This window comes from Homo sapiens, chromosome 4, assembly GCF_000001405.40.
Source record: "Homo sapiens chromosome 4, GRCh38.p14 Primary Assembly".
Classification (NCBI taxonomy): Eukaryota; Metazoa; Chordata; class Mammalia; order Primates; family Hominidae; genus Homo; species Homo sapiens.
In genome coordinates, this window is record NC_000004.12 from 112492784 (window position 1) to 113450021 (window position 957238).

A 957238-nucleotide genomic window follows, 5' to 3' on the forward strand; every position below is an offset into this window, starting at 1 on the left:
TGGAAGATAATTGAATCATGGGGGCAGTTTCCCCCATACTGTTCTCATGGTAGTGAATAAGTCTCAGGAGATCTGATGGTTTTATAAGGGGAAACCCCGTCCACTTGGCTCTCACCCTTCTCTTGTCTGCTGCCACGTAAGATGTGCCTGTTGTCTTCTGACATGATTGTGAGGCCTTCCTAGCCACACAGAACTGTGAGTCCATTAAACCTCTTTCTTTTGTAAATTGCCCAGTCTTGGGTATGTCTTTATAGCAGCATGAAAATGGACTAATACACAAGGAAAATAAATCATTCTACTAAAAAGATACAAGTACCTTTATATTCATCGCAGTGCTATTCAGCATAGCAAAGACATGGAATCAACCCAGTGCCAGTCAGTGATGGACTGGAAAAAGAAAATGTAGGACATATACACCATGGAATACTACCCAGCCATAAAAAAGAATGAAATCCTGTCCTTCACAGCAACATGGATGCAGCTGGAAGTTAAAATTATCCTAAATGAATGAATGCAGGAACAGAAAACTGAATACCCCATGTTCTCACTTGTAAGTGGGAGGTAAATATTGGGTACTCATGGACATAAAAGTGGGAACAGTGGGCACTGGGGAATACAAGAGGTTGGGGAGAGAGAGGGTTTTAAGGGTTGGAAAAACTACCTACTATGTACTGTGCTCACTACCTGGGTGACAGATTCATTTGTACTTCAAACCTCAGCATTATATAACGTAACTTTGTAACAAACTTGCACATGTAAGACCTGATTCTAAAATAAAAGTTGACATATATACATATACATATACATATGGCTGGCCATGGTGGTGCATGCCTGTAATTCCAGCTATTTGGGAGGCTGAGGCGGGAGGATCACTTGACCCCAGGAGTGCAAGACCAGCCTGGCCAACATAGGAAGACTGTCTAAAAAAAAAAGCAATACCATGAAAAATATTTATAAATAATGTTAACTATTAAAAGCCAAATACAGGCCGGGCGCGGTGGCTCACGCCTGTAATCCCAGCACTTTGGGAGGCCGAGGCGGGCGGATCACGAGGTCAGGAGATCGAGACCATCCCGGCTAAAAACGGTGAAACCCCGTCTCTACTAAAAATACAAAAAAATTAGCCGGGCGTAGTGGCGGGCGCCTGTAGTCCCAGCTACTTGGGAGGCTGAGGCAGGAGAATGGCGTGAACCCGGGAGGCGGAGCTTGCAGTGAGCCGAGATCCCGCCACTGCACTCCAGCCTGGGCAACAGAGCGAGACTCCATCTCAAAAAAAAAAAAAAAAAAAAGCCAAATACAAAATTGTGTACAGAGCATAATTCGAACTATATAAAACATACACACACAGCAAGCCTAGTCTTTATGTAGGTGAAAACTAGAAAAAAAATGAATATACAAAATTGCTAAGATAATCTTTTGGAGTGGTGATACTGTGGATAATTATCATTTTCTCTATGTTCCATTTTTATTTAATGAGTGTAAACATGTGATAAACAAAAACATTTTCTTTAAAATTCTGCCACAAATTTTCAGGGACATTTTGAAATATAGACAAAATTTAAAATTTACTAAAATGTAAGGTGATTGAAAAAAATTACAAAACAGTAGGTACAGTAGCATTTCATTTTGGTAAGAAAAATATGTATAACTTTTTCCTTCTCTAGCTTCAACTCCTTCCTCTCTACCATTGTCTTCCATTTTTCTGTCAATTTACTCGAGCTACTACTATCTTAGAAACAAATGAAAAAGAGAAAAAGTTAGCTTTTCACTCAATTTCCATCACTATGCTCTTCTTTGCTTCATTTAATACTCTTTGTAAGAATTCTTTATCCTCCTTGTCTTCACTCTCCCCTTCCACTCAATCCTCCACTCACTGCAATATGCCCTCACCTCCAGCACCCCAGAAACTCCCTTTGCTTGGCTCTTCAGTGAGCCCCAGGTTGAAAAACAAAATTAACATTTTCAATGCTTATTTGACTTGACTTTTGTAGCATTTGATGTTGTTGACCATGCTCGGCTTACCTTCTCTTTCTGACAACTCTCTTCTGGTTTTTCTTTTACTCTTCTGGCTTCTTCCTTTGAAGCTTCTCTTACTCTCCTTTTTTCTTAACTATTGGCATTTTATAGGTTGTTACACTTTCCATACCTGTACCTTAAATGCCACCTCTTCAGTGATAAATCCAAACTTTATATAATTATCTTGGACCCTCAGCTCACATCCTTCCTAACATTCAGAATAAACTCAAGCATCTGCTCATTTGACAATATTCTCTAACCAAACATATCCTGCTCTCAGTCAAGAAGGTGCTAAGTGCTTTTCCTCTCTATCCCTGCATGTTGTTTTTCTAAAATAATACTTCACATTTCTGCAATCATTGGTTTGCTTGATCAATCTCTTCCATACGAGGATAAGAATCATGTTTGACTATTCTTATAGCTCCCTTGTCTTGCAAAATACCTGACACAAAATAGTATCCGCGCCCCGCCCCCCCAAAAAAGCAAGTAATCTGATGAGACAGAAAATGAAAAAAAAAAAAGCAAGTAATCTGATGAGACAGAAAATGAGTCACTTTCTGGAGCTTGAAATAAGACTGGGGCTAGAATGGCTGCCCAAATCTATAATTAAATTTGGTATCAAATTTCTATCTGTGGACTCCAAATTCAATATGATCCTCTCCTTGCCTCAACACCTCAACAGCATGCCTCATTGCAGCAGCATACAAGCCACGAGGTTACCTGAGCCATCCATCTATGGACAAATTGTAAAGCAGAAGAAATGTAATGTCTGTCTTCAGCGTCTTTCCCCAATTAGCACCCTCCCCCTGCCTTCCCTGCAGCCATCTCGGACACTCTAGTGCCCTAAGCTCACTGGCTTTAGTCCAGTGTCATTGCCAGGCTTCTCTCTGCCATATCCTCATTGTTCCAACCAAATATTGTTGCAACTCACCTATCTTACATCTTATGACCTCATGATCATCTGCTTAATCTAGTCAAAATCCAGGTCAGCTGTCGGGGGTCTCCCTAACCCACAGGCCCGGCCAATTGTTTCAACTGCTTCTCAATTCAAATTCCATCCTTCATGATTTCTAAAACTCCTAGGGGTCTAATAGCTCTACAGCATTCTAATAGCATTGCTATTGATATAGTGTTTGCTACTGATTTATCAATTTTGAGAAAAGTCAGTGGTTACTAAGTCTTAAGAAACAAATTACAGGAAACATTTCTTTCTACAAAAGAAAATCATTTTTAAATGTTTATTTACTTTTTTTTTTTTTTTTTTTTTTTTGAGACAGAGTCTCGCTGTATCACCCAGGCTGGAGTGCAGTGGAATGATCTCAGCTCACTGCAACCTCCTCCTCTCAGGCTCAAGCAATTCTCCTCCATCAGCCTCCTAAGTGGCTGGGACTACAGGCACACGCCACCACGCCCGGCTAACTTTTGTATTTTTATTTTCAGTAGAGACAGGGTTTCGCCATGTTGGCCAGGCTGGTCTCAAACTCCTGACCTCAAGTGATCTGCCCACCTCAGCCTCTCAGAGTGCTGGGATTACAGGCATGAGCCACTGCACCCAGCCTATTTATTTATTTTGTTTGGAGACAGGGTCTTGCTCTTTTGCCCAGGCTGGAGTGCAGTGGCATAATCACACCTCACTGCAGCCTCGAACTTTTGGGCTAAACCTATCCTCCCACCTCAGCCTCCTAAGTAGCTGGGAGTACAGACACATGCCATCACATCTGACTAAATTTTTTTATTTTTTTGTAGAGACAGGGACTCAGTTTGCTGCTGAGGTTGGTGTCGAACTCCTGGCTCCAAGCAATCCTTTCACCTCGGTACCTCAAAAGAAAATCAATTTGTAATATTAGCATAGAATAACATAGGCCAGTGCCCCAACCAGCTCTTCTTCTTTTTTTTTTTTAATTATTATTATACTTTGAGTTCTGGGATACATGCGCAGAACTTGCAGGTTTGTTACATAGGTACACACGTGCCATGGTGGTTTGCTGCACCTATCAACCTGTCATCTAAATTAGGTATTTCTCCTAATGCTATCCCTCCCCTTGCTCCCCACCCCACAACAGGCCCCAATGTGTTATGTTCACCTCCCTGTGCCCATATGTTCTCATTGTTCAACTCCCACTTATGAGTGAGAACATGCAGTGTTTGGTTTTCCGTTCCTGTGTTAGTTTGCTGAGAATGATGGTTTCCAGCTTCATCCATGTCCCTGCAAAGGACATGAACTCATTCTTTTTTATGGCTGCACAGTATTACGTGGTGTATATGTGCCACATTTTCTTTATTCAGTCTATCATTGATGGGCATTTGGGTTGGTTCCAAGTCTTTGCTATTGTGAACAGTGCTGCAATAAACATACATGTGCATGTGTCTTTGTAGTAGAATGATTTATAATACTTTGGGTATATATCCAGTAATGGGTTGCTGGGTCAAATGATATTTCTGGTTCTAGATCCTTGAGGAATCGCCACACTGTCTTCCACAATGGTTGAAGTAATTTACACTCCCACCAACCATGTAAAAGCGTGCCTATTTCTCCACATCCTCTCCAGCATCTGTTCTTTCCTGACTTTTTTTTTTTGAGACAGAGTTTCTCTCTTGTTGCCCAGGCTGGAGTGCAATGGCCTGGTCTCGGCTCACTGCAACCTCCACTTCCCAGGTTCAAGTGATTCTCCTGCCTCAGCCTCCCAAGTAGCTGGGATTACAGGTGCCCACCACCATGCCCAGCTAATTTTTGTACCATGTTGGTCAGGCTTGTCTCAAACTCTTGACCTCAGGCAATCTGCCTGCCTGGGCCTCCCAAAGTGCTGGGATAACAGGTGTGAGCCACTGCGCCCAGCCTGTTTCCTGACTTTTTAATGATCTCCATTCTAACTGGCATGAGATAGTATCTTATTGTGGTTTTGATTTGCATTTCTCTAATGACCAGTGATGATGAGCTTTTTTTCATAAGTTTGTTGGCTTCATAAATGTCTTGTTTTGAGAAGTGTCTGTTCATATCCTTCACCCACTTTTTGATGGGGTTGTTTTTTTCTTGTAAATTTGTTTAAGTTGCTTATAGATTCTGGATATTACCCCTTTGTGAGACAGATAGATTACAAAAATTTTCTCTCATTCTGTAGGTTGCCTGTTCACTCTGATGATAGTTTCTTTTGCTGTGCAGAAGCTCTTTAGTTAGATCCCATTTGTCAATTTTGGCTTTTGCTGTCATTGCTTTTGGTGTTTTAGTCATGCAGTCTTTGCCCATGCCTATGCCCTGAATGGTATTGCCTAGGTTACCCCTAGGGTTTTTATGGTTTTAGGCCTTATGTTTAAGTCTTTAATCCATCTTGAGTTAATTTTTGTACAAGGTTTAAGGAAGGCATCCAGTTTCAGTTTTCTGCATATAGCTAGCCCGTTTTCCCAACATCATTTATTAAATAGGGAATCCTTTCCCCATTGCTTGTTTTTCTCAGGTTTGTCAAAGATCAGATGGTTATAGATTTGTGGTGTTATTTCTGAGGCCTCTGTTCTGTTCCATTGGTCTATATCTCTGTTTTGGTACCAGTACCATGCTGTTTTGGTTACTGTAGCCTGATAGTATAGTTTGAAGTCAGGTAGCGTGATGCCTCCAGCTTTGTTCTTTTGGCTTAGGAATGACTTGGCAATGCGGCCTCTTTTTGGTTCCATATGAACTTTAAAGTAGTTTTTTCTAATTCTGTGAAGAAAGTCAGTGGTAGCTTAATGGGAATAGCATTGAATCTATAAATTACTTTGGGCAGTATGGCCACTTTCACGATATTGATTCTTCCTAACCATGAGCATGGAATGTTTCCCATTTGTTTGTGTCTTCTCATTTCCTTCCCCAGTGTTTGTAGTCCTCCTTGAAGAGGTCCCTCACATCCCTTGTAAGTTGTATTCCTAGGTACTTTATTCTCTTAGTAGCAATTGTGAATGGGAGTTCACTTATGATTTGGCTGTTTGTCTATTATTGGTGTATAATAATGCTTGTGATTTTTGCACATTGATTTTGTATCCTGAGACTTTGCTGAAGTTGCTTATCAGCTTAAGGAGTTTTGGGGCTGAGACAATGAGGTTTTCTAAATATACAATCATGTCATCTGCAAACAGAGACAATTTGACTTCCTCTCTTCCTATCTGAATATCCTTTATTTCTTTCTCTTGCCTGATTGCCCTGGCCAGAACTTCCAATACTATGTTGAATAGGAGTGGTGAGAGAGGGCATCCTTGTCTTGTGCCGGTTTTCAAAGGGAATGCTTCCAGCTTTTGCCCATTCAATATGATATTGGTGTGGGTTTGTCATAAATAGCTCATATTATTTTGAGATATGTTCCATCAATACCTAGTTTATTGAGTGTTTTTTTTTTTTTGGAGTTGCGCTCTTGATGCCCAAGCTGGAGTGCAATGGTGTGATCTCAGCTCACTGCAACCTCCACCTCCTGGGTTCAAGCGATTCTCCTGCTTCAGCATTTTGAGTAGCTGGGATTACAGGCATGCACCACCACGCCCAGCTAATTTTGTATTTTTAGTAGAGACGGGGTTTCTCCATGTTGGTCAGGCTGGTCTCGAACTCTTGGCCTCAGGTGATCTGCCCCCTTTGACCTCCCAAAGTGCTGGGATTAGAGGCATGAGCCTTCGCGCCTGGCCTTGAGTGTTTTTAGCATGAAGGTGTGTTGAATTTTTATCAGAGGCCTTTTCTGCATCTATTGAGATAATCATGTGGTTTTTGTCTTTGGTTCTGTTTATGTGATGGATTACGTTTATTGATTTGCATATGTTGAACCAGCCTTGCACCCCAGGGATGAAGTCGACTTGATCGTGGTGGATAAGCTTTTTAATGTGCTACTGGATTTGGTTTGCCTCTCCAACCAGCTCTTCTATGAGAGGACAGTTCAAAAACTATTGTTGAGAAAACCTGAACCATTTATGCAAATGAAGGGCCTAGAAACAAAGAGGCAAGTAGCCATTATGTGATGTGGTCCATCTGCCACAAAGTAACTCCACCAACCTTCAAAGAACTAGAAAATGGGTCTTTTTGGTGTTTCCTTAAAGACTTGAAAGAGTGAGCAGTTTAAGAGAAACCATTATTGAAAATAATTACTACTATTCAAAAAGCATTTTATACTTTTCCAAGGATACATACATTGTATCATTTAAACCTTATAGCAGTCTTACCTGGGGGCAATAAATTTTATTAAATTTAATTAAAAATATTGTTTTCCTGGCCGGGCGCAGTGGCTCATGCCTGTAATCCCAGCACTTTGGGACGCCGATGTGGGCAGATCACGAGGTCAGGAGATCGAGACCGTCCTGGCTAACGTGGTGAAACCCTGTCTCTACTAAAAGTACAAAAAATTAGCGGGGCATGGTGGCACGTGCCTGTAGTCCCTGCTACTCGGGAGGCTGAGGCAGGAGAATCACTTGAACCTGGAAGGTGGAGGTTGCAGTGAGCCGAGATCACGTTACTGCACTCCAGCCTGGGCAACAGAGCAAGACTCCATCTCAAAAAAAATAAAAATAAAAATATTGTTTTCCTGTAAGAAAAGCAATATGTATACATTCACATCAACAGGTGAATGGATGAGCAAAATGTGGCATAGACTTTCAATAGAATATTATTCAGCCTTTAAAAGGAATGAAATTCTGACACATGCTACAAGTTGAATGAATCTTTAAAATATGCTAAGTGAAATAGACCAGACACAAAAGGAAAATATTGCATGATTCCACTTACATAAGCCACCTAGAAAAGGCAAATTCATAGAGACAGAAAATAGGATAGAAGTTTCTAAGAGCTGGGGACTGGGGATAATGGGGAATTCTTTAGTGGGAACAAACTTTCTGTTTAGGATGGTGAGCAAGTTCTTTAAGTAGCCAAGCTGATAACTGCATAATATTGTGAATTTACTTAATGCCACTGAATTGTACTTAAAGGTGGTTAAAATGGTAAATGTTACATGTATTTCACCACACTATAACAAGTGATATCTGTTCAAAGCTGAAAAGTAGAAAGTATCAAATAAACAATAATTATAAATTTTAAAATAGTCATGATTCAACCACCAGGATGACTACTATTAATATTTAAAGTTTGAATGTCTTCTTATGTAAAATAGAAATAATAATAGTAGCTACATCAGAGGGTTGTTATGAAGTTTTATAAAATAATCTATGTAAATGACTTAGCAATGGTCCTAACATGTAAGCACAATGAATGTTAGCTGTTATTACAGCTATTATTTGATAATTATTTGATAATTTTACACACATTACTCTAATCTGCTTTTTTTTTTTTTTTTTTTTGAGATAGAGTCTCACTCTATTAGCCAGGCTGGAGTACAGTAGTATGATCATAGCTCACTGCAGCCTCAAACTCCTGGGCTCAAGTGATCCTCCTGCCTCAGCTTCTGAAGTAGCTGGTAATACAGGTACATGTCACCACACCTGGCTAATTAAAAAAAAAAAAAATTCTTGCAAAGCCAAGGTCTCACTATGTTGTCCAGGCTGGTTTTGAACTCCTGAGCTCAAGAGATCCTCCTGCCTTGGCCTCCCAGAGTGTTGGGATTACAGGCATGAGCCATCATGCCTGACCTAATCTGCTGTTTTCAACCTAACGATATATTGGGAACATATTTTTATGTCCATAAAAAGACACATGATTTGTTATTTCTGAGCACTCTTTCATTGTAAGAAAATAAATGTAAATGCAAAGTTTAGCTACAATGCTGTTTATGTTAGAGAAAAACTGGAAACTGTCTACATATTCTGTGATCGAAGACAGAGCTTACAGCTGTAGAACTAAGAGCGCAGACAGACTAAGGAACTTATTCAGAATTACACAGAGGGAGCCACAACTCAAACCTGACCCTTTCATTGTTAATGTTATGCTCTTTCTCTTAAGGTAGGCTTTTTGATTATCAAGCCATTAACCATCAGTATCATTTAGATAAGAGGTTAGACAATGACTTTTTTGGGAGACAGAACTTTGTTCACCTGGAAGGAATTCTTGCTCTCCCCCTATCAGTTGTCCCAGCAAAAGTACCTTTGTTCCAACAGATGTACCTCTTTTACTCTCAAACCATCATCTAGTCAGGAGCCCTATGCACACCAGATGTTTTGAATAAGTGGTGACCTTATCCTGGGAGACTCTTAGTCTTATCTTATTATTATGTTAGTTATTATCTTAATATTATCTTACACTTATTATTTATTTTATACTTATTAAATATACTTATTATTATCTTAGTCTTATTATCTTAGTCAAATTACTCTTCATAGGCTTAAAGTCCCCTTAATACTCAAAATATATTAATAACTTTTTCCCTCTATTCATAAAAAGATTAAATGATACATTGTAGAAATTCTCAAGTAAATCTCACCATGACCGCTGTTGATCTTCCTTAGAGAGAGAAAAAAAAAATCACAACATAGCAACAAATGGAACATAATGCTTGCAAAATTCCTTTGGCTAATCTTTGTTCAGAACTTATGTGGGTTTTTCCTGAAAAAGGGATTCAAGAAAGAAAACTTACATGAGGTTATTGTTTAATGTTGCTACCAAAGAAGAGAGAGTTACCTGCCCTTTCAATCTGGCTCAGAGGCATGTTACAGATGCTGGAGATAGCAACATTGAACAAAGGGTGAGCAGGTACACACACGACACACACACCTGTCCTCCTGGAGTTTACATTCTAATGAGGGAAGATAATGTAAATAAAATAAATTAGTAAGATAGTATGCTTCTTGGTGGTAAGTGTGAGAAAAATAAAGATAGCTGAGCATCAAATTAATGTATATCATAAATGGAACAAGGATTTAAAAATTATATATATATTCACAACATGGTCTCTAACTGAATTAATATCTAAAAATAAACTATAAGCTTATAAAAGAAAAAAGATCATTTATTGACTTGGATCTCTCAGAGTCTTTGCATCGTATGGGGAAAATTAAACCTCGTTGCTAAAGATCGATACTTTTGGAACTTTTCATGAAGTTCAGTGACAGAGTAGTACATATCCAGTCCTTGGGGGGGGGAAAATGTTATTCTAAGTTGGCGCTAAGGGAACACTAGTTCATAGGAGAGAAGTACAAATCCAAACCACCATGCTTGGTGCTGGTTCCTTCAGATCTCACTACCTCTTCTCTGCTCTACAGCTCTCTGCTCTGAGGCCACCATCTCCCTCTTCAGCGCACCAGACCATCATGTTAATAAGAGCTGATTTGTAAATAGCGTCTCCCTCACTCCATCACAACCCCCCTTTGGCCAGGCTCCTACTTTCCTGCTCAATGGCACAGATGCGGCTTTGAGCTGAGGGGGAGCCAGGCAGCTATTAGCAGCAAATCCAGTGAGGGAAATTAATGAAGGGGACAACTAATAAAAGACAGCTCAGGACAGCCGGACTAACTTGCTCTTGCTCCGAGCAGTAATTAACTTTCTTTTTTTTTTTTTTTTTTTAGCTCATGAAGGTAAATATGTCATCGACACTGGTCCAGTCTAACTCTTCTTTATTAAAAAAGAGAGCAGAGCTATTCATGGGGAGCTGAGACTTAATCTGTTTTCCCCCCAAGAAGAACAATTTTAAATTATTGTGTGATGTGTTTATAGGTCCATGATGTCCAAATCAAGAGACACCTTTAAAGATCAGGGAGAAATGAGGCAGTTGAAGGAATACAACTCTCTGAACAAAAGAAATTGTCATCCCCTGCTTGGAAGCAGCTTAAAAGAAAGAAACCATTTTCAAAAATTTACTTCTCCTCCCCACCTAAAATGATTGACCTGTGTTCAGTACAAGTGCTGAATGAAAAACAAAATTGAATCCAAGGCACATGGCAGGTCTTAGATGTCAGTGCTAAATATTAGCCTAGCTTGAGGGTCTTTTCAGTTGCCTCCTTCAAGCTTCCAGTTTTCATTTTTAAAGGCATAGTTATAAAAAGCAAGTTAAAATGTGGTTTCTCCAAGTATTTTTGAAAATTAATATGGACTCTCTGAAAAGCAAAATCTTTCTAAAAATATATCAAGATAAATCTGTTAGATTTTAACTAAAAGTGTTTCTAAAAGCAAACCTAGTGTACTTTATTTTTAAAAAGACATTGAAAAGTGAAGCTAGAATAGCGTTTGGAAATACTTGGTATAACCATAAACAGTTGTTCTAACCTTAGGCCTACTATACCAGGCTAAGAGACCTACTCATAGTTATATAGCCACTCAGTAACAGAAAGGACTCTAATCACTTAGTCCAATGCTCTGGCTTCTTCAAAATGAAAAAACCCCATCACATACTCTAAGTTTGTAAGCTAATTATAGTACTTCAATTTAATGTGTAGTTTAATCACATTGTCCTTTTAAGCCTGGGTACAACAGGATCAAATTGTACATCACAGTGAATTTTATCCATGGGCTCAGGAATCAATCTACTCTTCAAACTGGCCTCCAGACCCGTTGAACTACCTCTGGCCCATTCTGGAAAAAGATGGGGCAAAAAACATATTTACCTTCAGGACTCTGTCAAACCATCTACTCTGTCAAGATGGCTTCATTCAGGAGGAGTAGGTACCCAGATAATGGGTGCTCTCTTACAAAATTGATCGCAATTTTGCATCAGTCAATAACACTATGCAAAGGAGAGTACAGCTCCATTTTGTTAATTATTTCCCGAAAGGTAGCAGAAGAACTAGTTGTTGTGAGTGATAGAACTTTATACATGCTTACTTCTATAATAATAGTGTGGACAATTCAAATTAAAGTTAATTAAACTGAGATAGAGAAAAATGAGGGCAGGGGTCCTATATGCTTTAAAAATAAATATGAACAGTATTTGCGAGGAGCTGGAGGGAAGAAGAAATGAGAGTTGTTGTTTAATGAGTATAGAATTTCAGTTTTGCAGGATGAAAAAGTTCTGAAGATTTGTTGCACAGCAATATGAATATACTTTACGCTACTAAGCTGTACACTTAAAATGGTTAAGATGGTTTTTTAAAATCACTTTTGGAACAGCTGAAGATTTTAAGGCATTAAAACATTCTTACATGGCCCAAAATAAAAATAAAAATGACTTTTAAAATAACAGAATCTTCAAATTCTTCAAAGTTGGGCTATCAAGTTTTAGTCAATGTATAAGACTTTTTTTTAATTTTGTTGCTACAAATAAGTTATATACTCCCTGAATAAATACACAACCATATTAATCAGGGTAGGCGAAATTATGATGCAATAACAACCAACCACCAAATCTAAGTGGCTCAGCTCACAAGTTTTTCTCTCTCATACAACATCCACTGTGAGTTTAGGCGACTCATAAGGACCACTGTTCTTTATGTGGTCACTCAGGAGCCCAACTAGCGTTGATATTTTGGCCTTACTATCTTAAGGCAAGAGGAAGATAGAGACAAGAGATGGAGGCTCGCTCCGTTATAAATGGTCTGAGCATGCCCAGAAGGATTAGAGAATCAGATATGGCAAAGACTAGGAACATCCTCCACAATATCCAGCAGTAGTGTTTTGTCAGGTGAAACACAATTAACTGAATATCATGGAATGAAAGGAAATAGCAAGCTTTCTTTCATTTTGTTTATTTATTTATTTATTTTTATTTTGAGAAATGTTCTCACTCTGTCACCCAGGCTGGAGTGCAGTGGTGAGATTACAGTTCACTGCAGCCTTGACTTCCTGAGCTCAAGCAATCCTGCCACCTCAACCACCTGAAGAGTTGGGACTACAGGCATACACCACCATGCTGGCTAATTTTTAATTTTTTTAGAGAGACGAGGTCTCCCTAAATTGCCCAGGCTGGTCTCAAACTCCTCAAGCAATCCTCCCACCTCAGCCTCCCAAAGTACTGGGATTACAGGTATGAGCCACCACACCAGACCTCTTCAAGCTTTAAATAAGAGTCTAAAAATAGTGCAAAAGAAATTGTGTTTCCTGGAACTTGTGAAAATATTGCCTCTTGTGTAGGGGAGAGCACTGTAGGAAAAGAAATAATTCTACTTAAACAGTAATATAGTGCAAAAGGACAACGAAGTGAATAATCCGATGGCTATGAATGTTACTAGATTCTGTGAGATGCCAGTGAGACACTGCATGGTGTAATCATTGTTGCCTTGTTTAATGTTGCCTTGAGACTTGTAATCCTTTCCAATTTGCTAACAAAATTTCTAGAATTTGAAAGTGTGTCATGAGTACAAAAGGGTGGAGAAGCTCAATATTTATGAATACTCTCTTTCTAGTCCCTTACCAAAAATATGGTAACATTAGAATCAAAATGCCCTTGGGGAGAGTTTCACTCACTTTGCTGGGGTAGGGGGAAAAAAGGTATTGAAGAAAATTGAACCTTTGACTTTTTTCCTTAGAAAGTTCAAGAAGGAGGCCGGGCACCACAGCTCATGCCTGTAATCCCAGCACTTTGGGAGGCTGAGGCGGGCGAATCACTTGAGGCCAGGAGTTTGAGACCAGCCTTGGCTAACATGGTGAAACCCCATCTACCAGAAATACAAAAATTAGCCAGGTGTGGTGGCATGTGCCTGTAATCCCACATACATGGAAAGGTGAGGCATAAGAATCCCTTGAACCTGGGAAGCGGAGACTGCAGTGAACCAAGATCGTGTCACTGCACTCCAGCCTTGGCGACTCCATCTCAAAGAAAAAAAGAAGTGGGCTGGAGCAGTAGCCATGCCTATAATCCCAGCACTTTGGGAAGCTGAAGTGGGAGGGTTGCTTGAGCCCACTGGGAAACATAGGGGAGGCCTCATCTCTATGAAAAATTTTTAAAAGATTAGCTAGGCGTGGCGGTGTATGCCTGAAGTCCCAGCTACTCAGGAGGCTAACATGGAAGAATCGCTTGAGCCCAGGAGACGGAGGCTACAGTGACCCAGGATTGTGCCACTACCCTCTAACCTGGGTGACAGAGTGACATCCTGTCTCAAAAAAAAGATAAAAAAGAAAAAAAGAAATAAGCAGAGGCAGCAATTACCTGGTTACCGGGAGAACTATATCCAGTCATTGGCACCACAAATATTTTCTCCAATCTGCTTTGTAAGGTATTATGGTAATTACCACACCATGCATGTGTTATGAAAGTGTAGGCAAGATACAGAGTAATGTGGAGGTGAGGAGGGTACAACTGGCCAGTGCCTTCATCAGTTCAGCTTCACCTCCTATAGTTCAAAACAAAATGGTTCTGAAAACTCTCAGACATTTAGAAAACTCTCCCCAGTGTAGAACAGAAAAACCTGAGATGCCGGCTACTCAAGGAGAACTGAACCCCCTTAAAAATTGTTTGCTGACAGAATAATAATTGAAAATGTCAGATGGAGTCTCCTACATCTACTGAAAATTACAGCAAGGAGTTTCTATTGCAGATACCATGAAAAACTCTACTGGACGTGTTTGCCCGTGCACATGCCCAATGTCACACAGAGATATAGTCCAAAATCATCTCCTAATTCAAGAGAAACACTGGATGTGAACTCAGGACTTCTGAGTTCTTTACTGTTTTTCCAGCAAAATTATGTTTTTTTCTCGTCTGCTTCCAAGCTGTTGCCATGGTAATTTTGAGGGTTAGGGGAAATATTAACTTAGATAGGATTTTTTTTAACTTTTTTTTTTTTTTTTTTTTTTTTTGAGATGGAGTTTTCACTCTTGTTGCCCAGGCTGGAGTGCAGTGGTGCGATTTCAGCTCACTGCAACCTCAGCTTCCCGGATTCAAGTGATTCTTCTGCCTCAGCCTCCTGAGTAGCTGGGATTACAGGTGCGGGCCACCACGCCTGGCTAATTTTTGTATTTTTTTGTTAGAGACCGGGTTTCACCATGTTGGCCAGGCTGGTCTTGAACTCCTGACCTCAGATGATCCGCTTGCCTCGGCCTCCCAAAGTGCTGGGATTACAGGCGTGAGCCTCTGCGCCCGGCCCTTATTTATTTATTTTGAGATAGGGTCTCACTCTGTCGCCCAGGCTGGAGTCCAGTGGTGCGATCTCGTCTCACTGCAACCTCTGCCTCCAGGGTTTAAGCAATTCTCCTGCCTCAGCCTCCTGAGTAGCTGGGATTACAGGTGTCGCCACCAGCCTGGCTAATTTTTGTATTTTTAGTAGAGAGGGGTTTCAACATGTTGGCCAAGCTGGTCTCGAACTCCCAGCCTCAAGTGATCCTCCCGCTTCAGCCTCCCAAAGTTCTGGGATTACAGACGTTAGCCACCACATCTGGTCTAGATAGGTTTGATTTTTAAAAACACCTTTTTGATCACAGTCTATGCACTGTGATATGAAAAAAAGTATTAATACAATGATTATCTGAAATTTACAGCTAGTCTTTCCTTTAGTTTCACAGGTATGTTCAACGTTTTATCTCACTTGAGTTCTTTCCCAAGATTATCTGGAAAGTAAGGCAAAAATAAATAAATCATATTGAATCAACCTTCCTCATATTGAATCCACCTTCTTGTATTGGTTTATATATGATGTTTCAGTAGATGTAAAAGTTTGAAAAAAAAAACAAGATTAAACTAAACTTATCTCAGAATCCTTCGTGTTTGATTACTTCAATGCATAGCAAGATTTATGTACTGCAAAAAAAAAAAAGAAATGGAAAGAAAGCAATGGCAAGCCTGTGGGGTTACTCTTTTGTCACACTGGCACTAGTTTGGCTTCTTTTGGCTATTCTTATGCCAAGGAGGCAATAAACCCCCTTGAGAGTCATAGAGCTGCCCGCGGAGCCCTGACCCTGCGGAGAAGCTTTTATGCCAACATACAATACACAAAGGGATCATAAACACGTTTGAAAACGAAGATGACCTCTTTGTCACTTGGCATTAGGCTTTATTGCAAGCTGCTGCCATGGAAACCAGCCCCCAGCTCTCTCCATATTTTAAGGCTTCCTGTTTCCATTTTACGTGGACTTCAGCACCTTTATTTAATCCTTTCTACATCAAATAAGATAGGTGAAAGGTTTTGGTTCTTTGCTCCATTGTTTAACGTCTCCACGTATGCCTTTAGTTATGGAGCAAAAAGGACTGTAAGTGGAATCGACGATTTGAGTGCAGATGGAAACAAAGAGAAGGTGATAATGGAATCAATAGAAAGAAATGGAGATAAACATTGGTGACACAACCTGCTGTACAATTCGACAAGATCTATCAGAGAAGATATACACTCCGTATTGAATATTTAAAAAGCCAGCTGCAGTCCAAACAGGCTACTCTAGGAGATGTGTCCTTTGGAAATAACTTTAACATGTTGCCTCTTGATTTCTTGCACGGCTGGACTTCCATGTGCAGTAAGTAGAGTCTGCCAGGTAACACGAATCTAAACAGCTGCCCCCAAAGTCGAGCCTTAAAAATATGTTTCCATTGGGAGGAACTGTGGATCCTGGGTTCTTTTATTTCCTAAGAAATATGTAACTTTTGTTTTGTAAGAAAGTGAATATGCAGAAAACCGAATGCTTATATAGTTACAGCCTTGAAAAGTAAAAGCAAAGATAACCAAGTAAAAAGAGAATTCACGATGAGCTAACTACCGCTGAAGCTCTGCGATCCAAAAGCTGCTGGGACATCTGAAGAATGGCCTGGGGTCAGTTCGGTGAGATGCGGGGCCGAGGAGGAGAAGGAGTGGGACCGTGGGCGTGCAGGTGTTTCAAGGATCCTCCTCCTTTCCCCCTTCCATCTCTGATTCCATCTCCAATTTGGATCCCGGGAGGCCGAGCATCTCTCACGCGGTTGACACCTCTCCAGGCTGGAGCGCGAAGCCGGCGCCTGCCCGGGTAATCAGGGAGGCCTGGCCTTTCACGCGGTGTTCTCAGTCAGTAATCCAAGTTGGCATTTCCCCCTTCGCGCTCTGAGCAGCTGGAGAAGCAGAGAATGCTAGCGAAAGCAGACAGAACCACCCCTGTCTCCCCTCCCCCGACCCTGGCACCGAGAGGGGGAAAAAAGTCGTTTGTTGTAACGCACACACCATCAGGATTCTTCCCCATTCCATCCTCCCGACTCACGCCACCTTGCAGGGAAATAATAGGTCCGGCCACACTGGCTTTCGCGTTCTGCTTTCCGGATGACTGAATTTCTTTGCTCGCCTCTCCTGTCGGGGACCATCTGAAACTGCCTCCAAGCTGCGTTCCCAGGGAACCCCCCAACCCCCACTCATTCCACTCGGGGACTAAAGAGCGACTCACTTCAACGTCCTCCATAAGATGAACCCCATCCCGGCTGGAAAAATCAAACTGGGGAAGGAAAAACGCGTTGGGGGCAAGGAGAACCGCTCCTGCAGACCTGGCCCCTCCTTGGCCCTAGGGGACCCCTGCCGATGCCCACTCGGTGCCACGTGGGGCGGCCCCAAGGGAGATGCACCATCCCCCAAACCAAGCGCTTTGGAAAAGAAACTGCAGAGAATAATAAGAAGCATGGGGGGGGGGGCGGGGGGCGGGGTGTGTCCGTGGAGTGATGAGAAAGCTGGTCTTTCATCCCTCCTTTTTTGGACATTCCTTAAGTTTAATCATTAAAGTGGTCCTTAAAAAAGAAGGCAGCAGCTTAACGCTGCTATTTCTGACAATCTGCCCCACACACTGTCAGCGAAGTGAAAGATCTGGATCTAGCTTTGTTGCTTCGCTACCAATAGCAGACTTGGGGAGACCAAACCTCCGATTTCTGGCCACATCAAAGCACTGATTATGCAAATACCCATTTTTTTTAAGAATAAAAGAAAATGGAGGGGGAATTATTTATCACACAATGAACCCCCTGCCAGGGCAGGAAACAATAGATCAGACCAGATAGCCCTTCTAGCCCCAGGCTGGGGGAGCGAGAAAGGGGGGTATTGGAGCCCTCACGTTTTATTGGTCTAACCTAATTTCACTAATTCTCTTTTCACACATTTCTTTTGCAGATTCGGAGGCCGGGACTTTCACGCTCCCGGGAGCGCACTGCATTGGCGCGATTCAAGAGCTGCCCGCTTTATTTAATTAATACATTCAAAGCTCGCTTGGGAGCCCGAGGGGGCTCGGGGAAGACCGAGGCTGGCGGTGAGGAGGAGGCGCTTTTAACCGGTTCCAGGTGTCGGTGCCCAGAAGTCACAACCAGCTCAAGGGTGTGCAATGCAGGGGGGTGTACCCAGCGGGTGGGGGCGCCGCAGCTCCCAGCCTCGCCCTCAAGCCCGGCCCTTTAGCAGCCTGTGACCCAGACTGGCGGGTGGGCAGCTGAAGCCGGCCTTGGGTCTAAACGCCCTTCCTGGGCCATCGGACTAGGCTTTGGGAAGTGCCGAATGGGTCCTTCCTCCCTCCTGGCCAAAGCCGCCCAGGGCCTTCGCCTCAGCTGGGACACCAGGAGCGCCCATCCGGCTCTGGTCCAGGTGCTGCGGGCCCGGGAAGCCTCAGCCCCTCCTCCTGCCTCCGGCTGAGCCTAGGTCCGGCTCCCGTGGCGGGCCCAGCGGTTGGCAGTCCGCCTCTCTACTTTTTTTTTCCTCCTTCTTGGCACTCAGATGGATGTATTTAAAATCTAGTGAAGGAAAAATGAGCCGTAACAAGGCCTGAGCACTTTAGAACAAATAAATACAGCCAGTCCCGGAACGCCGGCCGCGCTAAAGCGACGCTCCAATGAGAACAGGACCCACCTTCGCGCCTCTCCGCACTTAGGAAAACGCGCCGCAGCGCGCTAGCTGGCGTTGGAAAGATCTAGCAACACTGAGAGTCTGTGTCTGTCACCGGAAGAAAATCTCCACAGCGTTGTTTGAAGTGTCTCTCACCAGAGCCACCAGAAATAAAATGGCGTGGCTCCGAGGCCTGCAAACCTACTTGGTGCACACAGATGCAGCTCATCACAGCGCGGTCACAATGTCGGGAGGGAAATGAATAAAATGGAAATACTACCTTGTTGCCTACTGCAGAAGCAGCGGCTTTGACCCTCTAATTGTACTCATTCCTACTAGGAAGGGAAGAGAACGACTGGGCCTCAGGCCACCGGCTGTGAAGGTTGCAACGGATTAGGGGAGAGAATCTCGGCGCTGAGGCAGTCAGAACACCATTCTTACCCGCTTAAGATGATTAGATGCCATAAAAAATAATTGCGCCAATTTAGTGTAAAATAAGGTGTGTTCTAGATGGGGAAGGGAAAGCCTGAGTGTGAATTGCAAATGGCAGATGAAAGCCCGGGCACTTAGGATATATCTGCTTGTGTGTAATGGGGACCTGCAAGCTCCAGCTTTGAGAACTTGAACAAGACTCTGGACCTGGAAGAAGTGTGTAGAGTCCGCTAGGTCAAGAGTGAAGTCTGTATTAGCTGTATTAGTCTTGCTCAGAGCTAGGATTATTGAATCATCTATCCATCCCTGCCTCTCCACCTTAGCCATTAGGGTCATCTTTTTATGGGATGGCTTCACCAATTGAGAAGGTTTCCCATAGTTGGAGGAGTAGCTGCATCTGAGATTTTGTCATGAACTATTTCTTTGGCAAGTTTCCAAAAGAAGCACCATGTATCATCAAATGTATCACCAGAAGAAGCATTGTTCAGCACCAAAACTGATGTTTTCAAACTATCATATTACAATTCCTTTGCTTGCTGGCTTGGCTTTTTAAACATTAGAAACATAAATGTGAATATAAGAGAAATATCACTTTCTCCCCATGTCAGATAATCAAAGAGCAGCTAAGAGTAACACAATCTTTAAATTAAAAGGGATTTACCAAAAGGTATCTCATGCTTGGCTATAAAAAATGAAACAAAAACCCTGAGTTAGTTCTTCCTTTGATTAAAATGGAGTTATTAGAGAGGAGTGGTTTCAGATAGACACCTCAGGAGAAATTATTATTGCATTGTGCAGAAGAGTGGAGTATTTAGCCCAAACCAGATGCAGGTAAGACATTCGTGGGGAGGTGGGTGCTGTGAACGACCAAGTTTTAATGTGATATTTTTTAGCTTGTGTTGTCATAGACACTCTTCCCCAAGGGGATTAAGCATAGAATGTGGTCAACCTTCATTTGGTCATTTTTGACCCAAAGCCAATCAAAGGTCATTCATTTCTGCTTTGGAGATTGAGGTGCAAGTTAAACCATTTTTGCTTTCTCTTTGAAGAAGTTTTGACTATGTAATTGCTTTAACAAATATTGGGAAAGCGGAGCTATTTCTGTATATATTTTCAATTCCAGTTCACTCTAAATATCTGCTTTATTCTGGGAGTCTGCTTTTAAAAGCAACTAGCTTGTTAAAATGCCTAATAGGAAATCTGCTTCTAATAATGAATTTATACGTACTGTTACATCACAGATGTTAGAGCTGGAAAGGGAGCACCCTTGGAGGTCATGTCCAATCCCTTCAGTTTACAGATGAGAATTGAAGCCAAACGAGTTGCACAAAAAACAAATTTCTACACACTCCACCAAGAAATTTCAACTTCACTTTTTTTCAAATCAAGGTTTTCTGAACTTTGGAGCTTATCATGACTTAATTATCATTTAAATTCTTCTCCCCTTTTTTGCTTATCTTGTTTGCTCAGAAATTTATTTCTTAGAAATAAATTGTGTGTTTATCTTAAAAATAGAAAGTTACACTCTTATTTTCAATATTAGTGTCTCAAATATGATTCAGCTTTTTGTGATTTCTTAGTGATATTCTACACAAAGCATTGCCCAAAAATACAAGTACTATATTCAATTTGACATGGGAAGAATTTCAAAAAAACACAACTCATTTGGCATCTAAAAATCACATAAGCAAGAAAAAGGTAGAATACAACACACAAACTTATGAAAATTAGATAGTTTATTTATAGTTTAATCACAAGAACAACTTTCTTGTTCTTCAAGATGTAAATACATACTAGAATAAACTCTGTAGAATATACAAAAAATACATATTTTCCCATGAAAAATTTCTTTATAATAAATAGAAGGGAACACGTGTGTGGCTGATCCGGATAATGCTCCGTGTCTGCTTAGGTTTTCAGACTGTTGATTTATTTTTAATCTCTTGAAAGAATGGGGGAGTTCCTTCTCCCCTAAAAGGTCGAAATAAATAATACATGAGGCAATCCTCCCTCCTGATTTTTCCCTTTTCCTCCACATTTTTCCTTTTGATAGAGAGTTCAGCCTAAATTTCCACGCTTGCATTCAATCATTACAAAGCCTACAAATTATACAATGACTTCTAACCTGCCCCTCTAACAAAACAAGTTTTTTTCCCCTTATAAATCATAAGAGACAGATGGCAAAATGGGGAAGAAAAAGGAAAGAGAAGGACAGGACAATAGGCATTGTGACGAATCTGGGAAACAGAACAAAGTGCACATCAGAGAGGGAAGTTTGGTTTGACAGGTGAAATTCCCACAGCCTGCAGACAGCAATGGGAATAAAGCAGATGCCAGCCATTGCAAATCTGTGGATAATATTATTACCAGCAAAATCATTCAGATGCTAAGATACATTTCTTTCTACTCGACATTAACATCTCTATGTAGAAGCAAAGGTGAAGAGATCACAGGAACCAGTTGCATTCCCCCTGTGAGATTCACACGAACTGCACCAAGTCCTTCGGCGTTAAAGAGAAAGGGGAGGAGCGTCAGTCCGCTCTGCAAACTCTTTAGATATGCCACCATCATCTCTTCCCAGGGTCTTTTTCGTCTCAAGAAGCGCCCCCAAAACGCCACCCTTGGCTTTGACAATAAGCTCCATCACACCTTCAGTAAATCAGAGCCCGTCTGAATGAAGGATACCCAAAGCCAAGAAATGCAAGAAACAACCGAGGAATCAGAAAGGCTACACCTGCCCTGTGAAGTGAGATGGTTTCCAGGGCGTGGAAAGGAGGGGCAGGGGAAGGGAGGAGGGCTCGACTGGGGACAGGAAAGGGAACCCACTAAGGCCTGGCGTGGGTAGCAGAAATGGCAGCTCTAGATACAATCCCTGGCTATGGGGAGGTGAGGTGCATAGCGGTGCTTGTCGGGAGGTGGGGGCTGCCAATAGTCCATGTCTGACCCGGCCGGGCTGGCGGGCGATAAAGTGCAGCTGTAGGGGGAGGTGGAATTGGAGGACACGGAGGAGGACGGCGCGGGGCTGTTGGTGCAACTCCACGTGGAGGCGGGCGAGGGGCTGTCTCCGCTGCTGCTCAGGGCGGCGCTGGCTCCTCCCGGGCTCAGCAACACTGCCTCGGAGAAGAGCGCCCCCGGCAGGCCCCCGCCGCCGCCCCCGCAGTGATCCGCCAGGCGCAGGGTCTCGGTGAGTGCCCAGATGTAGTTGTGGGCGAAGCGCAGGGTCTCGATCTTGGTGAGCTTGGCGTCCTCGGGGAACGTGGGGAGCACCTCGCGCAGCGCGTCCAGTGCCGCGTTGAGGTTGTGCATGCGGTTTCGCTCGCGGTTGTTGGCCTTCAGTCTACGGGTCTTCTTGATGCGCTGCACCGTCTCGGCCGTCTTGGCGCCTCGGGAGACGGCCCGCGCCCGGGAAGGGCGCCGTTTGCAATCGTGTACCAGACCCAGCAGCCGTGCGGGCCGGCAGCCCTCCGCACCCGCAGCCACGCCGCCCCGCGCCCCCTGCCCGGCCTCAGCCCCGCGCTGCCGACGCGCCCCGCCTGACGCGCCCGGCTCCTCCTCCTCTTCTTCGTCGGCGCTGGATGACAGCGGGGTCAGGGCCGCCAAGGCGGGGGAGGCCGATCCGAGCAGCACTAACACGTCCTCTTCCTCCTTCAACTCCAAGGTCTCGGATTTGACGAACATCCTACCGAAGAGAGAAAGGGGAAAAAGGCAGTGAGGTGTAAGGAAAGAAACAGAGGCGCGATCTTCGTGTCACAGGGGCGTGCTCCGGCGCGCACCCGAGAAGACCAGCTCCGAATGGCGCGGAGCAGGAAGGCGAAGGAAGAAACCCAGGCAGTGCTAACCAAGGTCAGGAGCGCCGCTAGCGCTCGCTGTGACCCTGCTGCCAGTCAGCCGGGTCCTGCCCTCCGCGGGCGGTCCTGCGTTCCCTCCCCGAGAAGGGACTGCGGCCTCCGCGACAAAGATTCTGCGCGGAGCAGAGGGCGTGCGGGTGTGGTTGGACTGAGTGCGGGGAAACCACCTGCGTAGTTGGAAGCGGTGGCTCGAATACTTACTTAGTTGGCTCTAACTGTGCCTCAGCGTTGCTGTGACTTTGGCCTGTGCCGGGAATCTCCGCGCAGCTGCGAGCGCAGCGCCGGGTCCTTCGCCCGGCGTGAAAGCTGCAAGCCCGGCGCTACTGTGGCGCAGCTCCGCGGGGGACCTCTGCGACCGGCGAGTTTGCCAAGAGCCCCGGCGGCGGCGGCGGCGGCCCGCCCGGGTCTCGTGTGTTGTGGTGGTGGTGCGTGTCTGTCTGTCAGTCAGTCCCTGGCCGTGCGGCTCCTGGCACGCGACTCCCAGGCACTCCAGTTAACGCGAAGCTGCTTGTGGTTCAGTGGCTGCGTGTCTGGCACACGACTCTCCTTAAAACCCCTTATATACCACCAAGAAAACAATCAGATCTGCCCCGGGCCCCCTCCTCCCCCGCCACCGCCTCCTCCTCCTGTCAGTCCTGCCCCCCTTCTCCCCCGCTTTTCCCTCCTCTGGCTTATTCTTTTCATTGCATTATCATCATTCATTTCTTCCTCTTTCTTCACCGCCTTTCCCCCTCCCTTGGCCCTGCCATCCATCCTCCTCCTCCCACCACCCCCGCCTCTCTTTTCCCCCTTTATCTAATCAACATAAAATGGTTCTAAAGCTCCTGTTGGAGCTCCGGGCTGCGGCCGGAGCTGGCGAAGCCGCAGCGGCCGCAGAGGCTCAAGCTGCGGCTGTTGTCGCCGCCGCTGTCCATTGTGATTGGTGGCTCGCGCTCGGCTGGAGCGTGCCGCTAATTTATTAATGAATGGAGGTCGCGAGGCGCAGCTGGCCAATCAGGGCGCCCTGGACTCCGGGAGGCCTGCGAGCCACGCGCACCGGAGCCCGCTCCCTTTCAGCAGCTCATTAGGGGCCCGAGCGCTGGGGGCGGATGGGGGGACCCGTGCTACCGCCCCCGCCTTCGTCCTCGCTGCCGCCGAGGCTCCCCCCGCCCGGCGCGCGCGCAGGCACCGCACCCGGCGCTGCCGGCCCTCCTAACTCCCGGGTGATGGGAACTAGGAATTAGTTAATGGGGGTCAGAATCCCGGGGAAAGCAGTTAGCCCTGTGGTGCTGCCGGGCGTCTCTTGGCAAAGCCTCTTAGGGGTTGTATCAAATAGTAAACGATTTTAAAATGGATTCATTTGGTTAGGGGAGGAGAATGGCGTGGATGGAGAGATGTGGACACCTCGTGAACAAGTGTGTTTGGGGTCCGTCGAAACTGGCGTGGGAGAGTGAAGGGAGAGGACACTGGGGATTCAAACAGGCGTCTCTTGGGAGGGGAGGTCGGATAGGGGAGCAGTTGATGAGCTTTTAGAGGATGTGAGAATGAAATCACTCACATGTTAGAGCTGAAAGGATCCCCCTCATTTTACATACAGGAAACTGAGGCTCCGGGCACTGATGCAGGTTTTGCTGGGGTTAACCCAGTTTATAGCCTGGAGGGACAGCAAGGAGGCTTCCTGCGTGGGTGGCAGCGAACCGAGCGGGAGGAGCGGCAGAGCTGCTGCTCCTGCAAGCAAATGCGCTGCGCTGACATTTCTGTGACCTCTGCTCCGCGCTGGGGGGCGTTGTAGGGACAAGGGGCCCATCTTCCCAATTCTGCTTTTCAATGAGAAAAAAGAGCTGAAGGGCTACTGGACCTCGGGGGAAACTTGTTCTCAATTGCTCGTTAGCCCTCCCCACTTTCCCCACGTTCATGCCCACCCTCTTGTCGACATGGGGATGGATCCGGACTTCAGTAGACCGGAGTGGCGTCCCTTGAGATCCCCTTTGCAAATTAACTTTAGGCAAGGCACAGTTGGAGTGTTAGGAGTGGAAGAGTAGAAGGGAAAGAGAATGCTGTCTTCTGGTTTCTGTCTCCCTCAGTTTGTAGGACTTAGAAACAAGCTGTATTCCAAAGACGGGGTGGTTAAATTAGCTGTTAGTATTTTGGCATGGCTTTAATTTGTTTAATGTTTTCTTCAGGGAGGTAACAAGGAGGATTGGAAGGCACAAAGTAAAGAAAATGAAAATTAGAAACTTGTGAAAAGGAGCATTACCCATTGCAGTTCTTCAAACTTCAGACTTCCTTCTGTCTTGGAATTACTTGAAAACTATCATGATTTCCACTTTGCTCTTTGATGTTTGTGTTTTCATATTCTCCCTTTTTAAAGCAAATTCCCAAAATATAAAAGCATCATTTGCCAGTTTCCTCCTCGACTATTTTAGAACAGCTAAATTTCATGTGTTAGAAGTGCAGAAATGAAAATGAAAGAAGAAAAGAGAGACACTTTCAATGTTTCTAGCACACAACACCTGCCTCTCACATATCTTTGGGTTTCTGTCTATCATGAACCTGCAGAATCAGAACCTCATAAAAAGTCTGACCAAGCAAAAATTATGCTAGAAGTGCTTACCTTTGTTGCTGTACACATGAGCGTTAATTTATGGGCAATTATCACTGATACGAAACAAGAAAATACTCTTCTCATAGTCCCCCTAAAAGAAAACACTCTTCTCATAGTCCTCCTAAAAGAAAACCTGCCAAGGATGTGGATGTGTCCAGTCCAGTAGGGACTGAAGGAACATGTGGGAGCAGACACAGAATTTGTTTGTAAATTTGAATAAAATATAAGGACAAGAAAGCTAGGTTCTGAGGAAATGATCAAGACTTTTAAAAACAAATACCTGAATGATAGGAGGAACCTTGGTTTTTCAGTCTTTAGATATCTATATCGCTTCACAGGAGTTGCCTGCAAAGAAATACAAGCCAAAATAGATTAATGTAATGAAAACAAAGGAAAATTTATTTTAGTGTCAGTGGAGATACCTGTCTTTGGACACGTTGCTTTAAACTTTTGGTTTAGCTAGGAAGTGCTGGGTTGATTTAATGATAAAATATATTTGGGGGAAGAACAGAATTGGAATCCAGTTAAGTAGAAGTAGAGACTTAAAGGGAAACTTGGTGAGCCTCATATAACCCCAAATAACAATGAGATCAAGCTGGGTTTGATGCTTAGTGCCAGTGAAACACACAATGGATTTCTTTAGTTGATTGTTAACAGTATTTGGACATCTGACTCTCCAGTTTTTTTATTCTCCCAGGATTTTATGTTTTTATGACTCACTGAAAGGGCACATGTTTTCCTGTGACAAAATCCAAACCTTCTATACTGTCTGTGAGTGATAAGTTAATAATGCATATTTAAGTATATCCTACACAGATGCTTAGTAATGGTAAAATTGTATTAAGGTAAACTACACACTTCCTATTCTGGAAGTTTCCTGCAAAAGGAAAAACTATTCCAACAATGTCAAGAAACTTAGGATTATGTACATATTCAAACATTGCTATAAATCAATTTCTAATCACTAAACGTAAAGCCATCATCGGGTTTATAGAATTTTATTTTTTTTAATGAGGGCTTCTTTGGGCATATGCAGTGATGTATGTCCGATTACTATAAAAAGTACATCTGTAAATGAGAACACGTGGACACAGGGAGGGGAACATCACATACTGGGGCCTGCGGGGGTGGGGGGAAGAGGGCTGGGGGACAAGGGGAGGGAGAGCATTAGGACCAATACCTAATGCATGCAGGGACTTAAAATCTAGATTATGGGTTGATAGGTGCAGCAAACCGCCACAGCACATGTTGAAACAAACCTGCACATTCTGCACACGTATATCCCAGAACTTAAAATGTAAAAAAAAGTATAAAACAATTTTTAAAAGTACATCTGTTAAAAAAAAAAAAAGACGCTCTCTATATACCCTGGAACTCTTAAAAATTTTGGTTGTGTGTTTGTACTGTAGCCTTCAAGAGCTGACTTACACTTGATCACAGAGCATTTCTGAAAATATTTCTCACTGTGAAAAATATCATTTTTAAAAAGAAAAGAAACACCCAAGGACAACCTCATACAATCCAAAGACCAACTGTTCATACTCACAGTTGCCTAGATAACAGAATTGTATTTGTTCAGCATTTTGCTTAGTTTTGCAGGAAAAAGAAAGCAATTTCGATTTGTACTCAGCTTTGCGAAGGCATAACTAATGCCAAATATCCTTAGCTGTACTCTTCTAGCACTCTTTTAACTTAAATAAATTCAAGAGGCACTTGTGTGGTCTAAAAGATTGTCCAGATGAAACGAGGCTGAAATGTTCTGTGAAGGGGGAGGGGAGTGAGTGAATAGCATCAGCCAGGATGGTGACCGAGGGCCGCTCCTGTCCATTGCATGAACTGTCCTAAGGGGTCAAACTGTTCATCTTCAGCCCTTCTTTCAGTGCGGAATCCTACTTTAAGAGAACAAAAGCTCAAAGCAGACAGTTTTCAAGAAATGGGAGCACAATGATTTAAACTCATCCCCAAGCCTCAGAAAGAAAGGGAGCTGAGTGCGTGTAGTGAGAGACAAGTGGAGTAAGGGGAGGGGTGAGAGGGTGGGGATCTTTAGAAAGTCTTTGTTGCTTCTAAGAAGCTTGAACTTTGAGACGACCCAAAAGCCCTAAAGTTTAGGGTAGGTGTTGCTGTGGAGCCATAGGCTACATTCCCTCCACACTTCGACCTCACAAGTTGCGAAAGAGGACAAATGGTCGCCGCGCTAGTCCCTTGCTGTTGCAGGTGACTGTCGGGGGCGCGAAAGAGGGCGCCCTTCCCTGAGAGGACAAAAGCCAAGGTTTGGCTATCCAGCGAGCCTGTCCCCCAATTCACAGTAAACCACCGTCGGCCAAAGGAGATGGCGTGTCTACTCTCTGCTAAAATAACAAGATGAAGTACCTGACAAGGGGGCTTTGTAACCCAAATCCTAATCCTCCGAGTGAGTTCTCAGAAAGATGGAAAGATGGCGGGAAAAAGTTGGTAAATCCTAAACATCTTTTACATCAACGGTCTCTAGTTCTTCGCTGCAGGCTAGAAACGCAGCTTCCAGAGCAGGAGAGCCTGGTATGGAAACAATTAGCTTTCTCCGCAGAGCACCCCTTGCAACGCTAGGATTCGTTATTGATAGTGGTGAGCGCTGGGAATGAGTGTGAATTCGGAGTTTCTGACGGTCCCCTATCCGGGAGCCAAGGAAGCCAAGGAGAAAACAATGTAAATTCGCCCCGATCCCCAGTTACTGCATCCCACATGGTATTCTCGGTCTCCCCCACGTTTTCCCCTTGAATCCTGTCCGGGGAGGATTCGGCTTGAACCTAGCCCTGGAGAGGTCCCGGCCAGGTCACTGAACTGCGCTTCACTGCGCCAGCCCCTCCCCTTCAGTATTTTCATCGCGTCCGAGGAATCGGCATCCACCACAGCAGACAGAAGGCAGGGAAGATCATCCCCCAGGCCCCAAGCCCCACTCTAGAGACCCTGGCCCCAAGCCCGCACGACGTGCTCTGGTGCCTCCAAGCCAAACATTCCGGGATTCGGCTTGACACACAAGGTCAGTCAGCTTGCTAGCGCGGAATCGGCCCCGCAGGTGCTAGGAGGCTCACTTCCTTCTTCGCAGACGCTATACCCTATCCCCACCTGCTCTGGGGAAGGCAAAGCTCCGCAGACTTCTTATCCCTGAGGCAACCCGCTACCCAAATGTCCCTCTTCTTTCCCACGAAGGAAAGAAATTACCGTAGGAGATTTTGCCAATCCATGCCAGCTTTCTGATTGTTTTCTTCAGGTAAGGGGAAAAGAACAGCCAGCGCGTGAATGGAGAGCTGAGGGCCCACTAGGGAGAGAACCTCTTCCCCACCCTTCGGTGCCTGCAAAAAGGGACATTGGCTATCCAGGGGAAAGTGCAAGAAAGAGAGCACTAATCGCTGAACCAGGAGACAAACACGATTACCAGCTCCGAGCCTTGAGTCAGAAAGTCTCATAGACTTTAAGATGTTAATCCCCAGCATAATCCTTCCTTTGGCGTGTAGGAATAGTGCAGCCACAAGAGTTGTTTTGTTATTTATATTGGCGTTTAATAAAACTCAGCCAGTGGTGAATGGGCTGCCCACTCTCCAATGGTAATTAATTCCCTATTTCAGTGACCCAATTGTCCTGGGACAGAGCGGTGGGCCCGTCCCAGTGCCCCGATCCCCCTTTGTGCGGATACACTGCCCTCGTGCTTCAACAGCTATGGAAACTCATTCTTTTGATGTCATTCAAGGAGTTTTCCTTGGGCATCTTCTAAACTTCAAGGACCCTTTTCTTTCTGCGTTTCATGAAAAGCAGTGCGAGCTTGACCACCTCTGTAGAATTTAATGATTTGGTGAAAGGGCCCTTTGGGATTTGTGTAAGGAGTTAGACAGAGAGAAAGGAAATTTGGCAGCCTGCTCCCTCGCAGGGACCGTCCCTAACCTGGAAAACACAGAACTTTGAGAAATGGATAAAGATCTTGAAAGCTGATTTTCCCTCTCCTTTCCCCACTAAGGAAAAAAAAATACCCAAAACAAACAAAACAAAACTTAATTCTCTTCTGGAAATAAATGTATCGTTTATTGTTGCTGATACAAATTAAAAGGGTGATGTTGAGGTAAATAAGTTCGAATCTTTAGCAGAGACTCTTCCTTAATCTGTACCTTTTGGGAAAAGGATATCAGTTTATTACTTTAATTGATTCATTGAATCATTTCTCCTTCCTACATTCAAACTACACTTAATGAACACCCAGTGTATGTCAAACACTGTACTAGGCCCAGGAAACACCGACGCACAAGACGCACATTCCTACCCCCACAGAGCTTACATTCAAAAGGTATTAAAAATCGTTTTAGTGGTCGGGCACGCGGTGGCTCATGCCTGTAATCCCAGCGCGTTGGGAGGCCGAGATCGCTTGAGCTCAGGAGTTTGAGACCAGCCTAGGCAACAGGGCAAATCTGTGTCTCAAAAAAAAAAAAAAAAAAAAAAAATTAGCCAGGCTTGGTGGTACGTGCCTGTAATCCCAGCTACTCGGGAGGCTGAGGTGGGAGAATCACTTGAGCCCGGAAACGGGAGGTTGCAATGAGACGAGATCGCACCACTGCACTCCAGCCTGGGCAATAGAGTGAGACCGTGTCTACAGAAAAAAATTGTTTTATATATCAGAAAAGGATACGTGTATGTAACAATAAAACTGTGTAATGCAATAGTGTTGGGAGACGGGGGTATGGTTTATTTTCAGGGATCTAAAGATATACTTTAGAATCTAAAACATTGGGGGTTGACACTTATTGCTGATTTATCCATTCTTTCTTTCCCCCCGAAGTATTTCTCGAGCGCCTACCGAGTGCCAGGCGCCTAGCGAGGCGCAGCGTTAGCACCAGGCGCGAACCAGACAGCTGTGGCCTGCCTGGTAGAAACGACCCTGCGATAACGCAGTTGCTAGTACAGCTCTCGGCGGAGGAGCCAGGGCCGGGTCTCCAGGCCGGGAGGGGGCGGCCGCGGTGCGCCCGGGCAGCGCTCCCTGCGCAAGTAGTTCTTCTATGTCTTTACACGCACTTCCAAAAAAACTTCGCAAGTCACAGAAACAATTCAGAATTCAACTAAGAAAATACAGAGTGAACCATATGGCCTGGGTGGCTCGAGTCGGCTGCATTTTCCTCCAGACAAAGAAGGGATTGAGGGTTGAAGGAAAGGAGAAAAAAAACCAACTTTCCGGCTGATGAAGCTGTTGTCTGGAGGCAATGATCCCAAATCTGAAGGCTTTATTCCGGCTCCGACGGAGACGTGATATGTCATATGATTAGCATCTTTCATATTTACAAGAGTGGTATGGGCTGCCAATCTTGAGAGAAAGGCGAGAGAAAGAAGGGGGCATATGCTGAAATGGATTTAGCATTTGAAAGAGAGAAAGGAGATCGGATAAATACACTTAAACGAGGATTTAGTTTTACTCCTGTTGAGTTCTAATAGATTGTTGATTGAGATTTTAGGGGCCTGGAACCGAGGTGTCAGCAGTAATTTAAAGAAGGTATTCAGTCCGCCAGCGTCTCTTTTCTCCGTTTCCCCCTTCCACCCCTCCCACCCCTCCCTCATTTACGCCTTCAAGCAGTATGGGGGCGGAGAAGACTTTTAAAACAAAACACAAAACAAGATCTTTTGCGAGAGCGGTGTCCGAGGGAGCCGGAGCGCTGACAGGTGTGCAGGAGGCGCCCCCTACAGCCTGCTGCCCCTCTCGGGGTTACACTCCCTTCCTGCCGCACCTGAGCGTTTTCAGGACGCGCTCTGGTCCTGGAGGGCCGGGCCCGCCCGAGGGCAGCCGATTCACGGCGGGCGCGCTGCGAAGTCGGGGCGCCCCCTGGTGGGGCACGGAGGTCGAGGGGGTATCCTGAGAGCACCGCGGGGCTTCGGGGCCGCGGGGGAGCTCCCAAGACAGCCGGCCACCGGGGGACAGTGGATTTGGGGTCTCCTCGAGGTCGGTCCGGGGACGCCCTCTGGGAAGCTTCACCTGCGGCTCAGGTTACAAACGCACAGTGCCCAGCCACGTCCTCACCTGCAGTTTCAAAAGCCGAAAGAAACAAACACAAAACACCTCCCCTAGGGTTCTGATAGTTGCCAAGTTTAAGAACAACCGGATTTAAGCCCCACGGGTTTCGTTTTCTTTTGTTTTGAGGATTTAGCAAATCAGCTAGAAGTGACGCCAAGACCCAATAGGCTGGGGAAAAGGACTTGGTCTCCAGGCTCAAAAGGACTCAGATGCACTGAGTGGGTACAGACTTTGTGTATTATATCATGTCTGTACAGATGTTTTCTTTACGCACCCAGAGCCACGTTCAGATTCATTCTCCAGACTGCTTGTCGTTCCCCCAGTACATTTTAATTATCATCCGAATTGGTATTTGATGTTCATTTTTAGCTAGATGTCCCGAGTGTAAAACGTTGGGCGGGGACAGAGAGGCGTTCAGCATCATTTGCCTTAGGCCTTAGTTCATGGGTCCAGACACCCAAACTTCTATTTCCGCTCGCCATTTTCATCTGTTTCCCACTTGACTTTACTTGTCCTTAACTTCGTCAACAAATTACTGTGCTTTCCCAAGGATCTAAGGTAACTTAAGGACTTACCATTTTACCACTTTACCTGTTAATTGGAACGAATTTAAGTTGCCCACATTTATCAACAGTAGAGACTAATAATACATTATACAATAGTTTACTACAAAATTTTGGTAGTAAATGTATTTACATATAATTGCTACAATAACAAAATGTCATGCAGACATTAAAATTATATTTCTGATGGATATTTAATTTTTTAATCTCATAATGTTTAGTATGACCCCAGTTTATAGATATTTGTATCTAAATGATTGGACAGACATATAAGCTCATACATCCTAGAGTGAAAAATATATTCATAGTGGTTTTTTTTCCATTGAGTAGTGGTAAGTTAAGTTTTTATCTCTGTGTTTTCTAGGTAAATACTGGAACATTCATAATCAGAAGTTGTTATTTTTTAAAATGCCAGCCTTCTGGAGAATGCCTTTTCTTTTGTAGTCTCTGTCAAACATTGGAAGGAAATTTCAGTTCAGAGATGTCTGAAGTGGGGTAAGTTATATCGTAGAACTCATCCACAGTTAAAATTAAGGCCCCAGGAGTTGAGCCATTTGCACTGACATGGGATACTGTAATTTTAAGACAAACGTTTAAAACTCATTCTTGAACTATCAATGGAAACACTGTTGTAGAGAAGAGGAACATACATTGCAATTTCAGTATTCTTGTTAAATCAAAATTCCTGGGGCTGGACAGAGAAAGGAAAGCTCCTCAATGCTGGATCACATAACTTTTCAGAGAGATGAGACCTCATCATAGGGTTCTGGTGGATTTCTAAAGAAATACTTGATTTTTTTTGTTTGTTTGTTTTTGTTTTTTGAGACAGGGTCTTGCTCTGTCACCCAGGCTGGAGTGCAGTGGCATCATCCCACTCAATGCAACTTCCTCCTTCCAGGTTCAAGCGATTCTCCCACCTCAGCCTCCAGAGTAGCTGTAACTACAGACAGCACCACCACACCCTGCTAATTTTTGTATTTTTAGTAGAGACGGGGTTTCACCATGTTGTCCAGGCTGGACTCGAACTCTTGGGCTCAAGTGATCTGTCTGCTTCAGCTTCCCAAAGTGCTGGGATTACAGGCATGATCCTCTGTGCCCAGCCAGATTAAAAAAAAAAAAAAAAAGTCTCAAAGTAATACATTCCTTTATTTAATAACACTTGCCAGCGGGAAATTCTTTGTGTCTAATCTTTCTTAAATGTGTTTCTTCTTGACCTGCCCTCAGCCATAATTAAAAACTTTCCTTTTTCATTTTGTGCTTGGAAATATAGCATCTATGGCTACTGTTTTAAAAATAATCAGGATTCAGAAAATACTTGATTCTGAGTTTTGCTTTCCTATGTTGTTAGGCTTTTGGCTTTCTCTGTGACAGAAGCCATCTTTATCCTGAAGGACACAACTGTGGGTTTCTATTTAACTGCATTTTTATAGCACCAGTCACCACGCTGAAACTATGTTGTATTATTGTTGGGTGCATGAGACAGCAGGACTGAGAATAAGAGAAAGGAAAGGATTTGCAAGAGGATAATGGCATTCTTCTCAGCAAATTCTCTTTTTCTCCAGGGTTTTTATTTTTGAGGATTTGAGGCTTCATTTTCTCTTGAAGGAAGAAAAAGATTAATCTCACAATACAATAATGTACAGAAAAATCAAGATACCTTTCTAAGGCTATATGGTAAAAGTCTACTAAGAAATTTTGTAAAAACAAAATAGACTAGAAATAAAAAATAAAACTCTATGTCAATATTAACCGAAACCCAAACCCTATTAATATCCTAAGTAGAAGACAGCTTTCACCTTGTTTTGTTTCTTTTTCAAATTTCCCAGCTGGGGAGATTCTAATATGCCACTAAAAGGTGGAGAAAATTATAATTTTATTATCTGCATGAATTTGGTGAGTTCTTTCTTTCTTTATTTGAGACAGGGTCTCGCTTCTGTCATACAGGCTGGAGTGCAATGGCATGATCACGGCTCACTCACTGCAGCCTCGACTTCCCTGGCTCAGGTGATCCTCTCACCTTAGCCTCTTGAGTAGCTGGGACTACAGGAGTGTGCCACCATGCCCAGCTAATTTTTGTATTTTTTGCAGAGACGGGGTCTTGCCATGCTGTCCAAGCTGGTCTCAAACTCGTGAGCTCAAGAGATCTGTCCACCTCAGCCTCCCAAAGTGTTGGGATTACAGGCATGAGCCATCACACCCGGCCTAGTCTTATTCTTATACTTCAAATAATTTGAGTTACATTGGATTTGAGACCAACAATATTCTCAGAAAACAAATGATCAGAGGTTTAAGGAAATTGTATTAGGTTTCAGCGTGTTGTTTCTTAAGATAAATTTCTGGCCACCCAAAAAGTCACATGGTATTTTGATTTCTTCTCTGAGTCTTCCTTTGGCTCTCAGTGTCTTATAAAATTGGCATCAAGAATGTTGTGTTTCCAGCTGGGCATAGTGGCTCATGCCTACAATCTTAGCACTTTGGGAGGCAGAAGCAGGAAGATTAATTGAATCCAAGAGTTCCTGGATGCACTGAACCAGATGGTGCAACTGCACTATGGCCTGAGCAACACAGAGGGACTGTTTCTGAAAAAGGAGTAGTGCCTCATTGAAATAAAAGCCTTTTCCGGCCGGGTGCAGTGGCTCACACCTGTAATCCCAGCACTTTGGGAGGCTGAGGCAGGTGGATCACTTGAGGTCAGGAGTTTGAGACCTGCCTGGCCAACATGGTGAAACCCCATCTCTACTGAAAATACAAAAATTAGCTGGACGTAGTGGCTCTTGCCTGTAATCCCAGCTACTCGGGGGGCTGAGGCAGGAGGATCTCTTGAACCTGGAAGGTGGCCAGGTTGCAGTGAGCCAAGATCATGCCACTGCACTCCAGCTGGGTGGCAGAGTGAGACTCCATCTCAAAAATAAATTAAAAGCCTTTTCCTTCCCTCTCATCCCAAAAATTCAAAGTGCTTTTTTCTCCCTAATAAAATAGAGGTGAAATAAACCACATAGAATTTTTAAAGTAATAATAAGAAACATATGGATACAGCCTCCTAAGAATTCAGTAGTAATCTCTTGGTTCCAAGTATTTGGCCAAGAAAGAATATCTAGATAGTTATTTCAGTCACAACTTGCTGGCATTGGAATTTCTCTTTAATTTGATATTTAAGAAGATACGTATCTGCAGAACACAAAGTGATTTTTCTTTACTCGCCCAGGTAATTTAATCAGTGTGGAGAACCAAGTTAAAAGTTAGGTCAAGATAGCATTCATAGAGATGAAGACCATCACTTTTTCCTCCTCCTCCTTATTGGACAGTGTATAGTCTATGGCTATGGCAAGGCTGTGTCAGTGCTCTTGACAAGAGTGTTCTTGACAAAGTTATCCTCTAAAGGAATGATTTCTTTTGCAGTTTTTTCTCTACTTAGTCTTTCTCCATATTTTTAGGTTGCATTGGGTGACCAAAGGATTCAGTGTTTTTCTGGAGCACTTTTTTAGATGTTTATTTGCAGCTTATACCTTTTGAAAATTTGGAGGATATAGGGACTGCTTCTTGAAGAGGGGAAGCAAACCTACAATGAGCCAGCCACTGTACCACCTGCCAACCTTGAATATATTATTTAATTTTGTTTTCACACAAATCCCAATGAGGACATTATTGTCATTACCATTTTCACAAATGAGGAAACTTGTCTAAGATCACCCAGATCACAACTGCAGTCTAGGCCTGTCACACTGTATACCCAGACTTGACAATTTCAGGCTTGTGCCCTTTCCTTGAGGAATGTGTTGACCCTTCTGAAAGGGAAAAGATTCCCTGTGGCCTCATCAGTGCAGACAGTGCTATTGTTATTATAAGGTTATCTAAAGATGGACAAATATAAATCTTACTATAAACTCCTTGTTTTTATCTCTTATATAACCATGACAACCACAAAATTTATAAATATAAGTACAACTATAAAGCCAATTCTATCCAAATTAACATCAACTTGACAGGATAGATGTCATATATATATATATATATATATATATATATTTTTTTTTTTTTTTTTTTTTTTTTTTTTTTTTTTGAGACGGAGTCTCGCTCTGTCGCCCAGGCTGGACTGCGGACTGCAGTGGCGCAATCTCGGCTCACTGCAAGCTCCGCTTCCCGATGTCATATATTTTTTTAAATCACCTGAAGACACAACACAAATTTCATATAACCTGCCACTGTGAAGTTTCAAGTTTGGATGCCTTTAGTATGGCACCAGGTATATTGTGTGATATGCCTACCACTCCCCATCCACCTTTTTTGATACACCAAGAAATCTTTGTACAGTGTTATTTGGCTATCATTAAGTGTTGACTAATAATGTACATTGTAAGTTGCCATTTTTTTCTTATTGGCTGTTAAAGCACTCCGCGGAGCCAACATGATCAGAAACATAAATGTAAACAGGGCACTAAAATCTCACATTATTAGTGAGCACAGAGAATCTCTATGTCCCCATAGATGCCTGTTCTTAGATTCATAAACTCCACAGCAGAGTTGGGACCTACCCCATGAACTGACGATGGGAACACCACCTCCTGAGATCTTCAAGACATGCAATGAGGTAGATATATCCCAACAAGATTGAATGGGAATGTCTTTAATGTGACACTGCTACAGAAAAGACAGCCAGTGGTGTTCAACTAGCCATTTTCTCCTTTTTTTATGGTAGTTAGATCCCCATTTTTAGCTGGGCATGTGGCTGCCTAAGATAAAGACTACATTTCTCACTTTCCTTGCAGCTAGGAGAGGTCAGTGCAACCAATTTTAGCCAATGAGATGCAAACAGAAGTGGCACATGCAATTTCATGTCCTTAAGGGTAGGGGCATGCCCTCCTCCCTTGCTTTTCCTTTACCCTGCTGCTGAGAATATGGATATGATATATGGGTCTCCATCTTGGGTCGTGAGAAGAGGGGGACAGCCTGGAGACGGTGCAGCAGCGACACCATATCAGTTCTACATTGTTTACTTCCCAACTTATTTGCATGGGAGAAATAAACTTCTACTTGTTGAGGCCATTGTTATTTTGAGTTTTCTATCATTCACAACTCAATCTAACAAGCTCCAAACTCCCAAACGAATGAAAAATAACAGAGAGGGCCGGCCGCGGGGCTCACGCCTGTAATCCCAGCGCTTTGGAAGGCCGAAGGTCTTCCTGATCACGAGGTCAGGAGATCGAGACCATCCTGGCTAACACAGTGGAACCCCTTCTCTACTAAAAAAAAATACAAAAAATTAGCCAGGCGTGCTGGCGGGCGCCTGTAGTCCCAGCTAATCGGGAGGCTGAGGCAGGAGAATGGAGTGAACCTGGGAGGTGGAGCTTGCAGTGAGCCGAGATCGTGCCACTGCACTCCAGCCTGGGCGACAGAGCAAGACTCCGTCTCAAAAGAAAAAAAAAAAAAAAGAAAGAAAAATAACAGAGAGAAGGAACTCCTTTTGGTCTCTCTCTTAACATTACCTTGATTCCTAGATAGTCACAGGTGGCAATCTTGGTAATAGAAGAAAGTAAACTAGTGAACATCTTATGTGGTCTTCATGGCAGACTCAGTGGTCAGCAGAAACCTGATGACAGCAGAGTGGTCCAGCTTGTTTCTCCTGGGGGCGTTCTTCCGAGGATATTTGGGCTGCCTCCAGAATCGCAGTGTCTTGGGCCGCCGCAAGGTGGGTGACGTACGGATCTTCTGTTTTTTGTTTTTTGTGTGTGTTTTTTTTGTGGCCGTGGACACCCTTCAGCCCTGTCTTTTGGCCTTCAAAGACTTCGCCAAAAGGAGGGGCGGGAGCTTCCTTCGGCTTTAGGTGGGGCAGGAGCTTCCTTCTTCGCATTCGGTACCATCTTGTGAAAAACGTATACGAAGTTTTAACACAGGTAAAAGTAGTCTCTGGAGAGAGTGGATTAATGGTTACCTTGGGGAGGAGAGACTGAGTCACCCCAAAGGGGCCCAAGGGAACTTTGCGGGTAATGGAAATGTTCTCGATTGTGATGGTGGTTACAAAGGTGTACATACATTTGTCAAAATTCATCAAGATGTACACTTAAATTACGCATATTTTATGTACTTCAATACAAGTAGTTTTTAAAAAACAAAAACATATTTCTTAGGATAAATGGCCTTGAAGTCAGTGGTTCTGACACAGGTAGACCAATGATCACATATTGAGAAACAATATTAGAGGTGATGAGCTGCAATAAAAAAATTCTAATGTGATCATATTTGCAATGTTAGAAAAATCATTCTGGTGGGAAGAGTGACTGAAGACAATGAGTTGAAGAGCTTAGGGACATATAACTTCTGGGCATATGGGACATGTGAGATCAGTTATCATAAATGTGTTGTGGCACCCATCTGCACATTAGAATAATTTCCTCTAGAACACCCAGAAACCCAGGTGTAAGAAAATGGAAAAGGATGTTTGAATAAATCCAGAGTTTTATTAGCTGGAAAAAAAACTGCAGCAAGCCACTAATTTGCCAAGGCAGTTGAGAGTGCTTAAGCAGGATGATGTCTGGACAGAAAGGAAAAGATAAGGGAACTGATAGAATGTCAGAATAGCAATGAGTCAGGAAATGAGAGCTCATGAAGCCAGAAAGTGTGTGTAGAAGTGAGGGAGAGGTCGTGGTCAGCAGCATGTTGGAGTAATTTAGGGTGATGATAAATCTCAGATGACTTTTTTTTTTAAGTATAGACAACATGGAATGAGCTCTAAGATAGATATTGTTCAGTGAAAAAAGCAAGGTATACAACACTTTTTATATAGTAGTCTACCATGTAAAAGGGGGAGACCAGGCTGGGTACAGTGGCTCATGCCTGTAATCCCAGCACTTTGGGACACCAAGGCAGGAGGCTTGCTTAAGGCCACAAGTTCAGGCCTAGCCTGGGCAACATAGTGAGGTCTCTTCTCTACAAAAAGCCTACAGTGAGCTATGTTTGTGCCACTGCACTGCATCCTGGATGACAAAATGAAGCCCCATCTTTAAAAAAAAAAGTGAGACCTAGCATACTCACACCTATAATCCCAGCATTTATGATGCTGAGGCAAGAGAATCTCTTGAGCCCCAGCAAGGGCAACACAGTGATACCCCGTCTTAACAAAAAAATACAAAAAAAAAAAAAAAAAACACACAAAATTAGCCTGGCATGCACTTGTCATCCTAGCTACTGGGAAGGCTAAGTTGGGAGGATCACTTGAGGCTAGGAGGTTGAGGCTGTAGTGAGCTAAGATCATGCCACTGCACTCCAGCCTGAGGGACAGAGCAAGACCCTGTATCTAAAAAATAAAAAACAAAATAAATTAAAAAAATAAAAGCTGGTGGCTGGGGAGATATTTATATGCATTTACCTATATGATAGTAAGATATTTCTGCAAGGAAATACAGGGATCTTATAACATTGGTTGCTTCTGAGGAGGAAACCTGGGAGGCTGGAGGACACAGAGCAGGGGAGACTTTTTGCTGTATTCCCTTTTGTTCCTCTTGAATATCAAACCATGGGAATGTTATCATCTATTCAAAAGTATATAAGTAGAATTAAACAAAAATAAGGGGAAAGAGAATAGATGTGCCATAATGAATAAAAACGGAAAACAGAATGAGGTATTCATGCTTCAAGCATATAAATTAGGCACTGACCAGGCATGGTGACTCACGCCTTAATCCCAGCACTTTGGGAGGCCAACGTGGGCAGATCACTTGAGCCCAGGAGTTTGATTGCACCACTGCACTCCAACCAGGGTGACAGAGACACTGTCTCAAAGAAAAAATAAGGCATACATGTGAGCACATACTAGAAGGTAAGAAATAAACCCAGTTTGATTTGTTTTAAAATATTTAAAAGTATGCAAAACACAAAAGAAAACAGATCATCTGGACACAATAGGTTTTTTTTGTTTTTTTGTTTTTTTTAAACAGAGTCTCACTCTGGCTGGTGCCCAGGCTGGAGTGCAGTGGCGCAATCTCAGCTCCCAAAAGCCTCCACTTCCTGAGCTCAAGTGATCCTCCCACCTCAGCCTCCTGAATAGCTGGGACTACAGGTGCACGCCACCACGCCTGGCTAATTTTTTTTTTTTTTTTTTTTTTTAAGATGGAGTCTCACTCTGTCCACCTAGGCTGGAGTGCAGTGGTGCAGTCTTGGCTCACTGCAACCTTCACCTCCTGAGTTCAAGTGATTCTCCTGCCTCAGCCTCCTGAGTAGCTAGAACTACAAGCACACACCACCACAGCCAGCTAATTTTTGTATTTTTAGTAGAGACAGGGTTTCACCATGTTGGCCAGGCTGGTCTTGAACTCCTGAGCTCAAGTGATCTGCCCACCTTGGCCTCCCAAAGTGCTGGGATTACACACATGAGCCACCATGCCCTGCCCATTCTAGATTTTTATAACATTCAATAGTTAAGCACTTACTGAGCACCTACTGTACTGGTGCTGATCCCAAATTATAAATGCAAAACATGATTCTGAAGAGCCATTGTCGCTAAAGTTATGTATGTGGTTCCTTTACCAATATGTTGACTATTTTGTCCTTGGTCCCTTATATTCAGTCAGCTTGCCTAGGCAACATACATAGTGCATACGTCTGGTCTCATACAACAATGTCTAGACTCATCAAATTACACTGGACTGCTTGCTGTTCATTACACTTTACCTTATGCTCTAATTTTGTTCTTATGTGATGTTACCATGTTGCTCAGGAAGGTCATCATCATCCATTCACAACACTGGATAGGGCTCATAATACCTAAAAGGAGTCACAAACCTGTGGGAGATGTCAGCTGGTTACACATACATCCACAGCTGTGCTGAAAGACGTGGGATCTTTTTACACCTCAGAATTTGTTAACCATATTGTCTTCCCCACCAGTTACTCCCTTCCATTCACAACTATCCTTCTACCTCTCTGACCTACCTAGTCTTCAAAGGTCTAGCTTCTACTTCATACCCCATAGCCTGACACTGACTCTAGATATAAGGAACCTAAGGACATAGGAGACAAAGTATCGAGCTCCTGATGGCATCATGGTCATGTTAGCTCTTATTTAGAAATATATATTCCAAAAGAATGGGCAAAGGAGGCTGATTTTCTTGCTTCGAGTATGCCCCTAAGTTTTTCCATCAGGGAGAGCTCTACTTTGCCCCATGTCGGGGTGGAGTGGTACATAACTAGCTCTGCACTCCATGCCTGGCCTAACACATAAAACAAGCTGCATATGCCTGTTGTGCACAAAGGGCCAGCCACAGAGCAGATGCTCAATGGATGCACTGACTTTAATGGCACCACAGAAATAATTAGTTCTATTTCAAGAAGCCACAAATCCATCATAATTTGTCCAATGAAATGAACTATATCTGTCTTTAAAGAGGCTGGCTACCATAGGTACCCTAAAACTTTCACTTAGGAAATTTTCTCTACCAGTTCTTTAGCCTGCAAGGTGACTGCTTCCTGATTTTTCACACGTGCAAGCATGCACACATACATCTCCATTTATTATCAGGACCAGATTTGCAATAATTCAGACACTCACAGAGAATTTTTTAAAAATCAACCTAACTAGTGTTTCAGAATGAGAGAAACTTAGAGGACTGCAGAGATATTTGGATAGTATTTTTCCTTTATTTTATAATCAAGTCATGCTAATGTAAACCAAACACACAACTTGAACTAAACACACATTTCACTCATGGCTAATTACAAACCAGGGATTTCAAATCAGTGTTGATCTAATGTTTTTAGAACAATTATTTAATTTTCAAGGTCCAATATCTGTCGAGTAAATCACCAATTTCCAGTTCATTCTTATTTAATATAAACAAATCTAATTAGTATAAAGATATTTCACAGCTGTCTTTAAATTAAACCATAGTCAAGAACAAGCAGCATTTTGGGTTTGCTTTGGCATCCCAAATCAAATGTTTTTTGTTCAAATATGAAAGAGCAATACCAAAAGTTATGTTTTATTTTGAAGTTTTAAGCTAAGCTTCATAAATTCAAGTAACCTATAATTTTTCACAATTCAAATTTTGAATAAGGACAGGAGCTGGCTACAGAGGAAAGCAAAGTATATTATTTTTTCACCTACTTTTGAGAATTTTAAGAATCACCAGTTCAGCTATACATTTTTGTTAATAATATTTCTCTTGCATTAAGTAGCAAACTACATCTTATAGTAGCAAATGTAGACATTCAAGGAGAAATCAACAAACCCATTTCTCTAGTAAAAATTATATTTACCAGGAAGGTATAGACTGTTCAACAAATAGGCCAGGCACAGTGGCTCATGCCTGTAATCCCAGCACTTTGAGAGGCCAAGGCGGGCGGATCACCTGAGGTCAGGAGTTCGAGACTAGCCTGGCCAACATGGTGAAACCCCGTCTGTCTCAAAAAAAAAAAAAAAAAAAAAAAAAAATTGTTAATAAATGGTTGCATACTAAATTAACTAAGGTAAATGATCAGGACATTAGTCTAGTTGGGTCAAAGAGGACTGTAAAATTTTTGGTTTCGGTGTCTTTTACCCTTTGATAAAGTGACTTACAATGCAGGTGGTGCAATATAGCCTAGCCTGAGAGTTGGGTTAGCTTGGGTTCCAGCCCTGCCTGGTACTACTCATGGTAGATTAGGTGGATCACTTCAATTTTTCTGATCCTTGGCTTAATCATGTACAGAATGGGGAAAATACCTATCCCCCCCACTGGGGTAAATGAGATGTTTGTGAAAAAATCTTCAAAAATAAAAAAATCCAACACACATACTATATAAAGTAAGCAATTAATGATGAGTAGATTAAAGCTTAGAAATTTCATTCTATTTCAATTTGTGATACATAAACTAATAGACTTATTCTATAAATTAAAATCTTGACATTTTTATATAATCCTATCATTTACTGAACATGAGTTGGGAGACATTGTTTTAAGATTATTGTTATGTATAGATGTTTGATGGCTATAATTGTAAAACTGGCTTATTGAGTATATTGTAAAATCCTAAGAAATTTTAATATTTTGATTGTTATTGAACAGGATACTTCTTAAAGTTCAATTCATGTCTATCCAACCTTGGAATTTGAGATGACAAAGATAAAGAATGTGTTAGCCTGGGCTTTGGGGATTTTTTTTTTTAATGTCAAATATTGTTATCTTTTTCTTACTGAAAATAAATATAAAGACCATATTAATATTCAGGGTTCAGATAGTATGTTTTCACTCAAAATATATGATGGAGCCAAAGACAACTCCTCAATGGTCAACACCACCCAATCAGAAGAATGTTTTATTATTCTCTTTAAGAAAGATAAAGTAGATGAGCTCATCGATCTCCCACTCCCTTACTGGGTGTTTGAAGGAAATAAAAAAGTGAGAGCTGCTTCTCACCCCATTTCTGTTGTAAAAGTCTTGGGAAAAAGGAAAGAGTGAAGACTGTGCTCTAATGGACAGGGGCTGGGGCAAGAGCACTAAAATCTGACTCCTAGATATAAACCAGGCCTGCTGCAGCTGACATTACTCTTTGGGATGACATTCTGTGACCCAATCCAGGATGGTAAAGATTAAAACCAGAGACAAAACTATTAATACCATATCCACTGTGGAGTAAGGTCCACCCAGAGTGAAAGAAAGCCTCTCCATCTTCTTGCCCAGGTGGGAATCTCCGTCCTAAACCAAGAGAATGGGGGCAGCATGGAAACAGAGACTAAACCATTTCCATTTCTTCCCCTGCACCACCATTACTTTTTATTTTCTAAAGTGCCTGGTGTAAAAGAGTGTTTAATCTAGTCAGCTATGCAGGTGGGCTAGAAAGAATGGAAAGAATGGTTCTGCAAAAATCAACATTTTCTATTAATTGAGTTTTAGTTTTCTGTTACAATATGCTATAAATTAGAAAAAGGGAAATAATAGCTATGTATAAGATAGAGCTAATCCCTTAGCAAAAAATAGTAGCATCGTATATTATCAATAGTATATTATCAATCTCTTTGCCACTTTCTACACCATAACATTTATACTAACTTCTTATGTTCTAAACAAGAGGAATATTGTTGAATGGGAAGTTCTTTTAAAGATTTCAATGTGTTCCTGTTTAAAAAGGACCCAGGCGTGGTGGCTCATGCCTGTAATCCCAGCACTTTGGGAGGCTGAGGTGGGCAGATCACCTGACGTCAGGAGTTCGAGACCAGCCTGACCAACATGGTGAAACCCCCCCGTCTCTACTAAAAGTACAAAATTAGTTGGGCATGGTGGTGGGCACCTGTAATCCCAGCTACTCGGGAGGCCGAGGCAGAAGAATCACTTGAACTTGAGAGGCAGAGGTTGCAGTAAGCCGAGATCGTGCCACTGCATTCCAGCCCAGGCAACAGAGCAAGACTCTGTCTCAAAAAAATAAATAAATAAATAATAATAATAATAAATAATAATAATAAAAAGGCTCCAATGGGCTCTGTCACATTAAAATAACTACGAAAACACATAAGATAAATATTTGACACTCCTAGCTGACCTATTGTCACAAGTTGGGAGGAATAGTAATGAACTGCTACAATGATATAACTGGATTGAAAATATAAAATTGATACACTACATGTATAATGGCATTAGAAACAGAGTAGGCATGCTCGCTTAAAAATAAAAAAGACCCTTCTCTCCTTTATTAAATATCAAACATACAAGATTTATAACTACCAAAAAATAAGGCAGCTATACTTTTAAGTGCAGTTACTGCTTTCTGAGATTGCTGGAATGCTGAACCCACCCTCTACATCAGAATATTTGGCAATGTCTGGAGCCATTTTTAATTGTCACAACTTTGGGGTAAGGTGCCACTGGCATCTCATGGGCAGAAGCCAGTGATGCTGCTAAAGGGCACAGGACAGCGCCCCCATAAGAAAGAATTGCCTGGTCTAAAAACGTTAAAAATGCCGAAGTTGAGAAATCTTACTCTATACCATCAAGACCTCTCCCTATTATCATAGTAGAAATGGAAATTTCTGGAAAACTGACAAAATGAGAGATGAAGGGAAGGGAGCAATTAATGACAGCACAGGCACAAGTGCAGAAGATTGAGCAGTTCTAGATAAAAGCTAGTAGGATTTAGACTAGGAATTGTGCAAAATCAGTCAGCCATCCCGCTGTAGATCTGAGACAGAAGTTCAACTATCATCCAAATGAACAGTAAGTGAAGCCAAGGGCAATTTACATCGTGTTTACGTAGCTCTCATAAGTGTATGTAACAGAAATATATCCTCAGATATACAAAACCTCAAAAGATATATAATCTATATACTCTTTCTGGGGAAAATAAATTACTTGAGACCTAGCTCCAGCTGGCCAACAGACCAAAATTAAGAAATAAAAAATAGGGAGGTCTGGGCAGCAAAACTCAGGAATCCAGTTTAAATGTATGTTGTCAGTTAGATTGTACAGTTCATGGGTAAGGCGCGGTTCTGTAATACTTCCTTCAACTATTCCTCTGCTTTGTAAGGATCTGTTGGAAGTCACATCTTTCACTTCACAGTTTGGATGAACACTTAAAAAAGCAACTGTTGTTGCACGCAGTAACACATTTGGGAAAAGGCTTGGAGAATTACTAAACCACAAGTTTTGTTGTTGAATTTATTTTTTTCCCTAAGAGTTCCATAGAGACTGACTAGTCATATTCTTTTTATTGTGAAATAATTCAAGTAAGAATTTTCCTGCATCTTTGAAATGAATATTGAGTGACTTGGGTCACTAAGATTTGTTTTTAATTGGTAAAAATATTGCATTGATATTAATTATAATCAAGCACTTGTCATTTTTCCATCCAGGATGTATAAACGCTCTTTTGTTAATAATGTCTAAGAATCAGTGTGGACACAAATGGCTTAAAACTTAACTACATATATACACATAGAATATAAACATAGAAAAAAGACTAAAGGAATATGTTAGTGATTATCTCCAGGTATTGTATTTCTAGGTGATTTTTGTTTTCTGTTGTATACTTCCTTGTATTTTGCAAATTTTCTACATGAAGAATGTATTATTTTTATAATAAAAAGTTGTAATCCATATATATATATATCAATACCTACTATGCAAACAAATGCAGAGGAAAAAAACTAGAAGAAAATGAACCAAAGGTAATCTTTCATTCATCTGTTCATTCTTCCAATGGATACTTATTAAGCACCTACTATATCAGGTATGGGTGCAAGGCACTAGCCATGGTCAGATGTTGAACACTGCTATCTCCAGGTGTAAACTTTTGGTGTTTTTCTTTCTTCTTTTGCGTACTTTTCAAAAGTTTTAAACATAAAAACATATTTGTGAATATGTTTTCATTTATAAAATAGGGAGGCCTTATAATCATTTAAAAAATATTCTGATAAACTTTAGAAAGGTGTTGGTATATCTTATTCTGTACATATGTTCCAACAGATGAGTTCTGGAGACATTCACTTGTTATTGAAGTATACAGGTATTCTCTATAACCTGCCCCTTGTAAAATTCATTTCTTTGGCAAACAGAAATCATTCTTCTTAGAAAAAAGCTTATTTTTATTAGTAGGATTTTATACTACCTTTTGTACACTTTTTTGAAGAACAAAATTTTTACATGTGTTTACTATGTTATTTAAATATCATATTTTTAATAAGAGGGTTTAGAGTAATAAAAATATAAAAAATATATCATGTAAAATGAGTCTGAATTTACATAAATACAAAATATTTACACCATGTCTTTTTATGAATGAGATTTATCTTTAGATTTCTCTTTTTCACTCTTTTTCTTCTGTTTTTCTTCCACTTGTTTTTCAAAATAATCTTTAAGGAGATGGTTCAGCTGTGGTTCATACTGGTTTGCATGTTGCAATCCATCTTCCCTTCCTTAAAAAAACATACGACATGAGACAACTATTCTTTATTTTACAGAGGTCCCAATATTATCATGTCAGTTACTTCCCCCAGCAGAGCTGTTCCTGCTTGAAGCACCCCAAGCATTAACCCATAAAAGTCAGTTTGAACTTGAAATGCATGAATTAAACCCATTTTTATTTTACCTTCGCAGTGTTGGATCACTCGTCCCCAAAGTTGATTTTTCCTCAAACAGGCTAAATTTCCCACAATCAACAAATGCCTCTTTCCTCTAGTCAATGCAACATTCATTCTTTTTTCTGAATCAATGAATCCTACTTGTCTTGTCCTTACACAGGACAGAATAATGATCTCCTTTTCAGCTCCCTGAAAAGCATCTACTGTGGACACCTGCACAGTTTTAATATCAGGATGGTGAAAGTCCACAGCACTGAGTAAATGACAAAGCTGTGGAAGAAAAAACAGCAATCATGTAGTAAGAGATTGTGAAGAACTTAAGCCTCTGAACCTGCTCAAAGCAACCACTGTAATTTAACTAATAGTAAATAATTTTCATTTTTCTTTTATGACTCACATAGACTTGGCTAGTTTCTAAAATGATAGATAAATGACTAGATAAAAATATTAATTATGACACAAAATCAAAAGCAATTTATCTATTGCTGGGTAACTCATTTGGATATGCTAATTTGGAGCTGATAAACTAATAATGAAACAGATAAAAAATACTAAGAGAAAAATCTAGTTAGAAGTAATTGGCTCATGTGTACATTAATATTTGGTATCTATCCTTGATTTACTGATAAAATGTACCAATAATAAAAGAACATTTTGGATAACAGAGATTCAGTCCCATCTGTCTACAAAGCATACACCATATTTTCTTCCCTCTAATTTGCTTTTTGCATTTTTGCCGCAACAGCTGTAAACTAAATTTAATTAAACCTTGTTAGGTTTACATTTAATTATACAGAAAAAAAGCCAGACCAGAAAAAAATCAGAATGTTTCTTTTTTAATATATTAATTACAGTACCAAAAGTTTTTCAGGCACCAAACCAACTACTATAAATGTAATATCAAATATGGTAATATGTAATTGTAATATTTAATATATGGCAAATACTGTAATACATAATACCAACCTTGTACATCTGGGATTTGTATAATGTTATCACACCAATCATAGAGCCTGCTATTCCACTTGCAATCAGTGATTGAATCAGCTTGAGTGTAAACGTAGCTTCTGCCACATTATGAAAGCTGTTATCTCTTTCTATCTGGAGTAAGAAATAGATCCTAAATTATATTTCCCAGAAAGGCTATGGAAAAACCAAGTAAAATCATACAAACAACAACAAAATTAAACCAGGAACCTAAACCATGTTGACTCTCATCAACATTAATGTCATTTACCTGTTCTAGTCCTTTAACATTATAAAAACACAGGGTTGGTAGCCATTCCAATAAAGGGCTCCGCTCTATTTCTGTTACACCATTCATGAGGGCTCCTTTGTAAAACAGATCATTAGCAATAGCACTGATTGCAGGATGACAACGGTATTGAGTTCTCAATAGAATTGGCTTGTGACCCTAAGAAATTTAAATGAAGAAAAATAAAACATAATTTTTTTGTTCTTCTAGGGAAAGAAAATTATATTTTTAAAATTAAAAATATCGCTATATTATGGTCTTAGGAGATGAATTACAACCATGATAGAATAGACTATAAATAAAAATATTTTTTAAATTACTAAAAATATGTTCATATTAATTTAGAAAAATTAGAAAATATAAAAGACGTCAACCTTAGACTTATCTAGTAAGTTTGACTCCTAACATTATGGTTTTTTGTTTTGTTTTTTTTTTTTTTGAGATGGAGTCACCCTGTCGCCCAGGCTGGATTGCAATGGCATGATCTCGGCTCACTGCAACCTCCACCTCCTGGTTTCAAGTGATTCTTCTGCCTCAGCCTCCCGAGTAGCTGGGATTACAGGCACCCACCATCATGCATGGCTAATTTTTGTATTTTTGTAGAGACGGGGTTTCCCCATGTTGGCCAAGCTGGTCTTGAACTCCTGACTCAGGTGATTCACCTGCCTTGGCCTCCCAAAGTGCTGGGATTACAGGCGTGAGCCACCACGCCTGGCCAACATTATGCTTTTATAATATATCTGGAGTTGGTCTAACACTAAATTGAAAAGCATCTCTTAAAAAATTAGGAGGTGTCGTAAATATCTCGTTAACTTTCCTCACTGAGTAAAAGCCATTTTTCATTCTGAATCTTGAAAGAAGTTTCAGATTTTATTAATGCATCATAAAATCCAAGTCCTATCTACTTTAACGCTCTTCGAGCAAAAAGTTCTGTAGTAAATAATGCTCACGCCAGGCGCAGTGGTTCAACGCCTGTAATTCCAACACTTTGGGAGGCCAGGGTGGGAGGATCACCTGAGGTCAGGAGTTCAAGACCTGCCTGGCAAACATGGTAAAACCCCGTCTCTACTAAAAATTTAATAATTAGCCAAGCATGGTGGCAGGCACCTGTAATCCCAGCTATTTGGGAGGCTGAGGCAGGAAAATCGCTTGAACCCAGGAGGCAGAGGTTGCAGTGAGCCGCTCAAATGTTAAAGAAATGACTAAATTATGGTATATCTGCACAACATAATACTTAGTGATCAACATATTTATGACAACAGTAATGATTACAAAGCTAGTAGTAACAAGGGGAGATGATTTACTAGTATGCAAAGTTCAAAAAGGCAAGAGAGAAGTTATATTTACGGTATGGTTTCAACTATGTACAAATACATACATTTGATATAGGCATATAACCCTAGGATAAAAGATGGAAGGAAAAATACTAAAATATTACCAAGAGTTTTCTCTTAAGGGCAGTGAAGTTATTACAGATGTTTTTGTTTTGTTTTTACCTTTTTTCTTTCTTTTTTGAGACAGGGTCTCGCTGTTGCTTAGGCTGGCCTCAAACTCCTGGGGCTCACACGATCCTTCTGCCTCAGCTTCCTGAGTAGCTGGGACTACAGGTGCCTGACACCCCACCCAACTTTATCTATTTTTTTCTTTTCTTTCCTTTTCTTTCTTTCCTTCCTTCCTTCCTTCTTTCTTTTTTCTTTTCTTTTCTTTTTCTTTCTTTCTTTCTTGTTTCAAAGAGTCAGGATCCTGCTCTGTTGCCCAGGCTGGAATGCAGTGGTGAGATCATAACTCACTGCAGCCTCGAACTCCTGGATTCATATGACCCTCCCACCTCAGCCTCCCAAGCAGCTGAGATTATAGATTATAGGCATGAGCCATCACACCCAGCTTGCCTTTTCTCTTTTCTGTAGTTTCCACACTTTCTATAATGAGTAGTGATTACTTTTATTTCTTTTACTTTTAATAATTGTGAACTAGTTCAAATATACAGAAAGCAAAGAAACAATATTATATCCATGAACTTACCACCCAGACTTGACATTAGCCATATTAAGTCATTTTTGTTTTGGCTCTCTTTTTTGTTAGATAAAATATGACATATATAGCTAAAGATCCCCCTTCATTGCTTTCTTCTACCGCCTTTCCCAGAAATAACCCCAGTCCTGATTTTGTTTTGTGGACTCATCATACATGTTTTTATATGTTTATTGTATTAGTATGAATCTATGAATAATATATATTATGTGCTTTTGAAATTCTCGTAAATGGCATTTTACTATAATTATCCCTTTGTGCTTTGTTTCTTTCAATATCCACTATGTTTCTGAGAACTATCTATATGGATCAAGCTCATTCATAATTGTTTTTTATTCTACTCTGCGACTAAATCACTTTTTTGTCCATCCCTTATTTGCCCTTTTAGAATTCCCCCAAATAAAAACCTACTTCATATTTTAAAAGGCATTGAAAATAGGTACATGAAAAAGGGCAGAACAGTGTGCAGAGTACACTACCATTTGTTAAAACAGGGAGGGAAAATGTTATGTATTTGCTTACAGGCATAAAATATCACAAGAAAGGTACAAGAAAGGAATGACAGTTTCTTTGAAGGGGAGAGAACGAATGGTTGGGGGACAGGAGGAGAAGTCTTCACTATTTCCACGTTTTTTGGTTCCGCTTGAATTTTGAACCATATGACTATATTACCTATTCAAAAATGTTTTAAGAATTTAGATAACTTTTTATTTAAAAAATTTTTTTGGTAGAGGCAGGGTCAGAGCTCCGGTGCCAGAGCTGGTGTTGAACTCGTGACCTCAAGTGATCCTCCCACCTCAGTCTCCCAAAGTGCTGGGATTTACAGGCTGGAGCCACCATGCCCAGCCCTTTTTTAAGATAATTTTTTTTTAGTTAAGATTTTTTTTAAAAAGCCATTGAAAATGTCTAATACAAAAGAGGTTGGATACTGACTTGTCATAGAAGAAGTAGAAAGTTTTGCAATTAAATTCAATTACAATTAACAGCTCAAGACAACTGAAAGCTTCGTTCTTTGCAAAACGGAATACAATTCAACTCAAAATTCAATGCAACTTGAAACTCAATCTAAGGTGGAACTTCTTAATTAAGAAGGTAGAATAAAGCTGCCTTGTAGAATCCATTCTCCAATATATAAAGGTACAATAAATACAAAAACAACAGCAAAGAAAATTCAGCAATTATGCAACAAAGAAAGATTTACAGCCAACCCAATGCCATAAACTTAAAAAAGTACTTGTCATTGAGAAAGAAACAAGATTCTGGGGTGGAAGTAGAAAATGCAGCATAGTGAGCCAGAATTCATATGATGGCAACGGTTCCTAAGAAGAATAACGAAAAAGGGAAAGTGAACTTGACAGTTTTTAGTAGAATTGAAGGCTCAAGAACTGTGTCCCTTTCCCAGAGAAGGGATACTCTTGGGCCTCAGATGTCCTGTCACTTTGATGGGACACCACCATAATTCCAGGTACGGAGAAAACAGAGAATACAGATCTGAGAGAGTATCTGACATTCAAGCATGAACACCAGAAAATGAAACAAGAATGGCAACTATACAAACATAGTGTTTATATAGTTGTATAGTTTGTATAGAAACAGTGTTCTCTCTTTCTCTGCCATGTGAGGACACAGCAAGAAGGTAGCATCTACAAGCCAATGACCAATGGAAAAGAATAGAAAGTCCAGAAATAAACCCTTGTACATGTGCTCAACTGATTTTTGATGAGGGTTCCAAGACAATTACATGGGAGAAAAGGATAGTCTTTTCCACACATGGTATTGGGAAAACTATATATCCACATGCAAAAGAATGAAGTTGGACCCTTATCTCAAACCATGTACAAAAATTAACTCAAAATGGATCAAAGACCTCAACATAAGAGCTAAAATTATAAAATTCTTAGAAGAAAATATTGGGGAAAATTTTCATGACATTGGATTTGGCAATAATTTCATACCTATAACACCAAAAGCACAAGCAACAGAATAAAAAATAGGTAAACTGAACTTCATCGAAATTAAGAACTTTTGTGCATCAAAAAACACTATTAAAGTGAAAAGACAACCAACAAAATGGAAAAAAAAATTGTAAATCATATATTTGAAAAAGGATTAATTTCCAGAATATATTTAAAAAAAAAAACCTCCTATAACTCAACAACAAAAAACCAAACAACCCAATTAAAAAATAGGCAAAGGAGTTGAATAGGCATTTCTTCAAAAAGAATATAAATGGCTAATAAGCACATGAAAAGATGTTCAAGATCATTAGTCTTTAGGGAAACCACAATAAGATACCCCTTCACACCCATTAGGATGGCTATGATATTCAAAAACCAACAAGAAGTGTTGGTGAGAATGTGGAGAAATCAGAACACTTGTGCACTGCTGTTGGGAAAGTAAAATGACGCCGCTGCTATAGAAAAAAGTTTGGTGGTTCCTCAAAAATTTAAATGTACAATTATCATATGACTCAACAATTATACTTCTGGGTATGTATTGAACTGAAAGCAGGGATTTGAACAAGTATCTGTATATCAATGTTCACAGGAGATTTTTCACAAGAGCCAAAACGTGAAAACAACCCAACTATCTATCAACAGAAATGTAGTACACACATGCAATGGAATATTATTTAGCCTTATAAAGAAATGAAATTCTGATACATGCTACAAGGATGAACTCTAAACACATTATGCTAAGTAAATAAGACAGACATAAAATGACAAATACTGTATGACTCTACTCAAATGAGGCACCTAGAATAGGCAAATTCACAGAGCTAGAAAGTAGAACACAGGTTACTTACTAGGGGCTGAGGGAAGAGGAAATGGGAAATTATTGCTTAACAGTTCAAAATTTCTGTTTGGGATAATGAAAAAATTCTGGAAATGGACAAGTGATGGTTGTACAACATTATGAATGTACTTTAAAGTAATAATAATAATAATAATAATGTAGTACCAATACATGCTGCAACATGAATGAACCTCAAAAAGTGAAAGAAGACAGACACAAAAGGTACATATTGTATGATTCCATTTATATAAAATATCCGGAATAAATAAATCCATACAGAGAGAAAGCAGGCTGGTGTTTGCCAGAAGCTATAGGGAAGAGGAAATGGGCAGTTAACTGCTAAATGGGTAAGAATTTTATCTTGAAGTGATGAAAACATTTTGAAACCAGACAGAGGTAGTGGTTACACAAGAAACTGTGAATGTACTAAATGCTACTAAACTGTTCACTTTAAAATAGTTTCTGCTATATAAACTGCATGCTGTAAAGAAAAAAAAGTTTTTTTTAAGAAATTTAAAAAATGGTTTTATGTTAGATGAATGCAATGGTTTGAATGTGTCCCTCAAATTTCATGTGTTGGAAACTTCATCCCCAATGCAACAGTGTTGAGAGGTGGGACTTTCAAAAGGTGATTTAGGTCATGAGGATTCTGCCTAATCCTCACGGATTAATCCCATTATCACATGAGTGGGTTCCTCATAAAAGGATGGATTTGTGAATGGATTAATGCCATTCCTGGTATATGTGTGTGGGTTAATGGATGAATGCCATTATCACATGAGTGGCTTACTCATAAAAGGATGAGTTTGGCCTCTCACACTCTCTTGCTCTTCTGCCTTCCACCACAGGATGACAACGAAGCAAGAAGGCCCCTGCCAAATGCAGGTCCCCAGGTCTTAGACTTCTCAGCCTCCAGAACTATAAGAAATAAATCTCTGTTCTCTATAAATTACCCAGTCTCAGGTTTTTCTGTTATACCAGCACAAAATAGACTAAGACAGTAAATTCAACCCCAATTAAAAAATGTTAATAATTTAAAAATTATTTACAATGTGAAGTAGTGCTCTAGGTAGATAATAGAGACATTATAGGTTTTTTTGGTTTTAGAGCAAAAGTTATATACTCCTACCCACTACTCAAATAGTGAAAAAATTCTTTTTATAAAAGGGCACTTAAATTATAGGGTTCCACTTGTCTTTAAGATGAATACTTACTTTCCAGACAACTCCAATTATACATTATTTTAAGGCAGGACTAAGTCTTCTAATATTTTCATTCTCTATCAACACACACACACACAATGTAGAATCAATAAATGATAATTCCGTAAGAATTCAGCAGTATGTACCATTAAGCAAAGTCGATCAAAAAGAGTTTGTTCCAATCCATTTTCATGAGCTGCATCAGAACCCTGAATAGTAGGAGGTAGCTGTTTGGGATCCCCAACAAGAATCAGCTTTTCACACTCAAACCTAAAACAGAATTTCAAAAATTAATCTAAGCAATTAAAATGGGTGCATTAACATCATTTATTGCACTGTTTGCCAAAATTGCACTTCGAAATATTCAAATGCCATGAAGTATCCTGAGTACTAATAAAGCTTAGTAGTGCTATTAAGCGCATTAAAGGCTTTGAAAAGTTATGCAATAAAGAATCCTTTATATAATTTAGTTGCCCTCCCTGCACATAAAACCTAGTAGGTGCCCCTTGCCTCTGCATGGAATTAATATTTCACAAAGCATATTTGGGAAATGCTGGTTTTTAGAATCCATAAACTCTTAAAATTAAAGTCTTTCTTAGGAGTCATTTAGCTTAAACCCTTGTTTTAGAAGTGAAGTAAATTGGGTTCTTAGGGGCTAAATGTTTTCCTAAATAGGAGTAGGATATAGTGGGGAAAAATCAAAGTTTTATAAACAAACCTATATCAAATCTGAACTCCATTATATTTTAGAGACCCAGCAAGTTATTTAATCCTTTCATGCTTCAGTATTATTATTCTTTTTCTTTTTTTCTTTTTTTTGAGACGGGGTTTTACTCTGTGTCATCCAGGCTGGAGTGCAGTCGTTCAATCCCTGCTCACTGCAGCCTTGACCTCCTGGGCTCAAACAATCCTCCCACCTCAGCCTCCCAAGTTGCTGGGATTTTAGGCACACACTACCATGCCCAGCTAATTTTGTATTTTTTGTAGAAATGGGGATTCGCCATGTTGTCCAAGCTGGTCGCAAACTCCTAGACTCAAGCAATCCACCTGCCTCAGCCTCCTAAAGTGCTAGGATTACAGGTATTACCCCTGGGGAAAGAATCTTTTAGGTTACCTTGCAATGGGAAGGAGAGAGGCCGGTTCAGTTATCTGACTACACTCATCCAGCACAACTACAGGAAATTTAAGATCATTCATGCATGGGAATGGGCAGGCTGCACAGGTAACTCCAACTACTCGAACCTTTATTACAACAAAAATGTTATTAATTAACAATTATTAAAAGAAAATAAGAGAACGTATTTACCAAAGAACTTGTAGGCTAAAATTAGAGAGTGAGCTAGTCCTAATTTAATTCCTAGCCATCAGAAATCTTAGGTCATCGTATCTCCAAATTTTTATTATTCCTACATACAAAATGGAAATCAACAAATGTAAGTTACTTAAGCCACAAGCCCATTAACAAGAACAAATAAAAGACATATTTTGATATTCAGACGGAAAGTATCACAATATCAAGCATTTGTTAAACATCTAGGATGACGCACATATTTTATCTTCTAGATGAGGTTAGACAACATACATTATATCAACACAGGCCAAAGTTCTTCACAAAGAATATTAAATATGCTAACGAAATATTCTTTGCTTAACCTTCAAGCACATTAGTTTTATTTATTTAAAAATGTAAAGATGGCCGGGCGCGGTGGCTCACGCCTGTAATCCCAGCACTTTGGGAGGCCGAGGCGGGCGGATCACGAGGTCAGGAGATCGAGACCATCCCGGCTAAAACGGTGAAACCCCGTCTCTACTAAAAATACAAAAAATTAGCCGGGCGTAGTGGCGGGCGCCTGTAGTCCCAGCTACTTGGGAGGCTGAGGCAGGAGAATGGCGTGAACCCGGGAGGCGGAGCTTGCAGTGAGCCGAGATTGCGCCACTGCACTCCAGCCTGGGCGACAGAGCGAGACTCCGTCTCAAAAAAAAAAAAAAAAATGTAAAGATGACTAATTCTAAACAACAGTAAATAAAATGTACTCATAGCCTGTAAGTGTATTTGAATCTTGTAAGTTACACATTATAGCAGCATGCCATTACTCTCAAGGCAAAAAGCTTCATAAAAACTGATTTTTAATCTCTAGAATTAGATGTAAACAATAGGGAAATCTATGAATTTTCTAATTAGATGTAGTCACTGACCTAGTAGCCCGCTATCTATACACACATGTGTACATACACATATACACACGTACACACACATTTGTGTACATATACATACGTGTGTATAAACACAAACACATACACATACATGTACATATACATATACAGTCATGTGCCACATAACAATGTGATGTTTTGGTCAATGATGGACCAGATGTATGATGATGGTCTCATAAAATTATAATGGAGCTGAAAAATTCCCAGCCCTTAGTGACATCACAACCCTCACAGCACAATGCATTTATTCATGTATTTGTGGTGATACCGGTGTAAACAAACCTACTGTACTGCCAGTCATATAAAAGTATAGCACATACAGTTACGTACAGTTCATAATACTTGATAATAAATGACCATTTTAGCGGTTTATACATTTACTATAGTATACTTTTAATATTATTTTAGAATGTACTCCTACTTCTTAAAAAAAAAAAAGTTGGCTATAAAACAGTTTCAGGGACGCCTTTCAGGAGGTATCCATAAGAAGGTATTGTTATCATAAGCGCTGACAGCCCCATGTGTCCTAGTGCCCCTAAAAATTTTCCAGTGGGACAAGGCTGGGCGCAGTGGCTCAAGCCTGTAATCCCAGCACTTTGGGAGGCTGAGGCGGGCAGATCACGAGGTCAGGAGATCGAGACCATCCTGGCTAACATGGTGAAACCCCGTCTCTACTAAACATACAAAAAAATTAGCCGGGCGTGGTGGCGGTGCCTGTAGTCCCAGCTACTTGGGAGGCTGAGGCAGGAGAATGGCGTGAACCCGGGAGGCAGAGCTTGCAGTGAGCCAAGATCGCGCCACTGCACTCCAGCCTGGGCGACAGAGCGAGACTCCATCTCAAAAAAAAAACAACAAAAAAAACTTTCTAGTGGGACAAGATGTAGAGGTGGAAGACAGTGCTATATTGATGATCCTGACCCTGAGTAAGCTTAGAATAATGTGTTTGTATCTTAGTTTTCAACAATTAAAAAAAAAAGTTTTAAAGGTAAAAAAAGAAAAATTTTAAATAAAAAAGCTTATGAAATATTTTTGTATATACAAAATGTTTGTGTTTTAAGCTGTGTTATTACAAAAGAATCAAACAGTTTTTAAAAATTTTCAACTTTATAAAGTCAAAATGTTATAATAAGCTAAAGTTAATTTATTATTGAAGAAAGAAAAAATTTTAAAATAAATTTGGGGTAGCCTAACTGTACAGCGTTTATAAAGTCTACAGTAGGCCGGGCGCGGTGGCTCACGCCTGTAATCCCAGCACTTTGGGAGGCTGAAGCAGGCGGATCGCTTAAGGTCAGGAGTTTGAGACCAGCCTGGCCAACGTGGTGAAACCCCATCTCTAATAAAAATACAAAACTTAGCCAGGCGTAGTGGCAGGAGTCTGTAATCTCAGCTACTCGGGAGGATGAGGCAGAAGAATCGCTTGAACCCAGGAAGCAGAGGTTGCAGTGAGCTGAGATCACAAACTGCACTCCAGCCTGGACAGAGCAAGATTCTATCTCAAAAAAATTAAAAATTTTTTTAGAAGTCTACAGTAGTGTACAGTAATGTCCTAGGCTTCCACATTCACTCACCACCCACTCACTGACTCAGCCACAGTGACTTCCAGTCCTGCAAGCTCCATTCATGGTCAGTTAACTATAAAGTTAACTATTAAAAAGCTATAGTATATATAGTTTTCTGAGGACTTCTACAACCAAAACTTTGTGGTTATTATTTCCAATTTCTCCTTCCCTCCCTCCCTATACAGGTGTACCATTTTAAATATTTTATACCATATTTTCACAGTACATTTTCTGTTTAGATACAGAAATACCACCATGTTACAATTAAATGCCTACAGTATTCAGTACATGCTGTATAGATTTGTAGCTGAGGAGCAATAGGCTATACTATGTAGCCTAGTGTGTAGTAGGCTATACCATCTAGGTTTGTGTAAGTACACTATGACGTTCACACAATGACAAAATTGTAAAACAATACATTTCTCAGAATGATATATGACTGTACTTATTCTCTTCTAACAATCTGAAGATCTATAAAATTACACTTCTTGATAGCAAGGGCAGTTCATACCAACTGACCATACCTTTTTTCAACAAACTAACAAAAAATATGCTTTACAAATTAAATACTGCCTCCACAGATCCTACAAAATAAGAAAACATTACAACTGCCTTATTTTAATAATAAATAATATTCACCACACACAATAGCCCTGTATCAGTTAGGTTTTCTTCTTTTGTTAAAAACAAAAACAAAAATCTTAAAGCCACATTTATATCAGAAATTCCACAGTATTTAAATATTGAGTTCTTTAAAAATGATCAAGCTTTGGTGCCACTCTGAAATATTATTCATTTTATTTAATTTCTGGCAACTATATCTACAAAACAATCTTAGAATGAGAACTCTAAAGTTATGTGTCAAGAAGCATTTTTTAAATTTAAAGAAATATCTAATACAAAAACCTAAAGTATTAAGTTTTCTTTAAAAAATTATGTTATCTTTTTATTTATTATTATGTTGCTGAGATTCTAACAGCAGAAAAGATTTTGTTACTGACCTAGCAAGTATTAATTAACTATGAAGCATTTTTAAAAATTAGTTTTATTGTGAAGACATGCCACTTTAGAAATGAGTCAGGTCTTCCGGGCGCGGTGGCTCATGCCTGTAATCCCAGCACTTTGGGAGGCAGAGGTGGGAGGATCACTTAAGGTCAGGAGTTTGAGACCAGCCTGGCCAACACTGTGAAACCCTGTCTCTACTAAAAATACAAAAATTAGCCGGGTGCGGTGGAATGTGCCTGTAGTCCCAGCTACTCAGGATGCTGAGGCAGGAGAATTGCTTGAACCAAGAGGTGGAGGTTGCAGTGAGCTGAGACTGCGCCACTGCACTCCAGCCTGGGTGACAGAGCGAGACTCTGGCTCAAAAAAAAAAAAAAAGAAAGAAAGAAATGTGTCAGGTCCGAATGCCTGGCTGGACCTTAGAAATATGTCAGAGAAAATTTCTAAAAAATAATTCCTCTAAAATAGTTTTCATTTGTGAATAGGTGATACAAATGAGCAATAGATCATAGTAACTGGGCTTTCATTCAGAAAATCATCCAAGAAATCATTAACAATGATATATATGAATAATGATTCTTATATATCATTGTTACGTTGGGTGAGTAAAATGATAAGTAGTTTACATAAATGACTAATTTGTATTAATTGAACACAGCCAAACTAAGCCTTTCTGGATTTGGTTAAGAAGAGAGTATAGAGTTAACTCTATAATTCAAATAACAGAAAGTTAGTCTGAAGTTTTCTGAGGACTTCCAGAACCAAAACTTGTTATAGATTGGTTATTATTTTCAGTTTCTCCTTCCCGCCCTAGGAAAGTATTATTACATATCCACACCCTTTGCCATGTTACTTGGCAGTGCTTCCCACCAGAGAAGTAGGGGAGTATATTTCCCTGCCTCACTGATGTTAGGCTTGGCCGTGTGACCTGTGCAAATGGAATGTCAGCAAACATAATATGAACTGAAGCTTTAAATGTGTTTCTGTGATCTGTCCTGCCCTCTTGCACTTCTGCCATCTGTTAGAAGATCATGCCATAGCAACTGTTCTCAGAATAAGAGACTTTACCCATAGCCTCAAGCCAAGCCACACCACTTGACCTGTAGAGTCATAAGCTGTTGTCTTAAAGTACTGAGACTGAGTTTGTTAACCCTCATTATTTCAGCAATAGCTGATCAATACAGTGTCCCAAGTAGACTCATTTTCTCAACTCTCTAGCAGAAAGTTACCAATGTGCAAGTGGCCCAAGAAGCCAACAACTTTCTTTTACTCCATCCCCATTGCTTTTCCCCATGCTCTCCTTTCATAGGAGGAAGCTGCTGATTGATTTTTTCTCTTCCAACAGCTGATGCCCAGGCTTCCCTAGATCAAAACTTGATAAAGGAGATAGTGCTACCTGTTACAGCCTGGAATCTTGTGTGCTTAGTCTTGGCTTCCAATACCTGGAAGCTAGCGTCTGAGCCTCCTGGATTCTTGGATATATACAAACACTAAAAGTCTTGGCTTTCTTGGAGAGCATCAAACACAAATTTCATTTGGATATTTTACTCAGGGTCAGATCCTCTCCATCACTGTTTCTCCTAGAATACAACTAATTTCATTTAACTTGTAAGGAATCTATTCCCACCTCTATACTTTCCTCTTCAAGCCTATAAAAAGAAAGTAAACAGGGAGAAGGAGAAAGGATGACTCGGTCATGGTGAGTTGGATCTATTCACGAATTTGAAGAATGCTTTGAAGCAAACATAAAACATACACTGGGTAGACTATATCCAAGGATCCACATGCATGCACCTTAGTAGAATATAAACTATCATAGCAGTTTGTTTTATTTAAAGGAAATATTATTTCATCAACAGAAATAAGAGAATCTGAATGGTATATATAAATCAAGAAACAAATTGAAGCTACTACTTCTTACCTGCTTCAGCAGGGTTCTATTGGTCCCCAGTTTATGCTGCTCAATGCTTTTTCTCACATAGACTCTTTCCGTAGGAGTCAGGTCTTCTTTCATTAGTGCATGTAGTTCTTTTAACTGTTCACTTTCATTTTCTGAGCCAGCATGCAAGCTAAAGAATTATATTAAAACACTCCTCTTTATTCCATTTTTCATAACATCACAGTAAAGCAAAATATAGATTTTCTTTTTTTTATTATACTTTAAGTTTTAGGGTACATGTGCACAATGTGCAGGTTTGTTACATATGTATACATGTGCCATGTTGGTGTGCTGCACCCATTAACTCGTCATTTAACATTAGGTATATCTCCTAATGCTATCCCTCCCCCCTCCCCCCACCCACAACACGCCCCAGTGTGTGATGTTCCCCTTCCTGTGTCCATGTGTTCTCATTGTTCAATTCCCACCTATGAGTGAGAACATGTGGTGTTTGGTTTTTTGTCCTTTCGACAGTTTGCTGATCCCATTACTGGGTATATACCCAAAGGATTATAAATCATGCACACGTATGTTTATTGCGGCAGTATTCACAATAGCAAAGACTTGGAACCAAGCCAAATGCCCAACAATGACAGACTGGATTAAGAAAATGTGGCACATATACACCATGGAATACTATGCAGCCACAAAAAATGATGAGTTCATGTCCTTTGTAGGGACATGGATGAAGCTGGAAACCATCATTCTCAGCAAAATACAGATTTTCTAAGTTAACCAAGTAAAGATAAGCCTTTCTCCATTCTTCAAAAATCAAACTTAAGGTAAGAGTGATATAAAAGTACCATACTTCCCTCTGACCATTCTGTGACTTCTGGAATTTTGCATTCTTACCTATAAGGTAAAATTGGTTTGGCAATCTTCCTAACACTCCCAACTCTGATAAAGTTTTCAAATCCAAGACTGAGAAGCCTTTAAATAAGAAAACAATATAGATTCTGATTATTTAGGAAACAGAATATAAAGTTTCATATAATAACTGTTACTACAACTAATTTTGTGTAACAGTATATTTTAATTATAAAATTTAATGTGAAATACCTAAACTCAAACAAAGTAAATGCAAGTAGTTGGTTTTTTAAATATAATGCATTTTCTAGAGAATTTTAAAATACGCATTATTCCATCTTGAAGGCTCACTAAATGTTCATAAAATGCCAATGTTAGTATTTACCACAAATAAAATTGCCTCTAAAGACATAATATAGAAAGCAATAGCTATCATATACTTAGCACCAAGATTTGTTAGGAAGAGCCTCTTTACATATGTTATACTGTTTAACACTCACTACAGCTCCAGATGATATCTACTCTTAGAGATGAGGACACAAGCTCAGAGGTGAGGTATCATGATTCAAGCCCAAGCAACTCTGTCTACATCCAAAGGTTATGACCTTTCCTCTACATACATTATCCCCCAGTTAGGGCTTTGTGAGGAAGGACCCCTCACCTACACTTCCCTTTTATATATCTTACAGCTCTAGCACTATGCTGGGAACACAGGTGGAACTCAGTGAATACTCAACCCTCTAAAACTTCTACCACCTCAAAATGGGAATTTAAAGAGCTGGAGAACTAAACTATAGATCTCTAAAAACAATTTTCCAAAATAATTATGAAACAAACTAGTGTCAATACATGAAAAGATTTCGATTTTCACATTTTTCACAGTCTTCACCCTGAAGAATAATAGCAACTTAACAGGCTGAAATACTAGTTTACAATTTTTTTTCCAATGCAAGTTTGGTTAAATCTATAATAATAAGGGACGCAGTCTCCTCAAAGTACTATTCACCCCATGCTCTTTCATTTCTTCTCAAGAAACTGTTCTATCCATTAATCAATAGGAAAACATTGTCTGTTCAAGCACACAATGAGAAGGTTATTTCAGTGTGAAGAAATGTACGAAACCAGACTATAAGCAATTGAGGCACAGATCCTAATTAGAGATTCACATTTCTCAGGTTCTTCTCAGAGATTTAAGCATTAAAGAATCTCTTTTATAAGTTTCCTGTTAACTTTTAGTATTGAGTACTTACCCTCCCTCCTCATTCTAACTTCTCGTTTTTTTGTTTTCTTTTGTTTTTTAATATTGTTTTGTTTTCTAACAGTCTACAGTTAAATTTTCACTTTGGGCTAAGCAATCTAAAGTTCCTTCCTGTGTAGTCTCCAGGTAACTCCTCATTGTCTTTAATTTAAAAAAAAAACAAAAACAAAAAACAACGTTGTCCTCAGCCACTCTTTTAAATTGCTTATAAGAGTGTGTACTGGAAGAATCTTTCTGAAGGGAAATTTGAAAAGTATATTTAGAAGCTTAAAAGTTTTCATATTTTTTATTCTAGACTTAGGATTATTTTCCTAAGGAAAGAATCAGAAATGGATACAGAGTTTTATGTTTAAGGATCTTTGTCATAATATAATTCATACTGGCAAGAATTTGGAAATAATTTACTGATCAAAAATTGCTTAATGTATGGTATAAGAAAATCATTGAATATAATAGAGTTATAAAAAATTACATTTTCTAAGTTTTTTTTTGAGACAGAGTCTCACTTTGTCACCCAGGCTAGAGTGCAGTGGTATGATCTTGGCACAATGCAACCTCCACTCCTGGGTTCCAGTGATTCTTGTGCCTCAGCTGCCCAAGTAGCTGGAATTACAGGCATATGTCACCATTCCCAGCTAATTTTTATATTTTTGGTAGAGACGGGGATTTGCCATGTTTGTTGGCCAGGCTAGTCTTGAACTCCTGGCCTCAAGTGATCTGCCCACCTCAGCCTCCCAAAGTGCTGGGAATACAGGCATGAGCCAACCTTTTAAGTAAGAAAAGCAGGACACAAACAACACATACTACTGAATCTCAAATTTGGAAAACAAAATGTGTGCATGTATATTTAAAAATCTGTAAATAAATATAATAAAACATCTGTGTAGTCTGCATATATTCTACCATAAGTATTAACTTATATAATTATAAAAATTAATTTTTAAAAAGCTTACGCTTAGAAATAATGACTGTTTCTCCTAATCAAACTTTGCCATTTATGTTGAAATTCAGATCATTAAACATCAGAACACTGGTGAAATACTGTAATACTTCTTTGCATTTTTAATAGTCTTATGCAATCACAAAAATTATCTTAAAAACAGATTGTCTTCTTTGCATTCCTCTTATTGAAATAAAAAACATAATGTACTTAAATTTGTTCAGCCATTTTACTATTATGTATTCATATAGGCAGATGAACAAGAGACTAATCTATAACTACTGATTCTGGAATTTGATTTTAGCCTACTTCTTCTTCTTTTTTTTTTTTTTGAGACAGATTCTCCCTCTGTCACCCATGCTGGAGTGCAGTGGTGCAGTCTCAGCTCACTGCAGCCTCTGCCTCCTGAGTTCAAGCAATTCTCCTGCCTCAGCCTCCTGAGTAGCTGGGATTGCAGGCACCTGGCACCAAGCCAGGCTAAGTTTTTTTGTATTTTTAGTAAAGACGGGGTTTCACCATGTTGGCCAAGCTGGTGTTGAACTTCTGACATCAAGTGATCTGCCTGCATTGGCCTCCCAAAGCACTGGGATTACAGGCATGAGCCACCATGCCCAGCCTGATTTTAACCTACTTCTAACGTAACAGACCCAAGACTTCTAGATCAGAGACAAAGGACTTTTACTTATGGCACAGGAAGCAGTATAATCGTCAACATATCTGCATTGGTTTCCCTTGGTTCCCAAGTCACATGAGGAGACAAAGAGCATCCAGGTAGATGCCTGCACATGCCGTGGGTTGAGGAGTAGGGCAAGAACACTGAGGCTGGGGATCCATTATCTTATAACAAGTAATAAGCAAGCCTGCTCTTTGTCCTGGAGGGAGACATTACTTCATCAGTCAAAGCTGCTTATTGCAAACAAACTGTGAGAAATGTGTTGGGTAAGAATGGTCAGGGACTTGCATCCTTAGCATCCCAGCAGGGATGCTCAGGGCCGCTGGCAGACTGCCTCCCCCAACAATACCTCTCTAGCCCTACATGTTCTTGGCTGAACTTGAATTTTTGCATGAGTATCACTGTGCCAAAATTTCCAGTTCTGGTTTTGATTTTATCCTACTTACAAGCTAATTAGCCCATTACTGTTTCATAGATGCTGGCTTCTGGGTCAGAGACAAAGGTCTTGCATTCTTGGCATAACCAGCAAGAGTACATGGACACTCAGGGCCCATAGTGGGTTGCCTCTCTCAACAATATCCCAAAACATTAGCTACTTAAATGCACTTGTCATGCCTACCCAAGAAGTACTCTGTCAACAGCCACATTAGTAGAAGAAGAAATCAGAAGTTTCCACGGCCTTGCATTTCCAATGGTGGGAGCTTCACTCTTTTCAAACAGCTGTACAAAGAACAAAATCACCACTGCCAGCAAGTAACTCTTTCCTGCTCCAAACACACCTAATTATTTTAAAAGAAGAAAAAAATAAAAAGCATAAAATAAATAAATTTCTTTTTTCTTTTCTTTTTCTTGAGACAGAGTCTCACTCACTCTGTCACCCAGGCTGGAGTGCAGTGACACAATCTCAGCTCACTGTAACCTCCACCTCCCAGGTTCAAGTGATTCTCCTGTCTCAGCCTCCCAAGTAGCTGGGATTACCGGCGTGCACCACCACACCTGGCTAATTTTTGTATTTTTAGTAGAGCCACCATATTGGCAGGCTGGTCTCAAACTCCTGAACTCAAGTGATCCACCTGCCTTGGCCTCCCAAAGTGCTGGAATTACAGGCGTGAGCCACTGTGCCTGGTCAAACATAAATTTCTATAGGTATAACAAATATTTCATCCATCTCTCCCTCCTCCATTTAATTAATTAATGTCTTCAAAATACATTGAGTGTTCACTATGTGCAAAGCACAGGGGATAAATAGATAACCAAAATACTTCCACTTTTAATGAGACCAGCGCCTACTTAAAATGATAAACAAGGAATAATTAGAAATAAGATGGTAAGTAATATTATCTTGGATCAGAGAAGGAAGAAAATCTATCTCTGTTTTGATGGAGGTGGGAGTACTTCCTAAAATTAAGAAGTAGAACTAAGACTTCCAGAATAAGATGTCCAGACTGCTTAGAGATAGGGCCATTCCAGGCAAAGCCATGACAAAGCATGTCGCTGTTAAAATAACTTTTCTATATAACCTCTACCAAATAGGCAAGAGATGAGGCTGATAAGGTAGGCACAGGGGTAAATCACAAAAGCTCTGTTTGCTATAGCTAAACAAAGTTTGAATTTTATCTTAAAGGCCAGCAGATGTCATCTAAAGATTTCAAGCAATGGTTGTTTTTTTTTGTTTTGTTTTGTTTTGAGACAGGGTCTGGCTCTGTTGCCCAGGCTGGAGTGCAGTGGCGCAATCGTGACTCACTGCAACCTCTGCCTCCCAGGCTCAAGCCATCCTCCCACCACAACCTCCAAAGTAGCTGGGACTACAGGTGCATGCCTCCATGTCCAGCTAATTTTTAAATTTTTTTGTAGAGACAGCATTTTGCCATGTTGCCCAGGCTGACCTTGAACTCCTGAGCTTAAGCGAGCTACCCTCCCTGACCTCCCAAAGTGCTGGGATTACAGGTGTGAGGCCAAGCAATGGGTTTGACTTAATCAGATTGTGTTTTTAAAAAACAACTTGAATGAAAATATGAAGTAAGGCAAAACTAGTGGTAGATCAATTAGAAAGTTGTGTGAGATAATTACAACAATAAATGTTAACTTTACTAAGCACCTCCCATGTGCCAAGCACTGTTCTAAGCCCTTTATGTATGTTAACTCATTTAATCCTCCAACCCTATGAGGTGAATGCTATTATGATCTCCATTTTGCAGAGTAGGAAATTAAAGATTAAGAGATATATAACCTGCCCAAAATCATACAGCTAACAAATGATACAGTCAGAACGTAAATTCAGGATTCTAACTCTAGACCCCACACTCTTACCCACTAGGCTATATGGAGGTATGATGAAGGCTTGGATTGAGGGGATACAAGTAAACTGGAGAAGAGACACTCAATATGAAAGATGGATAGAAGCTAGAAGGAACACATCTCAGTGACTAATCTGATGGCGGGAGATGAATAGTGAGAGAATATGAGGAGGATTAAGAGAGAGTCACTTAATCTTGAGAGAAAGAAAAATCTACGATCACTCTCAGATTTGATTTGGTCAACAGGGTGGATATGACATAATTCCTCAAAATAGGACAGAAAAGTAGGATTAGCTTTGGGGTGGAGGTCTATGAGAGAAAATGTGCTACAGAGGCAACAGAGTCCAGATAGAACTATTTACTGTAAGCAGGAGGAAGTAAATCGCCTTCACTGTGACAGAACCAAGCGGTAAGAATAGCTCCAAAATTAGGTAAATTGGAGAAGGAAGGCAGGATATTGAAAGCAGTTTCTGTTATGACCTCCATTTCCTCTTTTAGAGGCAAGATCAAGAGAAAGGACAAGAATGAGGTTATGAGAAGAATTAAGGTTTGTAATCACTGATATAAAGGATAGAAGAGTGAGCTGACTAGGAATAAATAAAAGGTTTTGCTGATCAAGTTAAGTTTACTATAGGAGAGCAACATGTAAACATCTAGATCAATCTGGATACTTTGACCATAAGTTTATAATGCTACTCATTCATCAGATATGCTAATAAGTCTCCCTTTTAGGGTAGTCAGTTCTGTTCTCATCTAACAGTTTACCAAAGTGGGTACAGGTTTAAAAAGTCTACTTAGAGTTATTCTTGAACCTCATTTGACTAGGAAATTATAAAGGAGCAGACTGAGTTACAAAAGCTTACAAATAGAAAACAATTACAATTATTTTCTTTCTTGCTTCTTACCATGTATGATTGTGATAGGGAAGGTATGAGTTTGCAGTTCCTTCACTTCTTCAATGCTTTCATGTGATGCCATCATTTGAGCTATTTGAATTAGAGCTGTAGCTTGATCCTTGTTTAACTTGTGTACCTGAATCAACTCACTAGCTAACTTCAATGTTGCTCCTAGGCTGAGTAGTTCAAATTTTGTACTGACATTTGTGAAGGCTGGTGGGATAAATTTTCTCTTACTGACTCTTTTGTTACTAACTATAGTTGGCGAAGACCTAATAAAAATGAAGCAAATAAACAATTTTAAAAAAAGGGGCATTTGAAAAAGATGAGTAGAATAATTCATAACTTAGCCATCACTTTGTAAGCATTACAGAGAACAGTTTTTTATGGAAATAAACAGTAAGTGGATATATACTGTAAATGGATACATACTCCAATATCGAGGAGGGTAGAAGAGAACTGACGTTTGTTGAATACTTACTACATGCTGACACTTTGTTGAGCATTTTACATATTACTTGATGAAATCTTCACAACAACACTAGGAAATAGTTAGTTAATTATCCCAAGTACAGATACAAGAATATTGAATTTTTTCCCCCAATACCACACCACAAATAAGTGGCGGACTGACTTTAAAACCCATGCTCTATTATACAAACCTAACTTAGATAATTAATCTAGCCCTCATTTCAGGTAAAACTACATCACATGAATTGGTCTTATTTCTATTTCCATGAAAATTCATTTCAAATTGGATAAATAACATAATGAAATCAAAGGATATTTATTTTTTTACCTAGGACTTCATTGTAGTGAGAAAAATAAAACATCACAGGTAGATAATAATATTCCAAATTGAAAACTGGATTTTCCTATCAATTTTAATGCATTTAATATAATATCACTTCCAATTTTTTAAAAAGGGACATGGTGCTTGAGAAATTCAAAATGAGATATGGCTATATCGAGAATAAAATCAGTAGCAATATACACACTGGATTCCAGCTGTAAAATGATTCCTTTAAATGTTAAATAATTTGTAATATAAAAATACAGATAATAAAAAATAAAATCAATACTGAAATGATCCTTAAATTATCTCTTGATGAAGTGAAAATGTACAGTAACATTTATTAGCTCAAACCTTAATAAACAGATGAAAAATAATGCATAATTCCTTTTCTCTTTTTTTTTTTTTTTTTTTTTGAGATAGAGTTTCACTTGTTGCCCAGGCTGGGGTGCAATGGCACCCGGCTCACCGCAACCTCCGCCTCCCAGGTTCAAGCAATTCTCCTGCCTCAGCCTCCCGAATAGCTGTGATTACAGGCATGCGCCAGTATGCCCAGCTAATTTTGTATTTTTAGTAGAGACAGGGTTTCTCCATGTTGGTCAGGCTGGTCTCGAACTCCCGACCTCTGGTGATCTGCCCACCTCGGCCTCCCAAAGTGCTGGGATTACAGGCATGAGCCACTGCACCCAGCCCCTTTTCTCTTTTTAACCACTGACAGAGAATAATGTCATAGTCTGAAAAATAATTACAATTTTATTGGCAACATTTATATACTGTACTTTTATTGAATTTTCATATTTACTTCTGATTACCATTTTTTAATACCAATGACTCAAAGGTAAAAAATGACTTACGTTGTTAACAGGTACTGTGTTAGAGGTAGAGTAGCTGGATTAAAGTAGTCCTGAATGTTTTTCAAAGTAGTCAGTTCTGTGCTAGCATTACAAACCAATAACGCATGGACAACCACTGTACAGAGGATGCAGAAAATAAACATTTGATGTAAATAAAATGGACCATAAAAACTCTGTGTTAAATGCCCACATAACTCAGAGTTCAGCTACTGAATTAAGCACATGACATAAAACAAACCCTTAAACACACACAGAGATCCCAAACTTATATTCATTAAATTACTATGCTATCTGCTCATTCATTTTATAATGGGTATGCATAAACTGCATAATTTAAATCATATTTGGACTTCCATATATCAGCAAATGAACAAGAACACCTGTTTTGAGTTAGTACCTAGTAGCACAACTTCACAGCCAGCAGTTTCCTTTAATCAACATATCACTTGTGCCACAGAGTAGTATTTGTATAATTTTTAAACACTTTCTTGCATTTTTTCCTCAATTACTTCACAGAAATATATGGAAAACAGAAAATCAGAATAATCTAATTAGAAAATTAGAACAAAACAATCCCCCACACACCATTCTTCCTCACAGAAATATCTATATATTCAACTTCATACACATTTTCAGGAACTCACTGTACACAACAGTCGAAACTAGAGTTGGGTCCTTTTTGTTGGCTTTAATCAAACAGTGCATCTTATGTCTATCATTCTTTTTAAATATAAACTAAAATGAGCATAGTAATACTCACTGTTAGTGGGCCAATTAGAAGGGAAATAGCCTTTCAAAGGCAGTATTTCTATCTCATTGATAGATGATGGTCCAAAGAAAGCACTACATGCGATAAAAGTATCCAGCTCAAAGTCTAGGGTTTTTGAAACCACCCAAAGATCATCTGAAAAGACAAACATTTTTAAATATTACACAGACATATACAGTATGGTTTTATATTTTTAGAAATTATATATATTTGCATATGTGTGTACATATATCTATAGTACACATATACATACACAAGATGAGAAGTAAAGTTCTGGAAAGATAATTCATCAACTATCAACCTAAAGGTTGGGAGTGCTCTGAACAAAAGAACCAGCATCAGATTCTGCAATTAATACAGTACCACTTGAATCACACAGAAAAAGACTAAAGAGATGGCAGAATTACAGGGTGAGGAAGAAGGAGGGCAGAGACATCACATGGGAAGATGAGTTTGCTACAATGGAAATCCCTAGGTTTTGCATAAACCCACAGAAGGCCTAAGAAGGCAGGACATGGGCTAGCCCATAAGACTATTTTATTAGTCCGTTCAGGCTGCCATAACAAAATATCTTAAATGAGTAATTTATTAAGATGATTAATATCTTAAATGAGAAATGTATTTCTCATAGCAGTTCTGGAAGCTAAAAAGCCCAAGATCAAGGTGCCAGCACAGCACCAGTGAATAACCAGTGAAGGCTCATTCTCACTTTGCAGATGGTGCAAAGGGGCCAAGGCACTCCCTTTAACCTCTCTTATAAGGCCACTAATCCCATGCAGGATTAAGTTATGCAGCGCCCACATGACTTAATCATTGCCCAAAGGCCCCAGCTCTTAATACACTGGCAATCAAATTTCAAAGTATGTATTTGGCAGTGGGAACGGACGGCAGGGAACACATTTAGACCACAGTAACCACTTAACAAGCTACAAAAAAAAGTAATATTGGACTCAGTTCAGGCTGAGAAAACCAACTGCCAGGGCATCAGCAATTGGAATAGTGCCAAAGATCAGATCAGTAAGGATATTAGCAGTTCTAGCAAGCTGAGAAATAATCACAAAATAGTAATATACTATTCCATTTTCACTAACAAGCTTCTTTCAGGAAAGCTGACCTTCCTCCTCTCTTGTAACTACTTAGTAATTAGTATGTGAATCTTGTGATATTAAAAGTAGGCACAGAGAAGAACAGGGTTTTTAAAAATGAGAAACGTGTGGAAGCCCTGAAAGAGAGACTAAACTGGGCAGCGACTAAGATTTCAATACCCAAATGCATCTGAATTTTACTGGACAAAATCTATCAAATTGGATTCATCTTAAATTTTCTCTGCTGCAAATAGGAATGAGAGATTGAAGTGAAGAAAATAAACTGAAGAGAACCTTAAGACTGAATATATCTAGTAATTATTTAATCATATGCATTTCACAACGGTAACCTATAAGGAATGAAAATGAAAGGTATTAAAGTAAGACTTTCACTTTTAACTGTATATATTTCTTTATACCTTCATTTTTCATTGTATATATTTATGTATTACTTGTTTAATTTTTTTTCCCCCAAATGCTGGCTTGGAGATTTTTAATTTTTAAAAAATGATCACAAATGCTTAATTTCTAAAAATCCAACCACTTCATGAATGTCTTCTATGTGATATACATTTAAAAAATAAAAACATACATAATGTTCCTGCACAAAAGTTTCCTTCGAAGGTCACATTATAAATTCTTTTTACTGAATTGTGTTCGCAGCCGCCACCGCGCCGCCGTCGCTCTCCAACGCCAGCGCCGCCTGTCGCTGACCAAGCTCCAGCCGAAGGAGAAATGAGGTAAGTAAGGAGGTCTCTGTACCATGGCTCGTACAAGGCAGACTGCCCACAAATCAACCGGTGGTAAACCACCCAGGAAGCAACTGGCTACAAAAGCCGCTCGCAAGAGTGTGCCCTCTACTGGAGGGGTGAAGAAACCTCATCGTTACAGGCCTGGTACTGTGGCGCTCCGTGAAATTAGATGTTATCAGAAGTCCACTGAACTTCTGATTCGCTAACTTCCCTTCCAGCGTCTGGTGCGAGAAATTGCTCAGGACTTTAAAACAGATCTGCACTTCCAGAGCGCAGCTATCGGTGCTTTGCAGGAGGCAAGTGAGGCCTATCTGGTTGGCCTTTTTGAAGACACCAACCTGTGTGCTATCCATGCCAAACGTGTAACAATTATGCCAAAAGACATCCAGCTAGCATGCCACATACGTTGAGAATGTGCTTTAGAATCCACTATGATGGGAAACATTTCATTCTCAAAAAAAAAAAAAAAAAAATTCTCTTCTTCCTGTTATTGGTAGTTCTGAACGTTAGGTATTTTTTTTCCATGGGGTCAAAAAAAGAGCTTCTGCACAGCAAAAGAAACTACCATCAGAGTGAACAGGCAACCTACAAAATGGGAGAAAATTTTCACAACCTACTCATCTGACAAAGGGCTAATATCCAGAATCTACGATGAACTCCAACAAATTTATAAGAAAAAAACAAACAACCCCATCAAAAAGTGGGCGAAGGACATGAACAGATGCTTCTCAAAAGAAGACATTTATGCAGCCAAAAAACACATGAAAAAATGCTCACCATCACTGGCCATCAGAGAAATGCAAATCAAAACCACAATGAGATACCATCTCACACCAGTTAGAATGGCAGTCATTAAAAAGTCAGGAAACAACAGGTGCTGGAGAGGATGTGGAGAAATAGCAACACTTTTACACTGTTGGTGGGACTGTAAACTAGTTCAACCCTGTGGAAGTCAGTGTGGTGATTCCTCAGGGATCTAGAACTAGAAATACCATTTGACCCAGCCATCCCATTACTGGGTATACACCCAAAGGACTATAAATCATGCTGCTATAAAGACACATGCACACATATGTTTATTACGGCACTATTCACAATAGCAAAGACTTGGAACCAACCCAAATGTCCAACAATAATAGACTGGATTAAGAAAATGTGGCACACCATGGAATACTATGCAGCCATAAAAAATGATGAGTTCATGTCCTTTGTAGGGACATGGATGAAATTGGAAATCATCATTCTCAGTAAACTATCACAAGAACAAAAAACCAAACACCACGTATTCTCACTCATAGGTGGGAATTGAACAATGAGAACACATGGACACAGGAAGGGGAACATCACACTCTGGGGACTGTTGTGGGGTGGGGGGAGGGGGGAGGGATAGCTTTAGGAGATATACCTAATGCTAAATGATGAGTTAATGGGTGCAGCACACCAGCATGGCACATGTATACATATGTAACTAACCTGCACAATGTGCACATGTACCCTAAAACTTAAAGTATAATAATAATAAAATAAAATAAATAAATAAATAAAAAATAAATTTTTTACTTACTGAATTAATAACATAATTCAAAACATGCAAAACAATGCTCAAAAACACTTTTGAATTAAAAAAATAAAGATATAGGGGATTCCTGATTCTGGTGTCATCTAAGATGCTGAATTAGTATGATTGTTGGCTTCCTTTCTGTGGGGAACAGAGAGAGAAGTGGAGAAAACCATGGAAAACCTCGAGTTGGAGGGCCTGTTTTGTACTGGGGTTTGTGTCCCTGAAGTGATTTTGGCCAAGGGCAGAAGGCCTGTAGAGGAGGAGGGGATCAAAGAGGGTGGGGAGGCTCTTGGGGTTCTGTTCTTACTTCCCATCCCATCCTCTTCCCCATCCCCAATTGTACTGGGACAAATAGGGCCTACCCATCCATAAGGCAATTTATACTTCTGGTCCAGAAATCCTCTGGAGGAAAAAAAAAAAAATCAGGGTAGCAATGCAAGTTCTGTGCCATAAAGTGTGGAGAAAAACAGATGGTAACTCACTGATCACAGGCAGTCTCCACCTCACCTCCAAACTCCTAGGGCTAAAGAATTCTACAGTCTAAGAAATGATACATCTTAATGTTGCTTTTTCCTTTTAACCAGAGGTTTTAGACTTCACTTTAGGGATTGTTCTGCAGGTAGTTGTGGTTTTCTGGTGCCTGGGGCTCTCCACCCCATAGCTCATTTACACCCTCAACTCCCTGAGCTCCTTGGAGCTGACCAGATTGGGATGGGCCTTCCCCAACATATACTGCCAGAAAGAAAAGCTCATAACGCCAGGGAAAAATGAGTTCACAGGCCAAAATATTGAGACATTCAAGGAACACAAAGACTTAAAAAAAAAACAAAAACTGGACTATAGAATCATATAGAAAAGGGAAAGCCAGAATTGATGGGCAAATAATTTAAATTTGGCCTGATAAAGAGATGTAAAGAGGTAAAGGAAGATGGTAACAATGTAAAATAATGACAGCCGAGTGCAGTGGCACACAACTGTAGTCCTAGCTACTTGGGAGGCTGAGATGACAGAATTGCTTGAGCCCCAGAGTTTGAGGCCAGCCTAGGCAAAACAGTGAGGCCTCATCTCAATAAATAAATACATATGCACATACATACAAGAAAACAGGCCAGGCACAATGGCTCACACCTATAATCCCAACACTTTAGGAGGCTGAGTCAGGGGGATAACTTAAGCCCACGAGTTCGAGATGTGCCAGGGCAACATAGCAAGACCCCATGGCTACAAAAAATAAAAACATTAGCTGGGTGTAGTGGCTTGAACCTGTAGTCCCAGCTAGTCAGAACGCTGAGGTGGGAGGATCACTAGGGCCTAGGAGGTCAACGCTGCAGTGAGCCGTGATTGCTCTACTCCAGCCTGGGTGACAGAGTGAGACCCTGTCTCAAAAATTAAAAAACAAAAACAAACAAACAAAAAAAACAGGAAAAAGAAATGAACAGAAATATTAGGTTGGAAAAATATAATTGATAAATAGCAGGATGAATACATTTGAGGAATCAATAGCCAATTCAGATAATCATATTGATGATATTTCCCAGAAGGAAGAAAGGACAAAAATTCAGGAAATATAAAGGAAAAACTAAGAGATTTGGAAGACAGATTCAGAAGTGCTAATATTTAAATAATAAAAGACCTAGAAAGGAGGGAAAGAATAAAGAGATAAATAGGAAGCTTATTTGAAGAAATAATGAAGATCCATTTCCCAGAAGTAAAAAAAAGATGATGAACTTTAGATTTAAAAGGCCCATAATGTGCCCAAGAGGAGAAACAAGGAAAAACCCAGTTAGACACTGTATAGAGAAATATAAGACTATCAAAGAAATCAAGAAAATTCTAAAACTCCCAGCCAGAAAGACCACATAACACATAAAGAAATAAGACTCAGAGTGCCGGCCAGGTGTGGTGGCTCACGCTTGTAATCCTAGCACTTTGGGAGGCCGCGGTGGGTGGATCACCTGAGGTCAGGAGTTCGACACCAGCCTGACCAACATGGTGAAACCGTGTCTCTACTACAAATAAAAAAAACTAGCCAGGCATAGTGGTGGACACCTGTAATCCCAGCTACTTGGAGGCAGAGGCAGCAGAACCGCTTGAACCCGGGAGGTGGAGGTTGCAGTGAGCCCAGATTGCACCACTGCATTCCAGCCCGGGTGACGAGAGTGAAACTCTGTCTCAAAAAAAAAAAAAAAAAAAAAAAGCCAGGCGTGGTGGCTCACGCCTGTAATCCCAGCACTTTGGGAGGCCAAGGCGGGCAGATTACAAGGTCAAGAGATCGAGACCATCCTGGCCAACATGGTGAAACCCTATCTCTACTAAAAATACAAAAATTAGCTGTGCATGGTGGTGTGCGCCTGTAGTCCCAGCTAATCAGGAGGCTGAGGAAGGAGAATCACCTCATCATTCAGGAGGCGGAGGTTGCAGTGAGCTGAGATCACGCCACTGCACTCCAGCCTGGCGACAGAGCAAGACTCCATCTCAGAAAAAAAAATAAAATCACAGTGCCATCAGACTTTCAAACAGTGAATACAAGATGATAACTAAGTATATTAAATGTTGGATTAAAATATTTGAAAGTGCTGTTTTTGTAGGTTGAAAGTATTAAAGGAAAAGAACTTAGAACCTAAAATTTTATATGTAGCCAAATTATTGTCCAAAGAAAGATAGAAAATAGATCTATACTAACCAAGTGTTTCAAGATTTAGACTAGAACTACTCAAAGTAGGCTGTCCTAAACAGTTTGTTATTGGTCTGTAACAAGAAGCTTGTGCTAGAATATAATCCAATAAATCAACATAATGCTTCCTTCATTCAGAAAGCTTGCTACAAATAAAACAAAATACAGCTAAACTAAACAGCATGCTAATGATATAGATGATTTACATTCTGGAGCAGCTCCTCAGCTCTTTTTGGGAACCAGTAAGTTTGTGGACCAGAACCAGCCTACAGACTCTACCTTGAGTAGCACTAGTCTAGATTTTGTCAACTGGGGGCAGGGCGGGCAAGAGTAAGGAAAGGGATCAGGGGAAGAACCAAGGGATGTGGGTGCTTTCTAAGTATCTGTTTTATTGGGGGCAGGGATAAGATTTAAATATCAATTTATTTTTTAAAAGTAAGAAATTATTTTAAAAAGCATAGTAAAATTAGAATAAACAAAAATAATTTAAGATTAAAGAAACACATCCAGGTGTCAATTACTATAATAAATTCAACTATCGGGCTTATTCTATTTACAAGTCACGTCTTTAAAATTGAGACATATGCTGTTTATAAGGAACACCTGTAAAATATGAAGAAAGAAAGATAAAAAAATGAAAAAAGACTTATGAAACTAATACTAGTCAAAATAAACTTAGCATATCTACATTAACAGATAGATTTTTAAGAAAAAATTATTAGAGATGGAAAGGATCATCTCTACATGATGATGTAAGTTTACCCTGAAGTTAATAATTTAAAACATATATGTACCCAATAAAATAGCCCTAATATATAAGATGCAAAAAGTAATAAATAGCAGACAGAGAGTGCACCACAGAGGAAGTTTGCAACTCATCTCCCTTAATTACTTAGATAACTGCCACAAAAAGTTAGCAAGACTATATAGAAGATCTGGACAAGACAATTAATAAGCTTGATCTGATCATTAAAGAGTTTTGAATTCAACAATTAGAGAAAATGTATTTCTCTTGTACTATGCCATTAAAAAAAAACCTTAATAATATCACTTCTCAGTCTTTTGGCTACAATCAAGTGTACAAAAACCTTAGTAGGCTAGTCGTGGTGGCTCACGCCTGTAATCCTAGCACTTTGGGAGGCTGAAGAGGGCAGACCACTTGAGGCTAGGAGTTTGAGACCAGCCTGGCCAACATGGTGAAAACCTGTCTCTACTAAAAATAGAAAATTTAGTGGGTGTGGTGGTGGGTGCCTGTAATCCCAGCTACTTGGGAGGCTGAGGCAGAATGGCTTGAACCTGGGAGACACAGGTTGCAGTGAGCTGAGATCATGCCACTGCACTCCATCCTGGGCAACAGAGCAAGACTCTGTCTCAAACATACATACATACATAAATTTAATAAATTTTAAAGAATAATATTATAAAAATCATAATGTCTACCTATTACATATTTAAGTCAGAAGTTAACAAAAAGTTCAACTAGAAATTCCTTACATTTTTAATATTAAAACACATGCTAAATGACTCACAGGTTAAAAAAAATCATAATGGAAAACTTAAAACAAACTGAATTATAATGAAAAAAATACTTCAGCAAAAATAGAGTGGTAGGCCAGGCATGGAGGCTCACATCTGTAAACTCAACACTTTGGGAGCCCAGGCACGCAGATCACTTGAGGTGAGGAGTTCAAGACCAACCTGGCCACCATGGTGAAACCCTGTCTCTACTAAAAATACAAAAAGTTAGCTGGGTGTGGTGGTAGGTGCCTGTAGTCCCAGCTACTCGGGAAGCTGAGGCAGGAGAATCACTTGAACCCAGGAGGTGGAGGTTGCAGTGAGCCAAGATTGTGCCACTGCACTCAGCCTGGGCAACAGAGCCAGACTGCATTTCAAAAAAAAAAAAAAAGAGTGGTACTTTAAGGAAAACTTACAGCCCTAATAATTATATTAGAGAAGAGAAAAGCCTCAAAATTAGCTAAGTATCAAGCTTAAGATGTGTAAAAAGAACAGTATACTATCCTAAACAAAATAGAAGAAATCATAAAAATTAGAGAGGAAGCCAATAACAACAATAAAAACAAAACAAAAATACATTGCTGATCTTCTGATCAATAAAGCCAAGTCAGTTCTTCGAAAACAATAACAAAATAAGACAAACCTCAGGCAAGACTGGTCAGAAGAATAAAAACACAAACAATACAATGGTATCAGAGAATATGAATAAATTTAAGATAAAAATATTCAAAACTTCTACAGGGAAATTTGCAAAACTTTATTATAAGATGTTACAAACAATTTTTAAATAAACAGAGATACAGCAAGTACATGGTATTAAATCTTAATTTTTTTTTTTTCTGAGACAAGGTCTCACTATGTTGCCCAGGCTGGTCTCCAAACTCCTGAGCTCAAGCTATCCTCCTGTCTTGGCCTCCCAAAGTGTCGGGATTACAGGCGTGAGCCACCATGCTCAGCCCTAAATCTTGGTATTTTAAAGATGTCATCCCTTCTCAACTTTATAGGTACAATTCCAATTAAGATCCCAACAAGTTTTTCATGAAACTTGATAAGATGATTCTAAAATATATATGAAAGAGTAAAGGACCAAGAACAGCCAGGTCACATCTAAGAACAGAGAGGGGAACTTGCACTATTTGATATTTGGATTTATGAAGCCATGGTAATTAAGGCAGTGTGGAACTGGTACAACAATATACAAATTAACCTACAGTATAAAATAGGGAGTCAAGAACACACACAGCTACTTTAAACCTGATTATATGACAGAGGTAGCATTTCAGATCAGTGAGGAAAAGAGAGACTAATCAATAAAAAATGGTTACTATTCTAGCAAAATTGGTAATTAAAAAGAAAAAGATGAAACTGGATCCCTACTTCATACCATATACAAAAGAAAAAAGAATCAACTTCAAGTGGACTGAAGATTTAAATCTCATAGCCACCAAAACAGCATGGTACTGGTATAAAAACAGGCACACAAACCAATAGAACAGAATAGAGAGCCCAGAAATAAAGCCAAATACTTAGAGCCAACTGATCTTTGACAAAACAAACAAAAACATAAAGTGGAGAAAAAACACCCTATTCAACAAATGGTGCTGGGATAACTAGCAAGCCACATGTGGAGGAATGAAATTGGATCCTCATCTCTCACCTTATACAAAATTCAACTAAACATGGATCGAGGATTTAAATCTAAGACCTGAAACCATAAAAATTCTAGAACATCAGAAAAACCCTTCTGACTTTGGCTTAGGCTAAGACTTCATGACCAAAAACCCAAAAGCAAATACAATAAAAACAAAGCTAAATAAGTGGAACTTAATTAAACTATTAGTAAAAAGCTTCTGCACAGCAAAATTAACAATCATCAGGGTAAACAGACAACCCACAGAGTGGGAGAAAATATTCACAATCTATACATCTGACAAACGATTAACACTCAGAATCTACAAGGAACTCAAACAAATCAGCAAGAAAAAAACCAAATGATCCCATCAAAAAGTGGGCTAAGGACATGAATAGACAATTCTCAAAAGAAGATACACAAATGGCCAACAAACATGAAAAAATGCTCAACATCCCTAATGATCAGGGAAATGCAAATCAAAACCACAAGGCAATACTGCCTTAATCCTGCAAGAATGGCCATAATCAAAAAATCAAAATTAATAGATGTTGGCAGGGATGAAAGGGAACACTTTTACACTGCTAGTGGAAATGTAATCTAGTACAACCAGTGGAAAACAGTGTGGAGATTCCTTAAAGAACTAAAAGTAGAACTACCATTTGATCCAACAATCCCACTACTGGGTATCTATTCAGAGGAAAACACAAAAAAGATACTTACACGTTTATAGCAGCACAATTCCCAATTACAAAAATATGGAACCAGCCCAAATGCCTATCAATCAACAAGTGGATAAAGAAATTGTGATACACACACACACACACACACACACACACACACACCCATGGAATACTATTCAGCCATAAAAAGAAACGAATAATGGCATTTGCAACAACCTGGATGGAACTGGAGACCACTATTCTAAGTGAAGTAACTCAGGAATGGAAAAATCAAACATCGTATGTTCTTACTCATAAGTGGGAGCTAAGTTATGAGGGTACAAAGGCATAATAATAATACAATGGACTTTGGGGACTCAGGGGAAAGGGTAAGGGGGGCAGTGAAGGATAAAAAGACTACAAATTTGATACGGTGTATACTGATCAGGTGATAGGTGTAGCAAAATCTCAGAAATCACTACTAAAGAGCTTATTCACGTAACCAAACACCACCTGTTCCCTCAAAAAATTATGGAAATTAATAATAAAGATTTAAATGTCAAAAACCAAACCGTAAAACATTTAGTAGAAAATATAGGTGAGTAATTTTAGAACTCAGCATAGGAAAAGATTTTTAAGGTAAGATGCAAAAAGCACTGTCAAAAAGAAAAGATTACTAATAAATATGACTATTCTAAAATTAAGAATTTTTATTTATCTAAAGACACCTTAAAGTAAGTGAAAAGACATGATCTGATGAGCAGATATTTATAATATACATAATCAACAAAGAATATGAAGAATACATAAAGAACTTCTATAAATAAAAGAAGGTTATAAAGAACCCAATAGTAAAATGGCTAAGAAGAAACACATGTAACTAAAAAACACATGAAGAGTATTTTAACATCAGTGGTGAGCAGAGAAGTGTGAGCTAAAACCACAATGCAATCATCTTATACTCATTTGAATGGGTTGATCCATAAGATCTCTTATACTTAGAATGAGTACAAACTGATAGAGCCACTTTGGAAATCAGTTTGGCATCACAATCTAAAGATGTGTGAAGTATGTTCATATGCTGTAAGGCAGCATTTTCATTCCTAGAGTAATATTCAAAAGAAACCCATACATGTCTAAAAGACAGTACAAGAATAATATTCATAACACCCTGTTCACAATGGTAAAACTTAGAAACCCAAACAACAATGAAAACAATAAACTATAGCATGTTTACAAAATATTATACAACAGTCAAAACAAATAATCTAGACTCTAGATTTGAGAACAACATGGATAAATTGTAGCAACATACTAACCAAAAAAAGATAAATTCCAAAAGATTATATACAGAATGACATCATTTTAGTAAGGTCTAAAAAAACTAAAAATTTTATATAGCTCTTTAGGAATTCATTTACATAAATCTATACACAGAAGAAAGAAAAATGCTGGTGAGTGCAAGGATCAAAATGATAATTACCTTGGGTTTGGAGAGACAAGATGAGGTAATGGGGTTAACTTAAATGTAGGTTGGTATAAAGGTACTAGATTTTGATTTGGTTTGTGGGCTCACAGATGCTTATTGTATTATTTTAAGTAAGTTACTAATTAAATAACTAAATGAAGGTGAGCTATGTGAGGACCAATGACTAAGAGTAGGTCACAAAATCTCAAATAATGATTAATCCAACTTAGTGTACCTAAGGTCCTTTAAAAACACTCAATGCTGGCCGGGCATGGTGGCTCATGTCTGTAATCCCATGGGAGGCCAAGGTGGGTGGATCACCTGAGGCCAGGAGTTCAAGACCAGGCTGGCCAACATGGTGAAACCCTGTCTCTACTAAAAATACAAAAATTAGCTGGATGTGGTAGCGCGCATCTGTAATCCCACCTACTCGGGAGACTGAGGCAGAATAATCACTTGAACCCAGGAGGCAGAGACTGCAGTGAACCTAGATCACGCTACTGCACTCCAGCTTCAGCAACAGAGTGAGACTCTGTCTCAGGAAAAAAAAAAACAAGCAAACAAAAAAAAAACAATGTTTAAAGAATTTTATTTCCAAATATACAAAATTTGGGGTTCAATGTTGCCAAATTACATAGACAATAAAAGAAGCATCAACAAACTTATTATTACGTATTTTCAGTTTATTTTCGACATTAAATCAGAGCACAGTTGAATCAATATACTTACTTATATGATTCCAAGAACTAATTAAATGTTTCTCGTATCCCTTTTAATAAAGTTTTTAAAAAGGCCTAACATTTGGGGGGAAGAGCCAAGATGGCCAAATAAGAACAGCTCCAGTCTACAGCTCCCAGCGTGAGCAATGCAGAAGACGGGTGATTTCTGCATTTCCAACTGAGATACCGGGTTCATCTCACTGGGGAGTGTTGGACAGTGGGTGCAGGACAGTGGGTGCAGTGCACCGAGCATGAGCCGAAGCAGGGTGAGGCATCGCCTCACCCGGGAAGTGCAAGGGGTCAGGGAATTCTCTTTCCTAGTCAAAGAAAGGTGTGACAGACGGCACCTGGAAAATTTGGGTCACTCCCACTCTAATACTGCGCTTTTCCAACAGTCTTAGCAAACAGCACACCAGGATATTATATCCCGTGCCTGGATCAGAGGGTCCTACACCCACGGAGCCTCGCTCATTGCTAACAGAGCAGTCTCAGATCAAACTGCAAGGCAGGAGCTAGGCCAGGGGAAGGGGTGCCTGCCATTGCAGAGGCTTGAGTAGGTAAACAAAGTGGCAGGAAGCTCGAACTGGGTGGAGCCCACCGCAGCTCATGGAGGACTGCCTGCCTCTGTAGACTCCCCCTCTGGGGGGCAGGACTTAGCCAAACAAAAGGCAACAGACACCTCTGCAGACTTAAATGTCCCTGTCTGACAGCTTTGAAGAGAGTAGTGGTTCTCCCAGCACGCAGCTGGACATCTGAGAATGGACAGACTGCATCCTCAAGTGGGTCCCTGACCCCCAAGTAGCCTAACTGGGAGGCACCCCCCAGTAGGGGCAGACTGACAACTCACACGGCTGGGTACTCCTCTGAGACAAAACTTCCAGAGGAACAATCAGGCAGCAACATTTGCTGTTCACCAATATCCGCTGTTCTGCAGCCTCCGCTGCTGATACCCAGGCAAACAGGGTCTGGAGTGGACCTCCAGCAAACTCCAACAGACCTGCAGCTGAGGGTCCTGACTGTTAGAGGGAAAATTAACAAACAGAAAGGACATCCAAACCAAAACCCCATCTGTACGTCACCATCATCAAAGACCAATGGTAGATAAAACCACAAAGATGGGGAAAAAACAGAGCAGAAAAACTGGAAACTCTAAAAATCAGAGCGCCTCTCCTCCTCCAAAGGAACGCAGCTCCTCACCAGCAACAGAACAAAGCTGGACAGAGAATGACTTTGACAAGTCGAGAGAAGAAGGCTCCAGACGATCAAACTACTCCCAGCTAAAGGAGGAAGTTTGAACCCATGGCAAAGAAGTTAAAAACCTTGAAAAAAAATTAGACGAATGGCTAACAAGAATAACCAACGCACAGAAGTCCTTAAAGGACCTGATGGAGCTGAAAACCATGGCACGAGAACTGCATGATAAATGCACAAGACTCAGTAGCCGATTCGATCAACTGGAAGAAAGGGTATCAGTGATGGAAGATCAAATGAATGAAATGAAGCAAGAAGAGAAGTTTATGGAAAAAAGAATAAAAAGAAATGAACCAAGCCTCCAAGAAATATGGGACTATGTGAAAAGACCAAATCTACGTCTGATTGGTGTACCTGAAAGTGACAGGGAGAATGGAACCAAGTTGGAAAACACTCTGCAGGATATTATCCAGGAAAACTTCCCCAATCTAGCAAGGCAGGCCAACATTCAAATTCAGGAAATACAGAGAATGCCACAAACATACTCCTCAAGAACAGCAACTCCAACACACATAATCGTCAGATTCACCAAAGTTGAAATGAAGGAAAAAATGTTAAGGGCGGCCAAAGAGAAAGGTCGAGTTACCCACAAAGGGAAGCCCATTAGACTAACAGCTGATCTCTCAGCAGAAACTGTACAAGCCAGAAGAAAGTGGGGGCCAATATTCAACATTCTTAAAGAAAAGAATTTTCAACCCAGAATTTCATATCCAGTCAAACTAAGCTTCATAAGTGAAGGAGAAATAAAATCCTTTACAGACAAGCAAATGCTGAGAGATTTTGTCACCACCAGGCCTGCCCTAAAAGAGCTCCTGAAGGAAGCGCTAAACATGGAAAGGAATAACTGGTACCAGCCACTGCAAAAACATGCCAAATTGTAAAGCCCGTCGACGCTAGGAAGAAACTGCATCAACTAACGAGCAAAATAACCAGCTAACATCATAATGACAGGATCAAATTCACACATAACAATATTAACCTTAAATGTAAATGGGCTAAATGCTCCAATTAAAAGACACAGACTGGCAAATTGGATAAAGACTCAAGATCCATCAGTGTGCTGTATTCAGGAAACCCATCTCACATGCAGAGACACACATAGGCTCAAAATAAAGAGATGGAGGAAGATCTACCAAGCAAATGGAAAACAAAAAAAGGCAAGGGTTGCAATCCTAGTATCTGATAAAACAGACTTTAAACCAACAAAGATCAAAAGAGACAAAGAAGGCCATTACATAATGGTAAAGGGATCAATTCAACAAGAAGAGCTAACTATCCTAAATGTATATGCACCCAATTACAGGAGCACCCGGATTCATAGAGCAAGTCCTTAGAGACCTACAAAGAGACTTAGACTTCCACACAATAATAATGGGAGACTTTAACACCCCACTGTCAACATTAGACAGATCAATGAGACAGAAAGTTAACAAGGATATCCAGGAATTGAACTCAGCTCTGCACAAAGCGGACCTAATAGATATCTACACAACTCTCCACCCCAAATCAACAGAATATACATTCTTTTCAGCACCACACCACACCTATTCCAAAATTGACCATATAGTTGGAAGTAAAACACTCCTCAGCAAATGTGAAAGAACAGAAATTATAACAAACTATCTCTCAGATCACAGTGCAAACCAGAACTCAGCATTAAGAAACTCACTCAAAACCACTCAACTACATGGAAACTGAACAACCTGCTCCTGAATGACTACTGGGTACATAATCAAAGCAGAAATAAAGATGCTCTTTGAAACCAAAGAGAACAAAGACACAACATACCAGAATCTCTGGGACACATTCAAAGCAGTGTGTAGTGGGGAATTTATAGCACTAAATGCCCACAAGAGAAAGCAGGAAAGATCTAAAATTGACACCCTAACATCACAATTAAAAGAACTAGAGAAGCAAGAGCAAACACATTCAAAAGCTAGCAGAAGGCAAGAAATAACTAAGATCAGAGCAGAACTGAAGGAAATAGAGACACAAAAAACCCTTCAAAAAATCAATGAATCCAGGAGCTGGTTTTTTGAAAAGATCAACAAAATTGATAGACCGCTAGCAAGACTAATAAAGAAGAAAAGAGAGAAGAATCAAATAGACACAATAAAAAATGATAAAGGGGATATCACCACCGATCCACAGAAATACAAACTACCATCAAAGAATACTATAAACACCTCTACGCAAATAAACTAGAACATCTAGAAGAAATGGATAAATTCCTCGACACATACATCCTCCCAAGACTAAACCAGGAAGAAGTTGAATCTCTGAATAGACCAATAACAGGCTCTGAAATTGAGGCAATCATTAATAGCCTACCAACCAAAAAAAGTCCAGGACCAGATGGATTCACAGCCGAATTCTACCAGAGGTACAAGGAGGAACTGGTACCATTCCTTCTGAAACTATTCCAATCAATAGAAAAAGAGGGAATCCTCCCTAATTCATTTTCTGAGGCCAGAATCACCCTGATACCAAAGCCTGGCAGAGACACAACAAAAAAACAGAATTTTAGACCAATATCCCTGATGAACATCGATGCAAAAATCCTCAATAAAATACTGGCAAACTGAATCCAGCAGCACATCATAAAGCTTATCCACCATGATCAAGTGGGCTTCATCCCTGGGATGCAAGGCTGGTTCAACATATGCAAATCAATAAACATAATCCAGCATATAAACAGAACCAACGACAAAAACCACATGATTATCTCAATAGATGCAGAAAAGGCCTTTGACAAAATTCAACAACCGTTCATGCTAAAAACTCTCAATAAGTTAGGTATTGATTGGATGTATCTCAAAATAATAAGAGCTATCTATGACAAACCCACAGCCAATATCACACTGAATGGGCAAAAACTGGAAGCATTCCCTTTGAAAACTGGCACAAGACACGGATGCGCTCTCTCACCACTCCTATTCAACATAGTGTTGGAAGTTCTGGCCAGGGCAATCAGGCAACAGAAGGAAATAAAGGGTATTCAATTAGGAAAAGAGGAAGTTAAATTGTCCCTGTTTGCAGATGACATGATTGTATATCTAGAAAACCACATCGTCTCAGCCCAAAATCTCCTTAAGCTGATAAGCAACTTCAGCAAAGTCTCAGGATACAAAATCAATGTGCAAAAATCATAAGCATTCTTATACACCAATAACAGACAAACAGAGAGCCAAATCATGAGTGAACTCCCATTCACAATTGCTTCAAAGAGAATAAAATACCTAGGAATCCAACTTACAAGGGACGTGAAGGACCTCTTCAAGGAGAACTACAAACCACTGCTCAATGAAATAAAAGAGGATACAAACAAATGGAAGAACATTCCAAGCTCATGGGTAGGAAGAATCAATATTGTGAAAACGGCCATACTGCCCAAGGTAATTTACAGATTCAATGCCATCCCCATCAAGCTACCAATGACTTTCTTCACAGAATTGGAAAAAACTACTTTGAAGTTCACATGGAACCAAAAAAGAGCCCACATTGCTAAGTCGATCCTAAGCCAAAAGAACAAAGCTGGAGGCATCACGCTACCTGACTTCAAACTATACTACAAACTATACTACAGTAACCAAAACAGCATGGTACTGGTACCAAAACAGAGATATAGACCAATGGAACAGAACAGAGCCCTCAGAAATAATGCCGCATACCTACAACTATCTGATCTTTGACAAACCTGACAAAAACAAGCAAATGGGAAAGGATTCCCTATTTAACAAATGTTGCTGGGAAAACTGGCTAGCCATATGTAGAAAGCTGAAACTGGATCCCTTCCTTACACCTTATACAAAAATTAATTCAAAATGGATTAAAGACTTAAATGTTAGACCTAAAACCATAAAAACCCTAGAAGAAAACCTAGGCAATACCATTCAGGACATAGGCATGGGCAAGGACTTCATGTCTAAAACACGAAAAGCAATGGCAACAAAAGACAAAATTGACAAATGGGATCTAATTAAACTAAAGAGCTTCTGCACAGCAAAAGAAACTACCATCAGAGTGAACAGGCAACCTACAGAATGGGAGAAAATTTTTGCAATCTACTCATCTGACAAAGGGCTAATATCTAGAATCTACAATGAACTCAAACAAATTTACAAGAAAAAAACAAACAACCCCATCAAAAAGTGGGCAAAGGATATGAAAAGACACTTCTCAAAAGAAGACATTTATGCAGCCAAAAGACACATGAAAAAATGCTCATCATCACTGGCCATCAGAGAACTGCAAATCAAAACCACAATGAGATACCATCTCACACCAGTAAGAATGGCGATCACTAAAAAGTCAGGAAACAACAGGTGCTGGAGAGGATGTGGAGAAATAGGAACACTTTTACACTGTTGGTGGGACTGTAAACTAGTTCAACCATTGTGGAAGTCAGTGTGGTGATTCCTCAGGGATCTAGAACTAGAAATACCATTTGACCCAGCCATCCCATTACTGGGTATATACCCAAAGGATTATAAAACATGCTGCTATAAAGACACATGCACATGTATGTTTATTGCAGCACTATTCACAATAGCAAAAACTTGGAACCAACCCAAATGTCCATCAGTGATAGACTGGATTAAGAAAATGTGGCACATATACACCACGGAGTACTATGCAGCCATAAAAAAGGATGAGTTCATGTCCTCTGTAGGGACATGGATGAAGCTGGAAACCATCATTCTCAGCAAACTATCGCAAGGACAAAAAACCAAACACCGCATGTTCTCACTCATAGGTGGGAACTGAACAATGAGAACACATGGACACAGGAAGGGGAACATCACACACTGGGGCCTGTTGTGGGGTGGGGGGAGGGGGGAGGGATAGCATTAGGAGATATACCTAATGTTAAATGATGAGTTAATGGGTGCAGCACACCAACATGGCACATGTATACACATGTAACAAACCTACACGTTGTGCACATGTACCCTAAAACTTAAAGTATAATAAAAATAAAAATAAAAATAAATAAAAAAATAAAAATAAAAAGCCCTAATATCTTAAAAATATGTTTTTTAGAAGTGGTCTAATTTATTATACAATTAGTTTATAATACATATTACTATTAAATTATACTTTTAAAATTTAATATAAAATTCTTTAATATAAACAATTTATACAGCTGTATGTAATGGAGATAATAAGGCTAGACTGAATCGCCAGTATGATCAGATCAACTTACTTTTGCTATAAGCTGAAGATCTTTCCTTCCGACTTAGCTTAAGATAAAGTTTGGTTTTTGGTTCATTATAAAACTCAGGATTTACAGTAGTAAACTTCTTTAGTTTGCCATACTGTTTTCTCTGAAAATCAAATCCTTTTCTGAAAAGGGAATAAAAAATAAAAATGAATTGTAATATTAAGATGCAAGTTTTTTGAAAATCTTTAAAATACAGTATGAAAAGAACCAGGGTTTCATATGTTTACCTAGTTTCATACATGTATACAAAATATAAATATACTGTATCAAAGTAAGAAAATAACAACTGTCACAGAACTGTCATCAGTTTTAGAAGAGACTGAGATAGAAAAGTATCTAAAAGATAGAACACCTCGTGTGCTTTTTAAAATTTTTAAATTTAATTTTGTTTATTGGTATATAATAGTTACACATATTTTGGGAGTACATGTGATATCCTGATACCTTTACACATTGTGTAATGATCAGATCAAATCAGGGAAACTGGGATATTCATCACTTCAAACACTGATCTTTTCTTTGTGTTGGGAACATTACAATTCTTCTCTTCTAGTTATTCTGATATATACAATAAATTATTGTTAACTATAATTTCCCTACTGTATTCCTTTTTTTTTTTTTTTTAACACTTTAACCAACCTCTCTTCATTTCCCACCCCCTTTTCTTCCCAGCCTCTGGTAACCATCATTCTATTCTCTTACTTCCATGAGATCTGCTTTTTTAGCTCCACACATGAGTAAGAACATGCAATATTTGTCTTTCTATATCTGGCTTTTTCCTTTTTTTTTGAGACAGAGTCTGGCTTTGTTGCCCAGGCTGGAAGTGCAGTGGCATGACCTTGGCTCACTGCAACCTCCACCTCCTTGGGCTCAAGCCATCCTCCCGTCTCAGCCTCCCAAGTAGCTGGGACTACAGGTGCAGGCCACCACACCTGGCTAATTTTTGTAGAGACGAGGTTTCATGAGACGACGTTTCATCATGTTGCCCAGGCTGGTCTGGTACTCCTGTGTTCAAGTGATTCACCCACCTTAGCCTCCCAAAGTTCTGGGATTACAGGCGTGAGATCATGCCTGGCCTTTGGTTTATTTCACTTAACATAATGACCTCCAGTTGCTGCAAATGACAAGATTTCATTCTTTTTTATGGCTGAGTAAGATCCCATTGTGTGTGTGTGTTTACATACCACATTTTCTTTATCCATTCATCCATTGATGGACACTTAGGTTGATTCCATATCTTGGCTATTGTGAATACTGCTGAAATAAACATGAAAGTGCAGGTATCTCTTTGATATACTTATTTCCTTTCTTTTGGATACATACCCAAGAATGGGATTGCTGGATCATATGATAGTTCTATTTTTATTTTTTTGCGGAACCTCATTTTCTAAACTATAAAACGGGAATAACTTATTCCGATATCTCCATCTTACGGGCTATTATAATAATTGCATAAAATAATTCATGCGAAGTGCCTAGTTAGAAGAGGGCCTGGCATATATCAGCTCCGAATAAAAATCTTACTACTAAATCACCATGCAAATAGTCATTATATTTATTTTGAATAATCTAAACTTTTATAAGACATACTTCCAAAAAGTAGCATTCTATTACCCTATAAGCTATGTAGTTCAGACATGCAAATGATCACTTATTTATTATGCCACACTGCTAAAAATTATTCCTATAGTTTGTCGGATAGGGTTTCCCTTAGGATTGTGGAAAATAGCCCCGACTATATACAAAATAAGTTAGAAAAATAGCACCCTGCTAGTTATCCTGATATTGCTGACATTGTTTGATGTTTAGAGGGAGCCGAAATAACTTTAAAGACTTATTCCCTGGCCGAGCATGATAGCTCACACCTCTAATTCCAGCACTTTGGGAGGGTGAGATGGGAGGATCATTTGAGTCCAGGAGTTTGAAACTAGCCTGGGCAACATAGCAAGACCCCAACTCTACAAAAATTTCAAATTAGCTGGGCATGGTGGCATGTGCCTGAAGTCCTAGCTACTCAGGAGGCTGAGGTGGGTGGAGAGCTTCAGCCCAGGAGTTGAAGGTTGCAGTGAGCTAAGGATCACACCACTGCACTCCAGCCTGGGCAACAGAGCAAGAGCTTGTAACTATATAATTAAAAAAAAAAAGACTTATTCCCATTTTGCAGGTTTAGAAACTGAGGTATTCCATCTTTTAAATAGTTTTCCTATCTTAATCTCTTTTAAAACTGATGATAGTTCTGTGAAGGCTGTTGTTCTCTTATATAATCACAGGCAATTATTTGGTACTATAAAACATACCTCACCAAAAGCTGGCATTCCTCATAAAGTGGTATCTTTTGACTTCTTAAATATAAGCCAATACTCTTAATATCACTTAAAACCATGCCAGGTCGAGCTCCTTCCTGTGTTGAATATCCTGGAGTCACGTCCTCAAGCCATTTAAAGAATTTACATCGATCAGCTTTGGGTCCATCACATGTATAAAAGAGACGACCCTAAGGGGAAAGAAAAAAGATCAACATTTAGTGAAAAAAATGCTTTTATTTTTCGATTATTTTTGTGTTTGTCAAGGCTTCTATGAAGACTGCTTGGCATTACTGTACTCCAGTAAATTAGTCACTATATGACTTAACTTTATCATTAATTTAAAATTTAAAACCACCTACTTTTCCATTTACTTTCTCTTTATCAAAAGATTACATTATTCTGAGAATAAAAGCTTATTTGAAAATTTGTTTTTCTGATTTAAAATGTTCACTATAAACAACCTGAAAACTGTCCAGAAACACTGAATATCTTATCCATTTATTTCTATCCTTTTTTCTCATTCGCGTAAGTACACACACACCACAACCCAAAAAGAACAAACACATGTAAATTTTTTTTACACAAAACTCAGATGATACATTTTCTACTCTGTAACCTAGCCCTTGTACCCAACAACATAGTACGAGCATGCAACTATGTCATCAAATAATCTTAAAAAGAAAACAAAGATTTTTAGTGGCTATATTTTAGTCCACAGTTATATCACTACTCATGAATTTTTGCTTTTGACACCTAAATTTAAATCCAAATTTACACACTTAGCTAACAATGAAGTGGGATATGCAAATGGTGGAAGCAAACTGTATTATGAATGAAAGCACAGTTCTACAATGAGTATAAGTCATCAATCAACATACATTTTACTAACCTGACTTCCTCCATAATATATTATTAACAATGTAAATTAAGCCAGCATACTTTTCTATTCCTCTGGCCTTATCTGTTACTTGTACTGGGGATTACATGGTAGACTAGTTTCAACCTTCATTTCTTTCAGGCTCATTTCTGAATTCTCTAAGCTCTCAGGTTGGAACATATCCCCCTTCTCAGTGATCTCACTGTAACTTGAGCATATTCCTCCTATTTTATCAATTACAGAAGTATGTAAAATTTTCAGCTGGGCACAGTGGCTTATGCCTGTAATCCTAGCACTTTGGGAGGCCAAGGCGGGAGGATGGCTTGAGCCCGGAAGTTCAAGGCTGCAGTGAGCTATGATCATGCTACTGCACTCCATCCTGGGCAACAGTGAGACCCTGTGTCTAAAAAAATAGTAATAATAAAAATAAATAAAAATACTATACAAAAAGTTCCTAAGCAACTTGAAGGTTAATCTTAACTCATATTTTTGTATCCTAGAGCACAAATCATTCTTTCAATAAAACTTTGAGAATTTAATGTATGTTAGGTACCAACACCTCAAATAGAAAGCTCTTAATCAAGACTCACTCTTTAAGCTTATCATGAAGTAATAGGTATCTAAACCCTTTATAAGACAAGTATTTGGTATGGTAGGGGGAGGGGAAGCAAGAATACCTTATTTGGACCTTCCTTTTTAACCATGACAAGTTTTGCAGGTTGACTATGATGGCAGGATGGTACATTATTTTCTGCGTTTTTCAGTTTCTCTCCCTTCAATGATGTATAAAATGATATGTCAACTTTTGAAAGAGCTTTCTGCAGGTTTTGTGCTAACCCAAACAGCAATATATTTAGATGTTCTACAAAAAAAAAAAAAAGAGAGCAGAAAATTAAATACAAAATAATTTTGTTTGTATCACATATGTGCTGTTTGTAGCTAAATTTGAATAGCCTTTAAACAGAGTCATATAATAGGAATATCCGTTTTTAAAAGTTATTTTCTGCTAAATTTAACAGGTCATTTGTAACACTTCTAGTTAAAAAAAAAAAAAAAAGGAAGAAAAACTCTTAACTTTCAAAAGATAATACTGGCCAAGTGTGGTGGCTCATGCCTGTAATCAACGCACTTTGGGAGGCCAAGGCGAGTAGATTGCTTGAGCCCCCTAGGGGTTGAAGACCAGCCTGAGCCATATGGTGAGACCTCATTTCTGCTAAAAATACAAAAATTAGCTGGGTGTGGTGGTGTGCACCTGTGGTTCCAGCTACTTGGGAGGCTGAAGTGGGAGGATCACTTGAACCTGGAAGGCAAGGTTACAGTAAGCCAAGACTGCTCCACTGCACTCCAGCCTGGGCAACATAGTGAGATCCTGTCTCAAAAAAAAAAAAGAAGATTGTAATTTCCCACTTTTAAAACTCAGTTTTGATCTGAAATTAGAATAAAAGTTACTGTCAAAAACTAGAACATATGAAAAATAAGGTATTTAGTATGAAAATTCACAATATAATGTATTAAATTCTCACAATTTTACTACTTACATGAAGCAGCAATCATGATACAATAAAAACACAACAGCCATACCTATGAGGCAAGATGTGAAAGTCTGCTTATAATGAGCAGGAGACTGAAAAACAGCTGGTATGTGAATTTGCCTTTGGGGAAGATAAGCAGATTTTATTTTCTGCCCACTTGGAAAGCACAGCTCAGAGCCACTTATCTCCTGCAATGGAATAATTCAAGTTATCATAGCAACTCCAGAAAAATACTGTTTACTAAAGAGTAAATTATTTTTCATAGACATTTTTTAAAAATATTAATTTTTCTTTTGATTTCTAGGATCCTTGAAAATTACTTTCAAATTTTAAATGAGAAACCAAATATAGCAAGAATAGCTACGAATGGCAATTTTAACCCTATATAAGAGTAACTTTTCTTATCTGCCCCTTAGTAAGTTTTTATATATTTTTTGCTAGGAAAAAGTTAACTGATGTGAATGGATCATTACGTATCTTTATTTCTGGTTATGACTATAATAAGGATTATTCACAATTAACGTGAAATAAGATGCACCTTTACCCTAATGACTTAATCAGCAAACACAATTGACAGTCAAAAGTAAAAACAATAATTGTAATGGTAGTAGTGATGGAAACAAAAGTAGGAGCTATCACTTATTAAGTACTGATAATTTACCAGACACTGCACCAGATACTTTCAAATAAATCATTTCATTCAATGTTCACTACTATTACGAGAGATTTTAAGTAAAGGATGATGTAACTGTAGCTCAGAGTTAGGATCAAAAAAAGCCATCTGTCCAAATTGCTCCTATGCAGTATATTTTGGTAATTCTTTTGTTGAAATTCAGACAATAACTATTGGAAAAATGCACCACAAGACCGGTACATTTCCTCACCTGTAAATCCTTTACACTGTAGTTGTAGCAGGTAGACCCTCCTAATACATTTTTAATTTCCTCTGTCTTAGAAGTCTGCTTTAAATTCAGAGAAAGTACTTTCTTTCTGGAAACCGAATCTTGACTGCTAAAATCCTGCCGCTGTTGATAGAGCATGCCTTTTATCATTTGCAAATGCACAGAGTCTAAAGAGCTTTCATTGACAGCATCACTCTGTCTTTCACTTGTGTCTCTAAAATGCATCCCAGAAACAGCCTCAGCAAAGAAGCCATCAGTTATTCTCTTATCAACTCTGTTTGGAGTAGCCACGTTGCATTGGGATGTGTTTTGATATTTCAGCCACTTGCTCTGAGTAGATATATTATTAAGTGAAACATCCCCTGGATTCACTTCCCTAGATTCTTCAGAGAAAAAGGTTTCATTTTGGTCCTCAGGCTCAATGCTAAACGAAAGAACTGCTGACTTTTCACACAAATTGAGCATGGGGGAGCCAGAAGACTCGTATGTGTTAGAGTTGATCATATACGAATGAGAGTCTAAGTCAGGTGGCCCATCAGTACGTGGCAAAGTAATAAGTGGAACCTGGGTTCTACTTAATAATGAAAGCCTTTGAAGGTTCTCATTCTCCAGAGAACGGGATTTTTTCATCCCTGAAAGAAAACAGAATGCTGATTAAATAAAAATGTTCTACTAGTTATCACCTAGGCTCTAGAAAACAGTGGGTATACAAAAGCAAAATGTAGCAACTTGCTCTGAAAAAAAAAATCACATTATTTTATTTCCTTAAAAAAAAATTAATGGTTTTAACCTCAAAAAATAAAGATTTCAAAGCTTAATTCATATATACTGAAACATTCTTAGGGTTGATGAAGTCCCTCTTTTTCTTCTCCTCCTTTTTTTTTCCTAATTACTAAATTATGTTTATATAGCACTTAACATTTTCAAAGCACTTTAAAGCTAACAACAACAACAAAAATGCATCATTCTCATTTTACAAATGAGATTACAAAGGCTTAGCAGTAGCATAACTACTAAGTGGCAGAGTCAGGATAAGAACCTAGACTAGTTTTTTATATCTACTTTACATTCTTTCCCAGAGACGGAAGCTCATGGTTCATTTATATGACTATGTGATTGTAACTTCCTTTATATATTTTTACACTCATGAATTATCATGTTACCCTTCAGAGTAAAAAAAGATTTTAGCTTTATTTTGATCTAATGGTGTTTGATAAGAGTATAATTCTGGTAAACTCATGGCAAATTCTGTCTGAAAGAGTTTAATGATTCCTTCTGTGTGTCAGCAGCTTTAGTGATATATTCCTAAAAATCTAAGAAGCAGTAACTATTTGTTGAATATATAAACAAATGAATAATACTGCATCAGAATTATGCAAGCTTATAGTTTTTATCTGACAATACTATGGATTCCTATTTTATAATAATGTGCCTTCCTGACAGAGTTTCTATCTTGTTGGAAATATACTCTGGAGATCATCTGGAAAGTAGCAGAGCAGTAGGTGAGCCAATGAATATTCTTTTATAAAGTGCTATGCTGTAATTCTAACAAGTCGATCAAGTAACACTGACAGAAAAGTTAAAAGTCCATTAAAGTAAAAGATTCATGGTATAACTGTGAAAATCATCTACTGTTCACTACCATATCACTTTTTCTTGAATACCCACTCCGGTGTATTTGATTCTTCTCTACCTTGTTGCCTTCTACCAACCACACCCATAAAACCTTTTCTAACCCAACTACCAATTCACATTACAGAATTTTTTGTTATCATCCATCCAAAATCAAAAAACTATCTACAACTCACCCCTCACCCAACATAAATTCAGAATCAGGGGAAGATATATTGATGAGATTATAAGAAAAGAGAAAAAAAGAAATTTTAGTGAAAGGGATCCTAGAGAATAGTATTATATTCATCAAGAAGCAGAAGCTGACTCATAGTGAAGGGCCAAAATATATGAAAACCTAGAGTCCTAGGAATGCAAGGGTGGTAGCAGCAGTTGAAGAGTTCAGGATCCCAAAGCAAAAAGAGACACTAAAAGGTTATGCTAAGGTCAACCAATGGTGTTGATGAGACACTTGCAATGAGTCATTCCTCTGGAACAGGAAAGGGCTGTAAAGGGGTCAGATGCTGGAGTTACAGCTGTGAGAAGAACTGACAATGGTAGAAGATACTTTCAGGGGTCTGTGTTGACAAAGTTGGGAGGAGAAACAAGAAGGAACTAGATAGCTAGAAGGGAATATTGTACCTGGAATAGCTATCTATGATAGAAAAAGTTCAAAGGAAGAAAGGTTATGGAAAGGCTTCAAGGGATATGACACTGAATCTGGTTCTAAGATATATTTAGTGTAATAATCTCTCAAATAAAAAACTTCATCTTAAATGAATAGACAGATATTAGAGCAATGTGGTAACGACTACCCTCCAAGTTGAGAAAATGAAGATCATCAGGTAAAGTTCTTGCTTTCAGGGACGTCTCAGAGAATTCTACCATGAAGTCTTCATCTCTTGAGTTCAAAGAAAAGGTAGAAACAGGGCTCAATGTAGAGATGTTTTCTTCTGGTGATGTCACCTATACAGAAAGAAGAATCAAAACTACAGACCAAAATCTTCTGATTTTTTTCTTTAGTTTGAATGAATTCTAGTAATCTATATTATAAAAATAATGATTTAAAGCACATTATGTAGAGCTATGGTGGGGGCAACAACTATAAAACTTCTTCCAAAAAGGACAGAATAAACTTACTAAAATCAACAAGAATAACAGTAAAATACAGAGCATAAAATCTTTCAGATTTACTTGAAGTGGGTCAGATTTTGATTTGGACTGGTCTGGGTTATTAGGCTTTGGTCCTGAAGATCAACTGCCATTCTAAGGGGCTCAGGCCAAATTAGACCTCATGTTTACAGCTGTGAAGGTCTAAATCCCTGCAAACTCAAGGACTGAACAGTTTTCTCTTATGTCCTCAAGTCCATAGTTGATCTAAACTTCAAGACATTGCTCCCAAATGAAGTGAACTTGTTAAATACATGCCAGCTATACAGTTCATATGTTATTCTTGTTAGAACAGCATTTAATTTTGCTGCTGCTTCTTCCAGAAATTAATCATCTTAAAATCTAATATGATGATCAAATATATACACAATATATATATTTGTATAAGCACAGAATAAAAGAATAAAATTTGGAAGAATACATACCAAATTGTTAGAGTGGCTTTTGATGGGAGTGGAATTGGGGGAAAAGCTCTTTTACTTATAACTTCATACTCTTGTAAATGATTTGAACTTGTTAAAATGATTATGTTAGTGACTGTATATTTTCCTTAATAAATGACAAGAGCCAGGCGCAGTGGCTCACTCCTGTAATCCCAGCACTTTGGGAGGCTGAGGCGGGTGGATCACCTGAGGTCAGGAGTTCGAGACCAGGATGGGCAACACAGTGAAACCCCATCTCTACTAAAATACAAAAAATTAGCCGGACATGGTGGCATGTGCCTGTAATCCCAGTTACTCATGAGGCTGAGACAGGGGAACCACTTGAACCTGGGAGGCGAGGTTGCAGTGAGCCGAGATCACGCCATTACACTCCAGCCTAGGCAACAGAGCAAGACTCCTTCTCAAAAAAAAAAAAAAAAAAGACAATAAAGATTCAAAGTTTATAAGCTTATATATATATTTTACAACATTTTCTTGATTGGCTACTGGGTTCTGGGTGCTGTGCTAGGAAACAAAGATGTGAAAAAATACTCATGATCCCTGGACTCAAGGAGTTCAGTTCAGTGGAAGACAGACAAATGGGAAATTACAATCATCACTATAAAAATAGTTTTATTATATTTCTGAGTTCTTACTATATGCCAACACTATATATTTTAACTTGTTTAATCCTTGTCACAACCATATGAGGTGGGTACTCTTATTTTCCTTATTTTACAACTGGGAGAAGTGAGAAAAAGAGCAGTTAAGCACTTAAATTTGCTTAATTCATCAAGCTTATAAGGGAGTTCAAATCTAGCCAGTCTAGACTGTATTGCCTCTTTAATAAAAATAACAGTAACAGGCAGTACTTACTGAGTACAGTATTCCGCTCTGTTCCCCTACTACCCTCTCCAGAAACTTGCCAGAGTACTTTCTAAAATGTAAGTTCGATTATTTCATTCCTCTGATCAAAACCCTCCAATGGCTCCCAATCTCTCTTAAAGTATGAGGCAGCTCTTACAAAGTCCTATGCAGCCCTACCTCATCAGCCCCTTACCTCCTGTTTAACCTCACTGCCTATCACCCTCCCCCTCACTCACTCACTCCATGGCAGCCTCCTTGCTGTTTTACACACCAGCCATCATTCTTCTGCCCCAAAACCTTTGCTCTTGCTATTCCCTGTGCCTGGAATGCCTTTCCCCTAGATATCTGCATGCCTTTCTCCCTCTCTTCATTCAGATCTCGACTCCAGTGTCATCTTATCAGAGAGGCTTACCTTGCCTAAAATAGAACTCCACTCCCATGTGCACTCCCTATCCCCCTACATACCAGTGTCATTCTTCAGAGCACTTAAGACACTCTGAGGTGCTGTATATTTATTTATTTTCTGTCTCCTTTAACTAGAATGTAAGTTCTATGAGGGAAAGATCATGCCTGCTTTATTCACAAGCCTATCTCTAGACCAAGAACAGTGTAACATAACAGGCATTGCTCAAGAAATATTTGTCAAATGAGTGACTGATTAAATAAATACACTCATTTTAAGGAGTTTGCTACATACATGGTCTCCATTTTCTTACCTCTCATTCATTCTTTTTTTTTTTTTTTTTTTGAGATCAAGTCTCACTGTGTTGCCCAGGCTGGAGTGCAGTGGCGTGATCTCAGCTCACTGCAACCTCTAACTCCCAAGTACAAGCAATTCTCGTGCCTCAGGCTCCTGAGTAGCTGGGACTACAGGCGTGTGCCACCACCCCAGGCTAATTTTTGTGCTTTTAGTAGAGACGGGGTTTCACCATGTTGGCCAGGCTGGTGTCAAACTTCTGACCTCAGGTGATCCACCTGACTCGGCCTCCCAAAGTGCTAAGATTACAGGTGTCAGCCACCACGCCAGGCCTCATTCACTTTTTAAATGACTCTAAACTAATTCTTACCCTATTTCATTGAAATTGCTCTTGCCAAGGTCACCACTGACCTCCAAGTTGCTAAATGAAATGGACATATTTCTGTCCTCATTTTATTGGATGTCTCAATAATAATTCACATAACTCTCTCTATCCCAATTCTTGATACAAATATAACCCATTCTCTTCTCTATGCTCTCTTTAAATGAACCCATCCACTCTTACTGCTTTAAACTTTTCTTTGTGCAAATGACTCCACAAATATCTCCTCTAAATCAGACTCATGTACTCAACTTCTTACTTAGCATCTCTATTTGATGGTTTCACAGGTATTATTTATTTATTCTTATGTATTCACCAAACCTGCTCCTCCCTGCTATGGAGAGAATTATGTACCCACAAAAAATGTATATGTTGAAGCCTTAACCTCCAATGTGATTATATTTGAAGACACAGCCTTTAGGAGATAACTAGGGTTAAATGAGGTCATAAGAGTGGGGCCCTTACCCAACTGAATTAGTTACCTTACAAAGAGAGACAACAGAGAATTCTCTCTCTTCAAATGCACACAAGAAAAGGACATGTAAGGACATAGGGAGAAGGCAGCTATCTGTAAGCCATGAAGAGGGGCTCATCAGAAACAGAATTGGCTGGAACCTTGATCTTGGACTTCTAGCTTTCAGACTGTGAGAAAATTAATTTCTGTTGTTTAAGCCATCTAGCCTGTGGTATTTTGTTATGGCAACCCTAGCAAACTAATACACTTCCCCATCTTGCTTTACTCAATGAAAATTGCCTCAGTCTGCCCAGTTGTTTTTCTTCTCCCTTTCTTTCACCCTACTCCTTACATTTAATCCAGTAACATCCATGATTCTACCTCCAAGATTTGTCTTAAACCCACCAACTCCACTATACTTTCACTGCCACAATCCCTACTTCAATTCACTATCATCAAAGCATTCTCTTAACTGGTTTCTCCGCTTCTACCACTGTGTCCATCCAAGCCATCTTCTATATAGCAGCCAGCAAAAACTTTAAAAATATAAATTGAATCATGTCACTTCATGCTGCATCCTTCAGTGATTTCCCAGTGGCACGCACAATAAAAATCAAAGTTTTGATTTTATTCTGAACCTGGCCTGAAGACTCTATGTCTATGTCTGGCCCAGCTGACCTGTCCAGCCTCATTAATTACCATTTTCTGTTTCATTCACCACAATCCAGATACCTTGGCCTTCTTTCACTTCCTCAAACTCACTCAACTTTTCAATCTCAGGGAATTTACACATGCTGTTTCTTTGCATGGTATGTTCAGTCCCTCACTGTTGCCAATGCTGGAGAAGCCCTCCTTTATCACCCATTTTATTATTTATTTATCTATTTATTTTAAGACAGGTCTTGCTCTGTTGCTCAGGCTGGAATGCTCACAGCTCACTACAGCCTTAACCTCCCAGGATCAATTGATCGTCCCACCCCCGCCTCCTGAGTAGCTGGCACTACAGTTGTGTGACACCACACCTGGCTAATTTTTAGAGATGGGGATTCCCTGTTGCCCAGGCTGTTCTCACTTGAACTCCTGGGCTCAAGCAATCCTCCCGCTTTGGCCTCCCTTAGTGCTAAGATTACAGGTGTGAGCCACCGTCCCCAGCCTAATCACCCATTCTAAAGTAGATTCCCTTATAATTTGAGAGTACTTTCACAGATTTCCTACATAGCAATTATCTCAATTTATTTGTTTGTTTGTTTATTCTCCTGATTAACATCTCCCTCCCCCTGCTGACCTTTAAGGTCATATCTGGTTTGTCCATCAATCTATACCCAAGTCTTACAAGTCTTCTGACCCACAGAAGGTATTCAATAGGTACTTTTGAATTCTTATTTATTCACAAATTTTATATTCAACAGTAAATTTCATAGTCTGTTTTACACATGTCCTGCACATTTCTAACAAATATCATTTGTTACTACTGTTGGGACTCTTTTTCTACTATATTTTCTAATTGGTTAGGAAAGCTATTAATTTTTTAAGTTTTTTGTTTTCGGTTTGGTTTTTTTTTTTTTTCTTTGAGACAGACACTCGCTCTGTCACCCAGGCTAGAGTGCAGTGGCATGATCTTAGCTCACAGCAACCTCCACCTCCCAGGTTCAAGCGATTCTCCTGCCTCAGTCTCCCAAGTAGCTGGGATTACAGGCACATGCCACCACGCCCAGCTAATTTTTGTATTTTTGGTAGAGATGGGGTTTTACCATGTTGGCCTGGCTGGTCTCGAACTCCTGACCTCAAATGATCTGCCCACCTCAGCCCCCCAAAGTGCTGGGATTACAGGTGTGAGCCACCACGCCTGGCCTAATTTTTCAAGTTTATCTTGTCTTCAGGTCCTTTCTAAAATCCCTTCTAAACTTTCAAGTTTTAATTGGTTATTTTAATTCTATTTCTTCCTTTATAATTATGCATGTTTCGTTTCCTGTCATATTTCAAAGATCAAAACATCTTTAAATGACAAAGAAAGCAGTCATCTATGTTTTGTTAGATTTTAACAAAAATTACTCCACAGGCCAGGTGCGGTGGCTCACGCCTGTAATCCCTAGCACTTTGGGAGGCTGAGGCAGGCAGATCACCTGAGGTCAGGAGTTTGAGACCAGCCTGGCCAACATGGTGAAACCCCATCTCTACTAAAAATATAAAATTCTTATGACTCACATTTTTTTACATTTTAATGTCTTTGAAATAGGGAAACACTTTAAAAGTGATGACATTTTTACATCTCTATAGCACAGGCAACAGTTGTGACATAGTTGTCATTGCCTGTACATGTGCAAATGTATGCAAATTAGTCATGCTGTTCATCTTAATAATCACTTAAATATGAATTGGTCTGTGCATTGCTAATATCAAACACGTTCTAAGTAATTTTGCTGTTTAAATGTCTTCAAAAGATTATACTATGATTTAGCCCTGAACAAAAAATTATTATGTTCAAAGAAAGGCAAGAGAACAAAGCAGTGTAATATACAATTAAAAACTGTGCCCAACACAGCATAGTGGCTCACGTCTATAAACCCTGCACTTTGGAAGGCGAAGGCAAAAGGATCGCTTGAGGATAGGAGACCAGCCTGGGCAACATAGTGAGAGCCAGTCTCTACAAAACATAAATATATATGTTTGTGTGTATATATGTGTGTGTGTGTGTGTATTTATATATATATCAAAATATATGTATGCCCAAATAAGCTTAAAAGCATTCTTTCAATAAATATAACATTAGAAGTCTAAGTGAAGATTAAAAAATTCTGGAGATCCATTTCAAAACAACGTAAGTATACTTAACACTACTGAACTGGTTGAAATAGTAAATTTTATGATATATGGTTTTCACCACAATAAATATTTTATAATGTTTTTAAAGTCTAGGATAAAAAACATTGTGTAATGTCTAAATGACTACTCTTCTTTCTTAGTGCTGTATAACAAACTGGTGCTTTTTACAGTAGTAGTATCTCAGAATTTGATAAAAATACAGAATTTCTTGTAAGTCCAGAGATTGCTACATGCAAGCAATGTCACGCTTATTCAAAAAAGCACTTATCTGTTTGTAGATCTAATCATTTTGTTTTAGAACATTTTTGTAAACTCAGAATATAAAGCATATAATCATAACTGATGTAGATAACAATAACTAGAAATAAAAATAATGGACATAAGTTTCTTTTTCAATATGGAATACCTCTAAATTTTGTTCTCCTCTCAAAATATACAGAGGATGAGAAACAGAAACTCCATCTTTGATGAAACTAAGAAGCAATGGCAATCCTGAATTACAATACAATATTAAGAAGATGGGGAATAGTATAGACTTGGCAATATCAAGAAAATCTAACCAAAGCACCTAGTAAAGGAAAGCCCAATAAGAAGTAAACTGATTTGCCCCAATAACCATGGAAGGGCTCAGAAACTGAAGGCCACAGGTGTTGCTGAAAGTAGGATACAATGGACTAAAATATTTGATAGAAGATTCGAGAAAGAAAATCTAGAAAACACTGGGGGGAAAAGCAACAAAGAAATATATTTTTTAAAAAGTTTCATAAGACAAGTAGATTTGTATTTACAGGATGAAAAGACCCACTGAGTACAGTGTATTAATGAAACCTGAAGGAAAGCACATGACAGCGAAATTTCAGAATATCAGGATTTTTTTTTTTGTTGTTGGAAACTGGGTCTCACTCTGTTGCCCAAGCTGGAGGGCACTGGCACAATCTCAGCTCATTGCAACCTCTACCTCCCAGGCTCAAGGGATTCTCCTGCCTTAGCCTCCCAAGTAGCTGGGATTACAGGCACATGCCACCACGCCTGGCTAATTTTTAATTTTGTGTAGAGACAGGGTTTTGCCCCGTTGCCCAGGATGGTCTCGAACTCCTGAGCTCAGGTGATCTGCCCACCTCGACCTCCCCAAGTGCTGGGATTATCTAGCACTTTGGGAGGCCACTGTGCATGGCCAGGAATTTTTTTAAAGTCATTAAAAGTTTCTGTGCCGGGCACAGCAGTTCATGCCTGTAATCCTAGCACTTTGGGAGGCTGAGACAGGCGGATCACTTAAGGTCAGAAGTTTGAGGCCATTCTGGTCAACATAGTGAAACCCTGTCTCCATTAAAAATACAAAAATTAGCCAGGTGTGGTGGTGCACGCCTGTAGTCCCAGCTTCTTGGGAGGCTGAGGCAGAATAATCACTTGAACCCAAGAGGCGGAGGTTGCAGTGAGCCGAGATCACACCACTGCACTCCAGCCTGGGTGACAGAGCCAAACTCCATCTAAAAAAAAAAAAAAAAAAAATTCTAGAGGGAGGGTCAGGCACTGTGCTCACACCTATAATCCCAGCACTTTGGGAGGCTGAGGCAGCAGGAACACTTGAGGGCAGGAGTTTGAGACCCAGAAAACATAGGAAGACCCCATCTCTAGAAAAAGTTTTTAAAAATTAGCCAGGTGTGGTGGTGTGCATCTGTAATCCCAGCTACCCAGGAGGCTGAGGCAGGAGGTTGGCTTGGGCCCAGGAGTTTGAGGCTACAGTGAGTTATAATTGTGCCACTGCACTCCAGCCTAAGGAAGAGAGTGAGACCTTGTCTCTAATAATAATAATAATAGTAATAGTAATAATAATTCTAGAGAGAGAAGGCACTGCTAAATTTAAATTACAAAGAAGTGGGCACAGTGGTTCACTCCTGTAATCCCAGCACTTTTGGAGGCTGAGGTGAGTGGATCATTTGAGGTCAGGAGTTCAAGACCAGCCTGGCCAAGATGGAGAAACCCTGTCTCTACTAAAAATACCAAAAAAAAATTAGCTGGACGTGGTGGTGCGTGCCTGTGGCCCCAGCTACTCGGGAGGCTGAGGCAGGAGAATCGCTTAAGCCTGGGAGACAGAGGTTGCAGTGAGCCGAGATCGTGCCACTTCACTCCGGCCTGGGTGACAGAGCCAGACTGTCTCAAAATGTACCCACACACACACACACTGAAAAAAAAAAAAAAAAGAATAAAGCAGATCATATCCAAATTCTACACTAAGTCAAACTATCAATCAAGTATGAAAGCAAAAAAAACCATTTTCAACATGCAAAGTCTCCCAAATTTTATCTCCCCTTGCTCCCTTTCTTTGGAGGTATTCAAAGATGTACTCCAGCATAACAAGAAAGGAGACATGGTGTTCAAGATGTAAGCAACTCATGCTAGGAAGGCAGCAATGGGCATTCTTAAGTTGTCAATTATACAGTGCATACTGAAGCAGGCAGATGAAAAACCTGGAAAAGATGCCATAGGAAAATAATGGAACTGACACAGATTATATGAAAAGTATGTGTGAATTCCTGTATTAAGGAGTATTTTATACAGCTTTTTGAGGGTATGGAAAAACTTTGCCCCAGTATTCAAAAAACACTAAGCAAATTTTAAAAAGAGACAATTATAAACCGGAAAAACCCAAAGTTATAAAGGGAAGAAAATGTAATCATAGTATACCAATTGGCTCAGCAGTGAAAATATTAAAACATTTATAATAACGAAAACATTGAATATATATTTATCTTAAAGTTATAATATAACTTAATATTATAGGTGCCTGGAAGAATATAAAGGAGGGATTCAGAAACAACTAATTTTACTGTAGCCACTGTAATCATTAGCTCTTGCTAAAGACAGTGCAAAATCACAATAGTTATTAAAAGCATCAAGGTGCTTTTATTAATTAATAATAAAATAATGTTTTTATTAATTAAAAACATTAAGTGAAAAAGAGTTCTGAGCTCCAGAAATCACAAAAAACACTGACAAATCTTATTACATAAATTAAAACATTTAATTTTAGAAAAATCATAATCAGGCCAGTCACGGTGTCAGATGCCTAGAATCCCAACACTTTGGGGGGTCAAGGCAGGTGTATCGGTTGAGCCCAGGAGTTCAAGACCAGCCTGGGCAACATGGTAAAACCCTATCTCTATAAAAAATTTAAAAATTAGCGAGGTTTGGTGGTGTGTACCTGTAGTCCCAGCTACTCAGGAGGCTAAGGTGGGGGAATCACTTGAGCCTGGGAGACAGAGGTTGCAGTGAGCCAATATCATGCCACTGCACTCCAGCTTGGGCAACAGAGTGAGGCTCCTTCTCAAAAACAAAAAAATCAGAGTCAAAGCACTAATGTAGTGGAAAAAAATGACAAAGGGTTAATTTTCTTAGTATGTAAAGAGCGAAGAGCTCCTACAAATCAAATATACAAATAATATATAGAGAACCTCTATACCAAAACTGTAAAACATTACTGGAAGATATTGCAGCAGATTGAAATAGAGGGAAATATTTTTATAATATTGAAAATTTATCAATAACATATTATAAAAATGTTAATTCTGCCCAAAATTGACATGCACAATGGAATTTCATCCAAATTCCCAGCTTGTATGTGTGAAAACCATTAAGCTAGTTCTAAACATATATGCAAATGTAAAAAAATGAGAAGAATGAGGTGGGAAGATTTAAAGATACATAGGAAGTACATAGGCCAGCCACTGTGGCTCACGCCTACAGTCCCAGCACTTTGGAAGACCAAGGTGAGAGGACTGCTTGAGTCAGGAGTTTGAGACCAGCCTGGCAATATAGCAAGACCCTGTGTCTAAAAAAAAAAAAAAAAAATTAGCCAGGCATGGTGGTGTGTGCCTACAGTCTCAGCTACTTGGGAGGCTGTGGAGGGAGGATCACTTGAGCCCAGGAGTTTGAAGCTGCAATGAGCCTGTATAATGCCACTGCACTTCAGCCTGGGTGACACAGTGAGATTCTGTTTAAAAAAAAAGGAAGAAAGAAAGAAAACACATGCTTTGTGACTTCTGAAATTGCAGACCAATAAATCAGAAGAGAAACTAATAAGAGACCCTTAATATATGGACCCTTGATTCATGGCAAAGGAATGAAGAAAAGATAGCTTTTTCAATAAATGGTGCTGGGTCAACTGAATATTCATATGGAGAAAACATGTAACTTTACATAAAATGTACTCAATACATAAAAATCAATTACAGGTAAACTGTAGATCAAAATGTGAAATGTAAATTAATAAAGCTTGTACAAGATAATATGAGAGAATATCTTCATGATCTTGAGGTAATGTTTTTTTTTCTTTGATACAGGATCTCACTCTGTCACCCAGTGTGGTGGCATGATCATGGCTCAAGGCAGCCTCAATCTCCCAGGCTCAAGCAATCCTCCTACCTCAGCCTGCTGGGTAGCTGGGACTAGAGGCACGCAACATGACACCTACCTAATTTTTAAATTTTTTTTGTAGGGACCGAGTCTCACTATGTTGCCCAGGCTGGTCTTGAATTCCTTGCCTTAAGTGATCCTCCTGCTTCAGGCTCCTGAAGTGCTGGGATTACAGGTGTGAGTGACCTTGTCATCCAGAGAAAGATTTCTTAAGATACAAAAGCGCTAATCGTAAAGGAAACAGCAAATAAATTACATTAAAAATGATAAACTAGGGCCAGGTGTGGTGGATCACTCCTGTAATCCCAGTACTTTGGGAGGCCGAAGCAAGCGGATCACGAGGTCAGGAGTTCGAGTCCTGCCTGGCCAACATGGTGAAACCCCGTCTCTACTAGAAATACAAAAATTAGCTGGCGTGGTGGTGGGCACCTGTAATCCCAGCTACTTGGGAGGCTGACGCAGGAGAATCACTTGAACCCAGGAGGCGGAGTGTTGGGAACAAGCTGAGTGTTGGGAGGGAAACTGAGGTAGGGCTTGCATGACTGACATAATGTCCTCTGGAATGTGTGTAGACTTGCTGGCTCCTTGCTTCTAGCCCTCCTAGGCTCCTATTCCCATTATCTCAAGTAGCAGAACACGTTCCTTATAAATGCTAAACTGTCACAGCTGTAGATCATGTGCCTGCCCTTTTGACCTCCACATTCTCACCACCTGTTTCTCTGTTGGATTACCAATAAACAGTGTGGGCTCCCAGAGATCGGGGCCTTCGCAGCCTCCATGATCGCGATGGCCACCTGGTCCCAGTTTTACTTCTCATACTGTCTTTTTCTCAATCCTTTGACTCTGCCAGACTTCATCACCCCTACAACCTGGTGTTGGGTCTGATCACCCCAACAGCAGAGGTTGCAGTGAGGCAAAATCACGCCACTGCACTCCAGCCTGGGCAACAGAGCAAGACTCCATCTCAAAAAAAAAAAAAAAATGATAAACTAGGCCAGGCGTGGTGGTTCACACCTATAATCCCAACACTTTGGGGGGCTGAGGCAGGAAGATCGTTTGAGCCCAGGAGTTCAAAACCAGCAGCAACCTGGTGAAACAACATCTCAAAAAAATTTTAAAAATTAGCTGGGCAGCCGGGAGTAGTGGCTCATGCCTGTAATCCCAGCACTTTGGGAGGCCGAGGCAGGCAGATCACTTGAGGCTAGGAGTTTGAGAACAACCTGGCCAACATAGCAAATTGTTAAGCTAGTTCTAAATGTATATGCAACCATACTAAAAATACAAGAAATTAGCCAGGCATGGTGGCGCATGTCTGTAATCCCAGCTACTCGGGAGGCTGAGGCAGGAGAATTGCTAGAACCCAGGAGGCAGAGGTTTCAGTGAGCTGAGATCACGCCACTGCACTCCAGACTGGGTGACAGAGCAAGACCTTGTCTAAAAAAAAAAAAAAAATTAGCTGGGCATAGTGGTGGGCACATGTAGTCCCAGCTACTCGAGAGTCTGAGGCAGGAGGATTGCTTGAGTCCAAGAAGTTGAGGCTGCAGTGAGCCATGTTCATGCACTGCACTCCAGCCTGGGTGACAGAGTTAAGACTCTGTCTCAAAAAACAACAAAAAAAGAAAAATTTTTGATTCATCAAAGATACCATTAAGAGTGAAAAGGTAAGTAAGGGTCAGGAAAGATATTTGCAAAGCATACAACTGACAATGAGTAGGTATCCAAATTATATAAAGAATTCCAGAAAATTTTTTAAAAGATAAGCACGTCAATTAAAAAATGAGGAAGAGGCCAGGCATGGTGGCTCACGCCTGTAATCCCAGCACTTTGGGAGGACGAGGCCGGCAGATCACCTGAGGTCAGGAGTTCGAGACCAGCCTGACCAACATGGAGAAACCCCATCTCTACTAAAAATACAAATTAGCTGGGCTCAGTGGCACATGCCTGTAATCCCAGCTACTTGGGAGGCTGAGGCAGGAGAATCGCTTGAACCCAGGAGGCAGAGGTTGCAGTGAGCCAAGATCACGCCATTGCACTCCAGTCTGGGCAACAAGAGCAAAACTCTGTCTCAAAAAAAAAAAGGAAGAAAGCTGAACAGGCACTACATCAAAGAGGATAAAGAGATGGCCAATAGGCATACAAAAAAGGTCCCAACCTCACTATCAGGCAGGAAAATGCAAATTAAAACTACAACTGAAGTACCAATATATACCCACCAGAATAGCTAAAACTGAAAACCAAAAACAGCATCAAGTGTTGGTAAAGATGTAGAGTGATGGGCACTCTCATACACTCCTAATGGAAATGTAAATTATAAAAACCACTTTGGAAATCAGTTTTGCATTATGTACTAAAAGTAAATATATCCTATCCAGTGACTCAATGATGCTACTCCTAGGTAATATAACCAACATAAGTATGTCACGCATGTGTGTATATGTACATGTTCATGATGGTACTTGAATGTTCACAGCAGCAGTATCTGTAATAGTCCCTTAACACAAATAACACAAACATCTGAAGAATGGATAAATTGGGATATATTTATGCAACAGAATACTACACCAGCAATTAAAATGAATAAATTATAGCCACAGGCAACAACATAAATGAATTTCAGAATTGCAATATTAAACAAAAGAGGGCAGACACAAAGAATACACTGTGTATGATTCTATTTATATAAAGTTTTAAAAGCAAAACTAATAGATGGTTATAAGTCAAGACAGTGGATATCTTAGGGAAAAGTGAAAAGGGTAGTGATTGAAAAGGGGCAGAAGGAGAGCTTCTGAGATGCTGAGAATGCTCTATTTGTTAAAGGTGGAGGTTATATGAGTATGCTTTGTGATGATTTACTTATTTCATATATGTATTATGCTTTTTTTTCTTTATTTCTTCTCATATGTATTATGCTTTGACAAAAAGGGAAATTTAAAAAAAAATCTCTTTGATGAACACTGTTTCAAATACATGCTTATCATTCTAACCTCATGACCTCTATTTTCATCCCCAGAAATCTGCCTTTGGTAGCAACTAGAGGTACTCAGTGTCATATTTAAAGAGAGAAGGGAAATATCAGAAGAAAAAAAATCTATTAGATGTTAAACAGGTGAGTATTTTCTTTGTGTAATGTACCTGTTTGCTTTTGTCATGAATTTATAGTCTTCTCTGAAGTGAAAAGTAATCTGTTAAACTCCCAATGTTAAAAAAGTAATACATCTTTCAAGTAAAATACTTTTGTTATTTAGTTTTGAGATATTATGCTTCTTGTCAATTTACTGTACTCCTTTTTAACTTATAACTGTATAAACAACTATACTATTTTCACAAAATGTAGTATTAACATAAAGAAAATGATTTGGCAAAATGCAACTATAAAAATATTTTTACCTGCAAGAAGTCAATCTGCATACACGTGCTAGGTAACTCTGGTGTCTCTGTCATAAAGTTTTCATACTCAGTGCTATCTGGAAACTGACTGCATCCTAGCTGTGAGCTGTGTCCTCTGACCATTACACCACTAGTAGCTGATCCTTTTACTTGATGTCCTTGAAACTCAACAGGCTACAGGTAAATTATTAAAAATAAGAACTGCATAACTATATGTTGACATATATATTCACAAAGTAAACACACAGAATACAATACATAATTCAGCTTTTTATTACAGGAACTATTGTAAATACCAGGAACTAATGCTGAAAACCGGGAAATTCTCCTATTATCCTAAAACATACGTTATGGGTAACAAATTCAAAGTGCATCGATTTAACTACATTTAAGTTCAACATTAAAAAGTATGATTTAGGCTGGGCATGGTGGCTCACATCTGTAATTCCTGCACTTTGGGAGGCCAAGGTGGGTGGATCACTTGAGGTCAGGAGTTCAAGATCAGCCTGACCAACATGGTGAAACCCCATCTCTACTAAAAATATAAAAAATTAGCCAGGCGTGGTGGTGCACGCCTGTAATCTCAGCTACTCGGGAGGCTGAGGCCGGAGAATTGCTTGAACCAAGGAGTTGGAGGTTGCAGTGAGCTGAGATCACGCCACTGCACTCCAGCCTGGGTGACATAGAGAGATTCCATCTCAAAAAAAAAAAAGTATGATTTATAGCCAATGAGGGGGAAACAAATGAATAAGTATAATTTTATTACAAGCATAAAGATGAGTATAATAATAATAGCTAATTAAACCAGAAATATTTAGTTGCTTCTCAATGCTTCCACTATATATTATACAACTATGCATTACATACAATACTATATATTATAGACTCACAACTTCATACTTCAATGAAGTTTTTCCTTATTTCTGTACTAATTGTACTGTAAGCCCCTTGTGAGCAGAGATGTTTTGCTTCATCTAGGTACCACACAGTACTTGGTATACAGGAAGCAATAAATAAACAGCCAGTAACAGAAAGGGAACAATGAGAAAGAATGCAAACAGCATTTCTCTTTACTTAGGGGTTTTGTAAAATATCAGGCTCAACTGCAGGATGGGTGGTGGACTCTCTGCCTCTCAGTAGAAAGATGTGATATCCTACTGCTCTGAGAGCAAAAGCCTAAGAGTGTGATTCCAATGTAGACATGTTCCTTAGACAGGCTCTTTCACTCAGTCTGTTTTCAGGCTTCAAATGGCTTTCTCTGCTGCCCCCTGGAGGGTTCTAGGATTTTTTACTCCATACAAAGTAAAGCTTACCCAAAATGTGGAAAAATAAGACTGTAACAGAGTCAAAGGAATGTAGGTAAAGGATTAATTCATTTTTAACTAACAAAATGACAGTAATATATAATTTGAATATACTCTTATTCAAAAATGAAGAACTGTAAATCACACATTTGAAAGAAAAATCTAATTTAAATGCCCCTTTAATAGGACTTTGGTGGAAAATATTCTTCTGAATTTAAAAATAAACATTGCAATAAAAATGAGTCTCAACTGTTAAAGATTCTGTATATTTCTGCTTCTGCTTTGTCTGATGGGTAATGTATACTCCCCACAAGGAAACAGGTACATTACCTCCCCCACTTTTTTTTTTTTGAGACAGAGTTTCGTTCTGTCACCCAGGCTGGAGTGCAGTGGCACAATGTTGGCTCGCTGCAACCTCCACCTCCCAGGTTCAAGTGATTCTCATGCCTCAGCCTCCAGAGTAGCTGGGACTACAGGTGTGTACCACCACACCCAGCTAGTTTTTGTATTTTTAGTAGAAACGGGGTTTTGCCATGTTGACCAGGCTGGTCTCGAACTCCTGGCCTCAAGTGATCCACCCGCCTTGGCCTCCCAAAGTACTGGGATTACAGGCATGAGTCACCATGCCTGGCCAAAATAGGTACCTTGCCTTCTATGCTGCCATGTAGATCTCTTCCAGAGGTGTGTTGGGTTTTAGGAGTAGAACTGCTATTTACAAAACCCATCCATTTTTATGCTGTTGTCTTTGTTAATTTTTGATATAGAATAGGTAGCACTACTTAGATGTTGGTTACGTATACTTCTATATACTCAGAAGTATAAGTGGCAGAATAGACTATAATAAGTTAAAGGGTATAAAGATACTCATTTTGTTCCCCACAGAGTATTCATTAATTTTACTCTACATGGCTTTGTGTCCAACCCCTAGAGTATCCTATGTACGGAAGGATAATGTAAACACTGTTATTATTAGCTCATTAGTAGTATAGAGAAAGTTTAAGACCAAAAAGGGGGGCAGGAGTCATTAAATAGTTTTTCTTGTTCTTAAAACCAGACTTATTTATTATGCTACTAACCTTCTGCCTGTGAAAACTCTGATACTTGTTTTTTTGTTTTTTTGTTTTAAACAGAAAAGAAAATGTAGTTGGTTAAATAAATCGATGTTCTTCACAAATTTTACCTTAGGGTCACAGGTTTTTCTCTCTATTTGTTTAGGAATAACAGCTTGAAAAGCAGTCTCTTCTTTACTTCCCGAGGAAGAGAACTAGGATAAAATATGAATAAGTTATCTAGTTAGCTAGAATAGTTTCACAGGTGATTCATGATTTTGATGGAAAAATAATTGCAAAACTTAAGTTTGCCCTGTGAAAACACACTTGCCATCTCTATCTTGCTTCTGTCTACACACACATACAAGCTAGCTCTCCCTGGCAAAGGGGTACTTTAGCAGGTAAGTCACTATGCTAATTAATTTGAAAACTTAGCACATTAGAAAATTCTGATTCTAAATTTTTAATTAAATCTTTGAACACTAGAAAAAAATGCCAGGTATAACTGGGTGCAGTGGCTTACGCCTGTAATCCCAGCACTTTGGGAGGACGAGGCAGGCAGATCACCTCAGGTCAGGAGTTCGAGACCAGCCTGACCACCATGGAGGAACCCCATCTCTACTAAAAATACAAAATTAGCCTGGCGTGGTGGCACATGCCTGTAATCCCAGCTACTCAGGAGGCTGAGGCAGAATTGCTTGAACCCTGGAGGCAGAGATTGTGGTGAGCTGAGATCACGCCATTGCACTCCAGCCTGGCCAACAAAGCAAAACTCCGTCTCAAAAAAAAAAAAAATAGAAAAAGAAAAAAATGCCAGGTACATAATAAATCACCTGTCAAACCTAATACTATGTTAATGCAGATCATCTATTTTAAAATTAGTAAGAAATGAAAGGAAGAAAAATTGAAAAAGTGTAATTGACTATTTGAAGAATGAATCATCTCCTAGCAATCACAAAACACGATACTGACAACAGCAACAAGTCATTTTTAGTTCATCAAGTAATATACAAAATAACCATAATTTTTCATATGACTTGGATAGACACAGAAAATGAATTCAACTACAAAAGTAATTGTTTAAATGTTTAACAAATATGAAGAAAAAACACTTCCCCAACAGACCAGAGATAAAGTAGTATATTTCTTCAAATAATGGTCACTTTCCTTTAATAACACTTATATATAAGCACAACTGCCAACCAAGTAGCTCTTAAAAATATTCAACCTATATTTTAGAATTAGAATTTTTTCTTTTTTTTTTAAGAGACAGGGTCTTGCTCTGTCACCCAGGCTGGAGTGCAGTGGCGCAATCGTTGTTCACTGAAGCCTTGACCTCTGGGATCAAGTAATCCTCCTGCTTCAACCTCTTGAGTAACTGGGACTACAAGCATGTGCCACCATGCCACCTAATTATTTTTATTTAAAAAAATTTTTTTTAGAGTTGGAGTCTCACTGTATTGCCCACACTGATCTCAAACTCCTGGCCTCAAATGATACCCCTGTCTTGGCTTCCCAAAGTGTTGGGATTACCCGTGTGAGCCACTGTGCCAAGCCAGAATTACAATTTTCTAATATACAGTTTTCAAAATTAATTCGCATACTACCTTCTCGCAAGAATAGCTCTTTTGCAATATGTAGTTAATTATACTTTTAAAAATGAGGCAGAAGTGGCATTAAGGGTATCTTCAAAGAACACACTGTTTTGAAAGTTCCTTCTACCACCAACATACATAAAGAGGTTGTTTCAGAGAGTTGTAGTAAGAAGAGCCATTATAGGCCAGGCACATGCCTATCTATAATCCCAGCACTTTGGGAGGTGGAGGTGGGAGGATTGCTTGAGGCCAGGAGTTCAAGACCAGCCTGAACAATGTAGTCAGACTCCATCTCTACAAAATAAAAAAATAAAAAATAATTATCCAGCCATCGTACTGTGCACCTGTGGTCCCAGCTACTTTGGAGGCTGAAGCAGGAGGATGGCTTGAGCACTGGAGGTCAAGGCTGCAGTGAGCTGTGACTGTGCCACTGCACTCTAGTCTGGGTGACAGAGTAAGAACCCGTCTGAAAAAAGAAAAAAAAAAGAGCCATTACAAAAATACAAATGTACTCCTATCTTAAAGCTAAAAACAGATTTAAATAATTTTTATTGCAATAGATTATTAAGACCTTTTCATTACTGTGAGATGACAGCATATTTTTATTGTCTTGTTAATAAGAGGGGGATCATACTATGTCATATTATGTGGTCCAGGCTGGACTCTATCTCAACTCAAACGATCCTCCTGCCTCAGCCTCCTGAGTAACTGAGATTATAGGCACGGGCCACTGCTCCCGGCTTCAACAGACTTTTAAAAAATATATGATATCTAAGTGGCAACTCATTCTAAGCGAAAAAATAATGATAGTGTTTATCTGTAGTTTATACTCTGTGATACCTGTCCTTAAAAAATTTTAAACCTAGGCTGGAGGTGGTGGCTCATGCCTGTAATCCCAGCACTTTGGGAGGCCGAGGCAGGCGGATAGCCTGAGGTCAGGAGTTCGAGATCAGCCTGACCAACATGGAGAAACCCCATCTCTACTAAAAAAATACAAAATTAGCCAGGCGTGGTAGTGCATGCCTGTCACCCCAGCTACTCAGGAGGCTGAGGGAAGAGAATTGCTTGAACCCAGGAGGCGGAGGTTGCGGTGAGCCGAGATCACACCATTGCACTCCAGCCTGGGCGACAAGAGTGAAACTCCACCTTAAAAAACAAAAAGAAAAAATTTAAACCTTATTTTTTCAAGTGAAAAAAAGACAAAAACGTGATCATTTGTAAGCTAAATTTTGTAGTTGCCAATTGTTTATAATTTTATATGTGTAATCTTGTTACATAAGAATGAAAAATGGCAAGTAGCCATAATACAGGTGTTTTCTTTTTATTTTGTTCTGTTTTAGGCAACAGAGCTATAGGGATAATTGTCAATGACCCATGGGTTTGGTAATGTTTGCAAGTTTGCAAAACTAACTTCATGGTAAAGAATTTGTTATTTAACCAAATTATATTGATCATATAGTACATTTATACTAAATGAAAATCACTACAAATGATTTCAAAAACTGACAATATATAATACAAACTTAGATGTATTTATTAACTTAAAATTACATGCCATACCTCTATATACAAATATAATTGGCTAATTTTTTTTTTTTTTGAGACAGAGTCTCACTCTGTCACCCAGGCTGGAGTGCAGTGGCGTTATCTCGGCTCACTGCAAGCTCCGCCTCCCGGGTTCATGCCATTCTCCTGCCTCAGCCTCCCGAGTAGCCGGGACTACAGGTACCTGCCACCACGCCCAGCTAATTTTTTGTAGTTTTGGTAGAGACGGGGTTTTACCATGTTAGCCAGGATGGTCTCTATCTCCTGACCTTGTGATCCACCCGCCTCAGCCTCCCAAAGTGCTGGGATTACAGGCATGAGCCACCATGCCCAGGGGCTAATTTATATTTTAAATAACTTACCTGCACAGACTGAAGTGGTTCACTTAGTTCAACTTCATCTTCTTTTAGTATCTTAGGAATAGAATATTAATTTTAGATAAACTAATAGGCAATAATAATTTAGAAAACAAAAATATAAATTTCTATTAGACTTAAGAAATACTAGGGCTGGGCATGGTGGCTCACACCTGTAATCCCAGCACTCTGGGAGGCCAAGGTGGGCGGATCACCTGAGGTAAGGAGTTCGAGACCACCCTGGCCAACATGGTGAAACCCTGTCTCTACTAAAAAATACAAAAACTAGCCGGGTGTGGTGGCACACCCCAGCTACTCAGGAGGCTTAGGCAGGAGAATCACTTGAACCCGGGAGGAGGAGGTTGCAGTGGGCCAAGATTGCGCCACTGCACTCCAGTCTGGGCGACAAGAGCAAGACTCCATCTCAAAACGAAGAAAAAAAAAAAAGAAATACTAGAACACCATCACTAATATGAAATAAAAACTGGCCAGGCATTGTGGCTCACACCTGTAATTCCAACACTTTAGAGGCTGGGGCTGGAAGACTGCTTGAGCCCATGAGTTTGAGACCAGCTGGGGAACATAGTGAAACCCCATCTCTACAAAAAATGTAACAGTTAGTTAGGTATGGTGGCATGCACCTGTAGTCCCAGCTACTCAGGAGGCTGAGGCAGGAGAATCACTTGAGCCCAGGAGGTCAAGGCTGCAGGAGCCAATCACGCTACTGCAGTCCAGCCTGGGCAACAGAGCAATAACCTGTCTCAGAAAAAAATACATACATAAAAAGTAAAATCCTGATAAAACAGTATTGTCATTTAGCAAGAATTTAAAAAGCTTACAACGGTACTAGTAAAAATGAAGTAAAATAAATATTCTAATTGTAAAACATTAAAATTTTTATATTTGAAAATATCATGGCCAAGCACGGAGGCTCATGCCTATAATCGCAGCACTTTGGGAGGCCGAGGTGGGCAGATTACCTGAGGACAGGAGTTCGAGACCAGCCTGGCAAACATGGCGAAACCCCATCTCTACTAAAAATACAAAAATTATCCACACATGGTGGCGTGAGCCTGTGGTCCCAGCTACCCAGGAGGCTAAGGCAGGAGAATTGCTTGAACCCAGGAGGCAGAGGCTGCAGTAAGCCGAGATCATGCCACTGCTCTCCAGCCTGGGCAATAGAGCAAGACTCCGTCTCAAAAAAAAGAAAGAAAAGAAAAAAAAAAGAAAATATCAAGAACCCAAGAAAGAAAGTTGTTCCTAGCCTTCCAAATAATTACTTCTACTTCTGGAATCAAATCTAAGGAAAAAACTTAAAATGCAAACAATGATTTATGTGTAAAAACATTTATTAAAGTGTTACTTATAATAGCAAAATGCTGGAAATTATTTAAATGACCAAAACAGAGAACTATTTGTCCAAAGCACAAGATAGCCATAGGATGGATGGTAAATAACTTTTAAAAAGTATGTTTAAGAAGAATTATTAATAATGTAAGATAATACAACGATATTAAGGGGAAAGGATATAAAACTATTTATATACATCAATCTAACCATTTTTTTTAACTGGACACAAAAAAATCTGGAAACATTAATAAATATTCTGAGAGGCAGGGTAGGTTTTATTTTTTTCTTCACTGTTTTCTGTATTTAGAAAAAAGAAAAAAAAATCAACATTATTAAAAGGGGAAAAAAAGGACCAGTAACATAAAGAATAAAGTAAGATATAAAATGGAGGCAAGTGAGGCCGGGCCTGGTGGCTCATGCCTGTAATCCCAGCACTTTGGGAGCCTGAGGCGGGTGGATCACTTGAGGTCAGGAGTTGGAGACCAGCCTGGCCAACATGGTGAAACTCCATCTCTACTAAAAATACAAAAATTAGCTGGGTGTGGTGGCACGCACCTGTAATCCCAGCTACTTGGGAGGCTGGGGCAGGAGAATCACTTGAACCTGGGAGATGGAGGCTGCAGTGAGCCAAGATCGTGCCACTGCACTCCAGCCTGGGCGAAAGAGAGAGACTCCATCTCAAAATAAATAAAAACAAAAATAAAATGGAGGCAAGTGAAACATTCTACTTTCTTTTGTTCCAAACATGTCTGTAGAAAGACCAGTGCCATATAATGAAAGAACTGACCCTCCAAAAGTGCTAACAGCATCCCCATTGAGTGAGAAACACTCATCTAGATGATTTATCCTAGAATTTCAATTCATCCTAATTAGAACTATTATTTTTTATATAACTACCATGGTTCCCAAACTGTGCAACAAGGTACCCTGAGGTGGCACAATGAACTCACAGGAGCTCCATAAGGTGTTTTATATGTAGGGTAACAGTGTCACCTGACATCTGTCTGACACCTAATGAACTACTAACTCCAGGTCTGTTTCTACATCAGATCTTGCTACATTTCTTTCAATGACATTGCACCTTTGTGAAGCTGGGTTCTGAGAAACTGCTGTGATAAAAAGCAATTATCATGAGAAAATCAACGTGTAACAAGAAATAAGGTGGTGTTACCTAATCTATTCCAAGGTTTGAGAAGTTGTATAGTGCCCAACAGAGGTACACATTCCATTAGTAACTGTGGGGTTTTGTTTTTTTTTTTTGAGATGGAGTCTCACTCTTGTTGCCCAGGCTGGAGTGCAATGGCATGATCTCGGCTCACTGCAACCTCCGCCTCCTGGGTTCAAGTGATTCTCCTGCCTCAGCCTCCCAAGTAGCTGAGATTACAGGTGCATGCCACCATGCCTGGCTAATTTTTGTGTTTTTAGTAGAGATGGGGTTTCACCACATCAGCCAGGCTGGTCTCGAATTCCTGACCTCAAGTGATCTGCCTGCCTCAGCCTCCCAAAGTGCTGGGATTACAGGCGTGAGCCTCCACGTCCAGCCATGTAACTGTGTTTTTTAACAAACAAAATGCTTACAAAGTTACTAGGAAATACTTGAGTTGCTTAATACTATTAACTACATAATAAATGAAACTGTTAGGCATTTCTTTTGGCTGAGGAAGGCAATGAAAAATTACTGAGATACAGCAGGAGTCATGAACCAAGATAGCTTGGGACTGTATTACTATAATTCTATTACAAATTATAGAACATTCTTATCAAAATAAAAAAAACATACTCTTAGAAAAAAAACCTGTACCTGTTGAGAATCCTTGTGCAGATGAGGAGACTTTGGTGAAACTACTGTAATAAATGGTTTCCTCACTGTAATGGAGAAAAGAAATAATCATATCATTGTTATATATAGCAGTACTCTAAAATTTAACTTATTCCTAAAACCAAAACAAGGAATATAACTTAAATTTTAAGATCAGACAATCTTGGTAATTGTTCAATCTGGAATGTAGCACTTGAGGATTCACTGTACTGTTCTCTGTTTAGATTAAAACATTTTTATGATAAAAATTTTAAAATATTTAGAATGAAAGCCTTTTTGTTTACTTTCTAAGTCAATAGTAGGAATGTTTCCTTGTACTCCTTTTTTACACTAATTAAAAAATAAATACTAACCCAATAGTTAATAACCTATACTAAAAATGCTAAAAATGAAGTACCGGACAACTGTTAGGAAAGAAAGTCAAGACTCCCAGTATACTGTTGCTATGTACAAACAGAAAAGAAAAACAGAGTCGGGCATGGTGGCTCATGCCTGTAATCCCAGCACTTTAGGAGGCCAAGGCAGGCAGATCACTTGAGGCCAGGATTTCAAGACCAGCCTGGCCAACATGCTGAGACCTTGTCTCTACTAAAAATACAAAAATTAACCAGACATGGTGGTGCACAACTATAATCCCAGCTACTCAGGAAGCTGAGGCAGGAGAATCACTTGAACTCGGGAGGTGGAGGTTGCAGTGAGCTAAGATCGCACCACTGCACTCCAGCCTGGGTGAGAGTGAGACCATGTCTCAAACAAAAGAAAAAAAAACAGCACTTCATGCTATTTCTAGTCTATCTTAAATCCATTTTTACTATGGCTTAAGAAAAAAATTCTATATTCTAAAAAATTCACTCAACAATTATTTTCCAAGTGCAGTGTGCCAGGCACTAGGGAAATAGCAGTGAACAAGACAAAAAAAAATTCCTTGAAAAAAGAGAGACACAAAAGACAAACAAATAACTAAACCAGATAAATTCAGATTATGATACAAAAGGGTATCTCATTGAACAGTGATATGATACAGAACGATTTTTGATACAGGAATTAGGAAAAGTTTCTCATGGGAAGTAACATTTAAGTTGAGATGAAGAAAAAACTCAGCTATGACAAGGGTAAAAGTGTTCGGGTAAAAGGCTGAATACAAAACAGCAGAAAAGTTGGCAAGCCTGCAGAATGCAAAGGAGTGCAGGGTGGCTAGTTTTGCCACCTTATCAGGTATCCATTTAAAAATAGAAATTTTTTTTCTTAAAAAAAAGTACATATTCAATAATCTCCTCTTCTAAAATCACAAAAAGACTAATTTTAAAGTGATAATTACGGTAAAAAATCATAGCTATAACTAGTGTAAACTTCATTTTTAGGCAATTGCTATTTATGATTTCATTGTTTTCCTGCTAAAATTCAGAATAAAATAAAAAATAATTTTGGAACTTGACATTTCTAACAAGTTTTTTTAAAACACCAGATGAAAATTGATATTGTTTTCCTTTACTGCCTTTGCTCCAGAAAAACATTCTAAATTAACATTTCTAAGCTATATACAATTATCTCACAAAAAATTTAGAGTTTTAACACTTTCGCACATTCTAAATTGGTGGCAAAATTTCTTCTTCTCTAATTTTGCTTTAAACTTCATAAAAGTATGTTATACCCTAGTGATTCAATCTTCTCAAACTGTCTCAAGCAACCAACTTAATCCTTTTTAGAGAAATATATTTGTATCAAAAAAGCAAATTTAGTCGATCATTACTCATGGATTCTGCCTACTCCCTAAAGTTTATTTGTAACCCCAAATCAGTATTTGCTATACTTTCATGGTCATTTGCAGACATACATAGAACAGCAAAAAACGAATTGCCTGAAGCGCATGTTCTCAAGGTAACACTCTGGCTTCTTGTTTTAGCTTATGTTGTAAACAATTATCTTTTTCATGGTTGCTTAGTGCCACATTTTTCATTTTTGTGCTATTTATTGGTAATTTCACTACTTAAAATGTCCCCAAAGGGGCCAGGTACAGTGGCTCACGCCTATAATCCCAGCACTTCGGGAGGCCGAGGTGGGCAGATCACCTGAGGTCAGTTCAAACCAGCCTGACCAACATAGCGAAACCCCGTCTCTAATAAAAAAAAACAAAAATTAGTTGGGTGTGGTGGCACACGCCTGTAGTCCCAGCTATTTGGGAGGCTGAAGTAGGAGAATTGCTTAAACCCAGGAGGCGGAGGTTGCAGTGAGCCAAGATCGCGCCACTGCACTCCAGCCTGGGCAACAGAGCGAGACTCTGTGTCAAAAAAAAAAAAGTCCCCTAAGAATAGTGCTATCTAGTGTTCCCAAGGGCAAGAAGACTGTGATATTCCTTATGAGGAAAGTGCATATGTTAGGTACATTTTTTATAGGTAAGAGTTATATTGCTGTTGGCTATGAGTGAGTTTAATGTTAATGAATTAACAATATATATTAAATAAGGTTCTTTAAGCAGAAACATACATAAAACAAGGTTACGTATTCATAAATTAATGAAAATGTTCTGACCACAGGCTTGCAGGAACCTAACCCTGTATTTCCCATAGGAGCAAGGTTTACTATTACTAGTTATGTGTTTGCAGTGACTTCACAGAACTACTGCAAATAATCAGAATCAACTTTAATTTTCTTTCCAACTTGATGACAGAAACCAGCTGGTTTCCCAAAACTAATTTTTTTTTTTAAGATGGAGTCTTGCTCTGTCACCCAGGCTAAAGTGCAGTGACACAATCTCTACTCACTGCAACTTCTGCCTCACGGGTTCAAGCTATTTTCCTGCCTCAGCCTCCCCAGTAGCTTAGATTACAGGTCCCCACCACCACACCCGACTAATTTTTATATATTAGAGATGGGGTTTCACCATGTTGGCCAGGCTAATCTTGAACTCCTGACCTCTGGTGATCCGCCCACATCGGCCTCCCAAAGTGCTGGGATTACAGGCATGAGCCACCACACCTGGCCTTCAAAACTAAATTCTATAATCCCTAAATCTCCATGCTAGAACTTTGTATTCTTATATGGTATCACATAACTTTATCTACTCATATTTATTTTTCATTAAAGCTTTTTACTTTTTTTTTTTTTTTTAAGATGGGAGTTTCATTCACTCTTGTTGCCCAGGAGCACAATGGCATGATCTCGGCTCACTGCAACCTCCACCTACCAGGTTCAAATGATTCTCCTGCCTCAGCCTCCCGAGTAGCTGGGATTACAGGTGCCTGCCACAATGCTCATCTAATTTTTTATATTTTTAGTAGAGACAGGGTTTCATCATGTTGGCCAGACTGGTCTCGAACTCCCGACCTCAGGTGATCCACCCGCCTCTGCCTCCCAAAGTGCTGGGATTACAGGCATGAGCCACTGTGCCTGGCTACTTACTTTTAATATTTTAGAAAATAAACTAACAATTATCTTCAAACTTAACTACATTTCAAAGAATCATTTTAGTAGGTACAATAAGTTAATTTATATTTTTCTCAGGAATCACATGAGATACTCAAAAGTTCAATTTTACCTTTTGATTTGTGAACTTTATAAATTTGTAAAGGTTTCTTACTAGCAGTAATATTGATATAACAATTTGGAAGCTATCTTGTATTGCAGATTTGAGAAGGTATACTGATACTGGGAGCCAGGATCCTTTCATATTGTGAGAGTACAGAAACACAATTATGGGGCTGGGTGCAGTGGCTCATGCCTGTAATCCTAGCACTTTGGGAGGCCGAGGCAGGTGGATCTCCTGAGGTCAAGAGTTCAAGACCAACGTGGCCAACATGGTGAAACCCCATCTCTACTAAAAATACAAAAAAAAAATTAGCTGGGCATGGTGGCGGGTGCCTGTAATTCCAGCTACTGGGGAGGCTGAGGCAGGAGAATCACTTGAACCCATGAGGCGGAGCTTGCAGTGAGCCGAGATCGCACCACTGCACTCCAGCCTGGGTGACAGAGCAAGACTGTGTCTCAAAAAAAAAAAAAAAAGAAACACAATTATGGGCCAGGAGTGGTGGCTCACGCCTGTAATCCCAACACTTTGGGAGGCCGAGGTGGGCAGATCACGAAGTCAGGAGTTCAAGACCAGCCTGGCCAACATAGTGAAACCCTGTCTCTACTAAAAATACAAAACAATTAGCTGGGCGTGGTCGTGGGTGCCTGTAATTCCAGCTACTCAGGAGACTGAGGCAGGAGAATCACTTGAACCCAGGAGGTGGAGGTTGCAGTGAGCCGAGATCGCGCCACTGCACTGCAGCCTGGACGACAAGAGTGAAACTGTCTTAAAAAAAAAAAAAAGACATAACTGTGGAACGGAGGAAAGAGGAAAAGAACTCTGTGGTATAGGATTGGAATTAGAGGTATCAATATGAACTCACTTTTTTAAAAAAATGTATTCCCTAGTACCTGTCCAAAAATGAATAAGAATAGATTTAATTAGCTAAGCATGGTGGTGCATGCCTGTAATCCCAACTACTTGGGAGGCAGAGGTTGCAGTGTGTCACTCCAGCCTGGGTGACAGAGTGAGACTGTCTCCAAAATAAAAAAAAGATTGACATATACACACACATACATACATATATATGTACGTTTTTTGACATATATTCACATAAATGTGCCAATATATGCTTATATACGCATAGAATATTTATGGAAGGATATTCTAGAAGAAAACTGTAGCTAATTCTGAAGGGTAGAATAAGGGATGTGGTTGGATGGGGACTTTTCATTGCTACTATTCTCTATTAATATTGGTTTTACCAAGTACATGTATTACCTATTTAAACACTATGTAATTCTTTAATGTATCACCCAGAGCTAATATCTTCTTTCTTTATAGCTCAAAGACCTATAAAGAAAACATTCCAAAATAGACATGCAATTCTAACCTTCAGGAGGGCTATCTGGCTCATACGTCTGTTGAGTTCCTTGCTGAAAGACAGTATTTTTCTTTTTCAATATTTCCAAGCTGTCTAAAGCAGTACTGTGTTCACATAGCGACTTTAAAATAGAAATGGTATTTACTAATCCAGAAAGTTCTGAAGAATTTCTAGGATTCCAGTATTGTTTGCCTTCTCTGGCAGTTTCAACCTCAACATGGTCAGGGGGTGGACTTCTAATCTTTCCCAAATCTTCAGGTTCAGATATATGTGCTTCTGTGTCTTTGGAAATAAGATGCTTTTTTCCCAGTGGGTAAAACAAAGAATTGGAAATGTGGGTATTTGATTTATCAAGTGCAATACATTCATAGTGATTCTGATTGGTATTTAATAGTTGGACACTGTTGTCACTACTAGAAGTTGAGGGTAAAACATGTTCATCATTTTTGTCTAAGTCACTTCCCAAAATAAAAGGCTGAGGTTGAGCATCTTCTGAAAATAGATTACTGTTTTCAGCAATCTGGTTTTGAATATGAGGAATATGTAAATTCATGTTTATACCTTTAGATTTATTCGGGGGTAAAGCAAAATCATAGTTAATTCTGACTTCTTGAATAGGTTTATTAGCATCTTCTTTATTATCTCCGTATACAGCATCAGTCCACTTGAAAGATTCAAAATTGCTTAATGTGTCACTATACTCCTCTATTTCTTTTCCTGTGTTTTCAGTTTTACATATTCCCATGTCAAAACCCACATAAGTTTTATCACAAAACTGTGATGGCAGAGTCTCTTTAACAGGAAATGTCACTGTAGGTTTGTCACTAACAGATGTTAAGAATGGCAAATGTTCACCCTCAATCTCTTCACAGTTTGTATTCTCAGACCTCTTTTGAAAACATGAATTGCCATCATTAACCAAAATGTCCTTTACCCAACTCTCTGAATCCTGGGAAATTTTGTTGCTTTCCTGTGATTCCTCCTCAGTGTCACTGGTCTCAAAATTGTTCAGATTAAAAGTTACCTCCAAAAATGGTTGTGTTACATTACTCAGAGATTCATGAATACTATTAAGACTTTCATTATCCATTTTACTTTCAGAAATCATGTCTGTAATGTCATCAGAGATCCTAGAATTATTACTAGATTCAATTTGGAGATGTTTCAGTTCTGGCAGAGATGACTCTGATTGTTCATACTCCTTTTCCAGTGTTCCACATGTATTTACCTCCTGAGCATTTTCTTTAATGAGAACTGATCCTTTAATGCACCCCTTGTCATTTTGATTAAAAGGTATTTTATTATCTTCTTGAATGTCAGATTCTGATAATATACCATCATTTTCTGCACTGCTACAAGTAACCTGTAAGCTACTGCTTTCATTGAATGAAGGAATTTCTAATTTTACTTCCTGATTCCAGGATGGATCATTATTACCGACTGACTGGTCTACATTATACTTTTTCCTCTCTTCAGCATACGTTTCAACGAACTGTATAATTTTTTGTAATGAAAGGTCTTTCAAATTAGAATTTACATCATCTTCCTGGGCCTTGGGTTTCCTTTCTGTATCATTCCCATCTACAGTAGAAGAATGTATAGGTGAACTCTGTGAGGATAAATACATGGCCCACCGGCTTTTATTTCTCATGGTATTTTCTGATTGATGCTGGTAGTATAAATTTTCTGTGCTCTTCATCTCAGCACACTCTTCCTGTTGAATTAGGTACTTTGGTTTAGTAGCAATTTTTAAACTTCCTTGTGGTTGTTTTTGAGGAAAATGCTCTGTCATCTCAGAATTTAGTTCCTCACATGAACTAGATGATTCGGACTTCAGAAGAGCTAATATCTGTGCTTTGCTTCTGATGTTTTGTGAAACTCCTGAATAGTGAGATGCCAAACTATCTCTTTTCACAGGCTCATTGGTCAGTAAAGAGTCTGAAAGCTTATTTCCAGAATTGACAGGTGAGCAAAAATAATTTTCTTCACACAGCACTTCTGGGTTAATCTGGAAGGATGGAGAAAAAACCGAAGAAAAATCCATGGCATTTCTCTCCCTGTTCTTGTAAGTCACAATGTTCTCAGGGTCTGCCAGTATATTATTTACATCTTTCTTGCCAACAGTAGGAAACAAAGGAGGCATGCTGCAGAATGGAGAAAAAATAGTAGGGCCAGTTTTCTTAGCCTCATGTGATGCAGCTGATTCACCACTTTCCATAATAACCATTTTCTTTGGAACCTGACGTGGTCCTTGAAAACCCTGAAAATATTAAAATAACTGTTAGGTGTACCATTACCCATTAAGAAAATGTGAAATGAACTGGCTAAGAAAAAAAAAGGAGAAGGATTGTTTCTGGTTTGCCTAAGGTAAAGTAATAATTCAGATTTAAAGTTTGTCAAAGTACATTCATTTGTAATAAGATTTTTCAAAGTAGGGTTTACTTCCTTTCTACCTAAGTATACTATGAAGTGCCCTTTGAATGACAGAGTACAATAACTTCAAAATTCACTACTTTTCGAGACAATTTTATAAATATATTTTGATATATTATTTTCCATAGCAAAACTTACAGTAAACTTCCTTTTTAAGCCAGAGGGCTGACATCCAAGAGATCGGCCAGAGGATATAAATGTCCTTGAATTTAACTCTGGTGCTTCTTTATTGACATTCTGCTTAACAATACCTATGGCTCCAGCAACTTTAACCTCTTCAACTGTGATTAAGTATCGATCACTTTCTAAGTCATCTCCAGGTTTCACCTGAAAGAATAAATGTCAAAATCACATACATCTAATTATTTGATTATCTATGTATTCCAGGATGCTCACTAGCACTAAGACACAATGGGTGTTCAATAAATAGGTGTTGAACGAATAAATCAGTAACTAAAGTCTTCAATTATTTATTATTATGTACTCATTAACTATCAATAAGCACAAAAAAGGACAATAATATAATTTTAAAATTTCTCTGATTTGTTTATTCAACAACACATATTAGAGCTAGGCGTGGTAGCTCACACCCGTAATCGCAAGACTTTGGGAGACCAAGGCAAGAGGATTGCTTGAGGCCAAGATTATGAGACCAGCCTGGGCAAAATATTGAGATCCTGTCTCTACAAAAAATTTTTATTTTAAATTAGCCTGGGCTGGATGGGATGGCTTATGCCTGTAATCCCAGCACTAAGGACACCAAGGCAGGGGGATTGCTTGAAGCCAGGAGGTCAAGACCACCCTAGTCAACATAGCAAGACCCTGTCTCTACAAAAAACTTTTAAAAAAATTAGCCATGCATGGTGGCATGCACCTATAGTCCCAGCTATTTGGGGGGAATGAGGTGGGAGGATGATTTCAGACTAGGAGGTCAAGGCTGCAGTGAGCAGTTTTCACACCACTGCTCTCTAGCCTAGGTGACAGAGTGAGACCCTGTCTCAAAAAAAAAAAAAAAAAAATTAGCCAGGCATGGTGGCATGTTCCTACAGTCTCAGCTACTTGAAAGGCTGAGGTGGAAGGATCCCTTGAGCCCAGGAGTTTGAGGCTGTAGTAAGCTATGATCACACTGCCATACTCCAACCTGGATGACAGAGTGAGACAATGTCTCTAAAAACAAAATTAAATTAGTAAATAAATATTACATACTGGGGACCTATATAAGGCCCCTTGTTACATGCTAGGGATACAAAGACAAACAAGAACAAAATGCCCCCTCCCAAGCAATTCACTTAGAATCCATACAACTAAGTGTAACTTTTCAAAAATTAGAGTTATTACCAACTATATATCTTTAAATGAATAAGATACTCATAATTATCACAAATTAAACATTATTATAAATCATTAGTTGCTTAATCATATTCCAAAAATGCATTTTAATCATGTTAATGAGCAAATGTAGTACTTGCCACCACCTCTGACTGCAGCATAAAAATAAGATTATCACCAGACGCAGTGGCTCACACCTGTAATCCTAGCACTTTGGGAGGCCGAGGTGGGCGGATCACCTGAGGTTGGGAGTTTGAGACCAGCCTGACCAACATGGTGAAACCCCGTCTCTACTAAAAATACAAAACAAATTAGCCGGGTGTGGTGGTGCATGCCTGTAATCCCAGCCACTCGGGAGGCTGAGGCAGGAGAATCACTTGAACCCGGGAGGCAGAGGTTGCGGTGAGGTGAGATCGCGCTATTGCACTCTAGCCTGGGCAACAAGAGCAAAACTCCATCTCAAAAAAAAAAAAAAATTATCAGCTGAATTTGAAAATATACAAACTCTATATCAGATTAATATTTTACTAATGAAATGATTTTTTTTTCTTTGAGATGGAGTTTCGCTCTTGTTGCCCAGTCTGGAGTGCAACAGCGCAATCTCGGCTCACCGAACCTCCGCCTCCCAGGTTCAAGCGATTCTCCTACCTCAGCCTCCCAAGCAGCTGGGATTGCAGGCATGCACCACCACGTCCAGCTAATTTTTTGTATGTTTAGTAGAGAAGAGGTTTCTCCATGTTGGTCAGGCTGGTCTTGAACTCCTGACCTCAGGTGATCCGCCTGCCTCGGCCTCCCAAAGTGCTGGGATTACAGGCGTGAGCCACCGCGCCTGGCCTGAAATGATTTTTAAGATGAAATAATAGTAGTTACCACCAATCAGACCATATACTAAGATACTGATTCTCCTAGACCCTTTTAAAAATATATAAAAGTAACATAACCACTACTGATGTCATGTAAAATTTCAAAATGAATATTATGGCCAAAAATCAACATCGTCATCATCATAGTATGCATTTTAACACATTTAGAATCACTGTACTAGACTATGTGCGGTGGCTCATGCCTGTAATCCCAGCACTTTAGGAGGCCAAGGCACGTGGATCACTTGAGGTCAGGAGTTCAAGACCAGCCTGGCCAACATGGTGAAACCCCATCTCTACTAAAAATACAAAAAATTAGCTGGGCATGGTGGCGCACGCCTGTAATCTCAGCTACTTGGGAGGCTGAGGAAGGAGAATTGCTTGAACCCAGGAGGCAGAGGCTGCAGTGAGCCAAGATTATGCCACCATACTCCAGCCTGGGCAACAGAGGGAGACTCCATCTCGAAAAAAAAAAAAAAAAAAAAGACTCACTGTACTAACTAAAACTGCTAGGCACTTTACAGAAATTATTTCTAACCTTCAGACCGACCCTGTAAAATCTGTCTGTGATCTACATTTTACATCAGAGAAGTTAGACATAGAGAGTTTAGGTGGGCCAGGAAGTATTTAGAACTGGGAAATGAACCCAGAATGACCAACTTTAATATCCTAACTCTTCACTAAAATATGCCTTTAGTTCTCTTTCCATGCTTTTTCCTCTTTGAGAGGAAAAACACAAACTATGTATTTGACAGAATATTTATGTATTTATTTTTAACCTTTAAGTTCAGGAGTACATGTGCAGGTTTGTTATATAGGTAAACCCGTGTCATGGCGGTTTATTATACAGATTATTTCATCACCCAAGTATTAAGTCTAGTACCCATTATTTTTCCTGATCCTCTTCCTCCTCCTACCCTCTCTCCGTTTCTCAGTAGGCTTCAATGTCTGTTGTTCCCGTTTGTCCATGCATTCTCATCATTTAGCTCCCACTTACATGTAAGAACATGTAATATTTGGTTCCCACTTACATGTGAGAACATGTAATATTTGGTTTTCTATGTCCCTGCATTAGTTTGCTAAGGATAATGACCTCCAGCTCCATCCATATTCCTGCAAAAGAACATGATCTCATTCTTTTTTATGGCTGTATAATATTTCATGGTGTATTTCTATCTCATTTTCTTTATCCAGTCTATCACTGATAGGCATTTAGGCTGATTCCATGTCTTTGCTATTGTGAATAGTGCTACAATGAACATACACATACATGTGTCTTTATGGTAGAACAACTTATATTCCTTTGGGTATATACCCAGTTATAGTACTCCTGGGTTGAATGGTAGTTCTCTTTTTGGTGAGAGAATATTATACTTAAATGAGAATATGTCACAAAAAATTTCCCACAGTAGACCTCTGCCTATGAAAAAATCATGTAGTAGAATTAGACTCTAGAATCACCTCCTAGGATCAAATTTCAGCCTTCCTACCACTGTTACTCTATGAACATAAGCAAGTTACTTAACCTTTCTGCACTGCACTCCTAATCTATAAAAATCAGGTTTTTTTTAGATCATAAAAAATCAGTTGTAGAGATTAAAGGAAACAATATCTAAAAGGTTTTAGCACAAAGTCTAGCTATAATGTTCAACAAATACTATTAGTATTAATATTATGACTACACTAACAATATTCATAAAGGAGGTATTTAAAGAGATTTTTAAATAATAACTTAAAAATAAGATAAACACACTAAAATACCTCAAGGCATTTAAGAAACAGACTCTCCAAACATGCTCCTTTGTCATCATATAAAATTGCCTGTATGAAAACAAAATAAATGTTAAAAAGGAACAACACAATTATGCTTTTCTTAAACTTCTTCAAGAGGAAATAAGTAATTGTTATATAAGTAATCATATAATGAAAGGATTACATTTGTTGAACTTGGATTTGAAAATTCATCTATTTTGAATGTTTATTATGCATCAGTCTGTTTAAGAGAGTAAAGGCATACATAAAAGAAATTCGGGCAACCCGCTCGGGTCCCCTTCCACGCTGTGGAAGCTTTGTTCTTTCGCTCTTCGCAATAAATCTTGCTACTGCTCAAAAAAAAAAAAAAAAGGAATTCAAGAACTTAATTCCTACCAGGAGGATATTAGAATGAAACTGGGAAGAGGCTGGGCATGGTGGTTCATGCCTGTAATCCCAGCATTTTCGGAGGCCAAAGCAGGTGGATCACTTGAGGTCTAGACCAGCCTGGCCAACATGGCAAAACCCCATCTCTACTAAAAATACAGGCTGAGGCAGGAGAATTGCTTGAACCCAGGTGACAGGGTTGCAGTGAGCTGAGATCACGCCACTGCATTCCAGCCTAGGCAACAGAGTGAGACTCCATCTCAATTAAAAAAAAAAAAATTGGGAAGAAATTATAATTGAAACACATTAAAGGGGACAAACAGGAGACAAGATCATTTTAAGAGATTATTGCAATGGGATGGTATACAGGATGAAGGAGATGATTAGCACTTAAGATATTGACATTTGGGAGGATAAGATAATTATTTATGAGGTATAATGAATAAAACTTGTTAAATGTGAGGGGTAAGGGGGGAAAAAGGATGCTAAGGTGATTACCATTTTCTAGCTTTTCCCTTATGTCTGTAGCCCTTTTTCATAGCAATTTTTCCACTAGCCCTTTTAATATTGGTGTTTCCATCACTTTGGAAAACAGTTTGGCAATTCCTTGAAAGATTAAAGTTCCCACATGACCCAGCAATTCCACTCCTAGGTATATACCCAACAGAAATAAAAACATATATCTATACAAAAACTTGCACATTAATGCTCATAGCAGCATTATTCATAATAGCCAAAAAGTTGAAGTAACCCAAAGGTATATCAACTGTATTATGAATGGATAAATAAAACATGACGTATTGGGCTTGGTACACGGCTCATGGTGTTAAACCCAGATACTCCAGGTACTCTGCAGGCTGAGATGCAAGGATTATCTGAGACCAGAGGTTCAAGATCAATCCAGGGAACGAAGCAAGACTCTATCTCTAAAAAATTTTTTTTATTAGCCAGACATGGTGGTGCAAGCCTAAGTAGTCCCAACTACTTCGGAAGCTAAGGCGGAAGGATTGTTTGAGCCTAAGGGTTTGAGGCTACAGTGAACTATGATTGCACCACTGCAATCCAGCCTGGGTGACAGAGCAAGACCCTGTCTATTTAAAAAAAGAAAATCGCCAGGCGCGGTGGCTCAAGCCTGTAATCCCAGCACTTTGGGAGGCCGAGGCGGCGGATCACGAGGTCAGGAGATCGAGACCATCCTGCTAACACGGTGAAACCCCATCTCTACTAAAAATACAAAAAAATTAGCCGGGCGCGGTGGCAGGCGCCTGTAGTCCCAGCTATTCGGGAGGCTGAGGCAGGAGAATGGCGTGAAACCCGGGAGGCGGAGCTTGCAGTAAGCCGAGATCGCGCCACTGCACTCCAGCCTGGGCGACAGAGCGAGATTCCGTCTCAAAAAAAAAAAAAAAAGAAAAGAAAATCATGCCAGGCGTGGTGGCTCACGTCTGTAATCCCAGCACTTTGGGAGGCTGAGGCGGGCAGATCACCTGAGGTCAGGAGTTCGAGACCAGCCTGACCAACACGGAGAAACCCCGTCTCTACTAAAATACAAAATTAGCCAGCCTTGGTGGCACATGCCTGTAATCCCAGCTACTCAGGAGGCTGAGGCAGGAGAATCGCTTGAACTGGGGAGGTGGATGTTTTGGTGAGCTGAGAACACGCCATTGCACTCCAGCCTGGGCAACAAGAACGAAACTCCGTCTCAAAAAAAAAAAAAAGTTATATGGCAATAAAAAATAAAATATATATGAAGATACATGCTTCAACATGGAAGAACCCTGAAAATATTATGCTAAATAAGACTTATTCACAAAAGACTACTTATTATATAATTTCATTGATGCAAAAATGTCCAGAATAGGTAAATCTAGAGACAGTAAGTAGATTTGTGTTTGCATAGGGCTGGGGGCTGGGTACTGAGTAGTAATTGCCAATGAGTATGAGATTTCTTTTGGTGGTGACAAAAATATGCCAAATTTAAATTGTGCTAATGGCTGCAAAACTGTGAAAATACTAAAAATCACTGAACGGGTGAATCGAAAAGTGTGTGAAGTGTGAATTATATCTCAATAAAGCTGTTAAAAAAATGGTATTCTTGTCCCTCTTTTAATTTGATACACCCTCCCTGAGCACTATCATCCATATAAATCAGATCATGTTATGCTCCTGCTCAAATCATTCCCATGTCTCTACAGCTCCTAAGAATAACAAAAGTTCTTTCCATAGCCAGTGAGGCTTATATAATCCCCTTTATCTCCATTCTCGCCCTTGCTCACTCTGTTCCAACCACACTAATGTCCTTGTTATTGCCTTTCACTAGACATACATATGCATTTAATTTAGTGGTCTGTCTCCTCCACGTTATTTCCATGAAGTCAGGGATTTATTTGTTTTGTTCCCTGCTGTATTTCTTAGAACAGTGTGCAACTCACTCGGATGCCCAAAAAATATTTGTTGAACAAATGAATCCACTCCAATAGTTTCAAATACCATCTAAAAGCCAAGGACTTCCAATCTATACTAGTAGTCAGGAACTCCTTCCAGAGATCTGGGTCTCTACAGCTAATTACGTGAGTGCTTCTGTGATACTTCAAATTTATTTATTTATTTATTTATTTATTTTTCTTTTTTTGAGACTGAGTCTTGCTCTATTGCTCAAGCTACAGTGCAGTGGCATGATCTCAGATCACTGCAACCTCCACCTCCCAGATTCAAGCGATTCTTGGGCCTCAATCTCTTGAGTAGCTGGAATTACAAGCACCCGCCACCATGCCTGGCTCATTTTTATATTTTTAGTAGAGACGGGGTTTCACCACGTTAACCAGGCTGGCCTGGTCTCAAACTCCTGACCTCAAGTGATCTGCCCATCTTGGCCTCCCAAAGTACTAGGATTACAGGCATGAGCCACCGCGCCCAGCCTCAAATTTATTATGTTCAAAATGGAACTAAAAATCTTGATTGTTCCCATTCACTTATTTTTCTTTTTGAAATACTTCATTTTGGGAAATAAATACACAAACCTAAAAGTCATTCTGGATCCTCTTCTCACCTTCTATATCCAAGATCTAAGAGGCTATGCTTTCATAATTTCTCTATAATCATTCTTTTTCTCCATTGCCATTGCAAATGCCTGCTTGGTCAGACCTCCATTAATTTTTGTCTAGATTATTCTACAGCCTCTACTATAAGTCTCTGAAATCCAATCTGACTTTCATCCTACACAACTTTTACACTGCTGCCAAACCAATCTTTCTAAAATACAAATATAGCCGGGCACGGTGGCTCATGTCTGTAATCCCAGCACTTTAAGAGGCCGAGGCGGGTGGATCATCTGAGGTCGAGAGTTTGAGACCAACCTGGCCAACATGGTGAAACCCGTCTCTACCAAAAATACAAAAATTAGCCAAGTGTGGTGGCACATGCTTGTAATCCCAGCTACTCAGGAGGCTGAGGCCCAAGAATCACTTGTGCCCAGGAGGCAGAGGCTGTAGTGAGCCGAGATCGTGCCACTGCACTCCAGCCTGGGTGACAGTGGAAGACTTCTACTCAAAAAAATAGAATAAAATAAAATACAAATATGATATGTCACTCTTCTTCTCATAATTCTTCATTAGCTCCTGGGGCTGAGCATACAAAATTCTTCATGATATTGTTCCTGTCTACCACTTTAGCTTTATACTGCATCATTTCCCAATATGGGGCCTTCATTTCAGCTATATTTAAATGCTTATAGTTCCCCACATTTCGTATCATTTCATACATTCATGTTGTTGGGACTAGGATACAATCTTCAGCTCCCTTCCCCCTAACTTAGCAATTTTGTTTACAAAACAGAACAAAAAATATATATATATGCTTCATCTGGAAAGACTTCTCTGAACCAGAGACAGATCTAAATGTCTCTACCTTGTAATCTCATAGAATCCTAAACAAACATATTATGATCCTTATGCCCTTAGTCAAAAATTAGATAAAAGTCCCTTGAAGACAAGAATTCTAATAACAAACTACCATTCATTGCGTGCTCAGGATGTGGCAGGTACTTCGTTAAGGTCTTTACGTGTTACTTATTTTAATCCTTAAGACAACTTTATGAAGCATCATTTTCCCCATTTTACAAAGAAAGAACAGAGGCACTGAGATTACTCCCCCAAAATTATACATCTAATAAGAGAAGAGCCAGAATTGAAACTGAGGTCTACTTGACATTTGATGCTAACTGCTCTTCTACTCTGCATCCACCTATTTGACTTTTCCCACTGTCTACCAGTAATATGTTGGTTGGTTGATGACTTATTCAGTGGAAGATGAATAACTTTGACAGAATTTAGATAGAGAAAAGGCATAACTAGCAAGAGAAGAATATAAGCAATAGCCTGCATTTAAGATTGAGGGCGTTATTTAGGAAACAGTGAGATAATTAACTTGCCTGGAACATAGAAACTTTCAGGGACTAACTTGAATCTATCTTGTTTTCCTATAACCTACTTGTGTGAGATATATAATGGGCACTCAACAAATGTATGCTATAGTTGAAGATAAAGTTGGATAATAGCACTAGCATGACCATAATAATTTGGAACCAGAAGACAACACAAAGGATATGCAGAATCCAATCAGATGGCTTTTAAATATCTACAAGATTTTAAAGACACTGGATCTAAAGAAAAAGGCAGAATATAAAAGAAAAAGTTATATAGAATAGCATCAGACACTGAATGAATTAGTTTATGTATTTAAAAAAAATATGGATATGCAAAGACCTGAATATTCATCTATTTAAATTAGAAGAATTAATCACATGACTTGAACATAGCGATATTAACTATGAGACCACCACCTTTAAAGAGCATAGACTTGGAGATCCTGTTGTTACTACAATTAAACACAAGGCTCGACATGTCCCTTGGTGATGGTGTTCAAGTTATCCTGATTATCTATAGCCCTGGGTCTCAAATTTCAATCCAAAATCTTATTAGCAGCCTCAGTTCATTGATATGATAACTCCAGTTTACTTGGGTAACAAGTTTTTTACTCAACGTGAAAGTACCCTGTAACTCCTGAAACATTTAGAACTGGATATAGAGATAATGAAGTAATTCGAAACAAAAATATCAATACTTTTGAATTATGATCATGAACAGATTTTAGTTATTGGCCAATCTGACATTAGGTAATCCGATATTTAAAATATTTGAGCCAGGCGCGGTGGCTTATGCCTGTAATCCCAATACTTTGGGAGGCCAAGGCAGGCAGACGGCTTGAGCTCAGGAGTTTGAGACCAGCCTGGCCAACATGGTGAAACCCTGTCTCTACAAAAAATGTAAAAATTGCCAGGTGAGGTGGTGTGTGCCTGTGGTTCCAGCTACTTGGGATGCTGAGGTGGGAGGATCACTTGAGCCTAGGAGGTGGAGGTTGCAGAGAGCAGAGATTGCACCGCTGCACTCCAGCCTGAGTGACAGAGTTAGTTCTGTCTCAAAAGACAAACAAACAAAAAAAAACTAATAAAATATTTGTGTTATTTTTAATTTTAAAAAGCTACTTTTGCCAGGCACAGTGGCTCATACCTGTAATACCAGCACTTTAGGAGGCTGAGGTGGGTGGATCACTTGAGGTCAGGAGTTTGAGACCAGCCTGGCCAACATGGTGAAACCCCATCTCTACTAAAAACACAAAAATTAGCCAGGCATGGTGGTGGGCGCTTGTAATCCCAGCTACTCAGGAGGCTGAGGCAGGATAATCACTTGAACCTTGGATGCAGAGGTTGTAGTGAGCCAAGACTGTGCCACTGCACTCCAGCCTGGGCAACAGAGCAAGACTCTGTCTAAAAAAAGAAAAAAAAAAAGCACTTAGTTTTTTCAACTTAAGTTGCTTGAACATTAAGCTAAAACCCTACTGAAAGTAACTGTTTAACTTAACTAGGTTTACAAATTTAATAGGATTACATAAATTGAACTTGAAGGCTTAAGGCAAAATTAGTTTTTTAATTTGCTGTTTTAACAAATTAAATATTAAGAAATAGTAGGGCCAGGCGCAGTGGCTCAGGCCAGGCGCAGTGGCTCACGCCTGTAATCCCAGCACTTTGGGAGGCCTAGGGAGGTGGATTACCTGAAGTCAGGAGTTCAAGACCAGCCTGACCAACATGGTGAAACTCCGTGTCTATTAAAAATACAAAAAGTAGCTGAGCATGGTTGCAAGTGCCTGTAATCTCAGCTACTCAGGAGGCTGAGGCAGGAGAATCACCTGAACCTGGGAGGCAGAGGCTTCAGGGAGCCGAGATTGTGCCACTGCACTCCAGCCTGGGCGACAAGAGCAAAAATCCATCTCAAAAAAAAAGAACAGAATATGGTTATCTTTAATTGCTAGACTGAGGAGTAGGGACTTCATTCAGGAGGCCACAGACATTGTCAATGTGTCCTATATAAAATTAGTGACTCAACTGTAATAAAGTTCTTTTTTAAAATTAGTAATATTTGGATCACCTGAGGTCAGGAGTTCAAGACCAGCCTGAACAACATGGCGAAACCGTCTCTACTAAAAATACAAAAAATTAGCCGGGCGTGGTGGTGGCACCTGTAGTCCCAGCTACTTGGGGGGCTGAGGCAGAACTGCTTGAACGTGGGAGGCGGAGGCTGCAGTGAGCCGAGATCATGCCACTGCACTCCAACCCGGGCAACAGAGTGAGATTCTGGCTCAAAAAAAAAAAAAAAGAGACGCAGTAGAATGGAGAATGGTTAGGACATGGGCCCTGGGGACAAAAAGCCTAGGTTCATATGTGGCTCCTCCACCTTCCAGCTTTGACCCTTGGGCAAGCTACTCCATCTCTCTGTACCCCAGTTTCATCTTCAGTAAAATAAAGATTAAAAGAATACCTAACTAGTAGGAGAGTTATGCAGACTAAGTAAGTTGATACTTTTAAAGCATTATGCCTAGCATATAATAAGCAGTTTATAACTTTTTAAAAACTTTTTTATTTACTTTTAATTTTTTTGTAGAGACAGAGTCTTGCTTCGCTGCCCAGGCTGGTCTTGAACTCCAGGCTTCAAGCAATCTTCCTGCCTCAGCCTCCCAACGTGGTGGGATTACAGGTATGAGCCATGATGCCTGGCCTTATCATTTATGTTAGGAGCATTCCAATTCCACTCCTGGAGTTATTTTAAAAATATACAAAAAATTATCATTAACAATAGTCACTCAGCCGGGGGCAGTGGCTCACTCCTGTAATCCCAGCACTTTGGGAGGCTGAGGCAGGCAGCTCACCTGAGGTCAGGAGTTCGAGACAAGCCTGGGAAACATGGTGAAACCCCGTCTCTACTAAAAATACAAAAAAATTAGTCAGGCATGGTGTCGGGTGCCTGTAGTCCCAGCTACTTGGGAGGCTGAGGCAGGAGAATCGTTTGAACCCGGGAGGCAGAGTTTGCAGTGAGCCGAGATCGTGCCACTGCACCCCAGCCTGGGTGACAGAGTAAGACTCTGTCTCAAAAAAAATAAAAATAAATAACAATAGTTACTGTACTGTGCTACTGGATAACAGATCTTATTCGTTCTATCTATTAATGAACTATTTTTATAACGCACAAATTAACCACTGTGATATGGGGATCATTTGAAAATCTGTTTTCACATCATTTCAGTGTATGGATATATCTGACATTTTATCATGTACAGTTTTTTAAATATTCAATCAAAAATCGAGAACCTTGCTCTTGCACCCTATAGTCAACTGCTTTGTACTCACTTTGTTTCCTAAGTGAGTGATCTTCAGAATTCCATCTTGCCACACTTTTGACTTCTTCATCTTTTGATGAGTATATAGAACCTTATTTCCAAAAATACAAAAGAAATGGTTTCCATTTATATATATTTAATGTTATGTATTTTATATATCCTTCCTACATACAAAATATATTTAAGGCACCTTTCATCAAAAAAAGGCACATACACCCATATCAATTTTTTAAATTTTAAAAACAAAAGCACAGATAGCATGACAATAACATTAAATATTAATTAAATGAAATAAATAAGGGAAGGAAGGGAGAGAGAGAAGGAGAGGGAGGGAATAGGGGAGGAAATGGCAGGAGAAGGAAGAAAGGAGAGGAGAAATCCAAGGAAGAAACAAAAAAGATAAATGAGCATTGAAAGTAATTTGAGCTCCCTAGTCATCAATTGGAAGGGAAAAAAATTACTGGATTACACAGTACTAATAATCTGTGCAGTTCTCAAAGTTTGGTCCAGAGACTCCTGGAGGTCTCCAAGACCTTTACAGGTATCTGTGAGGTCAAAACTATTTTCATGATGCTGTCTTTTCATCCTCACTCCTTCAGGGGTGCAGAATGAAGTTTCCCAGGATTATGTATATGCAATATTGTAAGATTCAATTGCAATCTGAATGTAGAAGAAACAAATATGAGAATCCAGTTGTCTTCCATTAAGCCAAATCATAAATACTTTTTACATTTCTGCTTTAACTTCTAATATGAAAAACATCAATAGACGTAAGACCCTATATACACAAGTTATTTGGGGTCAATAATTTTCTAAGTGTTAAAGAGTCCCGAGACCAAATAGTGTGAGAACTGCTGATCTATACAGAAGACGGATGCCAGTTCTTCAAGAGAAAGAAATTGTTTCCCGGTCTCACACTTTCAAAGATTATGTTACAAAGGACTTTGTCTAATACTTGATCTTAGCCAAAAGGCTGAAAAGTGATGATTTTGTGTAACAAATATGAATAGTAGGTAACAGATAGGGTTACCAGATAAAATACTGTGCAATATTTGGGATCCTAATGCTAAAAAAGGTATGCATTGTTTATTTGAAATTCAAATTTAACTGAGTAGCCTGTTTTTTGTTTTGTTTTTGCTAAATCTGGCAACACAGCAAGATGTTTGTGAAACGCCTTTAAAAGAAAGAGACAGAGGAAGGGAATTTCACCAAACTGTGAAAAATGGTAAAACTTACAATAAATTCTTGGCTTTCCATTATTTCTTCTGAAGTTATAAACCAGCTGGGTCCAGAAAATAGGAAATATTCAACTATTTATACCACCTAAAATTAAAAATGACATAAAATTTCAACCCTGATTTTTAAAAAATATCAAATATAATTTTTCTCAATAAACTCCCAACCACAGACATGAATCAAGGAGTTCCAAGATTACCTAACTACCAAGGGAAACAGAGGTGTAATTATCTATCACTGAGGACACAGTAAAAGTGATACCATGCTGTGAAACAAGCATTTTTTCATAAGTAAAGAAAAAACTAAGTAAAATACATAAATTAACTTGTAGTCTGCATTTTTCCAGATGCATAATATGTATCAGAAAACACGAATTTGTCCTCCACATGTTTGGTTCCCTATAGCGCAAATTCAATTTTTAAAGTTTTCTGAATTGCTACGGTTACCACAAGATGGCCCCCTTGTGTTTTAAATTTTTCCTTTCACTTCTTAGCATCAATATACCACAGTATCTAGGACCAATTACATAGTACCTCTACAAGGAAAAATCTTTCCAACACTGTTGCAACAGTTACTGTAGTTGTTATGCTATTGGATAAAACTGTTTTTGTGGGCAAATTTGGAAATCTAAAATCACTGATGGTGATCCCTGAAGAAGTAAACAGAAATGCCAAAGAAACATACTTTCTTTTTTTTCCCCTAAGGTGGTTCTCAAGATGTGACCCCTGGACCAACAGTATCATCTGGGAACTAGTAAGAAATGACCTATTAAGTCAGAAAGTCTGGGGTTGGGGGCCCAGCAGTCTGTGTTTTAAGAAGCCCTCCAAGTGATGCTGATGGACACTCAAGTTTGAGAATACAGATCTAAAAGACCTAGAAGGATTCAATAAAGCTGTAATTGTGATTTCAGTTCCTCTTTTAGACATATAAAATATGCCACTTACATATTATTTATAAGTTACATATATTTATTCAGTACTTACTATTGTGCCAGATATTATGCTAAAGTATTTAAATGGAAACTCTATCCTCCATCTGAAGGAATTTCAGTATGGCGGGGTGATAAACAGTAATTTTAATAAAATAAGGCAGGAATAAGCACAGCAGGGGCACCCAGCTTGGTGTGGATCATCAAACAAGGCTTCTTCAAGGAAGTAAAGTCTAAGCTGTAAGCTGAAATAACCCTTAGTCAAGGGAAGGCCAGTGAAGGTCTTCCCAAACAAGAATTGCAGGCCTGTGATCCCAGCACTTTGGGAGGCCGAGACAGGTGGATCACCTGAGGTCAGGAGTTCGAGACCAGCCTGGCCAACATGGTGAAACCCCTGTCTCTACTAAAAATACAAAAATTAGCCAGGTGTGGTGGTGCGTGCCTATAATCCCAGCTACTTGGGAGGCTGAGGCAGGAGAATCACTTGAACCCAGGAGGCAGAGGCTGCAGTGAGCCGAGATCACGCCACTGCACTCCAGCCTGGGCGACAAGAGCAAAACTGTCTCAAAAAAAAAAAATAAAAGGGCGAGGCGGGGGCGGTGAAGTGCAAGAAAGTGACTGGCATCTTCCCTTGACTAATCAAGGTGATCTGGAGAAAGAATAGGTAAGGGGTATGCAAATGAGATATGCATACTTGCTTCGTGACACAGGTCACAGGACAGAAACCAAACCTACAGAAGGACTGCCTTTCAGAAATATAACTCCTGGCCGGGTGTGGTGACTCACGCCTGTAATCCCAGCACTCTGGGAGGCCATGGCGGGTGGATCATGAGGTCAGGCGCTCGAGACCAGCCTGACCAACATGGTGAAACCCCGTCTCTACTAAAAATACAAAAATTAGCTGGGCATGGTGGCACAGGCCTGTAGTCCCAGCTACTCAGGAGGCTGAGGCAGGAGAATTGCTTGAACCCGGGAGGCGGAGGTTGCAGTGAGCAGAGATCACGCCACTGCACTCCAGCCTGGGCGACAGAGCGAGACTCCATCTCAAAAAAAAAAAAAAAAAAGAAATACAACTTCCACATCCTATCTCCCTCCCCTCCGGCGTACATAAATTGCTGATGCCTAAGAATGCCAAGAAGATAAAAGAGAGATCGAGAAAAACACTCCTGGGCTAGATATGCTGTATACATAGATGAGAATACATGGTACAGACACAGTGCTGGGCATGTGGCAATTATTAATATCAGATCTGTTTAATAGCTACCATTTATTCAGTGCTACCATATGCTAGAAACTGTTAAATGCTTTATTTGGAGGTTTTGTTTCTGTTGGCTTTTTAACTTTTCTTTTTCTTTTACAGAGACAGGGTCTCACTCTGTCACCTAGGCTGGAGTGCAGTGTTGCAATCATAGCTCGCTGTGGCCTCAAACTCCTGGGCTCAAGCAATCCTTCCAGCCTCCCAAAGTGCTATATTATAAACATTATATACATTATATTGTTAATTATATACATTATAATTATTATGTAATTATATAATATATAACTATATTACTGTATTATGTAATATACAATTATATGATTATCGTGTGTAATTATATATATTTATTGATTACATACTATGTATCAGGCAGGAATTGGACGAGATACTTTACATACAGTATTTATCAGTCTCATAATCCTGAAGAATAAGCATTATTACAATTTACAGATTAGGAACCCAGTATTTACTAGTTTAGGATAACTTATATGCTATTTCACAATTGCAAGATAAATTCTCCATTATTTTCCTAAATTGAGATATTACTTCTGGAATGTACAGTTTAAAAAGAACTAAGAAGACTGAAACTCTTAAAGGATGGTTAAATTCGATTATAGGAGAAAACCTAAAAAAAAAAAGCTAACTGGATCTTTTAAAATTTAGAAGAGCTCTAATACTTATTCATTGAAAGTCAACACCCTTTCTTATCTTAGTATTAATCAGAAAAAATTATTTTAGACAACAGCATCATATATATTTAAGTGAGATGCAAAGAGTTTTTTCCAAGTGTTCATCTGTCCACGTCTACCAGACAATTCACCTGTTGACCGACTTCTAATAGGTGAAAGATTAATCTCCAAATAAGTTTTTAAAGACCCCAGATGCTCTGTGATAATTATATACATACATACATACACACAGATATACGTACATACACACATATACATACATATACATTGTGCTACTATATGTACGGACGCAATATATATACATAAAACTCGGTGTTCTCAGTAAAGTATGAGCCATTATTCATTTAAATACTAGATATTTTTCCTTTTTTTTTAAACAAGGAGTATTTTTTGAACCTAAACCTGAACCTCTAAATAGTTCGGATAACAAAGTTTTGGAATCATGAACTCAACATTGTTAACAAACCATCCAGTCCAAATAAACAAAGGAAACCCACATCTCATTTGCCAAGATTCTAAGAACCATAATCCTGTCACCAAATGACAATGGAGACTTGATCCTTTCTCAGTCCTAAATACAAACAGCAAAGCCCTCTTTGGTCCTCATACCTACTCGAAATTGCAAAGCAAGGCCTGGGAAAAACGGTGAAGAGGCACCACTTACTACAAGCAGTCCGAGTAGCTGTGACTGCGACCACCCCAATCCTGGTTCCAAACAGCATCCTTCCCGGTTCTCTTCTTAAGGAGCAGAGTCTTTCGTCCCTTCGCCCCAAATCGCTCAAGTCATTCCTAGGAAATCCCGAGAAACACTTCACCTCACCTGTCAAATTGCACAAAATCCACTTTCGAATTTCTCCCGCGAAACAACGTGACGTCATTAACGCGGGACCTCACCAGATGAGGACCCAAAACTTGGCCCGCCCACCTCCGCCTAAGCCAAAAACCGCCGCTTTCAAATCGCCAATCAAATTCTTCCTTGGCTTCGAGTCTCTCAGCCGGCCGCGCTCTCCGATGCCCAGCCCTCCTGGAACCACCTCGCCTGTGACGTAGGTGGAGCGCGCACTGCCTCCGGGCCCGTCTTTCTCAATTGGGACCGGAAAACGTTGTCGCTCATCCTATGACGCGAAAGTAACCGAGACTATCAGGATCCGGAGACGGAAATGTCCGAAGGCCGCAGTACTTGACCCTGTATTTTGGGAGTCGAACGGAGTAAGTTACAAGCGGCCTATAGGGTCGCACAGCTTGGGCGAAGTCTAATTAACTCTCCGTCCTTTTTCTTGCGGTCCACTCTATCATCTATCGTCCTTCTTACCCCGCCCCCCCGTCCTGCACACCCATCAGTTCCTTGGCCTAGTTATCTATGCGCACGCGCAAAAGTCTTCGGCAGCACTTGTAGTTCCCGTTTTCAGACAGTAAGGGCGCATAGGGGCCCGGCGTGGGGAGGTTTGGGGCGCGCCCGGCCTATGACGGCGTCCTTGCGGAAGTACGGGTGCCGAGAGAAGCAGTAGTCAATAAAGAGAGTGCCGTATTTCGCAGATTGGAGCTGAGCTGTGGCTGCCAGAAGATAGCGAACGTGAGGATTTATATTCTAAAATTATCATCTTCTTTTGCAGGACTCTGCCATCGTCCTCAAAGAGTAAAAAATCCAGTTACGGAAGGGAACTAACACTTGCTAGATATGGTGTGCAGAGTGCGTTTGCAAAGAAACTTAAGAGAAAACAAATGATAGGACACAGGGTGGTGGAAGATCTCAAAGAGTAAGATGCCATTTAACCTGGGCCTTGAAAATTTAATAAGGAAATTTAGACGAGAAGATTCAGACAAAGCAGAACACACAGGCCACTACGTGTTGAGGGACTTGAGTTGTAAGCAGTGACCAGAACAATGATTCTTAACCTGTTGTGGCACACTTCTTTTGAAAACTTAATTATATGGATTAGCTTCTCAGGAAAACGTGCATGTACCTATTAAAACATTTTGCGAGGCTGGGCACGGTGGCTCACGCCTGTAATCCCAGCACTTTGGGAGGCCGACGCGGGAGGATCACTTGAGGTCAGGAGTTCGAGACCAGCCTGGCCAATATGGCAAAATCTCGTCTCTACTAAAAACACAAAAATTAGCGGGGAGTGGTGGTGCACACCTGTAGTCCCAGCTACTCAAGAGGCTTGGTTGGGAGAATCGCTTGAACTCGGGAAGCAGAGATTACAGTGAGCCGGGATCGCGCCACTGCACTGCAGCCTGGGCCACTGAGAGAGGCTGCGTCTCCAAACAAACATTTTTCATATAATTTCCTCAGGAGAAATTACGAAATACTTTTAAATAGCAAACACACACAAATGACTTGGTGTCTTGTCTGACTCACTCTTCCAAGTTATCTATGTCTTTCGTGGTCTTTGAACTATTTTTCAACCCTGTAACTCGCTACAGCAACATGGAAATTAGGTTTGTCCAGTAAAGATGCAATTAATTATTGTCCTGAGCAGTATTTATTAATATTCATTTCAACGTTCCTGATTGCCTGTGTACCTGCTTTTTAAATTCTCCTTTGAACTGGTTTTTAGCACTTAACTGGTTCCCTTATTTACAGTCAAGCACCACATACCGACAGACCGCATGTATGACAGTGGTCCCATAAGATTATAGGTGAGTAATAGGCAATAGTACCTAGGTTTGTGTGAATACATCATAGAATAACTACATACTCAATGATGTACTTACTCACCTGACTGTGCATTTCTCAGAATGTGTCCTTGTCGTTAAGCAACCCATGACTGTGCTTAAATCTTTACCGTGTATTCATTTTATATTTGTACAAGAGTCTTGATTTTACCTTATCTTTAAAATGTATCATTTACAATTTAATGGAGCCCACTAGAATTCTTGTCCAGCCAAAGTTGCATGGACTTCAGATTAAGAATTCCTGAGTCAGAACATAGAGTCCGTGGTGATAAATTGCGGGAAATTCTACCAAAAGGTAGACAATGTGGGATCAAACATACCTGGGACAACTTACTTAGCTAGCTTTGGCCAAGTCACTTAAACCTTTTTGAGTTTTTGTGTTAAGATGGAAGAAACTGCTACCTAGTGGGATTGTGAGGATTTACAAAAGTGTATATAAAGTTACTGGTATTGTTACCCAATAACTTTTATTCTTCATTTAAAGCCAGTTAAATGTTACTTTTTTTTTTTTTTTTTTTGAGACGGAGTCTTGCCCTGCCGCCCAGGTTGGAGTGCAGTGGCACGATCTCGGCTCGCTGCAAGCTCCGCCTCCCGGATTCACACCTTTCTCCTGCCTCAGCCTCCCAAGTAGCTGAGACTACAGGCGCCTGCCACCATGCCCGGCTAATTTTTTTCTTTTCTTTTTTCTTTTTTTGTATTTTTAGTAGAGACGTGGTCTCACCTTGTTAGCCAGGATGGTCTCCATCTCCTGACCTCGTGATCCGCCCGCCTTGGCCTCCCAAAGTGCTGGGATTACAAGCGTGAGCCACCGCGCCTGGCCAAGTGTTACTTTTTTTTTTTAAAACAGTGTTTTCATAAACTGCATATTATGTTACGGGAAGGTGCTAAGGAATTTCTAATGTTGCAAGTTTTGACAGAAGCATCACAAAACCAGGTCTGTGTTTTAGATGGGTTATACATAGGCTCCTGTTGAGAATGGGTGACTTACAGAACAGTTTATAAACTATTGGCATATTCTAGTGACAGTTGTAGCAGTAGTTGTAGAAAACACTGGATGGAGATGAGAGCCATTTCAAAAGTCAAACTGATAGGATTTAACAAGAGATTGGATAGAATAATTGGATAGAATTATTGATAATTGGATAATTATCAATAATTTATAATTATAGATTATCAATTATAGAATTATAATTATCAATTATAGAATAATTGATAATTATAGCCTACGTTTGTGTTTGTTCGTTTTTGAGATGGAGACTGAATCTGTCTCCCAGACTGGAGTGCAGTGGTACGATCTCGAATCACTGCAACCTCTGCCTCCTGGGTTCAAGCGATTCTCCTGCCTCAGCCTCCCGAGTAGCTGGCATTACAGGCATGGGCCACCACACCCAGATAATTTTGTTATTTTTAGTAGAGACTGGGTTTCACTTTGTTGGCCAGGCTGGTCTTGAACTTCTGACCTCAAGTGATACACCTGGCTCGGCCTCCCAAAGTGCTGGGATTATAGGCGTGAACCACTGCACCTGGCCTATTTGTATTTTATTTACATCCCACAACCTTACAAAGAATTTGAAATGCTTAACACTTTACAGGTACTTTTAAATTTGTTTTTTTATTCAACAGATACTTAGGTACTGATGAAGTTAAAGTTCCTGCCTTCATAGTGTCTACATTCTGGTGGGATAGGTAGACAATAAAATTAAAATTCCAGGCCGGCCATGGTAGCTCACACCTGTAATCTCAGCACTTTGAGAGGCCCAAATGGGCAGATCACTTGAGGTCAGGAGTTTGAGACCAGCCTGGCCAAAATGATGAAACCGCATCTCTACTGAAAACAAAAATTAGCAGGGTGTGGTGACAGCTGCCTGTAATCCCAGCTACTTAGGAGGCTGAGGCAGGAGAATCACTTGAACCTGTGAGGCAGAAGTTGTAGTGAGCCAAGATTGTGCCACTGCAGTCCAGGCTGCACAACAGACTCCATCTCAATAAATAATTAAAAATAAAAAATAAAGTTATAATTCCAGGTAGTGACAACAAGATACAAGAATAAAAAATAGTGACTGAGGCAGTGGACGGAGTTAAGGTCAGCAGGGAGGGAATATTTTAGATTGAGCGGAAAGAGGTAAGTCTCTCTAAGAAGTGACATTTGCAGAGACCTAAGTGAACAAGGAAGTAATTCATACAGATACGGTAAGGAAGGTAAAGGGAGCAACAAGGGCAAAGGCCCTGAAGTGGGAATGGCTTTAGCATGTTTAAAGAACGAAAAGATGGTTGTTATGTTTGGACTGAGCCTGTTGGCAAGAATTGTGATAGATGAAATTAGAGAGATCCCCAGGCCAGATTATTTAAGATCCAGTCAACCACAGTAAGGTTTTTGGACTTTATTTTGAGTGTGATAAGAAACCTCTGAGCTGGGCGCGGTGGCTCACACCTGTAATCCTAGCACTTCGGGAGGCCAAGGCAGGCAGATCACCTGAGGTCAGGTGGCCAACATGATGAAACCCCGTCTCTACTAAAAATACAAAAAAAAATTAGCCAGGCGTGGTGGCACATGCCTATAGTCCCAGCTACTTGGGAGTTAAGGCAGGAGAATCTCTTGAACCCAGAGGGGGAGGTTGCAGTGAGCCGAGATCGCGCCACTGCACTCCAGCCTGGGTGACAGAGTGAGACTCCGTCTCAGGGAAAAAAAAAAAAAGAAACCTTTGGAGGAGTTTGTGTAAGGAATTGGCATGATCTGATTTACATATTTAAATGGTAATTCTATCTGGAGAATCGATTATAAGGGAAGAAGATTAGAAGCAGGCAGACTAGTAATAAAGTTCTTGTAGTTGTTCAGACAACGCAGTAGTAGCTTGGACCAGGTGCTTATGATGGAGGAAATGAGAATTATTCATATTTGGGATATATTTTAAAGTTAGAGCTAACAGAAATACTGATGAGTTGACCATGAGGTGTAAGGAAAAGGGAAATTAAGAATGATTTTAAGGCTTTTGCCTTTTCAGCAATTTTGTAATTGGTGTTTCTGAGATAGGGAAAATTGGTGGGAGGGGATTGTTAGCACTAGAGAGTCCTATTTTCACCATGTTAATTTTGAGATATCCTTTAGATAAACTAGTGGAGGTGTCAGGTGGACAGTTGAATATTGGAATGGGGAGCTAATGGGAGAAGATAGATTTGTAAAGCATCAGCATAAAGCCAATGAGCTTAAAGCCAGGATCCTCAGAAAGAATGAGTGTGTAAATGAGAAGGAAGCCCAGGACTGAGTCCAATTTAGGCATCATGTAAAGGTGTAGGGCACAGTGGGAGAGGTAGGGTGAAAGGAAATTGAGAAACTGAGATTGCAAAAGGGAATTGAAAAGGAAGAAGACTCGTTTGGAAGCTATATGAAGAAAATATTTTCAAGGAGGGAGTTACCAACTGCATTTGCTGCTGAGAGGTCAAGTAGACAGTGGAGCACATTGAGGAGCTTGTTTGCAGTTTCTCTAGAATGGTGATGAGGAAAACCTGACAGGATGGGTTGAAGTAAGAGCATGAGGTGAAGAACATGGTTGTGTGGTACTCAATGACACCTCATTGTTTTTCTATTATTAATTCTGACCTATAGTTGTGTTTTATGTCTTAAGCTAGCATCACCTAAATATATCATTACTTGTAAAATTTCAAAATTGGTACTTGATTGATCTACTGAAACCTAAAATGCCAAAATGTACTTCTGTTGAGTTTGATGAGAATGCATGTTTAGTTGGAGATTTGAGGTGAAATGCATTAAGGGCTTTGTACCCTCTTACTGGATATCACTTTGAAACACATTATCTATTTCTGTTACTATCAGCAGCATCACTGTAGCAGTTAGAGATTCTAACCAGCAGTCAGACTCAAGAGATGCAAATACTGCTTACCAAAGAAGAGTCAAGGCAAAAGATAGGGTAGATGCAGCTTCTTCATCCCACCAGAGGCCACCAAGCCATTTACCCATATCTAGCAATTACCCAAATTCACTACTTTTTTCTCCCATTTACCCACAACAGGCATGTATGCCTTCCCTAGATAAGGACCATGGTGTATTTAGGACACTTTGACACGTGAAAGCTTTAACCTCTTTTGCCTATCAATCTGTTGTTCTGGTCACGTAGGCATAAGGCCTCCATGCCATCTAATAGCTGCTCCAAACCAGGTGCAACATGGGAAACAGATACAACACCCCCATTAGTCTCTCCAGTTTCCAAGAAGACTGTATTATAGGAGACTGAGGTTATTCTCAAGCAGCCTGTATTATCCCAGGCCTGATATTAATCCTTTGCTCCTATACCACTAGTGATTCAATTCATTCAACAAAATCGAGGCACAATTTATTCAACACATTTTTAAGTGACTGTATGGCAGGGACTGACAATATATCAGTAAACAAACAAAAATCTCTGATTTCATTGATCTTACCATCTAGGAAGGATAAACAACAAAGAAATAAATTGCATAGTGGTGATAGTAATGTTAGAAGATGATAAATGCTATGAACAAAAATAAGGCAGGGGAGTTACTGTGTATGTATCCAGAAATTTGCATTATTAAATATGATTGTGGGAGGGGACCGCACTGAGGTGACATTTAAATAAACACTTGAAGTAGGAGAGCAAGCTGTGTTATCTCTGGGGATATGTGTTTCAAAGAGAACAGGTTTAAAAGACCCCGTTAGACATTGCTGGGTGAGCTTCAAGAAGTGCAAGGACTGTATGGCTGGAGCTGACAAAGCAAAGGGGAAGAGATACTGAAAGTAACTTGAGGAAGGAGGGGGTTAGAAATTGCTGCCCAAGAAATAAACACTGGGATGAGAAGGCCACTTGAAAAGGCTGATTTATGGCTGGGCGCGGTGGCTCACACCTATAATCCCAGCACTTTGGGAGGCTGAGGCTGGCGAATCACCTGAGGTCAGGAGTTCGAGACCAGCCTGGCCAACATGGTGAAACTCTGTCTCTACTAAAAATACAAAAATTAGCCGGGTGTGATTGGCAGTGGTGCCTGTATTCCCAGCTACTTGGGAGGCTGAGGCAGGGAGAATCGCTTGAACCCAGGAGGCAGAGCTTGCAGTAAGCTGAGATCATGCCACTGCACTCCAGCCTGGGCAACAGAGGAAGACTGCCTCAAAGAAAAGAGAAGAGAAGAAGAAAGAGAAGAGAGAAGAGGCTGATTTCTACAGCTTACCAGTTGAATTCTGCCCCTAGAAAGCAGAAATTAACATTTTAAAAATCAAAATTGCCAGGCGCGGCGGCTCATGTCTGTAATCCTAGCACTTTGGGAGGCGGAGGCGGGCAGATCACCAGGACAGCAATTCAAGACAAACCTGGCAAACATGGTGAAACCCCGTCTCCTACTACAAATACAAAAATTAGCCGGGCATGATGGCATGTGCCTGTAGTCCCAGCTACTTGGGAGACTGAGGCAGGAGAATTGCTTGAACCCGGGAGATGGAGGTTGCAGTCAGCCAAGTTCACGCCACTGCACTCCAGCCTGCACAACAAAAGGGAAACTGTCTCCAAGAAAAAAAAAAAAAGCGAATACAACTTCTCTGGGGTGGGGCGGGGGCGGGGGGGTGTTGCGATGGAGAGGAGGGGGTGTTGCGATGGAGAGTGTCCACGTCCCTTAATCTTACACTTTTCACTTACTGACTTAAAAGTGCAGCTTAGTGAGATAAAGGTGTAATTTTTTATATTATTCTAGGATAATCTGGCCCTGTGTTTTAAAAGGTACAAAGAAACTAAAGCTATGATCCCTAACATAGAAGGTAAATTATTTTTAAATTTAATTTATTAAATATAAAAATGAATGTTCTTTCTGTTTGTCTTCTGATGGCCAAATGTGAGTCCATTATTCTCTCAGACAGTTAAAGGCTAATCTAAATATTTAACTATATTAGCTATTGTGGTGATTTAAATATTTACATCTTTTTCTTGTAATTCACAGGAATGGAAACTGAAAGTGGAAATCAGGAAAAGGTAATGGAAGAAGAAAGCACTGAAAAGAAAAAAGAAGTTGAAAAAAAGAAACGGTCACGAGTTAAACAGGTGCTTGCAGATATTGCTAAGCAAGTGGACTTCTGGTTTGGGGATGCAAATCTTCACAAGGATAGATTTCTTCGAGAACAGATAGAAAAATCTAGAGATGGATGTAAGTTTGCTTCAGTAAAGGAACCAATTTTTAGATATGGTTGCCTTTAAATTTACTTATAAAATAATATATTCTTTTTTTTTTTTTTTTTTTGAGTTGGAGTCTTGCTCTGTTGCCCAGGCTGGAGTGCAGTGGCATGATCTCAGCTCATTGCAACCTCTGCCTCCTGGGTTCAAGTGATTCTCCTGCCTCAGCCTCCCGAGTAGGTGGGACTACAGGCAAGCACCACCATGCCCGGCTAATTTTTGTATTTTCAGTAGAGATGGGATTTTACTGTGTTGGCCAGGCTGGTCTCGAACTCCTGACCTTGTGATCTGCCCACCTCAGCCTCCCAAAATGCTGGGATTACAGGCGTGAGCCACTACACCCAGCCTAAAATAGTATATTCTATAATGTGTATATTCGTTTCTGTAAGTGTGTTCCGTGTAATCTGTTCTAATTTTTATTTAGTGAATGACAATCTTCTAAATAAAGACTGTTGGTAACAGTTTAGGCTATATTAAATAAGCAATTTCAAATCAAAGCTTTTAAGTATTTTGGGATTTAATTGCTTCAATAACCATTCATCATGTGTAACTCGAGAGTGCTATACTTTAGTTCATACAAGAAGGCATTTCACCTAGCTCAATGTTATTTTTTGTTTCATTTTTTTGAGGCAAGGTCTATCTTTTTTCCCTAGGCAGGAATGCACTGGCTCCATGTCTGCTCACTCCAACTTCTGCCCCCACCTCCACCCCCTCAGCCCCACCCAAGCGATCCTCCATCAGCCTCCCCAGTAGCTGAGAACACAGGCAAGCATCACCAGGCCGGCTTTTTTTTCTGGCATTTTTAAGAGATATGGGGTCCCACCATGTTGCCCAGGCTGGTCTTGAGCTCCTGAGCTCAAGAGATTTACCTTCACCCCTGAATTGCTGAGATAAGAAGCATTGAGCCACCATCCCCAGTTGCTAAATTTCAAATAGCCAACCTTGTGCTTGTTTCTAATAGGATGGGATCCAGATGTCCTCTTTGAATGTCTGGGTATTGCTAATAATTTGTGTTCAAATCTTAATCTGCAGTTACATACACTAAAATGTGTCATTTTAGGTCGCCAAATATGCAATGCCATTTAGACCCTCATACAGTTTTTTTTTGTTTGTTTTGTTTGAGTCTCTTTCTCCCAGGCTGGAGTGATCTCAGCTCACTGCAACCTCTGCCTCCTGGGTTCAAGCGATTCTCCTACCTCACTCTCGAGTAGCTGGGATTACAGGCGTGCACCACTACACCCAGCTAATTCTTTGTATTTTTAGTAGAGATGGGGTTTCACTATGTTGGCCAGGCTGGTCTTGAACTCCCCCATCCACCCGCCTTGGCCTCCCAAAGTACTAGGATTACAGGCATGAGCCACCGAGCCTGAGGGCCTGAGGGGCAGGTTAAATTGTACCAAATTGAATTAATCCTGCTGATACACTAACATATTAACTTTTTCATTTTCTTTAGATGTTGATATATCACTACTTGTGTCTTTTAACAAAATGAAAAAATTGACTACTGATGGGAAGTTAATTGCCAGAGCATTGAGAAGTTCAGCTGTTGTAGAGGTAAGAATCAAGAATAACTACTGTTTATATTTATAGTTTATAATTATAAAGAATGTTAACGTAATGATTATTATATGATTATAGCTTACAATTATAAATAATATTAGTTTTATTAATGTAATATACTATTTTAAAGCTTGATTTGGAAGGCACCAGAATCCGGAGGAAAAAACCTCTGGGGGAAAGACCAAAGGATGAGGATGAACGCACAGTGTATGTGGTAAGCTTAAGAACCCGGGTCCCCAGTCAGAAACTGGCACAGAAACAATATAATTAAGTTAAAAATTTATTGACATTCTGATTGTGAAAAACTCTAATATTGCTTTTAATTTATAATAGGAGTTACTTCCCAAAAATGTTAATCACAGCTGGATTGAAAGAGTATTTGGGAAATGTGGCAATGTTGTTTATATAAGTATACCACATTATAAGTCTACTGGAGATCCAAAGGGATTTGCGTTTGTGGAATTTGAAACAAAAGAACAAGCAGCAAAAGCAATTGAGGTAAGTCCAGATCCTAAAAAAAAAAAAAGAAAGAAAAGAAAACAAGTATTAAAATAGTAACTTTTGCAATCATTTCAGTTTCTTAACAACCCACCAGAAGAAGCACCAAGAAAACCTGGCATATTTCCTAAAACAGTGAAAAATAAGCCCATTCCAGCCTTAAGAGTTGTGGGTGAGTATTTTTCAATATTTAAATAGGTGTAGTTGAAGTAAGATGAACTAATAATGATGGCACTTTTACAGAAGAGAAGAAAAAGAAAAAGAAGAAGAAAGGCCGAATGAAAAAGGAAGACAATATCCAAGCCAAAGAAGAAAACATGGACACAAGCAACACCAGCATCAGTAAAATGAAAAGATCCAGACCCACATCTGAGGGCTCTGACATTGAGTCCACTGAACCCCAAAAGCAGTGCTCAAAGAAAAAGAAAAAACGGGACAGAGTTGAAGCATCTAGCTTACCTGAAGTCAGAACAGGGAAGAGGAAGAGAAGCAGCTCTGAAGATGCAGAATCCCTAGCTCCCCGATCAAAAGTAAAGAAAATTATTCAGAAAGACATCATTAAGGAAGCATCAGAAGCTTCCAAGGAAAATAGAGGTAAAACTACAAGGTTTTAATTAGATAAAACTAATTAATTTTAATTAATTAGTTTTTAATTAATTAGGTTTTAATTGGCTTCTGTTTCACCCATTTCACAGCCCCATGTCTTAACGGAGAGCTTTTTTATTTATTTCAAGATATAGAAATCTCTACTGAAGAGGAAAAGGATACTGGAGATCTAAAAGATAGCTCTCTCTTGAAAACAAAAAGGAAACATAAGAAAAAACATAAAGAGAGACATAAAATGGGAGAAGAAGTTATACCATTAAGAGTGCTATCAAAGTAAGTCTGTGGTTTAAATTCTGTCATTGGCTTAACAATCCATCACCATTGCTAAAGTGCAATTCCAATTTATATTCAACAGAGTTGCATATTAGCAACAGTAATGGCCTGTAGCCAAGAACTGCACACAGTGTGGGCGTTAACGCAATTGCTGATTAGGTAGGAACCACCACACTCAAACATGGAAGCACTTATTTTTGTCATGTCACAGCAAGTGCCTCCATGTTAAAGTAGAGGGGGCCCCTTAACAGATGTAAAAATACAAAATAAAGCTTAAATATATGAGCTGCGGTCAATACAATAAAGTTATTTTCTAAAAAAATAATAAAAATGTAAAAGGAAGACTTACCATCACCAAAACATGGAAGCACTTACTTCTTTAGTTTCAAAGCAAGTACATCCACGTTTAAGTGGTGGGGAGCCCAGTCTTGGAAAAAGTTAGAATCCTTTAACCTGTAACAAGCTTAGTAACCTTAAAACACAATAACAAAAAAATTTTGTAACAAAAGGTGTGCTGGCTTGGAGACACCTCCACTGAAACATGGAAGCACTTACTTTTGTTTCACACAGCAGGTACCCCCATGTTAAAGCAAAGGGGATCCCTTCAAATGAGGTTAGCGTGTTCTATTTTGGAGAAGTAAATTGGATTCACTCCTACTAAAACATGGAAGCACTTACTTTTAAAGTCACAGAAAGCACTTCCATGTTAAAGTTGAAGGGAGCCCACCCAACATACAACTTCTTTGGACTTCAGAGTATTTAGAGCTGAGGAGAAAGAAAACAAAATGGCATAACTTTAGAAGAAAAAAATTTTTTTACCTTCCTGAACTAGTTCCCAAAGATTCGTGTTCTCCTCCAGAAGGGTAAAAGGCAGGGACTTCAGCCACTTCTATTTATACTATTCTTAACTCTTGAATTCCTTTTGCCTTTTTATCTCAGAGAATCATTACAAGGGCCTTTTGTTATTTTAATGTATCAGCTCTCAGGGAATGTATGATCCTGGGTGGGTCTGGATCCTTTTTTTTTTTTTTGAAGTATACAGATGTCAATGTTAACAGCTAAAACCATTACCACAAGATATCTTCCTCTTAAAAAAAAAAAAGAAAAAGAAAAAGAAAATCTCCTATCTGCTTGTTTGATGGCATAGATTAGGGTAACAATGAGTGCTCCCACTGAGCCGAGAAAGGCATTGTGTTTCTATCTGGAGGAACTCTGTTTGAAGAAGCATCTACATGTTAAATGTATGTAAATAAATAGATTGCTTCCACGGGGTGTTTTGTTCTACTTAGAAATTCTTTTTGATTCAAGTAAATACTAAGGAATGTTATCTCTCAAATTGGAAGCAGTTTAACAAATCTTTAATCTCGCCCTTTTCCCACAGAGATGACTGATTTAGTAAATGTTACTAGTTAAGGAATTAATGCTAAAATTTTACTTTTATAAATTAAAATACTTCAGACACTCAAAAATTTAATTGGCAATCTTAAAACATTTAATCTGAATATTGGGGGAAGAGGAACTCCCTTAGCTTATTTTGCTAAATGTCTTTAGAACCTAGGAAATATTTTGAATATGTGTTTAAAGAAACAGGAAAGTTGGTGGAGGAGTTGCTCCAAGTCATTGTGAATGTATATATTTAGATATTTCCCTATTTACTTTTTATATTTAGTCATCTGTTATCACCATTTCTTTCCTTGTAGGAGCGAATGGATGGATTTGAAAAAAGAGTATTTAGCGCTACAAAAAGCTAGCATGGCTTCTTTAAAAAAAACAATATCCCAAATAAAATCAGAGTCAGAAATGGAAACAGACAGTGGAGTACCTCAAAACACTGGAATGAAAAATGAAAAAAGTAAAGATCACTGATAGTTTTGACAACATTATAATGTACTTATATATGTAAATGCTATCTCTGAGTTGTTATAAGATAAATTTTAATTTTAAAAAACTTGATTATTCTATTTCATTATTAGAACAATTCTTGATTTGTTAAGTTATCCAGATGTGTTACTTACTCTTGATATAAGAATATTTAAAAGGCTCATTTAAAACAATTTTTTAAATAACCTGAGTTTTCTCTACAGTTTTCATCAAGCACATGAGTGCAGAGTTTGCAGACTGAGCAAGTTTGTAGGAATGAAGATTGTAGTTTCTCACCTGTTAATTTCATTCTGTAGTATGCACCACAAGCAGGAACAAGTTAAAGCAGAATTCCTATGAATTCAAAATTAGGATACATTTTAAATTCTCATTTCTTGTAAAAATAAATGTTCACGTTTGAATAATAATGTATTTAAAACACAGTATCCTTTAACTTTTTTTTAACTTTATTGAGTAAAAATTTACTGTTCCTTTGTTCAGGGAGAAGGGGCAAATTTAAAGGCTTTACGAATGCTCTTCTAGCAGTAACAATTTGCATGTAGAATAATAAAACTTTCTGAGTTTTATTCATGGTATTTTGAAATAAGCAGTATGACATATAACCTTTAATTGTTTACTTTAAAATTAAATACGTTTTAAATTATTTAAATCTGCCTCAGGAATTATTCTAAGGTAGTCCTCCTAAGTATTAAATTGTTGTTAAGTGTAAGAGATTTAGTCCTGGTCTTTTTCCTTTTCTAATCAGCAGCCAACAGGGAAGAGTGTCGCACCCAGGAGAAAGTTAATGCAACAGGACCACAGTTCGTGAGTGGAGTGATTGTGAAGATCATTAGCACAGAGCCTCTACCTGGCAGGAAACAAGTCCGGGTAATGATTTTGAGCCCCTAGGGTATTTGTTCCTTTCTTCTCTTATTATTTCCCTGTGTGAAAATGTTTTGAATATGGAAGATAAAACAAATCAAGTTAGAATTTGTTTCCCTATGGTAAACTACTGTACAGTTTTAATTCCATGGTAACTCTTAGGTTTAATTTTGAAGCAAAATCTAGAGGCTGAAATTCCTCACTAAATCTATATGTAAGCACAGTTTAAACATCCTTCTCTATAGGAAAATTGTAACTTTTGCTTATTTTTATTGGCACTGATTTTTTTTGTATTACCTATGTGCTGATTATCTTTAAAATTTTAATTATAGAAAAGTAAAATATTTTTGAAAACCTCTTAAAATTTTTCACGCATGTGCCAAAAAACCCATACTTCTATATAATTTACGCTACAAATTGCTGTACATACAGGTTTATAATTTTTTCGCTTTATACAGTCTATCTTCTGTAGCCTTTTATACCACATTGGTAGCAATACTTTCTATTAGGGAAATTATATACTTTTAGGTGAGAGTACCATATCTTATTTACCCTTACCCTGCCTGTCACCCATTTAAGTGAATCCTTTTCTTTTTAAAAAGTGTGAAATGCTCTGTAACATACCACATATTTTAAGTATTTTCTTATACTGACATTCATCATCACTTAGTATGTTGTTTTGGTTTTACGTAGACTCATCAGTCACAGGTTTTAACTTGAATACCATTGAGGTGGTGGTTTGTTTATCTGTAAGCCCTCCTTATCTGAAATACTGTCCTACAATCCTATAGCTGTCACTAAGAAACAAATTTTGATCCTCTTTGCAATGTTGGTGAAGGATTTGGCCAAATCCAAATTGCTATTACCAGCTTGCATTTCAGGAGACAGCTGAAAATTGAGGGATGTAAATACTGCTCTGATTAATCAGATTGCAAAACATTTAATACAAAAATTGCTCAGAGTTATTTCTAATCAACTCATTAAATAACTTCTGTTATTTAAAGGGTAACTTTATCAATTACAAATTCATCATTTATGATCATCAAAATCATAAAATCAATCCCTGCATTAATCCAGTTAGTAGTTACTTACATTTTGCTGAAACAAAAACTGAGCTGTGTTGGTTACAACTGTCTGTGACTTGCCCATGTGATTACCAGGCTAATTTGTCATTCTATGGGTTTTAAATTCTAAGGGTTTTAAATCAAGAGATTAGCCTGACATTATAATGGATATTTAGTATATATCTTTTGAGTTGTAGTAATTGAATATGCTCAAAAGTCAGTTATAAAACTCATTACTACTACTGAATGCATTCAAATTTCAACAATACTGAGTTTTTTACTTGCTTTATATCTAAATTTGGTACTAATTAACTAGGTAAAGAAGTGGGAAGGACTAGCAAGTGTAAGTCTCTGCAGTTTTTTTTTTTTTAATTTGGCAAACAGTTACTAAATGCCTGTTTTGTGATAGTTGCTGAGTGTTGGGATGAGTTAAGATCTAGTCCCTGGCTTCTAGAAACTCACAGATTTTATTATATATTTTTTATTATTAACTGATAAACTTTTCTTATTCTATGATGAAATAATACTTCCAGGTATTGCTCAGTTCTTTCCGTAATTCAAACATCTAAAAATTCAACATCTGAAAGTAATGTAAATTAGTTATGTCTGAAATTTTAGGTCAAAACGAAAGGGAGGCAAGATAAATAAGATTTCCCCCCCCCCCCCATTTAGCAATCTCCAGTTACTTCTTTAGCTTTATGAATGGAAGTTGATGAATTAGGAATTAGTGTAACATTCCTGCATAAATGCATTGTATACTCTGTAAAACCTGCTGTGAAAAAAAAAGTTGATTAAGAATGCAGGAATCTGGTTAATTTGCCCTCACAGCAGGCAGTGTAGGTAAAACTTTTCCTTGCTGGGTGACCACAACTTGTTTAGAAGAGGTTACTTAGGTATTTTTTTCAGAAAGTAAGAGCTCTTGAACAATGTGGAAATCTAGTATTTTAGGTTTGGTTAAACTGTTTTTCATGAGTTGTTATTAAAAGTGGAATGATTTGTACACATATTTTAAAGTCATAGTGATTTTCTACAGGTGAGTAAAAACAAACCTCCCTTAATCCTTTTTTTTTTTTTTAATTTTATTCCTTATACTACTCCCAGATGTGAACGCTTCCTGATTTGGGGGTTGGGGGACACTATTTCTGCTTTCTGCTCTATAAATCTGTTGTCCTTATAGAATATTCCCATTCTAGTGCAGATTTTAAGGATGTGATTTCAAGAAAATAAATGAAAATAAATTACTAGAGTTGATATTATTCAAATCTATTTTTAAGAACATGCTTTACAGGAAATATTTGATACAGGATATTTGCTCCTCATTAGACTGCAAAATGCTTTATTTACATAATATATTCTGGCATAACCATTGGAATAGTTTTAGAATTATTGTGAAACTTTTTAAATTTTATTTGTCTTTCTACTTAACTCTAATGCAGGATACTTTGGCAGCAATCTCAGAAGTTCTTTATGTTGATTTGCTAGAAGGGGATACAGAATGCCATGCTAGATTTAAAACTCCTGAGGATGCTCAAGCAGTAATAAATGCCTATACAGAAATTAACAAGAAACACTGCTGGAAACTCGAGATCCTTTCTGGTAAAACTTCATAGACGTTTCCTTTTTTTTTTGTTATCATCCTTATTGTGAGTAATATATTTTCTGAGTTTGGCTAATGAAACTAGTTTTTTTTTTTTGGTCTTGCTCTGTCGCTCAGGCTGGAGTACAGTGGTGTGATCTCAGCTCACCGCATCCTCCACCTCCCAGTTTCAAGCAATTCTCCTGCCTCAGCCTCCAGAGTAGCTGGGATTACAGGCGTGTGTTACCACGCCCGGCTAATTTTTATATTTTTATTTTATTTTTTGAGACAGAGTTTCGCTCTTGTTGCCCAGGCTGGAGTGCTGTGGTGCGATCTCGGCTCACTGCAACCTCTGCCTCCCGGGTTGAAGTGATTCTCCTGCCTCAGCCTCCCAGGTTAGCTGGGATTACAGGCATGTGCCACCATGCCCCGCTATTTTGCATTTTTAATAGAGACGGGGTTTCTCCATGTTGGTCAGGCTGGTCTTGTCTCGAACCCCGGACCTCAGGTGATCTGCCTGCCTTGGCCCCCCAAAGTGCTGGGATTACAGACATGAGCCACTGCACCAGGCAATTTTTATATTTTTAGTAGAGAAGGGGCTTTGCCTTGTTGGCCAGGCTGACCTCTGGTGATCCTCCCTCCTCGCCCTCCCAAAGTGCTGGGATTAGAGGTTTGAGCCACCGCACCTGGCAAAACTAACTATTTTTTTTCTATTCTGTAATATGTGTAAAGTAGCATTAAATATAATCAAAAACTGTCCTAGTTACTATTATTGAGAATGTAATGCCTTGAATATGGTTTTTCAGATATGTTCTTCTTTTCATCCATCAGAGTCTTTGTTTGTTTTTAAGGTGATCACGAACAAAGGTATTGGCAGAAGATTTTGGTTGATAGACAGGCAAAACTTAATCAGCCTCGGGAAAAGAAAAGAGGCACTGAAAAGGTAATTGATTCATTTTTGTTTTTTTAGACTAAACTTTCCTTGAACGTTTAATGCCAAAGTCAGTACTAGGTAGTCATAAAATGATCGTAGTTTTGCTATTACCTAACAAAAATTTACTGAGTATATACTATGTTTTAGGTTGGGAGGGAAAAGTCATTTCTCTAGATTTCAAAATGTATGAAATTGAATTATTTTTCTCACAAGGATACATAATTTTAATTTAGATTTTTTCTTTTTAACCAGTGATATACTTTAACAGTCTTGATATCTGGCTGCTATGTCTTGTAGTTTGGTGATAAATGATTATAGAAAGATTATCTTCATGGTAAAAACACAATGTATTCAGAATGTAGTTTATAAAGATAGGAGGCTCCATAGATAAGATGGAGAGACTTTATGCATAGTGTTTCCTATAGCAACGATAAGCTTTATTCCTCTTTCTCTAAGATAGTAGGTAATACAAACAAGCTTAAATAATTTAAAGCAAGCCCCTCTTTCAGTAATTTTATTTTTCTGTCACTTAAAATGATACTGGTCTGATCAGTAGTGGAATCACACCTGGGAATAGCCACTGCTTTCCAGCTTAGGCAACATAGCAAGACCCTGTCTCTTAAAGTTTTAAAACAAATTATTATACATGTAAAGGTTAGTACATTTTAAAAGTGCCTGGAACAAAGTAGGGTACATAATACCTAATATTAACTACAGTCATCAAAATTTAGAAATGCATATTATAAAAGTGTAAGAAAAATGAAAAAGATGAACTTCCTTTTTTGTTAGGTGAGCAAGTTAAAAGTCCTATTTCCTGTAATCTAAGCTTGTTGATTTGGGGTCATATTTATACAAAAAAAAAAAAAAACTAACTTAAAAAGCAAGTGTTTTTCATCAACCTTCTTCTACCATTGCCCAGAATTTATCGTGATTTGTGGGGAGGTGTGAATTTTGTTTCCTTGAAAGGAGACTGAACTTGCTGTGGTGGGGAAGCCTCCTGTGCTTCCCAAGGATTCTTTCAGGGATATGAGGTGTTAATTTCAAAGCCAGTTTGAGATTATTCAAATGTTAAAATCACTAATCCAGAACTGGTAACTGAAGTGAAGTCACTTTGTTAAATAATACCCTTCTAATTGGTGTGAAATTTCATTTAGATTTTATATATTTTTAAAACTAGGAATAAACCTTTTATTTTTCATTTTAAAAATTTAGAGCTCATCTTTGACTAGGAAGTTCTTAAATTGAGTTGGAACACAACTCAGTTATGACGTCAGGATTGTCGTTAACGCAATTTGTTAAGTAGCTATGGAAGTAGCCAGTTGACTCTTGTCGTGAAATGAAACGGAGGTTAACACAGAAAGTAAGTGCTGTGCAAAGCTTGTTGGAAAAAAGGAGTAGACCATAATTAGTTTAGCCAACTTGTTTGCTAGTTAATTCAGCTAATGATTTTTGAGTGCCTTGTGTTAGGCACCATTCTTGGAACCTGGGGTAAAGCCATGAATCACAAAGTCCCCTACTTTCATGAAGCTAACAGATAAACAATATAGTTTAGGTGATGACCAGTGCTAGACAGAAAAATAAAGTGTATTGCAGGAGAGCATTGTAACAGCTGAGGTTGTCTGGAAAACTCTCTGCAAAGGTTATGTTACAGCCAAGACCCATAAGGAAGTGAGCGAGTAAGCCCCAGTAAAGTTTAGAAGTATAGCTTTTCAGGCAGAAGCAAAGAAAATGCAGAGACCGGAAGGGAAGACTGTCAGGGACTAGAAGACCAGTGTAGTTGGAGTACTAGGAGCATCTTAGTAAGTAATGGAAATTGCTTAGAAAAAAAACTAGTAGAACATCAGTGAATCTGCCAAAAGGTTACATAAATACCTTACTGACCTGACAGCCCAATATTTCTACAATAGTGTTGTATTTGGCCCATAATTGAGTAAAAGTAAAAAAATTCTGGCTCTTAATATTCACATTATGGGGCCAGGCACGGTGGCTCATGCCTATAATCCCAGCACTTTAGGAGGCTGAGGCTGGTGGATCACTTGAGGTCAGGAGTTGGAGACCAGCCCGGCCAACATATTGAAACCCTGTCTACTAAAAATACAAAAATTAGCCAGCTGGCACGCACATGTAATCCCAGCTACTGGGGAGGCTGAGGCAAGAGAATTGCCTGAACCTAGGAAGTGGAGGTTGCAGTGAGCCAAGATGGCGCCACTGCACCACAGCCTGGGCAACAGAGCAAGACTCTGTCTCAAAAAAACGAAACTAAAATAATATATTAAACACAAGTAAATTAAATTAGTGATGTATCACAAAAGATCAAGAAGATGAAGGAAAGGTCTGCCAAAAGGGATGTCTCCTATTCATTTTGCTAGCCTAAATCTTTGTAGTATGCCCTATGATTTTGAACACATTGGTAAAAATAGATAACAGCTACTAGAGACAGAATGAAGCTTATTTCTCTTTGGCTTTTAAAACATTTGAATTCTTTTCTGTAAAAATTACTGATACTCAGCAGGTAAAGGCAGAATTTATAAAATTTGTGAACAGCAGCATGGGTATGATAGAGTTCTAAACATCTTTGGATTTTAATTCACCTCAATGATGAATAATAGGCTTTTAGTTTAATCTAAAAGTGAATTCCTTCCAATTGCCATATGGTACCAAACACTTTAAAACTATTTAAATGAATACTCATTAGAATCTATATTTTTTAGAGAAAAAGATTTGCATTTACTCCAAAGTTTAATATTTTAACTTTTTTTTCTCAAGGAAGCTTTTGGAATATTTTAGACATTTTAAACAGTTTTCTTTTTTATTCTGTGTAATTTCATTTGCCTTCCTTAAAAATATTCAACAATTTATGTAAGGGTGTAAGAAATAGGAAATAGTAAATAGCCTTAATAACAGATTTGATTTGTAATTGATTTGACCTGAGCATAATTATCTCATTTGTCATCTTCTCGCTGTTTTTAAAAAATTTCCATTTAAGCTGATAGCTGTGAAATTTTTTCTAGTCATAGTTTTGTGTGTGTGTGTGTGTGTGTGTGTGTGTGTTTTGAGTATCCAATACATTTTAATTTTTGATTTATTTCTCTTTAGTTAATCACCAAAGCTGAAAAGATTAGACTGGCAAAGACTCAACAAGCGAGTAAACATATAAGATTTTCTGAATATGATTGAAAAAAAAAACAGTTCACCTCTTAATACTTCACAAGATACTTGAGCTGTTCTTGGGAGATTCACTTTTATTATGGTAGCACTGCATAATTAATGTGTTTTTAATTAAAAGAAATATCTTTGTTCCTCAACTTGTAAATAAGACTTTTTTCTAGAGACAAATATGATGTATACCACAATTTTTCTTAAACATTTTATTTGTTGAAATTATCTTAGATGTCAGTGTCAGGTGATTTAGTAAATAAATGTGTTTTGAACATTATTTGGAAATGTGTTGATTTTGTTTTTATACTGTAAAAACAAAACATAATTGCAAAAATACTACATGAATATATATAAAGTTTAGAGAAATGTTTAACACTAAACTCTCACTGTACTTAGTTTGTAACTTGCAATACCTTCAATACCTTTTCATGTTGATTTATACAGACATGTTTAATAGTTCATTCTATTCATTCCACTTTGCCTATCTGAGCTTCCATTGAACAATAGACCATAGGGATTGGTTCTAATTAAAATGTTAAATTTTTAAAAGAATTGAGTTTCTTCATAAATCAAGTTAAATGTTTTGTTTTGGTTAGACAAAATAAAATGTATTAGGTGCTATTAGCACAAGAAGGAAAAAATAGAGGAATCAACCTTAGGCAGAACTGAGCTCTGTTATTTTATTCAGGAAAATCATGGGAGTGAAGCATTTAAAGCCTTCCCAGAATTGAACTTAACTGGGTCCATACAGGACTGTCATCTTAATCTCTTATCAAAATCTCAAGGAAGTACTCTGGACAGCCATGGAGTTAATTTCATTGGGCTACAAACCAAATCCTGAATCTGTCAGCTTTATCCAAAATTGAGGGTCTTATTTGGCCACCCCCTTCCATGGATTGTGGAGAGGCTACAATCAGGATCTGTTCACTTCTATAAGCCAAATATTTGAGGAGATTGGCCATCTCACTGGTTGGAGTGACAGCTAATTGCTACAAAGTTAGTGCCATGGCAAGTTCCCACTCACCCGCTCCATGAAGTTTTTCTCTTTCCATGAAGGAAAGCTAGCATATGCATTTTCATGGAGGAGAAGGAAGATGTATAAATAGTTGCTAAGTCCTATTATGAGGATTATAACTAAAGATGCTCCAGTAGATCCAAAATATCAGGAGTAAATCAAGGTTTCAAGAATTCAATTGATGTCAGTGAGGAATGTCTTAAGGCAACATGGAGATGTTACCAAGTAAAATTTCAGAAATCCTCCCGTTAGCAGTTTGTAAAACTATCATTCAACAAATATTTATTGAATATCTGTGTTTGGACATTGTAACACTTGAGAAACATTGAACAAAACAAAGATCCCTCACTCATGGAGTTTATATTCCAGCAGCAGATACAGACAGTAAACAAAAATAAGTAAATTACACAGTTTGTTAGAAAGTGACAAGTCCTAGGAAGAAAAAATGCAAGGGAGGAGAACCCCTATTTATTCTTTCTTTCTTTCTTTTCTTTTCTTTTTTTTTTTTGAGACAGAGCCTCCAGGCTGGAGTGCAGTGGCATGATCTTGGCTCACTGCAACCTCCACCTCCTGGGTTCAAGCAATTCCTTGCCTCAGCCTCCCGCGTAGCTGGGACTACAGGCGCATGCCGCCACTCCTGGCTAATTTTTGTATTTTTAGTAGAGACGGGGTTTCACCATCTTGGCCAGGCTGGGTTTAAACTCCTGACCTCGTGATCCACCCTCCTCGGCCTCCCAAAGTGCTGGAATTACAGGCGTGAGCCACCACACCTGGCCCTCACTTTGTTTCATAACATTTAATTAAGTCCTACAAAAAGCTTTTGCATTGACAACTATCTTTTTAACTTCTCATTGAAGTAAATCATATGTACCAAAAAGTGTACCAAAGATCTATGAAATTTTACAAAAGGAGTGTACCTGGGTAACTGCACTCAAACAGATTACTTCAAGGCCAAAGATGCATGTCGGGGGAAAAAAAGAAACACATTATTAGCTGGGCAAGTTGGCACATTCCTGTAGTCCCAGCTACTCAGGATGCAGAGGCAGGAGAATTGCTTGAGGCCAGGAGTTTGAGACAAGCCTGGGCAACATAGGAAGACCGGGTCTCCTATTTAAAAAATTAACCAGGCTGTCCGGGTGCGGTGGCTCACGCCTGTAATCCCAGCACTTTGGGAGGCTGAGGCAGGTGGATCACGAGGTCAGGAGATCGAGACCATCCTGGCTAACACAGTGAAACCCCGTCTCTACTAAAAATACAAAAAATTAGCCAGGCGTGGTGGTACATGCCTGTGGTCCCAGCCACTAGGGAGGCTGAGGTAGGAGAATCGCTTGAACCCGGAAGGTGGAGGTTTCAGTGAGCTGAGATCGCGCCACTGCACACCAGCCTGGGTGACAGAGCAAGACGCCATCTCAAAAAAAAAAAAAAGATGTGTTGACACATGTCTGTAGTCCTAGCTACTTGGGAGGCTGAGACTGAAGGATTCGTTAGTCTAGTAGTTGGAGGCTGCAGTGAGCTATGATGGTTCCACTGTACTCCAGGCTGGATTACAGAGTGAGACTCTCTGTCTCTGAAAAACAAACCAGAATTATATCAGCCTTGGAACTGATCAGAAAAATGTGATGGCCAGGCATGGTGGCACATTCCTGTAGTATCCTCCTCAGGAGCCTGAGGCGGGAGAATTGCTGGAGCCCAGGAGTTCAAGACCACCCTGGGCAATATAGTGAGAGTCTCTCTTAAAAAAGAAAAAAACCCCAAATGGCCAGGCACAGTGGCTCACACCTGTAATCCTGGCACTTTGGGAGGCTGAGGTGGGTGGATCACCTGGGGTCAGGAGTTCGAGACCAGCCTGGCCAACATGGTGAAACCCCATCTCTACTAAAAATACAAAAAATTAGCCAGCATAGTGGTGCATGCCTGTAATCCCAGCTACTCAGGAGGCTGAGGCAAGAGAATCGCTTGAATTCAGGAGGCGGAGGTTGCAGTGAGCTGAGATCGTGCCATTGCACTTCCAGCCTGGGCAACAAGAGTGAAACTCCGTCTAGGAAAACCCCACAAAGAAACAGATTATCAGCAACCCCTCCTTCAGTCACTTCCCAAGGGAGAACTCACCAGAATAGATTAGTTGTATCCAATTTGTGCTTTATATAAAAAGAATCATACATTTAGATGATCTTTGGTGTTATTGGTTTGCTCATTACAAGATTGTTCCTAAAAGAAAAAAACAAAAAATCCGTCAAAAAAAGACTATTTACATGATGGTATATTTATACAATGAAATACAATACTCAGCAGTGGTTATGACTGAAGTGGAGGCCGGGTGCCATGGCTCATGCCCGTAATCCTAGCACTTTTGGGAGGCTGAGGCGGACGATCACCTGAGGTCAGAAGTTTGAGACCAGCCTGGTCAACATGGTGAAACCCCATCTTTACTAAAAATAGAAAAATTAGCTGGGCATGGTGGTGGGTGCCTATAATCCCAGCTACTCAGGAGGCCGAGGCAGAAGAATCACTTGAACCCGGGAGGCGAGGTTGCAGTGAGCTGAGATCTTGCCAGTGAACCTAGCCTGGGCAAAAGAATGAAACTCTGTCTTACAAAAAAAAAAAAAAAAAAAAAAAGACTGAAGTGGAAAAAAGATGTTCCAATTCAGTACATATGGTATTAGCCCATCTAGATAAACATATTAAGGAAAATATATCTCCTTTTAAGAAGCATATATCATATATGTGCTGTTATATACATTAAACACATTTTAGAATAATATAGGAAATGAACAGTGGTCCTTTTTTTTTTCTTTTACCACATAGGATGTCCAAGTTTATAACAGTGGTTGCTTTGATGAAGAACTGAAGCAAAGATGGAAACTTTTTTTAATTTAGTATTTGTGTCCTGTTTGTATATTTTAATAAAAATGCATTATTTTATTTAATGTATTTTAAGTAGACAAATGGAAAGTTGAAGAATCTTTCAAATACAATCTTCATGTTTCATATGAAAGCCTTTGTTGACAACCACACAATAGGACGTTGGCCCTTGAACTTAAGGTGCACTGTTGAAAAAGTGTATGAAAATTCTAGGAGGAACCGGCAACCCACTAAAATTGTTCGTTTTAGCTTAGAATCAGTCCATTTTTGCAGTCATCATTTTAGCCCTTAAAATAAAATTGGACTGGTAATTAGTATGCATATCTATTACTCAGGAAATCCAAACAGTTTTAAGAGAAAGGAATGAAAAAAAAAAAAACAGAAAAGAATGTTTGGGAGCTTTAGCTACCATTACTAAGGAAACCAACTCTATTTGCCCTCTCTAGTTTAAAAAAGAAAAAGCCACAAAGTTTGATAAATAGTAAGGAAACAAAGGCTGAATGAAGGAATGAAAATATACTTTTAAATTATCTCAAGTACTGACAAAAGTATAAAAATACAATGACCTGAAAATTCTAGTTAGAAATTACTTTCCCTATCATTGCAATCACTCAACAAAAATTTATTGTGGAAAAAAACTAGAGAAAACATAAGAACAAAAAAAAGGCATCAAAATTCTGTACATACTATTACAGTTTTATAACTTCCTTTGTAAAAATTTTTCTTTCAAAAAGCATTCTCTATCCCCTCGAAGTCAGGTTTTTAATCTGTAAAACAGAGATAATATTATCTACCATCTCATACACTCTTGGCAGATGGTAATCACTCAACTGCTAGTCCACTGCACCTATGTCTCTCTAAAGTAGCATTCTTTTTTGGTTTTGATTTTGTTTTTGAGACAGGGCCTCTCTCTGTCACCCATGCTGGAGTGCAGTGGCATGATCATAGCTCACTGCAGCTTCGACTTCCTGGGCTCAAGTGGTCTTCCCACTTCAGCCTCCCAAGTAGCTAGGACTTACAGGCACAAATGCACCATGCCAGGCTAATTTTTAAAATTTTTTGGCAGAGAGGCTATCCCTATGTTGCCCAGGCTGGGTGACGACGATGATGATGATGATTACTATTATTATTTGTAGAGATGGGCTCTTGCTTTGTTGCCCAGACTGGTCTTGAACTCCTGGCCTTAACCTATCCTCTCACCTTGGCATTCAAGAGTGCTGGGATTGGCCGGGTGAGGTGGCTCATGCCTGTAATCCCAGCACTTTGGGAGGCCCAGGCAGGCGGATCACCTGAGGTCGGGAGTTCGACATCAGCATGACCAACATGGTGAAACTCTGTCTCTACTAAAAATACAAAATGAGCTGGGCGTGGTGGCACATGTCTGTAATCCCAGCTACTTGGGAGGCTGAGGCAGGAGAATCACTTGAACTTAGGAGTCGGAGGTTGTGGTGAGCCGAGATTGCACCATTGCACTCCAGCCTGGGCAACATGAGCGAAACTCTGTCTCAAAAAAAAAGAGTGCTGGGATTATGGTCTTTATGATGCCCAGCCAGGCTGGGTTATTTTTAATAGCTGTTTAGTATGCCATTATAGATATCCATCATAATTTACTAATTAATCCATTATTGCTTGGCTTTTTTTTTTTTTTTTTTTTGAGACAGGTTCTCGCTCTGTCACTCAGGCTGGAGTATAGTGGTACAATCACACCTCACTGCAGCCTCAACCTCCTGGGCTCAAGTGGTCCTCCTGCCTCAGCCTCCTGAATAGCTAGGATTTCGGGTGCCACCACCACCATGACCAGCTAATTTTTTGTAGAGATGGGTTTTGCCATGTTGCCCAGGTTGGCTTGAAATTCCTGGGCTCAGGTGATATGCCTGCCTTGGCTTCCCAAAGTGCTAGGATTACAGGTGTGAGCCACCACACCCAGCCTTATTTTAATTTTTTTTTTTTTTTTGAGACGGAATCTCACTCCGTCGCCCAGGCTGGAGTGCAGTGGTGCGATCTCCACTCACTGCAAGCTCCACCTCCCGGGTTCACGCCATTCTCCTGCCTCAGCCTCCCGAGTAGCTGGTACTGCAGCCACCTGCCACCAAGCCCGACTAATTTTTTGTATTTTTAGTAGAGATGGGGTTTCACCATATTGGACAAGCTGGTCTCCTATTCCTGACCTTGTGATCCACCCGCCTTGGCCTCCCAAAGTGCTGGGATTACAGGCATGAGCCACTGTGCCCAGCTGACACCTCAGCTATTTTTTAATATAGAGATTTCGATAATGTCTAGTTTTACAGAGTGTGCAGAAAATTAACTTAGGAAATAGGTACGATGTGCTTAGTACAATATCTGGCATGTAGCAAGTGCTTTATAAATGTTCATTGCTATAACAATGAAAATTGAAGCCGAGAGTGCTGGTACGTGCCTGTAGGCCCAGCTACTGTGGAGGCTGAGTCAGGAGAATTGGATGAGACCAGAAGTTTGAGGCTGTAGTCCTCAATGATCACATCTGTGAATACCCACTGCACTCCAGCCTGGGCAACAGAGCTTGATTGATCCTGCCTCAAAAGAAATAAAAATAAAAATAAATTTTTTTAAAAGATGAGAAGCCAGCTGGGGTGGCTCACATTTGTAACCCCAGCACTTTGGGAGGCTGAGGTGGGCAGATTGCTTTAGCTTAGGAGTTCAAGACCAGCCTGGGCAATATGGTGAAAACCCATCTCTACAAAAATTTCAAAAGTTAGCCAGACATGTTGGCGTGGGCCTATAGTCCTAGCTACTTGGAAGGCTGAGGCAGGAATATTGTTTGATCCTGGGAGATTAAGGTTGCAGTGAGCTGAGATTGTGCCACTGCACTCCAGCCTGGGTGACAGAGTGAAACCCTGTCTCCAAAAAACAAAAACAAAACCAAAATAAAACAAAAAAAAACAGTTTCCATTAAGAACCAATAAAGGAAAAGGAGAAAAACAAAACTCAATAGTCTCAAATCTACATCAAAAGTCAATTTAGAAAACTTCTTTAATATCTATAATATTGAATCACAATATTAAATAATTGTCATCCTTTATGCTTACTGTTGTGACTTAAATAGGAAATAAAATCTCTCTTCTCTCTTGAAGTTGGAGAACCTGAGGATGGGCTAACTAGCTTAAACTTTTTTTTTTTTTTTTGAGAAAGGATCTCTCTCTGTTGCCCAGGCTGGAGTGCAGTGGTATGATCTTGGCTCACTGCAACTTCCGCCTCCTGGGTTCAAGGGATTCTACTGCCTCAGCCTCCCTAGAAGCTGGGATTACAGGCGCCCGCCAATACGCCCGCCTAATTTTTGTATTTTTAGTAGATACGGGGTTTTGCCATGTTGGCTAGGCTGGTCTCGAACTCCTGACCTCAGGTGATCTGCCCACCTCGGCCTCCCAAATTGCTGGGATTACAGGTGTGAACCACTGTGCCCAGCCCTAGGTTAAATAGTTCTATTGATGTTTCCAAAAGTTCAGATTCTTTCTGGAAAGGGAGGACTGCACTAGGAATAATCATAGAATCAAAACTTTCATGCACAAAAAGACACATGAGCATCATCTAATAAATATTCCTTCTTGTTACAGATGAGAAACAGGCTGGGCATGGTGACTCATGCCTGTTTACCCAGCACTTTACAAGGCCAAGATGGGAGGATCACTTGAGCCCAGGGGCTCGAGACCAGCCTGGGCAACATGGTGAGACCTCATCTCTACAAAAACACATAAAAATTAGCCAGGCATGGTGGCACACGCCTGTAGTCCCAGCTACTTGCTACTTGGGAGGCTGAGGTGGGAGGATCACCTGAGCCAAGGGAGTTTGAGGCTGCAGTGAGCCGTAGTTATACCACTGTACTGCAGCCTGGGTGACAGGGTAAGATGCTGTCTCAAACAAAATAAAAAGGAAGGAAGGAAGGAAGGAGAGACAGAGCTGTTCAGTTCTCTTGCCCAAAGTCACAGGACAAGTGTAACAAACAGACTCATCCCAGATGTCAGAGTTAGGTGCTGAAGCCAGCAACAAGGAGAAACACCAAATAGTGAAATTTATCCTGAGAAAATATGCCTCGCTGGAAAAATGTATTCTTTAAACCCAAACAGAGCCAATTTTCCCACCATTATTAGAATGGTCCGTATTCCTTTAGTTGGACAACAATATGCGTAAGGGTCATTTCAAAGGAAAAATGTGAATCTTTAAACCCTACATCACACTCAAATGTACTTTGATGTTCATTCTAGAGAAGAATGTGAAAAATCAGGAGTTGGCCAGGAGCAGTGGCTCACACCTGTAATCCCAGCACTTTGGGAGGCTGAGGCGGACAGATCACCTGAGGTCAGGAGTTTGAGACCAGCCTGACCAACATGGTGAAACCACGCCTCTACTTAAAATACAAAATTGGCCAGGTGTGGTGATGCATGCCTGTAGTCCCAGCCGCTGGAGAGGCTGAGGCAGGAGAATCACTTCAACCCGGCAGGCAGAGTTTGCAATGAGCCAAGATGGTGCCACTGCGCTCTAGCCTGGGTGACACAGCAAGATTCCATCTCAAAAAAAAAAAAAAAAAGGAAAAAAGACAACTAAGGAGTCAAGGAAGAGCGTATTCCCGTTTTCTCAATTAAGTAGACGTTCTCATACAAGCTAAACTACTATACTCTCCAGCCTACAACACCATCTCTAAAAAAAAAAAAAAAAAAAAAAAAAGGCCGGGCGCGGTGGCTCACGTCTGTAATCCCAGCACTTTGGGAGGCCGAGGCGGGCGGATCATGAGGTCAGGAGATCGAGACCACGGTGAAACCCCATCTCTACTAAAAATACAAAAAAAAAAAAAAAAGCTTGAGGCCAGGAGTTTTAGAAAGACTGAGCAACAGAGGCCGGACACAGTGGCTCACGCCTGTAATCCTAGCACTTTGGGAGGCTGAGGCGGGCGGATCACGAGGTCAGGAGATTGAGACCATCCTGGCTAATACGGTGAAACCCCTTCTCTACTAAAAATACAAAAAATTAGCCAGGTGTGGTGGCACGTGCCTGTAGTCCCAGCTACCCAGGAGGCTGAGGCAGGAGAATCCCTTGAACCCAGGAGGTGGAGGTTGCAGTGAGCCAAGACTGCACCACTGTACTCCAGCCAGGAAGACAGAGCAAGACTCTGTCTCAAAAAATAAATAAATAAATAAAATAAAGACTGAGCAACAGAGTGAAACCTCATGTCTACAAAATTAAATATTAAAAAATTAGCTGGGTATGGTGTTGTGTGCCTGTAGTCCCCCCTCCCCAGGAGGCTGAGGCAGCAGGAATCTGAGGATGCAGTGAGCTATGATCACTCCACTGTACTCTAGCCTATGTGACAGAGCAAGACCCTGTCTCTAAAAACAATTAAATAAATAAAAATTAATTAATAAATATCATACTCTCTTCTCCTCCCCTCACCTTCCTTCCTTTTCTTCACTTCTTTTCGTCCTTTTCTCCGTTTTCCTAGCTGTAAGGTTTTTTTTTTTGAGACATGGTCTTGCTCTGTTGCCCAGGCTGTAGTGCAGTGGTGCTATCATAGCTCATCAACCGCCTAGGTTCAAGTGATCCTCCCACCTCAGCCTCCTGTGTAGCTGGGACTATAGGTGCATGCAACTACACCATGTTGAAACCCCGTCTCTACTAAAAATACGAAAATTAGCCAGGCGTTGTGGTGCTTGCTTGTAATTCCCTCTGTGTGGAAGGCTGAGTCAGGAGAATCGCTTGAACCTAGGAGGCGGAGGTTGCAGTGAGCCAAGATTGTGCCACTGCACTCTAGCCTGGGCAAGAGAGTGAGACTCCGTCTCAAAAAATTTTAAATAAATAAATAAAAAAAAATACAAAAATTAGCCAGACGTGGTGGCATGCGCCTGTAGTCCCAGCTATTCAGGAGGCTGAGGCAGGAGAATCACTTGAACCCAAGAGGTGGAGGTTGCAGTGAGCCGAGATCATGCCACTGCATTCCAGCCTGGGCAACAGAGCATCTTGCTTTAAATAGCTTCTATTGCCAATAAAATAAACCCATGGATTTTACTTCTTATAGCCATATTAATTTGGGGTGTCAGCTTTTGTTTTTGTTTTTGATTTTTTCATACGATGCTGTAGTTTTTATCACATCACTTCCTCATCTGTGAATATATTATTTCCCTGTGTACTGGTTGCCATATCTCTAGGCTTAGGGTTCTGTGCTTACTGTCAACTCTCTAACCTCATTTTTTGTTATTCGCTAACATGATCTTCTTCTTAAGCCAAGTTAATTGTCAGATAGCACACAGCACATGACTAGCTAGTTCCTTTCTTTTTTTTTTTTTTTTTTTTGAGACAGAGTCTCACTCTGTCACCCAAGCTGGAGTGCAGTAGCATGATCTCTTCTCACTGCAACCTCTGCCTCCCGGGTTCAAGTGATTCTCCTGCCTCAGCCTCCTGAGTAACTGGGACTACAGGCGTCTGCCACCACGCCTAGCTAATTTTTGTATTTTTAGTAGAGACGGGGTTTCACCATATTGGCCAGGCTGGTCTCAAACTCCTGACCTTGTGATCTGCCTGCCTCGGTCTCCCAAAGTGCTGGGATTACAGGCGTGAGCCACTGCGCCTTGCGCTAGTTCCTTTCTTTAGGCCCTTAGAAACACCTGAAATGGGGCCCAGTGCAGTGGGCTTGCACATGTGATCCAGCACTTTGGGAGGCCAAGGTGGGCAGATCACCTGAGGTCAGGAGTTTGAGACAAGCCTGGCCAACATGGTGAAATTGAAACCCCGTCTCTACTAAAAATACAACAACTAGCCAGGCTTGGTGGCGCACGCCTGTAATCCCAGCTACTCAGGAGGCTGAGACAGGAGAACCGCTTGAACCTGGGAGGTAGAGGTTGCAGTGAGCCGAGATCACGCCACTGCACTCCAGCCTGGGCAACAGAGCAAGACTCTGTCTCAAAAAAAAAAAAAAAAAAAGAAAGAAAAGAAAAAGAAAGAAAAACTTGAAATGTCTTTCCTACTCTCTGCCAATCTGTATCCATCACTTCCTCCCAGTGTCGATCCAAAATTTAATTTTCTTCAGGGAGACATACCTTTCTGACCACTTATTGACTTCCTATTCTCTAATCACTTAAGCTCTGTGGTGCTTCTTAATGCGGTCCTTGTTAACTCCTTCAAGTGACTATTGTCTCTAACAGAACTGGGACTGATCCTTTGTTTCTTTGTTATCTGAGCTGAACTTAGCACGTAATGGCACTCAATGCTGTCTTCAAGAGAAGATTCAGATGTTATTACCACTGCTTGTCATAAAAATCAGAATTTAGTTGTTTAATAAGTCATTGAAAAAGAAACATGCAGAAAAATAGTAAAGCATAAAAATGACCAGCAGTGGCTCATGCATGTCATCCCAGCACTTTGGGAGGTTGAGGCAGGCCAATCACTTGAGTCTAAAAGTTTGAGACCAGACTGGGCAACATTGGTGAAACCTCGTCTCTACAAAAATACAAAAATTAGCCAGGCGTGGTGGCACATGTCTGTAGTCCCAGTTATTCCCAGAGGCTCAGGTGGGAGGACTGCTTGAGCCTGGCAGGTGGAGGCTGCAGTAAACCAAGATCTCGCCACTGAACTCCAGCATGGGTGACAGAGTGAGACCCTGTCTAAAAAAAAAAAAAAAAAAAAAGACAAGCATGTGGATAAACTGATACATGGAAATGTGTACATAAGCCAAGTGAAAAAAAGCAAAAGCCTCAAATCATTTATAAAGCATAAATAAAAAATAAACACAAAATAAAAATATCACAAAATAATACACTGATTTCAACTCAGTAAAATATCTGTTGTGTACATTTACTTTGTACAATGTAAATTGTACTAGAGATGAAGATGACTTTTATCCTGTAAATTTGTTGGAATATAATAAAAATGAAAACATAAAGCCGAGTGTGTTGGCTCACACCTGTAATCCCAGCACTTTGGGAGGCCAAGGTGGGCAGATCACCTGTGGTTGGGAGTTCGAGACCAGCCTGACCCACACGGAGAAACCCCCATCTCTACTAAAAATACAAAATTAGCTGGGCTTGGTGGCGCATGCCTATAATCCCAGCTACTTGGGAAGGCTGAGGCAGGAGAATCACTTGAACCTGGGAGGTGGAGGTTGCGGTGAGCCGAGATCGCGCCATTGCACTCCAGTCTGAGCAACAAGAGCAAATCTCCATCTCAAAAAAAAAAAAGAAAAGAAAAAGAAAACTTAAGAGATGAGTGACAAAAGTTGTGAGTTCTGGTTCTTTGGTATATATATATAGGAGTATATTTCTTCCCTCTCCCTTCCCTTCTTCCACAAGTCCACAAGAATTGATGAAGCATGTATTCTTTGTTTTTTTTAGACAAGGTCTTGCTCTGTCACCCAGGCTGGAGTGCAGTGGTGCAATCACAGCTCACTGCAGCTTCGACCTCCCAGGCTCAAGCAATTCTCTTACTTCAGCCTCCAGAATAGCTGAGAGTACACAGGCATGTGCCACCATGCCTGGCTAATTTTTTAGTATTTTGTAGAGAAGGGGTCTCACTATGTCACCCAGGCTGGTCTGGAACTCCTGGGCTCAAGTTATCCTCCCACCTCAGCCTCCCAAAGTGCTGGGATTATAGGCATGACCCACTGTGCCTGGCTCTAAAGCACCTATTCTGTACGCGGCATCAGAGGTAAATCCATTACCAGGCAATTATTCTAATACTCTTTAATGCTGGAGAACCACTGCACTAAGGCATAGAATACACTAGTTCAACGGTTTTCAAATTGTAGCATGCATCAGAATGACCTGGAGGGCTTGTTAAGCCTGCTGGCTGCATCCCAGGAGTTTCTGATTCAATAGGTCTGGGGTGGAACTGCGCATTCCCATCTCTAATAGGTTCCCAGGTGATGCTGACACACTTTGAGGATCACTGCTCTAGTGTTTCTCTGATGCTAACTATGTGGAACAAATTATTGCATATCATTTGGCTTCTTCTTGCTTAAGCCCCACATCGTATTCCCTTGTGAGCTAACCTATTGTCTGCCTCCAAAGTACCTCCCCTCTGTTTACACTTAATTTTTCTTCCTCTACAGCTTCTATGTAAAAATATCACCATCTTGTAAAATAGAATTATTTCCTGTCTAACTTATCTACACTGAGAGAGAGAGAGCTATAATTAAAAGTTTTCCAGAACTGGGCGCGGTGGCTCACGCCTGTGATTGCAGCACTTTGGGAGGCCTAGGCGGGTGGATCACCTGAGGTCAGAAGTTCGAGACCAGCCTGACTAACATGGCAAAACCCTGTCTCTACCAAAAATACAAAAATTAGCCAGGCATAGTGGTAGGCACCTGTAGTCCCAACTACTTGGGAGGCTGAGGCAGGAGAATCGCTTGAACCCGGGAGGCGGAGGTTGCCGTGAGCCGAGATAGCGCCATTGCACTCCAGTCTGGGTGACAGAGCAAGACTCTGTCTCAAAAATAAAATAGAATAAATAAAATAAAGTTTTCCAGGGCATTTTTTTTTTTGAGACGGAGTCTTGCTCTGTTACCCAGGCTGGAGTGCAGTGGCGCGATCTCGGCTCACTGCGGGGTTCACGCCATTCTCCTGCCTCAGCCTCCTGACTAGCTGGGACTACAGGCGCCTGCCACCACGCCCGGCTAATTTTTTTATGTTTTTAGTAGAGACGGGGTTTCACCTTGTTAGCCAGGATGGTCTCAATCTCCTGACCTCGTGATCCGCCCGCCTCGGCCTCCCAAAGTGCTGGGATTACAGGCGTGAGCCACCGCGCCTGGCCCCAGAACAATTTTTTAATGACTGCTTTACTTACTATCCAAAGCTAATGTTTAATCCTGGCATTGTGAGACTCTGCACACACCTAAAGTGTTTGGTTTCATCATACCTCTAGCCTCAAACTACCTATCATTGACATGTAATCTCTACTGATTTTATCCTTAACTTTACAGTGGTCTGAAAAAGTAATAGGAGACTTAAGACCTTGCTTATGTTGTTCTGTCCTCAAAGGTTCTTGAAAACTGACTTCACAAAGACACAGAAACTAAAGCAAAGGGCACGCATACTAGTTTGAGAGTGTGTGAGCTATCAGAAGTGAGAAGAATGCTGTCACCACATGACAAATGTTCTTGCGGCAGCTGGGAAGGCATACATAGCTTCCAGTATGATACAGTATATTTTTGTCTGGAGTCACGTAGTCCCAGTCCCTGCCTTTAAATATCTAGGTTGCTCTTTGAAAGGACAGTCCAAATACCAGATCGTTTAAGATTTCTAATTATTACATAAGCAATAGAGAATTACAAATCTGTTTCTTAAACTTTCCTATGTCAAGGTTGAAACTAGGAACAACATAATATGTTCCTCATTGATGGGATCTTATTTTGGCAGACTTACACAGTCTTTATTTCATACAGTATGATGTGTCTATATTTAGCTAGTTGTTCCTTTCTGGGCCCTTGAAGTAACTTTTTTTGGCTTTGCTGCCCTTAAAGGAAAAGGAGAGATCTATTAACATGAATGAGAACTGGCCACAAATGGGTTTTTAAAAAGCAATAGAATTCCTGAGATGAGGTTTAGGTTTTCTTCAATTGCCAAAACTAATGCACTATTGTTGCTGACCCAGTGAAGAGGGTTAGCTCTCTACAAAATGATCAAATAGATAAATTTGTCTTCAGACCTCTAGGACTTCTCTATTCTGACCCCTTTACCTCCTTGGGTGGTGTCACCCTGATTCTCATATCCCCCACATGGTTGTATGGTTATTAAAATACTTTCCGAAATCTTCCATTACAAGATAGCGGTATCATTCATTCATTCAGCCAATATTTAACTTGCAACTATCAGGGATCAAGCATCAGTAACAAAATAATATATCTACCCTCACTGAGCTTTTACTCTAGTGTCAGGAGATAGCAATAAATAGATGAATACATATATACATATTGATTATATCAGATGATAATACAGACTATGGAGAAAAATAAAAAGAGGAAGGGTGTGATGGTTAATACTGGGACCTAGTGATCGTGTAAGTTAATACTTAATAAACTCCTATATATATATATATCTCCTATTAGTTCTGTCCCTCTAAGAGAGCCCTGACTAGTACAAAGAGTAATAGGGGGCTGGGCACGGTGGCTCATGCCTGGGATCCCAGCACTTTGAGAGGCCGAGTCAGATGGATCACCTGAGGTCGGGAGTTTGAGACCAGCCTGGCAAACATGGTGAAAGCCGCCTTTACTAAAAACACACACACAAAAAAAATAGCGGGGTGCGGTGGTGCAAGCCTGTAATGCCAGCTACTCGGGAAGCTGAGCCAGGAGAATGGCTTGAACCCGGGAGGTGGAGGTTGCAGTGAGCCAAGATTGTGCCACTGCACTCCAGCCTGGGCCACAGGGCAAGACTCTGTCTCAAAAAACAACAACAGCAACAACAGCAGCAACAAAAAAGGTAATAGGGAGTTCAAAGGGATGGTGTGTGTGATGTTGCAAGTGTAGTTAACCTGGAGTGGTCTTGGTTAGAAGATAGCATTTGAGCAAAAACCTGAAGGAGGTGAGATAGGGAGCTATTTGTAGTAGGGTTTGAGGGAAGACTTTCAGGCCCAAGGATAGCAAGTGCAAAGGCCCTGAGGTGTGAGTGTGTCTTCTTTGTTGAGATGCAATAAGGAGTTCAACATAGATGGTGTGGCATGAACAAGGGAGTGGGTGGTAGGAGATGAGGCCAGAGTGCTGCAGTTCAGATGATATAGGGCCTTGGGGCTCACTGTAAAAAAATTTTATTTTGATTCTGAGGGAGACGAGAAACCATTGGAAGGTTTTGAGCAGAATGACATGGTCTAAAACAGCTTAAAGTATGGTCTTTTCCAGGACTGCAAAGTTGTAGAGATAAAATAATGACTATATATATATTATTATGTGTAATATAATGGTAATAGAAACAGCCATCTTATATTGAACAATTAATATGTGCAGGCTCTGTGATAAACATTTTACAAGGAGATTCTGAAACATAATTTCAGGGATAGGAAGAAACTTTTTGGTAGGGATGTCTTCCTCCTGAAATCACCTCACTTTCTCTCTTCCCCTGCCTACAGACAAGAGCAGCCATGCAGTGCTCTGAATTTTGCTGGTGATGTGGGAGTTAAGCTACTCTTTAGTGACAAGAGGTAAAATAAGAAAAAGTTTTAGATTACATTGTTCCAGAAATATTATTCTTACTGTAAACTCATCATTAAAGAGGAAACCATCATTGCTAAATCACAATTTAAAAAAATGCTGACCAACTTTAGCACCTCATATGCATTCAATGCTATGTGCATGGATTCCTTCTCCTGGATCTTAAGCTCCTTCTAGGGTGAGGGCAATTTTTCCCTTTCTAAATTCTTTGCTGGAACCAAGATTTATATTGAGAGTCTCTGACACTGATGACTAATGCAAAGTCTGATATAACTTTGCTGTCAATTCAATCATGCTGGCTCTATGGCAGCATGCTGGAAAATTCCTGGGTCTGGGTTCTACTGGTCATTCTTTGAAATTCTCAGTCCTTTTTTTTTCTTTGCCATGCCCTCAAGTAGACTCCATAACCTGGGATATGTGTAAGTGAATGACAGCACTGGGCACCATTTTTCTGTGTTGAAAGACCAGGGAGTGTTCTCTCTCCCTTGAAAAAATTCTCAGATATCTATGCTGGCAAAGAATTGAACTCATGTTTATTATGTGCTTATCTATTTAATTCACTTGCAACAAATACCCATGAGACAGCATTCTAGGTCTGATAAGAAACAAAGGCTTAAAAAACTATCTCCCTGGCACCGTATTAATCCTTTGGAATATATTATTTCATTTAACTTTTACAATTGGAGTTAGGTATTGTTAGTCCCATTTTGCCTAAGGAAATTGAAGCTTAGAGAAGTAAAATTGTTTGATGAAGTTCCTACAACTAATGAAGTTAAGTGAAGTTAGGTGTAAGATTTCAAGTTTATCTGACATTAAAGCCCATGTTTTACCAGCACAAATGGTAACATTAAAAAAAAAAATAGATCACAGCAAGAATCACTAAGGAAAAAAAATAGAATACCAATATCAAGCATACAGTCTATATACAGTTTCATTGTTCTGTGGAACATTAAACATAATTAAACCATTTAAATTGTGTATTACTATGGCAAGAGATCTCTTTGATCTTTTATTGAGGCAAAAATGTTGCCCAAACACAAGAAAGCTCCCTAAGGCAATACTGATTACTAGCAACCCTAAGAAATCAGCACTAGCTGGAATGTCTTGGGCATTTTTATTGTAGGGTTAGTATGGAAGAGTGGGAGTTGAGACTTAGCATGTCTTATTGTGGGTCTCAAGGGCAGGACGGAGGAGGGAGGTAAAGGGCAGGCACTTGGTATTGGGCAGGGGTCCAGATGCAAGATGAGAAGCAACAGCAGCTGAGGACCCAGTAAGAAGACACATGTGCTTCTGAAACCTGTCCTTCCCCTTTAACCTTGACTTTCTTTTTCCACTTCCTTTTACATCCAGCATCAACCTTCCCTCACTTTGTTTTCTGTCCCCTAAACTGAATAGGTAAGGCTTCCTAAACACCTCTGAGAAAAACATCACAAAGATATGAAACTTTAGTTCAAGGATGCTGCATTTGTTTTTTTCCAAAATGAAAAATTTGGTTTTTCTCCATTTTTTTATGACAAGCAACACGGACAAGTACAGGAGAAGTTCAAGGGACATATATTCATACATGTACATAGAAAAAAAGGATACAAAATGGCATATACTAGGAGTTAGTGTTGTTGCTTGGATTTTTTTTTGAGATGGAGTCTCGCTCTTGTTGCCCAGGCTGGAGTGCAATGGCACAATCTCAGCTCCCCACAACTTCTGCCTCCCAGGTTCAGGTGATTCTCCTGCCTCAGCCTCCCAAATAGCTGGGATTACAGGCATGCACCACCACGCCCGGCTAATTTTGTATTTTTGGCAGAGACAGGGTTTCTCCATGTTGGTCATGCTGGACTTGAACTCCCGACCTCAGGTGGTCTCCCCGCCTCAGCCTCCCAAAGTGCTGGGATTACAGGCGTGAGCCACTGAGCCCGGCCTATTTATAACATTCTTAAGTAAACAGATGTTGCATTTTTAATAATTATGAAAGATTATTTTTAATTTTAAAATATGCATAAATGATTACTTACCAATATTTAAGGTGAAAAGCCGACAAATAAGTTGGAAAGGCTGTTAGGACAGATGCAGCACCAAGATATTATTACAGATGCTCAAAACAATAGGTGAATAGTTAAGGAAAATCTATAGAGGATCTGGCATGGAGGCTTCTGTAAACCCACCTTAGCTCTTTGGGAAAGTCTGTGCAGTGAACTTCATGGAGTGCTGAGGACAGAGTAAGACATCCACTTAGCTTGACAGATCAACTTAATTAAACTCTGTGATGGATGGGCCAACAATAGTCAAAGATAGATCATATTAATATCCAAGTAAATTCCACAGAAAATGAATAAATGAACAGATGAAAGAAATTAGGTAAGAGAGTTAGTAAAACTGGCTCTCATCTATTGTACATACAATGTGCAAGATGCTGTGCTAAACACTCCATTACTGATCCTTAAATTGACTGCCAAGAAAGGTACCATTATCACCATCTGCATCCTTCTTTTACAGCTGAGGATTTCTTTCATTTCTTCATCTATTCATTTATTCCATAGAATTTTTATAGTCATCAAAAAGGTATGTTCATGAAAACTTTATGGGGAGAAAGGTTAAGTGAATAAGTCAGGATACAAAATTGTATTTATAGTAGAAATACAAGTAAGTTTTTTAAAAAAATAAAAATAATCTGAGCATTAAAAAATTACTGGAATGAGATCCACCAGGAGTTTAGCAGCGACTGTGACTGAGTGGTGGGACTGAGTAAACAGTTTTTCCAATTTTTATCTTTCTGTATTCCTATGATTTTTAAAAGATTTGTGTTACCTTAGAAGTAAAATCAGGCCGGGGTTGGTGGCTCACGTCTGTAATCCCAGCACTTTGGGAGGCCGAGGCGGGTGGATCACCTGAGGTCAGAAGTTCAAGACCACCCTAACCAACATGGTTAAACCCCGTCTCTACTAAAAATACAAAATTAGTTGGCTGGGTGTGGTGGCTCACGTCTGTAATCCTAGCACTTTGGGAGGCCGGGGTGGGTGGATCACCTGAGGTTGGGAGTTCGAGACCAGCCTGATCAACACGGAGAAACCCCATCTCTACTAAAAATACAAAAGTAGCCAGGCTTGGTGGCACATGCCTGTAATCCCAGCTACTCTGGAGGCTGAGGCAGGAGAATCGCTTGAACCCAGGAGGCGGAGATTGCAGTGAGCCAAGATTGTGCCATTGTACTCCAGCTTGGGCAACAAGAGTGAAAACTCCATCTCAAGAAAAAAAAAAGGCCGGGCGAGGTGGCTCACGCCTATAATCCCAGCACTTTGGGAGGCTGAGGCAGGCGGATAACGAGGTCAGGAGATTGAGACCATCCTGGCTAACACGGTGAAACCCCGTCTCTAAAAAAAAAAGAAAATACAAAAATTAGCCTGGGAGACAGAGCAAGACTCTGTCTCAAAAAAAGAAAAAAAAAAATTTAAATGACATGTTAAGAGAACCATATTGAGGGATAAAAATATCAGGTGCAAAACTGAATATAAAGTATGATTCCAATTATATTATGTTACATATATCTTAGATAATACATAAATTATAAATCAAAAGAAATAATATGTTAAGAATTTCAAAGTGAAATGAATACATGTTAAAATTTCAAGGTTTTGGCTGGGTGTGGTGGCTCACGTCTGTAATCCCAGCAGACTTGGCTGAGCAGGCGGATCACTTGAGCCCAGGAGTTCGAGATCAGCCTAGTCAACATGGCGAAAATCCATCTTTACAAAAAATACAAAAATTATCTGAGTGTGCTGGTGCGCACCTGTAATCCCAGCTACTCAGGAGGCTGAGGTGGGGGGATCACCTGAGCCTGGGAGGTCAAGGCTGCGGTGAGCCGTGATGGTGCCACCGCACGCCAGCCTGGGTGACAGAGTGAGACCCTGTCAGAAAAATAAATAAATAAATAAATAAATAAATAAATAAATAAATATTTCAAGATTGTAATACCTTGGTGGAGATTTTAATTTTTCTTTATATTTTATTTTTCTCTTAAAAATATCTTCAGTGAATAGTACAATCAGAAAAAAATGTTCTTGAAATATATGCTTCTAAAATCCACTAAACTGAAAGTGTTCTCTGCTCTTATCATCTCAGCATGTACCACATTTACTGGCATTCTGCTAGCATGCAGAAATACTTGATAAATAAATATCTGAAAGGATAAATGAACAAATGAACAGATGAAATAAGATAGTCATGTGCATTCAGGCCACTTGGTTATCTTTTCCCCATGCCTCACATCCAATCCATTTTCAGATTTCGTCAGCCTTCCCTTCATAAACAACACAAATCTGACCTCTTTCACCTTGAACACTGGTACCATTATAGTCTAAGCTACCATGCTTGCTCAACTGGACCATTGCAATAGCATCTTAACTGGCACTGCTACTTCTGTTCCTGACCCCTACAACCTGTTCTCAATAAAGCAGGCAGAGTATGACAGAACTTAATCACTCCTCTCTTCTAAAACCCCCAGTGACTTTCAGTGTCAAGCAAAAGGAAGTCTAAAGTCCTTCTAGTGGACCATCAGGCCTGTGTATCCACCCCCACCCCATATCCTCTGACCTCATCTTCTACTCGATCACAGCACTCCTACTACATTAGCTTTTTGTTCTTGCCTTAGGTTCTTTGCACCTGTTTGTCTTCTGCCTGGAATGCTTTTCCCCAAAATAACTGCAAGCCTTGCTCCATCACTTCATTTAGGTCCTCTGCAAATGTCACCATATCAGAGAGGACTTCTTAGATTCTCCTATTAAAAATAGCACCATTTCCCCCGTTCACTCCCCTGTTATTCTCAGTCCTCTTACTCTGCTTTGTTTTTCTTCATAGCCCTTATAACCACCTGATATTATGTATATTTATTTGTTTAACATCTATGTTCTCTCATACCCAATGGCCAGAATATAAGTTCTATTAAAACAAGGGCTTTTCCTATTTTTTTTTCCTCTGCAGCACATAAGATTAATGCCTTATAAAAGTAATTTTTTGAAAACTAAGACACAGGCCAGGCGCGGTGGCTCACGCCTGTAATCCCAGCGCTTTGGGAGGCCAAAGTGGGTGGATCACCTGAGGTTGGGAGTTCGAGACCAGCCTGACCAACATAGAGAAACCCCTTCTCTACTAAAAATACAAAATTAGCCGGGCATGGTGGCATGCACCTGTAATCCCAGCTACTCAGGAGGCTGAGGCAGGAGAAGCGCTTGAACCCAGGAGGCAGAGGTTGAGGTGAGCCGAGATGGAGCCATTGCACTTGAGCCTGGGCAACAAGAGTGAAACTCCGTCTCAAAAAAAAAAAAAAGAAAAAGAAAAAGAAAAAGAAAAAAGAAAAGAAAAGAAAAGAAAACTAGGACACAAATAATGTCAAAAGATTAATGATACGTTCTCCTCTCTAAATTATCTCAAAGATTGTAATAAGGACACCCTATCTTCATTTCCTTCTTAACCTCAACTTTGAAAGACGAAAGGTTCCAAAATGTCCAATTGTTTTAAAATAATGTGTTAAGCCTAGCTGTACTATAAGAATTACCAGACATCTGGTATAATTACCATAATGTACCTTGCATACTAAATTATGAATATGTTAATTGCATTATTAAAATATTTTAATATATGGTTAACATTAATTTATAATGCCGATATTTCAAGACCACCTGGTCCCAATTCTGCCGCTGACACTAGCAGGTTGACCTTGGGCAACTTGCTTAAACCAGCTCCGTCCCATAGAAGCATAATGTGAGACACAGAAGTAATTTAAATTTTTCTTTTTTTTTTTTTTTGAGGTGGAGTTTTGCTCTTGTTGCTCAGGCTGGAGTGCAATGGCATGATCTCGGCTCACTGCAACCTCTGCCTCCTGGGTTCAATCGATTCTCCTGCTTCAGCCTCCCAAGTAGCTGGGATTACAGGCATGTGCCACCACACCCGGCTAATTTTTGTATTTTTAGTAGAGATGGGTTTTCACCACGTTGGTCAGGCTGGTCTCGAACTCCCAACCTCAGGTGATCCACCCACCTTGGCCTCCCAAAGTGCTGGGATTACAGGCATGAGCCACCACGCCCAGCCTAACTTAAAATTTTCTTTTCTTTTTTATTTGAGATGGAGTCTTGCTCTGTCGCCCAGGCTGGAGCACAATGGCGTGATCTCGGCTCACTGCAAGCTCCACCTACCGGGTTCACACCATTCTCCTGCCTCAGCCTCCCAAGTAGCTGGGACTACAGGTGCCCAGCACCACGCCTGGCTAATTTTTGTATTTTTAGTAGAGACGGTGTTTCACCGTGTTAGCCAGGATGGTCTCAATCTCCTGACCTTGTGATCCACCCGCCTCGGCCTCCCAAAGTGCAGGGATTACAGGTGTGAGCCACTGCGCCTGGCTAATTTAAAATTTTCTAGTAACCAGATTAAAGAACGTGAAAAGAAACAGGTGAAATTAATTTTAATAATGTATTTCACTTAAGCCAATATATCCAAAAAATTTCAACATATAATTAATGTAAACTAATGTTAATGAGATAGTTTAAAGTCTTTGAAATCTAGTGTGTGCTTTACACTTAGATCACAATTCCGACAAGCCGCCTTTTTTTTTTTTTTTTTTTTTTGAGACAGAGTCTCACTTCATCACCCAGGCTGGAGTGCAGTGGTACGATCTCAGTTGTAAGATTTCGGCTCACTGCAACCTCTGCCTCCCAGGTTCAAGTGATTCTTGTTCCTCAGCCTCCCAAGTAGCTGGGATTAGAGACACCTGCCACCACACCTGTCTAATTTTTGTGCTTTTAGTAGAGACGGGGTTTCACCATGTTGGCCAGGCTGGTCTTGAACTCCTGACCTCAAGTGATCCACCCGCCTCAGCCTCCCAAAGTGCTGAGATTACAGGCGTGAGCCACCACGCCTGGCCCAGACAAGCCATGTTTCAAGAGCTCAATTGTTACATGAGCTAATGGATATGACATTGGACAGCACAGACTCAAACTTCTGCCTCAGTTTTCTTATCTGTTAAGTATGTATAATAATAGTATCTGTCAGCTGGGTGCAGTGGCGCACACCTGTAGTTCCAGCTACTGGGGAAGCTGAGGCAGGAGGATTGCTTCAACCCAGGGGTTCAAGGCTGCAGTGAGCTATGATCTATCATGTCACTGTATTCCAATCTGGATGACAGAGGGAGTCCCCATCTCTTAAAAAAAAATATGTGTATATATATAATAAATCAGTTAATTAAGAAAATGCTATCTGTCTCATATGATTGAGTTTGTTAATGGATACAACAAAGTGCTTACGACACACTCAGAATTTTAAAAGTAAAACGTTGTTGTCTGGGCATGGTGTCTCACGCTTGCAATCCCAGCACTTTGGGAGGCCAAGGTGGGTGGATCATCTGAGGTCAAAAGTTCGGGACCAGCCTGGCCCTGGCCAACATGGTGAAACCCCATCTCTACTGAAAATGCAAAACATTATCCGCAGTGGCACATGCCTGTAACCCCAGCTACTCGGGAGGCTGAGGCAGGAGAATTGCTTGAACCCTTGAGGCAGAGGTTGGAGCGAGGTGACATTGCACCACTGCACTCCAGCCTGGGCAACAGAACAAGACTCCATCTCAAAAAAATAATAAATAAAAATAAAAATAAAAAAATAAAAAGCAAAACGTTGTTAGTGGCTGGAGCAGCTCAGTGGTCAGAGGCTGGGAACCACCCCACATCATTTCCTTAGCTTGCTTCACACAGGAAGATAACCCAAGACCCTCTGTAAGAGTGACCTGATGGTCTAGGGAAGAGTTCGTTGCCACTCATAGTAGAGGAGATCTCATGACAGGAGGATGAGCAAAGCTGTAATCACAGGTGAGCAAAGATCACAGAGGGCACTGATAGCATACAATTGAAAAAGATCACAAGATTTGCCCAGTAAAACATTAATGATTTTGTTGAGATGGTTAGTGTTATCTCTTTAATGACTGATACATAACCCTATCTTATTTTAGCTCATTTCTGCAATAGAAAGTGCCAAATAAGCAACTGCTCTTAAATTACTATCTTAATCTATTTGCAAACAATTCAGTAAAAAAAGTGTTTTGGGGCCAGGCGCAGTGGCTCACACCTGTAATCCCAGCACTTTGGGAGGCCGAGTCTGGTGGATCACGAGGTCAGGAGTTGGAGACCATCCTGGCTAACATGGTGAAACCCTGTCTCTACTAAAAATACAAAAATTAGCTGGGCATGGTGGTGTGCGCCAGTAATCCCAGTTACTCGGGAGGCTGATGCAGGAGAATCACTTGAACCCGGGAGGTGGAGGTTACAGTGAGCTGAGATTGCGCCACTGTACTCCAGCCTGGGCGACACAGAGAGACTCCATCTCAAAAAAAAAGAAAGAAAAAAAGTGTTTTTATCTCAATTTTTCAGGTTAGGGATTCTATAGACGAAAATGAAGGGAAAATAGCTAAGTTACACAAAGGTCACCCAAATGGACAGAACAAAATTTTGGACCTGGGTTCATCTGATTCCCAAGCTCATGTTATTTTCATTTACTAAAAAGTACCATAGATTACGCCAGATATTTAAATCAAATAGAATTTAAAATGTGTCTTTTCACAATACCATATCTTATCACTATTTCCTATATAGGTGCATGTTCAAATATTAATTCCTCTTTTTGTGGATTTTATTTATTTATTATTATTTTTGAGACAAGGTCTTGCTTTGTCACCCAGGTTTGAATGCACTGGTATGATCATAGCTCACTGCAACCACAAACTCCCCTGTTCAAGAGATCCTCCTGCTTTAGCCTCTGGAGTAGCTAGGACTACAGGCGCACACCACCATGCCTGGCTAGTGTATTTTGTTTGTTTGTTTTTGTTTTTAATGTTTAGTAGAGATCATGTCTTGCTACATTGCCCAGGTTGGTCTTGAAATCCTGGGTTCAAGCGATTCTCGCACCTTGGTCTCCCAAAATGCTGGGATTACAGGCATGAGCCACTGTAAGGCCTAGCCTTTTGTGGACTCTAGTTTTTAAAATGGTACTACATTTTACATATTAATGCCACATTTGTCAAGAGCCCAAAGAATCAGGAAGTAAGGAATTATTCTGAGTAGGAAAAATAGTTGTCATAAAGTTCGGTGCCCTGGATTCAAGACTATTCTCTTTTAAAAAAAATTGTTTTTTCTTTAATCAACCCCCAAGTGTTTGGACAAGACCAATCTCATAAGAATCTTCAGGGCCTCATTCTGAATCTATTGGTTTGCATTTTGCATGAAGTTACAGCAGTTCTCATGATGTGGCTTCCAACCTTATAACAGATCAGAATGGTGTTAGAGGAAAATCAGCTGCTTCAGGTGGCATATCAATGACAATTAAGCAACAAGTGATTTCCTGTCAGCACGGAAGAAAACAAAAATTTTAAAGGAAAACTCAAGCCCTCCAAAGAACATTAGTAAAGTGTCATTTAGTAGGGCCAAATGGTCCTGGTGTTTTTAGAAGGCAGAGAGGTTCTAATACATCTTAGAAATGTTCCTACATACGGTCGGGTGCGCCTGAAATCCCAGCACTTTGGGAGGCCAACGCGGGCGGATCACGAAGTCAGGAGTTTGAGAACAGCCTGGCCAACATGGTGAAACCCCGTCTCTACTAAAAATACAAAAAAGTAGCCGGGCATGGTGGCGAGTGCCTGTAATCCCAGCTACTCAGGAGACTGAGGCAGGAGAATTGCTTGAACCCAGGAGGCAGAGATTGCAGTGAGCTGAGGTCCTGCTACTGCACTCCAGCCTGGCCTGGGTGGCAGAGTGAGACTCCATCTCAAAAAACAAACAAACAAAAAATCATTGTATGTAGGAACATTTCTCTCTTTCTTTCTTTCTTTTTTTGAGTCAGAGTTTCACACTGTCGCCCGGGCTGCAGTGCAATGGCATGATCTCGGCTCACTGCAACCTCCGCCTCCCGGGTTCAAGCAATTCTCCTGCCTCAGCCTCCCAAGTAGCTAGGATTATAGGCATGCACCACCACGTCCAGCTAATTTTTGTATTTGTAGTAGAGACGAGATTTTATCATGTTGGCTAAGCTGGTCTCCAACTCCTGACCTCAGGAAATCCGCCTGCCTCATCCTCCCAAAGTCCTGGGATTACAGGCATGAGCCACCACACCCCGCCTACAATAATTAATATAAAAATATCTTGGGCCAGGTGCGGTGGCTCATACCTGTAATCCCAGCACTTTGGGAGGCCAAGGCGGGTGGATCACCTGAGGTCAGGAGTTCAAGACCAGTCTGGCCAACATAGTGAAACCCTGTCTCTACTAAAAATACAAAAAAAAAAAAAATTAGCTGGGCATGGTGGTGGGTACCTGCAATCCCAGCTACTTGGGAGGCTAAGGCAGGAGAATTGCTTGAACCCGGGAGGCAGAGGTTGCAATGAGCTGAGATCACGCCATAGCATTCCAGCCTGGACAATGGAGCGAGAATCTGTCTCAAAAAATATATATATATAATATAAAAATATATATTTAAATATATAAAAATATATAGTTATATTTATATAATATATTTATATATTTAAATAGATAGTTTTATATATATTTATATATTATTTATATTATTTATATATTATATATTTATATATTATTTATATATTTATATAAATATGTATTTATAAATATTTATATAAATATATATATTTATAAGTATTTATATATATATTTATAAATATGTATATAAATATATATTTATAAAAATTTATAAATATATATTTATAAATATATATTTATATATATTTATATATATATATTTTTATATATTTTTATATATATTTATATAAAATATAAATATATATATTATATAAATATATAAATATATTTATATAATATATAAAATATGTATAAATGTATACATATAGGAGCTTGTAAGGAACCCTGTTAGCTACCATCAAAAGTCTCCATGCATCCATCCGTCCATCTATCCATCCATCCATCCATCATCCATTCACCCATTCATTACTGTATTTAAATGGAATGTGTATCTAGGGAGCTTATGTTCAAGTAGGGGGGAGACATGTAAATCATCACAGTAGAGTGACAGTATAGTACAATGCCTGACACATAGTAGGTACTCAAAAGTATTTATTGAGTAAGTGAAAGAATGCATAATATAGGTAAAATAAGAGCATAAAAGAGAGAAATTTTTAACATGGCAAAACCCTGTATCTACCAAAAAATTTAAAAATTAGCTGGCCTGGTGACATGCAACTATAGTCCCAGCTACTTGGGAAGCTGATGTGGGAGGATGTCTTTAGCCCAGGTGGTCTAGGCTGCAGTGAGCCGTTATCACATCACTGCGCCCCATTCTGGGTGACACAGCAAGACCTTGTCTTAAAAATAAACAAATAGTACGCCGGGCACGTTGGCTCATGCCTGTAATCCCAGCACTTTGGGAGGTCGAGGCAGGCGGATTACGAGGTCAGGAGATAGAGACCGTCCTGGCTAGCACAGTGAAACCCCGTCTCTACTAAAAATACAAAAAATTAGCCGGGCATGGCGGTGGGCGCCTGTAGTCCCAGCTGCTCGGGAGGCTGAGGCAGGAGAATGGCGTGAACCCGGGAGGCGGAGCTAGCAGTGAGCCGAGATCGTGCCACCGCATTCCACCCTGGGCAACTGAGTAAGACCAGTCTCAAAAAATAAAAATAAAAATAAAATAAATAAATAAATAGCTTGCTGCCACCAACATGGAGACTTTGTACCGTGTCCCATTCTTAGTGCTTAAATGTCCCAACCTGAAGCTGAAGAAGCCGCCCTGGCTGCACATACCATCGGCCATGACTGTGTATGCTCTGGTGACGGTATCTTACTTCCTCATCACTGGAGGAATAATTTATGTTGTTATTGTTGAACCTCCAAGTGTGGCTCTATGACTGATGAACATGGGTATCAGAGGCCAGTACCTTTCTTGGTCTACAGGGTAAATGGACAATATATTATGGAACGACTTGCATCCAGCTTCCTGTTTACCATGGGAGGTTTAAGTTTCATAATCCTGGACCCATTGAGTGCACCAAAGATCCCCAAACTCAATAGATTTCTTCTTCTAGTCATTGGATTTGTCTGTGTCCTATTAAATTTTTTCATGGCTGGAGTATTCATGAGAATGAAACTGCCGGGCTATCTGATGGGTTAGAGTGCCTTTGAGAAGAAATCAGTGGATACTGGATTTGCTCCTGTCAATGAAGTTTTAAAGACTGTACCAATCCTCTAATATGACATGTGGAAAAGAATGAAGAGCAGCAGTAAAAGAAATATCCAGTGATAAAAACAGGAAGCGTATTGAAGCTTGGACTAGAATTTCTTGGTATTAAAGAGACAATTTTATTACAGTATCTTTTTTTCCTGCTGTCCTATTGCTATACCAATTATGTTTAGTGGCATTTTCTTCTTAGTTTTTCATTTCTTACTCCATATCTACAACTATAATATCAAATAATTATTTTTTACAGCCCCCTTAACATTTTTTGGAGATGACATTTCTGATTTTCAGAAATTAACATAAAATTAAGAAGCAAGGTTCCATAAGCTGAGAACTCTGGACAGCTTATCAGCTTTACCTATGGTGCTTTGCCTTTAACTAGAGTGTGTGATGGTAGATTATTTCAGATATGTATGTAAGACTGTTTCCTGAACAATAGGATATATGAAAGGAGCAGAAATAAATCATCTTCCTAATTAAAAATAAATAAATAAGGCCAGGCACGGTGGCTCATGCCTGTAATCCCAGCACTTTGGGAGGCTGAGGCAGGCAGATCACGAGGTCAGGAGTTCGAGACCAGCCTGGCCAACATGATGAAACCCCGTCTCTACTAAAAATACAAAAATCAGCTGGGCATGGTGGTGGGCACCTGTAATCCCAGCTACTCAAGAGGCTGAGGCAGGAGAATCGCTTGAACCTGGGAGGCGGAGTTTGCAGTGAGCCAAGATCACGTCACTGCACTTCAGCCTGGGTGACAGAGCGAGACTGTCTCAAAAATAAATGAATGAATAAATGAATTAATTAATAATAAAATAAATAAAGTAGACTGGTGTGGGGTGGGGCTGGGGGTAGCAGAGCCCAGAAGAGGGATCTTGAGCTGTGTTTCATAAAAGTAAGGGAAGCATTTGAATAATAGGGAGCAAGATATTTGAAGGCAAAGTGGTGGTGAAGAGTAAGACATACTCAGGACCCTGTGTGTAGTGCTGGAATGGCTGGTCATGAGGCAGAAGCCACAAGCCAGGACCAGATTGTGAAGAACTTTGTGTATTAAACTGAAGAATTTGGATTTTATTGAATCCAGTGTATCCAATCCAAGCATTTACTGAATACTTGGAGTGGAAGGAGAGGTGCCACCTGGTTAGATTTTTGTTTTAGAAAGATCATTCTAGGATAGATCATAGGATCAGAGTCAGAAAGACCACTCAGGAAGTCCTAGTCCATCTTTAAAATGAGGGGGTAAGTGGGACCGGGAGGATGGTGAGAGTGTGAATAAAGATAGTGGCAAATGCAAAGACAGAGAAGGGAAGTACTACAAAAGAAGTTGGTATGAGGAGAATTCAATGACTGTTGTGGGGAAGATTGGAGGGAGAGAAGGAGATTAGGATAATCCCTAAAATTCTAGATTTCATGTGAAAACACAGAGAAGCAGCTGAAGTTGGTTTTGGACACACAGAGTTTGAAACGCTTAATGGGTCTGAATAGTTGACTTCTGGGGTATGTTTTATCCTCATCCTGGTCTTTTAGCTTTATTATTCTTCATATCTCCATTTGCATGGTTCAAAAAAAAAAAAAGAGCACAGAGAAGGAAAGAAACTTTATTTTTTATTTTTTAATTTTTTTTTGAGATGGAGTTTTGCTCTTGTTGCCCAGGCTGGAGTGCAGTGGGGTGATCTCGGCTCACCGCAACCTCCGCCTCCCGGGTTCAAGCGATTCTCCCACCTCAGCCTCCCGAGTAGCTGGGATTACAGGAATGTGCCACCACACCTGGCTAATTTTGTATTTTTAGTAGAGACGGGGTTTCTCCATGTTGGTGAGGCTGGTCTCGAACTCCCGACCTCAGGTGATCCGCTCGCCTGGGCCTCCCAAAGTGCTGGGATTACAGGTGTGAGCCACTGCGTCCAGCCGAAGGAAAGAAACTTTAAAGGACACAAACTAAAATGTTCCTTGCATGCTCAACTGAATAAAATATTGAGGTAATTATCTTAAAAGTTAACATATAAAGTACTTTTAGCAGAAACAGGAAAACAATTGTTTAGTTATGGGGTCTAGACATTGTTTTCTTTGTCACTGGAATAAATTACTCTCCATTTCTCTCCTGTTCTCTCTGATCTATTTTTGCAAAGTCACATTTATGTACCATCTGCAAACCAATGAAATTTGCTATTCAAATTTTCCTAGTTGGGTATAAATATTCTGCTCCCATTTACAGATCCTTAGATCATATTTTAATTTTAAAAATCATAAGGGGTCAAACACACATTTTCCCATCTAAAAACCTATGTCTAACATTATTTTCTCTCCTCATATTCCCTCCATGATCTCACCAAAAGCTAATACTTTGAAAGAAAGACATTCTATCATATGGCAAAATTCCTTTTTTTTTTTTTTTGAGACTGGGTCTTGCTCTGTCACCCAGGCTGAGATGCAGTGACACAGTCATAGGTCACTGCAGTCTTGAACTCTGGCATCAAGCCATGCTTCTGGCTTAGCCTCCTGAGAAGCTGGGATTACAAATGCAAGCCACTGCACTTAGGCCAGAATTTATATATATATATTTGTAGAATAATTTTATATTCTAGCTTCCTCTTTTAGAAAAGTGCTTCTTGGCCGGGTGCAGTGGTTCACACCTGTAATCCTAGCACTTTGGAGGCTGAGGCAGAAAGATCATTTGAAGGCCAGGCGCAGTGGCTCATGCCTGTAATCCCAGCACTTTGGGAGGCCAAGGCAGGTGGAGTTCAGGTCAGGAGTTCAAGACCAGCCTGATCAACATGATGAAACCCCGTCTTTACTAAAAATACAAAAATTAGCCGGGAATGGTGGCGCGCGCCTGTAATCCCAGCTACTCAGGAGGCTGAGGCAGGAGAATCTGTTGAACCCGGGAGGCAGAGGTTGCAGTGAGCCGAGATCACACCACTGCACTCCAACCTGGGTGATACAGTGAGACTCCTACTCAAAAGAAGAAAAAAAAAAGATCATTTGACCTCAGGAGTTCGAGACCAGACTTGGCAAGATGGTGAAACCCTGTCTCCACCAAAAATACAAAAAATTATCCGGGCGTGGTGGTACATGCCTGTGGTTCCATCTTCTTGGGAGGGTGAGGTGGGAGGATAGCTTGAGCCCAGGGGGTCGAGGCTATAGTGAGCCTAGATGTGCCATTGTACTCCAGCCTGGGTGACAAAGTGAGATCCTGCCTCAAAAAAATTAAAAAAAAAAAAAAAAAAAGGAAAAGTGCTTCTTGACAGAGTACTATCTCACATTTCCTGAAGCTTTTTACAAAGCTGTTTAAACAATTGTGAGGTTCGAAGTGTCCTGAATTTGCAGTTTTCCTCATCTGTCCTTTTCCTTCACAGTTTCCTAACTCCTCTGAATAGGCAATATCATCTTAATCCACTAAGATGAATTTGTCCTTCAAAAGGAAGTTGTTCTAAACACCAGAGCAAGTCCATAGAAGAGTACTTTACCCTTTTGACCTACTCAATTAGCTGGTTTTCACTTTGGCTCTTCATGTACCAAGCATGCTGCCCTGAGGAAATGGAAATTATCCCAGTGGAGAAGAAGGTCAGAAGCCTCTTCTAGAGGTTTCATTCAATCTAGGATTACTATTCTTGTTCCTTAAGGTCAACATAAATAGTGTTGACCAAATGATTAAAATACATACAAACACAGTGGTATTTCCTAACTTTATACATTTCCTATTCGAAAGACTGTCCTGGGCTTCACCCCGGGGCCATATTCACGTGAAGTTACCATTACACTCCTGAATGCAAAAGTAGGCCCATATTAATTTCAATGCAATCTTTGACTCTTACAGTCACTTGTATTTAGTTTCTTTCTTTTTTTTTTTAGATGGAGTTTCGCTGTTGTTGCCCAGGCTGGAGTGCAATGGCGCCATCCTGGCTCACCGTAACCTCCACCTCCCAGGTTCAAGCGATTCTCCTGCCTCAGCCTCCTGAGTAGCTGGGATTATAGGCATGTGCCACCACGCCCGGCTAATTTTTTGTATTTTTAGTAGAGACAGATTTTCTCCATGTTGGTCAGGCTGGTCTCGAACTCCTGACCTCAGGTAATCTGCCCGCCTCGGTCTCACAAAGTGCTAGGATTACAGGTGTGAGCCACCGTGTCCAGCCTGTATTTAGTTTCTTAAAATATATTGTTATAGAAGATGCTGTGGCCGGGAGCGGTGGCTCACGCCTGTAATCCCAGCACTTTGGGAGGCTGAGGCAGGCGGATCATGAGGTCAGGAGATCGAGACCATCCTGGCTAACATGGTGAAACCCTGTCTCTACTAAAAATACAAAAAATACGCCGGACATGGTGGCACGCGCATGTAGTCCCAGCTACTCGGGAGGCTGAGGCCAGAGAATCGCTTGAACCCAGGAGGCGGAGAATGCAGTGAGCTGAGATTGTGCCACTGCACTCCAGCCTGGGCGACAGAGCGAGACTTTGTCTAAAAAAAAAAAAAAAAAAGAAGCTGGGCGCGGTGGCTCATGCCTGTAATCCCAGCGCTTTGGGAGGCTGAGGCAGGCAGATCACCTGAGGTCGGGAGTTCGAGACCAGCCTGACCAACATGGAGAAACCCCATCTCTACTAAAAATACAAAATTAGCCAGGCATGGTGGCACATGCCTGTAATCCCAGCTACTAGGGAGGCTGAGGCAGGAGAATTGCTTGAGCCTGGGAGGCAGAGACTGCAGTGAGCTGAGGTCATGCCATTGCACTCCAGCCTGGGCAACAAGAGTGAAACTCCGTCTCAAAAAAAAAAAAAAAGAAAAGAAAAAGAAGATGCTGTGGTGTCTGAGGTTAACACAGTAGCTGGGACAATAGGCCTGTCTAAATTAGAATCTTCATACCAGACACCACAGCATCTTCTATCACAATAAGGAGAATCCTTGAGACTAGGAGGGCTGCAGTGTGCTATACCAATCACTTGTCTGCACTAAGTTCAGAATCAACATGGTGACTTCCTGAGGGCAGGGGACAACCAGGTTACCTTGGTAGGGGTGAACAGGCCCAGGTTGGAAAGAAAGTAGGTCAAAACTTTCCCGCTGATGAGTAGTGCAATTGTGCCTGTGAATAGCCATTGCACTCAGCTTGGGCAACATAGCAAGACCTGTTTATTAAAGGAAAAAAAATTCTAATTTATACTACTCTACAATAAAAAGGAATGAACCACTGATGCATGCAACAACTAGAATGAATCTCCAGGGAATTTTGCTGAACAAAAAAAGCCAATCTCAGATGGCTACATATTCTATGATTCCATTTATATAACATTTTCGAGATATTACTTTGATAATTTAAAAATTTATTTTAAGGGCCATGTGTGGTGGCTCATGCCTGTAATCCTAGCACTTTGGGAGGCCGAGGCAGGTGGATCACGAGGTCAGGAGTTCAAGACCAGCCTGGCCAAGATGGTGAAACCCCGTCTCTACTAAAAACACAAAAATTAGCCAGGCGTGGTGGCAGGCTCCTGTAATCCCAGCCACTCAGGAGGCTGAGGCAGGGAATTGCTTGAACCCGGAAGGCAGAGGTTGCAGTGAGCTGAGATCATGCCACTGCACTCCAGTCTGGGCGATACAGCAAGACTCTGTCTCAAAAAAAAAAAAGCACATATATTAATATTCATAAATGCATGGAATATTATCGGAAGAATCATAAGAAACTGGTAATAACAGAAACCTTGGGAAATTTGGTGACAAAACAGTAGAGGGTCAGGAGACTCACTTTTTACTGTATTCCTTTCTGTATCTTTTGAATTTAGTACCATGTTAATTATCTACTTAAAAATAAATACAGGCCATATGCGGTGGCTCACGCCTATAATCCCAGCACTTTGGGAGGCCGAGGCAGGCAGATCACCTGAGGTCAGGGGTTTGAGACCACCCTGGTCAACATGGTGAAACCCCGTCTCTACTACAAATACAAAAATTAGCCGGGCATGGTGGCAGGCGCCTGTAATCCCAGCTACTCGGGAGGCTGAGGCACCAGAATCACTTGAACCTGGGAGGTGGAGGTTGCAGTGAGCCGAGACTGTGCCACTACACTCCAGCCTGGGCAACGAAGTGAGCCTCCATCTCAGAAAATAAAATAAAATTACATTAAAATAAATACAATTTTCAAAAAGACACAATGATATAAAACATAAAAGACATTTAAGTTTTCCTTATTTAATCTTCCTACTTAATCTTCACAGACTATTAATGTATTTGGAATCAGTGAACAGCTGTGAATTATAAATCTTTTTCTCTAGTCTCAGTGAGATTTGTCAAAATTCTTTTGGTAACAACTGAAGGGATATGTGGTTAGGAGATAAGAGTCTTGTCAGGAATACTTCATACTGATTAGTGATGCAAAGCTGGCCCTGGGCATGCTGTACCTGGCTGCCAATTATTTGTTGTTTAACCACTAAACAACAGCTAACTAAAAATGGGCAGGGAGCGGTAGCTCACACCTGTAATCCCAGCACTTTGGGAGACTGAAGCGAGTGGATCACCTGAGGTCAGGAGTTTGAGACCATCCTGGCCAACATGGTTAAACCCCGTCTCTACTAAAGATACAAAAATTAGCTGGGCATGGTGGTGTGTGGCTGTAATCCCAGCTACTGGAGAGGCTGAGGCAGCAGAATCAATTGAACCCGGGAAGCGGAGGTTGCAGTGAGCCAAGACTGCCACTGCACACCAGCCTGGGCGACAGAGCAAGACTGTCTCAAAAATAAATAAATAAGTAAGTAAGTAAGTAAATAAATAAATAAATAAATAAATAAATAAATAAATAAATAAATGAAAGGAGTTAGGCACGTGTCCTCCAAGTGCTAAGTTTTATCTAAGGACCATAGACACTGCAGCTTCCATACGCTGCTGTAATCACCTTAGTTTGGCTTCTCATCCTTTGTGGCCAAAATGTATCCTGTGTGGTGATGAGACACGGGAAACTGGTGCCAGGTCCTCCATGGCGCTGCTGCTGTGTTCCCTGTCCTGTGTCCTTTCTGGAAACTAAACTTGGTGCTGACTAAGCCCGTGGTATCTGTGAGCTTGAATAAGTGGAACCTGAAATCCACTCTGGTGGTCTACAGCATGACAATAAACTAAAGGACTGCAGCACTTAGCCAAAATAATAATGAGCTACTTATTCAATCATGAGGGAACACAAGAATACAAATATGATCTTTTATAAACTAGTGATAGAATTTAGCTTTATTGTGCTATGGTTACTCAGTTAATGGGCAAACCCTCTGCAACACTTGTCAGTTACAGACTCCTCATAGCAAATAAGTGGCTGTAGGGAAGAAAGTCACAGAAGCACTTGCAAAAATTTTAATTAGAAAAATGTGTATAAAAAATAGGTTTAGCAGAGTTATGCTTTATGGGCCAAACAGGTTTCAGTTCAGTTTAATTTAACCAGGCTTCCTAAATTTGTTTTTTACCTCTTTCCATTCAACAGAGCATAAATATTAAATGTTATATAAAATATATTTCACTTGAATGCTTTAAATACAATGCAAAATTTGAGCACAAAACAATGCATTATGGCCTCATGAAGAAATTTACAAAACATTGTAATGAAAAATTAACAGCTTCAAGTAAGTACATAGTACTATACAAATGCTTGTCCAACAAATGCCATTTTAAACAGAGGAAGAAAACGCGACCAGTCTGGGCAACATGGTGAGACCCTGTCTTTACAAAAAATATGAAAATTATCCGGGTATGGTGGCAAGCACTTTTAGTGCCAGCTACTTGTGAGGCTGAAGTGGGAAGGTCACTTGAACCCGGGTGGCAGAGGCTACAGTGAGCCTAGATGGCCCACTGCACTCCAGCCTGGGCAACAGAGCGAGACCCTGTCAAGTAATGGATAACCCCACAAGACTGCCTTATAGCCTGATCACGGTACCTGGCAATTTGTAGAAAGCAACACTTATAACCCATTTTAGCATTCCTGATTGAGCTGTCTGTACTTTCACATGAGTTTTGAGCTTATTCATCATCTTGTTGATCTTTCTTTCCAGCCTGGCAGATCTGGCAAACTTGTCCATCATATTGACCGCGGATAACTCTTGCTTCATATCCTGGATCTCTGCTTTGGTCTGCGACTCCTGTTCTGCATCCTTGCGCTGCACCCTGGACATAAAAGAGAAGGACGGGAGTAGGATCTGAAGGACACTGCACCCAAACAGGAATCTGAGCACCAGCAGCCACGCCCAGTGGTTAGCCTTAGCCGTGCCCATGTTAGACGCTCCTGGTGGCGTAGGCACCGTTAGCTATGGTAGCTCCATGGGGATCATGTTGGCATCCACCTATATTGCAGTTCTGAAATGATAACATTTTAGAAATGATGGACAAAATGGATGCCAAGGTTTAAGAAGAAGTGTTTATAAAAGGGCAACACGAGGTCCTCCAGGTGTTGAAACTGTTTAATAACTTGCCTGTGGTAGGTGGATACACGAATCTACAAAGGTGATAAAATTGTATAGAACTTAGTACACACACACTTGCAAGCAGGGACAAATGAGTATAAGTAACACTGGAAAAATCTGAATAAAACTAGTGGATTGATAACGTAAATATCATGGTTATGGTATTACACTATAGCTTTGTAAAATGTTAACATGGGGATAACTAGGCAAAGTGTGTAAGGGATCTTGCTGTGTTATTTCTTACTACTGCATGTAAATCTACAATTACCTCAATAAAAACCTCAACTCAATAAAAAATGTCAGGAATCCATAGTTTCTTTATATCAATATTGTGTCATCATATCATATTTTTGTTGTTGTTGTTATTTTCTGTTTTTGTTTTTGTTTGAGACAGGGTCTCTTTCTGTTGCCCAGGCTGGAGTGCAATGGTGCAATCATGGCTCACTGCAGCTTCCATCTCCTGGGCTCAAGCGATTCTTTCACCTCGGCCTCCTGAATAGCTGGGACCACAGTGGTATGACACCATGCCTGGCTAATTTTTAAAACTTTTGTAGAGACAGGGTTTTGCTATGTTGCCCAGGCTCACCTCAAACTCCTGGGCTGAAGTGATCCTCCAGGCTTGGCCTCCCAAAGTGCTGAGATTACAGGTGTGAGCCACCATGTTTCATATAATATTTTAATTATTATATATTTGTTATGTAAGGTTTTTGTAGGGTATCAAATATTATAAAAATGAAGTCGATTTACTGATATGGAAACATGCTATATTGTAAAGTTAAAACAAAGGACCTTGTCAAGTAGCATGTATAATATAATCCCCAAAATACACTTGTCTTTGCAAATACATGTGCTAAGAGTTTTGAAAGGATAAAAAAGAAGCAGTTTACAGTAGTTACCTCTGGGGCATGGGACTACAGGAATAGGGAGTGAAGGACACTTATTTTTCACTTTATGTGTAATTCTTTCTTTTTTTTTTTTTTCTTTTTGAGACGGGTCTTACTCTGCTGCCCAGGCTGAAGTGCAGGGGCATGATCAGGGCTCACTGAAGACTCAATCTCCCTGGGCTCAGATGATCCTCCCGCCTCAGCCTCCCGAATAGCTAGGACTGCAGGAATGCACCACACCCAGCTAATTTTTTAATTTTTAGTAGGGATGGGATTTTGCCATGTTGCCCAGACTGGTCTTGAAATCCTGGGCTCAAGCTACCTGCCTTCCTCAGCCTCCCAAAGTACTGGGATTACAGGTGTGAGCCATGCACACAGCCCATTTTATATGTAATTCTGTAATGTTTGTATGCTATTTACCATGAGCATGTACTACCTTTATAATTAAAATTCTACAAAAAAAAATTCTAGCTTAATAGCAATGTAAAATTTTAATAAAATTTTGTAAAACATTGGGACATACTTGTAAATATGAGGGTAGAAAATGTCTGTAATAACTTCAGGCAATAAGGTAGCAACATGTTGTCACCTAAAGACCAATGTGTTCTTCCAAATTTGGCTGCTCTATAAATTCTATTAGTTTGAAAAAGCCAAAAAAGACTGAAAAAGGAGAAAAATAATTCTTTTTTAAAGTGCTTATGTTAAAAAAATGCCCAGTTCTAGTGCTCTTTCCATTTGTGATTTCCTCAAATCATAAACAATTATCATTTATTTAATGCCTATATTCATAGAACATATGCTAAGGTTATAAGTAAGCATATGATACCCCCCTGACATGAAGATGTTAATAACATAGCTACTGGGAAATAGGACATATGCATAAAAGATAAATAACTATACAATAGGCCAGGAGCGGTGGCTCATGTCTGTAATCCCAGCACTTTGGGAGGCAGAGGCAGGGGATCACCTGAGGTCAGGAGTTTGAGGCCAGCCTGATCAACATGGAGAAAACCCGTCTCTACTAAAAATACAAAAATTAGCCAGGCATGGTAGTGGGTGCCTATAATCCCAACTACTAGGGAGGCTGAGGCAGGAGAATCACTTGAACCCAGGAGGCGGATGTTGTAGTGAGCTGAGATCGTGCCACTGCACTCTAGCTTGGGTAACAAGAGCGAAACTTCGTCTTCAAAAATAATAATAATAGGTCGGGCGTGGTGGCTCACACCTGTAATCCCAGCACTTTGGGAGGCTGAGGCGGGCGGATCACAAGTTCAAGAGATCGAGACCATCCTGGCCAACATGGTGAAACCCCATCTCTACTAAAAATACAAAATTAGCTGGGCGTGGTGGTGTGTGCCTGTAGTCCCAGCTGCTTGGGAGGCTGGGGCAGGAGAATCACTTGAATCCAGGAGGTGGAGTTTGCAGTGAGCCAAAATCGTGTCACTGCACTCCAGCCTAGCAACAGAGCAAGACTCCGTCTCAAAAAATATATATAAAACAAAAATAATAATAATAATAACTATACAATACAGCATAAGTATTATGTGTATTATACAAGTACTACATATATATTATATAAGTAATATACAAGTATTATGTATATTATTTGGTTGCTATAGACAGTAAATTATCCTAGGATGAGGTAATAGCAAAAGTACAGGAAAATCCAATCATGCTTTTGGCAGAAGATAGAATAAATTTGGGATTTTATTTAAGATTGAGTAGACTGATTCAGCTGAAGAAAGGTTTATGTAGAGAAGAGACAGGAAATAAAGTTGGAAAGGAAGGATGGAGTCTTAATGTGAAAAGCATTGAACATCAGCCACCTGACAATCAGTCTATATTTAATATGAATAAAACTTGGTTCAAGATCCATTTAAGCTAGAATATCTAAATTTCAGACTATTGATTTGTTCTGTGTAGCTGAAACTCCTACCCTTTTAGTTGATTAGTATTAAGATTGTTTTGGACCTTATTTATATTGATTTGAAATGTTTATTTGGGAGTGGGCCCAATTCTCTTTAGAGATTTATTACCCAGCTGGGCGTGGTGGCTCATGCCTGTAATCCCAGCACTTTGGGAGGCCGAGGCAGGCAGATCACGAGGTCAGGAGTTTGAGACCAGCCTGGCCAACTTGGCGAAACCCCGTCTCTACTAAAAATACAAAAATCAGCCGGGCATGGTGGTGGGCTCCTGTAATCCCAGCTACTCGGGAAGCTGAGGCAGGAGAATTGCTTGATCCCAGGAGGCAGAGGTTGCAGTGAGCCAAGATTGTGCCATTGCACTCCAGCCTGGGTGACAAGAGCAAGGCTCCATCTCAAAAATAAATAAAAAACAAAACAAACAAACAAAAAACATTAGCTGTTGTTGTTGTTGTTGTTGTTTTGTAAAGAGATTTATTACCCCTTTCAATTTTGCACAGATGCTAGTCAGGTGAAGAAGAGAGGTGAAGGCGTTCTACGCAGATGGAACCCAGGATATATAAAGCCAGAGTCACAGGCAAGACTGTCTTCTGAGGAGGGAGAACGGCAGGAACACACATGAGTGAACGGCAGAAGGAAACCAGCTCAAAAGGCCAGTTATGGAAAAAATTGGAAATGTCATCAAAGTGGGGCCTGGGTGGGGGCAACTAATAGCTTGAAACAATTTTATTATAGAGACAATGGAGCCAGTAATATTTGCTTAAAATATTATTTGAATGGCTGAATAACATTCTATAAAACATCCCAATATGTGGAAGCTTCATAATGTATGTACTCAATCCTCTCTTTTAGAATATTTAGCTGATTTCCAGGTTGTTATTGTTTATTTATGTTTTATCTATTATAACCAGTGCTACAATGAAAATCTTTGCTAGGGTCCATGGTCACCATGTAGACCAGCCTGGTCAACATGGTGACGTAGAGGTTGCAATGAGCCAAGAATGCGCCATTGCACTCCAGCCTGGGCAAAAAGAGCAAAACTCTGTCTCAAAAAAAAAAGAAGAAATGCTGAAAGATTATTTTACATATAACCATAAAATTTATTCTAATTTATTTGTTTATTGAGACAGAGTCTCATCCTGTCGCAGAGGCTGGAGTGCAGTGGCAGCATCTCAGGTCATCGCAGCCTTCATCTCCTGGGTTCACGTGATTCTCCTGTCTCAGCCTTCCAAGTAGCTGGGATTATAGTCGGGTGCCACCAAGCCCGGATAATTTTGGTATTTTTAGTAGAGACGAGGTTTCGCCATGTTGGCCAGGCTGGTCTCCAACTCCTGACCTCAGGTGATTCACCTGCCTTGGTCTCCCAAAATGCTGGGATTACAGTCATGAGCCACCACACCCAGCCTTTTAAATTTTTAAATAACGATCAGTCTTAGGAATATCTTCCCTAATGCAAAAAGTATATAAATATTTAGAAGGGTTTTTATTTCAAAGCAAAGGGATGCAGATTTTATCCTGAAGCAATAGAAAGCCATCAGGGCTGTTTAAACGGGAGAGTTTTTGAAAAGAAAGTTACTCTGGCTGAATTTTGCTGGGTGTTCCAGGATAGGAAGAACTCTGGGATCATTATTAAGAAACTACAACAAAACACTGAAAGAGTGGCTGAAAGCCTCGACTAAAGCCAAGGATACAGAAAAAAAAAGAAGCAGGAGACTACCATATTAGAATTCACTGGGTGTGGTGAGTCATAGAACCTGAGAGATGTAGAGAGGTCTAGGATGACACTAAAGTTTCTAGCTTGAGTGATTTGGTCGATGGTAAAAATCTCCATCTAGGCTAGGAACGAAGAGAATGGAGCAGGTTTAGAGAATTTGTGTAGATGGACACATAGGTAGGATAGATGACAGAGAAGGGTTGCATTGTATTTTAAATCTCTCATATTTTAGGCACTGTCACTCAGGGTGAAGTGCAGGGGCACGATCTCAGCTCACTGCAGCCTTGATCTCACCAGTTCAAGTGATCCTCCCACCTCAGCCTCCCAAGTAGCTGGGACGACAGGTGTGTGCCACACGCCTGGCTAATTTTTTTTTTTTTTTTTTTTTTTTAGACGGAGTCTCACTCTGTCACCCAGGCTGCAGTGCAGTGGCGCGATCTCGGCTCACTGCAACCTCTGCTTCCTGGGTTCAAGCGATTTTCCTGCCTCAGCCTCCTGAGTAGCTGGGATTACAGGTGCTTGCCACTATGCCCGGCTAATTTTTGTTGCTGTTGTTGGCTGTTTGTTTGTTTGTTTGTTTGTTTGAGACAAAGTCTTGCACTGTCGCCTGGGCTGGAGTGCAATGGCGAGATCTCGGCTCACTGCAACCTCCACCTCCCAGGTTCAAGTTATTCTCCCGCCTCAGCCTCCTGAGTAGCTGAGATTACAGGCTCCTGCCACCACGCCCAGCTAACTTTTTGTATTTTTAGTAGAGACCTTGTGATCTGTCTGCCTCGGCCTCCCGAAGTGCTGAGATTACAGGAGTGAGCCATTGTGCCTGGCCCAATTTTTGTATTTTTAGTAGACGGGGTTTCACCATATTGGCCAGGCTGATCTCGAACTCCTGACCTTGTGATCTGTGCGCCTTGGCCTCCCAAAGTGCTGAGATTACAGGTGCGAGCCACTGTGCCCAGTCAATTTTTGTATTTTTTGGAGAGATGAGGTTTTATCGTGTTGCCCAGGCTAGTCTTGAACTCCTGGCCTCAAGCAATTCACCTGCCTCAGCCTCCAAAGTACTGGGATTACAGATGTAAGCCACTGTGTCCGTCCCATTAGAGGATTTTAGGGAGAGATATGAAATGATTGGGTTTATATTTAGAGATAATTTTGAATGACTTGCTAAGAATAGGTGTTAGAGTTATAGGTAACTATTACAATAATCCAAGAAAGAGGGGACTGGTGGCTTGGACTTTTCTAAGCAGCGGTGTATGACTGGGAAATAGGTTCTGGGCATACTTTGAAGACTTGGTCAACAGAATTTTCTAATGGACTGGATGTGTGTATGAGAGAGAGTAGTCAAGGATGACTCCAAAGTTTTGAGGTGAGCACCTGGAAGGATACAGTTGCTATTTACTGGGATGGAGAAGGCTGCTAGAGGAGTAGTACATAGCTTTATGCATGCTTAGTCTGAGATGCTTCCCAGATTCCCAGATATCTAGGTGGAGATGGAGAGCAGTCAGTTGGCAAAAGGGGAAGCTGCAGGGCCAGACATCTGATTTGGGAGTTGTCAGCTATAGATGCTATTTAAAATCATGGGAATGGCTGGGCGCGGTGGCTCACGCCTGTAATCCGAGCACTTTGGGAGGCCGAGGTGGGCGGATCACCTGAGGTTGGGAGTTCGAGACCAGCCTGACCAACATGGAGAAACCCTGTCTCTACTAAAAATACAAAATTAGCCAAGCATGGTGGCACATGCCTGCAATCCCAGCTACTAGGGAGGCTGAGGCAGGAGAATAGCTTGAACCTGGGAGGCGGAGGTTGCGGTGAGCTGAGATCGCGCCATTGCACTCCAGCCTGGGCAATAAAAACAAACTCCGTCTCAAAAAACAAAACAAAACAGACAAACAAACAAACAAAAAAATCATGGGAATATGTGGGATTAGCTGTGGAGTGAGCATAGACAGAGAAAAGGGGTCCAAGGGCTGGGATTATGGATTTTAAAAAAGCAGCCCATTAGGCAGAAGGAAAACCAAGACAGTGTGTGGACTCCTGGAAGTCAAGTGAAGAAATTTATGTCAAATAAATATGTTTTGAAGATAAGTCAGACAAGAACTGACCAAAATTGACCAAAGCAACAAAGATGGAACTGGAGGTCATTATGTTAAGTGAAACAAGCCAGACACAGAAAGACAAGTATTGCATGTTCCCACCCATAAGTGGGTGCTTAAAAATGTGTATACATAAATGTAGAGAGTAGAATGGTAGACAATGGAGATTTTGAAGGGTGAGGGGGTGGGAGGGGGCTGGAGGATGAGAAGTTATTTAATGGGTACAATGTACGTTATTCGGGTGATGGATACCCTAACAGTCCTGAATTGACCATTACGCAATGTTTGCATGTAACAAAATTGCATGTGTACCCTCATACATTTATCCAAATAAAAAAAAAATCCAAAACAAAATAGACCAAAGTATATGACAACATGGATGTGAGTGGCAACACTGACAAGAATAGTTTTGGTGAAATGGTAAGGAGGGAACCTGAAGGTAGTGGATTTAAGGCAGAAATAGCAAGTACAGACTACATTTCAGAAAAAGTTTTCTATACGTGGAGCAGAAGCATGGAATTACAGAGGGACAGGGATGTATGCTTATGGGAACGAGCCAGTAGAGAGGGAAAATAGATGATACAGGGGAAAGTGGGAGCCAGAGGGAGAGAGAGGAGGGAGAGTACTTATAAGAATGATGTTCACAAGTAAATTTGAGGAGATCTGATCAAGTGCCCAAGTGGAGGGCTTGGCCTCTCATAAGAGCATGCACAATTCATTCATGGTAAGAAGATAAAAGGCATCATTCGGCATATGGGCAGATGAATATAATAATGGTGAAGAAACTATGTGGAAGCTCTCTTTTCACTTCCTCTGTTTTCTTGGTGAAATAACAAGGTCATCAGTTGAGAATGAAGAATCCAGGCCAGGAGTGGTGGCTCACACCTATAATCCTAGCACTTTGGGAGGCTGAGGCAGGTTGACTGCTTGAGGTCAGGAGTTCAAGACCAGCCTGGCCAACATGGTGAAACCCCGTCTCTACTAAAAATACAAAAATTAGCCAGCCATGGTCACGTGCACCTGGGATCTCAGCTACTCCAGAGGCTGAGGCATGAGAATTACTTGAACCCAGGAGGTGGAGGCTGCAGTGAGTCTAGATTGCTCCACTGCACTTCAGTCTGGGCAAGAGTGAGACCCTGTCTCAAAAAAAAAAAAAAAAAAAAAATTCAGGGGCAGCACTGGAAGTTTGAGGAGAGAGTTGTTAATGTGTTAATGATTGTCTTGAAAAGTGGGAGAATCAATTTATTAAGGAAATATGAAGGATTACCACACGCCAACAAGGGCCCACTTGAAATTAGTGTCCAGCAACACTGAGACCTCTCAGCATTTTTCTCCAGGTGTATATTGCATGGGTGCAGGCTTAGAGTAGATGGAAAAATGGATATAATTGAGATTTCATTTTGCCAGGTGAGTATGGCAGAGGGAGAAAGAGGCAAGTTGAAGTACATACAAGGCAGTGGTTGTAATAATATAATAGTGGTTCATGGAATCCAAATTGAGTTAGGAGGAGGATGGGGACGTGCAATGGAGTAGGGATAGTGTGAAGATAGTAGGGCTGCAGAGTTGGAGGTTTTAGTGGGATTACAGAATTATTGGAGATAGGGTAGTATAGGAAGTCAGTTGGAAAGAAAGTAAGTGATGACCGGAGAATGGAATGCTTGATAGTGTGGTCATAGAGAGGGGACAAATATCAATAATAAAAAACCCTAGGGTATGAACATGGGAGTAGACAGTGTATATCTGGGGTGGGGTGGAGGTCAAGTCATTGCAGGTTAACAGGGGCATTGTCTAATTGTCTATGTGGATTTATTTTATTTTATTTTATTTTTAAGATGGAGTCTCATGCTCTCACCCAGGCTGGAGTGCAGCAGCATAATCTTGGCTCACTGCAACCTCCACCTCCCAGGCCCAAGCCATTCTCCAGCCTCAGCCTCTCGAGTAGCTAAGATTACAGGCATGCATCACCATGCCAGGCTAATTTTTTTATTTTTAGTTGAGACAGGGTTTTACCATGTTGGTTGGGCTGGTCTCGAACTCCTGACATCAAATCATTCACCTGCCTTGGCCTCCCAAAGTGCTGAGATTGCAGGTGTGAGCCATTGCACCCGACCTATGTCGATTTTTAAAAAATTAACAAGAATTATGACAAGGATATTGCTGAAGAAGAAGAAAGTAAGGTTTTTAAGGCCTTCAGGAAATGTAAATGTCTGTAACAAAGAGAAGTTGCGGTGGTCTATCATGATTTTCAAAGCAGTTGGATTTTTTAGGGGAAGAGGTAGGGACAAGAGTCTAGACGTAGCAGTTATAAGCAAAGATGAAGCTCATCCCAGGGTCTGAGAGAGAAGGAGGGCTATTGGAAGATAAACAGCCACCACCCAAGAGGGCTTCAGAGACCACTACAGTAGTCTCCATTTTGCATAGTTTCCTGGTAAACCCAAATGATGCCTTTCCTGGAGCACTCTTCACTGTTGTGGCAAGCGACAAGTGAGACTGAGACTTGAGTCATACCTCAACAAGCCAAGGAATGCCAAAGTTCTCCAGCAAACCACCAGAAGCTAAGGAAAAAGCATAGAACAGATTCTCCCTCAAAGTCCTCAGAAGGAACCAACCCTATTGTTACCTTGATCTTGGACTTCTGGCCTCCAGAACTGTAAAAGTAAAAATTGAAATACTGGCCAGGCACAGTGGCTCATGCCTGTAATCCTAGCACTTTGGGAGGCCAAGGTGGGCAGATGGCTTGAGCCCAAGAGTTTGAGATCAGCCTGGGCAACATGGCGAAACCCGATTTTCACAAAAAATACAAAAATTAGCTGGGCATGGTGGTGTGTGCTTGTGGTCCCAGCTTCTTGGGGGACTGAGACAAGAGCATCGCTTGAGTTCAGCAGGTCGAGGCTGCAGTGAGCCTAGATCTTGCCACTGCACTCCAGCCTGGGTGACGCAGTGAGACACTTACTTAAAAAAAAAAAAAGAAAAAAAAAAAGAAAAGAAAGACAGAAAAAAGAAAATACTTTCCTACTTATAATATTGCATTGTATCTCTGCCCATATCTATCAATCTCAACATCTGTATATCAACCTATTATCTATCTATTTAAAATGTTATTCTTTTATTGTTATGTTCATTTTTTCATTAATTTGGATTATGTACCCCAGGACAGGAGAGATTGAAGACCATAAATTTAGATTTCTGTGTGCCCACTTATGATACAGAGCACTCAGGAGCCATAGCAGTATTATCAGTACTTACTTGGCTCACTAAGTTTTTCTTGATTTTCTGATATGACATAAAGGTTTTCTTTTTTAACCATCTTTATCTTCAGTCTCCTGTTTTTAGGTAGATATCATTACATAATATCTATGTAATATATCATTACATAATATTACATAATAATGTAGTAATGACTACAGTATTGAGTATTTACATTGAGCATTTACAATGTCTATGTACTTTATCTCATTTGCTATTCACAATGATCCTACAAAGTAAGTAATATTATTGCCCTTTCACAGGTAAGGAAACTAAAGTATAGTTTTTTTTTTTTTAGACGATGTCTCACTCTATTTCCAGGCTGGAGTGCAGTGGTGTAATCTCGGCTCACTGCAACCTTCGCCTGCCCGGGTTCAAGTGATTCTCCTGCCTCAGCCCCCTGAGTAGCTGAGATTACAGGCACGTGCCACCACGCCCAGCTAATTTTTGTATTTTTAGTAGAGGTGGGGTTTCACCATGTTGGCCAGGATGGTCTCAGTCTCTTGACCTTGTGATCCACCCGCCTTGGCCTCCCAAAGTGCTGGGATTAGAGGAGTGAGCCACCGCGCTCGGGAGCTAGCTTTCTTTTTTTTTTTCTTTTCTTTCCTTTTCTTTTCTTTTCTCTTCTCTTCTTTTTCTTTTCCTTTCTTTCTTTCTTTCTTCTTTTTTTCTTTCCTTTCTTTCTTTCTTTCCTTCCTTTCTTTCTTTCTCTTTCTTTCTCTCTCTCTTTCTTTCTTTTTAACATTTGGAGGTCAAGCCAAAGGAGGACTGAGAATTGATCATTAGATTTCGCAGCATGGAGGTAATTGGGAACCTTGCCAGGAGAAAGTTTGGTGATGTAGGTGGAGGAAAGCCTGAATGGACTACGTTCAATAGAGAACGTGAAGAGAGGAACAGGAGATACTGAAACTTTGTAAAGGCTCTTGCTGAAAGGAGATGTACAGAACTGGAACACTAGCTGAGGGAAGGGAGGCTGCGGTAAAGGAAAGTTTTGCTTTGTTTTGTTTTTGAAGGTAGGTGTATGTTTCTACGGAAATCTTTAAGAAAGGAAAATTTATGATGTCTGAGAAAGGGAACAATCTCAGGAAGGTCATTTTATCTGTAAAAAGCCATAATTCCACCTCAATAGGACAGCTGAGCCAATGAAGAAAGACAGTCATCAGGTTTGGAAGGTGGTTTGCATATCCATGGAAGCTCTATACCCCTGGGAAACAGTGAGGCAAACAAGGTCGGCCCCTGTGCGGGATTTATGACTCCTGCCACAGCCCTTGCGCAAAGGTCTGCAAAACATGGTCCGTCTTTTAAGTTCTTCACAGAGCTACAAAAGAGGTGCTCTCTGCCTTGGTGAGGGATGGGGCCAAGTCCCTACCCTGGACGGTAGCTGGAAGATGCTTTCTTACAGTGAAGAAGGTGGGAAGGGAAGAGGCTGGATCTCGAGGGAGGGGGAAACGCCCAAAGCGTGAAGGACACACCGTTTGGGACACTTCATCCATCAGCCCACATCCGACAGGGGTTGAGGTCCCGGTGGCATTTCACACCACGTTCTCTCCGTAAATGAATTCCCCCTTATCAATAGGGAGTAGTTGGCAGAACAAAGAATGTGTGCGCGTGGAGGCTAGAGGTGGGTGGGTGGGTGGGTGGGTGCCTTAGCACAACTCCAGCGGAGAGTGAGTGCGGATAGGAAATGTGTGTATGGCATGAATGGAAAGAGCCGAGAGTGAGTGTGGAGATGGGCAGGGAAGAGCTGGACGCGCCCCAACAGCCAGGGGCCTCCCGAGGGAACGTCCGCCAGTGATGCGGGAGCGCCCGCGGAGGAGCCTCCTTCTCCCCACCCACCTCCCGAACTCCGGCAGTCAGTGGTGCATATAGACATATTTCTGGGAGCTGTCCATGAGCTCATGGCTCTCCTGGCGATAGCGGCAGCGGCTAGGGAAGCAGCCTCCTTTCTCCCGGCGCCGCCGCTAGAATAAGCCCGGCAGCTCGCACTTTCAGAGCACACGCGCCGGGCGCGGCGCTGGGAAGGGGCAGCTGCTTGCCCAGCCCCGCGGCCAAGGTCGCGTCCGACCCCGGCCCGCCGCGGCCCCGAGTCCGCCGGCCGGGATGTAGGTGGCGCGGGAGGGACTTCGGCTGGGCGAGCAGAGGGCACAGCCGCCCCTTCCACTCTGCGGCGCAGGAGCCGGGGCGGGTCCGCGGGGCGCGGCGGCTGCGGAGACTCCGGGCGGGCGCGGGCCGCAGGCCCGACGCGGAGGAGACCGAGGAGACGCGGGAGACCCGGGCGTGACAGGAGGAAGAAACCCGGAGCCGCAGGAAGATGGCTTCTCCCACCTCCCCGGCCCCGGAAGGCGGGGCCTCCACCCCGCCGAACCCGCCGCGGATTCGTCAGGTGGGTGCACAAAGTGCGGGAGGGGCGCCGGCACCCCATTGTCCTCGCGTCCCCCAAGGGCGGGGACCTCAACCCCAATGCGGCGGCTCCCCTAGGAGCGGGGCCGACACGAGCCAACTTGGCTACATCGCCCGGCCCAGGACCATTCTCTAAACCTCTTTTCTCAGTCTCACTTCACACACAGACACACATACAGACACACACGCAGATAGCCCTAGAAAAATACACGTCTTCCAAAACCAGACGTGTAACTTCTGAACGCACGCACACTCACACACACGCACCCCGCAAACTCATCCCTCCCACCCCGCACAGAGGCACACACCCAGCTGTCACATGACCCACTGCAGAGCTATACCGTTAGAAGAAACCAGGGTGCCCCTGGGGGAAAGGTACCCCAGACCCAAACTCCCCGAGGACCTTGAGAAGGATTGCTGGAAGCATTTACTTCCACCCATAGGAGAGCAGGAACCTCATCTAGAGGTTACTCACCATTTCTCAACTTTCGGGCAAAGCTTCACCCAACAACTGCAGCCCTGTATCCTGCATTAGCCATGTAGTACAGAAAACATGTGTTCCTGTTCTCTCCACGTCTATAGAGACACAAACAGCTTCCCCCAGCACTGCAAGGAGGAATGCACGTTTCTTTGACTGTTTGAATAAGCCCTGTTTTCTGTTTGTATGGTAATATTAAAACAAGGGAGTACTCCATCTGGTTGTGATCTGTGATTTGGTATCTAGATTTTTTCCCCCCGGCTACCATTGCCAGGAACTATAGCACCAGCACCTTAGGTTATCACAGTAGTAGCGATTGTGCACTTGCTGTGTTCATGGTAGTGTATGAGTGTGAGAATATGATCCATTGACTGCAAATAGGAAACCTCTTTACCGAAGAGAATTGGATTCCTATTTAGAAAGAGGGCTAAAATTGGTTGATGAATACTATCTGTGCAGGAAAATAATGCCCAACAGAATGGTCTTTCTCCCTGGTAGTGTGGAAATTTTGAAAAATAAAGGAGACTCCAGGATTTATGAAAACGTGACAGTAAAATTGATTGATGCCTAACAAGGTCTTTGCCACGTTTGAATTTTAATATGTGTAAGTAGTGTTATATTAGGGACAACCTTTGTTTATGGGCATTTTTTAATGCAATGACTAAAAAGTAGTGTGTACAGTTTTTGTGGCAATCTGCGTCCCAGAGAAATTGTTAGGGTTTTAAATCCTTGTAGAATCTAGGACTCTAATTTTATGACAATGCATTTTTAATTGCACTTGGAGCTATTCTTTTTTTTATTATTTTCTGGAAGAATTGTGATAGCAGATATCATTAAATCTGTATTTGTGATAGTTATGCATTCAAGAATGAAGGTGAAATTATTGTTATTTGCAATTATAAATCATATTTTAAGCAAAAAATTATTTTTATATTTGGCTAAATATATATGTATGCACACATACATAAACATTGAGGAAGTAAAATTTGTTAATTTATTAATAAACAGAATATGTGCACTCAGACATTTCTATGAAATCTTATTCTGTAAAGCACTTTTATTGATCTAGCAAAAATACGTATAAAAATAGTTATACAAAAAATGTGCGTGGAAGGTCATTGTTATTTTGCAGACTAGACACCCTATTTAGAAAAGCTCATAATTAAAAGCTGTGTAAAATGACATAGTGCTGCAACATTCAAGTTATTGACTGGTGTCCTCTGTTCAGGCTTTCATTTATATGACCTTACAGTAGCACTGTTTTAGTGATTGGTGCATTAATTTGCATAGGATGTAGAAATAGGTTGCTGGAATTATTGGTCCTTCCAGTCTACCTGATTCATCCAGTCAGGTGGAACAGAAGTACTGACAACCTCTGGCTGCAGAATCACCATTTGCCTGAAAGTGATTTTGAGCAAATTAGAAATAGAAAAACGGAAGGGAAAACCGTGTTGTTCTACTAAGTGGTGAAATGTTTTAGGCCCCATTCACATTGTATTTTAACTGTGTCACTGTTTCCTGGACATATTTTTCCATGTTCATTAGTAATTCTTTTTCAAATCAATTCTGGATTGAATTGGAATTAAATTAAAATTGGAATTGTTTTACTCTTTCTGAACCATGTAAAAATTCAGAAAAAGTGTAATTGAGAAAAGCACAGAAGTCCAAAGGAGTAAAGATTTTAATGTGGATTTTTGACAAATCTATTGGTCATACTATTAATTATATAATGGAAATTTAGAAATTAAAATATTTTAGGAAAGCTTTTGGTGAATATAAACATAGCTGGCAAATTAGTATATTTAACTACTAATTTCAATGAAACTATGCTGTGTGGGGATTCATTTATTCAACAGACATTTACTCAGCATAAAGTAATGTTTCATGTTCTAAAGATAATGAAATGAAGAGGACAAAAACCCTACCCATTAGCAGGTGTAGGTATTTGAAGCATCAAACTATTTAAAATTTGAATTACTTATAGGGTCCTTTCCATGTTATTTAGACAAAATAGTTATTTATCAACTTTTTGTTTTGATCACTCCTCTAATAATGAGCCTAAATAATACCTAATTTGTATGTACCTAAAATGTCACTGTAGGATTGAATTCGTTTGCATTTATTTGCTATATTTCTGTTCTCATTAATTATTTCATATATTATTAGAATTACATATCACAAGCTATATATGTTATTTTTTACAACTTCATATTTTGAACAAAGATTTTTTTAAAGCTTTTGGAAAATGCTGATGTAGCATGAAATATCTAAAGTGGTCCAGTACCTTCACACAGTGTACTTAAAATCTAGATTTCCAAAAATGAGAAGGACAAGGAAAAATGACCTTTAAGTTCATTCTGCTAAGGGAGAGATAACTTTATCAATGCGCCATCTTTTCAGGCTTGTTAGGCATTAGGTATTTCCCTTTTTTTCTTCTTCTTGTAAGAAAAGGGGTATCTTTTCTGTGTTTTATATACAGGATAAATAAGTTAACAGAAGTTTCACCTACTTTTTCCAACTCGTAAGTCAAATTAGTTATGAAAATAGATTTCGTGGACATCAGCCCATGTTTATTCTTCATTCATTTTCTAACTTTGTAAAAGAAAAGATGAAGAAATGGTTGTTTTGCAATAGTTTGTCTGTATATGTCATATACATTAAAGGACCCATATGACTCTTATGGCCATTTCCAGAGAATTTAAATCAAAGTTAAATGCGTACTTACTGAGATTATGACATATAAGATATATTGAAGGCCGGGCACAGTGGCTCATGCCTGTAATCCCAGCACTTTTGGAGGCCGAGGTGGGAGTATCGCCTGAGATCCGGAGTTCGAGACCAGCCTGGCCAACATGGTGAAACCTGGCCTCTACTAAAAATACAAAAATTAGCTGGGTGTGGTGGCAGGCACCTGTAATCCCAGATACTCAGGAGGTTGAGACAGAAGAATTGCTTGAACCCAGGAGGCGGAGGTTGCGGTGAGCTGAGATTGAGCCACTGCAGTCCAGCCTGGGTGACAGAGCAAAACAGTCTCAAAAAAGAAAAAAAGAAAAGATATGGTGATAGCATCTATCTGGACCTTACCATCTTTTTGACAAACTCTGATGGGTGTTATCATGGCATTGATTGCTGTGAGACTTGGAAGAGCTTTAAGACCGTCTGTCATTGGTGCCAGAAAACTTCAGTGTCATTCTCTTGTTTCTTCATCAATCCTTCCCCATGGTCTCTGGGTATTGGTGTCATATCATTTATGGCACCAAACTAGTGTTCCTTCATTCTTTGCTGTGGAAACATTGAGACCTCCCATGTGGTAATACTGAAATATTTACAGTGAGCCAAGCATGGTGCTGAGCGAGGCATAGTTTTCACAACAATCCTGTGAAGGAGATATTATTCCCATTTTCTAGACAAGAAAACGTGGGTTTAGAGAAACTGAGCTACATACTCAAGTTCATAGTTAGGAAATTGGAAGTTAGGGATTTAAAATGTGGTCTTAATGATGCCTTACTTTGCAATCACTGTTACTTACTATCTTCTTCTAATTTTCAGGGCTTGTGACTATTAAAGAACTCCTCTGTTACTCCTAGCTATCTATAATTATTCTCATGGAGTTCTGCTTTGAGTTACTCGGATTTAACTATAGTATTTACGGTAGAGTTGAAGTAATTTTCATTACTCAAATCCATCAGGAGAATAGCTTGGGCCAGGCCAGGTGGCTCACGCCTGTAATCTCAGCACTTTGAGAGACTGAAGCGAGCGGATTGCCCGAGGTCAGGAGTTCAAGACCGGCCTGGCCAACATGGTGAAACCTCATCTCTACTATGAATACAAAAAAATTAGCTGGGCTTGGTGGCGGGCGCCTGCAATCCCAGCTACCCGGGAGGCTGAGGCAGGAGAATAGCTTGGACTCAGGAGGTGGAGGTTGCAGTGAGCCGAGATTGCACCACTGCACTCCAGCCTGGATGACAGAGCAAGACTCCATCTCAAAAAAAAAAAAAATGCTTGAATTCCATTTTCACTTCTGTGTTCTCTAAAAGAACATTTTTCCAGCATCATGGTTGCTGAGAGGAGTGACTAAAGCTTTCAGTTACCTTTTGCCTCCACTGGGAGCTCCTCAATTATTTGTGCTGGTCCTGAGAAAAATATTTCTGAGAATGAATGGGTTAATGGAGAATCTTTTTGAACAGGTTTTATATATATATATATATATATGTATATATGATTACATTTATATTTATTTATTTATTTTTTATTATAAATAGAGGTGATATTTTACTATGTTGTCCAGGCTGGTCTCAAACTCCTCAGCTCAAGTGATCCTTCTGCCTCAGCCTCCCAAAGTGCTAGGATTACAGGTGTGAGCCACTGCGCCTGGCCAGGCTTACATTTTTAAAGGATTTTTCATTCTTTCTTTTTTTTTCTCTTAAGAGTTGGGGTCACCAGGCACAGTGGCTCACGCCTGTAATCCTAGCACACTGTCTCAAAAAAAAAAAAAAGTCAGGGTCTCTCTGTACTGCCCAGGCTATGGGCAGTGCAGTGGGGTGCAGTGGTTATTCACAGGTGCAGTCGTTCTGCATTATAGCCTCAAAGGCCTGGGCTCAGGAATTTGCGACCAGCCTGGGCAACATGGCAAAACCCTATCTTTACAAAAAATACAAAAATTAGCTGGGTATGGTCGTGGGTGCCTGTACTCCCAGCTACTTGGGAAGCTGAGGTGGGATGATTGCTTGAGCCGGGGAGTTCAAGATTGCAGTGAGCTGTGATCATGCCACTGCACTCCAGCCTGCATGACAGTGAGACCCTGTCCAAGAAAAACACAACAGGCCGGGCATGGAGGCTCAAGCCTGTAATCCCAGCACTTTGGGAGGCCAAGGTGTGTGGATCACCTGATGTCAGGAGTTCGAGACCAGCATGACTAACATGGTGAAACCCTGTCTCTACTAAAAATACAAAAAAAATTAGCCGGGTGTAGTGGAGGGCACCTGTAATCCCAGCTACTTGGGAGGCTGAGGCAGGAGAATTGCTTGAACCCAGGAGACGGAGGTTGCAGTGAGCCGAGATCATGCCATTGCACTCCAACCTGGGCAACAGAGTGAGACTCTGTCTCAAAAAAATAAAATAAAATAAAAATAAAAATAAAAAATAAAATTAAAAAAAGAAAAAGAAAAAAGAAAAGCACAACAAACAAATGCCTGGGTTCAAGCAATCCTCTTGCCTTAGCTACTCGGGTAGCTAGGACTACAAGCAAGCCTGTGCCACTGCACCTAGCAGTTTCTTCTATTATTAATTGCATTCTTTGTATATTTTTGTCAAGATGTTACATACATACACACACACACACACATATATATATATATATTTATTTTTATTTATTTATTTATTTATTTTGAGACAGAGTCTCACTTCGTCCTCTAGGCTGGAGTGCAGTGGTGCAGTCTCGGCTCACTGAAACCTCTGCCTCTCGGGTTCAAGCTATTCTGCCTCAGACTCCCGAGTAGCTGGGACTACAGGCATGTGCCACCATGCCTGACTAATTTTTGTATTTTTAGTAGAGATGGAGTTTCACTATGTTGGCCAGACTGGTCTCGAACTTCTAACCTCAGGTGATCCACCCACCTTGGACTCCCAAAGTGCTGGGATTACAGGTGTGAGCTACCGCACCCAGCCAAGATGTCATATATATATATATATATATTTTTTTTTTTTTTTTTTTGAGATGGAGTTTCGCTCTGTCGCCCAGGCTGGAGTGCAGTGGCGTGATCTCGGTTCACTGCAAGCTCCGCCTCCCGGGTTCACGCCATTCCCCTGCCTCAGCCTCCCAAGTGGCTAGGACTACAGGCGCCTGCCACCATGCCCAGCTAATTTTTTGTATATTTAGTAGAGATGGGGTTTCACCGTGTTAGCCAGGATGGTCTCGATCTTCTGACCTCATGATCCGCCCACCTTGGCCTCCCAAAGTGCTGGGATTACAGGCATGAGCCACTGCGCCCGGCCAAGATGTTATATTTTTAATTTTTATTTTATAAAAAGTATTTGAGTTACAGCACAGGAAAATTTATTTTAGACAGTGAAGGGATGACAGTCACAGGCAATAAATAAATATAGTTATGTATTGACATTATTAATTTAGGTTTTTAAATTTTGTTTTTTAATAGACATATAGTAAAATTCACTTTTTATATAGTTTAATGAGTACTGACAAATACTTAAGAGTCGTGTAACCATCACCACAATCTAGGTAGAGAATAGTTCTATCTCCCTGAAAATTTCCCTCATGCTAATCCTACTGTAGTCAAACAAAGGCTTCTCCTACCTTCAATTCCTGATAGCCACTGATCTGTTCTCTGTCCATATAGTTTTGCCTTTCCAAGAATGTCAGATAAATGAAATTACCTAGAATAAAACCATTTAAAATTGATTTTTTTCAATCAGCATAGTGCCTGTAAACAGGTCCCTCTAAGTGTCTTGCATGTGTAAACATTTTGTTCCTTTTTATTGCTGAGTAGTATTCCATCGTATGGGTGCACCACTGCCCGGCCATTCACCAGATGAAGAACATTTGGGTTGTTTCCAGGTTGGGGCAGTGATGAATGAAGTTGCTATATAAAACACTTTGGAAGGCCGAGGTGGGCAGATCACCGGAGGTCGGGCATTCGAGAGCAGCCTGACCAACATGGAGAAACCCTGTCTCTACTAAAAATACAAAATTAGCTGGGCGTGGTGGCGCATGCCTGTAATCCTAGCTACTCGGGAAGCAGAGGCAGGAGAATCGCTTGAACCCTGGAGGCGGAGGTTGCGGTGAGCTGAGATCGCGCCATTGCACTTTAGCCTGGGCAATAAGAGTGAAACACCGTCTCAAAAACAAAAAAAATTGGTATGGATTTTTTGTGTGAAGCATGTTTTTATTTCTCTTGGGTGTGCACCTAGGAATATAAATTTTGGATTATATAGTAAGTATATGTTTAACTTAATAAGAAACTGGCCCGAGGCGGGCGGATCACGAGGTCAGGAGATCGAGACCATCCTGGCTAACACAGTGAAACCCCGTCTCTACTAAAAATGCAAAAAAAAATTAGCCGGGCGTGGTGGCAGGCGCCTGTAGTCCCAGCTACTCGGGAGGCTGAGGCATGGGAATGGCGTGAACCCGGGAGGCGGAGCTTGCAGTGAGCCAAGATCTCGCCACTGCACTCCAGCCTGGGCGACAGAGCGAGACTCCGTCTCAAAAAAAAAAACAAAAAAAAAAACTGTCAAACTATTTTCCAATGTGACTGTGTTGCTGCTTTTACATTCCTTCCAACAATGAATTAGAGTTCTTATTGCTCTGCGTCCTTGTCAACATTTGATGTTGGCATTTTGTTGTTTTAGTCATTCTAATAAGGGTGTAGAGACACTTCTTTGTGGATTTAATTTGTATTTCCCTAATGACTAATGATGTTGAATACTTTTTATGTACTTATTTGACATCCTTTAGTTTTCTTTACTTTTTTTGAGATGGAGTCTTGCTCTGTTGCCCAGGCTGGAGGGCAGTGGTGGGATCTTGGCCCACTGCCATCTCCACCTCCTGGGCTCAAGCAATCCTTCTGCCTCAGCCTCCCAAGTAGCTGGGACCAGAGGCACACGCCACCATGCCTGGCTAATTTTTGTATTTTTAGTAGAGATGGGGTTTTGTCATGTTGGCCAGGCTGATCTTGAACTCCTGGCCTTGAGCAATCTACCCACCTTGGTCTCCCAAAGTGCTGGGATTACAGGCGTGAGCCACCGCACCCAGCCTTAAAACATTATTTATACAATTTCCCATTTAAACATCATATGAAGCTACAAGACAAGCACTCATTTCTAGAAGGAAGGCTGTTTATGAAAGTGAACTGCATACAATAAAACTATATCAAAAAATCAAATGAAAAAAGACAAAGTAATATGTCACATCTCATACCCTACTTGATGAATACAGAGAGTTCCCAGAGGCTTTAAAAAAACAATTTCTAAATCGGCTACATTGAATATGAGCAATAAAATGAGAAATAAATAGGGACTTTAAGCTTCATTCACTACAAGGTTTGGAGACGTTTAGCATTTTATGTTTTTATAAAGGGGTATTATATGGGTAGATTATGGTATATTAAGGAGCTAATTATCTGTTTCTAGTGACACGTATAGCCTTGAGTTCACTAGCCTGTAAACCTAGCTTTTATCACAAGGATATATAAATAGTTTCAATTATCAATTGCTACATAACAAACCCCATCAAACATAGTGGCTTCAAACAACAATAATCATGTGTTTTGCTCATTAATCTGCAATTGGGTAGGGGTTGGTAAGGATATGAGGAATCAGCTGGGGTGACTAGAAGGCTGGAGGTGACTCCATGACTGGAGCAATAATCATCTAAGATTTGCTCAGTCACACGTCTGGTGACCAATACTACCTGAGGGTGTCAGCTAGAACACCTATATAAGTCCTCTCTGTGTGGATCTTGGCTTCCTTGCAGCGCGGTGATTGGGTTCCAACAGTAAAAGTCCCAAGAAATTGCGGCAGAAGTAAAAGGCATCCTTAAGACCTAGCCTTAGAAATCACAGGTTTCTTTTGTCATACTCTTGGTGAGGCAGTCTCATGGGTTCACCTAGATTCAGTGGTAGGGGACGTACATCCCACTATTCCATGGGAGGGATGGATATTAACATCATATTATAAAAATAGCATGTGGGAGGGATATTGGCCACCTTTGAAAATATGATCTACCACAGAGTGAGAACTAGGTTAACACAAATAAGCTGGTATCAAACAGGACTTAGCACGTTATTTTTGTCATCGGATCAGGAGGTAACACAGATGTGATAAGAACTAGTTACAAACATTTCACAGGAAATATTTCCTCACTTAAATCTTCATAAATCACTACATGCAAATGCTGTAGTTCTGCTGTTTACCTTCCTTTTGATTGTTCAGTCGCCTTGTACTCGGGCTCTGTGCTTTGAGTTTGGAGAGTGTTACACAGTACCACCCTCAGACACAAGCTCTAAGCTCTAGAACTTCTCACTCTGGGCTCCTTCCAACCACACTTTTTCCTACTGAATGAGGAAGGCATGGGACCAGGGGACTTGCTCACATAGGGCCTGCACTTTTTCTTTGCAGCTATGGAGGTGGAGGTTTTAGTGAGCCGAGATTGCGCCACTGCACTACAGCCTGGGCAACAAAGCGAGACTCCCATCTCAAAATTAATAAATGAATAAATAAACAATAAAATGTACAAAATACATTTTGCTTGATACCTGGCAGTTGGTTTATACTAAATGATTTTAACTATTGTTGTTATATGATAAATGCACAATAAATGTCAGCCTCTTCCCTTCCCCAAGGACAGCACTACAAGGAAGGACAGCCATTTGCCTGAGGATTAGACACGGAAGTCAGAAATGAGGTTTGCACAGCCCCCCTAGTTCCTATCTGAGTAACTCTGAGTAAATTATATAATCTGGCTAAACTTTAGTTTTATAATGTATTAAATGGCAGTAACCATAATTCCATCTCACAGGTCCATTATTATTATTTTTTTCTTTTTTATATATAGAGACAGGGTCTTGCTATGTTGACCAGGCTGGTCTCGAACTTCTATTCTCAAGCAGTCCCTCCAACCTTGGCCTCCCAAAGTGCTGGGATTACAGGTGTAAACCACCACACTGGGCCTCATTGGTCCATCATTAATCTCTAATGGTATAATGTTAGTGTAAGTGCTTTCAAAATAATAAAATACTATAGGTGTATATGCTATTGTGAAAAAATATGTAATTTTGATTTCAATTGTTTATATCGTAAGCCTTCTGGTTAACTAAATGTCCCTTATTCTAATAGTCTTTTTGGTAGAGATGGGGGCCTCCTATATTGCCCAGGCCGGAGTGCAGCGATGATTCATAGGCATGATCATAGTGCACCACAGCCTTGAACTCCTGGGCTCAAGTGATCCTCCTGCCTCAGCCTTCTGAGTAAATGGTACTATAGGCTTACAGCACTGCACCTGGCCTCTAATAATCTGTAAACATGATTTTATTGTACTTTTTTTTAATTGAAGAAGTTATACAAGAATGTGGTAATAACATCACATATTTATAGATGGATATGTGGGAAAAGTAAACCTTACTCCAAAACAAAACACTGCAACCCCCCTTTCCCCGTTTTGTTTACATAAATGGGAGCCTACTATCCACATTGCTTTACATCATGCCTTTTTAATAATAATTAAAGGAAGACCTGGGTGATTGTCAAGTGCTACATCTGGAATTTATTTTTCCTTTTAATGAAATTAAGCAAACATTCTTTTGTTTTACCTGAGCAGGTCTAAAAACAGTTTCATTCTTTTCAATGCTTTATTTCACTAGACTAATATACAAGTTATTTATCGTAACAGTTTTCCTTTATAATGAATGGTATCTTGCCAGGCACTTGGTATTAAAAGCCAGACTCTTGGAAATGTGGTTCTTCAAATCCATTAACCTTTATTCTACTCTTATCATAATAAATGTAGAAGCTGCCTGTCATTTTTCTGCAGTGTATTATCTAATATATATTGGGCTTGTGTGACCTTTTTTTTCTGATTGTCCTAAAAGATGCGCTTATTAAACTATTTTCCTACAAGTTTTATGAATACTGAATTTCTCTTCTGCTATCTGTCTGCACTTTAACTTCATAAGGTTATTTTGCCTTAGTTCATTTTGGAATTGAGCAAATCAAATAAACTCTTTCTGAGACTGCCCAATGTAATGAATGATAGATAATAGTGAACATGAAGGAAAATGATAGATGCATCGTACTGTGATATTCCTTAAATTGTGTGAGCTTGTAGATTTCAGAGTAATAGACATATTTAATACAAATTATAAGGACTAATCACTTCATAATGCCAGTTTATAAGGAAAAATGTTTATTTTATGAATTTATACCACTGAGCTAAACATAATATCTAACAAGCCAATATGCTTTAGTGCTATTACCTATCCAAGATAGTTACCAAGTACTTGTATAGCTTTGCTGGAAGTGCTTAGACAGTTTCTTAGACAACAATGAATATTTACTTTAAAAAAAAAATATTTATAAATATAAAAAGCTAAAATGTACAAAAGTACCAGGGCTATTGACTAAATTAGACTTCTAATTGGATAAGAGACCTTGTATGCCAACTTAGAAAATCTTATCTCTCTTTCTGATAAAAACTTGGATGATTATATAGCTGACTTAGTTCTTTCATCTGACAGTACAAAATGTTTTATGCATGAATGCCTCTTTTATAGACACCTTCTTCAGTTATAAAAGAGAACCAGGAACACACATCCACTTCTAAACATTTGCATTCTCACATATTCTTGCCTTCTTCCTTCCTGTTTCAGCAGAAGAATTATCCTGACCTTGATCACATTCTCTCCTGCCTATTCTAGGACTTTCCTCTGTTTAGAAGGTGTTGTTGTTTTCCGCAATTCTTTTGTCTTCACTAGTTATAGAGAATGGGGCAAGGCTGAGCCTGACAGTGAGGTTAAAGAAACCCAGTTGATGGGGAGACAAGGATGCTTTAGTTAAGTATTTAGTAAGTGGATAGCCCTCATCCTATTAGACTTCTTAATTGTTTTTGTTTTTCGGACAGTCTTGCTCTGTTGCCCAAGCTGGAGTGCAGTGATGTGATCTTGGCTCACTGCAACCTCTGCCTCCCAGGTTCAAGCAAATTTCCTGCCTCAGCCTCCTGAGTAGCTGGGATTACAGGCACCCACCACCACGTTAACTAATGTTTTTATTTTTCATAGAGACATGGTTTCACCATGTTGGCCAGGCTGGTCTTGAACTCCTGACCTCAGGTAATCTGCCTGCCTCAGCCTTCCAAAGTGCTGGCATTATAGGCGTGAGCCACTGGGCCTGGCCTACTTCTTAGCAGTTTTTATTTATTTTTTATTTTTATTTTTGAGACGGAGTTTCACTCTTGTTGCCCAGGCTGGAATGCAATGGTGCAATCTCAGCTCACTGCAACCTCTGCCTCCCAGGTTCAAGTGATTCATCTGCCTCAGCTTCCCAAGTGGCTGGGATTACAGGCATGTGCCACCACACCTGGCTAGTTTTGTCTTTTTAGTAGAGACGGGGTTTCTCCATGTTGGTCAGGCTGGTCTTGAACTCCTGACCTCAGGTGATCTGCCCACCTCGGCCTCCCAAAGTACTGGGATTACAGGCATGAGCCACCGCACCCGGTCGCATGAGCCACCGCTCCCGGTCAGCAGTTTTTATTCTGTTGACCATTTCTTCCTTCCTGAAGCTCTTCTCATTAGGACTATAGATTACCATTCATATATTCAACATCTGAAATAAAGATGCTTATACTAACTGAGCTCTGTGTGTGTCAGCTCTGTGACAAATTCTTTACATGTATTATTTCATCCTCCCATCCATTTGATGAGATAGGACAATAATCACTCTAATTTAAAGAAACCAGGCTTAGTAGTTTGCTGAAGATCATGCAGTCAAGGAAATGGTAGAGAAAGGGGTTCATGTCCACATGTGTTAGTTATCAAAGCTTGTGTCCTTAAACAGTGCATGTAATACCACCTCCTCATGCCAGGTATCATGTTGGGGCCTGGAAGTAAGGAGGTGAAAACACCTCAGATACAGAGGGGAAAACACTTAGTACTCAGGGAACTATGATACAGTGGAAAAACCAACTAAGCAGATAGAATGTGATGATTTCAATAAAGAAGGTATAATTCGGCCGGGCACGGTGGCTCAATCCTGTAATCCCAGCACTTTGGGAGGCCGAGGTGGGTGGATCACGAGGTCAGGAGATCGAGACCATCCTGGCTAACACAGTGAAACCCCGCCTCTACTAAATATACAAAAAATTAGCCAGGCGTTGTGGTGGGCGCCTGTAGTCCAAGCTACTCGGGAGGCTGAGGCAGGAGAATGGCGTGAACCCAGGGGGCGGAGCTTGCTGTGAGCTGAGATCGCCGATTACACTCCAGCCTGGGCGACAGAGCGAGACTCCGACTCAAAAAAAAAAAAAAAAGAAGGTATAATTCAAAGCAGTGGAGGCCTCTGCTTGGGGACTTCAGCAAAGGCTTCAAACAGAAGCTGGTGCTTGAAGGAAGAGTAAGAGCTTGCAACCTAAGATAGAAAGGGAATATCAGAGGAAACAGGAATTGCAAAGGCTTGGAAGTAGAAAGCATACGGCATTTTAGGCATTTTAGGGAGTTATCAGAAGTTCTGAATGGCTGGAGCACAGTTTTGGGGGAGGTGGCAGGATATGAGACTGGTGAGTTAGTCAACAGCCGGATCCTAAAGAGCTGTACTTATTATCATGACTTATTCATGGTTTTCCTACCAGCGTTCTTTATCATTCTCCTCTATCACTTCCTCTTCCTTCACTTGTTCTTTAAACATTAATGTCAACCAGGGTTCTACTTTCCATCTCTGATTTTCATCTCACATATTTATATTTCTTCCCAGACCAATTATCCACTCCTGTAGCTTCTATTACTACCATACGTTGATGTCTCCTCAACAGCATCTTTAGTGTAAACCCCTCTGTTGACCTGGTACTTTCATCTGACTTCCATAAATCTCTTCCTTTATGTCTTGTGGGTCCTTCAAACATTACATGTCTATAAAAGTCTCACTATTTGGTGCCTACCCTCGAGTGCTGTTTTTGGTTTCTTTTCCTCTCTCCATCTTTTCTCCAGTCTTACTTTTTCTGTCCAAGTTCAGGACCACATTGGGTCTTATATGGACTATATTATAATAGTGTCCTAATTGGTCTCACTCTCTGCAGTCTCTCCCATTTACAAACTCTCTTGTATACAACACATCTGATCCTGTCACTTCCTAATGGAATCAGTTATAAATTTCCCTAATTGCTACACTATGAGGTATTGAGTGTAGAACAATGCCTGTCATATTGCCTGAAATATAACAGGTGCTCAATGAATAATTTAATCTTTTAAAATTGAAATTAAAGTCTTACATGTGTGGACTAGATAGAAGGAAAACATAGAGTTTGGTTTTATAATGTGCTTTTAATAATTAAGGTATTTCAAAGCACTTGACTGTGTAACGTATAACTCAAATATTTCTTGCCTAGAGATTGTGTTGGCAAATGGAAAAGTCATTATACATTAAAAAGAAACCTTACATTGGCCATGACTATTAGAGGACCATCAAGGGAATAATGGTTCCATGATTTAGAAGTTTTGCCTAGCTGTTGTTTTTTTTGAAAAGTACTATGGAATGATCTCAGTATTTAGGAAAATCCTCCACTCCATCCCCACCAGCATCTATTGGCTTCTTTTATTCTCTTGCTGCAGAGAAAATATAATCCCAGAACCCCCAAGGTTCAGAAGCCCATGTTTGCCAGCTACTCTCAGGGTTGTGTACATGAAAGGTAGGAGAGAGGAAGGATGCTGAAGAAGGGGAGGGACAGAGATGGAGGATTCCTTTGTGTTTCTTGGAAGGAGGGTTGCTATTGTGATGAAGATAATGGAGGCTCCTTTATCATCTTGGAGCTGATTAAAAGTTTGGCTGCCCTAGCCGGGCATGGTAGCTCACACCTGTAATCCCAGCACTTTGGGAGGCCAAGGCAGGTGGATCACTGGAGGTCAGGAGTTCAAGACCAGCCTAGCCAACATAGTGAAACCCTGTCTCTACTAAAAATACAAAAAAATTAGTGAGATGTGGTGGCATATGCCTGTAGTCCTAGCTACTTGGGAGGCTAAGGCAGGAAAATCGTTTGAACCCAGGAGGTGGAGGTTGCAGTGAGCTGAGATTGCACCATTGCACTCCACCCTGGGTGACAGAGCGAGACCCCATCTCAAAAAAAAAAAAAAAAAAAAAAAAAAAAGGTTGGCTACCCTGAAGACTTAGGCACTGTCTCTACACGCCTGGAAAAGGTCTGAGCTTCCAATTTGGAGTGTGGGAGAAGCAGAAAGTAAAGGAAATGATTCTAAAGTTATTGCTCTTTTCAAAGGGGAAAGTAATAATGAAATTGTGAATCCTGAAATGAAAGTGCCAGGATTTATTGTGTCTAGCCAGGAACTCATATGCAGGTGTGATGAAAATGGCATCATAAGCATTGGTAGAAAAGATATCAAAAGCAATTCATTGTTTGAGTAAGTGAGTCACCTGGGATCACACTAATCCAAACTCATGGCATCTGGAGGAATCTTTAAAAGTGAGTTTCTTCTAGAGGAGAGGTGCAGGCATCAGAGAGGTAATTTGCATATCTCACAAGCATTATTATCAGACTTCATTTGTTATCCTTCTAAAATTTAATAGGAAAATATGTAACCTCATAAAAGGTTTTATTTTGTTAACTGTATTAAACATCCACAGGCTTTTGACTCTGCAGTCACATTATTCGAGCCATTTCTAAACAGCTGTCCGCATTTGCTATGTTCTAAATTGTTTCAAGGCAGGCAGAGACAGCTCCGGCCAAGATAGTTTGCAATTTATCTTGTGTTTGTATTTTCAACTTTCTTTTAATGCATCCTTACCTCTAGCCCCCAAAGCATACGAATTTGGACCACCTAACAGTATCTCCTTGCCTCACTAACTCTCTCTGCAAATGATAAAGCTGTGCTCCAGAGTCACAGCTCTTTGATGCAAGATCCTGCCTAAAACACACACAGGCACACATACCCCCATACACGAGTGCTCACGTGCACATATACACACACACCTTTAGGGTGTTTCCACTAACTGTGGCTTAAATCATAAGTACATTCACTGTTTACCTAACAGGAGGCCAGAAGTTGTTAGTCCCAGGATTGTTGGCTCAGTGGCTCAATAGTGTCATCGATGATTGAACCTTCTCTGATCCTTCTACTTTGCCATCCTCAGGTGATAGCAGTGTCATCCCTTCTGGTCATGGGATGGCTGCCACAGTTCCAAAAATCACATCTTCATGTAATGGTGTCCAAAGCAGAAAGCAAGGTTGGAGGAAGGTGTCAGGTGGTGGCAAAAGGTCTTTCTTATGAGGGAGGTAAATCTTTCTTAGTAGCCATCTTGCAGACACTTCCTTTCTTCTAATTATTAGAACTGGGTCATGTGCTTACCCCTAGAAAAGGCCATGTGCTTACCCCTAGAAAAGGCCATGTATGATGGCTCATGCCTGTAGTCCCATCTACTTGGGAAGCTGAGGCAGGAGGATCGCTTGAGCCCAGGAGTTTGAGGCTGCAGTGAGCCATGATCACGCCACTGCACTCCAGCCTGGGTGACAGAGACCCTGTGTCAAGAAAAGAAAAAGGAAAAGAAAAAAAAAGAGAAAAAAGTTCTCTAGAAATGAAGGAAAGAATGCCATGTATTGAGTCTGGGCTCATTGCCATCCAACGAAACTAAGTTTTGGTTGGGAGACATTAGAGAAATATGTAGCCAGTCAACAACTTCTGATACACCTACACAGCTGGAACTAGATTGAATCATAGATCTCACGAACCTGGAATTAAGTTACTGGTTACTTGCTCCTGTTTACTGAATCTTATGTTTAGTTTCATTACTGCAGTGGAAGGGAGGAAAAGTAGTTTTCAAGTTCTTTTCCTTGAACTCCTTGCTTCAAGTGATCCTCCCACTTTAGCCTCCTGAGTAGCTAGGATTATGGGTGCAAGCCACCACACCTGGCTCCTCAAGATTTTTTTTTGTGGGGGAAGCAGGGTGGGCAGGACGGACTCACTCTGTCACCCAGGCTGGAGTGCAGTGGCGCGATCTCGGCGCACTGCAACCTCCGCCTCCCGGGTTCAAGCAATTCTCCTGCCTCAGCCTCCTGAGTAGCTGGGATTACAGGTGACCACCACCATGCCCGGCTAATTTTTGTATTTTTAGTAGAGATGGGGTTTCACCATATTGGCCAGGCTGGTCTCGAACTCCTGACCTCAGGTGATCCTCCCTCCTCGGCCTCCCAAAGTGCTGGGATTACAGGCACGAGCCACCGCCCCCGGCAAGATCTTTTTTTAATTAGCTGTCTCGTCAAGGACTTGATATAAATTTCCTGGTTAATGTTTTTATGGTGATCAAAAGCATTGCCACCTAAGAGCATTTCTTTAGAACCTAACAACAAAGGTCACAGTTAGATGATGATCACAGGAACAAACAAATATGGTTCTTGACAACTAATGAGAATGTGCTTTGACAGAATTTATTCTTTAGTTGATATGATATATGCATTGCATTACTAAAATTATACTGTGTTTACATTTTAAAATATCAGTAAAGACAAGGATTATAATTTTATACCCTAAAACATTAAAGGGAATCTGTTAGACATGCTCTGTATCATAATTCCTACGATAACTGTTCTCTCATGTTTTCAGTTTGAGTACTAATGCTAATACAGGAAAAATCTTTTTTTTTTTTTTTTTGGAGACAGAGTGTCGCTCTGTCACCCAGGCTGGAGTGCAGTGGTGCGATCTCAGCTTACTGCAGCCTCTGCCTCCCGGGTTCAAGTGAGTCTCGTGCCTTAGCCTTCAGAGTAGCTGGGACTACAGGCGCATGCCACCATGCCTGGTTAATTTTTGTATTTTTTGTAGAGACAGTGTCTCACCATGTTGGCTAGGCTGGTCTTGAATTCCTGACCTCAGGTGATCCGCCGCCCTCGGCCTCTCAAAGTGCTGGGATTAAAGGCGTGAGCCACCATGCCCGGCCAGAAAAATCTTGAAAATGTGAGATTATTGATTCATTTGACAAATATATTTTGGATGCCTAATATGTGTTAGGCAGGTTAAAAGTTTTAGGAATGCAGCAGTGACAAAAACAAAATCCTGGCCCTCATGGAGTTTACATTCTAGTAAAAGAAAGGAAGAAAATAAAGATACAAATATATAGACACACACACATACACACACACACACACACACACACACACACACACCACACCATCCCATACCCATTAGAATGGCTACTATCAAAACAAAACAAAACAACCCAGAAAGTTACAAGTGTTGGAAAGGACATGGAGAAACTGGAACCCTTGTGTGCTACTGATGGGAATAAATAATCGTTTAGCCACTGTGGAAAACATTATGAATGTTCTTTAGAAATTAAAAATAGAGCTGCTCTATGATCTAGCAGTCCCACTTCTAGAGGGATAAATATACTTCTGGGTATATACACAGCAGAATTGAAAACAGGGTCTCAAGGAGATATTTGTCCACTCATGTTCACAGCAGCATTATAGTCAAAAAGTAGAAGCAAGCCAAATGTCAGAAGAATGGATACACGAAATGTGGCATATACATACAGTGGAATATTCTTCAGCCTTAAAAAGGAAACACATTCAGCCGGGTGCCGTGGCTCACGCCTGTAATCCCAGCACTTTGGGAGGCTGAGGCGGGTGGATTGTCTGAGCTCAGGAGTTCAAGACCAGCCTGGGCAACAAGGTGAAACCCTGTCTCTACTAAAATACAAAAAAAATTAGTTGGCCATGGTGGCGGGCGCCTGTAGTTCCAGCTACTCGGGAGGCTGAGGCAGGAGAATTGCTTGAACCCAGGAGGTGGAGGTTGCAGTGAGCCGAGATTGCGCCACTGCACTCCAGCCTGGGCAACAGAGCAAGACTCTGTCTCCAGACAAAAAAAAAAAAAAAACAGGAAACAAATTCTAACACATGCTACAACATGGATGAGCCTTAAAGACACAGTCTTTTTTTTTTTTTTTTTTTTTGAGACAGAGCCTTGCTGTGTCGCCCAGGCTGGAGTGCAGTGGCGCCATCTCGGCTCACTGCAACCTCTGCCTCCCGGGTTCACGCGATTCTCCTGCCTCAGCCTCCCGAGTAGCTGGGACTACAGATGCGAGTCACCATGCCCGGCTGTTTTTGTATTTTTAGTAGAAACAGGGTTTCACCATGTTGGCTAGGCTGGTCTTGAACTCCTGACCTCAAGTGATCCTCCCGCCTCAGCCTCCCAAAGTGCTGGGATTACAGGCGTAAGCCACTGCACCTGGCCAAAGACATTGTCCTAAGTTAAAAAAGCCAACCACGATTCCAAATATATAAGGTACCTAGAGTAGTCAAATTTACAGAGGCAGAAAGTAGAATAGTGGTAGCCAAGGGCTGGAGGCTGGGGGAATGGGAAGTTGTTGTTTAATGGGTACAGAGTTTCAGTTTTGCAAGATGAAAAGAGTTCTCGAAGATTGGTAGCACAACAGTGTAAATGTGAAAATGGCAAATTTTATGTTACATGATTTTATCCAATTTAAAAATATAAATAAATAATAAAAATTTAAAATATCAGGTAGTAAGAAGGATTATGAAGAAGATAAAACAAGTAGGTGCACAGAGCACTTGGGGTGGGGTGGGTAGATTTATATTTGGTGGTCAGAGAACACTTCCCTGATAAGTGACAGTCAAGCAGAGATCTGAAGTCTGTGAAGGAGGAAGCACACATCTGGGGAAAGAGCATTTCAGCAGATGTTAAAGCAAATGCCAGTGGTAAAAAGTGGAACCAGTTTGGTGTGTTCTAGGAATAGGAAGAGAGCCAGTTGTAGCTCAAACATGATAGGAGAGGAGAGTGGTGGAATAAGGTCTCAGAGAGGTGGTGATGGACAGATCATGTTTCGAGTTATGCCTGAGTATGTATAAAGGCATCCTGGTATGAATAAAATGTAGGTATTATATTTCTCTGTAATTGTAGACATAGTGTCTGTTTGTTTGAAGGCAGATGATTCTGTTGACTTACCTCAGACATATTTTCACTCTCTGTACCTCTCTAAGTTAGATGAACATTCGTATTGGAGATAGAGTCTCCAAGCTGTATTCAGTATTATTCTTCTTCCCACCCCCACCTTGCCATTTTTCTAAGGGAATAGATTTCCAAAATTTTCAAGTTGCAGAATGAATGCTGTATTTATAGTTCAGAGCTAAAATTTAAGCTTATTTTAAGAATTCTCTTATTGCGGGAGGCCGAGGCGGGCAGATCACAAGGTCAGGAGATCGAGACCATCCTGGCTAACACAGTGAAACCCCATCTCTACTAAAAATACAAAAAATTAGCCGGGTGTAGTGGTGGGTGCCTGTAGTCCCAGCTACTCGGGAGGCTGAGGCAGGAGAATGGCGTGAACCTGGGAGGCGGAGCTTGCAGTGAGCCAAGATCACCGCCACTGCACTCCAGCCTGGGTGACAGAGGGAGACTCTGTCTCAAAAAAAAAAAAAAAAAAAGAATTCTCCTATTGCAAAAGTAAGTTTAAAAGGTATGGAAATCAAAGTAAAACTTTTAATTTCAGAATTATCAATAATTTATTGGAAAATACGTAATAAAATGTTCAGTGTTTATAAATATGTATCCATAGCTTACTATGAACTTTATATATAAAATTATATAATACATATATAATTCAGAGACTAGCTGTAGTATGCAGAATAGTTATGGTTAAAATACTATGTTCTGTGTTGTTTAACTCAAATTTTTATATGGAACTAGAGAAAAGTCCTCTCTTAATTATGGCATTAAATGTGTGATATTGGAGAGAACATAAGATTTAGCCAGCAGAGATCAGGTTCAAATACACTGAATATTATTGACTAGATGTATAGCCTTTGGAAAGTTATAAATCCTCTCTGAGCCTCAGTTTCATCACTTGAAAATAATATCACAGATTATGGTTGCTGTAAGGATTGAAATATTGTAAATAAAGCATATGGTATACATCCAAGTAATTTTTATAAAATTACAAATTAAACAACCTAATATTACACCTTAAAGAACTAGAAAAAGAACAAATTAAGCCCAAAGTTAGTAGAAGGAAGGAAATTTATTATTTTTAAATTTAAATTTAAAATTATTATTAGACTAGAAATAAATAAATAAATAAAACTAGAAAGATAAAAAAGATCAATGAAACCAAGGGTTGGTTTTTTGAAAAGATAAACAAAATCTACAAACCTTTAGTGAGACTAGGAAAAAATAGAGGATACCCAAATAAAATCAGAATGAAAGAGAAGACATTACAATTGATACCATAGAAATACAAAGGATCGGCTGGGCGCCTGTAATCCTGTAATCAGGCCTGTAACCCCAGCACGTTGGGAGGCTGAGGTGGGCAGATCACCTGAGGTCGGGAGTTTGAGATCAGCCTGACCAACATGGAGAAACCCTGTCTCTACTAAAAATACAAAAAATTAGCTGGGCGTAGTGGGGCATGCCTCTAATCCCAGCTACTCAGGAGGCTGAGGCAGAATTGCTTGCACGCGGGAGGCGGACGTTGCGGTGAGCCGAGATCGCGCCATTGCACTCCAGCCTGGGCAACAAGAGCGAAACTCTGTCTCAAAAGAAAACAAAAAGAAAAAAAATACAAAGAATTGGCCGGGTGCGGTGGCTCATGCCTGCAATCCCAGAACTTTGGGAGGCCAAGGAAGGCGGATCACAAGGTCAGGAGTTCAAGAGCAGCCTGTCCAATATGGTGAAACCCCGTCTCTACTAAAAATACAAAAATTAGCTGGGCGTGGTGGCAGGCGACTGTAGTCCCAGCTGCTCGGGAGGCTGAGGCAGGAGTATCGCTTGAACCCGGGAGGCAGAGATTGCAGTGAGCCGAGATCGCGCCACTGCACTCCAGCCTGGGCGACAGAGCGAGACTCTGTCTCAAAAAAAAAAAAAAAAAAAAAAAAAAAAGAAAAGAAATACAAAGGATCTTGTGAAACTACAATGGACAATTATAGATCAACAAATTTGAACCTAGAAACAAATTTGATAACCGAGAAGAAATTGATACATTCTTAGACACACACAATCTACTAAGACTGAATCATGAACAAATTTGAGGCTGGCACAGTGGCTCACCCTTGTAATCCCAGCACTTTGGGAAGCTAAGGTAGGATGATCGCTTGAGACCAGGAGTTCAAGATCAGCCTGGGCAAAATGGCAAAACCCTGTCTCTACTAAAAATACAAAAAATTAGCCAGGCGTGGTGACTTGCTCCTGTGGTCTTAGCTACTCTGAAGGTTGAGGTGAGAGGGTCACCTGAGCCCCGGGGAGTTGAGGCTGCAGTCAGCTGGACTCCAGCCTGGGTAACAGAGCAAAAGTGTCTCCAAAAAATAAATAAATAAATAACAAGTGAAAAATACATACATGTATATACACAGAAAATTTGAGCAGATTGATAATGAGTAAGGAGATTGAATCAATAAAAATTTTAAAATAACAACTGTTGGTGAGGATGTAAAGATGTAGTGAAAAAGAAACCCTTGGTTGGGTGTGGTGGCTCAAGCCTGTAATCCTGGCACTTTTTTGGCACACACCTGTGGTCCCAGCTACTCCAGAGGCTGAGATGGTAGGTCTACATCAGCCCAGGAGTTGGAGATCAACCTGGGCAATATAGTGGGACCCCATTTCTACAAAAAATTTAAAAATTAGCCAGGCATGGTGGCACATGCATGTGGTGCTTAGGGGATGAGGCGGGAGGATAGCTTGAGTTCCAATGCCAAGGCCGCAGTGAGGCATGTTTGCCCCACTACACTCCAGCCTGGGTGACAAAGGGAGATCTCTCTCAAAACAAACAAACAAACAAAGAAACAGGAACCTAGTAAACGGTTGGGATGTAAATTAGTACAGTCATTATGGAAAACAATATGAAGTTTTCTGAAAAAAAAATAAAACTACCATATGATATGTCAATTTCACTCTTGGATATATATCCAAAGAAAATGAAATCAGTATGGTGAAGTTATAGATGCATGCCTATGTTCATTGCAGCATTATTCACAATAGCCAAGGTATGGAAGCAATTTAAGTGTCCATCAGTGGATGATTAGATACAGAAAATCTGGGCCGGACACGATAGCTAAGGCCTATAATCCCAGCACTTTGGGAGGCCCAGGCAGGTGGATCACCTGAGGTCAGGAGTTCGAGACCAACATGGCAAAACCCTGTCTCTACTAAAAAATACAAAAATTATCTGGGCATGGTGGTGCATGCCTGTAGTCCCAGCTACTTGGGAGGCTGAGGCAGGAGAGTCACTTGAACCCGGGAGGCGGAGGTTGCAGGCAGCCAAGATCACACCACTGCACTCCAGCCTGGGTGACAGAGAGAGACTCTGTCTCAAAAAAAAAAAAAAGAAAAGAAAGAAAGAAAAGAAAAGAAAATCTGGTATATATGCACAACTACTCAGCCTTTAAAAAAGAAGGAAATCCTGTCATTTGCAGTAATACAAATGAACTTAGAGGGTACTATGTTAAATGAAATAAGCCAGGCACAGAAAAACAAACACTGCATGATCTCACTTATATGAAATCTAAAAAGTCAAAAACATAGAAGCAAAGAGTAGAATGTTAGTTATCAGGGGTAGGGGTTGGCAGAGAGGGCAAGGATTGGGAAGATGTTAGACAAAGGACATGAAATTTAAGAAGACTAAGCCTGGCCAATATGGTGAAACCCTGTCTCTACTAAATATGCAAAAATTAGCCAGGTGTGGTTGTGTGTACCTGTAATCCCAGCTACTTGGGTGGCTGAAGCACGAGAATTGCTTGAATCAGGGAGGCAAAGGTTGCATGAGCTGAGATTGCACCACTGCACTCCAGCCTGGGCAACAGAGTGAGACTCTGTCTCAAAAAAAAAAAAAAAAAAAAAAAAGAGAATACGTTCAGGAGACCTATTGAACATCATGGTGAATACAGTTAATAACAATATATTGTACATTTGAAAATTGCTGGCCAGGCGCAGTGGCTCACGCCTGTAATCCCAGCACTTTGGGAGATCGAGATGGCAGATTGCCTGAGGTCAGGAGTTCAAGACCAGCCTGGCCAACATGGTGAAACCCTGTCTCTACTAAAAATACAAAAAATTAGCTGGGTATGGTGGTGGGCACCAGTAATCCCAGCTACTTGAGAGGCTGAGGCAGGAGAATCGCTTGAACCTGGGAGGTGGAGATTGCAGTGAGCCGAGATCGCACCGTTGCACTCCAGCCTGGGCAACAAAGTGAGACTCCATCTCAAAAAAAAAAAAAAAAAAAAAAGAAAGAAAACAAAATTACTAGAAAAGTAGATTTTAAGTGTTCTTACCACACACACACACAACAGGATAAATAGGCTGGGCACAGTGGCTCATGCCTGTAGACCCAGCACACTGGGAGGCTGAGGTGGGAGGATTGTTTGAGATCAGGAATTCAAGACCAGCAGGGCAACATAGTGAGACACTGTCTCTAAAAAAAAAAAAGAGCAGGCGCGGTGGCTACGCCTGTAGTCCCAGCACTTTGGGAGGCCGAGGAGGGAGGATCATGAGGTCAAGAGATCGAGACCATTCCGGCCAACATGGTGAAACCCCATCTCTACTAAAAATACAAAAAAAAATTAGCTGGGCATGGTGGCCCGTGCCTGTGGACCCAGCTACTCAGGAGGCTGAGGCAGGAGAATCGCTTGAACCCAGGAGGTGGAGGTTGCAGTGGGCCGAGTTACACCACTGCACTCCAGTCTGGCGACAGAGCAAGACTCTGTCTAAAAAAAAAAGGCTGAGTGGTGCACAACTGTAGTCCCAGCTACTTGGGAGACCAAGATGGGAGGATTGCTTGAGCCTGGGAGGTTGAGGTTGCAGTGAGCCATAATTGCACCACTTCACTGTCTTCCAGCCTGGGCAAGAGCAAGATGTAGTCTCAAAAAAAAAAAAAAAAAAAAGATAAATATGTGAGGTAATGAATAAGTTAACTAACTTGATTTACGTATTTCACAGTATACACATATATCAAAACATCTTGTTTTACAGCATAAATATGTACACTTTTTTCCATTAAAATAAGGAACTAGGCCGAGCGCAGTGGCTCATGCCTGTAATCCCAGCACTTTGGGAGGCTGAGGTGGGTAGATCTAGATCACTTGAGCTCAGGAGTTTGAGACCAGACTGAGCAATAAAATAAGACCCCAATCTCTACAGAAAATACAAAAATTGTGGGGTGTGTGTGCACATGCCTGTAGTCCCCAGCTATTTCAGAGGCTGTGAGGTGGGAGGATTGCTTGAGCCTGGGAGTTTGAAGCTGCAGTGAGCCATGATCGTGCCCCTGCACTACAACCTGGGCAACAGAGTGAGACCTTGTCTCAAAAAAAAAAAAAAGTACATATAGTAACTAATATCTACATGTTTTGTATGCATGTAATACTCAAAGTGCAGAAGCAAGGTCTCACTATGTTTCCTGGGCTAGAGGAGTGCCTATGTGGCTGTTCACAGGCACAATCATTGCACACTACAGCCTTCAATTCCTGGGCTCAAGCCTTAGGTTCTCAAGTAGCCGGGACAACAGGTGTGCGGCACCATGCCTGGCTCAGGGATTTTCATAAATATTTCATATGTTGTGGTATACAAGTACCAGCTCACAAGAGCCAATGGTTAAAATATCAGGAATTCTATAAGCTAGTTGACTCATGTTGGTGGCTTGAAATCAGGTAGGAAATTGGTAAGTGCTACAAAGCTACAGAGCTTTCTTATTCCTAGGCTGGTTAAACATCTACCAGCACACCACTGGGTGTATCAGCTCATTTTACTCTCACAATGACTATAAAATGGATACCATTATTATTCCTATTTTACAGATGTGGGAATTGACAGAGTAGGGATTTTTTTTTTTTTTTTTTCAAGAAACAGGGTCTGGCCCTGTTGCCCAGGCTGGAGTGCAGTGGCATGATCGTAGCTCACTGCAACCTGAAACTACTCAAACTACTGGGCCCAACCAATCCTGTTCCCGAGTAGCTACAGGCACTACATTACCATACCCAGCTATTTACTTCTTGTTTTTTGTAGCAAGGGGAGTCTCCTTGTGTTGCCCAGGCTAGTCTCAAACTTCTGGCCTCAAGCAGTCCTTCCACCTTGGCCTCCTAAAGTGCTGAAATCACAGGCCTGTGCCCAGCCAGAGTAGGGATTTTTAATTGTAGCAGTCAGGTTCTTGAGTTCATGGTCATAAACTCTTTGCAATGTTGCTACTGATTGCTCCCAGAGAGGTGTTCTCTCCTTACAGTGTTTTCTACAAAACAGAATCTAGCCTCACAATTGAGTGTTGGGACGCACTTTTAGAAGTCATCTACTTGGGTCTTCACCAACACCAAACAATGTGGTCTACCCTGGACTAGAAAGAGCATGAATCTATGCTTCTAAATAACACTCAGTGTTTCAGGCTGGGCGTGGTGGCTCACGCCTATAATCTCAGCACTTTGGGAGGCTGAGGCGGGGGGATCACAAGGTCGGGAGTTTGAGACCAGCCTGGCCAGCATGGTGAAACCCCGTCTCTACTAAAAATACAAAAAAAAAGGGGCCAGGCACGGTGGCTCACGCCTGTAATCCCAGCACTTTGGGAGGCTGAGGCCAGTAAATCACGAGGTCAGGAGTTCAAGACCAGCCTGGCCAAGATGGTGAAACCCCGTCTACTAAAAATACAAAAAAATTAGCCAGGTGTGGTGGCGGGCACCTGTAATCCCAGCTAATCTGGAGGCTGAGGCAGAGAATTGCTTGAACCCGGCAGGTGGAGGTTGCAGTGAGCCAAGATCCTGCCACTGCACTCCAGCATGGGCGACAAAACAAGACGCTGCCTCAAAAATAATAATAATAATACATAAAAAAAATAAATAACACTGTTATTTATATCTCCCTGAGACTTGGATTCCTCCTCTAAGTATAAATAATTGGGATATGATTATATATTAAGTGCCTCTCACATGTAAAATCCTAGTTTAACCAAAGCCTATCCAATTCTGCTTCTTTGTCCTGGTATTTGGAGGTCCGGTATCTGCTCCATATGTAGCCCATAGCTCTACTAGTGACAAAGCATTAGTTCATGAGTAATTTTACTCTAGTTATTTCATACATGTACACATTTTTTAATAGAAATTATGTAAGTTTTATACTAATAACTTACCATGACTTTGCAAATTAGACTTCAAGCTTCTGCAGAAACTGGTTTTTTCACTGATACAGACCCAGCATCTAGCTCAAATTAAACATTTGTGGAATGAATTAAGGAAATTTTCTTCAATTCAATTCAACAATTCAACTTTGATTCAAATCAACAAGAATTAACACCATAGCTATAGGTTAAATATATTGCATAGAAAAGAAAAGAAAAGGAAAAACTGAAGACAGAGACCAATTTTGTTTGTTTGTTTGTTTTTTGAGACGGAGTCTCACCTTGTCGCCCAGCCTGGAGTGCAATGATGTGATCTCAACTCACTGCAACCTCCGCCTCCTGGGTTCAAGCAATTCTCCTGCATCAGCCTCCCAAGTAGCTGGGAATACAGCTGCCCGCCACCACACCCGGCTAATTTTTGTATTTTTAGTAGAGACGGGGTTTCACCATGTTGGCCAGGCTGGTCTCGAACTCCTGGCCTCAGGTGATCCACCCGCCTCGGCCTCCCAAAGTGCTGGGTTTACAGGCGTGAGCCAACACATCCAGCTAACAGAGATTACTTATATGATGTGGTGTGTGTGTGTGTAAAATACATATTTGCATATATACATATATATATGCATAGTATATCTGTGGAAGGAAACAGAAGGAATAGTAACATTGATTTCCATTAGTGATGAAAAGTGTGAATTCAATTTTAAGCCTACTCACAGTCTCTCCTTAAGAGAACAAGATGCCTACTTTCTAATCTTTTGGAGAAGGAACTGAGCTCCCTAGCTGGCTCACTGATGGGACTTGACAAGTGCTGAAAATATTATCTTTAGCTTGGTGAGTAGTGGGAGCATTTCTGCTATTCCCTCTTTCTAGTTAAATTCAGGGCCAAAATATATTCTTGGGATGGCTTAGAACCTTTCCTTTTCCTGTGTCCAGAGTCATTAATAGTCAAAAACTACTTATTGGAGAAAGTATACTGTGAGGATCCCTGTTAGGGGTGTATAAAATCAATGAAAGGCAAGTTGCCTGCTATCAAGTAGCTGGAATCCCCATGTTGGTGAGATAGAGGTGGGTTCCTCATCGTTTTTCTTTCGGGATTTCAAGAAGTGGTTCTCTTGTATTCTTATGCCACGTATAATAACAATTTATATCATTAAATGTTTTCCCATTATCAAAAGATGTTCATGCTTATTTTTAAAACAGAAATAAGAAGTAATACAGAGAAAAAGAAGAAAAGTCTTCCATTGTTTTACAACCCAAAAATAACCACCATTTTTGGGAGACATTTGTTTCCATTTTTACTTTTATAGTATTTTGTTGGTGTGTGTAGGAAGTAATCTGGGCGTTTTGCCCAGTTTGGTTTAATTTTTGTTTATTTGTGAAGTGTCTTAGATTGCATTACACTTATTAGATCATTACTGTTATTAGCTGTTCCTAATGATACATCATAATGTGATCTTATCAATCTAAAATTGAAGCAATAAAAAGTTCATTCCCTAGAGCAATTGCACATGTTGCCTCAATTATGAAGAAATGATACACACTGGAAATATAACTCTAACTTCAGTGAATTTAAAATTCTGGCCAAGTGAGGTGGCTCATGCCTATAATCCCAGCACTGTGAGAGGCTGAGGTGGGTGGATCCTTTGAGCCCAGGAGTTTGAGTCCAGCTTGGGCAACATAGTGAAACCCTGTTTCTACAAAAATTACTGAGGTGAGAGGGTCGCTTGAGCCTGGGAGGCAGAGGTTGCAGTGAGCTGAGATTGTGCCACTGCACTCCAGGCTGGGTGGCAGAGAGATACTCTGTTTCAAAAATAAATAAAATAAAATAAAATAAAATATAAAATTCCCTGGATGTGGTTCTTTAAGCATTTCTTCTCTGTGCACATTGCTTAAGTGTTAAATCAGACTGGGTTCCTTCATATCCCCCAATACATTGCAGCCTCTTCCACCTCCCCAATTTTGCTTATCTCTTCATCTTCCTGTCTCTACCTGTCAACATTCATCATCTTCAAGGACTGCCACCCATCTTCCCACAAGGGGGCTTTCCTTGTTACACTGATGTCAGTCACAAGACACCAGTGAATCTCTCATTTCCCCAAACCACTGAAGTATTACCCTCTGTACCATTCATGGGGTATGTATATTCTATTTCTTTTTTTAAATTGTGGTAAAAAAACATATAGAATTTATCAGCTTAACCATTTCTAAGTGTACAGTTCAGTAGTATTAGGTTTAATCACATTGTTCTGCAACTAATTTCTAGAAATTTTTCATCTTACAAAACTGAAACTGTGTACTCACTGAACAGCTCTCCATTTCCTCCTCATCCCAGCCCATGGTAACTACTGTTCTTTATATTTCTATGAATTTTTCTACATAGGTGACTCATATAAGTGGAATCATTCAGTATTTGTCTTTTTGTGATTGGTTTATTTTATATAGCCTGTTATATTTGTAGTCTACTTAGGTAGACTATAATTTACATAGTCTATGTTCCCAGAATCCTATTCTTTCTTTTAGGTTTCAGAATAGAAATAAAACCCATCTGTGACAAGTGCCTTTCAATTAAATCACTATATTTTTATAATCCCTTGCCTAACTTAATAACCTAATAGCTGCTAAATTTATCTTAAATTTAAATTAAAAAACAGAACCAGGGCTGGGCGCGGTGGCTCATGCCTGTAATCCCAGCAGTTTGGGAGGCCTAGACGGGCAGATTGCCTGAGCTCAGGAGTTTGAGACCAGCCTGGGCAACACGGTGAAACCCCATCTCTACTAATATACAAAAAATTAGCCAGACGTGGCAGCCTGCGCCTATATAGTCGCAGCTACTTGGGAGGCTGAGGCAGGAGAATTGCTTGAACCTGGGAGGTAGAGGTTGCTGTGAGCTGAGATTGCTCCACCGCACTCCAGCCTGGACAACAGAGCAAGACTCCGTCTCAAAAAAAAAAAAAAAAATAGAACCATAAAGTTTTAGAGAATTTAACAAATCAGTTCTCCAATATTACAGATGAGGAAATTGAGTCCAGAGAATCAGGTATACAGAAGCATGTGGCAGATCATTTTTCATTCCCCTTCACAATGGCAGATTTCAGACATCTGCCACTCAGGGAAGAGATTTTTTGTTAGAGAGGAATTTCCTTGCAATCACACTATTTCAGTAGGTGCTGCATGTGTGGTAAGGTTAATGCTCATTCTGCAAATCCTTTTTAGAGGTAACATTCGTGACTGTGTCATTTTTCTCCTAAACACTGGTTGGGGGGCTGTCATGTAGTGAGATTGCTGATGGCATCACTAGACCACTAGTCTTGGAGGAGCTCAGCTGAAGCTGGAGAGAAAAAGAATGGAAATGGAGAGAAAGAGAAATAGTGACAGTAATTCTCCCTTGAAGGAGCACAATTACATTGTTCTCATGACTGGTTTTGGTAGTGGTAAGTAGTGGTGGTGGTAGTGGTGGCTTTTTTTCAGAAAGTCCCTCTAGTGTTTTTAAGACCTTGGGCTCTGAAGTTGCATGGTTTGAGTTCAAATTTGGGCTCTGAATCTTGCTCAGTGTGTGACTTTGGCCTGGTTACTTCCTCTCTAACTATCAGTTTCATTGTCTATAAATTGGGGATAATATGTTTAGCATATTGCTATGGTGAGAATTTATGCATACAAAGTGCTGTGCACATAGTAAATAGTTCATATTCACAAACATTAGTTATTTTTCATAACTAAAAGAAAAATGCTAACACTCTATAATGCTTGATTTAATAACATATTAGACTATTGTATGTCCAGGAAATATGTAAGTTCTCTCTGTAAATCTGCTGCCTTTCATTGCAGCAAATCTTTGCATATACATGCACATAGAGCACATGGTTTGTATTTTATTTTTGTGAAATGTAAATATCCACCTATCCTCTATCTCAATTATCAGTTGCTGCATAACAACCATTCCAATGTTCAGGGCTTTAAAACAGTAGCTATCATTTATTTGCTCCCGATTCTGAGATTTGTGCAGGACTTGGCAGTTTGCTCCACATGGCATCAGCTGGAGCAGCTTGACTGGGGTTGGATGATCCACTTCCAAGGTGGCCTATTCACATGACTGGTACATTGGTGCTAGTTGGTGGAGTTTGATGGGAGAAGTGGTTCAGTTCTTGCTCAGCTGAGTTCCTCAGTTCTTGCTGCCAGCTGGGTTCTTAGTTCTCTTACATGTGGCCTCACCATATAGATGACTTGGGCTTCTTCCTGGCTTGGTAGTCGAAGGAGTTGGACTATGTATGTTAGGATTTTCTTCCATTTGTACAAAAGGAGGAAGCTCAAGGTTTCTTAAGACTTAGGCCTGGAACTGGCACAGGACAACTTTAGCTGTATTCTATTGGTTAAAATGTGTCAGATTCAAGAAGAGATGGCAGTAAAGGATGTAAATAGCAGGAGATTTGGTTCATCGGGGTACATCGATAGAACAAACTACCATACCATTCATCTAACATAAATATTTAGCAACCTTGATGTATAAGAGAATACTCATTTACTAATTCCACAATTATGTACTGAGGATCTGTCCTGTGCCCAGGTTTATAGTAGGCACTGTGGATACACAATTGAATAAGACATGAGGCCGGGTGCAGTGGCTAACACCTGTAATCCCAGCACTTTGGGAGGCCGAGGCGGGCAGATCACCTGAGGTCAGGAGTTCGAGACCAGCCTAGCCAACATGGCGAAGCCCCGTCTCTATTTAAAAAGTACAAAAATTAGCCAGGTGTGGTGGTGGGCACCTGCAATCCAAGCTACTCAGGAGACTGAGGCCAGAGAATCGCTTGAACCAGGGAGGCAGAGGTTGCAGTGAGCCAAGATTGTGCCACTGTACTCCAGCCTGGGCAACAAGAGTGAGAGTCTGTCTCAAAAAAAAAAAAAAAAAAAAAGACATGCAAGATCCTTGCCCAGGTGGAGTATACATCAGGTAATTAAGCAAGTGATTTCAGTAGTTCCTTACTTAACAGGTGCTGTGAGAGTAGTAAGGGCTGTATGCTGCAGGTAGCTAGCAGGAACCTTAACCTAGTCTGCAGGTTCAGGAGAGTTCTGAATTGTGAGTTAAAAACTACATTCTAGCTCTTCCTCTGGGCTGCCTACCGAGGTGGCAGCCATCTCCTCCTCAGCATCACGGCTGCCCTCAGACCCGTTGTGAAGCCCAAGATCATTAAAAAGAGAACCAAGAAGTTCATCCGGCACCAGTCAGACCCATATGTCAAAATGAAGCGTAACTGGTGGAAACCCAGAGGTATTGACAACAGGGTTCATAGAAGGTTCAAGGCCCAGATCTTGATGCCCAACATTGGTTATGGGAGCAACAACAACAAACAAACAAACAAACAAACAAAAAAACAAAAAACAAAGCACATGCTGCTAGTGGCTTCCGCAAGTTCCTGGTCCAGAACATCAAGGAGCTGGAAGTGCTGCTGATGTGCAACAAATCTTACTGTGCTGAGGTCGCTCACAAAAACCAAGAACCGCAAAGCCATCATGGAAAGTTCTGTCCAGCTGGCCATCAGAGTCACCAACCCCAATGCCAGGCTGTGCAGCAAAGAAAATGAATAGATAGCTCATATGCACGTTTTGTGTTTAAATAAAACCGTAAAAACTGCCAAGAACACAAAAACAAACAAAAAAACTCCTACATTCTAGAAGAGTCCATTGTAAGGAGAGAAGCAGAGTTAAAATAGGCAAAAAAGTCTGATTTGTCTGGATATTTAATGGTTTGATGCACTTAGAAGCACGCCACTGCGCCCGGCTGGAATGAATGCTTTTAAAAGATATTTCTAGGCCAGGCTCTGTGGCTCATGCCTGTAAGTAATCTCAGCACTTTGGGAGGCTGAGGCAGGTGGATCATGAGGTCAGGAGTCAAGACCAGCCTGGCCAACATGGTGAAACCTCGTCTCTACTAAAAATACAAAAATTAGCCCGGCGTGGTGGCTCGCACCTGTAATCCCAGCTACTTGGGAGACTGAGGCAGGAGTTTCACTTGAACCGGGGAGGCGGAGGTTGCAGTGAGCTGAGATTGCACTACTACACTGCAGCCTGGGTGACAGAGCAAGACTCCGTCTGGGAAACAAAAAGAGATCTCTGCCCACACATGTTATGCTGAATTACCCATTTCCTGATGTTCCCTTAGATGGGGGAGGGAGAAGCAATTTCCTCCTTGCTCCCCTCCTATCACTCTCTGATAAAACTGTGTTGTGCTCTTAGCTTTGTCAGTGTAGAGCTAACTTTTAATACTAAAAGAAATAAATATTTAAAGACCAAGACCAGGCTAGGCAACATGGCGAAAACCCATCTCTATTAAAAATACAAAAATTAGCCAGTCTGTAGTCCCAGCTACTTGGAGGCTGAGGTCATAGGATCTCTTGAGCCTGGGAGGTCAAGACTGCAGTGAACTGTGATCACACCACTGAACTCTAGCCTGGGCAACAGAGCAGAACCCCGTCTCAATAAATAAATAAATAAAATAGTAATAAAGTTAAAAATCTTTGTTGCAGGCGGGTTCTTCTAACCTATTTCCATTTCCAAATTCTCCACATCAACCTGGTCTTTCTAAATGTGGTTAGCTATCAGTATTTTAGTTAAAGTTCTGTTCTGATGAGGAAAAAAAAAAGAGGAAAAGCAGAGGAAAATGACCATTATCAAAGAGTGAAAAGTATTATTCTCTTTTTTATTAGCATTATTTATTTATTTTTATTTTTACTTTTTTAGAGACAAGGTCTTGCTCTGTCTCCCAAGCTGTAGCAGTGGTGTCATCATAGCTCATTGTAACCTCGAACTCCTGGGCTCAAGCAATCCTCCTACTTCAGCCTCCAGAGTACCTGGGACTACAGGTGCATGCCACCATGCCTGGCTAACTTAAAAAAATTTGGGGCGGCTGGGTGCGATGGCTCACACCTGTAATCTCAGCACTTTGGGAGGCCGAGGTGGGTGAATCATGAGGTCAGGAGTTCAAGACCAGCCTGGCCAACATGGTGAAACCCTGTCTCTACTAAAAATACAAAAAAGTAGCTGGGTGTGGTGGCACACGCCTGTAATCCCAGCTACTCAGGAGGCTGAGGCAGGAGAATTGCTTGAACCCAGGAGTTGGAACCCAGTGAGCCGAGATCTTGGCATTTCACGTCAGCCTGGGCAACAGAGCAAGACTCCATCTCAAAAAAGAAGAAAAAAAAAATTATTGTAGATGCCAGGCACAGTGGCTTACGTCCGTAATCCCAGCAGTTTGAGAGGCCAAAAGTTCGAGACCAGGCTGGCCAACACGGTGAAACCCCATCTCTACTAAAAAATACTAAATGAGCCGGGCGTGGTCGTGGGCACCCATAGTCCCTGCTACTCAGGAGGCTAAGGCAGAAGAATCACTTGAACCCGGGAGGCAGAGGTTGCAGTGAGCCGAGATTGCATCACTGCACTCCAGCCTGGGTGACAGGGTGAACTCTGTCTCAAAAAAATTTTTTTTTTTTTTTTAGGAACAGAGATCTCACTATGTTGGCCAGGCTGGTCTCTAACTCCTTGCCTAAAGTGATCCACCTGCTTTAGCCTCCCAAAGTGCTGGGATTACTGGTAGGAGCCACCATGCCTGGCAAAAGTATTATTCTCTTAATGGATATTATCACATATTACAACCATAGTTTTTCTAGCAAAAACTGTTTATCATGTGCTTCTATATGCAGAGATCCAGTTTTGCCTTCTTCTCCCAGGCAGAAATTCTCAGGAGAAAGAGATTAGGTCAACTCCCTTTGATTCACTGAGCTGACTATTTCCACTAGGCTTTTCTCTAACCAATAGGCTTCTTTCCAGCAAGCCCAAGCATCCCTTCAGTTGGCCCTCTTCAGAGAGCTCCCTTTTCGTTGCATAGCCATCCTGACAAAGCAAAGCCTGCTCTGTCCATGCTGCTTCTTAGGGCTGGACCTGGGCAATGTGGTCAGGATCGGTGGGCCCTCTTTAGCGATAGGGTGGCAGAGCAGTCCGTCTGTCATCATCATAGTCAGTGCTTTTATGCCTCTGTCCATACAGACGCCTAGTGTAAGCATTGCTCGTCAATTTTGTTTTGGGTATAACTAAAACTTTTTGTTTGTTTTTCTTTCCACTTGGATTTCATTATTCTTCATTTGAAATGACTGGTTTGTAAATCTTTAAAATTGGCTTTGGGTTCAGGGTAAGGTGTGGTGGCTCATGCTTGTAATAGCTACTGGGGTGGCTGAAGTGGGAAGATTGCTTGGGCTCAGGAGATAAAGACCAGCCTGGGCAACATAGTGATACGCCGTTTCTTAAAAACAAACAAACAAACAAACAAACAAGCACAATAAAATTGGCATTGGGTTCAAAACCCTTATCAAAGCATTCTTCTGATTTATTGATATAAACAATTATAATATAGTACTGTTTCAGTTACCAGATGTTGAGTACTTGGCCCCTTTATTTGAACAGGTTACTGTTTAGAGAAGAGTACTTAAATAAAACAGGGCTGGGAGTGGTGGCTTGCACATGTAATCCCAGTGCTTTGGGAGACTGAAGTGGGAGGACTGCTTGAGACCAGGAGTTCAAACCAGTCTGGGCAACGTTTGCAGCCAAATTTTAAAAAAAAATTAGCTGGGCAGGGTGGCATGTACCTTAAGTCCCAGCTACTTGGGAGGCTGAGGCAGGAGGATCTCTTGAGCTCAGGAGGTCAAGCAGTTCACTACTGCACTCCAGCCTGGGCGACAGAGCGAGACTCTGTCTCAGAACAAAATAAAATACTAAAATAAAATAAAAATAAAATATGATAACTGCTACACAGACTTGGGGAAGGCTTCACAGAGGTGAAATTCACCGTGTTGGCACAGTGTCTTCAAACTTTTCACTGAATTCTATGTGTGTGTGTGTGTGTGTGTGTGTGTATTAGGACGGCTATGGAGTTGGGTGAGTGGAGACACACCCTAGATAAGATTGGCTAGGGTAGGTTGTCAGAAGGGCCTTGTTTGCCTTGATAAGGAGGAGTTTGAGCATTATATTTTAGACAATGGTTATCCATAATAGATTTGCAAATAGAGGAATAATCAGATTTACTTTTGCTTCTTTTTAAAAGAAAGTAAAACTAAAACTGAAGAAAAGTCCCCTAAAATGAAATGCCAGATAATCCAAAATTCCATTATAATCATTTATAAACAGGTTTTAGGGGATTTCAGTCCTCATTCCACATCTTCTTTTTTTTTTTTTGAGACAGAGTCTTGCTCTGTTGCCAAGGCTGGAGTACAGTGGCATGATCTCGGCTCACTGCAACCTCTGCCTCCCGGGTTCAAGCAATTCTCCTGCCTCAGCCTCCTGAGTAGCTGGGATTACAGGCACCCGCCACCATGCCCAGCTAATTTTTGTATTTTTAGTAGAGATGGGGGTTTCACCATGTTGGTCAGGCTGGTCTCGACTGGCCTCTCATTCCACATCTTCTGAGATCCGTCAGGACTACCAAGTCAGGCCAAGGCCCAAATGTTGACTCTGATACTTGGCATGAAGAATATGGAATTTTAATCTTCTTCAGACTGTAAAAGAAAATCTTTTCCTATATTAGCTCAATACAGTGTGTAGTCAATGACAGAGTTATTAGTGAAATAGCTTCTTCTACAGGCTGACCATTTTAATGGTGTTTTATATAGCCTTTCCTTTTTGGGGACAGAAACATGAAAGTGCGGGCAGTTTACTTTGGCTGATACCTGATAATTTCATTATGGTAGAATCCTGAATAACTTGCCTTGTTCATTCTTTTAATTATTATTTACATATTTTCTTTCAGTTCTACAATATTGGTTTTTCACATTAAAAGAATGTTAAAATTCGAGACCATTATAAAAGACTATGATGTCTTTTATAGTTCTCTCCTCTAAAGATAACTTCCTTATATTATATTGCTTAAACTAACACATGTAATTAGGTTGGTGCAAAAGTAATCTCGGTCTTTCTCTCTTTCTCTCTCCTTCATTCCTTCCTTCCTTCCTTCCTTTCTTTCTTTCTGTCTCTCTCTCTCTTTTCTATCCTTTTTTTTTTTTTTTTTTTGAGACAGAGTTTCACTTTTACTGCCCTGGCACGATCTCGGCTCACTGCAACCTCTGCCTCCCAGGTTCAAGCAATTCTCCTGCCTCAGCCTCCCAAGTAGCTGGGATTACAGGTGTGCGCCACCACACCCAGCTAATTTTTTTGTATTTTTAGTAGAAACGGGGTTTCACCATATTAACCAGGCTGGTCTCGAACTCCTGACCTCAGGTGATCTGACTGCCTTGGCCTCCCAAAGTGCTGGGATTACAGGCGTGAGCCACCATGCCTGGCCTCTTTTATTTTCTTTTTTTTTCTCCACCCAGGCTGTACTGCAGTGGCGGATCCAGCTCACTACAACCTCTGCCTGCCGGGTTCATCCAATTCTCCTGCCTCAGCCTCCCGAGTAGCTGAGATTACAGGCATGTGCCACCATGCCTGGCTAATTTTTTTTGTATTTGTTTTTTTAGTAGAGATGGGGTTTCGCCATGTTGGCCAGGCTGGTCTCGAATTCTGCCCACCTCGGCCTCCCAAAGTGATGAGATTACAGGCATGAGCCACCAGGCCCGGACATTTTGGCTATTACTTTCAATGGCAAAAACTGTGATTACTTTTGCACCAACCTAATAGAGGTATATTATTCTGTAGCTTTTGTTTCTGATTGAACATCTCAGATAAAATAGCTCACATAGATAAACTTAATGGATACAGAATATTAGACTTTATGAATAATTCTACTCTGGGAGATTTCCATTGTTTCCAGTTTTTCACGTTACCTATAATATTTCCTTAGGATATGATTTTTTTTTTTTTTTGAGATGGGGTCTTGCTCTGTTGCCCAGGTTGGAGTGCAGTGGCACGACCTCGGCTCACTGTAGCCCCCGCCTCCCGGGTTCAAGCAATTCTCCCACCTCAGCCTCCCGAGTAGCTGGGATTACTGGGGCATGCCACACCACACCAGGCTAATTTTTTGCATTTTTAGTAAAGATGGGGTTTTACGATGTTGGCCAGGCTGGTCTCAAACTCCTAACCTCAGGTGATCCACCCACCTCAGCCTCTCAAAGTGCTGGGATTACAGGCATGAGCCACCACGCCTGGCCAGGATAAGATTTTAAAAGTAGAATTTCTGGATCATACTAGAGCATCTTGAATTTTAGTATATGTTGTCAAATTATCCTCTACAGTTTTGGCACAAATTTGTATTCCCACTTACAGAATATGAGAGTACCTGCTTTAGCAAATACTTGCCAACATTAAGCTTTTTCTCTCATTTTTGTCTTTCCCAATATAATCGTCAAAAAGCATTTCAGTGGATTAACATGTATGTCTTCATCTGTCATCAGGTTAAACATATTTTTGTAAGTTTATTAACCATTTATATTTCCTTATTTGTGAATGTCTGTTGACAGTCTTTGTCATTTTCTATTGGTGTTTTGCTCTATTGATTTGTAAGCCCTTTTTCTCTATATGTCATATGTGATCAAGTAGTTTTTTCTCAGTTGGACTGTAATCCTTTGAATTCATTTATCATATGTTTTCTTTATTATTTGTAAGCAGACAGTCAATTTATCAGCCTTTTTCTTCCTTCATTGGTTACTTCTTCCTTGACTAATTCTAAAAGAAAAGTATTACATACATTCACCTATTATATAGGTCACAACACAAACACATCACATAAACACATCAAACATAAATTCCGACATAAAAACTATCATTCTTTTTTAAATCTATTTTTATTTTCTTACTTTTTAATTTTTGTGGGCACATAGTAGGTGTATATATTTATGGAGTATATGAGATACTTTGATATAGGCATGCAATGCGTAATAATCACATCAAGGTAAATGGGGTATCCATCACCTCCAGCATTTATCCTTCTTTTATGTTACAAACAATCCAATTATGCTCTTTTAGTTATTTTTAAATGTACAATAATTTATTGTTGTCTGTAGTCACCCTGTTGTGCTATCAAGTACTAGATCTTTTTTTTTTTTTTTTTTTGAGACAGAGTTTCGCTCCTGTTGCCCAGGCTGGAGTGCAATGGCACGACCTCGGCTCACTGCAACCTCCACCTCCTAGGTTCAAGTGATTCTCCTGCCTCAGCCTCCCAAGTAGCTGGGACTATAGGCACCCACCACCATGCCTGGCTAATTTTTGATTTTTAGTAGAGATGGGGTTTCTCCATCTTGGTCAGGCTGGTCTCGAACTCCTGACCTCCGGTGATCCACCTGCCCTGGCCTCCCAAAGTGTTGGGATTACAGGTGTGAGCCACTGCGCCCGGCCCCAATTACTAGATCTTATTCATTCTATCTAAATATATGTTTGTATCCATTAACCATCCCCACATCTCTCCCCCTTCCCCACTGGCTGCCCTTCCTGGTCTCTGATAACCATTTTTCATTCTATTTCCATGAATTCAGTTGTTTTAAATCATTCTTGTTGTTGTTATTGTTGTTTTTTTTCAATAATCCTGTCCTCTCACTCACCTACCATCCCCTTCTATCAGCCCTTTAAAGGAATCCACTATATTTTCAATTCTATAGTGACTCTTAAAGAGATTTTGGAAGTTCTTAGACAGGATTACATATATTTAGGATGACAATTAAATTAGCAAGTATGGCCAGCTTTTATTGATCATCAAAATGTACAAGAACTAAAACAATTGAAAAATTATATTAATCTTGAGTAATTTTCTAAATATATTTAAAGAGAACACTATATATGTTTAATTTCTATTAAAACTGCTTTCTTAGTGCTTACATATGATACAAACAAAAAAAAGTTCAAATGTTGTTTGGATTGTGGTGGTAGAGTTATCTTGGGGGTTAGAAAATCCCTAACCCAGGTACTCAGGAGGCTCAGGCAGGAGAATCGCTTGAACACGGGAGGTGGAGGTTGCAGTGAGCTGAGATTGCACTACTGCACTCCAGCTTGGGCAACCGAGTGAGATGCTGTCTCAAAAAAAAAAAAAAAAGAGAAAAAGAAAATGCCTTTTTGAATACAGACCTCCTCCTAACATGCATAATTTTCTGGATAAAGGAAGCTGTCATTATTTTCTTGAAGTGATACAGATGATGTGCTCCTTAGCTTATCACATGTTTTAGTGTTAAATAAAATTTGGTTTCATCTGCAGATTTGTAAAATAGAAACAAACAGTTAACACATTAATCTAAAGGAATGTCTTCATTTTAATAACTTCAAAATAGTTTTGAATTATGTATTAACTTACATTTTAATCATGCATAATAGGAAAGCTGGATGAAGCTTATTAAAATTATTCCTTGACATATTCAATGATAAAAAAGACATGCTTTTGTGATTTTTCTGCAAATACTTCAAATATATTCAAATATCCAATTTTAAGCAGTAGAACTAAGGCTGTATAACTGTGGTCACGCATTTACGAAATCCCTAAAACAAATTTCAATTTCTATTATATTATTTCAGGAATTAAGCACAGTTAACAATGGTATCAGACTCACAGCAGATGACATTACCTTTGCAGTTTTCTAAAAAAGAAGGGAGCAACACCAACCTTATCTCTTAAGGTTGAGGAATTCCTAACAGCATAAGTCATAATGAAGAGTATCAACATCCTGAGGTGACACATTCTTTAGCCAAAACTCTGTGGGGATTTTCAAAGTGGGAAATTCTTTTGTGTCTTTGAAACCAGGCAAATCAAAGGAATTTATTTTAATCTGGCTTAAGTCCAGGCCAGTGAGTGGCACTAATAAGGAACAAACACATTAGCACCAAAAGGAAATGATCATTAGAAAAGAAATCTTAATCTGTCCATAGCCCACAGGCTGAGATCTCCAAAGCCTTGTCACGGGACTTTAAATGTAAAAATCACATTCAAATGTGTAAAATGATAATGTACAAGAATATTTACATGTGAAAATTGGTGGTTTATGTGCATAATTGGTTAGCTGAATACCTTTTTGTTGGGAGTAGGGGGTGGAGTTCTCCTAGGAACTCTTGAGCTTGTGAAAGAAAAAGGAAGAGAAAAGTTTTATGTGAAAGCACTACATTTAAGAGTGGATTCATTTTTCAAATTGAAAGTTAAATATTAAGTTCTGAGAATTAAGTAAATTGGTTCTGATCTGATTTATTTTAATGGTGGTTCTCTAATTTCTGGTTTTACTTTCTGGAACATCAAGAATATTGAGAATTAAAAGAAGGTGGGAAAGGGTGACAGGACAGGAGTAACAGAAGACATTAAATACCAGACTTTAACCCTCCAGTCTCCTAGGGTTGGAAAGGAGAAATATTGTGAGATAAAAGTGAGAAGTTGGTAAGGATTTCTGAATATGTGATAACTGCTGGGGTTATCAAAATAGTCCTAGCAAAATGGGTTTATAGTTTTCTATTCTAGAGAGTTCCTTGAAATGTCATCAGATGTATATTTACTAATTTTTTCCATTGATAAAAGGATTTGGCTATCATCCTAGATTATAATGTGTTCTACATTAGCTATTGAGATGTAGTAAAAGCTGTTTTCATACATTTTTTGTAAGGCATCCTCCAAGTGATTCAATATCTGCAGTGCATCAGGAAAATGTGGTGATTAATATTGTATGATGTAGAACACGAAGAGCTCTTCTTTCAAGGAGCTACCTTAGGCAAAAAACAAAGTTTTAAAATCTGGAACTGAACACCACCAAATGTGCCTATACAGACAAACATGCTTACCATGTAATAATGGTTATACAGCAAATTAAAGTGGTTATTGTGGGTTTTATAGAGTAAATATGGCACAAATGAAAAATCAAATTCAGGGTCCTCAAGCAGTGGTAGATGTAATTCAGTCTTGTTAGACTTGAGCCTGCTATGGAAATGTAGAGAACATCCTCATAACAAGCCTAATGGAACATATTTCTTTTAGGAATGTGAGTGACCTGGTGTCCTTAATTCCTGGAGAGGCATAGCTTAATGACATATTATTTTCACCTTTACCTGATTTTTTTCTAGCATGCTTTATGTTTATCTTATGTTAACCTATAAGGCTATGCTAATTTTATGCACAGACAGCACATTCCTGTTTGACCTTATTTCCCTTCCTCTAACTCCTGCAGCTGTTGGGCCTAAAGTTCCTCACAGTGTAATTTTGTGCTGGATGTGGTCTGAGGATGGATGAATCCAAGATACTCAAATACATATTTTATGGTCCCCTGAGGCAAGGCAATTGAAAACCACTTGATTGGAGGACATTTTGAAACACACCCATGCTTTTAAAATGCTTTGAATTATTGGAAACAAGAATTGCAGATATTCAACTTAGTAAACAGCAGCTGGAGGTAGAGATTGTCCTTTAAAATAAAGTCAGTGGACGGACCTATGATTTTATTTATTTATTTATTTATTTTGTAGATGGAGTTTCGCTCTTGTCACCCAGGCTGGAGTGCAATGGCGCAATCTCAGCTAACTGCAACCTCTGCCTTCCGGGTTCAAGCCATTCTCGGGCCTCGGCCTCCTGAGTAGCTGGGATTACAGGCGTGTGCCACCACGCCCATCTGATTTTTTTATTATTAGTAGAGACAGGGTTTGGCCATGTTAGCCAGGCTAGTCTCGAACTGCTGACCTCAGGTGATCCACCCGCCTCGGCCTCCCACAGTGCTGGGATTACAGGCGTGAGCCACCGCGCCTGGCCTGACCTATGATTTTAAGTCATCTTTGATCAAGCATGCATCCTTCTATGCTACCTGTACATTGAGCAGTTATCACCATTTGTAATGTTACCAGTGATATCATTGGTAAAGTATGGGAGGAAAAGCCTGAGTCTCAAGAGTAACGTGCATGTAGGGGTTTCAAGTCTCTGGTGGGAAAAAATGTTTTGAATGACTTTGTACTCAGGCATAAAAATAGATCCATAGATATTAATGGCAATCACTTGTTTATGGACCCAACTTTGGAATTTTGGGAGGAAAGTTATATTCAGAAAATGTATGGAAACTCATGAGCTCTTTACTCCAGACTTTTTCAGAGTCAGCAGTCACCAACCCTGGAGGGCTTATGAGAGAGATGGTCTCCTACTGAATAGTTACTGGATTGAGAACAGTCACAGCAGTGTTTCCTAGGATTGTACCATGATGTTTGTGGAAAGTGATAGATAATAATGAAGCAAATTTTAGACACTGAGATTTATCATAGAACATAACAGTTGCTAAATTTTGGGATTATCTAGCTGTAGGTAACTTTTTGTTCTGTTTTGTTTTGAGACAGAGTCTTGCTCTGTCACCAGGCTGGAGTGCAGTGGCGCGATCTTGGCTCACTGCAACCTCCGCCTCCCAGGTTCAAGCCACTCTCCTGCCTCAGGCTCCCGAGTAGCTGAGATTACAGGCGCCCACCACCACGCCCAGCTAATTTTTGTATTTTTAGTAGAGATGGGGTTTCACCGTGTTGGCCAGGCTGGTCTCGATCTCCTGACCCCGTGATCCGCCCTCCTTGGCCTCCCAAAGTGCTGGGATTACAGGCGTGAGCCACCGCTCCTGGCATCTAGCTGTAGGTAACTTCTAACACATTTTCTTTCATACTTTTTTTTCTTCTGAGACAGGGTCTCTGCTGTCAGGCTGGCATGCATTGGTGCAATCACAGCTCACTGGCTGGGTGCAGTGGCTCACAACCGTAATCCCAGCACTTTGGGAGGCTGAGATTGGCAGGTTGCCTGAGCTCAGGAATTTGAGACCAGCCTGGGCAACATGAGGAAACCCCATATTCACGAGAATCGCTTGAATCTGGGAGGTGGAGGTTGCAGTGAGCCAAGATCGCCCCGCTGCACTCCAGCCTGGGCGACAGAGTGAGAGCCTGTCTCAAAAAAAGAAAAAAAGATTGTAATATTGTATTTTTACATACCTTTTCTATGTTTAAATATGTTTAGATACACAAATACTTACCATTGTGTTACACTTGCCTACAATATTCAGTATATATATATATAGTAACATGCTGTACAGTTTGTAGCCTAGGAGCAATAGACTATACTGTTATGGGAAAGGGGTCCTGATCCAGACCCAAGAGAGGGTTCTTGTATCTTGTGCAAGAAAGAATGAGAGGCGAGTCCCTTGAGTAACGTGAAAGCAAGTTTATTAAGAAAGTAAAGGAATAAGGGAATGGCTACTCTATAGGCAGAGCAGCCCCAAGGGCTGCTGGGTTGCCTATTTTTATGGTTATTTCTTTCCTTTTTTCTTTTTTTTTTTGAGACACAGTCTTACTCTGTCATCCAGGCTGGAGTGCAGTGGTGCAGTCTTGGCTCACTGCAACCTCCACCACCTGGGTTCAAGCAGTTCTCCTGCCTCAGCTTCCCGAGTAGCTGGGATCACAGGCACGGGCCACCATGCCCAGCTAATTTTTGTATTTTTAGTAAAGATGGGTCTCACTATGTCGGTCAGGCTGGCCTCGAACTCCTGACCTCAGGTGATCCACCTGCCTCTGCCTTTCAAAGTGCTAGGATTACAGGCGTGTGCCACCATGCTCGGCCTAGAAGATTTAACAAGGTACAGAAACGGAACAAAGAAGGAAGCAGCCACCTCTCTGGTAGCTATTTAATGCATCATCATAACCCAGTTTTCCTGCTTCTCTATCCCTAAATTCTTATGCTACATGGTATTGTCTCCAGTCCCCAAAACCAACCCCAACCTCCCCCTCCAAGGAAATGTGGCAGTGTAAAAGGTGACCAGGCTTGCAATGTGAAGGAAAACTGCTAGCATTTACAATGCCATATACCAGCAGCAAGCGACCCGTGAAAGAGAAGAAACACTCGGCCCTGAATTTTTAAAATATAGTAGCACAGTTAACAGCACTGGAAATCAGAAAGCTGCAGTCCAGTCCTGGCTCAGCCATTAACTAGCTAAAGGACTAGGCAAATATGTAAATCCATGAGGTTAGACTAAAAGGCGACTTAAGGCACTGCCCGTTTGGTGATTCTAGAACTTTTCATAACAGACTTCACTAAGTTCAAAGAAAGAAGATATCATTGTGGGCAGGAAATGTCAGGGAAAACTGTGTGGAGGAGCTGTGGATTGGATTAGGCCCTAAAGGATGAGAAGGATTAAGTAGCAGGGGGGAAGGGATGGAATTGGAGGGGGAAGGGGGAAGCATAAGGAAACAGCTTTAACAAAAATGTAGGAACAGGAATGCACCCAGAGATATGCTAAGGTGTAGAGGGAGTTCCCACCAGATGGCAGAGATCTTATCTCTAAGGTAGGAAGTGAGATCCAGCTGCATAAAGAATCCCAAAGGAGGTGTTAAGGACTTAAGAAGTGGGGGAAAATTTTGGACCATTTCTTATAGGGGATGTGGAGGATGTGCTGGAGTCCCAACAAGGGATGTTGCAGCACAGCTGGGAAACCCTTTTAGTGTAGCCTGTGAAATGTTAGTGAGTTGATTTTACTGATTTTACTATCAGTACAAAGAATAGGGAGAAAATAGCTTGGAGCATGCTCTGGTGTTTTTGCTAGCATTCCCAGGACTTATTAACCAAGGGTAAATGACCACTGAAGCCAGTGGTTCTTATACACATGGCACAACCTGATCCCCACTCCTAGAAATTAGAGGTTTTTTATGAGAAATTCAAGGGAGCAGGGAGTCCATATTCTCCACTGGACACTGTGTTAGGAGGCTCACTCTGTGTTTCTTGTCCTCACTGGATTACTAACATCACTCTCTGCTCTTTACCATTTGCTTCAACTCCATAAACCCTCCTTGAGAGATGTGAGTAGATGCCTGTGCAGGGCAAGCACTCCACTCACCCAGTCGCTGGGCTGGGGCTGAGGAGGAGGCAAGAGAGCAACTCTGGGGCATTAAATGTTAAGCAGCAAGTGCCTCTGCTTTCTAGTTCAGTCCTTTTTCTCCCCCTCCTCAGCTTTTGTTTTTTGTCTTTTAGAGACAGGGTCTCTCTCTGTCTCACTGGCTGGAGTGCAACAGCAGAATCCTGGCTCACTGCAGCCTTGATTTAGTAACTGTGTCTACAGACACATGCCACCAGGCCTGGCTAATTTTTTTTTTTTTTAACTTTTTTTGAGACAGGGATCTGTTGATGTTGCCCAGGCTGGGCTCAAGCAGTCTTCCCACTTCTGTCTCCTAAAGTGCTGGGATCACAGGCCTGAACCACTGCACCTTGCTCTTCTCTCCCCACCTCTTTGTTTGTTTGAGAGTCTCTCTCAGTTGCCCCAGCTGCAGTGCAGTGGAAATCGCTGCAGCCTCCAACTTGTAGGTTCAAATGATCCTCCTGTCTCAGCCTCCTGAGTAGCTAAGACTACAGGCATGCGCCACGATACCTGGCTAATTTTTGTATTTTTTGTAGAGAAGAGATTTCATCATGCTGCCCAGGCTGGTCTTGAACTCCTGGGCTCAGGTGATCCTCCCACCTCAGGCTCCCAAAGTGCTGGGACTACAAGTGTGAACCTTTGCGCTGGCCTCCCACTCTTCTAAGCAACACCTCCTGGCTATGCTGTCTCTATGACCACTGCCCTTCATTTCACGAATATGCTGTTCAGGAACCTGACAATAAGTCTGGTCTCTCCCTCTTCCCAGGTCTCCATCCCATATTATTTTCCTCGAGCCTCAGGCCATTTCCTTCAGAGAGCACATTGGTGCCTCCCAAAGCCTCACCAAGGTGCTTCTCCCGGACTCGAAGAATGAGTCTTGCTTCATCTGCTGATATGGAATAAATGTGCAGGCAAGTGGTAGAAAGAGTTTTGGAGAAATCTCCAAACCCATAGATATTACAGTTGAGCGGACTAGATAGCTGGATACATATACAGCCATGTGTCACTTAACAATAGGAATACATTCTGAGAAATGCATCATTAGCAATTTCATAATTGTGCAGACACCATAGAGTGTACCTACACAAACCTAGATGTTAGAGCCTACTACACACCCAGGCTACATGGTATTGTCAGAGGCATTTGAACCAGAGCAACTCCATCTTGAACAGGCGCTGCATAAAATGAAGCTGAGACCTGCTGGGCTGCATTCCCAGAAGGTTAAGGCATTCCTAGTCACAGGGTGAAATAGGATATTGGCACAAGATACGGGTCATAAAGACCGTGCTGATAAAGCAGGTTGTAGTGAAGAAGCCAGCCAAAACCCACCAAAACCAAGATGGCCATGAGAGTGACCTCTGGTTACCCTCACTGCTACACTCCCACCAGGACCATGACAGTTTACAAATGCCATGGCAATGTCAGGAAGTTACCCTATGTTGTCTAAAAGGGGAGGCATGAATAACTCACCCCTTGTTTAGCATATAATCAGGAAATAACTGGCTGGGCATTGTGGCTCATCCCTGTAATCCCAGCACTTTGGGAGGCCAAGGAGGGTGGATCACTTGAGGTCAGGAGTTTGAGACCAGCCTGGCCAACATGGTGAAACCCTGTCTCTACTACAAATACAAAAATTAGCCAGGCGTGGTGGCACATGCCTGTAATCCCAGCTACTTGGGAGGCTGAGGCACGATAATCACTTGAACCCGGGAGGCAGAGGTTGCAGTGAGCCGAGATTACGCCACTGCACTCCAGCCTGGGCCACAGAGTGAGACTCTGTCTCAAAAAAAAAAAAAGTATATATATATATATATATATATATATATATATATATAAAATTGCATGGGGATATATAAAACAGCTTTCCAGTTGTTCACAGGTTCTCTCTTCCACTAGACTGTGAACAGCTTGAGGACAGGACAATTACTGTGGCATGTCCTCTGCCTGGCATAGTAATTAGTCCCTAGTTAACGTTGGTTCACCTGCACTGAAGCCAAAGCCCCTTTCTGGGCCCCGGTTTCCTTTTGCCATAAAATAAAATATTTGCACCGGATGATTTCTAACATCCTTTCCAGTTCTAACATCCTATGGTTGATCTGAAGTTTCTTATAAATCAAAAGCAGAGGTAGCAAACTGTTAGCTTGTGAGCTGAGTTGGGTCCTCGTTGTTTTTGTTGTTTGTATTGTTATGAGTTTTTTTTTTTGGGGGGGCGTGTATTATGTTAAAAACTTTTAATGAGTTCCAGGGGCTAAAAGTCTTCATATTAAAGTACAGATTTTTAGCTTATCTCCAAAAAACAGGGCCCACTGAGCCTGCTTTCCCTCAGGCAGCCATTGGCTAGAGCACTCTCATGTGGCTGCCACCTGCAAACTCAATTTAAGGTCCCTGTTCCCCCATCTCCAGGCCACAGTATATATTAAGTTTATAATCCCTGCTCTAAAGTTGCCCAAGAAAACTTACTAGAAAGTGAGGCAGTAGAAGGGAGAGTGAGGGGTTCATGTAAAGACAAGAGTAGAGATTTGAGGAGATGAAATATTGGAAGAACACATCTAACCTAGTAACGGTGGTCACCCCTAGAAATAGAGACACTGGAGGAGGGAGAAAGATGAAGATTTTTTTACTTTTTTTACCTCAAACTCTTATATCCTAATAATCTACCAGTTGGGAAAATCCCAGATGAAGACTTGAAGGCATATCATCTTAGAAGTAGCTAATATTTATCTTGCCAGGGTTTAAAGTCTGATAGTGGACCACTGTATATGCCTTGTGGCAAGAATGACTTCCTGCCCTGCTTCCGCACCTCAATCCTGCCCCCCTCCAATCCCCTGGGCCCCATCATTAATTTATTAAAGAAACTGGATTGTCCTGTGTCAAGTTTCACATTCTGGATATGTCTCATTGCTTCCTTGTGTTGTTTAACTTGTTTCACTGTCCTGCCACACACGTTTTTAAAGACTGAATTATGACCTTTCCAATGAATTAGTTAACTGGTAAGGGCTTCATGGAACTATTGTTAGTTGGCTCTGTATTGTCTCACATGTCCATGTGAAGAGACCACCAAACAGGCTTTGTGTGAGCAACAAGGCTGTTTATTTCACCTGGGTGCAGGCAGGCTGAGTCCGAAAAAGGAGTCAGCAAAGGGTGGTGGGATTATCATTAGTTCTTACAGGTTTTGGGATAGGCGGTAGAGTTTGGAGTAACGTTTTGCGGGCAGGGGTGGATCTCACAAAGTACATTCTCAAGGGTGGGGAGAATTATAAAGAAACTTCTTAAGGGTGGGGGAGATTACAAAGTACATTTATCAGGGTGGGGCAGAAACAAATTACAATGGTGGAATGTCATCAGTTAAGGCTATTTTCACTTCTTTTGTGGATCTTCAGTTGCTTCAGGCCATCTGGATGTATACGTGCAGGTCACTGGGGATATGATGGCTTAGCTTGGGCTCAGAGGCCTGACATGTATCATGCCAATAATAATATAAATGTTTTCTTTTTTTTTTTCCTTAAGCAAGTCAAGTGAAGCAGTGGGAGTGGAGAAGGAACAAAGAAATCTGTAACTGGTTATAATCAATTTGTCATAAATACCACTGCACTTGGACTACCCTTATTATTATTATTATTATTATTATTAAGACACAGTCATTGGCCGGGCGCAGTGGCTCACACCTGTAATCCCAGCACTTTGGGAGGCTGAGGTGGGCAGATCACGAGGTCAGGAGATTGAGACCGTCCTGGCTAACACGGTGAAACCCCATCTCTACTAAAAATACAAAAAATTAGCCGGGTGTGGTGGCGGGTGCCTGTAGTCCCAGCTACTGGGGAGCTGAGGCAGGAGAATGGTGTGAACCCGGGAGGCGGAGTTTGCAGTGAGCCGAGATCACACCACTGCACTTCAGCCTGGGTGACAGAGTGAGACTCTGTCTCAAAAAAAAAAAAAGACAGAGTCTCACTCTGCTGTCCAGAGCACTTGGCTCTCTCAGGTTGAGCATTATAGGATACAAAATCTAGCTGGGGTTTATGATTTCACCAGTTCAGTATTGTTGGTTCGGAAATAATTTGGTTATCAATTCACGTAGAACTAACTAATCAGGCTTTGGGAGAATAGATTCTCTATAATTTATAAGATACTGCTTTATAACCCAAAATGGCAATCAATTTATTAGTGGTGGGATTGTGTCTTTCCAATGTCTAGAATAGTAATGTTTATCTGGTATCCAAGTACTTGCTAAAGCAAATTAATAATCCACATGTTACTTGGGAGAATTGGTTATGTACATAGGGAGTTATCTGTGATGGAAGCTGAGGAACTATGAAAGCTTTATGATTATGAACACTCGAGTAAGAGATTTTTTGAGCTCGGCTGGAAAAATATTGAAAAATTAGATCTTGTGGCTCATGCGTGTGATCCCAACACTTTGGGAGGCCAAGGCGGGTGGATCCCCTGAGGTCAGGAGTTCGAGACCAGCCTGGCCAACATAGTACAACCCCATCTCTACTAAAAATACAAAAATTAGCCCTACATGGTGGTGGGCATCTGTAATCCCAGCTACTCAGGAGGCTGAGGCAAGAGAATCGCTTGAACCCGGGAGGCAGAGGTTGCAGTGAGTTGAGATTGCGGCATTGCAATCCAGCCTGGATGACAGAACGAGACTCCATCTCAAAAGAAAAAGGAAAGTTAGATCTTAGGAAATTTTCCTAGAACTCATGAGTGCCATCACTTAAAAAAAATTGTTCTTACATCACCCTGTAATTCCCAAATTATATCATTTCTCTCAATGACAGCAGTGACTTTTCTTTTCTTTTTTTTTTTTTTTTTGATACGGAGTTTTGCTCTTGTCACCCAGGCTGGAGTGCAATGGCGCAATCTCGGCTCACTGCAACCTCCGCTTCCCGGGTTTGAGTGAGTCTCCTGCCTCTGCCTCTCGAGTAGCTGGGATTACAGACGCCCGCCACCAAGCCCGGCTAATTTTCTTTTTTTGTATTTTTAGTAGAGACGGGGTTTCACCATGTTGGCCAGGCTGGTCTCGAACTCCTGAACTCAGGTGATCCACCCGCCTCCCAAAGTGTTGGGATTACAGGCGTGAGCCACTGTGTCCGGCTGACAGCAGTGACTTTTCTCATCAGTAACTGTCAAACAGTATTAACAAAAGTCTACATTGATGAATCACCACGTGCTAGGCACATTTGCAGGTATTTTACACACATTAATTTATTTGATCTCATAAGAATCCTGTGAGGTGAGAGCTAATATAATCTCCTGTTTTATAGATGAGGAATTAGAAGCATAGAGAATTAAAGTAGTTAACTTTTGGACAGTTTATCATTTATTTAATAGGTAATCCATGGTTTATGGATTATGAGTTCTTGTAAATTGAAATCATGAAGCTTTTGACTCATGAATATCTTATACTTCTCTTCACTTTGCTGGATTTTAGGGTGAATCTTTTGTGTTTGTAGTCATATCATTATAAAACAGGAATAAAGAAAGGCTGTGGATTGAGAAGCGCTATACGTAAAGGAGAAAAATGTAAAAGCCTTCTTAATTTTGGGTTGTAATCCTTCTAAAGATGGATTTTTTTTTTTTTGAGACGGAGTCTCGCTCGTTTCTCAGGCTGGCGTGCAATGGCGCCGTCCTGGCCCACTGCAACGGCGCCGTCCTGGCTCACTGCAACCTCCACTTCTCGGGTTCAAGCGATTCTCCTGCCTCAGCCTTCCCAGTAGATGGGATTACAGGCATGTGCCATCACACCCGGCTAATTTTGTATTTTTTTTTTTTAATAGAGCCAGGGTTTTTCCATGTTGGTCACTCAGGTCCCGACCTCAGGTGATCCGCCCGCCTCGGCCTCCGAGTGCTGGGATTACAAGCATGAGCCACCGCGTCCGGCCAAGATGGATTTTTTTTTTAGGTGTATTTTTCTGAGTCACATACACATTCTAACATTAAATTAGAAAAATGGAATTATTTTTCCGATTTATAGTCAATTGTAAAATTTATTCATTTAATTTTTATTAAGTACTTCATAATACGCTGCATAATCTTTCAGCAGGAGTAGATGAGCATAGCTATTCTCTTATCAATCAGGAAATGCTGTCTATTTTTATTTATTTATTTTTTGAGATAGAGTCTCACTCTGTCGCCCAGGCTGGAGTGCAGCGGCTCAATTTCGGCTCACTGCAACCTCCGCCTCCCAGGTTCAAGCGATTCTCCTGCCTCAGCCTCCTGAGTAGTTGGGATTACAGGCGAGCAGGCGCCACCAGGCCCGGCTAATTTTTGTATTTTTAGTAGAGACGGGGTTTCACTGTGTTGGCCAGCCTGGTCTTGAACTTCTGACCTCACGTGATCTGCCCACCTCAGCCTCCCAAGCTGTTGGGATTACAGGTGTGAGCCACTGCGCCTGGCACAAAATGCTTTCTAATCAATCTTCTCAAAACCCTTTGCCAAATACTGTAGTAACGACGCCACGGATTTGCCCCTTTCCATCAAACTCTGCTAATAGGAATACTGGCTAATTCTTTTTTTCCTTGCCCCAGTTAGTGAACTTGTGGATGTGTGCAGTGGCCACTTTGGGGATGAGGAACCTTGTGCCCATGATGGTGATTCTAGGGAGAATTTCGAATCACATAGCAACATAGTTATCTAGTGCAGAAACCTTTTAGGACCTTTATAGGTGACCTATCTTCCTATGGTCCTTTTTATACTTGAAATGCAAACCTAAATATATTTTACTCTCTGATTAAATGTTATTTCTCCCTAGTTTTTCTATTTTTGATTTTCATTTAAAAAATACTATGGATTAGGTCTACTATCAGAGCAGTCTTTACAAGATAGCTTTTTTTTAAGAGACAGGGTCTCGCTCTGTCACCCAGTTTAGAGTGCAGGGGCGTGATCATAGGTCACTGCAGCTTCAAACTCCTGGGCTCAAGTGATTCTTCTGCCTCAGCCTCCTGAGTAGCTGGGACTACAGGCACACACCACTGTGCCTGTAAATAAAAAAAAATTATTTTATTTTTTGTAGAGAGAAGGTGTCGCTTCATTGCTCAGGCTGGTCTCAAACTCCTGGCTTCAAGCGATCCTCCTGCCTCACCCTCTGAAAGCACTGGGATTACAAGCGTGAGCTACCACGCTGGGCCCAAATCTTTCTAATTACCACATTTGAATAGCTATTTTCTTTACCTTCCTAGGAAGTGTTTTCAGACTATAAGAATAAAGACAGAAGTTGCATGAAAATAAGCATCCTCTTTGCTCTGTTCCTTGGTGGTAAATTCCATCTCAATAGTGTTGAGAGGTAGGGGGGTGAGTAAATCAGCATGTGAAAAGCAAGCCATTTTCTCTTTTACCCTCCCATTTTCTGATTTTGATTTGCTTCAGTAGCATCATTCCAGCATTCTCCAGTCCTCTAGACTTGGACATATTTGATTAATAATGATTATTATGGCTGTATACATTGTAGAGGACTTTGTACTTTTCAAAGTGCTTCTACGTTCATATATATATATTTTTCTCTTTCCTTCATCATCTGCTATTAATTCATCACCAAGTTCCAACTGATTCCATAGCTGTAATGTCTTTTAAATTCAACCACTTAATTTCAGTAGCTGACACTGTAAAAATCACAGCATAGTAGGGCTGGAAGGATCCTTAGAAACCACTTAATATGAGCTTCTCATTTTATAGATGTAGAAACTGAGATCTAATGTGGTTGAGTAACTTTGGCAAGATTATAGTTACCCCCTACCCCAGGCTCCTTGACTACTACTTTCAAGGCCATAAATCAATGGTTGACTGTTTGGTTTCACCCCCACCCACCTGCCCACCCCAGTTACGTTCCATTCTGTATAGAGTTGGGAGAAAAATATTTTTCAAATTCCATATTCTTTTTTTTTTTTTTTTGAGACGGAGTCTCGCTCTGTTGTCCGGGCTGGAGTTCAGTGGCGCGATATCGGCTCACTGCAAGCTCCGCCTCTCGGGTTCCCGCCATTTTCCTGCCTCAGCCTCCAGAGTAGCTGGGACTACAGGCGCCTGCTACCACGCCCGGCTAATTTTTTTGTATTTTTAGTAAAGACAGGGTTTCACCGTGTTAGCGAGGATGGTCTCGATCTCCTGACCTTGTGATCCGCCCGCCTTGGCCTCCCAAAGTGTTGGAATTACAGGCGTGAGCCCCCGTGCCCAGCCTCAAATTCCATATTCTTTTTTTTTTCTTCATTGTATTCTTTTTTTTTCTATTTTTTAATTTTATTATTATTATACTTTAAGTTTTAGGGTACATGTGCACAACGTGCAGGTTTGTTACATATGTATACATGTGCCATGTTGGTGTGCTGCACCCATTAACTCGTCATTTAGCATTAGGTATATCTCCTAATGCTATCCCTCGCCCCAAATTCCATATTCTTAAAGGTGGGCTCTTTCCTGGAGACTTAATGGGATTTCTTATTTTTCGATATATTAAATCAAAAGTCCGTTAAGTGGTTTTATTATGTATTTCTTCTTCTTCTTTTTTTTTTTTTTTTGAGATGGAGTCTTGCTCTGTCACCCAGGCTGGAGTCCAGTGGTGCGATCTCGGCTCACTGCAACCTCCACCTCCCAGGTTCAAGCAATTCTCCTGCTTCAGCCTCCCGAGTAGCTGGAATTACAGGTGTACGCCACCATGCCCAGCTAATTTTTGTATTTTATTAGTAGAGACAGGGTTTCACCATGTTGACCAGGCTGGTCTTGAACTCCTGCCCACATGATCCGCCCGCCTCGGCCTCCCAAAGTGCTGAGATTACAGGCATGAACCACCGCACCCGGCCATGCGTTCCTTCTTTATAAAGTAAACACGTGCATTTTTATAGTAAATGAATTACATTTGAATGTATGTTGTTTTTATAATGTCCTGAAATTTTGGGCATACATATTTTACTTACCCAGTATGCTTGAAATATCTTGAATTAGAAACTGTGCCATTTATTTCTTTTGTAAGCCTTTCTATGGTGTCTTAAACAGTGTTCTGAGTTGGTGCTCAATAAATAAAAATAAAGTTCTCGCCTGGCACCGTGGCTCATGCCTGTAATCCCAGCACTTTGGGAGGCCGAGGCGGGTGGATCACGAGGTTAGGAGATCGAGACCATCCTGGCTAACACGGTGAAACCCCGTCTCTACTAAAAATACAAAAAATTAGCTTGATGTGGTGGCACGCGCCTGCAGTCCCAGCTGTTCAGGAAGCTGAGGCAGGAGAGTCGCTTGAACCAGGGAGGCGGAGGTTGCAGTGAGCCCAGATCACGCCACTGCACTCCAGCCTGGGCAACACAGTGAGACTCCGTCTCAAAAATAAATAAATAAATAAAAATAAAATAAAAATAAAGTTCTCTTCGAAGTTAAGTGCAAAGACAGTGCTTGGAAATATTTCTTTCAATAATAAATGCCTACAAAATGCTTGTCATCTTCCTCTACTATACTTCTTCACTTACCATACTCATACTGTTGCATGAAAAATACCATATTTTTTCATGCAATTGCCTTTTTTCCTCATGTCACTCTATTCTCCTATAAACTCCTTGAAAGAAGGAACTGAGCCTCCGGTAGGTTCTGAATAACATAGTACGTTCTTAAGAAATATTGATTTCATCTAACTGCATTGGCTACACCAAGTGTTGTAGGAATACAGAGAAGCACAGAGGAAGGAATAATTAACTTTTCTGCAGGTGATGTCGTGCTAGAGAAAGCCATACCAACATCTGAGTTGAGTCTTGAATTTGCTGGGCATGGGGAACAGACATTTCAGGTAAATTACCAAGGTGCAGAGAGTTCCAACATTTTAGATGTGACTTTGTCTAAGATGCCCCAGTCAATCGGTGGTTTGCCATATTGAAAGCTCAGAACTCAAAGGGCTATTTATTTGAATTTCAATTGATTACTCAAGTTAAAACAAATGTTTTCTTAATATTGGATTAAATAAATCATTGGAACATAAATAAATTCAAGGAAACATGTTAGATAAAGGAAAAATTAGTAAGTTCAAATGTCTACTCTTAATAAAGCAAGGTAATTTGGTGAATCAGTAACCTCTATTTTAAAATTGCAACAAAGCTTTATAATATGATCCTATTGATTTTTTTACTTTTTCAAGAGTTTGAAACATTTAGTGACAATGTTTAAAAATCAGTTTAAAATATTAATCAAAAAAAGTAAAGGCATGTGAATGCTTTTCTAATTTTGTTGTTGTTGTTGTTATTTTAGACAGAGTCTCACTGTCACGTAGGCTGGAGTGCAGTGGTGCGATTTCGGCTCACTGCAACCTCTGCCTCCCGGGTTCAAGCGATTCTCGTGCTTCAGCTTCCAGAATAGCTGGGACTACAGGCCTGCGCCACCATGCCCGGCTAATTTTTGTATTTTTGGTAGAGAGTGGGTTTCACCACGTTGGCCAGGCTGGTCTGGAACTCCTGACCTCAGGTGATCCACCCGCCTTGGCCTCCCAAAGTGCTGGGATTATGGGCGTGAGCCACTGCGCCCGGCTTCGAAATATTTTTGACACTATAACTTGCACTGTATTTTGTTTTTAATACTTAAATGTGGTTCGTGAAAACTATTTTTATGTTTATGCTTCTGAGCTTCTGGTGCCCTCTAGTGGCAATAATTTACTGTTAAAACCTTACGTTTTGAAAATGATATAGTTTAATTCTAAATTCAACGTTTCACTGGGAGAAAATTAAATTGTAAATGATGGGAAGAAAGTGCTAATTTGGATCAGTGTAAAGTAATAACTCCTAGAAGCATTGTTGGAACATGTGATGAATAATCATTTAAGAAATAAGAGTGGGGGCTGGGCGCGGTGGGCTCACCACAGCCTTGACGCCCCCAGGCTCAGGTGATTCACTCACCCCAGCCTCCTGAGTAGCTGGGACTACAGGCATTAGCCACCACACCTGGCTAATTTTTTTTTTTTTTTGTATTTGAGACGGAGTCTCGCTCTGTCGCCCAGGCTGGAGTGCAGTGGGCGATCTCCGCTCACTGCAAGCTCCGTCTCCCGGGTTTACGCCATTCTCCTGCCTCAGCCTCCAGAGTAGCTGGGACTACAGGTGCCCGCCACCACGGCCGGATAATTTTTTTGTATTTCTTTTAGTAGATACGGGGTTTCACCGTGTTAGCCAGGATGGTCTCGATCTCCTGACCTCGTGATCTGCCTGCCTCGGCCTCCCAAAGTGCTGGGATTATAAGCGTGAGCCACAGCGCCTGGCCTTTTTTTTTTCTTTTCCCCTAGTCGGAGTCTCGCTCTGTTGCCCAGGCTGGAGTGCAGTGGGGCGATCTCGGCTCACTGCAAGCTCCACCTCCCGGGTTCAGCCATTCTCCTGCCTCAACCTCTGTAGTAGCTGGGACTACAGGCGCCCGCCACGGGGCCCGACTAATTTTTTTGTATTTTTAGTAGAGACGGGGTTTCACTGTGGTCTTGATCTCCTGACCTCGTGATCCGCCCGCCTCGGCCTCCCAAAGTGCTGGGATTACAGGCGTGAGCTACCGTGCCCGACCATATGTAGCATTTTCATTGGCTTATTTGGGGAATGGTACCTCCTGGTTGTCCTATATCTCTCCTTGGATCTCTCACTCACATCTCTCTCACACTTAAAGTTTAACATAATTCCCACATATGTTCTTTCTGGCTTTTTGTTTTGAGAGGGAGTCTGGCTCTGTCGTCCAGGCTGGAGTGCAGTGGTGCCATCTTGGCTCACTGCAACCTCCGCCTCCCTGGTTCAAGCAATTCTCTGCCTCAGCCTCCTTAGTAGCTGGGATTGCAGGGGCCCGCCACCATGCCAGGCTAATTTTTTTGTATTTTTAGTAGAGACGGGGTTTCACCATCTTGGCCAGGCTGGTCTTGAACTCCTGACCTTGTGATCCGCCTGCATCGGCCTCCTAAAGTGTTGAGATTATAGGCATGAGCCACTGCGCCCGGCCCCCTCTGGCTTTCATGATTATTTTTCCTTCCACCATTTTTTCGTCCCATTGATCTCTTTTCTATTCGCTAATCTATCTTTCTGTTCTGATGCTCTCTGTATTTTTTTTTTGAGAAGAAGTTTCGTTCTTGTTGTCCAGGCTGGAACGCAATGGCCCGATCTCGGCTCATTGCAACCTCTGCCTCCTGGGTTCAAATGATTCTCCTGCCTCAGCCTCCCAAGTAGCTGGGATTATAGGTGCCCGCCACCAAGCCTGGCTAATTTTTGTATATTTAGTAGAGATGGGGTTTCACCATGTTGACCAGGCTGGTCTTGAACTTCTGACCTCAGGTGATCTACCCACCTCGGCCTCGGCCTCCCAAAGTGCTGGGATTACAGGTGTGAGCCACCGTACCTGGTCCAATTTCTTTGTATTATTTATTGCCTTTCCTTTGTATTTTGTAACTGGTCTCCTTGAAAAGTTATCTTTTTTTTTTTTTTTTTGAGACGGAGTTTCATTCTTTTTGCCCAGGCTGGAGTGCAATGGTACGATCTCAGCTCACCACAACCTCCACCTCCGGGGTTCAAGCGATTCTCCTGCCTCAGCCTCCCGAGTAGCTGGGATTACAGGCATGTGCCACCACCCTGGCTAATTTTGTATTTTTAGTAGAGACGGAGTTTCTCCATGTTGGTCAGGCTGGTCTTGAACTCCTGACCTCAGGTGATCCACCCACCTTGGCCTCCCAAAGTGCTGGGATTACAGGCGTGAGCCACCGTGCCCGGCAATGCTAGGTATTCTTTTAAGCACTTTATAAATATTAACTCAATCTTCTCAACAATGTATGAAGTAATTGTTATCTCTACTGATGAAATTGAGGTACTGAGATATTAAGCAGCTTGACATAATTGTTCATGCTGAATATACCTCTCAAAAAACATGAACATTTTTCTATGTAACTACATCAAAGAAAAGTGACAATTTCTTAATATCATCTAAGATCTAGTCTGTGTTTAAACATCCGCAATTGTCCCTAGAATGTCTTTACAGCTAAATTGTTCAAATCAGGATATAAGTAAAGTCCACACATTGCTTTTGGTTGTTTGCTTAGGCCTCTTTAATCTGAACAGTTCTCTTCCTCATCCCTTTTTTTATGACCTTTCCTTGACCTTGCCTTGTTGAGAGGGAGAACCAATTGCCTGCAGAACGTCCCCTTTTGAATTTGTAGGATCAAAGCTCTATTTCACTGTTAGCTTGTTTTAGCTCACTTCTGGCTATAGGTGGCCTCAAGCATTCTGTTTGTTTGTCCTTAATCATGTGATATTTTATAAGATTTCTTTCTACTCACTTAGCTCTTCTAAGTTCATTAAAACCCTTGCTTGCCTTTTACCTTATAATACTACATACCACTGTGTTCTGGAACAACTCCCCCCTCCCCCGCTTTTTTTTTTTTTTCCGTTCAGGACTTCTGACATGTCTTTTAGATAGTATATGTCTGAGAGCTCTAAAATTCCTAACTCTGTGTTGTCAGGGTCTGTCTTTCCCCCAACTTCACTGTTCTACATCAGCATAGTACTGCCACCTAGAGGAACTTCTGAAAATTTGTGACATTTTTCGTTTGTCACAGTGACAGTGACTGGGGGCTGTACTGGCATATATTGACCAGAGGCCACACTTGGAATCATCCTCAACAACTAAGAATTATCTTACCTAAAATGCTAATAGTGCCTAGGTTGGGAACACTATGTAGTCGATCCTAGTTAACTTACTCTCAGCATGACTGACACAATGTGATACACCAGCACGTAGTAGATGCTTAATAAATATTTGTTGCAGCTGGGCACAGTGGTTCATGCCTGTAATTCCAGCACTTTGGGAGGCTGAGGTGGGCAGATCCGAGGTCAGGAGTTCGAGACCAGCCTGGCCAATATGGTGAAACCCCATCTCTATTAAAAATACAAAAATTAGCCGGGCGTGGTGGTGCACGCCTGTAGTCCCAGCTACTTGGGAGGCTGAGGCTTGAACCTGGGAGGCGGAGGTTGCAGTGAGCCGAGATCGCACCACTGCACTCCAGCCTGGCCACAGAGCAAGACTCTGTCTCAAAAAAAAAAAAAATTTGTTGCATAAATGAATGCATTTTGAAATTTGACTTTTGTAAAGCAGACTATTTTGCCAGAAAAAAAAATTCACAAAAGTTAACTATTTTGTTAGAAATCCTTTAATTACAAGTGAGAAAAATTCAGCTTATACTGGATTATGTAATTGAAAAGTCCAGGGGTATCTGCCTTCAGAAATTGCTGGATCCTGAGGGTCAAGTGGTATTATCTATACTTAATCTCCTTTAATTTTTTGACTTTCTACTCTGGGTATTGACTTCACTTTCTGAAAGGCTTTCTCCTCAAGGTGGCGCCCAGCAGCTCAAGGCTTATATCCCTCTACCCTCAAGCCCAGCAGAAAAGATAATTCTCTTTACTCAACAGTTTAAACCCATACTTTAATCTTACCGGAGTTATTTGCAACATCTGTGCGTCTCTAAACCAATCATTGTGCCCTGATGAGATGGGGTACATTGGTGGGTCAGGCTGGATTGTGTCTTTTCCCTCACCCAAGACAGGAATTGAGTTAGCCCACCTGATCCAGATGCCTTTATCAGAAGAGGGAATGGATGCTGAGCAGGAAACAAACCACACACATTTCCACTGTACAAACCATCACTCTACAAAATATCACAAAAGTATCCATTCAGTCACTGTCACCTGTGCTAGGCACAGATTTTAAAAGTATAATTATGCAATGTAATTTTAATGTAATTTTACAGTATTGCTCATATATTTTGAATATCTTATGATGTAAAGCATCATCTCTTTCTTACCACAAAACTAGAAACTAAGGGATATTCCAAACAAAACTGAATCCTTTAATTAAATTCCACAGGTATTTCTTAAGGCCTACTTTTGTTATCAAATTCCTAGTAAAATAATTGCAGAGCAATTCAAGATAGTATGTATCAAAATGCTAAATTTAATCTGACTTCTAAAATGAGGGGCAGACAGTATGTTCTGCCAGTCGCGGTGGCTCACGCTTGTAATCCTAGAACTTTGGGAGGCTGAGGTGGGCAAATCACTTGAGGTCAGGAGTTCGAGACCAGCCTGGGCAACATGGTGAAACCCCGTCTCTACTAAAAATACAAACATTAGCCGGGTGTGGTGGCATGTGTCTGTAGTCCCAGCTACTCGGGAGGCTGAAGCAGGAGAATCGCTTGAATGCAGGAGATCAAGGTTGCAGTGAGCTGAGATTGTGTCACTGCACTCCAGCCTGGCACTGGGTGTCAGAGCGAGACCCTGTCTCAATAAATAAATAAATAAATAAATAAATAAATAATAAAACATGGTGCAGACAGTACCCTAGGCCCGCTAGGCTTTGCCTATGGGGAAAGTGAATGGGCAGCAGGAAATAATATTTATAGACAATGTTATCTCTCTGAATATATGTTATGAGTATGTAGCTGCTGTTGTTAAAAATTAAATGTCTATTAATAGTATTTTTGGCCACTGTTATTTAGCAGATACCAAGAGAAACTCATTTTTTAACTTAAAAAGGACTTAATTGCCTCAAAAAGGCTGGGATTTCTGATTCAGGCAATCAAATATTCTTGTTACAGAGATACCTTTTCCCATCTCTCTCATCCTCTCCCAAGTCTGAAATACCTCCCTCTGCCTTTTACTGGAAAAAATCAGAGGAAGAAGAGAGTATGGCTAGAAAGGCAGGTGAAGGAGAAAACAAAGGGAGAAGGAGACAGGGAGAGGGAAAAGAAGAAGAAATATAGGAAGACGAAGTTGATATGCAAGATTTGTTGAGTGGCTGTTGTTTAACAGGAAAGGTCATGTGGGCATGAGGGGGTGTTTCACTTTATATATTGTCCTTTATGTTTACATTGATATTACTCCATAATCAATAGTCAAATACATTTCAGTCCTCATCCCAACTGAACTCAGAAGCATTTGGTACTATTGTTCATGCTTTCTTTCTTGGAATTGTCTTTTTCATTTTTTTGAGATAAGGTCTCACTCTGTCACCCAGGCTGGAGTGCAGTGGCACTATCTTGGCTCACTACAACCTCTGTCTCCTGGGCTCAAGAGATCTTCCCATCTCAGCCTCCCAAGTAGCTGGGACTACAGGCTCATGCCACCATGCCCAGTTAATTTTTGTATTTTTTGTAGCGATGGAGTTTCACCATGTTGCCCAGGCTGATCTCACACTTCTGGGCTCAAGCAATCCGCCCACCGAGGCCTCCCAAAATGGTAGGACTACAGGCATGAGCCACCGCACCCGGCTTTTTCATTATATGTTGTAATTTTATTTTCTCCTGTAGCAGGAGAGAATACCTGTTTTTCTACTTACTCTTTAAATGGTGTTTCCCAAAGTTCCTTGTTTTGCTCTTGACAAAACAAACAAACAAACAAACAAAAAACTCATTCTTTGTGTTCTCAGAGATCAGTTTATGCTGATGACTCAAATTTATGTTGCCAGCCAAAAATTTTATTTGAATTCCAGACTTACATTTCCATCTGACTTATGGATATTTATACCCAGCTGTCTTGTAATTATCTCAAAAGGTTTGGACCTGAGCTAATCTTTCTTTATGTACATGACCTGCCTTTGTTCAAAAAGTATATCAAAAGAGAACCATTTGGGTTCTTATTATTTCAGTTATCTATTGCTACAATAATACTGCCTAACAAATCACCCCCAAAGTTCATTGGCTTAAAATAATAATAATCATTTATTATGACTGACAGCTGGTTTCACTTATGCATTATGAGGTTACATGGCTCCGCTGAACGTGACTGGGCTTTCACATGTTAGGGGACAGCTGGCTATAGACTGGGTTAAGTTGAACTTGGTTGGATAACTGGTTTCTTCTTCATATGTCTCGTACATGCATATGTTTGTCATGTCCCTCCAGCAGGCTAGCCTGGGCATTTTTTCAAGCAATCTTGTGGAATATGCTCATGGTGATCATAGAAAACTAAAAGAGATTGGAAAGACTCAAGAACTTTTTCAAGTTGCTGCTTTCTTCAAGTTTGCCAGTGTCACACTGGCCAAAACATACCACATTGCCCAGCACAGAGTCAGAGTCGGGGAAGACTAAATAGAATTATATAATAGGTTAAAGGGTATACATACTGGAACCCATTTAATTGAGGCCATTAATGCAATCGGTCTACTGTACTTACCGAAGTTAGACTTGGAGTCAACCTTGGTTTCTCTGTTTTTCTTACTTTTTATGAAGTTGGTCATGTCTTCTTCATTCTTCCTCAGAAATAGAATCATTCCTTTCCATCAGTGCCCATCAATGCTGCATAATTCCGAAGAATTTAACCATCACTCTTGTGATAGTTAATTCTATGCTTCAACTGGACTGGGCCAAGGAGTGCCCAGGTTAAACATCGTTTCTGAGTTTGTGAGGGAGTTTCTGGATGAGATTGGCACTTAAATTGGTGGATTAAGTACAGTAGATGGCCCTCCCCAGTGTGGGTAGGTATCATCCAATCCATCCTGAGATTGGAAAAAGGCAGAGGAAGGAGGAATTTCTTCCTTTTTGCTTCCTGCCTACTGCCTGATTGAGCCGGGACATCAGTTGTCTTCTGCCCTTAAGTTGGGATTTACCCCAGTGGCACCCCTGGTTCTCAGGCCTTTGGGCTTGGACTGGAATTTATACCACTGGCTTTCCTGGCTCTCTAGCTTGCAGATGGCAGATAGTGGGGCTTCTCAGCCTTCATAATCACACGATCTAATTATTTCTTACTCAATTTCTTCCTCTTTCTCTTTATATGTATCCTGTCCCACTGGTTCTGTTTATCTGGAGAGCCCTGACTAATACAGCTCTCCTGGATTAGTACAATAGCCTTTGCACTCGTGGGTTCTCTTCTCTCCCCTTATCAAGTTCTACATCGAATCACAATAAAACTGGTTTAGTTTCTGTATGAGCCCTGCAGATCCTCATCAGTTGGTCTCTCCCTTCTCAGGCAGCCCTGACCCACAACTCCGGAGATGTTTAAGCCCTCCCAGGGTGTGCCACAGTGAGGAGCTCCAGGGAATGTGGACAGGCGTGAGCCACTGTGCCTTCCCTTCATTGTTTTGTTTTAAATCACCATTCACTACCTTTACATTTCATTAGTGGTTATCAGATTTATGTGCATTAGGCTGAGTGTGGTGGCACCTGCCTCTAATCCCAGCACTTTGGGAGGCCGATGAGGGTGGATCACCTGATGTCAGGAGTTCAAGACCAGCCTGGCCAACATGGTGAAATCCTGTCTCTACTAAAAATACAAAAATTATCAGAGCATAGAGGCATGTGCCTGTAATCCCAGCTACTTGGGAGGCTGAAGCAAGAGAATCGCTTGAACTTGGGAGGCAGAGGTTGCAGTGAACTGAGATTGTGCTATTGTACTCCAGCCTGGGTGACAGAGCAAGACTCTCTCTCTCTCTCAAAAAAAAAAAAAAAGTGCATTATAATCATCTGGCAGGCTCATTAAAACAGATTTCTGAGGGCCATCCCTAGATTTTATGATTAGGTAGACTGAGGGTGGGGGCCAAGAACTTCATTTCTTACTTTCCCGCCCCATAGTGATACACTGATGCTGATAGTCTTGCGACTGCAGTTTGAAAACTACCTTATTTATGAATACAGTCCTAACTCCTCAGCATAGCAAAGACCTCCATAACTCGACCTTGGGTGTGAAGAACAGGGGATTCTGCCAGGAAGTAGTGACAATGCAGGGAGCACTGTGGGGCAGAAAAAAATCTCTTCCTTCTTCCATTTTGAGTTTGTGGCTGGGGCCCCTGTAACAAAAGAAAGATTAACAAAAGAAAAGCATACACGTTTATTTATTTATTATTTTTTTTTCACGATGGAGTTTCACTCTTGTTGCCCAGGCTGTAGTGCAATGGTGCGATCTTGGCTTACCACGACCTTCGCCTCCCGGGTTCAAGCGAATCTGCTGCCTCAGACTCCCTAGTAGCTGGGATTACAGGCATGCGCCACCACGCTTGGCTAATTTTTGTTTTGTATTTTTAGTAGAGATGGGGTTTCTCCATGTTAGTCAGGCTGGTCTCGAACCCCCGATCTCAGGTGATCTGCCTGCCTCAGCCTCCTAAAGTGCTGGGATTACAGGCGTGAGCCACCACACCCGGCCACATTTATTTAGTATAAGTTTTTGTGACAGGAAGCGTTCATAAGGAAATGAAGACCAAAAGAAATAATTAGAACTGAATGTTTTTATGCTGAGCTTGATGAGGTGTGGAGGTCATGGAGAAATATAATAGGAGGACAAAAGGGCATGATCTAATGGGAATAAGCTGGGGAAACTTTTTTTTTTTTTGAGACAGAGTCTCACTCTTTCGCCCAGGCCGGAGTGCAGTGGCGTGATCTCAGCTCACTGCAAGCTCCGCCTCCCGAGTTCACGCCATTCTCTTGCCTCAGCCTCCTGAGTAGCTGGGACTACAGGTGCCCGCCACCGTGCCCGGCTCATTTTTTGTATTTTTAGTAGAGACAGAGTTTCACTGCGTTAGCCAGGATGGTCTCGATCTCCTGACCTCGTGATCCACCCGCCTTGGCCTCCCAAAGTGCTGAGATTACAGGGGTGAGCCACCGCACCTGGCCTAAACTGGGGAAACTTAACAAGGCTTGTTTGTTCAGATTCCTCTTGGTGTCCTGTGTCTTCAGAGATAAGGAAGCCCCTTTCCTCTGGGTACAGAGTGGGCATCTTTCAGATGGGGCTCTTGGAGCTGCTTCAGGAGAAGGTCAGAAAATCCTTCTCGCATATGCTGCTTCTCAGAGTCCTTCAGCCTCAGGTATTCAATGTGCCAAGGTGTCTATATTAGTCCATTTTCACGCTGCTGATAAAGACATACCCGAGACTGGGTAATTTATAAAGAAAAAGAAGTTTAATGGACTCACATCACAGTTCCTCATGGCTGGGAAGGCCTCACAATCATGGTGGAAGGCAAAAAGTGTGTCTTACATGGTGGCAGACAAGAGAGAATGAGGACCAAGTGAAATAAGTTTCCCTTTATAAAACCATCAGATCTCGTGAGACTTATTTACTACTATGAGAACAGTATGGGAGAAACCGCCCTCATGATTCAATTATCTTCCACCAGGTCCCTCTCACAACACGTGGGAACTATGGGAACTACAACTCAAGATGAGATTTGAGTGGGAACACAGCCAAATCATATCAGTGCCTTATTTTGGAGTAGCATATCCTGAACCCTGTGAGCCCCAACTCAGCCATTCCTTACTGGAGACTCACCTGGGACACATGTGAAAAAAAACCCACACCTGGATTACCCTCCTGAAATCTGACTTAAATGAATATCAAGAAATAGTCTGAAGGGAAAAGAAGGTACTAAAGGCAAATAGCCTCATTAACTAGTATAGCATTACCTAGGAGAAGAAGTGTGTGTTCAAGAGGGGAGTGTTGAGGCCCTTGCTGTTGAGTCCCTTTGGTACCCTCAGCAGGATGGGTTTTGTAAGCAGGTTATGCCTTCAAGTCCATCTTATTAGCTGTTGGTGCAGTTGCTTTCTTCTTCTGCTACATTTGTAAATTAATGAGGTGCTCCATCCTTTCACCTCCACTTAAGGGTAGGAGGTGACGGTACTGGGGAGCGTGTGTTCTGAGGCTGTACAAGAATTATGTGGAAGCTTTGAAAAGACATACAGATTCCTATTGCATATGTACCAACTGAGAACCTCCAGAATGAGAGCTTAGAATCTGTATTTTAATTTAGTTTTATTAATTTTTAAAGTGTGGTTGGATGCGGTGGCTCATACCCGAAATCCCAAAACTTTGGGAGGTCGAGGTGGGCAGATCACTTGAGCCCTGGGGTTCAAGACCAGCCTGGGCAACATGGCAAAACCCCATCTCTAAAAAAATGCAAAAATTAGCCAGGTGTGGTGGTGGATGCCTATAGTCCCAGCTACTGAGGTGGCTGAGGTGGGAGGATCACCTGAGCTCGGGAAGTTGGGGCTGTGGTGAGCCGTGATCGTGCTGCTGAACTCCAGCCTGGATGACGGAGTGAGACCCTGTCTTATTATTAGTTTAAAAAACACAGAAAAATATAAACAAGAACACAAAATTGGCCCATGTTTCCTTTATCTGGATAACCCATGTTGACATAAAAAAGCCAAAAACACGCATGGGTTTGGAAAATTCACATAGCATTGAAGATACAAAACAAAGTAAAAAGTAAAAACTTCTCTCTTCCCACCTACCCTTAGACTCTTTCCTAAAAGATTATTACTACTTTTCTGTGTTTTTACCTAGGTAACATTTGGGAATCCACTTTTTTGGGGAAAATCTCCCCCATTAATTATCATGATTAGTCAGATTTGAGAGTTGCTGCTCTGAGGAAATAGAGAGACACATTCATGCATTCAACTTGTGCCAAGACAGTTAGGCTTCATTAGCCCAGCCTTTATGTGGTAACAGATACAATATGTATTTCCATTCCATCAGTATCCATCCAGTAAATCTTTATCCACCTAAGTAAATTTTATTTTATTTTATTTTATTTTAATTAATTTATTTTTTTGATACTGAGTCTTGCTGTATCGCCTAGGCTGGAGTGCAGTGGCAAGATCTCGGCTTACTGCAACCTCCGCCTCCCAGGTTCAAGTGATTCTCCTGCCTCAGACTCCCAAGTAGCTGGGACTACAGGTGCCAGCCACCATGCCCAGCTAATTTTTGTATTTTTAGTAGAGATGGGGTTTGACTATGTTGGACAGACTGGTCTTGAACTCCTGATCTCGTGATCTGCCTGCCTTGGCCTCCCAAAGTACTAGGATTACAGGCTTGAGCCCTCCCAAAGTGCTGGGATTACAGGCTTGAGCCACCGCGCCCAGCCGGAAATCTTTACTGTGGTAAGTGGTGTAAGAGACAAAAATGAATTGCAGCCCTGGTCACGCCCTTAAGGAAGGATCTTCTATCCATGTATTGTAAGATATAAATAACTAACTACCGCTGGGCACGGTGGCTCACGCCTGTAATCCTAGCACTTTGGGAGTCCAAGGTGGGTGGATCACGAGGTCAGGAGATCGAGACCATCCTGGCTAACACGGTGAAACCCTGTCTCTACTAAAAATAGAAAACATTAGGCAGGTGTAGTGGCAGGTGTCTGTAGTCCCAGCTACTCGGGAGGCTGAGGCAGGAGAATGGCGTGAACCCGCGTGGCAGAGCTTGCAGTGAGCCGAGATCGCGCCACGGCACCTCCAGTCTGGGCGACAGAGCGAGACTCCGTCTCAAAAATAAATAGCTAACTAACGAACTGACTAACTAACTCCTGTAAGCCTGGAAGAAATGAAGCTCTCATAGAGGTTTAAGACATTGCCATGGGCAGCAGAAAGAGGACCAATTCATGAGTTCTGGTGGGCAGGCAGCATTTGAATTGTCTTTAAAGGATAACAAGTGAAATGGTAAAGAAAGAGGGGTGGAAACGGGAGGCCAAGTCCAGTCCAAGGAATAGTGTGAGTCAAAGTGTGAGACCACCACATCATTTAAGCAGGAGGCAGGGGCTTAAAAACTTATTGTCCCATTAAAGATTTGGAACTGTTTATAGACAATGGGAAATTTTGAACGTTTTTGAGAAGAGATTTAACGGGACAAGACTGATGCTTTGAAAAATAATACTTGTGGGCAACAGGTTCACAGAGAATCAGGCCGCTGGAGAATAATTTTTAAAGACTCAACTGAAATTTGTACTGATATTCAACACAGTCTCTCCACCAGTTTCCCCTCTTCTCGTGGGTTTTGTACAGCAGGAGTGTGATGGATGCTTTTGTGTTTGGACCAGCTGGAGGTGGAGAGGCCAGTTACTGATAATCTGCAGTATAGACAGTGAAAGAAAAAAGAGAGTAGGGCATAAAGAGATGTGCCTAAGGTAGAATCAGAACTTGGTGACCAGAGGGGCTGGTAAGAGAGAAAGACAATTAAAATGGATAATTCCTAAGATTTCACCAAAGGCGGTGGCTTATGCCTGTAATCCCAGCACTTTTGGAGGCCGAGGCAGGTGGATTACTTGAGGTCGGAAGTTCGAGACCAGCCTGGCCAACATGGTGAAACCCTGCCTCTACTAAAAATACAAAAATTAGCTGGGTGTGGTGGCACGTGCCTGTAATCCCAGATACTTGGGAGGCTGAGACAGGAGAATAGCTTGAACCCAGGAGGTGGAGGTTGCAGTGAGCCGAGATTGGGCCGCCGCACTCCAGCCTGGGTGACAGAGCTAAGCTCCATCACACACACACACACACACACACACACACAAGAAAAAAAATTCTAAGATTTTAAGATTTCTAGGCTAATAGACCAGGTGAGTGTTGGGTATCGTTAACTGAGAAGGGAAGGTAGGAAAATGGGCAGGTTGTAGGGTAGAGGTTGCTCACGGCTTTTGTAGGAAGATGGAAGTATATCACTTTAAGTTTGAGTTACACTGGGAGTATTCATATAGGGAGACCAACCTAGCGGACATGAGAAATTAGGTCTGAAGCTCACAAAATTGGTCAGAGCCAGGTATATAGGTTTGAGTAGTTGTAGGTCTATAAGGACTGACGTCTTGGAGGCGGATGGGACTGCATGAAGGCTGTGGTTTTCCACACTTTCGCATGTGTAAGAATCTCCTGGAGGGCTTGTTAAAACATGTTGCAGCCCAGCCACCCTTGGAGTTTCTGATTCAGTCTGGTTAGGGCTCAATAATTTGCAGCTCTAACAAGTTCCCGGGTGGTGCTGATGCCATTGGTCTAACTACTACGTTCTGAGAAGCGCCAGCCTAGGGAACGTGTAGTGAGAGAAGAGAACTAAGGGTAGGATTTGGGGGAGTGTTCTGGTTAAGAAGGAAGTGAAGGAAGAGGAAGTAGTGAGGGATACTGTAAGGGAAGAAAAACATCCTTTCCCTTCTACCCTCCTAAGTTCCCAGCTGGGGCCCCTGTAACAAAAGATTAGCAAGAGAAAAACATACAAATTTATTTAATATAAGCTTTACATGACATGAGAATTCTCGTATAGAAGTGAATACTAAAAGAAGCAGAGTCAAATGCTTATTTACTGAATTGGACAAAGAGCAGTAAATTCTGAAAATGTGACAAGACAAAAAGGCTTGAGCTAGGACAATTCATGGTGGAAAAGTAACTAGGAAGGGAAGAGTGAGCTTGACAAGGTTTGTACAGATTTTTCTCAGCCTTAACTCCCCATCTCTCTGGTAAAAATGTTACTTTCCTTCTGGAGTAGGGAGCACATCTTCCATATGGGAATTTTATTTCCTGTTTTTAGGAAGAAAAAGGAAAGGTCAGAACCTTTCTTGTACTTGCTGTTTTTTAAGTGTCTTTAGCTCAAAATAACCCTTGTGCCAAATTGGCATATTTTGGGGTGGCATATTCCACTACTCTTCAATACTTACAGATTTGTCTTAGAGTTTTCATCACATTGTAATAAAAATAGTTGCACATTAAATATGTACATTATGCACATGTATTTGCATATTAAGTAGGCATCTATCAGGGACACAGGAAGTTTCATAAGAAAACTAGGGAAAGAGAGAATGCTGTGAATCCCATATATTTGGTCTTTCTAGGAATCCCTCTCACTCTGTTTCATCCCTGAATGGCTTTCGGTTGAGAGTCACCCATTTCACACAACCCTCTCTATTAACTGAGCAGCTTTTACTCATCCCTGAAACAAAAAAGTCAAACCAAATTTATATCCTGAGATCTCCTATTAGTTGTTTCTAAAAATTGAAAGGATTTTAATTTTTCAAACTCTGAGAAAAATAAAAATAATATGAGTTACACAAATAACTCAGTGAATGTTGGCATAATATATTCTTCTTAATTTAGTTAAATTGTTTCCATACACAGTTTTGTTTGGAAGGGTGAGCTACAGCTGATGGGCAATATACGTATGTAAGGCTTACATGTGCAAAATCACACAGCAGGAACTGGCTCACCAAGTAAATTTTTATTTATTTATTTATTTATTTTTTGAGACAGAGTCTTGCTCTGTCGCTCAGGCTGGAGTGCAGTGGCAGGATCTCAGCTCACTGCAAGCTCCGCCTCCTGGATTCACGCCATTCTCCTGCCTCAGCCTCCTGAATAGCTGGGACTACAGACACCTGCCACCACGTCCAGCTAATTTTTTGTATTTGTTTTAGTAGAGACAGGGTTTCACCGTGTTGGCCAGGATCGTCTTGATCTCCTGACCTCGTGATCCGCCCGCCTCGGCCTCCCAAAGTGCTGGGATTACAGGCGTGAGCCACAGCGCCTGGCATGTAAATTTTTAAAAAGCCCTGCTAATAAAGATACTGAAAAATATTCAAAGTAGTTTTAAAAAAATACATCTATAATCTTTTTTTTTTTTTTTTTGAGACAGAGTCTCGCTCTGTCACCCAGGCTGGAGTGCAGTGGCACGATCTCGGCTCACTGCAACCTCCACCTCCCAGGTTCAACCGATTCTCCTGCCTCAGCCTCCCGAGTAGCTGTAATTACAGGCATGTGTCACCACACCCGGCTAATTTTTGTATTTTTAATAGAGATGGGGTTTCACCATGTTGGCCAGGCTGGTCTTGAATTTCTGACCTCAGGTGATCCGCCCGCCTCGGCCTCCCAAAGTGCTGGGATTACAGGCTTGAGCCACCGCGCCCGGCTCATCTATAATCTTATATTTGAGAAGTAATCACCATGAAGATTTAGGTTTCTTTCTTTCTTTTTTTTTTTGAGACGGAGTTTTGCTCTTGTCATGCAGGCTGGAGTGCAATGGCGCGATCTCGGCTCACTGCAACCTCTGCCTCCTGGGTTCAAGCGATTCTTCTGCCTCGGCCTTCCGAGGAGCTGGGATTACAGGTGCACGTGACCACGTCTGGCTAATTTTTGTATTTTTAGTAGAGACGGGGTTTTGCCATGTTGACCAGGCTGGTCTTGAACTCCTGACCTCAAGTGATCCGCCTGCCTCAGCCTCCCAAAGTGCTGGGATTACAGGTGTGAGCCACCACACCTGGCCAATCCCAGTATTTTTATGCTGGGTTTGAAGTAGCTGAGATTATGGGAGCCCACCACCACGCCTGGCCAATTTTTGTATTTTTAGTAGAGATGGGGTTTCACCAAGTTGGCCAGGCTGGTCTTGAACCCCCAACCTCAAGTAATCCCCCTGCCTCGGCCTCCCAAAATGCTGGGATTACAGGCATGAACCACCGCAGCTGGCCCTGAAATATGACTTCTAATTAACTATCATTTGAACAAACATCTGTGGAGGATACAATGAAATCCATGTGTAGCTAAGGGTTGGGGAGACTGGGATAGAAGAATGCACAGTCCTTCTCCTTAAAGAGTTTGTCATTTCTCGCTGCTCTGAAGCAGGTAGGTTGATATCTGTGACTTGCTTACCCCTTGTAATAATGGTGTCAATTCGAACCAATCGCTGACAAGGGGCGCCAGCCTGCAATAGGATTGTTACCTAGATTATTCGTGTTTGTGTTTAGGGGAATGTGGAATGTGGGAGTGGCTGTTAGATAACCACCCAGTACACCATTGGCTGCAACTACTTTGTTTGTTGAATTTTTTTGTCTGGGGGAAATCGAATGTGTAATAACTTCTGACTTCTCAACATCATCATTTATAGGCAGTACTAGTGCTTTCCACTGATTTCTGACGTGCTGAGCTAGCTTAAACTACCTATTCTTCACATCACATTGGACCTCCAGGGAAATCTAATTTGTACCAAAGTTGTCAGGAATTGAAGTTTGTCCCTGTGCAAGTTTACTATTAGGTTGGTGCAAAAGCAACTTTTAAATATGTCATCATTCAGTTTGAGCGATCCTGCAACCCTTATTTGTTAGTGCTGTTTTCTGGGAGTGCCGAGCCACCTCTCTTGGTGAAGTCCTGGTATATTTTTTAATGTACATCCTATAATATATATGTGGGATAAGTAATTTTCTGGATAATTCTGCTTTTTAAAAAAAAGCCACTTTGGCCGGGTGCGGTGGCTCACGCCTGTAATCCCAGCACTTTGGGAGGCTGAGGCGGGCAGATCACAAGGTCAGGAGATCGAGACCATCGTGGCTAACACGGTGAAACCCCGTCTCTACTGAAAAATAGAAAAAATTAGCCGGGCGTGGTGATGGGCGCCTGTAGTCCCAGTTACTTGGGAGGCTGAGGCAGGATAATGGCGTGAACCCGGGAGACGGAGCTCGTGGTGAGCCAAGATTGCGCCACTGCACTCCAGCCTGGGCGACAGAGCGGGACTCGGTCTCTAAAAAAAGAAAAAAAAAGGCCATTTTATTTTTATTGACAAAGAAGTACATAGATTTCTCATTTTCTTCTTATTTACTTACACAATGATCTCAATTATACAAATGTATGAGAGGACTCCTCAGATATTATCACTGGATTTAGCACTTTCCTCAAAGTTCTGGAATGTGGAGTACTCTAAATGTTTTATGGACGCATTCACACACATTTTAATTTCAGGATTGTTCAGTTGTCTTCTTGCCTTCACCTGAACATATCCTAAAGTAGGAGGAAAATGAAACCTTTATGATAGAGCCTGACATTCTGGTTTCCAGAAACAAGGGGTTTCTTGCAGGGCATCATTATTTCCTTTTTCCAGGAACTCTGCCAGAAGATGGCATTGTGCTCAGAGCCCCTTCCACTGCACTGTCAATAGAAGCCAGTGAGCCAGGTGTGGTGGTTCACACCTGTAATCCTAGCACTTTGGGAGGCCGAGGTGGGCGGATCATCTGAAGTCAGGAGTTCAAGACCAGCTTGGGAAACATGGTGAAACCCTGTCTCTACTAAAAATACAAAAATTAGCCAGGCTGGTGGTGCACGCTTGTAGTCCCAGTTACTTGGGGGGCTGAGTTGCGGTGCTAAGATTGCGCCACTGCACTCTAGCCTGGGTGACACAGTGAGACTCTGTCTCAAAAAAAAAAAAAAAGAAGTCAGTGAAAACTCTGCAGCACTGGGAAAGCCCATTATCCTCAGCAAGGCTGACAGGAAATGAATTTGCTTGTGCATCTCCAGTCAAGGGCAATGCCATTAAGGTCTGCAAAACTACAATATTGCAGTCTAAAGATTTTTAAATTCTATTGCTGGCACACCAGTAAGACGCTTTTGTTTCAATTAGACCAAGGGCTGGAAACCTAAGTAACAAAGACACAGTGATTATGGTAGAAAACAATTATAATTATGAAAGAAACAAGTGAATTCTAATATATGTTGAGTTAGCTGTAGAATATAGGTAACTCTGTATAGTATAATATTAATTTAATGTATAATATGATTCATATGTAGAACAATAGCATATAATTATTGGATTAGGCTGTTCTTACACAGCTATGAAGATACTACCGAGACTGGGTAATTTATAAAGGAAAGAGATTTAATTGACTCAGTTCCAAATGGCTGGGGAGGCATCAGGAAACTTACAATCATGGCGGAAGGGGAGAGAGAGCAAGTGTGTGAAGGAGGAACTGTTAGACATGCATAAAACCATCTGATCTCGTGAGAACTCAGTCACTATCATGAGAACAGCATGAGGGACACTGCCCCCATGATCCAATCATCTCCCACTGTCTCTCCCTTGACATGTGGGGATTATCAGGATTACAATTCAAGATAAGATTTGGGTGAGGACACAAAGCATAACCATATAAATTATATAACTATTTGTTATACTTTAATGACCATAAGTTGAACCCATTTTTAATTTTTGATAGTATTTTCTTTCTTAAAAAAAGTTATTATTTTTTTGAGACAAGGTCTTACTCTCATCACTCAGGCTGGAGTGCAGTGGTGTGATCACAGCTCACCGCAGCCTCCACCTCCTGTGCTCAAGTGATTATTGTGCCTCAGCCTACCAAGTAGCTGGGACTGCAGGTGCACATCACCACGCCTGGATAATTTTTTGTAGGGAAGGGGTTTCACCATGTTGCCTAGGCTGGTCTCAAACTCTCAAACTCCTAGGCTCAAGGGATCTCTGCCTGCCACCACGCCTAGCTAATTTTTGTATTTTTAGTAGAGACGGGGTTTCACCATGTTGGCCAGGCTGCTCGTGAACTCCAGACCTCAGGTGATCTGCCTACCTTGGCCTCCCAAAGTCCTGGGATTACAGGCATGAGCCACCACACCCAGCTGAAAAGTAAACTTTCCTTATTGAATTTCTGACTTCCATTTCCACTGTCAATGGTAACTAATCGTGTTTTATATATTCTTTCAGAAAGAAAAAAAACAAATTGTCTAAAAAACAGAAATAAGCTCATATTCTTCATTATTTTAATATTAATTATTAATACTATGAAAGAGATTGTCAATCAATTGTAAAGCATGGCCTTATTTGCATCCTGATTTTTAAAAATCATAAAAAACACACAGACTCTATTTTTTTTACAGGTGCTTATTACATAAGTATGTTCATTTTATAAAAATTCATCAAGCTGTCTACTTATAAATATTGCAACATAAAGTTTACTTATAAGTATTTATGACACAAGCAACGAATTTTAACAGTGACTATTTTTGATAATATTAAGAAATTGTTAATTTTTAAAGTGTGATAACAGTATTTTTTTTTTTTTTTTTTTTGAGACAGAGTCTCACTCTGTTGCCCAGGCTGGAGTGCAGTGGCGTGATATTGGCTCACTGCAACCTCTACCTCCAGGGTTCAAGTGGTTCTCCTGCCTCTGCCTCCCGAGTAGCTGGGACAACAGTTGCATACCACCATGCCCGGCTAGTTTTTGTATTTTTAGTAGAGACAGGGTTTCACCATATTGGCCAGGCTAGTCTCGAACTCCTGACCTCGTGATCCGCCAGTCTCGGCCTCCCAAAGTGCTGGAATTACAGGCGTGAGCCACCGCGCCCAGCCTGGGTTAAGTTTTTAGAAGTCTTTATATTTTAAGATATATATTGAAATGCTTACTGATAAAATCTAGGATTTTTTTCAAAATAATCTCATATGTGTTTCTGGAAAGGGGATGGGAATAGAAGTGAAACGCTGGCCATGATTTGCTAATTGTGAAGGCAAAATGATTTGAGTCATTATACTATTCTCTCTACTTTTGTTTATATCTCATTATACTATTCTCTTTACTTTTGTTTCTATTTACCTTTTTCCATAAGAAATTGAAACATATTTTCATAAAATATTTTCCAACTATACAAACAGCTATACAAACAATAGTAATGGAATCAAATAGTGCTTACCTATGTGCCAGGCACTCTTTAAGTCCTTTACATATATTAACTTATTTGATCCTTAGTATACCCCTGTGAGATATATATTATTTTTATCCCCATGCTACAGGTGAAGAAACCAGATTAAAGGCTGGGCTCGGTGGCTCACGCCTGTAATTGCAGCACTTTGGGAGGCCGAGATGGGTGGATCACCTGAGGTCAGGAGTTTGAGATCAGTCTGGCCAACATGGTGAAACCCCCTGTCTCTACCAAAAATACAAAAATTAGCTGGGCATGGTGGCAGGTGCCTGTAATCCCAGCTACTCAGGAGGCTGAGGCAGGAGGATCTCTTGAATCTGGGAGGTGGAGGTTGCAGTGAGCTGAGATTGCACCACTGCACTCCAGCCTGGGTGACAAGAGTGAGACTCCATCTCAAAAAAAACAAAAAACAAAAAACCAGAATAAATAGCTTTTCTTTTCTTTTTTCTTTTTGAGACGGAGTCTCACTCTGTTGCCCAGGCTGGAGTGCAGTGTCTCGATCTCACCTCACCACAACCTCCACCTCCCAAGTTCAAGTGATTCTCTTGCTTCAGCCTCCCGAGTAGCTGGGACTACAGGCGTGCGCCACCATGCCTGGCTAATTTTTGTATTTTTAGTAGAGATGAGGTTTCACTATGTTGGCCAGGCTGGTCTCGAGCTCCTGACCTCGTGATTCCCCCCGCATTGGCCTCCCAAAGTGCCGGGATTATAGGCGTGAGCCACCTCGCCTGGCCTAAATAGCTTTTCTAGGGTCACAGGGTTAGTTTGTGGAGCCACACGCATTCATGTGAACACATGTGTATTCACCTCTTAGCTTAAGAAATAAAACCTATTTAACATAATGGAACACTACTTATATGTTGGGCTGGAACATGAGATTGGTGTTTTTCTATGTCATAAATGCATAAACATTGGCAGTGTCATGTGGTTTAACCCAATATCTCTTTCCAAGTGTATCCTCCATTAATTCTCCAGGTAACAACTCTCATCATTCCCATGCATTTCTTTGAACTTGTACTTCACATGAATGTATACCTAACAATAAATATAATTGTTCCTCATGTTTTTACATTTCTTGATAGCATACTATTGGCATTTTGGCGATTTGCTTTTTGTCTTCAACTTATGTTATGAAATCTATTTATGTTGATATATTATTTATTTATTTATTTATTTATTTATTTATTTATTTATTGAGACAGAGTCTCGCTCTGTCACCCAGGTTGGAATGCAGTGGCGCGATCGGCTCACTGCAAGCTCTGCCTCCTGGGTTCATGCCATTCTCCTGCCTCAGCCTCCCGAATAGCTGGGACTACAGACACCCGCCACCACGTCCAGCTAATTTTTTGTATTTTTAGTAGAGACGGGGTTTCACCATGTTAGCCAGGATGGTCTCGATCTCCTGACCTCGTGATCCGACCACCTCAGCCTCCCAAAGTGTTGGGATTACAGGCGTGAGCCACCGCGCCTGGCTTATGTTGATATATTTTTAAAACGTATTGTGGTATACTCATACTCTGGCATACTATACAATAGTGAAAATACATGAACTAAAGCTAAACTACCTGCTTAGTATCCATTCATGGTATGAGTAAACTCTACCTACTGATGGACATTTTGGTTGTTTCCAGTATTTTCTTGTGATAAGCAATGCTTCTACAAATACATATGGCATACTTAAATGAGTATGTTAAAAGCATAAACTCCTATAAACAATGGCAGTTAATATGCTTTTTTTTTTGAGACCAGGTCTCGCTTGCAGTACAGTGGTGCGATCATGGCTCACCACAGCCTCGATCTCCCAGCCTTAATCGATCCTCCCACCTCAGCCTTCCAAGAAATTGGGACTACAGGCACGTGCCACCACCCTGACTGATTTTTTTTTTTTTTTTTTTTTTTTTCAGACAGAGTCTAGCTCTGTCGCCCAGGCCGGAGTGCAGTGGCGCGATCTCGGCTCACTGCAAGCTCCGCCTCCCAGGTTCACGCCATTCTCCTGCCTCAGCCTCCTACCGGCGCCTGCCACCACTCCCGGCTAATTTTTTGTATTTGTAGTAGAGACGGGGTTTCACCATGTTAGCCAGGATGGTCTCGATCTCCTGACCTCATGATCCGCCCGCCTCGGCCTCCCAAAGTGCTGGGATTACAAGCGTGAGCCACCCCGTCCGGCCCGGGCTGGTCTTAAACTCTTGGGCACAAGCAATCTGCCCACCTTAGCCTCTCCAAGTGCTGGGATTAGAGGCATGAGCCACCATTTCTGGCCCTACACTTTTAATTTAATGGATAAAAATGCAGAGCAAATCATCTTATTTTGCTTTATGAACAGATTTGATTGGATTTTATTTTATCCTTTCTGAAAATTTTCCAAGTGGTGCACACTAATTCTCATGAAAGATTCTCATTTGGTCTTACAGAAAAATATATTTCCTCTTAAGAGCGATTATAAGTGTTGATAGACAAAGCCAACAGTACTTTGTGGTTGAGCTGGAAAATGTTTACTCAGTTTGATGCCGTGGCCAATAAAATAAAACAAGAGGAAAATACCAGAAGTATGGGAACAGAGGGAGTCTTTAAAATTATAATATATTATAGCAAGTCACTTTAATGCAGCTTTGGTGAAACAGCTGCTTGCTGTAGAGAAAATCCATTTAGAAGGTTCTGTGAGCTTGCAGGCTGTGAATGCAAATGATGGAAGAGTTTGTACATCTGGGTTGTTGGTGGGAATATTTAACCTTTTTCACTGCTTACTCTTGGTGCTTCTTTTGCTACCTCCCCTTGATCCTTAATATGTGTGCCTCAGTTTGGATTATTAACAACCCTTCCAATGACCCTCAATGAATGGGTGAAGCTCTTGGCAGTAGTGGCTTTTTTTTCTTTTTGTTTATTTATTTATTTATTTTCCTTTTTTTCCTTTTTTTTTGAGACGGAGTCTTGCTCTGTCACCCAGGCTGGAGTGCAGTAGCATGATCTCGGCTGACTGCAACCGCTGCCTCCTGGGTTCAAGTGATTCTCCTGCCTCAGCCTCTCGAGTAGCTGGGTGACAGAAGCCCACCACCACACCCAGCTAATTTCTGTATTTTTAATAGAGACGGGGTTTCACCATGTTGGTCAGGCTAGTCTCGAACACCTGACCTCGTGATCCACCCGCCTTGGCCTCCCAAAGTGCTGGATTACAAGTGTGAGCCACTGCGCCTGGCCTTTTTGTTTTTTTAAAGAGACAGGATCTTGCTCTGTTGCCCAGGCTGGAGTGTAGTGGGCGCGATCATAGCTCACCGTAACCTTGAACTTCTGAGCTCCAGCAATCCTCCTGTCTCAGCCCCACAAAGTGCTGGGATTAGGTGTGAACCACTATGCCAGCCTGGTGTTGCTTTTTGTTTTTATTTTTTTGAGACAGTCTCTTGCTTTGTTGCCCAGGCTGGAGTGCAGCAGTGTGATCTTGGCTCACTGCAGCCTCTGCCCGCTGGGTTCCAGTGATTCTCATGCCTCAGCCTCCAGAGTAGCTGGGATTACAGGCACGTGCCACTATGCCTGGTGAATTTTTGTATTTTTTTGTAGAGACGGGGTTTTGCCACGTTGGCCAGGCTAGTCTTGAACTCCTAGCCTCAAGTGATCCGGCCACCTCAGCCTCCTAAATTGCTGGGATTACAGGCATGAGCCACCACGCACAGCCTATTTTGAGATATCCTATAAACTTTTTATAATGTTGACCAAAACATTTCGGTTTACAAAATCCATCCTTCTACTTCCTGCTGACAGGTTTGATGAAAAAAAAAAGTAAAAAAAAAAAAAACTAAATTCATCCTTCACTGTGTGTAAAAATATATGGCAATATGAGGTGTGGGTATAGATCTCCATCATTTTGTGTGTGAAAAAAGAAAAGATTTAGAAAGCATCAGCTTGTTATATCAACTAACCACCAGAATTTTTTTTTTTTTTTTTTTTCTGAGATGGAGTCTTGCTTTGTCGCCCAGGCTGGAGTGCAGTAGCGTGATCTCGGCTCACTGCAACCTCTGCCTTCCGGTTTAAGTGATTCTCCTGCCTCAGCCTCCCAAGTAGCTGGGATTACAGGTGTGCACCACCACACCCAGCTAGTTTTTGTATTTTTAGTAGAGACGGAGTTTCACCGTGTTGGCCAGGATGGTCTGAATCTCCTGACCTCCTGCCCACCTCAGCCTCCTGAAGTGTTGGGATTATAGGTGTGAGCCACCATGCCCAGACACCACCAGAATTTTTAATGCCTTTGGTCATCTGTGACAAATAAGAGTAAAATCAAACTTTTTTTTTTTTTTTTTTTTGAGATGGAGTCTCACTTTGTCGCACAGGCTGGAGTGCAGTGGCACGATCTCAGCTCAGTGCAGCCTCCACCTCCCAGGTTCATGTGATTCTCATGTCTCAGCCTCCCGAGTAGCTGGGATTACAGACACGCACCTCCAGGCCTGGCTAATTTTTGTATATTTAGTAGAGATGGGGATTCGCCATGTTGGCCAGGTTGGTCTCCAACTCCTGGCATCAAGTGATCCGCCCACCTTGGTCTCCCAAAGTGCTGGGATTACAGGTGTGAGCCATCACACCTGGCCAAAATCAAACATTTTTATTCCCGCTATTCAAGTCACATATATATCTTGCAAATTAATTTATTTCTATTTAATCTGATAGGTACTGTTTTGGTTTAAATTTTGTTAAATATGCAATGGCAAAATTAAAGTAAGATTAGATTAAAAATCACTTGTCAGCCTTTTGGCTAAGTTCAAGCATAGATTAGATAAAAAAGACAAAAATATATAGTTGACCTTCAAAGTTCTTCACATGTAAAGACCTCAAACTGTTTCAAAATTACCTTCTGCTACTCCCCTCGATAAACCCTCTATTCAGGGTAGACTTGTGTATTACTTGTTCTTAAAATATGTTACATCAGGCTTTTTTGTTTGCAAGGAAGAGATTCACTCAGATAATTTTAAGATAAAGGGGTTTATTATAAATACCCAGGACCCAGGCTTTGTTTTCTGGTGTCTTCTTAGGGGGTTGCTCTCTTCCTTTCTCCCTCTCATCAATTCTCTCTGTATTCTCTACTATAAATTCTGGAGGGAGATAGTCTGGACTAATTTCCATTGCCCCAGTAGGAAAAGTCCTTTGAGTAAGTCCACTCCATGGGTCAAGACGCAGGCTGTGGAGAAGCTGCCCTTGGGTCAGGCCCACTCTGTTCCAATCAGTGGCCACTTCTGCGTAAAGAATGAGTAGCACCACTGTCATGGGTAGGCAGTTCAGTTGGAAGGGGGGCACTTTCTGTGTGACCCTGGGATTGTCATATCCAGACCATGTCTGGAGCATCTCACCTCCCTGCATTTGCTGGCACCTCTCCTTTTTGACCATAGAGTGTTCTCCATGAATTTACACATGTTCTGAACTTAGCTGAAATCTTAAGGGGTTAGGCAAAGCCTGTCTCAAATGCCGCAGTCTCCTGACATCCTCCATGTATGATCATTATATGATCATTAATGATTAGTGAGTCATTACAGAGGACACATATTATGTATTACCCAATGTATTTCTTTGAAGGAAAATTTGTATTATTTTAATTATTTTTATGTACAGAAAACTCAACAGTGCACATTTAACCCAGTTTAGTGGCAAGTTCTTTAGCCTTTGCCTTTTCGAGCTTGGCAATGCGAGCCACAGACTTAGGACCCAGGATGTTGCCACCCCAGTGACGGCAGATCTCATCGTATCTGTCATTGTAATTGGTCCTGATAGCTTCCACCAGCTTAGCCAAAGCGCCTTTGTCTTCCGAGTTCACCTGTGTGAAGGCGACAGTGGTGCAGGTCTTCCTGTGGACGAGACGTCCCAGTCTTGCCTTCCTCTTGATAATGCACTAAGGGACCACCATTTTACGACATAGGGCAGGCAAGAAGACAGCCAGCTCGATGGGATCCACGTCGGGTGCAATCACCACCAGCTGAGCTTTCTTGTTCTCCACCAAGGTGGTGACGGTGTTAACTCCTGCTCAAAGGACAGGTGGTCTCTTGGTGGGGACGTCCCCTTTGCCAGCAGCTTTCTTCTCGGCCTGGGCCAACAGCCTTCTTCTCTTGCTTTGTCTCTGGTCTGTACTTGTGGGCCAGCTTAAGCAGCTGAGTAGCTGTTTGGCGGTCCAGGGCCTGGGTGAACTGGTTAATCGCAGGAGGCACTTTCAGCCGCTTATAGAGGATGGCTCTCTGCTGCTGCAACCTGATATAGCGGGGCCATTTCACAAAGCGGGTGAGGTCTCTTTTGGGCTGGATGTCCTGTCCAATGCCAAAATTCTTAGGCCTTTCCTCAAACAGGGGATTCACCACTTTCTTAGCCTCCTGCTTCTTCACGACAGCAGGGGCCGGAGCCACCTTCTTTCCCTTGGCCTTCTTTCCTTTCAGCATCTTGGGCTGCGGGAGGAGAGAGTTTTTTTAATTATTAATATTATATACTTCATCATCTCAAATACAGCATAAACTCTCTGAGGGCAGGAACCATATTTTATGTATTTTTATTTCCCTCAAAGTGTTTAGGGCATGGATTCTATGTAATAGATTACGGTTCGGTGCCTTCCTCCATCTTAAAAAAATCACATTTGCTTCTAAGGAAAATGTAATGTATACTTATTTGCAAGAAAATAATACTCTCATAAAGAAGTTGTTGTGCATGGAGGGTGCCCTTATACAATTATTATACTGTGGTAAAATGGAAAGTTCAGAAAGGACTCAAAAGGGATTTGAGGGAAAAATCCCCAAGTCTTAGATGAGCTGAAGCCTGAGGTTCTCAGCTTACTAGAAAATCCTTAAGTGTTAGAAGACTGGAAATAAAGGTAGCTGGGAGAAAGGCATCCTGAATAGGAAGATCAAAATGAAGGTTTAGCTAAAGTGGTACCTGATGACTAGTTTGTTAGAAATTCTTAGACGAAGAGGGCACAGGACACCATCTAAATCAGCAGGTCACATGGCTACCAGGGCCAAAGTTATGATTTGAGACCAAGGAGGTAGAGAAAGGCCTTGGAAAAAAAGAATTTTTTAACAGGCTGTAGGAGCACAAAAATAAGCATACTTATATTTATTAACTTAGAATTGAGTTTATTATGGGGAGGAGAAGATATAAGGACAATAGTGACCATTGATGGCTTTAAATCAGTGATTTAAAGATGGCCAGTGATTTCCCTCAGGGATATGTAGTATATATCCTCAAGTTCCTGTATATTCTAGTAAATCTGTGCCAGTGATCTCTGTGTTAGGGATCACAGTAGTTGGAATGGGAGAAGGTATGCTGCTAGAGAAGAAGGAAGAATAAGGGATGGGAAAGAACATGAAACAAAAGGTGGAAGACTTGAAGGCAAAACCTCTCTCTCTTTGCATCAGAGAAATGTGAAACTAAACCAAAACGAAATATCACCTTATATCTGTTAGGATGGCTACTATTAAAATAAAAACAAAACCAAAAACATACACACCAGAAAATAACCAGTGTTGGTGAGAATGTGGAGAAATTGGAACCCTTGTTGGTGGGATTGTAAAATGGAGCAACCACTGCCTTTTTGGAAGCAGCATTAGAGAGTTATCCAAGATGGTGATAGCAAAGGATTCACTGAGGAGCTCCCCAGGTACCAAAAGGATTAGATTTCATTTCTTCTATATGGTAGAGATAGCTTGCTATAGTGGACTACATAGTTTGTCATTGTGGAAAAAAGAGAATAAATAAGAGAAGACTGATTTAGACATTTTTGGAAATAAGAAAGGTGATAAAATATTAAATTAACTTCTACTTATAAGAAGGAATTAGTGGATTCTTTGTTTATTAAAATGACCACTAGTCAATAAAAATAATCTGTGCTTGATAATGTACTAATTTGTCTTCATGAAATATCAGGGCTCCAACCAATTAATCCTGAAGTCTACCTTGTTGATTTCTGAGCCGGATGACCGGATTTCTAGCAGAGTGAGGGGACTCACAGAAGGTCTTTCTTTCTAGTCAGGGGCCCCATTAACTTTTCTTTTCTTTTTTTTTTTTTTTTTTTTTGAGATGGAGTTTTGCTCTGTCGCCCAGGCTGGGGTGCAGTGGTGTGATCATGGCTCACTGCAACCTCTGCCTCCTGGGTTCAAGCAATTTCTCCGGCCTCAGCTTCCCAAGTAGCTGGGATTACATGTGCATGCCACCACGCCGGCTAATTTTTGTATTTTCAGTACAGATAGTGTTTTACCATATTGACCAGGCTGGTCTCGAACTCCTGGACTAAGCGATCCACCCACCTCGGCCTCCCAAAGTGCTGGGATTACAGGCGTGAGCCATCACACCCTGCCCAACTGTTCCTTTCTTAAGGGGCTTCAAAGGTGGGGAGAAATAAAAAGTAGCTTTTCTTCTGGGAAATGTTACATGAGGACTAATTCAGTAAAATATAATGTCCCTGTATCATTCAATCTTACAGAGTATTTGAGCAGTCTTTCTAGCTCCCAGTTTTAAAGAGGGTTTTGATAAATTTGAGCACTTGTCTAAGAAAGACAGTGCTCAAAGGATATGGGAAGAATTGTGAAAATATCTGCATCTCTTTATTTGAAGAAAAATTCTATTGACAAGAGGAGTTAAGTTTATTTCATGTGGCTTCAGAAGGCAGAAGTTGGATTACTGGGTGGAGGCAGCAGGAAGTAGATATCTCCTTAAAATAAGAACTTTCTAACATATGAGAGTGGAATTGGACACCTTGTGAAGCAGGGAGGACCCTGTGCTTGGAGTCTTTAAGCAGAAGCTGGTGAGCCACCTGTCTGGAATATTGTAGAGGAGATTCCCACAGTAGGAGAGGATTGCCCAGATGACCTCAAAGTTTTCTTGAGTCTGAAGGAGCAAGGTAAAGCTGTAGATTTTTGAGCAGCATATATAGGGGTACATATTCGTAAAAAGGTTTCACCTTTTTCTAGGAGCATCTTAGGAACCAAGATCACAAATGTTGGAAAATCAAGGTGGAGGTAAAGAAAGCCTCTTACTTCTTCTTCTTCTTCTTTTTTTTTTTTTTTTTTTTTTTTCTTGAGACAGGGTCTGGCTCTGTTGCCCAGGCTGGAGTGCTGTGGCGCGATCTTAGCTCACTGCAAGCTCCGCCTCCCGGGTTCACACCATTCTCCTGCTTCAGCCTCCTGAGTAGCTGGGACTACAGGCACCCGCCACCACGCCCAGTTAATTTTTTTTTGTATTTTTAGTAGAGACGGGGTTTCACCGTGTTAGCCAGGGTGGTCTCCATCTCCTAGACTTGTGATCCGCCCACCTCGGCCTCCCAAAGTGCTGGGATTACAGGCGTGAGCCACCGCGCCCAGCCTAGCCTCTTACTTCTAAAGCAGCCTATACTTTGTTAGATAAAAGAAGTAAAAATATTAAAATCTACTTGGATAGAATTCCCACATCTTTATGAGTAACAGAAATAAAGGGAATATATGTATATTGGTTCTTTAAAAGACAAGTTCCTAATAACATTACAGATAGATTGTATGTTAGTAGATGCTGGTAACTACTTTTACAGAACATAAACCACATTTTATTTTGTTCTTCAACACATCCTTTCTTTTTTTTTTTTTTTTTTTTTTTTTGAGACGGAGTTTTGCTCTTGTTGCCCAGGCTGGAGTGCAATGGTGCAATCTCGGCTCACTGCAACCTCCGCCTCCTGGGTTCAAGTGATTTTCCTGCCTCAGCCTCCCGAGTAGCTGGGATTACAGGCATGCGCCACCACACCTGGGTAATTTTGTGTTTTTAATAGAGACAGGGTTACTCCATGTTGGTCAGGCTGGTCTCGAACTCCTGACCTCAGGCTATCCGCCCACCTCAGCCTCCCAAAGTGCTGGGATTACAGGTGTGAACCACCGTGCCCTGCGACAACACATCCTTATATTTAGTTCCTTTTTTAGTAGGCACTGATGTAAATTTTGCATCAGGCAGGATATCAGAATTGGACCTAGTGACAACTAAACATTTGAAGGATTTGAAAGCATTCTTACTGTACAAGTAGTATTGCCATGGAATTTGAATCCTTTTAGTATTAAAGAGGATCCACAGTCTACAATGATCAGCATTGTTGATAACTATAAAATGGTTACTAGGGAAGGATGGTTGTCATTTTAGGTGCTTGGTGTTTACTGTGGGTCTCATAAAAATAAATATTTTATATAACTATAGCAGAAAAATATTTTGTCAGATACAAGGTTTATGAGAAACTAATTTCATCTGATACAAGGTATGTAAGAAATACAGAGATGCTACACATTCTATAATTTTCCATCTTCCCTGCTTAGTTGAGTTACTTCTATTTTAGAAACATGGAGAAACATAGACCCCAAAGAAAGGAGAAGGATAGAAAAATTTTGCCCTATTATAAAGGAAGATGTGAATTTTATTTGCATGGTGTGCTATTTCTTTTATTGTTGTTTTATTATAAAGCTGAAACATGCTTATTATAGCATCTTTTGGAAATGAGTGCATTATTTTTAAACCTCCCATCTGCTACCTCAAAACTACATTTCTTTTTTCTTTTTTGGATAATATAAACTTACAATTCCTTTCGATCCAAAATTTTAAAATAAAACCAGAAGAATGTGGTTTACTTCAAGGAGAACCTCAATTTATACTATTAAAAACTTATAGGTATTAAAAATGCAAGAAAAACTTAAAATTAAATTTTTAGATCTTGTGATGCCGTTTGTTAAATCATTTTGTCAAAGAAATTAAAACAAATTGTAAATAAGTAAAGGTTTTTAAAAGCGCTGACTTGACCATTATTAGATTGCTACATGCACCTATGTATGTAACAGAATTGCACATGTACCCCATAAATTTGCACTAATAAAAAAAAGGCAAATCTAAATGTGTTTCTTTAAGAAATTAAGGTTTTAATGTGAAATTAGTTATATGAAAGACCAGAATAATATTTATATTTTTCAGAGAATTTAATGATACTAAGGCATATTAGTTATCAAATAATAATTTAGAAAAGTAGTAATAAGAGAAGTAGATTTTATCATTGTTATTTACTCTGAAAACCCCTGTTAATAATTTTGTCTCATTATGTCATTACATACTAACAATTAGATAGGAATTATTTTATATTTTGGTTTATCATATTACTGAATAACCAAATGATAGAAACTTAAAGACTGAAATGTACTAAGAGATGATTTTGTTATATACTGTCTTTTATAAATGAGAAAACTAAAGCTCAGATAGAAATAAAATAATTTTCTTTTCTTTTTTTTTTTTTTTTTGAGACAGGGTCTTACTCTGTCGCCCAGGCTGGAATGCAGTGGTGCAATCTGGACTCACTGCAACCTTTGCTTCCAAGGTTCAAATGATTCTCCCACCTCAACCTCCCGAGTAGCTGGGACAACAGGCACGTGCCACCACACTTGGCTATTTTTTTTGGTAGAGATGGGGTTTCACCATGTTGTCCAGGATCTGGAACTCCTGAACTCAAGTGATCTGCCTGCCTCGGCCTCCCAAAGTGCTGGGATTACAGGCGTGAGCCACTGTGCCCAGCCAATAATTTTCTCCATTGAGTAACAAGCAGCTCCTCAGCACCCCATAATCACATTTTATTTGGTTTATAGAGTAACTAATTGTTGACTTTACCCCAATCCAGTGTGTCAGAAGACATTTTACAATGCAAACACAGAACTCTGAAGTGCTTTTGTGACAAAATGTGAATTTCAATTTAAGATAAGCTATAAAAGATTATGAAAATCCTTTGGAAAGTTTTCATGCAGTTAATAGTTTATTTGCATGGATTTCTAACTTGGATGTCTTATAAAATTTGTTGATGTGTATTAAGATTTTATTTGTAAGGATTTGATGTCCTTAAAGTAGTATTTTGATAGACAAGTCTTCTTGCTTGGAAGAAGAATCAGATCATTTGTTGGGAGATAGTTGATTAAGTGATTGATAGAAGCAGAGTATGTAGTTATCTTATTTGTTTATTGCTTTGTCTATTCCTAGCTAATAAAGCGAAATAATCCCATGACCAATACTCCTGGAAAAGCAATTTAGGTATGATTAAGTCAAAAAGGTCTAGTTTGTTTGTAGCAAAGTACAATATATAAGCCTAAATTTATGCTTAGTGATTTTCAGGCATCAAGTTTAATTTCTTTCATCTATATGAGTTTGTTGCTCTGTTTTATTTTTTGAGCCAAGGGAGGTACTGAATGCAGAGATAAAGAAGCACTTTCTTCTGCCATTCCCCCTTCTCTCCCTTCTCCCCAAACTATTTTAACAGGGAATCAGTATTAAGTGCTTTCATCAAAGAGTAAACTTGCTGCCAGGAGTCTCATTTGCCTGCCAACATAAAAGTTTGGCTATAGATTTTTGATTTTAGGGTAACACCGCTTTTTCCAGGAGGAGGCAGTGACAGAAATGGACTCTAGGCAACTGTGAGCGTAATAGAATAGAATGAGCCTGGGCTATGGAGTCAGAAAATAACTAGATTTGTCTCCTAGTCCAAAGATGATAACATGTTTGTTATGAAAATCAAATGAGGTAATGAATGTCAAGCAACAATAGCAGTATCTGGTACATGCTGCATAATTTTTAATTTTCTCTCTCTCCCCTACAAATCTAATTTGACTTCTTTTGGATTCCTTTGGAGACTAAACTTTGCAATAATAGAAGTAGGGACAGAGAGCACTGGACAATCCCAGAAGCCATCTTATCTGTGGATGTTATTTTCCAATAAATGTAGAAGAGAGATTGAGATTACCACTCTCCACTGTGCCCCATCCCTAACACCCACTCTAACTTCAGTGTAAATCCAGTTAAACTAGATTCCTGGGATATTCATGTTTGGATATATTACTCAGAGACTTGACATGATGATAACTAGCCCTTCGTTCCAGGGAAAGGTAACCCAAGAGTGGCCCCAGTTGCTCACAGAGTCTCAGTGCTCAGGTAAAGTGTATAAATATTTCTCTCAATGAAAGATGAACAAGACCTACAGACCCTAAAGTTAGATAAATGTCAAGATCCAGGTACAGGATTAGAAAGGAGAACTAGATTAAATTTTTTTTATTTTCCGAGATGGAGTCTCGCTCTGTCCCTCAGGCTGGAGTACAGTGGTGCGATCTCGGCCCACTGCAACCTCTGCCTCCTGGGTTCAAGTGATTCTCCTGCCTCAGCCTCCTGAGCAGCTGGGATTACAGGTGCCTGCCACCACACCTGGCTAATTTTTGTTTTTTTAGTAGAGATGGGGTTTCACAATGTTGGCCAGGCTGGTCTCAAGCTCCTGACCTCGTGATCCACCTGCCTCAGCCTCCCAAAGTGCTGGGATTACAGGCGTGAGCCACTGTGCCCAGCATTTTTTTTTTTTTTTGAGACAGGTTGTCACTCTGTTGCCCAGGCTGGAGTGCAGTGGTGTGATCATGGCTCACTGCATCCTCAACCTCCCCAGCTCAGGTGATCCTTGCATCTCAGACTCTGGGAGTAGCTGGGACTATAGGTGTACACCACCATGCCCAGCTAATTTTTGTATTTTTTGTAGAGATGGAGTTTCACTATGTTGGCCAGGCTGGTCTCCAACTCCTGGACTCAAGTGGTCCACCTGCCTCAGCCTCCCAAAGTTCTGGAATTGCAAGCATGAGCCACAGCACCTGGCTGAGATGAATTTTTAAAAAAATTGTGATAAAATATACATATCGTGGTTGAGTGTGGTGGCTCACACCTGTAACCCTAGCACTTTGGGAGGCTAGGTGGGCAAATCACCTGAGGTTGGGAGTTCAAGATCAGCCTGACCAACATGGAGAAACTCCATCTCTACTAAAAATACAGAACTAGCCAGATGTGGTGGTGCATGCCTGTAATCCCAGCTACTCGGGAGGCTGAGGCAGGAGAATTGCTTGAAGTCAGGAGGTGGAGGTTACGGTGAACCGAGATTGTGTCATTGCACTCCAGCTTGGGCAACATGAGCGAAACTCCGTCTCAAAAAAAAATATCTATATATCTATATATCTATCTATATATATACACACACACACACATACATATCATAAAACTTACCTTTTTAACTATTAAATTTTTTTTAACTTAAATAGAGACGGGTTCTCACCATGTTGTTCAGGCTGGTCTCGAACTTCTGGCCTCAAGCAATCCTCTCACTTTGGCCTCCCAAAGTTCTAGGACTACAGACATGAGCCACCATGTCTGGCCACCTTCTTTTTTTTTTTTTTTTCTTTTCTTTTTTAAAATAAAAACTTTATTTCAAATAGGTACAGTGGTATGTGTGATACAACAAAGGCCTGTTGTAACAAGCAGTTTCATTTCAAAGCTCATTGAAGTACAAATCTGAAAGTGTTTAACAATGATCAATGTCTGCTAAAATGTATATTAAATTGATCAACATACCATTTTTGACATTATTATATATCCAACTCTTTAAGTAGAAGAAGTTAAATTTTCATCACAAAAAGTGAGGATCACCTGACAGTTTCTACAAAGGTAATGAGCTGTGAAATGTATTCCCTCATTTGGCTTTGAAAATATACCCTCAGGTTACTAAGAGAAATTCTGAGTTTGCCCAACTGTGTTATTTAACTGTAATTCTTCACTTGTCATCTACTGTTGGCTTCATGGCCACTCCTCTTCTATCTGATCCCAACGAATTAAATGCTAATGTTTCTCAGCTCTTTGGCTAAGGGCAATTTTTTTCTCCTACTTTTGTGCACACAGGATTAGTGAGAACTATTTTACCCAAATCATCTTTGACTGCACTCTCTTCTTCCTGTAGACAGAGATCGTATGTTTACTATAAGAACTTTGCTCATGGACAGCTTTTGTACTTTTTCTGTTTTTTTGCCTTCTTCTATACATACACCTAGAGCTGTCTAAGCAGTAAATAGGACATTTCTGGTCCTGTGACGATCTTAGGTACAGCTCCAACTGCACCAAGCACCTGCCCGGCCATTCTATGAATGTTGGGTAAATTTTTGTTCCAACTCCCGTAAGACTCCCTGGAGCAGTGTACTGAGGATCATTGTATTCTGCAAAAAGTGATACAAGTTTGGAAATGATTGTTTTACACATGAGTTTTCCTTCACTATTTTTGGGAACAATACCAAGTCTGACTCCTGTCTCCTGGACCACCTTTAATACACCTTTTTAAATACTGCCACCAGTTGTTCTCCCTGGTAATATCATCAATATCACAGCCAGGTTCGTTAACATCAAACGACCTAATAACAATAAGTTGGGGTTCTGAAGTAAAGTCTCTTGGAGGTACTGAAATTTTCCTTGCTATATACTCACGGACAACTTCAAGATTGTATTTCAGCTTAGCAGAAATGAAAATAATAGGAGGCTCTTCTGCTACTCTACTTTATATTAATACAATGAAAGGATCTGTTCATACTGTTCTTTAGCCTTACTTTCTTTTACCAAATTAATTTTATTTTACAGAATGAAAGTATGTTTCAGCTTCATAATATCTATGGCAGCCAGGTGTTCAGAGGAGTCTGAGGTTGAGGACAAGATTCTTTGCCGGCTATCAACAGAAAGGTCACATCCATCACTGCTATACCGTTCATCAAAGTAGCCATCAAAATATCATGGCAGGACAGTCAACCAAGGAAACATGTCTGACTAGTTCAAAGTTTCTTTTGGTCCCTGGAATATTTATAGGAAACTCATCAAGGTGTACTACTTCCACAGAATCTGTAATATTCTGGCCGAGGAAACTTGAGTCATCGAGTTTATAATCTTGGCATTTAATGTGTCCAAACTTGATAGTAATATTTCTTTACAGTTCATTTTTGAACCTGACATGTGAATGACAGAAATAGTTTTTACAATTATGGATTTTCTTTTTTTTTTGAGACAGAGTTTCTCTTTTGTTGCCCAGGAGTGCAATGGCATGATGTCAGCTCACTGCAACCTCCGCCTCCCGGGTTCAAGCGATTCTCCTGCCTCAGCCTCCTGAGTAGCTGGAATAACAGGCATGCACCACCACCCCGGCTAATTTTGTACTTTTAGTAGAGATGGGGTTTCTCCATGTTGGCAAGGCTGGTCTTGAACTCCCAACCTCAGGTGATCCTCCCGCCTCGGCCTCCCAAAGTGCTGGGATTACAGGCATGAGCCACCGCGCCTGGCCACAGTTATGGATTTTCTATGAGCAACATGATCAATTGTACCTGTATTAGTTGTGGCTCATCTGCTTGATAACTTTGTGTAAAAGTAGAGTCCACTCAGTAACATCCTCATGCATAGCATGGTTTCTTTAGCCCCACTGGTGTAGCACAAGGGTGTGGTAGTGCCAGGACTGGCCATCTATCTTACTCAGGTTGGTACCATTGTCTTGGCTTGTCCATGGTAGGTCTGATGGTGCCTAGAGCCCCTGGCGTGGAGCTCATTTTAACCATTTTAAAGTGTACAGTTCAGTGGCATTAAGTACATTCACAGTGTTGTGCAACCATTACCACTATCTGTCTCCAGATCTTTTTTCATCTTGCAAAACTGAAATTCCATACCCATTAAAAAATAATTCCCTATCCCCCAGTCCCTGGCAACCACCATTTGCTTTCTGTCTGTATGAGTTTGACTACTTTAGGTACCTCATGTAAATGGAGTCACACTATTTGTCCTTTTGTGACTGGCTTATTTTGCTTAGTATAACGTCTTCAAGATTCATCCACAATGTAGCAGGTGTTAGAATTTCCTTCCTTTGTAAAGCTAAATAACGTTCCATTGTATGTATGTACCATATTTTGTTTTATCTTTTTGCCCATTGAAGGACACTTGGGTTGCTTCAATGGGCAAATGGCTATTGTGAATAATGCTGCATGAACATGGGTACACAGACACCTGTTCGAGTGCCTGCTTCCGATTCTTTCTGGTATGTGCCCATAAATGGAATGGCTGGATCATATTGTAATTCCATTTTTAATTTTTGAGGAACCTCTGTACTGTTTTCTAGGGTAGTGGCACCATTTTATATTTCTACCAGCAGTTTACAAGAGTTCCAACTTTACGTCCTCTCCAACATTTTTTCCTTTCTTTTAAAATTTTTATTTATTTATTTTTATTTTTATTTTTATTTTTTTGAGATGAAGTCTCGCTGTGTCACCCCGGCTGGAGTGCAGTGGCAGGATCTTGACTCACTGCAACCTCCGCTTCCTGTATTCAAGCGATTCTCCTGCCTCAGCCTCTCTAGTAGCTGGGATTACAGGCGCACACCACCATTTCTGGCTAACTTTTGTATTTTTAGTAGAGACAGGGTTTTGCCATGTTGGCCAGGCTGGTCTTGTAACTCTTGCCTTCAGGTGATCCGCCCGCCTCAGCCTTCCAAAGTGCTGGGATTACAGGAGTGAGCCACCGCGCCCAGCCCACCTCTTTTTTTTTTTTTTTTTTTGTAAATAATGACTAAAATGTGTAAAGCAGTAGATTAATCCTTAATAACATGAATTCTGATATACAACACATAACCTGTCTCAGTTCCTAGCCTAGGATTCACTCACATAGAAGGTTCTTGTTGAAAGAATGAACAAGAATCCACACACCACATGTAAAATTAACTACCTATAGAAAATAATCTAGGAAGCAATATAACACAGCTTATTCATCCATCCATTCATTGGGTCAATGAAATGGAGTATATGCCATGCACGATGTTAATTATTAGGAGTTCAAATTTCGGCAAAATGTGGAGTCACGACAAATGTCGTTCCTTCTCTCCAAGAGTTCATATTCTGGCCTCTCTCAAGGGAAGAAGGCTGAGTCAGCAGGATATGATAGGCCAATTAAAGTATCCTTTAAAAACACCTAACCCTTCCACTCTTCAGACTACATTTTTTCAACCCACATTATGATTAGCAATGCTACTGTATTCTAGTTTTGCCTATATGCATTTTCTTTTACCAATTAGTATATATACTAGTATAGTGAGATATAGTACAAATCTAGCGTGTGTGTGTATGTGTGTGTGTATGATATATTTATACCTCACAGGAATTTACTTCATATGATTCAGGCCCTCTGGAGTTCTGGGAGTGAAATAAGTCCTAATAGCTGTAAGGTATTCATTGCATGTAATGAATTAACTTCTCTCTGCGTCTAGAATGGTACCAGTTATTTGCCAGCGTTGGGAGAATTGAGAAATAGTCACTCAATTTTTTGTGCTCTGTGTTCAAATTAAGAACCCCTTTTGAGAAAGTCAGCCTCACTGGCTTTTCTTTTCTTTTTTGAGATGGAGTTTCGCTCTTGTTCCCCAGGCTGGAGTGCAGGCGCAATCTTGGCTGACTGCAACCTCCGCATCCCAGGTTCAAGCGATTCTCCTGTCTCAGCCTCCCGAGTAGCTGGGATTACAGGTGCCCGCCAATGCAGCGAGCTAATTTTTTGTATTTTTAGTAGAGACGGGTTTCACCATGTTGGCCAGGGTGGTCTCGAACTCCTGACCTCAGGTAATCCACCCACCCCGACCTCCCAAAGTGCTGGGATCACAGACAGGAGCCACTGCACCCGGCTGGCTTTTCATTTTTAAATGAAGTAATAAAATTGAGCTTCTGAACCTGCAAAGCTGAGAGCTATTCATTGCACTATGGTAATGACAGAATTATGTAGGACACCAAGGTAGTCAGTTAACTCTATAGTGACATTACTGCTTCTGCCTTCTGTGTGAATTCAGAATGAGGAGGGCATACATTGACAACTGAATCATAGTCTGATTTCCTTCCTATAGAGGTGGGGAGAATGGGCTTATTTTTTGTGTGTGGGATTTATGTGTCTTAAATGCAAATTGTTCCTCAATAGTCAACAAAATGCTGTAAAAATCATGATATCATTTTGTTCATTATAGCAAAGCCATGCACTGAACTGCCTTCCTGAAGATAAATGTATACACAGTGCTTTGCTCCTGAGGATCTGCATTACTCTTTGTACTTACTTAACAACTATTTATTGAGATCCTACCATGTCCTTATTACTGTGCTTTGTCCTGATAATACAAAGGTGAACTGATCCTGTGGTCTAGTGGTGGTGGGAGACAAGTGAATAGGCAATTATAATTGACAGAGAAGGCACAGGATGCTGTGGTTACACAAAAAGAGACCCCTAACTTAGGCTAAGGGGATTAGGGCAAGGCTTCCTGGAGGAGCTGATAACTAAGTTAAAACCTGTGAATTGAATGGGAGTCAGCTAAGTAAAGAAAAAGAAAAGTCTTTCTTGGAAAAAACAGTACATAGAGAGTTCTAGCATGGGTAAGCATGCAAAATTAGGAAAATAAAAAAAGATGAGTGTGGTTTGAGATCAGATTGTGAGGGTAAGAGATGAAGCAGAGAGATAGCAGGTGCACTCTCAACTAGGATGTTATAAACCCTCTTCAGGACTCTATTTTGAGAGCAATGAAGATCCATTAAAGCAGTTGAAGAAAGGTGTATCATAATGAAATTTATGTTCTGGAAAGATAACTCTAGCTACGGTACAGAGTATGATTAAGGGGAGGGTGAGGTGAAGGTCTGGTAGACCATTCATGATTTTTTTTTTTTGCAGTAATTCAGTAATGAGAAAAATTTATAAATTTGTGTGATATTTTCCAGGATCTGGTGACTTTTGTTGTTATAGGATGTGGGGGAAAAGGGTCACTTCCTGGTTTCCGGTTTGGCTACTAGGTGAGATGGAGAAACAGGAGGAGTGGCAGGTTTCTTGAGGAAGATGACAAGTTCAATTTTAGGTGGTTTAGATTTGAGGTATTTGTGCAACAACTGAGGAGGCTTGCAGGGTGGAAAGTTTAGAGGGAGATTGGAGGACACTGTTGTTCATATTTGAATTGCTGCTCTTCTTGCCAATCCTCCTTTAGGATGCCACTGTGGAATTAAGAATTAATGAATTAGAGATATTTCCTGTGGAATTGGATCCAAAAAGTACAAAAGGAAGGAGCATGCAGCTTGCTGCTTCTTGGGAGCATAACCGGCTGAGGGTGCACTGTTTTATCATTTTCCACCAGCAGCATAATGCTTGCTCCTTCCCATTCATTTCAATATATGTATTTATATTTTAAATATGCAAATTTACATGTTCACAGATAAAGTCCTTGATGTATCTGTTGATGTGCTTATCTCTGGGAAGTGGGATTAGGTGGAGGAGAGGGGCATTATTCCTTTATATAACCTTATATTGCTATGCTGTTTTTGCACAAAGCAACTTACTTTTATGAAAAAATTAAAATTATTAAGTAAATAATTGAGTAGAAATTTTGAGTAAATTGGGTTGAAAAAATACTTGAAGTGACAGGCAATGTAGACTTTTTTTGAAGAGCAATATAGACAACATAGGAGTTAAAACAAAAACAAAAACAAAAACGATACGCCTCAAACTATATGGGGCAATCTTCCTGCCCATGATTCCTCCCGAGGTGATATGTTAGGAATCGTGTGCAAATGATTTTTGTCATCCAGTTGCTACTTCTTATTTATTCTTCTGTAGCAAGCATCCAACATTACATCTCTTATCAAGACTGATGCTCAACTGGTACTCACTGGTAGGCTGCAGTGGTTATTTATAGCCTGTGTCTGTTCTGATTGGTCTGATTACTGGCTGTTGTTATAACTGCTGCTTTTAGTGATTTATATTCTCTGACACCACTGATTTAGGAAGACTGTCTCGACATCTGCCTCTTCCTTGATCTCCTTTCAAGTTTCTCCAGTATTCCCTCGAGAATATCTATCATAGTAGTAGTTATATAGTAGTAGTTATCTATATAGCATCTATAGTAGCCTGAATAATGGTCCTCAAGGTATCAGGTCCTAATTCCAGGAACCCTTAAATGTTACCTTACTTGGAAAAGGGTCTTCGCAAATGTGATTAAGGATCTTGATATGGCAAGATTATATTGGATTATCCAGATGGGCCCTAAAAGCCTACTTTATAAGCGATAGGCAAGTGCCTTTATAGGAGGCAGGCAGAAGGGCAGTTTGACACAAGCACAGAAGAGAAGGCTAGGGAAAGGAGGAGTAGATCGTGATTTGAAAATGGAAGCCTTGAAGACTGGAGTAATGGATGCGGTCACAAGTCAAAGAATGTTGGCTGCCACCGGAAGCTGGAAGAGGCAGGAGCAGATTCTCCCTCTAGAGCTTCTGGAGGGAGCACAATCCTGTCGACATCTTGATCTCAACCCTGTGAAACTGATTTCAGAATTTCTACGTGCAGAATTGTGAGAGAATAAATATCTCGAATATTGCATGGAACATACATACACTAAAAAATATACTATTGTTTATCTAAATTCAAATTCAACAAGGCAGGCCTCTTGTATTTTATTTGGTAACCATATATAGAGACTATGTCTTAATCTCTGTATTGTTTAGCATGTTTGATCAGTGGATGTTTGTTGAATAAATAAATAAAATGACAATTTTGCAAAGAGTTAAAAAGTATTTTTAATATTTAAATTTCCAAATAGTATAATAGACAGAGAATAATATAATGAAGCCCTTTATAGCCAAATAGTGTAATAGAGAGAATAGTATAATGAAGCCCCTTATATACATTGCAGCTTTTATAATCATTGATGTATGACCAATCTCACGGTTTTTTTTTTTTTTCTTTTTTTGAGATGGAGTCTCGCTCTGTCACCCAGGCTGGAGGGCAGTGGCGCGATCTCGGCTCACTGCAACCTCCGCCTCCTGGGTTCACACCATTCTCCTGCCTCAGCCTCCCAAGTAGCTGGAACTACAGGCGCCTGCCACCATGCCTGGCTAATTTTTTTTGTATTTTTAGTAGAGACGGGGTTTCACCGTGTTAGCTAGGATGGTCTCGATCTCCTGACCTTGTGATCTGCGCACCTCGGCCTCCCAAAGTGCTGGGATTACAGGCGTGAGCCACCGTGCCCGGCCAATCTCACAGTTTTTAAAACAATACTTTATTCAAGAGAAGCAGCTCTGATGGTATAGTTGTTTGATTTTCTATTTATGAGCATATGAATGAGTGTATGAAGGGACAGGGCTATGGTGGCATTAGCACTGCATTTCAAGAAGCTACCTCCTTGGACAAAAATTGAGGAAATTGAGAGTGATGAGCATTTGCATATAGATAACATGAGAACAAAACACAATGTAACTCATTGAGGGAGCTTGTTATAGAATGCCAGAAGATATCGAGGACTTGGATGATATTTTCTAAATATAAATTGTAACATGTGAGGTGGGAGGATTGCTTGAAGCCAAGAATTCAAGACCCATATAGAGGACATGGATGATATTTTCCAAATATAAATGCAAATATAAACTGGAACATGTGAGGCAGGAGATTGCTTGAGGCCAGGAGTTCAAGACTCATCTCGGCAACACAGCAAGACCCTGTCTCTACAACAACAACAAACAAAAAACTAGCCAGGCATGGTGGCACACGCACCTGTAATACTAGATACTCTGGAGGCTGAGGCGGGAGGATTGCTTGAGCCCTGGAGTTCAAGGCTGTCGTGAGCCATGATTGTGCCACTGCACTCTAGCCTGGCTGATGAATTGTGACCCCTTCTCAAAAAAAGAAACAAAATTGCAACCTGGACACAAAAATTGTGCCTCACAGAGTGGTGAAGAACCAATAAGAACAGTTAATCAGAACTTTATTCTGAACACCCAGGAAGAATAGGTTGGAGATGTAGAAGTGACTAGCACTGAGGAAGGATGTGACCAGATCATCCCTGAATGCGAAGTAGCCACGGAAAGGAGGGCTGGGCTGAGTCAGACCACTGTTTGTAGGAAAATTAGGCCTCAAAAAGTCAAATGAAAGACACGTATAATTGCATCATGAGGATGTTGAAAGACAAGCAGGTGCCAGAGAAATGGGAAATTCTTTAAAAAAATGAAATTTTAAAACTTAAGCTTCATACATTTTTATGAAATGAGAGGAAACCAGAAGTATTTGCGGCAGTTGTTATTGGTTGCCTACCTTTGTACCAGGTAACATGAACCAAAATGGGCCAGGCCAACAAGTCAGTCAACAGATCATTTTTTGTGCTCGCTATGCACCAGGCACTGATCTAGGCACTGTCGTAAATAAGCTAGACAAGGGTTCATTTTTTCAAGAGCCAATGTTCCTGGGGTGGTGTAAAACAAGGGTGTAGGGACTGTGACAAAGCAGATAGGCATGCAGATTTTTTTTTTTTTTTTTTTTTAAGACCGAGTCTCACTCTGTTGCCCAGGCTGGAGTGCAATGGGGTGATCTTGGCTCACTGCAACCTCTGCCTCCCGGGTTCAAGCGATTCTCCTGCCTCAGCCTCCTGAGTAGCTGGGATTACAGGCGCATGCCACCACGCCTGGCTAATTTTTGTATTTTTAGTAGAGACAGTGTTTCACTATGTTGGTCAGGCTCGAACTCCTGACCTCGTGATCCACCTGCCTTGGCCTCCCAAAGTGCTGGTATTACAGGCATGAGCCACTGCGCCCGGCCACATGCAGACTTTTGTATCTTCATTTTAAAATTTTTAAGCCTTTAATTATTATGAGTACAAAATAGGTGTATATATTTATGGGGTAGATGTGATATTTTGATACAGGCATACAATGTGTAATAATCACATCAGAGTAACCAGGGTATTCATTATCACAAGCATTCATCATTTGTTTGTGTTAGAAACATTCCAACATTCCTCTCTTTTAGTTATTTAAAAATATACCATAAATTATTGTTGATTATAGTAACCCTATTGTGTTATCAAAACTAGATCTTATTCTCTCTAAATATATTTTTGCACCCATTAACCATCGCCACATTTCTCCCCCTCACACTACCCTTCCTAGCCTCTGGTAATGATCATTCTACTCTCCACTGAATTGTTTTAATTTTTACCTCCCACGTATGAATGAGAACATGTGAAATTTGTCTTTCTGTGCCTGGTTCATTTTACTTAACATAATGTTCTCCAGTTCCATCCATGTTGTTGCAAATGACAGCATTTCATTCTTCTTATGCTGGAATGCTACTCCACTGTGTGTATATATACTACATTTTCTTTATCCATTCATCCACTGATGAATACTTAGGTTGATTCCAAATCTTGGCTATTGTGAACAGTGCTGTAATAAACATGGGAGTGCAGATATCTCTACAATATACTGATTTCAGGCCAGGTGTGGTGCCCATGCCTGTAATCCCAGCGCTTTGGGAGGCTGAGGCAGGAGGATTGCTTGATCTCAGGAGTTTGAGACCAGCCTGGGAAACATGGCAAGACCCAGTCTCTACAAAAAATAAAAAAAATAGCCAGGTTGGTGGTGCATGCCTGTAGTCCCAGCTACTTGGGGAGGCTGAGGTGGGAGGATTACTTGGGCCCAGGGAGGCTGAGGTTGCAGTGAGCCGTGATGACGCCACTGTACTCCAGCCTAGGTGACAGAGTGAGACCTTGTTTCAAAAAAGAAAAAAATGAAAAAATATATACACTGATTTCCTTTCTTCTGGATGTATACTCAGCAGTGAGGTTGCTGGGTCTTATGGCAGTTCCATTTTTAGTCTTTTGAGGAATCCTCTTTTCTTTGTTTAAGAGTGTGCTGGGAACACAAAATGAGTCTTCAGGGGAATAATCTGGGCCTTGGGTGGCCCATTTCCAACTCTCTTCTATCGGATAAAGCTGGTGTTTATTAGCATGGCTTCCAAGGCCCTCTCTGATGGAGTGCTCTTTTAACTACCTCTGCATCCTCATGTCCTGCTGCTCCATACATCTCAATTAAGCAGTGTAGAACTGTTTCTAGTCTCTAGGCACACTGTGCTGTGCTGCAACTCTGTTCCTGTCATTCTTTTGTAGGGGCCTTCCTGTTTCCTATCACGGTTGCTATTAAAATACCTGAAACTCATTAAGTGTCAGTTGAATTGAACTGAATAAGATTTCATATTGTTTTTAAGGAACTAAAAATCTGCTTGAGGAGACAAACATGTATGCAGATACCGTCACAGAAGTGCATTTAAGTCTCATAATGAGTTCACAGTTTCAGGTTGTAAGGAAGAACATGGCAGAACACTGAAAATGGGCAGAACAGTTACTATTCTTTGAGGAGAGCTGGAGAATGGCAAAGGTTCTGGATGATGGTGAATTTTATCCATGTTTTTAGAAAGGGGGTAAAATTTGGATTTTGATGTATACTTAGGTTTCACATTAGTCCTCAGCAACATTTAGACTGAATTTTAAAATAGGTGGTTTGTGAGTACTTAGATTAGGGAGAAATAATCAGTAGGAATAAGTTTGGGTTTACGAAGAGCGAATGAGATCAAAGAAACCTTGGTCTTTTCTTTCATAGGTCTCCTAGTTAATAAAGAAATGCTGAAAATCCACTATTTCAACCTGGCCTTGGGCAATTCCCCAGAAACAGCATTTGGTTGCTTTGTTATAGGACTTGGCCCTTTGCTCTTTGTCAGACTGTGGATGAGACCAAAAAAAGACATGTTTATTAAATTTGCAGATGACTAAGTTTTAATGCTTTGAAAAATAGAATTGGGATTTATAATTGGGCTGAAATGATAAACCAATATTGAAAAGATGAAATCTCATCAGGATTTATATAACCATTTATGTACAAATAATTCAGCATTCATGTGCTTATGTTCAAGAAAATGAAGGTCTATTTTAAGAACAGTCAGTGAGAAAGTTCTAGTGATTTTAGTTGACTGCAAGCTCAATGTGAGCCAATAGTGAAGAGTACTGCCAAGACATGGGGATACAAATCTACACTGCATTAATAACAGCTGAGTGTCCAGAGTAAGGGAAATAGTCATCCCACTTCTTTGTGATTCTCAGACCACACACATTTGGAGTCTTGAGTCCTTAGATCTGGGTTCCCTATTTCAAGAGGAAATATTGACAAAGTGGAGCATATCCGGAAGTGGGTGAGCAGGATGATGAAGACAGCAAAAATCATGTCAAATAGGAAATGGCTGAATAAAGTGGGAGCATAATTACTCTCTCCCATTATGTGAAAGAAGGAGTAATCAAATATTATGTCACTCCAGAGAGCAGAACTAAAACCAGTGTGGTTGGAGAATTTAAAGAAAGCAAATTATGATACAATACAAAGAAGAAATACAAACTTCAGCTCTTAAAATTTAAGTGGGATTAAGTATTAGTTGTCAGTATTGTAGGGATGATAATTCTTCCCAATTCAATTTTAATGAAAACTCAATAGAAAACAAGAAGACAGAAACACCTGTGGTATTTTTGTGGGGCTGGGGGCAAATTCCAAAAATCACCTAGAAAAATAAATAGACAATAATGACTTTGAAAATTAGAAAGAGAAGGTTGGTTGAGCACTACATAGGCTATAATGATTAAATGAAAATGACACTGGTACAGACAAATCAATGGAATAGTTATTTCAGAGATAGACTCTGATATATCAATAACTTAATAGAAAACAAATGGGTATAACAACTGGGGACATACAGACTATTTATTTATTTATTTATTGAGACAAATTCTTTCTCTGTTGCCCAGACTGGAGTAAAGTGGTGCGATCTCGGCTCGCTGCAACCTCTGTCCCCCTGGATTCAAGTGATTCTCCTGCATCAGCCTCCGGAGTAGCTGGGATTACAGGTGTGTGCCACCACACCTGGCTAATTTTTTTATTTTTAGTAGAGACGGCATTTCACCACATTTGCCAGGCTGGTCTTGAACTCTTGAACTCAGGTAATCCACCCACCTCAGCCTCCCAAAGTGCTAGGATTACAGGCGTGAGCCACTGCACCCGGCCCAAACTATTTAATAAATTTTCTAGGACAATTCATTTGGTAACTGGGGAAAGACAAAACACTTCAAAAAAACTTCCTGGTAGTTTAAATTAAATGTTAAATGGTTAGAAATAAATAAATAAGGGCCGGGCGCGGTGGCTCACGCCTGTAATCCCAGCACTTTGGGAGGCCGAGACGGATGGATCACGAGGTCAGGAGATCGAGACCATTCTGGCTAACACGGTGAAACCCCGTCTCTACTAAATATACAAAAAATTAGCCGGGCATGGTGGCAGGTGCCTGTAGTCCCAGCTACTCCGGAGGCTGAGGCAGGAGAATGGCGTGAACCTGGGAGGCGGAGGTTGCAGTGAGCCGAGATCTCGCCACTGCACTCCAGCCTGGGCGACAGAGCAAGACTCCGTCTAAAAAAAAAATAAATCAATAAAAATAAATAAATAAAACCAGGCCAGGCACAGTGGATCACACCTGTAATCCTAGCACTTTAGGAGGCCGCGGCGGACAGATAGCATGAGCCCAGGAGTTCGAGACCAGTCTGGGCAATATGGTGAAACCCCATCTCTACTAAAAATACAACAACTGAGGTGGGAGGATCACCTGAGCCTGGGAAAGTCAAGGCTGCAGTGAGCTGTGATCGCGCAACTGCACTCCAGCCTGGGTGAGAGTGAGAGCCCATTTCAAAAAATAAACCAAAAACACAAAAATTAGAAAAATTAGAATTGAGTACTTAGAAAATCCCTGCATTTGGGGAGAAATGTTCTGTTTTATTACATTTTACTGTACAACATTTCAAATATTAAAATAAATAGAGAGTATAACAAATACCTGTATATTTCTTATCTAGGTTTGCCAATTGCTAACATGTTGTCATATTTACTTTATTTTTTTAAAGCATTTGGAGGTAAATTATAATGTTGCTTTACCATTATGTTCTTTAGTATCTCTAAAATAAAGATATTTTAATTTTTTGTGTATATATATATATATATATATATATATATATATATTTTTTTTTTTTTTTTTTTTTTTGTAGCAATGGGGTTTCACCATGTTGGCCAGGCTGATCTCGAACTCCTGACCTCAGGTGATCCACCTGCCTTGGCCTCCCAAAGTGCTAGGATTATAGGTGTGAACCACTGTGCCTGGCCAAATAAAGATTTTTTTCTTAACTGAGCACAATACTTTTATCATGAGCACAGCTACAAAATTAAATAATTCTCTGCTATCTTCTGATACCCAGTATACATCCAGATTTCCTCTGTTGGCCCCAGTGTGTTTTCCAGCCAAGTTGCTCAAATCAGGATCCAGTCAATGACCTGCATGATTCTTAATATGTGGTGAGCTATGGCTCATATTTCTCTGTTAGTTGAGAAAAGTTCTGTTTCCTTCTTGCTTATTTTATTTTATTTTATTTTTTAGATGGCGTCTCACTTTGTCACCCAGGCTGGAGTGCAATGGTGCAATCTCAGCTCACCGCAACCTCTGCCTCCCAGGTTTAAGCAATTCTCCTGCCTCAGCCTCCTGAGTAGCTGGGATTACAGGCACCCACCACCTCGCTCGGCTAATTTTTTTATTTTTAGTAGAGACGAGGTTTCACCATGTTGGCCAGGCTGGTCTTGAACTCCTGACCTCAGGTGATCCACCCCCTCGGCTTCCCAAAGTGCTGGGATTATAGGCGTGAGTCACCACGCACAGCCCCTTCCCGCTTTTTTGTTGTTGTTGTTTTGTTACATTTTCTTGCTGAAGAGACTGGATCAATTTTCTTTTTCTTTCTTTCTTTTTTTTTTTTTTTTTGAGACTGGGAATGAGTCTTGCTCTGTCGCCCAGGCTGGAGGGCAGTGGCGCGATCTCGGCCCACTGCAAGCTCCGCCTCCTGGGTTCACGCCATTCTCCTGCCTCAGCCTCCCGAGTAGCTGGAACTACAGGGGCCTGCCACCATGCCCGCTAATTTTTTTTTGTATTTTTAGTAGCGATGGGGTTTCACCGTGTTAGCCAGGATGGTCTAGATTTCCTGACCTCGTAATCCACCTGCCTCGGCCTCCCAAAGTGCTGGGATTACAGGCGTGAGCCACCGCGCCCGGCCACGAGACTGGATCAGTTTTCCGGTAGAATTCCACCTTCTGGATTTATATGATTGTTTCCTTCTGGTTTCATTTAAATTTTAGGTAACTCTCTGCTGTATTTCCTGGAGACTGGAAATTTTGATCTAAAGTTGTTACTGATGTCAGGTAAAACATTTTTGTCAAGTGTGTTTCATGGGTGATGCTGTGAACATTATATCCTATCATATCAAGAGTTGTACAATACTTAGTTGTGTTACTTTTTATGATATTAAGATCGATCTTTAGATTAATGGTAAATGGGGAAATTACTAGATCTCTCTATTATAAAGTTACGATTTCCCCCCCTTGAGACAAGTAAATATTCTGTGTGCTAAGAACTCAGCAGCAGATTAGTATCCAGTGCCTTTATCAACCTTATACTCAATGCTGTTGGCACCCATTGCTGACTGTTGTCTGAACCAGTTACTCCATTACAAGTTGCAAAATGGTGATTTTTCCAATTGTTAGTGTTTTTGCTTTCATTAACTAAGATTCTTCTAATAGAGTTCGCCTTATTAATTAGAGCTATGTGTTACTCCGGCCGGGCGCGGTGGCTCACGCCTGTAATCCCAGCACTTTGGGAGGCCGAGACGGGCGATCACGAGGTCAGGAGATTGAGACCATCCTGGCTAACACGGTGAAACCCCGTCTCTACTAAAAATACAAAAAATTAGCCAGGTGTAGTGGCGGGCGCCTGTAGTCCCAGCTACTCAGGAGGCTGAGGCAGGAGAATGGCGTGAACCCGGGAGGCGGAGGTTGCAGTGAGCCACGATCCCGCCACTGCACCCCAGCCTGGGCAACGGAGCAAGACTCCGTCTCAAAAAAAAAAAAAAAAAAAAAAAGAGCTATGTGTTACGCCAAAACAGAGTTCCATTTGGAAAAGAAAGAATTCATACTTAACTCTCGACTAATTTTCGTGTAAGGAATTGGTATAATAGTTACCTCAATGAGGGGCAAATATGTCTTTTCATTCTGGGCTGAGTATCATTAGGACTTTTATATATTCAAGTGTGTCACTCAATTATAGTATTCTTTATGATGCTGTGATAGATTGTATTTACCAAAGCAGGATACACCAATATATTCAGTCTCACATGGTCTTCCTATAATGTGATATTGACACATCTCCATTGCTTCTGCCTGGCACTCTCTTGGGACACATGCTTTTAGTGAAATCCAACCACCCTGAAGCCACCATGTTAAAAGACCATAAGGAAAAGCAACATAAGAGGCACGCAGAGATGATTAAGGAGACCTAATTATTCCATTCCTCAATGTTCCAGTTCAGGCACCAGACATGTGAGTGAATGAACCCTCAGAGGATTTCATTCTCCAGCTTTTGAGGTGCTCAAATGATGCTAAGTGGAGTAGAAACCAGCTAACCCTCTGAACCCTTCCCAGACTACAGATTTGTGAGAAAAATAAATGTTTCAAGCTAAGTTTGGCATGACTTTTTACATAGCCATAGTAACTAGAAAAGATGCTTTTGGTGAAGTTGGCTTTTGGGGGCCTCTCCACGTTGATTCCTGTCCTTTGACACGACCCTACTTCTCTTCAGTAATTTCCTTGCTTTCTGCTATAAGACAATGTGCTAAGCTCATCTTATACATTCTCTGCCTCAGATTTAAAATCAGCCTTTTCCCCAAAGAGCCCTGGTTCTTTTTAGTGAGGAATGGTATTTAGAGTTTAAAATCTGGTCATCGGCTGGGCGCGGTGGCTCATACCTGTAATCTCAGCACTTTGGGAGCCTGATGTGGGTGGATCACAAGGTCAGGAGTTCGAGACCAGCCTGGCCAACATAGTGAAACCATGTCTCTACTAAAAATAAAAAAATTAGCTGGGCATGGTGGCATGCACCTGTAGTCCCAGCTACTTGGGAGGCTAAGGCAGGAGAATCGCTTGAACCCGGGAGGTAGAGGTTGTGGTGAGCCAAGACTGCACCACTGCACTCCAGCCTGGGCAACAGAGTGAGACTCTGTCTAAAAAAAAAAAAAAAATCAAAAAAAAAATCTGGTCATTATGGAAACTTTCAATGGAACAAAAACAATGGAAAAAATTACAAATGATGACAATAAAACACTTCAACATGTTTCCCAAAAGCAGAATTTAAAGGCAAACAATGAAGCTCAACAGAATAAAGAAACATATTAAAAATTCAGTGAAAATAAAAATCAATGTGGACAAGCAATTCTTAAAAGACAGAATGCCGATGAATAGTAATCATTGAATCATTTTCAACTTTCTATACTATTTTTCCTTTACCAAATTATATTATATTTATTTATTTATTTATTTATTGAGACAGGGTCTCACTCTGCCACCAAGGCTGGAGTGCAGTGGCGTGATCATGGCTCACTGCAGCCTCGACCTCCCAGGCTCAACCCATTCTCCTGCCTCAGCATCCTGAGTAGCTGGGACCACAGGTGTGCACCACCATGCCCAGCTAATTTTTCTATTTTTCATAGAGACAGGGTCTTGCCATGTTGCCTAGGCTGGTCTCAAACTCCTGAGCTCAAGCTGTCTACCCATCTTGGCCACCCAAAGTGTTAGGATTACAGGCATGAGCCACTGCACCCAGCCAGATTTCCCTTAAAAGAAATAGGCCTCAATGCTGACAAGAATGCAGTATGAATGAGTCGTCCAGGTTAGAAGGTCAACTCTGCTTTCTGTGGTAATTTAGTGGCCCAGTTTTCTTCTGTTCATTTGCTCTGCCATTCCCCGTTAAAGCTGTGTGGTTGAAGTGAGGTCACAGGCAAATCTGTGTTTTAGCTTGCATAAAGGAAACAAAAGAAGTTTAAGGCAAGCAATGTTCTTTGAGGCAAGAAAGGAGAAATTCTGCTCAGAAGGCCACACTGAGTTGCAAGGGAGCTTGGGAGCTGTAGTCTTTGGGCAGGCAGTTATATATCTTGCCTAAACACTATTACTTTGAAATAAGATCGCATCCTTTAATTCAATAGTTCATTTTCTTATAGTCTTTCCTGAGGAAATAAATGAATTTCAGAAAACAAGTGTTAATTACCTAATGAACAATAACTCAGCCAACGAGAGAAATATTCAGTATGTTATTTACTGGAGAAGGAAGCTACTTAAGAAGCATCTATATAGTTTCATTAAAGGGTGTTAGAGGCCATGATGAGGAGTTAAATGAGATGGAAAATGACTGGAGAGCGTTTTTTTGTTTTTTTGTTTGTTTGTTTGTTTGTTTTTTTGAGACAAGGTATTACTCTGTTACCCAGTCTGGAGTGCAGTGGCATGATTGTGGCTCATTGCAGCCTCAACCTCCCTGGGCTCAGGGGATCCTCCCACCTCAGCCTCCTGAGTAGCTGGGACTACAGGTGTGTACCACCACTCCAGGCTAATTTTTAAATTTTTTTTAGGGATGGGGTTTCGCCATGTTGCTCAGGCTGAGAGAGTTTTAAGTAAGAGAGAGAACATTCTGCTTGCTCTATAGAGGACAACTGGAAGCTGTTGCTGTAGTCCAGGAGACAAGTGATGATGGTAGCCTGTGCTAGAGTTTAGGAGTAGTGACAATCTTTTGAATATTAAACCTTTGTTAACTCTATAGATTTTGGAAGGAACAATTTGTCAGTGAGGCCACATTTCGCACTTCACTTAGCTCATATTATAAGAAATAGTGGCAAAAGATCACTGTATGGGGGGTGTTGGTAGGTACCTGAACAGTGCTATTTTTAAATTGCCAGTTAATTTTAGCTAGAGAGATCAGCAAAATTCCAAGAAACTAAATACAAAAAGACACTTTTTTTTTTTTTTTATGATGGAGTCTCAAAGTCTACTATTTTTAGTAGAGATGGGGTTTCACCATGTTGGCTGGCCAGGCTGGTCTTGATCTCCTGACCTCAAATGATCCGCCCACCTCGGCCTCCCAAAGTGCTGAGATTACAGGTGCAAGCCACCACCACTGGCGAGAATTCACTTTCTTTGTCTACTTTAACTGCATTACTTTCTATGTATTTGATTTAGCAACTATATTTCAGATATTTGTGTGGAAACAGTATATCCCTAACAAGATTATAAACCCATCGAATATCATGCACTTTGGTATCATTTTCAGTGACTTGAACATAATAGGTGTTCAATTAAATAAGTGTAAAAGAATTAACTCTGTGATATTGTGATATATAAACAAACACATATATTAATATTCATCCCTAGTTTCTGACGCAGAGCTCATAAAACCTTGGTAATTTCCTAGATAATGAGGAGAGATTAGCATAATTTGCTATTCATAAGGCCCTTTCAACCAAACCTGAGTTTATGCTAATGAGGTGACTCTTGGTGGGGGCAGGGGCCTGCCCTAGATAGCTTCAGGATGGGAACTCTTTGCCAGAGAAACCAACCATGTGATTAGAGGATTTAAACTTTCAGATCCACCACACCTCCATAGAGGGGAGGGGGGCTGAAAATTGAGTCAGTCTCCAATGGCCAAAGATTTAATCAACCATACCTCTGTAATGGGACCTCCATAAAAAGAAACCATTAACAATAGGATTCAGAGAGCTTCCAAGTTGGTGAATGTATCCACATGTTGGGACCACATCAAACACCACGGGGACAGAAGCTCCTGCACTCTGGACACTTGGAGACCTCACCTTACATGCCTTTTCATCTGGCTGTTCATTTGTGTACTTTATAATATTCTTTATAACAAACTGGTAATAATAAGTAAAGTGTTTCCCTGAGTTCTGTGAGCTATTATAACAAATTATCAAACCTAAGGACGGAGTCAGTCGTGGGAACCCCCAATTTGTAGCCAAGCTGGACAAAAGTGTGGGTAACCTGGGTACCCACTACTTGTGATTTTTATTTGAAGTTGGGGGCAGTCTTGTGGAACTGAGCCCTTAACCTGTGGTGTCTGCGTTAACTCTGGGTAGTCAGTGTCAGAATTGAATTAAATTGTAGGGCACTTGGTGTCTGCAGAAAATTGGGAAATTTCTTGATGTGAAAAACCCACATATCTGGTGTCAGAGATGTTCTGTTTCAGTAGAAACAGTAGTAGACTTGAACAGTTTTACTCTTTATATAGCTTATTTCCAATAGAGAACAAATGGAAACAAGTGCTCTTGGAATCTCATATTGAATTCCACAGTCACAAGCATCCTGGTCAACTCAGGGGAAAATATCACACACTTGGTACAAAGCAAATAGATGAGTTAAATATTATATATTAAATGACAAATTTATTATGATATTAGTAATTTATAATTATTAGATTGAATTATTTCCATAAAAATATGCAAATACTATTATATTGATTACAATATCAAATAATGATATTATAGCCTTAATTAACATATAAGAAAATGGCACAATTCACTTTAAATATAAGGGACAAAGACAAAATAATGAAAACCAAGGGTTTGCATATTTTGTGATTATTTTATAGGAAACAGCTAATTATTAAACTAAGGAAAACTAAAATTAAATATTTATTTTTCTACTTAAGAAGTGTCTTGGCCGGGCACAGTGGCTCACGCCTGTAATCCCAGCACTTTGGGAAGCCGAGGCAGGTGGATCACCTGAAGTCAGCAGTTCGAGACCAGCCTGGACAACATGGTGAAACCCTATCTGTACTAAAAATACAAAAATTGGCCAGGTGTGGTGGCACATGCCTGTAATCCCAGCTACTTGGGAGGCTGAGGCAGGAGAATCACTTGAACCCGGGAGGGGGAAGTTGCAGTGAGCCAAGATTGTGCCACTGCACTTCAGCCTGGGGGACAGAGCAAGACGGTGTCCAAAAAAAACAGTGAATTCTCCTCTCTGCTAGGGGAGCATTATATTTTTTGTAATTTTAGAATTACATCATTTCTGGTCACAGCTGTCTAAGCGGGCTATGATTTTGCTTCATAAAGTCTTATTGATTTTGATTATTCTTACCTTAAAGATTACATGTGTTACCATTTATCCTAATGAAATTAAGATAAAACCTGATTTTTTTTACCAGCCTTTAGATTCAGTATTAGACACAGAACATTTTATAAGGATCCTTGATAAGGCTCTTACTTCCTTGTCTTATCACAGAAGTAGAATTAGAAGCTCTGTAACAAATATCCAACCCCTCCACCATTTTGATAATCTGTTTTTGGACTGGGTATATAGTAGGTGATCAATAAATGATTATTGAATGAATGAATGTAAGCCTGAATGGATGGTTCTGACTTCCTGTCTGCTTATCTGCCTATCCGTCCAGGTCTGTACATCTATTTCTGTTGGACTATATGTGAATCCTCTCAAAATAGAATTATTGTGTATTGCACTGAGTCTCATGGTTACCTCACTGAGATTGCCCATGAACTAAACTCAGTGGTGACTAGCTTAAAACACACACACACACCACCTACCAATATTTTATGACTTAAACATATATATATGTATATATGTATATATAGATATATATAAACTCTTATATAAAAGATGATCTACTGAAAGGCGGTGGGGTATGGTGGTGGTAGTGATTTATAGATGAAATCACTCCCACGGCATTGGCATCTTGGCAGTAGCTTATTCCTCAGCTTCTCTGAACTAGGCGTGGAACTCCAGTTACTTCCCATATATCTGATACATTTAGGCTGCAACAAATTCAAGTGCTTTTCTTGCTTATTTTTCCCTTCTTTTAGAACAGAAGAAACCAGAAAAAAAATATTTTGTGAGAAAACAACAGTTCCTTACTCTGTACCACCTGCTTAAATGCAAACCAAAGGCACTCAAATGATGCAACCCAAGAGTGTGGAAGAGGCTGGCGGATGGGCTGTCACGTCTGGCTGATCTGATGTCAGAGCAGATCATGTGGTGCTCTGTGGGCAGCTGGGACTGGCCCGCCGAAAGCACATGGATTACAGTCTGAGGCTGTAATGGGAAAGTCGGTTCCTGGGCTGCTGTCTCATAGACATCAGCTTGCAGGGAAGCTGGGGGCTCTCCGAATTGCCCTGCTCCGGGGCCCCTCCTGCTGCGTGACTCACAGGCACATTGCAGAGAGAAGCTGCCGCTCCCAGTAAGTGCTTAAAGAAGGTCTTTATTCAGAGCATTTTGGAAGCGGGGAGGAAGTGTTTGTGTTGATAGGGGGTGCTGGAAGCCTTTGTAAAACCCCCTCCTTGGGTCTGGGCTGGGCAGCGGCGCTTTCCATGCCATTCTGGAGTTCAAAGGCAGCGCTGATGTGCAAATGTTCCCCAGCCCTGGTTTTGGTTTGTTCTCCATGTGATGTGTTTTTCTGATTTGCATTTTCTCTTTCTGTAATCGTAGGGCAGATTTTTAAGATCTGGTTAAAGTGAATTGATTTATTTGAGATTCCCAGCCCCAGAGTGGACTTGGTGTTCCCTGTATGATAAGCAGGGAGAGGGGCAAGAGGGTGGTGGCTCTTTTGGTCAGAATACTGCTTGTGTTAAGACACTGGCTGTGTCTGTGCCGGAGAAAGTGGTTGCCACCCCTTCTCTGCATTGGGTGAGTAGGTGGTGTGAGAGAAAGCGGGGGTGAACCAGCAGTAAAGAGATTTAATTAGTTTTTGGTAAACAGCAGTGCTATTAGTATGTTGCCTTTTTTTATGGTCAAAATTTATATTAAATAGTGTCAGCTGGCAGAACAGGTGCTGGCAGTAGAAGAATGATGGAGTTCTTTCTCCCTTTCCCAGCTAGTGAATTGTCTTTCCTGCATCGAAAGCCCAATTAAGGAGTAGAGAGAAATGTAACAGATACAGATTTCTGAGCAGTGTTTTTTTGTTTGTTTGTTTGTTCTTTGGCTTGGTTTTTATTTTTTATTCCTAAAAAGCACCACATTCCCACACTCATGCATCAGGAATGATTCTCACCTCGACGATGTCTTAGGTGTGGCCTTTTTGGAGAGCAAAGGAATAAATTCAATAACATCTTTCTCTTCCTCCTGAGCATATAACATTAAGTTTGCTTTAGAGACTGAAAATAAATGTGTGTGGTTGGAAGGAGATATAAAGGGGAATTTAGAAGAACAGATTGTTTATTTGCCCTGGCACTTTTCTGTGAACACTTGATAGAGTTCTAGGTCAAGGTGTATGGTGTCCCCTTGAGGGATAATAGGCAAATAATTAGGCTATGTCTTTAAGCATTGGAAAATCTTTATTTTTTAAAGGAAGAGAACCTAGTCTTTTCTATGAATCTCTGCACAAACCAGAGACTTTGGGGCCAAACACTGATTCCAGAAACACTTAGGCATTGAAGAAACTTTTGGGTGAGAAAGATGATGGTATGAATGCAAAGAAAATATGCTTAGATGAGTTTTGTCCTTTTTTTTTAGCCTTTTGCAGTATATGGTTTAAGTCACAGAACAACAAACAACAGAAGAGAGCATGCCCCACCCAGTGTTGTGAACATGGATGATTCCCCTCCCATTCTATTCCACTGAACTGCATAAACACTAGCACAGAGACAGTTCTAATTCATCTTTTGAACCCTGTATGTTACAGGTACAAGCCATATAAAATGAAGACATAGAGAAATGGAAGATCCTCCCACCCCACCCTACTTTCTCCTCCTTCCATATTGTTGAGTGAAGCTATATTCATCTTGGAAAGGGTCTGCATCACTGCTTGTAATTTTGTTAGCCATTTCTTGTAGACGAGCACGGTGTGAGGAATTCAGAGGTAGTCTTCCTGATCTGGCCCTCCGTCTCTGCCTAGACCACACCCCCTTTTTTGGCCACATGCCTAAAACTCTCTGAAGGGGAGTGTGATAAAACGATGCTCATCCTTGGGCACATGGATTCCTCGGTCACAAAACTGAAGAGGCCTGATTTCTCTGCAGACACACATTTCCTGCTTCTCAGGGTGAAGATACCCATTTATGGGGGTTTTAGAATTCCTTTTCTTTAACACAGTAATGTGAAAAGAAATGGAAGAAAATTATCCATTTTTCCATCTCACTCACACAACTATGTTTAATGTCCTGTATCCTCTTCCTGTCTTTATCATCACATTAGGCTAGCTATGTTTAATGCAGAAGGGCTATCCACACTCCTTCAGATTTCTGCTTTTCAGGGAAGGCACCTGTAGTTACAGTCTTAGAACTGGACCAGACCCTATTAGGACTGATAGTTCAGCCATATTTCACAGAGGGTAAAGCTGGTCAGAGTTACACATCTGATGAGTGACAGAGTTGGGACTAGAACTCAGATTGCCTGACTGCCCAGTGCTCCTTCTGCAATCATGCAACCTAAGGAGAGAACATTTTCTTTAAAAATTAGGTGTTTTTTTCAATTTCTGGTTCTTTTTTATTTAAAATGCTGTGTAATTATTAGCATAGTAAAATGACTGTAATTTCACCGTCTTTCCCGAAGAATGTCTTGCAATAGATTGGAAAGTCAATTTTGTGTTTTTAAATTAGAGACAGGTTCTTGCTATGTTGTCCAAGCTGGACTCAATTCCTGGGCTCAAGTAATCCTCCTACCTTAGCCTCCCAAGTAGCTGGGATTACAGGCATGAGCCACTGTGCCTAGCTTTGCCTTTGTTTTTCTGTTTTTCGAGATAGGGTCTCTCTCTGTTGCCCAGGCTGGAGTGCAGGGGCATGATCATAGCTCATGTAACCTTAAACTCGGGTTCAAACAATCCTTCAGCCTTAGACTCCTGAGTGACTGGGACTACAGGTGCATGCTGCTATACCGGGATAATTTTTATTTATTTATTTATTTTTTTGAGACCGAGTTTCACTCTTGTTGCCCAGGCTGGAGTGCAATGGCGCGATCTTGGCTCACCGCAACCTCCGCTTCCCGGGTTCAAGCGATTCTCCTGCCTCAGCCTCCCGAGTAGCTGAGATTACAGGCATGCGCTACCATGCCTGGCTAATTTTTTTTGTATTTTTAGTAGAGACGGGGTTTCTCCATGTTGGTCAGGCTGGTCTTGAACTCCTGACCTCAGGTGATCCGCCCGCCTCGGTCTCCCAAAGTGCTGGGATTACAGGCATGAGCCACCCCGCCCGGCCCCTTAAATGTTTTTTGTAGAGATGGAGTCTTGCTGTGTTGTCAGGGCTGGTCTGGAACTCCTGGGCTCAAATGATCCTACTGTGTTAGCTTCCCTAGTAGCTGGGATTACAGGCATGCACCATCACACCTAGTTCAGATTGGGAAATCTTTACAGAGAAAATTAAGTTCTGTTTTCTTAGGAAAGTAGCATATTTATATTCTTTGTGGGTCATGTGATGAGATCTCAAATACCTGATTGTTATAGTTTTCTAATCTTGGCTTTCTGAGAATGTAGACTACCCTAATTTTTTTTTTTATTTTTTTTTTGAGACTGGGTCTCAGTCTGTCACCCAGGCTGGAGTGCAGTGGTGTGATCACAGCTCATGTAACCTTGAACTCTTGGGCTCAAGTGATCCTCTCACCTCAGCCTCTTGAGTAACTGGGATTATAGGCAAGCACCACTATGCTGTCTTCTACCCTAATTAATAAGGGGGATTATTGTTCAGTTATGGCAAATCACATACCACGAGAACATTTAGAAGCTTCATTCTATTTGGGTGGTTTTCTGAGTCATAGATTTTTTTTTTTTTTTGAGAAAGGGTCTGTCTGTCACCCAGGCTGGAGTACATTCGTGCAATCTTGGCTTAATGCCACCTCCGCATCCTGGGCTCAAGCCATCCTCCTATCTCAGCCCCACCAAATAGCTGGGACCACAGGTGTGTGCCACCACGCCCAGCTAACTTTTGTATTTTTTGTAGACACAGGGTTTCACCTTGTTGCCCAGGCTGGTCTTGAACTCCTGGGCTCAAGCGATCCACCCGCCTCAGCCTCCCAAAGAGCTGGGATTACAGGCATGAGCCACTGCGCCTAATGTTCTTTCTTTATACAAACCTATTCATGGTGACATATTTAAAAACCATTTAAGGGGCCGGGCACGGTGGCTTACGTCTGTAATCTCAGCACTTTGGGAAGCCAAGGCGAGAGGATCACGAGGTCAGGAGATTGAGACCATCCTGGCTAACACCGTGAAACCCTGTCTCTACTAAAAAAAAAAAAAAAAAAAAAAAACAAAAATTAGCCGGGCGTGGTGGCATGTGCCTGTAGTCCCAGTTACTCAGGAGACTGAGGCAGGAGAATCTCTTGAACCTGGGAGGCAGAGGTTGCAGTGAGCCAAGATCGTGCCACTGCACTCCAGCCTGGGCGACAGAGCGAGATTCCGTCTCAAAAAAAAAAAAAAAGAAAAACAACAACAACAAAAAACCATTTCAGGCTGGGCATAGTAGCTCATGCCTGTAAATTCCAGCACTTTGGGAGGCCGAGGTGGGCAGATCACTTGAGGTCAGGAGTTCGAGACCAGCTTGACCAACATGACAAAACCTTGTCTCTACTAAAATTACAAAAATTAGCTGGGGGTGGTGGCATGCGCCTGTGGCCCCAGCTACTAGGAGGGGTGAGGTAGGAGGATGGCTTCAAACCAGGAGGCGGAGGTTGCAGTGAGCAAAGATCGCAACCTGCACTCCAGCCTGGGTGACAGAGTGTAACCCTGTCTCAAAAAAAAAAACCTGAAATAATAAAAACAAAACAAAGAAAGAAAGATTTAAAAGATGTTTAATTCAAAATAAAATTTCAGATTAATTTTTTCCCTGTTGAGATCAATGCTAGACCCACAAGAGATTTAAAAAAAAAAACTTGTTCATTGATAGAACAAATATATAGAACATTGCAATTCTTGCTTATGAGTATAATGAGATTTAAAAGGTAATCCAACATTATGCTGTTCCATAATGTTTTTAGAATGCCCATCTGTTAATTATTCAGTCTTATTTTGGTAAGGGTAAGACTCCCGCGTTATTTGCTTAAAATAACGCACATGTGAATAAATGTCATAGATAATTCACCTGTGTTGATGCTATTTGTAAAAGCAATAAACACAAAATTAGATTGGGTGTTGTTTAATTACAATTTTTGGAAATCTCAAATTCAATACAGAGGTCCTCTGATTATATCCTGGATATGCAATAGTCAGTTTCTACTGGTTGAGTGAGGGTATCTCTTCATTGTAGACATTAAACTGTAGTGATATATTGGGAGAAATTAGTTCTGGTGGCTTTGAGTGGTTTCAAAAAGAATAATTGGGACACTGTTCTAAACAGCCAACACTGTCTAGCTCAGAAACAAATGACTGCATGTGTGACATTTCTAAATGGTGACATCTTCAAGGAACCCTCTAAATGGTTACTTATTTTAAGCTTCAGGTTATGGAGGAAAGAAAAAATTAGTCAGGGGATATTAGTTGTTAATGGTCCTAGTATGAACAGACAGAAACTCCAAATAAAGATATCATTTATTTCCAAAAGATGTAACTAAGAGGAAATGCAAAAAAAAAAAAAATGCAAAGTTCAGTAAAGTGAATAGCTGCTGTACTAATTGTAAATTTCACTCTTTGAGGTCTTGGGTGCCTTTAACCGATTCCATTTAGGCAGAAAGCACAAGCAAATATCTCTTGTTGTAAACAAAGCAACAAATTTAAGTTAATGCTAATGTGTTCACAGCCAGAGCCAAAAGTTTTTCAGGGTTATTATAACACACTGGGCTCTCAGCCCATCCATCTAAATGTCCAAAGTACACTAAAGTTATGGATTGGCCCATTGTATATACCATCCCACATGAGAGCCAGATGCTACTGTTTACTGTGCTAGTGACTTAGCCAGATTCAATGTGAAATCTGAGATTACTGTTTGGGGTCCATGGAAGTTATAGATGGATTTTTCTGATCATGGATTTAGGCTTCTATACTTCGATCTGTTTTGATTAATGCCGATTTTTTTTTAAGGACAATCTTTTAAACCTAATTATACCCTAAACTTTAGATGGAGAGTTTCCTTGTAAAAATTGTTTTCATTTATTGTCTTTGGACCTTGGATGTGTTGTAGGTCTTCAGCATCTATCTATCTATCTATCTATCTATCTATCTATCTATCTATCTATCCGTCTATCTAGAGGGAGACAGGGTCTTGTTCTGTCACCCAGGCTGGAGGGCGGTGGTGTGATCATAGCTTACTGCAGTCTCGAACTCTTGGCTTCAAGCGATCTTCCAGCCTCAGCCTCCCAGGTAACTAAGATTACAAGACTACAGGAGAGTGACAGGACTACAACCATGACCAGTTAATTTTTTAAGTTTTATTTTTCTGGAGACAGTGTGTTGTTCTGTTGCCCAGGCTGGTCTTGAACTCCTGGCTTCAAGCAATCCTCCTGCCTTAGCTTTCCAAAGTGCTGGGATTACAGATGTGAGCCATTGCACCCCACCTTTAGCATTTTTTTTTTTTTTTAGACGGAGTCTTGCTCTGTCACCCAGGCTGGAGTGCAGTGGTGCGATCTCAGCTCACTGCAACCTCCGCCTCCCTGGTTCAAGCCATTCTCCTGCCTCGCCTCCCAGGTAGCTGGGACTACAGACATGCGCCACCACACCTGGCTAATTTTTGTATTTTTAGTAGAGATGGGGTTTCACCATGCTGGCCAGGCTGGTCTCAAATTCCTGACCAGGTGATCTACCCACCTCGGCCTCTCAAAGTGCTGGGATTATAGGTGTGAGCCACTGCACCCTGCTTTTAGCATATTTTTATTCTTTGTTTTGAGCATGGAAAAGAAGCCATGGAATTCTATTGCATGGCAACCACACTAGAAAATGTAATTATAATGCAGATTTTAAGATGATTTGGTAAAAAAACCAGTTCTGTATATATTGATTTAGAAAAATACTATCCACTGTCTTAAGAAAATGTGGCACATATACACCATGGAATATTATGCAGCCATAAAAAATGATGAGTTCATGTCCTTTGTAGGTACATGGATCAAGATGGAAACCAACAGTCTGAGCAAACTATTGCAAGGACAGAAAACCAAACATCACATATTCTCACTCATAGGTGGGAATTGAACAATGAGAACACCTGGACACAGGGTGGGGAACATCACATACCAGGCCTGTCATGGGGTGGGGAGAGGGAGGAGGGATAGCATTAGGAGATATACCTAATGTAAATAATAAGTTAATGGGTGCAGCACACCAACATGGCACATGTATACATATGTAACAAACCTGCATGTTGTGCACATGTACCCTAGAACATAAAGGATAATAAAAAAAAAATTTAAAAAAAGAAAGAAAAAGACTATCCACTGTCCTCAGTTGGAAAGAAAATTTCATCATTCAAGACCCAGTATTATCAGATTTTGTTGACATAGTTAGATCCCTTATCCCTTAACCCTATCTGATTTGGTTTATGTCCTTTTCATCCAACTAAACTGGTTTTTGAGGAAGTATCACAAGTAATGATAATACTACCAATAATACTACCAATACTACAAAAGCAACTGTTGTAGGGGAGGAAAGATTTCTTTTCCTCATCCATTGCTAAGTTCATGGCTGAGGCACCTATAACAAAAGACAGATTAACCAGAGAAAATCATAAACCAAATTCACTTAATTAATATATTTACATGACATAAGAGCCTTCAGAAATGAAGACCCAAAGAAACAGGTAAATTTGTACATTTTTGTGCTTAGGTTTGATGAAGAGTAGACAGTTGTGGAAAAGTATGATTGGACAAAGGAGGTGTGATCTAATGGTAATAAACTGGGGGACTTAGCTAGACCTGTGTATTCATATTTGTCTCTGTGTCCCTGTGCCTTTGGAGATAAGAACATTCCTTTCCTCCATATATAGGGTGGGCACCTCTCCATGAGAGCCTTAATTACTTATTTCACAGGAAGGTCAAAGAATTGTGTTTTGGCTTACTTCAGGGGAGAAGGTCAACGAGTAACTTTTCTGCTTCTACTGCTTCCTCAAATGCCAAAGTGCCATATTTTGGGGTAGCAGGTCCTGAATCCCATCACTGCTAAATGCTGAGCACTTTCCATATGCAAGACCCTGTACTAATACTTCGTTTATTTAGGGACATTTCACAGATGGTAAGATGAACTTGCCCCAAATGTGTGACTTGTCATTTGAGAATCCAGTCAGTCCAGACTTTCTAAGTCTAAGGCCTATCTCATAACCTGTTGTTACTATTTTGACTATAAATTTCTATAGAGTTGTGTAGTCTGTTTTGCTTCAGACTTCGAAAACCACTTGTGACATCTGTACCAAACACAGTGACAATGGTCTCACTGCAACCTGAAAAGCCAGTTGTCCCTGGAACAGAAGTAACACTTTCCCTACCAGCAGTAACTTTTGAAGAATCTTCAGGTGCAGCTATTTGTCTTCCATCTGTGAAACCTTTTGTTACATCTACTGGGACCACATCTGACAAGCCTGTTATTGGCACTCCAATGCAAATCAAACTTGCCCAGCCGGGCCCTGTCCTTTCACAACCAGCTGGGATTCCACAGGCAGTTAAAGTCAAGCAACTAGTAGTTCAGCAGGCTTCAGGAGGCAGTGAAAAACGGGTGACCACACTTACACATTCCTCAGCATTGACCATTCAGAAATCTGGATAGAAGACAATGCCAGTGAACACCATAATACCTACCAGTCAGTTTCTTCCATCTTCTGTTCTAAAGCAAATTACTCTGCCTGGAAATAAAATTCTGTTGCTTCAAGCATCTTCTACTCAAAAAAATAAAGTAAAAGAGAATGGAACAATATGCTTCAGGGATGAAGATGACATCAATGATGTGACTTCTATGGCAGGGGTCAACCTTAATGAAGAAAATGCCTGTGTCTTAGCAACAAACTCTGAATTGGTTGGCACACTCATTCAGTCATGTAAAGATGAACCATTTCTTTTTATTGGAGTTCTACAAAAGAGAATTTTAGACATTGGTAAAAAGCATGACATTACAGAACTTAACTGTTGCTGTGAACTTGATCACCCATGCAACACAGGAAAAATTATGAAGCCTTCTAGAAAAACTGACTGCAATTGCTCAGCATTGAATGACTACTTACAAGGCAAGTGAAAATTACATCCTGTGTAGTGATACCAGGTCACACCTCAAATTTCTTGAAAAGCTGGATCAATTGGAGAAGCAGAGAAAGGATTTAGAAGAAAGAGAAATGTTACTTAAGGCAGCCAAGAGTCATTGTAATAAAGAAGATCCAGAACAGCTGAGATTAAAGCAGAAAGCCAATGAGTTACAGCAACTGGAACTTGAACAGATACAGCATAGAGATGCTAATCTCACAGCTCTTGCAGCTATTGGACCAAGGAAGAAGAGACCACTAGAACTTGGAAGTGAGGGCTTAAAAGACAACCTTCTTGCTTCTGGGACATCCAGCCTGACAGTCACCAAACAGTTGCTTCATCTAAGAATCACAAGAATCTGCCTCAGGGACTTGATATTTTGTATGGAACAGGAAGAGGAGATGAAATATTCTCGAGCTCTATACCTGGCCCTTCTGAAGGGACCACTCTACTCTCCATCCAGATCCTTGCAATTTACTGCCAAGGAAGACACAAAGAGCATTGTTGCACTGTTCTGAAATTTCGATTCCTGGAACATAATCACCAATATGAAAGAGCAAACAAATGGAAAAACATTTCATGCTCGTGGATAGGAAGAATCAATATTGTTAAAATGGCCATACTGCCCAAATCAATTTACAGATTCAACACTATTCCTATCTAAGTGACAATAATATTTTTTACAGAACTAGAAAAAGCTATTCTAAAATTCATAAGGAATAAAAAAAGAGGCCGAATAAACAAAGCAATCCTAAGCAAAAAGAACAAAGCTGGAGGCATTACACTGCTGATCTTCAAACTATACCACAGGCTGCAATAACCAAAACAGCATAGTACTGGTACAAAGACAGACACAGAGACGAATAGAACAGGTTAGAGAACACAGAAATAAAGTCGCAAACCTACAACCATCTGATCTTCAACAAAGCCTACAAAAATAAGCATTGGGGAAAGGATTCCCTATTCAATAAACACTGCTGGGATAACTGGCTAGCCATATGCAGAAGATTGAAACATGACTCCTTTCTTTCACCATATACAAAAATCAACTCAAGATGAATTACGGACTTTTTTTTTTTTTTTTTTTTGAGACAGAGTCTTGCTCTGTCGCCCAGGCTGGAGTGCAGTGGTATAATCTTGGCTCACTGCAACCTCCGCCTCCTGGGTTCAAGCAATTCTCTGCCTCAGCCTCCCTCGTAGCTGGAATTAAAAGTACCCCCCACCACGTCCAGCTAATTTTTGTATTTTTAGTAAAGAGGGGGGTTTCACCATCTTGGCCAGGCTGGTGTTGAATTCCTGACCTCGTGATCCACCCGCCTCGGACTCCCAAAGTGTTGGGATTACAGGCGTGAGCCACCGCGCCCAGCTGAATTAAGGACTTAAATATAAAATCTGAAACTGTAAAACCCCTAGCAGAACACATAGGAAGTACAATTCTAGACACAGGCTCTGGCAAAGATGTCATGACAAAGATTCCAAAAGCAATTGCAACAAAACAAAAAATTGACAAATGGGACCTAATTAAAGTAAATAACCTTTGCACAGCCAAGGAAACTATTAACAGAGTAAACAGACAACCTCCAGAATGGAGGTTTGCAAACTATGTATCCAGCAAAAGTCTATGTATCCAGCAAACGTCTAATATCCGGAATCTATAAGGCACTTAAAGCAAAAAACAAACAACCCTATTTAAAAATGGGCAAAGGAGGCTGGGTGTGGTGGTTCACACCTGTAATTCTAGCTCTTTGGGAGATGGAGTCGGGTGGATCACTTGAGGCCAGGAGTTTGAGAACAGGCTGGCCAATGTGGTGAAACCCTGTCTCTACTAAAAGCAAAACAAAAATTAGCCGGGCGTGGTGGCGCCTGTAATCCCAGCTATTTGTGGAGCTGAGGCATAAGAATCGCTTGAACCCAGGAGGCAGAGGTTTCAGTGAGCTGAGATGATGCCACTGCATTCCAGCCTGGGTGACAGAGCAGGACTCTGTCTCAAAAATATAAATGAATGAGTGAATGAATGAATGAATGAATAAAATGCAGTTTAAATCCAATGTTTGTTTGTTGGTTTTATGTCTAGATAATCTGTCTAATGCTGAGAGTAGAGTGTTTAAGTCCTCAACTATTACTGTATTAGAGTCTATTTCTCCCTTTATATCTGAGTGTTCCAGTGTTGGGTACATATATATTTACAATTATATTTATCGTATCCTCAGGCCTAGTGCAGTGGCTCATGCCTATAATCCCAGCACTTTGGGAGGCGAAGGCAGAAGGATTGCTTTGAGACCAGGAGTTAGACTAGCCTGGGCAACATAGTATGAGCCCATCTCTACAAAAAAAAAAAAAAAAAAAGGAAGGGCAAAGACATGGAGAGACACTTCTCAAAAGAAGACACACAGGCGGCCAACAGGCATATGAAAAAAATTCTCAAAACTAATCATTAGAGATATGCAAATCAAAACCACAATGAGATACCATCTCACACTAGTTAGAAGGGCTATTATTAAAAAGTCAGTGCTGGGCATGGTGACTCACACCTGTAATCCCAGCACTTTGGGAGGCTGAGGCTGGCAGATCACAAGGTCAGGAGATGGAGACCATCCTGGCTAACATGGTGAAACCCCGTCTGTACTAACAATAGAAAAGCAAAATTAGCTGGGCGTGGTGGTGGGTACCTGTAGTCCCAGCTACTTGGGAGGCTGAGGCGGGAGAATGGCGTGAACCCGGGTGGTGGAGCTTGCAGTGAGTGGAGATCGCGCCACTGCACTCTAGCCTGGATAACAGAGTAAGACTCCGTCTCAAAAAAATAAAAATAAAAAATAAAAAAAAAGTCAAAAAATAACAGATGCTGGCGAGGTTGCGGAGAAAAGTGAACACTTATCCACTGCTGGTGGGAATGTAAACTAGGTCAGCCACTATGGAAAGCAGTTTGAAGATTTCTCAAAGAACTTAAAAGAGAGCTACCCTTTGACACAGCGTCTCATCACTGAGTGTATAACAAAAGAAACATAAATTGTTCTACCATAAAGTCATATGCACACATATGTTCATTGCAGCACTACTCACAACAGCAAAGACATGGAATCAACCTAAAAGCCCATCAACAGTGGACTGGGTAAATAAAATGTGGTACATACACAACATGGAATACTACAGTCATTAAAATGAATGAGATCATGTCCTTTGTAGCAATATAGATGGAGCCGGAGGCCATTATCCTAAGCAAATTAACACAGTAACAGGAAACAAAATACCAGATGTTCTCATTTATAGGTGGAAGCTAAACATGGAGTACAAATACACATGGACATAAAGAAGGGAACATTAGACACTGGGGCCTACTTAAAGGTGGAGTGTGGGAGGAGAGTGAAGATTGGTACTTATCGGTTACTATGGTTATTACCTGGGTAACAAAATAATCTATACACCAAACCCCTGTAACATGCAATTATTATTATTATTTTTTTTTGAGACTGAGAGGTGACAACGTGCTAACAGCCCTTGCTCGCTCTCGGCACCTCCTCAGGCTACGGCATCCACTCTGGCTGCGCTTGAGGAGCCCTTCAGCCCGCAGCTGCACTGTGGGAGCCCCTCTCTGGGCTGGCCAAGGCCAAAGCCAGCTCCCTCTGCTTGCAGGGAGGTGTGGAGGGAGAGGCGTGGGCAGGAACCGGGGCTGTGCATGGCACTCGCAGGCCAGCACGGGTTCCAGGTGGGCACGGGCTTGGTGGGCCCTGCACTCAGAACGGCTGGCTGGAGCCACCAGCCCCAGGCAGTGAGGGGCTTAGCACCCGGGCCAGCAGCTGCGGAGGGTGCCCCGGGTCCCCCAGCACTGCTGGCCCACCTGTGCCTCGCTTGAATTCTCCCTGGGCCTCAGCCATCTCACCATAGGGCAGGGCTCGGGACCTGCAGCCCACCATGCCTGAGCCCCCACCCCCTCCATGGGCTCCCGCGTGGCCAGAGACTCCCCAATGGGTGCTGCCCCCTACTCTGCAGCGCCCAGTCCCATCGACTGCCCAAGGGCTGAGGAGTGCGGGCACGCGGCGTGGGACTGGCAGGCAGCTCTGCCCACGGCCCTGGTGCAGGATCCACTAGGCGAAGCAAGCTGGGCTCCTGAGTCGGGTGGGGACATGGAGAACTTTTATGCCTAGCTAAAGGATTGTAAATGCACCAATCAGCACTCTGTGTCTAGCTCAAGGTTTGTAAACGCACCAATCAGTGCTCTGTGTCTAGCTAATCTAGTGGGGACTTGGAGAACTTTTGTGTCTAGCTAAAGGATTGTAAATGCACCAATCAGCACCTTGTGTGTAGCTCAAGGTTTGTAAACACACCAATCAGCACCCTGTGTCTAGCTCAAGGTTTGTAAATACACCAATCAGCACCCTGTCAAAACGGACCAATCAACTCTCTGTAAAATGGGCCAATCAGCCCTGTAAAATGGACCAATCAGCAGGATGTGGGTGGGGTCACATGAGGGAATAAAAGCAGGCTGCTGGAGCCAGCACTCCTCGGGTCCTCTTTCATGCTGTGGAAGCTTTGTTTTTTCGCTCTTCACAATAAATCTTGCTGATGCTCAGTCTTTGGGTCCACGCCACCTTTATAAGCTGTAACAGTCACTGTGAAGGTCTGCAGCTTCACTCCTGAAGCCAGCGAGACCACGAACTCACTGGGAGGAATGAACAATTCCGGACGTGCCACCTTTATGAACTGTAACACTCATTGTGAAGGTTTGCAGCTTCACTCCTGAGGCCAGCGAGACCCCAAACCCACCAGAAGGAAGAAACTCTGGACACATCTGAACATCTGAAGGAAAAAACTCCAGACGCACCATCTTTAAGAACTGTAACACTCACTGCAAGCGTCCATGGCTTCATTCTTGAAGTCAGCGAGACCAAGAACCCACCAATTCCGGACACAAGATGGTCTCATTATGTCGCGCAGGCTGGAGCGCAGTGCTACAATCTCAGGCCACTGCAACCTCTGACTCCCATGTTCAAGCAATTGTCCTGCCTCAGCCTCTTGAGTGGTTAGGACTACAGGCGTGAGCCACCAACACCAGGCTAATTTCTGTATTTTTAGTAGAGACAGGGTTTCACCCTGTTAACCAGGCTGGGTTCTAAATCCTGGCCTCAAGTGATCCGCCTCCCTTGGCCTTCCAAAGTGCTGTCATTACAGGCATGAGCCACAGTACCGGGCCTGTAGGGTGTAATTTACTTATATACCAAACCTGTATATGTACCCCTGAACCTAAAATAAAATTTGGAAGAAAAAAATAGATTTTGCATCATTTTACAGTCACAAAATTATTTTATTTTGCCCAGGAAAGACTATTGTTTCTTCATATTGTATACTCTGTGCTTACTAAAATTTTGTTGATATGGATAAAAGCAGAGCCATTCAAATTGTAAAGTTATTTGTAGAGTAGTGCTGCAGAATTGTAAATGCCTCATCCTGATATTGTATGATATTCAATTTCAGAATAAACTAAGTCCTGTAAGAACATTTGGCCCAGATGTTACTAAAAATAATTGTTGCTCTAAAATTTCACACAGAGAATAACATTCCATGGTCTTCTACTGTTATGCACTATTGCTTCATTTTTCCATTTGGGATTGAAAAGGAGAAATTTAGAAAAATATTTTAAAAGGATATATATTCTTGCTTTATAACCTCCAATATTCTGCTTCAGTTAAATCTAAATTGTTGTAAAGAGACAACTGTATACTTGTGTTTAAGCACTCATCTGATTAAATTGTTTGAAATTTAAGTTGGAAAGAGACAAGTCCACCTAAAGACAGATAGTAGGTAGCATACTATATGTTAGGACATGGAGCTAGTACAAGTAGGTTGGAAGGACAGAAAGTGATCTGTAGCAGCTGGATGGGAAGACTAGCTTCGTTTGGACATGGGACAGTTTGAAAGGTGGTCTTACTTTCAGTTTGAACCACAAGAGAAGCAGAAAGAGGCTTGGTTGTTCTGATAGTGAAGGAAATTCCTTAGAAGTTCTACTGAAGAAAGCCTTGGAATACAGAATTATAAAAAGTTTTAAACAGAATAAGCCAAACATGAGGTAGTGGGTAAGGGGAGGAAATAATACGCTGAAATGCCAATCTTTAGACCATAGTAGCTCTAAAATCTAGACCGCTAGAATATTGGATTGAACAGACAGCTGGCTGGAGATATCTGATTTTAGAGATGTCAGGGCAATTTTTGCAAGATAAATCTGATAGGTCAAAATTAGAGTAGTTTAAGCAGTGACTACTCTCATTTACACTTAATGATTAGTTTTGATGATACGTGATGCACCTAGGTGCCTATATATTTTTTCTTTTAATTTATGAATGATTTATGTATTTTTTTTTTTTTGAGAGGGAGTCTCGCTCTGTCCCCCAGGCTGGAGTGCAGTGGCGCCATCTCTGCTCACTGCAAGCTCCGCCTCCCGGGTTCACGCCATTCTCCTTGCTCAGCCTCCCCAGTACCTGGGACCACAGGCGCCCGACACCACGCCTGGCTAATTTTTTGTATTTTTAGTAGAGACGGGGTTTCACCATGTTAGCCAGGATGGTCTCGATCTCCTGACCTCGTGATCCGCCCGCCTCGGCCTTCCAAAGTGCTGGGATTACAGGCGTGAGCCACCGCACTCGGCCGGAATGATTTATGTTTTAAAATACATAATAGACTGTCCCAAATTCAAAAGGTTCAAAAGGATAAATAAGTCTTTCTTTATCCCTGGTGCTCCAGTTCTCCTCCTCAGAGACAACTGCTGTTTTTAATTCCATGTGTGCCTTCCGAGTATATTGTATGACTATATATACATAGATATAACTTTTAAAACACAAATTGTAACATACTACATATGCTATTCTGTGCCTTTTTTCATTTAACATGTCTTGAAGATTATTCTCTGTCAGTACATACAAAGTTGCCTTATGCTTTAAAGAAATGTTTTATTATGAAAAAGTTCAGACATACACACAACTAGAACGTATAATGGACCCCCAGGTAGCCATTACCCAGTTCAATGCATATATCAATATTTTGACATTCTTACTATGTATTAGATGATATTAAAAATTATTAACTTTGTTAGGTGAGATAGTGGTTTGGTGGTTATATTTAAAAAATGTTCTTAGAGAAGCATCTTGAAATATTTATGACTGAAATGATATGTTCTCTGACGTTTGAGATTTACTTTAAAATATATCAGAAGAAAAAAGTATGCGTGGAAGGAATAGCTTGAACCAAGATTGGCAAAATGTTGAAGTTAAGTGCATGCAGATTCATTATATCATTTTCTCTGCTCTTGTATATGTTAGAAAATTTCTATAATAAGAAATATATTTGCCAATCTGGTTCTATCTATAGCTCTCCCCCTTTTTTGGAAGTATTTAAAAATGAATCCTAGATATTATGTAATTTCATCCATAAATACTTCTGTATGTTTTTCTAATATTATAAGGACTTAAAAAAACACTACAAAGCCATTATCATATCTCAGAAAATTAACAGTAATTCTTAGTATAATCCAATATCCAGTCCATTTTCCAATTGCTCTGATTTTCTCAAAAATGTCTTTTTGCAGTTGGATTGTTTAAGAGTCAAATTAGGTCCACATATGGCATGTCTTAGGTCTTTCTTGATCTTTAATAATCAGATATTTTAAAAAATCAGATCTTTAAAAAACAGACACTTGTTTCTTTGAGAAACTGGCTCATCTATTCTGTAGAAGGCCCCACCTTCTGGATTTGACTGGTCGTTTCCTCCAGGTGTGGTTCAACTTGTTCCTCTATCCCTTATATTTGAGTCTTGATTAGATTTAGGTTCAGTATATTTGCCAAGACTCCTTCATAGGGGGTGCTTGCTCTGCTCTTCCTGCTGTATCATCTCAGGAAACCCATATTTCTCATGTTTCACTTTGAGTGATACTAAGATTTAGGAGAGGATTTGGGTGGTGTCAGCCTCATCTACCATCGACATTTCACTTGATGTTTTTGGCATGCAGTGATTATTAATGACTGAGTCCATTATTCCATTAGGGATTACAAAACGATTTTTAAATTCTTACATTCTGTTTATACTTATTACTTGGAATTGTTCTACAAAGAAGTTTCCCTCATGACTTTTTGATAAACCAAAGTATACAGTTGGCTTATTCTTTTTAACAACCACATAGCATTTTATTCTACTATAATTTAATTGGTCATCTATTATTTAAAGTATTTGCTCTTTTTGGTTTGTTTATATTTTTTCCAACTGTATTTTCTCATATACTTATGCATTTATAATGAATAGTAAACTATATAATTTTATAGTTATATTTTAATGGAAAAATAATTATCAGACTTTTTCACTCTGTGTGTATGAATTTAGTATAAATATAAGAGGCCAGACCTGTATTTTAACCCTTGGTTGGTTACTTATTTATCATATGATGATGGGGAAAATTATCCTTTCTTTTTTCTTTCCTTCAATTTATTAGTTCTAAGCCTCATTTTCTTAATTCATATACTGAGAATAATAACCAATTTCTGGATGGTTTTAAGGATTAAATTAAAAAACTATCAAAATGCTTGGTAAAGTTCCTAGCATAGAGTAAGTGCTCATTAAAATGAACTTTCTGCTAAAATTTGAGGAATAGATGGAATAGCACATGCAAATTCTGTTGGATAGGGCTTAGCAAATAGATGTTCAATAAATAGTGCCACTTTTCTCCATTTCTTAATTTTTCCCCAATCTTAGTAGTAATGAATATTACTTTTTTTCCCTAGGCTGTTTTCAGGAGTAATAAATAAATAGACCTTAGGTGCCCTGAGGTTTTTGCTGTGAAGGGTCATTCTGTTGGCCTTTATGGAGACTTATCTGGAATTGCTGGGTCACAGCTTTCTATCCTGGGAGGCTGATATGGTTTGGCTTTGTGTCCCTACCCAAATCTCATCTCAAATTATAATCCCCATGTGTTGAAGGAGGGACCTGATGAGAGGTAATTGGATCATGGGGGCAGTTTCCTCCATGCTGTTCTCATGATAGTTTGTGAGTTCTCATGAGAGCTGATGGTTTTAAAGTGTGGCACTTCCTCGCTCTCTCTCCCTCCTGCCACCTTGTGAAGAAGGTGCCTTGCTTCCCCTTCTGCCATGATTGTAAGTTTCCTGAGGCTTCCCCAGCCATACAGAACCTCTTTTATTTATAAATTACCCAGTCTCAGGTAGTATCTTTATAGCAGTGTGAGAAAGGACTAATAAAGAGAATTGGTACCAAGGTAGTGGGGCACTGCTATAATGATAACCTGAAAATGTGGATGTGACTTTGGAACTGGGTAACAGGTAGAGTTTGAAAGAGTTTTGAGGGCTCAGAAGAAGACAGGGAGATGAAGGAAAGTTTGGAACTTCCTAGAGACTTGTTGAATGGTTTTGACCAAAATGCTGATAGTGATATGGACAATGAAGTCCAGGCTGAGGTGGTCTCATATGGAGATGAGGAACTTATTGGGAACTGGAGTAAAGGTCACTCTTGCCATGCTTTAGCAAAGAGACTGGTGGCATTTTGCCCCTGCACTGAAGATGTGTGAAACTTTGAACTTGAGAGAGATGATTTAGGGTATCTGGCAGAAGACATTTCTAAGCAGCAAACCATTCAAGAGGTGACCTGGTTTTTCCTGAAAGTGCACAGTGATATGTGCTCACAAAAAGATGACTTGAAATTGGAACTTATGTTTAAAAGGGAAACAGAGCATAAAAGTTTGGAAAATTTGTTGCCTGACCATATGGTAGAAAAGAAAAACCCATTTTCTGGGGAGAAATTCAAGCCAGATGCATAAATTTGCATAAGTAACAAGGAGCCAAATGTTAATCACCAAGAAAATAGGGAAAATGTCTCCAAGGCATGCCAGAGGTCTTCAAGGCAGCCCCTCCCATCACAGGTGCAGAGGTCTAGGAGGATAAAATGGTTTCATGGGCCAGGTCCAAGGCTGCTCTGCTCTGTGCAGCCTTGGGACAGGGCACCCTGCATCCCAGCAGCTCCAGTTCCAGCTGTGGCTAAAAGGGGGCCCATGTACAGCTCAGTCTGTTGCTTCAGAGGGTGTAAGCCCCAAACCTTGGCAACGTCCATGTGGTGTTGGGCCTGTGGGTACACAGAGGCAAGTGTTGAGGTATGGGAAGCTCTGCCTAGATTTCAGAGGATGTATGGAAATGCCTGGAAGTCCACATGAAAGTCTGCTGCAGCTGCAGGGATGGAGCCCTCATGGCGAACCTCTGCTGGGGCAATGCAGAAGGGAAATGTGGGTTTGGAGACCTCACACACAGTCCCCACTGGAGCTCTGCCTAGTGAAGCTGTGAGAAGAGGGCCACCATCCTCCAGACCCAAGAATGGTAGATCCACCAACAGCTTGCACTGTGTGCCTGGAAAAGTGCAGGCACTCAATATCAGCCCATGAAAGCAGCCTCAGGGGCTGTACCCTGCAGAGCCACAGGAGTGGAGCTGCCCATGGCCTTGGAAGCCCACCCCTTGCATCAGCATTCCCTGGATGTGAGACATGGAGTTAAAGGAGGTTATTTTGGAGCTTTAAGGTTTAATGACCACCTGGCTGGGTTTTGGATTTGCATGGGTCCTGTGGCCCCTTTGTTTTGGCCAATTTATCCCATTTGGAATGGGAACATTTACCCAATGCCTGTACCTCATTGTATCTTGGAAATAACTTGCTTTTGATTTTACAGGCTCATAGGCAGAAGGGACTTGCCTTGTCTCAGATTAGACTTTGCACTTAGACTTTTGAGTTAATGCTGGGATGAGTTAAGACTTTGGGGGACTATTGGGAAGGCATGATTGGTTTCAAAATGTGAAAATGACATGAGATTTGGGAGGATCCAGGGGTAGAATGATATGGTTTGGCTCTGTGTCCCCACCCAAATCTCATCTTGAATTGTAGTCCCCACATGTTGAGGGAGGGACATGGTGGGAGGTGGATCATGGGGGCAGTTTCCCCTGTGCTGTTCTTATAATAGTGAGTGAGTTCTCATGAGAGCTGATGGTTTTAAAGTGTGGCACTTCCTCATTCTCTCTCTCTTTCCTGCCACCTTGTGAAGAAAGTGCCTGCTTCCCCTTCCCCTTCTGCCATGATTGTAAGTTCCCTGAGGCCTCCCCAGCCATGCAGAACTGTGAGTCAATTAAACCTTTTTTATTTATAAATTATCCAGCCTCGGGTAGTATCTTTACAGCAGTGTGAGAATGGACTAATACAGAGGCCCTGCTGCATACTGGGAAATGCCTGCTTTTCAGGCAGTCCCAATCTGGAAAGGCTCAGATGGAATGCAAACAGCACTTCATTTAACCCTGAGTTGTGGAACTAGAGTGAATGTTCCTCTCCTTCTCTCTCTTGGACTTCCTACCTCATCCTTGGTTTCCAGTTCATTGTTAGGATTAGAAAGTTATCCTAATAGGCTGGGCGCATGGCTCATGCCTGTAATCCCAGCACTTTGGGAGGCCAAGGTGAGTGGATCACCTGAGGTCAGGAGTTCAAGACCAGCCTGGCCAACATGGTGAAACCCTGTCTCTAATAAAAATACAAAAAATTAGCCAGGCATGGTGGCGCATGCCTGTAATCCCAGCTACTCGGGAGGCTGAGGCAGGAGAATAGCTTGAACCTGGGAGGCAGAGGTTGCCGTGAGTCGAGATTGTGCCACTGCACTCCAGCCTGGGTGATATGCTAAATTATCTTTTCTAGTAACTCACAATACTACCGTTTCTCCTGTGCCTTTGGTATTTCACTTTCTCATAGGTTCTTCATCTTTGTAACATCTTAGGCCTTAGCTTTAGTCTTCAACTTTCCCCTATCAAATAATGGCCAATTTTTCCTCTTTCCTCTGTGGACTTCTGGCATCTTCTCTTCTGTTCCTTTCTCCCCTCCTTTTGTAATCTTTCCATTCTCAGAAGCACCATCTGTCCATGAAGACATTTTGCACCCCTCGTTTGGTAACACTTTGTCCATGTGATGGATAGAGCTAGCCTTTCTCAGCATTACCTCATTTCTTTTTCCTATGTTTCTAGGTAATAGCTGACACATACTGTACTTTCATTCACAGGTCCCAGTTTTAAAATATACAGAAGGCAGAAAGGTTAAGTGATTTGAAAATGTGTGCTGAAGATAATATAGTATCAGCACTGTAAACTGGAAAAGAACAATTGGCTCCCTGATGCTCAGGATCAGGCTTTTTTTTTTCAATGAAATCTGCTGATGGAGCATACACATATTTTAGTGACAGCCTGGAAAACAAGAGCCATTTTTGGTCATTCTAGTGCATTCCTTCTATTTTGATGTAAGGTTATTATGAATATGTGCTGAGTCTTTAAAGAGTAGATGATACCAAATATTTTGACAAATTCGAATGGTTTTCCTAATGTATTAAGGTGTGGTTTGGATAAAATGAATGCCATTCTGTGTATTAATTCAGATTTGGAGCATCAAAAACTATCACAAAATGGCACTGCTTCTCAAATAAAAGGTGAAGTGTAAAGTAAAGGGAAAACATCAAAGAACAAGGAAGCGGCTTATTTTTTCAATTGTTTTACAATTAATCCATGATATGTCAGTTCAGATGTCAATGACCAGCTTTAAGGCAATAATGATCCATGTCTGCTCTTTATCCTGGGTATAGAGATTTTTTGATTGAAGGATGACTTTAAAGAGAATTATATGCAACAGTTGAAATTTTGCCTTGCACATTCTTTGTACCATATTTTTCCTTCAGGGAAAAACCTCTTAAAAATGCCTATTTGTAATCTTTCTTGGCCAGGTTTGTACTCTTCTGTATGTTGAGCTATGGCCTATTGTTTCCATTCATTCGATAATAATTGTGATTCATTTGATAATAATTTATTAAGCAATTACTATATGCTAGGTCTTGTGCTATGTGCTGGAGGTACAAAGATGTATAGGACATGGTCCTGGTCCTTGTCCTTCCTCTAACAGCAGGCTTTAGATCAAACATCTCTGCTTGAATTAACAGGGTTTCCCAGTGTGGTTTGTAGATCAACTGCATATTCAGCTACTGAATCAGAATCTTGGGATGGACTTAGGAATCTGTATTTTCATCTGATGACTCTTATGCACTGGCCCAGGACATGGTAGGAGTGAGGTAGTTAATAGGGAGATACAGTGATACAGCACATTCCTCAGAGAGAGCTTCCATTCAGCTTTGATATTTCTGGGAGTTTCCTCAGAAGGGGAACAATTTGCCTGGCTTGAAGGTTCCTCTGGAGGTGGCAGGCTGAAGTGCTACTGTAAATTCTAGAATGGTGCAAATTCTGTCCTCCAGAAAATCAGTTCTGGATCAAGGGGCAGATTCTGGGTTAGGTTGGGAGTGCTGGATGCGGGGATAAGGGCCACAGGCTTATATACCCAGAGGGTCCATAATGTAGCCCCTGGGGTGTCCAAAGAGGAAGAATATAGCTGACAGCTAATACAATTAGGATTCATTTAGGGACGGAAAAATGCAAAGATAAAACAATAAGAGTTAACACATATACAATGTCTTATATGCCTAAGTGCTGTGCAAAGCACTTTGCATAAATTAATTAATCCTAATAATAATCCTATGAGGTGAGTCTAGTAGCATCATCCTCATTTTACAGATAAGGAAACAGAGAAGTTAAGTAATTTGCTCAAAGTCACACAGTATAAGCCAGGATTCCAACCCAGGGAGTGTGATGCAGAATGTAAGCTCATTCAGCTGCCTCTTAGAAGCATCATCATTTAAAATGCAGAAAGTACAGTGGGGGTTTAAACTCACATCTTTCCTGCTGTTATATACTTGAGTATCCATATCTTTCAGCTTTTCACCAAAATAATACTTTCCCTTCCCCACAAGGAACACTTCTGGAAGTCCTGACAACTGCCTTCTTAAATGCCTTCAGGGCTGGTTTCTTCTGTTTTAGAGAAGAAATTACACCCTTCCCTTTGCTGTTACCTTGTAATCTAGATGCATATGAAAAGCCCCTTTACAGCAGATCTGGTCCTTCACTGCCTGAAGACTGGATGCACTATTTTTAGAGACAAAGCCACAATATCTTAGTCTTTAAGCAAGTGTGTGATACAAGAAAACGCACAGTGCATATTTAGAAGGCTGAACAACTTTTCAGTTTCTTTTTTAAAATTTTAATTGCAGATTGGGTGTCTGAAGGCTTTCATGTTATACGTTCAGTAAATATGGGTCATTAATAAAAAGTTGAAAAAATGTTAACAAGGGAAAATACATTTGAGGCAAGTCTGAGCTTCCAACAGGGAGAGTTATTTGACCTGAGTTCTTTTTCAGGAGCTATGTAACATTATTACATATTGAGCTGATGATAGACATCTGGCATGCAAACAGATCTGAAGGTGCATTGAATCAGAAGGAAAACTGTGGACTGTGAGATGGTTCTCTCTTATTCTGTAGAATGAAGAGTGAGAGGCTGCCATTTCTTGGAAATTATGCCCAAATGGCCTGACAAATTGGGCTTTATCCTGGCTTCCTTGTTTGGAGAATTAAACCCACAAAACATTATCTTACTGACCGAATCATTCTTAGGTATAGGTTTGCTCCATAAACTCTTACTCTTCCATTCAACAAACACCCTCGCCTAGCTGTGTCCGCACTTGTAGCCCTACCACAGGGCAAAGTTACTTCTAGCTATGGACAGATACATGAAGTTCTCACAGAAATGACTGTTGACCCCACTGAAAATCCAAAAACAAATTATTTTTATTAATTTAAAGTAATTATTTTCCCATTAAAAATAATATGTGCTTCTTATTAAACAAATCCAATAGAAGAAGACGTCTTTGAAGAGGTGAATGATCTTCACCCAAAATTATTTTCTTTTTCTTTTCTTTTTTTTTTGAGATGGAGCCTCTTGCTCTGTTGTCCAGGCTGGAGTGCAGTGATATGATCTCAGCTCACTGCAACCTCTGCCTCCCAGGTTCAAGTGATTCTCCTGCCTCAGCCTCCCCAGTAGCTGGAATTACAGGCGCCCACAACCACACCTGGCTAATTTTTGTATTTTAGTAGAGATGGGGGTTTCACCATGTTGGCCAGTCTTGTCTCGAAATCCTGACCTCAGGTGATCCGCCCACCTCAGCCTCCCAAAGTGCTGGGATTACAGGCGTGAGCTACCACGCCCGGCCCAAATTATTTTCAATGTTGACAAATATCTGGTGCTTCTCTTAAAATAACATTCCCACTGAAGAAAGCAATAGTTTAAATCTCTGAAAAATAGAGTAATGATTCGTAAGAGTTATTCCTTTACCTTAATCCAGTGGTCCCCAACCTTTTTGGCACGAGGGACGGGTTTCATGGAAGACAATTTTTGCATGGACTTGGGGGCGAAGAATGGCTTCAGGATGAAATTGTTCCACCACAGATCATCAGGCATTAGTTAGAGATTTTCATAAGAAGCCCGTAACTTAGATCCCTTGCATGTGCAGTTCACAATAGGGTTCGTGCTCCTATGAGAATCTAATGCCACCACTGATCTGACAGGAGGTGGAGCTCAGGCCTAAAGCTCGCTGGCCCACTGGCCGCTCAGCTCCTGCTGTGCGGCCCGCTTCCTGTTGGGCCGCAGACTGGGGACTGGGGACCGCTGCCTTAATCTATTAAGCAATTATATTAGTTTCTTGTTGCTGCTGTAACAAAGCTCTATTTAAGACAAAAGACATTTATTATCTTACAATTAGAGATCAGAAGTCCCAAATGGGTTTCACTAGGGCTGAAAGCGAGGTGCCCGCAGGGCTGTGGGCTCTCTGAAGGCTCTAGGGAGAATCTGTTTTCTTTCCTTTTCCTCTAGTTGCCTGGGGACAACCGTCTTCAAAGCACACCACTCCAACCTCTGGTTCTGTTGTCACATCACCTTCTTCCTCTTTGACTCTCTTTCCTTTCTCATATAAGGAGCCTTGTATTACATTGGGTCCACCTGGACAATCCAGGATAACCTCCCCAACTCAAAATCCTTAATTTAATCACACATGCAAAGTCCCGTTTGCCGTATAAAATGACATTTAAGGGTTCCAGGGATTAGGTGATGGACATGTTTGAGGAGTTGGTGTTATTTAGCCTTCACGGAGATGTACAACTCAGATTTGCTAAAAGATTTTGTGTACTAGAAATTTATATTAAATTAGCACTTCTTCCTCAACTCTTTTTTTCTGTTTTCATCCCAAGTACCCAAAGCTCCATTAAGATCTCACATTTGATTTATCTGAGAACTCTCAACAGTGGTATGAAGAGGCTGCGAGAACAACATTTTCCAAACAGAAACTCTAGTGGCCCAGCAATGTTAGGAGGTGTTCTATGTTAAAAAGTGTTCTGATTTAGATAAGATTAAAAAACAAAACATTGCATGTGCCATTCCACCCACCTTCATCTTTAATACACATTAGCATATGGAAAAGGTACTGAGAATTCTATTGTCTGTGATTCCCAAGTGCGTTTTTGCACTTGGGAAAAAATGCAATTTTTCCCAAAATGAATGAATTTCCCAAAAAATGAAAATTTTTTTTCTTTTTCTCTCTTTTTTAGAATGCTTATGGATCACCTCAAGGAATACCAATGTATTATGTTTGAGAAATGTTGTCCTTAATGTATTATAGTTTTTCGTTCTAAAACTTAACTACGTTACCCTGAAAAAATAAATACAAAAGGCATATTGGAGCTGATTCTAAATATCTTCTAAATGACAGCTCTCCTGTTTAATCTTCCTTCTACCTATGCAGAACTTAGGTTTTTTTGGACTTTAAAGCAATTGACTCTCAAAACCTAATGCTACAAAAACCTTGGTTCTGTAAATAAGTATTTAGAATAATATTATATGCATACAACAATTTTGTGCTAGACAACACAAAATTGTTCTGGAAAAAGTAAGATAATCCTTTGAATGTTTTTCAAGATGTGTGGAAAAATTTACTATTGTGAATAGTATGTCAGACTCACAGGACTGAAATATATCTTAAAAAGCTGTATTCACCATTTCCCTATTTTGAGAAGGTAAAGTGGTCGAGAATGGTACTTAATAACTTACATGATTCACCTGACAGCTCCCGACAATGGTGTGAAGAGGGCCTTAGCCTTCTCACCTGGGTTCATGATTGGACTACCCTTAGCATAGGGTGGCAATGCAATCTTTGCCAGATAAGACTTTCTTTGCACCTTCCTTGTCCCTTTCTTATGACAACGATTATATTTTATCATACATTATTACTTACATGTTATCGCTTATCTGCCCAAAGTAAAGCTCTTGAAGGCAAGGGCCATAACTGTACCCCTCATGAGGCCTGGCTTTTCCTTTATCAGGAACTGTGCCAATGTTTGCAAATGAGTGACTTAGGATGGAAATTTTAGCAATGTCAGGTGTGTACTTCAATCATCCATCAGTTGATCCATCCATGTATACTTTTTTCTACTTAAAGTTTAAGAAACTCACAAAAATATATGTAGAACAAGGAGAAAGTTAAATCAAAATAGGTAAAATACCTAAGGCAAAGGAAGACAAGGTTTGGAAAGTAAAATGGATTTAGGAGTGAGCCTAGTTCTTAAAAATATTTGTCATAAAATTTTATGCATCTGTAGGGGGAGGACATTGTTTGGTGTTAAGGTTACTAGGAGCCAGTGAAGAAAGCAATTGGTTATTTGATTTTTAGTATCCATAAAATTAAGATGTCAGTTGCTCACATGAATCATAGCTATTCCTAGAACCAGAATCAATGAGAAAATCCTCTCATGGGATATCAGAAGGAGTTTGCTGTGTAATATAAGGAATAACGTAAAAACATATTCAACTTATCTTTACACCAAGCACAGCAACATATTTCAGAGAGAAATTTCTTATATCAGTCTTGGTTTATATGATAGTATCCCCACTGTGACGACGTAACTTAAATAAGAAGTACAGCTGTAGAAAGGAGTAGACATTGGTTCATAAAAATCCTACCATGCTAACAAAATTGCAAAACACTTATCAAAACTTTTTATTTTGGTAAAATCTGTACTTAAAATATGAGTATAAAAGTTCACCAGCAAGTAAAAGAATGTGGAGTAATGCAACATATATTGCCTAATTATTAGAATAAATAAATTGTAATCAACAGTATAATCAATTTTCTGAGGTTAGGGCTCAAATATTGATGAACATTATGTACTTAGGTGTTTTTTTTTTTGACTTTTCCCTGTATATATAACTTCAGGATGCAGCAAATAGGACTAGTTATTAAACAACAGGGACAAAGTTAGTTAAATATAGAATAGATTTCTTCCTTAGGTTGCAATTTAAGCTTCTTTTTAGTAGAAGGAAACTGACTCTAGTGAGATTTCATAGATACCAATTATCCCAGAAAATGATGACCTAAGAGGAAGGTGTGAGAATAGAAACCAATTAATTAAGGGCAGGTACGTGGAGCCCTCTCCTGGGGTTGGGGAAGTTGAATGGAAGTGTTCTAACTGCAGGGATGTGATAGATGGAAATCGTGTGTCTTCTGGGAAATTAACTGACATTCACTTCCCTTCCTTTGTGTCTGTGTGGGTTTAATATTGCCATCATGTAATAGAGGCACCACCAATGTTAGTTTGGAAATACCTGTCAACGTACAAGTATTTACTAAAAAAGTTTACAGAAATGTAGATTCTCAAGTTATTTTTAAATGTTGGTGATTTTCTTGGGATGTTGTCTTCACATCGGTGGTTCTGGGGTAGGATCAAAACTTACCTTGACTTCCTTCCTTATTTCTGGTGTTATGACTGATGGGCGTGCCCAACCAGATCCAGGACAGTAAATACATCCTCTTATTTGGTTTCTAATTCCTTTGAGTTACCATGGCTTTACTTTGCCCCACACTTAGGAATTTGGGCAAACCTGTATATGTTTTTCTCCATTTCTTCTTACTTCTTGAAACAGTAGTCTTTCCTAACTGAATCTGCTTCTTTCCTTCCTATTAAATTTTTTTCTTTCTTTCTTTTTTTTGAGATAGGGTCTCACTTTGTCTCCCAGGCTGGAGTGCAGTGGCACAATTACGGCTCACTGCAGCCTCTCTGGCTCAAGGGATCCTCCCACCTCAGCCTCTTAAGTAGCTGGGACTACAAGCGTCCCACCACACCTAGCTAAGTACTTTTTGTACTTTTTGTAGAGACAGGGTTTTGCTACGTTGCCCAGGCTGGCCTCCAACTCTGGGCTCAATCGATCTGCCCTGCTTAGCCTCCCAAAGTGCTAGCTAGGATTACAGACATGAGCCACCGCACCCAACCCTATTAACTTTTAATAGGCCATTCGTCCACCCTATTACTTCACTGACATTGTTCTGGCCAAAGTCACGAAATTCATTAGCTTCTTTTTAATCTCCATCTTAGTTTCCTTCTGCCCCATTTTATATTCCTAAATGGGTCTTCCTTTTTGAAACACTCCTCTCCTCTCTCTTGATCTCTTCCTGTCTCTGTGGTTTTCCTTCTTTTCAGTCTCATCAAAGGGCCTCTGCTCACCTTTTAGACATTGGCTATTTATTATTGTGCTCCTTTAAGTTTCTTTTCTTCTTTTCCTGGGTAATCTCATTCATCCTCATGTTTCAATATATGTTGATGATCCCTGCATCAGTCAGAGTGAGGCTAAGCTGCTGTAACAAAGAGGTAGATGGGTCGTTTTGCCCATGAGGTCATCAAAGAACTCAGTTTTCATCTCTCTTGTTGCTCCACCATTCCCTAATGTGTTATCCTTATCTACAAAATCCGGAGTAGTTTAGCAGCACCATGTCTGTGTTCCAATATCCAGGAAACGAAGGTCAAGACTTCCCTCCTGAGGAAGTGGTAAAGAACTTGTACACAACAGTTGTGCTGAAATTACATCGATGAGGATATAGTCACATGGCCATATGTAGCTTCAAGAGAGGCTGGGCAATCAGTAGTCACATACTCTGTGAAAACTGTGAGTATAATAACTTCAAAGAAGAAAAAGAGAAGGGATAGAAGGACAAAATTATGGTCTCTGCTCAAATACCTTCAGCCTCCACTCTCTGATACTTCAGGTCTACAGATCCGGCTGCTTTGTGATGTCTTCTGTGTGTCCTGTGGATACTGCAAACTCAGCATGTCAAAACAAAACAAAAACTCAACTAGTCGTTTTCTACTAAGTTTGCTGCTCCTACCACTTTTCTCTCTCTCAGTGGTATTGTTACTCAGTTGTTCGAACTAGAAATCTCAATCATTCTTGATTCTTCTTTATATCTTACTCTCCACAGAAAATTTGTTACCGAGTTCTATTTAATGCTTGAATCTATCCTGCTACCACTGTCTATGTCTATTGAGACCCTAAAAAAACTCTATCTTGTATTATTTCAGAAGCCTCCTAACTGGTCTTCAGCGCAAAAATTGTTTCCTTAGGTGACCTGTCCTCTGCACGGCTACCATATTTGTCTTTCTAAAGTACATATGGGATAACTTCATTTTAAAATATCTGTAATGACCTTCCATTTGCCACTGTGTATCTTCTTTAAGTATGATTTTTAGAAATTGACCTCCTTTTCCCCCTTAAAATAAAGCCTATATAAACCCCTTCAATATATAAAAAAATAAATAAATGCAGAACTTCTTGTATGGCATTGTCCTTAGAGGGTAGTTTGAAAATTGCTGGCCTACAGGATTTTAATTTAGGTTACTTGCTAGTAACTAGAAGGCCCTTCACAGTCTAGTTCTAGCTGACTTTCCCAAACTTACCTGTAGCCAGAATTCTCATCATCTTCCCTGTTCTAGTCACAGTGCATTGCTTGCTTCTCTCACACATGGCTGGCACTTATAGGTCTATGTTTGTTCCTGTTTCTTCAGTAACGAGTGGTGTCTGCCCATCATTCATTGAGCACAGAATGACTCACCTGAAAGAGCATGCGATTTGGAGCGAGGCAGACCTGGATTAAGAGCTCATCTCTGCCTTAGTTTCCTCATCAGAAAAATCAATTATTTTATTTTATTTTAATTAATGTATTTATTTGAGACAGAGTCTCACTCTGTCACCGAGGCTGGAGTGCAGTGGCACAATCTTGGGTCACTCCACCTCCACCTCCTGGGTTCAAGCGATTCACCTGTAGCTTCCACCTCCTGGGTTCAAGCGATTCTCCTGCCTCAGCTTCCCAAGTAGCTGGGATTACAGGTGCACACCACCAAGCCCAGCTAATTTTTTATATTTTTTGGTAGAGACAGGGTTTCACCACATTGGCTAGGCTGGTCTCAAACTCCTGACCTCAGGTGATCCACCTGCCTTGGCCTCCCAAAGTGCGGGGATTCTAGGCATGAGCCACCACACCCTGCCAGAAAAATGGATTTAAAAAGAGAATTACATAAAGTACCGAGGCCATAGTAGAGCTTCAAAATGTCAGTTCCTTCCTTCTCCTTCTCAAACGTCACTTCTACTCTGTAATTTTTTGTGTGAGTACAAGAAAAAATAGTTTTCTCCAATCTGTGTTTTTATAGCATTTTATAATGCTTCTGTTATATAAGTTTTATTATTATATTTATTTATGTTTTTGGTTGTCTCACCTGCTGGACTTTGAGCTCCTTGAAGGTAGGAGTCTTGACTTACTCACCTTTGATCCTTAGTGCCTAGCAAAAATAGACATGGAATAAATGCCTATTAAATTGAATTGCATTGAATTGAATAGAAATAAATTAAAGTAGAAAAATAAAGGTCAACCCATTTCCTTGGCTTTGACTTACCTTCCCCAAAAGAATGGAGAAGAGTTTGATGAATGTGTGAATGCTGTTTTGTAATAGAAAGAAGCAGTCTTCTGATTCTGAATATAAATAGCAACTGCTGGGCTGTGAAACAATCTGCAAAATTGCATTTATCCTGGAGTGTTTTGTTTTGGCATCAGTGGGATAGAATGTAGTTTCATAGTCCATGTTTATTGAACCATGTAAGGGATTTACAGGAGCATCTGTATGGAGGCCAAAGTTAAAGTGGGGCACTGTCCCAAAAAAGTGACATGTAAGACAAATTGATGTATTCAAGCATTCAGAGTTGACAACATAATCTGCTATTTTTATAGAGGACATTTTGGCAGTAGGTGTAGGGTGTTTATATATGTGACAAAACCAAGCTTAATATCCACTCCCCTCAATCCTCTTACAAATACCTCTTCTTTACATCTCTATTTCTTTTAATGACGTTAAAAGAAATACCAGTCTTTGTGTTATTCAAGTTTCCAAAGTTTGAAATCTTGAAATTCTCTTTTTCTTTTCTTGTGTCCACTTCAATTAATAGTTGCCTAAGCCCAATCAATTCTATAGCAGTTCTTACATTCTCTCTCTCCCCCAGCTCTCTTCACTGCACATACCTGGTTTATTACTCCTTTCTGGATTTCCATTTCTCCTTCTTCTTTGTTATCTCTTACCTGTCGAGGCTAGTTAATATGCTGCCTCTAGTTTATAGTTCTTAAAGAAAAGTAGCATATGTCTAGTCATAGATCTGTTCAGAATACTTAGTTTCCTCATTGCTGTCCAGAAATGTCTAAATGTCTCTAAGATCTATCTTTAATTTACCTTTCCAGCTTCATCTTTTGTTCCCTTCTTCTAATCCTTATACAGATTTGATGGTTTAATCAAACAGGGTTGTGATGGTTAACTTTACATGTCAACTTGAGTGGGCAAAGGGATGCCCAGATAGTTGGTGAACATTATTTCTGGGTGTGTCTGTGAGGGTGTTTCCAAAAGAGGTTAGCACTTGAATCAGTAGACTGAGTAAAGAAGATCTGCCCTCACCAATATCGGCGGGCATCCTCCAATCTGGTGAGGACCTGAATAGAACAAAAAGGTGAAGGAAGGGTGAATTCTCTTCTTGAGCTGGGACATCTATCTTCTCCTATCCTTGGGCATCAGAGCTCCTGGTTCTTGGGCCTTTGGATTTCAAGATTTATACCACTGGATCCCTTACCCCCACTTTCATTCTCAGGTCTTCAGCCTCAAACTGAGAGTTACACTATCAACTTCCCTGTTTCTCAGGCCTTTGAACTTGGACTGAAGGGCATCAATTTGCAGATGGCATAATGGTGGGACTTCTCGAACTCTATAATCATGTGAACCAGTTTCCATAAGAAATTTCATCTATCTATCTATCTATCTATCTATCTATCTATCTATCTATCTATCTATCTAATTTGTTCATCCATCCATCCATTCATCTGTCCATCCATCCATCCATCCATCCATCCACCCATTCATCTCTCTGTCCATTATATTTGTTCTGTTTCTCTGGAGAACCTTGACAAGTACAGGGTTTAAGAGTTGTTGTTCGTTTCTTTTTTTTTTTTTTTTTTCATAGTGCCTCCAGTTTTTTTTAACATTTCCTGTGCTAGTCTTTTTTTTTTTTTTTTTTTTTTTTTTTTTTGAGACAGAGTCTCTCTCTGTCTCCCAAGCTGGAGTGCAGTGGCACGATCTTGGCTCACTGCAAGCTCCGCCTCCCAGATTCACACCATTCTCCTGCCTCAGCCTCCCAAGTAGATGGGACTACAGGTGCCCACCACCACGCCCAGCTAATTTTTTGTATTTTTAGTAGAGACGGGATTTCACCGTGTTAGCCAGGATGATCTCGATCTCCTGACCTCGTGATCCGCCCGCCTCTGCCTCCCAAAGTGCTGGGAGTATAGGTGCAAGTCACTGCGCCTGACCTTCCTGTGCTAATCTTTTTGCTTGGGATGCACGAGAATGCTTTAGTGACTCTTCTTTGATCATTTATCTCTCCGCCATCTTTTGCCCATTTCTTTACATTCACCCTTAAAAAATTTAGTTTCAACTCTGATGTATATGTTGATACTTCTGAAATCAGCAACACCATGTATGATTTCGTTACTTGAAGGACATTACTAAGGTTTTATGGGACCAATAAATAGCACTCGTCCTCTATACCTGAGGTCGGAACCAGTAGAGGGATACACTAGAAGTAAGACAGATGAAGACCAAAATGCTGTCTTCATTAATAATAGAGCTGAAACCAGAAAACGTGGCTTATAGTTGTGGAAACTGGACTTCCTAATACTGAATCTCAAATTATATAGGCCACTTTGAGACTTAAGGAAGGTGGGGTAGAAGAGAATGCACCCCTTGTTAATAATTGCCATCCAAAGATAACGAGGAGAGGAAATCTCAGTGCTTTCCGTGTCCAGCTTTTGCTCCCAAGTTCCCCAGTCAACCTCACGTGGGGAGGGGTGAGCGAGGAGGTGGAGTGAGACCAAGGTAGTGACACTTCTGGACATCCCTCCACATGGAGGAAACTTTGGGAGTGAGAAGAGCATTTCTCCCATACCTTCTGTGGCTATCTTCCCAAATATCCCACCATCACCTCAAGTCCACTCTCATCACATTCTCCTCAAAGCTACTTTCTTCTCCACTTGCTAGGTTTCGCTAGAACTTTGTGTCAGTTTTGATTCACCTTCCCTCATGTGCCATAGAGTCGAATATTAAAGTACAATTACTTTTCTTTTTCTTTTTTTTTTTTGAGATGGAGTCTTGCTCTGTCACCCAGGCTAGAGTGCAATGGCATGGTCTCAGCTCATTGCAACTTCCACCCCCCAGGTTCAAGTGATTCTCCTGCCTCAGCCTCCCGAGTAGCTGGCACTACAGGTGCATGCCACCACACCTGGCTAATTTTTGTATTTTTAGTAGAGACGAGGTTTCACCGTGTTGGTTAGGGTGATCTCGAACTGCTGACCTCGTGATCCACCTGCCTTGGCCTCCCAAAGTGTTGGGATTACAGGCCTGAGCCACCGCACCTGGCCACAATTACTTTTCTTTAAAATACTTCTTTTACTTGTCCCTTCTTCAACAGTGCTGTCACAAACCTATGATGAAGCCTAAGCACCCTAAATAGGTTTGTCAAATCTGTCAGTGTTTTCCTTTGCTTCTAGTTTGCTTTCTGAAGAAGGTTGTTCATAAATCTGTTGTATCTTAGACTAGATAGAAACTGGAATTTAAGTCTTCCTCTATTGCTCTAATACGTATTATCCTTTTTACAACATTCTCCAACATGTAACAGAACTTTAGAAAAGATGATGGTTTTGGAACACACCATGCTCATTCCTATATGCACCTTTGCCCAGTGGACCTTTTTGCCTGAAAAGCAAACCCTTGACTCTTCATATTCTTCATCTTCTAACTCAATTTCCACCCAGATGGCTCTCTGTGTACTCTAGATCACACCTCTGAGATTGTACTTAAAAGTCAGTATTTAAAATTAGGAACTTGGTTGTTATCAAATTGCTTATGTTTCTTTTAAAAAATCTCTTTCCAACTTATTTTGAAGGAATTCTTATACATTTTATGTCTGTCCACCCTTTCCCAACATTTCTAGTATAGGCTAAACACATAGGAAATAATTAGTAAATTGTATGACTTGATCAATAGAGAATCTTAGGATAGTATGAATTATTTAATATGTTTGAAGTTAAATATCTAGGGGAAGATACGAGTCTTAAAAAACAACAAACATTTCTTCTATGTTTCCTAATTTAGAATTTTCTTAAATGAACAGATGTTTACACATATCCTATTTAAAATTCTTCTGATGCATTCCTTGTTGGATAATAATACCCTTTTCTTCGGTGAATCCCAAGTGAGAGTATTGGAATGGAATACTGACAGGAAAAAAATGTTCTCAAGATAACACATGGCCTCAATCAAGAAAGCATCAGAAGAAATGAAGCAGGAATTTGGAGAAAAGACAGATCGTCGTCTAGGCTCATTGATTTTAAAAGAAAACATTTGGGTGCATGTAATATTTAAAGTCACTTTGTGGACCTTCCTTGTTGGAAATTTGTTGTTATTGTTGTTTTGGAGACAGGGTTTCACTCTGTTGCCCAGGCTGGAGTGCAGTAGCATGATCATGGCTCGCTACAGCCTCAACTGCAAATGTGTGCCACCACATCTGGCTAATTTTTTTTTTTTTGAGACGAAGTCTCGCTCTCTCGCCAGGCTAGAGTGCTGTGGCGTGATCTCGGCTCACTGCAACCTCCAACTCCCTGGTTCAAGGGATTCTCCTGCCTCCGCCTCCCAAGTAGCTGGGATTACAGGCATGCACTACCACACCTGGCTATTTTTTGTATTTTTAGTAGAGATGGGGTTTCACTATGTTGGCCAGGATGGTCTCGATCTCCTGACCTCTTGATCCGCCCACCTCGGCCTCCCAAAGTGCTGGGATTGCAGGCGTGAGCCACCATGCCCGGCCTTTTTTTTTTTAATTTGTAGAGATGAGGTCCTGCTATGATGCCAGGCTTGTCTTGAGCTTTTGGGCTCAAAGCAATCCTCCTGCCTTGGCCTTCCAAAGTTCTGTGATTACAAGTGTGAGTCACCACGCTCAGCCTAAAATGCTCTTGATTTATAATGACTCCTATTTGTCTCTGATATGTATAAAAGGAAGTTTCCTTAAAGAAATTCTTTTAAAAAAAGATCTTGTCTTACCTATATCCACAGAATTGTTTCCTTTAAGTAGATACAGAACAACTTGAGAAAGGTTCATTTCCTAAGCTTTATTGTTCTTAAATTTCAGTTATTAAAAAATTAGCTAAGTATTATAAATTAGCTAACCAGTTGAGTCTTCCATTTTTACAAATATTTTGGACAGTTAAGAATGGGGGAAATCTAGGAGAAATTGGAAATGTTTCTTAATTCACAAGGTTTGAGAATTGTGGAGAGGATGCCGTTTCTAGGAATGGCCACAAGATGGTGTAGAAATAAATGCATTAAACATACATAAGTGTCATTCATTCAATCAATAAACAAACGTTTAATAATCTCCAACTACATGCTAGGAATAATGTTAGGCATAAGAGTTATTGAAATGATTTATTTATAGTTCCTGTCCTCAGGAAGCCTAGATTCTAGTATAGGGAGATGTACCTGTAAGAAAATAAGGACAATAGTGCGTTACAGGGACTATAATAGAACTATAGATGAGGAGGAATGGGGACCCAAGGGAAGAAGTGGGCACTTCTATAGAGAAGGGGTGAGGAGTGTGGATTTGTAAAGAAAGCACAGAGGAAATGATTCCTAAACAGAATCTTATAAACTTGGTAGGTGGTTACTAGGAAGGACATTGTGTAGATTATAGGATTGAAGGTTGTGTGGCTTGGAAATACAGGATGGATCTTTCGGAGGAAAATATGTGAGTGAAAGACCAAAAATTGACGAAACAATCTGGCATGTTTAAGGAACTTTAAGTGGTTTAATTTGATTAAGGTGCATGGTAGAGGAGGACACTGAAGATAATGCAGGCCAGATAATGAAAGCCTGACATGCTGTGGTGATATGATAGCCTTGTTTTAGGGATATCACTTTGATAGTAGTATGGATGGTGGCAGGGAGGCAGGGACATGAGCTGGGAGACTATTGTAGCCTCCAGGTGAGAGATGAGGGCTGGTACTGTGAGAATGAGAGGAGGTTAAATCCACATGACTTAGTGACTAAATGGCTGTCTGAATGAGGAAGAGGTAGTATGCTAAGAAGGCATTAAGGGTTCTAGCTTAAGGGAGTGTGATAGATGATTGACCAACATTGGAACTGCAGGAGGAAGATTGGCTTTAGGAGGAAAACATTATAATGAGTTCATAGTGGATATGTAGTTTCAGGGTTTGGCTGAGGACTGGTAGTCCAGAGGTGGGAGCTGGGGTGAAGAAAGGGAATGGGAGAAACACTGTTCCAGAGAGAGAGCTCAGTGTGGGAGGAATGGAGTAGAATGGGAGGGAGGGTGGTATGATTTAATTTGGGTTATTTAAATCTTTGTATTTTTTTCTTTTGACTGGGTGTTACAGAATTAAGTTGAGGACATATATAGTCAGACCACAAAACAGTTTAGTTTATTATTTCTAAACATTAAGCTCCAATGACACAATGCAATATTAGCATCCTAATATTCTTTCTCTCGATGTAGACCTTGGAAAGAGAAATTGCACTGTTAATAGGAGTATTTTTTGTTGTTTTTGTGACAATTAAATGCTTGGAGCTAGGGCTATGTATTTACAGAAGGACTCACCTCTGGCCTTGTGCAGTTTATGATTCCTGGTGGGTGGCACTGCCTGCTGGGATCACCTCGACAGCAGCACTGCTGGCCCAGAGCTGTGTTCTTCTGTAATCTCTCACTGTCCACCAGTCTGCTCATACTGAAGTGTTGCCAACACTTCTGCTCTATTGTCTTTGTTCGTTGTCCACATCTGCTGAAACAACTTTCAGTTATGCTAAATTGCCTGCCTGGGCAGCCTAATCTATAGCTATTGATTATGGTAGTACACTGACAACAGGTTGCATAGGTTTTTGAGAGGTAAATTTATTTCTCTTCCCTGCACCTCCTCAATTGGCCCTATATTTTTAGAGCACAATTTTGTAGAATACAGTCTTTTTCCCCCTGAATGTATATATCAAGTTATAGCAGAAATACCTGTAATGATAGTAACTAATACGTATCTAGTATTTACTATATGCCAGGTATTGTCCTAAGTTCATTACATGTATTAACAATGCTATGACTTAAGTACTATTCTAGGTGACAAAAGTAGAGGTGCAGGAAGGTTAAGTGACTTATCCAAGGTCTCACATCTGGAGAGTGACAGAGCCAGTGTTCAGAATCAGGCAGGCTCACTCCAGAGTCCATGTCTGGATATGGCTTGATGTGATGGGGCAGCGTTACCTGGAATGTCCTCCCCTTTGGATTTGGGCTGCCCACCTTTGGTCTTTATGTTCCTGCTGTCATTTTAATGGTCTTAGGAGAAACATGAGAAGAGTGTCATATAATTCCATTTCTGGGACTTAATTTATGTTTCATGAGCAGTGGTGAGTGAAGTTTAGATGTGGGTGCCCGCCCAGGAGGTGAGTGAATTCATGATCTCTGGACTTCTGTTTGGCTTGCTCATTTCTATTTGGACTCCACATAGAAATAGATTATTAAATCTTAGGACTTTACATTTTTGGACTGTCATTTAGATGTTTGATTTTCTTTTGACTATGTCTAGTATTCTAAGTGAAATTACATCCTTAGACAACTTGTTTTTGTTAAGCTAAATAGTCCTGAGGATACTTTTTAAGCGTGAAAGTACAGCAATTTATTGCAAAGCAAAAGTACACGCTTGAGGAAGGGGAATGCAGGCACATTCAGGAGAGGGAGTCGCACCTCAAGAATACTTTTAATAAAATAAATTTTATTTAAACCAATAGTTCCCAATGTCTTACAACTCTTTGCAGGTAAGCTGTACTTCTTCCTAATTTATCTGTGCCCTGAATGCTTCTTAAAAATAATTTTTTAAAAGTGTATTATTGGCCGGGTGTGGTGGCTCACGCCTGTAATCCCAGCACTTTGGGAGACTGAGGTGGGCAGAACACTTGAGGTCAGGGGTTCGAGACCAGCCTGGCCAATATGGTGAAACCCCATCTCTACTAAAAATGCAAAAATTAGCTGGGCATGGTGTGACACACCTGTAATCCCAGCTACTCAGGAGGCTGAGGCAGGAGAATCGCTTGAACCCAGGAGGCAGAGGTTGCAGTGAGCCAAGATCACGCCACTGCACTCCAGCCTGGGTAACAGAGCGAGACTCCGTCTCAAAAAACAAAAAAGTGTATTATTAAACTATTACTCAGATACTTGCTAGAATGGTAAGGAAAGACTTTATTCAGGAGTTGGACTAGCTGTCACAACTGTTGTAATAGGGGAGAGAAATTGGGGTCAACTCTTAATATAGCAAAGCCAGTTGAAGACGTATAGCCAATGAGCAGAATTAGGGGGTCAGGGTTGGAAAATTACTGAGGAGACATCAAGGGTCAGGGGGTTGTTGCCAAAACAACTTAACAGGAACTTTGCAGAAGGCAGGGCAAGGTAATCAAATATCAAGGATGGAGAGTGAAGAATTTGATCAGATATCAAGAGTGGGGGATTCTTTCTAAACTGACTTAGCAAGATTTTTGCTAAAACTGGGCTATGCAGGTCTGGCAAAGATGGAGTCAAAGATGAGGCTTAGTTGAGAAGAGAGTTCAGGAGAGCCTGATTAAAGTTTGATCAAGAAGAGAGTCTTTTTCAGTAGGAGGAGAAAAAAAAGTTTTTAAAAGAAACTTTTAAAGACAATTAACAATAGCCATGTGGATGAAATTCAGTTCTCTAAGAAGGCTGAAATGGAGAAAACTATTCTAAGACTTGTTGAGCATTCACTATTTTAAAAGTTAGGCAATATCAAGTCATCAGTTTATGTAAGGTTGTTTACCTTCAGAGTCACCATAAACATATTATGCCAAATGTATTCTCTCTTTTAATGGCCCTAGCACCAAGGACAGGTGTTCATGAAGATTTCACAGGCATATTGAAAAACTACTGGGAAATACTCATCTAGTATTTTCTTGTATATCATGTTTAAATTTACAAGAGCATACTTGCCCAGAATTCCGCATCATGGATATTCCAAGCCTTTCACACATTCTACAAGGCTCTAGTCAGGGTTTAAAAAGAAATAACATGTTACTATGCTGCAGTGATTCACCTCCTGCTGATGAGTCACCTCCTACTGATTAGAAACAGAGTAAGAGAATGTTACCAATCTGAGTTGGTTGGACTTGAAGTATCATAAAATATGCAGGGGTGGGTCTGGATACTAAGGGATCCAGTGCTCCTGAAGTTTTAATGTGCATAGTAATCAAATCATTCAGGATCTTCTTAACATGCAGGTTCTGATTCAGTGGGACTGAAGTAGGACCTCAGATTTTGTATTTCTAATGAGCTCCTGAGTGATGCTAATTTTGCTGGTCCTAGGACCATACTTTGAGTAGCAAGGACTTAACTCAATAGGAAGTAGAACTAAGTGCTCTTTTGAGCTCTTTATTTACTTTTCTCCACTAAAAGTAAGATTGAATAGTTCCTAGTTTCAAAACATATATATATGTTCTTGTCACATTGTAAAGAAAGCCAAAATTTTAAATTTATTACTTCCATACCATGGAAATGACTGTTGTTTCATGGAAATTTAGTGCATTAGTTAAAGGTGTCACTGATTCATCAGTTCTAGTATCCTTTGTAAAGAGGAAGTTTTTTTTTGAGTATAAACTCCTAGTAAGTGACAATATTACTGACAATAACATAATTGATTATAATATTACTGACAATATTTTTAGTCACAAAAATAAGGTTAGTAAAAAATAGAACTATTATATCTTGAGCACAGACTATGTGCTAGGCATTCTTCAAGGTGCTTTTTATACGTTACCTTTATAAGCCCTTATATCAACCTTGCAAGGTAGATATTATTAAATACTTTTTGATTGATGAGTGAGAAAACCATAGTTCAGAGAGTTAAGGTATCTGTAGTGAGAGAAGAGAAATTTGAACTTGGGTTTCCAAAGTTGTGTCTAATCTATTAGAACCAATTTGGTTGTTGCAATGCAAATAATATCAAAGTCCTTTATTTTCCCAGGAGGATTCTGTTCTTCGCATTCTTAGTTCATGCATTGACTGAAACAAAGGGAAAGTTAGGACTTGGCAAAATGATTCTGTCTAGGACTATTGCTGTCACATCTTTGAGGACAAAGATCAGTCAGAGACTATTTAACTATCTTATTTTCTACCTGGAAAGTTTCCCTTTTCTTGACTTTCTCTTCACATTGTAGGTAGGTAATCCTTTTTTCTTTTTTCCCCTTTTGCCCAGGCTATTTGACCATTCAACAACTGTTGGATTTGTTTGAAAAATATTCTTAGTAGCTTTTATTGGTTAATGTCCTGGGGACATGGGTCTCCTCCCGTAAAACCTTTGTGAAACAAGTCTCAATGAAACAATGAAAGCAAGGTTTCAGACCAAGTTCTTCTGTACCTACAAACATTTATTAGCAAGAAATTCAGAAGGATGATAGAACTTGTTTGTGGGGTTACCTCAATCTTTATCCTTTGGCACTCTGCACTCTTCCTAGAACTTTCCATGAAAACCTCGCTCGGAGGCAGACACAAGAAAAGGTTACATCAAAAGGAGATTAAACTGCCCTTAGGGTGTAGATTAAAACCAGTGTATATAACCAACCACAGCATCCCCCCTAATGATGCTGAGGTCTTTGGGAGTAAATGATGAATAATATGTCTAGCACAGGTTTAAACGGTCACTTGGCCCTTCCTGGGCAAAGCAAAAGAGAGAACTTAGCCTTTTCCTTAGTTGCACTTTCTCAATTAATTGTATTTTACATAAGATAATTATGATTGTTGCAATATTTACATTAGAATACTATGTCTTTTAAATTCCTGCTATTCTTACGTGGTTCCAAAACCTCCTTCTGGATTTGGGAAGAGTGAGAGGAGCTGAGCCCAGTTAGGTGTATGTTTTACTGATCTACCTGGTCTCTGCTGCTGCCTCCTGTGTCCAGGAAGGCTCCAGCCCTCAGGGAGGAGAGCTGTCCTGTATCTAAGCTTTTACCCCTCCATTATCTCTTTATTTGTTGCCAGCTTATATGGCTAGAAGCCAGATAATTTAGTTCTGCTTCCTGAATTCTCTTTAATAAAGCTTCTGTTCAGGAGCAAGTCTGTGTGCAGCAGGCATGGGGGCACCTGCCTTGTCACTTAGCTGTGACCAGCTTACCCAAGCCACAGCTTCTGTCTAGGGCCCCCTCTCATGTGGCTGATTGCAGGTTAGATTGTTAAAGAGGGTTAGCACATAGAGATTTGTTTCCTGAATTGATAACCTTTATTACCTGGAAAACGATAATAGAAAGATGATGTTTGAGTTGTTTACTAAACTTGTCTTGGTTTCCATGATGTTTGTTGGCTTTCTAACTCATGTGAACACACTAGCTGATCACTGCTCTGCCAGCAATACAGTGACCATTCTCTACTAAATAAGGGGTGTTGTTGCGTCAATTGGATGGTATGTACCAGCAAATCTGATAGCTCTAGTGAAAGGAGGATTCATACCATTGTGTCATTATTAGAGTGTTCTGTAACTGAGAATAAAACATTTATTTGATTAAGTGCCATTTACTGTGCTTCCTTTTCTAGTCAGTTTCTCATCCACACAGTCTTTGGAGCCAGATTTACCATTTAATGGGACCTAAGTTTTTATTGGAAGTTTTAAAAAAAATTCTTTTTTTTTCTTTTTTGAGACGGAGTCTTGCTCTGTCGCCCAGGCTGGAGTGCAGTGGTGTGATCTTGGCTCACTGCAACCTCCGCCTCCCGGGTTCAAGCGATTCTTCTGCCTCAGCCGCCTGAGTAGATGGGATTACAGGTGCGCGCCACCATGCCAGGCTAATTTTTGTATTTTTAGTGAAGACGGGGTTTCACCATGTTGGTCAGGCTGGTCTCGAACTCCTGACCTCATGATCCGCCGGCCTTTGAACACTAGAAAAAAACTGAGAAGATTGTTTAGTGCAACCCACCCAGCTACTAACTGGGAAAGACACTTGAACCCTCTAGGCTTTAAATTAAATATCTGGAAAAATGAAGCAGTTGGAAAAAATAATTACTAATATTTTTGGGTCTAAACTTGTATCACCGTCTTATTTTACAAAATAAAGAAATATTTGCAAAATTGGAGGCTTGCTTAGTTAGTGGGTTTAATGAGTACCAGTGGAATATATTAAAAGTTAACATTTTAAAGTGGAAAGATTTTAATATTACTTTTTTTTTTGGTTGTAAGTCTTGCTTTTCAGGGTTGGGTGACTGGGGCTATTGTAATTTGGGGCCCTTAGCCATAGGAGCTGCCAAAGGGTACAAAAGAATTGCTTCACTGTTAATTTTGCTGGACTTTTCTAAGGGTAAACAAACTTCCTTTGACATGTACAAGTTTCCAAAGCTGTGCTTTCCTCAGGGAAGGTAGTTAAAGCTAAAAGAAGCAAAGCTTTTAGATTTAATTCAGTGGGTGAACATGAAAGCCATGCATAAATCTTAGAAGAACTATGCTTTGCTGAGAGGCAAAGAATTGTCTCTACACTCTGATGCGGGGATATGCAGGAGGAGCCCAGGAGGTCCCTGTGAGGGTGCAAACCAATTAAGTAAGTCTTGAACCGAAATTGCTTTTTATCATCTGGGTGAGAAGCCACAGATTTAAAGAAAAGGGCTATTGTTTTACAAAGACCTAATTAGCTGGGCTACACTCAAGCTCTTGGGTTTTTATCTTATTAGAGAAAGGAAAGGTTGAAATTGCTTATGGGCTACTTCCTGGGTTGGAATTCCTAGGAATTTAGGATTTCTGAATCCTTTTCTAAGGAATACAGAATTCTTCCTGAAGCCATGTGTATCGGACTAACTATATTTTCCGTTGAGACTCAAACTAAAAATGCAATTGCTCTGATCTACTAGAAGTTTGTCCTAAATATCTTCCTTACTACAGGCGTGCTAGTATAAGTATGCTTTAGCCTTCTTGAGTACACAGACTTTGGAGTAAATAACATGTGGGTTTAAAACTCAGCTGTGTAAAATCTCAGCTGTACACCAAGTGGCTCTTTGCTTTGAAGCAAGTTACTTGAGCTTATATATAAAATAGGGTATCTACAGGAGTATTGAGAGTATTAAATAAAATTTAGTGACATAGTTAGTGTCTCAAGGGACCTGAAAGGGCTTCTAACTCTTACATGGTGTAATGTTTTAAAATGTGGCACTTTCAGTGTGACAATGTTTTATAATAAATATGAATTGCACTAATTCTTCTTTGTTGAAAACAAACAGGCAAGCAACAAAAATGTGGCTACATAGAGACAGAGAGAGAGAGAGAGAGAGAGAGAGAGAAACTCTCACAGTTTATGCGAGAGTCACAGTTATGTGGGAAAACTTAACTAAGAAGACTTTTCCTTATTCTTTAGGAGCATCAAAAAATGGCACCGAGTCCAAACCTTGGCTCATGGATTGAAATCTATAATGTGCCATACTGACTGAGTGCCTGGGGCAAGTTCTTCAACTTCTCTGCCTCAGTTTCCTCTTCTACAAATTGTGAAGATAGTAGTACCTCTAGGGTGGTTGTGAAAATGAAAGGGAAATAAAGGATGTTAAAGAAAGTATCCAGCATGTACTGAGAGCCCAGTAAAAGTTAGTGATCACCATTACCTCCACTACTGTATTAAATTGCTGAGCATTCAATTTTAAAAATAGGAAGGAAGAGCTTTAGTGCAGTAGTGTTTGACAGATTTAGGATACAATATCTTTCCTTAAAGTAAATTTATTTCATTATTTTTTAGCATCTAATTATTGCCCTTTGATTTGATAAAGAGATATAGATGGTTTGTCCCACGAGAACAGTTCTAAGCTACACTTTTTGACATGTTAATCTTCTGTGTGAAGGCTGGACTTCATTATTTCTAGAGTGTTCCTGAACAAGGCAGATCAGAGCTTTAATTTTTGGAATGTTAACAAGGGCAGCTGTATACCAGAGTTCTAGTTGTTTTTATGAGATTTTTAAAGAAGCACAGAAAGGAAACTAGTGAAAAAAAAGTTTATAGACTCTGGTTTGAATCCAAATCCTTTCAGAAGTGTTCTCTTCATATTAGATGGCAATAAAATTAGTCATTTAAATACTCAAATGTGTGCTTTTATAATTTATAATTGTATTCTTAGATTTTTTTTGCAATTATTTCGTATCTTTGATTTGGAAAACATTTTTAAGGCATGAGATAAATGTTTTTTGTATAAATGAAAAAAATTAAGCTGGGTGTGCATGCACCTGTATTCTCGGCTACTTGAGAGGATGAGGCGAGATGGAGTGCAGGAGTTTGAGTCCAGCCTGGGTAACATAGCAAGACTCTCTCTCTTAAAAAAAAAATGAAATGAAAGCCATTTATTCTAGAGGATTCAGGAAACTCCAGAGTTTGAATTTTCCTATAAATGCAGTCTTTATCCATAAAATATGTTGTGCACCCTTAGTGATGAAGTAAAGTATTTGAAATCTATTAAATGCTTTGCCATTTTATAATTTATTCTAAGCTATGCTTATGTTTCTGTGTAGAACAAAGGATTAGGAAACTAACTTATTTCTTTCCCCCAAGCATGCTGTATTTTTTTCTTTGAAAAAATGATTTCTAAGATATTTTAATTTAAGTTATAGTCAGTGTGACTATAGTCAGTGTGATATTTAATTTTAAGTTATAGTCGGTGTGATTATAAATATGAAAATCTGAAGAGTCAATAGAGAAAAAGACTAGGAGAAATAGTGGCTATGTATGGGTAGTAGAGATGTTGGTAATTTATTTATCTTTCAAACATTCTTATTAAAAAATTTTAATAATTATGTATTACTCCTAAATTTAGAAGTCAGTTTCTAATTCGATGTAAGATGCAATAAATTCAAAGATTAGATTTCAGCATTATTTAAAAAATTACAAAATATTGGTTTTTGGAAATTCTTACATAATTTTGTAGAAAACATCTAACTTTAGAGTATCTTTTTTTTTTTTTTTTTTTTTTTTTTGAGACGGAGTCTCGCTCTGTCACCCAGGCTGGAGTGCAGTGGCGCGATCTCGGCTCACTGCAAGCTCCGCCTCCCGGGTTCACGCCATTCTCCTGCCTCAGCCTCCCTAGTAGCCGGGACTGCAGGCGCCAGCCACCACGCCCGGCTAATTTTTTGTATTTTTAGTAGAGACGGGGTTGCACCGTGTTAGCCAGGATAGTCTCGATCTCCTGACCTCGTGATCCTCCCGCCTCGGCCTCCCAAAGTGCTGGGATTACAGGCGTGAGCCACCGCGCCCGGCCTAGAGTGTCTTTATTATTATTTTTTTGATGTAGTGATGACTAACCAGTCAATTCCATTTTGTGTATTGTGAGGACAATAATGAAATGTTTGTGAACTAAAGAAGGTAAAAAATTAGAAGATAAAATACTATTATTCAAAGAATTACTAAGAGATAAAAGATGATACAGTCAGGAATTTCTGAGAGGCTTACATTTGGGTGGGAATACATGCAACCAAAAAATTGTCTAAATGTAGAGGTCACAGAAAGAATAAAGAGATTAGGTAGGGTGTTATAGAGAAGAGCCAAAAATTTTTTGTAGAAGGAAGAAAACAGTTCAAAATAACACGGAAAGACCAAAATAAGGGTTCTGGTTAATGCATGAATAAAATTTATTCATTTAGCATTCAAAAAAGAGTTTGTTCCATTGATTCTCAGTGCCATCTCTTATCACTATGACATTATGACATTTTGGAAAAGACTAGTAACATTTTCACTAAATGGTAAGGATTTTTATTTTTATTTTTTGAGACGGAGTCTCGCTCTGTTGCCCAGGCTGGAGTGCAATGGCATGATCTCAGCTCTATGCAATCTCCGCCTCCCAAGTTCAAGCGATTCTTCTGCCTCAGCTTCCCGAGTAGCTGGGATTACAGGCGTCTGCCAACATGCCCAGCTAATTTTTGTATGTTTAGTAGAGATGGGGTTTCATCATGCTGACCAGGCTGGTCTCGAACTACCGACCTCAGGCGATATGCCCACCCCGGCCTCCCAAAGTGCTGGGATTACAGGCGTCAGCCCCGGCGCCCGGCCGGTAAGGATTTTTAAAGTATTTTAAAAAAACGTTTACTTGGTCAAAGGTGATTCATTAGCTCATACTATGTTTTGATATAATATAAAAGCAACGAAGTGCTATGATGATGGCACTTTGAGTGGCTGTTAAGAGTAGAAACCAGCCGGGCGCGGTGGCTCAAGCCTGTAATACTAGCACTTTGGGAGGCCGAGGCGGGCGGATCACGAGGTCAGGAGATTGAGACCATCCTGGCTAACACGTTGAAACCCCGTCTCTACTAAAAATACAAAAAATTAGCTGGGCGTGGTGGTGGGCGCCTGTAGCTCCAGCTACTTGGGAGGCTGAGGCAGGAGAATGGCGTGAACCCAGGAGGCGGAGCTTGCAGTGAGCCGAGATCGCGCCACTGCATTCCAGCCTGGGCGACAGAGCGAGACTCCATCTCAAAAAAAAAAAAAAAAAAAAAAAAAAAAAAAAAAAAAAAGGAGTAGAAACCAGAGATTCATTGGTCTTAGAAATAGCATTAGTGCAACATGTGGATTATGTGTACTCTCATCTACCCAATGGTATGAGCACTTCATCTGCTGTCAAAGTAATGGAGAAAACTCTGGTTTAGCATTAGAAATCACCATCTTCTCTAGTACAAGTCATGAAACTTAATGTCGGCAGTTTTAAAAACTGCAGTAAAGAAATTCACCTTCTCACCTTTTATTTTATCACATAACTTTTTGAAAGCTCTGTTATTATAATTACAGTGAATTTTGGTTTATATAATACCAACCTCACAAATGCAGAAATTCTCAATGATAATGTTTATGGTTTTAAAATGTTTATTCAGGTTTTAAAGACTTCTTCTTTTAAAAAGATTTCTGAGTATATGAAAAGTATTACTATGCCATATAAAAAAAGATTTATTTTAATAATCTCACTCTACTTACTGCCAGTTTTATCCAGAAAAATAGATGAATAAACTGCTTACAAAACAGTTAGGGAAAACAACATGTGGTGTGGAGGTATGGAGGTAGGGAACATGGTGAGTCACATGAATGAAATTTTGCTGCAGTTAGAATTTATAAAAGATGTGCTGATAGAAATTACTGTATCTAATCTAATTATATAACCATTAGAAAAATGTAAATATTCTTATATACCTGAGATTTATCTCCAGCCATATATACTTGAAAATTAAAGATGGATAAATTTCATACATTTCTGTGCAGCTTTATAAAGATCTATTTTTGGTAAGGATGGTCTACTAGGTTTTTTATGTATTTATTCCAAAAATTCATTGCTCTAAGTTTTAAAGAAATTAAGTCCTCTGTTTTTTTCTGTAGCAATGTGAGTTTCAATTTTTAAACAATGTTTTGTGTGAAATAAAGATTTGTTACACACACACACACACAGCCTTACTTCACCACTTTGGTGGCTCACTGTGCTACATGTATGCAGCATTCTGTTTTAATAAGAGTCAGCACTACTGTTTTTCTTAAACACACAGCAGCTATAGCTATCTTTTCGGCTGAGGTGCAGCATACAGTGCAGCAAAGGAAAATATCTTTTGGAGTACAGAATACTCTTAATTATCAGTTACTGGGCATCTACTTTGTGACTGTAATTTATGTCCTCCTATCTCCTGCAAATCCTAGACAAGAAAAAAATCCTTAAATCAACATGATACAATGGGTGCTGCTTATCAACTGCTAGGTAAGAACATCAAAATCTGGATCACAGTAGAGGTTATAGTGAGGCCAAGACCTTAGTCAACATATGGGAAGGAACCACTTATGTGAGAGTATATAATGACAATAAAGTGAGTGAGTGACTAAACCCACACTATGTAATAAAAATAACATGAAGTTGAGCACTCTTCAGGTACCTTAAACATAGTTATATTTTCATAACAAACTAAAAGACAGCATTGTTCCTTTTTATTCTTTCATTGTGAGACTTGGTTATTGCAGAAAAATGATAAAACATTAACAAACCACAAATAAGCAAAATGAAGATAATACAGTTTACTAATCATGTAACTACCCAGAAATGAAAAGTTAATTAATCAATGTTAACATTGGTATAAACTTTTTGTATGTTTTTTCTCGTGTTATTTTTTTTTAAAGGTAGTATTTTGCAATGCTACTGATGTGAATTTTAAATTTTTTCTTAGAAGTGATTTATGACTGAAGAAAAACTCTGTGTTGGTCCTGCTCGGATTCTTTTTTTCCTTTTCTCTCATAATTCCGCATTGTCTACTGATAATCTTTTGTGGTGATGTATTAGTCTTACTCTGTGTCCGACTAGTTATTTCCTTGTATCAAATCTTTTAATATAAATTACAGATAAATCTAAGTTTCCAAAATTACTTCACATTTACTTTTCATGTAATCAAAAATTATTTGTATTTCTATAGGTCTATTTCCTAGACTCATGCAGTGCTCTGTTTCTAGTTTCTTCTTGAATACACTTTAAAAGTTATTATGTATTGTCTGTAAGGCAATTCTTTCTGCTTTCATAATTACCTTTTTTTTTGAGGTCTTACATTTTTTTTTCCTTGAACTCTACCTGCCTATGTTTTATCTGCATTGAAAGTATTTTCTTATCTTCCCTAAACACTTGTTTTTCTACCTTGTGCTCTTATTTTATAAAGGCTATTGCTTTTTAAACTTTTAAAAGAATTATATTAAGATGTTTGATCAGATTTTTGTCTGTTCTCTGGTAGCATTTTTCTGGTGAATACTCTTCACTTGTCATTTATGCCTTATGTTTTTTCCTCCTATTCTTTTAGTATTATGATTTTTGTATAGGTTTTGTTTTTTTTAAATTGAGATATAATACACATATAATAAAATTCACCACTTTAAAGTGTATAATTCAGTGGTTTTTACTGTATTCACAGAGTTGTACAACCACCATTACTATCTATTATGATTTTCATCATGCTAAAAAGAAACTCTGTTAGCAGTAACTCCCCTTTCCCCCCTACTCCCTCATCCCTGGCAATCATTAATATACTCTTTGCTTCTATGGATTTGCTTATTCTGAGCATTTTATAGAAATCGAATCATACAATACATGGCCTTTTAAGTCTGTTTTTTTTTTTTCATTTGGCATAATGTTTTCTAGATTTATCCATGTTGTCATGTATTATTATTTCATTTCTTTTTGTGGCTGAATAATATTCCACTGAATATAGCACATTTTGTTTATTCATTTATTAGTTGACAGATATTTGGATTGTTCCCACTTTTTGACTATTATGAAGAATGTTACTATAAATATTTGTGTACAAATTTTCATGTGGACATAACATTTTCATTTCTCTTGGATGTATACCTATGAGTGTAATTGCTGGGTCATGTAGTAACTCTATGTTTTACCATTTGAAGAACTGCTAGACTGTTTTCCAAAGAGGCTATACCATTTTACATTTCCATCAGCATAATATGAGGGCTCTAATTTCTCCATATCCTCGCTAACATTTGTTATTATCTGACATTTTGATTTTATCCACCCTCTCTGTGTGAAGTGATATATCATTATGTTTTTGATTTGCATTTCTTTAATGACAAATGATGTTGAGCATTTTTTCATGTGCTTGTCAGGTCATTTTTATGTATTATTTGGATAAATGTTTGTCTTAGTCTGTATTGCAATGCTATAACAGACTACCACACACTGGGTATTTATAATGAACAGAAATTTATTTGGCACATAGTTCCAGAGACTAGGAAGTCTAAGAGCATAGTGTCAGCATCTGGTGGGGCCTTCAAACTTCATCACCTTATGGTGGAAGGTGGAAGGGCAAGAGAGTACATGAGAGAGAGCAAGAGACAGACAGAGAGCAAATGAGCCAAACTCAGTTTTATAACAACCCACTCTCACAATAATGAATTCACTCCAGTGATAAAAACATTAATCTGCTCCTGAGGGCAGAGCCCTCATGGCCTAATCACCTCTTAATGGTCTCACTTCTGAATACCATCATTATAGCAATTAAATTTCAATGTAAGCTTTGGAGGAGATATTCAAACCATAGCAATGTCTATTCAAATTTGTTCCTCATTTGTTTAAATTTATTTATTTTACTGTTATTTTAACTCTATATTTGTTTCATTTAAAAAATTAGGGTATAATTGACAAAATGAAAATGAGATATATTTACAGTGTATAATGTGATGTTTTGATATGTATATATACATTGTAAATGGTTAAATCAAGCTAATTAACATATCCAATATTGCCCATTTTTAAGTTAAACTATTTGTATTTTTATTATAGAATTATGAGTTTTTATATATTATGGATACTAAATCTTTATCAGAAATATGATTTACAAATATTTTATCCCATTCTAAGAGTTGTCTTTTCAGTTTCTTTTATTTATTCTTTTTTTTTGAGACAGGGTCTCACTCTGTCACCTAGGCTGGAGTGCAGTGGCAAGATCATAGCTCACTGCAGTCTCCAATTTCTGGGTTCAAGCAACCCTCCCGCTTAGTTCCCTGGGCAGCTGGAACTACAGGTGTGTGCCACCATGCCCAGCTAATTTAAAATTTTTTATTATTTTTGTAGAGACAAGGTCTCACTGTGTTGCCCAGAATGGTCTCAAACTCCTGGCCCTAAGTGATCTTCCTGCCTTGGCCTCCCAAATTGCTGGGATTACAGGCATGAGCCACCACACTTGGGCTCAATTTCTTTCTTTCTTTCTTTCTTTTTTGACAGGATCTCACTCTGTCACCCAAGGTGGAGTGCAGTGGCATGGTCTTGGCTCACTGCAACCTCCACCACCTGGGCTCAAGTGATCCTCCCACCTCAGCCCCGCAAGTTGCTGGGACTACAAGTGCATGCCACCACACCTGGCTAATATTTGAGGGGAATTTTTAGTAGAGATGGGTTTTTGCCATGTTGCCCAGGCTGGTCTTGAACTCCTGAGCTCAAGTGATCCACCTGCCTTGGTCTCCCAAAGTATTGGGATTACAGGCTTAAGCCACCACACCTAGCTCTCAATTTCTTAATAGTATCTTTTGACATACAAATTTTTAATATTAACAAAGCCCAATGTATTTATTTTTCTTTTGTTGCTTGTGCTTATGATTATTATGATTATTATTTTATTATTTGAGACAGATTCTCAGTCTATCACACAGGCAAGAGGGCAGTGGTGTGATCTCTGCTCACTGCAATTTCTGCCGCCTTAGTTGAAGTGATTCTCATGCCTCAGCCTCCTAAGTAGCTGGGACTACAGTCATGTGCCACCATGCCTGGCTAATTTTTGTATTTTTAGTAGAGACAGGGTTTCAACATGTTTGCGAGCTCATCTTGAACTCCTGGACTGAAGTGATCCACCCACCTTGGCCTCCCGAAGTGCTGGGATTACAGCCACTGTACCTGGCATATTATTATTTTGTTTGTTTTTGTTTGTTTGTTTGTTTTCTTGAGACAGAGTCTTGCTCTGTCACCCAGGCTGGAGTGCAGTGGCGAGTTCTGGGTTCACTGCAACCTCCACCTCCTGGGTTCAAATGATTCTCCTGCCTCAGCTTCCCTAGTAGCTGGGACTACAGGTGCCCGCCACCACACCCGGCTAATTTTTGTATTTAGAGATGGGGCTTCACTATGTTAGCCAGACTGGTCTTGAACTCCTGACCTCAAGTGATCAGCCTACTTCGGCCTCCCAAAGTGCTGGGATTACAGGCATGAGCCACCTCACCTGGCCATATTATTTTTTAATAATAAAAAATTATTCTGCAGTCATCTACAATGCTTGCACCTTTGGTGTCATATCTAAGAAACCCTTGCCTAGTTCAGGCCATGAAGTTATACCTACGTTTTTGTTTAAGAGTTTTATAGTGTTAGTCATTACATTTAGGTCTTTGATTCATTTTCCACTTTAAGTTAATTTTCCATATGGTATGAGGGAGGGATCCAAATTCACTTTTTTGCATGTGGATATTCAGTTGTCCCAACACTATTCCTTGGAAAGATTGTATTTACCCAGTGAATGCTCTTGAAATTTTTTATTGAAAATCAAGTGACCATAGACACATGAGTTTATTTCTGGACACTATTCCACTTATCTACATGTTTATCCATGCCTGTAGTATCACACTGTCCTGTAGTAAGTTTGAAATCAGGAAGTGTGGTTCTCCAACCTTGTTCTTTGTTCTTCTTTTTCAAGATTATTTTAGCTATTCTAGGTCCCTTACAATTCTATGTAAATTTTAAGGATCAGCTTGTCCATTTCAGCAAAAGAGGCACTGGAATTTTGATAGTGTACTGAATTTGTAGATCACTTTGGGTAGTATTGCCAATACAATATGAAGTCTTCCAATACATAAACATGGACTATCTTTCCATTTATTTAGGTCCTCATTGATTTCTTTCAACAGTATTGTGCAGTTTTCAGTGTACTTCTTTAAAATTTATTCCTAATTTAAATATTTAATAAAATAATCAAATAAAAATATTTGATTGCGTTTGATGCTATCACAAATGGAATAGTTTTATTAATTTCCATTTTGGGTTGTTTACTGCAAAGTGTTTAAGAATAGGACTGATATTTGTATATTGATCTTATATACTGCAAACTTGCTCAATTTATTAGCTTTTAGTTTTTTTTTTTTTGTGAGATGGAGTCTTGCTCTGTTGCTCAAGCTGGAGTGCAGTGGCACCATCTCGTCTCACTGCAATCTCCGTCTCCTGGGTTCAAGCAATTCTCCTGCCTCAGCCTCCCAAGAGGCTGGGACTATAGGCGCACGCCGCTATGCCCAGATAATTTTTTGTATTTTAGTAGAGATGGGGTTTCACCATGTTGCCCAGGCTGGTCGTGAACTTCCTTAGCTCAGGCAATCCGCCTGCCTTGGCCTCCCAAAGTGCTGAGATTACAGGCATGAGCCACCACGCCTGGCCTTAGTTTTTATTTTTTAAAGTTGGATTCTTTAGAGTTTTCTCTGTAAAAAATTGTGTTATTTGCAAATAAAGATAGATTTCTTTCTTCTTTTCCAATCTGAATGCCTTTTATTTCTTTCTCTTGCCAAATTGCCATTGCTAGAGCCTCCAGTACAAAGTTTAAAAGTAGTGGTGAGAGCAGACCTTCTTTTCTCTTTTTTGAAAACGTTCAGGCTTTCACCATTAAGTATGATGTTAGTTGTGGGTTTTCCATAGATGCTCTTTATCAAGTTCAGGAATTTCCTTGCTATTCCTAGCTTATTGAATGTTTTTACTAAGAAAGGGTGTTAGATTTTGTTAAATATCTTTCTGTATCTGTTGAGATGATTATGTAGTTTTTGTTTTTATTCTGTTGATATGGCATATTACATTAATTGATTTCTGTATATAAACTGACCTTGTATTCCTGAGATAGACTCCACTCGGTTGTGATATAGAATCCTTTATATGTACTACTGGATTTGGTTTGCTAGTATTTTATTGAGGGTTTTTGCATCTGTATTTTTTTTTTTTTTTTCGAGACAGAGGTCTCATTCTATTACCCAGCCTGGAGTGCAGAGGTGCAATTGTAGCTCACTGTAGCCTTGACCTCCCGGGCTCAAGGGATCCTCCTGCCTTAGCTTCCTTAGTAACTGGGACCACAGGTGGACACCACCATGCCCCGGCTAATTTTTAAATTTCTTTTGTAGAGACTGGGTCTTGCTACGTTGCCTAGGCTGGTCTCAATCTCCTGGGCTCAAGCGATCCTCCTGCCTTGGCTTCCTAAAGTGCTTAGAGTATAGGTGTCAGCCACCGTGTCCAGTCTTGCATCTGTATTTTTTTTTTTTTTGAGACAGAGTTTTGCTCTTGTTGCCCAGGCTGGAGTGCAATGGCATGATCTCGGCTCACCACAGCCTCTGCCTCCTGGGTTCAAGCGATTCTCCCGCCTCAGCCTCCCGAGTAGCTGTGATTACAGGCATGCGCCATCACGCCTGGCTAATTTTGTATTTTTAATAGAGACGAGGTTTCTCCATGTTGGTCAGGCTGGTCTCGAACCCCCAACCTCAGGTGATCCACCCACCTTGGCCTCCCAAAGTGCTGGGATTACAGGCATGAGCCACCACACCTGGTGCATCTGTATTCTTAAGGGATATTCTTCTTTAGTTTTATTTTCTTGTAATTCTTTGTTATGCTTTCAGTATCGGTGATACAGACATCACAGAGTGAGTTTGGGAGTGTTCCCTCCTCTTCTATTTTTTGGGAGAGTTTCTCAAGAATTGGTGTTTTATCTTATTTAAGCATTTGGCAGAATTTACCAGTGAAGCCATCTGGTCATGGGCTTTTCTTTCTGTGAAAAAAATTTTTTTTTTAATTACTGAATCAACTTCTTTAGTTGTTATGCATGTATTCAGATTTTCTATTTCTTCTTTTATTATTTTGGTTGATTGTATCTTTCTAGGAATTTTTCTATTTAATCTGAGTTATCTCATTTGTTGGAATGCAGTTGTTCATAGTGTTTACTTATAATCCATTTTTATGCCTTGTGAGATTGGTAGTAATATTTAGTCTTTCATTTCCAATTTGAGTAATTTGAATTTTCTCTCTTTTTTCTTGATTGATCTAAAATAAAATTTTGTTAATTTGTTGACTTTTTCAAATAATCAACTTTTGGTTTTGTTGATTTAAGAAAATTCTCTATTTAGTTTATTTCTGCCCTAATATTTATTATTTCCTTCCTTCTGCTTGCTTTGGGCTTAGGTCGCTCTCCTTTTTCTATTTTTATAAGTTGAAATGTTAGGTTATTGACCTAAGATCTTTTTTTGTTTATAAAATAGGCATTTACCATTATAGGTGTCCCCTGCTTTCACTGCATTTCTTAAGTTTTAGTATGTCGTATTTTCATTTTATCTCAAAATATTATGTAATGTCCCTTATGACTTATTCTTTGACCCATTGGTTATTAGAAGTATTTTGTTTAATTTCCACTTATTTTTAATTTTCCAAATTTCCTTCTGTTATGGGTTTCTTTTTCTTTCTTTTTTTTTTTTTTGAGATGGAGTCCCGCTCTGTTGCCCAGGCTGGAGTGCAGTGGCGTGATCTTGGCTCACTGCAAGCTCCGCCTCCCGGGTTCACACCATTCTCCTGCCTCAGCCTCCCGAGTAGCTGGGACTACAGGCACCCGCCACCACGCTTGGCTATTTTTTTTTTTTTTTGTATTTTTGGTAGAGACGGGGTTTCACCGTGTTAGCCAGGATGGTCTTGATCTCGACCTCGTGATCCGCCTGCCTCAGCCTCCCAAAGTGCTGGGATTACAGGCGTGAGCCACCATGCCCGGCCCCTGTTATTGGTTTCTAAAGTTATTCCACTTTGGTGAGAGAATATACTGTGTATGATTTCATTCCTTTTAAATTTATTAAAGCTTGCTTTGTGGAATAATATGTGATTGATCCTGGAGAATGTTCCATGTGTGAAAGTGATTTAATAAATAAACATTTGAGAAAGTTTCCAGCTTTAATTTTGAAGATGGTAAATATTGATAGATACAATTCACACACACAAAAGCTCTTGGGGTTCTCTTTTTTTTTTTTTTTTTTTGAGTCAGAGTCTCGCACTGTCTCCCAAGCTGGAGTTCAATGGCGCCATCTCGGCTCACTGCAACCTCCGCCTCCTGGGTTCAAGCGATTCTCCTGCCTCAGCCTCCTGAGTAGCTGGGATTACAGGCGCCTGCCACCATGCCTGGCTAATTTTTTGTATTTTTAGTAGAGACGGGGTTTCACCATGTTGGTCAGGCTGGTGTCGAACTCATGACCTCAGGTAATCCGATCGCCTCAGCCTCCCAAAGTGCTGGGATTACAGGCGTGAGCCACTGCAACTGGCCCACACTTTTAAAAATTATTAAGCCAAGGCGGGCAGATTACGTGAGGTCAGGTGTTTGAGACCAGCCTGACCAACATGGTGAAACCCCATCTCCACTGAAAATACAAAAAATTAGCTGGGTGTGCTGGCAGGCGCCTGTAATCCCAGCTACTTGGGAGGCTGAGGCAGGAGAATCGCTTGAATGTGGAAGGCGGAGGTTGCAGTGAGCCAAGATCGCACCACTGCACTCCAGCTGGGTGCGACAGAGGAAGACGCCATCTCAAAAAAAAAAAAAAAAAAAAAAAGTGTGAATAGCTCCTAACACCAAAATGTTTGATAACCACTGACCTAAAGGAATGGTGGGAAATGACTCTGGATAAAAATTCAACTCAGAAATGTTTGCTTGGTGAATGAATATGAATTTTCTTCTGTAATCAGTGGGAAATCAATGGAGGTTTTTAGAAGGAATTAGTAATTATATCGATTGCATCCCCGGGGCGTAGAGCAATTCCTTGTACTTAGTAGCTCAGCAAATATTTGTCGGATGGTAGTCAGAAGTATGGACTGAGAAACTGAGAGACTAGCTGTGGAAACACTTGTTTGTTTTTAGAATTCTAGGCAAAAATGCTTAGATGAATGAAGGCCATTCTGAGAAATTATGTACCAATTCCCTAATTACTTTTTTTTTTTTTTTTGAGACTGAGTCTGGCTCTGTTGCCCAGGCGATCTTGGCTCACTGTAACCTCCGCCTCCTGGGTTCAAGTGATTGTTGTGCCTCAGCCTCCTCAGTAGCTGGGATTACAGGTGGGCGCCACCATGCCCAAGGTTTTTGTAGTTTTAGTAGAGATGGGTTTTGCCATGTTGGCCAGGATGGTCTCAAACTCCTGACTTCAAGTGGTCCACCCATCTGGGCCTCCCAAAATGTTGGCTTATAGGCTTGCACCACTGCGCTCCGCCTAATTATGTTTTTTGGGACAGGGTCTTGCTCTGTCACCCAGGCTGGAGTGCAGTGGTGCCATCATAGCTCACTGCACCCTTGAACTCCTGGTTCAAGTGATCCTCCTGGCTTAGCCTCTTGAGTTGCTTGGACTACAGGCATGTGCCACCATGACAGGCTAATTACATTTATTTATTTATTTATTTATTTATTTATTTGTAGAGATGAGAATCTTACTATTTTGTGCAGGCAGATCTTGAACTCCTACCCTCAAGTGATCTTCCCACCTCAGCCTCCCAAAGTGTTGGGATTACAAGTGTGAGCCACCACGCACAGCCCCTTATTACCTTTAATTTCTGCCGTAATCATTACAGCAAATGTGAAATATTTCCTGGATATTTCTGTGGATATTTCTGGATATTTGTGTGTGTGTGGTTTTTTGTTTGTTTGTTTGTTTTAGGAGACAGGGTCTCACTCTTCCCTCAGGCTGGAGTGCAGTGGTGTGCTCATAGCTCACTGCAGCAGCCTCAAACTCCTGGGCTCAAGCAATCTTCCCACTTCAGCCTCCCAAGTAGCTGAGACCAGATGAGCGGATCACCCTCCCTGGCTAATTTTTCTTTTTTCTTTTTTTTTTTTTTTTAGAGACAAAGTCTCGCCATGTTTTCCAGGCTGGTCTTGAACTCCTGGCCTCAAGTGATTCTCCTACCTTGGCTTCCCAAACTGCTGGGATTATAGATGTGAGCCACCACGTGTGGTATATTTCGGATTTTTTTTTTCAATAGAACATTCAATGTCTTACCAACAATTTAATGTGGGTTTTGAATGAATATAATCAATCCGTTTTCAATGCTTTTATTCAGATAAGTTTGTAGTTTGAACAAATAGAAAGTCAAACATATATTCTGAGTACAAAACAGCTTCAAGGGATTCACTGCAGCGATAATCACAGTATCTCTTCTTTAAAATAGGAAATCCTGCTTGGGATTTCTACGTACTTTAAAATGTTAATTTAAATCAATGTAACTTTGCATATACTGTGGGAATATTTTGAGGTTACACAGTGGATTCCAGCAGAAAGCAGCTGGCACACTCAAAATAGGATAAATTAGGGTGTTTTTATTTATGTAGGAAGTATTTACAGAGGTAAATAAAGAGGGTAGGAAACTGCGGGGATGGAAAAAGCAAAAAAAAAGAAGTATGTGTGGAATGTAGGGCACAGGTATAGGCTCTAACTTTGAGATAGGATATACCCCTTCCTCTGACCCTACAGGAAAGTGTTAAAAAACAGATGTAGAGATGGATATATTGCCATCAAAAGGTGATGGTAAGGCATTTGCTGCTTGTCTGAGACTAGGCTAGAGCTCTTTCCCTGATTCTTACTGTTTGCCCAAGGCCTGTTACCTGGTAAGGGAGCGAATTTATCCTCATCTTGCAGCCAAAGAAGAAGTAATTTTTATCATTGCAAGGAAATATTACACCCAATCCATGTGTCAGGTCTACTATTCTAATATTCATTTTCCTGTGCACATCAGATACCACAAAGTCTAGGTTCCAGGATCACTGAGGTACCCCTGTCTCCATTAGTAGAGATAATTTGTTGCACTGATAGATAAAAAGTACAGTGTAGCTGTACTGAAAATGACATGGAACTGCTTTCTCAACCCATAATTTTTTTCTACCCAACAATCTCCTCTCCCTTCCTCTGAGCAGATGACTTTCTCCCCCTTAATTGAGATAAATAAGACCTTCAGAACAAAACTCTATTCCTTTCTCCCCATCTTCACCTTTCCCCCTTTAGTTTCAGGGATTAGGTGTTCACCTGGGCTCTGCAGTTCTCATTTCATTCTTTGTCGTTGCTATTTTACTTTATCATCTATTTCCTCTCCCTTCTGTATTTTCAACCTCTTTCCCCCATTGCCTCCTATTGCTAAGCCTGTAAGACGTTTTCATCCTAAAATGTCAACAACAACCAGAATGCCCACCACAATAATTAAAGGAGAATGTTCTGCTGTCTGCACATCAGTTCTATTGCCTACTGCCTTTCTCTCTCTCTCATGCTCTCTCTCTTTTTGAGATAGCATCTTACCTGTCATCCAGCCTAGAGTGCTGTGGTATGATTATAGCTCACTGCAGCCTCAAACTGCAGGGCTCAAGTGATCCTCACATCTCAGCCTCTCAAAGTGCTGGGATTACAGGCATGAGACACAGCACCTGGCCCCTTATCTCTCTTTTCTTGCTCAGTCAAGCTTCTTTAAAGTATGAGCTACAAAGGATAGGATACAGAATTTTCAGAGCCCAGGACAAATGAAAATGAATGGTTACTTGTTCAAAATTATTAAGAATTTCAAGATGGCAACCTCAGAGTATTAAACAACTCATGGGGACTGGGGCCCTATGTGACTGCATAGGTTGCCCATCACAAAGCTGACTCAGAATCTACACTTCTCTTTTTTACTTACTGAACTCCCATTCCCTCCTCACCCACTGCAATTTACCTTTTACCTCCATCTTAATGCTGGAGGTAAAACCTCCACCTTGGATTCTCCACCTAGCTAAAATCGTTAAATATTTTTCAGTTCTTATATTTATCTTTTTGCATTAACCTAATCTTCCCATATATTTCTATCTCCCATCCATAATCATGGTTGTTAAAAAATTACTTGTTGAATGAATGAATGACCAATCTTTGACTCCTGTTTGTTGGATTCTCAGGGTCCTGACTATCTTATCATTTTATGCCATACATCTACCCTAGTTAGTCCCTCCAGGTTTACATGTAAGCTTGTGAGTTTGAAACCTATATGTAAATTGATGACTTCAAACTCTCTATCTCTAGCTTTTCCCCTAACTTTAGACTCATCTATCTATCTATCTATCTATCTATCTCCTTTTGCCTCTGAGAAATCTTCATCCGGCTGTCCAATTGATACCTCAATCTCAGCATGTTCAAAACCAAACTCATTACCATCTCCTACTTGAAGCTTTCTCTTTCTGTTGTGGTTCTTTTATTTGTTTATTTATTTAATTTATTTTTTCATTTTTCTTTGAGATGGAGTTTTGCTCTTGTTGCCCAGGCCTGAGTGCAGTGGTGCAATCTCAGCTCACTGCCACCTCCGCCTCCCAGGTTCAAGCGATTCTCCTGCCTCAGCCTCCCGAGTAGCTGGGATTACAGGCATGCGCCACCACGCCCAGTTAATTTTTGTATTTTTAGTAGAAGGGAGTTTCACCATGTTGACCAGACTGGTCTCAAACTCCTGACCTCAGGTGATCCACCTGCCTTGGCCTCCCAAAGTGTTGGGATTACAGGCGTGAGCCACTGTGCCCAGCCCTGACTCTTATTAATTTTTTGTTTTTTAGACGGAGTCTCGCTCTGTCGCCTAGGCTGGAGTGCAGTGGCGCGATCTAGGCTCACTACAAGCTCCGCCTCTCGTGTTCACGCCATTTTCCTGCCTCAGCCTGTCCGAGTAGCTGGGACTACAGGCTCCCGCCACCACGCCCGGCTAATTTTTTTGTATTTTTAGTAGAGACGGGGTTTCACCGTGGTCTCGATCTCCTGACCTCGTGATCTGCCCGCCTCAGCCTCCCAAAATGCTGGGATTACAAGCGTGAGCCACTGCGCCCGGCCCCTGATTCTTATTTTTAATGGTATATCTAGGCACAAAATGCTAGGAAGGACTCATTGAGGGAGGAATTTATATTTTCTAACCAATGTAAGGAGCTCAGGAAAAATATCAAATTTGAAATTGAACTTCAAAGTTGAATAAACTTGGAAAGATAAAAATGAGATGGAAGTTGCATGTAAGATGAACAAAACAAAACAAAACAAAACAAAAAACAAAAAACTAGGGATGGGTTGGAGTAAAAGGATTCCCAGCTCTTGGTACATTATTCTCATGTGAGTCCCCCCACCAACATTGAGTGGGGATCACTTGTGAACCTACAGGATATTGCTGAAATAATGAAGTTTGACTTCTGAGGTTCAGTCATAAATGATATTGTGGCTTCTATCCTGTTCTCTTGGACCACTAGCTCTGGAGCCAGCTGCCGTGGTGTATGACCTGCACACAGCTCTATGGAGAAGTCTATGTGTTGAGGAACTGAGGCTTCTAGAAAACAGCCCATGTGAGTGGCCCATTTTAGATGCAGATCATCTATCCCAGGCAAGCCTTCAGATACTTGTAGTCTTGGCCTATGTGTTGATTCCTGACCCAATACAGAACCACCCAGCCAAGCCACTCCTGAATCCCTCATCCACAGAAACCGTGAAATAATAAATGTTTGGGTTTCTAAGCCATTATGTTTTGGGATAATTTATTATATAGTAATAGATAACTAATGCAGAGGGTTTTTCGTTAGATACATTTTTATATGTATTGAGTTTTGGAACCGTATATCTATAGTTTGAACAGTATAACTAAAAGCAACCACAAAGGGAACTCTGAAAATAAAATCCTTTCCTAAATTCTGCATTGATTTCCCATTACAGTCTTATTTAGAATTAAATAAGAATACTTTGCACTTATCTACCCAGTGTCTATGTGATCTGGCCCCTGCTTCCTTCTTCTGTGTCTCCAGCCAGGAGACATTAATGTTGGTTTCCCTTGACTTCCATCAATGGTCTGACATTTCTGAATTCCAGGAATGACAAAGATTATGTACTCGAAGCAAAACTCTAGCTGCACACCATAAAGCAGCTCTTCAGCAAAAGTGATATGGCCTTTATGTTTTTAACCCAGTAGGACACAGACACTCACACACACACACACTCTCTCTCTCTCACACACACACACACACATATACTCTCTTACAGCTTTATAGAGGTAAAAAGTAAACAGTATATATTTAACATATGTACTTTGACAAATTTAAAATGAAATTTGAAACCATCAATATGCTCAAAGGAATGAACACATCTTTTATGCTTAAAAGTTTCCTCCAAGCCCTTTTGTAATCTCTCCTTCCCCCTCACCTCATCCCAAACTAGTTATCTAGACAGATTATAGAATATTTCCATCGTTACAGAAAATTTATTGGAAAGGGCTTATGTAATTCTTGTAAAGAATACCTCATTTTGTTTGATTGTAGCTAATATACCAGTTGTTACAAAGTCAATGAGTATTGGAACTAGTAGTACCTGCGAACACTTCTATCTATTGACAGTTACTGATGACATAACTTTTGAGTTTTAGAGCTCTTTCTGCTGGATCAGCTGAGGTATGTCAAGTTCATACCATTGTGCAGAGTGTGAAATGCCAATAGTAAAGCATCCTCTTCCTCTAGGAAACTAATTAGAGAAGTTAGCTCCAGAGATTAAAAGAAAGATTCATAGTCTTTGATTGAGGTAGAGGAAAAACAAAAAAACCCAAACTTGCTCCTTCCATTTAATTAGCAGATGGAAGTGTGTCCAGAAATTCTTCTGTGTCCTCTGATCCTTTTTTCCTTTTCTTCTTTTCTCTGTTTGATTATTTAGACCAGGGGTTGGTAACTTCCTTATAAATCCCTCAGAGATGAATGGAATTAGGAAAGGTCTCGTCTGGTCTCTTTCACCTTCACTTGGAGTCCTAGAGTGAGAGGAAAATGGGATAATAGAGTCTCTTCCTAGACAATCCCTCAATTGCTTGTTTCTTGTTACAGAAGTTTATTGTTAAAATTACATGTACAGATAAGCTAAAAGAAGAAAGTAAAAATGATGACTATGCTTCTTACATAGAAATAACTGCTTAATATTGTAGTCTAAACTGAATTCTCACTCTCTTTTATAAAAATGAAAATATACTACACATTTTAGTACTTATGTTACTATAAAATAAACATATATTATCAAGTATCTTCTATAGAACAATTTAAAATAACTAGTGGGCTGGGTGTGGTGGCTCATGCCTGTAATTCCAGCACTTTGGGATGCCAAGGCGGGCAGATCACTTGAGCTCAGGAGTTGGAGACCAGCCTGGGCAACATGGTAAAACCCCGTCTCTACCAAAAATATAAAAATTAGCCAGGCATGGTGGCATGTGCCTGTGGTCCCAGCTACTTGGGAGGCAGACTGGGAGATCGCTTGAGCCCAGGAGGTGGAGGTTGCAGTGAGCTGAGATTGTGCCACTGCACTCCTGCCTGGGCAACAGAGAGAGACCCTGTCTCAAACAAACAAAAAACTAATGGAATTGTATACTGTTGTTTAGCTGTGTCAGCTGCTAGATATTCAAAGTCCTTTTTTTCTAGAAGCTTTGATCCTTGATTTTTTTTTAAAGACACATTTATTCAGCATCATGATCAGACTATTACATTTAGCAATCAACAGCATGGGTGCAATAAAAAATGTACATTAAAACTCTTTGTTGGAATGCTTTACACTTTCCACAGAACAGAAGCTAAAATACAATTAGTCACAAACACAGTTCTCGAGTTTTTTGCCCATACACACGAGCCACTGCCTCAGTCAGTGATGATTTCCATCACTTCGATTATTCAAACTGTTCAAAATAAACTTTTAGTTGATGTTCTTCAGTGTCTTCTTTAATGCCACCAACAAATATCTTTTTCACAGTTAAGTGGGCACCGGGTTTTTGAGAATATTCTCTTGAGACCGCTCTCTTTGGTTCCACAACTCTCCCATCCACCTTGTGTGGCTTTGCATTCACGGCTGCCATCTACCTCCTCCACAGTGGCATACGTGACAAACCCAGAGCCCCCGGAGTGCTTGGTGCTTGCATGTCTACTTACCACACAATCTGTGAGCCTTCTCCACTGCTCAGAAGGGCTCCTCAGGCTCTCATCGGTTGTTTCAAAGCTCAGCCCTCCCATGAAGAGCTTCCGCAGCTGTTCCGGCTCTTTAGGACAGGACGGCCCTGGGAAGAGAGACTTTAACGAGGCTTCCTCAGCGGTATCCACGGGCAGAAAGCAGCCCTTGATTTTTTTTTAATAGTCTTGTATTTAAGGACAAATATAGATAAGTAATTCCTAGCAATGTTAGAGTCAAGATTGCCAGTTTACAAAAGGAGGAAAATTAAGTGCCTCTGAAGTTGCTGAAATATTTAGCTGGGAGGGGTGGCACAAGCCAGATACTCGGGAGGCTAAGGTGGGAGGATTGCTTGATCTCAGAGTTTCAGTTCAGCCCGGGCAACATAGAGACATAGTCTCTTAAAAAAAAATATTACTAGTTTAAGATGCATTTTTTTTATTTTGAATTCTGAATGATGTTTACTAACTTGGAATGGATGGAAACCTAATCTGGGGGTGGGAATGTGCCAGCTGTTCAATGATTCAGAAAAATAAGAATGTTGGTTCAGGATCAGAATCAAAGGATGCCGTATTTAATTGAAACTTTGGGAAAATTTATGTAGGCAAAATGAATTATCCAAATTAAAATTAAGCCAAAACGCCAGGTTTAATGCATTAATAATAGAATTTTTTTTTTTTAAAATGAAGCAAAAAACCTAGGTTCTGTTGATTTTGTCACTTACCGTAGGCAGATAATATTTAATGTAGTTTTAGGAACCCTGAGAATAGGAAGAATATTTCTGGATAAATTCCAAAAAAAGAAACACACCAGTGTCTTGTACAAAGGATGAAAGCCTTTATTAGCTTGTAACAAAATACATTGGAGTGCACACTATGTCACCAGGCTGGACTGGCCTATACCTCCTATCCCCTGGAGAAGAAACTGAATGGCTGCAATGTGCTCCGTGTGGCTACTGGACACTTTCTGGTTTACTTGGTTAGTCTTTTTTTTTTTTTTTTTTTTTTTTTTTTTTTTTTTTTTGAGATGGAGTTTCACTCTTTTGCCCAGGCTGGAGTGCAGTGGTGCGATCTTGGCTCACTGCAACCTCCGTCTCCCTGGTTCAAGCGATTCTCCTGCCTCAGCCTCCTGAGTAGCTGGGATTATAGGCACCCACCACTACACCTGTCTAATTTTTGTATTTTTAGTAGAGATGAGGTTTTGCCATGTTGGCCAGGCTGGTCTCGAACGCCTGACCTCAAGTGATCCACCCACATTGGCCTCCCAAAGTGCTGGGATTACAGGCATGAGCCACCGCACCCGGCCTGCTTGATCAGTCTTGTTCCAACCTGCGGAGTTGCATGTACAGATAGGTTATGATCATGTGTGCTGCTTTTCATTTGCATTTATGATTATAATTATGCAATTTAATTAAATATTATATGAGCAGATGAAACATATTTGAAAACAAAAGTTATTCTTTCTATGAAAAATGGAATGTTTAGTAAAAACGATAAAAGTGAATCAGGGTGGGCCAGAAAACTGTAACGAGATTAGAAAGAAATTCATCGAAATCTTTAAGGAATCTGTATTCATACTGCCTACATTTAGCTTGACATTTCCCTTGACTTTTTTCCCCTCTCCACTTTAAAAAAGCTAAAATTTGGAATAGACTATCCATTGGAGATGTGGGTTTTGCAAGGAAGAGGACTTAGAACTCCATATTGCAGTCATGCAATCAGAGAAAGGCTGTTGGCCTTTACTCATGAATGAAATGGTAAATAAATACACTTTAAATCAAAGTAAAATGTTTACATTATAAATATATATAAAAATATCATTCATTCATATATATATGTATATATATGTATATATATGTGTATATATATATATAAAATGATTCTCAATTCTTTTTCACCTGGGCCTGATTGCTCTAGATAAGGAATGTGAGCTTATACTATGAATATTTTTAAATAGAGATTTAAACAATTAATAAGGCTTCAGCCAAATTTGGTCTCATAGCACAAATTCCTCTGAGTGACTATGAAAATATGACTTAGATCAATCAATACTTTTGATAAGTAATTATGAGAAACTTGAGATTGTGATAAAAGATTTTCAAATAAGTGATAGATGACAAAATAAATTTGTATCTTTAAAATTTTTCTGTAGTTTTGTTATCCCCAAAATGAAACAAACTGGCCTACATTGATTTAAATTATTCTACTTTTTGGCCTGTGGGTAATAGAATAGATCAGGAGTTTGATTATTTAGAGTAGGCGACTTTTTTGGTAAAGGGCTAGGTAGGAAATATTTTTGGTTTTGTGGATCTTGTGGTTGTTACTCAACTGTGCTCTTGTAGCTAAAGCACCCATAGACAATATGCAAACAAATCAGAATGGTTGTGTTCCAATAAAACTTTTTTATGGGTGTTAAAATTTGAATTTCATATCATTTTCATATGTCATGAAATATTATCCTCCTTTAGTTTTTTTTTCAGACATTAAAAAGTATAAAATCCATTCTTAGCTCATAGTCTGTCCTCTGTCCAAAAATATGTGGAAGGCTGCACTTGGCCTGCTGACCATTGTTTCTCTCCCCTGCTCTAGCCTCATTCTAGCTCTCCAGCACTGCCTTTCTCACGACCCTATAATCTAGCTGCTTTTAGTGTCACAGAAACACAGTGTGTTCACATTTGCTTACATATATTTTGCTTATATTTTTTCCTGCTGGGAACACTTTCTGTTCTGTTTTCTAATCCAAAAATCAGCTTAATGTTTCTGTCTTTCATGATAATTTTCACAGCTTCACTAGCCCTCAGGTGTGTCCCTCACCTCCAAATTCCCTTTAGCACCTTTGATCTTTTTTCATATGATTAGTGTGAATTCGTCTTTTATTATTTCAGATATGTGAGCTTTGATTCTTCTTTTGATTATAACTTATTAGAACAGAAGCCATGTATTATACTTCCTCTTATTTCTCTCAGCATAGCGCTGGGCACATAGAAGTATTAACACTAGATTGACATGTTTGCTATCAAAATACAATATATATTATTCTTTTATTAAGTTTTAAAGCATTTTTATGTGGGTTTTTGGTCTCAATACTTGCCCTTTTTTTCTCTGTCTTCACTTAATCTTTCCCCACTGACTTCCTTCCCTGTCCGTAATCACGCTCAACTCTTTATTTAAAAATTAAATAAGCAGGGCCGGGCGTGGTGGTTCACGCCTGTAATCCCAGCACTTTGGGAGGCTGAGGCGGGTGGATCACGAGGTCAGGAGTTCGAGACCAGCCTGGCCAACATGTTGAAACCCTGTCTCTACTAAAAATATAAAAATTAGCTGGGTGTGGAGGCACGCGCCTGTAATCCCAGTTACTCGGGAGGCTGAGGCAGGAGAATCGCTTGAACCCGGGAAGCCGAGGTTGCAGTGAGCCGAGATCATGCCATTGCACTCCATCCTGGGCAACAGGGCAAGACTCCATCAAAAAAAAAAAAAAAATTAGCCGGGCATGGTGGCTCACGCCTGTAATCCCAGCACTTTGGGAGGCGGAGGTGGGCAGATCACGAGGTCAGGAGATTGACACCATCCTGGCTAACATGGTGAAACCCCGTCTCTGCTAAAAATACAAAAAAATTAGCCGGGCGTGGTGGCGGGCACCTGTAGTCCCAGCTACTCGGAAGGCTGTGGGAGGAGAATGGCGTGAACCTGGGAGACAGAGCTTGCAGTGAGCCCAGATCGCACCACTGCACTCCAGCCTGGGGGACAGAGCAAGACTCTGTCTCAAAAAAAAAAAAAAAAAAAAAAAAAAAAATTAAATAAGCAGCGCAACCTTCCATTGACATTGATACTCATCTATTCCTTACCAAGTTTTTCTCTGAGATGGTATTTTTTGAACATCTAAAAGGAAGATATATACATGAGGTAAGCCCTTGCTTCTGTCTGGGAACAGTTTTCTGCCCTGGCACATGGAAGTGGAGCCTCTGCAGAGCTCAGTCTCACTGGGCTGGCTGAGGAGGCAGGGATTAGAGTTTGAGTATGCTGAGGCAGCTGGAATTTGCAAGGCGGGTCTTTAGAGAGGATGGCAGTCACAGAAGTCTGTCTGGGGACTTGCTGCTCAACATCATTTGCCAAAAGCTGATCTGCACGTGTATAGGTCAAGACTCCATGAGGCCTAGGAGAAATTGCCAGCAGCAGGGCTGAGGGCTGAATGGTGATACAGAGGTTTTACTGTGCTGGGAGATGTTCAAGTTCTGGCTCAGCTAGAATATAAATACCACATTAGGTACCTTAAGTGTTCTGTTGAGACACCAAAAAGGCCGCACTCCAGAGTAAGCTATGCCCTAAGTCTAAGTTCAAGACAAATAGACTGGGTGGGTGTGGTGGCTCACTCCTGTAATCCCAGGACTTAGGGAGGCCGAGGCGGGCAGATCACGAGGTCAGGAGTTCGAGACCAGCCTGACCAACATGGTGAAACTCGTCTCTATTAAAAATACAAAAATCAGCTCGGTGTGGTGGCGCGCGCCTGTAATTCCAGCTACTCAGGAAGCTGAGGCAGGAGAATCGCTTGAACCTGGGAAGTGGAAGTTGCAGTGAGCCAAGATAGCGCCACTGCACTCCAGCTTGGGCGACAGAGCGAGACTCTGTCTCAAAACAAACAAACAAACAGACAAAAAACAAATAGACTTTCCCTAAAAAAGAATGTAAAATTGATCCGGATGGAGCCAAAGTGATCTACCAATAATTTAACTGCCTTCCAGAAAAAAAGCTCAACACACTTTAAAGGAAGACCACATAGTCCAGAATCTCTACCATGTTCACCATATGATAAAAAAAATTACTAATCATGTGAAGAAGTGGAATGAGACCTACAATCACAAAAAAATGCAGTCAATAGAAACAGAAACTGAGATGACCTAGATGTTGCCATCCCACAGAAACCTGTAATGCGTTCTCCCAATTTTTTGCTAATATTTAACACATTCGTCAAGATCTTATTCAAATGGTAGGTTTTTTTCAAGAGGCTTCCCTGAATTCCTCCAATATGAAATAATTTATTTCTCTTTTGACTTCTCACTGGTTTATGTCTCTCCTGTGATACCTAATTATATTATAGTCATCTGCGTACTTATTTTCTTTCCTTGGCTGAGGCCAAGGATTTGTATTTTCTCATCTTTTTAGTTACTGATGTATTTAGCCACCAAAGTCATGTACAGATGGTCCCCAACTTACAATGCTTTGACTTACAATTTTTCAACTTTACAATGATGTGAAAGCTAGACGGATTCAGTAGAAAACTACTTCAAATTTTAAATTTTGATGTTTCCCCAACTGTAGGCTAATGTAAGTGTTCTGAGTTCTGAGCACGTTTGAGATTGGCAAGGCTAAGCTACGCTGTTTGGTAGGTTAGGTGTATTAAGTGCATTTTTGACTTATGGTACTTTCAGTTTATGATGTGTTTATCAGCACATAGTTTCATTGTAACTTGAGGAGCATCTGTAGTAAGCACTCAATAATTATTTTTGAATATATGAATAAAAGATATGTGTTTCATATTTCCCTGTTGTTTTAAAACCATATACACTCTTCAATTTTTGTATTTACTCATGTGCAGATAGGTATGAGTGAAAAATCCATCTTAATGTTAGTTTAAATTATGAGTTTTCATAGAGGTTTCCATGAATTAGCAGACTAAAGAGATTGGTCTTCTTTCCTGTTGTACAAATAAAAAAAAAAGCAGTTGGTTATTGTTTTTATTCCAGAATATTAAATATAAATTTATTTGTGTCTATCTTCACTAGACTGTAAGGTCCATGAGGCCAGAGACATGGTTTAATATCCCCAGTATTTTCCATTCTTGACACATAGTAAATACTTAATAAGTACTTATTAAATGTCTTACATTGACTGGTATTTGGCCAAGTTTTGATAAATATTTTACCATTTCATGATAATTTATTTTAAGCCATTTTGAGTGTTTCAAGAAAAGCCTGCAGAGTTTTAAAATAATTTTTCTCAGATATCATAGCTGTACTATAAGGCCTATTAATTATATTTTAACAAAAGCTAGATAGGTAGTGTTTTCCTTTACTTGTTAATTTTTTAAAGATGGTTTTAGCTGTTCATTTTATTGCTATTTATATATATCATATTGACAGTATTTATAAGCTTTCTTTGACAACAATTCATAAGTTAAAAAAAGTCAGTTTGTGGAGGCTTGTCTAGCTATATAGAAAGTGGAAATGGTTAATAGAATGTTTAATGTCATCATATTTCAAAGTTAGAGATTATCTAATCACTATACCCTATGAAAAATGACTTCTAGAAAGTTAAAGTGAGCTGTTCACAAAGTCAGAACACGCTCATATTTTGTATAACTACTACAACCTTTTAAAAACAAAAATATATGAGGAAGATATTTTTTGTATTCTGAAAATAACAAGGGTTTGCATATTAAGATATAATCAATATGAAAACATCTCTACTTCTGGCAAGTTTTAACATGGTAAAGAGCTTGAAACAGCTCTGAATTTTTTTTTTTGAAAATTTTTAATTTTGATATTTTCTTTTGACTCTACATAGAGAGAGTCATGTCCGTTTTATAACCTTCCACTCTCCCCCTGTCTACCCCAAAAGAAACAACCTAGCAATGCTCAAAATGACAAATCCAGCCTTTGTTTCACCAGATTATTTCAATCTGGCACTGGCACTACCACTAGCTTGGTCTGATTATAGTTAATCCACTGCCTACAACATGACAAATGTTTTTGGTCCAAGTTGAATGGCGAAGTCTTTTCAAACAGGGAAAGCAGTTGTCAGCTGTCCTTGTTGTGGTACCAACATGTATCATGTCAGGACAGCCAAACAAAGAAGAGGATGATTCAGAATGCTGACCCGAGTACACAGAACCTTGTTAACTCTGGTGGGTTTTCTGCAAGGCTTGTTAATAGTGATAGAAAAAAGAAATCATAGCACAAACCCCATATTATATTGGTTGCCTTAGACTGTATACACTTATCAACTAATATCAAATGCAATTACAAAACTGTGAATTATAATTTCTAGTTTCTCTATAAATGACACATTTCTCCTTAAAAATCTCAATTTATTTAAGATTTTCTTAAACATTTCTCCTCTAGTTTGTTAAGCTTGTTTAGTAGAAACAATACCACTTACAGTACTTGAATTTTATGAGTGCTATAGCTGTTGGGGTCACTCATTCAAAAAAAAAAAAACAAAACCTTAAATTCTCTTGGTGTGCTTACCATTCATCTTTTCTTTTATGGGAGATATTGCCCTTTTTTCTCTTTGGGGTGAGTGATGCATGATGTTGTTTCTGCAATGGGCAGAATACTATAGACTATTATATACACTTATGGATGTATGCTCTACATGGCCTATGCTCATCCTTCTGACTACAAGCTAGCTCATTAATTCTGCAGAGAGGTATACTCCATAGACAAGAATAAACATTTTCTCCACTTTATTTTAGATGACTCACTTTTTTTGATGCTTTTTTAAAAATTTAGATTTTTCTATTTTTTTCCTTGTTCTTTTTTTTTTGACTGGGTTCCTAATTATTTTCTTAAAAAATGTGAATTATTTCTACTTTACAAATTAATGTGAGAAATGAAAGTAAAACATGATACTTTCTTTATTAGTAAAGCATGTCATGATCCAATAGGTTTGTGTTGTAATTTCTCCTTGAAAAGAACTGAGTTTATGGTCTTTACTTCACATCCCAGCTGTTCGAGAATTGCTAAATCCATAGGGAGTTGCGTGAGTTATGTAATTGGCATGAATTATTTGAGTTTGAGGAAACACAATTACCACATAATGTTAGCCAGTGCTGGATGAATCTAAATTCAAGGACTCAGGGTTGCAGAGGTCTGTGGGACCGTGATGTTTTCTTTGTTGAGTGCAGTTGTAAATTTATTTCTTCTTTTTATAGCTTGTAAGTAAAAAATACATCATTCTTCAGCATTTTGCCTCATTAATGTCTAGCAAAGACATGCTATGAGGAGAGACTACTTAAACAAAAGATGAAGTAAACAATTAAACAGGCTTAGGGAATGTGAAACTAATAATGTTGGGGCTTATAACATTCAGACCCCTCCATTCTCTTTCACCTCTTTTTCTTCCTTTAAAAACACTGTGAGGAGGTACGAACATAACATTTCTTGCCAAATATTTTTGTTCTTTCACAGTGGGAGAAAGAGAAAGAGAAAGAGCTTTCTTTATGTACTTTGCTGCTCTGAGATTTCCTTTCCTGTTCCCTCAAGATGAGCCTTGAAACTTGGCTCCTCAGTCTTTGAAGTACCAGATTCTAGAATAAAATTAAATAGTATTCAAGAGCATGGTGTGGTTCTGCTACTTGAACCTACATGTTAGGCCACCTACAACGATCAGATATTTGGGCTGTAGAATATTACATGTCCTTCAAAGAATGCATTCTGAAATGGATTTGTTTTCCTACATAATTCCCAATGCAATAACTCTGAAGAATAAAGTTTGTAGCAGGAATTTATGATATACATTTCTGTGGTTTTTTTTTTTTTTTTTTTTTTTTTTTTGAGACGGAGTTTCGCTCTTATTGCCCAGGCTGGAGTGCAATGGCATGATCTCAGCTCACCGCAACCTCCGCCTCCCAGGTTCAAGCTATTCTCCTGCCTCAGCCTCCCTAGTAGCTGGGATTACAGGCATGTGCCACCATGCCAGGCTAATTTTGTATTTTTAGTAGAGACAGGGTTTTTCCATGTTGGTCAGGCTGGTCTCGAACTCCTGACCTCAGGTGATCTGCCTGCCTCAGCCTCCCAAAATGCTGGGATTACAGGCGTGAGCCACTACGCCCGGCCTGTGATACACATTTCTATTGGCTCTGCAATGTTAGGTGCTATCCAAAGACTTTTTAATCCTTCTAAGAACTCCTTTTCATTTACAGTAGAAAAATGATGTAGTGTGCAGGCCAAGGGAAACTGTGTTCCAAAGAATAACTAATCATCTATCTTTTTGACAGTTTTTTATGTTCCAGGTGTAAAGTTACTGTTCCAGGTATTTTCCTGTGTAATGTCATTTACTTTTCACCACAACACTGGATTTGGTGTTTTAAACTCTATTTAATAGATGAGATTGAGACTCAGAGGTTTTGTGACTTGCCTCGTGCCACGTAACTAGCAGTAGCAGATCCTGTACTTAAATCAAGATTCATGACTCCTCATCTTCCTTTTTTGTTCTTCCTTCCCATGCTTCCTTTGTGTCCCAGTGAATGCATGATAGAATTTGTTTATCTGCTTACAATAAAATCTACAAAATTAATAATCTTGTGCTATTTTCTATTCCAGCCATGTCAAGTTATCAATTATTTTTTTTATTGGAGACAGGGTGACAATATAATTTATTTTTCAAAACAGGATACTTTTGAGAGTTAAAAGGAGTGCTATTAATTATGCACGGAGAAAGCAAGCTTATATCAAAATTATCCAAGGCAAACTAGAATCTATAAATGCCCTCATTATTTAAAAAGCTAGAGGTAATATGGCTTAGTAGTTAGAAGTAGCAGCTCTGGAGGCAGAGCTAAGTTCAAATCCTGATTCTACTATTTACTAGCCATCTTATATTTGTCAAACTGCCTCACCACTATGCCTCAGTTTCCCTGTATATAAAATAAAAATAATATTATTAATACCATTTAATTGTATTTTAAATGAGGTTATACATGCATAGCATTAGGAAAGAGGAAACCCTTGATAAGTATTGTCTATTATTACGCATGGAGAAAGAGTGATTTCTGTCATTATGCTTTGAGTGGTATCAAAAGACTTGCCTGAAGATAAATACAGCTTCATTTCTATAGTCAGTCCTTAGAATTAAAGCATAGTTTTCTGAAAGCGTTACCTAATAAGTTCTCAATAAATATTTACTAAAGGAATGAATGAATAAGTTATCCCAGAGGAATAAAATGTGCTAGCATCCATGGTTACAAGGATAATTTGTATTTCAAAAAAGACATAAAAGTATAGTGGTGGGCTAGGTAAGTTTTGATGATAGCAGTGGGTGGGTGGGAATTGGGGTAGGAGAAATATTTAGCACCTGATGATCCTGGGAGGGCTGATTCAGATGGGATATGGGAGTTCTAGGTGGCTCTGGGCCAGTGAAACAGTTCTGGATTCCAGGGGGAAGGAAGGGATGGAAATGGAAGAGGCCATTACACAAATGCTATCTACACAAAAATTTTATTGGTGTTATGTGCTAGAAAAGGGGAAATAGCCCTGTCATGCCAGGAACATTTGCCCTTGGAATTAGACTAACTTTATTAAGCTTGGGTAAGTCCCCTGGGCAAGCAGCCCCAGCTATTTCATTGGTAAATTATACATACATCTACCTTATAGGGCTGTTGTGAGGATTAGAATGAAGTAAGTGTCTGCATGTGTGTGTATGCATGTATATAACATCCTGCTTATTATAGAAACTCAACAAATGATAGCTTCTATAATTATTAAGGATCGTAACAATTACCCAACTCAAATTTTGAAGAATTTTGAAGTAAAGTGTTTGAAAGCTCTTTATGAATATAAAGTACTTTACAAAGATATGGACTTGCTATGAATGCTGACATTGTCCTGTTTACCAGCTCTAGACCTTGGATGTACTGCTATTAGAAAATAGCGTGTTTCATATTCACATGGTCAGAGTTGTAAAGATTCAGAATCAGTGAGACTGATATGCATGCTAAGGGTATTGAAGTGAAACTTTAAGGCATAATTGTTCTTTTTGTTCTTGTTATTAGTTTATCCTTTTTGAATTCTGAGATCATAGGATATGGGATATTAGTTTGATGTCTGCAAAACCAATCGAACTCCAAGTATTTTGCTTCTTAAGCTGTTGCTTTTAGGATGGCCTTTAGGATGCGTAGTGGGTAAATCTTCATTCATTTGCACATTCTAAAAATATATTTTTATAAGTCTTTTATATCCCCCAAATGGTTATTTCAACTATATTTCAGATAAATAGGTTTCTAAAGTTGCTTTTATGTTCTCTTAAGAACTCATTCTGATATTCTAGCTCCAATCTTATAAACAATCCTGGAAATGTTAACTTCAATTTTCTCAGATGCAAAACGAAGATAACACTACTTTATGTGGTTATTGACTAGATTAATATGATAAAGCATATAAAGTATTTGGGAAAGTGCATTATACCTATAAGTGTGAATATTATTATTATTCCCAACTTCCCAAACCCAAGAGATCCTCTCACCTCAGCATCCCAAGTAGGCTGGGACCACAGGTGCATGCCACCACACCTGGTTAATTTTTTAAAAAAATATTTTTTCCTAAAGATGAGGTTTCCCTATGTTTCCTAGGCTGGTCTCAACCTCCTGAGCTCAAGCAATCCTCCTACCGCAGCCTCTCAAAGTGCTGGAATTACAGGTGTGAGCCACCACACCCAGCTAGCACCTTAAATCTTAATTTGCTAATATAATTGTGGTTTTTGACATTACTTTTAATGGCAAAACTGCGACTATTTTTGCACCAACCTAATATAAACAACTTCAGGACACACTGTCATAATAATGACCATTTATCAACCTCTGCATGTTGTATACATTCTCTATTCCATAATGGTCTTGCAAGATTCTTCTCCCCTTTTTAGAGATGGGGGAAACCTCCACAGAGATATAGTTACTTACTCAAGGTCATGCAGGCCAGGTGCAGTGGCTCACACCTGTAATCCCAGCTCTTTGGGAGCTGAGGCGGGCAGATCACTTAAGGTCAGGAGTTTGAGACCAACCTGGCCAACAAGGCAAAACTCTGTCTCTACTAAAAACACAAAAAAGTTTGCCCAGCATGGCGGCATGCACCTGTAGTCCCAGCTACTGGGGAGGCTGAGGCACGAGAATTGCTTGAACCCAGGAGACGGAGGATACAGTGAGCCAAGATGGTGCCACTGCACTCCAGCCTGGGCAACGGAGCAACACTCCGTTTCAAAAAACAAAACAAAACAAAAGGTCATACAGACAGGAAACGGGAAAATGAAGCTGCAAACACAAGCTTGCTGACCCTTGCCCTTGTGCAGTTTCCACAGTACCACATCAATTCTTCATCTTTAAACTCTGTGATGTCCCATTTCAAAATGCCCTAGTTGGCTTCTTTTAAAAAAAAAAATCAAATTCTCTCATTTCTTGAGCACTTACTATGGGCTAGGCATGTAATAGGCCCTGTGATATGGAAGTGAATACAAGCCTGGCTTCCTGTCCTTGAGAAATTCAGTCTAGTGGAGAAGGAGAGCTCCATTCATTTATATAAATAGAAGGAATCTCTAGTTTTTTCTTTTTAAGGAGATTAAAATTATTGATTGACATAAAATTTTTGTATTTGGTGTTACATACGGATATGTAGTATACATACATATATATTATTTTTATAATTTGAAAACTTTCAAACTTCAAATTATGAAAGTACAAATGAATGCTGATTATGTTGCTGTTCTATGTAAGAGTTGACGATAATGGAAGGTTGTAGATTTAGTAACACATTATTATGAGGAACTAAACATTTATCTGGGTGTGCTGTAGAATGTTCCACAATTTCCTAAAAGCTGGGTCTAGAAAACACGGTAAAATGCAAATACTCGAAGATCCATGAATCCATGTCATTTTTTATTGGGAGCATGGTGTTATTTGTATTGTCACTCCTAGAACTCACTGCTCCACTTTTTCCACCATCCCCTGGCTATTTCAGCTTGATTTTATAGGAGCAGAAACAAGAGGGAAGTTTGTTATATTTTAGCTATGATTTCTTTGAGTCACATCAATGAAACATGCTTTAGAACAGCAGAGCTCATAGATATGACAGGGTTGCAAGATCTGAAAGCCAGATTTGATGTACAGTATTTCTTTTTTTCCCCCACAGTCTTTGACTATAACTAATAAGTGGTAAAATTCCCAGTAATTTGCCAAATGCCTGACAGGGTTAATGAACTGGTGACATCAGGATGCTGGTGCATTAGACACATTTTGTGCAGAAGTTTTGTAAAGCCTCTCCTGATGGAGATGCTTAGAGATGAAGCACCAATGTGCTGGTAAATGGCCTAAGGGTAACTTAGTTATCCTAAATAGTCTTAAACATATTTTCCTAATGGAAAATTCTTAATGGAAATTTTTGTTGTGGTAAGCATTGAACCACTTAGAGTTGTTGCTCTCATATTCCATTTGTCTGAAAACTACAGATGGCACCAAAAAACCAGACATATTAGCCTAATACCACAGTGGATGACATCAATATAGTACTTAGGGAGAACTTGATACACTCACCATAAAGCCTTTTAATCGTCCCTTTCATAGACTTGGGTAGGCAAGCCTATTTCCAATTTAAAAGAAAAAATAATCATTCAGAGCAGGATTTGCAAAAGGAATTTTCATTCATTAGTGACCATCAGGATTATTTTCCCCACCAATTTTACAATCTTTTAGGTGCTGAACGCCATGGATTTCTCCTCAGAGTGGCAGAAATTTATCATTATCTGTTCTCTGGGGAGTTAAATAGATTTTTTTTAATGCTCCACTGAGGCCACAATTTTGCTATTATGCTCAGATAGCCCCAGAGCTTGCAGATGCTGGCACTTCTGTCTTTTTTTCAGATGAGTGATACAATCATGCCAAGAAGCCAAAGGAACACTTTTAATTCATAAGCAACTTCATTACATAGTTTGGTTACATTGAAAGTCTGCCTAACATCCCACAAAATCTGTCCTCAAACCACAGAGTTTATTTTCCTGAGTATTTATAAATTCCAAAATCAAAATCAGAACAAAAGCAGCTCAAAAATAGTGTTCTTGGTTGACAGTAATGTCAGAAAACTGGTCAACTCTGAGAGTATGTGTCAAAGCGAGAGCATTCAAACTGTCTGTGATTCAGCGTTGCTGCATTGTGGCCTCTACATTGCCCCAATTGTGTTGCATTTGTGAGTCAAACTCATTTTGCCTCAGCATGCTGCATAATGAAAGCATTTGTTCTCATTCTCTCACCACCCGCCACCCTACTGCTTCAGTTCCAGGCCATTACACCCAAAGTCTCTGACAGAGAAAAAGGAGCTCACTTTAGAAGACTTGGAAGGGTCAGCAGGATTGCTGGACTTGGAGCAAAGCTCTGACTTAATTTATGTCCATTGGTTATTTAGAGAGAGCTTAGCTGTTTGTACTTTGTTTTCCAGCCATAGGAGGAAGGAGCTACAGCATATGTCTTCAAAAGCTGTTTCTTTTGCCATGTGTGATATAGACTATGGGCTATAGGTTCTGTTTAGAGCATAGTCGTTCATTCATCAGGGGCAAATTCTCAAGTGTAAACATGAATTACTCCTACCTTCAGTCTGTTGTTAAGCCCTTTGCTTTATTTAAGCAAGTAACAATTCTGAGAGGTAAAATCTGTGCACTGGAAACAAAATAGAAACCATTTTTACCAGAACAAAAAGAGAAGGGAGAAAAAAAGGATTGAGGAATGCAGCATAAAACTTCTCAGCTTATTGAGATTTCCTTTTCCTTGTAGAAAAGACAGATAAATGTGTGAGTGCTGGTAATGCTTTTCTCAAGTAAAGAAAGACACCTTTGATGTCGCATTCCTGACCTCAGATGCTAAGGAACGAGGTTAAAGAGCTTTTGGTCAAGTTTTTACTGCTGCTATGTGGCTGGTTTGGATAAACACTGTAAATGCCAGGCTCAAACTGCCTGTTTTTTTAGCTGTCATTTCTGCTGTCACCAACCTGAGAACTTCAGGGCTTCTCCCTTTATTCAGCCTTGGAACCACGGCCACAGTCACTTACTTACCTGCTCCTTCCAGTGAGCCACCACCCTCATAGTGAAGCTGTTCTTTAAAGACCAAACCACTTAGCTCCAGCGTGAGGATGCTCAACATATGAACTACATACAGATACGCCAATAAAGTGAAGCCTCTGTATGAAAGGGGACGATAACTCCTCAATCATGAATTCTTTTCTTCCATTTTCCTTGTCCGGCGCACTCTCCCCTCTGCTTCTTTTCCAGCTGGTGATCTGACAAGTCATATTTCTCTTACAGCCGAGGTTAGAGAAGCTCTTTCTCTGAGCTTCTCTGATAACTGTTCACTGAGGAAGTGGCCAATTCTTTAAATTTTCATTCAGGCAAAACTAAAACCATGGCTCTCTTCAAACACCTTGCATAGCTATAGCTTCTGGTCCCCCATGACAGAAGTTGTTTCTCTCTCCTGGGTTTTCCTGGGAGCCTGGGGTTCTTTGACCCAGTCTGCCAATATTCCCTTTCTTTGTTCAATGCCTTTTGTTCATGTCTTCATCCTTGTTACTTTTTTCATTTTCCCCTTCTCCACAATAGGAGTTCAAATGGAAAACATCATCTGTCTCAAGCAAAAGTTATTTGCATACATGGTTATAAAGAAAAGCAACTGATTTTCTTTAACCTCTCAGGATCAGCCTCTTTATTTTTTACATTTCATAAGAGTGGTAAGAGGATTGCCGATCAGAAATTAGTTGGCCATTAAAATTTCCTCATCTGTGAAAATGAAGGGATTAAAACAGATAATCTTTTAAGGATCTTTCTAGCCCTAAAAATATCCATGGCACTGATGATGTTTTGTCTTTTTATGGGGGAGGCCAGATGGATGCTCAGCTCTCCATGCTGTGCATCTGCTTGGTGAGTGGCTTGAACATCTGTTTGGGACCTGTAATACCAAGGCATTGCAATTCCCCTTGCTCACCGTTTCAGCTAGCAGCGGCAGAATGCCTCTCCAGAAGGTGTCAGCACTCTTGTCTCTGGAAGAGCTTTTTATTCCCATTATTTCCAAGAATAATAAGAACTAGTTTCCTGTATATTTCCTTTTTGAGGCTGGGAGATCTATTTTGTGGTAGTGAAGAAAATATGCATATTCTTCTCAAATATCTCAAAAAAACCAGGTTTACTATCAAATCAATATTAATTTATAGAACATAAACTATAGATCAAACAGGTGAGAAAATATTTTGACATTTTATCAAAGGAGAAGCCAACCATCTTTATCAATAGACTTTATTTTTTAGAACATTGTACGTTTATAGAAAAATTGAGCAAATAGTACAGAGTTCTGGGATTATCCTCTCCCCTTAATTTCTTCTATTATTAACATTTTATATTAGCATGGCATATTTATTGCAATTAATAATAAATTATTATTAAATAAAGTTATCGTGTTATTATTAACTAAAGTCCATAGTTTATTGAGATTTTTAAAGTTTTTAACCAAATGCCCCTTTTCTCTTCTAGGATACCAAATTTATATAGTCGTGTCTTATTAGTCTCCTCTTGGCTGTAACAGCTTCATGGGCTTTCTTTGTTTTTTATGCTCTTGACAATTTTGAGGAGTACTGGTTAAGTATATTGTGGGATATCCCTTTATTGAAATGTGTCTGATGATTTTCTCATAATTAGACTGGATTACATGTTTTGATCACAGAATAAAGTGCCATTTTCATCACGTTATATCAAGAGTAGCACTGTGAACATGACAGTGCTGTTGATGTGAACTCTGGTCACTTGGCTGACAGTGTTTATATGATTTCTCCACTGAAGCCAACCATTTTTAAACCAGTGTTGACTATTCCTTCAAATAAAAATTCTAGATTCCATATTTGGAAATTAATTTAAAATTAACTTGAGAAAAGACCTTGAAAATAATAAAAACAAATGAAAGAGTTCATTTTCTTCTTTCTCCTGTCTAATGAACATAGACGTAAATAACTAAGCTCATGGCTTACTCAGACCTTTTTCCAAGAGAAAGAATTTTTTTGTAGTTGACACAGCAGGAGATAAAAGGGGAGGAAGCAGAGGATGGTATTTTTCTCTGGGATGTGTCAGCTCCATGAAGAAATTGCTGCCCTACAGACACTGATCCACGACTGTCAGTTCAGATATTTCATTCTGGCTGAGAGGCAGTGAAAGAAATGACCACCGAGGAGGGTATTTCCAGCATTTCTAACACCTCACTTAGGGAAGGGAAAGGCATTACCTAAGCCTTGTGTGCTGCTTTCTAGCTCAACTCTAACCAAGTTGATGGGGGCTGTGAAGCCTTTCCTGTGGGTGTAGTCTCATTGTTTTTATTTAACAATGAGTGAAAGCAATAGTACAAAGACTTGAATATCTTTATGCATATTTTAATAATAATGAAAGTTAGGAAAGTAACTTCTTTAACAGAATACAGATGTGACATTAGTAATTAGGATTCCAAATACCACATATTGGAGTTAAGAAAAAAGGAGTTCCCTTTCAATTAAACTGATTGCTTAAATTTGTGTATTTACATATTTTCTTAGTGACATCCAAAATAATTTTAAACTATTTATAATTTTCTCATTTTGTTAGTTGTTATTTACATTATTACTAAGATGAACATGCATATACAATTTCTTCTTTTTTCTCCCTCTGGCCCCATAAAAACCCAATTTTCTTAGCCATTAGCATTGATGAGAGGATTCTAAACTAGATTTTCTCTGTAGGATTGGGTACAACGTAGGCACCTAACAGAATGAACTATTTTATGAATAGTAGAAATAAGTTATAAGTAGTATGAGAATTATATTACTTCTTCTGCATTTCTAATATCCATCACATCTTCAGTTTTAGTGGTAGTGTCTTAGTTCCCATCTTCATTTTCTCTGCTTTTCATCAATCCATCCCTGTAGCCAGAGCAAATTTTCAAATATTAAACTTAATCAAATCCTTTGTCCATATCTGCACACCATGATGACTCTGGATTGCTGTCATTAGTTTTCCATCCTGCATCCCCTATATGATTATAAGATCTGTGAGTGCAGGAACAGTGTCTCATTCACCTTTGAACAACCCCCTGCACACTGTAGACTCAAAAACCACAGGCTGAATGAATGAATGAATGAATGATATAGCTATTTTGGGAGGTCATCTCTCCATATAGACCAAAATTTTGGTGTTGTTTTTGTATTACTGGCCACATTTCATGAGGCTCTTAAAAAAGTCTTCTGTGGAAATTTTCAAATATGGACCAAAGTAAGGAGAATAATATAAGGTGTCTCATGTATCCACTTAGCTTCAAAAATCGTCATCATTTTACTAATTTTGTTCCATCTGTCTTCCACCCCACATTTTTTTGGTTTCATTTTTCTGGAGCATTTTAAAGTGAACACCAGACATTATGTCATTTTACCTGTGAATGTTTTATTATGCTCTAACTAGTAAGACATTTAAAAAAACCATATCCACCATGCCATTATTACCCCTCTTTAAGATAGTTTAATATCAAATATCTAATATCCTTATCTCCCTGATTGTCTCCTATCTCAAACCTGCCTTTTTTTCTCAATTGGTTTGTTCAGATCAGGATCCGAACATGGTCTGTACATTGCTTTCGGTTATGGTGAAGCATTATTTAACCTTCACATATAGGGGAGTGTGATTTATGTCAAAGATGGTAAGTGATGATCTGCATAAAGAATGTATTTCTTGATAGACACGGGGGACTTCAAAAGCCGGGGAAAGGGAAAAAGGGAGATAGGTTAAAATTTATCTATTGGGTACAATGTTCACTATTTGAACTTACCTTGAGAAATCCTGCTTTGTATATTTGCTTAAGCCAATATTAACCCAACTTAACACTTTCCTTCAAGTCTCCCTCTTTCCATCTTTCTCCTTCCCCCCAATTTCCATTTCTATTCTGTCCTCTTAATTATGTCAAAACTCAGCTTAAGTTTCATCACCTCTGTGAAGATTACCCTCCACCAAGCCCTTTAATGCCTGACCCAGCAATATGCCATTTAGTTTACATTGCCTTGATTTATAAAAGCAACTATGTGTAAGACCAAGGCTTTATGAAGCAGGAAAACCTAGATTTGGTTTTCATTCCTGCCATTGAGCAATATGGTGTTGGACAAGAGCCTCACTTTCCTTGTCTACAGAATGTGGATAATAGGAGGGTTTTCATGAGGTTGTTTTGAATACCAGTTGAGATAATGTATGTAGTCAATATAATTTTTGGTACTTGGGAACACACTATAAGTTATAAGTTTTTATTATTAACTTTTTTGGTTTAATTATGTCATCTCCAACTACATTGGAAGGCACCTATATAATGCCTTATACACTGTTAGCACTTCATACCTTTTTGTAGGGAGTCATTTTTTTGGGGTATTAGAGTGACCACTTTTAGCCCCTGGGATTTCAACAGCCATCTAACTATTCATCCAATTATTCAGATATGGGTTTTTAGTAGTTGTGATTGGATAACTATAAGGTATAAATGCAAGCATACGTTCCAGAAAATGGCCAGAATGTGAGGGAAAGCAACTGTATCTATTATTTAGTATTTTAGTGCTTGTTAAAGTTAGGAGAAAAAAATACTAGGTTAAAATTAGTGAGTCTTCATCTTTATAGGAAGTTTTTAAATAAAGTTTAGGGAGGAAAGAGATGCTGATAAGCTGATGCTGAAAGTATCTGTCTAGTTAATTTTTTGTTACAAATGGTTTTCAGTGTTGTTTCTTTGCAACCTCAAAACAAAATCCCTGCCTTAAAAGAAGAAAAAGCCCAGCCATGGTGGCTCTGCCTGTAATCCCAGCATTTTGGGAGGCTGAGGCAGGCGGACCATGAGGTCAGGAGTTCGAGACCAGCCTGACCAACATGGTGAAACCCCGTCTCTACTAAAAATACAAAAATTAGCCGGGCACGGTGGCACGTGCCTGTAATCCCAGCTACTCAGGAAGGAGGCTGAGGCAGGAGAATCGCTTAAACCCAGGAGGCAGAGGTTGCAGTGAGCCAAGATCATGCCACTGCACTCCAGCCTGGGCGACAGAGTGAGACTCTGTCTCAAAAAAAAAAAAAAGGAAGAAGAAGAAAAAGAGATGTAATATATTTCACCATGGAAAGTTATTCAACAGCCAGGGGCCAGGAGAATCAAATTAAATTGAATTGTGAATCTGAAGGCAGCCAGGAAAGTGCATTTTAAACTGAGCTAAGCACAAGACACTGCATCATTAAGAGAGGAGAGTTACAGACTCACAGTGAAGAGGAGAGCACTTAAATTGCTCTTGAGTTTCCTGGAGAAGAATAAACATGTATGCAAAAGCCCAGGAACTGGTTTTTCAGTTTCAAAAGGAAATAATGTGTGTTCTGTCAGTGGAGCTGAGTATTCAAAGGCTCTACAGATCATCCCAATGGGAGCTGGAAGCAAGGACTTGAAGCAGTAGCTTTGTGTCTTTGGCAGTCTCTTGAAATTGGGACTAAAATTAAAAGTAGCTGAGTGCAACCAGTTCTAAATGTCAGATGGAACACTTTGCTCAGCATGCTGTGCACAACATTGATTTTCCTATGTTCCACATTGTTGTGTGAGATGTTGAATCAGGTTCCTGTTGGCGCATTCACTAATATAAGAGCTGGAAAGCAACTTGGTCCACAATTAATATTCTGTGATGCTATTGTCTGTATGCCTTGGACTTTAATTGGGCCAGGTTTTTGTGAACCTCTTTTATTCTTTTGACACCTGGAGGCTATGTTCTTCTTATTTCAATTTGATTAGTCTTTTTCGTAGAAAGTTCTTATGAATGCTTAAATGTTGTCCTTTCTGAATTTGTACTAAGACACAGAGAGGATTGTTCACCACATGCGAAGTGAACTATGGGAAGATTTTTTTCAAAGAAGTATTATGGTAGCTATCTGATAACTGTCATTACATACACAGTTCCAAGGGAATTTAAAAACAGGGTTGTGATTTCAGTGTCTGAATATGTGTTTATAATTTTAATAGCTCCTATTAAGGTTTATGTGAATGTGGACACCACATCTGTTGAAATTATAATCTTTTAATCTAGACAAAGAGTAGATCAAGTAAGATAAGGGGAAGAAAGAGGACTGTGGGCATTGAACAGGGTGTGTGCCAGAGGGCTATTCCCGGGAGTTCAGAGAGCCTCCTGGAAACTGAAGAATGACACTTCCTTGACTCCATCCATAATAGCTCTAAATATTAATGGTTCACAAGAGAGAGAGTGAAAACCCTCTGGACAAGAAAATCCAGGAATTGTTTCACACTGGGCTATGGTCCTCAAACTTCCAGCTGCACCAAAATTATCTGGAAGCCTTGTTAAAACATATAGTATTGGGCCCCACTTCCAGTTTCTCATTGGAAGGTGGAGGGGAGCCCAATAATTTGCGTCTCTGACGAGTTTCCAGGTGATGCTCATTCTTCTGGTCTAGGAACCACTGGTATAAGGCAGTGATTCTTGCCATATTTTCCTATGCTTTAATATGCAGAGGGATCATCTTGGAGAGTTTGTAGAAAGTGTAGTCTTTAAAAATTATACTGAGATGGGACTCAACACTGAGATTTCTGAAAAAGCACCCTTAGTGATTCTGCTATAATTGGTCCAGGGATCCTAAGCCATTGCATCATTTCTAACACTTAGTATTTGAGTCTTTCATGTTTTCATAACCATTTATGGGCTTGAATGTCAGTGAATGGCTGTTAAAGTTCCAATATGCTTTGAAAAATAAGAGAAAATAAAGTAGAAGCATGGCCATATATTAGTGGCTTAATGATACCAGAGGTGAAATCAAATCTCATGAAAGTCTGATATATTGTGATTCAATAATGTGAGCAGTTAGCATAACCTGATGTAATATAACAAGATTTTGGCATTAAAAACTTGTCCAATCTCTTGATATTGTGTAACATGTAAATAAATCAAATCTTTTGAAAGGAAGCAGCAAAATATAATAAAAAAAGAAGACTTCTGTGATGCATGTATCCTGGCTCTGGCATTTACAATGCTGGTCAGGTCACGTAAACTTTATGATGTTTAGTTTTTCTTACCTGTAAAGGAGACTTAGTAATTCCTATTTTACCATGTGTCATGAAGGATAAATAGATACGATATATGAGATGGCTAGTGTAGCTTCTGACATATTGTAGATGTTTAACAAATGGCAGTTATAAAAGGAAGAAGAAGGGGTAGGCCACACGCATCTGTCATTTCTTAGTTTTTGTCATTGACTGTTAGGTAGGGAATGCTTATCCAATTTAATACTCTTTGGTCAGCAATTTCAGCCAATGCTTTTTCATGCATTTAGACAGACTCTGAAAGTAAACATAATCTCTCAAGATTCTTATGAATCTACTTATGATTGAATGGACATTCTCATATTTTTAAAAATCTATTTCTCTTACAGATTAATAGGCTATTTTTCATCTTTTATCACATTCTGTTTTGGCTACTTTACTGAACTCTTGAAATGTTCAAATATTTTTGCTTTGCTCTTTTGCATTTATAATAGTGGCTTTTTAAAATGAAGAACTCCATCAGTGCCTCCTATAAGCTTATTTTGATTTGAAATATGGAAACTGTTCTTAATGATAAATTGAAATGATTTCAAACTTCTAATATTTTCTCTTTTTTATCCTTTTAGGTAAGTAATGAAAAGAGACATGAAGAATTGGTATTTCAAATGACCACCATGTTGCAAAAGGTACTTTTGGTATTTTAAATATTACTTTAAAGGAATCTTATAAAAAGACACGGAGGTTAGAATGTAATTAAGTACTATTTTGGTAAAAACAATTTTTATGAAAACAGATTTAAAGATGTTATAGCATTAACAATTTTTTAATTATAAGAAATGTAATATACTATAAGACTTTTCTTTCTGTAGTCTAGGCAATTATCATTGGTATCATTTGGGAATGAAAAGGTAAATAGATTGTCTCTTCCTCAAGATATTCATTGCTGGAAAAAGGGAGGTGGAGGAAAGAAATCTGAATACAATAGACATAATAAACACATTGGGATTTGTTCACCAAAGTCATCTATTTTCTCTAAGGGCTTATGAATTTGTTTTCTGTGATCAGAACATTATCTTCATAATTACTTATAAAATTGATTGCTATAAGGTTGTCAATAAAGTTATTTGATTCTAAATAATTCAAATAGATTGCATCCATGTGGAGAATTCTCCAGATTCTACATTTAAATCAAGGGGAAGGAGGGAAGAAGGAAATATTAGACTTAAATGATAGAATGTAAAAATTCTTAGTCTATTTATATCGCACACATGATTTGGGGAAATCTGCTTGTATTTTTAAGTCGTGAATCTCATCTAGAAGAATCCGTTTCTTTTCTAGAAGGAATCTACGAAATATTGTGAAAATCATCTCATTTGGTTACAGAGGAAACAATTACATGGTGAACTATTAGATGAGTTGTATGACACCATTAACATTGACAATCATGCAAATATCCATGATGTTTCAGGTGCAATAAATAACATATGGTGCCTTTGTACTAGATTAGTAATTTAATCCAAGAACAGAAGATATGCCAGAATGCCAAAAGAGGAGAAATCAACTTAGCTTTTTAATAAAATTGCAATTTTTAAAGCATTTCTCATTTTGCTTAGAAATTTCCTCAAGGCCTTACAAAATTCAGGTCATGTACTATTGAAGATAAGATAAAAGGAGTGGGGAATAACTTAAAATTTTATCCTCTTTGAATGATAATTATTTAACATACATTTTCTATACTTCATGGCTATTCTTTTGAGTGCTAAAGGAGAAATAGACAATTTTATTAATGTTGGTAATGAGATAACATTAATCAGCTTAGGCTATTTTCTTTTTGTTTTTGTTTTGTTTTTTGAGACAGGGTCTCCCTCTGTCACCCAGGCTGGAGTGCAGTGGCACAATCATGGCTCAGTGCAGCCTCCACCTTCCGGGCTCAAGTGATCCTCCCACCTCAGCCTGCTGAGTAGCTGGAACTACAGACTTGCACCACCATGCCCGACTAATTTTTGATTTTTTTGTAGAGATGGGTTCTGACTATGTTGCCCAGGCTGGTCGTGAGCTCCTGAGCTCAAGTGATCTGCCCACCTCAGCCTCCCACAGTGCTGGGATTATAGGCATGAGTCACTGCGCCTGGCCAGCTTGGGCTATTTTTAGAAGGGCAGATATTACTCTGCTTTATTACATAATTAATATTATTATATGAATATATTCCAATACATTTTGCTTCATTTGAGACTTCCAGGTATAAAAGCTAAGTCAGAAATTGGATAGATGAATCTTAGAAGCTCAGAGGAAAGATCTGTGATTATAGTATGATAAAGGAGAACCAATTCCACTTCTTGACAAAGAAGGGAAGAATAATGATTTGGTAGGGAGTGTCAAATGTTGCTGACAGGTCAAGAAAGATGAATGCATCAACAAACCAACTGGAGTTTTACATATAAATGTCCTCAGTAACTTTGGCAAGGGAAGTTTCAGTAGAGAAGCAGGGGTAGAAACCAGACCGGATTAGTTTGAGAAGTAAATAAGAGATAAGGGGATAGAGTTAGCAAAAAAGATAGCTTTTTGAAAATTTTGTCAGGAAATAAAAGTGCGGAGAATCCAGCGTCTGGATAGGGAAGTTGGGATGAGAGAGTCTTGAACATGTTTACATTTTAATGGGAACAGTGCAGAAGAAGGAGAGAGATTGGAGGTATGGGTTTCTGAAAAGGAAGGAAGTGATGGAGGAGGTGGTCTAGGAAGAGGGATTACCTATAGCCAGTGGGAAGGACAACATGCACATCAACACAGCTAAGGCAATCTCTGTAGGATGCGTGCAGATACAGATAGGTTTGTAGATTTGGTAGGGAAAATTGAAGGGGATGTCAAGAAAAATTTGTATTTTCTCTGTGAAGAAGATGTGGCCAGAGTAGTTAATGAGGATTTGAGGAAAAGGGCAAGGATTGAAGTATCGTTTGTGGAGAATGAGAGAGAGAGAGAGGTCAATATTAGATTAGGCAAGTATTGATGACTGGGAATTTGTAGTATCATCAAACTCCTTAAATTTATAAGTGTATTATGTACATGAATATTACTCTCTAAAAATCAGAAATCAGGGATCATCTGTTTTGAGGGAAGGTATAAGAAAGATTTGACTCTTCTTTTCTTAGGTCCTCAGTTTTGGTATGTGTCCTAATAAGAGCATTTTCATGGCAAAATTTAAGAACACTTTTTGACCTTGAAGAAAGGATTACTTTAACACTACAAAATATATGTCCTTTTTGCCATGACTGAAGAGAGCCTGCTGTCCTTACTCAGGTGTCCTTAGGTAGGCACATTCTTTCTGCTCTGCTAAGCATTCTTTGGACAGTAGAGTTAGACTGAAAGTGTTAAACAGGCCCTGAAGATGAAAGACTTCAGTTTGCTGACTTTGAATTATAAGAAGGTTAATATGTCCATTTAACTAGAAACTCTAAATTTCTGTGTCCCATTTGACTTTTAGGAGTGTTTACTTGAGGGCATAGAGCTCTTTGTAAGACTGAAGGGATCTTTTAGTTCAGGTACTTAAATTTTTTTCTTTGTTAGCTGCAAAACCATTTTGAAAAATAAAATCTGGCATTAGCAAAGAGAACTATTCTGATTACAGTGGGCATGCAGGATGTGGAACCCACCCACTTATCCCTCTTCTTTCCCCTCCTCCTCATCCTACTTTCAGGAAGTTCCCCTGAGACATCCTCATTGAATCTGGTGGCTCCATTGAACATTGTTTGAAAAGTACAATTCTAGGTGATCACAACTATATTGAATTTCATCAAAACATGAAATTCTTAAGATAAATTAACTGTTGTTTGAGGATAATTTTTTTCTTTACAATTAAAATAGGCAGGTTAGTATCTACTTTAACCTAAAGTATAAATTCTTACCTTATATTGATAATTTTAGTGATAGTATATACTAATTTTATCAAGGAAGCTCAGCAAAAATCACTGCTAAATATATTACAAATCTGGGATTTGAAAAGCCAAGCCCTTCTTTTAATTAATTTTGCTGACCAGGATTACCAAAGTTCGTTAATGTGGAGCCCTTCACTAAGCTCATGAGTAGAACTGTTCTTCGTTATCCTCAAAGGATAGACATATGACTGTGGCAGAGAGGATTAACTGCCCTGACATTGAGCAGCCATGAAAGCATGTAGTATGAGTTACCAGGATGTTGCTTTTCCATTAGGGTATGACTTTGCCTAGGGCTGAAAACATCCATAAAGATGGGATAGAAGTTTTCAAGAAAACCATACTTTTATGTTGGAAAGCAAAGTATTGATAAGGTAGAAAAGCCAATATAAGAAATGGTTAAAAGAGGGTTAAACTGGAGTATGAAGAACTTGCTAACAGAGTTATAAAGACAAATTAAAGAGGGCCGTTTAACTTGAGTTATTGTTAATAGTCAGCAATGCAATGAGGTGGATATTATAACTTGGTTTTACATTTGATGAAATGGAGGCTCATAGAGGTTAAGTAACTTGTCAAACTCATACTGCAAATCACCAGCAAATGTGGCAGAGCCAAAATTCAGATCCAGATCATTTTATTTTAAGACCAAAATGGGCTGGTGAAGTCAGACCAAACAAACAGACAGCTAGGATAAGATGTAGTTGAGACTGGAGAGACATAGCAAGAAAAGGGCTGGTCTTCAAAATCAGAGAGTGCTACTCAAGTCAAATACCTGCAATGGCTCACTGAGAAAAAAGTGGCTTTGAGAGTCCAATGAAGGTTTATATCCTTAGAACCTGCTTCCTGTTTAGTCACTTCCTCTCAACCTTCCCTCTAAAAACTATAATGATTAGAGGACTGTCTCTGCAGGGCTTAGGACTTATGCCACCAAAAGCTGTTAATATTGAGGTCAGATAGGAAGATCTCTGGCTGGCTGAGGACTCCCCATGGTTTTCCTGACTTTGTAAGTCTGGCGCATTGATTGGCTTTCATTCCAAAACTCATTTCCTGCTGAAGGTGAATCAGCTCAGTCTGGCCAGTGTCCCTGCCATCTTCTATTCTGCTGTAGAGCCCTGAACCACACATTAAGATCTGTACCTATGGCACATGAAATCTTGTTCTAGTTATACAGAAGAAAATCACAAAAGGAAATGAGAATAATTAAAAGGGTTAAATATGAAATCATATGGACCAGATATAAAATTTTGTCTCAAGTTTTTAAAAGTTATTTTCAAGGCCTAGGAGGACCACTGGGACGACTGGAAGAAAATAGCGAAGACTAAACTTTTTAGATACTGGGGAATAGAATACCTTGCATTAACGTGATTATTGATAATTGTATATTTCTGTTTGCATGTGATGCCAAAAATCTTTTGTATACTTCAGTGGTGTTAATTTCCCATCTACTTGTGTAAACTAGGTGTAATCTTTGAGCCATTTCCTGAAGTGATGGAATATTCACCCTTTGTTCTGGTCAATAATTGTAACATAATTTGCTTAAATTTAGATAACTGAAGCTTGGTATTTTCTGGAATTCTTTTTCCTGAAGAACATACATAATTGGGAGTAATGATAGAGTTAAGTTTGTTAATCTTAATCCATTTATTGTTTCTAACCATCAAATCAAATGGGAGATTTCTAGTCTCTCATCTAAACTTAATAGATATCTTATCCTTGTATTACTGTAACTGTATTTTATATGCAGTTCTTGTGACCACAGAAAATAATTCTCTTTTGTTTCCTACTATTTTTTTGTTTTGTTTTGTTTTGGGTTAAAATGGTTTATAATCTACATTAAAACTCTTTTCTGTCCTTATATGAAAAAAGATGAAAATGAAAACTCAATAAACCAAAGTAGCACGGATTTTTCTGAAAGAAAAGAACTGAATTTTGGGGAAAAAGTATTCACTCTGTGATGAGCGTTTCTGTACCCTACCTGGAACCAATTCCTTATTTTGTGGTCAGTCTATGTATAGCAGAGACTGTGTCGAAGGTATTGGTATCTGATAAAAGTGAACAAAGTTCTAATGAGCTCATTCATTTTTTTACTTTTTTCAAAGCAAAGATTTTTTTCTTCCTTTCCCACAATTTCTCCATTTAATTCATACACATTAATTGTAATTCTAGAAATGCTAGTAATTCTCTATTATAGTTACTATGATGGTCATAGAATTAATTAAGGTTACAACAGTAAAATTTGTGTTAATTATTATTAACCATATTCTTTAGTGTTAAAATTTTGCAAACAAATAAATAATAGAATAAGCATAAGTTTCTACAAACTTATATGAATCACAGTGATCTCCAATATCTGCGTTTACATGCTTAGAGGCAAAACATATAAAGAAACAGGAACTTAGCCTAATCAGTGAACTAAATCTGAAAATACGGATCTCACAGAAAAGATCATGCCCTCCTCAGCGTGAATCTGGCCCGCTTCATTTTGCTTTCCTCAGCTGGGGCTGTTCAGTGGTGCAAAGAAAACATTGTAAAATGCTTACGGCTTTTAGAAGTGCTTCTGAGTTCTTTAAATAATGGTAAGAGTTGCAAATCTTATAGGAAGGACCTGTCACAGAAAAGCTTTATTCAGTTGCACAGGGAATGGTGAACTCGTTACTGAGAGCTGCTCTAAAGAGAAACACTTATAAGAAAGGGGTACTGAAGTATTCATTATCGTAAAACTTAAAGAGAACAAATGTGTGTTTCATTGCACATCTAAACCTAATATCTGTAAAGGGGGTCTGTGGCAGCCAGCAGAGGGAGAAAGTGAAATTCTGCAGACGGATAAAAAGGAACTTTCAACACCCAGCTTATTTTTTTGGCAGAGATTCAATGCACTGGGAATTGTCCAGCAAAATGGGTTGCACTTGGCAGATCTGCAAATATGCATATTTCTGCTCAGTACCATCAGGCAAACATAGAGACTTCCAGAGGAACTAATTATCTTTTGTCTTTTTTACCTTAGAAAGAGGATAATATTTGGAAGACAACTATTAAGAGATTTTAGAGGCAATGTTTAAAAAAATGTTGAAAGAGAATTCTATATTTAGCCTTCTTTTAAAAAGTTTTTAATACCCATTTGTGCTCCCAAAATAATTTATCATAATTGGCAGAAGCTCAAACCATTTGGTTTATAATTTGAAGACTTTTGTTTATTATTTGCCTTTTTTTTTTTTTTTTTTTTAGATGGAGTCTCGCTCTGTCGACAGGCTGGAGTGCAGTGGCACGATCTCAGCTCACTGCAACGTCCGACTCCCGGGTTCAAGCAATTCTCCTGCCTCAGCCTCCCGAGTAGCTGGGATTCCAGGCATGAGCCACCATGCCCAGCTAATTTTTGTATTTTTAGTAGAGACTTTAGTAGAGACGGGGTTTCACCATGTTGGCCAAGATGGTGCTTTTTTTTTTTTTTTTTTTTTAGAGATGGTATATCTCGGCTGGGCGCAGTGGCTCATGCCTGTAATCTCAACACTTTGGGAGGCCGAGGCGGGCGGATCACGAGGTCAGGAGATATAGTTAACTAATCTAGTTAGCCATCCTGGCTAACACGGTGAAACCCCGTCTCTACTAAAAATACAAAAAATTAGCCGGGCGTGGTGGTTGGCACCTGTACTTCCTCATACTCCGGAGGCTGAGGCAGGAGAATGGCGTGAACCTGGGAGGCGGAGCGTGCAGTGAGCGGAGATCGAACCACTGCACTCCAGCCTGGGCAACAGAGCGATATATCTCACTATGTTGCCCAAGCTGGACTTGAACTCTTGGGCTCAAGAGATCCTCCCACTTCAGCCTGTTGAATAGCTGGGACTATGGGTGCGTGCCCACACCTGGCTGCCATTATCAATATATTTTTAAACAAACTCTGTTGCTATGTTTTTCCTTATTATGTTGTCATTGACACTAGAGAGAAGCTAAAGTTGCTCTATATATTTTGTCAGGTCATTGAGATAAAAAAAGAAAAAAGCTATCTACATCAGATATTTAGAGAATATTTGAGTTAGCTAGAAAAATAGTTTAAGTTTTTAAAGTGAGTTAGCTAAAAATACATCTGTTTAATTGATTATTGTGTTAATAATTATGTCTTCTTTGTTGTTAAGAAACTGATGTGGGCCAGGCGTGGTGGCTCACGCCTGTAATCCCAGCACTTTGGGAGGCTGAGGCAGGTGGATCACGAGGTCAGGAGATCGAGACCATCCTGGCTAACACAGTGAAACCCCGTCTCTACTAAAAATACAAAAAATTAGCCGAACGTGGTGGCGGGCGCCTGTAGTCCCAGCTACTCGGGAGGCTGAGGCAGGAGAATGGTGTGGACCCCGGAGGTGGAGTTTGCAGTGAGCCAAGATCGTGCCACTGCACTCCAGCCTGGGTGACAGAGCGAGACTCCGTTTCAAAAAAAAAAAAAAAGAAACTGATGTGGCACTTTAGGGACGGCAAGTGCAGTTCAAAACAAATTTTCCACTTTCTGATGAATATTTTTTAAGTGACAACAATTGGAAAAAGAGAAGGAACCGGTTATGTGAGCCAGTTGTTTCCAAACATACTTATTTTCTATGAAAAGATGACCAAACCCTGATACCCTGATAAAACATATTACTTTAGAAGCCATTTATTCCTACTTAAAAGTTCCCAAGCAAAATTTCACTCGTGTAATATTGAATTTAAGAAAATTAATCTAGTTGCCATTTTTTGAGTGGGGTAAGGGGTGGTGTATATTATGATTTTCCTATCCCTCCCATTTTCTTATCTTTTAAGTGGGGAATCCCAAAGTAAAAATATATATTCCTAGAAAAGTAACCTGGAAAATATCACACAATTATGAGAGCTTAATAGAGGATAGCCCACACTATGGTTTCTAGAAGACCAAATTTGTGAGCAGCCTAATTTATTTTGATATTATTAGGAAGAAGTCAGCCATGTGACCAGAGTGAAGTAGAGATATGTATATGTAAATTAAATAATTTTTAGGTTCTAGTCCCAGTTACTTGGGAGGCTGAGGTGGGAGGATAGCTAGAGCCCAGGAGTTCAAGTCCAGCCTGGGCAACATAGTGAGACCATGTCTTTAAAATAAATAAATAAATAAATATTAAAAAATAATTTTCAGATTCTAGAAATGACTACATCTAGGAAGACATGATGTAATGAATGTTGATGGGGGTGGTGTGGGGTAGGGGAAGCACTAGACTGAAAATCTGCTGAAGTCTCTAAGGTTTTTTCCAAATTTATAATTTTATGTTATAATATGTAGATGATTGGAACAAAGTGCACTACATAGGCTCGGGATGCCTATGTAACCGTAAAAAAACTCATATTAGCTCCAGTGGTAGAGTACAGAGTTCTTCATATCTATTGTTGCTAGGATCAATCCCATTCTAACCATCCAAATTATTTGATAATAGCATAGTGCTATATTAAATATTACTTGAATATTAAAATTTATGTAAATGGCCAGTAATGGATACTTAATTACCTTTCTGTAATGTAGAGTTTTATGGTAAAATGAAGCTTATTGTAAAGGATTTTGACTAGTATAATTATTTTTCCTGTTGAATATGTAAAGTCAATATTATCAGTCTCTCTGTGTTACCTAGGCTTGCCTTGAACTCCTGGGCTCAAACGATCCTACCACCTCAACCTCCTGTACACAGTATATTTTAATGTTAAAACAATTGATTTTACTTTGGACTTTTACTTATTCCAAACTTTCTTAATACTGTGTTTCTGATCAGGATTAATTTTTGAATAATACATTTTGAAACTATACATTTTTGGATTTTGCTCAGTTAAGTTTTGGAATCTGTATATGAGTTTAATACCTTGAATTCTCTGGATGGTTAAAAATATGTTTATAGCCTCTCTTTCCCTCATTTGTACAAATTTACAGATTGCCTCATCTATAAACTTGTTAGATATGCATCATAAAGTTGTACAGATATACCTGTTTTTGTTCAGTAACTTGAAAGCCCTATTTGGAAATCATAGAGAAGTTATAACATAGTGCATGGACTAGAGTTTGAAAGAGATCCAAACCTTATAAAAATGAGTCAATTTGCCATGGAATTTAGATAAATACAGCATTTTGAAATATTTTTTCTCTATATATTTTTAAATATTAGATAACTTTTCATGGATATTCATCCTGTCTTTTTTTTGATGGGAATATTTTGTTGAGTAATAGTAACATCTATAATTCTTACTTTCTACTAAGGAACTCAGGCACATCACACTTTGAGATAGTTTTTTTGGGGTTTCTTTTCAGGTAGATTTTTATTACCCTCCTTTTGTGAAAGTGGAAACTGGGGCTTCTGTAACTTGTTTGGGTCATATCAGTGGTGGTTCAAGTAGACTTCAAATCCACCTGTCTGACTCCAAAACTCATGCTTTTAATCATGAAGTCAAACTGTAATTTACGTATCTAAATACATCTATAATTGTTTTATATAAAGATAATAATGAAAAACCCATTTGTGTTACTGTTATTATATCAGTCATTTACAGAATTGGCATAGGGTAAAATTAGGTGTGCATATCGTATCTAAAGTGAACTAAAATCTGGCTGGGCATCGTGGCTCACGCCGGTAATCCCCGTACTTTGGGAGGCTGAGGTGGGCAGATCACTTGAGGCCAGGAGTTGGAGACCAGCCTGGCCAACATGATGGAACCCCGTCTCTATTAAAAATACAAAAAAATTAGCCGGGCGTGGTGGCACAAGCCCGTAATCCCAGCTACCCGGGAGGCTGAGGTAGAAGAATCACTTGAACCCAGAGGAGGATGGCGCCACTGCACTCCAGCCTAGGTGACAGAGCAAGACTCTGTCTCAAAAAGAAAAGAAAAGAAAAGAAAAAAATAGTGAACTAAAATCTGATTTTTCCCTTATTTGCTTACTTTTCTTTCTGTGATCTGAGGAAAACAAAAGGACCCAGCCCATGTGGCTTCATATTGGGAAGAAGAGGCACCCACTGTTTCCTAAAATTTAGAGCTAGAAGGGGTTGGAAAGAGCCGATCCTACCCCTGTTTTTTTAGAATCAAATTCCTGTATCACAGTTGAAATGATTGTCAAAGGTAAGAGCATAATGTTTGTCTGTTGGGGGAAAAGTCTGTTGGGGATACCTGAAGGAATACATGAATTTGAAGATGGGAATTCTATTTTTGGAAAGCTTAATGCAGCAAAGGCTGATATAATAGCAAGTGACGGCTGCCTCTGGGGCTGAGTCCCCATGACTACTGCTTTCTCCTGAATAATTACTGGAAAATACATCTAAACTAAAGTTTATGACTAAATTTAGGGCCTATATGTTCTGATTTTCCCCAGATAATAAGGCTATGAGTTCTACTGAATTGAACTGAGTTACAGAAATTAGATTTTCATGCCTTTCCTAGTTGTTACTGTTCTTTATACAGCTTACATATTTTTTAGAGCAGGGATCTTCTTAACTTCAAGATCCTCAGGGACTCAAAGTTCATGATGGGAGCTCAGCAAATGTACTGGGATAGACAGATAAACGGTATTTGTGTACGTCAAACTTGATCTAAAGACCACTTTACCAAGAACATGAGGCCCAACAGAAAAATAAGACTTTAAATAGATGTTTTTAAAGGATAAGTTCCAAAGAAAAATATAAAATGGGGTCTATTTTAAATTTTAAAGACTGGTAGCAAGATAGTATGAATTATTTTTTCATTTGGCCAGGTGCAGTGGCTCATCCCTATAGTCCCAACACTTTGGGAGGCCGAGTTGGGTGGATCACTTGAGTCCAGGAGTTCAACACCAGCCTCAGCAATGGGGTGAATCCCCGTCTCTACAAAAAATTTACAAAAAAATTAACTGGGCATGGTGGCATACACCTGTAGTCTCAGCTATTTGGAAGGCTGAGGTGGGAGGAGCCCTTGAGCCTGGGAGGATGAGGCTGCAGTAAGTCGAGATTGCACCACTGCACTCCAGCCTGGGCAACAGAGTGAGACTCTGTTTCAAAAAAAAAATAAATAAATAAATAAATAATAAATACATTTTTTTCAATTTATTTTTGGATTTAATCTTGAGTTTGCTTTCATTATTGAGGCTTTGCAATTTTATTTCTGGGCACATGAATTTGCTTAGTATAATTATTATATAAGTATATACTCACTATAACATTTGTCTTTTATCACAGAATTTTATATACGGAACATAAAAAATTAATATATGCAAAAAGTTTTCCATTCCTGCGTAACTCTTTGGTGTTTTTAATTGTCAGATATTATTGATATTTAGATGCTCCATTGAGAAAAACTGTTGTGTGAGTTTCATTAAGATAAAAAGTTAAACTACCTAGTAAAAGTATATTTGTTTTATAGCTTAAACAGGACCATTTACTTGTGAATTTTGAATGTTACAATTTCTGAATTAATAAACCAGTCACATGAATCTGCAGGATTTTTGTGTTCTGACATGGTTCTGATGAGGAAATGGGCTAATATTAAACCTAATAGTTTATGGATATAAGTGACAAAAATCTGCCTTTTTCAGTTATTGAAAGTTACTGCACTAAATGCACTATACTAAAGCATCTTAATAACTGAGCAGGACTATGAGCCTCAGTGATAGAAAATAGGAGAATGTGGGGTTATTAATCAAAATCACCTTTAATGTGCATCATAATTCTACATCTAAATTATGGTTATGAAGCAGAGGAAACTGATCTGTAAAAATTTGAATAATCAATGCATAAATAAAATTCCTGCCTTCAATCTATTACATATTTAAGTATTTCAATGAAACATTTGTAGTCTGTATATTTGGTAGCAGTTTGGATAGCGATGTTACTGCGAGTAAAAGTGTCAACTTTCTACCAAGACCTCTTTCTCCTTAATGGCTGGGATTGAGTCCCTTTAATATCTCCCATTCCTAGCACAAGGTCAGACACATTAAAAAAGTAAAAAGCAAACAAAACCCCAAAACTCTGATACACATTTGTCAGATAAATGAATAGGTGAGAATTTATGAGAATATCTTCAACTAGTATAATAGCATCAGGATTTTCTATTCAATGTATTTTAATAAGCAATTTAATGATCAAATTATATATCTCATTATATATAAAGTACTGTGATAGATACTTCAGTGGCATTAAGATGTCTTAAACAGGGCCCTGATTTTAAGGAACTCAGAATCATAAAGAAAATATATAGGGACAACTTAAATTCCAGTGCCATAAATGCTAAGGGAGCAGAGAGGCATGGCTTGAATAAAGACCAATGGATGTTCTGGAAATTAGGAAACGCATATGCAAAGGCAGGGGGATGTGAGAAACATGCAAATTCCAGAGCAGCAAGTCATTCCAGATAGCTAGACCTCACGGTTTGTGGACATTATAGGCTTAAGCTGTGGTGTCCAAGAACCACACAACTACTTTATGCTACCAACTTTCTGCTAAAGTGACAAGCACCACAATGAAAAAGAGCTTCTAACAGACTCTTTATTGATAACTCTCGTGGATCTAAAATGCATTCCTTTTCATATTACATCCTGGTCAATTCTACAAACTTTTAATGCTCCCAACTTCCAATGTTGTTGCTTATTCTCCTATTTAAGATTTTGCTTTATAACTTTAGATTTGATGTCCTGAAGCAATATACTTATCCTCCACCACCAACACTGCCATGATCAGAATTCCTGCGGCTGATACAAACTGTAGGACTACATTGGAGGTAAAATTGGAAAGAAAAAAAGTGGAGCTCAGTTCATGAGGGACCTTTATTCCATGTGTTACATGTTGAAAGTCTAAAGAGAAAGAAGTGGCAGTGACAATAAACCTCAACTGTTTGGTTATTAAGATATATTATTAGATGACATACATATCTTGGGGATTTATCATGGTTCAGCATTGAATCCTTACTTTGTAGGCTCAGAAACTAAGTTTTTCAGTGCACTAAGAAGAGAGCAGTCTCTTGGGGGTGAATTCACATTAAGTAACCTCACAGGAAGTGATGTATAATATGGACTTTCAATATGTATTGTCACATAAAATTAGAATAGTTGTGCCAAATTAATTTGGTGTTCTGACTTTATGGGTCAATAAAACTATGTGGGAACAAAATACTAGCCAACAGGTTTTTACATAAGCACGAGACCAGAAGAAGGGGAAACAATAATATAATTTGATTGTCAATGGCATCAGGCTAGTACCTCAAAGCACTACCTGCATAAAAAAGATTATCTGGCTACCAGGATTGGAGTGCTGGAGATTTGGGGCCTGCTTATTGCTTCCCTTGCTTGGACTGGCACTATCAACATCTTTCTTCTCTGACCCTGCTTTACCTGTCAGTTCTTTACTTATGCTTTTAGTCAAAGCATTTTTCTGAGTAGTCACCTATTCAAAAGGTAAATGGGTTTTATTACACAGGCCATCTGATTGATTAGGGGCAGCTTCCTGGAAAAGTCTTGAGAAGGGCTCTGAGCTCAGCCAAGCTCAGTGGACTAGCGTGCTCCTGAGGTGATGGTTGAAGTCTGCCCCGGCTCAGGGAGGGTGGAATGAAGATAGCTTGATGCATTTGGCATCCTTGCATAAATAATTCAGGTTATGAAAGCACCCGAAAGAACATAAGTGGGAAAGTGACATCAACAAGTTTTCATTTAGTGAAAAAAAAAGATGATCAAGTCACCTTCCCAGATTTGCCGCACCCACTCTCACTCTGAAAGTAAGCTATTTGACAGTAGCGGGGAGACGTGGCGGAAACATCCAAGTCCGGACACTAGTTTTCTTTGATCGCCCTCACCATGGCTGCTGCATTTGTTGTCTGAGTGAATATTATTTTTCCTGTTTGAAGAATAGAGAGGGGAATGATGCCACACTCTAACAAATAAAACTAAAAAGCATGGCAGTAATATTAATTATGTGATCTACTGTCTTCTTAAGTGTTTTGAATGTTATTTGGCATATCAACAGAATGAATAGTTTTGGATTGCAAATGATTTTTTGTATCCTTTAATTTTCATGCTGTTTGCTTTCTGTTTTTGAAAATTTGTTGAAGATTGTCCTTGACAGTTTGTTTTTCTAAATTCCCACTTGTTTGTTTGCTTGGCTGTTGTTTATTTGGCTACTTCTTGAACGTGGAATTCATGTTTGCATATGATTATATCTGCATAATTATTTGAGTTTATATATAGCTAATCAGGGGTGGTAATATGCTCTGCTTTAATTGACCCCTGATTACTTCTGCTTTCTATGGAATTTCTATTTTCTTTCACTTTTTAGTTAATAAAGAGTTATTTATCATTTTCCACATGGAAATACCCTTTTAGGCCTGAGTAAAGTAGACCTTTTCTCAGCTTAGAAGAAATCTCTTAGTATACTGGAATATGCATACTAATATTGTCTTCCAGCTTTAGCTCCATATTGACAATTGGCAATAGCATCTTTTGTATTAGATGGATTTATAGGTGATAGTGAAGACTTGTAGCAGTTATATGGAGCAGGGTATAGCATTAAAGCAATTTATTATTTTATAATTTGTAACTCCATTAGCGTTACTCAGCTTTTATCTCTTTATCACAGTTATTTTTATTTATAAATGTTAACTATTTTTTAATGTATGTAAAAACAAGCATTATTTTAAATTAAAAACTATGGAAACTCACTCGTTGATGGTCATTAGTGTCGGTTGAAGTCCAACGTGTCAGGTAAGGAAATAAAACAATTAGTTTATTTTATGAAGGCCAATTTAATATAATTAATGTATATACTAATTTTCATGTATGTTTATTTTTAATGTGCCTAAGTATTAACAGTGCGAGATACATAGAACTTTCAATATTCTCTTTATTTTTCATAAGACAAATGAAATAAGTATAATACCAAATTTATTTTCCTTAACAAAAAGTAACAAGCAGAAAATTCGTAAACCAGCATTTTATTCAAACTCCTGTCATAGAAAATAATCATTTCTTTGCTTTAATTTTACTAAGTGTTTTGCAAATGTAGCAAAGTGTTGCCAAACTAATGTTCCAGTTGAGAAATACAAAAGCGAACTTTAAGTGCATTATATCTGCCATTAATGAAAATGGAACATCTTAATGCAAGAATAAATATCATTTTGATTAGTAAATCTGTCAGCCTAACTATAGCTTTTCTTTCTTGTAGCTATTAATAATTTATTATATTTAGAGTTGAATAATAATTTATTATATTTAGAGTTGAATAATAATTTATTATACGTAGAGCTGAATAATAACATTATGGAATTTTAGGTTTCTTGGGAAGGGCCTTTTCAGATCATTTGGTCCAATGATATTATTTTAAGTATTGTAGGAGTAAAAGTTCCTCTTCTCTCCAGTTAGTGGCAAAATTAGGTCTAGAACTCGTGTCTCTTGCCTCTAAGCCCAGGACTCTTTTTCACCACTCTATGTTGCCTCTGATTTATATGGCATGTAATATACACTAACCCTTTATAAGACACAAAGTCAATCTGCATTTGTAATGTTTAATGAGAAGACTCAGCTCATTCTTCTTTTTAACCAATGTTTATAAAACATACTGTGTGCTGGCAACAACTACTGAGATGGTTTTAGGGAGAGACATGGTCTCATGACATTAGAGTGGGAAATGTCCATATATACTGCCTTCCTATAGCCAAATAAAGTGTGTTTTCTATCAAAAAACCAGTTAGGAAATAATAAATGTTTCCAAAATATTATACATATACCAGAGGATGTAGAATATAACACTAAAGAGACAAAATGTGTTTTATTTCTATGTTTTAAAAATCTGAACAAAGTACAACAGTCTTTAAGGATCTTTGATTGTTTAAACATGTACTTTACTTTTACTTATAAATAATATAAATTGAACATTAATATTTTAAATTCTCTTGGATTTCCACAGGTTTTACCATATTAGTTATAAATAGTGTGCAGTTCAGCACAGATAAGCCATTTATTTGCTTACTTTCCTTATATAGCATGTATTTTCATACTACCATCAAGGATGCTCTGTTCTATTCTCATTTAGTTGAACCCTCATATTCACTATACCATATGGCACATACATGTACTTGAGGATCAAGGAGTCTCTCTTGTGCCTCACCTCCCACTTTTATTGCTTTGAATGCCAAATAGAAAATAGTTAAATATTATATTTAAAGTTAACCCTAAATTAAAGCTGTTGTATAGCTCATGGATCCCTGATAAAATATTCAGGGAATTTTATTTATTTAAACACATCATGTTATCAGAGTGTTTTTAATGGTGATTAGTCCAAATGAATAATTTTATGTATTATTTTCTTTTTCTCTTTTTTTTTTTTTTTTTGAGGCAGGGTTTCGCTGTATTGCCCAGGCTGGAGTGCAGTGGTGCGATCTCGGCTCAAACAATCCTCTCATCTCAGCCTTCCAAGTAGCTGGGGCTACAGGCGTGTGCCACGCCATGCTAATTTTTGTATTTTTTTGTAGAGACGGAGTTTTGCCATGTTACCCAGGCTGGTCTTGAATTCCTGAGCTCAAGCAATTCTCCTGCCTCGGCCTCCCAAAGTGCTGGGATTACAGGCGTGAGCCACTGCACCCGGCTGATTCTGTGTATTATTTTCTTATGAGAAATATTTTCTGCATTAGGTTTCTTTAAGTTTTTTTTTTTTTTTTTTTTAACTGTTCCATAATCTGACATTCTAAAAGTATAAATTATTTTGAGGATTGTGAGGTACTATTCCTCTAATTATTTTTTAAAGAGATGGGGTCTTGCCATATTGCCCAGGCTGGAGTGCAGTGGCAATTCACAGGTGCAATCATAGCACACTACAACCTCCAACTCCTGGGCTCAAGCTATCCTCCTGCCTCAACCTCCAGTGTATCTGGGACTATAGGCACATGCCAGTGCACTTGACTTCTAATTTTTTTCAAAACTTCAAGGGAGAATTTAAAATACCATTCTATTTTTTTTTTTTTGCATTATCCACTATTTTTTCCTGTGTTTAAATGTTTGTTATCATGGCTGCTAAGAAAAGTTTATTACTTTTTCATTGTCAAATGTCAAATAGCATGATCTTCTGTGGATACTACTTAGAATTTATAATAATTAGGCTTTAATTCATTTGTCTTTGAATATGTTTTTCTGGGAACTGACAACTGACAGGTACCAGATGGAATAAAACTCTGGTCTGAAAGAAGTTTCTGATGCTGGTAACCAGCTCCAGTGCTGTTTAGCATTATGGCCTCGAACAACTGACTAACATCTTTGGACCTATTTCCTGAGTTGTTAAATGAAGAAGTAGAACTGGATAACTTCTAAAGTTCCTTTTGATTCAAATATTGTAATTCTTGAAATTGTAGGGCTACTCTAACTCGTCTTAGGTGTGCCCACATACACCAGTTTCTAGAACCTTTGGTTTCCTTTCACTGCAGATTTAGAGAGGGGAGACTGGCTCTTTCTTTAAGAGTTTTTAGGACAGAAAGCATTTTTTGAGTATATCTGTATTGAGCTGCACTTTACTTTTCCTCACACTAACCTCTCTAATTTTCTTAAGTGGTTGTTCAATTCTCCTTTTCATGTAGCCCAAGGGTCCTATATATGGCTCATGGTGTTGCATTCAATCTGTGACTGGGTTTTTTTACTATCCACATGGGCCGCATTTAACAAAATAATTGACAAGGAATATTTACCAACGATGAAATCCTGTTCATCTGATTTAGCCCAACTAGGCTGAATGTTGAGAAACTTTTACCTTCAGCAATGTTCTCAAGACTGTAGAAAAATGATACAAAGAAGTAAAAGACAGGGGATTTGATTTAAAGATACTACAGTGCATATTCAATAATGTAGTTCTGCTAGGAAATATTTGTGATAGTAGCATAGACTGTTTAGCCTTGTGTGACAGAGTCAAAGATGGGGTAAGTCAGTTATTTTGAGCAAAGATTTCATATAGAGCTTATTTGAATATGAAAAGGAAGGTCCTAGAAGCTTGATGTAATAATCAGTGTAGACAATTCAATCTCAGTGTTGTATTTAACCTATTTAACTATGGTCAAAACCTGAAAAACAGCTTTAATTGAAAATGACTCTCTAATATTCCTTGTCACTGATACCAACCTAGCAAAACCCAAGCTACAGTAGAAGAGGAAATAAAGTTCTTATTTTAGGTTATCTCCTCTGTTTCTATTATTATAAAAGATAAGTTGTTTTTACTGTGTCTTAAAAGAAAAGATAATATCTTACATAATGCTAGGATTTTTTTTCTAGCTACAAAAAATACCTTGAATTTATTATTAGACGTGTAGATTTAAATGTCACAAGATATGTACTTCCAAAATAGAGGTGCAGTTTCATCAATCAGCATACCGTAGTGGACACATTATTCTATCTTTAACATTTTTATATTTTGACATTTAGTAGCACTAGATTCAAAGCTAATCCCACTCAACACATAGCACTAAACTAGACATCAGTGAAATTAAATACATTTATATTCCAATACTTTAAAAATTGCTCTAAGGGATAAAATTGAAGAGTTATTTTAAAGTGTTTTTAATGTTGTTGTTTCATTGCCTTTTTCAAATATAATGGTAAAACATTTGCCCTAGTAGAGTGCTGTATGTAGTGGGTACTTAATCTGCTAACTAAAATGTTAAGCTCTATACTGTGGAATTCCTTTCAAAATGAGGCTGATTATAAAGCTAAATGTTGCTGTATTTTTTTTTTTTAATGAGCACCTGTCTAATGAAATCCCCCAAAATAACAAGCTCAAGTGATACATAAAATTGGGGAAAAATAACATGAGCTAGATATTTTTGAAAAGAAAGAAAGACTGTCTTTTGCAAATATGAATTAGATATTAAGCAAAAAATTCATGACTGCTCTAAAATTAGAATGTTCATTTTAAGTACTCCCAAAGGGCCAAGTGCTGAAATTTGAACAGTGAAATGAACAAAATGGGAACTAAAATATTAACATTAAGCAATCTCTTGAGTAAAGTTGTAAAAAATAGTATTGGTCACTTTTACTATGTTGTTAAGTTTTAGATATTGGAATAGAGAGGAAGGAGGAATTTGGAAAGGAATATAATAAAACGCCCAGATTCTTGGAATTTGATTCAAACCAGAAGGAAATGATCTCTGAAATTCAGCACAGATTTTAAAATAATAATTCTTCCAGTTGTGAAACACTTTAGTCGCACCTCTGCTTTAATGACTTGGAAGATAATTCTATAAGTCTCAGTGTAAAAAATGAAGAATGATATATAAAAATGATTTTAAAGTTAATTAAAAAGGTGAAGATATACTGACATTTTAAAACTAAGGGCCTTTTAGATTTCTTGAAACATCTCTAAAAGATGTGAGCTGGCTGGCGCAGTGGCTCACGCCTGTAATCCCAGCACTTTGGGAGGCCGAGGCGTGGGGATCACGAGGTCAGGAGTTCAAGACCAGCCTGGCCAACATGGTGAAACCCTGTCTCTACTAAAAATACAAAAATTAGTTGGGTGTGGTGGTGGGGCCCCTGTAATCCCAGCTACTCGGGAGGCTGAGGCAGAGAATTGCTTGAACCCGGGAGACGGAAGCTGCAGTGAGCTGAGATCGCACCACTGCACTCCAGCCTGGGAGACAAGGCAAGACTTCATCTCAGAAAAAAAAAAAAGAAAAACAGAAAAAAAGAAAAAAAAGATGTGAGCTGTGTATTTATGGGTAACACTTCATCTTAGATAACCAGTGCATATTCTGGCTACTGCTGGGTGAGAAAACAGCTTTTTAAAAGCTGACTTATCAATACTATGATAGCCCCATTTAGAAAACAATAAAATATTTAATAATAAGGAAATTGTTAAATTATGAAACACATATGAAATTAGATATTATGTAGCCATTTAAAAGTAGCTTTTAAAGAAATTGTAATGACAGGAAAAAAGTCCACTACCAATAATTTTAAAATTTAGGATGTAAAAAAGTATATCTAACATGCTCTCAACTATGTTATTTATATGCATAGAAAAATGCAAAAGAAATACATATATGACAGTAGTGGTTTTTATCTGGATACATATAATTTTTCTTCATACTTTAATTTCAAATTTTTCTTACATTAAATATTTATTACTTTTTTTTTTTTTTTTTTTGAGACACAGTCTCGCTCTGTCGCCCAGGCTGGAGTGCAGTGGCGCGATCTCAGCTCATTGCAAGCTCCACCTCCCCGGTTCACGCAATCCTACTGCCTCAGCCTCCTGAGTAGCTGGGACTACAGGTGCCTGCCACCACACCCGGCTAATTTTTTGTATTTTTAGTAGAGACGAGGTTTCATCGTGTTAGCCAGGATGGTCTCTATCTCCTGACCTCATGATCTATCCGCCTCGGCCTTCCAAAGTGCTGGGATTACAGGCGTGAGCCACCGCACCTGGCCATTTATCACCTTTTATAATTAGAAACTACATTTTTAAAAGCTTGCTGATTTCAAAGGTGACTGTAAATTACAGTAGTGAAAATAATCATTATTGAGTTTGTGATAAAAGCTAGTTTTTTGAAATGTACAAGAAAGAAAAGAGCAAAGAATGCAAAAAACACCTAGATTAACCTGAAACGGGTCAAATGCTTCAGTTTGTCTCTCAAGTACAGCAGCCACTGTCTTAGAAGAATAACATCCATCTGTTTTCTATCTGCTACAGTACATTGCATAACATTTTTAGAAATATGCATGTTTCCTTTTACTATTGATACAAAAGATATATCTGCATAACGTAGATCCTATTGACTATAGAAATTATGTCCTGAAAGAAAAATTTCACTTGGTTGAAAAAAATAATAGCTTCAATCTGCAGGTCCCTGCTAATATGAAACTTGGCATAGTCCTCCTAGTTCCCAATAATAGTGATAGTAAATACCTCAAAGAAATTTTTAATTAATAAAATCAAAAGGTATAAGTATACTATAAACATTTTCTGCCTACTTGAATGGAATAAACTTGGAAGAACTTTGGGAGATTACATAGAAGAGTTGGCTGTTACAGAATTATAAGTAGTTTAATTAAAGTTGTAGAGCATGAAATGAGTTTTTTTCCTGGATTTCTCTGGTAATCAATCCATTATTCCACAGTTGGATGGAACCATGGTCAGCAAAGGGAGAAAGCTTTAGTGGTCATGAAAAGAAAATTTGGTGATACTTTTCTTTTAATAGAATGTTTACAAGTAAAGTCAGGCATTAATAGTTTGTGTTCTAGACCTCTACACAAAAATTTCAGAAATAACTTGCTTGAATCTTTTATTTTTTAGCCAACAGTGTGTCCCATCTTGGGCTGAAGTGGGGGGAACCTCTATCAGAGTCATTTTAAAAGTTCAGGGACTTGGATTCTGTGACTGGAGAATCTGATTCAGTAGGTTTTCAGTAGTGTCAGGGAGACAGTATTTAAACAAAACAAAGCACAGCAAAACAAAACAGAACAGAAAGCCTCCTCCAGTCATTTTGGTGTGCAGTCCAAATTGAGAATGACTGGGCCATATGTGCCAGCCATTGAGGATACAAAGAAGTAAGTTATCAGGCAGATCCTCATGTTGTTCATTCTCTGAAGAGCAGCTCAGAGTCTACTCTTTAAAATTGGTAAAATATTTCTTTTTCTAATAAAAAAGATCTTTTCCTGTCATGAACTCTTCTCCCACATGTTGATAGTTTTTATGTTTATTGTCTGAGGTTCTACCATGCCAGGAATATGAGGGCAAAGAACAGGTCAGTGATTGATTCAATTATGTCAGCATAAATTATCAAAGATCTGAAATGGGCAGAAGAAATCACTGGGTGTCTGTTCACTGGAGTGCTAGGTGTTGTCTAACAGACCTCCAGGAATTATCTGATTCTATAAGGGTGTGCATATTTGATTCTCTTTCTAAGCTATTTTATAACTTGTAGAGGTAGATGTTAATTTGTAGAAAACTGATAAGGCAAATGAATCTTTTCCATAGAAATGCTAATACACTTTGTCAAGCAGAAATATAATTAATTTCTCTCCTAGAGAAAAGTAATCCCAAACATTAAATTTTACTGCCATGTAAGATACTAACCAGCTTTACATATATTAGCAAAATCGTTTCAGTATTTAGCATATGTGGTTGTCCATATTGTATTAGTCCATTCTCACGCTGCTCTAAGGAGATACCTGAAACTGGGTAATTTATTAAGGAAAGAGGTTTAATTGACTCACAGTTCCACAGGACTGGGGAGGTGTCAGAAAACTTACAATCATGGCCAAAGGGGAAGCAAACACATGGCAGCAGGAAGGAGAATGAGATCTGAGCAAAGGGGAAGCCCTTTATAAAACCACCCCATCTGGTGGGAAATTACTCATTATTACAAGAATAGCATAGGCCTGGGGAGGGAACCACCCCCATGATTCAAATATCTCCACCTGGTCCCACCTTTGACCTGTGGGGATTATTACAATTCAAGGTGAGATTTGGGTGGGGACACAGCCAAACCATATCACATGTACATATATCAGATTCACCTTTGAACCAGTTTTAACATCTTACTGATCCTCTCATTAATTAATTAGCTACATAAAATCCTTTACTTATATCATCTTATATTGGTATGATAGCTATGACTTTACCATTTTGAAAATGGTGCTTTAACAACTATAAATCCTTACGTGACTCAGATTTGCCTTTGGAATGGATTTTCCATCTGGGATATTTCTATATCTGTTGCTCTTTCAAGTAGTGGCTATTTTCTTACTCGTCACTACATGTCACTGGATCAGGAGACAGGATATTATATTCCCTTTGCTCATTGTTGCCCCTTTCAGAAGTTGAGACAATACATTCACAAGTCTTTCTCTGATATCACAACACTAAAAAACAGAAAAAATTGGTACATCATCTGCCCTTGCTTTTTCTGAAAAATCTATTGTTTCAGATTTGTCAAGAAAAATCAAGTATCTTGCAACCATTGGTTACATCATAGTCATTCTCATGTCTTTTACTAAACTATAGTCATAAACTCCATTGCATTCACTGGAGAAACATTCCTTGCTATCATGGCAACAGGCAAAACATGTCAAAGTGATATGTAACTTGTACATATTTCTCTGACCTGTTGTATGGAGATGTGACTTTGTTCCTGAAACAATTCAAAGATATTCTCTTTTGCTTTCTAGACCAATTAACTTTCTCATACTGAATAACCAGAACAAGAAAAAGCTGTCACTAGATACTTTCCGTAGTTAATTAAGAAAACTCCAGCTGTGCCATTAGCCTACATAATTTATAAGCTCTTTCTGATTTTCTAACATTCCGATAGGTTCATTCTATTTTAAAAAATAAAAAAGAAGTACACTTTTGGAATATGTCATAAAAAGAAACATTTACCAAAGAGTAAAATCATCTGTGATAACCTGCTTATTAAATTTTAGAATTCTGATTATACATTTAAAAATAGTACAAATACAGAGAAAATAATACTACACTGGACTTCACATTAAAGTGGTTGCTTTATTTTTTTGAACTCGCTTTGAAGTAATTATACTTGCCAGAAGTGTCTTTCATTTTTCTAAGCTGATAGAGTTAGAAAAAGTCTTAAATAGAAAAATAGTATGGTACTATAAAAATAGTATGGTACTATAAAAAATAGTATGATACTGTGGTATGTAGTTATCTAGTATAGTACTGTGAGACATTTCCATTGTCAACCATAAAAATATACATTTTTCTTAAAAGATCTAAGATAGAATTTTTTGGCAATCATAATTGTTACTGGCTGAACTGTGTCTTCTCTGAATTTCGTATGTCGAAGTCCTAACCCTCAGTACTTTAGAATGTGGCTGTACTTGGTTATAGGGTCTATAAAGGGGGTGATTAATTTAAAATGAAATCATGAGTGTGGGTCCTAATCCAAGACGACTGGTGTCCTTCTAAGAAGAGGAGGTTGAGACTCAGACACTCACAGGACAAAGACACACACATGTGTGTAAGAAAGACCACATGAGGACACAGGGAAGAGACAGCCATCTGCAAGCTAAAGAGAGAGGCTTCAGAAGAAACCAGTCCTACTTGACACTTCGATCTTGAACTTTTAGCTCCCAGAATTGTAGAAAATACATTTCTTTTGTTTAACCCACTCATCCCGTCTTTAGGTTTTTTTTTTTTTTTAAGACAGAGTCTCGCTGTGTGGCCCAGGTTGGAGTGCAGTGGTGTGATCTCAGCTCACTGCAACCTCTGCCTCCTGGGTTCAAGTGATTCTTCTGTCTCAGCCTCCTGAGTAGCTGGGACTACAGGCGTGCACCACCATGCCCAGCTAATTTTTGTATTTTTAGTAGAGACGGGGTTTCACCATGTTTACCGGGCTGGTCTCGAACTCCCAACCTCAGGTGATCTGCCTGCCTCAGCCTCCCAAAGTGCTGGGATTACAGGCGTGAGCCACCACACCCAGCCTCCATCTTCAGTTTTTTAAATTGAGTTCAGGGTAGAATATGACAACCACCACTCAGATTAGTCTATAAATAGGTAAATTTTTACTTACCAGTTAAAATATCTTTGACTCCTTTCTTTGGTCAAAGTCAACTTCTGCTTTTAGGAAGTCCATGATTTACACTACTATACTTCTCTTATTGGCTTGAAAATGATTGACATCTTATTAATTCATTAAGTAAATATCTGTTCTAAAAAGGGATTACAATGAGAAAGGCAAATTGCCTTCAGAATTATGAACAAGTGAAGAAATGAAAAGATCTTTATGGCAGGGAAGCTCCTGAACTTGTTGGCTTGTTGTGACCAATCTTCATCCATTTTGAGGATTCATTGTGTTATTGTGTTCATGGGCAGCACTGCATTAATCTTTCTTCTGTGCTTCTGTTGTGGCCAGCATAGGCACTAGCCAGCTGGCCAGGCTTAGTTTTTCCTAAGAAATCTTCTATTTCTTGACCTCAGATGACTGGTCTCTAGGTGAATTCAGAGATAAATGAGGTCTGGATTACAATGAGTGATTGTTCTTGCATCCAGAGTCAGGCGCCTCCATGGTAGTTCTCACTCTCACAATCTGCACTGAAGACTCAGCCTTAGTTCTCTCTCTCTCTGAGGACCACAATCCTAATGACGCCCCTCTCTGCATGAGGACAGGCATGGTGACTTGTTCTGTCTTCTTCCTAGAAAGTAGTAGCCTATACAGATGTTGAAAGAAAAATTATCCTATGCCCAGGTTACGAGTAGACATTACCCAGTTAGGAGACTGTGATAGGATCTGTGATTCATAAAGTACAGTCTCTTTGAGTGATTGTCTTGTCACTTGTGAAATAATGAACTTTTTGCTTCCAATGTCACATAATGGAGTTGGTGAATAGGGTGTGCTGAAAGGGTAGAGGAATGGAAGGAGGAAGATCTGATCAGAAATGAAAGCTCCCTTTTTTTTTTTAACAGCCATTTTCCTGCTCATTGAATATGTTTAGGCTGTGTCTGGTGGCTCACGTCTGTAAGCCCAGCACTTTTTGGGGGCTGAGGCGGGCAGATTGTTTGAGCCAAGGAGTTTCAGACTAGCCTGGGCAACATGGTGAGACCCAGTCTCTAAAAAAAATACAAAAATTAGCCAGGTTTGGTGTGCACACACACCTGTAGTCCCAGCTACTTGGGAGGCTGAGGTGGGAGGATCACCTGAGTCCAGGGAGGTCAAGGCTATGGTGAGCTGAGATCACGCCACTGCACTCCAGCCTGGGCGACAGAGCCAGACCCTGTCTCAAAAAAAAAAAAAAGAAAAGAAAATGTTCAAGTGTTGTTGAGGAGTGCTACCTCTACCCAGGCAGGGGAGTTATAGTATGAGGGGCACACAGGGAAGGCTGGATTTGACTTTGTAAACGGTTAAAAAAAAAATGTAGGAGTAAGACTTAAAGTGATGACGCCGGGTGCAGTGGCCCATGCCTGTAATCCCAGGACTTTGGGAGGCCGAGGAGGGCAGATCATGAGGTCAGGAGTTCAAGACCAGCCTGGCCAACATGGTGAAACCCCGTCTCTACTAAAAATGCAAAAAGTTAGCCAGGTGTGGTGGTGCACGCCTGTAATCCCAGTTACTCAGGAGGCTGAGGCAGGAGAATCCCTTGAACCCAGGAGGCGGAGGTTGCAGTGAGCCGAGACCATGCCATTGCACTCCAGCCTGGGCGACAGAGCAAGACTCCATCTCGAGAGAAAAAAAAAAAAAAGACTTAAAATGATGAAAGGACAACAGACAAATAACAAGCAGAGCCTCAAGACATTTACATATAGAAAATGTCTCAGAGGAGAAAACAAGTTAGACAGGCATTGAGAAGAACTACCAGAATTTTGGTCAGAACACAAGGTCATGGAGGCCTCAAGGTATGAGTTGTAGATAGGCAGGAAGTCTGATGATTTCTAACAGTTCCTTCAGTCCTTTCCTCACAGTTATGATAAGAGGTTTTAAACCCAGGGTCGACTCTGCACATGGCTAGGGAGAAAGGCTGGGTGCAGATGATCAGAGGGAATTTTTGGGGAAGTGGTTAAGCAGAGCAGGGCCGTGGAGACCGGAGTCTTAGTGGTTGGAAATAAGAGGCACCCTGAAAAACTGAGGTCTTCTTCTCAATCCCATTTTATCGTAGACTCAAAGCATAAATCTGTGGTTTTCAAGAAGCTGTAGGATTGCTGTAAGCTAAAGAAAAGCTTGATTGAATACTATTTATTTTACGTACCTTTCAAAGATTTCTTTCTTTTCTTTTTTTTTTTTTTTTTTTTTTTGGGACAGAGTCTCACTTTCGCCGAGGCTGGAGTGCAGTGGTGTGATCTCAGCTCACTGCAACCTCTGCCTCCTGGGTTCAAGCAATTCTTGTGCCTCAGCCTCCCGAGTAGCTGGAATTCCAGCCATGTGCCACCATGCCTGGCTAATGTTTTTGTATTTTTAGTTGAGACAGGGTTTCACCTTGTTGGCCAGGCTGGCGTTTCAAAGATTTCGACCCTGATAAGTTCCATAAAGGCTCCTGCCCACTTGAAGTAACTGTAGGTTGGTCTTGATGTTTGGAGAATCATGTGATAACTCTTTCAAACAGTATCCTATGCTGATTTATAACCCCAATCCAGATGTCTCTAACTATCTTAATAGGAATTGCACATTTTAAACAGGTAGAGTTAATATTTGCTTATAATTGGAAGTGACATGAAATCAAACAATAAAACCTTATCATGACTGTAAAAAATTGAGAATTGCTGTTTAATAGAACATAGGTACTGAAGATTCAATTTAATCCATATATTCATACTTAAAAAGACAACATAGAATATTATAGTGCTCCTACTTTTAAGAACTAGCTATTTATCAACAAGTGTTAACTTGTGGTGTACTAAGTGCAAGAGACAGCCTTTAGCCCGAAGATAGTGATAAAAATGACATATTTGCTTTGGGAGGCTGAGACGGGTGGATCACAAGGTCAGGAGATCAAGACCATCCTGGCTAACATGGTGAAACCCCGTTTCTACTAAAAATCCAAAAAAATTAGCCAGGCATGTTGGCTTATGCCTGTAATCCCAGCACTTTGGGAGGCTGAGGTGGGCGGATCACCTGAGGTCAGGAGTTCGAGACCAGCCTGACCCACATGGTGAAACCCCATCTCTACTAAAAACACAAAAATTAGCCAGGTGTGGTGGCGCGTGCCTGTAATCCCAGCTACTCAGGAGGCTGAGGCAGGGGAATGGCATGAACCCGGGAGGTGGAGCTTGCAGTGAGTTGAGATAGCGCCACTACACTACAGCCTGGGTGACAGAGTGAGACTCCGTCTCAAAAAAAAAAAAAAAAAAAAAGATACATTTGGCTGAAATGTTATATGATCCTAACAAAGTAGTTTCATTCTGCAGCTGTGACTTTTTTTTTTCCTGTAAAGAGTATAAGTTTTAGTGTTAGTCCAAAGTTTAAGTTGTTTGTAATCAGATTTAGTAAAATGTAAGGCCAATGAGAAAGAGAGTCTTTATCTTAAAAATACTTCCCAGATTACTACCTATAATTTCACTCTTCAAAGATCTCTTTCAATTAGTTTTCAAAATAGTTTAATACTAGAAAACATTAAAATTTCACTCATGTAAATGAGTGAAATTAATCAAAGGAATCAACTTCATGTTACTTTTGAAATTCTATTTCTTTCTATATTCAGAATAATGTAAAAGTTCAATGATCCACCAAAATCAACTCCCTTTCTTCTTTGCCTCTGTTATTGTACCTTTTTCTATTTGGTTATAATTTCCATGGTATAGCAGAAATAAGAATGGATCAGAAGTTAAGGGGCATGATTCATGAATAAATTAACTGTAAAAAATGTTTTGGATATAAGCAGGGAAATTTGGATATTAAGTGGGAATTAGTTGATATTAAGAAATTGTTGTTACTTTTGTTAGCTGTCATACCAGTTCATGGTTATATAAACAAATGTACTTACATATATTTTAGAGATGCACACTAAAGGATTTGTGGTGAAATGCCAGGATGCCTGGAATTTGCTTTAAAATACTTTAGCGAAGTATTAAAAAATTAAGTGAAGACAATGTTATTAATTGTTAAATCTAAGGAATGGAAATATAGGTGTTCACTTTACAAGTCTCCCTCTGCTTTTATATATGTCTGAAATTTTTCAAAATAAAAAATTAAACAAAAACAAAACCAGAGGTAGATATTCTGGTTTCTGATGCACACTCTGTAGCTTTGGATATATCACCTAACCCTTCTGATTTTCAATTTTTCCAGTTTTAAAATTGAAGAAAAAAAGAGCCACCTAACTGTGAGGATCAGACAGTCTAATTCTTTTTTTTTTTTTTGAGGCGGAGTGTTGCTCTTGTTGCCCAGGCTGGAGTGCAATGGCACAATCTTGGCTCACCGCAACCTCTGCCTCCTGGGTTCAAGCGATTCTCTGGCCTCAGCCTCCCGAGTAGCTGGGATTACAGGCATGCTCCACCAAGCCCGGGTAATTTTGTATTTTTAATAGAGACGGGGTTTTGCCATGTTGGTCAGGCTGGTCTCGAACTCCTGACCTCAGGTGATCTGCCCACCTTGGCCTCCCAACGTGCTGAGATTACAGGCATGAGTCACTGTGCCCGGCAGAGATGGTCTAATTCATATGAAAGAACTCTGAAAAAAGTAGAAAGTGATTTTCTAAAATAAGGTACAAATAATTAATGTAAACATAATCACCTAACCTTGTGGAATTTTTTTTTTTTTGAGAAGCAAATTGCAAATTTGTGATAGATCTAAAGGAGATTGACTAAGAGGGTGACCATCTGGAAATGACGTCATGTGAGAATGGTTAAAGATGCTCGGGAGATTGAGCCTAGAGAAAGGAAGATTTGTGAAAGGGTTGGGGGAGTTGGAGCCTGTTCGTTGTTTTGAAATATTTCAAGTTATGAAAATTCACCTAGTGTAGTTTCGGGAGACAGAATTGTGACCAATTTATGAGAGAATAAATTAGAAGGTTTGGAATCAGAATTTGGAAGAGCTTCTTAATAAAAACTTTTGCAAGATAGAATTTAAGTGTCTTGTAAAATAAGGTGATTTCCGTAATTGAAGTTTTCCGAGGAAGCTAGTGACCAACTGCAGAGCCGTGCTAAGGTGTTTCTGTCTTTGACCTCGAGGTTGGATCCAGCTGAGCCTTGAGAAACATTCCAGCTGTCTGTGGCTTCATGAGTCCCTGTTGCTCCATATCTTTCTACTTTTCATTTTATCCAGAACATTACTCTCTCGACATTCTTTTCTTCTCCCTCCGGTCTCCTAATTCCTTTCTATTTGAATTTTTAATCAACTTTTCTATATTTTCAACATTTTAGTCAATTCAGTGGTATTTATTAGATTCCACGACCACATTTCCTCTTTCAGCCCCGCTTCCTCTCCTCAGTATTTATTGTATTTGTTTCTTCACATTTTGTTAAACACATGGTTACAGGATAGAATTAATTTATAATAACTATTGAGCATTCTTTATGTGTCAGGCAATATTTTTGGGCACTGGAGATTCAGCACTGAACAAAATAAAATATCCTTGCTTTCATGTTGTTTATATTCTAGTGGAAGGTGACAGAAAAATGAAATATATGCTATGTATATGTGATGTATATATTACACTTATGATAAGTGCTACAAAGAAAAATACATGAGAGTGCTGGGAATAGGAAGGGCAGAGGAGGGGATGTTCTTTATATAGGATAGACAGGAAGGTCATTCTGATTAGATGGCATTTGAGTAGAGATCTGAAGGGAGTAAGAGAACAAACTTTAGATATTGGAGGAAAGAATCTTCCATATTTAGGGAACAATGGGGGACAAAGTCCTCAGGTGAGAACGTATTTTGGTTGTTCCAGGAGCACCAAAGCATTCACTGTGGCTGGAGTAGGTAAGCAAGGAGGAAGTGTAGGAACCGAAGTCAGAGAAAGTGTGTGTGTGTGTGTGTGTGTGTGTAGGGTGCAGTTGGGTGCTAGAACACATAGTGCCTTATAAGTTCTTGGCTTTACTTCTAGTGAGATAGGGTGCCACAGGAGGGCTTCTAACTGAGATGTGACATGATCCAAACTGTATTTTAAATATATTTTCTTTCATTCAGATTTACTGCTTTGAAAAGTGGAAGTTAAACAGAAATCTAAGTGTAAAACTGTGAAGGCAAATATATAATCTTTGGTTTATTTGAATCACTATTCTTTGAGTCCTTCTGATGGGGCAGGCATAGTGCCTAATTCTAGGAGAAAGATGTCTGAGCCAGGTACTTGCCTTTGAGATCATCTGTCTGGTGTCTTTTCTTCTCAGTTCTGTTATTATTGAAGCACACAATAAGCATAACAATGACAATGACAAATCCCCTTTGAGAGTCTTGCACAGTTAATACTGTGAAGAATATAAAAATAGGCCTAACACTTTGGGAGGCCGAGGCAGGTGGATTGCTTTAGCTTGGCAGTTTGAGACCAGCCTGGGCAACATGGCAAAACCCCGTCTTTATAAAAAATACAAAAATTAGTTGGGTGTGGTGGCGCACACCTGTATTCACAGCTACTGGGGAGGCTGAAGCAAAAGAATTGCTTGAACCATGGGAGGCAGAGGTTGCAGTGAGCCGAGATCATGCCACTGCATTCCAGCCTGGGCAAAAGACTGAGACCTTGTCTCAAAACAAACAAACAAACAAACAAACAAACAAACTCAACCAAGAATATAGAAATATACAATAAGACCCCTCAAAGAACTTAACCATCATTCACAGCAAGAGACAAGGAAAGACATACAGAAATTAAAAATTTACAAAGCAACATCAGTGATGGAAAATAAAGAAAGCTAATCTTTCCTGGGACAGGTTAGTCTCAGAAAGACTGTTGCTAAGTTAATCTGTCACTAGCTCAAAATGACAGTCTGTCAGTGGCCACTGTCACCACCTATAGTGTAGGCAGCTTCTGCGTTCTTTTTTCCTGAAGCATTGCTTTGTCTGTCTCTGAAATTATGTTAATTGAAAGTTTGTAAATGGAAGAGCTTCAGCATTGTACAGAACCAAATGGCTGATGACTTGGGAAGTTAAGTGTAAAGAGCTCTGGGATGTGAGAAGTAGAAACAATGATAACACTAATAATTAATATGTATTGAGCACTTTCTATGTGCTAGATACTTTTCTAATCATTATCCTTTTTTTTTTTTTTGAGATGGAGTCCCACTCTGTCACCCAGGCTGGAGTGTAGTGGCGTGATCTCAGCTCACTGCAGCCTCCGCCTCCGGCGTTCAAGCGATCCTCCTGCCTCAGCCTCCTGAGTAGCTGGGATTACAGGCGCGTGCCACCACACCTGGCTAATTTTTGTATTTTTAGTAGAGATAGGGTTTTACCATGTGGATCAGGCTGGTCTCGAACTCCAGACCTCGTAATCTGCCTGCCTCGGCTTCCCAAAGTGCTGGGATTACAGGCGTGAGCCACCACGCCCGGCCAGCATTATCCATTTTTAAACTCGTTTTAGTCTTGCAAACTTATGAGGTACTATTACTATTCCTATTTCACCAAGATGGAGGTCAATAATCTACACAGATCATGTTCCAAACTACTATACCAATAAAGTTTATTTATAATTTTTTTTTTGTTTGTTTGTTTTTTGAGACAAGGTCTCACTCTGTTGCCCAGGCTGTAGTGCAGTGGCGTGATCATAGCTCATTGCAGCCTCAATCTCCGGGGCTCAAGTGATTCTCCACTTCGGCCTCCCAAGAAGTTGGGACTACAGGCATGCACCATCGTGCCTGGCTAATTTTTTTAGTTTTTATTTTTAGCAGAGACAAGGTCTTACTGTGTTGCTCAGGCTGGTCTTGGACTGAACTCAAGCAATCCTCCCGCCTCTGCCTCCCAAAGTGCTGGAATCATAGACATGAGCCATCACGCCTGGCCTACTTATAGTTTTTAAGCACTTTTAAAATTTTTGTCCAACAAATAGATCTGAATTTGGTTCTGAAAGCTTACAAGTATCCTAGCAGGGGATCGAAGGATGGGTAAATTAGTGATGGGTGACAAAAATCTCACCTTCCATGACTTACCTTTTGGATGGCAGGCTCTATATGGAAGCGGCTATAAAAGTACTCAAGATATGTGAGTATAGAATTTCTTTGTAAAACCACAATTATTGTCTTTTTTTTTTTTTTTTGAGACACAGTCTTGCTTTCTCCACCAGGCTGGAGTACAGTGGTGCGATCTTGGCTCACTGCAACCCTCTGCCTCCTGGGTTCAAGTGATTCTCATGCTTCAGCCTCCTGAGTAGCTGGGATTACAGGCACCTGCCACCACCTCCAGATAATTTTTGTGTTTTTAGTAGAGACTGGGTTTCGCCATGTTGGCCAGGCTGGTCTCCAACTCCTGACCTCAGGTGATCCACCCGCCTCGGCCTCCCAAAGTGCTGATATTACAGGCGTGAGCCACCGCGCCCGGCCTTATTACCTTTTTTGACTTGGACATTTTTCGGTCTGATTAGTTTGGTTTCCTTGCCTGAAGCAGTTACATTCATTATTGTTATGCTCTGAAGAAATTCCTATTCTTTAGGCCTAGCCTACCCTGAAGGTCTATTGGCTATGATGTTTTCAGTGGTACAAGAGACCCTCAAATAGCTCATGTAATGGATATGGCTTATAGAATTGAGGTGGTCCTTAGAAAAGATGGCCTCTGCAACTTATTAGCTGTCTTAGTGGCCTTGGGCAAGTTATTCCATCTTTTTATAACAGTTTCCCCAGCTGTGAATGAAAATAATAATAGAATCTAACTCATAGTGTTGTTATGAGTATGAATGAATATTTTAAAACACTTGGAACAGTTTATTATACATAGTGGGCACAAAGTTAAAAAAATAAGTTGAAAAATACTATTTACTATATTCATAATCCCCCAAACCATGCATTTTCTCTTAACCAAAATGTCATGTTAGAATCATGTGACTACATGTGTCCACAATAGCACTTTCACAGAGTTTAAATCATTTCATCTTTATAAGACCCTCTCAGGTGAGTAAAGATGTATTACTCTATGTTTTTCTAACGAGAAACTGAGGTTCATGGTGATTTGGTGAGTTACCCCTGGTGACTCATCTTAAGTGGATTAAAGGTGAACTAAAGCTAGGACTTGAACACACATCTCTAGATTCCTTCTCCAGACTTCTTTTTTCCATCATTCTGTACTATTTCTTTTCAGGAGTTCTGTTCATTCATGGTGAGGAATCTATCTACCGCTATATGTGTTGGGGTATGATTAAGATCATGCCTGAACTGTCTTATGAGAGAAGGTGGTATGTTCCAGCAATCTACTTTTATCTAATCTTTCTGTATATTTTTTGTTTTCCCCAAAATGATATATTTTAAGCTGTATTTTGGTCATCCCAAAAATCAAGTAATGGCAAAATTAAAGCAAACAAAAAGAATGCATTCCAGTGGAGGCAAGCTAAGTAAATTTTTATTCGGCTCAATCAGACATTGCCACCTAGTGGATTACTTCTAGATAGCAGAGATAAGAAAAGATTTAGAGGAGGCTTGAAGATATAAATGAAGAATGCTGAAATAAATAGAGAATGAAGAAAGGGGAGATTTAAGACATGGGTCTGTTTACCACTTTAGAGTCTCTAGTACCCTTTTAACAGCTCATCACTGAAATGTTACCCTAGGATGTAAACTCCATGAAGGTAAAAATTTTTCTGTTCTGTTGACTACTGTGTCTCCAGAATCTAGAACAGTACCTGCCACATAGCAGGAACTCAGTGAATTAATGTGAAAGTTGATTTCTTATATTTAAAATAAAAAGATTATTTACATTTTTCCTTTCACTGGAAATTTTTTTATAATTCATATATGAAAACAAGTTTGTCAGAGTTGGTTTTCTTTTTTGTGCGTTATAGTTTTGTACCCTAGCTACTATTGTAAAGTTAGTATGCTAATATTGTGTGAAACTTAAAACAAATATTTTATTTTAAAATTGTAATGGTTTATGGAAATATTTTCATGGCTATTTTGTTAAGTTTGCTTGCCTCTTAGAAATGAGAAAGCTAATAGACATATTAGTGAAGTCAAATTTAGAAGAAACTACAAATTTTAAAAAGTATCAGGGAATAGTTCATTCTTTCTTTCTTTATTTTTATTTATTTATTTTGAGACGGAGTTTCACTCTTGTTGCCCAGGCTGGAGTGCAGTGGTGTGATCTCGGCTCGCTGCAGCCTCCGCCTCCCTTGTTCAAGCGATTCTCCTGTCTCAGCCTCCCAAGTAGCTGGGATTACAGGCGTGTGCCACCATGCCTGGCTAATTTTTTTTTTGTATTTTTAGTAGAGACAGGGTTTCGCCATGTTGGCCAGGCTGGTCTCAACCTCCTGACCTCAGGTGATCCTCCTGCCTCAGCCTCCCAAAGTGCTGGGATTACAGGCTTAAGCCACCATGCCCGGCCAGTTCATTCTTTAAAAATACAATTTTATTTTAAAGTTGGACATTCATTAAAATGACTCATAATTCAAGAATTGCAAAAAGGCATACTGTGAAAAATCTCCCTCCTTATATCTGTCTTCCAGCTACCCAATGCCCTTCCTGGAAGCCACCAAGGTTATCTTTCCATGTGTTCTTCCTGAGACTTCTTAGGTGTTTGCCTGTTTATGAGCTATTACTATAAGTAGCAACTATACAAATTATACCTATTATTCTAAAGAACAAAATTTGATGTAAAACTTAGAGTTGTTTCAACGATCATAATATGCTTTCAGTTATTAACAAAAATGTCAGTCTTTTTTGAATGAAAAATACCATTTGGTATCCCTTTGATTATATTTAAATGACAGTTCTTATTTTAGCTTTGTCAGTTGTTTAAGTTAGTTTTATAATAAATTTGTATTTGTATATAAATTATTCACACAGATTCCCAGTATGTTGGTTGACAGTTTTACTAGGTCATAAACTTCCACCATGTCATCTCGCGTTTCCATTGCCTTAGTAATTTGCTGCAATCACTACAGCAAACAAGAAAAACACAATTACAGGCATTTTACTTTCATATCAAATATTTATTTGCCTAGTAGGCCAATTTTGGCTTAATTTCTTAATTTTGCTATTAAGAAAATGGTAAAGGAAAGTCAGATACGTATTAATTTGAGAAGCCGTTCTTAAATACTCTTATAAGCCTAAAACTGTGCTAGGAACTGTAGAAATCACCTAATTAACTTAGAACATTTGTGGGACAAATTCTACCTAGGGACACACAATAAAAGGAGCTAGTGACATTAAAAAATTTGGCTCTATCTGAACACACACAGAGAAGATCTAATTATTTTTAAAAAATTACAGACATGAGATCACTTTCACTGCTGTACTTGGTTATAATGAGAAGTGATGTTATTAGCATTTTTCAGACTCTCTCAAATGCCAGAGGCATTGTGTAGAAAATTAGAGTAGCCATCAGTATCATGCTGTTGAATAACTGCTGTAGGATTTTATTTAGCATACAAACCTCTGAACCATAACTACAATGCTAGCTCAGTATTTACATTTTTAAACAAAAAGACCCAAAGTGAAGGAATCTATTGCAAATCTGTAAACTCTTTTTTGCATGAAAAAATATAATTTTTAGTTGAGGCAGCTTAAAGCTCATTGATTTGTTCCTGAGGCATCTATTTTCTCTTGATGAAAGCACAGCCGAACAGGGATTCTCGTGTCAAAGAGTATGATTTATTTATGTTCTGAATCACAGCCGCTAATGCTCACATTTCTATTAAAAACTTAACATCTATGGGAGAAAGGGACAAATACTTTCAAGTTCCTCATGAGGTTGTTGATAAGATTCTGGCATTTTTAAAGTTGAGAAAACACACTGAAAAATTGTGAGAAGAGTTTGGCTACTTTAGCATAAAAGTTACTAAATGCACCTTTAAGATGTTCATATTCTTCCTTTATACTGTACTCTATTAAAATCATATGGGTAGAAGAATAGTTAATATGAGAAAATGTTCATGTTATTTTGTTGCCTAAAAAAGGATATTAAAAAAGAACATTTAACTATATGAACCTAATTCGGTTAAAAAGATTTATATATCTTTTCATAAAAGATACAGAAAAGATATATAGGTATATATATAAAGATATATAAATTTATGTATTTATAAAAGATATATAAATATACTACATATAAAAAGTTATATATTAAATATATTATATATAATATACATATTAAAAAGAGTATGAACTATATGAACCTAATTAGTTAAAAAGATATATTTTTTGTATATATACATATATCTTTTATAAATATATCTTTATATATAGATATATAAATAAAGGTATGTAAATATATACTAAATATATAGAAGCTATATATAATTAAAAACATATTTAGTATATACATATATCTCTATAAATATATCTTTATATAAAAAGGATATATAAAGATATATAAAAGGATATAAATATGTAAATGTAAATATATAAATATATAAATATATAGATATATATAAATATATATAAAAGGATATATAAAGATATATAAAAGGATATATAAAGATATATTTATAAAAATTATATGATCTATACACATATTGATATATAGTACATATATATCTTTTAAACCATATTACATATACATTTACGTGTGTATATTTTTTAATGTATGCATGGGGAAAAACTGGGAAGCTGTACATCAAAATTTTGTCAGAAGTTTGCTGTTTGCCTCAGTTTCTTCATTTAAAAGTTAACATAATAGGACCTACTTCATAAGGTTGTTATAAAGATTAAATAAAATAATACTTATAATATTTATAAAATGCTTAGAACAATAGCTGGCACAAATGATAGCTATTATTGTTGTTTTATTTTTATGTGTGTTTGATAAAACTTGTTTTCTTTTGTTTCCTTATTTTCCTAATTTTCTATAATCAACATTACTTTTGTAACTGAGTTATTTAAAAAATATATTATCTACTTCTAGGATTCTTTAGTTCCCAAGCTCTGTTATCCAAATTTTAGAAGGATAGATAGGATCCTATCATTCTCCTTTGCAGCACAAACTGATACTGCAATTAATTAATTATCTGTTTGAGGGTTGTCTTTTCCAGTAAGCTGAAAGCTCCACTCAGTGGCGCTGTGTTGTCTTCCTGATTTTTGTTTCCTTGTGCCTAATGCTTTTCCTGTTCCAAGTCAGTGCTCAATATTTGTCGAGAGAATGAAAGTTAAGTTTATGTTCAAAGCAATTAATAGTCACTTTGTATTTGTGATTTAGTTTTATGTTTTATATCTTTAAATGATATTATGCCCATTTTGTAGATGAGAAAACTGGGCAAACTCACAACAAGCAAGGGGTGGGTCAGGATTTGAACCCAGGTAGTCTTACTAAAGTGTACTGCCGCTTATGAGAAAAATGAGGATAAATGACCAAAGCAATACTATATAAGGAATTACATCAATAATATAGGACATATGTGAAATATTTATTGGGATTAAAAAGATGAAAGCTAAGAGAAATGAAACTGAATATGTGGCACATCTAGCATGCCTTATGGTTGGGTTTGTGTGTGTACACATATCAAATGCTTTTCTTATAATTTCGCAAATAAGTAAGTTTTATTTGTATCGACTTTAGTCTTATATTTATTTCCTTATCTTTTTGTATTCCTTTTTCTTCATAAAATATATTAAGAAAAAAAATTCCTCTATAAATTAGTCCTAACAATATCTTTTTTAGAGGGAGGGGAGCTTTTAAACTAACTGCAATCTAAAGTATTATCAACATGAAGAAGTGCTAAATGGAACTTAGTTTTACTTGCCCAACATATAAATGATTAAACTTGGTAACCATCAATCGCTTGCTTCTTCTCTGAATATGAAAGCTGTGGTGAACAAGGTCTTGCTTCCACTCTCACTCCATTTTTGCAGCCCTTAATCTTTCTTTTTCTTTCTCCAGACTTTTGTGAACAGGGGCGTGGCAGAGTCTAAATATGGTAATGAACCTCTCACTCTGAAAACAGATTTAAGCAATGAGATGGGGCTTCAACAGTTAGCTAATTCTTCTTATCCTACATCATAGATGCTAATGTCTCAAATGTAAAACTTGAAAGGCAAGTGTATTCTCTGTGAGAACTCTCTTGTAATAAACTGTAAGTTCTTTTGCTTCTTTCTTTCCTCCTTTCTACCCTCCCTCCCTGCCTCTCTCCATCCCTTCTTTCTACTGCTTGCAAATATGGGCAGTGTCAATAAACAATTTACTCTGAAGATTGAACAATTGCTGAAAAAAATTAGAGTGGTTGGAGAATCAGATTCCTGTTACTGATCTCTTTGCTGTTAATTTTCTCTGTGGCTGTTGTGTGATAGCGGAGGAAGCCTTGACTGTAAGTCATAAGGTCTGGATTTCAGTCCTAAACTCAATTTCTGTATGGTTCTGTCTCCTTACCTTTAAAACAGTCGCATTAGAAATCTAAGGATCTGTTTAGCTCTAACGCTTCTAATTTTATTATATATTTTACTACAGATGTGTGTGTGAGTGTGTATACAAGATGACAATGTCAAGATTAACAGTGTTTCACAAAAATAATAGTAAAATCGAGCCTACATTGTTTTTCTTCTTTCCCCTTTACCTTGTTTTGCTGTAAACATTTGGGGGAGAGGGTAAGGGTAGTGGGAAGAGATTACTTTGAGAGAATATAATTTAGTTTATCTTCTGGCACTCTTGTTAATAATTTTTAATTAAGAAAGCAGAGTTGGTATTCAGTAACAAGCTTTATGGATGCAAACTTAATTTGTATGACAGATGTAATTTAGATGACCTCAGACTAAACAAAATGGAGATGGTTTTTGGTGGTCCTTAATTACAGAAGCCTGAGGTCTATTTTGCAGAATTTTTCAGTCCATTGAACTAATATTTATATCCAGCAAGGACTAAAAAACACATGTATAAAGGTTATCCACATAGCAATCAGGCATTAAATCCTTTCCCCTTACTGGACAAGCCTTTCACTTATTGTTCCAGGAGGGCCTGGCATGCATCCATTTATTATGGCTTTTTCCTAAGTCATAAATGATATATTGTATTAGCTGCTTTGTACCATTCTCTTGTCTATTTGTTCACTATGATCTTATCCACAGACTATGGTACATGTATTTTCATTTCCAGTTAATAAGCAGAGGAAGTGAATTTTGCAGTTGACAGAACTGCCTAACACAATATTTTCTTTAACTTGGGTAAATTAAACTATCCATTAATTAGGAATTTTTAAAAATGTAAACAGCTTACTTCTTTGTGATCAGGATAATAGGAAGTTACTATTAATAATGAATACATGTAATCATTGCTACAGTACATAAAAGATATCCGTAACTCCAAGAGTTTAGGAGCTTATTAACCCTAATTTTGTCTTTTATGTCCATATTCTCCTCTGTCCCACCCCCCTTCCCCATTGGGACCTCTAAATGGGTGGATATCTAGGGTTTGATGAGCAGGCTAGTTGTATGCACATGATAATTGGTATGTGATTCCAGGGTTAAAGTTTAGCATAGAAAAAAAATGAAAAGATTAGCTTGTTTGCAATGAAGAGAGCTGAGGCAGATAACAGAATAAATACATGACTTGTAGAGAATGTAAGAGGGAATGTGAGAGGGAGCTAATCAGTGGACTGACCTTACCTTTAAGGAAAATTATCTAATTCAGGTAGCTCTCCCTCTGAGAGTTGATTATCTTTTAGGAAAAAGTACCTTTCTGAAAAAGGCAGTGTCATATTGACAGTTGACTTTCTTAGACCAAGAGTGTGATAGGCAAGAATTTATATGAGTTATTACAAAATATTTAAGCAACTGTGTATCAGTTAGAATGGGCTACGTTGTGCTGTAGTAACAAATAGCCCCTAACCTTAGTTGCTTACAATCACAAAGGTGTATCTTTTCCTCATACCACATGTATCTTGGGTTGGCAGGGGCTCTGCTCCACATTGTCCTCATTTGAGGCAGAGCTTCCACCATCTGGAATAATGCTGCCTGGCCTGGCAGTAGGAATAAACATGACAAAATATGTTCTGAGTGTGAAAGAGTTCTCCCTAGAAGTGATGCATGTTACTTTGGCTCACATTTCATTGGCCAAAGCAAGTGTAGGAAAGGGCTGTCCCATCTTGTGCCCAGAAGGAGGAGAACCAGAAATACTGGTGAATTGCACCTCTCAAAACCAAAAAGAGTAAATAATATTTCTGACTACCATTTAGTATCAAGATTTTAAAAGTAATAATTAGGTGAGGAAAAATAGACATAGTGCCTCATTACAAAAATTATTTAATAAATCGCAGGGTCAGAGCTACCTTTTCTGATTGGTAACCACAAGCAGTCATTCTAAGAAGCGGACTTGGGAATGCATCTGTACACATCAGTTGGAGGAACCTTGACAAAACCGAAAAGAGTCTATTAATTCCACATAATCCCTGCAAAAAAGGCTTATTTCCTTTGTCACTGGGTAAAATAATTCAACACGAGTACATTGACAGACACAGGACACCACCCCTGCCAAGAATTCAGTTCAACAGACTCCAGTTTGAAAAATATAACCATATAGTCTTTATCATGAGTGATGGTTGTCTTATAATGCCCATTTTACACATGAGGAGCCGAAGCTTTAAGACATTATGTCACCTTTCCCAAGTTACACAGCTCAGAAGTGACAGAGCCTTGCCTAGAACCCATGTTCCTCTGACATCAAAGTGCATGCTCTCATCCATATACTCTGCTACCTTGCAACAAGACTGGCACAGAGAAATACCTGAACCCGGGGTGGTTCAGGAAACAGTGACTGGGAGAGAGTTAGTGTAGCTGAGTCAGCTGGACCCAGGAGAGGAGGCAATGATCTTGTCACTCTGCAAGTAATCATGCTCATAATCTTAGTAGAACAAAGAAGTTGTTTTTAAATTAGTGATTTTCTGGGCTCAGGTTCCAGAAACTCAGTTGCCTTTCCTGAACTTTGAGAGGGGTTTGTTGCCTTTCCTCGGCTTTGAGAGGGGCTTGTTGAGCGGGAGACAGGAATATCCCAGAACACAAACACCAGAGCCTTTCGTGGAAAGGAGCCCATGTCAACAGAGTCTGCATCCCCATGCCTGCCTGTGGTGGGGTGGAGGATGGGGTCGGCTTTCAGGAGCTGGAGCACTGGGGAGTGAGCAAGCTGTGATGCTGTTAGCCTGCCGCCTGTCCTAAGTGCAGCCCAAGTCAGAGCAGAGGTGCAGATGGCCAGGGCTTGTGAGGATTCTTGTAAATTGAAGACTGTCTATAATTTGATTAAGGCGCAGACAGCTAACGGATCTTTAAAGGAGTGTTTAAATCAAATCACCAAACAAGGAAGGTGGAATCTGGGGAGAATTAGAAGGCAAACGTGGTGGTGTTCTCATCAATCAGATGCAGCTGTCCATGCACTATTTCTAACTTACAAATAAATTAAGTTTATACAGGAAACTGGGAGCATATCAGATCAGCTAATTTTGGAATTCATAAGTGTAAAAATCTAATTTTGCTTAAAATTAACTACTAAACAGTGACAGGTACAATGCCAAGTTCTTAGGCAGTTGTTTTGAATCCATATACAACCTTATGAGGTAGGTATGATAATTCTATTTTAGAGGTAAGCTGACTGAAACCTGAAGAGATTATGTAATTTCCCCAAAGTTATAAAGCTAGAAAGTAGTAATGTTCTTCAAACATGTGCTTTCTTTTAAAATGCACTTCCTTAGGTGATTGTGCTCAGTGGATCAATTATTCTTTTAAGTTGAAGAATAACAGCTTTTCTTAAGATCCCTACTCAACCCATATTTTCTAGACAACCTTTGCCAGTTAACTCTGGTATGAAGCTGATGCAGAAACAACAAATCAGTATGATTTTCTCTTGCATGATTCATTCTTGTGAATGGGTATTGCATGCTTGTTGGGTCCATATTTTCTTCACATAATATTTTATTCTCTTTGGGGGTAGGAACCATAACTAAACAGTTATTTAACCCCCATTATTCTTAATGTTATGCCCTTCAATGAATAGCTGATTTTATGAAGCGTAGTTACTTTATGATTAGGCTTTTTATGTCGCTCATTAAGAGATGACTTATGACCAAAATTTTAATGGAAATCTTTGCTTTGGGATCCTGCTATCACCTAAGGTGCTTACAATTTGTTCTGAGTTATGCTACAAAATGACTACAATTATTTACCTATATTTCCATAAGCTTAAAGTTTGGAAAAGCGAAGCATGCAGGCATCTGGACCAAAGCTGCAGAGAGAAGATGACTGAAATTTGCACAAATGAAACTTACAAGTGTATTGTTTTCAGACCATTAGAAGGTATATATTTAATATAGATATATATAATAGAGTTTAGAACATTAATATATAAAATGAAAATAAGTGGGTGCAGTTTCTAGTAACTACCCAGAGAGCTAGGGGGAAGCAGCAGAAAGCATGCAGGGCAAAGACTGTTCCTTAGGCTTGAGTTCACAGCCAGGTGTTTCACTAATAGCTGTGTTACCTTCAGCAATTTATATAATCACTTTGAAACTTACTTAAAAATATTTACTACATGTTGTATGTCATTTGTAACTGCAGTGTTCTTCTTTGGATGAAATGTGTGTTAAACATCTAGACCTAAGCATGCATGCAGTGAACAATGATTACTATTATTACTACTGAAGCCCAACACAGGCTGTTTTGATGTCAGTGAATACAGTGCAGATGTCATCTTTTCCGTATTTCTGGAGAACAGATTTTGGCAAATAGGAGAACCTTAAGATATTCATTAACCTATGACAAGATTTAAAATATTTCGTTCTACTTAGTGCTCTGAGCACTCTTCCCTCCTTGACCCCTGCCATTTTGTAATATGCGCTTCCTAATGTATACATGCAAACCCACAATTATCACTTTCTTCATTTTTCTGTTCAAATTAGAAATCAGAGTAGGGAAAGATGGGAGATGGACAAAAGTGTTTGTAGGTTGTGGGTAATTTCTCGCAGAGGATCAGGTCTGTGCCATCTGTCATGGATACCTGGGCATTAGCAGTCTGTAAGGCTGCTTGAGGGGCTGGCAGCTGCCTTGCCTATTTACAAAAAAAACAGCACTTTGGAGAAGCCATATGTATATATATGATTCCAAGTTATATCTTGAACATGTCTGCTTTCTACATATCATTCATTTGTGAGAGTTGATATAACATTTTAACTGTTTGGATTAAAGTTGAACATGTTTTTTTTTTATGTTTGGATAATGAAAAGTAACAGAAATTGGTAATTAAAGCTGGGTGGGCCCTGATGAAGGAAGAGACAGACAGATCAATGAGCCAGAACAGAATCCGGAAGGAAATTCAATTACATCATAAATGAGTAACTGCCCTGATTCAATGAAGGGGTTGCACACAGAAAACTTTTTATTTTCCCTCAACATTTCATTCAAACAAGCTCTGCCATCTCTTTTTCCTGGCCCTGGCTATCATCTCAAGTCATCTTATAGCTTTTAAATCCCTGTTTTTGGTAATCAAATGGTCTCATTTTCAGATATTAAAAAGTCTAGGCCATATATATCAAAACGTTATTGTTATATGCAGTTTAATGGCTTTGTCTCCTTTCAGCTCAGGTCTGACCTATGATTGCCTCTGCCCCATATTCTCCTTGTTTTTAGATGTTTAGACTTTCTATGGTTGAGGGAATGAGGCTAGTGAGTAGAGAGATAGAGGCAAAGGCATTTTCACCTATTGCTTTTGGTGCTTTCCTGGCTATCAAATGTCCTCTTCATCTCAGGCCTTCAGATGCTGCCTCTTCTCTGATGCCACTGGAGTTCTTTGAAGATCTCCCCTGGGATTTCTCCTATTAACTTTCAGAGTCCCCCTCACCCCTGAGCTTTTACCCTAGGAGGTACAGCTCCAGCCATTTACTGTTGGGGTCCTTTTGCACCAGCAGGCAGCAGTGTTCTTGGGCTGTGCCTGTCAAGTGAAGATGACATAAGCCTAGATATCTGCTTGAATTGTTTCGCTGATTTCATCTTGAAAGAAGGGGCTGGTATCTCTCCAGGTAAGTAAAACTTGCAAACATCTCCAAAGTGGTTCACTTGGTCCCTTCTTTTCCTGCATGGCTTCACTTAGGAAAAACACCAATAAAGCATTCTCTTCCTAAAATTTTCTGTAAATAAACTGTCCTCTTAAGGAGTCTATAAGCTTTTCTAATATGGGATAGGTGTTTAGAATATGTTCAGTAGCTGGGTTTTGTAATCTTTTAATTGCTGTGGAGATGATGGATCTATTGATTATTTTTGGAACTAATGTGGATGCTACTGACTTGTTAACTCAGTTTGGGGCCTCAGCTTAAATTCTGAGCCAACACAAAAGAGTTTAATTCCACATTCTTTTTCAAATGTAATCAAACATGTTGGGGAAATATCTCTGTAAATGACATTGGAATATCTTGCTAACCATTTAGAACAAAAATAATTGATCTCTATTTGGGTACCACACACAAAAATAAATCTGAGATGGATTAAAGATTAAAATGACAAAACTGCTAGTAAAACAAGATATTGTCATCTTGGTCTGGAATAAGCCTTTCTAAATTTGATGCCAAAGGTAAGAAACAAACAGGAAAAAGAATGCCCAATTAGCATTCGTAACAATTAAAAAGTTTCACATGGCATGCACACAACACAAAAGACAAATTTTATAGTGGAGAAATAATTTGCAAAAAGGGTTACTATTCTCAATATATAATGAGATATCATTAAGAAAAATATAAATATGAGAAAAATGAAGGAATTTAGAAGTAGGCAACTCAAAAGAGAAGAAATGCAGTTGATCAATAAACATAATTAGATGTTCAGTCTTGCAAATAATTCACTTTTTTGGTCTGCTTGGAATGCTTTCCCCTTTTCTTCACAATTTTTGTAAACCTGATTCCTTTTCACAAGGGTCTTCAGTCTAATGTCCCTCATCTCTGTAACTCCATGCTTCACTTCTTACCTGCCTCTCTCTATTTGAATATAAGCTTTTTGAGGTCAGATACCTAATCTATGCCTTTTTTCCCCCAGTGCCTATTTAGTGCTTGGCCATAGTAGACTCTCAAATGTTTGTTGAGTAAATGTGTAAATAAATGAAGGAACTGATAGAACGTAAATGGAAACAATTACATACAGTATTTTCCTATTGTATTAAGAAAGGTTAAAAAGTAAGGCTGGGTGCGGTGGCTCACGCCCGTAATCCCAGCACTTTGGGAGGCTGAGGTGGGCGGATCATGAGGTCAGGAGATCGAGACCATCCTGGCTAACACAGTGAAACCCTGTCTCTACTAAAAATACAAAAAATTAGCCTGGCATGGTGGCATGCACCTGTAGCCCCAGCTACTCAGGAGGCTGAGGCAGGAGAATCACTTGAACCTGGGAGGTGGAGGTTGCAGTGAGCCGAGATCATGCCACTGCACTCCAGCCTGGGTGACAGAGCGAGACTCTGTCTCAAAAAGAAAAAAAAAAAAAAGAAAAAAAGAAAGGTTAAAAAATAAAAATACCTAGCATGAGTGAAATAACGTATTATCATTCTTGGAGGTAAAAATTAGCACAGTATTTCGGTAGGAAAATTTGGCAAGTTGAATCAAATTTTAAAATGTGTGCCTCGGCCGGGCGCGGTGGCTCACGCCTGTAATCCCAGCACTTTGGGAGGCCGAAGCGGGCGGATCACGAGGTCAGGAGATCGAGACCATCCCGGCTAAAACGGTGAAACCCCGTCTCTACTAAAAATACAAAAAATTAGCCGGGCGTAGTGGCGGGCGCCTGTAGTCCCAGCTACTTGGGAGGCTGAGGCAGGAGAATGGCGTGAACCCGGGAGGCGGAGCTTGCAGTGAGCCGAGATCCCGCCACTGCACTCCAGCCTGGGCGACAGAGCGAGCCTCCGTCTCAAAAAAAAAAAAAAAAAAAAAAAAATGTGTGCCTCTTTGACAGTAATTTAATGCTTGGAAGTTTATCCTAAGAAAATTACTGAACTAATGTACAGAGATACATTTGGTTGTGTAACAAAGTATTGTTTATGATAGGGAAAAATTACTAGCAAATGAGATGTTCATTGATAATCAGGAAATTGATATTTTGTAAAACATTCAAACAAATGAATATACTTAGTTGTTAAAAATGATGTTATAGATCTGTGTTTATTGACATAAAAAGGTATTTGTGATATAGGAGAAAAAAATTATACTGAGCAGGAGTTATTTTGATAACTAGCTGGTATAAAAAAGGTTTTTAAAAAGATCATAATTTCCTTTTCCAGTGTTATTTAATGATTCAAATGAAAAGAAAACAGTTGAAGTAATTTCTTTGTAAATTCCTTTTCCTTCTAATTTGTTTTTCTGATTATTTTCTTCATTCTTGTTACTGCCACCTAGTGGATGATGATTGGTTTGCTTTTTTATTGTTCGAGATTATGGTTTATTTTTTCCCCGAAGGTAGCTCTTTCTAAGGGTTTAAAAAAAAAATCACCAGTGGTGTGCTAGTAAACATTTTACTTCCAGCTATCCAAAGGCATTGTGTACATAAGTATACATTCATAAACTTCTAATAAGCTTTACTTATAAAGGATGCACACAATTTATGTAGAGGGAGCACATATTTTACGAGTAATAAGAAAACAGAAAATACTCTTTATTTAAATTATAAATAGCTAATTGATTATAACAAATTGCTTTCATTGCTTTTTGCTGAACTCCTGTATCTGTAGCAAACCTGTGGCTGCAGTTCAACCATGATTTGACACATGGAGCTGTATGCCAATTTATTAACCCTTTACCAAATATCATTAAATCTGACGTGTGATGTACCATTGGACTATTTCTCACCATTGTACAAATTATCTTCATTGAACTCAAATCTCTTTCAGCTTTAGCACTAAACCAAACCCTTCTTTATAGTGCTTGTAACTTTATGTTATGCAAATATTCCCACTAACGTTGATGTCAATCTACCAATGTGAAAACACAGAACCTGGATTTGGGGACAGATGCACAGTAGCACTCCATTATGTAGTATTTTCACTTTGCATATGTGATAGACATAATAGCTTCAAAGCATAGATAACGGTAAAATGTAGTAAATGTAGTAAAATAAATAGGGAGTGATGTTTAAAATGTATATTTCACTATTTTTAATATAACTTGTTTGACTATAAGTTTATATAACTTAACTATTAAAACTGGCTTGCAAAATTGAAAATTTAACAGTTGGCTTTCACAATCTTGCATGAGCAAATGCCACACCACTGAATATAGCTGTTATCTTTGCTTTTTGAGTTGTCTTTATTGTTCTGGGGAAGCTGCAGAGCCATGAAAGAGACCATTCTTTGAGCTCTAATTTGTATCTGAGCAGCATATTATGACATGTTTTATTGTTATCTGTCGTTGGTACATGTTAAGGAAGAGTAATACCATGATGTAATCCTACTCTTCCTTAACATGTGTGTTTTAAGCCTTTGAGCATCTTTTTAAATAAAAGGATGAACATGTGAAATATATATGCAAAGTTCTAAATTATTGAGCAAAATTATTATCATACAATTACTTCAACTAAAATATCTCTTAGAGATACTTTTATAAAATAATCCAGAAGGATTTACCTTTTAATATGCTTCCTCATATTGTCTCATCTGACCCTCCTACAAATCTGTAAGGGGCATATTATTATTTTCATCTTACAGGTTAGGAAATGGGGAAACAGAGAGGTAAAGTGACTTGACCAAGTCAAGAGAGATTAGGAGATTATATTAGTAATGATAATAACAGCAGCAACAGCATCACTACAGAAATTGTTGACAAAGTACCCAGGATATGCCAAGCACTATTCTAAATACACTGCGGTTATTGTTTCATTTAATCCCATGAAACATACCATAAATCTCCACTTTTCAAGTAAGAAACCCAGACCAGAGAGGTAGAGCAATTTGCTCAAGGTTACATAAGTGGGGACACTGGGGTTCAAAGCCAGATATATCTGATTCCAGAACTTAACTCCCAGAGGCACTATAATCTCCTGCCTCTCATTATTAATCTGGATTTCCACTATATTCTGCATTCACAGATGCAGGTCTAGAAATGCAGTTTAAGTTTATCCATTGTTTAGGCAAGCATAATTTATAGCTTGAATATTGTAAAAATAATTATTCATGTTTCTATTTTGCATAGTTCTAGAAGGAAATAAAGTTCTGTTTTAAGGTGTTTGCTTCTGTGCAAGATGCACAGGCCAGAGTCTCTTATGACATTCGAAGTAGGGAGATGTTAATGATGAGGACAGCCCTGCCTATTGTTCCCAAGTCTCCAGAGACTTCCAAGGCTTCCAGTCCTTACACAATTGTTGGGAGAATCCCATTACTTGTTTGTGGAGAGGATTACATACGTTTGGTTTGCATTAATTGCAGAGCTTTGCCGTTAGCATTACTCATATGAGACTCTTTCAGATAGTTATTAATTTCCATTTAAGGAAATTAAACTTTTGACATTCTCTAGAGGTCTAATTATTGACTGGCTGTTTCCTGACTCTACTCTGGCAGAGGTAGTTCTTTTGCCTTGTCGGCACTAAATCTTGACTCCTGAATTTTGACGAGGATTATTACCAGGTGCTTGGTGGTTTAATAAGCATCTCATATATGGTGAAAATAAACAAACCAGTCATAGAGATTTTATTGACATTGTGCAAAAATCCCAGTTTTTCAGTTTTTTAGGCAGTTGAAGTCACATAAACAGATTATTTATTTATTTATTTCTTCTCTGTCTCCCCCCGCCCCCGTCTTTCTTTCTTATAAATGTAAAGGCAGAAAAAAAAGAATTTAGAATATATGATAGACTGGTACTTTATAGACTCAGAAAAATGCAGAACTATTTCTATTTTAAACTCAAACAAGATTTTAGTACCTAATGGTCATCACTGTGTGAACAATTTAATCCCTTTTTCATAGAATTAAATTTGCCAGTGGATATTGTTGTCCCACCCCTGTATCCTTCCCTTTCTTCTTCCTTTGTCCCTTCATTTCTCCTCCCCTCCCCTCCCATCCCTCCCTCCCTCCCTTCCTTCCTTCCTTCCTTGCTTCCTTCCTACCTTCCTTCCTTCCTTTTCAATAACATGTCAGTCCTGGTATTAGTTCCCTCTACAGAGTTAGCAGGGCAAAAAGCTCTTTCATTAAGTTATTTTCTGAACCAAGGCAAGATGTTATTTGGACTCTATTTATACCATTTACTGTTTGTGGAAACAATGAGATAAGTATTTAATGAAAAGGATTGTGCAGCAGAAATGTGACAGCTCATATCCATTACATAGTTCGAGTATAAGCACACTACTACAAACTCTAAATTGTTAGACAGATGGTGGCTTTTGGGCTTCATTCAACAGAAAATAGCACTAATTCTCTAAACTAGCAATTCCTGGGTTTTACTACTCATTGATTTCTTAATAGATTTAATTTTATTTCACCATTAACCAACACTTATTTCTAAATAAATAAGAATAGCAAAATATAAATATATTCTTTGACAAGGTCTTTTTAAATTAGAAAAGTTTTGGTTTTAGAAATGGCAAAGTTCAGAGAATTATCTGGTAGTCTCTCCATTTTGTAGTAATCATCATACAGTATTATAAATGGAGTTTGCTTGCTGATATAAGTGTAAACTGGAATAATACTTTTGGAAAATAATTTGGAAATATATATTAAAAGCATGAAAAAATATACAGGCAATAATCAACATCTATGAATCAGTTATAGGGAAATAATGCCAAATTTGTAAAAAACTGCATGACCAAATATGTTTGTTATTGTAAAATATGTACATCTTTGGCAAGAGGTGTACAGTTAGAGTAACTATGCCCACATTACAACTATGTTAACAAGAGGCAATAAAATGGAAATGACAATGTAAGTGAAAAATAGGATGAAAATTATTCTTTGATATAAATCACATAAAGTTCATGAAAAACAAGCTACAGCTTAAACTATTTGTGGAAGAAAATATTCAATATGCTAATAGTTGCTGTGATCTACATACTTTTTATCTTTTTTAATTTAAAAAGGTCAATTATTACTTTTATAATAAAAATATGAAAAATAATAAGTGACATTGCAGACCAAAAACTAGACATCAAAGTAACCTAGGCCTAAGGATTGCAAAAATCATCTTTTACTTCTAGTATAATTAAAGATTATGCTCGAGGCAAAAGTGTTAATAGTGAAAAGACTAGAACTTTTGAGATTATATAGTCTAAATTTCCATTTGGCATGTAGATATGAGAGCGTTAATAGTAATGAAGACTAACACCTTAGCCTTTTAATTCTCAGTTCAAAATCTTTTAAACCATAAAACATTTTATTGTTTAAAAAAGGTTGTTTTTTTTTTTAAATGAATGTGAATTTATTGTGGACTTGATTGCTTAAAGAACTGTCAGTTTACACCCGGGTATTCAGAAAGCCTAATATGATGGGATTCTAGTCTACAGTGTCATGAATGTTACTTATTGAAAACAAATATGCTATATGTTGTAATATGCCAGGAATAATAAAATGTTATGCATATAATTACCAATATTTATGTGCTAATCTTTGATAATTAGTAGGGTTAGGGAGAGAAGGTAAAATGAAGGATTAGTATCCCTATTTTGGAAGCTTGTATGGATGTCATCTTGTTTTCTAAACAAATTTTCTTATAGCAAGTATAGGGATTCATTTATTCACTTATTTAATGCGTGCTTATCAATCACCTACTATGTGCCAGTTACTGTGCTTACTGCCAGGAAGTAATGGTAACCAAAACCACAAAAATCATTAAAGTAATTTCTTTTCTGCTCTTGCCCCTGAGGTGAGACATCACATTTTATACAGTAGTCCCCTCTGATTCTTGGGAATATATTTCAAGATCCCCAGGGGATGCCTGAAACCTCAGATAGTACCAACCAATTGCCATCTACCTGTGCAAACAGAGCACATTTCTGTTTGCCTTTTACCTACAAATTTAATGTCTTCTACCTACAAATTTAATGTCTTTTTCATCTTAACTAAGCACTTATCATGCACTATGGCTGTAAGTTTTTGCAGGTTGAGGTACGACAGCACAACTAGCACAAATTTCATTTTCCTTCTTCACAATTCCATGGATAGAACATTTATAGATCTTAGCAATCTCAGCATATGATTTTTTTTTCCTTCTTTAAGTTGAGAACTTTCACCTTTTCACTTAAAGGAAGCACTCTACAGCTTCTCTTTGTCACACCTGAATTGCCAGCATCACTACGCTTGTGCTTTGTGGTCGCTATTAGGTAAAATAAGTGTGACTTGAAAAGAAGCACTGCCACATCCAACAGTCGATCTGATAATGGAGAAGGCTTCTAAGTGACTAGTGGGCGGGCAGCATAGACAGCGTGGATCTGCTGGACAAAAGGATAATTCATGTCCTAAGCAGCATGAGATTTCATCACACTACTCAAAATGGCACGCAGTTTAAAACTTATGAATTATTTATTTCTTTCCACTTAATGTTTTCAGAACTTGATTGATTGATGGTAATAAATCACAGAAGTGAAACTTCGGATAAGGGAGACCACTGTAAATATTGGGCATCCCTAAAAGATTCGTTAGAAATGATCCCTAAGTCACTAGTCCCTGGGGTCCTGATGCAGAAACTGAAACTGAATGAAGAGAATGAAGTGGGTAAAGATGTTAAGTGTTCTGGGTATTAATTCAACTTAATGTAAGGTTAGGGAGGTAGGCACTACCTCTACTATGTATTATATGATTTTTTTATTGACGTTGTCTCTTAAATTATTGTATCCTCTAAATTATCTGCACTATTGCTCTTGTTTTTTTTTTTTTTTTTTTTTTTTTAATTGATCATTCTTGGGTGTTTCTCGCAGAGGGGGATTTGGCAGGGTCATAGGACAATAGTGGAGGGAAGGTCAGCAGATAAACAAGTGAACAAAGGTCTCTGGTTTTCCTAGGCAGAGGACCCTGCGGCCTTCCGCAGTGTTTGTGTCCCTGGGTACTTGAGATTAGGGAGTGGTGATGACTCTTAACGAGCATGCTGCCTTCAAGCATCTGTTTAACAAAGCACATCTTGCACCACCCTTAATCCATTTAACCCTGAGTGGACACAGCACATGTTTCAGAGAGCACAGGGTTAGGGGTAAGATCACAGATCAACAGGATCACAAGGCAGAAGAATTTTTCTTAGTACAGAACAAAATGAAAAGTCTCCCATGTCTACTTCTTTCTACACATACACAGCAACCATCCGATTTCTCAATCTTTTCCCCGCCTTTCCCCCCTTTCTATTCCACAAAACCACCATTGTCATCATGGCCCGTTCTCAATGAGCTGTTGGGTACACCTCCCAGACGGGGTGGTGGCCGGGCAGAAGGGCTCCTCACTTCCCAGTAGGGGCGGCCGGGCAGAGGCGCCCCTCACCTCCCGGACGGGGCGGCTGGCCGGGCGGGGGGCTGACCCCCCCACCTCCCTCCCGGACGGGGCGGCTGGCTGGGCGGGGGGCTGACCCCCCCACCTCCCTCCCGGACGGGGTGGCTGCCGGGCGGAGACGCTCCTCACTTCCCAGACGGGGTGGCTGCCGGGCGGAGGGGCTCCTCACTTCTCAGACGGGGCGGCTGCCGGGCGGAGGGGCTCCTCACTTCTCAGACGGGGCGGTTGCCAGGCAGAGGGTCTCCTCACTTCTCAGACGGGGCAGCCGGGCAGAGATGCTCCTCACCTCCCAGACGGGGTCGCGGCCAGGTAGAGGCGCTCCTCACATCCCAGACGGGGCGGCGGGGCAGAGGCGCTCCCCACGTCTCAGACGATGGGCGGCGGGGCAGAGACGCTCCTCACTTCCTAGATGGGTTGGTGGCCGGGAAGAGGCGCTCCTCACTTCCTAGATGGGATGGCGGCCGGGCAGAGACGCTCCTCACTTTCCAGACTGGGCAGCCAGGCAGAGGGGCTCCTCACGTCCCAGACGATGGGCGGCCAGGCAGAGAGGCTCCTCACTTCCCAGACGGGGTGGCGGCCGGGCAGAGGCTGCAATCTCGGCACTTTGGAGGCCAAGGCAGGCGGCTGGGAGGTGGAGGTTGTAGCGAGCCGAGATCACGCCATTGCACTCCAGCCTGGGCACCATTGAGCACTGAGTGAACCAGACTCCATCTGCAATCCCGGCACCTCGGGAGGCCGAGGCTGGCGGATCACTCGCGGTTAGGAGCTGGAGACCAGCCCGGCCAACACAGCGAAACCCCATCTCCACCAAAAAAATACGAAAAACAGCCAGGCGTGGCGGCGTGCGCCTGCAATCGCAGGCACTCGGCAGGCTGAGGCAGGAGAATCAGGCAGGGAGGCTGCAGCGAGCCGAGATGGCAGCAGTACAGTCCAGCTTCGGCTCGGCATCAGAGGGAGACCTTGGAAAGAGAGGGAGAGGGAGACCGTGGGGAGAGGGAGAGGGGGGAGAGGGAGAGGGAGAGGGAGAGGGCTGCTCTTGTTTTAAAGATTTAATACTGCATGTTAATCAATTTTTTGTTACCCTTTTTGAGTTGACTCTACCTGAATACCATGTTATGATGCATTATTAAGATATGGACCAAATGTTTATTCCTTCTCAATGATAATGATTGTCTTTTGAAATTTGAAATCTTAAAAAAATCTATTTTGGGGGTACAAGAGAAGATTTCTTTTTCTTTTTTTTTGGTGATGAAGCCTTGCTCTTATCCCCCAGGCTGGAGTGCGATGGCATGATCTTGGCTCACTGCAACTTCCGCCTCCTGGGTTCCAGCAATTCTCCTGCCTCAGCCTCCTGAGTAGCTGGGATTACAGGTGCCCGCCACCACGCCCGGCTGATTTTTTGTATTTTTAGTAGAGGCGGGGTTTCACCATGTTGGCCAGGCTGGTCTTGAACTCCTGACCTCAGGTGATCCGCCCGCCTCGGCCTCCCAAAGTGCTGGGATTACACACGTGAGCCACCGCGCCTGGCCAACAGCAGATTTATTATATGCTTATATTGGGTAGTGGCATAAAGTCTGGGCTTTTAGTGTACTCATCACTGGAATAGTGAACATTGTATCCAATAGATAAGACAGGTTATCTTGTTGGGGAAAAAAAAAGATTGAAAATGCAGAGTGGAACCTTAACCCTTAATGAAGCAGATTTTTTTTGAAAACAAGAACAAAAACAAAACAGGCTCCATTATAAGGTGTGTTATTTTCTGAATGAAGCAGTGCCTGCTTTCTTCCTCTCTCCCGCAGATAAAAGGGTGCTCCTTGGGCTTTAAAAATTATTTTAAAATTTGTGATGCTTTAATCAATGTTTGCCTAATTGAATTGATGTAAAGATTAAAAAGTGAAGGTTTGGGAACTTTGTGAATAGGTTATGGGAAACACTCACATGTGATAGGTAGGTATATAATATAATAGTTTATTTTACTTGAGATACTCTCTTCCTGTATTATAACTGCCTTTTATGACCAGAATTCCTACCTTAAATGTATTGATGTGTAGGAATATATGTATACTCAAATTTTCATGTTTATAAATAGTGGTGCTTCTATGGAAGTCTTGGCAGTAAGATTAAAGAGTGGAAGTACAAGAAATGTGAGCTAATAGACCTTAAGAAGATTGAGAGAATTGTCAAGCCCAGCTCCAGACACTTGTTGGGCCCATGAGGAGTATTTTTTTGTCAGCCAAATTTGAGAAACTCCCTTCTTGAAATCTGCCTCGGAACTGTCCACAATGACAAAACGCTCCTGCAATCCAGAGGCCAAGGCTTAGCCTAATTGAATGTTAAGCAGCTGAAAGAGTTTGAAACCAGAAAAAGTGTACATAGTGGAAATCCTGATGAGCCCATCATTGTGGTGGTCTCCTGTGGTGGCAATGATAATAATAATAATTTATTTAAAATAGCCAAGGTAGAGACAAAAGTTTTTGTGTATTCAAGCCAAACAACTCAGATGAATGGCACCCCCCAGACTAACTTCTGAGTAAACCATACTGTGATAACGTAAAGCCCATCTGTGTCAGGAATATCGGGAGGTGCCATTAGGCTGGAGGACCTGCATATATTCATATATTGTCCACAACCTTCTTTTGGGGTCTGGTTGTCTAGATGGGATGACTCTAGATGACATGTATGCAGGGTGGATTCTAAACCAGAGGTAGAGCAGCATTAGTGTCTGCCTTTTTTTTTTTTTAAATCTTGTGGTACCTAATTTCCAAAGCCACTCAAAATGACAAACATAAGTGATCTGATTATTATACCAGACGCATATAAAAAGTTTCTATTTCCTTACAAAGTTTTTCTGGCTCTCAAATGTAATCGCTGTTTTGTTTTTCTGTTGCTGTTTGTTTTAAAGAATCAGAACAAGAACTTCCCTTATTTTAAAATAAACTATTAGTCTCCGACTTCAGGCACATCACAATGTCCCAAATTAGATTGTATTTAATTCAAGACGAAAATTAAATTGAGTTAAAATAGATGAACTCTGCTTTCTTAATAAATTTATTCTTTAAAATGATAAATTAGTGATAATCCTTAACATTAACTATTTTATTTTACCATCATTTTCCTCAACTACAGCGTTTTCATAGTAATAAGATAATTTATTTTATATATTGGCTTGTCAAGTTTCCTCATCTGCCTTTCCCCTTTTTACCTTCATGACATCCCTATGAGGATATTGAGAGATAGCATCATTACTCCAATTTTACAGATAAAACCCAGGTTTAGAAGAGTTATTTGTTTTTTCATAAGGCTTGAATCAGATACTTTACAAATAATCAGACTTGTAAGGTATTTACAGTACTCAATTTCCATGTCATTCTTGTGTAGCAATTTTAGTTTTTAAACTATATTAAAAATTCTTTAGTTTTTGTAAACTATCTAAATAACTGTTTTTTTTTTTTTTGAAACTGGTGGGCTTAATAGAGACAAATAGGTTACAGACAAAATTCCATTATAAAAATATCACTGCAGAAGAGCTCAATAAGAAAAGCTATTTCCTTGTCCGGGTGGACAGCCTATAGAAAGTGTCTGATCTAGCTGCAGTGATTTCTGTGGGAAGAAAGCATCTCTGGATTAAGAAAAATATCAGTGTAACAATAACAACATAACTATTGAATGCTACTCTCATTATAGGTAGGAAAAGGAGAATATAAGGTATTTTTTTTAGTTATGTGTAGAGTAACAATTATTTATTGTTTCTATCTCAGAAATAACTACTAAAGAGAACCTTTCTTTATTTCAAAATTGCCCAAACAAAGCTACATAAATAAAGATTCTGAATATAGGACAGAATATTTTTCTGAAAGAAAAAGTGTGTGTTTAATAAATTCCTCATTTCTTTAATGTGTTTTAAATACCTTAGATTAAAATATACTACAGACCAGGACTTGACTTTAACGTGCATACCATGGGTGGAGAATACCATTTGCTTTTTGCAGATTATGACTTATATGAACAGAATAAAAGCATGCTACATTTCCCCCATTGTGTTTAGGGCTGTTGGACCATGTGTCAATGGTCCACTTTTAGTTAGCAGTTTTCTCTCCCTTTAAATTATTGTGTTGAAGATCTTCAGATGAAAATTGCTAATATGACTATAATGACCAGAGCTGAGTTTGTGAGAAGTCAAAATAATTACAGTGGTTCTCAACCCTGTCTGCCCATTATAATGACTTGAAAACCTCTAAAATATAATGATACTTGGATTCCAAAGATTCTAATTTAATTTGTTTGATTCTAATTTGATTTGTTTAATTTGTTTGGGATGGGGCCTGGGCCTAGGAATTTTTCCAAGTTTCCAAAGGATCTACAATGTGCAGCCAGAGTTAAGAATCTCTAATCTAGTCTGTGGTCTTCAAACTTTGGTTACTTTTAGAGAATGGGAATTTATTTGTTTCTATTAATTTTTGTCTTTGTTTTTCCAACTTTTATTTTAGATAACACATGCAGGTTTGTTATGTGGATATATTGCACTCAGCTGTGAGGATAGTACTCAATTGGTTAATTTTTCAACCCATACTTCCCTCTCTCTACCCTCTAGTAGTCTGCAGTGTCTATTGTTCCCGTGTCTATGTCCATGAGTAGTCAATGTTTAGCTCTCACTTATAAGTGAGAACATGCAGTAGTTGATTTTCTTTGCCTATGCTGATTCACTTAGGATTATGGGCTCCATCTCCATCCATGTTGCTACAAGGGACATGATGTTATTCTTTTTATATCTGTGAAGTATTCCATGGTGTATATGTACCACATTTTCTTTATCCAATCCACTGTTGATGGCCACCTAGGTTGACTCCATATCTTTGCTATTGTGAATAGTGCAGCCATGAACATAAAAGTGCATGTATCTTTTTGGTATACTGATCTATTTTCCTTTGGGTATGTACCCAGTAATGGGATTGCTGGGTTGAATATTAGCTCTGTTTTAAGTCCTTTTAGAAATCTCCAAACTGCTCTCTACAGTGTCTAAACTAATCCATATTCCCACTAACAGCGCATAAGTGTTCAATGGGAATTTATTAAGAAAACATATGCTTAAGCCCTACCACCAAGCCTAATAAGTCAGAAGCTATAGGGAGAGGACTTTAGTATCTGTGTTTTTAAAAGCTTTTAAGAATCACTGACTTATGGCAAGAGTAGAATGACATGATTTCATTAAACCTTAATTAGAGTTAAATTTTGGTATGGAGCCATTCAGCTGTATAAGGGAAATTATTTTCTCTGGGAATCTCCAGTAGATTCCTGCTAATCATTTGTGTGATCAAGTGTTATATTTATTTATATCTCAGATTTTTTCAGCTAATACATGAATATTTACTGATTATATACTTTTTCCATCACTTAATTTTTGAAATACTGCTTAATAGTCAATTATTTAGAAGAAATATTTAAATAGATGGTGACATGTTCCTTTAGATTCAGTTAGTTCTGACCCCATTGTCGTGGTGATATGGTTCAGCCTTCTAAGTGATTTCAAGCTTTTCCCTTCTCTGAAAGCAATATGAGAATGTATTTTGATATAATTCTTTCTCTTTCAAAGCCAAGTGTGTTTCCAAATACTTGTTGGTTTTTCTTGGTTGACTCTTAATTTTTAATGATCTTGATGATACTAAAGCCATTTACACCTTTAGAGCTTAATAATGTACAAGGCAAAAACATTCTTTTCTGGGAACTCAATCTGTTTCATGCATCTATTATTGCCTACCAACCTCTAATAGTCAAAACAGCATAGCATCAAAGGTAATTACAGCTCTTAGGTTGAGTGGGTTTGGTAAGATTACTTAGATTGTAGTCATTCTTGAAATTACAGAAATAATTTATTGGTTCAAAATTTTGATAAGTAAAAATAATCCATGGACCACAGTAGAGTAGCTCTTGGACAGTAGCACGTGTCTTGAGAAGGGGCAGACTGAATTTTTTTTCCAAGTGAATCACTATTTCTCTTCATGATATTTTTCAGTCTTGATGGGTGCTTCTATAAAATGGGAATAATAAAGCATTTGCTAAATTCTTACATAGTTCCTTCAGGGAAAAATATAGGTTATAATAATATTGATAAAATATAAACGCTGAACCAAGTCTCTATAAAATGTAATTATTTGTAAGAATGAGACAATTATAATTCAAAACATCTAACATTATTTTGAAACACAAAGTGGAAATTTAATAAAAATAACACCAACATACTAAGAGAATTTATTTCTATTATTTACGGTAGCCAACTATTTATAGTTACTGAGTCCTGTAGCCACTTCCATGATTGTATATAGTCATACATTATGTTAATGGTTACATTTTATTATTATTTGACTATATCCCTATTATTGAATTCTTATGTTATTTATAATAAAACATGACTTTTTCAATTTTTACCACCCTATTATTTCCAGATGATATTTCCTTTTTAAAATTTTTAAGGTTTTAAAATTTTTTGTGGGTACATAGGTGGTGTGTACATTTATGGGGCACACGAGATACTTTGATACAGGCATGCAGTAAGCAATAATCACATCATGAAAAGTGAGGCATCTATCCCCTCAAGCGTTTATCCTTTGTGTCACAAACAATCCAAATATACTCTTTTAGTTCTTTAAAAATATACAATTAAATTATTTTTTGTACCCATTAACCATCCCCACTTCCCCCACCCTCACCCCCACTACCCTTCCCAGCTGCTGGTAACAATTCTTCTACTCTCTGTCTCCATGAGTTCCACTGTTTTGATTTTTAACATCCACAAATAAGTGAGCACCTGAAAAGTTTGTCTTTCTGTGTATGACATTTCACTTAGCATAATGACCTCCAGTTCCATCCAGGTTGTTGCAAATGACTGAATCTCATTCTTTTTTATGGCTGCGTAGTACTCCTTTTTGTATATGTACCACATTTTCTTTTCTTTTTTCTTTTTTTTTTTTTTTGAGACAGAGTCTCGCTCTGTTGCCCAGGCTGGAGTGCAGTGGCACATCTCAGCTCACTGCAACCTCCACCTTCCAGGTTCACGCCATTCTCCTGCCTCAGCCTACCGAGTAGCTGGGACTACAGGCGCCCGCCACCACGCCTGGCTAATTTTTTGTATTTTTAGTAGAGACGGGGTTTCACTGTGTTAGCCAGGATGGTCTCGATCTCATGACCTCGTGATCTGCCTGCCTCAGCCTCCCAAAGTGCTGGTATTACAGGCGTGAGCCACCGCGCCCGGCCATGTACCACATTTTCTTTGTCCATTAATCTGTTGATTGACACTTAGGTTGCTTCCAAATCTTGGCTATTGTGAACAGTACCGTAACAAACACCAGAGAGCAGATATCTCTTCAATACACTGATTTCCTTTCTTTGGGGGTATATACCCAGCAGTGGGGTTGCTGGATCATATGGTAACTCTAGTTTTAATTTTTTGAGGAACCTCCAAACTATTTTCCATAGTGATTATACAAATTTACATTTTTGTCAATAGTATATTAAGATTCCCTTTTCTCCACATCCTTGCTAGCGTTTGTCATTGCCTCTCTTTTGGATAAAAACCATTTTAACCTGGGTGAGAGTATATCTCATTGTAGTTTCGATTTGCATTTCTCTGATGATCAATGATGTTGCACACCTTTTCATATGCCTGTTTGCCATTTGTATGTCTTCTTTTGAGAAATGTCTATTCAATTATTTTGTCTATTTTAAAATCAGATGATTAGATTTTTTTTTCCTATAGAGTTGTTTGAGCTCCTTGTATATTCTGGTTATTAATCTCTTGTAAGGTAAGTAGTTTGCAAATATTTTCTCCCGTCCTGTGGATTGTCTCTTCACTTTGTTGATTGTTTTTAACTTGACGTGATTCCATTTGGTTGCCTGTATTTGTGGGGCATTAGTCAAAAAATTTTGCTCAGACCAATGTCCTGGAAAGTTTCTCCAGTGTTTTCTTATAGTAGTTTTGTAGTATGAGGTCTGAGATTTAAGCCTTTAATCTACTTTGAATTGATTTTCATATATGGTGAGAGATAGGGATCAAGTTTCATTCTTCTGCATATTGATATCCAGTTTTCCCAGCAACATTTATTAAAGAGACTGTCATTTCTTTAATATATGTTCTTGGCACCTTTGTTGAAAATGAATTCACTGTAGGTGTATGAATTTGTTTTTGGGTTCTCTATTCTCGATGATATTTCGAATCACATTCTGATTGGTTATAATATTCTGGTTATAGCAAACAATGTAATTCTATATTCTAACTATTTTATGTATTTTATATTATAAGAATACTTATTGCCTGATTTTATAAAATTATAAAATAATTTTTTAATAGAAACAAATGTTGCAAGACATAAAAGTATTTTAATGATACTTTTAAATTTAGAAAAACTTAATTTAACATATTTAAATAAGGCTATATTTTCACATTGTTAGGTGTAGAACTTTAAAAAATCTAAATCTATAAACATCTTCAATTATAATAATTTAACAATCTGCATCAATTAGGATTCAAACTACTTCAGAAAGAAACTATGACATGTTTCCTTTTCTTTGTGAACATTTATACTATAAATCCAAATTACATTATAAATGTTTGATTAAATTGATATCTTCTAACACTCGTAAAAGATTATATCTCATTAAAAAATTGAAATATACTAAAATAATTCTTGTTTATGCAATTCGAGCATAACTCTTTTAATATATATATTTTTCATTATAAAAGTAATTCATAATACTAGCAGAACATTTAGAAAATTATTTGCATTAATCATGGTAAATACTGTTAATGTTTTGTTTTTCTTTCCAGTTCTTTTCAAATGAGTAAGTGTGTGTGTGTGTATACACATACTTTTTAAAAGCAATTTAAAATCATATATAAAAATTAATCTTTTAACTTAATTCTATAATAAGAGTTTCTTCACGTTTGTAACTGTTCTCAGAAAGTATTCCTTTATCAGTGTCACTTTTTTTTCCATTTTAAGTAGTGTTATGGTGAACATTTTTGTACCTAGAATAGATTTTTAGAGAATTAAAGGTGTCTATATTTAGATATCACAACCATAATCATATGTAAGATCATGGATATAGAAAAGATATTCTATATAAGCCTTTTTAAAACCTATTAGGAAGTTGTTTTAAATGTTAAAAAAATCTTGATCTATGATGTTTGATTGACAATGCATAAAATGCTGTTAAATCTTATTAAATATGGTATTACTCCTTCTGACCCTCTCCTTTCAGAATGGTCAAATCTCATTTTCAGCTTGAGCGAGCACTGTCAATAAATGTAAGAAAGCTTGATGAGGGCCTTGGGGGGAGCATGTCAAGCAAATTGCTGGTTCCTTTGGTATAAGAGTGATTTTGGGGTGTCCTTAGGACACATTAAGCAGTTCAGAGTAGTAGGAGAAAATATATTCTCTATAGAGAATTTAGAAATTTTCTCAGTTGATCCCTTGATGAAATAAATCCTTATTAATTTTTAATCCTGAAATATGATGGTGTTGTACTGAGTTCCAAGTAAAGAAGTAAATGTAGTGTCATCTGCACCATTGAGGAGGGTGCGATTTGTGAGACTGTGTATATGATCTTGGCTCCCCCTTGGCAGGCATAAAGACTGGATTAGCTCTTGTGCCTTCCTGGGGCTGGAAGCCAAAAGTCAAGATTAAACTAATCTAAATCTTTCCTTTTACAAGTGAGCAAAATGATGCTGAAGGAAGTTAAACTACTTTCCCAAGTTACATAATCATGTGCCAGAGCTGAAACTTGCAGCGGCAGAGCCCAGCGTAATAACCTTTTCCCTCACCACCATTTAGTTTAGAGCTTCAGAAGTATTTTTCCATTGTTCGATAATCAAAATAGTAACTTAAATGATAAAAATGGCCCATTGTTATCTGGCTTTTATCTTTTAAAAAAATCTGTGAAAAGGGTTACTGAAATGATGTATACTTTTCCAAAGGTGTGAAAACAAAGTTATCAGAGGTGTAGCAAAAATTTGTAGTAAGTCAAAAGCGTTAAATGATTGAATGTCTTCTTTAAAAAAATCCTGTCAAATCCGTATATTTTTGATGTTATATCAGTTTTTATTTTAGCTGGATCCTTCATTTTTAGCTCTTTAATCACACTCAGACAGATCTTGAATGCAAAATTGTTAGTGTGGGTGGCAGAAACAGAGAGATAGCAGCTTGCTTATTTTAATATTTAATCATTTCCCCTCTCAGCTTGAGTTGAAAAGACAAAAAGCCTGTGAATATATCAAGGAAGACTGTGGAATCCATCGTCCTTCATAAAGAAAAATCTCCTGATTGACCCATTTCATATACCATACAGACATCTTTTTTCCTGGTATTTGATAGTTGATTACTTCCACTAGTTGGTAAAATTAGATGATTTTTATGTTTTTTCCCCCAACCTCTCACCTTTTTTATTCCAGGGAGATTTGCCCAATCATGGAATGTGTAACTTTCAGAAGCATTGAACTTTTTTTCAATTGCTTATTCATTTGAAGGACTTTCCAATGAACCATTAATTATTAGCAGGTTAGTATAATTCTTGAACTGAGATCTGTATTACTTACTGCACAGGGTTCAAAGAGGTGGTGGTACCGCTGAATAATGTTCAGATGCATTGATCTTCGCAGCCACAGACTTTCTTTCAGATGTTGGGTCTCTGGCTCGGACATCTGTCACTCCCCATGGACCAGGCCCGTCCAACCAGCTGGACAGTGCCATTTCCCATCTCATCTCACCTATGCCACACCCTTGGCTGAAGATGATGGCCATCCCAGAGAAAAGAGCCAGTCTTTGGTTGAAGAATGAATTGTTCATGGAACTCTGGGCCAGATTTTTTCTTCCAGTTGTCTCTGGTAAATTTATCCTGCCACCAAAATTAAGAATAAAGGGGTGAGGATGTAGGGTTTTTGCAAAGGCACATTCCCTGTAGAATCATTGCTTTTTGTTTTTTTTTCTCTTTCTCCCTTCTCTTTTCCCACATTGTGACTGCTGTTGCCCATAGCAACCACCATTATAACATTCACAGCAGCTTTTACTACAATGTGAGGGAATCCCAAATTAGAAATTATTTGCCATTTCTATATAGGGACACAATTCTTCATTATTTAATGAACTTAGCATAGGGTTAAATCATTGAACAGTCTGTTCTGGAGAATTTAATATTTTTACTTGCCCTATAGTTGTTCATTTCTCTACTTATACTGATTTTATTGATTGTTTATACCATTTTAATTTGGTAATAGATCCCTAGAGAAACAAGGTCTTTTTGTGTCTTGGCCTCAGATTCATCCCCAAAGTCTCAGTTCAGAGTGACTCACTTCCTTACTAAAAATTACACATCAGAATTATTCAGCTAGCCCTGTGTATAGTCCAGTAACTATGCTGAGGGCCTTGTATATGTTGTCTAATCCTCAACATAATTTTGCAAGGTAGATGTTATTACCTATATTCTACTGATGAGAACACTGAGGTTCTAGGAGGTATTTTCCAAAGGCTTTATTTATAGTTAATGAATGATGGTATCTAAACCCTTCAGACCCTAGGCACTGGAGCTCTTTTTGAATCCACACTAACTCTGTTAATAAGAATTACTTGCAGTTCCACTTAGTTTTAAAGCCCATAGATATTCCCTGAACACTCTTTTTCCTGGATTTGCAACATCTCGTTTCTCTTGAGGAAGAGTCTGCCATTTGCTGACTACCTATCTACAGGCATTCATGTAGGTTGGCCTAGTCCGCAATTTTCCCTTACTTCCAAATTTCTCTCTTTAGTTTTTATCTTCCGCCTTCCTCTCTGATTTATGCCATTGGCTTCCCCCCGGACTTTAATGTTGACACCTTTTGCTGCTTCTACAAGTTCAGACTCTCCAGGGAAGGCTTAAAGAAAATGAAGACTAGGGAGGAAAAGAGTGAAAAGGGGGAAGAGGTGGTTGTGTTCTGAGCTTGAGACCAATGCTCCGAAGTGGCAGAATAGGAATTGGATAGCATGGAGGAGAAAAACTCAAGCAAACCATATCTAGCCAGTTTTTCAAAATATTTTAGGATATCTTGTTTATAGAATATTCATTCTTACATCTAACCCAAATTTGTGCTGTAGAGTGAGCCAATATCTTCTTGTTCTGTCCGTGGTAGATATGGATAACAGTTATTCAGCAATCTCCTTTTATATTTGATAATATGTATTATATTTTCTCATATGTAAGCTGAGCTCTGTAGGAGTACTTTAGTCTCACTAGTGAAAAGCATGAAAAGACTAATATCTAATTCCAAACAGTTTTTGATGCAGGCCCCTGTCATATATATTGTTTTATGTAACAATACTGTTAATCTAGAGACATATAATTTTATTATTTTTTTTTTTTGAGACGGAGTCTCACTCTGTCGTCCAGGCTGGAGTGCGATGGTGCTATCTCGGCTCACTGCAACCGCCGCCTCCCAGGTTCAAGCAATTCTCCTACCTCAGCCTCCCAAGTAGCTGGGATTACAGGCGCCTGCCACCACACCAGTTTAATTTTTTTGTATTTTTAGTAGAGACGGGGTTTCACCATGTTGGCCAGGCTGATCTCGAACTCTGCCTGCCTCGGCCTCCCAATGTGCTGGGATTACAGGCATGAGCCACCATGCCTGGCAAGACATATAAATTTAAGAGTAACATATTTGTTTGGTGCTGTCACATACATGCTCATATATGTAATTTCATTTTAACTAATTAATTAATTAATTAATTATTTTAAAGATGTAGTCTCATTCCATCACCCAGGCTGGAGTGCAGTGGTGCAATCTTGGCTCACTGCAACCTCTGCCTCCCGGCTTCAAGCAATTCTCCTGCCTCAGCCTCCCGAGTAGCTGGGATTACAGGTGTGCACCACCATGCCCAGCTAATTTTTGTATTTTTTAGTAGAGATTGGGTTTCATCATATTGGCCAGGCTTGTCTCGAGCTCCTGACCTTGTAATCTGCCTGCTTCTTTTAATTTATTTCTACATAGGTTTATTCTACAAATGTTTCAGGGCAGCTTATAACTATATATACACATATATATCTATATCTATTTAATGGTGGGGAGAGTGGGTAGATTTTGGTCAAAAGTACAAAATTTCAGTTAGACAGATGAAGAAGTTCAAGGGATCTAGAACTTGTAGAATATGATGCTTATAGCTAATAACGATGTATTGTATACTTGAAAATCAGGAAAATAGTAGATTTTAAGTGTCCCACTAAAAAAATGATAAGTATATGTGGTAATGCATATGTCAATTAGCTTGATTTAGCCATTCCACAATGCATAATATTTCAAAACATCATGTTGCACATCATAAATATATACAATTTTTATTCATCAATTAAAAATTAATTTAAAATACAGGTAAAAGGGGAAAATATAAATGGGAAATAAAAATCATGATTACATAAAATATCTTAAAGAATACTTTTAAAAAGGGAAAAAGCTGACTCATGAAAATTTAAAATGAACACGTCACAAATTTTATTTATTTTATTAATTGATGAGGAACCAGCAAAATGTTAAAAACTGGTCCAAAGAGCACTTGATTTGTATTAGATTTATTGCAACTTATTATTGCTGAATTAGATGTAAAATTGGTTAATGCCCAACAGAGCCATAAAGCATACCTTAGGTTCCAGCAGACAGACTTTATTCGCATTTCTACTGCAAAAAATCTACAAGGTAACCTCTGTCCCAACTGAGTTGTAAACAGCCACTAAGTAAAAGTTAAGCCCAGCACTGCACTAAAAGCATACCTAGTAATCTCATTTGCCTATTTCCGAGATTCAGACAATTTTTCTGAGAAATAATACAAAATTAGTGTGAGGAACCAAGACCAATATGGAAAATAGAACATAAGTACGTAGGCTATAAGGGCATATTGTAATTGCTGTTTGAAAAGTGTTGTGAATTTTCTGGCAGGCAAAGTGAATAGAATATATAAAAGGCTAGAAGTCTTTATGGTTGGAAAGAAGAAATACATTGGTTCCTTTGTTGGAAAGAAGAAATACATTGGTTCCTTCAGCAAAGGAACATTTTTTCTTTTAAGAGAAAGACAAGTTTATCTTGAGGAGCTTCATATTGGGGGTGGAGGGACAGGGACTTGGAATTACACACGCCATGGTCCTCAAAAACAGCCTTCTGGCAGGTGCAGTAACAGATGTCATAGGGCTATTTCCTCAACGTACCCTATGATGAAAGACTCAGACATAACATTAAAATCCACCCAGGGAAAATGATTCCAGTGAGGCAATGGTAGAGTGAGAAAAAAGTGAGCACAAGATAATTATCTGACTTTAAGATGCACCTACTTGAACCATCTCTGGCAATTATTCATTATCAAAGAGATGTACAAGAATCACTCAAGGATTGGTGGGCCCCTTTTACAATTCTGCCAAGGGTAGTGTTAAGGGAGGAGGAGTGGTCTTGCAAGGGCAAGAAAAATAAATTGATATTTAAAATGTATGTAGCATAGTGCTTGGTATAAAGTCAGTGTCCAATAGACTGTAGATGCTATTGTGATCACTGTAATTATTATTATTTTTTATTTTACTTTAACTTCCAGGATACATGTACAGAATGTGCAGGTTTGTTACATAGGTCTACATGTGCCATGGTGGTTTGCCACACCTATCAACCAATCATCTAGGTTTTAAGCCCTGCATGCATTAGGTATTTGTCCTAATGCTCTCCCTCCCTTTGCCCCTCACCCCTCAACAGGCCCCGGTGTGTGATGTTCCCTTCCCTGTGTCCATGTGATCACTGCAATTACTACTGTTATTATGTAAAATTTTCTGTGCTTCTTAGACATCTACGTTTGGATGTCAGGTAGACTGAAGTTTAGAGGAGACCCTGGGCCTGGTGGTAAGTGTTTGGGAGTTGTCAGTGTACAGGTGTTATGTTAAGCTGCGGGAGGGCCTGGGTGAGAAGGTTTAAGAGGTGCCCACGTACACGGGACGTTACATATAGCAAATATGGGGTGTGATAGTAATCTAACACCCTTCCACAAATATAATTTCCTCAACAAGACTTTTTCCAGAAAAAGAAGTCATTATTTGAAAAAGACACATGCACACACATGTTTATAGCAGCACAATTTGCAACTGCAAAGATATGGAACCAACTTGAGTGTCCATTGACCAACGAGTGGATAAAGAAAACATGGTATATATATACCATGGAATACTACTCAGCCATAAAAATAAATGAAACAATGTCTTTTGCAGCAACTTGGATGGAGCTGGAGGCCATTATTCTAAGTGAAGCCATTCAGGAATGGAAAACCAAATAGTGTATGTTCTCACTTATGAGTGGGAGCTAAGCTATGAGGATGCAAAGGCATAAGAGTGACATAATGGGCTTTAGGGGCTTGAGGGGTAAGGCTGGGAGGGGAGCGAGGGATAAAAGACTACTTACTGGGAACAGTGTACACTGCTTGGGTGATAGGTGCTTTCAAAATCTCAGAAATCACCACCAAAGAACTTATCTGTGTAACCAAAACCCACCTGTACTCCAAAAACTATTGAAATAAATCATTTGCATTGTAAAAAAAAAAAAAAAAGACTTTTTCCAGGGAAAGTAACCTTAACCTCAGAGATTGAAATGCATGTCTTTCATGATTTTATTTTGAAAATTAAGAAGATGCAGTTTAATTTTCACAAAACTCTAGCAAATAGGCGTGGCAGAGCATTTTTATCACTCTTTATAGTTGGCAAATTAAGATATACTAAGATATAAAAGCAAAGTGATGTGCTCAAGATGTTCGTGTATGTAGCAAATGGCAGAGTTAAGTCTTTGACTGCAGAGCTTCTGACTAGTTCAGCGCTGTTCCATCTTCTCTTTCCATCCTGCTGTCTGTTCTCTCTTTACTGAGTTCAGTTGCATTGCTTTTGATAAAGGATCAAAATGGACATGATCATAGAGAGCTGGTAAGTGTTTTCTCAGATGCTATCCTCTGCCTTCCTTCCCAGCCTGGCTTTCTATGCAAACTTAATAAGCATGTTTCTTCTGCTGTAATTTAGGATAGTGACTGAAATGTTAAATAATGCAGATGCAAGGCCACTTCTAGCTATTGTTTCTTCAGTCCAAATGGTCATACTTTGGGTGATGGGTTGTGTAAAGTAGCTGGTTCTCCATTAAGGAGCTGAATTAAAACCTGAAACATTTCATGTGGGCCACTGCATTGTTGTTAGGGGTTAGCCACAGTCCATCTGACTGGATAGATGGCGGAAAGTAAGGAATGTTTTATTACAATCCAAGAAAACCCGAAACTACTCATTCTACAAGCTATCACACTAAAAAGCAAGTCATTAAAAGGCATAATAATTAAAGCAGTGCTGTACACTGACCTTGTCACTTGATTCTCTGAAACACATAAATTGTTTGCAGCATCAGTCAGCTTTTGATTTGTAGTGTCTTTGAAAAACAATTTAAATTATGTATTGGAAAGAGGCCAGGAGACCCATCTGCTGGGAGTTTGTCTTTCTAAATTGGGTGCAGTGGGTAGTGCTGAGGGGAAATGACACACCTCTCTTATGAATATTTTCATGAACCTTCTCAGTCTCTAGAGAATCCACCCATGCACTGTTAAATTGTGTTATTTGTGGGAACACAATGACAAGGGCCTAAATTGGAAAGCAATACAGATTTAGCAAGAAAATGTTTTCCATTAAAGGGGGACCTGCTAATTTCCTGTGTCTAATGTAAAGAGTGAGAGGGATTGAATCAACTACAGCATCAAATGCTAACCCAAAAGGCCTACTTTCTTTTGTTACTAAATTAACATACTACCTGGTATTCCATTTAGATAATCACACATCAAAAAACAGAATTGTAAGATTTCTGTGAAGAGAGGGAAAATGAAGTAAAAGGAAGGAAGAGATAATATAGTTGAACTTGGACCAGAGCTGCTGCTTCCTCCATCTTCCCACTGGAAATCAACAATAGCAGTAGCATTCAGAATTTATTAAGTGCTTTCTATGCATCAGGAAGTGCAAATGGATTATCTCCTTTATCCTCAGGAAAATTTCATTATTTCACTTTGTAGGAAAAGGCAATGAAGTTTAGAAAGATTAACAAATTGGTCTAAATTTCCCTAGCTAGTTTTCTGTAGAGAACTTGCATTCTTCATAGAAATGTCTTCTCTGTTTTTTTTCCTCTCCTCATTTAGCTCCTATTTTTGTCCTGGTAAAAGTATAGAAAAAGAAAAAAAAAAAAAGTGAACACAGGCGTGGCCTATGCCTGCTTGAAAGTAGGAAAGAAGGATTATCGAAAGGGGAGAAAATGACATAGAAAGGAATTTTTCAGGTTATCTAAATTGACGCTTTCATTTTCAAATGGGTTAACTCTAGTTTCAAGATAACAAAGTAAAACATTTGCTAAAAAATAAATCTGTATTAGAACTGTTACCCACTCTCAGCCCAGTCCCTTTCATATATCACGTTGCTTTTCATCCAGTCCGGGAAATGCCCGTTTTTCCCTTTTGAGAAAAATCTATGTCGGCACTTACCTGTCTGAGGTTATCTTTTGGTAAAGGAATATACTGCTTAGGAACTTCCATTTAGCTACCGGTAAACTATGAGTGTATTCTGTTGATGTTTCTGTTCACTTAGCAGGAATCATAATTTTCCTAAGTTCATGATGATTATTATTTCAACAATTTTATTTATTTTTTGCTAGAATGAATTTGAAGATGCCAAATGTTCCTTCAAATAAAAAAAATCTCTTCAGTACTTTCAGATTATCAAGTATGGTTGAGGTATATATGAAGGTTACTTGAAAGGAAAAAAAATATTGGATCCTAAAAAACATTTTGGAAAATATTATACACAACTTTAAATAATTTTTCACTGTTTGATGTATTCAGTATTACACAAAAATGGGTTTAATTAAACTGAAGGAAATAAATCAAAAGGAGAGGGCTGGCTGACGGTTTTATCCAATGTGACCTAGGAATTGAAAGCAGATACCATCAACCACTCTAATTTTTATTTCTTCTATAAATAAGATGCAGCAGGACTGGAAGCAAGTAATCTCCTTCTTGCAGTCCTCCATTCCTTTCTTTTTTTGCCCAAATGCTTCCCTTTAATTTTGACAGTAATCAGGTAACAGATCTCTGAGGCAGTTCCTCTGTATTATGATGATCAGATATATCATTTAAAATATCAGATTATTAGATTAGAGCTCCAGTTCATTCCTTTTAAGGGAATTTTTTAAAAGTGATAGATGGGTACCATCTATGGGTACGTTTGGATATGATCAATCTGTGTCTGGTTTTAGTTTATGTTTAATTTGTTCTTACTCAGAAAGCCTCAGTTGCCTAAGTAGTGGCTCCTATCTTATATTTAATTGGTATTTTTTTCAATTTGAAAATTGAATATGCTCACACATGCTCTGACATTTTTTTTCATTTTATGTCGTTTTTTTCCCTGCAATCCACAAATTCTCTATGTCTTCCTTTTGTAAGCATGCTGGTGTGAAACAGCTTCAGTGACAAAGCAGCTTAGGAATTAAAAGAGTTTATCATACATAGCCCTAGGTATTACTGGCTGTGGAATTTTTTTTTTTTTTGGACAAAATCTGAGTCTGTCATCCAGGCTGGAATGCAGGGGCACGATCTTGGCTCACTGCAACCTCCATCTCCCAGGTTCAAGCGATTGTCCTGCCTCAGCCTCCTGAGTAGCTGGGATTACAGGTGCACACTACCACGACAGGCTAATTTTTGTATTTTTAGTAGAGATGGGGTTTCACTGTGTTGGTCAGGCTGGTCTTGAACTCCTGACCTCATGTGATCCTCCCACCTTGGCCTCCCAAAGTGCTGGATTACAGGCGTGAGCCGTGGCACCCAGCCTGGTTGTGGAATTTTTAGCTAACTACTTCTCTGAGAGGCACATTCCTCATCTGCAATATGGGAATAATTGTAGGGCTGTTTCATTCAGTAGTGTATGAGAACTGCTTAATTAATTTTAAAATGAAATGTAAACTGATAGTAGAAATGTAAGGTGATATTCATGCTGTATTTGCTTTTTTTTTTTTTCCTAAAGACATCCATTCCAAACCAGAGAGGTTTGCACTTTTTTTTCCCCTTTAAGAGAGCTCCCAAAACATTACGCTTAGTGCTGACTACTTCTTTGTGACCCTGCTCTACTTTGAATCTACCTTTACAATTAAGTCTGCCCTTAGAATCTTTACCCACAATGCAGAGATGTATTTAAGTACATGTTTATATCCTCCTTGGACTCATTTCCTTGAAAGCAGGTAGAAAGGGTGACCTCACTTATCTTTGCATCCCTAGCATCTAGCGCTGGGGTTTGTCAGTTGTAAGTTCTTGTAAGTCCCTGTTGAACCAGATTTAATTCAGAAGACTAGAAAGCAGGAATTCTTTGTTCCACTCTTTCATTTGGTTCTCTTTTCTTAAATGAAGCGGGGTTTGCCTTTCTAAAAGAATGGTTTATACTGGGCCACATGTTTACTGATTTTTATGAAAAGAGAAAGTAGTAGGAATTAAATTGTATTCATGTAACTTTCTTTTATCTTTACTGTAATCTTAAAAAAACAACGAGTTGATGATGTCAAATTGCTTGGCTGTTTTCTGTGTGGAAAAAATTACTTTTCAGTTATTTATTATGAATTACCTTTCTTCTTTAAATAATATTGTTGAAATTAACAATAGCAGGGTACATTTTTATTCCAACAGGGTACAACTAATTAGAAAGTACTTTGGGAAATTCAATTTTAAGAAATGTTTTATATTAATTTTAAGATATAAAGAAAATTGAAACGTGAATTTGAATTGAGTGTAATGTCTTTCATGAATTTCTTTTAAGTGTGATTATTATTTCTAATATCCACCTTTACTCAATTCTCCTTTAAACATTTAATAACCATGAATAAATAAATTAAAAAAAATTTTATTTATTTTTATTTTATTTTTTTTTTTTACTTTAAGTTCTGGGATACATGTGCTGAACATGCAGGTTTGTTACATAGGTATACACGTCCATGGTGGTTTGCTGCACCTATCAACCCATCATCTAGGTTTTAAGCCCCACATGCATTAGGTATTTTTCCTAATGCTTTCCCTTCCCTTTCCCTCCATCCACCTACAGACCCCGGTATGTGATGTTCCCCTCTCTGTGTCCATGTGTTCTCATTGTTCAACTCCCACTTATGAGTGAGAATATGCAGTGTTTGGTTTTCTGTTCCTATGTTAGTTTGCTGAGGATGATGGTTTCCAGCTTCATCCATGTCCCTGGAATGAATGAATTTTTAAATAAGATTCAGGCAAAAAATAATTATTAGTCTTTTTATTGTTTTCTGGGCTGGGTGTGGTGGCTCACGCCTGTAATCCCAGCACTTTGGGTGGCCGAGGTAGGTGGATCACCTGAGGTCAAGAGTTTGAGACCAGCCAGGCCAACATGGTGAAACCCCATCTCTACTAAAACACAAAAAATTAGCCGGGTATGGTGGTGAGTCCCTGTAATCCCAACTACTTGGAAGGCTGAGGCAGGAGAATTGCTTGAACCTGGGAGGCAGAGGTTGCAGTGAGTCGAGATTGCGCCATTGCACTGCAGCCTGGGTGACAGAGCAAGACTCTGTCTCAAGAAAAAAAAAAAAGTTTGTTTTCTGTTAGTTTCATCTAAAAATTTCTCTTCCTAGGAATTCTCAATATAATTTTGTTCCACTTTTTTGTATCATAGTAAGATATACTTAAAATAAAACTTCCTATAAGTGTACAGTGGATTAAGTATATTCACATTGCTGTGCAACCATCACAATCTAGAATTCTTTCATTTTCCCAAACTGAAACTCTGTACACATTAAATAGTAAGGCCCAGTTTCCCGCTTTTCTTAGTCCCTGGAAACCACCATTCTCCTTTCCAACTCTCTGAATTAGGTTATTCTAGGTACATCAGGTAAGCAGAATCATAGTATTTGTCCTTTTGTGCCTGCCTTATTTCACTTAGTGTTATGTCTTCAAGGTTTATCGACCTTGTGGCATGTATCTGAATATCCTTCCTTTTTAAGGCTGAATAATATTCCACTGAATCTCTATGCCACATTTATCCATTTACCTCTCAGTGGGCATTTGGGTTGTTTCCATACTGTTAAAGAATTTCCCAGTGACTTAATGCTTCTAAGCCTATAATTTTACCAATTTGAAAATGCCTCAGCAATGATGAATTTGGCATAGTCATTTGACCTTTTTACTCTAAAGAGACCACAGAATGTGCTCAGGGTGCTGTTACTGGAGCCAACTGTGTAGGCTCATATCTTGACTCTGTAGATCACTAACATGTGAGCTTGAGTAGATTATTTCTCTGGGACCAGGTGTTCATATTTTGCAATAGAAATAATAATAGCATAACAATGTCACAGGATCCTTTGGGTGTTGCTTTTCCAGCCGGAAACCTCTGTGGTCATCAGCACCTTTGCCTGAGTTTTGCTCAGGCCTGCTGGGCTCGTTCTGCCCACTTGGCCCAGCAGGCTGTGCTTGGCTCGTGCTACCAGCCCAGATCCCATATCTGCCAAGGGCGAGCCAGGTGCAGAGTGGCGAGGGGTGTGTGAGTGAGTGTGGGGTCCGACCACTGCGCAGTCAGGTGTGCCGGCTGCAGCAAGGCAGGCAGCTCCAAATGCTGGTACAGGTGCCAGCTCCATGCGAGGCTGTGGCTGGATCAGGTGTACCGCAAGCAGCTTCCAAGGTGGGTACCTGGGAACACGGTGGTGCCTGGAAGCTTGGAGATGCCAGGGACTGCGGAGCCCCAAAGATGGTGTCACAGCCCTCGCTCGGAGAGCCCCTAGGTCTGGGCTCCCCAAAGGGCTGCAGCTCTTTTCTCCTCATCACCTGCCACCTGGTGAGCAGGGGGCAAGTTTCAGCCCTGTTTGTCTTACAGTTCTTTCAGGCTTGCCAAATGGCAGGTCCCAAATTCTTGGTGGGTTCCAAATTCTTGTCCCATGCCTAGGAAGAATGAGGTATGTGGACAACTGGAGGGTGAAGAAGGCAGAGAGGAGCTTCACTGAGCGACAGAACAGTTATCAGGAGACCTGAAATGGGTAGCCATTTTCTGCAGGCAGATTGTCCTGACAAGTTTAGGACATCCGAAGTGGGTAGCTCCTTCTTGCAGCTGATAGTCCTGACATCTGTGTGAGTCTGGCTGGGTCCGGTGGTTTTTACGGACTCAGGAGGGAGGAAGTGCATGTTGATTGGTCCATGGGGGGCCATGGGCGGGCTCGGAAAAAGCATGATAAGTTCTCACTTTCCGAGGCAGATTCTGTCTGGAACTGGTAGCCTGGCCCCAGGCTTCAGCCCCTCCCTGGCTTGAAGGTGAGATTTCTCCGGAAACCCGCCCCTTTCCGCCCAGTAACCAGTCTCCCTCCTGACATCAACATGTAGTCCACGCGCCCAGGCTGTTTGTGCTGAGGGTTACCTTTAGGCCCAGGCAGAGCTGCCCTCAGCCACTCCCCTGGCCCCTCTTCCACACTCGTCAGTGCCCAAAGTCCAAAGGGGGCTGAGGCAGCAGGGGGCTGGCATGTCATTCCTGCCCCCAGCACGTGCACACCCTGCTGTGCTGCGACAGCACCTGGGCTCGGCCTCAACTTTGCTCCACACCGGAGGGGGCGCCGAGAGTGGGGATAGGCCAGGGAGTGGGAACAGGCACTTCTGAGCCTGCAGGTGGAGGGGCTTACCTGGGTTTGGAGCTGTGGCTGTGTGGCTGCAGCCTGACCGAGAGCGTGGGCTCCTGATGCAAACTCGGTGGGGTTGGGGCTCCCCCTGTTCTGGGCTCCCTCTGGCCCCATGGAGTGTGCAATCCCGGCCGCACCGCTGCAGCCAGCTTTTTCACAGCGGCCACTCTGGATGGGCTGTCTCTGCCATCAACAATAGATTGCTGTGAATGGCAAATGAAGAAGGACATTTAGTTCTGCTTGTGAAAAAAGTATCGCAAATGAGAACCCTTCTTAACTATGTCCTTTAATTCATTTAAACATATATGGACTGAATGCTGTAATCAAAATATTGTTTAAGTGCTCTAGCAAATGCTAACAGGGCTGTAGTCTTTTTCTTTGAGGTGCTCAGGGCAGAATATATTTCTGTTACTACAGCTGACTATAAAGTACAATTTTTAAATTGTGAAATTTTTAATTGAGAGAGATCATTTCAGAATATAGGAAATTGGGAAAGATTTCAGTCATAATGGTAATGTTCATGTGTCAGAAGCAAGCGTGTGTTTCATTTAATTCTTGTGAAAAATATGTGTAGCAAATTGGAAGCTTATGATTGGCTGCTTAATAACACATGAGGGCAGTAAGTATCAGAGAGGTTGCCCAAGAACTTACAGCTGATAAGAGGCAGAGTTGAGTTATAAACGAAGATCTGCGTGATTACAAGGCTTGTATACACTTGTGTTCACCATTTCACTACATCGTGCCTCAGGCTGAAAGTGTAACTATTTGAGATGGATCTGGAAGGAGTTGTAAGGAAGAGTGTGGAGGAAGAACATTTCAGATAACAGTGGCAGAGATGTGCTCAAGTGAAGTGCATGCTCAAGGCTCCACTGGCATATGATTAAGGGAAGGATGAGTTGGACAAGTAATTTGGGTATGAAATTGCGGAGTAGAAATCCTAGGCAGAATGCCAGTTGGTGTTTGAATTGGTAGGCAATGGCAAGATATCAGAGATTTATGTACAGAAATGTCACAGTTGCCTTCATGAAAACTAACCAGTGGAAATACAGGCGATGAAGAGGAGGAGGAGAGAAGCGGATTGAGAACAGTTAGGAGGCTGTTTGAAGAGTTTTATGGGAGAAGGTCTGGATTAGGGTGATAACCTGGAATGAAAGCGACCTTGCAGAGGTGGAACCATGGGATTTAGTAACTTCATGGATGAGAAATAAAGGAAAGAATGACAGACTAAAGTTTCAGGTTGAGAGGACGAGTAGGGTGATGGTTCTTTTAACAGGTGTAATAAAATCAGAAGGAGAAACTGGCTTGACAAGAATGTAGTGAATTCTGTTCTGGTAGTGGAGTATTGCAGTTAGTCCTTTTGCTGATATACCTAAGGAAGAAGCATAGGAAAATACCAACTTTAGTGGAAAAGTAAAAAGATGCTGCAATATTTGAAGGTCTAAAGAAAGGAAGTTTGGGCTGGAGATAGGAATTTGGAATTGTGAAGTAATGCCTCTTTCTTTAAAACAAATCCCCAAATTCCAAGATTGTGTGGGGGCCAGATTTTGTGACCCTAATGATATTAATTCAACAATCATAAGATACAACTTCCTGGGTGTGGGGGTATGAAGGGGTTTCTGTCCCTTTCAACAGTAGTCCCTATCAACATGATGTTTATAGAAGCAGTGAAACTTTGATTTTGACACAGAGAACAGCAGTGACCCTTCCCTTAATTCTTTCTAGTTAAACTGAGACAAGGTTTAAATGTTTAAAAAAAGCTTCAGCAAACTCAGCATTTCTCAGTGTGTTCTGCGAAAAATAGATTTTTGGCCTGTGAATTAAAAAAGAGTTTGGAAATGCTGGAGTTAAAAGAAGAAAAATTTTTTTTTAATTATGAAAATCTTATTTTATTTTACTTTATTTTTAAAATAAACCATTTTAGAAAAATGGCTCTAGTTAGAGGTGAATAATCTCCAGAATTAAATTTTGAGACATGCCTATCATCTTTGACAAATGCTGAAAAGTCAGATTATTCTGTAGAATTATCAATACAAAGTAATCAAAAAGGCGGAGTAATGTAATCTGTATGAAGAATATGAATTTAGCCAATTCTGAACATCCACTCGGTAGCATAAGCAGATAATTGTTCTCAACAAATGAAACTTTCTAATTTTAAAAACACATAGTTATTGCTGTGTTCTTGAAAAATAGAATTGAGTTGATACAAGAAATTTAAAAAAATTATTGAAGTTATTTGGTAAAATATCTTAAGCTAAGGGGGAACTTATAGTGCCTATGTCCTAGAAGAAAAGTTGAAGAGAGCTAACAAGAGATTAGAAGATTCAGAGAGGATGGAGGGCACTGCGGGTGTGATCTGTGACTCTCATGTGACCAATCAATCCCTGTTGGAAGCTGGGCCCTGTAGATAGGGAAAAATGACATAAAAACTAGTCAAAGTCAAAATTATACTACTAAGAACATACTGTTTACACCTTTCAGTTAAGCGATTCTAAAAAAATCCCATAATTTAGTATACATTTTGTGGCTCCTCCTGGTGGTTCAAGAAAAAAAGAGAGATGAAAAAGCTGTTTTGCAATCTGTGCAGTAGAATTCATTCTTTCAACCCTTGTTGTTGGTTACAGAACTGTTTTATACTCTGTTTGAAGAATGCAACAATATACACCATGGCAACCAGTGCATCTGATGCATACCGCATTTTAGCCACCCAACAAGACTAATAATATAATAGTAACTATTTTTTATTTCTCTCATTAACTCTTAGCAGTATTTTTAGCCATCTTTAAAGCCAAAATTCTCTTTTATTATCCTGAAGAAAAACGGTCATGCTGAATTTTAAAATAACATGAATTTCTGAATATAATGGGTAAATTTCTTCACATTGTTAACGTATTTCATTGCCTTCAGCATATTAGATTCTTTCTTATTTTCTAATTCATATGTATGTTATAAAATAATTATTTAGGTAGTGACAAAAATAACTATGCTCCATTAGCATTTGGGTTCATTAAATCTCTGTTTATCTGAAGTGTATAGACTTCTAACATTATTGGGTTAAAAAAAAAAAAAAGAGGCCGGGCGCAGTGGCTCACGCCTGTAATTCCAGCACTTTGGGAGGCCGAGATGGGCAGATCACCTGAGGTTGGGAGATCGAGACCAGCCTGACCAACATGGAGAAACCCTGTCTCTACTAAAAAAAAAATACAAAATTAGCTGGGTGTGGTGGCCTGTAATTCCAGCTACTCGTGAGGCTGAGGCAGGAGAATTGCTTGAACCTGGGAGGCAGAGGTTGTGGTGACCCAAGATCTCACCATTGCACTCCAGCCTGAGCAACAAGAGTGAAACTCCGTCTCAGAAAAAAAAAAAGTGCTAGACAAAAAGAATTGAACTCCTTTTATAAGATTTATCTCTTCCTGTTTTCTTTTCTCTTTCTCCATATCTTGATGAATAAAATAGAAGGTAGGGTGAGATGGAGCTGAGTTTTAGGAGAGCGGACAGCTGTCTTTCCCTTTTCCTTCTCTTCATTGCACTTACATGATTTGGTAGAAACTTCAGGAATTTTAGATACTTTGGGGTCATTATTCAGCAACTCAATATTTTACTGTTAGATGTATGAATTTAATGAAGACAAAGTCTGATTAACAGAATTTATCTGTATTTTCATCATTCTTGACGAAATAATAATGATAATTTGACATCCCACTGCCTAAAAACAACTTAAAAAGTTCTAGACAAACTTTTGCCTGGGAGAGGCTCAGCCAGTGTGGAATCATAACCAAAAGTTTTGTACACTATGTTCATACTGTGCTTAGAATTATAAAAATCTATTTATTTAATACTTATATCAACTGTATAAAATGGAAATTAGTATCTTGGTTTTTCTTATTGTATGGGGAGAGGATCAGGAGGTTTGGTCAGCGTATTGGTCCGTTTTCACGCTGCTGATAAAGACATACCTGAGACTGGGCAATTTACAAAAGAAAGGTTTAATGGATTTACAGTTCCACATGGCTGAGGAAGCCTCACAATCACGGAAGAAGGCAAGGAGGAGCAAGTCATGTCTTACATGGATGGGAACAGGCAAAGAGAGAGAGCTTGTGCAGGAAAACTTCCTGTTGTAATAACCATCAGATCTCATGAGACTTACTATCACAAGAATAGCATGGGAAAGACCTGCCCCCATGATTCAATTACCTCCCACCAAGTCCCTCCCATAACACGTGGGAATCCAAGATGAGATTTGGGTGGGGACACAGCCAAATCATATCAGTCAGTATATAAGAAGCGGGGTAGAGATCTGAGCCATAATTCAAAGGCCAGGTCTTTTTTACTATGGCTCTGGCTTCCTGTGTAAAGAATAAAGAGGAATGGATGTGTAGAGCCACAGAAATTTACCCAATCATGAGAGGTTATTGACTATTTTCCAAAATGCTTTGCTGTTAAAGTTCATTCTCATGGTCAGAAGTGAGCTCATGCATTCAAACCTGGGAAAACATTTAGATCATCTTTGGACTGAGGCTGCTCAATTACATTACCAGTGTGTGTTGGGGTCAAATGTAGTACATGATAAACTGAGCTCAGTGGACTAACTCCTTCTGTATGGCTTGAGTTCCCCTCCACCTGGTTCAACATTTTGTTATAAAAAAGTTACAATATGCAGAAAAGTTGAAATAATTGTATAGTGAATATTTATAAGTCCGTCATCTAGGTTTTACAATTAAACTCTTATGTAGCTTACTTTAAAAATAATGGTGATGTCATTCAAAACTGGACTGTCCACCTGTATCTGCTGCTATGAAGACAGACATATCTGTATTTCTAACCTGTCTACTAAATTATCTAAGGGCTTCCCTCAAAATATCCACTTTTAAAATACTATTCTATACCTAACCTAAACCACTCCAACTGAGATATAGTTCCAGTTGAGTGTGTCAGCAAACTTGTCGTGTTTGTTTTTCACAGGTAAAAGATTTGCATTACAATTAAGTTACCACACAACACCCACCTACACCAACACATTACAAATGCTAACTGTGAGTCTATTTGCTTCCCCACTTCGCTCATTTCTTCTAAGGGTGAAAAATAGGCAATGAGAGCAGAAAGCCTTCTAGGGAAGTCTCTCTCATAGTAGTGTGTTTCCCTTCTGCATCTCTTTTGTGGGTTTTAACAGAAAGAGGCTGCTTCTTAAAGTTTGTATTGAGCACAATCCTGCTCCATATTTGTCAAGTGGTTCTCATCTGAAGATTTATGAGGGCATTAGTTATACCATAGGGACCTGGTTGGTTTCAGTGTTAGTTCTTTGAAGCTACTAGCTTCAGAGGACAATGTCCATATTTTAATTTAGTAATATGAAAGTCTGCCTTTAGTCTCCTTATTCAAGTTTTTGGGTAGACTTTCTGATTATGCTCCATGGTTCTCCCCTGGAGGGCAGGATGTGGGACTGAAGATTCAGGGACAGTAGGCATTGATTAAAAATATATACTGTGGCAATGGACTTTGGGGACTTGGAGGAAAGGGTGAGATGGGGGTGAGGGATAAAAGACTACACATTGGGTGCAGTGTACACTGCTCAGGTGATGGGTGCACCAAAATCTCAGAAATCACCACTAAAGAAATTATTCATGTAACCAAACACCACTTGTTCCCCCAAAATCTATGGAAATAAAAAATAAAATTATATATAAATATAAAATATATAAAATTATATATAAATATAAAATATATAAAATTATATATAAAATTATGATCCATATATATATATATAATCCAATATATAGTATGTCTGGTTAGTACACTGTGGTCTGGTTCATAGAATCAGAGAATTCAAAATCCAGGTAAGTTCAGTTTAACTCTCTAGTTTTTTTTTGATAATTGAGCTGTGTGATAAATTATAGCTTCTATATATGAACAGCCAAATTTTTTTCTAGTTGAGTATGTCATTTCTGTACATATAAGTGCTTTTTAACATTAAAGACATATTAGAAAGTTCATCTATAAAACTATGAACATAGAATTTGAGGTGTTTACAATGCTAGATTTATATGAAGCCATGTGTTTTGGTAACCCACATGTGCATAAAACTGGCAAATTGTAAAAGCCCCAGAGGGTAGCCAGCAGAGGGTTTTTGTTTGTTTGTTTGTTTGTTTTTTGTTTTAACATTACTCCAGTTAGGGAACTGTTGATCATGGGAGAAGGAGGATAGGCACAGAAGAAATGGCTTTTGACTCAGGGGAAGAATCTTCCTGGTAACACTCAGTTTGGAAAGTCTTCAGCACATCTAAGATGCCTTTTACACTGTATAACTACAACAGATATCTTTGAAGGAGACATTTTTATAGAAGGCAGTAGCAGAGTGTTTACTTCATAGGAGTTTCACTACTATGCATTTCCAGTATTTTAGATTTGTAAAATATCAAATGGGGAAAAATTGCTAGAGAAATAGCATAATAGGTAATGGAGTAGGGGTAGCAGTTTAGAGTGAACCTTGAGCGCTTGCAGATGGCAACACTGTGCGATGTTCCACCTTCTATGTTCACATTTCACTTAACTTTGACACCTTAGATAGACACTGACACACATGGCATATATCCAATTCCATTTTTTACATATCAGCTACTTCAGTGGTGTCTAATCTTTTGGCTTCCCTAGGCCACATTGGAAGAATTGTCTTGGACCACACATAAAATACACTAACAATAGCTGATGAGCTAAAACACACACAAAAAAAATTTCATAATGTTTTAAGAAAGTTTATGAATTTGTGTTGGGCCACATTCAAAGCCATCCTGGGCTGCAGGTTGGACAATCTTGAGCTATCTAATAATTTCAAAATATTGCATGGGTCTATATTCTCATCCTCTCATCTTGTTCACACTAGGCTGGCATTCAGGGCAGGTATCTGCTTTCCTGTCTCAGACTTCCTCTACCCCAGAGCTTCCTCAGTGGGGACAGAGGGATGGTGGTAAGTGGAATGGGCAGTGCTGGGCTGGAAGCAGGTGGCCGTGCAGCCTGGTGATGTTCTCTATACTCAGCCCAGCTGGGAGACACGGGCAGGAGACAAACAACAACCCTTTAATCTTTGATTCAGGTACTAACCAGATTCAGATTGGAGGCTGAATTCCTGATCTGCCTTTGTTAGAAGGCAGGTCTTTGGGGGAAGGGTCACAGGTGGCGGGTGACAAGTCTTTGGAGAAGGGAATGCTGGACTAATTGCTTGTGGCAGGACAAGGAAATGACCAACTGGCTCTCAGGTCAGCAATCCCCAGATACCCATGAAGGTCATACCCACCAACAGGATTACTTGGCTCTGTGAGAGCAGTGTTGGAAAAAAATGTAATTCAGGAGTATTTTTTCCCTGTTAGGTTTCTATAGAAACAACTGTAACATATATGTCTATTGCCTAACTTAGTTAGGCAATACATGTATTAGTTAGGCAATATACGTATTATACTAATATATGTATTAGTTCTATAACATATATGTTATAGAAACAACTATAACATATATGTCTATTGCCTAAAGTTTAATGAGAGACATTAAACTTTGTAACAATTTTTAGGAATATATTACTTACAAAAATAGTATACCATTTCAGACCCCAGAACTGACAGTATTAGTGTGCAACGGCATAAGATATAGAAATAGGAGAGGTGACTCAGATGCTAGAGCAGAGCTAGCACGACCAAGGAGAAAAATGGGTTCCAAATCAGGATAAAGTATGTACACTAGCATTTCCTCAGTGTCCGGGTGACAAGGAGTCAGTGGTTTACACCAGAACTGCAGTGATAATAGCTATGTAAGTGGGGCTGCTAGGGAAATAAGATATCTTTTAGAAATTGTTAAAGAAGCATAATTTACAAAATTTTTATTGAGCATCTACTATTCCAGCAACTGGAATGCAGCATTAAATGAAACAGAAAACCCCTTGCTCTCTTGGCATTAACATAATACTGGAAATCAAGTATACTCGATGGACTTTGTACTTGTTATTCTAGTGACCGTGTTAGGAGCATGTCTTACAGAATGATGGCTGAAGTATCTTGAATGAGTTGCTTACTTCTTACTTAAGTGGAATTGTCATGGTTACTATATTCCATTTCAGCTCTCACTGGAGTGGGTTCTGAGATGTGAAAGAAAGGATGATCTGAAGAAATTAATAGAAAGAAAAAAGGGTTGAGCTGAGAAGAAATGCAGAATGTGTACATTCTCTAAAGGGAGAGGAAACAGTTTGCTACAGGCCAGTCCAATGTAGTCACTTCCAGTTCCCAGATTTAAGGATGGAAATGGAAGTATAACAGTGGCTGATAATTTGGAATATATCTTAGCACTTCTTTCTGTTAAATAGTAACACCTGAAATATGTACAATGCCTCATGACTTATAACCTTCTTTTACTTACTTTATCTTATTGGAACCTAGTAGTAATCCTTTAGGTAATTGGAAAAGGTAATATTAGCTTAATTATGTGCATGAAGACAGGTAGATGGACTAGCAGAAGGAGTTTAGAGTCTTTATTCTACTCATGGCTTTTAACCAGAGCTCAATATGTAAGCGTTTTCTGGGTAACCCAAATGGTAAAAAAATTCTGATGGTCTCCTAATAGTTTCATGGGAGGACACAGATTTTCGGGGTGTTTCAGGTCCAATGGGAATGATTCTGTTTTCTCTGTGTAGACAAATGCTGCTTTAATTTTGTGTAGATATATCTCTAAGTTGTGTTCTTCTTGAAACAGATAAAAACCAATGCTAGGACAGAGGTAATTCTACACTTGATCTTAGCCAAAAGGCTGAGAAGCAATTCAGAGGTAATTCTAGAGATCTTGTTCTGCTCATATTTTAAACGAGAAAACTGAGACACAAAGAGGTTATTGGTTTACCAAGTTAAAAATTCTTAATATAGAATTTTAATAATAATAATGTAATATAGCTGAAACTCATATAATTACTTCAATAGGACAATTTAATAATATAGCAGAAACTCAACTGATAACTTCAACAGGACAATTATGTTGTAAAATTGATGAAAATGAAGTCTGTAGACACAAACATACGATAAAACATGTGCTCTTACTGATTCATTGACTTCTCTTAGCCATAATATTTATCTACCAAATTTCCCTTTATTTTTAGTGGTGTTTTATATTTATTGCAGCTAATTGATTCTGCAGAGAAAAATAAGCCCTGGTGCCTCTGACAGGTGCAGCAGCCTCGTGCAGTATGTTCTCATTATGCTTATGTAAAGTAAGTCTCTACTATCAAATGTTAAGAAACAACACAGTGGGGCAAATTTTAAATTAATGGTTTCAGAAAATATCCTGCAGCCTCATAGTGTATCTTGTCAGCTCTCTCAAATTGTGGACATTCATCAGAGGTCTTAAAAGAGAATGGCAGGAAGTCAGGGAACTGAAGGTTTAGTAGTAATAAATGGTATGTAAGCCAATATATAGTTGGCTTAGTGTTGTTCTGTGGGATAAGAAATGCTTCTAAACCAAGAAATTACAGAAAACATGCACAAACATATTTTTTGACTTTGGACAGTTCATGACGGTATCCTTCCAAGATTAAATTAAGAAAACTAACACTTAATTTCATAGCTCAATAGGAATTGTTGAAATTGTGATACTGTAGCAAACTAAATTAATAATTTTTTAAAAAATAATTCAGGTATTGTCTGGGCACAGTGACTTATGCCTGTAATCCTAATGCTTTGGGAGCCTGAGGCAGGAAGATTGATTGAGGCCAGGAGTTCAAGACCAGCCTGAGAAAGTAGTGAGACCCCGTCTCTACAAAAAAATTAAAATTACCTGGGCATAGTGGCACATTCCTGTAGTCTCAGCTACTCAGGAGGCTGAGGTGGTAGGACAGCTTGAGCCCAAGACTTTGAGGCTCTAGTGAGCCATGATTGTGCCACTGAACTCCAGCCTGGGTGACAGAGTGAGACCCTGTCTCAATAGCAATAAAATAATAATAATAATGCAGGCATTGAGCTAAAACAATAACTTGGAGTCCGTTAAAAGGCTGACATGATCAGAGTCTCTCACTAATAGTCAAGGTATAAAAGTCCCACCTCTTAGATATTATTATAGATGACACCCATTCTGAGTCTATTCTCTGATTAAACCCAGGCACTTCTTTCCTGTTTTATGTCCAGCATGTTTGTCAGAGGGTTTTTTTTTTATACCTGTCTTGGTGTATCTGAGAGTAACATATCTATGTCTGGGTGTGTTTCAGAGACAGAGATTGAAATTCATCATCTCCATAGCCCTCATCTAGATCAATATTTCATGTTTTTAAATGATAGGCATTTCAAGAAAAGAAGATACCAATTTTGAGGAGTATAGTAGACAAAGGGCATGACTCACTGCTTGTTCATGTAAATCTTCTACCTTTATCACAGGACAGAATATGCTCAGAGCACCAGGATTCTCCTTTTCCCTCCTTACCACCCTCCATGTGCATGGTTGGTGTGATGGTCATTTTGATGTATCCACTTGGCTAAGCAGTCTCCAGTTATTCTATCAAACTCTAAGTGTTACTGTGAAGTATTTTATAGATGTGATTAAAGGAAGACCACCTAACAAACTTCCAAATTGGATGTTCTTAAATTACAACCAAATTCATCCTAATTTTCTTTCTTTGAAATCCTATTGGGCAAGGCTCAGTGGTTCATGCCTGTAATCCCAGCACTTTGGGAGGCCAAGGCGGGTGCATCATGAGGTCAAGAGATGGGGACCATCCTGGCCAACATGGTGAAACCCCGTCTCTACTAAAAAATACAAAAATTAGCTGGGCATGGTGATGCATGCCTGTAGTCCCAGCTCCTCGGGAAGCTGAGGCAGAATTGCTTGAACCCAGGAGGCAGAGGTTGCAGTGAGCCGTGATTGCGCCACTGCATTCCAGCCTGGTGACAGAGCCTCAAAAAAAAAAAAAAAAAATCAAGAACCTCGTGTTGGAGACCTTCATTGGTTCAATGATATTAAAAACCCTGTAGCACTCATTTGCTGCATTCATGTCTGTATTTGGGGTGCAAAAGCTTGGGGTATCATATTGAGCAATGTGTTAGCTCAGATTTCCATAACAAAATGCCACAGATAGGGTGGCTTAAAACCCAGAAATTTATTTAATTCAAACTGGCAGTGTCTTTGCTGGTATAATCCCTTCTCTATTCCTGGCTTCTGTTGAGATGGCTGATTAAGTTCATGTGTTACACACACAGTCTTTTAATCAAATGGCTGTTCAGCCACACCCCTCGTATTCTCTTCAGAGCAAGCTTTTTTTTTTCTTTTCTTTTCTTTCTTTCTTTTTTTTTTTTTTTTGCAATATGGATAGGCTGAGAATTTTCCAAATCTTCAATTTCTGGTTCGTTTTGCTTAATAATTCCGTCCTCAACTGAACTCCTTCCCTTCTCAGTTTACCAGAAGCAGTCAGGAAAAATGAAGCTGCTCCTTCAATACTTTGTTTAGCAATTCCCTCAGATTCATCACCTGCAGTTTTACCTTCTACAGAACACTAGAACACAGTTCAGCCAAGTTTTTTTTTTTCCACTATATAAAAAGGATTGCCTTTCCTCCAGTTTCCATTAATATGTTCCTCATTTCCATTTGAGACCTCAGCAGAATGGCCCTTAACGTCTGTATTTCTACATTTTGTACATTATTTTACGTATTCTCTGAGAAGATGGAAACTTTCTCTTTTTCCTTCCAACTTGCCCTCGTCTTTTATTTCTGGGCTTTTGCTAGAATTGCATATAAAATCCATATTTTTATTATGAACCTCAAAACTCCTTTAGCTTCTACCCATTCATTACCTAGTTCCAAATCTACTTCTACTTTTTTTTTTTTTTAGACGGAGTTTCACTCTGTCACCCAGGCTGGAGTACAGTGGCGTGATCTCAGCTCACTGCAACCTCCGCCTCCCAGGTTCAAGCAGTTCTCCTGCCTCAGTTTCCCAAGTAGCTGGGATTACAGGCATGAGTCACCACGCCCGGCTAATTTTTGTATTTTTAGTAGAGATGGTGTTTCACCATGTTGGGCAGGCTAGTCTTGAACTCCTGACCTCAAGTGATCCACCCTCCTTGGCCTCCCAAAGTGCTGGGATTACAGGTGTGAGCCACAACGCCTGGCCTACTTCTACATTTTTAGGTATTTCTTGGTACCAAAGTCTGTATTAGTCAGCTTAGGCTGCCATGACAAAATACCATAAACTGGGTGACCTAAAAAACAGAAATTTATTTCCGACAGTTCTGGAGAGTTTGAGTTGTGCGTGCCAGTATGATCGGGTTCTGACAAGGGCTTTCTTTCTAGCTTCTCACTGTGTTCTCACAGGGCAAAGAGAGGGATGACAAAAAACAAGCTCTTGGTGTCTCGTCTTGTAAGGGCACGAATCTCATCAAGAGGGCTCCACCCTCATGATCTCCTCTAAACTTAATCACCTTTCAAGGATTCCATCTCCAAATACCATCACATTGTGCATTAGGGGTTTAACATATACATTTTGGGAGAAAACAGTTCAGTCCATACCAAGCAAAAATGCGGATGCTTATTTCTTAAAATTGACATCTGTTCTTAAAATGTTGTATCTATAATTGCCAAACCTATTCAAATGTGTTATATCTGAAAGTTTGAATTAGTTGGCCCTTTTCCTGATACCCTTCATTAATTTATTTAAAATATTTAGTGTGGGGCCTGACACAGTGGCTCATACCTGTAATTCCAGCACTTCAGGAGATTGAGGCGGGAGGACTGCTTGAGCCCATGAATTCGAGACCAGCCTGGGCAACATAAGGAGACCTTGTCTCTACAAAAAATAAAAAAAAATAGGTGGGCATGGTGGTGTGCCCCTGTAGTCCCAGGTACTCAGGAGGTCGAGGTGGGAGGAATGCTTGAGGCTGAGAAGTCGAGGCTACGGTGAGCCATGTTTGTGACTGCACTCCAGGCTGGGTGACAGAGCAAGACCCTGTCTCAAAAAAAAAATATTTAGTGTATACCTTCCTTTCTTTTTTTAGACAGAGTCTCGCTCTGTCACCCAGGCTGGAGTGCAGTGGCGCGATCTTGGCTCACTGCAACCTCCACCTCCCAGGTTCAAGCAATTCTCTGCCTCAGCCTTCGGAGTAGCTGGGATTACAGGTAGCCCGCCACCATGCCTGGCTAATTTTTTTTTTGTATTTTTGGTAGAGACAGGGTTTCACCATTGTGGCCAGGCTGGTCTTGAACTCCTGACCCCATGATCCACCCGCCTCGGCCTCCCAAAGTGCTGGGATTACAGGCATGAGCCACTGTGCCTGGACAGTGTATACCTTCTATATATTGTAGATTACTGTGAGTGCTAGGAGCATTAAAAGAAACAAAAGGAAGGCTTCAGGTGCATAAAGCTTACATTCTATTGGCAACTGCATTTTTTTTTTTTGACACAGGGACTCACTCTGTCACCCAGGCTGGAGTGCAGAGGCACGATCTTGGCTCACTGCAACCTCCGTCACCTGGGTTCAAGCAATTCTCCTGCCTCAGCCTCCTGAATAGCCAGGATTACAGGCACGCACCACCATGCCCAGCTAATTTTTTGTATTTTTATTAGAGACAGGGTTTCCCCATCTTGGCCAGGCTGGTCTTGAACTCCTGGCCTCAAGTGATCTGCACTCCTTGGCCTCCCAAAGTGCTGGGATTACAGGTGTAAGCCACCATGCCCGGCCGGCAACTGCATTCTTTGGAGTGTCCATCCACACAAACATATTTTCATTTGACAGTCTGGAACATCTCACGTATTGCTAGCAAGCAGGTTTGGATGCTGATGTTTGGATCTGAATGGAGCACTACTACATTAATAAAAGCAGATATTAATCCCGACTTTTTGTTTTATATGGGATTTGTTTATATTTTTAATTGTCAAAGAAAAATTATATATATGGTGCCAACAGTCAACTGATTTTCTTGTCATTGTTTTGATACTATCTGGGAGACAGCAACATTTTTACAGATTCTATAACCCTTGAAGAAAGAACACTTCTATGTTTTTGGCACATATTGCAATAAATGGATGGACACAATTCCTTCATTGGCAGATTCATAGCAACTAATAGCAAAAAGAAAAGTAATGTGATCTTTTACAAAATTCGAACATTTCTATCTCAGCTAGGTCAACAATTCATAGGAGAATAAGCTAAAAAGTATTGTGGGAGTTTTCTGTACTAATGAAGTTAAAGTACTCAGAATGTAAGTTTTTATGAGACAATCTCCAGTAGTTTAAAAAATTCACTGTGGTATAGACATCGGGCTTTTGGATTTTTAAAAAATTTCAACTTCTATTTTAGATTCAGGGGGTACATGTGCAATCTTGTTACATGGGTGTATTGCGTGATGCTGAGGTTTGGGGCATGAATGATCCTGTCACCCAGGTACGGAGCATAGTACCCAATAAGCAGTTTTTCAACCCTTTCTCCCCTTCTTTCCTCTGCCCCAGTAGTCCTCAGTGTCTGTTCCCATCTTTATGTCCATGTGTACCCAGTGTTTAGCTCCCACTTATAAGTGAGAACATGCAGTATTTGAATTTCTGTTTCTGAGTTAATTTGCTCAGGATAATGGCCTCTAGCTGCAGCCATGCTGCAGCAAAGGACATGACTTCATTCCTTTTTTATGGCTGCATAGTATTCCACGCTGTATATGTACCACATTTTCTTTATCCAGTCCACCACTGATAGGCACCTAGGTTGATTCCAGGTCTTTGCTATTTGTGAATAGTGCTGCGATGAACATACATATGAGTGCATGTGTCTTTTGGTTAGAGTGATTTAATTTCCTTTGGGTATATATTCAGTAATGGGATTGCTAGGTCAAATGGTAATTCTATTTTTCATTCTTTGTGATGTCTCCAAACTGCTTTCCACAGCGGCTGCACTAATTTACATTCCCACTAATAGTGTATGAGCATTCCCTTTTCTCTGTAGTCTTGCCAACATCTGATATTTTTTGAATTTTTAATCATAGCCATTCTGACTGGTGTGAGATGGTATGTCATTGTGGTTTTTGCATTTCTCTGATTAGTGATGTTGAGCATTTTTACATGTTTGTTGGTTGCTTGTATGTCTCCTTTTGAGAAGTGTATTCATGTCCTTTACTCTGTTTTTAATAGGGTTATTTGTTTTTTGTGTGTTTAAGTTTCTTATAGATTCTGGATATTAGACCTCTGTCAGATGCATAGTTTGTGAATATTTTCTCCCATTCTGTAGGTTGTCTGTTTACTCTGTTGATAGTTTCTCTTGCTGTGCAGAAGCTCTTTAGTTTAATTAGATCCCACTCTTCAATTTTTGTTTTTGTTGCAGTTGCTTTTGGGGACTTAGTTACAAATTTGCCAAGAACAATTTCCAAAAGGGCATTTCCTAGGTTTTCTTCTGGGATTTTTATAGTTTTAGATCTTACATTTAAGTCCTTAATCTATCTCAATTTCATTTTGTGTATGGTGATAGGTAGGGGTCCAGTTGTATTCTTTCTAGCGGACATCAGGATTTTGATGTATAATTTGCTTTTATGGAATGTTGATGAGTATTCCAAATTCTTTGGAACTCTCATACACTGCTGGTGGGAATGTAAATGGTATAAGCACTTTGGAGAACCATTCAGTGTTTTCTTAAAAAGTTAAACATGTGCATACCATGCCTAGCTCTTCCAACATAGAGAAATAAAAGCATAAACCCATGCAAAGACTTCTATGCAGATACTTATAGCAACTTTATTTATAATAGCTCCAAATCGAAAACAACCCAAATGTCTATCAACTGGTGAATAGATAAAAAAGATAAACTATTAATACATGCAATAACATAGATGGATCTCAAAATAATGATCTAGGTGAAGAAGCCAGACATAAAATGAATCTGTGTTGTATGAAAAATTTTAGAAAATGCAAACTAATTCATAGTGGCAGAAAGCAAATCAGTAAGTGCCTGGGAATAGGGATGGGAGCAGGGAGGGCCAGTCTACAAACGAGCATGGGGAAACTTAGGAGTGATGAATATATGTTCATTATCTTAACTGTGGTGATGGCTAATGTGTAAATCATCAAATAGTACACTTTAAATATATGCAAATTTTTATGCTTTAATTATACTCTAATAAAACTATATTTTAAAAGGAAAAGATATTTACTCGTTTTGCACATAAAACATTTACTGTGCTTATAGAATGTAATAGGAACAGCACCTTTTATTGTACCATTCACTTTTCTTATGTCATTATATTTCATTTATCTTAATTCACATAAATTTTATTTACTGATTCATTTTTGATATTTAATTTTTAAATTTTGTGGGTACGTGGTATATTTATGGGGTACATGTGATGTTTTGATACAGGCATGCAACGTGAAATAATCACATCATGAAGAATGAGGTATCCATCCCTTTAAGCATTTGTCCTTTGAGTTACAAACAATCCAATTACACTCTTTATTTTAAAATGTACAATTAAGTTATTATTGACTATAGTTACCCTGTTGTGCCACCAAATAATAGGTTTTATTCATTATTTTTTATTCATTATTTCTAATTTTTGTACGCATTAACTGTCTCTACCTCCCCGATCCCCAGCCCCCTACTACCTTTCCCAGCCTCTGGTAACCATCCTTCTCCCTATGTCCATGAATTTAATTGACATAAATTATAGACTTCTCTCCTAATGCTTTTTCACTCTCTGTCTAGTATATCTTCACCAGTTAAGATTATGACAAAGTTTATTTTCCTGTATTTTTCAAACTGCACATATGTCCCTGCTCTATGGATTTTTTTTTAGGCTTTTAATGTCACTCTATTTTTTAAATTGACAAATAAACATTGTATATATTTATGGTACACAACCTGATATTGTGAAATATGTATGCACTGTGGAATGGCTAAATCAAGCTAATTAACACATGTATTGCTTCATGTACTTATCATTTTTGTGTGTGGTGACAACACTTAAAACCTATTCTCTTTAGCAATTTTCAAGTACACAGTAAGTTGTTATTAACTAGAGTCACCAGGTACAATAGATCTCTTGAATTTGTGAAATTTCTGACTGACCAAATCTGTGATCCCTCTTATTTATATTCCCATCTGCTCCTCCTCTATCCTCCAAAAACTACTGATATGCAATATGCTTAACAGATATCTAACAATATCAACCCTCACTACACCTTGAAACTTTTCAGATGCAGAGGTGATGCCTCCACAAAATCCCTTTTGTGTATTTTACTCCTTGTAGCTCATTTCTAGTCAAACACCTAAAAAAGACTCCATAGAACTTCCCTGTTTTGGAGACTGTAGCATTTGTTCTTTTCTTCCAGTATATGTGTGCACAAATATTTTGGTCATATTATCATTCATTTAATTAGTTAATTATTTTTTTCATTGACAAGTAAAAATTGTATGTGGTATACAACATGGTATGTATATATATGTGTATATATACACACACATATATACACATGTATACAAATGACTTAAACATATATACACACACACACATATATGCACATATATACAAATGACATATATATATACACACACACATATATATACACACACACACATACACATACATTATAGAATTTTGGGCTATTTTTTTTTTTTCTAATTTTAGAGTCTGTTTCTCAAAACTTTGGTGTCATTTGCTGACTGTTTTGTCCAAATACATAAGCACGTGGAAAATTGTAACCCTTAAAGGCCATCTTTTGAGCATGTGGTCCTAAATGAGATGGTCTTAATTCCTCACATTTTATTATCAGAAGCTACTAGAATTATAAAAAGTCCATTAGTTAAGACTGATGTTAAGACAGTGTCCAACACACTGTGAGTTTTTCAGAAATCTTAGATAACCCAGTGGCAATAAATAATCGCCATTTTCAAGGTACATTTGCCTGTTTTGCCAAGGGCAAATGGACTCTTTCAAGCAGAAGTCAATTATGTCTGCCTTTTGTAGGTGCAATTTTCCCCTCACCCACTGGGCCCTTAGGGTACAATTCAAAAGAGATTTGTGCCCAAAATGAGTGATGGTCTTTAACAACTGTTAATACTGAGTACCATTTGCCAGAAGTGTCCTCTGCCTTTTCATTCAACCTCAGTCACATACTAGCATCCATCATAATGCATTTGCCAGGGGTTTCCAGGATGACTTTAAGTAGTAATGTTAGTGAATGAGAAGAAAAGTGCCCAGTGAGCCTAGTTAGAGTTGGTGCTGGATGTCTTACTTTATAATGACTGCTGCATATTTGAAACATACTCATTGATCAGGTTTCCCAAATTGCATTATGCAGAACTCTAGAGGTTCATGAGATATTAATAGGTGGTTGGTTAAAAAAATTAGAGTGTCATGGTTAAATAAATTTGGGAAAGTGTGTTAAATAAAGTTAAGCAGATTCATCTGCTGTGGGATTTCTGAGAACCTTCCATATGTCATTGTGAATTTTGAATCTCTAAAATAAGCATATAGTACACAGCATTGCCTAAACATGTTTGATCACAGCACCCTTTTTCAAAATTTAAAAATATCCAATTGCATCTTGCAGAAAATGAACACTCTTCTAAATTAATTTGGAGAAGTCTTTCTGTATATACTTCCTTTTGTATATGTTTTCATTGCAAATCAAAATGGGAGAGATTGGAAAAATAACTATATAACAAAGTGAGAGAGAATGCTATAACTAAAATTTAGCAAGAATAACCTTGTCTCCATACTTGTATATGGATAATGTATTTAAATATATTAAATATTGCAACACATACATTATACAAAATGCTATACATGTGCACTTTGTGCCCTTTTAAATATTAAAATAAAACATTTCTTGTCATTATTTCTCTCCAGTTTCCCTCTGCAATACAGACAGATGCTAATAGATAATTTCTTCGTGATTGAGAATATTTTACCAAAATTTAAAAAACTAAAATAATGGTAAGGAATGCAGTTTCAAAAGAGTAACTATAATACTTTATTTTTGTGTATCACCTTACAGTTTGCCAAGTAACCTTGGATATATTATCTTATTTGAGTCTCACAATCATTCTGCAGAGTAGACAAGCCCAGCATGAGCTCTTTTTACATTAAGGAAATGAAGATCAGAGAGATTAAATCACTTACTGATGATTCCCACAGCCATGGGGCACCACGAAACTAAGCCTGCCATTCTGCCTCTCACCTGACAGAGAAAGGGAGGGGACAAAATTCCTGAAGTGTATATATACTTTTGAAATATTTTGTGCTTTTATAAGCTGTCTTGGTTCACTAAAACTTTGGAATACAAAGCCAGTGGTGATTTGCAGCAATATACTAATCCACTAACCCACCCCACCAGTCCTTTTCCTCCTCCTCCTTAAAAAAAAAAAGCAACAAAAAAACCCAAAGAGGCCCATATTCTCCATTTTCAGAATTCCAATCATAGAGGAAAGGTTTTGGCTAAGGATTTTAATTTTATTTGAACCCCCTGGAATCGTCTTACTTTTCTTGGCAAGCATCATTAGAAAGTTAATTTGAGGAGGTGATATATAGAATGTCTTAGAGATGATTGAACATCAGAGAGTTAAAGGGATTTGTTCAATAATGTGTAGTAAAGTTGTGGCAATTAAGAGTGACAGAGAGGAAAAAAACTTTTCCTCTATGCTCCTAAGTTCAGTGGCTAGGAGCCTACACATGTAACTCATGAAAGACAGATTAACACAAGAAAAGGAATACAAGTTTTATTTTATGTGCATGGGAGTTCACATAAAAGGACTCAAAGAAAAGAAGTGAACCCCCACAGAAATGGTTATACCGCAGGGCTTATATACCATTTTAACAAAGAAAAGGGGGGTTGGCTCTGAGGGATGATAAACTGTGGGAAAGTGACTGTGAAATATATGAGTGAAACTAATGGAAGATAAGGGTTATTTCAGTAAGGTATGTTTATGCAGACTCATCTTGGTGCCAGCTGTCTGTCTCTGGTGATAAGAATTGCTCTCCTCTTCCTGGTACAGAGAGATGGACACCTTCATTCACGAAGGGAAATTTATGCTATCTTCACAAAGGGAAGTTTATGTCCTGCTTTTAAGTGGGCAAGGGTGGGCAGAGAACTCTTCCTGCATCTATTGCTTTCCAACTGCCATCAGCTCAAAATAATTCTTATCCCAAAGTGTCATATTTTGGGGTGGCATATCCTGATCCCCTTCACCAGTAAAATCTGGGATTCCTACTTCATTGTCCAGTGTTTCCCCCATTTTACTACGCTGGCAAATGTGTTTATGGAGGAAGATAATCCGGTAAGTGAGTTACAAGTTTTCCAGTGACATAGAATGATATGAAAAAAATTATGAGTTTAGAAAAGTTGAACATGGTAGATAGAGTTCAGTGTTGAGTAAACAAGGAAAACTAGGTTTGTGCACAGTTTTTGGTGAAAGAGTAGAGGCCAATCACATCATCCACCAGCAAAGTAACTCAAAACTGTCATTTCCTTCATGTGGATCCTTGTCATAGTCTTCATGACTGAACAATGACATTAGAATTGTTGATTTTATTATCATCATCCTCGTACCCAAACCATCATCACTGGGAAGGAGATTATCACCAGATAATGACTACTTCTTTATTTTCCTGTTTTTGAACTACAGGAATAATTCCTACAAAAGTTTGAGCTCATGTCTGAGATAGTAGATATCAGATGCATGTTGAACAGTTTTTTTCTTTCCATTGGATTTTGTCACTTCCTTTCTTTTTCCTTAAAAAATAATGTGAGGTCGGGCACGGTGGTTCACGCCTGTAATCCCAGCTCTTTGGGAGGCTGAGGCGGGTGGATCACCTGTCAGGAATTTGAGACCAGCTTGGCCAATTGGCAAAACCCTGGCTCTACTAAAAAGACAAAAATTAGCCGGGCATGTTGGCAGGTGCCTGTAATCCCAGCTACTCAGGAGGCTGAGGCAGGAGAATCGCTTGAACCTGGGAGGCGGAGGTTGCAGTGAGCCGAGATCCCACCACTGCACTCCAGCCTAGGCGACAAAAGCAAAACTCTGTCTCAAAAAAAAAAAAAAAAAAAAGGTGAAACTTTATGCTTGACAATTAATAAAAATAACTTTATCATAAAAAAGTAAATAACTAAGCAAAACCACCAAAGGAAAGACTATAGTCAAGTGGTTGACATATTCTTGAATATCTTGGGAGTGTGTCAGATTAGTAAGTATTTAACTTTGACTTCCCTTCCCCGACAAAAAAATTCAAAGCATTTCAGTGTCTCCATATTTTAATTAAGTGAAAATTATTCAAATATTATTTGGCCTTTGATTCTAGTGACCCCTCATTCTTTATGAATTTGACCCTGCTTTGGATTCTGGGAGCCCACCAAGTAAATTCCACTTACAGTTCTGGTCATTCCTCAGTCAGTCTAACAAGGATTCCCTTCTATATGACAGTTAGGAGTTTGAGTTTCTCTAAGCTTCTGTCCTCAGGCTTCTCTCCTCTCGCTCACATCCTGGGGTGAATGGTGATGAGATAAACCATCACAAAATGAGCATTTTGATTATGACAGCGAATCTCAACAGCCTCCAGATGTGCATTTCCATGTAGTTATTTCTCCAGTCCTGACTAGGCACATGCTCCAGCCAGAAAGCCCAAATTCTCCCTTTTATTTCCACATTCAATTATCTAATGTCTTAAAAATTCCACCTCCTAAGCATTGCTCATCCGTTTCTTTTATTTATTTATTTATTTATTTTTATTATTATTATTTTACTTTAAGTTTTAGGGTACATGTGCACAATGTGCAGGTTAGTTACATATGTATACATGTGACATGCTGGTGTGCTGCACCCACTAACTCGTCATCTAGCATTAGGTATATCTCCCAATGCTATCCCTCTAGAACTAGAAGTACCATTTGACCCAGCCATCCCATTACTGGGTATATACCCAAAGGACTATAAATCATGCTGCTATAAAGACACATGCACACGTATGTTTATTGTGGCACTATTCACAATAGCAAAGACTTGGAACCAACCCAAATGTCCAACAATGGTAGACTGGATTAAGAAAATGTGGCATGTATACACCATGGAATACTATGCAGCCATAAAAAATGATGAGTTCATGTCCTTTGTAGGGACATGGATGAAATTGGAAATCATCATTCTCAGTAAACTATCGCAAGAACAAAAAACCAAACACTGCATATTCTCACTTATAGGTGGGAATTAAACAATGAGAACACATGGACACAGGAAGGGGGACATCACACTCTGGGGACTGTTGTGGGGTGGGGGGAGAGGGGAGGGATAGCTTATCCATTTCTTGATCTCCACCTGTACTACAGACCTTTGTCATTTCCTACCTTGAAAATTGAAATAGGCTTCTTTTTTTCTAATTTCCAGGCTAGCCCTTTCTGGGGCATTTTGGACTTTCTCTGTTAATAACACTTCAATACCTATGGAGATAAAGTCCAAACACCTTGACAGGACATAAAGCTCTCTTGTGAGTGGGTCCTTGTCCATCTTTTCAGTCTCATCTCCTCCCACTTCCTCTAAGATTATGACATATTTCCTCTGGGAAACTATTTGTAGTTCACCAAATCACCTCTTTCTCTCAGGCCTCTGTGGCTCTGTACAGACTCTTGCCCATCTGATATGACTTTGCCCACTTTGTCTCTTGGGAGACACTTATTCATCCTTCAGGTGACATTCTCTTATGCAACCATCTGCCATGGGTTCACTCCCACAGCCTGTTTTTGCAGACATTATTAATGGCAGGTAACACATATTTTAGTGGTTTTAGAGACCTGTGTGTTTTATTGTAAAAGTTTGATCTCTTTGAGTATGGAAATCTTATCTTGTAATTCTTTATAACCCCAATTGCAACAGCAATAGAAAAAGTAAGATCCATGAGTATAAACAAAACAAGCAATGTGCGAGCTTTTATGAAACAATTTTTTATATAATTGCAAGGTCTCAAAAGAAGATATGAATAAATAGATAGGCATGACATGTTTTTGCTTAGGTAAATTCTATATCACATAAGTTTTTCCTAAGTTAATCTATATATTTGACCTTACCTCCCTGAGATATTATAGATTTCTTTTTTTTGAACTAGACAACACTCAAATGAAAAAAAATAATGAATCAAAAATTTATTGAAAAAATACTTGCAAAGGAGAGTAATGTATGAGGGAACTGGTCTGGCCGAATATTATTAAATACTATAAAATGTAGAATATAGTATGGAATATGAAAAGAGACAAATCAATGCAACAGAAGAGAAAGTCAAGAAATAAACTGGATACATATGAAGATTGACTATATGATCAAGGTGACATCCCAAGTCTGTAGAGACCAATAATTGGTGTAGGGTCAGTGGTCCAGTTTGAGAAAGTGATCTTGTGTTACACCACAGTAAATGATAGTGAACTGAATACTTAAATGTGAGAAATGAAAGCATAAAAGAAACACAGTCATGTGTCGCTTAACGACAGGGATATGTTCTGACAAATTCATCCTTAGAATGTACTTACACAAACCTAGATGGTATATTGCCTACAACATGCCTAGGCTATATGGTATAGCTTGTTTCACCTAGGCCACAAACTTGTACAGCATGTTGCTGTACTGAATACTGTAGCAATCATAACACAATGATCAGTATTTATGTATCTAAACATGGAAAAGGTGCAGTAAAAATACAATATAAAAGATAAACAATGATACATCGGTATAGGGCACTAACCATGAATGGAGCTTGCAGGACTGGAAGTCACTGTGGGTGAGTCAGTGAGTGAGTGGTGAGTGAATGTGGAGGCCTAGAACATTATTGTACACTAATGTTGACTTCACAAACACTGTGCACTTAGGCTACACTACATTTATATTGAAAAGCTTTTCTTTCTTCGATAATAAGTTAACCTTAGCTTACTGTAACTTTTTGACTTTATAAACATTTTGTTTTTTTAAACTTTTAGACTCTTTTATAATAACATTTAGCTTAAAATACAGATTCATTGTACAATTATACAATTAGGATATAAAGAAATTTTGTTTTCTTTGTATCCTAATTCTATAAACTATTTTCTATTTAAAAATTTTTTTTGTTTTTAATTTTTTTTTCTTAAACAAAGACACAAACACCCACAGTAGCCTCGCCCTACATAAGATTAGGATCATCAGCATAGCTGCCTTCCACCTCCACATCTTGCTCCACTGGAAGGTCTTCAGGGGCAGTAACACACATGGAGCTGTCATCTCCTATGACAACAACGCCTTCTTCTAGAATAACTCCTGACAGACCTGTCTGAAGCTATTTTACAGTTAACTTCTTTTTCTATAAGTGATGGGGAATACTCTAAAATAAGAATAAAAAGTATGGTATAGTAAATACATAAACCAGTTACATAGTAGTTTATTATCAAGTTTTATATACTGTACCTAATTGTATATGCTATTATTTCATACAACTGGCAGTGCAGGTTTGTCTACATCAGCATCACCACAAACACATGAGTAATGTGCTGTGCTGTGACATAATGGACAGCTGTGACATCACGAGGTGATAGGAATTTTTCAGCTCCATTATAACCTTTAAGACTGCTGCCATATATAGTGTCCATCATTGACTGAAATGTCATCACGTGGCGCATGACTGTATTTTAATAAGCCGTAAGAGAATCTTTTTATAACCTTGAAGTGAGTAAATGCTTTTTAACTAAGACATGAAAACAATAAGCCATAAGAAAGAAGACTGATGAATTCAACTACATATGAATCAAGAGTTTCTGCATCATGCAAAGATCAACATAAATAAATTTAAGAAATAAGAAATCAGGGAGAAATATTTGCAACTTGTATCATAGACAGGGCTAATTTACCTAATTTATAAAAAGCTTGCATTTCTCAAAAACCTAAAAATAGAACTACTCTATGACCCAGCAATTCCACCATTAGGTATGTATCCAAAGGAAAAAAAAATCAGTATACCAAAGGGGTACCCACACTGCATATTTATCACAGCACTATTCACAATAGCAAAGATTTGGAATCAACCTAAGTGCCCATCAAGGAAAGAATGGATAAAGAAAATGTGATATATATAATCAATAGAATACTACTCAGCCATAAAAAGAGGATTTGCTATTTGCTGCAGCATGGACAGAACTGGAGGTCATTAGGTTAAGTGAAATAAGTCAGGCACAAAAAGGCAAATACCACGTGTCCTCACTCATATGTACGAGCTAAAACAGTCGCTCTCATGGACATAGAGAATAGAATAATAGATACCAGAGACTGTGAGGGGTGGGTAGGAAGGAGAGAGGATGAAGAGAGATTGGTTATGGGTACAAACATACAGTTAGATAGAAGAAATACATTTTAACGTTTGATAGTAGACTAGGGTAATATGATTTGAATGTATGCCGCCTCCAAATCACATATTGAAATGTGATCTGCAGTGTTGGAGGTGGGCCTAGTGGGAGGCATTTGGGTCGTGGTGGTGGATCTCTCATGAATGTCTTGGTGCTGTCTTCACAGTAATGAGTGAGTTCTCACTTTATGAGTTCATGCAAGATCTGGTTGTTTAAAAGTGCCTGGCACCTCCTCCTCTTCCCTCTTGCTCCCTCTTTCGCTACATGACATGCTGGCTCCCCTTCACTTTCCACTATGATTGTAAGCTTCCTGAGGCCCTCACCAGAAGCAGATGCCAGCACCATGCCTTGCGTACAGCCTGCAGAACAACTGTGAGCTAAATAAACCTTTTTTCCTTTATAAATTACCATTCTCAGGTATTCCTTTATAGCAACACAGAATGGACTAACACATAGGGAGACTATTCTTCACAACAATATTCTGCATATTTCAAAGTAACTAGAAGAAAGGACTTGAAATCATACAACACATAAAAATGATAAACAGTTGAGAAGACGGATAGCCCAAACAACCTGACTTGGTCATTACACATTCAACATATGTTACAAACACATCTACCTCATAAATACATAAATTATTATATATCAATAAAAGGAGGGAAAAGCTCCCACATTCAATAAGGCAAAGACTGATGAGCCAATAAAAATAAGTAAAAGAGATGAGAAGATAGTGGAAAAGGAAATATAAGTGCCTCTTCAACATGTGAAAGGAGGTACAACTTCACTCACAAGAGCAGGACAAGTTTAAATACATTGAGCTCTCATTATTTATCCTTCAGATTAGCAAACATAAGAAGTCTTGGTAATAATTTTTGTTAGAAAATGTGGAGAAACAATCTTTTCTTATAGACTGTTGATAAGAGTATAAATGGGCACAGGATTTCTACAGGGCAATTTGGCAATATCTATTGAAGTTACAAATATACATATTCTTTGATCCAGCAATTTTACATATTATTTAATTCACAGATTTATTTGTAACTGGGTTAATGTACTTAGAAATATCAATACAATTTTAAATTAAAAATTAAATCAACTTTTGCTTAAAAGCATCTTCATTTCAGCATCTTTTGGTCTAGTGTTATCTTTTCCCTTTTCCTTATCCTGCCTCATGGTGGGGCAATATATCTCCTTACATTTGGTTTCAAACATGTAGGACTTTGTCATGAATCCATTATGAACCTGACTGACACATTTCTCTGAAAATTTTGTACTTTAAAAATTGTTAACAATTAGCAGAAAAATTAGAACAAGGAAAATGGTTACTCTTCTTATCGTCTATTTTGGAACCAAAAAGCTAACATTTTATTTAGCCTGAGAAAGTAAATGGTCTTAAATCATCGATATGCCATCCATTGCTTTTCCAAAACAGTGATATATTTTTTAAAAAATCAGTTATTTCTTTTTGGGTACATACTTTGCTCAAATGTTATTTACTTATTTTAACTTATAATAAAAATGGATAAAATATGTAATACATGAAGCTGCCCGATTTGAGTATTTTGTGCAGCGGTTAGTATAAATATTTTGACCTTCATCTTGTCCTCTGGGGAAAAGAGTAAGCTTTCAGCTTTTCAGAATGGCGTTTTCACACATATGGCCACAGGCTGTGCTATCCTGGAGAAGCAGGTGGCTAAGTGTGGTTCTGGTCACAGAGCACCCAAAGATTTATCCTTGCCTGATGACAACTACACTCAGAAACTGTATATAATCAGCAGTTCCATTACAGGATACCCAAATACGATGTTCTTAGGGCATCAGAGTATGTTTTTTTCCCGTGTGCTTCTTAGAAAGTGTTTTATTCTCCCCATCTCAGAAGAAAACTATTACTTACAGAAGAGAAAGGGCTCTTGAAAGACTTTGATGTCAGAAAATATGACTTACAACCACATCACATTAAATTTAAGACTTCGATTGCTAAACAGTGAATATACATACAGAATTTATTGATGATAAGGAAATTTGTACCTTAAACTACAATTAAGACTTAAAAACAGAAGCAAATAAAAGTGAATAAATAAGCCATGTTATACAAGCACAGGCATAACTAAAATTAAAACACGTATTAGCCTTCTCACTACTTGCACTTGACTAGTCTTAACAAAAGCTAGTATTGGAGTGGACTGCAAACTCAATATGAAACCATATTGTATTGTGGTAGAGATATGGCAGCAAAAAGATGCAATATACATAAATTGCATAGTTCTGTTCCTGATTACTGTGTAACTCCAAACTAGTGAACTCAAGCATTCCAGTTCACCTCCTCTGAAATCTTGCCACAACAGCATACACTTTTCTCCTTGGAGCCATCATCCTGTAGTGTGTTAATTCTTACATTTTACAGTAGTTTTACCTGGAAAAAGTGGTACCTACACCATTAACTTATTAAGCTTTTCCTTTTTTTTTTTTTTTAACTGAATGAGTCTTTCCTTTTGAATTACATTTTTAATGGAAATAAACTAGGGTTATAGTTTCAGGATTTCCCAACTGCATAGGACTGTAAACATTATATAAAGCTTTGTGTGCTACACTTTATTAGCTTTTAAAGGCAGTTGAGTGGAGTTTATTGTACATAAGACTTGCATTTGTAGTTAGAGAAAAGCCTCACATGATTACCATCTGTTTGCTTTTGCAAGTGTAGCCCTAGAATTCTGATATGCCAATAGAAATGTTATTTTAGTTTTAGTTCACACTGGAGGTTTTCCACAGGCAATTTAATTCTCCTATTTGGAAGAATATTTGTGACCCCTGGTTATAAGCCAATAGGCTCAAATTTTGAAATTTACTTACATGAAATTAACACATGATAAATGATATAAGAATTTCAGTTTAACTTATGTTTGGTGCAAAGCTGGAGTTCCTAAAATAAGCCTTTGGTATGTGGTGTCATATGTGAATTAAAAAGTGAGATGATTCTTCTGCAGAAAGGTAATATATAAATGTATCCAAATTCTATTTGGAGGACACAGGGGGGAAATGGTCATTTTCCATTTTGTATCATTAGTGGGATATTTTATTATTTAATAGCCCAGACACTCCATTACTGAAAGTAAGCACAATCCTTGCTGATGGTAGGCAGATGAGGCTGTGATTCTATATTCTGTGTCTAGGTGGTGGATAGGAGCAGTCCAGTCCAGCTGTCCCACAGACTCAGCCTGTTCATTGGGGAAAAGGGCTCAGTGACCACAGCTAACAAAGAAAAGCAGGGAGATAAAGCAAAAAATCTTGCAGCTGCTGATCAGCTGCTTCACTCGTGGGGCCTCAGAGAAAGAATTTAATTTGTCCTAAACAGCATGTTTTAAGTTACAGTACAACACACCTATCCACAGAAGTATACGTGGAAGGCTGTTGGGAACTGGTTCTTCCACCATTCTTGAATCAAAGGTTTTAAATTATAAACATGCAGACAAAGGAGAACACTGTTCTGTTTAGGTTTTTGTTTTTTGAGCTGCTTGTTTCAGGATGCTGTTGAAATCAGAGCAAGAACTAAGTGAGATGGATGTGGTATTAAGTAGATTCCTCAAAATGATGGCAAATCCTTGCTGTTCTTTAGTTTAAATATATTCTGAAAACTACAGAGTGCCTTAAAGTTTTGAAAACTGTTTTAAATATATATTCACTATTTTAAAATTTTATGTGTTCTCTATATATTTTCTCATTCTCCATACCTTTTTAGTTGAAATACTTTTAAATTTATGGCAATGGGTCCAATTGTTAATCTGAAAACATACATTAAGTACAAAATAGAGTATGCAAAAAACCTGTAAACACCAGGAAATTTAGAGCCCTGAAATATGTCTGGAGATTGGAGAAAAATACATCGAGAAGATTTTTCATAAATGTAACTAACCTGCCTTTTAAAAACATGTTTATCCTTTATTTCCCGATCATGAGCATCCCATGATTCTAGAGACTTCAGCTGGGTCAGAGGACCCACAGGGCATATTCTCTGGCTCAGTGTTGGACCACTCCTGATGATAAGTGGCTTGGGAAAGGATTTGGATTTCTCAACATTTGACTGTATGTGTCTTCTGTAAAGTAATGCAGAGTAACTCAGTGCTGTGGTAAATCAAGTTTGGAAATACTCAACTGTGTATTTTAAAAATGTTTTTTCTTTATGGAGTAGGGATGTGCTTTTAATTCTCACTGTATCTTCATTAATGAGCCCAAAGGTTTTAGATTCTATGTTTCCTAAGGCCCCATTGTTGAGAGTACACACACACACACACACACACTCACACACACGTGCTTGTGGTATAATATGCCAGCACTTTGGTTTGGGAATTAGGCAGAAGTTAGCAAATAAGAGAATAATCCTCACATGGCAAAAGGTGAAAAAATTGAAGAAAATGTGAAACTACTTCTGGGGCTTTTACCTTTTGCTTTTATTTTGCCTGGTTTCTCTTTTTGAAGGAACTGTATTGTGTGATTCTTATTTGAAGAAATTGTTGATATCAGTAAGATTGTATAATTTGGTAAATATAAGTACTCTGAGAGAAGTGTTTCCTGTAATGTCAATCAATTTAATCACTATCCACTTAAAAATTGTTCTCTCTACTACAAAACCAATATATTTCCCTCAAAGAACATTTCAAACATAGAGATAAGCCCAAATGAAAAAAGAGTTACCTCTAGTCCTATCAAAATGTAATATTGGATTAAAAATATTTTAATGTATGTATGTTTTAAAAACCTCATTTGTTTACTTATTCATCCATTTATTTATTCAACAAATACATACTGAGCGTAGACTATGCACCTGACATTGCACTAGATGCTGGGAACACTGAAGTGAACAAGACAGTTAAGGTCCCTGCTCTCTGAGAACTTACATCCTAGTTGGGGAAAACAGTCATTAGATATGCAAATAAAGAAACAAATGAGACCATCAATGGTTGTGATAAATGCTAGGAAGGAAATGAACAGCCTGGTGTGATGGAGAGCCTAAAGAGGAGTCCTCTTTAGACATGGTAGATGGGAACCAATTCAGGAGATTTATAAATCCATACCCAAACAGAGTATTTTAGGTAGAGAATGCCAGGTGTACACAGTTTTTAACCTGTCCTCTTTCCCACTAGATATAAATGTCACAGTTCTTCATATAAAACTCTTGTGGTAATAGATAGCTTAGAATTTTTTGAACCTTTGAAACATAATATGGTTAAATACATACATTAGGTAACATTTTCAGCAGTGTCTGGGGCAGTGGGGCAGCAATCTGTCATACACACATTAATATACCTCTAGTGAAGCAAGAATAATCACACTGTGTGAGAAAATGACTATGACTAGCCTCACTTCAGATTAGGTTTTGGTGTCAAATGAGTCCTGGTCAGAAAAAGTTTTGCTGCTAAATAAGTTATATATAAACTTTTGATTTTCTGCATATTTTGGATTTAAAGATAATAGTAAGGGGATGGTGGAGCTGTATTTCATAATACAAAACAGCATAATCAATTTCGCTAATGTCACATTTTTATACATCTATGCTGTTTCCATTTAGGTTATTCAGGTGAGATAAAATGTTTAAGCTGGGATAAATGTTTTTCTAGACATATATTTGTGGACATTAGTGATCATTTTCTTAGGATATATTTGTAGGGGAGGTGAAATTTTATCTCTGCTCTCTTAGAGTTCTTTGGGCCTGAGAATTAAACTGACTTAAGGCAGATTAACAGGAGAAAAGCATACAAATTTATTTAATGTGACTTTTATGTGACATGGGAGCTCTCCTAAGGAAATGAAGACCCAAAGAAGCAGTTAGAATTGAATGCTTATATACAGAATTGGACAGAGAGTAGTGGATTGTGAAAATGTGACAAGACAAAAGAGCTTGGCCTAGAGTCGTTAATCATGAAAAAGTAACTAGAAGATAAGGGATAGTTTAACAAGGTTGGTTTGTCAAGATTTCTCTGGGTCTTGACTCCCTGTCTCTGGTGACAAGGATGTAATTTTCCTTCTGGTATAGAGAGGACATCTTACATATGGATATTTTATCTCCTGCTTTTAGGAACAAAAATGGGGAGGTCAGAGGATCCTTCTTGCACTTGCTGTTTTTTTAAGTGCCTTTAGCTCAAAATAATTCTTTATGCCAAAGTGGCATATTTTGGGGTGGCATAGTCTGCCACCCTTCACATTCAATTGTTATGTAAGGGTTGTGCAAACAATTTTATGCATATTTCTTATGTAGAAATTTTATTTTATATTTAAAAAATAAGTCCTCTCGGAAGAGTTTCCTAATTCTGTAGCTGAGTTGAGGGTTATTATTCTCATAATACCATGTCTGAGGCTCAAATTTCATCATGTTTAAAAGCAACAACAACAACAACAACATGTTCTTTGGTCCTGGTTGTTTTTCACTTTAATGCCTTTACACTTGATCCTCCATTTATAACAGAAACTGCATGTATATAGAGATTGGATTATTTACCACGAAAATGCAGCCATTCAGGGGAAGGAGGAGAAGGTAATTGGTTTTTATTCCCTATCAAAACAGAATGATTCAGGACCTGGAGTTATAGAAAAGTGTCCTTTATTTAATTACAGAACCATGGGCCATGTTGACAGATTTCTGAGCTGTAATTGTCTTTTCTGTGCCCTCATTGATTTGGTTATGCATCTGACCTTCCCGATTAAAATCTGCCTGGGAATAACTCCAGAATCTAGTCTTCACAGCTTATCCTGTTGAGAATGCGATAGGTCTTTCCTTTCAGAGAATAAGCTCCATCAGTTTCTCATATCAACTCTGGTTTAAGCATTTGTGATATCAAGGTCACATGTCTGCTGTATACCCTCTTAATTAACCATACCCTTTCTATGGCTAGTGCCTGCGGTGTTTCAAGTGAGATACCAGTTTTTATCAAAGCTTTAGAGTCAAAATGTCAAATCATTGCTGTTTGTGGCAAACATATAATTTTATCACTATATCTGTTAATTTAGCAGAAAAAATATGCAATTTGAGAAGTGTGTAAAACTTTAGCTATAACAATATAAAATTCAAGGATTCTGCCATTATTTACCTGTATTCCAAGAGTCAAATGAAATCCTTCTTTAATTTCTAGCCATACAGAACCTACTTTTATATGTGTTTATTGAATATACATATCACATATTCAAGACCTGGGTGCGTCGTTCATGAGCATGCTATTCCATTGGATCTCACAGGCCTCTCATCCATAGATGCCTATCACTGAGATCTGTATATTTTAGAAATTGGAATGTCAACATTATTCTTCTTAGAATAAGTGAAGGGGCTTTGTGGGCGTGAGTTGTGACTGGTTGCTAAGAATATCTAATCAGGTTGCATTGCTATAGCAACAGTGTTGCTAGGACTTTAAAGTTTCCCTGCAATCAGTTGGAATTCATAAGTGAAAGACATTGTTTATCTCAGTGGTATTTTAAAGTGATCCTAGCTAGCATAAGGCAGGAATCCCATACTTTGGAAAGGAATTGATAGCCCCAATGAACTGCGCTCTAATTTATGATTCGTTCAGAGTGTGTAATCTACAGAACCAGGGTGGTAATTTAGCAGCCTGTTTTTCCAGGTGTTTTGATTCGGTAGTCCCTACCTAGTCAAAGATCATTTCCATCTGACTCTTCCAAGAGTTCACAAGGTTATCATACATTGATAATTTTAAAAGGAAAAGTATCATTTCATATTTCTGTCACAGAGCAGAAACTTGAGGACTCCAAAAATTATATTATTATTTTTGGTTTATATATTATTGGTATTTATGTCTTTCTCAAAATGATAATAGCTCTATTTTTCTAATTATAGTAGTACTTCATACTTATCTAAAATGTAGGCAGTTTAGAAAGCACAAAACAGATAGTTAAAAATCTCCCAGAGTTAACTACTTTTAACATCTTGTTGCAAACATTACATATATCTATAGTTGCTAAATAAAGAGACATAAAACATATATGTGTTTCCTTGGCAGTGGCTTTTCTTAAAGGTAACTTTACATTATATTTTCAAACTGTTTTAAAACTGTCTTTATGTTTGGTCTATTGTGGTTTTGAACATTTTTTTTCCCCTCAAACATACACTCAAAACATTGAAATGGTCAGGAGTTAGTCTTAAAGTCAAAAGCCTCGTGTTTACTAAATATCTGCTTTGTCCTATTCCAAAAGTATTTAAAATATTTAGCTTAAGGATTTCATAAATCACCATCTTAGTGGAACTTAAAATCAGCATTTTTTTTTTCTAGTTTTAGGCCCTAAACTTTTGAGTGAGGGAAAAAAGGTTGTGCAACTGTTTCATTCCAATCTTGTATGTGGAATTTGATTCAATTTAAGGAATTAAAATAACTACATATTTTTAACAGGTTGAGCACTAGAGCCCAGAGAGTTGGTTTTAGGTTGGCTGGATATGGGTTTGCATCAGGCATGGACTATAAGTAGCATTCCCTGTCTGTTGCATGTTATTTTATGGAGACCCCAAAATGAAATGAAAAATAAAATGGAAATGAAAAATAAAAGAGAAAATATTTGAAGGTTCCCTAGGATGGCTGGGTAATCAATAAATATCAAGCTGCTCATAGTCTAAAAGATAAAAAAGCCAACATATTTTGATAATTAAGTATGTACTAGGCACTGTTGTAAGAGTTTCACTATTAACTCACTTAAGCTTTATGATAACCGTATGAAGGTTCTATGACTTGCGATAACCCTAGGAGGATTCTATTATTATTCCCATTCTACAGGTTAGGACACTGAGGCAGAGTGAGGTTGAAAAACTCACCCAAGGTTGCATGACTACCATGTCTATTAAGTCTCAGAGCCAAAATTCAAACCCGGATCTACCTACAGAGCCAGCTCTTAAAACAACTGTGCTTTATTCTAAAGGATACTGGTTGGTTTGTTTGGGGTAAGTTAGATGTATTCACGGCCTATGATTTCATCCACAGCTTTGCTGGCCCAGAATCTTTTTTTTTGTTTTTTGGTTAGCATATCTAGGGGTGCACTATCTTTCTCAAACTCCATCTTTCTCCAAGTTATTGTAAAGATAGTGAGAAAGTGTATATAAAGCATTTAGTACTGTTTCAGTCATATAGTGTTCTTAATATATAGGAGCCAATAATCTCATCATATTGGATTTGGGAGACATTGTCTGTATAGATGTGGATCATAGAGCTTTTTTTTTTTTTTTTTTTTTTTTTTTTGAGACGGAGTCTCGCTCTGTCACCCAGGCTGGAGTGCAGTGGCGCGATCTCGGCTCACTGCAAGCTCCGCCCGCCGGGTTCACGCCATTCTCCTGCCTCAGCCTCCCGAGTAGCTGGGACTACAGGCGCCCGCCACCACGCCCGGCTAATTTTTTGTATTTTTAGTAGAGGCGGGATTTCACTGTGTTAGCCAGGATGGCCTCGATCTCCTGACCTCATGATCCGCCCGCCTCTGCCTCCCAAAGTGCTGGGATTACAGGCGTGAGCCACCGCGCCCGGCCAGAGCTTTTTATCTATTGTTTACAGAGCAGGTTTAAAGATTTTGTTAGAAATAACCCTGGCACATAATAGTGTCTAACTTTGGGTAAGTCCCTAATCTTTCATAAGTCTTCATTTTCTCCTATCTGTGAGAAGATATAATAATACCTAATCTTCAAGGTCGTGATTAAGGATGAGAATAGACTTAGCACTAACCTAAATAAATAATATGACAATTTTTAAATAGTGTGATTAGTTGACATTTCAAAGGGTCTTGCTTTCCTGACCATATGTCCGAACTTTAAGAACATCTACCTTGCAGCTCTCTGTGCCCTGCCTACTGAATCTTCAATTGTTGAACTAAGTGTTATGATTTAATATGTTCATGAGGCCATTCAAAATATTAGTATTAGTTTTCCTTTTTGCTTACTGCCCTTAATTCAACTTAATGAATAACGAAAAATATATGGGTTGTAGGATGACATTGAAGCATGTTCCATTTTCCATGCAAACTTCGTGGTCTAATGATTATTGTTACATATGGTGCCATTTCACAAGGTAATTTAAAAGTAGTATAAAAACCTTATAGATTTTGAATTCTCAATTGTGGTATATTTTGTCTTATCATGTTTTCTACTTACATGAATTTTTGCTCATTTATTTTCTGGAGGGTTGAAGAAAATTCAGCATAAATTTAAGAGGCTTTGCTCAAGGTTTGATGAATAACAAATAGCACATTTGGGGAGACCAGAAAATGATTAATGAAGGAGATAATAATGTGGTCATTAAAAGGCAATATTGGCAAAACATACACAAACTTTTTCAGAAAGAAAGATGTAAAACCATTTGAGAGACTCATCAGAGAAAATTCTCATATGGCTTTTTTTTTCAAAAATTTTTTTTTTCTTGGGATAGGGTCTTACTCTGTCACTCAGGCAGGAGTTCAGTGGCTTGTTCATAGCTTACTGCAACCTCAAATTCCTGGGTTCAAGCCATGCTCCCACTTTGGCCTCCCAAAGTGTTGGGATTACAGACATGAGCCACTGCACCTGACCTGTATTTTTTCAAATTTCCTAGTAGAGGGCAAGTTTCCTGTCATTGGGGGAAAATAGGCAGAGACTGAAAAGGCCTTAGAGAGGTATATACCTCATCTAATATGTGGCCCATAGAATCATTTGTGGACACTTTCAGTACTCCGGAGGCACAAACTCTTATAGGTTCTTCACCCGCCAAGTTTCTGCTTGGCAGTTTGTGCCTATGTGCCAAATACTGATGCAAGACAGTTTTGGTATAATGCAAAATTATCACATATTTTTGGCAACTATCCTTTCCACTCTGAGCCCTCCTGCCATCTCTTCTCTGCTCCAGGGATGCTCTTCTCTAGGTCTCACATTCTTCACTGAACTGCAACCGTAGCCTTGCATAGGGCTAAAAAGCTGATGAAGGCATTAGCTGATTGTGTAATTCCTCCCTCCACCTCTTGTGACAAGAGTGTTAACCCATCTCCCCCAACATAAGTTTTGTCCTTTTTTAAAGAGCTACCTTCAAGACACAAAGGAATGAAAATAGACAATAGGGAAATGAATCCAAGGCAGGGGTGCAGAAAGGAAGCTTGATTCTGGTTTGTAGAGACACATTCTACTGGAAAGGCTCTAAAGAACTACTGAGGACAAGAAGATGTGAAGAAGCCACTTTGCTGCTGCCATTATACCCTGCCCTCTGAGGCTGAGGCTGAGGAGCATGGGTTATCCTTGACTGCCCTACCTCCCATCAACTTGGAGTGCTTGAGGGGTCACTTCTCCATACTCTGGCCTGAATACCTTCTCCAGCAGGTGAAGGTGAATTACCGCTATCATCTACTATCCCGTTCACTTCATTTTTATGCAGTATACACTTAGAAATGTGGTATACCACATGCAAAAATGTTATGAACACCTACAGTGAATAGACAGTTCTTAATTTAACTTAAAGGTATTTCAAGAAGGTTTGTAGCTAATCTTTGACCTCTTATATATGTTGCTGTATTTTCTCTGTAAGGGTTTGTTTATCTTTGTGTTTTATAGAGTTACATATGAAAATTATTTTATATTCCTTGAGTCCATTATATAGCTTAATTTTCCCAAGAACATGTTTCACTTTCAAGAAATGTGTGTGTAGAAACTCTGATTCGGCCACTTATCTATTTTGTGAACATTATGGTTGATGATATAAGCTCTACAGAATTTTTTTTAATTAAAAAAAAAAAAGATGAAGCCCAGACTGCTCCATGCATGTCTTTGATATTTTTTGTTTGAAGAAGAAGCTCTGCAAGACTGAAGCCTCTACTTTGGCCTGTCATAAATAGGAAAAGCTAAACCAACATTGCAGAAATTAGAACTATCATACATTTTCTGCAGACTCTATAATTTAGTCAACTGACTCTCCCTTTGTGAAGTATGCTGCAACTACAAATCTTTTGGAAACCCATATTATTTGGGTTCCATCCAAACCTTGGATTTGCATCTATCATTCACACGCAGAATTTTGTATAGATTTTTGATGTGCCAGTTGTTTTAAGTGCACTTGAAAATGGATTAGAAAAACTTGGCAAGTGAAGGTAAAACTTCAGCTGCAGCATACAATTCTTATGGAAGTTTCTATTAAGTAGGCACTCTGACCCCAATGGTATGTGATGCAATGGGATTCATACCAATTACTCTGAAAGGCTTTTTCTCCTTACCTTTATTTTAGTGTCAAATAACCCATCACATCATACTTGATCCTCTGATATTGAAAACATTCATTTTCTGAATAATTGGATGTGGTGGGTATAAGAGCAGAAGACTGCTGAAGAACTCCTTTTGTGGACTTAATGAGATACAAAAAAGAAAGTTCAAAGTAATATGTGTGAAAGCAATGGGAATTCATCGCAATTTTTGATTATACTTCCCTTGAAAAATAACAAGATGAAATGTTTAGTGCATTAGATTTTTAAAGAGCTTTAGTCGTCAGTCAGTCTTGATGTCTGTGTGTTTAAACTGACAAACCACTGTTCTGTAGCCGGAGGCAACTGGCTGAAATTAATGATATAAAACACAGGTAACTTGACAGGAAGTCATTTTACAAATAGTGGTTGTGACTTGGAGAAAATTTGAAATTAAGTCTATCATGGAGTAAGGGCCATATTTTGAGAGATATTAGTCTTTGACCATCAATCAAAACACCAGCTTACAAATAAAATGCATGATTTTACTTTGGTAGCAAAATCTCAAAGGAACCATCGCGTAAAGAATCAATGTCATAGGAGTTGGTCATACTCTCTTAGGAGAAAAGCCTATGTCAATGGAAGATAAATTAAATTTTCTTTACTATTTGACAGCTTGCTAGTTCAGAAATCTAGAGTTTAGACTTAAGGTTAGCATCCATTTGCACTTTTGCCAAATATGGTATGTGAGATGACTTTTCAGGGTGTAGCCAGGATCAACCAAAAGTAAAACTCTAAAGAATATACCAATTCTAGCACCTGCATGGTTTCTCCTCCTATCATCCTGCAGAGGCACAGGAACCTGAGCATGGGCGGTGTTTCTCTAGGTTGTTCTTGATCATGCTTCAGCCAAGGGATGTAACAACATCCTTCAGATCTTCTTGAAGGGCTAATTTGCAGGTAGTGTCATTCTTTCACTTTTAATTCCTTGAGATACGGATAAACAGACTTGACTTACTGCTTCTGAAAGGTCGCTGATTCTTGCAACAATATCAATTTCTTGTGTTAATTCTATAATCCTCTGTGGTCATCTAATATGCTTTTTATCTAATTTGACACATAATTCTAAGGTGAAGCTGAACCTCCTCAAATATTGGATCCCTCCCCAAATTAACCATTTGAGGAGAACAACTATGCAACTTCCTTTTTGAGCATTTATGATAAGATTTTAATGCTTTTATTTAAGGTCGTAATAAAAGGGGTATGTACATACTTACATGTAAAGATACAGGTATGTTCAGGTTATATGTATAAAAAGGCTAGTTAATAATCTACTGCTAGTGGTTTTTAACATTTTAAAATATCCCATTAACATATTTTTTATTTCTCAATAATATTTAATTAAAAGTTCTTACCAATTCTCTATCACTACACATAGGATGAAATGGAAACACAGAGCGTGTTTTCTGACCACACTTGTAAATAGAATTATAAGCATAACTTTTTTTGTACTTAAAGTTTGCCCTAGGCATATACAAGTCAGTTCTTCTAAGCAAGATAGTTTCGGTTAAATGTTGTTATTTGCTTTTGGATAGCCTTTGATCATATGGACAGAAATAAATCAGGTATAATAAAACACACACAAAGTATTCCAGAAAAAATTGTATTTGTTTTTGACTAATAAGTAAATACAACTATTTTTCTTGGTTTGTATTAGTTTTTAGATATTTTTGAAAGAATGGATTCAATCTTTTAAAAATTAAGAGGTAACTGATTTATGAACACAGATTAACAATCATTTTGAGACATTAAAAATACCATCTGTACATGAGAAAATTATAATGGTAATCAACAAAATTTCAGTACTTCCCAGAATCTGGTTTTGAAACTTTATTATGTTTTAGGGGAAAAGCTCTCATTTTTCTGTTTGCTTAGATGAGTTAGATCACTCATTTAAAATCTGAAGAAGTCAAATTATTTTTTATAAAGATCCAGAATAATAGTGTATGTATTTCTAAATAATCTGAATATGTTTACATTGGTTTTTTTTTTTTAAACCTAGGCTAGGAAGGGATTACCTATTATCTAACAAACATAGTGCAACTGTATAGATAAGGGGCAAACTTCAAAGATTGGATATTGTTTATTATGTGAAAGATACATAGGTCTTGCTATGATTTGGAAGTCCTAGGTAACTGGTTAGGCTTTTCAGGATTGACAGCAGCTGTGCAGAAATTTTGTTAAATGCTTATCATTTTAAAAAGCTGTATTCAAAATATTTCTAATTTTCACTATTTTTTAATGTAAATGTTTTTGAGAGTCAAAGAAGATTCTATACTTTTACTTATGAAGCAGTTTGTTGTTGTTTGTTCATTTCTTTTTTTGGTATGGGGTCTTTCTCTGTTGCCCAAGGCCGGAGTATGTAGTGGTGCAATCACAGCTCGCTGCAGGCTTAAACTCCTGGTCTCAAGCCATTTTTCTACCTCAGCCTTTCTAGTAGCTGGGAGTACAGGCAAATGCTACTGCCCCAAGCTAATTTATGTTTTATTTTTATTTTTTGTAGAGACAGGGTCTCGCTGTGTTGTGCAGGCTGATCTCTAACTCCTGGGCTCAAGCTATCTCCCCACTTTGCCTCCTCAAGTGTTGGGTTTATAGGCGTGAGCTATGGTGCCCAGCCTGAGGCAGTCTTAACGATAATTTGTTTTTTCTGATCAAAATCTACCAAAATGGCCGGCTGCGCTGGCTCACGCCTGTAATCCCAGTACTTTGAGAGACCGAGGTGGGTGGATCTCTTGAGGTCAGGAGTCCAAGACCAGCCTGGCAAACATGGTGAAACCCCGTCTCTACTAAAAATACAAAATAGCCGGGCATGGTGGCATGCACCTGTAATTCCAGCTACTCGGGAGACTGAGGCAGGAGAATTACTTGAACCCAGGAGGTGGAGGTTGTAGCAAGCCAAGATCACGCCACTGCATTCCAGCCTGGGCGACAGAGTGAGACTCTGTCTCAAAAAAAGAAAAAAATCTACCAAAACAAGAAAAGAGCTTAATGAATGTATTTGAAAAATAGAATAGTGTAGCAGTCCATTTAGAGGATAAGGATATAAAATCAGGGTATTGCTTTGTGTTCAGGAAACAGAGAAAATAAATGATTTTTCTTTCTTTTTAGACTTTTTCACAGATATTCATTTGTTATGAGGCAGGGGCTATAGCATTAATTAATAAATAATAACAGCATGGAGCATATTCTTTGGAATGCAGTTCATGGCTTCTTGCCTGGGACAGCAGAACAGCTGTTTCTGCTAAATTACTGGAATGTGAGAAGCAGTGATGTAAACCCTTCAAAAGCACAGAGAGGGAAGGGCTTTTTTTTCTGTCTCTTGAATTCCAATGAAAAGAAGCTTTTATACACAGAGAATTCAGAGTGCCCTGTACTCTTGGAACATAACATTTCTTCTCCCTTGCATATTCCCATTATTCAGCTAGGTCGTTAGTGTGAGTTGTTTTTAACAGCTTCATGGGTCTCTAATGATCAAGCTGAGATCAAGTTTGCCAAAATGACTGACCACTTATTCCAGTGATGGATCTAATGTAGTCTCTCACTTTCCACTCTTGTTTCAAGACAATATGGCTTTAAGTAAGAATTTTCCATATATATAAGTACGTATGTGTATGTGTATGTATATATTATGTGTATATATACACACACACACCCACACACAAACATATATATATATATATATATATATATATATATATATATGCCAAGGAGCCTTATTTTGGGGTGTCGTGTTCTGAGCCCCGACACTGTCTTTATAAGGAGATAACTTTCTGAAATATATGCAAGTATTTATGATTCATTGAATGAGATATTTATTACGCATTTATGAAAACCTCTGTACTTCTCTATGTGTTTGTTAGTTAATTCGTGTTACATATAAATATGCATTAAGTAATCTGAGCCACAGCTTTTGAGGAGCTTGGAATCTAAAGAATCTAAATGGAAAGAGACAGAGATGAAATTGTTTTAAGAATTAACTATGTTTTAAAATATTAACAATAACGAAAGTAATGCTTAAAGAGCATAACCTTCAGCTTCCCACTTTGAAGCTGGCAGTCCTAGCATGGCTTTCTTCATCGTCCATTTCCCTCTTTTTAAAACCTTCAGAGCCTTTAAATGTTTCCCCCATTTGGGTAATTTTATATTAATATGTAAACCTTGACATAAAAATTTGGGGATTCTTTGGTGATTAGGGGTCTAGCAAGTTTGCTTCTACACACAGAGAGAGAGACAGACCCTACCTGGGAAGGGAAAATAGGGCAAATTATCAATTTGTCCAATTAGTGTTGCTGGACATATGTATTTGATAATACAAATAAATGTCGAGACTAGTATTTCTTAGCAAATTCAGCCACACAATTCCCATCTTTTATGAAATGCATCCTTTACCAGATTGGAAACTAAGAGGAAAAGCATTACTTCTATTAAAATCAATTCTAGTTTCCCTTCCTAAAATTGGGCATTACTTATCTACATCATATTTGGTACGCAATTCCAGGATAATCACATTTTCCAACTGGACAGGGCTCTAGTTCAAATGCTTCACCTTTCACAGTGACTTAGAATGGTTTAGAGATTTATCCAGTGCCTTGTTCTTGGTGAGTCTAGCATCTTAGTCGCATCCTGTAAGCACTTGATCATTGCCTGCCACTAGACACTGAGTGTACATGGAATTTTAGGGTATCGTTCATTCATTTACAGCTTACCATAATAGGAAAATTTAGAAAGTAAAACTATAATTGCTACCTATTCTATTAATCTTGCTGACATTCTAATTCACTTACCTTGAAGAATTTAAGCCAGCAGATTTGGTGTCATAAGAATCATGGACTATTTTTAGCAAAGACTTCATATCACTTTTCATTGACTGGATGATGCAATGATGAGACTTGAAAAATTAGCCAAATTCCCATCATTGTGTTTTATCATCCTGATGGAAGCAATGCTGTTGAATTTCAAGAGGTTAGCATAATCAATACAATGAAGTTACAGCAAAAGGGGAGATGTCTCTATTATTGAAGTTTTACAAAAATATTAAATGTTTGGATTGATTTTTTTTTTAAATTGCACACACATAACTCTGTGGAGTGTCTAATAGTCAAAAATAGGTTGAGTGTGATCAGGATAAATAGCTAATGCATGTGGGACCTAATACCTAGGTGATGAGTTGATAGGTGCAGCCAACTACCAGGGCACATGTTTACGAATGTAACAAACCTACACGTCCTGCACATGTATCCTGGAACTTAAAATAAAATAAAATATTTTAAAACTAGGTTGAGTATGAATGAGAGGGAAAACAGAAGTGAGCCAGTTCATAATTATAGGCTAAAGATTATAGTGAAATCAGATCACATCTTACATTTCACATTATTTTTTCTGTACTTAGACATTAAGCCCTCATTTCGTTTCACAAACTTCCCACCAATGATCTAACCCAGCAAGATTCTGTCCCTGCATGGGCAGCCCCAGCTACCTCAGCCCCGTCTGTGTCCACCTCCCACCCTCCAGTCCATTCCCTTGGCCTCCTCCATCTTTCTCATGCCCATCATGCATGCTCTACCCTTGGGTCCTTGGTGCAGAGAGGTCTACTCTGCCTGGAATGCTCTATATAGATATGCTTGTGGCTGACTCTCTGATTCCTTTCAGGTCCCTGAAGAAATATCATTTCTCAGAGGTATTGTGTCTGACCACAACATCTAAGATAGCACCACCTCTGCCATAAGATAGCACCACCTCTGCTTATCATATGTTGCCTGTATCTCCACCGGCAACATTTCATCTTCATTTATTTAATCGTTGTTTTCTGTCTTCATGTTCATGCACTACACCATAGGCTGTATGACAGCGGGGTCTTTGTTTTGTTCATTGCAACATCTACAGCACCTACATCAGTTTCTGACACTTAGTGGATGCTTCATAAATAATTGAGAGATAATCAATGAATTTTCTTCACGAGAAGATAATTTTTTTGATTTAATCGTATGTATTTAAAACCCTTTCTGTAGAAGACATGCACAGATTGGGGGAACATATTGCAGAACACATTCTTATTGGGGACCCCTCTACACTACAAGAAGATAATTTTGAAAGGCAACAGTGAAGGAAACAGATAAAGTCCCTTTCTTCCTAGGGCTTACAAAATTTGTTTTGTGTGAAAGGTAGACTTCAATTTAAACCTTCCATTATAGTAATGTTACGCATATTCTAGTTCATTAGCACAGTACATAGGCTCATATTAGGCTTAAAGAGACCAAGAAAGAGAATAAAAACCAGAAAAGAATATAGATAAATTCCTTAGTTTGTTAACAGCATGAAATTATATATTTATCAAGAGAGCATGCTCCTCCATCACAGAGGCAGGGTTTAATAAAGAATAAAATATGTTAATATTTTACTCTTAAAGATTACTAGTATACTAGACACTCTCTCAGATAGACACAGGTGAGATAGCCTGTTATTGAAATTTAGGATATTAGATTTATTTTTCCTCATTAAAATTTTTCTCTCTCTAGTTACTTAATTTGTCAATTTGACTGAGAGAAACAAAAATTTTTAAAGGATACAAAAATTTTCCTTGATCTACAAAAATAAACACATGAGACACTATTTTGTTTTTTAATCTAGCACTGTCAAGGGAATACTTCTTATAACAAACTGTACCTGCCAGAAGTTTTGTAACTAAGCAATAGTCACATGGTCTGTGGCTAGCAGGATAATTGCAAAGTACTTAAGGACAAATCATTCCCTTGTGTCTTTGTAATGACTGTATAACTTGTTCCTTAAAGACTCCAATGGCATTATGCAAATTTAAATACACTTCTACTTCCCACTTACAAAGAGCATACAATGAATGCTATATATGAATTATTGTTTGACGCTAGAAGATAACACAATTTAGGTTATTGGTTCTATGCGTTTGTTAGTCACAAAATTTCATGTCCTGTGATAGTGATGAAAAGTAGAATGTTTTATTTAAATATTTATCTTTCCCATAAAAAATTTTCTTTTAGATAAATAAAAAGAAGTCTGTCTTTACATATTATAACTACCTATTCGTGTGAATTTTTTAATATAATATTTCATGGTATTTTTGGCACCTCTCTTTTTGTAGGATACCATTGATTCATTACTCTAGGAGTTTTCTTTTCCACTACAATTGTAAAAAAGCTAAAATTCTGAACATGATCATCTTTTTTTTTCTAATTCTTACATCCATAATTCATGTACAAAGTTCTCCTTAATAGTCTTCTAACTAGTCATATTGATCTTTTCTGCCCCCTGCCCCAATTTTCCTTAAACATAACAGCAGTGTTCTATCTATAGACACCACTCTAAACATGTTGCTGCTCTTTTGTTTTTAACAAGGTAACATGTACAAAATGGCTACCTTCATACACGATGCCCCTCACCCCACACAATGCACATACTGTGATGTAAAAATTGTGACAGAGGAAGAAAGGTTGTATATGTGGATTTGGGGAATCTGCCTGGGTGTCCCCATATTCCATTTCTTTTCTATTACTCCCTCCACACACATTTATTTTGAAGTAGGCCCATCTCCACTAGTATTCTTTACTTTGTCCAAACAAATGTACGTTTCTCTTTGTGCCTTATGGATAAACTCCAAATTCCTGGCACATAATGTTCCTTCTATTCAAAACCTTGCTAAAAATCAATCTCTTGACACTTTCTAAGGCTTCTCTTCAATCATGCCTTCATTCCTTCAAAATGAATGCAACTCTCTCCATATGCAGTTGTAATTAGCTTTGTACATTATGTTTCTTGGCTTCTTGTGAATGGCTAATGAGTACCTCTCTCTTTTTCTCTGTGAAATTTATAAATTTAAATTGCTAAGGAGATCTGAGGGTGGAGGGGAAGGGGGTCTCACTCTGAGATCAGAAATTGTTTTGTGAAAAAGCAGCTTTTGAGAGATGTAGAGGTATGGGTAGTATAACTAATGTGGAGGAATGGCTGCTATACCTGATAGCTATGTCACTTTAAGAAGTAGGCAATGATATAAAGGTGAACTTATGTAGATTATGTCACTTTCATGGGCATTTTAATTTTCTAGTTTATAAAATGTAAAACAGAAACAGCAGGTTAAGTAAATAAATGAAACTGGTTGGGCCCAAGAATTGCTTGCTTTCTTGGTCATTTTGCACTTTGGCATTCAATAGACAAAGCGTATATGGTACATTTATTTTCCCTCTTTACTATAAGGAAACAACACAAATGCCGTAATACGTGGCCACGGACACTTGGGACCTGCTATGTGGAAAGCAAATGCCCTATTTAAAAAGGACCGCTGCAATTTAGTTCTATCTGTTGTCATGTAGGAATGGGAGCACAATATTGACAGACTGGAGTTTTCAGAAGAAGTAAGCAGATTTTTATATGAGATCTCCTGACTTCTAAATGTGAATTCTAACAAAACCCAAACCCCAACCATGTGGACTGAATGAAACACAACAAAGCCATATCCGGCCCACAGATTGCTGTGATATATGTCCTGAAGATCCTTTCTGTGCCAGAGAACTATGATTTTAAATTCCTTGATAACAGAAACCGTGTCTACTCTTTCCTCTTCAACTATATCAACAAAGCATTTTAACTGGAGATCAACAACTGATCATCAGATATTTTTATCACATCAAAACTTTCATTGGATTGAATTTTTGTAGGAAATTTTGACCTATAGAGGTATTTTCAGTGGACAGGGAGCATTGGTAATTCTGAGGACAACTATTTATAAGAAAAGGCTCAAATGCTGAACTGTGGAACATAGAAAAGATTTAGTAGCATGCAAAGAAAATAGATCGAAGTAGCTGGAGAGAATGGGATCATGTCTGGGAGTGCAGGACGATGAGTAATCAAGGAAAAGGGAGTTATTCATAATAGTCAGCTCTGCTGACTGGCCTTTTGAAGGAAAAAAATAAAAAATGATTAGTATAGGGAAGAAGCAATTTGATTTGGCTTAGAGGAGGTTATTGGAAACCTTGGAAAGGGTGGCTTTTTTCAGTAGTTGGGATGGAAGCCAGACTGGAGAAGGTTAAAGGGATTAGAGGTGAGAAACTGGGAGATCCAGAGGTATGCTGCTTTTCCAGGAGGTTGGACACAAAGGAAGAAGGGCTGGGGTGAGAGTGGAGGAATCCATCTGTTTCAGTGAAGATGGCGTGCTGGATATGGGGAATACCTGTGCATGCTTGAAGTTGGATGGTGATACATCCTCTTCATTGTCCTTGGTATCTTGGAAAGTAAGTGATTGTCTCCTTTTGACTTGCTTATCTTGCATATGCGAACCCCTCTATGGTGTGTGAATAAACTATTTTGATAGTTTTTGGGTGGGATGATTAATAAAGTTATGACTCATTATTTGTGTATATTCAGAAGTTCAGTACCATCGCTAACTCACAGATTACAGAATATACGCTATCTCTCCTGTGTCTGAAAATCACTCTAGTCTGTAAGCACCTCCAGATCCCAGGAATGAATCCTTAAAGGCAGGTTATGCTTCAATAAAGTTACTGTGGGGTCAGTCTGAGCCAAGAGTGTTCTGTGATTATTTTTGCTGATTGTTCAGAACCTGATCTCTGCCTGTTTACCTGCAGCCCTTCTACTGAGTTCAGTGTCTGTCTTCTTCCTGGGGCCACCATTATTGGAGCGGAACCATATGCTTCTGCCCTGGAGACTGCAGCATTATATCAGGATGCCAAGAGCTAAGGAAGAGCTCATGTCCCCAGGTGTCTTACAGCCATTTCCTTTTATCCCTATTGAATGTTATGGCACACTTCCATGTTCACAAATTTAAATATTCCTGCTGGCCTATTATTTGCAGAAAATTAAACGTAACTGCTGATTGGGAAGTATATAAATAAATATAAATAAATAGAAATCTATCTATTTGTTGAAATTTTCTCAAAAACAAAGCTCACATAGAGGAAGGAGACTAGTGGCTTTATTTAGAAATGGTGATTTTGGATGAAATGATTGATTTTTTTGTTTACAGTACACTATCAGGTTATGTAACATGGTGACATAATTTTGTTTACGTTAAAAATAGCAAAATAAGATGGTGTAAAATGTGCATTCCCCTGACTTCACCATTTATTTATTTCAAATATTCTTCTACTCTGGTAAAGCTATTAAAATAGGTGACTGATGATAATCCATCAAACAAACATTTATTTAACACACACTGTGGATTTTGCCTTGGTGGCAATGGTAAACAATTTGCACATTTGCTTGTATCTAGTAGGGGATGTGAGCAATTAAGCAACTGCAATAGAGTGCAGCAAGTGCCATAAAATACTATGAGAGCACAGAGTAGGCAAGCACCTGATCCAGTGGGACAGAGGCTTCTCAGAGGTAATGACCTTTGGGATGAGACCTGGGGGAGGTGTAGAAGGTAGCCAAACAAATGTGGTTCTGAACAGAGGGGAAAACAGGTGAGACTGTCCAGAGGTCAGTCAGAACACAGCAAGTTAGAAAAATGCAGAGAACACTTGTTATCTCTCGTTCATGCAACAAACACACATATTAAGCACCTATGTTGTGCCAGGCACTGTGCTAGGCACTACGCAAAGGTGACTGTTTCATGATGTTTACTATGCAGTCAGGAAGCTGATACACTAAATAATTGTAGGATGGTATATAAGCACTACAATAGAGACATGTTCTAAGGACACAGTGGAACAAAGGAGTAAAAGCCAATTATCTTTGGAGGTATGAAGGAAGGCTGGAGATTTATTTTGCAACAACTCAAGTAAAAGAGGCCCTTTTTTGGTTTAGGGGCTTAATTTATAAATTGACCTTGTCCTACTAAGATAACATGTTTGCTTTGAAGCAGGTTTTGGGATAAGAAACCTAAAATAAATGAGAAGAATGATTTTATCTGAGACAACAAAAAATGCGTATTGTTTCCACAATGAGGAAAAATGATTCACTAACTCCCGGGTTGCAGGAAAGATACCCCAAAGACCATCTACTTCCATTACATATTGCTGTATGTGAACCCAATATACCCAGTCTCCTCAGGTAGGGGATTGAAGTACTCAGTCAACTCAATCATGGTGTATTAATATAAGCTAATATCTTGGAATAACATGTTGCTACGTGTTCTGTTAGTGCAACTCAGCTTCTAAAGACCTGATCATATCTGGTGTCAACACAATAGAGTGGATTTAGAAGATAAAAATAAAAAGCTGGATTTAGAGTAACTGAAAAAACTCCAGGCACTTTGAACATATACATAAGTGTGGATTATATATTACTTGCTATTAATTCTTAGAAAAATAATATTTTAAGAAAGCAAAATTATTCTAAAGGAAAGACTCATGATAGGAGGATTCGTTTTTTGTTTTTGTTTTTTTTGTTTTGGAAACAGGGCACTCTGTCATCCAGGCTGGAGTCAGTGGCATGATTACAACTCACTACATCCTCTAACTCCTGGGCTCAAGCAATTCTCCTGCCTCAACCTCCTGAGTAGCTGGAACTATAGGCACACACAACTTCACCCAGCTAATTTTTATTTATTTATTTATTTTTTGTAGAGATGGGGTCTTGCTGTGTTGCCCATGCTGGTCTAAAGCAATCCTCCCACCTCACCCTCCCAAAGTGCTGGGATTACAGGCGTGAGCCACTGCGCAGCCAGATTTGGGTATTTTTAAAAGATAGCTATAAATGAACGTGGCCGGAGTTCTTCTTTAGAAAATGAACCTTGAGGCCTCAAGAAACTATAGTAATTAGTGGGTCTGAGGCCCACCAAGATCCAATGAATTGAAGTGAACTGCTCAGAGTTTTATACCCACAGAGAGAGCCCGACCTATTCGTCTCTTCTTGTTCTTGCCAGTGCTTGCTCTCTGTCCATCCATACCTCAGAATGACTGACTTATCTCGACGGCCAAAAACACCACTCTCAAAATGCCCTAGTAGATTAAAGAGGTACAGTTATGGAGATGTCTATTGACCTTTTCTTAAATTTTGTGAGAGAAACAATAAAACATGAATACCTGGTCATTTGATTAGCATCCATACAATTTTACATGGTTCTCATTGTTCTATTTGACATTGGAATGTATAATCTGCTTTACTTTTTAATTTACTTGCTAATAAGATATAGTTTTCCACATGAAAAGTTAATAATTATATTTATTATCTAAAACAAAAATGCAAATTAAAAATCTTGTGTACTATGTGAATTATAAATACCATGAAAGGGCAACAAAATAGGAGTGTATAGAAGGGTAATATTGAAAATGAAGTGTGTGTTTCATCTGTAGAACTAACATAAAATCAGAAAAGAGTCAATTGTTTATATAACTAAAAAAAACCAAATAATATATTAGGGAAGGCTCAACCATTTAGAGAATGGAATGTCTTATGTGTGGCTCACTTGATATCTTCTTAAACAAGGTGGTCATCTCTAGCCTGAATGAACTGTTTAACAAGGAGAATGTTTGACACAAGAACCTACGTAATTTTCCGTAGCTCAATTCCTTACTGATGAGATTTCAAACAACAGGACTGGTTTGGGGCTACCTGATTAGGAGTCTAGAATATGTCTGTCAGATTTGTCCTTGATGCTCAAATTAGGTAAGATCTCAAAAGATAGAAATAAAACTAAAGTAGTTTTAAAAGCAGAGAATAAAAATCCTATACAGAAAAGTGTGATACCTTTTGTAATGTAAATGCAGGATTGGACTCAGTGCGAGAAATGAAGGAAAAGAACAGGAGGAAATCTGTTACAAGCTGAATATGGGTCAGTAATTCACTGCCATTGTTTAAAAAAATCTGCATCATGATGACTATGGCTTATATTATTTCTATGTTTGTGAATGGCCAAGGTACTCTAAGAACTAAAAGGTAAGACTAAAGAATGTTAAAAAAATAATCCAAATAATAGGAAAGAAAGGAAAAGAAGGCCGTAGATGAGTACAGGTTTAAAACATTTCAAAAGATGAGCTGAAAACTGCCTTGTATAGACACTTTTAAGAATAGGAAAAGATTTTTAAGTGAGGGGGATGTTGATCATTTCCACTTTATATTGAGATGGAAGAAAAATGGGCTTGGTGAAAGGAAAAAGACATTTTGGTGGGCTATCAGAGTGATAGATATTATGAGAGACAAAGAGAATAGTAAAATGACCATCCTGGAAAGCTTCACTAAGATAATGAATGGTCATTTTTCTTTAAGATTTAAGATATTTGCTTGCTTGAAAAATACTTAACAGCTGACTTGAATTGTCTGCCAGTTTTGTGACTCTAATTTGAAGTTTGCCAAAAACTCTTTAAAATATATTACAAATTTTAATTTAAAATAAATGGAGGGAAGAGCTATACAACATTAGTATCTGTGAGACTCCTATTAAGATGCATTAGAAAAAAATTACTTTTATAATAATTTATTAATTGGCTCAAAATTTCTCTTTATTGCATTTTTCTGGAGATATTTATCTTTCCCTGAACCCATTCATTCATCTTGCCTTGGATCTATTTATTTAAGGACAGAGAGGATGCCGTGGGGACTGTTGCAGGGTAATGGGCAGATGGGCTGACTTCTTGCTTATTAGTAAGCTGGGATGATCTGACTCTAAACTTCTTCCTAAGGGATAGAGGCACTTAAAATGAGGTTTACTCAATCATGGAAGTATAATTAAAGTAAAGATATTATTTCATCTCCCTCCCTCCCACCCCATTTCTATTTTTTTGGTATTCTTGTTTGACTTGATGACTTAGTGTTATCACTGATGAAACCTTAAGTAGACCAGTGGTTTGTTCTTTTGTTCTTTTGTTATCAGGATGGGACAGATGTAACTGCAGGGTTCAGCAGGAGGTAGCTAGGAGAAGCTTCTCATTAAACAAGAATTGAGAAATCCCATCTGAACACCTCTTCTCCTATTATTTAGTAAATGGAGAACACATGATAAATAAAACAGAGACATTCTTAATATCAAATGCAAGGGTATGCAAAACCTGCAGGAAACTCTATGTGTGCTTTTCTTCTTTTTTTCCATCTTTTTCTTTTTGAAAACAAGACATTTGTATTCACTCAAGTTAATCATAGTGTGTTTTCAGGTAATCATAATTAGATGTAATTACTGTGTGGTCAAGTTATAGCTTAACTCCTCGATGAGCCCAATCGAGTACTTTAGACATAAAGAACTTCTCAAACCCAAACATCCCAAAAATCCTTGACAGGAACGCTAATGCTATCATAAATGAATCAAAGCATTATTTTGATGCTAATTAACAGTTCTACTTACTGTACCACTCTAAGGCTGCACACACTGTTTGAAAAATATATGCAACTTAAATCATAAGCTTGTTTGTTTTTTGAGAGAGAAAGAGATATAGAATGTTTTGGATTCATGTCTTCTTTTGTTGATCTAATTTTTGAATTGGTTTCTAATATAGAAAAGCTGTTGTTAGATGGCGTTGTCCCAGACTTGGGGCACAAACTGTGTGGAGAGCCAAGGAAGGGCATGGGTTAAAAATACAGAATGTGAGGCAGTGGATACTGTCTTGCCTCTGAGTCCTTTTCCAGTGCCGGGTGTTCTTCATTCCCATCTTCACCCTTTTAACTGTTATTACAGGGGGATTCCATGAGGAGAGGGTAAACCCTTAAATTTCCGAGTCTGGTACTGTTGGTGTTGGGACTCTGGAAACAGAGTCTCAGGAATGATTATATGGTCCTCACATCTTTCACTTAGCAATGAGTAAGTCTGTAACATGACTTTGAGGTATTGCCAAAAAGCAGCTACTTCTGTTATTCAAAGTCAGTGATACCAGTGAAAGATTTAAAAATCACTTTAGAGAGAAGGAAAGGACTCTTTTACAATTAAATGCGTTGTATTTTTAAATATATTATTCCAAGAGACAGTCACCCTGTAGTGTTTTCCCCCTGATGGGATAGTGCTCCTAGGCTGAGTTAGAATACTCACTCAGGTGCTTGTAGATAGATCTTTTCTGAAAATATCTGCTATCAAGCTTTTAGATGAAACATTCTTCTACCCAGGAAAGCATAGAGTTTTTCTAGAGAAATCCGATTTTGGAGTGAGCTTTAGGAGCTCCCAGCTGACATTCACTATATCATAAAATAGCTTCCAGTATCAGGAAAAGCATGTGCGTCCATGTGGAATCACAAGCACTACTCCATTTGTCCACATTGGGCCGTTTAAGTTGGATTACACTTAAGAAAAATTAAATGGTCTCTCTCCTGTATTTGCAAAACTACATATTACCTGGCCTTAGGAACTTGATAAATAGGGACCAAGGAATACCATGTTGCCACCAGTGTAGCATAGGATAACATCTCTATTTTGTATTACATGAGGACAGAATGGCTGAGTGTGTACCAGGATTACAACCTCAGAAGTCTTAACTATAGTGTAACCTTCTTATTTTAGAAATTAAGACACTGCAATTCAGGAAAAGTAAGTTGCCCATGGTTATAATCCAATTAGTGGTCGATCCAGGAATGGGATTCTTATGTTCTGCCTCTCCAATAAAGCAGACAAAAAAGCTCAAGGTCTGTAATGGCATGATAGGGGAAAAGTGCTCTTTAAGGAATTAAATCTAGGAAACACAGAGAAATACCCAAACAAAACAAAACTCGTCACACATCAAATGATAAGTTAGTGTTATTGTCACATGCCTAGTTATATCTTTGGAGAAAAGAGATTTATTTCTCTTATAATAGTTACAATTTGAGAAAAAAGTGTGTGTGTGCGTGTGTGTGTGTGTATAAAGTATCAAACTGCAAATTGGTCAGATGGAATTTGTCACTTTTATTACTGCCGTTATCCAATATTATGAAGAATCCCATCCATGTATGCAACTCTTTATGATAAAAAACAAATGGATAGTTTCCATTTAACTAATCTAACTGCCCACTTGTTACTAGCAGTCGACTCCCATATTGACAAACTCCAGCAATCACCTGCCTTGATTCTCTCCTTCTACATTGCCTCACTCCTACACCATAGATGCCTGGCTGTCTGAATTATAGGTAGAACTGTCTTAACTATCTTGAACAATGTGTCTTGGCTTGCTGGCTGAGCCTCCACTGCCATCCAGGTCTCCAGACCCAGTGGGTAGATCTGCTCTTTTCCTGCTTGCTTCATTTTTCTGTATGTTGCCATGCCCCGTTAGCTAATAGAATAGAATGAGTAATTTGCTGGGAATTACCTAAAAAGTTCAAGAGGAAGAAGCTCTGACTCCCAGGAAGACCTGGGTTAAATATTGGAGTAGGAATACCTTGAAGATGGTTTGAGATAGGATTCTTGATAGGAACACCTTAAGGATGACGATTATATCAAGAGCGGAAATCAAGATAAGTTTTTACTGGATCACGAGTGTTCCTTAGATTGGCAAAAAAGAGGAATCTGCTGTTTGTTTATATTTTTATTTAGCTTATAACCTGATGTAGTTTTTCAATTAAACTAATAATAACTGAGTAATCCTGATTTATCTCCAATCTATTCAATTGATCAAGAAATACACACTGTCTGCTTTGTGACCAGAATACTGGAAAGAAAATATTCAGGAGAAAAGACTGCAGACAATATAAAGAAACCTCCTGGGGGTGGTTTTAACTTTCCTAGGTTTAAGTGAAAGTGGGAACACATTTTTCAGTGAGAAGAGAGTACCTTTTTATGCATGTCCTTGAGGGCAAGAATCATGTCTAAATTATCTTTTTATCTGTAGAAAGGAGAAGAGAAGCTGGCACTTAGCAGGTGCATAATAATGTTTGCTGAAGAAATATTGACAATCTTTCTGGGAAAATGTAGAGAGTGAGTAAATTACCTGATTATTTTCCACTTAATGACATCCTTCTCTTTTCTCCACTTCCTGGCTTAGGCTACCATGATGGGGAAATGTAGTTTGGTAACACTACTGGAGTATGAAATTCATTTTCCTATGGAAGAAATGTTTAAAACAACAGTTTAGACATTATTAAATAGACATAATAATTATTTTCCATTAGATGTAATTGAAATAATAATGATTAGATATAATTGAAAACTGTTTTGCAGAGAACAAATGTTTCTGTGGGCTATCTAGGAACTCAAGGCATATATAATGTAATTTCTAGGAACAAGCTTTGTGTTCAAACCTTGAGAACCTCATCGTTTTTCTAACTTGGCTTGACATCTACCTTCCATTTTTTTTCCTTTTTTCTTAAAAAGTAGGCTTTTCTACTATTCTAGATGTTATGAGTCTGTGGAAGAAATAACAGATACCAAGAGTGGCTTTCACTCAGAATAAAATGATATGTATCAAAAGGTACCTTTTTTTTTTTTGGTGTGTGCTGCAGGTGGGTTGGGAAGGGGGTGTTCTGGATTTATCCAGTTGGAAAGAAAATACAGAGGCATATTAAGCAGTTAATGAGAACTAGCTTGTGTGATTAATATAGACAAGAAGTGGCATAGTGATCAAAAGAGAAAGAAAGTTTAATGTAGTTTGCCATTTTTAGAAAAAGCTTCATAGTCAGTTTGGGATTTCAGGTAGGTAGGTTTTAGGGAGATGAAAGAAAAGAAAATAGGTATTTTTTAATCTGGAAATTTTTCACCAGCCCAGGAAAATAGGATTTGATGTTCCTCTTAGAAGCTCTGGTAACTCGTCCTTAATAAAAATTTGATCATACTGTATTTTGATTTATCTATCTCCTTTTATAGATATTCGAGTAAAATGCTTGAAGGCAGGAATGTGTAGATGAATTTAGGCAATAGTTGGAGATGTTTCACCTTTATTCTGAAAATGCTGAAGACTAAAAATTTTTTTATGAAGAATAAAAATACAACTGTCTGGAAATAAGATTGGAGGAGAAAACATGAAGGCAGGGAGATAGCAAATCCTGTTGATTAAAATAACTCAGATAGGAGAGAAAAAGGGGTGGAGCAATAGAGAATGGAAGGAATACCTAAAATGTGTTAACAAAGGAAAAACAAAATGTTTTATACTGGATATGAGAAATCGGAAAGAGGAGAGGGAAAAGTTAATAGACGTTCAAACATAGATTTTAAAATTTTCTGTCCAAATTAGTGGGTAAAACACCATAGCATTTGTACAACTGCCAAAACTGTTTTTCAGGTCTAAATAATTTGCATAATTACTGTCAGCATTTCTTTGTTCCTTCGTTATTTTCCAACTCTATTTGTTGACCTTGAGAAAATTAGTTTCCGTAGTCTCATACGTCTTCCAATGTCTGTGTTTTCTAGTGGAAAAAGAAAAGGGAATTGAAAACGAAGACAGCTACATTACATTTTGTCTGATATTGAATCACTGGCCATTTAATCTGCTCCTTAAAACTCTCTTTGAGTCATTTTTTCCACTTTGAAATGTAGCTTCATAGATTCAAGGACTTTTAGTAGTAAAAAAAAAAAAAAATAGAAAATTATCTAGGAGTTTAGATGCCACATCCAGGACTTGAAACAAACAAAAAGAAAATTATCTAGGAGAAAAATTAGAAAGTAATCACACATTTGAAGAGATACAGAAACTGAGGACCAAGTAAGTTATATGATTTGTTGTGAGTCCTGTTGTCAGTTAAGGACAGCATGAGGCTTAAAATCTGAGTGTGCTGACCTTCAGCCATTGCTTCTGATTGTATACCATAGTGATTTGGGTAAGACTACAGATAATCTTCCAAATGTTTATAATTAAGCTAACTGTTACATCTTGCTACACAGATATGTATGCCTGCAGGAAATTTGAAGGAAATCTCATCTAGTTTCCACTTAAATTTAGACTGTGACACAAAGGGCAAATTCACACTTTGAGCCACAACTGCAAAATAACCTATATTTTTTGAAACTTTCTGTTGAAATAATGTTCTGTAGATTTCTTGCATTTCTGTACATCTTGCAAGCAGAGGCACGGACTGTCTTTGTTCTAGATTATTTTTTTCCAAGATGTTGGTATAGCAAGCAGCACAGAGAAGCAAAAGTCTGGCATGCTTACTAGCCAGTATAATGAAGACAAAGGTTCCCTCTGGAGCAAAGTACACACATACTTATTGCCCACTATAAAAGATTCAGGCTTCCTAAACTCAGGGTTTCTCTCTGGTACACAGCCTGCTGAATGTGCTGGCATCCATCTAGCCTGTACACATTACTTTAATTGGGAGCAGGGAAACTGACACAAATATGCTGATGCTAATGTTACTTGCAGTGGTGTATAATAATACAGCTCTTTGTTTCTGACCTGGGAGTCTCATATCTTCTGCCACAATCTATGAGATTGTAGCAAACTAACTTGTTAACTTGCAAGTAGGATAAGATCTCAGCTCCTTCACAGTTCAACACTTTCTAGGCTGACAGATTTGTGGGCCCAGGAAATACTCTTATAATTGGTTAGGCATAAATAAAATTGGAAATGTTGTAAATCAATGGACATAACTAAATTTTTACTTAGATTTCTACAGTTTTAATTAGAACAGCTTAAGGTCTAAGTGTGGCATTAATATTCTGAGTCTCAACTGATTAGATTTGTGAAATACTATTATACTTAGTTGCTCTCATCAATTTCAATCTTTGTAGCATTAAATGTATTATTATTGTTATACTCTAAATGTTTTTGCAAATTAACAGGCTGGCAAAAGTTATTTTTTTGACACTTATGCAAGATAAACTGGCAAGCAGATACTATATAGTAATTTGTATAGTCAATGTGACCAAAATAGAAGGATTGACCATACTTTGGTTCCTAAGTTTTTTTGTGTAGGACTTGATGAAATTTCTTGAGGAGGATTGTTTTTCCTACTTGAATTTGGATACTCTCCAGGTCTGATTATCAGCACATTATCAAGGCCCAAGTCACAATTTGTTCTTGGTAGTTAAGCAAATTAAATAATTAAAGTAGGTATTTTCTGTTCTAGTGTTACTGTAAGCCAGAAACATGAATAAGGCCTAAATAGAAGAGAACAAGGGAATTTATCAGTTATATAGGTTTTGTTAAGGTCCAGCACAAATGATATCCAATATTTATGTAAATCAGAACTAAAGACTAAATTCTAGACTGCAGTAGCAGGTTGTTAACAAGTTAATAAACTTTCTTCCAACTCTATTATGTGTTTAATCATTTTCCTAGTATAGAGTTTGAAGCTAACAAACAATAATTATGCTTGCACTACATGTGTCCCTTTTTAGACATTAGTTCAAATTAGTTCTAAGTTATGATATACTTTTGTTTCATTTTTAAGCTTGTTTTTTAATTATCTTTTTTTTGTATAGAATTTAAGGCTGTTACGAGGTCATATAGATGTTACGTAGAAGAGGAGGGGCCAAGGAGAGTGAAAAGAGAGAGGCTAAAGAAAGTTCAAAAAAAGCTGCACTGTAGTTTAATATGAAAGAATTCCGGTGAATTGATTAGACAGTAGCTCACATTCAGAAAGCAGGATACGTGAAACTCATCTTTGAAGATCAACAAAGACTTTTTTTTGAGAAGAAATAGTAGCGTTTGACCCAGTAATATGTAATCATTTCAGAAATTCATTGATAACTGTTTTTTTTTAAATGAATAAAGGGAATGCAGAACATTGCAGTTCTGGCTAGCAGAGTCTGTTCCTTTGGGAAAAGACCCCCTTAGTATAGTACGCAAAGTCAGCCTGTCTGCTTTCTCTCTCTCTGGCCTACTTTACTTGCTGGCCATCTGTGGCCTAGTACATTTCCCAAGATGGCTCCCCTTCCATATGCTCTTCAGCAATGTGACCTTTCCACCTACCCCTCAACAAGAGGTGGCGTCGATTTCTTCACCCCTTGAATCTGGAAGGGCCCTGTGACTGCTTTGACCAATAAAATATGGCAGAGCCCTTAATTGGACAGGCACTTGCCATTTCCTGGCCTCTGGGAAGCCAACTGTAATAAAAGAATGCAACTATGTTCAAACCACCATACAGTGAAAACCCAAGCCATGTGGAGAGGCCTTGAAGAATGAAATGCCACATGGGAAGAGAGAGAGAGCAACAAGCACCAAGAAATCAGGTATGTGAGTAAGGATGCCACAGTAGGAGTAGATCCTCCAGCCTGAGCTGCCCCAGCTGACACCACATGTATCAGAATGAATCAGCCAGGTGAGCCCTTCCTTAATCCCCGACTCACAAATTTGAGAGAAAAATGAAATTATTTTAAGACAGTAAGTTTATGAGGTATTTTGTGAGGTAATAGGTAATTAGAATGCCACCATTCCTGACTGGATGGTAGTTAAAAGTTAGAGAACACTAAAAGGTAATAAACACTTTCTGTTGATTTTTTCTTTTACTAAATGGAAGGAATTTTAGTGGTCAGTCATTAATTATTAATTCACAAGAGTGATAAGATAGTAAACTGACTTCCTTTGCCATCTATTTTTTTTAATCATAACTATTTAAAGTCTCCTTGAAGTTTTTATGTTCGTATTATCTTTGGTTTCCACCATTCTTGAGATTCTTTGGCAAAGGGTAACATTGTGAAAAACAGGCTCATCTCCAAGTTAATCCTTTTTTGCCTTCTTCTCCTTTGATTCCATTATAGAAACCCCTGATCTTAACTTGGGGTATTTTGCAGCATTTTGCAAAACAACAATAACAACAAAAAATCGTTTTCTCTTATTCAGCTCTCTACTTGTAATGCCTGAAACATCTGAAACATTTCTGCCTCATAGATAATGATTTACATATTTTTTTTTTCTCACTCTCAGAGCACTGAGCAATTGCTGGGCCTATGTGTTTGCTGAGGAGTGGGGGCTCCTGAATTCATTTTAGCCGAAAGACACCCCACTAGAATATATTAACACTGAATTAGGAATAAGAAAACTGAGAATTTAGTTCAAAGTGCCTAACTGTATATGCAACCTTGAGTAGGTAACATAGCCTAGGGGGTTCCAATTTTCTTACTTACTGAGAGGTAGGAGCTGGATACAATGGTTTCTAAGTTACCTTCTAACATTGGGATTCTTTGTCTTCTTGTAAATTCCATCACTCCATGGGTACATATCTTTTAAAATATGATTTACATTTATAATGGACGTAAATATGGAGGCCCTAGGTTATTTGTTGACTTTTTATCAATGGGCCCGGAGTTTTTCTTTTGTTAAAAGAAAAAAATTTGCGATAACTTATTTTTAAGCTGGTTTAAGATAGAAAATGTTTACAGTAATAAATTAAGTTGCCCCTGAAAAAATATGTCTTTCAAGGACACGACCTGCCCCAATGTGCTATTTATTTGCATTTACAGGAAAACCCAATTATAACAGCTATTTTCAAGAACTAATATCACTAGAGACTGAATGTATAGTAGAGCAAGCAGATGATAATGCGTCCTAAAAAACTGACCTAGCCGGGAGCATGTACATGGTGAGCTCACCCACATTTTGTTATTCTTCAGTGAAATTCTACGTTTCATCTAAAATATTGTTGCTGATATTTATGTAAAATAAGACATAGTTAATCACTAGGCTAAATTTAATATTTGTCTCAGGTGAAGTGAGGTGTTAAAATTGTATGTTATGATTTCCAAAAGTTCTCTTTTTAGATTGCACAGGGTAAATTTTGCAACCAAATTACCTCTGTGGTAAACCTTATGTTGGACTGGTATAAAGCGAAAACAAGCAGGTCCCTAAACAATTGCTGCTGCTGCTGCTGCTGCTTTAAAATCCATCTCAGTGAAATCTTGATTGAGCTGGTTGCAATTCAGGAAGGAGACACTCCATATTTACATCAGACACAAAGATCTTTCCTCCCTTAATCATTCACTGAGGGGAGTAGTTGTTTAGTGGACTCATTTCTCTCTGGTCTTTTACACCTTAAGCAAGAATTTATGGCTCCTTAATTTCAAATCATAGCAGGTAAGATATAATGCCACCTTTTAAAGCTCATCTGTGTGAAGATGACCAAGGTGTAAAGGCTACTTAGTGAGGTGGCATGAGTCCTGGGTCCTGTCTTCCCTATGCTAACTAATTGTGGTACCTTGAGAGCAGTCCCTAATGTTTTTGGGTCTTGTTCCCTCCTTTGTCAAATGAAATGGATTTCACAAATTTTTCTTTGAGAGCCCTTCCCCATGTGAGACTTTTGTGATGATGAGGTCTCTTTCTGTTTAGGCAAGATGCCTTCCCACTGTCCTCTTCTTGTTTCTCACTTCCTCCTAGGACTTGTGAATATAACATTTTTGGTGGTGACAGACTAATGCATCTGTCCACCCCTCATCATCATCTCTCTACAGGACTGCTGTTATAGACTCTTAGATACCTCTCATCATATCCATTCGCTGCTTAGTTCCCATTCAATAACTCTTTATAAGGAATGCTCTTTACAAAAACTTCAGATTTTATCATTTCACTTATTTCTTTAAACCATTAAATGGCTTTGATGGCTTTTAGGTCTAAATCCCGAATCCTTAACATGGCCTGTTGAGCTCTTCACTCCCTGCATCTCTGGCATCTTCCCATGCCCCACTCTGGTTTAATTTAAATGTGCTGCAATAAGCACACATGATATATTTTACTAAGGAACCACTGGTAATATCAGGCTGAGGATGTTGCTGGGTGTGGCTTCTCAAATCTCTCCAGCTCTTCATGGGAGATGGGCTCAGTTTGGTGGTCATGGAATTCTTCTTGCCTAGGCATAAGACTGGTTCTTCTATCTCCAAACATATTCCCTGAAACTTCAGAGGAAGTGTGTTACATGGTTGCAAAATCTGCCCTTTTTAGCCATATCACCAGTATATAACATCCTAGTTTTAGGGAAATATTTTCCATAAGCTAACAGGGCCATCTTACTACATGGTTCACAAGGTATGTAATAATGATTAGGTATGACACATGGATACTATATTAGTTTAGGCTGCTGTAACAGAATACTATAGACTGGGTGGCTTAAACAACAAACGTTTATTTCTCATAGGTTTGAGGACTGGAATGTTCAAGGTCAAAGTGCAGGCAGAGTCAGTGTCTGGTGAGGGCCCAGGTCCACTTTCTGGTTTGCAGATGACTGTCTTCTCATTGTATCTTCACATAGCTGAGAGACAAATAATCTTTCTTCTGTTTCTCCTTAAGGGCACAAATCTCATTCATGAGCAGTCCACGCTTATGACCTAATTACCTACTCTGATAGTTAATTTTATGTGTCAACTTGACTGGGTTAAGGAATACCCAGATAGCTGGTAAAACATGATTTCTGAGTGTGTCTGTGAGAAAGTTTCTTGGAAGAGATTAGCGTTTGAATCAGTCAACTGAGTAAAGAAGATTCACCCTCACCGATGTGGGCTAGCACCATCTACTCCATTGAAGGCGCAGATAGAACAAAAAGGGAGACGAAGGATGAATTCTCTGCCTTCTTCAGTTGGCACATCCATCTCTTCCTGCCCTCAGACATCAGTTTCCAGTTCTAGGCCTTCAGACTCCAGGGCTTACACCAGCCTCTCCACCCTCACCCTGGTTCTTGGAGTCTCAGGCCTTTGGCCTCAGCCTGAATTACACCACAAGCTTTCTTGGTTCTCCAGCTTGCAGGTGTTTTATTGTGGGACTTCTCAGCCTCTGCAGTGGTATGAGCCAATTTCCATAATAAATCCCCTCATCTATTTATCGCTATATATCCTGTTTGTTCTATTTCTCTAGAGAACTCTGACTAATACACCTCCCAAAGGCCTTGTCTTCCAACACCATCACATTGGGGGTTTGAATTTCAACATGTAAATTTTGCAGGGACACAAATGTTTTGTCAGTAACAGATACCTACGCGGGACACTGAGAGTCTATGGACAAACATGCTTGCTGATACTTTTAGGCCTAGGATGGAGTCACTACTGCAGGCCTGGCTGGAAGCTACCATTCAACTATGTGGGCCTCATCTCAGTTCTGCCAGTGTCATGGTCTTTTCCACCAGAGGGCATTCTCCAGTGCTGTTGTTTTTGCTCAAATTATTCTTTAACTCCCACTTACACCTTCCTTTTCATTTAGATAATTTCTATTTACAGCTCAGATCTTCTCAGTTTACAAGCCACTTTCTCTCAGAGACTTTTCTTGTTCTTTCAGACTAGGTTTGGTGCCCCTGTTTTATGCTTCTGTAATACCTTATCTCCTACAGAGGGTGTTACTGTATTTCTGGTTCTATGACCATCACTAGCTTTAGATTGTAAGCTCTGTAAGGAAAAAGATTATCTAGTTCATGCCAAAGCCCCAGTAACTAGCATGGGGTCCAGCATATAGTAGTCAGTGACCCCCCAAATATCTGTTGGATGAATAAAGGAATAAATAAATTTAGAGGAGAAAGACATAGGTGAGAGGAACAAAAGGATCTCAAGGAGGGAGAAGAAGTACTTCTTGCTGATGCTGATGGTGTAACTACTAAGAACTGGGAGAAATAAATAAAAAAGGCCTCTTGCCTGGCCCATGATCCTCACTTTAGCTTCCAAGGAGGTGGAACTACTAAATAGAGTCCTTCCAGGTCTTCTATGGAAAAGAAGAAGTATAGACTAACACTAGGACAGACACTTGGCAATTCAGGGAGGGCACTGGAGGAGAGCAGTCCCCAGGCCCAGAAGTAGATCTGACCCCAACTCTGTGTACATTCCAACAAATACCAGGGGCTTTAAAAAAAAAAAAGAGACAGGGTCTCACTATGTTGCTCAGGCTGGTCTTGAATTCCTGGGCTTAAGTGGTCTTCCTGCTTTGCCCTCCCCAAAGCACTGGGATTACAGGCATGAGCCACTGTGCCTGGTTGACCAGTGGCTTTTTCATTGTGAATTTTGGGAAGCTGGATTTTCTCTTTGTTATCTTTATATTCCATATCTTTTCCCCACTGATAACAAAAGTATAAAAAAGAGAGAAAAAAGAATTCTTAGGGAATGTCAAAAAAGTCATGTGTTTGTTTGTAAGACAGGCAGGCATTCTGTGTTTACATTCTCAGTGAGTCAAGAAGGGAGACTACCATGGTCAGAACAATGACTTTTGGCAACAAAAGGACACAAAGGATTTATTGAGGAAGAGAGGCAGGAGGAAAAGGAAAGTGGACAGAAGCTGCTCTGGGATTGTGATTCTATAGATCTGGCAGGCATTCCTTTTTGCTACCCACCCCTAATAAACAATATTTTTCTCCTCATCTCTTCTGATCTCCCTGTAATTCCTTTTGGTTCCCTTTCTTACCAGACTAGTGCCTTTAATACAGGACATAGGATCAATTTTCAATAGCTAAGAATGTTGGTGCAATGGGAGTATCGTTCACATAACAGACATCCTAAAGTGGAAATATAACTATGTATTCCCTTAAAAACATGGGTAGATATGGTTAGTTACCATAGGCTAGCTGTTTTCATAAACAACACCATAATCTCAGTGATTAAACTCGCATGAGAAAAAGTTACTTGTGTCCTATGAGGTTTAATAAAAAAGGGAATAAGAAGGACTCTGCTCCACACAGTAATTCAGGGATTCAGCCTTTCCCCAGTCTTTGCTCTTCCACCTTCTAGGTTTTGTCTGCCTGTGTATTGAGCTAGCACATGAATAGAGATTACTCATGGGAGGGTTTATTAACTAGGCTTCAACGTGGCGTACACTTCCACCTACATTCTACAGGTTAGAACTAAATCTCAAGGCTGCAACCAACTATAAGGGAGGATGGAAAATATAACTGTACTAGTTTCCTAGGGTTGCCATAGCAAAGCACTACAAACTGGGTGGCTTAAAATAACAGAACTGTATTCTCTCACAGTTATGAAGACTAGAAGTGCAAAACCACGGAGTCTTCAGGGCTATGTTCCTTCTGAAGGCTCTGGAGAAGGACCCTCCCCTGCCTCTTCCCAGCTTTTAGTGGTTGCTGGCAATCATTGGCATCCCTTGCCTTGTAGCTACATCACTCCAATTTCTGCCTCTGTCTTTGCATGGCCATCTTCTCTCTGTGTGTCTCTACATCTAGTTTTTTCTCCTCTTATAAGGACACCTGGTCATTGGGTTAGCCCACCCTAGTTCATTATGACCTCATCTTAACTGGGGCTTGAACATATCTTTTAGGGGGACACAGTTCAATCCACAACAGTAGTCTAGCTATGTGTCCAAAAGGAAAAAAAAATGCTTTGGTGTCCCCTATTGGATCTTTGCCAAGTTAAGATTTTCTACCATAAGTAATAGTGAGTGGGAAAGCCTTTTGAGGGCTTTAGAGAACTGAGATTTTTTAACATAGTTTCTGTGAAAAAATGTTTGTAACAACAGACAACTCTTGACTCACAAATGGAGATAATCTACCTGTAAGACATCAAGGCTTTATACTTCAGAGAACTTTACCTCACTCAAATAATGTTATGAATTTAAATAGTGTGTTAGAGTTCTTAATACTATTAACACTCATGGTTTAATAAAATAGAATAGGCATATGAAAATTAGAATAATCACCTCTAAAACTCCATGCCTATAAAATATGCTTAACAAAACACCAATAAAGACATCTTCATATTTCTGCCTGGGTCATTGTCATCTGACAGCGGTTTCTTTTCCTGGCATTTTCCATCTTAGTCTTTGTCCATCTTATACTTTATTAAGTGGCTGCTTTTCATTGAAGCCAGCTATGATTTAATAAAAGAACAACAGCCTTCAAATCTGATGAACTTAAGCTCTATATCTTATTAACTTTCTTACTTTGGACAAGTCACCAAACCCACTTTTTATTTCAGTTTTATCACCTGTACTGTGGTTGACACTAACCTTGTGTGGTTATGAGAATCCCGTAAAGTCACTTAGTATTTATTGAGTATCTGTCATATGCTGGCACTCTTATAGGTACTTGAATTATATCAACGAGAACAACAAAGATCTCTGTTCTCATGGAGCTTCCATTCCAGGAGCTAAAAGGGCTTTATGAATTATAAAATGCAAATGTAAGGTATTATCATCATTGCTATTGTGCCTGCAGCAACTCCCTTTTCTCAAATATCTGTAAAAATCTTATTTAAAATTATATATAGCTCTTAGATATCAGAAAGTACATAAAGGGAAAGAAAAATCTAAGAAATAAAAAATAATCTTTTAGATGTCTAATTGTAAATAAAAACTCATAGTAAGTACTGAAAATGTTTCTTTACTGTATTTAAAAATAGTTCCTAGTCCCCTATTATATGCCATGCACTGCAGTAGGCTTTATGTGGCATGCCAAGATAGATATTAATCCTGCCCTCAAGGAGCTTAGAGTCCAGTTAGGGACATGCCCACTGGAAAATGTACATTAGGATAGGAAGTGAAGAATACTCAGCAGACAGGCACAAGGAAATTGACGGAAAGCTTTCAGAAGAGGAAAGATGACTGCCCAAACACTTATAACATCTTGACATTTTCTATAGAAAATGTCAGAGAGATATTTACCCCCGGTGTTGTAATTGATACAATACTACCGGCACCTGTTTAACTACTGGCTGGGATTTTCATTTTATACAGAATTTAGATGTTTACATCTATGTTATACTGTATAGCATTTGGGCAATACTTTGTACAGGAAGTGCATTGTATACAAGTTTAAGTAATATTTCAGAATGACACTGCTATGGCTTGAATATTTGTGTCCTCCAAAATCATGTTGAAACTTAACCCCCAGTGTGATGGTGTTAGGGAACTGGGCCTTTAGGAGGTGATTAAGTCACGAGGGTAGAGCCCTCGTGAATGGGATAAGTGGCCTTATAAAAGGGGTGGAGGGAACTAGGTAGGCCCTTTTTGCTTTTCTTTCCTTCTGCCATGTGAGGAGAGTGTTCAATATGCCATCTGGGAAGAAGAGACCTGGCCCTCACCAGACAGTGAGCCTGCTGGTGCCTTGATCTTGGAACTTCCCAGCCTCAGAACTGTGACAAATAAATTTCTATTATTTATAAATTACCTCGTCTCAGGTATTTTGTTATAGCAGCACCAACACACTAAGATACACAAGCAGCCAGCAGGGTATAGCAGACTGTCAAATTGAGAAGCCAAAATCTGAGAATTTACAACCATGCACTGTATGTTTGAATGTTGACAGAGGAGGCATTGTTACAAAGGCTGTCAGAACATAATCAGAAGTTACTAATTCATAAACTGTTGAAATACGAAGTATATTTGTTTTCAATTTGCATTGCAGAGGTGATGTCCAAGCAATGATTCTATTACTAATTGGGCTACCAAACACATTGATTGAAAAACGTGTTCTGACTTCAACTGACAAAGAACATTAACAGCATCTCTCTCCTATAGATCCAGTTACGACAAAGGTTTTCCATTTTGCTTCTTCTTTTCATGGTATAATAGTTTCCTCAACATTTTTGCCAAGAAGTTCCCATCTCGGGACCTTTGAACTGCTATTCTGTTTGCCTAGAATATTCTTCCTTCAGGTAATTGCTTGGCTTGGTCCATTCAGATTTCTAAAGAGCATTCCTTAGCACCTTGTGTGCTAAGCACAGTAACATGTGTCTCTCATCACTCCTTATTCTACTTTTTTTCCCCAGAGCATTTGTCACTATTATTTTTGTTTACCACCTAGTTCCACTGTTAGAATGTAAGCACTATGACTGCAAAAATGTTTTGTTTATCATGATATCCACAGTAGTTAGCACAATGTGCCTCTAGTGCTCAGTTCCTGGCACATGATAGTCATCCAATAAATATTTATCGAGTAACTGAATGTGTCCAAGCTGAGGCTGCTCCCAAGAAAGGTCAAGAAAGGGGCATCTAATGGGACGAGGTGAGGGAATGAGTGAGGGGTTGGGAGAGCAGGTGGTTGGGGAGTAGGAAATGGCATGGGGATTTCAGTGGGGGCTGTGACCACAGTGGGAGTTGGGCTTCTGGAGGCTTCTGTAGAAGCTCTTTGGGGTTTTGTTTTAAAAAAAAAGAGAGAACCTTTGCCTCTTTGGCCTGGCTGTGTGATCCAAGATACCACTGAAGCAATGGTGAGAGAATGGCATTGGTGGAATGGGTCTGCTGAAACAGGAGGAGGGTGGAGGGAGTGAGGGGCAGCAAAACAGAGTTGACTCCAGATGATGACGTGGAGGGGCCTTAGGGTGGTAAGGCAGAGAGAAGGAGCAATCCTAACAGCAATGGGGAAATAGGTGAATTTTTGTTGCTCTGTCTGATGGAAAGGTGAGTTCTCAACTGCTGCAGTCATTTTCACATAAATATGTTTCTTAAGGTACACTTTCAGAGTTGAAAACTGTCTATATTTGTAATAATAATAAGATTAGCAATAGCAACACATTTACATAGGCACCTTCCAATTTCAAAGTGCATTTATATACACTATCTCGTTGGTTTAATCCTTACTCTATTTTTACTTCTAAGTATGCTGTGTATTATACTTTACGTTCATTGTCTGGGAATAAGGGCAAGTGTTTAGAATATACATATGTGCATTTGTACAAAGTATATTAGGTTCTGGTTGCATCTACAAGTGTGTATATATATATATATATATATATATATATTTTTTTTTTTTTTTTTTTTTTTTTTTTTTTTCAAGGCGGAGTCTTGCTCTGTCACCGAGGCTGGAGTGCACTGGGGGCAATCTTGGCTCACTGCAACCTTCGCCTCCCGAGTTCAAGCAATTCTCCTGCCCCAGCCTCCCCACACCTGGCTAATTTTTTTTTTTTTTTTGTATTTTTAGTAGAGGCAGGGTTTCATCACGTTGGCCAGGCTGTTGTCGAGCTCCTCACCTTGCGATCCACCTGCCTTGGCCTCCCAAAATGCTGGGATTATAGGCATGAGCCACTGCGCCCAGCCTACAAGTTAATATTTTTAAATATACAAGTATGGCCACCTTAATCAATAAGTGAATTTGGGTTTCTTGTTATAAAAACAAGCCCCATTTTTTTAAAATCAAGAAGAATTCCAGAACTTTATAGTATACACCCCTTGAGAGGAGGGATTGTGTTTTATTCATCAGTCAATAGACACAATTAGGTTAAGAAAACTTTTGAGATAAGTTATAAAATATTGCAACTCCATTAGTTTTTTATGTTTTTATTACTGATAGTGTCTTAGATATTTAACAAGCCTTGATTAACTGCCTTTAATGTGCCATGGATTATGCTTGGTTCTGGGAAATTCAGTTCTCCCCCTACCCAGACACACACACACACACACACACACACACACACACACACACACACACACTCCTGATCTAAAGCTCTTGGCCTATCAAGAAAAGATGGTTAGGTATCTGGGCAGTTGTGTAATACATTGTCACAGGTATACTGTCAGAAGCTTACATTGGAAAGAGAAGGCACAGGAGAAGAGAGTGGTTGGGGTTATCTGGAGGTTGGAGAAGCTGTTCTCAAGGCTTTATGACAGAAGTCATCCTTGAGTGTAGTTTCAAAAGATTATATTTTAAACCAAGTGAATGACATCTGAAAAACATAGCTTTCTTATATTCACTTTAGGATATTAATAACCAATCCTTTTCCTTAAGTAGCCTCTTGACTGGCTAAATGTACCTCTTCAGGTTCAGAGACACATTCTAGAATGTTACAGTTTTCTCATTATGCATTGTATCTGTTCCGTGTTGAAGTACCTGTAGGAAGAAAATTAAGTACAGGTTTTGTGTGTAGGTTGAGAGCTGATCCTATCAAGGGTGTGTCAGAAACCAACCAGCAGAGTCCCCAAATCATTCGAGTCCCTGGCATTCTTTTTTCAAGGCTTTCTTCATTGTAACCGGTTCCTGATGGTAATTGGTTGAATCAGATTTAACAATGCAGTCAGATAAACAGTTGTGGCAGCTGCTGCCATGGCAACGTCACCGTCCTTACCCTCCCAGTGCGCGCCCCTTCCCCACCCCTCCTCCTCCTCCTGCTTTCCTCCAGTAAGTGCATACCCGCTAGTGGTCTGTACAGGCGGCACGGTTTGATGGCAGAGATATTTTCTTTCCAAACTGTTCAAAATGATGAACGAAGATGCAGCTCAGAAAAGCGACAGTGGAGAGAAGTTCAACGGCAGTAGTCAGAGGAGAAAAAGACCCAAGAAGGTAAATCGCCGGAATTAGGAATGTCTGTGTATAAATATGTATGTGTGTGCATGTGTGAGTGTGTAATATCAGCAAGGCTATGGAAACCGTGGAGCATTATGAGTAACTGTAGACGATAACAGTGCCAAGCCTTGCTTTTTAAAGAGGCAGGTGCAAACTGCTGCTTTTTGAGAATAGTAAAGGAGCCATGGCTCATAATGGATACACTGACTGGAGCATGGTGAAGTGAATAGAGATAAGGTGTGTTCCACATGTGGATTACTGAGGACCGTGGCCACTGATGGATTCTTCTGGTGTTAACTGGGTAGAGAGAGTCGTTTTATTTTTAGTGTGTAAAAGGAAGAGTGTTAAGCAACGTGGATTGTGAAGCAAAAGGCAGATTTTTGGCCAGATGCGTTTGCTCTATGATGATCCTGAGATGGCTAGACAGCAAAAGCCTTTTGGTTTCATGCTAAGTGTATTCCTCCTAAGGAGAAAAGACTGCTGTGACAGGAGAAATATCATCCCCAGCATGATATTTCTTTGGCTTGCTTAGCTCCTCTGCAGTTTTCCCAGACATTAGTGTGATAGCTCTTTCAATAATAAGAAAAACAGCTAAAGATGTTATGGGGTGGGGGCTCTTGGGCACACAAAGCAGTCTGTAGGATTTCTTACTGTGGCATACATTCCCACACCCTCGATTTTCATGGAAATGATAGCAGCGAGAAACAGTGGGAAAAGATGCAAACTATTCAGCCCCACCCAATGCCAGCACTTCTTTCTTTATGGCCTGACTCCTTCTGGTAAACTGTTGCAGCCTCACAGAGCTTCCCTGAGCCTCACCTCTGAAAGAGATGCTCTATAAATAAATTCTCCTAAAATGCATTTATTTCCTGGAGCAATAATATGGGCAGGATATTAGATATGATTGTAATGTAAATGGCTTTCAACATTAGATGGTTTTGGATTTTGAATAAGCAGATTGCAAAAAATAATAAGCATGAACAAATGAATATTTTTCATTTTGCTAATGAAGTTGCATTGTGTTTCAAAATTCTAGATGTCTAGTGTACTAAATGTTTTATAATCTAAAGATTGTAAATAATTTGCAACCTCTGATATTTAAAAGATCACTGTATCAGCAAACAAGGGAGTAGTATATTTGTATGGTATCATGCAATTTGATAGAAATAAGCATGTGATGATTTTTAATCATAGCGTAGAGATAGTGATACAATCTGATAACAGGCAAAAGGATAATTCAGGGCAAGCAGGAACATTGGTAGAATGTCCTTTTCCTTTTGTACCTAAGCATTCCAGATCTAGACCTTGAGGGCATTTTTATAGAGTGTTAGCTAATTGAACAACATAAAAAAAGAAAAAGAAAATAGAAGAGAGAGCGCGAGCAAGCAAGAGAGAGGGAAAAAGAAAGAAAAAAAGGAATTTTTGTTTTAATTCACATTATCATTTCAAAATCCCGTATTTTCTCTCTAAAGTCCCTGTGGTGCTTTAGAAACAATATACTCAGGACTATTAAAGGGGTGGAGAATGAATCTTGAGATTTTTGAGCTCTGAATGATGATACTAACTTCACATGACCAAAGCCATTTTAAAGTCTTTGAGGAGGTAGAGACAACGAAATCATCCTATGTAATAACTATCATATCTTTAAGCTGAATTTTCTCAAATAAATTTATTTTAGGAGTAAGTCTTTTTCCAAACTTGCATCCAAAATGAAAGAGCAAGTTTTGAATGTGTGTGTCAGAGCACCATGAATATTGAGTGTTAAAAGGAGTTTCACCTAAAAGAAATTGCTTTTGAAAAAAATGCTAATTACATAATAGATTAGGGGACGCACACACATAAACACACACATACACATCCCTCAGCTTGCCTAGTCAGTCAGACATAAGTGGGTCTGAATCTCAGTTCTACCCTTTAATTTTGTGTGTTTGGAGCACATCATTTAATTTCTCATTTAATGAATCCAGGGATTCATCTGTAAAATGAGAATAATTATATATAGAATATTTTATGAGGATTAGAAATAATGTATATATGATTATTTGAACAGTATTTAAAACATATAGTCAATGGCAATAACTTTCAGGTGTTATTCTCTTAAATGGAATTTGTTTATTGCAATAAGCCTTTTAAGAGAAAAATCTGTTTATACTTTTGAGAGAGGCAGAAATGACAGAATCCAATATTGGTGCTTTGCAAAGGCTAGTAGTCATTTTTCAAAATGTCAAAAGTTATATGCTATAATTGGAAACTTTTTTATCTCAAAAAATCATTGAGATTTACATAAATGTACCTTAGGTCTTTATATTATTGTTTCACATTATTTTGCACAGCAAGAAACTTACATTTTCATATTTAAACACTAGACCATTAAATGTGCCTTGATGAGGACATTAATGATAAAGAGATAAGTATCCCTAATAAGCATAAAAGCTGAGAAAGCAAAAATTGGAGTAAAGTCAATGTCACATCACTTCAATTCGGTTGTTTGTTTTTCTACTAGAGGTTTACATTGAATCTGCTGTGGGATTCTACTTAAGCATCCAGGACTACGGACCACCAAGCTCACTATGGCCTGGGTGTGGATCTATCCTACTGAATCATATTCCTTGAAATCATGCGTCTATCTCTAGTAAATACGTAACAGATGGGCTGTAATTTACTTGTTTATTCTGTACCTTCCAAAAGTACCTCTTCTGAGGGACAGAGCTAAAGGGTCTTTTGCCACCAGACCTACAATGTGAGAAAACAAGCTCAAGGAGGAATTTATTTATGTCAAAATTTTACTGAGTGTGTTGAGAATAGAAATTCTTTGAGCTTTACTTAAGGTTGTCTATTTTGGCTTCAGTAAGGGAGCTTGTCGGTGCTCTCCACTCAGAAACCACAAGGAGTACACTGGTGGTTGAACATGATGGGTTTATGACTCATTGCCGCGAGGAGGATACACATCATGGGGAACCGTGGGGGCATCTCAGTAAACGGGTGCCAGGAAGAATGCACAGGATACGGGCTTCAGTTGAGTAATTTGAAAGAGGGTTCAAGAGACTGGTGGCTCACTCTGGGGATGGGGTACTCCCAGAAAGCAGGAACAATTCTACGATTGTGTATCCCAGTAAGTCTTATCTACAGGAGAACAGGCTAGAGCGTTACTAAAGCTATAGTTGTAAGGAGGCAGTAATCTCATTTGGCAAGAGAGGGAGATGTTTGGTATTTTGTGTCTTGGACAACGTCTTTGTTTTGTCTGTGTTCAGACATGATATGGGAGTGGTGTTGTTTTGGTTTTACTCTGTCATGGTCAGAGTGGCCTTGTCTGATGCTGATGCTTTGAGAAATTTTTTATGTTCAATAGGAGAACACTGAGGCCTAGCTGATAGTACCAGGCCCCCTCCTGTGGGTCAGTGGCTGCCTTTCTCATTCTCCAGCTTGAACACAAAGATACCTTTGGAGAGAGAGAGAAAGACTTGTTTATTATTGGATACTCTTTAGTACCCAAAGAAAATAAATTGTAGGTAGTAATGTTGTTAAAGTAGTCATGAAAACCTTCATCTGATACTTCCAACAAAGTTTTCTTAGGGCCAAGATATTTCATACTAACAGATATTGCCCAAGGTGCAGATTTGGGATTGATGTTCTAGTGGTGGTTCAGTGGCGAAGAGGAAATGGGGGCTATTCTAATTCTCAACTGGAATCCAGGACTAAAAAGAAGCATTGGTAGCTATGTGAAATGTATCCGTGTAAGACAGCTTTGAGCCTACTCTAAATCCCAGACAACTCTATAAAGATTTTTATATTTTTTGAGGCAGGGTCTTATTCTGTCACCCAGGCTGGAGTACAGTGGTGTGATCATGGCTCACTGCAGCATCAACCCACCTGGCTCAAGCGATCTTCCTGCCTCAGCCTCCCTTGTAGCTGGGACTGCAGGCATGTGCCACCACAGCTGGCTATTTTTGTTTTTTTAACTTTTTGTAGAGACAGTCTCCCTAAGGAACCCAGGCTGGTCTTGAACTCCTGGTCTCAAGCAATTCTCTCTCATCCTCTCAAAATGCTGGCATTACAGGCATGAGACTATAAAACTTATTCCACTATTCCACTATTTTGACAGATTAGATTAAAATAATCCAAGACCATATTTTTGTGTGCAGCTCCACACACTTTCCAATTTTGTAGCAATAACATAGCAGTGGATTTATACTAAAAGAGGCTGTAGGAGATTTTGGTAATTTACATAATTGGAAATGGGAATGCCCAAGCATCAATCACAGGTGACAGCCATCTGAAACCACTAGGCTTGTGAGTTCTTCTAAAACAAGTACATGAGTAAATGGTTTACTAACTGTTTTTCCCATTTAGTGGAATAATGATATGAAGATAAAAATAAAATATCAGCACCATTATTTTCAACAGAGTAGTAGGATAAAATGGCTTTATAGGATACCTTATATTTATTGAAGATGCTTTGATCTGGATCACTAAGATATTCATAAGCATTGCAAAATATTTTGAAGGTACACACACACACACACACATATTTAATGGCTGTTTAGGCCACTGCCTAAATAGAGAGATGAAGGAGGAAAGTGTTGCCAGATGTGTGGTTAAAATGTTGTACCATAGAAATGTGAATGAGGTACATATTAAAAGGTTTATTTTTATAGCAGCCAAAGAAACTATGCCCTTTTTAGTGAAATCAGGTAGTAGATCCAACATTTGGGTGTCCAAATAGTATTGGAGTCAATTAATTTTGAATTTAAAGTTGATGCCTTATCTAGTTCACTGATATCTAGACAGGCTTCCATGTATAATTTATTCTGAATAATATCCCTATTTCTTCAGTCTTTCAAATAACTTACCATTTGCCCTTTATAAAATACCAACTTATAACCCAAAATAGCATGTGTTGCCTGAAGACAGTAATTCCCCATCACTGAAGGTATTTAAAATGACCATCTGTCAGGGATGATGGAAATTTTTATTGGAAAGAAAAATACCTTATAACCTGGTATTCTGTGATTTTCTTTCAATGTCTTCCTCTCTGTTTCTATTTACTCACTTTTATGATATTAATTTTTTCACTGATAATTTCATGTCTTAGTAATAACTAATTTATCCTTTTTAGAGCAGCATATTTCAAAGTGCTGTCTGCTGACCTCAACTACCAGAATTACCTGGGTTGTCTGCTAAAATAATTCACTTCTTAGGACCCACTTCAGACCTGCTGTGTATCAGAACCTTTGAGGATTTTTAACAGGCTCCCAACTCTTTCTTATGCATACTCAAGTTTAGAACCATTGTCTTAGCCAGGTGCAGTGGCTCACACCTGTAACCCCAGCACTTTGGGAGGCTGAGGCAGGAGGATTGCTTGACCCCAGGAGTTTGAGACCAGCCTAGGCAAGATAGCAAGACCCTGTATCTAAAAAAATAAATAAAAATAAAAAATTAGCCAGGCATGGTTGTACATGCCAGTAGTCCCAGCTACTGGGGACTGCTGGGGACACCCAACCCCCGAGGGTGAGGTCATAGTAAGCCATGATCTTGCCACTGCACTCCAGCCTGCATGACACAGTGAGACTGTCTAAATAAATAAATAAATGAATAAATAGATAGATAAATAAATAAATGAATGGAACCATTGCCTTAGAATGTGGTCAACAGTCATGAAGTTGAGTTATCTTAGAAAGAAGAATCTTTAATTTTGATTAGATGTGTTAGTTTATTACTTGGCTCTTACAGTAACATTTGTTTAAGTCTAGATGGCAGCAGCAATGACACAAGAAAATTGAGAACAACATTTCTTTTAATCTTACTCTTATGTCTGGAATCTAGAACTGCTTTCACATGCTATCTTATTTGATCTTCAGAATAACTCTCATTGCATATTATTATCCCAGTTTCATAGATGAGAAACTGGAGACTCAGAGACTACATACAGATGGTGCTGAAGAGACCATAGACATTTTTCCTACTGTTCAACTAATAACATATTTTGAGCCATTTCTCCTGTGGAAACCAGGTGTAAGGTAGTCTTCTGTGTCTCTTGCAAAGATTCTGTGGTTATCTTCTAAGATATCCTCCTGATTCTTCCTTCCAGTGTTGCTGCCATTTTGCGTCAGTTGATCACATTTCCAAAAATGCTCACTCTTATCTATGGGAATAACATGGAAAAGTAACTTCTTTCATGGCTATCTATGATACTCTCCCAAGCAGCATTCCCAAAAGAAGGGAAACTTCTTTTGCTTCCATTATGTTTTGTGCTATGTTGTTGTAGATGTATCCATCAGTCCATGTAGACAACATGTTGGACTTTGAAAATTCACAAAAATGTAAGAAACAAAACTTAAGTAAACAGCTGCCTTCATGTGGCTTAGGCATGTTAAATTAAGCCACCATAAAAAGTTCACCCTACTTTCACCATTTTAGCTCTAATTATTCTCTTGAGAAAATTTTGTTAGTATGATATTCTCAGTAGTTGTTCTATTAAAAGTTCTTTTCCATACACTCTTTTCTGAAGTGTTGGAGGTTTCTTTTTCCTTCTTGATAAAGTTTCTAAAGAGACATTTGATTGCACATTAAAATAGACTTGAAATTTTAATCTGTATTTGTTTCTGTCTTGTCCTGATTCAGAGCATGCTAAATTATAAATATGCTTACAGCTTTACTTCTGTCTTGCTTGTACTCTGTTCTAATTCCTGTTGGAGGCAGAAACAAAATCACTGCCTATTTTTATCTCATTGGACACTGGTCGGATACATCACAACAAATAAAGTTACCATTTCAATTTCCTTTTACTAGATAGAGCAGAGATGGGATTGCTACCCAGGGAGACAATCTTTTGATAGAAAAAGTTTAAATTTTTATGTACTCGAGACCAAATAAATATGATAGAGTATTTCTTTTTCTTTGAAATTCATGCCTACATCCCAACCCGTAGGGAGGGTCATTTTTAAAAAGCTGCAGGGAGAAGGGAAAATATGTTCTAGATAATAATATACCACAGTCTACAGGGTGAGCATCTTCTTAGTCATGAGACCTGGTTTTTATTCATGTTTTTCTGTTAACTCACAGACAACTATCATCTTCTTCCACACACTAATTTGTGTTTGTAGTCATTAAGACAAAGACCTTGATTTCTAGCATTTGCTTAATGAAATTCAGTTTCTAAGAATCAGCTTGTTTTGCTCAGTTTAATTTAGGTGTTTCTTCCGAACACATGGGAAAGTTCCCCCAATTCAACAATTGGTATTGGTTTGCTGAGTGTATAGCACTGTGTTAGGTGCTATGGCATGGCTAGGCTAAAAGCCAATGATTGACACTTACATGGAATTCATAATCTGAGCAGACATTTCTATCTAAGAAAAAAGTAATGAGCAATCTACAGAAATATTATAGGTATACTCACACATATTATAAGTAAAATATAAATATGTTGTGCAATTGCCAAAAAGAAACTCTACAGGATTCTGTAGAAGGGCAAGAGATCAGTGTAATTTTGTTAGAAGAGTAAACCCTATGAGTGGGTGAACAGTAGTACAGAGCCGTAAGTTATGGCTAATGTGTGAGTATAAAGGAAGGGGATACACAGGCATTCTGGATGCAACAGCCTCAGGCATATAATTCCAAATTACAGTAAAGATTAGGAAACTGTTGAGTGATTTGTTGCAGTGCAGAGCCATAACCATTGTGAGTGGACTCTGACATGGTTGTCCTTGTGCTTTCAGCCTTAGCCAGCTGCAGCTTGCATTTTGGAATCCATCTTGTTTTGATGACTGAGCCTGTGTCCTTCTCCTATTATATATATATATGTTTAATCACTCATTTTACCTGTGAAAATTTGCCCCATATCTCTGTTTATAGATTATTTCTGCAATCAGTAGTAAATTCCAATAAGTAAGCCTCCAAATTAACAAGACATTCGAATCTAGTAGGGACAATTTTTGAAAGTATCTAAATATTCAGCCTTCTGCCTTTACCTGAAAGAGATGCTGGTATGGATAACCCAGGATTGCAATTATCTATAACACTTATACAGGCACTCATAATACTTTGCATAGCAGCTAAAAACTGGTTTGTCCCTTTGGGTTTTTATTTTATTGGTGATCATAATGTTATGCTAGTATAACATTACTAAGGTAGTCCACTTTGCAGGCTGACTTTGAGTTTGCTCTGGATCTTCTGTTGGATTTTCAGATCCTTGAACAAGAAATTTGAGACTTTCCCCTCCTTTCCATTTCCTGGTCTGGCCACAGGTTTCTGTGCAGTCTTCTTTGTCCATTTTAACTGGCAAACAGAGTGACTCATGACCAACCATTTCACTTCTGGCCACCTTTCACATCCTACTTACAAAATAAGCACAATTATAGCCAGTGCCACTTCAAAGAACACACATAGTTAAAGGAATAAAGGGGTGTTTTTGAAATAAAACTATAGAAACAGAGCTAAGTGTTAGGGTCTGTGTCGATACTAAAAATGGGAAGAAATTAAAAAGAAATTGTGAACCATTCTAGAATGTTTCACCCAGTGCTAGTAAGTGGTACCTTTTTATAAGTATTTTAATGTAATAATATAATGGTTACTGTAATTCTAATATTTGACAACATTCTTAATAATAAGTATTTCTATGTGGCCAATTGAGCCCAGTTTAGGTGGGAGGTATTCTAGTTTAAAAAAAATGAAAACTTAAATTCAAAACATTAGGAGAACTATATATGAGAAATTTAGTATTTTCTATGTCAAGATTTTGGTCCTCTTTTTGTATAATGCTTATCCCTAAAGAATCCCTTTTTCAGATGTTCTAAATGCTTGCCCAGAATTCAGAGGGTATGGTGGCGGGATGCCTTTCTCTCTTACTCCATAGCACTGTCTTGTAATAAGTGCAGAGGGGTGGCAATACACCCAATGGCCAATAATTTAAAATGAAAATCAGGAAGGAAAGAAATTAGAATAAGTATAGATACTTTCCATTATTTTAGTAGTTTAGAGATGCCATTAGAACTGCTAGAGATATTCATACTGCTATTAAATTAATGTGAATGTCTGTCTTAGTACTTTTGGGCTGATATAACAAAGTACCTTAGAGTGAGTAGTTTAAAAACAACAGAAATTTATTTCTCACAGTTCTGGAGGCTAGGAAATTGAAGATCAAGCCATCAGCTGATTTGGTGTCTGATGAAGGCCCCATTTCCTGGTTCACAGATGATGCCTTCTCTCTGTGCCTTCACATGGTGGAAAAGGCAAGACAGCCTTCTGGGGCGTCTTTTATATGGGCACTAATTCCATTCATGAAGACTCTGCCCTCATTGCCAAATCACCTTCCAAAGGCCTCAGCTCCTAAAGCCATTGCATTGGTGATTAGATTTCGACTTAGGGATCTTGAGGAAGACACAAACATTCAGATTACAGCAGTCTGCTTTAATGTTCTCCCATTCAGTTAAACTTGTATTAGATTGTGTATAGCCTGGCATGCTTAAATAGTATTTTCTGTAAAGTTGACACAGTAAATACTTTCAGTGTTCTGTGAAGTCAGTCAAATTCAGAAGACTAGCCCTACATATGAATTTGATCTATGTATATGTTGTTGCCATGAACTATAGTACATATGTTTAATAATTGTCTACGTGATTTATTCTTGGCTTGATCTACCACATATTATCATTTGTGTAGAAAAGGTGTTCAAAAGAGACTGTATAAATAGCCTATAAACATCAGTTCTGTTCAATGTGAAGAGGAAAGAGTTATCATAATGGTTCATACGGCATTCTTATAGGTCATTCCTCTGTCCCAATAAAGTACAGAGACTGTACTTTGAGAATTCAGAAATTGGCAACACTTTCCACACAGTCTATGATTCATAGTAGGGACTATGAAGAGCCTTAATGTGAATTAGCCATTTGTTTCCATAATTTTAGATTATTCTGAAAAGAGCATTTAAATAGCATTGATAAAATGTTCATGAGTAACACATTACTATACTCCAAGACTCAGAATAAGTTCATATACTGAGGTTTGGGGATGAGTGGTGACTGGATTTTGGTTTGAATGCTTAGCTATTTAGGGCATAGTGCTAATCTAGCCACCAATATCCCATAAGAGCCAGTTATCTTCATTTAGTGTCAAAGGCATACACTTCATTCTTAACTGAAGAGAGTAGCTGATCAAACTGACACAGCAAAGCAGAGTACTGCCAGATGTGTGCACACCCAACTACGTTACCAAAATTAACACACTGCGATTATCCCAGAGTCACTTATCTCCTAATGTGTGAAGGAATTCTGGTCCTTTTTAGAAGGTCATATGAGGGGAAATGATACTAATAGAATGACAGTCAAATAGGGGTCTTCTGTGGCATTGTGATGAAGTCTACCTCAATCAAACCCGTTTGAACACATGATGTTTTGTTAAATAAATGGAACAATTTATTTATAGAAAAATTATTTATTAGAAAAAATAGTTCATCCCATTGGAATTGCATTTTTCAATGATAATAATAAATAGTAGTTAATATTCATTGAGAGATTAGTATATCTACATGCCAGTCTACATAGAGTTCTACATAGATTATCTAATTTTATCTTCACAATAACGTGATGAGTAGATAGTTTATGATTCCATATTAAAGATGACACTGATGTCCAGATGGGTTTAAAAAAACCCTTCCTGCTTGAATCTACATAGCTCCTAAACGAGCTATCCCAGGTCAAACTGACCACTCTGCTTATCTCCAAACCCCTGTGCTATGTGAATACAACAATCTTTTACACAATTCAAATAGGATTAAGAATTAAAGAAATAGGAGTTTTGTTTATGTCCCAAACCTGTTTCACTCATATGCCTTCGCTGATTGGTCAATTGGTCAATGAATCTAAAAAGCTTTTTTTTTTTTTTTTTTTTTTCCCAAATACGGTTTAAAACAGAAGTATAAATCCAAATTAGAAAAGTTTTTTTATGTAGTTGTTGACTAAGATTATTAGATGCTTTCAGAATATTCAAGCCAGATGTGAATTCTCAGACTCAGCTGTGGAACACTGAAGAATGAAGCTTTATAGTTGGTATTTCCATCTGCACTTCAACTGTATTTGTCAAATGGCTGACACCCTTAGCATAGCCTCTCTAATATAAGGGGGAATTTGTTAGTGAGTTCATGTTGCTTGTCCTAATTCAAAAGGTCACTAATCTATCATGTGCTCCATAATCTCATTACACAGCAGGGACCTCTTTCCAGTTGTTAAAGAACCAGTAGGACTGATTGGCCTATTACATGGGGCAGTCAGGCATTTGTTTACTGGCCCATCTAGAAACTGGTGCTTTAAACTGTTTTTTTGGATGGGTAGGAGGTCTGTTCCATCTGGAACCTTGGTACCTCTTCCAGATGACCCTGCCCCAAGTGGCTTCCATGTTTGATTTGTGAAGGTAGTTCTTGAGCACTAGCAACAGGTTAGGTGTGGTTGGGGAACTTACACTTACTGTAACAAAACGCCTTGATCAGATAAAAAATTACTGTTGGAATAATTTTCTGAATCACTGACCCTCATCCAGTGGGAGACTAAAGCTCCTCCCCTGATTGCTTTTTCCCAGTAATAATTTAAATGGATGACTATTTTTGGTAACCTTTATTTATAGTTTGTCAAAATGAGCAGAATATTAGCTAAAGGAAGTATGTTTTCCTTTGTGGAGCAATTAATTTTTCGTTTCAAAAAGGCTGTCAGGAGATAATTTTTGTAGGTTGCTTATATAACAACATCAATAATTTAAAAAAATTACATACACACGTACACACGCACTTACATTATTCTGAGTTTTAGATATGAGGCTCTTGGAAATGGCTTATAAACTTTGGGGATTTTTTAAAAAAGATAAACTGCCATAACCATACTCCAATTTATATTTGCCTGGATATTTGAAGTATCTTCAATAATACTGCTGTTGTTTAATGCGCACAAAAAAATAATTAAAAAGAATGAATAGGATGTAGTATTAGCTAGTAAAACAGAATGACTATAGTAAAAAATAATGTAATTGTACATTTAAAAATAACTGAAAGAGTATAATTGGATTGTTTGTAGCACAAAGGATAAATGCTTGAAGTGATAGATACCCTGTTTACCCTGATGTGATTATTATGCATTGCATGCCTGTATCAAAATATCTTATGTAACCCATAAACATATACACTTATTATGTACCCACACAAATTAAAAATTAAAAAAATTTTGAAAAGCAACTAAAAAAAAATTGCTGTTGCCATAGAAAGTTTTTTATTATACACTGTCTTCATTCTAAAAACCTAAGGCCATGCCCTGTACAGGGTTTGGATTCTTGTCTAAAGCAGAATTATTAATTTAGAAGCCATAAATTAAATTTCCAAACATTCAAACAGGCTTCTTTCTCCCCAGGGTAGATTTTTAACTCTCTATGTCAGGATCTATTGGCAGTTTTTTGTTCCAACTCAGGTGTCAAGGGTCATGTGGAGACCATCATGATATGGCCTAATCTATAATTTAAGTATCATGTACATTTCAGTTTAATATTTTAAAATGAAAGTAATAATAATGTGCATTTTAGAATTTTTACTGCTTGAATTGGTGTCTCAAGTTTATTTCAAGGTGACCAATGAACAATGATTTTGGATCTCATTAAATTCTTAAATTTTCTGGCTGTATAGCTCTTTGTATATTTCTGTATGACTACATATCACTCTTTTATAGTATATTCATATAAGATTTTCTGCACTTTTTTGTACCATCCAGAAGAGCCATATTGTAGGTAGAGGTTATTATATACTTTATGAATTGCAGAAGTAAACAGTTTTGAATAATTCAATACACTAAGAATATATGGTTCCACATGGACCTCCTAGAACATTTTTGACACCAATAATTACATCACAGGAGTGATTAATACTTACGCAGATATGGCTGGCTAGGTCTTTCAGTATACTGAATGTTTACTGTATGTGAGAATGATCCCTTGCACCTTTTCAAGCACAGCTGTCTAGTAAACATTTATTGACTATTTGTCCAATAGGCTATGTAGCTCTGATATTTGATAATAGGATTAATATTTTGCCTTTTCTGTCTACATTACTGTACTAATTTGATTATTTTCCCTGGGCCTATCATGATGACAAGGAATTATGTCTGTTGACCTTAAAATGACCTTGAGGAAATGAGGTGCTAATATCAATTTAGGTGACAGATGATAAGTGCCTGTGTTATAGCTGACTGAAAATTCATGTTCCACAGCGTAATATCTATTTGGAATCTAAAATTCTAAAGTTGAATATGACATTTAGTAAAAAGATATCCAGTAGAATATATATTCATATCTCTGTGTGTGTATGAGTGTGTGTATTTGAGCCAAATATTCTCTTTGGGTGTTGCTAAATAATGGAAAAAGTTACCACCAAATTTGTTATGTGTTTTAAATGATAGCATTTGGTTATCATTTATTAAGGGCTCTCAAATCATACCTGCAGCCAACATTGTGGATAAGAGAATACTTGGTAACAATCATTATTAAAATAAGAAATTCTTGGAAAGGTGGATTTCAGCATTGCTTTCTCAGAAAACATATGGTACTTGAATTTGCCTTCTTCTCTGTGTCTAGTCAAGGTTTGCATTTCTTTAATGATGTGCATTTGCCCTTTTCCACTATAAAAAGAATTGCTTTTTGCCACAATCAGAAAACATTTAGTATATTTTATGTGGACACTTTCTCAGTTGGTAGAAGACGGAAGACCAAATAAGCTTATAAATAGTAATACACATGCATGATAATAGTAACAGATTATTTTAGTCTGCTGGCAGTTATAGGTAGGTATTTTTATACTTAATTTGAAAAATACTTGAGAATTAACAGCAAATGTAAAATTCAAAGAGCTGAATTATGAAAAATGATATTTTATCTCATACAAATACATTTTTAAATTCTAAGATAATGAAACTGAACTCTTAGTGTGAGTTTAGAAGTGAGGCTGAAAACAGATCTCAGGACTATTTTTAGTAGACTTTGTTTAAATTCTTGCTAATGTCCAACTAAATACATTTGAAGTTATTTAGATTGCAATAAAAAAAACCACCTTCCTGCTTCTTTATTTCATTTGATGTCTCAAATCCCACATTATTTATGGAAAGCTGATTTTAAAATAATGTTTTATTTTTGAGTTGACGTAAAACATCAAACTGAAATTTGATTTTTCCATAAACATAAAAAGACATTTTTTTGTTGTTGTTGTGTTTGCTTTTTAACAGATATGTATAAATGACTCTCCTCCCAGTGGAAGTCATTTTTGGAAATTTTAGTGATACAGTCCAGTTTAATTGCTGAATTGTTTACAGGTGTTAAAGATTTCTAGCATTGATAGTAGAGAAATTTTTCCTCATTAATTTTTCTTTTTAGGAATTTGAAGCCCTTTAGAATATAACATAAATACATTTTGCTTCAAGTTTAATAGCAGAAAAAGATCCCTTCCACCTACCTCATCATCTCTGTGTACACTAAGCTCTCCCAAGAGCACTCTGTGTGACTTACCGTGATGACAGGTTTTTGTGTCTGTTTTAATCGTATTTACCATACGCAGGTGCCAATTGTTCTGTGAGCATACACATAACAGCAGGTGGTGCCAGTCAGGATTCAGCCAGGATTAAGGAGGAGGGGCTCTGCATTCCACAGTGCACATAGCCACCTTTTGTTTTCCCATGACAGAAATCCCCTTCCCTCCCCACCTGCCAGCCCTGCTTATCCACCTCACTCTAGGAGCTCAATTTGTGGTGGTGTGCTTTGTGAAAAAGTACCAACCACCCTTACGTCAAGAAAGTCCAAACGATTGTGCAAAGTATGGCCCGTGTTGTTCTTTGGGAAGTCAATTTTAACTTTTAAGATCGTTGTCATGAAATGACAGTTAATTTTCTTGTTAGAAAGTTCTGTAGAACTTCTAACAAAAATGTTAGAAAGTTCTGTAGAACTTCTAACAAAAATGTTAGAAAGTTCTGTAGAACTTCTAACAAAAATGTTAGAAAGTTCTGTAGAACTTCTAACAAAAATGTTAGAAAGTTCTGTAGAACTTCTAACAAAAATGTTAGAAAGTTCTGTAGAACTTCTAACAAAAATGTTAGAAAGTTCTGTAGAACTTCTAACAAAAATGTTAGAAAGTTCTGTAGAACTTCTAACAAAAATGTTAGAAAGTTCTGTAGAACTTCTAACAAAAATGTTAGAAAGTTCTGTAGAACTTCTAACAAAAATGTTAGAAAGTTCTGTAGAACTTCTAACAAAAATGTTAGAAAGTTCTGTAGAACTTCTAACAAAAATGTTAGAAAGTTCTGTAGAACTTCTAACAAAAATGTTAGAAAGTTCTGTAGAACTTCTAACAAAAATGTTAGAAAGTTCTGTAGAACTTCTAACAAAAATGTTAGAAAGTTCTGTAGAACTTCTAACAAAAATGTTAGAGTTGAAATTTAAACAAATACAGCACCTCTCAAATTCTACAGGAACATATAGATATCACCTATATGTGTATAATAAATATAATATTTTTGTTATTGCAAAATCAGTATATATGTGAGTGCTCTCTTTTGTGTGTGTATGCATGCAAGTGACTTTAATGTGTGATTCATACTAATTTCATTTTTTAGAGCATAAACTTTTAGAGCTGAAAGCTTGAAATTTCCAGTTCTAACTGTCTTATTCCATATAAGGAAATGGAGACCCAAAGAAGTCAAGCACCTTGGCCAGAATCATGTACGTAGTTAGTGGCAGACACGGGCCTAGAACTCATGTTACTTGATTCCTAGAAAAGTGTTTTTCCTGTTTCTTACAGGTCATCTGAAAGAGCAATCAAAACTAGCAATGGGAGAGAGAATTTCAGTGTTGATTTTGGGAGAGGTATAGCTTTAGCAAAGCCCCTGATCTACTGCATGAAGGAGACTTGTGATTAACTTGGCAGTGAGCACAAGCCATGTTTCTAACATCAAGTGGGGTACTGAGCTTCTATCTACAACGTTATTACACAAAAGCTAATTTCCCAATATTTACTAATCAATTGCTTCATGAGAACTTGTCGTACCGGTGCTCCCAAACTAGGTCTGTTGTTCAGCTGTGATTTGTGGATGGGGCACTATTTTACTATAGTCACTACTCTGGTGTCCCCAGGAAATTAGATGGCTTCACCTGGTTCAGGTATATATTTTATAATACTTTAAGACCATCTTTAATTAGAACTAAAACAAAAAAAGTAGTTGAAATAAAAATATTATGAGGAAACAATATTTGGGTTTGTTGAACCATTAACACATATGTCCTCTAAAGGTGTTTGGTTTAACAGTGTGTGTAGTTTTATTTTTTAGTCTCTTTCTACCTTGATTCAAGTACCCTCCCCTCCTCCCCCCAGCCCCACAAAACACACAGGCGTGCACGTGAGCGTGCTCTTAGGCCTCTTACAGTTTTTGCAAGCCGACCACAGGGGCTGGACTCATTCTGTAAGTGTTTGAAGTTCAATTACTATGGTACTCTTATTACGAAGGGTTACTGGTGGGGTGCCTTTTATTCATCTATGTATTTATTTATTCTTCACTTAGCACATTTATTGAATGCCTTTTAATGACCAGACACCGTGCCAAATACAAGATACAAAAATGACAGAGACATATTCCTTGGTCTCAAGAAGTTCACGGTTCATAAAGGCAAACAAATACATAAATAGATGATTACTATGTGAGATGATAACTGTGATATGGAAACATACATAGCCTATCACAGGAGCACAGAAAAGGCTAGGCAAGAGCTCCTGCAAGCTATGATGACTGAGCTGAGCTTTAAAGAATAAATAGGAGTGAGCCAGGCACAGGTGTGACTGACAGTACTTCTGGGAGAAAGTGGAGTCTGAGCCATCTCATGAGGTGGTGAAAGCAGCCCTGCACATCCAGTGAAGAAGGGCAAACTGAGTAGAGCGTGGACTCTGGAACGGGACCACCTGCTCTGCTGCATGCAAGGTGTGTATGCATGTAACTTTGGGCAAGTAACTGAGCTTCTCTGTGTCTCAGCTGCCTCATCTGTAAACACTGAGATAATTACAGGACCACCTAATAGGGTTTCTGTGACAATTGTGAGCTAGCATACATAAAGTGCTTAGAATAGGGCTTGGCGATAGTAAGCATTATGTGAGTGTTTTGTTGCTAGTTTGTGAAGTGAAAAACAAGCAGGACAGGTGAGAAATGAGGCTGGAGGCATTGGCAGGTGTAAGATGACTGTATCTCATGTTTATGAGCTTGGACTTTATGCTATGTAGCCAGAGGGGACTTTGAAAGGCTTAAAAAAGTGGGAAAACATGGCGAGATGTTTTTTTGTCACTCTGGAGACTGCAGCGAATGGGAAAATCTGGAGACAGATTTTACCCAGGGAGCTGTAGTGCTAGGGAGACATGATATGGAAATGAACTAAGATGTAGCAGTATGTGTAGGAAGAATAGGGAAATTAGTCTGCTCAGGCCACTGAGGGGACATGGGAGTGAAATGGAGGGGGCGGAGGGGAAACAAGAGTCCAAGATGGCCCCTTGGTGTGTAGTGCTGGTGATTTGGTGGCTGGTGGTACTAGCAACTGACCTAGCTAATGGTAAAGGAGGAGCAGGTACAGAGGGGAAGATACTGGGTCCAGATTTTCACATGTAGGTCCTAAAGTTTCTGATGGAAAAGTCCAGCAAGCATTTGAAGTGTAACACTTGGGAGGAAGGTCAGGACAGATAGAGTTTTAGGAACCATCAGCATGGTGAGGTTGAAATCACGAGTAATAAAATCCCTCATAGGTGGAGGACAGAGTCTTGGAATGACATCTACAGTTACAGCGAAAGCTAAGAAGAGGTCTTCAGGTTGGAGGCAAAGAAGGTAGAAGAGCTCCTGGGAGGACTGGAAAAAGAACATGCTCATGTTTTTGCCCCCAGAGATGATTTCCTCACACATGTGTGCCAATATTAGATTTTAAGAAGTATTCTTCTTAGGTTGCACTTTACATATGTGGCCCCAAGCATGAGTCTAAAGTTGCTAGTGTTCCAAAACTTCAGGCAGGCCACATGGCCAAGGTGAAAATAACTAGTCACATGTTTCTCTCTGGTTAGGTGGAGCAAGCTTACTCTTGCTAATACTGATCACACAGTCACTATGTTCCCGGAGCCACTCAGTAATGCTGGCATTTTTCCTAAGGATGCTCTTAAAAGTCTATTTATCTAGTTCCTGGGATCATTTGGATAGCCATTCCCAAAGAAAGCCAAAACATAGCATCTCTCTCTATGGCATTTTTATTTCTTTCTCATTAGTTTCCCCCTGAGTGTTGGAAAGATGTAGGTTGATAGCCACATCTTTGCAACAATCACTATTGCCTTGATGAGCACATAAGTTTTTCCTGCCCTTATGAGTGAATTTCTTCTACACAATGAAACAATTGTGGAGATACACAAAAATGGAAACAATTAGTTTTGTCTAAACTTGCTGTGCTGCATATAAGTGATGATATAAATTATGAAGATAGTGACTTTGTTAAGTTTAAATGATTTGGATACTGGAAGTCCTTGGAGGATCTTTAAGCGTATGTTACCCTTGTTTGCTTGTACCATTGAATATGTTGTGAATGTCATACAAACTCACATCCCATACAAACTTTGGAAAATTTCAACTTTAAAACATATAATGAAAAGCAAATAAAAATACCTAACACCATTTGAATACTTGATTAGAAAATTGTACAGCGAAGCACTTAAATGTAATTTTTAGATTACAGATGTAAAGTTGATATCACATAAGGATAAAGAGAATGATTAGAAATGACTCACATGATTGTATGTTTGCATTACAGAGAGAAATGACATGGCTAAGAGTCAAAAACTGTAGACAATAAAGATAATAAACTGCCACTTTAGGTTTAGGGAAACAAAAAAGGTATGAAGTCAAATAAGAGATGTTAGACGGAACAGATTAAGGAAGTTAGAGCTGGGCATGGTGGCTCATGCCTATAATCTCAGCACTTTGGGAGGCTGAGGCAAGAGGATCGCTTGAGCCCAGGAGTTTGAGACAAGCCTGGGCAACATAGTGAGACCCTCATCTGTACAAAAAGTTTTCAAAATTAGCTAGGCGTGGTGGTGCATGCCTATAGTCCCAGCTACTTGGGAAGCTGAAGTGGGAGGATTGCTTGAGCCTGGGAGGTTGAGGCTGCAGTGAGCCATGATAGGGCTACTGCACTGGGCAACACAGCGAGACCCTGTCTAATGAAAAGAAAAGAAAAGAAGAGAAAAGAAAAGAAAAGAGAGGAGAGGAGAGAATTAGAAATGAGGATCAAAGTCCTGGAAGTAAAAGGTGAGGTAAGCACAGAAGAGATTCTGTAGAACAAGGAGAGAGCTGCTGGGCAGGTAATCAGTGAGGAGAGGAGAACGCACAAGGTCAGAGAGAAATGAAGAGAAGAACATTTATGCCCTAATTAGTGAGCAATTTGTTATAAAACAGCTTTGCCACCTGGAGAGTAGAATTTAAAAATTTATTGGCACGAACTACCAAATCAGCCAAATTAGAGCAGGCCATCTTCCAGGTCTCCAGCACAGGCTACAGTGGACAGTGTGCAATAGCAACCCTTGTCATGAAGGCGGAGAGAAGAGGAAGTGTACTTCAGGAAAGCACGGGCTAATCCAATCAACGAAGATCAGCATAAGGTCATAAGAGTTCCATGTTGCAATCAGTCTTTTAAAAGCCAAAATTACCTTTTGCCTTTGGCACTGCTATCTGATACCTTAAATGGAGTATTTTGCTACCAAATGAAACTAAATAGGACAAGAAAGAGCTGCTCATCTCTTTATTGCACCATCATTGATACTAAACTTTTCCACAAAAGGGTAATGTTTCTCTTTAACCTCAGGGGCACATGTGAGTCATTGCTCTTTCAGATCCTAACTATCCAGTGATATCTATTAAGTCACCACTTGTACCTTTAACACAGTTTCTATTCAGTCCTCCTGGCCTCCCGCAAGGACTGCATTAGTCTAGTCAACCAGTAGTGCTGCTGCCGAAGTTACCTATTCTTCATGCTTGACTCTAAGAACCTCTTCCTTTCTTTCTTCTTGTTTTCTAGGCATAGGGATTTCCAGCTTTACAACATGCTATGAATTATCCTCCTCTGTGTTAACACTTGTGTTAACCTCATCCGAAGTCCTGGGGGATGTCCTGTTCAACCTGCCATTTCACCCATAGTAGAGTTGGTCCACAGTGAAAAGTGGTGAAAAGACTGAAGTCTTTATACCACTTGCATATATTGTTCCTGATCCTGCGTGTACATTTCAGAGAACTGGTGAATAAACTCTCCGCTCCATGCCTTTCTGCTCAGAGAGGTTACATCTTATATTCTCCAAATTTAAATTAAAATGTAGCTTCCTTCATTTGCTTCTCTTGTTTCTTGGTATATTTTCCCTTCTTCTAGACAAAGTTGATCAGCTTTTTATTTTTTTATTTTTTGTACTCTACTGAGATCTATTCCTAGAATGCCAGCATTGTCCACCTTTATCATTAAAAAAAAGTCTGCATCATGAAACTATGAGTCCTAATTAGAAGGGTAGTGGTGATTTTCTAACCAAAAATTACTTGGCATAATTTACTCTGGGATTAATAAGTATAAATGCATTGTCCCATCTTTGAAATTTTTCTTTTACTTCTGACTAGACATGGCAACTCTGAGTTTGAATCCAAACACAAATGTACTTACTTGAATTTCCTGGTTTTGGTCCATCATAAAAGCAATAAGTTTGACAGGAAGACAGCCTATCAGTTTGCCCTACAAGTCTTATCAGTATAACTTTGGAACCAACCAATCCAACACTCTTTATTTTGTTGGGTAGCAACTACTCCTGCTTGTTCACCCGACATTACATTTTCTTCCAGCAAAGATCCATCAACCTTATTCCCTTGTGTGACTTCCCTGATTTCACTCGTGGCTGCCATTAAATGCACTGTGTCTTTTGAAAACACTTAAACACTAATTAAATTAATTTATGGTATATGTCATTAGTATCCCATTTTGCCTTGGTCTTTTCTGCCCAAAACAATAAGCCCCCGAGACATTCAAAATGCTTGTGTTTAGTTGCTTAGTAAATCCTTAGTATCCATCATAACATCAAATCTTGATGACAGTAATGGTGATGGATAAAGGAGAAAATTACACCCCAGAGAAGTTATGAGTCAAGAATGTCTAGTTAGATTTACTTAGAACAAAGTAACAGACAAGATAAAGCCCTAAGAATAAGTCTGGGTTCATTTTAAATTGAGATGACAACCATCCCATAGTCCTAAAATAATTACTGCTTCTAATATAGACTGCACATGATTTAATTACTTCACATTGATTTTAAAACAAAACCTACATGCAATAGTTGCTGACAGAAGTTTAGACCCGATGCCTTTTCAGCCAGGATAGGTACAAGCACTGGCGCGTGTGACAGCAGGCTTCAAACCTCATTCAGCAGACGGGATAGTAGGCTAGATAATAAACAGCAATTAGAACTCACTGTGATAAAGGCCATGGTAATATTGTTAGAGAGTGCTACAGAAATGCACAGTAGTAGTTCTCTACTCAGACCAAGAGATCAGGCAGGGCTTCATAAACATCTCCATGTAATTTGCCTTACCCGGGCTGTTGCCTACCCTGGCTGCCTAGATAATGCTTGCTTCTCTTCCGAGACTCAACTCAAATCCACCTTCTCCTTAATCCAGATTTATTCTTTCCTTGATCAGCTAACATGCGCAGTGTTCTGTCCCCTGCACACTACCCTCAACCCCAGGAGGATTCATTGCTTCCTTTTAGTTGCTATAAGGGCTTTACAATCTGGCCAGGCTTAGTGGTACACCCTGCTCCTTTCCCATTTTGAATAAAATCTGCACCATAGGGCCAGAGAAATCAGAGAGAAGAGCAATTACCTTGAGTAGGTATATTAGTTCATTCTCATGCTGCTAATAAAGACATACCCGAGACTGGCTAATTTATAAAAGAAAGAGGTTTAATTAACTCACAGTTCCCAGTAGCTAGGAAGGCCTCAGGAAACTTATAATCATGGCGAAAAGGGAAGCAAACACATCCTTCTTCACATGGCAGCAGGAGAGAGAAGAATGAGTGCCCTGTGAAAGGGGGATGCCCCTTATAAAGCCATCAGATCTCATGAGAACTAACTCACTATCAGGAGAACAGGATGGGGGAAACTGCTCCCTTGATTCAATTATCTCCATCTGGTCCCTCCCACGACACATGGGGATTATGGGAACTACAATTCAAGATGAGATTTGGATGGGGAGACAGCCAAACCATATCAGTAGGCATCTAAAAACTCAGCCCTCCACTGTCTGTGTTTCTCTCCCCAGCACTTTTGCCATTACCCTATAGATATAATGATGGAGCTCTGGCTTCATGATAACTTCAGGGTTACCTGGTATGGAAAAGAGAGACAATAAAACTTGGTTTTTGTAACAATTTTTATGTCCTCAAGCCAGATCCCCTTTCCAGGACATCTCCAGCATGTAGGGATGATTCAGAGACCCAGACATAAGGAGTCACTTAAGCAAACCAGAGAAGCATATACAGTTGGAATTTGGGGTGGTGGGTAGAGAGGGGCAATGTTTTTTGAATGCTACAAAGTTCAAATGCCAATCTGTTCTCTTCCTGCCGGACTGGTCTTTGTGATGTTCAAATAAAGTGAGCATGAGATATTCTCAAAGTTAGAAGGAGTCTGTAACTATTTGCTTACAGGCAGAGGTTTGGGTAGGGGACAGGGTGTGAGAGCACCTCAGTTAAATTGTGTACGGAGGTTCTGAATTGTTTAGGCAATAGCAATGCATTATGCAATACTCAGCCAAAATGTGAGTGTAATAAATTAATAGAACTTTTGGATGACTTTTTCCCTTAAAATAGACACTTGGCATAATTTTTTTTTTTTTTTTTTTTTTTGCTGTCTTGTCTCTCCAGCAAGTGTTTAATCTTTATGTGTTTAGATTGTTTATTGGGTGCTATAATTATAGATATTTGAATATTAGAGTGTCCCTACTCAAACTGTTTTCATCACAAAATGTATGACAATTATATTGTGCCATTAGTAGACCTGCTTTTCTTCTCGACTCTGTCACAAGGACAGTGTCTTTTTTTTTTTTTTTTTTTTTTTTTTGAGGGGAGGTCTTGCTCCATCTCTCAGGCTGGAGTACAGTGGTGCAATCTCAGCTCACTGCAACCTCCGCCTCCCACGTTCAAGTGATTCTCCTGCCTCAGCTTCCCAAGTAGCTGGGATTACAGGCGCCCACCACCATGCCTGGCTAGTTTTTGTATTTTTGGTAGAGATGGGGTTTCACCATGTTGGCCAGGCTGGTCTCCTGACCTAAGGTGATCCACCTGTCTCGGCCTCCCAAAGTGCTGGAATTACAGTAGTGAGCCACCGTGTCTGGCTGAGGGACAGTGTCTTTTGATTCTTGGAGTTTTGCACAACACCTGGCACATAAATATTCCTCAGCTAATTTATTTAAAAAATAATAACTAGAGGAGCTCTGATTCTTGACTGGACACATGCAATTTAGACTTCTACTAAATAAAAAAAGAACACTAGAATAGAGAATAGATGCACTGGGATTGTGCAGCCAGGAGAAATCAATCTACCTAGATTGCCTATGTGATTCAGGTGGAACTAGGATGCCAGCCTGAAGCGTAGAAAGAATTCCCAAGTATTCTACAGAAGACTACAGGCCAGAGGTAGAACAAAGCAAGAAGAATGGCATTTTTTCTCTACAGTCAGCTTTTAAAACAGCATACGGTCTTGTTTCCATGGCAAGAAAATCTCCTAGGTGCATTGCCAGGAGATTCTCCCTTAGAAATTAAAAAGAAGAAAGAAAAGAAGGGAAAGAAGCCACCCATAGCTGTGTTTTCTGAAAACAGCTTGACTCTCCTGCTGATCATCGACGGCTGCCACGCCACGGAAACACCTCATCCAATGGTGCCCAGGCCGCCTCTACGCAGCATGCTGGAAGCTTGTGATTAATTTTGTTTGACAGCAGCAAAAAGTATGCCCTACGTTGGATGCCAGCTGATTATTTCCAGTATGTTTGCTGCTGAAAATTCCATTAATGATTTTTAATATCCATTCAACTTGAAGAGAGGAGAAAAGTGCTTTTCTGAAAAAGGAAAAGTAAATTGGACTCAGTCTTATGGAAAATCCAAATCTACAGAGTGAACGTTTGATGGCAGATGAGTTGAGGAAAATGTGAGCAATTTCAAAATTTTTTTACGTGAAGGATTTGCTCTATTATTGGTAATATATCTGTAGAGAATGTGTTGTGAATAATAACATATTTTGATTGATGTGCTTTCATTTTCTTCCCAGTGTACAAATATGGCAACTTTTAATGTTCAACTTGATGTGTATTTATTAATTGCTTACTGTGTTCAAGACCCTTATTAAATATTGATTGAACTGAAATGAGCCCTGGGGGAACCTACCATCTAAGACAGCAATTCTCAACTGTGGCTCCACATTTGAATTCCCAGGGGAACTTGAAAAATTCTGGGCCCTCAGAAATTCTGACTTAATTGTTCTGGAGTAAGGTCTGTGGCCTCAGTATTTTTTCATATGTCTCCTCATGTGCATAATATGTAATTAGATTTGAGAATCAACAGCTGATATAAAAGGAAGTGAAAAGGCAGTACATGGCCAAGTCCCTGTAGATATGCAAAGGACACTGTTTTAAAATCATTTATCTATTTGAAAAGTATGATGATTTAAAAGGAGAGGAAATTACATTTTTTTGAGGCTGCCAGAAAAAAACTCCATGAAGGAAGTAATATTTAAGTAGACTCTCAATGTGTAAAATTTTGATCGGCAGAGATAGGTATCCAGGTAGAGGATCAAAGACTAGGATGAGAAAAGAATAAGGCCAGTTCTGTGAATACCCAGTGACTAACACAAGGCTAGGAGAAAAGGAGTATTGATTGCTATTATAAAGCATTACCATTAATATGTAATTTCAGCTAGCTATGAACTCAAATACGTTTATGAAGTAATGAGATATTTTAGCATTTTTTTCTCATGTGCTACTCCTAAAAGTTACTCTTAAAACAACAGGGTTGACAAATATGTTTAATATATGGCAAAATAGACATAGATTTAAAAATGCACTTTAGTATCTTGCTATTTGATTGTGTGGTCCTCAGATGAGCAGCATTGGCATCACCTGTAACTTGTTAGAAATGAAGCTAATGCAGGATGTTGGCCCCCACCCCAAACCTAACAAATCAAAGTCTGCATTTTAATAAGATCTTTGTGTACACACTAAAGTCTGAGAAGCACTACTTTAGCATCTCAATTATTATTACATTATTAGCAGTAATTAATTGAGAAGAGTAGAGAAGTACGTTTCAACAAATTAAATTTCTACCTATGACTGTGAACGATGAATAGTGTTGATATGCAATAATCTTTTCTTTCAATCATATCTTTTTATATATGTCACCCTATATATCCCCATATAGTAATGTACTTATGTGTGATTAATACATCTAAATATGTTTCTTTGTATAGGTGTTCTCTCCAGTTCCAGTCTTTATGTCTAAAAAGATAACATCTTTTCATTTTAGACCTTGGTAATGTTTTCTGTGCTTTTCAAAAAGATGTCCTCAACATCACCTCTGAAAATGCATTATGATCTCCTGTGCCTCTGCCATCTCATTGCACACTGGTTTCGGTGGCATGTGGCAGATGGAACAGAAAGACATGAGGCTGGGAAACTCATAGATTCCAGAGGAAACTTGAGGCACACAGGAAGCTGGTTCAGCTTGGGCATGCAAGCATTATTTACCTCTTTAATCTGAATTAAACAAGTAACAGTAAGTAATGATTCAGAGAAGTTTTGTTAAGTGGCAGAATATTTTATGGATGGGTATTTTCTTACAGTGCTTCTGACCTAAGAAACGGCAGCCTATCAACAAATAATTATTAAAACATTCCTTTTCCCAAATCGTATTGGATTTGGTTACCTGCTTAAACACCCTTAGGCTGATGGTTAGCAACAAGATCTTAGTATACTTTAGTTACAAAATCATCTGCTGTTCTCAAACTTTAGTGTGCGATAGAATATCAGTGGATGTTGCTCAAAATAGATACTCCAGATCCCACTGAGAATCTGATTCAGTAATTTGGGGGTAAGGTCCAGGACTCTTTTGAAACAAGCATTCCAGGAGATTTTGTTGTTGTTACTAAGAATACTACATTTTGAGAAAACAAAAACAAAAAACACATTGCTTTAAGACAGGGGTATCCAATCTTTTGGCTTCACTGGGCCGCATTAGAAGAATAAATGTCTTGGGCTACACATAAAATATAGTAACACGAACGATAGTTGATGAGCTTAAAAGTACTGCAAAAAAATCTCATAATGTTTTAAGACAGTTTACAAAATTGTGTTGGGCTGCATTCAAATCCATCCTTGGCCGCATGTGGCCTGCGGGCCAAGGGTTGGACAAACTTGCTAAGGCATTGTATTCTTAGGAATTTACTATTTTCTTTCGGTATCAGTATTATCTAAACTAAAGCTACGCACCAGGCTAATACCTAAGCTTAGTAAACCATAGATTGATCCACCAACCTTTTTGAAGGAGATGATATTAGAAAATGATTTTGTATCCATTGTAGGATTTCATATTCTAAGCATTGACATATGTAATCTATTGGGCCAGGCACAGTGTAATGCCAGCACTTTGTGAGGCTGAGGTGAGAGGATTACTTGAGCCCGGGAGTTCAAGACCAGCCTGGGAAGCATAACGAAACCCTGTCTCTGTAAAAAATACAAAAATTAGCCAAGCCTGGTGGTGCATACCTGTGGTCCTAGCTACTCAGGCAGCTGAGGCGGGAGGATCACTTGAGTCTGGGAGGTTGAGGCTGCAGTAAACCGTGATAGTACCACTGTACTCCAGCCAGGGCAACAGAGTAAGACCCTGTCTCAAAAAAAGAAAAAAAAAAAACTGAAAAAATAAGACAGCTGTATTATACAATGCATTAGATTTGATTAGTGACCATGTTGCATTTTTTGTAAGAAAAAATTCACTAACTGTACAGTTTTTACAAGAAACCTATAATAGAATCTGACTTTACTGGTTGGTGCTGGATGTTTTCTTAGCTACTTACCATTAAAGAAAGGAAAAAGAAGGAAGGAAGGAAAGAAGGAAGGAAGGAAGGAAGGAAGGGAAGAAGGAACATGAATAACAACTTATGTAAATAGATGATCATTGCAACTTTATTTATCAATAGCAAAATAAACCTAACTCTCAAACCATAGGAACATGGATAAACATATTTTGGCATACCCATAGGAGAGAAAAATGCAGTCATTTAAATTAATATTTTTCAAAATATTGAATATAAGAAGATTCTCATCATATCATGTTAAGAGAAGAAATAAGATTTAAAAAGTTAATTTTAATAATGATAAAAACATACACATGAAAAATTGAGTGGAAAAACAACACAATGTAAATTGGTCATATCTTGAATATTAAATTGTAGGTGGTTTTAATTTTTTTCTTTCTAACTTTCTGTATAGTCCAAAATATTTTCAATAAGTTTATGTGACTTTTATAATTAGGTAAAAAAAAATTTTAAGAAGTATAATTTTTAAAATCTGGGTTGTTTTAAGAGTGGTTCAGCTTAAGAACAGGTGGATGGACTAAATGAACCTTTTTAACATTGCTTCAGTTCTAAAGACCATCTGCCCAGTCCTATTAACCAGTAACTACAGAAAGAAGTTAGATCCAATTAGTAAAGGCAGAAAGAAACATTGCCTTTGTGAGTTCTGTTTCCCTGTGCATATCTGCCACCTTAAACTAATGGAGCTATTTATTGAGTTCAAGCTGTCCCCAACGAAAGCTGCTTTTTACTTTGCTTCTGTGCAAATCTTGTTCACTTTTTACAACTGGCTACAGAATCAAAGCCAGCAGCTGGCCTCCATGCTACTACACAGAACAATAGCCTGAGCCCAAGCTTCTGAAGAGCAGGCCTGCCCCAGTATCTTGAATGTATGCCTGCATAAAAAGCAGACACCACCCAGGATGGCTGTATCTGCTGCTTCTGCTCAGGCAGTAAATATGTAAAATAGGAAGCCAAAACACATCCAGGGCCACATCTCATTGAGTGCCCTTGGGGGGAAACTCAATTGGACATCAGTTTATCTTTAAAATAGGAATCATAATGGCTTCCTCTGATTATGTCCTGTAAAGTATATAAGTGGTTTATAAACTACAGTTTTAACATACTGGTTGTTAGGTGATCGTGTTCCCATTTTTTATGTGGTTGCTTTCTCAAGCACATACATAATCATGCTAAAGAACGGTAAAATAGCAGCAGTCCTCCTGCCATGCCCAGGACTTATGCTACTTTGTAATGTGATCTCAAAATGGACTGTAAATGGATGGCCCAGTGGTATTTATTATCACCACTTAAAGTGAACCCATATGCCAGTGGCATATTGAGCTAACAATCTGTGATGTCATTGGCAGAAGCAGCTCTTCCAGAAGGCAGAGTTGCTGAGGATTCTCTATGACATTACTCTATCAGCATATTGGATGTTGCTCGTCAATAGTAGCCGTGGTGTCGGGGAAATAAGGTCAAGTGAAGCAGTGAGTTACTGGTAACTTAGGGGTTACCACCTGTCAAAAATCATACAGATTATGATTTTTTTCCAAAATTAACCTGAAATCTCATAGGATTATCACCATTTATATGTTTTGATTCTTCTCATCAGTCCTGTGAGGTACTGTTATTATTGCCATTTTAAAGATGAGGAGACTGAGGTTAGGAAAGATTAAGGAAGGTGCTCAAGTTCACTCATTTGGGTGGTGAACCCAAATTTGAAACCTCCCAGGTAGGCTGAATGCAGAGCCTCTGCTGCTCACCACTTTATAACGTTTACCTGTAAATATTCTGAACAAAGTTTAAAAAAGGAGCACTTAATCACTTAGGAAAACCAACTGCCAGAGAGTATTTTAGGTTTAGCCATTCACATAAAAATAATGCAAACTAGTAGAGTTACTTTCTTCTTAAACTCATATTTTAATATACAAATAAGATTTCTAAATCCCAAAGAGAGAATCTTGGAAGATAGTTGCAAATATGAAAAGTTGAAGGCTATTTCATTAAACCCATTTACGTTTTTTTAAAAAAGGAAACTTGAAACCCAGAGACGTTGACTTGCTCCCAAAATTCTTAGAATAAACACGTGGAAACTGCACAAGACCTTAAGGGTCCTACCTCCTACCTCATGGTTCAGTGCCCTTCATGTGACCTTGTCCATATATTTAAGTAGAATTATGAGATTAAAGTTTGTACCTTTTCAGTATAGTTGACCGACTCTTCTTGGAATCTATTGAGTTAGTGTTTTATTATGCTCTTTGTTAGCCTCGATTGTTTCCCGGATACAATCATGGCTTGATTTTGTCACTGCTCCCTTAAACTTGAGATTCTAACCTACATGAACTGGGAGCAATTTTCAGTGTTGTTTTGTGCTTTTTGCTTCTGGCCATGTACTGTGAGGCTGTGTTTGAGGTTGTCCCCGTAGGTACTCATTCAGATAGAATTGCCTGTGAATTGTTCCTTAAACTTTTAATTTCAGCATCTTTAAATTGCACTTACTTGTTTTCATGTTTGGTTTTCTTTTCTAGATTTTAAGTTATCTGTGGTCAGGGAACATGACTTATGTGCTTTAGTTTTCTTACTGCTCGTCACACTATGTGGCACATTGCAATAAATGTTTTTTAAGTAAATAAACTTGGAAATAATTATAATTGATTTCTTCTTTTTTAAACTTCTTCGTTGATACCTGCCTTTCTTCTCATTTATCTGAATCAATGTGTCATTATGGACAGTGATCTTGTTGGAGGAAATTAAACATTTCAATTGCACGTGGGCTCTCTTCTTACTATACTTTTTCCTCAGCATGCCACAATTACCCAAATTCAATAAAGCAAAAATAATGATACCTAATTAAAGATGAAAACATAAAGTCGTTTATCTATTAATTTAAATAAAGTGAACCTGTTATCACCCTGAGAATTTTTTTTTTTTTTTTTTTGAGATGGAGTCTTGCTCTGTTGCCCAGGCTGGAGTGTGGTGGTGCGATCTCAGCTCACTGCAGCCTCTGCCTCCCGGGTTTAAGGGATTCTTCTGCCTCAGTTACCCGAATAGTTGGGACTAGAGGCACCTGACACCACACATGGCTAATTTTTGTATTTTTGGTAGAGACGGGGTTTCGCCATGTTGACTGGGCTAGTCTCGAATTCCTGACCTAATGTGTTCCGCCTGCCTCGGCCTGTCACAGTGCTGGGATTACAGACGTCAGTCGCCATGCCCTGCCCACCCTGACTTTCTTAATGCCTTGATTCTGGAGGATGCAGTTCTTAGTAACCAGGCTGTGGCCCTCTGATGTAACTTTAGAGAATGATTAACATGTCACGTGGTTAGCTGGGCTCTGAGATGATCTCTGTAACAAAGCAGTCTACATTGTTCTCCCAAGGAAGAGATTTGTGTGTGACTTATTGAAGGGGAATTGGTTTTGTTTCTTAGAACGGTTTATCATTTCACAACCTGTATTTTCCATTGTTATTCTTTATCACTAGAAGGTTTTAAAACTCAGAAATAATAAAAGAGAATATAAAAACTCTGGAAGCCTCTTAAATTGATTGATGGGAAAATAGTTTAGTTTGTTAAGTACATTGTCTGGTAGACCTTCTTTCCATACTAGGAAATGGAATGGAATATATACATTCCATTCGAGAATATATATTAAATATAATGTTTGAATATATATTCAAAGAAGTTTGTTGCATTCATTCCTGGCATGGCCTCCTTACTAGTTTTTCTAACTCTGCCATGTCACCTGTTGTTTCGTGGATGAGCAACCTATTGAGTTTGTTCTCTATACCTTTGTCCCTGTAGAACTGTGTTTGGAATCAGGCTTGTTAGGACAGAAAATCAATCGGAGTTGTGAAAGAAAGTGAAACCCTGGATGCATTGGAGAGGACATAGCAGAATGGAGAGGAAGAGGATGGGCATAGGAAAGAGACACAGGAAAGCCCATTAGGGACAGTATAGTAACCTCCATGTTAATCTACTAGTCACAAGTGCATTGAGACTACAAACAAAATTGTAAGAGGATATTTTAATCTATAAAATAAATGAAAAATTATTTTCAAGCTCTTCAAAGGCATTACTTACAAAATATGTATTATTCTTATCAGACTCCAGAAATCGATCATTTTGTATATTTTAAAGAATTTGGTTTCTTGAAAAAATGTAATAGAGAGTTTTCACTAACTCAGTCTATCTTTTCTTTTAATTAGTTCTGTTAATAAGATTTTACTGCATAGGTAGTACCACTTACCACCTTACATTTTTAAACTCAGTATTAATTGTGCATAGGGAAGCTTCTTGCACATTGATGGTCTTTAATTTTGAAAGGAGTACCTCTAAATCATCATTAATTTATTCTAAGAGCTTGACTTCATTCCAGTCTAACTGTCTTTGATGCCCAGCAAGAATGGCTGGGCATTTTCTTCCAATTAATACAGCTGGCTTCTGTTTAAATGAATTAATCACGAATTCAACTGTCTTGATTCTCGTAGTATGACATTAGGAACCATTTAGTAATAAAGTAAGAAGCTTAATACTTAATGGAAAGAAAGATCTGTTTTTTTAATGCAAAAATTTTATTATCATTCCAGTTCCTGGGGAAAATTTTGCTGCCATGGCAAGTATTCTTAGCAGACTCTTGCCTTGTTCTCCTACTTTGGAATCAGGGTGTTTAGATGATATACCATAGACAGGGACTTGAAATGTAAAGATTGAATTTACAAAGCTATTTTTTTTAGCTTTACTTAAATGCTTATATACACAGCCATTAGTATGGTGACCACATATTTTAAGTACTCAATAAATATTTGCTGGATAAATAATACATGAAAACACGTATTTTTTTTTTTTTTTGAGATGGAGTTTTGCGCTTGTCAACTAAGCTGGAGTGCAATGGTGCAGTCTTAGCTCACTGCAACTTCCGCTGCCTGGGTTCAAGTGATTCTCCTGCCTCAGCCTCCAGAGTAGCTGGGATTACAGGTGCGCATCACCACACCCAGCTAATTTTGTATTTTTAGTAGAGATGGGGTTTCACCATGTTTGACAGGCTGGTCTCAAACTTCTGACCTCAGGTGATCCGCCCGTCTCGGCCTCCCAGAGTGCTGGGATTACAGGCATGAGCCACTGCACCAGGTCATGAAAACATGTATTCTTTTAATTAGTTCTATTAATAAGATTTTACTGCATATAGGTAATACTACTTACCAAATTACATTTTTAGCTTGGAACTGAATTTGCATGGTCTATATTTTGCATCTAAATATCCAGTAAGTGTGTAGAATAACTCAGGCTTCATTTGGTATAAAAACGCCTTCCTATTTCAAACTTGTTTTTTTTCCCCTTTTTGTGGAGAGTGGGGTCTCACTATATTGCCCAGGATAGTCTCAAACTCCTGGGCACAAGGTATCTTCCTGCCTCTTCTTCCCTAAATTTTGGGATCATAGGTGTGAGCCACCTGGCCCAGCCAAGCATGCCTTCTTATTTGTATAGAATCATATTTTCAATTTTTTTAGTGACTATACATTTTACTAATTTATTTAATAATTAGTTTTATATGGCTAATGATGAAATGCATAATTACTAAAACTTAATGAAACGTGCATTTAGTTATAATGCACAATTTTACCTTCCATTTTGTCAATCGTACTTTTGCAAAACCAATTCAGCTTCAATATTTGAAACATATGTGAGAGTATCCCTCTATTGTGGATAAGAGCTTCGTACTAGAATATTTTAAAAGTGAAGAGAGAAAACGTGGCTCAAATAGTCTGACCAATTACTTAGCATCTTGTGAATATTACAAAGAAAAATGCCTTCTAAAATGTGTTTGTATTTTCTTCTTAACGTTTTATATATTTAGTGTTCATTTTTATATTTCCTGAAAGGAAATATGTAAATTTTGCTATAAAATCGAGCCATCTTTGTAAAAGTGATCCTGCTTAAAATTACAAAATCTATCTGAGAGTCATTTATAAAGGTGTGAATGTATCTGGCAGCCTGGGCAAGCAGTCTGAGTTACTTCCTGATATATACATTTGGCCCTTATCTGGAGAGGACTGTACATGTCTGTATAATTTCTTTTGTTGTTTTATTTTTTTAAATTTTTAAATTTTATTTTATTATTATTATACTTTAAGTTTTAGGGTATATGTGCACAATGTGCAGGTTAGTTACATATGTATACATGTGCCATGCTGGTGTGCTGCATTGTTGTTTTATTTTGAGAGACAGTGTCTCACTTCGTTGCCTATGCTGGAGTGCAGTGATGCAATCATAGCTCACTGTCACCTTGATCTTCTGGGCTCAAGTGAGTCTTCTGCCTTAGCCTCCCTGAGTAGCTGGGATTACAGGTGCTCGCCACCATGCCTGGCTAATTTTTAAAATATTTTTGTAGAGATGGAGGGTCTTGCTATGTTGGTCTCAAACTTTTGGGCTCAAATACTCCTCCCACTTCACCCTCCCAAAGCGCTAGGATTACAGGCTTCAGCCACTGCACCTGGCTCTGTAATCTCTTAATTCCTCTTGAGTTAGATAGCAGAATTGGCTTGCATCTGGTCTTTATCTTCCTCCAGATGTAAAATCCAGGCCCATCACTGTTGGGTATAAGGAGTGAGAGAGAGGGGTTACTATTTATTCCACTCAGTGTGTAATCTATTAAGCCCTCTGAGCCAATCAAAATCATGTGGGCATTGAAGTTCAAAACCACAACATAGATGCATTCATTTATAGTGACATTGTTGCTTAGGCAACAAGAAATCTGAATCTCCTATTAAACTAGCCAACAGCAAGAATTTAAAATATTTTATTTTATATATCTGGTATTTTGAATCAATTAATAGAGTTTTTTTTCTGAGAATGACTAATAGATACTTAGTTTTCATACAAAGTTTAGGTGACATAAGAGTTACGGCTGATAGCTGCCATAACATAGAAGCATAAAATTTCATGGTTTAGCACAAAACATGCTTAAATTTTGTTCACATAAAATCTAGTGGAATCGTTGTGGGGTGAGGGGGTGAGGATCTTGTATCTCTGATTTGCGATTGTTCGGGGACTCAAGTTTATAAAGATGTGTTTACACGGTCATCTTGATAGAGACTGCTTCTAACCATTGGCTTCTGAGGTCTCGTTAGCAGTTGACATCCAGCTGGTCCACTGAGGAACTGAGAATGTGCAGGATGGTGCAGGAGATTGTCACAGGCCAGGCCTGAAAGTGGCGTGCATCTCTTTTGCTTACATTCTGTAACCTGTTGTATGGTCAAAGCACATGCAGAAGGGGTAGGAAAATGAAGTCTTCCATGGAGTAGTCATTTTCCAAAAACAACGCTTCTCTGTGAAAAAGCAGCATGAATTTTTGGTGGTCAGCTAGCTTCCTCTGCTGTGGGAAGAGAGTGACTATGATTGCTGTATTCAAGCACCAACTGAAAATCGTCAGTGTAATGGTATTGAAAATAAGGCTATTTTTAAAAATGGAAACGAAACGCGATTAAATCCATAATTGAATACATTTAGGACTTTGCTTTAGAACTAGAGGAGATGTTATAGCATCAAGTAGAGTCCCATTTAGATGATTAAGGAGATATTTTGGATTTCTGAAATTAAAAATAGTTTTTCCTGTTTTTCCCTCTGGAAAGTAAAAAATAGTTTTTCCCAAGGGTAAAAGGGGAGAAACTATTTTTTACTTTTTAAGTAAAGGTCTAAAATTCCCTCTTTCTGTAGTTGCTCAAATAAAACTGCTAAGCAAGATGATTTTCTCTGAACATACGTGCAACACATTACCTTGTATTTAGTGATTATGACATATGAACATTCTATGATGCTAAATTAAATTTCTGTAATTAAGAATAACAATATCCAGATAGTATTTTGCAAAGTACTTCCAAGTCCTTATGCCATTTTAGCCTCTCAATGAGCCTCTGAGAGAGACAGAACAAGTGTTCTTAGCCCCTTTTTGGACAAAGAATATGAGACTATCAGTGTTTAAATGACTAGTTTAAAATTCTTTGGGTTGTTAAGGGTTATAATCCAAATAATCCAGGATTATTGTTAAGATTATAGTTCTCATTGTAATCCTGTAATGTTCTTTTCATTATCTGCAATGACTGGATCTATCTGGACACTAGAAACGGCCATTCGTGTACGTTTTTCAGGTTGTACAATTTATAAAAATGCCCACAAATGCAGTTGATGTGAGAATCACCAAGGTGACTGAAGTAACGGATCAGCATTACTGGTTTATTCATTTTGCTGATACAGACATATTTTGTGTATTGCCTTTTAAGTATTTATAGAGTAGAATTCCAAGAGCTGACAGATATTAAGATATTAAGACTTTTTCTTTTCTTTTTCTTTTTTTTTTGAGATGGAGTCTCACTCTGTCGCCCAGGCTGGAGTGCAGTGGCCCAATCTTGGCTCACTGCAACCTCCACCTCCCAGGTTCAAGCAATTCTCCTGCCTCATTCTCCTGGGACTACAGGCGTGTGCCACCATGCCCAGCTAGTTTTTTTTGTATTTTTAGTAGAGATGGGGTTTCACTGTGTTAGCTAGGATGGTCTTGATCTCGTGACCTCATGATCCACCTGCCTCGGCCTCCCAAAGTGCTGGGATTACAGACGTGAGCCACCGCGCCCGGCCTTGGAATTTGTATTTTAAAATCCATGGACAGGTCAAAACATGTTAAGCAAGAAGAAGATATATCTAAGAGATAACTTTGTAAAAGTCTTCAATTATTTGAAGGGCCTGTTAGAGAGTGGCTGGCTGTGAGGAACCTGGCTGGGAACACATGCCAGCAAAGACCTAAGGACGGCCTGAGAAATTTGGAGGAAGGGGGAACTTTCCTTCAGAGTTATTAAGCACTAAAACCAGTCACTAGTGTTTTTAGAGAACCTTTACATAATTTTCTTGTAAAAGGAATAGATTCTTCTGGAACAGTTCATTAAAAGCTCTGCATGTATCTAGGAGGGAAAAGGAAAAGATGAAAAAAATAGAGGACTTAGCAAGATCATTTTTTAACTTCAAGTCCCCATAGGCTGTAAGTTAATTTACTGACAAACTATAGAAACTGTAAAAGATTTTTCCTTTTATATGACACAAAAGCTGGTCCAATGTTATATATTAACTGGTCATTGATCAGAAGAGTATAACAGAAATCATATCTTTAATATAAATATTAAAATTGCCTCAGAACACATTTAGGAACCACTGCATCCTGTTAATATAGACACTGACTACACTTTGCCTGCCTTTTAAATGTAACTGTCTCAGACATTGATAAAAGGCACTCACATCTGCAAGATTCCCCTTGTTTTTTGTACAATGAAACTCTTTTTATCATAAAATCAACACAATTAAAAATTCGAAAAGAGGTTTGACTCCCATATTACTTTAACAACATCCCATTTATGTTCTAGTCTTTATTTATATTCATAGATTTTTTTTATACAGTTGCAACACAACAAAAACATACATCATTCTTTTATTGACCACAGGTTGACTTAGTGCCAACTCTCTGGCAGGCCCTGTTCTAGGGCTGGAGACACTGCTGTGAATTAAACAAAGTCCATGCCCTTGTGGCAACTATATTCTAGTGGAAGTGGGTGGGGCTAGACAATTAACACATAAGCCAACAGGTAGATAATGTCAAGTGGCAAAAAGCAAGCAAGCAAGCAAACAAACAAACAAAAAAACCACGAAGAAAACTGAAGCACAGAAAGGGACAGAGAGTGATGGGGGGCTCTTCAAACTTGGGGAGTTAGGGAAGGCTCCTTTGAGCAGAGGATTTGACTGGAGTGAACAGAGGAAGTTACTTCTGTGACTGTCAGGGTAAGTCCATTCCTGACAGAAAAACAGCAAGTATATAATGCCTGGGAAGGGAACTCGCTTGGCATGCTGGAGGAGGAGTAAGGGACACCAGTAAGTCTGGAGCGTAGGGAGCAAGAAAGAGTGGTCAGAAATGAGATCAGAGGTCAGCAGAGACCACCTGATAAGTACCACTGTGTATGGCAGGTATTATGTTGGGTGATAGGAATACAGACCTGACCAAGACAGTTCTTAACTTCAAAAAGGTTACATTCAAATAGGCACATAGATGTATAAGCAAATAAGGAACAACAAATTGTGTTAGGTGCCATTATAAAGAAAGGAGTATAGTGCTGTGAGCAGTGTAACTAACTGCATCAGTGAGATGATGATGCCGAAATGGGATTTGAAGGATGAGTACAAGGTTTCCAGGAAAAGAAGAGAGGAAAGAGTATTTCAAACAGAGAGAGCAGCACATGGTAAAGTCAAGGAGTTGACAGAAACATCCTGGCATGTTTTTGGTTTAGCAAAATGTTTAGTGCTGTTAAAAAAAGATGTATGTTGGAAAGTTATGGGAGATGAGGGTGGAAAATAGGTTAGAACCAAATTGTAAAGGTTCCAAGTTTAAAAATTTTCCAAACTTTACAATAAAGTATTCTAGACTATTTTCTGTTTTTCATTTGTGTTATGTTATTCTATAGAAATTTAAAGTTCTTATCCATTATACTAAACTCATTGTTTTCCTGTGTTATTTTTTGCTGCTCCTTTAAGCAGCAAAAATTATTAACAAGCAATTAAAATATTAAACAAAGATGGCTTAATCATTTTTTAAGCAGAGGTAACCAGAAAGAATTTTCAATGACACTTTAATTTTTGGTCTTTGAGGAAGGAATCAAGACCTTGAAGTTATATCTATATTATTTAATAATTATTTACTTTAAAAAATGATAGGTTTCCTAGTTTCCTTACAGATACTGACTTACCACAAGTTCTACAGTTATACATATAGTAACTTTTTAAGGGACTATTTCTTGCTCATGTAATATTACTTTTCAGGAGATGTAATGTATTTTGAATGGCTGTTATTATTGTTTAAAATTTATTCACTTCATTGTCTTGCAACTAGGCTGAAAAGTTTTAGAAATGAATTATAAATAAATTCTAGATTCTGAGCATAAGTTTTCCCAATGTATTATTTTAACCTCTGAACCTCAAAAGATTTCATTTCAGACTGATTTTATTGGTTCTCTTTTTGAAAATGGAAGTGTTTCTAAAATTTCTAGAAAAGCCTGGTTTTTTTTAATAAGAAATCATAATCAATCCATAAGTGTTATTCACTGGATAGATTTAAGGCTGATAAATTGCTGTGTCCCTTGATGCTCTTCATTAGCATCAGAAGTACCATGGTGAAATAATGTTATGGGAACCTCAGGCTCTGGGGTTTTACAGAGGAGCAGGCAGTGCCCTGAGAGACAGCACTGGGTCACTGGGAGTTTTCACAGGTGCCTTCCTGGCTATGCTGAGGTCCTTTTGTTAGTGACTGGCAATAGTCACAGTTCATTTGGGAATGGGCAAGGGGACAAGCTGGGGAGGTTTCAGCATTTTAGAATATACATGTCTATGCAAACAAAACATGAGCATCATCTTTGATTTTGAAACATAACTTTAAAGTGGAAGCGTTTACCTATATAAAGTGGACATTTCCAGAGCACTCCATTACCAACAATTGGCCTCACATATCTAAAAACTTGACTGTAGTCTTATTTTAATGGGGCTTATGTAACAAAGCTTGAAAACCTGAGAATATTAATTTTTTTGTTTTTTTTTTCTTTTACAAAATGTTATTTAGAAAAGGACGTTTTATGTCTCCAAAAGACGGTGAAACAGAAATCAAATGACTGGAAAGGAACTGGAAAGGAAATTAACATTTATCTGTAGATGGGCCTTTATATATGAATCCACCGAACTGTCACAATTGTTGCACAGACATAATTAGAACCACATTTTTACAGATGAGTAAACTGAGGCTCAGAGAAGTTGAATGACAGGTCTGTGAATTGGATCCAGATCTTTCTGGCTCCAGTGTCCCTTTTCACACTGCTCCTCCCTATCATGAGTCCCAGCTCTATTTAAACATGTCATTTGATATTTTTGAGCCGTAGTTCTGCTCTAGTTAATTATCACAACATAACAAACCACCCCAACACTTAGTGATTTAAAACCGACAATTTAAATTCTCTCATACTCCAGTGGGCCCAACTGGCTTTCTTACCTGGTGGTCTCAGGGAAGTATTCCAAAAAAGTGAAATGGAAGCTGCGAGATCTCTTAGGACTTCTAGCCTCTAGAAGTCATAGTGCCACTTCACCACATTCTATTAGTCTCAGAAAGTCACAAGGCCAGCCCAGATTAAATGGTGGGAAATAGATTCTACCTCTTGATGGGAGGAACTGTAAACATTTCATGACCATATGCCATCAGTCACTATTCTTTTCTGTCTTTAATTTTTAACACATTGTGTTATGTTGTATTATTACCAAAGCACTGAAGAATGTTAGCAAGTGAAACTTTAGATTATTTGTCTCTAAAATGTGCCTCCTAATTTTGTTCTGCTTTACCATTGTGAAGAAGATATTTGAAAGGAGGTAATGAGCATGGAGATGCTTTGAAAACCTATAAATAGAGCCCTTTATAATCTAAGATGTTACTATGATTTATGGAAGATGCTAGTATTTATTGTAGAAATGATATTTCATCAATTAAAAAAGCAGATGAAGGCCAGGCATGGTGGCTCATGCCTGTAATCCCAGCATTTGGGAGGCTGAGGCGGGTGGATCACCTGAAGTCAGAAGTTCGAGACTAGCCTGACCAACATGGAGAAACCTCGTGTCTAAGAAAAATACAAAATTGGCTGGATGTGTTGGTGCATGCCACCATCCCAGCTACTCGGGAGGCTGAGGCAGGAGAATCGCTTGAACCCGGGAGGCGGAAATTGCAGTGAGCCGAGATCGCACCACTGCACTCCAGCCTAGGTAACAAGAGCGAATCTCTGTCTCAGAAAAAATTAAAATAAAAATAAAAAAGCTGATAAAAAAATATATGAAACAACCTCCTGTTCATAGGGCATATAATTCTTTCTTCTAGACTTACAGAAGCACTAATGGTTTTCTGAAACGTAATAATATGTGGTATTTTTTATTAAGTGTTTTGTTGTTGTTTGTGTGTGTAAAATCAAACAGTGAGTAAAAGTTGAATGGAATCGGTTTTCCATTCTTTGGGCAGTTAATAGTATTACAGCCAGATGTCCTCATACAAGGAAGTCTGTGAAATCATATCTTGGGAATAGAATGGTTTTCACTAATGCAGAAATTCCTAACTCAAAAGACTTTCCCAAAGAGTGAGATTCCTCAGTTAAATCTCTTTCTAAGAATCTTTCTAACTTTGAATATAGATTTCATAAAAATCTCAAATCATTGATAAGCTATAGTTTTATGAAATAAATTATTACTCTCAACTCCTTACTTTTCTAAAATCTATTTTTTTTGCATCTCAAAATATTATTACAGTTTGCTAAAATGAGTTTTAAAATGGAAAACCTACATAGTGGTATGAAACAGATATCCTCTTGATTACTTCTTTTTTTAAGGGATGAATAGGTGAGACGTTAGAACTTTACTTAGGAAGAGGTTCTTGAAAATTAACCCTGAACTATCTGTTCTTAAATGGCCCAAATAACTGACATTATAAAGATTAAAAGCTTTGAGTTTGGTCCTTTTTTGGAGTTGCTTTTATATATACATATCTACTTAAGTTGCGTTCTCTACCATGAAATCTGGGGATTAGAAAATACTTAGACCAAGCCACAGGCATATTCGTTTAGCTCACATTATGTTTTAAAAATTGAGTTAGTTGCCAATGTTTTAATCAGAAGATTTTATGTAAAAGTCTTAAATTCTAGCTTCGTGATAAAAGTCAGAATACCTGATAATATTGGGCCAGCATTCCCACTCTAATATAATGTTTTGAAGCTGAATAGAAGTTACCCTCGTTAGACGAGGCACATGCAACCTGGTTACCATTATTTTCACTTTCCATACTTTTATAATCTGCCTGGTTGTCCTAGGCATTTGAGTTTGAGACAATGACAGAGTTGTGGCTGAAGGATTCAAACATGCCTCTGACGTTTGATAAACAAACACAATTTGAGGGCTACTTCTGGGCATATCAGTGGTACATCAGTGACAAAGGATTGAGACCCTCAGATGGATGGGTGCAAAGAGAAATGAGGAACTTAAGAATTCCATATGCCACCTGATCAAGCTCTGAATAGCAGTGGTACAGGTTCTGCCCATCTTTGAACCATATCATAAAACCTGATTTTGGCAGTAATACTTCAGCACAGATTGTACCTGCTGTTTTTAAAATACTGCTTATCAGTCATTTTTAGCATCATATTGATATCAAGGCCAACACAGCCTAAAATTTTGACTTCCCTCAATGCTGCTGAAAGCTACAAAGAAAGGAGGACAATAATTATAATCCCAAATTACCCTTAATTCTGAACTCAGGAATTTAGGCAAACTAACTAAATAGTAGACCTTTCTTTTGATCAAATTTTGGATTGGCACAGTCTTTAAGAGATGTGATATTTGATCTGTATTTTTGTTAAAAATCTTGTGAATTCTGCAGTGAATTTTTTCCAGAGTAGTTATCATTGTCCTACCAATTAGAAATTTTAATGTTGATTAAAAAGCAAAACGGTCCAAATGTCTGCAGTTTTACTTTCTAAAACAGAGAAATGAAATGGATCAGCACTACAGAAAATTATCAAAATTAGCTTTTAATAGCAGTAGCTAACGTTATGCAGTGCTTATTATGTGCCATCCCTTTGAGATAGATATCCCCACTTTTAGATGAGAAAATTGAGGCATGGATAGGGGATTAAATTTGTCTAAATTTGCAGAGCATGAGGATTTGTTTCTAGGAATTTGTTTAAAGATTATACAATGCTTTGCGATGGTTATAGTCTTGTTTTATAGATTAAGTGCTTTTAATCGCTTGGCTCCACCCTCTTTCAGTTTGCGCTCTCTCAGACATACGTGACAGCCACCACTGAATTTCACAAAGGTCTTTTTTTCAGACATTGTAAGAATGTGCAGGAGTCCAATGTTTTTTGGGCTTTGGGGACATTCTGTATGAAACTTAAGGATTTATAGTCATATGTATTGTAATAACAGACAAAACCAAAATTCATTAATATGAAGATTGGTAGAAACTGTGGATTTTCCTTATAAAACAAAATCATATATTTCCATTTTAAATGTCATTTTTTTCTCTTCTGAGATTGTTTGAATATAGCCAATGTGTGTTCTTAAATTTAGTTTTTAAATGTGGTAATGTACAAAGATGAAAATTACGGTGAGACTATTTGGATTTTTTTAAGAATGGCATCTGGCCACAGAATTGCAATCCATACACTACACAACATAAAAAACATACATTACAGCACTAAATATAGTTCAGGCTTGCCTTTGCTTCTGACTTCAAGGACTGAACCATATAAACACAAGGCAGATGAACTAGTGAGAAGTCACTTGGTGTAGAAGTCCTTGTTAATTAAAGTGTCCATGGACCAGCAGCATGGGCATCACCCAGGAGCTTGTAAAAAGCAGACTCTCAGACCCCAGCTTTGACCTATGGAAGCGGAATTTATATTTACATCAACAGATTATTCCTATGCACACTAATGTCTGAGAAGCATTGGGTTAGATAGATTGGATTCTGCCAGTCTCTGGGAATTAGCTATTCATCTTTGAATAAGTTACTATGTTCTATGTATTTTAGTTTCCTCCATTTCTTGCTACTTACTACATGTTGATTTAGAGCAACTTAATTCTGTAATCTTCATTTAGTTGCCTATAAAATAGGGATATTAATAATACCTACCTCCTATTATTATAAGGATTAAATGAGGTAATGAGTGTAAAATATATAGAATATTGTCCACATATAGTATGTGATTAATATGTGCTTGTGATGGTTCTTTTAGTTATTTCTCTGGTGCGCTATATAATCTTATTGATTACATGACAAGTGGAATTAGAAATTTCTTTCAAAATCTACTACACAGATATATAAATATGCTTTTAAAAATCAAAAAATTAGAAGGAGATAAATTTTCCAAGGGTTAAAGAGTCTAGTGGAAAAAACACTGGAATGGGAATTACACAGACTAAACTCTAGTCCCAATTCTTTTGACCTTGAGCCTGACATTTAACTTTTTTGATTTCATGGATATTATATAAGAATATAAAATGCCTTAACATGCTTATAGTGCAGTTATATAGATTTATAGAACTGGCAGTAACCAATTATTATGCATACATTGTCTTAATCTATGAGAATTTGTGATAGGGTGTTCAGGTGACTGCTGTTCTGTGACATTATATTGGGTACTTGTAGAAGTTTCAGTAAATCCTTCAGATTATTAAATTACTGTTTAAGCTGCAAACACATGTCCTGATTTCCTATATCTAATCCCAAATCCATTATTTATATAAGAAGTAGTTCCTTTTTGTGTATTTATATTTATTTTATTTATTTATTTATTCGAGATGGAGTCTTGCTCTGTCACCCAGGCTGGAGTGCAGTGGTGTAATCTCGCCTCACTGCAACCCCTGCCTCCCAGGTGATCCTCCTGCCTCAGCCTCCAGGCATCCACCATTACGACTGGCTAATTTTTGGTATTTTTAGTAGAGACAGAGTTTCACCATGTTGGCCAGGCTGATCTCGAACTCCTGACCTCAAGTGATCTGCCTACCTTGGCCTTCCAAAGTGTTGGGATTACAGGTGTGAGCCACCACGCCCAGCTAATTTGCTTTTTGAAACTCTGTTTATTACGCAATAATGCCAACACATTTATTAAAGCTTCAAATAAAAGTCAGCTTTCCTCTCCTCTTTATGTCATATGTTCATCTAGGTGATATATGCCTGAATCATTGCAGGCACACAACAAACCTTCACCAAATAAGACAGTAACTTTACCCTTGTTTTCTGCTCTCCATTAAATAATTCACTGGAATTTGTTGCTTCCCTTTTATGTTAGTAGAGTCTGTACCAAAATATCAACTCTATGATAACCAAGAACTTTGAGTTAGGAGCTCATTGTAACTCTTCTTTGCTTGAAAATCTGTCCCAAATTCATAATTAACTTGGCCAGTGTTTATATTGGAGTAGAGTATACTGTGAAACTTGTATAAATGAATAGAACTTCTTGGACCTTCCTTAATCTGTGGCTTTTGTTTCTCTTTTTCAATTATTAATGATAAATCTTCCCAGTGAACATGCAGCCAACACATTGAATAAATATTTCAATTAAGTCGGATGTTGATGTGAATGCAAATTAAATTAGGCAATTTTTCTGCTTATTTTAATATATCTGCAAATCATATCCCATTGAAGTGCTTTGTGATGTTTTTTAAAAAAGAGATAAAGTGATCTCTTAAAAACTGAGGAGTGCTGTTATGCTTAAGCATCAGATTCATAAATAAATAAAGACATTTCTTATCAACCTATCTCTGAGACAAAGACTTCAGCCGTTAGAAAAAAGACGTTCTCAAAGGAACCATGTTCTTAAATACAAATTTTGATACTTATCTGAAGGGGATATTTGATTATGGATTCAAAACAATACATCCAGCACTAAGAGGACCAGAAGGAATTTATGTGATGGAAAAGAGGGTGCAGCACGTGTGTGTGTGTGTGTGTGTGCATGCATGTGTGTGCGCGTGTGTGTATAAACATTGAAGCTGCAGTGTATTACAGTTATCTTCTTGTTAGCAGCTTTTAAAAGATGTAATTGACATAGATATTTAGTGTACATATTTAGTGTGGGGTACAATTTGATAAATTCTGACTTATGTATAAACCATAAAGCCATCACTGCAATCAAGATAAAAAACACATTTAGTTACTAAACATATTTAGTTATTGGAATGTCAGAACCAGATTTCATCACCAGTAAAAATTTTACTTTATGTTGCATTTCAAAAATTAAGTTAGATTTGTGTATATTCATTTGTGTTTAGTCACAAAGCATTGTTTTTGTAACTAATTAATGGTTTTTGTCTTGTTTTTTAAAAAATTTAGGGTGTGGCTGGAATGCATGCTGTAGCATGACTGGCCTCCAGTGGTGTCTTTGAAGAATAGCATCACTGGGAAAGTCAAAGCAACAGGTGAAATTTAAAAGATAAGAGCAATTTGCACATCAGCTAAGATGCTGTGGCACAGTCTAATTGGCAGGGGCTGGTGAAATAGAACATTAGATCTTCAAAAATGGAAGGTGAGAACTACCCTCTTCCAATGTTGGGATTCCTCAGTGGCAAGAAGTGCTCTGATGCTGAGTGATGCTTGACTGCAGTTATTACTCAGGAATTTTTCACAGAGGAAACATCAAGGTTTATATTGATTTTCTTTTTCTAGAAGAGACTTTTTTAGGCTGCATTTTTTTCTACTGTGTTGATGCTTCAGAATATATCTTTATTATTTACCTTTTTTCCTTTTGTGCCTTTTTCTTCTTACAGCTTTTAATTTGGTTATATACTCCAAGAACTCTAAAACTGTACCTATATGAGTAAAAATTGTTACACATAAAATGCGTTTTTGATTTGGAGTCATTTTAATGATGAATTTAGGTGCCTGAGAGTGTGCCTGTGATTTGTATCAGGCACGAAGACAAGAAATGTTTAGATCTTGAACTGCTATGTTCTGGCATGTCCTATCTCTTTATTCTTTCTTTCTATTATTCTATTGTTATCCCCAGTAGAGGAAATGTAGAATCACAAATTAGATTATGAGGATTGGGGGAGAATCTAGGTTACAATAAGTGAAACAGATTTATACCTTTCTGTTTATAAGTATAATAATAATTCTTTTATAAAAATAGAATTCTTTATCATATGAAAAGGAGAACTAGTTTCTTGTATAAATACATTTGTACTCTACATCTCACTGTCTGTGCATGCTCATATTATGTCTTCCTACAGTTTTTGTCCATGCATGTTTATAGTAGTTAACTGCAGGCTCTCATCTGTGCTAATGAGTCTGGTGAGCCACTTCGTTGGCTGCCATGTGGAATCTGAGCACATCTTTCCTTTATTCCATGTCCCTCTGGTCTATCACCAGGCTCCACTGGGATACAAAGGTGCATATTGTCTGATTAGAACCCTTCTTCCCCATGGTGCTCTGATGAGGGGCTGCCAAAGTAGTGTAGCTGTGCTCCAGCGTCTTACAAAGTTCATCCCGATTCTTCCTATAGGGTTCAAATATAAGGAGCACTCAGAAGCTGACCAGGAGTTCAGTGCCTGTGACAGCAACCAGCCTTTCCTATTTTATGAAGGACACCTTGTCACTGCATGGGTCTCCTTATGAATTGCTCCATCTTCCGTTTGAATGAGCTGTTTACAAAAGTCTCCCAGTCTCCTCATCAATCAGGATTAATTGATTTGTTAAATAACTGATTAATCACTGGAACCAATGAAACCCCAAAATCACAGTGACTTAAATAAGATAGTAGTTCATTTCTCTCCCACATAAAATAAATCCAGACGTTGGTAACCTGGGGCTGGTAAGGCGCTCCATGGGCTCAGGAATCCAGGGTCCTTCTATCTTGCTTCTCTGCCATCCTTACCATGAGGCTTCCACCTCACAGCCTGAGCTGATGGTTCAAGCTGTAACCATCATGTCCAGCAGAATCACAAAAAGTGGATAGCAGTATTTATGCTTTATCTTTAAGGCCACTTCCAAAGCTGCAAATAACTCTTTTTAAAAAAATTCTATTGGTCATCACATAGTTACATGACCATACTTTGCTTTAGATGAGACTAGGAAATGTATGCTGCAGGAGCACATATGCAGCCATGTGCCCAACTATTACTATTATTATTATTGTTGTTATCATTATTATTTTATCAAAGCAAGAAGGGAGACCATCTATTGAAGAATAAGCCTTCAATGCTGTATGTAGAAACATAGAAAAAAACCCAGTAAGTCGATTTTGCCACAATACTTATGCAAGTAGGTCTCTGGAAGACTCATTCTACCAGTCCACACAATTTGTCTAAGTCTGGGCTTAAATTCAAGCTAAGACCTACTCCATTATACTTTGCTTCATTGTAAAGTACCATATGCCTTGGGCAAAAGCAATATTAATTGCTTCCAAAGCCATCAAGGGCTATTTTATTTGGACCTTTCTGTGGCAAATATTATCACTCCTTCAATTCCAGATTTGGGCTAGGATGTCTGTCATTTACAGAGTTGTCCAGTGTCACTTTTCCTTTTTTATATCATTAGATTTTCTTAAAGTGAGTCACTCATACTCTCTCTCTCTCATATGCTGGAATAGTCTATATGATGTGACCTTTGCACCAGTTGTGCCAGATGGTGTGCTTTCATGACAAGTATTCACTCCCCTAAATTATTCCCACAAAAAGGTATAGCTGATTTCTTTTTTTCTGATAGATCTCTGTGCTAGAGTTAAGTTAATAGAACTCATTCAGATTGGTTATGGTTGTCTTCAGGTCACTCAGCAACATAATTCCTTTTCTCTGAGTGAGTCCTAGCTTATACTCTGTAAGGTAGATTTGGCTGCGTTGAGCTATTGTCTAAGAGTGGTAGACTCCAGTATGCAAATTGCACCCAATTTATACAGCTTGGGAGTGTGTTTTCTTATCAAAGATTACTCTATTTCCTAAACCAAAGGGAAAATAAATTAGGATGGACTAGTGTTAGAGAAAAAGCTACTGCTTTTGGTACATGTTCATTTCAGGAAGCACTGTATAAATGAAAACTTTCCAATTTTTGCCCAAGGGCTGACTCTGTTTGAAGGACTATTAATTTTAGACATAATCAAGAGAAATTATAGGCCCAGATGTAGGGAAATCAGAATGCTGCAAATATTTGAGCACTATTAATTATTTTAGCTTTTACAAAGCTAACTTTGAAATTTGAGTTAGCCATTAGCTCAAAGTAAAAACCCAAAATAGCTATAGATAAATTTTCCTCTTGTATATATATGTGTGTGTGTGTGTGTGTGTGTGTGTATATATATGCACACACACACACACGCACACACACATATATATGTATATATACACACACACACAAATCATAAATGTGCTTGTGTATATATAAGATAAATAAAATGATAAAGTCTAAAATATCTTAGTGGTTTATAAATGCTATTCATGTAATATTGGACAAGCCATGTTTCAGAGTTTCCACTTTCTTTTTATATTTGCCTACTGAGTGAAATTTATAGCATTGAATGAATTGTTTGGAAAAGAAAAAAGATTAAAATCCATCAATCTAAGCTTTTATCATAGAAAACTAGAGAAGATAAAGAACTATATAAACCTAAAGCAAACAGAAGAAAAGAAATAAGAATTACAGCAGATACAAATGAAATTTAAAACAATAGAGTAAAATCAATGAAACCAAAAGCTGATTATTTGAAAAGATATATAAAGTTGATAAAATTTTAGTCAAACTAACAAAGAAAAGAAGAAAGAAAACACAAATTCCTAATATCAGAAATCAAAGAGGGATGGATCATCACCGTTGATTCCATGGATATTAAAAGAGCAATAAATAAATATTATGCACAACAACTAAGATGAAGTGGACTAATTCCTTGAAAAGTACAATCTACCAAAACCTATACAAAAAGAAATAGGTGATCTGTAAGTCTGTATCTATGACAGAAATCAAATCAATGGTTAATAACCTTCTAATAAATAAAGCACCAGGCTCAAATGGTTTCACTGATGAATTCTACCAAATATTTAAGGAAGATATGATAACAATTCTCTACAATGTCTTCCAAAAAATGGAGACAGAATACTTCCTAGTTAATCCTATGAGGCTGGTATAACCCTAATTCTAAAACCCAATAAAGACAGGACAAGAAAGGAAAACTACAGACCAATATCTGTCATGAAAATAATGTAAAAATATTGAACAGAAAGATTTATATACCATTATCAAGTGAGATTTATTCTGTGTATACAAGGCTGGTTCACCATTCAAAAGTCAATTAAGGTAATTCATCACATCAACAGCCTAAAGAAGAAAAATCGTATGATCATATAAGTGAAGGTAGAAAAAGCATTAGACAAAATCCAACACCCATTCCTCAAAAAATAAAAAGAATCACAGAAAACTAGGAACTGAGGGGAACTTCCTTAACCTGATAAATAACATCTACAAAAGGCCTATAGCAAATATTAGACTTAATGGTGAGAAACTAGCTGCTTTCCCCCTAAGACTGGCAACAAGTAAAAATGTTTTCTCTTACTCTCATATTCTACATCATACTGGAAGCTTAGCTAATACAATAACACAAGAAAAGGAAATAACAGATATATTGGGAAAAAAGAAATAAAACTCTCTTTGTTCACAGATGGCATAATTGTCTATGTAGAAAATCCCAAATGGTCAACAACAATAACAAAGACCTCTTGGAACTAATATTGATGATAGCAGGATCACAGGATACAAGGTTAATATACAAAAGTCAGCTGATTTCCTATATACCATCAATGAGCAATTGGAATTGGAATTTTTCATTAGCACCAAAAAATGAAATACTTATGTGTAATTCTAATAAGACATGTATAAGATATATATGAGAAGAACCACAAAACTATAATGAAAGAAACCAAAGGAGATCTAAATAAATATTCCATGTTCATAGATAAGAAGACTCAATATTATTAAGATTTCACTTCTTCTCAACTTGATCTATAGACTCAATACAATCCCAATCAAAATCTCAGCAAGTTGTCTTGTGGATACTGACAAACTGATTCTAAAGTTTATATGGAAAGGCAAAAGACTCAGAATAATAAACACAATATGGAAGAAAAATAACAGAGGACTGACACTACCCAACTTAAGACAATATAAAGCTATAGTAATCAAGACAGTGTGGTACTGGTGAAAGAATTAACACATAGATCAATGGAAAAGAATAGAAAGCCCAGAATAGATACACACAAATACAGTGAACTGATTTTTGACCAAGATAAAAGGCAATTCAATGCAGAAATGAGAGTGTTTTCAACAAATGGTGCTGGAATAACTGCATACCCACATGCGACAAAAAGTGAATCTAGTGGCAGATATTATACTTTTCGCAAAAAGTGATGCAAAATGGATCAAGAGTTAAATGTAAAATGTAAAACGATGAAACTTCTAGAAGATAACATAGCAGAAAATCTAGGTGACCTTGGGTTTGATGATGAGTTTTTAGATACAGTACCAAAAGGATGATTCAGGAAAACAAAAATTGATAAGTTGGGCTTCTTTAAAATTTAAAACTTCTGTTTTATGAAAGACACAGTTAAAAGAATAGAAAGACAAGCCACAGGCTACAAGAAAAAAAATCTTTGCAAAACACATATCTGATAAATTGTAGCCATTATATACAAAGAAATCTTCAAACTCAACAACAAGAAAACAAGCAATCCAGTTTACACATGTGTAAGTGATCTGAACAGATACCTTATCAAAGAAGATATACAGATGGCAAAAGATGCATATGAAGAGATGCTGGACATTACATCTCATTAGGAAATCACAAATTAAAACAAGATGTTGTTTTACAGTACAAACCTATTAGAATTACTAAATCCAAAACACTGGCAATACTGAATGCTGGCAAAGAGGTGGAACAACAGAAACTGTCATTCATTGATGTTAAGAATGCAAAATGGCACAGCCACTTGGGAAATCAACTTGGTAGTGTCTTAGCAAGGCTAAACACAGTCTTACTGTACAATCTAGTGATCATACTTCTAGGTGTTTACTCAAATGAAATGAAAACTTAGGTGCACACAGAAATCTGCGCTTGAATGTTTACAGCAGCTTTATTCATAATTGTGAAAAACCAGAGGCAACCAAGATATCCCTCAATAGATGAATGGATAAACTGTGATATTACAGTTTACAATGGAATATTATTCAGTGACAAATGAACTATCAAGCCACAAAAAAATATGCAGCAGCTGTAAGGGCATATGGCTAAGTGAAGAAACAAGCCCTTTTGAAAAGGCTACATACCATTTGATTCAAACTATATAACATTTTAGAAAAGGCAAAACTTTAGAGATAGTAAAAACATCAGTGTTTTTCAGAACTTTTGTGGGGAGAAGGGGAAGTGATGAATAGATGAAGCACAGGGAATTTTTAGGGTCGTGAAACTATTCTGTATGATCTTGTAATGCTGTGTGATCCTGGAATACATGACACAATGTACTTGTCCAAACTCATAGAACTGTACAACATAAAAAGTAAACTCTGATGCAAATTATAGACCTTAATTAATTAAAAAATAGAATAAAATCAACAACAAAAACATTTTTCCGAATTATAGAGATTACTGTTGATAACATGTTCATGTATCTCTTTCCAAATGTATATATGTAAATGTATCATAATTAGTTTTTTACATACATGAATGAATTTGATATTTCTCCCTACACTGCCAAAAATCAGGCTTTGACTAAATACAGAGTAACTTTTTGCAGAGATAGTATTTCTTCTAGCTGTAAGAAGGAAATATCCTTAATTTCTCTAGGAAATTCAATATGGATCCCAAGGGATGTGTCAAATTCTAGGCATTAGTGGTGTTAACTGGACTCTAAAGATACATAACTTTAGCATTTTTAATTATCAATATTCCTTCCAATGTTCTTAGGCAACAACAAATTTTTCATTCTTTCATACATTCATGCATTCATTCATCTATCTAAGAAAAAGTTACAGAGCTCATATAACACGTCAGTTAATGTTTTTTGGCACCAGGAACTTGTCTTAGTGGAGTCTGTATTTCTATGGAGAGAAAAAAAAATTCAACAAATAAGAACCCAATTACCTATATTACTAGAAGTTGTGGTAGGTGCTATGAAAGAGGACACAGGTTTGTATAAGAGAGTTTTACAAGGAGACCTGGTTTGGCTTGAGTTGGGAATGCATTAAGGGAGGCTTCTATGACCAAGTTATACTGAAGTTGAGATTTGAAGGATGAGTCAGATGCAAGAATGAGGACAACATTCCAGGCAGAGGGAAGTACACATGCAAGCCCTGAAGTGGGAAAGACCTTGATGCACATAGGGACTGAAAGAAGGCCAGTGTCACCGGTGTATGGTGAGGATAGAGAAGCAAAGAGGGTCCAGCTCATGAAGGCTTTGGAGTTGTTACTAAGTTTAATGGAAATTTATTGGAATTATTTGGGCATTGGCTAGGTGGAAACAATTCTATAATTTGACACTGTTACACTGAGAGGAATGGTGGAGGGATGGAGTAGAAGTAGGGTAGCTGATAGGATGTTATGGTTATAGACCTGGTGAGCAGCAGCGGTGGCTGGTGGCTGTGGGGATGAAAAAAAAGTGTACATGGAAGATATATTTTGGTGGAAAAATTTATAAGACTCAGGGATAGATTGAATGTGGACAACTCCCAGGTGTTTGGCTGGGTACTATTCACTTAGATGGGGAAGCCTGGAGAAAAAAACATTTCGGGGGAAAAAATCCAAAAATAGTATGTGAGACATCAAAGTGGATATGTCAGATGGGCAGCTCAGAAAAGAGGCTAGAACCAGAGATAGGAACTTTGGATTGAGCACATATATGAGATTTACCACCATGGGAGCAGATGCTGCTGGTGGGGCGCATGTATAGGCTAAGAAGAGAGGAAGCCCCAGGACAGTTCTGAATTTGAGTTCCGATAGAAAAGGAGGACACCTCAAAGAAAACTGAAGCAAAGCAGAAAGACCATGAAAAGAACAGGAGAAAGTTGAGTGCCAGAACTAAGAAAAGAAAATTCCAAAAGAAGGAAGAATGTCCAACTGTGAAGTGCTGTTAAAAAATCAGATAATCTGAGGACTGTCAAATCTCTATGAGATTTGGCAACGTGGAGGTCACTAGTAATTTAGTAAGATATTTCCTAGTATCTTAATCACATACCTAGACGGAACTGAATTTCTAGATATCCTCCTCTTTATTGTTCTCACCTTTTGTTCCAGGACTAACTTCATTTTCAGTTCCTCTTCACTTTCCCAAGTTATTTTCCTATCCATCTATTCTCCTCACTTTGGGCCAATAGAAAAGTGTAACACAGGGAGGAGGGGAGGTGAGGAAAAGAAAACAGGACAAAAGTTAATGCAACATGGTATTTAATTTTGTGCATTCTTCACAGAATTGCTTTTCCTCCTTGTATTTGCCTAAGTATTTCATTTACTTAGAAAAACAAGTATATTTTAATTTTAAAATATTATCTGTTTCATCATGCTCAACATAAATGTAATCCTGTGTTGTCTACTCCTGAAGTGATTAAACTATAAATAGAGCTTTCTTTGCAACTTAATTTGCTATAATCCTTAGCATAAAATGAAGATGTCCTTAATGTGGAATGCAAATACTATGATATGGCTGATGTCATGAGGACTTGAAACGTTTCATCCTCTTTCACTAATTTTTTTTAAACATTCATATAAGAAAAGCCTTGGCATTAAATGCTAAGAAATAGGTGCTTAGATGGCCAGAAATTGACTGGGTTTGATGGCCTTCATGATACAAAAACATCAACTGTTTTAAAAATAGTATTATCTAAGACTGAAGATTTCTTTTAAGTGAGAAATGTATTTTGAAATTAAGGAAAAGAATGTCAGTGATGTTTTAATGGCAATTTTTGAAAGTAGTCAAAAGACACTCCAGTATATATCGTCATGAATTTATGACTAATGACTAAAATAATTTAGAATTCTGCTTAGCACTAATCAAAATCCAGTTAAAAGACTGCTTTTGTACTTTTGAAGCACGTAAGATCTTTGGAAATGCATTACTGAATATTATTTGTGCTTTTAATGCTTCATCAACATTTAGGAGTACAAGCTTCCATTGTCAGTGTTTTAAAAGTCAGCTATGTAAAGCTGATAGAGTATACATATTAAATATATCCATTAGTCATTCTCAGGAAGTGGAATATGTACACACATCTGAATATTTGCTTAAATATAAAACAAGAGTAAGATGTTTAAGCTTCAATGTAGAATAAAATACTGATATTTGGGTTTTAGGTTAAAAAATATTAGTTGTGATTTTTGTCCCCCTTTTCCTCCATGCCTTTGATTCCTTCCCTCTGAAGACAGACAAAATCCTGACTTAGGCAGTATTTTTTAAAATACCAAGGGTCTCGGAAACCTAGGGTTTGATAAGTAAGAGGAACAGATCAAATTCTAAATCTCCTTTGTCCACATTGTCATTCTCCAGCTTGTTGTTCTTTTCAGTGGTGAGGTAAGAATATAACTCCTACTTAATGTTCCTGTTCCTTAGGTGAAACACTACCACCTTTTGTTCAAAAGTTAGATGCTGGGGTTGTTGCTGTTGTTGTTTTCTTCTTTTCTTCCTTTACTTTTTAGATTTTGATGGAGACGTGGTAGGAAGTCTGGGCTGGGAAATGAGGTGAAAAAGAAAAGCAATTAGTTTGTCTTTATACAAAATAAAACCTTCTAAAAAACCTTATTATCACAAAAAAGAGCTCTACAAATCTAGATAGTTGTTTTGAAGAAGAGAAGAGAATTGTGAAAAACATGTATAATTTGGGAGGGCTGGGCACAGTGGCTTATGCCTGTAATCCCAGCACTTTGGGATGCTGAGGCAGGCAGATCACCTGAGATCAGGAGTTTGAGACCAGCCTGGCCAACATAATGAAACCCTGTCTCTACTAAAAATACAAAACATTAGCTGGGTGTGGTAACACACGTCTGTGGTCTCAGCTACTTTGGAGGCTGAGGCACGAGAATCGCTTGAACCCAGGAGGCAGAGGTTGCAGTTAGCTGAGATTGTGCCACTGCACTCCAGCTTTGGTGATAGAACGAGATTCCATCTCAAAGCTAAACAACAACAACAACAACAATAACAACAACAAAAACATGTATAACTGGGAAAAAACTGAAAGAGAATGCAGGATCATAAAAATATAGCAAACAAAGTGAGTGGGATTTAAAATTAGTGGAATAAGAAATAATGGGTAACAATGAAGAACATAATTTAGGTAATAGTATAGTATCTTGGGAGCCCTCCTGGAAGTATCTAGTTATGGACAGTGAGCAGCAGAAACAGGATGTAACTCAATTCAGCATACTTGATGGTTGTGGTAACCCTAGAAAATGACTCCAGGAAATAGGTGAGAATCCAATCAGATTGAGAGGCTAATGTTCATGACAGGGGTGCCCTAGCAGACAGGCAAAGCTGAATAGAAATTCAGGAGGAGAGGAATTTTGGCTATTTAGTAAAATTATGAGCAGTTGGTCATAGGCAAATTTTATGAGTAGGTAGCCCTTCTGAAGTCTTAGGCATATAATTAACCTAGGTTGGAATTATAATTAGACATCAAAGTTTAAACTTTTTTATCTGAACCGAGATGCAAAAGTAAATTGGTTCTGTGTTCTGGAGAATTGTAAAAGAATTCCTTAATTCCTTAGCAAAATTTGGAAGTCAGTATCAAGTGGTGAGGATAGGAAAGTTGAAGAGACTGTGGACCAGGCAAGACCTTATCAGTTGATTTAGGAAGCAGCAGTGACAGAGGCCAGACAGGTAACAAGAGAAAAGAGAAGGTGGAAAGTAAGAGACAGTTTTAATTGCTACGATAGAAAGATGGGATTTTGAAAAGATTAGCTATATGGAATAAAATTAACCAAAAATTGATCCAAGATTATAAGAAACTATTTCAAGACTCATTAATTTTACTATTGCTGTCAAACACACATTAAATCATTTTCCACTTGGGTCAGCTATAGGCATGAAGGTTCATTTGTGAAACAATTTCTGTAGAGTATTATTCCATGATCTGACATGCTTCACAAACTGTGTTTGTACATCCAACTTAAAAGCTGAATAGTCTATGGTAATTCTGCCATCATGTTTGAAATTTTCTTACCTTAAACAAAAAACCTGATCATATTGTATTACTCAAATGTGTGTAAGACTAGATTTAACTTAATGTGTACTAGTGTACAGTGTGAGACTGCATAAACAAACTTTAAAGAAATTCGTTATACATATTTTGATTTAACCTACAATGAAGTTAAGAGAAATCCTTAACCCCATTAGAGATTTGGGAGAGGGATGTGGCAACTGCTAACTTATAAATATTTTGCTAATGCTTAAATTTTACTAGCTTTCTGTCAATTCCTATTTTTACTCAAAAAATTATATAGTATTTAAATTTATAATTTGTATTCAGTTATTCTAGCTTACTATTATATGGTATGGCTTGACGGAAAGGACATTGTCTTCTTCTCTTCTGCAAAGCAGAAAAATATCCACTAAACACAAAAATATACACAGCAAATGTTAAAGTAGCCCTCTAAACCTTATGAAGACTTTTAAATCCTCAAATAGTACTTCAGAGCAACTGGATTTAATATCTTTCATCCAGCAGAGGGCTACCAAACTCCATTAGTTTCTGTGAACACACATGACAAAAAAATTCAGATGGGTTATTTCAGTGGTTTTCAGATTGTTTTAAGCAGCAGATCCTTTTCTTAAGATAGAGTTTTACAGTGTGGAAGTGAGATACACTCTCTGCTTTAATTGGAGAAGGGCCTCCAAGCTGCCTCTCCAGAAGGCCCAGAGAGGTGTGGAGGATAATTGAAACCCTCCACTCTGATTTATCCAAAAATACACTCCCACATTTAAAGTCAGCTCTTTTTGGGATCAGTCGTAATCCTTAATGCTGACACCGCATGGAAAATATATAAGCAGAATGATGCCCAAGTTATAGAAGTTCCTCTTCCTGGATTTTGTCTTCAATTGTAACTGTAGTTCCTACCGTGTGGTTGTATGTGTTGTTAGTTTGTTTTTGTTTTGTTTTGTTTGGGAAAGGTGACATTTCATCTCCAATCTAATGAGTGAGAAAGATGCTTATTCTGACAAATTTTCTTCACAATATTTCATAGGTGTGCCAAGCTGACAGATTGGTTGACTCTGTACTCTTTTATTTTATTCCTGTAACTGGGCCAGTTTCTGCCCTTAACTAAAACTGGATCAATTATAGGAGTGAAATAAAGGTCCATCTCCTGCCTATTTATTACTTTGCTTTGGTAATAAATCTATTTTTAAAAGAACCTATTACAGAGACTTCCATTTGGAATTATGCATACTTGGTGTCAAATGGTGATTGTTCTTTGTTGTGTTTTTCCATTCGAAACAAAGCTTTTGTGAGGCGTCCCTTTATTCTGATTAAGGCCTGGTGTAAATCTTTGATAATGAAGCCCATTAACAAAAATGACTATAAATAGCTCTACTTCTATCAGGGATATTAAATACTTTCTCAAGCACACATGCTCACTGATTTTAAGACTCATTCCACAGTGTTCCAAGTTGCGTGTTAGATTTTTTTTTTCTTGAGACGAAGTTTTGCTCTGTTGCCCAGGTTGGAGTGCAGTAGCGTGATAACGGCTCACTGCAACCTCAGTCTCCCAGGTTTAAACGATTCTCCTGCCTCAGCCTCCCAAATAGCTGGGATTACAGGCACATGCCACCATGCCTGGCTAATTTTTGTATTTTTAGTAGAGATGGGGTTTTGCCATGTTGGCCATGCAGGTCTTGAACTCCTGACCTCAGGTGATCTACCCACTTTGGCCTCCCAAAGTGCTGGGATTATAGGCATGAGCCACCGCGCCCAGCCAGTGTTGGATTTTATCATTACCAAATAGTCATAAAGAGTGTGAGCTTATTAATGATGCTGACCATTCAAAGTGATCAGCAATCTCTTTGCACACACACTATCTCTGGGGATGAGTCTATCTATTTCCAGTCCATCCATCTTGTTTTGGTCTTGTAAATCTACTTTATTATCTTATGCTTTTATATTCATGTTTTGTTTCAGAACAATAATCATAGTAGTATCATTTATTGATCTGTTACCAGTGTTTTACATGTGCTATTTCACTTGGTTCTGTTAGGTAGATATTGTCTTCATTCATGTGAAATGAGATTGAAGCCCATAAAGGTGAAGTAATGCACCCAACATAGAACCCAAATTAGGATTCAAAAACCCAAATTTGATGCCCTCTACCACATAAAGAAGCTTTATTTCATAGCAGTAGCAAAACCATTATTTGATCAGTTAATAAAAAAGATGGTTAAAGTGGAGAAAAAACTGATATATGCGTAGTTTAAACATTTTATTTCAACTTGAAACACGTAAGTTGGACATTCGTTTACCAATGATCTGATGTCCAGTCAAGACCTTTTATTTAAGTATATTTTATTTAAGAAGTTTCCAGAATTTGGGGTTTAGCTTTGTGTTTTTAAAAATAAACAATACCTATTTGTAGGCATTGTCTCACTGGTTTGTTATCTGTTAAAGGCAGTCAGTAATTAAAGACACTTGCAAAACAATCTGATTGTAGAACTTCTAAATATTTTCGAAGCTTCCTCCCCAATCTTTTTGATTTGTTTCAGACATACCCATAATTCAATAGCAATATTGTAGAAATTCCTTTTTATTAAGTTCTTACAAAGCATGCATCGTAATTTTCATAAAGCAATAATTTTTGGAACTCATTTTTATTAGATAATCTAAGATTTATTTAAATTATGTAATTGCAATAGCAACTACAATAGGATCAAAAGGTTTGGGATAAACATACTTGACTCTTGCTGAGCATATAACTTTACTAGTGGGAGAAGAATGTACACATATTATAGAATGGCTAGTAAGCTACAAGCTTTTAATGTATGGTGGGCATCAGTCAGCATTTATAGAGAAAATGGAAACATTTTCTTAAGTAAAGTTTCGCTGAGAGAGCTTCTACTCTGTTTTTCAAGAAATTAGGGGAGAGAGAGAATTTACTCCTTGTCTGTGAAGACATGGGATTTAAGCTATGTGTATCACAGGACTTGAAACAGAAAAAAAAACTCTACAGATGTTTTTATTTTACAAAGTTAGTTGGGTTAAATATTGCCCAAAGTTTCTACCTGAACCATCAAGTTTGGTTTTCATAAAAAGCTTTTAATTTGTGAGAAAAATGTTATTTGAATTCTTTCAATTACATCTTATCAGATTTTGGTGATGCTTTTGAATTCTCAAATGTTTCAAGTTGCAATTCTCTGTTAAGATTTATTACATCATTATCAAAACTTTGTATTAAGAAAAGAGTATATCTTTCTGAAGTCCCGTAGTACATATTGTTTCTGCCATTCATTTGATGCTTATATTTCTCATTTGCTAACATTTATAATCATCTGTTCTTACGCAAAGCAGTATGTCTTGGTGGAGAGGTAGTGGAAAAAAACAAAAAACACCCATGAAATAAATCTGTACTCAAAGAATTCAGCTTGCTTAACTTCCCAACTAAGTGATACTACTTTGGGGAACCATAACTGCTTTCCTTACTCCATCCCTTTTGTTTCACAGTGCCTTGTTCACAGCTCAATTATTTGAAGTCTTTATAGATCTGTTTCTCTCTTTTGTTGTTTCTGCTGTACACCTGGTTGTCTTTGACATTACTTCTGCCAGTCTTTGTGGTCACAAGTGACTTGTGGAGCATTTTAAACCAAGTTCGAAGCTTGAGTTTTGTTGTAAGTCTCGGCAATAAAACCCAGGTTATAAATCTGCTGAAGGTCTCGTTATTTATTATTCTGCTCTTACCCTTAGAGTATTGCTTTTTGAGGTCTCAGATGACTGTGAAGAGGGCTCCCTATTGGACTGTGCACCTTGTGTGGACATTGACCTTCGATATCTGCCTTCTTGCCTGGAACTTTTCAAAATAAAAGCTCAAGTTTGCAGGGAAATGCACTTAGGAAACAAAAGCAATTTCCCTGCTTGCTTATCTTTCAGTGGTTCCATTTTCCTTCAGTTTTGCCTAGCAATTCCTTATTATCATTCCAGCTGTTTGTTGCTTTTAAGAAGTTATTTATATTTTATCCAGTATTTCTAGTTTGTTTCAGCAGTAGTGTTTGTCTGAATACCTGGCTCCTATTAGCTGGAAACACATGCTGTTCATACAGGTGCTTAGTGTTTTGGTTGTTGATGTGATTTAGAAGTGATATAAAGACCATGTCACACAAAAAAGCTCAAACATGCTTTACCTCTGAAAATGTGGTTTCTAAAGAAGATTTTATTTAATTTTATACTTAGGTTTCCATATTTATGGAATATGAGTTTGCACGAGTGGGCATAAAATGAAAAGTGCTGGTCATGCTGTTATTAGTCCGTTCTCATACTGCTAATAAATATATACCAGAGACTGGGTAATTTATAAAGGAAAGGGAGATTTAATGGACTCACAGTTCCAAATAGCTGGGGAGGCCTCACAATCATGGTGGAAGGCGAAGGAGGAGCAAAGGCACATCTTACCTGGCCGCAGGCAAGAGAGTGTGTGCAGGGGAACTGCCCTTTATAAAATCATGGGATCTTGTGAGTCTTACTCACTATCATGAGAACAGCATGGGAGAAACCTACCCCATGATTCAATTACTTCCCACTGGGTCCCTCCCATGACACGTGGGGATTATGGGAGCTACAATTCAAGATGAGATTTGGGTGGTCAAACCGTATCTCATGCCTAAAGCAAGAAACAAGGAATCCCTAGCAATAGATTTTATTTGCAGTTTAGTTAAACAACAGGTGCAAGCATATCTTATGTCTGTTGGTAAAGAAGTGAAAATGGATCACAGAAGCTCTTTCAGAGGGAAAAAAAGAGTTAAATATGATAGCATCCAGAAGCATTAATAATCCAGATGTTTACAACTTCATAAAAATTGCCAAGTACGCATGGATACAATAGTCATTTTCACCAGGTGAAAAATGACCAGATGGTAGCACTTCAATTCTCTGGTGCCAACAATGCAGCCACAGGGGGATTGTTTTTTGAGTGGCTGTGCTATTGAAACATGTTTTATAAGTATTCTATATTTATCGTAGTATCTGCTGCACAGGACTTTACTAGCCATAGAATTGGTTGTTGGAATTGCTGAAAGTGTTTATGTTTGTGTTTTAACAATAAGGGCTTTGGGTTGGGAAACTGGAGACCTGACACTTTATCAGTGATTTCATGTTTGATCTATAGTTGATTTGGATGTGCTCTAATATTACATTTTGCCATTTTTCTATTGTTAATTTTGAAAAATAAGAAAATATTTTTGCTAATTATTTACTGGCCAAGCATACTGAATTCATGGTCTATAAAAAGTACAGAATAATAGCCCAGTCATTTAAAATCACATTTACAGGCTTTTAAGCATTATTAATTTATATGTAAATACAAAATTATTTTGTGAAAATTTAAGATACACATGGCTTAAATTTAGAGTCACATAAAGAATAACAATTAAAAATAGTTCTGTCCCAATTAGGAGAAATCAATCTTTTTCTTTTGCAAATAGTCTAATTAAAATATTCTATCAAAGGTTTATCCAAATGACACATCTAGTTGACACTGTATAAATGTAAAACTTACAGGTATTGATCAAACTTACCAATAAAATTGTTTCCCTTGAGATGCTAAAGCTGTTAACATATAATTTCTGAGTAAAAATATAATTACTAAAGAAAACAACAAATTTCTTCATGGATAAAGGCACGACATAAATGAGCACACAAAAGCATCCTCAGTGACCTTGAGGGTTAAGAGGCTTGAGATTGAATTTTCACATTTTAACCACAATTCAGTGCTTTTCATTTGACCAAAGTAAAAGGGCTAAGAAATATACCCAGAGCTTTTATAAAAAGCTGTTACAAACCAAAAGGGGAAGTTATATGTGTTTTAAAACACGGCAATAAATAGAGGAGTTAGATATTAACTGTAGTGTTCCAATCCTTTAATAGACTATGAGGATTTCTTATCCAAAATCAGTATATTTTTTGGAAAAAAAACCTTGTGAGCAATAGAATAAAATATCATTTATGAGAAGAAAGCAGCCCTGAGAAGCCATTTGAAGATATTAGTTTCAAACTTGGGCTAAGCATTTGAAGATTTTGAAGCAGCTTTCTATCAAGATGTGAATATTAGTAATTGCAGTCACTGTAGATTATACAAAGTGACTGAGGTGTTCCAGGAAGGCTGAAAAGAAACACTTCTATGGCTGGATTTTCATATCCATGAGGACAAGGGTTTTGTCATTTTTGTTACCAGATCCCCAGTGCTTCCTGGCTGGCTCATAGTAGGCCTTTAGTAACTGTGTTTGATAAGAAGATACAACCATAAAAAGAAGCTGTGTATGCTAATAAGATGGGGACAATAAGAAAGTTTTTATTTTAAATAAAGGATATTTTAAAAGGATAATTTTAAGTTCAATCCCTAGGCTTTCAGTTTAAGATACTATTATAGTAAATTAAAAGAATGATTTTAACATCCTGGGGCTTTTCTGATTCTGGAATAAATTTCTTTATTTTCTGTCAAAGAGAGCACACAAAATACATTTGTTTAGGAAGTTCTAGTGAGGGGATTTTTTCATCAGAAGAGTTTTCACAACTAGCAAATCCAGCCTGTTTACACAGGCAGACTCCACAAGCTGGGCTGTTGCACACTCATCTTTGTCCATTTGGGAATGAGTGATTGAGGCTGGAGTGGGGTTGGGAGGATGCAGGGGGAGACAGAATGTGTATGGAAATGTCTTTTGCTTCTGAACTGTGGCTTTTTCAGTGTTCCCTTCTCTGTACCTTTCCCTTCCCTCTGCCCACTGCAGTGTGGCTGCTGCCTGTAATCCCCAGACTTCCTCTGTCATAATAAAGGGAGGTCTGTGGTGACAGAATGGTCACTATTTATGACCTACACTTTCTGCAGCTCTATCTTCTTTATGTCAAGGGGTGTCCCGAGGGTAGCTTTTCATTCCTTGTCTGTTGGCCATTGTTACTAGCTAGAAATTTTCTGTGAAACTTCAGAAGTGTTATGAGCTTGAGAGGCATACACTTGGGGGGTCTTGAGACTGCTTCTACATCTCCTTCTCAGCCTATGAAAACCGCCTGTTTTGATTTGGAGCTGGAGTGTCCTTGTTTCCTTTCCTCAGGCAGGAGTAGAAGGAAGATATCCTTTGGGCATTCTCATTTTAGCCAAATCATCTCCTTGTGGAAACATTCTTATCACAAGAAAGTAGGATCTATTATATTATGAGCAAGCTTTTCTTGGTAATTTTGCATTATCAAATTGGCTTTTGGGTTTGGCTTCAGGTAAAACAAATTGAGAGTGCTATGCCATTGGACTCACTTACTCAGTTTGCTTTTCCTTACCTCGATCACTCATTAGTCCCAAAAAACAGAGGAAGCCTCAACTATGGATTAACACCATGAACTTGATTAGAATAATGAACTCTTGGCACATAGTTCAAACATAGTTCAAGTGAGCACATTCTTTTTTTTTTTTCCCTGATTAGGTGATGTTTTAACTGTCTTTGTAGTGCATCTGCTTCTCTTTCCACTTAGCACCCATACCACATTTGTGGTAGAGTGACGATATATGCTGTTCAATTGCATAGCTGCTTCTCCTGGGCAGGGCTAGGGAAAGTGAAGGGGGAGATTAAGTTGCATGTGGCTAGCTCAGTTGTTATTAAACGCTGCCTGACTGATGCCTGATGTCTGCAGAGGATTTTCTTTGGAATTTGATCAATGGAGTGCTGGACAGTGAGGACAGCAAATGGCCATTTTATCTCCTGTCTTTAAAATAAAATATGCCCTCTCTGAAGGACAGTCTATGCTGGCTCTCAAGTTTAAATGTGAACGGACAGTGTGCTCCTTACCTTTGAAGGCAGACACAAGTTTATCCCATTGATGGTCATGATGCTTTGTGGAAGGAATCAGCTTTTGTTACGAGCTCAAAATTCAGCCAGAATTATATCTCTGCTGGAGGTTTGATGGGAAGAGCCTTTTAATGTGGTGCATGCATCATTTCAATGGCTGTGAGCTCCTGGAATTGGAACCTGGTGCCTTGTCTGTGCAGAGGTCAGCTGGTGAGTATGAGCTACTCTCTTTCCTCAGAGAACTGATACCAATTATTTTCCATTCAAATAGAAATCATAGTTAAGTTTGAGCAACACAAGTATACAAGAAGGAAAGATTTTAAAAACATCAATTTCTCATCAGCTTACTACTGAATAAGCTAGTTATAAAGAGGCAAAGTTACCACTCTGTGTAGGAATGTCTAATCTGCCTAGCTTTCTTAAAAGGATTATGTGCTACTATCTCCTATGGGAGCAATCTGTTCCTTAATTAAGGAAAAGAGAAATAAAAATCACACACTACGAATGGACTTGTGATGAGTTTATTTTGTTTACAAATATTTATACTAATTGTCTGGGATTTCCTGTTTTGTGATTTGAATAGTAAGAGCCCTCAATGAGGGCTTTTTGAGTGGGTTCCTTTTCCGAGGTGAGTTGATTTAAGAGCCCTGAACCTTGGCCCTCCTGCCCTTGAGAGCCATCCCAAGGAAAGATACCTGGAAAAAATTATTTGGCTTCTAGTGTCCTCATCTATAAAAACATGGTGACTCTGCTTCTCTGTCACACTTAAAGATATTATGAGAAAATGTAAGCAAAGTAGTGTAATTATGATTCTTAAAGATGTGGCAATCACAGTGCTTTGTGCAATGCGTATGTCGGTCAATCTAACATCTAACAAACTATCACCTGGTTCATTACCTTTTCTTTATGAGACAAAGATAAAAAGAGCTGTCATACTTGTTTATAGAAAGTAAAAGAGTCTTAGAGACTAAGACTCTGTTAACCATCCCTAAATTTTTTTTTACTTATTAAGTTGAAGTTTAAAAAATGTGTAAAAATGTATAATTTTCCTGGCATTAGAAAACAACATAATGAAATTAATAACTGTTTGATTTTACAAGAGAGTCTATATTGAGCTCATTAAAAGCCAATGAAATAAAAGGTTTTTTTTGACAACAGGAACTCCTCACTTTCTTCTCTATCTGTGCTGATGATTTTTCACTTTCTTAATGAGGTTTCTAGAAGAGGAGAGGATATTTTGATAGTGTATCAGCAGATTCTAAAGGGGCAGTGGAAAGGTCTTGTGCCAGAAGAAGCTGGAGTCACCCTCACAACAGGAAAACCATTGCAGGAGGCTTAGCCACATTTCCTTGGGACTCATGCTATTAAGCTAAATGGACATCCACCAATCAAGTAAGACTTGCTTGTTGCGAACATTTTTTTAAAAGTAGAAGGAAAGAAAATGCCAGATGGCATTCAGAACACCCTGTGCTCTAGTCTTGCTGCTTTCCCTGAACCACCTTCTTTCCTAATGACTGCTTTGACACCACAACAGCTGATTCTCCAGAGTACTTCAGAGGACAAAATGTTTGAGGTATGCTATGTCAAGTGGTAGACGGTGACTCCCCTGGCCAAGGAGATAGAAGAATCCTCCCCACATCCACACATTATCTTTGCAGAAAGCCTGAATGACTATGTGTATTTCTCTGTAAATATGTAAAAGGTTTTTCAGACAAGGGAGTTTGAAGGGCTTAGATACTAATGAAGCTGATTTGTTTTTATTTTTGTTTTTTTGGAACATGAATTTTCAGCTGTTCAGATCAGAGAAAGCTAATGCTCCCCATATATGATAAAAACTGCTCCCTTCTCTCCCTTCCTCTACCCTCTGTAAGTTGACTGACCATCATATCAACAATACAACACTGATCCATGCCATGGTGATTACTGTTTTCTTTGACTTTCGAATCAGATTAAGTGCTAGGTTCTCTGTACTACTGTGGAATGCATTTTGCTTGCTTATGGGATATTTTATTAATCTTAGTGCTTTCAACTCAGTTTAGGTAAAAGGAAAAATGATAAATTATGTTATATAAACTATAACATGTACCATCCACATTAGTATTTTCCCTCCTAGAAGAGTTGCTCTCTTACTATCTTTATGTAGTGCAAGAAATGAGACTTTACGTTCTTCATTTATGGAAGCAGATATGTCATAAGGGTTAGGATACAAAAACATATCATTTTCTAGGAGAGCATTTTTAATGTTATTTTACTCTTTTCCTAACAATAGCATATATGTAGACTCAGATTATATTGTTTTACTATCAATGATTATAATAGTGAAAACCCTTCTCCTAAAATGCAACAGTTGTGTGTATTGGGAAGGAACGTCCATAGTCCTCTATATACAATATAGTGGTATGATTCTGTCTCCAGCTAAGAATGAATAACTAAGAAGTGAGTGCCATCCTTGGCATCCTATTAGACCTCGATAAAACTATGGCAGTATAGGTAATTGGAATACTATAGAGAACTTCATCTTCTTGAGTTAACAGCTTGTATCCTCTTTCCTCTTTCATTGAGCCTCCCTATTGGGTGTATATACAGCAACATTCAGAAATACTAATCCTGCTTTACTTCATCACATTGCTTTTCAAGTAAATTTGCATTTAACAAAAGCCTTTGATAATTAATAATGAGTACCTATGTGCCCTCTTTGAGTGATAAAGAGTGGCTTGGGTGGTGCCTGCTTTCCTCTTTCCCATTCTCTATCCCTGCCTTCCTCTCCCTCTTTTGAGCTCCCCGCTCTTTCTCCCAGGAAAACCTCGCTGAGCCCAGATTATATTGTTTGTTCACTGACAGCTCTTTTCTATGCTTAATGCAGCTCCCTAATTCAGCCTCACGTGGATCTGTAAATGGTACAGTGAGGACCCGGCTACTTCTAGCCCTTCCCAGACCTGCTCACCCCTGTATTGCCACGGCAGTGGCAAGTAACTCCAACTGTGCTCCTCTTCTCCCAAAACAGCAACGTCGATTCTTTACTTTAAATGAACCTTGGAGAAGGAAAGGGCTGTGAGATGAAAAAGGCAGGAATTCATGTCATGTGCTACAGCAGAGCAGCCGTAGCAACGGCAGTAACAGCAGTAGCACGGCAGCAGCAGCAGCAGCAGCAGCAGAGTCCTTTAGCGAGACTGCACCATTTTCTTCTCACCCTGCATAGAGGTGTGGTTGGAAGCAGCAATAAACTACCCACCCCCTAGCAGTTTCACAGAGGTGGCCTCTTCCTGGCTCCAGTCAGAAGACACAGTCTGTCTGGAGGAGTCCCCAAAGACTGTTCCAATTGGTGATGTGTGTCTAAGGATGGCTTTTTCAACTAGTAGGATGCTTCTCTGCACTTGCAGCCACCCAACTGCTGAAGAGCTGGAAGTCTAGTGCTCCGCCTTCCCCCGGGACCATTTCTGAGTGTGGGTGCACACCTATGCCTGTGTGCGTGCAGGTGTGTGCTGCTGGAGGTCTCGGTTTGGGACCTTAGTTCATTGTAGTGAGTTGTGGGTGCTGCAGAGGCTGGAGCAAGATTATGACCTAGCTCGGGGGCGGAGTGGATTATCTTGTGAGTGTTCTGGCTGCCAGCCATTGCCCTGGTGGGGAAAATCACATCTCCATAGAGCTCTGAAATCACCTGGATTGCTGGGGAGTGGAAACTGATCCTCTGCTACTGCTTCTGCTGATTTCCTCTGCAAAATGGCTCACGCTGCTGCTTCTATTAAAAAAGTTCGAGAGGCTGATCTGGATGAAAAGGAAAAAAATCTTGAGAGAGACAGAAAAAAACAACGGAAAATCCCCAGAGAACGTATGGAACGAAAAAGAAAGGTATGAGGAGCATCCTTTTAACCCTCTTTCTCTGCAGCTCTGTGTAGCACCATCAGCCTCAGAACTGGCAACTTCATCCTCCCTTCCTTCCATCATTCCCCTGCACCATTTCTAAGCTCAGTTTGCAGCCTAGAGCTCATGCCTACATTTGCTGCATTGGGAGGAGATGCTTGAGCAGGGTGAATTTCCTTTGCTTTGACCAAGCAAGGCAAAAATGCCTCCACTTCATTTTTCTTTTTTTTTGTCTCAATTATCTTTATTTAATCTCAAAGCTAGGTGCTTTATCTCTTCAGGCTACTCTTAGTACTGGGCACAGAAGAAGGAAGGGGTTGATTTACGGTTGGAGGGTTAAAGTATTTTCTTCTTCTTGTTCCTCATCTCTATTACTCTATCTTTAGCAGTGTGTCTTCTCACTGACTGTATATTTGATGTAGACCTCTAGTTAAGAATAAACTAAAGATTTTATGTGCTCTCTTTTTCCCTCCTGGAGGTTTACACCCGGTTTTCACTTCTTAGTGAAGCTGCACTAAGAATATTGGTGCAGTGAGCTGTGTCTCTGCATTTTTAAAATTTTAATTAATTTTTTTGTTTTCTATCATTAATCCTTTAATTTTCTTTTCTGAATATGGCAATGAAATCAAAACAACCAAGGTTAAACAAGGGATGAAATGTTGATTCCTTTTACATTGAACTATTGTTTCTTTCTCTTAAAATATTGTTTTCCTTTATAATAGAAATAATCTTACAACTTGATGGAACTGAAATACTCATTTAGTCAGTGATCTAGATCTATAAAGAAAGACCTCTGTAAATGTTTTAATTAACAAAGTAGGTCACTGAATAATTTCAGAAGATGATAAATGGCTTATTACATTAGCAGAGCATTAAAATAGTGGTTTGTACACAAGCTGTTGTTAAACATAGCTCTGGGATTAGGGATGCAATGGGGATCCATATACTTAATAATCCATATGCTCAATGGACTCTTTTTTTCTTCCATAATAGATATGTTTACCTTTCAATTTGGGGGATGTTGTCTTTGCCTCACTTTTGGAAAGACACTTGAGAACCAACATTGAGTTGAGATCTTACTGCATAGGGATTCATTGCATTTCAGTTTACTACTTATCTCACCACCAACTAGATCAAATGACTGTTACTAGGCTACAGAAATAAAATTAGCAGTATATAATGATTTCCCTTCTGGGGAAAACTTTCATACTGCTTGTCTGACCTTTAAAAGGCCGTGTTGTTTCAAGATTGCATTAATTCTTTTTTTTAGTATCAAAAGTATTATTAGCCATTTTGTGGAGGTCGACTTCCTTCTTGACAGCGACTGCAGTTCTGTTTCTAATGCTCTAAATGGAACATTATTGTATAAAGAATTTTCTGTGATTATATCTTTTTTATCTTTTGTTCTCCAAAACACAGTATATGATTTCTTGGCTAGCGGCCCTTGTCAGCATTCAGCTGTGACCTAGCAACTTTGCTTAGCTAGAGTACCATGCATACACCTGGAAAATCACTTGTTCTCACTCTGGTTTGTTTCTGTATCTAGTTGAATGTTTTTCCCTTTCCAAACCTTGATAAAAACAGAAAAACTGAAAAACTGTACTGTTAAAATAAAAGGTGCCAGTTGTTGTTGAGAATCTCAGTTGCTTGGATGCTTCATTGCTTTAGCTTGAATCCAGAACCATAGGCAAGATTATTGGTTAGTAATGTGGTCATATGACAGGATCATCTGGTCTTCACATGTAGATATTATATCTAAGCTAGAACCAGAGTAAATTAGGAAAATAAAGGCATAGCTAGTATTTGTCCTTGTTCCTCTTTTTTCATGTGCACCTATTGCTCCTCCTCCCTTTTCTACTGCAGATATTTACACAGCACAACAAACTTGCTAAAAGAGTGGGTGTGCTTTTTAGCTATATTATATTTATTTTCTAGATAGACAGTCCCTCCCCCAACCCCACCACACACACATAAGCACTGAACCAGTTTTCAATTTTCTTTTGAAAAAAAGAAATTTACCTCATCATCATACCTTAAGGTGTACATCATACCTTAAGGTGTACATACCTTCATGATAGTTCATGAAGAAATGAAAAAAAAATGGTAGCCTATTAGTGGCATTCTGGAATACCATCTGCAGAAAGTAATTTTAAAATTATCATCGTTTATTTGCTGATGCCACTTTATCATCATAAGGGAAAGCATCAGTTGTAGAGATGATTGAGTATATCATTTTCATATCCATTTGTAGTGCCTCTTACTAATGAAACTGTTTATTTGAAAAATTCAGATGAGATCCACCCCAATGCAGATAAAAGCCAATTATGGGGCTTGAAAGAAAATAAATAAGCTGATTTTGAAGGATTTTTACCAAGGTAAAGATATTGCACATTAAAATCAATTAAGCAGTCACATTTAATCTTTATTTTAATATTCTTTTGTAAACTTACTGTTAATTAAAAGAATATTTGTATTATTATTTTGTACTCCTTAAAACATTTAAAATTAATTTTAATTATTTGTAAACTTGAAACATGTTGCATACTTGACTATAACCCCTCTACCAAGTTGCCAGTGGTGTTGTATTAAAACAATATATACTAAGAGATCTACTTTCAACCTCATTATAAGCAGAACTTATCTTACTATAATATGTTCAGATTTCTTTGGGCTATACTCTGGTTAGCTAATATTTAAATATGGTATAGTACCGAATATCTATTGTATGTGTCATACTATGTAGAGCTAAAATAAAACTAAGCTTTAAACAAATAGGCAAAGATTAAGATGAGTTAAACTAATTTAGTATGTTTGCTGAAGAGTTCATTAATCTGGAATTTTACAAAAATCAGAATATCTCTATTCTAATTATTAGCTTATATTAGCAAGTAATTTCTTTGTATGTCCAGATTTTGCCAGTTTTTATGTTGGAATCTGAGAATTTTAGAATTGAGGAGGATGCCAACAAAAAATGGTTAAGTGATTTATCAGCGTTTTCACAAATTTGCGAGACTTAGTTCTAAAAAGTGATTTGAAGTTGAATATTCTTTCCACAACTAGATACTATTTCCCAACTGTACGTTTTTTAAAATTTGAAAAATACATAATTTTTAGAGAATGAGTAAACAAATTTATTCTTGAAAGTAAAACATATATTTATTTTATTTATTTTAAAACTTTATTATAAGTTCAGGGGTACATGTTCAGGATGTGCAGGTTTGTTACACAGGTAAATGTGTATCATGGGGGTTTGCTGTGCAGATTATTTCATCACCCAGGTGTTAAGCCTGGTACCAATTGGTGATTTTTCCTGATCCTGTCCCTCCTCCCAACCTGCATCCTCCAATAAGCCCCAGTGTGTTGTTCCCCTCAATGTGTCCATGTGTTCTCATCATTTAGTTCACACTTATAAGTAAGAACATAAAGTATATATTTAAATAATATTTATCACTTAAATTCAGGATCACCATAAATTTTCAAATAAATCAATATGTTCACCATTTCTCAGCACAGACAAACTATTGTCCAATCAATCATAATGTCTACAATACTCACTGGAATCATATGACTTAAAAGGCAAATGTATGACTAGTTCTTAACATCCTGATGCTTAAAACATTCTTTTTATTATTTTAATTTATACTATTAAAATGCCAGAGTTCACATTTTCTGAAAAAATATTTGTGATCATTTATTAAGTACCCATGTGGTCATGTATCTGACACTTTACACACATCGTGCTGTTAACCATGATAACAATCCTATATATTAGGTATTATTCTCTGGATTTCACAAACAAGGAAATTGCTTAATCACACACAAGTAGCATGTGGCAGAGTTGGGATTTGAATCCAGGTCTGTCTGGCTCTAAAGTTCATTGGAGAAAAAAAGTAATATTATTTCTTGGTCTTGTACCTACACTGGGTGTAGATTATAAGGAAATCACTTATTCCACCAATGCTTCAATTTCTTCACTTCTAAATTACCTTCCTACAGCTGAAAGAAATTTAAATACTGTGATAGTAAATTAAATGATGAATTTGAGGGGGAAATTATGTAAATTCGTGTTGGGATTCTATCAAAATTGCACCAAAATATTTCATGAGATTTCTTGGAAAATCAACTATTAGAAGTCAACATTTGCTCTTCAAATTGAGGTCAATTACTGGCAATTATAGACTATGATATATAATCATTTTTTGTCACAATTTTATTAGGACTTCAAGATGTATTTGCAAATCTACTTTTATTAAACTGATAGGTGATTTTGCATGGGATTAAGTAGAAAATTAAAAAAAAGCCTCCTTTTGAGTTGTTTTCATTTAATTTCACAGTAAAAGGTTCTGATTAGTTATTTGCTTTTAAAAATGTACACAGTTATTATCTTGGTGAGAACAAGACTTATTTCTAGGATAGGCTTTGGGGAAATCTCCCCCCCCACCACATTCTTCTTGTTCATTTGCTTATTTAATTGATAGCAATGATAATACTTATTGAGTATATATAATAAAGTTCTCATCAAGTTGTAACGGGACATGGAGCAATGAAGATTTTTAGAAGTTATATTAGTATTTTTTCTTAATTTAAAGTGTTTTATTTGCAAGTTGAGAGTGGAATGTATTCTATAACTTTGGAATTGTGTTATAAGAATGAGTTGAAAGTGAATTGTGTTATAAGAATGAGTTGAAAGTGTGTTATAAGAATGAGTTGAAAGTTGTGTTATAAGAATGAGTTGAAAGTGAAACATAGTGTAAAACTGAGCATGCTTTCCCTGGTGGTCTGTGGGTAAAGACTGCAGTGTAGGAGGAGATTGGACAGCCTAGTCATCCCTCTCATTTTTGAGCCTTCTGCTTGGGCACTCAGCAGCCTGTTTCTGAAGGGAAGTCCAACTACGGAAGTTGCAACACTTAGTCAAGAACCATGTATGCACAAAGATGTCTGGACACCAAACCAAATACACTGTGATTAAAAATACAAGTCACAGCCAGAATAACATGGCACTGTATAATGTGTTACATTCTAGAACTCTACAAACATGGGAAATCTGAGTCAACAGTTTTTAAAACCTGCATGGAATTGTCTTTATGTTAACTTCCCAGAACCCCTTCATCAGTATGTCAGTATTTCCAGAAACCACATTAACATAAAGTTGATTGGTGCTGTCTTGAGTTTTATCTGGACAGATGCTCTTCTTATGTCTTAGTGTCTACTTATATGTGAAAATTCAAAAGTTTTATTGGTTTGCTCTTCCCATTTTGAGTCTAAATAAAAATGTTCAGCCATATCTATTTAAATGTGGTAGTTTCCATAGAATCATTATTATTATTTAAAACCCATTATCTTTTTCTTTATCACTCCTCTGATTTCTCTTCTTAGCTCAGTTCACAAATCCTTTCTTGGCTAGAATCATTATCTTTAAATAAATGACTTGCATTATTAATGACACTCTTCACCAGCACCATAAAGCTGAGTTTTTATTATAAATAAATTTATATATTTATTAATTATAAAGAACTTCTTTTGACCATTGCATGGGTGACTAATAGCTTAGGTTTACAGCTGTCAAATTTGTGCAATTGTGGCAAAAATAGTCCCAATTGTATGGCTTGAGGTAAGTTTTAAGAAGACAGTTGAAAGAAAAAGAAAATTTTAATTGAAAAAAGCTACTATGAGGGATTGACTTATTTTTGGAATCTAAAATCTTATACACACTCAATGTAATTTTTTTCCTATTTTATTACATTAATCTGTGTTTATATAAATGTTTTAATCTTTAAAAAATCAGAATTAATTCTTTCGTTACCTTTATTATCAAACTTAATTTTATTAGTCCCCTTATTCACCAATTGATTAAAAATAATGATATTTACACTATATTTTGACATCATCATGAATACAGAAAATATTTTATAGAAAGATTTAAGAGTCAGTGAAAGTACAAGCAAGTTAAGACTTCTACTCATGCCATATTTAATGATCTACTTGTGTTTATATTTTTCCATTATGCCACTCTTTTTTATTTGTATTTCTCAAAATAATTTCTTCTTTACAATAGTCTCAGTCACAGAGACATTATATACTAAAATAAAGTGTAAAGAAGACTTTTCTCAAATTCTGGATTTCTGCATAAATTGCTAGTGAAGTCATCAGCTATTTGAGTGTGACCCTTTTGCTCCAAAGGTGAGCTGTGATTTTAAATGTTTATTGTGGAAAGTCTCAACAGAATCATCTGGTTCTATCCCATTCATAATAAGTCAGAATCCTGGGGTAGACTGGAAGGGAAAAGAGACCATAATCCATATATTTTTAAAGCTCCCTTGGTGATTCCAACCAGGGTTGGAAATGACTAGAATAAACATTTCCATTCCCCCACCAACCCCTACTCTACTCCATCTTGAAATTTCAAGCGATCGTAGATTTACTTCTAATAATCAGTATGACTCTAATTTTTTCATGTGTAGATAGGAGACACCCTGGCAACTTTCTGAAAGTTTAATAAGACTAATTGGTTTATGTAATAACCAATTAATTCTGAGCACAGAAAGGAGGAAACAAGTGTTTAAGAGATAAGTTGCAAGACTTCATGATCTGCAGTTTGACTAACTTTGCCCTAATGGAATAATCTTCAGGAAATAAGGTTGTGTGTAAATGACTTTTATGTAACTAAGCTCAAACAGGTGGAGAAGTTATCCAAGCTAAGTTTTTAAAGGAAGACCACTACATTGTGAATTTAAAATTATGTCTTAAACACGTTATGCTGTTTTGAAAGAACTCAAGTTAGTGTCCTAGGGATTTAATTGGTAGCTTAGCAGCCTTGGAGGCCTCAAACCTTTGGAGAGGTCAGCACTTCTAGGACTCCTAACACAAGTCAACAACTACCTTTTGTGTTTTGTACTTGACTTTGATAGATCTTTTCAAAATTATGTAATATGACATTAATTTAGTAAGAAAGAAGGAATAAGTAATTCATAGATGAGTTATCTCCCCTAATTCTTCAGATATTCTCTTTCAATACTCCTAACTCTTCAACTTCTCACAGTGCCAGGATCTTTTGTTTGGTTGGTTGGTCAGTTGTTCTGTTTCTGTTTTTGTTTTTTTCATGAAACTGCTCTCTCACTGTCTTTCTGGTTCACCACAGTTTCCAGAGCAGTCAGAAAGGGATTCCTTACTCAGTTGTACAGGATTCTGAAATGTACTTTTTAGCATGTACAGTTGGAATTCCTTCTTCCATGTTCCTTTACTTCATTAGCAACTTTGCCAGGGAAAACTCTTTTTTCTCTCATTAGAGTTTCATTTATATCCAACTTAGCCTTTTTCTAGAGAAATTATTTCATTGTATATCATTATTATGTTGCTTATCATAGGGGAACACCTCAACAGAAAACAATGTAAGTAGTATTAAGGAAGAGAATATGTGGGCTGGGTGTGGTGGCTCATGTCTGTAATCCCAGCACTTTGGGAGGCTGAGACGTGAGGAGAGCTTGAAGCCAGGAGTTGAAGACCAGGCCAGGCAGCATAGAGAGATCCCCATCTCTTTTAAAAAAAAATCAGAGATATGACAATCATTATAAACATGTATCTTAATCTAATCAATTTATTTGGTTAAGACTAATGGTGTTATTTCACATTAACCTATATTTCTTGGCTTTTTATATATTTTTGCATAGAGACTTATTAATTACCAATTTTAACTCACTTGTTTATAGTTTGTCTGTAAAAAAAGCCTTCAATTAAGACTGAAAATGACCTCTCTTTGTGTATTTGAATGTAATTAATGATGGTTTTTCCAAAAGTCTATTTTTTAGCGAAAAAACTTAATCTCTATGTTATTTTTTCATAAATAAATAATGTTAACCTCACAAACATGAATTCTAATAATCTACTTTACTTTTATTATTATAAAGATCAAATATGATTTTTGCGTTTGAAACAAAGTTTAGCCGATAACCCTTTCAAGACATTCAGCAGGATAAGAGGTGGATGTGAAATCTAAGATTATAAAAAACAGGCAACATACCAGAAAGCTGTTTACTAAGTTAATAAAGTATATTTATACAAAATTACCAGATACTTCTAAAGCTCCATAAAAACAAATTCAGGAGACCTCTGCTTAATTCTGTCTACTCACTACAACCTTGGGTAAACAAATGACCTCAGTTTTTGCATCTATAAAATGATAAGGATCTGAGATCTGTTAGAATTCTTCCTGTCTTTATGCTTCTGTGTCATTTTAATTGTTTCTTTGCTTCCCTTTATTATTATAAATGATTAAGACAGTTGGTAGAATTTCCAGGTTTTTCTTCATTTAAGATAAATTTTTTTTGAGCTGACACTATGTCGTAGACAGAGTACCTTTACCCAAGGAGCTCATAGACCTCCTTGGGTGATAGGAACTTTTCACAGATAATAAGAATGAAATGTTAGTTGTGCCACTATGTTAGAATTGAGATTGTCTATTTTTGTTTATATGACGCAAGTTTTCTTTAATAGGTGTTACCTGGGAGATGAAATAATGGAAGGAAATAGTTCCTGTTGTGGTGCATGAAATTTTATGGAAGTTATTAAGACTGGGTATATACAAAATGAAGTAATCATATAAAGCTCTATGGTTGTTTTGTATTTCAGATACTGATTTGAGCCATTTTGAAGGAAGAAATTTATTGTGGTTCCCTGAGAACCACAGTTGATTTCTCCTGAAGTTTATTCTCACTTTTCTTTTAGGTACTCTGTACACTGATAATACCAGGAGTTAGAAATTCACAGAGAAATATCATCATTGTTTAATTAATCATTTTACAAAGATCTGATGGCAGTAATGATAGCTGCCTTTAAATTGCAGGGTGCTGTAATAAACAAAAGTCCACAGTAAACGCTTAAACCTCAGCAATTCACAAACCTTTCAATTGTACAGCTTAGTGAAAATAAATCTCCTGAGTTCTTCTACAGGTAGTAGTACAAACTTCCTTATTTATGGCTCCTGCCTCAAACTGGGCCAGAATGCTTAATTAAACCATGTCACATCCTAAAATGACTGAAACCAATAAAATGTAAGTGGAACAGGTTACCTGGAAACAGTAACTTCTTTGAGGACAGAGGTTACTTAGGAAATGAGCTTTCGTTCAGGGTGGTCACCTACAAAACATGGGGCTTCACTGTGGGCTCCGAGGGACAGGAATCAAAGCCTGGGTGTGGGTGGGAGAGAGAAAAGCCATCTGTGAAATCACACGTTTCCATTACTGGGGAGAAGGGAGACAACAAAGGACCCAGTAGCAGATGCCAATTCTCTGACTACAAACACATTATCGAATATAAGGGCCCTTGTATATAACATCAAGCACTCATACTCAGTCTTTCAACACAAGGGACAATATTTTAGAACTTTCAGCTTTCATACTAGAAAAGAGAACCAAAATATAAAATAAGACTTTGTAATATGCTAATATGACAAATATTTTGCCATTGAAGGAAACTTGATGATTAAGACTAATTCCCATTAATCACTGTAATTGGCCTTCACATGAGGGCCTTCTGGGTTATGTATTCTTTAGTAAGTTGTATAAGAGCATCTGAAACAATTTAGTCACTCCAATGATCTTTAAAAGTTTGTAAAACTTTATTTTTGATCAAGAAATTCAGAGAATGATGCTTCTTAGTTTTAATCACATTTTCACTTACAATCAAACAGAAGCTCTTTTAAATTATGCTTGTTTTATTTATCTTCTTTCATGTCTTAGAAAAACATTTGCCATGCTTCACTTTTCCATCAAGCATCCTCCCTATTTCCAAAGTCGGTTCAGATGTATATAATATATATAATTCAGGGTATTGCAGTCCCTTGGATGGAAGAATTATTTGTTGAATAACTGCTATGAGCCAAATTTTAAATTGAGAGATAAAGATTATTTACTGAGTAAAAAAATATTTTCTCTCAAGTAACTTCCCTTTTAGATAGATATTTAAGGTCAATGGCAATGGAAAAATTAGAGTACAGAGCTAGATTAGGTATCATAACTTTTAAATTTTCTTTCTTTTTTTGTTTTTTTTTTTAATACATAGTAGATGTGTATATTTACAGGGTACATGAGATGTTTTTATACAGGCATGTAATATGAAATAGCTGGTTGCTTTTAAGAGAGATTGTGGACTTGAGGATAGGTAGGTGGTAGGGTTGGCTTAGGTGGAGAGGGTACCTCAGAGGTTGAACATAGAAGCTGGTGAACAGCTTGGCATGATCAAAGTGGAAGGAAGGGGTTGGAAATAAAGTTGGAGCACTTACAGAGCAAAGAAGTAGCTGAACTCAGTGAAGCAAAAAATAAGCAGGTATGGAAGGTTCCTGTGATGAAGAAAGACTATGAGGGGGAAGTGAAGTGTCAAGGTCACCCAGAAGACTGTTATGGTAATCCAAGAGAGATGAACAGGGCTTGGATTGGAATGGTCATACCAGAAGAGCAGCAGGGAGGAAAACAGGATGGTTATCAGCACTCAACTAGGAATAAAGAAAAAAGAGAAGAGTGAATAAAAATAACTTTAAAGTTATATATTTCAATGATATTAAAAAATGCTTGTCATCAACAGAAATACAAATTTCATGTGCAAGTCAGAAGGAAAGTAAAAACACATTGCTTTATATGTGGTAAGTTTGAAGTGGTGGCAGGATGATGTTTATTTTCATTAATTGCAGAGACTTTATATGTAAAAAGCCAATAAATAAAAATGTGATCTTTCTCTTTGGGTATAGTAGGAAGAGAATGAAGTTTAGAGTTTGGAGTCCTTAATTCAAATCTTAGCTCTACCAAATTCTGGATGTCTGATCCCTGGCCTCAGTTGTCTCATCTGTAAACTGAGTTAATAATGATAATTATTTTTAAATGCACACGTATACGAAACAGAGTAATTCTAAGGATTAAAATGAAATGATGCTTTTGAAAGCACTTATGTGCATAGTAATATTACTTATTATATCACCATAGTCCCCCTTTTTATGTGAGAGGACAAAAGGAAATATGCTTAGTAAAATGATTAAAAATGTCCATGAAAATATCATATGAACTCGTTGTTATTTATTTATTTTTTTTATGAGACGAAGTCTCACTCTGTCACCAGGGCTGGAGTGCAGTGGCGCGATCTCGGCTCACTGCAACCTCTGGCTCCTGGGTTAAAGCGATTCTCCTGCCTTAGCCTCCCGAGTAGCTGGGATTACAGGCACCTGCCACTACGCCCAGCTAATTTTTTGTATTTTTAGTAGAGATGGGGTTTCACCGTATTGGCCAGGCTGGTCTGGAACTCCTGACCTTGTGATTCGTCCACCTCGGCTTCCCAAAGTGCTGGGATTACAGGCGTGAGCCACCGGAACTCGTTGTTTTTAATATATACACAGATAGATATAAAAACAAATACGTAGAGTTGTACGTTGTGTGTATACAGACATGTATTTCCTACCTCCCTTCACTTAGAGGGCCTAGAAGCAAGGATACTTCAGTAGCAATGAGCAAACCTAGCCTGCATCTTGGTTTCCAAACATAATTTTCCAACAGAAGAAAATATAACTTCTTGGGAAAATGGCTGATTTGAGTAAGAACAGGCTCGGAAAATGATGGGGCATATCAACCTGAAGCAGCTCCCAATGACTGAATACACAGAAATCTGAGCAACAAAATAACTAATAAAAACAAATAATAACTCATAGAATAAAAGAAATAGCCCGGGGTCTTTACTAATAGAAATAAATAATTGAATAAACAAGTAAATAAGTGGAGGAGAAGGGACAGATTTTTTTATAGTAGAATTCCAGTGAACAAATCTAGAAGAAATATGGAAATTATAACTAGTACAAAGGCAATCAGCAATCTAGCTTGTGTTTAACTATCAAAAATTGTATTAGCAAATTGTTTTCAACTATAGAATTCTGTAAAAATTAACCCATTGTGTTTAAGTCATCATAGAGGGAAAAAGTTGAGACACAATTGCTTTGTATAACTTGGAATGACTTTTGCTGGCTATTGAACTCCCAGATGTATTTAGAAAAAAAGATTATGTTATGAAATTGCCATTTTTAGGTGTTTATTCTAAAGATAAAATGGAATTACAAGTGCAAAACAGAATTTTTGTTTGTTTGTTTTAAACGTATGACTGCAAGTTTTACATAAATTATTATTTGAGTAAATAGCACATGCAAGGAGCTGCTATATAGTACATTAAATGATATAACCAAAATACCAGAAAACTATTTTGTTCATAGTACCATTTTTCAAATATCTGAAGTTGGTCTTTATTAACCATATGTCTGCATGATACTGAACATTGTACTTTTGAGATATATGATATTGGCATTGATGTAATGCATTTCTTATTTTACTATTTTATTCTTGATTCCTCTTTGAGTAAAATAAACTTAAAAGACCCTTTTTTGAGGTAATGAGTGGAAGTAGATTTTTAAAAATTTGTTGGTGATATTAACTACATGATGTTGAAAATAACAATTACAACTGACATTCATTGACCACTTTCTATCTCCCTTCTGTTTTGTGAAATTATAACTTTATTTAGTTTGAATTACTTAGATAACTGTCTCTTCTTCCACTTCTTTTTGCAACTAAGACATGCCATAAATCTGTGCAGGTATCTGTATAATATGCTGTTTCTGTTTCAGTGTTAATAATTTATAACTGAGACCTATTTCCACTTTGAACTAGGGTTCAGTAGGATGAAAACTAACTTTGTCTTTTATTTATCACACTTGATTGTCTAATAATTTCCATAAGCAGCAGTTGCTCTCCACATACAGATAGAACCCTACACCTAACGAATCTCTCCCTTGGTCCCTCCTAAAAAGGCACTCCATTTCTCATTTTCATTAACTTTGCTACAGCATGGCCAAACTCAGTAAAATTTTTTTTTCTGTTTTCTTTGTCTTTAATATTGTCTTTAATATTTCACCTGTCTGTTTCAATTTATCTTGGTAAAATATTTAGATATATAATATCTGTTCACTTTTGAAACTAAATTTTCAGTTTTAGTCAAATGTATAATGATACTGCAAGTTGAGCAAACTGTGATCAAAGACCATGATAGTACCTGTATTAATGTTACATGCGTGTTCTTTACATACCTAAGCAGTATAGTGACAACTGAGTGTGTTTACCTGGGAGAACTTTAGGTATTTTCCCTAAGCCCATGTACTTTGAGGTTTTAATGTGCAGGATGAGAACAGCATCCAGCCAGGAACAGCGTAATGCCCCGATGTCATGGGATTTGACAAGCTTGCTCTGCACCTAATAACCATAGGTTTCTATATCACATCATCTTTGCCTAAGACATAATAGATACTCTACTGATTCTAAATATCCAACACTATTTTTGTGTCCTAAACTTAAACTTCAAATTTGTCACAAGTTAATCTCCTGAATCAAACCTAGGAAGAGAAGTTTCCTTAGGCAACACATAGATTGTACCAATGCATAAACAGTTATTTGAGAATGAAACAGAACCAGAGCTTTGTGCTATTTTCATTTTTATAAATTAACAAGGAAATTAAAGATGTTATGAAGGATGAGACAAAAAAATTTCTGGAAAAATATTTTTGTCTTCCCTTGTACCATTTCTATTTAAATGTTAATGCACTGTGTTTCCATCTTAAAGTCAAACAAATGTTTAAAAACTGTAACAGTTTTTAATGAATAGTTTTATTAACTACTAATCCTCCTGTTTTCAATTCAAATTTCCTAGTCTTTGTAGAGCTTGAAACTTTCCTCTGGGATGCATGAAGTCTACTACTTCAGGCTGGCAATCCTCTCTCATAACTCCTATTTGCACTGTTTTCCTTTCCCCTTCATCTCAAGCCTTGTTCACACTCAGTGCCTATTGGTGGCATGTTTAGCTGCCCTGAAGCATAGCCTCTGTAACTTTCCTTGTTCTCTTTCAGTTTGACTTTGATGAATGCAATGCTCCTGCAATGAGAAAACTGTACACACCAGTGACCCAGGCATCTGAATTGTCTGGGAATAGGCTGCATTACTGAAATTTAGGGTCTACTCCTTGTTAGACATATCAGTGTTCCAATGACTTATAAAACATTTGATCCCTGATGGCTGTAGGTTTCTCTTGTTTGAAAGCTGCTAAAAAGCCTGCACATCATTGGAATGCAAAATTAAAACAAGAAGTAGAAGTGTGAAGCTCATTTAGACTTTTAAAAACTGGTCTAAGTGATTGTGGCATGTCAAAGTACTTTATACACTCCTAAGTGGAGACAAACCTGTGAAACAGAACACCAAAGGCACAATTGTGTTGCAACAAGCAGTATATTGTAACTGAGTTTAAAGCCCCCTAACATTCCTGCACACTAAAGCACAGTAGATTTAAATAGGATCTTTGTGATTCCACATATCCTAAAGAAGCAGTTTTTCTCTGTGTGAAACCACATGCATTTTCATAGAAGATTCAGGGATAAAAACACATCCGGGCAAGATATAAGAGTGAAATGTATAGACAAAAGGATTAAGGGCTCAAAGGCTTTTTTCTTCTTTTTCCCCTTTCCTCTTTGAGCTGAATTATCATTTAATGCCGTAGACTGGATAGGTCAAGAGTTTGACTGAACAGAGTCATAAAGTCAACTAGGAAAATATTTTTTACCATATAAAAGAAAAAATAGAAAACTATTCAGAGATGTCACAAGTATCAGACCATATGGTGTAATGCCACTTGATTAGAGGTTTATTTTTTCTAATTAGCTCATTTTGGAGTAGATTATTTGAGAATACTCATCCTTGGAATTGTTATGATATGATGTATATGCACATATGTATATATGTGGACATATTTATCTGTATTCTATATAGATGTATTTATCAAAATGCATTTCCGTTTTTATATGTTTTAATAATGTCTCTCCCTTCACTTTTTTCTCCTGGAGTTTTCAACATATTGAAGTTACAGTATTGCAGTTTTACTATAGTACATACTTCAAATGTACTTAAGGGAATGATCATTTGAATAAAATTTGACTAAGGGATAGATCCTTTTAATAAGTATGTGAAATTGATAGGAAATTTTTTAGATTAAAAAGTACTGAAATTTAAGGTATAGAATCATTCCACAGAACTACTTTGTACCCTGGAACTGGACCCCGTGGCATGATGGTAGCTTCTCAGCCAGACGGAGCCCATGAGATAGATGGCTCTGACAGGAACATTTGGGATCTGACATTAGATCTGTGGGTGGGGTGAAGAGAACTGATCTAGAGTAGATCATACTGGGTCCTACAGGGTATCCAGGCATGATATCACATAGTTGCTTCATCCACAATGTAGGAAATAGTCAACATTGGGGTTCTCACTCCAGCAGGGGGATACAGCAATGGGGAATTCCAGCAGCCATCTATACTTGGGAATCAAGGAAAAAGGGGCTGATCATTTGTTCTTGGCCATCATGATACTACCTGCTGATATTGATTATGGGACAAAGCTTCAGTATTGGGAAAGAAAAATGTTGTGATGATTCTACCTTCGGAGCTGTACTATTATTATACTTACAAACCTCTTCATGGCAGCCCTCCAGCTGGAAGGATGCACTAGAGTTTTGGTCATCCAGGCCAAATTCAGAAGTAAGAGTTAATTCTCTTCACTGACACCAGCAAGAGAAAAATGGAGTTATATTTTGAGGGCAACGTAATTATTGGTTGTTTCTAGATATAGTTGAAAGTATAAGGACTTGTTCCTAAATGGTAAGATAGGAGAGCAGGAACACTTAGTTTTCTGAAGATGACTTCATTATGAGTCAACATTAGATGGAAGTCGAAAAAAGTTTGACCTTTTATTCTGAAATTAAAGGTGAATGGAGACAGCAGGTGAGATGTATCAAGGGTCCCAGGCATGAGAAACTGATCCAGAGAAGAATGAGAGCATGTAGACTCTATACTCGACTTTTTACAATTGTTTATTATATTATTTAATTCTCACAATGGGGTAGATATTCTAAATCTCATTTTTTAGGGGAAGAAAATTATGCTTGAATATTTTGCTTGAAAAAGATTTTCCCCTCAAATTTCATGGCAAATAAATACCTTAAGTGACAGACCCCAGATGCCAGATTCCAAATCCCATGCCTTTTCGCTAAACCATGCTATACTACCACGTAATGTCTGATTTGTAGTATTTTTAACTTAAATTTTAGGGCAGATAATAAACAAACCTTAGACCCATCTGATTCAAAAAGAGAAAAAAATAATGGAGTTGAGGAAAAATAATCATAGTTAGCTTGCTGTGCAATGCTATATACTGGACACTGTCCTAAGTACTTAAGATGCACTGACTTATTTAATCTTTTCAGCAACACCATGAGGTAGAAATGATTATAACTCCCTTTTGTCCAATGGAAAAAGTGAGGTTTAAGAAGGAAGGAAGAGGTAAGACCCCAGATGACTTGAATCTGTGCTTCTCCAACTGACCTTATAATGCTATAAAGAAGAGTAGCTGGGATGAAAAATATATATCACCAAGTTACACAAAAATATTTCTAACCTTTCAAGGAACAGACAAACAAAATAGCAGGGGGAGTCTCTGAAGAATTATGATGTGATTTACACTACAGCAAGGTCCCTAATAATAAGATTACAGGAAGAAGGACAGAAGAGCTAGAGTTATCAAGTGCTGAAACCATCTATACTACTAGCACCTCCAATGATCAAAATAGCATCAAGGCCGATTTCTAAGTCTTGGATGTCATCAACAGGAATCTCTTGTTAGAGTAGAAGAGAGGTGAGGTAGGTTCTGGCCCAAAGTATCATATGACTGGCTAGTTTGGAGTTAGTTTATTAAACTGCAATGGAAGTAGCTCTAAAATTTCCTGAAAGTTGTCTTTTTTTTTTTTTTTTTTTTTTTTCTCACTGCAACCACAGAGAGAACCCAAGGACAAAATTCAAAGTAAAATGAAAAAGGAGGGCTACTGAGGTATTACTCACAACAAATACGAAAAGTTGGGGAGTGCATAGAGATCTCTGAATGCCTCTTGTGCTCTGCTGAACAATGAGGCCAAGGATCTGGAAGACATCTTTATACCATAGGAAAATTGATCCCCCCTTATCTTAGTATGGAATAATAATAAACTGAACTATGTTCTCCTTGTTCCAGAGCAAGGACAAAAAAACTACCTTCTACCTTATCAGAGATGTTTTTTTAACACTTGATCTCCAGGTCAGCTAAAATCAAATGTTATTAAAATAGAAAAGGCATATTTCAGTAAAATTGACATTTTAAAATGTCAGTGGTTAATGAAAGCCATAGTCTCTTTTATTGATAATTCTTTTTTTAGGAAGAATTTAGGACAAAATTAAACTGTCATGACATACTTCTTGGTCTACTAAATATTATATGACCTTTGTATTTAGTAAAACTTGACAAAATCAGATTAGAACTTTGCCATGTAGTTTAAGTTATCAAAATATGAAGTCAGATCAATTTTATGACCATAGAAACTTAAAAATTGGAAATTCTAATTTTAGACATTAGAAGTGGCATGACTAAAGTTTTATGGTGTCCATTTCTTCAGGATGCACAATTACTACAGTTAGCATATATCTGAATTACTGATGTTTCACAGTGGCAAAGAATGGAGAGCTCCACCTGGGTATTTGAATGGGTTGTTGGTCATGAACACAAGTAGAAAATGCACATCTTTCTGTGAGTATTTATTGTAGGCTGATAACTGTGGGGTGTTTTTGCATTTACAAGATGCCATATTATTGGTGGCTGTTGTCTCTAAAAGGTTAGCATTTGCTTTGAAGGTAAGACATGTTAGAAGTAAAGATACCTATGAAAAATAAAGAAAAACTGTGGAGAGAGGAGCAGCAAGTGAGTGTCATAGATTAAAGGTAATTAAAGTAAAGTGATGGCCACACAGAGGTGACAGCTGTAAGGAGGATTAGATATCACGGTCAGGCAGGGATCTAGTGATGGATCCATCACTGGAAAAGGGGAACCAATAATGAAAGAATGCAGAGAAGCTCTACAGGTGGAAAGAGTGGAATGAAAGGAGCTTTTCACTACATGTAATACCGTAGAGGCAAATGATGGCCAAACCATAGAGCTGTGTGTGTCTCTCTGTGTGTGTGTGTGTGTGTGTGTGTAGACATTTATGATAAGAGTAATCCTTCTGGACCTCTAGAGAACAATAATTATATTTCCCTGACATTAGCAATGATTACTCTCCATATGTTTATAGTGACACTGATGGATATCCTGAAATATCCATGATGTGATCAACAGTCTTACTCTTACCTCATGAACCATCTTGTGGTTCATGGCTACTGATGCTTTTGTGGCCATTGGCATTTTTGTTCTTTTCATTCCTCCTCATGTTCAGATGGCCACCAACAGATTTGGTGCCTGGACCAAAATCAAACATCTGAAAATATAATTATACAAGAACTGACAGAATAGTAATGTGACCAAAACAAAATCATTTTTAATGGTAATTGGATAAATGACTGCAGATTGCTATTCTCGGAGATTCATTAAAGCATTTCTGTGAGTACATCAGTAATAATATGCATTTGTCTCTTTTTATTTAAATGTTGTGTTTGGGCCTGCGTATAGTGCTGAATGAATATTTGTGAGAAGAATGAAATAAATGTTTGCATAAACCACTCATATTTTAAGTATGTGAAGGAAGTTTTTTTTATTGCTCATTTAGTCAGTAATCAATTATGAGTGCCTGCTATATAGGGGCACTATCAGGAGTACTAGGGACAAACAGACAAATAAAATACAGTGTCTGTTCATAAAAAGACAATTAAAATACAGGGTAACAATCATCCTGATGGCTCTGTGTCCACAGCAGGCTCCTAATCTTGTTGGCCAGGCAGGGCTTCCAAGAGGAGTCTTGCAGATGCTGAGAGGGAGGGAGGTGATCCAGGGGAATAGTTATTAATAAAAGTCCAGAGGAAATTTCAAGGGAGAGAATGCAAAGATGAGATTATGAAAACTGGAATACGCTAGGAATGGTGGTTCGCACCTGTAATCCCAGCACTTGGGAGGAATGCTTGAGTCCAGGAGTTTGAGACCATCCTGGGCAACATGGCGAAACCCTGTCTCTACCAAAAATACAAAAATTAGCCAGGTGTGGTGGTGCATGCTTGTAATCCCAGCTACTTGGGAGGCTGAGGTGGTAGAATCGCTTGAGCCGGGGGAGGTGGAGGTTGCAATGAGCGCCACTGCACTCCAGCTTGGGTGGCAGAGCCAGACCCTGTCTCAAAACAAACAAATAAACAAAAAGCAAAAACTGGGGAAAGAAAGATCAGCTCAGATAGGAGTCCATACCACATTATTAAGGATTTTGGCTTTTTTTTTTTTTTTGAGACAGTTTCATTCTGTCACCCAGGCTGGAGTGCAGCAGTACAATCTCGGCTTACTGCAACCTCCGCCTCCCGGGTTCAAGTGGATTCTCCTGCCTCAGCCTCTTGAGTAGCTGGAATTACAGGTGCGTGCCACCAGGCCTAGCTAATTTTTGTATTTTTAGTAGAGACGAGGTTTCACCATGCTGGCCAAGCTGGTCTCAAACTCCTGACCTCAAGTGATCCACCCGCCTTGGCCTCTCAAAGTGCTGAGATTACAGGCTGGCCAGGCTGGTCTCAAACTCCTGACCTCAGGTGATCCACCCACCTTGGCCCCCCAAAGTGCTGGGATTACATGTGTGAGCCACTGCGCCCGACCTAGATTTTCGCTTTTATCTTGAAGATTATAGGGAGTTCCTTGAATAGGTCTGAGCTTTGGAAAGATCTCCTTGGCTAAGGCGCATGACAAATGGATTGAAACAGAGCAAAGCTAGAACCAGTAAACTCTTTAGGAGACAGTTACAGTAATTCAGTCAAGAAATAAATCACTGACCTAAAATAGTGGCAAAGGGATGGAAAAAAGTAGACTCTGCAGGACTGGATGTATGGGAAAGGTAATGTCAAACACTTCAAGATTGTCAGCTTGGGCAGCAAGGTGTATAGGGCTGCTGGTCACTGAGCCAGAGAAGACTGGGCCAGGAGCAGGTTTGAGTAGGGCATTGGCTTAGGAAAGCACTGAGCATGTTTAAATACTAAGGAACTGGTAGAAAAGGAAAACATTTTTTCTTAAAAATATTACTTAATAATTGCTCTTAAAGAAGAAAACCCTTAATTTTTAGAGATATATCTGCATTTTAAATCATATTTATATTCCTTTCTTCTTCCTCTTTCCTTCTTCCTTCTTCCTTCCTTTCTTATCTTCTGGTAGAGAAGATTAATTTTATGTGGACCTAAGTGTGATTTATAAACTTCTGACTGTAAAGATTAAACACATATAAACATCAGCATGAGTGTATTTACTATAGCTTATCATTATACAGATGACAGCACCAAAGTTCAAAATGACAGCTGATAGTGTCCATCTAGAATTTATTTCTAGCAGCATGTAGCTAATAGCAATGGAGCTTAGAGGACATAAGACCACATTAACATAATTTTCGAAGAATGAAATAACAGCATTGACTTTCTAATATATTTATGACTGTATTTCTGGAGTTTTTGATTGCTTATAAAGTGATTTTGTTTTCCAAACAAAAGTAGGGCAAGATTGAAAACTTGAAAATAATTCTCCCATTTTCCAGAGAGAACAAATGATACATATTCAGGGTATTTATTTCAGTATGAATAATATATGAAGGATCATAAATAATTCTTTATACCTTGAAGTGTATAGATACATTTACTCTAAAGAGATCCTGAAATAAAACCCAAGTGAATGAAGTTGGACAATGAAATTCAAGTTCTTTTTGGAGCTCTAAGTTTTCCGTCTTTGAAATAAAATGAATTTAGTCTATGTATCATTCCATAATTGTAGTGCAACTGTTCTTGACTAAATGCACACTCATCATGCTGTTTAAAGTAATCATAATACCATATTTTACAGTAACTCTCTGATGTCGGTGCAACACAACTGGAAGAGCCTAGTTGATTCTGTGTTTCAACACAGTACAAGAAAATCAGTTATCCTCATAATAAATCAGGTTTAATTGGTAATTCTAAAATAAATACTCATATATGCTCTAGTTGAACCAGCATCAGATATTTAGTTTGAACTTAGGTTTGTTATTGACTGATGAATGCCTGGCTGCTGCCTGGAAGTGTATTTTCAATGTCTATGTCTCTTGCTTAATTTCAAATGTCATATGTGTGTATTTTGTAGGGAAAGTAGGATTTTAAAATATTTTGAAATCAATAGATTAAAATATTTGAGTATAGGATTACACAGAACTGAGCTCTGTGTTACAGTTGAAGAAATCTTTTGGTAATGACAAATGTATCAAAACATTTAAATCCATGTGTTGAAGCCCAAAAAAGTTTATGAAGGGTTGTTATTTCTCTAGAACCTCTAGGGTGAGTATACAAACTGAACATATAAATATATGTAGCTTAATGCCTGTGAACTTTCAAAGGAAAACACTGGCCAAATGCTAATAGAAATAAGTAGTAGGAAAGGATAAATGAATATTTATTTTCTACCCTTAGTCATGAATAGTTCACTGGATCTTTGTGAACTTTGAATTTGCTTAATAGTAAGACATTATTTGGGGAGGTTGATTATAAATGATCATTAGTACAATACTCCCATTTTTCTTGTCTAGATGCTCAAGCAGTGTGTCTAACTACCATGGCATGTGAGTCCTCTTTGATAGATAGATAGGTCTGGACAACCATGGCGTGCAACATATAGAACCTAGCCAGGCAGCTTTCTCTCCAGCCTACCATGAACAGTCACACCTCTTCTAAGATTGTTGTTCCTGTGGGCACCAAACTTTGCCCATTAACTGATCTATTCTCATGCTATGCATCATTTATTTTAAAATCACCTTAACTGAGTACTTTTCAGATTATCTCGATCAGCTGGTTGCCAGATGGAAACTTACTACAAGTGTTTATAAATTATACTCTGGCTTAGGCTTCAAAAAATAGCTATTACAGCCAGATTATAATGAAGCCCCCATCTTGCTTTTTTATTTTAATCACTTGACCCTCTCTTCAAAAAAGCTGTGGGGAAGCCCCTGCTTTAGTAGTTCATCAGTTTGGGGGGATTCTGTACACACATATTTGTCTTCAAAATAAGTAGGAGTGCACAGTGACTAAATTGTTTTATTCACATTGCATTTCAAAATCCAGTCCGATGTGATAGAACATAGAATTAGTCAAATGGCCCTTTAGGCTTGCTTTGGCCACCCTACACTTCTGTCCTCATAGTCTCTTTAATGTCAGTCAGCGACATTTATTGAGTGCCCACTTTGTGTTGGGCATTGCGTGGAGTAGCCTTCGGAAAGCTATGCAAGCTGTTAGCACTGTTTATTAAAGAATGTTGTCCTTTATGTACCAGAAGTCAAGAGGCAGCAGTGTGGAATGAAAATAATAGCTGGAAGGAATGTAAAATTAAATTGGTTAATTGATGTTTGTGGGCACATGAATAGCTTGGCAATATTCATTTTGATTAATCTGTGTAAAGCATAAACAGTAAAAGTCATTTATATTGACCTCAATTAGAAAAATTATGCCACAAGTCCATATAGGGAATTTAGTGTAGATCCATAAGTTATGCAACAGTTTCCCTGATTGATCAGTTATAAACAGGGCCAATTTGTAAAAATCATGATGTGTTTAACTTTTAGTCAAATAAATTGTATTGAATGTACCCAAACACGGAAGAAAATAGCATGCTGCCTTGCTTATTGCACAGAATGTTCCAATTTTCTTTCCACAGGTCAGTAATTCCCAAAGACAGGAGAACTTGTCCTTGGATTCATGTGACTATGTCGGCATCGAGAATTCTGCATGCAATAGGGATAACCAAAGATTAATTTAATTAGATAAACGCATTTGAGTGAAACAATCGGTCTTGAATTATAGCTGCCATGATCAAAAACAAGGAGAAGGGCAGACAGTAATCGAAGCAGATTTCTAAATTCAGCAAAGGTAACATAGATCTTACATATTAATGATGATCTGAAAAATATAAAGTATTGACTAAATATCACGTTAGGATAGTTTTTTTGCACATGATAGTTTAGTTTAAGAGAAACTCTACATGACCTTTTTAAATTTGTGTGATGTTCTTGAATAATCCTTGGATCTTGGAGGAGAGAAAAAAATTTAATTCAATGACTCTGAGTGAAACATTCTGATTTGCCACTTTAAAGACTCATGGCAATTTTTTTTTCAGTCTTTTTAATATGATAGCACTAGCCCTTTAAGAATAAATTAATCGGCCGGGCCCAGTGGCTCACACTTGTAACCCTAGCACTTTGGGAGGCCGAGGCAGGTGTATCACTTGAGGTCAGGAGTTCAAGACCAGCCTAACCAACATGGTGAAACCCTGTCTCTACTAAAAACACAAAATTAGCCAGGCGTGGTGGTGCACGCCTGCAGTCCTTGCTACTTGGGAGGCTGAGGCAGGAGAATCACTTGAACCCAGGAGGCGGAGGTTGCAATGAGCCAAGGTTGCGCCATTGCACTCCAGCCTGGGCGACAAGAGTGAAACTCCGTTTAAAAAAAAAAAAGCATAAATTAATCGAAACATTTGAAGGAAAATAAAACTAGCTTACACAGTTGATTTGCAAAGACTTGTCTTACAAAGTCCTATAAAGCTGTCCTGCAAAGCCAGTTTGGGAGAGTAAGAATGTTTCCAGGCGACAGTTAGTTTACAATTGTGACATGTAAAAGATGTGGCAGGGTGTAAGTGAGGCTAATACTCAGCAAAGGTGGAATAAGAGTGAAATGGTCCTCACCTTGAAAAAGAGCTCCTGGATATTAACAAAGAGTCTGTCATATGCCACAGTGGTGTTTTCATCCTCCCTGTGAGTCTGTCAGGGAAACACTACTGAGCAAAGCCAGCCCAGAGAGTGAGAAACCATGTGATTCCTATCCTTTTTTTCCCCATGCAAATGGACTAAATAGGTGATCACCTTCAACTATGGCCTTGTGTTAGGTGTGTGTTCAAATGTTACATATTCTGTGTCATAGAAGTGAAAAACTTCAGAGCTGGAAGGGATCCAACAACCATCGAATCTAATTTTCTTTTTTAAAAAACAGGAAAATAGAAGCTCAGATTTGATAAAGGTTACAAAAGTCCACACAGAGAAATTCATAGTGGGATCAAAACCTGGGATTAGTAAATCCTAACTAAGAGGTCTTCTCAAAACTTCACTTCAGGAGTTGTGATCTATCCCTTTAGGTTAAATTATAGAACTGAGACAGTTATTTCTTCTCCAAGGTGTTAGTTTCCTGATGGTTCTGTAATCATGATTTCTTATTTAAAAGGTGAAATTTAAAACTGCAGTGAATGATTTTTAGATTTGCTGTCATAGGGACTTCAGCAGCAACTTTCAGAAGATTAAAGCTGAGAGGCTAGCCTTTGTTCTCAGTCCTTAATCGCTTTTCTCTTATGATGGATTTGAAACACAGCAATACAAATGAAATAATAACAGTAAAAGGGCCTGGGAATTTAAGAAGATATTGCAAATATGTCACGTCATGGAGGCTTTGAATTTCACTTTCTAAGTCATGTATCAAATTCAAGTACCCTGCTCTAAGTGTGGTCAAACATGCAAATATTTGCTTTCTGAGTAATTTGCCCTAATGACTTTGAAGCATTTTTGAAAAACAGTGGTGACATTGTTCTGCCCTGGCAGAAAGCATATTCCTTGTCAGATGTCCACAGAGATCCCGACTGTCTACTGGCAGATTATTAAAGGATGGTGCTGCATTGTATTTGCTAAGCTTTCCTTCAGTTTGACAAAATGTTATGTATATAGGTTGTCACATCACCCAAGCTTCTGTGCCAGACCTGTCTGGCAGCCACCCTTGGTTAACCACTGGAAGATAGAACTAGAAACGTTTTAACTTCTGAAATAAGGTCCTCTTCTACAGACCCCTTACACTTTTATTTTTTATTAGAAAGTATCTGATCGTCGGCAAAGTTTGAAGTGATCACACATAGGCAGCTGCTCATAGGAAATTCTGTTTTCACAGCTATGATGTTTTCCAGGTTCCAGGTTGGTAATTTAAATCTGTTCAGCCAGAAAATAGGAAATTTCAGCCATCACAGTAGCACCAGGTGTTTGCATTTGTCTTTCCTTGGCCTGTCCCTGTTTGGACACTAAGCTTTAGCAGTGGGGTTCAGGGATCACTACATGGCATATTTGGGACAGTGCTAATCATAGGAGTATGGATATTATATTCACCAAGCAGAAAGTTTCTTTATTGGAGAAAGCATGAGATGATTTCCCCGAGATGAAGAAAAAGAAAGAGGGGGGTAGAAGAAAACAAATAACTAGTTATTTAGGGAAAGTGTATTCCAACAGTTGTCAGCATGTTACTTGGTTGGTTCATACTCTCAGTGGTTTTTTCGTTCTTAACAAAGCACTGTAATTTCTTTTCTAGGAAAATTTACCCCAAATGGTGTTAACCTTTTTTTCAAAGGCCAAAAGGGAGGTTTATTGAAAATCTGGAAAAGAAATTAAATATTTGTCACACTTAAATATGTTTAAAATTATTAAATCTGTTTCTGTTAATCTGCAAAAAAAAAAGACGTTTAGGTCAGTGTAGTCCAGTTAAATATTGATATTATGAATTGCGTCCCTATCTGTGGTTGTCTTTTATTCATTTACCTCACAAACATGTAATACTAGTGTGCATATTTAGGTATGGGAGGACATTGGTCAGAGAAAACAGGTATATCTTGTAAAGAGCGAGAGCTGATAGTAGTCACAACCTTATTCAAAAAGATATTAACACAAAATAAGGGACTAATATCACAGGTGTAATGAAGACTTGCAAGAGAAAGGAAAGCTTTAAAATTAAAGGCATGGCGGTGGAATGGGTATTGTATTAATGAGACAGAAAGATGCCAGGAAACAATTCGAGCTGTTAAAGCACAGCAAAATTATTCATCTAGCACCTAGGGGCATCTCCTGAATCTGCTGTGGTTAAATATTCCTTTTCCATGTGTAAGTACAGAGTTTCAGACCTCAGCTCCAGAATGAAGTGAGGAGGCTAGAGATAATTTTTAAGGTTTACAACCAGTGTTTTAAGTGGACATAATTCTATTTTGAAGATTCTATTGAATGTTTTTAAAATAGTACACTAATTCCAAAAGTGTGCGTGGGGGAGTGCATCTCTTTCAATAGCTGGAAAAATCTTGGTTGGCATTCTTTGTTTTGGGTTTATATTCTGAATAAAATAGTTCATATATGTTCAAGAAGAAGCACGTATTATAAGACTTTGTGGACCACAGACCTTCTCCAAGTTCTAAGAACCTTATAGAAGGAGACAAAAAAGTTAAAACCACATCTTAGTAAAAGAATTTATAAGTACACCATTAAACATCATAGCCTACTTAAATACTACAGAACATGGTTCAAATATGTGGAAAATTTGATGAGAAACTACCATATTATGATGAATCGTTAGTCTATATAAAATTATTCAGGAAACATGAAAGGCTTTGCTTGATGTATCCCAGCCAACAGTCTAATCTTGTCACTGATTTTGAAGCATCATCTTTCTGAATGCTTTCACTTAAAACTTTAACATTTAAAAGGTTTAGATTTCATGTTCCTTTTAACATGAATGGAGAAATGAGCCCCCTTCCATTGTTGTCATAATATTTTTGGTTCAGTCAGTAATTTGTAAAACATGATTTTAAGAGATGCCTTCACCTATAGCTGGGAAGTTAAAGTAATTTCACTGAATACTGGCAATGCCTCTCAGAAACTGGATTGTAAGGATAGGAACTTTATAATAAGCAAGATACTTGAGGCTCATAAACGCTGGAATGAAGAGTTATTCAAAACCAGATTGACAAAAAAGCAGCGTGGGGCCCTGTGGAAAGCAACAATACAAAAATGTCCCTCTTGGATTTGAGTGTTTAGGGATTTGTGAACTCAAATCTGAGAAAGGTATTTCAGGAATGTTATTTTTAATTTTTTTAAAAAAAATAATGGCAAATGGTTTTTAGCTTTAAAAAAAAATGACATATTGGAAAGGAAAATTCTAGTCTATCAAATGTAATATGGTTAGTTTCTAAATATCTTCCACATCCTGTTTTCCCCAAATAATTGCTTCCAATTCAATACTTTTTTTAGACATTTAATATTTAATTTATAGCATGTGGATGGATAATATAAAATCTAAGTCTGGACCCTGCATTGAGTAGTTTAAAATGATTTGCAAAATAAGCTGTATGTACATGCAAATAACAAATGAGGAAGGATAGGACTAATATTCAAATAATTATATATAATAATATTTATATTAATATATTTTATATGGTTTTTAAACTATATACTACTTAAACTATATAATATATAAAAATTTATATATAAATATATAGTTATAAATATATATATATATAGTTTTAGAGGAAACCCTAATGGAGGAATAAAGCTTAATCCATATTAGTCCCTCACAAAGCTTTGATTTGATCATAATTAGCTTCATACAGCATATCTAATGTATATTTGCTATGCTCATCTCAGTGGGAAACAATTTCTTTCAAAAACCTGTAATATGATTTCAAAGATTGGATGGTGTTGAAAGCCATCTTGATTATTGTTTGTAAAGCTGGGGAAAACATTTTCAAAATACTAAAAATTAAAACGAATTATAAATGAATCAACATGTTTGCTCTCATGTGGCACAATCATGAATAATGACAAACTACACAATTATAAAAACCAAAACTTCTATACCAGTGTCAGGTGAGCCATTTGATGGATGTGTTTCCATTGAATATTACATGTTAAAAGAACGGTAAAAGGATGGCTAATTGTTTTCTGTAACAATAATGAGAAAGAGTATACATAAACCAAGTAGTTTCCACTTGGTGGAAGCAATTACAAAAATAATTTTTATCTGTTTTGCTGATAAAGCAGATTCATTAAAATATTTAGTATTGTGTGAATAAGAGACAGAGAAGAGGGAAATAGAAAGATTCAAAGGCATTCATTGAGTAATGCAAAAATTCTCATATGTAGAGACATTTTACCCAGCAGGAACTTAAGTCCATGTGTGAGGCAGGCTGCTTGCATGGTGAAAAACAAAACAACACCGCCCCCTCCCCTGCTCTCTGTCTGCCTCACCCCCCTCACTCCATTGACATGCATAGCTGGCCTGGTAGGTGTAAAAATAGACTGGCAGCGCCTGCACTGGAAATGGTCACTGAATGCAGCCTGCAGTTGCCGGGGGTTTTGAGTTCTCTCTGACACCAGCAAGCCAGCTAGCAGATGGGGAGAACTGGTGAGGGGCGTGGAAGGGAACTGAGCAGAGGAGCCAAGGATCATCTTGATGAATTGCCCACATTAGTGTACCCCTGGGAGCCCTGGACAGAGTGCAGAGGGCAAGGACGGGCCCACTGACAGCAGGAACTGTAGAGCTGAGATGGGGAATGCAGCCCTCTGCTCTTCTTGCCATGCGGATAAGAGCATAAGAGCACAAGGAAACATGCAGGAACTGGATAAAACCCCAGACTACTATGGCTGTAACAGTGAGGACGTCAAAGAACCTGGAGTGTGGGTAAGTTTTAGGCCACAAAGGAGGAGGAAGGGAGGATGGTGGCATAAGAATCAACAGTAGACCTCATTGGTCAGACCTCTAAACTTCCTGGAAGGAAGCTGACAGAATAAAGCCAATGTGATCAAACCACCTGACTACCTCTGATCAAGTGGCATGCTTTTGCTTCCTCTTCATGTTATGCAATGCCACATGTTTGTTTTTTCTCGGTTGTCTTTAACTCTGAGCTGACATTTGGGAAAGAGCAATGACACTGTCTCTTTAATTTGGAATTTTGTCCAAAGGTGGACATACGTATTATTATAGAGTGACTTTCAGCAATATTGCAGAGATTCACTTACGTTCAGTCTGTCAAATTCTTTCGCCTATTTATTCATGTATAGTTCGTTTCTCACTAAGTCACAGAGCATTTTTTTAAGCATATGCTCCCTTAGTATCCCAGCTCCAGCCTAAAACAGTATTTCCCTCTAATATTTGACTAACTTCAGTGAAGAGGTCCTTAAATGCTTTTCTTGTTATGATAGTAATAGTTTGTAAAAAGGCTTAAACGTTAAGCAATTAAATAAGATTTATTTTTTTAAATCTTTATTAAAATTTTATTTTTTAAAAACTTCAGATTTTAATAATTCATAGGCATGATGTGTTCCTTAAAATGGGTACAAAGGCTTATTGTGATTTTTTTTTTTTGGCCAGGAATCTCTGAAATATTTGGATTTTCATATTTGCTGGAGAATAAAGTTTATCTTTTATCTGTCAGATCCAGGAATTTGACCACCTTATTGCAAGTTATTTATTTGCATGAAAATAAATAGCTGGTTGCATGGTTTGGCTGCAACTATGAAACTAAGATATGTAGGATTTCTGAGTAAGAGAGGCAGAGGCGTTTGTACTTGTTATGTACTTGCCTGATATTTCCAGGAGTGAGAACAGGGTCTGAAGCATAGGAGGTGGTGCTCTGCTCTCTTTGGCTTTTACTCTGACCTGAAACAATGTCATCATTTCTTAGCACTGAAACTCTGTCAGACCATAGTGAAACTAAAACTAAAACTAAGAATTTATCAACAAAAACAACATGAAGGGCAAATATTTGCAGTTGGCAGTGAACAGAAAGCCCTGTCGTGAAAAAGAGGACAGTAGTTCCAGCATGGAGGTCACCGTAGTCAAAAACGAAGAAAAAAAAAGGTGGGGAGGGAGGCCGTCCCAGGGAAGGGAGATCACCCACCGTTAACAACCGCACAGGCGAGGTTTGTAACCAAGAGCAGTAACGTTTCTCCTGGATTATGGTTTCCACTACCCACATCCACCCAGGAGAGCCGCTCTGGACTTCTCAGAGCAGTCACTTCTAATGCAGCTTTCTGAACTGAGGGGACAAAAAGTATCATTACTACTAGTTCAGGACCACAAAAATGAGTGTATTTTTAAAAATGTACAATGTCATTTCTCTGAATTAATTAATATAGCCTGTTAGTCATTTAATAAAATCTTCTGCTAAAGGTTTTATAGACTGGAGCATATCATGATTGGTGTGACATTGGAAAGGTGTGGTAGAGGTGGAAGTGGACCTGTTTTCTACCTTCAGAAATGATATTCTGCCCAGAATTTTTCCACTTTGGCCATGGAGAAAAAGAAAAAGTTAATGTTTAACTTAATACCAAGCATGACTTAAGCAAAATATGTGGTTCTAGGTAGTTTAAGTTGGACTTTATGTCTTCCAAATGAGAATGTAAGACTCACAAACATATGTCAGGGTTTTCCTCTGAAATGAGCTTGGCTTTTACGTAAATCCTTAAAGGACCAAAGATCTGCTCTTATCACAATTGGCTTGGCAGCTCCAAAAAAGAGGAAGCATGCAGGACAGGACAGAGTGAAGAACAAAACTCAGCTGTTTTTAAATTTTTATTTAGTCCTGGTAATGCTTCTAAATTTTTAATCACAGAGGGGAAAACTGCGTCATCTCATTATTTTTCCATGTTCATGTATGCAGATGACTGGTGGGTGTATTCCAAGTTCACTTGTGAAAGAAGCAGCTCTTGGAGATGCCTTACAGACTTTGCCCTGGATCCTAGGGTAGCTCTGACACAAGTCAGCAAGGCCTTGTTAGGGTCCAAGTAGGCTCCAGAGAGAAGGATTCTTGACCATGTTTTGATAAAGTGCTATTTAGAACAGCATAAAAAATGTATCTTTATTTTATGGTCTTCTTTTGGCTTGTATTTTTGTGATGATATCATTTATAAATTTGCATATTGGTCTAAGTATACTCTGTATTTTTCTTGCATTGAGATCATGTATTTCTATTGTGGTTTCCTTAGCATAACAAATTAATTTGCTTTGTCCCAAGAGCAAAACCATAGATGCGATGCTTTAATATAGACATTTTTTAGGTTACCTACCCTAGCTGATTTTCAAGTTATCACATCCTTCTTTTTTTTACCAGTTTACTCTCAGAGATTTTTATTTTATTGCTTCATTTATTTTTAACAATTTTTCCCAATTGTAGTAGAGATTTTCAGGTTTTTCGTATGAGCTTTTTCATTATTCTATAAATGTTCTTATTACTTTAGACCATGAGCATGAATTCTGGTCTTATTATGAAAACAATACTTTTCTGCTAGCTGACTCAAAAGGTAATAAGTCAATCAGCAAATGTTCACTGAGCTAGGTATAGTTTTGAATGCTGGCGATTTAACGATGACAAGACAGAGTTCCTGTGATAGCGGGAGACAGACTTTCAGCATTTATATGGGGGGATGAGGAAGCATGGTGCCTAACTGAGAGGGAAATGTACTGGGAACGTTCAAGGGACGGAAGGATGGTTAGCATGACTGAAATGTAGTGATCAAAGAAGAGGACGGATGGCAATGAGGTATGAGAAGCAAGCATGGGCCTACCTTGGCAAAAGTTTGATTTCTTTCTGAACATAATTGAGTCTTGGAAAAGGACTTGAGATTTCATTAGAAGCACAGTGGGAAGCCTCTGGAGAGCTCTACACCAGGAAATGGTAGAACTTCATTTATGCTTTGAGAAAAATCTCTCTCCCTTTCTCCCCATCTCTTCCTCCCTCCATTTCCCCCTCCCTTTCCTTGGTGAAGGATGAGTTGTGAATGCAGCAAGAGAAAAAGAAGGGAGACCAGTTTAACTGGTTTCAAGGTTTGCAGCCCTGAAGTGAACAAGGATGGAGGATTGGATTAGGATGTTAACAATGGAGGTGAGATTGTAATCAGATTGAGGATGTATTTTTGTTTTTATTGAAAGATTTTTGGGAGATTATAAAAGAAATAGAGGGGTGTGTGTGTGAGAGAATGAGTGAGATGATTCCTTATCTATGAAGCATATCAGTATGTCAAAAGAGTTGAGTTAAACTTTCCTTCAGTTTTGAACTCTAAAAGAATATAAATTAGTTTAAATGGTATAGTATTGTCTTCCGTAAAAGTTTTATAAAAGATAAGGAAATTTTGTTCATATGGTTAGTTTTGATATTAACCCTAACAAGAGCCAAAAGTGTAATGGAAATTACTCTGGTAAAGCATTTCAAAAAATACAAAATGATTTAGATATGGTTATGTAACTTTTAGATGATTTATTTAAAGATAAAGGCCTGGCATGGTGGCTCGCATCTGTAATCCCATCACTTTGGGAGGCCGAGGCAGGCAGATCACTGGAGCCCAGGAGTTCAAAATAAGTCTGGGCATCATGGCAGGACCCTGTTTCTACAAAAAAATACAAAAATTAGCTGGGTGTGGTGGCACACGCCCATGGTCCCAGCTACTCAGGAGGCTGAGGTGGGAGGATCACCTGAGCCTGGGGAGGTGGAGGCTGCAGTGAACTTTGATCGTACCACTGCACTCCAGCTTGCGTGAGAGTGAGACCCTGCCTCAAAAAAAAAAAAAAAAAAAAAAAAAAGAAAGATTGAAAGAAGAGAAGACATGACTTTCATTCTCTAGGAACTTACAATCCAGTTTTAGAAACAGGGCTTACCCACATGTAATCAATTAACTATAAAAGGTAGTAGAGAATTCACTGGCTGCACGAGTGTTGAAATGAGCCATTATAGGATGCCCAAGAAGGAGGGGATCAGTGCAGGCCTCGGTGCTCTGGGAACACCTCGTGGACAGAGCTAATACTTAGCTGATATGGTGCAGATCAGCTGTACCACTTGTTTACAGTTTGAATTGCTTTCACACAGGCTAATTAAGCAGCTGTTACTATGAACCTACCAAGCTGCCCCTTCTGAGGCTAGCAGAACCCCATCCTCAGGATTTCCCAGCCTACTCCCATCCTCTAAAGAAGCAAACAAAAGAATAATGCTTGGACTCTCAAGGGGCTTCCAGGACCACCCTCCTCTAGTGCTGTGGCCAGTGTCCATTGGGAGTGGTTGGTGCCTGAGCTGAACTAGTTGTTAAATATTTTTAATATCCATCCTGCCAGTGGAGAAGGTGGAGCCTGAAGCAGATCTTGGGAGCAAAATACAATCTGGGTTCCTGTTGGGAAGAAAGTACACTTGTGCCTTCAGTAAGCATGTATTCAGCCAGGCATGGGCCTACCAAGATGAGTAGGACATGCAAACTTGGCTTGAAGGAGTGTAATCCAGGGATGGCCAAAGCAGGACTTTGAATATTGTGTTCCCATGTCCTGAGAAAGCACAGGGGATTATAGAGTACTTCAGGATGACAACTCAGCCTCAGAGGGTGGCAGAAAAGTTAAGTCCTGAAGCATTATGGGAAGTTCACACACTCAGTATTGGACTCATTAGAAAGACTGGAAAGCAATGGCTATAATACCATTTCTACTGGACATTTGTGGAACCCCCAAAATTTAGATGAGGCACATAGGCTAAGATTATCAAGAGATTCATAAGTCAAGATTTAGAATTTGAACTATATACTAGTGAAAGGCCATTGACCAAAGGCTGTTTTAGGAGAATCAATTAGGTTGTAGTCTGCATATCATAAGCTCTATTTTCTTTGAAGTTCCTACCAGCTAATAGGTACTTAGTAAATATTTGTGAAAAAAATGAATGAATTAATGACTAGGAAATCACCCAAAGTAGCAAATCTATTTATGGGAATTTTCCCACTACAGGTGACATGCCCCCAGATGAAACCAGAGGCCGCCAACATTGAAAAGGTGATGGAAGCAAAAAAACACTTCTAAAAACAGTAAAGACGTTGGTAACTAAGAAGTTTTAATTATAACCTTCTGCTCAAAAAAGGAATGTACCCTTACTGCAATTGCACACATTACTTGTTGTCGTAGTTCATTTGTGTAGCTACAAAAGAATACCCGAAGCTGGGTAATTTATAAAGAAAAGAGGTTTATTTGGATCACAGTTCTGCAAGCTGTACAAGAAGCATTGCACCAGCATCTGCTTTTGGTGAGGGCTTCAGGAAGCTTCCACTCACGGAGGAAAGGGTAGGAGAGCTGGTGTGTACAGAAACCAGGGGGAGGTGCCAGGCTCTTGTTAATGATCAGCCATCAGGGGAACTCTCATAGGAACTAATACAGCAAAAACTCACTCCTTATCACCAGAATGGCACTAAGCCATTCATGAGGGTCCACCCTCATGATCTAAACACCTTTTATTAGGCTCTGCCTCCAATATTGGGGATCACATTTCAACTTGAGGTTTGCAGAGTCAAATATGGAAACCACAGCATTGGTATAAAATATATGTATAAAACATATTTACTATAGAAAGTAGTAGACATTTTCTTGAATTGTTATTCTCTATATCAAGTTGTACATAAAATGCAATGGTTACATTTTAAAGAAATTTGGTGAAGGTAGGCTGGGCACCATGGCTCACACCTGTAATCTCAGCACTTTGGGAGGCTGAGGTGGGAGGATCACTTAAGCCCAGGAGTTCAAGACCCCCTGGGAAACATAGTGAAACCCCATCTCTACAAAAAAAAAAAAAAAAATTACTAGGTGTGCTGGCACACATCTGTAATTCCAGCTACTGGGGGGCTGAGGTGGGAGGATCACTTGAGCCTAGGAGGTGGAGATTGCAGTGAGCCAAGATTACACCACTGCACTCCAGCCTGGGTGACAGAGCAAGTCTCTGTCTCAAAAAAAAAAAAAGAAAAAAAAAAAAAAAGAAAAAAGAAGGAAAGAAAGATTACATTGTAATGTTAAGCATTATCTATTTATTTTTTTTATAATGAGGTATATCCAAACCAAGTATTTGTATTTACTTGAACTATGTAATAACTTTTGAATAATATCTCTTCTGCTATATTTAATAAGATTAGTTCCACTGTCCCTATAGTGGCTTTTTCAAGGTCGCCTGTGTGATGATGGAGCTGGGAATACTCTGGGGAGAGAGTCCTCTTTTCAGCTGTATTTTGCTTCCTTCCCACACAGACATCTGCTGTGCCTCTTACTCACTTTTAGTTGCTGTTTTGGATTTTATGCCCCTTTAATCAAAACTTATTATGCCACAAGATAGATTGACTTGTTTCCTGAATTCTTTATTTTTATTTAAGGGTTTCTCTGTGAAATCTTAGGCATATTATATCACATTTGATTGTCAAAATTTTACGTGTTTGATTTTTCAAAGCTGACCTTCATATCATATTTGTGTGGGCTTATGTGACTATAGTAAAACTTTTTTGTGCCTTTCTTTAATACTTCCTTATAAGAAGTATACGTGTAATTCCAGCAATTTGGGAGGCTGAGGCAGGAGGATCACTTGTGCCCAGGAGTTTGAGATCAACCTGGGCAACACAGGGAGATTCTGTCTCTATATTAATTTTTTTTTAAGTTTGATGGTGTGCACCTGTGGACCCAGCTATTTGGGAGGCTGAGCTGGGAGGAACTCTTCAGGCCAGGAAATTGAGGGTACAGTGAGCCTTGATTGTACCACTGCACTCCAGCCTAGGTGACAGGGCAAGATGCTGTCTCAAAAAAAAATAGTAAAAATCTTACAATGATTGACAGAAGTATAATAATTTCAATGGTGGCTTTGAGCTAATGAATTGTTTCTTAAAGCTATGTGAAAGCCAGCTGTGTAATAGTAGAGATTATAAATTGAAACTGTGTTTTTGATGAGTTTAAGTGTTGCTGACATACAGTTTATTTAAATTTCAGTCTTTTTTTTTTTCTGTACTCTTTACCTTCCTCAGTCATCAATGAGTTCCAAAAGGGGGCTTTGAAGTAAATCATAGATTCTGTTTGATACTGTAGGAATTTCCATATTCTAGTACAGCAACTCTATTAAATAAACACATTGTGTACTTAAATTGGATCTCTCACAAGTCACAAATAATATATTAGAACTAGAGCTGAAGTACCTTTATATTTGCTACTTTTGTGTCATACCTTTCTAGATTATTGGCTTTCTGAAGGATATTAGAAAGCATCTTCTAAGATACCTAGTAAAACAGAAGTACATAGAAAAATTTGTGAAAATCTTTCCTTTTTGAAAACCACTGGTTGTTACATATGAACTTTTCCCCAGAGTTACAAAAGAAAAAGAGTATTTTTCAGGAATAAAAGACATTTAACAATTTTATATTAGTAAGGTATATATTTCACAGATTTGTCTATACCATCTATAATACATAATCATTTCTTTTAAAAAATGGCTTATGATATTCAGCTTTTTATGCATTCTTACAGCATACATTTTGACAGACTAGATGATTAATGATGACATAGGATAAACTGTATTTGGGATTGTGTAATAAACACACAGTATGAAAAGTCTAGTTAATCCTTTATGTCAGCGCCTCCCAAAGTGTACTCTGTGAACTACCACATCAGAAGAATCGCCTGGTGTGTTTTTAAATGATGTAGATGGCTGAGCTTTACTCCAGACCTCCTGAGTTAAAATCTCAGAGGTGAGAGCCAAGAATATTTATTTAACAAGATTAAGCATAGTCTCTAAGTAACCCTTAAGTGCACTTAAGTATGATAACCACTGCTTTGTGTTGCAAGAGGCTGACTTTACTGAAGAGTCAGGGCTGAATATGTAACATCAGCACATAAGAGCATAAAAGTAGAAGAAACCCTTCACATTTTATTAAGCTTCTTCTTATCCAGGTTAATTCAATGTATTGCCAAAATTCTATTTAGAGGCAATTAAAGTAGCTGAGACCACATGGGACATGTGGGAATGGAGGATACTCTGCCAGCAAATGGGCCCTTCTGCATTTCATATGCATCACCTTAAAAGTAAGAAAATATCTGTGCTGTATCACCATAAAGTTTTAAACCATAACACTTAGAATAAATTTAAGTTTCACTTCCAAAAACTAATAATTACTGTGTACCTATATAGAGTCCTTTTATTCATTGTTTAACCTTGTCAATTTCCACTGGAAATCCAAGGAGTAAGGTACTATAAGACAATGTTATGAAAATGTGTCCCCAAATTTTTGAAAAGTCAAAATTTCATTCCATTGTTGAGCAGTCAGCTTGAACAGCAAGATTGTTCTGAATGATCTGATCCTTCCTTGGAATTGAGGGCTAGTACAATATCTTGGCTGAATCCCACACTCCTGCTTAAAATGTCACATAGCACATGAGAGATGATTAACAAAATTCTTCTGGCCTCACTAAAAGTTCTTAATATATCGACTAATGTGAAGTGTATCAAATATTAGATACTCTCTATATTTTAAAATTATATATAAATCTGTAGAATTAATTATTCAGTAAGTTTCTTTCAAGAAAGTAAATAATGAATTCTGTAAGTCTACATGTTCTTTATTCTTGTTTTGTAACATATACATAGATTGAAGAATCAGTCTTTCCTTTGGTATTGATTTGTCGTACCCACCAATCAATTCTTTAAAGAATTAAGCAGTGATCTAGATGGACATGCCAACTGCCATTCTTATTTTAAATGTAACCCAGGCAGTTACAGCTACATGCCAAAACCTACCCATAGACACTGTCAACTAATGGACTGGGCTGCTTCCTGGCCCATCTTGGTCTTAACCACTTCATCTGGCATTGGGACCAGATCTATTCTACCCAGGATCACAAGATAACTTAGAGGTGGAAAACAAGAAGGAAATAAAAAGTAAAGACAGTAAACACATAAAAGAAATGTATGAATGTGTATAGCAAATTCCATATTAATTATCATCAATAATAGCTATCATTTATTGAGCCCCTATTATCTGCTAGATTCTGTAATGGCATACTGCATACCATTTCATTTACTACTGACATTAGCTTTGTGAACCGAGTATTAACATATGCCTTTATTGGATGCCTACTATTCCAATACACTGTTCTCAGGGGTTTATATATATGACATAATCCAATCCACATATTCTATACATTTTATATACTAGGAAATTGAGGCTTTTTTGAGTTCAGGTATTTCCTCAAGGTCACACAGCTCATGGCAAGTGATAGAACCAGGATTAGAAAGGCAGTTCTAAGTCCATTTTATAATGCTGGCTCTTTAAAGAAAGAGATACCTAAAAAAGGAGACATTGGAGAAATTTAAAGTGGGTTCTAAGATTTTCCACAATTGGAAGAAATTACTGACTTGGAAAATTTCAAATAAGATTGTTACTTATGACCCACACTAAAATACGTTTTAGGAAATTAAAAAAATTAAATGGAAGAAAAAAGAAACAATTTTTAATTAATAAATCTATAAGAAAATGAGAAATATTTCATTGACTTCAGGGTTGGAAAGCATAAAAGCAATGGAATAAGAATCTAAAAGTGGAACTTCATACTTTTTGATTTCTATAACAAGCTTGAGAAAATTTTCAAAAACAATGACAAAATGTTATCCTTCTATATAATATTAAAAAATACTTTTGAAACTCTAAAAGGACAAAAAGTGTGAATAGACAAATCAAAGAACAAATGTGGTAGACAATAAATATATGACTAAGTTTTCAAACTCTTCAAAAACGAAAAAGGCAAATGAAAACCACAATGATCTACTTATCGACTAAGCAAAGCAATTTGAGTTTATGATTGTGTTGAGGTGGTCTCTTTGGCAAACATTTGTAATGTCTTTTCAGTTAGCAACTTTCAATGCCTACAGTGTGTGCCAAAAATCTACATTCTTTGACACTGTTAATTCACTTTTAGGAATTTAAACAATGGACACAATCAAGACAGGGACAAAGATGTACATACAAGAGTTTTTATGGCAGTGTTGCTTAAAATAATGAATATTAAAGGCACCAGTTCTGTACAAATGTTTGGGAAATGCTAAAAACAATGATAATCTATCCATAGACTATTATATGATATATAAAATACCTTTTTAAACTTTTGTGTGGTATAGGCTATACTAACTTTGTAATGTTTATTTTTAAAAGTAAAACAGAATATTATTATTTCAACATCATGAAAGCATTACCTACACAAACGTATAGAGTATATGTAGAAAAATTCTTTTTTTTTTGTTTTTGAGACAGAGTTTCACTCCCATAGCCCAGGCTGGAGTGCAGTGACGTGATCACGACTCACTGCAACCTCCGCCTCCCGGGCTCAAGTGATTCTCGTGCCTCAGCCTCCCAAGTAGCTGGGACTACAGGTGCACGCCACCACATCTGGATAATTTTCTGTATATTTAGTAGAGATAGGGTTTCACCATGTTGCCCTAGAACTCCTGAGCTCAAATGATCTGTCTTCCTTGACCTCCCAAAGTGCTGGGATTACAGGCATGAGCCACAACACCCAGCCTTAATGTAGAAAAATTCTTGAAGAAAACACATCAAAATATGCAGTGTTAAGTTTGACTAATGGGATTATGGTTGCTAACCGTAATTTTGTTTTCTTTTATAGTCATTTTCAAATGTCCTATATATATATATATATTATATATATAAAATGTATGTGTGTGCGTGCACACTTTCACAGTAGAACATGAAATCATCATATATAAAAATATATGTGTGTGTGACACACAAACAGATTTGTCTACTTCCATTACATAAAGGCTAGGGAAGGCTATATTTTACATATATATCCTTTTTAAGAGAAGGGAGATTGTAAGAGCAAAAAAGGCATGAAAGGGCATAGACATTTTGTAGTTTTATACAAATACTTTTATGAAATAAGTATTTCTATGTTTCTTAAGGTTTTATAACCTAAAGGTTTTTTTTTTAATAATCCATGCTTTAATAGCTCTTCAATCAATTTGGGAGAGAAAACTTATTATGGGTTTCATTTCTACTACTTAGTTTTTACTGTGAAAAGATTTAGTGTTATAGTTTCTTAAAGGTGTAATCAACATTTAAACAGCAAGTATGGTGATTAATTAAGAACAGCTGAGAGAGGTTTCATCTATCTTGGAAGGGGTCCAGGTTTAAATCCCACTCAGGGAGATATGTCAATATGAGCTAGTAACAGTCTACGTGCTGTTATAGAAACAGAGGGACAAATGTTGTCTTTGAAGCCTACCATTGCTGTGAAGCTTAAAAAAATTTTTTTCTTTGCATGTTAATCATGATAATTTTGATAGAGATATTGCTCTGGATTCACTTACTGAGTATAATATTGACACACTCTTGAAATAATATAACCATACCCTTAAAAGTCACAGCTCTTGGGTTAGCAACATTAAAGAAAAGAAATCTTGGTATTCCACAGGTGGCAATGCCACATGGTTCAAACTTTGGGCCCTGCCCCTAACCAAAAAAGGGAATTGAGCATCAAGGGAGATCAGAACATGAGAGTTGAGCCAGGAATGTGACTGCAGTAGCTTCATCCCAGGCAGGAAGCAGCAGCCACTCCTATATGTCGGTCAACAGTGGAAAGGTATTTAGCACCTTTGGGGGAACTTGGGGAAGTAGTAATGAATGGTGGTCTCTATGGTAGGACTTACCAGTTATCAATTTCGGGTCTGCCACTTCTTACCCCAAAGTATACAGATGAATCATTTAACCTTATGAGACCTTGGTTTTCTCATTTGGGAAGCTTAAGAAGATTAAATAAGATTATAAATGTGCTTGGAATATAGTAAAGTTAGCTATTAATATTGTGGTAAAAGGTGTGAGAACAAAATATGTAAGGTGCAAGGTCTCATTCATTCCCTCAAGGAGCTGACAGTCTAGTTGAATAGCCAGAGGGTATACACAAAAGCAAATTGTATATTGTAGAGTCTCTTGAGTAGACAGATGACTTAAAAGAAAAAGCAAGTTTAGATGGCATGTAGCATCCTAATTTGATGTTATGTCAGTCCATGTTGTGTAGGAAAAAATTCAAACATTTCAGTGAGGAATCACTGAAACTGAATAAATACATATGAATCATGTAAAAATGAAGAATTGCCTTGCTTGCTCAATGCACCTTTTAGCAAGTGTTTATCTTAAGACATAGTGAACATCAGTATAAACCCAATCAAAACACATATGAGTAATTCTCTTACTTGAAACCATGATCAGAAGAGATGGCTTTTGGTCAGACCAAATCTTTGTCATGACTACATTATTAGTACAAAGTTAATAGTTATATCTATGAAAAAGATGTTATCAGTGGAGGAAACTCAATTACTAATATATCCTATGATTATCATATGTGAAAAAAAAATAAACCAAATCAAAGTGGAGCATCTCCAGCTGAAGGCAACTCTATCTTGGTGGAATGCCACAGGGTTTTAAGGTAGACCCAGGTTCTCACCACGCTGCACATTATATGCTGGGCTCCCATTTTGAAGGTTGCCAATGAGAAATGGCACAACCTAAACACCTTTTATTTGAAATTCTTAACATCTCGTAGTTTCACAGTCTTGCCCTTTAATTACTGAGACAAGGGTAGCCTGCTACCCTGTTCTTAGTCAGGGTTAGAGATGAGGTATCTATGGTGTTAATTTGGCATTTCAACTAAGTTAAATTTGGTTAATGAACAAGATCTTTCTGGGTACAGTTTACTGCTTTGCCAAAAAAAGTTCTGTTATCTTTTCATATATCCCACAATAATCTAACTCTTCTTTAAGTGATTTTTGAAGTTTATTTTTTGAGTAATTAAAGCTAGCGTAATTTGTATTTATATTAACTGTTGTCAGCTTTACATAAAAAAAGGTAAGGTAATATCCTCCCCAGGGTTCTGTTATCATAGTAATCATCATTATTGGCTGATATATTTTAGGCACTGAATTAGGTTTTGGGTATTCTAAGAATTATAAGGCATGGTTTCCACCTTCAAGTAAATTGAAATTTTGTTCTGGAAGTAGCATATATGACTTCCTCTCTCTCTCTTTCTCTTTCCTTCCACACACACACACACACACACACACACACACACACACACTAGTTTATATTATATTACAGGTAGATATTTGTGTAAAAATGTATATGTAAAATGAAATATATAGACTCCCTATGACTGAAGAGAGATACATTTTATATACATAGTAATTATAAAGAAAACAAACTTTCTCCTTCGTATCTTGGCCAGAATAATTTTGACATACCAATGATCTCTTTTATTTAGAAGGTTAATTAATCTTACTGTAATTACAGGGGATACTGAAATATATTACTGCATGTTTTACATTAAAAAATACTGAGTAGTCAGTAATTGCCCTTTCATGGATAATTTATACAATAATTAAAGCTTATATATTGCTTCACATAAAATCTTTTTCCTCACAGAGAAGAGTAAAATTATAGTTTCTTATTTCTTTATTTTTTTTTTCTTTTTGTTGAGATGGAGTCTCGCTCTGTCACCCAGGCTGGAGTGCAGTGGCACGATCTCGGCTCACTGTAAACTTTGCCTCCCGGGTTCAAGTGATCTCTTGCTTCAGCCTACTGAGTAGCTGGGATTATAGGCACCCACCACCACGCCCGGCTAATTTTTATATATATATATGTATTTTTGTAGTAGAGATGGGGTTTCACTATGTTGGCCAGGCTGGTCTCAAACTCCTGACCTCAGGTGATCTGCCTGCCTCGGCCTCCTAAAGTGCTGGAATTTCAGACGTGAGCCACTGCACCTGGCCTATAGTTTATTTCTAAAAAAAGAGTACTAGTGTTCCTATGTAGTTAATATCAGCAAGAATCTAGTTTCTTTCTGTATTTAATTTATTTAGTAATGTCATAATTGTCATTTATCTGTTAACCTAATTAAAGTTAGAGAATGTCGAGCTGCAGAGCCTGTCTAGTCAAGTGTATTACTAAATTCATTAGTCATCCATGACTTCAGCTGTATGATAGTAATGATACAGACACACTTTACTCATTAACCCTTAGAAAGAGTTCAGCATTGTTTGATTTTATTGTGGATATTTGATAGAATTATAAAGGAAACTTAAAAAAATTAATAAATAGAGACAGGGTCTCACTATGTTGTCAAGGCTGGTCTCAAACTCCTGGAGCTCAAGTGATCCTCTTGCTTCAGCCTCTCAAAGTGCTAGGATTACAGGCATGAGTCACCACATCCAGCGGGTAAAGGAAACTTTGAAAAACAAATGTAATCTTAGGCAATGAGTTTCAGGTGAATTAATAAGAGCAGATATAAATTTTGCTAATCAAGGTTTGAAACCAAGTGTTAAAATTTAGTAAGTCTGCAAAAAATTTACTTGATCCCCCAAATTTTCACTAGTTTAATTCATATCGACCAATGCTGCTTGACATTCCTATTGGCCAATTTCACCCTGTTGAACATCTTCCCTTATATTGTTTTTCCCTTATATTATATTTCCAGAAATACTTCTCCATCTATTCTGTGTCAGGTACTGTGCTGGACAGTGGAAATAAAAATGAATAAGTCATGGACTATTTCTACCTTGGAGGGCCAGGCCAACTGGGGATATAGACACGTAAACAGATGAATTTGGACCCCACTTGAGCCATGCACAACATCTAGCACAGTGCTATGCTTCTGACTCATTGTCAACACATATTTATAAACGATTGAATGTTCAGGGTGTTGGGGACCCCGGAATAAATGGACTTGGTCAAACTTGAGGGTAGATTTAAGGCAGGGTTCTGAAGAAGCTATCCTTGCCTCTGGGAAATAGACTCACAGGGCCCACTTAATACAAATTCCTGTAGAAGTCAAATAATAAAAGACAACTAGTAAAGAATTCTTCATTGTTCCTTAAGCCTGGCTTAAGTCTGACTTTTCTTTTAAAAGAAGATCTTGGGCATCTGGGCTAAAGTTTAGTTCCATGAGATGAATTAGCTAACCTTGCTTTTGTTTTTAGTTGTGTTTAAATCAGGAATTTCCTTACTTTTCAAAATTCGCTCTAGAGTTGATGCCAGTACTCTTACACCAACAAATCAAGAATTTGTTTTGAAAGCTGCCTCAGAAGACGTTCAGATATTCTTTGAAATACAGTAATAACTACGTGGATTTTTGTTGACAGAGTTCCAACAGAAGAATTTTGCAATATAAGCTAAGTTTTTTTTAAAAGGCAGTGCAAGCTACAAATACTTGATTTGCTCATCTTTTTTCTACTCCATGTGGTATGTACTATAATTAATCAAACACCTACATTTTCAGCCAATGCTATCTTTTACATTTTAGTGTAAAATTATGTAAGTGCTATACCTTGCATAGAATTCAAATTGAATAGCCCAAACATTCCTGACAATTACAGTTCATAGCACAATGGTAAATTTAGAAAGTTACAGCAGGTCACATCCAATGAGGATAAAGTGGCCTCTCAGTTGTGCCCTGGTCTTATGGGAAAAATAAGAAAATGTCAGCTGCATGATATTAGTATTCTGAGCTCATGAGAAAACTCCTGTACAAAATTTTGTTTTAGTCTCGTGTGTGTGTGTGTGTGTGTGTGTGTGTGTGTGTGTGTGCATGTGCATGTATGCGCTGCAATTCCTTATTTTATTCTCACTGCCTGGTATTTCATTAAATATGTTGATGGGTCAGCATTATTCCCTTCCAGGGGCATTACAAGAGGCCCTTCCTTATTCCTAGGACATTCATGAGCAGAGAAATGGGAAGGAGTGAAGCGAAATCCAGTGTCTACAGAAAAACTGGGCCATCTCCCAGAGGTCACTCTATGGCCTCTATCTTTAGTCCATGCCCGTCTCTTGGACTTTTTAGCCTTGCATTTTTAATTCCCTACTCTACAGTGACAGCACTTCAAGTTCAATCCGGTCAAAACCAAACTGTGTTCTTCTCTCCAATTTTAGGGTATTCTGTTCCCCTAAATTATTGATCTTTATTGAAAGTGTCACTTATTACACGCAAAAGCTAGAAGTCTCCAACTTTTCCCTAGTTTCTCCTTTTCCATAAACTTTCAGAGTCAATTTCCCCCAAGTTTTACAGCTTTTTTTTTTCTATATATGACTAATACTTTGTTTTCACATGTCCCTGATGACACTGCTTATCCTCATCACATGCTAGAGTGGTAATTTTAAAATGGACATTCTGATCTTGCCTTTTCCTGTCTTTTACTTATGGTGTAACACTCAATCTCCCTATTAGGACATACAAAACATTAATGGTCTGGGCCCTACTTTACTTTTAGAGTTTTACTTCTTTCCTGTTTCCAATATGATCTTTATAACTCCTTATACTGAATTTATAGTTTTCTCTATACTGTGTTCTTTCGTGCCCCTATGACATTGCACTTGCTATTCCCTGGGCTGGCTCTGTTTTCCACCTGACTTATCAGCAGGAACCTTTATCAAACACTATATTGCAATCTCTATTCTAAATGTAAATAGTAAAACAAGTTTGTAAAACAAACAAACAAACACCTATTGCTTAGACTACTGCCTCTACATGGATCTCCCTGGGTCTACTTTTCCCACTTCTGTTCCTGGTCTATCTTGTAGCTAAAGGTTTTTTTTTTTTTTTTTTTTAAACTTCAAAGATTATAAAATCTTTGAGGGGATGAATCATGTTTATTTCTTCTACATTCAATCCCTAGCATCTAACACAGCGCCTGGTACATAGTAGGTACTTCAAAAATATTTCTTTGATTCTCATCTCAGCTAAATAACTCATTGTTAAGGACAGATTAAATTATTTCAACTATTTATCATAAAATAACCTGCTGTTTGACTGATTTATTTTCGCTTGAGAAATTGAAAGCTATAATTTTTTTCCAGTAGGTTTACATATTTAGATAGATACAGCTAGATCCTTCCAGTAATTTAATCAAGTCAACTCAGTGAGTTAAACTGGGAAGCAATTTTCTTCTTATACAGTACACATATTACATATTCTTTAGTCTCTTAAAAAATTTTATGTTAAAAAGATTTGTTGACACTGTTGTGCACCAGTGGGCTGGCATGATGGGAGTGAGAAAAGGGATGCAAAATGCCTTTATATATATCTTTCAGTATAATGTCGACTTATTAGAATTGGAATTTTTCCTTCTAAAGCTCACCATTTGCACTCAGTGTCCATGTAAATTGTCACAAATATGCAAAAGATGCTGAAAGCTGTGCATCCCCATTTGCGACCCACATACTTTGGAGAATGGGGTGAATGAATAAGTTCTCAAAAATTATATACACATTAGAAAAATGGGCTTTTGTCATCTTACAGATGACAATGGACTTTTTTTTTAAATTAAAAACCAAGCTTTGGCCGGGCACGGTGGCTCACTCCTGTAATCACAGCACTTTGGGAGGCCGAGGCGGGTGGATCATCTGAGGTCAGGAGTTCGAGACCAGCCTGACCAACATGGAGAAACCCCATCTCTACTAAAAATACAAAATTAGCCTGGCATGGTGGTGCATGCCTGTAATCCCAGCTACTCCACAGGCTGAGGCAGGAGAATCGCTTGAACCTGGGAGGCGGAGGTTGCAGGGAGCTGAGATTGTGCTATTGCACTCCAGCCTGGGCAACAAGAGTGAAACTTCGTCTCAAAAAAAAAAAAAAAAAAAAAAAAAAAAGAAAACCCAGCTTTATGGAGATATATTCCCATATCATACAATTCACCCATTTATAGTATATTATCCAATGGTTTTTAGTATGTTCACAGAGTTGTGCGACCAACACCACAATAAATTTCAGAACATCTTTATCACTCAAGAAAGGAACTTTGTAACCATCAATAGTCATTCTCCATTTCTCTACCCCCTCCCCCTTGTCCTCCCCATGGCATCCTTTGGCCCCAGGCAATCACTTACCAGTTTTTCATCTCTGTATGTTTGTCTATTCTGGACATTTCTTTTATATCAACAATAAGCTTAAATAACAGTTTAATAAAAGGGACTAGGCTGGGTGCGGTGGCTCACACCTGTAATCCCAGCACTTTGGGAGGCCAAGGCGGGAGATATTTAGGCAAGTAGAGTCAGATGGTCACAGTGTGGTTAAGCTATAATTAAGTGATATCTCCTAGGAAAATCAATCACATATGTATATATATTAGACTGTTACAAATGAAAAACCAGTGTTTCCACGTGCATCTTCATGGGGCCACACTAAGATCAACAGTGTGAGAAAATGTACCATGATAGAAAAATATATGCAAGTTCTTTTAAAATAGTCTCCGTAGTTTAAGTAATTGTGAAGTTTTAAGAATCTATTTTTTGTTCAATCCTGAATAATTTAATACTAAACAAGCAATCTACTTTTTAGTGTGTGCAGCCCTTGGGGTGCGGTCAGCACCTCATCTGTGTTGTGTCACGAAGCTGCTTCTGATTGAGTGATGTCTGCTTCAGAGCAGATGGTCTCTGAAGCTGCAGAATAAGGAGACCAATGGGGATAAAAATGTGGTGCCTACCTCAAGGGGGCAAGAGTAAATTAACACTATAAGATGCGGATGCGTAGCATAATGAAAAATTGATGAAAGGTTTTTTTCACTTGGTTGGGTTTGTTTTTCATATCCTGACAGTTCTAAAAGCCTTGAAGGAGGCTAAGACCTAATTCAGGTTCATGTATCCTAATCCTTAAGTATTGCAGTGGGATGAGCTCTAATATATCTTTTTCTCTAAACATCCTGTAATATTTTAACATGCTGATTAGGGAATGAAAAGAGTTTTGTATAGAGAATATTTCTTAAAGAAAGAATTAAATAAACTACTGTTACCAAAGGATCTCAAAAGTTCTCTCTTTTTTCTCTCGACCCAAATGTTGTTATAGGTGGTTGTAATTCATTTATAAAAGCAACTTTTTTTTTGATGACCAGTGATGATCCAAAAGGAAATTCCTTTGGATATTTGTGTACAATATGTAAAAACTCTGTCAGCTTTTCCATGCTTGGGCCTATATTCATTTTGGGGCATGTTGACTTTTAGATGCTGGCAGAACATTTTTTACAGAGCTATCTAGCTAGTTGAAAATTGGGAAAGAGATTGGGTCTGTGATACAAATTGTTTTAAAAATAAGTTTTTCATTATTTTATACCCAATTAATACCAGTTGGAGATCCTAAAGCAATAATTGAGAACTATTTAGAATTCAGTCATATATAGATGCTGTGGGTATTATTAAATATCCAATGTGGAGCTGTAAGATTTGATTATTTCTATTGCTGGCCTGAAGAAGTACAGATTTCCATGTTACTTTGGTTATTAAAAATATTAGGGCAAATTATCTGGAAACCATAATAGTCAACATAGGACTTGTATAATGTTTTGATTTCCTTTACATTGTCAGCATTTTGAACATAAAACAGTAAGCAGAACTTTTCAAATATATCTGTTCAAACAGTATGGTTAGAGGTTGTATGTGGAATTCAACTATGATGTTTTAAGATACCTCCACACCAAGAGGAACCAGTAACAAAAATGAGGGAATCATATTCTTCTAGTTCTTATGTTATTCTCTAGAAGTATGATAGACTCTTTGGGAAGGAATATTAACTTTTGCTACAGAGTTTAATGGCTAAAGAAACTAAGGTGCTTACCTGACTGAAGCAGTAATGTCTTAAATCTGTGTAGCTGAGGCCTCTCAAAGAGTATCTTATTTCTTGAAAAAATCTGAAGCCTTAGATAGGTGTGGTAAGTTTTAACATGGACCTCAAACTGTTATTTAATCTGACATCTGACCTAAAGCTGTAGCAAAATGTTTCCCTGTTACTCTGATTTTCTTAGCAGAAATTTGGAAATGTTGTGATACAAGTCACAAATATTTTCATCTATAAACTTACCATGTTCCTATTCAAATTCAGAAAATACTGACGTGTTCAGTGTTGGAACTTCTGAGTTCTGTAGGCATTTCAGAGTTATCATGCCTGGAGTACAAGTAATCAAAACCTATTGATTTTGTTCCTTACGAGAACTTTAAATTTTAAATTCACCATAAAGTTCAATAGGAAACTAACAGAATAATAAACACCTAAGAAAGTTTTCACCTATCTTTGTTAAAGTTCCCATTTTAGTGAAAGATTTTGTTGCCTCATTGTCATTAACATTTTAGTAACTGGCATAGTTATAGAGACATTTTATGAAGCCAAACTAATATCAACACAACAAAGTTATCTTTTAAGTCACACTTCTATTATGTCATGAAATACCAAATACAGATTTCACATTTCTTCAGTTTAATAATTCTTCAAAAATGAGCGTATATTTACACTCATATAAGTGTGTATGTATATATGTATATATATATATGCATACATACATAAGCACTTTCTAAAGTTTTAAAAGCACATAGAGAATGTGAAGTATGAAATAGTTATCAAATAGTTATCAAAGATATTTCATCAGAAATATCTTTTCTAGTTTGTGGTTTTTGTTCCTACTAGTTTTTGTTTTTTTGGTTTTTTTCTTTTTGGTAGTAATTCTCATTCACTGGAGGATAGCATCACATTATTAATATTTTGATTCAATTTTCAGAAAAGTAAATGCCATAAAAAAATGAGTATTCAGAACTTTTTAATGTATAAAATTGTCTCTGATAACTTACTTCACTTATATTTATCCCGGAAAATTTAACAACTGAGATCTCTGAACCAGATCTGGTCTTCTTGAATTTGTAGTAAACATGTTGAAGAACAGGGGAGTAATGCTATTTATACAATATATACCAAGGATAATAATTCATGTATAATCAAAGAGAATTATGCAATTTTTGTAATTACAAAGCCTCATGAATATCAGAACAACTAATAAAAAATTATCCAGAGTTTGATTCTTAGTAAGCATTCTTTTGAGCTAAAGAACAAAACTCTATGTATTTAGTAATCTGCATTGTCTCTTAGACTGTACCATAAATATACAATACAAATTTCATTAAAAATATCACATAATATAGTCTGCATTTAAAAATTGCCTCCAGTGTGAAAAAAAGATAATGCTTTTGAATACTAATTTTTAAACCTATTTACTTCTCTGTGATTTTTGTAATCAGTTTATAAATTAGGAATAACTTATTTTTCAGGACTACTCACATTTAGCTAATTTTTAAATTTTTTATAAAGATGGGTTCTCACTCTGTTGCCTAAACTAGGGTCACCTTTTTTTTTTTTTTGGAAACAGAGTTTCGCTCTTGTTGCCCAGGCTGGAGTGCAGTGGTGATCTTGGCTCACTGCAACCTCTGCCTCCCGGATCCGAGCGATTCCCCTGCCTCAGCCTCCCAAGTAGTTGGGATTACAGGTGTCTGCCACCGTGACTGGCTAATTTTGTGTTTTTAGTAGAAATGGGGTTTCACCATGTTGGTCAGGCTGGTCTCAAACTCCTGATCTCAAGCAATCCACCCTCCTCAGCCTCCCCAAAGTGCGGGGATTACAGGTGTGAGCCACTGCGCCCGGCCAGGTCACCATCTTTTAAAGTAAATATTTTATTTAATTATAGCACACATACAGAAAAATGCATAAATTATAAATGCTCATCTTGATATGTAGGAAGTGTACATACCTGTTAAACTGCACCCAGAACTAGAATGTAGAATTAGAACATTATCAGCAACCAAAAGCCCCTTTCTGATTGTTTCCGAAACTACTACTGATTTCTAACACTATGGATTTGTTTTGCCAGTTTTTGAACTTTAATAAATGGAATAAAAGACATGTCCTTTTTTGTGTCTGACTTGTTTTGCTTAGCATTATCTTTGTGAGATCTATTGATGGTGCATATAGATATGGTTCATTCATTCCTATTCCCACTGCTGTAAAATATTCCAATTTTACTCTCTTTTAAAATACAAGAATTTTAGAAAGGAATTCATGAATCTTGACACAACCTTGCAAAATAATCTTAATTAATGCTTTGAAAGAGATAGAATTGGTATGCTGTAGGTGGTTCTTATTTTTCATGGTTGGTATCTTAGGGAAAGCGTTGATAAGTGATATAATTTAGCTAGTGTGCTAGCAAAAATTAGTGTTAAAATGTAATACTAAGTTAAAGGAAAAATTGCTGTCTTTATTTAAAAAGGAAATTTCAAATAATCTCTCACTTAAAATATTTAGGTAGAATTTATCTGTTTAGTTAAACTTAGATATTGTTATGATTCCAATTCTCAATTTTGTGTGAATAGTTATCTTAAATAACATTCAAAAGTAAAAATATAAACACTTAAGTTTACTCTTTCTTCTTCCCCTAACTAAAGCATTTATAGAGTTCACTTTTATGTCTGAACCAATTTTCTTAACACAAAGGCCATTGGATTAAGAACACTCTTTTGAGAAGTTGCATTTACTCTCTCTGAAGATTAGGGGACCTGTCAGTAATTTTCATTTAGTAGCAATCTAAAGAGCTGTTGAAGGACACCATATATGTAGGTTAACCTGCATGTTTGAGCCAGAGTGTACAAATTTATGGTTTATAAATTGGTAGCAGCTGAATAGAAATTGTCAAGTGGGATTTTGCAGTGTAAAGTGTTTTATATCACTTATGTGTTCTGACTGCAAGAAAGTAACTTCTGCAATTCTTTCTAAAAAATCCTAGTATATCCAGCATGCAGTTCTTGGCTGAACCCAAATTGTTGGTTTCGACAAGACAGCAATAATAATGTGAGCTAATGAAAGAGCTGAATTAATTAAACAATAGAGCAGTCCTTGGACAGAAGTATAAATCTGTAGGTACAAGCATTCAGATATCACAAAGAGAGTTCTCTGCAGCATCTTCATCACTGGTGACAGACCACACCCAGTTCTGGTTCATTTTGTCCTTTTATACCTGTACATCTCAGTGTATTTTTAAGTACTCTGGTGTAGCTTAGGCCTGCTGGCAACACAGTAACGCCAGGAATCTTCACATTTAAAAAAAGTCATGTGTGTGCATCGATAATTTGATTTATTATTGTTATTTTGCATTTATCCCTCACAAGAAAAGCCACTAATATAAAACAAACTCAGTAAGTGTCCTCTGTGCCTGTCAGTGGGGTAAGCATGCTCAAATCATCATATTTTTTCCTTAGCAATTCTATAAAGTACATTTATTTTTTTGATAAGGAAATTGAGACATACAATGACCCAAGATCGGACAAGTCACAATTTGCTAGACATGGATTTTAACTTATCCTACATGCCTAGGAAGAGACCTAAAAAATTGTAAAAATGTCCCTTATTTTCCTGGTATTCTTATTAAAGTTTTTCCCTTCAAGTTACTTTACTAGGTTTTATTTATTTTGTATTGCTATAAAAACGCAGATCTCAGAGTAGCCAGGTAAATGACCCTGTTTTTACAAAGGAATGACTGCTTCCTAAGAAAATAAGCAGATTCCTCAAATTCCACAAGGAGCCTGTGCTTTACGTAAGGTTAGCCAGTCAGCAAATATGTGTGTAGGGCGCACCATAAGCCAGAGACTGTGACGGGGGAGGTGTTCAGTGTCACTCTTTTAAGGCTAGTAGGGACTGCTGGTTGGGTCACCGTTTTAGACAAGTGGTTCTCAAACTTGAATAGTCTATTGATTTCTTTTAAAGTATATAAAAAATTATGACCTCCAGTGTTATTTTTATTATAGTGTTAAGTATTAAAAACATAAAGCCACATAAAACTTCTTAAATTCTTGTGCCACTATAAAAAAGAAACTTTGACAAATTAAGTAAAACTTATGTAAGTTTTATAATATTATTCAAATAAAGGGCATAAATTTAATACAATGAATGGAAATGTCTGAAACTAAATTTAACATATTGTGCTTAGTAATAAAAAAAGAAATAACCTCAGAGTTCTGTATTTAGTTTCTGAATTTGACTCCAGTAAAAATAATATAAAGAATACCTTTTTTGTAAGTATGTTGTACAAACTATTCTTAATAACTTTAAGGTGTTGTTTCCTACTTCAAGCTAATAAAACTTATAGCTATCAGAGAATAGCTTTAAGAGAATATAATCTTTGAAAGCTCTCTTTATTTGCTTGGAGAGGAAATTACTATTGGGATAGAATTGTGTACGCAAACCAATAAAAGCTAAAATTGAAAACTGAAAAAATGTTTCACTGTGGATTTTCTATTACACTCACTGCTAATGGTCAGTGCACGTTGGACTATATGAAGATAGCATCTGAGCATATGTTAATATGCTACTGACTGCTGCTGCTCAGGCACTTTTGGCTCGTCATGTCCTGCCATGTATGATGAACAGATTCTCTGACCATTCTTGTCTCTGTACTACAGCAAAATGTTCTGTCTATTATGCATCTGTATATCATTTGGACTTCACTTGTTATGTACTGAGTTATAAACACAAAGACATATACCGAAGTTATATGTTTATACTCACATATAGGGTAGCCATGTAGAGGACCTGGAATATGCTAATATTTTCTTTATTAGGTTATTATTGAAACGTAAGCACAGAATTAAAGAATTAAAAAACTTGTAGCAAGCTCATGGGCCCCTGTGGACATGCCCCTAGAGCCTTTGGGTCAGCACTCCTTGGGGATATAATGTGGCTCTATGAATGCACATTCCTCCCTGCCTTTCATGTCCACACTGCTGGGTGCTAAGAAAGTTGTTCTGTGTTTCTAATATTCAGATACAAGACAACATACAGAACTGTGTCAAGAATAATTTAATGGGAAATTTTTCTTTCTTGGCCTGAGATGTCACTCCAGGGTTATAAAGGGGGCAAGTTTTAATGACATCCATCTGTTGCAGATTAAAATAGGTGGGGCTCAGCATTGGAATTCCTTGTCCAGAGTTTGACTATGGGCATCAGCACAATTTGTTTTAGGATTTGAGAGTCCTAGGGACATAAAGCAGCAAAGCAGGGAGAGGATAGTCTTACATTTGTCTGAGACTTTCTTCCAAAGAAGTTGCTTTTGCCTCATTTTCTCTTTATTTTGCTTTTATGTGTGAAATCTCCTGGTTGAGCAAAGAAAACAGTCTATTTTAAAAGCATGCTTTTCCTCCTACTTATACTTGATTTTAGAACTCTTGCTTTTATCATAATCAGTTGGGAAACACAGCATGGTAAAAATTGCTGTATCTCTCTCCCTGAATGTTTGAATCCTCTTTCATCTCTGTGTTGATTGAAGATAACCAGGCTAACCACTGTTTATCCAAAGCGCTTGTGTCAAGGGCCTTAATCACAGATTGACCTCATTGTAGGGTACGATGTGCTTGTGTCTATGTGGAAGGGAGAGAAGAATATGTATTTCTATGCAGGTATATAAATTTGGGCTTCAATAATGTCAATATTCATACATAACTTTTAAAACCTCATTTTATTTCTGTCTTTGGAATTTACATTCTTGGACCATTTTATGATAATATTTCCATTTAATGCATTTTCTCACTTTGGGGGAAACCAAATCCCTTAAAGGGGTTCTAGAAGAATTCAACTTACCCAAAAGTCTCCTATGACTCAACTGCTGAAGTGGTCTTTGGCAGAATGGCTCAGATATTACATTTCCATAGGACCCAGACCCTTCAGAACACTGGGAGCATTGTTTGCTAAAATTCTAAGGATTTGCTATAACTTTGACATGCATTCACTTTTTAAAAGTTTGATGAAAAGAGAAAACCAGTTATGAAAACTTTTTGTTACTCTATAACGGCAAAAGCAATCCTCAATGTCATGTCCAATCCCCAGAGAAGATTCAAAGATGGTCTATTATATACTCCTCAGCAATACCTGAGGCCCCATCAGACCATCATTGCCACTCCAGGCTGCTGCATTGGTGTTTCTAGGTGTCTCTTCATTCCTTTGGTGTCAGGCTCTTCTTCTGGCTCCACCTGTTCACAGCATTCTTTTTTATAGGAACAATAGAGCAACCTGATCTTTTGCTGAGTTTAATCATGTTAAGCATGTAGAGGGAGACAGACAATTGGCTTCTTAATGCAAAGCATCCTTTATCACCTGTTTCCTCATTCTCACATGAATGTGTTTCTAAGTAGTTCATCTCAGATTGGCTCTTAATTTTCTAGGTGCATATAGAGGGGTGATAGTTGTGAGGGTAGGGATGGCAGTCAAGAATTTTCTCTCCAGCTGAGGCACTTTATTTAGCAAGTGCCATGATTTACAGAGTAAATATGTAGACCAAAGGCATAACTGGGGTTAATGCAGGTGAAATAAACCTAGAGCTCACAGGCTAGGAATCTGTAGTAATATTCACTGTGATACTTTGAAGGTGTGGGATAGGATAGCAGATAAAACTTACAGCTCTGAACTGATAAACATAAATTAAATCTCAGGTCTTCCACTAAATAAATGTGTGTAAATACGTGACTCTGGAAACTTTCTAAATCTCTTTCCTCATCTATTAAATGGGCATAAGAATAGTTTTTTTCTCATAGTATTGTTGTATTTGTGATATAATACATGTGACTCCTTGAGCTCTGTTCCTGACCCACTAAACCCTCAGTAAATGTTACCTATAAGCATCTGCTTTATGTACAAATTGGAAGTACTTTCTAGGAACAACCTCTAATATAATATATAGCACACAGATTTGTTTTGGAAAAACTTTATATACAGGAATAATATGTTCGTATTTTATATCTGTAACCTAATACTATTTAATTTTTGTTGTTTTATAGTAAAATTAATGTTTCTTGTGAGATATTAATATAACATAATACACAGTATTATAACTCACTTTTAAGTGCTGTGACAACAAACCTGAAGGTAGGAAATCCTCTTGGAATTTAGCATATGCTGCAAACAGCAAAATAAATTTCATAGAATAGGCATTTAAAAACGAGTCACAGTTCAGTCGCTGCAGCATTGCAGATATTCTTGGGGGCACTCTGCCATTGGTACAGACTTCAGGAAGGATGAAGAGTGAAGAACAGTGTGATATTAATCATATGATGATGGATTTCTAAAGAATCAGGGCATGAATTCTGGATGTATAGATTTCAGTCACACCTTTCAACTCTTAATAAATAATCTATCTCATTTATAAACATATAAGCCACTTGGTATTTGGGTTAAAAGTGAGGTAACTTAGTTCTATGGTTTTCAGTCTTTCCATGTGTAAATCATTTTAACAGTATGCAAGTAATTCCATATTTGAAACTCCCAGAGAAGATACTTCCATTTCTATCTCTGTACATCACCACAGATCATAATAAATAGCTCTGACCGAGTATGCCAAGAGGTTCTTGCCAAGTACTTTGTTTGAGGGAGGGAGGCAGTGTAGCCTAGTGAGGAGAATGTTTGATTAAGAGTCATCAAACCTTCATCTCAATTCCTAATAGGTAAATTGTGTCCCTTTTCATGCCTCCATTTTCTCTTTAGTCAGATATTATATGACAAAAAATTATAACAGTTATGCAGGTGTCTTGGAACCCAACAAAAGTTTATCATCGTTATTATGTTAAGGTTTAAAAGTCAGACTTTATAACCAAGCCAGGGGGCCGTGTGATTGTAACTGTGCATCTGGAGCAACTCTCTTCGGACTTTTCACGGGCAGAATTCAGCTGAGTCTCCCAGCATCTGATTTTGAGAGGAGTGTGGGAAGATGAGAAACTTAAAAAGCAGTTTCCATCCAGAGTGATCATCTTTACCAAAAGATTTTAGTCTGGTATTATGTCAGGTGGTTTAAATTTAATCATGTTTATCCAGAATCACTGGGATCACAAAATTTGCATCAGCCCAGTCCACACCTGCGAAGTAGTGCTATCCCCTTTCCTCAAAGCACCCTCGGAGCTTTCTGTTATTCCCTTCTAATGAGACCAGATGACTGCCAAGTGACCCATACTCAGTGTTCTCTCTCAGAAGCATCTGAAAACCAACAGGAAAGAAAGAGAAAGAAAAAAACCCAGTAGCTTTAATTTCTTTAGCTTTCTGATTCTTTTTTGACTTGAGGTTAGCTCAGTATAAAGTCACTAGAATCTTGAAGCTAAAATGAATGAGTAATAGCAGTACTTGAGGCTAGCATCAACACGTCTTCAATTGTGGCTGAAGATTTAGAATAAAGCAGTAACAATTATTTCCATTTTAATGGTTCTTTTATACTCTAAAATATTGACTTTTAATGTACTTAGACAACTCTCTAGAAATATTGTGAAGTTGCTACCTTATATAGTGAATGATTATTCAATGTTTTAAACTCCGTATTATTGAAATTTTTCCAACTAAAGCTTTTCTGACTTCAGTGTAAACATTCTTGTCTTTCTGTATTGGATACATTTCTATTTCATCAATAGTTCATTAAAGGTCTTTTATTTTTCTCGCAGTCTGACAGCAATGCAAGCTTCCTCCGTGCTGCCAGAGCAGGCAACCTGGACAAAGTTGTGGAATATCTGAAGGGGGGCATAGACATCAATACCTGCAATCAGGTAAGAACATGGCAGCTAGCTCTGTGTTGTGCAACGAAGGAACACTCATTACATTCTCAGAGCCCAAGATTATTTTTGTCTTTATTAAAAATACTAAAATATCAGTGACTCAGACTTCTGAAATCCCATTTTTTGCCCCCTTACCAACTTTTCAAGTATCAGATGTTTGTATCTAGAGCTAATGTTGCTGAAAAAGCAGATAGATCAAAAACAACAACTGAATGTCAATTTTGTTTGTGAAATGATTTGGGCCACCTTTAGCTGGAATTTTGACCAAGAATGATGTTTTACTTCTCATTTATCATCTAGTAATCCAGATCTTGGCTTCTTTCCTTCTTGACTATATGCACTTTACTCATGGGAAACTGATTATTACAATTTAGTATACAGAAATAAGAGGATAAAATGTTCTCCTAATTAATTTTAAAATATGGCTCATAATGAGAATAATTTGAAATTATTATTGTAAATGATGTATCCATTCATCATGTCCATTTCATAAGGACTTTAGAGAATATTATACACTTTGGATATTATTTGGTACCAACGTTGACATTTTTGTGCTATTTTTGAGTAAGATTTTTACATCATGAATTAAAGTGTCTAGTGGACTGCAGTATTCACTTCAATGCTAAATGTTGTGTTGTGTGTTGTGTGTATGTGTTTGACAGAGACCTAACTAGGAAGTGAATAATTCTGGCTAATTTTAAGTTAAAAGGAGGTAAATGTCACTACTGGATTCTAAATTATATATAAATTCCTTTTTCTATATCCTGGTATATATTGAACCCAGTTATGTTTACTTTATAGACCACTGAAATTAATAAATCTTTCAAAAACAACTTTTCAGAAACTGAGCCCGGTATCTTATCCTCAAACTTATTGTACTCCCTAATTCCTACCTGCTGATTTCCTCACCAATGTGCCATTCCAACCCAACTGTTTCCCGTTCCTCATCTTTCCCCCTCTCCAGCCCAGCACTCCTCTCTTTGTTCACCTTCTGCATCCAGATTACATGAGCTCGGATCACCTTGTGGTACTTAACAGAGTTGTCATAACAGCCTTCTTACTAGGTTCTGTCTTCAATCTTGTCCACTTTGATCAATTCTCCACATAATGCCTTGAGCGATAAATAAAATAAAAATAAGATTACAACACTTCCTTCCTCCCCAAACTTCTATGGCTACCCTATATGGCTACCAATTCCCAGATCAGTGAGGTGGTTGTTTCAAAATCACCTGCAGGCTTTTGCAAAGGGTACAGGATTTCCCTCCTTCTTCTTCAGAGTCACTGGCATAAAGAGCATTGTCACTGATGTCAATATTTCTCATATTTTAGGGGAGTGTGTCTCTTACCGTGAAAACATGTTGAGAGCTACTTAATGTTGGGAAAGGCATTCTGCTGTGGCCCTGAGCAGTCCTGCAGATACTTTTGGGAATAACAAGAATGAAAGACTTTGGGATTGCTTTTTATCTGGGCTATTTCTCAGGGTGGTGCTCGCAGTGAGCAACCTTGAGGGATTAGGCGATATCTCCCTCTAGCTACAAAGCAGGCCTGTATGAATCCCCCAAGGTCAGTGTTCTTCTTTAACACAACCCACATGTATGGGCATCCATCATTGGTCCTTTGTGTCAACCCTGTTAGATATGGGGGAAGAAAGGGATAGGGAACTGGTATAAGCAGCAGGCTGACACTTGGCTACTGCTTTTGCTCTGAATTACAACGTCCTTTGTTTCTCACCCAGAAGACTTGTGTCTTCTACTAGCATTATGAAACAGTAATGGTTTAGTTTTTAACTCTTTGGTAAGATAAAATCTCAAGAACTTTACATAGTTCTTAACACTGACCTATGGAATAAACCCAAATTACTGTATTCCAATATGTAAAATCTTCGTATGTTGTGTCTACATTCCTCCATCTTATTTTTCATTATGAATCATTTTATCTGATTTTTTTTTGTGTTCTTTTGGACAAATAATTTGAACTTTAGATACATTAGTTACCTTAAGAAAGAAAGAACATTCAAACTCCCATATGGATATATGGACTTATTCTATAAAATACTTATGAAGTTGAATATGAAATATTTATTTATTTATTTTTATTTTATTTTATTTTATTTTTTATTATACTTTAAGTTCTAGGGTTCATGTGCACAACATGCAGGTTTGTTACATATGCATACATGCGCCATGTTGGTGTGCTGCACCCATTAACTCGTCAATTACATTAGGTGTATCTCCTAACGCTATCCCTCGCTCCTCCCCCCACCCCACAACAGGCCCTGGGTGTGTGATATTCCCTTTCCTGTGTCCAAGTGTTCTCATTGTTCAATTCCCAGTTATGAGTGAGAACATGCGGTGTTTGGTTTTTTGTCCTTGAGATAGTTTGCTGAGACTGATGGTTTCCAGCTTCATCCGTGTCCCTACAAAGGACATGAACTCATCCTTTTTTATGGCTGCATAGTATTCCATGGTGTATATGTGCCACATTTTCTTAATCCAGTCTATCATTGATGGACATTTGGGTTGGTTCCAAGTCTTTGCTATTGTGAATAGTGCAGAATATGGAATATTTAATACTTTTCACGTAAACTTAGGTTTCCAGGCTGGAGTGCGGTGGCGTGATCTCGGCTCACTGCAGGCTTCGTCCCCTGGGGTTCACGCCATTCTCCTGCCTCAGCCTCCCGAGTAGCTGGGACTACAGGCGCCCGCCACCACGCCCGGCTAATTTTTTGTATTTTTAGTAGAGACGGGGTTTCACCATGTTAGCCAGGATGGTCTCGATCTCCTGACCTCGTGATCAGCCCGCCTCGGCCTCCCAAAGTGCTGGGATTACAGGCGTGAGCCACCGCGCCCGGCCAAACTTAGGTTTCTTTAAGTAGATTAAATGCACTCCCTAAATGTCAATTTGTTAACTTTCTAAATTTACAATATGCTAGAGAATAGACAATGAAACCGTTAGTTCATTTAGGTAAACTTATCATAAATAACACCAAAAAAGAGAACCTAAGGAAAAGAAAGTTCATTTCAAACCAAGTCTACTTCACACTGAAGTATAACAAATACATTAATTGTATGAAAGGTCTTAGGGTTATTTTGAGAAAGAATAATCTCTCAACAGTAAATACTCAATTCTTATCATATTTATAGACCATCTTAGCTTCTTGAGTTAGCTTTTTCTTATAGTGGCCAGCCATCCACTAACATGTCACTATAAAAGGAAAGAACATTTATTTCTGTGAGAAGGCAACATGATCTCATGAAGCCCACACAAAATTTAGAGCCCACAGGTTCAAATTCAAGTTTCATCTCTACTTTGAAGAAGTCAGCTCACTTTAGAAAGTGATATTTTTCTAACTTGTAAAACAGGATAAAAACAATACATTCAATGCTTATACCCCTGGGTTGCAATTTAAGTTAAATTATGAAATGTAAAAGGAGTTTCTAAGGTACATGTGTTCTAATTACAATTACTGTATATAATTCACCAAGAATTATACAAATTAAAATTGACTTACACTCAAAATATGAGGTTGATTCTCTTCAATTCCCTGACTCGCCAGGTATAAAGTAAATGCAAGGCCAGGTGTGGTGGCTCACACCTGTAATCCTAGCACTTTGGGATTACAGTGGGAGGCTGAGGCAGGAGGATTGCTTGAGCCCAGGAGTTCCAGGCTGCAGTTAGCTATGATCGTGCCACTGTGCTTCAGCCTGAGTGGGTGACAGAGTAAGACCCTGTCTCTTAAAAAAATAAATAAATAAAACAGGCCAGGCGCAGTGGCTCACACCTGTAATCCCAGCACTTTGGGAGGCCAGGAGGTGGGTGGATTGCCTGAGATCAGGAGTTCGAGACCAGTCTGGTCAACATGGTGAAACCCCGTCTCTACTAAAGATACAAAAAAATTAGCCGGGCGTGGCAGCAGGCGCCTGTAATTCCAGCTACTTGGGAGGCTGAGGTGGGGGAATTGCTTGAACTAGGGAAGTGGAGGTTGCAGTGAGCCAAGATTGCGCCACTGCACTCTAGCCTGCGCGATAGAGTGAGACTCCATCTCAAAAAAAAAAAAAAAAAATTCCCCAAAGTAAATGCAGTCTCATGCTGGTTCTGTATTTTTATTAATACTATTCAAGACAGTATATTAATTAAATAAAGATTAGGGAAATACAGTGACTAATGTTACCTGCTTAGCTACTGTGTATTAGACTTTGTGCTGGGGCTTTACATGTGATGTCTTATCAGTCAACTGAGATGAAATATTGTGAGACAGGGATTAGTTCAAGTTTACAAATGTAGAAACTGGGCCCACAGTGGTTAAGTGACATTCCCAGGGCCACATGGATCTGTCTGTGTCCCAAGTCCAAGCTTTTTTCTGCTGCAGGATATCTTTTTGAGTAGCTATTTGGAGCTGCCCTTCAAAGTAATACAGTGGTGATGTCCTTTATCTTAAAGCTCAAAACTTATTTTTAATCTACTACTGCTAATATAAAAATAACTTTATTCATAGGTGGTTACAGGATCTTTTAAGTCAAAGAGCACCACCACCAGGATTTCTACTAAAACTCAAATACAATATAGAACAGGAAATGATTTCTAAATACCCAGGAAAGTAAAAGAGACAACTATTCAGCCAAACTATTGCTATTTCTAAGTATACAATATTCAAAGATAATATGGCATATGAAAGAAGAAAAGAAAATGTATCCTCTAGTTTGCTGCTAAGCCTGAGTTTCTAGGGAGCATTACAATATGTAATGTAGAAACCAGGACTTTCTGTACTCTGTTGCATTTCTCAATGAAAGGCAATCTGAGCTGCACCAGCTTTCCAAAAATATCACATGTGTTGGCGTGCTAAGATTCCTTAAACTGAAATTTGAATCAATGTTTTTTCTTTATAAAATTGGTTTCACAACTACCATGAGAAGTTTAAAATGTAATTCCCAAATACTATTTTGCTTTTAATTATTTAAATGATATGGGGAAAATTCATAAATTTGGCACATGAAAATACTCTAAAAGAATGTCAAGTTTTCATTTTTCTTTTTTAAATGATTACTAATATGGTTAACTTTTATTTTCTTTAAAAGATTACACCAGTCATCTTTTTACCGTATTATCTCTTGTACATTTAGAAGAGAAAATAAATCTTAGCGTTCAATTTATTTCTGAAACTCATAAAGACTTACTTTCTTACCTATTCCCTATTTAGTAATTCTGCATAACTTAATACTGTTACAAACAAGATTAACATTCGGACATTAAAAATAAACTGTATAGTATTTTAATAAAAGTTTGTAGCCAGTTACAAGTCAATAAAAACCCCAGTAGTTTCAGAAAGTTTCATCATGTATACAATTTATTAGTTTCACTATAGTGACTTCAAAATGAAAGACTATCACTTAGCATTTATTTAATACAATCCTGGATATGATACCAGTGATTAACAGGTCTTAAAATGCCCTGAATTTTGGCCTTGGCCTTTTACCATTGGAGTTTAAAGGTGCAAAATTATCAGTTAAATCCTGTGTTTCCTTTTTTATAAACAGAAGGCAAGGTCGAAGCACCATTTTCAAAACAATATTAATGTTCCTCAAATAGCAGACCTTTAGCAACAAGAAGATACACTCAGCAATGACTTTAGCATATGCTCACACAGTATGACTCAGACCATGAAGCATATTTGGAAGTCACATTAACAATGTGGATGCTGGAAACCAAATTCTAGTTTTCCCCACTTACCAGCTGAGTGACCCTCGGCAGTCAGCTTCTGCAGGCCTGAGTTTTCTCAACTGGAGTGAGCATAACAACACTGAAGTTTTAGGGTTGTTTTGATGATTAAGTGAAATGTTTGCAAAATGCTTGGCAGAGCAAGTACTCAATAAATACTTGTGAAAATGATGCTTATTATAATAATGTAATTTTTTTATATTGATTCTCAACCTAAGCTTTAGCAAAAGTAGCACTGATTCGCACAAGCAGGACAGAACATAAAAGGTATTGCCATAGCCTGTATCACCAAATAGAAAAAAATTATGATTAGTAGCAATTTGGTAAAGTTACTATTTATCTGGGTTGCATTAAACTGAAATATTTATCTGGAACTAAAATCTTTTTCACAAATGCCATTTGGGTTCATCTGGTTTAGACTTCTCTTTAAAAATACTAAAAACAATTCTATTAGCCTGGGACCTTATAAAAACAACAAAAATGAATAGGGGAGAATTAAATTCATGGAATTAATGGAACATGGAATGAGCTATATGCAGTTTTCTAACCAGTTAAATTAGGCACAAATATATATGCAAAAATATAACTATATAGCTAAATGCTTATTATTGACCCCTCATTTAGAAGAAGCAAAAGGTGATGTTTCCATCTGGTTCTGGTTATGTGGTTTTGGATTCTGTGCCATCCTGTAATCTCTTTCGATGCATCAGTGCTGGTCCTTGCTCTATACTGGGTAGTGCTGATTCAGGTTAGAATTGAGTAACACCTGTCTAATATTTTGAGTACTTAGAAATTTTAGTTTACTTGTTGATATTTGCTCAATGTAAAGTAAATCCAGTAGAGAGTTTTCATCAACTACTTGCCCCCAGCTCTAAAAACTTCATTCTGTTTACAATTAGGCAGGTTTATGAAGATTTCGAAATGTGACTCTTCTTTCATTTTAAAAATGCTGGGAGTAGCTTCATGCAAATTATTTCTATGACTGTCTTATTAAGTACTCTCCGCAGTGGTTTAGATCGGAACAGAACACTTTATAATCTGGAAATTCTCTTGAACACTCTCTTTCTATGGCTAAGCGACATGGATTTTAATATCTGACTCCAAGCAGCCACTCCACTCTTCCTAGCTCATCTTAGATAGTAGAATCGCAGCATTTTTTTCTGCCGGTCTGAACTCAGGCACGCTATTTGTTCATCTACTTACTCAAACATGTATTGTGTGTTTACTCAGTGGCAGGCTCTGTCCTAGGTGCTGGGGATGGAGCAGTGCAGAGAGACAAAAACTCTGCTCTCATAAAGCTCACAATCTACAACCTGAGAGAAGAAAAGGCAGTAAGTGATATGGAGGAAAATACAGCAGGGGAGAAGGAGAGAGGGGTGGAATGGGAGCGGTGTGTCACTTTAGAGGGGATGGACAGAAGAAAACCTAAAGAAATTGAGCAAGGAGGCCGTGCATGCTGTGGAGGGAGCACACTTTAGAAGAAGGCTTGACAGGTGAGAGAACCGCACAGAAGGAGCATGCTGGCATGTTCAAGGGCCAGCAAGGAAGCAAGCCTGCCTGGAGTAGAATGAGGGAGGGGAAGCGTAGGAGGAGGTTGGGGAGAGCAGAAAGCAGCATTGGGTCATGTAAGGCCTTGTGGGCTATTTTAAGGACTTTGGCTTTAATTCCGAATGAGCAGAGAAGTGATTAGAGGGTTTTTAGTGGAAGAGTGACATACGCTGACGAGTCTTAATAGTAAGGCTCAGGCTGAAAGGGAACAAGGGCAGAAGCAGGGAACACTTTTGTGATACTTTAGGTGAGAAGTGAGGTGTTTTACAGTAGAGCAACAGGCAGGAGAATTGGTGAGACGTGGCTGGATTCTAGACACATTTCAAAAATACAGCTGATTTTGTTGATGGAGTTAATGTAGGATGAAGGCAAAAGAGGAATTAGGCATGAGGGTTGAGGTCACAATGGAAAGAATGAGAGCTGAAGTTTTATTAACTGAGATGGGGAAGACTGTGTGAGGAGCAGGTTTGAGGGAATACTCAGCAGGTCAGTTTTGAACATGTTAAGTTTGATTTGTTTGTGTGATATCCAAGATATTCAGTAGGCAGTTGGATATATGAATTTTCTAGGGTCCAGAAAAAAGATTTTGGCCTGAAGTGTACATTTTGGCATACCCAGTGTATAGATAGTATTCAAAACCGTGTTACTGCATGAGGTCACCAAAAGAGAGAGAGTTTATGAAAAATAGAATAGGTTCAGGGGCTTGGCCCTGGAGTACTACAATATTTAGAGGTCAGGAAGATGAGAAGCCATCAAGGAGAATGGGAAAGAGTGTCCAGGGATGTAGGAGGAAAACCTGAAGTTGTGATTTCTTAGAAGCCAAGTGAAAACATTATTTTCAGATGGATGAAATGATAAACTCTGTAAAATGCTGTTGATCCAATAAGCTGAGGAACTGAACAACAGCCTTAGTAATGTGATGGAAACTGGTGACTTGATCATAGCAATTTTGGTGGAGTGGAGGGGTAAAAGCTGGACTGGAGCTCATTCAATGGATGACGGGCAGACCAAGGACTGCTTCAAGGGCTCTTTCTATAAAAGAAAGAAGAGAATAAGAAAAGTAGCTGGAAGAGGAAGTGGAATCAAGAAGGCTTTCTTTGTAATAGGAAAGAAATAATAGCTTTGTTTTGTTGATGGAAAAATATCAACAGGGAAGGAAAAATAAATAATTTGAGAGAGAGATGGGAGAATTACTGGATGGTGTCCTTGAGTTGATGAGAAGTGGGGATGGAGCTTGGTGCACAAGTGGAGGGACTGGCTTTTGCTAGAATCGTGGATAGTTCAGGAAAAGGAAAGATGTATGGGCAGAGGAGCAGGAAGTGGTGTGGGTGCCGTGCTGGGAGCTGGTTGTGGGGTGGAAGTTCTAATTGCTTCTGTTTTTTTCAGCGAAATATGATTCTAGGTTATCAGCTGAGAGTAAAGATAGGAGAGGAGGGGATGGAGGTGGAGGAGGGAGAAGGTGTGAAATAATAATCCAGGAGAGTGGGAGAGATAGCAGTTGAGGGTAAGACAGTATGATTGGCAGGCAGCATGAAGGGTCTGCTTGAGCATCATGATCAGGAATTTAAAGTGAGTGGAGGTGGCATGTGTGTGTGTTCTTCTGCAGCTACATTCAGACATGGGATCACATGGAGAGTTATATATAGCCAGGAATGTGGTTTAGCTAAACACATATGGCAGAACTAGAGAAACACAAGGGAACTGAGGATGCATATAAGGTAATGAATAAAATAACGATAAAGACTATGCATAGGATTCATGCCAAGTGAGGAGATAAGTGGGCACCGTGAAAAGATGAATAGGCTCTAACTATTAAGGATTGAAGGATTTCTGGAGTTGGATGAGTAGATTAGCAAGAGAGTAAGTGCTGTTCAGAGGGTTGGATGCTTAAAATTGAAATACTAGAGGAAGTTTATAATTATTGGAAAGGAAAATGTCTAGAATGTGACCATGGAAGTGAGCGGATAAGGTAGAGAAAAGAAGGAATCATTGAGGAATTCAAGAACCTGAACACCTGGAGTTTTGGAAGAGTCACCTGTGTATATGTAGGAGAAAGTGGCAGTGAGCTAGAAGCTAAAATCTTCAAGGGACAAGGAATGGCATCAAGAGGATACAGGCTGATGACATCAGGAGGTTTAAAAAGAGGAGGAAGAAAAATAGTTTAAAAGAGTTTAAAAGAGTGGTGAGAAGCAAGAAGCAAAATAGAGCTCCCCCAAGTTCGGTGATTAATAGGAATACGAGATCCAAAGACACTGCTTCCCTGAAGTCTACTCAAGTGAAGTATGCATCACTTGAGTAGACTTCAGGGAAGCAGTGTCTTTGGATTCTAGTTAGAGCAAGAAGCTTAAAAGGGATATTTAGAGAACAGATTTAGCCCAGAGTATTTGCTAATGACTACACCCATGCATTCTAAAGGATCAGTGTGGGAGTTTTGGGAAATGGGAAGTGATAGGAGACAGAATCAGAAAAGGAGGTATACAGAAGTGGAGAGGGATAAGATTTGCAGGGATGATGGTGGAGTTGGTGACTATCATAAACAGGGATAGAGGACATGATAAGTTTAGCCCAGACAGTCCCAAGCAGATAGCAATTGTGACTTTGTGGAAACTATCTGGAGAAAGAAGTGGAGGGAATCTCTCCAGGAGTCTGTAGAGTTCAGGAGTCCCATCTTGATTTTTGCTGTTGGAGACAAAGAGAGGAAAGATCTTAATGCAAATATGCACTCACTGCAATTCTTCCAGTATGCACTACAAACACAGGTGGTGTGTGAGATGAGGTGAAGCTGCCATTCCTGCCTAGTCATTTTTCTCCTGGTTATTTTCTTTGTGCCTTTAAGAATCTTCCAGCCCTTTTGCAGTAGCTGAGATTTTGCCAACTGATGTTCTCATATTCTGTTTTATGGCTGATCATTAATTCTTTTATTATTATTATTATTATACTTTAAGTTCTGTGATACATGTGCAGAACGTGCAGGTTTGTTATATAGGTATACACTTGCCATGGTGGTTTGCTGCACCCATCAACCCATCATCTACATTAGGTATTTCTCCTAATGCTGTCCCTCCCCTAGCCTCCCACTCCCCAACAGGCCCCGGTGTGTGATGTTTCCCTCCGTGTGCCCATGTATTCTCATTGTTCAGCTCCCACTTATGAGTGAGATGCAGTGTTTGGTTGTCTGTTCCTGTGTTAATTTGCTGGGAATGATGGTTTCCAGCTTCGTCCATGTCCCTGCAAAGGACATGAACTCATCCTTTTTTATGGCTGCATAGTATTCCATGGTGTATATGTGCCACATTTTCTTTATCCCGTCTATCATTGATAGGCATTTGGGTTGGTTCCAAGTCTTTGCTATTGTGAATAGTGCTGCAATGAACACACATGTGCATGTGTCTTTATAGTAGAATGATTTATAATCCTTTGGGTGTATACCCAGTAATGGGATTGCTGGGTCAAATGGTTTGGTTCTAGATCTGGTTCTAGATCCTTGAGGAATTGCCACTCTGTCTTCCACAATGGTTGAGCTAATTTACACTCCCACCAATACTGTAAAAGTGCTCCTATTTCTCCAAATCCTCTCCAGCATCTGTTGTTTCCTGACTTTTTAGTGATAGCCATTCTAACTGGTGTGAGATGGTATCTCATTGTGGTTTTGATTTGCATTTCTTTAATGACCAGTGATAATAAGCTTTTTTTCATATGTTTGTTGGCCACATAAATGTCTTCTTTTGAGAAGTGTCTGTTCATATCCTTTGCCCACTTTTTGATGGCATTGTTTTTTTCTTGTAAATTTGTTTAAGTTTCTTGTAGATTCTGGATATTATCCTTTTGTCAGATGAACAGATTGCAAATTATTTCCCCATTCTGTAGGTTGCCTATTTACTCTGATGAAAGTTTCTTTCACTGTGCAGAAGCTCTTTAGTTTAATTAGATCCCATTTGTCAATTTTGGCTGTTGTTGGCATTGCTTTTAGTGTTTTAGTCATGAAGTCTTTGTCCATGCCTATGTCCTGAATGGTATTGCCTAGGTTTTCTTCTAGGGTTCTTATGGTTTTAGGTCTTACATTTAAATTTTTAATCCATCTTGAGTTGATTTTTGATAAGGTGTAAGGAAGGGGTTCAGTTTCAGTTTTCTGCATATGGCTAGCCAGTTTTCCCCACACCATGTATTAAATAGGGAAGGCACAGCTTGAGCAGACTTAAACGTTCCTGCCTGCCAGCTCTGAAGAGAGCAGTGGATCTCCCAGCACAGCACTCGAGCTCTGCTAAGGGACAGACTGCCTCCTCAAGTGGGTCCCTGACTCCCATGCCTCTTGACTGGGAGACACCTTACAGCAGGAGCTGACAGACACCTCATACAGGAGAGCTCTGGCTGGCATCTGGCAGGTGCCCCTCTGGGATGAAACTTCCAGAGGAAGGAACAGGCAGGAATCTTTGCTGTTCTGCAGCCTCTGCTGGTGATACCCAGGCAAACGATCTGGAGTAGACCTCCAGCAAATTCCAGCAGACCTGCAGCAGAGGGGCCTGACTGTTAGAAGGAAAACTAACAAACAGAAAGGAATAGCATCAACATCAACAAAAAGGACGTCCACACAAAAACCCCATTTGAAGGTCAGCAACATCAAAGACCAAAGGTAGGTAAATACACGAAGATGAAGAAAAACCAGGGCAAAAAGGCTGAAAAAAAGATTCTAAACAGTTTTTTCTTCCCTCTGTAGAAGTTTCCCAGTACTTTCCCACCCATCCCTCCCTCCCCTCCTGGATATCTTCCCGTGTCTCTCTCTCTCTCTCTCTCTCTCTCTTCTCTCTCTCTCTCTCTCTCCCTCACTCACTCTCTATCTCTGTATTGATGATTGTAAAGAAGTAAACAAATCCTATGATCTCTAGTCTTTTCAAGGCCTCTTCTCTTATGGAATACATAGAAGAAAAGAAAAAGGAAACCTTATTTTAAAATGGCAACTTCTTCAAATTGGGAATTCTCTTCTTAGAAAAAAAGGAATTTGTGTAGAAGAGAATTCGTCAGAATTAAGCAGTGGTTGTCAGATTGATGTGGGCATGATCAGAGCAACTGTCTGTGAATGAAGCTGCATATGTGCAAGTGTAGAGCCTCATGTGGCAGTTGTTTTTAGTCCCCATACTCAGTTCATTTTTTACCTTTTTCCTCAGAAATGAAAGGTCTTCAGGGTAGGATAAAAGAGACCAAGATGCAGATGAGCAAGAGCCCATAAAGGCACACCTTGGGGCATAAGGACACTTCCCCATTCCACACCCCACCCCACCCCCTAAACTGTCATTACTTAAAAAAAAAAAAGAAAGCTCTTTATGCAGGCTGGAGTGGGCAGAGGGGACAGTTTGAAATAAATCTCTGCACCTCAGTGGGTATGCAGTCATTGCTGCAGTCAGTGAAGGCTGTTACTGCCCTTGGGAAAAAGAGAATTTGCAATGTGATATTTCCTTTGAGGAATAAAGGAAGACAGCAACAGTGCCTATGGGAGTTAGAGGAGGGAAGCAGGCAGAGAAAACCATTTATCAGAAAGTTGAGAATATAGTTTCTCATCCAAAGTAACCTCAGAAGTTTTTCAAGAGATTTGTTGTTCAAGTTCCCTTGGAATTATAAGTCTCGATGCCAAACTAATGGTCACTTTGGCCCTTTTTAACAACTCTACTTTTAGTGAAATTTTTGCATCTTAAAAAAGACACTAGTTTCTTATTAACCAATTGTGTCCCCAGCTAGCAGTTTTGCAATATGCAGACAGGAAAGCAAGTCCCGCAAACTGGGAACTTGGAACTTTAGCAACACAGGAAATTTGAGGGGTTTACAAAGAAAAGCTCACAGAGTATACAAATATAAACAGGGTTAAAATTAAACTTACCAGGGAGAGACACTATCACTGACTTACATGAACCTATTTCAAAGAATGATTTATAAACTAGAATTTAAGCTTCAGTGTCATATAACGACAGGAGCACAGTGTTGGAAAGAACAAGACCCAGGATTGACACATAATAGATATCCAATTAATATTTGATAAATGAATGATTGAGTGGATATTGGGCCAGCCACTTAAATCATTCTGAATCTCAAATTATCCATTCATGAAGTGGGAAATAATAATACCTGTTATATCAAATAATAGTTTATTGCATGCCTATTACATCCTCATCACTGTGCTACAGTGTATGTGTTACATAGTGTGTGTGCGTATATACATATGTACATATGTATAATCTTCACAACATACTTCTCTACTTTAAAAGGAGACGATTGGGTCCTCAGATGATACATATGAAAATCAATTGTGTTGTGCACACTCATTTAGGAAACCAAATTATGGCTCTGATGGTTATATTTACATAGAATTTGGTTAGCAAAGTTAGGCTAGCCACAAATGATTATTTCACCCACATCAGAGTAGATGGACGGACAAATTCTGGACAAGTACTAACAAGTATATTCCTTTTGATTTTGGCTATGAAGTTTCTAATTAATTGTTATAATTTCTTTTAGATAATTTATAGTCCTATGGGACACAGGAAAGCTTCTAATACTTAGGAAGGTTCTAGTCATGCCTCCTTAAGCATCCACTCTGCTTTCTAGATGGAAAGATCCACATATTATTAGGTTCTATTTACAAACCAACTCTTAAGACAACATTTCTTCTACTTATAGGGGGAAACTTCTTTTGGTCCCCTAAGAAAATACATCTGTGTGCCTCAGTTTGAGAAAACCTGCATCAAAATTTGAATGTTCCCTTTAAGTGATTCCTTGAAATAAACACAATCAGAAGCATGATCAAGAACAAAAAATTACTAAATGTTAATTAAATATGATTATCCAGATGACCCAGAATATGCTTCTATTAATGTGTTTCAGATTGGCACTAAAATAAACATGTAAAATTTAAAAATTGTCATAGAACTCTGAGATCCTTAATAACAAAGGCTATTTAAATTAAGTCCTTCCTTCAGAATCTAGTTTCCCCTTGTATGTGTTAATGGTAACCAATTTGGGCCTCAGAGAGTGAATGTCTCCTGATTTTGTTTCCAAAGATGGATATATTTATACCTGACTTGTTCATGCACTGACTTGCATTTGCTGACAAAATGTAGAGTACCTGGGTGAATTAAGCAAACTCCTATTTACCTTCATACTGTACACATTATTAATTAGCCCATTTATTGTACAAACATTATTGAAGTGCACCTTTTTTGTGCCAGGTACTATATTAGGTGTAGAGGTTACCAGTATTAATAAAATTTGACCATTTCTCATGAAAAAGAAGCCTTGTTGGGAAGATAAACAGGAAACACACAAATACAATAAATTGGTTAAAAGAACCAAATTTTATGATTGCTCAGAGGAGAAAGTGACTAAGCCAGCTTGTGTGTCTCAGACATACCTGAAATTGATACCAAACACCATTTATAGGAATTATTTTATAATGATGGAAAACAGAGTACCAGGGTGTTATTTAGAAGACTCTTCAAAGCTTTTATTGTCTAATGCTCCCTCCTCTCTCTTCCCACAGAGTCCAGCATGCCAAATTTGGCTTATTTTTAATTAAAATTATAAAAAATGTGGAGAAGATCGGAAGTCATTGTAATGCTCTAATAATATTACCAAACTTTTATATTGATACCTTGAAATATAGACTTGGTTTCTAGCACAATGTTTAGCAAACAATAAATAGTCAACAAATGTTTTAGTATGTGAATACTTGAATTTAGTTACTATTTATTGAATTTAAGCTATCCCTAGTCTATTAATTTGAAAACTCTGTATCATGTTTTATCCGAGTTTAGTATTTTGTTCAAAAATATTTCTTTACTTGTGCCTCATTAGAAGCAGGAGGATAGGGCACACACTGGAATCTGCTGTGGAATTTCTTTAGTTCTAGCCTCCCTTTTTGCTTCCTTTCCTTCGAGGTCCTGCCACCTCTTTCTTCTCAATTCCGATGTCACCGTTGGTGCCTGGAGGCATCTCCACTTCTGGCTGTCTCACTAGAGAATTCTCTTGTTTCATGGTACATACTCCTTCCCCTGCTTGCCAACCTTGATAAATTCTATGTCAGTAGGAGAAAGTTCAGGTTTTTAATGCCCTCTTTTAAGATGGGTTCATTGAAATGTTAAATGAGTCAGTGATAAACATGCAGAACTAAGACCTAGTCTTTTGGATTGTATCTTTAAAAACTTCTAGAAATTATACTCTTATTACTTGTCATCTGATCTTAGAAACACAGAATTTTGTTATTACTTGTCATCTGATCTTAGAAACACAGAATTTTGTTACTGTAAAAAAAAACTTAAGGGAGAAACCATTCTAAACCCTTTGCTCCATTTTTACTTAGCATTTACTTTTATTTATTTATTTATCTATTTATTTACTTATTTTGAGGCAAGGGGTTTGCTCTGTCACCCAGGCTGGAGTGCAGCCTCAGCTTCCCAAGTAGCTGAGATTACAGGTGCACACCACTGAGTCAGGCTAATTTTTTAGTTTTCATTTTTTGTAGAGACAGGGCTCTCTATGTTGCCAAGGCTGGTCTTGAACTGCTGGGCTCAAGCAATCCTCCCGCCTCGGCCTCCCAAAGTGCTCGGATTATAAGCGTGAGCCACTGTGCCTGCCTAGAATTCACTTTTAAATGCTGAGCTTGGCATGCATTTGACACCATAACATTCTACAATTCATTTTAATGTTTTTTTTTTTCTAATTTTGATGTATTTGGACATTAAATATCTACAAACCTAAAAGAAATAATTTTTAGAGACTGAGATATTTTCTATTAAAAAATAGAGCTAATGAGAAGTTGAGGTCTAAAGAAAATAAAATAGGATTATGATGCAGAGGCCATTGGTTTTTGTGTTACGGAGGCCAGGGAGGTGAAAAGGGGAGGAGGTTTAAAAGTGCAGTTTCTGAGCCAGAATCACCAGGTAGTTGATAACTCAGAATGTTCAGTTCAGGATTATATGAATTAATGCAATTAAGCACTTAGAACAGAACCTGACACAGAAGAATAAACTCTGATACATTTTAGCTATTATTTAAATGATTTGCCACTCACTTTTAAATTTAATTTTTACATTCCTTTAAACCATGACTATTATAATAAGTAGTTCAGATAATTTTTCTTCTTTGAGCCTTATAGAAATGTTTTCTTCTTATACATGTTAAGCCAACTACTAAAGAAATAATTTACCTATGTAATCTTATAAAAATTAATTTAACCAAAGAAATGAGAGACCACATGAAAATGGCATTTACATAGGAGAGTTGAGGCTGGGTATGGTGGTTCACGCCTATAATCCCAGCACTTTGGGAGGCCGAGGTGGGAGGATCACCTGAGGTCAGGAGTTTGAGACCATCCTGGCCAACAGGGTGAAACCCCGTCTCTACTAAAAATACCAAAAAAATTAGCCAGGTGTGGTGGCATGTGCCTGTAATACCAACTACTCGGGAGACGGAGGCAGGAGAATCGCTTGAACCTGGGAGGCGGAGGTTGCACGATGAGTTGAGATTGCACCACTGCATTCCAACCTGGACAACAAGAGCAAAATTCCATCTCAAAAAATTAAATGAATAAATAAATAAATAGAGTTGAAATGTTCAGTAGTAAAATTGCAACTCTTTAAATTATTGACAAGGGTGACTACTAATAAACCAAGCTCCTTTTACCCATCTACTTCCTAGGTTTTATTGTAATTCAAAATACTTAAAAAAATACATCACTTTTGCATACGTTAATACTTTTGCTAGCCTACGTAAACGTATGTTGAACTCAAAAATGCTCAATTCATCTCATCACATTTAGCCAAATCTTAGTGATGGAACATTGGCAGGGCTGTGGATGGGGAGAGCAGGAATATATACATGTATTACTGTTTGCATGTAACTGGGAAATAATAATACCTTACATTTGTTTTTTACTTCACAAATTACAAACAGAATTAACCTACATTGTTTGATACTCTTAAATAACTATCTGAGGTAGGCAAAGTAGGACATTTCCCTTTTTTACTATTGAAGAAACCTTAAATCCTATTGTTTAGGACTGGAGAGACAGCACGGGAGCTCAGATTTCCTTTTGCCCTGTGCCCGTGTTCTTCACTCTGCCACCGTCCCTCTCAGAACCCCAAATGTGGACACGATTTAGCCAATATTCTCAAAATGAAGAATTCTGCTTCATCCCATTGTCAGTCCTTTTATTTGCATCACAACACCCATCTAAAATGAAAATTAAGTTCAGAAAACTCAAATAAGTCTACCAACAAAACCATTTCTTTTCTTTTTTAAAAAATTTTACTTTAAGTTCTGGGATACATGTGCTGAATGTGCCGGTTTGTTACGTAGGTATACGTGTGCTATGGTGGTTTGCCGCATCTATCAACCTGTCATCCAGGTCCAACAAAACCATTTCTAAATGTCCATTATCCTCCCTTAAAGTGATTTTTGTGAGTGCCAATGTTTTATTTATTTGATCTAAAAGGACATCTAACTTCCCCAAGATGACCTCCTGTCTCAGGTCTTGACTAAACTTCTTTTTTGCAATCCAGAGCATGCCTGCATGTGCACACACACACAGACGTGTGTATAAAAAGTTTCACCAAAACCCCTCAAAATCAACAGAGTCCACCCACAGTGCACTCTGTCTTTCTTTATGCTACTTCATGATTTGAACCATGCTGATTAGCAGTCCATTAGATTGAATTTATGACCCGTTTATGCATCGTGACCTACAGTCTGAAATACTGGTTTAGCATTTAATTATTTTAAATAAAAAAGCATGGGTCTGGAAATCAGATAGATCTGAGTTTGGATTTTTTGCTCTTCCTCTTATAAGTGGTAGTGATCTTTGAGGCAAATCACTTGACTTCTGAGAATTTTAGTGTCATCATCTGTAAAGCATAATAAAATATGCTGTAATATAATATATGTAAAATGTAAAATATAATAGTGATTCCTATGTCATTAACATTTCTTATTCTTTCATTCATCAAATATTTATTTCTCAGCACTCATAACCTCTTCATTTTTCTTGATTTTAGTAAGATTCCGAAGACCAATTTTTACAGTTTTTTCTTCTCCCAGGCAAATGCACTACCATATTCAGTGTCATTCTCTATATTTTAGGGATTGCATTATTTAAAAAAAAAAAAAAAAACAACCCTTGATGGGGCTAGACAGGGAGAAAAGATCAGTGGCCAAAAAGGGAGCTACCATCCGGGGCGCTAGACGGGACTCCGCTATGGATGAAGTGGAGATCCTGGTGTGGACTATATAGAGTGACATCTTCAAAGTATTCTTATTCTAGCCCTTTTTCACTATGAAATAATCGATAACCTGAACAGCCAAATTCCAGATCTCATTGTAAATATTTTTAAGTTAATGAAGGCTTAGTAAATACCACATTAAATTATCATTTGGGAATTTAAAAGAAACCCTTGAAGATCTGAGAATAACTAATAAAACAGATATACTCTTGGATCACCTATAGTTTGATTTACTTTGTTAAATCAGAAACCTGTGGAGACCAGCCAAGGACACAGTCAGTTCAGTTAAATGTGTCTGACAAAGATGGCGCATTGTGTGCTTTGCTTTTCCTGATCTTCATAAAAAACTAAATCCTTAATCCCACCGCAGTGAATAAGTACCCTTGGTTTAGAGAAGCCGCTGTGGAAGAGAAGGGAAAAGTGCAGATAAAAGATATATGGGCGTAAGGACTGAGAAGGGATAGAGAACATGTAAATGTGTCATTTTCATTTTTAATTGGATTTTTTCTTCATTGTATAGATTATTTCTTTTGCCAATGTCATTTATATTAATGGCACAGTGAAACTGCAGTAATATTTCACATCTATTTGTATCTACATTTATGGCACGTATTTCATCTTGAGAAGAGTTCTTGGCTTGGGGGAATCTTGACACTGAAGTCCATTCAGAGTGGTGGTGAGGACTGAGAGGACAAGTTGCACTTTCCTTCACAATTACTGCCTTTGGATGTGCCCATTTTCTCTCTATCTCTTTCTTCTAACCTCTTTCAAAAACTTTCAAGAACTCATATATTTTAATTGCCTTCTCCAAAATATTTACATTTTCATACAATTAAAGATGTTATATAAGTTAGTTGTACTTTTCTGATATGCAAAAGACAGACTGTGAAACTCTTCATTCAACATGTGCCGTATGCAAAGCAGGGCAGACAGAGATCTGAAAATTAAATCATTGACAATATATGCTACTGTGTAGTTGATTTTCAGTTGTTTAATAATAAGTATTTGGGGGCCAAATATTTATCGGGACAAAAATTACATAATGTGTCCTTTACTTCTCCCTTAGAACCTAGCACTGAGAGCTGAGCACTTAGTGGGTACCTAGCAAATGCTTATGGATTAACAAATAAATTTGTATTAATTATGAATTTATAATAAGGTGAAAAACAGTTTGATGGATGATGATGCAAACATTTAACCTTCATGTAAGTTTAGCCATATCTTCTTGAATCTGTTCCTCAACTTTTCCAAATGGACTCCTCTGTGGTTTTTCTGTATATGTCAGAAACACTCAAATGGTTCCATGAAAATTTTTATTGGCTATCTGTTCTACCTGGGGTCATCCACTAGCTTTATATGATCACAGAAAGGCAGTCAATGGGGAAAGTATTTCATAAAATCAGCAAGAGAAGTAGTGAACAGAGCTTATTATAAATCTGATTATGAACAAAATGTTAAAATATTGCTTTATAAAATTTGATAGAAGTGCTGAACAAAAAAGATAACTTTGTTTTTTAGGATTGATTAATGTGCACATGGTTGTTTCAGTGTAGCATTACCATCTTTTTTTAAAATCTACCTGATATTTTTAGCCATTTTAATGGTATTATATAGAAATAGCATTATTCTGAAGTTGTGGTATCAAAGATGATATCATGTCTGGAACTCACAGATCTGCAAAGCCCAATATCTTGCTCACAATAAGAGCTCAATAAATATTTGCTGATTGTTTCAAAAAACTAAGTACATATTATTTTATCAAAATTAACTTACATAAAGTCAGTATCAATGACTTATCAATAGTATCCTGCTTTAGTTGTTTCCCATTTGGTATGCAGTATATATAAAATTGAGAGATATTTAAATCATTGCTAGAAATATAACCTGACACAGTGAAACTATAACCTGACACAGTGAAACTGATAGATATGTAGAACATTGCTGGCAGTGAATCTATACCTTGATGCAGCTTCCCCAAATTATAATGTTAAAATTATTCCCTCATAAATTTACATTTCAGTAGAAGACTGTTAGATAGCACATCTCTGAACTATAAATCTGATCATATTACATATCATTGTCATGTCTTTTGCCTCTAAATTTGGAGACCCTATCAAGAATATCAAGATTGTCTTTGTTCTCTGACTCTAGCATCATAATAAGATCATTTTATTGACTGATTTCAATTCGGTGGTCAGGAATTAACAATGAAATATTATTATTATTACTATTAAATGTCACAGTGTAAGAAGGACAGTTTCTATAACCTTCATATTTAGTACAACTTTTTCTTTTTTTACATTCTGAGTATGACTCACAGTCATTCTTAGATAAGTACTCTTCTATAACAATCTACATAATGTAAATAATTTCTATATTCCATTTCAAAATCCAAAAACATTTATGATTAGCTTCTGAGATTATTTATGAAATAACATTTTGTAGCATTACTTGGGTCTATATGATATGTGTAAAACAGTGTATTTCAATTTGCATGTGAAAAATGTTAAATTATTCAGTATCAATATTAGAATACCGTCTGTATAAGACAAGTGGGCTATGGAAGCTAATAATTGGCACCATGTACCAGCTGCTAAACTGTCACTTTATTTCCATTGCTCTGTTTAAGCCTTACTACTGTGTCAGTTGAAGACTTTAATCCTTGTTTTGAAGATGAAGAAACTAATATTTATTCTATTTTTCAGGTTGAATTAATATTTTCCTCTTGAAAATTTGTTCTTGATTTTTAAAATCATATTAATTTTCTTCTAAGTTTTTTCCAAATTGTTGGTCAGTATTTTGAGTCACTGAGTAGCTAGTTGGAGTGAGTTAGTTATAATATTAATCAAGGTATAACTGTTGTCTGTAAATCCCAGGAGGTGGGGAGTACATCTTCGTAAGTGTGAAAAGCGCTTAGCAGAGTGCTGCTTTGAGATACAAAAGGACTGAAAAAATATAAAGCTGTACATGTCCCAGAAAGTGTACAGAATTTTATTTTGTGCCAGTACAATAAATGGTATAAAATTGTTCTCTTTAAGTCATTTAAAAAATTTAGAGATTTCTTCGTTTAAAAAAACTGTTGAAATGAAGTTGCCAAAATCCATGTTTCTAATGAATACTTACCTTATTGCCTCTCTGAATCAAAAACACTGAAATTAGTCTCTCTTAAATTAATAGATTCAAGATTCTAATGCAAAAAGGAAAAAAAAGAAGAGATCAGAGTCTGTCTGTTCTCTGGGTTATATGCTTGAGTAGGATCAGGGCACTATTTTCCTCATTACTTCACTTCTTAAAGCCTTGTTTGTTTCTTCTCTCAGAATGGACTCAACGCTCTCCATCTGGCTGCCAAGGAAGGCCACGTGGGGCTGGTGCAGGAGCTGCTGGGAAGAGGGTCCTCTGTGGATTCTGCCACTAAGGTAACATTTATGTTGGTAGAACATTTTTTTCCTTAGAAAAGCGAAAATAATTTAAAGCTTTTCATTTTTATTTATTTTTTAGACAAGGTCTCTTTCTGTTGCCCAGGAAGTAGTGCAGTGGTACAATCACGGCTCACCGAAACCTCCACCTCCTGGGCTCAAGTGACCCTCCCAACTCAGCTGCCTGAGTAGCTGAGACTACAGGCGTGCGCCACCATGCCCAGCTAATTAAAAAAAATTTTTTTAGTATAAATGAGGTCTTGCTATGTTGCCTTCCTGGGCTCTAGCGATCCTCCTGCCTCAGCCTCCCAAAGTGCTGGGATTATAGGCGTGAACCACCACACCTCACCCACTTAAAGCTTCTTTTCCCTCTCGTACATTTCAGAGGTTGGCTAGAACACCAAGATTCTTAACCTGCAGAATTAAAATTAAAACCCCCTCCATTAAACTCTGCAGAGTGAATTGTTTCATTTAAGGACTTATGGGACATCAGTCTGAAAAATCTGTAAACCTAGTTTATAAAATTTTATCTTTCCCCCTTCGATTCACAGAGGATGAGATTAACATAATCCTTTGTAGACAATAGCACCTGTTTTCCTACGGTTAACTCATTGTTTAAAAATAAACCCATGTGGGAAACTTCTCTATGGAAAAGAACAAGTAATTTTAAATGTATACATTCAGTTTGGTATGAGACTATGCAGAATCGTTTATACTCTAATAAGAAAAGAGATTTTGGGTCATGGATTGAATTGTTAGGGCAATATTAGATTTTATCATCATAATGTGTTTGGTAAGGAAATTGGACTCATTTTAAAAGAAATGCACGGGACGCTTGGCAAACCAGAAACTGTTCCTTGATGCTGCTTTTGCTAAAACATATTTGAACTTGTCGAGGATTCATTTCATAAACAACAGACATTTAAAAAACTATTATGAATGGCAACAATCTTTGCCTTTGGAAGGTAAAATTTTATTTGGAAAAATACAGTGCTAATCAGAGCCAAGTCTGCTGACCAAGCCTTGAATGTGATAATATGGCTGTGGAAGATGTAGAGAGAGAAGTCAGGCACTCTGGTCTCTAGATGGGACACTAGTCTAATCTGGAGTAAACAAACAAACAAAAAAGTACAAGAATAAATTAAAAACATGGCCAGTTAACGTGGATTTCCAATGCCTCATGCATAATTGACAAAATGTGCATTGGTTCTGCTTGTAGTATAGTAAACAGCAATTCTAGCAGAAATTAAAAAACAAAACAAACTAACAACTGGCAATTCCACAGAAGTAAACATGTGAATTCACTATATGCAATAAATTTCTTACTTCGAACATAAAGAGGGAGTAAACATTTTTATAAGCATTTCTCTCTGGCACATCAAATACATTTTAAACAAATATTTAAAGAATATCTATTTGAAGCCCAGTGTGCTGGCTCACATCTGTAATCCCAGCTACTTTGGAGGCTGTAGCAAGAGGAGCACTCACAGGAGCCTAGGAGTTTGAGGCTGCCACTGTACAACCCCACCATCTATTATTTTTTGTCTTTTTAGTAATAGCCATTCTGACTGGTATGAGATGGTGTATAGTTGCCCATGTTAATATAGTGTATTCATTAAGCCAATTATTTTTGCCTGCTTAAGTGTTTATTACTATTTTTGTTTTTCTTTTCTTCTAAACTCTGTTGATATTTTAAAAATTAGGCTTACTTTTAATCATAGAATTGTAGAATTTCCTGGAAAAGAATCTCACTTAAACAGAAAAAAACTGAAGCCCCCAAATATTAAGTGAGTGGCTAATGCTCCCACAGTGAGCTGGAGACAGAAAGAGAACTAGAGTCCAAACTTTATGGCTTGGAATCTACTGGTTTCTGGTTTTTTTTTCTTTTTGTTATTTATTTTAATCACATCATAGGTATTTTTAATCTCTTGGCCTTTATTTTCACAAAAGGTTTAAATTATTTTTCATTGGTGTTAGTGTTGTGGCTGGTAAATTTTGATGTAGCAAATGGTAGAAAATCATTGGTACTGTTATGATTTATGTAAAATTTATTTTTCTTATTCCCAACATATTCTCAAGTGCCCCAGTAGCTGCAAACATAACTATAAGCAGCTCGTTTCTCTACCACTAAAAATTCCTAGGTTTCTTTGCAAGGTGAAAGAAACTCAATGTTTCAGTAAACCTTTTTTTAGTTAATATTTCTTTGCAATAGGATTCTTTAGTTGTTAATTAAATTGCATGAATCTCATGAGATATTGACACATACACACACCCCCCACAAATTTTTGATTCATTGAAAATACAGTCATTCCGTGTTAACACTAAACCAATATTGTGAAAATAGAAAAGGAAGACACTATATGAGGTGGCCAATTTTTTTTTTTGATGGTAAAAAATAATCTCTTCGTAAGTGGGCTACTATCTTGATAAATAACAAATTTTAATCGGTTAAAGTGATTAGTGAAGTTGAAAAATGCCTGCACATTTTGATTTCTGCAAAATTCAGAAACCTTGAACATTTTCTATTTTGTTTCTCCAAAACAGAAGGGAAATACCGCTCTTCACATTGCATCTTTGGCTGGACAAGCAGAAGTTGTCAAAGTTCTTGTTAAGGAAGGAGCCAATATTAATGCACAGTCTCAGGTATTCCATTCAGATTTTCCCTGATGTACATACATTTAAATTAGAACAGTTTTGTGAAATTGATTTAATGTGTTTAGCTAGCTGTTCTACTGATAAATTTATTATAAGTGCTTTGTTATTTATTTTAGCCAAATAATTTTATTAACCTTTATGATGAAGCTTATTTTTTCAACATATAATCTCCCTTTTAATGTAACTTAACACTGGAAAAATGTAAGTCTATCATTGTCTCTAAGTATTTTTCAAAAGAATATAAAGTGATTTTTTTCAGAATGACAGTGACATCTGTGAAATATGAATTATTCATGCAAGTTTCGTGTTACTCTATAAAAGTATTCTCTTTCCGTAAATTTAAAATATACTTGAAAGATTTACATTCCAGTGGAAAATCTGCCATAAGGTGGGAATAACACTACTTTGGTCAGTTTACACCCCTAATGTGAGCTTTACTAATAATAAATAGGAAATGTATGGTTTTAAAATGAAATTAAGAAAAAATTAAACAATAATTATTTAATCAAAATTATACTATAAGCTTGATCCCTTTTTTTTTCTGGTGGAAAAGGGGAGAAAATGTTGTTTTGCCCAAAGCTTTACTCTTGATATCTATTATATCATGTACGCATGTGGGGATTGAGAAATATATCTTTATAATAAAATTCATTCTCTCTATTTTTAGGGTTTTCTCCTTTGCCTTTCTGATAACACAGACTATATCATGGAGGATATTAGCAAAATAAGCCAGCTCTGTTCCATCTATTCTTTGGGATAACCTCACCAGGTTGCCTTTGAAGGCCATTGTGTAGGAATATGTATTAACTGTATAGTTCATTCATTAATTACCTAGGCATGGCTCTAGTTCTATAGATGGCACAAGTTCTGGACCTAGAAAATACAAAAGGCAATGGTTAAATCAGCCCTATTTTCTTTGATTTTAATTTTGGGAAAAATCTGTTGAAATTATGATAGATAAGACATTATTTTTATCTTTGTAATATCATGCTATTTTAATTAGTCATGTTTTTTTCCTTACAACTCAAACCTTCAGTTGGATGCACATCAATGTTTTAATATGTATTGAGAATATGCCTTAGTCTAAAACCCTTATTAGATGAAATTTTTATAATTTGGTACCATCTGTAAAGAACATCTGTATATTTTATAAAGTATAACAGCATTTTAGGCTTGGAGAGAAAGGTCCCTGCAGAAGCTACTGCTCCACCTAAGTGATTCAAAACTTTTCTTTTTCAAACTTTATTTTACTTAGATTCAAGGGGTACATGTGCACGTTTGTTACATGGGTATATTATGTAATCAAATAGTGAACATTGTACCCAATAGGTAATTTTTCAACCTTCAGTCCCTTCTCCCCCTCCCCACTTTTAGAGTCCCTAGTATCTATTATTTCCATCTTTATGTCCATGTGAACTCATTGTTTAGCTCTCACTTCTAAATGAGAACATGCTGTATTTGACTTTCTGTTTCTGAGTTATTTCATGTAGGATAATGGCCCCCAGCTCCATCCATGTTGCTGCAAAGGATGTAATTTCATTCTCTTTTATAGCTGCCTAGCATTCCATGGTGTATATGTACCACATTTTCTTTATCCCGTCAACCATTGATGAACACTTAGGTTGATTCCATGACTTTGCTATTGTGAATAATGCTGCAATAAACATAAGGGTGCAGGTGTCGCATGTTCTCACTCATAGGTGGGAATTGAACAATGAGAACACATGGACACAAGGCGGGGAACATCACACGCCGGGGCCTGTCAGGGGGTGGGGGGCTAGGGGAGGGATAGTATTAGGGGAAATACCTAATGTAGATGACGGGTTGATGGGTGCAGCAAACCAATATGGTACATGTACACCCATGTAACAAACCTGCATGTTGTGCACATATATCCTAGAACTTAAAGTATAATAATAATAAACAAAAGAGTGAAGGTGTCGTTTTGACGTAACGATTTCTTTTCCTTTGGGTAAATACCCAAAGTGGTATTGCTTTGGGTATTTACCCAAAGCAGTAGGGGGATTGCTGGGTCTAATGGTAGTTACGTTTTTAGTTTTTTGAGCTATCCCAATGCTGGAAAACCTTTCTTTATATCAAGAGAACATCTTTTTGCTTTAGACAGAGGTTTTCAAACTTTAGTCTGCATCATAACCACCTGCACGGCTTGTTGAAACCCATGTTTCTAGGCTCCTCCCCAGGGTTTCTGATTCAGTTCTGGAGTGGAGCTGGGCAATTTTCATTTTTTACAAGTTCTCAGATGATGCTAATGCTACTAGTCCAGGGACCACATTTCTGAACTATGGCTTTAGCAAATGTGAGGGGAAACTGGGTGTAAGATATTGCAGTAAGATTCACAAGGTATAGATTCAACTACATGACTGAATCAATAATGTACTTATACATCATGAAAATGAAAGCCTGGTTAAATTCAATTGTTCAGTGGAGGTTCTCCTGACTTTGACAGGAAATTCACCTATACATTGGTGCTGTTAAAATCTGTGAAAAGACCATATTTTACTTTCCTCAAAATGACAAACATAGTGTTGTTATAAAAGTTGACTAGTAGCAAATGCTGCAAGGTAAATGCTTGTTAAAGCTGTGATACCAGTTATTACACAGTAGTTATTGGAAATGTATATGCTTTGGAGGCTTCTCACGGAGAACAAGCTAAAACCATTTAATCATTAACTCGCTTTCAGAGTCAGAGGCTTTTATTTATAAGGTATAATCATGCCAAATTATAACAGATCTTAAAAGAAGGGTTGTATCATTATTAAGACGTTAAAATAATCCTATTTGTAATTTATACTATTAGGTCAATTTAAGATTTATATTGCAGGGGATTCTGACAAATAGCTTCAAACTAACATTCATATTGTGCGAAAGTTTTAGAGGAAGAAAAACTAGTAATCAAATTTTAGAATCTTTTCTAAATGTTTTTCTAAGTCTTTTGATAAGGCCTATGACATTATTTCCTGTATTGAATTTATGTACCCATCATTAATAGTTGAAAAAAAGTATTATTACTTAGAATATTTTATAATATAATGATTAAAATTAAAATACATGAGGGTTGATTATTTTACCCCCTGTGTGTGAGCCAATCCCAAAACTGATGGTTTCAGAGCCACTGAGGGCTGATTTGAGTTCCTCCACAGATGTTATTTCCCTCAGTACTGTCTTATGTAAGATACAGGATTCTTTATGTGACAATATGGGGTGTCAAGTGGATGGATGGGAGACTTGCTTATGGCAGTTAAACAATCTCTTCCTTTTGAGAACCAGAAAAAGGACGTAGGGAATCCTGAATGTACAACAAAATGTCTGAATTTTGTATTCAAGTGATACCTTCTTCCACATCTTTCTAAGAACATAATTTAAACCACTGAAATGCAGAATAGTCTGAAATTATAGGAACATTGGCAGCTGCCTAGTACTATGCCTTTGGCAAACTTCCGAGTTATTTGCAAACAGACTGCTAAAGTTATTTTTGAATTAAGAAGATAACAAATTTTCTGAAAAAACCTTCAAGGAATATATTCAGTAAAATTTTTGGAATTATAGGTTATGGGGAAATACACACTTACGGATTTTTCTGCATTTTGCATATAAAGTATGAGATTCATGTGAGGCTTACCGCCACATGATACAGTACCAATTTTGGTAGAGAGTGTCCTTGGTTCATTAAGAGTTCCAGAACACCAGCTGGATCAACTTCAGTACTTTAAATGGTATAGTGTAATTGATTTAGTAACAATGAACAAATGTTTATTTTTGTTTCTTTGTTCAACAGTGGTATCAGTGTGGTCTCTGCTGAGCCAGTTCTTGGTGTGATTTTAAGTATTGCCCCTGACCATGTAGCTCTCTGGCTTGGTTCTTTGGTATCCTAGATTCAGTGACATGGAGGTCTCATCCATGGTGCCGGAATTATGGAGTTAGAAGTCAAAATCATAGAGTTGAGGAATGTTATTTGCTTTGAAGATGATTTTTTGCTTTCTGAAAACAAAGTCACTTGCAGAAGATCTTTAGTAGGCATCTTATCCTCTAAATAATCCTACATACGTGATGTTGGGATGATTTCCATTTAAGCTGTATGGGACATTTGTTTGGTCACTTTTATAACCTGTAAGTCTGTTAGACTCAGAGACATTACTTTTAAAAAAATGTTCAAATTTCAAATTCTATATTGCTATCAAAGAAACTCTACTTAGAAAGTTTTTAAAAAATATTCTCAAAATCATGAGTTTCTTTAAATACTTGTAGCACTCTTTGTTGACATTTTGCCTATTGATATTTGCCTATCTCTGATTGCAAAAAAAAAAAAATACATCTTTAATTTCTCCAAGATGGTAAACTTCTTGGGAGCAGATAATTTTTTCTCACACTTCTTTATAGTTTCAGGATTATGCATAATACCTTGCACATATATGATTGGAGGATGAATATATGCATGTATACTCTTTATGTATAAGTCTTAGCTTTGTTGTGTATTCCAATAACTCCTAACAGTAGACATTAATATTAATAATAATACAGGTAATAACATTGACTGCCAGGCATTGTCTCTAGTGTGTTGTGTACATTATCTCTTTTGATATTCCTTTACTTTATCATTATTGATGACAAATTGAGACTCAGGTGGCTCATTTACTTGCCCATAATCTTCATCCCCAGGCAATATTGCTTCTCATAGTTCCCGTAACAGTTCTACCTTCTCTACAGACCTCAAAGAATAATTTTTAAAATTCCTTTTTCTTCTAGCCCAAATCCTATTCAGGTCCAAATAAGCTGATTTTCTTAAAGTAGAATCCATGTAAAAGGTTTAAGATGGAATTTCTCACTTAATATTTTTTATGAACTATAAATGTCCTGCAAAATGTTCAAAAAATGAAGGATATTCTGCTGTTACCACCAAGGAAATCTGGCTTTAGAATTTCCCCCTTATTATTTTCTCCACAAAAAAAATATAATTTTTAGTTCTCATATAAGAGAATTTTTTCTTTAGATACTTATTATTAATATATTCTCTAATTATAAAATCATTAAAATCGGAAGGAGCACTCTAAATAAAGCAAAATTGTCTTAAAAATGTTTTTTATTATTACAAAGCAAATTGGTTTATATAATGTATATTTTTACATGATAAAAAAGGTAAACTGGATCCTAGACTAGACACCATCATCAAACATGAGAAGCTAAGCAAAATTTTGGAGAATGGGTATGGTAAATTTCCCTTCCTTTTAGGAAAATATGACTTTTTTATAGAAGAAGGGAAGGGCTAGAAGTTCTCATGAGGCTCCTCAAGAAGTTTGTGTCTGGGGCGGTCAGTCTGCCTTGGAGCAAATTCCAGTGTCACTAAACTACAGCCCAGTAATAATATCTTGCATTCAGACCCTTAATTTTAAATTGTATTTTTATTTATTTAATCTCATTTATAATTATGTGAATCAACAATGAATAGTCTCATTTTGGACATGGAAAAATTTGAGGCATAGGTAGGAAAACCAAAGTCTCATAACAATTAGTGATGAAGCCACAAACCTGTGGTCATTGGTACGGACACCTTCCTTCCAAATAATCCTAGGCATACCTCAGTCTTTCCCACTAAACTGTTGTACACCTTCTACTTGAATTAGGGAAGTCCAAAACCCTGCTTGCCTAGGCGCTTAGATGCTGCTATAACTAAGAGCCTTCCGCAAAGCTAGGCAACTAGTGAGTAAAGCGATTCAGGTGTACTGGGAGGGCGTATCCATAATCTGGGCTTCATACAACCATCCACCTCTTAGACTGTTCTTCAATCAAACAAAATTTTTAACATGTGTAAGACTTGGCCGGGTGCAGTGGCTCACGCCTGTAATCCCAGCACTTTGGGAGGCCGAGACGGGCGGATCACGAGGTCAGGAGATCGAGACCATTCTGGCTAACACGGTGAAACCCCGTCTCTACTAAAAATACAAAAAAATTAGCTGGGCGTAGTGGCGGGCTCCTGTAGTCCCAGCTACTTGGGAGGCTGAGGCAGGAGAATGGCGTGAACCCGGGAGGCGGAGCTTGCAGTGAGCCGACATCACGCCACTGCACTCCAGTCTGGGCGACAGAGCAAGACTCCGTCTCAAAAAAAAAAAAAAAAAAAAAAGACTTAAATATAATTTCTGAAATTGGTGATGTCCTTTTCAATTCATTTTTCTTATCTGTCTCTACATTCTTCTACTTGTTCTTGGAATTTCTTGTTTCTGTCCTCTCATAAGGATTCTAGAAACAGATTTGTTTTCTTTTCATCTTATTTTAATATCAAGTGAGTTCAAATAAGATGTTCTTACTTGGCATTTTTGATATCTCACTGAAAATTTATTTCCATTTTTATTGGTTATTTTTGCCTGTTTTGTGATTAATACTCTTTTCTTTCAATCCTGAAAATATTGTTTCAAAAGAAGGCTTTCCTATTTATAACTCAAGGATGATTAGGTGATTATTTTATTAGCTTTTGGATTTCTACAGACCACGACTATTAATTCCAGTTGTAAGATTATATCACCATTGGTTACACCCCCAGATTTATGGGGGTGCATGCACCCACTATATGCAATGATAAATGTCTTTTCAGTTGTGGCTTCCAATAGTTTTTTCTTCATTGGCCCTAACCCATTGTCACAGACAATGGAATTGAACTGTGAAGAGGAAGGAAACACACACAGTTGGTCAGCATGCCCATTACCTTGAATTGCTTCCATATGGTCTTAGAGCCATCCTTGGCTCTGAAAGCAAAAACTTGTAATGGAACATTCTGTTCTGTGACATATGCACAGAGACACACACATACATGGATGCACACATATGCACACACACACATACACACACAGTGTATAAAGTGGGATCTATAGTCACAGATTTTTTTAAACAGGTTTTATTTTCAGGGTTTTCCCCCAAAATATATGCATATGGTTCTTTTTTCCTCTTTTTTAAAATTTAATTTAAATTTATTTTAAGTTCCAGGATACATGTGCAGAACATGCAGGTTTGTTACACAGGTAAACATGTGCCATGGTGGTTTGCTGCACCTATTAACCCATCACCTAGGTATTAAGCCCAAAATGCATTAGTTAGTTTTCCTGATGCTCTCTCTCCCCCTGCCCCCTGACAGGCCCCAGTGTGTGTTGTTCCCCTCCCTGTGTCCATGCATTCTCATTATTCAGCTCTCACTTATAAGTGGGAACATATGTTTAGTTTTCTATTCATGTGTTAGTTTGCTGAGAATAATAGCTTCCAGCTCCGTCCATGTTCCCGCAAAGGACATGATCTTATTCCTTTTTATGGCTGCATAGTATCCCATGGTGTATCTTTCTTAATAAGGGTCTTGTTTTTTTTTCCATTGGGAGTATTACTATCTGTAATACAAATCCTTTGAAATTCAAATGAAGGCAGGTACTTGCATTTGACAAGGAATAAAAAAGAAGTCAGGACACTTGTGTTTTTGACTCTGAAAATCAGGCCACTGGGTGATTACAAATTTGCAGGGGCATCTGTGCTCCTCAGCACTCCAAGTTAAAGAAAATATGCTTTTTCCAGTTCTCTATATGCTTGGGAAAAAGATGAGAATCGATGTCTTTAAAGTTTTGCCCAGGCTGGGTGCGGTGACTCATGCCTGTAATCCCAGCACTTTGGGAGACTGAGGTGGGTGGATCACTTAAGGTCAGGAGTTCGAGACCAGCCTGACCAACATGGTGAAACTGCATCTGTACTAAAAATACAAAAATTAGCTGGGCTTGGTGGTGGGTGCTTGTAACCCCAGCTACTCAGGAGGCTGAGGCAGGGGAATCATTTGAACCTGGGAGGCAGAGGTTGCAGTGAGCTGAGATCGCTGCACTGCACCCCAGCCTGGGCAACAGAGTGAGACTCCATCTCAAAAAAAAATTGCCAAGAAAGACATTACTATTCTCTATTCCAGTAAAAAGCCAACACTAAAATTACTACTCTACAAAGCGTGCACACGCACACACACACACACACTCCCACATCCTAAAAGACAATAATATTTTCATTTATAATAAAGTAATTTTTCAACTTTTGAAATAAAATTAATACAATTATATTTTGCCTTTATGCTCATTTATCTGGGGACAGATGGTATGGAAAGGCTGAATCCTGCTTGTCATTTTATTCTGAAATTTGAATGAATAATCGAAGACATCATCACATCTAAAATCTTCGGTAGATGTCTCATTTATTTATCACTACACAGGCCTATCCAAGTCCAATGTTATTGCATTTTAAAGGAACTAAATTTGTAGTCAGTTAAGACTTGTAGGGAGAAAAGTAAATGGTCTCCAAGTTCTGTTAATAGAAATAGACTTCAAATTTTACATAAGAGTTACTTCTTTTTCTCCCCTTCTGAGTTAAAATGAAAGATAAGCTACTCTGGTAGTAAATGGTTAAAATAGTACTGTAGCATTCTGCTTCTTACCTCAAATCTAACAGCATTAATGTGTATATTCCACAACAACTAAGAAGCTAGGTGAAACCATCAAGAACCAAAATGGTGATCCTTTGAGGCAAGGATCACAAAGCAAAAAAAAAAAAAAAAAAAAGAAGAAGTAAAAACATGACACGAATTAAACTTTCCAATAGAAACTGATTGGAAGTAATAATTCACGCACTCACTCACTCAGCAGGTATTTGGGCATCCAGTGTGTGCCCTCGAACACTTGCTAAGCCTACAATGATGAGGTGGGCAGGGGGCATGCGGAAGAAGACCTAGGAAGTGGTAACTGAACTTCTTTTATAAAAGAAAGTGTTAATGCGCACATCAGCGGTCAGGGGATGAAGTGTGCTATGGGCAAATACAATCATACATGCAAGAACCTAAAAGAAATGGGCTATCTGGAAGCTGAAACATCCAGGGGAAATGCAGTGTATGAAATGAAGCCTGAGGAAGAAAGTCAGATCCTGAAAGATTTTATGAGCCATATTAAGGTTTTCGTTCTAAGACTTGTATCCTAAGCCCAATATGAAGCTGGCTTGGGGGTGGAACAAGCTCAGGATTCTGTTTTGGATTCTGAAAACATGACCCTGGTGCAGCTTGGAGAACAAGTCGAAGGGAGTCAGGTGCAATGCAAAGCAAATCATTTGGAGACCGTTGTCATGATCTACTCCATATAAGAGGTGATGTTAGCTTGGAATGGAGTAGTAGTGGTCTGGATGATGGAGAAAAGGGGACTGTTATAAGACTGATTAAGGACCAGTTTCAGAGCACTTGATGATGATGGCCTATGGGAGGAGAGGAAGACGATAGTGTCAATAGATCTCTCCCTTGCCTAACAGTATAGATGGTAATGCAACACTATAATATAAAACAGTGCATAAAGACAAAGATTTGTTTGTTTATTTTATTTTATTTTTTTTGAGATGGAATCTCACTCTGTCACCCAAGCTGGAGTGCAGTGGCATGATATAGCTCACTGCAGTCTCAAACTCCCAGGCTCAAGCAACCCTCCTACCTCAGCTTTCTGAGTAGCTAGGACTACAAACATGCACCAACATGCTGAACTAATTTTTTAAATGTTTTGTAGAGACAGGGTCTTGCTATCTCGCCCAGACTGGCCTTGAACTCCTGGGTTCAAGCAGTCCTTCCACCTCCACCTCCCAAAGTGCTGGGATTATAGGCATGAGCCACTTTGTTTCTGGTTTTGTTTTTGGTTTTGGTGAGGAGAGTAAGAGATCATGAATAGCATTTGAACTGCTTGTTATACATCCCTAAAAGAAATATAAGTGGTTATTACATCATTTGATGTAAATGGTTATTAAAGCAGTGGACTCGAATGAGACTGCCGGAGCAGTAAAGACAGTGAAGAGGCAAAGGGCATACTTCCCCTTCATCCTCTGAAGGCTGGCTAAAAATCAACTAACAGAAAGGCAGATTAATAGGAGAAAAGGAATACAAATGGATTAACATACATGGGAGCCATACAAAACTATAACAACTCAAATAAATGGCCAGATGATTGACACTTTTATACCATTTTGAGGATACAGAAAGAATAGGGGCCTGGAGCATGGCAAAACAAGTTATGGGAGGGGGAGAAGGCGAGGTCTAGCTAACAAAGGAGGTCTTGCTATATAGATGAAACCTCACCAGTAGTAGTAGCCCTTGGAGAAAATAGATGGTGAATGTTTCTTTCAGACCTTTGAAGATGTCAGACTCTCAGTTCACTTTTTCTAGATCCAGACAAGGGAGGGCCCACAGAGAAAGCCTGGCTGCATCAATGCAGATTCTCTACAGATGCAAATCTCCCCCACAGGACAGCTTTGCAGGGCTACTTCTTTTTGTAGGCCCTCTGAACGGCCATCTCAAAATATGTCAAAGAAGAATATTTGTTATCGAACCAAACTGGGGCCCACTCGCCCTGTATAGCAATACCAGATATCCACACCAAGGTTTTCAGCGGGAGAAAGGAAGGTGTTTATTGGCAGGGTGCCTAACAAGGAGGATCAGGCAGCTCATGCTTAAATCCTGACCTCCCTGATGGCTTGCAGGTAAAGATTTTTAAAGGCGGGGGTAAATTTCAGAAAGCAGAAGTTACAGGCAAAATTGTAAATCAAAACATGGAGGTTCCACATTGGTTTTGGCCTAAAAGGTCAGAGTATCTTGAAGCGGAGGACTTACAGGTCACAGATTTTCTGATTTGCAGTTGGGTAAGGAAGAGAAGCTTTGTTTAAAAATGTAGGGTCAGCAGAAAAGAATGTTAGCCTGGGTTCATGGGCATGACTTTTTTCAGGCCCCTCAGGAGGAAGTGTAAAACAAAGAATGTTGGCCAGAGTTCAGTCCTCCGTTCCCCCTTACCAGGGGCTTCTGTGCCAGCAGATCTATTTGGTGGGGGTCTGGGTTTCTGAGACAGAACTCAGAGACATATGTTAAGATGTTAGCTTTTGTGCCTATAGGGGAACCAAACATCTTGTGATTCTAGCTTCCTTGGCTGCTATTACCTTCTTGCTCATCAAGTTTCTTATTTACTTCTCAGGGTTAGCTACATGCCTGGAATTCCCCTTGAAGGAACTCAAGATTTTCCTTTATTTCTATGCTTGGGGAGCCTGCAGGTCCCTAAGAGGGGATCCCTGCTCTGTCTTCTATTTTGGGGATAAAATATTTTGGTTTCCTTTACCAGCAAGAGATAGAAGAGGGTTTATGTTTTAGGGACAATTTTCACATTGAAGAAAATAAGATGAAGAAAATTTGAGGCATATGTCAAAAAAACTGAAAAAGTTATAATAATTGACCAGAGGACTTTGGGTCCTTAGTATAAAATGAGTAAAAAGTAGCAGGCTTGGAAGAATTAAAATGAGAGCTAATCAAGTCCAGTGATATCAGCATTTGATTTAAACCTGGACTGTCTTCAGTTTAGCACTGGTTAGAAGCAAGAATCCAGAGTCAGATAAACTAGATTTAAGTACTGCTTCCATCACTCACTAGCCTTGTGACCTTGGACAAGTTATCTCCCATTTCTGTGCTTCAATTTGCTTATCTGTAAAACAGGTAAGGAATAATTACAGTACATAAAATTGAGTTTTTGTGAGGGTTGAAAGAAATAATTATGTAAAACGCTTAACACAATCCTTAGCATATAGGGGCACTCTACGTTAGTTGCTGTTGTTATATTTATTATTTTCATTGTTAGCTTCATGAGCATGGGAAGGCTATTATACTACCTTTGTGGGAAGCACGAGATCAGTTTTTGTTGGTTCTTTAGGTCCTGAATTACTTTCCCTCCCTATTTATTAGATTTATTGATTCTTAGGAATAAGAGGACAAGGAAATCTAAATTCATTCAAATAATTCAAATCTAAATTTGCATTCAAATAAAGAATATTGCACTCAAATAAAGAATATCAGAAAGAAGCAGAGGAGAGCAGTGGAAATAAGTATTGCTCAACAAAATCTATAAGGACTGTTGATAGAAACCTGGTAACTTAACTGATGGAGAAGAGAGATGAAGAATAAACCAAATTCTATACATTCAACTGTATCAAGATAGTCAGATCAGAGATTTGGAACTTCTATTCACAGACAATTATAATCTGCCAGACTAGGAAAGGATTCTTGCATCAATGTGAGCACAATGTATCGAGCTAATGATAATTTGTGCATCATTCTTGTTCATAACTCACTAACATTTGACAATTGGACCAGGTGCAAAGGCTTGAGAGGTGGCAGCTCTTTTCCTTCTTTCACGTAATGTGCCATTGATTAATAATCAAACAGCTTGCATTTTGGAGTAAGTCTCCACAGACAACATCATCTAAGATGGATGTTTTGGTGTTCTTCCTATTTCTTGAAGTTTTTTTTAGAAAGATCTCAACCTTCTAGGTTAGCATTGTGCATTGTGTTTTGACCAAAAATTGTGGAAGCAATAAAATGTAGATAGTGTTTTAACTATTTTGAAGACAACTTTTCCGTAAACAAATGCAAATATTTTGCTTTACTTGGGGGGTGTGAGAGCCTCTTACATTCTTCACATATTATACTCTTAACTAAATCACTTCAGTGTATAACTGGAAGGGGCTATTAGAGACATTGTGTCCATAACACTTATTACAGGAATTTGAAATTCACAGGGTCAAGTGTCTCATCCAAATTTGTGTCTTCTGATATCTGGCTAAATACTCCATATGTTTGTAACATGAATATATTCTATTTTAAGCAATCAAAACAATGCAAAAGTATATGGAGAACAAACCTAATTCTCCATTCCCAACTTTCAAGTACAATGGCCTTTCTCAGAAGTATTTTTTTTGTTCCTTTCTATACAGTTAAATTCTCTTTATGCTATATTATCTTGCTTTATAAACAATTACATCTTTACTGCTCCTTAATGGAGTTCTCCAGTTATATATGTCTAAAATCCTGAAAAGCGTGACAATATTTATTGACAATATTTTATTACAGCTTAATACATAATTTGCATAGATGTCAGGCATTGCTTTCTTCATTTTATACAGAGGAAACTGAGAGTTTAGGTAACTGCCTATGTACCAAAAGTGATTTGATTTAAACCCCAAACTTTGATTAATTACATAATCATTCTTGAAAGATGAAAATTGTAATCTGTATTATATCTTATTTTTTTCAAAGTTTTCATATTTGGTGCAATTACTAATAACTTTTTTTCAGATATTATTCTTTAGTGTTTATTTCCTTTCTTAATTGGGAAGATATGCAAAGCCCAGTAATTGACTAAACATGGTAAATATAAATTTGAATGCATGTACAATACAGTTAGCTATAGCTATTAATACCTATCTATGTGTAATAATTGGAATCCTCTGGTTATTTCTACTCTTTATTTCTACTCTTAAAGCTATGAAGAAGAAGTTTTTAAGACTTTAAAATGGCCAGCGATCTCTTTTGACATTGACTGAGGTAGGCAGCATAGTGAAATGGATAAGAACGCAAATTCTGAAGCTAGGTGGTCAAATCCCAGAGGTCAAATTTCAGCTCTTCTGCTTTCTACTCATGTAACTCATGAGCTATTCTGCTTTCTACTCATGTAAATGTGTCTCAGAGTTCTCATCTGTGATAGGGGGATCATAATAACAGTACCTTCAGCAAACAGTTGTTGTGAGATTAATCCATGTTCGGCATTTAGAACAATGCCTGGCAATTCTAAGAGCTCAATGACTGTTAGCTGTCATTGTTACCAAATTCAGCACTAGTGCAGCCATGCAAGACCAGCCATTCTGTATGCCCACTGCTGCCTTTTCTTGGCACAATGAAGAACATAACAAAGTCAGTTTGTGTGACTGGCTTGTTTCACAACCTCCTTAGAACACTGTCAATTTGAGTATATGAAATTGCATTCACCTAAACACAATGCCTAAAGACCCTTAAGTAATTTAATTGTTAAAACACTTATAGTATAGACATTGATCTCCTACTGAGACTTGAAGCTTCAAGCTAATGGGAAAAAGAATGAAGATTCTCATCTTAGATAGTCTGGATGGTGAAAATAGAAGTCCAACTAACAAAATGTGTTTTAACCAAATATTATTTTTGAAAATCACTTTCAGAAGGTAATTCTAAGTCTGGAAAATTCTAAATGGAATATCACAAACCTAAAATGTATTGTGTTTACATTTGCTTGTGTCATAATAGTAAAATGATTTTTGAAGTGTCTATAATATAATATACCTTAGAACAAAGTATCAGTGAAGCTAAAGTCACAAGTTTAAAAATGTGAAGAACCAATTTTAAGCTGCTATTTAAAAGATATCTAATGTTCTTGATTATATGGGCTAGGTTTCTATAAATGTAAAGTTCCATGCAACACCTGCTATTTGGGCAAATACTATGTGGGCAGCTGTCTCAAATATAAGTCTTGAGAAGGGCTAATAGGTCATACTTTTATGGGTCAGTGTAGTGTTCCCCTATAATATAAATCTTTGATTCAATATTTTAATATTCAAGTGATTCATTAATATATGCAAATAATTTACATTGATTTAATTTAAATTTTAATCTGCAAATATGCCCTCTGGAATCAGCCCGATATTCCTAGTTGGCTAGTTTTAAAATTTTAAAATTAATTCCAGATTAAATAGATCAATAGATTAAATGTTAATAATTGTTGAAAAGCATCCAACTAGGAATATCAGGTTCTTTGCAGAGGAAACGTTCCAAAAACCACTGCAAACATCAGTATTCTCATTAAAGGCAGTAACAAGAAAAGGATTCCTGTTTGCGATACTATTTGACATTGCAATCAATCCCTAGCCAGTGCAATGAAAAGAGAAAGAGAACTATGAATATAAATGGAAAAAGAAACGACAAAATGCTGTTTTATTTATTTTTTTTTTTTATTTTTTTTTTAAGTACAATTTCCATTTTATTTTTCTCCAGAGAATAGCCTGTCTTCAGTCTTTAAGAACTCAGCTCCTTACATGGGCTTTGGTGGGGGACGTGGGGCAGCACCCGCAGGTCTAAATCGGGGTGGGGGTGTTCGGTCCTTGCGGGCTTCACGAGATCGATTCCTGACTACTTTGCTGTGAATTGCACAACTCACACAGTAATGTAGCTTCACATACAGCTTGGGAAGCACATAGGCATCGAAGACGCTCGCTTCAGAAATGTCCCTGACTGCTGCGGCCTCCACTATGTTTCGAATGACGAATTTCTTAATGGCCTTGTCCTTGGGCACGCATCGGGCACAGTTAGTGCAGCGAATAGGCTGCACGTGGCCGCGGCCCTTTTTGGCACGACCATTGTTCCTTCTTTTCTTTGTCATCTTGGAGGCACGGACCGGAGAGAGGAGCCAAAATGCTGTTTTATACAGAAGTTATGATTATTTAAATAAACAATCTGGAAAAATCTACAAATCAATTAATAAAATATTTATTACATTCATTAATTTATTAAGAGCCTGTTGCTTATAATATTCAATACCATGAATCACAGAATTGTTTTGTCATGGTATTTGACTAATATTTTCTTCAGCCTAAAGGTTGACATGAATCATTCTGTAAAAAATTTATTACTAAGAGTATTAAGCAGCAAGTTTTTATGTATGAGCATGGTAGGTTAGGACTTTAAATATCCTATCTGAAATTAGACTCGTGAGGCAAAGGTCAAGGCATCAGAGGGTGCTTGCATGACTAACTTCAACTATATTTTTTATTCTTTTCAAATCACTGGGAAATTTTTGTGTAATAATTTTGAAATGCCATGAAATCATATCACTGTGAAAGTACACATCATTTCACTTACAAAAAGTGGCCCTTTAGAATGGTGGATTTGCAGGAATCAAAACACATGTGAACCAACAATGTCATCAAAAGACATTTATTAACTATTTTATTGTACAGGAGACTCTCCTGTATGTTGTCTGAACATAACTGGGTACAATCTTTTAAATCATACCCCTTAAAAATGTTATGTTTAAATAACATATTAACTGGAAGACATGAATAGCAGGAAACATACATAATATAATAAAACCTTCACATTAAAATAAAAAACAACATGGGAGAGCAAAATAAAGACATTACTAAGTGAGGTAAATGCAGGAGCAGGGCAAATCCCACTCTACTTCTGAACAGGAGAGGAAAGGCAATGAAATATGTTTCATTAATCCACTATTTGTGTGACCTTGGGCTTATTACTTAACCTCTTAGCGACTCCATTCCCCATCTGTAAAGAAGGGATAATAGTATTTACTACAGAGGGTTGATATAGAGATTAAATGGGTTAGTACACTTATAATGCATGTAATAAGTGCAATATAAATGTTAGCCACTTTTCTAATCATTAGATATATTTGTATTATCTACTTAAGTTATTGAAGAAATAAATTGACTGGAGTTGAGAACAATATTGCCCAAAATGGCTAATTCTCCATTGAGACTGAGAGATTACTATTTTCTGGAGTGGGGAGTGGAGAAAAGATTGTACAGAAGTTTCATCTTTTGTGATTAGCAGCATATTAACTTTACCTTGGTATAACATAGTTTTGGAACACAGGGCCTGAATGTGAATAATTAGAAAAAGCATTTGCTACAAACAGCCAGAAAAAAATGAATATATTCATTAACTATATACCATATGCCAAGCACTGTTCTAGCTCTGAGAATGCAACAATACAGTCTTTGCTTTGCTTTCTTAACTTTTGGTAGTTAAACAGTTAAACTAAAAACACAAAAACAAAAACAAAAAAACCCACTTTTTTTCTTGTGTTATCTTCATCTACAATTTTTCTATCTTCTATTATTTTATCATAACTAATATTTTTAATTCCAGTATTTACTTAACAAATTTATTTATACACAACTTAATAAGGAAAGGTATTATTTGTCTCTTCTTATACATGAAAAGCACATTTTGAAGGCTGAAAATAAAGGATTATCTGCTTAGAAAGAGCCTTTTTTCCCAACTGTTAAATCGGGCTACTCTGTCATCATTTTCTTGTGGTATTTCAAGTTTCAGATTCTAAATCTTCCACCTTACACTAGGAGCAAGCATTTCTGGCATAACTATTTCATCACTAATATTTATCATCATCTTTCAATTGACTGAGAAAATGACTAAAACAGTATAAATCTTCATAAATTATTTGGCAGTTTATTGTTACCTCCTGATTTTATAGTCAAGAACTGTTTGAGGCCAAGCTACAGAATACTCTCAGCAACCTCAGACAATAAACACTTTCTCGAAGCCTATGCGTAGCACAGTTTATAATGCCAGGAAGGGGAAGCACTATATATTGACATATCTCATTCTAATTTTAGACTTTTAAAGGTGCTTACATCTAAACACCCTGATTCTTTACTTAGAAGAATTGGTGAATACTCACTTGCCATAGCTAAAAGAAAGATAAGGAGGTAAGAATCCTGTTGATTGCCAATGAAATGCCTTATGAAGGCAATTAGGCCTGTTAGGGCATCATCTTTTGAAAGCACAATAATAAATATCATTTCAGAGGCCAAAATAATTATTGTTTTGTGCAGTCTTGCTCCAGTAAACACATCTAACAGATCATCCTTATCAGTTTTTGGGGGTACATTTTGAAGCCAATATACCCAGGAAGAACAACACTCAGAACATATTTTTGTTTAAAATCTGGCTCTGAACACAAGTATAACGAGTGGGCAGAGCATACTTAGGTCCTTTTAAGTAAGAGCTTTGAGGAGCAACACCTTCCCTTAAAGTTATTGGGGCCCAATTTGTAGCTTTTGTACTTTGGGATCAAGAATTTTATCCATCCAGATTTTTAAGGCAGTTCAAACACTATTTTTTTTTTTAAAGGAAAGGCTTGCTATAGAACGTCTTTGTTGGAATGAGGCAGCTTCTGTGTCAGTAAGGGTACATCACACTCTACAATTTTCACGATTTGCATGAATCAACCTTGCCACATCATATGCTAATCAGAGCTTATTCCTCTGATGAAAACTTACCTTCATTTAATAGTGATTCTTCCCTCGACACATATGAGAATTCTTCCAAAGAACAGCCACCGGTACACTAGACAGCCAACTGTGTGTTCTCTGTCCTTTGTATGAAATCATCATTCTAGATGGCCAAAAACAAAAAGCAAGTTCTCCTTTATCAAAATATGAGAACTCCCATCTCTATCACATTTCCCTTTTTTCTGTGGCTGCCAAAAGCCCAAGTGTTCAATTATTGTACCTCGTTCATTCTGAGTTCTGGTTACCACCACTAGAGGACTACAACTAAAGTTTGTTCGGGGTTGCACTTATAGCCCTATCTTGACTGTAGATATATATTTTAACCATATATATATAAAGTGTTTCAAGTAGCCTTAAATTTTTGAATGTGAATGTATTTCAAGGTATAAATTATAACTAAATACTCCAAAGCAGCGGTTGCCAAGGACCGATTTTGTTGAAGACATTTTATCCATGAGCAGCGGATGGTTTCAGGATGAAGCCGTTCTGCCTCAAATCATCAGGCATAAGATTCTCATAAGGGGTGCGCAACCTAGATCCCTTTCACAGGCAGTTCATGAGAGGGTTCGTGCACCTGTGAGAATCTAATGCCATCTCTGATCTGACAGGAGGTGGAGCTCAGGCGGTAATGCTCACTCGCCGCCTCTCCCCCGCCCCGACTCACCTTCTGCTGTGCGGCCCAGTTTCAGTACCGGTTCATGGCCTGGGGGATGGGGACACTAAGTCTCGGTACCGAACTGAATGGTTCCATGTGTTGTCTACGTGAGGTTTTGAGTCAATGCGTTGAAGATGTTTATTCTTTGAGGTTTTATCTTTGGCAAGTTGTGAATTAGAATTTGTTAAGCAGCTGCTAAATATTGAGTATATCACTTTTTGTGTAGTGTAATTGTCTTCTCCATCTCAGCACTGTCTGGGCACACTGCCTGCTCTAACTGCCTAGCAGCTTTTAAAGACCTTGGATAAGGGTAAGTCAGCACAGATAAAAACCCACACTTAGTAATGGACAAGATCTATAGTAAGACTTTCATTGTGCTTAAATTGCTCTGTTGTTCAAACATTATAAAACCTATTTATAACCCCTTGTTCTAATGCTCTAACCTTTACTGGTAAAATACATGTAATATGATATGAAACAAGACTTTGATTATTTTCAAAACTGTTAATACCAGACATGGAGTGAGAATAGCATTATAATTCTGACGACTGTTGAGAAAACACAGCAACTATTTTAGAATCAAAAAAATGAACCTTTTTCTTTGGAAAATTTTTTAAAATTTGGAATCCCCTTGGAATGTGTCAGTATATTTGTGTCAGAATGCATGTTTTAATTTTTGAATTGCCCTGCAAAGTTAATTGTCAGTTTAACAGTAATCATTAAATGACCAAAAAAAAAAAAAAATGACTGACATTGATGAAGAAAGCAATAACTTCATTTGATTGGAGATTTAGATTTCCTGGGTGTATATCTCAGGCGATAAAAAGTGCTATACTGCTACCATCTATATTTATTAACAAAGCCAAGTCTACTAGCTGCAGTTGACAGGAGTATAGGAAATGTGACTTTAGATGAGTTGGTCTAACCATATCATATAGTGTTTTGATGTTAGGTGTGTTTTTAAAAACTTGGAGCAGCATTTTATTTTCTCAAAGACAGTTAAGTAGAAATAAGAAAACTATTTGGTAGTCATTCATTTAAATAATTTTGGGGGGTGTAATGCATGAGAGAAGTAAAAGAGTTATGGCTTATTCTAAGTGGTTTAATCTAGAAAGTCATTTTTTATTTTTATTATATTGAATCAACCTTAAAATGGTAGAACAATAACCAGTTAAGTTAATACTGTAGCTTAATGCAAAATAATTACTTCAGGTTAATGGATTTTGCTCTGTTGGGGGAAAATAAAAGCACCCTATAGCGATTGTTATTGACTTAATTTTCTCAATGCCATAGGCCTATACAAAGTAGTCAGCATTTTTGCTTTTGGAGGTAACACATTTTCTCTTGCTTCTAAGTTACTAGGTCATGTATTAAATTGCTCAATATACCTATTTTAATGCACTGGCTACATGCTGAGCAAATTATACTACATACTGAAGATCTGAATCTAGTAATCTATGTTGTTAGACAATTTGAAAGTCTAGAAAAGTTTCTTTAAGGAAATCTACCAGGGAATTAATTTCTACCCAATTTCAATATTCAAATATTTATTAACTTTACACTAAAATTTCTTCTCTGACATTTAGACATTTTCATTACTTTTATAACAAATTGGGTACAACAACTGTAAAATTTAATTTTTATTATTTAAATTAATTATGCATATAAAAATAAAGGCATTTATATATTATTATAAAATTTTATGTGATATGGTGAGCAGCACTTAATCTAAAATAAACTTAATATTTCTATTGACAACTTAAATAAAAGCATTATACATTACAAAAAACAATGAAGAAAAGCCTACTGCTGTGTATCTTATTTTGTGTTTTCCCCTCACACAGAAAAAGTATTTTTAAAATCTCATCACTTGCAAGAGCAGATTTACTTTCTTACTGAAAATGATCCACCTGCTTTTTTGTAGTTTAACCTCATACTTGAAAATCTATTTTAGATTTTCTCTGCAGATGATGTGTCTCAGGGTCACTAAATAATATATTTTAACCATAATAATGTTAAATTATGTTTTTCTTACTATTATTTCTGTGACGTGTTTTATGATACTCTTCAGATTTCCTGGAAAATGCTCCCTTATAAACTAATGGCAGTGGTACAAACTATATTTTGGTATATACCAGACTAGGATATACCAACTAGGATACCTTCAATCACAAATAAGAAAAACAGCTCCTCATTAGATAAACAACAAAAAGGGGGTTTTCTTGGCTTTCATAAATAAAAAATGTAAATGGGTATAATGAGCTCTAAGATTGCCTCCTGCCCATCTGGTGGCTCATTCATAACCAAGGACTCAGAATTGTTTTTTTCCTCTTTGCTATAATTTCTACAGTGCCAGTTTATCCTCACCTGGCTTTCCTTGTGGTCCTAGGATCGGAACCACACATTTTCTTGTTCAGACTCAAAAGAAGGGAACATGTCTGTCCTAGCTTTCCAAAAGAGAATTCGAGTTTGGTGGATTGAACCAGCTTAATTCTCTTGCTCAAACTTAAACCAGCATTACCAAGAGAATGTAATCTGCTGATTGGCTTAAGTCATTTGATAACCTGTCTGGGCCTAGGAGATAAGGAGAGAAGTTCAGCTTTATTGTAATTATGTGAATCTTACTGGAATTATATGGGGAAACATAGGTACTCTAATGAAAAACCAGGATACTTCCAAGAAAGAAGGAGGATCCTGGGTAGGCACCTACAAATACCCACTTCTATAGCTTGGATATTCCATTTTTAAAAAGTTGTATGTTTTGTTTTTTTAAAAAATTTATTTGTTTTCTTTTTAAATTTGTTTACTTTCTCTATGATTTTTAAAATATTCATTTGCTTTCTTATTTTTTGTTTGGAAATCCAAAGACATAAAAAACAGAATTATTCCATCATAGCTTAACAGTTTAGCAAGGTCTTTGTTCATTTTTGCAAAGTGAAACAGAGAGAGAAAAATGTTTTGGAGTTATGTGAGAGTAAATAAAGCATTACTAGCCATCTCAACTTTTCTGTAGAATGGGGTGATGGTAATTCAGCTATTAAATTCAAATGTTGAATAAAGGAGAAAAACACAAATCTAAGTCATCTATAATTGTCAGGAACTAAGGAAAATAAGGCTAAAAGTAAACTTTTAGTCAATCAACAGCTATTTATTGGACACTTACTATGTTCTCAGCACAATGCTGATTTCTATGGAGGATTCCAATCAAGTGTAAGAGAAGAAGCTGCTTTCACGAAGTGTATAGGCTACACACAAAGTCAAGGTGAACACACAAGAAACAAAGGCAAGCAACAGAAGACACTCTTGGTACTAAATTATATGGAATAGACTGTGTACTAGAGAGGAAGATTTGGAATAGCCTAGATTTTGTTAACGAAAAACTCACAGAGGACTGGAGCCAGGCATTGACTCGTAGATAAGGTCTGCAGACAGGAAAATGCAAAGGAAGACTTTGCAGATGGGAAGATTAGTAACAACAACGTGAGGAGGTAGAATTGAGCATGTGAGTGTAGAAATAGTGGTGAGACAAGTTGGTCTGGAGCAACATCACAATATGTATTAAAGGTTTGTTTTCATTATAACTTACTGAGTAAAATGGGGCAAGGATATAAAAGGTCTTGATGTTCAGTTATTGTCTATGAAAACTGATCTCCAGGGCTGGGCGCGGTGGCTCACATCTGCAATACCAGCACTTTGGGAGGCTGAGGTGGGCAGGTCACTTGAGGTCAGGAGTTTGAGACCATCCTGGCCAACATGGTGAAACCCTGTCTCTACTGAAAATACAAAAATTAGCAGGCATGGTGGCACAGGCCTGTAATCCCAGCTACTCAAGAGGCTGAGGCAGGAGAATCGCTTGAACCCGGGAGGCGGAGGTTCCAGTGAGCCGAGATCGTGCCACTGCACTCCAGCCTGGGGGACAGAGTGAGACTCCACTTCAAAAAAAAAAAAAGAGAAAACTGATCTCCAGTCACAGTCAGTAAAATGACAATGTAGATAAGTAGTTTGTTGAAAATAGATTTTAAGAAGATTAATTCAGGTTGCTGTATAGGATGCACTGGAATGAGTAACTGGAAACATGCAAAATAGTTCAAATGCTTTCTTGGTAATTTATCCATGAGAAGCTGAAAGCAGGGATCATGGTAGACCCAGAGAGAATACAGTATTTTCTTTCTGTTTGCTGGCAATAACCAGACATGGTATAATATCATCTGTGGAATTTGCTGTTAAAACACATGGCAGAATAGTGTAGTTGAAAGAACATGAATTTTGGAATTAGTTAAACATGGGTTCGAATCCCAGCTCCATGTTTTAAGTAATGTGAAACTTCAGGCATGCTTCTTAATCCCTGTGAATGCTAATTTCCTTGAGTCATATAAAGATACAGTATTTGTTTCAATGGACTGCTGGCATTAAATAACGAATGTAAAGTGCTTAGACTTCTCTCTTCTTACTAACACCACCCAAATTTCTTACCCACTGGAAATAAAAACTGGAAGAATTCCTATGTCTAAGAAAACATTTGAACATTCTTCATCAAGCAGGTCATAGAAATTCCATAATGTCACAAGGCAGAGCTTTCCAGCTCATCCCTAGTAAATGGCTTAGGTGAAAGTAAAAGGAAGTTAATTGTCCAATTGCTAGATAAAAGTACAGGTGTTCTCTGAAACAATTTTTTTTTTTTTTTTTTTTTTGGCAACAGGGTCTTGCTTTCTCATTCAGGCTGGAGTGCAGTGGTGCAACCTCGGCTCACCGCAACCTCTGCTTCCTTGGTTTCAGCAATTATCCTGCCTCAGCCTTTTTGAGTCTGAGGCAGTTTGATCCTTATTGAAAAGGGCAGCTGAGGGAGTAAAAAGAGTACTGAGTTTGGATCCCTTTAGGGTTCAGATCTTGGTCTCACCACTTGGTGTCTCCTTGGGTGGATAACTGTGAGCCACAGTCTCATTCGTAAAAGGAGCCTAATAGCATAGTTGTGGATATAAAACAGGATGACACAGTAAACACTTGATAAAACTTAACCTCCCCAGAAAGATTTAGGACATTAGTCATTTTAATGTCATTGGATAGTTTAACTATGAACTAATCTTTTAATCATCTTTGGAGAGAGGAAAGTAGTTAAAATAATTTATAATATCCTAACCCTGGCTAAGAATTGTCAACTTCAGATTATCTGAGAAAATGTATATGATACTTTAATTAATAGGATGCCTTCTTAACTATTAATACTAAACAAGTATATAATCATATATTTTGTCCTTTTCCCTTAAATGCTCCCCCAGAGTACACAAAGTAGTCTTTATTTTTGTGACTACAATTAGTACCCATTGGTTTTTTACATCCTTTGCAGCTGTGCCTTCACAATATATTTAGGGAAATAATTTGAATCATCCTGACCTTAAAGCTTGGTGACAATTTGGGGATGTTTTCCAACTTATCTTTCATAATGCTAATTCCAAGGAAGAAGAAGATGCATAGTTTCTGGGATGGGAATTAGAGTAGTATTTCCCAACCAGTGCTAACTGGAGTCTGTGAACATCCTCCTAGCATGTCGTGGTTAAGGCTGCTGAAGAGTTCTGCTCTGTGAAGAAACTTAAATCTTGACGTTGACCTGCCTGCAAAAGATGGGGTGCTTCTTCAAAAGAGGAAGTCTACTTACAAAATTTGAACCCAGATCTTTCTGTAACGATTCTTATTTCCTACTGTTGGACTTGGTTATGTAACTTATTGAGTGTGTTTTCCAGTAAATATAGAGTATATAATACTCTCAGAAAACTGGAAATAGCACATGGAATTAAGGGTATTGTAAAGATTTAGAGCTGTAGATTTTAGAGGTTCCAGGTAAGATAGCATTTGAAGAGCTAAATGACTACAAAATCTGAAAATAAATGTCTAAGATATGAGTTTCTTTTCCAAACAGAAAGGAAGCATACAAGTTGTAAGAGATGTGGTTGGCAGGGTAGGTGAGGGCCAGATTATGTAAGACTGTATTAGACTTTATGTCAGTTGGCTATTGCTGCATAACAAATTATCCCCAAACTTAGTGGGGATATTATTAGCTTAAAACAGCAATAAATATTATCATCACAGTCACTGTGGAGTGGTGGCTTAGTTGTGCAGAGTTTCTCATAAGGTTGTAGTGAAGATGTTAACCAGAGCTGAATTCACCTGAAGGCCTTTCTAGGGCTAGAGGATTCCGTCCAAAGCTGATTCTTTCACATGTTTGGCATGTTGGTGCTAATTGTTGGTAGAGGGGTCAGTTTCTTCCCCCTGTGAGTCCTTCCATAGGCTGCCTCAGTGTCAGCATAACACAGCAACTCATTTCCTTCAGAGAAGATGATCCAAAAGAGACAAGAAGGCAGAAGGGCAGTGACTTTTAAACCTTAGCCTCAGAAATCACGCACCATCAATTCTGCCATCATCAGTGCTTTAGAAGCAAACTACTCAGATGTCCTCCATTCAAGAGGAGGGAAATTTGGCTCCACTTTTTGAAGTGAGGAGTGTCAAAGAATTTGCAGGTGTATGTTAAAACCACCACAGGTATAAAAAGGAATTTGAATTCTGTTTTACTTTATTCCTTTATGTAACAAATATTTACTGAACACCTACTAAGTGCTAAGCATTTTTATGGGCACTAAATAAAGCCTCTCAGAGAGAGTAACACTTATGTCGAGGCCTGAAAGATTAAGAAGATATGGTAAGAGTTTCCAACATCTCTGCACTTGCTGTATCTGTTCACCTCCTATTCTCTCCTGAACCTCTGTAACTGGCCAGTCTCCTTGGTGGTTACTCAATCTCTGGGTTAAAAATTCCTCAACTGTAAAATGGTGACATCTGTTTCAGCTGCAACATTTTCATCTAGGAAAATACGGCAGTTTCTTTTAATCACTGAAATATATTTAATAAGCTTAGCAATGTAACATTGAAAGTAAAAACAAATAAAATGAGTAGTTTACACAGATATTTTATGTAATCATTTGAAATTTCCATAATCATTTTCTACTCTTGTGATATATTTTAGAGAATGTGAATTAGCTTATGCATCATCTATGAAATTACCTAAGGCCTATCTTTAGCTGAGTGGTAATATTGTAGTTTTCTATATTAAGTGGTAAAATTGTAGTTTTCTATATTAAGTTCTGGCTAAGAGATCTTTGAAGTTTTTTTTTTTTTTTTTTTTAATTTTAAGACCTGTAAGAATTCCTTTTGAGATGCATTCTTGCACTGGCTTTTACCCATGCTAGTAATTTCTCTTACTGTTCTTTCACTATTCATTAGACTCAGGTTTAGAGGACAAAATTCCCCAAGTGAAATATGTGTCTGCAGCAAAGACACTCATACTTCCCCTACAAACACCACATCTTTTGAGAGACAATGGAGCAAGAAGAGAAAAGAACAATAAAGAACATTCCACTTTCTCTGTATCTGCCATCCTGATTTCATTTAGACCTCCTAATGTTCTCTCTGATCTGTGTGCATGGGCCATAATATACCTTCTTCACGGAGTTAATTGCTCAGTCTTTAGTATTCCAGCAGCATTTTATTCATGTTTCTCTTTTGGAAATTATAGTATGTCTGGAGCCTTAAATGATTCTATATAGATGTATTCTGTGAATTGTCATTTTTTTTACTCTTGAGAGCAGGACCCCCCAGTGCCTAGGAATAATTTTTAGAACAAATCTGGTGCTATAAAGACTGTTGAAAATGAATAGTCACATTTACTCTTATATTAAGATAAAAGTAATTTTATATGATCACTCTTTTTAAGCCAACCAAATGATGAATCTTCACTTGTGTAAGGGAAGAATAAAGTTATGCATGCCAGGAAAATAAAGGCTGAAAAGTTAAGATTCTTTAAAATTGATAATAATGACAATGCTTAGAGTTGAAGTTCTTATCCAAAACATTGGTGTTAAACCATTCATTACCTTGTATATTAACAGTATTTTTCTCTGTATAATTTCTTTGAAATGACTTATAAATATCAATAAATTTACTTGCTTTAAAGATTTTCCAAAAGCTTCATTAAATCTACATCTGATATGTAAAAATATAAATATTAGCTCTTGCACATTCAATTTGTCAAGATAATCCAATTACCAAAAGGAATTTTCACCATTGGCTAAAACCTGATTACTGGTTTATAGTCATATTACTAATGTAAATAGGAAGATATTTTTGTAATAAGTGTTTGAATTCCCTAAAATACAGCATGATTTCTATATTTGAAGAAAAGCATTATAGCTGTTTAATAAACCTGAGAACTATTATCAATGACTGATAAATAATACAGACTGAATGCAATGCTTATCTTCCTAATCGTGAAACAGAGTATAAATAAATGAAGAGTAAATTACATTTTAAAATACTAAGATCATATTAATACTTGTAATTCTCACTTCTTGGGATTTAACAAAAACCTGCTTTCCACTCTTCTGGACTATAGTCTGGCCTCTGTTTTCCAATGTATCCTCCCCATTCCTCGCCAAGTAATATCTTTAAAAATCAAATGTGTCTGTGTCAAACCCCCGTACAAAAACCAATTCCTCGCAAGGCTTTCAGAATAAAATTCAGACTCCTCAGCACGGCAGACAGGGACTGATCCCTGCCTATCTAAGCTGCTTCTCCCCAGTAACAATGCATTAATTGTAAGTTTCCGTATGTCCTGTGTTGTCTCATTGCACGGTGTTCCTTCTCTTTCAAATACCTTGCCTGCTTCTGTGTCTTCAGTGTCTTCCAGCTGTTACTCCCAGTAACTTCGTTCAGATATCATTTCCTTATCTAGTTGAATTATGGGTCTTTCATCTGTGTTCTCTTTATATCCAACACATAATTTAAAAAAACTAATTATATAGGTGTTCACTAAAGTGTAATACAGAATTTTGCTAACTTGTCCATCTCAGTCTCTGGGCTGTGAATTCTCAAAACAGGAACCTTGAATTTTGTCTCTGAATCATTAGAGCTGAACACAATGCCTAGCAGTGAAAAGTCACCAAACATATTTTTGTTGAGTAAATATAATGAATAACAAATAATTCATAGTTTTCTATGGACAGGAGTAATGTTCAAAATATTTAATAACCAGATGCTAGGAGCACCTGTTGGTCACACCAGAACTACTGTAACAACTGGTAATGCTGTACTTATTTCACCCACCCAGTATCAGCCTGGGCTGTGGATATCTTTGACTTTTTTATACCAAAAAGGAGAAAATGCATCTATTTTCATACCTACATGCAACTAGAGCCTTTTTAGAAACACACAGAGACATAAGGTGTTGGAAAGCACCTGGATGCATATACACAGAAGCCAATACAGTTGTGTTCTTAAGCTATTAATATGTGATGATAAATGCTTTCCTATAAAGTTTACAGTGGTGTTAAAGTGCTGCCATGCCTTGTCCTAATTACCCAGAGGCATGTTTCACATTCTCCAGTGGGCTATTTTTTGTTGTTAAATACCAGTAAGTTAAGAGAGAATAATTTCCACATTTTAAGGACCTGTAGTAAATCTTTATTGCCTTACTTCACATGTTTTGTAACAATAAACAATGCTCCGATCTCCCAACCAAAGCTTCCTTCATCTTTTATGTACACTATTGCAAAGGGTACTGCAGGAGCTGATTGACAACCTACTTCCATTCTTGTCTCCTAGCACCCCAAGCCAAGGCATCTGTTTTCACCAGAATGAACTTTCTAAAATGCAAATGTGATTATGGTACTTCCTACCAAAATACATTCAACTTTTCTGCATCACCTATAACAAACTTTTCAAGGCAATTTAAAAAAATGTGCTCTTAAAAAAATGCTCATTTTTGGGCTTTACACATGGAGACTCCAATTCAGTAGGGATGAGGTGGTAGAGTGGTACCTAGGCACTCTTAAAAGCTATTACAGGAGATTCTATCACACAGCCAGGCTGAGGAAAATTCATCCACAGGATGGAGTCCTAATACCATTACAGGGAAGAGACTATTCAGTAACTGCCACCTGCCTGTCACTCCCAGATCACTTATTAGCTCAAGACTTTGGCTTAATTACGTAGGTATTTGAGCCTCAGCTGCCTCAGTTTGAATGAGGATAATAGTACAAATGTTGCAGCACCATTCTAAGTATTAGATATAGTATTAGGTCATTTATCATCCAAACTGAGGCACTATTAATAATTACTTCAGGATACTATGATAAACTTGAGCTGTCCCAGACAAACTAGAGCACTATAATTTGAGGAGATACATTCAAAGCATTTTTTACAGTGGATATAACAGAAGCTCAATAAGTCACATTCATTTTTATCATTCTTCGCATTTGCTCCCCTATTCTGCTGGAAGTTGTAGCACACCAGGGTCATGGTGCAAGGCACACATGTGATGTTTGTGAAATGCTCTAACCAAGATCTTGAATGTTTGTCTATCATTACTCTTCTCCCCATATTCTTGATACTTTCTTCCTTGATTTTTTTTGTTTTGTTTTAACTTTTTATTTCCATAGGTTTTAAGGGAACAGGTGGTGTTTAGTTACATGAATAAGTTCTTTGGTGGTGATTTCTAAGATTCTGGTGCACCCATCACCCGGGCAGTATACACTGTGCCCAATTTGTAGTCTTTATCACTCAGCTCCCTCCCACCCTTTTCCCCCAAGTCCCCAAAGTCCATTGTATCATTCTTATGGCTTTGTATCCTCATAGCTTAGCTCCCCCTAAGAGTGAGAACATACGATGTTTAGTTTTCCATTCCTGAGTTTCTTCACTTATAATAATGGTCTCCAATTCCATCTAGGTTGCTGCAAATGCCATTATTTTGTTCCTTTTTATGGCTGGGTATTAGTACATGGTATATATACGTACCACAATTTCTTTAACCACTCATTGATTGATGGGCATTTGGGGTGGTTCCATATTTTTGCAACTGTGAATTGTGCTGCTATAAACACGTGTGTGCAAGTATCTTTTTTGTATAATGACTTCTTTTCCTCTGGGTAGATACCCAGTAGTCTCCCTTGATATTTTTTATAAACCTTGATATTCCCCTCTTTTCTCCTACTTTAGCTCATCTCTTTGTAAGTCCCAGGACAAGGAATGCAAAAGAGGCCCGCTTGCAATATATTTTTTTTTAAATTAAAAACTACATATCAAGCTAAAAAACGGTTAAGTATCTCCTACTTTGATGGGTAAATCATGACAGGTCCAAAATTAGACATCCTGGAATGCTTGGAGTTGCACACAGGACTGTGATGAGGGCAATGCCACTCCTGGGGGCCTACCACCCAGTCCCCTTTCTACTCCTATCCCTGACTCCATCTGCCTGACAGGAGCATCACATGGAAGGGTGTGGACACACCAACCTGCACATATTCAAGCTTTGTTCATCTCCCATTTTTACCTTCCCTAGCAAACAACTTGAAAGGTGTGTATTACATACCTGTTGCTACTGTAACAAATTACTACACCACCAGTGGCTTGAAACAACACAGATTTATTCTTTTTTAGTATTGGAAATTAGTCTTACAGAACTAAAACCAAGATGTTGGCATTGCTGTTTCCTTCCGGAGGCTCTAGGTGAGAATCCCTTTTCTTGCCTTTCTCAGCTTCTAACGCTGCATTCTTGGATCACGGCCCCGTTCTCCATCTCCAAAGCCAGCAGTGTAGCATCTTCTCTCCTCTTTGCCTTCTGTCTTGCTCTTGTAAAGACCCCAGTGATTACATAGAGCCTGTTTGGATAATCCAGGATAACCTCCTCATCTCAAAATTTTTAACTTCACATCTACAGAGTTCCTTTTGCCAAATTAGGTAGCATTTACAGGTTCCAGAGATTAGGATGTGGACATATGTGGGGGCCATCATTCTGCCTCCCAAAGGGTGTGCCTACCAATGGACACTTGAGAGGATGAACCCAAGGAAGAAGTGTGAGTGAGCACTGGAGCCACACTTGGGAACACGTAGGCAGGGATTCTGGTAATGGAGGAGCTGTGGGATCATGGTGAGCCTGTCCTCTTGGCTCTCAGAATTCTTTGCCCTGCCCAGCCAGAGGAAGTCCCTCTAAAGCTCAGGACCCAGGGCAGGGTCCTTTCTCAGGCAGGGACCTCAGCATGGTACATCTCCTTTCTCCTGCTGATCTGGCGACCTCTGCCTGATTCCCTTTCTCTTGATCTATCTACAAGACTGTCAGAGGAAAGCATGTTAGCAAATTGTTTTACTCTATTAAAAGTTCTTTTTCTCTTATTTTCATCCCTGCCTTTTGCTTGTCATGAAAGAGCCCCATTCCACACCCACTCATTGTTTTTAACCATCCTCACTGGCTTTCCCTTCCTTTGAATCTCTAATTCTAGCCTTCCGCCACCTCTTCAGTGTTCTTAAAATACACAAGATTTCGCCTGCTTGCTGTGTTTTTTTAAAAAATATGCTATCCAGCTAGCAAGTTATTCCTGAATCCTACAACGTTGTTAATTCATTCCTCTTATATTTCTTTTTTAGTTGTAAATTTTCCTCCAACATTTGAAGCCAGAAGATTTTCTTCTATAATCTTAATTTAAAATCACTCTACTTGGTCTACTTGTATACTCTGTCTTTATATTTTGCTGGATGTTGGCCATTTTAAATAATGTTTCCACACTTATACAATGTATACAGAAGAATTTTTATTTCCAAAAAGGTATCTTTAAAAAATGTTTTCTCCCTGTAGTCCCAGCTACTCGGGAGGCTGAGGCAGGAGGATCGCTTGAACCTGGGAGGCAGAGGTTGCAGTGAGCCAAGATTGCACCACTGCACTCCAGCCTGGGTGACAGAGCGAGACTCCATCTCAAAAAAAAAAAAATGTTTTCTCCTCTTTTAAGTTTTTAAAAATCTCTGAACGCTGATCTGTGTTTTTACTTATTCTCGTTAATGCATGGAAAGCTTAAGGAATCATCTATGTTTAAGGTCTGACATGGTTTTGAGACCTTATGAATTATTTCACAAGAAGGTTTTGTAGGTTTTTTCCTTAATGAGACATTACATATTCCTAAGGCTCTGATGAAAAGAAAATTTGCCCATTCAAATTTAATTTTAAACTCATGTTATACAATTTCAGTGATTTTAAAAATCTATGCCTATAATAATGTTATAATATTACCATAGTGTGTGCTCCATTAGGGCGCATGTGTCTGTCTTGTTTATCACTGTAGCTCCGTGATAGCCTAGCCACCAGTGGCTGTATTTTAGTAAATAACTGTGTAAGTGAATGTGAGAATGAATGATAGAATTTCAAAATGGCTTTAAAAAACAATATAAAGATGTTCCATATAAACCATGCTGCCTCAGTCACAACACTGAAATATAGACTTTTACATTTTCTTTTTTTTTTTTTTCTTTTTTTTTGAGATGGAGTCTCACTCTGTCACCCAGGCTGGAGTGCAGTGGCGCGATCTTGGCTCACTGTAATCTCCGCCTCCCGGATTCAAGCAATTCTCCTGCCTCAGCCTCCCGAGTAGCTGGGATTACAGGCATGTGCCACCACGCCTGGTTAATTTTTTTGTATTTTTAGTAGAGACAGGGTTTCACCATATTGGCCAGGCTGGTCTCGAACTCCTGACCTTGTGATCCACCCACCTCGACCTCCCAAAGTGCTGGGATTACAGGCGTGAGCCACCACACCCAGCCAAGACTTTTACATTTTCAATCAAATTTGTAGTCTCTCCTAGCCTATTCTGCTATGAGTAGTAAATTACTTCACTAAGGGTGCTAACTAAACTCTGTATATTCAAGATAACCATGGTCTGTTTAAATAGTTTATGAATGATAAATGCAGAAGATATTATATAGATGTTATTTTATAAAGATGCTATATATAGTGATAATTCCATATGTTATGAACTTATACAGATACTGAGATACCAAATATGCTAAAGACACTAAGATTTTTTTTTTTTTTTGAGACAGTCTCACTCTGTCACCCAGGCTGGAGTGCAATGACCTGATCTCAGCTCACTGCAACCTCCGCTTCCCAAGTTCAAGTGATTTTCCTGCCTCAGCCTCCCGAGTAGCTGGGATTACAGGCATGCGCCACCACGCCCGGCTAATTTTTGTATTTTTAGTAGAGATGCGGTTTCACCATTGTCCAGGCAGGTCTCGAACTCCTGACCTCATGATCCACCCGCCTCAGACTCCCAAAGTTCTGGGATTACAGGCATGAGCCACTGAGCCTGGCCACTAAGATATCTTTTACGCAGTGTTAGCTGACGAGAAATGTGACTCTCTGGTACTGAAATGAAGACTTTCCTCATTGCTTTAGGAATTGTGTATGGGGCTTGATTCACTGCGATTTTGTCTAGCTTTATAATGATAAATATGTGTATAATTTATTCAGTATGAAAGTATTTTACCTATCTTCCCTATGTCGAAGGTTTACTTCCTAGTGTTCTCTCTTATACAAATGATTGAAGGTGTCTTTTTTTATTGCTTGTCCTCAGAATGGCTTTACTCCTTTATACATGGCTGCCCAAGAGAATCACATTGATGTTGTAAAATATTTGCTGGAAAATGGAGCTAATCAGAGCACTGCTACAGAGGTAAGACTGTCAGCCCTAAAGCCTTGAATTCTTTGATCTTAATGTCCATATTCTTTATATCAGGCTGCAAATAGTCTCCATTACTTTGTCTAAAATATGCTAGGAATGTTCATGTTACTATTATAATCGCAACAGTGGCTGTGAACAAATGACTCAGGCTTGTGCACAGAGTTCCATCAGTTTATGCCTTCATTTTGGATTCGTGTCTATTTATTCTTACATAAAATCATGCTTCCATTAATTTTCCATCCTCTGACCTTTTAGGAGGTTTGTACCATTCTAAAATTCAATTACAGTAAATTCTACTCATCTCTTTTCACCAATACTTTATCTTTGTTAGGATCCAATATAATTCCTTAAAGGAACAATTTTTTTTACCATCAGAAATAATTCATAAGTATCTGTGTTAGCACAGTTTCATGAGGAATGTCATTAAAAAAAAACCCTGTACCTTATTGAAGCACAAATTATGACACATGGTTGTGTGACTGATTATGGCAACAACTGAATAGAATGTTCAAAATCAGTCTAGTTTTAAAGAGTTCCAGGACATCTAGACATAAGAAGTGGGAGTGGGCAGGGACCCTGAGAACATCAGTTTTCTTTCCTAAGCATTTCTTATTCCATTTTCTTTGTATTTTCCCTCTCATTTTTGCTTAGGCAGATTAAGGAGCAAGTTCAATGACTGTCTGGGGCAGTGATTTCAAGTGATGCTCCAGAAGCCCTTGTGCTTGGGGCCACTGGAAGGTTGGGAGTGGGCGACATGGAAGAGGAGAGGAAGAGAGCTCCCCTGAGACATGCCTCTTCTCACCTGTTTCAACCAGAGTATATGGGCTTGGCTTTTCTGTTTTTTTTTTTTTTTTTTTTTTTTTTTTTTTTTTTTTTTTTTTTTTGAGACGGAGTCTCGCTCTGTCGCCCAGGCTGGAGTGCAGTGGCGGGATCTCGGCTCACTGCAAGCTCCGCCTCCCGGGTTCACGCCATTCTCCTGCCTCAGCCTCCCAAGTAGCTGGGACTACAGGCGCCCGCCACTACGCCCGGCTAATTTTTTTGTATTTTTAGTAGAGACGGGGTTTCACCGTTTTAGCCGGGATGGTCTCGATCTCTTGACCTCGTGATCCGCCCGCCTCGGCCTCCCAAAGTGCTGGGATTACAGGCGTGAGCCACCGCGCCCGGCCTTTTCTTATTTCATATTTTGTGGCCCCACTGATAAAATTTCAAAACTCCTGGCCTGAAGTGAAAGATGACTGGTGGATTCTTGTTACCCAGAAACTATCTTAAGATAATTTTTAATGTCTAATATGGCTTCCTTTCTGGACAATTAAGTCTTGAGGACATGAACTCCCTTCTATGCTGCATTAGAAGGAGAGGTTATTAAAATGTAATAAATCATTTTCCAGTCCCTTTGGGAGAAAACTTTTTATGGAGCCAATTGCAACAAGTTTCTGACAGCTTATTCTCGTTAGTTAAAAAAAAAAATCCAAGAAATCACTATTAATGAGACCATGTTTCCTACCTATGACTGGAAAACACAACTACCCAGTATGAAATGTTTTTGAGTTCTCTATTCAATACACACAGATTTTATACTCTTGTCACTTGGATATAGTGTGATTTTTATGATTTGGGACCTTTTTTTCCCTCAGACACTAGTTCTGTCCATGATTACCATGGGAATATCTTCAGGCAGAGCTCAGGTAACAATATGAGACTGCATCTTTGCATCAGGGCCTCTGAGAAATATATCAAAATAAGGACATCTATATTTGTTTTATTTGATTTTGATTTCCTTGAAAGCAGAATCATTTACCAGATGAAACCTTTATGCTAGAGTGCTTCTATTTACCAAATAGACTTAAGGTTTCTAGTGTAGGATTTAGGAGAACTCAGCTCGCTGGCATTCCCAGCTGTCTCATGGCTCCTGGCTCTTTTGGTCAAGGCCACTGTAGCATTTCCCATTTGGTTCCAAAAATACCCTTTTATGTACATTGCAGCAGTAGAGGCCATGTTACACTCTGATCCCCAGAAAGTTAAAATCCTCTCTGATTTCACAAGGAAATGTGTCTTTTGCAAATAAATCATGTGAGGTTTTAAATTCTAGCTTAGACACATTATATACCTATTATTTGTTTCATTTTAGACAATCATTTAAATAATTAAAATTACTTTTTTCCGATTGAATATATAAGCTTAATTGATTAAACTCTCAATGCCTGCACTAATGGTTATCAAAAAACACACATGGACAAATCTTTACATATTCCTTTTTCGTGCATCATTCTGTAAAAAAAAAATAATGTTTTTACAGGGCTGTGTGGTTGATTGCCATTTGATATCCTGTGTTATACTGCTAAATACCTTCTACAGTCTTATGTGCCCATGTGTCAATATGCCTAAAGAAGGGACTTGCCCTGAGCTGTTTGGTAGCTAATTTGCAAAAATTAATGACTAATCAAGACATTATGATCACTTTAAAGTTCAATAATTGTGAGATTATTCAATGTGGCAATGAAATTCATGATTGAGAAGAAATATTTGAAGTTTTTAAATTTCCCATAATTATGGCACTTAGCATTGGTAAATAAATGATGAAAAATGAAGCTACCAAACTTTAATATGGATTTCCTTTTAATTGAGGCACTTGAACAAATCATTCCAAATGTTTAGCCTTGTCCCATGCAGTACAGATTAGAATGAAATCTACGTGGTGAAGATCCGAGGTTAAATACTAAGAAGGGAGTTCTCAGTCTCTCCAGTACCATTTTTATACAGTATTTCTCTACTCTCTTCCTTCTTCCTAAATATTACCAAAATTAAAGGCCAAAAACTTTTTAATGACATTCTGTTCTGTGAGCAAATGCCTCATCTCTAAGAAAAAGATTAATTTCACACTCTTTTAATATAAACTATCACAGTGCTGCAGGAGGTAATACATTTAAATATGTATGTGCTAATGAGTCTGTGCTTTTCTCATTCACAGAGCATTTAATTTGTGCCAAACAAAGTTCTAAATTCAGGCTACTATTTTTCATCTTAAGATACTACATGCTTTACTCTTCCATTCTGTTAAGTAATGTGTTGTGTTTAAAATTCAGTTATTATTAAAAAAACGATTATTATTGCTGGTACTGCACATTGATACAATACACTTGAGGAAAATTATTTTTTCCTCAGAAGTCTGCAGTGACTTTAAAAAAATTATTTTCGGAAAAAAATGGAGTAGTTAAATTGTGGTAAATTACCATCGTCTCTAGAATGCAGTCCTGGGTTCAAGCAATTCTCCTGCCTCAGCCTCCCAAGTAGCTGGGATTACAGGTGCACGCCACCACATTCATCTAATTTTTTCTTTGTTATTTTTAGAGGAGATGGGTTTTCACCATGTTGGCCAGGCTCATGTCGAACTCCTGAACCTCAGGTGATCTACCTGCCTCAGCCTCCCAAAGTGCTGGGATTACAGATGTGAGCCACCGTGCCTGGCCTAGAATGCAGTCTTTCTTTTTTTTGAGATGGAGTCTTGTGCTGTCACCCAGGCTGGAGTGCAGTGGCACGATCTTGGCTCACTGCAAGCTCTGCCTCCCGGGTTCACGCCATTCTCCTGCCTCAGCCTCCCGAGTAGCTGGGACTACAGGCGCCTGCCACCACGCCCGGCTAATTTTTGTGTTTTTAGTAGAGACTGGGTTTCACTGTTAGCCAGGATGGTCTTGATCTCCTGACCTCATGATCTGCCCGCCTCGGCCTCCCAAAGTGCTGGGATTACAGGTGTGAGCCACCGTGCCTGGCCCCAGTCTTTCAATTTACCATTCTATTGCCCATATTTTTTTCTCTATGGAAATGGAAACTTCTAACTTTGAGACTTGTTTTCCAACTTTTGTGGATTAAGGATGTTTTTTTTTTCTTTCACGTAAGTAGAGCCTAAAATATATTATTTTTTAATGTACTTGTCACCTTTCCAGGAACTGAATTCTTGTTTCTAGAAAGAAAAAGATAGCTTTCCAAGTTTTCTAGCATGATTATCTAAGTTTTCTCTACCTTTTCACTTCCCATGCTGTTTTTTAAGCTGTCTTTTTAAGTTTAGAATTGAAAAACAGGTTTTTCTACATTACCTAGCACATGTAATTTTATATCTCAATGGTCAAAATAATATAAAATTCAACTATTAAGAGCATAATTAATAAGTTATCCTAATTTGCCAGAGTTTTAGATCATATTGTTCCCTAAACTTCCAAAATTGAACTGGTAATAGACAACTCCATCCCCAGGGGCTGTTTTCCCTAACCATTCAGATATATTTAATAACCTGCATAGTCAATCATATATTTTATTTCCCTGTCTCAGTCACCATATCTTTGATTCCCAGTCAGACTTGGTCTCCATTCTTTCTACCCTTCCCACTTTTCTGCTTTACCTACAGAGGCATTATTTAGGATTGGTTCTCACTTTTATTTTTCGATTGCAACCATACATTTGAGCACATCCTGTATGTAATATGTTTGTTAAGGAATGCGGATGTTTTTCAAAATGTATAGAATAGAAATTAGGAAAGCCGTCTGATTAAACTATTCCATAATATGATGGATAACTGGTTATAATCTGCTTCTAATCTTCCCAGTAATATTTTATTCTTTTGGTTGTCAATCTTGATCATTAAAGATTAGAGGCATCATTGCTTAGAACTAAATCTCTAGCATCTGAAGATGTTAACAGACAATTTTTACCTTCCATTTTACCAGGATGGCTTTACTCCTCTAGCTGTGGCACTCCAGCAAGGACACAACCAGGCGGTGGCCATCCTCTTGGAGAATGACACCAAAGGGAAAGTGAGGCTGCCAGCTCTGCATATTGCCGCTAGGAAAGACGACACCAAATCTGCCGCACTTCTGCTTCAGAATGACCACAATGCTGACGTACAATCCAAGGTACTTAAAGCTGAACACATTTGTGGAAAGGAACTCTTTGGCTGCCAGACTCCTCCTGGGGGATGATAAAGAAGTAGGCCATGGTGATAATGCAAAATTATTTCTGGTCATAAAAAGAGATAAATGACTTTCAGAGGTATTTCAGAAAGAAGGGGACCATCTAAAAAAATTAAATGCAAGATAATTTTCTTTAAAAGATGAGGTTGAGCTTTTTAGAAATCTGCTTTCTTATTCTGTTTATAGTCACAAATAATAGAATTTAAAAGATAAAATTGTATTGTGTGGTGCTTGGGGATGTCTTCTTCCAGTAGAATGCATTTTGCCATGTTGGAACAGTATACCCAATTGCAGCGAGCAGATTGACTGTTTCCATAATTTTGCATTGTGTAATATCTTCCCTCTTTCTTCCAAACAACACTGCTTCAGATGATGGTGAATAGGACAACTGAGGTACAGTATTGTGGTTATACCAAAATTTACCTTGTCTTTATTTTTAGTTTTTGCCCAATTGGAATAAATGCTCACTAATTCATACTAATGATTAGAAGTTTGATTAATGGGAAATTAATTTGAAAACCTTCCCCATAATGAAGGCAAACTGATAATTCAAAGATATTTAGTGTAACATATATTTGAAGCATTATTTTTATCAGTAAAACTATTTAAATAAGTTATTAGAGAATGAAATGAAACTCTTTCTTAACATATATTTTAATGAGTGAGATTTACTATTAACTTATTGTCAAGAAGAGATATGATTTTATTTCCTTAATGAGAATTCTTAGGTTAGAGTTTTAAGGAAGTGAAAATTTGGGAGGTTTCTCTGCCACTGAGTTTTGTCTTTTTATCTAATTGCTGTTGCCCTTTTTTTTTCTGTATGCTCTTTTTCTTTACCACATTTATATAATAAATGATGTTATTGAGCATATCAAGAGCAGACCAATTGCTTTTTCTTGTAAGTCTTAAAATACTTGTCATGGAATTGTATATTTTCCACATTCCAAAGTAAGTCACATCAATCAATAAGAACATTAAGTTCAGAAGCCTCTCAGTATGGTGTGTTTGTATATGTATGTATTTAGTAGTCTCTCCTTGGCCATTGCTACAGAGAGAGACACTAACACGAACATTGTTGATGTATATTATACAAACTAACCTATACTCAAAAACAAGTGACTTTTTATGTAGGTCCATTATTGTTTTGCTGAGGGGATTCTTTAGACTATCATCTCGCTTGATGACTAGGTTGTGGACTTTTGAGCATTCTCACAGGGTATACTTGAATTATTTGTGTTATTTCTTTTGTTCCCTATCGTTGCATGGAACCTAGGTCAGAGACAACGGAAAGCCCAACTGCTTGGTGAACTTGTTCACAACTGGAACCGTACAAATTGATATCTTAATAACTAATTTCAATACCTTTAATTTCTTAGATGCTTTTTGGTGATTATTTAAGATACATTTTTGAAAGCAGTATTGGCTCTAAACATTGTGAAAGCAGAAGTTTGGGTGGATTTTTACTGAGTTATAAATATTTGCTTGAAGACAATAGAGTAAAAAGAAGAGAAACCCCTTCGTCTAATCCTGTAGAAATGTGAACTCTGCCTCCTACTTCCATGTTAATCAGGGAAGCGTTCCTCTGAAGGGCTGATACCAGTTTTGTGCTGATCCAAGATTGACAGCTTGGTTATCATTATGAATGATCAGTGAGGCTGTATCAGACAATAAGTTTATTTTTGCAAATGATATTACTATATTTAAATACTTTGAAAATGATCCACCCACCCTCAATATGTTTTTCTGAAACTAAATTGTAACATCAGTAATAGACACACACTCAGGGTATGTCTGTGTGACAGGAAATATCAAGATAAACATGAAATAAATTTAGTCAATTATTTCCTAAAATATGAAAATTTGACATTTTATAAAATAACAGCCAGGTTGAGGGCTGATTTTCCCCTCCATTTTGACATGAATATTGGCATTATGTAAATGCAAAATAAAAATATCTTGATCATAGATAGGGGATTTGGATTAATAGTAACTGTTCTTATTTTGTGTCTTGCTTCTCTCTAAGTAAGAAATTATTTGTATCTAATGTTGCTACAGTAAGAGCACAAATTTTCATTACCTAAGGTATCTGAGTGCTTATTTAGGGTGTTTTTAAAACAAAGCCACCAAAGCCTATAGATCAACTCAATAGAAAAAAAGTTGTAATTTTGAAAATATTTCTTAAAAACAATACAGTAAACATCGTAGTTCATTTCAAGTAAAAGAGAGCAATACCAAGTAACCCAAAAACTGCAGGATGTGATAGCCAAATAACAGTTTCTATTTTTCCCATAATCTTTTGTTAAGTAGTGAAAATTCTGGAGAGTAAGAAAAATTATTAGATCTTTGTGTACTTTAATAAGAAAAGAGTTAACATGCTTCTATTGCAAAGATGGCAACAATTTTCAACTAGATTTTCATCAGAAAAAGAAAGAAAAGGAAATATATTTTTTTCATTTGATAATTTCAGACTTATTTTTTAAACATTTTGAGAGTAAACAGTTCTGTAATGCCCATATAGTTGATTTAACCTGGTTGGTTAAATTACACTTTATTGTATTGATAAAATTTGTTTAACATTCAAAATTGGAGTGAGCTGAACTTTTTTCTTCCTTTTATATTCCTATTGATGCCACGTATATTGTTTAATTTTTGTTTTTTAATTATTTCATCATGACAACAACATAATCGTGCTACACAGTTGTAAAAGGGTATAGGAATATCATGACAGTGTAAATGATGTGGAACAAATTCTATATCTTTGTAAGAATTTTTCAACATATTTTCATGCTTCCAAAAGTATAATGTCAACAAATACTGCTTTTTTAAAACAAAAATAAAACAAAAACACTGGTTTCTTTGAATCTTCTCTGAAAAGACATTAAAAAATTCATTGATATGTTAATCCTATGGCTGAAACCTGATGTTGTTTAAACATATTCTGGTTTTCTTCAATATGCAAAACCAACTTAAGAAACATTGTTTTGTATAAACAACAAATCTCATAAATAGATAAATATTTAAGATAATTAAAAATATGCCATGAATATTATGCCAATAAATGTAGAATATTTATTTACTTTTTATATGTTTAGTTATGTACCACCTTATAACATTAAGATTTAAGATCTTACTAAAGCATTTATTATTGCTTATATATTAGGTAGACTTTTACCATGTGACCTTCTTCACTAATACAATGGCTGCAACATAGAAAAGTGAAGCGCTATACTGACTGTCATATCTTTGCTTTCATAGAGTGGTTTTACCCCTTTGCACATAGCTGCACATTACGGAAATGTCAACGTGGCAACTCTTCTTCTAAACCGGGGAGCTGCTGTGGACTTCACAGCCAGGGTATGGATTGAAATAGTTTCTCATTCTAGATAGCAGTAAATGAATATTTTAATAAAGTAAAAAGGAACACCAATGGCTTTCTTAAAGATTTTACTTCTTTTTCCTTACCTGGGTCTGTGCTGGAGATACTAGATTTTTCATTTCCTTTCTTTAAATCACAAGAAGTCATCTTGGCTTAAGCAGAAAATAAGAATGTTGTAAACTCATGCAAAAATTATTTCCAATAGTTAAGGATGACATTCATTCTGACCAGTATGAACAGTTATATTTAACGATCATGCCATGAATCCTGATAAGTCACGTCAAAAAATTATTAAACTGTTAAAATGTTAACTATAAAATATATAAGTAGCATGTCTTATGATGACTGTAGGGCACACAATTTGATAGGGAATTGTTTTTAATGAATTGAGAATTTGTTCACATGAAGTCTTACTAAAATACATAAAAGGTGTCACATTGTTACATGTTTCATGGTATGCTGTTATTAGAAAGAATTCACTTACATGATAATGGTATATATCAGTATACTTAATATACAGTTAATGCAGAATATGAATATACAAAAATTACAACAGACAAAAAATCAGGTACATATCCTTGCCATAATGATGATATGTGATAGCCAATAAAATAAATAAATATAATTTGTATGTATAATGTTTTTGTACTAAGAAGTCATCTGCACTGAAACTATGTTGTGTTATTTTCAAGCTGTTTTTCTTACTGAATTATTCTGAAGGAGACGTTTGTTTGTTGTTGTTGCTGTTTAGAGACAGGGTCTGGCTCTGTTGCCCAGGGTGGAGTGCAGGGGCATGATCATGGCTCACCGAAGCCCTGAACTCATGGGCTCAAGCAATCCTCCTGGCTCAGCCTCCTGAGTAGCTAGGACTACAGGAACACACTACCATGCCTGGCTAATTTTTTAAAATTTTTTGTAGCGATGAGGTCTTACTATATTGCCCAGGCTGGTCTTGAATTCCTGGCTTCAAGCAATCCTCCCACCTCAACTTCCCAAAGTGCTGGAATTACAGACATGAGCCACCATGCCCAACTTGAAGGAGATGTTTTTAAGAATCATTTTTATATTGGATATTAATACCCAAATATTTGTATTCTGTTTTTAAGAATCATAAAACTTAAGATGCCAGACTCTTTAAGTGCATGGATGTTATAGAAAGAAAGACTTTACACTAGGGCCCTATCTTAGGTAGATTTAAAATTTTTGTTTCTATTACAGTAAAGTGGTCCCTTTGTCTCTTGACTATAACTTGTACATTCAATACATATTTTGTAGTTATTGACTAACTTAGTTATGCAGTTTCATTCCATTTTTCATTCTCTAACTATATTGTTTTGTGGTTTGTGTGATTTTTGTTCCTTAAAAATCAAAGACATAGAAAGAGTAGAAACTGTGGATCAAATTACCACGTAGGTCACAACTTCCTTTGTGGCCTTTAACACAAAGGCATCGCCATCATGCCCTGTCATACCCAACAGCTCTTGTTTGGTCTTTCTGTGGTGTAGAATGGAATCACTCCTCTGCATGTGGCTTCCAAAAGAGGAAATACAAACATGGTGAAGCTCTTACTGGATCGAGGCGGTCAGATCGATGCCAAAACTAGGGTGAGTGTCTCTGTTCTTTCAATTTTCTACCATTATTATTTCTTTCAAGCCTCATAGAAGGCACCTCAAGACACCAGGTCATTAACATAAGCAATGTGTTTTCAAGGAAATTGCTTTATTGGAATTGATTTAAATCTCATACAACATTTAAAGGGTTCATACCGTACAGTGAAATTAATATTTGCTCATAAGTGCCCAGAGAAGCAAAATGTTGGTCCCTCAATGAGATAGTTTTTCAAGTTTTGGCTTAGTGATTTTCTGGGACCAAAGATCAAAGATTAGGCTTACACAACTCTCTTTTGGGTAGTTATAAGTATCAAGAACCCAAACTAATTACCATACATTAAGATTGAGAATGTGGCTTTTACACAAAATATTTTAGTACATGTTTACAATCTTTTGCTTCTAAGTATTCAATTCCTAATTCATTTTTCTTAAGCAGCTATGCTATACTGACCTGAGCAGGGGATTTGCTATTATGGAGAAAAGCATACAGTTAGTATACTATACCTTTATGTCATTTTGGTAGAAGTGATAGCTTTCATTTGTTTCAAACTTAAGTAAAATGTCATTTCAAGTTTGCAGTACACCCCAAATAGATAACACAATAGACAGTAGAGTTCAGTTGTTAAAAGTGCAGAATAAAGGCAAACTGCCTGATTTCAAATCCTATTTTTACTATTAATAAGTTGTATTATATTGGCAGTTTACTTACCTTCTCTGAACTTAGGCTAATAATAACACACCTACTTCATAAAGTTGTGTGAGAATTAACTCTTAGGTATATTATTTACCATTTTTGAAAAAGCAGAGTAAATTACCTAGCTCTTCATAATATTTGATAATATTACTGACGTTATATAATATGTAGTTATTTGCTGAAACATGTAAGGATTATTTCAGTATTAATTATCTGGAGTAGATTTGGTTAATCATAGACTTCAGCAAAACTTCAAATGTGCCTATAATACAAAAATGTTAATATGTGGTATAAAAGTCTATGTTAATATGTGGTGTAAAAAGCCTATGAAAGATGATAAATAGAATATGTCTCTTATGGTATTTTACTTCACTTTGTTTAATTCTGAGACTTCATGTTTTCATAGTCCCAGCAGTAAAGATCAAATCTAGTTTCCTTGCAAATCTGGGGGCTAGCAAACACTTTTGTTTAATAAACTTTATCATCTGTAAGCTTCCAGAATCTATACCAGTCCCAGACTATAAATTATGGTTTTTAATGACCTCAGGAAACCTTGCTTTCTTAATCTCACTTCTCTAAAACTTTTGGTCCAGAGTGGCTACATCACAACACGTGGGAGTTCTGGAGAGGTTTGCGTTCTGTCAAATCTTTGCTGTGGTGTCCAGTGTCTTTGCATCAGAGTTTTATATGGTTTCTACTTTTTGCTTAGTAGGCATGCCTTTTTCCTTACCATACTGTGAGTATACAGAATTTGGAACAGTATGCGTTATGTTGCATGGTTTGCTTACTTATTCTTTCTATTTAAAGGAATGAGTTTTGCACATTACTACATTACTAACATCATTACTAACATTACCAATGTATTACATTACAAACATACTTTACTAACATAATTTCTTCCTATATACTGCCTTTATGAGATTACCACTGGAAAGAAAGCATTTTGGAAATGCAAAAAAATTTTTATCTTGGCCAATGTCTTAAGGATGCACATTGCTTTTATTAATGCTTTTTGGAGTATTAACTCATTATTAAGATAGTTGACTTTGTTCTTATTAATCAACAGTATTTACTTAATAAAAGTACTCTAATTTGTGTGGCTTACATATATTTGGGTATACAATTAAAAAGTCTAACTCCAAATAGACAGTGTATCTTCATAAAAAGAGTACTAAGAAATGAAGAGAAATGGATTCTTATACTAGTTCTGTCATAGTGCAGCCTTTAGATACAGCAAATAAATTAAATTTCATTCAAGGATTTAAAAAGAATAAAATAGGTTTTCTAACTGTATACATTGTATAAACATTCCATTCATTTATTCCTTAAACAAATAACTATTGAGTTCCTACTTGGTGCTGTGAACCCTGAAGATACGACAGTTAACAAGACAGAGTAGGTTTCTAGACTCATAGAGATGCAAGTCAGTAGTTCAAGGAATTAAGTTAACAGTCTTCTTGTAAAAGTTTAATAATAGGTTCTTAAAAAACAAAAAAACAAAAAACAAACAAAACCCTTGATTTGTAGCATTACCTTTGCTGGTTTCCATGGTGTAAATACTTCTACAGTGGTCAGTTTAGAGCTAGCAACTTGGTATCACTAAATGTAGAATTGGGAAGAGGTGTGCAAAAAGTGGCTCTCCTTATTTCATATGAGCTGGTTCCAGCACACCCCAGGATTAGCTACAATATTGAATGGTTGCACTGAACATTTTTATTTTTATTATACTTTAAGTTCTGGGGTGCATATGCAGAACATACAGGTTTGTTACACAGGTATTCACGTGCCATGGTGGTTTGCTGCACCCATCAACCTGTCATCTACAATAGGTATTTCTCCTAATGCTATCCCTCTCCTACACCCGTCCCCCAACAGGCCCCAGTGTGCGATGTTCCCCTCCCTGTGTCCATGTGTTCTCATTGTTCAACTCCCACCTATGATCGAGACCATGTGGGGTTTGATTTTCTGTTCTTGTGTTAGTTTGCTGAGAATGATGGTTTCCAGCTTCATCCATGTCCCTGCAAAGGACATGAACTCATCCTTTTTTATGGCTGCATAGTATTCCATGGTGTATACGTGCCACATTTTCTTTATCCAGTCTATCATTGATGGGCATTTGGCTTGGTTCTAAGTTTTTGCTATGTGAATAGGGTTGCATTGATCTTTTTTAGCACTAAACTTTCCCCCCATAAGTTGAAATACTTCTTCATCTGTAAGTAGAAGGATTTTAAAAGCATTGTTGGGTTCTTTTCATTCTGGCTACAGCTAACAGACCTATATCCCTCTTACTAAAGACAAAATCAAGTAGGAGGTAAATACTGAAATCAAGGACTGTGGGCTGGAATTGGGAGGCCAATTCTGGAACTATAATATTTGATTACTAAAATAAATGAATATGTTTTGCTTTTTCTTTTGCTTTTGAAATGTATTCAAAAATAGAAAAATGTTTATATTAATTAGTTCTCATGCTGCTATGAAGAACTGCCCGAGATTGGGTAATTTATAAAGGAAAGAAGTTTAATTGACTCACAGTTCTGCAGGGCTGGGGAGGCATCAGGAAACTTACAATCATGGCAGAAGCAGAAACAAACACATCCTTCTTCAAATGGTGGCAGGAGAGAGAAATAAGTGCCCAGTGAAGGGGGCAGCCCCTTATAAAACCATCAGATCTCATGAGAACTAACTCACTGTCACAAAAATAGCATGAGGGTAACCACCCCGTTATTCAATTACCTCCCACTGGGTCCCTCCCATGACACATAGGGATTACGGGAAATAGAATTCAAGATGAGATTTAGGTGGTGACGCCTAAATCAAAACATTGATAAACTATATCAATGTTTAATTTGGTTTTGACTATATTTTTAGAGAATATAATAAAGCTTCTACATATGAAAATTTTTTTTTTTTTGAGACGGAGTTTTCACTCTTGTCACCCAGGCTGGAGTACAATAGTGCGATCTCGGCTCACCGCAACCCCCACCTCACTGGTTCAAGCAATTCTCCTACCTCAGCCTCCCAAGTAGCTGGAATTACAGGCATGTGCCTGGTTAATTTTGTATTTTTAATAGAGACAGGGTTTCTCCATGTTGGTCAGGCTGGTCTCAAACTCCTGACCTCAGGTGATCTGCCCGCCTTGGCCTCCCAAAGTGCTGGGATTACAGGCGTGAGCCACCACACCCGGCCGGAATGTTTTTAAAGTATTATGTTTTCATTTTGTTGTTGTTGTTGTTGTTGACATCTCAATTTCCCCCAGCATTTAAATTAACCACAAATATTCTGAATTTAGTATATTCTGTCAAGGATCTTGCCTTGATCTTCTCATTATTTTTTCTCATTCATAAGGTTTTTATTATCTAGAGAATAGCAAGATCTAGAGAGGCTTTCAGATAATTAAGAAACAAATATTACCCACAGTTATTTCTTGGCTCTCATCACCATTTTGGCAATCATTGAGGCATTTTCCATCTTGTTGGCATTCTCATCATTGACTACTATCTAATGTGAAACTCTAAGACATTTGCACCAGAGCCTTTTACTGGTATCTGAAAGACCTCATTTCAATGTGAAAACGTAAATTTTATAGCTAGTGAAAATGAAATTATAAATTTAGGCTTTATTAAGGGCATTATTCTTTTTTTGTTTTTAAGCTTATTTATTATTTAAATGTGGTGATACCGCATATTAGGATTATGTTTAAAATATTAAAAAACATATTTCAAAGCAAACAATAAAAAGTGTACAAAAACATTAAAGGATGATGAACAAAAAACACACAGGGAAAAGGAATCACCCTTCTTACTTGTTATTAGGTATAATAATTAAAGCAGTAACAATAATGGTTTTCAATTGTCATATGCATATGTTGTTCTAGGCACCCTGCTAAGTACTCTACAAATATCATCTTATTTTATCTTCCTAACAACTTATGAAGTGTGTATTATTTTCTTGTTGAGAATATATGGAGGTCTTCATTTGAGAAATGAGACTACCAAAGGGAGAAATTAGTTTCAGCAGAATTATGTAACTTGACCTAGGACACAGAACTTTGTAATCAGCAGAGCCTACCCATGTATTCACACAAACTTCAGAATACATTGTTGAAAGAATGACCTAAGCAGAGAGGGGGGAAGATATGAAAAGATAAAGAAACTACATAAGTGGCATCCCTCCAATGTTGATTGATCTACCTTTATGAAAATTATCCACATCATGGTGTATAGTACATCCGTGTGATGAACTGATTCTAGAGAAAAAAAAAAAAACAACAACAGAGAAAACACAAGGGGTCTCTGGAAGGGGGAAAAACCCATAACCTGCAACTACAAACTTAAGAATTTAAGTAAAAAGATTTTAGAATACAAAAGCTTGAAAAGAATTTTTTTGGGGCATTAACTTTATAATGTGCTTTGCAGAAAATATTCAAAATCTAATCAAATTGAGCCTGTTGGGTAACTTGAATTTGATGTCATCATTCACACATCTTATAAGCACAGACACCTTGCATCATTAAATGTAGGATTTAGAACTAATTTAATCCTTATTGTTCCTTGATGTTCTTGTGGGTATATTAAATGTTCTCCATAAAGCTCCTGTTGTTACTCTGAGAGTATTTTGGATGTTTCAACATGATTACACAAAGACTATTTCATGCAATTTGCAGAAAGCAATACTCTGCCTTTTCTAAAAAACATGTAAGGTGCCATTCCCTCCTTCATCTTTCAAACAAGGCTTGCAAGTTAAATAGGGTGAGAAACATCATCTCCACTCTATGTATCACGAAGCTCAGCCTTAGAGAGATTCATCCATGGTGACCGATTTGAGATTCACTGCAGGGTTCCATGGTTCCGAAGTCCACACACTGAACTGTTACATATGATGTCTCTGTTCACCATGTGGGATTTCTCAAACCCTAGGTCTCCACAAAGCCCTCACCAAGAATACGTTTGAGAAACCATGCTATATCTAATTGTTAGGTAAGTTATGTAGCAACTAATGCTCTGTAGTTCCACCACAGGGTGCTTTTATCAGGATACAAAAGTGTAATCATTGTCATCACTTTGCTGGAACAACTCTTTAAGGCTCCTATCTGGCAAATTTTAAAATAATGTAGCATTTCAACTACACTAGCTAAATACTTTTTTTCTGAGAAGGCAATCTTTTCATGCTAATTCTTAGGTACCCAAAACTGCAAAATCTGTTTTGGTTATTCAATATCTTCGTACTAGCTAAATGGATTTCACAAAGCAAAGAATCATTATCAGTCAAGGTCCTAGCCAAAAACAGAGGCCCAAATTTGATCATTTGATTAGAGATTATTGAAGGGTCTATTTATAATATTGTGTAGTCTGTAGGAAAGAGACAAGGGACAAGGGACAGTGTAGAATCCCAGGGGCTAGTAACAGCGGGACTCAATACCAGTGCTCAACCTAAAAAGTGAGAAGTACAGGAGACCCCCAGAACTTCAAAGGAGAGAATTGTGTGGAAAGGCTGCTTTGGCAGGAAGGTAAACTTTCGTAAAGACACACAGCCGGATTTGGGAGGTCTCTCGAAGTCCTTTTCATGTCTTGCTGCATTGGCCAAACCCAGCTGGAAGCCAGAGGACAAGGCAGCTCACTGATGCCCCCTACAGTGGCCAGTCTGTTGGGACACAGAGCAGGGAGGAGAAGGGTAGAGCATGGGTCTGGAGGGGCAAACAGAAGACATCTAGCATAGAAATCTCCGTGTTGAGTCAGAGTGTTGCGATTCAGAGGAATTATTTTTATTTGGAGTAAAGCATAACCTGGAGAGATGGTCCTGGAAGTAGAGACACAAACGAGAGGCCATTTGAGTTCTGGATAAATCAGAAACTGCTGAAATCTTCTTAATTGCTCACCATCCATTCTCTGTGATTTATCCACCTTCTCCACCTCTGTCCTTGGGACAATCTTTTTTTCTTTTTCCTTCCACCTCAAATCACCAGTAAATTTAAGCACTCAGTATTTCATTTTCTCTCTCACTTCTTGCTCACTGTTAATTACATTTCGCCTCACATTTCCCACCCACTCTGCTTTTTGCCCATGCCACCCTAAAGAGAAATAAAATATAAAAGACAGAGGGCACTTGGGGATTGCTCTGGAATCAGAGGCTATCCCAGAAGTGTAAAGATCAGAAAGTTTTATAAGTAATATAGCATACAGTTCTGCCATATTTTATTTGATGGAGTTAGGGTTCTATTTATTAATAATAAAGTTCATCTTTGGGAAGCAATTATGTGATTTCTAAAATGTTGAAATATATGTGTGAAAATCTTTAAAATAGTCTAAAAAATGATGCTTCACTTTTGCAAGCATTAGGAAGCATTTTAGAATTTATGAAAGTGATGACAATTCAAAAGAGAACATATGTGAAAAAATTACGCTAAGAAAAATTTTTAGGTAAAAGTATATTAGAACAAACAATATGAAGACAGTATAACCTAATATAATCCCTGTTTTCGGTTCCAGGGAGTAGAGCTTTAAATTTCAACAAATGCCACATACTGTGCTTTCCCATCTTCTTGAATACGCAGACACATGACCAGAAGCCAATTTCATTCCATTGACCCTCTGTCCACACAGGGGATCTCTCTTGCTTTCTCCCTGTCTCTGTTTTGTTTGTCTTTCCCTTTCTCTTTCTTGTTCTCTGTGAAGATGTACTTCTGACTTGTTTTCTCTTTCACTCATCTTTCTGGTTATTTAACAAATTGCAGTTCTATTACTTATTTATTGAGTAATCAGGATTGAGTTTAGGAACTCCCTCTTTATGGTTGCAATAGATGAAATATAGATTTTTTTGAAGTGAACTTGGGCCTAATTCTTTAATTCTTTTGGCAGGATGGGTTGACACCACTTCACTGTGCTGCACGAAGTGGGCATGACCAAGTGGTGGAACTTCTGTTGGAACGGGGTGCCCCCTTGCTGGCAAGGACTAAGGTGAGTCATTATGAGTAAGATGGGGTCCTAAGAAATCTTTAAGTTACTTGATGTATTATCTCTATTCTTTTTTAAATTGAAACATCAGGCAAGCATTTTCTAGTTCTTTAATAATTGTGTGCTAGGAATAGGAATATGTATCAAACCACTTAAAATTATTAAAATAAACAGATATATGAATTAAGATGTATTAAATGTGTGCCTTCAAGTTTTTGTCTATATTTTTACCTGTTATTCTTACTGCAGATGGAAATCTGAATACATCTGTATTTTAAATATAAATGAGAATATCTCTTAGATGCTGAGTCTAGATTTTTATGATTCTCTCAGATGACTATGAAACATATATAAAATTATCTTTTAAAGCAGAACAATTAGCAACACAAAATGAATCTTTTTGCTCATCCAATCTTTATCTCTTAGGCAATACTAATAAAAAGTAATTACTCAACAGTGGCATTGGTTGATTATGTTGAAGATTAGTAGAGGTGATTTGGAAAGTACAAGTTGCAATAGGCCACCTACAAAGAACTATTAAGCAAGCATATTTTCTTTATGACATACTACATCTAGCCCTTTTTCCTCCCGTTTTATCAATATGCTCAAATATGGGAGAAGCACTTTTCCATATACATGAGCACCACACTGTGAGTTGGTTTGCTGAAGATTTTTCATTATCAAATGTATTTTAAATGCTTTTATTATTGTATAGTTCTCTATTATCCAACCCTACATTGGGTTATCAGAAAATATTTTGAGACACGAATTGGAGATACTCATACAGAGCTGATTAATGTGATATGCAGCAACCTTGGATCCTTAAATACAACACAAAGTTAGACAAAGGGCAGTTGTTGTATTTTCTCCCTATTCCATTCCACCTCATACCACCGCCCCCCCCCCCGACAGAGTTGGTATCAACTAATGCTATTACTAGGGTAAGCTGAAGAAACTAAGGCAATTGACACAAACAAATATTTTTCAATTTATATATAATTGAAATCATTTGAAACAAAACTAGCCCATATGTTTAAGATATGTGTAGAATGAACTCAATTTGTAAAGGTGTGCCCACATGCCATAAAAGAGTGGCTTCAAATCAGTAATATATGAAGAAGAGAAATAATTATCCGCGTTACTTTTATTCTCATACCTATACTGTGAATGTTGTATAGATCTGTCTTTAAAATGCAACAATTTGGGCTGGGTAATGCAGAGATAATTATGTAAAGTTTTGATAAAGAAACGTTGAAATTTAAATGGAAATAACAAAATTTCAGACCAATCATGTTACAGCCAATACAAAAACCAATATGAAGTTGAAAATAGGCAGATATGCTTTACAAACCGTAAAATAATCTTATCTGCAGAGTTTGCTTGTAATTGTCATGTCACTAATGAAGATGGCAGGTTACCTGGATGGAATTTTTTTAATGTCCTTCCTGTAAAATCAAGTATCATTCAAATGTAAGGATCCTGCATAAAGTGTCTCTGAGTGTACAATTATGTTCATGTATTCATGCATCCAACTATTATATAATATTGAGTAGATACAATTTGCCAGGCAAGTGTTCTAGTCACTAAGGCACCATCAAGATGAATAATACAAAATCTTTTTTTTTTTTTTTTTTTTTTTTTGAGATGCAGTCTCGCTCTGTCGCCCAGGCTGGAGTGCAGTGGCACGATCTCGGCTCACTGCAAGCTCTGCCTCCTGGGTTCACACCATTCTCTTGCCTCAGCCTCCCGAGTAGCTGGAACTACAGGCGCCCACCACCACGCCCAGCTAATTTTTTGTATTTTTAGGAGAGACGGGGTTTCACCGTGTTAGCCAGGATGGTCTTGATCTCCTGACCTTGTGATCTGCCCATCTCGGCCTCCCAAAGTGCTGGGATTACAAGCATGAGCCACCACGCCTGGCCATAATACACAATCTATAGCTGCAAGAAGCTCAGAAATTAGTGGGCATGATAGAAAAAAAAAGATAATTATAAAAAATAGAGATATGTATAGGGTAATAAACACAGAGAAGATGAATTAATCAGGTTAGAGTGAGGGGATACCGCTCTCCTGGGAGTGGAATAGGTACCTAATGCTAGACTATTCTCCCTCCCCTTCTGTATTAGTCCGTTTCACGCTACTGATAAAGACATACTTGAGATGAGACTGGGCAATTTACAAAGAAGTTTAATGGATTCACAGTTCCACCTGAGGAGGAACTCACAGTCACGAGGCTGAGGAGGCTTCACAATCATGGCAGAAGGTGAAAGGCACGTCTCACATGGTGGCAGACAAGAGAAGAAAATGAAAACCCAGTGAAAGGGCTTTCCCCTTATAAAACCATCAGATCTTGTGAGACTTATTCACTACCACGAGAATAGTTTGGGGGAATCCGCCCTCCTGATTCAGTTATCTCCCACTGGGTCCCTCTCGCAACACAAGGGAATTATGGGAGCTGCAATTCAAGATGAGATTTGGGTGGGGACACAGCCAAACCATATTACCTTCCATAAAAACTCCTAGGTTTAAATCACCCATTCTTTCTTCTGAAGCAACTATCTAAGTGTCACCCCCTCATTCTTTGTCAATTCTAGCTCTCAGCAAACTGTGACTCCTCACCACAACCCCTTCTTATTCTTGCTGACTTTAATGATCTTGATTAGAGCAGTAGATAATTCTTCTAGTTGGCCTCTCAGTTAGGTAACTCTAAACCCTCTATCTATTTCTGTGTCTAACTTCACACTTGCCAGCCCCTCCTATGTTTCAGCTCACTCTCTTCAGAACCCCAATTCCGAAATTCTTTTATTCTGCTGGGTCCTTCAGTCATAGTTTCACTCTTCCTCATTCACATCATGCCCTTACCTCTGCCCAGCACAAATTTCATAGTCATTTATGCTACTCCCTTACGTATTCATACTACCTGCATTTCACTCAATTAAATTCAACTCACATTCATGCAATCAAATGTGGCTACAGGAAACACCCAGCCACACTAACTGTGCTCATTTTAGATTCATGATCACTAACCTCAAGTCAGCTGGTAATGCTGCCTGACAATCTCGCTCTATCTTCTAAGTCTATTCACTCTCGATCCCTGCTATCTGACCATTCTATATTTTCTTCAAACTTATGTAGACTTCTTTCCTTGTCTTCATTTCCCATAACACTGAGAGAATTCAAGCAATTGGAAGATAATTTCCAGAGACTCCCACCTCCATATCTATCCATATCTATCCAGTGACATGACTTGGAGCCCATGTAGTCTACATTCTCTCCCGTTACTATCATCTGGTGTGATTGCTTGGTCCTGTCTTCTCAAAACACTTTCTTTATTTACTTTCTGGGACATTACATTCTTCTGACTTTCCTTCTGTTTTCCTAGCTGCCACTTCTCAGTCTCCTTTACTAGTTCCTCCTCATCTCTCAGGTCTCTGAATGTTAGAACCTCCAGAGCTCAGTCTTTGTATCTTTTCTCTATCGGCACTCACTTACTATGAAATCTCATGCAGTTCTATCTTTAAGTAGTACCTGTATGCTGGTGCCACGAGTGTACATCTCCAGAATTCCGTATGTAGATGTCAGCTCCCCATTGCCACTTGGATGTCTCCTGGGCATCTCAAATTTAGTAAGCTCAAAATTAAGCACTGGATATAACACCCACCCCTCAACCTAATCTTCCTGTTATCCTTCTTATCTCAACAAATGGCCATCTAATTTTTTTTAGTTTCTCAGGCCAAATACCCATGTCATGTTGGACTCTTCTTTTTCTCACTTTCCACATTCTGTCACCAAACACTGTCACCTCTTCCTTCAAAATGTGTCACTAATTCAGCAGCTTGCCAACAATCTCATTACTACCACTCTGGTCCAGATCACCATCAACCCTACCTGGAGGACTGCAAGAGGCCCCTAATTGACTTCCCTTCTTTTGCATTCTGTCCATATGGTCTATTCTCAGCACAGCAGCAAGAGTAATCCTGTTGCCCTAAACCTTCCAACAGCACCCCATGTCTCTCTGAGTAAAAGTCAAACCTGCAAGGTCTCTCACCTCTTTGAATTCCTCCCCTTATCCATCCTCCTCAATCACTTGCCTTAAACCACATTCTTCTCCTTACGATTATTGATATCGATCATGCCCGTTATAATCCCAACACAATATATTTGCACTTGCCTTTTCTAAGCCTCAGGTGTTTTTCCCCCAAGTCAACAAGACTAGCTCTCTTACTTCCTTCACGTCAAAACTCATCTTCTCAGTGAGGCCATTTCTGGACATCCTATCAAAATTGCACTCACGTACACAAACTCCCTAGGCCATTCGGTGTTTTTGTTTTCTCCTTTCCATTGATGGCCATCCAATATACTATATACTTTAATTCTTATTGTTTTTAAATTGTATGTCTGTCTTCCACACTAGAATGTAACCTCGATAGAGACGGGGGTTTCCTGTCTGTTGTGTTCCCTGCTGTATCCACAGTACTTGAACAGGGCTTGAGTAGGTGCTAAGTAAATATGCGTAAAATCAACAAAAGATTAGATGATGAATATTTTATTTTCCACGTAAATAACCTTCAAATAGGTAAAACAGCATCAATGAATGTTAATTTTTCAAAGAAACATGCAACACTCCAGTCCAAACGTCATCAAGCCTTGAATTTCTTCTACACTTTGCAATTATCTTCCCCTCAATGCATAAATACTTCTCATCAGCCTGTTGCTGTTTTCTAAACTTATTTAATGAACTTCTAAACATGAAAGTAATAATTATGAATGAAGATTATTTCAAAATATATGAATAATTTATAAGTCACATATACTCTACCACAATTAAGAATTAATGTATTTGTTTTTGTTGTCCCTCACTGTTGAAATCACCTTCCTTGTTGAGAATATTGGGCGGGGGGCCTTTTCTGGTAAAATATCCAGATACAATTTCTGCTTTGTTGAATGTAATGACTGTCAAACTGGATACTTGGCGAACAATCCTTTTTCTAGTGGCCATATTTGCATTGGTATTAATAAAAGACAATAGTCCCATCTCTTTAATAGGCAAATTGTTTTTTAAAATTTAGTTTTTTCCTAAGTTTACATATTGTTTCCTGAAAGTTTATTTATTTAGCTTTAAAAAAAATGAGAGTCTTACCGAGTCTGATGAACAGTGCATTACCCTGCTTTCTTGTGTTCCTGCTGTTGACCTTACTCTAGAATTAAGGCTAAAGCTGTTTTGGTCCATATTAATGAAGACAAATTTAGATTATCCTCAACTGTAAAAGTTGTGAGGTCATTGGCACATGGCCTACATTTGCCTCACACTCTTCTAGCCCTTACCTACCTGTTTTCTCCAAGTCCAATTCAAGTAGTCTCCTAATACTATAGGTAAAAGGAATTGTAAAATTTCAGAGGAACATGGATCTAAAAGATGGTCAAAGTTTCCATACCTCCCTGACCTGCCCACTTGCTTCTCATTCACCCACTTCCCTCTGTATTTATAAGAAATGCAGGCAGAGAGATTAAGTGAATGCAGACTGCTATGCATGGAGTTGGATACAAATAACTGAAGCATTAGGTATTATTTATTTTTCTGTATTTAATATTGCCCTAATAACTGTAAAATCAGGCTAAATTGCCACACATACCATGCATGACAGACATACTAATTTGCATTTTTGTCTATGGTAGCATAATTATGAAATTAAATTATCTCTTAGTGTTCATCTCTGCGAAATATAGTCTGCTGTATATTCTGATGTCAAATGGAAATTATTTTTTCCCCTGCCACTAACTGTGTTAGAGATCAAGAATCAACTTTGCTGTACTTTGGAACCTGAAAATAATGAAAAAAAAAAAGGACATTATTTTGTTTTCTTTTAATGTGCAGAATGGGCTGTCTCCACTACACATGGCTGCCCAGGGAGACCACGTGGAATGTGTGAAGCACCTGTTACAGCACAAGGCACCTGTTGATGATGTCACCCTAGACTACCTGACAGCCCTCCACGTTGCTGCGCACTGTGGCCACTACCGTGTAACCAAACTCCTTTTAGACAAGAGAGCCAATCCGAACGCCAGAGCCCTGGTAAACTTGGCCCAGTCCACATTAACTGAATACAGATTGAGACAAACAAACCCACATTCATTGACCAACATGCATACACCAGCAATGCAAGGTTACAGATATGTAGTTAATCCTGCTAAATTTGTCATCCTTCACAATCAGCCTGTGTACTTCATACATTCATAGTTTGTTAGCAAATGCTGGTGAGCAAAGATGTATTTAAGAGAACACCAATGTAACATTTCTGAAACTAGTGAGTTGCAAACAGATAGATATGAAACCTTTGGAGTGATAAGCAGTTTTAAATGGAAAATAGAAGTTGAAAAATAGGAAATTACAAAATAAATTCTAGATACCTCTAGATAAAGTTAGAACACGAGTATGAAAAGTTGAATTTATTAATCTCTTTTTGGAAAAAAAATTAATGGTGAATATATTTGACTATGTAAGGGGGTATAAAATGTAAGTCTATGCAGAGTTCAATTGAAAATTTTCATTGTTGACTTGATTACTCAACCATAGGCTAATAGAAAAGTTATGCCTAGTGTGTTACGGCTTCAGGGAGCATTTTATATACACCATTTCAGGAACTGCTCAAGAGAAAACTGCAAGAGGCTGTCCCTAGAGCAGCTTTATGTCTCCCCAGTTCTGATATTGAATAAGTCTTCCTTGCTTCACTTATTTTCTAACAATAATCATTGGAAGTATTAGACATGTACTAATTTATGCCTCTTGTGTCCTAATTCCCAAACTAAAAGTAAATCCTTTTTTTCTATGTGTTTACATGGTTTGTGTCTGTTAAAATTGGTCTTCAAACAATCAGTATTTAAGCTGAGAGACCATCATTAGAATCATCAAATATTAAATATGATTTTTACAAGAATTTTTCCATTGGAATCAATTTATTGATAATTACGTGGGAAGTGAATATATTTTCCAGATTATATGTAATTATGTGAAAACATTCATTTTGTCTAGGGAGTCAAAAACATTAATTTTTAATTGGATAGTGGTCAATAAGCTTATAAAATATCACAGCCTGTTAATTGCAAATATTTTAAGTGCTGCATGTGCATGTGGCTATTTATATCTGGCATGTTGTATAGCTCATAAACAGGGGAAATGACCTAACCAATTAATTATGTTTATCACTCTATTGTGAAAAATAAGAAGTCATCAGCTTAAGTAAGACCATATGCTTTCCTGAGAACTGCTAGTGTGTAAAAACGTTGACTGATGATTGGTCCATGTTGGGACATGCGAAATTGTTAGCTGGCAGAATAGACATAACAAAGGAACATTGTTGAAATAAAAAAAATATATAATACACGATGAGTAAGCACCGGGCCATTTAACATATTTTACTTAATTTGCCCCAATTCCTGGGCATTAGCCTAGTTCGCCAAGTTAGAAAGTACCTGACAGACTTCTTCTCCACATTTCTTTACCCCAGAGCTACCTCCTTGCATTTATCCCAGAAATTCTCCATACATTTCTTGAAAATATTCGAGAACTTAACAGTCATTTCTTTATACAATAAAATTTATCTCATTGGCATATATGTTATAAAAATGATATAAAAATATAGCTTCTGTATGTAAAAATGATCAACATAATGATTTCTGCTGACTAGAAATATGCCCTTTATAAAGAAAGTCGTAGCAAAGTTGAAATATTTCTTACAAAGGCAGTATATTCTTAGATTTTTTAAGTAGATGAATAATTCTTATGCTCTGAGAAATGGCCCTTCAGAAGAATATATGCTTATCTTCAGTTCATCTTCAAGTAATTTAATAACCAGGACAATCAATATACCTTAAAACATCTTAGAACTTCTAAAATGTAATTGCTTCTCTGTTTTTCTTTCTTTAAAGAGAAGGACCATGTATTTTTCTTCACTTTTGTTTTCCCTGTAACCACACAAACAGAATTACGTACAGGCCCACCACACATAAGTGAAGTTCAGTGCCTACAGGAACACATCACCATTTTTCTTTCCAAATTCCAACACCTGCAGGGATTGAAGAAATGGTAACATTATGTGACGATGTAACATTATTGCCTGCAATGTGCCAGCATGGAGTTGTGTGAGAATTGTTTCTGCATGTTTTCAACTAACTTGATTGTCTTTTGCACAGAATGGTTTTACTCCACTGCACATTGCCTGCAAGAAAAACCGCATCAAAGTCATGGAACTGCTGGTGAAATATGGGGCTTCAATCCAAGCTATAACAGAGGTAGAAAAATGTTTTAGCTAGTCACAAAGCATTCCTTCTCTTACTCCTTCCTCCCTTTCCTTTTTCTCATCTTCTGTCCTCTTCACTCAAGTTTTATTTATCTGAAGAAGCCCCAAAGCCCCACCGGTGCAGAGGAGTAAAACTGCTGTTGCTTTGTTTCGCAGTCTGGCCTCACACCAATACATGTGGCTGCCTTCATGGGCCACTTGAACATTGTCCTCCTTCTGCTGCAGAACGGAGCCTCTCCAGATGTCACTAACATTGTGAGTATGGCTTGGGTCAGAATAACCCCAGGGAGGAAGAGCGAGAGGAACAGAGATTGTGGGTGTGTGTATGTGTGTTTGCGTGTATGTCATCGAAGTAAGCAACCAAGCTTTGAGAAGGGCCCTTGTAATAACACATTATTGAAATAATCACCAGAACTTCACTGAAAAGAACCTGGATAGGGTAAGAGGTGTTATAAAGTAAAATGGAAGCTATGAAGTGAGACAGCTTAAGACTCTGGGTGTAGGTGGATTGAACATGCATCTTAAATGCATTTATTAAAACAAAATACATTTTAAAAGCTCCTCTGCAAGTGAATGGATAATTGGTTCGAATAGAATCTTTAGGGCTCAACCTAGTTGCTTGAGGGAATTGTATTCCAGGCAATTTTCACAAAAACATCAAATCATTACCATAATTAACCTTAACAAAAGATTAACCAGAGATAGATCAATATCAGAGACTTTTACTTCGTGTCAAACTCTTCCTTCTTCAATTACATGGATTTCCCATTTTGTAACATTACGTTGATTTTTACTTTTGATTTGATCTGATTTGCTAGAGTGGAGGCTTCTCTTAGCTGAAAGTTATACCACATATCCTGGAATGAATGTTGGTCTCCAGACCACTTTCATTCAATCAACAAGTACTGGATGTCTCAGAATTTTTCTATGTAATCTAAATTAGGATTTTCACTTCTAATTTCTTTGTATATCTCTCATTTTCTTGGATTTTCCCCCTTTAAACTTTGGTCATTGTATCAGGATAAATCATTGAATGCAAATGTTCTCCTGAGCAAGAGAACTTCTTTGCACAAGGTGCAGGCATGTATTTGAAGTTCAAGAAGGTCTAGTAGAGTATTGAGATTCACATGTGCACCAGAAATAACTCTCTCAAAATAAATAAGCTTATTATTAAAATGAGCTATGTTGTCAAAAGCAATTGATTGGCACTTGTTGCTAATTTTTGGCATCTCATTCCATTTAAGCTGTGAAAGAGAATGTCCAGTTTCACTTTTTATTTGTATTCTCTCTCATATTTCTTTTTTTCTGTATTTCACACACCATTTCCACAGTGAAGTTTCTGATGGCTAGGAAAATCCATTGTGAGAATTAATTCAATTGAGTTTAAAAATTATTTAATACTCTCTCTTCATGTTATTCAGTAATTGGAGCATAAAATCATTGAAGAATTTAAAGTCTATATTTATAAGTTTTCTTAATTATAGCTTATTGGTCCTAAGGTCATAATATTATATGCTAATCTTTATTTACTCCATTAGACATGAGAGTAATTTCACAATGTGCCAACATAAGTTTAATTTCTAGTCACTTCTTAGAACTTTAAAAGTAATCATCATCCCCCCCCTTTTTTTTTTGAGATGACTACCTTTTTTTTTCTTTTTTTTTTTTTTAATTGAGACCTGAACAGATTTACGTACAGGCCAGTAACATTAAAACAAAAAACAAACAACAACAACAGCAACCAACAAAAGAAACAAGCAAACAAACAAAAAACCGCTGTGTTCTTGCCCGCCTTTTCCTTTTTTATCTCCACCTATTCTTATTTGCATTCCAATGCTTATAGGATCAGAGGAGCAATAGTGACACTGTTACAATATGTTATCACATTATAATGATAACATGTACAAGAATATTCTGTGGGTTGCTTGATTGCAATCCCCTGAATTAATCTCTTTTAGTGGAGACTTTTACAAACTCTTCAAAGAATAATCCATATAAAATGGTTGTGGAATTTGTGGCCACTCTTACTTTGCTTCTTCACTGACCAATTCCAAATCTTCAGGTGGTTATGGAGTTATAATATACTCCCTTCTATTAAAAAAGTTATATGGGGTACATGTATATTTTCAAATAAAAATAAAATATTAATTGAAACAAACAATTTTGACATATTTTTCAGGTTGTTGAAGACTTTCAAATTTGACAATCATTATATTAAACTTCAGCTTCCAACTGTTGGTCATTTAAAGTTCTTCATTTTATCTGTTCATTTGTCCATTATATTATCTTTCCATCCAGCTCCCTCAAAACAAATTCTTGAGGGGCACATGCCAATATAATTTCCGTGTTTTCTAGTTATGTTTTGTAAGGTAGGTCCTTCAGGAAGCAGATACCTATTGATAGGGTTGCCAGGTAAAATATAGGACTCTCAGTTAAATTTAAATTTCAGATGAAAAATAAATTTTTATATATGACCCATGCAATAGTTAAGACATAGTAAAATAATTATTTGTTGTTTGTCTGGAATTAAAATTTAACTGGCTGTCCTGTACTTTTAATTGCTAAATCTGGCAATCCTACATTTAGAGGAATTTAACTTTCTCTAGCAGTGGGATGCCTGTGAAGTTGTGTTTTCTCAGAACATGAGGATATAGCTACTGGATCCAAAATTCTTTGCAAGTTGATGAAGAAACCGTGTGAACGCTGACTGCCTGCTTGCTGTGTCAGAGTTGGTCACTTCCTGACCCTAAAACACCCCACCCTTGGAGCCTTTGTGTGTTGCCTGAAATCATGTTGCATTTTTGAATGCAATGCTGTTTGTTGTGCTTCGATGCTTTTCAACTTGATGCGCCCAAAGTGGAAGTCAATGTAGCCCTGTCAGCAGAGTCAGTTTTAACAACTGAGAAGAGTGGCATGAAATTTAGTACCTGCTTTGGACATGAGCATACCCATTCTCTTGCTAGTTTTGTTTTTGCCTGAAAATTCACTCCAAGTGTGAGGTGTACCAGTAACTCAATCACGTATAGACATTTTTTTTTTAACTGAAAATCTCCTTTTCCAGAAGGTTTATTAATACGCTTTGAAACTTAGAATGCCGAACTGCCAATTACAACACATCCATAATCCAAAGTATTCATCAATAACCATAGGAATAGAAAACTAAGCATTTTAACAACTATCAAGAAAGAATGCAAGGTCTTACAAAGTTTTATCTTCCTTCCCATAAGAAATCAGTGGACTAATGGTAAAGTTCACACATTATATTATGCTTAAAAATTTCCCCGAATCCTTAAATTTCATTAGCTTGAGATAAGAAAGACAAGGCTATTAAATAAAATAGGGTGCCTGACAATCAAGACATGGAAATTATTTATTACAACAATATATCCTGATTTTCATTTTCTTATTTATTCTTATATATAAACAATGGTAATATTAACATAAAAGACTAATAAGGGCAACTTACAGTAGAAGTCCATTATGCCAGAGGTGTTAGATAATAATTAAACAAGACCATTATTATAAAGTGGAGAGACCATGTGTGTGTTTATACATAACCTTTGTTTGAATTTAAGCCTTAGTGCTTTAAATTAGATTCTATATCTAACTCATCAATTTCAAGTGTGTAAAACCCATAAAAAAAACTTAAGTATAAAATAAAGGTTTTAGAAATATTGGCCAGTATTGGAAACATTTCAGATTTTGAAAGCCCCTTATTGATAAAGCTTGGCTTAAAAAATAAACATGAAGGCCAAGCGTGGTGGTGGATGCCTGTAATCCCAGCTACTTGGGAGGCTGAGGCAGGAGAATCACTTGAACCAAAGAGGTGGAGGTTGCAATGAGCCTAGATTGCACCACTGCACTCCAGCCTGGGGTACAGAGTGAAACTTTGTCTCTACATAAATAAATAAATAATAAACATGAAAATTTGTCATTACATAGGAATTCCTGGGACCTCTTTGACTTTTAACTTCTTATACAGAAATTTATTCTTATCATCATTTCTACCAAAATTAGTAAAATTGCTAGCCTTTTATCAGACCTAGAAATAACGTAAAGATTTGAGGAGTATTGTTTTTGTTTTTCTGAGACACGACCTTGCCCTGTCACCTAAGCTGGAATACAGTGGGCAAGATTATGGCTCACTGCAGCCTCAACCTCCTAGGCACAGGCTATCCTCCTGCCTCAGCCTCCCAAGTAGCTGGAACTACAGGCATGCACCACTATGCCTGGCTAATTTATTTATTTATTTATTTAGAGAAGAGATCTTGCTATGTCTCCCACCCTGGTCTTGAATGCTTGACTTCAAGCAATACTCCTGCCTTGGCCTCCCAAAGTGCTGGGATTACAGGCTTGAGCCACTGCAACTGGTCTTGTTTTGTTTTGTTTGAATACCATCGGCCCTCTGTATCAGTAGCTTCTGTATCAGTGGGTTCTAAATCCATGGATTTAATCAATCTTGGATTGAAAATATTTGAAAAAATAAAAATAAAAAACTACAATAAAAATAACAAAAAATTTTAAAAAGTACAGTATAACAACTATATAGCATTTACATTGTGTTAGGTATTATAAGTAATATAGAGCTGAATTATACAGGATTATGTGCATAGGTTACTTGCAAATACTACACCATTTTATATAAAGGACTTGAGCATCCATGTATTTTGGTATTGGTGGGGGAAACAGGAGGCCTGGGACCAATCCCTCACCAATACAGAGGGACAACTGTAGTTAGAAGATTTTAGCCTTGCCGGGCACGGTGGCTCACACCTGTAATCCCAGCACTTTGGGAGGCCGAGGCGGGTGGATCACTAGGTCAGGAGTTCAAGACCAGCTTGACCAACATGATGAAACCCCATCTCTACTAAAATTACAAAAATTAGCTGGGCATGGTGGCGGGCACCTATAATCCCAGCTACTTGGGAGGCTGAGGCAGGAGAATCTATTGAACCCGGGAGGCTGAGGCTGCAGTGAGCCGAGATCATGCCACTGCACTCCAGCCTGGGAAACAGAGCAAGACTCTGTCTGAAAAAAAAAAAAAAAAAAAAAGAAGATCTTAGCCTCATCTATTTAGAGACAGGTTTTAAATGATATGGAAAACAAGTTAGAAATCATGATTGTCTGTCCAGGGAGGAAAAATCTTGTGATACATCTAAAGTCTGAAGATAAATATTAGCATTCCAATGATACATCGTTTTATAAAACAACATACTCCAGATACATTTACTTTACAAAAGTCTAAATCTGTTATCAGAAAATAAGCCCATTAGAGGATAAATGAGTCATCAACAAAGAAGAGAAAATTAGAGTAGATATCCAATTTAGTGCTTTCACAATCAAATCATTTGACATGAATTTCTCATAACTTCAAAAGAAATGGGTCTCCAAAATACTGAGAAAAAATTAACTGTGAACTATGTGCCAAATTAAAGTTCACCTTAAAGTTTCTAGATTTAAGGGTTTGTTGTACAAGGAATCAGAAGAAATTATTCTCTGCAGTTTGTCAATTACCACAACCAAATTTAAAATCAAATTTAGTTTATTTGGAATGGTTTACTTTACTTGGTTGAAATCATCCTTATCTTCTAGAACAGTTGTGGTAAATCAATCTGTAATAATTTTTATTCCAATATCTTATTCTAACTGTAAAATTACTTGAGTGAATGAAACCCTGCCTTCTTTAGAACTATATATGGTTTTAAAATATGCTGATTTTTAAAAACCTCTCTCTTAGAGACAGTAGAGTAATAACCGGCTACTTGATGAGAAAATTCTCTTAATCAAACCCTTGTTCTTCATGCTACACCTAAAGCCACCCTTTCCTGACAAATGTGTCATATTTTGGGGTAGAACAAAGATACCTGAGGCATGATGCATGGCCTACCTCAACAGATGACACTGCTGACAGTCACTTTATTCATCTTTCAGTGGCTCTCTCAAATAACTGTCTATAATTAAATATGCTCATTAATCTTAAATAGAGGACCTCCTGGGCAAATCAAATTTCTTGTCTGATCCATTTTTGTCTAGTCTCATAACACAAAAAAATCAGATACAAAATAATATTTTATTTCAGAAGGAAATTTTGAATCTTGAAATGATTTATTTATGGTATAAGTGGTATTAATTTTTTGCAACGTGTTGATCTTCAGCATCTAGTTTCTCACTGAAATAGATTCAAGTTGTGATCACATAGTTAAGTGAGACAATGACAGATTTTTAGGTTTTTAGGGTAAAAGAAAACTTCATCACCAAAATCAATTTAAAGGGATGCTTAAGCTGCTGATTGTGAAGTGAAACAACTCAAGAGTATCCTGGATGTTCGGATAAATTTACTAGTTTTTCATGGACTTGAAAAAATAAAATAAACATTCGTTTTATCCTTATAAAGATGGAGAAGAAAAATACAAAAATCAGCTGGGTGTGGTGGCAGGCACCTGTAGTCCCAGCTACTGGGGAGGCTGAGGCAAGAGAATCGCTTGAACCCTGGAGGTGGAGGTTGTGGTGAGCCGAGATGTTGCCATTGCACTCCAGCCTGAGCAACAAGAGTGAAACTTTGTCTCAAAAAAAAAAAAAAGATACAAATCTATATTTTCCAGACTAAATAATTATGCCTTTTCATAGGTTTCTTAAATCCTTGGATATATTGCTGAATTTCACAAAAAGGGACAACTTTATTCTTTACCATCCAGAGCGGTGGGTTAATTTATGATTTGACGATCTTTGTTCCCTGGCAGCGTGGTGAGACGGCACTACACATGGCAGCCCGAGCCGGGCAGGTGGAAGTGGTCCGATGCCTCCTGAGAAATGGTGCCCTTGTTGATGCCAGAGCCAGGGTAGGTACTGGTGCCCTGAGGTTCTCTTCTATCGCAGCGCATGAGTTTCATCCTTAAGAGAGGGTGTTGCCCTTCAGTTCCTTGATTTGGAAATACCAGGGACTGTAAGTGAAAGGATCAATTCAATAGCAGTTTTCCAGAAAAAAAAAAGAAACATTATTTAAGCAATTACACACGACGAAAAATGCACCCAAATTTCAGAAACATTAACATTTGAAAAAATGTAAAACTTATCATCTAAGAAATACATCGACTGATATTTTAATACTGTTTTAACCTCGGAAAGCACTTTCTCATATCTCTTTATTTTCATGAATTTTAAAATTTAACCTAAAGTATTTAGATGCTATACATATTAAAATTTATTTCTTACCACTTAAACCAATCACATTTCCACAGTCATCCCTCACTAGTTACATAAAATCAAGTTATTCTCCAAGTTTTAGTGTTTTTCCTTCATCTGTTTGCCTTCCCTCCTTTTTATGATATTTACTTTTCTTCTTACTCTGATTTTACAAATTTAGACATTCTGTATTTCCACAGTTCCAAAATAGAATTTGGGCACTGAAGATTGCTTGATCAGACTTGTCCTGTTTCTAATAGCTTGTAATTCCTTCACAAGTTTCTTTTTCCTTCTTTTTCTGTTTTTAAATCTTACTTTCCAATTTATTTTCTCACCTTCCTTTACATTGAATACACCAGAATGCACTGAATACACTATCAATATACTGTACCTTCTATTTCCTTTTCCATGTGGTTTGGTTAACTTTTGCACTGACATCATTGAGATTCTCATGTTAAATAATTTCCCTCCTTCTTCAATATTTGATATACCTAAGTTAGAGCTCATTTCAGTTTGAGTTGTACCATTATAATACAGTGTTATCTTGGAATGAAAGCATCTGGCTATGGTCATATAAATTGTAAGTGATTTCAGGCAGGTCACTTCACTTTCAAGTCTTTCTTTAAATTATTATTATACTTTAAGTTCTGGGATATATGTGCAGAATGTGCAGGTTTGTTACATAGGTATATATGTGCCATGGTGGTTTGCTGTACCCATCAACCCGTCATCTACATTATGTATTTCTCCTAATGCTATTTCTCCCCTAGCCCCCTACCCCCGACAGTCTCCAGTGTGTGATGTTCCCCTCCCTGTGTCCATGTGTTCTCATTGTTCAACTCCCACTTATGAGTGAGAACATGCAGTGTTTGGTTTTCTGTTTCTGTGTTAGTTTGCTGAGAATGATGGCTTCCAGCTTCATCCATGTCCTGCAAAGGACATGAACTCATTCTTTTTTAAGGCTGCATAGTATTCCATGGTGTATATGTGCCACATTTTCTTTATCCATTCTATCATTGGTGGGCATTTGGGTTGCTTCCAAGTCTTTGCTATTGTGAATAGTGCTGCAATAAACATATGTGTGCATGTGTCTTTATAGTAGAATGGCTTATAATCCTTTGGGTATATACCCAGTAATGGGATTGCTGGGTCAAATGGTATTTCTGGTTCTAGATCCATGAGTAATTGACACATTGTCTTCCACAATGGTTGAACTAATTTACACTCCCACTAACAGTGTAAAAGTGTTCCTATCTCTGCCAGGCATGGTGGCTCACCTCTGTAATCCCAGCACTTTGGAAGGCTGAGGTGAGCAGATCACCTGAGGTTGGGAGTTTGAGACCAGCCTGACCAACATGGAGAAACCCTGTCTCTACTGAAAATACAAAATTAGACTGCTATGGTGGCACATGCCTATAATCCCAGCTGCTCAGGTGGCTGAGGCAGGAGAATCTCTTGAACCCGGGAGGCGGAGGTTGCGGTGAGCTGAGATCGTGCCATTGCACTCCAGCCTGGGCAACAAGAGTGAAACTCTGTCTCAAAAAAAAAAAGCATTCATATCCTCTCCAGCATCTGTTGTTTCATGACTTTTAAATGATCACCATTCTAACTGGCATGAGATCATATCTCATTGTGGTTTTGATTTGCATTTCTCTAGTGACCAGTGATGATGAGCTTTTTCTCATATTTTGTTAGCCACATAAATATCTTCTTTTGAAAAGTGTCTGTTCATATCCTTCGCCGACTTTTCAATGGGGTTGTATGTTTTTTCTCGTAAATTTGTTTAAGTTCCTTGTCGATTCTGGATATTAGCCCTTTGTCAGATGGATAGATTGTAAAATTTTTCTCCCATTCTTTGGGTTGCTTGTTCACTCTGATGATAGTTTCTTTTGCTGTACAGAAGCTCTTTAGTTTAATTAGATCCCATTTGTCAATTTTGGTTTTTGTTGCCATGGCTTTTGGTGTTTTAGTCATGAAGTCTTTGCCCATGCCTATGTCCTGAATGGTATTGCCTAGTTTTCTTCTAGGATTTTTATGGCTTTAGGTCTTACATTTAAGTCTTTAATCCATCTTGAGTTAATTTTTGTATAAGACGTAAGAGAGGGGTCCAGTTTTAGTTTTCTGCATATGGCTAGCCAGTTTTCCCAACACCATTTATTAAATAGGGAATCCTTTTCCCATTGCTTGTTTCTGTCAGATTTGTCAAAGATCAGATGGTTGTAGATGTGTGGCATTTTTTCTGAGGCCTCTGTTCTGTTCCATTGGTCTATATATCTGTTTTGGTACCAGTACCATGCTGTTTTGGTTACTGTAGACTTGTAGTATAGTTCGAAGTCAGGTAGTGTGATGCCTCCAGCTTTATTCTTTTTGCTTAGGATTGTCTTGGCCATATGGGCTCTTTTTTGGTTCCATATGAAGTTTAAAGTAGTTTTTTCTAATTCTGTGAAGAAAATCAACGGTAGCTTGATGGGGATAGCATTGAATCTATAAATTTCTTTGGGCAGTATGGCTATTTTCACAATATTAATTCTTCTTATCCATGAGCATGGAATGTTTTTCTATTTATTTGTTTCTTCTCTTATTTCCTTGAGCAGTGGTCTGTAGTTATCCTTGAAGAGGTCCTTCACATCCCTTGTAAGTTGTATTCCTAGGTATTTTATTCTCTTTGTAGCAATTGTGAATGGGAATTTACTCATAATTTGCCTCTCTGTTTGTCTATTATTGGTGTACAGGAATGCTTGTAATTTTTGCACCTGGATGTTGTATCCTGAGACTTTGCTGAAGTTGCTTATCAGCTTTAGGAGATTTTGGGCTGAGATGATGGGGTTTTCAAAATATACAATCAAGTCATTTGCAAACAGAGACAATTTGACTTCCTCTCTTCCTATTTGAATACCCTTTATTTCCTCCCCTTGCCTGATTGCCCTGGCTAGAACTTCCAATACTATGTTGAATAGGAGTGGTGAGAGAGGGCATTCTTGTCTTGTGCAGCTTTTCAAAGGGAATACTTTCAGCTTTTGCCCATTCAGTATGATATTGGCTGTGGGTTTGTCATAAATGGCTCTTACTATTTTGAGATATGTTCCATCAATACCTAGTTTATTGAGAGTTTTTAGCATGAAGGGGTGTTGAATTTTATCAGTTTTTTCTACATCTATTGAGATTATCGTGTAGTTTTTGTCATTGGTTCTGTTTATGTGATGGGTTACATTTATTGATTTGCATATGTTGAACCAGTCCTGCATCCCAGGGATGAAGCTGACTTGATCGTGGTGGATAAGCTTTTTGATGTGCTGCTGGATTCAGTTTGCCAGTATTTTACTGAGGATTTTCGCATTGATGTTCATCAGGGATATTGTCCTGAAATTTTCTTTTTTTGTTGTGTCTCTGCCAGGTTTTGGTATCAGGATGATTCTGGCCTCATAAAATGAGTTATGGAGGAGTCTCTCTTTTTCTGTTGTTTGGAACAGTTTCAGAAGGAATGGTACCAGCTCCTCTTTGTACCTTTGGTAGAATTCAGCTGTGAATCCGTCTGGTCCTGGGCTTTTTTTGGTTGGTAGGCTAATTACTGCCTCAATTTTAGAACTTGTTATTGGTCTATTCAGGGATTCGACTTCTGCCTGGTTTAGTCTTGGGAGGGTGTATGTGTCCAGGAATTTATCCATTTCTTCTAGATTTTCTAGTTTATTGGTGTAGAGGCATTTATCGTATTCTCTGATGGTAGTTTGAATTTCTGTGGGGTCAGTGGTGATACTCAAGCCTCTGTAATGGCGGACGCCCCTCCCCCTACCACGCTGGAGCCTCCCAGATTAACTTCAGACTGCTGTGCTGGCAGCGAGAATTTCAAGCCAGTGGATCTTAGCTTGCTTGGCTCCCCTGGGGTGGGATCCACTGAGCTAGACCACTTGGCTTCCTGGCTTCAGCCCCCTTTCCAGGGGAGTGAACCGTTCTGTCTCACTGGCGTTCCAGGCGCCACGGTGGTATGAAAAAAAACTCCTGTAGCTAGCTCAATGTCTGCCCAAATGGCATCCCAGTTTTGTGCTTGAAACCCAGGGCCCTGGTGATGTAGGCACCCGAGGGAACCTCCTGGTCTGCAGGTTGCAAAGACCATGGGAAATGCGTAGTATCTGGGCCAGAGTGCACCATTCCTCATGGCACGGTCCCTCACGGCTTCCCTTGCCTAGGGGAGGGAGTTCCCTGACCCCTTGTGCTTTCCAGGTGAAGTGAAGCCCCACCCTGCTTTGGCTTGCCCTCCATGGGCTGCACCCACTGTCTAACCAATCCCAGTGAGATGAGCCAGATACCTCAGTTGGAAATGCATAAATCACCTGCCATCTGTGTTGATCTCGCTGGGATCTGCAGATGGGAGCTGTTCCTATTCAGCCATCTTGCCAGCCTCCGGCCACTTCCAAGTCTTTATCAGTAAAATATGAGGGTTGGACTCAGAAACTCAAAACTCCTTTCTAGACTTTCTTAACATTCTTTGATTCAATGAATTTAATAGACATTTTCTTGTAACAGGTTCCACAGATCTTCATGCAGAATCCAGTGATACACGGGTAGCCTTAACATTACTCTTGTTGTCTTGGTTTTCATCTGCCTTTCTGTGCATTGTCCACATAGTGTAATTTATGTTCTTTGGTAATCATCATTGATCTATTATATTCTTATCTATTTAAAGCTTTATTCAACCATGAGCTTCCCCTGCCATAACATTTTTCTGGTTTCCTTTTAAGGTTACCTGGCATTCAGCTATTTGAAAAATATTTTCTATGGTCAACCAGTGCACTCTGACTATCGTATACTTTACTGGAAATTGTGTTGATGTTCCTGTAAATTTTTTGTAATTCGTATTTAATAATGAAAGAGTTTCCCATTTCTGTCTTAAAGTAAAACCCCTTAATGTTTATTATTCAAATTAAAATTTCTACTTTTAATGGAAATTTATTCATTTTCATGTGTCTCTGCCAAATTTTTCTGTATTGATATAACCCATTATTACAACCTTTTATCTTTTTGGATACCCTCTGAAGCCTCTTCCTTAAAAGCACCACTGGCAACAGAGTCTTTCCTTTAAAATATTAATTAATTAGTTAATTTTACACAAAGATTTCATCAATTCTACTTTTTTACTTCTCTTTTGCAACTACATTTAGTATCATTAATACATATATAGCTACCTCTTAATTCCTTATTCCTTCTAATTTAAATATCAAATTTCAGATGTTATCTTTTGTTTATTTTTTTTCTTTTCAGCTCTACCTCCCATTCTAAGCTACAACTGAAATCCCTTCCCTATAGCATTTTCTATTGTGAACAAACAAAAATACTGTAGCCTTGTGAAGCAGTGCTCCCTAAAGGTCAATATGCATACAAATTACCTGGGCACCCTGCTAGAATGCATATTGTAAGTCAGTTCTGCATATTTAACAAACTCTCAGGTGATGTCAGGGCTGCTGATTTTGGGATTATGTTTCAAGCAGCAAGAAGTTAGGGTTTTCCTATTCATAAGTCCTATTTTAAAGCGTACTTTCACCATGTGTGTTTTATTGTCATTTAATCCTTTTAATGTGTTCCTGGGCCTCTGATTTAGTTAACATTTGAACAGTGCTTTAGAATTCATCAAGCATTTAAACACAAAGTGTCTTATTTGATACCCAGAGGATTCCTGTGTTGTAGGGTGGCTTAGCGTCCTGAAATTCAAGATTGTGCTGATTAACCTGTGGTGACAGAGTTAAGATAAGAAAAAGATTTCTCCTCTGATTCCGCATCTTTCTCCTAACTCTTTCTGCTAACGTCATTATCTCCCACTTCAAATGTAAAGAGAGCCCCTCTTCCTCCCATCCGAACAAACCACTGGTTTCTAATTAGTCACATTCTTTCCCTGAGCTTATGACTATGATCAGGATAAAAGATCAAGCTTGGGCTCATGCGCATTCATGCGGCCCATTTATGAGGTGGGATAAGAAGACCAGCAGCCCTTCTAGAACCACATGGAATATGGGATGTCCGTTTCCCCCAAATGAGGGATGGCTGTCCCAGAAGAAGGGTGCAGGGGGTATTGGGCAGAAAAATGAGCACATATCTGCTATTTTACCTCTTGATTTCTCACCGCACGCATGCGTGCACATGCACGCACAGACACACACACACACACACACACACTTTTGGAAACTTCCTCTCTAAACCTAATAACATTGCTCGAGAATTCACCCTCTCCCGAAGAAGAGATAGTAAAAAATTGTGCCAAGCTACTACATTGAGCTCCAAGGTTGAGATTGCTGCGTAGTTCACAATCTTCTCAATCAGGTTTAGAAATAATATCTCATGGGTCTAAGTCATATGTTTTGCCTATTCACAATATATAACAAAAGAAAAACCATATACTCATAATAACATCTGTAATTTTTAAAGTTCACGCAGAACACTCTATTCACCAGTCCAGAGCATAAGACACATTTTGCTGGACAGACTGGAGAGCAGGGGACCACAGTGGCCTCAGTTCCTCTGTCAGCCAATGTGTTTGCACCCAGGTCCTGCTCGCAGGAAGGTCCTTCCTTGTCCAGTGTCCTCAGTGGACATTACTGAGAAGGCCACCAGAGCCTGACCATCTGGGAGCTCTCTTGCTTTAGGAGCTGGTTCTGTTGGCACAATTACAGGGCTTGGCATTTGCTTTAGGGATCGAGCAATCCCAGGGGTCCTAGGCTTAAACTCACTTGAAACTTAGCTCATTTAGAACTTTAGTTAGATACTAGGAGATGTGGCTCCTGGGAACCCTGTTAGCTAGTAACTAGTAATAGAAATTTTATCAAATCTTTGAACTTTATCCCAGCCAGTGTTATTTTTCTCTTTGTAAAAGGAGCTGGGGCTCAGCAAGTCTCCAGAGTAAAATGGTAGACTGCAGTGGCAAAGCAGAGCTCACCTACTTCCGGTCCAGGCTGTGTCAGCCAGTGATGCTTTATGATGAGGGAATTGTTGCCTCTCATTTTTGGAAGAGGTCTATGTGATCAGGCTTCCCTCGTTTCTTTACCTTTTCCCATGAATCTTTTCTTCTGCACTTCCCCAATTCTTTTCCCTGGTTTAAATTAACATTACCCTTAAGCAGTAAATTCAACTTTTGCAATTCAGCAGGGAAATAATTGGCCAAACCTCAAAAAGTCTTATATCCCTGGTTACAGGTTGAAAGATTTTCTTTGCAAAATTTGCATGTTATTTCCTTTTCCACTTTCAGGTAAAGCTTTAGCAAAAATGGAAAAAAGTAGGCAAGACATCCTATTTTTTAACTTTTTTTTTTAAAGAAGAACATTAATGCTATACAGTCTAAGAACCAAGGATCAATAGTTAATAACTAACCAATTATGTAGCTACCTCTAGTCAATGATTGCCACTTCTCAGCTATGGATTAAAGAGTCATCATTGCTCCAACTATCCCTCTTACTCATGGAAAATCTATTTTAGAGTGTGTCACTTGCAATACCCACCCACCTTTATCAAATTTTGCAGGACAGAGATCTGAGAAGGGAACCCCAGAAACAACAAATGTTCATCATAGCTATTCTCAAGTTCCTTGGTTTTTAAATTGTTGTTTGTTTTGCTAACCATTTATTTTTATAAATAAAAATATGTTCATTTTATTTATAAATAAAAAATGTTTATTCTCCCAATTCCTCTATTTTTTTCCTCTGTATTTCAGAGAAATTTTATCTTCTAATGTGTTGTCAGTCTCCTTTCCTACTGAGAGTCACTTTGTTCCGACAGGTCTGTTAGTGGCCATCTTATTGTAGTATCTGTTTCCAAAGAATGTATAGGCAGAGAAATGTCTTTAGAATCCAATGCCCTGAATTCAAGTTCTGTTTTAATAGCTGAGTAACCTTGGACAATCTTTGAGAACTTGTTTAATTTTTCTTAATATTGACCTGGAAAATGGTCTAATAATACATTTTATGCTTTCCTTTTAACTCTGTTAGAAAGATGGGTCACATATGCATTGTACATGAAGAAAGGTTTTCAATTGCAAATGTTCACAAAATTTCAATTCTAGTCTAAAATAATCATATTACTGTTATTTATTTACTTCTTACTACCTTGGAATTCATGCAGTGCTATTTTATCTCTTCCTATAGCTCCTCTTCTTTTTTCTTATAACTTTAAGATACTGCATGTTTTTGGATAGATCTTTCTTCCTCTATATACTTTTCTCCATTCATTCTTAGCCCTGAAAGTCAGCCCAGTTTTCCCTTCCTCACTTTTATTATGACATGCCCTTGGGCAGATAGTAAAGATATACCTCTTTTTATCACTAAAGTTACACTCAATTTTCTTTTTACAAGAGAATGGTTTGGCCTGGTTCTCTAAACACTGAAAACATTATTTCCAACTACACTTCAGAGTCAGGTGATTTTCCTGAGCCTCCTGGAACATGTCCTTCCTGTCCCTTAGACCCAGCTATATCCTCTGTTTTTAATGGAAAGTACTTGGCAAATAGTTCACCCTATTTGCTTTTTGCCAGAGCCCCATTTCATTTTTTAAGTTCTGGATGCAAGTTCCAGAACTATCTACAGCATTTTCTGAAACATCTTTTAAAACCAGATTACAATATCTTCTTTGTGCACTGTTTCTCCTTGAAGAAAATGACCAGCATTTGTATCCTTGGCTTGCTGAATGGAGTAAAATCAAAGATTTTCCAGCATCCCTGGTTCTTTTTCTTTGAAAGAGTTCCCAGAATAAATCCTGTTTCTAAGTGAAAACTCTTGGATGAGAATATAGGTCCTAGGACTTTTGGACTAGATTTTATTCTTATTCCAAACCATCAGTTAGTTTATATTTAAACATAAGTGAGGCCTAAAGCCTTAATGAGTTGAGAAATATTTCAGAAAGCAGTGATCAAGTTCATGGAAGTATATGCTTTTTAAAAATCAAAGGGAGACTTTGTGACCAACAGGGTCACTGCTGTAGCAAAATATAAAATATGCCATGGTTAAAGCAGTAATGATTTTCTTTTGGGTGGGGTTCCTAGAGATTCCAAGAAGACATCATGAAATATGTGAGTGAAACATATCACCAGTGAAGTTCTGTCTGCCCGGCACTAACTTTTTACTTGGCTTGAGTTGTAGGAGGAACAGACACCTTTACATATTGCCTCCCGCCTGGGTAAGACAGAAATTGTCCAGCTGCTTCTACAACATATGGCTCATCCAGATGCGGCCACTACAAATGGGTACACACCACTGCACATCTCTGCCCGGGAGGGCCAGGTGGATGTGGCATCAGTCCTATTGGAAGCAGGAGCAGCCCACTCCTTAGCTACCAAGGTAAGGAGAATGACATCATGAGAACATGGACCAAGAGGATTCCTAAGTCATGGCCTTTCTGCTCTACCACATACAGAATCAAGAGGGTAGATCTCCTCAGGCCTTGACTTACTTCCTTCTCTACATATTTAAGACTCATTGTCTAAATGATTTAATAGAATTGTGAGATTCCGTATATCTTCAATAAAGAGTGCTGAATTTCATTCTAATTAATGCCAATGTTTCTAGGACAGGTATCTAGTACTCTAAGATGATTTTCACTTTTTCTTCTCTTTTATTATAAAATCCATAATATATTCTTAAGAAAAAGATAAATGAAATCCCTAAATATATTGAACTGGTAATACTAATGAGGAAGAGGGTACTGCATTAGATTGGCAGTACTATATTTGCTGTGAGTTATAGTACCAGATCGAAGCTCAATTTACTTGTACATTTTCGCAACCCTACTATTAGCCACCACTTATTTGACATTCTCATTCCCATATTAGTTTCCAACTTTACCAACTACACTTTTGCCTGGGTATTTACAGTGTTTAAAGAGAGCTGAAGCTGGAAAATCACACTTCTTTAGTTGTTATTGACATCGAGCAAAGAATTTTACTTATGTTCCAAGTTTCATGACAGGGCAGAGTAATTTTTCCCATGCTTTATACATGCTGTTTGACATTCATAATTTGGAGATGACTTAGAATAAAACATGAATATACTCAGCTAATTAGAGCAAAATTAATTGAGCCAGTGCAAGTGAATTTGTCATGGGGCAAAATAATTCCCACAAATGTAACAGTGATTCAGATTAATGAAAGGACAATTTCAATTCTCTCATAATCAGTAGGTATAAGTACTTCATCCAGGGAGAGGGAAAGTTGCAAATTTAAACTGAGATAGTGATGTGGCATCTGTCCTCTTGTAAGTAGGAGCAGCCCACTAGCTGTTATGGCTTATCTGGTTGCCTGTTATGACTTACCTGGTTGCCTATGGCTGTAAAAGGTATTTTGATATAAGAAATTGACAATTATTGAAGTTCTGAACTCTGAAAAGTTGGAAGGATTTTAAAAGTTCTTAAAAAAAAAAAAAACTAAGCAACAAATGTAGTAATAACCTGAGAGATTTGGTGATTGTCTTATCAGAGGAGGGTGTAAATCATCAAAATTAAGATACATAAAATACAGAAATAGATAATAAAACGTAGTCTTTTGTCTGTCAAAGATATTTAGGATTTAAAAAATATAACTATATCCATGGTAAATTAGGGCGATAAAATAGAATAAAATGTTAAACAGTGTTTTTTTTTTTTTTTTTTTTTTGAGACGGAGTCTCGCTCTGTCGCCCAGGCTGGAGTACAGTGGTGCGATCTTGGCTCACTGCAACCTCTGCCTCCCGGGTTCAAGCGATTCTTCTGCCTCAGCCTCCCGAGTAGCTGGGACTACAGGTGCCCTCCACCACACCCAGCTAAATTTTTGTATTTTTAGTAGAGACGGGGTTTCACTGTGTTAGCCAGGATGGACTCGATCTCCTGACCTCGTGACCCACCCACCTCGGCCTCCTAAAGTGCTGGGATTACAGGAGTGAGCCACTGCACCCGGCCAAACAGCATTTTAAGAGTTCAGCTGACTAGGGCTGAACAGTGGTTGATTCATCATTATTAAAGACATTTAAGAGGGTAAATGAAATCTTGGTGAGATTAACATAAAGGAAGAAGGCAGATGTGTGACTCAAGAGATGCCTTCTAACTTTGGTTTTGTTATTCTACAGTAGATTTTATGTATTTTTGTCTAATAATCATTTCCAAACTTATAAGAGTTGGATCACTATTCTAGCAAGACTTTAAAGATAAGGAGTTTATGTTTTCTTCCTCATGATGCAGTTAGCCTCAAAGAACTCTGTTTCATCCTGAGTATCACCCTAATCATTGTGTGCATTGAGTGGAGGGAGGAGAGCTCTAACCACAAATGCTGGTTTATATGGACAATGCAAGAAGGAATAAATACTTCCTACGTTTGTCCCACACTTGGAAAAAACCAGAAGATTCGCTCTCTTCCAAGGATTTATTAATACCAAATGTTCAAAAAAGAAGCAAAAAGAAAAACGTCATCTCATTTAAAAATAATTTGTCTGGAGACACCGAAAGGGCAATATTGCTTCTTGGGGGATATTCTGTGTTTATGATGGGGGCTTAAATGGTTCCAGGATAAGCCATGGCTTAGAGCACCTAACCCAGGCATATTTGCTATGTGTTTTACAGGCCCTGATCGGTGTTAGAATTCCCCCACTCCCACTGTAGTGCCAGAAGAGCATGTGGTTAAACTGTCTGGCCAAGAGGATGGATTTGACATCATGGTGTAGGAACTGTGCCATCCTCGAGATCTTAGTCCAGAGACTTATCTGTATTTATAACACACTGCTAATTACAGAGTAAGGCCATTGGTTAGGCACGGAAGACACTGAATGTACACATATCAACATGTGTAGGAGAGCAGCCCTCTAAAAAAAGCTCTAAAGCTTCAGTGTGTTTAAAAGTCTGGTGTTAATCAGCCCAACATCATGCCAGAAGTAGAACGTATTTTACAAAAGCAATTGGTCTTTTAGACAGTGTGAGTCTTTTGGGAAAGGGGACAAGTCAGGATGGGAGTTGCTTTTTAATAGTACATGTTTTTTGTTCTATAGACCATTTATCTTGCCATTTCTGCAGAAAATATGTCAACTAATTCACGAATACTTGTTTTTACTATGGCTGCCAAAATATCCTAAAATTTAAATGAATTTGGAATTCAGGTGTTATAAAAAGGATTGAAAGAAAGAGAAGGAGGGTTGGAGAGAAGGCAGCTGTTGTTTCAATTCTATTAATTTTAGAGGCAAGAAAAGGCTTTTTTTCCCCATTCACAAATTGGAGCCAGTTTACTGACACTAGTGGCTTTTAAAAATCCCAAACCTATAAAGTCAGATTTCAGTCTCCAAGCCCTTAAAATAAAATTTCTTTTATTCAGTCTATCAAGCCAAACTTTTGTATGTTAAATTGTATTCTTTTTCTTTGTCCTTGTTCATGGCTAACAGATTTAATGCTACCAGTATTTTTTCCAAATGAAGAATCAGTATACTTTGCTCAATATGTTAACAAATAAAAAGATTTTTTGAGGAGTTACAACAATAAATACGATTTTACTTTTGTTTCTCACATTTTCAGAAGGGTTTTACTCCCCTGCATGTAGCAGCCAAGTATGGAAGCCTGGATGTGGCAAAACTTCTCTTGCAACGCCGTGCTGCCGCAGATTCTGCAGGGAAGGTAAAGATTTTCTATACGTTATAATTATGTAACAGTGAAGGTGATAGATTAGGAGATCTGTAAAGACATTTTTCTCACTTCTCTGAAAGGAATGTGAGAGCAACTGATGAAACTATCCCAAATAGACATGGTGGCGATGTCTTCCATGACCGTCCAGGTACATACACACTGATTCAGAAAGCATTTTGAGCTGTGCCTCAAAGTCTTGTCACAACAGCCCCAGAAAGTCTCTATATTAAGAAGAATCCCTGCAATGTTAATGTAGTATTTCTTACATAGCAGTTTAGACCTTTTTACATTGTGACCCTCAAGATCCCCTTTGCTGGTGGTATGCTCATTTTCAATTTTAGTTATGTTTTTAATATGAAAATTATTAGGGATTTGTTTATTTTCGTTCTTTTTTCTATTGACTATATTAATTCATTAACATGAATTTAATCAATATCAGTTTCCAGGCATCCTGGTAGCTTCAGGGCAGCTAACCCTAATTTATTAATGCTGAAACTTAAACACACCCTTTACAGAACGGCCTTACCCCGCTCCATGTTGCTGCTCATTATGACAACCAGAAGGTGGCGCTGCTGTTACTGGAGAAGGGTGCTTCCCCTCATGCCACTGCCAAGGTGAGGACCACAGAAAAGGATTTACAGGCATAGGGTGTAACTATCGCCTGAAAACACATGAGAATTGTCTTTTAAACACATGGTATAGTATAACTGCGACTAGTCCTAGCGATAGTAGCTTTTGGTATTGACACCCTTTTTTTTCCCTTGTATTTCTGCCAGTTGCGTCTTGAAAATCTTTTTTAAGATTTTTTAAGAGTCAGCAAATATTAAGGGGATGTGCCTATAAACCAGTAGAGATGAATCTTATTGCTAACATTCTGTGTGTTAGAGAATGAAGTCTGAATTTTGAGAACTGAGAAATAAAGTCATTAACATATTTTCTCTTCTCTCCTATAAACCAAATGCTATGATGAAAATGTCCTTTTATACTCTCATTCTTTCCGACTTCAAACTTCTATTTGTTTCTTTGTCTTTTTTTTTAATGTTTTACCTGTGTTAACTGTAGCATGGATCCCTCTAAGTCCCTAGATTCAGAGGTGGTGGGAGGATGCCTTTTTGGTGTATATCTAGCACCAAATTCCGAAACAGCTCCAACTAAGACTTGTACTTACGGACAGGGCATTTCCCACCATTCTAGTTGGCCCCTTATTACACTGAAAATATATATGAATGTCGTATAATGCATAAAGTCCTCATTGCGTCTTTCGTTCATTAATTAAGCACAGCTATTTTGAGAACACATCAGGGTTTATTTAAAAAATATTGATTGTAATGGGAAAATATTTATGCTATATTAGACAATATAATAAAAAAACTGCCACCATTTATTTGCCAAACACTATGCCGAGCACTTTACAGGCAATATCTCATAATAACCCCATGAGACTGGTATTCTAATGATCTCCGTTTTGCAGATGAGAAGGTGAGATTTAAGTAGGTTAATTTTCCAAAGTCATATGAATAATAAGTGTTAGAGCTTGTACCTGTGTTTGACCTCAGGCAGACTGACTTTAGAGCCGGTGCTCTTAACCACTAGGTCCTTTGTGCCCCAAAGCAATAGAGGGAGATTTATTCCACTTCTGTTATACAAATATATACATATATACTCATATGCCTATTTAAATTTTATACATATTATAAATAAAAAATAGGATATATACATAAAATATGTTCTGTATAATATATATTTTATATATAAATATATTATATATATCATAAATATATAACTTTGTACACATACATACATATACATCTACATATATTTATATCTTTTTGATGCCAATAAACAGTTTATAATAAAGTACTTGAACTGTCAAAAGAGGGTGCCAAATGTTCATAATTATCCACACTGTTCTTACTCCTCTTTTTTCTACAACCTCATCAATTCAGCACATATTTTATGTCTTTCTTTACACTAGATTATAAGCTACTAGAGGAGTGTTCATATCATATTCATTTGCATATCTATGAGGTGTTTAATAACATATGTGAGTTCCCAATAAATTTGGATGAAAGAATGAAGATTGAGCAACTATGGAATAAAAATATACCTGCTCACTTAACATACCAGCATTTTTTTTTTCATTAGCTTTCCAGGCTGACCATTCTCAACATAGATACAAAAGACTTCATTAGTACTCATGAGTACTTTCGTTGAACTCTTACAATGTGCAAAGAAAGGATTATAGGTACTCAATGGGAGGTAAAATTGTAAAACGTGTGTTCTCTTTCCACAAGGGACTCTCAATCTACTTGTAAGAGAAGACCTAGATTATAAAATAATGTGTATAGTTTTCCTAAGGAGATAAACATAGCCTTGATTTCTAGCCTCTACCTTGTATGGTCCTTAATCTTAGGCATGCACGTACCGAGTTCAGAAGATGACATAAAGCATTTGTCTACTCCAGAGTCCACAGTAGGATGGGTATTCTGGGAATGCCTCTCTAGTGTCTTTCACTTATCTGCCCCAGCCTGTCAATGAACATGAGCCCTTCATCTTTGGGGCCACTCCTAGAGGGCTCCAGATGGTAAGATCCCCACTGTAGTCTCCACTTTAGACTCTCTTTCTGCTCATTATAATGTCTCCTCTCCTTAATACACACGGTCCTTTGGCCACGAGAACTTTGCTTCTTTCCACCAGAGTCCAGAACCTTCTCTTAGTCTTTATTGGGAGTGCTGCAATTATTTGAGTCCAAAAATGTTTCCTCTTTGTGGAGTAAGAGGGCTTTTCAGATCTTGTAGGTTGAGTATCTACCAGGCAAACCTCCTCCATTGCCAGAATTGACACCTTCTTTGATGATCGCTTATGTTGTTTTGCTAAAATATCCCTGTACCTAACCTTAGTAGAGCCCATGCTGTAGGCAGTGGGGTAACTAAGACTAAAGAAACACATTGTAGCAAAAAGAAGTTGACTAAACTTATTTGGTCCACAAAAATCTGTGTGTCCTTTTTTTCAATAGAGTCTATGGACACAAATACAGTATTTTGAAGCATCTGGGACCTCTGATCAGACCCTGAAAAGGCTTCCAAGCTGAATTTCCTTCAGTTGCTTCAGGAGAAACATTGTTTGTCAAAAATGAAAGATACTTATTCTTGCTTGGAGAAATGGGGACAGAGTAGATAATGTAGGGTTGTGTGAGGATCAAGATTTGATGATAGCTCATAAAGACATTTAAATTCTCAAAACACTTTTTTATTTTTTGGTACACTTTGCAGTTAGCTTTAAGGAAATAGCATGACCTAAAAATACCTCTCAAGTTTGATTACAGGCTCAAACCTGTAATCCCAGCACTTTAGGGGGCCAAGGTGGGCAGATCGCTTGAGCTCATGAGTTTGAGACCAGCCTGGGCAACATGGTGAAACCCCATCTCTACCAAAAATACAAAAAAATTAGCCAGTCATGGTGGTGTGTGCCTGGAGTCCTCGGTACTTAGGATGCTGAGGTGGGAGGATCACTTGAGCCCAGGAGGTGGAGGTTGCAGTGACTGAGATGGCACCACTGCGCTCCAGTCTTGGTGATGGAGCCATACCTTGTCTCAACAAATAAATAAATAAAACATCTCATGGTAATCTCACAAGAAGCACTTGGTCATTATGCTCTCTTTCCCTTCAGCATGTCACTGAAGGGAAAAGCCACTGTTTTTAATTTCTATCACACATTTTGAATGGAAAATTCTACCGGATTTGATAAAGAAAAGGAAATAAAACAATATATGTTGCAGACTTACAGTTGTTCCACATTTTTTTCTTTTAACTAAACATGGGGTATAGAGTTTTGTTCTTGTAAGCAGAGTATGAGTTTTCCTGTCCCTCTCCACAAACTCCCGCCCGAAATAAGTAGCCTCATATTTGTACTTTCAAAGCAGCAGGTTATAAAGAAGGGGAGATCTAGGATTTGAATGGACCACAAGATTCATATAAGCTAATTTTGTTGTTGAATATATTTTAAATTAGAATGCAACCCATTAAAGACAGGGATCATGTCATGTTCACCATTGTATTCCCACACCTAGCACACTGCTCGGCATATTCTAGGCACTCAGTAATATTTGTTGAACCAGTTTAAAGTACAATCCAAACAGAAGCATATTAGTTGGAGTATTATAGTAAGATAATAGAAATAATTCCATTTGATTCTTTATGTTATAACCATATGTGAAGTGTAGCCTTGGTTCCAGATAGCACACACAATTCAAGAGCAATATTGACAAACTAGAATCAGCTCAGAACAGGTCATCCTTATAGGGAGAGATCTAGAAATGGCACTTCCATCAGGAATGGTTGAAGGAATGGAGAAAATTAACCTGGAAAACAGAAAACTAAAGGTGGATATGAAAATCATCCCCAGTATTTAAAGGATGGTCATGTAGAAGAGGAACCTGGCTTATCCTATGTTGCTTTTCAGGAGAGAAGCAATATTATAAGGAGAGAATTTTTAGTTCTGGAGCTTTGATGTCTATATCTGTCTTACAGTAGAATGGGGTGCCTTGTGACTTTTATTGTAGAGATTCGGTTATTGTTGAATGGAAACGTGATGAGTAAGAGTTTGGATTAACTGTAAACTCACTTTTAACTCTTCTATTGATTAGAGATTTTTATTTCCTTTAGAGATACGTATTAGAGCAATTGTTAATCTTACTCTATATGCATGTGTTTTATTTTTGTTCTTTTTAGAATGGCTATACTCCGTTACATATTGCTGCCAAGAAGAATCAAATGCAGATAGCTTCCACACTCCTGAACTATGGAGCAGAGACAAACATTGTGACAAAGCAAGGAGTAACTCCACTCCATCTGGCCTCGCAGGAGGGGCACACAGATATGGTTACCTTGCTTCTGGATAAGGGAGCCAATATCCACATGTCAACTAAGGTATTCTGTCCTTTCTTGCATCAATCAAGAGTGTTTTGGATGCATGTAAACAGGAACCAATCGCAGACAGTTTGGAACAAAAAGGAGCAATGTATTAAAAAGAAACAGGGATATCTTACAGACCCCAAGGACAGGAAGGGAGTCAAGCCTTATGAGAGATTAGAAAACCATAAGGAAGCAAGGGAGAGAGACTCTCTGTATGGCAACACTTTGGCTTCTTGACTTTTCTATGCAAGTCAGTTTCATTCATCTCTACATCCCCGCTTTCCTTGCTTTTCTCTGTGTGTCTAAAGAGGCTACCCTGTAGCTCCCAATGTTAACATCACTATAATTGCTCCAGTGTCTGCTGCTCCTCATTCTAAATTTCATATGTATAGAGAGAGAAAGAATGCTTCCATCTGGGGTTTAGCTTAAACAACTGCCTCTAAACTGGCAGGCCGATGTTCACCACCCAAGGCATTCTTTAGTCCTGCTGGGCATCTGAGGCACCTATGGATAGGAGAGAGGAAACTCAATAAAATACAGATTTTTTTCCATCAACGTAGGCCTAGCTTGAGAGGTTTGGTGGTGGTGGTGAGAAAATCATTTTTTTTTAATAAAGCACATCAGTCATTTTAGCCTTTCTCCAGGGACTGGCCTCTATAGACCTCCGCATTAATTATAATACAATGGCAGTCAAAGATATAATGGAAAAATATTCAAATATAAAAATATATATTTTTACAAGTATATGTCTTTTGATACATCTATCCATCCATCTACATAAAGACCTATAGATCCATCTATCTAACTTTCTATCTTACACTTATATATATGCTGCTATAGCCAGCTGCTGAGAAACACAGAATTGGAAACTGTATTTATTAAGTTGGTCTGTCATTTGATGTCTTGATGCTTTTTGTAATACATTATATGAGCTTAGTGAAAATTACGTTTCTTAGCTCCTTCCATAAATATACAAATACTCTATGTTTTCTACATTTCATTGTTAGTTGGTACTTTTAAAGTATCAGTGATAAGTTGGTCTTAATGACATTTGTAAATAGGTTATGTAGCATGCATCCTTCAGGAAGAGCTATGAAACAGGCAGATTGCCTTGAATACTTCTGCAGTCCTAGTCTATTTTCTTGTCACTCAGAAGTGTTCCTGTACATCCCCTGCCCTTACGTACTTCTCTGGCCTTTATAAAAAGTCCCCACAAATCCTTTTTTAAAGCACGATGAGAGCAAATTATAGGGTTAGTCTTCCAAAGGATAGTTGCATTTTTATAAGAACGAACACGATAAAGCCTTATAGTGAAATTCCGTGTATCAGATGGACAATCATTACAGTCTAGGGCATGGGCGTCCTTGTGACTGTTGACGTCATGTCATTCAGGTGGTCATTTACCCTGTTGGAGAAAATGTGATCATGAAGCATAGAATATTTTATTTAGTATTAGTGTATGAAGGGGGCATGTGTTTACTCTATTAATAACAAATAAATCTTCATTTGAAAATCAGCCAAAGAAATCCATAAACAATTCAGCAGTATTTTGAGTAGGATTAAAATTCCAGATAGTTCATGAAACTGATCTTACAGTGCTTCTGATGGTGTTATTTTTAATTTATAAAAATGACAAGTACATATCTGAAATCAGTTCACTATGTCCTCCTTTACGGTATTCTTCTAAATACATTACTTTCTTTGACAGCGTTTTATCAGTTAGCAAACATTTAAGGAGTATTTTTTAGTTGCACACTCAGCAATGAAGAAAAACATTCAATTTTGAATCACAAAGTAATTTTGTTATCTTTATAACAATGATTTCAGTATTACATGTGAGTGGTGTCCTAAACACATAGTATGTTTATCACTAGAGTAAAACTTTAGTAAGTTTACACAGATATATCTGAATAATAATACAATATACAAAATTTACATAAAACATATAACCTTGCCTTTTGGTTAGAATTATAAGATAATGCAACTATAAAAATATCTCAGATAAGCAGCAAAACTGATAAAATAATTTCCCATTGCTTTTGAAGAAAACATATATTCTTTTCTTTTTAAGGCCAACTCAATAATTTCATAGTCTCCAAATGATTATTTCACATTAGGAACTATAATATAGAAGTGATATTATAATCATTGTCCAAACACCATCTATCATAAAATAAAACCAAAAAAGATCCGTCGTTGGGTCCACCAGTGTGTCTTAGGAAATAAATTACTTTTTTTGAAAAGAACTTCAACACTTTCTATTTTCTTGATTTATTAGAAAAGTTTTTTTTTTTTTTCCAGAAACCTTTCAAACAGTGTTTTTCCTCTATTCTCACACCTACCACACAACAATCATCAACACAGAAGACTTCTGTGACCAAATGCGGAGAGGTTTTCCCCACATACCAAGCAGCACACACCAGCTGGTGTCCTCCAATTCAGTTCTAACACTGTCTATCTGGAGAGAGTGTTAGATCCCTTCAGTTGAGGGCTCAGTCCCCAAGACTGCCCTCTGCACAGACACCAATCACAAGTCTGGGCCTCTGAACTTCTGACCTACTGGCTTCAAGTTGGGGTTCCCAGGACACTCCCTTTGAGTTCCATTAATTCACTGGAGTGGCTCACAGAGCTCACAGAAACACTTACATTCACAGTGCTTACAGTTTCTTATAAAGGCTATTACAAAGGATGAAGATGAGGAGACACATAGGGCAAGGTATGAGGGAAGGCACACAGCTTCCATGCCCTTCCTGGGTGCACCACCCTCCACAAGGAAGCTCCAAGTGTTCAGCTATCCAGAAGCTCCCCGAGCCCTGTCCTCTGGAATTTATGGAAGCTTCATGATGTCAGCATTCATTCCCCCAGGATATAGGATGGGACTGTCTCTCTCAGGAGGGTCTTATGATCCACAAATGCTGGGAGGGAAGATTAGAGCCTAGCCTTAGGGAAAGTGAAAGGAGGCCGGGGGAAGGTGGGAGATATTTTGTTTCCTGAGGCCTGGCCCTGAGGCCTAAAACGCACAACGTTATAACAAAAGACTGTAATAACGGCTATGGGAGTTATGAGACAGCAACTGTGGACAAAAACCTATATTCACTGCAGTTTACATCCTTTGATTTGGATATGCAAGTTTACCACAATAAACTGCAGAGATTTTCATACTGGTTGTTAGTTTGTAATCTTGCATTGCAGAAAATCCATTCTGCAAATAGAGCAGAAAAAAGCACACATATTTAAAAGTCATCAAAAATGTCTTTGAGATTTGATGATCACTTCATGTGATGATCACTTCAATAACATTTTTAAACAGACTATCTCTGTAAAGAGAAATATTCTGTTTGTTATTTTAGTAAGGAGAAAATTAAGAAAGAATCTTGTTTTATCCTAATATTCACATTTTTTATACATTAGGATTAAATAATATTTGTTTAGAAGTGAAGAAAATTTTAATAGAAAAGGATACACCTTCTATCTCACCCTGTGTTTTACGAAACTCAAAGTTGAGCTCACCCAGAGCTCTCAGGATTAAAAAGCTCCAGGCCCACAAGGAAAAAGCCTCCTCTCACGTTGTAGAATGGTTTTCTCTCTCTAGGTTTCACTTACATTTTTGAAATAAGGTCAGTGTCCTTTTTGATTTCCAGAAGTAGCACCATGGCTGGAGATCATGAATTTTGAAGAACATGGCTTAGCTTTCTCAGCCTAAGTGCTAATGCAGGAGAGTGGGCCTGAAAAGTTGTGGTCAACAGGGCTGGTCAATTTTAATCAGATGTGAACTGGGGAAGAGGTGCTGACTCAGAGCCCAGGTAGCCACCTCAGTCTATAGCTGCAGGATGTCCAGGAAGAGCATAAATATACTAGGCATTTGAACAATAGTGAGGGGAGAGAAATATACAGTATAAATATACTGTAGGCTAGAATGTAAGCTCCATAAAGACAGAAACTTTTGTTCACTGCTGTATTCAAGTGCCTAGAATATGAACACTTCATGACATATGAAACATACTCAAGAAAACACCCGTAAACATGTAAGGCTACCAGAGTGTGACATTGGCTGAATAAGCCACTTTCCCCCATCTTTTCTCCATGCCTTTCTTTTTTTATTATTAATTCATAACTGTACCTTAATTGGATATTCAAATAATTACTTGATGTATATATACCAAACATGTTGCATAAAGCTGAGCAGTTGATGGTGCTGTATAAATAATGAGGTTACTTTAAGGTAATGTTTAGAGGAACCTCCTGAAAAGTATACCCTCTTTGGGTGCTGGAGAAAGTTTTTCTGAACTCATTTCCTGTAACTGTCCATTTTTTACACTGATGTGATATTTTGTTGATAAAATATAGATGATTATTATGCTTATAAAATAGGTGTAATAGTTGGTTGATCAGCTATTTAAATAAATAAGTTGATACAGCGGGACATCCAGATGGATTTGAAATACATGCCATTTGAAAGCTTATTGGCTGTGCTATTTTAAAGTCTCACATCATAATATAAGAACCCATTATAGAAAATAGAAAATGTAATTTGCCTGATGTGTTGATTGACTTAGAGGACATGTCTTAGAGGAAACACCATTAATTTAGAGAGTTTGCCTTGAATATCAGAAGATATAGTTTCTGGGAAGAGGCTATGAGTTTTCCAGGATATTTTCAATATTTTCAATATTTTTTCATAATATTATAGATGATGCAATGTATTTTCTTCTTCAACTGTATCCCTTTGGTTCCATTCTTTCTGTAGAGTGGACTCACATCCTTACACCTTGCAGCCCAGGAAGATAAAGTGAATGTTGCTGATATTCTCACCAAGCATGGAGCTGATCAGGATGCTCATACAAAGGTAAAGCAAATCACTCTCAGTATTGTGACAGGTTCTGGCTGGGATGATTCCCAGTAGCCCCCATTCGGGTCACCCCATGTCCAGGGTCTTCCCTCCTCAAGAGTCCATTCTGAAATATAAACTAATCATAACCCTCTCCTATGCACAAATCTATGGTGGCTCCCCATTTTTTGCTAGAATCAAGTCCAGTGGATAGCATGAGGTCAGGACCCTTTGCAGGAAGACTCCAATTTTGCAGCCTTAAGTCTATCCTCTCTCTTACTGCTTTAGCTAGTTCACATGACTTGCTGCGTTCCTCTTCTATTTGCTCATCTCCATGCCCTTGGTCTGGAAATGGATTTTCCCTCTCTATGCCATAAAATTCTTACCCATTCTTTAAGCCTGCTGTAGCTACATGTTTCCTGCATCTCCTATCAGAGTCATTCTGTCTTTGCTGTTTTCAGATATTATTTATGCCTCTCTCTTAGTTCTTTGCAGATTTTGTCACCCACATCTGATCTCTCTTGCTGATATGAAGTTCCCTGTGGTCAGGGGCACATATATAATCTGCTAAATAATATCTTTAGTCAAATGGAATCCTATAATAACTGATACTCTACCCAGTCCTTCTCCTCTGGGGTATTAACCACTAGAGTAGTAAAGTTTCTACTTTATCTATTTTTAACTTTTTATTATTATTTACAGCTTGGTTACACACCTTTAATTGTGGCCTGTCACTATGGAAATGTGAAAATGGTCAACTTTCTTCTGAAGCAGGGAGCAAATGTTAACGCAAAAACCAAGGTAAAGTACTTGTGGTCATTTTCAATTCCTATAAGCAAAAAGGTTCAGCCATCTGGATGCTTCACTAGTTTACCAAAGCTACAAGTGTATTTTTTTCTTCCTTTTTAGTTCTAAAGTGATTTTGACGAGGTGATGTAGTTTTGTAATTATTTGAGAATTTTCATTCTAATAACTTTGACATCCATGAAGGTTAGCTTCGAACTACTTCTATTATAAAGTTAAAGTAGCTGACATCGATTTAACAACTTACTGCAGGATACAATAGATGCCGGCTAGAACATCTTGATGTTCTGGCAGATTTCCTTTACATTGTTTCAGTGGCTTGGCCCCCCTCCCCTGACCCCTTCTCCTCTCATGAAGAAATACAGACAGTCAGCCTAGACTGCGTGCCTTTCATTTTTAATGAACTCTGTCACATTCAGAACATCACATGGACATGCTCAGTGAGGCAATAATGTATAAGGCCTGGGCTGGAAGTTCTCAAGGATAATGCAGAGCTGACTTGATCCCAGCAGTTTCCCCAGTGGCATTTGAAAGGTCCTATTCAGCAAAGCAAGGTTGGAACATAACACTTTACTTCGTGCACTCAATGTGGTTCAAGGTGAATAGAAGTTCATATTGTAACTGTGGCTATTATGCATACTATAACTTGCAGCTCCAAGTTCTTTGATCCAAAGAAATATTTGTTTGCACATTTATTTAAGTTCATATATCAGAAATTTCTTTTTCTTTTTTTTTTTTTTTTTTAAGACAGGGTCTTACTCTGTTGCCCAGGCTGGAAAGCAATGGCACGATCAGAGCTCACTGCAGTCTAGAACCTGGGCTCAAGTCATTCTCTTGCCTCAGGACTGGCTAGGACTATAGGTGCATGACACCATGCCCGGCTAATTTTTAAAAGTTTTTGTAGAGATGAGGTTTCACTGTGTTGCCTAGGCTGGTCTCGAACTCCTGGGCTCAAGCGAAATTCTCCCACCTTGGCCAACCAAAGTGCTGGGATTACAAGTGTGAGCCACCAAGCCTGGCCCAGAAATTTCTGACTGCAGCTATTTGAATGGGCTCAAGTAAATTAGTGTGAGCACATTCAGGACTTTTCAAAGCCATCATTCAAGATTCTATAAATTAAAAATATACAGAAGTTTTATAAGTCAGTCTTTATATTCTCTTAGAAGCAGAAACAAAATCATTTCTATACATAAGCATGTTTATAGCTAATTTAAAATAAACTTATTTTTAAACTATAAATAATACTATTAACATTTAAGATTTAAACTTATAATCTTACTCTAGCAAGAATAGCTTGCTGCCTAGTTTCTGACCAGTTCTTAAGTTCTCATGAAATTGAACTTTGAGACTTATTTAAAGCCTCTAATATGAATTCTCAGGCATTAGCTCCTAAAGCCTTTTCTGATGAGCCAGCTCCCATATAAGCACTCCAGGAAAGACATTTTGGTTGGAATCCAAGTATTCTCTTGAAATGAACAAATGCAACAGTACAGTGAGATGTTGGCAGGGCTTGAAAATGCTTATCATATTTTTAAATGTTTCATTGTTGAAATGGTTATAATATTTAGTAGGCAAACACTATATTGTCTAGAGAATATCAATGGTCTCCCTGGAGTTTGACCTGCACTGAATGAAGATTTGATTGAAAGAAAAATCTCATTTTATCATTTCAGTTTTTTTTGTTTTTTTTTTTTTAAGTGAACTAAGTTGCTTGCAGTGTTACATTTGGAACCATATATCTTTAGGGAAATAGATACAAACCTCAAAGGACAGTCTTTTAATAAACTCTTCAGATTTTTTTTCACATGAAAATGACATCTTTGGGAAAGGAATTAGGTTTTCTTCCTCATATCTTATGTGTAGCTGTAGTTACTAAAAATGGATTCATTGCTTTAAAAATGTAAACATATACATTAACTTTACTCTGTAAACTCTCATGATGTGGTATAAAAGATTTGGCAAAATTAACTTGTTTTATAAGACTATTTGTTGCTTAAAATTAGAATGAAACCCTGTTATAGCAACTTGGGACGAACCAGACCTGGTTAATCATATATTTAATTTGTGAAGAGGGTTTAGAACAGCACATGAAAAAAATTGTATTTATTAAAGACACTGTGAAGATTATAGAGCTCTTCAATTAGAAAAACAAACAAACAAACAAACAGAATGAAAACAACACCACCAAAGTGATTGCTAAAATTTTGAAAGCTAGAAAATAAAACATATTCATGAACAACTTATCTTATCCTTCATCAAACTTGAAATCTTGGCCATTTCCATTTTTCAAATGAGGAAACTGGGGCTTAGAGAGGATTAAGGGTTTGCAAATGATTGGTAGCACTGGGTCTAGAGCTCCTAGCCAGATGGGCCTATGACAGTGGATTAAGAATCAACCAAATGTTTACGTAAACACTTCTGAATTGCTCCAGACTTCCCTGGCAAATATCCTCACTGGGGATTTCAGGTAAAGGTTAGATTAAATCAGGGCTGGGGAACATTTTTGTGGCCACAATGTCCACTGATCTATTGAGGGCAAGAACGTTGCTTTGGCATTATTAATTTACATATATTTATAGATAATTTAGGTTTGTTTATATATTATAGTGATATATTATTTTATTAATTTACATGCTAAGTTATTTAGCACATAGTGTGTGATTAGTAAATGCTTGTTGAATGAATTAACTTGGCTGATACTGAAAAGATGAACTAAATTCAATGGATTTAATGGATGTAAACACAACAAAAAGGAAGAATTTTTACAAAAAGAAGTATCGCTTAGTGTATTCTCCTCAAATGTCCATGGATTATCTGATTTGACCGCAGAGTCCCTGTAATAGCCAAAGGCTTCTTGGAGTCCCTGTAATTGATTTATATTTTCAGGTTTCCTGGGGTCATCCCATTGTAGGGATTTATAAGGAGATGTAAGACTTCCAACATGACAGAGTTGAGGATGTGCCACACTTAGAGACACTTAGGTAACCCTGATACATGTGGGCATGTTCCTATGGGCAGACAGAGTGCAGTGAATTTATAAAGAAATCATGTAGCACCCACATCTATAGTAGACAGAACAAGCAAATATGTATGTTGCTCACAGGGCAGCAGTGACATTGGATGAAAGGGGTATGTACACTTAAAAGCTTAGAGTATGAAAGGGCCACTCAGAACTTAGAGCCCAGGACAACTGGGTCTGAAACATATAGATAAAATTTTATGAGAAGTGAAGCAGGTGGATTTTAATAAATAATAGCCATTGTCTGGTAGCCATTGGCTGTCATAGTCTTCTGCACAGGATCTGAACCTCGCCCGATTGTGGAGAAATTACTTAACTTTCTTATTTTCAGTTTCATCACGTCTGAAATGGGGAGAAAAGCTGTTCTTGGAAAGGAATATAAGATTTAGATTTACTTTCAATGATTTAGAATCCCTAAAGCTAAGCCAAAGGTTAATTATTAGGAGAGTCATGATGAACAAGCAGTGGTTTATATGACCCTCTGCAACCTTCAGTTAAAAACAATTTTAACTCTTGTTTCCCAGGGAAGAAATCACAGATAATGCTGTTTTCTTATTTTAAATCTCTCTTCTCAGCTCAGATGTGAGCAGAAGTCGACTGCACCCACCCCCTTCACCTTCTTAAGGGAGCCCTCCTTTTTAATGCTAACTGGTTAAAATGTAATAATAGTTATCATTTGGAGTCTGTTAATCTTGTTTCATCAGCTGGTCTCTTCTCTTTGCTTAGCAGACCATAAGGTGTGAGGGAGTGTTTGCTGCTGAGAAATGGGTTGCTGATCATCTTGGGCTCCAAATAAAGCATCTGTGATGGTTTTGTTGTAAATAAGACTATTCAAAATGAAGGCTAACCTAATTTTCCTCTCCCTCTGCCAATCGGGTGCTGGGCCCGCCACCACTGTCCTCCACAGAACGGCTACACGCCTTTGCACCAGGCCGCTCAGCAGGGTCACACGCACATCATCAACGTCCTGCTCCAGCATGGGGCCAAGCCCAACGCCACCACTGCGGTAAGGCAGACGCCACTGCCCCTCACCACGCTTTCTTCTTTTTCCTCTCTTGCCCTGGTGGCTTCTTGTCTGAGCTGAGTGAGGTCAGATTCCTCCTCTTTAAATAAGCCCCCTGGACTCTGGAAAGCCCCAGATTTTTGGGCAGGCTTTCCAGAAGTCAGTGTGACTTCCCCAGAAGTGCTTGCCCTGGGAGGGAAAGCAGTCAGCCTGACTCTTTGGCTCTCTCTGGAGACGGGGGCCCTCCGCTTGGGCTGCTGGAACGTGCTCTGCTTACAGCTGGCTCTCAGATGTGAGCACAAATTGACCCCCCCTCGCCTTCTTAAGGGAGCACAGTAAGGGAGCTGCTAGCTTAAACAAAGCTCATTGAGTTGTGGAGCCATTGAAATGTAAACTAAGCGGTGCAATTAAACGAACTGGGATCCCGAGTGGCCTGGGTTGGATGCAGCCCGAATTGCTTGCCTGTGTTATTTTGCTGCACAGTGAGCTTCTGCACAGCTGTAGCTAAATATGTTACCGTGTTCCCGATGGTAACATCTTACCTGCAGCAGATGGCCTGACTTCTGATGAGGGATAAGTGTACCTGGTACTTGCTAACAGGTTTTGGAGACGTCATGAGGCACTTTCTTAAGTGCAATACAGTATTTGTAGAAGATATTTGACAACCTTAGGGTTAAAGCGTCAAGTGCTTCTTATTAAAAAGAGCAAGCAGATGCAAGCTTGTTGTGTTACCATGGTGACCTGGCCTATAGTCTGAAGAAGTTACAAAGACAGATTTAGACGTAATGGTAAAAACTAGTGATTTTCCTAAGCTGTGCCTTGTTTTGGAAGGAAATGCTGGCTGATGCAGAGCAGCGGGTGAGCTCATTGGCTCACATCGCAGTCCTCTCTCTTATTTCTCACTCTCTCTCTTTCACTCTCTCTTCAGAATGGCAACACTGCCTTGGCGATTGCTAAGCGTCTGGGCTACATCTCCGTGGTCGACACCCTGAAGGTTGTGACTGAGGAGGTCACCACCACCACCACAGTGAGTATGAGTGACTGACTAGCTTCAGCCCTGTTATTCTTCGTTTTCAAACTAAATACATGTACAGTACTTTTTCACTCACAAGATGTTTGGAGCTTTTAGTTTTGAACTTCTTTTTGTTGAAAGTATTGTAGCACATACATAGGCGTATGCAGAAGTAAATGGATTCACACAAGGAATACAGGGCTTCGGCTTCCTTTACTCAGCATCTATCCCTATAAAAATGTGTGAATATAGTTTTATAATATTTAATTCCTTTTTCTGTGACTGGCTTCTTATTTTCTGGCTTCTGTGCCCTTTCCTTTAGTTGTGTGTGACACCTACCGCTGGCAAAGCGGTAACACACTCCACTGCAAACTTACCTTAGCCAGGAGGTCAGGCCAGCCTCTGGAAAGACCCTGCTCCTCCCAACACTGTGCTCATGACTGGATCAAATGGACTCCCAGTGAGAGCAATTCATCCTTACTTTGCATCTTATTTCTGATTATTATTTTTTAATTCAAAAAGAGAATTCCTTGTGCTTTCTAGGTAAATTGTTTCTGTGTTGTGAAAAAGTATATTTTAAAATTTCTTATTTTCTCTGTTTTGAATACAACTGCTGACTCTTCATGACAAATCAGTGATTATCACTGGCCTTTGCTAGAGAAACTCTAGAAGAGTAAAGACCATGACAATATTGAGTCCTAATGCTCCTGTACCATTCAGTGGGAGCAAAGTTTAAAGGAGCCTCCTGAGAGGGGGCTCCTACCTGAAAGTGGAAGTGCTATTATATTTGCATTTATTCACTCACTAACTTTCTACTTTAAGCATGGATTAAAGAATGGCTCTTTAATTTAGCTTCGTAAAGTAGAAAAGTAGAACAGTACGACATGAGAAGCTCTTCAAAGACAATAAAACCACAAATGAACAAATAAAGAATTCTGAAGGAGGTTCTAGTAAATGCTCCAAACTAAAAATGCATATAGAGTTTGAAATGCTTGGTGTTTTTGACAGATGTGAGGAAAAAGAAAGGAATTTTGTTCTTCAGGCTGACAGTAAGTTCCTGTTGACATATATTGAAGTGATGGAATACAGTTGGTTTAACGTGCAGTTTTAAGCAGAGTGGCCTATGATTTATTAATGAGCTGCAAGACACAAACTGAATTTAGATGGGAAAGAATAGCACTGCTTGTTTTCTGAAGCAGAATCTTAAAACCTTCAGCCAGTTCACCACAATATTTTTAAAGATTTAAGGTATAGCTTTGATAAATTATATAGGAGAAAAACAGGTCTTGTCACTGCCTAGCACCATACTTGTAGGTCACTATATTTAATGGCTTTTTCTTATTTTATGATTTCTTATACCAGGAAAATCTTCATATTAAGGGCCTACACATATATGCCACTTCATTTGATATCTTTAAAACAAGGTGTACATCACAATACGTGAAGCCTTTAGTGGCAAGATTGGCCAAGCACACCTGTTCTGCCATTAGAAGTCATGTTTTCTCTCAACTTTTTACCTTTTCCCTGCTCTGGGAATAATGTATGTTTATTTTACCAAGTTATCACTAGATGGCAAGCTTGTATCTCTTGCTATCTTGTACCTACTTTGCTTCCATTCATTTCATTAACTGATTTATTCCTTCATTATTTATTGGATATAAAATATGTGCTAAGTTCTGTGCTAAGTGCTGAAGAATTATCAGTGGTGAAAACATTACTCCTCCCCACCAGCAACTTCAGTGTCATGAGAGTAGAGAATGAGACTCAGGCTTGGTAAGAAAATACATTCATATTTTACTCAACAAAACTATGGAACTTATATGTCTGGTTTCAAAGAGATCTCAGGTTTGTAGATATTACTCAGGTGAATGACTTCAAACAAAGATCTATATTTAAAAAGAAGAGCAAATAAGCATTCTCTGGTTTGTCTCTAAATACTGTAATTGCTGTCTCAGTGTCCTTGTCAGAAATCAGATACAAGATCATCTCTCTACCACATCTATCTCTGGAAAAGATGGGATGAAAATTCCTTTTAGAACCCCCTCTGTGAGCTTTTTTTCTTTTCTGGTAACTATTATTCTCTACATTCTGTAGCTGAGCATTGCTCCATCAAAAGTCGCTATACTTAGAATTCAAGTTTCTAGGTGAAAAGCCAATAAAAATAGAAAACATAACAGCATTTCTCCTTTCAGTTAGGACACTAAGAAATCATTGTCCACATGAGCTAAACAAGTATCTCTGTTACCTAAATGGATAGTTTTAATGGTTACATGTTTCGATGCTGGTCTCTCTTCACTGTCTGCTGCTCTTTGAACTGGTTTCTCTTATAATTGTGAGCTTAATTGTTTTGTGAAATGGAATTTTGGGGTAAGGATTGGAAGAATAGACTTATTCTCATCTATTCTGGGAGTCTTCTTACAATAAACTTCCTCTCTTTGGAAAGAGATTTTCAATCATTCTTTTCCCACATAATATTTTTTCCACATAATGTATTGTTAATGATATTAAAAACAGTAATATTTAAGTTTAAAAATATGTAAGGCATTGAGGGAAGATCTAAGCTTCAGATTTAGGTTGTCGGGTTTTAAAGCCCATGTTCTTAACCTTTCTGATATAACTGACTTTGGTTTTGCTGAAAATAGCTTAATAGGAATTTTGTGAAGAAACTGTTTTCACCTAATTTTCAACAAAAAGAAAAACCACTTAAATAGTGCTCTTTATTGATTTTTGTGGGAGAGTGATATTCAATATCATTTTCTAAAATCTACAGTCACAAAAATAATTTGAAACTACTGATGATAGCACAATAGACAACTTAATAGTTAAGTAAAATTAATAAAAGTTAATGTTATTACCGCTCAAATGCAACAGTTGCATTACACCTGCACAACTGACATACTAATTTAACATGAATTGGATTTGTATGATGTGCCATATGAGCAACCATGTAGTCCTTTTGATCAAAGAAAGTTTCCTTTCCTATTCTTTCTTTTGAGTTCTTTACCCCAAAGTATGAATAAAGTCGTTGTGTAGAGACCAGAATAAGGCAGTAGTTTGTAAAGGAAAAACCACTTCTGTAGAAACTTCTGAGACATTTTGGAATCGTAGTTTGTTTCCTTAACCTTTGCTTTTCTAACTTTACTTTGTGAGATACAGCAGGGAATATGAGACATTTTAGCATTCTCCTGGGATTACAATCACTACATGTTTGCCAGAATGGATATCAGAATGGTAGAGACACATTTCTGGTGACAGAAGCCAACAAGCCCAATCCACTAATGCAGCTTGGAAGAACTGTGACATATGACTCATCCTTCCGCTAATTGATCAACCATCATCAATTATTTCTATTATTTGTATAATCTTAAAGTGATTGTGTTTTATGTTGCATATAATTGGTATGCAGACCATAAATTACTGAATAAATTAGTAAAATAAAAATATTATCTTATATTATTACTTGAACATTAGGGAATAGTTCAGTAAACTCAGAAAATGTGAATATTCTAAGTCCTAAATCTTACCTGATGCCATAAGTCAGTTAACATGAAAATCAGGGGAGGAGGGGATAGAGGAGTTGTCTAATGGGTACAAAAATACAGTCAGATAGAAGGAGTAAGATCTAGTGTTAGGCAGCACAGCAGGCTAACTATAGTTAACTAAAATGTATATTTCAACATAACTAGAGAAGTGGATTTGGAATGTCCCCAAATCCACTGGGGAGGCATTTTGGCCTCCCAAAATGATAGGATTACAGGCCTGAGCCCCCGCTGTGTATTTTCTTAAAAAGACATACTTAGTGCAGAATCTTTTTAAACTTTTGACATGTTTTTTCAACCTGTTATAATTGTCTCAATTACATCTAATTGGGTATTACTTTCAGTGACTCACCTTTGTTAGGACTTTAAAAAGAAATGATAAATGTTTGAGGTGATGGATATCCCAATTACCCTGATTTGATCATTATACTTATGTTTATATCAAAATATCACTTGTACCCCGTAAGTATGTACAACTGTGTATCCACAACAATTTAAAAATTTTAAAAATAGGAGCCATAAAAATGGCAATACAATAAATACTTGTAAAGTCATTTGACACCTTTTGAGGTAGAGCCAAGATCTTTTCTTTAAATATAGGTCCATCGATTAGAAATTAAATTGCCATTCTTGCACAAACAATATCAATACCTATTATATTATGTATATATATGCTATAATATGTATATTTATATGATATTTGTATGTTCTGTGTACTTTCCTTTTCTTTCTTTTTTTTTGAGACAGGATCTCACGCTGTTGCCCAGGCTGAAGTGTAGTGGTACTATCACGGTTCACTGCAGCTCAGGTGATCCTCCCATCTTAGCTTCCAGAGTAACAGGGACTACTCGGGAGTAGTAGGTGGGCAGGTGCCACCACTCCTGGCTAATTTTTGTATTGTTTTGTAGAGACGGGGTTTTGCCACGTTGTCCAGGCTCGTCTCAAACGATCCACCTGCCTTGGCCTCCCAAAATGCTAGGATTACAGTCCTGAGCCCCTGCTGTGTATTTTCTTAAAAAGACATACTTAGTGCAGAATCTTTTTAGACTTTTGACATGTTTTTTCAACCTGTTATAATTGTCTCAATTACATCTAATTGGGTATTACTTTCAGTGACTCACCTTTGTTAGGACTTCAAAAAACATCTACCCTAGTTTTTCTAGAAAAAAAACAGTATTTACATAATATTTAATTTAGTTATTAAAGTTATATTAATATGTATGATTGGTATAAGTATGTTTAGAAACAAAAACAAGTTTAGCTTGAACTCCACTGATGGAAGCTATGGATGAGGGCCTTAAAAGGTGGCATCATAACCAAGATCACTAAGTATGCTGTGGTGGCTTAGGGATTATGTGATATAAATGCAATTGGTGACCAGGAGGATTGGCTGAGTGAGGGTTGGCTAAGTGAAGATCAGTTAAACACACAGTTTCTTTTGCATAGAACAAATCAGATATTGACTACTATTTGTAAAGCAGAATGTTAAGAACTCCTACTTTATTTTCTACATTTTTCATATCGTGATTAACAATATAAATTCATTATTAAATCTCTCTTCCATCTATTATATACCATTTCTTTTGCCATATTATCCGATTTAATTATATCCCATTAAACTTGTACTTAGTGTCCTACTCATTTTAACTTTTAAAGTAGTTTCTAATCTTGACCATAGTATCTTGGATTCTGTAGCAGAAAGAGATGTCCATGATCATTTCACTATAGCCTTGTTCTCTATGTACGATTCAGAGGTAGTTGCATAAAACCATGTTTATGTTTAAATAATCAAGTTTTCAAAGGACATTTTGTTTAAAAGGAAAATATGTATTCATTTCTTGTTACATTATACATATGTAGGACTACTTATTTTCCATCCATTCAACAAATATTTAATGATGGCCTTCTAAAGGTCAAATACCTTCTCATGTATAAATGATATTATATTTACCACATTGCATATAGAGGCCATTTTTAATATCTATACAGAAAAATATCCATGACCAATATGATCACAGTGTATTACTTTTTCTGTTGCCACATATATTTGCTGATAATTCTGATAGCATTCAGTGACCAAACTGAAGTAAATTATTGTTTCCACTCTTACAAGTACAAAGAAAATATAGTCCCATTATCAGCACCTGAAAATAGAAACTGAGACTATCAGGCAATGAAACTTAATCATTTAAAAAGTATCTCCAGTAATTATTTTCAAACAGAGAATCATCTCCTTATTGAAATGTTTACTACGAAGGACAAATACTCTAAAACATTTCTGCAAAAATTAACTTTCTAATACAGTCTAATATAGTAGACATCCTTTCACATTTTTAAATATTCCCAAAAAGTTGAATAAAGGTCAGCCGCGGTAGCTCACATCTGTAATACCAGCACTTTGGGAGGCCGAGGTAGGTGGATCACCTGACGTCAAGTGTTCGAGACCAGCCAGGCCAACATGGTGAAGCCCCATCTCTACTACAAATACACAAATGAGCCAGGCGTGCTGGTGCACACCTGTAATCCCAGCTATTTGGGAGGCTGAGGCAGGAGAATGGCTTGAACCTGGAAGGCGGAGGTTGCAGTGAGCTGAGATCGTGCCATTGCACTCCAGCCTGGGCAACAAGAGTGAAACGACATCTCAAAAAAAAAAAAAAAAAAGTTGAATAAGATTTCATAGTAGGGTAGTCTCTATGTTATATTTTAAATGCAAATCATTTTCCTGCAATTTATATACTTTCCCTAATACAGGAAAATGAATCTCAAATTGAGCTGTGCAATAAACCCACCTAAGGAACCTTTAAAAAATACCCTGGTCCCCATTATAGCTGGGCCCGATCCCTATGGATTTTGATTTAATTGGTCTATGATGGGACCCAAGCAACAATATTTTTTAAATGTTTCTAATAATTGTAATATGTAGCTATAGTTGAATACCACTAATACAGAATATGGGCTATAATTTATTGGTGTTAAATTTCTAAATTAAAATTTATAATATTAAAATAATAATCAAATTGTATATTATAATAGTCTTTTTGAGTTTGTTCATTCAACAAATATTTATCAACCACTACTATTCTCCAGATTTTTGGATGGATACTTTTGTTTTTCCTGCAGCATTTAGTTTGCTTTCAGTGAATAAGACTCTGAATAAAACTATTTAAATATCACTAGAAATATGCAGGCAAGCTGAATTTACAACCCTTGCCTCCAACTGTGCCTTCATGTGAGTAGCAGGAGACTTTCTTTACTTTCTCTGTTTCTTCCTGTCTTTTAACTAAAATTCCACCCAAAGACAATCCATTTCATCATGATATGGATTTTAAATTTATTTTTTGCATAATTTAGTATTAACAAGTTTTTGATATATATTTGAAAAGCTCCTGCTATGTTTCAGGTGCTGTGGAAACAATCTTCCTCTTAAATGACTCACACTCTCATGTGGGCAGATAAGCAGAGAGGGCACACACAGTGCGTAGTGTATGACACAGCACACACGATGCTCTAGGAGTACATAGCAGCAGATAAACACAGTTAAACAAAGACATTCACTGGGGAGGATCAGGGAATGTTTCTCCAAGAAAGTCACATCTAACCTGAGCCAAGAGAAGAGGGGAAAGAAGATTTCTGGTAAATGAGAGAATATGTGGAAAAACTCAGAGGCATGAGAGAACATGACCTGTCAAAATAAAGGCAGCTCAACACGATCGTAGCATGGAATGAGAGATGAGGCCTTGCTACCTCTCGCTCTTTACTGAATCACAGGGCTCTTCTGAGCCAGTTTAATCAGTTTTCTGAAGAAAACAAAGAGCCACCAAAAAGCTCATGCAGTATCACATTATGATCACACAGATCTTATATATGTATATAGTCAGAGTTGCTCAGTGGAATTTGATTAACCAGTTGAATTTCTTTGTAAATATATTTGAAGTTATCTACTGCTTTTGGAAAGAAAATAATTGATGATAGGTTCATTATAGCCTTTCAAACAATTATCTAACATCTAGGTCAAAGCCTAAAAAACTAGACAACCTATTTTTTGTACTTTGGTGGTTTTAGTTGAAGATGTTACTCTTATGTCAAGGGATTCATTTTTTTTTAAAGTTTCCATGACAGTGTCAATTGATGCCCTTAATGTATTTTCACTACAGAAACTGAAGGTTTGAATTTGACACTCAATAGTCTTTAGGTGATGTTCAAAATAATGAGATTTGAATTTTTATGTTTTTGGGGTACACATATCTTTTATTTATTTATTTTAGTTGGCAAATAAAAATTGTACATATTTATGGTATACAACATGATGTTTTGATACACACACACACACACACACACACACACACACACATTGTGAAATGGCTAAATCAAGCTTATTAACATATCTATTACCTCCACATACATATCCTTTTTTTTGTGATGAGCGCACTTAAAATCTACTCTCAGCAATTTTCAAGTATATACTACATTGTTATTAACTGTAGTCTCCATGTTTTACAATAAATCTCTTGAATTTATTTCTCCTGTCCAACTAAAATTTTGTATCTTTTAACCAACATCTCCCAAATGCTCCTCCCCCTTCCTTCTCCAACACCTGGTCACCACCAGGTGTCTATTCTGTGCTTCTGTGAGTTTTTTAGATTCCACATATAAGTGAGATTATGCAGTATTTGTCTCTATGTCTGGCTTATTTCTATTATTCTGAAAAATCACTGGTATGTCTTGTGTCTAAAATAGTGCCAAGCATGCAGTAGACATTCAGAATTTTCCTTGAGTGCAAGAATGATTATAAAAAGTCCAGAGGCTCTTCACTTTTAAGATGCATTTAATACTGAGTTACAATAATCATAATAAATTATGGTAGCTAATATTTATGGAGTGCCAACATATGCCAAGCACTATTTTTAGAGCTCTTGCATATATTACATCATTTAATCTTCCTAACCATTTTATGAAGTACTTTTCTATCCTTTACTTATGGTTGAGGAAATTGAGGCACATGTAGGTTAGGGGACTTGCTAGGGCCTTATAGGTAATAAGTGATGAAATTAGAATTTTAACCCAGGCAGCTAGACTCAGATCCTTGTCTCTTAACCTTACACTGTACATGAGGAATGAAAGGCAGTGGATTGACAACCTTGGAGAGCTATTGCATAAGGCAAATAAGCAACAAACCAGAACTGTAGCCCAGTGAAATATTAAAGAGATGATTTGATCCTCTGATCCCAAAAGAGATGTGTCATATTTTCTGCCCAAATAGTTTATATCTTTCACATTATTTACAGCTTCTTTTCTAATGGCTTTGCTTTTAATACATTGCATATGTTCATTGTTTCTTTTTAAAGCTTTTCTGGAAACGTCACTTAGTTCATTTTAGGGAAGCTTTGAAAACATCAATCTGCTTTCTCAATACAACTAATTATTATTAATAATACCATTGCTAAAGAATTTATTTTTCAAATGAGAACTCAAAATAATGAACTGTCTCTTGTACAACTTCTCTGGCATAAATGATCATTTATCTTCAAAAAGAACAAATGAGTTTTCATGAAAGCAAATTTCCAAAATATACACGCGGGAAAGATCCCGTAGTCATGGCTCGATGGCTTGCTGCTGCTGTTGAGTGTGGCCTCCTATGTGATGCTTTTCATCTTTTGTTTACTTTTGGTTTCAACTTGAACATTAATGATTTTTGTTTTTCCAGACTATTACAGAAAAACACAAACTAAATGTACCTGAGACGATGACTGAGGTTCTTGATGTTTCTGATGAAGAGGGTAAGACTTCTATTCAATCTTCTATGACACCTGTCATGTTCTTACACAAGGGCAAATTACCCTTTTTTTCAGAGACCAAGCTGGTTATGTGGATGACAGAATCTTAACATTTAAAGTCACTTTTTCACCTTTGTTTCAATACATTTACTTTTGCCATGGCAGCGGGGGCCGGGGGCAGTTCTGATTAGTATATTTGTTTCTGGTATTATTTCTTTTTCCTAGCATTAAAATTAATGGCTATTAAATAATATGACTGGAAAAGGGGAAAAACTGGAAACTGGCCATGTGTTAAAATAGCTATATGATAACACAATTGTTATTAAAATATGTTTGAATTATGTTAAAAAATCTTTTTTTATTCAAATGACTTTAAGTAAAGACTTTAAAGTATACTCCATCAATGAGTGTTCTTCAATTGAGAAATCTCTGTATTCTGGTTGGTTCATATGTACAGAATATATTTTAAGCCCAGAGGAGAAGAGCCTTATAGAAGGTTTAAAAATAGTACAGCAGGAAGTAGTATAAATTCCACAGAAGAATGTATTATTTAAGTCAGAAAATATCCCCCCTATAATTTTAGAGTTGATGAAAAATGATCTCAGGCAATGGCTTCCTAAGTCCTGGGAAGCCTGCTTTCCAAAAAGGAGCAGTGGGGACTGCCTGGAGTGGGTGTGTGACATTGGGCTAGAGCTGGAGATGGGCCAGCTGGAGGGTGTCCGGCTCCCTATCTCTACTTCAACTAGAGTAGCTGACTTTTCTTCATTTTGTATTTTGAACTTCCATGTAATAATCCACTTGGATAAAAAAATGTGCTACTAAAAAATCATGAAAGCAGCATATAAAATTTGCAAGCATTTCTTTATGAGAAGATAGAAAAAAGAAAGAAAAAAAATCACGCAACCAAGTTTCAATAGTTCAGCTATTGGTCCAATGAACATGATTGAAAAATTACCACCATATATGTACATGAAAATGTATGTTTGAAAAATTATTGCTATTAAGAATGGCACTAGGTTTAATACTCATTGCTTTTATACAGAGAAATATTAAAGATGTTTCTTTAGGTTCTTTAAGATAAAATCATAAGATAAAACTTTACATTGAGATGTCCTTATTTAGAACCAACTTGTTGAATCACCTATTGGTAGTATGTATTGAGTTTTCTCAGCTTTTATAAAAATTTATGACAAGAATGAACAAATGTTGGATCAATGTAGTATTTTGAGTAAATTCAAAGGTATTCCCAAGGCCAGCAGTTCCAAATATTTAGTATAATTTTGTGTTCTATCTTAATACTTGCCAACTAGTTCTCAGCATTCCTATATGCATATCATATTTTGTTTTGTGGGATCATCTTTATTATCTTTACTTGTATGTTGAACAGCTCTTAAACAGTTTGGTGACCACTTTATTGATGGGGAGGCACTTAGTGATTCAGGTACCCTTAGAGGATATTTTTGGAGTGAAAGCTTTTCTTTGCTTTTGATTTTTCTTAACTGGATAGAACAACTTGTTTAAATCTGTGTGCCTAATACTAATCTGTTTCTTTTGAAATAGCATGTGTAATATGAGTGGAATTGTATATGTGTGCATTTGAGTGTGTGGATTTTATTAACTTAGAAGCCTAAAGTCATGAATTGTTTGTACTGTTAATGATTTTGCAACTATTATTGAGAACTGCTAACATAATTATATAATCTAATGAACATTATATAAATATTTTTCCACAACTATTATCTTTTCTTAGAATATAAATTTAGAGAAAAGTAATTCTTTTGTTAGTTGACATTGAGCTAGTGTGAACATGACAATAACTAAGTTAGACCACTTGAAATTAATGCAGTTTATATCACTCCCTTGGTTGATGATATATTTTAGGTGTGATTAAAAATATATTAATAGTTATGTGATTTTTAATATAGCTAAGAATAGAAATAAAGTAACATTTAAAAATTATTTAGGGTGAATTTTGCATATAAGGAAAAATGAGTAATGTAAGATATTTTATCTAGTAAGAGGTTTCCAAAGTACACGTGGTACCACTTTAAGCAACTCTATTACATGAAAATTTAAATTTATAAATCAGATAAATTGAATAGTGATTATTTAATTTAAAAATAGCCCTTTATTTACAAAATAATTGCTGGAGAATTCCATTAGTTAATACATTTAAAGTATTTAATATTGAGTTATAAACGAAATTTATAAAAAATAGCCTCGGCCGGGCGCGGTGGCTCACGCCTGTAATCCCAGCACTTTGGGAGGCCGAGGCGGGCGGATCACGAGGTCAGGAGATCGAGACCATCCCGGCTAAAACGGTGAAACCCCGTCTCTACTAAAAATACAAAAAATTAGCCGGGCGTAGTGGCGGGCGCCTGTAGTCCCAGCTACTTGGGAGGCTGAGGCAGGAGAATGGCGTGAACCCGGGAGGCGGAGCTTGCAGTGAGCCGAGATCCCGCCACTGCACTCCAGCCTGGGCGACAGAGCGAGACTCCGTCTCAAAAAAAAAAAAAAAAAAAATAGCCTCTCAGATCTGCCTATTGCATTAAATGAGATAAGTTATAACATTCTGTACTTTCATTATTAAAAATGTTATATATTAAATATTACTGGTGATAAGAACTCTTGGTTTGTGAAGAATATTGGTGAATGACCAAGATTATCTTTTGTGGCAAGAGAAGTCTATTTTTAGAAATAGCCAAAACTTAATGATATTTCTTTCCCCGAGGAAAATTCAAGTTGAATAATTTTCATGTAAAGGATCTATTTGAGTATTGATAAGTAACTTTTTCATGGAAAAAATTAGTGTGAAGGAAATTAGCTGGTTGACATTGCCAATGCCAACACTTTAATGTTTTGTGAGGTTAATATGTTTTTATGAAACCTGCTATCATCCACGTGGACACAATGCAGCCACATGTATTTGAAAATTATTAGCTAATCCCTGTTTTCTCTACAGTCTATTGTTTTATTAGTAGTAATAGTGTATTGACACCCAAAAAGAGTATTCAAACTCTTGTCATTAAGAATGGCACTATGTTTAATACTAATAGCTTTTAAGGAGAAATATTAAGGATGTTTCTTTAGGTTCTTCAAGATAAAATCATAAGGTAAGACTTTACATTGAGATGTCCTTACATTGAGATATCCTATCAGGCTAATTTGCTGTATACACATTAAAGTAATCCATAATATCCACTCATGAATCCAATTAACAAATAATGAATATGATGTTATTGTGTTTCGGAAAGCTCTATAACTGATGCCACAGTGGTCAAAGGTGAGCATGAGGCACACCTTTAGGAAGCCTATATGGAGAAATAATGTATATATTAAAAGAAGTATAATGTAAGGCACTATGTTGTCAGTTTTTCATATCCACTTGGGGAGATCAGGAGCTAGATATACCTAACACAGTCTCATGAACGTGCTAAGAGATGAGAGATTAATAACAGGGCACATAGATTTTAGGGATTAGATAAGGAACAGTATGGGAAAGTCTTGAGATAGGAAAGTACAAGAGAGAGACACAGAGTGGCAGAATCCTCCAGTCATTTGGTCTGCTGATGCATAAAAACATACCAGGCTCAGTTGTGGACTGTTTGAATTCTTAACTGAAAGGGAAACACGATACCTTAAAGATTTCAATTAATGATGAAAACATTTAAAACTGTTTTTACAAAGATTTAACCAGCAGTGGTACATAGAAAAAGTTTATTGAGAAGAACCTGGAAGGAAGCAGAAATCTAAGAAAAGAGAAAGCATTTACTAAATCTCTATAATGCTAGGTACATGTCTCATTTAATCCTTATACCATCCCTGTGACACAGGCTGTGGATATCATTCCACATATATATATATATTTTCAGTTAAGGAAAGGCTTATTTTTGGAGAATGAGGCCTAGAGACATTAAGTAGTTTGTTCAATAGCACGCAGCTAGTAAGTGGTGGGTGTGGAATCAAAACCTAGTATGAAAACTATTGTAATAGCACAGCCATGATATAAATAACATCCTTATGGAGGAATATGGCAGCGAAATGCAAGGAAAAGACAGAAATGGGAATTCAGTCTAACAGAATTATAGCATCCAGATTTAACCAAAGATGTGAAGGTAATCGTCTAAGTCTTTGTAGGATCGTGAGTTGATCCCTGTCTTCGCTGACTTGGCTTCCCAGCCATAAATGATGAGGTGGGGCTCAGAGATTTTGGCATCTGTATAACCAAAATGCCCATAGGAATGTGACTCATGTATGCCTTATTCTCATGGATTCTTGAGTGGGTGGCTTGTCCATATATCTCTGCTAGTACTCTGGAATGATGTATACTAGTAATCAAGAGAACTCCAGACTGGCTGAATGTTGGGATGAAATATAGAGGCGCCTCCTCCTTTGAAACACTCACTTCTGTTGTGAACACTTAACACTTAGTGGGGCTCTTCATCTCAGGTTTTAGCCCTTTTTCCATGTCTCAGCAGGAATAATGCTTGCTTGAGAGGGAGTGGGTTCCGTAACGTTTCAGAGAATCTCCTTGTCAGCATCATGAGGGGTTGTCAGGAAGGGGAGCCATTCCACCTTTTTTTTTTTTTTTTTTTTTGTGATGGAGTCTCACTCTGTCGCCCAGGCTGGAGTGCAGTGGTGTGATCTTAGCTCACTGCAACCTCCATCTCCCGGGTTCTCCTGCCTTTAGCTCCCAGAGTAGCTGTGACTACAGGTGTATGCCACCATGCTAATTTTTGTATTTTTAGTAGAGACTGGTTTTCACCATTTTGGCCAGGCTGCTCTCGAACTCCTGACCTCAGGGAATTCACCTTACTTGGCCTGCCAAAGTGCTGGGATTACAGGCGTGAGTCACCACGCCCGGCCGCCGTTCCACTTTAAGTTATTCCCATGCTATTGTCACCCGTGTCCTACAGGGGTTAAATATACCACTCACTATCACTGAGGAATCTTGTGTTTTCCGGGTATCAAAACATCAATTGTACATAAAAAGCCTGCAGTACACTGATGCTTTCCAGTTAGTAGAAAACAGTTTTCACGAAATTGCTTGGAAACATTGGACAATAAAACAACAAGAAAAAGCCAAGTCATAAACCTGGGAATCATCATTCTATTAAGTGAGTAAATAGGTAACAATCGGAAGGAAGTTATTCCAAGTATAGGAAATAATAAAGAAATTCATTTTAGGTTTGTTCTATAATGTAAAAACTAAAGGTTGCTTTTAGTTTGGTTTTGTTTTCACATTGAATAAGTAAGTTGAAAAAAAGAAAGTGTATAATGATTCTCTTAAAGCTGTCTGAGTTGTACAAAATTCTTTCCAAGTCTAATGGCACTCTATTCAAACAAATAAGAGCTAAAGCTTTTAATCTGAATATTATTTTAAATCATCTTTTCTCCCCCCTTGGCTTGGGCAAGGAAGTAGTCGTGCTATTTGCTCATGTAGGGAATTTTCAAAGAGAAGCACATTGACAAGGGGAGAGGTAAAGAAGATGAGTTCTGCTGTGGACATGCTAAATCTGAGATGCTTATAGAAAATTTAGGTGGAGAAGTCCAGAAGGCAATTGGAATATAGATGCAAAATTCATGAGAGAGGTCTGGGACCAATACAGATCTGTGTATTGTTAGTGGACCTCTAAGTCCATGTGATAATATGTGAAATAAGAAGAAAAGGCAGATGGAAAATATCAACATTTAAGAGAAGTAGAGACAGGGAAGAAAGACTCAAAAATATAGGGGGAAGACCAGGAGAGATTTGTGTCAGAGAAATTAAGGAGAATAGTTTTACAAAGAAGAAATCACTTCTCAGCCACTGATTAATTGCTGAAATTAGCAAGCATCTGCTTGATAAGTTTGATTGTTAACAAACAGGAGTCAGAGTGTGAAATAAAGAAGGTCTAAGAGTTTGGGAAAGAAGCTACCATATTTCAGAGATGGCAGAAATATGGATGTTTTATCCATGGAAGGGGAAAGACCTCCATAGAATCTGTAACAGAGGAGAGAAGGTTGAAGATGAAGGGCCTAGCAGACAATGTATCTAGGAAGTTGGGAGGGGATGAGGCTTTGGAGGCAGGGATGGGCCAGCTTTACACTAGCAGAAATCTTCTCACCCACCAAGGGAAGCAAGAATATGAGTGTTATTTCAGGGGCTCATTAAATACATTTAAAGCTTTGATTTGTATGCAGAATTTTCCAGTTATAGACCAACCTGGGTAATTTTTTTCAAAGTGATTTTTCACATTCTGTTAATTTCTACTTGCTTTCACTTTCCATCTTTCACTGCTGGTATGTATTACTGAATAGCATGATTTATATACATCTAACTGTCTTCGAGAGAAATTTTATATAGCACTGACAAGATTAGTCCCCAGAGAGGTGGCTTTCCAGCTAATGCCAACACTGGGATAGGATTTAGACACTGCTTTCAGCATTTAGGGACTTTGCTTCTTTGGGTCATTTCTCTCTGAGACATAATCAAGACATTGACTATATACCTAGGGCCACCCCAGGTGTATATGAAAATGCTAAAAATTCACTTTAAGTAGCACTGAACCTAGCAGCAGCCTTAGGCAGATAGCATCATAACAAAACCATCAAAATGCACAAAATAAGGGAGAATGTAAAGGACATTCACTTAGGAACTCAGCGTAATCAGAGGTGGTTTTTTTGTTTGTTTGTTTGCTTGTTTGTTTTTTGTTTTTTTGAGACAGGGTCTTACTCTGTTGCCCAGGCTGTAGTGCAGTGGTGCGATCATGGCTCACTGTAGCCTCGACTTCCTGGGCTCAAGCGATTCTCCCACTTCAGCCTCCCAAGTAGCTGGGAATACAGGTGCATGACACCATGACCTGCTAATTTGAAAAAAATTTTTAGTAGAGATGAGGTCTAGGTGTTACTCAGGCTGGTTTCAAACTTCTGAGCTCAAGCAATCCTCCTGCCTCGGCCTCCCAAAGTGCTGGGATTACAGGTGTGAACCACTGTACCTGGCCAATCAGAAGTTTTAAATTTTTGTCTTGTCACCAGAGTCATAAAATTTTGATATATTTGATTAAAAATATATTCTTCAAATGTCTTTCTATTTTCTAATAAGATTCTATTCACACGAGAGAGGAAGGCTGGGTTCCTGTGGTTGATTTGCATGTTCTACCTGATCAAATGCTGTGTCTTGCTCCTTCAGATGTAGAGTCATTCCAGCCAGACTCTTCTTTTATCTTTACCTTTCTCACCTTTTCTTTCTTCACCCTTATAAACCTTCCTCACCCTACCAAGGTGTAACAAGAGGGAAAGATAAATGGGAGAAATAAGAAAATTTGAAATGTAGGACCCATTTTATTAAGGAGTTTTGTGGATTTTTAAGGACCAAGAAGTTAAAGCTTATTTTGAGTTGTATTTATTCCCTGTGACCATCTTGGCTGCTGAGAGACAGCGGTGAGAACTGGCAAATTAGGAGAAGCAAGATGAAATGCAAAAGCAAACAGACTCTGAGGAGGGACAGGATGCTCGAACCTAAGTAGTATTCAGAATTTGGTGCTAGAATTTTGGGGAGTAGGGGTGGGGTAGAAGACTGGGGGAAAGAAAGAGTATATAAGCAGACTTTTTTTTTTTTAGATGAGTCTCACTCTGTCACCCAGGCTGGAGTGCAGTGGTGCAATCTCGGCTCACTGCAACCTTCATCTCCTGGGTTCAAGCAATTCTCCTGCCTCAGCCTCCCAAGTAGCTGGGACTACAGGCATGTGCCACCACGCCCAGCTAATTTTTGTATTTTTAGTAGAGACAGGGTTTCACTATATTGGTCAGGCTGGTCTTGAACTCCTGACCTCAGGTGATCCACCTGCCTCAGCCTCCCAAAGGGTTGGGATTACAGGCATGAGCCACTGCAGCCAGCCAACTTTTAGTTTTTAAATAATCTTTTTGGCTTTTTGCAAGGGATCCATAATATGCAGCTTGCACTGTGCTTGTATTATGTGACAGATTCTGTATTAAACCATCCCCTTCACCTTTTCATGAATAAGAATAGATGTAGTCTCCTGAAATGTTAATAAAACTCATATTTTTTTCTGAAAGTAATGTAGGCTTAATCCTAAAGCAGACTATGCCTGTGTTTTGATAAATCTATAATTAGAATTCATCTTAGAAGTTTTTTCTCCTAGAAGTAAACAACAAGGGATATCCAAACTTAATATTAAAAGAATTAAAATTCAAGTGATTACTTCTTCTTGGTAAGTACTAAGAAAATGAATCAAATGTTGTTTCTCTAAGTTTTAGCACTGTATAGTTGTTTGCTGGTGTTCTGTGTTCTAGTGTGCAGTGCAGTTTCATCAAGGTCAAGGTAATGATGTTGATGCATTTCACAATCATGACCATATGTTGTAGTTGATATTACATTCAAGAAATAATCCTGCTTCTTCCTCTGATTGTTTCAAGGTGATGACACAATGACTGGTGATGGGGGAGAATACCTTAGGCCTGAGGACCTAAAAGAACTGGGTGATGACTCACTACCCAGCAGTCAGTTCCTGGATGGTATGAATTACCTGCGATACAGCTTGGAGGGAGGACGATCTGACAGGTATCTCATAAAACTTATAATTGATGTCAGCCAGAAGTATGTGCAACATATTTTTTATGATGATGATAAAAATGTAGATGCAATTATTGAGCATTTAATAGGTACCTTATTAATCTCAGCAGTTAGCATGTTATGTTTTTCCATTGTCTAACAACTTTAAGATATGCCCATTTTAAAGAACAGAAAACTGAGGCCTAGAAAGATCAAATAACTTGGTAAAATCAAACAACTAGTAAGAAGCAAAACCATCATAAATAAGAGTTCTCATCATTTAAATGTGGCGTTTTTCATCACTGGCCACTTTTTCCTCAAATTAAAAGGACAATTTTGCCTTATAGACATTCTTACTGAGCGGCATCACAGACACTTTGGATACTCTTCTGCCCCCACTTTTTTGTTAGTAACATAATTTCTGTGAATAAAGTATGTTGTGAGGCTGAATTAAAAAGAAATACATTCAGAACAAAACTGCCTGGAACTGACTTTTTCATGAAAAAGAATCCGAACAGAATCCCACGAGAGCCTGGATACAAGAAACAATCGGAGCAAAATCTGAGGGAGCCCAGTGTTAATAGGCAAATCTGGGAGGTTTATATAATATTCTGAGATATATGATCAGTGCTACTTTTTGTTATTATTAACTAGTACAACTGGCACTTGTTATTTTTTTATGCAAGTTAGGTAATGACATTCTGTGGTTCCTCATTGAAATTATGACTGATAAGTTGGGCCATGAATATGGATGTCATAGCTGGGTGCAGTGGCTGGGTGCTGAGACCTGTAGTCTCAGCTACTTGGGAGGCTGAGTTGGAGGATCCCTTGAGCCCCAGAATTCAAGTCCAGGCTGGGCAACATAGCAAGACACTGTCTCTTGAGACAGAAAAAAAAAAAAAGAAAAGAAAAGAAAGTTTGTCCACGTAGTGTAATGTGTTCTGCTAATCAATAATCTCAGGTTTATAGTTTTAAAGTTGGCACTATTGTAAGCTATTTTATGAATATCCAGCATAGAGTCTAAGAAATAAATACCTTAAAGTCTAAGTGAATAATTAGCAAAAACAAACTTTTCTTGGGCTTTTTCCTTGAGCACCAATGCCCCCTTCCACTATCTTTTTTTTTTTCTTTAGCAAGATAGGCTTGTTAACTTCATAGTCTAATGGGATGGGAGAGGGCATAAGCTAGTGGTACACATAGAGTGCCACTGAAGCCCTGAGGCTCTAGCTTCCTGGAGCAGATGAAACCAAACTGAGACCAAATAATGAGTAACAATGGTGAGGAAAAGTGGGGAGGGCATTTGAAGCCTTAACAAGGTCTTGAGCAAAGGCTCGCAGGGTGTATGAGAAAAAAGGGAATGCAGTGTTGCTGGAGTGTAAGTGTGGAGGACGGGAATTATATTTGCATAGCAGGGGGATCCTTCTGCCAGTGAGAAAGAGGATGAATTTTAAAGGAGAGTTTCAAAGGGCTAAACCTGGAGATTGCAGCCACTCTGAGAAGCAATTGTTCGTGTATTAACTGCAGGTGTCATGAGAGGACTAGCACTCTAACCTTGGTGATAGTCATGGAGAGAATTTCAGAAATAAAAAATTTGAGAGTTTTTTGAGACATGTGTAGGAGGCAAAACTAGTCAGATTTCATGATGAATTTCATGATTTAGGTGAGGAAGGGGAAGGAGATTAAATTGAGTCCTTGGCTTCAATAACTTAGATAAAGGGTGCTCCCAGAAGGAGGAGCCCCTCTGGAGTTCCATAAGCTGTCTTGATACATTGGTAGATTTGGACCTTATACTCTGAGATTCTTAAAAGATTTCAAATTTGAATAAAGTGTAATGTTCATGGCATTGCACAAATTGATGATAATCTATGAACAGTCTTATTACTGTCAACCATAAAGCTTCTATTTTTTGCATGGTCTCCCTTATTAAGAATAAGTACTTGATTTGATCTGTTTTTCTTCTTTCAAAGTACTTAGGTTGAGGAAGAATTTAGAATAATACTTTCTATAAAACAGGATGGATGGCTTGAATGCTCCTGCTTAAATCCAATACTTTTCAGCACATAAGGTCAGGGGACATGAAACAAACAAGACATACTGTGTTCTCCAGGTCTCCACTTGCATTTCTAGATCACTAGATGTATTCACCATTTCCAAAATAGAGTGACAGACAGCATCTCATTTTCATGGTCTTCTTTTATTTTTAATTTTGCTTAGGCAATTCAATATAAGTTACCTTTTCTCAGTGACCATTTTTTCCTTTGCATTATTTCTTTATCTGAATTGCTTTCACTAGCACCATGCCCAGGTAGGTATTAACAGAGCATGGAAACAAGCCCTTCCTAGATTTATCCACATTTCCCTGCTCACTGCTAAACCTGCGTGTGTGTGTTGCCGGGGCGGGGGGTGAGGGGGAGCGGTGGGGGAGTGGGAGGGGGTGCTTATATTCTAGAATTATGGATTTATTCTAAAATAAATATTTTTATGTATTGAACTGAATAACTAGCTGAGCTAGAAGAGGTGAATATATTATTAAAATGTAAATCTGTGACATGACCCAGGTATTGCTTTGTTTCAACAATCACTGCTGCACCTGTGGTTGATAACACATTAGCATGGCTTTCCCCAAACAACCCCAATTAGCCTATGTGTAGTTGGAGAAGATAGAAAAAATATTCTGATGCCTAAAATATGCATAGATATGGAAGAATACAAATACATACAATTTAATGTACATTAAATACAAATACAACCAAGTTATGATTAGTTGGATTTTGCATCTGTTTTATTTTATTGTAGCTTACAAATTAAAAATGCTTTCCAAATTCAATGTAAAATACTAAATAATAATGAACCACAGAAGCTTCTTCATATCTTAAAGCAAATTTATTGAAAATTGTGGATTTCTACTCGTTAAGTTTGCCACTCCATTAATTGAATGTTTAATAAATATTACAGTTTACCAAGATAGTAATTATTATACTTTTCAATAAAATTACACTTTCATACCACCTATTATGTGTCCATAAAGCAGTTGTACCGTAGTAAAATAAAAAATATAAACTAAGACCATAACAAAACCCCTAGTACATCCCCTAGATGAACAGCAAGTAAAACTTTACACTTCTATGGCTATGTTATTATACATTTATTAACTGAATAGCAGAACCATTGACTTCATGAAAAATTGGCAACTGTATTGGAAAATATTTAAACTTGTTTTTAATGTCTTAAATCAGAGTGAACAATTTCTGATCCAAGGGCTTAAATTATTCCAGACCTTTGTCATGCTGGTTATATTATTTTAGTGAGAATAATTCTTTAGTTATTATTATTTTAGAGGGAATATTCTTTTAGAGCGAATAACTTCTCTGGTGTTGGAATAGTCCATCTTTATTTCATTTAAGTAGATTATACGACATCATTTTTAAAAAAGCAGTTAGAAATGATACACATTGATTAAACAACCAATTAGTATTTCAGAAGGCAGTAAGTAAGTAGAGGAGGCTAGAATACAACCCATAGAAAGGTAGAGACACTCCTATATATGGTTTTGACTTATTCATTGTTGCTCCCTCTCTCTGTCCAACTTTTCTCACTCTCTGTGTACATATCCTAATATCTTTCTCTCTCTACTCTAATCAATTTTTTGTGATTATATATCACTTTGTCTCCTTCTTTCTTTTCTTATCCCTCTGTATTTCTTTCCTGTTGGGGTTTTAGGAAAGACAAAAAACACCAACACCTCTCTATTCCTCTCAGTACAAAACCAATTGAGAGATAGACTCAGGTATCAACTAAATGGATATCAAAATTTCACTTGTATGACTGATATACCGATTGCAAAGTGCGACTTTACTTTCATAGCCCAATGGGCTCTTTAATACCACATTCCTGAAATAGACAGACTTGTCTACTTAGCCATAGTCACTCCTTGAGAGTGGCAATTGAGACCTGATTGATTCTTTCAAAGTTTAGACCTTTGCAATCTGGCAGCCACGTCACAAGGTTTTATTTGAGGTACCATTATTTACCATTCAGTTTGTTCTCATTCAAGCTAAATTTTCATTTTCCCTTTGAGACCGGTGTTTCTGCTATTCCAGAAGACGGTTGAGCCCATAGAACAGCTGTATTAGAAACAGAAGAGGTTGGCTCCTCTACTATTTTCCCTTCCTTAGCCAAATTCAAAACAAAATAAAGGTGAATAGAATTTAAGAGTTGCTGATCTAGCCCGGGCATAGTGGCTCACGCCTGTAATCCCAGCACTTTGGGAGGCCAAGGTGGGCGGATCACGAGGTCAGGAGATCGAGACCATCCTGGCTAACACGGTGAAACCCTGTCTCTACTAAAAATACAAAAAAATTAGCCAGGCGTGGTGGCAGGCGCCTGTAGTCCCAGCTACTCGGGAGGCTGAGGCAGGAGAATGGTGAACCTGGGAGGCGGAGCTTGCACTGAGCCACGATCGCGCCACTGCACTCCAGCCTGGGTGACAGAGCGAGACTCCGTCTCAAAAAAAAAAAAAAAAAAAAAAAAAGAATTGCTGATCTCGTGCCACCTGGTACAAAACACATCCAAGTGGATCTTAGCTATCTTTGTGATTTACAGCAGGAAAACAAATTATCCATTCCACCAGCTGAGACAAGCTTTTGCTGAGATTAACCCTTTTCCCAATAATCTAATCCCCTATCAAAAGCTAAATGTAAAACCATCTGTAATATAAGTAGCCTCCAATTGCTGGAGCTAAAACTCTTGTTGATGAAATTACTAAGGCTCTGTCAAGAGCCTCAATCTTCTCCAAGAGCCTACATAACATAAAATAGTTAATTCTCAGGTTATATTTAGATTTTGTTTTATTGTAAACACAGATTTATGTATGTGTTAACGCAAGGATCAGACAATCAACTCTTTTTATTCATGTCATTTACCCTTTAAGACTTTTTTTGGAATATACCTACATGTAAAATAAGAAGGAGAAGGTCCTGGATTACTATGAATTACCTACAAAGTGATGATTTCCTCAAAGACAATTGATGCGGGCTATGTTGACACCTCATAGATATGATAGTACATGGCTTACAAAATTAAATATACTTGCAAAATGAAGATAGTTTCTACTAATAAATATGCTAATTTAACATTTAGTCCATAATTCTACAGTGCTTCACTGGCCAAACACCTACTAGCTAAAAGTAAATGAAAGTTTGCTTCTATAAATATTGTGAAAGCTTGCGTATCTCCTTTTTTTCCCTTATGGGCTTTGGGCTAATATTTTGAACACAGATCTTTAATACTTGAGCTACAGTGTATAAAATATAGCTTATTTAAGATACCAATCTGTCATTTGATTTTACAAATTGATTTAAAAGGAATGAGATTGCATCTATGCAAATGTCAAGTTTTACCTATTACATATGAGTGTGTAATTTAGAACTTTGAAGTTCAGATTTTTCAAAAATGTAATGCATGGTTTATCAAGGCCTAAATCCCATTTTGAAGCCAAACCTCATTTTTGGTCAGTGGCCATTGGCAATTTGTCTTTGTGCTGGCAGGTGTGTCTGTGTTCTGGGCTGGAGCTTAGATACAGTTTCTTGTGCTCATGCATCTCATCACCACGGCAACCAACACTCTGGTGCTTCAGTCACCACACACAGGACATGCAAAGGGGACAGTGCTCTCGTTTGAAATAATAGCATTGTTGGAGTCACTAGAGACAAACAAGAGGAACTCCACTTCCGCAGGAAGCATGCATCTGGCCACAGTTCATTTCACTCTGTACCTTCCAGGGGAATGCACCAACATTCAGTCATTCACAGTTTAGAGAGGAGGAGAAAGAGGCATAGAGAGAGAATGGAAAATAATAAGCGAAAATGAAACTGGGCTTTCATTTTGTTCTTCTCTCTGAGGGCCATCTACTTTCCTCCTTATATTTTTCTTAGTTGCAGAGAGATTAACATTTAACACAGATTTAAGCAATCTATCCTGGAATTATTTCCTGAGTGAATTTCTGGTACTGGCAGTAATAAACTACAGTTGCTGGTTTCAAACATTTCTGGGAAGAAAATGAATCAGATTAGGAGTATCAAATTTTAACTTCTGGATTCCCTTGTGCTCTTGCCATTGAGCGGTAGGAACCTGTCAAAGGATGTGTTAGTTCAGCTGTTGGACAAAAAGGTAGGACAACAGAGACTTGTGTCCCCCTGGAAGTTGTGCTGTTAGCTAATAGCACGCTTTTTTCACTCTCCTGCTCGGCTCATCATTTTGTCATCCCAACCCTGCTACTGCTGTTGGTATATGCCATGGCCTCCTGCCAACCTACCAGCCTTCGATCCTTCAGTTCCGACAGGTCTCACACTCTGAGCCATGCCTCCTACCTGAGGGACAGTGCCGTGATGGATGACTCAGTTGTGATTCCCAGTCACCAGGTATGTGACATTTTGCCTTCATGTCTTTGCTTTCTGGAGAGCTTTGTAACATTATTGGATGCTAGAAATGTCCTGAGAAAGTTTTTAATCCCCCCAAAATCATTCCCAATTCAGTTGAGAAGCTAGGATAAGAGATTTGAGGGTTTTCCTAAAACATGAAAAATGTTCACTAGATTTTTTCAATGAGCAGTGTTTTTCTGAAAAAGCATACTGCTTATTTCTTCAGCTATACTGAATTCTTCTGTGGAGATTATATATGAACATTATATTTTTAAAATAAAATCTCCATTAAAGGAAAAAGTGAAGTAGGATGCATTTAAGGTATAAGATGAATGGTACAGGTTAAGTTATATCTTTCAATATTTAAAATTGTTAGCTATGAGAAAGGCTTAAAATTTATTCTGGAATATTTTAATTTTAGTTATGATTTTATCACTTTTGGTGGATTGGGTATAGGGAAATAGATGGATACCTACTGTCTTCAAAGACAATTACACGAATGTAATCTTATATAATCTATTTAAATAATGCAGTTTAAAAGAGAATGCATTTTAAAAGATTCATTGTAAATACATTGGTTTTATATTTTAAGTGTAAGTTTTTCTAGGTTATACCACTTTCCAGTGATGACACTTTTTATATTTTGTTATATTTTACTTTAATTGAAGCAAAGTGTGTTTATTCAATCCAGTGTTCTTTGTGTTTAGGTGTCAACTCTAGCCAAGGAGGCAGAAAGGAATTCTTATCGCCTAAGCTGGGGCACTGAGAACTTAGACAACGTGGCTCTTTCTTCTAGTCCTATTCATTCAGGGTGAGTAAATCAATATTATGTATCCTGATCAAGAGGTAAAAAGAGATGGGAGTGAAAACAACAGCTTTGTCCAGTAGCTTTAGCTGGTGGCTAGCTTTACAGTGGAGGTGCCCTTTGTTTAAACTTGTAAATAACATTGCTTTATCCAACATGGACTCTATATCTACAACAACAAACCAGCAAAAAAGATTGAATTCAGCATTAAAAAAACTGACTATTGTTTTAAAACAACTAGTAGAATTGCGTCAAACAGCTTGCTACCTAACTGGAATATACTAGTGGCCTTCCTACTATTCACGTACTGTCTTTAAGACATCCTAAAAAGAGGGGCTGAATCATGTGATTTCTAGAAAGTTTCTATTTATTAGGATTAGCTGATTGGTTCAATGAAATAAATGCCTTTCTCAGATGCTAATGCATTTCAAATAATGTTACAGAAGCTTGAATCACACAAATATATAGAGGAGTTTATATATTGTTTGAAGTAGGGATATAAACAAAAAGGGAATTTGAACGCAATCAGTCAGGTTCTCAGTTATCTTTTTAAAGTCATTCAGAGAGTATACACACCACTGTTGAAGCAATGCTGCCTGTTTTTATTAACTCATTAAAAAATAGGAGTTTGAGTCATACTTTCAAACATACTTAAAGTTGTTCTTAAGGTGTTCAGTTATGTGGAATATAAATTCTTTAAGGAGTTTTAAATTGTAACACTCTTCCAATTTCTTCCTTACATATTAGTAGTTTGCAATAATATAGTAATATCATAATTATATATAAAATTTCTATTTTTTATTTAATTATTTTTAAAGCCCTATTTATATGCTATATATCAAAATGCAATATTTTGATTTTAATTATTATCCCCAAATCCTTATCCATAAATCCCAGAACTATTTGGAAAAGTAGATCCTTTCTTATTTTTATTATTCTAAAATATTCTTTATTCAGGAAAGAGTTCCAACATATTTTAGTTAAAAATTTTAGACTTCTTCAACTAATCTTATACTAAGTAAAGGTTCATACAATAACATAAGTTATATAGTTATTGAAAACAATCCTAATACTTTTTTCCTTGTTAAATAAGTAGAGGCTAGTTCCTAATGCGACAGTTATTCATGAGAATAAAAAACAAATTACACTTCATTCAAATTTACTTGCTTTTTTAAAAAAAGAAAGCTATAGATTACTAAAAAGATACAACATTGCATTCTGCTAATGAACTTCTTCACAGTGGTAAGAAGGAAAAAGACCTGGATGTAGAGTATTGTAGGATCATAGATAAGAATCTAGAAATCATAATGAGGTGTTTAAAGTTCATATGCAGCCTACAAAGTGATGAGATGGTTTTAGGTAAAATGTAATTGACTAATAATAACTGAATTTACACAAGAATCTGTGCATGCCAATACTTCAGTTTGCAAAATAAATCATTTATATTTTGAAAAAGGAACTTTTAAAAGAAGTTCTTTCATTACTGAAGGGCAGTAAAGTAGTCTAAGTACCTCAATTACACCCCAATTATGTACAACTAGATACACCTATAAGTAATTATGGTGCACTACTTATGATGAACCAACAGCATCCAGTAGTTAAAGATGAATTATGTGTTAAGATAAAGATCTTTAAATTCATAGTCTTTAATAAAACAGTTTTCCTATGAATCTCAAGCATTTAATACTGACTCTGGATAATTCTCAACTTTTGCTGTGCATTAGAATCACCTAGGAGCTTTAAAAAATACTAGTGCTGGCCAGGCGCAGTGGCTCACGCCTATAATCCCAGCACTCTGGGAGGACGAGGTGGACGGATCATGAGGTCAGGGGTTTGAGACAAGCCTGAACAACATGGTGAAACCTCATCTCTACTAAAAATACAAAAATTAGCCGGGCGTGGTGGTGGTGCACACCTGTAATCCCAGCTACTCAGGAGGGTGAGGCAGAAGAATCATTTGAACCCGGGAGGTGGTGGTTACAGCGAGCCTAGACTGCACCACTGCTCTCCAGCCTGGGTGACAGAGTGAGACTCCATCTCCAAAAAAAACAAAAACAAAAACAAAAAAAACTAGTGCCCAGGCCTCAACCCAGACCAATTATTTGGAGGCCTGGCATTGATACTGTCTACAAGCGCCAATAGTACAGTTGTTTTATATATAAACTGTTAGGAAAAACTTTGCTTAATAAGGCTTTGGTTATTAGAGAGACCTGGTTAATTAAGGTATACCTAGTTCTCTCAAATGTTCTTTATTTCTTCCATTCACTTATGTATTCATTCTTCACACATTTGTGTAATTCTATAAAGTACCTGACATTGTGCCAGGTACTAAGAAAAAAGCTAAGTAACATCTAGCCTCTGCCTTTAGAAACACACTCTATGTTGTTATTTAAAGTTAGAAGACACTTAATCTGTAAAGAGAGAGAAACATCGTGGTTAATAGTGTGCTTGGGAGTCAGACCTGTCAGAATTAAATCCTGACACTGACACTCGTATGTGACATCAGGCACAGTTATATAAAAATCTCTGAGTTTCAGTTTCCATATCTATAAGATGAGTGTTATATTATTGATCCCATAGGGGAGCTTTAATAGCTAATTACTTTTTAAATAATTAGCACTTTGCCTGGAAATAATAAGTGCTCAATAGATTATAGCTATTAGTATTTGTACAATCCCCATATACACATGTTCTAGATCTTTCACAAATTGCAAATCCATTAAGGAAAATGTATTATGACTCCTCTAAATGGCAGCGTCAATGTGGTTCAATTCACAATAGTAACGTTTGACTTACTGTTATTTTTATTCAGGCAAATTATTCTCTATTAGCGTCTCCAGTGTTTCAACAAACACAATGCATTTGATGACTCTAACAGAATGAGTTATTACTATTGAAAACTCAATGATTCTCAGTTTCCTGGTATTTGAAAGCTACCATGATATTAATGTATATGAGTAACACTCATCATACCATGTCATGTAGCAAGAGTTTTTTGTAATTTTATTCATTATACACCAGGTTCCTAAATAGTAGCTTTTATTTATTTTTTTTGAAGAACTTAGTTTTTCTTTAATTAATTGGGTGGATTCTTAAGCCACTTCAAGTTCTACCCAAAATGTAAGGAAAAAAAAAGGAGACGAAGTCTTACTCTGTCACCCAGGCTGGAGTGTGGTGGCACAATCTCAGCTCACTGCAACCTCCACCTCCCGGGTTCAAGTGATTCTCCTGCCTCAGCCTCCTGAGTAGCTGGTACTACAGGTGTGCACCACCATGCCCAGCTAATTTTTTGTATTTTTGGTAGAGACAGGGTTCGCCAGTTAGCCAGGCTGGTCTGGAATACCTGACCTCAGGTGATTCACCTGCCTTGGCCTCCCAAAGTGTTGGGTTTATAGGCGTGAACCACCGTGCCCAGCCAAAAAACAGATATTTTGATAGAGGTGATAATAAAGTTAGTTTTTTATGCACATGCCACTGATTTGTACATATAATGTTCTCTTAAATTTAATAAAGGGATTTTACATTAATAGAAGACACCGTTTCTACCAATAAGCAGTATTGGTGATTTTATTTTACCTCTATTTTATGTTTCCAGTGACTAATGTTCATAACTAGAGAACAATAGGTATCAGTGATTAAAAAATCAGTATCAGTGATTAAAAAATCAGTATCAGTATTAAAAAATCTGTTCTGCTCAATACACACAGCAAATACCTGGCAAAAGAAAGACTAACATTTGCTGTTTATTTTAAAGTGTTGTCTTCAGATTCACAATGACTCTAATCAACAGTTATTTCTAGCATCCTAGTCATGATCATAACAACATAATCTTGGGCAAGAATTTTAATTTTACAATTCTTCTTCATTTCATAAGTGCATAAGGAATTAGAAGATGTAAGACACAACTCTTAGCAGTAGCTAGCTTTGTAAGTCTTCTTAAATATTGTTATTAAAGGTCTTTAGTTTTTGTAGTGTTTTAATTACAGTCAAATGCCAACAATTAAATGTCAATTCATTAAAATGTCCTACACAGTCATACATTAACTGGAGGTCTGTAAGGTTGTCTTTTAAAGAACTTCTTTTCATAAAAACATGTTGAAGGCAATTTTGTTGTTTACCTAAAATTTCTCCAAAAATAAAGTCTATTTTAAAAATCATCTTGAAGGTATTCTCTCAAATAACGGGATATTTGAAATGCAAGGAAGTCAAGGCTCTCACTTGACAATATTAATGTTTATCTAATATGTACGGCAGTTAAGTTAGTTATTCATGTATTTCACAACAGCCTAGGGTTTTTTTTAGATACGTGAAGGTAAATTCTTTTAGATGAGGAAAGTTTTTTCATAATAAGTAGCAAAACAAGTGTTTAGTAAGGTTGGATTTCCGGTCCATTAAGCATGTATACTTTTGTATGTCATTAGGGTTGAAAACACAAGAGAATCTTGTGAAAGCTTATGGAGGGTTTTACGGAAGAGCAGACTCATAGGTAGAAGAAGAGTGAAAGGTAGAACTATAATGTGGGATTAGACATTATGACCACTGAGGAAGACAGCAATCTCCAAAGCAGGAAATGAAGTATTGACAAAAGCACCAAGACTTTGTTTGCATAGCTTTTTTTTGCGATACTCTAGTAGGTAATTGATATTACCTACCCCGCTTTATAGTTTATGCTACTGTTTGTTGTTGATCTATACTTTAAATTGTGCCTTTTCTTTTTGCATTTCTTCTGTGATAGCCCAAAAAGTTATTATCATTATTTTTAAAGTATTAAATGTATAAAACAAAAACCTTTGCGTCAAAACTGTGTCCATCAAATCAAAGACTTTATGTTTTTCATCATAATGACCCTTGATGTTTCTGTAGCTTCTTGGACACTCAGACTTTGTTAAACGCCCTCATAAGCCAATGTTGACCAAGGTTAAAAACCCATATCCAGTGATTTTATAATATCCCCAGTTCTCTAAACTGGGAGTTGCCACAAAGCCCCCATAACTTGCTCTTCTCGACCTATATCTCATTTGGATTTCCATTTGTTTTCAATGAATAAGGTATTGGTGTATAAATAATAAGTCACTTCTGAGTTCCTTCCTTATATTTCACTTTATCCGTTCCTTCTCTGTGCTAAAGTATCTATTCTGTTGCAGCCGCGCCTCTCCATGTCTTGAACGTGACAACAGCAGGTGAACTACTGCATAATTCTTTCTCTGAACATGTTGCCTATTCCTCTCCCCCTTTCGCCATCTCCTTCTGCATATTCCTTGCCTCAGGATGCTTTAGTGTGAAGATACCTAGCCAAAGAGATAGAAAGATTGATGTTCTCCAAATTGTGGCTATTGCTGAATTCCCCTTTCTCTGTGATGAAGAGAAAGTGGTATTTTTAATTTCAGTGGAAATAAAGTGGGGCTGTTCCAGACTTACTGTGGACTGCCTGTCTTGGTCATGGGTCTCCACATCTCCAGCTTCTTTTGTGAGAAAAAGTGCTACATAGAGATGAAAAATGTTGTTCCCTACAATTATGCAAATTGGTCAAGCTATTTTAGGGTTTTATTAAAGGTTATGATTTTAAGTGGCACTTAGCAGAGAGTTTTTTGTTGTTCTGGGTTTTATTTTAAATACCATATTCTAGGTGAGGCAAAGGCTGAAAGTGTATTAGTAGTGCATTTCCTTGCTAGTACTGCTATAAATGCAACCTTTTGATATTTTAGAAATTGTACTGTAGCATGACTAGTCAGTGTTCTAAAAATACCTGTTATTCTGTTATTTATTTAAAGTTATTTTTAAAGGTTCCTATTAGACTGCTAATTATAGTATTTTTATTATACAGCCATCCATTATGGTACTACAAATTATCAGTCTACAAAAAAGACAGTTTTGTGTTTTTATTTTTGAAAACTTTTATATACATCCTTATACTTTTTCTCAAATGCACGCTATTGTCTTTCCATACGTGAACACAGTGGTTGATAAATAATTGTTTGGTGATTTTAAAAAATTTGAACCACTTTTTTCAAAGCCATATCCAAGCAATTTTTAAGTTTATAGAATTTGGAGAATTAGGAAGGAATTAAGGGAATTACAGAGGAGAAAGAGCTCATGCAATGGTTTGTCTCACAGTACCTCAGAAATCGGATTTAATCTGAGGCCCTCTTGCTATGTATATGAGGATCACTGAAGCACTCTGATGATTTTTTTTCCTGTTCTTTCAACTAACTCTGAATGCTGCAATTTCCTCCCCATTCCCATCCCATGGTCCTCAAAGAATTAAAAATAAAACTAAAGGAATAGTAACTTTGGGGGTGGAGGATGTAGTCCTCAAATGACTGGATCATGGTTTTCTCCTGCCTCCTCTGAAGCATGTACTGTTTAGCTAATCAAATTGTGTATTTGTAGGCAAGTCATCTGCATAATAATGGTTGCTTTTGCTTTTATTCTTTTTAAATTGTGATAACATTGTATCTCACAATTTAGAAAACTTCAACAAGAGTTTCTACTTTGCATGATTGCTGAATTTCATTTGGAGAGTAAGAGATGCAATTAAAGCTGAGTGTTAACATGATATTTTTTGTATGTACAGTCTTAAGTCAATGTTTAGTGCAGTGTGTGTACACATTTTCTGCAAAACAGCTGTTTTAACCATAAAGCAAAAATGATATATATTTCCTGAAGTAATAGCAGTTTATTTTCCAATTAAGAATTCTTTCAGAGCATCTGAAATGAAAGGTTTAAGTAGGTTTCCTAACCTAGTTAACAGTAAACTGTGCATATAATTTTAATACTGGAAGGCAACTTAGAGTCTATTTAGTATAAGTCTCCCATTTTATGGATAAGAAAACTGAAATCTAAAGATGTTAAGTGACTTACCTGAGGTTACAACATTAATTCAAGATAGAGATATAACTAGACCCAGGGAAGAGCATGGTACTTGCTGCATTCTCCTGTGCTGTGTGATAATAGTATTTTTATATCTTATTTAAGTAAACTTCATAAACTAATAAAAACTTCATCATCATTTTAAACTACTTAGCATAGTTCCAGGTTCATTGTAGGTACTCAATAAAGGTTAGTTTCTCCATTTATTTTTCAAGTGGTATATTGTATTGTGTTTAAGATATTTAAAATATGTAAAATCCCGTAAGTGTAGAGAAAGGAAGATGATGGGAACAAGCATTTATTGAATTCCGTATGCTTTACCCACACAAGATTTCTCACTGTAACCTTAAGTGGTAACAGGATTATTTTTCATTGCCAGGTGAGGCTTCAATCTTAAAGATCATAGATGACAGGCAGAGCCATCAATCCATATTACTGCCTCCTCTAAACATATTTAATTATATGTTTTTACTTAAGTTATTTTCATCTCCAAATGTTTATGGGGATTATCTTGTCCCATTTTTAATCTCCTGCAAACATGAGAAAAATCACATTGATTCAGTCAACTCCAGTATGTGAACGACTCATCTCGCGACTCACACCTTCTAACCTTTCTCATTTCCCTGTGGTACATAAAAGTACGTTTGCTTACAATTTTTTTTATGCTTATTTGCAGTTGTTTTTTACGTGGTAGAATACCTGTCTCCTAACTCTACTACCTGTCCAAATAGTGGCACTTTTGGGTATTCTAATATTTTTAATGAAAATGCTCAGATGCTTACCCAATTTTATATTATCAACTGTTGGGATTCACTGATAAGCATACCTATTGTCAATAGACTTTTCATCAGCACCTAGCTATAAACTTGAGTTATTTTTCCTGTTCCTTCTTATTTAAAGAAAAGACTTCTTTTATTATGCAATTCTGTAAATTCAGCATTTTTATCAGTTGTTTGGCAATTCCATTATTTGAGTCTAATTTGTTTAGAGTATTTTCTTGCTAGATTTTATAAACAGTTTTACTCATTTTGACTATTAATATTTAGCTTTTTTATATCTTCCAATATTTTTATTTCTTTCTTGACATCTTTCTGTTTTACTTTCTTCTCTCTCTTCTCTTTCTCTTCTAAAGAAAATTTCCTCACTACAACTTGGTGGGTTTTTTTGGTTTGTGTTTCTTCCTTTAGTTACTTGATAAAAACACGAAGGCTTGTTTTCTTTAAAAATTTAATTTAGGCCAGGCACAGTAGCTCATACCTGTAATCCCAGCACTTTGGAACTCCAAGGCAGGAGGATTGCTTGAGCCTAGGAGTTCAAAACCAGCCTGAGCAACATAGGGAGACCCCATCTCTGAAAACAAACAAACAAACATTAGCCAGGTGCAATGATGCTGCCTGTATTCCCAGCTACTTGGGAGGCTAACATGGGAGGATCACTTGAGCCCCGAAGGTCAAGGTTACGGTGTGCTATGATAGCACCACTACACTCCAGCCTGGGTAATAGAGTAAGACCCTCTCTCAAGGAAAAAAAAATTGTTTTTTCTCTGAATTATGCATACTGGCACCTGAATTTTTCCAATTTGCTTTGGATTTTTGTGCAATACTTAAATATTACTTTCCAGGTTTACAATGACACAGAGATACTTATAGGTAAATTTATCTGCTTGCAGCTTCAGGCTTTAAAGTGCTATTATTTTGATTTTCCCATCTTTGGTCTTTCTTCATATAATTTTAACTTCTATTAAAATGGTTTATTTTGTTAAATTCAAACTTCTGGTTTTTGCTTACTCTCATTTTCTACTAGTCCTCTATCAAAGGAAATCAATGTATTAGGTCTCTCTATATACATTAGAGCAGGAATAAGCCTGTAGGAGAATATTTAACATTCAGGAGAGTCGTTCCCAACTGCTTTCCTACATCTGAATATAGTGATTCGAATGAATTCTGACTGCTCTGATTGTCCAGAGACTAAAGAATTAAATTTCCTCCTATGTTAGCCTTAGACATAAATATATACAGCTCCTCACGTCTTGCCCTTTTCACTAGGTTGTACATTCGCTTATTCAACAGTTATTTATTGACTGCCTGCTAAGTGCTCCATCCACACTGTGCCAGGCTCTAGAGGACACAGGAAGAAATATGGAGAACATGTTCACTGTTATTATGGCACTTTTATGGCTCCTATGTGTGGACTTAGTCATTTCTCAGTGACCAGGAAAGTAAGCAGTTCCAAGTAATGACGAAACCATCATGTGACATCTGGGGCTTACACCATGTACTTTGTGGCAGCAGCTGCTATGTCTTTACTTTCTGTATCCTCAGTTCTTAGCAGGGCACTTGACACTTAATAGGAGGGTAACAAATGTTGCATTGAAAGGAGCATAGAAACGGAACTATAGAGCAAGTGAGAACAAAAAGAGAGTTTCAAGAGACACAGTCAATGACACAATCAGGGCAAGTAATCTAACCTGTAGTTACTTAAACATTGTTACAGTCAGGAACTTAGCTACTTCAATTCACTCTTTAGAGAATGGGCCACCAGAAGATACTCTACATGTTCTTCCATCGAGGCTCCATGTTATATAGGCCATAAGCCATCACTGGAATAAATGTAGTGGAGAGGTTATAGCACACAACATGAGCGTGGAAACTTACTAAATGCCTTCAAAGGTATAAATAGTACTGAGGATTGATAACATTAAGCAGGTGTATTATAATAATTCCTTACTAGTTTGAGTTCCTGTCTGTGCACCAATGGAGGCAGCAACCAAAAGATGAAAAAAAAAACAAAGGAAATATTAATCTTAATTATCAGTGAGTCAAAAATATTGCAATGAATTTGGAAGTAGCACTAGTTGAAACTTGTCACTTTTTGCTACTTTTTCACAAAAACCAACCTAAGTATCCTACTCAAATAAGAACAATAAAATGGAAAGGAAAACTTTACATCTGTCTAGAAGTGTTACCAGTATTTTCATTCTTTTGAGCAACAAATAGTTCATTTAAAAGTCAAATAAAAAAAATTTTAAAGAATTCATACTGGAAGACTAGTAATAAGAAAAGTGGCAAATATTTTCTCATTATGTTTTGGTAAAGACCAGAAACATCAACACTTCAGTACTGAACTGTTGATTGTACTTCCCAGTTTTTACTCCTTCCTGAAAACTTTAAGCGGGCTAGGTATGAATGGAAGGTCTAGCCTGGCCCCTGCATGTGGGAAGGCCTGTGCTGCCTCTTGTGGTCTCATCCTGCATGACATGCTTCAGACAGGCACTCTGGGCTCCTTCGCACCCATTTTTATTACTAGCAACAGGATTTCTGTTTAATAGCATGTTTAATGAGTTCTGTGTTCCGCTTTGAAGAAGATGCTAAGATATTTTTCTTCATTTATCTAAAAATAACATAAATGTTTTGTGTTTATATCCCATAACTTACTTTGATAAAATACCTTTCAAATGTTTTAAATGTCGTGGAGGCAATATCTAGGTGGGACAAATCCAGTTGGTTCTGTGCTGAGCAGATTATAAGCAGAGACATGATACACCTGTATGTTGCTTTCCTCTTCCCATTTTGGTGTAAAGATCTTGCAAATGCAATGAAAATTTGAAAAGACACTAATGTAATTTGTGAAAGAGAGTACACACAGTTTGTATGTCTTTGTATACGTATACACAACACTTAGATTGCTGTGTTGTTTAATTTTTGCTCCTCGACACAGTAAGTGCCTGGGAGACTTTAATGAGTGTTAATACCAACCAAATGACAAGCATTCAAATTAACCTGGATCAGGATCTGCTAAGACCATCCCAAAGGAAACAACTTCAAAGTTAAGACAAACCCGTTCTCTTGGTACACTTAAAGAAACCAAGTCATCTTGGATTATAGTTCTCCTTTTTCATGAACAATTAACCTAGAAGAAAAGGAGAAAAATTAATAGGGATGCTGTTAACATTTCTAAATTATTAGCTATAATTTTTTACATTCAATTTATTACAATTTGAGAAAAATCATGATACAGATGATACAGATATCTTCCAGCAGCATGAGCCCAGGGTTTCCCACTCCTGAAATTTCACTTCAAAAATGGTGTATGGGCGGGCCTACTTGTTCCCTATCCACCTGCTGTTCATTTCAATTAGAATGGTATGGCAGAGAGATTCCTACTCAATAAGTTAAAAAGTACATTTTAACCAGCAAATTAAATTAGTTCAATTCAAAAGATTTAATTATTTTGCATTTCTCCTCCTTTAGAATATAATCAGTTAAAAATCTACATCCTGGGTAAGATGATGTTGGAACAGGATGCAGAAAAACTGCAATTTGGTCTTTCCTCTCTGCTTTGTCCTTGTATTATTTCAACATGTAGATTTTTTAGGATGTACACATAAGGAAGCAGAAGTCTTTCCATTTATAACAAAAGGAAACTTGTCAATTGTTCTTTATGTAATTTCATTCCATTTTCCTTCAAAATCAATTAGGCTTATTTTTAATTTACAGTTTATATTGAACATCACCATTGTCAGCAAAAATTAGAATTATTCTTTACAGATTAAAATAATATAAAAATTAGAACAACAACAAAACAGAATTAAAGGCATTGGTATAAAGTAAAATAACTTTTAAAAACAAGCATTTTACCACCATGCATTTAAATAAAAAAGAGAGATTTTGAGACAAAGCATTACGAAAAACAACTTGACAAAGCTTGTTCATCTGCCCCCAATATTTCAAAACATATCTAATCTTCTATTTTAATTTTTAGTTTCCTGGTTAGTTTTATGGTGGATGCCCGAGGTGGTGCTATGCGAGGATGCAGACACAATGGGCTCCGAATCATTATTCCACCTCGGAAATGTACTGCTCCAACGCGAGTCACCTGCCGACTGGTCAAGCGCCACAGACTGGCAACAATGCCTCCAATGGTGGAAGGAGAAGGCCTGGCCAGTCGCCTGATCGAAGTTGGACCTTCTGGTGCTCAGTTCCTTGGGTAAGGGTTTCTGATAAACCTCCCACTTAGTCATCGATGAGCTTGTGTCCTCTACATGAAATCACTAGGATGGAATGGAAAAAGGTACGTCAAACCATTTTGAAAGAGGATCAGCACCAATGACATTTTTAAAATTGGAAGTAGCACCTCAATGCTTGACTCCACTTACACGCCTCTTATTTTAAGGCATTAATGAGTTAAACATTCAGGTTGAATACCACTTCTTCTTTTTGGATGTTAATAATAGCTGCCAGACCCCCAATGTGAATAACCAGTATTTTAGCCGATGGTAGGTATTATTTTCTCATCTGAGAATTAAGTGGTAAAGTCACAAAGAAAAAATTCTGCTCTGTTCCAAGCATAAATGTAAATTCTCATACAGTTATGAAACAGAATCATTATCTTTACTTTGGAAAGCAATGTTGCCTTTACAGAATACCTACAAATTTAATCAATGTGATTTTTTTTTCAGCTATCAAAATTGCTACCTTGAGCCTTATCATTACATTGGCTATTTAGTCACAGTTTATATTAAGACAAATACATCAAGACTAGCTTCCACCGTGCTCGTTTTGGCAATTTTGAGCAGAATTTAGCATTTCTTCTTTCTTCTGTTTGTTTGTACGGCTGCTGTTATATTAAGTGGCATTTCATTGTGCCAAGAAATGAATAGCTACAGCTGAAATTAACAAAAGGATGAAGTTTTGGAGGGGGACAAGTTTCAAAATATTTTGAAACAAATCAATTGTATTTAAGTCTTGGTGCTTGAAATACTGGGAGAAAATCCTAATAATCGTGAACTCTTTTACTTTGCCGATGTCATATTGGGAAGAGGATTTCTTGCTTTAGAACTCAGGAAATGTTCTAAAGCTTTGTAATTTGGACCAAACTATTAGCAGATTGCTCCAAATTATGTTCACACCTGAAAAGGGGTGTGTTTATATTTCCCAATTATAGCAACCACTTCTCATGTCCTCCAGTCAGACAGACCAGAGCTTTACAAGGAGCCTGTGAAGTTCTGGGTTGCATCAGAAAATGCCATTATGTTTGGAGTAATTCCCCAATGATTCTTTTCATATTCTGTGTCAGACCCTGTTCCCCTCGTGCTCAGATAGTTTAGGCTTTTTAATAATCTTCAGATCTGTTGGGGAATATGCATGAAAACATCTGGCCTCTGTACAGGGCAGAGTTTTCATTATATTCCCAACAGCTTGTCTTTCTTGTGGAGCATTTTTTCCCCCTTTTTGGCTAGTGCCCTGGCGGTGAACCTAATTAGGGACAGACCGGACAGCTAAGTGCTCTCCTTGCACAGACGCGCCTCCATTGTACACTCTGGGTCTCGGTTCCTTGCTCTTTGTGACCAATGGAGGGGGCAGAACCAAACGCAGTGTGAAACCAAAGTTCACCCTGTGGATCAGCTGGCGACGCTGGGGTTCTGTGGAAGACAATACCTGAAGCTTACCTATGTTCTTTCTTTCACTGCTGCTTTGGATGTACTCAGTAAACTTCACCTGCCAACGGCTCCTCCCCCACTTAATGAGGGAGAAAGTTTGGTCAGCCGCATTCTTCAGCTGGGGCCTCCTGGAACCAAATTCCTTGGGTAGGAGTGACTTAAAACAAATTGATGGCTGCTGGCCCCCCATTCTTCTCCTTCTTCTGCAATATGATTTCTCTTTTTTGTCATTGTGCCCATGACATGTCCCTTTCTATGATTTAAATTCTGTATAACCTATCTTTAGTGGACCATTTCTGACCCTTGTGGTATGTGACTTTTATTTTTGAGTGATGTTTTTATATCTTTCCCCTTAAAGTGCTGTGACCTTCATTTTCGTTTAAGCATGAGATCTGCCTAGTTGTACTATGTGCTAGTTATGATGTTGTTATGATGAATTTGGAGTCTGTATCAAAGCAACCTGGACCCAAAAATCAAAACCCTCTACATATTTTGAGAACGAATGTGACCTAAAAATAATAGGGCAGTGCATGTTCCGGATCCTGAATATAATAGGCATTGGACACAATTGGGCTGTCTGCTGAGGGGCTCAATTAGGGCCACACTGTGTACACATGCCTATTGTTTCCTTGAATGAAGAAAATATAAGCAAAAACCACGAGTGCATGGCTCTTTAGTTCACAAGTAGTCAACTTTCTGACATCTCCTCATTTACGACACATCAAATTATGCAATGTGTGAGCCATTTTCCTCTTAAACCATTTCGTCATTTTGCACCTTGTCGAAAATGTTTTAGGAGATTGGCAGACATCATAGATATGCATGTACATTTCTTTTGGTTAAATGTGTTCTACTTACATTTATCAAAGGAGAAGTTCCAGAATGTCACATGCACTCACAGGGAAACATTATTTGGCTTAAGGTAGCAGCATGTACCTGAGGATTGGTGCCCCTGAGGTGGAGTGCTACTGTGTGACCATCTGCTAGCCAGTGGGCTCCAGGGGATGGCCCACTATGTCCCTGTCCCCAGCAAAAGAAGAATTCCAGGTCACTTTGCAACAGAGTCGAGGTGCTTGTCTTGCTGTTAGTTAGCTCCTGTCCACACTGAATGTTCTGCATTGCTATGTCAGGCCTGTGATCGTGGAGATCCCTCACTTTGCGGCCCTTCGAGGAAAGGAAAGGGAACTGGTGGTCCTGCGCAGTGAGAATGGGGACAGCTGGAAAGAGCATTTCTGTGACTACACTGAAGATGAATTGAATGAAATTCTTAACGGCATGGATGAAGGTACTTTCAGATGAAGCGTTTTAAAAGAAATCTAAACTGGAAGCATGAAAATGATTCATTTCTTTCTTATGACCTAGGGGTGTGTGTATATGTGTGTGTGTGTGTGTGTGTGTGTGTGTGTGTCCCTTGTGGTATTTTACTACAGCAGGTAATCTGCTTTGCTCCTGTAGTGATGAGTTGGAATGCACAATACTTTTGCTTAATTTTACTCCTGTTACATTCAGGAAAATAAAAGCCTTGAAGATATCAAACATCTCATTAAAGAGATGCAGCATGCTTCCATTTTTAGTGTAAACTTTTTTGAGCCGAAAATGAGATAGAATAGATATTGTTGCTTCATAACGAAATGAACTGATACTGGATAATAAATCCATGATTTAAAACAATGCCTAACTTGAAACATTAGATATTTAAGATACTGATAAAAAGTGTTAAGCTACTGTGTTGGAAAACTTACATCTACCCATAATTAGTAAGTTATAGAATACTATAATTTTTAAACTATTATTAAGGGGGTAGGAAAATTAAGTTCATTCAATTTCCTACCTATAATTCAAACAGGGAGTTAGCCAGGGTTGAATTGCATACACATACATACACATCTAGTTTAGGAACTTAGTTTTCCATTAGAACTTCAATTGCTGTAAATCTCAACTCTGTCTTGGACTGCACAAGGTTGTAATATCTCAGTATGAAAAGAGGAAAGCGGCTCTTCCTCAGGTCTCCATAGTTTGCACAGAGAAAAGGTCCTAGACCTAATAGTAGAATTCACATTCAACTTTAAGTAACTACACAAATAGGGCAAGTTCTTTGCCTGCATGCCAGGAACATACCAAGTTTTGTATACAGCTAGACACTCAAGAGCAAGTATAGCTGTTTATCAAGTTCTTGAGTCTTCTGGCACTAGTTTCAGATATGGCTTATGGATAGGAAAGAGTAGCCTGACCATCGCTTCTTTACCATTTCTTTCTACATCCTACCACGGTTTGAATAAGAATAGAGGCCAGGCTTATCTTATCCAAGGGGTGGATGGAGGAAGAAATTATGCCCTCTAGATATGTTAAGTCAATATCTTCTAAGCAAAGAAAAAAATCAGGGTTTTTATTAATAAAAATTGTTCCCTACAATATTTAGCTGCTTCTACTTCTTGGAACCATTCCTTTTGCTGACATTTAGGTTTAGGATATTTTCCTCTGAGATATTTACCTATCAATGACACTGCCAGTGAGCATTGGTATCTTGCCCTTGGATGGGGACCCACTCTTTAACTTTATTTATTTAAAAATGAGCTTTTTACATGGGTATTAATAGAAAGTTAATAGATTAATTAATCTATTACTAGAAAGTTAATAGATTAATTAATCTATTACTAGAAAGTTAATAGATTAATTAATCTATTACTAGAAAGTTAATAGATTAATTAATCTATTACTAGAAGGTTAATAGATTAATTAATCTATTACTAGAAAGTTAATAGATTAATTAATCTATTACTAGAAAGTTAATAGATTAATTAATCTATTACTAGAAAGTTAATAGATTAATTAATCTATTACTAGAAAGTTAATAGATTAATTAATCTATTACTAGAAAGTTAATAGATTAATTAATCTATTACTAGAAAGTTAATAGATTAATTAATCTATTACTAGAAAGTTAAAGATTTGTGTATGTCTGGAAATTTTAAAAATAAATATAGGCTAGTATTTGCCAGTGCATCAGTCTTCAATCATGTGGAATCAGATCCTGGGACTTTTTACTTTTACTATCTAGCTATGCCCAATAATCAAGAAAAACGTAGTTGCTGTTCCTGCCTCTATAATGAATTGTAAATGATTTCTAAAAATGAACAACTTTCCATCACCTCTTAAAATTCAGTGATCTATATAGTGCACATTTTCTAAATTTAAACTAGTTTGATTTTTTTTGTATTGCCCTGAATATCTACACTAATGCAATTTATAAAGAACCCATGATCCCATCCTCTTGATGTTAAATGTTATTTTTGGAAATTTAATGGCATCAGGGGAATATTGAAACCCTGAATTCCTAATCACTGATTTTTTAATATCCACAGTGAGTACCTCAGACACAACCCTTCCACTGGAGTAAACTCATAAACATGACTCTTACTCTTCCAAGATAGATTTTATTCCTGCATTATTCCCCTGAAAACCCAAAGGGCTATGTTACTTCTTAAAACCACAATAACTTGGATTTGAGCTAACTTTGAAATTTGCAAAGAAAAGGAGCCCAGAAACAACTTCCTTTCCATCACATGAACCAGGAATAGAACACGTTCATTTCATTCCATATTTGCCCTCATGCCTCTCATTTCAAAGGTGGCCCTGCAATGCTGCACCTAGAACTAAATGTTTATCTTTCTCAGTGACCTGGAAAGTCACTGAGAAGAAAGGAAACATGCAAGCTAAATGCTGACAGATCTTGAAATATTGCAATTTTTTGTTTTCTGGTGTTGTTAGGATAGCCTTGCTTTTTAAAATTGTCCTGTTGTTTCAAAAAAATGTGTTTTGCTGGCACTTCTGTTCATTATTAACCGAGCGAATGAGTTGGCTAGAATGCTGTTAGAAGGAAATCTTTGCTATGTGAATGAAGGTGGGTCATTTCTTGTCTTAGTACTGGATAGCCCAGAAGACCTAGAAAAGAAACGAATCTGCCGCATCATCACCCGAGACTTCCCACAGTACTTTGCAGTGGTGTCTCGTATCAAACAGGACAGCAATCTGATTGGCCCAGAAGGAGGTGTACTGAGCAGCACAGTGGTGCCCCAGGTGCAGGCCGTCTTCCCAGAGGGGGCACTCACCAAGCGGATCCGCGTAGGCCTGCAGGTATGCCCATGTTAGATGCAAATGATCCTAACAGGATTGTATTCTAATGATTAAAAATTAGCTTTGTCAAGGACTGTTACCTTTGTTTTATAATCACACCAAAAAGGAAGGTAGCATTAATGGTAAAGCTAAAGTCAAAATCCATATTTATTGGTTACTAATCTATTTAAAAATTCAACTTATATTTGGACAATTAACCAAAATTAATCTCCAGCTACAAATGTTTTCTTCTTGTAAAAAAAAAAAAAAGAAATTAGCTTTTAAATGAGAAATAAATTGTTAAAGAATCAGATTATTCCTAGTAAGCAAGAGCTGCCATCAGAGATCGTGGATCTTACAAAATTTTATGAGTGCTTAGTAATAATACTGAACTTATGATTGCCATATTTGAAGCCCACCAAACTTATTTGTAAGATAAAAAATACTTTGGGGAAGAAATTTGAAATTAAGTATAATGATTCATTCTTTATTTTAAAATATATACACAAATATATATGTGTGTGTTTTTACTTTGAAAAGGCTCAACCTATGCACAGTGAGCTGGTTAAGAAGATCCTAGGCAACAAAGCTACCTTCAGCCCTATAGTCACTTTGGAACCTAGAAGAAGAAAATTCCACAAACCAATTACCATGACCATTCCTGTCCCCAAAGCTTCAAGTGATGTCATGTTGAATGGTTTTGGGGGAGATGCACCAACCTTAAGATTACTATGCAGCATAACAGGTGAGTCACATATGACTGTGTTCGTAGAGAGTTCTGAAAAAAGAAACTTAGATCGTTGTAAATATTAAATTACCTTTGTCATAAGATGTCTGCAGGGTCATATGCATTAATTCAGGGAATACATTTTAATTAACTAGGGAAATGAAAGGTGAAAGGAAACAACTATTATTTACTAAATGAAGTCTGTATGCCAAACTGTTAGATAGTTTATATGCGTTGTCATTCTAATCTCCACAGTAACCCTGTGAGGAAACTTTAACCCCGTGTTGCTGAGAAGGAAACCATGGTTGAAAGAAGTTCTATAACTTGCACTATAAATATTTGGTGGTGTTGGGATTCAAAACCACACCCATATGTCTCCAAAGTTCAGGCTTCAAGCCTTCATTGAAGAGATCACTAAATCTGCTGGGAAAAAAAATACTGTCTTGAGTAATTATACCCAATAGTTCAAACCAAACTGTTATGTTATGGAATTGGTTATGTCTTTATCATTGATCTATTGAACTAACTTTAGAAAAACAACTTAAAGGTTTTCAGTGATTAACTGATTTTTGGTCTTTTCAATTGTGGTTGTGTAGTCGCTTTCAGACAGCTACCAAACTCTCCAAAGACACTCCCAGAACGTTGGTAGTCTCTTCATAACAATGCCATCACAAATAGTGAGAGGCAAAAAAATTCACATGAATAATCTGTTCTAGGGCTAAATAATTTAACTGATAATTTCTCTATCAATAATTACATGGTGTTGGTATTCAGTAAATATTAGTACTATTATTAGTAGGAACAGTAATCATCCCTGGATGTTTTTGTATTGTTAGAATTATTATTTTCATTTCTCTTTCATATTGGCAGAATGTTCACCTTTATTTTGTTTTCTTTAATTCACCCTTCTTACTCGTATGTTTCTTGTAGTTATGATAGAGAACCACGAGATTATTCCATAAGTTTAATAATAATGAGTGGGGGGAAATCATATGCTTCACTTATGATCTCTTTCCCAGTTGCTCATTTTTGGTTATTGCTATCATTTCTGGGTATCTTTCCCATAATTCCAGCCCCGTAGATATATGATTAACCTTCTATAATGTGCAATATAATGTCATGGATGTGAAATAGGTGAGGCAGAAGAATATCTGTGATACGCTCTGCCCTTATAGTGATTAAATAAACACTCTAGGGGCCTAAACACCATCTACTCTATTTATTCCAGCACAATGTCTTTAGACAGGTTTCTCATAAACATTTCTGAAATTTAATTAAAATTATTTTAAAAATTAACAAATAATTTAATGTATTAATTGTTTAAATACCTAGATATTTGAGTCTTTGTATTTTTCTGTGTCATGTAGTTATGCTGAGTATGTATTTTAAAGGCCTACTAGAATAAACTTCCATAAACTTTCTTTGATAACTTGTTCTCTTCTTTAAGAAACTTTAGAGTCAAGACTTTTCTTCATTTCAAACATATATTCCTCCTACAGCCCTTTGAACTAAAATTTTGTCCTTATCTATGTGATCTTAATTTCTCAGTAGACATGAAAGACAGGTAGTCACCATTAGCCTTCATGGTAGTTTTTCAATGTACAGGGGCCATCCTTTGATATTCATTTATTTTTTCATTTACCTTGCAATATTTATTGAGCTCTTACTATTTCACAAACATTTTTTGGCTAAACTTTTATTGCACATCGAGAGGAACTTTTTTGAAAACAATTTCATAAAATATGAAGTTTAAGAACAAAAGAATATTTAGATTGTTCACTTTTTTTTTTTTTTTTTTTTTTTTGAGACGGAGTCTTGCTCTGTCGCCCAGGCTGGAGTGCAGTGGCACAATCTCGGCTCACTGCAAGCTCCACCTCCTGGGTTCACGCCATTCTCCTGCCTCAGCCTCCCTAGTAGCTGGGACTACAGGTGCCCACCACTATGCCCGGCTAATTTTTTGTATTTTTAGTAGAGATGGGGTTTCACCGTGTTAGCCAGGATGGTCTTGATCTCCTGACCTTGTGACCCGCCCACCTCAGCCTCCCAAAGTGCTGGGATTACAGGCATGAGTCACCGCGCCCGGCCGATTGTTCACTGTTTTAACAAACTGTTCAGCTCCTTAGGTGGTCAAAGGATATTTAAAAATAATCAGCTGTATACAATTCAAAATTATCTTCAGAGCCTTGCAATTATAATAAAAGCTTCAGAATGTCAGGAAGAGAACAGAAGGCTTAATAAACACTTATTCAAATAACTACCCTAAAACTTAGTTTCTTGAGTGGTAGTCTGCTGTTTGTTTTCAGTGTGTCATTTTTTAGCATGTAGATTTTAGTCATTTTGTTTTCAATGTGCCATTTTGAGGGGTGGGATTTGGCTTGTGAACACAGAACCACAAAGACTTTATTTTAGAATCTAGAGTCTGGAGTTTTGCCTGATTTTTTTCAACAATCATATTATTTCAGGTGGAACCACCCCTGCCCAGTGGGAAGATATTACAGGAACTACGCCATTAACATTTGTCAATGAATGTGTTTCCTTTACAACAAACGTGTCTGCCAGGTATCGTTATATAGCACAGAAAAGCCCACTATGATATGTTACCCTCCAAAAAAACTGCCCTTTGTTTTATTTTGTTTCTTTATTGTTTAAAAGTTATTTTTTCATTGGATTTTAAATATGGTCTGCCTTTGCTTTTATATTTTAAACTAGATCTGTCAGCAAGTGGAATAGTGATAATACAGTAACAAAGTATTACCAATCCGATTAAAATCTAAGGAAAAGGAGCGATTGTCTGCTTTGCCTGTATGATTCTGACTTAGTCAGTAGCAGCTGCTGCTTTTTCCACTTCCAAAGTCCTTAGGAATGATAATTTCCTGTTGTCAGCAAAATAGCCTGAACTACTTTTCCAACAGAATGATAACAGCACAAATCTCACCGTGGTTTGTCTAAAAGGCTTAGAGGCTTCAGTGGCTCTTATATACATTTCTTATTTATGTATTACATATCTTTAAAACGATGAAGCTATCTAGTTTTATTGCTTATGCACACAATAACTCAATTGATTAAAGTTAGCTCCCATTCCTTTGATCTTTAATTGATTGCTAAGCATTGTTACCTCTCTTTAACTTGACATTACAACTTTGTGACTTAAGTAGGGCAAGAGACATTATGTCCATTTTACAGATGAGAAAACTGAAGTTGAGAGTAATTAAAACGTACATTTCTATTTGGGGTGGAGGAGAAAACATAAAAGTGCATGAATAGTTAAGTAATGGCATAGCAATAGTTGGGTGTGGTGGCACATGTTTATAGTTCCAGCCACCCAGAGGCTCAACTATTGAGTCCGCAGTTCTGTGTTTCAATGTGTTTTGCCAATTTAGCATCTATACTGTAATCCAGAAGATGACATGTTCTGAATAAGAGATATAGACCAGAGGGACTAAAAGAATGAGAGAAGGGTGTTCGAATTGGGATAGCTAGAGAGGGTATCTGAGAAGAGGTGACTCGAGACATGTGTTGGAACCTAATAGGCAGATAAAAGTGAAAAAGAGAATAACATGAGCAAAGATGCAAAGATAGAATGAGAAGGTGTAGTGGGGGATAGCAACAATTATCCATGTAGTCTATAATTCAAAAATAATACTTGAGGCTGGGCCTGGTGGCTCATGCCTGTAATCCCAGCACTTTGGGAGGCCAAGACAGGTGGATTGCTTGAGCCCAGGAGTTCAAGACTAGCTTGGGCAACATGGTGAAACCCTGTCTCTCACAAAAAAGATACAAAAATTAGCTGGACATGGTGGCACACACCTGTAGTCCTAGGAACCAGGGAGGTTGAGGCGGGAGGATCTCTTGAGCCCAGAGAGGTCGAGGCTGCAGTGAGCCGTGATTGCGTCACTGCACTCCAGCCTGGGCGACAGAGACGTTGTCTCAAAAACAAAACAAAGCAAAAAACAAACAAACAAAAAACAAACAAACAAAATCTAGGACTGTTGGTTGCCAACACTTTATAAAAGGTCTTACAGGGTAGATTAAGAAGTGATAAATCACTGCACTCCAGCCTGGGCGACAGAGCGAGACAACGTCTCAAAAAAAAAAAAAAGAAAAACAAACAAAAAAAACAAACCCTTTGGAAGTATAAAATAACAAAATGAAAATATTTCCATCTAATGACCTCGACTTTCTTTGTGAAGTTAGCTCTCTTAGGGCCTGTGGTGAGGGATGAAGCTTAAAGAGTGTCATAAGATTTAGTAACGTTACCATAGTGAACAAAAAATTGCCAGTCAATGTCACAGACTTAGTTGAGGCTGGAAATCATAAAGTCATTATAGCCAATAATTTCTTCTATGAATTATATTCAGCAATACTTAGGAGTTCTGGAGCAGGTTTTTTAAAATGGTTGGGTTGATTCCACTTTGGTGATTAGAGTTCCATGGAAAAGAATAACGAGGGGAGGAAAAGCTGGGTAGATTTTGTTGAAAAGAGTTTCAGGAAATGAAATGACAGCTAGGGAGGGGGGATCAAGGAAAATAGAAAACTATGCAGTGAGATCCTTGTCTTATGTCTGCTATTGAGTTCACTCCACTAAAGGATTCCAAAACACTAAATATATAGTTCAGAAAACTGAATATTCAGAAGAGTTTCCAAAAAAGAAAATTAGAAATACAGTATTTAATAGTTGATCTTAAACCTGATATCTTTCTCTCTTCTCTTCACTCCCTTCTGCTTTCCCTTCTTTCCTCCTACCTTTCCTTTTGTTCCTGTCTTGCTATTTCTTTCCTTTGGCCTTCTCTCATTATCTCCCTCTCTCACTTCCTTTTTTCCAAGAAGCATTTGTTGACTACTTTGATCATATTGAAGGAACTGATTTTATTTTTCACATGGTATACTTTGAACTTTAGATAACTGACTTTATTTATTTTAATAGGTTCTGGCTGATAGATTGTCGACAGATCCAGGAATCCGTTACTTTTGCATCACAAGTATACAGAGAAATTATCTGCGTACCTTATATGGCCAAATTTGTAGTGTTTGCCAAATCACATGACCCCATTGAAGCCAGGTTGAGGTGTTTCTGCATGACTGATGATAAAGTGGATAAGACCCTTGAACAACAAGAAAATTTTGCTGAGGTGGCCAGAAGCAGGGATGTGGAGGTACTGTACCAAAAATAATAATAATAATTTATGCCATGTTGTTATACCTGCATTAATAGATTACATTTCAAATATCATTTAATAAATAGAATAATTAAAAAGTGAAAGACAAGTTCGCATTTTGGTCAGTTAGAAGGTCAACATCCAAAATCTGCCATTTTTAGCCATTTTGGACCTATTCAATAGGAATGATCTGTGCATGTGAGAAGGTAAGATGATTCCTTTAAAGATTATTTGAGGAAAAATTATGAGTTATTGATAAACTCAAAGTATGTAAGTGACTGTAGTACTTTAGATGTTTTTAGCTTTCCTTGTTGTCCTTATTTTTTAATAGTAACTAAAACAGTCTGGGAAGTATATCTTTTTGCATAAATGTTGAAGCAGGGTGTCTAGTGCTTTTCTACATTACTTTTTCTTATTTCAGAATTTTCCATCAGTGTAGGTCTTTGGGTGTTGAAGTCCAGTAACCTGACTCATTGTGATGTCAAAAGTTACCCAAGCAGGCCAGGTGTGGTGGTTCACGCCTGTATTCCCAGCACTTTGGGAGGCCGAGGTGGGTGGATCATCTGAGGTCACCAGTTCGAGACCAACCTGGCCAACATGGCAAAACCCTATCTCTACTAAAAATACAAAATTAGCTGGGCGTGGTGGCAGATGCCTGTAATCCCAGCTACTCAGGAGGCAGAGGCAGGAGAATTGCTTGAACCCGGGAGGCGGAGGTTGCAGTGAGCCAAGATCGCACCACTGCACTCCAGCCTGGGCAACAGAGTGAGACTCCGTCTCAAAAAAAAAAAAAAATTACCCAAGCATAAGTTTAAATTTAGGATTTAAATGTATTTTGGGGTTGTGGAATAATGGGATACACTTTTTGGAATGAGAACATTAAATGTCACCATGCATTAAAGATTCCCATTACTAGTAAGAAGAAAGAGTGCTGGACATGCTGTGTCACAGATAGACAGAATGTCAGTTGTCAATTTAAAGATGGTTGTATGTGTATTATAAGAATTTGAAGTTCCAAGTAGTACTACCACTTCTTTGTGTAAACAACAAGTATAATTGCAGCTACTTTATTGTTATTTCTCTCTGTTTTCACTCAGGTGTTAGAAGGAAAACCCATCTACGTTGATTGTTTCGGCAACTTGGTACCATTAACTAAAAGTGGCCAGCATCATATATTCAGTTTTTTTGCCTTCAAAGAAAATAGACTTCCTCTATTTGTCAAGGTAATATATACATGGAATTTTGTGATGCATTTTTTTCAAGATCAAGGCAGAATTTGACTTCCTTTAGTAATAGAAAATTTTCGCTTTTCAGTCATCTTCAGAGTTTTCTTTTTAACCATATTTGTAACGTTTTACAGCCCTGGGAAACAAATCATTTTTATTTTTGAGGTTCAAAGTCAACCTGAATTTTTATAGACTATATTTAAGGATGAGAACAGGACAAATAATAGCCAACTCATTAATTAGGCACAGTGACCGGTATTTTCCAAATTTGAAGGAAAGCTTATTTATCTATTATAACTTTTAAATATTTATGCTTAGATTTAAAAATACACGTGAACTTCACAAGTGTGGAGATCAAAAGAGTTCTAAGTGGCAACTTTTTGTAATAAAATCTCTCAAAAGACCCAGCATCTCACTTAAGCTAGTAAATTATCTGCAATAGAGCTATAGACTTGATATATTTTCATAAATTCATTCAATAAACAGCATGGAGACATTTGTGTGCACCAGGTGTTTGTTGTCTCTAAACAGAGACCAAGTTAGGGATTTGAGGTGATATATGCAAGTTTCATTTTAGATTCCAATCTAAAAGGGACCACATATGAAGGAATAAGAGATTCAGGAAATAAAAAGGAGGTAATAATTCTACTCTGCATTATTTTCCAAGCTCATTTTTCTTCTTGTTTCTCACAATTTATTTCACTAATCCAGAGGTCCTAACGCTCAATCCTCTTAGGTATAGGCTGGCTTCTGTCGTTTTTTTTCCAATCCTACTTCACCTACTCATTTCCAACTGTTCATCAGCAATGACTCTTTTTATTTTAACCACTTATTATTTTTCCAAACATGTGTCTGCAAACCTCTTATTAAGTTTTTCCAAGATCTCTGCTGAGTCTCTTTCATTGTGCCATTTCTGGTTCAATTGTTTTGCCTGACTGATGATAGATTCTTACAGATCACCACATTAAGCAGTAACTGCTCAGAGGTAATGGATCCATTTAACATAGACAGCTATATAATTAAGCTAATGTTTGACATCATTGGTGTGCAGAATCATTCTACAAACAACCCAATACAAAATGAGGGAAGTGCTTCAGTAGACATTTCTCCAAAGAAGATACACAGATGGTCAATAAGCATATGAAGAGATGTTCAACAGCGTAGGGAAATGCAAATCAAAACTGTGAAGAGATACCACTCCATACCCATTAGGATGGCTATTATTACAACAAACAAACAGAAAATAAACAAATGTTGGGAAGGATGTGGACGAATTGGGGCCCTAATGCATTGCTGGTGGAAATGCAAAATAGTGCAGCGACTTTGGAAAACACTATGGTTTTTCCTCAAAAAGTTAAACATAAAATTAGTATATGATTCAGCAATTTACTTCTCGATGTACACCCACAAGAATTTAAAGTAGAGACTCAATTACTTGCACACCAATGTTCTTAGCAGCATTAGCCATGGTAGCCAAAATGGAAACAACCCAAAAGTCCAAAGGTCCACAAACAAAATGCGGTATACACATGCAATGGAATACTATTCAGCCTTTAAAAGGAAGGAAATTCTAGTTTATGCTGCAATATGGTAAATGAAATAAGCTAGACACAAAAGGACAAATATTGTATGGTTTCACTTATATGAGGTACCTAGGGTAGTCAAATTCATAAAGAGAGAAAGCATTTGTTTTTATTTATTTTTTTGACCTCTCCTCGAAGTGAAATAAAGATAGAAAGTAGAAGAGTGGTTGCTAGGGACAGGAGAAGTGAAGAATGGGGAATTATTGTTTAATAGATACAGAATTTCAGTTAGGAAGATTAACAAGTTCTAAAGATGGAAGGTAGTGATGATTATACAACAATGTGAATGTACTTAATGCCACCAAACTAGACACCTTTTTAGGTTTAATCATTTTTATGATTAAAATGATACGTTTTATGTTACATATATTTATCACAATTTTTTAAAAAAGGAATGAAATTCTGACACATGATGCAATATGAATGAACTTGGAAAACATTACGCTGAGTAAAATAAGCCAGACACAAATACTATATGGTTCCTCCATTTCTACATGTTCCTAGAATAGGCAAACGTATAGAGACAGAAAGTAGAATAGAGGTTATTAGGGGCTGGGCAAGAGGGCAATGGGGAGCTATTGTTCAATGGGGACAGTTTCGGCATAGGATGAAAAACATTCTGGATAGAAGTAATGATTATACAACTTTGTGAATGTGCTTAATGCCACTGAATTTTCTACCTCAAAATAGTAAAAATGGTAAACTGTATGTTATGTATATTTTACCATAATTATTTTAAAAGCTGAGTAAGTTCTGAAGATCTAATATACAGCATTAAACTATAGTTAATTGTATGTAATGTATTATATACTTGAAATTTGCTAAGAGATCTCAAGTGTTCTCACCACAAAAAAGGGGGATGAGGTGATTGATATGTTAATTAATTTGATACGCTAATCATTTCACAATGTATACATATATCAAATCATCACATTGTACACCTTAAATATATGCAATTTTTGTCTACCATACTTAAATAAGACTAAAAAAGAAAGCTGAATGATTTTTAAAAAGGCTTTCCAAATGGTAATAGGAAAAGAGAAAGGAAATCCTTTGAGTTCTTACCTAGCAGTAACAAATGAATTTTACTTTTCCCTTTCAAGCATCATCTAGTTAAAGTAAATACTGCAAATCAAATGTGGGTGAAGCATGTATGTCTTTCTTGTTCAAGGTACGCGATACGACTCAGGAACCTTGCGGACGACTATCATTTATGAAGGAGCCAAAATCCACGAGAGGCCTGGTGCATCAAGCTATTTGCAACTTAAACATCACTTTGCCGATTTATACAAAGGTATCGTAAAATCTGCTATAGTGCAATTCAGGTAGAGTAGGAATTGATTTTTAAATCTTGTTTTAGGTCAGTGCAAAAGTAATGGCAAAAACAGCAATTGCTTTTGCACTGACCTAATAAAATGAATACCAACAAAGACTGATTGAAAGCATGTGTAATAATCACGTTTGATTCTCTGTCAGATTTACGATTTCCACTTAAGAAAAAACGTAGTGCCACCTGATTTCATGTTAAATGCACTTTGATGCAAAAATTCTATTAATACACATTGGGCATGGAAGTAAGAAAATTTGGCTTCAGATTTAACTTTTTGAAGAAATTTTTAAAACTAATTGGCTTTTCTTCATTATTGTTTTCATGTGCTTTCCTGCGACCATACTCGTGCATTTGGCCCTATGAAAATATTAGAGTTCATCACCTTCTGTTTACTACCAATTCACAGGTGGCTTACATATTATTAAATTCAGAACTGCCCCGTGATATTTTATTTTTTCTAAGTAATTAACTATTAATCTTCGAACTTATCATATTTTAGGAGCATATAAACTGGTGTGATGGTGCACACCTGTAGTCCCAGCTACTCTGGAGGCTGGGGTGAGAGGATCACTTGAGCCCAGGACTTCAAGGGCAGCTTAGGCAACATAACTTGTGTAAATTGTTGGTTAAAATAAAAAATAGTTGAAATAGTTGATTAGTAAAAAACATATCGCCATGTTTTGAGTAGATTTAAAACATTGTTGAAAAGGAGAAATACATTAATTTCTGACCCCAAGTCTACCTACAGGAATTACTTTCTTTTGAAATCTCTCCCCCTCACGTAATTCCTCGAATACTCTGATGAAATCAAAGAAGACAACTAAATCAATTAAATGTTGTGGATAATTTATGTTTCATTCTTTTAAATTTTTTTAACCAATATTTCTTTTGAATAGGAAGCTCTCACATGGCAATCTATAGGTGGATGCAGAAGTTGTCAGTGTCTATATAACAGGTTGGGAAGGGTGATGAGTGGTGACTGCTGAGACCTGGAGGGGAAGTAGGAATATATTTAAAATCCTAAATCTTGACATCACAAAACAAAAAAGTCCTATACTTCTTTTTCCCCACCACAGTTGTTAAATTTTATATTTGCTTAATGAATTATTCTTGTAAATAGAGATCAGCCATCTAGAGAAAAGCTCATAGCATTAGGTTTGACATTGTAAATTTTTATTAAATGAATAAAATAAAATATTATTTGTATATTTAAATATACATGTTATTCCAAGAATTAAAATATAGAAATGGGTATATCAACCCAAATGAGCATAATTTCATTGTATTTTGATGGTGCAGAATGTATTTTGGGGTTTGTATTGCTGATTAGTAGTGAGTCAGTGGAGGCAGTATGCCAATAAGAACGACAAAGAAATATGTACTGCTGCGGGCAAGCCACCTGAGTGTTAAAGAAAGATGACTGAGCTTTGGCTGATTTCAGTGAGCTTTCAGTGTGCTCTAAGAGAAAGCATTAACTTCATTATTACATTTTATTTCTAAGTCAAGACATATCAGACACAGCTATTAATGCTGTGATAGTCCAGTACAATTTTCTAATTTGTAACTCAAAAAGAAAAAAATCCCAGACATTGTACATTGAAAATATACCTTAGTATTTAGTAGCTCTTGGCTGGGCACCATGGCCCACACCTGTAATCCCAGCACTTTGGGAGACCAAGGCAGGAGGATTGCTTGAGTCTAGTAGTTCAAGACCAGCCTGAGCAACATAGCAAGACCTTGTCTCTATTAAAAAAAAAAAAAAAGAAAGAATTTAGTAGCTCTTTGTTAGAATAATGCTTCTAAATATTGCCTGTGTATTGAAAATTTTCCACCATATGCTTATTTGTAGCTTTTAGTATTTTCAACCAATATCTGTAATGATTGGGATATTATCATCACTATTTCTAAAGACAAATGCCATCCAGTTCATTTAAGGTCAAACTTTGAGACTGCCGTGGTGACCTAGTATCTGGAATTAGTATATTTATAATGTTGGTTCTTTTGTCTCTTGAATCTATAAACTTTGTACTTAAGCCAATCTTCTTTTCTGCCTGTCTTCTATAAACTGTTAGTAATAAAAAAAGAGTATGTTGACTGTATGCTTGCCTGTTGATGCTTGTTGAAAGGGTATTTATTTACTCTTTCCTTTTCTTCTAAATACTCTCTACTCTTCCTTCTCTCTTTTTTCCATCTTGCATGGCATCTTGGGGCGGAAAGGAATCAGAGTCAGATCAAGAACAGGAGGAAGAGGTAATTTTATGACAGTGTCACTTGTTATCGGCTGTGTCATTGCTGTAACCACTAATAAGAGCACATAGTTAACCTGTGTTCTTAGACGGGGTAGGCGGTTCTTCTTAGTAATTAAAGGGGCACAATTTTACTTAACCTCTCTAAGCCTCTGTTTTCTCATCTTGTGGAGCAACTTAAGGGAATAGTAAAGTTTCCCTGTAAATTGTTGCCATGTCGCTATGCAATACTATATTTTTCCACCAACTGCTAAGAGCTAAACCATTATCTCAGGGGTTCTTAGTCAGAAGACATCTAGTGGTTGAAACTCTTTTTGTACTAAGACATTATTAATGTCTTAATTTTTAATTAAATGTCTTAGTACATTAAAAATGTACTAAGACATTATTTGCCTTTTAAACTTCTATATCCTCACAAACTATAAAGGAGTCTCCCAGAGGCTATACTACATGTGATGATATTGCCACTCTGGCAATTAATGGAATGTATGCTTGCATACTCTTAGGTTCTAGCATTTTCTCAGCCTTCATTTGTAATATGGATATCTATTTATACATATCACACACCATCGGAAGTTTTTCAGGCTCCTCAGTAATTTTTGGGAGTGTAAAGGGGCCCTAAGACCAAAGAGTTTGATAAACACTGAGACCAAAAAACTTTAAGAAGCATATAGCTGATTCCTTAGACTATATCATAATGCAGAACTATGCTAATAATAATAATTTCTTATAAAGTGGGATCTTTACTAAGTGTTGCACACGCCTCATCAATGTCGATCTCTCACAAACACCTATGAGGTGTTTGTTATTAAATACTACATTATTGATGAAGAAAGCAAGTCTTAGAGAGGTTACCTTGAATAAATAGCTGTATGAATTAAACCTGCTTCAATATTTAAAGCAAATGTGTGTTTGTCTCCGTTATAAAGATCTGAAAATGCCCAAATATTATAATAGAAATGAAAAACATAATTGGAAAACTTAAAATAATATGTTTCTAAGATAGACAGATGCATATGTTATTAGTTATATGTAAATGTTTTCAAATATACTAGTTTTCTTTTTTTAAATGTTATTCCAATGCATTCAAAATAAAAAATATAATAAATACCCTTATACCCACCAGCTTAAAATGTAAGCCCTTATCAGTTCAGAAGATGCCCCGGATTCGTTTTTTTTCTGATACCTTGCAATGGAGCAGGGTGAGAGAGGTGACTATAGAAGCACTGTCCTGCCGCACATAGCCATATACACAATCAACTTAAGACTGAAGTCATTCTTTCCCTCAACTGCACAGTCACTCTTTGCTTCACATACTCCATTTCCTTCCTGTACTCAGTGACCCTACCACTACAGCTGTTAAAAATGATAGGGAAGCCAATTTTGCCATGTTCACAAATCACTTTTTTCTCTTAGATAATTTTCCTACTGAATACTTTCTGGAACTATTTAGGGCAATAGATCCAGTTCATATTCTTTTCAGGATCTGGAATGCTGGCTTATTATTAACGATAATGAAACTACTTCTGTAGAACACATCACCCTAGTGTTGCTGTTTGTCATCCTTTCCTTTTTCTCCACTAAATGGATACTTATTATTCAATACTGACTTCACCCTTTTTCTGATGTATTCCCTAAATATGTATTCCAACATCAAAACCAGCCTGGGTCATATCTTCCCAGGATTAACATGCTAGAAAGGACTTTCTACCTGTAGTGTCTAGAAAACAGAAGGTTTTTTTCAAAGTCAGGATAAGAATCATGGAGACTCTCAGGAAAAAATGTAGCAAATTACTCTGACCTTCCTATAGCTATGGTGTCACCCAACATGTATAATTATGAATAGGAGCTTTTTGTGCACACCAGGGGCTATGAGCCAAGGCAGTATTTGTAACCATTCAATTTATGTATGTTTTCTTTCAGATCGATATGACATCAGAAAAAAGTAAGAATTTAAAGAAAATTGAGTTTGTTTGAAAGCTGGCTACCATAAAAAGAAGCATGAATTAAAATGCAAGCTAGTTGCTATTACTAACCACTATAGTAATTACATTTTTATATTATCCTTATTAATCATTAATATATTTATAAAAGCAGCTTGGCCAGTTAAATTACAAATATACCTAATTTGCGAGCTAATTAGCAGTAAAATGCAATGATTATTCATCTAAGCATTCACTTTCTTTTGACATTCTTGTTAACCCTGGTATTGCTGTTATGCTTGTTTAGAAACCCACCCTACCGTTTTGTCCATTTGTTAGCAAAACACTGTCATCTCATCATTTTTTAAGCACTGACATGACAGTATCACTTTTTATGTAATGCAATAGTGACTTCTGTAGAGAGCTCATTATTTTTGTAGGATACACCTGCAAAAGTGATACTGTCTAATAGTTCTTAGCTGAAGCTAACCCCATCCAATGCCTGCCCCCTCCCCCATCACTCTTTTGCACTTTTTACTGTGGTGAAGTGTAACCAATGTCTTTAGAGCTGAGGTCTAACAGACTTCTGTGAAAACTTTCTGAAAAAAAACCACAAAACAAAAATAAACAAAAGTGAAGAGCCAAGAATGCAAAATTAAAACCCCCTGGATAAAATTACTAATCACAACAGCATGTTATTATAGGGTTAATTTTAAATAATGATGCAAATCCCAAACCTGATCTAGTAGAGAGAGAACTGGTTTTGACAGACCTTAAAAGAGCTATCTTAGAACTCATTTCAGGTTTGTAATATCCAATTAAGATTTTAGTTTGTTGGACTATTTCTAGTGACTCTCTGGCTTCTTGTGTGGAAACTCCAGTTGAATTTTACAGATTTCTGCTTTTGTGCCCCAAATGCTTTTTAAAAATCTGATTTTTAAAGTTTATTGAATATCAATAAACTTTATTTCAGAGTTTATTTTGATTTGCTGTATTTCACAGTATATTCCCAAAATGAGAAAACTTAGAACCATGTTTAATATGCTCATGTGGCCCTACACAATGATCTGAGGGCTTTTTTAAAGTCCTAGGACAATGTAATTTACTACTAAGTTATGGAAGTTGCTTTGAATGAGGCTTACCCTCATGTTAAAGCATTATTCAGATCTAGAATGTTTGAGATTCTGGATGTTTTCATTGGTTTATATAATTGAACAAATTTGTATTGGTATAAATTATTTTAATAAATTTATATGTGTAAATTCACATACTGTATCTTCTCAACAAATACAGATTCTCCCAAGAGAAGGCACTTTTGTTTATATGACATATCACATTGCCCTCACTGATTCCTTTTTTTAAGTGATTTTACTTTATTCTCCCACTTTCTTCTTCAGAACTACTCCATTTATTTAAATGGCCTCTTACTTTGCTCTCCTGATACAAACTAGTAAGAATTAAAAATTAATTCATCCATATGGCTCAGTTGTTAAAAAAAAAAGAAAAAAAAATGTTACCATGTTGCTATGATGCCATGGATTTTCCTGAAGGATTTCTAGGTGTTTTGAGTGTTTCAGAAGTTTTAAATACAGACTCAAGTTTGCTTTTGATTTAAAGATAATCATTAAATAATCTTCATCTAGGTATAAACTAATCTCTAAAGAAGTGCTCTGTGGAAGGGACTCTTACCTGAAGTCTTTTTATCAGTACATTTTAGAAGAGTTTACTGAGTTTTCTTCCTTAACCTTAATGGGTGTAAGCCCCCACAACCTAAGCCTCAATATACCACCTTCAGCAGCTTATGCATGGACTCATAGGGAAATAAGTACACTTCGCCACAGTAATGTTTTACATATCTGTTCTAAATTCCCGCCATCCTCCTGCCCATACGTTTCAGCAAGGCCGCCTCTCCCAGCCGTTTTACTCCACCTTTGCTTTGCATGGAAATAACTTGGCTTACATAAACTGTGTGTGTGTCCCGTGTGACTGTCTCTGACTTGGGTTGCCATGCATCACATTTTAACTTTGGACTCACTTATAAGTTTAATCACAATTGTTGTTTCTGTTGTTTTTCTTTCCTTTCCTTTATTTCCCTCCTTGGTCTGTCCATTCTGTGTCTAAACAAGGAGGTTGCTCCAAGGAAAGGACCATGCCTCGTAGCACCAGACTGTTTGTTTCATTGTTAGGTGTGAATTTCCCTTAGATGAAATGCCGGTTTGCAGCTGATTCAGATGTATTTTATATAGTCTTTGTATATTGGTAGAACTAAACATACTGAATTTCAGACTTTTATATGATTAAAAATGTATATACATCATTAGATGTTATTCTGAGCTTGCTACTACTGGCTTTCTCCTAGAGGAAATCAACTTTCTGCAATTTCTAATGCTTTTTTTCTTATTTTTTCCTCATGGTTGGTTTTCTTTTTTTTTTCAACATTGATCTGTAACATCTGAACAATCTTGAGATACCTCTGTGTAATTTCACTGCGTTCTTTGTTTTGATATGTAGTGTTTTTTTGTGTGTGTATGTGCGTCTTGTTTTAGCTTTGTTGTATGTGTGGATGTGCTACAAGTGAGAAAAATTAAGCAAGTTATTTCCTGCTCATTTTTCCTTTTCAGTTGTTTTTTTTTTCGTTAGCCTTGCTTTGCTCTTGTACCCTGAGGCCTTGTGGATCTACCATTCCCAGCCCATTTTGTTGCCCCTCCCACCACCACCACCACAGGAAAAGACGCTGTGTCGTTTCAGTCCTGATTACATTTGCCAATATCTTTTTTGATTTCCATTTTACTTTCAATGTTTTTCATTCACATCAAAGATGATGAGACAGAATCTACAGAAACATCTGTCCTGAAAAGTCACCTGGTTAATGAAGTTCCTGTCCTAGCAAGTCCGGACTTGCTCTCTGAAGTTTCTGAGATGAAACAAGATTTGATCAAAATGACCGCCATCTTGACCACAGATGTGTCTGATAAGGCAGGTTCTATTAAAGTGAAGGAGCTGGTGAAGGCTGCTGAGGAAGAGCCAGGAGAGCCTTTTGAAATCGTTGAAAGAGTTAAAGAGGACTTAGAGAAAGTGAATGAAATCCTGAGAAGTGGAACCTGCACAAGAGATGAAAGCAGTGTGCAGAGCTCTCGGTCTGAGAGAGGATTAGTTGAAGAGGAATGGGTTATTGTCAGTGATGAGGAAATAGAAGAGGCTAGGCAAAAAGCACCTTTAGAAATCACTGAATATCCATGTGTAGAAGTTAGAATAGATAAAGAGATCAAAGGAAAAGTAGAGAAAGACTCAACTGGGCTAGTGAACTACCTTACTGATGATCTGAATACCTGTGTGCCTCTTCCCAAAGAGCAGCTGCAGACAGTTCAAGATAAGGCAGGGAAGAAATGTGAGGCTCTGGCTGTTGGCAGGAGCTCTGAAAAGGAAGGGAAAGACATACCCCCAGATGAGACACAGAGTACACAGAAACAGCACAAACCAAGCTTGGGAATAAAGAAGCCAGTAAGAAGGAAATTAAAAGAAAAGCAGAAACAAAAAGAGGAAGGTTTACAAGCTAGTGCAGAGAAAGCTGAACTTAAAAAAGGTAGTTCAGAAGAGTCATTAGGTGAAGACCCAGGTTTAGCCCCTGAACCCCTTCCCACTGTCAAGGCCACATCTCCTTTGATAGAAGAAACTCCCATTGGTTCCATAAAGGACAAAGTAAAGGCCCTTCAGAAGCGAGTGGAAGATGAACAGAAAGGTCGAAGCAAGTTGCCCATCAGAGTCAAAGGCAAGGAGGACGTGCCAAAAAAGACCACCCACAGGCCACATCCAGCTGCGTCACCCTCTCTGAAGTCAGAGAGACATGCGCCAGGGTCTCCCTCCCCTAAAACAGAAAGACACTCTACTCTTTCCTCTTCCGCAAAAACTGAAAGGCACCCTCCAGTATCACCATCAAGTAAAACTGAGAAACACTCACCTGTGTCACCCTCTGCAAAAACGGAAAGACATTCACCTGCGTCATCATCGAGTAAAACTGAGAAACACTCACCTGTATCACCCTCGACAAAAACTGAAAGGCACTCTCCTGTGTCATCTACAAAAACAGAAAGACACCCACCTGTTTCGCCTTCAGGCAAAACAGACAAACGTCCACCTGTATCGCCCTCCGGGAGGACAGAAAAACACCCGCCAGTATCGCCTGGGAGAACAGAAAAACGCTTGCCTGTTTCACCCTCCGGAAGAACGGACAAGCACCAACCTGTATCAACAGCTGGGAAAACTGAGAAGCACCTGCCTGTGTCACCTTCTGGCAAAACAGAAAAGCAACCACCTGTATCCCCCACTTCAAAAACAGAGAGGATTGAGGAAACCATGTCTGTTCGGGAGCTGATGAAGGCTTTCCAGTCAGGTCAGGACCCTTCTAAACATAAAACTGGACTCTTTGAGCACAAATCAGCAAAACAAAAGCAGCCACAAGAGAAAGGTAAAGTTCGGGTAGAAAAAGAAAAGGGGCCGATACTAACCCAGAGAGAAGCTCAGAAAACAGAGAATCAGACAATCAAACGAGGCCAGAGACTCCCGGTAACGGGCACAGCAGAATCCAAAAGAGGAGTTCGTGTTTCCTCCATAGGAGTTAAGAAAGAAGATGCAGCTGGAGGAAAGGAGAAAGTTCTCAGCCACAAAATACCTGAACCTGTTCAGTCAGTGCCTGAAGAAGAAAGCCACAGAGAGAGCGAAGTGCCCAAAGAAAAGATGGCTGATGAGCAGGGAGACATGGATCTACAGATCAGCCCAGATAGGAAAACCTCCACTGACTTCTCTGAGGTCATTAAGCAAGAGTTGGAAGACAATGACAAATACCAACAATTCCGCCTGAGTGAGGAGACAGAAAAGGCACAGCTTCACTTAGACCAAGTACTCACTAGTCCTTTCAACACAACATTTCCACTCGACTACATGAAAGATGAGTTCCTTCCAGCTCTGTCTTTACAAAGCGGTGCTTTAGATGGCAGTTCTGAAAGCCTAAAGAATGAGGGGGTAGCCGGCTCTCCGTGTGGCAGCCTGATGGAGGGGACCCCTCAGATTAGTTCAGAAGAAAGCTATAAGCATGAAGGCCTAGCAGAGACCCCTGAGACGAGCCCAGAAAGCCTTTCTTTCTCACCAAAGAAAAGTGAGGAGCAAACTGGGGAAACAAAGGAAAGCACCAAGACAGAAACCACCACAGAAATTCGTTCAGAAAAAGAGCATCCCACGACCAAAGACATTACTGGTGGCTCTGAAGAGCGAGGTGCCACAGTCACTGAGGACTCAGAGACCTCTACTGAGAGTTTTCAGAAAGAGGCCACTCTAGGCTCTCCCAAAGACACAAGCCCTAAAAGACAAGATGATTGCACAGGCAGCTGTAGTGTAGCATTAGCTAAAGAGACACCTACAGGACTGACTGAGGAGGCAGCCTGTGATGAAGGTCAACGTACCTTTGGTAGTTCAGCCCACAAGACACAAACTGATAGTGAGGTTCAAGAATCCACAGCCACCTCAGACGAGACAAAGGCCTTGCCGCTGCCTGAGGCTTCTGTAAAGACAGATACAGGAACTGAATCAAAACCTCAGGGAGTCATTAGAAGTCCCCAAGGGTTAGAACTTGCACTCCCTAGCCGAGATAGCGAAGTCCTCAGCGCTGTGGCTGATGACTCATTAGCAGTGAGCCACAAAGACTCTCTGGAAGCCAGCCCTGTGCTAGAAGATAACTCTTCACACAAAACCCCTGATTCTCTGGAGCCAAGTCCTCTGAAAGAATCCCCTTGCCGTGACTCTCTGGAAAGCAGCCCTGTTGAACCAAAGATGAAGGCTGGAATTTTTCCAAGTCACTTTCCTCTTCCTGCAGCTGTTGCCAAAACAGAACTCTTGACGGAAGTGGCCTCTGTGCGGTCCCGGCTACTCCGAGACCCTGATGGCAGTGCTGAGGATGACAGTCTTGAGCAGACATCGCTCATGGAGAGCTCAGGGAAGAGCCCCCTTTCTCCTGACACCCCCAGCTCTGAAGAAGTCAGCTATGAGGTTACACCCAAAACCACAGATGTAAGTACACCAAAACCAGCTGTGATTCATGAATGTGCAGAGGAGGATGATTCAGAAAACGGGGAGAAAAAGAGGTTCACACCTGAAGAGGAGATGTTTAAAATGGTAACCAAAATCAAAATGTTTGATGAACTTGAACAAGAAGCAAAGCAGAAAAGGGACTACAAAAAAGAACCCAAACAAGAAGAATCTTCTTCATCTTCTGACCCAGATGCTGACTGTTCAGTAGATGTGGATGAACCAAAACATACAGGCAGTGGGGAGGATGAAAGTGGTGTCCCTGTGTTAGTAACTTCGGAGAGCAGGAAGGTGTCTTCCTCCTCAGAAAGTGAACCTGAGTTGGCACAGCTTAAAAAAGGTGCTGACTCAGGCCTTTTACCAGAACCAGTGATTCGAGTACAACCTCCTTCTCCACTTCCATCAAGCATGGACTCCAATTCCAGTCCAGAAGAAGTACAATTCCAGCCTGTCGTTTCCAAACAATATACTTTCAAGATGAATGAAGATACTCAGGAAGAGCCAGGCAAATCAGAAGAAGAAAAAGATTCTGAATCCCATTTAGCTGAAGACCGTCATGCTGTTTCCACTGAGGCTGAAGACAGGTCTTATGATAAGCTAAACAGAGACACTGATCAGCCAAAAATCTGTGATGGCCATGGATGTGAGGCCATGAGTCCTAGCAGCTCAGCTGCTCCTGTCTCTTCAGGTCTACAGAGTCCGACTGGTGATGATGTTGATGAACAGCCAGTCATCTATAAAGAATCATTAGCTCTCCAAGGCACTCATGAAAAAGACACAGAGGGAGAAGAGCTTGATGTTTCTAGAGCAGAATCTCCACAAGCAGATTGCCCCAGTGAAAGCTTTTCATCTTCATCCTCTTTGCCTCATTGTTTGGTATCTGAAGGAAAAGAATTAGATGAAGACATATCTGCCACATCTTCTATTCAAAAAACAGAGGTCACAAAAACTGATGAAACATTTGAGAACTTACCAAAGGACTGCCCCTCTCAAGACTCATCCATTACTACTCAAACAGATAGATTTTCCATGGATGTTCCCGTGTCTGACCTAGCTGAGAATGATGAAATCTATGATCCACAAATCACTAGCCCTTATGAAAATGTCCCTTCCCAATCTTTTTTCTCTAGTGAAGAAAGCAAAACCCAAACAGATGCAAATCACACCACAAGTTTTCACTCTTCTGAAGTGTATTCTGTTACCATCACATCCCCTGTTGAAGACGTTGTAGTGGCAAGCTCCTCTAGTGGAACTGTTTTAAGCAAAGAATCTAATTTTGAGGGCCAGGACATAAAAATGGAATCCCAACAGGAAAGTACCTTGTGGGAAATGCAATCAGACAGTGTCTCTTCATCTTTCGAGCCTACTATGTCCGCTACAACAACAGTTGTTGGTGAACAAATAAGCAAAGTCATCATCACAAAAACTGATGTGGATTCTGATTCTTGGAGTGAAATTCGGGAAGACGATGAAGCCTTTGAGGCTCGTGTGAAAGAGGAAGAACAAAAGATATTTGGTTTGATGGTAGACAGACAATCACAGGGTACCACCCCTGACACCACTCCTGCTAGGACCCCAACTGAAGAGGGGACCCCAACAAGTGAGCAAAACCCATTTCTGTTTCAGGAAGGAAAATTGTTTGAAATGACCCGAAGTGGTGCCATTGATATGACCAAAAGGTCCTATGCAGATGAAAGTTTTCACTTTTTCCAAATTGGTCAAGAATCCAGGGAAGAGACTCTCTCTGAAGATGTGAAAGAAGGGGCTACTGGGGCTGATCCCCTACCGCTGGAGACATCAGCTGAATCACTAGCACTTTCAGAATCAAAAGAAACAGTGGATGATGAGGCAGACTTACTTCCAGATGACGTGAGTGAGGAAGTAGAGGAAATACCTGCTTCGGATGCTCAACTTAACTCCCAAATGGGGATTTCAGCCTCCACTGAAACACCTACAAAAGAAGCTGTTAGTGTAGGGACCAAGGACCTCCCCACCGTGCAAACGGGTGATATACCTCCTCTCTCTGGTGTAAAGCAGATATCCTGCCCCGACTCTTCTGAACCAGCTGTACAAGTCCAGTTAGATTTTTCCACACTCACCAGGTCTGTTTATTCAGATAGGGGTGATGATTCTCCCGATTCTTCCCCAGAAGAACAGAAATCAGTAATCGAGATTCCTACTGCACCCATGGAGAATGTGCCTTTTACTGAAAGCAAATCCAAAATTCCTGTAAGGACTATGCCCACTTCCACCCCAGCACCTCCATCTGCAGAGTATGAGAGTTCAGTTTCTGAAGATTTTCTATCCAGTGTAGATGAGGAAAATAAGGCGGATGAAGCAAAACCAAAGTCCAAACTCCCTGTCAAAGTACCCCTCCAAAGAGTTGAACAGCAGCTCTCAGATCTAGACACCTCTGTCCAGAAGACAGTGGCTCCTCAGGGACAGGACATGGCAAGCATCGCACCAGATAATAGAAGCAAATCTGAATCTGATGCTAGTTCTTTGGATTCAAAGACCAAATGCCCAGTAAAAACCCGAAGTTACACTGAGACAGAAACAGAGAGCAGAGAGAGGGCCGAGGAACTTGAGTTAGAATCAGAAGAAGGGGCCACAAGACCAAAGATACTTACATCCCGATTGCCAGTTAAGAGCAGAAGCACTACATCTTCCTGCAGGGGGGGCACGAGCCCCACAAAAGAAAGTAAGGAGCATTTCTTTGACCTTTACAGAAATTCCATAGAATTCTTTGAGGAGATTAGTGATGAGGCTTCCAAATTAGTGGATAGGCTGACACAGTCAGAGAGGGAGCAGGAAATAGTTTCAGACGATGAAAGTAGTAGTGCCCTGGAAGTATCAGTAATTGAAAATCTGCCACCTGTTGAGACCGAGCACTCAGTTCCTGAGGACATCTTTGACACAAGGCCCATTTGGGATGAGTCTATTGAGACTCTGATTGAACGCATCCCTGATGAAAATGGCCATGACCATGCTGAAGGTATTTGCCAGCCACCGGGATTCCCTGTGCTACGCATGTCATAAAATTGATATAGTTTTTTTGTATGTTTGTTTTATTTGATGATTTGTGTCTCATTTTCTTTAAGCTTTCTGTAGTGGCTAATGTGTTTGTGTAAGCCCTTTGTGTTTTGTGCTTTCTCTGTATACTCTTGTCTAAGAAAACAATCTCAAGATTGAGTAATGAGAATGCTTATGGAAAACATAAACATAATAACCGGGCAACAGTGATCTTGCCTTTTTTAGCCTCTGCACGTAATAAGGCCATGCGAGCTTTGAGTTTTGTTGTTCTGAAGTCCCAAGCTTAGACTCAAATTAAGCACTTTTGCACATAAATATATTGTATTTTGTTTCATAGTATGAAGACATTGCTTTTCTTCTTATCTTCGCATACTTTAAAATAATTTGTACTTACAATTTTGTAATCATTAGGAAGCCATTTGCTTGAGAAGATTTCACATAACATGAAATTCTAATTGTTGTGGATCTGTTTTTGATTCAGAAAGGTTGGATTTCAGATACCATTGGTAAATACTTTAAGCAAACAAACCTAAGGTAAAAATATGCTTTTCATTTATGTGGTAGATGAATGGAGAATGTACTCTCATTAGATGCAGCAGACAACAAAAACTCAAACTTTGCACAGTTTAAGTTGACTGTGAGGGGATGATGGCTCTTTGACTTATAAAAAAGGAAACCATAGATGGCTTTGAAAAGTAGCCTGTGTTCTTCCAATATCTCTACAATGAAGACTGTCATTCTTAAATTGAGGTTATACAAACTTTCCTATACCATGGTCTAAAATGCTGCCTATCAATCAGTGGGAGTTAAACATGAATGGGAAAATTATAGTTTATAGGAGTGAGTAGTATATAAGCTTAATAGCAAGAAGGCAGAAACTTTGCCCAAAAGACATATATGCATACAGATACAATATACACATAAAAATGCATATGCTTTTATCCTCGTTTCTCCAAGGTCACCAGGACCAAATGTTGTTTCTGGCCACACTAATCAGGATGGCCTGATCAGCTCATGATCAACATCTCTTGTGAATCTCTGATGTGATTCCTTTCAGACATGACCTGGAAATGATCTATCCCTCCACAAGCAATAATAGGAGGTCCTAGCCAATTGCTCTACTTCTGCATCCCATTTATGATTTCTCTGGTGTTTCATGAACAAGATGGTGGTCTTCTTGGTGGGCAGTATTCTCTCCAATAATTTAAAAGTCATAAGATTACTAGAAATCAGCAACTTATATAATTATGTCTAGAACTAGTCTTGATTAAAGAGATATGGAAGCAGATGGTTTTCATGATTCATATTAGATCTATTCCCCATTCCACCCCAGAAATCAGACACACAATATGATCTGAAATGTAGTATCTAGTTTGTGCTTTCAAATATTTGGAGAAGTGACTTCCTTTCTTTGAATGAATCAGTACTGTGGTTCCTCTCCTGTCATAGACAACCTTTGGCCATTCTGTTTTTGACCTTCTCCAGATCCACAGGATGAGCAGGAACGGATCGAGGAAAGGCTGGCTTATATTGCTGATCACCTTGGCTTCAGCTGGACAGGTAAAAAGAATGTGACCCAGGTTTTCAACAAAACCTGACATAGATGCATCAGTCAGGTGTCATTCACAGCATAAAAGGTACCCCCCACTTTCTTGAGAAAGAATACATGAAAAGAAGAATAAACTAAGAACTAGAAAACCTGGGCTCTGCATCAGCTAATGGTATAGCCCAGGGCAGGCCTTTTATCATCTCTGAAATTTAGAATAATAGAACTTTCTATTTGAAGATTTAGAGAATATACCAACATTCAGGAACCTCTGTTGGCAGTTGTGGATATCTAAATTTGGGGGAGATTATTATGTTTCAAAATCATTTTTAGATGTAATTTTTATCAAATTTAATGTGAGATTTAACCAGGGCTCCTTCTTTTAGATACCTTATGTCAAAAATCTTCATAGTAAACAACACTAAAAATTGCTTTGGGTAAGTGTTAAAACACACATGAATGAGATATTTCACTAATATTTTTGAGAAATGAGAGTGTTTAAGTATAGAAATTTTATGTTAATAATTTATTAAGGAAAAGTGAATTCTAAAATCAATATACTTTATTTACACATTATGAATTGTATGTTTTAAAAACTATACATTTTCATCTACTTGTGACTTAACCTATTAAAGCAAGATTCTCAGTCTGGCTTTTTTTTTTTTTTTAATATCACTTGTGACTACTTCAAAGAGACAAACATTGTAAAATAATATTCTTTTCCTTTCCATTTCTTAGATTTGGTGATGAATAGGAGCCCATAATACTCATAAAGATAACTACTAATTTAGAGTACATGACTGGAGAAGTGGCCACTTTCTCACTTGTAATAATTTTAAAGTAATTCTTACATACTGATCAGACTTAACTAATTCGGGGTTTTAGGGGAGAGAATGATACCAAACTATCCGTGATTGACTTACTAGATAACATTCAGAATTATTTATTTTGGTTTTTAAATATGTTTGTATCCATACCTACATAGTAAATGCAATATGTATATATTTGGTAAAAATTCAAATCCTACCACCATATAGAATGACATAGAATGAAAAGTAAATATGACTCTCACACCTACTTCTATCTTCTAGCCGTGTGCCTCAGAAGTAACTGCTAATACTTTCTCATGCTTTTAGAAAAAATATACAGTGCCTATATTTATGCCTGTTATTTAAAAGTAAGAAAAGTTTTACTGAATAATATTCCTCATAAGTAGTCTGTTAACATATACACATGTATTTCATTCTTTTAAGTGGGTATTTAATTCCACTATATGGAGGTTCCATAATTTTATTAATGGCTTTTGTTGATGGGCTTTAGGTGGTTTCCCAGTAACGGCAGTAAATATTCTTGTGCATTGGTATATTTTTGTGAGTATATCTATAGGGCATATTCTTAGAAGTAGAATTGCTGCGGAAAAGATACGTATATTTTTAATTTTGAAAGATATTGTCAAATTGCCTTCAAAAGAGGTCACCCTATTTACCCACACACGCATACACACACCCCATAATGTATAAGCATCCATATGTAATGGTTTTTTGTTTGTTATTTTGTTTTTGTTTTGTTTTGTTTTACAGAGACAGGATCATGCTCTGCTGCCTAGGCCAGAGTGTAGTGGCACAATCATAGCTCACTGTAACCTCAAACTCCCAGGCTCAAGTGATCCTCCTGCCCCAGCCTCCTGAGTAGCTAGGACCTCAGGCAAACACTACCATGCCCAGCTAATTTTTTAAAATTATTTTTTGTAGAAATGAGGTTTTTCTATGTTGCTCAGGCTAGTCTTGAGCTTCTGGCCTCAAGCAATCCCTACCACCTCAGCCTCCTAAAGTTCTAGGATTACAGGCATGAGCTACTGGGCCCACCCAATCCATATGGAAGGTTAATAGTAGAATTCAAAGGAAAATTTTGTGTCTTCTTCCCTGGATCAATTAATGCTTCCTCGACCTCTTATTCAGTTGACATCAAATCAAAGAAAGGCATTTATCCAACCACCATAATATAGCTACAACTAGTATTTATCAAAGTATCCAGAAACAGGATTTATAATACTCAAAACATCACCTATGTTAATTAAAGGGAGAAACTTTTTTTCTTTTGTTATCAGTCATTTATTTTCCATTATCTTGCTTAAAAGTATAAGCAAGTATTAATGATCTCATTTGCATTTTGGAATCAAATGGGCCTGAATTATACATATCTTATCATTGCTGCCTCACACTTACTATTTTCACTATGCAGTGATAAATTCTATACCCAGTTTTAGGGGAAAAAATCCATAATTAGTACTAGAAGAACAAAGGCATATAAGAGTCACTTCTAATATGTAGAAATTAAGGAACTCAAATACTCACCACAATATAAAGAACACATCATTTACAAAATCACAAAGCAAAATGTAGAGACTGAAACCTTGAAGTTAATGTGTTTACAAAGTAGTATTTTATCTTCTAGAATTAGCAAGAGAACTGGATTTCACTGAGGAGCAAATTCATCAAATTCGAATTGAAAATCCCAACTCTCTTCAAGACCAGAGTCATGCACTGTTGAAGTACTGGCTAGAGAGGGATGGGAAACATGCTACAGGTAAGTGGGGAACTATATGCATATTGGGCTAAAGTTGGACATGTCTTGCTCAACAACCGCATCTTGCAAATTCAGTAGAATAGTAAAGAAGCAAATGCCATTAATCTGCAGTACAGTGGGTCCTTGAGTAATATCATTTTGTTCAGTGTCATTTCCTTATAACATTGATGAGAAAAAAGAATCAATTCCCAGCAAGGCCACTGTCTGTGTATAGTTTGTGTATCCTCCCCATGTCTGTGTAGCTTTTTCCCCAGTATTCCAGTTTCCTCCCACATCCCAAAGATGTGCACATCAGTTTCACTGGTGTTTCTACATTATCCCATTCTGAGTGAGTGTGGGTGTGTGTGAGTGCCCCCTGCAATGGGATGGCATCATCTCCCAGCTTGGTTCCCATGCAAAGTGCTCTGAGCTGCTGGGTTAAGTTCCAGCCACTTGAGACCCTGAACTGAATAAGGGGATTGGGAAAAGAATGAATGAATTGATACAAATTGTTGTCAAATGAAAATGTATAGAGTCCATGGTAATTACACAAATGCATGAAATAAATGATGCCTTAGGAAAGTACTCAGCGAGCCCACCATATTTGTTATTGTTTGTTTATGAATGGCATGGTGGGAGGAGGTGCTCCTTACAATTTTCACTTTGCAAAGATTTATTCCTTGATTGAACCCCACCACCACTATGACCGCCATCACGCATTGGTTCCTCAAAAATTGAATAATTATCTTACTTATGTTTATTAGTCTTTCTTAAATGTATGTGTAACTCACTTTCACTTCAGTGTTTAATATTAAAAGTGTTTGGGGTTTTATTTAGAAGTTTGGCAGTGTTTTTGTGACCAGAACATTGTTTTCTAAGAATCTATCAATGATGTTGAGTGAGAACTTAGTGAACTACTGTAAGCAAATGAGAACAAGCTACTGTCACTTCTGAAGTATGCATGTTGCTTAAAAACTCTTGCACGATATGCGTATGAACCGCATTAAATAACAGCCCTCACTTCTAACAGTAATGTTACTCAAACCCTAATATTTTTAAAATATTGATAAGTGGACACAATTGCTTTACTTAGCATTGTTTCACTGGTAGTGCATTACCTTCTGTTTCTGCTTCCTTTACTCATAAATAACATCCAGTCTACATTTATCATTCCTTGTCTTTACATTCTTCTAAGTAGAATTGTCAGATTTAGCAAATAAAAACAGAAGGGTGCCCAGTTAAATTTAAGTTTCAGGTGGTCAGCAAATACATTTTTAGCATAAGCATATCCCTTGTAATATTTGGGGCATATTTATACTAAAGAAGTATTTGCTTTTTATCTGAAATTCAGGTATGGTGGGTGTCCTGTATGTTATCTGACAATTCTACTTTTAGGGCTTTTGCCCATGCTGTACCACTTTTTTTATGCATATCTCTTTTGTCTGTTGGCTTATTTTTACAAAGACTTTTAATTAGGCTTTGATTGTTTTTTTCTGTACAGATATCAAAAATTTAGTAAGGCAGTTGAGTGAAAGAGATTTTTAAGAGTACCTCTCAGACATAATAAATGCTGTTTCTCTAATGTGTCAGATACCAACCTCGTTGAATGTCTCACCAAGATCAACCGAATGGATATTGTTCATCTCATGGAGACCAACACAGAACCTCTCCAGGAGCGCATCAGTCATAGTTATGCAGAAATTGAACAGACCATTACACTGGATCATAGTGAAGGTCAAACTGTGTGTGTGTATGTGTGTGTGTGTGTGTGTGTGTGTGTGTGTTGTGTCTGTGTGTGGTTAATTGAGGCACTGGACCTACTGTCTTTTTTTTTTTTCAGAAGGTAGACCATGGCCTATGGTGATCATATGTTCTTTTCCTTGCTACCCTGAGGCTTTCCTCCCTGTTTTACACACCCTCCCACCTCCGCTTCATGCTCATTCTTTGTTATTTCACAGATAACAAAATGATCCATTGAATTCCTTTTCCTCAGTTCCATGGTGGCACTTCTTACACTTGTATTTTTTTATGCTACCTTAGCCACGTATTTCTAGGCTCACAACTAGGACTATATCACTACCAGTGACTGTACATTTCCTCTTTTACTTCTGCACCAACAGTGCTTCATACCCTCGGGGACCTCCAGCCATTGGCCTTACCACCTTTTCAGTGTTAAAGTTCCCCTAACCTATTCTCATTCATTTGTGGTCTCTAACACTGTTTTTTTTTTTCTCTCTCTCTCTTATCTCTATTTTACATGTTGTCTTCTTCCTTCAAACCTCCAACACTGTCTCTTTTCTTTATTTATACCCAGCTGATGACCAAACTTCCTATTTCTTAGAAAATAATAAGAATAATCAGAAGCAAATGTCTATATTTTTCCACCACGAATCTACCAACATGAGTGCATCTCAATGCATATACTTAACTCTACCTTCCATCCTATTAAAATGGATAAAATTTCTTCACTTTTCTAAAGCCATCATCTCTTGTTTTGTACTAGATTTCATCTCCTTTTACTCAATCAGGGACTCCATTCCTGCAAGTATCCCTTTTGGCTTCCTACCACTAGACCATACCCAACAGCATTAAACCATGCTTTAATAGATCCCATCTTTAAAAACAAAACAAAGCAAATAACTCCTTTTACCCTATATGTCCCCCCTGTATTATTGCTGTTACTCCATCCATTTCACAGGAAACCTCTTAAAAGAACAGTCTGAATTTCCTGTCTCTACTTCCTCTCTTCCCATTCCCTCTAGAGCTCTATAATTCACTCTAGTCAATCTTATAAAATTCACCTATTGTTTCCTCTTTTTCAAATCTAGCAGGCAGTTCTCATTCTTCAACTTACTTTGCCTCTGGGTAACATTTGGCATGAATAGTGAAGCCTGCCTTCTTAAAACATTTTCTTTACTTAAATTTCATGACATTCTTGCTTCCTTTTTTTTTTTTTTTTTTTTTTTAACTTTACTGGCTGTTTCTCCTTCCTGTGGCAGGTTACTTCTCATGGATGTGAATGATGATGTATCTTAACTGTTGAGCAAGAGCCTCATAGCTTGTCCTCATCTCCCACCTCTGTCTCTATCGCACTGGTCCTGCACGCCTGGCCTCCTTGCCATTTCTGGAGCACCCTCTGCATTCTCCTGTTTCAGGGCCCTGGTATTTTCTGCTCCCTCCACCCTAGCATGTTCTTTCCTCAGATCAACATATACCTTTTTCTCTCACTTTATTTAGGTCACTGCTCAAATATCGCCTCCTAAGCAGAGCCTTTCCTGACAAGTCTATTTAAAATACTAGCCCCATTTATCCTCTACCTTTATCCTGGTTTACTTTTCTCCCAATATTTATCATAAATATATATCTGCAGAAATGCAAGTTCAGTGGGGACGGAAGCTTTTTATATCTTATATCTTGTTCACTGCTATATATCCAGCATCTAAGCAGCACTTATTACATAGTTGGTGCTCAATATATATCTGTTGAATAAATGAGTCAATAGATGAATGCCAGTCACTCCTCTGCTAAACATCTTTCAATGACTCCTCATTTCCCTGGATATAATGAAATTCCTTAGCCTGTCATAAAAGACTCTACATAAAAAGAGTACTATCCTTATAGTGTTAGAGTGAGTATTAATCAAGTTAATACTTGCAGTGCACTTGAAACGGTGCCTAACATGGAATAAATTTTCAGTATGTATTAGCTATTGTTTGTTATGATGATTATTAACTGTACTCATCTTACTCTTCAGATTCTGTGCTTTGACTGTCTCAGTCAATTCCCACTTGCCATTAGGTCTCCTTGGCATGTAACACACTCTGCATTTTCTTTCCAAATTCTAACCCCATGTTAGGTGCTCCCACACTCATTGACTGGCACCTATGACCCAGTTGCTCTGCACTGGAATTGACCGTTACTTGCGTGGACTCTTCTACATGATCCGTATCTTGAAGGTGGACACAGTGTCTTCTTCATCTTTGTAATCCATGGGCCCATCTCAGGATGTAGCACATTTATCTTCTTATTTTTTTTATCCTCTTATATTTATTACTTAATAAATATCCATTCAATATAGGTAAGCTTCAACTAAATACTTAAATCATTCTGCCTTTAGGGTTCTCGGTACTTCAAGAGGAGTTATGCACTGCACAGCACAAGCAGAAAGAGGAGCAAGCTGTTTCTAAAGAAAGTGAGACCTGCGATCACCCTCCTATCGTCTCAGAGGAAGACATTTCTGTTGGTTATTCCACTTTTCAGGATGGCGTCCCCAAAACTGAGGGGGACAGCTCAGCAACAGCACTCTTTCCCCAAACTCACAAGGAGCAAGTTCAACAGGATTTCTCAGGGAAAATGCAAGACCTGCCTGAAGAGTCATCTCTGGAATATCAGCAGGAATATTTGTGAGTTTCCAAAGAAAGCCTGTCAAATGTAATACCAAAGAAACAGGCTATTGTGGATGCCAGGCATATATAAGCATAACTAGTTTTTAAATACTTTTTAAAATGACCCTACCAAACACAAGTGCCAGAGCTAAAGGGGAAAAAAAAAGCGTTAACATGTAAGAGACATAATTGTGACAGTGTTTGGGGCACAGACCTACAAGAACCAACTTCCAGAGCTGTGACTTTGAACAAGTCCTTATGTGCTTTGAATCTCCATTTCCACATCTGTAAATTATAGTAATAATACACACTTGACTCATCTCACAGGGTCAAAAGTGTGTTTATGAAAGCTTCATCTAAACTGTAAAATTCCCTGTAGATGACACGGCCATGACTTATAATATTGCTGCACCTCATTTGCTCTGTAGCACTTCAAATATGCTCTGTAGCACTTCATCGTGCCATTGCTGGTTAGGAGTATGGTCAGTGATGATGTAGATACCACAGCCAATGGTGCATTTCAACCAAGCTATGAGGGGACTAATCATAAAAATATAAATGCAATGCAAACTAACCACATAGAATAAAAGACTATTAAAATGAGTTGGAATAGAGTTGGGGTGGGAGTAAAGAGAAGCCTTCCGAAGAGCTTCTGGCTGAAGGAAGCTGCAGGCCTAATTTGGCTCAGAATTTAAGTTCCGGCCTTTATGGAAGCCAAGGAGAAAGAGTTGTTTAATTGACACTGATTGTCCAGAAAAGAAAACAAATTGTGAGAAAGGCCAACATATCCCTAAACCTGAAGTCTGAGAATAGGGTGTCATGAGATTGTATCAAAACATTTCGCTTGTCATTTGGTGAGTTTTGTGGTCATTGACATGAGAAGAGGATGAAATGAGTAATGAAATTATCTCTTCTTCCACTGAGCCACCCTTGCCCCATCAACCTGTAGGTTTTAAAGAAAATATAAGGAAGAAGGAGAAGGACCAAGGAAAAGATGGGAAGAAGAGGAGAGGATAACAGAGAGACATTTTAGGCATTTAATATCTATGGAGTGATAGATTGCACTGAATACCAAAAGAAGGCACAGAAAAGGCCAATAATCTTATTTAGCAGTTGAGGTTATCAAAGTTACATTGGAGTAACTCCAGACTATATCAATGAAAAAAGTTTCCATGTCAACAGATGCCTCTATTATTAAATAAAACAGTTTTTCAGAGGTACAATAAGAATTTCCTTGTATTTATACTTATGATAACTATATTAACATGGGGATTTATGTAATTCTGCCAAATTTTTATTCTTGCTTCAAAAGCCTTATTATCTACAAATACTTATGTAAAATTCCTCGCATCCTCAATATCACCTTGAGTTATAAAAGAAAAGATGAAACTATAACTTATATACATTGTAGAGGTTGGGTAACTGTAATACATTTTAGGATAATTTTTGTCTTTAGAATAATAACATCACTCTCTGCCAGTGCTAGATCAATGAGCTACAACTCTATATCTTGTCATATTATTTTTCTTCAAATGTCCTTTCTTGGCCAAATGTACAAAAACTATTTTGACTGTCATAGACTATGGAAAAACCAGCTCCATCTTGCCTTTCGATTTCCTTGCTTGAGCAGGAGGTGAAATGCAAATGTCCCTGAAGTCTCATTTGGCTTTTTGATTCCAGTGTGACAACTCCAGGAACAGAAACATCAGAGACTCAGAAGGCTATGATAGTACCCAGCTCTCCCAGCAAGACACCTGAGGAAGTTAGCACCCCTGCAGAGGAGGAGAAGCTGTACCTCCAGACCCCAACATCCAGCGAGCGGGGAGGCTCTCCCATCATACAAGAACCCGAAGAGCCCTCAGAGCACAGAGAGGAGAGCTCTCCGCGGAAAACCAGCCTCGTAATAGTGGAGTCTGCCGATAACCAGCCTGAGACCTGTGAAAGACTCGATGAAGATGCAGCTTTTGAAAAGGTAAGACATTCCTCTCCACTTTCTCGCCCACCTGTAACAAAGCTACAAATCTTCCAGTTTCCATTTCTATGATGGTTTATTTTTTGCACTTCAAAACAAAAAAGTTAACCAAATTAATTAACCTGGCACATGGAAACCCTCAATCCCTTTTAAAATCTGAGAGCCGATGAATCTTGAAGAAATGGCGCACAGTTCCAGTGCTGTTGATTTGACCATGAGCCCTGATCTTATCATTGGAAAGTCTTTTGCTAAGAAAAATGAATACGGTGGTGAAACAATATATCTGGAGGAGCTTTTCAAAATTAGTAAACTTGGGCATGAAACCTGGTGGCAGAGATTAGCAGCACCAGGTAAGTCAGCCATGGGATGTGCTGGGACCAGCAGGCTTGTTAGATCTCTGGCCTGCCAGGTGATGAGCACACAGACTGTGGATATTGGGTGGGGTTTAGCTGCCAAAATAAATTTTTCTCATTAGAGGCAAGATGATTTCCAAGTTAGATTTTTTTTTTTAAGATTTATTTTAGGAATGACTGAGAAAAAGAACATTGTACCTAAATTAAATGTCCAAATGCCTGACGGTGGCATAAGATTGCATCATAGCGCTTCCTTTGTCATTAAGTGAGTTTTAAAATTGTGAAAAGGGGTGGGGACCATGTTAAGAAATTAACCATTGGCCAGGCGCGGTGGCTCACACCTGTAATCCCAGCACTTTGGGAGGCTGAGGCGGGTGGATCATGAGGTCAGGAGATCGAGACCATCCTGGCTAACATGGTGAAACCTCGTCTCTACTACAAATACAAAAAAATTAGCCAGGTATGGTGGCGAGTGCCTGTAGTCCCAGCTACTCCGGAGGCTGAGGCAGGAGAATGGCATGAACCCGGGAAGCGGAGCTTGCAGTGAGCCAAGATCATACCACTGCACTCCAGCCTGGGCGACAGAGCAAGACTGTCTCAAAAAAAGAAAAAAAGAAATTGATCAACAATTTATTCTCAAAATGTGGTCTATATAGTTCACATACGTCAGAATTGATTGGAGAGCTTGATCCCTCCTCAGAAATCCTGAATTAGAATGAATCCCAGGGTGGGGAGGGAAAGCAAGAATTTGCCTTTTAAATAACTCCCCAGAGGATTCTCAGCCACAAAAAAAGTATGAGAATCTGTTTGAATTAAACTTAATTTAATATGAATTAAACTTAATTTAATATAAATTAAATTAGATATTGTTTTTTCTTTTAAAAAGTAATAGAATTCAAAAACACTTTATATTTCAAAGTGTTTTTAGAGCATTAATATAAAGCTTAGTAGTAAAAGAAGAGTTAAACAAAATAATTGAAATTTTGGGGGGCAAATAAAGTGAAACAGCATGTGTTTGGGCTTAAGACACACATTTGTTTTTGTTCACTGTAAGAATGAGATCTGCTGCTAGGAATTATCTGAAATCACAACTAAAATTAGGAAAGATCCAGGCAGATGAGAACTGTGTCCTGATTTTGGCAGTTTTCTTAAATAATAAATTCATGCCATGAATGAATTTTTATTCCAAGTTTGCTTTTGCATAGAATTATTCATCTCTCAAATTCTTGGCTTGAATGAGTACTACTAAAAATGTTTCTTACATGTTATCTAGGCTAAAAGTTACCAAATTTAACCTAAGAATCCATAGGCTTAGTGAAGTTAGACTTGAAACAATTATCTGGATAATACATATGTTTAATCTATACTAAAGGAATATGTTTGTATAAGTCACTCTGAATTTCACATAATTTATACAGGCCTGTTCGACTTATTCTTGATGAGTATCAGGCATTTCTCTTAAGCTTCCCATGTGGACCCTTATTTCTCATAACCCTAACTTGGGCATCCAATTTTAATCACTTTTCTTGCCAACCATATTTCTAGGCAGTAGATTCCTGATTATATTTAAAATATAATTTGGTTTAGAATTTACAGGTCTTCCTTTAGCAGAGACAAATGTAAACATATAACTTGAGTTTTACAGTGTGTTAAGTAAATCTACTTGAGCTTTCTCTTTTTTAAAAACAAAATTTCATTAGGGAAGAGTAATTCAATATATGACTCCTAAGGTAATGTGTGCTAAGCTAAAATTATGTTTTTTGCTTTATCTCTGGCTTTTGGCCAGAGCCCTAAAATACTATTGACCACTTTATCTCAACTTCTCCATAGAATTATTCTAATATTATTCATAGTCTACCTTTTTTTGATGCCAGGGAGATGCACTATTGGTTAGATAATAGCTACAGGAAACTTTGACTTCCTGCAAAAAGTTCTGCTAGAAACAGGGGATATTCCTATACCTTTGGGTGAATAATTCCAAGCCTAAGCACCAGTGTCAGTGGCTCATAAGTGTTTACTGAACTGCTTAGGGTCTATGTTTACAGTCAGGCTTTTTTTTTAGGAGTTTAAGTAAAAGAAGTCACATGAGCAAGCTGCTTTTTATTTTGGAGAGATTTTGACAGATGGGTTCTCCAACAGCTCTCAGAATTCCAGAATTTTTTTTCATTCATTGAACAACAACAACAAAAAACCAAAACACTCTATTTTTGTTGATGTCTGAGACCAGCACGTATTTGTTTTCACCTCTACCAACTTGTCCATCAAAGCCTCCATGAATAAAAGTTTCACAATACAATGTAAGCTAAAGAAGAAACCAGTAGTGAAGTCATTCCTTAGCATGTTAAACAAAGCAATGCTTCCATGCTTCCACCAGGAGCTAACAGAGGAATTAGGGGAGCTGGAGGCCAGCTCAGATGAGGAGGCGATGGTAACTACCAGGGTTGTCCGCCGGCGAGTGATTATTCAGGTACCCACTGTTAAATTACTGCACGTCAGGGACAGTCCTGTCCCCATATTCTAAGAGTGATCAACCTGGATCAATGAAGGCTTGGCATGTTCCTTAGGTAGTGCATGGCCATTCAAAAGCAGATCCCTTAACTCTCATAAGTTCTGTTTGCAAACAAATGCAGTGGTTCCAGCTTTCCTCCAGGAGAGCCACCAAGCAAGAGCAAGACTTGGCTTCTTCACTTCCACCCACCTCACCTCTCGCTTTTCTATTTTTGTTGAAGTTTTATCTAACTTTGGTCAGATTCTCCTAAGCATGTTATTACCCACTTGAGTTTTTCACTAGTTGACAGGATTTTGTATCTCAGCAATGCTTCTCAACATCGCCTTTGATTTTCTAACATTCCTCACATTATAAGCACTTGGGAGTAGTTCCTCAGAATTGGTGCCAAACACCACAGTGACCCTTTTCTCTCAACTGTTTAGGGAGACGATATGCCTGAAATACCCCCAGAAACAGTCACAGAAGAAGAATACATTGATGAGCATGGACACACCGTGGTAAAGAAGGTATTGTCTAGTATATCCTAACAGGGTTGATTACAAACTTCCTGTTTAAAATTTATCAATTCCATGGTACTGTCACACAAAAATAAGATACACAAATGAAATACATTTCAGGTTACTAGGAAAATCATTAGGCGGTATGTATCCTCTGAAGGCACAGAGAAAGAAGAGATTATGGTGCAGGGAATGCCACAGGAACCTGTCAACATCGAGGAAGGGGATGGCTATTCCAAAGTTATAAAGCGTGTTGTATTGAAGAGTGACACCGAGCAGTCAGAGGTGAGACAACCTGATTCTCTAAAACCCATTTGATGGAGAGGAACAAAATAGAGCTCAAGAAAGATGAGTGAGATTGTTTATTCATATTTTCCTCACTTCTCCCTTTCATGTGGCAGTTTGCTCTTAGTTGCACATTCACCTTTTTGTTTTCATGATTCTATGTGATTTTAAGACAGCCATCAGGGAGACTTGTAGGCATTATACTCATTGTTTTTGTTTGGTCTTTTTAAAAATATCTATTCTTTATTTAATTCATGGTTGACCACTGCAGAAATCCAAAAGTCAAATTTTGAAAGAATACAATTCTATTTGCTGGGCAAGCAGTATGCTGTGGAGACACCGTGTAGAAACGCACTGTGGTGCTTGTGCCTGGTTGGCACACCAGCCTTCAGAAAGTCACTCTAGATAAATATTTGATATTCAGATTTCTGCATTGCAGAGTTACTAAAATCAGGATCGAGAAACTCTTTGATTTATCCTTGTTTTTTGTTTTAAGACAGAGTCTCACTCTGTCACCCAGGCTGGAGAGCAGTGGCGTGATCTGAGCTCACTGCAACCTCCACCTCCGGGTTCAAGCAATTCTCCTGCTTCAGCCTCCCGAGTAGCTGGGATTACAGGCACCCACCACCACACCTGGCTAATTTTTGTATTTTTAGTAGAAACAGCATTTCACCATGTTGGGCAGGCTGGTCTCGAACTCCTGACCTCAAATGATCCACCCGCCTCAGCCTCCCAAAGTACTAGGATTACAGGCATGAGCCACTGCACCTGGCAATCTATACTTTAATTTATTTCTGTTTTACTTCCCTTTTTCAGGGACATATTTACTTGTTTTGACAAATAGTTTGTGAAATTCTATTTTCCATTCATTCACATCCTCAAAATTTTATATTATACACATGAGATTCTCTAGAAATCTACTTTTCAGTTTCTCATAGCTTTTAGAGCTCCTCCTTTGAGGGCTAATTTCATCTTTGTAATACCAAAAGAAATTATTTAAACATGAGAAAAGAGAGTTTCTTCACATATTATTATGTCTGTATTACACTGAGCAGTTTCTTATTCACAAAACTGATAACTTTTTGTTCAAATGACTAATTAAGATTGCTTTGGTGTTGTGGAGATACAGTCATGATGTAGATATTACCAATAGGTTATAGTTCGTTTTTTTCTAACTCTGCTTCCCATTGCTGTTTTCTGGAAAGCCAGTATGTAACTTTATAGTTTTGTCCTTTGTTTTTTAACATAGAAAAAATTCATCATAGTTACATTTGGCAATCAGACATTGTCTATTGTGTGTCCTTCGATCATTAGGTCACTTTGTGTGAGCCCAGCATTTTGTCCAGTACCTCACAATTTCAGGCTGAGCCAGTGGAAGGCCGTAGAGTCAGCAAAGTTGTTAAAACAACTGTGGTACTTGGAGAGAGGATGGAGAAACATCTGGGGGATTCTAGTTTAGCCACTGATCTTCCTTCAGCCAAAGATGACTTTGAAGAGGTATAGAAGCATCATCATTTGTCTTTTTATGTGTGTGTTTTATGTTGCTTTGCATTTGAAAAGAAAATCGTTTGTCATTGTATCATTCTATACATGAATTCATGGAAAGGTGCAGAATAATTCAAGAGGGTAGAACTCCTGTTTGAATAACTTGCAGAGTAACGTTTCCTTAAACTGTGGTGTTCATTGGTGTCACCTTAACAGCTTTTAAAAATCCAGGTAACTAGGATTTGCTTCTGCTGAATCAGACTCAGAATCTCTGGAGCTGGTATATGATTATACATCTTGTTTAAAAGTCACAGAAGTGTCTTGCTTTGTCAATTAATAAGGGAAAGAAATAAAGACATTGCAAATTATATTTGCTAGCCAGTCTTTTCAAATATAATCTGTGATAGACATTAAAGAAAATTCAGATATATTCCATGTCCATAAATTTTAAAAGCATTTACAATTACTTAAGTTCTGGTTTCCAACAATTAGAAAATGGGTCCACGGTTGGCCAGGCACAGTGGCTCACACCTGTAATCCCAGCACTTTGGGAGGCCGAGGCAGGCGGATCACAAGGTCAGGAGATCGAGACCATCCTGGCTAACACGGTGAAACCCTGTCTCTACTAAAAATACAAAAAATTAGCCAGGCGTGGTGGCGGGTGCCTGTAGTCCCAGCTACTCGGGAGGCTGAGGCAGGAGAATGGTGTGAACCTGGGAGGCGGAGCTTGCAGTGAGCCGAGATTGCACCACTGCCCTCCAGCCTGGGCAACAGAGCGAGAATTCGTCTCAAAAAAAAAAAAGAAAAAAAAGAAAAAGAAAATGGGTCCACAGTAACAGATCCACAAACTCTTACTAAAATCCCCAAATGCTGAAAACCAAAACAAATTTTGTAAGTTAATTTGGAAGTGAAACTTGAAATAAATTGGCATGGAGCTATTATGACATGAAGCTTTTTTATTCTACCTAGAGTGAATGTTTTAGTGACATAAAAATGGGTTTGATTACAGGATGCCATCTTCGCTCTGGAGTATTAGTATTATATAGTACAGTCATGCATTGCTTAACCCACTTATGCCAGAGGTTGCCATTTTTAAAATTTTTGCATGAGTGAAAAATCAGACCTTGGTGATGACCTTGAGCAGTAGGATATAAATAACTTCCACATGCCTAGTGTTCACTAGGCATAAGTGGGTTTTAATGACAGGGATATGTGCTGGGAAATGCATCATTAGACAACTTTGTCATTGTGTGAACATTGTAGAATGTCCTTACACAAACCTAGGTGGTATAGCCTACTATACTTCTAGGTTATATGGTATAACCTATTGCTCCTGGCTACAAACCTGCACAGCATGTTACTGTGCTGAATACTGTAGGCAATTATAACACAATGGTAAGTATTTCCCTATCTAAAAATAGAAAAGGTACAGTAGATAAACAAAATAAAAGATTAAAAATGTTCTACCTGTATAGCATACTTACCATGTAGCTTGCAGGACTGGAGGTTGCTCTGGGAGAGTCAGTGAGTGAGTGGTGAGAGAATGTGAAAGCCTAGGACGTTATTATACACTACAGTAGACTTTATAAACACTGTACACTTAGGCTATGTTACATTTGTTTAAATTTTCCTTTAATTTTTTTAAATCTTCCTTCTGCAATAATAAATTAACTTTAGCTTACTGTAACTCTTTGACTTTATAAGCTTTTACATTTATTTTAACTTTTGACTCTTTTGTAATAACACAAGTTAAGATGCAAACACATTGCACAGGTGCATTAAAAATTGTTTTTCTTCATATCCTTGTTCTATAAACTTTTTTCTGCTTTTAATTTTTTAAATTTATTATTTGTTTTTACTTTTTAAGGTTTTTTTTTTTTTTTTTTTGGCTAAAAACAAAGGCCTAAGCATGTACATTAGCCTAGGCCTACACAAGGTCAGAATAATCAATATCACTGTCTTCCTCCTCCACATATTGTCCCACTGGAAGGTATTCAGGAGCAATAACATATGGAGTTGTCATATCCTAAGAAAACAATGCCTTATTCTGCAATACCTCCTGAAGGACCTGCCTGAGGCTCCTTGATAATTAACTGTTTTTTAATAAGTAAAAGAGTACACTCTAAAATAGTGATAAAAAGTATCACTTTTATAATACTTGATAATGATAATAAGTGACTGTTACTGATTTATGTATTTACTATACATAGTAAATGTATTTACCGTACATAAACCAGTAACATAGTCATTTATTATCATTATCAAGTATTATGTACCCTACATAATTGTATGTGCTGTGCTTTTATATGATTGGCACCTTAGTAGGTTTATTTACACCAGCATCGCCACAAACATCTGAGTAATACATTGCACCATGAAGTTAGAACAGCTATAGCATCACTAGGTGACAGGAATTTTTTAGCTCCATTATAATCTTATGGGACCATGTCATATATGCAGTCCATTTTTAACCAAAATGTCATTATGTAGCATGTGACTGTATATGCATTATATTACCTTGCTAAAATCCAAAAGGGACAAAAAAATCTAAATTTTGAAACACATCTGGTCCCAAAGTTTTGACTAAGGGATCCTGGGCATGTGCAAACATCTACAAAGTACTTTTGCTATTGGAACATTTTGACACTAAATGCTGTATGTGTGTCCTCTACTATACCCATAATATATATTGAAATTATATATGAATTCATTGGAATATTAAAAGCAAACCTCTTAAAATACTTTCAGTTTTCACATTTTGACAACTGGCAATCTTGAATGGTCAAAAATGAATTATCTGTGTTATACCATTTGGGCCTTGTTTGCTTGTTTTTGCCTCTGGTTCTTACATTTATCATTAAAATCTCCACTGTAGAAAGCAGTTGGGTGAAGCAAGGAGGAAATTGAAAGTCAATCCATATGGATGTTGCTTAGCAGCTTTTGTAAAGTACAATAACAAATCTCCCTCACAAATGAGAGAAACTAAAAGGACTTGTTAAATAAAACTCCAAACTTAAGTCTGCTTCTAGGAATTGTATTTATTTATCGTTTCAAGTATATCTTTTCATACTGACTATGAGTAAAGCAAAGCAATAGATTGTTTGAAAGTCTATAGTTTATGATGAGCTTTGTCTTTTCTTTTCTTCTTACTTCAGGCTTTGAGTTACACAGGTAGCCACATGAAAGTCCACTTACCCAGTTTAGTAGAGAATGAAATCCTGAAAGAGGATGGATCAATAATTAAAAGGTTTGGGTTAGCATGGGGTGATGCTTTGCCAACTAACACCATAAAAATTTTTCCAATTTTAAGAAAAGAAGGGGAGAATCCCTACATCTACCCTAAAGAGGATAGAAAACTGCCTACTCTCCTGTATTATAATACTTTGGTCAAGTAATGGATCTATTGAAGTATCATCCCTGAAGTATCCTCTTGATACTTCAAACATAATACTAAGTCATAGCAAGAATGAGACTCACGCTTACACAGTCTGACTCCCTGGGTTTTAGCAAGCCATCAACTTAGTTGAAGCCAGCCTGATGGTATTACATTGTGTCGATAGATTCAGAGAGCATAGGAAGAAGAATCTAATCGATGGATCACAGATTAATTTTGTGACCAGCTATATTCAGCTCAATCTTAGTAAATCATTACTTTGAATGGTATGTGCTTTCTTTTAACAGCTGCTTTATGATTCTGCATGTGAGTGGCCAATAACATAAGCATGAGTTTGATATCCATGAAACAAATATACCTAGCGATGCTGAAACCTGGGGCTTTAATGAGTTAAGCAAGTGTCATGAAAGCAGTAAGCAGCACATTTTTACGCTTATACAAGGGGGCTGACTGTGAGGCACACTGGTCTGCCCAGGTCTCTGTTATGGATTTGATGTATAAACTTGGGCACTGTTCCACAGATCTACTCTGGCTTCTCACTGGTCCTCTAACAGCACTGTAAGTATTGAGATTAATAAAATGTGCTCAGCTTCTCGGTGAAAAGACACAATGGAAATCCAAGTTACAATTGTGCTTCTCACTTCATTGAAAAGGGAGAAAGATTGTCATTCAGAGTATGCTACAGAACTATTTTAAGCCTTTAGAACATAATAATTAGAACAGCAAAATTAAAGGTTCTGTCACAATTCCACCCACCAATCAAATGGGAAAAGAGCAGCAGCTAGGAATTTAAAAGAGTGTAATTGCTCTCTCAGAACTTAAAAAATGCTACATGAATTAAGGATAAAATGCCTTTTATACTCTCAACTTTTAAGTCTTTTATTCAATTATTCAGATGAAACCACATAATCCACGCATGCACTAACATCATGGGCTCTTCAAACAGGAATAGATTTAGAGATCAATTAATCCAAAGTTCTCAATTACAGCTGGTGAATTTGAAGCCAGGAATATAGACAACTCCATAGAGTTTCCACAGCTAGTTAGTTATGGAAGCTAGTTAGTTACAGAACTCTATTTATGATGTACAACATTTATTTTATACATTGTTAAAGATATCATATACATGTGCATATTCAGAAACACATTGGCCTACATTTGCCTACACAGAATATCACGAAATGTCCTATAATGGAGGCTTAACCCCTGGCATCAATGCTATAAAGGCTTCTACTAGCTTTTAGCAGAAATAGTCAGAAAAGTGCCTTTTTGAAGAAAAAAAAAATGGCTGCCGCGTATTTAGGAAAACATCAGATTTCAATCATTGGAATCAAATTTGACCTTTTCATCAGCAAGAACAAATTTAAGTTTGCTTCCAGATGCAGAACAATTCATATAGTATTAAAGGAAAAAGGGGAGTAGAAGAACATAAGGGAAGAAGGAAGAAGGAAACAAGGATGTCCAAAAAAAAGCTGAAAGTATTTTAGCTGAAGTAAGTTATTTTTAAAAATCAGGATGATCGTAACAAATGCATAGAGGTATTGGATGATGGCAGAACTTCCAACTTCTGAACAATGAAAACATAAGGAAAATGCTGGGTAAAGCTACAAAAACTGATCATTTCCTATGGCGGTTTTAAGTGTAGATGCATAGTGTATGGTTATGGACTCAGGCTCTGGAATCTTTGACTCTTGGTCCCACTGTGTGCTAATTCTGTTATTTTTTGTTTGGACTATTGCTTAAATTCTCGGAGATTCAATTTCTTTATTTGTTATACTAGTGTCTGGCCCATACAACACATTCGTCAAATACTTGTGGAATGAGGACCCGCATTTGGAAGTGTATAGTGAAAAAGGCTGCTCTGCCTATGGAGTAGCCATTTTTTATTCCTTTGCTTTCCTAATAAACTTGCTTTTACTTTACTCTAAAAAAAAAAAGAAGAATATATAGTGAAAAGAATTGAGAATGAGCAAATTACTTTTAAGTACAGTTACAGGAAAATATTAGTATGACTTAAAATTAATATGACTATACAAAAGTTATAGCTCCTGGCCCAATGTGGTGGCTCACACCTGTAATCCCAACACTTTGGGAGGCCAAGGTGGACAGATCATCTGAGCTCAGGAGTTCGAGACCAGCTTGGCCAACATGACAAAACCCTGTCTCTACTAAAGATACCAAAAATTAGCTGGGTGTGGTGGCACACACCTGTAGTCCCAGCTACTCAGGAGGCTGAGGCCAGAGAATCGCTTGAACCCGGGAGGCAGAGGTTGCAGTGAGCCAAGATCGCACCAATGCACTCCAGCCTGGGTGACAGAACGAGACTCCGTCTCAAGAAAAGGTGTTATAGTTCCTTTTCTCAAGTAACCACCAGTCTTATAAGGGAGGCAAGTAAACAACAGACTGTTAAATGGCAAGAAATACACAAAATGAGCAACATATGTGAGGCTTGGAGAATCCGGAGGAAGCAGTTGTCTCTCAATGGCTTTTCTCTTTTCCCCTTCCTCCCCCACCATCTCCATATGAAGCCTTAGAGACCTGGGCAGATCTTCATCTTTTGTTGGGAGCCACCTTCTTATATATTGATAGACTAATATTTTAGTTTTTAAAGACATATGCCTCATAAAAAACTTCTCTGAAAACATAATTTTGGGAAGTTTGGGTCAGGGTATGACTGTAAGGTTTAAGCTGGCAGCCAAGGTGTTTCAAATAAATTAAAAAAAGGTTTTTTTAGCCTGTCAAAAGGTACTTGTGGTACTATTTCAGAATTAACCAAACTCTATTAAGTAAGGGCTACTTAATCAAACCATGAATGATTTTATGGTTAGTTTTTGAGAAGATCAAATTAAAGCATGGTTTCATTTATTTTAAATTTTTCTTAAAGATTTAAAAAATACTCCTTGTTCCAAAACACATTTTAAAAAAATCTCATGAATCGTTTGAGAGAGGGGAGCCATGTTTAAAAGAAAGACACAAAAAGATGTCTATAGTTTGTTATGCTAATAGTTTGCTGTGGAAACATCTAAAGGTAAGACATTAGGTACTCAGTGTAATGGTCACCTTCATTCCTAACAGCTGCCCTCTGGCAGTGAAAAGAGCGTAATTCTCTCTTGTCTGCTTTTCTCCAGGACAACAATGAGTAAAGCCATCACACAGAAGAGGGCTGTGGTGAAGGACCAGCATGGAAAACGCATTGACTTGGAGCACCTGGAGGATGTACCAGAAGCACTAGACCAGGACGACCTCCAGCGCGATCTCCAGCAGCTCCTTCGGCATTTCTGCAAGGAGGACTTGAAGCAAGAGGCCAAGTGAGGGGCTGCCCAGTTCTCACACCAGAAACCACACATTCACTCAATATGCAGCTTCCTGTTTCAGTAGGGGAGTGACCTAACTGGCCTAATTAATGGGATACCCCGACATTTCCACTGTTAGCAAATATACGGCATTTTGCTTTAGTTTTCCCCCATCCTCTTTAACTATAAAGCTAATTTGTGACCAAAGATGGCATCCTTCATACTGGATGCTGTATCCAATACTTTGTTGTGTCTGTGCTAACCTGGGAACTGGCCACCTCCATTGTTCTTTGCTTCTGCACAAGATCCATGAAAATCCATTGATCAGAAGAACTTCACCTGCAGACCTCTTCAAGTGACACTATGTAGGAATCCTTCCAAGGAATATCTATGTACAATGTATATAGCTGAAATGCTCAGATGAACAACATATTAAAATTAAAACCACTGCCTATTGTAACTACACTGGGCATCAGAATAAAAGGCCTCTAGAAATTGCTGAACAATGGTTAATTAAGATATTGCTAACACAATCGAGTGATAATACAGTTTTACTGCAAAAGAAGCACTTCAAACCTATTATGTCCTTAGAACTTCCAGAGTAGCCACTGCTCCCAGTTAAAGGTGGGTCAGTAGCCTTGCAGAACTGTCCTGAGAAGTTATTGCTGGTGCTGGCCAGCCATGGCTTAGGACTCCAACAGCCACTCTGAGGGAGGGGAGAAGGGAGCAGAGGCCACGCAGAATGAACCGATGGGGTATTCAGTTGCTGGCAGCTACATTGTGTGGCATTCTAGCATCTTCAGGTCTTTAGATCTTGGACAAGTTGGCAGGGTATTTTAAAAGCTATAACTACTGTAGTTTTCCAGTTTTCATTGCTGCTTTAGCAAACCACGCTGTCTTACAGTGGTACTTTCTTCTGGCCACTGCACTGTAGATAATTCATTGGAAACAAGATTTACCCACTACATAAAAGGTTAAACTCCTTCAGTATGTTGGAGTGGTTTCTTTTTTTTTTTCTTTCTTTCTTTTTTTTCTTCAGGTTTATATCTTCTCTAATACCTGCATGTGGCGTTTAAAAATCAAGACCACGGTCAAACCCCTCTTCTAATCACATTAATTGTTTCCATTCTTTTTACCCTGAGTGAGCACTTTTCACTTTCCAGCTAGGTCTGTTTTTCAGCTTGCAGACAAGATTGAGAAATCCTTGAAAATTTGGTTTTGGTTAAAATTTTTGGTTTATTTATTTGAAATCCACACTCCCTTGGAAACTCTTAAGTGCATTTGTGCACTTCTGTTTGTTTGTCTCAAAGAAGGGACTGTAACAATCTGAGTAATTTCCATGTCCTCTTCCTTATTCCTCTAGTGGTTGAAGCTGTGTAGCATTTTAACATATATATATTCACAAATATATTCATATAAACAGTATACATTTTGAATCAGTCATTTGTTAAAGAAAAGTATATTCAATGAAGATGAAATTTAAATAAAAAAGGACAGAGTCTATCCTCCAGGGATTGAACATTTTCCAATTATCTGGTCTTTTCCTGTTGTGCAAAAATGACTCATTGCTCCGAATGTCAAAAACAAATGCGACAAACAATGGCACTTCATCATTTAAAGTAATGTTGCCAAGAGAAAAAATTTCCTGGGAGGGAGGTTTCCCACAAGCCAAATCTCCTAAGCCTCAAATGCTAGCACTTTTTGGCAGTTGGATAGGAAATGAGACATTCTTTGGCAGCCAAAATAAGAGAGGCCGATGGTGAAACTTTTTGAGACACCCTATGGCCTTCTTGTCAAAACCTTCACTGGAGCTCAAGAAAAGCATTTCTGTTGTGTTATTTGCAGTGCAGATGATGTCTGTGTAACAACATAATGGTTATTCACCTTTTTTTGATTTTGATTTTTGCTGTGTTATCAAAAACTTGAATACTGTGAGAAGAAGTGAATTTTCAGTTGACGAATCAGCATCTTGTTCCCATGGTGATAACACTAATTGAATATATCTATGAGGGCATGTATTAGTTAATGGAAAAAAAAATACAACACTAACAATACATAGCTGCAATGTGTACAATGGCTGATTTAATTAAATAAAATGTACAAGTGTTAAATGTGGCAACGGTGATTTGTTCTTCTTTATCATGAATCTGTGATTTCAGGAGAATAAGAGGTTTTAAAAAGTTGAGCTAGACTTGAAACCAACAGAAAGACACAAATTGCTTTTTTTCTTATGGTTTTTATTTAGTCGCTGAATATGCTATATGCCTGGCACTGGATTAAGCACTGGGATAAATAGATTTTGCCTCTGCCCTCAAGAAATTCTTATTGTTCTTGTTATGCAAAAGAAGAAAATGAGGATTTTTGTTTTGGATCACTACTAAATGAAAGAAAATAGGAATTTGGGGACTTGCAGGGGATGAGAAAGGGTAAGTGGGATTGGCAGCACAGCAAGACTGGTTTGGTTCTCTCCCATGAGGCCATGGCTGTCACTAAATACTTTCTGTCTTTGGGAACAGCAGTTGGCTCTGGAGTTTTCTTTCTGTCTTAGAGCCTGAGAATTTAAAATTAAATGGATATATTAATATAAATAAAGACAGGGTAGGACTATGGAAAATCAAAATCAGTTGTGTGTGGAGAGTTTTGTTTCATTTTTTGAAAAATCCCTTTACTGTTGCTTTAATATTTTTTACAGTAAAAACAAAACAAAAAAGACATGATTTAGAAATTGAGTAGGTTTTATTTAAATCTTATCTGGTATGAGACAGGAAGCTCACTGGATCTGATTTCTATCCTTGGTTGATTTACAGGTCTTCTGAACTTAAAATACCAATTATGCTTGACATTTTTCAAAGAAAACAGTTAAAAATAATTCCAAAGTAGGAGTGTCTGTGTGATCATCTCTCTCCTTCTCATTTGTTTAATGTGCTGTACTTTCTACTTACAGGAACTCTGGGCTTGTGTTACTTTGGGTTTGATTAAGGAAATCAAAGCATCAGAGAAGATTCAATGTCTTCTCATGTTTAATTATTTGCTGTGCAAAACCCATTTTTGTAAAAGAACTTCAGTGAGTCATATGCCGTTTTACAGAAGTATATTTAAAGGTAGGGTGGGGGAAACTTCCAGACTGAGAGAAGATTATGCACCACTCATAAATCATTTGTATTAGTCATGAAGAGGTGAAAGTGACATATAAGCACTCGGAAACAGGCTTGAATTGAATTTGAAATTAGTTTGCTCGTGGAGTCACTTGATTTCTGTAAGCATGGAGAGTCTGGGTGTGGGCAAGTAGTCAGGCAAATGAATAAATCAGATAAAGAGAAGTTAAACGTAGGTCTAGTGAGAACCAAAATCACTACGAGGTTCTCCTGAATAACAGAATAAAAATGAACTGCTTGCTTTCATCATGCTCTAAAAGAAAATATTTCAAAGTCTATGTCTTTGGTTGCCACCTCTGCTTAAAAACTATATGCTCCTTCCTTCATTTAAGGTATCATTTCTCTTTCTAATCTAATTGAAGCTAGAATTACAATCATAGACTGAATCACCAAAGTAAGAAAATCTTTTAGATATCTGTGCGGTGGGGATGGAGGGGGCGATGTCCTGAACACAAATTAAAATACTCCTATTGGGTTATACTCAGGCCTTCTGGGAAAAACAAAAGTACTCCCTGGCTTTAAATTAGTTCCACAGTATGAAGTAAATAGTGCATATGGATAGACTTTGGATGGAGCTATTATCTATGGTAAACAGAGACATTTGGCAGTGGCACATGTAATATTTCAAGAGATGTCTTCAGTCACTGGAGACATTCAGTTGTTCAGTTCATGGAATGTTTCCATGAGGCAATGTGACAAATTGGTAAGTGTGTTATCTTACAGTAAGACCTGGATTGGAATCAGTCCAGCTCTGTCTAGCCCCCTTCCATGACTTTGTAAAGGTTTATCGACTGGATGACAATTTCCTCATCAGTAAAATAGGAGACACTGCTACTAGCCTTGGATGCATCTCACTGCTCCAGGCAGGGAAGGTCAGCCAGCCCTGGCCTGTCTGTCACTCCTTAGTGTAGAAGAGCCCCTGTTGTGCAAGTATCCTTGATGTCCGTTCATTGTGGATCCCTGTTTGTGACCCTCTGCCTCTTTGTGTAGGAGTCAGCCTCGGGGTAGGTGTTAAAGGCATTAGCTTACCCCTGTAGGTTAGAAAATACAGTTAAATCTTTTCCTATTATAATGAGAATCACAGGGATGTTGTCAGTTAAGCCCTTCGATTCACTTCCCATTTGGAGGAAGGACTCTTCAGGATCTCTTTCTGTTTCTTCAGTGGGCCCTGTATTAGTCAGGGTTCTCTAGAAGGACAGAACTAATAGGATAGATATGTATACGGGGAGTTTATTAAGGAGTATTAAATCACATGATCTCAAGGTCCCACTATAGGCTGTCTGCAAGCTGAGGAGGAAGGAAGCCAGTCCGAGTCCCAAAGCTGAAGAACTTAGAGTCCAATGTTTGAGGGCAGGAAGCATCCAGTGTGGGAGAAAGATGTAGTCTGGGAGGCTAAGCCAGTCTAGTCTTTTCACATTTTTCTGTCTGCTTTATATTCTGGCCATGCTGGCAGCTGGATTAGATGGTGCCCATCCAGATTGAGGGTGTCCCTGCCTTTCCCAGCCCACAGACTCTAATGTTAATCTCCTTTGTCAACACTCTCACAGACACACCCAAGATCAATACTTTGCATCCTTCAATCCAATAAAGTTGACACTCATTATCAACCATCACAGGCCCTTATAACTCGGTTCTGGTTTCCATTCCTTTTTCTTCCCCCACACTCTCTATTTTGAGGTGTTCTTTTTTTCTTACCTGTCAAAACTGACTACAGAATTGGAGAGAGTCACTCAAACTCCCCTACTGAATGGCTATGCCCCCATTAGCAGCAGGTCCTCCACAGCTGCTACAGAGCATTGTGGGCAGGGTCTGGGCTTGACTGGAGGTGGCTATGGACACCTCAGCTGCCTTTATGATGTGCAGAAAAAACTGAATCATGATATCCACAAAAAATACACATACGCATTGTGCCAGTTTTTCCTGGCTGTTGATCAGAACTCAGACCTCGTCTAGGCTGTGCTACAGAACTCACATGGCACTGGTACAGCAGCAACTTCTGGATGAAAGGTGCCTTGTGTGAATTTTTCAAGTGACTCACAGATAGGTGATACCTTGGAGCCTTAGAGAACGACCATAGCATACCCTTTCTCCTCAAAGAGTCAGGGAGATAATTTAGAGTCTATTGTTCTAACAATCCAATTTGTGTTCAGATTAATGTAGTAGTTTCCTAGGGCTGCCATAACAAAATAGCATGAACCAGATGATTTAATCAACAGAAAGTCATTTTCTCACAGTCCTGGAAGCTAAAAGTCTAAGACTGAAATATGGGCAAGATTTTTTTTTCCTGAGGTCACTCTCTTTGGCTTGCAGACCACCACCTTCTCGCTGTCCTCACATGGACTTTCCTGTCTGTGTGCCCACATCCCTTATGTCTCTGTGTATGTCCAATTTTCTGCATTTTGTAAGGATGCCAATCATATTGAATTACAGCCAACCTTAATGGCCTCATTTAACTTAATCACCTTTTTGAAGACCCCTATCTCCAGATGCAGTCACATTCTGAAGTAGTGGGTGTTAGGGGCTTTGACATGAATTTGGAGGAGGAGAGGACACAATTCATCCCCTAACAATTGGGCTTAATCCAAAAAACAAAGCCCTCTAGGTATTTTAAGAAGGAAGGGATCTAATGCAGGGGATTAGAAACTCACACCAGTGTCAGGAGTGCCACAACAAATGAAGGCAGGTGTAAACCAAAAACGATCTGAGACAGGTCGCAATCAGTTTAGAAATTTATTTTGCCAAAATTGAGGACATGCCTGGGAGATAGGTCTGTGCCTTCTTCGAAAATAATTTTGAGGGCTTCAGTATTGAACGGGGAAAAGCAGGCTGGAGGAGGAAAAGGAAGGGTATGATCACACTACTAAATTCACATGCTGCAAGGGAAAAGGAGCAGGTAGGGGAATACTCAATTATGTATTCGTTTGGCACTCAGTAAATTGGCGCTTTACATAGAGTAGCTACCCGTGGGGATTTTTAACCTTTTATTGTAGCTATCTGCTTAGAAACAAAAGGAAAGTCAGTGTCTTGCTTGACTCAGCTTTCAGCTTAATTTTTTCCTTGTGGCATAGTGCATTGGGGGTCCCAAGCTTTTATTTTCCTTTCACACTGAGGAGCTACTACTGCTACGAAGAAATCCACCAGTGCAGAAATCAGAAATCCAAGCTGCCACTGAAGGGCTCAGATTCATGTAGCAGCAAAGTATATGTTTCTTAGGAGATAGCCCATATATGGCTGCAAAAACACTCCATGTGTCTTCTGCCAGAGTCCATGCACCTCTCCCCAGCTGCTCCCAAAGGTATAATCATTTTTCTTCTCTTTCCTTTTCAAATCTTGGGCAAACAACTTTCATCGGCAAAATCAAATACATAACCCCACTGGAAAGGGATTCCAAAAAATGTATACCTGAGGCTCTTCCCCCAACATGCAGGGAAGAATGTAGAATAGGTCCAAAATAATGCTCAGCTGCTAACAATCAATCACAGTGGCTAAGCCAGAGAATAACAGTCTTCATCCATCCACAAATGCATGCAATTCAAGACCTACTATATTTTAAACATTGTGCTATAGTGCTCAGGGTAGACTGGGCCAAGATCATGGCCCAATGGGTCACTTTTGCTGAGTTTTCACTATTGCCAGTTACTATTCAATGCTCTTCTTTCATCTCCATCACAATCCTAGGAAACAGATCCAGGTGAGGAAACTGAGGGGAAAAGAAATTGAATAACATGCCCCAAATCATGCAGAGAGAAAACGACAAAGCTGGGATAAGAACTCAAGCAAATGGCACCAACAATAAACAACACTCCATCTTTGAAAAACACAGACCCTTCCCTTTGGATTTATAATCTTGCAGCAGAGACATATTGAACTGATCATTTAACAATTAATTAAAAATTACTTTTCTTCCGGAAAAAATTCTTCTTCTTCTGGAAAAATATATTTATAAAGGGAAACAGACCTTATTCAGTAACTTTGTCATTACTATTCTGAAAAATCTCTTTCTTGCTTCTCAAGCCCATTTTCTCTTCCTTATCTGCTTCACATTTGGCAGATGAACTTGACGCTGTTTTATAAGAAAGTAGATGTCAATGGGCATGAATTACTACAATGCTATATTAGGGTTCTCTGGAAAAACAGAACCAATAGTGTGTATGTGCCTGTGTGCATGCATGCCTGTGTGTGTGTGTGTGTGTGTGTGTGCACACATATATAAAGAGATTTATTGTAAGGAATTGTTCCACATGATGATGGAGGTTGAGAAGTCGCAAGATCTGCACTCAGCAGAGTGAGCAGAGCTGATATAGATTCAGTCTGAAGGCAGGCTTGAGATCCAAGAAGAGCCAGTGTTTCCGTTTGAGTCTGAAGGCAAGAAAACTAATAGCTGAAGGGCAGTCAAGCAGAAGTTTTGTCTTAGTTTCTTTTATTTTCTTTTTGTTGTTGTTCTATGTAGGTCTTTGATTGATTGGGTGAGGCCCACCTGTATTAGGGAGGGCAGTCTGCTTTACTCAGTTCACCCATTCAAATGTTAATCTCATTCTACAAACACACTCACAGACATACCCAGAATAGGGTTTAACCAAATATCTGGGCACCCCATGACCCAGTCAAGTTAACACGTAAATTAGCCATCACAAATGCCTTTTCTATTACTACCTCCAAAATTGTCTGTATTTACGTGAACCCTACTACTCATTGTTCTCACAAAGAATGCTCTCTTGTCTCCTGGATTTATGGCCTGTGTCCTTGCTATGGTCTAAATATTATGTTCAAAATTCGTATGTTAAAATCACCCTTGCAATGTGATGGTATTAGGAAGTGAGGCCTTTGGGAGGTGATTCATATGTTGAAATCCTCCACCCTCAACATGATAGTATTAAGAGGTGGGGCCTTTGGCAGGGCTTCACCTTCATGATTCGGATTAGCATCCTTATAAGAGAGACCCCAGAGAGCTAGCTAGTTACTTCTGCCATGCGAGGACACAGTGAAGGTGCCATCCATGAACTGGAAAATGGGCCCTCACCAGACACCAAATCTGCTGGCATCTTGACCTTGGATTTCACAGTCTCCATAACTGTGAGAAATAAATGTCTATGTTTACAAGCTGTCCAGTTTATGGTATTTTGTTACAGCATCCCAAACGGACAAAGACATTCTTGCTGTCCCCTCCCCATCTCCTGCGGCCTTGCTCTGTCATGGTGTGCTCACTGATGATGGCTTTCTCTCCCAGCCTGTGAGCACAGCTTATGAGAAAAATAGATTTATCCCTGAATCCTGTCTTTACACCTAACTAATGCTCTCTTTCTCTCTCTCTTTTCCTTTGCCTTTTTTTCTACATATGCTTTCCTAGTTTTTCATTACTCAATCTTCCTGCAGTGTGGCTTCAAAAAATGCTGAACAGTAAACATATTAGAAACTATGAGATATGGCTAAACAGAGGTCAGAAGAAAACTAAAAGCTTCAAACTAGGGTTCTAATTCCTGTGCTGAGAGTAGCCAGACAGGAAAATAATATGTGAATTGTCTGAACATAGAAAATCAGGAGAGGGGCTGGCCTATGGCAAACTTAAGAGAACATGCCACATATTATATATATTGAGATAAATAGAAACCTTCAATTTATGAAGGTTTTAATGTAGGAAATAAAAATGTGAAAATGCAAAATATATCTAAGAGTTACCTTTTGAAATAATAATATTGATAATGGCTAGTAACATCATCAAGAGGTAAAAGAGAAAGTAGAAATATGCAATGATAAAAAAGAGAATGGAGGCTGAGTGCTGTGGCTCATGCCTGTAATCCCAGCACTCTGGGAGGCCAAAGTGGGAGGACTGCTTGAGCCCAGAAGTTCTAGACCAGCCTGGGCAATGTGGTGAAATTCCGTCTCTACAAAAAAATTTAAAAATTAATGAAATATGGGGATGCGTACCTGTGTTCCCAGCTACCTGGAAGGCTGGGGCAGGAGGATTGCTTGAGCCCAGGAAATTGAGGCTGCAGTTAGCTATGATCATACCACTGCACTCCATCCAGCCTGGGTGACAGAGCAAGACTGTCTCAGAACAAACAAACAAACAAAAACAAAAAAAGGGGGGGGAGATAATTAGAGAGGAAATAATAGATAATAGTAAGAAAATGTTACCTTATTTTTTGTAAGTAAATATAAAAACTCCAATAAGAGAGATGATTTTTAAAAGATAATTAATAAAATCTACCACAGAAGAGATAATAAAGGTAAACCCCAATAACCATAAAATAATTTGAGTCAGCAAATATTTAACCCCACAAGAAAGAATGAGATCTAGGTGCTGTCACAGATGGATTCTCTTAAACTCTCAATACACAGATAATTTTAATACTGAAACCACCAGAGACTCCCAGGAGAAAAATTCCTAGTTTATCTTGTTTTAAGACAGCAAGTATATCATTGGTACCCAAACTGGGCAAATTACATCAAAAGAACCTCAAAATAACACAACAAAAATTCTTAGACCAATTTCACTAAGGAATCTCTTTACAAAAATTACAAATAAAATATAATATAATTGACAATGCATTTTAAAAACAAACTATAAACAAATGGTTTCGTTCCAAGCAAAAATAGTTCATTAGTAATAGCTGTTAATGAAATTCCTCATATTGGAAGATTAAAGGAGAAACAACCACATACCAATGTTTCCATAGTTGGCCAAGAGGCATTTGGTGAAATTTAGCATCCATTTCATGTCCTTTTAAGAAAGTAGGAAGGGATGTATTCTTCCTGAAGGCAATCAAATTATGTATGTGTATGTGTATGTATGAATTGCATTTCCTTTACAAATGATCAAATAATCCTTTGTTAAGAGCACTTAAGTTACAATCATTTTAGCGTAGCTTTTGCAATAATTTGCAACAACAGAAAAAACCTTATCTCTGATTTCTCACCCAACACAACCACATCTCTCCTCTTGCCTGCCTTGTGCTGGCCCTCAGCATCACCAATTAAACCATTCATTTTTATTGTGGTTTTTTTTTTAATAAAGATGGGGTTTTACCGTGTCACCCAGGCTGGTCTCAAACTCCTGGACTCAAGTGATCCACCTGCCTCAGCCTCCCAAAGTGCTGAGATTACAGGTGTTAGACACACACCTGGCCTATCATTCCTTTTAAAATTGGTATCTAAATTGTTAGCTCATCTGCTTACAAGGTGATATCAGTTAGGGAGTATTTATGAATTCTTTCTTGTAAAAAGGTCAAAATCCTCATACATTTATTAAGAAACACAAAGAGAAAGCAAATTGAAGATTCTATTGTCACATAATACAGTTAGAAAGAATTTACTTTTAAGATGTAGTTCACAATTGATTTTGATTTTAACTAGAATTTGTGCTTCATCAGGAATACCTTTTACTTCATGCCTTTTTATCTTGTAACTTTTTTTTTAATTTAATTACGGGAACTAAGAAGGGGACACATGCTCCTCACACCAAAATTCATCTTGTTTGAAGATGAACACTGGGAGCATTTCTGCTTTAAAACTGAGAATAAGACAATAAAGTCCCCTATGTCCTTAGTGGCATAACATTAAAGGCAAAGTATTAAAGGCATAATATTAAAAAGGAAGTATTACTCAATTCAATACAATGGACAAAAAACAAGAAATACAGTATAAAAATAAAAAAAAGAATAGGTAAACATTGTCAATATGCAAACGATGTTTGTGAATCAGGAAAGCCAAAAGGAACCAACTGAAAGAAAAATTACTGTCAACCATTTGGTCACTCTTTTCAACTCATCATAGAATATGTCTAACTTTCCTTAACACACACACACACACACACACACACACGCACACACACACACACACACAGACCCCTCCAAATTAAAAATAAAAATGAAGGGAATTTTATATATCATTTACAATAGAGAATAAATGCCTAGTTATACATTTAGAAAGAGCCTATTTTAAAATGTTTCAAGTTTTTACTTCCATAAATGGAGGGACTTGCACTAACTTATATATATATAGGCATATAACAATTTAAATACATCAATTCCTTCTTAATTTATTTCTTAATTTAATAAGATCACCATAAAATTGCTTATAGGATTTTAATTTGAGTTGATAGGAAGAAAAAACAAGAATGTGAATTAATCAAGAAGATTCTATGGGTAAGAAAAAAAGGAATGTTGTCACCTGACTCAGTAGACCTACCGGATATTAAAATATATTTTAAGCCACTGTTTGTAAAACAGTTTAGTACTAGAGTAGCAAGAGACAGCGAGAGCAATGAAATAGGATGGGGAATCAATGGAAATTTGGCACATAATAAATACAGCATTTCAAATGAAGCCTAGACACTATAGTGTTAGGTCAAATGGCTGCTAATTCGGGGCAGGAAACAAAGCTGAATGCCTATGCGTTACCTTCACCAAAATCCCTTATAGATAGCTCAATTATTTACATGTAAATTTTTTTTAAAGAACCCGTAAAAGTAATAAAAGAAAGCTTAGGCAAACGGTTTATTACCTTTGGTTAGGAAGATCTTTGTAGGCAAGAAAAAAATCATGGTGGAAAAAAATAATACATTTGACCATATAAATATTTTAACTTTCCATGCAGAAAGAATATTATAAGCTAAATTAAAAGATAAATGGAAAAGCATAAATTTACTGTCCAAAAAAGTCTCATATGCCAACAATTTAACAGAAAAAAAAGCAAAAAATATGAACAAGCTGTTCACATAGGCACACAAAAACATTCAAATGACTTGTTTACCTGGGAAAATATCCTGGTCTCATCGATAATGAAAGAAATCATAAATCAAAACATTAAGATGCAACTTTTTAACCCATCAATTTCGAAATAATTACAACTTTTATAAGACCAAGTGGTCGCCCAAGAGTGGGAAAACGGGGCACTCATAGGCCAGTGGGAATGAAAAATAATGCACGAAGACAACACCTTTCAGAATTAAACATTTAGAAACTCCTTTGATTCAACAATTCTACTATAAGGAATTTATTGATCATCTCCATGCAAAAGGAAGATATTGTACCTTTTAAAAAATCATAGTAAAAATATTCAAATTTTATATCTATAACAGGATGCATAATGGAACATGTATAGCTGTTATCTTCAAGATATGTCTTGGCCCGAGCGTGGTGACTCACGCCTGTAATTGCAGCACTTTGGGAGGCCGAGGAGGGCAGATCACTTGAGCTTAGGAGTTCAAGACCAGCCTTGCCAACATGGTGGAACCCTGTCTCTACTAAAAATATAAAAATTAGCTGGGCGTGATGGTGCATGCCTGTAATCCCAGCTACTTGGGAGGCTGAGGCTTGCAGTGAACTGAGATCGTACCACTGCACTCCAGCCTGGGCAACAGAGAGTCTAAAAAAAAAAAAAAAAAAAAAAAAAAGATATATCTTATATGAGTAAGTAAGGTCCAGAGGAGGCGGCAGAGCACGTACTCACATTTGTGTAAAATGTAATTTATGTGTAAACATGTGGATTTATTCATAGTTGTTCTCCAGGTCTCTATAAAAAGGGAGACTCATCAAGTACTATGTAGTTTCTTTCTTGCCCCTTCCTTCCTCCCTCCCTCCCTCCCTCTCCTCCTTCCTTCCTTCCTTCCTTCTTTCCTTCCTTCCTTCTTTCCTTCCTTCCTTCCTTTCTTCCCTCCTTCCTTCCTTCCCCCCTTTCCTTTCTTCCTCTTTCCCTCCTTCCTTCATTTCTTCTTTGTTTGTCTTTCTTCTTTATCTTCTCTTTAATCATATGCTATTTAAAGGAAGGGTAGATGATCTAGTTATAAATAATCAAATACAACAGAAATAGATACTGGCAGTGAAATGTTGTTAATATATAAACAACACTTTGGTTTTAAATAATTGGAGAGGTGAGTTAAACATAGGAAAGCTGTAAATACTCAAAAAGAGCAATACCTTACATGATTTGTATGAAAAAAATGCAGTTACTTGTAAATATAAATAATAAAAACATCCAGTAGTTTTGACTTACACTGCATTATAGAGACAACACATGCAGACTTTGTAACCTGCCTGGTGAGCCTTCTGCAAATAAACGGCTCTTGTGGTACTGTGTCATTTCTTACCGTATAGAAGATAATTTCCCAAACTAGCCACTAGAGGGCAGCAGACAATCAGTCATTTGCCTTAGGAGTGGCTTCCACACTAGACTGGAACTTTCCGAGCTCCTTAGCTTTGTAACTGGAAACATTGCTGAACTTTTCTAGATCACAGTTTCACCTGTAAAATGTGGAGAGACTTGTGGACTGGCTGACTCTAAAACCTTTGCCAGCTCTAACAGGCCTCGATTTTAACACATAGTTGTATTCTCATAGTGCCCATTAAGTTAAACTGTATTAAAGTTCAACCATCAAACAAACAAAAACTAAGTTCAAATGTGTTTAGATATTATTCCTTCTTTCAAACATCGCTAACGGTTCTTGAGAGCCTCTTATGAGCCAAATATTGCTCTAAGCACTTTGCTGGCATTGTCATTTACAAAACACTCCTGTTGAGGTAAGTGCGGTTCTGGTGTCCACTTTGCAGATGAGGTTGGTGATGTACACAGACGTAGAGTAACTTGTCCAAGCTCTCACGGTTAGAAAGATAGGTCCAGAATGGTAGGGTCACATTTGTAACAGCTCCATTACACTAGGAACTATTAGTGCGATGAAAGGCAATAAAATGTCTAAGAAAATGGTAATAATTGCATCTGGCTGGCGATTCACAGTTTTTCCCTTACAGAAAATGACTTTCTTGTGAGCGTTTTGGGGTACAGAATCACATAATTACATCCTATACCTTGTTACTTAAGTAATATTTACTTACCGTAAAAGCAAATAATAATTTACAACCACTGTTGATCTCTGGGCTAATCTCCATCAGCCCCCTTCCCCAACATCCACCTCTCAAACCCCACCAGCGGTGAGTGTAGCCTCAGGCAGTGTGCCCTCCGCAGCTGCCTCCTGCTCCACTGCAGTTCTCACACCTGCTCCCTGAAATGTTTCTTCCCCAACCCGTGAGAAGCTCTTCCAAGAAACACCCCAAGTATGGTCTCCCCACAGGTTTTCTTGTCTCTACAAGGTCGTCTAAGGTGCTCTTTCTTGCGTCTCTCTACTTCAGCGACAATCTCACTGTAGTATATTCACTTTGTTGTTTTCCCAACCAGAATTCAGCTCTTTTATGTCAGATCCTTTCTCTGTTTTCATCTTTGTACTCTAAGGTATAGCATAGTACTTGGAATATAGTAGATAATAATTATTTACTGAAAGGGTACATGAAGGTGTGAATGCAGACTTTCCAAACCTTTGCTATGAGGACTTTTAACAAGTCTGCGTTTTACATAGATTATTTCTTTTTCTTGCCAATGACCTTAATGGTTTTGGATAACTTCAAATAATTCTCTGACTGGGTTCATTTAACTGTTTGCAATGACAATTCTTTTGTTATCTTTTAAGTCATTTTTCCCAGGTACTGTTGGATGCTGAAAACTGTATTAACCATCTTTAGGTACAGACAGGTAATTTTGAGAGCCAGAATTAGATCTTAATTGCAGAGGCGTAGGATTGTCAAAACCAATACTGTGTGGTTGAGTCCTGATATCTACTGGAGGCATTAACAACTCGTGTGAAAGTAGAGAAGTAGCTATTTATTGATTTTTCTTTTTGAGACGGGGTCTCGCTCTGTTGCCCAGGCTGGAGTGCAGTGGCATAATCACTGCAGCCTCGACATCCTGGGCTTAAGTGATCCTTCTACCTCACTCAGCCTCCTGAGTAGCTGAAACTACAGGCATGCACCACCGTTCTTGGCTTTTTTTTTTTTTTTTTTTTTTGTAGAGATGGAGTTTCAGTTGGCCTTGAACTCCTGGGCTCAAGCAATCTGTGAACTACCATCCCCGGCCTACTTATCAATTTTTGAAGAAATAATTAAAGTTAGAGTCACATAACTTTTACGCAGAAACACCTTGTATACACCAGGGAGTCACTGGATTGAAAACATTCTTGCTGATGCTAAAACTGCTTCTTTTCGCAGGTGCTCGGGATTCAGGCTAATATTATGCCTGAGGGTTAATCATTGACCCCTCTAGAGTCAGCTCTGCTGGCTTTTGTCTGGTTGCAAACCAGTCTTTGGATCTGCCTCCAACCTTTGGTGCTTTTTTTGTAAAATGTCTTACTAAAATGGATGCCCTTCTATTCACCAGGATATATGGCATCAATGCTCAAAATACTTTAACCCTCATAATTTTCTACATTTAGAAATGTCTCCTTGACCTATGTTTTTAATAGCATCTCATCCCACCTCCTCTTAATCCTTTTATCTCTCTAAAACATAAATTTCTTCCTCTTTGCCTAAAAAATATGCTTAAACTTTTTCTAGCCTAAACTGAAATAACCTTCAGTAGAATTCGGTATTTCCCTGAAGTACATTCCATTTCTCTCTCCATTCATGCCAGGATTTTCAACTAACATTCCTGGACAGTGGGGAGAGCCTGGAGAAATGAGAAACTGCGTGAGCAAAACCAGGGAGGAGGGAGCACGTAAGGCACATTCAGGGAAGTCTTGCTGCTGGAGGAAGTTAGTTTTGGCGAATGATCTAGTTTTGGGTAAATCTGAAAGATTTTTTTTAAAACTTAAATTACGGAAATTCTTGAATGCCAAGCTGTGGAGTTTGGATGTTATGTGTTTGACCATGTACAACCACAGCAGAAATGTGCTCAGCAAAGCCCTGGGTGGAATGGATTTAAGGGGTTCAGATGGGAGGCACAGAAGCTTCAGTGTGGTCTAAGAAGAAGGCCCTGACCAACCCTGAAAAGAAAGTTAAAAGCCTGGTGCTGTTATTAAGATGAAACTTCTTGAAAATAAGATTATTGGAAAACAGAATGCTTTTTACCAAGGACAGGGTTTATTAATATAAGCTGTAACTGGTATTCAGAAATGTGTTTATACCTGGGCTTTACACACAGTTGAAATTTTTAAATGAGTGTTACTATATGTGAGGTGAATGTTATTTTGCAAAGGAGAAACGTTTTCAAAAAATGAAGTGGGCCGGGCACGGTGGTTCATGCCTGTCATCCCAGCACTTTGGGAGGCTGAGGTGGCAGGATCACGAGGTCAGGAGATCGAGACCATCCTGGGCAACATGGTGAAACCCCGTCTCTACTAAAAATACAAAAATTAGCTGGGCGTGGTGGCACGGCCTGTAGTCCCAGCTAACGGGGAGGCTGAGGTAGGAGAATCGCTTGAACCCAGGAGGCAGAAGTTGCAGTGGGCTGAGACTGTGCCACTATACTCCAGCCTGGCAACAGAGCAAGACTCCGTCTAAAAAAAAAAAAAAAAAATGAAGTGAGAGGGATTCGGAGGCATGGTGTCGCCTTCACTGCCATGTGAGTGTGTGTGTGTTTGTGTGTGTGTATAGAAGAGAGAGAGATTTGACCAGCACCCCTCACCCATCCTCTTCTCCTTCTCCCTCTGGCTCTCTGGACCCCTTGGGCTGGCTGCTGGCTCACCAACACTCTGTGTTGGGGCAGCCTCTCCTCGCCGTGTCTTCATATCCAGTCCTTCGCAGGCCAGCTCAGGACCAGTCACCCCGAGCTGCTTTTTCCACCTGACTCTTCTGCGTTCTTAACCTGTAAGTATCTGGAAGCTCAGGCCATACCAAAGTAGACCTGCCTCTTTTCTTTGCTCTGCCACCACAGGCCACTCGGGACTCCTCTGGCCTGAGTCAGGCTATCTCAATTTCCCAAATCCCAGCGGACACACGCCTATCTTTGCATGCGGCCTCCTCAAAGCTCCGCAGGCTTAGCTGGGGGCATGAAGGAGAAATTCACAGGACATCAGCAATCTCTGCAAAGTACTCCACACCACCAGGCCCAGCTCTACCCTTACCTTCCCCTTTTTACTAGATTCTTCCAATGTGACTGATGAGTTAGGGTTGTCAAACTGGTTTCACAGACTCTTAGCCTGTCCTGCAAGGGGAAATGGTTAAGCACCTAGAATTCTTAACCTTCAGGGCTCCACAAAAACTTCAGGCTCTCAGTCAACAGGAAAAGTATCATTTAGCATCTGATACACACCTCCACCACCACATACACATAACGCACATACACACACACACACCTACACATATATACACATACACACATCCTACACATACATACACACACCTACACATATATACACATACACCTACACATATGTACACATATACACACACCTACACATATATACACATACACCTACACATATGTACACGTATACACACACCGACACATATATACACATACACACACATTTACATATATATATACACACACACATCTACACATACACATATACACACATACATGCACACATCTACACCTATACATACACACACACCTACACATACACACACCCCCATGCATACACACACACATACACATACGCACAAACACATACACATATACATGTACATATACACGCACACCTATGCATACACACACCTACACATTATACACACATATGTCCCTACCTATACACATGTATACACACACATATCCCACACATACACGTACACATACACACAAATACACATATACATATACATGCCTGCATATACACACAAACACACACATATACATACACACACTGATGTATACACCTACAATGTACATATAAACACACGCATACACCTACACACACACACACACAAACACGAAAGAAAGGCTAGATGAACAGTAGTCATCTTTGAGCACAACAATTAGTTCTTAGACTTTATCTTTGTGTATTTCTGTATTTTCCAAGTTTTCTCCCTTGAAATTATATTACTTGTACAAGTAACAAAATAGTAAATATTTCAAAATATAAGAAAATATAAGCAAAATAAATTTATATAATACATCTGATATGGTTTGGCTGTGTCCCCACCCAAATCTCATCTTGGATTGTACTCCCATAATTCCCATGTGTCGTGGGAGAGACCCAGTGGGAGATAATTTGAATCATGGGGGCAGTTTCCCCCATACTGTTATCATGGTAGTGAATAAGTCTCACGAGATCTGATGGTTTTATCAGGGGTTTCTGCGTTTACATCTCTCTCATTTTCTCTTGCTGCCACCATGTAAGAAGTGCCTTTCACCTCCTGCCATGATTCTGAGGCCTCCCCAGCCATGTGGAACTGTAAGTCCAGTTAAACCTCTTTTTCTTCCCAGTCTCGCGTATGTCTTTATCAGCAGCGTGAAAACAGACTAATACAGTAAATTGGTACCAGTAGAGCGGGACATTGCTGAAAAGATACCCAAAAATGTGGAAGTGACTTTGGAACTGGGTATCAGGCAGAGGTTGGAACATTTGGAGGCTGGAGGGCTAAGAAGAAGATAGGAAAATGTGGGAAAATTTGGGACCTCCTAGAGACTTCTTGAACGGCTTTGACAAAAATGCTGATAGTGGTATCAACAATAAGGTCCAGGCTGAGGTGGTCTCAGATGGACATGAGGAACTTGATGGGAACTGGAGCAAAGGTGACTCTTGTTATGTTTTAGCAAAGATATTGGTGGCATTTTGCCCCTGCCCTAGAGATTTGTGGAACTTTGAACTTGAGAGAGATGATTTAGGGTATGTGGCAGAAGCAATTTCTAAGCAGCAAAGCATTCAAGAGGTGACTTGGGTGCTGCTAAAAGCATTCTGTTTTAAAGGAGAAACAGAGCATGAAAGTTCAGAAAATTTGCAGCCTGATGATGCCTTAGAAAAGAAAAACCAATTTTTTTGAGGAGAAATTGAAGCTGGCTGCAGAAATTTGCATAAGTAACAAGGAGCCAATTGTTAATCCCCAAGATGATGGAGAAAATGTCTCCAGGGCATGTCATAGATCTTCAGAGCAGCCTCTCCCATCACAGACCATGAAGCCTAGGAGGAAAAAATGCCTTTGTGGACCAGGTCCAGGGTCGTCATGCTGTATGCAGCCTAGGGACTTGGTGCTTTGCGTCCCAGCTGCTCTAGGCATTGCTAAAAGGGGCCAAGGTACAGCTCGGCCAATGGTTTCAGAGGGTGCAAGCCCCAAACCTTGGCAGTTTCCATGTGGTGTTGAGCCTGCGGGTGCACAGAAGTCAAGAATTGAGGTTTGGGAACCTACACCTAGATTTCAGAAGATGTATGGAAACGCCTGGATATCCAGGCAAAAGTTCACTGCAGGGGAGGCGCCCTCATGGAGAACCTCTGCTAGGGCAGTGTGGAAGGGAAATGTGGGGTCAGAGTCCCCACACGGGCTCCCTACTGGTGCACTGCCTAGTGAGCTGTGAGAAGAGGGCCACCATCTTCCAGACCCCAGAATGGTAGATCTACTGACAGCTTGCACCGTGCACCTGGAAAAGCCACAGATACTCAAGGCCAGCCTGTGAAAGCAGCCAGGAGTGGGGCTATACCCTGCAAAGCCACAGGGGCAGAACTGCCCAAGACTATGAAAACCTACCTCTTGCATCAGTGTGACCTGGATGTGAGACATGGAGTCAAAGGAGATCATTTTGGAGCTTTAGAACTTGACTGCCCCGCTGGATTTTGAATTTGCGTGGGTCCTGGAACCCGTTTGTTTTGGCCATTTTCTCCCATTTGGGATGGCTGTATTTACCCAATACCTGTACCCCCATTGTATCTAGGAAGTAACTAGATTGCTTTTGATTTTACAGATTCATAGGTAGAAGGGACTTGCCTTGTCTAAGATGAGACTTTGGACTGTGAACTTTTGGGTTAATGCTGAAATGAGTTAAGACCTTGGGGAACTTTGGGGGATTGGTTTTGAAATGTGAGGATATGAGATTTGGAGGGGCCAGGGGCAGAATGATATGGTTTGGCTCTGTGTCCCCACCCAAATCTCATCTTGAATTGTACTCCCATAATTCCCATGTGTTATGGGAAGGACCCAGTGGGAGATAATTTGAATCAAGGGGGCAGTTTATCTACCACTGTTCTCATGGTAGTGACTAAGTCGCACGAGATCTGATGGGTTTATCACGGGTTTCTACATTTGCATCTCTCTCATTTTCTCTTGGCACTGCTATGTTAGAAGTGCCTTTCACCTCCTGCCATGATTCCTAGGCCTCCTCAGCCATGTAGAACTATAAGTCCAATTAAACCTCTTTTTCTTCCCAGTCTCAGATATGGCTTTATCAGCAGCATGAAAACAGACTAATACAATATCTTGTGCTTTAGTCTAGTAAAACTTCTTAGAGAGAGACAACTTTCTCCCTAAATGACCCATTAGATCCATTTCTGTTTGTGAAACTTTATAGTTTTGTTCTTTATCTTGCAAAAATACTTACTAATTTGTACATTAAAATCAGTGAAATATGTATATATTTTAAATTAGCATATATTAAAAGGAGACCTTACAAATGTACTGATTTACATTTGGTTGAAGTTCAATTTGGGGCATTATATTGCATTAGAAATTGTTTTGGTTCTTAAATACTTACTTAGAAAATCTGATTGGCCGGGCATGGTGGCTCACGCCTGTAATCCCCACTCTTTGGGAGGCAGAAGGGGGCTGATCATCTGAGGTCAGGAGTTTGAGACCAGCCTCGCCAACATGGTGAAACCCTGTCTCTACTACAAATACAAAACTTAGCTGGGCGTAGTGGTGGGCGCCTGTAATCCCAGCTACTTGGGAGGCTGAGGCAGGAGATCCCTTGTACCCGAGAGGTGGAGGTTTCAGTGAGCCGAGATCATGCCACTGCACTCCAGCCTGGGCAACAGAGCAAGATTCCATCTGAAAAAAAAAAATCTGATTAATGCATAAATGTTTTTCTTTTCTTCCAGATAACTACAAAATAACCCCTGAATCATAGACATATCAACAAAATATGTGAATCACACATCAACAAAATCTCTTTCCTATTACAAGACTAGGGGTTCTCAATATTATCACAATTTTGATTTGATGTACCACAGTCTTCCACCTTGTCACTGCTTATGAAATTCACCCACTGGTGACCCTGAATTTGATCAACAACAAAAACTGAACAAATATATTAAAATGTATGTTGGAACTTTCACTTTCAAAAAACATTTTGAAAACAATTTTTATAAACCAAATCTGAACCTGAGTATATGTATAAGGATGTTAACATTCTTTCTTTTTTATATTTTTGTCTATTCCTGTGACAGATTACCAATGTGAATAGTCTTTCTTAATTATCTATTCTGGTTACCATGGGGTTTGAGAGTGATAATGGATCACATAACCTGTTCTATGAGTTCTGAACCAAATGGGAAAAAAGATTTAGGAGTAAGTATCAGCTTCATTTTAGTAAATAAAAATTGGATTAGGCATTGATTTGAAACAAAAATTGGGATCCCTACTCCTTCCCCACTTCTTTGTAGTGACTTTCCCACCCATGCCAAGAGCTCCTCTCTTTGGCAGTTTGAGGAATAAAAATATAAATACCATTCTTACTACCAAACACATTTGAAATCTTTCTTCCTGTTGCTAAAAATGAAGGTCTCTAGACAAAATGAGGCATTTGGTGTATCGCCTCTCTCAGTGCCCATGGTGGTTATTTCAATAGTGCTTTACTAAGGATTTATTTCCTTCTTTTAGATTAAATGAGTGGAATTAATGACCATCAAAATGAACAGAGTGCATGGTGAAGATTTTTAAAATAAGAATTCAGTTTCAGGAGGACAGCACAACAATGTTTGTTAGTCTTCCTGTTTGGCTTAGGAATGAATAAACAGATCATATGCCATCATCCCCTTCCCTATCGAAGGAAGATCTTGTAACTGAGCTATCCCAGAAACAACCTGAGTCCTGCAACAAATGGAAACTGATGAATAGAGGTCTTATTTGTTTCTGGCCCAGATTCCTCAATAATGGTCCAAGATTTTATGCAGAGAACAAAGATTTGTTGTTGATCCAGGGTTTTGTATTAGGAGCCAATGCGAATGAAAATCTAAGAGCTGAGTAGAGTTCAGTGGTCTCTCGTTGTTGGGGAAGAAGGATAGGAGAGAAGATGAGGAAGAAGGCATCTCTATTCTACCTCTCTGACATAGCTCATGTTCTCCTCCAGCCCCAGCTCCTGCAGTAAAGGAGGTCAGCTCAGCTCAGCTCAGATGAGGTCTGCCCATCTCCCAGAATATGGGCAACTCCAGATGTGTATGTGGAGGTAAAGTTCATTTCAAAGGAAAAATAATTCTATCTATGCCTCAGAAAATTCCTAATGCCCAGCGCATAGTGAGTGCTCAATAAATGCTGTTCTACTAAACTGAAATAGTTCCACTAACCTAAAATGAAATAGTTTAAATTAGAGTGAGCAGTAAATCCCAAATTAGTCCAAAAGATCAAAACTTATTTGAAAGCAGGTACAAATCTGAAAAGTATCCACCACCATCACTTTGTCCAGTAGGATCCAATGGCCATAGTGACCCAGAGCTTGATTACTAGATGTGAGCTCCACCTCACTCTGTGGGAAGCCCAGCTGTAAGCATCGGAGGTCTGTTAACCCCTGGAGGAGAAAGGACATCATGTACATTCGCCAGCACATGGTGGGTGCCCAGACCATACAGTGGAGTTCCCTGAAACATGCCCCAGAGAACAGCAATCACCCATGGGAGCTGTTTCCTCAGTTAGGAGGAGAGAGAAGCCAACCCATCCATCCAGGTAAACATGAGGAAGATGGAATTTGGCCTTATTAAGTCTGTCAACATTCATGCAAAGTTGTGAAACACACAAAGGTCACTCTCGCCCAGTCTTTCAGGGTCCTGGTCTCTTCTCTGTTTATGTATTCCTCGCTTTTCAAATGTCCTCTCCTTCCTGACTCATGCTGTAATCAGTTCTCAGTAAATCTCTGATTGAAGCATTTAAGAACAAATTACTAAGAAAGCATGATATTTTATATATCCCAGATAGGTATGTCTTTTATTGGGGATGAACAAAGAAAAAAAGCCTTAATTCAAAGGAGTATATTTTCAAAAGTGAAATTTCAGGCAGGGTGTTAGGATAGGCTAAACTGTCATCCAAGATTCAAACACAATGGAATTTTATTTCTCGTGCACCTAACAGTCCAGTGTGGATATTTGGGTTATTGGACGGATTTCCTTTATGTGGTCATTCAGAGCCCCTCTGGTGAGGCCTCTGGTTATATGCAGCCAGAAGTGGAGGGGAAGGAGAGTGTGGAGGCCCAGCTGCTGTCTTGAGAGCTCAGATTCAGGAGAAGCACTCCATCTGGGCTGATCGTTCACCGAGAGAACTTAGTCACATGGTCTCCTCCTTTGCCAGTTGCTGTTGTTTTATTCTGGAAGTAAAGGAATATGGATTTTGGCAGACAACCAACAGTCTCAGCCCAAATCAACAGCCCACAGTGTGGAGATTTGTTGCTTGGGAGGGGTGCAGACAAAGAGGAAGATGATCTTCTTCCTAATGTGCCTTCAACTGTGTCCTGTAGCTCCTCATCACCTCCACCTAAGCTGAAGCCCAGTGCTGCTGATGCAATGAACTCCCAGGAGTTTTCAAATTTACTAACATCATTTTAACTCTCTGTGGCTCAGCCTAGGTTTGTAACAGTAGAAAAGTACAATGTGGACCTGCATATCACTGGCCAGTAGATCTTCAAGAGCCAGCTCCTTCAGGCTCCAAGCAGACCCTGAACTCAAGGGTAAATCACCAACGTCCTGAGATGGGAAGGTGCAGCTTGATCCCACTCACTAACTCGAAGCCTTTGCTTTGCTGGGGATCATCCAGGCTACTGACTTCTCCTTTTCCCTGGTTTCTTCTCTTTTCCCAGACAAGTTGCACTGCTGATCATCAGCAGACAAGTTGCACTGTTGATCAGCACCTGAACCAGGTGGTGCCGAGAAGGAGACAGAGATGATGAAATAAACATCAGCTTGGTAATTACTTCTTAAGCCTGATGAAAATAGAGTTGACCGGTTGCAGCTGAAATGTAGTTAAGACTGTGGATAATCATCCTTTATCTCCTCCTGGTCTCATAAGCACTGATGCTTGAGAGGTGTCTGGAAGATTATGCAGTGCTCTAAATTTATCACATATTCATGTTAAGAAGAGTTTAATGCATTTTTCTGTGTATAATGTGTAACCAGAAATAATTGCAACAGTGAAGATTTATTGAAAGATTATGTGTCAGGTATGATCTTAAATGCTTTATGTACATGGTTTCATTAAATTCTCTCTACAACCCTGGGTGGTAGATACTTTTATTATCCCTGTTTCATAGTCAGGAAAATTGGGACATGAAGGGGCTTCCTGACTCACCAAGTGTGCATACCTACTCGGCAGCGAGGCAGTGCTCAGAGGCAGAGACCAGAAGTTGAACCTTTGCACTCTTCATCCTCCCTACTCCGGTAGCAAACTCTAAATGCTCATTTCTAAAGAAAATAGGGTGCACATGTTTTTCTTTTGAGAAAGTGAATTAATCTGTGAAGTTCTTCTTGCCTCCATAGGATTAGAATAGAATGAAGTATCTAGCCAGGAGTCAAGAATTCCATGCTATGTTGCTGACTCAGCCATTAAAGCAATTTTCCCTGGACGGTCTTCACCAAATGACTGGGAAATAAAATGTCATGGAATTGAGACCACCCATATACCCCCAGCCCACTATAAGGGGAGAAGAAAGCTAGCAGCAAATGAAAATGGAAGCAGAGGGAAGAAGCCATACCATCACCCTTGTTCCTCCATCTGGAGGCAGAATAGATGCTGCTCGTGCCATCGCTGTTGAATTAGTTTATGAAGGACACCTCCTGTGAGGTTAAATAGCAACTGTGGGCTGCCATCACATGTTGTACTAAATCCTCTTCTGCCCTTTCTGTTCTATAACTCAACAAATGGTAAACACTCCTCTAGTGAGTGCCAAAGAAGGGAGCAATAACTACCGAGCAGGCATCTCAGGTCACCTGGGGACACACCAATAGCTGTGCCTAATGATCAGATCAGAAAGCCCAATTAAACTCCAGAGAGTTCCTTTGAGCAATCACTGACAGGGCATTGACTTCTGTATGGCCTCAGCAATGCAGAGCACCTGGAAAAGGGCTCATTAGCTACAGGAAGCCTCTTTCACCGTTCGACTGCAGCTCCAACTCAGAAACATGAAACTCTTGGCAGGTAGCTCTGTCAGCAGCTCAGGGGAATCTTTCCTTTGGTTTCAGTTCATAATATTTGGCAACGTCTGCAGTCACCTGTGAAGAAGCTAAAAATCCACGGTAAGAGGCAGCCAACTCACCCGTTCATAATCGTTACAGGTATGCGTACTATTTATTTATTGTTGTCCTGTTCTAAGCATTGCAAAGCACTTTTGAGAATGTGTCTCTCGCTCAAACAGATTTTTTTTTGTGGTGTTTTTCCTCTTCAGAGATTGCCCTTTTGTATGTTTGGTTTCGTAATGCCCCCAAAATAATGTATCGCACTTATTGTCACTATTTGTTTTGGCACATTTGATGTGCCCTGCAGAGACGTTTTATGATATATTTTCCTAGATATATAAATTAATTCCATTCATAGTGAGTGACTACAGAGATGGCTGCAAAGCAAACTTTCAATCACACAAGTGTCTCTTTCCTTTATTTAGTAAGTCTTTATTTATGACCCACGATGTGCCTGGCACTCTTTTAGGTCCTGAAAATAGAGCAACAAAGAAGAGGCAGAGATGCCTCACCTTACAGGAAGGAGAAATCTTCATAAAAAATGAATAATATATATAACAACGAAGAGGATAAAGGTCCTATTGAGATGAACAAATCAGGGAAGTACAATAGGAACTAGAGCAGATGGGTGGGCTTGTAGTTTTGAACAGAAGTGAGCAGGGAAGGCCTCACCAAAGTGACTCTTAGCAAAGACCTGAAGGGGGCCAGGGAGACAGGCTTGCAGCCACCTGGCCAATGGCGAGGAGAGTGGCTGAGCAAAGAGAGGCCTGAGTGTGGGGATTTGCATCCAGGTGGATTCCTTTTGATCCTGGTGTTGTAAAGGGATACAGCTGTATAGTGACTGGCCATTCTTCTGACTAAAACCTATACAATTAACTAACTGGTTTGGGAGAATAAAATATTGTGAAGAACTCATTTGGCCTTAAATGGCCATGTTTGTACAAACAGATCTGACTGTTTTATTGTAAAAATTTGAATTCTGAGAAGATAGAATATATTTTATCAAAGAGCTGATTTAACTATGTTTCTTTTTGGAGCAATTATTTTTATGATAAGTAAAAGAAAAGTTTACTCATACAGAGAAAAATTCAAGAAGGTATGAGGCACTGATCAAATAAATTCAGGTAAAAGTCTTCCTTCGATGGCAAACAAATCTGACTTGATTTTCTAGCTTTTATCAGTTAAATACATCTAATAATTTTAAAGCATTTCATGTTGTAAGCCTGAAATGATCCACATCTCTGACTCTGCTATTATTAATCGAGAATATACCTCAACACTTTTGTGTGTATGTGAAAGCAAAAATTCTGGTCATCCCTTTCATATCTCAATAACCCCACTGGGAAATCCTTCGGTGCTTATGCAATCATTATACTCCTCTCAAATATGAGAAGCTGTAGGTGAGGGAAAGGGTAAGAAAGCAAGGATGCTGTAACCCTTTAGCAGGTTTTGCTCAATGATGACACTGCCAAAAGCCCAGAGAGAGTAGCTGAGCATCCCCCAAGCCTATCCTATGCATTCAGAGAGGGGACCCCACTCTGCTCTGGGCCCATAGTGGGCACATCACACTCTCAGATTCTCTGAATATCAGTACAGTTTCTGCATCAGCAAGCGTTTAGAAAACTTTTCAAAGTGGACATAATGATTAATTTAGTCTTCAGAGGTCAAAGTCTGGTTCTATTATTTTGAGTAAGTGACAGCACAAGGAAAGCCAAAGGAATGAGCCCCAGGAGTTCTGGCAATGCCTGGAAGGTTCCAGATTGGGCTCTGCACTCGGATCAGGACTGACCATGGAGGTGCTGCCTCTGCAGAAGCATCTGGTTGTTTAAAGCCACAGAGGCGAGGACCCTTCAAGCATTTTAAACCTCTCATTTTAACATTGCCGGGTTCCACCTCAGAATTTGTCTTCTTTTCATTTTCCTAGCTTTTAAAAGCACATTTGGCATTTTTTCTTGGTTTAGGACAATAATACTGAAATCTTTTTCTTTTTTCTTTTCTTTTTTTTTTTTTTTTTTTGAGATGGAGTCTCACTCTGCTGCCCAGGCTGGAGTGCAGTTGTGCAATCTCAGCTCACTGCAACCTCCGCCTCCCGGGTTCAAGCAATTCTCCTGCCTCAGCCTCCTGAGTAGCTGGGATTACAGGTGCCCACCACCATGCCCAGCTAATTTTTGTATTTTTAGAAGAGACAGGGTTTCACCATGTTGGTCAGGCTGGTCTTGAACCCCTGACCTCATGATCCACCCACCTCAGCCTCCCAAAGTGCTGGGATTACAGGCGTGAGCCACTGCGCCCGGCCAACACTGAAATCTTTGTTTGTGGAGACTTTAGGAATCTGTCAGGATTTTCAGAGTCTTCATGCTCTCCACTGGTTTTACATTTTTTCTTTGTTTTCATGTGTTTGTTTGCTTTTAATTCGAACTGCATTGTGTGGCTTGTCAGCTAAATGGGTTATCTCTATCTAGTGTGTTGTTCTTAATGATTCTCTGTGGCATACTTTCCATTTCTCACTCCCTGATCACCAGAAGCTAATAGCAGTAGAACTCTAAACAAATGAGCCACGATTTCCAAGGGACCATTTCTGCCAGCATTTGATTATTTTTGTATTGTGTGAGGTTGTTGCCTAGGAAGTTTTTATTTTCTGTATCCACACTTTCTATGGTTTCTTGATTTCATAGATGGTAAAAAAGAAAGCAGTTTTGGGTTATATTTATAAAAATTATCTTTAAAATCTTCAGTTACATAGCACATAATTTCTTGTAAAATTCTTGTTGTGAATCACAGAAGAATCTTTTAATTCAACTAATCACAGGTGCTTTAATGTAAAGCTTATAGTAAAGAGATTTTTTATGAGCTAAGTACTGTGTCCTAGGGTCCATTTAAGTTCAGTGGGTGAACTAATTATAATGATATGATTTGAGCCTGCTGAAAATAATTATCCCAACCTGTTTATTCATTTAGAAAAGCTTCTAACAATGGCTAATGGCTTTTAACCTGTGGAAAGATATTTGGTTGGATCCTATGAAACAGCCATTTTTGCAGGTCTGAAATGATGAAATATCAGCAACTTCACAGGGTTAAAATAGTGTACTAAAAATGACAGGAGAACTTAAGAAGAAAAAATACAGTAACCTAGACTCATGCAAAAACCTGGAGAAGGGGAAGAGAAGGGATGTGTAAGAATAAAATAAGACAGTTCAGCAACCAGGAGCCAATCTCCATTCCGAGTGCTCTTTTGCCTTTGTTCAAAATTTAATAATGTCTTGCTTTTGTGGAACATTTTTATTTTATTTTATTTTATTTTATTTATTTGAGACAGGGTCTGACTCTGTTGTCAAGGCTGGAATGCAGTGGTGCAATTTTGGCTCACTGCAACCTCAATTTTCTAGGCTCAAGTGATCCTCCCACCTCAGCCTCCTGAGTAGCTGGGACTACAGATGTGCCACCACGCCCAGCTAATTTTTTATTTTTAGCAGAGACAGACTAAGGTTATATTGCCCATGCTGGTCTCAAACTCCTGGACTCAAGCAATCTGCCAGCCTCAGCCTCCCAAAGTGCTAAGATTACAGGCGTGAGCCACCACTCTGGATGAGCATTTGTAATGAGCTAGGCACTATGCTAACTGCTCCCTCTATATAGCCTATATATGCTGTCTAAAGAGACATTATTCATACATTCCATGAGGTATTTTAATCATTTTCCTGGATAAGTGAATTGAGGTTTCCAGAGTTGAAATAACTTTCCCAAGTCCAGGCAACATTCAAATCTAGTTTTGTCTGATTCTAAAATTTCTGCCCTGAATCATGATGCCACTTCATCTTGTAAACAGGAAGCAGGAGAAAGCCTTGGTGCTCCACTCTTAGTATTAATATCAAGAGAGAATCTGTACCAAAGAGCAAATTCAACACTGTTTCTCTTTTTTTGGCTTCTTCAGGGTTTTGCCTGCTTCTTTATATATCAGTGCTTTAAACCACCAGGTGTTAGAGTCATCAGATTTTAAATGAAATCATTCCATTTCCTGTTATACCTCAAAGCTTAGACTCTGTTTTATTTACAGTTAGACTCTCAGTTATAAAGGCTGTGCTTTCTTTTTCTACCAAGGATGCATCAAAGGTAGAAAATGGCTCAGCTGCAAGCACCATGGATGGGTAAGATGGAGCATGAAGATTCCAAGGGGATAGAATTTTCCTCCCCTTTTCTTCATGGGGTTGAGAAAATGTCTTATTGCCTGCTTCCAGTGTCCAGATGCGTTAGGCACATTTTAGGAGATGGCGAATGATAAACTGCCAAATCATCAGATAGCCTCTTCCAACTTTCACCTGATTCATATTTTATCAAATAAATAAAAATACAGATATAAGAAGAGAAACAGTGGGAAAACAAAGAGAGAAAATGTTTTTAATAATATTTGTAGGTTTTTGAGCAAATCTATATGTAGTTTCCAAATGTAACTTCAGTTGTGAAGGGTTAGATTCAGAATCTTGACGGATGTGAGAATGTTTTTAACGCCACAACACACACCACTCCTTCATGTTTCTGAGCCTGCTCTGTACCTTGGACATTTTATATTTGGGAGCTTAAGATGATTTTTAAAAAAATCTCTTTCCAACCAATTCTTCTAGAACAAATCTAGTGAAGCAGATGCAACGCAAGGTGGAGACACTGGGAACTGGCTGGGCTGCCGGGTGAATTCCAGTACAGACCCAACACCACCACAGAAACTAGGAATTTCCCTAGAAGCATTTAGGAGAACTAGCTCTACTTTTCCAGGAGCTTAGTTTATTGATTCATCGCCTACTTTAGGTCAGGCAGTTTGCCAAGAGCTGTGGATACACAGATGATTGTGACATAGTTCCTACTCCTCAAGGAGAAATTAGAATGAGATTCAGACAAGTGAACTGTCAATGATGCAATTCTAGATAAGGGCTGTCATGGGATAAGGGGAACGTGGGGTGCTATGCTTCCCCAAAGGGAGTCAGAGGAAGTGTCTGCTGGAGGCATCAAAATTAGGGCTCTGTCTATGCTGGAACCTTAGCCCTAGTGGGGGCTTGTATTTCTCAGTTTTCCTTGCCTGCTAGGTGAAAATTTATTTAGCTAGGGCACAGTGCTTCTGGCCCTAATGAGGTACTTCTCTTTGTGGGCAATATTTTTGTGATTGATAAAATAAATGCATCTTCCTCAACTGACAGCAGGAAAATGTGAAGAGAGGTGACAGGGTGATGGGCCACAGAGAGGGAGAAATGAGTACATCTCTGTACGTACAAATGCTTTTTCATCTATATGTTGTTATCCATACAAAAATAGCAATCCACAAGACCCGTTGTAATAAAGGAATTACAGGGCATCAAAGAAAAGAGGGAGTTTTCCAGGCTTGTTTAAACATTGATGCTCATCTCTACCATTCAGGAAGAAAATCCATCAGGCTTTTCTTCTGTTTCTCAGTGGCTAATGGACTATATGAAACTCAATTTCTGTACAGCAAGTTGGCCATAAGATGTACTTAGCAGACAATTAACATCAGCAGCCAACAACTAGAGTTGGTTAAATATCTACCGGCCTGGGGCAATCCTCATGAGTGATATAAGTAATCTTAAAAGAAATCAGTTCCCACCTTCTTGGTTTATGTTTCTTAAAATGGGATCCAAGGATCAGCTGTATCAGAACCAAAGAGGGTACTTGTTACAAATACAGGTTCTAAGATCCCTCTTCCAGATCTTGATTCAGAATCTCTTTAGGTAGTAAACCCATACAAGAATTTTTTTTTTCCATCTCACTCTGTTGTCCAGGCTGGAGTGCAGTGGCCCAATCTCAGCTCACTGCAACCTTCGCTTCCTGGGTTCAAGTGATTCTCCTGTATCAGCCTCCTGAGTAGCTGGGATTACAGGCATGCGCCAACATGCTCAGCTAATTTTTGTATTTTTAGTAGAGATGGGGTTTTGACATTTTGGCCAGGCTGGTCTTGAACCTCTGACCTCAGGTGATCCACCCACCTCGGCCTCTCAAAGTCCTAGGATTACAGGTGTGAGCCACTGTTCCCGGACCTATATACGGATTTTTAAAAATAAATTTCTCAATGATTTTTATGCATGCCACAGTTTGGGGAACACTACTATGGCAGTTTACAATCTTAGAATGCAATCTGGAACAGGCACACATATAAAGCAAGAATGTACAGAGGGAAATATGAAAAACACATTTAATCCATGGTAATAAACGTAGATTGAAAGAGAAGAAATAATACTCATGACACTGCAGTCCCAGAAACCATTAAAACACAATTAGATTTTTCTTGCTAAAAAGCACCAACCACAGAGATGCTAATTGCTCACTAGTCCTAGATCCAGGAGCTTTAGATTAATTTTCTAGTGGGCTTACCTGGTTCTTGTACTACGTATATATTGCTAGGGGTAAGTTGAGGGACTATTTCAGAAGCACCAGTGGCACCTTGGCATAAATACACATTTCAGACCAGGGCAAATTTTACTCTACAATAACAGCCAGGTTCTGGGATGAGGAGGCATCCTGTCTCAACCAGGAAGAATTGCACAGATTTTATCAGTAGTTTTACAGGGAATTTTCTCAATTGTCCAGACCCGGGTTAATGGACTTGCAGATTTAGAATCCCACCTCTCCTTGGCCACTATTCATCTCATCACTGATGCTGATGTTTCTCTTCTTCACAGACCCCTCTTCCCTGGGTTTAAGGACTATATATTCCTAGAAGTCCCTGCTAAACAAGTAACTGCAGGTTATAATCCACAGTGGCTAAAGCTAATCTGATGAATGAGATAATTGAAAGACAAAAAAACAGAAGGCTCAAAAGTCTGCATCAAGTTCTTAGATATTCACATTGCACAGAAAAAAAGAGAGAAATGATGGGGAAAGGGTAAAAAAAAGGAGAGGAGAGAGTTAATTATGCAAATATGAAAAGAAAGCAGATGGTGGGACTGGAAGCCTCAGGTGGCAGTGTCATTTTTAAAAGGTCAAACTTGGAAAGGCAGATATTGTAACCAGTGATTCAGAATCACATTGCCTCTTTTCCTTCTTGTTTATGGGTTGAAATGTGTCCCTCCAAACCAGAATAAAATCCTAACCCCCAGAAACTGTGAATGTGATCTTATTTGGAAATAAGGTCTTTGCCAGTGATCAAATTAAGATGAGGTCATTAGGGTGGGCGTTAATCTGACTGGTATCCTTATTAAAAGAGGGAAATTTGGGCACAGAAATAGACATGGATAAAGGAAAGACATGTAAAGACACAGGGAGAAGGCCATCTACAGCCAACGAGTGCCTGAGGCTGCTGGGAACTAGGAGAGATCTCACAGAGCTCAGGAGAAGCCAATCCTTCCAGCACCTTGATTTTTGCACTTCTAGCCACTCTAGAACTGGGAGACGATACACTTTTCTTGTTTAAGGCATCCAATTTCTGGCAGTTTGTTATGGCAGCCCAAGGAAAAAATACATTTCTTGAAAATTAGATTTAAGAATTAAAAAGAACAAATCAGAATGCTATCAAGATAGAAAACTTTGTATGACTGAATTTTCTAAGCAAGTTTTGTTTTTGTAAATGAATTGATAGAAAGTAAGAGTGGGCAAATAAATATGATAGACTGGGTTATAACTCAAAAAGTTGAAGTCAAAATTTCTGATAAACAATGAAAATAAAAAGTGGGTCTTGTTATTCTCAGGCAGCTTGGTGTGGGCCGATGGAGCTGAGGACTCTTACAAACTGGCACAACCTCCTCTTTTTCAATTGAGGAAACTGAGAACAATTAAATAACTTGGCCAAAAAATAGCTTTTAGCTTATAAAGCAATTACATCGGCTATATGAACAGAAGCTTGACTGACCAGAACTTTTCAATGTACTTTATTACACAACGTAATTGACTCAAGAGACAGGCAACTTTGTCTGCCAATATGTTTCCAAATCATCCTAGGAGGCAAGGGCATTATATTTCTTCTGTGAGACTTTCAGATACAGTGAATAGCTGCATGCCATGTTTACTCACCTGAAAGGGGCAGGGTGATGATTATTGCCACCCTCATTACATTTAGGTTTTTTCGTTTGTTTTTAATTTTTATTTTCATAGGTTATTGAGGAACAGATGGTGTTTGGTTACATGAGTAAGTTCTTTAGTGGTGATGTGTGAGATTTTGGTGCACCCATCACCTGAGTAGTATACTCTGCACACAGTTTGTAGTCTTTTACCCCTTAATTCCTTTCCACCCTTTCCCCATGAGTCCTCAAAGTCCATTGTGTCATTCTTAGGCCTTTGCATCCTCATAGCTTAGCTCCCACTTATAAGTGAGAACATACGATGTTTGGTTTTCCATTCCTGAGTTACTTCACTTAGAATAATAGTCTCCAATCTCACCCAGGTTGCTGCAAATGCCGTTAATTCATTTTTATGGCTGAGTAGTATTCCATTATATATATACCACAGTTTCTTTATCCACTCATTGATTGATGGGCATTTGGGTTAGTTCCCCATTTTTGCACTTGCAAATTGTGTGCTTTAAACATGTGTGTGCAAGTATCTCTTTCATATAACGACTTCTTTTCCTCTGAGTAGATACCTGGTAGTGGGATTGCTGGATCAAATGGTATTTCTACTCTTATTTCTTTAAGGAATCTTCACACTGTTTTCCATAGTGGCTGTACTAGTTTACATCCCCACCAGCAGTGTAGAAGTGTTCCCTGTTCACCACATCCATGCCAACATCTATTATTTTTTGATTTTTTGATTATGGCCATTCTTGGAGGAGTAAGGTGGTTTTGATTTGCATTTCCCTGGTCACTAGTGTTGTCGAGCATTTTTTCATATGTTTGTTGGCCATTTGTATATCTTCTTTTGAGAATTGTCTATTCATGTCCTTAGCCTACTTTTTGATAAGATTGTTTTTTCTTGCTAATTTTTTTGAGTCCGTTGTAGATTCTGGATATTACTCCTTTGTCAGATGTATACATTGTGAAGACTTTCTCCCACTCTGTGGGTTGTCTGCTTACTCTGCTGACTGTTCTTTTTGCCGTGCAAAAGCTTTTTAGTTTGATTAAATTCCAGCTATTTATCTTTGTTTTTATTGCATTTGCTTTTGGGTTCTTGGTCATGAAATCTTTGCCTAAGCCAATGTCTAGAAGGGTTTTTCCAATGTTATCTTCTAAAATTTTTATAGTTTCAAGTCTTAGATTTAAGTCTTTGATCCATCTTTAGTTGATTTTTGTATAAGGTGAGAGATGAGGATCCAGTTTCGTTCTCCTACATGTGGCTTGCCAATTATCCCAGCACCATATATTGAATACGGTGTCCTTTCCCCACTTTACGCTTGTATTTGCTTTGTGGAGATCAGTTGGCTGTAAGTATTTGGGTTTATTTCTGGGTTTTCTAATCTGTTCCATTGGTCTATGTGCCTATTTTTATACTAGTACCATACTGTTTTGGTGACTATGGCCTTATAGTATAGTTTGAAATCAGGTAATGTGATGCCTCCAGATTTATTCTTTTTGCTTAGTTTTGTTTTTGCTATGTGTGCTCTTTTTTGGTTCCATATAAATTTTAGGATTGTTTTTTCTAATTCTGCGAAGAATGATGGTGGTATTTTGGTGGGAATTGCATTGAATTTGTAGATTGCTTTTGGCAGTATGGTCATTTTCACAATATTAATTTTACCAATCCATGAGCATGGGCTGTGTTTTCATTTGTTGGTATTGTCTATGATTTCTTTCAGCACAGTTCTGTAGTTTTTCTTGTAGAGGTCTTTCACTTCCTTGGTTAGGTACATTCCTAAGTATTTTATTTTTTTTGCAGCTATTGTGTAAGGGGTTGAGTTCTTGATTTGTTTCTCAGCTTTGTTGCTGTTGGTGTGTAGAAGAGTTACTGATTTGTGTACATTAATTTTGTATCCCAAAATTTTGCTGAATTCTTTATCAGTTCTAGGAGTTTTCTGAAGGAGTATTTAGGGTTTTCTAGGTAAACAGTCATATCACTGGCAAACAGTCACAGTTTGACTTCCTTTTTACCAATTCGGATGCCCTTTATTTCTTTCTCTCGTCCTATTGCTCTGACTAGAACTTCCAATACTATATTGAAGAGAAGTGGTAAGAGTGGGCATCCTTGTCTTGTTCCAGTTCTCAAAGGGAATGCTTTCAACTTTTCCTCATTCAGTATTATGTTGGCTGTGGGTGTTTCATAGATGGCTTTTATTACATTGAGGTATGTCCCCTGTATGCTGATTTTGATGAGAATTTTAATCATAAAGGGATGCTGGATTTTGTCAAATGCTTTTTCTGCATTTATTGAGATGATCATGTGATTTTTGTTTTTAATTCTGTTTACATGGTGTATCACATTTATTGACTTGCATATGTTAAGCCATCCTTGCATCCCTGGTATGAAACCCACTTGATCATGGTGGATTATTTTTATGATATGTTGTTGGATTCAGTTAGCTAGTATTTTGTTAAGGATTTTTGCATCTTTTGCATCTATGTTCATAAAGGATATTGGTCTGTGGTTTTGTTGTTGTTGTTGTACCTAGGTGATGTTCTTTTTGCGTTGAATTTCCCAGATGTTCTTTGAGCTTCTTGTATTTGGATGTCTAGGTCTCTAGCAACGCGGGGGAAACTTTCCTCGATTATTCCCCCAAATATGTTTTCCAAACTTACAGATTTTTCTTCTTTCTCAGGAATGCTGATTATTCTGAGGTTTGGCCATGTAACATAATCCCAGACTTCTTGTAGGGTTTGCTCATATTTTCTTATTCTTTTTTCCATGTAATTGTTGGATTGGGTTAATTTGAAAACCTGGTCTTTGAGCTCCAAAGTTCTTCCTACTGTTTGTTCGATTCCATTGCTGAGACTTTCCAGGGCATTTTGCATTTCTATAAGCATGTCCATTGTTTCCTGAAGTTTTGATTGTTTTTTATTTATGCTATCTATTTCATTGAAAATTTCTCCCTCGTTTCTTGTATCATTTTTTTGACTTCCTTAAATTGGGCTTCGCCTTCTGCTGGTGCCTCCCTGATTAGCTTAATAACTAACCTCCTGAATTCTTTTCCAAGTATAGCAGGGATTTCTTCTTGGTTTGGATCCATTGCTCGTGAACTAGTGTGATTTTTTGGGAGTGTTAAAGAGACTTCTGTCATATTACCAGAGTTGGTTTTTTGGTTTATTCTCATTTGGGTAGGCTCTGTCAGAGGGAAGGTCTAGGGCTCAAGTCCTGTTGTTCAGATTCTTTTGTCCCATGGGATGTTCCCTTGATGTAGTACTCTCCCCCTTTTCCTAGGGATGTGACTTCCTGAGAGCCGAGCTATAGTGACTGTTATTTCTCTTCTGGATCCAGCCACCCAGCAGTTCAGCAGGCTCCAGGCTGGTACTGGGGTTTGTCTGTACAGAGTTCTGTGTTGTGAACTGTCTATGGGTCTCTAAACTGCGGATACCAGCACAATATTTAGGGTGTATTCTGGGTCCTGCAGGAGCAATCTGCTTCCTTCAGAGAGTCTATGGGTTCTCTTGGCTTTCCTGATTTGTTTCTGCAGTTGTTCTGGAGCAAAAGTTCACGATGTGAACCTCCACATGGTGCTCTGTCCATCCAAGCGGGAGCGCAATCTACTTCTGCCTCCCATCCGCCATGATCTCTCTCACATTTGCTTTATTGTATGGTTTGAAGGTGGCATTTAAGATAATCAAGTAATGTCTACTGAACCTGAAAAAAAATAAATGCCTGTCTGCCCTCTCTCTTTCTATTTCTTCCCTCCTCCTTCTTCTTTTTCTCCCCCTCTCCTTCCTTCCTCTCTCTCTCTCTCTCTTATCATTAGGTGATAAAGCAGGGTCTGTTTCAGACTCAATTAAAAATCATGAAAAAGATTTTTAAGATCTCAGGCTGGACAGCTGATAGAGCAAGGAAAAATAGGAAGGCTTCAATGCTGTAAGTAGAAGTGAACTGCATTTACTGAGGCCTCTGTTTAGAAAGGCTTTTTGAATGTAGTTGCAGGATATAAGAATCTTATAATTTGATGGGCAGTGGCTTCATATCTGAACTGTGTCAATATTTATAAACTGTACTGCCACACCATTGAGTGTTTTTTCTGATAAAGGCTTTTAACTGTCAAATATTACCTTGATTTGTCACTTGGCTTCAATTTTTAGTAGCTATGCTATGAAATGTGGATTTCAGGTATACCATCTCACTAATTATGGCATTCACTGATAACTTCATACATAAACATATAACTAGAACAGGGATCTGTATCTTTATCAGTGATAAAGATTATCTATTTCAGCCTGGGCAACAAAGTAAGACTGTATCTCTACAAAAAAAATTAATCAGCTAGGTGTGGTGGCATGTGCCTGGAGTTCCAGCTACTTGGGAGGCTGAGGTGGGAGGATTGCTTGAGCTCAGGAGGTCAAGACTGCAGTGAGCTATGTTTGTACCACTGCACTCCAGCCTGAAAGACAGAGTGAGAACCTGTCTCAAAAAAAGAAAAAAAGATTATCAATTGATATAAAAAACTCTCATAGCCCCTCTCTGACAATAACTTTTTAGAAAACCTTTTTACTTTGGAAAGAATTTTATATATGAAAACTACAATGTCTGGGGTGAAAATATACGGGATGGGATTAAAAACACATTAGACACTACAGAAAAAACAATAAGTGAACTTATTGAAACTATACAAAATAAAGCCCGGAGAAAAAACTGAAAAAGTATTGAGCAGTACATCAGTGTGTTGTGAGCGATTTAAACGGCCTAATAAACATGTAATTAGAATCCCTATACAAGGTATAAATAGGAGAAAGTTTAAAAATATTTGAAGAAATTATTGCCAAAAATTTTTCAAATTTGTTGAGAAATATAACCCACAAATTCAGTGACTCATGAACTCCAAGCACAAGAAACAGAGAAATACATGAACATGCATCATAATCAAGTTATTAAGAACCAAGCCAGGCCTGAGGGCATGTACCTGTAGTCCCAGGTACTCAGGAGTTTGAGGTGGGAAGATTGCTTGTTCCCAGGAGTTCTGGGCTGTAGTGCACTATGCCAATCAAGTGTCCACACTAACTTCAGTATCAGTATGGTGACCTCCCAGGAGCAGGGGACCACCAGGTTGCTAAGGAGGAGTGAACTGGCCCAGGTCAAAAATGGAGATGATCAAATCTGCTGTTCTCATCAGTAATGGAATCACCCCTGTGCATAGCCACTCACTCTAGCCTGAGCAACATAGCAGGACCCTGTCTCAAAAAAAGAAAAAACCAAAAACGAAAACCCAAAACAAAAACAAAAAAATGATAAAGAGAAAACATTAAAAGCATCCAAAGGAGTGGGAAAAATACATTATATATACAGGAATGAAGAAAAAATGACAGCAGATTCAGAAATAATCCATGCCAGAAGACATTCAATCAGCAAAGAACTGAAGAATACTATACTTACCTGGCAGGGGAGATACCATGATCACATAGATGGTTTTCCCATGGCAAGTCTTATCCATTGCACTCTGGATGTGCTGACACCTGTGATTTCACCAAATGTGGGAAACTCAACTGCATAATTTGTGGTAGTGGGGGATTTTGTTTGTGCTTTCCCCTGGAAAAAAAAAAAAGAAGAACAACACTAGAAATGGTAAATAAGAGGGTAAAAATGAAATACACTTTTTCTTATTTTGAGTCTCTTTAAAAAATCATTGGCTGTTTAAAATATGTTGTTTAGTAATAGTATATAATGGAATTCATAGGGATTAGTGAAATAAAATGTATAACAGCAATAGCACAAAGGCTGATGGATGGTGGCTGTGGGGGCAGTGGTGAAAGAAAGTTTACTGTACCTGAAGTGGTATAATATTACTAGGAGGTAGACTATGATAAGCTAAAGATATATACTATAAATCTAAGATATAGATATATATCTAAAGATATATACTAGAGATATATGCTAAATACTATAAAGACATATACTAAAAAGATATATACTATAAATTCTAAAGTAACTGTTAAAGATATATACTATAAGTCCTAAAGTAACTACTTAAAAAACAAATAAAAAGTTATAGTAAATAAACCCACTAAGAAGATATGATGGATTCTTAAAAAATAATAATCCAAAAGAAGTCAAGAAAAGGAAGGGAACAAAAAACAGAAGAAACAACTAGAAAACTAATAGCAAAATTGTTCATTTAAACTCAGTTATGTTGATGATTACATTAAATGTAAATGGCCTAACTACCTCCAACCAAAAGGCAGAGATTGTATAAAAAAGCAACCCAACAATAAGCTGTCTATAAAAAATTTACTTTAAATATAAACATACAAATAGAGTAAAATAATGAAAACACATGATGCTAATAATATTTAAAAGTTAGATTTCTTATATTAATATCAGACAATGTAGATTTCAGAACCAAAAATATTAGGATGGATTTAAAAAGATTGTTTCATTATGACAAGGGCTCAACTCATCAAAAGAACATAACAATTCTTAAAGTTTATGAACCTAATATCAGAGCTTCAAATTTTTTGAAGCAAAAATTGGTAGAACTCAAAAAAGAAACAGATAAAATTTATGTTTTAGGTTTGGCAAATAGTCTAATGCCATTAACATAATAAGGAGATATTATAAAATACATGCTTATGAATATTTTATAATTCATCCAGGTACCCCAAAGATTGTGAAATATACATCATTAGAGATAAAGGAAGAGATCCAGTGCGTATATAAAATGAAAAACTAGAATTATTTATGTTGCTCATTCATGTATTCATCTATATATTAATTAAAAAATATTTACCATACTCTATTTTCTTCTGAGATAAAGCTTGCTGTCAAAAATCTAATGGCAATCTGATTTTACTTCCTTTATAAGTGATTTGGTCTTTTGGCTACATTGGCGAAGATTCTTTTTCTTTCCATAAAGTATGGTAATTTGATTATACTATTTCTCAGCAATAGCAATTGTAGGTTGATTTTTCTGAGTTTATAATATGCTTTGATACTATTTTATATTCTCTCTTTTTAAAAATATTTCAAAAAAATTTTTTTTGAATTATGAATTTTAATTATTTTCTTCTGTTTTGGTTTTCTTCTATAAATATCTTCTATTTATGCATCACTTTCAAATATTTTAAAATTCTCTTTTTATAATTTCTTCATTTAAAAATTTTTCTCATTTCATCTGTAACTCTTAAGGCATTATCTATTGCATGTATTCTCTCTGTGGTGTAAAAAAGACTGCACTAGAAGTTTTAGTCCTTGTTTCCAAATCTATTTGTTATTTTATTTCTAATTCCTTCCTTAGTTCTATCCCATCTCTAAGTGTTTCTAATTCTTACTTATGTTGTTTTTCAGAATTCTATTTTTTCTATTCATTTTAGCTCATCCTAAAATATTAGATGTCATTTTTATCTTTTTTGTTGGCATGTTTCTTTCTGGCATGCTGTAGGTTTTATTAGGGATGTTATTCTGCTCCTTATTTTCTCTTCCTTTCCTAGAATAATTTGTATGCAATTCAGTTACAATCAGTTTCTGTTGTTTCTTTTTATGTAAAGTTAATTTTCTGTAACTATAAGGATAGGGTTGGCCAGGATAGCTTTTTTCGATTCACAACTTCAGAGCTTATTATTTGTTCAATTATGAGGTGCTGTACTCTCAGAGACCTCCTGGCTCTTTTTCTCCCATTAGTTTTATTTGAGGCTCTTTTTTTTTTTTTTTTTCTGTGTCCCTATTATCCCTGTCCTGTTTCTGTGGGCTTTTGTTCCAGAAGGGGCCCTTTGGCTGCTTGGTTTCAAGAGTCCACAGGCCCAGGCAAGATTTGCCTAAGAACTAGACTGTGCCAAAGACCCTTTCAGTTTCTGTTATTTTTCTCAAAATTGTCCCACTGTGTGAATTCCAGTGGCTGCCTTTTAGAAATTTGGGGTTCTTCTGGTCTCAGGTCCATCATAGGCCTAATTGTTTTCCTCTGCTTTCCTCAACACAGATGTTTATACTACAAGACTTTGGAACTGGAAAGTGTTCAACCCTACCAGATCTTAATTTTGGTTTGTAGGTGATAAAAATTTGCCTGATTTTTATCAGTCATGGATGTTTTCTGTGTTTTAAGTTATGCAAGCCTAGTCATAATGTCTGTTTTGTGTGTGTGTGTATATATATATATATATATACATATACATATTTGTATGTATTTTTATTGTGTGTGTGTGTATATATATATATATGTATTTTTATTTTTGGTGGATGCATTAGAGGGGAGATTAAAAATCTATGCTGCTTGGCCAGGCATGGTGGCTCACACCGGTAATCCCTGCACTCTGGGAGACTGAGGTGGGAGAATGGCTTGAGCCCAGGAGTTCGAGAACAGCCTGGGAAACATAGGGAGATCCGGTCTTTACAAAAACATGTTTTAAAGAATTAGCTGGGCATGGTGGTGTGTGCCTGTGGTCCTAACTACTCAGGAGACTGAGGTGAGAGGATTGGCTGAGACTGGAAGGTCAAGGCTGCAGTGTGCCATGATCAGGCCACTGCATTCCAGCTTGGGTGACAGGGAGAGATCTTGTCTCAAAAAAAAAAAAAAAAAAAAGCTGCTTCAATATGACACAAAAACTTATGCAAGAAAAGAAAAAATAGATAAGACAGACCTTATCAAAATTAATAAAAACTTTTGTGTGTCAAAGGACACCATCAAGAAAATGAAAAGATGACAAAATAGAAGAAAATATCCGCAAACCATACATCTGATAAGGGTCTAGATACAAAGTATATTTTTAAAAAATTCTTAGAACTTAATTATAAAAAGATAAGCCACTCAATAAAAAATAGGCAAAATATTTGAAATAGATATTTTTCTAAAGAAGATATACAAATGGCCAAAAGCACATGAAAAGATGTTCAGTATCATTAAGCATTAGGGAAATGCATATCAAAACCATGAGTCACCAGTGTACTCCTACTATAATGGCCGTGAGAAAACCTGAAAATATCAAGTATTTTCAAGGATATGGAGAAATTAAAACCCTCATACATTGCTGGTAAGAATGTAGAATGGCCCAGCTACTGAGGAAAACAATTTAGCAGTTCTTCAAAAGTTAAATAGAGTTTTCTAACTATATGACCAGCAATTCCATACCTATATATCTGCCCCAATGCATTAAAAAATATATATACATACCAAAACTTGTACATGATTTTTCACAGCAGCAATATTTATAATAGCCAAAGAATGGAAAGAATTAAGGTATTCATCAATTGATTAGTGGATAAACAAAAGTTGATATACCTAAACAATGGAATATTACTCAGCCACAAAAAATAACGAAGTACTGATACATACTACAATATGGGTGAACCTTGAAAATGTTATGCTAAGTGAAAGAAACCAGACGGAAAAAGACATACGCTGGGTGAATTAATTTATATGAAATGTCCCAAATAGGCAAATCAATAGAGAAAAAAATTAGATTACCAGTTGCCAAAGTATGGTGAGAGAGGGGAAATGGGAGATACAGGGTTTTAAATATCCTAGGACAGTCCTTTCTAACTTCAGATCTATACCATTATTTCTTAAGAAACTTTCTCTAACTAAGGCACAGATCTTAAGCAAAAAAAGTTTTTTTTTTTCTTTTTTTAAATTTTATTATTATTATACTTTAAGTTTTAGGGTACATGTGCACAACGTGCAGGTTTGTTACATATGTATACATGTGCCATGTTGGTGTGCTGCACCCATTAACTCATCATTTAGCATTAGGTATATCTTCTAATGCTATCCCTCCCCCCTACTCCCACCCCACAACAGTCCCCAGAGTGTGATGTTCCCCTTTCTGTGTCCATGTGTTCTCATTGTTCAATTCCCACCTATGAGTGAGAACACGCGGTGTTTGGTTTTTTGTCCTTGCGATAGTTTGCTGAGAATGATGGTCTCCAGTTTCATCCATGTCCCTACAAAGGACATGAACTCATCATTTTTTATGGCTGCATAGTATTCCATGGTGTATAGGTGCCACATTTTCTTAATCCAGTCTATCATTGTTGGACATTTGGGTTGCTTCCAAGTCTTTGCTATTGTGAATAGTGCCGCAATAAACATACCTGTGCATGTGTCTTTATAGCAGCATGATTTATAGTCCTTTGGGTATACACCCAGTAATGGGATGGCTGGGTCAAATGGTATTTCTAGTTCTAGATCCCTGAGGAATCGCCACACTGACTTCCACAATGGTTGAACTAGTTTACAGTCCCACCAACAGTGTAAAAGTGTTCCTACTTCTCCACATCCTCTCCAGCACCTGTTGTTTCCTGACTTTTTAATGACTGCCATTCTAACTGGTGTGAGATGGTATCTCATTGTGGTTTTGATTTGCATTTCTCTGATGGCCAGTGATGATGAGCATTTTTTCATGTGTTTTTTGGCTGCATAAGTGTGTTCTTTTGAGAAGTGTCTGTTCATATCCTTAACCCACTTTTAGATGGGGTTGTTTGTTTGTTTCTTGTAAATTTGTTTGAGTACATTGTAGATTCTGGATATTAGCCCTTTGTCAGATGAGTAGGTTGCAAAAATTTTCTCTCATTCTGTAGGTTGCCTGTTCACTCTGATGGTAGTTTCTTTTGCTGTGCAGAAGCTCTTTAGTCTAATTAGATCCCATTTGTCAATTTTGGCTTTTGTTGCCATTGCTTTTGGTGTTTTAGACATGAAGTCCTTGCCCATGCCTATGTCCTGAATGGTATTGCCTAAGTTTTCTTCTAGGGTTTTTATGGTTTTAGGTCTAACATTTAAGTCTTTAATCCATCTTGAATTAATTTTTGTATAAGGTGTAAGGAAGGGATCCAGTTTCAGCTTTCTACATATGGCTAGCCAGTTTTCCCAGCACCATTTATTAAATAGGGAATCCTTTCCCCCTTGCTTGTTTTTCTCAGGTTCGTCAAAGATCAGATAGTTGTAGATATGCGGCATTATTTCTGAGGGCTCTGTTCTGTTCCATTGATCTATATCCCTGTTTTGGTACCAGTACCATGCTGTTTTGGTTACTGTAGCCTTGTAGTATAGTTTGAAGTCAGGTAGCATGATACCTCCAGCTTTGTTCTCTTGGCTTAGGATTGACTTGGCGATACAGGCTCTTTTTTGGTTCCATATGAACTTCAAAGTAGTTTTTTCCAGTTCTATGAAGAAAGTCATTGGTAGCTTGATGGGGATGGCATTGAATCTTTAAATTACCTTGGGCAGTATGGCCATTTTCACGATATTGATTCTTTCTATCCATGAGCATGGAATGTTCTTCCATTTGTTTGTATCCTCTTTTATTTCATTGAGCAGTGGATTGTAGTTCTCCTTGAAGAGGTCCTTCACATCCCTTGTAAGTTGGATTCCTAGGTATTTTATTCTCTTTGAAGCAATTGTGAATGGGAGTTCACTCAGGATTTGGCTCTCTGTTTGTCTGTCATTGGTGTATAAGAATGCTTGTGATTTTTGTATATTGATTTTGTATCCTGAGACTTTGCTGAAGTTGCTTATCAGCTTAAGGAGATTTTGGGCTGAGATGATGGGGATTTCTAGATATACAGTCATGTCATCTGCAAACAGGGACAATTTGACTTCCTCTTTTCCTAATTGAATACCCTTTATTTCCTTCTCCTGCCTGATTGCCCTGGCCAGAACTTCCAACACTGTGTTGAATAGGAGTGGTGAGAGAGGGCATCTGTGTCTTGTGCCAGTTTTCAAAGGGAATGCTTCCAGTTTCTGCCCATTCAGTATGATATTGGCTGTGGGTTTGTCATAGATAGCCCTTATTATTTTGAGATACGTCCTATCAATACCTAATTTATTGAGAGTTTTTAGCATGAAGGGTTGTTGAATTTTGTCAAAGGCCTTTTCTGCATCTATTGAGATAATCATGTGGTTTTTGTCTTTGGTTCTGTTTATATGCTGGATTATGTTTATTGATTTTCGTGTGTTGAACCAGCCTTGCATCCCAGGGATGAAGCCCACTTGATCATGGTGGATAAGCTTTTTGATGTGCTGCTGGATTCGGTTTGCCAGTATTTTATTGAGGATTTTTGCATCAATGTTCATCAAGGATATTGGTCTAAAATTCTCTTTTTTGGTTGTGTCTCTGCCCGGCTTTGGTATCAGGATGATGCTGGCCTCATAAAATGAGTTAGGGAGGATTCCCTCTTTTTCTATTGATTGGAATAGTTTCAGAAGGAATGGTACCAGTTCCTCCTTGTACCTCTGGTAGAATTCGGCTGTGAATCCATCTGGTCCTGGACTCTTTTTGGTTGGTAAGCTATTAATTATTGCCTCAATTTCAGAGCATGTTATTGGTCTATTCAGAGATTCAACTTCTTCCTGGTTTAGTCTTGGGAGGGTGTATGTGTCCAGGAATTTATCCATTTCTTCTAAATTTTCTAGTTTATTTGCATAGAGGTGTTTATAGTATTCTCTGATGGTAGTTTGTATTTCTGTGGGATCGGTGGTGATATCCCCTTTGTCATTTTCTATTGCATCTATTTGATTCTTCTCTCTTTTCTTCTTTATTAGTCTTGCTAGCGGTCTATCGATTTTGTTGATCTTTTCAAAAAACCAGCTCCTGGATTCATTGATTTTTTGAAGGGTTTTTTATGTCTCTATTTCCTTCATTTCTCCACTGATCTTAGTCATTTCTTGCCTTCTGCTAGCTTTTGAAAGTGTTTGCTCTTGCTTCTCTAGTTCTTTTAATTGTGATGTTAGGGTGTCAATTTTAGATCTTTCCTGCTTTCTCTTGTGGGCATTTAGTGCTATAAATTTCCCTCTACACACTGCTTTGAATGTGTCCCAGAGATTCTGGTATGTTGTGTCTTTGTTCTTGTTGGTTTCAAAGAACATCTTTATTTCTGCCTTCATTTCGTTATGTACCCAGTAGTCATTCAGGAGCAGGTTGTTCAGTTTCCATGTAGTTGAGCGGTTTTGAGTGAGTTTCTTAATCCTGAGTTCTAGTTTGATTGCACTGTGGTCTGAGAGACAGTTTGTTATAATTTCTGTTCTTTTACATTTGCTGAGGAGAGCTTTACTTCCAACTATGTGGTCAATTTTGGAATAGGTGTGGTGTGGTGCTGAAAAGAATGTATATTCTGTTGATTTGGGGTGGAGAGTTCTGTAGATGTCTATTAGGTCCGCTTGGTGCAGAGCTGAGTTCAATTCCTGGGTATCCTTGTTAACTTTCTGTCTCATTGATCTGTCTAATGTTGAGAGTGGGGTGTTAAAGTCTCCCATTATTATTGTGTGGGAGTCTAAGTTTCTTTGTAGGTCACTCAGGACTTGCTTTATGAATCTGGGTGCTCCTATATTGGGTGCATATATATTTAGGATAGTTAGCTCTTCTTGTTGAATTGATCCCTTTACCATTATGTAATGGCCTTCTTTGTCTCTTTTGATCTTTGTTGGTTTAAAGTCTGTTTTATCAGAGACTAGGATTGCAACCCCTGCCTTTTTTTGTTTTCCATTTGCTTGGTAGATCTTCCTCCATCCCTTTATTTTGAGCCTATGTGTGTCTCTGCACGTGAGATGGGTTTCCTGAATACAGCACACTGATGGGTCTTGACTCTTTATCCAATTTGCCAGTCTGTATCTCTTAATTGGAGCATTTAGTCCATTTACATTTAAAGTTAATATTGTTATGTGTGAATTTGATCCTGTCATTAAGAAGTTAGCTGGTTATTTTGCTTGTTAGTTGATGCAGTTTCTTGCTAGCCTTGATGGTCTTTACAATTTGGCTTGTTTTTGCAGTGGCTGGTACCGGTTGTTCCTTTCCATGTTTAGTGCTTCCTTCAGGAGCTCTTTCAGCGCAGGCCGGGTGATGACAAAATCTCTCAGCATTTGCTTATCTGTAAAGTATTTTATTTCTCCATCACTTATGAAGCTTAGTTTGGCTGGATATGAAATTCTGGGTTGAAAATTCTTTTCTTTAAGAATGTTGAATATTGGCCCCCACTCTTTTCTGGCTTGTAGAGTTTCTGCCGAGAGATCAGCTGTTAGTCTGATGGGCTTCCCTTTGTGGGTAACCCGACCTTTCTCTCTGGCTGCCCTTAACATTTTTTCCTTCATTTCAACTTTGGTGAATCTGACAATTATGTGTCTTGGAGTTGCTTGGTGAATCTGACAATTATGTTTCTTGGAGTTGCTCTTCTTGAGGAGTATCTTTGTGGCATTCTCTGTATTTCCTGAATCTGAATATTGGCCTGCCTTGCTAGATTGGGGACGTTCTCCTGGATAATATCCTGCAGAGTGTTTTCCAACTTGGTTCCATTCTCCCCATCACTTTCAGGTACACCAATCAGACGTAGATTTGGTCTTTTCACATAGTCCCATATTTCTTGGAGGCTTTGTTCGTTTCTTTTTATTCTTTTTTCTCTAAACTTCCCTTCTCGCTTCATTTCATTCATTTCATCTTCCATCACTGATACCCTTTCTTCCAGTTGATCATATCGGCTCCTGAGGCTTCTGCATTCTTCACGTAGTTCTCGAGCCTTGGCCTTCAGCTCCATCAGCTCCTTTAAGTGCTTCTCTGTATTGGTTATTCTAGTTATACATTCATCTACATTTTTTTCAAAGTTTTCAACTTCTTTGCCTTTGGTTTGAATTTCCTCCTGTAGCTTGGAGTAGTTTGATCGTCTGAAGCCTTCTTCTCTCAACTCGTCAAAGTCATTCTCCGTCCAGCTTTGTTCCGTTGCTGGTGAGGAGTTGTGTTCCTTTGGAGGAGGAGAGGTGCTCTGCTTTTTAGAGTTTCCAGTTTTTCTGGTCTGTTTTTTCCCCATCTTTGTGTTTTTATCTAATTTTGGTCTTTGATGATGGTGACGTACAGATGGGTTTTTGGTGTGGATGTCCTTTCTGTTTGTTAGTTTTCCTTCTAACAGACAGGACCCTCAGCTGCAGGTCTGTTGGAGTTTGCTAGAGGTCCACTCCAGACCCTGTTTGCCTGGGTACCAGCAGCAGTGGCTGCAGAACAGCGGATTTTCATGAACCACAAATGCTGCTGTCTGATCGTTCCTCTGGAAGTTTTGTTGCAGAGGAGTACCCGGCCGTGTGAGGTGTCAGTCTTCCCCTACTGGGGGGTGCCTCCCAGTTAGGCTGCTCGGGGGTCAGGGGTCAGGGACCCATTTGAGGAGGCAGTCTGCCCATTCTCAGATCCCCAGTTGCGTGCTGGGAGAACCACTGCTCTCTTCAAAGCTGTCAGACAGGGACATTTTAGTCTGCAGAGGTTACTGCTTTTTGTTTGTCTGTGCCCTGCCCCCAGAGGTGGAGCCTACAGAGGCAGGCAGGCCTCCTTGAGCTGTGGTGGGCTCCACCCAGTTCGAGCTTCCCGGCTGCTTTGTTTACCTAAGCAAGCCTGGGCAATCGTGGGCGCCCCTCCCCCAGCCTTGCTGCCACCTTGCAGTTTGATCTCAGACTGCTGTGCTAGCAATCAGCGAGACTCCATGGGCGTAGGACCCTCCAAGCCAGGTGTGGGATATAATCTCCTAGTGTGCCGTTTTTTAAGCCCATCGGAAAAGTGCAGTATTAGGGTGGGAGTGACCCGATTTTCCAGGTGCTGTCTGTCACCCCTTTCTTTGACTAGGAAAGGGAACTCCCTGACCCCTTGTGTTTCCCGAGTGAGGCAATGCCTCGCCCCACTTCGGCTCACACATGGTGCACTGCACCCACTGTCCTGCGCCCACTGTCTGGCACTCCCTAGTGAGATGAACCCAGTACCTCAGATGGAAATGCAGAAATCACCGTCTTCTGCGTCGCTCACGCTGGGAGCTGTAGACTGGAGCTATTCCTATTTGGCCATCTTGGCTCCACCCTGGTCGGATCTGGTTTTTTAGGGCTGAAAGCATATACAGTTTTGGAGGCCCTCTGTAGCTTCTCAGGAATGCACCTGATGTCTTCAAGATGAGGCAAGCATTCCTTCCGCTTTCTTCCAGTCAGCTTTTGAAACCACCATTGCAAGATTATACCTGAGAAAATTATAGTAGTTAAAGAGATTTGCCCTGGCCGGGCGCGGTGACTCATGCCTGTAATCCCAGCACTTTGGGAGGCCGAGGAGGGTGGATCATGAGGTCAGGAGGTCAAGACCCTCCTGGCTAACTCGATGAAACCCCATCTCTACTAAAAGCACAAAAAATTAGCCAGGCGTGATAGGGGGCTCCTGTAGACCCAGCTACTCAGGAGGCTGAGGCAGGAAAATGGCCGACTCATTCTTATTCATTTTGAATTGTTGAATTATTTATTTTATTTTGAAGAGGTTTTCTATAAAAGAAAGCAGAGAAATGGTACAGTAACTGAAGGGATTTGGTACCAAGAATGGTATGTTTTTTGTTTGTTGCTTGTTTTGAAATAGGATAACATGCATTATGTTTTAAAACTGATGGAAATGATTCTTAAAAACAGCAGAGAGTAGCCGGGTGCAGTGGCTCACCCCTGTAATCCCAGCACTTTGGGAGGCCGAGGTGGGCAGATCACTTGAGGTCAGGAGTTTGAGACCAGCTAACACAGTGAAACCCCATCTCTACTAAAAATAAAAAAATTAGCTCAGTGTGGTGGCATGCACCTGTAATCCCAGCTACTTGGGAGGCTGAGGCAGGAGAACCGCTTCAACCTGGGAGGTGGAGGTTGCAATAAGCTGAGATCATGTCACTGCTCCCCAGTCTGGGTGACAGAGGCAGAATCCATCTCAAAAAAAAAAAAAAAAAAAGGTGATGACACTGGAGTGGGAGGGGAGACGGGAAGCAGTGCCCCAGAGGAAGAGCTACCTTAGAAAGAAACACTGAAAGGCCTTCCATTTAACAGGTAGAAGGTGGGAAACTATAATTTCCTACAGACAGGAAAGTAGATTTTTGGATGGACAGCGTGGAACAGCAAGTAAAGTCTTCAGCTTAGTATGAGGAAAAAGGAGACATTAAATTGGGCTTTTGAAGAGATAGGAGAGATAAGAAATGTGGTTAGGGATGGAGACAGAGAAGAATTAGCAGCCTAAGGAAATGTAGGCAGATTGATAGGAACTTTTGAAGGCCCACTAGAATTTTTAGTTACGAATTTTAAAATAAGACAAGTCATCATAGTGGAATATTTTTCTCCTGCCATGATAGGCTGCTTAGATGCTGGTACTGAACATGTCAACAGTTGAATTTAGTCAGGTTAGGCAAAGCCTGAATTAGTCAGGTTAGGCAATTATCCAAGAGTGCAAATGAGTAGATATATGTGTTAAATTTTGAAATATTAATCAAACTTTGCCAGCTGGACCGAAGAGGAGATTCAGATAGATGGAACCAAATATGCAAAGCTATGAAAGAGTGAAATGTTATAGTGTGTTCAGAAAACTACATGTAGTTCTATGTTGTTGGTGCAAAAAGTGGACATGCAGGAAAGGTGTCAGGAGACAATACTACAGACACTAGTGGCCTCGTGTTTTCTGCCAGCAGGTAAATCTACTAAAATATCAGACAGCAAAAGGAATCCAATGGCATATATGGTAAGAATATTAGAATTTACAACAGAGAACTATTGAAGGGTTTTAATTAGAAGGATGATATGATTAGTTTTGTATTGTAGAGAGAGTACCCTGGCAGCAGTGCAGCAATGTGGATTCTATACTGGAGTTGTTAAAGATTGCATATGTGGATTCTGTGGTAGGCAAAGTAATGGCCCTTCAAGGATATTTACCTCCTAATACCCAGAACCTGGGCATGAGTTACTATACATAGCGAAAGTGATTAAGTTAAGGATCTTGGGATGGGTGGATTACCTGTGCAGGCCTAGTGTAGCTACAAAGGTCTTTATAAGGGGAAAGAAGAGGCAGAACAATTAAGAGAAGGCGATGCGACTACAGAAACAGAGAGAAAATGAGGTATATTTGAAGATGGCGTACAGCTGTCTCGAAAATAGAAGAAACCAAGGAGTGCAGGTGGCTTCTAGAAGCTGGAAAAGGCAGGAAAACAGATTCTCCTGAGAGCCTCCAGAAGATACGCAGCCCTTCCAACACCTTCATTCTAGCCCTGTGAGACTTCTGACCCTCAGAACTGTAAGAAAATCAATAAAAGTTGTTTTAAGCCACTAGGTTTCTGGTAATTTGTTACAGCAGCAATAGAATTTCAACTAGGAATTTATTGCAGTAATCCAGGTAATGATGGAGACTTCTGAACAACAGTGAAAACAGCAAACTCACTGGGTAATTATTAGAGATGTGACCGGAGAAAATTAGTGTTCTGATGTCCAGATCAAAAAGAAATTGCTGTCAAAGAGGGAATGTGACAGATGAGTAATTTACTGCCATAAATCATTTTTTTTCCTTCCACAGTACAATAATGTTACTATAAAGTGGCTGCCTAGAAAGAGACTACATTTCTCTGTTCCCTTGCAAGTAGGGATCATGAGGCTTGTTAGTGCTAATGGAATGTGAACAGAAATGCTGTGTGTCACTTTTTAAAGTCAAATAGCTTAAAAAAGAAAAAACCCAGATGTGCATTCTATAGTCTCCCATTCACCATACACTAGGTAAGTGTAGAAGATTCCAAGGTTCTGAGTGGCAGAGCAGCAGAAAGGTGCAGAGCCACAATTTAAAAGAAGGTCCCCAAATCTCCACATGGAAGGTCATCTGCTGACCGGGAATGCCTACATAGGTCTGTATGATAAGGAAGATATATACACTTCTGGTTTTGTAAGTCATTGATTTTGGGGATTTATTTCATAAAAAAATGATATTGCAACTGGGATATTATTTTAACAGAATCCTAAAATATGTGTCATTGTTGAGTAGATAAAATTGATGTAAGATGTTGGAAAGATGGAGAGCCGTGCTATGCAGTGGCAATAAACTTGAAAAAACTTGGCTGACAATAATAAAGGAGTACTTGCCAAACTTGTAGCTCTAAGTTAGAATGTTTGTGTTAGCTTGTTACTGGCCATATTTAGCAAGTTTTTCGAAGAAAGATGAGCTTAGACATGAATTGACACATGTGCAAGCAAAAGTGAAAGGGAATAGAAAGAATCCAGTTATTTGGGATTTCTCACAATTGGAAAATCTGCATGATTCTAGAACTCAAACATGAATAGATAAAACTGAATAAAATTGAACACAAAAAACCTTTACTTTTCTCAGTTAAACAGAGTGACTACATTTCTCCATTCCCTTGCGAGTAGGGATCATGCGCCTTGTTGCATGAATTCCTACCACAGAGCTGGTTCAATATCTAATCAAGAATAATTTCAACTTTGCCAAGTACCAATGACTATGTATGACTCTCATTCACCCCCTCCATCATTGCATTTCATAATGTCACCAGATAACTAGTTAATAAAGCAAAACTAAAAATTTTTAGAACTTACTGCAGTAAGAGAAAATGCCATCTTGATGGAGGCTTAGCAGTGTCTCAGAAGGGAGAAGTCAGAAGTGGGATATTTACAGGGTTTCAGAGTCTGCGATCAATTGGTTAAAGGCAAGGTCAAGGTGGAGAACCGTTTGAAACAGGGCAAAGTACTGTGTGACATAATAGTTTAGGAATGGCTGATGCAATTGAAAGAAAGGTCTTGAACCAAAGCCTTTATAAGTAAGCTGTTTTTATAAGCGAGCCATTCACCCAAGTAAGCAGACTATTGTGCTTGGGGGAAAAAATGATCTGTGGAAATTTCCTGAGGCAAACTATGAAGTTGTTTCTTGATTTACAGACTTGTCTTTCCTAGTCAAAATTTTGCTGGAACAAGCAACAAATTGTGGTCCACAATATTTATCTAAATAATATTGACATATAAGGCATTAATTCTCACACTTCTAGCTATCCCATTCATGCCCCTCCATGACAGGGGGTCAGAGGTGCCTTTTAAGTCAAATGTTGCCAACTTGGGAGGAGCCACATTCAAGCCTGGTGGAGAGACAGCCTCATGACCTAGAAATCTAGGATTTTGACGGTGTAGTGATTGGAGGAACCATCTTACATAGTGTACTCTTACACGGCTCCTCGGAAAGAAAGCAGTTGTATTGTGTTTAGAAAGATGTTTGCACATGGATATTGGTTGCCCAGTTGGGTGGACATGTAAGAAACACTTCATGATCCACTTACATGGTGGACCATGTAAGATCACTAAAACTATGTGCTTCCCTTCCATTGAAAAGAGTTATCGCTGAGAATCAGCTGCCCATCTAGAGACTACGTTTTTCAGCTTCCTGTGTGACCAGGTGGAGCCTTGTGATAGTTCCCAACAATATGAATGTGATTTGAGTGGAGATGATGTGGGCCACTTTCAGACCTAGAATCTGTAAAATAGGTGTGCATTTTCCATTTTCTCTTTCTCCATCTGGAAGGCAAAAAAAAAAAAAAATGGAAGAAGGTAGATCCTTGAATCCATGCATGGAATGTTGCCTGCAGACCAGACGGGCCCACATTGGTTTGCTACATGTGAAAGAAACAAACTTCTGTTGGGTTAAGTCACTGAGAGTTGGAAGCATATTTAGAATAGCAGATAGCAGTATCCTAGCTAATACATGGGGATATCATAAAATATAAAATGTATAATATGAATTCATAGAGTGACATTTTATACATTAATTGAAAAAGCAATACAAAGACATATTTATGTAACCAAGTTATTTTTTGTAATAACAGAAAAGCATCTATATAAATAGAAGAAACAAGGAAAAATATCCATTAAGTCTTCATTAATAAAAATTTGTGACTATTGTGGCTACTGATAATTTCTATCTTACTATTTATGCTTTTTTGAATTTTCCAAATGCTCTATACTTAATACGAATTACTTCTGATATAAGAAAAATATGAATTTTTAAAAAGTTGTCACTATTAATAACCTTTTTCAGATTTGGGCTTGAAGATGCTCTTTTAAAAAAAGCAACTTTTTAAGTCATTTTTTCCAAATGATAGTGTCCAGTAGGTAACATCATTATAATCTTTATTAGAGCAAAGTTTAAGAAGTGTAAGGGTGAAACAACAGTTTTTCAGACATGAGTGACCTAATACTGTGACTCCTAATTAAGAACCATCATTAGGGCAAGAAATTCGTTCCTGAAAGCATTTGGGATCAGAGAGGAGTTGCTGGTAGTGGTATCTTTCTCCCCTGAGAAATGCTGAAGTGTCATCCAATTCTAACTACCTGTGAAAACTTGCTTCCTATCACCATGGCAGCAGGGCGGATCGTCTTGATTAAAAAGGTTTCTACTCTCAATCCCATGAGGGTAAAATCAGCACTTCCAGACGCGGATGAGTCATTGCTTTTGGCCTCATTAATGTGGTGGAGCTCTTCCGTCTGCTAACAAAAAACATTTAACCAAATGAATAAAATGATGCAGCCAAGCAGTGAGAATTCCAGCAAGCAATTCCAAAGCCTAACTTTGCTTTGGAAGTGGAGAAGGCGAGCTTTTTAGCAAAACAACAAAACAAAACAAAAAATAGCTATAGAAAAATACATTAACCCTTAAATATGCATGTTCTTCAAAGAGCCAAAACTATCTGGTTGTTAGAAGAAAAGATTAATTTAAGTATATACAGTGCATAGAAAACCAAAGCAGTATTCCATTTAGTCTTGTAGAACAAACAACGTTGTTATGATGAAGAGTTCCTGGTAGAATGTGGCCTTTTCAGAAGATAATTGGAGGCAGAGGGGAGGATGTCTTCCTGCTGCTGAAACAGAAGTTGAGTAGACAGGAAATAGAAACCCTAGTGAACAGTTTTGCATGGAGACGAGCCAATTAGGCAGTTGAAAACATTCTGGAAACAACCACGTGGCTTTTGAAACCATGTTTTATTAAGAGAAAGAACATAAAAGAGATTGAGATGGACCAGAAAAAGAAAATGCAACTGTTCAAGTCAAATTTAACTGTGAAAGTAAGGATTCATGATCAAATTTTCCCAGGGTTACACACACACACACACACACACACACACACACACACACACACATATCACTGCACAGAAAATACAGCATTCAAATTAGAATTTTTTTTCTCTCTTTCCCCCCTAACCATACAGGCAGACTTCAGCACAAATAACTAATGAAGCACCATTTTTTTTTTTGTAAAGGTGACACTCTAAAATTTCACAATTTTTAATACAGCGACTGCCAATATTCTTACATGAAGACTCTTGCTCAAGATTCTGGTTCCAAAGAGAGCATCTTTGAAATGGAGCAAGATGACACCTGCATGGTTCTTCAGTGGAAAGGCTCATAACTTGTTAATAAGAGCTACAAAAAGCTAAGAGTATCTTTAGAAAGCAGAGTGAACATATCTTGTTATTTAAAACATTACAATGTAGATCAATTTGGTAATAAGACAGCAAAACAGAAGAAAACACTGAAGCTGAAATACACGGCTACAAGTGAAGCTGGAGAGCAGCTTGGGGTGTCCTGAGGTCAAAGGCATACTGTAGATGAATTACAGCAAGCGAGTCCTCAGTTGCTCTGAGCAAAAGCAGTCATGATTTCTCAGACACAGCCTGGAAGAAATCCAATAAAGTAAACAACACAGATTCAGGGACTCCAGAGACCTCTAACGAAATGGGGTTATTGAAGAGAAAATACCCAAATGTGAATTGTAAACTAAACAAGTGCAGGAAATAAAGAGGCAGTGGCCATGTTTAGTCTGAAATGTGCTGATCAATTGAATTCACATTTCCTAAAACACTCTGATTTTGCTTGGGTTGGATGGATGCTTGATTTTCCACAGAACAGAGCACGGCAGTAGTCAGTAATAAAGGGCACACTAACACGGCAAGATTGATGGCAAAATACTTGTGGAAGTTATAAGATTGTTTTTAAAAAAATCTGTGGTGCATAAGATCTACTAACAGCTGTTGCCCATGGTCCATGCTAAGGACTACTTACTAGTCTTTTTCTGATTTTTCTGGGACATCTACCCTACCTAGGAAATCCAGACAGGTCTCTCTCTCTAGCTCAGCTCAGCAGTGTCTCTCTCTCTCTCTTTCTCTCTCTCTCTCTCACTCTCTCTAATTTTACCTTAAATAAGGGCTTCAGAGAACAATTGTTCAGATTAAATTGTGGATGTTGAGTTTATTTAGTATTCCATCTGTGTAAAGATGAAGGCGAGAAATTCCTTCTCGTTCATGAGATACTAGATTAATAATTATTTAAAATCTTCATTTTACTTATTCAAAAATTGAACTGTATAAGCCCCAAGTAACATAGGACAAAGAATGTGAGACAAGTTTAGATCATCTTTATATTTTTCTTGCTTGGTAAATATCTCATTGGGATAGTATGGATTGGTTAAAACCTGGATTCAAAGATTTGGATAGTCAAGTAGTATTGAATTCCTACGTTGTCAAAGATTGTTCCATAGGGTAGTAAATGAGTAGCAATCAATTCTCATATTTATCCTTTGAGTTTTCCAGGTTCTTTTTTACCAACCCAGGATCATATTCGTCATACTGTGATTAAGATGTGTGAAAACGTGCTTCTCTGAAGTCTCTTGTATCACTTTCCACCAAGGGCCATAAAATGCCACCATTCTGGATGTCTCAGTTTTATGGTTTTTAAAGCAATCCCAGAATCAAAGGATTACAGATAAGGACTCATGATCAGCGTTATCAAGTGGTTAATTCTTCCCCAATATCATCCTCATCCAGGAGTCTTCCAAATTGGATTACCAGGAAGGCAAGAATAAATTAGGGGCACAAAATGTTCATTAGGATCCACACATGTGAAGAAAAGGGGATGAAACAGAACTTGATATAGGAAGAAGCTGAACTGCAGTGGAGTGGCAACAAACCTTGGCTAACCCAATAGGAAGCTCTCAACGGAGTATGGGCCTTCAGAGCGTCCCACAACAACTTGAAATAGCCGGTCTTTAGACTTCTCTGGTCCGTCATGCTATGCGGGCTGCCCTAGAAAGGGCATGGCCTTGATTCTCTGTAGCTGAGGCTGACTTTGAAGAAGCTGACAGCTGTAGGTTTTTGAATATCACACTCACCACAAGCTGAGAGCAAGACTTTGTTTGAAGGAGATTTGGACAGTGCTTCTTCTTTATCAAAGGAGCTTTTAAAATTTCCTTTTAAAAATAGTCCACTCATATGTCCACACAAAAACTTGCAAATGAATGTTTAAAGCAGCATTACATATAATATCCAGAAAGTGGGAACAACCCAAATGTCCATTAACGGATGAGTGAATACATAAAATATGTATCCATACAGTGGAAAAATATTTGGCAATAAAAATAAATGAAATATTGATTGACGCTACCACATGGGTGAACCTTGAAAGCATAATGCTAAATGAAAGAAGCCAGCTACAGAAGACCACATATTGTATGATTCTATTTATATAAATAGCAAGTCTATAGAGAAAGAAAATAGATTAGTGGTGGTTGCTTGCTTAGGACTGGGGTGGGATTGGAGTGGGAAGTGATTGCTATTAAATAAGGGGTTTCTTCTGGGGATGATGAAAATACTCTAAAGTTAGTAGTGATGCACAACCCTGTAAATATACTCAAACCATGGAAATGCGCACTTTAAATGGGTGAATTTTATAGTATGGGAAGCAGACTTCAATAAAGCTTTTTTAAAGTCACCATTAAAGTAAGGTAGGCAATGTGCTTCCTGCTTTCCTCTGAACATGTTCCGCTAATCATCATTATCATGATCATTATCATTGTCAGCAGCATTATCATCATCATTAATATTTATTAGGCCCTTGTACCAGGCACTCAATTAAAATGCATTGTATCCATTATCTTATTCTATAACAACCGACTTTTATTACTCCCATTCCAGATACAACTGAGGTTAGAGAGAATTGGGAAATTTGCCTAGGACTACAGAATGAGTGATATCAAAAGTATCATTTAACCTCTCTGATTTCAGATTTGCTCAAAACTTTAATATCTGTGTTTTAGGAATAGATCAAAATACTGGTGTTAATTTAGTTGCACTGTCCTAAAATTAACCTCAAAATGATGTGATTTTATATTTTACATGCCCTGTCCTCTGTGAAGTTTAAGAGAGTATAAATCTCCTAATTATTCATTTCATTTTTATTTGGACAATTAAGTTTAAATAGATTTCACTACTTCTGGAAACAACACCCCCACTCATAATAAAATCATTATTTACTGGCATCTAGAGAAATCTGAAGGGAATTAGGCAGTGGCACAGAGTGTTTTCTATTGGAAGACATTACATTTTCTTTCCCTTTTTTTTTGTTTTTTTTTGAAACAGTCTCACTATGTTGCCCAGGCTGGAGTGCATGGTGTGATCTTGGCTCACTGCAACCTCTGCCACCTGGGTTCAAGCGATTCTCCTGCCTCAGCCTCTCAAGCAGCTGGAATTACAGGTGCACATCACCATGCCTGGCTAATTTTTGTGTTTTTAGTAGAGACTGGGTTTCACCATATGGGCCAGGTTTGTCTCGAACTCCTGGTCTCAGGTGATCCACCTGCCTCGGCCTCCCAAAGTGCTGGGATTACAGGCATGAGCCACTGTGCCCGGCTGACATTACATTTTCTTTGCATGTTGTTATGATGAATTGCAGAAGACCAAGGCACTGAGAATAGAGTCACGGCAATGTGTGTGGAGTACTGAATTGTCTAAACTTGTAGACCGGTAACTTTTGGTTTGTTTTTATGGACAGTTGCAAACTTCTTGATACATGGTATGGGAGCATTCCTTACACCACAATTTTATCTGACAGAAAGTAAGACTGCCAACAAATGACCTCACGGGACACAGCCTCAAAAAATGTGCCCTGGCCATTTTACTAACAAACAGTACTCACTCAAGCGCAATTTTAACCTGTTGTAGTTTAGAAAAAAATGAGTTCAGAATCCATTGTTGGTGGATGTACTTTACCCTGGAGCAAACTAGTGTCTGAGGAACTGGGAATTTCATCTGGAGAAAGTCATTCCAATGTATACTCCAAGGAGGATTATTTTTAAAATAAAATAACTTTTTGATGATAGAAACAACTTTCTAATGATTTATTAGATAGAAGCAAATACAAATCAATTCAGAGATTTGAAGTTACTGTCACCAAGAAAAAAAAGACAAATTACACATATCATAAATGTAAGAGAGATCCTCACTACTGATCATATGGATATTGAAAGTATAATAAAGGAAAACTATGAACAGCTCTATGCAGGCAACTTTGATAACTTAGAGAAAATGGACCAATTACTTGAAAGACACAAACACCAAAACTCACACAAGGAGAAGTAGAGAACCTGAATAGGCCTATATCTATTACATAAATTGAATCAATAATTAATTACCTCAAAAAAAAAAAAAAAAAAAAGAAAGCACCAGGACCATGGTTTCCCTGAAGAATTCTACCAAACATTTAAAAAAGAAATAATACAAATTCTCCACAATTTCTCCCAGAAAATAGAAGCAGGGTGCACACATTCTGTGAGGCCAGCATTACCTTAACACCAAAACCAGATAAAGACACTTTAAGAAAGGAAAACTATACACCAATATTTCTCAAGACCATAGATGTAAAAATTCTCAAAAAAATCTTAGAAAATTGAATCCAAAAATTATAAAAAGTATTTCTTTAGACACACACACACATATATTCTTGAATATTTATATTTGATATGCTCAATTTTTTCTCTACCTTCTTCAATATATGAAATATAATTGTAATACCTGTTTTGATGTCTTTGCCTGCTAATTCTGTCATTTGTGTCCTCTCCCGATCTGTTTCTTTTATTGGTTTTTCTCCTGTCATGATTCACACCTGATGATTTTTTTTATTGGATGCCCGCCATAGTAAATTTTACCTTATTTGTTGCTGGGCACTTTATACTCCTGTAAATTATTCTTAAATTTTTTTTCTGGGGGCTCCATTAAGCCACTTGCAAACAGTCTGATCTTTTTTGAGACTTGTTTTTAATATCATCAAGTGGGATCGGAGAAGCCTTTAGTCTAGGGCTAATATTCTCCCACTACAGGGACAATACATTTTTGAGTACTGCATCCCATGCCCAGTGAATTACAAGGATTTTTTTCTCTGGCTGGTGAGAGCACAAACTATTCCTGGGCTTGTGTGAGCCCCAGGGATCTCGCCAGTTAATTATCTCAGGTGTATTTTTCCCTAGCCTCACTGATCAGTACTCAGCTGAAGGCTAAAGGAGAATCCTCTGCAAATCTCCACAGCATTCTCCATGCAGTTCTCTTCTCTCTGGCACATTGTCCTATGAATTGTAGCCGCTTTGACCTCCCTGTTCTCCCACCTCTATCTCTTCAACTTGGGTACTTGGCTGAGTAATGCCTGGATTTTACCCGCCTTGTGCTGTAGGCTGGAAATCCTCTGGCCTGTATGCTAGGGCAATTGCCGGGCTCACCTTGATTCTTCCTATCTCTGAGGGATTCACTGTCCTGTGGTGCCTGATAGCCAATGTCTGAAAACCATTGTTTTATAGATTTTGTCTTTTTTGAAGTTATTTCAGGGAGGAGAATAAATCCAGCCCCTCGTACTCCATCTTGGCCAATTTAAATAATTTGGGATGCTTGATTTCTTCCCCACCTCTCCCCTGTCCTCCAAATGCTATAGTCATATTGTCAATTGCTATGTTTGGCGACTGTTTTTCCCTCTCTGTTTCTGTCCAAATCTATTTTTCATCTTTTTCTGTTCATCAATATCTACTTGTCCTTTGTTCTTATTCTAAATTTAATTATCTATTTAACACCCAAATCACTGTTTATAGTCCATCATCAGAAATGTATTGGAGGAGGATGGATTCCAAATGGTCTGTCCCCTGATTGTTAAGAATTTAGGTACATGGTTACATTTCTGATTAGTTACTCTGTACCTCTTTCTTATTTTATCTAGTACAGAAGCTCTTTTTTTTTTCTTTTTTTTTTTTTTGAGACGGAGTTTCTCTGTTGCCAGGCTGGAGTGCAGTGGTGTGGTCTCAGCTCACTGCAACCTCCACCTCCCGGGTTCAAGTGATTCTCTGCCTCAGCTTCCTGAGTAGCTGGGATTACGGGTGCCCACCACCACACCCAGCTATTTTTTTTTTTTCTTAGACATGGGGTTTCACCCTGTTGGCCAGGCTGGTCTTGAACTCCTGACCTCAAGTGATCCACCCATCTCGGCTTCTCAAAGTGCTGGGATTACATGGGTAAGCCACCGTGCCTGGCCCACAGACATTCTTAAAGTGTGATTCAAGAACATCCCGGGGTCCCTGAGACATTTTCAAGGATTGCAAGAGGTTAAAACTATTTTCATTATAATACTAAAACCTTAACTTCCTGTTTCATTCTTATTCCTTCACGAGTGTACAGTGTTTTCCAGAGGCTCTATAATGTGTGGCAAGGCTGGACACGGTGGCTTACACCTGTAATCCCAGCACTTTGAGAGGTCAAGGTGGGTGGATCGCTTGAATCCAGGAGTTCAAGACCAGCCTGGGCAATATGGCAAAACCCCATCTCTACAAAAGATATAAAAATTAGCTGGGTGTGGTGGTGGTGCATGCCTGTAGTCCCAGCTACTTAGGAGGTTGAGGTGAGAGGATCAGTTGAGCTCAAGGAGGTCAAGGTTGCAGAAAGCCATGATTGAGCCACTGCATTCCAGCCTGGGCCACAGAGTGAGACCCTGTCTTAAAAAAAAAAAAAAGTGTTGTGACATCATTCCTCTGAGAGCTAATGGACAATGTGCTTGAATATTTTTGTGTTTGAAAATTTTTTAGTTTTCATTTTTTTAAATGGCAAATATCAATAAATATAACCTACACAGAGAGAAGCTTTATGAGGTTATGAATTACATTTAGGAGTGTAAAGTGGTCCTGGGACGAAATTGAGAAACACTGCTCTAGGTTTCATAAATTCATCCTGTTTCCATTCCAGTTTTTAAATGGACAATGGCTATTCCATTTCTTGGGATTTCTCACTTACAAAATTAGCTGTTAGACTGGATAGCATCTATAAGCTATCCATTTATCTGGGCTTCTGAAAATGAGGCATTTCCTTTTCTTTCTTTCTTTCTCTCTCTTTCTTTCTCTTCTTTCTTCCTTTCTCTTTCGCTTTCCTTCTTTCCTTTTTTCTTTCTCTTTCTTTTCTTTCTTTCTTTCTTTCTTTCTTTCTTCCTTCCTTCTTCCTTCCTTCTTTTCTTTCTCTCTCTCTCTCCTTCCTTTCTTTCTCTTTCTTTCTCTTTCTTTCTTTCTTTCTTTCTTTCTTTCTTTCTTTCTTTCTTTTCTTTCTTTCTTTCTTTCTTTCTTCTTTCTTTCTTTCTCTTTTTCTTCTGCTAGTACCCATATAACAAAAATAACAGCTAAGGTGGGGTTATAAAGAAAAATGGATCCTTTTGCATTCTTGTGTCATTCTCTCTGATCTATACAGTAGTTCTGAAACCGATAATTTAGGCTGAGTAGCTCTATCAGGACTTTCAAACCTAAAAGATACGTAAGAAATGAGTGTGTCGCTCTTAAAGGTCAAAATGAAGAAACAACAACAAAACTAAAACAACAGCCTCAATAGCAAGGCCCATGTATAGGAAGATCTGGGAAGAATGTAATCAGGTATAAAGAACAAGTTGAGGACAGCATCTCAGAACTAAAGCTATGAATAGCAATATTGTTCTGGAATCTCTCTCCTGTGTGGTGCCTTGCACTTGTTGCCAGAGCCAAGCATGCTGGCTTAAAAAAGCTGCAGATGACTGGACAGTACAAAGGACCCTGGACATGAAATGAAGAAACCTGGATTTGTGATAAAATTTCGCCACTAAGTTAGCTTAGGTATGTAATTTTATCTTTCTGGTAATTTCTGCACTATAAATCATAACTGTTTTTGTAAGTTAAAATGGAATGGATGACTCAGTATTTTTGCCTCTGGCAATTTCCCTAAGGAAATAAGTGTCTGTGCAAAAAATTGGCTACAAGAATTACTTAATTGGCTTATTGTTGGTAGCATAAAATAAGAAAATGTACATGTTCAACAATAGGTGATTAAATAAATTGTGTATCATTTAGATAAACAGATTCCAGTGAAGCCACTAGCCATAACAGAAGCATATTTTCTGAAATAAAATTTATTGTTTATTATATGTTGGTAAGTGAAAAAGCAAGTTACAAAAAGGAATGTATAGTATGATCTTGTATTTTTTGTGTTTATGTAATTGGGAGAACAGGATACCCCCTTTTCTGTATGCAGATGAAGAATGATATGAACAAAAGATACTCAGCATTTCAAAATCTCTCTTATAAAATCATCATTAAAAGTATATAGTGCTCCATAGTTTTTCTGGTAAGCTTGAAGGGAAAGTAGAAAAGAAACCAAATACACTAAAAATGAGAGAGGACATTCATGATCATGGGACAGCCAGCAAAGTTTTTTTGTGGATGAGAAACACAATGATGGGATTAACCCAAAAGAGAAATATACTTGAAGTTTCATGTTGCTGAGACCTGGAGCTTCGAAACTCTCACCCCCTTTTTCCCTCACTTCCTTTTCACACTTTCCTGCCAAGTGGCATTATAGCATCAGCGAACGGATCACATTGAGCGAGGCCCAAGATGCTTCTCCAGCCTCGATGTCTCAACCCTGAGAATGGCTCTTGGGGAATGAGTAATAAATCAGATGGTGAAATCTCCCATGGCTAAGTGTGACTTGTTCCAAAAGTAGAGCATGTTTACTTGGATAAGTTTCAAGAAGGAGTTTTGTTGGCTAAAAAGCATGAATCTCTCAGAAGGCAGTGGAGCCAAGTTAGAAACTAGATATGATCCCAAAGTGAAATCTTCCGGGAAAGGGGCTCTCTCCTTCTGGGAACATTGTCTTTATCACAGTGCCTGTAACATAGTGGCTCCTTAATCAATGTTTCCTTTAGTTCTTATCTTCTGCCTGCAAGGAAGTTTTGTTTAATTTTGTTTTTCATCTCTACTTGCTAGCCAAATGACTCTTCGCCATTCTAAAGTGTCTCTTTTTCCATATCTCCTCATATGTACCTACATATACACGTGTGTATACATTGAGTTTTCCATCTTTTAGTAAAATGGGCCGAGTAATTTTCTTATGAACTGAAAGAGGGAAATGCAGGAATGTAAACTTGATTGTCATTTTTTAAATTAGTCCTCTTAGCCCTATGCCTTAGAGGGAGTTCTTTTCTCATGGTGTGAACAACAAAGCATCTACTTCTTTTGCTTGGGGGCAAAAGGGTACTCATGACAAGATTAAAAGAGCAAATAGGAGAGGAAGGGAAATTCTGAAAATTAATGCTTTTATAAGGCTGTGGTGACTAACCAACTCCATCTTCAGTAGAATGTCTCTGAGTCACCTATGATGAGCAATGATATTGACAAAAAGAAGCATTGTACACGTAACACCACCTAATCACAAATTACTTAGCTAAATCCTTCTTCCCACACAACAGCAATTGTTTCTTCAGACCCTGGAGGAACAGGTGCTGTGGGTGAACTAGCTGCTTGTTCTTTTGTTCACTTTGCCAGGCAGAATCAAGTGGGTGGATTGTGAATAAGATCATTGATGTTTACTTGGTTGCTAGTCGCCCCACGCGCTCACTTTCCTATTTTGCTTATTTAAAGTAATAAAACAGAAAAGCAGAACTGAAGAAAATTGATCACTAAATGCGGTTTCAGGTGCTAAGCAGTCTTTTCATTGTTTTTAAAAAAATTTTCATTGAAGTTAGGGCAGGGAGAAGATAATATCATCTAAAGGTGATACAGAGCACTTCTGGCTTAACGTACCCTTCTCCCAACTGGAATTCCTACAAGAACTTTAAACTGAGTGAGACGTTTAGTTTCCTAGTCCCAAATCATTATGTGATGAAAAACTATCCAGCACTGGCTGGGCACATCAGGAAGCTACAGCAAGAGTGAATGCAACAGCGGATGAAGTTTAGAGTTTGAAGAAAATAACAATTTCTTTCTTCATATTTTATTTTTTCACAACTCTCATTATATCCATAGAATAACAACCTTAAAGGGGACAATACAAACATAATTTATTCTGACTTTTCTTGATTCCAATGAGTTCCCAAACTCTTTCTTGAAAAAAGCAACGCAATCCAGTCTCTCTCTGTGTCCACCCTCCCCTGAACACCCATGGTCTAAAAAACAGTAGCTCATACTTAGCTGAGGGTTAGGTTCTTATCAGTCTAAGCCCAATAGTGTGTGGCCTGTGATCCAGTTCTGGGCCAATTGGGCTGCTAGGAAATGTTTCCTTGCTGAGGATGGGTTGGGGAGGTGTGGAGAAGACTTGAGCAAGCGTTCCTCTTCCAGTGGGTGTTGTCCTGTCTGGATGTGACATGAGGAACCAAGTCATGCATTTTGGGAACTCAAGGTCGCTTAACCTGGAGTATAGAGTTTCCTCTCTTGCAAGGGCAGAGCTAAAAAATGGAAAGAACCTGGGTCCTTTTTTTATGTTGTTGAAGTTACTGAAATAAACAGCCAGAGCTGACTCATCTCTCTCTTGTTGAAGTAATGTATTTTCCTTATTATTTAAGGTGTTTGGAATCTAGTTTCTGTTCCTTATGGCTTAAGAAATTCTAAATGTGTGCAATGATGGCTAAAAGTTATTTAGCTACAGTAGAGTTGTTCTTTTCTTTTTCAGTTGATTACGATGTAAGCAATATACAGCTCTTGGAATTACTCTGAGGCAAGTCATATATGTGCTGGGAGCCTCAGGTTTTTCAACTGTAAAGCTAGAGAGCAATTCATTTATTTATTCAGCCACAAATATTTATTAAGCACCTACTATGTTCCAGATACTTCTAGGAGTTGGGAATACATCAGTGAACAAAAGTGATAAAAATCCCTGCTCTCGCTGTGTGTGTAATTTAGGAGAGGAGACAACTGATAAATAACATGAATAAAATGAGGAAAGCAGTATGTTAAATAGTAAGTGCCAAGCAGAAGAAAATCAGGGAAGAAAGATATAAAGTGCCGGTGGGGGAGGGAGTTTGAAATCTTAGGATTATCAGTGAAGGCTTGACTAAGAAAGTGACTTTATTTTGTAACGAAATAAGAAAGTGAAAGAGCCAGCCTCTTGCCTCTTGCCTTTCTGAGGAAGAGTATTTCTAGCACAGTAAACAGCAAGTGTAAAGGTCACGAGACGGGAGCATCGCTGGCACATTCACAGAAGAGGAAGGGGAGAAAGTCATGGGGAGAAGAGCATCAGGCAGAACTCACTTTGTCTCTTTGAGTGAAAGCAGAAACTATCAGATGATTTTTAGCAGAGAAGTGACATGCTTTGACATATTTTAACAAGTTTATTCTGGCTGCTGCATTGAGAATAGACAAAGAGCAGAAGCCAAGAAACTGTTAGGAGGATATTTCAGTAATATAGATAACAGGATGATGATTTGATTCAAGAGAGGTAGCAGACAGTATTGTGAGAAGTGGTCACATTCTGATTATGTTTTGAAGGAATTTCAAATAGAAAGAGAGGAATTAAGAATGATACCAAGATTTCTGGTCTGATCAGTGGAAGAATTGAGTTATCCATCCTTGAGATATGGAAAGAGTTATAAGAAAGGGTTTTGGTACAGACTATCAGGTGTTCAGTTTATGACATGTTAATTTGGCATGCCTAGTAGATGTATAATGTAGATTTCCAATAGGCAGCTGAATATATATGTTTGGAGTTTAGGGGAGTGATCTAAGCTGGAGAGATATGTTTAAGAATCATTAATATAATTTGAAGCCATTGAGATTAGATGCAATTACCCTGGGAGAGAATGAAGATGAGTTCCAAATTTAAAAGTCAAGCTGGGCATGGTGGCATGTGCTATAGTCCCAGCTACTCAGGAAGCTGAGGTAGAAAGGTCACTGGAGCCCAGTTCAAGGCTAGCCTAAGCAACACAGCAAGACCTTGTCTCAAAAACAGACAGAAAAAAAAATAATGAAAACAAAAAGTCTTCCAAATGTAAAAGTCAGGTTGATGAAAAAGGACCAGTCAGAGACTGGGAAGGAGCATCTATAAAGCTGGGAGGAAAATCAGGCAAATGTATTGTTTGAATGACAAAAGAAGAATGTTTAAAGATTGAGACAATGAACAACTCTGTCAAATGCTGCTGAGAGATGAAGTAAAAATGAGGACAGAAAATGGATCCTTGATTTAACAACATGGTAGTCATTGGTGACTTAGAGAACTGTTCTGTGGAGTGGTAAAGGTAACTGGAGTGGGTTTAAGAGAGAATGGGAGGAGAGAAATTTCAGACAGCAGTTTAGGCAAGGCTCTCAAGGAATCTGGCTATAAAGAAATGGGGCACTGGTGGATACAACTAGTATGGAGGAAATTATTTATAATGACAAGGCAAGGTGAAGAGAGTTGCTAGAGCAATACTTGTGAGCAGAGGTGGTGGCCTTTGTTAGGTGCATGACCTATTTACAAACAGTAATAAAAGAGATAGCAGGGTGCATACACAGAGATGCAGAGATTACTTCATTTCTTGCAGTGAAATAAGCAGCAAGGTCCTCACCTGAGTGAGAATAGGGGAAGAAATATTGGAGGTGGGAAAAGTAAATGAAGTCTGAAATAGTTGACAGAAGACTGGAAGAGAGAATGGATTAGGGACATATGATTTTTGGGCAGCCTCTGGGGCTTACCTGAGGCAGGTCAATGGCCATGAATATATAACAAGACCTGTCAGCATAGGTGCACGTTTTTCCAGCTACATTCAGCCTTAGGATTATGAGCATGGCCCAAGCAGATAAGAGGATGTATCCATGGTTGTGAGTTTCCAAGAGTGTGAGAAAGTCCAAGGAGCAAGTGAGTTAGGTTCTACTAGCCTTGTAAAGAGCTAACTTAGATTAAGCCCAGACTACATTATGTGCTAGCAATTGAGTTAGGCCATAGTGCAAACCATTATATCCCAAAGCAGTTTCTAAACATCTGGTTATAGATAGAAAGTTACTATAATTTGTATAAGTATTTCACAATTTGTCCTGGTCCTGCCTAGAGACTCAGCAATAAAAATTACCCAACAGTTCTTGGCCATTGAAGACTTTGAAACTAGGACAAAATAAACTCATTTTACTGTAAAATAGCTGCAGATCTTCCTTTAAGAAATTAAATAGTACCATAGAAACACTTTGTGCTTTTTTTTTTTTTTTGTAGACCTTGATTTTCTTCTTAAAACAAAGTAAAAATAATGACAAGCATTTTAGTAGCAGGGGCCCAGCAGAAGACAGCTGCCTAAGT

At 38.4% G+C, this 957238-nt stretch overlaps 4 protein-coding genes, 7 long non-coding RNA genes, 7 other non-coding genes and 11 pseudogenes across 142 annotated transcripts, besides 56 other annotated features; 13 read left to right on the plus strand and 16 right to left on the minus strand.

Annotated features, from left to right (window-relative positions):
* Positions 16215-16879: an enhancer, noted in NCBI's record as "H3K4me1 hESC enhancer chr4:113430154-113430818 (GRCh37/hg19 assembly coordinates)". NCBI's record gives its function as "activates a minimal SCP1, AML or CMV promoter by ChIP-STARR-seq in primed H9 embryonic stem cells {active_cell/tissue: H9 hESC(primed)}" and the evidence as "EXISTENCE:reporter gene assay evidence [ECO:0000049][PMID:30033119]".
* On the minus strand, positions 20733-23397 carry NEUROG2 (neurogenin 2). Its single transcript, NM_024019.4, has 2 exons — positions 23064-23397; positions 20733-22693 (listed from the first exon to the last, which is right to left on the minus strand). The coding sequence occupies exon 2, from the start codon at positions 22690-22692 to the stop codon at positions 21874-21876; it is 819 nt and encodes a 272-aa protein (NP_076924.1). The 5' UTR covers position 22693; positions 23064-23397; the 3' UTR covers positions 20733-21873.
* Positions 21329-21468: an enhancer, noted in NCBI's record as "active region_21828". NCBI's record gives its function as "activates an Ori minimal core promoter by ATAC-STARR-seq in GM12878 lymphoblastoid cells {active_cell/tissue: GM12878}" and the evidence as "EXISTENCE:reporter gene assay evidence [ECO:0000049][PMID:35858748]".
* Positions 22029-22228: a silencer, noted in NCBI's record as "silent region_15638". NCBI's record gives its function as "represses an Ori minimal core promoter by ATAC-STARR-seq in GM12878 lymphoblastoid cells {active_cell/tissue: GM12878}" and the evidence as "EXISTENCE:reporter gene assay evidence [ECO:0000049][PMID:35858748]".
* Positions 22489-22558: a silencer, noted in NCBI's record as "silent region_15639". NCBI's record gives its function as "represses an Ori minimal core promoter by ATAC-STARR-seq in GM12878 lymphoblastoid cells {active_cell/tissue: GM12878}" and the evidence as "EXISTENCE:reporter gene assay evidence [ECO:0000049][PMID:35858748]".
* On the plus strand, positions 22596-54102 carry NEUROG2-AS1 (NEUROG2 and ZGRF1 antisense RNA 1). The gene is made up of 4 exons (NR_161159.1): positions 22596-22857; positions 32396-32526; positions 37599-37717; positions 54002-54102. It is a non-coding gene; the product is annotated as an NEUROG2 and ZGRF1 antisense RNA 1 (long non-coding RNA).
* Positions 23879-24158: a silencer, noted in NCBI's record as "silent region_15640". NCBI's record gives its function as "represses an Ori minimal core promoter by ATAC-STARR-seq in GM12878 lymphoblastoid cells {active_cell/tissue: GM12878}" and the evidence as "EXISTENCE:reporter gene assay evidence [ECO:0000049][PMID:35858748]".
* Positions 24022-27174, plus strand: LOC124900760 (uncharacterized). The gene is made up of 2 exons (XR_007058231.1): positions 24022-24256; positions 25025-27174. It is a non-coding gene; the product is annotated as an uncharacterized LOC124900760 (long non-coding RNA).
* Positions 24168-25048: an enhancer, noted in NCBI's record as "H3K27ac-H3K4me1 hESC enhancer chr4:113438107-113438987 (GRCh37/hg19 assembly coordinates)". NCBI's record gives its function as "activates a minimal SCP1, AML or CMV promoter by ChIP-STARR-seq in naive and primed H9 embryonic stem cells {active_cell/tissue: H9 hESC(naive and primed)}" and the evidence as "EXISTENCE:reporter gene assay evidence [ECO:0000049][PMID:30033119]".
* Positions 24299-24398: an enhancer, noted in NCBI's record as "active region_21829". NCBI's record gives its function as "activates an Ori minimal core promoter by ATAC-STARR-seq in GM12878 lymphoblastoid cells {active_cell/tissue: GM12878}" and the evidence as "EXISTENCE:reporter gene assay evidence [ECO:0000049][PMID:35858748]".
* Positions 24499-24618: an enhancer, noted in NCBI's record as "active region_21830". NCBI's record gives its function as "activates an Ori minimal core promoter by ATAC-STARR-seq in GM12878 lymphoblastoid cells {active_cell/tissue: GM12878}" and the evidence as "EXISTENCE:reporter gene assay evidence [ECO:0000049][PMID:35858748]".
* Positions 28451-29591: an enhancer, noted in NCBI's record as "VISTA enhancer hs981". NCBI's record gives its function as "enhancer in: hindbrain (rhombencephalon)[5/6] | midbrain (mesencephalon)[5/6] | forebrain[5/6]" and the evidence as "EXISTENCE:transgenic organism evidence [ECO:0001131][PMID:17130149]".
* Positions 28540-29239: an enhancer, noted in NCBI's record as "NANOG-H3K4me1 hESC enhancer chr4:113442479-113443178 (GRCh37/hg19 assembly coordinates)". NCBI's record gives its function as "activates a minimal SCP1, AML or CMV promoter by ChIP-STARR-seq in primed H9 embryonic stem cells {active_cell/tissue: H9 hESC(primed)}" and the evidence as "EXISTENCE:reporter gene assay evidence [ECO:0000049][PMID:30033119]".
* Positions 30391-30510: a silencer, noted in NCBI's record as "silent region_15641". NCBI's record gives its function as "represses an Ori minimal core promoter by ATAC-STARR-seq in GM12878 lymphoblastoid cells {active_cell/tissue: GM12878}" and the evidence as "EXISTENCE:reporter gene assay evidence [ECO:0000049][PMID:35858748]".
* Positions 31161-31380: a silencer, noted in NCBI's record as "silent region_15642". NCBI's record gives its function as "represses an Ori minimal core promoter by ATAC-STARR-seq in GM12878 lymphoblastoid cells {active_cell/tissue: GM12878}" and the evidence as "EXISTENCE:reporter gene assay evidence [ECO:0000049][PMID:35858748]".
* Positions 37588-37889, minus strand: RPL23AP94 (ribosomal protein L23a pseudogene 94; annotated as a pseudogene).
* On the minus strand, positions 46556-144126 carry ZGRF1 (zinc finger GRF-type containing 1). Of its 28 annotated transcripts, none has more exons than NM_018392.5 (28): positions 144068-144126; positions 140373-140459; positions 139147-139227; positions 131034-131093; positions 127219-127407; positions 124657-126907; positions 119741-119805; positions 116596-116646; positions 113225-113308; positions 110741-110914; positions 96941-97091; positions 94497-95146; positions 93662-93800; positions 92758-92942; positions 91195-91391; positions 88880-89019; positions 70348-70491; positions 69588-69702; positions 67950-68212; positions 65367-65526; positions 61922-61999; positions 61052-61199; positions 55470-55597; positions 54502-54625; positions 48309-48485; positions 48038-48172; positions 47080-47341; positions 46556-46906 (listed from the first exon to the last, which is right to left on the minus strand). In NM_018392.5, exons 2-28 carry the CDS (start codon positions 140391-140393, stop codon positions 46764-46766), a joined length of 6315 nt encoding a protein of 2104 aa, NP_060862.3. In that variant the 5' UTR covers positions 140394-140459; positions 144068-144126; the 3' UTR covers positions 46556-46763. The 28 variants fall into 28 exon arrangements, 27 of the variants coding, with proteins under 27 accessions (NP_060862.3, XP_005263172.1, XP_011530394.1 ...); XM_005263115.5 differs by having other exon boundaries at positions 143912-144126; XM_011532092.3 differs by lacking the exon at positions 131034-131093.
* Positions 72089-72697, plus strand: H3P14 (H3 histone pseudogene 14; annotated as a pseudogene). Its single transcript, XR_007058230.1, has one exon. The product of XR_007058230.1 is annotated as a H3 histone pseudogene 14, transcript variant X1 (transcript).
* Positions 143923-144142: an enhancer, noted in NCBI's record as "active region_21831". NCBI's record gives its function as "activates an Ori minimal core promoter by ATAC-STARR-seq in GM12878 lymphoblastoid cells {active_cell/tissue: GM12878}" and the evidence as "EXISTENCE:reporter gene assay evidence [ECO:0000049][PMID:35858748]".
* LARP7 (La ribonucleoprotein 7, transcriptional regulator) lies at positions 144360-164803 on the plus strand. 17 transcript variants are annotated; one of them, XM_047415769.1, is made up of 15 exons: positions 144360-144456; positions 144861-145004; positions 145835-145890; positions 151885-152088; positions 153568-153668; positions 153805-153888; positions 154008-154172; positions 154251-154344; positions 154416-154766; positions 154868-155051; positions 156752-156903; positions 157678-157799; positions 160294-160453; positions 161285-161376; positions 164464-164803. In XM_047415769.1, exons 4-15 carry the CDS (start codon positions 151887-151889, stop codon positions 164542-164544), a joined length of 1788 nt encoding a protein of 595 aa, XP_047271725.1. In that variant the 5' UTR covers positions 144360-144456; positions 144861-145004; positions 145835-145890; positions 151885-151886; the 3' UTR covers positions 164545-164803. The 17 variants fall into 17 exon arrangements, with proteins under 17 accessions (XP_047271725.1, XP_047271727.1, NP_001253968.2 ...); XM_047415771.1 differs by having other exon boundaries at positions 154907-155051; NM_001267039.4 differs by lacking the exon at positions 145835-145890 and adding an exon at positions 151642-151705 and having other exon boundaries at positions 154907-155051.
* Positions 144713-144762: an enhancer, noted in NCBI's record as "active region_21832". NCBI's record gives its function as "activates an Ori minimal core promoter by ATAC-STARR-seq in GM12878 lymphoblastoid cells {active_cell/tissue: GM12878}" and the evidence as "EXISTENCE:reporter gene assay evidence [ECO:0000049][PMID:35858748]".
* Positions 144803-144912: an enhancer, noted in NCBI's record as "active region_21833". NCBI's record gives its function as "activates an Ori minimal core promoter by ATAC-STARR-seq in GM12878 lymphoblastoid cells {active_cell/tissue: GM12878}" and the evidence as "EXISTENCE:reporter gene assay evidence [ECO:0000049][PMID:35858748]".
* Positions 150922-151023: a silencer, noted in NCBI's record as "fragment chr4:113564861-113564962 (GRCh37/hg19 assembly coordinates)". NCBI's record gives its function as "represses an EF-1alpha promoter that drives an FKBP-Casp9 reporter gene in an ReSE screen in phorbol 12-myristate 13-acetate-treated (for megakaryocytic differentiation) K562 erythroleukemia cells {active_cell/tissue: K562(+PMA)}" and the evidence as "EXISTENCE:reporter gene assay evidence [ECO:0000049][PMID:32094911]".
* Positions 153937-157268, minus strand: MIR302CHG (miR-302/367 cluster host gene). Of its 3 annotated transcripts, none has more exons than NR_146092.1 (3): positions 157209-157268; positions 155730-155816; positions 153937-154185 (listed from the first exon to the last, which is right to left on the minus strand). It is a non-coding gene; the product is annotated as a miR-302/367 cluster host gene (long non-coding RNA). The 3 variants fall into 3 exon arrangements; NR_146093.1 differs by lacking the exons at positions 155730-155816; positions 157209-157268 and adding exons at positions 154632-154684; positions 155871-155920; NR_146094.1 differs by lacking the exons at positions 155730-155816; positions 157209-157268 and adding an exon at positions 155871-155920.
* On the minus strand, positions 155091-155158 carry MIR367 (microRNA 367). Its single transcript, NR_029860.1, has one exon. It is a non-coding gene; the product is annotated as a microRNA 367 (primary transcript).
* MIR302D (microRNA 302d) lies at positions 155221-155288 on the minus strand. Its single transcript, NR_029859.1, has one exon. It is a non-coding gene; the product is annotated as a microRNA 302d (primary transcript).
* MIR302A (microRNA 302a) lies at positions 155400-155468 on the minus strand. Its single transcript, NR_029835.1, has one exon. It is a non-coding gene; the product is annotated as a microRNA 302a (primary transcript).
* Positions 155580-155647, minus strand: MIR302C (microRNA 302c). Its single transcript, NR_029858.1, has one exon. It is a non-coding gene; the product is annotated as a microRNA 302c (primary transcript).
* On the minus strand, positions 155702-155774 carry MIR302B (microRNA 302b). Its single transcript, NR_029857.1, has one exon. It is a non-coding gene; the product is annotated as a microRNA 302b (primary transcript).
* Positions 156088-156810: an enhancer, noted in NCBI's record as "OCT4-NANOG-H3K27ac hESC enhancer chr4:113570027-113570749 (GRCh37/hg19 assembly coordinates)". NCBI's record gives its function as "activates a minimal SCP1, AML or CMV promoter by ChIP-STARR-seq in naive H9 embryonic stem cells {active_cell/tissue: H9 hESC(naive)}" and the evidence as "EXISTENCE:reporter gene assay evidence [ECO:0000049][PMID:30033119]".
* Positions 190562-190723: a silencer, noted in NCBI's record as "fragment chr4:113604501-113604662 (GRCh37/hg19 assembly coordinates)". NCBI's record gives its function as "represses an EF-1alpha promoter that drives an FKBP-Casp9 reporter gene in an ReSE screen in phorbol 12-myristate 13-acetate-treated (for megakaryocytic differentiation) K562 erythroleukemia cells {active_cell/tissue: K562(+PMA)}" and the evidence as "EXISTENCE:reporter gene assay evidence [ECO:0000049][PMID:32094911]".
* OSTCP4 (oligosaccharyltransferase complex subunit pseudogene 4) lies at positions 192257-192917 on the plus strand (annotated as a pseudogene).
* Positions 200666-201065, minus strand: GET1P1 (GET1 pseudogene 1; annotated as a pseudogene).
* Positions 211820-212519: an enhancer, noted in NCBI's record as "H3K27ac hESC enhancer chr4:113625759-113626458 (GRCh37/hg19 assembly coordinates)". NCBI's record gives its function as "activates a minimal SCP1, AML or CMV promoter by ChIP-STARR-seq in naive H9 embryonic stem cells {active_cell/tissue: H9 hESC(naive)}" and the evidence as "EXISTENCE:reporter gene assay evidence [ECO:0000049][PMID:30033119]".
* Positions 212750-213044: a silencer, noted in NCBI's record as "tiled region #87; HepG2 Repressive non-DNase unmatched - State 4:PromP, and K562 Repressive non-DNase unmatched - State 4:PromP". NCBI's record gives its function as "represses a minimal TATA promoter and a strong SV40 promoter by Sharpr-MPRA in HepG2 and K562 cells {active_cell/tissue: HepG2 | K562}" and the evidence as "EXISTENCE:reporter gene assay evidence [ECO:0000049][PMID:27701403]".
* On the plus strand, positions 212839-890953 carry ANK2 (ankyrin 2). 73 transcript variants are annotated; one of them, NM_001386174.1, is made up of 51 exons: positions 652836-653220; positions 681633-681734; positions 703585-703683; positions 706228-706326; positions 739378-739476; positions 744204-744389; positions 744816-744839; positions 747702-747800; positions 749328-749426; positions 756981-757079; positions 762952-763149; positions 765267-765365; positions 765530-765628; positions 772114-772212; positions 781669-781866; positions 785054-785152; positions 785677-785775; positions 789892-790089; positions 794822-794920; positions 795605-795703; positions 799633-799731; positions 800657-800755; positions 809984-810056; positions 811441-811494; positions 818472-818616; positions 824924-825026; positions 825734-825837; positions 830976-831011; positions 837463-837687; positions 839189-839287; positions 840271-840425; positions 843063-843274; positions 843794-843998; positions 846443-846539; positions 848905-849133; positions 850234-850359; positions 853117-853239; positions 855493-855525; positions 857445-857466; positions 860262-866516; positions 868040-868114; positions 870555-870686; positions 872256-872399; positions 874783-875068; positions 876731-877022; positions 879750-879842; positions 880307-880390; positions 880502-880666; positions 881981-882163; positions 885307-885398; positions 888674-890953. In NM_001386174.1, exons 1-51 carry the CDS (start codon positions 653086-653088, stop codon positions 888855-888857), a joined length of 12552 nt encoding a protein of 4183 aa, NP_001373103.1. In that variant the 5' UTR covers positions 652836-653085; the 3' UTR covers positions 888858-890953. The 73 variants fall into 73 exon arrangements, with proteins under 73 accessions (NP_001373115.1, NP_001373077.1, NP_001341198.1 ...); NM_001386175.1 differs by lacking the exon at positions 744816-744839; NM_001354239.2 differs by lacking the exons at positions 652836-653220; positions 811441-811494; positions 860262-866516; positions 881981-882163; positions 885307-885398 and adding exons at positions 325322-325481; positions 411672-411731; positions 820901-820912 and having other exon boundaries at positions 824939-825026.
* Positions 218650-219150: an enhancer, noted in NCBI's record as "H3K4me1 hESC enhancer chr4:113632589-113633089 (GRCh37/hg19 assembly coordinates)". NCBI's record gives its function as "activates a minimal SCP1, AML or CMV promoter by ChIP-STARR-seq in primed H9 embryonic stem cells {active_cell/tissue: H9 hESC(primed)}" and the evidence as "EXISTENCE:reporter gene assay evidence [ECO:0000049][PMID:30033119]".
* Positions 225876-226375: an enhancer, noted in NCBI's record as "H3K27ac hESC enhancer chr4:113639815-113640314 (GRCh37/hg19 assembly coordinates)". NCBI's record gives its function as "activates a minimal SCP1, AML or CMV promoter by ChIP-STARR-seq in naive H9 embryonic stem cells {active_cell/tissue: H9 hESC(naive)}" and the evidence as "EXISTENCE:reporter gene assay evidence [ECO:0000049][PMID:30033119]".
* Positions 245352-246293: an enhancer, noted in NCBI's record as "H3K27ac hESC enhancer chr4:113659291-113660232 (GRCh37/hg19 assembly coordinates)". NCBI's record gives its function as "activates a minimal SCP1, AML or CMV promoter by ChIP-STARR-seq in primed H9 embryonic stem cells {active_cell/tissue: H9 hESC(primed)}" and the evidence as "EXISTENCE:reporter gene assay evidence [ECO:0000049][PMID:30033119]".
* RPL32P13 (ribosomal protein L32 pseudogene 13) lies at positions 245832-246372 on the plus strand (annotated as a pseudogene).
* Positions 246294-247235: an enhancer, noted in NCBI's record as "H3K27ac hESC enhancer chr4:113660233-113661174 (GRCh37/hg19 assembly coordinates)". NCBI's record gives its function as "activates a minimal SCP1, AML or CMV promoter by ChIP-STARR-seq in primed H9 embryonic stem cells {active_cell/tissue: H9 hESC(primed)}" and the evidence as "EXISTENCE:reporter gene assay evidence [ECO:0000049][PMID:30033119]".
* Positions 257848-258548: an enhancer, noted in NCBI's record as "H3K27ac-H3K4me1 hESC enhancer chr4:113671787-113672487 (GRCh37/hg19 assembly coordinates)". NCBI's record gives its function as "activates a minimal SCP1, AML or CMV promoter by ChIP-STARR-seq in naive H9 embryonic stem cells {active_cell/tissue: H9 hESC(naive)}" and the evidence as "EXISTENCE:reporter gene assay evidence [ECO:0000049][PMID:30033119]".
* Positions 264377-265190: an enhancer, noted in NCBI's record as "H3K27ac-H3K4me1 hESC enhancer chr4:113678316-113679129 (GRCh37/hg19 assembly coordinates)". NCBI's record gives its function as "activates a minimal SCP1, AML or CMV promoter by ChIP-STARR-seq in primed H9 embryonic stem cells {active_cell/tissue: H9 hESC(primed)}" and the evidence as "EXISTENCE:reporter gene assay evidence [ECO:0000049][PMID:30033119]".
* Positions 266004-266817: an enhancer, noted in NCBI's record as "OCT4-NANOG-H3K27ac-H3K4me1 hESC enhancer chr4:113679943-113680756 (GRCh37/hg19 assembly coordinates)". NCBI's record gives its function as "activates a minimal SCP1, AML or CMV promoter by ChIP-STARR-seq in naive and primed H9 embryonic stem cells {active_cell/tissue: H9 hESC(naive and primed)}" and the evidence as "EXISTENCE:reporter gene assay evidence [ECO:0000049][PMID:30033119]".
* Positions 266818-267631: an enhancer, noted in NCBI's record as "OCT4-NANOG-H3K27ac-H3K4me1 hESC enhancer chr4:113680757-113681570 (GRCh37/hg19 assembly coordinates)". NCBI's record gives its function as "activates a minimal SCP1, AML or CMV promoter by ChIP-STARR-seq in naive and primed H9 embryonic stem cells {active_cell/tissue: H9 hESC(naive and primed)}" and the evidence as "EXISTENCE:reporter gene assay evidence [ECO:0000049][PMID:30033119]".
* Positions 266818-267664: a biological region, named in NCBI's record as "Sharpr-MPRA regulatory region 864".
* Positions 267370-267664: an enhancer, noted in NCBI's record as "tiled region #864; K562 Activating non-DNase unmatched - State 22:ReprW". NCBI's record gives its function as "activates a minimal TATA promoter and a strong SV40 promoter by Sharpr-MPRA in K562 cells {active_cell/tissue: K562}" and the evidence as "EXISTENCE:reporter gene assay evidence [ECO:0000049][PMID:27701403]".
* Positions 281135-281661: an enhancer, noted in NCBI's record as "H3K4me1 hESC enhancer chr4:113695074-113695600 (GRCh37/hg19 assembly coordinates)". NCBI's record gives its function as "activates a minimal SCP1, AML or CMV promoter by ChIP-STARR-seq in naive H9 embryonic stem cells {active_cell/tissue: H9 hESC(naive)}" and the evidence as "EXISTENCE:reporter gene assay evidence [ECO:0000049][PMID:30033119]".
* RPL7AP30 (ribosomal protein L7a pseudogene 30) lies at positions 295240-296117 on the minus strand (annotated as a pseudogene).
* Positions 304267-305513, minus strand: EIF2S3P2 (EIF2S3 pseudogene 2; annotated as a pseudogene).
* Positions 321138-321197: a silencer, noted in NCBI's record as "silent region_15643". NCBI's record gives its function as "represses an Ori minimal core promoter by ATAC-STARR-seq in GM12878 lymphoblastoid cells {active_cell/tissue: GM12878}" and the evidence as "EXISTENCE:reporter gene assay evidence [ECO:0000049][PMID:35858748]".
* Positions 325018-325543: an enhancer, noted in NCBI's record as "NANOG-H3K27ac hESC enhancer chr4:113738957-113739482 (GRCh37/hg19 assembly coordinates)". NCBI's record gives its function as "activates a minimal SCP1, AML or CMV promoter by ChIP-STARR-seq in naive H9 embryonic stem cells {active_cell/tissue: H9 hESC(naive)}" and the evidence as "EXISTENCE:reporter gene assay evidence [ECO:0000049][PMID:30033119]".
* Positions 325164-325213: an enhancer, noted in NCBI's record as "active region_21834". NCBI's record gives its function as "activates an Ori minimal core promoter by ATAC-STARR-seq in GM12878 lymphoblastoid cells {active_cell/tissue: GM12878}" and the evidence as "EXISTENCE:reporter gene assay evidence [ECO:0000049][PMID:35858748]".
* Positions 325344-325393: an enhancer, noted in NCBI's record as "active region_21835". NCBI's record gives its function as "activates an Ori minimal core promoter by ATAC-STARR-seq in GM12878 lymphoblastoid cells {active_cell/tissue: GM12878}" and the evidence as "EXISTENCE:reporter gene assay evidence [ECO:0000049][PMID:35858748]".
* Positions 325544-326067: an enhancer, noted in NCBI's record as "NANOG-H3K27ac hESC enhancer chr4:113739483-113740006 (GRCh37/hg19 assembly coordinates)". NCBI's record gives its function as "activates a minimal SCP1, AML or CMV promoter by ChIP-STARR-seq in naive H9 embryonic stem cells {active_cell/tissue: H9 hESC(naive)}" and the evidence as "EXISTENCE:reporter gene assay evidence [ECO:0000049][PMID:30033119]".
* On the plus strand, positions 333519-334940 carry LOC100422627 (TATA-box binding protein associated factor 4b pseudogene; annotated as a pseudogene).
* Positions 387330-393170, minus strand: LOC102723896 (uncharacterized). Of its 2 annotated transcripts, XR_007058233.1 has the most exons (3): positions 393095-393170; positions 389235-389372; positions 387330-388075 (listed from the first exon to the last, which is right to left on the minus strand). It is a non-coding gene; the product is annotated as an uncharacterized LOC102723896 (long non-coding RNA). The 2 variants fall into 2 exon arrangements; XR_427577.3 differs by lacking the exon at positions 393095-393170 and having other exon boundaries at positions 389235-389633.
* Positions 403050-403344: a silencer, noted in NCBI's record as "tiled region #8329; K562 Repressive non-DNase unmatched - State 24:Quies". NCBI's record gives its function as "represses a minimal TATA promoter and a strong SV40 promoter by Sharpr-MPRA in K562 cells {active_cell/tissue: K562}" and the evidence as "EXISTENCE:reporter gene assay evidence [ECO:0000049][PMID:27701403]".
* Positions 465293-465960: an enhancer, noted in NCBI's record as "H3K27ac-H3K4me1 hESC enhancer chr4:113879232-113879899 (GRCh37/hg19 assembly coordinates)". NCBI's record gives its function as "activates a minimal SCP1, AML or CMV promoter by ChIP-STARR-seq in primed H9 embryonic stem cells {active_cell/tissue: H9 hESC(primed)}" and the evidence as "EXISTENCE:reporter gene assay evidence [ECO:0000049][PMID:30033119]".
* LOC124900761 (uncharacterized) lies at positions 528741-534993 on the plus strand. Its single transcript, XR_007058234.1, has 2 exons — positions 528741-534351; positions 534706-534993. It is a non-coding gene; the product is annotated as an uncharacterized LOC124900761 (long non-coding RNA).
* Positions 531575-532112: an enhancer, noted in NCBI's record as "NANOG hESC enhancer chr4:113945514-113946051 (GRCh37/hg19 assembly coordinates)". NCBI's record gives its function as "activates a minimal SCP1, AML or CMV promoter by ChIP-STARR-seq in naive H9 embryonic stem cells {active_cell/tissue: H9 hESC(naive)}" and the evidence as "EXISTENCE:reporter gene assay evidence [ECO:0000049][PMID:30033119]".
* Positions 536616-552046, minus strand: ANK2-AS1 (ANK2 antisense RNA 1). Of its 2 annotated transcripts, none has more exons than XR_007058232.1 (4): positions 551775-552046; positions 543210-543310; positions 541900-542011; positions 536616-537021 (listed from the first exon to the last, which is right to left on the minus strand). It is a non-coding gene; the product is annotated as an ANK2 antisense RNA 1 (long non-coding RNA). The 2 variants fall into 2 exon arrangements; XR_001741419.3 differs by lacking the exon at positions 536616-537021 and adding an exon at positions 541715-541794.
* Positions 567984-568554: an enhancer, noted in NCBI's record as "OCT4-NANOG hESC enhancer chr4:113981923-113982493 (GRCh37/hg19 assembly coordinates)". NCBI's record gives its function as "activates a minimal SCP1, AML or CMV promoter by ChIP-STARR-seq in naive H9 embryonic stem cells {active_cell/tissue: H9 hESC(naive)}" and the evidence as "EXISTENCE:reporter gene assay evidence [ECO:0000049][PMID:30033119]".
* Positions 571275-571925: an enhancer, noted in NCBI's record as "OCT4-NANOG hESC enhancer chr4:113985214-113985864 (GRCh37/hg19 assembly coordinates)". NCBI's record gives its function as "activates a minimal SCP1, AML or CMV promoter by ChIP-STARR-seq in primed H9 embryonic stem cells {active_cell/tissue: H9 hESC(primed)}" and the evidence as "EXISTENCE:reporter gene assay evidence [ECO:0000049][PMID:30033119]".
* Positions 573517-574017: an enhancer, noted in NCBI's record as "H3K27ac hESC enhancer chr4:113987456-113987956 (GRCh37/hg19 assembly coordinates)". NCBI's record gives its function as "activates a minimal SCP1, AML or CMV promoter by ChIP-STARR-seq in naive H9 embryonic stem cells {active_cell/tissue: H9 hESC(naive)}" and the evidence as "EXISTENCE:reporter gene assay evidence [ECO:0000049][PMID:30033119]".
* Positions 614080-614172, plus strand: MIR1243 (microRNA 1243). The gene has a single exon (NR_031641.1). It is a non-coding gene; the product is annotated as a microRNA 1243 (primary transcript).
* Positions 652369-652977: an enhancer, noted in NCBI's record as "H3K27ac-H3K4me1 hESC enhancer chr4:114066308-114066916 (GRCh37/hg19 assembly coordinates)". NCBI's record gives its function as "activates a minimal SCP1, AML or CMV promoter by ChIP-STARR-seq in naive H9 embryonic stem cells {active_cell/tissue: H9 hESC(naive)}" and the evidence as "EXISTENCE:reporter gene assay evidence [ECO:0000049][PMID:30033119]".
* Positions 652650-652944: a silencer, noted in NCBI's record as "tiled region #8287; K562 Repressive non-DNase unmatched - State 24:Quies". NCBI's record gives its function as "represses a minimal TATA promoter and a strong SV40 promoter by Sharpr-MPRA in K562 cells {active_cell/tissue: K562}" and the evidence as "EXISTENCE:reporter gene assay evidence [ECO:0000049][PMID:27701403]".
* Positions 659499-659579, plus strand: MIR8082 (microRNA 8082). The gene has a single exon (NR_107049.1). It is a non-coding gene; the product is annotated as a microRNA 8082 (primary transcript).
* On the minus strand, positions 721194-721637 carry RPS26P25 (ribosomal protein S26 pseudogene 25; annotated as a pseudogene).
* Positions 744134-744318: a silencer, noted in NCBI's record as "fragment chr4:114158073-114158257 (GRCh37/hg19 assembly coordinates)". NCBI's record gives its function as "represses an EF-1alpha promoter that drives an FKBP-Casp9 reporter gene in an ReSE screen in K562 erythroleukemia cells {active_cell/tissue: K562}" and the evidence as "EXISTENCE:reporter gene assay evidence [ECO:0000049][PMID:32094911]".
* Positions 785620-785794: a silencer, noted in NCBI's record as "fragment chr4:114199559-114199733 (GRCh37/hg19 assembly coordinates)". NCBI's record gives its function as "represses an EF-1alpha promoter that drives an FKBP-Casp9 reporter gene in an ReSE screen in HepG2 liver carcinoma cells {active_cell/tissue: HepG2}" and the evidence as "EXISTENCE:reporter gene assay evidence [ECO:0000049][PMID:32094911]".
* Positions 798529-798698: an enhancer, noted in NCBI's record as "experimental_72140 CRE fragment used in MPRA reporter constructs". NCBI's record gives its function as "activates a minimal promoter by MPRAs in K562 erythroleukemia cells, with activity observed for both the introgressed and non-introgressed 4:114212553 variant alleles {active_cell/tissue: K562}" and the evidence as "EXISTENCE:reporter gene assay evidence [ECO:0000049][PMID:34662402]".
* Positions 799612-800131: an enhancer, noted in NCBI's record as "OCT4-NANOG-H3K27ac-H3K4me1 hESC enhancer chr4:114213551-114214070 (GRCh37/hg19 assembly coordinates)". NCBI's record gives its function as "activates a minimal SCP1, AML or CMV promoter by ChIP-STARR-seq in primed H9 embryonic stem cells {active_cell/tissue: H9 hESC(primed)}" and the evidence as "EXISTENCE:reporter gene assay evidence [ECO:0000049][PMID:30033119]".
* Positions 799752-799921: an enhancer, noted in NCBI's record as "experimental_72144 CRE fragment used in MPRA reporter constructs". NCBI's record gives its function as "activates a minimal promoter by MPRAs in K562 erythroleukemia cells, with activity observed for the introgressed 4:114213776 variant allele {active_cell/tissue: K562}" and the evidence as "EXISTENCE:reporter gene assay evidence [ECO:0000049][PMID:34662402]".
* Positions 800132-800651: an enhancer, noted in NCBI's record as "OCT4-NANOG-H3K27ac-H3K4me1 hESC enhancer chr4:114214071-114214590 (GRCh37/hg19 assembly coordinates)". NCBI's record gives its function as "activates a minimal SCP1, AML or CMV promoter by ChIP-STARR-seq in primed H9 embryonic stem cells {active_cell/tissue: H9 hESC(primed)}" and the evidence as "EXISTENCE:reporter gene assay evidence [ECO:0000049][PMID:30033119]".
* Positions 824384-824463: an enhancer, noted in NCBI's record as "active region_21836". NCBI's record gives its function as "activates an Ori minimal core promoter by ATAC-STARR-seq in GM12878 lymphoblastoid cells {active_cell/tissue: GM12878}" and the evidence as "EXISTENCE:reporter gene assay evidence [ECO:0000049][PMID:35858748]".
* Positions 860992-862191: an enhancer, noted in NCBI's record as "MED14-independent group 3 enhancer chr4:114274931-114276130 (GRCh37/hg19 assembly coordinates)". NCBI's record gives its function as "activates an origin of replication core promoter dependent on BRD2, BRD4, P300/CBP and CDK7 cofactors, and independent of MED14, by STARR-seq in HCT116 cells {active_cell/tissue: HCT116}" and the evidence as "EXISTENCE:reporter gene assay evidence [ECO:0000049][PMID:35650434]".
* Positions 862621-863820: an enhancer, noted in NCBI's record as "CDK7 strongly-dependent group 2 enhancer chr4:114276560-114277759 (GRCh37/hg19 assembly coordinates)". NCBI's record gives its function as "activates an origin of replication core promoter dependent on BRD2, BRD4, P300/CBP, MED14 and CDK7 cofactors, with strong dependence on CDK7, by STARR-seq in HCT116 cells {active_cell/tissue: HCT116}" and the evidence as "EXISTENCE:reporter gene assay evidence [ECO:0000049][PMID:35650434]".
* Positions 863168-863387: an enhancer, noted in NCBI's record as "active region_21837". NCBI's record gives its function as "activates an Ori minimal core promoter by ATAC-STARR-seq in GM12878 lymphoblastoid cells {active_cell/tissue: GM12878}" and the evidence as "EXISTENCE:reporter gene assay evidence [ECO:0000049][PMID:35858748]".
* Positions 892695-893424: an enhancer, noted in NCBI's record as "NANOG hESC enhancer chr4:114306634-114307363 (GRCh37/hg19 assembly coordinates)". NCBI's record gives its function as "activates a minimal SCP1, AML or CMV promoter by ChIP-STARR-seq in naive H9 embryonic stem cells {active_cell/tissue: H9 hESC(naive)}" and the evidence as "EXISTENCE:reporter gene assay evidence [ECO:0000049][PMID:30033119]".
* On the minus strand, positions 894710-941484 carry LOC105377374 (uncharacterized). Of its 5 annotated transcripts, NR_199843.1 has the most exons (7): positions 941439-941484; positions 937824-938071; positions 927548-927700; positions 909439-909731; positions 898657-898746; positions 897919-898038; positions 894710-895667 (listed from the first exon to the last, which is right to left on the minus strand). It is a non-coding gene; the product is annotated as an uncharacterized LOC105377374 (long non-coding RNA). The 5 variants fall into 5 exon arrangements; NR_199847.1 differs by lacking the exons at positions 898657-898746; positions 937824-938071; NR_199845.1 differs by lacking the exons at positions 894710-895667; positions 897919-898038; positions 898657-898746; positions 909439-909731 and adding an exon at positions 911852-914163.
* Positions 911510-911804: an enhancer, noted in NCBI's record as "tiled region #2369; HepG2 Activating DNase matched - State 5:Enh". NCBI's record gives its function as "activates a minimal TATA promoter and a strong SV40 promoter by Sharpr-MPRA in HepG2 cells {active_cell/tissue: HepG2}" and the evidence as "EXISTENCE:reporter gene assay evidence [ECO:0000049][PMID:27701403]".
* On the plus strand, positions 927057-927353 carry RN7SL184P (RNA, 7SL, cytoplasmic 184, pseudogene; annotated as a pseudogene).
* RNU1-138P (RNA, U1 small nuclear 138, pseudogene) lies at positions 927540-927703 on the plus strand (annotated as a pseudogene).
* Positions 941485-957238: the final 15754 nt, after the last annotated feature.

Coding starts and splice junctions, on each gene's coding strand:
- NEUROG2 (NM_024019.4), bottom strand. CDS start 22,692: ATGTTCGTCAAATCCGAGACCTTGGAGTTGAAGGAGGAAGAGGACGTG.
- ZGRF1 (NM_018392.5), bottom strand. CDS start 140,393: ATGGAAAGCCAAGAATTTATT. Junction 139,228..140,372: donor TGGAAAGCCAAGAATTTATT/GTAAGTTTTACC, acceptor TTTGGAAATAAG/GTTCTATATACTCATCAAAA. Junction 54,626..55,469: donor TCTCTCCTTCCCATTGCAAG/GTAACCTAAAAG, acceptor ATTCTGTTTTAG/GTTTGAGTGTGAAAAGCTGA.
- LARP7 (XM_047415769.1), top strand. CDS start 151,887: ATGGAAACTGAAAGTGGAAATCAGGAAAAGGTAATGGAAGAAGAAAGC. Junction 154,345..154,415: donor TCCAGCCTTAAGAGTTGTGG/GTGAGTATTTTT, acceptor GCACTTTTACAG/AAGAGAAGAAAAAGAAAAAG. Junction 155,052..156,751: donor CCATTAAGAGTGCTATCAAA/GTAAGTCTGTGG, acceptor CTTTCCTTGTAG/GAGCGAATGGATGGATTTGA.
- ANK2 (NM_001386174.1), top strand. CDS start 653,086: ATGGGGAATGCAGCCCTCTGCTCTTCTTGCCATGCGGATAAGAGCATA. Junction 785,776..789,891: donor CCCCTCATGCCACTGCCAAG/GTGAGGACCACA, acceptor TGTTCTTTTTAG/AATGGCTATACTCCGTTACA. Junction 870,687..872,255: donor GGATGGGAAACATGCTACAG/GTAAGTGGGGAA, acceptor CTAATGTGTCAG/ATACCAACCTCGTTGAATGT.